At 46.5% G+C, this 1,149,840-nt stretch overlaps 10 protein-coding genes, 7 long non-coding RNA genes and 2 pseudogenes across 82 annotated transcripts in view; 4 read left to right on the top strand and 15 right to left on the bottom strand.

The window, feature by feature from the left end:
• Positions 1–89,539: 89,539 nt before the first annotated feature.
• LOC135915151 (uncharacterized) lies at positions 89,540–96,941 on the bottom strand. The gene is made up of 2 exons (XR_010568526.1): positions 96,641–96,941; positions 89,540–89,855 (listed from the first exon to the last, which is right to left on the bottom strand). It is a non-coding gene; the product is annotated as an uncharacterized lncRNA (long non-coding RNA).
• Positions 96,942–97,418: 477 nt separating this feature from the next.
• Positions 97,419–100,764, top strand: LOC135915181 (uncharacterized). Of its 2 annotated transcripts, XR_010568535.1 has the most exons (3): positions 97,856–98,008; positions 99,670–100,110; positions 100,171–100,764. It is a non-coding gene; the product is annotated as an uncharacterized lncRNA (long non-coding RNA). The 2 variants fall into 2 exon arrangements; XR_010568534.1 differs by lacking the exon at positions 100,171–100,764 and having other exon boundaries at positions 97,419–98,008; positions 99,670–99,987.
• A 9,377-nt stretch (positions 100,765–110,141) lies between these two features.
• On the bottom strand, positions 110,142–112,544 carry LOC135915182 (uncharacterized). The gene is made up of 2 exons (XR_010568536.1): positions 112,353–112,544; positions 110,142–112,266 (listed from the first exon to the last, which is right to left on the bottom strand). It is a non-coding gene; the product is annotated as an uncharacterized lncRNA (long non-coding RNA).
• Positions 112,545–117,034: 4,490 nt separating this feature from the next.
• LOC135915152 (pseudouridine-5'-phosphatase-like) lies at positions 117,035–143,777 on the bottom strand. The gene is made up of 4 exons (XM_065448146.2): positions 143,532–143,777; positions 137,892–138,110; positions 133,447–133,679; positions 117,035–119,664 (listed from the first exon to the last, which is right to left on the bottom strand). The coding sequence occupies exons 1-4, from the start codon at positions 143,602–143,604 to the stop codon at positions 119,479–119,481; spliced, it is 711 nt and encodes a 236-aa protein (XP_065304218.1). The 5' UTR covers positions 143,605–143,777; the 3' UTR covers positions 117,035–119,478.
• A 10,026-nt stretch (positions 143,778–153,803) lies between these two features.
• LOC135915153 (uncharacterized) lies at positions 153,804–169,098 on the bottom strand. 2 transcript variants are annotated; one of them, XR_011507951.1, is made up of 5 exons: positions 168,995–169,098; positions 168,675–168,856; positions 167,859–168,203; positions 167,432–167,727; positions 153,804–153,917 (listed from the first exon to the last, which is right to left on the bottom strand). It is a non-coding gene; the product is annotated as an uncharacterized lncRNA (long non-coding RNA). The 2 variants fall into 2 exon arrangements; XR_010568528.2 differs by having other exon boundaries at positions 168,675–169,059.
• An 18,609-nt stretch (positions 169,099–187,707) lies between these two features.
• On the bottom strand, positions 187,708–660,969 carry LOC135915154 (histone-lysine N-methyltransferase PRDM9-like). 37 transcript variants are annotated; one of them, XM_070523460.1, is made up of 12 exons: positions 660,474–660,967; positions 595,783–595,840; positions 581,136–581,302; positions 412,055–412,221; positions 409,081–409,185; positions 392,981–393,139; positions 314,249–314,407; positions 264,689–264,718; positions 217,812–217,919; positions 213,140–213,241; positions 208,019–208,111; positions 187,708–191,391 (listed from the first exon to the last, which is right to left on the bottom strand). In XM_070523460.1, exons 1-12 carry the CDS (start codon positions 660,660–660,662, stop codon positions 190,584–190,586), a joined length of 2,145 nt encoding a protein of 714 aa, XP_070379561.1. In that variant the 5' UTR covers positions 660,663–660,967; the 3' UTR covers positions 187,708–190,583. The 37 variants fall into 37 exon arrangements, with proteins under 37 accessions (XP_070379561.1, XP_070379558.1, XP_070379559.1 ...); XM_070523457.1 differs by having other exon boundaries at positions 208,019–208,117; positions 660,474–660,966; XM_070523458.1 differs by having other exon boundaries at positions 208,019–208,114; positions 660,474–660,964.
• On the bottom strand, positions 227,559–235,264 carry LOC135915164 (uncharacterized). Its single transcript, XR_010568530.1, has 3 exons — positions 235,229–235,264; positions 232,220–232,321; positions 227,559–227,638 (listed from the first exon to the last, which is right to left on the bottom strand). It is a non-coding gene; the product is annotated as an uncharacterized lncRNA (long non-coding RNA).
• Positions 388,747–469,796, bottom strand: LOC135915161 (gastrula zinc finger protein XlCGF57.1-like). 9 transcript variants are annotated; one of them, XM_070523470.1, is made up of 5 exons: positions 469,522–469,796; positions 461,712–461,831; positions 455,188–455,358; positions 444,977–445,090; positions 388,747–390,448 (listed from the first exon to the last, which is right to left on the bottom strand). In XM_070523470.1, the coding sequence occupies exons 1-5, from the start codon at positions 469,635–469,637 to the stop codon at positions 389,641–389,643; spliced, it is 1,329 nt and encodes a 442-aa protein (XP_070379571.1). In that variant the 5' UTR covers positions 469,638–469,796; the 3' UTR covers positions 388,747–389,640. The 9 variants fall into 9 exon arrangements, with proteins under 9 accessions (XP_070379571.1, XP_065304267.1, XP_065304270.1 ...); XM_065448195.2 differs by having other exon boundaries at positions 455,188–455,352; XM_065448198.2 differs by having other exon boundaries at positions 455,188–455,337.
• Positions 477,261–477,440, top strand: LOC135915194 (U2 spliceosomal RNA; annotated as a pseudogene).
• Positions 484,690–528,345, bottom strand: LOC135915163 (probable pseudouridine-5'-phosphatase). 4 transcript variants are annotated; one of them, XM_065448202.2, is made up of 6 exons: positions 528,095–528,345; positions 520,629–521,559; positions 512,191–512,331; positions 503,068–503,184; positions 494,519–494,751; positions 484,695–485,607 (listed from the first exon to the last, which is right to left on the bottom strand). In XM_065448202.2, exons 3-6 carry the CDS (start codon positions 512,285–512,287, stop codon positions 485,413–485,415), a joined length of 642 nt encoding a protein of 213 aa, XP_065304274.1. In that variant the 5' UTR covers positions 512,288–512,331; positions 520,629–521,559; positions 528,095–528,345; the 3' UTR covers positions 484,695–485,412. The 4 variants fall into 4 exon arrangements, with proteins under 4 accessions (XP_065304272.1, XP_065304274.1, XP_065304273.1 ...); XM_065448200.2 differs by lacking the exons at positions 520,629–521,559; positions 528,095–528,345 and adding an exon at positions 513,037–513,287 and having other exon boundaries at positions 484,690–485,607; positions 503,137–503,184; XM_065448201.2 differs by lacking the exon at positions 520,629–521,559 and having other exon boundaries at positions 484,696–485,607.
• Positions 601,679–704,836, bottom strand: LOC139046731 (gastrula zinc finger protein XlCGF8.2DB-like). Of its 3 annotated transcripts, none has more exons than XM_070523479.1 (5): positions 704,670–704,836; positions 701,682–701,783; positions 637,704–637,805; positions 630,518–630,616; positions 601,679–604,652 (listed from the first exon to the last, which is right to left on the bottom strand). In XM_070523479.1, exons 1-5 carry the CDS (start codon positions 704,783–704,785, stop codon positions 603,926–603,928), a joined length of 1,146 nt encoding a protein of 381 aa, XP_070379580.1. In that variant the 5' UTR covers positions 704,786–704,836; the 3' UTR covers positions 601,679–603,925. The 3 variants fall into 3 exon arrangements, with proteins under 3 accessions (XP_070379580.1, XP_070379581.1, XP_070379582.1); XM_070523480.1 differs by having other exon boundaries at positions 637,704–637,802; XM_070523481.1 differs by lacking the exons at positions 601,679–604,652; positions 630,518–630,616; positions 637,704–637,805 and adding exons at positions 683,219–685,449; positions 687,978–688,136 and having other exon boundaries at positions 701,682–701,786.
• A 6,568-nt stretch (positions 704,837–711,404) lies between these two features.
• On the bottom strand, positions 711,405–760,419 carry LOC135915159 (zinc finger protein OZF-like). Of its 13 annotated transcripts, XR_010568529.2 has the most exons (7): positions 759,945–760,412; positions 754,324–754,443; positions 746,405–746,647; positions 735,901–736,014; positions 718,370–718,504; positions 717,656–717,910; positions 712,278–712,349 (listed from the first exon to the last, which is right to left on the bottom strand). XR_010568529.2 is itself a non-coding variant. In XM_065448188.2 (6 exons), the coding sequence occupies exons 1-5, from the start codon at positions 760,058–760,060 to the stop codon at positions 718,378–718,380; spliced, it is 720 nt and encodes a 239-aa protein (XP_065304260.1). In that variant the 5' UTR covers positions 760,061–760,412; the 3' UTR covers positions 715,080–717,910; positions 718,370–718,377. The 13 variants fall into 13 exon arrangements, 12 of the variants coding, with proteins under 12 accessions (XP_065304263.1, XP_065304261.1, XP_065304260.1 ...); XM_065448188.2 differs by lacking the exon at positions 712,278–712,349 and having other exon boundaries at positions 715,080–717,910; XM_065448191.2 differs by lacking the exons at positions 717,656–717,910; positions 718,370–718,504 and having other exon boundaries at positions 711,405–712,349; positions 735,901–736,011; positions 759,945–760,419.
• Positions 760,420–766,205: 5,786 nt separating this feature from the next.
• Positions 766,206–766,385, top strand: LOC135915193 (U2 spliceosomal RNA; annotated as a pseudogene).
• A 6,818-nt stretch (positions 766,386–773,203) lies between these two features.
• LOC135915178 (pseudouridine-5'-phosphatase-like) lies at positions 773,204–809,029 on the bottom strand. Its single transcript, XM_065448219.1, has 5 exons — positions 808,858–809,029; positions 798,814–798,954; positions 790,353–790,571; positions 783,826–784,058; positions 773,204–774,008 (listed from the first exon to the last, which is right to left on the bottom strand). The coding sequence occupies exons 1-5, from the start codon at positions 809,027–809,029 to the stop codon at positions 773,814–773,816; spliced, it is 960 nt and encodes a 319-aa protein (XP_065304291.1). The 3' UTR covers positions 773,204–773,813.
• Positions 809,030–908,924: 99,895 nt separating this feature from the next.
• Positions 908,925–911,353, bottom strand: LOC135915183 (uncharacterized). The gene is made up of 3 exons (XR_010568537.2): positions 911,194–911,353; positions 910,217–910,355; positions 908,925–909,227 (listed from the first exon to the last, which is right to left on the bottom strand). It is a non-coding gene; the product is annotated as an uncharacterized lncRNA (long non-coding RNA).
• Positions 911,354–929,401: 18,048 nt separating this feature from the next.
• On the bottom strand, positions 929,402–938,039 carry LOC135915177 (pseudouridine-5'-phosphatase-like). Its single transcript, XM_070523175.1, has 5 exons — positions 937,891–938,039; positions 932,691–932,794; positions 931,362–931,580; positions 930,012–930,244; positions 929,402–929,608 (listed from the first exon to the last, which is right to left on the bottom strand). The coding sequence occupies exons 1-5, from the start codon at positions 938,037–938,039 to the stop codon at positions 929,402–929,404; spliced, it is 912 nt and encodes a 303-aa protein (XP_070379276.1).
• A 45,586-nt stretch (positions 938,040–983,625) lies between these two features.
• LOC135915184 (uncharacterized) lies at positions 983,626–1,014,678 on the bottom strand. Of its 3 annotated transcripts, none has more exons than XR_010568540.2 (3): positions 1,014,310–1,014,678; positions 994,020–994,223; positions 983,626–983,996 (listed from the first exon to the last, which is right to left on the bottom strand). It is a non-coding gene; the product is annotated as an uncharacterized lncRNA (long non-coding RNA). The 3 variants fall into 3 exon arrangements; XR_010568539.2 differs by lacking the exon at positions 1,014,310–1,014,678 and adding an exon at positions 1,009,799–1,009,942 and having other exon boundaries at positions 994,006–994,223; XR_010568538.2 differs by lacking the exon at positions 1,014,310–1,014,678 and adding an exon at positions 1,009,799–1,009,942.
• Positions 1,014,679–1,053,101: 38,423 nt separating this feature from the next.
• On the bottom strand, positions 1,053,102–1,112,603 carry LOC135915166 (uncharacterized). The gene is made up of 12 exons (XM_065448203.1): positions 1,112,449–1,112,603; positions 1,108,725–1,108,943; positions 1,103,340–1,103,572; positions 1,102,937–1,103,126; positions 1,095,063–1,095,170; positions 1,093,848–1,094,066; positions 1,076,962–1,077,191; positions 1,068,314–1,068,503; positions 1,065,314–1,065,430; positions 1,055,119–1,055,337; positions 1,053,740–1,053,972; positions 1,053,102–1,053,328 (listed from the first exon to the last, which is right to left on the bottom strand). Exons 1-12 carry the CDS (start codon positions 1,112,534–1,112,536, stop codon positions 1,053,134–1,053,136), a joined length of 2,241 nt encoding a protein of 746 aa, XP_065304275.1. The 5' UTR covers positions 1,112,537–1,112,603; the 3' UTR covers positions 1,053,102–1,053,133.
• Positions 1,112,604–1,140,221: 27,618 nt separating this feature from the next.
• The window catches only part of LOC135915186 (pseudouridine-5'-phosphatase-like), a 21,853-nt gene continuing 12,234 nt past the window's right edge, over positions 1,140,222–1,149,840 (top strand). The window contains exons 1-3 of the mRNA XM_065448220.2: positions 1,140,222–1,140,330; positions 1,145,222–1,145,440; positions 1,146,805–1,147,037. Of these exons, the coding sequence (XP_065304292.1) occupies positions 1,140,270–1,140,330; positions 1,145,222–1,145,440; positions 1,146,805–1,147,037 (513 nt within the window). The 5' untranslated portion in view covers positions 1,140,222–1,140,269. The remainder of the gene's footprint in view (positions 1,140,331–1,145,221; positions 1,145,441–1,146,804; positions 1,147,038–1,149,840) is intronic.

Here is a 1,149,840-nt window from a genome sequence, read left to right as displayed (position 1 = left end):
CTGACCACAGGATGGCAAGAACTCGAATTAGTCTAGACCTGACGAAGGAACGGAAGAAACTGGTACATAAGAAGCCGATTAATGAGTTAGCGGTAAGAGGGAAAATAGAGGAATTCCAGATCAAGCAGAACAGGTATTCGGCTTTAACTCAGGAAGAGGACCTTAGTGTTGAAACAATGAACGACAATCTTGTGGGCATCATTAAGGAGTGTGCAATGGAAGTCGGTGGTAACTCCGTTAGGCAGGATACCAGTAAACTATCGCAGGAGACGAAAGATCTGATCAAGAAACGCCAATGTATGAAAGCCTCTAACCCTACAGCTAGAGTATAACTGGCAGAACTTTCGAAGTTAATCAACAAGAGAAAGACAGCTGACATAAGGAAGTATAGTATGGATAGAATTGAACATGCTCTCAGGAACGCAGGAAGCCTAAAAACAGTGAAGAAGAAACTAGGAATTGGCAAGAATCAGATGTATGCGTTAAGCGACAAAGCCGGCAATATCATTACTAATATGGATGAGATAGTTCAAGTGGCTGAGGAGTTCTATCGAGATTTATACAGTACCAGTGGCACCCATGACGATAATGGAAGAGAAAATAGTCTAGACGAATTCGAAATCCCACAGGTAACCCCGGAAGAAGTAAAGAAAGCCTTGGGAGATATGCAAAGGGGGAAGGCAGCTGGGGAGGATCAGGTAACAGCAGATTTGTTGAAGGATGGGGGACAGATTGTTCTAGAGAAACTGGCCACCCTGTATACGCAATGCCTCATGACCTCGAGCGTACCGGAATCTTGGAAGAACGCTACCTTATTCCTAATCCATAAGAAAGGGGACGCCAAAGACTTGAAAAATTATAGACCGATCAGCTTACTGTCCGTTGCCTACAAACTATTTACTAAGGTAATCGCAAATAGAATCAGGAGCACCTTAGACTTCTGTCAAGCAAAGGACCAGGCAGGATTCCGTAAAGGCTACTCAACAATAGATCATATTCACACTATCAATCTGGTGATAGAGAAATGTGCGGAATATAACCAACCCTTATACATAGCTTTCATTGATTACGAGGAAGCGTTCGATTCTGTCGAAACCTCAGCAGTCATGGAGGCATTACGGAATCAGGGTGTAGACGAGCCGTATGTAAAAATACTGAAAGATATCTATGGCGGCTCCACAGCCACCGCAGTCCTCCAAAAAGCAAGCAACAAAATCCCAATAAAGAAAGGCGTCAGGCAGGGAGATACGATATCTCCAATGCTATTCACAGCGTGCTTACAGGAGTTATTCAGAGCCCTGGATTGGGAAGAATCGGGGATAAAAGTTAATGGAGAATACCTTAGTAACTTGCGATTCGCGGATGATATTGCCTTGCTTAGTAACTCAGGGGACCAATTGCAATGCATGCTCACTGACCTGGAGAGGCAAAGCAGAAGAGTGGGTCTAAAAATTAATCTGCAGAAAACTAAAGTAATGCTTAACAGTCTCGGTAGAGAACAGCAATTTACAATAGGCAGCGAGGCACTGGAATTCGTAAGGGAATACATCTACTTAGGGCAGGTAGTGACGGCGGATCCGGATCATGAGAAGGAAATAATCAGAAGAATAAGAATGGGCTGGGGAGCATTTGGCAGGCATTCTCAGATCATGAACAGCAGGTTGTCATTATCCCTCAAGAGAAAAGTATATAATAGCTGTGTCTTACCAGTACTCACCTACGGGGCAGAAACCTGGAGGCTTACGAAAAGGGTTCTACTCAAATAGAGGACGACTCAACGAGCTATGGAAAGAAGAATGATAGGTGTAACGTTAAGGGATAAGAAAAGAGCAGATTGGGTGAGGGAACAAACGCGAGGTAATGACATCTTAGTTGAAATCAAGAAAAAGAAATGGGCATGGGCAGGACATGTAATGAGGAGGGAAGATAACCGATGGTCATTAAGGGTGACGGACTGGATCCCAAGGGAAGGGAAGCGTAGCATGGGGCGGCAGAAAGTGAGGTGGGCGGATGAGATTAAGAAGTTTGCAGGCACGGCATGGCCACAATTAGTACATCACCGGGGTTGTTGGAAAAGTATGGGAGAGGCCTTTGCCCTGCAATGGGCGTAACCAGGCTGATGATGATGATGATGATGATGATGATGAATTACTCGAACAGCACTGCTAGACTCGCCTCACAAGATAACGTTCTACCGTTAAACGTTGCAAGGTTCAGATGCCAATGGTGGCCTGTCCGGACCCAAAGATTCGTAACACGTTCTGCTGCGTCACAGGACTGACCGCCGCCGTGGTCAGTTGCTTCGCAGCTGCTGGGGACTGAGGGCCGTGGTTTGATTGTTGTATTCATACAGGAGGTTGTGGCCAAGTACTGCACCAGCGTGGCCAATCCTGCTCTGGTGAGGGAGTGCACTACCGGTTCTGGTCACCGAGATCAGGCCGCCCTCCAGGCCTGTTTATGCAATTTAATCAACGCGCGAATTTTTTGAAAACCCGGGGGAAAATTGCGCGGCACCGGAATTCGAACCATGGTCCTCTTGCATGCGTGGCGGATGCTCTACCTCTATGCCACCGCTGCACTTTGCACCATTCCTGAATTACCTATTTCTTAATAAAATCTAATTTCGCCCTAATTCACAGCAAAGGTAGTGGCTTGGCCAGATCTTGGCGTTTCGCCCATACTCCGAGAGGGTTTAGCTATGAACAAAGATCGAGGGTTCGATTGCCTTTATTAACTGTGTCTTAGTTAACTGTGATTTTTTTTAATGCGAGGATAAATGCCTCGGGGCATACAAGGGTATGGGATGGGGGTGAATAAGGATGACTAAATGAATGGAAATAGATTTGCTGACCTAATGAAGTACAAGAGGGATCGATAATGCGGTCCGTGCGTCCAAGCAGTGTAACGACTCAGATTATACGGCGAGAGTCCCGCTGCTGCGAGGTGCCGGAGCCTCGTCGTTTTCAGTGCAAGGCAAACCCACAGTAGGCGGTGGATGTCGGCTTCAACATTTCGCGACTTGCAGAGTGGACACTCAGGACGCGGATATAGCGGGCCAAAGTGCGGCCACTTCCTAGTCACGGCAGGAGTGAGGGCTACCCCGACCCGGATCCTCCGGAGCGCAACCTCCTCTGCACGGGTAAGACCGCGGGGGAGATTTACCGCACACGGAGGTATGGGAGCACGGGTGCGGCGCCGGAGGGGCTCCTTTCTTGTTAAAAGGAGGGTGGCATCATCTAGGTGAAAGAGTTGAGGCAGTGACGATGGAGAGGTCGCTAGACGGGTCGCAGAATCCGCATGGCTTTGGAAGCTTAGAAGGTCGCGTGGGATCCACTCGACAGATATTGACTGCGGGATGCGTGCCGCCAGAAGATGGATCTGTTGGAATATGCCAGGGCTGCGACTGACGTGTCGCATAAGCCGCGTCGTCTGGAGGCCATCAGTGCGGATGACGATGCGGGCCGTGGGGACCATGGGAAAGGCGGCCACACAGCACAACGCTTCTCGGACAGCAAGGACCTCAGCAGAAAAGAGAAAGGAGGTTCTTGGACTTGAAACAGGGTCGTCTTATTAAGGGCAGGTGCGCATGGGTAATAAATTGGAGTGGTTGTTTCACAGCTCTTAATGCTTGCATCAACGTAAAGGACGATGGAGCCAAGCGGCAGGTGGGCATCTTGATCTACAATTCGGTCACGAAGCGACGCCGCCGCGTGAGTTGATGTCGGGCGATGTATATCAGTTGGCTTGTTATCACTCAGCTGTACAAAACTCCAGGGAGGAAGAACTGGCGATGGTGGTGGTAGAAGCGAGTTCGAGAAAGCGTAAGCCCTGAGAGCACACGTTGCGTGTGAAAGGCTGGCCTTAAGCCTGCGAGCATCACGTCGCTGCTGTACCAGCTTATCTGGTGTGTTGAGCTGTGCATTTTCTTGGAGAGCCACGATCGGGGTGATGCGGGGAAGGCAAGTGATGACCCTGATTGCCTCGCGATTAACAGCCTCAAGGCGATCCCATCGTGCCCTCTTCAAACTCTGGAATTGGGCTTGATAAATAGGGCGTGGTTGCACTACCGCCTTCACCAATTGTCGCGCAACATATGAGCTGGCGCCGACCATTTTAGGAGCAATGCGCCTAATCAGACCCAACGTTTGAATAGCCTGCATTTTAGCGCTGGAGAGCCAAGCATTTCCGGTTCCAGACTCGTGTACCATCAGACCCACAATTTTTTTAGTTGAACATTGTTGAAGAGGGGTTTCGGATAGTTGAAGACGAATGGGTGTTGCAGAGAGTTTACGCCGGCCCCAGCGATTGTCGACTGACATGTAAGTAGATTTGCTGACGGAAAGCCTAAGGCCGACCGAAGAAGCGTAAGTTGCCGTGATATCTAAAGCTCATTGAAGAGCAGCGGCTTGAGTCTGCAGGTGGTGATGAGTGCTCCATACCGTGATGTCATCAGCGTACAACAAGAGCTTTATGTCGGGTACCTCGTGTAAGCGCCATGCAAGCGGCATGAAAGCAATATTGAATAATGTCGGTGATAATACAGATCCCTCGGGTACGCCACGAAGAGGGACAAATAAGCCGACGGCATCACCACTGAGGCGAATTGCAAAATGTCGGTCTTCAAGGAAAAATTTGACAACATTCCGTACTCTAGGGGGAAAATGCAGCATGTCAATTGAAGCCAAGATGGCAGTATGACTGATGTGATCATACGCCTTTTCGACGTCCATAGCGAGGACAGTACGGACACTGTGGCTACGAGTTGACGATAAAACCGAGGATGCCAAGACAGCCAGCCCATCTTCAGTACCTATGGATGGACTGAAGCCAATTTGAGCAGGGTGGTAGAAACCGTGGTGCTCTAGCCACCGCGACATTCGTGTGGCTAGCATTTTATCAGCAAGCTTGCACAACGCTGACGTTAGGGAAATGGGTCGGAAGTTGCCAAGGTCAGTCGGCGGCTTGCTTGGTTTCGGAATCGGGATCACAATAGCTGACTTCCAGCCTGGAGGGACAACGCCATCGAGCCATACCTTGTTAATGGTGTCGAGGAGTTGAGGCAGCACAGCGGAACTGAGGTTCTTATAGGCCTCATAAGTAATAGAGTCTGGACCTGGTGCTGTCTTGCGACTGGTACCATCTATCACTGCAAGCAACTCAGGCATGGTGAAAGAGCTTGCAATCCCCTCGGAGTCTGCTGTCGATGGTAACCTGTCAATATGTGCCGGAATGCCTGCCAAGGAAGCACCATTGGCTGTTTGAGGCAACACGTCGTACTGCGGCAAAAACTTCCGGGCTGCTTCTCTGGCGAAATCATCCGGCGAAAAGCCAGCAGCGAAGCAGGCTGTGGCTGCCGCGTCTGGACGGCGGCCACCGTTTTCCATGGCACGGAAGGTTCGCCAGAGAGAAGCATTCGATGTCTTCGATGGAAACCGCTCACACCACGTATGCCAGCGCCTCCGCGAGAGGTAGCGTTCATATCTGCGGGCCTTAGCAGTAAGGAAATTCAGTCTTGTACGTGCTTGTGCAGAAGTGGGGTCTCGGGATGCTGCCAGCTCAGCTTGTCTGCGAGCAGCCCACAAGTTCAGCAGGCCGATATCCGGTGCCGGTCGATCGACGTCTACCCAGCTGATGGTTGTAGCTTCATTGAGCGCGCGGTCATTTGTATGCGGTCAACAAGTAGTGGTGACGAGTCCACAGAGGTATCTTGGAGAACGGCGCCAAATTTGTCCCTGTTGACCACAGAACTCTTGCGGCGCAATCGGCGGGCCTGCGAAGGATGAAGGCCGATGATGATAGGGTGGTATTCACTACCCCAGCAGTCGGGCTCCAGGTGCCAAGTGGGAGTGCCGGGACCCGACCACCACGTAAGATCCGGTGCGTATGGTGTACGTCGAGCTTGAAGCACAGCTCGCGTTGCTGAATCGGGATGGTTTAGTAGTACAAACAACGCATCCGCGAAGGCGTCCCGCACACACCTATCTCGAGGGCTAGAAGTAGGGTACCCCCAATCTGGGTGAGGGGCATTGAAATCACCACCAACCGAAATAGGACACGCTGGGTATTGGCGACGGACATTCACTAACCAGCCCAGATTAATTCTTGAAGAAGAGCCACCGGCTCGTATTATGTAGTATGACACTACCACAACAGTTGCCTTGGGTAACTTCACAGCTACTGCCACTTGCGCCTGATATGTGTTATACCAGTTTTCAAGAGAAAGGAAGATCTGAGGATAGAGCATATCAACATACGCTGCCGCCTTTCCTGGAGGGGCAGCTGTGTGCACGCGACGGTCACTCATCGAAGGAGACACGTATTCACTGAAGCCCGGAATGACAGGCAAGGCGTTGGTCTCTTGTAGTAACAGGACCCACACCTGCAGCTTGTTCATACGTAGACGGGACTTAAGCTCCCCCACTTTCGTGGAGAGCCCTCTACAGTTCCACTGAAGCACGCCACAAACACCTGTGCCCGCCATTTTGATTACGAGTCCAGGCGTTGCAAAATCACAGATGTCAGGTTGGATAACTGGCTGACCATGAACCGCAAAAGGGATGTTGTAGAGTTATCCGGCAACGGAGCTGAAGATCTGGTAGACTGTGCGACCGATACAGCAGGGCGTGACAGAGCCGATGATGCAGCGGAATCGATACTTGTAGTGGTGTGAGATTCCACTGCACGTCGTCGACGCGCAAGTAGTTCATGGTGCTGTCGGAGCTTGGATACCTCCGCTAAAAGGCGGGCAATTTGATTGTCAACTGCTGCCATATCATCACGCGGATGTTCCGGCCCGCTCTGCTTCTGTATAACCAGCGGGCGACGGTGGTCTTTGCGAACTTTGTCTCTGTAAGTCTGTTGGGAATTGGGTGCAGGCGGGTCGGGCTCGGAAAGCTCTGGCCAGTCGTCGTCATCCCTCTGGAGCACCGCAAACCTGTTTGATGTCGGCACTGGTTGTGTTGCAGCATGCTGAGGCCATTGCTTAGGAATCCCGCGGCGAACCTTCTGAGTGGCCTTTTTCTTTGTGGGACAAGTTGGAGAAGTGATCTCGTGGTCGTCGGTCTTGCAGAGTCCCCATCGATAAGAGAGTGCGCCAGCTAATACAGCTTCATCTGGCGCTGTAAATGGACAGGATCGGCGCATGTGGCCCGGTTGGAAACAGTTGTAACAATAGACGACACTGGGCTTATATGGCTGAGGTCGTAGAATGCAGCCATAGTAGTGCAGGTGGGCTGGGGGAGTTGGTGGGCCCTTCAAGGTGACGATGAAAGAGCGCCCCTTTCCCATTGTGACGTTTCGCCTAAGACGCGCGGTATAGCCGGCGCGGATGCAACGGACGCCGAGGCTTCATTCAAAGCGGCGGACATTTTGGCCCGTTCAGCGCTTCCGCAACGCCTCCCCGCCAAGCGCGTCCAGGAATGTTTCAATGCCACGTGTCTTCGCGTGTGCGTGTGTGTGTGTGTGTGTGTGTGCATGTTGGTGCCCACGCTTGTCAAAGCGCGGCAGCCGGGGAGAGGAGCTCCCCAAGTCTGAAGCGAGGAGGTCTGACCGGCGCCGGCCCGGTGGATGCGTCACTACACTCGTCTCAACGTGTCTCTCAGCGTGTCCGTGCCCCGTCACGTGCGCCTCTGACGAGGCGTTCCTTCTTGCCCTCGACTCCGAGAGTATAAAAGCAGCTGCCCCCGGACGCCATGAGAGAGGCTCCGAATTCTTCCGTCGTGTTGCGTGCTCTCCCGTCTCTCCACTTCGGTCGACCTGACCGGCCGCTCTTTTGCGATGCTAGAATAAACAAGTTGTTCTGTTAGCAGTCGACTCATGCTTTGCCAGGACCTTCGGATGCTTCCAGATGTGCCCCAGGCCGCCAGGCCAACGCTACCCTTGGGGCTTGCGACCCATTTGCAACACCATGTAACGCGCTTGAATGACACGGTGAGTAGGACAGTAGAGCTCACGCTGGAGAGCAGTCTGGTCCTCGCCAACGTCAACGTTGTAAACGACACAGCGCTGTAGATCCGAGCCCTCTACCACGTACACCTGGATCGGCACGGTGACCTCGCTCTTAATCGAGAGACGTTGAAGCGTTTGCAAACGCTCGACAGCAGCCAATGTCTGGAGCCACACAGTGATGGTATTTGACTTCTTCCGGGCCGTGAAGGCGCGGAAGCCTGTGGTGCCAAGACAAGCGTCTAGGTTCGCCTGAATAATCCTGTTCGGAATCTCCGTTAGGCTTGTGGGGGCCAGAGCTTTAACGGTTGCCTTATAGCAAACCGAGCCCGGTGTCAACACAACTGGGTGGTCAGTCGTTAGACAGGAACGCTTGCCTTGGGAGCCCCTATTGGCCGAACACGAAGGAGCAGATTGCTCCGAAGGACGCTGCTGAGAACCACGGGGGGCCGACGGCACGACGACAGCAACCTGACAAAGCTGCGTGAATTCGCAGAGAGAGCATGGCCTCTTCACAAGCTCGAATTCCCAGAGCATCTTCGGACCTTCTGGACGTACCGACACAGATACACGCGCACGATGGCCTCGTTTTTCGCATCAACAAGGTAATCGCACCCGAGTCAAAAAGATGCGAGCCTCCTTCACGGGCCCACTGGAACGGATAAAATGAAGGGGAGGGCTAGGAACCTGTTCTGGCCGAATGCGACAATAGCAGTTCTGCAAGGGCTGCTAGGTGTGCCTAAAGAATCAGCCACGAAACGCCAAAATGCCCTTCTTAAGTGACGTTGTTCCCATCCTACCCAGGAAAGGGGTTGACATTGACTTGTTCTTTTACGAAGGTGGCGAATTTGCCATCATCGTCGGAATTTACTCGTTCTTTTTTTTCGAGATTCGGGAACTTCGCACACCCACAACAGCCTCACTGAACAACTGGTGTTTTGAAATCGTTTCGGTTCATGTCTTGCCTGTGAAGTTGTGGAGTGATAATGGACCACCCATTAACAGCTGGAAGCTTAAGGACTTTTTCAACGCCTTACGTCTCGCCCACGTCACGTCAAGCTCCTACCACCCGCGTTCTAACGACACGACAGAAAGAGCCGTGAAGGTAGCCAAGAAGCTTCTAAAAAGTGCTCCTTTAAAATACCCGCATTTGAACTGGCTTTGCTTTAATGACGTGATACTCCGTGCGATGACGTGCTACAGTGCCCTGTGCAGAGGCTGATTGGACGCGAAACCCGGACTCCTCTCCCGGTGCCTACCAGCCACTTGGAGCTACAGGTGATGCCCAGCAACGCGGTCCGCTGCGTCATCGAGGGATACGCCAACGCCAAAGAACCTACTACAATCATGGTAGCAGGCACTTGCCACCTGCGACACCAGGCCAGGAGATCAGTGTGTATGATACAATCAAGCGGACCTGGTGTCCAGCGGTCTTTCTCAGGCCAGCTGCAAGGAACGTCAAAACGCGGCGATCGTCAAAACTGTAGACGGCAGCGAAATTCGACGCATTCGGGAACTGCTGTGACTGACCAGTCCGCGACCTGAGACCAGTCCCGCCCCTCGACAAGGCCCTTGCACAGAGCCCGCCCAAGAGCTACGCCGAAGCACAAGGCAGCGACGCCAGCCCTGTCGGTACCCTCTACCCGAGCGACGCTAAACTCGTGTTTTCCATAAAGGGCAAGATGCAGAAGCGCTGAGTCATGATGACGTCACTCGCTCCTGCGTAATCTGCGCATGATTCAATACGTCAGCGCACTGTACATGTATGCCGTCATATCGGGCATACACGTTGTTTATGGCCCGATGCGGGACCGTGCACACCACTGAGTTACCTCTGTGTGAAAGATACTGTCGTTGGAAGAATGAGTAACTACCTTGACTAAACACTTTGTACGCATCGTGGATCGTTGTGTTCTGATACACTCTACACAAATGAATATTGGGCGATAATAAGTAAACGTGACATCAATTACACCCGCTGTATGATGAGTTGTGATACAAGAAAAAAATTCTATTAAAGCATGCTTTTTCTGCCGGTTGAGTCGCACCAATTGAGAGCAATTGACATAACTGAGCAGATAATGTAGCCAGAGCATGAACGTTTAATAAAGACAAGAATGTTAGTAATAGTCAGAGCAGTGCAATGATTACGCGCTCATTGAGGTGATCGCATTAAATGGCTCATGGGTCGAAAAAGTTCATGCGCAGCCCTTCCCTCGACCTTTCGTGGTACTCGACCCCACAATCTTTGTTGTTAATTAGGACGAATTAGGCTATCAATTTCTGTATAGAAAAGCATGAAGCTAATGCTAAGAAGTGTGAGCATGACCTGTGGTTTTCATTAGGGCAAAGTTAATTAAATCACAGTTAACTAAGATAGAGTTGATAAAAACATTCGAACCCTCAGCCTTTGTTCATAGTTACATTAATTAAATTCTGGAGCTTTACATGCCAAAACCACATGTTCATTATGAGGCACGCCGTAGTGGAGGACTCCGGAAATTTTTAACACCCGGGGTTCCTTATTATGCACCTAAATCTAAGTACACGGGCGTTTTCGCATTTCGCCTCCATTGAAATGCGGCCTCCGTGGCCGGGATTCGATCCCGCGACCTCGTGCTCAGCAGCTGAACACCATAGTTGTTCATAGTTAAACACATTCGGAGTATGGGCGAACCGGCCATATCTCCAAGTTGGATTCCAAGTGCCATGGTGAAGGTCGAAAGTCGAATCCTCTACCTTTCGCAGGGGTCGAATCCACTACCTTTCGAGTTAAGCCTAAAGTACATTTTATTAAGAAATAGGTAATTCAGGCATGGTGCAAAGTGCAGCGGTGGCGTAGAGGTAGAGCATCAACCTCGCATGCAAGAGGTCCGTTGTTGGAATCTCGGTGCCGCGCAACTTTCCACCGGATTAAACGAAAAAAAAAAGCCACGTGCTAATGAAATTCCATGAACAGGCCTGGAGTGCGGCCTGATCTTGATGAGCAGAACCGGTAATGCACTCCCTCACCAGAGCAGCATTGGCCACCCTGGTGAAGTATTTGGCTACAACTTTCTATAGGAATACAACAATCAAACCCCGGCCCGCAGTCCACTGCAGCTGCGAAGCGACTGACCCCGGCGGCAGTCAGACCTCTGACGCAGCAGAAGGTGCTTGCAAACTCTGGGTCCGGATAGGCCGCCACTGGAATCTGAATCTGGCAACGTTTAACGCTGGAACGTTATCTAATGAGGCGAGTGTAGGAGTGCTATTGGAGGAATTAATAGGCAGTAAATGGGATATAATAGGGCACAATGAGGTTAGGAGGACAAAAGCGTATACAGTGAGAAAAAGTAGGCACGTCCTGCGCTACCGCAGCTTAGCGGAGAGACGAGAACTAGAAGTCGGACTCCTGATTAATAAGGATATAGCTGGTTCCATACAGGAACTCTATAGCATAAACTAGAGTGTGAGGTCTTGTTGTGAAACTCCATAAGAGGTACAAATCGAAGGTCGTACAGCCCTACGCCCCTACATCCAGTGATGACGACCAGAAAGTCAAAAGCTTCAATGAAGATGTGGATTGCTAGATGGGTAAAGCCAAAACAAAATGCACTATACTGATGGGCGACTTCAATGCCAGGGTGGCCAAGAAGCAGGCTGGAGACAAGTCAGTGGGGGAACATGGCATAGGCTCTAGGGATAGCAGAGTAGAACTTCGAGAACGGAATGATATGCTGATAATGAATACCTATTTCCGCAAGCGGGATAGCCGAAAGTGGACATGGAGGAGCCCGAAGGGCGAGACTGGAAATGAAATAGACCTCATACTCTGCGCTAACCCTGGCATCACACAAGATGTGGACGTGCTGGCAAGGTGCGCTGCAGTGACCATAGGATGATAAGAACACGAATAACCCTAGACTTGAGGTTGGAAGGGAAGAAACTAGTACGCAAGAAGCCGATCAATGAGTTAGCGGTAAGGGAGAAAATAGAGGAATCCTGGATCAAGATACATAACAGATATTTGGCCTTAACTCAGGAAGAGGACCTTAGTGTTGAAGCAATGAACGATATTCTTATGGGCATCAATAAGGAGTGTGCAATAGAAGTCGGTGGTAACTCCGTCGAACGGGATACCAGCAAGCTTTCGTAGGAGACAAAATATCTGAGCAAGAAACGCAAATATATGAAAGCCTCTAATTCTACAGCTAGAATAGAAATGGAAAAATTTTCGAAGTTAATCAACAAAGGGTAAGACAGCTGACACAAATAAGTATAATATGGATAGAATTGAACATGCTCTCGGAAACGGAGGAAGCCTAAAAGCAGTGACGAAGAAACTAGGAATAGGCATGAATCAGATGTATGCGTTAGGAGACAAAGCCGGCAGTATCATTACTAATATTGGTGAGATAGTTCAAGTGGCTGATGAGGTATATAGAGATTAGTACCGTACCAGTGGCACCCCCGCCGAGAATGGGAGAGAGAATAGTCTATAGGAATTTGACACCCCACAAGTAACGCTGGAAGAACTAAAGAAAGCCTTGGGAGCTATGCAAAGGGGGAAGGCACCTGGGGAAGATCAAGTAACAGGAGATTTGTTGAAGGATGGTAGGGAGATTGTTGTAGAAAAAGTGGCCACCCTGTATACAAGATGTTTCATGACCTCTAGCATACCAGAATCTTGGAAGAATGCCAAATAATCCTAATCCACAAGGAAGATGACGCCAAAGACTTGAAAAATTGTAGACCGATCAGCTTAATGTCTGTTGCCTACAAAGTATTTACCAAGGTAATCGCAAATAGAGTCAGGAACACCTTGGACTTCTGTCAACCAACTGACCAGGCAGGATTTCGTAAAAGCTACTCAACAATAGACCGCATTCGCACTATCAATCAGGTGATAGAGAAATGTGCGGAATATAACCGACCTTTAATATAGCTTTCATTGATTACGAGAAAGCGTTCGATTCAGCCGAAAACTCAGCAGTCATGGTGGCATTACGGAATCAGAGTTTAGACGAGCCGTATGTAAAAATACTGAAAGATATATCTATAGCGGCTCCACACCCACCGTAGTCCTCCATAAAGAAAGCAGCCAAATCCCAATAAAGAAATGCGTCAGGCTGGGAGATACGATCTCTCCAATGCCATTCACAGCGTGTTTACAGGAGCTATTCAGAGACCTGGATTGGGAAGAATTGGGGAAAGGAGTTTATGGAGAATACCTTAGTAACTTGCGATTCGCTGATGATATTGCCTTGCTTAGTATCTCGGGGGACCAATTGCAACGCATGCTCACTGACCTGGAGAGACAAAGCAGAATGGTGGGTCTAATAATTCTTGTGCGGAAAACTACAGTAATGTTTAACAGTCTCGGAAGAGAACAGCAGTTTACGATAGGTAGCCAGGCACTGGATGTGGTAAGGCAATACGTCTACTTAGGGTAGGTAGTGACCGCGGATCCAGATGATCAGACTGAAATAATCAGAAGGATAAGAATGGGCTGGGGTCTGTTTGGCAGGCATTCTCAGATCATGAACAGCAGCCTGCCATAATCCCTCAAGAGAAGAGTGTATCACAGCTGTGTCTCACGTACGAGGCAGATATCTGAAGGCTTACGAAATGGTTTCTACTTAAAATGAGGACGACGCAACGAGCTTTCGAACGAAGAATGATGGGCATAACGTTAAGGGATAAGGAAAGAGCAGATTGGGGGAGGGAACAAACGCGAGCTGATGACATCTTAGTTTAAATCAAGAAAAAGAAATGGGGGGGGGGGCATGGGCAAGACACGTAATGAGGAGGGAAGATAACCGATGGTCATTAAGGGTTACGCACTGGATTCAAAGGGAAGCGAAGCGCCGCACGGGTAGAAGAAAGTTGTGTGGTTAGATGAGATTAAGAAGTTTGCATGCACAACATGGCCACAATTAGCACATGATCGGGGTAGTTGGAAAAGTATGGGAGAGGCCTTCGCCCTTCAGTGAGCGTAACCAGGCTGGTGGTGATGATGATGATGCATTCCAGCACTCGAACCCATCACCTTTTGTGGGAGCCCTAGCCTCGGCCTCTGACGTTCATTAGGGTGGAGTTAATTAAGATGCACTTAGGAAATAGTTCATCTAGGCCCTCGAACCCTCGACTTTGATGGTAGTCGATCCCGCGACCTTTGGTGAGGGTTAAATCATCGACCTTTGGAGTTATTTAGGGTAGAGTTAATTAAATGAGAGTTTATTAGGATCTAGCGCATTAGGGCACTCGTATCCTCGGCCTTTGGTGGGAGCCGAACCCTCAACTTTTGGTGGGAGTTGAACGCGCGACCTTTGGTAATGATTAGGATGGAGGTAATTATATCGCAGTTAATTAGGAAATAGTTCATTAAGGCACTCGAACACTCGGCAAATGTTGTGAGCCGAACGCTTGCCTTTTGCTGGGAGTTTAAGACGCTACCTTAGGTGTTAATTAGGGGGAGTTAACTAACGTAGAGTTAATTAACGCACTGGACCCCATGACCTTTGGAGGGAGCCGAACGTCCGACTTTTGGTGGGAGTTGAACACGCGACCTTCGGCGTTATTTAGGTTGGAGGTAAATAAATCACAGTTAATGAGGAATTGGTTTATGGCACTGGTACCCTCGACCTATGTTGGGAGCCGAATGCTCGACTTTTGGTGTTATATAGGGTTGAGGTAATTAAATTACACTTAATAAGGAAATAGTTCATTAAATCACTCGAACCCTCGACTTATGTGGGAGCCGAACGCTCGAATTTTGGTGGGAGTTGAACACGATACCTTTAGTGTTAATTAGGCGTGAGTTAACTAACATAGAGTTAATGAAGGCACTCGAAGCCACCACGTATGATGGGTGCCGAACGCTCGACTTTTGGTGGAAGCCGAACCCTCGACCTTCGGTGTTATTTAGGGTGCAGCTAACTAAATCACAGTTAATTAGGGAATAGGTCATTAAGGCACTCGAACCTATGACCTTCAGTGAGGGCCGACCCCTCAACTTTTGGCGGGAGTCGAACCATCGACCTTTAGTGTAATTTAAGATGGAGTTAATTAAATCACACTTAATCCGGAAATAGTTCATTAGGCTCTCGAACCCTCATCGTATGGTGCGAGCCGAACGCTCGACTTTTGGTAGGAGTTGAACGCGTGACCTTGGGTGTTAATTAGGGTGGAGGTATTTAATGTAGAGTTAATTAAGGCACTCGTACGCTTGAGCTTTGACAGCAGTCGAACCGCGACATTTGGTGTGATTCAGGGTGGAGTTAAAGAAGAGTTATTTAGGTAATCGAACACACGACATTTCGTATAGGTAATTGATAAACAAGTAATTATCAAGTAACAACGCGACGAACGACTATGTGGAGTAATATAATGAATGCTTCGCGAGCGTGGAGGCTTTCGCCTTCTTTAGCGTAAGCTTAAGTCTCTGTGAATGTTTTTCGCTTATAATACATTTGAAAATAATATCTAACTGCGAATAAAAATCTGAATGATATTATGGTGGAGAACGGTAAATAAAAGGTACTATTGTATTATGAATGTTTAGCCGAGAATACTTTGTGATTAAATTGCAACCAAACAGATTCGAGTTGGCAGATTTCTATTGAAAGGTCCCTGGGGCGCTTATAAATGAGTGACGACCTGGCGAAAATTACAAATCCCCCACGGCGTCCACCATCTCGAGTGCAGTATTGCGAGCTGAAACCTAAAGGCCCATACACGTTTTCATCACTGGAAGCCAAATTTCTGATAAATAGATAAATGAAAACGCGGTAATAACCTAGAAAAAAGCAAGGTCATCACCATGCTTGCGAGGGCTGCATATGGTAAAGTTAACCAGTAATATTAATGATGACGTTACACATACTGAAGCCTGTTAAAAACAAAACATGCTGATGGCTATATGTTTAAAAAAGAGAAAAACAAGGCCACACTAAGTTCTGACAGGAAAGCGCTACATGTAAACCGTCACATTATTCATGCGAAACATCCAGAAAACGCAACTGCTGTCAATTTTTCTTAACCTGATTGTACAGATTTTAGTCCTCACAGGAAAGTCCAGCCTATTTTTTCTTCGGCGCAAGTGCTTTAAGGAGCAGTCGTTTCCTCTTTGGAGTCAAACTGCCATTCACATACATTGATCTAGGTGTACTCTCTGTGATCCCAAATGATTGAATGGTGGCATGTGCTCTTCTAGACTTGCGTGAAAATCAGCCCTGGTGAAGCTGACACAACCACGGCGAAAGTGGTTCGATGAGTAATTATAGTGCGTGAAAACTGGCTTGAAATCTCTGCTGTCACTGCGTCGCTGACGATCCAACCAGTCAGTGAGCCACCAGTCTGCTTAAAATAACCTCCGTTCATAGGCCGTTCACCTGGCTGAAGCCAGAAAGTTACCGTTTTTAAAGTCAGAAATCAATACGTTAAACATGCCCACGTAGGGCTTAATGTGCTCAAGGACGGACAGGTAGCCAACCAGTCTGCCTCACGATGTCGTGCTCACAACACTGTATGCAACCGCGCTGCACACTGAGTGAGTGAGTGAGTGAGTGAGTGAGTGAGTGAGTGAGTGAGTGAGTGAGTGAGTGAGTGAGTGAGTGAGTGAGTGAGTGAGTGAGTGAGTGAGTGAGTGAGTGAGTGAGTGAGTGAGTGAGTGAGTGAGTGAGTGAGTGAGTGAGTGAGTGAGTGAGTGAGTGAGTGAGTGAAGACTTTATTTGAAAACAAGGTATTGACGGATGACGTTGTTGTTAGGCAGCCACGAACCCCGGGGCCCGGGCGGCTTCTTCAGATCTCTCGATGACCTTGGCCTGCAGGTCAGGATCGGACCTGAGCAACACGGCCTCTAACTGCTCACCACTACTTATTTCGTGATTTGTGTGATTTTCGGCTGGGCACGACCACATAACATGGAATAGATTCGCTTTTTGCTTACATGTATTAGGGTATTGGTCCGGGTAGTAGTAGTGATAGGCTACGGGGTTGGGGTAGGTGTTCGTCTGAAGTCGTCTCCAAGCTACTTCTTGTCGCTTGTTAAGCGATTTGTGTGCTGGTGGGTACACTGCCCTGGCTAAACTTTAGTGCTGAGTTATTTCCTTGTAACTGACCATGCGATCCCTCCCTGATCCTAGCGTGAGCCGTTCGGGTGCTCGGTTGGCGAGTCCTCGAGCGGCGGTGTGGGCGGCATCGTTGCCGGGTAGGGAGGAGTGTGCTGGCGCCCAAATGATCTGGATTGGTCGTGGGTGTTGGTCGGTGTCTACGAGGTGTTTTACGGGAGCCGAGACCCGACCTTTCGCAAAATTGCGTACTACTGCTCTGGAATCGCTAATAATGTAATGACAATGTGTGGAGGCTATTGCCAGAGCGATAGGCGCCTCTTCCGCTGTTTCGGAGCTTCTGGTGCGAATTGAACCATCAGCGAGTATTTGACCTGAGGAATCCACCACTGCAAGGGACATACAGTTGCGTTTTATGTATTCTGCTGTGTCGACATAGACTACGTCTTTGAAGGCGTGGAATTTCTGATGTAGGGCTTTGGACCGCTCGGCCCTCCTTTCCTTGTGGAATTCGGGGTGCATGTTTTTAGGGAGTGGAATAATTTTGGGATGGCGCCTCTGATCGAGAGTAATGTCTACTTTAATGCTTTGAATCAACTCGTACTTGATGCCGAGATTCTGGAGGATGTTTCGCCCGGCGGCACTCTGAGCTAGCTTGTCGTATTGAGATATAAGGTGCGCTGCTACAATTTGATCGAGGGTGCTGTGCACACCTAGGGCTAGCAATTTAGTGTTGGGCGTTCTTATAAGTAGTCCAAGGGCCTGTTTATAAACCCTCCAGATAATCCCCTCTATTTTCTCTCTCTCAGCCGCTTTGAGGCAGAGCTACGGGGTGATGTAGGTGATGCGGCTGGGAACGAAGGCTTGTACCAAGCTTATGAGGTTGGCTTCTTTCATGCCAGAGTGTCGGTTGGCAATTCTTGAAATGAGTCGCATCGTCTGCTGAACGCATGCTTTCAGTTTATGAATTGTGTTGCCGTTGCGCCCGTGAGCTAGCATGAAGAGACCTAGTACACGGATGGTGATCACCACCGGGATCGTGCCTCCGCCGGCTCGCACAGTGATTTCTGGGGATGGCACAATCTCGGATTTGCGGTTTGTGGGGGCTCTGAGTAGGAAGATTTCTGATGTTTGCGGGGAGCAGACGAGGCCTTTGTCGGTAACGCACTTTTCAACCGTGTCTACAGCTTGTGGCAGCATGATTTCCATATCTACATCGCTACCTTTAACCACCCACAGGGTGATGTCGTCAGCATACAGACTGTGGTGTAGATATAGGATCTGATTAGGTTGTTCCGGTAATCTGATCATCGTTACATTAAAGAGGAAGGGGTATAAGACTGATCCCTGCGGTGTGCCACGACTTCCAAGAGGGATCTTGTCCGATTGTAGTTCCCCTATGCTTAGTTCCACTGTGCGGTAATTGAGGAAATTTTTGATTTAGTGGTAGGTCCTCTGGCCCACACCTAGGTACTGCAGATTCTCTAGGATAGCCTGATGCGCTACGTTGTCAAAGGCCTTTTGTAAGATCAAGGCCCAGGACAACCCGGGTACCATTCTTGGGTAAGTGGTCCAGAACTTGATGTTTAAGCTGAAGCATGTTGTCTCGCGTGGAAAGTTTTGCACGAAAGCCAAATATGGAGTTCGGGAATAAATTGTTGTCTTCCGCAAAGTTGTGGAGGCGGTTAAGTATAACGTTATCCATGAGTTTTCCTACGCATGAGGTCAGAGATATCGGGCGTAAGATTTCGAGCTGTAGTCGCTTACCATGTTTAGGTATGAATATTATTTGTGCATGCCTACATTTCGAGTGAATAGAACCTGTTTCCCAACAGCGGTTGAAGTACTCTGTCAGGGCAGTGATAGATACGTCGTCTAGATTTTAGAGTGTCTTATTTGTTATTCCATCGGGGCCTGGTGCAGATTTAGTTCGGAGTTTCAGCAAGACGGCTCGTACTTCAGCCTCTAGGATGGGTGCGTCTAGGTTAAGATTCTCCGGACCAGTGTGTGGGTTCTGGGGGATTTTTGCATCGTTCGTTTCCTGGTATTGGCGACTGATCTTATTGAGGCATTTCCTGTGTTCGGGTTTACTCTTATCCGGGTCCATAAGCTATCGGAGGAGATTCCACGTTTTCGCTAGACCGAGTTGTCCCTGAATGCTGTCGCTTACCTTTTCCCATTGGTTTTTGGTTAATTGGTTAGCGTATTCCTTGATTTCTATGTTGATTTGCGCGATGCGCAAGCGGAGTGTACGATTTAGTTTATTCTTTTTGCAGCGGATTTGTATGCTATTTTTGGCTTCCCACAAGTGTAGGAGGCGGCTATCCACCTCGACCAGACCATCGTCTTCACGGATTTCCCTCGTGGCGCGTTTCATGTAATCTCTGAGATTTCCGATCCAGGTCACGAGATCGTTTATATGCTCGGTGGCAGTTGTCTCCGAATCTGGCGGAAGCGGTCCCATTCCGTAAGCGAAACTCGTTTGCCCTTCTTGCGGGGTGGACCCGCCTGAATGTGGATTTCTATGATATAATGATCGCTACCGAGGCTTTCCTCGGTATTAGTCCAATCATAGTTGGCTATGTTATTGATGAAAGCTAGGTCGGGAGTGGTGTCAACATTGACACTATTCCCGATACGGGTGGGTGTCTGGGGGTCTGTGATGAGAGTCAGTCCCTGTTCTTGGGCTTCTGGCCAAAGATTACGACCTTTGACTACCTCTGTGCGGTATCCCCATGCAGTGTGTGGAGCGTTAAAGTCACCTAATAATAATATGGCCTTTTGTAGGGAGATTCTGAGAACCTTCCTGAATAGAGTTCCCAAGTTGTGACGTCGGCACTTTGGGCTACTATAGACATTAAGAATGAATATACTTTCATCCTCCTTACGTTTAGGATTGAGTTCAATAAAGACGTGGTCTATGTCGACTTCTCCATGTCATGTTTAATGACTGTTAGATTTCTGTGAGCTAGAATAGCGGTGGTGGAATCCGACCCAGAATCATTATAGGATTTGTACCCTGCCAGTTTTGCGCGGCCTCCCGTCTCCTGAAGGGCAATGATATCCGGGGCAGCCTTACCCCCAAAGAACTGCTGAAGGTTTACCCGTTTGCGGCGAAACCCACGGCAGTTCCACTGCCAGATCTTGTAGTTAGGAGTGTGAGCCATTTTGGAGGTGGCGGGGGTTCAGCGATCGGTTGGGGATTTCGGATAGGGGTGCACGGTCATAGGGTTTGGATGCCACGCCCTTAAGGGAGCCTGAGGCCGTGGATGTAAATCTCGACTCCCAGCGAAGTACTTTGGCTTCGGTCGCGGCTACCCCAGCTTAGGTTCGTGGTTCTGGGTTCCAGAGCGTCTAGACGTGCGCTTATTTGTTGCAAGTGAGCACCATTCTCCTAATGTTGCTGAAGCATCTGGTTGGCAAGTTCAATAATCCTATGTTCTAGTTTCTTGAATCTTGGAGATATGTCTGAAGAGTTGTATGTATGATCTTCTGCCTTACGTTTATGTGGTGGTACTGTGGTGTTGTGTGAGGGATTAGATGGTGGGGTTGGGCGCGGCGTCTGACTGCGCTCCTGTTGTCTTTGTTGTAGTCGGGTGAGTTCTGCACGATTTGTTGGAGTTCTGCATCTTAGGACACTGAGCATTGGGAGAACAGACCATGTTAGCCCAGTGCACCTGTGGACCACTGTTAGTCGGGGTCGTTCGTCTCCCGGAAGTCGACCGGTTCCGCGACGTCCCGTCGGAATTGGTGGCACTCGGAGCTTAGCATAGTCTCGGGTAAGATCGAGATCGGCTCCTACTGCTCGATCCTCCGGGAAAAAAGCTTGCACTGGTTTCTTGGCTGTTCTGTATCGATAGGCGTTCTCGCGAACTACTTTGCCTGCCCTCGTTAGGGTGGTTCTGTTCTTCCACCGAGAGTTTCTGCCACTGTCGTTGTCGGATGATGTAGGGGATTTGGAAATGTTTCTTGCATTGCTTTGCGCCGGAGAAGTGGTTGCCGTTGCAGATAGCGCATACTAGTTCACAGTCATGGTCCGTTGGCGGGTTTTGCTTGCCGCACCGGAGACAAAATTTTTCGTTCGGGGTGGGACACACATCGTCCCGGTGGCCAACTTTTCGGCAGATTCCGCAAACTTCGATCTACTTCTTGTACAGAAGGCATCGGTACGTTGTATTTCGGTAGCTGACGTAGTGTGGTACTTCTTCACCTTGAAAAACGATGATAAATGAGGACGTCTTGCCCATGCGCCTGGCGTGTAGGACCCGGGGGGTATTACGCGCCAAACTTCGAATAATGTCTTCTTGTGTGCCGTAGTCCAGAATCCCATGGATGATTCCTTTGGCCGTGTTGTAGGTAGGTAGTCATGCTGAATATCTTTTCTTGTAATTTGAGCTCCTTGATTTGGCTGTACTTGACGGCGTTGTCTTCCCTTGGTGTGCTGAGTATAATGATATTTTGCCTGGTGTTGATTCGGATCGTGTCTTCTAGTTGTGTCGCCACTTTCAGTGCGACTGTTCTCATCATGTTTTCGGTGATGAACGCAGAGCTCCAGCTGGCTGAATTGAATCCGTCACGCGGTCGGAGAACAATTTTGAAGTCGTCTTCCGGCAGCGGTGGGGGCTTCGGCATTGGCCGACGCGGACGGCACGACGGCGTCTGCGCTACCGAATTAGTTTTTGTACGCGGTATGGCGTTGGATTCGTTAATGCTCGGTTTGCTTCACTGTAGGTTCTTATGGGCGGCGAGCCATCCTGCCTCGTTTAGTTCTTCCGGGGCGATTTGAGTCCCCTCCACTTCTATTTCCATAGTTCACTGATGAGTTGGTAGAGATGCCGGGCTGCCGAACCGGCGTTAGGGCTAAGGGCACGAAATGTGGCGTTTTATGGATGGATATGGAAGCACTTGCCAAGATGTTCATCTCTTCGTGGTCCTGATGACTTCCCGCAGTAGTGGCGATGGTTACTTCCATGAAATCTGTAGGCTGACGATCGCTGTGAGGGGAAAAAGCCGGAGCTCATGTGAGGTACTTCTACATTTATTCTACTTCTTCTTCCTACCTGCACACTGAAAAGTACCCACAAAACGGAAGCTCACATGAATGAAAGAGACTGGCATGCACACCTGGTGGTTCACTAACCATTTCTACCAAGCCATTTACGTAGATAGTGCACACATATAGACCACATTAAGTCATGAATGCATAACCAGGGCTGTGACCGAGCGACTCGAGGCGTCGATCGCACCCTGGTAGGCAGTGGGCTTGAGCCCTGACGGGAGTTGTCGGAACCTGGAGGAGGTGTACTGAGCACATTCTCTAGGTTCTCCCCAGAGTTCGAATCCACCAGCCGGTGGGGTGACGGCGCACTATATACTATGGCTCGGTTATTCCTGTGCTCTAAGTGCGCCGTCTCACGCCAGACCGGTCTCCCCCAAGTGGGAGTGCCGGATGGTAGCAACCAAAACCTAGCGACCGGACGTTGGGTGTCCACGAAAGGAAAGACCTGGCGCGGGCGGGGTGGCGTCCCACTGCAGAATTTTTTTTTTTGCTTTCACTGATGGCAACCTAAGGGAATGCATTAACTACTAGCAGATCCTTGAATTCTGCACTATCGTACTTGTTCCAACGTCGCGTGAAATGCGTCTATTTTCTTGTAGTTACACCTTTTCTCTTGACTAGATAACGTCCTTGAATTCATATATTCCTTTCTCTCCCTCAGCCAGAGATTACAGCCTAGTCTTCAACCACGAAGACAAAACAAATATGTAGATTTTCCTGTGACTAGCTTTTCTAGTTCTAATTCTTTTCTTATTCCACGCGCGCACTTCCCAGACCCGCCAGTAGGTGGCGCCATTGTCCGGAAAGGAGTCCAAGAATGATAAACATGCAGCATACCTGATTAAATCAAGCAGGTTAGATGGCTCTTTTTCACTGCTCCGTTTCAAAGGCGATGTCAATAAATTACCGTCATCATCGTCAGCGAAGTGCGAGACGAGAGCCATTTTGCCACGTGACCACGTTTCCAAGCATTCACTCACCCACCCGAGCACTGTGCATGTGAGAGGACACGTGCAGGCTTCGCGGCGGTGGTGCCTGACGGCGGCGAGTGTTCGTAAGGAAGCGCGAAAGAGGAGTCCCGTCGCAGTACACACCTCATACGTAACTCGTTGCAATGGCGCAATACTTCGCATCGCTGTATCGATTCAATGCTAAATGTAATACCGTAGGCAGTCATCGTGAGACGGGTTCTGCCGAATTTTTGTAGCGACAAAATGAAGCGGAACACTTTTGACAGGAACTGTAATAAATGGAAACGAATGAAAGCATTTTTTTATTTTGTTTTGCTATGATAATTGCAATTCAAATTTTCCAATCTGTGCACCGGAGTTTTAGTGTGCTGGCTCTAAGTGGAGCGTCCGCGCGAGCTCTAATCGCCAACCGAGGCTCATCAGCGAACGCTCCCGCTACCGGCCCAGGCCGGAGGCAACTAATTCTGCCTGGCCCGGTCTTTTGGGCCAGCGCGGGCCCGTACAGCGATCTATTTACGAATGCCAACGCCATTGAAAATGCATTGACGGTTACGTATGCCTTTAACTCAAGTATCCGCATTCTCAATTCGTCTATCTCAAAGCATCCCCCACATATGTCACCATCTGAAGATAATGAACGCAAAATTCTGTGTGGTGCTTTGCAATATTTAAGTTTATGGATGGTTTTTTTAAAGAAGGATGCACCGCGAAGGAGTTTGTGGTTTTCTGTAGATTTAATAAACTGTTAGATACGCAGTGAAATACTGTCAAATGACTTTAGAAGAAATATAGGTTCAATGAGATGATTCCGCTGGCATTACGATGGGGGTTTGGCTCCATTCAGAATCCACTGCGGCGTCATTTTCCCACGCTTTTCACATGGGAGTTTGTCGTAGAACGCCTCCCTTCCTCCCCTATGGACGTCAGACTGGAGTTTTGCAAGACGCCTAGCGCCACCTGCCGGTGCAAAGGGCAGTAATTGAGTAGTGCCAAGCCCGACTGCCTTGCTAAGTTGCCTATGCAGCTAGTGACTGCGAAACAACGATTTAACTAGATTTTGGTCCATATTGCAGTGTTTTGCGCATTTAACACCCAGGCTCTCTCGTCAGACTGATAGCGGAAACGAAGGCAACCTCGATAGCTGCGCGCGCAACGAAGAAACGCCGCAATCGACGCTACTGTTGCCATGAACGTGAAGGACTGAATAACAACGTTCAGTTTTACCGATTTCTAACGCAATCGTATGAAGGGAAAGGTGAGGGTGCTGGATACGGGCCGTTCAACGTGTTGGGTAATCGATTTACTTGCATTCCCCACAACACAGCGGCTCGCAAGAGAATGTGCGATAATGTTGTTCTGCTTTAATTGTGGTACGTGTGTAGCCCTGACGTAGGACCGTGGCCACCAAGCGAAACTCAAGAATCTGCAGCCGCCACTTCGTTGGCAACAGAAAAAACAACGTTGCGAAGCACCGTTGCGTATGTGCCATCGATATTTGTACCTGTTAACAGACGTCCGTCTCCGCTTGACTCAACAAACTGAACGGATGTATTTCACAGGTCAGTTTACCCAAACATTTGTTTCGTTTATGAATTCAAAATCGTGTTCTAGAGCATCGTTGTATCGCGAGTTCATTTCTAGTTTCCGTATTTTACTTCCTGCACCGATACAACAAGCACGTTTCGCAATGTGCTGAGCCTGCTCGACTGCGTTTTTCAAATGTGAATAATAAAGTTGCTGTAGGAGCACTGGATGAGTAAGTGCGAAGTAACCCACGTGTGTAAAAAAAAGTTGCGTTTATTTACATTCATTTGTGCGCGTGTCGCTTGAAGCGTCTGCGAAAATTTCGAAGGTACTGAGCGATGCTGTAGCTTTTGCGAGGCAGAAAGATGCGGCGCGCAGGCACTGCAGGAAGCTTACTTTCGTTATGTTCACACGCTGTTTGCTGACTTGGAAAAAGTTTTCTGTTTGCTGTCCAATTTGATATGCTTAGATTTTTATGCTGATATGCCTATAAACAATCCTGATGCTTTCTCTACGTGCGAGTTGCAGCCCGCCGAAATAACACCCGAGACTTCGTTTATATTTTACGCGCTTTTCGCCCTGCTGAGCTTCTTCCCTTTCCGAAGCGTGGATGGGCAGAGAAGCTTTCCAGGTCCTTGATTATGAGGAAACCATGCCTCAACACAACCGAAAGAGGAGGGTCCATTGTGGCCTATGAACCTTTGATCGCGGACGGCTCTTCATAGAATAAAGAACAAGGCTCTTCTTGTACTACTCAGTTCGCGCCAAGGCTGCGATGGGGGCGGTGGTGACGGGTTTTTCCGCAGCACCGCCTGGGCAGAGTCTGAGGTCTATCCCATGTTCTTGCACGCGATGGAGAAATGCGCCGCGCTACCTCCCCGCTTTCCTGTCTTGGGCGGACGCGCCATACGCAACCGCCGCAGGAGTATGGTTGATCACGGTTGACAATGCTTCGACGCGGATTGGTAACGCGTTGAAGAGCGATAACTAACTAATGATTAGAAGGTCATGAGCGCCCCTGGCGCCGCCGCCTACAGTCGTTTGCTTCTGTGGTCAATTAACCTATCGTCGCCGTCCGCCGTAGTTCATGTCGCAGCAGCACTGCCCTTTATACTGGTCGGATCAAGTTTCGTAACATTGATAATGACACCGAGCTCCGTGAAAAGGAGTGTGGCGAAATGCTCACGCATGCTTTACACATTTCGCAGAGGAGTTTCCGCATGATTTTTAATGCGATTATAATTTCTTGTCTACTTTTGACGCTATCTATCTATCTATCTATCTATCTATCTATCTATCTATCTATCTATCTATCTATCTATCTATCTATCTATCTATCTATCTGTCTATCCATCTATCCATCTATCTATCTATCTATCTATCTATCTATCTATCTATCTATCTATCTATCTATCTATCTATCTATCTATCTATCTATCTATCTGTCTGTCTGACTGTCTGTCTGTCTGTCTGTCTGTCTGTCTGTCTGTCTGTCTGTCTGTCTGTCTGTCTGTCTGTCTGTCTGTCTGTCTGTCTGTCTGTCTGTCTGTCTGTCTGTCTGTCTGTCCGCCGTATTTCATGTCGCAGCAGCACTGCCCTTTATACTGGTCGGATCAAGTTTCGTAACATTGATAATGACACCGAGCTCCGTGAAAAGGAGCGTGGCGAAATGCTCACGCATGCTTTACACATTTCGCAGAGGAGTTTCCGCATGATTTTTAATGCGATTATAATTTCTTGTCTACGTTTGACACTATCTATCTATCTATCTATCTATCTATCTATCTATCTATCTATCTATCTATCTATCTATCTATCTATCTATCTATCTATCTATCTATCTATCTATCTATCTATCTATCTGTCTGTCTGTCTGTCTGTCTGTCTGTCTGTCTGTCTGTCTGTCTCTCTGTCTATCTATCTATCTATCTATCTATCTATCTATCTATCTATCTATCTATCTATCTATCTATCTATCTATCTATCTATCTATCTATCTATCTATCTATCTATCTATCTATCTATCTATCTTAGCTCTTACGCCACGTGGTCTTTTCTTTAACTGGATATAGATCTTTTAGAGTTGTCTTTAAGTTAATAGTGGGACATTAGTGTAATTATGTTACCGGAATCTGTGTTGTTATGATTTCGCTATGTTTGGTATGACTTATTCTCTATTTTTTAGATCCCGATGTGAGAAGGAGTGGCTGGCGTCAGTTAAAGGTTACAACAGCTGAATGCTTTATAATAAAACAATCAGAATATGCACAAGTCTTCAATGACGTGGCCTGACAAAACATGCATGTCATGAATTGGCATGAATTGCATAAATGATATGACATGCATGGCTTGCATGACATCACAAAAATGATACGTATTCATGACATGGATGGCATGAAGTTAATTACATGAAGGGTGTTTGACGTTTCATTTCATTTATTTTACCCTCAAGGTACACAGTACAATATAGAGGGGAGGGGCTAAGAGAATACAAAGTAGACATCGGTAAAAGTAACTCAAACGAAATAAATAACAACCGTAGTAATTCCAAATTTTGATTTGATGACCGATGATAACAAACACAGGCACAAAAGATTCAAATACAAAGGTGATGTACACGATGGTAAAGACGTTCGAAAAACATATTATGTACAGTAGATTTGCAAAATGCATTGTTAACTTTTTTGATCATGATGCTGTCGAAAACGCTGCAATAGAGAAAGGTACATACACATAGGCAAAAGAAATGGTAAGTATATAACAAAAGTTCGTTTTCAAATGTGTTTCTACACATAAGTGGATTAATTATACCTCATAATGAAGGGGATAAGTATTGCAGTCTTTGCCAGTCATTGGTAAGAATTAATTCGCGCCCATGATATTATTGAAATGCGATATGCTAACTTTCTGATTATGATCACGGTGAGAAGAAATGAAAGGTGCTGGCCTGGCCCAAGGAGTGTGTAAAAAGTTATGATGACACAGTTTGTGAAAAAGAGAAATGCGTGAGTGTTTTCGGCGGTCGGATAAGAGAAGCAAATTTAATAAACATTTCATGTTTATTATGGTTATTGTGGTGCGATTTACGTCACACCTTAAGTGTGCTATCGATCTCGTGCAACAAAAATCGCAAGCGCACTCGCCGCAGGGGACCTGCGACGTGCGACGCTGCAAATTTTGGACGCTGACACAAGAAAATATAGAAAAGTGAATAGAATAGGAGTTTATTTACCATATAAGTACACTGAAGTACATAAGCGGTGGGGATGGCAGCATAAAGGCTCCGTAAGGGCAGCTTGACCGGTCCCATGTGCCTGTGAACAGGCAGGAACAGATAGCAAGAACTTGCACATGATTTTCGTAGTGCTATGTTCATGGGCGTGAAGGACTGTGCTGTGAATTTCTGACCGTATGAAGTGGTTTCTGTTTATTTTCCTACATATTTTTATATTGTTGTTTCCGCTACTAGAAAAGGAGTAGCCGTCACCATTACAAGGTGACTACGTCTCTTTCTTCTTTATTATTTTCAATGATAAAAATAATGAAGGGCTGAAAATTCGTCGAAATTGCACCAAGTGCTCTTTGGTTGTTGTTTTTTTAGATATGGCGGTTATTGGGACGTGGTGCCTGTCGCACAACGAATACGGAAAACTGTAAGTCATTACGGAGAGCCTCGAATAAAAAAATCCAGCACGTACCGTGTCGGGAATGCAGAGATGCCGACGATTTCGAGTTGGAAATAGTCAGAAGCCATCTCGACGAGCAAAGTCGAGAATTAATTAACGGTACAGCACGAGCCTATTTCATACCTAGTATCGCCATTCGTGGTCCTTGACCTCCACTTCCGGCTATCCCGCTTGCGGTAGAAGGTATTCAATATCCGCACATTATACTGTTCTGCAAACTCTACTAATAACTCTCACCTGCTATTCATAGAGCCTATACCATATTCCCTCATTGTCTTGTCTCCACCCTGCTTCTTGCCTACCCTGGCATTGAATGCGCCCATCAGTATAGTGTATTTTCACTTTGCCCATCCCCGATTCCACATCTTCATAGAAGCTTTCGACTTCCCGATCATCATGACTGGATGTGGGGGCGTAGGCCTGCACGAGCTTCAATTTGTAGTTCTTATTAAGTTTCGCAACACGACCTGCCACCCTCTCGTTAATTCTATAGAGTTCCTCCATGTTACCAGCTACATCCTTATTAATCAGGAATCCGACTCCTAGATCTCGTCTCTCCGCTTAGCCTCGGTAGCGCAGGACGTGCCCGCTTTTTAGCACTGTCACCGAGATCAGGCCGCACTCCAGGCCTGTTTATGCAATGTAATCAACGCGCGGATTTTTTTCAAACCCGGGGAAAATTGCGCGGCACCGGGATTCGAACCATGGTCCTCTTGCATGCGTGGCGAATGCTCTACCTCTATGCCACCGCTGTACATTGCACCGGTCCTGAATTACCTATTTCTTAATAAAATCTAATTTCGCCCTAATTCACAGCATAGGTAGTGGCTTGGCCAGTTCTTGGCGTTTCGCCCATACTCCGAGAGGGTTTAGGTATGAACAAAGATCGAGGGTTCGATTGCCTTTATTAACTGTGTCTTAGTTAACTGTGATTTTTTTTAGTGCGAGGATACAAGGGTATGGGATGGGGGTGAATAAGGATGACTAAATGAATGAAAATAGATTTGCTGACCTAATGAAGTCCAAGAGGGATCAATAATGCGGTCCCTGCGCCAAAGCAGTGTAAGGACTCAGATTATGCGGCGAGAGTCCCGCTGCCGCGAGGTACCGGAGCCTCGTCGGTTTCAGTGCAGGGCAAACCCACAGTAGGTGGTGGATGTCGGCTTCAACATTTCGCGACTTGCAGAGTGGACACTCAGGACGAGGAGGGTGGCCTCATCTAGGTGAAAGAGTTGAGGCAGTGACGATGGAGAGGTCGCAAGACTGGTCGCAGAATCCGCACGGCTTTGGAAGCTTAGAAGGTCGCGTGGGATCCACTCGACAGATCGTCTGGAGCCGCGTCGTCTGGAGGGCATCAGTTCGGATGACGATGCGGGCCGTGGGGACCATGGGAAAGGCGGTCACAGAGCACAACGCTTCTCGGACAGCAAGGACCTCAGCACAAAAGGAGAAAGGAGGTTCTTGGACTTGAAACCGGGTCGTCTTATTAAGGGCAGGTGCGCATGGGCAATAAATTGCAGTGGTTGTTTCACAGCTCGTAACTTGCATCAACGTAAAGGACGATGGAGCCAAGCGGCAGGTGGGCATCTTGATCTACAATTCGGTCACGAAGCGACGCCACCGCGTGAGTTGATGTCGGGCGATGTATATCAGTTGGCTTGTTATCACTCAGCTGTACAAAACTCCAGGGAGGAAGAACTGGCGATGGTGGTGATAGAAGGGAGTTCGAGAAAACGTAAGCCCTGAGAGCAGACGTTGCGTGTGAAAGGCTGGCCTTAAACCTGCGAGCATCACGTCGCTGCTGCACCAGCTCATCTAGTGTGTTGAGCTGCGCATTTTCTTGGAGAGCCACGATCGGGTGATGCGGGGAAGGCAAGTGATGGCCCTGATTGCCTCGCGATTAACAGCCTCAAGGCGATCCCATTGTGCCCTCGTCAAATGCTGGAATTGGGCTTGATAAATAAGGCGTGGTTGCACTACCGCCTTCACTAATTGTCGCGCAACATATGAGCTTGCGCCGCCCATTTTAGGAGCAATGTGCCTAATCAGACCCAACGTTTGAATTGCCTGCTTTTTAGCGCTGGAGAGCCAAGCAGTTCCGGTTCCAGACTCGTGTACCATCAGACCCACAATTTTTATAGTTGAACATTGTTGAAGAGGGGTTTCGGACAGTTGAAGACGAATGGGTGTTGCAGAGAGTTTACGCCGGCCCCAGCGATGTCAACTGACATGTAAGCAGATTTGCTGACGGAAAGCCTAAGGCCGACCGAAGAAGCGTAAGTTGCCGTGATATCTAAAGCTGATTGAAGAGCAGCGGCTTGAGTGTGCAGGTCGTGATGAGTGCTCCCTACCGTGATGTCAGCGTACAACAAGAACTTTATGTCGGGTACATCGCGTAAGCGCCATGCAAGCGGGATGAAAGCAATATTGAATCTTGTGGGTGATAATACAGATCCCTGGGGTACGCCACGAAGAGGGACAAATGAGCCGACGGCGTCACCACTGAGGCGAATTGCAAAATGTCGGTCTTCAAGGAAAGATTTGACAAAATTCCATACTCTAGGGGCAAAATGCAGCATGTCAATTGAAGCCAAGATGGCAGTATGACTGATGTTATCATACGCCTTTTCGACGTCCATAGCGAGGACAGTACGGACACTGTGGCTACGAGTTGATGATAAAACCGAGGATGCCAAGACAGCCAGCCCATCTTCAGTACCTATGGATGGACGGAAGCCAATTTGAGCAGGGTGGTAGAAACCGTGGTGCTCTAGCCACCGCGACATTCGTGTGGCTAGCATTTTCTCAGCAAGCTTGCACAACGCTGACGTTAGGGAAATGGGTCGGAAGTTGCCAAGGTCAGTCGGCGGCTGGCTTGGTTTCGGAATCGGGATCACAATAGCTGACTTCCAGCCTGGAGGGACAACGCCATCTAGCCATACCTTGTTAATAGTGTCGAGGAGTTGAGGCAGCACAGGGGAACTCAGGTTCTTGTAGGCTTCATAAGTAATAGAGTCTGGACCTGGTGCTGTCTTGCGAGTGGTACCATCTATCGCTGCAAGCAACTCAGTAATGGTGAAAGAGCTTGAAATCCCCTCGGAGTCTGCTGTAGATGGTAACCTGTCGATATGTTTCGGAATGCCTGCCAAGGAAGCACGATTGGCTATTTGAGGCAACACGTCGTACTGCGGGAAAAACTTCCGGGCTGCTTCTCTGGCGAAATCATCCGGCGACAAGCCAGCAGCGAAGGAGGCTGTGGCTGCCGCGTCTGGACGGCGGCCACCGTGTTCCATGGCACGGAAGGTTCGCCAGAGAGAAGCATTCGATGTCTTGGATGAAAACCGCTCACACCACGTATGCCAGTGCCTCCGCGAAAGGTCGCGTTCATATCTGCGGGCCTTAGCAGTAAGGAAATTCAGTCTTGTACGTGCTTGTGCAGAAGTGGGGTCTCGGGATGCTGCCAGCTCAGCTTGTCTGCGAGCAGCCCACATGTTGAGCAGGCCGATATCCGGTGCCGGTTGATCGACGTCTACCCAGCTGATGGTTGTAGCTTCATTGAGCGCGCTTTGTATGCGGTCAACAAGTAGTGGTGACGAGTCCACAGAGGTATCTTGGAGAACGGCGCGAAATTTGTCCCTGTTGACCACAGAACTCTTGCGGCGCAATCGGCGGGCCTGCGAAGGATGAAGGCCGATGATGATAGGGTGGTATTCACTACCCCAGCAGTCGGGCTCCAGGTGCCAAGTGGGAGTGCCGGGATCCGACCACCACGTAAGATCCGGTGCGTATGTTCTACGTCGAGCTTGAGGCACAGCTCGCGTTGCTGAATCGGGATGGTTCAGTAGTACAAACAACGCATCCGCGAAGGCGTCCCGCACACGCCTACCTCGAGGGCTAGAAGTAGGGTACCCCCAATCTGGGTGAGGGGCATTGAAATCACCACCAACAAAAATAGGACACGCTGGGTATTGGCGACGGACATTCACTAACCAGCCCAGATTAATTCTTGAAGAAGAGCCACCGGCTGGTATTATGTACAGTGAAAGCTCTTTAATTCGAACTTCAATAATTCGAATTTATGGATAATTCGAACTGTACGATTTGGTCCGGCCAAGCTCCACAGAAGTCTATGTATAAAAAAGTCCGTTAATTCGAACGCGAGAAGGTTCCCTCGCGGATAATTCGAACTACGCTCGCCTGGCACACGGCCAGAGAAACATGCCTACTGCCTACACACAAGGCTGTATTGCCTCCAAAACGGAGAAAACGGCGAGAGAAGGGAAAATCGGAAAATATCTAACCTGCGCGGGGTCAGCCAGAAGCCAGCGGCGGCTGCCGCCTCTCCGTTCTACGTAACCTCCGAGACTTCTTGCCCGTTGCGAATCTCGGAGGCTTTACAAATCTTGTACAGCTGCTAATGTTGTGCGGAGATGGCACGACAAGCGCCAAAACACAGCGAATCAAGTACGTCGCAGCTGCGCTTGCAATCAAGGACCAACGAATCAGGGCCTTCGCCACCTTCACATGTTCAGCGTCTTTGTCTCGGCAGTCTTCATCGGTTGTGCACTTCTGTTTTCAGATTAGGAGGTATCGGCCATCGCGATTCATTGTGATGGTGTTAAGCCTCGGCTAACGTCCGTTTCGGTGGACATCGGTGGAGGGGCACAGTCGGACCCGGAGCTTCGACTTTAAGATGGCGTGTGGCCGCAGCAAACGCCATCACTTTCTGACATGCCCTACTGCTTCCAAATCGCAGTGTACTGTTGCTCTCCTTCACTTTCGTTAGTTCGAACTTTCGTTAACTCGAACTCAAGCGGCTTCCCCTTGCGGTTCGAATTAACGAGCTTTTACTGTAGTATGACACTACCACAACAGTTGCCTTGGGTAACTTCACAGCTACTGCCACTACCTCCTGATATGAGTTATACCAGTTTTCACGAGAAAGGCAGATCTGAGGATAGAGCGTATCAACATACGCTGCCGCCTTTCCTGGAGGGGCAGCTGTGTGCACGCGACGGTCACTCATCGAAGGAGACACGTATCCACTGAAGCCCGGAATGGCATGCAAGGCGTTGGTCTCTTGTAGTAACAGGGCCCACACCTGCAGCTTGTTCATACGTAGACGGGATTTAAGTTCCCCCACTTTCGTGGAGAGCCATCTAGAGTTCCACTGAAGCACGCCACAAACACCTGTGCCCGCCATTTTGATTACGAGTCCAGGCGTTGCAAAATCACAGATGTCACGTTGGATAACTGGCTGACCATGAACTGCAAAAGGGATGTAGTAGAGTTATCCGGCAACGGAGCTGAAGATCTGGTAGACTCTGCGACCGATACAGCAGGGCGTGACAGAGACGATGATGCAGCGGAATCGATACTTGTAGTGGTGTGAGATTCCACTGCACGTCGCCGACGCGCAAGTAGTTCACGGTGCTGTCTGAGCTTGGATACCTCCACTAAAAGGCGGGCAATTTGATTGTCAACTGCTGCCATATCATCACGCGGATGTTGCGGCCCGCTCTGCTTCTGTATAACTAGCGGGCGACGGTGGTCTTTGCGAACTTTGTCTCTGTAAGTCTGTTGGGAATTGGGTGCAGGCGGGTCGGGCTCGGAAAGCTCTGGCCAGTCGTCGTCATCCCACTGGAGCACCGCAAACCTGTTTGATGTCGGCACTGGTTGTGTTGCAGCATGCTGAGGCCATTGCTTAGGAATCCCGCGGCGAACCTTCTGAGTGGCCTTTTGCTTTGTGGGACAAGTTGGAGAAGTGATCTCGTGGTCGTCAGTCTTGCAGAGTCCACATCGATAAGACAGTGCGCCAGCTAATCCAGCTTCATCTGGCGCTGTAAATGGACAGGATCGGCGCATGTGGCCCGGTTGGAAACAGTTGTAACAATAGACGACACTGGGCTTATATGGCTGAGGTCGTAGAATGCAGCCATAGTAGTACAGGCGGGCTGGGGGAGTTGGTGGGCCCTTCAAGGTGACGATGCAAGAGCGCCCCTTTCCCATTGTTACGTTTCGCCTAGGACGCGCGGTATAGCCGGTGCGGATGCAACGGACGCCGAGGCTTCATTCAAAGCGGCGGACATTTTGGCCCGTTCAGCGCTGCCGCAATGCCTCCCCGTCAAGCGCGTCCAGGCATGTTTCAATGCCACGTGTCTTCGTGTGTGCGTTTGTGTGTGTGTGCATGTTGGTGCCCACGCTTGTCAAAGCGTGGCAGCCGGGGAGAGGAGCTCCCCAAGTGTGAAGCGAGGAGGTCTGACTGGCGCCGGCCCGGCGGATGCGTCACTACACTCGTTTCAACGTGTCTCTCAGCGTGTCCGTGCCCCGTCACGTGCGCCTCTGACGAGGCGTTCCTTCTTGCCCTCGACTCCGAGAGTATAAAAGCAGCTGCCCCCGAACGCCAAGATAGAGGCTCCGAATTCTTCCGTCGAGTAGCGTGCTCTCCCGTCTCTCCACTTCGGTCGACCTGACCGGCCGCTCTTTTGCGATGCTAGAATAAACAAGTTGTTCTGTTAGCAGTCGACTCATGCTTTGCCAGGACCTTCGGATGCTTCCAGAAGTGCCCCAGGCCACCAGGCCAACGCTACCCTTGGGGCTTGCGACCCATTTGCAACACCATGTAACGCGCTTGAATGACACGGTGAGTAGGACAGTAGAGCTCACGCTGGAGAGCAGCCTGGTCCTCGCCAACGTCGACGTTGTAAACGACACAGCGCTGTAGATCCGAGCCCTCTACCACGTACACCTGGATCGGCACGGTGACCTCGCTCGTTATCGAGAGACGTTGAAGCGTTTGCAAACGCTCGACAGCAGCCAATGTCGGGAGCCACACAGCGATGGTATTTTACTTCTTCCGGGCCGTGAAGCCGCGGAAGCCTGTGGTGCGAAGACAAGCGTCTAGGTTCGCCTGAATAATCCTGTTCGGAATCTCCGTTAGGCTTGTGGGGGCCAGAGCTTTAATGGTTGCCTTATAGCAAACCGAGCCCGGTGTCAACACAACTGGGTGGTCACTCGTTAGACAGGAACGCTTGCCTTGGGAGCCGCTATTGGCCGAACACGAATCTGGAGCAGATTGCTCCGAAGGACGCTGCTGAGAACCACGGGGTGCCGACGGCACAGATGGTAGCGCAGAAGACAAGTCCATAGGGGTACTCGGTTCGTCATGCACAACAACTGGAGCCCCATTCCCGATCGGTGTCTGGGAAGTCATCGCCGGACTCCGCCCTGAGGGCAGATCGTTCACGGTCTGATGTGCATTTTGGGAAGGCGATGGGTGGGCGGTAGCCGAAGGACTTGGAGCAGGAACCAGGAGCTGGGATCCAGGCTCAGGTGTCAATTGTGCGGCCGGTAACGCCGTCGTGACGAGCGGCGCCGGCGAATCTACCGCCGCCAGCGCGTCACCGGAGGCACTAGGCCTAGTCACGGTGTACAATTCAGCTGCAGGGCTGATGGAGTGACATTCGCTGAATGTCAGAAAACCAGACTGCGCATGAGCGTCCGGGGCGTCCTCAGATGTCTTGGGGTCCAATCTCTTGATGTATGGAACGTATTTACGCGGATGGCGAGATTTTTCACACGAGCGGTGAGCAGCCACCTTAGCAGTGAAACTACGCCGTCGTCCTCTCCTGATTTATTTACCTTTGGTTTAATTAAAACGAAAGCTCATGCTCACGCTTGTTAGCATAGGCTTCACTCTTTTCTATAAAGAAATTTATGGACTAATTTGTCCTAATTGACACCGAAAGTTGTGGGTTTGGCTACGACCAAATGTCGAAGGCTGGGCTCCGCATGTATTTTGGCGCCATTACACCGGGCATCGTATTTTTCGACCCATGAGTCATCTAATGCTTTCACCTGAATAAGAGCATAATCATTGCAGTTCTTTGACTATTACTAACATTCTTGTCTAAATAAACGTTCATGCTCTCGCTACATTATCTGCTCAGTTATGTCTTCTTTATTAATTGTTGCTCTCAATAGGTGCGGCTCAACCGGCAGAAAAAAAACATAATTTGATACATTTTTTTTTCTGGTAATACAACTCGTCATACAGCGGGTGTAATTGATGTCACGTTTACTGATTATCACCGAATATTCATTTGTGTAGACTGTATCAGAATACAACGTTCCACGATGTGCACAAAGTCTCCATTCAAGGTAGTCACACGTACGTTCTATTAACTAGGGTATATTTAACACAGAGGTAACTCAGTGGTGTGCACGGTCCCGCGTCGGGCCATAAATAACGTGTATGCCCGATATGGCGGCACATGTGTACAGTGCGCTGACGAATTGAATCATGCGCAGATTACGCAGGAGCGAGTGACGTCATGCTGACTCAGCAATGCTACATCTTCTCCTTTATGGAAAAAACAGGGTTTAGCGTCGCTCGGGTAGAGGGTACCGACAGGGCTGGCGTCGCTGCCTTGTGCTTCGGCGTAGCTCTTGGGCGGGCTCTGTGCAAGGGCCTTCTCGAGGGGCGGGACTGGTCTCAGGTCCCGGGCCGGTCTGTCACAGGTGTTCTCGACTGCGTCGAATACCGCTGCCGTCTTCAGTTTTGACAATCGCCGAGTTTTGACGTTCATTGTAGCTTGCCTGAGAAAGACCGCTGGAGACCAGGTCCGCTTGATTGTATCATACACGCTGACCTCCTGGCCTGGTGTCGCAGGTGGCAAATACCTGCTACCATGGTTGTAGTAGGTCCTTTGGCGTTGGCGTATCTCCCGAGGCCGCAGCGGACCGCGTTGCTGGGCATCGCCTGTAGCTCCAAGTGGCTGGTAGGCACCGGGAGAGGAGTCCGGGTTTCGCGTCCAATCAGCCTCTGCACAGGGGACTGTAGCACATGCATCGCACGCAGTATCACGTCATTCAAGCAAAGCCAGTTCAAATGCGGGTATTTTAAAGGAGCACTTTTTAGAACTTTCTTGGCTTCCTGCACCGCTCTTTCTGTCGTGTCGTTAGAACGCGGTTGGTACGAGCTTGACGTGATGTGGGCCATAATTAAGGCGTTGAGAAAGTCCTTAAACTTCCGTCTCTTAATGGGTGGTGCACTCATCATCATCAGCCAGGTTACGCCCACTGCCGGGCAAAGGCCTCTCCCACATTTCTCCAACTACCCCGGACATGTACTAATTGTGGCCATGTTGTCCCTGCAAATTTCCCAATCTCATCCGCCGACCTCACTTTCTGCCGTCCCCTGCTAGGCTTCCCTTCCCTAGGAATCCAGTTCGTAATTCTTAATGACCATCGGTTATCTTCCCTCCTCATTACATGTCCTGCCCATGCCCCCCCATTTCTTTTTCTTGATTTCAACTAGTATGTTATTAACTCGCGCTTGTCCCTCACCCAGTCTGCCCTTTCCTTATTCCTTAACGTTACACTTATCATTCTTCGTTCCACAGCTCGTTGCGTCGCCCTCAATTGAAGTAGAAGCCTTTTCGTAAGCATTCATATCTCTGCCCCGTACGTCAGACACAGCTGTTATACACTTTTCTCTTGAGGGTTATTGGCAGCCTGCTGTTCATGATCTGAGAATGCCTGCCAAACGCAACCCAGCCCATTCTCCACTATCCTGCACTCTTCCATTATCCATTGTCACTGCATAACTTCACAGGCAAGCCATGAACAGAAAAGATTTCAAAACACCAGGCGTTCTGTGGGGCTGCTGCGGCAGTTGCAGTGCGAATTTTCCGAATCTGGAAAGAAAAAAAGAACGAGTAAATTTCGACGTTGATGGCAAATTTGCGACCTTCGTAAAAGAACGAGTCAATGCCAACCCCTTGCCTGGGTAGCCAGGGAACATCGCGACTTTAAAGGGGCACTTTGGCGTATCGCGGCTGATTGTTTAGGCACACCTAGCAGACCTTGCAGAACTGCTATTGTCGCATTCGGCCATAACAGGTTCCTAGCCCTCGCCTTCATTTTATCCGCTCCAGCATGGGCCCGTGAAGGAAGCGAATCATTTCGCATCTTTTTGACTCGGGTGCGATTACCTTGTTGCTGCGAAAAATGAGGCCATCGTGCGCGTGTATCTGTGTCGGTGCGCCCAGAAGGTCCGAAGTTGCTCTGGGAATTCGAGCTTGTGAAGAGACCACGCTCCCTCTGCGAATTCACGCAGCTTTGTCAGGTTGCTGTCGTCACTGGTTGATGCACGCAGGTCTTTCAGGCAGCGCTTTGAGGCTGAAACAAAATCAAGAACATTAACTTGAAATTGTTTAAGTTCTTGCAGGTGTGCTTTGCCGGGGAAAACGAGATAAATATCTGCAAGGAGCAGTTCTTTGCCGGGTTTATACGTCACACTGATGGGGTGACGTTGTAAGATCAGTCGCATGCGTTACAAGCGTATACCTTGCACTGGTGAAGTGGTTTATTGAATATGGCCTCTAATGGCCGATGATCTTTCTCAACTGTTACTGTATGCTGTCCAAATATATAATTAAGAAATTTGGTGCAGGAAGGCACTATCGCTAGAGTTTCCTTTTCTATCTGTGCATATCCTTGCTTCGCATCTCTGAGTAACCCTTACGAAAGCGCGATCAGGGGCGCACCCTGCATGAAAACGGCGCCCATCCTAAACTGACATGCGTCAACTGATAAGTTAACTGTTTCTTGGGGCCGAAATAAGAGAGAATCCGGGTTATCAGAGCCTCTCGAGACTTTTCTCAGGTTTTTTGCTGCTTTTCTGTCCATAACCATGCGATTTCTTCGCGCAACAAATATCGAAGAGGGGTGGTCACCTCCGACATGTTAGGGATGAAACGTTGCAGAATGTTTATCGTGCCCAGAAAATCTTGCAGCTCCTTACAATTCTTAGATGCTGACAAAGAGAGAGTATAATGTACGCGTTGTGGGTCAACTCACACGCCTTCTACAATGAGCACGTGCCCCATAGTAGGTTGTTTCGGGCTGGAAAAACGAACATTTAGGTTGTATTCACGACAGCATGTTAAAAGAAGCTGCACGTGGTAGTCGTGCTCTTCTCTAGTCTTGCACCGTAAGAGAATATCATGCATTACTACTGCGACATTTGGCAAACGTTGTAACACTCTATGCATTGCTGCCTGCAGCACTTCCGAGGCTGAGGCAATGCCGAAAGGCATGCGCAAGAAGCGGTAGCGTCTGCACGGTGTGCTAATTGTGCGAAGCTTCGAGCTCATGTCAGCTAGTTTTATTTGCCAGAATTCTGATGCTGCGTTTAGAGCTGTAAAAAAAAACTAGGCTCCGGCAAGTCTAGGCACTACATATTCGAGAGTCGGCATGGGCTCATTCTCACGTAGCAAAGCTTTGTTTAGTGTAGTGCGGTCTAGGCAGATACGTAATTTTTCTTTCTTAACTACAGTACCCAGGTGACTGGAGAGTTTTGTTGGCTCATTTAACTTGGATGTGACGCCTTGGTCTTCCATGCGCTGGAGCTCCTCCTTCACGTTTTCTCGATGGACCAACGGAACACTCCTCGCCGGCACGACGACTTCCACGGATTCGGGCTTTAGCTTCGTCGTGCACTAAACGCCTTTTAAATGTCCCAGTCCACTGAAAACATCTGCACACAATTGTGCTGCTGGGTACAACTGGTCTACTTGGATATAAGACGTAGGCGTTCATCTACTAATTCAGTGAGATTCACGGGCACGTTTTGATCAACGACAAAAAACGTTGCTTCATGCACTTTTTTGTTTGCAAACAAATGCAGTCGAGTTTTTTTTTTTTTTGGCCGCAGTTCTTTGGCCGAAGGACGCAGCTAAAGTTACGCGACAATTTTGCTGAGGTTTGTTCGGAAGCTTGCCGATATCCTGGCTCGAAATTACACAGCAGTTAGCTTCTATGTCCAGCTTGCATGTCAACTGTCCAGCTTGAATGTCAACTGCCGCGCTCCAGTGGTCTGAGGCTATCGCTCGGACGGTCTAGCGCGTCAAAGTTTGCAAGGTGTAATCACCGTCATCCTCGCCTTGCAGACCGCGCAGTTCTCTATCCAAGCATCTGTCGTGATGGCGCACCGATACGTTGCATGCTTGGGCGAAGTGATTGCGCCCACCGCACTTTGTCCACATCTTCCCTAGGGCCGTGCACTTCATGCCACAGTGAGTGAAATAACCGCAACGAGTCCAAGGTCGCGTTTGCTGGGTGACTGCCTATCAAACGCGACTTGTATCGCGATTTTGCTTCAGCCTGAAAGCGCAGCCTGAAAGACCTGCGTGCAGCAACCAGTGACGACAGCGACCTGACAAAGCTGCGTGAATTCGCAGAGGGAGCATGGCCTCTTCACAAGCACGAATTCCCAGAGCAACTTCGGACCTTCTGGGCGTACCGACACAGATACACGCGCACGATGGCCTCGTTTTTCGCAGCAACAAGGTAATCGCACCCGAGTCAAAAAGATGCGAAATGATTCGCTTCCTTCACGGGCCCATGCTGGAGCGGATAAAATGAAGGCGAGGGCTAGGAACCTGTTCTGGCCGAATGCGACAATAGCAGTTCTGCAAGGGCTGCTAGGTGTGCCTAAAGAATCAGCCACGAAACGCCAAAATGCCCCTCTTAAGTGACGTTGTCGCCATCCTACCCAGGCAAGGGATTGGCATTGACTGGTTCTTTTACGCAGGTGGCGAATTAGCCATCATCGTCGGAATTTACTTTTTTCATCGGAAATATTTTTTTCAAATTTATTATAAGCGAAAAACATTCACAGTGACTTAAGCCTAGGCTAAAGAAGGCGAAAGCCTCCACGCTTGTGGAACATTCATTACATTACTTCATATAGTCGTTCGAACGCGTTGTTACTTGATAATTACTTGTTTTCTCCTGTACGAAATGTCGTGTGTTCGATTACCTAAATAACTCTTCTTTAATTAACTCCGCCCTGAATAACACAAAAACTCGCGGGTTCGACTCCCGTCAAAGTTCGAGCGTACGAGTGCCTTAATCAACTCTACATTAAATTACTCGACCCTAATTAACACCCAAGGTCGCGCGTTCAACTCCCACCAAAAGTCGAGCATTCGGCTCCCACCATACGTCAAGGGTTCGAGAGCCTAACGAACTATTTCCGAATTAAGTGTGATTTAATTATCTCCATCCTAAATAACACTAAAGGTTGATGGTTCGACTCCCGCGAAAGGTTGAGGGGTCAGCGCTCACTGAAAGTCGTGGTTTCGAGTGCCTTAATGACCTATTTCCTAATTAACTGGGATTTAGTTAGCTCCACCCTAAATAACACCAAAGGTCGAAGGTTCGGCACGCACCAAACGTAGTGGGTTCGAGTGCCTTCATTAATTCTATGTTATTTAACTCCAGCCTAATTAAACACTAAAGGTCGCGTGTTCAACTCCCACCAAAACTCGAACGTTCGGCTCCCACATAGGTCGTGGGTTCGAGTGATTTAATGAACTATTTCCTTATTAGGTGTGATTTATTCAACTCCACCCTAAATAACACCAAAAGTCGAGCATTCGGCTCCCAAAATAGGTCGAGGGTACGAGTGCCTTAATGAAGTATTTCATAATTATCTTTTATTGAATTAACTCCACGCTAAATAACGCCGTAGGTCCCGTGTTGAACTCCCACCAAAGGTCATGGGTTCGAGTGCCTTAATGAACTCTACGTTAGTTAACTCCCCCTAATTAACACCGTAGGACGCGTCTTCAACACCCACCAAAAGTCAAGCGTTCGGCTCACAACATAGGTCGAGTGTTCGAGTGCCTTAATTAACTATTTCCTAATTAAGTGTGATTTAGTTACCTCCATCCTAATCATTACCAAAGGTCGCGCGTTCAAGTCCCACCGAAAGTTGAGGGTTCGGCTCCCACCAAAGGCCGAGGTACGAGTGCCCTGATGAACTATATCCTAATAAACTGTGATTTAATCAAGTCCACCCTAAATAACACCGAAGGTCGACGGTTTAAATCCCACTAATGGTCGCGGGATCGATTACCATCAAATTTGGGGGTTCGAGTGCCTAGATGAACTATTTCCTAATTAAGTGCATCTTAATTACCTCCACCCTAATGAACATCAGAGGTCGAGGATAGGGCTCCCACAAAAGGTCATAGGTTCGACTGCCTGAATTCATCATCATCATCACCAACCTGGTTACGCCCACAGCAGGGCGAAGGCCTCTCCCATACTTTTCCAACTACCCCGGTCATGTGCTAATTGTGGCCATGTTGTGCCTACAAACATCTTCATCTCATCTGACCACCAAACTTTCTTCTACCCCTGCTAGTTTCCCTTCCCTTGGAATCCTGTCCGTAACCCTTAATGACCATCGGCTATCTTCCCTCCTCATTACGTGTCCTACCCATACCCATTCATTTCCTAATTTCAACTAAGATGTCATCAGCTCGCGTTTGTTCCCTACCCCAATCTCCTCTTTTCCTATCCCTTAACGTTACACCCATCATTCTTCGTTCCATAGCTCGTTGCGTTGTCCTCTATTTAAGTAGAACCGTTTTCCTAAGCCTTCAGATATCTGCCCCGTACGTGATACACAGCTGTTATACACTTCTCATTTGAGGGATAATGGCAGCCTGCTGTTCATGATCTGAGAATGCCTGCTAAACGCACCCCAGCCCATTCTTATTCTTCTGATTATTTCAGTCTCATCATCTAAATCCATGTTCACTACCTGCCTTAAGTAGAAGTACTGCCTTACCACTTCTAGTGCCTCGCTAGCTATCGTAAGCTGCTGTTCTCTTCTGAGACTGTTAAAGTTTACTTTTGTTTTCTGCACATTCATTTTTAGACCCACCCTTCTGCTTTGCCTCTCCAGGTCAGTGAGCTTGCATTGCTATTGGTCCCCTGAGTTACTAAGCAAGGCAATATCATTAGCGAATCGCAAGTTACTAAGGTATTCTCCATTAACTCTTATCCCCAATTCTTCCCAATCCAGGTCTCTGAATATTTCCTATAAACATGCTGTGAATAGCATTGGAGAGATCGTATCTCCCTGCCTGATGCGTTTCTTTATTGGGATTTTGCTGCTTTCTTTATGGAGGGCTACGGTGGGTGTGGAGCCGCAATAGTTATCTTCCAGTATTTTTACATACGGCTCGTCTACACCCTGACTCCGTAATGCCTCCATGATTGCTGAAGTTTCGACAGAATCAACCGCTTTCTCGTAATCAATGAAAGCTAAATATAAGGGTTGGTTATATTCCACATATTTCTCTATTACCTGATAGATAGTGTGAATATGATCTATTCTTGAGTAGCCTTTACGAAATCCTGCCTGGTCCTTTGGTTGACAGAAGTCTAAGGTGTGCCTGATTCTACTTGCGATTACTTTAATAAATACTTTGTAGGCAACGGACATTAAGCTGTTCGGTCTATAATTTTTCAAGTCTTTGGCGTCCCCTTTCTTGTGGATTAGGATTATGTTGGCGTTCTGCCAAGATTACGGTACGCTCAAGGTCATGAGGCATTGCGTATACAGGGTGGCCACTTTTTCTACAACAACCTCCCAACCATCCTTCAACAAAACTGCTGTTACCTGATCCTCCCCAGCTGCCTTCCCCTTTTGCATATCTCGCAAGGATTTTTTTACTTGTTCCGGTGTTACATGTGGGATTTTGAATTCCTCTAGACTATTTTCTCTTCCATTATCGTCGTGGGTGCCACTGGTACTGTATAAATCTCTATAGAACTCCTCAGCCACTTGAACTAGCTCGTCCGCATTAGTAATGATATTGCCGGCTTTGTCTCTTAACGCATACATCTGATTCTTGCCAATTCCTAGTTTCTTCTTCACTGCTTTTAGGCTTCCTCCGTTCCTGAGATCATGTTCGATTCTATCCTTATTATCCTTCCTTATGTCAGCTGTCTTACGCTTGTTGATTAGCTTCGAAAATTCTACCAGTTCTATTCTAGCTGTAGGGTTAGAGGTTTTCATACATTGGCGTTTCTTGATCAGATCTTTCGTCTCCTGCGATAGCTTACTAGTATCCTGCCTAACGGAGTTACCACCGACTTCCATTGCACACTCCTTAATGATGCCCACAAGATTGTCGTTCATCGCTTCAACACTAAGGTCCTCTTCCTAAGTTAAAGCCGAATAGCTGTTCTGTAGCTTGACCTGGAATTCCTCTATTTTTCCCTCTTACTGCTAACTCCTTGATCGGCTTATGTGCCAGTTTCTTCCGTTCCCTCCTCAGGTGCAAGCTAATTCGATTCCTTACCATCCTATGGTCACTGCAGCGCACCTTGCTGTGCACGTCCACATCTTGTGTGATGGCAGGGTTAGCGCAGAGTATGAAGTCTATTTCATTTCCAGTCTCGATGTTCGGGCTCCTCCACGTCCACTTTCGGCTATTCCGCTTGCGGAAGAAGGCATTCATTATCCGCATATTATTCTGTTCCACAAACTCTACTAATAACTCTCCCCTGCTATTCCTAGTGCCTATGCCATATTCCCCCACTGCCTTGTCTCCAGCCTGTTCCTTGCCTACCTTGGCATTAAAGTCGCGCATTAGTATAGCGTATTTTGTGTTCACTCTACCCATCGCCGATTCCACGTCTTCATAGAAGCTTTCGACTTCCTGGTCATCATGACTGGATGTAGGGGCGTACACCTGTACAAACTTCATTTTGTACCTCTTATTAAGTTTCACAACAAGACCTGCCACCCTCTCGTTAATGCTATAGAATTCCTGTATCTTACCAGCTATATTCATATTAGTCAATAATCCGACTCCTAGTTCTCGTCTCTCCGCTACGCCCCGGTAGCACAGGACGTGCCCGCTTTTTAGCACTGCATATGCTTCTTTTGGCCTCCTAACTTCACTGAGCCCTATTATATACAATTTACTGCCCTCTAATTCCTCCAATAGCACTCCTAGAGTCGCCTCACTAGATAATGTTCTAGCGTTAAACGTTGCCAGGTTCATATTCCAATGGCGGCCTGTCCGGCCACATATTACCACATATATTACCACGTAGGCCCACAAAAACGCACAGTTACACATACATTAGTTGTCATATTATAGAAAAGGATGTCGAATATATACAGTGTACGCAATGGCTATGTAGAATGACGATGTGACAGAGGCACTTTAGATAATTTTGTGTAGCCAGCTGAAACACTATTAGCCTGATGATTCCCAAAACAGATGTTTATGTAAGGGGCATCACTTTCTTTTTCAGCGCTGTTTGCAAACTGCAATAACATGAATAAGGATTAGCGTAGCGAACAAATGTTCCTAAGACCATCGGACATGTTTTGGTGCAAGAATGCCGGCTCCTTCAATTGTCGAAGCTAAACAATTTTGAACTTAAACTTAGCCAGTACATGAGTGGGTGACCACTTCCAGGAACGCCGTCTGATGGTAGGCCCTCCGGCCGGGGAATCGTGCTATACAGCTACGGTACAGTGCACCTCGTGCTATACAGTTACAGTAACGGTGGCGAGGGATGTCTCCTTCCCCCACACTAGCGACAATTCCTGATCACCAAAAATGCATCAAAAGCTGAAGGTGAGCAGACGCTGGCCACACGAAGGTCCAGGTAAGCGGATGCATCCGGACTGCGCCCCTACTTTCTGTCGATGGCCTCCTTCCCTTTTCGTGTGCGTGGGACGTTGCCTTCTCTCCCTTTCGAAAGACCCCGTCGCGTTCCCTACTGTCCCACGAGCCGGCCGAATGGTTTTTGGCACTCGTCGCTGTGTCGAAGCATGCGGACTTCCAATGCTTGTTATGAGTATTTACAGCGCTTGGACGCCAGAATTCAGATGTCATACACAGTCGAGATTTTCTGTCTGTACGGCCCACGAACGAAGCGCAGATGGCAGCACTCAAAGACATTAGAGAGTTTTAGCAGAGCGTTTACGGTCCGCTCCGCTCAGACCGGCCCATCACAACAATTGGCACGCAGCCGCGCATCAAAACGCTACCGGGAACACTGACGCGCGTGCGCACAGCACACTTAGCGGCAGCGGAACGTGGGCCGCTGACCACGTTCCGCTGGGAACCTGATTTAGCGGTGCGTCAGGGGGCGTGTAGTTGCTTTCGTAATCGTTTTACCGCCAAGCTGAGAGCACGTCAGTGGCGTCTCTGGGAGACGCGCTTGTTAGATTAGCGAAATCAATGCATTCTATGCAGCCATGGCACGCATGAAACGCGTGCGGAGCGGAGCGCAAGCAAACGCTCTGCTAAAACTGTCTATTAGGTCACGCGATAAAATTGGGGTTGCCTCATGCCTGTTTACCTCAAAGGAGCAATGGTGTGGAATTATTTCCGATTCCTTCGTCCATGTGCTTGCAAGCTCTTAGATCACTATAGGTGTGGGTTGGGCTGTGAGAGAAACTTGAGAAGCGTACTATATACATTGCTACGGAACAGTATTTGCGACCACGAAGAGGCGAGCATTGTGAAGACGACGACGACGATGAGAGGCTAGCGCGGGCCGTTGCCTCTTGGCCAAGTGCGGCGCTGCATTGTTCCCTAGTAGTTGCGCCACTGACGTCACGGACTTTCTCTTGCGTTACATTATCTTGCTTCATGGCGCCCCGCGACAACTGCTTACTGACCGTGGTCGTAACTTCCTCTCGAAAGTTATCGCCGAAATTGTGCGTTCCTGTTCCATTCAACACAAGCTGACTACCTCATACCATCTTCAAACCAATGGCCTGACAGAGCGGTTAAACCGTACTCTTACCGATATGCTGTCCAAGTACGTTTCCAAGGACCACCCCAACTGGGACATTGCCCTCCCCTATGTCACATTTTCGTACAATTCTTCCCTGCACGACACCGCCGGATTTTCTCCATTTTATCTACTGTACGGTCGCGAACCTACCTTGCCCCTCGACACGGCACTTCCTCCTGCTGCGATCTCAACAAACGAGTATGCGCGGGACGCCATAGCCCTCGCCGACCATGCACGCCAGCTTGCCCGTGCTCGACTGACGGCCTCACAAGCCACTCAGCAGTGTCAGTACAACTCCCGCCATCGTGACGTACAGTTTTCGCCTGGTGCGCGCGTGCTCCTGTGGTCGCCTTTACGTCACGTCGGACTTTCAGAGAAGCTCCTTTCGCGATACGCAGGGCCCTACTGCGTGCTGCGCCAAGTGACGCCTGTGACGTACGAAATTGCCCCTGTGAGCTCAACCTCGTCATCTACTCTGGCATCTAGTGATGTCGTGCACGTCACTGCAGTGCAGTGACGTGCACGACACTGCAAGGCCTACCGCACGTGCAAGGCCTACCGGGCGTGCAGTGTGGTAGGCCTTGAGCCTACCACACTGCTTCCGAGTCCGGTCTTTAGTCGCTCCGGGACGGCGCTTTTGCCGCCGGGGGTAGTGCTACGGAACAGTATTTGCGATCAAGAAGAGGCGAGCAGTGTGAAGACGACGACGACGATTAGAGGCTAGCGCGGGCTGTTGCCTCTTGGCCAAGTGCGGCGTATTTTCTAGTAAATATACTTGTATATAGCTTTTTGTCTGCGTCTTCCTACGTAACAATATCATCTAGTACAGTTTGACGCGCGTATGATGCACTTAGCACAAATGTGTTTCCAAAAATTATTATATTACACAGAAATCCCCCGCGTTTCATGTGCTCCCACTGCCTAAGCTACTTAATCAAGAAATAGAAACTTCATAAAGAATTCGACAAGTAAGGAAGGAACGCAACCCAAATAATACTGCTTGCATGTCACTTTACTCTCTGCAGGTAAAAACAGGAGTGAAAGAAGCCATTATGATTGAACGGATGTGTAACTCAAGGAAATCATGAATATGCCTATTTGCGTGCATAAAGATGTTTATTATATGGGTTTGCTTAAACTTTTGTCATCTGTCAATTGCTGAGGTGCACTTATTTGATTGTTTACCAGATATGTTGCAGTCGATTGCTCGGAAAAGATAGTGGGCGATGTGGGGGTTCGAGCACTATGCGAGTGCGATGATTGTGCGGGTAGATACGATATATCTTTGTGCGCGAGAAGAGCACCTACTGGAAATCCCCTGCTTCAAAACTTTAATGGGCGTCAGAACATGTGACATTCGGTTTGGTGCGCGCGGCTTGGTTTGCTACAGGCCACGCAGCCATCCGCACTTTTCGGTGTAGTTCGGCAAATAAAGGCTCGCTCATTGTTTGCTGCTAATCCTATCGTTCAACCGGCGTCGCGTAGAACAGGGCAAACACAGTACTCTGCCAAACACATCGCATTTACCTCGTGGGGAAAGCAAGTTTCCAGATATCGGCGTACGATCCTGATTATCAGGAGCAGGCTAGGGAAGTCCCGTTCGCACATTTGCTGTTACAAAAACGTTTCCACAGTCACCTGCGAACAAAAGTGAGAACCCAGGAAATTCCTGGAATTTGACTTGATCTGCAATTCTCATAGGGACAATGGCACAATTGCCTAACCCGCTGGCTAGATCGCGTGCAGTCATGGCATACCATGCATGGCGCTTTCTTTCTTTCTTTCTTTCTTTCTTTCTTTCTTTCTTTCTTTCTTTCTTTCTTTCTTTCTTTCTTTCTTTCTTTCTTTCTTTCTTTCTTTCTTTCTTTTTCTTCGAGCAGCCACAATTTAGTGAGCTGCCTTAGGAATAGCATGCACTAGACAATGGTTATTCTACTACACTCAACTTAGCGCCATGTTGAAGGTCTGGTTGCAGACAGATGTGCTTGGAGGAATGTAGGGTAGCCTCGGCGACTAGACGGAGTCAAACACTCAAATCTGTATAAATAATCCATCCGCGTTTTCCCCGCTTGGTAATGTTTAGTGCCACCACATTTGACAAATCTGGAACTGACATGAAACAGCTTGATAGTTGTTTGCACAGATGTGGCCACCAGCAAAAAAAAAACGCACGTGAGATTTATTATTCATTGGAAAGCTTTTGTTTCAAGCACTGCTTAGTAAAACTCATGAGTGTCAGTAATTCCAAGACATTGTATGACTCTACTGATGGGCAACATTCGTTGGGAATTGTACGTGGAAAGGAATGTCAATTCGCACGGACTTGACGAGCAGAAAAATGAGCTAAATTCACTGCTCCCTTCTGGAGAACTTAATCAACATAAGAAAATTTTCTCCTCCCAGAATCGCAGAAAAGGGCTTGTTGCTTGATTAAGTCTTCAGAGTTTCAACTTAGATTGTTTTGCCTCTGTTCGATAATGCGTGACCAAGTATAGCAAGAAATTGCCAATTTGAAGTAAAAATAACTCATGAACTGTTCGTCAGAACGCACAATTTCGTATAGACGATAAATGCACTGTAGCCTAGCGCACCACTAGATATTATTGTTCTGTATTGAAAAAAAATATATTCATTGATAAGTGTTTATTGTTCTGCCCATTTTTATTAAAGCCTATATAACTTTCTAATTGCTTTACACGCAATATCTCTCCATAGAAACCTGGTATAACATTTCGTTTAAAGGAACAGCAAACTTAATTTTGTTATGTTGAACAGTTTTGTCGGAAACGCAGCACAACGGAGGCTAGTACAACAAGAACGCCGTTTTTCGCTCTCACTTTTTGATTGCCGTCGGGCAACACTTCAGTCTAAGCGATAATACACGGTGTAATTGGAAAGGGCAGACAGTAAGCAGCAAGACAGAAAGTGCAGGGCTGAGAATTTGTTAACTTAGTGCTTCCATTTCTTTAAACTAGCCAATTCTTGAGCCTCTTTTGAATAATTCGGGCCCTAAATGAAGATTCCGCTGCCAACTTTCACGAGAATTTAAGGATGTCGCTCAATTGCAACAAATTTCATCGAAATGCGCCATGACGAAATCCAAGAAAAGCGCTTCTGCTTTCTTTTTCTTCATGTATTTGAAAAGGCGGCTTCCTCTTAACGCCAAATGCTGTATGCCTAGTGAGTTTGTTACAGATACATACATACATACATACATACATACATACATACATACATACATACATACATACATACATACATACATACATACATACATACATACATACATACATACATACATACATACATACATACATACATACATACATACATACATACATGCAGGGAACAATTTCCCAGCGTTAGCGCGCACCGGCGCGCCTTGCTTCTCGCCTCGCATTCTACGCGCGGACTTCCCAGACGCGCCACTAGGTGGCGCAAATGTCCAGAAAGAAGTGCGAGAATGAAAAACACGTGCAGCATACCTGATTAAATCAAGCAGGTTAGGTGACTCTTTGTCACTGCTCCATTTCAAAGGCGATGACAATAAATTGTCGTCATTGTCGTCGCCGAAGTACGAGAGGAGAACATTTTGCCGCATGACCGCGTTTCTAAGCATTCACACAAACACCCGCGCACCGTCCATTTCAAGAGCCACGTGCAGGCTTCGCGGTGGTGGTGCCTAATGGCGCCGAGTGTTCTTAGGGAAGCGCGAAAGAGAAGTCCAACCGCGGTACACACCTCACACGTAACTCGCTGCAATGGTGGCAATACTTCGTGTCGCTGTATCGATTCAATGCTTAGCGCAATACCGTCGGCAGTCATCGTGCGACGGGTTCTGCCGAAATTTTGTAGCGACAAAATGAAGGGGAACACTTTTGACAGGGACTGTATTAAATGGAAAAGAATGAAAGCTTTCTTTTTATTTTGTTTGCTATGGTAATTACAATTCAGTCTTTCCAATCTGTGCACCAAATTTTTAATGCGCCGGATCTATGTAGAGCACCCGCGCGACCTCTGCTTATCAGCGAACGGTCCCAATACCGGCCCAGGCCCGAGGCAACTAATTCCGCCCGGCCCGGTCTTTCGGGCCAGCGCGGGCCCGTACGGTGTTCTATTTACGAATGCCAACGCCATTGAAAATGCATTGACGGTTACATATGCCTTTATCTCAAGCATGCCCAGTCTGAATTCATCTGTCAACTCAAAGCATCCCATACAACTTTCACCCTGTGAAGATACTGAGCGCAAAACTCTATCTGGTGCTTTGCAATATTTAAATTTATGGATGTTACTTTAAAAAGCATGCGCCGCGAGGGAGTTTGTTGTTTATTCTGTAGTTTTAATAAACCGTTAGTTTTGTAGACAGGGAGATACTTAGAGAAACACTGTCAAACGGCTTGAGATGAAATAGAGGTTTAATGAGATGATTGGGTTGGCACTGCGATGTGGACTTGGCTCCATTCGGAACCCCGTGCGGTGTATTTGCCCACGCTGTTCGTCGTAAGTAAAAAACGCGGCCAGTACACAAGACGCACGCACACACACGCACACACACACAAAGCAGGTAAATGCGATTTACAAAGGGTGATGTACAAATATTGTATGACTGTATTATGCTTTTTAAGAAAACCACATGGTTGAAATGAATTAACAAAGATAACTAGTTTCTAAAGTGTCCGCTACGAGCTTTTATGATTGTATAATGATGTATGTAATTGTAATGTATCATATAACATTAATTAAACGTCCGGAATAGTATAGAGTATGCAGGTTGCAAAAAGGATACAAGACGCAACAACCCTTTTGAAACGCGTTATCCGATATAAAAAGAAACACAGTCCTCAAGAGTCCTGAATGAGTGGCTGCCCTTGTCGCACAGTAAGGACCATAAATGTGAGCCCTGGTCTCCGGGTCCAATGCCTGAAGATGAACAGCTTGCATTTCCACAAAAAAAATCTTCATTCTCAAACATAACGCAAATCAACTGAAAACTGCCTGATCCAGAAGTAGAACCACATTACACGGCGTTTATCTTCGTATGGCGGCGAAATTTCAGCTAGCGGAGATCCTTGCCTACGAGCACGCGAGCGTTCACGAAACTGGCAAACAGACTTACAAAGCTACGTTATCGATGTTCATAGCCTAAGCTACCAGTTACGAAGTGCCATAAGACGACTGAAATTGACGTTATCGAATGTCTTATAAAACTTAGTGCTGATGCGACTGTATATCCTCTTTAAGTATATTGCGATTATTTAGAAGGTTGGTTCGGTAATTATTGCAAACAAATTAATCAGGAACAATGCAAAATAGTATGGACGCTTTTTCAGCTTGCTCCTATAACAACGCAGATGGGAAAAAAAAGGTGATGTGTGTACTTAGACATCGAAAATTTGGTGAAGTTCAATACCATGCTGACAGCATTAAACAACCTTGGTGCTAGATAGCTTAGGCACTGTGCATAAAAAAAAGACTAGCCTTTCCTGTATGTGTCGTCATCTGCGCAAATACCTGTACAAGATTTTTAAGCACTAACCATATTAAAACGCATGCATTGCTGCCAATGTGACCGGGCAGGCAACTAAAGTCTAGAACGCCATCTGCTTCCTGTGATCTGGCCGAAGGGGTAGCAAATGACTTTCCACTGGTCCAGAACTTGGCAGTTTATCTGCCACCGTGACGGATCACGACGCGGTTTCCGTTTCATACTGATAGCCGAATTTTGCAGAATTTCGTAAACCTCGCGCTAAGATAAATCTTAAGTCTCGTTACTTCTTAAGCGTCACGATATTCAAACGCTCAACGACATAAAAATCACGTTGGGTTTACGAAGAAATTTACGGCCATAATTATTACGAGACCATGGATCCGTGGCCTACATTGATTTCATCAGGACAAGAGTAGGAAATTTAACCCTAAAAACTACAAGATGAACAGTTGGCTGATGAATGCTGGAAGCATAACGGCTACACTGGCCGCATACAAACTACAAATACTTCAAGACAGCTACAGCAGTGACAAAAAAAGACCTTAAATATTTTACAGTTGAGTCCTCCGAACTAAACTGCTCTAAACGTAACTGCTGTTTTACGCCAGACTGCTAGCCAAGGGCAACAGCTTACTGAGTCTATTGCCAACAATCTCTTTCCATCTTACTTTATTCGCAGAGCGTGTTCTACCCAGAACGTTTATAGTTTACGTGTTCCAAGAATGTATCACAAGGAATATCAAAAATAGTATTACGATATCATCGAGCGATGCTCAAGGGACGAGCCGCCGCGAGAAGTACGACGAAGTGGGTCTTTGCCCTTGGCGCAAGCGAGTGTCAGCCTGGTAGTCGGGCTCCAGTGTAGATAGCCTGTACATAGCCTCTTTCATCTGTGTCTTTCCACACGTCACATTCTGGTGGAGGTCAGCGATCCCCGTCCTCACCACAGAACTCCAGAGTGGTCAGTACATCGAGCTTGTCACCATGCCTCCCGGTGACGAGACCGCCTCTGCAGCGGCTTCGGCTTGTCCGACTCCTCCTATCATCACGGTTGTCCAACATCGCGACCCTGGTGTGTGCGCTGGCCTGGAGGGAGAGGACGTCGAAGAATGGATCAAGCTCTATGAACACGCCGGTGCTAATAACAGGTGGGACCCAACGATCATGCTCGCCAATGTCATCTTTTATCTCGGCGGCACCCCGCGCGTGTGGCACCCAACGTATGGCGACGAGATAACCAGTTGGGATAGTTTCAAAGAAAAGCTCAGAGAACTGTTCGGCGACCCCATAGGGCGCAAGGCTGACGCGAGAAAGGCTCTTGCGTACGTTTCATACATCCTCGACGTCTTGGCTCTCTGCGGCAAAGCTGACGATACTATGTCTGAAGCAGATAGAATGTCGCATGTGCAAAAAGGGATCGCCGACGATGCTTTCAATTTGCTTGTTTTCGGCCACGTCTCGACTATCGACGCCATCACCAAAGAATGCCATCGCCTTGAACAAGCTAACAGCCGCCGTATCACACATCACATCACGCGGCTACCCAACACTGCTGCTATGTCGACATGTGAGGGCCGACCGCGTCAGACCACACCCTGTGACGACGTAACCCGTATTGTTCGCCGCAAGCTCGAGGCCGCCTGTTTGCCAGCTTTCTCCGCGGCGCCTCCCGATCCACAAGCAACCACGATTGCGATGATTCAGGCCGTCGTCATACAGGAATTTGAAAACATGGGTCTCGACTCCGTGTGTTCATCGTCTCTACCCACGGTTCCCCAGTTCTCTAGCAGCCCTCCTCGTCCCCGGCAGTCCTTTTCTGCCACATCTCGCCGCAACCCGTCCGAATGGCGTACCCCTGATGACAGGCCGATCTTCCGCTGCTGTCGCATCGGCCACGTCGCTCGTCACTGCCGCAACCGATGGCCACCACCTCCTCGGACATACGCCGCCGCTCATTCCCGACCCATTGGACCTTCTCTTCCCTATGCCTCCCGCCATGAACCCATTGCCGCTGATGCTCCTGGCCCGAAACTTCGCTACAGCCGCTCGCCATCAGTCTCGTTCGCCCCAACCATGTCGCTTCTCTAGTCGCCTATCGCCTCCCGGATCCAACCGGAAAACTAGGCACTGCAGCCTCTGGAGGTCAAGCTGCGTTGTCCACCCTGCACTCAAATCCTCTGCTCACGTTACACACGAACCAAAACCTTCTTGACGTTGACGTTGGTGGCTATCCTGTCACGGCACTCATCGATACAGGGGCGCATCTTTCTATTATGAGTGCTGCCTTCCGACGACGACTGAACAAGCTCCTCACCCCAGCGTCGGCACGCCTTGGCGCGAGCGAGTGTCGGCCTGGTGGTCTGGTTCCAGTGTAAATAGCCTGTATATAGCCTCTTTCATCTGTGTCTTTCCACAGGTAACAATATCAAGGAGTAGTGAAAATAAATGCGCGCTAGCAATCAATATAATGATCAGTGCGGGGCGGTTTGGCGTGTTTGTGCAGGTTTACTGTATAACGAGATAAAAGGACGAGAGAAAAAAAATTCATCCGCCCTTGCACTCTGTGAAGAAGGACGACCATACGAAGCTCTAATGTGTTCTTCTAAAATGACGAAATTATATATATATTGTGAGACGAGGTTTAGGCAGCCAGTCTCTTCTTTATTCTCCCGAGACAGAGCCCCACCACCAGGTCCCAAAACGGTGATGATGAGTATGTACAGGTGAGAATATGAAGCGTATGAATAATGCTCACACTAATTTCCCCGCACGCGCAAGCGGCCAGCCAGGCCGCGACTTAGCCAGGAGGGGAACGCCGAACGAATCGTTTTAGGCGCGAAACGTGAACGATCTCCGAACCACGACAACGATGGTCGGAAGAAACGTCTACGGGAGTAACGCGATAGTTCACGGGGGATGTTTGTTCGTTAATAATATAGGGTCCAAGAAAGCGGGATTCAAACTTCTCGCACAAACCGGGTGCACGAATAGGCGTCCAAAGAAGCACTTCCTCTCCGGGACGAAAGGAGACGTCGCGACGAGAGATGTCGTAACGTTGCTTGCGATCTAGCTGACTGACTTCTGTGTTGAAACGAGCACGTTGACGGCATTCCTCAAGTCTCGAAACGAACTGTTCGGGTGTACTGTCTGAGGTGTTAGTTGGAGCATTGAAGAAAGCGGCGTCGATGGTGAATGTCGGTGAACGGCCGAAAACTAGGTAGAAAGGTGAGTATCCCGTAGTTCGTTGGATAGCGGTGTTGTGAGCAAAAGTCACGAAAGGTAAAAGTTTGTCCCAATTGTCGTGGTTTGGCCCGATATACATCGATATCATATCTATTAGTGTGCGATGAAATCGCTCGGTTAAGCCATTTGTTTGTGGGTGATATGCGGACGTCGTCTTATGAACTGTGCCACAAGCTCCGAGTACTTCTGCGAGCAATGTTGACATGAAAGTCTTGCCGCGGTCGCTTAACAGTACACGAGGGGCACCATGGCGCAGCACAATGGCATCTAGAAAGAAGGTGGCGACGTCGGAGGCTGAACTAGAGCGTAGAGGAGCGGTCTCTGCGTAACCTGTGAGCTGGTCAACAGCTGTCACGACCCATCGATGACCCGCTGGCGTTATGGGCAAAGGGCCGACTAGGTCTATCCCAACGATGGCAAACGGTGTCTCGGGATATGGGATGGGCTGTAAAAGCCCAGCAGGAGGCGAAGTCGGTCGTTTCCGCCGTTTACACTGAACGCAAGAAGCGACGTACTTGGCCACAAAGGTAGACATGCCTGGCCAAAAGAAACGGCTCCTAACGCGGTGGTATGTTTTGTGTAATCCCAAATGGCCAGCAGATGGGTCGTCGTGCAAGGCTTCAAGGACTTGTGTGCGCATCGAGCGTTGAAGAATAGGTGCCCAGCTGTGTCCGTCGGAGTTGTATATGTAGCGGTACAGCACATCGTTGTCAAGCTTAAATAGTCGCAGTTGTCGACGTAATCTGGCATTTGGTGCAGATGTAGTTCCGCACAGGCGTTGGATGATGCTGTCGCAGTAGGGGTCAGAACGTTGACACGAGGCGAGGTGAGAGAGGCGATTGGAAGATAACGTGTCAGTAACCGTGAGAGGTAATAACGGTAATAACGGGAGTGACGACTTAGTCTCATCATCAAGTGGCGAGCAATGGAGAGGTGTACTCGAAGCTAATAATGGCAGCGGGCAGCGAGAGAGAGCGTCGGCATCTTGATGCTTTTTCCCAGACTTGTAGACAACGTCAAAGTCGTACTCTTGTAAGCGTACCACCCAGCGACCAAGTCGTCCGGACAAATTTTTGATTGACGACAACCAGCATAAGGCGTGGTGGTCGGTTATGACCGTGAAATGGCGTCCGTAAAGATATGGTCGAAATTTTTGGATCGCCCAAACTACTGCGAGACATTCCTGTTCTGTGATCGAGCAATTCATTTCGGCAGGTGTTAGTGCGCGACTGGCATAGGCAACAACTCTCTCTCGTGAGGTGGTATCCCGCTGTAAAAGTACAGCACCGATCCCATGGCCACTAGCGTCGGTGTGCAAGCAAGTTGGTGCGTTGTCATCGAAGTGACAGAGGACAGGGTCGCTGGTTAATGCCTGCTTGAGGGCTTGGAAAGAAAGTTCGCATTCATCTGTCCAAGGGAAAGCAGTGCCCGACGTGAGCAACTTGTGTAGCGGCGACGCCATGGCTGCAAAATGACTGATGAAGCGGCGGAAGTAGGATGCCAGGCCTAAGAAACTTCTTAATTGCTTTTGATTTTCAGGGCGAGGGAAGCGATGCACGGCAGCAACCTTTTCGGGATCTGGTCGAATGCCATCTTTGCTGATAAGATGGCCCAATACTTTGATGTTCTTTCTGGCAAAATGGCATTTCTTTGTGTTGAGTTGGAGGCCAGCGTTGGAAATGCAAGTGAAAACTTCGTCCAAGCGCTCAAGGTGCTGACTAAAAGTTGTAGAAAAAAATAAGATGATGCTCCAGTTGACCAAATCGAGCTCATGATTGTAAAACCATGTTTTCGCAACTCCGGTTAGGTAGAAGGCGACGTGAGCAAGTTTTGCTGATTCGTTCCAGTGGTTAAAGTCACTCACGCGCTCGTATAGCTCCAACCAGTCTTCAACATCGTCACCTGGAAGCCCAGCAAATACCAGTGGATCCTTCTGAGGGGTGGTGACTGTCCAAGAAGGGGTTCCCGCAGGAGTCGGCAAGGTGGATGTCGTGGTACTGGTCTGCTGGTCTTGCGACATGGTCGAGTGCAGTTGGTAGAGGCGGCGACCCGAGCGGAGCTCCAGGGATGTAGCGTAGGTGAAGCTGGAGGGAGACCGGGAGCGAGAGGGCGAAGGGACCGGGCAGCACACTCCACCACTTGTGAGACGAGGTTTAGGCAGCCAGTCTCTTCTTTATTCTCCCGAGACAGAGCCCCACCACCAGGTCCCAAAACGGTGATGATGAGTATGTACAGGTGAGAATATGAAGCGTATGATTAATGCTCACAATATGTATGACTATGTAGAGTCAAACGCAAAAGTTTACGGGACGCAAGATCTGCCACGAAGCTGAATTCTCACGAAGCGTGGTCACACAGCCTCGAATTAAATGTTCCAGCGTGTAGTAAGTAGCCTTCGCCACCTGCACAGCGATTCATTAAATACGGCGTGTTGTGCCTTAACAGAGCAGGAATTCACATTTGAAGAAGAAATCGCATCCCGTAAACTTTTGCTGTTTACTGTACATGGAATTAAAGCCTGCATCTTGCCAATGCTGGTTTGCCACCGCCGGCGCTTACGTTATCCCGGTTCTGTTCGCGTGCCCTCTCGTCGCGATCACGCTGCGGATCGTCGCCGGGTAGGAGATTGCCACCAACGTCTTTAGATTCGTTTATTGCTACGACGGGGCCTTAGCGGCGTCGTGCCGCCGGCGTCGACATTCCCGGTTCTGCTCACGCTGCCGTTCTCGACGGGCACGTTGTCGGTCTTCGTCGGTCGGCACACACGACGGACCAGGCTCATCGACGGACGCACGATCCGCCTTAGCGGCTTCCCGCCGCCGCCACGACTATTCTCGGTGTCGCTCCCGTCGTCGTTCTAGAAGGACACGTTGCTCCTCTTCTGTGCGCACGATACGCGTCCTCCCCGTGGAACCGCTCAAGGACAACTGTCGATAAGGTCGCTAAGCGACATTGACGTCACTCTATAGACGAACCCACATTGGACGATACATACGGGTACGTTCATTACGGCCTTTACACGGACAAGGCTGCTAGGGGGCCTACATGCAAGCGCAGAACAGCGCTTGCATGTAGGCTTCCTAAGGGATGGATGGATGGATGCTATGAGCGTCCCCTTTGTAACGGGGCGGTGGGTTACGCCATCAAGCTCTTGTTATTATGTTGCCTAATATCCTACTTATGTTAAAGAAGAAAAAAGTATAAAAAAACACGATGAATTGCCATAACCAAAGTTTCTGAACCCCTATTGTGGACTATTGTGTTTTTGTACGCTTCCGTTGTTTGTCGTTTCCCTACTTTTCTTCCACCAATCTTCCAATCGTCTCTTACTAATCTCTATTGCGGACATGTTTCCTTTCCCCCTGCTCTCGCTGAACCCAAGGACCTCAGGGAGGCCAGTGGTGCCTAAATCGACCGCAGGGCAGATATCTTGACATCCTAATAAAACATGCTCCATCGTTTCCCTTGTTTTACCGCAGCAAGCGCATGCTTCTTCTTCTTTCTTATGGTGTCAGCACATGCTTTTCTTGCTTCTTCGGTGTCATGCCTGTAGGAAGAGCCTAGCAGACAAATCTTGTGCTTTGAGTGAACTTTCTGCGCATGCGCTACTCTTGCTGATCTCGTCGCTTCGCGCCGTTAGAAGGCGCTGACCGGCCGCCCAATCGACGCTCGTGCAGTACTGTTAATTGATTGGTCGACCTTGCTCGTGGAGATGGCTTTTGACTATTTCCGACTCGAAATCGTCGGCATCTCTGCATTCCCGACACGGTACGTACTGGATTTCCTTACTCGAGGCTCTCCGTAATGACGTACAGTTTTCCGGATTCGTTGTGCGACAGGCGTCATGTCCCAACAACCACCATATCTAAAACAAACCACCAATAAGCACTGGGCTCAATTTCGACAAATTCTTCACCCCTTCTTGCTATCTGTTCCTGCTAGTTCACGGGAACATGGGATCAGTTGTGATGTGTGTAGTGCGTGACACGGTGCGGTGGTTGGAGAGGACAAGAAGCAGACGACAAGTAGTGCGCTCGCCGAGACGAATTCCGTGCTGGATGGAAAACGCCAACGTCGAAGATCGTCCGACACGCGAACACGCGGCGCAAGAAAAGAAACTAAAGGAGAAAAATCCCAACCAATCACAAGATACCACGGAGCTTCAAGCAGGCAATGAGCAAACGACGAATCGGCCAGAGCGGGAGAAAAATCGAGGCGCGCCGGCACAAGAAGGAGACGCGGGGAGAGTTCCAGGAAGCGACGCCAGGATGATGATGATGATGAAAAACGTTTATTTGCTCTATTTTGCAGTGATTTTTGCGGCTTCAGATGGAGTCTTCCATCTTATCTCCAGGGTCGCCACGACTCGTTGCACTCGTTGCTGGGCCTTCGTTTCGCTCTCCTGCAATTTCTTCAAAAATGGCTGTGGCTTAGCTAAGGTTAAGCCCAGGATGCGAAGCATACTAGCCTTTATTTTAGTAGTTGAACCACTGTTTAGCCTGGTGAACCGCTGTTGCTTGGCTATATTTGGTTCGGCTAGACGAAGAAACAACTCATGCAGGCGAGCGCACGAGCTGAGACCCGGCTATGTAGCTACGCGGCCGCAAGCGAGCGCACGAGTTGAGCCTCCGCTTTTGCAGCTGTTATGACGTCATATGGTAGCTACGCGGCCGCGTGCGGCGCAGCAAGGGAGAGCGTGGTTGTGCGGCTAGTATGATTCGCATAAAAATCAGGTATTTCAATTCGGCCTTTTCAAATTTTAGCACCACTGAACATCCGTGGTGCCACGACGCCAGGAGAAGGCCGGCCACCGGAGCGGGCGTTGAAGACAGGCCGTCGGGTTCCAGACCTGAGCCACCAGGACTTCACCCGGCCGGGGCCTCCTGCCGACCCGTTCCTGTGCGTCGCCACTCTATTCGATCGTGCCGCCAGCTGCCCGAGGCCGGCGAGCATCTGCGCCCGTGGGCAGGACGAGAGCAGTCGGGCTACGGGCCCGAGCTCTATGGCCAGCTGCCTGATCAGGCCGCCATCTGCTCGTGCGGCCAAGCCGCCTGCCTTCCCTCTCCAAGCCAGAGCTGTCGCGCTCTGGTCGACCGATTAACGGTCCAATACCCCGACCTTGGTGAGACTGACGCCACTTCTCTCGTCATCTTGTCGCCGCTTCTGCACGTCGAGACTATTATGCGCCCTTGCAGTCGTGGTCAGCCGGTACTCGCGTATTGTTCACGTCATCCTAGCCATAACTGCGTTTCTTGCCGTGATGTCTTTTTGAGTGTTTATGTTTTATTCTCTTTCTAGTTTTACTAAAAGTTTGTGTGTGTGTTTTTCAAACAAACGGCTCTGTCCTCAATTGGATTCTCGGAGGCTCCACCTCAGAGAACCGTCTGAACCTTTAAACCGAAGAACTTGCATCACACCAGTCAAGCTGCCGTTATGGAGCTTTTATCCTGCCATACCTACCGCTCATGTACATCAGTGTACTTATATGGTAAATAAACTCCTGTTTCCTTTTCTATATTTTTTGTTAGCGTACAAAATTCGCACCGATCACTTCGAACAGTGCGACGTCGCAGGTCCCCTGCGGCGAGCGCGCTTGCGATTTTCGTTGCAGGAGATCGATAGCGCACTTCCGGGGCGACATAAGTCGCACTACGTGAAACAGCCTTCATGTAATTAATTCCATGTCATGAATGCATATAATTCTTGTCATGTCATGCAAGCCATCCATATGTCATGTTATCTATGCAATTCATGCCAAGTCATGACATGCATGTATTGTCACGCCACGTCATTCATGACTTATCGTACATATGCTGATACTATTTTCATTTTATGGCATTTAGGAGATCTTCTCACCTTTAATTGGCGCCGGCTACTACTTTTCACATAAGAATTTTAAAAAACGTAAATCATAACAAAAATATTGAAATCATAACACAATTTCCGGTAACATAACTACACTAATCTCGCACTATTAACTGAAAGAGAACTCCAAATTATATATATATATATATTTCTTTAGCTGCATTAAATTAAATTAAATTAATTAATTAATTAAATTAAATTATATATATTTCTTTAGCTGCATATATATATATATGCAGCTAAAGAAACGACCACGCACCGTAAGAGCCTAGCGATAGATAGATAGATAGATAGATAGATAGATAGATAGATAGATAGATAGATAGATAGATAGATAGATAGATAGATAGATAGATAGATAGATAGATAGATAGATAGATAGATAGATAGATAGATAGATAGATAGATAGATAGATAGATAGATAGATAGATAGATAGATAGATAGATAGTCTCAAACGTAGACAAGAAATTATAATCGCATTAAAAAATCACGCAGAAACTCCTCTCGGAATTGTCTAAAGCACGCGTAAGCAGTTTGCGACGTGCTCCTTTCCACGGAGCCCGGTGTCATTATGAATGTTACGAAACTTGATCCGAGCAGTATAAATGACAGCGCTGCGGCGACAAGAACTGCTGCGGATGGCGACGGAAGGTGAATTGATCCTAAAAAGAATAGGGCATAACACAGACGGAATAGAGGATCGGGCTGCTAGCATCCCAGACAGCGTTCGCCAGACACTGGAGGTTAGCCCCCTACCGAGAAACATGGACCCGAATCTCCACGCCGCCAGAAGGCAGGCACGAGCAGATTTCGTGGAACGAAACCTAGCCGCACTAGAAAACACCGTATACACAGACGCGGCCGTATACCCATGGGACCGCAACACTAGAATGTTTAGAGTCGCGGCACCAGTGGTAAACCACACGGGAGAACCAATTAGCTGCGCGACCCTGAGAAACTGCACTGTAACGGAGGGGGAGGAAGTCGCCGTAGCTCTAGCGGCGGCTGAAGGTTACCGCAGGAACAAATCTCTGATAATTCTAACGGACTCCAAAGCAACATGCAGGAACTACACACAAGGCAGAGTTAGTAAGGAAGCACTGAGAATCCTCCTCAAAACAGAGCCTCCTAACAAAAAGATAAAACATAGGATCTTCTGGATACCGGCACACACCGGTATAGAGGGCAACTCAAGGGTGGACCGCCTAGTTCGCGAACTCACGCACCGAGCAGGGCAGTCGGAAACCCTAGAGGCCCCCTTAACGGTGGAGCCGACGTATGCAGAAATACCTAACCACTACAGAGGAAGGAGACTTAAATACCCCCCACCCCACACATCGCTCACAGAACATGAGGCAGTAAGCTGGCGAAGACTGCAAGCAGGTACGTTCTTCAACCTGCACACCTTACACAAAATGTTCCCTACCCAGTACAGGGATACATGTCCGTGGTGCGGAACAACCCCCACGTTATATCACATCACGTGGGAATGCAGGCGTAATTTCGCATTCCATAAAGTAAATAACCCAAGTGCGGAACAATGGGAGGGTCTGCTCACCAGCAGCGAGCTCGCAGCACAACGGGCAATTGTGCAGCACGCCTGGCAGCAAGACTCAGCGGTGCCCTGGAATAGGGGCGCCGACCTTGTGAAGCGGCCAGGACTCAAAACATGAAGACACCGGCCCACCGCCAATCTCTCTGAGATATAGAGAAATAAAGTTTTTCCATTCCATTCCATTGATCACGCAAGCAAACGACTGTAGATGGTGGCGCCAGGTGCGCTGATGACGTTCCAATCGCTATAAGCCGATATCGCTCTTTAGCGCGTTACCCAACCGCGTCGAAGCATTCTCAACCGTGATCAACCATACTCCTGCGGCGGCTGCGTATGGCGCGTCGGCCAATGACAGGAAAGCGGGGAGGTAGCGCGCCGTCTTTCTCCATCGCGTGCAAGACCTTGGGAGGAAGGGGGCGTTCTACTCTGGCGGCAGCTGCGTATGGCGCGTCCGCCAAAGACAGGAAAGCGGGGAGGTAGCGCGCCGTCTTTCTCCATGGCGTGCAAGACCTTGGGAGGGGGGAGCGTTCTGCTCTCGCGGCGGCGGCATATGGCGCGTCCGCCAAAGACAGGAAAGCGGGGAGGTAGCGCGCCGTCTTTCTCCATCGCGTGCAAGACCTTGGGAGGGGGGAGCGTTCTGCTCTCGCGGCGGCTGCGTATGGCGCGTCGGCCAATGACAGGAAAGCGGGGAGGTAGCGCGCCGTCTTTCTCCATCGCGTGCAAGACCTTGGGAGGAAGGGGGCGTTCTACTCTGGCGGCAGCTGCGTATGGCGCGTCCGCCAAAGACGGGAAAGCGGGGAGGTAGCGCGCCGTCTTTCTCCATGGCGTGCAAGACCTTGGGAGGGGGGAGCGTTCTGCTCTCGCGGCGGCGGCATATGGCGCGTCCGCCAAAGACAGGAAAGCGGGGAGGTAGCGCGCCGTCTTTCTCCATCGCGTGCAAGACCTTGGGAGGGGGGAGCGTTCTGCTCTCGCGGCGGTGGCATATGGCGCGTCCGCCAAAGACAGGAAAGCGGGGAGGTAGCGCGCCGTCTTTCTCCATCGCGTGCAAGACCTTGGGAGGAAGGGGGCGTTCTACTCTGGCGGCAGCTGCGTATGGCGCGTCCGCCAAAGACGGGAAAGCGGGGAGGTAGCGCGCCGTCTTTCTCCATGGCGTGCAAGACCTTGGGAGGGGGGAGCGTTCTGCTCTCGCGGCGGCGGCATATGGCGCGTCCGCCAAAGACAGGAAAGCGGGGAGGTAGCGCGCCGTCTTTCTCCATCGCGTGCAAGACCTTGGGAGGAAGGGGGCGTTCTACTCTGGCGGCAGCTGCGTATGGCGCGTCCGCCAAAGACAGGAAAGCGGGGAGGTAGCGCGCCGTCTTTCTCCATCGCGTGCAAGACCTTGGGAGGGGGGAGCGTTCTGCTCTCGCGGCGGTGGCATATGGCGCGTCCGCCAAAGACAGGAAAGCGGGGAGGTAGCGCGCCGTCTTTCTCCATCGCGTGCAAGACCTTGGGAGGGGGGAGCGTTCTGCTCTCGCGGCGGCGGCATATGGCGCGTCCGCCAAAGACGGGAAAGCGGGGAGGTAGCGCGCCGTCTTTCTCCATGGCGTGCAAGACCTTGGGAGGGGGGAGCGTTCTGCTCTCGCGGCGGCGGCATATGGCGCGTCCGCCAAAGACGGGAAAGCGGGGAGGTAGCGCGCCGTCTTTCTCCATCGCGTGCAAGACCTTGGGAGGGGGGAGCGTTCTGCTCTCGCGGCGGTGGCATATGGCGCGTCCGCCAAAGACAGGAAAGCGGGGAGGTAGCGCGCCGTCTTTCTCCATCGCGTGCAAGACCTTGGGAGGAAGGGGGCGTTCTACTCTGGCGGCAGCTGCGTATGGCGCGTCCGCCAAAGACGGGAAAGCGGGGAGGTAGCGCGCCGTCTTTCTCCATCGCGTGCAAGACCTTGGGAGGGGGGAGCGTTCTGCTCTCGCGGCGGTGCATATGGCGCGTCCGCCAAAGACAGGAAAGCGGGGAGGTAGCGCGCCGTCTTTCTCCATGGCGTGCAAGACCTTGGGTGGGGGGAGCGTTCTGCTCTCGCGGCGGTGCATATGGCGCGTCCGCCAAAGACAGGAAAGCGGGGAGGTAGCGCGCCGTCTTTCTCCATGGCGTGCAAGACCTTGGGTGGGGGGAGCGTTCTGCTCTCGCGGCGGTGCATATGGCGCGTCCGCCAAAGACAGGAAAGCGGGGAGGTAGCGCGCCGTCTTTCTCCATGGCGTGCAAGACCTTGGGTGGGGGGAGCGTTCTGCTCTCGCGGCGGTGCATATGGCGCGTCCGCCAAAGACAGGAAAGCGGGGAGGTAGCGCGCCGTCTTTCTCCATCGCGTGCAAGACCTTGGGAGGAAGGGGGCGTTCTACTCTGGCGGCAGCTGCGTATGGCGCGTCCGCCAAAGACGGGAAAGCGGGGAGGTAGCGCGCCGTCTTTCTCCATCGCGTGCAAGACCTTGGGAGGGGGGAGCGTTCTGCTCTCGCGGCGGTGCATATGGCGCGTCCGCCAAAGACAGGAAAGCGGGGAGGTAGCGCGCCGTCTTTCTCCATGGCGTGCAAGACCTTGGGTGGGGGGAGCGTTCTGCTCTCGCGGCGGTGCATATGGCGCGTCCGCCAAAGACAGGAAAGCGGGGAGGTAGCGCGCCGTCTTTCTCCATGGCGTGCAAGACCTTGGGTGGGGGGAGCGTTCTGCTCTCGCGGCGGTGCATATGGCGCGTCCGCCAAAGACAGGAAAGCGGGGAGGTAGCGCGCCGTCTTTCTCCATGGCGTGCAAGACCTTGGGTGGGGGGAGCGTTCTGCTCTCGCGGCGGTGCATATGGCGCGTCCGCCAAAGACAGGAAAGCGGGGAGGTAGCGCGCCGTCTTTCTCCATCGCGTGCAAGACCTTGGGAGGAAGGGGGCGTTCTACTCTGGCGGCAGCTGCGTATGGCGCGTCCGCCAAAGACGGGAAAGCGGGGAGGTAGCGCGCCGTCTTTCTCCATGGCGTGCAAGACCTTGGGAGGGGGGAGCGTTCTGCTCTCGCGGCGGTGGCATATGGCGCGTCCGCCAAAGACAGGAAAGCGGGGAGGTAGCGCGCCGTCTTTCTCCATCGCGTGCAAGACCTTGGGAGGGGGGAGCGTTCTGCTCTCGCGGCGGTGCATATGGCGCGTCCGCCAAAGACAGGAAAGCGGGGAGGTAGCGCGCCGTCTTTCTCCATGGCGTGCAAGACCTTGGGTGGGGGGAGCGTTCTGCTCTCGCGGCGGTGCATATGGCGCGTCCGCCAAAGACAGGAAAGCGGGGAGGTAGCGCGCCGTCTTTCTCCATGGCGTGCAAGACCTTGGGTGGGGGGAGCGTTCTGCTCTCGCGGCGGTGCATATGGCGCGTCCGCCAAAGACAGGAAAGCGGGGAGGTAGCGCGCCGTCTTTCTCCATGGCGTGCAAGACCTTGGGTGGGGGGAGCGTTCTGCTCTCGCGGCGGTGCATATGGCGCGTCCGCCAAAGACAGGAAAGCGGGGAGGTAGCGCGCCGTCTTTCTCCATCGCGTGCAAGACCTTGGGAGGAAGGGGGCGTTCTACTCTGGCGGCAGCTGCGTATGGCGCGTCCGCCAAAGACGGGAAAGCGGGGAGGTAGCGCGCCGTCTTTCTCCATGGCGTGCAAGACCTTGGGAGGGGGGAGCGTTCTGCTCTCGCGGCGGTGGCATATGGCGCGTCCGCCAAAGACAGGAAAGCGGGGAGGTAGCGCGCCGTCTTTCTCCATCGCGTGCAAGACCTTGGGAGGGGGGAGCGTTCTGCTCTCGCGGCGGTGCATATGGCGCGTCCGCCAAAGACAGGAAAGCGGGGAGGTAGCGCGCCGTCTTTCTCCATCGCGTGCAAGACCTTGGGAGGAAGGGGGCGTTCTACTCTGGCGGCAGCTGCGTATGGCGCGTCCGCCAAAGACGGGAAAGCGGGGAGGTAGCGCGCCGTCTTTCTCCATCGCGTGCAAGACCTTGGGAGGGGGGAGCGTTCTGCTCTCGCGGCGGTGCATATGGCGCGTCCGCCAAAGACAGGAAAGCGGGGAGGTAGCGCGCCGTCTTTCTCCATGGCGTGCAAGACCTTGGGTGGGGGGAGCGTTCTGCTCTCGCGGCGGTGCATATGGCGCGTCCGCCAAAGACAGGAAAGCGGGGAGGTAGCGCGCCGTCTTTCTCCATGGCGTGCAAGACCTTGGGTGGGGGGAGCGTTCTGCTCTCGCGGCGGTGCATATGGCGCGTCCGCCAAAGACAGGAAAGCGGGGAGGTAGCGCGCCGTCTTTCTCCATGGCGTGCAAGACCTTGGGTGGGGGGAGCGTTCTGCTCTCGCGGCGGTGCATATGGCGCGTCCGCCAAAGACGGGAAAGCGGGGAGGTAGCGCGCCGTCTTTCTCCATCGCGTGCAAGACCTTGGGAGGAAGGGGGCGTTCTACTCTGGCGGCAGCTGCGTATGGCGCGTCCGCCAAAGACGGGAAAGCGGGGAGGTAGCGCGCCGTCTTTCTCCATCGCGTGCAAGACCTTGGGAGGGGGGAGCGTTCTGCTCTCGCGGCGGTGCATATGGCGCGTCCGCCAAAGACAGGAAAGCGGGGAGGTAGCGCGCCGTCTTTCTCCATGGCGTGCAAGACCTTGGGTGGGGGGAGCGTTCTGCTCTCGCGGCGGTGCATATGGCGCGTCCGCCAAAGACAGGAAAGCGGGGAGGTAGCGCGCCGTCTTTCTCCATGGCGTGCAAGACCTTGGGTGGGGGGAGCGTTCTGCTCTCGCGGCGGTGCATATGGCGCGTCCGCCAAAGACAGGAAAGCGGGGAGGTAGCGCGCCGTCTTTCTCCATGGCGTGCAAGACCTTGGGTGGGGGGAGCGTTCTGCTCTCGCGGCGGTGCATATGGCGCGTCCGCCAAAGACAGGAAAGCGGGGAGGTAGCGCGCCGTCTTTCTCCATCGCGTGCAAGACCTTGGGAGGAAGGGGGCGTTCTACTCTGGCGGCAGCTGCGTATGGCGCGTCCGCCAAAGACGGGAAAGCGGGGAGGTAGCGCGCCGTCTTTCTCCATGGCGTGCAAGACCTTGGGAGGGGGGAGCGTTCTGCTCTCGCGGCGGTGGCATATGGCGCGTCCGCCAAAGACAGGAAAGCGGGGAGGTAGCGCGCCGTCTTTCTCCATGGCGTGCAAGACCTTGGGAGGGGGGAGCGTTCTGCTCTCGCGGCGGTGCATATGGCGCGTCCGCCAAAGACAGGAAAGCGGGGAGGTAGCGCGCCGTCTTTCTCCATGGCGTGCAAGACCTTGGGTGGGGGGAGCGTTCTGCTCTCGCGGCGGCGGCATATGGCGCGTCCGCCAAAGACAGGAAAGCGGGGAGGTAGCGCGCCGTCTTTCTCCATCGCGTGCAAGACCTTGGGAGGAAGGGGGCGTTCTACTCTGGCGGCAGCTGCGTATGGCGCGTCCGCCAAAGACGGGAAAGCGGGGAGGTAGCGCGCCGTCTTTCTCCATGGCGTGCAAGACCTTGGGAGGGGGGAGCGTTCTGCTCTCGCGGCGGTGGCATATGGCGCGTCCGCCAAAGACAGGAAAGCGGGGAGGTAGCGCGCCGTCTTTCTCCATCGCGTGCAAGACCTTGGGAGGGGGGAGCGTTCTGCTCTCGCGGCGGTGCATATGGCGCGTCCGCCAAAGACAGGAAAGCGGGGAGGTAGCGCGCCGTCTTTCTCCATGGCGTGCAAGACCTTGGGTGGGGGGAGCGTTCTGCTCTCGCGGCGGCGGCATATGGCGCGTCCGCCAAAGACAGGAAAGCGGGGAGGTAGCGCGCCGTCTTTCTCCATCGCGTGCAAGACCTTGGGAGGAAGGGGGCGTTCTACTCTGGCGGCAGCTGCGTATGGCGCGTCCGCCAAAGACGGGAAAGCGGGGAGGTAGCGCGCCGTCTTTCTCCATGGCGTGCAAGACCTTGGGAGGGGGGAGCGTTCTGCTCTCGCGGCGGTGCATATGGCGCGTCCGCCAAAGACAGGAAAGCGGGGAGGTAGCGCGCCGTCTTTCTCCATGGCGTGCAAGACCTTGGGAGGGGGGAGCGTTCTGCTCTCGCGGCGGTGGCATATGGCGCGTCCGCCAAAGACAGGAAAGCGGGGAGGTAGCGCGCCGTCTTTCTCCATCGCGTTCAAGACCTTGGGAGGGGGGAGCGTTCTGCTCTGGCGGCGGCTGCGTATGGCACTGCCGCACGGGACCTATCTTGAAAGCGATCTACGAAGGGGCAGAGTGCGGCGAATGCTGGCAGCTTCGTATGCGCTGTGTTCTTGCAGCTTCGTTCGCGTTGAAGCGAGAGGCAGCACGAAGGTGAATTCGCTCGCTGCTGCGGGCTCTATCCTGAAAGCGATTCTCCTACGTAACAGACGGACGTTGGGACGGAGGGATGGACGGTTTTCCTGGTTGAGTAAGCATAGAAACGCTTACGCATATAAAAACTGTTTATTGGACATTCTTCTCTTTTTCGATTTCGGAAAAGTATCCCCGTTGGCTTTTAATCTTTAGTGGGCAATGCAAAAGTCGTGCCGAAGAGAGTCAACGTGCGCTTACAGCTCCCTGCTTTTCTATATAGAAAACAATAATCAGCGCGAAATGAAGCCGTAGACAAGGTTAGAAACACTTAGAGAATACAAAGTCTCACATCCAGGTATACTTCACTGAATAAAAGATTCGCTTCTGATTTTTATACTTTGTGGACCAATGAAGAGCATAACTTTACCAGATAAATTCCGTTTCATTGCCCCGCAAACATACCATCGTCTGGCTCACACAGCCCTGCGCTTTCTGGAAAATAAAAAAACGATTCCGTTATTTCACGTGCCGTTTAATCTGAAATCTTGCCTAGAATCTGAATCTGGAATGGCGGCCGGCACGCACAATTTTAGAAATTCGTTCTTTACGTAACAATGCTTAGCGCTAAGGCATTCCTTGTCTCACATGTATTTTTTTTTTGCTGTATAGCTACTCTTTCTATTACTTATACCAGCTTGCCTTTGATACCAAATGTATATATTAGCGAGGAAAACATGAAAAAAAAAGATATTGGCTTAAATGTCGGCAGGCACGCAGCAGTTCACCAGACAAAGAGGAGTGGACAAGATGAAGCAATACTTTCTTTTTTTCACATTACGCATTGTCCGCGAAACAAGCATATATAAAGACACGAAACGTAGCTGCAACACTGAACCTACTGTACCTAAACTCGACAAAATATGACCTACGGTCGGCGCATCTTGATAGCTCTTGCCATATTTTGCCTCTTGTCCACGTTACGCTTAGGAGGGCCAACATGCGCAACATGCGCTCTTTTGCCGCATGAACAAAGAAAGTGCCAGTATATTACACGAACTCCAGTTACTCCTAGGCGCCCTACCAAACGTACGTATATTTTTTTTTCAAGTTAACGACCAGCCGTTCACGGCGCCGCCATAAATGTGAATGTGCAATGCAGCTGCAAAGCGAACTTCACCCATGTGATTCTCGATGAGGAGAAGGTGCACCCGTTGCTGGGAATGATCTCCCGCATTATCTAGCCGAACTCAAAACTTTTCCTGGGTCTGTACGAAAGCGCAAAATACCGCCTTTTCTTTTCTCTTGATTTCGATCAAAACTGTGCGACGCGAGGAACAGCGTACCGGAAACGATAAGTGAGGGTTGCCGCGTTTGGAAAATTCCCGGCCTGAAGCGAGAATGGCGCGAAATTTTATTCAAAGGTGAAGAGGTTTAGCCGCTTCAAAGTTTTTTAAGGCGAAATAAGTATATGCTCCATGAAGCGGGAAATGCGGCGAGCGTCCGGCTTTTAACATCGGATGACAAGAGAACCCACTTCACCAAGTGATGACGTCACGTTCCCGGCGCTGGACTAGCTGCGCGGCTCGCACTGCGAAATCCCACGGTGAACAGTCACGTGTGGCCGACACCCAAAATTGAATTAAGGTGGACTGAATGGAAGATTAATATGGATTAAGGTGAATTCCGGTTGATTAAGGTTGGTACAAATTAGATCAAGGTACTTTAAGGTGAAGTTTTAATTTGGGGTGATAACTTAGACAAGTCCTAATGCTTTCGCATTCAAATCACGTTAGGACACCTAAGTAACTGGCACTTTTCTTTTATTACTTCTTTGAAGAAATACGGAAAGCGGTGAAAGCTTTGTTCGTTGCACTATTTCGTGTTCGCGTCGTCTTCAAGTGTCCCTCTCACTGATTCTCATGGAACTCCACCAATTTTTATTGCTTCCGTCGCATGTATGCGGGATATACGTACGCCTTACCCGCCTGCAGTGTAACGGTCTTATGTTGCTCACAATGCTGCGCTTGTGATGACTGTTGCAACACATGCGTTCTTTTGTTTCGCGCGTATCAGTTCTATTGATTTAGTGTTACGTTAGTGAACACGGGCCCGCCCTAATCTTGTAGACACCTAAGCGAAGCTGCTGTCCATAGTCCCTCTTGCAACTTTCTAACTGGAAAGGCTACGACCCATGTCACACAGTCACGCACGAACTACTTTAGGGCAAGGGAGCGCGAGACTTTTAAGAAAGCTCAACCTCGAGGAAGTTGTGGTCGTGTCACACGGCCCATAACGAGTTTTTAAAAGAAGCCACCAGAGGCGCATTCAGCGGTGTTTGGTTTTTGTAAAGGCACAAAAATGTAACTTCTAATTACGCTCGCACCTATAATTAACGCTCCTTCCATAAAACATATATTACTCAATTTATTTGACGCGAATAACATGCAACTCATTAAAAATAAAAATGCGCTTGCTCGACATAGCACTGCTGACAGCGACGCTAGCCAACCTGTACTTATATGCGCGTTTCTTTGCGGCCTGGCCAACAGGCCTGCTCTTCGTTCTGTGACGCGACCTGCTGCAAGTTATATTCAAAACGCATCATTTCGGGCACTGCGACCTCGTGAGCTTTCCTTTTATTCTGTGTACTGCGGCGGTGTCAGTCATGAGTGACCACGCCGACCACTGCATGACGAGCACGACAAATGACATACGTTTACACGAGCCCGGCTCGAACGGGTGGAGTCCGAAATCGGGCTGGCAGAGCACGACGTCACCGCGTTTACATGAACTCCCTTATTACGAGTCTCGACAACGACGGCACACAGCGTCGAGATGAGACATAAACGCGTTCGAGCTGCGCTTCAGGTTCCCGCTGCCGTCTTCATGCCGTCTTCCTTCATAATGAAAACTCAGACACCTCCTGCCTCACAACGTCTCGATCCGCGGAGTTGTTTAATTATACAAACTGAGAACTATTCGCTTCGTCAGAACGTAAAAGATAACCTCGCGTATACTCGCCTCTATGGACATAGCCTTATATCTATAACTATATAGATATAAGATGTACCCATATCTATGGACATACCCATATATATCCATATCTATGGACATAGCCTTAAATGGGACGTCAGAATATTGAGAAATGTAGCGTGTAACCTCGGAGGATCCTTTCACCAGAAACGCATCATTAACATCTTGCTTCTTCAGGTGACACTGAAGCCAACAGGAAACAGAATAGTGCAACGTGCCTTTTTCCGAAATAATGACACGGAAGGGCATTTCTGGCTTGTGGATTTTCGCCAGAAAAACATCCGAAGGGCCAACCCTTCTTTGCTGTCTACGGATTGTGCAAGAGTGCCTAGATACAATTCCAATAATATGCGTTTTGCCTGCGGTTTTACCCGCCTCAGATCAACACCAGTTCGCTTGATAAAGACCGAATCAATGGAAGCTCTCGCTTTTTCCAAGAAATTATTTCTAGTTGTGACGAAAAACCCACCTTCTTTGTCAGCTGCTAGAAGACAAAGGCCATTGTCGCTGAGGTAGGAAAACACCCTTTCAACAGGAATAGCGCTTTTACGAGGATAGTACGACCGGAGCACGTCCCCACCCTCAGACACACAACGGACACGAGTTCGCTTGATAAAGACAGAATCAATGGAAGCTCTCGCTTTTTCCAAGAAATTGTTTCTAGGTGCGACGAAAAACGCACCTTCTTCGTCAGCTGCTGCAAGACAAAGGCCATTGTCGGTGAGGTAGGACAACACCCTTACAAGAAGAATAGCGCTTTTACGAGGAGAGTACGACCGGAGCAAGTCCACACCCTCAGACACACAACGGTCACCTTCTTTACCCTCCTCAGATCAACTGGTGTCGATCTGAGGGTAAAATCGCAGGCAAAACGCATATTTTTACAATTGTATCTAGGCACTCTTGCACAATCTGTATACAGCAAGGAAGGGTCGGCCCTTCGGATGTTTTCCTCTGCGAAAACCCACAAGCCAGACACCCCCTTCCGTCATTTATTCGGAAAAAGGCACGTGGCACTATTCTCTTTCCTGTTGACTTCAGTGTCACCTTAAGAAGCTAGATGTTAATGACGCGCTTCTGGTTAAAGGATACTCCGAGGTTATACGCTACCTTTCTCAACATTCTGACGTCCCATTTAAGGTTATGTGCATAGACATAAAAGACTTGTATTATTCTATTCCGCATCAGGTGCTCCTGGTTGTTGTCGAAGAAGCCATTAGTAGTTTTGGTGACGTTGCCTTCCAGAATGAATGTGGTGTGTCTGTTTCAGACTTTATAAAATTGCTTCAACTGTACGTTTCCTCTATTTTCGCCGAATGGAATGGAAATGTTTTCCTTCAAAAAAGCGGGATATGTATAGGGTCATGTACCACTCCCTCGTTGAGCGATTTATTTTTGGCGTACCTAGACAGGAACGTCTTGTCACGAATGGGCAACACAAAAATCGAAAAAGCATTTGGTTACGTCGATGATTTTTGGGTTCTGTTCAATTGTGAGGACAGCTGTGTGGCGCCCTCTGTTCGTCAAACGTTAGATCGGTTTGAAGAATGCTTATCTCTGCTCACACTTACACCTGAGCTTCAGAAGAATGGGTCACTCAGGTTTTTAGATTTGAAGTTATCTTTTACCCGGCAACATGTATGCTGGATGTACGAGCCGCCAGGCAACAAGCCTCTGTTATCCTATGCATCTGCCCATTCAAAACTCGTTAAAGAGGTATCGTTCAGGCCTGCTTGCATAATGCACTAACCAAATCCTGTTATCATTTCACCGAACTTAGTTTCACTTCGCAGATAGCTCGGTTGAGGGCGGCAGAGTACCCGAGCAACCTTTTTGTCTCAGTCTCGGAGAAGTTGCGCAGTAAGTTTAGCACCGATCCTCACAGGTTTGAGCCTCAGGGACATGATCAAAGAAACAAAACAGCTGTTATCCCGTACGTTTATGGAATCTCCCACAAACTAAAAAAAAAATAGGACAAAGAGCAGGCATCAACGCTGTATTCTCTGCTCAAAAAAAAATTGATCAGCTTTGTGTCAGAACCAATCCCGTCACTAAGGAACGTAGGATTTGCAGTATTAATCATAGAAAAAAAGTATACAGTTTGTTCGAAAGGTTTAGTGGATAAGATACCTCTGAAATGCGGTCGGTCTTATGTAGGGCAGTCAGGTAGATGTCTTCACCTCAGGTTACAAGAACACAGCAATAAAGTGCGCGAAGGGCGCGAAGGGTTTCTAGGTGTTCCATTGCGCACAATGCGGCTGTATCCCGCTTTTTGAAGAAACCACTATTTTAGCCAGGCATCCTAATAAATTCACCAGACTTATCATCGAAGGAGCAGCGATTACCGATGATGACTCAGTTAGCAAGCCATCAATTGCATTAACAGACAAAGAACGGGTTATTCTGAGGTCGCACATGTGCTCTCGTTCATCTTAGGTCATGAATTTTGAATGCATAATGATGTCGCGTTGATGCTTTGCAGAGGGCGCTTTTGTCTTGGTGTCTCAGTATACATATATGTTTCTTTCCCAAAATAAAAATCAGTTGGAAGTCAGCACTTGTATTCGTCGTCCTTTTTTAGTCCCTCGTCTATGTACACGCTGTAAGCGACGATTGATACCACGGAATACCAACTAGCCCGTACCCAAACCTTGCTGAAATTATTTGCTGGAAAACTGGTGTCCTTAACGCTGCGCAGTTCAATAAACACACGCCCTAAACTGTGCTCATCGGGAAGCTAACGCAGGTATAGAGAGATGATCTTATACGAAAATGTGGGATGAACTCGACATGATGTCTTCAAAATTTCAAGATCGTTGGGAAAACGGCCCATTCAAACTAAGTTGCTAAAACACAGCGACTTATACTCCGTTTCAAGCTGAGAATGCAACGCAGATTTATCTATGCAAAATGTACAGCCATAAATACGTATCACTTCGGGCGTTTCGTAGTCAGTTGGCGCTGACACTGAACTTTGAGCCAAAGGCACGTGGGTTCGACACTTCACCTGGAGGTTGTTCATCGTGTTTTTTTTTTTTTTTTTACGAGCGGTTTAAAATTCGCTTCACTGAACCTTTTAGCGGCGTCGTCTTTTGAGCGTCACGCCAGATTTGTGAGATTACGCGCGACGTCCCAAAGCAGGTGTAGCGACTGACCAGTCCATGCATCGCCAACAGCGTATGCTGTTGCCGTTCGTGAGGCTGCCGCGACGGGCTGGAAATGAAAAAAAAAAGAGAACGCGGAAAGAAAAAAATTAAGATCAAAATGAACTGGAAGAACGTATTAAGAGCCGTATCGCAGAGTTCCTTCATTTCTCAAGATAAAAGCTTGTTTCGCTTACTACTGAGCCTAAATAAAAAAAAACCATTCGCACAAGAACACTGACCCGTTTCTTGTTGCAAACACAGCCTCTGCAAAAAAAAAAGTCTCGCTAGCATTCACAGCGATGCGCACGATGTAAGAAGCGGCGTAGACATGTTTTAGTCAAGAGGAGCGCGACTTTTAGCGCTCTAGCCATTCTCAGCGTTGCTCTCTCAAAAAGGCCTTGAGATGTCAGACAGTTTCTTCTGTCTCTTAGTCAACGAAATGTCGTCATTGAGTCGTTGTTGTTCGCAGCGCGGTCCTCAGTGAAGCATTCGTGCTCAGCGTTCCTTCTAAAGAAATAGCCTATTCACTAGCTTAAAAGTCACTCAACGAAGTGTCGTTGTTGCCTGCGTTGTCATCGTCGCCGACATGGCGCCGTAGTGGTCACTGCCGATGTCGTTGCAACAACGTCCTCGCCGTTTTCTTCGTCGCTGTCTTCTTATCATCGTACGTCATCATAAAGTGAACGTCGTTGGCGTGGCGCCGGTATCGATGGCACGCCGTTACCTCGTTTGTTACCTCTGCGATTGCGCTCATTTTCGGTGCCTTTACGTTTTAACGTTTTATTTTAAGACGTAGTGGTCACAACGTAGGCCGTCATACTTAAAATTATAGCTTGATCACTGGCGTTTTGATGGATATAAAGGAGTAATAATTGCTGTGACAGTTTTTCAGAATTTTTATGCGATAATTCGAAGCACCTCAAGCAACACCGATGAAAGTAATAATTTGCTTTTTTTCATTATTAGTACCGAGAGTAAAAAAAAAAATGCTAAATATACAAAGTATGCTCCTGGCTCATAGCTTCTAACTTTTGTAATCCATATCAAGCAAAAAGAAATATGAAGATTTTTTTGCGTCAATACTAGCCATAGTGATGGCCTTGTTAGTGAGAAAGCAGTAGCTTTCCATATGTAGAAAAGGGTAAGTTCCTAATGTAGAGGAAGCGTTTGTTATTTAGTCATTGCAGTGGCCAACTGGTTCGTCTTTTACTACATTTTCGAGACTGGTGAGGCAATGGTTGTGAGGTCAGGAGGCATACGGAAACCTCTTCATACTTGATTATTGCATTCGATCAGCATTTATCTGCAAGCAATTGTGGACGTTCAACCGGCGCTGGAGCATCCACATGCCCTGTTCAGTTCCTGTACAGTATAGTACCATAATGGGGAGTGTTGCACAATATCGTTGCGAGGCGGAGGCAAGCACGAATGTTGTTTATACAAGGCGAATGCTGAATGCACCAGTTGACACTAGAACATGGCGGCCGAAGCGCCCCAGCAACAACACTTCTTCGTCATCGTCTCTTGTCTGCACGTCCTGTTCTGCATCGCGACATTACGCCGCCGAAGTTGGAGCGCCCGGCAAAGGCAGGCCCGTAGGTTTTCAAACAGCAGACATGAACAACATCGGTACTTGGCTGTACGGACGACGCCCCTGGCTCTTCGGGAGCAATCTCGTACGTCACATCCCAAAGCGAAGGATTCGGTAGGGACCTGAATATCACGATAGAAGTTTTCCCAATAGGCCTACACAACGAGATGAACACAGGAGCACGGGGGGACCAGGCAAATACTGCAAGTCCCTATGGTGCGTATCGTAACGGGACTTCTGGGCAGCCTGGAAATCAGTGATGCGAGCGCGGGCAATCTGACAGGCCTGTACTGCCATAAAAATCCCATCGCGGGCATAAGCGGTGTGCAACTGTGTGACTTGTGGAAGTACAGTGCCCAGGGGCAAATATGGATCACGGCCAAACAGTAGATAAAACGGTGAGTAACCTACAGCGTCACGGGGGGACGAATTGTACGCTAAGATTGCATATGGCAGAGCGACGTCCAAGTCCTGGTGGTCTGGAGAAACGTACATAGCTAGCATGTCGGTAAGCGTTCTGTTCAGTCGCTCTGTGGGACCGTTATTCTGTGGATGGTAAGCAGTGGCTATTTGATGTTCAGTAGAGCATAGGCAGAGGATGTCATCAATGACCTTTTACAAGATAGTAACGTTCGCGATCCGTGAGGAGCTGACGTGGAGCACCTTCACCTGGACGGTCTGACGGGAAGCTCCACCTAGGGGGCGATGACCAACGACGGCGGTAATGACGAGCGATATGTCCAACACGTGCGTAATTGAAATAAACCGGCCTATTGTCCGGTGTTCTTCAGTCGACCAGTTTACGACGGCGAGTTACCGCTGAAAACAGGGAAGCAGTGTTTGGGCGGGACCAGTCCTGACTGACAGCGGCATCACGAATGGGGCAGAGAGACAGGAGGCCTAAATTTGCTATCTCATGTCTGACAACGGCCTGTATAAGCGAGACAGAACAAGCATTGTGAGAGCAATGCTGACGAGGAACGGCGGGAGACATGGCTTCGAGCTCGCGACGAATTAACCGCGTCAAATTTTCTTGTCCAGACAGAGGAGGTCGACGCCGCTGTTGCTCACATGAAGACGTCGAAGCTGTACGTATTTGGTAGCCTGTTGAACTGCTGCGTAATGCGACGGCTCTTGATCAGTTCGAAATTGCGGCATTCTTTCATGATCGCGTCCACCCAGTCATAGTTCTCGTAGATAAGCAGGTTAAATGCTTCATCTGCTAGGTCTTTCAGGATGTGGCAAATCTTTTCGATCTCGTTGATGTCTTTGTCAACTTTACGACAGAGCGCGAGGACATCTTGAACATACGCTACGTAAGATTCTGTTGACATTTGAGCACGGGTCGATAGCTCCTTCTTCACCGCCTACCAAAACAACCCCCGGCGCCTGAAATCATTCTGGATTTTGTATAGAATGTCTTTTTCAGGCTCGGAACGACATTTCAGCGCGAACATTGCAAACTCAGGCTGGATTTCGCGGCAACGCCCTTGCACCGGGAGCCACGTAACGCAAGAAGCACAAAGTTTCAAGGGCGGTTTGATGGCGAGCGGGCTCGTCGCGGCATCTCGCAGAGGCCGCGCAATCTACGGAGCGCATGGATTTCAATTCCGAAATTTTATGGGTTTGACGCTCTCATAAACTTTTGATGTGAAGGGTGCATTGACATTTCCAAAGTCGTGCTTTAAATTTGCAATTCCGGAACTTTGAGGGTTTAATGTTGTCATAAACATTTGACACCAAATGTGCATTAATTTTCTACACTCGTACATCGGGCCATACAACGAGGCAAGCCAAATCCATGGCAATCAACGTTGCAGCTTGGCCTCCTCCTTATAAAATTGGTGGAGGGATCAAATACATGAATAATAAAGGCATTGGAATTGCCAGAGATGCTGCAAACGAATTTTTGAATGGTACGCACTGTCAAGACAACTAAAGATATGTATTTTTTCATAAAAGAATGTACTCATATGTCTCAAAAATTGTGCCCGAAATAACTAATGTCAATGCTTTCATGTCCTTTGTCTATTTAATAAGTAAAGAAAATATCACACGAACTTTAGAATTATATCAGTTCGAAACCAGAAAAGCAGTGCATGCCGCTGATAAAAAATGTAAAGGAATGAACAAGTTGAGGAGAAATGTTTTAATGAAACTTTGTCATTCAAGAACCGTGTTTATATTCTTGTACAAATGCAACGGCCAGTGAAAAATCTCAATGACGCTGTCATTTGCTCCAATGTATTACGCAGGAGCAGCTGTCACAGGTCGTGTATCGTGACTCATTGCACCGAAATTATAGTCGCAACAGAGACCACGTATAAAAAATAGCAGTTCTGCAAAATGTATGACGGCGAGTCAAATGAAAATGAGACAATGCGAATATATGACAAACGGGTACTTTATTTAAAGGTAGTCTCCATGAGCATTTAGGGGTTTGTCCCATTGACTAACGAGTCGCGTGATTCCTGTCTGATAAAACTCCTTGGGCTGCTGCTTCAAAAAGTTTGCAACTGACTCTTTCACGTCATCGTCCCACACGAATCTGGTTCCATCGAGCTGCTTTTTCGGTTGCCCCAAAATGTGGAAGTCGCAAGGCGACAGGTCTGAACTGCAAGGCGGATGTTTCAGCGTTTCCCACTTGAAGTTTGCCAGTTTTGTGTTAACCAAATCAGCGACGTAGGGACGGGCATTGTCGTGGAGCAAGATGACTCCATGACTCAATTTTCCACGTCGTTTGTTCTTGATTGCGGAACGCAGCCGTTCCGGCGTTTCACAATATCTGAAACGATTGATAGCCTCTCAAGATTTAGCAAATTCTATCAGTAATGGCCCCTGGCGATCTAAAAAAAAGTCATCAACACCATTCTGGTGGAAATGACGGCCTTTGCTTTCTTTGGGCGCGGTGAATTCGAATGTTTCCACTGTAAGCTTTGCCGTCGTGTGTCAGGCTCGTAGTAGTGGCACCATGGTTTGTCCCCGATCACAATTGCAGACAAGAAGTCGTCACCCTCATTGTGATACCGGATTAGATGAGTCAAAGCGGCGCCGAACTTCTCCGTCTTCTGGCGGTGGTTCAAAATCTTGGGCATTCATTGGGCACACAAGAGCCGATAACTGAGATGTTAATGAATCATGGTGTGAACCGAACCGCGACTGATGTTCACACGCTCTGCCAGTTCGTCGATGCTTATCCTCCGTTCCTGTTTAATCAGCTCATCAAACTTTGAAATTGTGTTGGGGGTGATTTCACGATGGTTTTTGCGCGGTCTTCAATCGTCTTTGCAACTTTCACGTCTTTCTTTGAACCGTTTCCTCCAACGCTTCACAGTGGCCAATGAAATGCAATGTTCAACGTACACGGGAGCTACACGGCCACTAATTTCTTTTTGGGAAACACCTTCAGCTGTCAAAAACCTCACGACACCACGCTGTTCAACTTTTGGAGCGTCCATTATGCCACGCAACCATGTTCAACGCAGTGTATGAGAGCAATAAAAAGAACATTTATCCCCAGACCTGCGTGCCACCTTTGTAAATGAGAGATGCCTCTGTGCTACGCGCATGCCTCGCAGATAATGAACCGAACCATTATCCCGTGGGGTCGGTTGGCCCACTTTCATTTGACTCGCCCTCGTACATTAGAAATGCGAAGATACAATGGAATATACAGCTTGATAAAGCTTGATAAAGGGCAAAAAAGTCACTGGAAACAAAGTTCAGTGCACGTATACATAAAACGTCGCAATAAGATATTTAAAAATACGTAGAAGTCTCCAATAAATATACGTATCTAAGAAAAAACTCAATGTATATAATGCGTCAAACAAGCAAATAAACATCCCCCCTCTGTCCTGATGTATCGCGCGCGACAGGAGGCGGCGCGCTTTCTCCTCGCTTTTCTCCCTTGCGCACACAAGACTGAGCCACTATCGTCGGCTCACCCATGCCCCCCCACGCTTTCACTGACACATACATCATGCGACGCGCGGTCACGATATTAGCGCCCTTGGACTTTATACGGAACATGAGGGCGGCGGCGATGGCAAGAATGCGCCTGGAGGGTCCATATAATTGCTGTCGCCCTAATAAGAATATCCGGCAACTGAAGCGTCCCGTGGCCCATTACTTGCCGCAAAAAAAGAAGTAACAAAATCGAACTTTCACCATGCAACAATTCGCTGTGCTGCAACAATGTCTATTTTTTTCTTTTGTGAGGCGGGGGCACCAAAATGAAGAAACGCAAAGGAAAGCATGTTGGCCACAATCGAATGTATACTTTGGGCACCTACCGAAGGAATATCGAAGAAAACGTGAGACGCTTGCTCCACAGAGAACCATACGCATACTGCTCGGTAACCTACACCGGCGAGACAAGACTTTCCCGAGAGGTTGCGCTGAAGTGAACAAGTTGCAATCAATCGAGTCTCTACAGTGATAGCGGAGAGCGACCATTGTTGCTTTTTCTCGTCCGCTAGCCAGAAGGCGTCCAAAACTCTGCCACGCGAAAATCCACTCGGCCAGACAAAAACGAACGCGCACGGAAGTGCGTCGCGTTGTGGTTTGGGCCACACGAGAAAAACGCAGGCGAGAAAAACGCAAGCTGGCTCTGGCAGCCCGCGGGTAGCGAGAACAAGGAAATTGAAGGGGCTCAATGTATCCTCGCGAATAAAAGTCAAAGTAGAAAAATAAATAAGAACATAATTACCTTTGCTGGCTTTACTCTCTTGACATGGATGCTCTGGCGCAGGTGAAAAAAAAATGTTGATATTTTTCTTCTGTGAGGTGACGGCACAAATGAACCACCACAACGCTTCGTCTTATAGGACCTCACTGCGTGCTTTGTCAACTTGTCTGATAGTGTGTCGATTTGGCTTGTCTCGTTGTATGGTCCGACGTACGACTTTAGAAAAGCTAATGCACATTTGGTGTCAAATGTTTGTAGCAACATTAAACCCACAAAGTGCCGGAATTGAATGTCTTAAGCACGGCTCCGGAAATGTCAATGCACTTTTAACATCAAAAGTTTATGAGAACTTTATACCCATAAAGTTTCGGAATTGAAATCCATGCCCTCCGTAGATTCCGCGGCCTCGGGGAGATGCCGCGACGAGCCCGCTCGCCATCAAAACGCCCTTGAAGCATTGTGCTCGGAAGGGGCTTCTTGCGTTATGTGACTCCAGGTGCATGGGCGTTGCCACGAAATCCAGCCCGAGTTCCCAATGTACGCACTGAAAATCGAGAATGATTTTCGGCGCGTGGGTTGTTTTGGTCGGCGGTGCATGGACAGCACGAAAAAATTTCGGGTGGGGGGGGGGGGGGGGGAGGGTCTGAAGCCTCACAGGCCCCTTCTCCCTGGCTACGCCCTTGGTTTCAGCATGGAGCACCACTACATTTTCCACGACAGTGGATTTGGTGCGCAGAAGCAATGTTTTGGCCCCTGAGATCGCCTGACCTTTGTCCGCTCGAGTTTTTTCTTTGGGGCTACGTTAAAGATCGAGTTTATGCAACAGAGTCCACTGACGTTAATGACACGAAGAACAGGATAATAGCTATCTGCGTGAGCATCGGCCCAGAAGTACCACGCAGAGTTACCGAGTCAACACGAGAGCGGTTTATGCTTTCCGTTACTATGGAAGGAAATGATTTAGAACATTTTTAAAGCCTTGACATCTTGATGGGTAGTCGTGTTTCCATAAAATGTGATATTTGTGCATGACGACACCCACTTTGAAATAGCGGAACAATATATTTGTTGACACGGCTAAATTTGTTTTCGTTGTTGATGATTTCAATAAATATTACAATATTTAAAGATTAGCGATCACTTTCCTTGCGTTACCCAGGCAAGGAAAATGCCCGCTCGTCTAGTCACTGCTGCACATGCGCTTTGCCCTCCGGCTTCTCCGCTGGTTCCCTTATCTCGGCATGTCCGCTGCCGCCACCATGACAGGCTGCGCGGTTGCGTGTTTCGACAGTGATTCCGGGTTCTCCGATTTTCTGTTTCGCCAGCCGAGAGTGAAACGAGAACAGTTGTATACTTTGCCTATGCCTCCTCCCGATTTTCGGACTAAACGCTGCACGCAACAGCCGCGTCAGATCAGGGAGGAGCTTTGCGCCGATATTCACTGTCTTGCATGCGTAATTACGAGAACGGAAATTAAAATTTGCGGCCGGATATTTTGAAGCACGGGCGTGCTGGAAGAATTGTGCCAGGTGGAACCGCGTAGAATCACAACTTCCACTAACTTTGCCATACAAGCATGCCCGCTTACTGCAGTCACTAAAGAGTTAACTGAATTTTAGTTAATTGACCGGCAGACAGCGATAATTATCATATCACTTCTTGTTCCCTTGACCACATAACTTATTTGCATTTGTGAGCTTCACGTACCTCCCAGCGCCTAATTTTAAGAAAACTGTAAAACCTAAATGTGATCCCTCTGCCTATAGTGTCACGTTGTAGTGACGATGAACACAGTAGCAAAAGCTGCGAATCGCAAAACTAACACTTTAATGGGCGAACCTGTGCCCACATGCAGGAACAAGTGACAGTCAAAGCACGGCGATATCGGCGATCGTCGACATCCGATCTGTGGGTCAAGCGCGTCGGCTTTTCTACATAACTCGTTGAATGTGTCAGTCTAATAGATGGTGCCCGCGTGTCATCCAGGAAGTACGACGCAATTCGCGTCGCGCATACAATCAGATTACTCAAGGTTCGGTGACAACAGACAACGCACAGAACCATCGATAACATGCGAAAAAATTTCGATACATGCAGGCGCGTCCTGCGCCGAGCGATAAGGTTTAACATTTTTTAGCTGGTGAAAAGCGCTCACCGGAGAAACACAAACGGGTATGAGTGTCAGGTACGTACGAGCTCCTATCTAAATACATGTAAAAGGAGAATCCGTTTTTCTCGGCAACCACTGCACCAAATTTGACAAGGTTTGTTGCATTTACAAGAAAAACTTAAAATCTAGTGACTGTTGGTTTCAGATTCTTTATTTAGGCTGCCATTATTTTATTGAAAAATTGGCACAGAAAATTTTCGAAAAACGAAACTATAAAGTTTACAACTCTGTAACTCAGCAACGAAAATTGACAATACAATCTCGTGAATTGCATCTAATAGTACATCTAAAGCGCACAAAATTGATATGTTACACATAAATCTCAAAAAATTTAATAATATGGAAATACAGCTTTTGCGGAACCCTTGTAAACAACGTAACAAATTCACGTAAGGTAGGAAATGACGTATAGAATTTGTCCGCTTTCAACGATCTAATGGATTCCGTTTACAGAACCGCGATATCTGTTTTTTATGCAGAGCTATGAATCTGTAAACTTCGTGCTCCTAATTTTTTTCAGAATTTCAAATTTTGGAAATTCTTTTCAACAAGATTCAGGACCTAAATCGAAATTCCGCTACCAACAGTCACTAGAATTGAACTTTCTCTCTCAAATGCAACAAATCTCATTAAAATCGGTCCAGGGGTTATCTCAGAAAAATGTTTTTGCGTTTTACATGTATTTGAATAGGCCGCGTCGGAGTTGGGACTGAGCTAAAGCTTCCTCTTAACTTCCGCGCTGAACAATTAATTAATGATCACAAATATACGTTTAATTCTGTCTTCTTTTTACTTTGCTGGAGTCGATGGCTTGAACGAAGCCCAGTCGCATTGTTATGTTTAGTTTGAGTTCTGAAATAATAAATGTAATTTCTAAGCAAAAATATGTTATTCGTAATTCTGTTTTCCCAACTCATTCATCAGAAGTCACATACTGCGGCACAAAATGAACACAGTTTAACAGACGAGCAATAATATTTTCCATTGCCTCCTGTCATGATCATTTATTATTCTTATAGCTGCAAAATATCGAAAGATACGCTGACACCTTCTTATTTTCTAACACAGGACCAAGCCGCGGACGAAAGTTTGGATAAAGAGACCCAAGTTTTGCAAGGTTGTGACAGCGAAGTACCGCATATAACAGAGTTGGTGTGAACAATAAAAAACGACTCCAAACGTGCTTGGTGCATGTTTCCTTATGCGTTGCACATTTTTAGCATTCATTGTGTCACAGATTTGTCCATCGTTACTAAATGCGCAAAGCGTGAACCGTGAATATAATGTAGAACAAGGAAGCAGAATAGACCAATGTTCACAGGAAGATAGAGATTATAAGTGTTCAAACAGTGGTCGAACAACCGATGCCCGAGGCTGTAGCAGAGGTTTTGATAAGGGAAGTATCAAATGGATTTGACGAAGCCATGTCCCCTTGTCGGAACGTCAGCGCCAGCCAGAGAGAAAGAGGGAGCCAAACTTTATTCAGCTCGTACTGCCGATGGTCTGCTGAGCACACTTTTTTGCCCTTTATCGAGCTTCATCTTCGCATTTCTAATGTACGAAGGCGAGTCGAATGAAAGTGAGCCAACCCACCCTGCGCAATAATGGTTCAATTCACTATCTGCGAGGCATGCACGTGGCCCATAGGCATCTCTCATTTACAAAAGTGACACGCAGGTGTGAGGATCAAGGTTCTTTAATGTTCTTATACAAAGGGTTGAACATGGTTGCATGACATAATGGACACTCCAAAAGTTGAACAGCGTGGTGACGTGAGGTTTTTGTCAGATGAAGTTGTTTCCCAAAAAGAAATTGTCGCCGTTTGGCTGCCCTGTACATCGACCATTGCGTTTCATTGACCACTGTTAAGCGTTGGAGCAAAAGGTTCAAAGAAGGACGTGAAAGTTGCAAAGACAATCCACGAACCAGCCAAAGCCACCGTACAATCACCCCCAACACAATTGCAAAGGTTGATTAAACAAGAATGGAGGACAATTAAGCATAGATGAATTGGCAGGGCGTGTGAGCATCAGTCACAGTTTGGATCACACCGTAATTCATGAACATCTCGGTTATCGGCTCTTGTGTGCACAATGGATGCCGAAGATTTTGAACCACCGCCAGATGACGGAGAGGTTCGGTGCTGCCTTGACTCATCTAATCCGGTATCACGATGAGGGTGATGAGTTTTTGTCTGCAATTGTGACCAGGGTCGAATCATGATGCCACTGCTATGAGCCTGAAACATGATGGCAAAGCTTACAGTGGAAACATTTGAATTCACCACCCCCAAGGAAAGCAAAGGCCATCATTTCTGCCGGAAAGGTGCTGTTGACTTTTTTTTTTCTATCGTCAGGGGCCATTATTGATCAAATTTGGTAAACCTGGAGGGTCTATCAATTGTTTCCGATATTGTGAAACGTCGGATCACCTGCGTGTCGCAATCAAGGAGAAACAACGTGGAAAATTGAGGAATGGGGTCGTCTTGCTCCACCACAATGCCCATCCCCATGTTGCTGATGTGGTTAATAAAAAACTGGCAAAGTACAAGTGGGGAACGCTGCAACATCCACCATACAGGTTAGACCTGTAACCTTGCGACTTCCACATTTTGGAGAATTCGAAAAACAGCTCAAGAGAACCAGATTCGTGTCGGACGATGACGTGAAAGGGTCAGTTAGACTTTTTGAAGCAGCAACCCAAGGACTTTTATGAGACGGGAATCACGCGACTTGTTAGTCAGTGGGACAAATGTCTAGATGCTCATGGCGACTACTTTAAACAAGGTATCCCGTTTGCCATATATTCACAGTGGCTCACTTTCATTTGACTCGCCCTCGTATATTTCGCAGAACTCCTGCTTTTTATATGTGCTCTCTGTTGCAACTTTAATTTTGGAGCAGTTACTCACAATACACCACGACCGGTGATAGCTGCTCCTGCACAATACATTCTAACAAAGGTCAGCTTCATTGAGATTTTTACCTGGTCGTTGCATATGTACAAATATGTAAACAAGGTTCTTGAATGACGGAGAGAATGAGAGAGAGATGCAAATGAGAGAAAGGCAGGGAGGCTAACAAAGTTTTATTAAAGTATTTGCCCTCAACTTGTTCATTTCATGGCCCGACAGTAATGTCAGCCTTCTTACTTGGCCACACTGGCATACATGCGCAATGGTGCAGTAAAAAAGGTTCTACCCCACATAGAACAGCATCGCATGTTGGCAGCATTATATATAGACAATGAATATTACAATGAATAAATTCTTGCATAGCTCAACAAATCAGAACGCACCAAATCCGCGTTGCTACCACTAGGCTGATTGCGGTCGCATTGCAACTTGTTTGGTACTCAAATAATGCAACATTCTTTTACGCACAGTGGTAGGCATCGTCCTCGACTTCAACGAGACTGATCTTCAAAAAAGTTCAGAATGTCCTTTTTCAGAAAACCATTTTCAAATTTCAATGTTATTGGCAAACCACTTATGTTTAAGTTCTATTTTTAAATATAACAGTGCTTGACAACGCAACGAAAATTATTTCGCAAAAATGTTAAAATTTACAATTCCATGTGCACTTGGTTTTGTTGTGCTCGGTCTAATTAGTCTAGAACAATGAAATCCTGAATTACAGGTATTTCGGTCTATTTACCATGCTTGTGATCTTTTTCTCTCAATATTCCTTTTGTAGCCAACTGTAATGAAATATTCATAAGGTAGCATTCCACTTGTTCTTTGTGGTGAAAAAATATTGTGGAGAAGTGTACCGTTGTTTCTGTATGCGCGCTCAAAGTTCAGAATTCGCAGAACTGGCGGAAAAGTGTTCTCGACAGCCAAATTTGTGATTTTTTTTTTCACGAGAACAGTTTTTTTCACAGAATTAAGTCCAGAATCATTGTGCTGGGCCCAAAACCTGCGTCTAAAGTAAATTTCATCAAAATTGGTCATGGTGACCAGGACCACCTGTTCGTTCTATCTGGATTCACCCTGCAGATCTTGGAAACTGTGAGGCGGAGCTTTTGTGATGCGGTTAATACTAAATATGCCCTCATGCAGCTGCGCTACACAACGTGATGTCATCTGAAAGATTAGCATGATCGAAGTAAACATGCAATTGCAGCCTAGCGGTTAAAGCATCAGGCTGCCGAGCTGGGGGATTGAAGCTGAATACTGGCACATGTACTTTTTTTTTATGTGTGAGCTATTCAGCAAGACGGCAGCAGTACCCAGGTTTGGAAAGTCCAGGAGGGTGCGGAAGGCTCAGCTTTAGAAGTGCTTTGTCATGCAACAAGTGCACTACGAAGAGGAAAATGGCCTGGAATTTTGAGAAAATGGCACATCATTGAGGGTCACATAAAAATATCGATGGCTCATTACACAGTAAGACCCATAATAACCTGAATAGAAAGTACTTTTACGCAATAAAGTTTAGTCACTGCTTTGCCCACTAGTCGTTAATCCGCAGTACATCAGTGCAATGCATGCTTTAGTCTGGAAAGCAATTGATGTACTGACAAATCGTTTTTTTTTTTCTCATACAAAAACACAGCAGGAGTTCTGGACATGTTGCTTCCCCCGCGCTGCCAGAGTTCGTCCTATTGTGCTATCAAAGCTCGGCTAGCTTGTAGGAATTATTGCTGCATACAGGCATTTCTTCAAACAATTTTTTTACCAGCACAGCCGCAAGCTTACTTCATCGCAGCAGATTTCATTGATGCCACACAGCTGCCAGTAGCCAATATATCCCAACCAGGCATTGTGTAATGAAATACACTAGCACAGCACCGAGCTTAAATTCCATGCCATGTCCAGCCCCTTCCTCAATCTAGTTTCTGCATATTATTGCCCCATGCGACAGTGCAACCCAGTGCGCTCGTTACACTATGACGAAAACTAATAACTGCTTACGTAGGCTACAATGCTGCCACAATGCGGCACCAACTTACTTAAAGAAAAAACCTCTGCAGCAGACCAATGCTCGTAGTTCATCGTTGGCATGTACCTTAGGTGCCAGGCTCACTTTTGCCATTATCAATGTCGTTCGCTGCAACACACAAGAGGCTTAACGAATGGCAAGCCCTGCATATAAGCTGTACTGCAGTAGGTTGTGCGAACTTGCAAGTGCATGCTGGGGCTAAGCCTGTGCTCACATTAAGTCAGTATTATGTGTAATTTGCAAATCAATTCTTTTACCACAATCAATTACTGCACAGGAAAGCTTTCAGCCTACATGAATTTACAATTTGGTCAGTTTAATCAGACATTGTGCATTACTCACTAAAATGAAAAACTTTTTTACAATTCAATGACTTTTCCGGGTTTCTAGCCACCTTGTGGAGATCATGACAAAGACACAGATGGGCTTCAAATTAAGGCACATGTCTGAACACAGTGGTAAAAGCATATAACCTGATTAGAGACCAATTCACTTGAACTAGGCTGTTAGAACTTTGTAATGTCTTTCACTTCTATTGTCAAAAAATATAAAGAGTGCATAGCCATACTTGTGCCATTTACTTGGTTTATCAACACAGAATTTCATATTAAATGCAAGCAAATATCAACTCTTGAATGAACACTGAGGAATTCAAGAACAAAAAGAAACAAGCAAGAATTTTTTTCCGAGATGAGGTTTTAATGGACGCACAGTTGATGATCCAATGTCCAGGGCAGTGCCTTGCTCAGATCGAGAGCTTGGGTCCGTCATGTAAGTGCAAGGCGCCATCCGATGCAGCAGCCCGGTCGTGGTGGCACAGTCCAGGCAGGAAGCTGAAGGCGACGTCTTCGGACACTCCTTCTGCCAGCAGCCAGGTTTGTCTTCCACCACTCGTGGGTCTGGCCTACTTGGACCTCTCACGCATCTTCCTGCGCTTGCGCTTCAACCTGCGCATCCGCTTCTTACGCCACTTGGCCCTCATGCTGGCACGTACCTATTTGCAACAAAACGCGACTTGGATTCAGTATGATGCACTCCCCATAACCATAAGATATATTAAAAGCTTCAAATGATAATACTTTCAGCATTTGTCCACAGAAAGTGTACACTATTGAGAATATGTTACAGCGTACATGTTCACTACATAACACTGAAGCTTGTGCAGCATTGGGTTTTCCGACTGCTTAAGGCAAGGTGTGCTTGCTTAGATATGAAACGACTTCAAGATAAAAGTTTTAAACAAGCGCCAAGATATTTTATAGTTGTAGAGCTGCACCACACACCTCTCACACATAGAACCATGACAGCCTGCAAGTGTGCTAGTTGGAAAAAGTCGCACATTTTAATTTGATATAACGGCACCATTAAATTGCTGAACCTTGGCATCACCTGCACAACCACGATTCCCAGAACAAAGCAAAACCTGTTTGCGTCATTCAGCAATAAGGCAAAGTAGGCTACAGAAGCTGCTCATTGTCTCCAATCTTAATCCTTCGTTCTCGTAACAATATAAAGCATTAGTAGATTATGTAGGCCTCTAAATTCATTAAAAAAGAAGATGCTGACAAAAACGCTCATTTTCCTTCTAGTGCAGCTGTACTACTTGAACTTTATGGCCCAATTCATTGAGAGCATTCACAAAAAAGTCTTGCAAACTAGCCATTCGGTTGCAGCCTCTCGTGTTCACATAAGCACCGTTGAGAGGCAGGCAGGGCGTTGTATGTGCAACACGCACAATACTTGCCCTCTCATGCAACCGTACAGTGCTGCCACAGTAAACACGCAAAGCTCCACTGTTTCATACTCGCACACTTTCACACGGCGTGAGTTTACTAGTTTATCCTGAAGCAAGCACATGCATTAAAAAACAAAGGCCACTAAGAATGCAACACTGCTAAGGGCAATGGAGATGTCGCGGGACCTAATTTCAATGGGGATGTCGCAGGACCTAACTTGTATAACTTGTACCCGGTGTAGCAATACATCTGTCAGTGATATTAAAGATGAAATAGTATGCACGGTTACCTCAGAAAACGATACTTGGCACACTAGAAGGCAGTGAACGGCTCATAAACTTCTAAGAAAAACAAAATTTAATAATGTGCAGTGACTTATACTGCCGACAGTGGGAGGATAACAAAAACTTGAAAGCTAAGTGCCACACAAGTAGCGACAGGGAGTTATAGGCGAAATATAAGCAAAATGAATATATGGATTGATTCGAAAAAAGTAAGGTGACGAAGACAGATTAATAAAATTATGAAACTTTCAAGCATAAAATAGGTTCAGCTAGTGCAGGAAATAGCCCAATTTTCCTACTCTGGGAGCACTAAGTCAGCAGATAACTTGTAATAGGCTGAACATGGTGAGAGTGGATGACTTATGACCACGGTGTAAGAATAGGATAGGTGTGCGAACGGCGGCCGCTAAACATGGAGCGGCAGTGCCCAACACTGGTGCATGTTTTGTTCACTCTCCGACAGGTGGCGCGACATTGTTAGGGGCCTACATTGGTTATGTTAGCGCCGCTCGCTCCTATCCCAACGCGGCTCGGCATTTCTTTTTCTGGTGTCAGGCGTGCACATGTGAGTGTGATGGGCAAGAAATGTTTTGTTCCCCGCTGCAGAACGGGTTACAAAGGCTGTACGGAGAAACTGTCTCTCTTTTCTCCACCGAAAGACGAAGAACGCTTGAACCTTTGGCGTCGAGCTATCCCAAGGAAGGATCGAGTCCTTCAGCCGAATGATCACGTCTGCGAAAAGCACTTCGAGCCTCACCTTGTGTCCAAGACCTGGACAGCGCACTACAAAGGACACGTCTTGGTGAGTGCTCCGCGAAAGGCATCGCTGGCGAGCGATGCTGTTCCCACAAGATTTCCCGACTGCCCGGCTTACCTATCTAAAACAGTGAAAACAAGGAAGCGCCCGGCGGAAAGACAACCGTGGTCGCAGTCGAAAAGAAAATGCGCTTCATCAAAAGATTGTAACGAGCAAGAAGCCTCGTGTAGCAGTGACAGTGGTGGCGTTAATGGGAGCTCGTTTCAAGCGTTGCCGAGTGCACCGGAGCACGACATGGATGCGTTTGAAGAGCAGACATGTGATAATATGCCTCAATCTGCTGGACCTAGCTCATCCCTGGAATCTGCGTTCGCAAGCTTGTTCGGCGATTTACCACGGTCGTTTCTTCCGTCAAAATCATGGGGATACCACCTGCTCGACTTTGGAGAAGTAAAAAGCGTCGTCTTCTCCCAACTGGAGCGCACCAAAGTACCTGTAAGCCGTTTACTGTCAGATGCAGGCCTATCGCCAGTGAGCACCGCATCTTCGTTCGTAACCACTAAAATTGTTGAAATTCATGAAGATATGCTGGCAAACATAACCGTGATGGGCAGGTCACTTTCAATGGCAGATGTGCACTTTGAAGGTACTTTAACAACTATGGATGACGTTAAGGCTTTCTTAGACCACGTTGATAAGACAAAACTGTGCAGTGGTGGACCGAGCACTCTGGAGTACCCGCACGCTGAAACAAAATGCGCATATCTGGACAACAACCAGAGATGGCGGCACAAGAGATGCTCTATTGTTCTTGACCCTAGTGACTCGAACTTATTAGTATGTCACAAATGTTCTGGCCTTTCAAACGTCCTGCGAATGCACCAGAAAAGAACAGAAGAAAGAAAGCGCAGGCTTAGGCCTTCAGGTACGCGTCCGTTGACTTCATACCAGAGCAAGGACAAAGTTGCAGCACTGCGTCGGGCAAATTATGCTCTGAAAAGGTCAAAAAATCGTCTGCTCAACCGCTTTAAAAAAATGTCGGCGGAGCTTGCAGAAGCTCGTATCCACATGCAAAAAATGTCAGAAGAAGAACTGGGTGAGAAACTACGCAGAATAGATCTCCCTAGTGCTCAGCTGACTGTGGTAAAGGAGTGCGTAGCAGCAGCGAGGTTCACGAACAAAAAAAGCAGACGGTACACAGAGGATTGGCTTCTGATGTGCTTGCTGTTGCACATACGCAGCCCATCTGCATACTCGTTCCTGCGAGATAATGAGGTGCTCCCCCTTCCTTGCGTTACGACGGTGCGCAAGTACCTGAGCATGATAAGAGTCAGGTGTGGCTTTGACAAGAGGTTTTTCACGGCCTTTAAGAAGAAGATGACCACTAAAGACGATTTTCAACGCCACGGGATACTTGTTTTCGACGAAATGCGCGTCCGAAAGGAAATTCGAGTTCATTCGAAGACGATGACATACAGTGGCTTCACTGATTATGGAGACTCTTCAGAGGCCCCCGACGACCTTGCTGACCACGGGCTTGTATTTACCTTTCGGTCATTTGGCGACAAGTACTCTCAGCCGATAGCTGTGTTTGCAAGCAAGGGCCCCACAAAGGGAGCTGTACTCGCTCAGCTCGTCTTAAAAGCAATATTTTTGCTTGAAGATGCGGGAGCCTTAGTCGACGCAGTCGTCTGTGATGGCGCAAGTACGAACCGTGCGATGTGGAAGGAATTCGGCGTCACTGGAGCATTGCAACATACCCGGAACTACTTCATCCACCCCGTTGATGAAAAACGCAACGTATATGTGTTTTCTGACGCACCCCATCTTTTGAAATGCGTTCGGAACCGTTTGCTTTCACAGAAAGTGTTGTGCGTAAATGGCGATCGTGTTCACTGGGCACATTTTGACAGGCTGTTTATGGAGGATTCTAAACAGCCGGGAAATTTGCGTGTTTGCCCCAAATTGACTCTGTCCCACATCAACCCTTCAACGACCGAAAAAATGCGGGTGAAGTTGGCCACTCAATTGTTCAGCTTGAGTGTATCGAAAGGCTTGGAATTCTACTCGAAGAGAGGCACAAAAGGGCTCGAAAATGTCAAGGCAACAGTAGAATTCACACTAAGGTTTAATGATCTTTTTGATGCTCTTAACCGAAACCATCCAAAGGAAAGCATCACTGTTGGCAGCCGAGATTTGAGGGTCCTGGCCTCATCGTTGCATTGGTTAAATAAATGGGAAAAAGAAGTCGTATCAGGAAAAATCTCAAGAGCAAGTTTCCTAACCGAGCAAACCGCTGAGGGCCTTCGTGTGACTATTTTGTCCGCACTGGAACTATCAAGATACCTGCTAAAGGAGTGCGGTTTCAGATATGTTTTAACAGGAAAACTTAACCAAGACGTGTTGGAACGCTTTTTTGGCATTATCCGACAGGCTGGTGGCCAAAATGACCACCCATCTATGCCCACATTTCTGCAGCTTTACAACATGTTATCAGTTTACAGTTTGATTAAACCCCCTAAATTCGGAAACTGTCAAGTTGAAAATGAATCTCGGCAAGGTGCACCTGTACTCACGCTCAAAGATTTGAAACTTGCTTTTGACGACAGTGTCAAGTCAGAAGGACACCTTAAGCAACTCAAAGAGAAGCTAGATGGCCTAGTTGCTGCTGAAGAGGAAGTTGACCATGTGTTCGACAACTTGCATGAAGCACCGGCAGCTGCAGATTGCATAATTTATTATTTAGCTGGTTTTATATGCCGCAAGTACTTGAAAAGCACAACGTGTGCAAAATGCCGTGAAGGGTTATTGGAAGAAAGCGCACTTCATCATCAGCCGGAAAGCAGCCTTGTTCTGTGTAAAACCAGGGGAGGTCTTTTGCACCCAAAGCGAAGTCTTTTTCAGTTGCTTCATGCAACGGAGATGGAATTCCACAAGCATGCGGCTCTCAGAAATGCCTATGAATTAACATTGGAAAACATGCTTGATAAGTACAAGTTTCAGTTCTCCTGTGCCGACCATAAAGAAGAAGTTATGGCTGGCGTGCTACACAGTTATGTAGCCATGAGAATGAGGCAGTTCTGCAAACAACAGAAATCTGAGGCAAAAAATAAGTCGAAGGAGCTGCGAAAGCTGTCGAAGCTTCAGTAGGTGAAAACTCTACGTTTAATGTGCTGAATTAAATGATGGGCGTCATGAACTTACCCGTGTGCGCGACATGTGTGCCAGTGTCCGGTTTGTTTATGGAACATTAACGCTTGTACGAATAATTCAGTTTATGGCATGTTCTCTGTACATGTCAAATAAATGTCAATCTGCTCAAAACTTTACTGCTTTTGCGTCCGTGGTTTTTAGATGACAGTCGTCCATATGATTGACTCACGCGGAGGAAATGCCGTCAAACCAAGGCTAGGCCATCCTGCACACTAACATCACAACAACCTCTACCAGAACATTCAACTTCAGTTATTAAAAAATGCGGCCTTCGAATAGCCACATTGGAAAGTTGTTTTGCAGTCCATTACAATTTAACTGCGAGCTTATATAGGTTACAGTACACGTAAAACTAGTTTTCGTGCGGACGTTTTGGCATTTCATCATGGTAAGGTCTGTGGTTGGGTCATGTATCGTAGCCACTAATATTTCACAAAGTTCGCTGCAGCGTCAAGGAGCCTGATCAGTATTGCCAACTACCGTTGCGCTGGACTCATTGTGCCATGCTCCTATACCGGCATGGATGAGCGCGTGCACTACATAGCTCCCGGAGAACGCTTAATGTCGTGAAACGTATGCTTCGTTCATCGCAAACAAGTTTCCGTCTCAAGCTCGAATAACATACGCATCTAGTTTACCGTAAGAAGCGAATTCGAACGTTTTATTGACGCTTTTCACATCCGCAATGACTCTCGTCCTGCTTCTCTGGTTCAAAACCAAGGCCCTTGTGTCTGTGGCGCCATCTGCCGAGGGCAAAGCGATACATGCACGACTTTTTTCCGCCGGGACGGCCTTCGTTCAGCCACCTATCCTATTCTTACACCGTGCTTATGACCTAATGGACAGCCTTCCGATGGCATTAACCAGCTACACCGTGTGGAGCGAAATTACAGTGACATGTCTAACCGAATGAAGTTCCGAAAGTTGAGACGGATCACAACTACCTCAACATAGTGGGGCAAAGTTACTACATATCCATACATCTGCTGTGCGAAACCTTCTTGCGAGTAGGTGTTTTTATACATTTGAAGGCTACCTACTCGCTATGCCTGACGCTCTTAACAGCACGTATCAAAGCTTTTCTTTTTTTTTTTCGAATGTTAGCACTCGTCTTCTCGAGAACACAAAAAACCAGGGAGGCGAAATTACAGTGACATGTCTAACCGAATGAAGTTCCGAAAGTTGAGACGGATCACAACTACCTCAACATAGTGGGGCAAAGTTACTACATATCCATACATCTGCTGTGCGAAACCTTCTTGCGAGTAGGTGTTTTTATACATTTGAAGGCTACCTACTCGCTATGCCTGACGCTCTTAACAGCACGTATCAAAGCTTTTCTTTTTTTTTTTCGAATGTTAGCACTCGTCTTCTCGAGAACACAAAAAACCAGGGAGGCGCAGCCAATCGAATAAAATACGTGGATTCGTGATTAAGCAGAACTGTAAACAGTGCTCGCCCAGTTATCTCGGCACCGAGTCGCTTTCTACACGACGTAGGAACATGAGAAAAACTATACAGTTCAGCAACAAAATTAGGTGTGTAACCGCATGTATAGATTGTTAGCAAAAAAGTAGCGCGGTGATGCAACACACTACGGGAAGAAATAAACTCGGCGACGCGTCCTGCATCACTTGCACTAAGACATCGAAGCCGGCAACACAATTTAAATCTGCATTTATGGCATAAATGTAATTCGGTTGTGGGTATGATATCTACACATATTTTATGAACAAAATACTGACTATGAACACCAAGAAAACAGGCTGATTAATCCGGATTTACTTACCGCACGGAACGATGCTAGCACGCACGACGAAGAGGGCACAAAAAGAGGCTGGGTAAAATACGAAACGTGACGTCGTTCAAAAATGTCATGTGACCCATGCATGTGACCTAATCGCCCCGACTTGTTTCAGCTGAAAATTGGTTTCGGTTTCGGAACAGCCCAGTTGCGATGAACAGCGTTTTTGTTCATTGAGTTCATAACCACTTCTGTTGATTGAGCCGGCATGAAGAGTCATTTCTAAATAGTTCGCTGGCTAATGAACAGTGCCTCAGAATCCCTAATGGTCAATCACTTGTGTACCTTCAAAGAAGGTTTCGAGGTCTGACCTAGCGCAATCAAAAAGAATTATTATAGCAAAGGATTATGTATTTGCATAATAAGTGCTGAAACGAAAGTTGTAGTTTGAAGAGTTCGAATCCGCATCATAATCTTCACGAGGTATCACTAACCTAGGAGATGTGTGCGCTATCGCTATAATCTGAAATGTGTACCTGTAAACGTGAGCCAACATGATGGGCCTGCTACGGATATCTTACCATGCATAATGTGATCCCATATGGACCTTTTTCGGCATATACATGAACATTTGTGCTCCAGTTAGTTGAGGCTTTTTCTGAGTTTCCTCGTAACAGAATTATGTTTTTTTTACATGTTCAAATTACATCTGAATTGTCTGCAGCTCGTGTGCACGTAGTACTTTGCGAATAAGCCTCTTGTGCTTGTGAAAGCTATAGGGCTTTAGATGATGCGGAGTATGGTGCACTACCGCACACGTGCACGCGTGCGTAACGTGTGCACAAAGTGTACGTGTTCTTGATGCGTGCTAGCGCTCTGCGACCATAAATAAAAGGCATTATGACGAACACTGTGCGAAAAGGCCCTGGTATGCGTCCGTAAAATGTTCACAGCATGTCCCCATGATGTCCCTCGCGGACTTGGACATGCAAGGATTGTCCACAGGAGACGGAAAATGTGGCCAAACGGTCATGTGAGGGACATCCGCCGGAAAAATTCTACATATCCCTAGAATATCCATTTTTTGGCAGTGGGTATCCTATTAGTGAATATCTTGTGAATATCCATAGGACCGGCCCAGACCCCTCCAGACGATGCTCTCTAGATAGAGCGGGCCACCGTGACCTCCTTTATGGCCCAGTGTGCAAGTTTGATATGTAGAGTTGCAGAGATTTCCCTAATAATTCGCTCAACATCTCATTTTCCGAAATAGAAACCGCTCAAAAGCAAGCATGCAGAATGTCCAGCCAGAAGTAGCCGGTACAAGCCGAGCTACGAGGCTTCGGGCTGTTCACGTGACCAATCCCAACTTGTCAACTCTCTTTGCCGTGCGTGGTCGCATCGTTTTGTGCGGTAAGTAAATCGTAAATCATCTGCTCGTTTCCTTGATACTCATGGCTACAAAGTACCTAATACAAACATAACTAACACTCTTGAGGTATTAATATACTTATTCATGCGAAATATGTACTGCAATATATATTTTAAAGCGAGTTCGGTGTCTGCGAACAGGGGTGGTGTGAACACGCTGGTTTTTTCTACTAACTTCTTGTTTTGACTGGTAATAGCGTTCGTTTATTATTACTTTCTTTTGGCCAGGACCTTAATCTGTCTAAACAATTCGGCTGTGCGATTACAAGTCATGCCGTCACGCGTATGCGGGACGCTCTGTACCATGCCGTGAGCACGACTGAGAACGCTTTATTCGATTATGCGTACGTTAGATGTTTTTGTTGATGCATTACGTGCAGGACAGTAAAGAACCGAATACCGCAATCTCATAAATAAGATACTTGGTTTGTGGCACGATTAATGATTTCTAGGCGTCGCGCTTGTGGAATGTGCGATATAGGCCAAGTATGCAGACCGGACGCAATTAAAAACAAAACAGAATGGTGTTTCACGATAGTACGTGTTATTGTTTCAAAACAATGACTGTTCATATTGGTATTCCATTTATCTAGGTCGGGAAGAATTGAGCTAAGACTAAGCGAATACGAATTACAGGATTCGCATTTGAGTAGGAATTATTTCTCGTAACACTATTCCTGTGTTATTCGGTAGCAGAGGTCAAACTTCGTTCAAAAATTTACCTTTGCGAAGTCGGTTAACACAACTATTGTCTTACGACATATCTCGCATAGCCACTGGTTGCACGACAACCAGTGGCAAAATCTTTCTGCCCGTCATTGTATATCGTGCTGGTATGTTGTGTGCACACAGATGTTGAAATGACTGAGTTAGTAAAAATGAAGGCGTTGCACATCACAGCACAAGTATCGTGGGCGTTCCGTATGTCGCACTAGGTGTGCTTTTGGTGCTGGTTCTTGTGGGAGAAAGGGCCAGGCCGCAAAAACGAAGGGATGGCTACTGGCCAGAGGTGTTGCATAACTCCCCATTGTTAACAGAATTAGAAGTCTGAACAGTATGTGTCATTGCGGAGTATGCAAGGTGTGAAAGTTACGAAGCAAATGAACCTGACCTGTTTGGCTGCTGGGAGACCCAGTGCTAGACAATATTGGATGTTATGCAGCAAAAACGTCTGCTGTGATTTCCAGTCTCTTGATAGCGTGTTTGCTGAAAGTGTTGTGAATGAGCACAACATTCCATGTCAGCTAATCTGTAACAAGAGCTTGTTGCACATTCTAAGTGGCTCATCCATTGTGCGCTACTAATACTTCTGTGAGGCTTTAGTCAATATTGTTGCTGAGGGCCATCATCTGTGGACAATGCAGGATCTGTTCTAGTTCTTTTCTAAAGCGGCACTGGTGTTGGCGCATCAGCCAACCTAAAGAGAAAAAAAGAATTGGAACAGCTCCTGCATTATTCATCTGATTGCCCTCGGTGCAATACAGACGAAACGTAAGCATCACAGAAGTATTTTACTAGCACACAATGAGTGATCACTCCCCACTTTTTGGAATGCAAAACAGTCTCAAGTCGTAACTTTTGCACCTTCTGGGCTACAAGGCTGTGCGTTGCGCTGAGTCCGACCCGTGTTTTGTTTCTAACAGGTACGTACCAGCAATGAGGGCCAAGTGGCGTAAGAAGCGGATGCGAAGGTTGAAGCGCAAGCGCAGGAAGATGCGTGAGAGGTCCAAGTAGGCCGGACCCACGGGTAGCGGATGACAAGCCCAGCTGTTGGCAGAGGGAGTGTGTCCCAAGATGGCGCCTTCACCTTGCTGGCTTGGCTGCACCACTATCGCCTGGCTCCTGCATCGGATGGTGCCCTTGCTCTTACATGACGGACCCAAGCTCTCGAAGTGCGCAAGGCACACCTCTGGACATTGGATCATCACTTTCACCTCCATTAAATGCTCATCCCACAATGACCTGGTGCATCTCCTTTAGGTTTCAGTGTGCTTCACCATAAAGGGGTTGCCAAAAGTGAAGTGCATGTTGCTGCAACAAGCCTTGATTTCTCCTTCACCCTGCGATTTGTCACATTAGACATGGTAACCCTTTGACAAGTGTTGCCGAAAAACAATGTACCAGAAAAACTTTTTTTCTTACAGAGTTTTGGCATCGAGTACGAAGTGTCTGGTGAAATGTCTGCGGCCAACACTACACAAGCAGTGGCGTTATTTGTTTAGAGCAGGAACTTGGGATGAGACAGAAGTTTGGCGCGGAACTCGCCTGCTTTTGAAAGCGCTGGAGACCGACCGATGCAAGATGGTGGCTGCAGTGGTGGCACGTGATGTAAAGTAAATGAAATGTGGACCTATGGTTCACATACGATGGCTGTCTGCAAACTTCAAAGTTATCGGTAGCTTGGGGTGGGGCCTACTAACAGCTGGATGTTTCCCCTCTATCCCTAAAAACGTCTATTTTTTTTTTCGGTGATGTTCTTCAGTGTTCTGCACATTTCGCTAAAAAAAAATTTTCAGGTATTTATGCGTGCCGACAGTAAAGGGCTTAAAGGGACACTGAAGATAAAAATGGGTTTAATTAGCCAATTGCTTTCTCCAATAATGGGAAGAGCCACCTTTGGGATGTGAGATGGTTCTATAAATGAGGCTTACTGGGATGATCCCTTGGGAATTTCCTGCACCAGCTGGTTGTGATGTCAGATTTTTGTTGCCATATTAGTAAAGATGGACTAGATCGTATTTTTAAGGAGTCTTACCCAGCTGCAAGCCAATTACGAAATACTACTTCAAAGGTCTTGCATCACATTGACATAGTGGCGTCGGCGTGCCTCATAATCAGAAAGTGGTTTTGGCACGTAAAACCCCATTATTTAATTTTTAACATATTGGCGAAAAAAAAAAATGAAAATTTGACTTTTTTAATAACGTTTTACTGGAGTGGTTAACGTGTTTCTGTTTACCGTCTTAATTATCAGCCACTACTTGAAATTTGAAGTGGCCCTCTCACTTATCACGAAGGGTGCCTAAACAGTCTGTGGCGACATAGAGGTAAATTCGAGATGAATGCATTAGCATCACATTGCACCTATTAAGCTTTGGATCATTTTAGCGCGCTCGACGTGCATCCTACCTCTTCGAGGATCGACGTGCAACAGATGGTAGCTCGCAGAAGACGGGCGACGGCACTTCAGTGCTGCCGTCCTTTTCCTCTCTGGAGCACCATTAGCAACTGCGCTGGTCCACTCCTTCCTTCCCATCTCCGACTGGCTTCTACAGTCGGGTACAACATAAGTCTGCAGTGAAGCCTCGCCCATGCTCTCATAATTGCCAGCCTCTGTTCCTTGGCGAGGCTGCAAGTAGTTTGTACTTCAAACTTTCCCTGGTACTTAAATAAGGTGGTAACCACAAAAATAATAGCGCATAATTGTATACGTTTTCACTCGTCTATTATAGTGGAATGGTGAAAGCATAATTTTTTTATTGAACTGAAAACGCTTCACTGCAACTATTTACTATTCATGGTTATATTGCGTTCAGTTTTACACAGACGATATTAAGTGAAAGATGAGACATGGACGGACATAACGCAAGCTACCAACAGTTGGTAGTTTGCGCTACGTCCGTCCATGTCCCGTCCTTCACTTAATATCGTCTCTGTAAAACAGTGCAATATAACCATGAACGTTCACCAACTAGCCCCCTTCATTGCCTTACTAAACTTACTATTAAGTTTCACTTCTGTTGGCATTGAAGTTCCATAAGTATAATGGACTTGGCAGGGAAATGCTCAGACTCCATACACTTTGTCCATGTCTGTTGCACACCTCATCGCTTCGGCCAATGAAAAGACGAGAACAGCAGACGATGCCGTTTTGAAAACGTTGCATGGTGATGACTTCGTTTGCTTCTGTGATTGGCTAGCGGAGTAACACAACCCTGCGCGGTCCATGTGCCTTGGTTGCAAAGTGCTGTTTCTTTCAGTTGTATCCTTTTATAGACTGCGCAAGTTCTTGTAAGTTCGCCCATCCCCTCTCTACCTCTGCCACATGACAGACTTCACACACATACACTTCCTTTCCACTTGAAGCAAGTCGGTTTTTGACCAGACAGTTCTTGCGTGGCCTGATGACCTGTGCATCAGTGGCTTGCAGTAAAGTGTAACCGCCACCTCCGATATTCAAGATGTGACGAGTTAAACAGTATTAGTGAATTACACTTGTGCAATGGCAAGAGGGAGAAAAGGAGAGGAAAGACGAGGAGGTTAGGCAATGTAAGGTGGTCACCACAGGCACTTTCAATGCGAGAAGAGTCTTGGTAATCTAAAAATGGACACCAAGATGAAAGACTGGTGGTGATGACACCCTAAAGTTTGCACGGTAACTTTCCATGGCACCATAGATTTTTTTACGTTTACTTGGTTCTAATTTTCCACTGCCAAAGAAGGGAGTGCGTTGCATTCCGAGAGAACTGTCGGCTGGCCAAAGTATGGCCTCAAGTTCTACTAATGATTGTCTGCCTGCCAGAAGAAGTCTCTTAAGTGCTCCTCACGATGTAGCTGCATTCCACTTGACGTGCATTTTGTGATGGTTTGTTGTGTGCTGTTGGCAACTAATCAAGTGCTAAAAAAGCTAGACCAGAATGTTGTGTCTGGACTTCTTGAAGCTGACAGCAAGAGTGAGTGTCGTGGCATTTGCATGCCAGTGCAAGAGGAACCAAAAGTTCGGGTTTGCAGGTCATCAGCCTATTTTACGTCCATTGCAGGACAAAGGTGTCGTTCTGTGATCGCCAATCACCTCTGTCCTGCACCAACCGACTCAAAGTAGTGCCCGCGAATTTCCTAATTTCATCGTCCCACCTAGCTTACTGCCTTCCTCGACTGCACTTCTCTTCCCACCCATTCTGTAACCCTAACAGTTTACTGGTTATCTAACCTACGCATTCCATGACCTGCCCAGCTCCATTTTTTTTCTCTTAATGTAAATTAGAATGTCGGCTATACTTGTTTGTTCTCTGATCTGTACCTCTCTCAGTCTCTTAACGTTATGCCTAGCATTCTTTGTTCCATCGCTCTTTGCATGGTCCATAACTTGTTCTCAAGCTTTGTCAGTCTCCAAATTATTTGTTCCATATGTCAGGGCCGGTAAAATGCACTGATTGTACGCCTTCCTTTTCAATGATAATGGCAAGCTTCCACTCGGAAGCTGACAATGTCTGCCGTATGTGCCCCAACCCATTTTTATTCTATGAATTTCCTTCTCATGATCAGGGTTCCCTGTGATTAGTTGACCTAGGTAAGCGTACTCCTCCACAGACTAGAGGCTGACTGGCGATCCTGAACTCTTGTCCCTTGCCTGGCTATTCATCATCTTTATTTTCTGTGCATATTAATCTTCAACTCCACTCTTACACTCTCTCTGTTAAGGTCCTCAATCGTTCATTGTAACTCGTCTGCAGTATTGCTGAATAGAACAATGCCATCAGCAAACCTAAGGTTGCTGAGATATTCACCATTGAGCCTTACTCTTAAGCCTTCCAAGCATGCAGTGAATAGCATTGGAGAAATTGTGTCTCCTTGTCTGCCCTCTCTCTTTATAGGTATCTTCCTACTGCTCTTGTGGAGGATTAAGGTAGCTTTGGAATCTCTGTAGATATTTTCTAAGATATTTACATGAGTGGCCTGTACTCGATTACGTAATGCCTCTATGACTGCTGGTATCTCTACTGAATCAAATGCCTTTTTGTAATCTATGAAAGCTAAATAGAGAGGTTTATTTTACTCTGTGGATTTCTCAATAACCTGGTTAATGACATGGATGTGAACCATTGTAGAGTAAGTTTTCCTGAAGCCAGCCTGCTCCCTTGGTTGACTAAGTTCCAGTGTTGTCCTTATTCTATTGGAGATTATTTTGGTAAATATTTTATAGAATACTGGGAGTAAGCTAATGTGCCTATAATTTTTTTAGTTCTTTAACGTCACCCTTTTTGTGGAATAGTATAATGTTTGCATTTTTCCAGTTTTCTGGGACCCTTGCAGTCGATAGACACTTCGTATAGAGAGCTGCCAGTTTTCCTAGCATTATGTCTCCTACATCTTTGATTAAATCTACTGTTCCATTTTTTCGTGCCACTTTTCCCCTTTTCATGTCTTGCAAGGCCCTTCTAACCTCATCGCTAGTTATAGAAGGAGTCTCTGCAACCAGTTCGTTACTGCTTTGAATGGAGGTACTGTACAGGTCAGTACAGAATTCTTCTGCTGCTTTTACTATACCTTCGAGATTGCTGATGATATCACCCTCGCTTATCATTCAGTGCGTACATCTTGGTTTGTCCTATGTCAAGTCTCTTCACTGATATCATGCTGCGTCCATTTCTTGCGGCTTCCTCAGTCTTTCTCACGTTACAATTTCGGATATCCCTTATTTTCTCCTTGTTGATCAGTTTTGAAAGTTCCACGAATTCTAGCTTATCTCTTGAGTTGTACACTTTCATTCTTTGTCGGTTCTTTATTAGCACCTTTGTTCCCTGGGAGAGCTTGCCTACTGGCTACCTTGATGCCTTACCTCCCACTTCATTTGCTGCCTCTGAAGCCAGCCTAGTTATGGTTTCATTTTTTACCTCAATGTCATCTTCATCTCTCTGTTCCAAGGCTGCATATTTGTTTACAAGTAGCAGACTGAACTGGTCTGCTTTTACCCTTACTACATCTAGGTTGGCTCGTTTCTTCCCAACCAATTTTACTTTTTCTCTCTTCAAATTGAGATGAATGCTAGACCTCGCCAACCTATGATCACTGCGCTTTACCTAACACTTCAACATCCTTCACTATGCTGGTATCGGCAGAAAATATGAAATCTATTTCATTTCTTGTTTCACCATTAGGGATTTTCCAGGTCCACTTTCTGTTACTAGACTTCCTGAAGGTGTTCATTATTCGCAGCTTATTCCTTTTTGCGAATTCTACCAGCATGTCTCCTGTAGCATTCCTAGAATCGACGCCACAGTTGCCAACTGTTTGTTCACCAGCCTGCTTTTTCCTCACTTTTGCAATGAAGTTGCCCATTACTACAATATATTGAGTTTGCACTTTTCCCATCACTAATTCTGCATCTTCATAAAACTGATCCACTTCATCATCATCATGACTGGATATTGTAGCATAGGCTTGCCCTTCCTTTAACCTATATTTCTTATTAAGTGTGATGACAACTACTGCTACCCTCTCATTAATGGTGTAGCATTCGTCGATGTTGCCCACTATTTCCTTATGGATGAGGCATCCTACCCCATATTGCTTCTTATCTGGGAGACCTCTATAGCAGAGGACATGGTTGTTAGCACTGTACTATAAGCCTCACCAATTCTAACCTCACTAAGGTCAATGATATCCCAAACAATGCCTGATACTTCCTTAAAGATTCCTGCTAAGCCAGCCTCGCTCGACAAAGTTCAGGTGTTAAAGGTTGCCAGGGTCAATTTCCATTGGCGGCCTGTCTGGGTCCAGAGATTTTGGTGTAGGTACTATGGTGCTTCTCCTGTGGCTTGTATACATACAGACCTGTTGCATCTGTACAGTAATAATACGTGCCCACTTTTAATACTGTCGAGCTGTCAAGGCAGCTCTGGTCTGTTCCTTTTACTGTTCAAGTGTATGAACTGTCACATTTACACATAGCTGCATGGTTCCTCTCGGGTAACAGACCATAGCACGATAAGTTTACAGAATTGTGGTATAGCTGAGTGAGGTGCATGTGTACAGAAGCCCTTATGAGCAACACCATGCAATGACAGTCCCTCCTGTTCCATAGCTTTGCTCATTGACATGATGACAGCACTGCTTCAACATGTACTTTCCTCACAGTGAAAAGAATGCAAATTCAAATGGAATTATGCACCCCTTTTCCAGCAATAATGCACTCAGTAAAGGAATTTGTACTGCGACCAGGGCTGCTTTGCCTCGTAGGCTAAATGGGCAGCCACAAAGGGTGGAACTTTGGGAAAAGTGTACTATAGCACACACCAACTCACCTCAGTTTTCTAGCATGCTTCACCAACAAGCAAACATTAGGGTCCGTTGGATGTGAATTGGATTCCATTTTGCAGTAGTGTTAACTGCCTTTTATGGCTCATTCTTCTCGGAACAATATACTGATAGTGCTTGGAAAAATACATGCTTCTGTCCATTACAATTAATGCCTCACAAAGTGATGTTTAAGATATTCGGTATGATAAACCTAAATTTAGTGGAGAGTGGTGTAATAATTTGAGTTTGCAGTTGGTGTGAAAATACGTTCAATAGCTTGCGACTGCAACATTAGTAGCAAGATTTCACACTAATCTCTTCTTCTCATCGGTTTATTTCATTTCTACAGCAGGACAACGTTTTCTGGCAGTCTCGATTTGTACCTAACACCAGTCAGCAAATTTACTTAATCTCATCGACCAACATTCTTATTATCTACTGTCCTTGACTGCGTGTCCCTTTTCTTTACATTCATCTGTGTTACTCTAACACACCACCAGTAATGTTCTCTATTTATTTATTTATTTCATTTATTGTATGTACTGCAGCCCCATAGGAGGGCTATTGCAGGAGTGGGATTAATACAGTGGTGAACAAAAAATAAAGTGATATCAACAATGAATTTTACAACATTCGCAATTGTATTTGTATAACAGTCAAAGTACTGGAAAATCGTTTACTTGAATTCTAAAAGCAGCAAAACAGTGAAATGCAAACACATAAAGCATAAACTAAACCTAATTTAAACAGTTACACATACTCATTTTCATAGAGAGCACGTTTGAATTCACTTATCGGGAGTGAATGAAGGCAGCCAGGTAAGGAATTACATAATTCTATAGTGTGGGGAAAGGAGCTGTATTTGAAAGTATTTGTACGAGCATAGAAAGGGTTACTACGAAGCTTGCGGAAGTTACACATGCAAAAAGGCTTGGTGAAAGATGTACAAGCTGTGTTTGAAGTATAATAGAACATGCTAATTATGTTCTGAAAAAATTTTAATGATTCCACATCACAACTTACTGAAAGTAATGCTAGTTTCAGCATAGGGAGAGCAGACAAGGGTGAAAAATAGCGGTCATACCGGGGAAAAATGAAGCAGACAGCTTTTTTCTGAACTGCTTCTAGTTTACGTTAGTTTGGTTATGAGGTCACCACACTGTGGTGGCATAATCAATAACAGGGTGAACAAGAGTTTAGTAGCCTTCAGGGCCTTCTGAATAGTACGACATAGGTATCCAAGTTGTTTTACGGCCTTTGAACATGTTTGGTCAATGTGTGCAGTCCATGCGAGATTATGAGTAAATGTTGCTCTTGTTGAAGATGGTCCATTCAAGGAATATGTTGCAATTACAGTTTCCACTTTTTTCGTGAAGGGAAACAACCATTTAAAAAAAAATTAATGTTCATTTTCCATTTTTCGCACCTAGCACCAAAAGAGACAAAGGAATCGTTCAATCGCTTATAACTAGTCGCAGAGTCAATCCCGTCGTATAAGATGCAATCGTCAGCATAAAGACGAATGCTGGAAGAAGCATTTTTTGGGAGATCATTGGCAAAAAATAATAATAAAGGACCCAGGACTGATCCTTATGGAATCCCAGAGCCGACTTCAAAATTTAGGACCTTGCAGTACCAAATTCTACGTATTGGGACTGGTTGGAAACTAGCAATCCAATCGACCAGACAGGATTTTTTTAGTACTGCGTTTAATTTTTGCAAGAGGTGAGAATGAAATAATGTATCGAGAGCTTTAGAAAAGTCAATGAAGATGACAACCTTCTCAATTTCCACATTTTCCTCATCATGTCTAGAATATCAGTTACACCCTTTTATTAAGTGGCTTCTTATAGTAGCTATTACACATTATGCAACTGTCCTAGCTCATTTAAAATCAAGATCTCTTGTGCACAATATTTTACTTCTTGCTGTTCTGCGATAAAATTTGCTTGGCTGTCAATCCAGTGACACATCTGGTGAATGCAGCCAGCTTCACACAACTTTTTTTTTATAATTGCCATAGTCATGTAATAAATGACACTATAGGTATGGTAGCATACTTTAGGCTAAGTACCTACTTTCTGAAAAAAATTAAGCACTCTTCAAAGACGTTCCTTCATCATAACTGCTTGCACACATTGTTTTAATAAAATCAATAATCACAATCCTATTTTAAATCACTGCCTTTTTCTACCCACCATTATACATTTTTTCCCTAAACAATCATCAATTCAGCTTCGGCATGACCGTGTTACTGCAGCCATCCATGTTTCAATTATTTAATTCCAGCAAGTGCCGACTGGAACAACCTTCATGCTTCCATTGTTTCCATCTTCAGTGTCTGCATTCAAATCGCAGGAGGAACATGTGGGCTGTAAGAAACACTACAGTGAGGGGCTCTAAAATAAGTTCAGTCATCTGAGGTTCTTTAAAGCAGTATACCAGCCTGGTATTTTTGACTGGTTTTCGCAATTTATGAACGCCCTAGACATCGAAAACCCAGAAAGAAATTATGGGAAGTCTAGGAGCTTCCTAAATAATTTATTATAATGTCTTTCCTATAGCCAGTTATGGTTTCATCTCCCAGGTTACTGTGTCATCACATCATGACACAGTATGTAGTCATGTGGGAGCAGGACATTGCTAAGTTTTGACACTCGCTCGAGTCGTCTGCCATGCAGCTTCTCATTGTAAGGGCTGATCATGTAGCAGCATAGCAGTAGGCCACAGCGAGTGTCGAAACAGCAATGTCCTGATCCCATCTGGCCACATATTGCAAGATGACATCACGATACAGTAACATTAGAAACGGAACCATGACTGGCTGTAGAAAAGCTATTATAATGAAATATTTAGGAAGCAACGAGTTTTGCCATCATTTTTTCTAAGGTTAGCTGTTGCCCGACTTTCATTTAATGCTAAAGAAAGAAAGAAATAATCAAGTCAACATGCCTTTAAAGGGTCCCTGAAGTGGTTTGGACCAATTATATAGGCACGTAAGCACAGTTAAAGGGATAAAGTGAACCGTCTCGTATTAAGAAAGTTACAGGTGATTACAAATTACCCTCCTTTTAAAGAAAAGATTACCCTTTGTCCACCGCTAGCTCTAGCTTGCGCGACGCCGGCTAAAGAAGTCACAGATGATTAGTGGTGTTTTATGGGCAAACGCTCCATTCTTTCTTTCTCTCTCTCTGTACACACGGAGTTGATTGCGCGCGCGTGCAGCCTTGACACTAGCGCACGAGAACTTTTTGGTTCAACAGTTTCCAGAGTGATTGATTCTGCAGATATATGCACATTAGAGAGAAAGCACTAAAAGAAAAATGAAGTTGTAGTGTTTACACGCCAGAGCAAAACACGGGCTGCAAGATATACAACAACCTGGTAAGAGATAATTTTGACAAACTAGGGCTGTTTAACATATGCACTTCAAAATAAATACACGAGCGTTTACGCATTCTGCCCCAATCGGAACGCAACTGGGAGTCGGGCCCACAACTTTAATTGTGCTCAGCAGCAGAATGTCATCAGAGCCGTCAAGGAGACGCTGATGAAGAGTAATGGTAGTGGCAGAAGATTGTAAAAAAAAAAAGATAATTTGTTCAACACGTATTCCCCACTTGGAAATCACCGCAGTTCTCAGAATGGCGTTCTAGGTTTTAACTTTTTTATTGACAATATGGACACTCCAGGCGCATTTCTGCCATTGGCGTCGCTGCGAGGTTCTGCATAAAGTCCAAGGGCAACGAAATCGTCACTGCGTGCCGTATGCTGCACATGCAAGTGAAAGTGTGCAAGGGTGAACCCGCGATCGCGGCTCAATGCAACGAAGGAAAGTGAGGAGGAAGTGCGCCGCCTTCCGTCGCACGCATGGCTTCAGGGGTGGGAGTGTAGGGAGGGGGAGAAGCGTTCTACTCCAGGTGGCGGCCGCTACGTATTAACTCTTTCCTTACCGTGGAAAACGGCTGTTTTTGCTAAGTGTCTAGCTAATGTTTCTTTTTCTTGGGGACATATAGTTGTACAACAGATCGTTATACATGGAAATGTAGCTGATTGTTTTGCCTTTCCAATGTAATAAAATACAAAGAAAGCACTGCCACATTTTTCTATATTTATTTCTGAAAGTTGAAGAAACGGAATGAAAACATACATGCGAAGGTACAAAATCGCCACTGTACTTGATTACACTGAATAAAAAAAAAAAAAAAACTGGAATATACAAATGACTGTCCGTGTCCCCAGGTACACTTCCTGAAAATTTGAGTGCTCTAGGTAAAAAAAGTACATTTTCAGGCAACCTTTGACCTTACACCCGACGCATGTGCCAATTGGCGAAACAGTTACGCGCAGTGGTAAAACAAAGGTGCACTTCACAGGTGCTGCAAAACGTGACGCTGTTTCAAGTCGCACTGCGAGAAGTTCAGTGTCACAAGGTTGGCGTCGGAGGACGTCGAGCTGTCGAAAGGACGCTGTGGACACATCGCTTCATTTCTGATCTCAGCTTTGCAGAGCTTGCAGAACACGTGACCGCAAGGCAACACCAGTGTACAGGACGGCACCAGACCACAGAGGCAGCACACCCGAGTGTGCGGGCATCGGCTCGACGAAAGCGAAGCACCGCCGTTCGAGAAAGTCGCTGAAGCCTGTCAGTGTGTACTCGAAGGTCGCCATACTCGGGTAGTGCTAGTTCGCAAACACAAAAGCCCAGCGAAAGATACTCAAGCAGCCCGTAAATGGTGACTGAAGCTCAATGGTCATGCAGCAACTTGGTGTTCCCATAGCACTGCTTGCAGTTCCTTCGGTTGTCAACCTTCTCAGGGTTGTGGCAAACCCAGTCGGGTGGCAGATATGCTGGCTGAGTGATCATCAAGATTCAAAATTTGCTTCATGAGCATCTCTCGGAAAGAAAGCTGGTCAAAGCGGGCACTCAGACGTAGCTCAGGAATATCAGGGTGCCCTATCTGATGCTCTTGAAATAGAATAAAACTATTTCCACAAGCAATATCTATGCAGTGGAAAAACGGTGTTTTCCACCAGCGCACACATTTACGAAGGACATTGTATGTGCCAATGATCTGGTCAGATTTGTCAATGCCCAGCATACCTGCATGCATTGTACTCATGCACCAACAAGGGCTTTTTTATGGTCATCTCGCTCCATTTGTTGCCCACTTTGGCACGTCTGTTTGCAGGGACATGTTCATTAGCTGTATGAATAGTGCTCACAAGACTTACAAGCCCGACGGTCCTTCCACTGAAGAAAGAAGAAGTTTCCTTCCCTGATCCAACAAATGTCTTCACGTTGAGCTTTCTTTTCCCATTTTGAATCATTCAGATCGCCAGGGAAGCCTCGACTATCTTTTCCCGTTGTTCCACTTGCCAGCGTTTTTCACCGAAGGAGTTGTTTGAAAAGGTGCTTCGAAGTACAAAAATTGTTCACGTAAATTTTGTATCCCTGTCCTAAATATTTGTCGCAAAGTTTACCGACTACACTAAAAGTCAATTTATGTGGTCCCAGTGTTTCCTAACTTGCCCGTGTAAATGAAGAACCGCAGTGTGTATCCAGTTTGTGACTCAGCTAAAACCCACAATTTGTACCCCCACTTTGTCACCTTGTCACGAATATATTGCCCGATTCCCAAGCGTGCTTTAGATCTCACCATTCTTTCATCGCCTGAAATGGCTTCCCGTGGCTGAAAAAGTTGTGTCGACGCCTCATTGACCTGTTGAAGTAGTGGGAATACTTTCCGCAATTTGCCAGCTGAAGCTAGCCGCACTATCATCCTCAGGGTCCGAGACATGCAAAAATACAAGCAGGGACAGGAAATGCTTCCTGTTCATGACCTTCCCTGGGAGTAGACTGCCGTAGATTGTTCAAATGTTCCAATACAAATGGAGCCGAGATAGTTGCACAATGCCCATATAAATCAACAGTGCAATGAAACGCAACTTCTCAGGGGCGTGACCTCTAGCCAAGAGCCATCTGGCTGAGCATAGCTGGGCTTCTCAAAAATCTTCATCCACGCATACTTGTTGGCGTGTGCACAGAAAGTGGCAATCATGGCAGCGGTAAAAAACATGAACATGTCCAGTGCGCTGAGAAACCTCCGCTTCTCACTCGGCGTGTCGCATCCGGGTGTACGCCGGGAGCACGTTTCGGTGAGAACTTGGCTCGGCACCACGTGTTTGGCAAAATATTGCCTCCATATGCAGTTGACAACCTAAAAGAGAAATGTAAACAAGTGTCACTTACAAAGCACGCGCAGTACCATATAACAACAACACTGACATCCTAAACTACACTTACCTTGCCACACTAGTTGAAAGTTCGGGCTGCGGTCAGACGAATCATCACTGTCAAAGTCGAATTCAGATGATCCAATGTCCTCTATGGACTCCTCACTACTGCTCATATCGAGAATACTGGCATCAGAAGCAGCCGAATCACTTTGAGAAGACTTCTTCAATGGCGCGTGACGCGCTTTCGGCCGCATCTTGCGACAACTCCGCGCTATCTCCTCCGCTGCATTTTTTTTTCCGCAACAACCTTCGCACCTGAACACAAAAATAAATAAATAAATAAAATGCGCAGTAGTTATCCTATTACAGGCCAGATGACGCCAGGCGTCCGAAAGTGCAGCGTTTTATTTTTGGCGGGGCATTCAAAACCATCGATCCATAATGATCGATGCTGTATGGGTCAGTAAGGAAAGAGTTAATTGAAAGCCATCTGCGATAAGTACAGAGTTCATGCTGCGCTGTATTTTCGCAGCTTAGTTCACGTTAATGGGAGCGGCAGCACAAAGGTCACTTCACTCAATGCTGCTGCTGCGTTTCCTGACTGTAGCGCGCGGACACCGAGTTTCCGCGCTCGTCGAGTGAGGTGTGTCTGCTTGTGGGTGAGTGACACTTACTTGTTAATTTAGTTAGTATGCCTATGTTTACAAGTTTATATGGCCGATGAAACTACTATTCTTACTTCGTATAGCTGTCCACTAATTGCTGTTGCAAACGATGCGCCGTCTTTTGGGCGAAAGTGCGACTTTTCCATCAATTTTCTTCCTTCTGCTGCATGCTTATATGGTAACACTGTGTATTTACTGCTGTGCGATGTTGTAGACCTCCAAACCACCATGCACTGCCTGCTGGTCCACCCCATGTTGTAGATGTGTTTCTTTTCTAGCTGCAGTCTGGCGCTTTTCCCTCACACGAGACAACATGCCAGAAAAGTGGCACACTTAATACAGATGTCGAGCCGAGGTATGTCGTCAAGACATGTATGCCGACAACTCCCAGCTGCGGCTGCAACTGTCCCAGACTCCAAGGAAACTGTACGACCCATGGCCAAGAAGACCAGGTGTCACACAATGGCGTGGAGAAAGCACCCCTACCAGGAAGAGGTGCCGAGCTACAAGGAGCGGATCCGACCAGTTGGTGGTCTACATGGCCGCCGCACCCACCTAGAGTCTTTCTTGGTATTTGTCAAGGACTCCACGAGCTATTGCGCTGGTTGTAGATCCTGCTCCTCAGTGTTCCTTCCACTCCTGGCGCACCTACTTCCCTTTCCGATTTCTCGTACTAGGCCAAAAGGCCATATTCCCTTCAATCAATAAAACCCTTCAAGGCTGGCACCTTGCAAAGGAGAATCGACAGAACAGGCAGCACATGTCAAAATCAACAACCTCCACTTGAGCACTTCACAGTCTTGTAGAAAATCTGGAAGGGGCCGCACACGTGCACCTGATGGCATCTATGGACTATCACATTTTACCTAACACCGTCACTGATGTTGCCTAAGGTAGAAAAAGAGCATGGGTTTTGAAAGCTGTGTGAGAGACCATGTGTGTAGGTTCCTTGTGGCATGCAGCAGAATAACATAAGGCGTGTGAATTTGTGGCAGCATTTACAGATTGGAAATTAATGCTTTTTTACACTAAGTTCAAAATTGTTTCAGTGCCTCTTTTAATTTGTAAGCATGTGCATGGTAGTCAAAAGGGTGCAGATCTGTTGAATGCCTCGGATTCTTGAGCACTGAGAAGCATATTAGCTCACTTGTACTGAGAAATGATTGTGCTGCGAGCTGAAGCAATGTGCCAGATGAATGCTACTGAATCGAACGTGAATGAAGTTCACCAATTCATTTACGGTACAGAATGCAAAAATTTTGAAGCAAGCAAGTTCACAAGGCATATCCACTTCAAATGATTCAGACGGTGATGCTAGTTTCAACATGATCCTAAAGTGTGTGAAAAAAATAAATTGGGGCTCTATTTAATGTTGAGCTTCAGTGCATAATGCAATGTTTAGGTAGAAAATTAAGTGAGATAACAGTGAACTTGCACCTGAAGTTTTACGACACACATTTTGAAACTATTATCATCCGTAAAATTTGTTACAAGTCAATGTGCCTTGCAAAGTCACTGCGTCCTATTCATAACTTGCAATATATGCCACAAAGGTAGCTACTTGGGCCTGTTGGTATGCCATAAGTATGTAGTGTTGTGCACAACAAACACGACACAAGAAAGAACGATGGGACACGCAAGGCACAAACTTATAACAATTTTATTTCAGAAATAATTTGACCCTTTTATACACTTGCTACAACACAGCACATGTCGTTTACATCTTTATGTAAGTGTTCATCCACTCAAAAAAAGCTCTCTCTTTGCTGACAGTGCAATTCACACCTCATTTATGCATTCAGCTTCTAATTTAGAGATGTTATGTGCTTCTGTTATCAAACGAGTCATTTCTTGCTATTACTGTGCACTCGTCGAGCCTAAGTTTGCATCCGCAATCTCTGCAGTGAATGGCTAACCAGCCACCTGTCTTATTTTTAAAGTTATTTGTATACTTGCACAGCCTGTCATTAATGCAACAACCTGATTGTCCAACGTAAAAGCGCTTACATGACAGTGGTATGCAGTATGCCTTGTTGCACAATTGTTGCACAATTTATTTTCCCTGTTTTTTGTGTCCGTCATCTTGTATAACTCTGCCAGTTTATCGGGGGCAGAGACCCAATGCTTTTACGTCAACATGTTGGGCTGTCTTCTTTAAGTTGTGAGATACCCTATGAATATAAGGTATTACCGTAATGGTTCCTTTTTCTTTGTGGGCTGGATGTACATTACTAGAAGCCCTTATGGTCTTGAGAAGCTTTTCAGCTACACAAATTAACATCTGTCCCAGGTGCCCTGCCTCTGAGAGATGAGTGCATTGTTGGCTTGAACTGGTATTGAGTGGATGCATAATTTTTCCAAGGCATTCTTGAGGCTGAGATTTATAATCGCCCTCTTAATTAGTATTGAATGTGCAGATTTAAATGTGAGGATGAATTTGTTAGCTCGTGGCTCACAGATACAACACGAATGATCAAATTATGTGCCGTCATAATCATTTGTGTTCACGCGAATGCTCGTCAACTGTGCAAGCCTTCGAAGGCAGCTTGGGAACCCACGCTATTTTTCAAGTTTAGAGTCTTTGGGTTGAGCCTAATGCAATGATCCAAGGCTGCGTTGCATATTGCGCATGCCAAGTTGTGTCCCGCTATCGTCTTGGAGCCTAATTATAAAACTCTGATGAATTTGTTGAGTAAGGAGCTGTCTACGAGTAGCTAGGAGCAGGTGACGGCAGCCAGGAGAGTGATTTCTGGTCACAGTGCTTTCGAACGACACCTCAGATAGTCCCTGATAGCTGGATCATGTGACTGTGACTCTTCTTCCAGGGCTAGTCAGGCCAGAAGCTGGAGACAGTTTGCGGGCAGCTCGGGACTACATAATCGATGAATCCCACTGGGTAACATCACGGGGTGTGCTTCATTACTAGGGCAAATATGACAACATATCTGCCAACCTGTGAACACCAAGTTTCCAAAGAATCCCACGGACACTACAAAGAAGGGGAACAGCTAGCACACATTTAAATGCGGTTAGCACTCTTGGGGTACTTGACGCACTTTCCGGGGTCTGAATGTCTGCCTGTTTATCTGTCTCTATCCGTTGTCCTGCGAACTTGAGTCACCAGAGTTACACATTGAGGCACCATTGCGCAATGTGTGCAGCACAATATGAGAGAGAGGAGCCCAGCTGCATGCAGATTTCGGCAATTGCAATATGGTTTGTCGCCACATTGCTCCACTGCTAATCATATTAACGTCGACATTCATCGTGAGATGGCTCTACCTCAATTTTTTAAATGTGATTAGCATTCTCAGGATACTTCATGCATGTTCCAGTGTCTGTCTCTGACCCCTTTCCCGTCAACTTCCAGGGCTAGTCAGGCCAGAAGCTGGAGACAGTTTGCGGGCAGCACACAAGGTTTTTCAAAAACAAGGTCACATCAAAAACAAATACACTGAAAAATCACACAAGGCAGCACACACAGGGTTTTAACCCTGTGTGCGCATGCACCACCGTAATGTATATATGTACCTTCTCTCGCAGTAAAACCTCAGTTGATGTTAGCGCTCGTCCTGTCGTCTTCTCTGTCAGTGTCCCTGTTATATGCACTAGCCTTTTGATTAATAGTGTCACTGGTTGGAGCCAACGAAGTGGCAAGTCATGTTGACATTCTGATGGATGCTGGAAAACTGGAAGAGGCCTCCAGTGAGCTTGAAACATCCAGAGAGCTCAACGATGCTATCTATCCTGAGCAGACTAGTGATGCAAGGGTTATTATATGCAGTTTATTACATGGCCAGTTATGTTGCAAGGTGCAATATCCTAACAAAATGAAATCAGTGCTTCAAGGTACTCCTCACATCTGCCGCGGAAGCAGGCAAGGACCTTTCATCCTTCACATTGTTCAGTGATCGGGGCAGGATGTTATACTCTTCAAGGGAGCTCCTCTGTTTTGTTGAAGCTTTGGAGGATACTTTTACTATGTGGTTCAGTTGGAACATGCTGTCCATCACATTAGAAGCACTGCACTATACTAATTGGATGTGACTCCTACAAGAAAGAGCTCACAAGCAACATAATGAAATACATGTTTAATTATGACAAGGCTTTATTTGTACACAATGTCATTGTACAAAGAGCAAACATCGACCAGGGAAAAGAAAAAGCCCTCGAAACTTCGAAGGACTACATGAAAGGAACCTTGCAGAGCCATGTCAACAGACGGCCCATGGAGGCACCTTATTATAATAAATGCTCAAATAATAAACCTACTTCTAACCAGTTTTTATAGAATTTTACTTATATTAAGCATAAATGAGTAACACTTAACCATCACTTATAACGCTTGGGTTGGCAGTTACAAGTTATAAACTACTGCAAAGAACTATTATTTTCGTCACATCAAAAACAAATACACTGAAAAATCACTAAGGTTTCTTCTAATACTGTGGCGTAATGAGCTGCGGTAGCCACACGGTTAGCGTCGGCCCATCACAGCACAGGCAGAGCAAACGCCATACTCGTTGCTTAGGAATCAAAGAAAAACCGTTTAGATGACAAATGCCTTATTATTTTACACATAATAGCCCGATAACTCACCTGCTAGTATGAGAAAGGGCAAAAAAGTAAGGCACCACTAACATAAAATGTATATGAGCACTACAGTGAGCTGACGTGAAAGCTAAAGCCAGCGCCACATACGGCACGCATCACATGAGTGCACGCAGGCGGCAGCTCCTTCGTCACACTTCCAAATTCTAACCGCTGTACCACGGCTGTGCATAACACGGTCGCATGAAACCCTTCTTGGAGGTAATCCACATTGCTTGTTAATTTAGTTAGCAAGTGAATGTTTACAGTAATTTATGCAGCTGATAAGACTACTAACTTTACTGCACATAGCTGTCTAATAATTTGCTATCACAATCAATGCTTTGCCTTTGGGGCAGAAGTGCGACTTTTTTCTAAATGTTTATTTAATTCGACCAATTTCATTGGTACCATTAGTATCGAATTAACTGAACTCGAATGCACAGTGGAGCGCCTCGACAACGAATGCCTCTGCAACGAAATGACTAAAATAACAAAGGAATTCTGTCCCAATTCTGTTGCAAGATGTGCGGTGCACCTGTATAATGAATGATTTCAGAGGCCCCGTGCACTTCTTTATAAAAGCGTTCGACTGTATACGGTGTCTTGCGCCTTTGTAAGAGAGCGGCGCCGGTACAATTACAATTTATTGTATGCATTTTTTAGAAATCTTGTTTTGTCCCATCTTTAACCAATTTAAAAACTTTTTTCGCAAAGAGAACTTATTTCTGTAAAATCTCACACAGCATCAACAAAATCAAAGGCTAAGTGAAAATTTGTAAACTTTACGAAAAAATTGGAGGACGCTTAAGCTTCGCCTTCAAGAGTGGAACGCGACAGCGTTCCCGTCGACCCGCCAAGGGGTGTAAGACAATGGGCTATGGCGCAGCGACTACGCGCCCCGCATCGGACGCGGTGAGCGTCGAGCAACGCAGCGTTCGGCGCGGCAACGAAATGTGCGCCTGAGCAAGCGACGCATGCCGGAGCCTTAGAAACAGCTCGTTTCTAAGGCAACACCGCATTCACTAGAGCCGCTTTTGTACCGCTTTGAAGCATCGAACTCGTGGCTGAGTGGTAGCGCCTCCGTCTCACACTCCGGAGACCCTGGTTCGATTCCCACCCAGCCCATCTTGCAAGTTGTTTTTTATTCATGAAGTGTCTGCTTGGATTTATCGCTCACGGCCAACGCCGCCGACGACACCGGCTTTTCTGCGACACGAGCTCCTTAACGCTGTCGCGTTAAAAGTTCGGAAGTGTTGGCGGGTACTAGACAATTTCCACATCGTTCAGCATGATACAACTCATTCGCAGGTTGTCTAAACCTGAATACATAACGCCAAAGGCAAATGCACTGTGTAAACTGGGCTGATCTTAAGGGTGTAAAAATATGACATGTGCAATATCCTGAAAGTGGCTGAGGGTACGAAGACTCATTCACATTAAACATAGCAAAAAAGGCGTGTTTTTTTAGTCCTGGTGATATCTAGGAGTGGCAATTGTGATGCAAAAAGATGAACGCAACAGCATTTGCAGCTTTGAAGGACCACATAAGGTATAAAATAGGAAAGGCCATTTCCTATTGTGCTGACGTTTGCCCACATACATTTAGAGTGATAAAGAGTCACATGTCAAATTCGTCACATAGTCCAAACAATGAAACTGAGCAAACAGCAGCATACCCTGCCAGTGTGATGCACATAGGCTTTCTTAACCTGTCAGTGGCCTCCGGCGTTCCTCTGACAAACAGTACAACAAAATGCATTCTGTTCCCAGCACAGACTAAGCATAACTATCACCACCGCACTTTGTTATCCCATGATGCTCTTATCAGAAGCTAAAGGCAGCCCAAAAGACTGAGATCATCGTTTCTCATTGTCAAATGCTCTTCTTCAAAAAGAACTAGCAATACAACGAACAGACTAGAAGATGATCTATCTCTCAGTTACAGTGGTTGTATGGTGGGAGACCGAACAACTCGGGCTTAAAGTCTTCGAGTGAGGTCAAGCACAACGTAGCACTCTTGCGCGAGTCCTCATCAACACGTGGATCTGGTACCATGACCACCTGCATTCCAGCAGCCACGGCTGCCAGCACACCGTTGGGGGAGTCCTCGAACACCAGAACCTGCAAAGGCAAAAGGGTGCATCTAGGGATGAAAGTGCAGACAAAAGGGCTAGGCAGGCTGCACAGCGTACCTAATGTACTTGTATTAGAGTGAAACATCGTTACTACGAACACATTAACAAACTTTTCAGAAATACCCTGCTGACTTGTTATAGTTTCAATGTAAAAATATTTCAGTACTACAAACTTCAGAATATCGAACTTTTCACAATAATGATCGTTATTCAGTTTCTCTGTGATGTTAACGCCTTAGTACTACAAACTAATATTCCGAAATCTAGGGATTCTTAGACCAGTGTATCCTTTATGGCAGCCGAAACAGTAGGCTAGCAAACGACAAGGAACAGAGAGCGGACGTCACGGTGCATGGGTTTCACATGAGTTTCGCATGGGCTATGAAGACCTGAGACAGCACTCGAGAAAAAAAGAATGCAGGGAAGCGGAGGCGACCACACATCAGGTTTTGCATGCACATGCTTCACCGAGAAAAGTGTCCCCTAACAAAGGAGGCATGTCTCTTCCTTCTTTCACCCTTCTTTCTGCTCACGTCTCTTTCTTTTGTACATACTTCTTTCTGTGGCCGTACTAGCTACTCCCGTGGTGAAATGTGACCTCCGTATTCGCCGGGATGCCACACGGTCGCACTGTGCACTTTACAGAGGGTGCCGCGTGTGCGCCCTTGTGCTTTGACATAGCTCAGGTGTCCGCCTCGAGTGAGACAGTTGCAGTGTCCATGGCAAGAAATGTGAAAAACAAACAAAAAGCAAGAAACACTGCACTTTGGAGGCGACGTGGAGCTACATTTTTGTCGGTAGTTTTCTTGGTGTCAGCGTCTGTATTGCGCGCGTCACTCATACTATACGATGCTTCGGTGGTGCGTGGTGGCGCAATCTACGGAAAACAGCAATAGCACGTGCTGAGAGCCAACAGCAACGTCTTCGTGGATAGCTCATATGGTGACAACTTATAAACTAATGGGCAGAATGGTTACTTTTGGGGCTTTTACTATTATAACAAGATTTCACTGTATATGCAATGAATAAGTTGAACCGAAATGAGCAAACTTTTTAAGGGCTTTGAAGCTTAGTGTCTAGTACATTGGCACTTTCAAATTCTCTTATCTTTTCTCGTTCCTCCTGGCTGTGTTTATGAACGTTTCCTGTCAGTCTACGACATCGGAGATTCGGGCGCAAGGAAAAAAATGGTGGTTCATAGCTAGCCAAATTACTATGCCCGCCCATAACTTTCAATAACTACAGCCAGCAAACTGTATACTGCATACTATCAGATTCGGCTGAATTGTGAATTTCGGGATATTCCAACCACCCCGGCAAGGCTCACGCTCATAAAACCAACAAAAGGCACAACTATATTTGCGCACTGCGCAGATTCTATCGAAAACCTCACTTGCTTCTGGCATGCCACTAGCTTTGCCATAACCACCATATGCACCAATTTCCCCGATTCAAAGCAACTGCAATGCAAAAGTAGCTTTTTTCCCTTAATTTTCTAGAAGTCACAAATTCTCTCAAAACCTCAGGATTTCCCCAAAGGAGACATCCCGCGAAGGCGAACGCTATCTGACACACTGGATCTGCAGCCATGGCGACCTGCTGCAGAGCACAATGTCATAGGTTACTTTTCTAAAGCACCTAAAATGCCAAAAGATATTATTGCAAGAGGTTACATTGCTACATTATTGGGGAACAAAAGTGACAAGTGGGAGTTGTTGAAACCTCTCCATATTGTCCACAAGGACATCTGTAAACAGAATCCCAGCCATGACAACCTAATTGATCTTGTAGTGGGAAAAGCACAATAAAAATGGGAATTTAGGTGTACACAACACAAACATATCACGAGCACGCAACACAGCACTCATGCTGTGTCTACCTCAATCATTTTTTTCACGCTGTTCCCATCACAAGATCGAATCCAAACTTAGCCCAGTGTCGCAGCCTTCTGTAGCCCCTCACTTAATGGAAGGCGGAATGCAATAGCGCTTGTATACCGTGCTTTGGGCACATGTTAAAAATACCCAGATGGTAGAAATTAATACAGAGTACCCCGCTATGGCATCGCTCACGGCGAATATGTTGCTGTTAAATACATGAATGCTAAATGAGAGCTGACTAGCAGATAGCTTCTTCAGAACTCTGGGTTACATTCTCTCTCTTAGGCAATTTCCGAGATGAAGTGCGCCTCCTGAGAGATGTCAAGCGAGCTTGCCCGCTTAGATAAGGATGATTCCTTTACACTGTGAACGGTTCTTGTGTGGTAGCCGCAAAAGCCAATGTAGGCCAACAATTTCATGGCCGGTATGAAGTGTCAGAGAACCCTCAGCAATGCAGTCTGCGTCAAAGCTCCGAAGCAGCTGCATGACCATAGTATCGACGAGAACATGCAGCTGGATGCAGGCATCGGCAATAACATACCACCACAGTGGAACTCTCGCTATGCCATCTGTGATTTCGCGACATCCCGGTTTTTACAATAGATTAGTGCAGTTCCCGCGAACTCCCCATAGAGACAATGCATTAAGAACAACCTTTGGAGATGCAGGATTACGCATGTCTTGTCTCCTACGAGTACAGTAAATATTCGTTAAACTGTACCCGCTTAAACAGTAGTTTTGTTTTAAAAGTAGTAAAACCAAATCCCGACTCAGCGGCCATTGAACATAATGTGTTTTGTATCCGTATAAACCGTACCAGCTTATTGCGTACGTATCGGTTAACACGCAGTGTTTCCACTTTTCGTCACGAAAAAACGGCGGTGCGTTGCCTTCATCGGGCGGCCTGGCAGAACAAAAAGCCTCAGAGATCGGAACAACGGCCTCTAAGCACCCTGTGCGTTTGTGCATGAAGCCACATCTACATGAACATCATTTCGGCAGCGTGCCAGAGAGCGTTGTGGCGTCGCGTAAGCGAGGACTCGCATCATGGCGAAGCTCGGATGAAAAAAACGCTGGATGCTCAGCATAGAAGAAAAATTAGACATTGTTCGTGCTATCGATCGTGACACGAAGAAGTCGGCACTGGCACGCGACAGGGATCTGCTGTTGACGATGGTGTGTGGCATTTGGAGTGCGAAGCTGCTCGGCAGTGCTGCTGCGACCGCGAACAGATGTCGGCTAGGTGGTTCGACTTTCACCATCGTTGCCTCTGTTGTTGCCGAAGTGCCGGCTAGCAACAGTGATGAGGACAACACGGAAAGCAACAGCACAGGCGATTCAGGCCTGACAGTGGCAGAAGCTGCGCGTTACGTCAGCCTCATGAATGCAATCGTCGCGACAAGAACAGCACCCTGCAATGAAAAAGGCGCCCGTGACTTCTGCAGCGCTACCATGTGCATGCATGGAGAATACGTAACGCCAATGAGGAATCTGCCATGCGAGCGTTTGTCGAGAAGAGGGGGGCTGGCTGAAAAGCTGCCTCACAGCTTCAGTAAGTATGAGGCCGCTGTCGTCGCTGCGGCATCAAACGAAAATAACACTTTTGTCGCGCAAAGTGAATAAATACTGCATGTTTTTTCCCCTTTCATCGCACTCTCTCTGAGTTCCGTTTTTGACAGATAAGTGGTCGATCTCATGCCATTTCGGTTAAACAGTACTATCGTTTAGTGTGTACTTTTTCCGAGCTCCAGCCAAATACGGTTTAACGAGGTTTCACTGTACCTACGCGAAGCTGTAAAACCAACAATGGATGTGCGAGAGGCACCGCCAGCCTTTGGCAGCTGCCTTACAGTGCTGCTCCTTCCGACAGGAATGGTAGAGTGCCCCTTTGCATGCAGAAAGCTTTGACTGGTTTCCACGCTCTTCAAGCCCTGCACAATCTAACATTCCAATGATCACCACAGAGGGCAGAAAAATCGCAGTGCCTTCCAGCATGACGCGCGTACGGTGGATCCACTGACCTCTACATTATATCAAACATGTGGTTGCCATTAGCGTTGTTACATATCACGCCTGGGGCGCATTCGTTCGTGCAAAACAAAATTTTGTTGAAGCCAACGAAGACTGCTTCTTAACATTGTATAACGCATAAATTAAACAAGCTGCTCTTTATAGTCTTGCTTTTTTTATGCGAAGCATACTACTAGAGCTCAACCCAGCTCCTCAGGCGCGGCGGTGTCGCCTTCAATACCACGTGACACCATGACGTCACGACAGAGGAGAAACGGGGCTCCAACTCGCGCCGTCGCTCGCGGCGTCGACTTCAAGGCTGACCACGTGACACCGTGACGTCACGACAAAGGAGAAACGGGGTTCCAACTCGCGCCGTCGCGGCGGTATATAAGCAGCTGCGCTTGCCTCTGCTAGACACTCACGAGGTGAGATGCCTCCTGGAGACAGAGCTGCTCGTTGGAATGAGAAGCGAAGGTTGCGGCGTGCTACAGAGACTGTTTCTAGGTGGCTTTGCTACGGCGCAGCGACTACGCGCCCCGCATCGGACATGGTGAGCGTCGAGCAACGCAGCGTTCGGCGCGACAACGAAATGTGCGCCTGAGCAAGTGCCGCACGCCTGAGCCGACGCCGACGACGCCGGCTTTTCTGCGACACGAGCTCCTTAACGCTGTCGCGTTAAAATAAAGGCTAGTATGCTTCGCATCCTGGGCTTAACCATAGCTAAGCCACAGCCAGTTTTTTTTTAGATACTGTGGCACATCACTTTTGTCAACGGTTCTTGCTTCAGCTAACTCTTGGTCATCAGCGGTTTATTAACATTGACCTGTTACATGATGTCACGGTTCGGTATGCCAATCAAATTATACGGAAGTAAAACGACGCAATGGGTTATGGTTCTTTTGCGCAGTTTTACGTAAGCTTGCACTAGTTTTCACTGGCAATATCTTGGCCAGTTTAGACATCGCGCTTTTGATAGCTGCTGCCACTGAGGGACTACATTTTAACTTGTACATTTTGACTAGTTCAAAGGCTTTGATAGAGTGCAGTCACCTTGCTTCAGGGGAACGAAGCCCCCTTCGAAATCTGCTGCCGGCACACCACTCAGTTTGCTGCCTAGATGTACGCGCCGGCGAGTAAAAACGCACAGCTTGTGCTTGTTATCGTTGACATTCTTAAAGTGCAACATGGAAAACAACGCATTACAATCAACAAGTTTTGAATGTGTCAAACTCTGTCGACCATAGCTAAAATATTTCTACAGCAACATGGTTTTACTTGAGATCGGGTTGTTGGTTCCATAAACATGTATCCTCGAAAGTTAATGTCTGTTAAGGCACTGTCAAACACCGCACATACCAAAGTACTATGTTAAAAAGCGTGCGCACACATCTAATGTCATGCATGCATGTTCATGCACATACAGCAGTGCAGAATACATATGGACTGCCAAATTTGTAATAGATGCACTAGAGAGGAAAAGTAAAGGATCTTTTTCCTACAGGGTGTAAGTTTAGGTGACATCTTTATAATGAATGCATTTGTGATTTAGTGTAACTAAGAAAGTAGCATTGTAATCAAGGCTATTCTTATAGTGTCAATACCTGTGAACCATACTCCCTGCTCGTGCATCTCAACGCAATGGGCAAAGCACCTGCTGCATGACATGACTTCTCAGGGAAGCTACCTTGAGCACCACATTCCTTACTAGGTATGTTTTTGTATATGTGTATTAAACTCCACTTTATTTATTTATAATGTTAATTCTGACAAAATTTTGGATTCGTACGTCATGCTTCTACATATCTGATGGTTTCATTATTTCTGTCTTCACAGAACTTCCCGCAACAACAGGATGACTGGTCTCGAATGTACACTCTGCAAGCACAGTGAAACAGCTCGATGTCTGTTAAAGTAGAATCTTGTTAATTCAAACTTCCGGTTTATTTGAACTGATGCTGTGGTCCCGTCAAAATTATGTGTATTCCCATGGCTGGAAATGCCTGGTAATTTGAACGCGCAAGCATTTGCGACGATTCATTCGAACATAATGCACTCCAACATTGCTCTTAGCAGCACGCCAAATCATGCGGCGGCGTCCCCAACCAGCACTGATCTGACCCCACCATACAGGAAATGCTAAGGAGACCCCTCAACAGCACGTGCGAGGTTCGATATGAAGTCCAAGAGCAATAACACCGTCGCCACGTGCCCTACGCTCCCCTAGAGCCTCCTAGGGGAGCCGACAATCACAGCTCAATCTCACAGATGCAAAAGAGATGGAGCGGGGAGGAAGCATGTTATCTTCCGTCGTGTGTGAGGCACCCAAAGTTGTGAGACACCATGAAGGGGGGGGAGGGGGGACGTGCAGCGTTCTAATTTGGCAGCAACTGCACATGTGACGGCTGTGCAGGGTCGTATCTTGAGAGCGATCTGCGTTGGGGGCAGTCTAGGTGTGTTGGTGGCTCATAGCTTTGTGTGTGCTGTGTGTTCTAGGCACTCACTTTTCATTGATGCAATAGACAGCATGAATGTCACTTCACCTGCTGCCGCGTTTCCTCACGCCAGCCTTTCGACAGCAAGTTCATGCGGTCATTGGGTGAGATACGTTCATGTTTGCTTGCGTGTGCATGGCACCATGCTTGTTAACTTAGTTAGTATGCCTTTAGTATGAAGTTAGTATGAAGAGCACACTTCAATTTCTGCCTCCAAGCATGAAAATGCTGAAAAATAATGCAACAAAACAAATACATGTGTGACACAACTGACTTATTTTCCCAGCATTGGGACAGCCTGACCAGATGCTCGAGTTGTTCATTTTGTGTGTACGTGTTTGCTTTAGAGTGCACACCTTGTGTTGACACATTCGTGAATTGTTAAAGCTGATACATAAGTTGAGCTCATGACTGAGTGCTTCTTTAGAAATAGTTGTGTGCGACGAGAGACAAGGCAGGTTTATATTGCGTGCCTAAAACTCATTTTTCAAGAGATGTGACATGAAACTGCCAGCATTGGGCTTGTTGTGTGTTTCTCTAGCATTCATGTTCTGTTCATACTTTGCCCAATTACACTGTCAATCATATTGCATTCACAATACTCTGTCTTAGCAGTGAACTGCCTCTACACAGTAAGATGACTACTTGTGCCAAGAAATTCCAATGGTGTCAAAGTATCTGTGTACTTACACTATGGTGAGCAACAAAACAAGCATGATAGGATTGTTTATAAACTTGAAACTTAACCACTTTTCGTATGGGCTCATAGCTGACAATTAGAATTCAAGCATATCCTGTTGACACAGGTCTGAAACTATGTATGCTATTTTCTCATGATCCTGTCTCTTTGTGACATAGCCAAGCTGAAGTAGGTGAATGATAGACATAGAGCATGAAGTGTGAGAAGCAGCACTGTAGTACACAACTGCATTGTTTAACGTAGGATTAACCAAGCATAGAACTAACTACAGTCAAAGGTCTGTACAACAAAGTGCTCAGGACCTCCAAAATTCTTCGTAATACAGGTCGCTTCATTGTAAAGGTTGTGCACCGTACCACTCACACTAGAGTAGGCTAAGCACGTTCAACAAACGGAAACTGTTATTTCACACAAATTAAAGAGCGACTCAATAAAATAAGACAGTAATTCTTTCATGCAAACTTTGTCTGACAGAATGTGCGATTGCAGGAGCTATGCAAGCTAAAGCTGCAGATGGTCGAATACCGCTGTCACCTCCCATGCCATTGAAATCATTGGTTGTTTACAGGATTTCGATCACTATTGCATTTATTGACACTTGTGTTGTTTTCGTCATAGCTGGCTTTGAAGACGTCCAGTCATCAGATACGACTACATCATCACGTTGTCATCTAGTGCAACGTATTCATCAGCCATCACATTCAGTGATACGCTACAACAAGCAGCCTACGAGTAAAGCTATTCCTGGAGATGTGCAGCAGGACTGTACTTCAGACATTGGATATGACTTTGTGACATGTGTGGAGCAGAGTAGCGGCACCGCGTCGTGCCATGCGTTGTAAACCAACAAACCATTCGCAGGGGATGTCTTTGTTGTACACGAAAATTCATTGTAGAGGTGTTCACAATACGTAAGAAAGATGGGAATTTGTCAAAGACGTAACAAATCCTTCATTATACAGGTAACTTTTCTGTATAGAAGTTTGTCTTAGAGGCGTTCAACTGTACATTGTTCTTACAGTGACAACCAGCTCCCACTTATGCGCACGTTTCCCAAACCGTGCACAGCGCTGTCGGCTGATGCGTCCAGTGCCAAATCTGACGAAAGTGAACCCACCTCCGAAAGTGATCACCCGGGAATACCACCCTAGCACGTATGGAAAGTGCGAGAGAACGTGCAAAGGTGCCACTGGAACACAGGTAGGTTGTATTGTACACGTGTGTTCATGCACACAGTTCAGAGGTTTCTGTCTGCCCGTGAGCGCACAAGAGTTGTCACACATTTCGTTATTGTGTTTCTGGCTTCATGCAGGTCGTCCGGACATGTGAGGAAACACTGCCTAATGCTGGCGCTGCTGGCTGCCACCTCGGATGAGGACGACACCACAGTTGTTGCCATGCCATGTCTTGTCTACATTCGCAGATGTGCTATGCAGCATTGACAACATTTGGAGGTTGGTCTGTGTAGGCAATGTCGCAGATGACCTCCTTAAGGACGTCACTGTGCTCAAGAGGCAGCTCTGGCTGCATGGCTCGAAGAAAGTCTATAGGAAACTGACCAATGTTTTATAATTTAGGTGAGCAAAAAACATATGGATGATAATGGGTGCAAATCGCGGTACGGGGTATGCTAAACTCCTTCAATTAAGCATGATTGCCATCTTAACTGCCATATTCCTTTTGCATTTACTTTTATGGCGGTTTTGGTTCCGGAGTCCTGCTGAGATAAGCCTATAGTTTAAATTGAAGCTCCTCACAATCTTGTGGTTCAATATCATCTATTATAGACAATTTTTGTTAGTTGTGTGGTGAAGAGGAAGACGAAGAAGGCGCTCTTGTTGCGGCTGTGCGCGTGATCAGCGTTTGTCGACTGCCAGCGCTACCAGACTGTGCCCAGTGCCTCTTAATAAATCGCCTTATTACATTTGGTGGAGGTGCGACTGGCGACTCTCTCTCGGGCCTCACACTTCGCTCGAACACCACGCCAGCAGCATCGCTCTCTCTTGAGATTAAGGATTTCATTCGTGAGGAGGTGGCACGCCAATTGTCTATGCTGCCTCTCAATGATGGGCCTCCCCAGCCTGACACATCTCTGGCTGCTCCCATTAGGCGGGCCATTCGCGAGGAACTTGCTGGGTCTTTACCTTTCGCCCACCCCTGCCCTCCCGTGGCTGCACCTCTGACTTATGCCGAAGTCGCCGCGCGACCTGCGCCGCCGACGTTCTCGTTTCCGGCGCCAATGCGACTTCAAGCTGCACCTCCTCCCGCGTCGCCTCCCGTTCCATCTCGACGCCCAGTTCAGACCCCTTGGCGCACACGCGACAACCGACCCATATGCTTCGCTTGCGGTGTCGCCGGCCACGTTGCGCGCTTCTGCCATCGTCGCATGCCACCTGGTAACGCTACTATCGCACCGCCTGGATATGCCTATTCCCATGACACCACCGGGCATGCGGCTCTTCCCGACCACGAGTTTTCGCCGCCTCCTCGACGCCCTGTCGGCACCCATCGTTCGCCATCACCACGTCGTCGCTCACTTTCCCCCTTACGTCGCCGCCAGTCACCTAGCGAGGGAAACTAGTTGCTGCAGTTCCGCAGGCACGAACTGCAAGCTTCGCGACTTCTACAAGGCCTGCACAGTCGCCACGCAATTTATTGGACGTTTTGGTCGAAGGAACCGCCGCAATTGCGCTTATTGATACTGGGGCTGCAGTTTCTGTTATCGACGAAAAGCTTTGTCGCAGCCTCCATAAGGTCACAATGCCGTTGTCTGGTATGCTTCTAAGCACCGCGACTGCGCAGCATATAGCCCCGCTCGCTCAATGTACTGCCAGGGTGGTCATCGACGGCATTGTCTATGTTGTTGAATTTCTCGTGTTGTCATCATGTTCACATGACATTATCCTCGGCTGGGACTTCTTGTCTCATCATCGTGCCATCATCGACTGTGCCCGGGCCGAAGTAGCGCTTTTCCCGCTTGCCGATGCCCCACTGCCTGACCCTTCTGAACAGAAAGCCTCCAAGCTCACTATTGTGTCCGATACGGACATACCACCCGACATGTGTGCGCTTGTGCCCGTCTCTTGCTCTACCACGCCAGACGCTACAGTGCTTTTTACACCGTCGCCGATTTTTCTCCGTCGCAAGGCCCTACCTCTCCCATTTGCCGTCCTCACCACTGCGTCTGGATTATCCTCAATGCTTGTGTGTAACCCGTCTCACTACCATGTGACGTTACTGCGCGGCGAATCACTCGGTCGTGTTCAGCCCCTTGACCCGCTTCACATTCTCGATGTTACCGACGACACGGCCTGTTATGAACTCGACGCCCTCACTTCTCCCGTGCCATGCGCATCATCATCATCATCGTTGTCGTCATCGTCGTCAGACGTTCTTGAATCTGTCGTAGACGCCGATCTGCCGCCTCCATATCGCCAGCAAGTCTTCGCGCTTCTTCAGAATTTTCGCTCGTCGTTTGACTGTGACCAACTACCTCTGGGACGTACGGCAACCGTCACTCACAGCGTACACACTGGTTCCCATCCACCTTTACGCCAACGACCATACCGCGTATCGGCAGCCGAGCGAAAGATCATTAACGAGCAGGTCGACGACATGCTGCACCGTGGCGTCATTCGCCCTTCCCACAGTCCTTGGGCGTCTCCTGTAGTATTAGTACGCAAGAAGGACGGGTCAATACGCTTCTGTGTGGATTACCGTCGACTCAATAAGATCACTCGTAAAGATGTCTATCCGCTGCCTCGGATTGATGACGCCCTCGACTCCTTGCAAGGCGCGGAGTACTTCTTATCTTTGGATCTTCACTCCGGCTATTGGCAAGTGCCCATGGCAGATGATGACTGTGAGAAGACAGCTTTCATCACGCCCGATGGCTTGTACGAATTTACCGTAATGCCATTCGGGCTCTGCAACGCGCCCGCTACTTTCGAGCGCATGATGGACACCATCCTTCGCAACTTCAAGTGGAAAACATGTCTGTGCTACCTTGATGACATCGTGGTGTTTTCGCCAGATTTCCCGCCGCACCTCGTTCGCTTGCGTGAGATACTCACCTGCCTCACCTCTGCTGGTCTCCAACTTAACATCAAAAAGTGCCGTTTTGCTGCTCGCAAGTTAACAATATTGGGTCACGTTGTATCGAAGGACGGCGTGCTTCCTGACCCAGCCAAGCTTCGCGCGGTCGCAGAGTTTCCGACGCCCACTACTCTTAAGGCACTCCGCAGCTTTATAGGGCTCTGCTCTTACTTTCGGCGTTTTGTGCGCAATTTCGCGACTATCATCGCACCACTGACCAATTTGCTTACCGCTACTAACGGCATCTCCGCGTGGTCAACTTCCTGTGACGAAGCCTTCCAGCAACTCCGTCGCCTACTTACTTCGCCACCGATTCTTCGACACTACGATCCCACAGCGCCTACAGAGGTACATACGGACGCCAGCGGTATCGGACTTGGTGCAATCCTCGCACAACGGAAAGACGGCTATGACGACTACGTCGTCGCGTATGCGAGCCGCACCTTAAAGAAGGCAGAAGCCAACTACTCAGTAACAGAAAAGGAGTGCTTGGCCATTATTTGGGCGCTCGTCAAATTTCGTCCATACCTATATGGTCGCCCTTTTGACATTGTCACCGACCACCATTCACTTTGCTGGCTGTCCTCGTTGAAGGATCCGTCAGGTCGCCTAGGGCGATGGGCACTCCGCTTACAAGAATATGATATCCGCGTTGTCTACCGATCGGGCAGAAAGCACTCTGACGCCGATGCGCTTTCTCGATCGCCGCTACCTTGTGATGTGGCTTCATTGTCTCCGCTCTTCGCATCCATGTCAGCCTTCAACGTCGCTGATATGCCGGACGAGCAGCGTAAGGATCCCCTGCTTTCAACTATGCTGAATTTCCTCCACGACCCATCCGCCACACCCTCTTCTCGAACACTTCGTCGCCAAGCCGCTCACTTTACTGTCCGCGACAACGTTCTTTACCGCAGAAATTATTTGCCTGATGGTCGCAAATGGCTCCTGGTTATACCACGACACATGCGTTCTGACATATGCGCTTATTTTCATGCTGCTCCTCATAATGGTCACGCCGGTGTTCTGAAAACGTATACTCGCCTAAGGCAGCGTTTCTACTGGCACGGCATGTATCACTTCGTGCGCCAGTACGTACACGCTTGCACGGCGTGCCAACGGCGGAAAATTCCACAGCGCCCACCTGGTGAGCTACAGCCGCTGCCCTGCCCGGCTCGGCCCTTCGATCGCGTCTGCATAGACCTGTACGGGCCACTTCCCTGCAGTTCCTCGGGTAACCGATGGATAATTGTAGGTGTCAACCACTTGACGCGCTACGCCGAGACTGCCGCACTCCCGGCAGCCTCTGCGCGCGAAGTTGCGTTCTTCATCTTGCGGAACTTCGTTCTTCGACATGGCGCACCACGCGAACTGCTCAGCGACAGGGGCCGTGTCTTCTTGTCCGAAGTCATCCAAGCCCTTCTCGCTGCATGCAGCATCGTTCACCGCAAGTCTACAGCCTACCACCCGCAAACGAACGGCTTGACAGAGAGGTTCAACCGCACACTCGGTGACATGTTGACTATGTACGTCGCCTCGGATCACAGTAACTGGGACACTGTTTTGCCGTTCGTCACGTATGCCTATAATACGGCCACACAAGCTACCACTGGCTTTTCGCCCTTTTTTCTGCTGTATGGACGAGAGCCCTCGTGTACTATGGACACAATGCTCCCATACCGACCCGACGCTTCCGAATGCACGCCTGTGTCTGAAGCAGCCAAATACGCCGAGGACTGTAGGCAGCTCGCGCGAGCCCTTACGACCGCTGCTCAAGGTTGTCAAAAGCTGCGGCATGACAGTGACGCGCTTACACCAGTTTTCCCGACTGGTTCCCTTGTTTGGTTGTGGGTCCCGCCTCACAGCCCTGGCCTTTCGACCAATCTCCTTGCACGCTATGATGGCCCCTACCGCGTCATAGACCGTACCTCCGCTGTCACCTATGTTGTCGAACCTGTGACACCTTCACCCGACCATAGGCATCACGGGCGTGACACGGTTCATGTCAACCGACTTAAGCCGTACTATGACCCCCTCATCCTACCTACGCCGTAAGTCGCCAGGATGGCTCCTCTTCTCTCCCGGGGGCAATTGTGGTGAAGAGGAAGACGAAGAAGGCGCTCTTGTTGCGGCTGTGCGCGTGATCAGCGTTTGTCGACTGCCAGCGCTACCAGACTGTGCCCAGTGCCTCTTAATAAATCGCCTTATTACAGTTGGATTATATGATGTCGCGCTGTCCTGAGAAAGTCATATAACCTGGGTACCACTGCAATAACGTCCAGCAACGCGGCTCTACTGGGCCGTCATAAATCGGAGATGATAGAGCGGGCGCAGTATATAAGAACATGGAATGGAGAATCCTATGAGAATGGTCAAGTACAGCAGTGGAATTGCACTGGATATAGTGAAGCGTTTGCAAAGTCCTGGTAGACTTCACACAGTGGCAGAACTAGGAATTCAGGCTGTGAGAAGTCAGTCAGGATGCTCATCATTCAGTCACTCAATTACCCATGTAATCTACTCCTCCTTAAACCCTACCAAAAAGCTACCAGAAACAAGCAAGTCTACCTCTCCATGATTCACCAACGTACCTTTTCAGGTGGAGGTGCATTCTCAAACTTTGTAGCGGCCACGAGAAAGATGTCTGGGTGCGGCTTGCCCCTTGGCACTTCTGCATCATCCCCGCCGCACACTATGTGGTGGAACTTGGCAAACAGCTCTCCGTGGCAGCTGGTCTTGAGCACAAACGAGTCCCGTTTGGAGCTGGTCGCCACGGCAATGGGCACCCCACACTGGTGAAGGTGATTCACGAGCCGCTCGGCCCCTGAAATTGCAGGGCACCAAGTGCAGCTGTAATGACTGACTCCCACTTTCAGTGATCACTCTTCACTCCAAGTTCTATTGGTAGGAATATACTTAGTGACTTAAACCTAGCCTAAACCTAGCAAAACATGCCAAAACCCAACATTGCCTCTTACTTAAAATGGTACTGCAGAAAAAATACTGCGACGTGATGTCACACCAAAACCAAAATGTGAAAGAAAAAAAGCGTGAAAACAAAGCTTCGGCAATGTTTACAGAGACCTTAGTGTAGTCCAGGAAGTTAGACAGAGATGGGCTAATATTTATGGGACTAGTGAACTAGTGCAAAGTGCTGTTTAGTTGCACATCTTTCTTTTAAATCACCCAATACTTGGCAGTGATCAGTACAACTACAGCTATGCCCTCCCCCAATTGAGGAAGAGGCAGAAAGAGGTTTCATTGCTAGCAAATGCAGGGAGGTGTAGGCACAATCCTTCACATTAGGATAGTTTGCATGAGATCATTCACACGCATGCAAGGAACCCTATGGCTTTAAGGTGAGGGGAGAAAAGCGCCTGTGCACTCCACTGAACCAATGGCCCTTCTATAAATGATTTAGTAAGGATTTTTTTTGTTGAAGCTGTTGCTGTAACCTTTGCTAAATAGCAGGCTATCTATCGATAGACAGCTAAACTATGTACTTTCCAAATATATAAATTCCAAAAACACATGTTATATAATTTATAAAAAGCAAAGTCAATTGAAAAGCACAGAAAACGTTTCGGATGTTTAAAAGAACATTTCTGAAATATACAGGTATGCCAAATGCTTCCACTTTAAGCGCCTGCAGCCCACTTCAATTGCCTAGAGCCCACGGATGTTCAGTGTTTTAGATCATAAGTGACAATTAGTAGAGCCCAGAAGTTCAGCCACAAAAGCTGTCATTTCAGGCATTTATAGGTGCCAGGTACTGTATTTTAGGCATGTATAGGTGCAATTTATAGGAACTTTCGCTGTGCATTTGAGAATAAATTATGACTGATTTATTGAAATTATAATTAGGAACTAAGTACTTAACTCCACTGAATGCAAAGAACTCACATTTGGAATTTTCATAAATTTTTCTAAGGCATTTGACCACATAAACCAAGGAAAGTCATTTCCTAAACTTGACTTCTATGGATTCTGTGGCATTTTTCTCTCAATAATTATGTCATATCGTGTCTGTCACTATGAACAAGTGCTAACAAATCCGGTATTTTGGTAATTTATCTGACCTGAAATGCATTGCTGCCCCGAGGAATAATTTGGAACCACTGCTGTTTCTTGTACACATTATTGACATTGTCCTTATTTATTGCTCTTGAACTTTTATAATTTATGCTGATGACACCAGCTTATCTTTTAGTGCACCTAACATGTTCCAACTAAACAAGATGCTATGAATGATCTAAAGCTACTGCGAAATCAGTCCTAATCTAATTCATTACTTATAAACTTTCAGAAAACCAAAGCCGTCCTTTTCTAGACCACATAAAAAGCTAACATCTGATACAAATACGACACTAAAAAAGGACTCCTTTGCTGTAAAAGTTGTTCCAGCCATAAAAAATCTTGTCATGTTTTTTTTTTTAAGAACATTTATCCCGGAATAACTGTACAAATGGTCGCCGACAAGGTGTCAAAAGTACCGGGTACATTATGAAGATCTTGATATATCCTTTCTCAACGGATTAAAAGTATTTCATATAATGCTATGTTTTACCCGTGTTTTATTTACTGCTCCTTAGTTTAGGGCGCTACCCCTTTTATAAACACGAGGCAACTACCATATATGCATGATTCTAACGTGAACTTTCCTTTAATAAAAGGTACATTCAGATTTGCATGCGCGTTATGATCGTAAATAATTCCACTCAAAATCAAAAACGAAACCGATTCTTACAAAAAAAAAAAAAAGCTCAATGCAAGGTAGCTGGTTAGACTGCCATTGAATGGACATTATTTTATGCCTTGGTTTGCGGTCACCACTTTCCAGTTTGCTGTACGTGTGGCATTCTTAATGCATTAGCTGGAGCTGGCGATGACTTTCTGTGATCAGTGGACAGCGAAAAGGAGTTGTTGTTGGACTCCGACAGTGACTAGAGGCCAAGATTCAGCTGTGTGCACATCTGTGTGCCTTTGCATGTTCCACAAAGTTGTTTCAACATGGTATGCATCAACTCAGGTTTCATTACTTGATGTGCATGGTAAAATCAGTACCAAGGTAAATTTAAAAAAAAAGAAAAATTGGGCGGCAATATAACTGTGTGCCAGAATCGGGGGCGCAGTGTAATCGTGTAAATACGGTACACGTAATTCAGAAGCGTGCTTATATGCCAGGCTTTTCTAATCCTTGGCATAATTCCAATCACAGAGCTATGGTAACATGCTAGTAAGGAAATACATATGGGATCAAAGAAGGAAACTTATTTATTACAATGTGAGCAAATTTGAGACACAAACACGTACCATTAACACAACACTTGCGCTGGCGGCCAATGGTTCACATCAAAAGCCCGTACTAACTATGGTTGACAAATACTGTCAATTTGCTCTTGTCTTTAAAGGGACACTAAAGACAAATACTAAGTCACCGTGGACTGTTTAAATACCATTCCAGAAACCTCGCAACGCTTGTTTCATGCCAAGAAAAGACTTAGTTTACGAGTAAATTCTATTTCAAGGGTCCGAACACCTTTCTCAAAATTCAAATCTCCCGCCATCCAGCCAGGGGAGTGGTGATGTTGCATACGCCATCATCACCCTTTGCTGCCATCGGTGAGTAAAACGGCGTCCGACAGACGGTGGTACCAAGCCAAGACAGAACTAACGCCGCTGGATTCGCCGCAGCAGCTGCTTTTTAGTCAAGTGGCGTAGACCGTTCGGGCATCCTGCGACATCAGTGGAAGTTGAATTCTCTGCTACTTGCACTTTGTGCGAGTTTCACAAGCCAGCAAAACCAGCGCAACACTATGCGAAAAGAAAACTACTGAAACGCGAAAGCGTGGGCGGCACAGAGCTGAGCAAAAATGAAACCTTTTGTGTCAAGATGTTGCAATGTTCTACACTTAAGTGATTACCTTCCGAGTAATGACGTCACGACACAGTATGACACCTCCTGGGATACAAACTCTGAAGTGATTCATAGAAGAGGTGTTGTAGTAAATTATTTTTGGCTCTCTGATGCTTTCCAGTATTTCTATATGCTGTCGAGGCATAAGACCTTCATTTAACCCTTTAATGATGGCAGACATAAATACACCCCCCCCGAAAGATGTCTATGGTCTGTCGAAATGTGAAAAAAAAATTGAGCATAAGCAATCAAGAAAACAAACAAATATTTTTCAGAAATTGTTGTAGCAATAAGGGGGAAACACCAGGCCGAAAAAAAAAAAGAGATGTAGGCTTCACCCCTAGCCACCTATGGCTTCGTTAGGAATTTGTGCAGGCAGCTATTGTCATGTGTCAACCATAGGTGAACATTTCATTTGCTTTACATCACATATGCGACACTACTGCAGTCAAAGATCTTGTATTGGTCTGTCTCCTCTGACCATGCTTTTCAAAAGAAAGCGAGCTACGTACCAAACTTCTTCCTCTTCTCGTGTGCCTGCTTTAAGCCAACAATTAATGCTTGCTGGCTGTCATTCTGTGTTGGCCAAGGACACTTCAGCAGAAATTTTGTACTCGATACCGAAACTCAGCAAGGAGAAAAAGAAATAAGGTACATTGCCTGTAGGCAACATTTGTCAAAAAGGGTTCCCAAATAAAAAAAAGAGTGAGGAGCCAAAGTATCATGTGAGTACTTGGTCAAACCCACTGCAACGTTTCCCTTGTCCATAAGTGATGGATGAATTTGAATGTATTTAGTTAAAGTCTGGGTTTTTTATGCATCTAAACCACGATGCGATTATGAGGCACACCTCAGTGAATTAACTTTACCACCTTCGGTCCGGCAATGTGACACCCAGATCTAAGCACACGAGCGTTTGTGCATTTCGCCCTCATCAAAATGCTGTCGCTGCAGCCACGATCAAACGCACTACCTTGAGCTTAGCAGCATAACGCCATAGCCACTTGAGTGACCACGGCGCTACCCCATTGTCTCACCTTTCCCCCTATTCATCTATGTATAACACGTAGTGGAATGAATACCAACTAATTGATTGATTGATTGACTGACTCCCCTCACCAGGCATGAGCTGTGCAGTAGGGAAGAGCTCAGTGTGCATCTGGTGCAGCTCAGCCTCAAGCTGCTCCACGGTGAGCGGCAGCTGCAGCCTGTCGATGATGATGCGCGTCGACTCGGATCCGGCGGTGCCCATGACGGCCGCCTTGATTTCCCAAGTGTAGTCCTTGCCGTAGCGCTGCGTCACCCGTTGCGTGGCCACTGTGTACAATGACTCGGTGTCTGAAAAAGGAAATTAATCCAATTGTAAGAATACTAATAAGAAATTTCTGTAAATGTAAACACGGCTAAGCGTGCAAGGGGGAAACACAAAAGCATGGGTCATTAGAACATCCTGGCCATGGCAGAAAACCCTGAACAGCCTGGCAGGCTGTACATATGTCCCAGTGAGCTATAACGGAGGCTAAAGAGAAGTACTAAATCACTTTAGACTGATGAAGTACGTCTACAACACTGTTTTCACTAACTTCACCGTAATACATCCACTATTAGATGAGAGAATTAAGGTCAAAGTTCTATCTTTTGAATTTCGAACTGAAATCCCAGCACTGGCTTATCAGTGCGGCAAAACAGATTTCAAGGGAATTTTTTGCATACTTGGGCCCTTGCGGTTTAGTAAACCATCTTGAAACTTGTTGAGTTTAGTTTTGCTTTCTTTTGGAACACAGCATAGTTGATCTTTGCCAATAAATATTTAACTAGGCCCTAGCAGGCACTGCCAAAGTCCATGATGCCATAGTGAGCTTGTGGGAACTTCAAGGCGGCATCACCACAGACGTTTCGTTTTCGCACCATCTATGCCTTAAGTAAGCCTTTTCTCACAGATCAAGTGACATTTTAGTATTGCAGAAGGACAATCTACAAAGGCAGCTCAAATTATTTTTTGCTTTAGCAACCCTTTACGGTGACTTCCTAGAACAACCTATCTTCACTGATCTCTTTTGCAATAAATGGCGCTACGCATGTGCTGTTTATTTTTCCTGCAGCGAGCCCTGTGAGAGTATAGTTTGTTGCATGTCCAGTGCCCTTCATGTTCACTTCTTCCCTCATGTTAGTGTCTCTTAGCTGGCTATGTGTGTGCGAGTGGTGCCGAGTTTCTGACTAGACGGCCATGCCCGTTGTCATTCTTGAAGGCCTGGAGTAAGGTGGACGAGCGGGCTTGTGGATTGGTTCATGCAGACTTTCGTAGTGTGGTCTGCTCTGTTCTCTTATGCAGCGACAGGCAGCCATAAGTTGATCTACCAATCAAACCCGAAAGGTGGTGTTGGAGTGGAACTGTAGCTGGGAATTCATTGATGGGCTAGGTCGGCCTACTGACGGCAACAACCCCAAGAGGACACCGAAGATGATGACGACAAAACAAACTTTATTAAAGAGATAGACCCGGCAATCTTGTGTATGTCGCCCTCAGGTCCTTAGTCCGGGAGGCCATGGCCATCGGCTGTCCGTCTTGCTCAGCTGAGCAGTCATCGCTGATACTTTTAGTTAGCGCAGGTCAGCAGGTTCTCCCACTGCTCTCCAGATGGCACTCTACTTGCTGGCAGCTTTATGACACTGTTGCATTCCCAACCCAATGACAGAGCGTATTCGGTATTCTGAAGAACTGACAGTAGAATTCGTATAGTGTGGGATGTATCTTGTGCAATAAAGTGGCATGAGGGAAGGAATTTGTTTGGAGTCTTCGTATATGCACAGCTCCCCCTGGGATGAGGTGGTGGGCATTTCCTTCTGACCAATCTGTAATGTTCTAGAATGCCTCTGTATCATCTTGGGATGGGCGTCGGAGTAGCATCGCCTTGGTATGACTTCGGGCTGCAGCATCAGCCACTAAGTTCCCCGCGAAAGAATTGTATTCCGGCGTCCACACAATATGAATCTCCGGTGGGTTGTGTGTCTTGAGTGGTATATTGAGTGCCACTGTGGAGATGCGGCCTTTCTAAAAATTTCTGCATGCTGCTTGAGAGCCAGTAATGATTGTAATTTGTCTGTGACAGGTCGTTGTGGCGAGCCAAATCGCTGCCTCTTCTACCAAGTTGGTGTTGGTCAGTATGAATGTTGCTGTGCTAAGCTCTTTTCCCATTCTGTTTGTAACACTCACCTTGTGCGCTGTATTGCTTGGGTATTGAGCAAAGTCGACGTATCTCACTGCGGCATCTTTCTCATCTGCCTGAGTGCTTTGATTCTTGCCTTTCTCAAGCTCAGAGAGTGCATTACGGTTGCTAATACACCTCGCAACATACACCCGGTGTACCACAAGGAACACCAAAGAGAAAAATTTATTTGAGCCATCTTAGTTAATTACCCATCCTTAAATGGCACCTCACCAGGTGTGGTGAGGGGCCATTTAAGGATGGGTAATTATGTATGCTCTGAGCTGAAAAGCACAGAGCATACAGTGCGTGATAACGATTGTGTCTGCGAAGTATTACATTGCTACGCTCCGCAGAAAGATCTGAAATTTCAAACCGAATGCTATTTTCCCTTCTCCTTGTTGCCGCCAGACTCAAAGCCGGAGGATGATGTACACATGCTAGTGCGCTTACATACATGTGTTTGCGCTGTGATGTCGTTTGTGGTGACATGTGACTTCGAGAATTATTCAAGCAAACATATGTTACCTGTGTAATATGTTGCTAGAATAGACGAATTAAAGTTTAGAGAAATAATAAAACGCACAAACCGAATGTCTGCATGTTTTTGTTTTACTTCACACTGCAGCAAGAGAGATGCACTTTTGTTTTGTCTGCTTGTTCCCATGTCGTGCAGTGGTGCGCACAGACACCGAAACTATGTAATTTTCCGCCGTGTTCCAGTGCAGGATCATGCTCTGTGACCCGCTTGCGTCTGCATCAGTATTCGTGTAGCACAGACTTATACTGCTAGTCAGGTGTCCTCGTGCAGAGCATGCAAAATCGTGTGCTGCGCAAAACGAGACAATCGCAGCACCTTATACGTGACGCCATCAGCACTGTGCCGTAAAAGAAGTGAGAAAAAAAAAAAAATGAAGCCGGGGCCCGTGACGTATATGTCATGCGATCCTTGAGGTCCAGTATAGGAGAACGCAGGGAAGGAATTTTGCTTGTGGAGGCTAGACAGGGCAAGAAGAGAGAGCATTTATGTTTGCAGTGAAGCTCGCATCCTGAAATCATGGGTTCGCGACACTGAAATATTTTTATCTTGGCTACGAGCCAATTTGAAAAAAATTTTTTGGCAGAACGCTCCCTAGAGGACATCTAATAACTTCCAGTGTATAATCAAAGTTTGCTATGGGATGTGGTGAGGCGCCTTTCAAGAGGAAGCATTAGCTCCAATGCAGCCTATTCAAGTACATGTAAAATGCAGAAATGATGTTCTGAGATAATGACTGGGCTGATTTTAATGAAATTTGGTGCAGAAAGTTAAATTCTAGTGAGTGTTGAAATGAGAATTTCGATGTAAGGCCTGGATTCCTTTTAAAATATTATCAAAAATTGGTAGGTTAGAAAAAAAAAGGCCGTAGTTCACAAGTTCACTGCTCTGCACCAAGAACAAATGCCATGGTTCTGTAAACCGTATCTCTTATACACAGAACACAAAGTTGACATATCAATTTATATCTTACATGAATTTGTTACATTGTTTACAAGGGTTTTTTTATAATTTACACTCACATATTAGTAGTTTATTTAAGAGCCATGTATAATACATTAATTTTGTCCACTTCAGATGTACTATTATATGCAAGTGACTGAATTGTGATCTTGTTGGTCCTTGCCAAGTGAGAGTCATGAACTTGATACTTTTGCTCCCTGAAAACTTAAGACATTCAACAATTTTTAATTAGAAATTGACGGCCTAAATTGGAAATCGACTACCAACCACCATTAAAAATTTTTTTTTAATGCGACAAACCTAATTAAACTTGCTGGAATGGTTGTGGAGAAAGATTACTTCTCTTTCCCCATGTATTTAGATAGGGGCCTCCAAGCTAAAGCTTCCTCTTAATACCAAAACAGCCAACTGCTACGTTCAGAATATGCTTGGTAAGCCAGAAAAGACACCAAGAATGAAAAATGGGTGGCAATGCTGACATGAAGTTCCTGCACCAGCTTGCCATGACGCCATGGATTTTTTTACACTGCCTTCTTGGGCCCAGTTAAACTATTATCGGTAAAAATTGACTACATCATATCCTAAAAGATCCAAAAACTGAACTTCGGACATTTCAAGAAGTTTTACTGCACCACAACGACCAAAATGCGAAAAAGAAAAAATACCTCGTCATTCAGGACATCACAGGGGTGAAATTCAAAAATCAAACTGACCGCCATTTTCTTTTCTAATAATTGACCTGTTACTGCGAAACCGACAAAACTGGTTCAAGAGTGCTTTGCCAACCTAAACTGTTTCAGTGTTCCCTTTTAGTGTCCCTTTAACATGCATCTGTGCTGCCTCAACATCAAAACTGATGGAAACACTGCTTCATCACACTATTCGATAATTCTGAGCTCTTTGGGTGCTGCCATAATCCACACGGGCATAGTGTGCCCAACAGCTTGCTTGTTACTTGGCTCAAGGCACATACGTGCAACAGTAAAAAAAAAAGAAGAAAAAGAAAAAAAATGCTGATGCCTAAATGTAACTTGTGAAAAGGAGCACACCTGTTGTGCCATTCCCACCCAATCAATAAGCCAACCAAGCTTGAGCAGCTAACAAGCATACATTCGACATAATCGGAGTACACCACCAAACAGCATGTTTTAAATCTTAATGCCCTGAAGAGCATGTTGCAAACTAGAACAAAATAATGACATTGCTCTGTGTGTCATTGGGCTATTTGGTTCGAGTAAACCTGTGCTGGTCTTCATGGTCTTCTTTGACCGTCTTTCTCGGAAGCCGTGACTCCATCCCTACATGTGGAGTGAGTACTGCAACGAGCCATAATGCGAGCCATCTTGGCATTTGCGTCGCGGGTGGGAATGTGCGGCGAGTTGGAAGAGAATGGTGTACGGCTCTCCTAATCATCATACTATTTGGTTCCATTAAACCTGTAATGTTCTCTATTGTTTTCCTTCAGCGGCTTTCTCAGCTGCCATGGTCCCATCCACTACAGAGAGCGTGTACGAACATACATAGCACCGTGTTAATCGTGAGTAAAAACGTTATAAGAATTCGACCACATGTCTTTTGCAGCTAAGGCTTTACTCTTTTACTATGGTACATCTGTTGCACCAGAGAGTGACGGCATTACAGTAACAGCAGTTGCAACTATCTGTGAGGATTCGACAAAAATAGATAGTTGAAAACTCAACTGCTACAATGATACAGAGGCTGTGTGCCCATTGCTGTACTGCATATTTTCTCGGAGATTGCCGCATTTTATCGCTATTTAGAGCTTCCTTCACTTCTTTCCCGTCATCCAACGCCACCGTAGCGAAATTCATACTGCGGAAATCTGCGCAAACTTTTCGCTGTGATAAAATCGAATACGATTGCGACTCAACTGGTCGCACAATTCACACGAGTAAAGGCTTCACACCTGGTGCACTTCGGCGCAGCCGTTCCTGTTATTATGGTGCTGGGAGCCTAATAACAGCTGGACGTCCCTTATAACTTTTCATATGTTTCGCTACGAAGCAAGCAATATATGTCGCGAAAGCTTACCCAGTAGCAGACCATCCATGTCAAAAAGCACATGCGTAACCGGCTTGAAAGCGGCCTTTGAATCAGTGGCCATATCTTCAGTATTTTTCTGACTACTTAAGAATGTAATAAAAATGTTTGGTAAAGTCAATTCGACACTACTGAATACCAAGGCGAAATGCGCGAGGTTGCATATGCTCGCCAAGGGACTTTTTTCACCGGATGTCAACCGGATATCCAACTCATCCAACTCAAAACGCCGGCATTCGGCTTTGTCTACGTCTCGTTCTGACTTGAGGTGGTCTCGGAAGAAACGGCCGGCGTTGGGCGTACCCGGTGGTTCTAACGGGTACGTTGCGTTCACCCAAATAGCCAACTTAATACTGATTTGGCTTGGCTCCCGTTGGATTTTTAAAAGGCGGCGGTAGTGCGCTTTGGACATTTCTTGAATTTCTTGTGAGCGTCTGTGCAACAAGGTGTAACCTTTCTCTATGGTGAAACCTTTTAGAGGTGTTTCTGCGTTGTATGTTCGATTTAAGTGGTCTTCGCTGCCGTGGTTAGTTTGTTTGGCTGGTTAGTACATGTGCAAACGGTCTTTTGTGATGTTCTGGAGTTGTGGAAGGTCGTCGCCCCTATTGCAAGTACTTGCGTTGTCGCGACATCATTCGAACACTATACGATCAGAGCAGAAACAAGTGCTGTAACCTACCCCGGTTATTGTGTAGGCGTCAGCTCTCGAAGTATTGGTCAATGCACGGTGGGAGCCCGTTTTATCTGCGGATGCGTGCTTGCACAAACTCTGACGAAACTCTGATCATTCGGGACCTATGAAAGCAGTGCTGTGTTGTTTTTGTTCCGTGCTTAGTTCGCCTGTTTACATACTCGCCTGAATGTGTGCTATTGCGATTTGTAAGTTTTCCCCCGTCGGTCTGTACCAGATACCTCGCATTCAGCTGCTTGTCACCTGTGGTTGTTTATAACTTTGCTGCAGAATTTTGTCCTTAAGTCGAATAAACTTTGGAAGGAAATCGTGAAGCTTTACTCCCGGAAAGCGCTTGTACGTCCATAGAATTTACAGTTCAAATGCAACACCTACAAATTTTAGAAGAATTTATAGTTTCCGTAAATTGAAATTGCAGATAAACAGAATTCAATAAATTGAAGATTTCTATATGCACACCAAATAAGTTCTGCAAAGTAAAACGGTTTGTTACATTAAAGTTCAATATATGGAGGTCTAATTGTACAAAATTGATTGATATAGGGGTTGATTGGATACAGGGTGTGCATATTCACACGCCTGGTTCCGTAGTCAGTCGTTACGTGCCGCTCTACTTGGGCAATAAACAATAAACCAAGCAACAATGTTAATGTTTTCGAACTGTTCATATATCGGGAGCACACCAAGAAGGTGATCTAAAAACCTCCAGGCATATGGTGACTTTCTGTTCCAAAAGAAAAAAAAGTAATAGTAATAATGTGTACAGTGGCATAGCAGAGTAAACAAACAAAAAAGCTGTCTTTTTAAGACAATGCTACATTTTTTTTTTCCTAATTACAGCAGCTGTGCAAGGTGTTCTAGACCAGTTACGATATTTGAAAATTCAGTGTGATGGGCCAGTCTGTTTCCCTTAGTGTTATAATGGCCTCATATTCTTGCAAAGTTAATCATATGACTCCTGTATCCTTACTACATTGAACTCCTGAAATGTTTTATCCCGGCCACTGCTCATCCACCATGCTGCTTCTGCTTAATAGTTCTCAAGGCAATTATATTGCCCTCCTCTCCCTATTATTCAGGCAGAGAAACAGATCCACATGGCCATCACAAACTAACTTTCACTTGCACATGCCCTGACGTTCAAAACATTGCAGTTGAGCTGGAAGCTAGAATCAAGCTAGAAGCTAAAGGGAAGCTAGAATTAGCACTAGTGAAATGTGAAAGTTGTTAGCAAAAGTGCCCACAGTGTGTGAGGCCACAGTTTATGCGAAGATAAAAGTTTTGAGAAAAATTGTATAAATTTTGCAGTTGATATTGTTGTTTTATTAATGCTGCTCTTGCTTTAGTTATCCTTTTTTTTTTAGTCACCATATGTGTTAAATGTCACAGCATTTGATATTATAGCATTGACATATATCAGTGGGTGGGGAGTCCTCATCTGGATAGTTCATTTCTAATGCATACACTTTGCATGGCTTGTTCGCGTTGCCAACACCTACTGTATTACTTTGCTATTAAAACCCTCACAATTGTTTTTCGCACATAAATAAAACAAGCAGTCTAAAAATGTTCCTTTGTCTCATGCAATATAGCGCTCCTCTCAACTAAAGCTGTATGTTCTCGAGACACAAGTTAACAGCTACATGTTAGCTGCAAAACCTCTTAAATTTGCAACAATATTGAATATATTGAGACAAAAAAGCTATCTTGGTGAACATAATGTTGCAGATGCTGACCAGCACATGAGTAGTGCTTCTTTTATTACAAACATTTAATCACATTGCAGAGAGTGTGTACCACTTAAATCACAATCATTTTATTGAGATGTTTTTGTGTCAGTTGCATGTGGCAGAAGCAGGAAATAGTAAGCTGACTCTGCCTTAAAGCAAACATATGCATGAGAGAGCGCTTAAAGCATTACTTGTTCAAACCGAGGCTTTGGTGTCTAGATTTCACGACGAAGAGAATAAAATGTGAGGTCACTTACCCTGTATTCTGAAACCATCTATGACTGGAAGCTTCATTCCACTGAGATGAGCGCAGTGCCACCCCTTGACTGAAGACGACGCTGTGTTTCACAGTAATTGACATGAAGTTTAATTAAAGCTAAGCAACCGCCTGTGTCAAGGAGTGGGGCTGCTGTGCATTTGAATCCAGGTGGAGGGTTGAGTGGAGAATACAGAAGTTAGTCATCTTTACCTATCCTTGAGCCTCTTAAGAGATTTCCTACAACATTTAAGCTCAGCCTTTTTGTTTTCTTACAGCATGGTTATTACAGGTGGTACAAAACATTCCATTGTACAGTTTCTATAATTCTTTGGGAAAACATACATCACTTCACTAAACAGGAATAGGCTCAATAGGTTCACTGGTATCATCTATAGTGTTTCCATCCAAGACCTATTGCTACTACAAGGCATTGCACACATTCAGTGACGTAGCCAGAAATTCATTTCAGGGAAGGATTCTCCACTGGCCACTACCACTCCCCCATCACCTCTCTCTCTAGCACTATATAAATGTGTGGAGAGTTTTACATCACACCAAGACAAACTCCTAGCACTCCCCGGACAGGAATGCTTTAGCAATGAGGATGCACATTTTTACGTTGCCAAAACTTTGCTTAACTTCTGACAAAAGTTTTTCATTGCTAAGACTACGCCTAAAATTATGCTATCATCCTTGTGCTGTTTTTAAAAATGACTAATTAAAAATAACATTTTGTTTACAAATTGATGTATTTATATAATGTATATTATGACCTTGTTGGTACATTACTTAGGAAAGTGAACTGCGCTAAAAACATGACAGCGCTCTGTCTTGTGTCTTCCTGTTTGCAGCCCAGACTTGTTGCAGCCTAAGTAACAGTGAAGGTCAGCGTTATTTTCTTACCAGATTTGCTAGTGAGTGGTTCAGCCATGGCTGTGTATGGAAGAGAGCGGGCACTATTTTGCAAGTCGCCTATTACTTAATTGCAGGCATTATGGGCATGCTTCCCTGACACCTGCCTATTCTAAAGACTGCAAAGCAGCGAGCACAGCACATGCTATGACAGGGTAGGTGAATCTCAGCTAAGGCAACTGGCCACAGCTATCTGGTGTTGAGCGATCGAGCAGTGATGAGACAATCCCCCTATGTTCCATAACTTTTCACTTCATTCTTGATGCCCTTAATGCGTGTCACCACCCTAGCCCTCTTACTGTATCATCCTCCCCACTTCCTGGAGCTCTCTGAAACTCTTTTCAGCTAATCACTGTCCCACTTTTCAACATTCACGGGGTTGTTGAATGACACAGCATTCTATAACATTCCTATATTTATGTTTCTGTGTGGACATCGAAGCCATTCACCTAGCTCCCATAGTTTGTTGTGGCGGCTTCTTAGCTTCCCTGGTCCAGCACCCCGTCCTTGATATAGATTGCCGCGCGCAAATCAGCATTCTGTAGGCCTTTCTTTCTTGTCCCGTTTTCTCTCCATTTTTTCATTCTTAGCAGTGTGTACAAACTAGCCTGAGAGCAAGCTCTTCTGAAGTTTATTAGCATAATGAAAGTTAGAGTCAATGGAAAGTAAAAGAAGAAAGAAGGTGGGGGGAGTGTTTTTTATGAGTTTTCTAAACAAGCAAGTTGATATAAGTAAGTTGTATAGTAGCAAGCACCAAGTATGAAAGAATAAAAAACACATTTGCACTTCTCGTCTGACGAAATTTACTGTGCTTTTACAGAAATGAAAATCATTGAAAAGGAAGTAAGTGTTTACGTTGAGATACGAGCACGTAATCTGTAAGCCTCGTAAGCTTATGTCAAGTAAAACAACATGAAATCCTGAGAGATTGAGCTTCTTAAGTACACGTGTTATAATAGGAACACCAACCTTCTTCAGTATGATAAAAGCACTGTAGATCAAGGTTCTCCACGTAGTGGAAACATTGTTAAATCTGTTAAGATGTGAATGTGGGCAAGTTGGTAACAAAGTTCTAACTTGCTAAAGCACATTACTGTCCTCATCGAACTAATGACTATAGTTTCTTGTACATGTGTCTTGATCACATTCAGCACAACATTATGCATTTTTAGCTTTCTTTAATACATTCTGTAGCCCCTCAATGGATTCAAGATGCTAGAAACCTATGTTGAACTACAAAGTGCTTGCCATTAAAAAAGATAAGAAGTCAGTTTCTGTGTTAGAAATATTTATTAGTTAGAGAAAGGCTAAAATTTAGTATGAACATTAGCCATGTCTTGAAGTTTTCATCCTACTCATTTTACAGTTGAAGCTAGCTTGCTTCTCAGGTTACTTGTGCTTAGAATTAAAGCACAACAAACAGATGAATGGCTTGCCGGGGCGTTATTCACAGAAAGTGGTCACTTTTCTCACTCTCACCATAGTGTTTGGGCTACTGCTGGTACTGTTGGCCGCATAGCAGCCAGTGCAGAGCCACTGAGTGTCGTGTGCCGATGTGCCAGTTTTTCTTAGCATGTGGACACTTCTCCCACGGGTTTCTTCGATGTTGTCTTGACGAGGGCCGAACAGTGAATGAGCCAGTTCATCTTGAAATTTTATAATTGGCATAGAGTTTCCTTCAAGCATGCCACGAATGTTCCATGCATTTATGATGACACATCCAACAAGCAACTCAACAGCTACCTTTCTGTACCACTTGAGTCCTTTTCTAAGGAAGTTGTGGTATAACGTCATTTGGTCACTATAGTCGACGCCCTTTTTTGCTGCATTGTAATCGAGACCGGCCTGATGTTTCATTATTGGTGCACCGTCCCTTGTTTTCTTCCCACTGTCCACCAAAGTTGCTTCATATTTGGCGACAGATGTGAGTATCAGAACAGGTCTCTTGTCCATCCACTTCAGTGCCTTCACTCCATTTTTGGACTGAAGTTCGGTAACACTGCCATTTGCAACCTTTACTTCAGTGAGATCTTTTGGCAGCCCTTTCCTCACTGAGCGAACTGTGCCACGAATGAAAGTGTCTTCCTTCAGAAGGCGAAAAGTGAGCGGCAAGCTCATGTAGAAGTTGTCTATGGACAGCGGGCACACAACTTCCTTGTAATTTTGCAGGAGTTTCAAGCATACATCTTTGGCATGTCCGATGCCAATTGTTCAGTCACACTTTCCGGCATATACATCAACCTTTAGCCTGTAACCGTCTTTGGTACATGCCTTGAACAGCCTGACTCTGTAAGAACGAAAGTCTGCCACGCCATGGCACTATTGTTTCATCTATCACAACCTCCTTTCCTGGCTCAAGCACAGTGGCAAAAATTTTGGTTCAATTTCTCTACCAGACGATGGATCTTAAAGACATGATCCTGCAACTCTGCAACCAGTTAATTGTCCGCAAAATGCCGGAACCTCAAAAGTAGGGAAAAGGCGGTCACGGCTCATATTTTGACGAATGAGTTCAACACCATACAGGTTACTTTTTGCCCAGTCGTGACTCGGATAGGAAGATGGACGAGATTAATACAAATTGGTATTCCAACAAATGCTTTCGTTTGTTGGAGATTGGTTTCCATCCAATTTTTCAACTTTGATTTAGATTTGGGAGTAGGAAGACGGAGGAGACCAATACAAATCAGTATTCGAATAAATGCTTTAATTTCTTTGGCATTGGTTTCCGTCCAATTTTTCAAGCGTGATTTAGCTTTAGGAGTAGTTGACTTCAACACTTGTGTGAACCTGTTTGTTTCATTGACCATCATTTGCCAAATGTCATCCGTAATAAACAGTGAACATAAAGATGGGGCATAACGGCTAGATGGCAACTGAATGATAGTGGGCGGCCTAGAGTACGTGTGGTGTCACACTAGGCGAAGTGGTTGTTGCCGGTGTCCATTTCTCTAGAGATGGGCTGAGAGAAATGAGAGCATTGTATCCTGAATCATTCACCTCAGAATCATCAGTCAGGTCTGACTCTCCATTCGACATGCTGGCTGAGGTCTGTGATGGTTCGTAAACACTATCTTTGTCACTGATTTCACTGTCCACTGCTGAACATCTGACACTGAAGCACTTGACTCATCTGCTGGTGATCGCGAAGTTGCTGGTGCATTCTTCTGGCCCAAAACTAAGTTTATTTGTTTCCTCTGCATTGTGCTTTTTTTTTTCATCCGTAAGGGGCATGAGGATCTATCTATTAGACATGCTGAAAAGTTTGGGAGTAGCAAGAAAAATGCAGGTACTTATTCCAATGGCACGTATTTCAAAGACTGCTGCGAAAGTTTGCAAGAAACCCAACTGAGAAATGCGCCGCCACTCCACTCTCCAAAACAAACATGCCACCCCATGTCCAATGCAATAAAAATATATATTAGTTGCAATTTCAAACCTCAGATGGCAACACAAGAGCAAGAATTCTTGCGTGTGGGTCACTGGTGAGTCACGCCACACACAGCATAAAAACGTTTTCGTTGAGTGCATCGTGGATTGCCAGTGGGTCATAGCATTTAACATCAGACAAGTAGTCTACTGGCTATCTATAATCTCGCACAACAAAAATCGTACCTCTGAGTTAAAGTGTCATAATGTTATCGCAGCAGCAAGCAGATGAATGCCCGTAACTTTGCTGCTGCATAGGAGCACAGGCTGTGCTGTGATGGCACTCAGAGTGACACGTGACTTAGATTCAAGGCAGCATCAGTTATTTGTTGAATCTGTTGCTGCAGTGAACTAATTAAAGTTTAGAGAAATAATGAAAAATACAACCCGAATGTCTGGGTGCTTTTGTTTTACTTCGCACTGTAGCAAGAGAGATGAATTTCCGTTTCGTCTCCTTTTCCCGACGTTTGCACGTGCGCAGAGAACGAAACTATACGTCATTGTCTACATGTGTTCCAGCATTGCGATCATGAATGCTCTTTTATCCTCTCGCGTTTGCCTCAGTGCTGGGGCACTGACTTATACCGCTAATCACGTGTTCTCGTGTAGAGCGCGCACTATCGTCCGCTACAGGAAACGAGACAAGCGCAACAGCTCGCGCGACACCGTCACCGGAAGTGTGCCGGTGACGGTGAAAAAAGGAAGACGGCAGGGTATACCCGCCGCGACCCCTCGGCTCCGGTATGGGAGAACGCAGTGAAGGAAATTTGCTTACACAGGCGAAACGGGGAATGTCGAGAGAGTGTTTATATAGGCGGCGACGCTCGCCTCCTGAAATCATGCGTTCGCGGCACTTCAATCATTCTCTATCTGCTGTTAATGAACCAATTTGAAAAATGCTTGCGGTAGAACACTTCTTAGAGGGCACGTAACAACTTTCAGTGTATAACCAAAATTTGTTATGTAGCCTGTGAGGGGCCCTTTAAAACAAACTCGGTAAAAATCGGGTGTACTGTGGGATGTTGTTACAGCTGCGTCGAGCTTCACAGCCCTCTACACAAGCATTGCTGTGAAGCCTGTGGCAGAAATAGAGTTTTATTCAATCAAAGGACTGCATAGAGCGCGCTCTCGTGTTGTGCTACGTGAATTAAATCATTCGTTTCCTGCCTGCACAAACGTTTGCATCTCGAGTGGATTTCAAGCACACCGTATAATAACGTGCAGTTCCGTCGTGCTTCGCAGCACTATACACAAGCACTGCCGTAAAGCTAGTGGCAAAAGTACGATGTCATGAAACCAGATCAATGCATATACCTCGCTATTTTGGTGCGCTGCGTGAATGGAAACATTGCTTGCCTGCCTGAACAAACGTTTGCATCTCGAGTTAATATCAAACAAATCATATAATATGTGCAGTTTCGTCGAGCGCTTCACCGCACTGCATGCAAGCATTGCCGTAAAGCCTGTAGTATAAATAGGGTTTCATGAAGTCAAATTAATGCGCAAACCTCGCACTTGTGGTGTACAAGGTAAACAAAGAATTCGTTGCCATGTCTCCGCAGTAGTTTGTCACGTTGATTTGTGTGAGCATATTGGTTCATGTGCCCCATCTACCTCTGTGATGAGAAAATAAGCAAGAATATCAGCTGCTATGTGTCGATGCATATGCTTTTTATTACAAGGTGTAGGAGCAGTACATCTTACTGCATGAGTAAACCACTCATGGAAACAGTACGTTCCTTGAACATTGTAGCTATTTAATAGCCTAGGAAGCGCGCTATATTGGAAGTTGCAATTTTTTTTCTGTTCGCAAAATTCAATAACTCGATGCTTTTTCTAAAAGCAAAAAATTATAAATTTCGCAATGATACGTATGCTGCGTCAGTAAGTTAAGTAGGCAGCACATAATTAGGCTAAACCAGAGGAATATCCGCAGGTATTTATACAAATGTACAAAGTATTTAAAAAAAAATGTTTTCTCAAATGTTTTCATTGTGGAGTAAGGAGTTGCATGTGCGTCCAGCGCTGATTTCCAGCGCTTAATTTTTGTTGAACCTTGATGTAACAAAGACGTAACACTCAGCACTCTATTTTGTTACATCAATTTTTTTTTTACAATGGAACAATGCATTCTACTATACGTGCCGCTCATGCGCCCCAAAATTTTCAGGTTGTTCAAGTTTTCAGGTTGTTCACTATGTGATGTAGGAAGGGTAAAATTGATGGGAAATCCCAATATTCTCGGGCATATCGCGAAAAATATGGCCCAAGTCAAGTGTCATTTTAGGCTTCACTGTCCCCTTCAAGCAGATCAAGCAGTTCAAGCAGAAGGTAACACTCCAGACTTAAGCTTAATATACTGTGTGCTTCCACAGCCCTAGGGGGCTAGTCTGTAAGTGTTGACTAAGTGGACTGTCCATTCCAGTACACGCTGAATGAATAGAGCACGAGAGCCCATGGTGATGATTGCCACTTGCTCTACCAGCTTATAGCTCTACCTAATCAGTGTGTGCTGAAACAGTCCACTTAGTGGATCCTTACAGAATCCTTCCCTAGACTGATGTTTATGTTGGTAGGTTGCAAGTATTGCACTTTCTTTCCTTTGATGTGGGCAGTTCCCACATATGGATGCAATTTAACATATTGTATTCATATTGCCTTTGGTCTATACATATCTAATTAATGCTTATAACCAGGCCTACAAGCTCTTGTACTGCATATTTATATAGCCTTCTCTTTGGAGAATGGAGTCATTCTCCATTATACCCTCAAGCACGTGAAGTAGACACTGCAATAACCCCAAGGGAGGGGGGACAGTAACGCAAAAACCTTACTGGGCTTGTGGTGCTGCTGAAGGATGCACACATACCATTTATGCTAAAATTCCCAGCAGACATTCCAAAGTTTGTACGAGTTCGACTTTAGCTGGCTGAACTGAATGATTCATATTGAAGGCAATTCTTGCAACATTTGGTCAAACTGAATGAAACTGGACAGCACAATTAGCTGTGTTCATCTACCATTTATACGACTGCTGCCCCGAGCATTTTGCCTGTTACTTTGCCTTTCGTTTCTGAACTATCAAGTTCAAGTACACACATACTTTATCACTGTACAAGTAGAATGGCTTCAAGGCTTTTCCTGGGCATTCAACAGTCACTATTTATTCCTATAAACCTTCCTGCATGTGAAGGCAAAAGAAACTTATTAATTCATGCTGGAAGTATAAAAAGACAGGTATTTGCACAGAAAATGTTTATTTTGAGCACCGAGGTTCTTGCTGATGTAGATATGGTGCTGGCTCCCTCCTTGCCCGAAGCATGTGCTTGCTGTACACAGCACCAGATGATGGCTTCCTAGGTCAAAAGATCAAAGTGAAATAAGAGACATTTTGTTTTAGCCCCGGAAAGAAAAAGCAGGATTGAGACATTAACATGTATAAAAAATACTTGCCTAAAGAAAAATTAATACACAAGCAAATTCACTAAAGAGGTTCACTTTCAAGAGCGAAAGTATGGTTACGATGAAAATTACAAGGAAGCTTCACTGCTCATTGAGGTTTCGGTTCAGTAGTTGTTGAGCCACGAGGGTTAGCATGCTACATCTTGCATATTATGTTTTGTAGAACAATATTGCACTTTGAACAATGTAGTGCCTATTTAAATGAACTGACAAGGAACGCTGAAACTCCAGGCTAGTTTGGTCTGCACAAGATATGATACAGACACTGTACTGCATTCATTTAGTGTTTTTGTCACTGATCTCATGCACAAAGGTCATTCACACCTATCCTACATGAAATGCAGTTACTTCTTTGAAGCTTCATCTAGTCCTTGAATTTGCTGCATGCTTATGTCTAAGGGAGTTCGTTTGGTTCCTGTTAATGTAGTACATCTAAGCAACTGTTATCAAATGCCCATAGTGTTCCCTTGCATGTACAAAACATTTTTGGCCCTTTCAATGCACAATACTCATTACATTTGACACTTGGGACTCGTGCAAGGCGCCATTTAGTACTATATGCTTGTCCACATCTGATAATACTTTCACAGCTGGGTCATTCCCATGCCAAATGCCTTGGTTATTACTGTGACCTTCTCACACTTTTCCTTTAGAATCTTCTTGTCCACTTTTAAGGAAGCACCCCACGACACAATGTCTCCATCCTAGTGGTGCTATGGAGTTAACTTATGTGCTAGTTGTAGCAGATGACGTCAACTGAAGGCCACTGAAGATAAAACTCTCTGCGACAATTCCTTTTACACAAAAAATGCAAACAATACAGAATAGTCAAAATGTAGTTATCTGGCAAGACTGGCTGCATCCATCATCTTTGTTTGGCGCAATTCTGAGGTGGCTCCATGTTACAAGACGCTTGGCGATTATTGCCATGCGACTGTTTGGGACTCTATAAAACACAAGAATTGCCTTACTCCGGCCTTTCTCTTTGTGCAGCGGCCAAGGTTATTATTCGTCCAATTGCACCGTGTCCTGTTTGTGTGTCCATAGACTAAATTCTTCACCACATTGTTTTTGCCGTATTTCGTGAGTGACCCATGAACTCATCTTGGGGTGGGACTTCTTATCTTTGGCGTTTGCTTCTATCTCTTGTCGTCAGCGCCTCACACAACTGGATGATGCCACTGGCAATTCTCTTCCTAACCACGAAGAATGCATTCGTCTCGTCACCTCTTCCGATTACGTTCTTTGGCCACCTAGAGAAAAGATTATAGGTGTCAACTCCTGTAACATTGTGGATGGCGGCGTATTCATTCTACCCTATGACCATACCCTATCTCGAGCAATTCTGATTACCCCTGGCCTTATTCGCTTCTCTGAGGGGTCTGCATTGCTTACTGCAATAAACCAAATCGAACCCCAACTGTTGCCTCGTGGATCAACTGTCACTTGAGCTGTTGACACTCATGTCGTTGCAATTGTCACGAAGACAGCTCAGTGTGTTCTTGCGTCTGTTACCGTGCGCTGAACAAAATTGTGCGCAAAGATGTTCACCCCGTGTCACGGATGGATGATGCACTAGATTCACTCCACGGTGCTGAGTATTTTTCTAGCCTTGACTTTAGACCAGGCTACTGGCAAATACCGATGTCCAAATCCGACAAAGCAAAAACGACATTTGCTACCCCTGATGGGCTCTACGAGTTCAGTGCGATGCGTTTTGGACTCTGCAATGTGCCTGCCACATTCGAACGCATGATCGATAAGTCTTGTGTGGCTTGAAATGGAAATTCAGCAACACTTCATTTGGGCCTAGTTGGTACATACTTCTGAACTAAACGTAACAGCGCAAACATATAAGACGAGCCACAAAAAGAAAGACACGACACACACTGGCGCTGTTTGTGGCTCGTCTTATATGTTTGCGCTGTTACGTTTAGTTCAGAAGTTGAAATGGAAAACCTGTCTGTGCTATCTCGACGACATTGTGTTTTCAACCATGTTCTCACAACATTTGCAACATCTTGATGAAGTCCTTGCCTGTCTTGCAAATGCTGGTTTGCAGCTCAACACACGCACACGCGCGCGTGTGCGCGCACGCACACACACACACACACACACACAAATGCAGTTTGGCCAGCAAGGCCATCAAAGTTCTGGGGCACATAGTCTGCAAAGAAGGTATTCGTCCGGACCCCGAGAAGCTTACTGCTATCCTCGAATTTTGTGTCCACTGCGTCAAAAAGACATGCACAGTTTTCTTGGACTTGCTTCTTCCGGCACTTCATATGCAACTTCGCTACACTTACGTCCCCGCTCCATCAACTCCTCCCCAGTAATGCACCCTTTGTTTCGTCCGACGAATGTGAACATGCTTTCCTGCTTTTGCAACACGCCCTGACGTCAGACCCAGTACTGCGCCACTTTGATCCAACCGCGCCCACCATCTTTCACACCGACGCTAGCAGTCAGTCTCGGTGCCATTCTACTACAATGCGACAACACATTCCGTGAACGAGTAATTGCTTAGGCTAGTCGTGCACTAACCAGTGCAGAAAATTACTACACCATAACCAAGCAGGAGTGCTTTGCTGTTGGGCCGTGCAAAAATTTCACCCATGTCTTCATGGCCGCCATTTCACAGTCGTTACCGACCATAACACACTGTGCTGGCTTTCATCGCTAAAGAATTTATCAGGTCACCTGGGTTGCTGTGTGCTTCACCTACAGGAGTACGATTTCAATGTCACCTACAGGGCTGCAAAGAAGCATCAAGACACCAATGCTCTCTCTTGCTACCCTCTGCCGAATCATGACGATTCACCATAACCTCTCCGTGATTGTGTACGTCCTGAGTCCTCTTCATCGGCTTTACCCATTGTAGCCCTCGAATGGCTAAGACACAACAGCCCATCTGTCCTTGTGTCCCACTAACGCATCGACCCATACTGCTGAACTATTCTCCAACGCATGGAAGATTCTTCGTCACCTCTAAACGCCCGACTTCGTCGACAACTTAATCAATTCAAGCTGCACAATGGGGTTTTACATCGCAACATTTATCACATCGATGGCAACAAATGGGTCCCGGTCATACCATGTTCTCTGCAATGTGAGGTGCTTGAAGCCTTTCACGATCATGCGACGACTGGTCATCTAGGCTACCACAAGACTTACAACAGAATATGAAGTTGCTGCTCCTGGCCTGGCCCATCTTCAGCCGTTGCGAAGTATGTTGCACCCTGCGTTCATTGTCAAAGCAAACCCAACAGCTCCTTCTGGCTCTTTACAACCTCTGCCTTGTCCCGCTTCGCCTTTTGAAGCAGTTGGAATAGATTTGTACGGTCCTCTTCCCATGACCTCACATGGAAATCGTTGGATTGCAACGGCCATAGACCATCCAACACGCTATGCGGAGACAGCATCTCTACCATCCTGGACTGCTGCTGAAGTCGCCGATTTCTTTCTACACAACATTATCTTACACCGCAGCGCTCCGCGCGTTCTCCTCAGTGACCGCAGCAGTCTTCCTCTCTTCTATCCTTACCGAAGTTCTGTGCGCCTCTAACACAATTCGCAAGACGACTTCCAGTTACCATCCGCAGACCAACAGCTTGATGATTGCGATGTACAGTCACGTGCAATATGAATTGCAACACCGGTGCCAGTGGTCGAAGGGGTTCCAAGGCTGTACGGCTGTGCAGACACATGGTAAGTTCCAGACCGAAACACAGCTTCAATTAGTGGTGTCTATTAAACTGCTATTTCGAACGTCAGAGCTGCTGCGCAGCTGTGGAGCCCCTTCAACCACGAACAAGATGATGATGATGTGTAGTGTTTTATGGCGCAAGGGCCAGGTTTGGCCAAAGAGCGCCATGACAGGTGGTAATGTTGACGATGTGTTGTGGATGACGTGCACAATGATCGCATCATGGTAAATGAGATATGGCTGTAAAAGGGCCTAAAAACTTCCGCTTTAAGTGGAGTAGAATACGTAGGTGCTAAAATAATGACGGTGACTAGGATGTGATGTGGGCTATGGCAATCGGCTTTCGTTAAAACATGATGCAATAAAACTTAACACTGACAACAGAGTTTCAAGAGAGCCCTTGAAAGCAGGGCTGTTAGTCGTGTGCTTAAAAGTTGCCTGGCCAGATGATCTTCAGGGTGTCCGTTTCGGCTAAAAACTCTAAGACTGTTTGCAGATTAAAAAGAGGTTCATCGCTAAGAAAAAATGCAGGGTGAAGGGGTAAATTCTCGCGATATGCAGCAGGGAAATACTTTTTCCTCTCTGTTTCTAATGCAGGGCACTGAATAAGAGCATGGAGGACAGTGAGATTATTGCCGCACTTAACACAAGTTGGAGGATCGTCCCCAGTCAAGAGATGAGAGTGGGTTCCGTATGTGTGGCCTATCCTTAAACGGCAAAGGAGTACTTCCTTGTACCTTGCTATTTTCCCATTTATCCAGTTCCCCAGTTTTGGTTTTATTATGTGAAGCTTATTCATTGCCTGTGTGTCCCATTCGCCCTGCCAGTGATTCCTCAATTTACTGCGTAGAAAGGGCTTTAGGTCTGTGGCAGGGATGGGGATATTTGAATCTGCATGACTAAAAATTACTGACCTAGCGCTTTCGTTAGCAGCTTCGTTGCCTTTTATATCTTTGTGGCCAGGTACCCAGCATATGACAATCACTTGATTGCACATATATAGGGAGCACAACAGACTGTACAGCTCACTCAAAACTGAGTTCTTGTATTTTCTTGGACTAAGTAGGGCTCTGACTACACTCAATGAATCTGTGAACACAATAGCCCTAGGAAGTTTTGTGAGCCTTATGTTTTGTATAGCCGATAGTATAGCGTAGGCTTCAGCTGTAAATATACTTGCGTGTGGATTTAGTGCCCCGGATTCTGAAAATGAAGGTCCCAGAGCTGCGTAGGAAACTCCTTTAGAGGACTTGGAAGCGTCTGTATAGTATTCTGTACAGGAGTACTTCTCCTGAAGTTCACGAAAATGGAATTGTATGTGTGCTTCTGGTGCCCTCTTTGTTATTTCTACGAAGGAGACGTCGCATTCAATGGTCTGCCATTCCCATGGTGGGAGCAGGCGAGTGGGTGCCATTTGGACATTCTCTGGGACTAAGACACCTGTTTCTTGTGCCAGTGTTGTCAAACGAAGGCTCAACGGAGGTCTAATAGCTGGGCGGTTACGAAATAATCTGGCTGTAGACTCTTCATGAATAAGTGAGTGACATGGATGCTGAACATCTGATTTGACCTTGAGAGCATAGGAAAAGGTTAAATATGTCCTTTGGAGATGTAATGACCATTCATTACACTCCACATACAGGCTTTCTACGGGACTTGTCCTAAAAGCGCCTGTAGCCAGGCGTATACCCAAGTGGTGAATGGGATCTAGCATCTTTAAAGCACTAGGTGCAGCAGAGCTATATACTATTGCTCCATAGTCGAGACGGGACCGTATAAGGCTTTTGTAGAGGCTCAAAAGGCATCTCCTGTCACTTCCCCAAGATGTGCGGGACAAGAGCTTTAGCAAATTCATTGTTTTCAGACATCTCGCTCTCAGATATTTAAGGTGAGGGACAAATGTTAGTTTAGAGTCTAAGATGATTCCTAAAAATTTATGTTCGTGGCTGACAGATAGCCGTTGTCCATTAAGATAGATAGCAGGGTCAGGTAATATACCTCTCTTTTTCGAAAATAGAAGGCATGTGCTTTTTTGGGGGTTTAACTTGAATCCATTCTCGTCAGCCCACTTAGATATTTTGTTTAGGCCAAGCTGTATATGTCGCTCACAGATAGAAATGTTGCATGATTTAAATCCTATCTGTACATCATCCACATACACTGAATAAAACATTGTTCGTGGAATGACACTATAGAGGGAATTCATTTTTACTATGAAGAGCGTGCAGCTCAGTACACCACCTTGTGGCACACCTGTTTCCTGCGTAAATTGACGAGATAGTACTTTACCAACCCTCACACGGAACGTACGATTAGAGAGGTAGCTTTGAATGAGGTTCAAAAGATTGCCTCTGACACCCATACTAGACAGATCACGAAGAATTCCAAAACGCCAGGTTGTGTCGTATGCCTTTTCCATATCTAAAAATACGGCTAATAAAAACTGCTTGTGCACGAATGCATCTCGGATATTCGCCTCCATGCGGACAAGGTGATCTGTCGTACATCTACCCTCCCTAAAGCCACACTGCATGGGGTCTAGTATTTTGTTGCTCTCAAGATAATGAATTAGGCGTTTGTTTACCATTTTCTCAAAGAGTTTGCATAGGCAGCTTGTCAGGGCTATAGGCCTGTAGCTGCAGACCGAAGTTGGATCCTTGCCCTCTTTGAGAATAGGAATGACGACTGCTTGCTTCCAGGCAGATGGAATGTAACTGGCAGAGAATATGGAATTAAAGAGTGATAGTAGTGTTATGTGTGTTTCGGCGTGTAGGTGTTCTATCATTTCATAAGCTATTCGATCGCTTCCAGGAGCTGATTTATTGCAACAGTTCAATGCAGCCTGAAATTCCACCATGTTAAATGGCCGGTTGTAAGGTTCATTTTTATTTCCTTTCCGGTTCAGAGGCTGTCGTTCCGCTTGTCGCTGATATCTTAGAAATGTGTCTGAGTAATGGGATGAGCTCGAGATGTACTGGAAATGTGCCCCTAGCGAATCAGCTTGGTCCTCAATAGTGTCTCCTTGTGTGTTTACTAAAGGTAGAGGGTGAGTTTCACGGCCTTTTATTTTGTTGACCCTATTCCAGGCTTTCCGTTCGTCTGTATATGAACTGATGCTACTGATGTATTTTTGCCAACTTTCCCGTTTGGCCCGGCGGCGTGTTCTTCTACCTAGTGACTTTATTTTCTTGAAATTGATAAGATTTTCGGTAGTTGGAGATTCGCGAAGGTGATTCCAAGCCTTATTTTGATTTTTACGAGCTTCTTTGCACTCCGCATTCCACCAGGGAACACGTCGCCTAGTGGGCGAACCATTTGATTCAGGGATACACAGTGACGCCGCATCTACTATAAATGCTGTCAGATATGCCACGGCGTCATCAATAGAAAGTGCAGAGATGTCTTTCCAGGTCATGCGGGTAAGTTCTTTATAACGTTTCCAGTCGGCTGACTCGACTATCCAGCGGGGGACGCATGGGGAGCATTGATCATGTTTTGTTGATTTTATGATAATTGGAAAATGGTCGCTCCCATATGGGTTTTTAAGCACGTTCCACTCTAGATACGGAACGAGTGTACCAGATGCAATGCTCAAATCGATCGATGAAAATGTTTTGTTTGCCACGCTATAGAATGTAGGCTCTTTATTATTTAGCAAACATGCACCTGTAGTGAAGAGGAGGCTTTCTACTAGGCGTCCCCTGGCATCACAACGACAACCTCCCCAAAGGGTGTTGTGTGCATTGAAATCTCCGACGACAATATAAGGTTCGACCAGTTCATTAATAAAGCTTTGGAAATCCGTTTTCGAAAGATGGCAGTTTGGAGGGATGTATACTGAGGAAACTGTTACTAGTTTATTAAACAGTATCGTACGAACTGCAACTGCCTCTAGGGGTGTTCTAAGTTCTAATTGCCGGCAAGCAATACCCTTATCTACAATTATTGCCACACCGCCAGACGAGGCATGAGCGTCGTTGCGGTCTTTTCGGTATATGGCATACTGCCGGAGAAAGTTCGTGTGTGAAGGATTAAGATGTGTTTCTTGGACACACAGCATCTTTGGATTATACTTATTTAAGAGTTCCTTAATGTCGTCTAGGTTGTGGAGTAAACCCCTGACGTTCCATTGTATTATCTGCGTATCCATATTGTATGTGTTTTGTGCTGTGTGTCTAAGAAATACAGATTATATAAGCTCACGAGACCTTTTCAGGCCCCTTGATACGAGCTCTCTCTTTCTTCCCGGCGCGCTCGAGGGAGCTGCGCCGTTCCTTGGGCGTCTGAGACGCCGAATTTGTGCTTGTATCCATCACCTCGTCTGAGGCGGTGGATACTGCCTGCGGAGCAGGCACTTTCGTGAGAGTGGTGGGCCGATCTGTACGGGCAGTGGCCCTGGGTACAACAGGCCCGGAGGTCTGCTGGCCCTCATTTGCGGGAGACGGAACAGCGCTGGCTGTCCCAGTCAGGGGGGCGGATGGCGTGACCGTCGTCACTCTCCGAGTGACTTGGGCGGGCGCCGAACGATGTGGTGCTGCCCCCCGGCGCGCCACATCGGTGTAAGAAGGACTGGTCTGATTGTTGGTATAGAAACGCTTGCGTGCCTCTGGGAAAGTCAGATTTAGTTTCACCTTGAGTTCTATTATTTGTTTTTCTTTTTTCCACGAAGGGCAGGATCGCGAGTAAGCAGGGTGGTCTCCTTCACAGTTGGCACAGTGGGTTGCTGAACTGCAAACGTCAGAAGTGTGTTCAATGGAGCTACACTTGGCACAAGTAGCACGCCCTCTGCAGGTTTGGGACCCGTGCCCAAAACGTTGACACTTAAAACATCGACGCGGGTTTGGAATGTATGGCCTGACACGGAGCTTGCAGTACCCGGTCTCGATTGATTCAGGGAGAATGCTGGTTCCAAAAGTGATGATTATGTGCCTCGTTGGTATTTCTTTGTCATCTCGTCTTATTTTAATCCTTTGCACTTTGACAACGTTTTGTTCTTGCCATCCTTCAAGTAATTCACTTTCACTAAGTTCGAGAAGGTCATCTTCCGAGATGACCCCGCGCACTGTATTCATCGTCCTGTGTGGGCCTACTGAGACAGGAATGTCCCCAAACGCTACAAGTTTCGAAAGTCTGTCGTATTGTGGCTTGTCGCGAACTTCGAGAAGAAGATCACCGCTTCCCATCTTTGTAACTTTGTAACCTGGGCCTATTGCTTCTGTGAGGGATTTGGCTACAAGAAAAGGTGATATCATTCGGACTGTCTTAGTTTCTTGTTGGCTATGAACAACGTGATATTTCGGAAAGGACTCTTTTGGTTGCATAAAAAAGCTGAAAGGTTCATCGGTGCGCCCCCTCTTCAGGGAGCGATCAGGTAATAGGGGAAAAGCTTCAGCCATAAAAAATTGGAAAATTCGGCGGCGATGGTGGCCACCCACCACCGAGCCCAACAAGGGGACGCTACAAGGTCGGGAAAATGCCTGCAAACGCCAGCCATGCATCGCCGCTATAACCTAATATACGATACCCAAGGTTGGATAACTACACCAGGTTAACCCTCGCCACCTGGAAGTCTGGAAGTAAGAAGAAGCGAAGAGAAGACAAGAAAGATTGAAAGTGAGAGAGAAAGACGAAGATTGAAGAGGAGGACAGGAAAAGGTGACTGCCGATTTCCTCCAGGTGGGTCAGCCTGGAGGTGCCGTCTATGTGAAGCCGAGGCCAAAGAGGTGTGTTGCCTCCGCCGGGGGGCCTTAAAGGTCCAAACACCCAGCATCAGCTCAACCTCCAGGATCCCCTTTTCCCCAGACACGGCTAAGCCGCGCACGGCTACACGCGGGAGGGTCCAACCCTCGTGTGCTCGGGTACGTGGTGTCGCAACACACCAAACGCCTGCTGACGCAGACGCCCCTGCGGGGCCACGAACAAGAGTGTTGCAAGTCATATTGCATGCGACTGTACATCTACCCTGGCCACACGAATGGGGATGCAATCCTGTCGTTCATGACATTCGCCTATAACATGGCTACGCAACGTACTACTGGATTTTAACATTTTTTCTTCATCTATGGCTGTTCACCAAGTTTCATTCTTGATGTATCATTCCTTTCGACTCCTGTACCCCCATCAGTTCCTTTCTTGGAACAGTTTGTGTCTCGCCTCGCAGAGTGCAGACGCCTCGCCCCGCTTAACACCGACGTCTCCCAGGACGCTCGCAAGTTTCGTTACGACTCGACCCACTGTGCTGTAACTTTTTCTCCTGGTGACAAAGTTGTTTGGACCCCTGTGTGCGTTCCTGGCTTATGCAAAAAATTTTGCAACACTTCTTGCTTATGCAACACTTCTTGAATGCCCACACCACCATATCGTCGGGCAGCGAGCACAACCTGCGACACCCATGTGGCCACAGTGACGAGAGGCGGCATGCGCAGCTGGCCGGTTGGGGTCATCAGGTTGTCGCCGGCCATCCACTGATTATATTGTTCACGGACACGGTCTTTAACAGACTTGTTGAGCACGACGTCCAGTGGCTGAAGTGTTGACGTCATGCCTCCCGGAATGACGGCGAGTTTCGTCCTCCCGTCGCGGAGTGCCAGCTTCAATCCTGCGGTCAAGTGCCCGCGAAAGGCATCCAAGACAAGCATGCTCGGACACTGCAAGAGTGCCCCTGGTTGCCGATTCCAGACGGCCTTAATCCAATTGAGCATGAGGGCCTCGTCCATATAGCCCTTTTCATTCACGCGAACGACATCCCGTGGGAAAGCCTCTTTCAGCAGCGTCTTCCTCTTGAATATTATGTATGGGGGCAGCTTTCTGCCATCTGCAGTACACGCGAGCATCACCGTGAATGCGCGTTCCCCGTAGAAAGAAGCTCGACTTCTTTTGTGCCGCGTTCGCACACTGTGGTGAGCGACGGCATGTCGAACCACATCGGCGTTTCATCAGCGTTGCCGATCTGTTCCAACATGTAGCCATGCTGCTGCCGGAGACGGATAACATAGCGCTGGAATTCGACCAACTTGTCCTCGTATGCCTCTGGCTGCTTCTGCCAGATTGATGTGCGCTGTCAAAGTGCGAATCCCTTGCGTTGCATGAAGTGACGAACCCAATAAATGGAGCCCTTGAATTGTTCCTTGGGCAGTCCGGATTCTCGGGCGATCTCAATAGCTTTGATGCAGATGAGTTCTGCTGTGACTGGCAAAGATCTGGCACGATGCTCGCGGACAAAATCCGCCACCCTGTCTTTGAGCTCCGGGTGCACTGCGCCATAGAATAAAGAACTTCGTCAGAATAAAGAACCGCGCAGCGCCCGCGAGTTGGGCCGCGTCGGTCACCAAGGGGGCGATAACAATGCGGATGCCGAAAGGTCTGCGCTCCTACTTGCTGCCAGACGACTATTCATGCTGTGCCAAGGGCCGGTATGTTAGTCAAGGGGTGAATTTTTAGGCTGCGTTCACACTTGGTCTTGGAGCAGGCGGAAGCGGAAAAAACTTGACAAAATCCGCCCGCCTAGGCGGAGAAACGGGCGGAAAACCAGGCGGCGAAAAAATCGGTCTCGGACCGATTTTTCCGCCCAGGCGAAGCGGAAAGACGTTCCGCTTTACCGGAAGCTGCAATCGCATGTAAACATCCGGTCGTAAAATTTTACATTTTCCGTTGCTCATGGTCTATTTTTAGGAAAAGCAACTAGCTAAAGCTATCGAAACTATGTCTTCTTTATCTTCCATGGTAGACGAAAGTTAAAAACGACACGTGCAGTTGCGCGAAATGGTAGTTTTTAGTAACTGACGGGTCAATGAATGAACGTATGTCTTGAAATAGTGTGATGAACAGTGCCACCAGGCGGACAAACGTACGCAAACTAGATAAATGTGGGCGAAAGCGGACGTGGTTTCCGCTGCAGTGGCGAAACAAATGTGAACGTTTTGTACATGTGCGAAAAAGATTATCCGGCCGCTTTGGCTTTTCCGTCCGCTTGCGGTTTCCCAAGTGTGAACGTAGCCTTAGTAATATTTTTGGGAAAAAACCTCAACCTATATTCCGCACTATACGGTACTCGCACTGCTGGAGACATATGCCGTGGCCGAGGCTTCCCGACTACTCGGGTGCCACCACCTGTGCCACACGCAGTTGCACTGCGGCACCCTGCCTAGATTGAGCCCATAAGCCAGGAAAGCCACGCACGGCAATCTATGTCCGCAGCACCCTGGCGCGTGCTGTTCTACCTGTTGCTGACATCGCCGGTGGCCCCTTGGAGTCATGCGCCGTTGTGGTACGCCTTGGCAGCCAGGACACGGCTGTGGCGAGCATCTGCATCCGTCCAGGAAAGCCGTGGAATCCCTCCAGCCTCATCCAGCTGGCTGTTCGCCTTGGTGGGCATGCAGTCCTGTGCAGTGACTTCAACGCACACCACACCGATTGGGGAAGCCGCAGCTGCACCCGCTGAGGCAAAGGCCTCACAGATGCCATCAGCTGAGCTGGCCTGCTGACCTTGGAACACCAGGGAGCCCACCTACGTCTACCGCAGAGCTCGCACGGCCATTGACTTCTCCCTCAACACTGAGCAGTGCTCCTACTCCTGGGCCACAACTTCGGACAAATGGGGGTCTGACCACTTCCCTATTGTGATCAGCCCCAGGTCTGGGAGAAGGCCTAGGTCAAGAACTTACGTCACAGACTGGTCCCTGTTCCGGAAGCACTGCAGCAAGTTGGACGATGGCCGTGACTTCCTGAGCGCCATCGTGGATTGTGCTCAGGCTGCCAACGTTCAGTGCTCTACCCAACCAGATACCCCCGCTCCGGACCTCCACCTGCTCAACATTCGTGCCTCCAGGCGCCGTATGGAGCGTGGAGCAATCCGGACGGGCAAGGCAGAGCATTGGACCGAGTACAGACGTGCAGATGCCCGCTGCAGACGCCAAGCCCGGCGCAGGAGGAGCCTCTGCTCTGCCATCGAGGGCAGGTCCAGGGGACCCCTGGCTTGGAGACTGCTCAAATCCCTCACCAGCAGGAGAGGAAGCCTACAACCTGTCCTCATCGTGGCCATCACGCTGAGCATCAGCGAAGAGGCCCTTGCGGAGCTTCTCGCCAACCAGTTTGCGCCGGCTGTACCACGCACTGCAGCCATCCTGAAGGTAGGGCAGCCTTCCGTCAGCCTGCCTAGCTGCCTGCACAACCACCACACAGGGTCTTGGCTTCCGTAAATGGCCTGTCATCCAGTCTTGGGAGCCTGGCCTCACAGTTCATTGGCCCAGAAAGCAGTCCGAGCACTTTTTCGCTACCTGAGGGCAACAGACTTGAGTGCCCGACTATAGACATCCTACACTTAAGTTCTCTCTCTTCCTCTTTCACTCCCCATTCCCCTCCCCACGTGTAGGGTAGAAAACTGGACTCAGCCTGGTTAACCTCCCTGCCTTTCCGTCTTCCCTTCTCTCTCACCACCCAGGGTGGACATCGAGCCAGGTTATGGCTATCTACCAGGACCCGCTGACGCTGCACGAGCTCCAAGCATCGCAGTGCACCAGGAGCCCAGTGCACCAGGAACCCAAATGCTTCGCAACCTGGCCACCAGCGAGCAGCTGCACCTGCTTGACTGCTTAAACATCTGGCAGTCAGGGCAGGTGCCGGAGTCATGGCGCACAGCCTACGTGGCCCCCATCCTGAAGGCCGGCTGAAAAACGTGAGCTCCTGTCGGCCAGTCTCACTCACCTCTGCTGCTTGCAAGCTGATGGAGGCCATTGCTTTCTGGCCGATGAGCAGATAGGGTTCCGGCGGAGCTGATGCAGTGCGGACTCCATCGTGGACGTGGTCTCCACGCTGGAAGAGGCCAAGGCCTGCGGTGACGCCGTGCTCCTGGTGCTTATCGGCATGAAGGGGGCCTTTGACGGCCTGCCCTATCCAGTCGTTCAGCAGGCCCTGGACCTATTTGGTAGAGGGCGTCCCACAAGGATCAGTGGTGAGCCCTTTCCTGTTCAACCTGGCCGGACTGCCTGCTGTCCTGCAGACTGACCCCCACAACCACGTGAATACCTCCATCAACGCGGACCACATCGCCCTATGTGTGCGAAATCCACCACACAGCCACAGCAGTGCGCGCTCGGCTCTGCAAAGAGCCCTCGACACCGCCGCTGCTTACCTGAGCTGCATTGGCCTTGCCATCTCGGCAAGGAAGACCGAGGCCATGCTGCTCCACCCAAGAGCAACCGCCCGCTGCACAGCTGCAACTGGAAGGCGACCTTGAAGCCTGGCAGTGATGTACCCGGGGCTACACGTTCATCACCGGCTGACCTGGCTGCCTGCTGTCAAGACCCTGCATGTCCAGGTCCTCCGGGTCCACAAGGCAGTCTCCCAGCTTGCTGCCCGAGGACAGAGCTGCACCACTAGGTGGGCTCTGCGGCTGTACCATGCAGTAGCCACCTCACGCCTGCGGTACGTCCTCCCACTCGTGGCACTACTACGTGCACGTCTCAAGAAGCTGGAGCTGCAGCATAGGGCCGAGATTAGGTTCTTCCTGGGCGCTCCCTGCAGCTCTGAAATCGCTGCAACCTTGGCCGAGGCAGGAGCATGGTCCCCATCACTCCTGTCACAGCCCACATTCTACAATCAGCCACAGCTGTGCACATCGCTGAATGACACTGCGTTCAGGAATATCGGTCACATACCGACCGCACACACAACCCCCATCACACCTGCACTGAGCATTACGCTGCGGAGAAAGCTTATCAGTGAATGGCTACTGACAGCGCAGCGAAATTTTGGTTCTAAAGCAATTTTTCCCGACCGTGCAATGAGGCCGCAATGCGAGACCGCAACGAGGCCGCAATTTGGTGACTTTATTCACTACCGCCCTCAGCCGGCAGATCTGAACCGTGCATCAGGAATGTGCATTTCCATTGGGGAACAATAGAAACTCTTATTTAGGCTAAACAAGCGCGCGTACGTACGTACTTACATGCCGCACTCGGGACATCTGCCATTCAAATATTCTGCCATGTAGCAGCACCGTAACCAAGTAATGTTACTGTTACGTGCTTCTGACAAAGACTCTAAATAACTCTGAAGGAGCGCAGTTCCGTGTGATATACGTTCTCTGCATTAGGACACTGTAGCACTGGCTGGCCGGTGTGGCGGTCCCTGCAATGCATCACAAAAGCTCGTGAGGAACCTGGCTATAAAGTATCATCACAGAACACCTATATATGGCATCATGCAGTCGAAAGATTAGCTACGCGTAGTAGATGCACATCAAACGCAAAGACGAAGTATACTTACGAGAAGCAAAATCCCGAAAAATAAGCGATCCACCGCTTCGTGCACTCCGAGCCTGCCATATGCCATATTATGCCGCCAAAAAGGCCGGATGTGACATCACGGACGTGAAAAAAACAAAAACCGAATGTGGCGTCCCGGACGTGACGTTTGGGTGAACCTAACGCTTGCGCTGCGTTCACCGGGTGAACGCAGACACTTTCGGAAGAAACTAGCCGTGGGCATCTCAAATTAGTTTTCTCCCTGCGGTTATTTTACAGCACAGCTTTTAATGCTACTAAAGCTTCTTAAAAACGTTATATGCTTGTTTTTACGACGTCATTGGAGAATTACATAGTTTACACAGTTTGTATATAGGTATAGTGCCTAGAATATACTGGCTAGTGTGCCGTCCGCGGCCTCCCGGGTGGCACCGGATGCAATAAATGCCGGCGGCTGCCGCTAGGGGCGCTGCAGTGCGGGTGGGTGCTGCGGCACCAACCGGTCCTCGTAACCCGCCTTGTTTCCACCGCATCGGCTAGCGGGCTGCTGCGCTTTTTGTTTTTATTAAGCCGTAGCAGCAGCCCAATTCAAAGGTGGGCAGCTGATTACTGATTAGGGTTTGTTTTGATTACAACAGGCATTTGTAGCGCGTGTCGCTTGCGTGAAAAGCTCATGCCAGCTCGGCTTCGATCGTGGAACCTCCAGTGTTTCTATCGAAGGGAAAACTTAATTTTTAAGGCAAAAGCCTTAGATCTCCATGTTTAATGGTTGTGTTGTGAGGTTCAGAAAGTATCACGCGACCCAAGGAAAGCCAGAAGCGAACTAAAGCATGTCTGCAGCCGTGTATAAGAGACGATTGATTAGCAAATTTAATTATTGATTGAGTGATTGGATTAAGTTGGATTAGATTGAATTAAGGGGATCGCGGTTTATTAAGGAGCATTAGGGTGGATGACGGAGGATTCAGGTGAATTACAGCAAGTTTTACAAGGCGTTCACCTTCGCGTCGAGATCTCTTAGGCGATAGCTAAGGATGCCTGATTTTTATTCTAGCCATGATAGCAGAATAATTTTTTTGAAGTGCTAAGTTACATTTTTATTCTAATAAAATAAAAGAATGCTGAAGTTATATTACTGTTCTATTAATCTTATAATAATGCATAACCATTCAAGACCGCTGTACCCGATCATCTTTCGAAATGACTCGAATTTCGCTGTTCTTTCTTTTTATTTTTATTTGCTGTTTCTGCCTGTTTCTTATTGTTGTCCTGATAGGTTTGAATGTTTTTGTTTGTTTGTAAACAATGTACTCATCCCCTGGCTCATAATGCCCATTCGGTCCCGAGGGTATGTGATAATAAGTAAGTTAGCCTGTAAAATGGACTGCTGGTGTTCCGTGTACTGTATAATTTTTTTAAAGCTGGTAAACAGGTGCAGCTTTCTATCTATCTCTGATGTACTTGAACGAAAATAGGAAACAGAGATTTTATTTAGGCGTAACAAATATTTTATTCAAGTGGAACAACAGTCAAACGGGGGCACAATACTGCACTAGATGCCCAGGTAGCACAAAAGAGATACGTAACGTTTTCGTAGCGTTTATCCAAGACGATAAAAACGGGTTAAAGAAGACACGAATGAGAGAACTTCGGCGGGAAAACGTCGTATATCTCTGCTAATGTCCGGCTTAATTGCTTTCTTTAGTATTCGAAAAGCTGGTCTAGAAATAGGATTGGGAAAGACACAAGTAATCCCTTTGGCAAAAGTATTCGTAACCAATTTCTAAACGTTTTTAGGACGTTATCAAAAAGCTGGTCTAGAAGCGGTCTTGAAAGGTTTACGATCATCTGAAGCTAATTTTCGCGTGTGACGGGCGCGATCAGACATCGTTGTTCAAAACATGCGTTTAGTTTCGCCTCACGCGACTGGCCTATGCCGCGCGGACGTCGTCAGCCGCACCCGTTGGCACGGCTTAGGCCAATCGCGTGAGGTGAAACTGATCAGGCGTTTCGAACAACGATCTGCAATCGCGCCCAGATGAGTAGAAGCGTCGGTGTTGACTGTAAGAGCCATGGCGCAGTGCCAAGCACTGTTCCCCGCATGGCCGGCGCATCCTCTACCAAGTCGCATGAAAATGAGCCTGTTAGGAATAATAAATCCTTAATACCGCCTTTACTAAGCTACGATGCTTACAACCACAATGGTAATGACATCCTGCAAAGAACAAATGGCCACGTCTTGGCAGGTGGCCAGACCAAGCCCTTCATGCCAAGAGTGCATGAAATGAGAACATTGTGACAAAGCAAAAACACTTTATTAAAATGTAATGCTTATGCAAGGTTCGAACAAACTGTGTGAGAAATGCAAATAGAAGTAAAAGTACATCAACAATGACAAAAGTCGCAGAAAGGATTCGTAATGAACTCGAAAGTGAACATTCACTAGCACATAAACAAAATTCCAAGTACACATACAAAAATGAACATGAAAACCTGGAGTGTACTAAAGTGTCTAATTTATCATAATAAAGTGCACGTGCTATTAGATGGACTAGAGTTATGCAGAAGTGACATCGGAGCGAATGGAAGAAGTAGACTGAAAAATGCAAGAGTATGAATCGGATGGTAACTGCCTCCAAGCAATGTTATCAATCAGCTAGAAGCTTGAAAAGAGCACAAAAAGAAATACCACCGCATACCATCATAAAACAATCCTGTGACAGAAATAAAAAAAATGGTAACAATGCAAAATTGGAAATATTGCCTTTAGGATATATCAAAGAAGGTAATGGCGAGAAAAAATAACCATGTAACAAAAAAGCAATAAAGTGAAATTGTACAGAATACTTAAACGGGGGATTCAGTGTAACAAGTGAACACTACTGTAGTACAGCGAACGATGAGACAGTAATGCTGCATCTTGCCACTCCAGAACGTGAGAAATGAATATGCAAGCCTCATATTAGAAACTTACATAAACATGGAAATAAACTGGAATGCACTGGAAGCTGCATTTTGTAACAAAGGAAGCAATGGTCATAATAAATAGTAAGTGTTTTATTTGAAAAGCCCTTTACAAGAGGCGAAGTTGTACCTCTCTGGCAAAAACAAAGCTGCAACGAATAATTTGCAAACCAACAAATACATTAATTAGCACACTGACATGTCACACTTTGCGCACATTCCTAAAGTAAAAAAAAGCACTCTGAATGAGAAAAACGTTTAACACATGTAGCCCAGAGCAAATTCTCTGCCAGTTCACTAACACTTTCACATCCAAAAACATTTGCCACAAAGTCCAGGCACAGTTCCACTGATGTTTACCAATTCACTCCAAATTTCACGTCCAAAAATATTTGGCACACAGTCCAGACAGAGCTTCATAGATAAACAGCTTGAGAGCACCCTACTGATTATTGTGCAGTCCCGCTGCTGGAAATAGAACTGCCGCACATGCAGGTAGTGGTTTCAATGTAGACACGCTGCTCTGGACAGGTATGCTCAGATATCTGCACTGGTGCTCCATTTTGTCGAAGTAGACACATTGATGCACTACGCTGGTAATTGAAATGTTTTGAATGCACAAGTATTGGCTTCACCAGAAAGACTTGCCCACATACCACCACTGGCATATATATGCACTTGCTCTTCACTCAGTAGCATTGAACTTAAAGTGTTCCCTATGTGGGAGCCATGTGTAAAACCGGTGTCACACGACCACTCTCGATCGCGATCACGCCCGATCCGGATCGAAATTATCCATGCGACTGGCTCGCTCTCGTAGCTTGCGCAAAGGAGCCAATCACGACCGAGAAATTCGATTTGTAACGGACTGGATAGCGGCTAAAAGAGCCCCGTGTGAAACCGGTATCAAATAATGCACAGACGTACGCTAGGAAAATGTGTTGCACAAGGACAAAGAACTGCGACATGCCCTGTTGTGCGAAGCGCGCGAACAGAACACACACACATTATATATATATATATATATATATATATATAAACTGCGAGAGCGCTTCGCGAACTCCATGCGCACACATGGCACCCGCAAGAACTCGGCAGGCCGCCGTAAAGCGCGAACGGCACACAGCGTACATTCCGACACATGTCCCAAACTGCAAACAATCGTACTACCTAAAGCATACAAGTTATTTTATACCAAGGGCATGCTCGACTCACGTATGCAGTATCCACAAGCGAGTTATGCAGCGCATATGCTGTATCCATTCGCCAAATAGTAAAATTGATAACAAGCACAAGGCTATAAGGGACTCAATACATTACTACCATTTTAGGCGTCAAATAAAATCGAATTTGGCCGTTTCATATATTGGACACAATATATGGACACGTGTGGTACCCGGTAATACCATGAAATACCCATCACGTGGGTAAAGGGGGCGAAAACACAATCGAGAACCTGAAGCGCAAACGATAAAAGCACGGTATGGTGCACGCAAAATTCTGTCAGTGCGCTGTAGCGCGAGGGAAGAAAATAGGGTGAGCACATGACCTCACCTTTTGGGATACCGCACTAGTACTGAATCATTAAAAAAAAGCCTGTTTGAACCAGTTCCCTTGTCTGCAACACTCTTGCTAAACGGGAGACTAAAATACCACGATGACGGCTCTATTGCGGAGATCGGCAAGGTGCGCACAGTCAGAAATTTTGCCGCCTTTCTTCGCATTATGCAAAATGCTTTCTTGTTAGGATCACGCATAGCGGCCGATCCCGACGCTAGGGACACACAGGCACTATTTCGTCCCTCTAACTTTCGTCCTTATGCTGCCCTTAACGCCTCAATTACAGCGTCAGTGAAAAGGCGCCTCACATAACATGACAATGAACTTGAAGAGCTGATTAGTGCCCTCCACTCCGCGCCTTCCAATTGAAAACACTACTGATTTCCAAATTAAACTAAACAAGCAGACCACACAACCCAAACTAAGCACAGAACGTCGTTTTCTTGACGGCAAAACCCTTCAACACTTACATGACAAAGGGCAGCGGCAGCACATTCAGAACATTCGCAAACAGACCATAGTGCCATGCGAGTGCGATTACGCAACTATGCCCGGCTTCACGAATAACGTGGCCGCCTTGGTCACATAACAATTGAAAACACTACTGACTTCCAAATTAAAACTACACAAACATATCGCACAACCCAAACTGATCACAGAATATCGTTTTCTTGACAGCAAAACACTGCAACACTTACATAGCAAAGGGCAGCGGCAGCACATTCAGAACAGCCGCAAACACACCACAGCGCGATGCGAGTGCGGTGACGCGACGACGCCATGACGACGCGACTATGCCCGGCTCGCCCGGCTCCCCGGCATCACGAATCACGTGGCCACCTTGGTCACATGATTTGACGATGGTATCGCCACCTTGCGCAAGGTTGGAACGCGTTGATAGTTTGTTGAATATTGTAGAAGCCGCTAAAGAGGCTGACGCGCCGTGGCGTGGCGCCTTGAGTCGTTTTCAAAACGTATTCACCCCTCGTTTTTAAGCTGCCTGGCTTCCAACGTTATCAAAATGTATTGACCCCTCGTTTTTAAGCTATCTTGTTTGGAACGTCTTTGATGCGTCGATTTTGGTCAAAAATCCGTTTCAGACCTTGAATCCCTTAATACGACGTTTTCAAGACTTTGTGTGCTACCTGGGATGAGACAAAGCACACAACCATGAAGATAGATCTAGTTGCAGTGACGCAGTTTAAGGAGCTTTTGCCGTTTTCTTTGTGCTTCTCTCTCTTTGTTGATACTTTTTGCAAAAAAACGAAACCTCAAAAGAACATAGAACTTTACAACTGTGGTCAAAGTTGCTTTTTCGTGCTCTGGGCAACCAAGTTGTGGAAAGGCCAGTGTCTGCAGCTGACTTGAAAAATCAGCTAGACTCGCTACATGCAACTTGTTTTTACTGAAGAACGCAGTAAATGCATCTTCCATGGCCTTCACAACTTTTGACAAGGTCTCACTAGGATACACAAGGCCTCCATTGTCAAAATGGGTTGTGAAATGTGAAGCAGCGTCGGCACTAGCTTCTGCTTTACTTACACAAAGGCAGCCTGCACACTGGGGACAAGAATTTTTGGCAATGATTTTTCGTGCAACATAACCTGCAGTATAGTATATCAAAGCGCTATTGCTCCTTTTTTCTGTGTAAGCTTCATGTTCACCACTGGACGCAAGAGATTGAATGACATCCTCAGCTTCATTGATACTCCCGCGGTCAAGAAGGCCGTCTATCCTGTCCAGTAGGCTCCGGCCTGTTGTTGCACACAGCTCATTTGGATTCAGCAGTGCTCTGACCACGTCTGGTGGGCAGTTTCCTCCTCTGGGTGGTTTGGCTAGATTATAAAATGCCAGTAAGTTTACAGTCACGAGAAATTGCGAAACTGTTGGATGGTCGTTGCACCCTGATGATTGCCTAATTATTCCAAAAAGGTTTTCTAGCTTATCTTGGCTTAAGCGGGACGTTAAAAGATATTTGAAGCCCACGGTAGATGACAGGTAGGACAACAGATTAAGGATACTTGTGATGGTAACCCTTAGTCCAGAAGCTGTGCTTTCTGTAAGAAAACCACCACCAGCCGGTTTTGCGTGCTGCTCCCACTCTCGCAAATATTCAAGAAACCCTTTCAAAAAGCGCATGTTTGGACTTCCAGGCTTGAGCGCCTTTCCGCTTGTCCGTGATGTCATGACACGAATCAGGCGATTCATTTCTTTCACAAAATCTACAGTCGGCTGCACAGTCCCATACGAAGACTCAATGCGCTCCCTGTACACAAATAGCCCTTTGATGACCTGATCGCTGAAGAGCTGAAACGCGATGTCCACTTTCATTTTTTCGAAACAGTTCGGCTTAATGTGTGCATTTGTAATGCTCGGCATCACTTTCAGTGTAACACTTTCCCGATCTGCTTCGAAAGCTGCTTGAACAATACCACTATGGACATGTCCAGTTGGTGTCAAGTACCCTTTTGCAACAAATCCATTTCTCACGTTTTTCATTAAGTGTGGAAAATCGGACACAAAGAACAGCTGCCTCTTCGGATCAACTGGGTGCTTGGTGCTGCTCCGAACGTGGCTTGCAAAACCTTGTAAAAAAATAAAGAAAGAAAACATGTCAAGGAGAAGCAGTTATTACCTAATTTCAAAAAAAAAAATTATTTGTGCGGTTTTACATGCCAAAACCACAATAAGATTATAAGGCACACCGTGGTGGGTGACTGGACTATGGATTAATTTTCACCACCTGGGGTGCTTTAACGTCCACATAATGCGCGGTACATGGGCGTTTTTGCATTTCGCCCCAGTCGAAATGCGGCCGCTGCAGCAATGACTTAATCCCGCACCCTCGGGCTTTGCAGCGCGCTCTACAACAAAGCCACTGCTCCACCACGGTTGGCGATTAATTCATCACAAGTTAAAAAATCGTAAAGCGTGTGCTGCAGTACTAGCACAACGTTGCAAGAACAACTTAGCATATTGCACTCAAATAAAATATCTCACCGTTTATTCCAAACAGCCGCCACATGCTCCTATTCCAGCTGGCGCCGTCGCATGTTATGCAGTCCACAAAGAGACCAGCTTTTTCCGCAAGGATGGCTGTTTCCACAATGATTTTCGCCAGTGTCACGGATTTCACATTGCCCTTGGAGGCAAAAACGCCAAGAATTTGTGTCCAGCTTCCTGCATAAAGGTATAAGTATTTTCTGAGAGCATATGCCTTACATATTATACGGTTGCGAAGCAAAAAAGAAAAAGAAATCAGCTAACCAGTAAATGGCTGAAACAGCACTACCATGCCATGGTCTGCCAGCACATTCTTCTGGTCAGCAGGTGTATGATCCCCGAGGTCGACAAATCCTTCAATGTGGCCTTCATTGTAAAAAAGAAGCACAGGAGGAACATCCAGTTTTACTTTGACATCTCAAGAAAGGTTGGAACATATCAGTCGTTAGTAAAACAATGTAAACATGTCAGTTTCACATGAAAGGCGCGGAATTAATAGCGATGGCAAAGCATTAACCTACACGAAGTATTAAGGTTCGCAGTTTTATCAGTCGTATAGGTTACAGTAAAAATTCGCTAATTCAATTTACAAGTACGGTGTCGCGTGCGCATCGGTACTTCTTGACGGACAGCACTCGATGAACAGGAATTTTGGTGGAGAGCACATGCAGCGGGGAGGAAATGCCTCTCGCTTCACCGCCGTTCCAGAATATGAGGTTACACGACCTCCAACTCAAGGCGAACAGAGAGCGTTTATGTAGCCACAAACCATCTCTGCTCGCCCTAATTAGGCTATGCACCCGTCGCAAAGGTGCGGTGCGCGAACAGCCATGCGCAGCCACAGCCGGGCTAGAGGAGCCTGCTACCCCCTATACCTCGCGCTTGAATGTCAGCTCCAACATAGAGCGCACGGGAAGATGGTGTGCATCCAACCATCATAATTTTTGGCGCACCGTTGCACGCACACCATACGGCGCTCGGGGTGTGAATGGATCTTACCGCACTTTAACTTTACACAGAACATTACGGCGGTGGCGAAAATTTACCTGGAGTACGTGTTCATATAATTAATATCGCAATAAAAAGCAACACATTGCAGAACACCTTAAGCATATGGGCGTTCGATCGTAATCCATTTCGTTTGAGGAAAATCATAGCGATTAGCAGAACACTCCATCTTCTTCATGCACGCAGGAGTTTCGAAGAATATGCAATGAAGCTTTACTCACCTGCTGATTTTACATTTAGGTGCTCTGAAAGCTTGATCTCATCGATGACGAGGCCACCGTGCCGACTGTAAACATCCATGGCCTTCGTCTTTTCAGTCAAAGCTTTGAAAATATTGGCACTGAGGCCAAAGCCACCCTTGAAGCGTTGCAGATACCTTTGCAGGCAAGTTCTCCCAGGCAGTACCATAATGGTTTCTCTGCGGAGATGTTCGTACAACTTCGGGCTTCGCATCTTCATCATCATGCATTCTACGATCCACTCATCATTGTATCGCATGCCTTTATGTGACTTCCGTCTTGCAGCGAGGAAGCAGTTCTCGACAGCGAGTTGCTGTTTGTGAGGAAGAGATTTAATTTTATTTTCAAATGCCTCTTCGCTAACAGCCTCATTTTGCTCTTTCATGTGTTCCACCTGTTCTTTTGCAGTTGCGAGTCGTTTCTTGGTTCTCGACAAATTTCGAGAAATGTTCTTACAGTGTTTCTTTTCGCCATGCTTCCCTGCGCTTGCCTTTTCCCTTTTCTTTCTCCTGCATGCTTGGGTTTGAGCTATAACTCTTTGGTACTTGCAGAAAACGCAGGACTCCCCTTCAGACTTCGTAGATAACAAGCATTTTTCCGCAAAATACATGTCTCTGTAGGAAGTGTGCTTCTTTGAAGCAGGCTTTAGGCCGCATCCAACACAAAGAACTGTCAAGGAAACGTTCTTGATCAGGGATTCGGCCTCATCACGAGTTGTGAGGACTTGTTTTGATTTCTCTCTCCCTCTCAAGTAAACCGTGGCTACTACTGACTGTCGCTCAGGCAAAGGCTTTTCGAACAATACCATTTTCTCAATGAAAAGGGTGGCGAAGTTATTTATTTCGGCTTCACAATAAGCGTAAGCTACTGATTCTGCTGGCAGAGATGGCACTTTCATCCACGCGACAGGAATAGAGAGGTCGCTGAACGGATGGCGACTTTCAGTAGTGTTTTGCAGGAACTGAGCTCCATCATTTTGCGCGCTTGCTGCTTCAAAGCTACTGCGTGGGATGCACTCTTCAGGTACATCAGCATTCTGGTGGACACCTTCGAGACTCTCTGTTTCCGGTCCCTCAATGGCTGAGCACCGCTCAGAGGCAGCTGACTCACTGCGCTTGCGCCGCTTTGATGGAAGCTTTAGATCTTGCTCGCACAGATTTCTTGTTTTTCTTTTTACTGGCACTTTAGGCACAAGGTGCTTAGGGTACTCAGGAAATATCGTGGGTACGGCGTCGGGTTTCAGGCGCGGTTTATCGCGAGGAATCTCGTGGACGACGCCGTTCACGGTAACAGAGAATGCGCGCTCGATTAAACTGCTTTCGAAATGTTTTTCGCAAACCACAGCAGTTGATGTAAGTCTTCTGTCCGTTCTCTTGATCATTCTTGCCCATTCTGCTAGCCGCTTCACATCAGATGGTGCAGTGAACAAGGATACACGCTCTGTGTTCGAGCGGTAACCGCTTTTACACAACGGCACAAAGCAGGTCCTCTCCTTGCACTGTCTCTTTAGCTTCGGCATTTTTTCAACGCCGGCATGTAGTTCTTGTAATGACAGGCACACAAACACAGCAGCGAAGCACTCACTCTTTGATAACACCAAGAACAAACACGCAACACTGTAATAACACTGAGAACGCAAACATGGAAACCGACGCAACCGCTGCGAAACTGATGTGCGAAGCAGACGACACGCGCAGTCTGCACCCACCCGTATGGCAGCGACCTCTGCCGGCCACCGTCGGCATTCATTGCAGGCGGCGCCACGCTCCTCCATTGAAAAGAGCGGGTGGACGGCACACTAGCCAGTATATTCCAGGCACTATAATATAGGGTAGAGTGTAGACTAGGTTGAGTGGAACCATAGAGTTTCCTAGAAAAATTTTGTATGAAACTCTGAGTGTAACGAGCGGCTGGGGCGTCGCATGCTTTGCGGTGTGGCGCGCGACGATGAAAAATACTGTAGCGGCGCTGCGATCGAAGTGAATTGGGCCGCATCAAGGAACGCTACTAGATACTTTTCAGTTGTAAAACTCCGCCTGGGAGCGGCGCGAGAAGGTGACCCTCTGCCGTCTCCTCTCGCGAGGTGGCGCTGCCGCCATGGTTGGCCAAAGCCGGTCGTGGCCTAGAATTACTGTATATGCTACCACAGGTACCTGCGGTAGCATATACAGTAACTCTAGGTTGGCCTAAAACGCCTTGATAATTTGAAAGTAGCGACACTCTCCTCCTCACGGCGCTTTCCTCGTCGAGTCTCCTCGCCCGCCGGCTGCGCACGGCACGCTATTCCTCCTGGGCTCCCGCGGACGGGTCGCAGGATTCTATGGAGGCGTGTTATATTGGGCCAGTTGCGCGCCCCAGTGGGGTTGAACATTTTGAGAAATGCTAATAACAGCATCGATAATGCTGGAGGCAATGTTTATGAGGAGGTTGTTTTTTTCTTAAAGCCGTATGAACGGGGTATACTGATTTAAAGGGAGCTTTGAGGCGAGTTCTATACTCCAGTCAATTTTTCTGCCACATGATCAGGTGCTTTACTTCGTGCGTCTGGTCTAGTATTGCTTGTGACACATCCCTTCGTGTGTGGCTTATTAAGCGAAAGCCTTAGACCTCTGTATCAAGGTCCCGTTGTGAGCTACAGTAAATATCACGTGACCGAAGGATGGCGGGAAGCGAACGAAAGCATGTGCAGCCGCGTATAAGAGATGATTAATGATAACCAAAGCAATGATTGATTAGTGATTGGATTGTTGTTCGTGCACCTTAATCCACCCCAATCGGTCTTAATACCCTTTCATCAACACTTCTCCTTAATCCACCATAATCCGCCTTAATTCTCCTTCACGCACCTAAATCTTTATTCATGCATCTTAATCCTTCGTAATGCACTCTAATCCACCTTAATCTTCTTTAATACACTCTAATCAACCTTAATCCTCCCTAATCCACCTTATGTCAACCACTAATGATTCATTAATTAACTTGGGTAATCATTCTCTCATACAGGGGTGGACATGCTTTGGGTCCCCTCTGGCCTTCCTTGGGTCACGTGATACTTCCAGTTTAGAACGCGACCTTGAAACAAAGATCTAAAGGCTTTCGCCTTAAAACTTAAAGAAAAGCTCAATTTTGACTAGTGAACACTCATCACCTACAATACTACGGGGATACTTGCCACTAACTTTTTCAGGGCGCAAAGCAGAATCAATAATACTGCGCTTCCGACTGAATAACAACAGTTAGCGGCGTGCGAAGTGATGGAGCCACCCCAGAATATTAGGCATACTGACAGCCGCAACAAAAACGCTGGTGAGCAGGCCGGAAGAATGATAAAAAAATGCAGCATTACGGGATGCTTTGCTACGAGCTATAAGAAAGACTCCTCAGCTCGCAAACAACGCTGTTCTTTGTCAGAACAAAGTTGCTTCGGCCAATGTCATGCAGCCACTGCTTCCTACGCAAGCCGTCACGCTTTCGTTGTGGTATCATAAAAACGGCATAACCATCTTCCGGCTTCTTGCTGCAGTTATATGCGCAACAGCCCGGCATAGCGCTAGCACATAGACCAGAAACACTGCGCACAACGTTCGCTACGCCTAGCTAAAGCACCGAGCCAGCCGTGCTCAGGAGGAAAATGGCGCGAACGAAAAAGAAAAACACAAGCAAAACTCAAGATCCGCGCGTTTCCAAGGGCAACGGCAGGGAGACCAATCGTCGTGCAGAAAAACGGGGGCAAAACTGGTTGCCGCGGGGGGGACACGCAAGGGGCGAGGAGGAGGCAAGGAGGTCGCGCGGCGGCGGCAGAGTAGCGGTACTTTCAAATTATCAAGGGACTTTAGGTTGGCCCGGTTGGCTGCGGAAGCTTCCCAAAGCAGCAGCGCGCCGCCGACTCAATGCCACATTTTTTTTTGTTTGCTGCACTTCATGGCGCTAAATATTCAAAGAATAGCCTTTTTACATTGTGCACTTTGTAAAAAGCAGCTAATAGGCGAATGAAGAGGACAGTGAGGCTTTTCGTTAGTGGAATGTTTTATGTACTCATGAAAAAAAGAATAGGACCAGTACAACGCCGGATTGATGAATCTAAGCATTATGCATCGATATTCACAAAAGACGCGCTTTCTTGGTTGCTACAGCTACTTTGTGACTGCTTTCTAGTCGACAGTTTGCATCCCTGGAGCAAAACTGAATCCGCATAAAAATGAAGAAATTGAGTACTTCGCACGTGAACGCGAACATATGCGCTGCACAACCAAGAAGAGGGAGGCAGCACCCCTCTAGATAATCTAAAACCTTCCAAAATATCTCTCCGCAAAGGCCTGCCTCATCCAGTGAAGCCGACACACTTTTGTTAGCAGTCTTCATAAAGCCCAGCATCTTTGGCGTCGGGTGCTTTAAGGAACCTTGCTTGAGACTTCTGCACTCAAGTAACTGTCACAGCCAACTGCTGGGGTTTCAAAGGTTATGTCTGTTATGCATAGATAACATGGGGCGCCCTTTGTGACTTTACGAATAACATATCCACACAGATAATAAACAACATTGTCCCCTATGTTCATTGCTCATTGCTATGCTCATTACAAGCACATTCTGGTGAGCTGCTTCGCTCCAGGCAACTTATCAACGTCGCCTCAATGGCATTGCGAAGACTACTTTTTTTACTTGCAGGCTTCTCTCGTCTGCTTGAATGTGTCGTTGATGCTGACGAGCACAGGTCCTGGCACAGCGTCCACACTACCACGTAGCGCTGTTTTAACAGGTGTATACAGGCTTAGAAGGCGGAATATCTGCGTGAAGTTGGTTATAGTAGGATGGGACTCATCTCAACCGAAGGAACGCACTAGTCTAATGTATTGCTGAAAGAAACATGAGAGGGAATTTCCTAGCAAACAGTACAATCTGAATGTAGTCACAACAAATGTGAACAGTGTGCCTTACCTCCAGTGGATCTTGATGTAACTTGGCTGTCGAAACATAGAGCACACCTGGACGCGGCAGATCATCGACAATGTCTAAAGTCTACATCAGAGTTACTCGCAGTGACTTTGTCGTTTGTTGTGATGCAAAAAGCTTCAGGTTCTTTTGAATTGCATTTTGTTCTGTCAAGTTCAGCAGTTCGAAAAAATCTTTGATGACCTGACATGATTAATGTAACAATTTTATATCCCTTAGGAAATGCGCACGAAGTTCAAAGGCGGTGGTCTGGTAAACTATTTTGACGTAGAATGCTCGCAAACATTTAATAACACAAAAAAACAGGAGTGAGAACAGACAAAGTGATAGGAAGAGCGCTGCGCCCTCACTAGCTATCACTTCGTCTCTTTCTCGTGTTTTTTCTTGTTTCATTGCCGTTTCATTGTTCCATTGCAGGCATGTTTGCTCACAAGGCGAGAAGCATTTTCCTGGTACAGAAATAAGAAACACGAGCAAAACGTGGCACGCTTCTGCACGCATCGGCGTCTCTGTCTACCCACACAAACGTTGTTCGCACCACCCGCCTTCGGGCCGACATAAAGCCCCTCAATCTCCCAAAGTAGCGCCATTCACTTCCCTCCTCCTCCGCTCGGCGCGGCCTCGACAGTGGCGCCGCCGGTGGTGGGCCTGCCGTAGCAGACGACGGCTAACACGCTACGGGAGGAAATCCGCGGAAAAGTTCGTTCGAGTCCTGCGGAGCAGTTTTTTCAATGCTTTGTCAGTTGGTAACTGGCCTTAAGAATGTCGTGTCGGATTTGCGGAAGAAATAGAGAAAAGCACTATTATTCAAGGCGTATTTAAGGCGTAAAGCACGCGCACGTTGAAAGTTCGTGTTGCTGAAACACGACACAAGCACGCGGTGTGCTCAGACACGCGAGTAATTACCAGAGTTTCAGGTTTTGACAGCGTGAAAGTATGTGCACGTGGTTTCGTAGGTTAATTTACGTACCTGCAGGATGCTTTTGTTCGGCCGGCGCGTGAGAGATTCCGACTGTCTGCGGTCAGCAATGCCTGGCAGCAGGGCCGTTTCTATTCCGCGTCTTTTACAGATGTACGTAGCTCATGCACAGGTTGTGGTGGCCATGAGCAACGTTTTCACACATAGGAGGTATAGATAATTTGAACAACGTACCAGCATATGAAATCGTTATTTATTTATTACAGTGCAAATGGTTAGAATTTGATAGAAAAAAAGAAGGAACTTGATAGGACAACTGGAAAGAGGTTCAGAAAATAATTATCCCCCTCCCCTCATTGGCACCAGCAACACTTTTGTTGAAGTGCTAATTTTATCTCTGTATACTACGTGCGTCTGTATTCTTTTGCGTTGTAAGTTTTCACAAGGAAGCAGTGTTGCGTTAACTGGAACAGTCAAGGCACACAAGACAGAAAAACAGTTGATTCTTGGGTTTTACATCCCAACACCACAATCTCATAAGGCACGCCATAATGAGGGCTCCGGATTAATTTTTTTCCAGCTGGGGTTCTTTACCGCTCCCCCAATGCCCTGGACACGGGCGTCAAAAGAAGAGGTTGGAGGAGCCGTGGCACTTACTTCACAAAGCCGCGCGTTCTTTGCCACTTGCTCGAAGTCAGCCCGCCCGATCTTGTGAATCCACACTTTCCTTCGTTTTCCGTTGCGCCCGGCGGATGGTAAAGCAAAAAGCTTTTTGCCGTCACTGGGTCTGTTGTGGCAACCGTAGGCGCAGCAGCACGGCATCGCAATTAAGCACTCTGCCCTAACACATTGTATAAAACTACCGCGCTCCTTCAAACTGCCTGCCGTACTTTCGTCGCGCAGGCCCAAGAATGGGGGTCGCTGCGAGCTGGAAAGAAAAGATATACAAAAGCGCGGCGCCTGCTCTGCGCCGGAAAGAAAAAAAAATATAAAAGCGCGGGGCCTGCTTTCACGTGACACAGATTGGCCAATGGGGGAGCGGAGGAGGCTGGGGCGACAGGAGGAGTGGAGGAGGAAGCGCCTGGGTGAGCGGGGTGGCGGAAAGATCTAAGAACGGCGCTACTTTTGGAAAATTGAGGGGCTTTAGGCCGACAGTGTCGCGCGCGCCACCCCGCGGGCGCGACAGAGAGGGGTCTGATTCCGCGGCGGAGTTTGACGACTGAAAGTAATCTAGTAACGTTGACCACTACGACATAGGCGGTTCGGGCTAAAACATCCTCTTACAGCGTGAGCGCACTTTACTGCATGCTGCCAGAATTGCGAAAGTATAAATTTTTGCCGCTGCTCACCTTTGAGGTTCTCTTGGCATGGCGTCCCTCCTGGAACCGACGACGCAACCACGCTGTTCTCCAGACGTAGGCGTCCTGGTCTGACCCCGGTTGAGGAGAGTCCACGGCCAGAATCTGCGTGCCTGTGTCACATATCTGACGAGAGCGCGCACAGCAAAGCCACGCGTTGCTATGACGGGCAAACTACACAAAACTAATGACACGAGCATTTCATGGAAGGCGTAGCAGCCCTTGCGGCACATGAACATTGTCTTCTGTTCGTGCATCGGTGCGATGATGGCGAAAGGCTGCCGTTCACGCATCCGATGACGCCGGGACTGGCGCCGCGTCGAAGGAACGCTTCTTTCATGGTCGCCTTGTCCTCGGACATCCTCGGGAAGTGGTCCCACTTGTTGCGGGTATCGGGATGGCTGATGGCCTCCGCCACGCGTCGCACACGCTTGCTCACCGCCGGCTGGGTCACGCCAAACGTCTCCTTGCCCCCTGCCGTCCCTCGGCAACTGACCGTGGCGAAGAAACGCAACGCGCACAACACTTGTTGCTCTGCCAACGTTACTCTCACGCCTCTGAGTTCCTGCGCCAGGTCGTGGCACAGCCACCGCACAGTCTCTTCAGGCGAAAGTGCAGCCGAAACAGGTCGTCTGTCACGTGAAACGCAACCTCGGGATCCCTCCTCCCGCGGCCTAGCTGACGAGCCGCCGCCGCCAACGCAGTCGAGAAGGAAGCCATTTTGCATTCCAAAAGGAGCGGGGCAGTCGCCAGTTATTTCACGATATTGCCGGGTTTGTTCGGCATAATTAAGCATAATTAGTACGTAACCGTCAATTTGACGTGTCGGTTTTTGAGGATTCCAGACGTCGCTTGAGACAGGCAAAATGGGTGCGGCCTGAAAACTGTTGGCCAATCACCGAGGGGTAGTGGCGGATTCGGAATAAAATCACTTTGGAGCCGCTTTACAATATACCGACCCTAGTTTGACCTTGGCTGACCTTGAAGGTCAGATTCACAGCGTTTTAACCGAATCGGGCACTTTTCAATGCATACATTCGCCGCGTCTGTCCATAGAATTAGCGTAAAAAGAATGTCTGCAAATTCAACAATTCAAGACGCTCCCGCTTTAACATATTTGTTTTCCAAAGGAAACCGTGCACTACGACAGTAGAATGAAAGCTGACCGTCGGGCCGCAATGCGCGCGCAATCACCAAGCGGAAATATAGAGATTAAAATGAAATGAAGAAGAGAAAGAAAGGCATGCATTCCTAAGGCATAAATACGTGTCATGTGTAATTATAAACGCAGTTTGCGCGGTCTGAACACATGTACCAGGGAAAGAAGTAGTACGAGTCACCCTTCTGAAAAGTAGCATCAGCAGTTTTCAACGGCGCCACCTTGATGGGGCCCATTCCACTTCGATCGCATCGCCGCCGCAGTATTTTTCGTCGTCGCGCGCCTCATTGCAAAGCAAGCACCGCCTCAGCCGTTCGTCCTACTCAACCGTATTGTAGTACACTGTACTGCTCCACTCATGCACACATTTATTCCGGTTCTCCATTATTGTGCGCCTTATTTGGAATGTTATCGCCTAGACGTACTTAAGTGTGTCCGTCGAATGATGATCCCTCCAGGGATCAAAACGTTTTCGCCGCGTAAGCCACGCCTAGCGTCGGTACATCCAGATATTGCGTTGCAGTTGCATATTATTACTTCGGATAGAACGCAATGTATCAGATGCACAGGTAGCCGTAGAAGGCAGTTAAAGAAGGTCTGATGAAGAAAATGTCGTTTACGTAGATGTGTACAAAACCCCTAGTAAAAAAAAATGTATTGTGTGCCCGATTAAATCAAGCTGATTAGGTGACCAGGTAACGGCCGCGTTTCAAGTGCGATGCAATATATAATCACCATCATTAACATACTATTATGCTACTTGGCTTGCGATGTCAGATGCGCGCCAGGTATCATCTCTACGTAGAAGCACTTTGTGTTGAGTTGCATATTAGTACATCAGGTGGCAAACCATGTAGCAGCTGCAAAAGTAGCGGTACAAGGTTGGTAGAAAAATCTTGAGGAAGAAAAAAGATTATGGGGATGTAATGATTTAATGTAATGAAATACATGTATGCCATACGAGAATAATTCAAGCACTGTAGACGACTGTCACCGTTCCTTTCAAAGGTAATGCCATTGAATCATGTTCATAATCATTAGCATCGCATTGTGCCATTTGACACGCTACGTGACTTGCGCGGCGCGTAGCGTCGATACATCCAAAATTTGCATTGCAGTTTCGTTATATTCTACCAGGTGTCCCGACATGAAGCAGTTGCATATTAGCGGCGAGAACATGGAGTGGCGCTCTCTCACGAGTGACGTCACGGCCAGGACGCCGCTCGGTCAGGCTCACTGGGCTGCCGCGCGCGCTCGTTCCCTTCGTGTATGCTTGGGGTATGGGTGGCTGGAGCCGTACTTATCGAAGGATATGTCGGCTTCTTTCTGCTACCATACCTGAATCGCATTTCTTTCTTCTAAAGGGGCGAGAGTCAAGAAAATTTGCCGCTGGAATGTCGGAATCTATGTAGCGTTGAAAAGGTTCACTGGTTTTTCAATGCATACATTCGCCGTGTCTGTCCATAAAATTAGCGTAAAAATAATGTCTGCAAATTCAACAATTCAACGCACGATGCTATGTATGATGCTTTGCTAAAGGCTGAACATTACCTCAGTACTTGGCTATGAGGGACATTGCATTTTACTTAGAAGAAATGTCTTGGTATTTGGTGCTAAAATGTGTCCGTGTTAGAAAGACACTACCGAGCGAAGCTCTCGTCGTCATTATTATTACTGTGGTGAGTTGTTCTTCTCAAATATGACCACTTTATTAATGCGTAAAAGAAATAGGCGTGCTTTACGTGCGAAAAATTTTATGCTATGTCACCGCTCTCTGAAACAGGCCCCCATAAAACGAATTGCTGATTGCTGCTAACACGATGGTGCGTCATGTATAGTATGCATATGCTTCAGTAATACCATAACAGCAATCACCCTAAAGAAATGTTTCGTGGTTAAAATCGAGAGCCAATCAATTGCCAGTCATGAAACGTTTCATAGTGGCCTTCACAGTAGCCTTTATCGACAATATGGCACACCCCTCACCCAACGGTAGCAAACAACTCTCGTTGTGGCGAGGCATGCATTGTTCGCACAACCCATCTGTTGAGTACAACTTCGAATTAAAAGCACGAATAAGTTTTTTACAGTGCCAATCGCAATGCCTAAAGTACACTCGAGGTACTATAGCGCACCTTAGGCTGCCTAGGAAAGGAAAATTCAAGCATCTTAAGTCACACCATGCTTCCATCCATCGTTGTTCAATCATACAAACGGAAATTAGGCTGCTTATTGCTAGAGAATTTAAGGGATGTTCACTCTAGCAGACGGTCTGGCTCACAGACAAAATAATTTCCTTTTAACTTTATTTAACATGGAAGGTGAGAATCGGACAAAACATATGGAGGGATAACAAAACAACTTCGAAAGGAGGTTATGAGTGGGAGAAAGAAATTTTCTTTTGGTTTCAAGGAAGCCTTCTCGACTTTGAAGGGCAATTTCTTGTCCACGTGGAATATAAAGGGTTTTCAATGAACACTTTCGAATGTTTTTTCGCGTCGTCGGTACATAATAGAGAACCTCGCAAACCTTTATAACGAAGACACCTCAAGCCTTACAGTTTCACCTGGTTTTTGACCCTGCAGCTTGAAATTATATCTTCAATATGTGCCGTACTACTAAAGAATGAAGCCTCGGCTTTTTTCTGGCTTCAGCCATACGATCCAAAAAGCATATTTTCACAGAAAGACTTTGTCCGACCAGTCTGTGCATTTCTCCGCAATGTTCGGGAATTTATATATCGAAACTAGTGTCGTCCTGAGAAATTGTTACGAGTGGATTCGCATTGCGATGTCCACTGCTAGAACTTGTAAATTGTGACATGGGTCATAACATAATTAGCTAAAAAGTTAATTGTGAATTCTCGTTGATTAGTCGATTTTGCATTTCAATTTTTTGTGCAAGTAGTGTCCCCTCCTCCGAGTAGACCGGCTTATCAACTAGAATTGAGCTATCTGCCACACGCAAACTTTAAAAAATTTTGAGTGTTCGCTGAAACACCCTGTATATTCCACGCGGACAAGAAATTGCCCTTCAAAGTCAAGAAGGCATCCTTGAAACTAAAAGAAAATTTCTTTCTCCCACTCATAACCTCCTTTCGATTGTCCGATTCTCCATTTCCACGTTAAATAAAATAAATGGAAATTACTTTGTCTATGAGCCAGAGCGAACTGCTAGAGTGAACACCACTTAAATTCTCTAGCAATAATCAGCCTAATTTAACGGAAGCAATACACGATTTGCAGGAAAGAGAGAAAGATACACCAAGGTTGTAGATGGGGGATCATTGAATATGTTAATAAATACAATCAATAAAAATGATTTTGAACTCAACATGAAAACATTTGTGAAGCAAATAAGATCTAAGTAGACAAATATGACTCCAGTTCGAAAATCTGGTTTTGTGCTTAATGTTGGGTAAATTTCAATCAATATTTTCTGCGAGTACCTTTGGTTTTAATGTTCATACGGTAGACGCGTGCAGCAGTTACGGATATGCGAAAAAGTTAAATACATGAAAAAGTAAACTACCGAAATACCTGGACAATTGATGGGATACTTACAATCTGAAGAAAGGATGCTACTCCATTTCTGATAACGGTATGCATTCCTCAGCCTCTAAAGCCTCAGATCATGGTAGATGTTCATTTCCACTGTGATGGGAGGTTAATCGTTAAAGACATCCACAGTAAAAACTTGTTTAAATGACACCAAAATGCTTGCAACTGAAATTTTCTGAACTGAATAGGCGTTAATGGTGATTCAGCTGGCAGTTTCAAGGCGAAGTCCCAGGAATATAAAAGCGGCAACCTGTTAGGGTTTGTCATGAAGACAGAATTGCGGAACGAAGAACCAGACGAACATCACCCACTTGCGAAATTGTTATACTAACTGTTGGGGTAATATCTCCCCTCGTGATGTTTTGACAGCCAGATAACACAGCTTACATCGAGGATTTCTCCAAGTGTTTTCGCCGTCACAGGAGCTCAAAAGCACACCGCGCGCTTTGCCCACATTGTCACCCTTTGTGTTAACTCGTACATTTGCCCAAAAATTCGGCCACTCGGCGGGAGATGTTTGCTACCATGAATCATATTTATAGAGGCGATAAATGCTCTGCAGACGACTGAGTTTATCAGCGCACCGAATTAGTTATCGTGGTCATTTAGCAATGCGCGCAATGGAATGCGTGGAATTTTCAACCATGTCTCTAAAAATAACTCTGCACACACAAGCCGTATGTTGCTAGCAAAAACATCTGTGGAGGGTTTTCTTGCCCTCTAAGCGATTGCGGCACTACGTAAACTGATGCGGTTTCTCATCCCTGTGTTTACTGCAGTAATGTTCCGGAGGCAACTCGCGCGTAACGAATTCTGTTCATCCTTCGCAATGCCGAGGTCTTCGCCTCTACAAGACTAGATATTTTAATCGAGAAATTGCTTGGCCGCCAATCATTGAGGACATTGTGGGCCGGCGTGAGAATTTTCGTCTGTATGCTTTTTAATATGCGTGGTGAGTTGGGTCCTCCACATGTAAGATTTACAACAAATAGGGCACGCAAAGGGCTTCTCACCCGTATGCAATATGAGATGATCCTTGAGGGATTGCTTCCTTGTGAACCTTTTATCACACATGTTGCAGACAAAAGCTTTTTTACCTTCATGGTCAGCGAGGTGGTGCGTGAGGGAATCCTTCCTTGCGAACTTTCTGGGACATAATTCGCAGACGAAGGGTTTTTCCCCCGTATGGCACCTGATATGTCGTTTGAGGTTATCATTCCTTGTGAAGCTTTTATGGCATATTTTGCAGACAAAGGCTTTTTCAGCCGTATGGGTCGCGAGATGGTGCCGGAGGTAATGGTGCCTTGCGAAACTTTTAGAACATATTGCGCAGACAAAGGGTTTCTCCCCCGTATGGCATCTGATATGTTGTTTGAGGCTATGATTCCTTGTGAAGCTGTTATGGCATGTTTTGCAGACATACGGTTTTTCACCCGTGTGCGTGCGGCGATGTGCTTCCAAGTTGCTGCTACGGGTGAATGACTTGGGGCATTTGTCACAAATGAAGGGCTTTTCGCCCGTGTGTTTCCTGCTGTGTCTCTCGAGTGCCGACATTTCGGCAAAGTGTTTGTGGCATTCCTTGCAACCATAGAGCTTGATGCTAGTGTGCTTGAGATGATTGTCCTGGTTCGATGCTCCATCGGAAGCAGTGTTGTTGGTTGCACTGTGCCGATTTCTTGCTTTTCGAGCGCCAGCATTCCTGCGAATAGACGGACGAAATATTGTAAATAGACACAATAACTGCTGTTAGAGAAAGACAGCAAGAGTTTTTTTAGCCAAGAGCAGAAAGAACTACTTCGCCACAATGTGAGAATGAGTGAGAACACTTTCTCTATAACAGGAGTCATCTGAAAAAAGGATACTTCTCTAACTAAAAATATTTGGTGCGTTTGATGTCCCGAATAGGAGGTTTACTCTGATAGCTGTAAGAAGTTCATTTATTACGGGGCAACAACCTTGTACGCTTTATTTGTAAACCCTTGCAAACTGAGTGGTTCTGTCAGGAATCTCACCAAAGGACAAATTATGCGGAACTGACATAGCTGTTGTCACCTGAAGACGCCCAGGCAATTTTGTGAATATTAATTATCCGAAAGTAGCCTGTTCAGCCTAAATGCTCACAACATGATATTTGCATTTTCTCGTTCGTATGCCTTTGGAGATGGTTCTTGAAAGTGCGTTGCTGCACGAACGACTGATCACATTAAAGGCAAGGAAATTATGTTTTTCACCCGTGTGGATGCGACGATGTAATATAATTATTATGAGTCCTGTGGGCAAATCGCGTTGAATATATATCGAAAAGGAATGTCTATGTCCGCACGTTTCCTGCTCCATCCCTCGAATTGCGGCATTTGCGCGAAGGATTTGGGACATTCATCGAACACATGAGGCTTGTCGCCAGTTTACGTTTCGAGTTGACGGTCCCAGCTCGACAGACTAGCGGGAAGTTTTCGGTGTTTGCACACCGATTCTTTGCCTTCCTTTTGTCTGCAATATTACAAATAGGTTGACGCAGGTTTTCACATTGGCACAGTAACATCTGCAACAGAAAGACTGCATTAAGTTTCTTTATTTTTTGCGAGAAGCAGCAAGTATTTCCCGCATATGATATAAAAAAATCATGAGATAACTAGCGATTTGAAACGCATGACTTATCGAACTAATATACTTGGTTTAATTAGACGTGCATGTAAATCAGGGAGTATTTTGATAGCCTTTAGGGAACGAGGAGAGAGAGAGGCTCGATTTTGTTAACAACGAACACATAAAGTTAACAGGCCATGAAGCCAACGAAAGCATAGGGTTACTTATATGTCATTAAAATGGAACATGTACAAAATAATAAGGAAAAGGGAAAATGAAAGTGAACGACGGTATGACCGGTCGCTAGGTTGGAGACGAACCCAGAACCTCCGTACATAGCCTTACGGTGATCATCATCATCATCATCATCATCATCCTTGTTATGCCCACTGCAGGGCAAAGGCCTCTCCGATGCTTCTCCAACTACCCCGGTCATGTGCTAATTGTTGCCATGTTGTCCCTCCAAACTTCTTAATCTCATCCGACGACCTATCTTTCTGGCGCCCCCTGCTACGCTTCCCTTCCCTTGGAATCCAGTCCGTAATTCTTAATGACCATCGGTTATCTTCCCTCCTCATTACATGTCCTGCCCGTGCCCGTTTTTCTTCTTGATTTCAACTAAGGTCTTATAAGCTCGCGTTTGTTCCCTCCACAATCTGCTCTTTTCTTATCCCTTAACGTTACACCCATCATTCTTCGTTCCATAGCTCGTTGCGCCGTCCTCAATTCAAGTTGAACCCTTTTCGTAAGCCTTCAGATATCTGCCCCGTACGTGAGTACTGGTAAGACACAGCTGTTATATACTTTTCTCTTGAGGGATAATGGCAACCTGCTATTCATGATCTGAGAATGCCTGCGCCGCAGCCCATTATATATCCTAATCCGCGGTCACTACCTGGCCTAAGTAATTGTTGTCCCTTACCACTTCCAATGCCTCGCTACCTATCGTAAACTGTTGTTATCTGGCGAGACTGTTAAACTTTACTGTAGTTTTCTGCAGATTAATTTTTAGACCACCCTTCTGTTTTGCCTCTCCAGGACAGTGAGCATGCATTGCAATTGGTCCCCTGAGTTACAAAACACGGCAATATCATCAGCGAATCGCTAGTTGCTAAGGTTTTCCCCGTTAACTTTTATCCCCAATTCTTCTCAATCCAGGTCTCTGAATACCTCCTGTAAACACGCTGTGAATAGCATTGGAGAGATCGTATCTCCTTGTCTGACGCCTTTCTTTATTGGGATTTTGTAGTTCCCTTTGTGGAGGACTACGGTGACTCCATAAAGAAAGCAACAAAATACCAATAAATAATCGCAATATAAACGACTTCTTATGGTGCTTATATGTAAACAGCAATATAATACGCTTTTATTTGTATGTTCGTGCAGGCTGCATTGTTATGTCAGGACTCCGACACATCCACTCAAACGAAAATGTTCTGAAATGGCATAACAACTTTTGTTATGGACACAGAAGCATTCGTTCTTGCAAATACTATTCATGTGAAGGTATGGAGTTTCATCTAAGTCAGGATAAATAATCGGGTTTTACATTCCAAAACCATGATCTCATTATGAGACAAACCGTGGTGGGGATTACGGTACAAATTTGACCTCCTGGGCTTCATTGCCGTGTACCTAGGTACACGGTTGTTTTGCATTTCGTTCACATCGACATGCGGCCGCTGCGGCCGGAATTTGATCACTGATGTCTGAGGTTGGGTTTGTTGCTACATGTCTTTTACAAATGGTTTTAGGTACAAAAAATGTGTGCTTAGTAGCGCAACACCAAAGCCATTAAGCAATCACGGTGGGTCAACCAACTAAACCTCAAGATTACGCCACTCGTAATTTATGAGCACTATAGAAAGACAATAAAATTTTCACGAGTTTAAATGCGGTGCTGCGAAAAACCGTAACCACCTAGAAGAAGACTCTGAATGAAGCATGATAACAAGTTTTACAGTACTCATTATTTGAAATTGGCTGCGGTGCTGAGGTAATTGCTAGAAATATTGCAAGATAATTTTTTCCAAGATGTTCCTCATGTCACAAACGCTAATCTGACGTGGTCCAGGAGGCACGTACTGGTTAGAGGTAGCCGAGGTGGACGTCGCATCTTGATCGTAGCTTTTCAGGCATGATGGTATCCATGAGAGACCATACATCATGCAGATCAACCTCACCGGGAAGACGGACAATGTCGCAGGGAAGCGGTACCAAAAGAGAGCGACGCTCGTCAAGCCGCTAGCGTATAGTGATGTAAGTGACCGGAGTGGGATTTTGAGCCACCAGGGCTTTAAATGCCAACGGGCCTGCTCCGTTTAAAACGCGTGGAATTCGTTCTGCTTCCATCATGTTAGCGCTAACACGTCGGCAAAGCTCGAAGACGTCTTCAATGTACGATGTATACGACTTGCTTTCATGTTGACAGTAGTCGGCGAGCTTCTTTTTGACGGCATCAGATCAGTCAGCAGTAGTGCCGAAGATCTGTCGGATATTCTGGCTGATTTCGGCCCAATGGCCAATTTTCTGTTCGTGGTTCAGGAAGCATGTTTTGGGGACATGAGTTTGGTAGAATGCGACGTTAAGTAAGTTTCATGATCGCCTCACTTGTACTCGCTCATTCTATCGTAGTCGTTCATAAATCGTCAATGTCATCACTACGGACCCCTGCCGAAGCCTGGGGGATCACGCTGACGATTATTGAGAGTCCAAATTGGGGTGCCTGGGACTGCAGATTTAGCAGAAGCCGAGCAGCTGCGATGTAACATTCCTCTTACAGGCGGGTGCACCTGTCGGCAGCTCGAAAGAGAACGGAAAGCTGGTACAGCATTGACATCAAGAACCTCCACCACTAGTGTGGGTAGTATATACATACATAAGTAATGTGCTGGAAAAGAACATGCAGTATGAATTGTTTCAATGAGGACTACAACGAGTTATTCAAAGCCTTGTGCCTGCATGCCTGAGCTGTGTGACCTCTCGCCTTGGTTTTCTTTCTGTTATGTGAAGGCTTCATGAAAGCGGAACGTCTCTCAAACTTTCGTAGAGGTGCTGCGTCGTTACAGATCTGGAACGCTTCAGCATGAAGCTCCTTTCTGTTTCTGACACGTCTCCGGACGTTGCGCAGCCCGATCATCCCCATGCATAACTTGTCTTTTGAGGTGCACTACGCCAACGAGAGGCTCCCGCCTACAGCGGCACCAAATATATATATATATATATATGCGCGAATTGTGTTGGACTTTCTGGAAGACACACGGACACCAGCGACACCATTTGGTTGGTTTGGGTTTAATGGCACAAAGACAACTAAGGCCATGCTGCGCCAGTCACAAGACAAAAGGAAACAACGTTAGAGTAGGTAAACCTGCATTGCGTTATAGTTGGTGTAAATAACCAGTTTTCTCTAAAATGTCGAACAGGTTAGTAAATGGCACCAGGGAGTCATTTGCCAGTAATAGGGCAGGATGTAATGGTATATGTAAATTATACAGGTTGTGCAAAAAATTGGAGGACGCTTAAGCTTCCCCTTCAAGAGTGGAACGCGATAGCGTTATCGCACCCCGTTCGCACCGCCCACTCATTCGCTCGGCATACTGTTGAGTCACACAAAGACATAGTTTTCATATACAACACTTCAAAGTCCACAGCACAACTTTTCCCGAATTATTTGTTCCAGGAGCACCACGCAGACACATGACTCCTCGCCAGCAGCACGGCACACATCGCAGGGGACACTTTCCCACCAGACGCGCTACGGCACAGCGATCACATCAGAGGCGTCCCGCATCGGACGCAGCACCTAGGAATCGCGCTGTGAGTGGAAAGAGGAGCCGAATCGCCTAAACACGAGGGTTCGGGTGACGCACACTTAAAGTTGGAAGGGGAGAGAGCGAGAATACTTATTAAACGCAAGGGTATTGGGTCATCCTCGCATTGGTCCCCGCACGGCCCCAATGCGCTCAAAAGATACGAAGGGGAGAAGTGGTCGAGTGGTGCGCCACTGTCGGGGCAGCGTCGTATTTTGCGAGGAGGGGATCTTCTGTGTTTGCCGCAAGATGGCTCTGCGTGTGCGCCAAGCGCCGAAGAAATGTAGCGGAAACGTCCTTCGTTACTCGTTTAACTGCGACTTCTGTAGTTTACCTGCTCATCATTACCGATATACACAGCAGTATAACATTCTACGGCACGTTTCTAAGGCAACAACGCATTCATTAGAGGCGCTTTTGTCACGCATTGAAACATTGAACTCATGACTGAGTGGTAGCGTCTCCATCTCACAATCTGGAGACCCTGGTTCGACTCCCACACAGCCCATCTTGCAATTTGTTTTTAATTATGAATTTCCTTCCGGAATTTCCAACGCCGCCGATGCCGATGACACCGGCTTTTCTGCGACACGAGCTCCTTAATGCTGTCACTTTAAAACCTCCGTCTCTGTGTTGATGTGTGTACATGTTGTTAGGATGTGTATGACTGTAAAGTTGTTCAATGGATTTCTCATAAATTGGCTGGTTTGCTTTTCGGAGGAAGAAATTGTGCGTCAGATGTGTCTCCAATACAAAGTTGACACAAGATCACCTCGTAGAACCGTTGCTGGTGACTGTATGACTAAGGTTTGTCTTATTGCTTAAACAATGCTATTGTGGTGCCATTTTGACCTCAACGCCTTCAGAATCGGACTGGTACTGTATTTACATGGAAGAGCTGTATTTGTAATGTTTTTGTACGCTACCATTGCTGCGCTTCTATCCGCTGCTTTGTTGCTCGGTATCCCAACATGGCTTGGTACCCACCAAAACCTAATTGGTCTGTCGTAGTTGTTTGACGTTAATGCGTGTAAAATATTCCTTAACAGGCATTCACATTGGGATTTCACGTGTAGGGCCTTGAGTATGCTTACTGAATCTGTGTATACATGACAGTGTTTACAAGCGTGTCAGCGATGATCTTTTGAACTACCGCCCATATTGCTTATATCTCGACTGTGTAGGCAGAGGCATGCTGTGTTGATCGAATACTTGTTTCGCAACTTTCTTTTACGGCCCCCCACACCCACGTGTTTTTTTCGTTTTAGAGCCATCAGTACAAAATTTGATGTAATCTTTATATTTGTCATGAAGAGCGCGGAATTCTTGTGTATTGTGTTCGTGTGGCGTGTCTCTTCCTTAAATGTGTTAATGTCCAGTCGCATAACGGTGTGAAATCAAACCACGGAGGCAAACGTTCTGGCTTTCTGGCCACCTGGAGGACTTGCCGAGGGATGTCATAATCCCGACAATATTCCTCGTATTGCAGGATAAGCGGCCTAATCAAGTTTGGTTTATTTTTATAGTGCAAGTGTGTGCTGCACAGCGTGACGATGTTGTAGCACATGTGCTGTGGTGAGGACGTGTTTCTGAGTACGTAGGAAAAAGTTAGTAGCACTCTGCGCTGTTGTAAAGGATACTCATTACAGTTGACGTAGAAAGTCTAAATAGGTGATGATCTATAAGCGGCACTTGCCAGTCGTAGGCCGAGCTTATGAACCGAGTCATGTCGCCAGATGCAAGACTGTCTGGCTGAACCACATATGATGTTACCATAGTCTAATGTGCTACCTACTAAAGTGCGGCAGATGTGTAGCAGGCATTTATGGTCAGAGCCCCAGCGCTTCTGGGAGAGGACTTTGAGGATGTTATGTGCATTGTTCGCTTTATGTTTAAAACTATTTATGTGCGCAAGAAAGTTCAACTATTTGTCAAACAGAACACCCAGAAATTTGTGTTCTTGTTTTACGGAAGTGTGGCTTTCGGTAGCTTAAGGATAGGATCTGGTTGTAGGCCTCTTTTTTGTGAAAAGACAACACTATTGGTTTTTTCACTTGAGCAGCGGAAACAGTTTTCAGATGCGCACTGGGTTAGTTTGGTTAGCGCAATTTGGATTTGGTCACAGGTTGCCAAGTTTGATGCACGACACGAAATTTGTAGATCATCCACAGATAATAAGTGGATTACAGAGGTTGCATTTACATTACTGACCGAGTTAATGTTCACCACAAACAATGTTGTGCTTAATACACATCCCTGTGGTACACCATTTTCCTGAATGGATACGCGGAAGAGCACCGTTTCTTAACGCACTTGGAATGTTCGGTCGGACACGAAATCGGCTAGACATGTTAGCATTCTTCCGCGGATCCCTAAATCCGGTAAGTCCCTTAAAATACCAAACCTCGAAGTAGTGTCGTACGCCTTTTTTAGATCGAAGAAAACTGTGAGACAGTATTGCTTGTGTAGAAAGGCTGCACGTATTTCATGTTCTAGCCGGGCTAGATGATCTGTTGTGGAGCAACCGTTCTCGTACCCATACTGATGATTACCGAGCAGGTTCTCAGTTTGATTTTTATAATGGATTCATAAGACTTCGCAAGACAGCTTGCGAGTGCTACAGGTCGGTAGCTGGTTGCTGTTGCGGGAGGTTTTCCAGCTTTCAAGAAAGGATTTATGATGGCTTTCTTCCACTCGCTGGGCATTTCTTTGGTTTCCCAGATTATATTAAAAAAACGAAGCAAGGTTACAGCTGCTTTAGGAGGTAGATCAGCGAGCATTGCGTAGTGTACTCTGTTCGGACGAGGCGTTGTTTTTTGGCCAGTAGTGAGTACTCATTGATTTCCAGGAATGTTAGGGTGCATTATACGATCTCTCTGAGCTTCCTGTGGTCGGAAGCTTTAGTTTTTCTGCTGATTGCTTATATTTTAGTAATGTAGCGGAACAGTTTACTGAGCTTGATATGTCATGAAAATGCTGCCCTTATATGTATGCTTGTTTCTTTAGATTCGTTTGAGTAGCAGGGCGCGAGAGTATGGGGAACGTGTAAGGTGTAGAGTCGGCTCTAAACTTACGAAGCTGATCGCGCATTATTTTGGATGTTATTGAGCTATTTATGGAGGATACATTCATAGACTGTCTTTGGGTTTGCCGGCGCGTATACCTGGATTTTGTCTGTTTTTTTTGAAGTAGAGTAGGGTATTTTGTGTTGAGTGCCCCTGAAAATTATTCCCCACTTTGTTTTGTGCTTTTTTAGTTTGTGAACATTCATTCGTCCCACCACGGTTTTAATGTTTTCCTTAGGAAGCGGGAGGATCGCGGAATCGTTTGTTCTGCTGCAGCAAGCATAGCGGCAGTGATATTTTTATTCATTTCGTCTATTGTTTGATCATGTGAATCTGATATGTCATCCAGACTAGCCTTTTCGCAGAAGAGAGGCCAGTCTGCTAGATGGAATTCCCAACGGGGTGATCTTAATGGTACTGTAGGGAAAGGAGATGTTTTTTTTAATAATGCCAGGCATATTGTCACTGCCAGAAGGATTGTCAATGACACTGCATTTAAATAGATAAAGAAAGATGGAGTGCACAGCACCAGATCTAGACAGCTCATATCTGCTGTGGGTGGGGAGCAGTACGTTGCCGCACCAGTGTTTGAAAGGCATATGTCGTTTGTCAGGATAAAATATTCACGTCTTTGTCCCCTGGTGTCAGTTGTTTCGCTACGCCATATAATGTGTTATGTGTTTTAAGATCACGACCTATAAAAAGGCTCAGGTAGCTGGTTTAAAATTAACTGCATATATCTTACAGTAAAATGTGAATGTGGCGGAAAATATATTGAACAATTGATGATGGCTTTGTGTGCTAAAACAGTGATATCAACGGCTCCTATGTGACTACTAATGGAAACTTCTCTAGCTGCAATGCCGCTCTGCAGCACAATGGCTACACCACCCGAAAGCCGGTTTTCCCGAGTCTGGTCGCGCCGTACAACTGTGAAGTCTATTAAAATGTTTCTGTGTTTTCACCTAAGTTTATTTCCTGTGAGCACGAGGCCACACGAGAGAAGTTACTTAATAGGTCTTTGATGTCACCAAATTTGTGTGAAAGCCCTCTACAATTTCAGTGGATAAATACAAGCCATCTTGAAACTGGAAGTTATAAAAATGGCATTAAAAATTGAATGAGATAAGAAAGATGTTAGGTGACTCTGATCTAAAGAATGCTCATATCGATTTATTATTTAACGCGGTTATTGGGATTTTGTCCCTTTCTCTGCGCGTGTCCTTCGACGTCGACAACACCGGGGTTTTTGGATCGACCTCCATCGCTCTCTCTGAGGTGCTGGAGGAACGAAAATTGGGCGACGAGACATGTGTCTCGGGCCTTGGAGTTCGGTTGATTTTACGGTCCTGCGGGACTGGTGTCTGCAGGGCCTTTGAAGAGGATGGAACAGTGCTAGCTGCTTCACCACGGAGGCGGAAGGTGGTCACTGCGGGTCCACTATGCGTGTGCTCGGAGGACTGGGACACTGCCCCCACCTGTGTCACATTGGCATAAATTATTCGCGAAAGTTATTACCATCGCTTTCTTGCTTCAGAGGACGAGATTTTTTCTTTGGCAGTTAGTGCAATTATTTTTTTCTTTTCTTGATCATGGGCAAGACCGCGAATAAGCTGGATGATCTCCTATGACGTTAACACAATGTGGGGAAAAGGTGCAGTTGTCAGATTGGTGATCGTTGGAGCTGCATTTTGAACAAGTTGTTTGTCCTCGGCATGCATTAGAAGTACGTCCAAACCTTCGGTATTTGAAATATCATCTGGGGTTCGGGATTTATGGCCTGACATTTACTTTTACATTCCCTCCATCTAGCGAGGTAGGCATTACATTTGTTCCAAAGGGGAGTATATCATTTTTTCGGGATTTTTTGGTCGTTTCTGCGGATGCTCTTTTATATAAGCATTCTTTAGATATGTGTCACCTAACATCTTTCTTATTCTCATTCACTTTTAATGCCATTTTTACAACTTTCAGTTTCAGTTTCTACGTTTCAGCTTTTTAAAGCGTGAACCTTCCGCGTTTCCCACTTGAACGCGACATGATATTTCTACAACCGAAAAGAATACCTCGCCATCATTTGGGCTACGGCATAATTCGGCCCTTAACTATATGGTAGGCCGTTCAAGATTCTCAGCCTCCATCCCGCGTTGCGTACACTAGTGAAATTAAAGGGGCAATTGGAACCCTGGCGTGGTGGAAGGGCAAAAGTACGACATGACTAATCGACAATTCCGGACAGAAATACTGATGCCGACTTCCTGTCTCGCGTTCCAGTGGACCAACCACCCAAAGTTGACCAAGACGCCGCCGCCTTTCTAGCAACAATAAGCACAGGCAACTTTGCCGAGGAGCAGCCAGCGGACCCGGATCTCCGAAGCCTTGCTGAGTACTTGCAAGGCAAGGCCGACGTTGTCGGGAGAGTACTTAGGCGCGGATCGTCTTCGTTTTTATTACGAAACGACGCCCTGGTGAAGTATAACTTTTCGACATCCAGCGCGAACTACTTTCTCGTTGTGCCCGAAGCACACAAGTCAGATGTGCTGCACGACTGCACTACGATAAGAGAGCCCCGGCACCTCGGGTTTTCCCGTATACTCGAAAGAACAAGAGAAATACTATTGGCCGCACCTGAACGCCGACGTCGCCCATTGTGTCTATACATGCCGAGGCGGGGAGCGACGCAAGACACCAGTCGATTGAGTCGTACTATAGTTGATTGAGCCTCCTTAACCCGACCATTTTAGCAGATACGCATGAATTTGTTACGCTCTTTTCGATGTTAACATCGGGAAATAAGTGGATCGTCGTGGCGGCGAGTTACGTCACCCGCCTTTTTCAAACGAAAGCTCTGCTGAAAGGTAGCGCAGCCTACCTGGCGAAATTCCTCGTAGAGAACATCCTGCCGCGACAAGGTGCCCCAGAAGTTCTCATCACGGACAGAGGAACGGCCTCTGCAGCAGAGCTCACTCAATTCATTCTGCAATAAAGCCAGACAAGCCACAGGGCGGCTGCCTACTGCTCGCGGACAAATGGTCTTACGGAGCAACTGAACAAGACCCCCACCGACAGGCTTGTAATATACGTCGACGTCGCGCAGAATACTTGGAGTGCGGTTCTGCCATACGTAACATTCGCTTGTAGCATGGCAGTGCAAAAAGCAACTGAAGTGATGCCGTTCAAGCAGGTTTACAGAAGGAACTCTACGATGACTCTAGACGTCATGATGCCGCGCCTTACCGACGGAAAGCATCCCGACGTCGCCGCCTATTTCCAGCGTTCCGAAGAAGCACGAGAGCTGGCCCGCCTGTGCCTGAAGAACTAGTAGAAGACCGACAGCCGACGCTACAATCTTTGACTACACGCTGAATACCAGCCTGGCGACCGTGTTTCGGTTTCTACCCTGATACGCTAACGTGGACTACATTGGACCCTGCAGAATCAATCAATCAATCAATCAATCAATCAATCAATCAATCAATCAATCAATCAATCAATCAATCAATCAATCAATCAATCAATCAATCAATCAATCAATCAGTTTTTATTATAACATAAAGAAACTGTACAGATAGATGTATACAGAAGGTCCCATAGTAAAAACTGAATTGGGACCTCCTGGTCATGGTTAACATACAAGTTCATTGGCAAGAAACAGCAGCTCAATCGGTAGAATTGCAGTAATCAGAAGTAATGAAATACAGATATAAGTAAATGAAGTAATTCATAGACAATATCCGACGCGTTGGCGCCCTTGACTATGAGGTCGTGCCAGATGGCATTTCGCTATCACAGCGGCGCCGCTGACGTCCTGAAATAGTTCGTGTTGTGCGACTTAAGCCATTCTATCAGCGCTAAAGAAGTTTGGGACTATGCATAGCTGAACCTTGGACTTCATTTTTTTATTGTTACTTTGGACTTTGTTGTTTCGTTACTTCGGTTTAATAGGTGTACTGTTTTTCGCTCTCCAGTTCTGTTTGTAGCATCGGGAGGATGCTTATTGAGAGGGGGTATTGACACGTGTACGTACCCGCATATCTTTTCCGACTGACCGCTTTTCACCATTTTAAATGTTATCGCTCAGCGCGGGACGCGCCTGTATGTTTGGGAAGTTTGCCGAATGTTGTCGATGGTTCTAACTGCTGTCTGTTGTCGCCGAAGCTTGTGTAATCTAATTGCATGTGCGACGTGAATTGTGTAGAACTTTCTGGAAGACACGCGGGTACCAGCGATTACTCTGGAACCTTCGGTATGGTATGGTATGGTAAAACTTTATTATGGAACCTTCGGTGACTACTGTATAAAGGCCGACGTGCGTGACCGGCCGATCAGATTGTCGATGGTCGCCGACCGTGTCACCCGCTATCGCTTCTCTTTGAGTGTAGTCTGTTCTTGAGGGCACAGGTTCACCCAATAATGCATTAGTTGGGTCATACACTATTTTGCTGCTTTTTTTCACAACACACATGCACACACACATATGCGAATATTTTATAAAACTACCGGTGAAGTGGGAAATGAAGCCCTTGCACGCTGACAAAGTAGGCAGAATATTACAGTGTATACGATATTACCTTCCTACAAATAAAACTAAATTACAATGTCGGCTAGTTGGTCATCGGATAGGCCAGATTTCTTAATATCCTTCAATGCTATCCTTCAATACCATTCCAGAGATTAGACAACAATTATAAATTTTGTTTCTTTGCCCGTGAGACTGCGGATTGTAACAGGTCACCTGATGTGATTCCACAGACTACGACACTGATGAATTTTTTTTATGGTGTTCACGATATTTTGTTGAATGACGATCTGTGATATTTTTACTTCCATGCATGAAAACTATCCAGCTCGTTCTGTTCGCTAGCTGGTTATATTAGTACTTGTCCTGAGACGCACATCTATGAACGGCCACGGCATTATTAGCAACAGCTATGCCTCTATTTTTTAAGCAGTTTGCCGCAAGATGTTAATTTGCGCCATTTAAGAACATGTTCTTTTTTTTCATCTCTTCCACTGTTTTAACAACTACAGTAATGAAGTTTGCAGTAGCCATGGGTAAAATTATTGAAACGTCCGTCGGATGAAAAAATAGGTATTAATATCACATCGGGGAAATGAAGTGTTCTAACATGATCATTCAGGGTACCACCCCCCCCCCCCCAAAAAAAAAATGAAGAGGATGGATGCATTTATGAATTGAATGGAAAATAATTTCTTTAGTTTTTTTGCTGCTTACAGTGGGTGTATTCGCTGTTGCTCATTGTGATAGTGCGCGTAATATTTGGTTGGGTTTCTTTGCTTTTTTGGGCATTTTATTACATCAGAGTAACCCGCCGTGGTTGCTCAGTGGCAATGGTGTTGGGCTGCTGAGAACGAGGTCGCTGGATCGTATTCCGGCCACGGCGGCCGCATTTCGATGGAGACGAAATGCGTGAACACCCCTGTACTAAGATTTAGATGCACGTTAAAGAACTCAGGTGGTCTAAATTTCCGGAATCCTCCACTACAATGTGCCTTATAATCAGAAAGTGGTTCTGGCATTAAAACCCCATAATTTTTTTTATTAGGTCAGAATAGGTTAGCGAAACGCTACTGTCCTCAGCGCACATAATGATTTTTGTCAGTTTACTATGTTTACGTTACCTTGACATAAATCTAAACAAGAGGTCCAAGATGCCACCTGATGGAACGGCAATAGAAATGTCAAAGGCTCAGCTTTGCAGTGGTTTGTCAAGATATTGTGACATTGTATTGTTATAAATGAACCTTATCCACGGTGCAGTTATTAAGAAAGCATATTAAGGCGTAAGCAACCTTCGACGAAAGGTATAAAAGCCCTGATGAAGAAAGTCGCTGTCACGGGAGAAGTGTAATGTCTTGTATCTGTATAACAATGCGCAATTTTCAAAGTTAAGATATTTAGCCGTTATAACAGTGTACATGAATATAACTAGCAGCTTTATGAACGATAAGGAACACCTTAAACAACAACAAAAAATTAACCAGACGTATAATCATAGGGATACATAGGGCTCCTTAGATAATGGATGGGGTAGGTTTTTGTAGGGGTTGGCCAGCTGATATTTGGGTGTGTGTCAGCTTGAAATTGTGGCGCGGGGATGAGCTGGAAATTTAGGCATGGGGGTCAGCTTGAAATGTGGGCGTGGGGGTCAGCTTGAAATCGGGGCGCGGGTCAGCTTGAAATCGGGGCGCGGGTCAGCTTGACATTGGGGCGTGGGTCAACTTGAAATTCTGCAGCGGGCCAACTTGAAATTTGCAAGCGAGCGAACTTGAAATTTGTAAGCGAGCGAACTTGAAATTTGTAAGCGAGCGAACTTGAAATTTGTAAGCGAGCGAACTTGAAATTTGTAAGCGAGCGAACTTGAAATTTGTAAGCGAGCGAACTTGAAATTTGTAAGCGAGCGAACTTGAAATTTGTAAGCGAGCGAACTTGAAATTTGTAAGCGAGCGAACTTGAAATTTGGAGGGGCGCCAACTTGAAATTTGGAGGGGCGCCAACTTGAAATTTCAAAGGGCGCCAACTTGAAATTTCAAAGGGCGCCAACTTGAAATTTCAAAGGGCGCCAACTTGAAATTTGGAAGGGCACCAACTTGAAAGTGGGAAGTGCACCAACTTGAAAGTGGGAAGTGGGTCAACATGAAATTTGCGTTATGCTAATGCAGGCTTAGACAACTGAAGGGAAATTGCTATATATTTTATCAGTCACATTATATATTATACGGAGAATGCTAGTTATATCTCTCACATTTCTCTCTCTCGAAAGAACATCGCTTTCATCAGTAAGTGATAAACATAAGGAATTGGGGTAGCTTGCGTCCGAAAAATGATAATAGGTCAAGATTGTAAATATCTTCTACCTCACAGAAACGTTATTGAATGGTCCAGACAATCCTGCATCCGTCATTTCTTCGCTATTTATTGGAAGGCAAAATATAATGTTTTCTCAACGTCTATTTAGAAGCCAATAAATGTTTTTCTGTAGTTTCATGTGCTCGCAGAAACGTTTTTGTCAGGATGGTTGTTAGGCTGCTCTTGCCGATATCAGTTTTCAGTTGGTTCCATTTCATAGTGTTTTAAAGCTTCTAATAGTCTACTGACTTGATATTTGAATATTGCAATTTAGTCACCTGGGAAAAGTTGTATTTTATTTTCATAGTCCCCGAGTGAAAATCATGATCACAGTGATTTCTTTATGGTTTTAATGTCAAATTTAGTCACAACTGAACCGACGACAATTCCAAGCTGTAAGAAAGCCGTCTGATGTAAAAGCGTATCTACAAGCATTGATGCGGTTATTTCATTCTGAAATGTTCAGTCATATGATTGTCTTAAGCGAGGCTGGCATTAGGCACTTCATTGATTGGACTAAGACGGATGAAATGAATCGATTCACATCTGCGCACTGTATAAATATTTGGTCATCAGTGTTGAGAATATTTTTCATATGCCATAATGAAGTGCTGCTGTGCGAATTCCTCCACAAATTCAATTTAATTTAGCAATCACCTGAAAGGCGCAATTGAGACGGAAGCCTCGGTAACTACGTATCTGATGAATGATATGCTACCATACTTGTGCCCAAATGAGAACAACCTGATTCTTATCACTTTCCGCTCTTTTCTAGCAGCAACGCAAATATCGTATCGTACACATTTACACGCGATTGAGAAGTTCCCTAGTAAAATACGTTTGCAGATCTTTATTAGCACAAATTATAAAAATACGTGAAGAGTTTCACGAGAAAAGCGATTTCATTGCGTAAAATACAAACACATCAAGCGCACATAAAAATAAAGGTACCTTGGCAGAACATGCGTCTAATGTTACTCACTACATTCTTGTTCGAGCTACTGTGATCTTTGTGAAAGGAAATGCTGAAGCACGTGGCAAATAGCCTTGGTGTTGAAATGATGCGTGGAGGTGTGGCAAGACGTAAACACACACAAAAAAAAGAATTGAGCAGTCCGTATACCCGTGCTTCTTGCATTGCAATTTGCACCTATTTCTCGGGCTTTGTGGATGTTGCAAGGGAGATGAGAACAGAAGATTCTGACGGAGCGATGATGCTATTTTCTGCATACAGTATTAATTCTGACCGCTTTGGAATACGCGACAGAGTGCATTCATATCAAATTCGAATGAAATAGGTTGTATTCGCGGGTGTTTCAGGATAAAGGATAGCAAAAAAATAAGGTTTTGCGTAAAGGGTTGGAAGCGGGCGAAAAAATGGTAACCTTTTCGTCTTTTGCATTTCCCACACTACCACGTGACTTGAGGCGTGCGAGTCTGTTTGCCGCGTGCTCACGTCCTCTATTTTCTAAATATCACGATAGTTCAATACGGTAAATTCGTGTAGGCAAGCACTCTGAAGAGGCTTGAAGCCATCCTTCAACCGGCAATAATATATTTTCTAGAATATACTGAAAATTGTGTTCAATTTCTTAGAGGTACTTTTAGTTTGCAGTCAGAATATTTTTTTCTAGACAAATTATGGGGTATTATGTGCGAAAACCACGATATGATTACGAGGCACAGCGTAGTGGGGGACTCTGTAATAATTTCCACCACTTTATGTTCCTTAGCCTGCAACCTAAATCTAACACGTTTGTTCCCGCATTTCACTCACACCTTGATCCGATCGTCGTTTTTTCCAGAGAAAGCGGGCCGGTCACACAAAACAGATGTGTCGTGCGGGAATCCAACGCAAAAGAAATGTACATTGATTGAAAAACATTTGCTTTCTGCAGTTTAAGATGAAGCAGCTGCAGTTGCGCTGCATACAACATGATATTGACACAGCTTTTGGTGAGGCAACGTTAAGATTTGGTATGTAGGGCTCACCTCACACCGCCTTTCACATCGGTTGAAGGCTGCTCCATGGCCGCCTTGTTTATCCTTGGCGTTGACTCATCGCTGCTGCTGCTACTAGCGCTGCTGCTGCTGCATAAAAATGCATATCGTAATAAAAAAGGACGTAAGTTACCATTGTCCACTTCTCTCGCAACACGTATGGTAGACGGCACCGTTTTCGAGATTTCGTCATAAGTTTTGTCAAATGAATGTGATAGCTCCGAAGTGGGTGAAGTACGCTCACAATTTTGTCGCAGTAACAATAAATGTACCGTATACAAAAAAGATGCGACTCAGCTGCCCAGAATAAATCACTAATAAACAGCTGCTCAGAAATTTCCCCGTCACGTGGCATGCGTTGGTCACACAAATGAACTAATGTTCACATCGGCTTTGGTCAAGATTCGCTTTGAGTTGAACAGAAGTATTCTGGAATAAACAAACTCTCCACCTCTTCGTACTTGAGCGTGCTTTTTCGTAACGTAGTTACAAAGTAAGTTCCTAGTCGATCGTCAATTACCACCTGCGGTCGCTTGAAGGCTTTCTGGTATGTCTACGTTTTTGTACAATGCTGGAGCCTTGGCAAAAACAATCTTTTTCATTTCCTTCAATTGCTACGTGGGATAGGATCCAATGAAATTTAACGTTGATTCGCTTCCTCATTAGAACTTTGATGAGAGCCAGAGATTGCCTTGTAAATTTGTTTTTTAATTATGGGGTTTTAAGGGCCAAAACCACTTTCTGATTATGAGGCACGCCGTAGTGGAGGACTCCGCAAATTTTGGCCACCTGGAGTTCTTTTACGTGCACTTAAATCTAAGTACACGGGTGTTTTCGCATTTCGCCCGCATCGAAATGCGCCCGCCGTGGCCGGGATTCAATCCCACGACCTCGTACTCAGCAGCCCAACACCATAGTGTAAACGTGTCTTGAGGTAGGTTAAGGTGTGAAGCTTGGGTGCCCGTGAACGTCAAATTTGGACGTGGGTCAGCTTGTGTTATTCGGTTAAATTCGGTTTAGTGGCGCAAACGCGGCCAAGGGTATGCTGCGCCAAAGACGAGGTGTTTTTGATATACCATTGAAGAAGAAAAAGGCTGTGGTAATCTATACTTTGTGTGAAAAGCCAGGGTCATGTAATAGTTTACGCACGTCAGATAATGAGACCACCGGATCATCTCCTCCATTTAAAGCTGGGTGTAAAGGTATATGTAGTTTATAAAATTTGTGCAAAAGGTTTTGTCAGTAATATATGCATAACTGTTGGTGGTTCTTGGCATTTCTCGCATGTTTGTGCGTCTTTTTTGTCAGTATATAATTGTGTTTGTGTCCATGCGTATTCGACATAAAAATACTTCAAAGAATTGCTCCTAGTGGTTGCACGACTTCCACTCCCCAAGTACGGGTTTAGTGAGACGTAGCTTGTCCGTGCGATGGTCCCATTTATGTTGCCACTTTGACGTTAAGACCTTCCTAATCACACGGATACTATCTTCATATGGAACTGTTGCGTTTTTTATGTCTTTGTATGCTGCCATTTATGCACAATTATCAGCTGCTTCAGTACCCGGTATAACGACATGGCTTGGAACGCAGCAGAAACGAATTGATACACCGTATTTCTTTAGCGCCACTATGTTTAGAATAACCGCCAACAGGGATACACGCTCAGATTTTAGATGTAGAGCCTTTAGTATACTTAAGGAGTAGGTGTATGTGACTGTATTTTTGTGTTTGTCAGCGATACCTTCTCTAACTACAACCCATACACCATTAACTCCAGCAGTGAAAACAGGCGTGCTGTGGCAATCCAATACTTGTTTCCCAATTTTCCCTTATGGTCCGTACACCCACGTTTTGTTTCGTTTTAGAGTCATCAATGTAAAATTTCATGTTATTTGGATATTTATCCCGAAGGGCACAGAATTCTTGTATAATGTGTTCGTGTGTTGTGTCTCTTTTCTTTAAATGTGTTAATGTCCAGTCGCACGACTGTGTGAAATCATATCACTGTAGCAGTCGTGTTCTCTGGGAACATGAAGGACTTCATTAGGAATGTCATACTCCCGTCTAAATTCCTCAATCGCAGGGCAAGAGCCGAATAAGGTTCGGTTTATTTGTGTAGTGTAGGCGTGAGTTGCACTGTGTGACGATGTTGTAGCTTAGGTGTTGTGCGGAGGACTGAACTCTAAGCACGTAGGAAAGAGTGAGCTAAGCTCTACCGCTGCTCTAAGGGAGGTTCATTACACTTAAAGTTGAACTAGGAACAGGTGACGTTCTGTAGGCACCACTTGCCAGTCGCAGGCCGAAGTAATGTACTGGATCAAGTCGTCGAATATCAGACTGCCTGGATGAGCCATAAACCACGCAGTCGTATAGAACAGCACATAAGAGACCGGTAGATCCGTAAAAGACATCTTCGGTCGGAACCCCACTCCTTGTGAAACGAAAGTTTTAGGATATTCGAGGCTTTATTTGTTGCAATCTTCAGTGTTGCTATGTGAGCTAAGAAGTTTAGTTTGGTGCCAAAGGTTACCCCTAAAACGTTATGGTCTTGTTTGAGCGGCAGTGTGACGTCATTCCATTTTAGGACTGGATCGCTGCGTTTCTGAGAGAATAAAACTATAGCCGCTTTCTATGTGGAGAAATAGAAACCAGTTTTGTTAGCGCGTTCTGCAAGTTTATATTGTGATTTAAAGCTGCCTTTCACAGGTTGACAAAGTTGAGACGCGGAAAACCACATGGAGATCGTCTATGTACACAGTGCATAAAAGACAAAGGTATAATTTTATTAACTGAGTTCATATTACTATCAATAGTGTGGTGCTGAGAACACAGCCTTGTGGAACGCCATTTTCCTGTGTAAGTGAATGAGACTGCAGTGAGCCCAGATCTACCTGAAATGATCTATTAGACATAAAATCAGCTAGGCAGCTCAGCATTTTACCACGGATCCCGTGGTCAGCCTGGTCTCTTAAAATTCCATACCTCCACTTGGTATCATCGCCTTTTTATAAATCGAAGAAAAGTGCAAGACAGTGTTGCTTGTGAAAAAATGCGTATGGAATGTCATGCTGTAGACAGACATGATGGTCATTAGTTCAGCAATCCTTTTTATATCCAACCTGGGGGGGGGGGTATAATAGGTTTAATGATTCTAAAGTAAATACGACTCCTATAGGTAATTCTTTCACACGATTTTGCCAGACAGCTTGTGAGGGCAATGGGTCCGTAACTGTTTGCGGATGTTGGGGATATACTTGCTTTTAGAAAAAGCACTACTGTTGCCTTTTTCCACTCTTCCGGCATCGCACCAGATTCGCAGATTCTGTTGAAATATTTTTCGGAGAGCACCTGCAAATGCTTGAGACAGATGTGCCAGCATGGCATAGTGAATACGTTGGTGACTTTCTGTTGTTTTTTTTCCTGCAGAAAGGCCGGTATTTATTTCCTGCTCTGTGTTGAGCGTATTGAACAGGTAATTTGACGCGCTAGTAGTGGGCACCTTCTGCTTTTCTGCAGACTGTTTGCACTTTAAAAATTCTTTAGTATAATTCGTCGAACTGGATACATCACAGAAATGTTCTCCAAGTATCTCTGCCTGTTATCGTGGTGGTGTGTTTGTTCCTGGAGTTGTGAGTGACGGTATTGTGTAAGATGAGTAATCTCCCCAAAACTTTCCCAACTGTTCCCACATTCGCTTAGATGTCACTGAACTGTTAATTGAGGATATATATTTCTGCCGCGATGATTTTTCCTCCTGCCTTTGAAAAAATCGTGCTTTTACCTGTTTAAAGTATAAGAGGTTGACATAGGACGGGTATGTTCTCAAGATTCCCCAGGCCCTATTTTGACGCTTCTTTGCTTCTGCGCACGCTCAGTAAACCACCAGGGATAGGTGTTCTAGCGCACAAAGCTAGTTGCTTGAGGTATTGCCTTTCCTGCCGCTGACATGAAAATCACAATGAACATTTCATTAATTTCGTTTACGCTTAGTTCACTTCAAAATACTTCGTCGAGTTCTGCAGGTTTCATGACAAGCGGCCAGTACCGGACCAAGAAGGATTTTCCAGCGACGTGGTTTAACATTTGTTATGGGTAGTGATGATGCGAGTTCGATAACAGCAGGTAGATGATCGCTGCCATGTGAGGTGTTCAGGACTTCCCATTTGAATCAATAAAACCACATGGTGAGCAAAAGGCTAAATCCAGGAAATTAAGTTTTGTGATGTATGTGAGAAATAGGTTGGCGCACCTCAGATTAAAATACAAGCGTAATTTGATAAAACGAAATCTTCAATAAGCTGCCCTCTTTGGTCAGTTTTATCGCTGTCCCAAAGAGTGCAATGAGCATTAAAATCTCCAACTAAAAGAGGAGTCTCTGGCAACTGGTACATTGTACATTTACATGTACCAAAAGTAGTTTGGTATATAGGGTTAGAAGGGGCCGAAGAAACTGCGCTCTTTTCTGTTTTCGAATTTCCAGCACGACCACGTGACTTGAAGCTTTCCTGTGTGTTTGCCACATGCTCAAGTGTTTCATTTCATTACTATCATGATAGTACAATACGGTACTTTCGTGTAGGCAAGCACCTTAAGGAAACTTGAAAGCATACTTGAGCCGGCAATAATATGTTTTCTAGAATGAACCCAAAATTGTGTTTCGCGCCGTATGAATATACGTGGTCTGCCTTTCTGCAATATTTGAAAGGCACTTTTAGTTTGAAGTCAGAATATCTTTTCCATAAAAATTATGGTATTTCAAGTGCCAAAACCGTGATGTGAGGCAAACTGTAGTGGGGGACTGCGGAATAATTTGAACCACGTAAGTTTCCTAACTGGAACCTTAATCTAAAATATTTGTTCCCGCATTTCACCAAAATATAAACGCGGCCATCGGGGTTTTTCTCGACAAAGTGGACCGGTCACAAAAAGCAGGTGTGCCTTCGATGTATCCAAGAGCAAAAATATACATTAATTAAAAAAGAACATTTCCTTTCGGTGGTGCTACTCGTTGGTACAATAAAGTGATCCAGCTGCAGGTTCGCTGCATACAACACTATATTGGCACAGCTTTCGCAGAGCCAACGTTAAGATTTCGTACATAGGGCTCACCTCACACCGTCTTTCACAGTTGTTGGAGGTTGCTCCATGGCCGCCTTGTTTTTCCGTGGCCTTATCTCATCGCTGCTGCTGCTACTAGTGCTGCTGGTGCGGCTACTGGCAAAGACAAAAGACGCATAGTGCAAAAAGGAGACAAGTTAGCATTGTTCACTTCTCTCGTGACAGATAGTGTTAGATGGCACCGTCTTCGAGATTGGTCCATATGTTTCGTCAAATGAATATGATAACTCCATAAGGGGTGAAGTCTACTTATAATTTAGTTGCGTTAGTAATCAATGAGCAATACATAAAAAGATATGCGAATCAGCCACCCAGAATAAATCACTGTACTAAGTAGCTTCCCAGAAATTGCCGCGTCATGTGGCCTGCAGAGGTCACACAAATAAAGGAATGTTCATATAGACTTTCGCCAAGATTGCCCTTCAGTTGAACGCAAGCATTCTAGAATTCGCTGAAATTTCTCACCACTCCCAACTTGGGCGTACTCTCTCGTAACGTAGTTACAAGGTACGCTCGTGGGTGATCATCAATTAGCAGTTGTGGACGGGTATTGCATCCTTAGGGTTCTGAAGAAATTTTGCCGCTCATACTTTTGGGACACATGTCAGTGATAGGCAGTGCAAGAGCGCCAGTTTTTCATTTTCTTCAATTCCTACGTGGGATAGGTTGCAATAAGTTTGTCGTCGAATGCCCTTCCTCATTACAACTTTGATCAGCGCCAGAGACAGCCTTCTAAACTTGTGTTGAGGTAGGCCATGGGGTAAAGATTGTAACGATGACTTCGAGTCCATCAGCACCCCGACGTCACGTACGGCATACGCGCGCAGTTTTCGCAAAGCCGCTGTAATTGCGACAGTTCCTACTTTTGTAGACGAAATTACGGGGTCCCGGTGGCTAGACCATGACACATCAAAGGAGGGTATGCAGTATTGCGCTGCGCCAATTTCTGTTTGTGGACACAACGGCCAGTTTGCTGCACTCGTAGGCAGGTTCGAAGCGCTGTGATCAAGAGGTCTAGCACAATAAATTTTTATTGGACAGTTGAAATGTTGCGTTTGCAAGTGTAGGTTGGATATACTGAGGCTGCAGGCAACATCTGAAAAAGAAAACGTTTATGGGTCGAGGCGGCTTCTTTTAGGCGATTCCGATACTAACAATCGGAAGGTGTCCTGCACTGCATGGAAACGGCAGCGAAATCTTTCTCTTAGCCACCGGAGAAATGCCCTGCCCAATTATAAGGGGGGTGGCCAACTGATATTTGGGCGTGGGCGAGTTTCAGAGTTACGCGCGGGCCAGTTTCAGAGTTGCGCGCGGGCCAGTTTCAGAGTTGCGCGCGGGCCAGTTTCAGAGTTGCGCGCGGGCCAGTTTCAGAGTTGCGCGCGGGCCAGTTTCAGAGTTGCGCGCGGACCAGTTTCAGAGTTGCGCGCGGGCCAGTTTCAGAGTTGCGCGCGGGCCAGTTTCAAAGTTGCGCGCGGGCCAGTTTCAGAGTTGCGCGCGGGCCAGTTTCAGAGTTGCGCGCGGGCCAGTTTCAGAGTTGCGCGCGGGCCAGTTTCAGAGTTGCGCGCGGACCAGTTTCAGAGTTGCGCGCGGGCCAGTTTCAGAGTTGCGCGCGGTCCAGTTTCAAAGTTGCGCGCGGGCCAGTTTCAAAGTTGCGCGCGGGCCAGTTTCAAAGTTGCGCGCGGGCCAGTTTCAAAGTTGCGCGCGGGCCAGTTTCAAAGTTGCGCGCGGGCCAGTTTCAAAGTTGCGCGCGGGCCAGTTTCAAAGTTGCGCGTGGGCCAGTTTCAAAGTTGCGCGTGGGCCAGTTTCAAAGTTGCGCGTGGGCCAGTTTCAAAGTTGCGCGTGGGCCAGTTTCAAAGTTGCGCGCGGGCCAGTTTCAAAGTTTCGCGCGGGCCAGTTTCAAAGTTGCGCGCGGGCCAGTTTCAAAGTTGCGCGCGGGCCAGTTTCAAAGTTGCGCGCGGGCCAGTTTCAAAGTTGCGCGTGGGCCAGTTTCAAAGTTGCGCGTGGGCCAGTTTCAAAGTTGCGCGTGGGCCAGTTTCAAAGTTGCGCGTGGGCCAGTTTCAAAGTTGCGCGCGGGCCAGTTTCAAAGTTGCGCGCGGGCCAGTTTCAAAGTTGCGCGCGGGCCAGTTTCAAAGTTGCGCGCGGGCCAGTTTCAAAGTTGCGCGCGGGCCAGTTTCAAAGTTGCGCGTGGGCCAGTTTCAAAGTTGCGCGTGGGCCAGTTTCGAAGTTGCGCGTGGGCCAGTTTCAAAGTTGCGCGTGGGCCAGTTTCAAAGTTGCGCGCGGGCCAGTTTCAAAGTTGCGCGCGGGCCAGTTTCAAAGTTGCGCGCGGGCCAGTTTCAAAGTTGCGCGTGGGCCAGTTTTAAAGTTGCGCGTGGGCCAGTTTTAAAGTTGCGCGTGGGCCAGATGAAAGCTGGGCGTGGGCCAACTACAAGTTTGGGCGCGGGCCAACTTGAAATTTGGGTTATGGTATTGCATACTTAGGCAACTATAACGGAGTTTCTGCATATAATATCGGTCGATTTATATATAACAAAAGTGAAGCCTAGTCACGTCTCCCAAGTATCTATTTATCGAAACAACATCGCTTTCATCAGTTGTAAAATCAGGACTGCGAAAGGTTGCCTCCCAAGAATCGGAAATAGTTGCTACCTCACAGAAACGGTAATGAATGCTACAGGCTGTTGTGCATCCTTCATTTCTTCATTATCTTTTGTAATGAAAATATCAGTATTTATTAACCTCTATTTAGAAACCATATAAAATGTTTCTGTAATATTTCTATTCCCAGAAAACGTTTTGCGAAGACGGTTTTTGTTATATGCTGGTTTTACCGAAATCGGTTTAGCGTTAGGAGGGCTTTTAGTGTTCTAAAGGCTCTAACACACTATTGAATTATATCATCGAATATTGTAGTGCATCGCATATATAAATATATTGCCTTTCTTTTCATATGCATCTCGAGAAAGTCGTGATCACCGTGACTTTTACATTGTTTTAATGCCAACTTTAGTCAACTGACGGACGATCATTCCTGGCTATATAAAAGCCGTCTGAAGTAATAGCGTATTTTTAAGCATTGATACAATTATTTCATTCTAAAATGTTTAGTCATATCATTGTCTTAAGCGAGGCTGGCATTAGGCACTTCAATGAATGGACTAAGACGGATGAATTGAATCGATTCAAAACTACTCCCTGTACAAAGATGTTACCTGCAGTGCAAGGAATATTTCTCCTATGCCATAAGAAACCTGTGCTGTGCGAATTTGTTAACTAATGAAATTTATTTTGGCAATTGCCTCAAAGGGCGCCATTGAGAAGCAAGTCTCATTAAGTACGTCACTGACGAATGACATGCTGCTTTAGTTGTGGACGAGTGATAACTACCTGAATGTATTATCAGTTCCCTCTGTTTTGTCGCTGGAGTACAAATACAGATCTACCCACAAATAATGCGATTGAGAAGTTTCCTATTAAAACACGTTTGAACTTTTTATTAGTACAAATGTAAAAAATACGCGAAGCCTGTGACCAGAAAAGTGATTTCATTGTGGAAAATTGCCAAAAAATCAAGCGCACCTAAAGATAGAGTTACCTTGCACGAACATGCGTCTAATGGTTCTGAAAAGTTTCATGTTCGAGCTACGGTCATCTTCGTGAAAGGAGATACAGAAGTACGTGGCAAATAGTCTTGTTGAAATGTTGCGCGGCGCTATGTCAACATGCAAACAACAAAGGTAACTAGTGCGGAATCTCCTGTTTTTTTTTTCATTTCACTTTGCACGTCTTTCTCTGTCTATGTGGATATTGCACAGGAGATGAGAAGCGAAGATTGTGACAGAGTGATCATGCTAACTGTTATGCTCAGTATTTACGCGAATACGCGAGAATTGGAGTGCATTCATATAAAATTCGAATGAAAGAGTTTGTGTTCGCAGGCGTTTCAGAATAAAGACTAGGAAAAAAGTAGTTTGGTGTATAGGGTTGGACGTGGCCGAAAAAATGGCGCTCTTTTCTGTTTTCGAACTTCCAGCACGACCACGTGACTTGAAGCTTTCCAGTGTTTGCCACATGCTGAAGTGTTTCATTTCATTACTATCATGATAGTACAATACGGTACTTTTGTGTAGGCAAGCGCCTTAAAGAAACTTGCAACCATACTTGAACCGGCAATATGTTTTCTAGAATGTACCCAGAACTGTGTTTCGCGTCGTACGAATACACGGGGTCTGTCTTTTTGCAATATTTGAAAGGCAAATTCAGTTTGAAGTCAGAATATAGTTTCTATAAAATTTATGGGGTTTTAATTGCCAAAAAGAAGATGTGATTATGATGCACACTGTGTTGGGGGACACCGGAATAATTTGCACGACGTAAGTTTCTTAACCTGAACTTTAATCTAAAACATTTGTTTCCGCATTTCAGCAACATATAAATGCGGCCATCGTGGTTTTTCTCGACAAGGCGGGCAGGTCACACAAAGCAGATGTGCCTTGCGGGTATCCAAACGGAATGAAATATACTATAATTAAAAAAAAACATTCGCTTTCGGCTGCGTTATTCGTGGGTACAATAAAGTGAACCAGGTTGCAGTTGATCTGCATACGGCACTTTATTGGCCCAGGTTTTGCAGAGGCAATGTTTAGATTTCATATATAGGGCTCACCTCACATCGCCTTTCATATTGGTTGGAGGTTTCTCCATGGCCGCCCTGTTTTTCTTAGGTGTTGACTCATCGCTGCTGCTGCTGCTACTAGTGCTGCTGCTGCTGCTAGTGCTGGTGCTGCTGCTAGTGCTGGTGCTGCTGCTAGTGCTGGTGCTGCTGCTAGTGCTGGTGCTGCTGCTAGTGCTGGTGCACCTGCTACTGCTGCTGCTGCTGATAAAGAATAAAGGCGCATAGTTTAAGAAAAGCGATCGAAGTTGCATTGTACACTTCGCTTCTCGCGACAAATAGTGTTGGATGGCACAGTCTTCGAGATTTAGTCAAATGAGTGTGACAGCTCCATAGCGAATGAAGTCTACCTATTATATTGGTGCATTAAAAATAACTGTAAACTATACAAACAATGTGTGACTCAGCTGCCCAGAATCAATAACGGTACTAAACAATTGCCCAGAAACTTCCCCGTCATGTGGCCTGCACAGGTCACACAAGTGAACGTATGTTCAGATAGACGTTTATCAATATTGGCCTTCAGTTGAACGCAGATGTTCAAGAATTAATCGAAATTGTCTACCACTCAGTACTTGCACATACAATATCGCATACAGTATCGTAAGGCTTCTTTTGCAGGCTGTCTACTGTCGCTTTGGTTTCCGTGTCGAAGTGTGAGCATAGCCTAATGAAATGTTCGATGCCTTCGATATCACCACAGAAACCACAAAGCGGAAAAAACGCATCGTCCAGCTTTGAATCACAACGTCGGGTTGTGTGTGGAGTCGGTTCTGATGTGGTACAACGCCATTTCTACTTCGCGAGTAATCTGTGGGTCACACAGGTGTGGTGTGGAGTCTGGTGGATAGCCCTGAAATGAATGGGGATAGCAGGCTTATGTTCTGAAAAATATTTGGCGCTCTTACTTTTGGGACGCATGTCTGTGATAGGCATGCAATAGTGTCAGCTTTTTCATTTCCCTCAATTCCTACGTGGGGCAGGATCCAATGAAACTGCACGTTGAATCGATTTCCCGTTAGAATTTTGATGAGTGCCGGAGATTGCCTTGTAAACTTGTCTCGACGTAGGTTTAGGTGTAAACAGTGTAACGAGGATTTTGAGTTCGCAAGCACCGCGACGTCTCGTATGGAATAGGCGCGTAGTTTTCCCCAGACCGCGGTAACTGCGGCAGCTTCTACTGGTGCAGACAAAACTACGCGATACTGGCGGCCAGACTATGACATATGAAGGGAGGGTATGCCAAATACCGCTACGAAGCTATCTGTTTGTGCACACTCCTGCCCGTATGGTGCATTTGTATGTCGGTTTGGAACTCTGATCAAGAGGTCTAGCGCATATATTTTACTTGGACAGTTGAAATGGTGTCGTTTCGCTGGTTGTTAGGATATACTGAGGCTACAGTAAACTTTCGAAAAAAGCCTTGATGGGTCTAAGCTCGATAAAGCGTCGATAAAGCGTTGATAGGCCAAGTGTCGATTAAGGAGACTGCGCCCGGGGCTATCCGAGCCGAACGCTTGTGTTGGTTCCATGATATCCAAATGCATATGACATCTGAGTACATGGACACTAACTTCTGTCCAACCTACTTTCATTGCATGTACGAGGCTCTCCATGGCAACGTTAAAAAGCAAAGGAGGTAGCACAGTATGTTGTGGGGCGTCGACGGAAATGCGTCGCCATTCGCTCATATTTCCGCGCATATCCTGGACAAATAAATGTCAAACTGTTGGATGAATCGAGAAGCATTCCCAGGGAAGCCCACGGTCTGGAGTCCGTTGATGATGCCTGTATAAAGCACGGAGTCATATGCTTTGGCGACGTCCATGAAAATTGCGAGGGTCAAAAATCCGTTGACGCGATGGTGGTCGACGTGACTACGTAAGTCCATGAAACTGCCCTCGGCACTCAACCGTAAACAAAATCTGGTAGCACATGATGACAGTCTACTTCATTGCTCAAGACACCACGTTAACTACGAACATAATAGTCTTTCCATCAATTTTATTACGCATTATGTTAGCAATATGAGGCAAGGTTCACAGGATACTTTCCAGACATGAACACTGGCCCCACCTATGCTGTATTTCACGCTTCTGGGATCTCTCATATGCTCCAGACGCAATTAAATAACTTGTGCAACGTTGGCCCGTGTGGGCGAATTTTTCATGATAGGTTAGTGATTACTTCCCATATGCTTGTCATGGGAGTAAAAGCCGATAAGCCCTCACAAAAAGCAGGCTATTGCGGCTGCCTCAAGCTCTCTTGAGTGACGACGGATGGCAGCGTTTATCCCATTACGCTCCGTTTTCGCACGCGCTGTGCAGACATTACTTAGTTTCAAATCAGGAGTAGGGAAATGGCCTGGCAGTTTCAACACTGAAGCTGCCACTCTCTTGCCTCGTAATATGTCTGGAAACAGCTCACCATGGTATTCATCCAAACATTAGCTGTATGTGTCCCAGCGTGTCACAGTAGAGAATTGCCGAAGGCATTCTGAAATCTGATGATGATTGCGAAGATGCGGAAATAGTTGCTGCTCATCCTGTTTGGGGCGTTGTAGATGACACCAAATGGTCTCCAGAATGTAACACGAGGTCTATCGCACGAAAGAAAAATGCTTTGCCATCGTTCGCCACAGATGAGTCAGCAGCATTCGCAGCAGCGGCAAGTTTCTTGTTTCCAACATCTACGACTTTTTCTTCGCAAAGTAAATTATGTGTGTTAAAGTCATCACAGATTGTTCCAGGTGAGTGGCAACGAATGCAAAACTCCATTAGAAAAGCCTCCATGGAGACCTTCCTTCGTGGAGTTATATACATCGACGCCACACTTAGTTTTCGGTCTCCTAGGGACACTTGCACATCGGCGACTTCCAAGCAAGTTGAACAAATCCCTTGCGCAGGTAAGGTGACGTGAGGTACTTCTCACCTGATGTATATCATTGCACTTCCATTGGCAAATGACGCCATACTTAAAGCCTCTCTACCTTCGGGAAGAGTACCACCATCTTTTGAACTATGCCACTTTCCTCAGCTCTGTCTTCGATCGCCTGATTGCTGCCACTTGATAGCGCGTGCGCTTTAAGCTCTTTGTATTTTGGTTTTCCAGCCTCAGCGCCATCTTGAAAGTGTCCCTCTGCTCGTCACATGCACTTATGGCATGTATGCGAAGTGGTGGTCTGGCTCCGTCTCACTCGTGGTCTCGCTATGACTTGTTGCTGCGTGTTCGGATGTCATAACTATGACAGTAAAGGGAAAAAGCTTTTTGCCTTACCGCGCGGAAAATAGAAGGAAGCTCGTCGGAAAGCCTGGGTCCACCGAATAGAACGAGTCAATGCCAAACCTACGGGATCGTCGCGCCATTGTGAGGGAAGTGCTCGTGGGTTGTTACTCTCCGTTGTGTTTTGCTTCGCCGTGCTGCGTAAACTGTCCACTTCCGACTCGATAATTAACACGCAAAATTTCGTGTCGTTTTTCAGCCGCCAAGGCAGTCGCTCGCCCCCAGCCAGTTAGTTTTGCGGCTAGAGAGTGGTAACCGTATGAGGTGATGTAACACAGCGACAGGTAGCACGATGACGACGCCATCGTCTCTCGCTGCCACTTGCGCGCAAGGAGACTGGACTGGACGCAGATAAAGCAAACGTAGCAACAGTCTTGTTTGGTCTAGATGGTGTATTCTTGAAGACATAATAGGGCAGCGTCAGGAACAAGCGCGGTGAAAGGTACTTAATTACACAATACGCCAGAGCGAGGATTTCCCAGCTGCTCGATTTCTGTGGTGTAGCGCTCTCGCTCCTCTTTATCGAACAATTAGGTTGGGCCATAACATTTTACTGCGGCTCTTAAATAAATTTACGAAGTACTGATATGTGTCATAAGTGAGGGCGTAAACTGCAACTCTCGATGCTGTTTCATAGATTATTCAACGTTTTCATTGTACTGTGTAGATGGATGGCTGAAAATGGAGTGAGCGTCGGCAGTTTCATCACTGAAACCACTCTGTAGAACACGAACTTAGCTTAGACATTCACCTCGGAAGTCGCGTATGTAGGCACAACGCCTTCTTCATATTGACTAATTTGACAAACCACTTCTGCGCGATGATGGCGATGGGTTAAATTTTCTGCAAACTCAGAAAGAGAGAGAAATGACGTTTATTTGCACCCGCAAAAAGAGCCCCGAAGAGTCAGGAGTCTTCCTGTCTCTTCGGATTGCTCCTCCCTTTTCAGCTGGCTGATGCTCCTTGGAGCTCAGCGCTGTCCAGGGCCATGCGGATGACTTCTCTTTGATCATCTTCCTTCGAGCTGGTCATTAAAGTCTCCCAGGATTGTCTATCCCTGTCTGGTTTACTGTATCTAGGACATGTCCATATTATGTGGATCATGTCCGCCTTTGCCCTGCAGTGTTTGCAGTTCACGTTCTCAATGTTATTGTGCCATCTCTTCAGTATTTAGGGGTTGCAGATCAACCCCCGCTTGCAGTTGCCTCCATGTTATTTCTTCTTGCTTACTTAGTTTGTTATGCGCCTCTGGCAGTATTTTCCTTCCCATTCTATAATAAGCGAGAATTTCGCTGTAAGTGTTTATGCCTTCTTTTTGTAGGGGTTCCTTGGCTGGAGAGGCTGCATTGGTGTACCGGTAAATAAGCTCTCGGGCCAATGCGTGCGCTTTCTCGTTGCCGGGCAAGCCTTCGTGGGCAGGAGTCCATATAAGGTTTACTAATTCTTCTGGAATTCGTCCTTTCTCTAATATGTTGAGCGCCTCTTGGGGATTCTCTCTGCGGTATAATTCCTGATGGCTGTTTTGGAATCTGACACTATGATTTTGACCCCTTTTTGAGTCAAAGCTAGGGCTATGGCCACCTCCTCTGCAACCTCCACTCTGTTTTGCGGGGTACTGCAGCTCTTTGAGTTCTCACCGTTAGCCTGCGTCGTCACTGAGACAAAACCTGGTCTGCTTTCATATTCTGCTGCATTCGTGCAGAAAACCCCTTGCTTTTTATCTAGTGATTTTTGTAGTGCTTTAACCCTGTCTTTCCTCCTATCCTGATGGTGACTGGGATGCATATTCTTCGGGAGTGGTGGTATGCGTATCGTATCTCTGATTTGCGACGGAATGGCTCCCATGTTTCTTACTTTGTTGCTAGTTTTGTATCCTAGTTTCTCTAGAAGTCTCAGACCAACTCTGCTTCTCATTAGTCTCTGTTGCTGGGAGACTAGTGTGGCTTCGATCAACTCTTCTAGGGTGTTGGAAATGCCCATGTTTAATATCCTGTGCGTAGAGGTGCATGGTGGAAGGTTTAGGGCTGTTTTAACTCCTTTCCTGATGAGGATTTCTATTTTGTTTTTCTCGGCCCTTGTTAGTTTAAGGTACGGCGTTGCGTATGTGATCTTGCTGATCGCGAAGGACTGTACTATCCTTAATAGTTTAGCCTCCCTCATGCCTGCCTTCTTGTTGGCGATTCTTCTGAGGAGTCGACAAGTTTGGCTTACGCTCATTTCAAGCATTCTAATCGTTTCCGTATTTCTTAGATTGTCCTGTATGCGCATGCCTAGCACTCGTATAGCTTTTACGTTTGGAATTGCGTCCCCATTAACCGTGGGTTTTATCCCGTGGTTAGGAATTTTCTTTCGCATTTTCTGTGGACTGATGAAGAGAGCCTCCGACTTCGTAGCTGCACATTTAAGTCCGGCTTTTTCTAAGTGCTCTTCAATTCTATTGATGGCCTTTTGCAGCGTTTCTTCCATGTAGGCGTCACTTCCTCTATCCATAGGGTGATGTCACCCGCATAGATCGTATGTTCTAGACCCCGTAAGTCCTTAAGTTTGCGCGGGAGTCCCATCATTACTATGTTAAAGAGAGTGGGGGAAAGCACCGAGCCCTGCGGTGTCCCCTTATTGCTGAGCTCTATCCCTTTCTCCTCGTTACCCCCTAGACTGACCGTTACTGTTCTGTCAATTAGAAAGTCCTTTATATACTCGTAGGTACGTCTCCCTACGTTTAGGCTATTCAAACTCAGAATCTGAACGACGCTATGAGCGACCATGGTTCAGTGACCTCCAGGTCATCGCGCCGTGTGTCGCCTCAGATTATCGCCTGATGCGGTTAGCGCATACATTTAAAATAGTCGTGGTAATTTCGGCATGACGCCTGTTTGTCGTGCGGTAGGTTAGGGGACCCAGTTTTACAGAAGCGCAACTATACTACCTTCTCTGTCCCTGCTTCTGCATAGAATATTCATACACTATTCTGTGATGTTTCTGATGTTTCTGGTGATTTGATGCTGTGACATCATTTCAATCTGATTTTTCTCTTGTGTCCAGGATCATTAAAAAAATCAATATGAGCAGCTAGTCTCAAACAAGTTCGGAATAAAAGATTTGAAGAATGTGACATTATATATATTAAGCTTTAGGGAGCAACCCCAACCGCGGGAGCCACCAGCTCAACGTAAGCTCACACTTTTGAAAGTCCTAACGTTGTGCAAAAGAATATTTTTTTCACTGACCACGCGCATAACGTACTTGAGGTTCATGGCTAGACAGCACTTGGGAAAGGTCATGTTGAGAAAATTACAAACTAGTGGACATGAGAATTCGCATTTCGGGAATATGTATGGTGTAATTACCAGGCTACTTGCACTGTGTCAGAGCATGTAGTAGCATTCTTACATAGGTGCCTTGTTCACGTGAGCAGGTACCAGATTGCGTACCCCAGGCGAGCAAACTTCAGCATCAGTGCCCCAATGTAGGAAATATTGTTTACTCATTCTGCAGCCCCGATTTGATCATGTTATTTTCCGCTTACTGCCAGTTGTGCCAAAGGCAGGCCCACATGTTTTTGATGCACCCTTGAACGGCGCCCAACTCCTGGCAGCTGCTGCTAATACGTTCTTTACACGCAAACTTGCACCTTGTAGCATACACTTGTATATGTATCACGACATATCTGTCTCTTTACGTCCTGTAGGTGCAGTGGGACATGAGGCTTTCGATACCCTGGAAGGTTTTTGATAAGAAGGCAAAACGGTGTTGCTTACTCAGCGCCCGGGAGGTATTTGGCACGCAGCCCAGTTTCTTTGCTTTCGGTATAATTGTCGGCTCCAGTTAGGGCTCTGGACTACTTCCATCATCTTTCCTCGATAGCTGCTCACATTGAAGGTACATTTCTTTATCTTTAAACAACTTTCAAATAAAGTGGAATTTATCCTCACCTCTATGTGCTCTGTTAGATGCTGTTCGAGATGTGCTTCCAACTCGTCATGCAGGTTCACAAGCCTCTGCTGCCCCCAGTGCCCTCTAGCTTTAATCAATGCACAATGGTGAGTGTCCATTACCACGTGCATGCATGTATTGTGAAATTTCTTGTACATTTCTCCTTCCATAGCTCATGCATGTGCTGGCCGACACGGGACCGGAAATGGATTGAAAACTTTTTTTTCAAGGTAAATGCTATTTGCAGTTGTTAGCGGTCATGATATATAGAAAGGATGGTGCTACAATAACAACAGAAATACAGGACGAGAACATGTGCACTATCGTCTTCGTGGTGTTGCAGAACCCTCTCTTTAAATTAGCATGCAAAATCAACTAGCCCGGCAACATAAGCTACGGAAGTTGTCCTGCTGCGCAGTTTTCATGCTCTGCGCAGAATTCCTGGTTCCTGGTGGATCAGCACATCTCGCTGTGCCTGTGAGTTAGCTTCCATCCGAAGAATCGTAATATATCGGGATTGGAACTATTTTCCACCTCACAGAAACGTTAATGAATGCTGCAGACAGTCCTGCATCGCTCATTTCTTCTCCATGTATTGTAAATAAAAATATCATGATTTCTTAACCGCTACTTAAAACCAATGAAAGTCTTTTTCCAGTGTCTTGTGTTCGCAGAAATCGTTGTGAAGATGGTTATTGTATTATGCTGCTTGTCTAGCGTTAGTTGGGCTTTGTGTCAATTTACATTTCCTAACAGTATCCTCACTTATATATTTGAATGCTGTAGTACAGTGCACCTATTTAAAGTTGCGTTTTATTTTCATATGCGCCGAATTAAAGTCGTAATCACCGTTATTTTTTCATGGTTTTAATGTCAACGTTAGTCATAAGGGTCGGACGACAATTCCAGGCTACAAGAAAGCCGTCTGATTTACCGCATCTAGAAGCATTAACACAATAATTGAATTCTGAAAGGTTTAGTCACATGGTTGTCTTAGGTGCGGCTCACATTAGGCCCTTAAATTAAAGGAGAAAGGTTAAATGAACCGATCAAGAACTACACACTGTATAATGATCCTGTTGCCAGCAGCGCAAAGAATATTTCTCCTATGCGAGAAGAAACTGCTACTGCGCGAATTCCTTACGTAATAAAATTTATTTTGGCAATCGCCTCGCCGCACATTCGCCTTTTTGCATCCTCAGTAAATGAGCAGCCGAGGAATCACATTCTACTATGGTTTCTGGAAAATAACTACTTGAATCTATTATTACCTTGCGCTTTTTCGTCGCGGCAATACAAACATAGAATTACACGTTTAAATGGAATTGAGAATTTCCCTGGTAAAATGAGTTTGCACTTCTTTATGAGCACAAATTTTGAAGATACGTGAAGCATTTGACGAGAAAAGTCAGTCATTTCATTCTGCAAAAATACAAAAACATGAAGCGCACCTAAAAACCGAACTACCTTGCTGCAGCATGCGTCTAATGGTTTGGACTAATTTCATGTTCAAGCTGTCATCTTTGTGAAAGGTAATACGGAACCACGTGGAAAATAGACTTTTTCAAATGTTGCCCAGCGCTATGGAAATATGTAAACATAAAGAAACTGAAGTAGTGCAGATGCTTGTACTTCTTGCATTTCAATTTGCACGTCTTTTTCTTTCTATGTGGAGATGTGGAGGCACGGGAGATGGGAAGGTTCTGACAGAGCGATCACACTACACCTGCTATGTTCCGTATGTACTCCGATAGCTTCGGAATACGCGGCAATTATAGTGCATTCATATCGAATTGAAATGAAATAGTTTGTATTCGCGGACGTTTCAGAATAAATAACAGCAGGAAAAGTCATGAGTCATTCCACTTTTTGAAGATGGTGGGCCAGAGAAGCTTTTTAGCGCACGACATGGAGGTGTCACATAATTTTGAACAAAGGTACGAACTCATTTATTATGTTGATGGGTCGTCATCGTGACTAAAGGTACGCACACTCATTGTCTTGATCGGTATTCATCATTTCAGTGGCAACTGCAGTTATTTTCTTTTAGCATATCAAATTGATGCACGCACGCCGCTGGGTGGTCGGTCGCGCCGGATCAGTGTGGCATCGCAAGATATATGTCTGCCACATAGAACCCGTAAACCACTCCCTTTCCGTTACATACATATCCACTTTGAAAACACCGACAACGACAAGTGGGGTAGTGTCATTGGAGCTAATTCAAGCAGTATGAGTAGCCATGAACCTTACCGGCCTTTGAGTCATTGCATTTTGCTTGCTTACGGGTAATGGGCCATTGGCATAATGGGCTTAAGTAATGGGTCATTGCACATTGGGTACCCATTGATGATGACATTCCCATTGATGATGACAGTCTTGTATATGCTGTTCTGTATGTTGTGTGCATAAATAGAAAGAATTTAAGCATTGTATGCCTTACTTTGCCGAGTTCTTGTAGCCTCTGCCTTACGTGGCTAAGCGCCATTGCAGTTTTTGCATCTTTACGGGAGCATGAATGCTTACGGCGGGAGGAGCCATTCATGATGATAATTTTTGTTCATGGGGAACAAAAATGCATGGATCCCTAGCCAAATACAGGTTTGCTGTAAAAAATAAGGTTCCGTATAAAGTCTTGGAAGCGGCTGATCAAACGGCGCCCTTTTCTGTTTTTGCATTTCCTTGACTATCACAGTCTGTTTGCTATGTGCTGACGTGCTCCATTTCATGAATATCAGGACAGTGCAATACGGTATTTTCGTGCATGCAATTATTTTAAAAAGAATTGAAGCTATACTTTAACCGGCGTTATGTTTTTACAATGATATGTTTTTCCGCATTTTACCCACATCTAAATGCCACCGTGGTAGTATTTGTAGACATAGCAGACTGGTCGCGCATATCAGATGCGCCATGTCGGAAGCCAACACAGATCTACTTCTGCCCCAGCCGCCAAGTCTCCTACTAACAAGGTGAGCTTCGCAGAAGCCCTTAAGGGCGCCTCGCGAGAGGGTCGCAACACACCTTCTCCACAGTCCACGAACACCAATGATAACGCAGAAATAGCTCACCTCAAAAAAGAAAATGCCATTATGCGCAACCTAATTCACAAACACCACCCGCCGAAGTGCCCACTCCTCTAGCCACGACGCTCCACTGACACCAGCCCCCAAAAAGCGGGCCCCCCAAGAAGAAGCCACGGGCCAAGTGCACTCAGAGGTTAAGGACATGCTAGTCGCACTTCAAAGCACGATGACCACACTCCAGAACGCAGTCGAATTCATGCAACACGCCGTTCTCGCACTGGCACAGTGCGTCACAAACATTGAAACCCACCTACAAGCTCTCCCCATGCCCGCTCCTCCTACCCTCCAAACCCCAGCACTGCCCCTGACGGCATCCCCCAGTCCCCATCATGGCCCACCCTAACAGAGATACACTTATCTGGCAGTGGAACTGCCGAGGCTATCTCGGCAAACAGCCAGTCATCCGTCAACACCTTCGTACCCTCACCCCGCAACCGGACGTCATCATGATTCAGGAAACCCATATCGATTCGGTCACCCTCCCAGGTTACCAACCTTTCATCCGGCCACATGCTTTTTGCCGCCTCTGCACTTTCGTCCACAAGAGAATCACCGCCACCGAACACAATCTCCACGACCGGAACATCGAACACCTTCCCGTTGAACTTATCCCCACCAGGAGACGTAAGGAAAGTATTTTTTTCCTTAACGTGTACAGCCATCCCTCTGCCAAAGTTCGAAGCCGTTTTCTCACCCTCTTCAAGAAGGCCCTTAACGTAGCTGGCACCAACCCCCTCGTTATCGGTGGAGACTTCAATCTCCCCCATACGGTATAGGGATATGGCTACTCGACGACGGCGGCTCAAAACCTCTGGAAAGACTCCCAAGACCTCGGCCTCACTTTCATTACAGACCCCACGTTCCCCACACGCCTCGGTAGCTCCACTTCCCGCGACACGACCCCCGACCTGACATTTACAAAGAACGTCACCAACGCCCAATGGAGCAACACACAACATGATCTCGGTAGTGACCATTCCATCATTGCCATACTTATCCCTCGGATAGCTGCAGTTACTGCCAAATCCCGTGAGTTCACTTGGGTTGACTGGGATGCATTTCGCAAGCATCGATCCGCTGACCAGCACGCGGAACGCTTAGCGGACATTGATGCATGGACCCGAAATCTCCACTCCGATACCAATGCCGCCACGCACACCGTTACCACCGATGCCCCCGTCGAGCGCATGGACAGTAGACTGGCCCACCTCCTCGCGGCTAAAACATCCATCCTATCCCGCTGGAAAGGGCAACGTCTCAACAGGCGCCTCCGCGCTAAAATAGCCCTCCTTAATAAGGAAATTGAAGCCCATTGCCTCACTCTGAGCCGTCAGCAGTGGACTGAACTGTGCAATACTGCTGACGGACAGATCCATTGTCCCTCTTCTTGGAAGCTTCTCAAACACCTCCTCGATAGTCATGCCACCCGCTATTCCCAACAAGATCGCCTTACTAAACTTCTCTATACAGAAAGGAAGAAACAGGGCCATGCCCAAGTCTTAGACTACCTCACCAACAAGTATCTCCCCGTGGGCCCAGTGCAATCTCACGGCTCCTACGCCGGGGCCCCCTCCCACTGACCTTTGCTCCCACTGGACGAAGACTTTAGTGTCGCTGAGATCCAAGCCGCCCTGCATGAATTAAACAGCCGTTCTGCCCCTGGGCCCGATGGGGTCACTAACAAAGCCCTCCGTAATCTGGATGATGCCTCCGTCACCCACCTGACAGATTATATCAATGACTGCTGGCGTAATGGTGCCATTCCGCCGGCCTGGAAAACAGCAAAGGTCATCCTTATTCCGAAACCTGGCAAACCTTCTAGCCTCGATCATCTTCGCCCCATCTCACTAACCTCATGTGTGGGAAAGGTTATGGAGCATGCCTTCCTCACGCGAATTAACACCCATCTGGAAGACACTGCAGCGTATCCTCACTCTGTCATTGGCTTCCGGGCTCACCTGTCGACCCAAGACGTCATGCTACAACTTAAGCACCATATACTAGAAGATAGAACACGTACTACTAAAGCTATACTCGGCCTCGACCTCGAAAAACCATTTGACAGCATAGCCCATTCCACCATTCTTGACCGCATCTCACGCCTTAATATTACGTCAGAGACTTTCTGTCTAATCGCACGGCCTTCCTTTCGGTGGGGGATCTCCGTTCCGACGCCCAGACTTTGGGCAGCGCGGGAACTCCCCAGGGCTCCGTTATCTCCCCAATGCTTTTTAATCTTGTCATGATCGATCTTGCCAAGGAGTTGCAGCAAGTGGACGGTGTCACCCACACCTTATACGCTGACGATATACCCATCTGGGCCCACAAAGGCAGTGACGGCGAAATAGAAACGGCACTACAATCCGCCATTGAAACAGTCGAGACCTATATCCAAGGCACGGGGCTTCGCTGCTCCCCTGCGAAGTCCGAACTCCTCTACAGGCCAACTTTCCGTGGCCGCCGTCCAAAATATCCCACTGCTAAACGCCATTACGAAGACATTGCGCTTCATCTCACGGATGGCAGCCCCATACCCCTCGTCACCAATATCCGTTTGCTCGGCTTGCTCATAGAGGCGAACGGAGCGAATGGCATGGCCCTCGCCAAAATCAAGAGGAATACAGCCAACACCATGAGACTTTTGAAGCGGGTCCCCAACCGCCGTGGGGGTATGAAAGAGGAGAATCTGCTCCGATTAATCCAGTCATTCGTAATTTGCCACATCACCTACGTTGCTGCGTATCTAAACTGGTACAAGGCTGAACAAACCAAGATCAACATCCTCCTACGCCGTGTCTATAAACAAGCCCTCGGCCTCCCCGGTTGCACCAGCACTGACCTCCTCCAACTAGGTGTCCACAACACACTGGACGAGCTCATCGAGGCCCAACGTCGCTCTCAGCTGGAGAGACTTACTCTCACAGCGACGGGTCGCCATATCCTCACCTCGCACGGTAACACCTACCAACATCAACACGGCCATAAGCACCAGATCTCCTCCACCATACGAGCTTGGATTCACGCCGATCCTATCCCCAGAAACATGCACCCCGAATACAACCACGCACGTCGCACAGCACGTGCCACGGTTCTCACCAAATCCCTTACTCGGCACGACGGTGTGAGTTTCGTCGACGCCGCCGAATATCCCCATGGTGCCCGCTTTGCAGCCGTCACCACGCGTGAAGGCTCTCTCCACCATGCTATCAGCCTAGTAACCCCACACGCTGAGGAAGCTGAAGTAGCCATCGCGCTAGCCACACTAGACCCAACATGCCATACCATCGTCTCTGACTCCCGCTCCGCCGTTATCAACTATATCAATGGTCGTATTTCACACCAAGCCTTGCGCATCTTGCAACAAGCGTCCCGCTCAACCGACCATCAGGTTACACTCGTCTGGTTCCCGGCTCATGTAGGCACCGTCCACCCGCACCTCCCAAACCTCAACGAGGTTACCCACTCCCTAGCGCGAGGCCTAGTTAACTGCGAGGGAGAAGAGGAGGCTGCCCCCACCAGTAGGGATCGCCTGACACGCTACAATGATCTTGTGAAGTCCTTCAACTTAGGGCGTAGAACCTTCCCCGGCCCACACAACAAACTATCCCGAGCGCAGGCTACAACTTTCCGCCTGCTACAAACCAATAGTTACCCCTCGTTACAACTTTATAACAAGATCTACCCAGACATTTACCCCAATCCCACGTGCCATATCTGCAAGACACAGCCAGCCACACTTCCACACATGCTTTGGGACTGTACACACCAATACCCCGACACTAACCCCACGGCCCTCTCGTCGAGATGGCACGCTGCCCTGCGTAGCCTCAACCTTGACGACCAACTCTGGGCGACCCAGCAGGCCTGCGAGGCGGCGAAGAGGCAACACCTCGACGTCCCCACCTGGGAGGCCTAGGCCCAGCCACCATCTCTTGCTGGTTTCAATAAAGTTTATTCAGTGAGTCATTAAAAAGAAACTCATTTTCTATGACGCTACTCGTTGTTACAATAAAATGAACCACCTGCAGTTCCGCCGTATACAACACTATATTGGCACAGGTTTTGCAAAGTCAACGTTGAGATCTCGTATATAGGACTCACCTCACACCGGCTTTGACATTGGTTGGAGGTTGCTCCTTGGGCGCCTTGTTTTTTCTTGGCGTTGACTCATCGCTGTTGCGGCTACTAGTGCTGCTGCTGCTTCTGCTGGTAAACATGAAAGACCCATAGTGTAAGAAAAAAAAAGAAAGCAGAAGTTGGCATTGTTCACTTCGCCTCTCGTGACTACCCGTTTTAGAGATCGGTCCACAAATTGTGTCAAAAGACTGCGATAGCTCCATAGTGGGCCGTCATAATGAACGACACGCGCAAAGCGCTTCAGGACATGGTCGCGACTCTGGCTCGAAATCACAACAGCCCTTTGACAGAACTGGAAAACAACCTATTCAGTCCCAGAGAGGGTACCCTGAAGAAGTCGTACTGGCGACCTGACAAAGATGGCTGCGAGTACTCATGAACTAGTAACCTGCTACATTTGGCAGTGTAAATGCTTGGGTTTCCGGCGAAAACGAGCACACTTACAGCAATACATCACCCCCTTCACACCACATGCTTCCCCCGGTGTTATCGCATTACAAGAGACCTAAGAACCGGCTAAGCTTTCGGGATGCGCAGCGTACACGGCACTTTGCGATGATAAGCGCTGGCCCATTAGCCACACTAGCTAATCTAAACATTCTGGCGATACGTTATCACACAGGCATCGATACAGTAGCCCGCATTCTCCGGGAGGTTATCCCGTCGGCAACGCGGACGCAACAGAGCCCCTTCATCCTGATTGTGTACAGAAGCCACAAACAACAACCTAGGTTTTTACGACTGTTCACCGAAGCAGATCAAGTAGCTATGGGAGCCCGCCTGCTGTTTAAGTACCTTGCTGATCGCAGGGGACTTAAGCGCCCCTGCGGTCGCATGGGGATACACGGTGGACCACCGAAAGGGAAGACAACTATGGTTTGAAGGGCCGAGTCTAGTTCTTACTGCTGTCACGGATTCAACTTGTCGCACTAGCACGGGAAACAGCGTTAGCAGAGACACTCCTCAGGACCTGCCATTCCCAAAAGGAATTCAACAGGCAGGCTGGAACAACACACAAGACAACTTGTGTAGCGAGCACTATATCATCCAAAGAACAGTTCAAGCGGGCCCGCGAAAGCCATAGGACCGCCAACTCCGCATCACGAATTGCGAAGCTTTTTGGTAGGCCAGAGCCCTCACCTCTTTCTGCGGTACCTAAACCTCTTTGAAAGATTGGGACGCATCCTGCCACCGCTGGCTCTCTCAATCAACATTATGCATAAAGTCCGCTACCAGCTAATCGTTAAAAATTGCAACCAGCAGGGTTCACGATGACAAGAGGACGGTGGCATCACAACAACGATGGCATGGTAACGTTTTGCCGCTACACGGCGATGCGACCCACCAATCGCAGTTTTCCGTGAATAGCTCACCCTTTCAGAGTTCAAGCCGGGGGCATAATGGCAACGCGGTAGTTACAGTGCAATCACTACAACTGTATGACCCCAATTGAAAGACCATGACTTGACAACGCTGGATTATTCACAAGTAGCGGTATGAAGGTAGCGGCACCATCCTGTGAATATTCTACTGTGTACCACAGCAGCAGGTGCGGCAGCACCGAAAGATGAGCCAACGATAGCTTAGCTTTAAGAGTATTACCGTTCGCTATGGGGGGGGGGGAGGGGCAGGCGGCGGAATACACTGTGCACTACTGCCTCTGTACTTTAGGCCGTCGCGTTGCGTAATGTCGCCCTACGAGATGATTTATCAAGTGCTCGTGTGCTGCTTTCCATAAATATAATAAATAGTATAAATTTCATAAATACCATCTTAGGGCACTACCGCGCAAACAGGCGTCTTAAACGCACTTAGCGTTTTCTATTAACGTGTTATTTCATATGGTGGAAGATATCGGTGAACTTATGTCATGCGGTAAACAAATATATCTAGTCATAATTTCATGTTGTTAGAAAACGATGGCATTACTTTATCACATATTCCATCTGCGGAAGCATGAGAGGAAGTTAACGTTATCCGGACGTCTCATCAGGCCCGTCGCCCACCTTATGCTGACCGTCCGAGCCCTAGAATAGCTTTTCCTACACCAGGTTCGACATGAGCCCAGCATGGGTGGGTGTTTTGAGAGACCTACATGTAGCATCTTAGTAGGAGCACTGTAATGTAAGTATTCGTGTTTTATTCCCTATTTTGAACAAATGAAGCCCTGACATCAACGTTAACCCTCACCTAATTTTTCAATGATGACTTAAGTGAATTATTCGCTATGGAAATAATGTATCGACAATAAAACAATCTTCGATTATACAGAAAGAAAACTGATGGATTGCCCACCCTCATAAATAGGTAGATTTTTTTCCTAAAGGTGATTGCAGACGGCCTTCTAGCGGGTGATAAAATTGCACCAAATGAGTGCTTTTCGCCCTTCGCTTTACTTCAAAGAAGACATTGCAGGTAATTTCAATCGGAAGGTAGTCGTGATAGTGTTGGTGTTATTGCTACCAGTTGCGTTCGCTTGACTATTAGTGTCGTCACTACTTCCGACAGTAGGCTGCTGGCCTGGTAATGAATAGCGCTTCGATTGGCAAACTACTTCCAATGGCGAACATGAGAGAACAATCTATAATGTTTGCAGCTACACTAATGTTTTCTAGAGACAGCTAATCAGTCGCCCAAATGAAGTATATCGTGTGGCAAACAAACGGAAATTCAATGCATCAATCGAAAGCAAACATTCGCTTTCGGTAGAAGCGCTAGCGCTTAAATAAAATGAAACAGTTGCAATGGAACTGCGAATGACGCGGTATTTGCCGCGGGAAAGAGAGACAGTGGAAGCTTTTATTGTTTGTCGGGGCCGGGTGGTAGCGCAGTAGCACACCAGGTACCCGGGAATTGTCTTGCCAAGAGAACGGCGTTTCGCTTCGCTATCTATTCATAAACCTGTTAACCTGTCTGTTCCACGCCGTCTGTACACGTACAACTCTCTATAAAAGTGTGACACAGAAGACTCACGTATTGCAGTCGGCTACAGTGAATGGAGCGTCGTCGTTGCCTGCATGGCTTGTACTCGGCGTTGCGTCGTCCCTGTTGCGTCGAGCTCGAGGCTTGTGTCCAGTGGTTCTTGACATGTCTGGTGCTGAGGCTCAACAGAACTGACGAGTTTTTGCCACAGCGCAATACTGCATGACCACGCGTGCGCATTCAGAGCCAAAAGAAAGAAGAACACATATGACGTTTGACACTTTCGGAAATCGAGAGCAACTGTCACATGTTTTGAAAAAAATGAAACGATAGTATTGGCCTATAGCTTCCCGCTATATAAGTAGTACAGTCAATCTGATTATTCAGAAAATTTTGTTCAACAAGTGATTCAATATTTCAGTAAGCTTCAGTTTTACGCGAGCTAAAAATTTAAGGTTATTGCATAAGTAAATGCTACAAATCAACAGCAGTGGCCTTTAGTGTAACGTCGGCGGTGCTCTCAGTGAATGAGGGAATTTGCCATATCGCTCAGACGTAGTCATACATTCCAGCTGCGGAACTAAAGAAGGAAGTTTACGTAATGCCCCGTGATTGCTCAGTGGCTATGGTATTGGGCTGCTGCGCACGAAGTCCCCGGATCGAATCCCGGCCATGGCGGCCGCGTTTCGATGGGTGCGAAAACACCCGTGTACTTACATTTCATCGTCAGCCTGGTTACGCCCGCTGCAGGGCAAAGGCCTCTCCCATACTTCTCCAACCTCCCCGGTCATGTACTCATTGTGGCCATGTTGACCCTCCAAACTTCCTAATCTCATCTGCCCACCTAATGTTCTGTCGCCCCCAGCTACGCTTCCCTTCCCTCGGAATCCAGGCCGTAACCCTTGATGACCATTGGTTATCTTCCCTCCTCATTACATGTCCTGCCCATGCCCCTATCTTTTTCTTGATTTCAACTAAGATGTCATTAACGCGCGTTTGTTCCCTCACCCAATCTGCTCTTTTCTTATCGCTTAACGTTACACTTATCATTCTTCTTTCCATAGCTCGTTGCGTCGTCCTCAATTTAAGTAGAACCCTTTTCGTAAGCCTCCAGGTTTCTGCCCCGTACGTGAGTACTGGTAAGACACAGCTGTTATACACTTTTCTCTTGAGGGATAATGGCAACCTGCTGTTCATGATCTGCGAATGCCTGCCGAAACGCACCCCAGCCAATTCTTATTCTTCTGATTATTTCACTCTCATGGTCCGGATCAGCAGTCACTAACTGTCCTAAGTAGATGTATTTCCTTACCATTTCCAGTGCCTCGCTATATATCGTAAACTGCTGCTCCCTTCCGAGACTGTTAAACATTATTTCAGTTTTCTGCAGATTAATTTTTTGTCCCACCCTTCTGCTCTGCAGAGGTGCAGCAGTGGCGTGGAGGTAGAACACTCGCCTCGCGTGCAAGAGGTCCGTGGTACGAATCCCGGTGCCGCGCAATGTTCCACTGGAATAAAAAAAATCCGCTTGTTTATAAAATTGCATAAACAGGCCTGGAGTGTAGCTTGATCCCGGTGACCAGAACCGGCAACGCACTCCCTCACCAGAGAAGGATCGGCCACCTTGGTGCAATACTTGGCCACAACCTCCTATATGAACACAACAATCAAACCCCGGTCCTCAGTCCCCAGCAGCTGCGAAGCAACTGACCACGGCGGCGGTCAGACCTGCGACACAGCAACGGGTGCTAAGAATCCCTGGCTCCAGACTGGCCGACATTGGAGTATGAACCTGGCAACGTTTAACGCTACAACGTTATCTATTGAGGCGTCTAGTAGTGCTATTGGAAGAATTAAAGGGCAGTAAATGGAATATAATAGGGCTAAGTGAAGTTAGGAGACCAAAAGAGGCATATACAGTGCTAAGAAGTGGGCACGTCTTGTGCTACCGGGGCTTAGGGGAGAGACGAGAACTAGGAGTCAGATTCCTGATTAATAAAAATATAGCTGGTAACATAGAGGAATTTTATAGCATTAACGAGAGGGTGGCGTGTCTTCTTGTGAAACCTAATATGAGGTACAAGATGAAGTTTGTACAGGTCTACGCCCCTACATCCAATCATGATCACCAGGAAGTCGAAAGCTTCTATGAAGACGTGGAATCGGCGATGGGTAGAGTGAAAACGAAATACACTATACTGATCGGCGATTTCAATGCCAAGGTAGGCTAGAAGCAGGCTGGAGACAAGGCAGTGGGTGAACATGGCATAGGCACTAGGAATAGCAGGGGAGAGTTATTAGTAGAGTTTGCGGAACAGAATAATATGCGGATAATGAATACTTTCTTCGGCAAGCGGGATAGCTGAAAGTGGACGTGGGGGAGCCCGAACGGCGAGACTAGAAATGAAATAAACTTCATACTCTGGGCTAACCCTGGCATCATACAAGATGTGCACGTGCTCGGTAAGGTGCGCTGCAGCGACCACAGGATGGTATGAACTCGAATTGGCCTAGACCTGTGGAGGGAACGGAAGAAACTGGTACATAAGAAGCCGATCAATGAGTTAGCGGTAAGAGGGAAAATAGAGGAATTCCATATCAAGCTACAGAACAGGTATTCGGCTTTAAGTCAGGAAGAGGACCTTAGTGTTGAAGCAATGAACGACAATCTTGTGGGCATCATTAAGGAGTGTGCAACAGAACTCGGCGGTAACTCCGTTAGACAGAATACCAGTAAACTATCGTAGGGGACGAAAGATGTGATCAAGAAACGCCAATGTATGAAAGCCTCTAACCCTACATCTAGAATAGAACTGGCCGAACTTTCGAATTTAGTCAACAAGCGTAAGACAGCTGACATAAGGAAGTACAATATGGATAGAATTGAACAAGCTCGCAGGAATGGAGGAAGCCTAAAAGCAGGGAAGAAGAAACTAGGAATTGGCAAGAATCAGGTGTATGCGTTAAGAGACAAAGCTGGCAGTATCATTACTAATATTAATGAGATGGTTCAAGTGGCTCACGAGTTCTATAGAGATTTATGCAGTACGAGTGGCACCCACGATGATAATGGAAGAGAGAATGGTCTAGAGGAATTCGAAATCCTACAAGTAACGCCGGAAGAAGTAAGGAAAGCCTTGGGAGCTAAGCAAAGGGGGTAGGCAGCTGGGGAGGATCAGGTAACAGCAGATTTGTTGAAGGACGGTGGGCAGATTGTTCTAGAAAAACTGGCCACCCTGTATACACAATGCTTCATGACCTCGAGCATACCGGAATCTTGGAAGAACGCTAACATAATCCTAATCCATAAGAAAGGGGACGCCAAAGATTTGAAAAATTATAGACCGATCAGCTTACTGTCCGTCGCCTACAAAGTATTTACTAAGGTAATCGCAAATAGAATCAGGAACACCTTAGACTTCTGTCAACCAAAGGACCAGGCAGGATTCCGTAAAGGCTACTCAACAATAGATCATACTCACACTATCAATCAGGTGATAGAGAAATGTGCGGAATATAACCAACCATTATATATAGCTTTCAACTGATTACGAGAAAGCGTTTGATTCAGTCGATACCTCGACAGTCATGGAGACATTGCGGAATCAGGGTGTAGACGAGCCGTATATAAAAATACTGAAAGATATCTATAGTGGCTCCACAGCCACTGTAGTCCTCCATAAAGAAAGGTAGAAAATCCCAATAAAGAAAGGCGTCAGACAGGGAGATACGATCTCTCCAATGCTATTCACAGCGTGTTTACAGGAGGTATTTAGAGACCTGGATTGGGAAGAATTGGGGTTAGGAGTAAATGGAAAATACCTTTGTAACTTGCGCTTTGCTGATGATATTGCCTTGCTTAGTAACTCAGGGGACCAACTACAATGCATGCTCACTGACCTGGATAGATACTCACATTTATGTGCACGGAAAATAACCCCACGTGGTCGAAATTTCCGGAGTTCTCCGCTACGGCGTGCCGCATAACGAGAAAATGACTTTTAAATGGAGAAAACCTTAGTAACTTGCGCTTTGCTGATGATATTGCCTTGCTTAGTAACTCAGGGGACCAACTACAATGCATGCTCACTGACCTGGATAGATACTCACATTTAGGTGCACGGAAAATAACCCCAAGTGGTCGAAATTTCCGGAGTTCTCCGCTACGGCGTGCCGCATAACGAGAAAATGACTTTGGCATTTAAAACCCCAAAAATTAATAAAAAAGAGACATGTGTAAGACGTCGCCGACCGTCTGCTGAACCTCCGCAGGCTAGAATAGCTTTTCCTACACCAGGTTCTACACTAAACTAGCATGAGTGGGTGCAGTTTTGAGAGACTTAGACGTATCGTCCGAATAGGAGCACAATAGCTAAATTTTTCTTTCTTGCTTTTGAAGAAGTGGAGCGGTGATAGCGATGTCAACGCTCACCGGATTTTTGTATGATAGGCGTAGTGAATTATTCGCCATGAAAGCAACCTCTTGCTAATTAGGCAATGTTCTATTAATTAGAAATATCGATTTCCCAGCCTGATAAATATGCGAATTTTCTTCATCCTGAATGTCATATGGGACAGCCTTCCAGCAGGTGCTAACTTTGGACGAAATCATTGCTTTTGGACCTTTCCATCGCTTCGAAGAAAACCTTGCAGGTAATTTTATTCGATAGGTAGACGTGAGAGTGCTGACGTTATCAATAATCGTGAGTGTGCTAGCTTAAAGGGCCCCTGAAACGTATCGGGCAAATTTTGTAGACGCGTAGGGTACAGCTTAAGCACAACATTCGCACCACAATTTAAGTGAAGCGTTACGCAATAATGGAGCTACAAGCGATTAGAAGTTAGCCTCCTCCATAGCCATGCTTTTCCTTCTCAACTCGTTCGCCAAGCGATCGGGGCTAAGCGCCACCTTCGCTGGTTCTGCGTAACGATGCGACGTCACATCGTCCACGTCCGGTTGTTTTGGAGCCCCCCCCCCCCCCCCCCCCCGCCCGCGCGAAACCTCTCCGCTAGCCGCTTGGCCGTTGACCTCAAGCGAGAGCTATCGAAGCAGCGTGCCTTGCGAGCATTCTGTCGTAGCGCCGAACGTGTCTGGTATTCCGGTAACCACAGCCAAGCTGGTCATTTCGGCAAATGGCTGGAGGTATAAACTCAAGCTGATGAAGGAACTTTAGTGTAGTGGGGAACTTTAGCGTAGAACTTTAGCGTAGAGTAGTACGTGAGCGGCCTGATCGGTTGGCACGGTACAGCCACTTGTTGGCGCAGCGCTTAACCAGCCACACAAAGCGCTAATATTGCTCTAACCACGTGTAATACATTTTAAACATTTATAAAAACAACGTGTTGATGATTACACTCCTGCGAAAAATACACACCAGCAGCAAAGAAGAATACACTTCGTTACTGCTGCTGTGTGTGGTTGAGCTCTGTGCCAGCAGGTGGCTGCACCGTGCAGACCATTCACATTTACGCTTCTGCTCATCCCGGTAGGGCACAGTCAAGCGGCCACACCCTGTCCCCTTGCGCTTGCGTTTGCCTTAATACCGGACTCGCGAAACAATATTGCGTTAGTAATCTTCCGGTGTAAAGTGACGGACATAAACGCGCAAATCCTGGCGCCGATCGGATAGCGGCAGTCCAATGCGCAGCAGCCAGTTCACTCGTATGCTGCCCTGCAGAGGGGCACGATGTCACAGCTTGACCTATTGCCAGTCGCTACGTTTGCAGTCCACAAGGCAACAAAGTCGAATCATAGTGCTCGCGAAAAGACTGAGACCAACTCTCACCGCGGAGCTCTCGTCAAAATGGAGTACGTTGCAACACAAGCGAATGCGCCTGCTGTGTGCCGGAAGTGCTTCAGTGTACCGAAAAATTGTTCTTGCGCATTCTCTTTATGATACTTTCTTTTTATAAAAACAAATCAACGAACATTTCAACTATTACGTACATCATTTGTTTACCATGAAGTTGCAAAAATTATTGATCACGCGCCCTGGTCAGCCAATCGGATACCTCGACCCACTGACGTCATATGGGTAGGGGCGGCTTAAAATTCCGCCGAGCAGTGTGCTGCGATCGGCAGGGATGTGCATCTTTAAAACCTTATAATAAATTAGACGCTTTACGCGGAGCCCTTAGATGTGTCAATAATGATCAGAAGGACCTACTCTAACGACTCAATACGTTCGTAGAATATCGTCAAAATCGTTTCAGTGTCCCTTTATCAATTCCATCAATTCTTCCAATTGTAGGTTTTTGACCAGCGAACGATTCGCGCTTCGATTGGCCAACTAGTTCCAATGGGTGACACGAGATAACACGCGACAGACGATATCGCGCTATTCGTTCTCAAAAAAAAAGAAAAAAAAATATGTTGCGCATGTGCCAGGCTTGTGGCAATCCCCTCTTCTGGTATTCTCAAAATGCTTATCGGCCCGATGCCACTCCAACGGAAACTAAATGCCAAATGCTCGCGTAATTATGTGCAGATGCTGTTGAAAGAACAAAAGATCGCTAACGTTATTAGTGAGTGTTCCACTGTCACGTCTTTCAAAATTCAGTGTTCAATTTCGGGTTGGCCATCTTTTATACATAGCTTCTTCCGGATTTGGTTTTACGTTCGGCAGCAGTTCAGGGAGTCATTATGCAAAAAGGAGGTGAGGCGTGCAGACAGGACCCAAGAGTAGAAAAGTGGACAACACGACTGCTGACTATCAACTGAAGGGAGCACTGAGGCGAAAAAGAAAGAAGACACAAAACTCATCTACGCAAGCTTAGGAATGGTATCGCCACTTTTCAGTCGGGTTCATGTACCGGGCTGCGTGACAGATAACTGTTAAGGCACTTAATCTCTTCCTTATGTAAAGTAATCGAAGGCTGACTCACACATGCACTTCCACCATTACAGATATGCCATGCCTCTACCATAAGATGCGTATCTGTATTTTTATGCCTGTACAATATCGCACATTCATCTAACTCTTGTGTGCAGTTATAATCTTGGCAATGTAGGGAAAGATTAGAAGGCGATCCACCGGTTAACGACCTTTTATGTTCCATTAGCCCCTGATTGGTACACCGTACCGTTTGCTCTACGTAGAACTGGCCACAGCTAAGGGGAATTTTATAAACCACACCCATACGACATTCAGTAAAACTGTTGTTCTCATTGTGCTTCACTGGACAAGTATCTGTTCTTTTTTTGCCTCTTACCTGCTCCTTTTTCCTCTGTACGATAGCGCATATCTTACCTCGCTTATTGTGAAAAGCGTATTCTGCAAAAGGGGTCTGAAAAACATTTTTTGGACCCCTTTTGCTTGCGTAATTCTCAGGCACTTGTTCAGTATCTGAGAGAGGGAAATCCTGGTGATTGTACAGCTTTTAGTATGGATATCGAAGACCTGTATTATTCCTTGCCGCATGACTGGTTGCTAAATTCCGTAAATGAGTGCATTAAAGAACAAGTGCAAGAGTGGGCTTTTATTGACAGATGCGGTGTTTCCACGGCAGTTTTTCTAGAAATTCCTTCAATGTACTTGAAGTCGACGCTGACTGAGTGGAGAGATGGCCTTTTTCTGCAGAAATCAGGCATTTGTATTGGCTCAAAGGTCGCCCCTATTCTTTGCAATATTTATCTGAGTAAGGTTGACAGCTACTTAGAGAAAGCCTTAGGTGATAGCGTTATGAAGATATTTCGTTACTTTGATGACTACCTGATGTTCTGCAACAGAGAAGAATTAGGTTCCGCTGCTACCTCAGTAAGTGAGCAATTTAAACATTATGGAGAAGGATTAACGTTTGCCAAGGAATTTCCTCAGCGACGCGTAATTCAATTTCTTGACATTTCTTTGGTCTTCAAACAAAATCACTTTGTTGGCAGTACTCCGCATGATCTTCGAAGCCGTTGATAAACATTCAATCCAAGCATTTCAACGTAGTAAAAAATGGAACTGCCATGTCGTGCCTTAAGTTTTCTCTCACCAGGTCTTGAATGCACAAAATGAGCGTCAGTTTTAATGCGCAGATCCGGCGCCTATTAGAAGCAGGTTATCCCAGTGTAGTAGTGGCCACTGTAGCTGAGAGCCTAAACAAGTCGGTTTCGAGAATGACGGACGCGAGTACAGAAAGCAGTAATAGCAAAAAGGGAGTAGTGGGTATTCCGCACATTAATTTTGTGTCGCACAGGCTTAAAAAGTTGCAAGTAGATATAATGTTAATGTTGCTTCCACTGCGCTCAATAAGCTAGTTACGATATGCACTGCCGTACAGAGGAAATAGGAGCAGGTAAAAGGCAAAAAAAGAACAGGTATTTGTACAGTGAAGCACAATAGGGGCAACAGTTTTACTGACTGCCATATGGGTGTGGTTCATAAAATTTCCGTTATCTGTGGCCACTTCTACGTAGGGCAAACGGGACGGTGTGTCAATCAGAGGCTAATGGAACATAAAAGGTCGTTAACCGGTGCATCGCCTTCTAATCTTTCCCTACATTGGCAAGATTGTAACTGCACACCAGAGTTAGATGAATGCGCGATATTGTACGCGCATAAGAATGAAGATACGCGTCTTATGGTAGAGGCATGGCATATCTATAATGGAGGAAGAATGTGCGTGAGCAAGCCTTCGATTAATTCACATAAGGAAGAGATTAAGTGCCTTAGCAGTTACATCTCGCCTAGACCGGCACATATACCCGACTGACACGTCGGGATACCATTGCAGAGCTTGCGCAGATGAGTTTTGTGTCTTCTTTCTTTTTCGCCTCAGTGCTCCCTTCAGTCGATATTCGGCGTTCGCGTTGGCCACTTCTCTACTCTTGTGGCCTGTCTGCAGGCCTTCCTCTTTTTTGCATAATGAATCCTTGCCAACTAGCTCAGCTTTCTGTCGTTCTAAGGTTCAGGGAGTGCCGCGCTTTTTGTCCTCGATTATAAGGCGCACCGTGCCCCATTTGCACGACGCTCTGCAGTAGTTTGAGCTCGTCTAACGTACACGAGTTCACGGTTTTCTTGTACGCGCTACTCGTGACTAACGTGCACTCATACATGCATCGTGCGAGGCCTCAGTAGCGGACGACATGGTGTCACGCTAGTTGAATGTTGGGGCGAGGGAGTAAATATGTCCTGCTTTCGTTGCAACATTTCCTTTGCCAGCTCTAAGAATGTGAGGTGCGAGTTTGAAACATGAATAGTAATAAGGGCATGTTATAGTACCGTCCTGTGACACGTGAATCCTTTCGATCGCATGTGCTTATCTCGGAAAGCGTGCAATGAAAAAAAAATGAACACGATCCACATCTGCCATCGTGCTTTCAAGACGTAGTACTACCACACCGCTGTGATTGGTTCGCTTATTCGGCAAGAGAGCAGCCAGGCCACCGCAACGAAGATCCCGATACCCGGCGACTTCCGCAAAGAAAAGCTTGTTTTTTTTAATTAAAAAGGAAGCCATGACGTGGAAGTGAAACCGGGACCGAAACTGCCCAAACGGGGTCATCTTAGATTGTATTGCAATGCCACCGCTGGAGCCTGCCCACTCGCGTCTCTATATTACCAACGACGGCCTGAAAAATGCTCAGGCTTGGATCGCATCATTTTTTGTTGATTTCTTACTTCTGAAGCCTGATTCTTGCGAACTGCACGCACATCCTCCTCTAAGCTTTGTATCTCTAGTGTGTTCCCCGTTCGGCGGCAATTTAAGCACCTCTCTCGTTACAACAGAGAACCCTCAGCCACGCAAGCACTGAATGCCTTTAAAGCGAGACGTACGTTCTCTCTGATGTTTGTGCAGTAACCCACCAAGCACAATTGATGACCAGAAGGAGCGCGTGCACGATGAGGAGCTGTTTATGCATTCTAGCAGCCATACTTTTAAGGTAGTCCTTGGATACGGATTCTGAGGAGCCTTCTTCCTACTGATCTGCGAAATTTTTACTAACACAAACTAAGTTGCTAGCCCGTACCTGGGAAGCAGCTTTAGACACTTTGTCCAAAAATTAATTGTGCACCTTGACGTGCCAAAGCCACAATCTGAATTTAAGGGATGTTATTGTGTGGGATGCCAGATTGATTTTCACCACAAGGTCTTCCTTAACGTGCACCTAATGCAGGGTACATGAGGGATTTGCGTTTTGCTTCCATCGCAATTCTGCAGCTGTCGGCGCTATTGATACTGCGACCTCAAACTCAACAGGCAATGGCTTGTTCAGCTTGAGGAACATTTGGCTCCAGCAGCGGGTTGTGGCGTGCTTTAATTTCCCACCTGCGGGGCCGAGTGTTTGCGTGGCTTTTCAACAAATCTTCCCTTTGTTGTCATTTTCATTCAGGCTGCTTCTAATGGTCGCACCAAGATACCTTACTCTAATATTATCTTTAATTTACCCCATATTAAAAATATATCGATGGCTTCTTTTGGTTGTAAACGTTGATGAAAAATGATTTGTTAGATTTATTAGTTTCTCACGTTTAATACATCAGGAAAAAAATATTTTGCAAGGAACCACTTGAGGGAACGTGTTCAATCACGCATTTCACATGACAAAAAGATCAACAGTTGTCCGCTACTGAAGGGTGTGACCACATAAACTGAGGGGTGTCAAATATCGTCAAAGATGTGGTGCCAGGTTCACTTTGTCAGCTTTTCTTCGGATGATGTTTTACACTTTCATACATTATAGTCACAGGCTGTAACTCTTGAGAAGACAAAGTCGTTGTTTTTGGCCAAGCTCCCTGATAATTACTCGAGTCCCTGGAGAAACACTACTCAGGTATGCGAAAACAGCGCCGTTCTCTTGAGTACTTCAGCAATTGGCATTCGTGCGTAACGGAGAAGACCGTAAATGACGTTATGCTAAACCTTTTTATTGCTTCTTTTGCTGCTTCACACATAACCCACAAACTTAAAGAAAACTTAGTGCCCGTCCCGTGTTTGAGGAAGGGTGGCCAGCGTAGCTATATATGTGGGCCCATGAATGGCGAACTGCACCTCTGCTGCGGGTCGGCCTGACATTTCACTATTTCCGGGATAAGCCCACGTATGGGGAGTTTTGTGTTTACGAACTTGATCCTAGGTCACCTAGCCCTCAACAGCTTCGCTGCAAAATGGGTGGTCGAGCAATAATAAAAAGCATGAGCCATTCCGCTCTGTGAAGGTGGGTAAATAAAACAGGCCCCCATGGAGTTGCACAGCTATGAAGCACTTGAGAAAGAGGTGACATAGAATTTTGAACAAAGGTACGAAAACATTTATTGTCTTGATCGGTGGTCATTGTGACGAAAGGCACGCACTCAAATTTATTCTTATACACTGGCGTTCATTAGTGTTATACAATTGCTATATACATTCGTGTTTTCATTTCGCGACGTATTGAGGCAAAGAATTTTGGATCAAGATCACCGCGCCGACTGGCAGTTGGCCAGTTCCATCAGGGCCTTCGCAGAGGGAGGGGCAGAATGGGAACGCTGGCATGATGAGCGCTATCGGAGCAAGCTGTGGAAGAAGAGGATGATGAACGCACGAGCATTTGCACAAGCAATTGATGATGATGATAGTTTTTGCTCGCACACATGAACATCACGTAACCTTAGCCATAAACAGTTTCACTGTAAAAGTACAATGCCTCGGGTGGGGCACAGTTGTTCCACGCTAGAGCTAATTCCATGCTCGGTATAGTACCGGAACAGAGTGTATTGCTACCCACGACATCCAATCTGCAATCTCTGGTGAGCAGCCTTGCTCCGCATCGATTTCATGTGTACAACGTGTGCGCGGCGCATACGCCGGCTGTCATTGAGATGTTGCACGTCATGTGGCTGAGCCGAAATATCTCGAAGACTCAGCTTGCTGCTACCCATGCCACTTCACCGATGGTATTCAAAAGGATAGGAGATGAGGAAGCGACCGAAACATGATTGAAGAAACGTGAGATGAAAAATTTCTAAAACTTCGCGCTGATCTTTGGAATCCTTCTAGGTTATTTATTTTCTGTGACAAAGACGAGTGCCAACAGCTGTCTCGTATTTGATAGAGCGCGCTGCCCGCATTTACTTCTCTACTGTTAGTCGGCAATGAACCTCTTCATATTTCGTGGGCGCGCACGGTACATGGCCAGCGCTGCTATGACCGTCGTAAGTCGTATGCCGATGGCACTGAGTCTCTACTAGGCTTTCGTCAGGCTACGTTTGTGACCTTTCGCATGCAGTATATAGACGGCGTTACAAGGCTCCCCAAGGAACAGATCCCCAGGTATTGGAAACTTCACGTGCACGGGCTTCACAGGCAAGGTCACATCAGCATAAGCATCATCATCACGGGTGCGCTGCTTTCACATCCGCGCGTGCTCAAGGATGAGAGCACGCATGCACACTCAGACGTGCTTCTTCTACCCAAAGAAGCATGATACATCGAGTTTCTCGCTATGCTGATTTGGCTCGACGTAAGTCAGTGAACAAACAAAGCGGTGAACCCACGAAACCATAAATAATAAAATGTCCAGATAAAACCATGTATGTCAACACAAGCGCACCCTTCACACGCAGCTTTCTTATTTCCAACACAGAAAAATTGAACAGTTCGATGGATGGATGGATGGATGGTTGGATGGAAGCTATGAGAGTCCCTTTCGAAATGGGCCGGTGGGCCGCACCACCGAGCTCCTGCCATTACACTACCTATTGGCCTACCTAGGCTAGAAAAAGAGCCCATTATATGACACGCTCACGCCCGCGCTCAGCAACGCGGCCACGCTCTCACTGTCCTACAAAAACACGTGCAGTAAAACCACTAATAGCTATTAGTCTCAACTATTACTCAACTATTAGTAGCCTATTAGTAGTCAACTCAACTATTAGCAGTCTCGACTATTAGTAATAGCTATAGTCTCTTTATTAACTCAACATCGCACCCGGCTGCGCGCGTTGAAGCACGTGGCGCGAAAGGGTGCTCTAACCATACGACAAAACCAAATGTACACGAAACACACCCGTGCACACGAAATACGAGAGACAACAAAAAGCAAGAAGAAAACTACTCAATTACTATTGAAAGGAAAAAAAATCTGACAGATCAAAAGAAGAAGCAAGCTTACACTATGAACAAAAGCTTATGATTTCGTCGCCACCCAGGAGCCCCGGAAAGCACTTCCATTCACCAGAGCATGGGCAGCTGTCGAGGCGGCGGTGTTATCAAAACCTGAGTATGTGTTCGCATAGCTAACGAGTCGCGATGCTAAATTTTGGATTAGGTATCTTTAAAGCGAAGCGATAGGTGTTATTGCAACTGCTTTTTCAGGCCGTGACAGCAATTTACAAAGCATTTCCGTGGGCACAGGTACGACCACAGCGTGATCCTTTGTTTATCAATTCGACTAATCACCAACACTGACTCCCTACAGGCAGAAGAGAATCGGTAGCATTTGTTACCTTTTAACATGTTTGTGACATTACAGATCGTATACAGCTTGCAATATAATTTGTCACGTCATATGCATTTGCTTTCACTGCCTTCAAGAGTGACCTGGGTGAAACAATAACATATGCAAATATTCCGATGGAAACATTTGCATTACATAATCTCTAGCTGGAGTAAGTGAATTTGTTTCGCCGCATCATCAACAGCTGGTGGAATAGACGAAGGCCTCTCACGTGGTGCAGCTGCGGCAGGCAGTGAAGATGCCGCGCTTGCAGGAGGCCACTGGACTCATTGCAAGCACCCTGTGGCAGCTCCTGGCTGCCCGGGCACAAGGCCTACACGAGCCGCCGCGGCAGTGAAGACCGTCAGCGTTTTTTTCTTTCATATGATTCTTTAATGCGACCAGCTACGAGTGTCGGTTATCTTTCAATTCAAAGTGACGCTGCGGCATTTGGTGCGGGTGCTCACAAGCCCTCACAAGCTGTTATGACAAGTTCAAGTCAGCCTTGTGAAAAGTTGTGCAGGTCATTCATGACTACGGCAGCGAAAGCTGATAGTGCTGCGATGTGCTTTGGAGCACGAATGCACATGGCACAGGGTTTTTTGTATGTTGCATTAAAGAATGATACCAGTGTTTTCTGCACACTGGGGAAACAGTGGCTTCACAATCTGATTACTGGGCCATCAACTACGCATAAAGAGGTTGAAAAGCACATTTTGAAAAAGCACACTTTTGAAAAGCACATTTTGCATGTGTAGTTTTAGTTTCTGTGTAAGTTTGTCCCAGTGAGAAAATACTGTACACATGTGTAATTTTTGGAACATTTTGGTTAGTTTTGTGTTTTCACTTTGCTGTTGCTGCGATGTTTCAGTACGTACTGCTTTTCAAGAAACATGCGCACTATGCGGTCATTATAATTTTAAACCCGACAGTGCTTGACACACATCTGCTGTACGTGCACTTAACGAGAGCAATGTGACAACTGGTATCAAAATTTCTTGTTTGAGTTTTCATGCCATATGTATGCCATGTTTGCAAACCCAAAAGTTTCGTGCCTATGGAAGCCACAGTTGGCCGTATTGGAGTTTTGTTAACACCAAGTGCCTGTTACTTGTTACAGTCATTGTGACATTTCACGTGTCCTTACCGGTGATAGCAAGACAGCCTAGTCTCCACTGTTAAAGCACAGTTTTTGGTATACCTAATGTAGTCATCGATGCGGACACTGTTTAGGACATTCACTGCCACACTGCTCTTGTAGTCATTAGTATATGAAAGACCATGAAACTGCTAATGATTTCCTCACTTGCGTCATTCTTTCAATACATGTTACTGCTGTTTTATACACACGTCTTGTTATTGTACAAGTAATTAAAAGGAAGGGCTATTGTGTGCTACCAATACGTTGAATGCACAAAAGGCAAGGCACATTTTTGGGCTGCAAATTTGCCGAGTGAAGGTGAATGGTTGCGCATGACCTTGAAAACCATCATTGTGCTAGTGTCAGATATTTCGATCATTTAATGTGCAGACTGCCCACTTTTAGTATATTGGGTCCGACGTAGTGAACATCATATTGTTATTCTGTCACCATAAAATCGTGCCCTCTGGGCTTACAGCTATGCATCGCAATGACTGTCATTCGCGTTGACTTAAGACGACACTGAACATGTGTTAAAATATTTTATTTACATTGGAAACATAAAAAACGTGCGCTGCTTGCACTTAGTTGTGAAAGGTTGGAGTCAACAGAGGGGGTTGTGATTACCTAGCTTTTACGTGGCTTGCCCGAGTTTGTAGACTTTGCGAGGTTATGCGAGGTTTTGCTAAGCTGTCGGTGGGCTTGGCAAAGTAGTTTCTAAGTTTTGCGAGGTTACACTAGGTTTTGCTAAGTTGTTGTCTGGGTGCACTTGACGATAGACGTTTTCGAGCAGTCACAGGCCGGGATCACTTTCTCGGCCACGTCGAGCGTTTAGGCGGCGACTCTTGCGCATTCTGGACTGAAACTCGGGATCCTCAACTCAGTGTCACCTCCTCTCAGCCGCAGCTTCGGCGCGGTGTTCTATGCCGAAGCTGCGTTTCTCGTCCTCGTTTGGCAGTACGTCGCTTTTCGTGCGAAACTTCTGGTTTGGCAGTACACGTTCTTCCTCGTAAGCCGCTTCTTCATCGGGAGTCCGGACTTTCTTCGGTCTACCCATGACTGCAGCACGTACGCATGGAGTACAGGAGGCGAGAGGTGTGTCACCACGCCGGCTGTTACGAGCTTTTACTCGCTTGCGGCATCATAACTCCGTCCTTTGTGCGCGGATTGCGAGGAGCTTACGTGGCTCGGTGTTCCGCAGGTGGTTTCTTGGGCAACATGAGGCGGCGCACCGGCGGGTTGAGTTTGCCGGTAATGCTCCATAGCGGGACTAGAAGATTAAACAGCACAGCTTTTATTGAATAAATTTCAATAATGTTACTTCAACTAGAAGTGAATATTTATAATTCTCGACCCTAGAGTTTGACAATTATCTAAAATGTACACTCTTCCAAGAAAGAATACTGTGCTTGACATGCCAGGCGGTCGTTTTCAACATGACTTGGCCGTTGGACAAGGAACAGTTCGGTGTCTCTGTGGTAAAACTGCGCAGGTGCTGCAAGTTGCGTGAGAACCGTACACGTGGTGGAGTGAAAAGTGTTGTGCTTTGCAGCAGTCCAAAAAGCAAGCGAGGAGATGAAAACCGATGTCCACCCATGCGCAGTACAGATGGCGGTGTCAGCGTTGGTGACGGCATTAGCGAGATGCATGAAGATTGCAGGAACAACAGCAACTGCAACAGTAAATGAATCGGCGGACTCTAGTTACCCAGAGAAGTGGCTACAATATTGTGCTGTTGAGCACGAGGTGTTTGTCCACAGTTACTAAAAGAAAGGGTTTTATGTAGTGTCACAGTAGAATGATGGAAGCATCTCTAGGAGTAAAGGCTTCTTGGCACAAGCTATGTGAAAACGCTGATTGTATTTTAGCAGGTTTTAAAAAAATCGAGTAAACTATTCACTAATTGCAGACACTTCAGGTTGGTTCTTTTTCTCTGTTAGGCTTACAAAGAGCAAAAATAAACATGTGCCCTGCAGCGTCAGAAACATGTTTACTGCTGCTGTCGGCGCCTCCGCCTTCGCACCGTTCGAAAGTAGTGCTGGTGCTGCTGCAGATTCGTGCACAATGATATTATAATACTTTGCCTGGCAGCGATGCCTTCCAGATACATTATATGTGCTTCCTTGACTCGGGTAACGTCCTGAGGAATGGGGGGAGGGGGTCCGCCGTTGTCATCATTAGTACTGCTGTTACTACAGTCATCATCGACATCAGCGAACACGCTGTCTCCTTAGTCAAGGTGAAGTTTGTGCAACAATGCATACGCTGCAGCAACGTTGGGTGCACGGTGCGGTTCTAAAGGAGGGCGCAGCACTGCTGAACGTAGTGGAAGCGGCTCTTCAGAAGTCCAATGCACCGGTGCACTACGGACTGCATGGCAGCCTGTGCAGTGTTGTACCTGCGTTCTCCAATGCACGTCAATGGATGGCGTGGCATTGGAGTCGAGAGTCATGGTTCCAGGGGTAGCCGCTGTACCTGCATGATAAGAAAAAAATAGTATTAGGTTATCTGCAAAAGGGTGAATGAGTGAAGCATGGGTAATGTAACATACGCCTCCTACGGAGAGGCTGTAATGAAGGAATGTACAGGATGAGCACCTGACGCAGCTGTGATTAGCGCATATAAGAGTGGCTGCTAAATAGTAAAACCCCTATTTTTAGCATTCAGGAAGGTATCTGTTTTGACGAGTAGCGTGATTTGCCTTCCTTAATGAATATCAGTGTTAAAAGAATGTCACAAGACGCATGCACTGTACTTAAAAGTGCATATACATACTAAGTACAAGTGTATGTACATACTCCCCTTTAACCAAAATTAACGAAGACGCCTCCAACGTGTTGAAATGGTGCTGGAATAATGAACTTCGTATTATTAGAGCCGAGAAAATAAATGCGCAAGTGCTGCCATAAATGCAAGGGAGGCTTAAGTCATTATAAAGTCGTCGTGATGTGCAAGACGCGCATTTCAGTGGCAAGTTTGATGGCTTCATTTGGTGAACATATCTATGGAGCAAGGACAGAAGTGCTATGTCGGGTCTGCCACTCAGTGATTGAAGGGAAAGGTCGAGTTTTCATTGTGTAGTGCTAGACTGGTAGCTGCAATTTCGGGGAATGAATCGGCCTGCTCGGTTTTGGATGGTTTCTAACATGCGGATTAGGGAGACCATATAGGGGACGCGAACTCAAGCTGGGGGCGTACAAATGATAGGAATGCTAATTTACGGCTGTTAGACGGGCAGTCACGCAAGTCGCGACGAATATACCCAAGAGATTCGGAAGCGTTTCGGAATATGGTAGTGATGCGAAAGGCCCAGTAAAGGCTCGGTATGAGGCTTGCGCCTAGATATTTATATACTGATGCCTGAAATACTATATTCGTATGTATATAAAAGGAAAATCTATGAAATTGTGTTTTTCGCGTGAATGACATCAGTTTGCATTAAGATGAGTTAAGTCACATTTGCCACTCTTCACAACATTTTGTAAAGAGATGAGGGTCTTCTTGAAGAATGCTATGATCATGAAGGCTGCGAATTGGTCGATATAGTATACAATCATCGTCAAAAACACGCCTGCAGGATGAGATGTTATTGGTAAGATCATTGATGTAAATAAAAAAAAAGCAAGAGTCCTAGTAAGCTGCCTACGGTACACCGGAACTGACATTTGCAAGGGGTGACGAAAAATTATTAACCGCTGTAAATTGATGATGATTATTTATAAAGTTACGAATCCAGGACAGCGTTTTGCAGTCTAATTAGAGAATGGATAACTTGGAAATTAAACAGCAGTAAGCGACACTGTCGAAGGCTTTGGAGAAGTCGAGAAAAATGAAATCTAAAGATTACGGTGCATGTTAAAATGCAAGTCTGTAGTGAATTCTGGTAACTGTGTCTCATATGACAAACCTTTCCTAAACTTGTCTTGATTAGTAAAGAAAAAAATCATTTGATTGGCGATAACGATATATGTGAGATGCAATATGTTCAAGCATTCTGCAGCAAATACTTGTCAATGATATTGGGCGATAGTTTTCTGGGGAATTCTTGCTGCCACCTTTGTGTAATGGTATCACTTTTCCAGTTTTCCTGTCTAAGGAAAGCTGGCCTGATGATGACTGGTGGAAAATAAGACAAAAACTTGCTAGACAGTTTGGCTGTACTTTTAAATATTTTTGAGTTAATATTATCGACACCCGAAGAAGTGGTCCACTTAAGGTTAGTTATGAGACCTGTGATACCATCCTCTGTTACATTGATGGATTGCATGTACTGGTAATCTAGATCAGTCACTTGCGGCAGATTTGAATGGTCTTCTATTGTGAATATGGATAAAAAAATGCATTTAAGATTACTGGGCATTACTTGTCACTGATTTGAGCTTGATTGCCATCACTTAGAAATGTGATGCGAGCCACTACGAGATGAAATCTGTCAAAAGTTTTTGGGTTGCTTTTAAGTAGTGAAAGTAGATCTTGAGAGTAGTATTTTTCTTTAGCCTCTTTTAAGGACGAGCAGTAATCTTTCAGAAGTGAGCTATATTTATCCCATGTCACGGGCGAGTTTGTACGCTTTGCAATTGCGTATTGCCTATTCTTTTGGTTTCTTAGCCTTTGAAGGTAGAGTACTTGGTGAACCAAAGGTTTCGTCTACCGCCTGTTATTTTAATTAGGGTATATATGTTCCCACTAAAGCAGACAACTTCTCTTTAAATAGAAGCCAGTTTTTGTTGACTGACCGAGCAGAAAGCGAAGCTAAATAGGTGCCAAAAAGAAATGACTCAAGTTCCTTGTTAATATTGTCATATTCTCCTCTGTTGTAATCACGGATGGTTTTGCTTGGGACGCCTGTAAAGTTCAAGATGATCTAAAGATTACGTTTGGGTAGCTTTACATAGACGGGTTCAGCGGTGTTAGTGAAAACTAAAACTAAAATGTTACCGCCACGAGTGGGCTGGGTAATCATTCGGAATAAATTGGACCCATTAAAGAAACGAACCCCATTGATGTATGACAAGAGGATGATAGGTTATTCCAGCCGATGAAAAGAAAATAAAGTCACTAAAAAGATAGACGATATCAGCTTGACAGAGCTCAAGGGCTTTTGAAACACTATTGCGCAGTTCGACAAGAAAGTACTCATTTGTATCGAGAGGACGATAACAACAACCTATCAGTACCTTGCTCCAATAAATTTGACATATAACCCATACTGTCTCAATACTGGAATCCACATTATTACCTTGTGGGGAAACTGCTCTTTTGATACGGATGAGTACGCCACCATCTCTATTTTCAGTGCCATCACACTTTAAGATGTTAAATTAGCTATCATGTAGATATATTTCATTTATCTGGTATTTCACGCTGTAGCCATATTACAGTAAGAACAAGAATACCTGAACTGCAGTCATCAAGAAATGAGGCAATATCGTCGCGTTTAGTCAAAAGACTTCGGATATTTGGGTAAGATATCAACAATGACGGTGCTATGACAGGTGGCTTTGACTTCTTGCGGTTCACATAATGCAGTGGGGTTTGCAACTACTTCCCACAAGGAACAACAGTTGTGCAGGAGCTCTGAAAAATATAAATGGCGTCCTCAATGCGTAGTCGATTGCTTGATAACGTACAACGCTTAGCTTCTGTTTTGGCCAAAGCAATTAGCTGTTTTCCTGCCTGCCGGGTAGCTGGCGAAAAATCTTCCCGAATTGAAAAACCAGACCCTTTTAGTTTGCGTGCAGAAGACAAAATACTGCCTTTGTCTTTGAAAAATGTCATTTTTGCAATAATAGGCGTCACCCTGCCTTCTGTAAACTTCCATAATCAGTGCACTCTCTCAAACTGCGCAGTCGTGAATTGCGTGCCCAACATTTCGCAGCGAAATTGTATCACTTCTTTTTTCTGAAGCAGCCATGTTTTCTTCAGCTTCGTCTGCTATTACAAAGAAGAGCAGGTTGGATCACTGCATACAGTTTTCTGCCTTTTCACATCTAGAGGATATATTATACAGCTGATTGGAAACGTGACGCAATGTTTCCAAACACGTTCCAGAATCCCCAGCACGTTGAGATGGCATTGATGATTGCAGCGATACTAGCTGTGTATTTAACAGTTTAATTTCTTTTACAGTGGCGTTCTTCGTTCCCTCGTTTGAAGTCAACGCGCAAAGCCTTTTGATTTTCTGCATGTTTTCGTACATTTTCCAAAGCTCCTGCTTGTCCCTTTTGGAAATTTTTACAATATGGCTTGCATAACAGCCACGGCGTCTTCAAGGTTATTTATTCGTTATAAGGCAGCAACGAAGGCGTCGGCCTAAACCTTCGACATTGGATCGAAATTCTGCTCCAAGTCACTCGCGAGGACAAGTAACAGCTCAAACAAAGTAAGGTATGTTTTTGATACCAAAATAACCGACCGCTTAAACGCGTCAGTCCAGTTTGTCGGGCACGACATCGCTATGATAATATAATTGCTAGAGTTAACCGAAGCAGCACCTGCCAGGTAACCAACCTTCAAAAATGGCATTGGTGAGGAATGCCTACTTGAAGCGATGTCGGGCCCGAAGCGGATGATGGCTGGCTGGTTTTTAAATCCCCCATCGGCTGTGACGACTGTAGTATTGGTTGTAGGTTGCCAGATGAGTAGTCGAGCGAGATCCATATTGGGTCTTGCATGCGCAGCCAAACCACAGGCTGGGAACGGTCCATTGTCGCCTCGTTGGTTGGCCCCGAGGATGATGTAGCAGTAGGCCCATATAGTGGCAATCTGCAACACTGGCATTGTTGACGAAGGCATACTTGATCAATATAGTACTTTATTTCTTTGCTGTGCTTTCGTACCCATGTTTCAGTGTGTATTAGGTTTTTATGCTCTTTAATCATACGTGCACAAATTTTGTTATTTTCATGTAATTATCAAGAGAAGGTATCACTTTACAGTCTTTGAATATAAGACCTCCTTTTGCATATATTTCGTACCTAAATGTACTTATACGCAAATAATTTCAATTTCTATAAATGTCCATATTAAAAATAAGTTTAAAGTACAGCACAGGTGTGTTGTCGCTTCTTTCGCGCAGATACCTTGGAAAATTCGAACATTCCACTTTACCTAACCACTACAACATAGGCGGCTCGTGCTAAAAACATCCTCTTACAGCGTGGGAGCACTTTACTGATTGCTGCCATTGCAACTGTATAAGTTTTTGCCGCTGCTCACCATTCAAGTTCTCTTGGCATTGCGTGCCTCCTTGAACCGACGACGCAACCACGCTGTTCTCCAGACGTAGGCGTGCTGGTCTGACCCCGGTCGAGGAGAGTCCACGGCGAGAATCTCCGTGCCTGTGTCACATATCTGACGAGAGCGCGCACAACATCAGCCACAATTTGCTATGACGGGCAGACTACACAAAACTAATGACACGAGCATTTCATGGAAGGCGTAGCAGCCCTTGTGGCACATGTAGATTGTCTTCTGTTCGTGCATCGGTGCGATGATGGCGAAAGGCTGCCGTCCACGCATCCGATGACGCCAGGACTGGCGCCGCGTCGAAGGAACGCTACTTTAAAGGCTGCCTTGTCCTTGGGCGTCCTCGAGAAGTGGACCCACTTGTTGCGGGTACCTGCGTGGATGATGGACTCCGCCAAGCGTCACAAACACTTGGTCACCACCGGCTGGGTCACCCCAAACGTCTCCTTGCCTCCTGCCGTCCCTCGGCAGCTGACCGTGACGAAGAAATGCAACGAGCACAACACTTGGCACTCTACCAACATCGTTGTTGCTCTCACGCCTCCAAGTTGCTCCGCCAAGTCGTCGCAAAGCCACCGCACAGTCTCTTCAGGCGAAACTGCCGCCGAAACAGGTCGTCTGTCACGTCAAACGCAACCTCGGGCTCCCTCCTCCCGTGGCCGAGCTGACGAGCCGCCGCTGGCAACGCCATCAAGACGGAATCTATTTTGTATTCCTAATGGAGCGGGGTAGTGGCCAGTTATGCCAGGATATTGCCGGGTTTGTTCGGCGTAATTAAGCATAATTAGTGCGTAACCACCATTTAGACGTGTCGGTTTTTGAGGGTTCCTGACGTCGCTTGAGACAGGCAAAATGGGCACGGCCTGAAAAATGTGGGCCAATCACGGAGGGGTAGCGGCGGATTCGGAATAAAATCGCTTTGGAGCAGCTTTACAATATACCGACCCTAGTTTGACCTTGGCTGACCTTGAAGGTCAGATTTACAGCATTTTTTGGCTTGGTATCTGCTCCACTAGAGCTCCCGCTTTAAAAGATTTGTTCTCCAAAGGAAACCGTGCAATATGACAGTAGAATGAAAGCTGAGTGTCGGGCCGCGATTCGCGCGCAATCACCGAGCGGCAACATCAAGATTAAAATGAAATAAAGGAGAGAAAGAAAGGGATGCTTTTCTAAGGCGCAAATGCGTGTCATATGTAGCTATAAACACAGTTTGCGCGGTCTGAACGCATGTACCAGGGAAAGTAGTAGTACGAGTCACCCTTCTGAAAAGTAGCATCAGAGTGGAACCCTCCCGCGATTGACGTCACGGCCAGAACGCCACTCGGTCAGGCTCGGATGGATGTTATGAGCGTCTCCTTTGGAACGGGGCGGTGGGTTGCGCCACCAAGCTCGCTGGGATGCCGCGCGCGCTCGATTCTTTCGTGTATGCTTGGGGTATGGGTGGCTGGAGCCGCTGTTATTGAACCATATGTCACCTTCTTTCTGTTATCACTCCTGAACCAGATTTATTTCGTAAAAAGGGCGAGAGTTGAGAAAGTTTGCCGCTGGGATATCGAAAGCTATGTCGTGTTAAAAAGGTTCACTCGTTTTGCAATGCATAATCGCCGCGTCTGTCCATAAAATTAGCGTAAGAAGAATGTCTGCAAATTCAACAATTTGAAATGCGAAGCATTGCATGATGGTTTGATAAAGGCTGAACATTACCTTAGTACATGGCTATGAGGGACATTGTATTTTACACAGAAGAAATGTCTTGGTATTTGGTGTCAAAATGTGTCCGTGTTAGAAAGACAGTACCCAGCGAAGCTCTCGTCATGATTCTTATTACTCTGATGAGTTGTTCTTCTCAAATATGGCCACTTTATAATGCGTAAAAGAAATATTTAGGCGTGCATTACGTGCGAAAAATTTTCTGCTATGTCACCGCTCTCTGAAGCAGGCCCAAATAAAACGAATTGCTCATGGCTACGAACACGATGGTGCATCATGTATATTATGTATATGCTTCACTAATACGATAACAACAATCAACTTAAAAAATATTTCGTGATTAAGATCGAGAGCCAATAAATATCTAGCCATGAAACGTTTCATAGTGGCCTTCAGTAGCCTTTATTGACAATATGACACACCCCTCCCCCAACCATAGTTGCCAACTGTCGTTGTGGCGAGGCATGCATTGTTAGGAAAGCCCATCTGTTCACTACAACTTCGAATTCAAAGCATGAATAAGTTTTTTCGACAGTTCAATTACAATGCCTAAAGCATACTTGAGATGCTATAGCGCACCTTAGGCTGCCTACGTAAGGAAAACTCAAACATCTTAAGCCACACCATGCCTCGATCCAGCGTTGTTGAATTATACAAACGGAGAACTACTTGCATCGTCGGTACATAAAAGAGAACTTCGCAAACCTTCACAAGGAAGACACCTCAAGCCTCACAATTTCACCTCGTTTTTGACCCTCCAGCTTGGAGTTATATCTTCAATACGTGCCATACTACTAATGAATGAAGCCTCAGCATTTTTTTTTGGCTGAAGCCATACGGTCCAAAAGGCATATTTTCACAGGAAGATTGTTTTCCGAACAGCCTGTGCATTTCTCCGCAAAGTTCGGAAATTTACATCTCGAAACTAGTGTCGAAATTGTTGCGAGTGCATTCGCCGTGCGATGTCCACTGCTAGAATTTGTAAATTGTGATATGGGTCATAACATAATTAGCTAAAAAAGTTAATTGTGAATTCTCCTTGATTAGTCGATTTTGCATTTCAATTTTTCGTGCAAGTAGTGTCGCCTCCTCTGAGTAGACCGGCTCATCAACTAGAATTGAGCTATCTGCCACAGGCAACCTTTAAAAAATATTGAGAGTGTTCGCTGAAACACCCTGTATATTCCACGCGGACAAGAAATTGCCCTTCAACGTCAAGAAGGCATCCTTGAAACTAAAAGAAAATTTCTTTCTCCCACTCATAACCTCCTTTCGATTGTCCGATTCTCGATTTCCATGTTAAATAAAATAAATGGAAATTACTTTGTCTACAAGCCAGAGCGAACTGGTAGAGTGAACATCACCTAAATTCTCTAGCAATAATCAGCCTAATTTAATGGAATACACGATTTTCAGGAAAGAGACAAAGATACACCAAGGTTGTATATGGGGGATCATTGAATCTGTTTATAAATACAATCAATAAAAATGATTTTGATCTCAACATGAAAACATTTGTGAAGCAAATAAGATCTAAGCAGACAAATATGACTCCAGTTCGAAAATCTGGTTTTGTGCTTAATTTTGGGTAAATTCCAATCAATATTTTGTGCGAGTACCTTTGGTTTTAATGTTCATACGGTAGACGCGTACAGCAGTTACGGATATGCGAAAAAATTAAATACGTGAAAAAGTAAACTACCGAAATACCTGGGCAATTGATGGGATACTTACAATCTGAAGAAAGGACGCTACTCCATTTCTGATAACGGTATGCATTCCTCAGCCTCTAAAGCCTCAGATCATGGTAGATGTTCATTTCCACTGTGATGGGAGGTTAATCGTTAAAAACATCCACAGTAAAAACGTGCTTAAATGACGCCAAAATGCTTGCAACTGAAATTTTCTGCACTGAATAGGCGTTAATGGTGATTCAGCTGGCAGTTTCAAGGCGAAGTCCAAGAAATATAAAAGCGGCAACCTGTTAGGGTTTGTCATCAAGACTGAATTGCGGAACGAAGACCCAGACGAACATCACCCACTTGCAAAATTGTTATACTAACTGTTGGGGTAATATCTCCCCTCGTGATGTTTTGACAGCCAGATAACACAGCTTACATCGAGGATTTCTCCAAGTGTTTTCGCCGTCACAGGAGCTCAAAAGCACACCGCGCGCTTTGCCCACACTGTCACCCTTTGTGTGAACTTGTACATGTGCGTAAATATTCGGCCACTCCTCGGAAGATGTTTGTTACCATGGCTCAAACCTATAGTGGCGATAGATGATCTGCCGACGAGCGAGTTGATCAGCGCACCCAATTGATTATCGTGGTTATTTATCAGTTCGCACAATGGAATACGTGGAATTTTCAACCAAATCTCTTAAAATAAGTCTTTACACATAGTGCATACGTTGCTAGCAAAAACGTCTGTCGAGTGTTTTTTTGCCCTCAAAGCGACTGCGGCACTGCGTAAACTGATGCGGTTTCTCATCCATGTCTTTACTGCGGTAATGTTCCGAACGCAACTCGCGCGTAAGGAATTCTGTTCATCCTTCGCAATGCCGAGGTCTTCGCCTCTACAAGAGTAGATATTTTAATCGAGAAATTGCTTGGCCGCCAATCATTAAGGACATTGTGGGCCAGCGTGAGAATTTTCGTCTGTATGCTTTTTAATATGCCTGGTGAGTTGGGTCCTCCACATGTAAGATTTACAACAACTAGGGCACGCGAATGGCTTCTCACCCGTATGCAATGCGAGATGATTCTTGAGGGATTGCTTCGTTGTGAACCTTTTATCACACATTTTGCAGACAAAAGCTTTTTTACCTGCATGGTCAGCGAGGTGGTGCGTGAGGTCATTCTTCCTTGCAAACTTTCTGGGACATAATTCGCAGACAAAGGCTTTTTCAGCCGTATGGGTCGCGAGATGGTGCCGCAGGTATTGGTGCCTTGCGAAACTTTCAGAACATATTGCGCAGACAAAGGGTTTCTCCCCCGTATGGCATCTGATATGTTGTTTGAGGCTATGATTCCTTGTGAAGCTGTTATGGCATATTTTGCAGACATAAGGTTTTTCACCCGTGTGCGTGCGGCGATGTGCCCCCAAGTTGCTGCTACGGCTGAATGACTTGGGGCTTTCATCACAAATGGAGGGCTTTTCGCCAGCGTGTTTCCTGCTGTGTCTCTCGAGTGCCGACATTTCAGGAAAGTATTCGCGGCATTCCTTGCAGGCATATAGCTTGATGCTAGTGTGCTTGAGATGATTGTCCTGGTTCGATGCTCCACCAGAAAGAGTGTTGCCGGTTACACTGTGCCGATTTCTTGCTTTTCGAGCGCCAGCATTCCTACGAATAGACGGACGGAATATTGTAAATAGGCACAATAACTGCTGTTAGAGAAAGACAGCAAGAGTTGTTTTAGCCAAGAGCAGCAAGAGCTACTTGCCCACAATATGAGAATGAGTGAGAAAACTTGCGTTATAACACGAGTCATCTAAAAAAGGATACTTCTCTAACTCACAATAATTGGTGCATTTGATGTCCAGAAGGGGAGGATTACTCTTATAGCCTTAAGAAGTTAATTTACTACGGAATAACAACCTCGTATGCTTTATTTGTAAACCCTTGCAAACTGGGTGGTTCTTTCAGGAATCTCACAAATAGACAAAGTATGCGGAACTGACATAGCTGTTGTCACCTGAAGACGCCCAGACAATTTAGCGAATATTCTTTATCCGAAAGTAGCCTGTTTAGCCTAAACGCTCACAGCACGTTATTTGCATTTTCTCGCTCTTATGCTTTTGCAGATGTTTCTTGAGAGTGCGTTGCTGCACGAACGACTGATCACATTAAAGGCAAGGAAATTATGTTTTGCGCCCGTGTCAATGCGACGATGTAAATTAATTAATATGGTTCCTGTGGGCAAATCACCTTGAATATATATCGAAAATGAATGGCTTTATGTCCGCACATTTCCTGCTGCATCACTCGAGTTGGCGCAATTGCGCGAGGAATTTGAGACATCCCTCGGAAACGCTAGGCTTGTCGCCAGTTTGCGTTGTGAGTTGACTGTCCAAGCTCGACGGACTAGCGGGAAAATTTTCGTTGGTGTCACACTACTGGTTCTTTGCCTTCCTTCTGTCTGCGATACTACAAATAGGCTGACGCAGGATTTCACAATGGCACAGTAACATCTGTAACTGGAAAACTGCAAAATGTTAACTTTTTGCGAGAAGCAGCAAGTACTTTAGCGATATATGATATTAACAAAAACACATGAGATAACTGGCCATTTGAAACGCATGGCTTATCGAACTAATATTCTTGGTTCAATTTAACGTCCAGGTAAATCATCGAGTATTTCGATAGCCTTTAGCGAACGAGGAGAGAGCGAGGCTCGATTTCGTCAATCACGAACATGTAAAGTCAACAGGCTATGATGCCAACGGAAGCATAGGGCTAATTGCATGTATTAATTGTATTATAAATGTACTTTAAATGTATTATAAATGTATTAATTCATGCAATGTTAACTTACTAATAGGAGGTCCCCCTGACAGTTCTTGTAACTCCGGGACCTCCTTCTGTACTATTGATGAATGATGAAATAAAAAAAAATATATGTGACTGAGATGGGACATTTAGCAAATAATAAAGAAAAGGGAAAATGAGAATGGACGAAGGTATTACCGGTTGCTAGGTTGGAGACAAACGCACAACCTCCGTACATACCCTTATGGTGTTTATATGTAAATAGCAACCTAATATTCATTGATTTGCATATTCTTGCAGACTGCGCTGTTCTGTCAGGATTTCTACACATGGTAAGAAAAAGTGTTCTAAAATAGCACGATAACTATTGTTACGGAATGAGAGCCACTCGTTCTTGCAAATACTATTCATGCGAAGGTATCGAGTTTCACCTAAATTATGAAAACTAATTATGAGGCTGACCGTAGTGGGGACTACTGAGTAATTTTGACTTCCTGGGCTTCATTAATGTATACTTTGCACGTCTTTCTCTGTCTATGTGGATATTGCACAGGAGATGAGAACCGAAGATTGTGACAGTGTGATCATGCTAACTGTTATGTTCAGTATGTAATCCTATAGCTTCCGAATACGCGACAATTGGAGTGCTTTCATATAAAATTCGAATGAAAAAGTTTGTGTTCGCAGGCGTTTCAGAATAAAGGCTAGAAAAAAAGTAGTTTGGTATATAGGGTTGGACGTGGTCGAAGAAACGGCGCTCTTTTCTGTTTTTGAATTTCCAGCACGACCACGTGACTTGAAGCTTTGCAGTGTGTCTGCCACATGCTCAAGTGTTTCATTTCGTGTAGGCAAGCGTACTAAAGAAACTTGAAACCATACTCGAACCGGCAATATGTTTTGTAGAATGCACCCAGAACTGTGTTTCGCGTCGTATGAATACACGGGGTCTGTCTTTTTGCAATATTTGAAAGGCACTTTTAGTTTGAAGTCAGAATATAGTTTCTATAAAATTTATGGGGTTTTAATTGCCAAAAAACAAGATGTGATTATGATGCTCACTGTAGTGGGGGACACCGGAATAATTTGCACCACGTAAGTTTCTTAACCTGAACCTTAATCTAAAACTTTTGTTTCCGCATTTCACCAAAATATAAATGCGGCCGTCGTGGTTTTTCTCAACTAGGCGGACAGGTCACACAAAGCAGATGTGCCTTGCGGGTATCCAAACGAAATGAAATATACATTAATTAAAAAAATAACATTCGCTTTCAGTGGCGTTACTCGTGGGTGCAATAAAGTGAACCAGGTTGCAGTTGATCTGCATACGGCACTTTATTGGCACAGGTTTTGCAGAGGCAATGTTAAGATTTCATATATAGGGCTCACCTCACACCGCCTTTCATATTGGTTGGAGGTTTCTCCATGGCCGCCCTGTTTTTCTTAGGTGTTGACTCATCACCGCTGCTGCTGCTACTAGTGCTGCTGCCGCTGGTGCTGCCACTGCTGCTGCTGCTACTAGTGCTGGTGCTGCTGCTACTGCTGCTGCTACTGCTGGTGGTGGTAAAGACAAAAGACGCATAGTTTAAGAAAAGCGATTGAAGTTGCATTGCACCTTTCGGTTCTCGCGACAAATAGTGTTGGATGGCACAGTCCTCGAGATTTAGTCAAATGAGTGTGACAGCTCCATAGCGGGTGAAGTCTACCTGTTATATTGGTGCATTAAAAGTAACTAAACTATACAAACAATGTGTGACTCAGCTGCCCAGAATTAATAACGGTACTAAACGATTGCCCAGAAACTTCCCCGTCATGTGGCCTGCACAGGTCACACAAGTGAACGTATGTTCAAATAGACTTGTCAATATTGGCCTTCAGTTGAACGCAGGTGTTCTAGAATTCATCGAAATTGTCTACCACTCAGTACTTGCACATACAATACCGCATGCACTATCGTAAGGCTTCTTTTGCAGGCTGTCTACCGTCGCTTTGGTTTCCGTGTCGAACCGTGGGCATAGCCTAATGTCTTCGATATCACCACAAAAACCACAAGGCGGGAAAACGCATCGTCCAGCTTTGAATCACAACGTCGGGGAGTGCGGAGTCGGTTCTCATGCGGTACAACGCCATTTCTACTTCGCGAGTAATCCGTGGGTCACACAGGTGTGGTGTGGAGTCTGGTGGATAGCCCTGAAAGGAATGGGGATAGCAGCCTTATGTTCTGAAAAATATTTGGCGCTCTTACTTTTGGGACACATGTCTGTGATAGGCATGCAATAGTGTCAGCTTTTTCATTTCCCTCAATTCCTACGTGGGGCAGGATCCAATGAAATTGAACGTTGAATCGCTTCCTCGTTAGAATTTTGATGAGTGCCAGAGATTGCCTTGTAAACTTGTCTCGACGTAGGTTTAGGTGTAAACAGTGTAACAAGGATTTTCAGTTCGCGAGCACCGCGACGTCTCGTATGGAATAGGCGCGTAGTTTTCCCCAGACCGCGGTAACTGCGGTAGCTTCTACTGGTGCAGACAAAACTACGCGATACTGGCGGCCAGACGATGACATATGAAGGGAGGGTATGCCAAATGCCGCTGCGAAGCTATCTGTTTGTGCACACTCCTGCCCGTATGGTGCATTTGTATGTGGGTTTGGAACTCTGATCAAGAGGTCTAGCACATATATTTTACTTGGACAGCTGAAATGGTGTCGTTTCGCTGGTTGTTAGGATATACTGAGGCTGCAGTAAACTATCGAAAAAAGGCTTGATGGGTCTAAGATAGTCCTTTTAGGTTATTCCCATCATGAATATCGAAAAGTGTTCAGCACCGCATGGAAATACGAGCGAGTTCTTGCTCTTAGCTTCCGTAGAAGCTTCGTGCGCACGGGGACTCGCCCAGCCTGAACAGCAGCGTCAGCAAGACCCGAGATTCCAAAAGGCACAGTTGAAAAGACTTCTTCAGTACCAACCTTGTTTGAAGCGGCCTGAGGAACCCAATTGCCAAACAAGGTCCCTTTCAGTGCACTGCCTCCAAGTGCTGGAATTGGCTCAGAGATGGTAACATGAACGGAAGCTGATGGAGAAGGCTGCTTGTTATCAGTGCAGGGCTCTGTTTAAGCATGGACATATTTCTTCCCCAACGTGCACTCGCCATGCGGCGCATTGCGTTGGCTATTTGCGCTGATGAAGACAAAATTTAGGGCTGCGCGTTGCCGTAGTAGCATCCTGTTGATGGTGATGCCCAGGAATCGAACATTAGTTGCACGACGTGTTGGATAGCCTTCATTTTTGAGCGCCAGGCGTGATAACTTCCTAATCTTTCCCGGAAAAAGCGCGGAAGCCAATTTTTCCTCAGGCATAGATAGGCCAAGCGTCGATAAAGCGTTGATAGGCCAAGAATCGATTAAGGAGCTGAGCATGTGTTGGTGGGCTAGTTGGTCAAGCATAATTACAATAACGGCGCCGAATAAAACAAACACACGAAGAAGGGAAACACAAGACAGCACGTAGGCGCTGTCTCGAGACAGCACGTAGCGCCTACGTGCTGTCTCGTGTTTCCCTTCTTCGTGTGTTTGTTTTATTCGGCGCCGTTATTGTAATCGATTAAGGAGACTGCGCCCGGGGCTATCCGACCCGAACGCTTGTGTTTGTTCCCTGATATCCAAATGCATATGACATCTGAGTACATGGACACTAACTTCTGTCCAACCTACTTTCAGTGCACGTACGAGGCTCTCCATGGCAACGTTAAAAAGCAAAGGAGGTAGCACAGTATGTTGTGGGGTGCCAAGGGAAATACGTCGCCATTCGCTCATATTTCCGCGCGTATCCTGGAGAAATAAATGTCAAACTGTTGGATGAATCGAGAAGCATTCCCGGAGAAGCCCACGGTCTGGAATCTGTTGATGATGCCTGTATGGAGCACGGAATCGTATGCTTTGGCAACGTCCATGAAAATTGCGAGGGTCAGAAATTCGTTGACGCGATGGTGGTTGACGTGACTTAGTAAGTCCATGAAACTGCCCTCGGCATTCATTCGTAAACAAAATCTTGTAGCCCATGATGACAGTCTACTTCCTTGCTCAAGACACCATGGTAACTACGAACATAATAGTCTTCCCATCAATTTTATTACGCATGATGTTAGCAATATGAGGCAAGGTTCGCAGGATACTTTCCAGAGATGAACACTGGCCCCACCTATGCTGTATTTCAGGCTTCTGGGATCTCTCATATGCTCCAGACGCAATCAAATAACTTTTGCATTGATGGCCCTTGGGGGCGAATTTTTCATGATAGGTTAGTGATTACTTCCCATATGCTTGTCATGGGAGTAAAAGCCGATAAGCCCTCACAGAAAGCAGGCTACTGTGGCTGGCTCAAGCTGGCTTGAGTGACGACGGATGGCAGCGTTTATCCCATTACGCTCCGTTTTCGCACGCGCTGTGCAGACATTACTTAGTTTCAAATCAGGAGTAGGGAAATGGCCTGGCAGTTTCAACACAAACTGCCACTCTCTTGCTTCGCAATATGCCTGGAAACAGCTCACCATGGTATTCATCCAAACAGCTGTATGTGTCCCAGCGTGTCACAGTAGAGAATTGCCGAAGGCATTCTGAAATCTGATGATGATTGCGAAGATAGAGAAATGGTCGCTGCTCATCCTGTTTGGGGCGTTGTAGATGACACCAAATGGTCTCCAGAATGTAGCACGAGGTCTATCGTACGAAAGAAAAACGCTTTGCTGTCGTTCGCCGCAGATGAGTCAGCAGCATTCGCAGCAGCGGCAAGTTTCTTGTTTCCAACATCTACGAGTTTTTCTTCGCAAAGTAAATTATGTGTGTTAAAGTCATCACAGATTGTTCCAGGTGAGTGGCAATGAATGCAAAACTCCATTAGAAAAGCCTCCATGGAGACCTTCCTTCGTAGAGTTATATACATCGACGCCACACTTAGTTTTCGGTTTCCGAGGGACACTTGCACATCGGCGACTTCCAAGCAAGTTGAACAAATGCCTTGCGCAGGTAAGGTGACGTGAGGTACTTCTCGCCTGGTGCGTATCATTGCACTTCCATTGGCAAATGACGGTATACTTAAAGCCCCTCTACCTTCGGGAAAGTACCACCATCTTTTGAACTATGCCGCTTTCCTCTCTCCTCTGTCTTCGGTTGCCTGATTGCTGCCACGTGATAGCAAGTGCGCTTTCAGCTCTTTTTATTTTGGTTTTCCAGCCTCAGCGCCCTGTTGAAATTGTCCCTCTGCTCGTCACATGCACTTATGGCATGTATGCGAAGTGGTGGTCTGACTCCGTCTCACTCGTGATCTCGCTATGACTTGTTGCTGCGTGTTCGGATGTCATAACTATGACAGTAAAGGGAAAAAGCTTTTTGCCTTACCGCGCGGAAAAGAGAAGGAAGCTCGTCGGAAAGCCTGGGTCCACCGAATAGAACGAGTCAATGCCAAACCTACGGGATCGTCGCGCCATTGTGAGGGAAGTGCTCGTGGGTTGTTACTCTCCGTTGTGTTTTGCTTTGCCGTGCTGTGTAAACTGTCCACTTCCGGCTCGATCACACGCAAAATTTCGTGTCGTTTTTCAGCCGCCTAGGCAGTCGCTCGCCCCAGCCTTTGCGGCTAGAGAGTGGTAACCGTATGAGGTGGTGCATCACGGCGACAGGTCGCGCGATGACGACATCATCGTCTCTCGCTGCCGCTTGCGCACAAGGAGACGGGACTGGACGCAGATAAAGCAAACGTAGTAACAGTCTTGTTTGGTCTAGATGGTGTATTGTTGAAGACATAATAGGGCAGCGTCAGGAACAAGCGCGGAGAAAGGTACTTAATTACACAATACGCCAGAGCGACGATTTCGCAGCTGCTCGATTTCTGTGGTGTAGCGCTCTCGCTCCTCGTAATCGAACAATTAGGTTGGGCCATAACATTTTACTGCGGCTCCTATATACATTTACGAAGTGCTGATATGTGTCAGAAGTGGGGGCGTAAACTGCAACTCTCGTTGCTGTCCCATAGATTCTTCGACGTTTTCATTGTTCTGTGTAGATGGATGGCTGAAAATGGAGTGAGCGTCGGCAGTTTCATCGCTGAAACCACTCTGTAGAACACGAACTTAGCTTAGACAGTCACATCGGAAGCCGCGTATGTAGGCACAACGCCTTCATATTGACTAATTTGACGAACGAACCACTTCTGCGCGATGATGGCGATGGGTTAAATTTTCTGCAAACTCAGAATCTGAACGACGCTATGAGCGACCATGGTTCAGCGGCCTCCAGGTCATCGCGCCATGTGTCGCCTCGGATTATCGCCTGATGCGGTTAGCGCATAAATTTAAGATAGTCGCGGTAATTTCGGCATGGTGCTTGTTTGTCGTGCAGTAGGTTCGGGGACCACATTTTTACAGAAGCGCAACTATACTTCCTTCGCTGTCCCTGCTTCTGCATAGAATATTCCTACACTATTCTGTGACGTTTCTGATGTTTCTGGTGATTTGATGCTGTGTCATCATTTCAATCTGATTTGTTTCTTGTGTCCAGGATCATTTTGAAGGAAATCAAAATAAGCAGCTTGTCTTAAACAAGTTCGGAATGAAAGATTTGAAGAATGCGACATTATATTAAGCTTTAGGGAGCAACCCCAACCGCGAGAGCCACCAGCTCAACGTAAGCTCACACCTTTGAAAGCCTTACCGTTGTGAAAAAGAATATTTTTTTCATTGACTATGCGCATAACGTAGTTGAGGTTCGTGGCTAGAGAGGACTTGAGAAGGTCATGTTGAAAAAATTACAAAATAATGGACCTGATAATTCGCATTTCGGGAACATGTATGGCGTAATTACCAGGCTACTTGCACTGTGTCAGAGCATGTAGTAGCATTCTTACATAAGTGCATTGTTCACGTGAGTGAGTGAGTGAAGAAACATTTATTGCAGGTCCAGCGAGGACGCGAACTCGTCGCGCACCCGGCTAGTCCCACGTCGCGACCGGCAGGTCTAGCCCACTGGCCCGGTCGCGGGCACGCCGGACAGCCAGGATTTGCTTTTCTAGAGCGGGGCTACGCAGAAGGGAGTCCCACTGCTCCTTGATGAACTTGGGGTATGTCGACCCGCACTCCCACAGCATATGCGCTAGAGTGGAGGTCTGCCCGCAGGAGGGGCAGGCGTCGTCGCGATACACGTCCGGCTAAGCCTCATGGAGAACGGACAGACACGGATACGTACTGTCTGCAGAAGCCTAAGCGAAACGGCTTGCGACCTATTTAACTTGGGGTGAGGGGGTGGAAAGACCCTTCTAGACATGTAGAAGAATTTAATAATCTCGTGAGTAGCAGGAGCGTCCCTATGGCCGTAGGAAGGAGGGGAGTCGGTGCTTCTTGCAGAGGAAGCGCGGTCGGTGAGGTCACGCGCAGCCTCGTGAGCAGACTCATTTAGGTTCGGGGGAGCACCCTCGACCGACCCTACGTGAGCTGGAAACCAGTGGATTGAATGATGCTTGAGAGCATATCGACTCGAACTGCTAAGAAGACGAGCAGCTTGCTTGGCGATGCAACCCTTCTGAAAAGCCCTAACTGCCGTTTTGGAATCGCTATATATCTCGGACCCACGACCATCTAGCAGGGCGAGGGCGATGGCGGCTTGCTCGGCGACTCCGGGGTCTGAAGTGCGAATGGAGGCGCAGTTGGAAATCTTGCCGCTGGAGTCGACCACAACTATGGCAAAGGTCTTCCCATCGCTGTACTCCGTGGCCTCGACGAAGCTTGCTCTAATGTCTCGTTGCTTGATCTGTTTGAGGATGGCTGCTGCTCTGGCCTTGCGTCTGTCCTCGTTATGGACGGGATGGACGTTTCGGGGCACAGACGCCACTTCGAACTTGTTTTGAATGCACCTAGGGATCGGGGTACCGACGATCGGGAATCCCGCAGGTTGGTAACCCAGCTCTTCGAGGATGTGTTTACCTGCCGCTGTGGTGCTCAGGCGAGTGAGTTGCGCGCGTTCTTGGGCTTCGGCAATCTCCTCGGCCATGTTATGCACCCCCAGCTTGAGGAGATCCTCGGTATGGGTCCTGATGGGTAGCCCGAGAGCCCTCTTGACCACTTTGGGGATGAGAGCGTTGAGCTTCTCTCGCTCCGCTCTGAGCCAGTTGTGCATGGAAATTGTGTACGTAAAGTGACATAGTACGAAGGCATTGATAAGCCTGAGGAGATTGTTTTCCTTCATTCCTCGGTGCCGGTTTGCTATTCTGCGAACGAGGCGGAAAGCGTTGTCCGTCTTTGCGATGATCTTGCGAGAGCCGTGCCGTTCCCGCCGTTAAATTCGACAAACATGCCCAGGACCCGAATAACGTCGACCCTGGGTATCACCCCCCCCCCCCCCCCCATCACAAGTGCGAAGACTGATGCTGCTTTCGGAGACTGGCTTCCAATCTTTGGGTCAGCCTCCCTTCTCTTTTTTGTAAAGCAGAAGCTCCGACTTGGCGGGGGAGCATCGAAGTCCGGTGGGGCGGAGATACTCCTCGATCACGTCGATCGCCTCCTGCATGGATTCTTCGACTCTGCCCCCGCAGCCGCCGGAGCACCATAAGGTGATGTCGTCGGCGTATACGGTGTGCTTGACGCTCTCTACGCGTGCCAACCCCTCGGAAAGACCAATCAGAGATGTTGAAGAGGGTGGGTGAGATGACGGCGCCCTGAGGAGTGCCCCGCGCTCCGAGGGGCACATCGTTGGAGCGGAAGTCCCCACTGCGAAGCTTGGCCTTCGTGTCCGTTAGGAAAGAGCTGACGTGGTTATGGAATCTGGAACCGAGGCCAAGGTCTGAAATGGTCTTTACGATGAAGCTGTGGAGCACGTTGTCAAAAGCTTTCTCGAGGTCCAGACCGAGCAAAGCCTTGATGCCTCTGGAACGGCCATCCACAATCTGATGCTTTATTAGCTTCATTGCATCCTGCGTCGAGAGTCCGGCGCGGGAGCCGATCACGTTGTACGTGTAAACCTCGTTGTATTCGAGGTACCCGTTGACCCTGTTGAGGACGACGCGCTCCATGACATTGCCGACGCAGGATGATAGAGAAATCGGCCTGAGGTTCTCGATGTTCGGGGTCTTGCCGGGCTTGGGAATGAGCACCGTGCAGGCCATCTTCCATTCTGCAGGAGCAACGCCGCTATTCCAGGACTCGTTGATTTTGTCGGTCAGAAAGACGATCGACGGTACCAGATTGCGTACCCCAGGCAAGCAAACTTCAGCATCAGTGCCCCAATGTAGAAAATATTGTTTACTCATTCTGCAGCCCCGATTTGATCATGTTATGTTCCGCTTACTGCCAAAAAAATTAAATTATGGGGTTTTACGTGCCAAAACCACTTTCTGATTATGAGGCACGCCGTAGTGGAGGACTCCGGAAATTTAGACCACCAGGGGTTCTTTAACGTGCACCTAAATCTAAGTACACGGGTGTTTTCGCATTGCGCCCCCATAGAAATGCGGCCGCCGTGGCCGGGATTCGATCCCGCGACCTCGTGCTCAGCAGCCTAACACCATAGCCACTGAGCAACCACGGTGGGTTTCCGCTTACTGCCAGTTGTGCCCCACGCAGGCCCACATGTTTTTGATGCACCCTTGAACTGCACCCAACTCCTGGCAGCTGCTGATAATACGTTCTTTACACGCAAACTTGCACCATGTAGCATGCACCTGTATTTTGTCTCACGACGTATCTGTCTCTTTACGTCCTGTAGGTGCAGTGGGACATCAGGCTTTCGATACCCTGGAAGGGTTTTGATAAGAAGGCAAACAGTGTTGCTTACTCAGCGCCCGGGAAGTATTTGGCACGCAGCCCAGTTTCTTTGCTTTCTGTATAATTGCCGGCTCCAGTTAGGGCTCTGGACTACTTCCATCTTCTTTCCTCACATAGCTGCTCACATTGAAGGTACATTTCTTTATTGTTAAATAACCTTCACATAGAGGGGGATTTATCCTCACCTCTATGTGCTCTGTTAGATGCTGTTCGAGATGTGCTTCCAACTCGTCATGCAGGTTCACAAGCCTCTGCTGCCCCCAGTGCCCTCTAGCTTGAAGCAATGCACAATGGTGAGTTTCCATTACCACGTGCATGCATGTATTGTGAAATTTCTTGTACATTTCTCCTTCCGTAGCTCATGCATGTGCTGGCCGAGACGAGACCGGAAATGGATTGAAAATTTCCTTTTCAAGGTAAATGCCATTTCCAGTTGTTAGCGGTCATGATATATAGAAAGGATGGTGCTACAATAACAACAGAAATACAGGACGAGAACATGTGCACTATCGTCTTCGTGGTGTTGCAGAACCCTCTCTTTAAATTACCATGCAAAATCAACTAGCCCGGCAACTTAAGCTACGGAAGTTGTCCTGCCGCGCAGTTCTCATGCTCTGTGCAGAATTCCTGGTTCCTGGTGGATCAGCACGTCTCGCTGTGCCTGTGAGTGAGCTTCCATCCGAAGAATCGTAATATATCGGGATTTGAAATATTTTCTACCTCACAGAAACGTTAATGAATGCTGCAGACAGTCCTGCATCGCTCATTTCTTCTCCACGTATCGTAAAGCAAAATATGATTTCTTAACCACTACTCAAAACCAATAAAAGTCTTTCTCTTGTTTCATGTGTTCGCAGAAATCATTGTGAAGATGGTTATTGTATTATGCTGCTTGTCTAGCGTTAGTTGGGCTTTGTAAATTGCACATATTCTAACAGTATCCTTATATATATATTTGAATGCTGTAGTACAGCGCACCTATTTAAAGTTGCGTTTTGTTTTCACTTGCGCCGAATTGAAGTCGTAATCACCTTTATTTTTTCATGGTTTTAATGTCAACGTTAGTCATAAGGGTCGGACCACAATTCCAGGCTACAAGAAAGCCGTCTGATTTACCGCATCTAGAAGCATTGACACAATGATTGAATTCTGAAAGGTTTAGTCACATAGTTGTCTTAGGTGCGGCTCACATTAAGCCCTTGAATTAAAGGACAAAGGTGAAATGAATCGATCAAGAACTACACACTGTATAATGATCTTGTTGCCAGCAGCGCTAAGAATATTTCTCCTATGCCAGAAGAAACTGCTACTGCGCGAATTCCTTACGTAATAAAATTTATTTTGGCAATCTCGCCTCGCCGCACATTCTCCTTTTTGCATCCTCAGTAAATGAGCAGCTGAGGAATAACATTCTACTATTGTTTTGGGAAAATAACTACTTGAATGTATTATTACCTTGCGCTTTTTCGTCGCGGCAATACAAACATAGAATTACACGTTTAAATGGAATTGAGAAGTTCCCTTGTAAAATAAGTTTACGCTTCTTTATTAGCACAAATATTGAAGATACGTGAAGCATTTGACGAGAAACCTCAGTCATTTCATTCTGCAAAACTACAAAAACATGAAGCGCACCTAAAAACCGAACTACCTTACCGCAGCATGCGTCTAATGGTTTTGACTAATTTCATGTTCAAGCTGTCATCTTTGTGAAAAGTAATACGGAACCACGTGGAAAATAGACTTTTTCAAATGCCACCCAGCGCTATGGAAATATGTAAACAAAGAAACTGAAGTAGTGCGGATGCTTGTACTTCTTGCATTTCAATTTGCACGTCTTTTTCTTTCTATGTGGAGATGTGGAGGCAAGGGGGATGGGAAGGTTCTAAAAGAGCGATCACGCTACACCTGCTATGTTCAGTATGTAATCCGATAGCTTCGGAATACATGACAATTATAGTGCATTCATATCGAATCGAAATGAAATAGTTTTTATTCAAGGGCGTTTCAGAATAAATAACAGCAGAAAAAGTCATGAGTCATTTTACTTTTTGAAGATGGTTGGCCAGGGCAGCTTTTTAGCGCACGACATGGAGGTGTCACATAATTTCGAACAAAGGTACGAACTCATTATGTTGGTGGGTCGTCATCGTGACTAAAGGTACGCACACACTCATTGTCTTGATCGGTATTCATCATTTCAGTGGCAACTGCAGTTATTTTCTTTTATAATATCAAATTGATGTACGCACGCCGCTGGGTGGTCGGTCGCGCCGGATCAGTGTGGCATCGCAAGATATATGTCTGCCACATAGAACACGTAAACCACTCCCTTTCCGTTACATACATATCCATTTTGAAAACACCGACAACGACAACTGGGGTAGTGTCATTGGAGCTAATTCAAGCAATGTGAGTAGCCATGAACCTTACCGGACTTTGAGTCATTGCATTTTGCTTGCTGACGGGTAATGGGCCATTGGCATGATGGGCTTAAGTAATGGGTCATTGCACTTGGGGTACCCATTGATGATGACATTCCCATTGATGACGACAGTCTTCTATATGCTGTTCTGTATGTTGCGTGCATAAATAGAAAGAATTTAAGCATTGTATGCCTTACTTTGCCGAGTTCTTGTAGCCTCTGCCTTACGTGGCTAAGCGCCATTGCATTTTTTGCATCTTTACGGTCGCATGAATGCTTACGGCGGGAGGAGCCATTCATGATGATAATTTTTGTTCGTGGGGAGCAAAAATGCATGGATCCCTAGCCAAATACAGGTTTGCTGTAAAAAATAAGGTTCCGTATAAAGTCTTGGAAGCGGCTGATGAAACGGCGCCCTTTTCTGCTTTTGCATTTCCTTGACTATCACAGTCTGTTTGCTATGTGCTGACGTGCTCCATTTCAGGAATATCAGGACAGTGCAATACGGTATTTTTGTGCATGCAATTACTTTAAAAAGAATTGAAGCTATACTTTAACCGGCGATATGTTTTTACAACGATATGTTTTTCCGCATTTTACCCACATCTATATGCCGCCGTGGTAGTATTTGTAGACATAGCAGACTGGTCGCGCACAGCAGATGCGCCATGTCGGAAGCCAACACAAATCTACTTCTGCCCCACCCGCCAAGTCTCCTACTAACAAGGTGAGCTTCGCAGAAGCCCTTAAGGGCGCCTCGCGAGAGGGTCGCAACACACCTTCTCCACAGTCCACGAACACCAATGATAACGCAGAAATAGCTCACCTCAAAAAAGAAAATGCCATTATGCGCGACCTAATTCACAAACACCACCCGCCGAAGCGCCCCACTCCTCTAGCCACGATGCTCCACTGACACCAGCCCCCAAAAAGCGGGCCCCCCAAGAAGAAGCCACGGGCCAAGTGCGCTCAGAGGTTAAGCACTTCAAAGCACGATGACCACACTCCAGAACGCAGTCGAATCCATGCAACACGCCGTTCTCGCACTGGCACAGCGCGTCACAAACATTGAAACCCACCTACAAGCTCTCCCCATGCCCGCTCCTCCTACCCTCCAAACCCCAGCACTGCCCCTGACGGCATCCCCCAATCGCCATCATGGCCCACCCTAACAGAGATACACTTATCTGGCAGTGGAACTGCCGAGGCTATCTCCGCAAAGAGCCAGTCATCCGTCAACACCTTCGTACCGTCACCCGGCAACCGGACGTCTTCATGATTCAGGAAACCCATATAGATTCGGTCACCCTCCCAGGTTACCAACCTTTCATTCCGCGACATGCTTTTTGCCGCCTCTGCACTTTCGTCCACAAGAGAATCACCGCCACCGAACACAATCTCCACGACCGAAACATCGAACACCTTCTCGTTGAACTTATCCGCACCAGGAGACGTAAGGAAAGTATTTTTCTCCTTAACGTGTACAGCCATCCCTCTGCCAAAGTTCGAAGCCGTTTTCTCACCCTCTTCAAGAAGGCCCTTAACGTAGCTACCACCAACCCCCTCGTTATCGGTGGAGACTTCAATCTCCCCCACACGGTATGGGGATATGGCTACTAGACGACGGCGGCTCAAAACCTCTGGAAAGACTCCCAAGACCTCGGCCTCACTTTCATTACAGACCCCACGTTCCCCACACGCCTCGGTAGCTCCACTTCCCGCGACATGACCCCCGACCTGACATTTACCAAGAACGTCACCAAGGCCCAATGGAGCAACGCACAACATGATCTCGGTAGTGACCATTCCATCATTGCCATACTTATCCCTCGGATAGCTGCAGTTACTGCCAAACCCCGTGAGTTCACTTGGGTGGACTGGGATGCATTTCGCAAGCATCCATCCGCTGACCAGCACGCGGAACGCTTAGCGGACATTGATGCATGGACCCGAAATCTCCACTCCGATACCAATGCAGCCACGCACACCGTTACCACCGATGCCCCCGTCGAGCGCATGGACAGTAGACTGGCCCACCTCCTCGCGGCTAAAACATCCATCCTATCCCGCTGGAAAGGGCAACGTCTCAACAGGCGCCTCCACGCTAAAATAGCCCTCCTTAATAAGGAAATTGAAGCCCATTGCCTCACTCTGAGCCGTCAGCAGTGGACTGAACTGTGCAATACTGCTCACGGACAGATCCATTGTCCCGATTCTTGGAAGCTTCTCAAACAACTCATCGATAGTCATGCCACCCGCTATTCCCACAAAGATCGCCTCACTAAACTTCTCTATAGAGAAAGGAAGAAACAGGGCCACGCCCAAGTCTTAGACTACCTCACCAACAAGTATCTCCCCGTGGGCCCAGTGCAATCTCACGGCTCCTACACCGGGGCCCCTTCCCACTGACCTTTGCTCCCACTGGACGAAGACTTTAGTGTCGCTGAGATCCAAGCCGCCCTGCATAAATTAAGCAGCCGTTCTGCCCCTGGGCCCGATGGGGTCACTAACAAAGCCCTCCGTAATCTCGATGATGCCTCCGTCACGCACCTGACAGATTATATCAATGACTGCTGGCGTAATGGTGCCATTCCGCCGGCCTGGAAAACAGCAAAGGTCATCCTTTTTCCGAAACCTGGCAAACCTTCTAGCCTCGATCATCTTCGTCCCATCTCACTAACCTCATGTGTGGGAAAGGTTATGGAGCATGCCTTCCTCACGCGAATTAACACCCATCTGGAAGACACTGCAGCGTATCCTCACTCTGTCATTGGCTTCCGGGCTCACCTGTCGACCCAAGACGTCATGCTACAACTTAAGCACCATTTACTAGAAGATATAACACGTACTACTAAAGCTATACTCGGCCTCGACCTCGAAAAAGCATTTGACAGCATAGCCCATTCCACCATTCTTGACCGCATCTCACGCCTTAATAAAGGTGCGCGCGCTTATAATTACGTCAGAGACTTTCTGTCTAATCGCACGGCCTTCCTTTCGGTGGAGGATCTCCGCTCCGACGCCCAGACTTTGGGCAGCGCGGGAACTCCCCAGGGCTCCGTTATCTCCCCAATGCCTTTTAAACTTGTCATGATCGATCTTGCCAAGGAATTGCAGCAAGTGGACGGTGTCACCCACACCATATACGCTGACGATATAACCATCTGGGCCCACAATGGCGGTGCGGAGAAATTGAAACGGCACTACAATCCGCCATTGAAACAGTCGAGGCCTATATCCAAGGCACGGGGCTTCGCTGCTCCCCTGCGAAGTCCGAACTCCTTCTCTACAGGCCAACTTTCCGTGGCCGCCGTCCAAAATACTCCACCGCTAAACGCCATTACGAAGACATTGCGCTTCATCTCACGGATGGCAGCCCCATACCCCTCGTCACCAATATCCGTTTGCTCGGCTTGCTCATAGAGGCGAACGGAGCGAATGGCATGGCCCTCGCCAAAATCAAGAGGAATACGGCCAACACCATGAGACTTTTGAAGCGGGTCCCCAACCGCCGTGGGGGTATGAAAGAGGAGAATCTGCTCCGATTAATCCAGTCATTCGTAATTTGCCACATCACCTACATTGCTGCGTATCTAAACTGGTACAAGGCTGAACAAACCAAGATCAACATCCTCCTACGCGGTGTTTATAAAGAAGCCCTCGGCCTCCCCGGTAGCACCCGCACTGACCTCCACCAACTAGGCGGCCACAACACACTGGACGAGCTCATCGAGGCCCAACATCGCTCTCAGCTGGAGAGACTCACTATCACAGCGACGGGTCGCCATATCCTCACCTCGCATGGTATCACCTACCACCATCAACACGGCCATAAGCACCAGATCTTCTCCACCGTACGAGCTTGCATTCACGCCGTTCCTATCCCCAGAAACATGCAGCCCGAATACAACCACGGTTCTCACCAAATCCCTTATTCGGCACGACGGTGTGAGTTTCGTCGACGCCGCCGAAAATCCCCATGGTACCCGCTTTGCAGCCGTCACCACGCGTGAAGGCTCTCTCCACCATGCTATCAGCCTAGTAACCCCACACGCTGAGGAAGCTGAAGTAGCCATCGCGCTAGCCACACTAGACCCAACATGCCATACCATCGTCTCTGACTCCCGCTCCGCCGTTATCAACTATATCAATGGTCGTATTTCACACCAAGCCTTGCGCATCTTGCTACAAGCGCCCCGCTGAACCGACCATCAGGTTACACTCGTCTGGTTCCCGGCTCATGTAGGCACTGTCCACCCGCACCTCTCAAACCTCAACGAGGTTACCCACTCCCTAGCGCGAGGCCTAGTTAACTGCGAGGGAGAAGAGGATGCTGCCCCCACCGGTAGGGATCGCCTGACACGCTACAATGATCTTGTGAAGTCCTTCTACTTAGGGCGTAGAACCTTCCCCGGCCCACACAACAAACTATCCCGAGCGCAGGCTACAAGTTTCCGCCTGCTAAAAACCAATACTTACCCCTCGTTACAACTTTATAACAAGATCTACCCAGAAATTTACCCCAATCCCACGTGCCATATCTGCAAGACACAGCCAGCCACACTTCCACACATGCTTTGGGACTGCACACACCAATACCCCGACACTAACCCCACGACCCTCTCGTCGAGATGGCACGCTGCCCTGCGTAGCCCCAACCTTGACGACCAACTCTGGGCGACCCAGCTGGCCTGCGAGGCGGCGAAGAAGCAACACCTCGACGTCCCCACGTGGGAGGCCTAGGCGCAGCCACCATCTCTTGCTGGTTTCAATAAAGTTTATTCAGTGAGTCATTAAAAAGAAACTCATTTTCTATGACGCTACTCGTTGTTACAATAAAATGAACCACCTGCAGTTCCGCCGTGTACAACACTATATTGGCACAGGTTTTGCAAAGTCAACGTTGAGATCTCGTATATAGGACTCACCTCACACCGGCTTTGACATTGGTTGGAGGTTGCTCCTTGGGCGCCTTGTTTTTTCTTGGCGTTGACTCACCGCTGTTGCGGGTACTAGTGCTGCTGCTGCTTCTGCTGGTAAACATGAAAGACCCATAGTGTAAGAAAAAAAAAGAAAGCAGAAGTTGGCATTGTTCACTTCGCCTCTCGTGACTACCCGTTTTAGAGATCGGTCCACAAATTTTGTCAAAAGACTGTGATAGCTCCATAGTGGGCCGTCATAATGAACGACACGCGCAAAGCTCTTCAGGACATGGTCGCGACGCTGGCTCGAAATCACAACAGCCCTTTGACAGAACTGGAAAACAACCTATTCGGTCCCAGAGGGTACCCTGAAGAAGTCGTACTCGCGTCCTGACAAAGATGGCTGCAAGAACTCATGAACTAGTAGCCTGCTACATTTGGCAGTGTAAATGCTTGGGTTTCCGGCGAAAACGAGCACACTTACAGAAATACATCACCTCCTTCACACCACATGCTTCCCCCGGTGTTATCGCATTACAAGAGCCCGAAGAACCGGCTAAGCTTTCGGGATACGCAGCGTACACGGCACTTTGCGATGATAACCGCTGACCCAATAACCACACTAGCTAATCTAAACATTCTGGCGATACGTTATCACACAGGCATCGATACAGCAGCCCGCATTCTCCGGGAGGTTATCCCGTCGGCAACGCGGACGCAACAGAGCCCCTTCCTCCCGATTGTGTACAGAAGCCCCAAAGAACAACCTAGGTTTTTACGACTATTCACCGAAGCAGATCAAGTAGCTAAGGGAGCCCGCCTGCTGTTTAAGTACCTTGCTGATGGCATGGGACTTAAACGCCCCTGCAGTCGCATGGGGATACACGGTGGACCGCCGAAAGGGAAGACAACTATGGTTTGAAGGGCAGAGTCTAGTTCTTACTGCTGTCAAGGATTCAACTTGTCACACTAGCGGGGGAAACAGCGTCAGCAGAGACACTCCTCAGGACCTGCCATTCCCGAAAGGAGTTCAACAGGCAGGCTGGATCAACACACAAGACAACTTGTGTAGCGAGCACTATATCATCCAAAGAACTGTTCAAGCGGGCCCGCGAAAGCCATAGGATCGCCAACTCCGCATCACGAATTGCGAAGCTTTTTGGTAGGCAAGAGTCCTCACCTCTTTCTGCGGTACCTAACCCTCTTTGAAAGATTGGGACGCATCCTGCTACCGCTGACTCTCTCAATCACCATTATGCATAAAGTCCGCTACCAGCTAATCGTTAAAAATTGCAACCAGCAGCGTTCACAATGACATGACGACGGCAGTGGCATCACAACGACAACGACGGCATGGTAACGTTTCGCCGCTACACGGCGATGCGACCCACCAATCGCAGTTTTCCGTGAATAGCTCACCCTTTCAGAGTTCAAGCCGGGGGCATAATGGCAACGCGGTGGTTACAGTGCAATCACTACAACTGTATGACCACGATGGAAAGACCATGACTTGACAACGCTGTATTATTCACAAGTAGCGGTATGAAGGTAGCGGCACCATCCTGTGAATGTTCTACTGTGTACCACAGCAGCAGGTGCGGGAGCACCGAAAGATGAGCCAAAGATAGCTTCGCTTTAAAAGTATTGACGTTCGCTATGGGGGGGGGGGGAGGGGCAGGCGGCGGAATAAACTGTGCACTACTGCCTCTGTACTTTAGGCCGTCGCGTTGCGTAATGTCGCCCTACGAGATGATTTATCAAGTGCTCGTGTGCTGCCTTCCATAAATATAATAACTAGTATGAATTTCATAAATACCACGTAAGGGAACTACCGCGCAAACAAGCGTCTTAAATGCACTTAGCGTTTTCTATCAACGGGTTATTTCATATGGTGGAAGATATCGGTGAACTTATGTCATGCGGTAAACAATTATATCTAGTCGTGATTTCATGTTGTTAGAAAACGATGGCATTTCTTTATCATATATTCCAGCTGCGGAAGCATGAGAGGAAGTTAACGTTATCCGGACGTCCCATCAGGCCCGCCGCCCACCTTATGCTGACCGTCCGAGCCCTAGAATAGCTTGTCCTACACCAGGCTCGACATGAGCTCAGCAAGGGTGGGTGTTCTGAAAGACCTACATGTGGCATCTTAGTTGGAGCACTGTAATGTAATTATTCGTTTTTCTTTCCCTATTTTGAACAAGTGAAGCCCTGACATAGACGTTAACGCTCACCTAATTTTTCTATCATGACCTCAGTGAATTATTCGCCATGGAAATAATGTATCCACAATAAAACAATCTTCGATTATACAGAAAGGAAACTGATGGATTGCTCATCCTCATAAATAGGTAGATTTTTTTCCTAAATGTGATAGCAGATGGCCTTCTAGCGGGTGATAAAATTGCACCAAATGAGTGCTTTTCGCCCTTCACTTTACTTCAAAGAAGACATTGCAGGTAATTTCAATCGGAAGGTAGTCGTGATAGTGTTGGTGTTATTGCTACCAGTTGCGTTCGCTTGACTATTAGTGTCGTCACTGCTTCCGACAGTAGGCTGCTGGCCTCGTAACGAATAGCGCTTCGATTGGCAAACTACTTCCAATGGTAAACATGAGAAAACAATCTATACTGTTTGCAGCTACACTAATGTTTTCCAGAGACAGCTAATCAGTCACTCAAATGATGTATATCGTGCGGTAAAGAAACGGAAATTCAATGCATCAATCGAAAGCAAACATTCGCTTTCTGTAGAAACGCTAGCGTTTAAGTAAAATGAAACAGTTTCAATGGAACTGCGAATGACGCGGTATTTGCCGCGGGAAAGAGAGGCAGTGGAAGCTTTTATTGTTTGTAGGGGCCGGGTGGTAGCACCGTAGCACACCAGGTACCCGGGAATTGTCTTGCCAAGAGAACGGCCTTTCGCTTCGCTATGTATTCATAAACCTGTAAACCTGTCTGTTCCACGCCGTCTGTACACGTCACACCCCTCTATAAAAGTGTGACACAGAAGACTCACGTATTGCAGTCGGCTACAGTGAATGGAGCGTCGTCGGTGCCTGCATGGCTTGTACTCGGCGTTGCGTCGTCCCTGTTGCGTCGAGCTCGAGGCTTGTGTCCAGTGGTTCTTGACATGTCTGGTGCTGAGACTCAACAGAACTGACGTGTTTTCGCACAGCGCAATACGGCATGACCACGCGTGCGCATTCGGAGCCAAAAGAAAGAAGAACAAATATGACGTTTGACACTTTCGGAAATCGAGAGCAACCGTCGCATGTTTTGAAAAAAGGAAACGATAGTATTTGCCAATAGCTTCGCTCTATATAAGTAGTACAGTCAATCTGATTATTCAGAAGATTTTGTTCAATAAGTGATTGAATATTTCAGTATGCTTCGTATTTCCGCGTGCTAAAAATGTGAGGTTATTGGATAAGTAATTGCTACAAATCAACAGCAGTGGCCTTTAGTGTAACGTCTGCGTCGCTCTCAGTGAATGAGCGAATGTGCCATATCGCTCAGACGTAGTCATACATTCCAGCTGCGGAAGTAAATAAGGAAGTTAACGTAACTCGCCGTGCTTGCTCAGTGGCTATGGTATTGGGCTGCTGCGCACGAAGTCACCGGATCGAATCCCGGCCAGGGAGGCCGCGTTTCGATGGGGGTGTAAACACCCGTGTACTTAGATTTAGGTGCACGGAAAAGAACCCCGAGTGGTAGAAATTTCCGGAGTCCTCGGCTACGGTGTGCCTCATAATGAGAAAATAATTTTGGCATGTAAAACCCCATAAATTAAAAAGGAGACGTTATGTGTAAGACGTCGCCGACCGTCTGCTGAACCTCCACACGCTAGAATAGCTTTTCCTACACCAGGTTCCACACTAAACTAGCATGAGTGGGTGCAGTTTTGAGAGACTGAGATGTATCGTCGGAGAAGGAGCACAATAGCTAAATATATGTTTTATGTTTTTGGTGAAGTGGAGCGGGGATATCGATGTCAACACTCACCGGATTTTTCTATGATACGCGCAGTGAATTATTCGCCATGAAAATACCCTCCTGCTAATTAGGCAATGTTCTATTAATTATACATATTGATTTCCCAGTCAAATAAATATGCGAATTTTCTTTATCGTGAATGTGACATGAGAACGCCTTCTAGCGAGTGCTTTTGGACCTTTCCTTCGCTTCGAAGAAAACCTTGTAGGTAATTTTTTCGGTAGGTAGTCGTGAGAGTGCTAGCGTTATCTATTATCATGAGTGTGCTAGCTTAACTATCAATTCCGTCAATTTTTCCAATTGTAGGTTTTTGACCTGCGAACAATTCGCGGTTTGATTGGCCAACTAGTTCCAATGGGCGACACGACAGAACACGTGACAGATTATGTCGCGCTACCTGTTCTCCTAAAAAAAAGAAAAAAATATGTTGCGCATGTGCCAGGCTTGTGGCAATCCTCTGTTCTGGTATTCTCAAATTGCTTCTGTGCTCGATGTCACTCCTGCAGAAACTGAATGCCAAATGCTCGTGTAATTATGTACAGATGCTGTTTAAAGAACTGAAGATCGCTAACATTATTAGTGAGTCTTCCACTGTCACGTCTCTCAATATTCAGTGCTCAATTAAGGTTGGCCGTCTTTTATACACAGCTTCTTACGGATTTCGTTTCCCGTTCGGCAGCACTTCAGGGAGTCCTTATGCAAAAAAAGAGGTGAGGCGTGCAGACAGGACACAAGAGTAGAGAAGTGGACAACATGAACGCCGACTATCAACTGAAGGGAGCACTGAGGCGAAAAAGAAAGAAGGCACAAAACTCGCCTGCGCAAGCTCAGGAATGGTATTACCACTTTTCAGTCGGGTACATGTGCCGGTCTACGTGAAAGATAACTGTTAAGGCACTTAATCTCTTCCTTATGTAAAGTAATGGAAGGCTGACTCACGCATGCACTTCCACCATTAGAGATATGCTATGCCTCTGCCGTTTGACGCATATCTGCATTCTTATGCCTGTACAATATCGCACATTCATTTAACTCTGGTGTGCAGTTACAATCTTGGCAATGTAGGGAAAGATTAGATGGCGATCCACCGGTTAACGACCTTTTATGTTCCATTAGCCTCTGATTGATACACCGTCCCGTGTGCCCTACGTAGAGCTGGCCACAGCTAAGGGGAATTTTATAAATCACACCCATAAGACAGTCAGTGAAATTGTTGTTCTTATTGCGCTTCACTGCACAAATAAATGTTCTTTTTTTTGCCTTTTACCTGCTCCTTTTTCCTCTGTGTGGCAGCGCATATCTTACCTAGCTTATTGCGAAAAGCTTATTCTGAAAAAGGGGTCTGAAAAACTTTTTTCAGATCCCTTTCGCTTGCGTAATTCTCAGGCACTAGTTCAGTATTTGAGAGGAAAATCCTGGTGATTGTGCAGATTTTATTATGGATATGGAAGACCTGTATTGTTTCTTGCCGCATGAGGGGTTGCTATATTCTGTAAATGAGTGCATTAAAGAACAAGTGCAAGAGTCGGCTTTTATTGACCGATGCGGTGTTTCCACGCGAGTTTTTCTAGAAATTCTTTTGAATGTACTTTTAGTCGACGCTGATTGGGTGGAAAGATGGTGTTTTTCTGCAGAAATCAGCCATTTGTATGGGCTCAAAGGTTGTCTCTATCCTTAGCAATATCTACCTGAGTAATGTTGACAGCTGCTTAGAGAAAGCCTTAGGTGATAGCGTTATTAGGATATTTCGTTACGTTGGTGATTACTTAATTTTCTGCAATAGGAAAGAATTCGATTCAGCTGCTACCACAGTAAGTGAGCAATTTAGACTTTATGAAGGAGGATTAAAGTTTATCAAGGGATTTCCTCAGCGACGTGTAATTCAATTTCTTGACATTTCCTTGGTCTTCGAACAAAATCACTTTGTTGGCAGTACTCCGCATGATCTTCGAAGCCGTTCATAAACATTCAATCCAAGCATTTCAACCTAGTAAAAAATGGAACTGCCATGTCGTGCCTTAGGTTTTCTCTCACCAGATCCTGAAATTATAAAATGAGTGCCAGTTTTAATGCGCAGGTCCCGCGCCTATTAGAAGCAGGTTATCCTAGCGTAGTAGTGGCTCTGGGGCTGAGCGCCTAAAGAAGTCGGTTTCGAGGGAGACGGACGCGATAACAGAAAGCAGTAATAGCAAAAAAAGAGTAGTGGCTATTCCGTACATTCATTCAGTGTCGCACAGGCTTAACAAAGTTGGAAATAGATATGATGTTAATGTTGCTTTCACTGCTTCCAAGAAGCTAGGTAAGATATCCGCTGCCACACAGAGGAAAAAGGAGCAGGTAAAAGGGAAAAAAGAACATATATTTGTGGAGTGAAGCACAATAAGAACAACAATTTTACTGACTGTCGTATGGGTGTGGTTTATAAAATTCCCCTTAGCTGTGGCCAGTTCTACGTAGGGCACACGGGACGGTGTATCAATCAGAGGCTAATGAAACATAAAAGGTCGTTAACTGGTGGATCGCCATCTAATCTTTCCCTACATTGCCAAGATTGTAACTGCACACCAGAGTTAGATGAATGTGCGATATTGTACACGCATGAGAATGAAGATACGCGTCTTATGGTAGAGGCATGGCATATCTATAATGGCGGAAGTGCGTGCGTGAGTAAGCCTTCGATTAATTCACATAAGGAATAGATTAAGAACCTTAGCAGTTATCTTTCACCTAGACCGGCACATGTACCCGAGTGACACGTGATGATACCATTCCAGAGCTTGCGCAGATGAGTTTTGTGTCTTTTTTCTTTTTCGCCTCAGTACTCCCTTCAGTTGATAGTTGGCGTTCGTGTTGTCCACTTCTCTACTCTTGTGTCCTGTCTGCAGGCCTTCCTCTTTTTTGCATAATGAATTATTGCCAACTAGCTCAGCTGTCTTTCGTTCTAAGGTTCAGGGAGTGCAGCGCTTTTTATCCTCGATTCCACGGCGCACCGCGCCCCATCTGCATGATGCTCTGCAGTTTGACCTCGTCTAACGTACACGAGTTCACGATTTTCTTGCACTCGCTACTCGTTTCTAACGTGCACTCGTGCATGCATCGTGCGAGGCCTCAGTAGCGGACGACATGCTGCCACGAGAGTTGAATGTTGGTGCGAGGGAGTAAATATGTCCCGCTTTCGTTACAACATTTCCTTTGCCGGCTCTAAGAATGTGAGGCGCAAGTTTGAAACATGAATAGTTGTAAGGGCATGTTATAGTACCGTCCTGTGACACGTGAATCCTTTTGATCGCATGTGCTTACCTCGGAACGCGTTCAAAGAAAAAAAAGAACACGATCCACGTACGCCATCGTGTTTTCAAGACGTAGTACTACCACACCACTGCGATTGGTTCGCTTATTCGGCAAGGGAGAAGCCAGGCCGCCACAACGACGATTCTGAAACCCGGCGACTTCCGCTAAGAAAAGCTTGGTTTTGTAAATTAAAAAAGAAGCCATGACATGGAAGTGAAACCGGGACCGAAACTGCCGAAACGGGGCCATCTTAGATTGTATTCCAATGCCACCGCTGGAGCCTGCCCACTCGCGTCTCTGTAATTACAACGACTGCCTGAAGAATGCTCAGGCTTGGACCACATCATTTTTTGTTGATTTCTTACTTCTGAAGCCTGATTCTTGCGAACTGCACGCACATCCTCCTCTAACCTTTTTATCTATAATGTGTTCACCGTTCGGCGGCAATTTAAGCACCTCTCTCGTTACAACAGGGAACCCTCAGCCATGCAAGCACTGAATGCCATTAAAGTGAGACGTACGTTCTCTCTGATGTTTGCGCAGTAACCCACCTAGCACAATTGATGACCAGAAGGAGCGCGAGCACGATGAGGAGCTGCTTATGCATTCTAGCAGCCATACTTTAAAGGTAGTCCTTGGATACGGATTCTGAGGAGCCTTCTTCCTACTGATCTGCGAAATTTTTACTAACACACACTAAGTTGCTGGCCTGTATCTGGGAAGCAGCTTTAGACACTTTGTCCAAAAATTAATTTTGCGCCTTGACGTGCCAAAACCACAATCTGAATTTAAGGGATGCGCTTGTGTGGGATGCCAGATTGATTTTCACCACAAGGTCTTCCTTAACGTGCACCTAATGCAGGGTACATGAGGGATTTGCGTTTTGCTTCCATCGCAATTCTGCAGCTGTCGGCGCTATTGATACTGCGACCTGAAACTCAACAGGCAATGGCTTGTTCAGCTTGAGGATCATTTGGCTCCAGGAGCGGGTTGTGGCGTGCAATAATTTCCCACCTGCGAGGCCGAGTGTTTGCGTGGCTCTTTAACTAATCTTCCCTTTGTTGTCATTTTCATTCAGACTGCTTCGAAGGGTCGCACTAAGATACCTTACTCTAATGTTATCTTCAACTTACCCGATATTAAAAAATATATCGATGGCTTCTTTTGGTTGTAAACGTTGATGAAAAATGATTTGTTAGATTTTATTAGTTTCTCACGTTTGCTACATCAGGAAAAAATATTTTGCAAGGAACCACTTGAGGAAACGTGTTCAGTCACGCATTTCACATGACAACAAGATCAACAGTTGTCCGCTACTGAGGGTTGTAACCACATAAACTGAGGGGTGTAAAATATCGTCAAAGATGTGGTGCCAGGTTAATTTTCTCAGCTTTTCTTCTGATGATGTTTTCACTTTCATACCTTATAGTCACAGGCTGTAACTTTTGAGGAGACAAAGTCGTTGTTTTTGGCCAAGCGCACTGCTAATTACTCGAGTCCCTGGAAAAGCACTACTCAGGTATGCGAAAACAGCGCCGTTCTCTTGATTACTTCAGCAATTGGCATTCGTGCGTAGCGGAGAAGACCGTAAATGACGTTATGCTAAACCTTTTTATTGCTTCTTTTGCTGCTTCACACATAACCCACAAACTTAAAGAAAACTCAGTGCCCGTCCCGTCTTTGAGGAAGGGTGGCCAGCGTAGCTATATATGTGGGCCCATGAATGGCGAACTGCACCTCTGCTGCGGGTCGGCCTGACATTTCACTATTTCCTGGATAAGCCCACGTATGGGTAGTTTTGTGTTTACGAATTTGATCCTAGGTAAGCTAGCCCTCAACAGCTTCGCTGCAAGATGGGTGGTCGAGCAATTATAAAAAGCATGAGCCATTCCACTCTGTGAAGGCGGGTAAATAGAACAGGCCCCCCATTGAGTTGCGCAGGTATGAAGGACTTGAGAAAGAGGTGACATAGGATTTTGAACAAAGGTACGAAAGCATTTATTGTCTTGTTCTGTGGTCAGTGTGACGAAAGGCACGCACTCAAACTTATTCTTATACATTGGCGTTCATTAGTGTTATACAATTGCTATATACGTTCGTGTTTCCATTTCGCGACGTATTGAGACAAAGAATTTGGGATCAAGATAACCGCGCCGACTGGCAGTGGGCCAGTTCCGTCAGGGCCTTCGCAGAGGGAGGGGCAGAATGGGAACGCTGGCATGATGAGCGCTATCGGGGCAAGCTGTGGAAGAAGAGGACGATGAACGCACGAGCATTTGCACGAGCAATTGATGATGATGATAGCTTTTGCTCGCACGCATTAACATTGCACGTAACCTTAGCCATAAACAGCTTCACTGTAAAACTACAATGCCTCGGTTGGGGCACAGTTGTTCCACGCTAGAGCCAATTCCATGCTCGGTAAAGTACCGGAACAGAGTGTATTGCTACCCACGACATCCAATCTGCAATCTCTGGTGGACAGCCTTGCTCCGCATCGATTTCATGTGCACAACGTGTGCGCGGTGCATACGCCAGCTGTCATTGAGATGTTGCACGTCATGTGGCTGAGCCGAAATATCTCGAAGACTCAGCTTGCTGCTACCCACGCCACTTCAACTATGGTATTTAAAAGGCTAGGAGTTGAGGAAGCGACCGAAACACGATTGAAGAAACGTGAGGTGAAAAATTGCTGAAGCTTCGCGCAGATCTTTGGAATCTTTCTTGGTCATTTATATTCTGTGACAAAGACGAGGGCCAACAGCGGTCTCGTTTTTGATATAGCGCGCTGCCCGCATCTGCTTCTCTACTATCAGTCGGCAATAAACCTCTTCATATCTCGTGGGCGCGCAGCGTACATGGCCAGCGCTGCTATGACCGTCGTAAGACGTACGCTGATGGCACTGAGTCTCTGCTAGGGTCCCGTCAGGCTACGTTTGTGACCTTCCGCATGCAGTATATAGACGGCGTTACACAGCTCCCCAAGGAACAGATCCCCAGGTATTAGAAACTTCACGTGCACGGGCTTCACTGGCAAGGTCACATCAGAATAAGCATCATCATCAGCGGTGCGCTGCTTTCACATCCGCGCGTGCTCAAGGATGAGAGCACGCATGCGCACTCAGACGTGCTTATTCTACGCAAAGAAGCATGATACATCGAGTTTATCGCTATGCTGATTTGGCTCGACGTAAGTCAGTGAACAAACAAAGCGGGGAACCCACGAAACCATAAATTATAAAATGTCCAGATAAAACCATGTATGTCAACACAAGCGCACCCTTCACATGCCGCATTCTTATTTCCAACACAGAAAAATTGAACAGTTCGATGGATGGATGGATGGATGGATGGATGGATGGATGGAAGCTATGAGAGTCCCTTTCCAAATGGGCCGGTGGGCCGCGCCACCGAGCTCCTGTCATTGTACTGCCTATTGGCCTACCTAGGCTAGAAAAAGAGCCCATTATTTGACACGCTCACGCCCGCGCTCAACCACGTGGCCACGCTCTAACTGTCCTACAAAAACACGCGCAGTAAAACCACTAATAGCTATTAGTTTCAACTATTACTCAGCTATTAGTAGTCTATTAGTAGTCAACTAAACCATTAGTAGTCTCGACTATTAGTAATAGCTATAGTATCTTTAATAACTCAACATCGCACCCGGCTGCACGTGTTGAAGCATGTGGCGCGAAAGGGCGCTCTAACCATTGTCAGGATTGGGGGCTCAATCGCGTCGCTCGTGATCCCTTGTCAAGATTGGAGTCCGGCATGAATTAGAAGGTAGCTGGCCCATGCCGTCGTCCAACTTATCCACGCTGAGGACATTAATGAAGGGAAGGACTGCTTCTCATCGAGAACGAGGAATGTGGGTTTACTTACAATATTTATATTAGTCTAACATGAGTGTTTGAGAAAGTACATCAGTCTAACATGACTTCTTGAGAGAGAGTGTCAGTCCATCATGACTGCTCAAGAGAAGTGTGTCGAGCACCGGCACAACAGCACTTTTTAAACACTCGGTCCTCCGGCGATACAAGGCGGCGAATGCTCGTTTCGTCATCGCAAAACTAGCCGGCTCTCGCAGGACGGCCTACGCACACAAAGGCACACACTTTCCAATGCCCGGAGCCGACGTCAGAGGGGCCCCGTAGCACTCGGAGCCGTTCCGGGTAGCGCGTTGGGGAGTTTGGGAACAATAGTTGGCTCGCCGAGCTCCTTCCGTCACAAAGTCGATTTAGTCATGCTGTGGCTAGAAGTTGGCGGCGAAACTCCCAGTATCTTGCCCTCATAGTCGTAGGCGGGCGGCAATCCGGCACTGCAGGTGGCCATTCTTAACACCATCCGTCAAAACCAAATGTACACGAAACACACCCGTGCACACGAAATACGAGAGACAACAAAAAGGAAGAAGAAAACCACCCAATTACTATTGAAAGGAAAAAGAAATCTGGCAGATAAAAAAAAGAAGCAAGCTTACACTATGAACAAAAATTTATGATTTCATCGCCGCCCCGGAGCCCTGGGAAGCACTTCCATTCACCAGAGCATGGGCAGCTGTCGAGGCGGTGCTGTTATCACAACCTGAATATGTGTCCGCATACCTAACGAGTAGCGGTGCTAAATTTTGGATTAGTTATCTTTAAAGCGAAGGGATAGGTGTTATTGCACCTGCTTTTTCAGGCCGTGGCATAGCAATTTACAAAGCATTTCCGTGGGTACAGGTACGACCATAGCGTGATCCTTTGTTTATCAATTCGACTAATTACCAACACTGACTCCCTACACGTAGAAGTGAATTGGTAGCATTTGTTACCTTTTAACATATTTGTGACATTACAGATCGTATTAATTAATGAAATATAATTGGTCACGTCATATGCATTTGCTTTCACTGCCTTCAAAAGTGACCTGGGTGAAACAATAACATTTGCAAATATTCCGATGGAAACATTTGCATTACATAATCTCTAGCTGGAATAAGTGAATTTGTTTCGCAGCATCATCAACAGCTGGTGGAAGAGACGAAGGCCTCTCACGTGGTGCAGCATCGGCAGGCAGAGCAGATGCCGCGCATGCAGGAGGCCACTGGAATCATTGCAAGCAACCTGCGACAGCTCCTGGCTGCCCGGGCGCAAGGCCTACACGAGCCGCCGCGGCAGTGAAGAACGTCAGCGTTTTTTTCTTTCATATGATTCTTTAATGCGACCAGCTACGAGTGTCGGATATCTTTCCGTTCAAAGTGACGCTGCGGCATTTGGTGCGGGTGCTCACAAGCCCCCACAAGCTGTTATGACGAGTTCAAGTCAGCCTTGTGAAAAGTCGTGCAGATGATTCATGACTACGGCATCGAAAGCTGATAGTGCTACGATGTGCTTTGGAACACGAATGCACATGGCACAGGGTTTTTTGTATGTTGCATTAAAGAATGATACGAGTGTTTTCTGCACACTGGGGAAACAGTGGTTTCACAATCTGATTACTGGGCCATCAGCTACACATAAAGAGGTTGAAAAATGTGTGTTGCTACTTCGTAGCTTATGAAGAACACATTTTTCATGTGTAGTTTTAGTTTCCGTGTAAGTTTGTCCCAGTGAGAAAATACAGTATACATGTGTAATTTTTGTAACATTTTGGTTAGGTTTATGTTTTCACTTGGCTGTTGCTGCGATGTTTCAGTACGTACTGTTTTTCAAGATACATGCGCACTATGCGGTCATAATTTTAAACCTAACAGTGCTTGACACACATCTGCTGTACGTGCACTTAACGAGAGCAATGTGATAAGTGGTATCAAAATTTCTTGTTGGAGTTTTCATGCTATATGTATGCCATGTTTGCAAACCCAAAAGTTTCGGGCCTATGGAAGCCCCAGTTGGCCGTATTAGAATTTTGTTAACACCAAGTGCCTGTTACTTATGATAGTCATTGTGATATTTCAGATGTCCTTACCAGTGATAGCAAGACAGCCTAGTCTCCACTGTTAAAGCACAGTTTTTGGTATACCTGATGTAGCCATCGATGCGGACACTGTTTAGTACATTGACTTCCACACTGCTCTTGTAGCCATTGGTATATGAAAGACCATGAAACTGCTAATGATTTCCTCACTTGCATCGTTGTTTAAATACATGCTACTGCTGTTTTATATGCACGTCTTGTTAATGGACAAGTAATTAAAAAGAAAGGCTATTGTGTGCTACCAATACGTTGAATGGACGACAGGCAAGACACATTTTTGGGCTGTGAATTTGCCGAGTGAAGGTGAGTGGTTGCGCATGACCTTGAAAGCCATCATTGTGCTCGTGTCAGATATTTCGATCATTTACTGTGCAGAAGGCCCACTTTTAGTATATTGGGTCCCACATAGTGAACATCATATTGTTATTCTGTCACCATGAAATCGTGCCCTCTGGGGTTACAGCTATGCATCGTAATGACTGTCATTCACGTTGACTTAAGACGGCACTGAAATAGTGTTGGATTATTTTATTTACATTGGCAACATAAAGAAACGTGCGCAGGTTGCACTTAGTTCTGAAAGGCTGGAGTCAACCGAGAGGGTTGTGATCACCTAGCTTTTACGTGGCTTGTCCGAGTTTGTAGGTTTTGCGAGGTTATGCGAGGTTTTGCTAAGCTGTCGGTGGGCTTGGCGAAGTCGTTTCTAAGTTTTGCGAGGTTACACTAGGTTTTGCTAAGTTGTTGTCTGGGTGGGCTTGACGCTAGACGTTTTCGAGCAGTCACAGGCCGGGAACACTTTCTCGGCCACGTCGAGCGTTCAGGCGGCGACTCTTGCGCATTATGGACTGAAACTCGGGATCCTCAACTCAGTGTCACCTCTTCTCAGCCGCAGCTTCGGTGCGGTGTTCTATGCCGAAGCTGCGTTTCTCGTCCTCGTTTGACAGTACGGCGCTTTTCGTGCCAAACTTCTGGTTTGGCAGTACACGTTCTTCCTGGTAAGCCGCTTCTTCATCGGGAGTCCGGACTTTCTTTGGTCTACCCATGGCAGCAGCACGTACGCATGGAGTACAGGAGGCGAGAGGCCTGTCGCCACGCCGGCTGTTACGAGCTTTTACTCGCTTGTGACGTGATAACTCCGTCCTATGTGCGCGGATTGCGAGGAGCTTACGTGGTTCGGTGTTCCGCAGGTGGTTGCTTGGCAACATGAGGCGGTGCACCGGTGGGGTGAGATTTCCGGTAATGCTCCATAGCGGAAATAGAAGATTAAGCAGCACCGCTGTTATTGAATAAATTTCAATAATGTTACTTGCACTAATAGTGAATCTTTATAATTTTCGACCCTTGACAATTACCTAAAATGTACACTATTCCAAGAAAGAATACTGTGCTTGACATGCCAGGCGGTCGTTTTCAACATGACTTGGCCATTGGAGAAGGAACAGTTCGGTGTCTCTGTGGTAAAACTGCGCAGGTGCTGCAAGTTGTGTGAGAACCGTACACGTGGTGGAGTGAAAAGTGTTGTGCATTGCAGCAGTCCAAAAAGGAAGCGAGGAGATGAAAACCGGTGTCCACCCATGCGCAGTACAGATGGCGGTGTCAGCGTTGGTGACGGCATTAGTGAGATGCATGAAGATGGCAGGAACAACAGCAACTGCAACAGCAAATCAATCGGCAGACTCCAGTTACCCAGAGACGTGGCTACAACAGTGTGCTGTTGAGCACGAGGTGTTCTGTCCACAGTTACTAAAAGAAAGGCTTTTATGTAGTTTCACATTAGAATGATGGAAGCATCTCAAGTAGTAAAGGCTTCTTGGCACAAGCTATGTGAAAACGCTGATTATATTTTAGCAGATATACTTAAAAAACCCAGTAAGCTATTCACTTATTGCAGACACTTCAGGTTGGTTCTCGTTCTCCCTTAGGCTTACAAACAGCAAAAATAAACATGTGCCCTGCAGCATCAGAAACATGTTTACTGCTGCTTTCAGTGCCTCCGGCTTCGCACGGTTCGATAGTAGTGCTGGTGCTGCTGCAGATTCGTGCACAATGATATTATAATATTGTGCCTGGCAGCGATGCCTTCCAGATACATTATATGTGCTTTCTTGACTCGGGTAACTTCCTGGGGAGGGGGGGGGGGAGGGGGTCCGCCGTTGTCATCATTAGTACTGCTGTTACTACAGTCATCATCGACATCAGCGAACACGCTGTCTCCTTAGTCAAGGCGAAGTTTGTGCAACAGTGCATACGCTGCAATAACGTTGGGTGCACGGTGTGGTTCTAAAGGAGGGCGCAGCACTGCTGAACGTAGTGGAAGCGGCTCTTCAGAAGCCCAATGCACTGGTGCACTACGAACTGCATGGCAGCCTGTGCAGTGTTGTACCTGCGCTCTCCAATGTGCGTCAATGGATGGCGTGGCATTGGAGTCGGGAGTCATATTTCCTGGGGTAGCCGCTGTCACTTGCATGATACGAGAAAAATAGTATTAGGTTATCTGCACAAGGTTGAATGAGTGAGGCATGGATCATGTAACATACGCCACCTACGGAGAGGCTGTAATGAAGGAATGTACAGGATGAGCACCTGACGCAGCTGTGATTAGCGCACATAAGAGTGGCTGCTCAATAGTAAAACCCCTATTTTTAGCATTCAGGAAGGTGTCTATTTGGGCGAGGTGCGTGATCTGCATTCCTGAATGAATATCTGTGTTAAAAGAATTTCATAAGACGCATGCAGTGCACTTAAAACTGCATCTAGATACTAAACAGAAGTAAATGTACAAGCTCCCCTTTATCCAAAATTAACAAAGATGCCTCCAACGTATTGAAATGGTGCTGGAATAATGGACTTAGTAATAATACTAAGAAGTGTAAGTTCATTATCTTTTCTTCGCACAATTGGTACATTTCTAGCAAGGCATATATTCACGCTGGTAGTGACAATATTTGTTTGGGACAATACTTCATTCCGGGGGAAGAAATCGCATAGGCATGTGACATTTACTACGCATATAAATTCACTAATGAAGGAATCGGTATCCAGTATTACAAATTTCCTAAAGGCTAGGTCACGCTTTCATTTTAAAAGCCTGTTATCGCTTTATTACGCATTTCGTTGTAATCTTTATTACTGCATCTCTACCTGGGGTAAACCCTTTGCTGCATATTCAAAAGGAGGTTAGACATGTCATAACGTTTAATACTCGCACAGATAATATATCCTTGTTGCTTCCTGTTCACATATACTACCACTGCATAACTTAAGGAAACATTCCCACAGATTTTATTGTACGAATTCGTCATGGAAAACTCGTAATAGCCATTATTACCCTGATCAGTTCCCCATGTCGTTTTTAGCAGTTTCGCTTCACAGAATAACTTTTTGCTGCCTAAACCAAGAACTAGTAATGGAAAACTCACCGTTAATTTTGCCTCAACGTCGCTATGGAATATTTCACCCAATAAGGTTAAAGAACATTCAGCCATCAGTTCATATAAATTCGAGTTGGGAATGTTCTTGCAAGGTGTATCAAGTACACGTGTTATTTTTATTTTTATTTCCAAGTACCTTACAGGCCCCAAGAGGAGCATTCAGTAAGGTGGGCGTCGCTAAACAAATGACAAGAGAAAACTGATATACGAGCGCTAAAAATATGAGAGCCAAAAATGTCTAATGATTAGGTGCTTGCAAAATAGTGTCACAAATAAAAGCGCTAAATCAATGCAAACAGTTGTCGGGAAAGGAATGAAAAGTACAGTTCACGGTAATATAAAAACCGGCGTATCACTCGCGTAAAATACCGCCCATAGCCCGAATACATGAAGCAAGCAAAATTATGATAACACCACCAATAAGAAGGCTTGGCGCATATGTGACACGTATTACATGAGATGCTACATGTGCAGATGAATAAATCTGTTATTGTGAAAACTGCGGGTTCAGTATTCTGAATTTTTCATTGCTCTTTTGGGCGACAGTGCTATTAGGGAGCGATTTCCATAAACGAATCGCTCGTGGTAGAGCCGAGAAAATAAATGCGTAAGTGATGCCATAAAAGCGAGGGAGGCTTAAGTCATTATAATGTCGTCGTGATGTGCAAGACGCGCATTCCAGTGGCAAGTTTGATGGCTTCATTTGGTGAACATATCTATGGAGCAAGGAAAGGATTGCTATGTCGCGTCTGCCACTCAGTGATTGAAGGGAAAGGTCGAGTTTTCATTGTGTTGTGCTAGACTGGTAGCTGTAATTTCGGGGAATGAGTCGGCCTGCTCGGTTTTGGATGGTTTCTAGCATGCGGATTAGGGAGACCATATGGGGGCCGCGAACTCAAGCTGCGGGCGTACAAATGATAGAAATGCTAATTTACGGCTGTTCGACGGGCAGTCACGCAAGTCGCGACGAATATACCCAAGAGATTCGGAAGCGTTTGGGAATATGGTAGTGATGCTAAAGGCCCAGTAAATGCTCGGTATAAGGTTTACGCCTGGATATTTATATACTGATACCTGAAATACTATATTCGTATTTACATAAAAGGAAAACCTATGAAATGGTGTTTTTCGCGTGAATGTCATTAGTTTGCATTAAGATGAGTTAAGTTTCATTTGCCAGCCTTCACAACATTTGGTAAAGAGATGAGGGTGCTCTTGAAGAATGCGATGGTCATACAATAATATACAATCATCGGCAGAAACACGCATGCAAGATGAGATGTTATTGGACAGATCATTGATGTAAATAGGAAAAAACAAGGGTCCTAGTAAGCTGCCTACGGTACACCGGAACTGACATATGCAAGGGGTGACGTAAAATTATTAACCACTGTAAATTGATGACGATTATTTAGAAAGTTGCGAATCCAGGACAGCGTTAAGCAGTCTAATTGGAGAATGGATAACTTGGAAATTAAACAGCAGTGAGTGACATGGTTGAAGACTTTGGAGAAGTCGAGAAAAATGAAATCTAAAGATTACGGTGCATGTTAAAATGCAAGTCTGTAGTGAGTTCTAGTAACTGTGCCTCATATGACAAGCCTTTCCTAAACTTGTCTTGATTAGTAAAGATAAAATTATTTGATTCCCGATAATGATATATGTGAGATGCAATATGTTCAAGCATTCTACAGGAAATACTTGTCAATGATACTGGGCGATAGTTTTCTGGGGAATTCTTGCTGCCACCTTTGTGTACTGGTATCACTTTTCCAATTTTCCTGTCTAAGGGAAGCTGGCCTGATGATTCAGATTCAGATTCAGATTCAGATTCAGATTTATTGGTTCCAAAACAAAAGTAATTACATGACGAATATACAGACGAGGGTCCCAAAGTCAAAGAACTGTAGTGGGACCCTCGGTTAATAATAACAACATTGATGGTGATATCAATACACAGCAAATTAGCGTATTATAAAACAACATCTACAGATCAAATACATCATTAGACATGTCATTTACAATCAAACAGGAAAAGCACGTTATAACAGAAAGTCGGAAAAAAGCATGGGTGAAATACAAGAAATGACATGTGAGATAAAAGTCAAAGGTACTCCGCCAGATCGTAGTTAAGTTATCGCAGGAAATGATGCTTAAGGTGATTTTTAAAAATTGCAAGAGAAGTGCAGGATTTTATGGTTGATGGTAATTCATTCCAAAGAGAAATTGCAGCGAAGGAAGATGTTTTTTTGCCGTAATTGGTATGAACCATGGGTAATAATAAATTGTTGTTAGCCGCAAATCTGGTCATATTTTTATTCTGCAAAAGGTCAGTTGCAATGAACGGAAACGTAAGGTTATTATGAAGCAACCTGTGGAGTAAGACGAGTATGTTAAACTGAAACAAATTAATAATAGGCAAGATATTATACGTTCGAAGTAACAAAGAGGCATTAGATTGCATGGAGCTAGAAGTGATAATGCGTATTGACTGATTTTGGATATGTTGAATTGATGATATGTGACAAGCGTACGTGCTGCCCCATGAAACAATGCCGTAATTAATGTGACTATGAATGAACGCATAATACAACGCTAGCAGAGCCTCACGAGAAAAAAAAGGGCGAGCTTTGATTAATGCACGTATACCAAACGCAGTCTTGTGCTTGAGATGTTGGAAGTGAGAGCGAAATGTAAGGTTAGGGTCAAGATGTATGCCAAGAAAAGTGACATCGGTGCTAACGGGAATTGAATGAATTCCAAGCTTTACTTCAGGAATAGAAGTTAAGGCCCTTTGAGCACTTTTGAATAACATAAATTTAGTTTTTAAAGGATTAAGAACTAAGTAATTGTTACTACACCATTTTATAATGTTACTTAATGCAATATTTAATTTAGAAGTAAGAGTAGTAACAGATTTGTCAGATGAAGATATGGTTGTGTCATCTGCATATAAAATGCAATGAACGCAGTTGGTGGAGTTAGGAGAATCCGGAAGATCATTAATATATAAAAGGAAAAGCAAAGGGCCCAGAACTGATCCCTGTGGTACACCTTGGTTAATACATTTTGTTACTGAGAAAGTATTTGCTGCATGTACTGTGTACGGCCGGTCAAGTAAATAATTTTTTAAGAATGTTAGCGCAGGACCGGTTATACCATAAGAGTCAAGTTTATTAAACAGGACTTGATGGTTAACCGTGTCATAAGCTTTACTGAAGTCTAAAAATACAGATCCGACTAAGTTTCCCGAATCAATGCATTTTTTTATGTAGTCAGTTAGAGATAGAACAGCTAGATTCGTGGAACTTCCTGGGCGGAAACCAAATTGATTGTTCTTTAGCAATTTAAACTTTGTTAAGTAGTTATTAAGACGTTTAACAAATAATTTCTCAATGAGTTTACTAAGGCAGGACAGAATTGCAATTGGACGGTAATTATTTACTGTGTGTTTGTCGCCTTTCTTAAAAACAGGAATAATCTTGGCATTTTTTAAAAATGAAGGAAATGCACCTTCTTTGAAGATAAGGTTAATAATGTTACAGAGCGTGTCGCAAACTAAATGTGCAACCAGTTTTAAATGCCTGACACAAATATTGTCTAAGCCAGGCCCTGTATTTTTAAGGTTGGCAATCGTGGAGCGCACTTCATTTGGTGTAGCTGGTAACAAGAAGAATGATTGTGTCGTACGGCTCAAAGTATTATGCAACTGCGCATGTATGTTGTTATTAGTGTAAACAGAAGAAAAGTAGTCCGAAAAAGCATTAGCAATTTCGTTGGGGTCAGAAAGAGTGAGACCTTTGTAATTTATTTTGGTTATAGAGGCATTAATAGGCGATTTGTTAAGAAAAGTGTTCAATAACTGCCATTGCTTTTTGGGGTTATCTTTATTCTGATCAAATTTATGTTCGTAGTACTTTTTTTTCGCCTGTTTTAGTAAAACATTCAGTAATTGATGAGTGACGGAATGATGAGTGGCGGAAAATAAGACTAAAATTTGATAGACAGTTTGGCCGTATCTTTAAATACTTTTGAGGTAATATTATCGACACCCGAAGAAGTGGTCAACTTAAGGTTAGATATGAGACCTGTGATACCATCCTCTGTTACATTGATGAATTGCATGTACTGGTAATCTAGATCAGTGACTTGCGGCAGATTTGAATGGTCTTCTGTAGTGAATATGGATAAAAAATGCATCTAAGACGACTGGGTATTACTTGTCACTGATTTGAGCTTGATTGCCATCACTGAGAAATGTGATGCGAGGCACTACGAAATGAAATCGTCTGCCAAAAGTTTTTGGGTTGCTTTTAGGTTGTGAAGGTAGATCTTGATTTTCTTTAGCCTCTTTTAAAGACGAGCAGTAATCTTTCAAAAATGAGCTATATTTATCCCATGTCACGGGCGAGTTTGTACGCTTTGCAGTTGCATAAAGCCTATTCTTTTGGTTTCTTAGCCTTTGAAGGTAGAGTACTTGGAGAACCAAAGGTTTCGTCTATCGCCTGTTATTTTAATTAGGGTATATACGTTTCCACTAAAGCAGACAACTTCTCTTTAAACAGAAGCCAGTTTTCGTTGACTGACCGAGCAGAAAGCGAAGCTAAAAAGGTGCCAAAAAGAAATCTCTCAAGTACTTTGTTAATATTGTCATATTCTCCTCTGTTGTAATCACGGCTGGTTTTGCTTGGGACGCCTGTAAATTTCAAGAGGATCTAAAGGTTACGTTGGGGTAGCTTGTCATCGCTGAAACCGTCTATGTAAACAACTTCACCAACTGTTCCAGCGGTGTTAGTTTAAACTAAATCTAAAACGTTACCACCATGGGTGGGCTGGGTAATCATTCGGAATAAATTGAACCCATGAAAAAGAACCCCATTGCTTCACCAACTGTTCCAGCGGTGTTAGTTTAAACTAAATCTAAAATGTTACAACCATGGGTGGGCTGGGTAATCATTCGGAATAAATTGAACCCATGAAAAAGAACCCCATTGATGTATGACAAGAGGATGATAGGTTATTCCAGCCGATCAAAAGAAAATTGGTCACCAAAAAGATAGACGATATCAGCTTGACAGAGCTCAAGGGCTTTGGAAATATTATTGCGCAGTTCGACAAGAAAGTTCTCATTTGTATCGAGAGGACGATAACAACATCCTTTCAGTACCTTGTTCCATTAGGTTTGACGTATAGCCCATACTGTCTCAATACTGGAATTTACATTATTACCCTGTGGGGTAACTGTTCTTTTGATACGGAGGAGTACGCCACTATCTCTATTTTCAGTGCGATCACACCTTAGCATGTTAAGTGCACTATCATGTAGGTATATTTCATTTATCTGTTATTTCATTGTGTAGCCATATTTCAGTAAGAGCAAGAATATCTGAACTGCAGTCATCAAGAAATGATGCAATATCGTCGCGTTTAGGCAATAGACTTCGTATATTTGGGTAAGATATCCACAATGACGGTGCTATGACAGGTGGCTTTGACTTTTTGCGGTTCACATCAAGCAGTGTGGTTTCCAGCTCTTTCCCACACGGAACAACGGTTTTGCAAGTGCTATGAAAAATTTAAATGGCGTACCCATTGCGTAGTCGATCGGTTGATAACGTGGAAGGCTTAGCTTCTGTTTTGGCAAAAGCTTTTAGCTGCTTTCCTTCCTGCCAGGGAGCTGGCGAAATCTCTTCCCGAATTGAAAAACCAGATCCTTTTAGTTTGCGTGCCGAAGACAAACAACACCCTTTGTCTTTGAAAAATGTCATTTCCGCAATAATAGGCCTCACCCTGCCTTTGTAAGCTTCATAATCAGTGCACCCTCTCAAACGTCGCAGTCGTGAATTGCGTGCACAATGTTTCACAGCAAAATTGTATCACTTTTTGTTCTCAAGCAGCCCAGTTTTCTTCAGCTTGATCTGCTATTGCAAAGAAGAGCAGGCTGGATCGCTGCATACAGTTTTCTGCATTTTCACATGTAGAAGACATTTTATACAGCTGATTCGAAACGTCACGCAATGTTTCCAAACACGCTCCAGATTCCCCAGGTCGTTGAGATGGCATTGATGATTGCAGCGCTACTAGCATTGTATTTAGCAGTTTAATTTCGTTTACAGTGGCAGCGTGTTCTTCATTCGCTCGTTTGAGGTCAATGCGCAAAGCCTTCTCATTTTCCGCATGTTTCTGCACACTTTACAAAGCAACTGTCCTTTTTGGAAATTTTTACAATTATCTTGCATAGCAGCCACGGCGTCTTCAAGGTTATTTATTCGTTCCAAGGCAGCAGCGAAGGCGTCAGCCTAAACCTTCGACATTGGATCGGAATTCCGCTCGACGTTACTCGCGAGGGCAATTAACAGCTCAAACAATGTAAAGTACATTTCTGATAACAAAATAACCGAGTGCGTAAGCGCGTCAGTCCCGTTTGTCGGGCACGACATCGCTATGATAATATAATCGCTAGAGTTAACCGAAGCAGCACCTCCCAGGTGATCAACCTTCAGAAATGGCATGTTGAGAAAGGCATACTTCCTCACCAATGCTTTGGGCACGACATCGCTTCAAGTATAAGCGATGTCATGCGCGAAGTGGAAGATGGCTGGCTGGCCTTTAAATCCCCCATTGGCTGTGACGACTGTAGTATTGGTTCTAGGTTGCCAGACGAGCTTATCTATTCTTAACTGGGAACATGTTTTTGAGGAAACCGACCCTGATGAAGCATACGAAAAATTTTTAGAGATATTTACTGACATTTATAATGCTTCCTTTCGACTGAAGAAATTCTCCCAATCAAAGAAAAGTAGAAAACCATGGGTCGACAAAGATATGTTGCAATTGATAAGAAAACGAGATAAACTTTACAGACTGTTTTTAAAAAGTAGGTGTCCTGAAGCGCTGAAAACGTTCAAAAAATTTAGGAACTTCGTTACCAAGCAACTTCGCATCGCTAAAAAGCAATATATTTATAACCGATTCAATTCAACTGGTGGACAGTCCGAAAAAGTTTGGAAGGTTTTAAAATCTATCTTTGGTAATTCTTCCGAACCGACGACAAAAATTATTTGTGAAGGGATTGAATTAAAAGGTGCTGACCTAGCAGATGCCTTTAATAACTACTTTCTTTCTTTTGCGGACACATCAAACAGCGATGTAAATCTGTCTAATATGAGTGCCCGATATAGCGAAACAATATTTCTAATGCCGGTTAAAGTAAATGAAGTAATTACAGAATTTTTATCACTCAATAATAGTAAAGCTACAGATGCGTCAGGTTTCCAGATACAGCCCATAAAATTTACTATCGACATTCTTGCACCTTGCCTTGCCCATATCTTCAACTTATCTTTAGTTTCCGGCGTTTTCCCGCGTCTTATGCAAAGGGCAAAAGTTATAGTAATATATAAAAAAGGGAACAAAAATGTAATGGGGAACTATCGCCCGATATCCATCTTACCGGTGTTTTCTAAAGGCCTCGAAAAAGTTGTTCTTAAACGGCCATCTTGTTTTAGTGAAAGATACAACATTATCACTTCAGCTCAATATGGCTTTCGTAAAAACAGATCTACTGAGTTAGCTCTCCTTGCTCAAAAAGAATTCATACTAGAAAATTTTGAATAAAAAAACATGGTACTAGGATTATTTCTAGATTTTTCAAAGGCGTTCGACCTTGTTAATCACTCTGTGCTGCTTAAAAAATTGGATCATTACGGTATTAGAGGCATAGCCCATACGCTGATTGCCTCATACTTGCGACATAGGTCTCAGTTTGTTAGTATTGCCGGTGAATGCTCCCAGTTGAAAGCGGTAGCTTCCGGCGTTCCGCAAGGGAGCATTTTGGGTCCGTTTCTTTTTGTTCTTTATGTCAATGATATTGTCCACATCGACAGCACTGCTAAGTACATAATTTACGCAGATGACACTAGCTTGTTTTTTTCGGGTACTTCAACTGCTGATCTCGCAATCGAGCTAATGTAACCTTAAAAGAAATAAATACTTGGGCGGCTGATAATCACTTAAGAATTAACGTTAGCAAAACTGCAGCAGTCATGTTTCACCCACGTCACAAACACTTTGAACCTCCTCTAATTGAATTAAACAATACCAGAATAGAATTTGTGCAGTCTGTGAAAACTCTGGGCGTTTACTTTGCAGCAGATATGTCGTGGAATGATCATATTAATTACGTAGTTCAGAAACTTTCCAGAACAGTTGGTATCATGCGCCGCAATTGCTTTAATTTTCCTAGATCAGTTAACTTGTTACTTTACCACTCTTTGTTCTCTTGCATAGCCAACTACGGATGTGTGGTGTGGGCAACAACAACAGCTGGAAACATTAACAAACTCACTGTCTTACAAAAACGTATTATACGCATTGCATGTAAAGTGCCGTATTTCTTCCACACTGCAGGCCTTTTCCGTCAACACAACATTATACAGATGAAGTCCATGTATAACTACAGACTGTGCTATAAATATAAACTCGCCATGATGAAAAATGATGACTCCTTGCTTAGACTTGCTGGGTTAGAGCAGAGCAGAACTGTGTATGATACCCGCACAACAGAACCTTGGAATGTTAAGAAATGCCGCACAAACTATGGCAAACAAATGTTGCAGCATACCTTACCGACACTTCTGAATCATTTGTACTGCTATGAGAATATAGATTTATCTAATATTTGTCTGAAAGAATTGCCCCAAATGTTCGTGTAGTTTTGTACTGTACAAGTACAATGTACTGCATACTGAACGTGCATGTCTCATTCTCTGTACCGAACGTACGTGTTTTTTTGTTTTTTTTTGTTTTTCTCCTCACGTTTTGTATGTTGTTGTACTCCGCCGCCGTCAATGCTGCACTGTTAGAGGAAGCCAGGACCTCTCAAGCTGTCTATACAGCTTTTTCCCTGGCTGTCCTCGCAACACCAGTTGCGGAAATAAACCTTCAACCTTCAACCTTCACCCTAGTCGAGCAAGATCCATATTGGGCTTTGAATGCGTACCCAATCTACAGGCTGGGAGCGGTCCATTGTCGCGTCGTTGGTTGGCCCCGAGGATAATGTATAAGTAGGCCCATATCATGGCAATCTGCAACAATGGCATTGTTGAGGAAGGCATACTTGATCAATGTAGTGCTTTTTATTCTTTGCTGTTCTTTCTTACGTATGTTTCAGTGTGTATTATGTATTTATGCTCTTTAATCATGCGTGCACAAATTTTCTTATTTTCATGTAATTATCAAGAGGAGGTATCACTTTACAGTCTTTGAATATAAGACCTCCTTTTGCATATATTTCGTACCTAAATGTACTTATACGCCTTTAATTTCAATTTCAATAAATGTCCATATTAAAAATAAGTTTAAAGTACAGCACAGGTGTGTTGTCACTTTCTTTCGCGCAGATACCTTGAAAAATTCGAACATTCCACTTTACCTAACCACTACAACATAAGCGGCTCGGGCTAAAAACATCCTCTTACAGCGTGGGAGCACTTTACTGATTGCTGCCATTGCAACTGTATAAATTTTTGCCGCTGCTCACCATTCAAGTTCTCTTGGCATTGCGTCCCTCTTTGAACCGACGACGCAACCACGCTGTTCTCGAGACGTAGGCGTGCTGGTCTGACCCCGGTCGAGGAGAGTCCACGGCGAGAATCTTCGTGCCTATGTCACATATCTGACGAGAGCGCGCACAGCATAATTCACATGTTGCTATGACGGGCAGACTACACAAAACTAATGACACGAGCATTTCATGGAAGGCGTAGCAGCCCTTGCGGCACATGAACATTGTCTTCTGTTCGTGCATCGGTGCGATGATGGCGAAAGGCTGCCGTCCACGCATCCGATGACGCCAGGACTGGCGCCGCGTCGAAGGAACGCTACATTAAAGGCTGCCTTGTCCTCGGGCGTCCTCGAGAAGTGGACCCACTTGTTGGGGGTACCTGCGTGAATGATGGAGTCCGCCAAGCGTCACACACACTTGGTCAACACCGGCTGGGTCACCCCAAACGTCTCCTTGCCCTCTGCCGTCCCTCGGCAACTGACCGTGGCGAAGAAATGCAACGAGCACAACACTTGGCACTCTACCAACATCGCTGTTGCTCTCACGCCTCCGAGTTCCTCCGCCAGGTCCTCTCACAGCCACCGCACAGTCTCTTCAGGCGAAACTGCCGCCGAAACAGGTCGTCTGTCACGTCAAACGCAACCTCGGGCTCCCTCCTCCCGTGGCCGAGCTGACGAGCCGCCGCTGGCAACGCCATCAAGACGGAATCCATTTTGTATTCCTAATGGAGCGGGGTAGTGGCCAGTTATGCCAGGATATTGCCGGGTTTGTTCGGCGTAATTAAGCATAATTAGTGCGTAACCACCATTTAGACGTGTCGGTTTTTGAGGGTTCCTGACGTCGCTTGAGACAGGCAAAATGGGCACGGCCTGAAAATTGTGGGCCAATCACGGAGGGGTAGCGGCGGATTCGGAATAAAATCGCTTTGGAGCAGCTTTACAATATACCGACCCTAGTTTGACCTTGGCTGACCTTGAAGGTCAGATTTACAGCATTTTTTGGCTTGGTATCTGCTCCACTAGAGCTCCCGCTTTAAAAGATTTGTTCTCCAAAGGAAACCGTGCAATATGACAGTAGAATGAAAGCTGACTGTCGGGCCGCGATTCGCGCGCAATCACCGAGCGGCAACATCAAGATTGAAATGAAATAAAGGAGAGAAAGAAAGGGATGCTTTTCTAAGGCGCAAATGCGTGTCATATGTAGCTATAAACAGAGTTTGCGTGGTCTGAGCGCATGTACCAGGGAACGTAGTAGTACGAGTCACCCTTCTGAAAAGTAGCATCAGAGTGGAACCCTCCCGCGATTGACGTCACGGCCAGAACGCCACTCGGTCAGGCTCGGATGGATGTTATGAGCGTCTCCTTTGGAACGGGGTGGTGGGTTGCGCCACCCAGCTCGCTGGGCTGCCGCGCGCGCTCGTTTCTTTCGTGTATGCTTGGGGTATGGGTGGCTGGAGCCGCTGTTATTGAACCATATGTCACCTTCTTTCTGTTATCACTCCTGAACCAGATTTATTTCGTAAAAAGGGCGAGAGTTGAGAAAGTTTGCCGCTGGGATATCGAAAGCTATGTCGTGTTAAAAAGGTTGACTCGTTTTGCAATGCATAATCGCCGCGTCTGTCCATAAAATTAACGTAAGAAGAATGTCTGCAAATTCAACAATTTGAAATGCGAAGCATTGCATGATGGTTTGCTAAAGGCTGAACATTACCTTAGTACATGGCTATGAGGGACATTGTATTTTACACAGAAGAAATGTCTTGGTATTTGGTGTCAAAATGTGTCCGTGTTAGAAAGACAGTACCCAGCGAAGCTCTCGTCATGATTCTTATTACTCTGATGAGTTGTTCTTCTCAAATATGGCCACTTTATAATGCGTAAAAGAAATATTTAGGCGTGCATTACGTGCGAAAAATTTTCTGCTATGTCGCCGCTCTCTGAAGCAGGCCTAAATAAAACGAATTGCCCATGGCTACGAACACGATGGTGCATCATGTATATTATGTATATGCTTCACTAGTACGATAACAACAATCACCTTAAAAATATTTCGTGATTAAGATCGAGAGCCAATAAATGTCTAGCCATGAAACGTTTCATAGTGGCCTTCAGTAGCCTTTATTGACAATATGACACACCCCTCCCCCAACCATAGTTGCCAACTGTCGTTGTGGCGAGGCATGCATTGTTAGGAAAGCCCATCTGTTCACTACAACTTCGAATTCAAAGCATGAATAAGTTTTTTCGACAGTTCAATTACAATGCCTAAAGCATACTTGATATTCTACAGCGCACCTTAGGCTGCCTACGTAAGGAAAACTCAAACATCTTAAGCCACACCATGCCTCGATCCAGCGTTGTTGAATTATACAAACGGAGAACTACTCGCATCGTCGGTACATAAAAGAGAACTTCGCAAACCTTCACAAGGAAGACACCTCAAGCCTTACAATTTCACCTCGTTTTTGACCCTCCAGCTTGGAGTTTTATCTTCAATACGTGCCATACTACTAATGAATGAAGCCTCAGCATTTTTTTTTTGGCTGAAGCCATACGGTCCAAAAGGCATATTTTCACAGGAAGATTGTTTTCCGAACAGCCTGTGCATTTCTCCGCAAAGTTCGGAAATTTACATCTCGAAACTAGTGTCGAAATTGTTGCGAGTGCATTCGCCGTGCGATGTCCACTGCTAGAATTTGTAAATTGTGATATGGGTCATAACCTAATTAGCTAAAAAAGTTAATTGTGAATTCTCCTTGATTAGTCGATTTTGCATTTCAATTTTTCGTGCAAGTAGTGTCGCCTCCTCTGAGTAGACCGGCTCATCAACTAGAATTGAGCTATCTGCCACAGGCAACCTTTAAAAAAATACTGAGAGTGTTCGCTGAAACACCCTGTATATTCCACGCGGACAAGAAATTGCCCTTCAACGTCAAGAAGGCATCCTTGAAACTAAAAGAAAATTTCTTTCTCCCACTCATAACCTCCTTTCGATTGTCCGATTCTCGATTTCCATGTTAAATAAAATAAATGGAAATTACTTTGTCTACAAGCCAGAGCGAACTGGTAGAGTGAACATCACCTAAATTCTCTAGCAATAATCAGCCTAATTTAATGGAATACACGATTTTCAGGAAAGAGACAAAGATACAGCAAGGTTGTATATGGGGGATCATTGAATCTGTTTATAAATACAATCAATAAAAATGATTTTGATCTCAACATGAAAACATTTGTGAAGCAAATAAGATCTAAGCAGACAAATATGACTCCAGTTCGAAAATCTGGTTTTGTGCTTAATGTTGGGTAAATTTCGGTCGATATCTTCTGCGAGTATCTTTGGTTTTAATGTTCATACGGTAGACGCGTACAGCAGTTACGGATATGCGAAAAAATAAATACGTGAAAAAGTAAACTACCGAAATACCTGGACAATTGATGGGATACTTACAATCTGAAGAAAGGATGCTACTCCATTTCTGATAACGTAATGCATTCCTCAGCCTCTAAAGCCTCAGATCATGGTAGATGTTCATTTCCACTGTGATGGGAGGTTAATCGTTAAAAACATCCACAGTAAAAACGTGCTTAAATGACGCCAAAATGCTTGCAACTGAAATTTTCTGCACTGAATAGGCGTTAATGGTGATTCAGCTGGCAGTTTCAAGGCGAAGTCCAAGAAATATAAAAGCGGCAACCTGTTAGGGTTTGTCATCAAGACTGAATTGCGGAACGAAGACCCAGACGAACATCACCCACTTGCAAAATTGTTATACTAACTGTTGGGGTAATATCTCCCCTCGTGATGTTTTGACAGCCAGATAACACAGCTTACATCGAGGATTTCTCCAAGTGTTTTCGCCGTCACAGGAGCTCAAAAGCACACCGCGCGCTTTGCCCACACTGTCACCCTTTGTGTGAACTTGTACATGTGCCTAAATATTCGGCCACTCCTCGGAAGATGTTTGTTACCATGGCTCAAACCTATAGTGGCGATAAATGATCTGCCGACGAGCGAGTTGATCAGCGCACCCAATTGATTATCGCGGTTATTTATCAGTTCGCACAATGGAATACGTGCAATTTTCAACCAAATCTCTTAAAATAAGTCTTTACACATAGTGCATACGTTGCTAGCAAAAACGTCTGTCGAGTGTTTTTTTGCCCTCTAAGCGACTGCGGCACTGCGTAAACTGATGCGGTTTCTCATCCATGTCTTTACTGCGGTAATGTTCCGAACGCAACTCGCGCGTAAGGAATTCTGTTCATCCTTCGCAATGCCGAGGTCTTCGCCTCTACAAGAGTAGATATTTTAATCGAGAAATTGCTTGGCCGCCAATCATTGAGGACATTGTGGGCCAGCGTGAGAATTTTCGTGTGTATGCTTTTTAATATGCCTGGTGAGTTGGGTCCTCCACATGTAAGATTTACAACAACTAGGGCACGCGAAGGGCTTCTCACCCGTATGCAATGCGAGATGATTCTTGAGGGATTGCTTCCTTGTGAACCTTTTATCACACACTTTGCAGACAAAAGCTTTTTTACCTGCATGGTCAGCGAGGTGGTGCGTGAGGTCATTCTTCCTTGCAAACTTTCTGGGGCATAATTCGCAGACAAAGGGTGTTTCCCCCGTATGGCACCTGATATGCCGTTTCAAGTTATGATTCCTTGTGAAGCTTTTATGGCATATTTTGCAGACAAAGGCTTTTTCAGCCGTATGGGTCGCGAGATGGTGCCGGAGGAGGTATTGGTGCCTTGCGAAACTTTCAGAACATATTGCGCAGACAAAGGGTTTCTCCCCCGTATGGCATCTGATATGTTGTTTGAGGCTATGATTCGTTGTGAAGCTGTTATGGCATATTTTGCAGACATAAGGTTTTTCACCCGTGTGCGTGCGGCGATGTGTCTCCAAGTTGCTGCTACGGGTGAATGACTTGGGGCATTTATCACAAATGGAGGGCTTTTCGCCCGTGTGTTTCCTGCTGTGTCTCTCGAGTGCCGACATTTCAGGAAAGTATTCGCGGCATTCCTTGCAGGCATATAGCTTGATGCTAGTGTGCTTGAGATGATTGTCCTGGTTCGATGCTCCACCAGAAACAGTGTTGCCGGTTACACTGTGCCGATTTCTTGCTTTTCGAGCGCCAGCATTCCTACGAATAGACGGACGGAATATTGTAAATAGGCACAATAACTGCTGTTAGAGAAAGAGAGCAAGAGTTGTTTTAGCCAAGAGCAGCAAGAGCTACTTGCCCACAATATGAGAATGAGTGAGAAAACTTGCATTATAACACGAGTCATCTAAAAAAGGATACTTCTCTAACTCACAATAATTGGTGCATTTGATGTCCAGAAGGGGAGGATTACTCTTATAGCCTTAAGAAGTTAATTTACTACGGAATAACAACCTCGTATGCTTTATTTGTAAACCCTTGCAAACTAGGTGGTTCTTTCAGGAATCTCACAAATAGACAAAGTATGCGGAACTGACATAGCTGTTGTCACCTGAAGACGCCCAGACAATTTAGCGAATATTCTTTATCCGAAAGTAGCCTGTTTAGCCTAAACGCTCACAGCACGTTATTTGCATTTTCTCGCTCTTATGCTTTTGCAGAAGTTTCTTGAGAGTGCGTTGCTGCACGAACGACTCATCACATTAAAGGCAAGGAAATTATGTTTTGCGCCCGTGTCAATGCGACGATGTAAATTAATTAATATGGTTCCTGTGGGCAAATCACCTTGAATATATATCTAAAATGAATGGCTTTATGTCCGCACATTTCCTGCTGCATCACTCGAGTTGGCGCAATTGCGCGAGGAATTTGAGACATCCCTCGGAAACGCTTGGCTTGTCGCCAGTTTGCGTTGTGAGTTGACGGTCCAAGCTCGACGGACTAGCGGGAAAATTTTCGTTGATGTCACACTACTGGTTCTTTGCCTTCCTTCTGTCTGCAATACTACAAATAGGCTGACGCAGGATTTTACAATGGCACAGTAACATCTGTAACTGGAAAACTTCAAAATGTTAACTTTTTGCGAGAAGCAGCAAGTACTTTAGCGATATATGATATTAACAAAAACACATGAGATAACTGGCCATTTGAAACGCATGGCTTATCGAACTAATATTCTTGGTTATATTTAACGTCCAGGTAAATCATCGAGTATTTCGATAGCCTTTAGCGAACGAGGAGAGAGCGAGGCTCGATTTCGTCAATCACGAACATGTAAAGTCAACAGGCTATGATGCCAACGGAAGCATAGGGCTAATTGCATGTATTAATTGTATTATAAATGTACTTTAAATGTATTATAAATGTATTAATTCATGCAATGTTAACTTACTAATAGGAGGTCCCCCTGACAGTTCTTGTAACTCCGGGACCTCCTTCTGTACTATTGATGAATGATGAAATAAAAAAAAATATATGTGACTGAGATGGGACATTTAGAAAATAATAAAGAAAAGGGAAAATGAGAATGGACGAAGGTATTACCGGTTGCTAGGTTGGAGACGAACGCACAACCTCCGTACATACCCTTATGGTGTTTATATGTAAATAGCAACCTAATATTCGTTGATTTGCATATTCTTGCAGACTGCGCTGTTCTGTCAGGATTTCTACACATGGTAAGAAAAAGTGTTCTAAATAGCACGATAACTATTGTTACGGAATGAGAGCCACTCGTTCTTGCAAATACTATTCATGCGAAGGTATCGAGTTTCACCTAAATTATGAAAACTAATTATGAGGCTGACCGTAGTGGGGACTACTGAGTAATTTTGACTTCCTGCGCTTCATTAATGTATACTTTGCACGTCTGTCTCTGTCTATGTGGATATTGCACAGGAGATGAGAACCGAAGATTGTGACAGAGTGATCATGCTAACTGTTATGTTCAGTATTTAATTCTATAGCTTCCGAATACGCGACAATTGGAGTGCTTTCATATAAAATTCGAATGAAAAAGTTTGTGTTCGCAGGCGTTTCAGAATAAAGGCTAGGAAAAAAAGTAGTTTGATATATAGGGTTGGACGTGGTCGAAGAAACGGCGCTCTTTTCTGCTTTTGAATTTCCAGCACGACCACGTGACTTCAAGCTTTGCAGTGTGTCTGCCACATGCTCAAGTGTTTCATTTCGTGTAGGCAAACGTACTAAAGAAACTTGAAACCATACTCGAACCGGCAATATGTTTTCTAGAATGCACCCAGAACTGTGTTTCGCGTCGTATGAATACACGGGGTCTGTCTTTTTGCAATATTTGAAAGGCACTTTTAGTTTGAAGTCAGAATATAGTTTCTATAAAATTTATGGGGTTTTAATTGCCAAAAAACAAGATGTGATTATGATGCTCACTGTAGTGGGGGACACCGGAATAATTTGCACCACGTAAGTTTCTTAACCTGAACCTTAATCTAAAACATTTGTTTCCGCATTTCACCTAAATATAAATGCGGCCGTCGTGGTTTATCTCAACTAGGCGGACAGGTCACACAAAGCAGATGTGCCTTGCGGGTATCCAAACGAAATGAAATATACATTAATTAAAAAAATAACATTCGCTTTCAGTGGCGTTACTCGTGGGCGCAATAAAGTGAACCAGGTTGCAGTTGATCTGCATACGGCACTTTATTGGCACAGGTTTTGCAGAGGCAATGTTAAGATTTCATATATAGGGCTCACCTCACACCGCCTTTCATATTGGTTGGAGGTTTCTCCATGGCCGCCCTGTTTTTCTTAGGTGTTGACTCATCACCGCTGCTGCTGCTACTAGTGCTGCTGCCGCTGGAGCTGCCACTGCTGCTGCTGCTACTAGTGCTGGTGCTGCTGCTACTGCTGCTGCTGCTGGTGGTGAAGACAAAAGACGCATAGTTTAAGAAAAGCGATTGAAGTTGCATTGAACCTTTCGGTTCTCGCGACAAATAGTGTTGGATGGCACAGTCCTCGAGATTTAGTCAAATGAGTGTGACAGCTCCATAGCGGGTGAAGTCTACCTGTTATATTGGTGCATTAAAAATAACTAAACTATACAAACAATGTGTGACTCAGCTGCCCAGAATTAATAACGGTACTAAACGATTGCCCAGAAACTTCCCCGTCATGTGGCCTGCACAGGTCACACAAGTGAACGTATGTTCAGATAGACTTGTCAATATTGGCCTTCAGTTGAACGCAGGTGTTCTAGAATTCATCGAAATTGTCTACCACTCAGTACTTGCACATACAATACCGCATGCACTATCGTAAGGCTTCTTTTGCAGGCTGTCTACCGTCGCTTTGGTTTCCGTGTCGAACCGTGGGCATAGCCTAATGTCTTCGATATCACCACAGAAACCACAAGGCGGAAAAACGCATCGTCCAGCTTTGAATCACAACGTCGGGGAGTGTGTGGAGTAGGTTCTGATGTGGTACAACGCCATTTCTACTTCGCGAGTAATCCGTGGGTCACACAGGTGTGGTGTGGAGTCTGGTGGATAGCCCTGAAATGAATGGGGATAGCAGCCTTATGTTCTGAAAAATATTTGGCGCTCTTACTTTTGGGACACATGTCTGTGATAGGCATGTAATAGTGTCAGCTTTTTCATTTCCCTCAATTGCTACGTGGGGCAGGATTCAATGAAATTGCACGTTGAATCGCTTCCTCGTTAGAATTTTGATGAGTGCCAGAGATTGCCTTGTAAACTTGTCTCGACGTAGGTTTAGGTGTAAACACTGTAACAAGGATTTTGAGTTCGCAAGCACCGCAACGTCTCGTATGGAATAGGCGCGTAGTTTTCCCCAGACCGCGGTAACTGCGGCAGCTTCTACTGGTGCAGACAAAACTACGCGATACTGGCGGCCAGACTATGACATATGAAGGGAAGGTATGCCAAATGCCACTACGAAGCTATCAGTTTGTGCACACTCCTGCCCGTATGGTGCATTTGTATGTGGGTTTGGAACTCTCATCAAGAGGTCTAGCACATATATTTTACTTGGACAGCTGAAATGGTGTCGTTTCGCTGGTTGTTAGGATATACTGAGGCTGCAGTAAACTTTCGAAAAAAGGCTTGATGGGTCTAAGATAGTCCTTTTAGGTTATTCCCATCATGAATATCGAAAAGTGTTCAGCAGCGCATGGAAATCTTAGCTTCCGTAGAAGCTTCGTGCGCACGGGGACTCGCCCAGCCTGAACAGCAGCGTCAGCAAGACCCGAGATTCCAAAAGGCACAGTTGAAAAGACTTCTTCAATATCAGCCTTGTTTGAAGCGGCCTGAGGAACCCAATTGCCAAACAAGGTCCCTTTCAGTGCACTGCCTCCAAGTGCTGGAATTGTCTCAGAGATGGTAACATGAACGGAAGCTGATGGAGAAGGCTGCTTCTTATCAGTGCAGGGCGCTGTTTAAGCATGGACATATTTCTTCTATAACGTGCACTCGCCATGCGGCGCATTGCGTTGGCTATTTGCGCTGATGAAAACACAAAATTTAGGGCTGTGCGTTGCCGTAGAGGCATCCTGTTGATGGTGATGCCCAGGAATCGAACATTAGTTGCACGACGTGTTGGATAGCCTTCATTTTTGAGCGCCAGGCGTGATGACTTCCTCATCTTTCCCGGAAAAAGCACGGAAGCAGATTTTTCCTCTGGCAATAATAGGCCAAGCGTCGATAAAGCGTTGATAGGCCAAGTGTCGATTAAGGAGTCTGCGCCCGGGGCTATCCGAGCCGAACGCTTGTGTTGGTTCCCTGATATGCAAGTGCATATGCCATCTCAGTACATGGACACTAACTTCTGTCCAACCTACTGTCAGTGCACGTACGAGGCTCTCCATGGCAACGTTAAAAAGCAGAGGAGGTAGCACAGTATGTTGTGGGGCGTCCACGGAAATACGTCGCTATTCGCTCACATTTCCGCGCGTATTCTGGACAAATAAATGTCAAACTGTTGGATGAATCGAGAAGCATTCCCGGAGAAGCCCACGGTCTGGAGTCCATTGGTGATGCCTGTATGGAGCACGGAGTCGTATGCTTTGGCAACGTCCATGAAAATTGCGAGGGTCAGAAATTCGTTGACGCGATGGTGGTTGACGTGATATAGTAAGTCCATGAAACTGCCCTCGGCACTCATCCGTAAACAAAATCTGGTAGCACATGATGACAGTCTACTTCCTTGCTCAAGACACCATGGTAACTACGAACATAATAGTCTTTCCATCAATTTTATTACGCATGATGTTAGCAATATGAAGCAAGGTTCACAGGATACATTCCAGAGATGAACACTGGCCCCACCTATGCTGTATTTCACGCTTCTGGGATCTGTAATATGCTCCAGACGCAATTAAATAACTTGTGCAACGATGGCCCGTGTCGGCGAATTTTTCATGATAGGTTAGTGATTACTTCCCATATGCTTGTCATGGGAGTAAAAGCCGATAAGCCCTCACAGAAAGCAGGCTACTGTTGCTGGCTCAAGCTGTCTTGAGTGACGACGGATGGCAGCGTTTATCCCATTACGCTCCGTTTTCGCACGCGCTGTGCAGACATTACTTAGTTTCAAATCAGGAGTAGGGAAATGGCCTGGCAGTTTCAACACAAACTGCCACTCTCTTGCTTCGCAATATGCCTGGAAACAGCTCACCATGGTATTCATCCAAACAGCTGTATGTGTCCCAGCGTGTCACAGTAGAGAATTGCCGAAGGCATTCTGAAATCTGATGATGATTGCGAAGATAGAGAAATGGTCGCTGGTCATCCTGTTTGGGGCGTTGTAGATGACACCAAATGGTCTCCAGAATGTAGCACGAGGTCTATCGTACGAAAGAAAAACGCTTTGCTGTCGTTCGCCGCAGATGAGTCAGCAGCATTCGCAGCAGCGGCAAGTTTCTTGTTTCCAACATCTACGAGTTTTTCTTCGCAAATAAATTATGTGTGTTAAAGTCATCACAGATTGATCCAGGTGAGTGGCAACGAATGCAAAACTCCATTAGAAAAGCCTCCATGGAGACCTTCCTTCGTAGAGTTATATACATCGACGCCACACTTAGTTTTCGGTTTCCGAGGGACACTTGCACATCGGCGACTTCCAAGCAAGTTGAACAAATGCCTTGCGCAGGTAAGGTGACGTGAGGTACTTCTCGCCTGGTGCGTATCATTGCACTTCCATTGGCAAATGACGGTATACTTAAAGCCCCTCTACCTTCGGGAAAGTACCACCATCTTTTGAACTATGCCGCTTTCCTCTCTCCTCTGTCTTCGGTTGCCTGATTGCTCCCACGTGATAGCAAGTGCGCTTTCAGCTCTTTATATTTTGGTTTTCCAGCCTCAGCGCCCTGTTGAAATTGTCCCTCTGCTCGTCACATGCACTTATGGCATGTATGCGAAGTGGTGGTCTGACTCCGTCTCACTCGTGGTCTCGCTATGACTTGTTGCTGCGTGTTCGGATGTCATAACTATGACAGTAAAGGGAAAAAGCTTTTTGCCTTACCGCGCGGAAAAGAGAAGGAAGCTCGTCGGAAAGCCTGGGTCCACCGAATAGAACGAGTCAATGCCAAACCTACGGGATCGTCGCGCCATTGTGAGGGAAGTGCTCGTGGGTTGTTACCCTCCGTTGTGTTTTTTTTTTGCCGTGCTGCGTAAACTGTCCACTTCCGGCTCGATCACACGCAAAATTTCGTGTCGTTTTTCAGCCGCCTAGGCAGTCGCTCGCCCCAGCCTTTGCGGCTAGAGAGTGGTAACCGTATGAGGTGGTGTACCACGGCGACAGGTCGCGCGATGACGACATCATCGTCTCTCGCTGCCGCTTGCGCGCAAGGAGACGGGACTGGACGCAGATAAAGCAAACGTAGTAACAGTCTTGTTTGGTCTAGATGGTGTATTGTTGAAGACATAATAGGGCAGCGTCAGGAACAAGCGCGGAGAATGGTACTTAATTACACAATACGCCAGAGCGACGATTTCGCAGCTGCTCGATTTCTGTGGTGTAGCGCTCTCGCTCCTCGTAATCGAACAATTAGGTTGGGCCATAACATTTTACTGCGGCTCCTATATACATTTACGAAGTGCTGATATGTGTCATAAGTGGGGGCGTAAACTGCAACTCTCGTTGCTGTACCATAGATTCTTTGACGTTTTCATTGTTCTGTGTAGATGGATGGCTGAAAATGGAGTGAGCGTCGGCAGTTTCATCGCTGAAACCACTCTGTAGAACACGAACTTAGCTTAGACAGTCACATCGGAAGCCGCGTATGTAGGCACAACGCCTTCATATTGACTAATTTGACGAACGAACCACTTCTGCGCGATGATGGCGATGGGTTAAATTTTCTGCAAACTCAGAATCTGAACGACGCTATGAGCGACCATGGTTCAGCGGCCTCCAGGTCATCGCGCCATGTGTCGCCTCGGATTATCGCCTGATGCGGTTAGCGCATAAATTTAAGATAGTCGCGGTAATTTCGGCATGGTGCTTGTTTGTCGTGCAGTAGGTTCGGGGACCACATTTTTACAGAAGCGCAACTATACTTCCTTCTCTGTCCCTGCTTCTGCATAGAATATTCCTACACTATTCTGTGACGTTTCTGATGTTTCTGGTGATTTGATGCTGTGTCATCATTTCAATCTGATTTGTTTCTTGTGTCCAGGATCATTTTGAAGGAAATCAAAATAAGCAGCTTGTCTTAAACAAGTTCGGAATAAAAGATTTGAAGAATGCGACATTATATTAAGCCTTAGGGAGCAACCCCAACCGCGAGAACCCACCTTTGAAAGCCTTAGCGTTGTGAAAAAGAATATTTTTTTCATTGACTATGCGCATAACGTACTTGAGGTTCGTGGCTAGAGAGGACTTGAGAGGGTCATGTTGAAAAAATTACAAAATAATGGACCTGATAATTCTCATTTCGGGAACATGTATGGCGTAATTACCAGGCTACTTGCACTGTGTCAGAGCATGTAGTAGCATTCTTACATAAGTGCATTGTTCACGTGAGTGAGTGAGTGAAGAAACATTTATTGCAGGTCCAGCGAGGAGGCGAACTCGTCGCGCACCCGGCTAGTCCCACGTCGGGACCGGCAGGTCTAACCCACTGGCCCGGTCGCGGGCACGCCGGACAGCCAGGATTTGCTTTTCTAGAGCGGGGCTACGCAGAAGCGAGTCCCACTCCTCCTTGATGAACTTGGGGTATGTCGACCCGCACTCCCACAGCATATGCGCTAGAGTGGAGGTCTGCCCGCAGGAGGGGCAGGCGTCGTCGCGATACACGTCCGGCTAAGCCTCATGGAGAACGGACAGACACGGATACGTACTGTCTGCAGAAGCCTAAGCGAAACGGCTTGCGACCTATTTAACTTGGGGTGAGGGGGTGAAAAGACCCTTCTAGACATGTAGAAGAATTTAATAATCTCGTGAGTAGCGGGAGCGTCCCTATGGCCGTAGGAAGGAGGGGAGTCGGTGCTTCTTGCAGAGGAAGCGCGGTCGGTGAGGTCACGCGCAGCCTCGTGAGCAGACTCATTTAGGTTCGCGGGAGCACCCTCGACCGACCCTACGTGAGCTGGAAACCAGTGGATTGAATGATGCTTGAGAGCATATCGACTCGAACTGCTAAGAAGACGAGCAGCTTGCTTGGCGATGCAACCCTGCTGAAAAGCCCTAACTTCCCATCCCATCGCTGTACTCCGTGGCCTCGACGAAGCTTGCTCTAATGTCTCGTTGCTTGATCTGTTTGAGGATGGCTGCTGCTCTGGCCTTGCGTCTGTCCTCGTTATGGACGGGATGGACGTTTCGGGGCACAGACGCCACTTCGAACTTGTTTTGAATGCACCTAGGGATCGGGGTACCGACCATCGGGAATCCCGCAGGTTGGTAACCCAGCTCTTCGAGGATGTGTTTACCTGCCGCTGTGGTGCTCAGGCGAGTGAGTTGCGCGCGTTCTTGGGCTTCGGCAATCTCCTCGGCCATGTTATGCACCCCCAGCTTGAGGAGATCCTCGGTATGGGTCCTGATGGGTAGCCCGAGAGCCCTCTTGACCACTTTGGGGATGAGAGCGTTGAGCTTCTCTCGCTCCGCTCTGAGCCAGTTGTGCATGGAAATTGTGTACGTAAAGTGACATAGTACGAAGGCATTGATAAGCCTGAGGAGATTGTTTTCCTTCATTCCTCGGTGCCGGTTTGCTATTCTGCGAACGAGGCGGAAAGCGTTGTCCGTCTTTGCGATGATCTTGCGAGTGCCGTGCCGTTCCCGCCGTTAAATTCGACAAACATGCCCAGGACCCGAATAACGTCGACCCTGGGTATCACCCCCCCCCGTCACAAGTGCGAAGACTGATGCTGCTTTCGGAGACTGGCTTCCAATCTTTGGGTCTGCCTCCCTTCTCTTTTTTTGTAAAGCAGAAGCTCCGACTTGGCGGGGGAGCATCGAAGTCCGGTGGGGCGGAGATACTCCTCGATCACGTCGATCGCCTCCTGCATGGATTCTTCGACTCTGCCCTCGCAGCCGCCGGAGCACCATAAGGTGATGTCGTCGGCGTATACGGTGTGCTTGACGCTCTCTACGCGTGCCAACCCCTCGGAAAGACCAATCATAGAGATGTTGAAGAGGGTGGGTGAGATGACGGCGCCCTGAGGAGTGCCCCGCGCTCCGAGGGGCACATCGTTGGAGCGGAAGTCCCCACTGCGAAGCTTGGCCTTCGTGTCCGTTAGGAAAGAGCTGACGTGGTTATGGAATCTGGAACCGAGGCCAAGGTCTGAAATGGTCTTTACGATGAAGCTGTGGAGCACGTTGTCAAAAGCTTTCTCGAGGTCCAGACCGAGCAAAGCCTTGATGCCTCTGGAACGGCCATCCACAATCTGATGCTTTATTAGCTTCATTGCATCCTGCGTCGAGAGTCCGGCGCGGGAGCCGATCACGTTGTGCGTGTAAACCTCGTTGTATTCGAGGTACCCGTTGACCCTGTTGAGGACGACGCGCTCCATGACATTGCCGACGCAGGATGATAGAGAAATCGGCCTGAGGTTCTCGATGTTCGGGGTCTTGCCGGGCTTGGGAATGAGCACCGTGCAGGCCATCTTCCATTCTGCAGGAACAACGCCGCTAGTCCAGGACTCGTTGATTTTGTCGGTCAGAAAGACGATCGACGGTACCAGATTGCGTACCCCAGGCAAGCAAACTTCAGCATCAGTGCCCCAATGTAGAAAATATTGTTTACTCATTCTGCAGCCCCGATTTGATCATGTTATGTTCCGCTTACTCCCAAAAAATTAAATTATGGGGTTTTACGTGCCAAAACCACTTTCTGATTATGAGGCACGCCGTAGTGGAGGACTCCGGAAATTTAGACCACCAGGGGTTCTTTAACGTGCACCTAAATCTAAGTACACGGGTGTTTTCGCATTGCGCCCCCATAGAAATGCGGCCGCCGTGGCCGGGATTCGATCCCGCGACCTCGTGCTCAGCAGCCTAACACATAGCCACTGAGCAACCACGGTGGGTTTCCGCTTACTGCCAGTTGTGCCCCACGCAGGCCCACATGTTTTTGATGCACCCTTGAACTGCACCCAACTCCTGGCAGCTGCTGATAATACGTTCTTTACACGCAAACTTGCACCATGTAGCATGCACCTGTATTTTGTCTCACGACGTATCTGTCTCTTTACGTCCTGTAGGTGCAGTGGGACATCAGGCTTTCGATACCCTGGAAGGGTTTTTATAAGAAGGCAAACAGTGTTGCTTACTCAGCGCCCGGGAAGTATTTGGCACGCAGCCCAGTTTCTTTGCTTTCTGTATAATTGCCGGCTCCAGTTAGGGCTCTGGACTACTTCCATCTTCTTTCCTCAAATAGCTGCTCACATTGAAGGTACATTTCTTTATTGTTAAATAACCTTCACATAGAGGGGGATTTATCCTCACCTCTATGTGCTCTGTTAGATGCTGTTCGAGATGTGCTTCCAACTCGTCATGCAGGTTCACAAGCCTCTGCTGCCCCCAGTGCCCTCTAGCTTGAAGCAATGCACAATGGTGAGTTTCCATTACCACGTGCGTGCATGTATTGTGAAATTTCTTGTACATTTCTCCTTCCGTAGCTCATGCATGTGCTGGCCGAGACGAGACCGGAAATGGATTGAAAATTTCCTTTTCAAGGTAAATGCCATTTCCAGTTGTTAGCGGTCATGATATATAGAAAGGATGGTGCTACAATAACAACAGAAATACAGGACGAGAACATGTGCACTATCGTCTTCGTGGTGTTGCAGAACCCTCTCTTTAAATTACCATGCAAAATCAACTAGCCCGGCAACTTAAGCTACGGAAGTTGTCCGGTCGCGCAGTTCTCATGCTCTGTGCAGAATTCCTGGTTCCTGGTGGATCAGCACGTCTCGCTGTGCCTGTGAGTGAGCTTCCATCCGAAGAATCGTAATATATCGGGATTGGAAATATTTTCTACCTCACAGAAACGTTAATGAATGCTGCAGACAGTCCTGCATCGCTCATTTCTTCTCCACGTATCGTAAAGCAAAATATCATGATTTCTTAACCACTACTCAAAACCAATGAAAGTCTTTCTCTTGTTTCTTGTGTTCGCAGAAATCATTGTGAAGATGGTTATTGTATTATGCTGCTTGTCTAGCGTTAGTTGGGCTTTGTAAATTGCACATATTCTAACAGTATCCTTATATATATATATATATATATATATATATATATATATTTGAATGCTGTAGTACAGCGCACATATTTAAAGTTGCGTTTTGTTTTCACTTGCGCCGAATTGAATTCGTAATCACCTTTATTTTTTCACGGTTTTAATGTCAACGTTAGTCATAAGGGTCGGACCACAATTCCAGGCTACAAGAAAGCCGTCTGATTTACCGCATCTAGAAGCATTGACACAATGATTGAATTCTGAAAGGTTTAGTCACATGGTTGTGTTAGGTGCGGCTTACATTAAGCCCTTGAATTAAAGGACAAAGGTGAAATGAATCGATCAAGAACTACACACTGTATAATGATCTTGTTGCCAGCAGCGCTAAGAATATTTCTCCTATGCCAGAAGAAACTGCTACTGCGCGAATTCCTTACGTAATAAAATTTATTTTGGCAATCTCGCCTCGCCGCACATTCTCCTTTTTGCATCCTCAGTAAATGAGCAGCTGAGGAATAACATTCTACTATTGTTTTGGGAAAATAACTACTTGAATGTATTATTACCTTGCGCTTTTTCGTCGCGGCAATACAAACATAGAATTACACGTTTAAATGGAATTGAGAAGTTCCCTTGTAAAATAAGTTTACACTTCTTTATTAGCACAAATATTGAAGATACGTGAAGCATTTGACGAGAAACCTCAGTCATTTCATTCTGCAAAACTACAAAAATATGAAGCGCACCTAAAAACCGAACTACCTTACCGCAGCATGCGTCTAATGGTTTTGACTAATTTCATGTTCAAGCTGTCATCTTTGTGAAAGGTAATACGGAACCACGTGGAAAATAGACTTTTTCAAATGCCACCCAGCGCTATGGAAATATGTAAACAAAGAAACTGAAGTAGTGCGGATGCTTGTACTTCTTGCATTTCAATTTGCACGTCTTTTTCTTTCCATGTGGAGATGTGGAGGCAAGGGGGATGGGAAGGTTCTAACAGAGCGATCACGCTACACCTGCTATGTTCAGTATGTACTCCGATAGCTTCGGAATACATGACAATTATAGTGCATTCATATCGAATCGAAAAGAAATATTTTGTATTCAAGGGCGTTTCAGAATAAATAACAGCGGAAAAAGTCATGAGTCATTTTACTTTTTGAAGATGGTTGGCCAGGGCAGCTTTTTAGCGCACGACATGGAGGTGTCACATAATTTCGAACAAAGGTACGAGCTCATTATGTTGGTGGGTCGTCATGACTAAAGGTACGCACACACTCATTGTCTTGATCGGTATTCATCATTTCAGTGGCAACTGCAGTTATTTTCTTTTATATTATCAAATTTATGTACGCACGCCGCTGGGTGGTCGGTCGCGCCGGATCAGTGTGGCATCGCAAGATATATGTTTGCCACATAGAACACGTAAACCACTCCCTTTCCGTTGCATACATATCCATTTTGAAAACACCGACAACGACAACTGGGGTAGTGTAATTGGAGCTAATTCAAGCAATGTGAGTAGCCATGAACCTTACCGGACTTTGAGTCATTGCATTTTGCTTGCTGACGGGTAATGGGCCATTGGCATAATGGGCTTAAGTAATGGGTCATTGCACTTGGGGTACCCATTGATGATGACATTCCCATTGATGACGACAGTCTTCTATATGCTGTTCTGTATGTTGCGTGCATAAATAGAAAGAATTTAAGCATTGTATGCCTTACTTTGCCGAGTTCTTGTAGCCTCTGCCTTACGTGGCTAAGCGCCATTGCATTTTTTGCATCTTTACGGTCGCATGAATGCTTACGGCGGGAGGAGCCATTCATGATGATAATTTTTGTTCGTGGGGAGCAAAAATGCATGGATCCCTAGCCAAATACAGGTTTGCTGTAAAAAATAAGGTTCCGTATAAAGTCTTGGAAGCGGCTGATGAAACGGCGCCCTTTTCTGCTTTTGCATTTCCTTGACTATCACAGTCTGTTTGCTATGTGCTGACGTGCTCCATTTCAGGAATATCAGGACAGTGCAATACGGTATTTTTGTGCATGCAATTACTTTAAAAAGAATTGAAGCTACACTTTAACCGGCGATATGTTTTTACAACAATATGTTTTTCCGCATTTTACCCACATCTATATGCCGCCGTGGTAGTATTTGTAGACATAGCAGACTGGTCGCGCACAGCAGATGCGCCATGTCGGAAGCCAACACAGATCTACTTCTGCCCCACCCGACAAGTCTCCTACTAACAAGGTGAGCTTCGCAGAAGCCCTTAAGGGCGCCTCGCGAGAGGGTCGCAACACACCTTCTCCACAGTCCACGAACACCAATGATAACGCAGAAATAGCTCACCTCAAAAAAGGAAATGCCATTATGCGCGACCTAATTCACAAACACCACCCGCCGAAGCGCCCCACTCCTCTAGCCACGATGCTCCACTGACACCAGCCCCCAAAAAGCGGGCCCCCCAAGAAGAAGCCACGGGCCAAGTGCGCTCAGAGGTTAAGCACTTCAAAGCACGATGACCACACTCCAGAACGCAGTCGAATCCATGCAACACGCCGTTCTCGCACTGGCACAGCGCGTCACAAACATTGAAACCCACCTACAAGCTCTCCCCATGCCCGCTCCTCCTACCCTCCAAACCCCAGCACTGCCCCTGACGGCATCCCCCAATCGCCATCATGGCCCACCCTAACAGAGATACACTTATCTGGCAGTGGAACTGCCGAGGCTATCTCCGCAAAGAGCCAGTCATCAGTCGACACCTTCGTACCGTCACCCGGCAACCGGACGTCTTCATGATTCAGGAAACCCATATCGAATCGGTCACCCTCCCAGGTTACCAACCTTTCATTCCGCGACATGCTTTTTGCCGCCTCTGCACTTTCGTCCACAAGAGAATCACCGCCACCGAACACCATCTCCACGACCGAAACATCGAACACCTTCTCGTTGAACTTATCCGCACCAGGAGACGTAAGGAAAGTATTTTTCTCCTTAACGTGTACAGCCATCCCTCTGCCAAAGTTCGAAGCCGTTTTCTCACCCTCTTCAAGAAGGCCCTTAACGTAGCTACCACCAACCCCCTCGTTATCGGTGGAGACTTCAATCTCCCCCACACGGTATGGGGATATGGCTACTAGACGACGGCGGCTCAAAACCTCTGGAAAAACTCCCAAGACCTCGGCCTCACTTTCATTACAGACCCCACGTTCCCCACACGCCTCGGTAGCTTCACTTCCCGCGACATGACCCCCGACCTGACATTTATCAAGAACGTCACCAAGGCCCAATGGAGCAACGCACAACATGATCTCGGTAGTGACCATTCCATCATTGCCATACTTATCCCTCGGATAGCTGCAGTTACTGCCAAACCCCGTGAGTTCACTTGGGTGGACTGGGATGCATTTCGCAAGCATCCATCCGCTGACCAGCACGCGGAACGCTTAGCGGACATTGACGCATGGACCCGAAATCTCCACTCCGATACCAATGCAGCCACGCACACCGTTACCCCCGATGCCCCCGTCGAGCGCATGGACAGTAGACTGGCCCACCTCCTCGCGGCTAAAACATCCATCCTATCCCTCTGGAAAGGGCAACGTCTCAACAGGCCCCTCCACGCTAAAATAGCCCTCCTTAATAAGGAAATTGAAGCCCATTGCCTCACTCTGAGCCGTCAGCAGTGGACTGAACTGTGTAATACTGCTGACGGACAGATCCATTGTCCCGATTCTTGGAAGCTTCTCAAACAACTCCTCGATAGTCATGCCACCCGCTATTCCCATAAAGATCGCCTCACTAAACTTCTCTATAGAGAAAGGAAGAAACAGGGCCACGCCCAAGTCTTAGACTACCTCACCAACAAGTATCTCCCCGTGGGCCCAGTGCAATCTCACGGCTCCTACACCGGGGCCCCTTCCCACTGACATTTGCTCCCACTGGACGAAGACTTTAGTGTCGCTGAGATCCAAGCCGCCCTGCATAAATTAAGCAGCCGTTCTGCCCCTGGGCCCGATGGGGTCACTAACAAAGCCCTCCGTAATCTCGATGATGCCTCCGTCACGCACCTGACAGATTATATCAATGACTGCTGGCGTAATGGTGCCATTCCGCCGGCCTGGAAAACAGCAAAGGTCATCCTTTTTCCGAAACCTGGCAAACCTTCTAGCCTCGATCATCTTCGTCCCATCTCACTAACCTCATGTGTGGGAAAGGTTATGGAGCATGCCTTCCTCACGCGAATTAACACCCATCTGGAAGACACTGCAGCGTATCCTCACTCTGTCATTGGCATCCGGGCTCACCTGTCGACCCAAGACGTCATGCTACAACTTAAGCACCATTTACTAGAAGATATAACACGTACTACTAAAGCTATACTCGGCCTCGACCTCGAAAAAGCATTTGACAGCATAGCCCATTCCACCATTCTTGACCGCATCTCACGCCTTAATAAAGGTGCGCGCGCTTATAATTACGTCAGAGACTTTCTGTCTAATCGCACGGCCTTCCTTTCGGTGGAGCATCTCCACTCCTACGCCCAGACGTTGGGCAACGCGGGAACTCCCCAGGGCTCCGTTATCTCCCCAATGCCTTTTAAACTTGTCATGATCGATCTTGCCAAGGAATTGCAGCAAGTGGACGGTGTCACCCACACCATATACGCTGACGATATAACCATCTGGGCCCACAATGGCAGTGCGGAGAAATTGAAACGGCACTACAATCCGCCATTGAAACAGTCGAGGCCTATATCAAAGGCACGGGGCTTCGCTGCTCCCCTGCGAAGTCCGAACTCCTTCTCTACAGCCCAACTTTCCGTGGCCGCCGTCCAAAATACTCCACCGCTAAACGCCATTACGAAGACATTGCGCTTCATCTCACGGATGACAGCCCCATACCCCTAGTCACCAATATCCGTTTGCTCGGCTTGCTCATAGAGGCGAACGGAGCGAATGGCATGGCCCTCGCCAAAATCCAGAGGAATACAGCCAACACCATGAGACTTTTGAAGCGGGTCCCCAACCACCGTGGGGGTATGAAAAAGGAGAATCTGCTCCGATTAATCCAGTCATTCGTAATTTGCCACATCACCTACATTGCTGCGTATCTAAACTGGTACAAGGCTGAACAAACCAAGATCAACATCCTCCTACGCGGTGTCTATAAACAAGCCCTCGGCCTCCCCGGTAGCACCAGCACTGACCCCCACCAACTAGGCGTCCACAACACACTGGACGAGATCATCGAGGCCCAACATCGCTCTCAGCTGGAGAGACTCACTCTCACAGCGACGGGTCGCCATATCCTCACCTCGCATGGTATCACCTGCCACCATCAACACGGCCATAAGCACCAGATCTTCTCCACCGTACGAGCTTGCATTCACGCCGTTCCTATGCCCAGAAACATGCAGCCCGAATACAACCACGCACGTCGCACAGCACGTGCCACGGTTCTCACCAAATCCCTTACTCGGCACGACGGTGTGAGTTTCGTCGACGCCGTCGAAAATCCCCATGGTACCCGCTTTGCAGCCGTCACCACGCGTGAAGGCTCTCTCCACCATGCTATCAGCCAAGTAACCCCACACGCTGAGGAAGCTGAAGTGGCCATCGCGCTAGCCACACTAGACCCAACATGCCATACCATCGTCTCTGACTCCCACTCCCCCGTTATCAACTATATCAATGTTCGTATTTCACACCAAGCCTTGCGCATCTTGCTACAAGCGCCCCGCTGAACCGACCATCAGGTTACACTCGTCTGGTTCCCGGCTCATGTAGGCACCGTCCACCCGCACCTCTCAAACCTCAACGAGGTTACCCACTCCCTAGCGCGAGGCCTAGTTAACTGCGAGGGAGAAGAGGATGCTGCCCCCACCGGTAGGGATCGCCTGACACGCTACAATGATCTTGTGAAGTCCTTCTACTTAGGGCGTAGAACCTTCCCCGGCCCACACAACAAACTATCCCGAGCGCAGGCTACAGGTTTCCGCCTGCTAAAAACCAATACTTACCCCTCGTTACAACTTTATAACAAGATCTACCCAGAAATTTACCCCAATCCCACGTGCCATATCTGCAAGACACAGCCAGCCACACTTCCACACATGCTTTGGGACTGCACACACCAATACCCCGACACTAACCCCACGACCCTCTCGTCGAGATGGCACGCTGCCCTGCGTAGCCCCAACCTTGACGACCAACTCTGGGCGACCCAGCTGGCCTGCGAGGCGGCGAAGAAGCAACACCTCGACGTCCCCACGTGGGAGGCCTAGGCCCAGCCACCATCTCTTGCTGGTTTCAATAAAGTTTATTCAGTGAGTCATTAAAAAGAAACTCATTTTCTATGACGCTACTCGTTACAATAAAATGAACCACCTGCAGTTCCGCCGTGTACAACACTATATTGGCACAGGTTTTGCAAAGTCAACGTTGAGATCTCGTATATAGGACTCACCTCACACCGGCTTTGACATTGGTTGGAGGTTGCTCCTTGGGCGCCTTGTTTTTTCTTGGCGTTGACTCACCGCTGTTGCGGGTACTAGTGCTGCTGCTGCTTCTGCTGGTAAACATGAAAGACCCATAGTGTAAGAAAAAAAAAGAAAGCAGAAGTTGACATTGTTCACTTCGCCTCTCGTGACTACCCGTTTTAGAGATCGGTCCACAAATTTTGTCAAAAGACTGTGATAGCTCCATAGTGGGCCGTCATAATGAACGACACGCGCAAAACTCTTCAGGACATGGTCGCGACGCTGGCTCGAAATCACAACAGCCCTTTGACAGAACTGGAAAACAACCTATTCGGTCCCAGAGGGTACCCTGAAGAAGTCGTACTCGCCTCCTGACAAAGATGGCTGCAAGAACTCATGAACTAGTAGCCTGCTACATTTGGCAGTGTAAATGCTTGGGTTTCCGGCGAAAACGAGCACACTTACAGAAATACATCACCTCCTTCACACCACATGCTTCCCCCGGTGTTATCGCATTACAAGAGCCCGAAGAACCGGCTAAGCTTTCGGGATACGCAGCGTACACGGCACTTTGCGATGATAACCGCTGACCCAATAACCACACTAGCTAATCTAAACATTCTGGCGATACGTTATCACACAGGCATCGATACAGCAGCCCGCATTCTCCGGGAGGTTATCCCGTCGGCAACGCGGACGCAACAGGGCCCCTTCCTCCCGATTGTGTACAGAAGCCCCAAAGAACAACCTAGGTTTTTACGACTATTCACCGAAGCAGATCAAGTAGCTAAGGGAGCCCGCCTGCTGTTTATGTACCTTGCTGATCGCATGGGACTTAAACGCCCCTGCAGTCGCATGGGGATACACGGTGGACCGCCGAAAGGGAAGACAACTATGGTTTGAAGGGCAGAGTCTAGTTCTTACTGCTGGCACGGATTCAACTTGTCGCACTAGCACAAGAAACAGCGTTAGCAGAGACACTCCTCAGGACCTGCCATTCCCAAAAGGAATGCAACAGGCAGGCTGGATCAACACACGAGACAACTTGTGTAGCGAGCACTATATCATCCAAAGAACTGTTCAAGCGGGCCCGCGAAAGCCATAGGATCGCCAACTCCGCATCACGAATTGCGAAGCTTTTTGGTAGGCCAGAGTCCTCACCTCTTTCTGCGGTACCTAACCCTCTTTGAAAGATTGGGACGCATCCTGCGACCGCTGACTCTCTCAATTTCCATTATGCATAAAGTCCGCTACCAGCTAATCGTTAAAAATTTCAACCAGCAGCGTTCACAATGACATGACGACGGCAGTGGCATCACAACGACAACGACGGCATGGTAACGTTTCGCCGCTACACGGCGATGCGACCCACCAATCGCAGTTTTCCGTGAATAGCTCACCCTTTCAGAGTTCAAGCCGGGGGCATAATGGCAACGCGGTGGTGACAGTACAATCACTACAACTGTATGACCACGATGGAAAGACCATGACTTGACAACGCTGTATTATTCACAAGTAGCGGTATGAAGGTAGCGGCACCAACCTGTGAATGTTCTACTGTGTACCACAGCAGCAGGTGCGGGAGCACCGAAAGATGAGCCAAAGATAGCTTCGCTTTAAAAGTATTAACGTTCGCTATGGGGGGGGGGGGGAGGGGCAGGCGGCGGAATAAACTGTGCACTACTGCCTCTGTTCTTTAGGCCGTCGCGTTGCGTAATGTCGCCCTATGAGATGATTTATCAAGTGCTCGTGTGCTGCCTTCCATAAATATAATAAATAGTGTGAATTTCATAAATACCACATAAGGGAACTACCACGCAAACAAGCGTCTTAAACGCACTTAGCGTTTTCTATCAACGGGTTATTTCATAAGGTGGAAGATATCGGTGAACTTATGTCATGCGGTAAACAATTATATCTAGTCGTGATTTCATGTTGTTAGAAAACGATGGCATTACTTTATGATATATTCCAGCTGCGGAAGCATGAGAGGAAGTTAACGTTATCCGGACGTCCCATCAGGCCCGCCGCCCACCTTATGCTGACCGTCCGAGCCCTAGAATAGCTTGTCCTACACCAGGCTCGACATGAGCTCAGCAAGGGTGGGTGTTCTGAGAGACCTACATGTGGCATCTTAGTTGGAGCACTGTAATGTAATTATTCGTGTTTCTTTCCCTATTTTGAACAAGTGAAGCCCTGACATAGACGTTAACGCTCACCTAATTTTTCTATCATGACCTCAGTGAATTATTCGCCATGGAAATAATGTATCGACAATAAAACAATCTTCGATTATACAGAAAGGAAACTGATGGATTGCTCACCCTCATAAATAGGTAGATTTTTTTCCTAAATGTGATAGCAGATGGCCTTCTAGCGGGTGATAAAATTGCACCAAATGAGTGCTTTTCGCCCTTCGCTTTACTTCAAAGAAGACATTGCAGGTAATTTCAATGGGAAGGTAGTCGTGATAGTGTTGGTGTTATTGCTACCAGTTGCGTTCGCTTGACTATTAGTGTCGTCACTGCTTCCGACAGTAGGCTGCTGGCCTGGTAACGAATAGCGCTTCGATTGGCAAACTACTTCCAATGGTAAACATGAGAAAACAATCTATACTGTTTGCAGCTACACTAATGTTTTCCAGAGACAGCTAATCAGTCACTCAAATGATGTATATCGTGCGGTAAAAAAACGGAAATTCAATGCATCAATCGAAAGCAAACATTCGCTTTCGGTAGAAACGCTAGCGTTTAAGTAAAATGAAACAGTTTCAATGGAACTGCGACTGACGCGGTATTTGCCGCGGGAAAGAGAGGCAGTGGAAGCTTTTATTGTTTGTAGGGACCGGGTGGTAGCACCGTAGCACACCAGGTACACGGGAATTGTCTTGCCAAGAGAACGGCCTTTCGCTTCGCTATGTATTCATAAACCTGTAAACCTGTGTGTTCCCCGCCGTCTGTACACGTCACACCCCTCTATAAAAGTGTGACACAGAAGACTCACGTATTGCAGTCGGCTACAGTGAATGGAGCGTCGTCGGTGCCTGCATGGCTTGTACTCGGCGTTGCGTCGTCCCTGTTGCGTCGAGCTCGAGGCTTGTGTCCAGTGGTTCTTGACATGTCTGGTGCTGAGACTCAACAGAACTGACGTGTTTTCGCCACAGCGCAATACTGCATGACCACGCGTGCGCATTCGGAGCCAAACGAAAGAAGAACAAATATGACGTTTGACACTTTCGGAAATCGAGAGCAACCGTCGCATGTTTTGAAAAAAGGAAACGATAGTATTTGCCAATAGCTTCCCTCTATATAAGTAGTACAGTCAATCTGATTATTCAGAAGATTTTGTTCAATAAGTGATTGAATATTTCAGTATGCTTCGTATTTACGCGTGCTAAAAATGTGAGGTTATTGGATAAGTAATTGCTACAAATCAATAGCAGTGGCCTTTAGTGTAACGTCCGCGTCGCTCTCAGTGAATGAGCGAATGTGCCATATCGCTGAGACGTAGTCATACATTCCAGCTGCGGAAGTAAATAAGGAAGTTAACGTAACTCGCCGTGCTTGCTCAGTGGCTATGGTATTGGGCTGCTGCGCACGAAGTCACCGGATCGAATCCCGGCCAGGGAGGCCGCGTTTCGATGGGGTTGTAAACACCCGTGTACTTAGATTTAGGTGCACGGAAAAGAACCCCGAGTGGTAGAAATTTCCGGAGTCCTCGGCTACGGTGTGCCTCATAATGAGAAAATAATTTTGGCATGTAAAACCCCATAAATTAAAAAGGAGACGTTATGTGTAAGACGTCGCCGACCGTCTGCTGAACCTCCACACGCTAGAATAGCTTTTCCTACACCAGGTTCCACACTAAACTAGCATGAGTGGGTGCAGTTTTGAGAGACTGAGATGTATCGTCGGAGAAGGAGCACAATAGCTAAATATAAGTTTTATGTTTTTGGTGAAGTGGAGCGGGGATATCGATGTCAACACTCACTGGATTTTTCTATGATACGCGCAGTGGATTATTCGCCATGAAAATACCCTCCTGCTAATTAGGCAATGTTCTATTAATTATACATATTGATTTCCCAGTCAAATAAATATGCGAATTTTCTTTATCGTGAATGTGACATGAGAACGCCTTCTAGCGAGTGCTTTTGGACCTTTCCTTCGCTTCGAAGAAAACCTTGTAGGCAATTTTTTCGGTAGGTAGTCGTGAGAGTGCTAGCGTTATCTATTATCATGAGTGTGCTAGCTTAACTATCAATTCCGTCAATTTTTCCAATTGTAGGTTTTTGACCTGCGAACAATTCGGGGTTTATTGGCCAACTAGTTCCAATGGGCGACACGACAGAACACGTGACAGATTATGTCGCGCTACCTGTTCTCCTAAAAAAAAGAAAAAAATATGTTGCGCATGTGCCAGGCTTGTGGCAATCCTCTGTTCTGGTATTCTCAAATTGCTTCTGTGCTCCATGTCACTCCTGCAGAAACTGAATGCCAAATGCTCGTGTAATTATGTACAGATGCTGTTTAAAGAATTGAAGATAGCTAACATTATTAGTGAGTCTTCCACTGTCACGTCTCTCAATATTCAGTGCTCAATTTAGGGTTGGCCGTATTTTATACACAGCTTCTTACGGATTTGGTTTCCCGTTCGGCAGCACTTCAGGGAGTCCTTATGCAAAAAAAGAGGTGAGGCGTGCAGACAGGACACAAGAGTAGAGAAGTGGACAACATGAACGCCGACTATCAACTGAAGGGAGCACTGAGGCGAAAAAGAAAGAAGACACAAAACTCGCCTGCGCAAGCTCAGGAATGGTATTACCACTTTTCAGTCGGGTACATGTGCCGGTCTACGTGAAAGATAACTGTTAAGGCACTTAATCTCTTCCTTATGTAAAGTAATGGAAGGCTGACTCACGCATGCACTTCCACCATTAGAGATATGCTATGCCTCTGCCGCATGACGCATATCTGCATTCTTATGCCTGTACAATATCGCACATTCATTTAACTCTGGTGTGCAGTTACAATCTTGGCAATGTAGGGAAAGATTAGATGGCGATCCACCGGTTAACGACTTTTTATGTTCCATTAGCCTCTGATTGATACACCGTCCCGTGTGCCCTACGTAGAGCTGGCCACAGCTAAGGGGAATTTTATAAATCACACCCATACGACAATCAGTGAAATTGTTGTTCTTATTGCGCTTCACTGCACAAATATATGTTCTTTTTTTTGCCTTTTACCTGCTCCTTTTTCCTCTGTGTGGCAGCGCATATCTTACCTAGCTTATTGCGAAAAGCTTATTCTGAAAAAGGGGTCTGAAAAACTTTTTTCAGACCCCTTTCGCTTGCGTAATTCTCCGGCACTAGTTCAGTATTTGAGAGGAAAATCCTGGTGATTGTGCAGATTTTATTATGGATATGGAAGACCTGTATTGTTTCTTGCCGCATGAGGGGTTGCTAAATTCTGTAAATGAGTGCATTAAAGAACAAGTGCAAGAGTCGGCTTTTATTGACCGATGCGGTGTTTCCACGCGAGTTTTTCTAGAAATTCTTTTTAATGTACTTTTAGTCGACGCTGATTGGGTGGAAAGATGGTGTTTTTCTGCAGAAATCAGCCATTTGTATGGGCTCAAAGGTTGTCTCTATCCTTAGCAATATCTACCTGAGTAATGTTGACAGCTGCTTAGAGAAAGCCTTAGGTGATAGCGTTATTAGGATATTTCGTTACGTTGGTGATTACTTAATTTTCTGCAATAGGAAAGAATTCGATTCAGCTGCTACCACAGTAAGTGAGCAATTTAGACTTTATGAAGGAGGATAAAAGTTTATCAAGGGATTTCCTCAGCGACGTGTAATTCAATTTCTTGACATTTCCTTGGTCTTCGAACAAAATCACTTTGTTGGCAGTACTCCGCATGATCTTCGAAGCCGTTGATAAACATTCAATCCAAGCATTTCAACGTAGTAAAAAATGGAACTGCCATGTCGTGCCTTAGGTTTTCTCTCACCAGATCCTGAAATTATAAAATGAGCGCCAGTTTTAATGCGCAGGTCCCGCGCCTATTAGAAGCAGGTTATCCTAGCGTAGTAGTGGCTCTGGGGCTGAGCGCCTAAAGAAGTCGGTTTCGAGGGAGACGGACGCGATAACAGAAAGCAGTAATAGCAAAAAAAGAGTAGTGGCTATTCCGTACATTCATTCAGTGTCGCACAGGCTGAACAAAGTTGGAAATAGATATGATGTTAATGTTGCTTTCACTGCTTCCAAGAAGCTAGGTAAGATATGCGCTGCCACACAGAGGAAAAAGGAGCAGGTAAAAGGGAAAAAAGAACATATATTTGTGCAGTGAAGCACAATAAGAACAACAATTTTACTGGCTGTCGTATGGGTGTGGTTTATAAAATTCCCCTTAGCTGTGGCCAGTTCTACGTAGGGCACACGGGACGGTGTATCAATCAGAGGCTAATGGAACATAAAAGGTCGTTAACTGGTGGATCGCCATCTAATCTTTCCCTACATTGCCAAGATTGTAACTGCACACCAGAGTTAGATGAATGCGCGATATTGTACACGCATGAGAATGAAGATACGCGTCTTATGGTAGAGGCATGGCATATCTATAATGGTGGAAGTGCGTGCGTGAGTAAGCCTTCGAATAATTCACATAAGGAAGAGATTAAGTACCTTAGCAGTTATCTTTCACCTAAACCGGCACATGTACCCGACTGACACGTGATGATACCATTCCAGAGCTTGCGCAGATGAGTTTTGTGTCTTCTTTCTTTTTCGCCTCAGTACTCCCTTCAGTTGATAGTTGGCGTTCGTGTTGTCCACTTCTCTACTCTTGTGTCCTGTCTGCAGGCCTTCCTCTTTTTTGCATAATGAATTATTGCCAACTAGCTCAGCTGTCTTTCGTTCTAAGGTTCAGGGAGTGCAGCGCTTTTTATCCTCGATTCCACGGCGCACCGCGCCCCATCTGCATGATGCTCTGCAGTTTGACCTCGTCTAACGTACACGAGTTCACGATTTTCTTGCACTCGCTACTCGTTTCTAACGTGCACTCGTGCATGCATCGTGCGAGGCCTCAGTAGCGGACGACATGCTGCCGCGATAGTTGAATGTTGGTGCGAGGGAGTAAATATGTCCCGCTTTCGTTACAACATTTCCTTTGCCGGCTCTAAGAATGTGAGGCGCAAGTTTGAAACATGAATAGTTGTAAGGGCATGTTATAGTACCGTCCTGAGACACGTGAATCCTTTTGATCGCATGTGCTTACCTCGGAACGCGTTCAAAGAAAAAATAAAGAACACGATCCACGTACGCCATCGTGTTTTCAAGACGTAGTACTACCACACCACTGCGATTGGTTCGCTTATTCGGCAAGGGAGCAGCCAGGCCGCCACAACGACGATTCTGAAACCCGGCGACTTCCGCTAAGAAAAGCTTGGTTTTGTAAATTAAAAAAGAAGCCATGACATGGAAGTGAAACCGGGACCGAACCTGCCGAAACGGGGCCATCTTAGAGTGTATTCCAATGCCACCGCTGGAGCCTGCCCACTCGCGTCTCTGTAATTAAAACGACTGCCTGAAGAATGCTCAGGCTTGGACCACATCATTTTTTGTTGATTTCTTACTTCTGAAGCCTGATTCTTGCGAGCTGCACGCACATCCTCCTCTAACCTTTTTATCTATAATGTGTTCACCGTTCGGCGGCAATTTAAGCACCTCTCTCGTTACAACAGGGAACCCTCAGCCATGCAAGCACTGAATGCCATTAAAGTGAGACGTACGTTCTCTCTGATGTTTGCGCAGTAACCCACCTAGCACAATTGATGACCAGAAGGAGCGCGAGCACGATGAGGAGCTGCTTATGCATTCTAGCAGCCATACTTTAAAGGTAGTCCTTGGATACGGATTCTGAGGAGCCTTCTTCCTACTGATCTGCGAAATTTTTACTAACACACACTAAGTTGCTGGCCTGTATTTGGGAAGCAGCTTGAGACACTTTGTCCAAAAATTAATTTTGCGCCTTGACGTGCCAAAGCCACAATCTGAATTTAAGGGATGCCCCTGTGTGGGATGCCAGATTGATTTTCACCACAAGGTCTTCCTTAACGTGCACCTAATGCAGGGTACATGAGGGATTTGCGTTTTGCTTCCATCGCAATTCTGCAGCTGTCGGCGCTATTGATACTGCGACCTGAAACTCAACAGGCAATGGCTTGTCCAGCTTGAGGATCATTTGGCTCCAGCAGCGGGTTGTGGCGTGCATTAATTTCCCACCTGCGAGGCCGAGTGTTTGCGTGGCTCTCTAACTAATCTTCCCTTTGTTGTCATTTTTATTCAGACTGCTTCTAATGGTCGCACTAAGATACCTTACTCTAATGTTATCTTCAACTTACCCGATATTAAAAAATTTATCGATGGCTTCTTTTGGTTGTAAACGTTGATGAAAAATGATTTGTTAGATTTTATTAGTTTCTCACGTTTGCTACATCAGGAAAAAATATTTTGCAAGGAACCACTTGAGGAAACGTGTTCAGTCACGCATTTCACATGACAAAAAGATCAACAGTTGTCCGCTACTGATGGTTGTAACCACATAAACTGAGGGGTGTAAAATATCGTCAAAGATGTGGTGCCAGGTTAATTTTCTCAGCTTTTCTTCTGATGATGTTTTCACTTTCATACCTTATAGTCACAGGCTGTAACTTTTGAGGAGACAAAGTCGTTGTTTTTGGCCAAGCTCCCTGCTAATTACTCGAGTCCCTGGAAAAGCACTACTCAGGTATGCGAAAACAGCGCCGTTCTCTTGAGTACTTCAGCAATTGGCATTCGTGCGTGGCGGAGAAGACCGTAAATGACGTTATGCTAAACCTTTTTATTGCTTCTTTTGCTGCTTCACACATAACCCACAAACTTAAAGAAAACTTAGTGCCCGTCCCGTCCTTGTGGAAGGGTGGCCAGCGTGCCTATATATGTGGGCCCATGAATGGCGAGCTGCACCTCTGCTGCGGGTCCGGCCTGACATTTCACTATTTCCTGGATAAGCCCACGTATGGGTAGTTTTGTGTTTACGAATTTGATCCTAGGTAAGCTAGCCCTCAACAGCTTCGCTGCAAAATGGGTGGTCGAGCAGTAATAAAAAACATGAGCCATTCCACTCTGTGAAGGCGGGTAAGTAGAACAGGCCCCCCATGGAGTTGCGCAGGTATGAAGCACTTGAGAAAGAGGTGACATAGGATTTTGAACAAAGGTACGAAAGCATTTATTGTCTTGTTCTGTGGTCAGTGTGACGAAAGGCACGCACTCAAACTTATTCTTATACATTGGCGTTCATTAGTGTTATACAATTGCTATATACGTTCGTGTTTCCATTTCGCGACGTATTTAGGCAAAGAATTTGGGATGAAGATAACCGCGCCGACTGGCAGTGGGCCAGTTCCGTCAGGGCCTTCGCAGAGGGAGGGGCAGAATGGGAACGCTGGCATGATGAGCGCTATCGGGGCAAGCTGTGGAAGAAGAGGACGATGAACGCGCGAGCATTTGCACGAGCAATTGATGATGATGATAGTTTTTGCTCGCACGCATTAACATTGCACGTAACCTTAGCCATAAACAGCTTCACTGTAAAACTACAATGCCTCGGGTGGGGCACAGTTGTTCCACGCTAGAGCCAATTCCATGCTCGGTAAAGTACCGGAACAGAGTGTATTGCTACCCACGACATCCAATCTGCAATCTCTGGTGGACAGCCTTGCTCCGCATCGATTTCATGTGCACAACGTGTGCGCGGTGCATACGCCGGCTGTCATTGAGATGTTGCACGTCATGTGGCTGAGCCGAAATATCTCGAATACTCAGCTTGCTGCTACCCACGCCACTTCAACTATGGTATTTAAAAGGCTAGGAGTTGAGGAAGCGACCGAAACACGATTGAAGAAACGTGAGGTGAAAAATTGCTGAAGCTTCGCGCAGATCTTTGGAATCTTTCTTGGTCATTTATATTCTGTGACAAAGACGAGGGCCAACAGCGGTCTCGTTTTTGATATAGCGCGCTGCCCGCATCTGCTTTTCTACTATCAGGCGGCAATAAACCTCTTCATATCTCGTGGGCGCGCAGCGTACATGGCCAGCGCTGCTATGACCGTCGTAAGACGTACGCTGATGGCACTGAGTCTCTGCTAGGGTCTGATAGGGCACGTCTGAGCACGCATGCGCACTAACGCGTGCTTCTTCTACGCAAAGAAGCATGATACATCGAGTTTATCGCTATGCTGATTTGGCTCGACGTAAGTCAGTGAACAAACAAAGCGGGGAACCCACGAAACCATAAATTATAAAATGTCCAGATAAAACCATGTATGTCAACACAAGCGCACCCTTCACATGCCGCATTCTTATTTCCAACACAGAAAAATTGAACAGTTCGATGGATGGATGGATGGATGGATGGATGGATGGATGGATGGATGGAAGCTATGAGAGTCCCTTTCCAAATGGGCCGGTGGGCCGCGCCACCGAGCTCCTGTCATTATACTGCCTATTGGCCTACGTAGGCTAGAAAAAGAGCCCATTATTTGACACGCTCACGCCCGCGCTCAACCACGTGGCCACGCTCTAACTGTCCTACAAAAACACGCGCAGTAAAACCACTAATAGCTATTAGTTTCAACTATTACTCAACTATTAGTAGTCTATTAGTAGTCAACTAAACTATTAGTAGTCTCGACTATTAGTAATAGCTATAGTATCTTTAATAACTCAACATCGCACCCGGCTGCACGTGTTGAAGCACGTGGCGCGAAAGGGCGCTCTAACCATTGTCAGGATTGGGGGCTCAATCGCGTCGCTCGTGATCCCTTGTCAAGATTGGAGTCCGGCATGAATTAGAAGGTAGCTGGCCCATGCCGTCGTCCAACTTATCCACGCTGAGGACATTAATGAAGGGAAGGACTGCTTCTCATCGAGAACGAGGAATGTGGGTTTACTTACAATATTTATATTAGTCTAACATGAGTGTTTGAGAAAGTACATCAGTCTAACATGACTTCTTGAGAGAGAGTGTCAGTCCATCATGACTGCTCAAGAGAAGTGTGTCGAGCACCGGCACAACAGCACTTTTTAAACACTCGGTCCTCCGGCGATACAAGGCGGCGAATGCTCGTTTCGTCATCGCAAAACTAGCCGGCTCTCGCAGGACGGCCTACGCACACAAAGGCACACACTTTCCAATGCCCGGAGCCGACGTCAGAGGGGCCCCGTAGCACTCGGAGCCGTTCCGGGTAGCGCGTTGGGGAGTTTGGGAACAATAGTTGGCTCGCCGAGCTCCTTCCGTCACAAAGTCGATTTAGTCATGCTGTGGCTAGAAGTTGGCGGCGAAACTCCCAGTATCTTGCCCTCATAGTCGTAGGCGGGCGGCAATCCGGCACTGCAGGTGGCCATTCTTAACACCATCCGTCAAAACCAAATGTACACGAAACACACCCGTGCACACGAAATACGAGAGACAACAAAAAGGAAGAAGAAAACCACCCAATTACTATTGAAAGGAAAAAGAAATCTGGCAGATAAAAAAAAGAAGCAAGCTTACACTATGAACAAAAATTTATGATTTCATCGCCGCCCCGGAGCCCTGGGAAGCACTTCCATTCACCAGAGCATGGGCAGCTGTCGAGGCGGTGCTGTTATCACAACCTGAATATGTGTCCGCATACCTAACGAGTAGCGGTGCTAAATTTTGGATTAGTTATCTTTAAAGCGAAGGGATAGGTGTTATTGCACCTGCTTTTTCAGGCCGTGGCATAGCAATTTACAAAGCATTTCCGTGGGTACAGGTACGACCATAGCGTGATCCTTTGTTTATCAATTCGACTAATTACCAACACTGACTCCCTACACGTAGAAGTGAATTGGTAGCATTTGTTACCTTTTAACATATTTGTGACATTACAGATCGTATTAATTAATGAAATATAATTGGTCACGTCATATGCATTTGCTTTCACTGCCTTCAAAAGTGACCTGGGTGAAACAATAACATTTGCAAATATTCCGATGGAAACATTTGCATTACATAATCTCTAGCTGGAATAAGTGAATTTGTTTCGCAGCATCATCAACAGCTGGTGGAAGAGACGAAGGCCTCTCACGTGGTGCAGCATCGGCAGGCAGAGCAGATGCCGCGCATGCAGGAGGCCACTGGAATCATTGCAAGCAACCTGCGACAGCTCCTGGCTGCCCGGGCGCAAGGCCTACACGAGCCGCCGCGGCAGTGAAGAACGTCAGCGTTTTTTTCTTTCATATGATTCTTTAATGCGACCAGCTACGAGTGTCGGATATCTTTCCGTTCAAAGTGACGCTGCGGCATTTGGTGCGGGTGCTCACAAGCCCCCACAAGCTGTTATGACGAGTTCAAGTCAGCCTTGTGAAAAGTCGTGCAGATGATTCATGACTACGGCATCGAAAGCTGATAGTGCTACGATGTGCTTTGGAACACGAATGCACATGGCACAGGGTTTTTTGTATGTTGCATTAAAGAATGATACGAGTGTTTTCTGCACACTGGGGAAACAGTGGTTTCACAATCTGATTACTGGGCCATCAGCTACACATAAAGAGGTTGAAAAATGTGTGTTGCTACTTCGTAGCTTATGAAGAACACATTTTTCATGTGTAGTTTTAGTTTCCGTGTAAGTTTGTCCCAGTGAGAAAATACAGTATACATGTGTAATTTTTGTAACATTTTGGTTAGGTTTATGTTTTCACTTGGCTGTTGCTGCGATGTTTCAGTACGTACTGTTTTTCAAGATACATGCGCACTATGCGGTCATAATTTTAAACCTAACAGTGCTTGACACACATCTGCTGTACGTGCACTTAACGAGAGCAATGTGATAAGTGGTATCAAAATTTCTTGTTGGAGTTTTCATGCTATATGTATGCCATGTTTGCAAACCCAAAAGTTTCGGGCCTATGGAAGCCCCAGTTGGCCGTATTAGAATTTTGTTAACACCAAGTGCCTGTTACTTATGATAGTCATTGTGATATTTCAGATGTCCTTACCAGTGATAGCAAGGCAGCCTAGTCTCCACTGTTAAAGCACAGTTTTTGGTATACCTGATGTAGCCATCGATGCGGACACTGTTTAGTACATTGACTTCCACACTGCTCTTGTAGCCATTGGTATATGAAAGACCATGAAACTGCTAATGATTTCCTCACTTGCATCGTTGTTTAAATACATGCTACTGCTGTTTTATATGCACGTCTTGTTAATGGACAAGTAATTAAAAAGAAAGGCTATTGTGTGCTACCAATACGTTGAATGGACGACAGGCAAGACACATTTTTGGGCTGTGAATTTGCCGAGTGAAGGTGAGTGGCTGCGCATGACCTTGAAAGCCATCATTGTGCTCGTGTCAGATATTTCGATCATTTACTGTGCAGAAGGCCCACTTTTAGTATATTGGGTCCCACATAGTGAACATCATATTGTTATTCTGTCACCATGAAATCGTGCCCTCTGGGGTTACAGCTATGCATCGTAATGACTGTCATTCACGTTGACTTAAGACGGCACTGAAATAGTGTTGGATTATTTTATTTACATTGGCAACATAAAGAAACGTGCGCAGGTTGCACTTAGTTCTGAAAGGCTGGAGTCAACCGAGAGGGTTGTGATCACCTAGCTTTTACGTGGCTTGTCCGAGTTTGTAGGTTTTGCGAGGTTATGCGAGGTTTTGCTAAGCTGTCGGTGGGCTTGGCGAAGTCGTTTCTAAGTTTTGCGAGGTTACACTAGGTTTTGCTAAGTTGTTGTCTGGGTGGGCTTGACGCTAGACGTTTTCGAGCAGTCACAGGCCGGGAACACTTTCTCGGCCACGTCGAGCGTTCAGGCGGCGACTCTTGCGCATTATGGACTGAAACTCGGGATCCTCAACTCAGTGTCACCTCTTCTCAGCCGCAGCTTCGGTGCGGTGTTCTATGCCGAAGCTGCGTTTCTCGTCCTCGTTTGACAGTACGGCGCTTTTCGTGCCAAACTTCTGGTTTGGCAGTACACGTTCTTCCTGGTAAGCCGCTTCTTCATCGGGAGTCCGGACTTTCTTTGGTCTACCCATGGCAGCAGCACGTACGCATGGAGTACAGGAGGCGAGAGGCCTGTCGCCACGCCGGCTGTTACGAGCTTTTACTCGCTTGTGACGTGATAACTCCGTCCTATGTGCGCGGATTGCGAGGAGCTTACGTGGTTCGGTGTTCCGCAGGTGGTTGCTTGGCAACATGAGGCGGTGCACCGGTGGGGTGAGATTTCCGGTAATGCTCCATAGCGGAAATAGAAGATTAAGCAGCACCGCTGTTATTGAATAAATTTCAATAATGTTACTTGCACTAATAGTGAATCTTTATAATTTTCGACCCTTGACAATTACCTAAAATGTACACTATTCCAAGAAAGAATACTGTGCTTGACATGCCAGGCGGTCGTTTTCAACATGACTTGGCCATTGGAGAAGGAACAGTTCGGTGTCTCTGTGGTAAAACTGCGCAGGTGCTGCAAGTTGTGTGAGAACCGTACACGTGGTGGAGTGAAAAGTGTTGTGCATTGCAGCAGTCCAAAAAGGAAGCGAGGAGATGAAAACCGGTGTCCACCCATGCGCAGTACAGATGGCGGTGTCAGCGTTGGTGACGGCATTAGTGAGATGCATGAAGATGGCAGGAACAACAGCAACTGCAACAGCAAATCAATCGGCAGACTCCAGTTACCCAGAGACGTGGCTACAACAGTGTGCTGTTGAGCACGAGGTGTTCTGTCCACAGTTACTAAAAGAAAGGCTTTTATGTAGTTTCACATTAGAATGATGGAAGCATCTCAAGTAGTAAAGGCTTCTTGGCACAAGCTATGTGAAAACGCTGATTATATTTTAGCAGATATACTTAAAAAACCCAGTAAGCTATTCACTTATTGCAGACACTTCAGGTTGGTTCTCGTTCTCCCTTAGGCTTACAAACAGCAAAAATAAACATGTGCCCTGCAGCATCAGAAACATGTTTAGTGCTGCTTTCAGTGCCTCCGGCTTCGCACGGTTCGATAGTAGTGCTGGTGCTGCTGCAGATTCGTGCACAATGATATTATAATATTGTGCCTGGCAGCGATGCCTTCCAGATACATTATATGTGCTTTCTTGACTCGGGTAACTTCCTGGGGAGGGAGGGGGAGGGGGTCCGCCGTTGTCATCATTAGTACTGCTGTTACTACAGTCATCATCGACATCAGCGAACACGCTGTCTCCTTAGTCAAGGCGAAGTTTGTGCAACAGTGCATACGCTGCAATAACGTTGGGTGCACGGTGTGGTTCTAAAGGAGGGCGCAGCACTGCTGAACGTAGTGGAAGCGGCTCTTCAGAAGCCCAATGCACTGGTGCACTACGAACTGCATGGCAGCCTGTGCAGTGTTGTACCTGCGCTCTCCAATGTGCGTCAATGGATGGCGTGGCATTGGAGTCGGGAGTCATATTTCCTGGGGTAGCCGCTGTCACTTGCATGATACGAGAAAAATAGTATTAGGTTATCTGCACAAGGTTGAATGAGTGAGGCATGGATCATGTAACATACGCCACCTACGGAGAGGCTGTAATGAAGGAATGTACAGGATGAGCACCTGACGCAGCTGTGATTAGCGCACATAAGAGTGGCTGCTCAATAGTAAAACCCCTATTTTTAGCATTCAGGAAGGTGTCTATTTGGGCGAGGTGCGTGATCTGCATTCCTGAATGAATATCTGTGTTAAAAGAATTTCATAAGACGCATGCAGTGCACTTAAAACTGCATCTAGATACTAAACAGAAGTAAATATACAAGCTCCCCTTTATCCAAAATTAACAAAGATGCCTCCAACGTATTGAAATGGTGCTGGAATAATGGACTTAGTAATAATACTAAGAAGTGTAAGTTCATTATCTTTTCTTCGCACAATTGGTACATTTCTAGCAAGGCATATATTCACGCTGGTAGTGACAATATTTGTTTGGGACAATACTTCATTCCGGGGGAAGAAATCGCATAGGCATGTGACATTTACTACGCATATAAATTCACTAATGAAGGAATCGGTATCCAGTATTACAAATTTCCTAAAGGCTAGGTCACGCTTTCATTTTAAAAGCCTGTTATCGCTTTATTACGCATTTCGTTGTAATCTTTATTACTGCATCTCTACCTGGGGTAAACCCTTTGCTGCATATTCAAAAGGAGGTTAGACATGTCATAACGTTTAATACTCGCACAGATAATATATCCTTGTTGCTTCCTGTTCACATATACTACCACTGCATAACTTAAGGAAACATTCCCACAGATTTTATTGTACGAATTCGTCATGGAAAACTCGTAATAGCCATTATTACCCTGATCAGTTCCCCATGTCGTTTTTAGCAGTTTCGCTTCACAGAATAACTTTTTGCTGCCTAAACCAAGAACTAGTAATGGAAAACTCACCGTTAATTTTGCCTCAACGTCGCTATGGAATATTTCACCCAATAAGGTTAAAGAACATTCAGCCATCAGTTCATATAAATTCGAGTTGGGAATGTTCTTGCAAGGTGTATCAAGTACACGTGTTATTTTTATTTTTATTTCCAAGTACCTTACAGGCCCCAAGAGGAGCATTCAGTAAGGTGGGCGTCGCTAAACAAATGACAAGAGAAAACTGATATACGAGCGCTAAAAATATGAGAGCCAAAAATGTCTAATGATTAGGTGCTTGCAAAATAGTGTCACAAATAAAAGCGCTAAATCAATGCAAACAGTTGTCGGGAAAGGAATGAAAAGTACAGTTCACGGTAATATAAAAACCGGCGTATCACTCGCGTAAAATACCGCCCATAGCCCGAATACATGAAGCAAGCAAAATTATGATAACACCACCAATAAGAAGGCTTGGCGCATATGTGACACGTATTACATGAGATGCTACATGTGCAGATGAATAAATCTGTTATTGTGAAAACTGCGGGTTCAGTATTCTGAATTTTTCATTGCTCTTTTGGGCGACAGTGCTATTAGGGAGCGATTTCCATAAACGAATCGCTCGTGGTAGAGCCGAGAAAATAAATGCGTAAGTGATGCCATAAAAGCGAGGGAGGCTTAAGTCATTATAATGTCGTCGTGATGTGCAAGACGCGCATTCCAGTGGCAAGTTTGATGGCTTCATTTGGTGAACATATCTATGGAGCAAGGAAAGGATTGCTATGTCGCGTCTGCCACTCAGTGATTGAAGGGAAAGGTCGAGTTTTCATTGTGTTGTGCTAGACTGGTAGCTGTAATTTCGGGGAATGAGTCGGCCTGCTCGGTTTTGGATGGTTTCTAGCATGCGGATTAGGGAGACCATATGGGGGCCGCGAACTCAAGCTGCGGGCGTACAAATGATAGAAATGCTAATTTACGGCTGTTCGACGGGCAGTCACGCAAGTCGCGACGAATATACCCAAGAGATTCGGAAGCGTTTGGGAATATGGTAGTGATGCTAAAGGCCCAGTAAATGCTCGGTATAAGGTTTACGCCTGGATATTTATATACTGATACCTGAAATACTATATTCGTATTTACATAAAAGGAAAACCTATGAAATGGTGTTTTTCGCGTGAATGTCATTAGTTTGCATTAAGATGAGTTAAGTTTCATTTGCCAGCCTTCACAACATTTGGTAAAGAGATGAGGGTGCTCTTGAAGAATGCGATGGTCATACAATAATATACAATCATCGGCAGAAACACGCATGCAAGATGAGATGTTATTGGACAGATCATTGATGTAAATAGGAAAAAACAAGGGTCCTAGTAAGCTGCCTACGGTACACCGGAACTGACATATGCAAGGGGTGACGTAAAATTATTAACCACTGTAAATTGATGACGATTATTTAGAAAGTTGCGAATCCAGGACAGCGTTAAGCAGTCTAATTGGAGAATGGATAACTTGGAAATTAAACAGCAGTGAGTGACATGGTTGAAGACTTTGGAGAAGTCGAGAAAAATGAAATCTAAAGATTACGGTGCATGTTAAAATGCAAGTCTGTAGTGAGTTCTAGTAACTGTGCCTCATATGACAAGCCTTTCCTAAACTTGTCTTGATTAGTAAAGATAAAATTATTTGATTCCCGATAATGATATATGTGAGATGCAATATGTTCAAGCATTCTGCAGGAAATACTTGTCAATGATACTGGGCGATAGTTTTCTGGGGAATTCTTGCTGCCACCTTTGTGTACTGGTATCACTTTTCCAATTTTCCTGTCTAAGGGAAGCTGGCCTGATGATGACTGGCGGAAAATAAGACGAAAATTTGCTAGACAGTTTGGCCGTATGTTTAAATACTTTTGAGGTAATATTATCGACACCCGAAGAAGTGGTCAACTTAAGGTTAGATATGAGACCTGTGATACCATCCTCTGTTACATTGATGAATTGCATGTACTGGTAATCTAGATCAGTGACTTGCGGCAGATTTGAATGGTCTTCTGTAGTGAATATGGATAAAAAATGCATCTAAGACGACTGGGCATTACTTGTCACTGATTTGAGCTTGATTGCCATCACTGAGAAATGTGATGCGAGGCACTACGAAATGAAATCGTCTGCCAAAAGTTTTTGGGTTGCTTTTAGGTTGTGAAGGTAGATCTTGATTTTCTTTAGCCTCTTTTAAAGACAAGCAGTAATCTTTCAAAAATGAGCCATATTTATCCCATGTCACGGGCGAGTTTGTACGCTTTGCAGTTGCATAAAGCCTATTCTTTTTGTTTCTTAGCCTTTGAAGGTAGAGTACTTGGAGAACCAAAGGTTTCGTCTATCGCCTGTTATTTCAATTAGGGTATATACGTTTCCACTAAAGCAGACAACTTCTCTTTAAACAGAAGCCAGTTTTCGTTGACTGACCGAGCAGAAAGCGAAGCTAAAAAGGTGCCAAAAAGAAATGTCTCAAGTACTTTGTTAATATTGTCATATTCTCCTCTGTTGTAATCACGGCTGGTTTTGCTTGGGACGCCTGTAAATTTCAAGAGGATCTAAAGATTACGTTGGGGTAGCTTGTCATCGCTGAAAGCGTCTATGTAAACAACTTCACCAACTGTTCCAGCGGTGTTAGTTTAAACTAAATCTAAAATGTCACAACCATGGGTGGGCTGGGTAATCATTCGGAATAAATTGAACCCATGAAAAAGAACCCCATTGATGTATGACAAGAGGATGATAGGTTATTCCAGCCGATCAAAAGAAAATTGGTCACCAAAAAGATAGACGATATCAGCTTGACAGAGCTCAAGGGCTTTTGAAATATTATTGCGCAGTTCGACAAGAAAGTTCTCATTTGTATCGAGAGGACGATAACAACATCCTTTCAGTACCTTGTTCCATTAGGTTTGACGTATAGCGCATACTGTCTCAATACTGGAATTTACATTATTACCCTGTGGGGTAACTGTTCTTTTGATACGGAGGAGTACGCCACTATCTCTATTTTCAGTGCGATCACACCTTAACATGTTAAGTGCACTACCATGTAGGTATATTTCATTTATCTGTTATTTCATGGTGTAGCCATATTTCAGTAAGAGCAAGAATATCTGAACTGCAGTCATCAAGAAATGATGCAATATCGTCGCGTTTAGGCAATAGACTTCGTATATTTGGGTAATATATCCACAATGACGGTGCTATGACAGGTGGCTTTGACGTTTTGCGGTTCACATCAAGCAGTGTGGTTTCCAGCTCTTTCCCACAAGGAACAACGGTTTTGCAAGTGCTATGAAAAATTTAAATGGCGTACCCATTGCGTAGTCGATCGGTTGATAACGTGGAAGGCTTAGCTTCTGTTTTGGCAAAAGCTTTTAGCTGCTTTCCTTCCTGCCAGGGAGCTGGCGAAATCTCTTCCCGAAATCTCTTCTTGTTCCCTGCCTTTGTAAGCTTCATAATGAGTGCACCCTCTCAAACGTCGCAGTCGAGAATTGCGTGCACAATGTTTCACAGCAAAATTGTATCACTTTTTGTTCTCAAGCAGCCCAGTTTTCTTCAGCTTGATCTGCTATTGCAAAGAAGAGCAGGCTGGATCGCTGCATACAGTTTTCTGCATTTTCACATGTAGAAGACATTTTATACAGCTGATTCGAAACGTCACGCAATGTTTCCAAACACGCTCCAGATTCCCCAGGTCGTTGAGATGGCATTGATGATTGCAGCGCTACTAGCATTGTATTTAGCAGTTTAATTTCGTTTACAGTGGCAGCGTGTTCTTCATTCGCTTGTTTGAGGTCAATGCGCAAAGCCTTCTCATTTTCCGCATGTTTCTGCACACTTTACAAAGCAACTGTCCTTTTTGGAAATTTTTACAATCATCTTGCATAGAAGCCACTGCGTCTTCAAGGTTATTTATTCGTTCCAAGGCAGCAGCGAAGGCGTCGGCCTAAACCTTCGACATTGGATCAGAATTCTGCTCGACGTCACTCGCGAGAACAAGTAACTGCTCAATCAAAGTGAAGTACATTGCTGATAACAAAATAACCGAGCGCTTAAGCGCGTCAGTCCAGTTTGTCGGGCACGACATCGCTATGACAATATAATCGCTAGAGTTAAACGAAGCAGCACCTGCCAGGTAACCAACTCTCAAAAATGGCATGTTGAGAAAGGCATACTTCGTCACCAATGCTTTGGGCACGACATCGCTTCAAGTATAAGCCATGTCGTGCCCGAAGCGGAAGATGGCTGGCTGGCCTTTAAATCCCCCACTGGCTGTGACGACTGTAGTATTGGTTCTAGGTTGCCAGACGAGTAGTCGAGCAAGATCCATATTGAGCCTTGCATGCGTAGCCAGACCACAGGCTGGGAGCAGTCCATTGTCGTCTCGTTGGTTGGCCCCGAGGATTATGCAGCAGTAGGCCCATATTGTGGCAATCTGCAACAATGGCATTGTTGAGGAAGACATACTTGATTAATGTAGTGCTTTTTCTTCTTTTCTGTTCTTCTGTACCCATGTTTCAGTGTGTATTAGGTATTTATGCTGTTTAATCATGCATGCGCACATTTTCTTATTTTCATGTATCAAGTGGAGGTTTCACTTTACGGTCTTTGAATATAAGACCTCCTTTTGCATATATTTCGTACCTGAATGTACTTATACGCAATAATTTCAATTTCAATTTCAATAAATTTCCTTATTAAAAAGGAGTTTCAAGTACAGCACAGGTGTGTTGTCACTTTCTTTCGCGCAGATACTTTCAAGAATTCGAACATTTCACGTAACCTAACCACAACAACATAGGCGGTTCGGGCTAAAACATCGTCTTACAGCGTGAGCGCACTTTACTGTATGCTGCCAGGATCGCAACTGTATAAATTTAGCCGCTGCTCACCTTTGAGGTTCCTTTGGCATTGTGTCCCTCCTGGAACCGACGACGCAACCTCGCTGTTCTCCAGATGGAGGTGTCCTGGTCTGACTCCGGTCGAAGAGCGTCCACGGAGAGAATCTGCGTGCCTATGTCACATATCTGACGAGAGCGCGCACAGTATAATCCACGCGTTCCTATGACGGGCAAACGACACAAAACTAATGAAACGAACATTGCATTGATGGCGCAGCAGGCCTTGCGGCACATGAACATTGGTATCTGCTCGTGCATCGGTGCGATGATGGCGAAAGGCTGCCGTCCAAACGCACCAATGATGCCGGTACTGGTGCCGCGTCGAAGGAACGCTACTTTAAAGGCTACTTCGTCCTGTGGCGTCCTCTTGTAGTGGACCCACTTGTTGCGCGTACCTGCGTGGATGTTGGCCTCCGCCAAGCGTCACACACACTTGGTCACCACCAGCTGGGTCACCCCAAACGTCTCCTTGGAAGTTAGCGCTCACTCTGTATTCCGTTCCCTTTGATTAGCCCTACCTCATTCCTGTTTTTGCTCTTTCTGAGCTGCACTACAAGCCTAAAACAGTTTCCTTGCACCCTGCCATCCCTCGGCAACTGACTGTGGCGAAGACGCGCAGTGCGCGCAACACTTGTCGCTATACCAACATCGCTGTTGCTCTCAAGCCTCCGAGTTCCTGCGCCAGGTCCTCGCACAGCCACCGCACAGTCTCTTCAGCCGAAACTTCCGCCGAAACAGGTCGTCTGTCCCGTCAAACGCAACCTCCGGCTCCCTCCTCCCGCGGCCGAGCTGACTAGCCGCCGCTGCCAACGCAATCAAGAAGGAAGCCATTTTGTATTCCTAATGGAGCGGGGTAGTCATCAATTATGCGATGATATTGCCAGGTTTGTTCGGCATAATTAAGCATAAGTAGTGCGTAACCATCACTTTGACGTGTCGGTTTTTGAGGGTTCCTGACGTCGCTTGAGACAGGCAACATGGGCACGGCCTGAAAAATGTGGACCAATCACGGAGGGGTAGAGGCGGATTCGGAATAAAATCGCTTTGGAGCAGCTTTACGATATACCGACCCTAGTTTGACCTTGGCTGACCTTGAAGGTCAGATTTACAGCATTTTTTGGCTTGGTATGTGCTCTACTAGAGCTGGAGCCGCTATTATTGAACCATCTGTCACCTTTCTGTTATCATTCCTGAACCAGATTTATTTCGTAAAAAGGGGCGAGAGTTGAGTAAGTTTGCAGCTGGGATATCGGAAGCTATGTCGTGTTAAAAAGGTTCACTCGTTTTGCAATGCATAATCGCCGCGTCTGGCCATAAAATTAGCGTAAAAAGAATGTCTGCAAATTCAACAACTTAAAATGCGAAGCATTGCATGATGGTTTGCTAAAGGCTGAACATTACCTTAGTACTTGGCTATGAGGGACATTGTATTTTACACAGGAGAAATGTCTTAGTATTTGGTGTCAAAATGTGTCCGTGTTAGAAAGACATTACACAGCGAAGCTCTCGTCATGATTCTTATTACTCTGATGAGTTGTTGTTCTCAAATATGGCCACTTTATAATGCGTAAAAGAAATGTTTAGGCGTGCATTACGTGCGAAAAATTTTCTGCTTTGTCACCGCTCTCTGAAGCAGGCCCAAATAAAACGAATTACTCATGGCTACGAACACGATGGTGCGTCATGTATATTATATATATGCTTCACTAATACGATAACAACAATCACCTTAAAGAAATATATCGTGATTAAAATCGAGAGCCAATCAATAACTAGCCACGAAACGTTTCATAGTGGCCTTCAGTAGCCTTTATTGACAATATGGCACACCCCTCCTCCAACCATAGTTACCAACTGTCGTTGTGGCGAGGCATGCATTGTTCGGAAAACCCATCTGTTCACTACAACTTCGAATTCAAAGCATGAATAAGTTTTTTCGACAGTTCAATTACAATGCCTAAAGAATAATTGAGATGCTATAGCGCACCTTAGGCTGCCTACGTAAGGAAAACTCAAACATCTTAAGCCACACCATGCCTCGATCAAGGGTTGTAGAATTATACAAACGGAGAACTACTCGCATCGTCGGTACATAAAAGAGAAAGTCGCAAACCTTCATAAGGAAGACACCTCAAGCCTTACAATTTCACCTCGTTTTAACCCTCCAGCTTGGAGTTATATCTTCAATACGTGCCATACTACTAATGAATGCAGCCTCGGCATTTTCTTTTTTTTTGGCTGAAGCCACACGGTTCCAAAGGCATATTTTCACAGGAAGATTGTTTTCTGAACAGCCTGTGCATTTCTCCGCAAAGTTCGGAAATTTACATCTCGAAACTAGTATCGAAACTAGTGTCGAAATTGTTGCGAGTGGATTCGCCGTGCGATGTCCACTGCTAGAATTTGTAAATTGTGATATGGGTCATAACATAATTAGCTAAAAAGTTAATTGTGAATTCTCGTTGATTAGTCGATTTTACATTTCAGTTTTTTGTGCAAGTAGTGTCCCCTCCTCTGAGTAGACCAGCTCATCAACTAGAATTGAGCTATCTGCCACAGGCAACCTTTAAAACATTTTGAGAGTGTTCGCTGAAACACCCTGTATATTCCACGCGGACAAGAAATTGCCCTTCAAAGTCAAGAAGGCATCCTTGAAACTAAAAGAAAATTTCTTTCTCCCACTCATAACCTCCTTTCGATTGTCCGATTCTCGATTTCCATGTTAAATAAAATTAAATGGAAATTACTTTGTCTATGTGCCAGAGCGAACTGCTAGAGTGAACATCACTTAAATTCTCTAGCAATAATCAGCCTAATTTAACGGAAGTAATACACGATTTGCAGGAAAGAGAGAAAGATACACAAAGGTTGTATATGGGGGATCATTGAATCTGTTGATAAATACAATCAATAAAAATGATTTTGAACTCAACATGAAAGCATTTGTGAAGCTAATAAGATCTAAGCAGACAAAAATGACTCCAGTTCGAAAATCTTGTTTTTTGCTTACTGTTGGGTGAATTTCGGTCAATATTTTCTGCGAGTACCTTTGGTTTTAATGTTCATACGGTAGACGCGTACAGCAGTTACGGATATGCGAAAAAGGTAAATACATGAAAAAGTAAACTACCGAAATACCTGGACAATTGATGGGACACTTACAATCTGAAGAAAGGACGCTACTCCATTTCTGATAACGGTATGCATTCCTCAGCCTTTAAAGCCTCAGATCGTGGTAGATGTTCATTTCCACTGTGATTGGAGGTCAATCGTTAAAAACATCCAGAGTAAAATCTTGTTTTAATGACGCCAAAATGCTTGCAACTGAAATTTTCTGCACTGAATAGGCGGTAATGGTGATTCAGCTGGCAGTTTCAAGCCGAAGTCCCAGGAATATAAAAGCAGCAACCTGTTAGGGTTTGTCATCAAGACTGAATTGCGGAACGAAGAGCCAGACGAACATCACCCACTTCCAAAATTGTTATACTAACTGTTGGGGTAATATCTCCCCTCGTGATGTCTTCACAGCCAGCTAACACAGCTTAAATCGAGGATTTCTCCAAGTGTTTTCGCCATCACAGGAGCTCAAAAGCACACCGCGCGCTTTGCCCACACTGTCACCCTTTGTGTGAACTTGTATATATGCCTAAATATTCGGCCACTCCTCGGAAGATGTTTGTTACCATGGCTCAAATTTATTGTGGCGATAGATGATCTTCCGACGAGCGAGTTGTTCAGCGCACCCGATTGATTATCGTGTTTATTTATCAGCTCGCACAATGGAATACGTGGAATTTTCAACCAAATCTCTTAAAATAAGTCTTTACACATAGTGCATACGTTGCTAGCAAAAACGTCTGTCGAGCGTTTTTTTGCCCTCTAAGCGACTGCGGCACTGCGTAAACTGATGCGGTTTGTCATCCATGTCTTTACTGCGGTAATGTTCCGAACGCAACTCGCGCGTAAGGGATTCTATTCATTCTTCACAATTCCGAGCTCTTCGCCTCTACAAGAGTAGACATTTTAATCGAGACATTGCTTGGCCGCCAATCATTGAGGATATTCTGGGCCAGCGTGAGAATTTTCGTCTGTATGCTTTTTAATATGCCTGGTAAGTTGGGTCCTCCACACGTAAGATTTACAACAAATAGGGCACGCAAAGGGTTTTTCACCCGTATGCAATGCGAGATGATTCTTGAGGGATTCCTTCCTTGCGAACCTTTTATCACACATTTTGCAGACAAAAGCTTTTTTACGTGCATGGTAAGCGAGGTGGCGCGTGAGGTAATTCTTCCTTGCGAACTTTCTCGGACATAATTCACAGACAAAGGGTTTTTCCCCCGTATGGCATCTGATATGCTGTTTGAGGTTATGATTCCTTGTGAAGCTTTTATGGCATATTTTGCAGACAAAGGCTTTTTCAGCCGTATGGGTCGCGAGATGGTCCCGGAGGTAATGGTGCCTTGCGAAAGATTTAGAACATATTTCGCAGACAAAGATTTTTCACCCGTATGGCATGTGAGGTGCTCTTTGAGGTGATGATTCCTTGTGAACTCTTTAGCACATATTTCGCAGACAACGACTTTTTTTTCACCCATGTGCGTGCGGCGATGTGCTTCCAAGTTGCTGCTACGGGTGAATGACTTGGGGCATTTATCACAAATGAAGGGCTTTTCGCCCGTGTGTTTCCTGCTGTGTCTCTCGAGTGCCGACATTTCAGGAAAGTATTCGCGGCATTCCTTGCAGGCATATAGCTTGATGCTAGTGTGCTTGAGATGATTGTCCTGGTTCTATGCTCCACCAGAAACAGTGTTGCTGGTTACACTGTGCCGATTTCTTGCTTTTCGAGCGCCAGCATTCCTACGTATAGACGGACGGAATATTGTAAACAGACACAATAACTGCTGTTAGAGAAAGACAGCAAGAGTTTTTTTAGCCAAGAGCAGGAAGAACTACTTCGCCACAATGTGAGAATGAGTAAGAACACTTTCTCTATAACAGGAGTCATCTGAAAAAAGGATACTTCTCGAACTAAAAATATTTGGTACATTTGATGTCCCGAATGGGAGGATTACTCTGATAGCTGTAAGAAGTTGATTACGGGACAACAACCTTGTACGCTTTTATTTGTAAACCCTTGCAAACTGGGTGGTTCTGTCAGGAATCTCACAAATAGACAAAATATGCGGAACTGACATAGCTGTTATCACCTGAAGACGCCCAGGCAATTTTGCGAATATCATTTATCCGGTAGTGGTCTGTTTAGCCTAAATGCTCACAACAAGTTTGCTATTTCTCGATCGTGTGCATTTGCAGATGTTTCTTGAGAGTGCGTTGCTGCACGAACGACTGATCACATTAAAGGCGAGAAAATCATGTTTTGCGCTCGTGTCGATGCGACGATGTAAATTAATTATAGTGGTTCCTGTGGGCAAATCGCCTTGAATATATATCGAAAATGAATGGTTTTATGTCCGCACGTTTCCTGCTGCATCACTCAAGTTGCCGCAATTGCGCGAGGAATTTGAGACATCCCTCTGAAACGCTAGGCTTGTCGCCAGTTTGCGTTGTGAGTTGACTCTCTAAGCTCGACGGACTAGCGGGAAAATTTTCGGTGGTGTCACACTGCCGGTTCTTTCCCTTCCTTCTGTTTGCGATACTACAAATAAGTTGAGGCAGAATTTCACATCGGCACAGTAACATCTGTCACTGGAAACCTGCAATATGTCAATTCTTTTGCGAGAAGCAGCAAGTACTTTACCGCTATATGATATTAACAAAAACACATGAGATAACTGGCCATTTGAAACGCATGACTTATCGAACTAATTATCTTGGTTCAATTTAACGTCCAGGTGAATCATTGAGTATTTCTATAGCCTTTAGCGAACGAGGAGAGAGCGAGGCTCGATTTCTTCAATCACGAACATGTAAGGTCAACAGTCTATGAAGCCAACGTAAGCATAGAGCTAATTATATGTGTCTGAGATGGAACATTTAGCAAATAATAAATAGGGAAAATGAAAGTGGACGAAGGTATTACCAGTTGCTAGGTTGGAGAGAAGCACACAACCTCTGTACATACCCTTATGGTGTTTATATGTAAATAGCAACCTAATATTCGTTGATTTGCATATTCTTGCAGACTGCGCTGTTCTGGCAGGACTGCTACACATGGTAAGAAAAAGTGTTCTAAAATAGCACGATAACTATTGTTACGGAATGAGAGCCACTCGTTCTTGCAAATACTATTCATGCGAAGGTATCGAGTTTCACCTAAATTATGAAAACTAATTATGAGGCTGACCGTAGTGGGGACTACTGAGTAATTTTGACTTCCTGGGCTTCATTAATGTATACTTTGCACGTCTTTCTCTGTCTATGTGGATATTGCACAGGAGATGAGAACCGAAGATTGTGACAGAGTGATCATGCTAACTATTATGTTCAGTATTTAATCCCATAGCTTCCGAATACGCGAAAATTGGAGTGCATTGAAATAAAATTCGAATGAAAGAGTTTGTGTTCGCAGGCGTTTCAGAATAAAGACTAGAAAAAAGTAGTTTGGCATATAGGGTTGGACGTGGCCGAAGAAACGGCGCTCTTTTCTGTTTTCGAATTTCCAGCACGACCACGTGACTTGAAGCTTTCCAGTGTGTTTGCCACATGCCCAAGTGTTTCATTTCATTGCTATCACGATAGCACAATACGGTACTTTCGTGTAGGCAAGCGCCTTAAAAAAACTTGAAACCATACTTGAACCGGCAATATGTTTTCTAGAATGTACTCAGAACTGTGTTTCGCGTTGTACGAATACACTGTGTCTGTCGTTTTGCAGTATTTGAAAGGAACTTTTAGTTTGAAGTCAGAATATAGTTTCTATAAAATTTATGGCGTTTTAATTGCCAAAAACAAGATGTGATTATGATGCCCACTGTAGTGGGGGACACCGGAATAATTTGCACCACGTAAGTTTCTTAACCTGAACCTTAATCTAAAACATTTGTTTCCGCATTTCACCCAAAAATAAATGCGGCCATCGTGGTTTTTCTCAACAAGGCGGACAGGTCACACAAAGCAGATGTGCCTTGCGGGTATCCAAACGAAATGAAATATACATTAATTAAAAAAAAAACATTCGCTTTCGGTGGCGTTACTCGTGGGTACAATAAAGTGAACCAGGTTGCAGTTGATCTGCATACGGCACTTTATTGGCACAGGTTTTGCAGAGGCAATGTTAAGATTTCATATATAGGGCTCACCTCACACCGCCTTTCATATTGGTTGGAGGTTTCTCCATGGTCGCCCTGTTTTTCTTAGGTGTTGACTCATCGCTGCTGCTGCTGCTACTGCTGCTGGTGGTAAAGATTAAAGACGCATAGTTTAAGAAAAGCGATTGAAGTTGCATTGTACACTTCGCTTCTCGCGACAAATAGTGTTGGATGGCACAGTCCTCGAGATTTAGTCAAATGAGTGTGACAGCTCCATAGCGGGTGAAGTCTACCTACTATATTGGTGCATTAAAATAACTCTAAACTATACAAACAATGTGTGACTCAGCTGCCCGGAATCAATAACGGTACTAAACAATGGCCCAGAAACTTGCCCGTCATGTGGCCTGCACAGGTCACACAAGTGAACGTAGGTTCAGATAGACTTATCAATATTGGCCTTCAGTTGAACGCAGGTGCTCTAGAATTAATCGAAATTGTCTACCACTCAGTACTTGCACATACAATATCGCATGCACTATCGTAAGGCTTCTTTTGCAGGCTGTCTACTGTCGCTTTGGTTTCCGTGTCGAACTGTGGGCATAGCCTAATGAAATGTTCGATGCCTTCGATATCACCACAGAAACCACAAAGCGGAAAAACGCATCGTCCAGCTTTGAATCACAACGTCGGGGAGTGTGTGGAGTAGGTTCTGATGCGGTACAACGCCATTTCTACTTCGCGAGTAATCCGTGGGTCACACAGGTGTGGTGTGAAGACTGGTGGATAGCGCTGAAATGAATGGGGATAGTAGCCTTATGGTCTGAAAAATATTTGCCGCTCTTACTTTTGGGACACATGTCTGTGATAGGCATGCAATAGTGTCAGCTTTTTCATTTCCCTCAATTGCTACGTGGGGCAGGATTCAATGAAATTGCACGTTGAATTGCTTCCTCGTTAGAATTTTGATGAGTGCCAGAGATTGCCTTGTAAACTTGTCTCGACGTAGGTTTAGGTGTAAACACTGTAACAAGGATTTTGAGTTCGCAAGCACCGCAACGTCTCGTATGGAATAGGCGCGTAGTTTTCCCCAGACCGCGGTAACTGCGGACGCTTCTACTGTTGCAGACAAAACTACGCGATACTGGCGGCCAGACTATGACATATGAAGGGAGGGTATGCCGAATGCCGCTGCGAAGCTATCTGTTTGTGCACACTCCTGCCCGTATGGTGCATTTGTATGTGGGTTTGGAACTCTGATCAAGAGGTCTAGCACATATATTTTACTTGGACTGCTGAAATGGTGTCGTTTCGCTGGTTGTTAGGATATACTGAGGCTGCAGTAAACTTTCGAAAAAAGGCTTGATGGGTCTAAGATAGTCCTTTTAGGTTATTCCCATCATGAATATCGAAAAGTGTTCAGCAGCGCATGGAAATACGAGCGAGTTCTTGCGCTTAGCTTCCGTAGAAGCTTCGTGCGCACGGGGACTCGCCCAGCCTGAACAGCAGCGTCAGCAAGACCCGAGATTCCAAAAGGCACAGTTGAAAAGACTTCTTCAGTACCAACCTTGTTTGAAGCGGCCTGAGGAACCCAATTGCCAAACAAGGTCCCTTTCAGTGCACTGCCTCCAAGTGCTGGAATTGGCTCAGAGATGGTAACATGAACGGAAGCTGATGGAGAAGGCTGCTTGTTATAAGTGCAGGGCTCTGTTTAAGCATGAACATAATATTTCTTCCCCAACGTGCACTCGCCATGCGGCGCATTGCGTTGGCTATTTGCGCTGATGAAGACAAAATTGAGGGCTGCGCGTTGCCGTAGTAGCATCCTGTTGATGGTGATGCCCAGGAATCGAACATTAGTTGCACGACGTGTTGGATAGCCTTCATTTTTGAGCGCCAGGCGTGATGACTTCCTCATCTTTTCCGGAAAAAGCACGGAAGCAGATTTTTCCTTTGGCAAAGATAGGCCAAGCGTCGATAAAGCGTTGATAGGCCAAGTGTCGATTAAGGAGTCTGCGCCCGGGGCTATCCGAGCCGAACTCTTGTGTTGGTTCCCTGATATGCAAGTGCATATGCCATCTGAGTACGTGGACACTAACTTCTGTCCAACCTAATTTCAGTGCATGTACGAGGCTCTCCATGGCAACGTTAAAAAGCAAAGGAGATAGCACAGTATGTTGTGGGGTGCCAAGGGAAATACGTCGCCATTCGCTCATATTTCCGCGCGTATCCTGGAGAAATAAATGTCAAACTGTTGGATGAATCGAGAAGCATTCCCGGAGAAGCCCACGGTCTGGAGTCCGTTGATGATGCCTGTATGGAGCATGGAGTCGTATGCTTTGGCAACGTCCATAAAAATTGCGAGGGTCAGAAATCCGTTGACGCGATGGTGGTCGACGTGACTTAGTAAGTCCATGAAACTGCCCTCGGCACTCAACCGCAAACAAAATCTGGTAGCACATGATGACAGTCTACTTCCTTGGTCAAGACACCATCGTAACTACGAACATAATAGTCTTTCCATCAATTTCATTACGCATGATGTTAGCAATATGAGGCAAGGTTCGCAGGATACTTTCCAGAGATGAACACTGGCCCCACCTATGCTGTATTTCACGCTTCTGGGATCCCTCATATGCTCCAGACGCAATTAAATAACTTGTGCAACGATGGCCCATGTGGGCGAATTTTTCATGATAGGTTAGTGATTACTTCCCATATGCTTGTCATTGGAGAAAAAGCCGATAAGCCCTCACAGAAAGCAGGCTATTGTAGCTGGCTCAAGCTCTTTTGAGTGACGACGCATGGCAGCGTTTATCCCATTACGCTCCGTTTTCGCACGCGATGTGGAGACATTACTTAGTTTCAAATCAGGAGTAGGGAATTGGCCTGGCGGTTTCAACACTGAAACTGCCACTATCTTGCCTTGAAACAGCTCACCATGGTATTCATCCAAACATTAGCTCTATGTGTCCCAGCGTGTCACAGTAGAGAATTGCCGAAGGCATTCTGAAATCTGATGATTATTGCGAAGATGCGGAAATGGTCGCTGCTCATCCAGTTTGGGGCATTGTAGATGACCCCAAATGGTCTCCAGAATGTAACACGAGGTCTATCGCACGAAAGAAAAATGCTTTGCCATCGTTCACCACAGATGAGTCAGCAGCATTCGCAGCAGTGGCAAGTTTCTTGTTTCCAACATTGACGACTTTTCCTTCGCTAAGTAAATTATGTGTGTTAGAGTAATCACAGATTGTTCCAGGGGAGTGGCAAGGAATGCAAAACTATTAGAAAAGCCTCCATGGAGACCTTCCTTCGTGGAGTTATATACATCGACGCCACACTTAGTTTTCGGTCTCCTAGGGACACTTGCACATCGGCGACTTCCAAGCAAGTTGAACGTCACCACCTTTGGAACGTCACGTCACCTTACCTGCCTTGCGCAGGTAAGGTGACATGACGTACTTCTCGCCTGATGTATATCATTGCACTTCCAATGGCAAATGACGGTATACTTAAAGCCCCTCTACCTTCGGGAAAAGTACCACCATCTTTTGAACTATGCCGCTTTCCTCTCTCCTCTGTCTTCGATTGCCTGATTGCTGCTACGTGATAGCGCGTGCACCTTAAGCTCTTTATAGTTTGGTTTTGCAGCCTCAGCGCCATGTTGAAAGTGTCCCTCTGCTCGTCACATGCACTTATGGCATGTATGCGAAGTGGTGGTCTGACTCCGTGGTCTCGCTATGACTTGTTGCTGCGTGTTGGGATGTCATAACTATGACAGTAAAGGGAAGAAGCCTTTTGCCTTACCGCGCGGAAAAGAGAAGGAAGGTCGCCGGGAAGCCTGGGTCCACCGAATAGAACGAGTCAATGCCAAACCTACGGGATCGTCGCGCCTTAGTGAGGGAAGTGCTCGTGGGTTGTTACTCTCTGTTGTGTTTTGCTTTGCCGTGCTGCGTGAACTGTCCACTTCCGGTTCGATCACACGCAAAATTTCGTGTCGTTTTTCAGCCGCCAAGGCAGTCGCTCGCCCCAGCCAGTTAGTTTTGCGGCTAGAGAGTGGTAACCGTATGAGGTGATGTCACACAGCGACAGGTCGCACGATGACGACGCCATCGTCTCTCGCTGCCGCTTGCGCGCAAGGAGATGGGACTGGACGCAGATAAAGCAAGCGTAGTAACAGTCTTGTTTGGTCTAGATGGTGTATTCTTGAACACATAATTGGGCAGCGTTAGCAACAAGCGCAGAGAAAGGTACCTAATTACACAATACGCCAGAGCGACAATTTCCCAGCTGCTCGCTGTCTGTAGTGTAGCGCCCTCGCTCCTCGTTATCGAACAATTAGGTTGGGCCATAAGATTTTACTGCGGCTCTTAAATAAATTAACGAAGTACTGATATGTGTCATAAGTGGGGGCGTAAACTGCAACTCTCGTTGCTGTTCCATAGATTCTTCAACGTTTTCATTGTACTGTGTAGATGGATGGCTGAAAATGGAGTGAGCGTCGGCAGTTTCATCGCTGAAACCACTCTGTAGAACACGAACTTAGCTTAGAAAGTCACATCGGAAGTCGCGTATGTAGGCACAACGCCTTCTTCATATTGACTACTTTGACAAACCACTTCACGCGATGATGGCGATGGGTTAAATTTTCTGCAAACTCAGAATCTGAACGACGCTATGAGCGACCATGGTTCAGCGGCCTTCAAGTCATCGCGCCGTATGTCACCTCGGATTATCGCCTGATGCGGTTAGCGCATAAATTTAAAATAGTCGTGGTAATTTCGGCATGGTGCCTGTTAGTCATGCAGTAGGTTAGGGGACCACATTTTTACAGAAGCGCAAGTATACTTCCTTCTCTGTCCCTGCTTCTGCATAGAATATTCATACACTATTCTGTGACGTTTCTGATGTTTCTGGTGATTTGATGCTGTGACATCATTTCAATCTGATTTGTTTCTTGTGTCCAGGATCATTTTGAAGAAAATCAATATGAGCAGCTAGTCTTAAACAAGTTCGGAGAAAAAGATTTGAAGAATGCGACATTATCTATATTAAGCCTTAGGGAGCAACCCAAACCGCGAGAGCCACTAACTCTACGTAAGCTCACACTTTTGAAAGTCTTAACGTTGTGACAAAGAATATTTTTTTTTTCACTGACCATGCGCATAACGTAATTGAGGTTCAATGCTAGAGAGGACTTGGGAAAGCTCATGTTGAGAAAATTACAAAATAATGGACCTGAGAATTGGCATTTCGGGAACATGTATGGCGTAATTACCAGGCTACTTGCACTGTGTCCGAGCATGTAGTAGCATTCTTACATAAGTGCATTGTTTACGTGAGCAGGAACCAGATTGCGTCCCAGGCGAGCAAACTTCAGCATCAGTTCCCCAATGTAGGAAATATTGTTTACTCATTCTGCAGCCCCGATTTGATCATGTTATTTTCCGCTTACTGCCAGCTGTGCCCCACGCAGGCCCACATGTTTTTGATGCACCCTTGAACGGCACCCAACTCCTGGCAGCTGCCGATAACACGTTCTTTACACGCAAAATTGCAGCATGTAGCATACACCTGCATTTTGTCTCACGGCATATCTATCTCTACGTCCTCCAGGTGCAGTGGGACATGAGGCTTTCGATACCCTGGAAGGGTTTTGATAAGAAGGAAAACAGTGTTGCTTACTCAGCGCAAGGGAAGTATTTGGCACGCAGCCCAGTTTCTTTGCTTTCTGTATAATTGCCGGCTCCAGTTAGGACTCTGGACTACTTCCATCTTCTTTCCTCGATAGCTTCTCACATTGAAGGTACATTTCTTTATTGTTAAACAACCTTCACATAGAGTGGAATTCATCCTCACCTCTATGTGCTCTGTTAGATGCTGTTCGAGATGTGCTTCCAACTCGTCATGCAGGTTCACAAGCCTCTGCTGCCCCCAGTGCCCTCTAGATTTAATCAATGCACAATGGTGAGTGTCCATTACCACGTGCATGCATGTATTGTGAAATTTCGTGTACATTTCTCCTTCCGTAGCTCATGCATGTGCTGGCCGAGATGAGACCGGAAATGGATTGAAAACTTTCTTTTCAAGGTAAATGCTATTTCCAGTTGTTAGCGGTCATGATATATAGAAAGCATGGTGCTACAATAACAACAGAAATACAGGACGAGAACATGTGCACTATCGTCTTTGTGGTGTTGCAGAACCCTCTCTTTAAATTAGCATGCAAAATCAACTAGCCCGGCAACTTAAGCTATGGAAGTTGTCCTGCTGCGCAGTTTTCATGCTCTGTGCAGAATTCCTGGTTCCTGGTGGATCAGCACATCTCGCTGGGCCTGTGAGTGAGCTTTCATCCAAAGAATCGTAATATATCGGGATTGAAAACTATTTTCCACCTCACAGAAACGTTAATGAATGCTGCAGACAGTCCTGCATCGCTCATTTCTTCTCCATGTATTGTAAATCCATATATCATGATTTCTTAATCACTACTTAAAACCAATGAAAGTCTTTCTCTAGTGTCTTGTGTTCGCAGAAATCGTTGTGAAGATGGTTATTGTACTATGCTGCTTGTCTAGCGTTAGTTGGGCTTTGTGTCATTTTACATTTTCTCACAGTATCCTCACTTATATATTTGAATGCTGTAGTACAGCGCACCCATTTAAAGCCACATCACCTACCTTGCTGCGTATCTAAACTGGTACAAGGCTGAACAAACCAAGATCAACATCCTCCTACGCGGTGTCTATAAACAAGCCCTGGGCCTCCCCGGTTGCACCAGCACTGACCTCCTTCAACTAGGCGTCCACAACACACTGGACGAGCTCATCGAGGCCCAACGTCGCTCTCAGCTGGAGAGACTCACTCTCACAGCGACGGGTCGCCATATCCTCACCTCGCACGGTATCACCTACCACCATCAACACGGCCATAAGCACCAGATCTCCTCCACCATACGAGCTTGGATTCACGCCGATCCTATCCCCAGAAACATGCACCCCGAATACAACCACGCACGTTACACAGCACGTGCCATGGTTCTCACCAAATCCCTTACTCGGCACGACGGTGTGAGTTTCGTCGACGTCGACGAATATCCCCATGGTACCCGCTTTGCAGCCGTCACCACGCGTGAAGGCTCTCTCCACCATGCTATGAGCCTAGCAACCCCACACGCTCGGGAAGCTGAAGAAGTGGCCATCGCGCTAGCCAGACCAGACCCAACATGCCATACCATCGTCTCTGACTCCCGCTCTGCCGTTATCAACTATATCAACGGTCGTATTTCACACCAAGTCTTGCGCACCTTTCAACAAGCGCCCCGCTCAACCGACCATCAGGTTACACTGTAGGCACCGTCATGTAGGCACCGTCCACCCGCACCTCCCAAACCTCAACGAGGTTACCCACTCCCTAGCGCGAGGCCTAGTTAACCGCGCGGGAGAAGGGGAGGCTGCCCCCACCGGTAGGGATCGCCTGACGTGCTACAATGATCTTGTGAAGTCCTTCTACTTAGGGCGTAGAACCTTGCCCGGCCCACACAACAAAGTATCCCGAGCGCAGGCTACAACTTTCCGCCTGCTACAAACCAATACATACCCCTCGTTACAACTTCATAACAAGATCTACCCAGACATTTACCCCAATCCCACGTGCCATATCTGCAAGACACAGCCAGCCACACTTCCACACATGCTTTGGGACAGTACACACCAATACCCCGACACTAACCCCACGACCCTCTCGTCGAGATGGCAAGCTGCCCTGCGTAGCCCCAACCTTGACGACCAACTCTGGGCGACCCAGCAGGCCTGCGAGGCGGCGAAGAGGCAACACCTCGACGTCCCCACGTGGCAGGTCTAGACCCAGCCACCATCTCTTGCTGGCTTCAATAATGTTTATTCAGTCAGTCATTAAAAAGAAACTCATTTTCTATGATGCTACTCGTTGTTGCAATAAAATGAACCACCTGGAGTTCGGCCGTATACAACACTACATTGGCACAGGTTTTGCAGAGTCAACGTTGAGATCTCGTATATAGGACTCACCTCACACCGGCTATGACATTGGTTGGAGGTTGCTCCTTGGGCGCCTTGTTTTTTCTTGGCGTTGACTCATCGCTGTTGCTGCTAGTAGTGCTGCTGCTGCTTCTGCTGGTAAACATGAAAGACCCATAGTGTAAGAAAAAAGAGAAAGAAGAAGTTGGCATTGTTCACTTCGCCTCTCGTGACACGTAGTGTTGGACTACCCGTTTTAGAGATCGGTCCACAAATTTTGTCAAAAGACTGATAGCTCCATAGTGGGCCGTCATAATAAACGACACGCGCAAAGCGCTTCAGGACATGGTCGCGACTCTGGCTCGAAATCACAACAGCCCTTTGACAGAACTGGAAAACAACCTATTCGGTCCCAGAGAGGGTACCCTGAAGTCGTACTCGCGTCCTGACAAAGATGGCTGCGAGTACTCATGAACTAGTAACCTGCTACATTTGGCAATGTAAATCATTGGATTTCCGGCGAAAACGAGCACACTTAGAGCAATACATCACCCCCTTCGCACCACATGCTTCCCCTGGTGTTATCGCATTACAAGAGACCAAAGAACCGGCTAAGCTTTCGGGAACGCAGCGTACACGGCACTTTGCGATAATAGGCGCTGGCCCATTAACCACAGTAGCTAATCTAAACATTCTGGCGATACGTTATCACACAGGCATCGATACAGCAGCCCGCATTCTCCGGGAGGTTATCCCGTCGGCAACGCGGACGCAACACAGCCCCTTCATCCTGATTTTGTACAGAAGCCCGAAACAACAACCTAGGTTTTTACGACTATTCACTGAAGCAGATCAAGTAGCTATGGGAGCCCGCCTGCTGTTTAAGTACCTTGCTGATCGCAGGGGACTTAAATGCCCCTGCGGTCGCATGGGGATACACGGTGGACCACCGAAAGGGAAGACAACTATGGTTTGAAGGGCAGAGTCTAGTTCTTACTGCTGTCACGGATTCAACTTGTCGCACTAGCACGGGAAACAGCGTTAGCAGAGACACTCCTCAGGACCTGCCATTCCCAAAAGGAATGCAACAGGCAGGCTGGATCAACACACGAGACAACTTGTGTAGCGACCACTATATCATCCAAAGAACAGTTCAAGCGGGCCCGCGAAAGCCATAGGACTGCCAACTCCGCATCACGAATTGCGAAGCTTTTTGGTAGGCCAGAGCCCTCACCTCTTTCTGCGGTAACCAACCCTCTTTGAAAGATTGGGACGCATCCTGCCATCGCTGACTCTCTCAATCACCATTATGCATAAAGTCCGCTACCAGCTAATCGTTAAAAATTGCAACCAGCAGGGTTCACAATGACAAGACGACGGTGGCATCACAACGACAACGACGGAATGGTTACGTTTTGCCGCTACACGGCGATGCGACCCACCAATCGCAGTTTTCCGTGAATACCTCACCTTTTCAGAGTTCAAGCCGGGGGCATAATGGCAACGCGATGGTTACAGTGCAATCACTACAACTGTATGACCACGATGGAAAGACCATGACTTGACAACGCTGGATTATTCACAAGTAGCGGAATGAAGGTAGCGGCACCATCCTGTGAATACTCTACTGTGTACCACAGCAGCAGGTGCGGGAGCACCGAAAGATGAGCTAAAGATAGCTTCGCTTTAAAAGTATTAACGTTCGCTATAAGGGGGGGGGAGGGGAGGGAGGGGCAGGCGGCGGAATAAACTATGCACTACTGCCTCTGTACTTTAGGCCGTCGCGTTGCGTAATGTCGCCCTACGAGATGATTTATCATGTGCTCGTGTGCTGCCTTCCATAAATATAATAAACAGTATAAATTTCATAAATACCATCTTAGGGCACTACCGCGCAAACAAGCGTCCTAAACGCACTTAGCATTTTCTATCAACGGTTTATTTCAGATGGTGGAAGATATCGGTGAACTTATGTCATGCGGTAAACCATTATATCTAGTCGTGACTTCATGTTGTTAGATAACGATGGCATTACTTAATCATATATTCCAGCTGCGGAAGCATGAGAGGAAGTTAACGTTATGCGGTCGTCCCATCAGGCCCGTCGCCCACCTTATGCTGACCGTCCGAGCCCTAGAATAGCTTTTCCTACACCAGGTTCGACATGAGCCCAGCATGGGTGGGTGTTTTGAGAGACCTACATATGGCATCTTAGTAGGAGCACTGTAATGTTATTATTCGTTTTTCCTTCACTATTTTGAACAAGTGAAGCTCTGACATCAACGTTAACGCTCAACTAATTTTTCTATGATGACCTAAGTGAATTATTCGCTATGGAAATAATGTATCGACAATAAAACAATCTTCGATTATACAGAAAGGAAACTGATGGATTGCCCACCCTCATAAATAGGTAGATTTTTTCCTAAACGTGATAGCAGACGGCCTTCTCGCGGGTGATAAAATTGCACCAAAGAGTGCTTTTCGCCCTTCGCTTTACTTCAAAGAAAACATTGCAGGTAATTTCAATCGGAAGGTAGTCGTGAGAGTGTTGGTGTTATTGCTACCAGTTGTGTTCGCTTGAATATTAGTGTCGTCACTACTTCCGACAGTAGGCTGCTGGCCTGGTAACGAATAGCGCTTCGATTGGCAAACTACTTCCAATGGCGAACATGAGAGAACAATCTATAGTGTTTGCAGTTACACTAATGTTTTCTAGAGAGAGCTAATCAGTCACCCAAATGAAGTATATCATGCGGTAAAGAAACGGAAATTCAATGCATCCATCGAAAGCAAACATTCGCTTTCGGTAGAAACGCTAGCGTTTAAGTAAAATGAAACAGTTGCAATGGAACTGCGAATGACGCGGTATTTGCCGCGAGAAAGAGAGACAGTGGAAGCTTTTATTGTTTGTAGGGGCCGTGTGGTAGCCCAGTGGCACACCAGGTACCCGAAAATTGCCTTGCCAAGAGAACGGCGTTTCGCTTCGCTATCTATTCATAAACCTGTTAACCTGTCTGTTCCACGCCGTCTGCACACGCCACAACCCTCTATAGAAGTGTGACACAGAAGACTCACGTATTGCAGTCGGCTACAGTGAATGGAGCGTCGTCGGTGCCTGCATGGCTTGTACTCGGCGTCGCGTCGTCCCTGTTGCGTCGAGCTCGAGGCTTGTGTCCAGTGGTTCTTGACATGTCTGGTGCTGAGACTCAACAGAACTGACGTGTTTTCGCCACAGCGCAATACTGCATGACCACGCGTGCGCATTCAGATCCAAAAGAAAGAAGAACAAATATGATGTTTGACACTTTCGGAAATCGAGAGCAACCGTCACATGTTTTGAAAAAAGGAAACGATAGTATTGGCCTATAGCTTCCCGCTATATAAGTAGTACAGTCAATCTGATTATTCAGAAAATTTTGTTCAACAAGTGATTCAATATTTCAGTAAGCTTCAGTTTTACGCGAGCTAAAAATTTAAGGTTATTGCATAAGTAAATGCTACAAATCAACAGCAGTGGCCTTTAGTGTAACGTCGGCGGTGCTCTCAGTGAATGAGCGAATGTGCCATATCGCTCAGACGTAGTCATACATTCCAGCTGCGGAACTAAAGAAGGAAGTTAACGTAATGCCCCGTTCTTGCTAAGTGGCTATGGTACTAGAATGCTGCGCACGAAGTTCCCGGATCGAATCCTGGCCATGGCGGCCGCGTTTCGATGGGTGCGAAAACACCCGTGTACTTACATTTCATCGTCAACCTTGTTACGCCCACTGCAGGGCAAAGGCCTCTCCCATACTTCTCCAACCTCCCCGGTCATGTACTCATTGTGGCCCTGTTGACCCTCCAAACTTCCTAATGTCATCTGCGCACCTAACGTTCTGTCGCCCCCTGCTACGCTTCCCTTCCCTCGGAATCCAGGCCGTAACCCTTGATGACCATTGGTTATCTTCCCTCCTCATTACATGTCCTGCCCATGCCCCTTTCTTGTCTTGATTTCAACTAAGACGTCATTAACGCGCGTTTGTTCCCTCACCCAATCAGCTCCTTTCTTATCCCTTAACGTTACACCTATCATTCTTCTTTCCATAGCTCGTTGCGTCGTCCTCGATTTAAGTAAAACCCTTTCCGTAAGCCTCCAGGTTTCTGCCCGTACGTGAGTACTGGTAAGACACAGCTGTTATACACTTTTCTCTTGAGCGATAATGGCAACCTGCTGTTCATAATCTGCGAATGCCTGCCGAAACGCACCCCAGCCAATTCTTATTCTTCTGATTATTTCACTCTCATGGTCTGGATCAGCAGTCACTACCTGTCCTAAGTAGAAGTATTTCCTTACCACTTCCAGTGCCTCGCTATATATCGCAAACTGCTGTTCCCTTCCGAGACTGTTAAACATTACTTCAGTTTTCTGCAGATCAATTTTTAGTCCCTCCCTTCTGCTCTGCAGAGGTGCAGCAGTGGCGTGGAGGTAGAACACCCGCCTCGCGTGCAAGATGTCCGTGGTTCGAATCCCGGTGCCGCTCAATTTTCCACTGGATTAAAAAAAATCCGCGTGTTGATAAAATTGCATAAACAGGCTTGGAGTGTAGCCTGATTCCGGTGACTAGAACCGGTAACACACTCTCTCACCAGAGAAGGATTGGCCACCCTGGTGCTGTACTTGGCCACAACCTCCTATATGAACACAACAATCAAACCCCAGTCCCCAGCAGCTGCGAAGCTACTGACCACGGCGGCGGTCAGACTTGCGACACAGCAGAGGGTGCTAGGACTCCCTGGCTCCGACAGGCCGCCATTGGAGTAGGAACCTGTCAACGTTTAACGCTACAACGTTATCTAGTGAGGCGAGTCTAGTAGTGCTATTGGAAGAATTAAAGGGCAGTAAATGGGATATAATAGGGCTCAGTGAAGTTAGAAGGCCAAAAGAAGCACATACAGTGCTAAGAAGTGGGCACGTACTGTGCGACCGGAGTCCGATTCCTGATTAGTAAGAATATAGCTGGTAACATACAGGAATTTTATAGCATTAACTAGAGGGTGGCATGTCTTGCTGTGAAACCAAATAAGAGGTACAAAATGAAGTTTGTACAGGTCTACGCCCCTACATCCAATCATGATGACCAGGAAGTCAAAAGCTTCTATGAAGACGTGCAATCGGCGATGGGTAGAGTGAAAACGAAATACACTATACGGACGGGCGCTTTCAATTCCAAGGTAGGCTAGAAGCAGGCTGGAGACAAGGCAGTGGGTGAACATGGCATAGGCACTAGGAATAGCAGGGGAGAGTTATTAGTAGAGTTTGCGGAACAGAATAATATGCGGATAATGAATACTTTTTTCCGCAAGCGGGACAGCTGAAAGTGGACGTGGAGGAGCCCGAACGGCGAGACTAGAAATGAAATAGACCTCATACTCTGGGCTAACCCTGGCATCATACAAGATGTGGACGTGCTCGGTAAGGTGCGCTGCAGTGACCACAGGAAGGTAAGAACTCTAATTAGCCTAGACCTGTGGAGGGAACGGAAGAAACTGGTACATAAGAAGCCGATCAATGAGTTAGCGGTACGAGGGAAAATAGAGGAATTCCATATCAAGCAACATAACAAGTATTTGGCTTTAACTCAGGAAAAGGACCTTAGTGTTGAAGCAATGAACGACAATCTTGTGGGCATCATTATGTCGCAACCTTAGCAGTCATGGAGACATTGCGGAATCAGGGTGTAGACGAGCCGTATGTAAAAATACTGAAAGATATATATAGAGGCTCCACAGCCACTGTAGTCCCCCATAAAGAAAGCAAGAAAATCCCAATAAAGAAAGGCGTCAGACAGGGACATACGATCTCTGCAATGCTATTCACAGCGTGTTTACAGGAGGTATTCAGAGACCTGGATTGGGAATAATTGGGGATAAGAGTAAATGGAAAATACCCTAGTAACTTGCGCTTCGCTGATGATATTGCCCTGCTTAGTAACTCAGGGGACCAACTGCAATGCATGCTCACTGACCTGGAGAGATACTTACACTTAGGTGCACGGAAAAAAAACCCAAGTGGTTGAAATTTCCGCAGTTCTCCGCTACGGCGGGCCACATAACGAGAAAATGACTTTGGAAAAACCCCCAAAATTAATAAAAAAGTGACATGTGTAAGACGTTGCCGACCGTCTGCTGAACCTCCGCACGCTAGAATAGCTTTTCCTACACCAGGTTCTACACTAAACTAGCATGAGTGGGTGCAGTTTTGAGAGACTTAGACGTATCGTCCGAATAGGAGCACAATAGCTAAATTTTTCTTTCTTGCTTTTGAAGAAGTGGAGTCGTGATAGCGATGTCAAGGCTCACCGGATTTTTCTATTATAAGCGTAGTGAATTATTCGCCATGAAAATAACCTCTTGCTAATTAGGCAATGTTCTATTAATGAGAAATATCAATTTCCCAGCCTTATAAATATGCGAATTTTCTTCATCCTGAATGTCATATGGGACAGCCTTCTAGCAGGTGGTGACTTTGGACGAAATCATTGCTTTTGGACCTTTCATCCCTTCGAAGAAAACCTTGCAGGTAATTTCATTCGGTAGGTAGTCTTGAGAGTGCTGGCGTTATCAATAATTGTGAGTGTGCTAGATTAAAGGTCCCTTAAAACGTATCGGGCAAATTTTGTAGACGCGTAGGGTACAGCTTAAGCCAATATTCGCACCACAATTTAATTGAAGCGTTACGTATTAATGGAGCTACAATCGATTAGAAGTTACCCTCCTCCCTAGCCATGCTTTTCTTCTCAACTCGTTCGCCGAGCAATCGGGGCTAAGCGCCACCTTTGCAGGTTCTGCGTAACGATGCGACGTGACATCGTCCACTTCCGGTTGTTTTGGAGCCCGACCCCGCCCGCACGAAACCTCTCCGCTAGCCGCTTGGCCCTCGACCTCAAGCGAGAGATATCGAAGCAGCGTGCCTTGCGAGCATTCTGTCGTAGCGCCGAACGTGTCTGGTATTCCGGTAACCACAGGCAAGCTGTCATTTCGGCAAATGGCTGGAGGTATAAACTCAAGCTGATGAAGGAACTTTAGCGTAGTGGGGAACTTTAGCGTAGAACTGTAGCGTAGAGAAGTACGTGAGCGGCCTGATCGGTTGGCACGGTACAGCCACTTGTTGGCGCAGCACTTAACCAGCCACACAAAGCGCTAATACTGCTCTAACCAAGTGTAAAACACTTTAAACATTTATAAAAACAACGTGTTGATGATTACACTCCTGCGAAAATTACAATCCAGCAGCAAAGAAGAATACACTTCCTTACTGCTGCTGTGTGTGGTTGAGCTCTGTGCCAGCAGGTGGCTGCACCGTGCAGACCATTCACATTTGCGTTTCTGCTCATCTCGTTAGTGCACAGTGAAGCGGCCACACCCTGTCCCCTTGCGCTTGCGTTTGCTCTAATACCGGACTCGCGAAACAGTATTGCGTTAGTAATCTTCCGGTGTAAAGTGACGGACATAAACACGCCAATCCTGGCGCCGATCGGATAGCGGCAGTCCGATGCGCAGCAGCCAGTTCGCTCGTATGCTGCCCTGCAGAGGGGCACGATGTCGCAGCTTGACATATTGCCACTCGTTACGTTTGCAGTCCGCAAGGCAACAAAGTCAAATCATAGTGCCCGCGAAAAGACTGAGACCAACTCTGACCGCGGAGCTCTCGTCAAAACGGAGTACGTTGTAACACAAGTGAACGCGCCTGCTGTGTGCCGGAAGTGCTTCAGTGTACTGAAAAATTGTTCTTGTTCATTCTCTTTATGATACTTTCTTTTTATAAAAACAAATCAACTAACATTCCAACTATTACGTACATCATTTGTTTACCATGAAGTTGCAAAAATTATTGATCACGCGCCCTGATCAGCCAATCGGATAGCTCGCCCCACTGACGTCATATGGGTGATTTCAGTCACATGGGTATGGGTGGCTTAAAATTCCGCCGAGCAGTGTGCTGCGATCGGCAGCGATGTGCGTTTTGAAATGTTATAATAAATTACACGCTTTACGCGGAGCCCTCAGATGTGTCAATTAATGATCAGAAGGACTTACTCTAACTACTCAGTACGTTTGTAGAATATCGTCAAAATCGTTTCGGGGTCCCTTTAACTATCAATTCCGTCAATTGTTCCAATTGTAGGTTTTTGCTCAGCGAAAGATTCGCGCTTCGATTGGCCAACTAGTTCCAATGGGTGACACGAGAGAACACGCGACAGACGATGTCGCGCTACCCGTCCTGAAAAAAGAAAAAAAGAAAAGAATATGTGTTGCGCATGTGCCATGCTTGTGGCAATCCTCTCTTCTGGTATTCTCAAAATGCTTCTCTGCCCGATGCCACTCCTACAGAAACTGAATGCCAAATGCTCGTGTAATTATGTACAGATGCTGTTGAAAGAAGAGAAGATCGCTAACATTATTAGTGAGTGTTCCACTGTCACGTCTCTCAAAATTCAGTGTTCAATTTTGGGTTGGCCGTCTTTTATACACAGCTTCTTTCGGATTTGGCTTTACGTTTCGCAGCAGTTCAGGGAGTCATTGCGCAAAAAGGAGGAGAGGCGTGCAGACAGGACAAAAGAATAGAAAAGTGGACAACACGAATGCCGACTATGAACTGAAGGGAGCACTGAGGCGAAAAAGAAAGAAGACACAAAACTCATCGACGCAAGCTCAGGAATGGTATCGCCACTTTTCAGTCGGGTACATGTACCGGGCTACGTGAAGAATAACTGTTAAGGCACTTAATCTCTTCGTTATGTAAAATAATCGAATAAATAACCATTATAGATATTCCATGCCTCTACCATAAGACGCGTATCTTTATTTTTATGCCTGTAAAATATCGCACATTCGTCTAACTCTTGTGTGCAGTTACAATCTTGGCAATGTAGGGAAAGATTAGAAGGCGATCCACCACTTAACGACCTTTTATGTTCCATTAGCCTCTGATTGATACACCGTCCCGTTTGCTCTACGTAGAGCTGGCCCCAGCTAAGGGGAATGTTATAAACCACACCCATACGACATTCAGTAAAACTGTTGTTCTCATTGTGCTTCACTGGACAAATATCTGTTCTTTTTTTGCCTTTTACCTGCTCCTTTGTTCTCTGTACGGCAGCGCATATCTTACCTATATCGGGGCGCATATCGCCCCGGAGCCCCGGAAAGCACTTCCATTCACCAGAGCATGGGCGCTGTCGAGGCGGCGCTGTTATCACATCCTGAGTATGTGTCCGCATACCTAACGAGTCGCGGTGCTAAATTTTGGATTAGTTATCTTTAAAGCGAAGCGATAGGTGTTATTGCAACTGCTTTTTCAGGCCGTGGCATAGCAATCTACAAAGCATTTCCGTGGGTACAGGTAGGACCACAGCCTGATCCTTTGTTTATCAATTCGACTAATCACCAACACTGACACCCTACAGGTAGAAGTGAATTGGTAGCATTTGTTACCTTTTAATATATTTGTGACATTACAGATCGTATACAGCTTGCAATATAATTTGTCACGTCATACGCATTTGCTTGCACTGCCTTCAAAAGCACGTGGGTGAAACAATAACATTTGCAAATATTCCGATGGAAACATTTGCATTACATAATCTCTAGCTGGTGTAACCGAATTTGTTTCGCAGCATCATCAACAGCTGGTGGAAGAGACGAAGGCCTCTCACGTGGTGTAGCACCGGCAGGCAGTGTAGATGCCGCTCTTGCAGGAGGCCACTGGACTCATTGCAAGCACCCTGCGGCAGCTCCTGGCTGCCCGGGCACAAGGCCTACACGAGCCGCCGCGGCAGTGAAGAACGTCATCGTTTTTTTCTTTCATATGATTCTTTAATGCGACCAGCTACGAGTGTCGGCTATCTTTCCCTTCAACGTGACGCTGCGGCATATCGTGCGGGTGCTCACAAGCCCTCCCAAGCCGTTATGACGAGTTCAAGTCACCCTTGTGAAAAGTTGTGCAGGTCATTCATGACTACGGCAGCGAAAGCTGATAGTGCTGCGATGTGCTTTGGAACACGAATGCACATGGCACAGGGGTTTTTGTATGTTGCATATAATATATATAAAGAGGTTGAAAAATGTGTGTTGCTATTCCGTAGCTTTTGAAAAGCACATTTTTCATGTGTAGTTTTAGTTTCCATGTAAGTTTGTCCCAGTGAGAAAATACAGTATACATGTGTGATTTTTGTAACATTTTGGTTAGGTTTGTGTTTTCACTTTGCTGTTGCTGTGATGTTTCAGTAGGTACTGCTTTTCGAGAAACATGCGCACTATGCGGTCTTTATAATTTTAAACCCAACGGTGCTTGACACACATCTGCTGTACGTGCACGTCACGAGAGCAGTGTGATAACTGGTATCAAAATTTCTTGTTGGAGTTTTGATGCTATATGTATGTTATGTTTGCCTATCGTGCCTATGGAAGCCCCAGTTGGCCGTATTAGAATTTTGTTAACACCAAGTGCCTGTTACTTATGATAGTCATTGTGATATTTCAGATGTCCTTACCGGTGATAGCAAGACAGCCTAGTCTCCACTGTTAAAGCACAGGTTTGGTATACCTAATGTAGCCATCCATGCGGACACTGTTTACGACATTCACTGCCACACTGCTCTTGTAGCCATTGGTATATGAAAGACCATGAAACTGCTAATGATTTCCTCACTTGCGTCGTTCTTTAAATACATGTTACTGCTGTTTTATATGCACGTCTTTTTATTGTACAAGTAATTAAAAAGAAAGGCTATTGTGTGCTACCAATACGTTGAATGCACAACAGGCAAGACACATTTTTGGGCTGTGAATTTGCCGAGTGAAGGTGAATGGTTGCGCATGACCTTGAAAACAATCATTGTGCTCATGTCAGATATTTCGATCATTTAATGTGCAGACGGCCCACATTTAGCATATTGGGTCCGACGTAGTGAACATCATATTGTTATTCTGTCACCGTGAAATCGTGTCCTCTGGGCTTACAGCTATGCATCGCAATGACTGTCATTCACGTTGACATAAGACGACACTGAACTTGTGTTAGATTATTTTATTTACATTGGCAACATAAAAAAACGTGCGCAGCTTGCACTTAGTTGTGAAAGGCTGGAGTCAACAGAGGGGGTTGTGATCACCTAGCTTTTACGTGGCTTGCCCGAGTTTGTAGGTTTTGGGAGGTTATGAGAGGTTTTGCTAAGCTGTCGGTGGGCTTGGCGAAGTCGTTTCTAAGTTTTGCGAGGTTACACTAGGTTTCGCCAAGTTGTTGTCTGGGTGGGTATGACGCTAGACGTTTTCGAGCAGTCACAGGCTGGGAACACTTTCTCGGCCACGTCGAGCGTTTAGGCGGCGACTCTTGCGCATTCTGGACTGAAACTCGGGATCCTCAACTCAGTGTCACCTCTTCTCAGCCGCAGCGTCGGCGCGGTGTTCTATGCCGAAGCTGCGTTTCTCGTCCTCGTTTGACAGTAAGGCGCTTTTCTTGCCAAACCTCTGGTTTGGCAGTACACGTTCTTCCTGGTAAGCCGCTTCTTCATCGGGAGTCCGGACTTTCTTCGGTCTGCCCATGGCAGCAGCACGTACGCATGGAGTACAGGAGGCGAGAGGTGTGTCGCCACGCCGGCTATTTCGAGCTTTTACTCGCTTCTGACGTCATAACTCTGTCCTATGTGCGCGGATTGCGAGGAGCTTACGTGGCTCGGTGTTCCGCAGGCGGTTGCTTGGCAATATGAGGTGGCGCACCGTTGGGGTGAGGTTTCCGGTAATGCTCCATAGCGGGACTAGAAGATTAAACAGCACAGCTGTTACTAAATAAATTTCAATAATGTTACTTGCACTAGAAATGAATATTTATAACTCTCGACCCTTGAGTTTGACAATTATCTAAAATGTACACTTTTCGAAGAAAGAATACTGTGCTTGACATACCAGGCGGTCCCTTTCAACATGACTTGGCCATTGGACAAGGAATAGTTCGGTGTCTCTGTGGTAAAACTGCGCAGGTGCTTCAAGTTGTGTGAGAACCGTACACGTGGTGGAGTGAAAAGTGTTTTGCTTTGCAGCAGCCAAAATAGGAAGCGAGGAGATGAAAACCGATGTCAACGTTATTGACGGCATTAGTGAGATACATGAAGATGGCAGGAACAACAGCAACTGCAACAGCAAGTCAATCGGCGGACTCCAGTAACCCAGAGAAGTGGCTACAACAGTGTGCTGTTGAGCACGAGGTGTTCCGTCCACAGTTACTAAAGGAAAGGGTTTTATGTAGTGTCACAGTCGAATGATGGAAGCATCTCTAGTAGTAAAGGCTTCTTGGCACAAGCTATGTGAAAACGCTCATTATATTTTAGCAGATTTTTTCAAAAACCCAGTAAGCTATTCACTAAATGTAGACACTTCAAGTTGGTTCTCTTTCTCCCTTAGGCTTACAAACAGCAAAAATAAACTTGTGCCCTGCAGCGTCAGAAACATGTTTACTGCTGCTGTCGGCGCCTCCGCCTTCGCACCGTTCGAAAGTAGTGCTGGAGCTGCTGCAGATTCGTGCACAATGATATTATAATATTGTGCCTTCCTGGGGAGGGGTGCGGGAGGGGGTCCGCCGTTGTCATCATTAGTACTGCTGTTACTACAGTCATCATCGACATCAGCGAACACGCTGTCTCCTTAGTCAAGGCGAAGTTTGTGCACCAATGCATACGGTGCAACAACTTTGGGTGCACGGTGCGGTTCTGAAGGAGGGCGCAGTACTGCTGAATGTAGTGGAAGCGGCTCTTCAGAAGTCCAATGCACCGGTCCGCTACGGACTGCACGGCAGCCTGTGCAGTGTTGTACCTGCGTTCTCTAATGCGCGTGAATGGATGGCATGGCCTTGGAGTCGGGAGTCATATTTCCTGGGGTAGCCGCTGCCATTTGCACGATAAGAAAAAGTAGTATTAGGTTATCTGCACAAGGTTGAATGAGTGAAGCATGGGTCATGTAACATACGCCTCCTACGGAGAGGCTGTAATGAAGGAATGTACAGGATGAGTACCTGACGCGGCTGTGATTAGCACACATAAGAGTGGCTGCTAAATAGTAGAACTCCTATTTTTAGCATTCACGAAGGTGTCTGTTTTCACGAGTTGCGTGATCTGCCTTCCTTAATGAATATCAGTGTTAAAAGAATGTCACAAGACGCATGCACTGTACTTAAAAGTGCATCTACATACTAAGTACAAGAATATGTACATGCTCCCCTTCATCCAAAATTAACTAAGATGCCTCCAACGTGCTGAAATCGTGGAGGAATAATGAACTCAGTATTATTATTAAGAAGTGTAGGTTTATGATCTTTTCTTCTCCAAATAGGTACATTTCTAGCAAGGCATATATTCACACTGGTAGTGACGTAATATTTGTTTGGGACAATACTTCTTTCCGGGGGAAGAAATCGGATAGGCATGTGACATTTACTACGCATATAAACTCACTAATGACGGAATCGGTATCTGGTATTAGACATTTCCTAAAGGCTAGGTCACGCTTTCATTTTAAAAGCCTGTTATCGCTTTATTACGCATTTATTTATAGTCTTTATTACTGTATCTCAACCTGGGGTAAACCCTTTGCTGCATATTCAAAACGAGGCTAGACATATCATAAAGTTTAATACTCGCACAGATAATATATCCTTGTTGCTTCCTGTTCACATATACTACCACTGCATAACTTAAGCAAACATTCCCTCAGATTGTATTTTACAAATTCGTCATGGAAAACTCCTAATAGCCATTATTACCCTGATCAGTTCCCCATGTCGTTTTTAGCAGTTTCGCTTCACAGAAAAACTTTTTGTTGCCTAAACCAAGAACTAATTATGGAAAATTCACAGCTAATCTTGCCTCAACGTCGCTATGGAATATCTGACCCAATAAGCTTAAAGAATATTCAGCCATCAGTTCATATAAATTCGAGTTGGGAATGTTCTTGCGAGGTGTATCAAGCACCCGTGTTATTTTAAATTTTTTTTATTTGAAAGTACCTTACAGGACCCAAGGGGAGCATTCAGTAGTGTGGGGCGTCACTAAACAAATGACAAGTGAAAACTAATATACGAGCGCTAAAAATATGAGAGCCAAAAATATCTTTAATGATTAGGTGCTTGAAAAATAGTGTTACAAATAAAAGCGCTAAATCAATGCAAAGAGTTGTCGGGAAAGGAATGAAAAGTACAGTTCACGGTAATATAAAAAGCGGCGTATCACTAGCGTAAAATACCGCACATAGCGCGAATACATAAAACAAACGAAATTATGACAACAACAACAACAATAAGAAGGCATGGCGCATAAGTGACACGTATTACATGAGATGCTACATGTGCACATGAATAAATCTGTTAATGTGAAAACTGCGGGTTCAGTATTCTGAATTTTACATTGCTCTTTTGGGCGACAGTGCTATTAGGAAGCGATTTTCATAAACGAATCGCTCGTGGTAGAGCCGAGAAAATAAATGCGTAAGTGCTGCCATAAATGCGAGGGAGGCTCAAGTCAATATAAAGTCATCATGATGTGCAAGACGCGCATTCCAGTGGCAAGTTTGATGGCTTCATTTGGTGAACATATCTATGGAGCAAGGAAAGGATTGCTATGTCGCGTCTGCCACTCAGTGATTGATGGCAAAGGTCAAGTTTTCATTGTGTTGTGCTAGACTGGTAGCTGTAATTTCGGGGAATGAGTCGGCCTGCTCGGTTTTGGATGGATTCTAACATGGGGATTAGGGAGACGATATAGGTGACGCGAACTCAAGCTGGGGTCGTACAAATGATAGGAATGCTAATTTACGGCTGTTCGACGGGCAGTTACGCCAGTCGCGACGAATATACCCATGAGATTCGGAAGCGTTTGGGAATATGGTGGTGATGCGAAAGGCCCAGTAAAGGCTCGGTATAAGGTTTACGCCTAGATATTTATATACTGATGCCTGAAATACTATATTCGTATATATATAGTAGGAAAATCTATGAAATGGTGTTTTTCGCATGAATGTCACTAGTTTGCAATAAGATCGGTTAAGTCACATTAGCCAGTCTTCACAACATTTGGTAAAGAGATGAGGGTCCTTTTGAAGAATGCTATGATCAAGAAACCTGCGAATTGGTCGATATAGTATACAATCATCGTCAAAAACACGCCTGCAGGATGAGATGTTATTGGGCAGATCGTTCATGTAAATTAGAAAAAGCAAGGGTCCTAGTACGCAGCCTGCGGTACACCGGAACTGACATATGCAAGAGGTGACGTAAAATTATTAACCGCTTTAAATTGATGACGATTATTTAGAAAGTTACGAATCCAGGACAGCGTTAAGCAGTCTAATTAGAGAATGGATAACTTGGAAATTAAGCAGCAGTGAGCGACACGGTCAAAGGCTTTGGAGAAGTCGAGAAAAATGAAATCTGAAGATTACGGTGCATGTTAAAATGCAAGTCTGTAGTGAATTCTAGTTACTGTGTTTCATATGACAAGCCTTTCCTAAACTTGTCTTGATTAGTAAAAAAAAAATTATTTGATTCCAGATAATGATATATGCGATATGCAATATGTTCAAGCATTTTGCAGCAAATACTTGTTAATGATATTGGGCGATAGTTTTCTGGGGAATTCTTGCTGCCACATTTGTGTACTGGTATCATTTTTCCAATTTTCCTGTCTAAAGGAAGCTGGCCTGATGATGACTGGCGGAAAATAAGACAAAAATTTGCTACACAGTTTGGCTGTATTTTTAAATATTTTTGAGTTAATATTATCGACATCCGAAGAAGTGGTCAACTTAAGGTTGGTTATCAAACCTGTGATACCATCCTCTGTTACATTGATGGATTGCATGTACTGGTAATCTAGATGAGTGACTTGCGGCAGGTTTGAATGGTCTTTATTGTGAATATGGATAAAAAATGCATTTAGGACGACTGGGCATTACTTGTCACTGATTTGAGCTTGACTGCCATCACTTAGAAATGTGGTGCGAGCCACTGCGAGGTGAAATGGTCGGAGAAAAGCTTTTGGGTTGTTTTTAAGCAGTGAAGGTAGATCTTGAGAGTAGTATTTTTCTTTAGCCTCTTTTAAAGATAAGCTGTAATCTTTCAAAAATAAGGTATATTTATACCATGTCACGGGCTAGTTCGTACGCTTTGCAGTTCCGTATAGCCTATTCTTTTGGTTTCTTAGCCTTTGAAGGTAGAGTACTTGGTGAACCAAAGGCTTCGTCTATCACCTGTTATTTTAATTAGGGTATATACGTTTCCACTAAAGCAGACCACTTCTCTTTAAACAGAAGCCAGTTTTCGTTGACTGACTGAGCAGAAAGCGAAGCTAAAAAGGTGCCAAAAAGAAATGTCTCAAATTATCCGAAGCTTTGGGTCAGACGACAGAGCAATCTTCGTACACGGGGCTGAATACCCAGACAGAAATAGCTATGTAGCAGTAATCGTAGATCACACCCAAAAACCCCTTACAAGCGTATCAGTTAATACCAAACATTCCGAGACCGCAGAGGAGGTAGCCATTGCACTAGCATTGGTCTCCACGAATGCTCAGTACATCATTAGCGATTCTCAAGCGGCCATTAGAAATTATGCAAAAGGTAGGATCTCTCCTGAGGCATGGCACATCATCAGAGTCAATGAAGCAAAGTTCTCCAATGTAGAGAAGAACGGCAGGCAATTGATCTGGTTCCCAGCGCATACGACTCCAGACATTCCCGCAGTCAACCTCAACTAGGTAGCACACCGCGAAACTCGAGGTCTTACTCGCCGAGCTGAGCAAAGAGTGACTTCCATCGGTCAGGAGAACGCGGAGGAGGAAATCTGGAGAGAAAAAGATATATTAACAAGACTTAGTGATATTACCAAATTCTATCAAAATCGGAGGCGGGTATTACCACCGCCTCACACTAAACTGAACAGAGCTGAGTCCGTTACTTGGAGGCGACTACAAACAGAAACTTATACGAGTCCCATGCAACTAAAAACTTTCTACCCCGATATATACGAGAGCGATATGTGCAAGCTATGCAAGTCTGTTAGAGCCACCCTTCAACACATGTTTTGGGGATGTGAAATATACCAAAATAAAATGACAGTCTCCCCAGAAAATCTACGGGCGCGGTGGTCGGCCGTGCTGCTCAGCTCAGAACTCGAAGACCAACTTTGGGCCGTCCAGCGAGCCAAGGAAGCCGCACGGGAGCAGCAGCTCCCAGTGGCTATCTAGGCGGCCCCAGGCCCGGGCCTCCCAATCGCCGGATTCCAAATAAAGTTATCTCACTCACTCAAGTTTTTTATTAATATTGTCATATTCTCCTCTGTTGTAATCACGGATGGTTTTGCTTGGGACGCCTGTAAATTTCAAGAGGATCTAAAGATTACGTTGTGGTAGCTTGTCATCGCTGAAACCGTCTATGTAGACAACTTCAACTGTTTCAGCGGTGTTAGTGAAAACTAAATCTAAAATGTTACCGCCACGGGAGGGCTGAGTAATCATTCGGAATAAATTGAACCCATTAAAGGAATGAACCCCATTGATGTATGACAAGAGGATGATAGGTTATTCCACCCGATCAAAAGAAAATCAAAAGCAGCTAAGTTTTCTTCAGCTTCATCTGATATTCCAAACAAGAGCAGGTTGGATCGCTGCATACATTTTTCTGCATTTTCACATGTAGAACATATTTGATACAGCTGATTGGAAACGTCACGCAATGTTTTCAAACATGCTCCAGAATCCCCAGCTCGTCGAGATGGCATTGATGATTGCAACTCTACTAGCTTTGTATTTAGCAGTTTAATTTCGTTTACAGTGGCAGCGCGTTCTTCGTTCACTCGTTTGAAGTCAATGCGCAAAGCCTTCTCATTTTCTGAATGTTTTCGTACACTTTCCAAAGCAATTGTCCTTTTTGGAAATTTTTACAATTATCTTGCATAGCAGCCACGGCGTCTTCAAGGTTATTTATTCGTTCCAAGGCAGCAGCGAAGGCGTCAGCCTAAACCTTCGACATTGGATCGGAATTCCGCTCGACGTTACTCGCGAGGGCAATTAACAGCTCAAACAATGTAAAGTACATTTCTGATAACAATATAACCGAGCGCGTAAGCGCGTCAGTCCCGTTTGTCGGGCACGACATTGCTATGATAATATAATCGCTAGAGTTAACTGAAGCAGCACCTCCCAGGTGATCAACCTTCAGAAATGGCATGTTGAGAAAGGCATACTTCCTCACCAATGCTTTGGGCACGACATCGCTTCAAGTATAAGCGATGTCATGCGCGAAGTGGAAGATGGCTGGCTGGCCTTTAAATCCCCCATTGGCTGTGACGACTGTAGCATTGGTTCTAGGTTGCCAGACGCGTAGTAGAGCAAGATCCATATTGGGCCTTGCATGCGTAGCCAATCTACAGGCTGGGAGCGGGCCATTGTCACGTCGTTGGTTGGCCTCGAGGATGATGTATAAGTAGGCCCATATCATGGCAATCTGCAACAATGGCATTGTTGAGGAAGGCATACTTGATCAATGTAGTGCTTTTTATTCTTTGCTGTTCTTTCTTACCTATGTTTCAGTGTGTATTATGTATTTATGCTCTTTAATCATGCGTGCAAAAATTTTCTTATTTTCATGTAATTATCAAGAGGAGGTATCACTTTACAGTCTTTGAATATAAGACCTCCTTTTGCATATATTTCGTACCTACATGTACTTATACGCCATTAATTTCAATTTCAATAAATATCCATATTAAAAATAAGTTTAAAGTACAGCACAGGTGTGTTGTCACTTTCTTTCGCGCAGATACCTTGAAAAATTCGAACATTCCACTTTACTTAACCACTACAATATAAGCGGCTCGGGCTAAAAACATCCTCTCACAGCGTGGGAGCACTTTATTGATTGCTGCCATTGCAACTGTATAAATGTTTGCCGCTGCTCACCATTCAAGTTCTCTTGGCATTGCGTCCCTCTTTGAACCGACGACGCAACCACGCTGTTCTCCAGACGTAGGCGTGCTGGTCTGACCCCGGTCGAGGAGAGTCCACGGCGAGAATCTTCGTGCCTGTGTCACATATCTGACGAGAGCGCGCACACAATCAGCCACAATTTGCTATGACGGGCAGACTACACAAAACTAATGACACGAGCATTTCATGGAAGGCGTAGAAGCCCTTGCGGCACATGAACATTGTCTTCTGTTCGTGCATCGGTGCGATGATGGCGAAAGGCTGCCGTCCACGCATCCGATGACGCCAGGACTGGCGCCGCGTCGAAGGAACGCTACAATTAAGGCTGCCTTGTCCTGGGGCGTCCTCGGGAAGTGGACCCACTTGTTACAGGTACCTGCATGGATGATGGACTCAGCCAAGCGTCACACACACTTGGTCACCACCGGCTGGGTCACCCCAAACGTCTCCTTGCCCCCTGCCGTCCCTCGGCAACTAACCGTGGCGAAGAAATGCAACGAGCACAACACTTGGCACTCTACCAACATCGTAGCTGCTCTCACGCCTCCGAGTTGCTCCGCCAAGTCGTCGCAAAGCCACCGCACAGTCTCTTCAGCCGAAACTGCCGCCGAAACAGGTCGACTGTCACGTCAAACGCAACCTCGGGCTCCCTCCTCCCGTGGCCGAGCTGATGAGCCACCGCTGGCAACGCCATCAAGAAGGAAGCCATTTTGTATTCCTAATGGAGCGGGGTAGTCGCCAGATATGCCAGGATATTGCCGGGTTTGTTCGGCGTAATTAAGCATAATTAGTGCGTAGCCACCATTTAGACGTTTCGGTTTTGAGGGTTGCTGACGTCGCTTGAGAAAGGCAAAATGGGCACGGCCTGAAAAATGTGGGCCAATCACGGAGGGGTAGTGGCGGATTCGGAATAAAATCGCTTTGGAGCAGCTTTACAATATACGGACCCTAGTTTGACCTTGGCTGACCTTGAAGGTCAGACTTACAGCGTTTTTGGTTTGGTATGTGCTCCACTACAGCTCCCGCTTTAAAAGATTTGTTCTCCAAAGGAAACCGTGCAATATGACAGTAGAATGAAAGCTGACCGTTGGGCCGCGATTCGCGCGCGATCACCAAGCGGCAACATCAAGATTTAAATGAAATAAAGAAGAGAAAGAAAGGGATGCTTTTCTAAGGCGCAAATACGTGTCATATGTAGCTATAAACACAGTTTGCGCGGTCTGAACGCATGCACCAGGGAACGTAGTAGTGCGAATCACCCTTCTGAAATGTAGCCTCAGAGTGGCGCCCTCTCGCGATTGACGTCACGGCCAGAACGCCACTCGGTCAGCTCGGATGGATGTTATGAGCGTCTCCTTTGGAACGGGGCGGTGGGTTGCGCCACCCAGCTGGCTGGGCTGCCGCGCGCGCTCGTTTCTTTCGTGTATGTTTGGGGTATGGGTGGCTGGAGCCGCTGTTATTGAACCATATGTCACCTTCTTTCTGTTATCACTCCTGAACCAGATTTATTTCGTAAAAAGTGCGAGAGTTGAGAAAGTTTGCCGCTGGGATATCGAAAGCTATGTCGTGTTAAAAAGGTTCACTCGTTTTGCAATGCATAATCGCCGCGTCTGTCCATAAAATTAGCGTAAGAAGAATGTCTGCAAATTCAACAATTTGAAATGCGAAGCATTGCATGATGGTTTGCTAAAGGCTGAACATTACCTTAGTACATGGCTATGAGGGACATTGTATTTTACACAGAAGAAATGTCTTGGTATTTGGTGTCAAAATGTGTCCGTGTTAGAAAGACAGTACCCAGCGAAGCTCTCGTCATGATTCTTATTACTCTGATGAGTTGTTCTTCTCAAATATGGCCACTTTATAATGCGTAAAAGAAATATTCAGGCGTGCATTACGTGTGAAAAATTTTCTGCTATGTCACCGCTCTCTGAAGCAGGCCCAAATAAAACGAATTGCTCATGGCTACGAACACGATGGTGCATCATGTATATTATGTATATGCTTCACTAATACGATAACAACAATCACCTTAAAAATATTTCGTGATTAAGATCGAGAGCCAATAAATATCTAGCCATGAAACGTTTCATAGTGGCCTTCAGTAGCCTTTATTGACAATATGACACACCCCTCCCCCAACCATAGTTGCCAACTGTCGTTGTGGCGAGGCATGCATTGTTAGGAAAGCCCATCTGATCACTACAACTTCGAATTCAAAGCATGAATAAGTTTTTTCGACAGTTCAATTACAATGCCTAAAGCATACTTGAGATGCTATAGCGTACCTTAGGCTGCCTACGTAAGGAAAACTCAAACATCTTAAGCCACACCATGCCTCGATCCAGCGTTGTTGAATTATACAAACGGAGAACTACTCGCATCGTCGGTACATAAAAGAGAAAGTCGCAAACCTTCATAAGGAAGACACCTCAAGCCTTACAATTTCACCTCGTTTTAACCCTCCAGCTTGGAGTTATATCTTCAATACGTGCCATACTACTAATGAATGCAGCCTCGGCATTTTCTTTTTTTTTGGCTGAAGCCACACGGTTCCAAAGGCATATTTTCACAGGAAGATTGTTTTCTGAACAGCCTGTGCATTTCTCCGCAAAGTTCGGAAATTTACATCTCGAAACTAGTGTCGAAATTGTTGCGAGTGCATTCGCCGTGCGATGTCCACTGCTAGAATTTGTAAATTGTGATATGGGTCATAACATAATTAGCTAAAAAAGTTAATTGTGGATTCTCCTTGATTAGTCGATTTTGCATTTCAATTTTTCGTGCAAGTAGTGTCGCCTCCTCTGAGTAGACCGGCTCATCAACTAGAATTGAGCTATCTGCCACAGGCAACCTTTAAAAAATATTGAGAGTGTTCGCTGAAACACCCTGTATATTCCACGCGGACAAGAAATTGCCCTTCAACATCAAGAAGGCATCCTTGAAACTAAAAGAAAATTTATTTCTCCCACTCATAACCTCCTTTCGATTGTGCGATTCTCGATTTCCATGTTAAATAAAATAAATGGAAATTACTTTGTCTACAAGCCAGAGCGAACTGGTAGAGTGAACATCACCTAAATTCTCTAGCAATAATCAGCCTAATTTAATGGAATACACGATTTTCAGGAAAGAGACAAAGATACACCAAGGTTGTATATGGGGGATCATTGAATCTGTTTATAAATACAATCAATAAAAATGATTTTGATCTCAACATGAAAACAATTGTGAAGCAAATAAAATCTAAGCAGACAAATATGACTCCAGTTCGAAAATCTGGTTTTGTGCTTAATGTTGGGTAAATTTCGGTCGATATCTCCTGCGAGTATCTTTGGTTTTAATGTTCATACGGTAGACGCGTACAGCAGTTACGGATATGCTAAAAAATTAAATACGTGAAAAAGTAAACTACCGAAATACCTGGACAATTGATGGGATACTTACAATCTGAAGAAAGGATGCTACTCCATTTCTGATAACGGTATGCATTCCTCAGCCTCTAAAGCCTCAGATCATGGTAGGTATTCATTTCCACTGTGATGGGAGGTTAATCGTTAAAGACATCCACAGTAAAAACTTGTATAAATGACGCCAAAATGCTTGCAACTGAAATTTTCTGAACTGAATAGGCGTTAATGGTGATTCAGCTGGCAGTTTCAAGGCGAAGTCCCAGGAATATAAAAGCGGCAACCTGTTAGGGTTTGTCATCAAGACTGAATTGCGGAACGAAGACCCAGACGAACATCACCCACTTGCAAAATTGTTATACTAACTGTTGGCGTAATATCTCCCCTCGTGATGTTTTGACAGTCAGCTAACACAGCTTACATCGTGGATTTCTCCAAGTGTTTTCGCCGTCACAGGAGCTCAAAAGCACACCGCTCGCTTTGCCCACACTGTCACCCTTTGTGTGAACTTGTACATATGCCTAAACATTCGGCCACTCCTCGGAAGATGTTTGTTACCATGGCTCAAATTTATTGTGGCGATAGATGATCTGCCGACGAGCGAGTTGACCAGCGCACCCAATTGATTATCGTGGTTATTTATCAGTTCGTACAATGCAATACGTGGAATTTTCAACCAAGTCTCTTAAAATAAGTCTTCACACATAGCGCATACGTTGCTAGCAAAAACTTCTGTCGAGCGTTTTTTTTTGCCCTCTAAGCGACTGCGGCACTGCGTAAACTGTAGTTTCTTATCCATGTCTTTACTGCGGTAATGTTCCGAACGCAACTCGCGCGTAAGGGATTCTATTCATTCTTCGCAATTCCGAGGTCTTCGCCTCTACAAGAGTAGAGATTTTAATCGAGAAATTGCTTGGCCGCCAATCATTGAGGACATTGTGGGCCAGCGTGAGAATTTTCGTCTGTATGCTTTTTAATATGCCTGGTGAGTTGGGTCCTCCACATGTAAGATTTACAACAAATAGGGCACGCGAATGGCTTCTCACCCGTATGCAATGCGAGATGATTCTTGAGGGATTGCTTCGTTGTGAACCTTTTATCACACATTTTGCAGACAAAAGCTTTTTTACCTGCATGGTCAGCGAGGTGGTGCGTGAGGTCATTCTTCCTTGCAAACTTTCTGGGGCATAATTCGCAGACAAAGGGTGTTTCCCCCGTATGGCACCTGATATGCCGTTTCAAGTTATGATTCCTTGTGAAGCTTTTATGGCATATTTTGCAGACAAAGGCTTTTTCAGCCGTATGGGTCGCGAGATGGTGTCGGAGGTATTGGTGCCTTGCGAAACTTTCAGAACATATTGCGCAGACAAAGGGTTTCTCCCCCGTATGGCATCTGATATGTTGTTTGAGGCTATGATTCCTTGTGAAGCTGTTATGGCATATTTTGCAGACATAAGGTTTTTCACCCGTGTGCGTGCGGCGATGTGCCCCCAAGTTGCTGCTACGGCTGAATGACTTGGGGCTTTCATCACAAATGGAGGGCTTTTCGCCCGTGTGTTTCCTGCTGTGTCTCTCGAGTGCCGACATTTCAGGAAAGTATTCGCGGCATTCCTTGCAGGCATATAGCTTGATGCTAGTGTGCTTGAGATGATTGTCCTGGTTCGATGCTCCACCAGAAACAGTGTTGCCGGTTACACTGTGCCGATTTCTTGCTTTTCGAGCGCCAGCATTCCTACGAATAGACGGACGGAATATTGTAAATAGGCACAATAACTGCTGTTAGAGAAAGACAGCAAGAGTTGTTTTAGCCAAGAGCAGCAAGAGCTACTTGCCCACAATATGAGAATGAGTGAGAAAACTTGCGTTATAACACGAGTCATCTAAAAAAGGATACTTCTCTAACTCACAATAATTGGTGCATTTGATGTCCAGAAGGGGAGGATTACTCTTATAGCCTTAAGAAGTTAATTTACTGCGGAATAACAACCTCGTATGCTTTATTTGTAAACCCTTGCAAACTGGGTGGTTCTTTCAGGAATCTCACAAATAGACAAAGTATGCGGAACTGACATAGCTGTTGTCACCTGAAGACGCCCAGACAATTTAGCGAATATTATTTATCCGAAAGTAGCCTGTTTAGCCTAAACGCTCACAGCACGTTATTTGCATTTTCTCGCTCTTATGCTTTTGCAGATGTTTCTTGAGAGTGCGTTGCTGCACGAACGACTGATCACATTAAAGGCAAGGAAATTATGTTTTGCGCCCGTGTCAATGCGACGATGTAAATTAATTAATATGGTTCCTGTGGGCAAATCACCTTGAATATATATCGAAAATGAATGGCTTTATGTCCGCACATTTCCTGCTGCATCACTCGAGTTGGCGCAATTGCGCGAGGAATTTGAGACATCCCTCGGAAACGCTAGGCTTGTCGCCAGTTTGCGTTGTGAGTTGACTGTCCAAGCTCGACGGACTAGCGGGAAAATTTTCGTTGGTGTCACACTACTGGTTCTTTGCCTTCCTTCTGTCTGCGATACCACAAATAGGCTGACGCAGGATTTCACAATGGCACAGTAACATCTGTAACTGGAAAACTGCAAAATGTTAACTTTTTGCGAGAAGCAGCAAGTACTTTAGCGATATATGATATTAACAAAAACACATGAGATAACTGGCCATTTGAAACGCATGGCTTATCGAACTAATATTCTTGGTTCAATTTAACGTCCAGGTAAATCATCGAGTATTTCGATAGCCTTTAGCGAACGAGGAGAGAGGGAGGCTCGATTTCGTCAATCACGAACATGTAAAGTCAACAGGCTATGATGCCAACGGAAGCATAGGGCTAATTGCATGTATTAATTGTATTATAAATGTACTTTAAATGTATTATAAATGTATTAATTCATGCAATGTTAACTTACTAATAGGAGGTCCCCCTGACAGTTCTTGTAACTCCGGGACCTCCTTCTGTACTATTGATGAATGATGAAATAAAAAAAAAATATGTGACTGAGATGGGACATTTAGCAAATAATAAAGAAAAGGGAAAATGAGAATGGACGAAGGTATTACCGGTTGCTAGGTTGGAGACGAACGCACAACCTCCGTACATACCCTTATGGTGTTTATATGTAAATAGCAACCTAATATTCGTTGATTTGCATATTCTTGCAGACTGCGCTGTTCTGTCAGGATTTCTACACATGGTAAGAAAAAGTGTTCTTAAATAGCACGATAACTATTGTTACGGAATGAGAAACACTCGTTCTTGCAAATACTATTCACGCGAAGGTATCGAGTTTCACCTAAATTATGAAAACTAATTATGAGGCTGACCGTAGTGGGGACTACTGAGTTATTTTGACTTCCTAGGCTTCATTAATGTATACTTTGCACGTCTTTCTCTGTCTATGTGGATATTGCACAGGAGATGAGAACCGAAGATTGTGACAGAGTGATCATGCTAACTGTTATGTTCAGTATTTAATCCTATAGCTTCCGAATACGCGACAATTGGAGTGCTTTCATATAAAATTCGAATGAAAAAGTTTGTGTTCGCAGGCGTTTCAGAATAAAGGCTAGGAAAAAAAGTAGTTTGGTATATAGGGTTGGACGTGGTCGAAGAAACGGCGCTCTTTTCTGTTTTTGAATTTCCAGCACGACCATGTGACTTCAACCTTTGCAGTGTGTCTGCCACATCCTCAAGTGTTTCATTTCGTGTAGGCAAGCGTACTAAAGAAACTTGAAACCATACTCGAACCGGCAATATGTTTTCTAGAATGCACCCAGAACTGTGTTTCGCGTCGTATGAATACACGGGGTCTGTCTTTTTGCAATATTTGAAAGGCACTTTTAGTTTGAAGTCAGAATATAGTTTCTATAAAATTTATGAGGTTTTAATTGCCAAAAAACAAGATGTGATTATGATGCTCACTGTAGTGGGGGACACCGGAATAATTTGCACCACGTAAGTTTCTTAACCTGAACCTTAATCTAAAACATTTGTTTCCGCATTTCACCAAAATATAAATGCGGCCGTCGTGGTTTTTCTCAACTAGGCGGACAGGTCACACAAAGCAGATGTGCCTTGCGGGTATCCAAACGAAATGAAATATACATTAATTAAAAAAATAACATTCGCTTTCAGTGGCGTTACTCATGGGTGCAATAAAGTGAACCAGGTTGCAGTTGATCTGCATACGGCACTTTATTGGCACAGGTTTTGCAGAGGCAATGTTAAGATTTCATATATAGGGCTCACCTCACACCGCCTTTCATATTGGTTGGAGGTTTCTCCATGGCCGCCCTGTTTTTCTTAGGTGTTGACTCATCACCGCTGCTGCTGCTGCTAGTGCTGCTGCCGCTGGTGCTGCCACTGCTGCTGCTGCTACTAGTGCTGGTGCTGCTGCTACTGCTGCTGCTGGTGGTGGTAAAGACAAAAGACGCAGAGTTTAAGAAAAGCGATTGAAGTTGCATTGCACCTTTCGGTTCTCGCGACAAATAGTGTTGGATGGCACAGTCCTCGAGATTTAGTCAAATGAGTGTGACAGCTCCATAGCGGGTGAAGTCTACCTGTTATATTGGTGCATTAAAAATAACTAAACTATACAAACAATGTGTGACTCAGCTGCCCAGAATTAATAACGGTACTAAACGATTGCCCAGAAACTTCCCCGTCATGTGGCCTGCACAGGTCACACAAGTGACCGTATGTTCAGATAGACTTGTCAATATTGGCCTTCAGTTGAACGCAGGTGTTCTAGAATTCATCGAAATTGTCTACCACTCAGTACTTGCACATACAATACCGCATGCACTATCGTAAGGCTTCTTTTGCAGGCTGTCTACCGTCGCTTTGGTTTCCGTGTCGAACCGTGGGCATAGCCTAATGTCTTCGATATCACCACAGAAACCACAAGGCGGGAAAACGCATCGTCCAGCTTTGAATCACAACGTCGGGGAGTCTGGAGTCGGTTCTCATGCGGTACAACGCCATTTCTATTTCGCGAGTAATCCGTGGGTCACACAGGTGTGGTGTGGAGTCTGGTGGATAGCCCTGAAATGAATGGGGATAGCAGCCTTATGTTCTGAAAAATATTTGGCGCTCTTACTTTTGGGACACATGTCTGTGATAGGCATGCAATAGTGTCAGCTTTTTCATTTCCCTCAATTCCTACGTGGGGCAGGATCCAATGAAATTGAACGTTGAATCGCTTCCTCGTTAGAATTTTGATGAGTGCCAGAGATTGCCTTGTAAACTTGTCTCGACGTAGGTTTAGGTGTAAACACTGTAACAAGGATTTTCAGTTCGGGAGCACCGCGACGTCTCGTATGGAATAGGCGCGTAGTTTTCCCCAGACCGCGGTAACTGCGGTAGCTTCTACTGGTGCAGACAAAACTACGCGATACTGGCGGCCAGACGATGACATATGAAGGGAGGGTATGCCAAATGCCGCTGCGAAGCTATCTGTTTGTGCACACTCCTGCCCGTATGGTGCATTTGTATGTGGGTTTGGAACTCTGATCAAGAGGTCTAGCACATATATTTTACTTGGACAGCTGAAATGGTGTCGTTTCGCTGGTTGTTAGGATATACTGAGGCTGCAGTAAACTTTCGAAAAAAGGCTTGATGGGTCTAAGATAGTCCTTTTAGGTTATTCCCATCATGAATATCGAAAAGTGTTCAGCACCGCATGGAAATACGAGCGAGTTCTTGCTCTTAGCTTCCGTAGAAGCTTCGTGCGCACGGGGACTCGCCCAGCCTGAACAGCAGCGTCAGCAAGACCCGAGATTCCAAAAGGCACAGTTGAAAAGACTTCTTCAGTACCAACCTTGTTTGAAGCGGCCTGAGGAACCCAATTGCCAAACAAGGTCCCTTTCAGTGCACTGCCTCCAAGTGCTGGAATTGGCTCAGAGATGGTAACATGAACGGAAGCTGATGGAGAAGGCTGCTTGTTATAAGTGCAGGGCTCTGTTTAAGCGTGGACATAAAATTGTTTCCCCAACGTGCACTCGCCATGCGGCGCATTGCGTTGGCTATTTGCGCTGATGAAGACAACATTTAGGGCTGCGCGTTGCCGTAGTAGCATCCTGTTGATGGTGATGCCCAGGAATCGAACATTAGTTGCACGACGTGTTGGATAGCCTTCATTTTTGAGCGCCAGGCATGATAACTTTCTAATCTTTCCCGGAAAAAAGCACGGAAGCCAATTTTTCCTCAGGCATAGATAGGCCAAGCGTCGATAAAGCGTTGATAGGCCAAGAATCGATTAAGGAGACTGCGCCCGGAGCTATCCGAGCCGAACGCTTGTGTTTGTTCCCTGATATCCAAATGCATATGACATCTGAGTACATGTACACTAACTTCTGTCCAACCTACTTTCAGTGCACGTACGAGGCTCTCCATGGCAACGTTAAAAAGCAAAGGAGGTAGCCCAGTATGTTGTGGGGTGCCAAGGGAAATACGTCGCCATTCGCTCATATTTCCGCGCATATCCTCGACAAATAAATGTCAAACTGTTGGATTAATCGAGAAACATTCCCGGAGAAGCCCACGGTCTGGAGTCTGTTGATGATGCCTGTATGGAGCACGGAATCGTATGCTTTGGCAACGTCCATGAAAATTGCGAGTGTCAGAAATTCGTTGACGCGATGGTGGTTGACGTGACTTAGTAAGTCCATGAAACTGCCCTCGGCACTCATTCGTAAACAAAATCTGGTAGCACATGATGACAGTCTACTTCCTTGCTCAAGACACCATGGTAACTACGAACATAATAGTCTTCCCATCAATTTTATTACGCATGATGTTAGCAATATGAGGCAAGGTTCGCAGGATACTTTCCAGAGATGAACACTGGCCCCACCTATGCTGTATTTCAGGCTTCTGGGATCTCTCATATGCTCCAGACGCAATCAAATAACTTTTGCATTGATGGCCCTTGGGGGCGAATTTTTCATGATAGGTTAGTGATTACTTCCCATATGCTTGTCATGGGAGTAAAAGCTGATGAGCCCTCACAGAAAGCAGGCTACTGTGGCTGGCTCAAGCTGGCTTGAGTGACGACGGATGGCAGCGTTTATCCCATTACGCTCCCTTTTCGCACGCGCTGTGCAGACATTACTTAGTTTCAAATCAGGAGTAGGGAAATGGCCTGGCAGTTTCAACACAAACTGCCACTCTCTTGCTTCGCAATATGCCTGGAAACAGCTCACCATGGTATTCATCCAAACAGCTGTATGTGTCCCAGCGTGTCACAGTAGAGAATTGCCGAAGGCATTCTGAAATCTGATGATGATTGCGAAGATAGAGAAATGGTCGCTGCTCATCCTGTTTGGGGCGTTGTAGATGACACCAAATGGTCTCCAGAATGTAGCACGAGGTCTATCGTACGAAAGAAAAACGCTTTGCTGTCGTTCGCCGCAGCATTCGCAGCAGCGGCAAGTTTCCTGTTTCCAACATCTACGAGTTTTTCTTCGCAAAGTAAATTATGTGTGTTAAAGTCATCACAGATTGTTCCAGGTGAGTGGCAACCAATGCAAAACTCCATTAGAAAAGCCTCCATGGAGACCTTCCTTCGTAGAGTTATATACATCGACGCCACACTTAGTTTTCGGTTTCCGAGGGACACTTGCACATCGGCGACTTCCAAGCAAGTTGAACAAATGCCTTGCGCAGGTAAGGTGACGTGAGGTACTTCTCGCCTGGTGCGTATCATTGCACTTCCATTGGCAAATGACGGTATACTTAAAGCCCCTCTACCTTCGAGAAAGTACCACCATCTTTTGAACTATGCCGCTTTCCTCTCTCCTCTGTCTTCGGTTGCCTGATTGCTGCCACGTGATAGCAAGTGCGCTTTCAGCTCTTTATATTTTGGTTTTCCAGCCTCAGCGCCCTGTTGAAATTGTCCCTCGGCTCGTCACATGCACTTATGGCATGTATGCGAAGTGGTGGTCTGACTCCGTCTCACTTGTGGTCTCGCTATGACTTGTTGCTGCGTGTTCGGATGTCATAACTATGACAGTAAAGGGAAAAAGCTTTTTGCCTTACCGCGCGGAAAAGAGAAGGAAGCTCGTCGGAAAGCCTGGGTCCACCGAATGGAACGAATCAATGCCAAACCTACGGGATCGTCGCGCCATTGTGAGGGAAGTGCTCGTGGGTTGTTACTCTCCGTTGTGTTTTGCTTTGCCGTGCTGCGTAAACTGTCCACTTCCGGCTCGATCACACGCAAAATTTCGTGTCGTTTTTCAGCCGCCTAGGCAGTCGCTCGCCCCAGCCTTTGCGGCTAGAGAGTGGTAACCGTATGAGGTGGTGTACCACGGCGACAGGTCGCGCGATGACGACATCATCGTCTCTCGCTGCCGCTTGCGCGCAAGGAGACGGGACTGGACGCAGATAAAGCAAACGTAGTAACAGTCTTGTTTGGACTAGATGGTGTATTGTTGAAGACATAATAGGGCAGCGTCAGGAACAAGCGCGGAGAAAGGTACCTAATTACACAATACGCCAGAGCGACGATTTCGCAGCTGCTCGATTTCTGTGGTGTAGCGCTCTCGCTCCTCGTAATCGAACAATTAGGTTGGGCCATAACATTTTACTGCGGCTCCTATATACATTTACGAAGTGCTGATATGTGTCATAAGTGGGGGCGTAAACTGCAACTCTCGTTGCTGTACCATAGATTCTTTGACGTTTTCATTGTTCTGTGTAGATGGATGGCTGAAAATGGAGTGAGCGTCGGCAGTTTCATCGCTGAAACCACTCTGTAGAACACGAACTTAGCTTAGACAGTCTCATCGGAAGCCGCGTATGTAGGCACAACGCCTTCATATTGACTAATTTGACGAACGAACCACTTCTGCGCGATGATGGCGATGAGTTAAATTTTCTGCAAACTCAGAATCTGAACGACGCTATGAGCGACCATGGTTCAGCGGCCTCCAGGTCAACGCGCCATGTGTCGCCTCGGATTATCGCCTGATGCGGTTAGCGCATAAATTTAAGATAGTCGCGGTAATTTCGGCATGGTGCTTGTTTGTCGTGCAGTAGGTTCGGGGACCACATTTTTACAGAAGCGCAACTATACTTCCTTCTCTGTCCCTGCTTCTGCATAGAATATTCCTACACTATTCTGTGACGTTTCTGATGTTTCTGGTGATTTGATGCTGTGTCATCATTTCAATCTGATTTGTTTCTTGTGTCCAGGATCATTTTGAAGGAAATCAAAATAAGCAGCTTGTCTTAAACAAGTTCGGAATAAAAGATTTGAAGAATGCGACATTATATTAAGCCTTAGGGAGCAACCCCAACCGCGAGAACCCACCTTTGAAAGCCTTAGCGTTGTGAAAAAGAATATTTTTTTCATTGACTATGCGCATAACGTACTTGAGGTTCGTGGCTAGAGAGGACTTGAGAGGGTCATGTTGAAAAAATTACAAAATAATGGACCTGATAATTCTCATTTCGGGAACATGTATGGCGTAATTACCAGGCTACTTGCACTGTGTCAGAGCATGTAGTAGCATTCTTACATAAGTGCATTGTTCACGTGAGTGAGTGAGTGAAGAAACATTTATTGCAGGTCCAGCGAGGACGCGAACTCGTCGCGCACCCGGCTAGTCCCACGTCGGGACCGGCAGGTCTAGCCCACTGGCCCGGTCGCGGGCACGCCGGACAGCCAGGATTTGCTTTTCTAGAGCGGGGCTACGCAGAAGCGAGTCCCACTCCTCCTTGATGAACTTGGGGTATGTCGACCCGCACTCCCACAGCATATGCGCTAGAGTGGAGGTCTGCCCGCAGGAGGGGCAGGCGTCGTCGCGATACACGTCCGGCTAAGCCTCATGGAGAACGGACAGACACGGATACGTACTGTCTGCAGAAGCTTAAGCGAAACGGCTTGCGACCTATTTAACTTGGGGTGAGGGGGTGGAAAGACCCTTCTAGACATGTAGAAGAATTTAATAATCTCGTGAGTAGCGGGAGCGTCCCTATGGCCGTAGGAAGGAGGGGAGTCGGTGCTTCTTGCAGAGGAAGCGCGGTCGGTGAGGTCACGCGCAGCCTCGTGAGCAGACTCATTTAGGTTCGGGGGAGCACCCTTGACCGACCCTAGGTGAGCTGGAAACCAGTGGATTGAATGATGCTTGAGAGCATATCGACTCGAACTGCTAAGAAGACGAGCAGCTTGCTTGGCGATGCAACCCTGCTGAAAAGCCCTAACTGCCGTTTTCGAATCGCTATATATCTCGGACCCACGACCATCTAGCAGGGCGAGGGTGATGGCGGCTTGCTCGGCGACTCCGGGGTCTGAAGTGCGAATGGAGGCGCAGTTGGAAATCTTGCCGCTGGAGTCGACCACAACGATGGCAAAGGTCTTCCCATCGCTGTACTCCGTGGCCTCGACGAAGCTTGCTCTAATGTCTCGTTGCTTGATCTGTTTGAGGATGGCTGCTGCTCTGGCCTTGCGTCTGTCCTCGTTATGGACGGGATGGACGTTTCGGGGCACAGACGCCACTTCGAACTTGTTTTGAATGCACCTAGGGATCGGGGTACCGACCATCGGGAATCCCGCAGGTTGGTAACCCAGCTCTTCGAGGATGTGTTTACCTGCCGCTGTGGTGCTCAGGCGAGTGAGTTGCGCGCGTTCTTGGGCTTCGGCAATCTCCTCGGCCATGTTATGCACCCCCAGCTTGAGGAGATCCTCGGTATGGGTCCTGATGGGTAGCCCGAGAGCCCTCTTGACCACTCTGCGGATGAGAGCGTTGAGCTTCTCTCGCTCCGCTCTGAGCCAGTTGTGCATGGAAATTGTGTACGTAAAGTGACATAGTACGAAGGCATTGATAAGCCTGAGGAGATTGTTTTCCTTCATTCCTCGGTGCCGGTTTGCTATTCTGCGAACGAGGCGGAAACCGTTGTCCGTCTTTTCGATGATCTTGCGAGAGCCATGCCGTTCCCGCCGTTAAATTCGACAAACATGCCCAGGACCCGAATAACGTCGACCCTGGGTATCACCCCCCCCCCCCCGTCACAAGTGCGAAGACTGATGCTGCTTTCGGAGACTGGCTTCCAATCTTTGGGTCTGCCTCCCTTCTCTTTTTTGTAAAGCAGAAGCTCCGACTTGGCGGGGGAGCATCGAAGTCCGGTGGGGCGGAGATACTCCTCGATCACGTCGATCGCCTCCTGCATGGATTCTTCGACTCTGCCCTCGCAGCCGCCGGAGCACCATAAGGTGATGTCGTCGGCGTATACGGTGTGCTTGACGCTCTCTACGCATGCCAACCCCTCGGAAAGACCAATCATAGAGATGTTGAAGAGGGTGGGTGAGATGACGGCGCCCTGAGGAGTGCCCCGCGCTCCGAGGGGCACATCGTTGGAGCGGAAGTCCCCACTGCGAAGCTTGGCCTTCGTGTCCGTTAGGAAAGAGCTGACGTGGTTATGGAATCTGGAACCGAGGCCAAGGTCTGAAATGGTCTTTACGATGAAGCTGTGGAGCACGTTGTCAAAAGCTTTCTCGAGGTCCAGACCGAGCAAAGCCTTGATGCCTCTGGAACGGCCATCCACAATCTGATGCTTTATTAGCTTCATTGCATCCTGCGTCGAGAGTCCGGCGCGGGAGCCGATCACGTTGTACGTGTAAACCTCGTTGTATTCGAGGTACCCGTTGACCCTGTTGAGGACGACGCGCTCCATGACAATGCCGACGCAGGATGATAGAGAAATCGGCCTGAGGTTCTCGATGTTCGGGGTCTTGCCGGGCTTGGGAATGAGCACCGTGCAGGCCATCTTCCATTCTGCAGGAACAACGCCGCTATTCCAGGACTCGTTGATTTTGTCGATCAGAAAGACGATCGACGGTACCAGATTGCGTACCCCAGGCAACCAAACTTCAGCATCAGTGCCCCAATGTAGAAAATATTGTTTACTCATTCTGCAGCCCCGATTTGATCATGTTATGTTCCGCTTACTGCCAAAAAAATTAAATTATGGGGTTTTACGTGCCAAAACCACTTTCTGATAATGAGGCACGCCGTAGTGGAGGACTCCGGAAATTTAGACCACCAGGGGTTCTTTAACGTGCACCTAAATCTAAGTACACGGGTGTTTTCGCATTGCGCCCCCATAGAAATGCGGCCGCCGTGGCCGGGATTCGATCCCGCGACCTCGTGCTCAGCAGCCTAACACCATAGCCACTGAGCAACCACGGTGGGTTTCCGCTTGCTGCCAATTGTGCCCCACGCAGGCCCACATGTTTTTGATGCACCCTTGAACTGCACCCAACTCCTGGCAGATGCTGATAATACGTTCTTTACACGCAAACTTGCACCATGTAGCATGCACCTGTATTTTGTCTCACGACGTATCTGTCTCTTTACGTCCTGTAGGTGCACTGGGACATCAGGCTTTCGATACCCTGGAAGGGTTTTGATAAGAAGGCAAACAGTGTTGCTTACTCAGCGCCCGGGAAGTATTTGGCACGCAGCCCAGTTTCTTTGCTTTCTGTATAATTGCCGGCTCCAGTTAGGGCTCTGGACTACTTCCATCTTCTTTCCTCAAATAGCTGCTCACATTGAAGGTACATTTCTTCATTGTTAAATAACCTTCACATAGAGGGGGATTTATCCTCACCTCTGTGTGCTCTGTTAGATGCTGTTCGAGATGTGCTTCCAACTCGTCATGCAGGTTCACAAGCCTCTGCTGCCCCCAGTGCCCTCTAGCTTGAAGCAATGCACAATGGTGAGTTTCCACTACCACGTGCGTGCATGTATTGTAAAATTTCTTGTACATTTCTCCTTCCGTAGCTCATGCATGTGCTGGCCGAGACGAGACCGGAAATGGATTGAAAATTTCCTTTTCAAGGTAAATGCCATTTCCAGTTGTTAGCGGTCATGATATATAGAAAGGATGGTGCTACAATAACAACAGAAATACAGGACGAGAACATGTGCACTATCGTCTTCGTGGTGTTGCAGAACCCTCTCTTTAAATTACCATGCAAAATCAACTAGCCCGGCAACTTAAGCTACGGAAGTTGTCCTGCCGCGCAGTTCTCATGCTCTGTGCAGAATTCCTGGTTCCTGGTGGATCAGCACGTCTCGCTGTGCCTGTGAGTGAGCTTCCATCCGAAGAATCGTAATATATTGGGATTGGAAATATTTTCTACCTCACAGAAACGTTAATTAATGCTGCAGACAGTCCTGCATCGCTCATTTCTTCTCCACGTATCGTAAAGCAAAATATCATGATTTCTTAACCACTACTCAAAACCAATGAAAGTCTTTCTCTTGTTTCTTGTGTTCGCAGAAATCATTGTGAAGATGGTTATTGTATTATGCTGCTTGTCTAGCGTTAGTTGGGTTTTGTAAATTGCACATATTCTAACAGTATCCTTATATATATATTTGAATGCTGTAGTACAGCGCACCTATTTAAAGTTGCGTTTTGTTTTCACTTGCGCCGAATTGAAGTCGTAATCACCTTTATTTTTTCAAGGTTTTAATGTCAACGTTAGTCATAAGGGTCGGACCACAATTCCAGGCTAGAAGAAAGCCGTCTGATTTACCGCATATAGAAGCATTGACACAATGATTGAATTCTGAAAGGTTTAGTCACATGGTTGTCTTAGGTGCGGCTCACATTAAGCCCTTGAATTAAAGGACAAAGGTGAAATGAATCGATCAAGAACTACACACTGTATAATGATTTTGTTGCCAGCAGCGCTGAGAATATTTCTCCTATGCCAGAAGAAACTGCTACTGCGCGAATTCCTTACGTAATAAAATTTATTTTGGCAATCTCGCCTCGCCGCACATTCTCCTTTTTGCATCCTCAGTAAATGAGCAGCTGAGGAATAACATTCTACTATTGTTTTGGGAAAATAACTACTTGAATGTATTATTACCTTGCGCTTTTTCGTCGCGGCAATACAAACATACAATTACACGTTTAAATGGAATTGAGAAGTTCCCTTGTAAAATAAGTTTACACTTCTTTATTAGCACAAATATTGGAGATACGTGAAGCATTTGACGAGAAACCTCAGTCATTTCATTCTGCAAAACTACAAAAACATGAAGCGCACCTAAAAACCGAACTACCTTACCGCAGCATGCGTCTAATGGTTTTGACTAATTTCATGTTCAAGCTGTCATCTTTGTGAAAGGTAATACGGAACCACGTGGAAAATAGACTTTTTCAAATGCCACCCAGCGCTATGGAAATATGTTTGTTTGTTTGTTTAATGGGGTTTAATGGCGCAAAAGCAGCTAAGGCTATGCTGCGCCAAGCACGAGGTGTTCTAAAATACAGTTTATAAAGTGAAAGACTGTGTTAATAATCTATATATTATGTAAAAATCCAGTGTCGTTTAAAAATTTACGGACGTCACAAAATGGGACTAGTGGATCATCGCCTAAAATTAGAGCAGGGTGTAACGGTATGTGTTGTTCATATAATTTGTGCAAGAGTGCTCGTCTGTGTGTTTCAATCTGCGTACATGTGAGTAATATGTAATATGTAATATGTAAACAAAGAAACTGAAGTAGTGCGGATGCTTGTACTTCTTGCATTTCAATTTGCACGTCTTTTTCTTTCTATGTGGAGATGTGGAGGCAAGGGGGATGGGAAGGTTCTAACAGAGCGATCACGCTACACCTGCTATGTTCAGTATGTACTCCGATAGCTTCGGAATACATGACAATTATAGTGCATTCATATCGAATCGAAATGAAATAGTTTGTATTCAAGGGCGTTTCAGAATAAATAACAGCAGAAAAAGTCATGAGTCATTTTACTTTTTGAAGATGGTTGGCCAGGGCAGCTTTTTAGCGCACGACATGGAGGTGTCACATAATTTCGAACAAAGGTACGAACTCATTATGTTGGTGGGTCGTCATCGTGACTAAAGGTACGCACACACTCATTGTCTTGATCGGTATTCATCATTTCAGTGGCAACTGCAGTTATTTTCTTTTATAATATCAAATTGATGTACGCACGCCGCTGGGTGTTCGGTCGCGCCGGATCAGTGTGGCATCGCAAGATATATGTCTGCCACATAGAACACGTAAACCACTCCCTTTCCGTTACATACATATCCATTTTGAAAACACCGACAACGACAACTGGGGTAGTGTCATTGGAGCTAATTCAAGCAATGTGAGTAGCCATGAACCTTACCGGACTTTGAGTCATTGCATTTTGCTTGCTGACGGGTAATGGGCCATTGGCATGATGGGCTTAAGTAATGGGTCATTGCACTTGGGGTACCCATTGATGATGACATTCCCATTGATGACGACAGTCTTCTATATGCTGTTCTGTATGTTGCGTGCATAAATAGAAGGAATTTAAGCATTGTATGCCTTACTTTGCCGAGTTCTTGTAGCCTCTGCCTTACGTGGCTAAGCGCCATTGCATGTTTTGCATCTTTACGGTCGCATGAATGCTTACGGCGGGAGGAGCCATTCATGATGATAATTTTTGTTCGTGAGGAGAAAAATGCATGGATCCCTAGCCAAATACAGGTTTGCTGTAAAAAATAAGGTTCCGTATAAAGTCTTGGAAGCGGCTGATGAAACGGCGCCCTTTTCTGCTTTTGCATTTCCTTGACTATCACAGTCTGTTCGCTATGTGCTGACGTGCTCCATTTCAGGAATATCAGGACAGTGCAATACGGTATTTTTGTGCATGCAATTACTTTAAAAATAATTGAAGCTATACTTTAACCGGCGATATGTTTTTACAACGATATGTTTTTCCGCATTTTACCCACATCTATATGGCGCCGTGGTAGTATTTGTAGACATAGCAGACTGGTCGTGCACAGCAGATGCGCCATGTCGGAAGCCAACACAGATCTACTTCTGCCCCACCCGCCAAGTCTCCTACTAACAAGGTGAGCTTCGCAGAAGCCCTTAAGGGCGCCTCGCGAGAGGGTCGCAACACACCTTCTCCACAGTCCACGAACACCAATGATAACGCAGAAATAGCTCACCTCAAAAAAGAAAATGCCATTATGCGCGACCTAATTCACAAACACCACCCGCCGAAGCGCCCCACTCCTCTAGCCACGATGCTCCACTGACACCAGCCCCCAAAAAGCGGGCCCCCCAAGAAGAAGCCACGGGCCAAGTGCGCTCAGAGGTTAAGCACTTCAAAGCACGATGACCACACTCCAGAACGCAGTCGAATCCATGCAACACGCCGTTCTCGCACTGGCACACCGCGTCAAAACATTGAAACCCACCTACAAGCTCTCCCCATGCCCGCTCCTCCTACCCTCCAAACCCCAGCACTGCCCCTGACGGCATCCCCCAATCGCCATCATGGCCCACCCTAACAGAGATACACTTATCTGGCACTGGAACTGCCGAGGCTATCTCCGCAAAGAGCCAGTCATCCGTCAACACCTTCGTACCGTCACCCGGCAACCGGACCTCTTCATGATTCAGGAAACCCATATCGATTCGGTCACCCTCCCAGGTTACCAACCTTTCATTCCGCGACATGCTTTTTGCCGCCTCTGCACTTTCGTCCACAAGAGAATCACCGCCACCGAACACAATCTCCACGACCGAAACATCGAACACCTTCTCGTTGAACTTATCCGCACCAGGAGACGTAAGGAAAGTATTTTTCTCCTTAACGTGTACAGCCATCCCTCTGCCAAAGTTCGAAGCCGTTTTCTCACACTCTTCAAGAAGGCCCTTAACGTAGCTACCACCAACCCCCTCGTTATCGGTGGAGACTTCAATCTCCCCCACACGGTATGGGGATATGGCTACTAGACGACGGCGGCTCAAAACCTCTGGAAAGACTCCCAAGACCTCGGATTCACTTTCATTACAGACCCCACGTTCCCCACACACCTCGTTAGCTCCACTTCCCGCGACATGACCCCCGACCTGACATTTACCAAGAACGTCACAAGGCCCAATGGAGCAACGCACAACATGATCTCGGTAGTGACCATTCCATCATTGCCATACTTATCCCTCGGATAGCTGCAGTTACTGCCAAACCCCGTGAGTTCACTTGGGTGGACGGGGATGCATTTCGCAAGCATCCATCCGCTGACCAGCACGCGGAACGCTTAGCGGACATTGATGCATGGACCCGAAATCTCCACTCTGATACCAATGCAGCCACGCACACCGTTACCACCGATGCCCCCGTCGAGCGCATGGACAGTAGACTGGCCCACCTCCTCGCGGCTAAAACATCCATCCTATCCCGCTGGAAAGGGCAACGTCTCAACAGGCGCCTCCACGCTAAAATAGCCCTCCTTAATAAGGAAATTGAAGCCCATTGCCTCACTCTGAGCCGTCAGCAGTGGACTGAACTGTGCAATACTGCTGAAACCCGCCGTGGTTGCTCAGTGGCTATGGTGTTGGGCTGCTGAGCACGAGGTCGCGGGATCGAATCCCGGCCACGGCGGCCGCATTTCGATGGGGGCTAAATGCGAAAACACCCGTGTGCTTAGATTTAGGTGCACGTTAAAGAACGCCAGGTGGTCAAAATTTCCGGAGTCCTCCACTACGGCGTGCTTCATAATCAGAAAGTGGTTTTGGCACGTAAAACCCCAAATATTATTATTAATACTGCTGACGGACAGATCCATTGTCCCGATTCTTGGAAGCTTCTCAAACAACTCCTCGATAGTCATGCCACCCGCTATTCCCATAAAGATCGCCTCACTAAACTTCTCTATAGAGAAAGGAAGAAACAGGGCCACGCCCAAGTCTTAGACTACCTCACCAACAAGTATCTCCCCGTGGGCCCAGTGCAATCCCACGGCTCCTACACCGGGGCCCCTTCCCACTGACCTTTGCTCCCACTGGACGAAGACTTTAGTGTCGCTGAGATCCAAGCCGCCCTGCATAAATTAAGCAGCCGTTCTGCCCCTGGGCCCGATGGTGTCACTAACAAAGCCCTCCGTAATCTCGATGATGCCTCCGTCACGCACCTGACAGATTATATCAATGAGTGCTGGCGTAATGGTGCCATTCCGCCGGCCTGGAAAACAGCAAAGGTCATCCTTTTTCCGAAACCTGGCAAACCTTCTAGCCTCGATCATCTTCGTCCCATCTCACTAACCTCATGTGTGGGAAAGGTTATGGAGTATGCCTTTTTCACGCGAATTAACACCCATCTGGAAGACACTGCAGCGTATCCTCACTCTGTCATTGGCTTCCGGGCTCACCTGTCGACCCAAGACGTCATGCTACAACTTAAGCACCATTTACTAGAAGATATAACACGTACTACTAAAGCTATACTCGGCCTCGACCTCGAAAAACCATTTGACAGCATAGCCCATTCCACCATTCTTGACCGCATCTCACGCCTAAATAAAGGTGCGCGCGCTTATAATTACGTCAGAGACTTTCTGTCTTATCGCACGGCCTTCCTTTCGGTGGAGGATCTCCGCTCCGACGCCCAGACTTTGGGCAGCGCGGGAACTCCCCAGGGCTCCGTTATCTCCCCAATGCCTTTTAAACTTGTCATGATCGATCTTGCCAAGGAATTGCAGCAAGTGGACGGTGTCACCCACACCATATACGCTGACGATATAACCATCTGGGCCCACAATGGCAGTGCGGAGAAATTGAAACGGCACTACAATCCGCCATTGAAACAGTCGAGGCCTATATCCAAGGCACGGGGCTTCGCTGCTCCCCTGCGAAGTCCGAACTCCTTCTCTACAGGCCAACTTTCCGTGGCCGCCGTGCAAAATACTCCACCGCTAAACGCCATTACGAAGACATTGCGCTTCATCTCACGGATGGCAGCCCCATACCCCTCGTCACCAATATCCGTTTGCTCGGCTTGCTCATAGAGGCGAACGGAGCGAATGGCATGGCCCTCGCCAAAATCAAGAGGAATACAGCCAACACCATGAGACTTTTGAAGCGGGTCCCCAACCGCCGTGGGGGTATGAAAGAGGAGAATCTGCTCCGATTAATCCAGTCATTCGTAATTTGCCACATCACCTACATTGCTGCGTATCTAAACTGGTACAAGGCTGAACAAACCAAGATCAACATCCTCCTACGCGGTGTCTATAAACAAGCCCTCGGCCTCCCCGGTAGCACCAGCACTGACCACCACCAACTAGGCGTCCACAACACACTGGATGAGCTCATCGAGGCCCAACATCGCTCTCAGCTGGAGAGACTCACTCTCACAGCGACGGGTCGCCATATCCTCACCTCGCATGGTATCACCTACCATCATCAACACGGCCATAAGCACCAGATCTTCTCCACCGTACGAGCTTGCATTCACGCCGTTCCTATCCCCAGAAACATGCAGCCCGAATACAACCACGCACGTCGCACAGCACGTGCCACGGTTCTCACCAAATCCCTTACTCGGCACGACGGTGTGAGTTTCGTCGACGCCGCCGAAAATCCCCATGGTAACCGCTTTGCAGCCGTCACCACGCGTGAAGGCTCTCTCCACCATGCTATCAGCCAAGTAACCCCACACGCTGAGGAAGCTGAAGTGGCCATCGCGCTAGCCACACTAGACCCAACATGCCATACCATCGTCTCTGACTCCCGCTCCCCCGTTATCAACTATATCAATGGTCGTATTTCACACCAAGCCTTGCGCATCTTGCTACAAGCGCCCCGCTGAACCGACCATCAGGTTACACTCGTCTGGTTCCCGGCTCATGTAGGCACCGTCCACCCGCACCTCTCAAACCTCAACGAGGTTACCCACTCCCTAGCGCGAGGCCTAGTTAACTGCGAGGGAGAAGAGGATGCTGCCCCCACCGGTAGGGATCGCCTGACACGCTACAATGATCTTGTGAAGTCCTTCTACTTAGGGCGTAGAACCTTCCCCGGCCCACACAACAAACTATCCCGAGCGCAGGCTACAAGTTTCCGCCTGCTAAAAACCAATACTTACCCCTCGTTACAACTTTATAACAAGATCTACCCAGAAATTTACCCCAATCCCACGTGCCATATTTGCAAGACACAGCCAGCCACACTTCCACACATGCTTTGGGACTGCACACACCAATACCCCGACACTAACCCCACGACCCTCTCGTCGAGATGGCACGCTGCCCTGCGTAGCCCCAACCTTGACGACCAACTCTGGGCGACCCAGCTGGCCTGCGAGGCGGCGAAGAAGCAACACCTCGACGTCCCCACGTGGGAGGCCTAGGCCCAGCCACCATCTCTTGCTGGTTTCAATAAAGTTTATTCAGTGAGTCATTAAAAAGAAACTCATTTTCTATGACGCTACTCGTTGTTACAATAAAATGAACCACCTGCACTTCCGCCGTGTACAACACTATATTGGCACAGGTTTTGCAAAGTCAACGTTGAGATCTCGTATGTAGGACTCACCTCACACCGGCTTTGACATTGGTTGGAGGTTGTTCCTTGGGCGCCTTGTTTTTTCTTGGCGTTGACTCACCGCTGTTGCGGGTACTAGTGCTGCTGCTGCTTCTACTGGTAAACATGAAAGACCCATAGTGTAAGAAAAAAAAAGAAAGCAGAAGTTGGCATTGTTCACTTCGCCTCTCTTGACTACCCGTTTTAGAGATCGGTCCACAAATTTTGTCAAAAGACTGTGATAGCTCCATAGTGGGCCGTCATAATGAACGACACGCGCAAAGCTCTTCAGGACATGGTCGCGACGCTGGCTCGAAATCACAACAGCCCTTTGACAGAACTGGAAAACAACCTATTCGGTCCCAGAGGGTACCCTGAAGAAGTCGTACTCGCGTCCTGACAAAGATGGCTGCAAGAACTCATGAACTAGTAGCCTGCTACATTTGGCAGTGTAAATGCTTGTGTTTCCGGCGAAAACGAGCACACTTACAGAAATACATCACCTCCTTCACACCACATGCTTCCCCCGGTGTTATCGCATTACAAGAGCCCGAAGAACCGGCTAAGCTTTCGGGATATGCAGCGTACACGGCACTTTGCGATGATAACCGCTGACCCAATAACCACACTAGCTAATCTAAACATTCTGGCGATACGTTATCACACAGGCATCGATACAGCAGCCCGCATTCTCCGGGAGGTTATCCCGTCGGCAACGCGGACGCAACAGAGCCCCTTCCTCCCGATTGTGTACAGAAGCCCCAAAGAACAACCTAGGTTTTTACGACTATTCACCGAAGCAGATCAAGTAGCTAAGGGAGCCCGCCTGCTGTTTAAGTACCTTGCTGATCGCATGGGACTTAAACGCCCCTGCACTCGCATGGGGATACACGGTGGACCGCCGAAAGGGAAGACAACTATGGTTTGAAGGGCAGAGTCTAGTTCTTACTGCTGTCAAGGATTCAACTTGTCACACTAGCGGGGGAAACAGCGTCAGCAGAGACACTCCTCAGGACCTGCCATTCCCGAAAGGAGTTCAACAGGCAGGCTGGATCAACACACAAGACAACTTGTGTAGCGAGCACTATATCATCCAAAGAACTGTTCAAGCGGGCCCGCGAAAGCCATAGGATCGCCAACTCCGCATCACGAATTGCGAAGCTTTTTGGTAGGCCAGAGTCCTCACCTCTTTCTGCGGTACCTAACCCTCTTTGAAAGATTGGGACGCATCCTGCTACCGCTGACTCTCTCAATCACCATTATGCATAAAGTCCGCTACCAGGTAATCGTTAAAAATTGCAACCAGCAGCGTTCACAATGACATGACGACGGCAGTGGCATCACTACGACAACGACGGCATGGTAACGTTTCGCCGCTACACGGCGATGCGACCCACTAATCGCAGTTTTCCGTGAATAGCTCACCCTTTCAGAGTTCAAGCCGGGGGCATAATGGCAACGCGGTGGCTACAGTGCAATCACTACAACTGTATGACCACGATGGAAAGACCATGACTTGACAACGCTGGATTATTCACAAGTAGCGGTATGAAGGTAGCGGCACCATTCTGTGAATATTCTGTGTACCACAGCAGCAGGTGCGGGAGCACCGAAAGATGAGCCAAAGATAACTTCGCTTTAAAAGTATTAACGTTCGCTATGGGGAGGGGGGGAGGGGCAGGCGGCGGAATAAACTGTGCACTACTGCCTCTGTACTTTAGGCCGTCGCGTTGCGTAATGTCGCCTTACGAGATGATTTATCAAGTGCTCGTGTGCTGCCTTCCATAAATATAATAAATAGTATACATTTAATAAATACCATCTTAGGGCACTACCGCGCAAACAAGCGTCTTAAACGCACTCAGCGTTTTTCTATGAACGTGTTATTTCATATGGTGGAAGATATCGGTGAACTTATGCCATGCGGTAAACAATTATATCTAGTTGTGATTTCATGTTGTTAGAAAACGATGGCATTACTTTATCATATATTCCAGCTGCGGAAGCATGAGAGGAAGTTAACGTTATCCGGACGTCCCATCAGGCCCGTCGCCCACCTTATACTGACCGTCCGAGCCCTAGAATAGCTTTTCCTACACCAGGTTCGACATGAGCCCAGCATGGGTGGGTGTTTTGAGAGACCTACATGTGGCATCTGAGTAGGAGCACTGTAATGTAATTATTCGTTTTTCTTTTCCTATTTTGAACAAGTGAAGCAATTGTTCAGTGAATTATACGCTATGGAAATAATGTATCGACAATAAAACAATCTTCGATTATACATAAAGGAAACTGACAGATTGCCCACCCTCATAAATAGGTAGATTTTTTTCCTAAATGTGATACCGGATGGCCTTCTAGCGGGTGATAAAATTGCACCAAATGAGTGCTTTTCGGCCTTCGCTTTACTTCAAAGAAAACATTGCAGGTCATTTCAATCGGAAGGTAGTCGTGATAGTGTTGGTGTTATTTCTACTAGTTGCGTTCGCTTGAATATTATTGCCGTCACTACTTCCGACAGTAGGCTGCTGGCCTGGTAACGCATAGCGCTTCGATTGGCAAACTACTTCCAATGGCGAACATGAGAGAACAATCTGTACTGTTTGCAGTTACACCAATGCTTTCTAGAGACAGATAATCAGTCACCCAAATGAAGTATATCGTGCGGTAAACAAACGGAAATTCAATGCATCAATCGAATCAAATATTGGCTTTCGGTAGAAACGCTAGCATATAAGTAAAATGAAACAGTTTCAATGGAACTGCGAATGACGCGGTATTTGCCGCGGGAAAGAGAGACAGTGGAAGCTTTTATTGTTTGTCGGGGACGGGTGGTAGTACAGTAGCACACCAGGTACCCGGGAATTGTCTTGCCAAGAGAACGGCGTTTCGCTTCGCTATCTATTCATAAACCTGTTAACCTGTCTATTCCACGCCGTCTGTACACGTCACAACCCTCTATAAAAGAGTGACACAGAAGACTCACGTATTGCAGTCGGCTACAGTGAATGGAGCGTCGTCGGTGCCTGCATGGCTTGTACTCGGCGTTGCGTCGTCCCTGTTGCGTCGAGCTCGAGGCTTGTGTCCAATGGTTCTTGACATGTCTGGTGCTGAGACTCGACAGAACTGACGTGTATTCGCCACAGCGCAATACTGCATGGCCACGCATGCGCATTCGGAGCCAAAAGAAAGAAGAAAAAAATATGACGTTTGACACTTTGGGAACTCAAGAGCAACCGTCGCATGTTTTGAAAAATGAAATGATAGTGTGTGCCACTAGCTTCCCGCTGTATAAGTAGTAAACTCAATCTGATTATTTTGAAGATTTTGTTGGATAAGTGATTCAATATTTCATTACGCTTCGTATTTACGCGAGCTAAAAATGTAAGGTTATTGCATAAGTAAATGCTCCAAATCAACAGCTGTGACTTTTAGTGTAACGTCGGCGTCTCTATCAGTGAATGAGCGAATCTGCCATATCGCTCAGACGTAGTAGTACATTCCAGCTGCGGAAGTAAAGAAGTAAGTTAACGTAAACCGCCGTGCTTGCTCAGTGGCTATGGTATTGGGCTGCTGAGCGCGTGGTCGCCGGATCGAATCCCGGCCACGGCGGCCGCATGTTGAAAGGGGTGAAAACACCCGTGTACTTAAAGTTTGATGCCCGTCAAATAACCCCAGGTGGTCGAAATTTGCGTAGTCCTCCGCTATGGCGTGCCTCAGACTGAAAAAGTGGTTTTGGCACGTAAAACCCCATAAATAAAAAAAAAGTTATGTGTAAGGCGTCGCCGACCGTCTGGTAAACCCCCGCGTGCTAGAATAGCTTTTCCTACACCAAGTTCGACATTCACCTAGCATGGGTTGGTGCAATTTTGAGAGACCTAGATGTGTCGTCCGAGTAGGAGCACTTTAGCTCAATTTAAATTTGCTTACTTGATTTTGAACTAGTAGAGCGGTTCCATCGACGTTAGCACTCGGCAGATTTTTCTGTGATGAGCGCAGTGAATTATTCGTCATGAAAATAACCTGTCGCTAATTTGGCAACCTCCGATTAATTAATAGATCAATTTTCGAGCCGGATAAATATGCGAATTTTCTTTATCCTGAATGCCATATCGGACGGCCTTCTTGCGGGTCCTAACTTTACACGAAATCAATGCTTTTTCGCCCTTCCCTTCGCTTCGATGAAAACCTTGTAGGGAATTTCATTCAGTAGGCAGTGCTAGCGTTATCAATTATCATGAGCGTGCATGCTTAACTATCAATTCTGTCAATTCCTCCGACTGTAGCCTGTTCACCTGTGAACAATTCGCGCTTCGATAGGCGAACTAGTTCCAATGGGTCATACGAGAAGACACGTGACAGACTATATCGCGTTACCAGTACTCCTAAAAAAATAGAGAGGAAAAGTGTTGCACACGTCCCAGGCTTGTGGAAATCCTCTCTTCTGGCATTCTTCAAATGTGTCTCCTCCCGATGCCACTCCAACGGAAACTAAATGCCAAATGCTCGTGCAAATTTATACAGATGCTCTTTAAAGAACAGCAGATCGCCGACAGTATTAGTGAGTCTTTCGCTATCAATTCTCTCAAAATTAAATGTGTGCAATTTCGGGATGGCCTTCTTTTATACACAGCTTTGTCCGGATTTGTCTGCACCTTCGGCGCCAGTTCAGGGAGTGCAGCACTTTTTGTCCTCGATTCTACGGCGCAACGCGCGCCACCTGCACCACGTTGTTCTGTTTGACCTCGTCTAACGAGCACGACTTCGCGGTTCTCTTGCACTCGCTATTTTGGAAGTGCAGGCATCGCGCATGCATCGTGCAAGGCCTCAGTAGCAGAAGACATGGCGTTGCACTAGTTGAATGTTGTTGCGTGGGCGTAAATAAATCCCGCTTTCGTTACATTTTGTTCACCTGCTATAAGAATGTGAGGTGCAAGTTTCATACACGAATAGTTAAAAAAAATTTGGGGCTTTTACGTGCCAGAACGATTTTCTGATTAAGAGGCACGCGGTAGTGTGGTATTCCGAAAATTTAGACCATCTAGGGTTCTTTCACGTGCACCTAAATCGAAGTACCACGGGTGTTCTCGCATATCGCCCCCATCGAAATGCGGCCGCCGTGGCCGGGATTCGATGGTGCAATGTCGGGCTCAGCAGCCCAACACCATAGCAATTGAGTGTATTAATAGTTGTAAGGGCATTTTATAGTACAGGCTTGTGACGCGAGAAATTCCTTTCGATCATATGTGCTTATCTCGGAACGCGTTCAACAACAACAACAACAAAAAAACACGATCCACATCCGCCATTGTGCTTTCACAAAGTAGTGCTACCACTCCACTCTGATTGGTTGACTTATTCGCCAAGGGAACAGCCGGGCAACCGCAACGACAGTCCCGAAGCCAGACGAGTTCCGCAAAGAAAAGCTTGGCTCTTTAAATTAGCAGAAGGCAATGACGTGAATTGAAACCGGGACCGAAACTGCCGAAACGTGGCAATCATAGATAGTATCGCAATGCCACCGCTGGAGCTTGCCCACTCGCGTCTCTATCTATAATGTTAACGACTCCCTGAAAATTGCCCAGGCTTTGACCGCATTATTTTTTGTTGATTTCTTATTTCTGTAGCCTGAGTCTTGCGAACTAGCTTTAGGCACATTCTGCTCTAACCTTTTTATCTACAACGTGCTCACCATTCAGCGGCAATTTAAGCGCCTCTCTCATTACAACAGCGAACCCTCAGCCACTGAAGCACTGAATGCCGCCAAAGTGAGTAGGTACAGTACATTCCCTCTGATGTTTTGCGGAGTAAACCACCTAGCACAATCGATGACCAGCAGCTGCGCGTGTACGATGATTATCAGTTTAGGCATTCTGAACACCATTGTTTAAAAGTAGCGCGATGCATCCCTTGACACGGATTCTGAAGAACTTTCTCCGTATTGATGTGCGAAATGTTTATTATCACCAATTAAGTTGCTAGCCAGTGTGCGGAAAGCAGTTTTAGTCACTTTGTTCAAAAATAAATTCTGCACTTTTACATGTAAAAACTAGAAACAGAATTTGAGGGATGCCCTTGTGTCGGACGCCAGATTGATTTTGACCACCAAGCGTTAATTAACATTACCCTAATGTAGGGTGCACGAGGGTTTTCGCATTCTGCTTCCATCGCAATTCTGCAGCCGCGTACGCGTTTGATACCGCGACCTCAAGCTCAACAGGCAATCGCCTGTTGAGCTTGCGGTCCATTCGGCTCCTGCAGCCGGTTGTGGCGTGCTTTATTATCCGGTCTGCGAGGCCGAGTGTTTGCGTGGCTCATTAACCGATCTTTACTTTGTGGTCATTTTCATTCAGGTAGCTTGCTTGTACTGGTCGCAGCAAGGTGCTTTGCATAAGCGTTATATTTATATTTACCCCACATGCAAAAAAAAAACAGTATCAGTGGCTTCTTATGGTTGTAAACGTTGACGCAAAGTAATTTGTTGTTTTATTAGTTTCTTACATTTATTGAATCAGGAAAAAATCTTTTGCAGAAAACTACTCCAGGAAACGTGTTCAATCACGCATTTCGCACGACAAAAAGATCAAGAATTGTCCGCGAAACAAAATATGCACAGTAAAACCACTAATAGCTATTAGTCGCTCTAATAACACAGCATCCCATCCGGCTGCACGTGTTGAAGCACATCGTGCGAATGGGTGCCCTAAACATCCTGAAAAACCAAATGTACAAGAAACACACCCGCGCACACGAAATGCGAGACAAAAAGAAGAAAAAAAAGAAAACCATCCAATTTCTACTTAAAGAAAAAAAAACAGCAAATGAAAAACAGGAGCAAGCTGAAAGCATGCACAAAAACTTATGATTTCGTCACCGCCACGGAACCCCGGAAATCACTTTCATTCGCCACAGCATGGGCAGCTGTCGAGGCGCCGCTGTTATCACAATCTGAGTATGCGGCTGCATACTTAACGAGTTCGCGGTGCTAAATTTTGGATTAGTTTTCTTTAAAGGGAAGCGATAGGTGTTATTTCAACTGCTTTCTCGGGCTGTGACAGAGCTATTTACAAAGCATTTCCGCGGTTGCAGGCACGACCACAGCGTGATCCTTTGTTTATCAATTCGACCAATCGCGAACACTGACTTCTTACAGGTAGAAGTGAATTGGTAGCATTTGTTACCTTTCAACATGCTTGTGACATTACAGAGGGTATACAGCTTTTTTTGCAAAGATGCCGATGGAAACATTTGCATCACATAACTTCTAGCTGGAGTAAGTGAAATAATTTTGCAGCCTCATCAGCAGCTGATGGAAGAGATGAAGGCCTCTCCCGTGGTGCAGCTGCAGCTGGCAGTGGAGATGCGGTGCTTGCAGGAGGCCACTGTGCTCATTGCAAGCACCCTGCGGCAGCTCCGGGCTTCCCGGACACAAGGTCTCCACAAGCCGCCTCGGCAGTGAGGAACGTCAGCTTTTTTTTTTCTTTCATATGATTCTTTAGTGTGACCAGCTACGAGTGTAGGCTATATTTCCGTTCAAACTGGCGCTGTGGCACTTGGTGTGGGTGCTCATAAGCCCTGACAAGCTGTTGGGACGTGTTCAAGTAAGCCTTGTTAAATTATGTGCAGGTCATTCATAACTACGGCAGCGAAAGCTGATAGTGCTGCGAAGTGCTTTGCTCCATGAATGCACATGGCACAGACTTCTTTTTGCAGGTTGCATTAAAGAATTATATGAGTATTTTCTGCCCCCTGCGGAAACAGTGGCTACACAATCCGATTACTGGGCCAACAGCTACACATAAAAAGGTTGAAAAATGTGTGTTGCTACTCCGTAGCTTTTGAAAAGCACATTTTTCATGTGGTGTTTTAGTTTCCGTGTAAGTATATCCCACTGCGAAAGTATAGTATACATGTGTAATTTCTGTAACATTTTGGTTTGGTTTGTGTTTTCATTTTGCTGTTGCTGCTATGTTTGAGTACGTACTGCTTTTGAAGGAACATGTACACTATGTGATCATTATAATTTTAAACACAACAGTGCTTGACACACACCTGCTGTATGTGCACTTTACTAGAGCACTGCGATAGCTGGTATTAAAATTTCTTGGAGTTTTCATGCTATATGCAGGCCATGTTTGCAAACCCAAAAGTTTCGTGCCTATGGAAGCCACAGTTGGCCATATTAGAATTTTGTTAACACCAAGTGCCTGTTACTTGTGATAGTAATTGTGATATTTCAGGTGTCCTTACCTGTCATAGCAAGACAGCCTAGTCTCCACTGTTAAAGCAGAGTTCTTGATATGCATAATGTAGCTATCGATGCGGACATTGTTTAAGACACTCACTGCCAAACTGCTCTTGTAGCCATCGGTATATGAAAGACCATGAAACTGCTAATGAGTTCCTCACTTGGCTCGTTCTTCAAATGCACGTCGCTGCTCTTTTATATGCATGTCTTGCTATGGCACAAGACGTTAAAAAGAACTATTGTGTGCTACCAACATGTTGAATCCACAAGAGGCAAGACACATTTCTGTGCTTTGAATTTGCTTAGTGAAGGTGAATGGTTGCGTATGAGCTTTACAAACATCATTATGCTCATGTGAGAAATTTCTATGATTTATTTGCAGACGGCCCACTTACAGTATATTGGGCCCCATGTAGTTAATATCGTATTGTTATTGTCACCATGAAATCGTGCTCTGTGGACTTACAGCTAGGCATCGCAATAACTGTCATTCACATTGACTTAAAATGACACTGAAGTTGTAATAATAATATTTGGGGTTTTACGTGCCAAAACCACTTCCTGATTATGAGGCACGCCGTAGTGGAGGACTGCGGAAATTTTGACCACCTGGGGTTCTTTAACGTGCACCTCAATCTAAGCACACGGGTGTTTTCGCATTTGGCCCCCATCGAAATGCGGCCGCCGTGGCCGGGATTCGATCCCGCGACCTCGTGCTCAGCAGCCCAGCACCATAGCCACTGAGCAACCACGGCGGGTGACACTGAAGTTGTGTTAGATACTTTTATTTACATTGTCTATATAAAAAAAACGTGCGCAGCTTGCACTTAGTTGTGCAAAGCTGGAGTCAAAAGAGGAGGTTGTGATCACCTAGCTTTATGTGGCTTGCCTAAATGGTTTGTACGCTTTGCGAGGTTGTGCTAGGTTTCGCTTAGCAGTCGGTGGGCTTTGCTAAGTCCTTTCTAAGTTTTGCGAGGTTACGCTAGGTTTTGCTAAGTTGTGGTCTCGGCGGGCTCGATGCGAGACGTTCTCGAGCAGTCGACGGCCGGGATCGCTTTCCGGCTACGTCGAGCGTTCAGGTGGCGAATCGTGCGTTTTTTGGGCAAACTCGCGACCCTCAACTCAGCGTCGCCTCTTCTCAGCCGCAGCTTCGGCGCTCTGTTCCGCGTCGAAGCTGTTCTTCTCGTCCTCGTTTGGCAGTACGGCGCTCTTCCTGCTAAACTTCTCGTTTGACAGTACACGTTCTTCCTGGTAAGCCGCTTCTTCATCGGGAGTCCGACTTTCTTCGGTCTGCGCATGGCAGCAGCACGTACGCACGGAGTAAAGGAGGCGAAAGGTGTGTCGCCACGCCGGCTGTTGCGAGCTTTTTCTCACTTGTGACGTCCTACGTGCGCGGGTTGCGAGAAGCTTACGTGGCTCGGTGTTCTCGCAGGTGGTTGCTTGGCAACGTTAGACAGGGCACCGGTGTGGTGAATTTTATGGTAATGCTCCATAGGAGGATTAGAACATTAAACAGCTCCGCTGTTAATAAATAGATTTCAACAATGTTACTTGCACTAGAAATGAATATTTATAATTCTCGACCCTTGAGTTTAACAATTATATAAAACGTGCACTCATCCAAGGAAGAATACTGTTCTTGACATGTCATGCGATCGTTTTCAACATGACTTGGCCATTGGACAAGGAACAGTTCGGTGTCTCTGCGGCAAAACTGCGGAGGTCCTGCAAGTTGCATGAGAACAGTGCACGTTGTGGAGCAAAAAGTGTTGTGATTTGCAGCAGTCCAAAAAGGAAGCGAGGAGACAAAAACCGATGTCCACCCATGCGCGGTGCAGATGGCGGTGTGAGTGTCGGTGACGGTATTAGCGAGATACATGAAGATGGCGGAAACGACAGGAACTGCAGCAGCAAATCAATTGGCAGATTCCAATTACCCAGAGCAGTGGCTACAACATTCTGCTGTGGAGCACGAGGTGTTCTGTCCACAGTTATTAAATGAAAGGCTTTTACGTAGTGTCACAGTAGAATGATGGAATCATCTGTAGTAGTAAAGGCTCCTTGGCACAGGCTTTGTTACGACGCTGATTATATTTTAGCAGATTATACAAAAAAACAGTTAGCTATTCACTAATTGCAGCCACTTTAGGTTGGTTCCTTTTCTCTATTAGGCTTACAAACAGCAAAAATAAACATGTGCGCTGCCGTGTCAGAAACATGTTTACTGCTGTTGTGGGCGCCGCCGCCTTCCCACCGTTCGAAAGTCTGCTGGTTCTGCTGCAGAGTCGTGCCGAATGATATTATAATACTGTGCCTGGCAGGGCAGCCTTCTAGATACTTTATGCGTGCTGCCTTCACTCGGGGAACTTCCTGTCGGAGGCGATCGCCATTGTCATCATCAGTACTGATGCTACTACAGTCCTCATCGAGATCAACGAACACGTTTTCTCCTTAGTCAAGGCGAAGTTTGTGCAACAATGCACACGCTGCAACAACGTTGACTGCACGGTGCGGTTCTAGGGGAAGGCGCAGTACTGCTGAATGTAGTGGAAGCGGCTCTTCAGAAGCCCAATGGACCGGTCAAGTACGGACTGCATGGCAGCGTGTGCAGTGTTGTACCTGACTTCTGGAATGCGCGTTAATGGATGGCCTTGCATCGGAGTCGGGAGTCATAGTTCCAGGGGTAGCCGCTGTCACTTGCATGATAAGAAAAAAATAGTATTAGGTTATCTGCACAAGGTTGAGTGAGTGAAGCATGGGTCATGTAACATACGCCTCCTACGGAGAGGCTGTAATGAAGGAATGTACAGGATGAGCATCTGACGCAGCTGGGATTAGCGCAAATAAGAATAGCTGCTACATGGTAACACCCCTATTTTTAGCATCCAGGAAGGTGTTTGTTTGGGCGAGTTGCGTGATCTGCATTCCTGAGTGAATATCAGTGTTAAAAGAGTGTCCCAAGACACATGCACTGTACTTCAAAATGTATCTACATACTAAGTGCAAGTAAATGTACAAGCTCCCGTTTGTCCAAAACTAACAAAGACGATTCCAATGTATTGAAATGGTGCTCGAATAATGGACTTAGTATTAATGCTATGAAGTGTAAGTTTTTGATTTTTTATTCGCAGAAGAGGCACATTTCTAGCAAGGCATATATTCACGATGGTAGTGACATAATATTTGTTTGGAACAATACTTCTTTCTGGGGAAAGAAATTGGATAGGCATGTGACATTTACTACGCATATAAACTCACTAATGAAGGAATCGGTATCCGGTATGAGAAATTTCCGAAAGGCTAGGTCATTTTAGAAGCCGGCTATCGCTTTATGACGCATTTATTTATGGTCTTTAATTACTGTATTTCTACCTGGGAGAAATCCTTTGTTGCACATTCAAATGGAGGCTGGACGTGTAATAAATTTTAACACTCGCACAGATAATATATCATTGTTGCTTCCTGTTCACAATATACTACCACTGCAAAACTTAAGCAAATATTCCCTCAGATCTTATTTTACGAATTCGTCATGGGAACCTAATAGCCATTATTACCCTGATCAGTTCCCCATGTCGTTTTTAGCAGTTTCGCTTCACAGAATAATTTTTTGTTGCCAAGATGAAGAACTAATTATGGAAAATTCACTGCTAATTTCGCCTCAACGTCGCTATGGAATACCTGACCCAATGTGCTTAAAGAACATTCTGCAATCAGTTCATATAAATTCGAGTTTGGAATGTCCTTGCAAGGTGTATCAAGTAGACTTTTTATTTTGTAATTTTTTGATTTCAAAGTACCTTACAGGCCCCAAGGGCAGCATTCAGTAAGGTGGGGCGTCGCTGATCAAATGACTAGAGAAAACAGATATACGAGCGCTAAAAATATGACAGCCAAAAATGATTTTAATGATCAGGTGCTTGCAAAATAGTGTTACAAATTTAAACGCTAAAACAATACAAAGAGTTGTCGGGAAAGGAATGAAAAGTACAGTTCACGGTAATATAAAAAGCGACGTATCACTCGCGTAAAATAACGCACATAGCGGGAGCACATGAAACAAACAAAATTATGACAACAACAACAAGAAGAAGAAGACATGGCGCATATGTGACACGTATTACGTGAGATACGTTTTACATGAGATGCATGAGATGATATGACATGCCATATGTGCAGATGAATATATCTGTTAAGGTGAAAACTGTGGGTTCAGCATTCGGAGTTTATCATTGCTCATTTCCGTGACAGTGCTGTTAGGAAGCGAATTCCATCAACGAATCGGTCGTGGTAGAGCCGAGAATTGAAATTCGTTAGTGTTGCCATAAATGCGAGTGAGGCTTAAGTCATTATAAAGTGGTCGTGGTGTGCAAGATGCGCGTTCCACTAGCAAGTTTGATGGCTTCATTTGGTGAACATATCTATGGAGCAAGAACAGGAGTGGAGCAGTGGAAAGGAGTGGACCGGAGTGGACAGGAGTGGAGCTAGGACAAGGTCACGTCGGCTGCGTAGTTACTGAAGGAAAGGTCGAGTTTTATTAGAGCATTGATAGAGTGGTAGCTGTAATTTCAGGAAATTAACGGACCCGCTCGGTTTTGAATCGGTTAACATGCGGATGAAATATTCACGGTATGGAGGCCATATATGGGATGCGAACTCAAGCTGCGGGCGTACAAATGATAAGAATGCTAATTTACGGTTGCTAGACGGGCAGTTACGCAAGTCAGGACGAATATACCCAAGATATTTGGAAGCTTTTGCGCATATGGTTGTGATGTGAAAGGCCCAGGAAAGGCCCGGTGTAAGGTTTACGCCTAGATATTCATATACTGATGCCTGAAATACTGGATGTGTATTAATACATCAGGAAAAGCTATGAAAAGGATGTTTTGCGCCTGAATATTATTAGTTTGCATTAGGATGAGTTAAGTTTAATTTGCCAGCCTTCACAACATTTGGTAAAGAGATGAGGGTCCTCTTGAAGAATGCGATGATCATACAATAATATACAATCATCGGCAAAAACACGCATGCAAGATGAGATTTATTGGGCAGATCATTGATGTAAATAAGAAAAAGCAAGGGTCCTAGTACGCTGCCTACCGTACACCGGAACTGACATATGCAATGGGTGACGTAGAATTATTAACCGCTGTAAATTGATGATGATATTTTAGAAAGTTGCGAATCCAGGACAGCGTTAAGCAGCCTAATTAGAGAACGGATAACTTGGAAATTAAACAGCAGTGGGAAGGCGACACGAGGGAAGGCTTTGGAGAAGTCAGGAAAAATGAAATCTGTTTGAAGACTACGGTGCATGTTAAAATGCAAGTCTGTAGTCATTTCTAGTAACTGCGTCTCATATGACAAGCCTTTCCTAAACTTGTGTTGATTAGTAAAGAAAAAATTGTTTGATTCCAGATGATGATATATGTGAGATGCAATACGTTCAAGCATTTTGCAGCAAATACTTGTTTGTGATATTGGGTGACAGTTTTCTGGGGAATTCTTGCTGCCACATTTGTGTAATGGTATTGCTTTTGCAATTTTCCAGTCTAAGGGAAGCTGGCCTGATGATGAGTGGCGAAAAATAAGACAACTGGCTAGACAGTGTGGCTGTATTTTTGAAAATTTGAGTTAATGTTATCGACACCCGAAGAAGTGGTAAGCTTGAGGTTAGTTATGAGACCTGTGATACCATACTCTGTTACATCGATGGATTGCATGTACTGGTAATCTGGGTCAGTGACTTGCGGCAGATTTGAATTGTTTTCTATTGTGAATAAAGATGAAAAAATGCATTAAAGACGACTGGGAATTCCTTGTCACTAATTGGAGCTTGATTGCCTTCACTTAGAAATGTTATGCTCGCAACTGCTAGGTGAAATTGCCTGCCAAAACTTTTTTGCGTTGTTTTTATGTAGTGAAGGAAGACCTTGAGAGTAGTATTTTTCTTTAGGATCTTTTAAAGACACGCAGTAATCTTTCAAAAATGAGCTATATATATCCCATACCACGGGCGATATTGTACGTTTTGCAGTTGCATATAGCTTTTTCTTCTGGTTTCTTAGCCCTTGAAGGTACAGTACTTGGTGAACCAAGGTTTCCTTCTATCGCCTGTTATTTTGATTAGGGTATATACGTTTCCATTAAAGCACACAGCTTTTCTTCAAGCAGAAGCCAGCTTTCGTTGACTGACCGAGCAAAAAACGAAGTGAAAAAGGTGCCAGAAAGAAATGTCTCAAGTTCTTTGTTAATATTGTAATAGTTTGCTCTGTTGTAATCATGAATGGTTTTGCTTGAGACGCCTGTAAATTTCAAAAGGATCTTAAGATTATGTTGTAGTTGCTTGGGATTGCTGAACGGTCTAAATAAACAACTTCAACTGTTTCACTGTTGTTAATGAAAACTAAATCTAAAATGTTAGCGCCACGGCTGGGCTGGGTAATCATTCGGAATAAATTGAAATCCAATAAAGAAATGAACTCCATTGATGTATGAAAGAGGATGATAGGTTTTTAAAGTCGAATAAAAGAAAATTAAGCTCACCCAAAAGATTGACGATATCAGCTTGACAGAGCTCAAGGGCTTTAGAAATTCTATGGCGCAGTTCGACAAAAAAGTACTCATTTGTATCGAGAGACGATAACAACATCGTATCAGTGCCTTGTTCCTGCACGTTTGACATATAGCCGATACTATCTCAATACTGGAATCCACATTAATAACTTGTGAGGTAAATGTTCTTTCGAGACCGAGGAGTACGCCACCACCTCCCTTCAATGCGATCGCAGCTTAACATGTTAAATGCGCTATCATGTAGAAATAATTCATTATCTGTTCTTTCACGGTGTAGCCATGCTTCAGTAAGAACAAGAATATCAGAACTGGAGTCATCAAGAAAGGCAATAGCATCGCATTCAGGCAATAGACTTCGGATATTTGTAAAAGCTATCGACAATGATGGTGCGATGACAGGTGGCTTTGACTTTCTGTGGTTCACATCAAGCATTGTGGTTCACAGCTATTTCCCACAAGGAACAACGGTTTTGCAAGCGCTATGAAAAATATTAATGGCGTGCCCAATGCATTGTCGATGGGTTGATAACGTACAAGGCTTAACTTCTGTTTTGGGAAAAGGAATTAGCTGCATTCGTGCCTACCGGGTAGCTGGCGAAAAATCTTCGCGTATAGAAAAACCAGATCTTGTTAGTTTGCACGCAGAAGAGAAAATACGGTCTTTGTCATTCAAAAATGTCATTTTCACTACTATAGGCCTCACCCTGACTTCCGTAAACTCCCCTAAACAATGCACCCTCTCAAACTGCGCAGCCGTGAATTGCGTGCCGAACCTTTCGCAGCAAAACTGTGTCACTTTTTTTTTCTGAAGCTGCCCAGTTTTCGTCAGCTTCATCTGCTATACCAAATAAGAGCAGGTTTGATCGCTGCATACAGTTTTCTGCATTTTAGCATCTAGAATACATTTTATACAGCTGATTCAAAATGTCACGCAATGTTTCCAAACACCCTCCAGAATCCCCTGCTCGTTGAGACAGCATTGATGATTGCAGCGCTACTAGCTTTGTATTGAGCAGTTTAACTTCCTTTACAGTGGCAGCGCGTTCTTCGTTCGCTCGTTTGAAGTCAATGCACAAAGCCTTCTTATTTTCTGCATGTTTTCGTACACTTTCCAAAGCACTGCCTGTCTCTTTCGGAAATTTTTACAATATGGCTTGCATAGCAGTCACGGCATCTTCAAGGTTATTTATTGGTTCCAGGGCAGCAACGAAGGCGTCGGCCTAAACCTTCGACATTGGATCTGAATTCTGCTCGAAGTCACCCGCGAGGACAAGTAACAGCTCAAACAAAGTAAAGTACATTTTTGATACCAAAATAACCAACCGCTTAAACGCGTCATTCCACTTTGTCGGGCACGACATCGCTATGATAGAATAATCGCCAGAGTTAGCCGAAGCAGCACCTGTCAGGTAACCAACCTTCAAAAATGGCATTGGTGAGGAATGCCTGCTTGAAGCGATGTCGCGCCCGAAGTGGTAGATGGCTGGCTGGCCTCTAAATCCCCCCATTGGCTTTGACGACTGTAGTATTGGTTGTAGGTTGCCAGATGAGTAGTAGAGCGAGATCCATATTGGGCCTTGCATGCATAGCCAAACCACAGGCTGGGGGAGGTCTATTGTCGCCTCGTTGGTTGGCCCCGAGGATAATGTATAAGTAGGCCCATATCATGGCAATCTGCAACAATGGCATTGTTGAGGAAGGCATACTTGATCAATGTAGTGCTTTTTATTCTTTGCTGTTCTTTCTTACCTATGTTTCGGTGTGTATTAGGTATTTATGCTCTTTAATCATGCGTGCACAAATTTTCTCATTTTCATGTAATTATAAAGAGGAGGTATCACTTTACAGTCTTTGAATATAAGACCTCCTTTTGCATATATTTCGTACCTAAATGTACTCATACGCAATTAATTTCAATTTGAAAAATTGTCCATATTAAAAATAAGTTTAAAGTACAGCACAGGTGTGTTGTCACTTTCATTCGCGCAGATACCTTGAAAAATTCGAACATTCCACTTTACTTAACCATTACAACACAGGCGGCTCGGGCTAAAAAACATCCTCTTACAGCGTGGGCGCACTTTACTGATTGCTGCCAGAATTGCAACTGTATAAATTTTTGCCGCTGCTCACCATTCAAGTTATCTTGGCATTACGTCTCTCCTTGAACCGACGACGCAACCACGCTGTTCTCCAGACGTAGGCGTCCTGGTCTGACCCCGGTCGAGGAGAGTCCACGGCGAGAATCTCCGTGCCTGTGTCACATATCTGACGAGAGCGCGCACAGCAAAGCCACGCGTTGCTATGACGGGCAAACTACACAAAACTAATGACACGAGCATTTCATGGAAGGCGTAGCAGCCCTTGCGGCACATGAACATTGTCTTCTGTTCGTGCATCGGTGCGATGATGGCGAAAGGCTGCCGTCCACGCATCCGATGACGCCAGGACTGGCGCCGCGTCGAAGGAACGCTACATTAAAGGCTGCCTTGTCCTGTGGCGTCCTCGGGAAGTGGACCCACTTGTTGCGGGTACCTGCGTGGATGATGGACTCCGCCAAGCGTCACACACACTTGGTCACCACCGGCTGGGTCACCCCAAACGTCTCCTTGCCCCCTGCCGTCCCTCGGGAACTGACCGTGGCGAAGAAACGCAGCGCGCACAACACTTGTCGCTCCACCGACATCGCTGTTGCTCTCACGCCTCCCAGTTCTTGCTCCAGGTCGTCGCACAAACACCACACAGTGTCTTCAGACGAAACTTCCGCCGAAACAGGTCGTCTGTCACGTCAAACGCAAGCTCGGGCTCCCTCCTCCCGTGGCCGAGCTGACAAGCCGCCGCTGGCAACGCCATCAAGAAGGAAGCCATTTTGTATTCATAATGTAGCGGGGTAGTCGCCAGTTATGCCAGGATATTGCCGGGTTTGTTCGGCATAATTAAGCATAATTAGTGCGCAACCATCATTTAGACGTGTCGGTTTTTGAGGGTTCCTGACGTCGCTTGAGACAGGCAAAATGGGCACGGCCTGAAAATTGTGGGCCAATCACGGAGGGGTAGCGGCGGATGCGGAATAAAATCACTTTGGAGCAGTTTTACAATATACCGACCCTGGTTTGACCTTGGCTAACATTGAAGGTCAGATATACAGCATTTTTTGGCTTGGTATGTGCTCCACTAGAGCTCCCGCTTTAAAAGATTTGTTCTCCAAAGGAAATTATGCAATATGACAGTAGAATGAAAGCTGACTGTCGGGCCGCGATTCGCGCGCAATCACCAAGCGGCAACATCAAGATTTAAATGAAATAAAGAAGAGAAAGAAAGGGATGCTTTTCTAAGGCGCAAATGCGTGTCATATGTAGCTATAAACACAGTTTGCGCGGTCTGAACGGAGGTACCAGGGAACGTAGTAGTGCGAATCACCCTTCTGAAATGTAGCCTCAGAGTGGCGCCCTCTCGCGATTGACGTCACGGCCAGAACGCCACTCGGTCATGCTCGGATGGATGTTATGAGCGTCTCCTTTGGAACGGGGCGGTGGGTTGCGCCACCCAGCTGGCTGGGCTGCAGCGCGCGCGCTCGTTTCTTTCGTGTATGCTTGGGGTATAGGTGGCTGGAGCCGCTATTATTGAACCATATGTCGACTTCTTTCTGTTACCATTCCTGAACCAGATTTATTTCGTAAGAAGGGCGAGAGTTGAGAAAGTTTGCGGCTGGGATATCGGAAGCTATGTTTCACTGGTTTTGCAATGCATAATCGCCGCATCTGTCCATAAAATTAGCGTAAAAAGAATGCCAGCAAATTCAACAATTTAAAATGCGAAGCATTGCATGATGGTTTGCTAAAGGCTGAATATTACCTTAGTAGTTGGCTATGAGGGACATTGTATTTTACACAGAAGAAATGTCTTGGTATTTGGTGTCAAAATGTGTCCGTGTTAGAAAGACATTACCCAGCGAAGCTCTCGTCATGATTGTTATTACTCTGATGAGTTGTTCTTCTCAGATATGGCCACTTTATAATGCGTAAAAGAAATATTTAGGCGTGCATTACGTGCGAAAAATTTACTGCTATGTCACTGCTCTCTGAAGCAGGCCCAAATAAAACGAATTGCTCATGGCTACGAACATGATGGTGCGTCATTATATGCTTCACTAATACGATAACTATTACCTTAAAGAAATATTTCGTGATTAAGATCGAGAGCCAATCAATAACTAGCCATGAAGCGTTTCATAGTGGCCTTCAATAGCCTTTATTGACAATATGGCACACCCCTCCCCCAACCATAGTTACCAACTGTCGTTGTGGCGAGGCATGCATTGTTCGGAAAGCCCATCTGTTCACTACAACTTCGAATTCAAAGCATGAATAAGTTTTTTGGCAGTTCAATTACAATGCCTAAAGCATACTTGAGATGCTATAGCGCACCTTAGGCTGCCTACGTAAGGAAAACTCAAACATCTTAAGCCACACCATGCCTCGTTCCAGCGTTGTTGAATTATACAAACGGAGAACTACTCGCATCGCCGGTACATAAAAGAGAACTGGGCAAACCTTCACAAGGAAGACACCTCAAGCCTTACAATTTCACCTCGTTTTTGACCCTCCAGCTTGGAGTTATATCTTCAATACGTGCCATACTACTAATGAATGCAGCCTCGGCATTTTTTTTTGGCTGAAGCCATACGGTCCAAAAGGCATATTTTCCCAGGAAGATTGTTTTCCGACCAGCCTGTGCATTTCTCCGCAAAGTTCGAAAATTTACATCTCGAAACAAGTGTCGAAACTAGTGTCGAAATTGTTGCGAGTGGGTTCGCCGTGCGATGTCCACTGCTACAATTTGTAAATTGTGATATGGGTCATAACATAATTAGCTAAAAAGTTAATTGTGAATTCTCGTTGATTAGTCGATTTTGCATTTCAATTTTTTGTGCAAGTGTTGTCCCCTCCTCCGAGTAGACCGGCTCATCAACTAGAATTGAGCTATCTGCCACAGGCAACCTTTAAAAAATTTTGAGTGTTCGCTGAAACACCCTGTATATTCCACGCGGACAAGAAATTGCCCTTCAAAGTCAAGAAGGCATCCTTGAAACTAAAATAAAATTTCTTTCTCCCATTCATAACGTCCTTTCGATTGTCCGATTCTGCATTTCCATGTTAAATAAAATTAAATGGAAATTACTTTGTATGAGCCAGAGCGAACTGCTAGAGTGAACGCCACTTAAATTTTCTAGCAATAATCAGCCTAATTTAATGGAAGCAATACACGATTTGCAGGAAAGAGAGAAAGATACACCAAGGTTGTATATGGGGGATCATTGAATATGTTAATAAATACAATAAATAAAAATGATTTTGAACTCAACATGAAAACATTTGTGAAGCAAATAAGATCTAAGCAGACAAATATGACTCCAGTTCGAAAATGTGGTTTTGTGCTTAATGTTGGGTAAATTTCAATCAATATTTTCTGCGAGTACCTTTGGTTTTAATGTTCATACGGTAGACGCATACAGCAGTTACGGATATGCGAAAAAGTTAAATACATGAAAAAGTAAACTACCAAAATACCTGGACAATTGATGGGATACTTACAATCTGAAGAAAGGATGCTACTCCATTTCTGATAACGGTATGCATTCCTCAGCCTCTAAAGCCTCAGATCATGGTAGGTGTTCATTTCCACTGTGATGGGAGGTTAATCGTTAAAGACATCCACAGTAAAAACTTGTTTAAATGACGCCAAAATGCTTGCAACTGAAATTTTCTGAACTGAATTGGCGTTAATGGTGATTCAGCTGGCAGTTTCAAGGCGAAGTCCCAGGAATATAAAAACGGCAACCTGTTAGGGTTTGTCATCAAGACTGAATTGCGGAACGAAGACCCAGACGAACATCACCCACTTGCAAAATTGTTATACTAACTGTTGGCGTAATATCTCCCCTCGTGATGTTTTGACAGTCAGCTAACACAGCTTACATCGTGGATTTCTCCAAGTGTTTTCGCCGTCACAGGAGCTCAAAAGCACACCGCGCGCTTTGCCCACACTGTCACCCTTTGTGTGAACTTGTACATATGCCTAAATATTCGGCCACTCCTCGGAAGATGTTTGTTACCATGGCTCAAATTTATTGTGGCGATAGATGATCTGCCGACGAGCGAGTTGACCAGCGCACCCAATTGATTATCGTGGTTATTTATCAGTTCGTACAATGGAATACGTGGAATTTTCAACCAAGTCTCTTAAAATAAGTCTTCACACATAACACATACGTTGCTAGCAAAAACTTCTGTCGAGCGTTCTTTTGCCCTCTAAGCGACTGCGGCACTGCGTAAACTGTAGTTTCTTATCCATGTCTTTACTGCGGTAATGTTCCGAACGCAACTCGCGCGTAAGGGATTCTATTCATTCTTCGCAATTCCGAGGTCTTCGCCTCTACAAGAGTAGAGATTTTAATCGAGACATCGCTCGGCTGCCAATCACTGAGGACATTGTGGGCCAGCGTGAGAATTTTCGTCTGTATGCGTTTTAATATGCCTGGTGAGATGGGCCTTCTGCCTGTAAGATTCACAACAAATAGGGCAGGCAAAGGGCTTTTCACCCGTATGTATTCTTAGATGATCCTTGAGGTATTGCTTCCTTGCGAATGTTTTAAGACATACTGTGCAGACAAAGGCTTTTTCAGCCGTATGGGTGGTGAGATGGGCCCGAAGGTAAGACTTCCTTGCGAAACGTTTAGAACATATTGTGCAGGCAAAGGATTTTTCACCTGTATGGCATGTGAGGTGCTCTTTGAGGTTATGCTCCCTTGAGAACTTTTTAGGACATATTTCACAGGCAAAGGGTTTTTCACCCGTATGAGTTAAGAGATGGCACTGGAGGTGGTGCTTCCTTGCGAACTTTTTAGCACATATTTCGCAAACGATGGCTTCTTTTTCACCCGTGTGCGTGCGGCGATGTGTCTCCAAGTTGCTGCTATGGGTGAATGACTTGGGGCTTTCATCACAAATGGAGGGCTTTTCGCCCGTGTGCTTCCTGCTGTGTCTCTCGAGCGCCGACATTTCGGCAAAGTGTTTGTGGCATTCCTTGCAACCATAGAGCTTGATGCTAGTGTGCTTGAGATGACTGTCCTGTTTCGGTGCTCCATCGGAAGCAGTGTTGTTGGTTGCACTGTGCCGATGTCTTGATTTTCGTGCGCCAGCATTCCTACAAATAGACAGACGGAATATTGTAAATAGAAACAATAACTGCTGTTAGAGAAAGACAGCAAGAGTTTTTTTAGCCAAGAGCAGCAAGAGCTACTTGCCCACAATATGAGAATAAGTGAGAAAAGTGGCGTTATAACAAGAGTCATCTAAAAAAGGATACTTCTCTAACTCACAATAGTTGGTGCATTTGATGTCCCGAAGGGGAGGATTACTCTTATAGCCTTAAGAAGGTAATTTACTACGGAATAACAACCTCGTATGCTTTATTTGTAAACCCTTGCAAACTGGGTGGTTGTCAGGCATCTCACAAATAAACAATGTATGCGGAACTGACATAGCTGTTGTCACCTGAAGACGCCCAGACAATTTAGCGAATATTCTTTATCCGAAAGTAGCCTGTTTAGCCTAAATGCTCACAGCATGTTATTTGCATTTTCTCGCTCTTATGCTTTTGCAGATGTTTCTTGAGAGTGCGTTGCTGCACGAACGACTGATCACATTAAAGGCGAGAAAATGATGTTTTGCGCCCGTGTCGACGCGACGATGTAAATTAATTAATATGGTTCCTGTGGGCGAATCGCCTTGAATATATATCGAAAATGAATGGCTTTATGCCCGCACGTTTCTGCTGCATCACTCGAATTGCCGCAATTGCGCGAGGAATTTGAGACATCCCTCGGAAACGCTAGGCTTGTCGCCAGTTTGCGCTGTGAGTTGACTGTCCAAGCTCGACGGACTGGCGGGAAAATTTTCGGTGGTGTCACACTGCTGGTTCTTTGCCTTCCTTCTGTCTGCGATACTACAAATAGGCTGACGCAGGATTTCACAATGGCACAGCAACATGTGTAACTGGACAACTGCAAAATGGTAATTTTTTTTTGCGAGAAGGAGCAAGTACTTTAGCGATATATGATATTAACAAAAACACATGAGATAACTGGCCATTTGAAACGCATGACTTATCGAACTAATATTCTTGGTTCAATTTAACGTCCAGGTAAATCATCGAGTATTTCGATAGCCTTTAGCGAACGAGGAGAGAGCGAGACTGGATTTCGTCAATCACGAACATGTAAAGTCAACAGGCTATGATGCCAACGGAAGCATAGGGCTAATTTCATGTATTAATTGTATTAAAAATGTGTTATAAAGGTATTATAAATGTATTGTTTCATGCAATGTTAACTTACTAATAGGAGGTCCCCTTGACAGTTCTTGTAACTCTGGGACCTCCTTCTGTACTAATGATGAATGATAAAATAAAAAATTATATGTGACTGAGATAGGACATTTAGCAAATAATAAAGAAAATGGAAAATGGGAATGGACGAAGGTATTACCGGTTGCTAGGTTGGAGACGAACGCACAACCTCCGTACATACCCTTATGGTGTTTATATGTAAACAGCAACCTAATATGCGTTTATTTGCATACTCTTGCAGACTGCGTTGTTCTGTCAGGACTGCTACACATGGTAAGAAAAAGTGTTCTATAATAGCACGATAACTATTGTTACGGAATGAGAGCCACTCGTTCTTGCAAATACTATTCATGCGAAGGTACCAAGTTTCACCTAAATTATCAATACTTCTGGGGTTTTACATACCAAAACCACAATCTCATTATGAGGCTGACCGTAGTGGGGACTACTGAGTAATTTTGACCTCCTGGGTTTCAATAATGTAAACCTAAGTACACGGTTGTTCTTGCATTTTGTTCCCGTCGAAATGCGGTCGCCGCGGCCGGAATTTGATCGCTTATATCTGGTGTTTGGTTTGGTGACACTTGGGTTTTAGAAATGGTTCTAGGCGCAAAAAATGAGTGCTTAGCAGCGCTACACCAAAGCCCCTAAGTAATCACGGCGGGTCAACCACCTAAACCTCAACATGACGCCATTCGTAATTATTGAGCACCACAGAAAGACAATAGAAATTTCACGAGTTAAAATGAGATGCTGCGAAGAGAGATACCCGTCTAAGAGAAGACTCTGTATCAAGCGCGTTAACAAGTCTTCCAGTAGTCATTATTTCAAATTGGCTGTGGTGCTGAATTAATTGCTAGAAATGATGCAAGATAAAGTTATTCCAAGATGTTGCTCGTGTCACAAATGATGATCTGACGTGGTCCAGAAGGCACATACTGGTTAGAGGAGATGAGAACACACTGGTTGAAGCCGAGGAGAACGTCGCACCTTGATCGTAGCTTTTCAGGCGTGATGGAATTAATGAAAGACCGTACACCATGCAGATCAACCTCACCGGGAAAACGGGCAATGTCGCAGGGAAGCGGTACCAGTAGAAAGCGACGCTTGTCAAGCCGTTGGCGTATAGTGGCGATGTAAGTAACCGGAGTAGGGCTTTGAACCACCAGGGCTTTAAATGCCAACGGACTGATTCCCTCCAAAATGGGTGTAATGCGTTCTTCCATCATGTTGGCACTGACGCATCGGCAAAGCTCCCAGATGTCTTCAATATACGATGTATACGACTTGCTTTCGTGTTGACAGTGGCGGGCGAGCTTCTTTTTTGCCGGAATCAGATCGGTCAGCAGTAATGCCGAAGATCTGTCGGATATTCTGGCTGAATTCCGCCCAATGGCAACTTTTCTGTTCGTGGTTGAGTAAGCATGTCTTCTAGACTTGAGTGCGGTAGAATGCGACCTTATCTAACTTTTATTATTGTCTCTCTTTTTTACTCGCTGATTTTATCGTAGTCGTTCATAAATCCTCAATGTCATCACTACCGACCCCAGCCAAAAGCTGGGGATCACGCTGATGACTATTGAGAGTCTGAACTGGCCTGCCTAGGGCTGTAGGGTTTGTAGACGCCGAGCAGCTGGAGTCCAACATTCCTCTTATAGCCGGGTGCACCTGTCGGCAGCTCGAAAGAGAACAGGAATATGCTACAGTATTCACATGAAGGAGAACCTTCACCGCTAGTGTGTGTAGTATATTTTATATAATGTACTGGAATAGAAGAAGCAGTATGAACTGTTTCAAAGAGCACTACAACGAGCCATTCAGAGCCGTGTGCCTGAGCTGTGTGACCTCTTGCCTTTGTGTTCTGCTATCTGAAAGCTTCATTAAAGCAGAATGTCTCTCAAACTTTTCTAGAGGTGCTGCGTCGTTACAGATCTGGAACTCTTCAGTATGAAGCTCTTTTCTGTTTCTGACATGTCTCAGGGCACAGCGCAGCCCGATCATCCCCATGCATTGCTTGTCTGTTGGTGTGCATTACGCCAACGAGATGCTCCCGTCTTCAGCGGCACAGAGAATATATATATGTATATATATATATATATATATATATATATATATATATATATATATATATATATATATATATATATATATACCACGCGAATTGTGTTTGACTTTCTGGAAGACACCCGGACCCCACCGATTACTCTGGTAGGTTGGTTAGTTTGGGTTTAATGGCACAAAGTCATCTAAGGCCATGCTGGGTCGGTCACAAGACAAAAAGAAACAACGTTACAGCAGGTAAACCTGCATTGCGTTATAATTGGTGTAAATAACCAGTTTTCTCGAAAAAGTCGAACAGGTTAGTAAATGGCACCAGAGGCTCATCAGCAAGTAATAGGGCAGGGTACAATGGCATATGTAAATTTTACAGGTTGTGCAAGAACCCCCGTCTCGGTGTGTCGATGTGTGGACGTGTTACTAAAATGTGTATGACTAAGTGGTTCAATGCATTTTTGATAAATTGGCAGGTTTCTTTTCGGAGAAGGAAATTGCGCGTTAGATGTGTGTGTTCAATCCGAAGTCGACACAAGATCACCTCGTTGAACCGTTGCTGTTGACTGCGTGATTTCCACTCGCCAATTACAGGTTTATTGAGATGTAGCTTGCTGCCTAAAGAATGGTCCCATTCGTTTGCCATGTTGACGTCAATGCCTTCGGAATCGGATTGATACAGTCTTTAAATGGAAGCGCTGTATTTGTAATATTTTCGTACGCTGGCCATTGACGCGCATCTATGCGCTGCTTTGTTACCCGGTACCCCAACATGGCTTGGTACCCAGCAAAACCTATCTTCCCTATGGTTTTTTTATGTTAATGCGTGTAAAAATCCTCTTACGGGCGTTCACATTCGGATCTCACGTGTAGAGCCTTGAGTATGCTTAATGAGTCTGTGTGTATATATAACAGTGTTTTCAAGCTTGTTAGCGACAACCTTTTGAACTACCGTCCATATTGCGTATACTTCGACTGTGTAGACAGGGGCGTGCTGTGGTGATCGAATACTTGTTTCCCAACTTTCTGCTATGGCCCCCACACCCACGTGTTTTTTCGTCTTAGAGTCTTCAGTATAAAATTTCATGTAATCTTTATATTTGTCATGAAGAGCGCGGAATTCTTGTATATTGTGTTCATGTGGCGTGTCTCTTCTTTAAATGTTTTAATGTCCAGTCGCATAACGGTGTGACATCACACCGCGGGGGAGACGTTCTGGCAAACTGGAGGACTTCCCAAGAGATGTCATAATCCCGACAATGTTCCTCATATCACAGGATAAGCGGCCTTATCATGTTTAGTTTATTTGTATAGTGTAAGTGTGAGCTGCACTCTATGACGATGGTTTAGCACATGCGTTGTGGTGAGGACAGGATTCTGAGTTATCTAGGAAAAAGTTAGCGCTCTGGCGCTGTTGTAAATGATTACAGTCGGCGTGTAAACTCTGAATACGTGATGTTCTATAAGCGCCACTTGCCAGTCGTACGCCGAAGTGATGAACTGAGTCATTTCGCTTGATGTAGACTTTCTGGCTGAACCATATATGATGATACCATAGTCTAGTATGCTACGTACTAAAGTGCGGTTGATAGTCCGGACAGAAATACTGATGCCGACTGCTTGTCTCGCGTTACACGTGGACCCGTCGCCCAAAGTTGACAAAGACGCCGACCCCTTTTTAGCAACAATGAGCACAGGTGACTTGCCGAGGAGCAGCGAGCGAACCCGGAGCTCAGAAGCCTTGCTGAGTACTTGCAAGGCAAGGCTCACGTTGTCGCGACAGTATTTAGGTGCGGATTGTCTTCGTTTGTATTACGAAAGGACGCCTTGGTGAAGAGTAACTATTCCACATCTCACGCGAACTACTTTCTCGTTGCGCCCGCAGCACTCCAGGCAGAAGTGCTGCACGACCTGCTCGATGATAAGACAGCCCCGGCACCTCGGGTGTTCTCATACGCTCGAAAGAAGACAAGAGAAGTACTATTGGCCACGCATGAATGCCGACATCGCCCCTTACGTCAAGACATGCCGAGAATGTCAGCGACGCAAGACACCACTGACAAGGCCAGCCGGATTAGTACAGTTGAGTGACCCTCTTTGCCGACCATTTTAGCAGATCAGGATGAATTTGTTAGGCTCTTTCCGACGTCAACATCCGCAGTAAGTGGATAGTCGAGGCGACGAGCTACATCACCCGCTTCTCTGAAACGAAAGGTCTGCCGAAAGGTAGCGCAGCCTGGCTGACGAAATTCTTCGTAGAGAACATCCTGCAGCGACATGGTGCCCCACAAGTTCTCCCCAATGACAGAGGAACTGTGTTTCCAGCAGAGCTCACCCAATTCATTCTGCAATACAGCCAGACAAGTCACAAGGTGACTGCCTACCACCCAAGGACGAATAGTCTTACGGAGCGACTGAACAAGACCATCACCGACATGCTTGTAATGTACGTCGACGTCGAGCACAAGACTTGGGATGCGGCCCTGTCATACGTAACATTCGCTTATAGCACGGCAGTTCAACAAACAACTCAAGTGATGCTGTTCAAGATGGTTTACAGAAGGAACGCTACGATGACTCGACGTCATGCTGCCGCGCGTTACTGACGAAAAGAATCCCCAAGTCGTCGCCTATTTCCAGCGTTCCGAAGAAGCCCGAGAGCTTGCCGCCTGTGACTTGACCAACAATCGATCGATTAACCAATTAATTTTATTGCGTAAAAATACTTTACATATAGAGGTACACAGGAGGTCCCATAGTAAAAACTGATTCGGGACCTCCTGGTCCTGGTTTACATATAAGTTCATTGGCAAGAAACAGCAGCTCAATCGGTACAATTGCAGGTATGATAAATAATGAAATGCAGATATAGGTAAATGAAGTAAGTAATAGACAATATCCGATGCCTTGGCGCCCTGGAATATGAAGTCTTGCCAGATAGCATTTTGCTTTCACAGCGGCGCCGCTCACGTCCCTCAATAGTTCGTGTTGTGAGACTTAAGCCGTTCTATCAGCGCTAAAGAAGTTTGGGACTTTGCATAGCTGAACACTGGACCTTTTTGTTGTTTGGGACTTTGCATAGCTGAACCTTGGACTTTCGTTATTGTTACTTTGACTTTGTTACTGTGTTGTTTCATTACTTTTGTTTAATAAGTGTCCTGTTTTTCATTCTCCAGTTATGTTTGTTGCATCGGGAGGATGCTTTTTGAGAGGGAAGTATTGACACGTGTGCTTGTTTATCTTTTTTCGAGTGACCGCTTTTCACCATCTAAACGTTATCGCTCAGCGCGAGACGCACCTGTATGTGTCGGAAGTTTCCAGAATGTTGTCGATGGTTCTATCGGCAGTCTGTTGTCGCCGAAGCTTGTGTAATATAATTCCATGTGCGACGCGAGTTGTGTAGAACTGTCTGGAAGACACGCGGGCACTAGCGCTTACTTTGGAAACTTTGATGACTCCCGTATAAAGGCTGACGTTAGTCGACCATTGTCGACGGTCACCGACCGCGTCACCCGCTTTCATTGCTCTTTGAGTATAGCCTGTTTTTGAGGGCATTGGTGCACCAAATAAAATGTTAGTTTGGTCATAGACAGTTTTGCTGCTATTTTCACCGTCATTACTACGTGACAACATACATACATACACACACACACATGCACACACACACACACACACACGCACGCCAATATTTTATGAAACAACCGGTGAAGTGGCAAAGGCAGCCCTTGCATGCTGTCGAAGTATGCAGAATATTACCAATGTATAATATATTACCTTCCTACAAACAAAACTAACATACACTGTCGGCTAATTGGCCAGATATTTTAATAAAGTACTGAGCTATATTTAAATAATTAGTTCATGTCACCAATTCTCGAATAGTTAGGCTCGAATTTTGTGCACAATATCCTTTCTTAGCGAATCGACCAGACACTGCATGACCTACTATGATTTCTCCATAATACGTGAACACTTCATGTAAATTTACAAATATCGTTAAAGCACACCAACGTGTTAATAGAGTGGTGGTTTATATTTAACGATTTATGTTACTTTCCTTCTTTATCTGGACTTTCGGAATGTGCCAGTGGAAATGTGCCCGTTTTTGACCAGTCATTCAGAATGGGTACACACAGTTGTGACACAGCAGGTACAGAATCCAGAGTCGTACACGTTAGAGAAAACAAGTGAATGATTATAATTACTTCAAGCAATAGTGTACTTGTTACAATCACCACTTTTGAAAGATTTACTGATTAAAGTAATTGAATTACTAAAAAGGAAGCGATTATTTTTACGCTACCTCGCTCTGAACCCTTAATACCATTGAGCAGGTAGCGCAGACAGAAGGAGCTGGCCTTGCAGACTCAGTGCGTGATCTGTAGCGTTTATACGCTGCCATTAGAGTGCCGGTTGTTCTTCCCAGTGGCATATTCATAGAATTCAAGCCAAATTTCTGGACTGAAAGACATGCCGTCGAACACACCTGAGACAGATGTTCCTGATGCTCAACCTCTGTTTTGGTAAATACGCTAATATCGTCGATGTACACGTTACAAAAGACACCTAGGAAAGGCTTCAGAACTTCGTTCATAATCTTCTAGAATCATACTGGCGAGTTTTTCCAGCCGAAAGGAAGCCGGGTATACTCATACAGGTCGAAGGGCGTGATAAAACCAATGTACATTTTTGTTTCTTCGGTTAGCGGGATCTGGCAGAAACCTTTGCACAAGTGAGTGCGTGAAAAACTTCGGCAACCATTTGTCTCATCTATAATCGTGTGTATCTTCGGCATTGGAAAGTGTATAAGTTCTGTCTGGCGATTGAGAACCCTGTAATCTGTGCACAGTCTGAAAGTTCCATCTTCCTTCGGCGCAATAGTTATGGGAGAGGCGAAGGGTGACACTAAAGGCTGGATTATATCGGCGTCTAGCATCTCCTGCCATTATTTCTTCAACCATATCTTGCGCTCTCTTGACATGTTATAAGGTGATTTTCGTATGACGGTCTGGTCAGTTAGTTCGAAAGGCACCTTGTTTGACGCCATCGCTTGTGGATAGCCTCCTATGCATACCAGCTCAGGATAGGTCATTGCAATAGTTTTCTCACACTTGACAACTCGCAGGCTATCTTTTATATCCTGTTGTGTCTCTTCCCTTGATAATCCTTCCACTGAAACCGCATCGTCCCAGTATACGTTGATTTTTAATTTCTTTATATTTGGTCTGGATAGCAGAAAGTCGTCCGTCACCCCGTCTATCACCAGCACTCCACTCTCTATTACATGACCTTGGAACTCAATGTTTACTGAGGCCCACTGATTATGCATTGTCGCTTTTCCATCGTAACCTTGCACCCGTAGTACTCGTCCACTATGCAGGTAACTTGCATCTACCAGCTTGGCATTCATAATGGACACAGAAGCACCACTGTCAACCAAAGTTTATATGTTTGTTTCCCACTTTGACATTAATGTGAGGTAGGCTAGAGCAAGTTAAATATACAGTCTCAGTTGTCGCCATCGGGTCGGACTGATCACCCTTGTTTACTAGTTTTTTGTCGTCGGAGACTCTTGAGCATACGAAAGTAGGGGGACAGGGTCGCTGTCGACGTTATTCACCCCACCTCTTCGAGCGCGCTAACCCAAGTTCTCTGTGCCGCCTGCAAGGCGGCTCGGTTCTCGCCGATTATGGCTTGACCAATCCGCACCGGTCCGTCTGAAGTGACTGCTTGAGCTAGCGCTTATATTTTCTTCTGAAGTAGATGGTATGTCTTGAAGGCACTCCAGGAGCCCATCCATAGTTTTTGGTGTTCGTATTTGCACTTGCTTCAGGACTTCCGCGTGCAGTCCGTGCATTATTACTGCTACTACGGCAGAAGGAGGAAGCATAGGCTCGGCCAGCTTTAAAATGCGGCTTTCAAAGAAATACTCGACGAGGGAGCCCTGCTTGGATTTGAAATTAAGCGCGGCAGCCCATCTTTGCACTAGGTTGCTTTGGAATGTCGTCTAGAATTTTTTATTCCACTGGTGCAAATCATACCACTTCCGTGCAACACCTCTTAAGCAATTACGCATGCTAGTAATCTTGTCCTCATTAGAGTGCCAGTTGTTCTTCCCAGCGGCTTATTCATAGAATTCAAGCCAACTTTCTGGACTGGAAGACATGCCGTCGAACGCATCGTGATCTACCAATTTAGTCACCGGCTTCTCATCGTTTAGATTGCTTATAAGTGATGTCACCAGTTGGTTTCATTGCGAAATCTGTTCTTGTTGTAGCCGAAGAGCTTTCGAAGCGAGGCTCACCTCTTCCGTCGGCGACTGGGATCCAGAGTCCTTTCGACGCAGCGGTTGAAGAACTAATTCGTCGAAGATCGCCAGACGCAAGTTCACTTTCACAGCACCCTTCCGACGTAGTTCAGCAGTGTCCATGGAAGCCTTCTATAAAACCAGGTTCACGAGTTCTGCCAAGTTGAGTTCGCGAGCTAGTTCTACCGCTGGTTCATCTTGAGCTTGGTATCTCGAGAAGATGATGTTCTTTGCGGAAGTCTCCTCAAGAAAAAATGTCAGCCCCATGTTGGAGTCAGTTGTCAGCTGCGCCAAAATAATGTAGCGTTCCTAGTTAACGACACAATAGACGGAAAGTATTGGTGTGGAACTGGCGTCCATCTTGTCTACCTTTTATTCTAACTTCATTCTTCTCTTCTCCTAATCCCCGGTTCCTGCGCTTCATGTTCTATTCGAAGGCTCATACCGCTTCACTTGTCTTTACCAACACTTGCTTCTCAAAAAAGGTCTTCCTGTGTTTATACGTAAGGACATAAGCAGCGACACTCATATCTCTCTTGATCTGTGCGCAAGGGGTTCGGGCAGTGTTCTAATGCAGGGCACCTTGGGCACAAGGTAGTTGTTTCTCAGCATCTGGGTTCCCTTTAGAACGGAGCGCTTCATTGCTACGGAGACCTGAAGATTCTTCCGGTTGGAGTAATAAAAACCTGTTAAAACGTCCTAAGTGGCTGTCGCTATCGAGACCTACTAACACCTGTTCAATACGTCGGCCAAGGTCTCGTAGAGCGTTAACACAAGGAAACAAATATTTAGCGTGATGGTGCGTTGAACATTCGGTTTGCTGGTCTGAAGACGTGCGCGTGTGGGGCTGCGGCGTTCTGTTGTTGTTCCCGACAAGTTCAGATTCCCGAATCTGGATCACATTTACAGATTTTCGCGTCAGTTAAGCAAGTCATTAGAAGTAAATATTAACCGCGAAACTAATTGAATAACAGTGACTTCACCTTTTCAGATAATGTGATCTGTAATTTACAGAACGCACAAACCAACGTTACTAGACTAGGTTCAGTTTTAAAACTCCCGTGACTGCGTGGACCCACCACCCATCCTCGCATCTCGTGGCGCTGCTGTCGCACTTTGCTCGGTCAGCACCGCGCTGACAGGACTGTCCGTTGTTTATGTGTTTTGGCGAGTTGTATATACGCGTGTTTTGCTGCAGGCTCGGTGCATTTTTGCGACACTCTTATGCGTTTTAAATTCCGCGTACGTTTTGAAGAGTTTACGGGCCGTATCATCCAATTTTATTTAGTGACGCGAATGCATATATATACTCCGTTCCTGCAGCGATAACTTACTTTGCATGTGCGAGTCTGCTCGCAAGGGAGCAAAGCTCACGTAGGTTTCAACATTGCACTTGTGAATGCGGTGCTCTGATGAAAGAAATAGTGCTAGCTTCATTTTTTTTTATCCCGAAATGAAGTGCTGAGAGTGTGTATATACCGTGTGTCCCAGCTAACTTCAGCCAGAGTTTTAAAATATGCGAATGCCGCGTAGCTGGGCACAACCAAGGTAATGTTTGCCGTAGCTTTGAGATATTCAAATTATTATAAATCCGCCCAGTTAGGTAATGCGTAGTTAATTCATTATTAATTAAAAATTATCTAATAATTGTTAGTGTACTTCTTAATTCACTAATTAATAAATTAGTTCATCTATTTATGTAATTCGTTGCCGCCACCAAAGGTCCAGGCCTTAACTCTTTAACTCTATTTTAATTAACTGTGCATTACTGGCCTCGTGAACTGCCTCGATTGGTTCGCTTGGGCTCCCGTGACTTTCTTGGACCATCGTGTGGTCGCGCTAACATCGCCTCATGCGTTCGCATTAATATTTAATTAGTACTAAGCAGCAACAGCTGATTACAACCACTAATCAGCTACTTACAGCTACTCATCAGCAACAGATGATTAATATAGAGCGCAGTGGACGGCCGGGGCTGCTGCGGCCCTGGACTAAGGACTCCACAGCGCACTCTGGGGCAGCGCAGCAGCATTTTCACAGCTACGTAAAGTTTTTTAATCAATCTCCTAAATGCGAGACTATACAAACATTTGAAGACGCATCGGTGAAAACACTTGCTGAGTACGTAAGCTGCGAAGTCTGAGGACTCAAGTCCCTTCGCCAGCGCAGAGCTGCACCCTGGTAGAGCTACTTGCGGTGCTCCCGCCCTCTGGCGGCAAACCAAGACGAGGGGCCACCCGCGATGTACGGCGCCTACGGAGAGTTTGACAACTGAACCTAGTCTAGTAACGTTGGGACAAACCTTGTAACAGATTACGAATAATTAATTACGTGAAATTTCTTACGCACAAGTCGGCCAAGTACCATCGGGAAGTGTGTTAAAAGCTTCGGGCTATAAAATTTGATCTTCCTGCACAGTGTGAGCAGGAACGGGGCTTCGGTGAGCACTATCTATTTTCCACGATTGCAAGCGTTTCGCATTGGCTGATCTATGCTTAACTGCAATATTGATATATGTTGTGAAATTATTTATTATGCGAAAATAAAGATAATAGCGGGAGAGGGAGAGCACATGAGATTATTATAAAGCAGATGACGCAAGATCTCGGGGGCAGTCCATGGATTATTGCTGCAGATGTTTATGTCAAACGGTTTATGCTGCAGAGGTTTGTGCTTCAAGCGGTTTATGTCAGATAAATCATAGACTGTACTTAGCAGAAAAGGAGTGAGCAGCAGCTCTTCCCACCTGTAAACCCCGGACGTATTTCAACACTGTTGTGGCAAACCAAAAGGAATAGACTACAGTTTCTTTATAAAATTAGATAACCGCAGTAAAGTAAACTATTAAGACCAAGATTACATCCGCGCCACGAAAAAAAAGGTAGAGTATCACTATATTTCAATGCCATTCCAGTGAATGCACAACAACAATGATATATTTTGTTTCTTTGCTAGTGTGACTGCGGGTTGTAACAGGCCGCCTGATTCCACGGGCGGGGGGTCAGCTTGAAGTTCGGGATCGGGGAGTCAGCTTGAAATTTGGGCGTGTGTCAGCTTGAAATTCAGATGTGGGTCCGCTTGAAGTTGGGAAATGGGCCACCTTGAAATTGGGAAATGGGCCACCTTGAAATTGGGAAGTGGGCCACCTTGAAATAGGGAAGTGGGCCACCTTGAAATTGGGAAGTGGGCCACCTTGAAATTGGGAAGTGGGCCACCTTGAAATTGGGAAGTGGGCCACCTTGAAATTGGGAAGTGGGCCACCTTGAAATTGGGAAGCGGGTCAACTGGAAATTTGTGTGATGCTTATGCATATTTCGATAACTCGGGGGAAATTTCTACACACGCACACACACACACGCACGCACACACACGCACACACACACGCACGCACGAGCGCGCGCGCACGCACACGCACACACACACACACACACACACACACACACACGCACAAATATTGTAGGGCGGGTCCTCGTGCTTCTTGCATTGCAATTTGCACGTATTTCACTTGCTTTGCGGATATTGCAAGGGAGATGAGAACAGAAGATTCTGACAGAGCTATCATACTACTTGCTATGTTGAGTATTACCTCTGAAATTCGAATGAACTAAGTTGTTTCAGAATAAAAGAGAGCACAAAAAACAAGGTATCGTATAAAGGGTAGGAAGCGGCCGAAGAAACGGCACGCTGTACGTCTTTCGCATTTCCCACACTACCACGGGACTTGAGGCGTGGGAGTCTGTTTACTGGGTGCTCAGGTCCTCCATTTCACAAATATCACGATAGTTCAATACGGTAAATTCGTGTGGGCAAGCACTCTAAAGAGACTTGGAGCCATCCTTCAACCGGCAATAATATATTTTCTAGAATATACTGAAGAATGTGGTTCATATCGTAAAGGTTTTTTTTTTAGTTTGCAGTCAGAATATTTTCTTTCTATACAAAGAAATTATAGGATTTCATGTGCGACAACCACGATATGATTACGAGGCACAGCGTAGTGGGGGACTCCGTAATAATTTCCACCACGTGAGGTTTTTTAACATGCACCTAAATCTAACACATTTGTTTCGGCATTTAACTCACACCTTGATGCCGTCGGCGTTGTTTTTTTCTACAGCAAGCAGACCGGTCACACACAACAGATGTGTCGTGAATACAACGCAAAAGAAATATACATTCATAAAAAACATTCGTTTTCTGTCACGCCACTGGTTGTTACAAAAAAATAAACCAGCTCCAGTCGCGCTGCATATAACACTACATTGGTACAGCTTTTGGAGAGGCAACGTTAAGATTAGGTATATAGGGCTCACCTCACACCGCCTTTCACATCGATTGGAGGCTGCTTCATGGCCGCCTTGTTTCTCCTTGGCGTTGACTCATCGCTGCTGCTGCTACTAGTGCTGCTGCTGCTGCTGCTGCTGCTGCTAAAAAATAAAAATGCCTATTGTAATAAAAGAAGGACGTAAGTTAGCATTGTCCACTTCTCTCGCAACGCGTAGTGCTAAATGAAACCGCCTTCGAGACTGGTTCATAAGTTTTGTCAAATGAATGTGATAGCTCCGAAGTGGGTGAAGTCCGCCTACAATTTTGTCGCCTTAGCAATAAGTGTAAAGTAGTGCAAAAAATAAGCCACTCAGCTGCCCAGAATAAATCACTACTAAACAGCTGCCCAGATATTTCCCCGTCAAGTGGCCTGCGTTGGACACACAAATGAAATGATGTTCACATCGACTTTGCTCAAGATTGGCTTTCAGTTGAACGCAAGTATTGTAAAATAAACTGAAACTTTCCACACTTTCGCAGTTGCGCGTGCTCTCTCGTAACGTAGTTACAAAGTAAGTTCGTAGCCGATCGCCAATTAGCAGCCGCGGTCGGTTGAGGGCTTTCTGGTATCTCTGCATTTTCGTACGATGCTGGAGCCTTGGGAGAGACAATGGTTCTCTGCTCACATTGCCACATTCCTTCTAGCGGCTGCAGTAGAGGGCTATGGCTGGAGAGGAGATGGCAGTCGCCTTGCTCGTCGGTGCTCTTCTAGAGTTAACATATATTACGGCGGTGGCTTGGGTGGTGTTGCAGCAGGTGGGGTTCTGCACCACATGCAAATAGGAGCGAGTTATTGCTTTTAGCCGGCTGAGAAGCACCGCGCGTGCTAATCCTAGGGATTGGCAAGCAGATATTTGAGGTTGGGTAAACATGAAATTTGTACGGCGGTGAAGCTGAAACTTGTGCGTCCGTGAACGCGAAATTTTTGCATCCATGAACATGAAATTTAGGCCTCTGTCAACGTGAAAATTAGGGCCTCTGTCAACGTGAAAATTTGGGCCTCTGTCAACGTGAAAACTTGGGCCTCTGTCAACGTGAAAACTTGGGCCTCTGTCAACGTGAAAACTTGGGCCTCTGTCAACGTGAAAATTTGGGCCTCTGTCAACGTGAAAATTTGGGCCTCTGTCAACGTGAAAATTTGGGCCTCTGTCAACGTGAAAATTTGGGCCTCTGTCAACGTGAAAATTTGGGCCTCTGTCAACGTGAAAATTTGGGCCTCTGTCAACGTGAAAATTTGGGCCTCTGTCAACGTGAAAATTTGGGCCTCTGTCAACGTGAAAATTTGGGCCTCTGTCAACGTGAAAATTTGGGCCTCTGTCAACGTGAAAATTTGGGCCTCTGTCAACGTGAAATTTGGGCCTCTGTGAACGTGAAATTTGGGGCTCTGTGAACGTGAAATTTGGGCCTCTGTGAACGTGAAATTTGGGCCTCTGTGAACGTGAAATTTGGGCCTCTGTGAACGTGAAATTTGGGCCTCTGTGAACGTGAAATTTGGGCCTCTGTGAACGTGAAATTTGGGCCTCTGTGAACGTGAAATTTGGGCCTCTGTGAACGTGAAATTTGGGCCTCTGTGAACGTGAAATTTGGGCCTCTGTGAACGTGAAATTTGGGCCTCTGTGAACGTGAAATTTGGGCCTCTGTGAACGTAAAATTCGGGCCTCCGTGAACGTAAAATTCGGGCCTCCGTGAACGTAAAATTCGGGCCTACGTGAACGTAAAATGTGGGCCTTCGTGAACATAAAGTTTGGGCGTAGGTGAGTGTGAAATTAGGGCGTCCGTGAGTGTGAAATTTGGGCGTCCGTGAGTGTGAAATTGGGCGTCCGTGAGTGTGAAATTTGGGCGTCCGTGAGTGTGAAATTTGGGCGTCCGTGAGTGTGAAATTTGGGCGTCCGTGAGTGTGAAATTTGGGCGTCCGTGAGTGTGAAATTTGGGCGTCCGTGAGTGTGAAATTACGGCGTCCGTGAGTGTGAAATTAGGGCGTCCGTGAGTGTGAAATTTGGGCGTCCGTGAGTGTGAAATTTGGGCGTCCGTGAGTGTGAAATTTGGGCGTCCGTGAGTGTGAAATTTGGGCGTCCGTGAGTGTGAAATTTGGGCGTCCGTGAGTGTGAAATTTGGGCGTCCGTGAGTGTGAAAGTTGGGAGTCCGTGAGTGTGAAAGTTGGGAGTCCGTGAGTGTGAAAGTTGGGAGTCCGTGGGTGTGAAAGTTGGGAGTCCGTGAGTGTGAAAGTTGGGAGTCCGTGAGTGTGAAAGTTGGGAGTCCGTGAGTGTGAAAGTTGGGAGTCCGTGAGTGTGAAAGTTGGGCGTCCGTGAGTGTGAAATTCGAGCGTCCGTGAGTGTGAAATTCGGGCGTCCGTGAGTGTGAAATTTGGGCGTCCGTGAGTGTGAAATTTGGGCGTCCGTGAGTGTGAAATTTGGGCTTCCGTGAGTGTGAAATTTGGGCGTCCGTGAGTGTGAAATTTGGGCGTCCGTGAGTGTGAAATTAGGGCGTCCGTGAGTGTGAAATTAGGGCGTTCGTGAACGTGATGTTTGCACGTCGGTCAGCTTGCCTTAGTGAGTTAAGTTTGGTTTAGTGGAGCAAGAGCGGCCCAGGGTAGGCTGCGCCAAAGACCAGGTGTTTTTAGAATCGAATTTACGAAGAAAAATGCTGTGGTATTGTATGCTTTGTGTGAAAAGCCAGTGTCACGTAAAAATTTACACACGTCAGGTAATGGGACTATACTATCATCTCCTAAATTTAAAGCAAGGTGCAAATGTATGTATAGTTGATAAAAGCTGTGCAAGAAGTTTTGTCAGTAATATATGCATAGCTGTTCGTGGTTCTTGTCATTTCTCGCATGTTTGTGCATCTTTTTGTTAGAATATAATTGTTTCTGCCCATGCGTAGTCGGCATAAGAATACTTCAATGAACCGCTCCTGGTGGTTGCACAACTTCCAATCAACAAGTAGGGGTTTAGTGAGATGTAGCTTCTTGTCTGTACAATGGTCCCATTCATGTTGCCACTTTGACGTTAAGGCCTTACTAATCACACGGATACAACGTTTATATAAATATGTGGAGTTTATGACTTTTTATGCTGCGATCGATCCACGATTATCAGTTGCTTCATTACTGGGTATCCCCCACATGGCTTGGAAACCAACAGAAATGAATTCATACCCCGTATTGTTTCAGCGCCACCATGTTAAAATATCGCCATCAGGGGCTCACACTCACATTTTAGATGTAGAGCCTTTAGTGTACTTAAAGAATCGGTGTATATGACTACTTTTGTGTCTGCCAGTGATAATTTTTCTAACCACAACCCATACACCATTAACTTGAGCAATGAAAATAGAGGCATGTTTCGGTAAGCGAATACTTGTTTGCCAATTTTCCCTTATGGTCCCTACACCCACGCTTTCTTTTGCTTTAGAGCCATCAGGTTAAAATTTCATGTTATTTGGATATTAATCCTGAAGCGCACGGAATTCTTGTATAATGTTTTCGTGTGCTGTGGCTCCTTTCTTCAAATGTGTTAATGTCCAGTCGCATAACTGTGTGAAATCGAACCACGATAGCAATGGCATTTTTTTGGCAACTTGGAGGACTTCATTAGGAATGTCATACTCCGGACAATATTCCTCAATCGCAGGACAAGTGGCCCAATATTGTTCGGTTTGTTTGTGTAGTGTAGGCGTCAGTTACACTGTGTGACGATCTTGTAGCTTATGTGTTGTGCAGAGGACTGAACTGTAAGCACGTAGGAGAAAGTGAGCAAAGCTCTGCCGTTGCTCTAAGGTAAGTTCATTACACTACACGTTGAACTTAGAACAGGTGATGTTCTGTAGGCACTACTTGCCAGTCGCAGACCAAGGTTATGCACTGGATCAAGTCATCAAATGTGAGACTGTCTGGATGAGCCATAAACCACGCAGTCGTCGTCTGGAATGCTGCGCATAAGAGACCGGTAGATACGTAAAAGACACCTTCGGTCGGAACCCCAGTGCTTGTGAGATGTAACTTTAAGGATATTCAACGCTTTATTTGCTTTAATATTCGGTGTTTTTATAAGAGCTAAGAAGTTTAGTTTGGCGCCAAAGGTTACCACTAAGGATTTGTGATCTTGTTTGAGCGGCAGTATGAAGGCATTCAATTTTATGACTTGATCACAGTGCAGCGCTTGTTTTTGAGAGAACGAAAAAGAAATTTTCTATGTGGATAAATGGAAACCAATTTGTTAGCCTATTGTGTAAGTTTATTTATTGTCATTTGAAGCTGCCTTTCACTGGTTCACATATTTGAGGCACGGTAAGGAACTAAAAGATCGTGTACGTATATAGTGCATAAGAGACAACGGTATGATTTCATTAGGTGAGTTCATTTTTACTATGAACAGTTTCGTGTTGAGAACATAGCCTTGTGGAATAACATTTTTCTGTGTAAATGTATGGGAGTGTACTGAACCAAGATGTACATGAAATGATGTATTAGACATAAAATCAACTAGACAGTTCAGCGATTTACCACGGATGACGAGGTCAGCCAGGTTCGATATCTACGCGTGGTATCGTTGGCTTTTTATAAATCGAAGTACAAGACAGTGTTGCTTGTGTAAAAATGCACATCGACTTTCATGCCGTAGACGAACCAGATGTTCAGCAGTTGAACGACCCTTTTTATATCCACACTGGTGCGGGCATATTAGGTTTCTTGATTCTAAAATAACTGAGAGTCTTATATTGATATTGTTTTCCTATGATTTTCCCTAAGAGCATGTGTGGGCAATGCGTCTGTAAATGCTTGTGAGTGTTGGGATTTACCAGCTTTTAGAAATGGAACTGCTATTGCCTTTTTCCACTCTTGCGGCATCATACCAGATTCGCAGATTATGAAGAAAATTTTTAGAAGAGCACCTGCAGATACTGATGACTTTCATGCGGCTAAAATTAATATCGCAGTGAACATTTCAATAATTTCGTTTAGGCTTAGCTCACTTGAAAATACTTCGTCGAGTTTTGCACGTTTCATGACAAGCGGCCAGTCAGCAAGATGTACTTTCAAGCGACGTGGTTTAACATTTGTAATGGGTAGTGATGAAGTGAGTTTGAAAACAGCAGGTAGATGATCGCTGAAATGTGATCGCAAAAGGCTAAATTCGGGCAATTATATTCTGTGATGTAAGGGATAAATAGGTTGGCGCACCACAGTTGAATATACAAATCCTTTGTTGAAGAAGCTACCCTCTTTGGTCAGTTTTATCGCTGCTCCAAAGATTTCAGTGAGCACTAAGATCTCCAACTAAAAGAAGAGGCTCAGGCAACTGGTCCATTTATTTTCCAGGTCTCGAGTAACAAAACATGTATGGCGAGGAACGTACAATGAACAGATGCTGACCGTCTTAAATGATAAAACCGCGACAGCTACAGCCTTGCACGGAGTATTTAATTGTAATGTTTTGTGTAGGGATGTACTCTTGGAAAACAATAACGACCACTCCTGGTAGACGCCTGGAGTGCCCGCGGACAGAAAATGTGTATTTTTCGGGCATAAGTTAGTTTCTTGAAGGCAGAATGCTACTGGTGATAATTTATGTATAGTACTGTTACGCAAACAAAGCACTAACACTGGAGACTACTTACAAAACACATTTACGAAAGGTAACTGCAAAGCTGGCCAGTTCAGCCGATAGCTCGATAACCAGAGAGCGTTCGTCGTCTTCGTCGGGGCGCCCACGAGCATAGGCCACAAGAAACACGCAATATGCATGTATCGATATCTTTGATGTCACCTAGACTGTGGATTAGGCCTCTGCAATTCCAAATGAATGTTGAAAGCCATTTTATTGGAAATTAAAAATTTATTTATGTGCGCGCACTTACAAGTTGTAAGTGACATTTGTCAAAAAGTTGATTACTTGCATTAAGGGTGGTAACCTTTCAGGTTACCTGTCCCTTTTTCGGCGCAGTTACAAGAAGTTCGTCCTTCTTGGCACGCTGCAAGGAGCACGGATCTTTTGGCGTCAATGACGCCGGGGTTTTCGGATTGACCTCCATCGCCGTCTCCGAGGCGCTCGATGATGGAGAACCAGGCACCCAGCCGTGTGTTTCGGGCCGTGGAGTTCGATTTAACCTCGGGACCTGCGTCACTGCAGTTTGCCGGCCCGTGTTCGATGATGATGGAGCAGCACTGGCAGCGGCCACCAAGGGGCCGTTTGGAGTTTCTACAGGAGTACCGGACGTGGACCTTGTAGACACCTGAAGCCAGCGTGGCACTGTCCCCTAAGACGTAGGTGCCCTAACCTTTCTCTGGCTTCATAGAATGAGATCTTTTCCTTTACAGTGATTTAGATAATTTCTTTTTTTTTCTTTTCCCTCAAAGGGAGCTAGTAAGCTGGATGATCGCGCTTGCAACAGACACATTGTTCAGGAGCATTGCATTTGTGAGGTGAATGGTCGTTGGCTTTATAGTTCGCGTGTGTTTCTTTTCCTCTGCATGATTTTGATGCATGTCCAAACCTCTGGCACTTGGAGCACCGCCTCGTGTTGGTCGGACTTTGTTTTTCAGGTATCTTGCGTCGATTGAATTGGGCAAATTACTAGAACCAAACACGAGTGTTAGGTTTCTTGTAGGGATCTGTTGGCCGTTTCGTCGAATGGTTATTTTTTGTACCTTGATTATGTTCTGCTTCCTTAATCCCTGAAGGGGCTCATCGTCACTGAGGATAAAGAAATCCTCTTCGGATATTACTCATCTGCTTGTGGTGAGCAAGCGACGCGGGCAGATGGTCACAGTAAGGCCACCGATACTTGTGAGTTCAACGATTTTTCGACTTGGTCTTTCTTTACCAGTTAGAGGAGGAGGTCTTCGCTTGCCATTTCTGATGCTTCCTGGCCTGGTCAGATCGTGTTTGATAGGCATTCAGATAATAGGAATGAGATAATAGGAATTTGCAGTTGTGTTGCGTTTACTGTGAAGGACATGGTAATTTGGGAAGGGGTCTTGGGTAGGTTACAAAAGGAAGTACAATGTTGCTTCGGTGAGTCATCTTTCTTGAGGGCGGTCTTGGAAGGGGAAAAACGTTTCCCGTGTAAACCATTGAAAATTCGGCGGTGATGGTAGCCAGCCACCACCGAGCACAATAAGGGGACGCTGCTAGATAGGGAACAACACCTGCAGACACCAGCCATGCATTGACGCTGTAACGTAATGTTTATATACCCAAGACTGGATATATAACACAAGGTTAGCCCTTGGCGCCTGGAAATTCGCAAGTAATAAGAAGTGAAGAGAATTCAGGAAAGTAGAAAAGGAAATAGACTAAGATTCGACTGGAGGACGGGAAAAGGCGACTGCGGGTTACATCCAGATGGCTCAGTCTGGAAATGCCATTTATGTGAAGCAGAGGCGAAAGGGGTGTGTTGCCTCCGCTGGGGGGCTTTAAAGGTTCAAACACCCAGTATTGGCTCCACCTCCAGAACATCCCTTTCCCCAGACACGACTAAGCCGCGCACGGCGACATGGGGGAGGGCCCTCTTCGCACGTGCTCGGGTACGTGGTGTCTCAATACACCAAATCTTGCTTACGCAGATGCTCCTACGGGGGTCGGTCAGCTTGACGTTGGGACACCGGTCAGCTTGACATCGGGACGCCGGTCAGCTTGACATCGGGACGACGGCCAGCTTGACATTGGGACCTCCGACCACTTGAAACTTGGACGGGGGCCAACTTAAATCTTGGACGGGGGCCGACTTGAAGCTTGGACTTGAAGCTTGGAGGGGGCCGACTTGAAACTTGGACGGGGGCCGACTTGTAACTTGGACGGGGGCCGACGTGAAACTTGGACGGGGGCCGACGTGAAACTTGGACGGGGGCCGACGTGAAACTTGGACGGGGGCCAACTTGAAATTTGGACGGGGGCCAACTTGAAACTTGGACGGGGGCCAACTTGAAACTTGGACGGGGGCCAACTTGGAACTTGGACGGGGGCCAACTTGAAACTTGGACGGGGGCCAACTTGAAACTTGGACGTGGGCCAGCACGAAATTTAGGTTATGTTTATGCACACTTAGACAACTCCAGTGGAGGTTCTTCATATTTTGTCGGTCGATATATATATCACACAGATCAAGGCTAGTTATCTCTCTCTCATTTATGTATGCCGAATCAACATCGCTTTCATCAGTTGTAAAAACAATGGCTGTGCTAGCTACCTCCGAAGAATCTTAATATGTTAGAATTGCAAATATTTCCAACCTCACAGCAATGTGAGTTCCACAGAGTTCGATAATGGCGGGAAATATGCCCGACTCGTCCACAGCAGAAGGAAGTAGGCCTATCATGATAGGTGCGCAATGCCGCCGAATTGGTGTAATGAGGACGAGCGTATGAGCGTCGGTATGGGTCACGTGATAAAGGTTGCTGGTAATCCGGTGTGTTGACTGGGCGAAGCGACTGCAGTCCCACGTTGGCTAGTTCTTGCCGTACAACGGATTGGATGACGGAAAGAGTCGTTCGAGAATCGGCGGCGGCACACACTAGTGGTGAAACAGGTGAGGCAGCTTCAGTCTACCGTCGTACGATAGGCACTATATTCCCTGGTGCAACCGGAACGGCTGGGAGGCCGGCGTCCTTGCACGTAGACGTTGACGGCGTGTTGGGGAGGCGTCAAAACTGGTGTGCAATGCGTATACTTTTCGCTTCTTCAAACAGCCGGCGTTCAGCTTTGACGTCCTGAACTATGAAGGAGTCTTCGAAAATGAGCAGGGTAAACGCGTCGTTTTGCTATACCCGTTAGCTTGTGGGGGCGACCTTTTCAGCTTCCAGCATATTTTGATTGATATTGTGGCAGAGCGCTACGTCGTCTTGAATGTGTATGTAATGTATGTTAACTCTGAACTCGGCATGCAAGTGTTTTGGGAGCGTCACAACAGTGTCCGATGGACCTGCCAAACAAATTGGTGAACTTTCATTACACGCATCCGAAGTTGTGATTTCTTGTTTGTAGTTTGCAAAGCAAATTTGTGCCGTTCCTGCAAGGTAAACGATTATGTTGGCTAGCATGAATACATGGTCCCATTTGTTGAATCCGCTTACCCGTTCGTACAATCCGAGCCAGTCTTAGACATCAGTGTTGTCGTCACAAGAATATATACTGGGGTCACACAGTTGTATCAGCACAAGAGGGCAGTTATTGGTAATCGGTTGAGGCACGGTCGGTGATGTGCCTGAAGTACTGCCATCATCCTCTTGAGCAGGCATGGCAGATGGTGCCAAGGAGGGTCCGCAGCGTAGATCAGCCTTTAGTGTTAAGAACCCGCACTCTCCACCAAAATGTCGCGGGGAGGAAAGGACGTAGAATGTATTTACAGGTTATATACAGAAGGACGCGCCGCTGTCACTCTAAATGGCGACAGAACCACACGTACATCACCGAGCGTCATTGTCTTCTCTCTCTACATCTTCATCGCTGGCAGTGCCTCGTAGAATTGTGAAATTCAGATGAAATAGGTCGCAATTGCGGGTGTTTCAGAATAAAAAGGTTTGGTATAAAGGTTTGGTATAAGGTTTGGTATGAAGGGTTCGAAGCGGGCGAAGAAAGGATGCCCTTTGCTTCTTTTGAGTTTACGGCACTACCAAGTGATTTGAGGCTTGAATGTTTCTTTGCCACATGCTCACGTGCTCCATTTCATAAATATCACGATAGTAAAATACGCTACTTTCGTGCAGGCATGCGTTTTAAAGAAATTTCAATCCATCCTTCGCTCGGCGATATGTTTTCTAGAACATACTGAAAAATGGGTTTCCCGACGTAGAAATACATGTAGCCACCCTTTTTGCAATATCTGAAAGGCACTTTTAGTTTGAAGCCAGAATATTTTTTCTCGACAAAGAAATTATGGGGTTTAAGTTCCGACACCAGGATATGGTTATGAGGCACGTCGTAGTGGGGAATTCTGGAATAATCTGCACCACGTGAGGTTCTTTCACGTGCACTTAAAGCTAACACGTTTGTTTCCACATTTCACCCACATCTTAATGCGGGCATCACTGTTTCTCTAGACAAAGCGGACCGGTCGCACAAAGCATATCTGTCGAGCGGGAATCCAACAGAACAGAAATATACACTCATATGAACCAGCTGCAGTTTAGCTGCATAAAACACCATATTGGCGCAAGCTTTCGCAGAGCCAATGTTAAGATTTCGTATATAGGGCTCACCTGACACCGTCTTTCACAGTGGTTGGGGGTTGCTCCATGGCCGCCTTGTTTTTCCTTGGCGTTATCTCATCGGTACTGCTGCTACTGGGGCTGCTGCTGCTGCTGCTGCTGCTGCTACTGCTGCTGCTGCTGCTGCTACTGCTGCTGCTGCTGCTGCTACTGCTGCTGCTGGTAAAGGCAAAAGACACATAGTGCAAAATAAAGACAAGTTAGCATTGTTCTCTTCACCTCTCGTGACAGATAGTGTTAGATGGCACCGTCTTCGAGATTAATCGATATGTTTCGTCAAATGAATATGATAGCTGTATAAGGGGTCAAGTCTTCTCATAATTTAGCTGCATTAGTAATTAACGAGCAGTAAATAAAGATATGCGACTCAGCTGCCCAGAATATGCCACAGTACGAAACAGTTGCCCAGAAATTTCCCCGTCACGTGGGATGCGTTGGTTACACAAATAAACGAATGTTCACATAGACGTTGGTCAAGATTGCCGTTCAGTTGAACGCCAGCGTTCTAGAATTCGCTGAAATTTCCCACCACTCCCAACTTGCGCGTGCCCTCCCTTGACATAGTGACAAGGTACGTTCATGGCCGATCAGCAATTAGCAGTTGGGGATGGGTATTGCATGCTTAGGATTCTGAAACATTTTTGACGCTCTTACTTTTGGGACAGATGTCAGTGCTAGGCGTGCAAGAGCGTCAGTTTTTTTTTCATTTCCTTCCTTTCTACGTGGGATAGCTTCCAATGAAATTTGACGTTGAATGCCCTTCCTCATTAGAACTTCGATTAGTGCCAGAGGCTGCCTTGTAAACTTGTGTCGAGGTAGGCCACGGTGTAAAAATTGTAACGATGTCTGCGTCCGCCAGCACCACGACGTCAAGTACGGAATAGGCGCGTAGTTTTCGCAAAGCCGCGGTAATTGCGACTGTTTCTACTGTTGTAGACGAAATTACGCGAGCCTGGCGGCCAGACGGTGGCCAGACCCAGGCGGCCAGACCCAGGAAGTTCGCTTGATTTTCCAAACTATCGTCCTGGGTGTTTACTAAAGGTAGTGAATAAGTTTGTCGCCCTCTTACCTTTTAAACCCTGTTTCAGACATTAATTTCATCTGTATATGAGTTTGTACACAATAAAACTTCTGCCAACTCTCTTCTTGCCTTGCTTGCCCAAGAAGAGTTCCTTTTGGAACATCTTGCCTGTCCGCGCGTTCTCATGCCTTGGAATTTTACTCAGTCAAAATTTATCAAATTCTCCGGTGACTGCCTATTTCCTCCAAGTGCGTTAGTCTGGAGGCGCCATCTATGTCAAGAACAGGCAAAAGAGGTGTGTTAATGATCCTAACACCCGGCATCGGCTCAACCCCCAGAATCCCCCTGTCCCCGTACACGGCTAAGCCACACATGGCTACACGCGGGAGGGTCCCACCCTCGGGTGCCCCGGTATTTGGTGTCGGAACATACCAAACGCCTACTGACGCTGACGAGCCGGCGGGGTATCATGAAGTTTCATACGGGGACGCAGCATGTTGAACTACCGCTACTCTTACCCATCGGCGCCTTAATAAGATCAAGAAAGGGCTCTAATTTCTTGCTAAAGGTTCCGCAATATGTACACTTACACCTTGCTACCGGCTATAAAAACCATTGCTGCATCCGTACCGGCACCACTGACGCGCGTGACGTCCTGGCAGCGTCATCGTTACCGTCACTACACCCTTTCCCCCTCTCGTTATTCTAAGGTGTGCTGCTCATTAGGCCTTTCTACTTCAACGGCTAATTGTAACTAACTGCAGAAAACGTTCACGTTCTTTGAAAATAAAATGGTGAAATCTTTAAGTTAATGTAATCGAAATCTGGACAATACTTAGCCCTACAATATTGTCTGTGCGTTATATTCCCTGAAATACGGTAAATCAGTTACGTGTATCTCAAACACGCAGAAGCCTGCGTTTAAAGTTCAGATACTCTCTATATTCAAGAAATCGTAGACTGAAGTAAGCAAAAGGGCAGTGAGCAGCAGCTCTTACCACTTGCACACACAGGACGTATTTCATCACGGGTGCGGCAAACCAAGTGGTATAGACTACAATTTCTTTATGAAATTATAACGGCCCCGTTAACGTAGACTATTATGACTAAGATTATACCCGCGCCATGCAAAAATCAAGCTACAGTAGCACCACCCTCAAATGCCATTCTAGAGAATCCACAATGACACCTTTAAATTTTGTTTCTTTGCTCGTGTGATTGCGGATTGGTAGCAGGCTGCCTGATGTAACTGCACAGCCTAAGACCCTGAGGACCTATTTTGCATGTGCTGACAAATTTTTGTTGAATGCCCGTCTGTGATAGCATTTTTGCTATTTCCATGCATGAAAACTACCCAGCTCGTTGTGTTTGGTAGCTGCTTGCATTAGTATCTTTTCTTACATGCGCATGTAACAGTGGCCAAGGTGATGATAAGTACAGCTATTCCTCTTTTTTTAGGAAGCTTGCTGAAAATGTTAATTAGTGCTATTTATGAACATTTTCTTTATGGATTCCACTCTTGTGACATGGACAGTAATGAGGCTCGCACTAGTCATAAATAAAATTAATGAATTGTACATTCCATGAAATAACTGGTATGAATATAATATAAAAGAACCGAAATGTCTTAACCTAACATGCTCACTCAGCGGTACCCAACAAGAAGATGCTTGTCATGCATTTATGAGTTGGGTCGAAATTTATTGCTTCAGTTTTCTGCTGCTTATAATGAGAGTATTCGCTGCTGCTCATTGTGATAGCATACGTAATATTTGGTTCGTTTTCTTTGCTTTCTTGGGCATCTTATTAGATCAGGAGAACGGTGTTGTCGTCAGCACATATAACGATTTTCGTCAGCGTGCTATATTTACATAACGGCAATAAAAATGTCAAATCTGCACCTGTGCTGCGGTTTATTACACGATGATGCTGTCTGAGAGTTAGGTACTACTTAAATTAGGAGCGCGGTTCTAGATGCGAGTAAGTAGTTTTAGAAAAATTAGTTTTCTACTCTACTTCGATAACTAAAACCAGTTCTGCTGATGCTCGCGGGATAGATCTATATGGGCAGTCACTTATTTTAGAGTTTCAGCTGAAATTTGTGGAATCATCTATCGACGTCCTAGCCTTATTAAGAAAGCATACAAGCATGCAGACGACTTTATAATCACCTGGTATATTTTTATAAATTTTATCTTACACTGCGGTCACCCTGGAAAACGGCGCATTGGGAGGATGTTGCCTATTCGATATTGTAGTGTTAAAATGAATCTTAGCCACAGCTTACGCATTAGGAGGGCATATTAATGCATAAGCATTCTTTGGGTAAAACAATTAAAGCCAGGATGAAGAAAGCCTGTCACGCGAGAAGTGTTGTACCTTGTATCGGTACAAAAATGTGCAATTTGCAAAGTTAGACATTTAATTTTTACAACAGTGAAGCTGTAGATGATTGCTGGCTTTATAGGTGACAAGGAACACTGTAAACAACAAAAACACTAAAAGAGAATACCCATAGAAATACATAGACACATAGGATACATCCTTAGGTAATCGACGGGGAAAGTTATAATATGACTTGGACAAGTGATATTTAGGGTTTAGGGTGTCTTGAAATCCGGACGCCGGTCCACTCAAAATTTGGACTCGGGTCAGCATGAAACTTGGACACGCGTCATCATGAAGCCTTACCCGCCGTGGTTGCTCAGTGGCTATGGTGTTGGGCTGCTGAGCACGAGGTCGCGGGATCGAATCCCGGCCACGGCGGCCGCATTTCGATGGGGGCGAAATGCGAAAACACCCGTGTGCTTTGATTTAGGTGCACGTTAAAGAACCCCAGGTGGTAAAAATTTCCGGAGTCCTCCACTACAGCGTGCCTCATAATCAGAGAGTGGTTTTGGCACGTAAAACCCCAAATATTATTATTGTCATGAAGCTTGGACGCGCGTCATCATGAAGCTTGGACGCGGGTCAGCATGAAACTTAGACGCGGGTCAGCACGAAACTTGAGCCCGGGTCAGCACGAAACTTGAGCCCGGGTCAGCACGAAACTTGAGCCCGGGTCAGCACGAAACTTGAACCCGGGTCAGCACGAAACTTGAACCCGGGTCAGCACGAAACTTGAGCCCGGGTCAGCACGAAACTTGAGCCCGGGTCAGCACGAAACTTGAACCCGGGTCAGCACGAAACTTGAACCCGGGTCAGCACGAAACTTGAACCCGGGTCAGCACGAAACTTGAACCCGGATCAGCACGAAACTTGAACCCGGGTCAGCACGAAACTTGAACCCGGGTCAGCACCCGGGTCAGCACGAAACTTGAACCCGGGTCAGCACGAAACTTGAACCCGGGTCAGCACCCGGGTCAGCACGAAACTTTGACGCGGGTCAGCACGAAACTTCGACGCGGGTCAGCAGGAGACTTCGACGCGGGTCAGCACGAAACTTCGACGCGGGTCAGCACGAAACTTCGATGCTGGTCGGCACGAAACATCGACGCGGGTCAGCATGAAACTTCGACGCGGGTCCACTTGAAATTAGGACGCGGGTCCACTTGAAATCGGGACACGGGTCAACTAAAATTGGGATACGGGTCAGCCTGAAATTTGGACGTTGGTCAGCTTGAGATTTAGGTTATGTTTATGCATACTCAGACAAATCGACAGTTTCTGCCTACCTTATCGGCCGATTTATCTATTACGCAGATAAAGCCTAGTTATACCTCCCAAATTACCATATATGAAAACATCGCTTTCATCGCTAATTGAAAAAACAAGGACTGCGAATGCTTCCCTGTGAAGAATCCAGATATATCAGAATTGTAAATATTTCATACCTCGCAGAAACGTTAACGAATGCTGCAGATAGTCCTGTATCCCTCATTTCTTCGCTATTTATAGTAAAGCAAAATATCATGATTTGTTAGCCACTATTTAGAAGCCAATGAAAGTCTTTCTGTAGTGTCTTGTATTTGTAGAAAACTTTGTCAACATAGTTATTGTATTATGCTGCTTCTGAAGATATTAGTTAAGCGGTAATTCGGCTTCGTAGAGTTTTAACCTTCCAACAGTCTCTTGTTCTATATATTTGAATGGTGTAGTGCAGTGCACCTAATAAATGTTGAAATTTTTTTCATATGACCGAATGAAAGTCGTGATCAACATGATTTTTTCATGGTTTTATCGTAAACATTGGTCATCAGGGACGGACGACAATTGTAGGCTAGAAGAAATCCATCTGATGTACCGTATCTATAAGCATTTCACTCGCATGTGCAGTCGTATTCTTTGATAATGCCAAATCGATGCACGCACGCCGCTGGGTGGCAGCTTGGGCCGGATCGGTGCGGCATCACAAGGGATATGTGTGCAACACAGAAAGGGTAAACCGCTCCCTTTGCGGTACATGCATATCCACATTGAAAACACCTACAAAGACAACTGGGGTAGTGTCATCGGTGCTAATTCACGCAAAGTGAGTAGCCATGAATCTGACCAGACTTTCAGGCATTGCATTTTAGCTTGCTTACGGGGGTATGGACCATTGCACAGGGGGTACGAACCATTGATAAGGACAGTTTTTTACAGGCTGTTCTGTTAATTATGTGCATGATTAGAAAAAATTAAAGCACCGTTCGCTTTTCTTTGCTAAGTCCTTGTATCCTCTGCCTTACGCAGCTATGCGTCATTGCATTTTTTGCATCCTTACCGGAGCATGAATGCTTACGGCGGGAGGAGCCATTAGTGATGATCGTTTATTCACGGAGAACAAAACTGCAAGGAACCCTAGCCAAATACACCTTTGCTGTAAAAATATGGTTCGGTATATGGGTTGGAATCGGCCGAAGAAACGGCGCCCTTTTCTGCCTTTTCTTTTCCCGCACTATCACGTGACATGAAATTTGCGAGTCTGCTGTGTGCTCACGTGCTCCATTTCATGAGTATCACGATAATGCAATATGGCACTTTCGGGCAGGCAAGCCATTTGTTGAAGCTATATATCCTTCAACCTGCGATAAGTTTTCAGAATACACCTAAAATTGTTGCGTGCAGTAAGAATACACGTGGTTGCCCGTTTTGCAATATCCGAAAATCAGTTTGGTTTGGGGTCTAAAATTTTCCTTCAGAGAGATTACGGGGTTTTCAGTGCCGAAACCACGATATGATTATGAGGCACGCCATGGTGGGAGACTCCGGAATACATTGTGCCACGTGAGGTAATCGAACGTGCTCCTAAATATAACACGTTAGTTTCCGCATTTCACCCACACCTAAATGCGACCATGGTGGTTTTTCTAGACAAAGCAGACTAGTCACACAAAGCAGATGTGCCGTGCGAGAAGCCAGCACAAAAGAAATATACATTCAGTAAAAAAACTCGCTTTCTGTGACGCTACTTGTTACAATACAATGAACCAGCTGTAGTTGCACTGTGTACAACACTATATTGGCCCAAATTTTGCAGAGTAAACCTCGATATTTCGTATATGGGGCTCACCTCACAGCCGGTTTCAGATTGGTTGGAGGTAGCTCCTTGGCCGCCTTGTTTTTTCTTGGCGTTGACTCATCGCTGCTGCTGCTCCTAGTGCTGCTGCTGTTGCTAGTACTGCTGCTTCTGCTGGTAAAGATGAAAGACGCATAGTTTAGGGAAAAAAAGAAAGAAGAAGTTGGCATTGTTCAGTTTGCCTCTCGTGACACGTAGCGTTAGACTACCCCGTTTTAGAGATCGGTCAATATATTTTGTCAAAAGACTATGATAGCTCCATAGTGGGCCATCATAATGGACGACACGCGCAAAGCACCTCAATACATGGTCGCGACTCTTGCTCAGAATCACAACACCCCTTTGACAGAACTGAAAAAAAGAAACACCCAACTCCGTCCCAGAGCGGGTCCCCTAAAGAAGCCGTACTCGGGTCCTGACAAAGATGGCTGTGCGTAATCCAGAACTAGTGACCTACTGCATTTGGCAGTAGAAAGGACGGGGTTTCCGGCGAAACCGAGCAAACTTATAGCACTACATTGCCTCTCTCGCGCCACATACTTCCCCCGGTGTTACCGCATTACAAGAGACCGAAGAACCCGATAATCTGTCGGGATGCGTGGCGTACACAGCTTTTTACGATGGTAACCACTGGCCCCAATAACCACACTTCTAAGCTAGACATTCTGGTTATACAGCATCACACACGCATCGATACAGCAGCCCACATTCTCCTGAAGATCATCGCGTCTTCAAGGTGCACGCAGCAGAGCCTGCTCATCCTGAGTGTGTACACCAGCCCCAAACAACAGCGTAGGCTTCTACGGCTATTCACCGAAGCCGATCAAGTAGCTACGGGAGCCTCCCTTCTCATCGCAGGGGACTTAAACGCCCCTCCGTTGGCATGGGAATACCCGTGGACCACCAAAAGAGGAGACAACTATGGCTTGACGGACAGAATGTAGGTCTTCCTCTTGTCACGGATAGAACTTCTTCCACTCGTACGGGAAACAGCGTTAGCAGAGACACTACTCAGGACCTGATATTCCCAAAATGATATCCACTGGCAGACTGGATTAACACGCAAGACAACTTTGGCAGCGACCACTATTTCATCGAAACGACAGCTCGAGCGGGCCCGCGAAAGCCCTAAGGACATCAACTTCGCATCACGAATTGGGAAGCTTTATGGCAGACCACAGCCCTCACCTCTTTCCCCAGTACCCAACCCCCTTTGGAAGATTGTGTCGCATCCTTGCTGCAAGACGTGAGCGAAGTCGCTAAATTGGTGCCTGAGGAAGCTAACCTGCAGGAGGCACATAGAAAGTTACTGAATATGTGGGAAGCCCTCCCAAGTGTGCAACGAAAATACAAACATAAGCTCAACGTATTCGCACTCACATCCTTCACATCGAAGACTAGCACCACAACTTTCTCGTCAAAGTTGGCACAGCACATGCGATAGCATGGAGCGGTAAGCAAACCTGTCCAATACGTAGAATATCCTCTGTTGCCTCCTCGAATCCGGCCAACAGCAAGAACGCACAACAGCACAACTTGCGAAAGATTATTCATACCCATAGGGGCACGGACGCACAAGTTCTTCAAGAGCTCACGGACCGCTACGTAGGACCTCAACCTACTGCACCCGCTCCAGCATGCACTGGCACCACCAACGACCACCTGGACGTGCCTGTACAAGCAGCAGAAGTACGTGAAGCCATCCTCGCACACCGCCGTAACTTGGGCCCGGGACCTGATACCATTACTAATAAAATGCTTCGCAACGTAGATGAGGATTCTATACTAGCCCTCTTAGATTATTTTAACGCGTACTGGGAACACCTTCCCTCCGAATGGAAAGAAGCCAGAATCATGATTCCTAAACCAGGGGGACGCCTCCTACTGGAAAATCTCCGCCCTGTCTCCCTTACTTCATGTGTCAGAAAGCTCATCGAACACGTCGTCCTCGCATGCTTACACAGACATATTATTACGATATTATTGGTAAATACCCGAGAGACGAGCCGCCGCGAGAACGACGACGCAGTGGCGCTGTGCCCTTGGCCCGAGAATATTGCCGGCCTGGCGCTCTGGCTCCAGTCTAATGTAAATAGCTTGTAAATAGCCTCTTCCGTCTGTATATTTCTACACGTAACAATATGAACGCCAACAATCTCTTCCCCAATACCCTGGTTGGTTTCCGCGCTAAACTTTCTGCCCAAGATATCATGATTCAGTTCAAGCGCCGAATTATCGATGATGATAAAAGCTCCTGGCTGGACATCAGAGCCATCTTGGGGTTAGACCCAGCAAAGGCCTTCGATAACGTCACGGATGAGGTCATACTGACCCAACCGCCACAACCCCAGGTTGGAAATCGAGCATATTGTCACGCGCTAAGGCAAGAGTAATTAACAGTACGAGCAGCCAGACATGAAAAATGCCAGACCCTAAGCAACGGCTCTCCAGCGGGCACGGGATCTTTGACTTCATCTTCTTCGCTGTTTTGCTGGGCACGCAATGGTGACTGTTCGCTGGCTCAAAACACCAGGTGGCATTATTTCCCCTCCCAATGAAGCATCGCCTCGATGCTCAAACACAAGACGTACACGGAAAGTACGCAGATTAGGCAAGACAAAAAACGGGAGGGGGGAAGCGCGCTAGCACACATATGGGCATGCACACGAGGAAAAAAAAGGGGGTTCTGTCGTCGGGAACCAAAAATCAAAATCGCTTCGCAGTTCTTTGGAGGACGACGCGACGACAGCAAAAAAAAACAAAAGTTAGTTTCACCAGCAAACTTAAGATCATCGTGTAAAATATGGCATGAGGCGGACGACATGTATACAGTCTCTGCACGTGGTAAACGGCGCTTGGGCGATGGTAGGTTTCCGTCTGGAATCACTTCATAGTTCACGTCGCTTACACGCCTTAGTACTGTGTATGGTCCGAAGTACTTGCTCAGGAGTTTCTCGCTGAGGCCTCGCCGTCTAATGGGGGTCCAAACCCAAACTTGGTCACCAGGTTCATAGGTAACTTGTCGATGGTGAAGATCGTACCTTATTGCATCTGTACATTGCTGCTGTCTTATGTGAACACGGGTCAGTTGACGTGCTTCCTCGACACGCTGAATGTACTCTTCGACGTCAGGAAGCTAACTGGTCGAGCTGATCGATGTCTTCATACGGAATCATGGCATCTTGCATTGTTTGAACATCTCGACCATAAACGCGGCGAAACGGCGGGAATCGTGTAGTTTCCTGCGTGGCAGTGTTGTACGCAAACGTTACCTATGGCAGGATTTCGTCCCACGTTTTGTGCAGCACATCCACGTACATAGAGAGCATGTCTGCCAATGTTTTGTTTAAGTCTTTCTGTCAAGCTGTTACTTTGAGGGTGGTATGCAGTGGTCTTTCGATGACTCGTGTAACTAAACTTGAAGATGTCGTCCAGAGGCTTCGCTGTAAATGCAGTCCCTCGGTCAGTGATGGTGAATGATGGTGCGTCATGCCGAAGCACAATGTGATGCAAAATAAACTGGGCAAGTTCAGATGCTGTCCCGCGTGGAAGTGCCTTCGTCTCAGCGTAACGCGTCAAGTAATCAGTTGCGACAATTATCCACTTATTTCCGAAGGAAGACAAGGGAAATATGCCAAGAAGGTCCATTCCAACTTAATCAAACGGCGTATGCGGAGGGTCGATGGGTTGTAGAAGGCCTGCAGGCTTGAAGGTTGGTGACTTTCGGCACTGGCATTCACGGCATCCTTTCACGTAGCGTTTGACGCAAGCAGTCAGTCTAGACCAGTAGTAGAGTTGGCGTACCCTGTCCAGAGTCCTTGAGTAGCCCAAGTGACCTGATGTCGGCTCGTCGTGGCAGGCTAGTAGGATGTCGTCGCGATGGGCTTAGGCACTACTAGAAGATGTGGTTTGTCGCCGGCACCAGTGTTTCTTTTGTATAAGATGCCCCCTCGTAGGCAAAACGACGACAACCATCGCTAAAGTGGGCGAGGAATGGACGCCATGCCGCCTTCTAAGTGATCGATGGTGGGCCTTAACTCAGCGTCCGATCGTTGTTTAGCGAGAAGGTCCGGTAGTCAACACAAAACCGAAGCGTGCCATCTTTCTTTTTAAGAAGACAGACTGGCGATGACTACGGACTGCATGAAGGCTGTAGCACGCCGTCTTGAAGCATTTGCTTCACCTGCGTTTGAATCGCGTGTCGTTCGGTCGGGAAAACACGATAAGGCTGTTGCCGTATGGGGGGCACGTCGTCATAAGTGATGATACGGTGCTTCGTAATCAACGTTTGACGTATCTCCGACGACCGTGCAAAGCAAGAGTGGAACTCGAGCAGCAGCTCACGTAGGGGTACGGGGATCGATACCCCGCACCTCCACCAGTTTGTCACGCGCTAAGGCAAGAGTAATTACCAGTACGAGCAGCCAGACACGAAAAATGCCAGACCCTAAGCGACGGTTCTCCAGCTGGCACGGAATCTTTGACTTCGTCGTCTTCTTCGCCGTTTTGCTGGGCACGCAATGTTGATTGTTCACTGGTTCAAAACACCAAGCGGCAATATAACTACGTCAAGAATTTCCTTACAGGTAGAACGGCCATCACCATGGGAGGGTTGCGGTCGCCAATTATTCACTTCGGCAGTAAAGTCACGCCGCAAGCATCGGTTCTGTCCCCTTTTGTGCTTAACGTGGCCTTGCTCTGACTACCGCCTGGATAAGCTAGCATCCACAACCTCAAGTATAGCCTCTACGCAGACTGAATAACCCTGTAGATCACCGGGGGCAGTGACGGGAACATTCAAGACACGCTGCAGCAAGCCATGAACGACGTTGTTGAATACGTGGAACCGCGCGTCCTGGAGTGCTCCCAAAAGAAATGGGAGCTCCTTCTACACAAGCCTAATACGCCTTTTGCTACGCCAAAGTGCACATGAGCAGCGCCCTAGCGGCTTAGGACGGAAGCGATTTGGCAGACGCACGGGATGCTGCCGCACTCGGCTCTCTTGTCCGGCCGTAACCATCGCTGCACTTGTCAATTGAATAGGCCGCAAGCTGTTTCTTGTAGGAACTTACAGACCAGCACATATACGTCTCTGGCCATTCTACACGATGTTTACTCCGACGTATATCGCGACGACGCCTGCCCGTCCTGTGGGCAGGCCTCCACACCAGTACACATGCTCTGGGAGTACGGGTCGAAATACCCCAAGTTTAGCGAGGAGGAGTGGGATTAGCTTCTGCGTAGCCCCGCTCTAGGCAAGCAAATTCTGGTTGTTCGGTGTGCCTGCGACTGGGCCAGTGCCGGTCCCAACGTGCCGACCTGCCGGTCCCGAAGTGGGACTAGCCGGGTACGCGATGAGTTTGCATCCTCACCGGACCACCAATAAAATTGTTTCACTCATTCGAGAGCCTCGCTTTCCCTTTGTACATGTTTAGTCATTTTCGGTATTAAGGTTCAGTTCAATGTTAGCACTCCTCCGCGTCTCCTTTTTACCTATTGCTATAGTTGTGTAGTACAGCTTTGATGAGCCGCAGTTAATTTTCGAATATGATAAGGGGCTCAACACAGTCTGTGCATTACAGTTGTGTTAATTTAGCGAAATAAGTGAAGTTTAAAGAAACTATTTGCTACTCTGAATGAATGTCTCGGTACACAAAAGAGCTTTGCTGGTCATTCCCACATTAGTGATGTACACCAGCGTTCACACTTTAAAAAAATCTATGGATATCGCCTGCTGAAGCACCTCTTTGGGCGAAGATTTTATTGGTTTAGGGGAAGGACGCAGTTCCTGCTGGGCGACAACTTGTAAGGAGAGACTACGTGGCCCAGTTGGACACCTTCTCACCCAATCGGCCGAGTAGGGCGCATCAGTTATTGTACAAACCGGAAACTTCGTGTGCTCAATCATCTACGTTCGGAGCACAACACTCACGCAACCACCAAGATGACATGACGATGACTGTGCGAAGAGGATCATGGCGGCAATGGAATGATGATGGTATCACGACGACAACGACAGAATGACCTGGACAGCATGAAGACAACTGCATGACATTCACGCAATCACCACGATGGTTCGCCACGATGAGGTGACAACGCTGATATGAGGATAATGGCACCGGGACTACCATGCCACCACCAGAACGTGACAGCAACATGATGGTGGAATGATGCCGATGGTATGTTGATCGCATCAGATTGTGATATCATATCGCCGGGACCGCCAAAGTATGATAACGAGATGGGACAATGAAGTGACGTCACTGCAATGTCGATGACGGAAAAGTTTACGCTATTAAGGTGCCTGCTATAGCGGTATGATTATTCTGTAGTAAAGAGGGCGGTGTCACTAGGAACACATGTTGACAATGTGATGGAGACAGTCAATTTACCGAGAAAAATATTACGACAATGAAACAACGACGACGGCCTAACGGCGGCTATGTCACAACGACATAAGGACGATAATGGCGTGACGACGACGTACTGGTGACGACGGGTCTAAGCTGGTGATGCGAGGACAGTAGGACAAATCAGCGACTGCGACAGAGCAAAATTAGCCGAAGGATGACTCGATGACAGCGAAGGAATGTTCATGACGTCATAACGGCGATGAAGTGACGACGATGGCATGCCTGCAACGATGGCATATAAAGATGGAGCTCACGTCCGCGCTATTAACTGCCACTGTAGGGTATCTCAATTACCATTATATTCGGCATTGACATCATATCATCCACCAGCCAATCGTTGACAATTTCAGCCAGCAGGGTGGACGACGACGACGACGTTGGCATCACAACGACGACGGCGAAATGACGGCGTGCTGTCTACAGCCCGATGTGAACCGCCTAGTGCATTTTTTCATGACTAGCTCACCCTTTCAAAGTTCAAGCCGTGGGATCACGACAACGCGGTGATAGTAGTGGAATCACTACAACAGAGTGACGACGATGGTAAGACAATCACTTGACAACTCAGGAATATTCATAGATAGGGGTATGAAGATGGGGCAGCATGGCGTGTATAGGATATTGTGTAACACATTAGTAATAGCGGGAGCGCCGGTGGATAAGGCAAAGATCGCTTCCCTTTAAAATAATAACGTTGGCTACGGATGTGCAGGCGGCAGTGGAAACGGCACACTTCACTCGTTTTAATTTAGGCTGTCGCCGCGGCACCGCGCGTAAGATGGCCTACGAGATGATCCATCAAGTGCTCGTGCGCCCCTTCGCATAAATGTCGTAAGCAGTATAAACTTCATAAATATTACTTTAGGATACTTCCGTGCAAACAGGCGTCTTAAATGCACTTGACGATTTCTATTAGTGTGATTTCAGATGCTGGAAGATATTGCTGAAGATATGTCTTGCCGTAAACAATTCTATCGAGTCACGGTTTCAAGTTACTGTCACTAATTTACAGTGGCAATCTTTTATAGAGACAGCTTACCTGTCACTGGAAGCAAGCCTGCCGTGCGGTAAACGAACGGAAACGAAAATGCCCCTCATTACTCGAAAGCAAATATTCGCTTCCGTTGAAAACACTAGTGCTTAACTTAAAATTATTCAGTTGCAATTGCACTGTCAACGACACTCTACAGGCCCTGCTTGAGAGAGAGGGAGAAAATTTTTTTATTATTTGTGGGGGTTGAGTGGTAACACGGGAACACGCTAGGTACCCCACAACGGTCTGGCCAAAAGAACCACGCTTCAGTTTTTACGTCTAAACCTGGTAACGGTTCTCTTCCACATCGTCTGTGTGCATCAGAATCCTCAATTAAAATGTGTCGTCGAAGACTCACGCATTGTAGTCGGCCCCAGTGAATGGAGCGTCGTCAGTTGCTGCATGGCTTGTACTCGGCGTTCCGTCGTCCTGGTTGCTTCGAATAGGAGGCATGTATCCGCTGGTTCTTGCCATGTCTGATGCTGAGATTCAACAGTGCTGGTATTTTCGCAACGGCGCGGTACTGCAAGGCCACACATGCGCATTCAGTTCCAAAAGAAACAGGAACGAATATGACGTTTGTCGCTTTGGGAACTCGGTAACAATCGTTGCATATCTTGAAAAATGAAACGATAGTGTGTGCCACTAGCCTTCCGCGGTATAAGTAGCAGAGTGAATCTGATAATTCAGGCAATTTCGTTGGATGAGCGATTCAATATTTCAGTACGCTTCGTATTTACACAAGCAAAAATGTAAAGTTGTTTCATAAATAAATGCTACAAATCAACAGCAGTGGCTTTCTATATTACGTCGGCGTCTCTCAGTAAAGGGACGAATCTGGCATATCGCTCAGACGCAGTCATACATTACCGCTGCGGAAGTAAAGAAGGAAGGTAAGGCTAGCTGTAGGTTCCATAACGCACGTCGCTCACCATCTGCTGAACTTCCGCGTGCTAGAATAGCCTTTCATATACCAGGTTCGACATGCACTTAGCATGGGTGGGTGTTGTATTGAGAGACCTACAATGTCGTCCTAGTAGGAGCACTGTAGCTCAATTAATCGTTGTTCTTTCTTGATTTTGAACAAGGGAAGCGCTAAGATCGATGTGAACGCTCGCCGAATTCTTTATGATGACCTCAGTGAATTATTCGCCATGAAAATATTCTGTCGCTAATTAAGCAACGTTCGATTAATTAGAAAGATGGATTTCCCAACCTGATAAACCTGTATATTTGTTTCTTAAATTCCATATCCAACGGACATCTGGCGGGTGCTAATTTTGTACAGGCGAGTACTTGTAGCACTTTGTTTTGCTTCGAAGAATAAATTGCAGGTAATTTCAGTCGGCAGGTTGTCGTGATAGTGCCATTGTTAGTGCTGCCGGCGGCGTTAGCTTGACTATCAATTCAGTCAATACCTTCCACTGTACGCTCTTGGCCTGGGAACAAATCTGGCATTGGAGTGGCAAATTAGTTACAATCTCGAGGATGACAAAACGCGCGAAAGAGTGTATCGCACTAGCCATTGGCTGTAAAGCAATCCATCTGGCACACGTGCCGGCTTGTGTAAATCCTCTTTTCCGTTATCAAAATACATCTCGAACCGATGCACTCCTATGGAAACTAAATGCCAAATGCTCGCGTGCTTATATGCAAATGCTCATTAAAAAGCAGCAGATCATCAACATCATTAGCCAGTCATCCACTATGATGTCTCTAATAATTTGCTGTGCAATTTCGGAATAGTAGTTTTTTATCCACAGCTGCGTGCAATTTGGCTGCACCTTTGGCACCAGTGCAGGCAGTGCAGCATTTTTTGTCCTCAATTCTACGGTGCTGCTCGCAACGCCTGCACCAAGCTCTTGGATTTGGCTTCGTTCAACGTACACGAGTTCACAGTTCTCTTGCACTCGCAATCTGGAAGTGCAGGCGTCGTACAAGGTCTCAGTAACAGACGAAATGGCGCCGAGCTGACCGAATGTTGGTGCGCGGATGTATATATATTAACACATGTACTCGTTTATCGGGTGAACCCGTTTCCCCGTGTAAAAATGTTCTCGCTAAGCACAAGACACGCCTGCACGTACTGGGAATTGCACGTATCTTATCGATGGTGCTATTCACTTTCATGGAACCTAGTCTAATTTTATTGCATGTAGGCGCGACGCGAATTGTGTAGTACTTTCTTGAAGACGCGCGGGCACCAGTGATTACTATGGAACTTTAGATGACTCATGTATAAAAGCTAACGGGCTTGACCCGCTTATCAGCATTGCGACGATCGCCGACAGCGTTCGCCACTATCATTGTTCTTTGACGGTAGCCTATTTTTTAGGGCACAGGTGCGTCCAATAAAACGCTACTTACGACAATAACAGTTTTGCTGCTTTCTTCACCATCACTACTAGGTGGCATCTGCTTGAGAAGTACGTTCATGCGCAGAACGCCCTCGAAAAGCCGTCATCTAATCCCGAAACCGGAAGACATCAGCAACGTCGTCCCGGACATCGAGAAAGCCACAGACTACAAAATTTGCCCCCGGAACACGGTCTTCTACCTGAGCCGAGCAAAAGAATTAACACCAAGTCAGCATCAACGATGGCAACAGGTCGCCACCAACGGTAATGCTTCAGCGCCCTAGGGCGCAAACAACCTTTTGCGGAGCTTCATTGGAAGACCCGTAGACTTGGCTCGAGACATTCGATAGGGTGTCAGCCTCCAACAACTGGAACCTTGAAGGCAATTTACCTCACGTCTATTTCTCATTGGATGACTCCACCAGGACTTGGTTAGAAAACCGAGAGTCCTCTTTAATGACCTGGTACTTGTTCCCCAGCGAGTTCCTGAGGACTTTCACAAGCGTCGTCAGAGGATATAGGGCCAAACTTGCACTTCAAGCGCGAGCTCAGCTCCCAAACCAGAACTTCGCTCTATTCACGGAAGAGATGACTCACTTTTTCTGCCTGTAGAAGAAGAGGACGACGAATGTGCGTGCCGTTGCACGAGCCACTGCAGATGATGATAGTTTTTGTTCGCACACATGAACTTTTCACAGAACCTTCGCTATAAACAGCTTCGTCTAAAAGTGCAGTATCTCGAGGAGGGGGGGCACAGTTGTTCCACCGCAGAGCTAATCCCATGCTCGAGAAAGTACCGTAAGAGTGGATTGCTGCCTACGACATCCAACCTGAGATCTCTGGTATGACGCGTTGCTCAGCATCGATTTCATGGGCAGAGTGCGTGCGCCCTGCGTTCGCTGGCTGTCGATGAGATGTTACACGTCACGTGGCTGAGCCAAAATATCTTGAAGGCTCAGCTTGCTGCCTTCACGATATTTGAAGGCAGCAAGCTATCCGACGCAATTTCAGCGATGGTATTTAAGAATCTAAGAGATGGGCAAGCAACTGAAACACGGTTGAAGAAATGTGAGATGCAAAAGTGCTAAATCTTTGTGCAGATCTTTGGAATCTTTTCTTGGTTATTTTTATTATGTGACGAAGACGAGGAGCGCCAACAGCAGCGCCACCGCCAATCCTGCGAAGAAGAGGACGACGGCACAGATTGGGGAGAGCGCGCTACCCGCAAATACTTCTCTATTCCCACCATCGTGGGTAGGAGCCACACGTGCCACAGGCTACAACAACAACAACAACTTCTCTACTATCGATCGGCAATAAGCCTCATCATATTTTGTGGCGGGTACACGCTAGCGTGGCTATGAAGCGCTTATGACGTACTCCGACGACAATGCGGCTTTTCCAGTGTCCCGCCAGCCTACTCTCCTCACCTTTCCCATGTCTTATCTAGACGGTGTTGCAAGGCCCCCCGTGGAAGAGATGCCCATGTGTTTAGAAACACCACGTCCAGGGGATCCTTACCGCGCATGTTGGGGAGGTGACAGCACCGTGACCTCCCGGTGCATCATCGCTGGTGCACCGCTTTCGCATCCGTGCGTGCTTGAGGATGACAGCGCGCATGCGCACTCCGACGTGCTTCTTCAACCAAGAGAAGTACGATGCCACGAGTTACTCGCTACGCTGTTCTTGCTCGACGACAGTCAGTGAAGAAAGATAGTGGGGAACGTACGAAATCGCTGGCAATTAAATGCCGAGATAAAAACCACGTATGTCAACACAAGGGCACCCTTCTCAAGCCGCTTTCTGATTTCCAGCACAAACAACTGAATAACGTTACGCACCAGAGCCGCCTATGGTTATCAGCACAATATCACAATTACGCAATACCGTGATTGTCCCACTCTCTATATATGCACTCGGCAGAAGTCGCTTCCCACGTCATTCTAGAACAGGCCACGGATGAGTCTTCTCTTTGAGACATTATACGTCTACAGACCGTCAAATGTGAAGCAGACCGTAGCGTTCCCTGGTGGTGGAACGCAAAACGTTTTAAATTACAAATTATTTTAAAGCACAGTTAGGGCACATCTCTCGCATTTGGAAGTGCTTATAAACTACCGGTAAGTGTGTTACGATAATACTCAAGAAAACCTTTTTACTTTAACCTACTTTCACAGGCAATGCACGGCGTTGAACAATAAACTAATGAAAGAAGGCACCAATGGTATGGCCACGTGGCACTTTCTTTTCCGTACACTCATGAGGGAACGCCCTAGTTGTGGTAAGACGAAAGTGATTCTAGATAAGCCAATGAAACTGGAGGCGTGCCACGGGTTGAATTTTATATCCGGATGCAATTAGGTCGCTCATCCGAGGGTGTCGCGATATCTCGCAGAGATATCAAACTTTGGCAAACTCGGGACTTCCTGCGTAGCACCCAATCTTGCCTACCTCCAGGCCTCTAGGGTGCCTCGAAGCGTGCGCCCTCCTTCCCACCGTGCGTGGCAACACACACGCAAAGGGACTTCCAATCAAACTCGCACACCCCACGTGATCTGGTGGATTGCATGGCTGTTAAGTTCAAGGGCAATTGTCGAAGGTGCAGCAGAGGACGGCAGCTACACAGAGGCACGCATACCACTCCATTTACGGCTACATGCACTCGTTTCTTCTCTGTTGCTTACAATTGCTACATGTTAGCATGGCGACACATCAGATAATGCCATTGTATTGTTCATATGACATCTACAAGTTGATGAACCGATCCGTTCTGTATACGTCTGGTTACCAGGTACCCAGATCCCAAGTACGCCAAATGCATCTGATGTTGCATCTGAAGCTCTGCGGAAACCCGCAAGGTGGAGAGAAGTAATTAATAAAGGAAAATCAGACATCCACCCGTTCGTAGCAACTGCTACAAAGGAAACCGATACGGGTTCCACGAAAGAAAAGCCTCACAGTTAAAGAAAAATTCGTCCTGCTCAGCTCTGACCTGACAGCACAACTCTGGGCCGTCCAGCGAGCCGAGGAAGCCGCTTCGAGACAAGGTCTCGGAACCGCGTCCGCGGCGGGTGCCCAGACCCACTAAAAGACGCCGGACTCAAATCTTGCTGATTCGAAATTAAAGTTTACGCTCTCTCTCTTGGTCTGGGACACGAACCCGGGACCAGCGCCTTTCCTGGGCAGCCGCTCTACCATTTGAGCTAACCAGGCTTTTCTTCAAGGCTTTTCTTCGAGGCGAGGCTTTTCTTTCGAGGAACCCGTATGGGTTTCCTTTGTAGCATTTGCTACAAACGGCTGGATATCTGATTTTGCCTTTATTAACCAAAAGCTAGTAACTGCTTGTCACTAAGTTAGCCAAGATTCTAGTGAGGACTGTGATTACCGGTGGCAGTAGTTGCATTACTGCACAAAGGGAGTGGTACATCCAATTATCACAGGCGGTAGGTTTAGAAACCATGTGCAGTAACGGCACCGGTATTATGGCATTTGCTACTTGAAGTTAGTAGGATTCTTTTGGTTTGCGAGCACAGATTCAATTTACACAGAAAATCAAAGTTATGAGCCTATATTTGTATGACGTATGGCGAGTCTGCACATATGTAATGGTTACGCTTGAATTCAGAGCAGCTTCGCAGTACGTGCGACCACAGCAACGTTTGAAGAGTTCTAAGCAGTGATGTGCGATCAATTTAAATTGCGAACATGAAGAGTGCTTGCTGTCTTGATTCTTATTAAATCTGAGAATTCACTGCTAGAACGCGAAAAATATACTTTGCTGTCCAATTTTTAGGGACGACAACAATCATTTGAGCTTGCAGAAAGAGTGTGAGATGCAAGCGGTGACAGTCTCCGATAATTTTACTGCATGATAGCCGCGGTTCCTGAGGGGAGAAATAAGCTTCTGGGTGAATGCATGGAGTTGCCAACCTCCATGTATTATTGAAATAACAGCGCGAAAGTAAAACTGAACACATGGGAACTGAAGGGACAAAATAATAGATTCGTGCTCTTTTTGTTCAAGAAGTCGTTACATGTTCAACTGGAGCCAATTTGAAGTAATATGTCCAGTCCAAGCCTGTACCCTGCTTAATGGAGAAGCGTCTGTTTACCTGGCAACATTTTTCAAGGCAGTATTTTTGGTAATAGGTGGTCTATATAGACGGCTGGAGAGATGAACGCAACAAGAACGGCAGCGATAGTTGTACGCAGTCCAAAGTTATTCGACCCGCCTTGGTGGCATGCTCGATTCGACGTTATGCTGCTAAGCTTCAGGGCACGAGATGAAATCTCTGCGACGGTTGCCGCATTTCGATGGGGCCATCGTAGTGTGCAGTTGGTACACGTTGAAGAACACCAGGTGGTCAAAATTACCGCGTCGTTCCTCACTACGGCGTGCTTCGTAATCATATCGTGGTCAGATAGGAATTCCTGGCAATGAGAGAGCAGATGACTGCGCTGCACAAAGGCGCAGCAATGATATAAATTAAGCATGCCCCATAAAATTGCATGAAGTTATGCACAGCAAAATCAGGGACAAATGACAATCAACATGGAGCAATAAACTAGTACACAGCAAACTCAGGGACAAATGGCAATGTACATGCAGTAATTAACTAAATAATAAGCTACAAATGCTAAAGCCCGTCTTAGGAGAATGAAAGTCGTGTGCACATCAGCAACGGTTTTTTGAAGTTATATTATGTCGTTTGTGCATTGGACGCATACAACTCAGACACAACTTCAATCTGACAAATTTTGACATTTTCGTCCATGCAGCTCGAAACACTGAGCAAAATACGTTTTACCCCATTTTACAACGAACACATTCTGTTCTATCCAGCATTGATTTTAGGAGAAAGCGAACTTACTGATATTTAGCTTTTTAAAGGAAGCCAGGGTTCCGGAAAAAACTCGGAATGCTGACCGTACGCTTCTATACAATTACCGATTTCTTGGGTTCCACGGTGCCCTTATCCAGAGGAATTGCTGATGGGACCCAACCCTTTTAAAGAAACTACACGTTGGGTTAGGCGCATGATAGCTTTAGTTGCGTATGCGCCACTAAACCCAACACAGCACAACACACATATTGTGGTATTGGCACGTATAACCCCAGATTTAAAAAGAAATTCAGTTCCATTCCGCTCTGTGATGGTGGATGACCAGCGAGGCTGTGTATGTGGGCCCTATAATGGCGAACTGTCCGTTGCGGTGCGTCAAACGCCGTATGCACATAAATGGAAGGCGAGGCGCCACTGGTCGCTCCTCTACGATGCTGAGCCTCGGAAGCTGATGATGCACCATAAAGTATACCTACCCATATATTGCTGCAAAACGCGGCACGACATCTTTTACTAACGAACCCCGGCATGTAGGACAGACACGCACCTCACCGCACTCCGAAGGGGCACACTGCTTCACCGTAGCCAAGGCAATCATGCGTCGGTCGACGTCCCGTAGTGCAGTAATGGTTGTGAGGTCACTTGGAAACCCCAAGCGGTGACATAAAGCAGGGGCCACACAAAGATTGGTTCCCGAAAACACCCTCTGAAACCAGGATACTGCTCCTGTGAAATGTGCCAAGTTTGCGAGACCGGGGCCACATGGATGGTTCGCCTTTCCGCGTCGCGGTCCTGGCAGGCAGCACACTTACGGCACCACCACCACGGGAGAGCGGAAGGAATGAAGATAGGCAAGCGCTTGGAACGCCGACAAAAAGTGTGTGGTGTGAACGTAGACATCGCCGACACGGGGTAAAGGTGTAGTATCCGTTCTTATCAGCTTTATGTCTGAAACGGGCTCTATTTGAACCTAGATATTAAACTTAATGTTGTAAGTTGGCGGCATGCTTACAGCCTGCTTCATCTCCGCCGCGGGTCGGCCCTGTATTGCAGTCTTCGTGATCGGCCCACGCATGGGGTTACATTCTCGATTTACACGGCTCTATAGACACACGCAATTTTTTCTAGACCCTAGCCATATAGAGCTTCACTGTAAAAAGTTATTCAGCCAAGAAGTCTCAAAATTCCAGAAAAGAATGCATGCCACGAGTTTCGTCTTGCGCAGCCTCCGTCCCGATTTTATCACCCGCTGATGTAGCCCTTAGCTGACAATGTCAAAAGCACGAAGCACCTACGTAGCTGAAGTTGACACTGCATGGATCTGTGTTCCAAGTTTAGGACTCCGGAGGGCTGGTCACGCATATTTAACATGGCAGTAAGAAATCACGAGGAGCCGCGATCGTGTTCGCACCTTTGAAGAGAAGACCACTGTAAATTATGAGCTTCTCTGACTTTAATGACTAAGAGGCGTGGTTGCCGGTACCAGTCGAACCTCCTGGCACCTCCACAGCGTCTGCTTCCTTTTTTCATAGCGTACGGAGGCGGTTCAGCATGCAGAGCCACGCGAGCAATGAATAAACTTCTGCACGGCCACAACAATGCGTCGAGGTGAGAAACTTGCACCTCTTGAAGAACACTCATGAGTGTAGTGTACGGGCGAAACGAAGCAAGGAGGCTGCTCACGAGCGTCTGCGCACTTCTCTGTAACATACAGCAATGCTCAGAGGCTAGAGGCGAAAGAGCAGCCAGTGGCCCCTCCACGTTTCCAACGTACGTGTGTGTTCTCCTTAGGACAGTGTTTGTTTTACCCCCTCCCGCTGTTAATATATGCGCAACACCAAACAAAAGTATGCCAGGTTTTGCGTTTCGCTGCACCGCAGTGATTATATGCTATGTAACGAAGAAGAGTAGCCGCCTGCGCCGCAGCACCATCGCTACCGGCATGAGCTCGTGGTTGCTGTCTTTCGCCGAACGCTTGTGACGGCTACCCGTTCGCGCCCGTTGCCAATAAACCTCTTAGCAAGTGGTGGACGTGCTGGGTTTCGACCACCCTGGAACTTCGGAGTCGCACTCTACCCCCCATCATGCCCGACGACGCACGCACTCCTCCAGCTCCTCCAACGGCGCCGGCCACCTTGGTTTGTGCCGGTGCCTTGCGTCAGCGAGATCCCCCTATCTTCTCCGGCACAGATGATAAAGACGTTGAAGATTGGATCTCGTCTTATGAGCGAGTGAGTGCCCATAACCAGTGGGACGACGTTACCAAGTTGAGAAACGTCGCCTTTTATCTTACGGACGTTGCGAAACTATGGTTTCTCAACCATGAAGCCGACCTCACTTCGTGGTTGGTCTTCAAGACCAACTTTACCCAAGTTTTTGGTCGGCCTGCAGTAAGAAAGCTTCGTGCAGAACAACGTTTGCGCACACGTTCCCAAGAGACCGGAGAAAACTTCACGAGCTACATTGAGGACATTGTCGACCTTTGCAAACGGGTGAATGCGTCAATGTCAGAGGAGGAGAAGATCAAACATATAATGAAGGGTATTCAGGACGACGCATTTCAAATGTTATTATCGAAGAGTCCTCACTCTGTCGCTGAAGTCATCGAATTGTGCCAGAGTTACGACGAGTTGCGCAGGCAACGGCTTCACACCCGACGTCCCACCCCGCCCGCCGACTCTCTATCCAGCCTTGGGGTCGACGACTACAACCATGCTACTCTCTTCATAAAAATCCAGGAATTCATTCGCGCAGAGGTCGCCCGCCAGCTATCGTTGATATCTTCTGTCCAGGAACCACCCCCTGCTTTGCATCCTACGATCCGCGACTTCATTCAAGAACAAGTCTCTCAGGCCGTTCCTCCAGCCGTTGAGCAGCCACCAGTCACGGCTCCTCTCACTTACGCTGAAGCAGTTTCCCGATCTCGTCCACAAGCGCCCCTGCCGCCCTCTATGCATCGACCACCGACATTTTTGCCGCCATCTATGCCGCTTCACGACCGCCGGCATTTTCCTCCTATGCCGCTGCCCGACCGACAGCCTTTTCCGAATCCTCAACCGCGGCTCGGACCTTACCCCCACCAGTGGCGCACCTTCGATGACCGCCCAATATGTTTTGCTTGCGGTGGTGCTGGTCACGTGGCGCGCCATTGTCGTCGTGGCATGCCTCCTCTTCAGAACATCCGGCGGGCGCCACCATTCCCCGCTCCGTTTTCCTCGTCGCCTTCCAGCCTTCCTACCTCTTCCTTTTCCCCTGACCGCCCAACCGCCTCTACTCTCCGCTCACCATCTCCCCGCCGTCGCTCGCTTTCTCCGATGCGGCGTCGTCCCGTGTCCACCGAGCAGGAAAACTGATGGCCGCAGTTCCCGAGGCACGAACTGCGTTCACGTCGCAATGCCCAAGTCCTCGTCCCTCTCCAGCCAACGTCATCGAAGTCTCTGTCGAAGGAATCGCCGTCCTGGCGCTTGTAGATACAGGAGCCGCCGTATCCGTAATTTCCGCCGAACTCTGCCGCACACTACGAAAGGTTTTGACGCCTCTCTCCGACTTCTCCCTTCGAACCGCGAACGCTCAAAATATAACGCCTCTCGCTGCCTGTACTGCTCGCGTCTTCATTCAAGGTATACTGTATACCGTCGAATTCGTCGTGCTGCCCACTTGTTCCCATGACATCATATTAGGCTGGGACTTCCTTGCAAATAATAACGCCGTTATTGACTGTTGTCACGCCGAACTCGAACTTTCTGCACTTCCAGACGTCAAGCCTATCGACAACGACCCTTCCAGTGTTAAACTGTTTGTTTCCGAAGACAATTCCGTCCCTCCACGCTCTTCCCTGCTTGTGCCTGTGTCGTGCGCCGCTATTTCTGATGCCACTGTTTTCTTTACGCCCTCTGAGCTGTTCATTCGCCGCCGATGTTCTCCGCTGCCCTTTGCTCTCCTTACTCTTCGCAATGGCGTCACGAAAATGGTCGTCGACAATCCCACAGCCTGCCCTTTAGCTTTATCTCATGGTGAATGCCTAGGCCTTGTTCAACCAGTCGACACCTTTTGCATCTTTGACACTCCTGCCGTTTCTACTTCTGCGGGCCTTGGCGCACTTACTTGTGACTCTGCGGTTGATCAGTCACTCCTCGCCGCTTTCCACTGCTCCATCGACGATGGCACGTCATCTTCAGAACGAAGCCAGCTTATTGCTCTCCTGCAGAGGTTCCGCGCTTCTTTCGACAGCCATGCTTCCGGTTTGGGCCGCACATCGACCGTTTTTCACCAAATAGATACCGGCAGTCACGCACCTTTACGGCAGCGCCCTTACCGAGTTTCCGCCTCTGAGCGCCGTGTCATTGACCACCAGGTTGCTGACATGCTCAAGCGTGGCGTTGTGCAGCCTTCCAACAGTCCCTGGGCATCACCGGTCGTCCTCGTTAAGAAAAAGGATGGCTCTATTCGATTCTGCGTCGACTACCGACGTCTGAACAAGATAACGCGCAAGGACGTTTACCCGTTACCGCGCATCGACGACGCCCTCGACTGTTTGCAGGGAGCTGAATTCTTTTCTTCGCTGGATTTACGTTCCGGATACTGGCAAGTCCCCTTGGCACCATCTGATCGACCTAAAACAGCATTTGTGACACCTGACGGATTGTACGAATTCATCGTAATGCCTTTCGGCCTGTGCAATGCTCCCGCCACTTTTGAGAGAATGATGGATAATATTTTACGCGGCCTCAAATGGAACACATGTTTATGCTACCTGGATGACGTAGTTGTCTTTTCCGCTGATTTCCAAACCCATCTCAGCCGTCTCGAGCAAGTTCTCAAATGCCTTACTGTCGCGGGGCTTCAACTTAACTTAAAAAAATGTCGTTTTGGTGCCCGAAAGCTCCCTATTCTTGGCCATGTTGTATCACGAGACGGCGTCCTTCCGGATCCAGCCAAGCTCCGCGCTGTCACCGACTTTCCGCAACCAAAGAAGTTAAAAGAGCTTCAAAGTTTTCTTGGTTTATGCTCATACTTCCGACGTTTCATTCGAAATTTCGCTTCCATAAGTGCACCCCTGACAGCCCTTCTAAGTGGCGACAAAGAACTTTCCGCTTGGTCGCCCGCCTGTGATGACGCCTTCACGAAATTACGCCGCCTGCTAACCTCGCCACCTATCCTCCGCCACTTCGATCCTGCAGCGCCCACAGAGGTCCACACCGATGCCAGCGGCATCGGACTTGGCGCCGTACTCGCACAACGAAAAGCGGGCTTTGATGAATATGTCGTTGCCTACGCGAGCCGAACTCTGACAAAGGCCGAGGCTAATTACTCTGTTACAGAGAAAGAGTGTTTAGCCATTATTTGGGCCCTTGGAAAATTCCGTCCTTATTTGTATGGTCACCCTTTCGATGTCATCACTGACCATCACGCCCATTGTTGGCTGTCTACCCTTAAGGACCCATCTGGCCGACTTGCTCGCTGGGCCCTTAAGCTACAGGAGTACGACATCCGCGTCCTCTACCGTTCCGGCCGCAAACACACGGACGCTGACGCCCTTTCTCGCTCACCGGTCTCCGCTGACTGCGCTTGCCTATCCGCCCTTGAGCCCACAGTTCCATCTCATGCACTGCGCAACATGCCGTCGGAGCAGCGCAAGGATCCCTGGATCAGTGCTCTCATCAGCATCCTTTCTGATCCATCCACCTCATCACCATCGCGCGCTCTTCGCCGCCAGGCTACCCACTTCTGCATTCGCGACGGCCTTCTTTATCGTCGTAATTACCTCTCTGACGGTCGCAAGTGGCTTCTCGTGATACCCCGCCATCTCCGTGACCTTATCTGCGACGCTTTCCACACAGACCCTCAGTGCGCACATGCCGGCCTCTTCAAGACCTATGCTCGACTACGCATCCGATTTTATTGGCGAGGCATGTATAACTACGTCAGAAAGTTCATTCGCTCTTGCGCTCCGTGCCAACGCCGAAAATTACCTCCCCGACAAGTCTACCCGTCACAACCCCTTCCCTGCCCTCGCCGGCCTTTTGATCGTGTTGGCATAGACATCTACGGACCGCTACCCTCCACACCAGCAGGCAACCGCTGGATTATTGTTGCAGTGGATCACTTAACCCGCTATGCTGAAACAGCTGCTCTGCCGACTGCCACCGCCCGCGACGTTGCCTCGTTTCTGTTACGACATTTCGTTCTTCGCCACGGTGCCCCTCGCGAACTTCTGAGTGACAGAGGCCGCGCCTTTCTTTCCGATGCTTTGAAGGCACTACTCGACGAATGCCGAATCGTTCACCGCACCAGTACAGCGTACCATCCGCAAACTAACGGCATGACCGAGCGCTTCAACCGTACTCTTGGCGATATGCTCTCCATGTACGTCGCCTCTGATCATTCAAACTGGGACCAAGTTCTCCCTTTCGTGACGTATGCGTACAATACTGCGACCCAAGCAACTACTGGTTTTTCCCCTTACTTTCTCCTATACGGACGAGAACCTTCTACTACTCTCGATACTATTCTGTCATATACACCTGACGCGTCCGAAAGTACTCCGCTATCTGAAGCTGCTCGTCATGCTGAGGAATGCCGCCAGCTTGCCCGCACTTTTTCCACCGAGGACCAGTGGCAGCAGCAATCCCGTCAACCTGCCGGCCGTTCTGCACCAATTTTTTTGCCTGGCTCTCTCGTATGGCTTCGGGTACCCGCTACTACACCCGGCCTCTCCTCAAAACTTGTCGCAAAGTACCTAGGACCCTACCGCGTTCTCGAGCAAACGTCCTCCGTCAATTACATCGTAGAGCCCCTCACGCCATCGACGGACCTACGCCATCGCGGCCGCGAACTTGTCCACGTCTCTCGCCTTAAGCCGTACTACGACCCAATAGTAGTCTCTTCGCCTTAAGCCGCCAGGATGGCGCCTTTTTCTGCGGAGGGCGATTGTAACGAAGAAGAGTAGCCGCCTGCGCCGCAGCACCATCGCTACCGGCATGAGCTCGTGGTTGCTGTCTTTCGCCGAACGCTTGTGACGGCTACCCGTTCGCGCCCGTTGCCAATAAACCTCTTAGCAGCTACTTGGTTTTTTGATGGCAGAACAAGTGTTGACGTCGATACCGGCACAAACGGTTGTGGCGAGCGTCACTGGGCAATGATGTGGTTAGCAGCAATGGTTTGTTTGCCTGATAAAGATAATAAATATTTCAATATCGGTGAATTTATCTCTGCTAAAAGCATCTTGCGTTACATTGAGGCAGGCTGCGAGTAGTTCCGACGAATTAGACATATCAAGATATAACTTGAACTCGCCATACCGTGTGCGTTGCTGTTGTGATTTAGATTGCTCGCACAACGTATTGTGACGCGTTATTCCTGCGTTTATTACGATCGATGTTAAAGTACGATCAACGTTACCATCAATGTTACCATACGATCAATGTTATAGATACGACCATACTTTAGTTCATTTACAAGCTTCTGAGTGTAGCGAAAGCAAAGTTGTAATCCATGCAACAACATAAACAATCACTGATTCTTGTTTACTAAACGAAGGTGGGCTACATGCATACTTTATATTGCACAATGTTAAGGAAATAGATAACAATTGGCATTCTATCAGCTATTCCAAGGTAGTTTGTCTTGGGTATTCGTATTCAATTTGAATACTCAACTGCTATGATATCCCTAGTTTTAAACAACCTTCTTGATATGTGTGCGAGGAAGAAACAAAGTCGTTATTTTGCACGGGAATAGGCTGTGGTAGGATCCGCGTGGGGGGTGGAGCCCTAGGTCGATAATTTCATATGTGTAGTAGAATACCACAGGTAGTTTTATTTAACTGCAATAATTAGAGCGAGAACAGTCCTAGATATTTCTTATGAGTATTCTGCTGATTTGCGCTTATGCATTCGTGTTGCATAAATTAAAGAAAAAAATTCAAGTAATTTTTTTCCCAACAATGCGAACAACGATAGCGTGCTACTTGCAGTGGAGTACGGTGTAGCGAGTTCCGTGGAATCAATACTGGAACGAATTGAAACACTTGAGGTCTCATGACTGACTCACAATGTCAAAGAAGCAGTTAACTCCTTTGCCCACAAGTTTCACGAGTAAAGTTTTTTATTGAAATATTCGCCGCATGGCGTACGTAGTAAATCATGAAGAAAATGCACATGCAATAAACAGCCGCATCCATGCGCGTTGCGGATCAGTGATCAGCGCGATCAGCATCAGCGCGATGTGGATCAGTAAGGAGTTAACGCATAATTTTGTTCGTTATCCACGTGGTATATTCTTCTGGATCACGAAACCTGCAATAATTTATGCTTCTGGCGCAACACTAAATAACGAAGCTAGGTTTAAAAGGAGCTTTGCCAGGCAGCATGAATTACTGCGAATGGCGGTTGCCTATTGGCCACCGCGTAGCTGTCTTCGAGCATGGCTCGTATTTCTTGCGTTTAACATTACGCCATGTGGGCAAGCAATGCCTGCAGGTCGCGCAAATGTGGAAATGACGTCGGGTAGAACGGAACAATAACAAATTGAAGGACACTTGAGTAGAGAAACAGGCAAAATGTATAGAGGCACAGAACGCATGATCACATTGACTAGCTAGGAGCTTTACGAATCAAGTTCTACACTTGACCGATTTAGAGACACTTGTGTTCCGATACTTGTATCAGTCACGAATCTTGGCACGGACGACACATAAGCGTCGCATTGAGCAAGCATGGGTTGCAGCCGTGTTGAAGCGTAATAGCCATGGCCAAACTAAGTTCGCAGTCTCCGAGTGCTGTTCCTTGCTTTGGCGTTGCTTAAAACGGCGAGTCTTCTACATCGACGCAACGATTGTCGGCAGTTCTTCACCTACACGCGTTTATGCTACCCGATGTTTAACAACGTGTGCGTTGGGAGTACATGTTAGCGAACGGAAATGTCGCAAGAGCGGTGCGTTTTGCACAATGTGAATTGGATTCGTAGCAAGTGATACGCTCACACACGCCTCCCCCCCCCTTCCCCAGTGAAGCATCTTCTTCACGTCCCAATCTTTACACGAGCGTGTCAGCTCTTCTGTGGGAAAGTGTTGAAAGATGGGAGCCCAAACAGCTCGGGTTTAAACTCAGTCAGCGATACAATGCACAGGGTAGCCCGACGCCGAATCTCTTCGTCGATATGAGGGTCTGGAACCATAACCACCTGCATACCAGCGGACAGAGCAGCCGTTACACCCATAGGTGAGTCTTCGAACACCAGCACCTATGGTCAAAAGACGAGAGAGAAAATAACATTTATTAAACCATAATAATTGATTACAAGGGAGCCTCTTTAGGGTTTTTAGTGGGACGTATACAATAGGTCTTTTGTTTCGGTATTCAGCGATATAACACTCCTTGGAAACAGTCGCTTGTTATAATGAAAGAGCTCTTTAACCCACGAATACGTTTCTTGGAGCGAATAGGCCTATAGCTACACACGCCCAAAGCAAACCGCGAGCTCGTCATCTGTGCGTTAACTGCACTATTTCCCATGTGTTAGAATATGTTGACAGCGACACTGTCCACTTAATCAGGAAAGGTTTCACAACCGCATAAAGTAGTGCGTGCATTGTATACAAATTCATGACATCAATTGCATGTAAAACGTGTAAACAAGGTCTTATTCACAAATACATGTGAATGGACCTCCTGCGTAGTATATTTCAAGAACCTTAAAAACAATACTTATGCGAAATGAAATGGTAGGGAACAGTATCAAAACATTAAAAAATAAGACATGGGAATATTTATTCCTGAACCTTAACTTAAAACGAACGCTAGACTACATGGTTAAAACGATAAACCTTTAAAAGTGGGTTCTAATGGCTGATTAAAAGAAATCGCGGTAGAATTAGCAGGAAATTTGATGTGCATCACTTTTGAATGATGCAAAAATATATTCTCCAACACGACACCTGATGAAAATGAGTGCTGTCAAATACGCAAAAGGCAACTATTATTGAGAGCACCATGGTTGCTTCATGGTACACAACAATGCGCAGTTGCTGAAGGTCACACACCTTTTACAGAAGCACTTATAAGAGCAATCGTGTAAATTTTGTGTGCATTTCTTTTCATTCATAAGCGCAAAAAATTGGAGGACGCTTAAGCTTCGCCTTCAAGAGTGGAACGCGATAGCGTTCCCGTCGACCCGCCAATGGGTGTAAGACAATGGGCTACAGGGTAGCCATCACTTACGAGGCGCCCCGCATCAGACGCGGTGAGCGTCGAGCCATATGGTCGAGCAACGCGGCGTTCGGCGCAGCAATGAAACGTGCGCCTGAGCAAGCGGAGCGAACCAAAGAACTCGGTATCCCGGAGGGGGAAATGACGCACGCCAGCCAAACGCCGTGATCGGCACGGGCAGAGAGATAGAGAGATAGTGATCTAAAGAAAGGAAGGACGCTTGATTCTGCGGAGGGAGCGAGGCGAAGCGTTGTCAGGGGAGAGAGTCCGAACCGCGACAGCTCCAATGCGCGCGTGGCGCGCCATCTGTCGGGGCAGCGCCGTACATGGAGAGGAGGGGCTCTTCTGTGTTTGCCGCAAGATGGCTCTCCGTGTGCGGAAAGCGCAGAAGAAATGCAGCGAAACGCACTTCGCTACTCGTGTAATTGCGACTTCTGTAAGTTACATGTTCATAATTACCTATATACACCACAGTATAACTTTCCACGGCTCGTTTCGAAGGCAACACCGCATTCACTAGAGGCGCGTTTGTACCTTTTGGAAGCATCGAAATCGTGGCTGAGTGGTAGCGTCTCCGTCTCACACTCCGGAGACCCTGGTTCGATTCCCACCCAGACCATCTTGGAAGTTGCTTTTTATTTATGGAGTGCCTGCCGTGATTTATCGCTCACGGTCAACGCCGCGGAACGCTGACGCCGACACCGACGCCGACACCGACGCCGACGACACCGGTTTTCTGCGACACGAGCTCCTTAACGCTATCGCGTTAAAAGACTGTTCCTCTATAGTAAAAATTTAGTCAGCTAGGCGTCTTTACAAGAAAAAACGTGACCGTCAAACGTTAACGAAAGGGATTCAGCGCAATCGAAGTGACAATTTTCATGTGGCGGCAGTAGAGTTGTTGTTGAAGATGTCGAATATTTATTCTCCTGTTTCCCGTTCTTCGCCGTAATCACCATCTACGTTCACTGCATCACGGATGTCTTTTCCAGCGATCTCTATCCACAAGCATCTTCCATCTGTTGACTCCATATTCTTAAGGTTCTTGTGCTTTCGCTTTACTAAAAATTCGCAGTTCCGCCCGAAAGGCGAAGCACTGATTGCGATAGCGAATTAGTAGATAACTGTACGAAGGAAGGATAGTAGTTTTATCGGGCGTATAATATTGTAAACATTCGCTTACTAAGTAAACTAACAATGATAGAATATGCAAGCGTGACTCAACGAGGACATGGAAGGAAACAGACGCACAGAGACACCACTGTCGTTGCGTATCTGCTTCTTTCTACGTCCTTGTTTTTACGTCCTTGTGTCTGCTTCTTTCTACGTCCACGCGCGCACAGGTAAAGATGAACACATGTCACTTGTTGACAGCGGAAACTCTATGAAAACGCATGAGTTAGTAATCGCGGCAACAGCCGCGAACGAATTCACTTCCGTGCATCTGTCGCTTCAGCGCGAGCGAAACGCCGAAAGCATAGCGCATACGAAGCTACCAGCACTACGCGCACTATGCAAACATCGAAAATCGCTTTGAAGATGAGGCCAGTGCGGGTACACACTCTGGCCACTTCGCGGATTGCTTTCAAAACACGAGAGGACGCTAGGGGGCGCGATGTGGAGAAGTCGCCTTCACACTGAGCTCCGACGTAAATGTCTATATCTTCGGAACTTTAAGCCCTAAAGTGAAAATTCAAGAACGAGAAGAACTGCGAACACCAGGGGATCACGGAACTACCGCCGTCACCACGGTAGGACCACTTCTCTACTCTCTGCAAGAGTTTGAATTTTCGAGGCAGCGACGCTACCAGCTAAGCCTAGCGCCTAGGGAATCCAATGGCGCAGAAACTCGCATAGCTGCTGCGCCGGCCCAAGCACGATGCAACCACGGGCAGCGGCTGTAGCGTCAGCGGAGACGCCGACAGAAGAGAGAAACGCTGAGGGAACGCAACGATCCAAGCATGACGCAGCCACAGGTAGCGGTTGCAGCGTCGGCGGAGACGTCGGCAGAAGAGCGAAAAAACGGAGTCGCAACAGCTGCGGAAACGGCGGGAAGGGGCATCCAGCCAACGTCCTCGGATGGAAATCATGCAGAAAGAAGACCTCTCCAGGCAAAAGAGGAGGATGGAGAAAAGATGGACGTCGGCGCTTTCGCCGATAACGAAGAAAGCCAAGAGGGCTGGTGCCGCTCTATAGGCGGCAGATACGTCCCGGAGGAGAAGGTGGAAGAAGTATTAGCAAGAAGAAGGGAACGAAAACTCCTAAATTTGAAGAAAAAGAAGGCCATGGCAGAGAGGACGGTAGACAAGCTTCAAGTTCGCCTGCCATCGGGCACAGAGAAGATTATCCTCCGACCAGCAGGAGGAATCGACAGTCTAAAGGAGAAGCTGGGGTTCTCACCGGAAAGGCCATCCTGGAGGCGCCGGGCTACTCCCCATGGCAGAAGAGGACACTGTCTTCAACAAAAACAACCAAGCAATCTTTATATCAACCCCGAACAAGAAAAGGGCAGAGGCTTTTGCCAAATCAAAAACATCCGAGCCGGGAAACAAGATAACGAAATGACTGCCCACCCGGCGATGCCCGAGGGGGGCAAAGGCGTCATCTGCGGGGTTAACCTAGAGCTGACGGAAGAACAAATACACAGGGCGTTGGACAACCCCCGAAACCCAACGTATACGGTAGTAAGAAGACGAGGAAGAACCTCCGAATCGGTCATCATTAACTTGAAAGATCTGGAAGTACAGAGCACCGTAAAATTTTTCAGTCAATGGATTCCATGTCCCCTATATAAAAAAAGTACGACGCGTGCTACGCATGTGGCAAGATTGGACAAAGGCAAGGCGACTGCTTAGATCCAACTAGCACCCACTGCAAAGGCTGCGGGCTAGAAATCAGCCGGAGGATCACGCCTGCGAGCCGAAGTGCCTCCTCTGCAGGAAGAAGCATCAGTTAGGGGACCCGACATGCTGGGAACTCTACAGGAAGCCCCACTGGGTTAGACAACGGGAGACAACAAAAGGGAGGAGCGACCGCAGGCAGAAGCAGGCCGACAACGATGGTCAGGCTACCGCCTGCGGTGAAAAAACAACGATCCGAGTCGAGGGACAAAAGTGCAACCAGGCCGCGACCCAGGGACGACCAGACCCACTGGCCAGGCTTCGAGAAACCAGGGGACAAGAGGACCCACTCTGGTATGCCTGTCAGCTTCGCAAGCGTGGTCTCCCAAGGTAGGACACCAGAATTAGAGGCACAAGCCAAATTATTTAAGAAAGAAATAGAAAAGAGAGATGAGGAAAATCACCAGCTAAGAGAAATAATCAAAACCCTAACAGAAACAGTAAACCAACTAAACAGCAAGTTGGGCAGCTAACGAAACCAACAGTGCGAACTACGCAGGCGGCGCTAGCAAGGCCGCTTACCCCAGTCCAGAGAGTAGCCGCCCCCGAGACGCAGGACGAGGGCAGCATGATGGCAGATATGGTGGGCACCACAAGAAGGAAGGTAGAGGGGCAAAAAAGATGAGAGAAGAAAAAAGATGAACAGAAAGATTAACGAAGATGAACTGGAGGCGCGCCTCAAGGAACACGGGGAAAGCATGCTAACCAAACTAAGCGTTATCATAGATAAGAAAATCCAGGCTATATGTGGAATCGAAAACAACCCTCGAGAATAAGCTAAAGTGCCAGAAATGGAACCGGAACCTGAGGAGGAGAATAGCGGAGCACAATAAAGAAACAGAGAGCTACGCCTTCAAACTAGAAGAGAAGAAGTGGGAAGAAAAATGCGACGAAGTAGAGAAGAATATGAGCCGTCCCAACACGTGGCAGATGCTGCGCCACCTCATAGACCCCACAAACACCAAAACCCACGCCAACATAGAGCAAATCAAGGCGAGATACAAATTTGACGGAACAGATGAAGAGCTCATCGATCGACTTAAAGAAATTTATATAGGCTCCGCATGCCCGGCAGCGGATAAAGAATATCAGGGAGCGGAGAATTCCCTATTGGACGAACCGATTCTGGTATCAGAGGTCAGAGCCGGGCTCTTTGACTTCAAAAGGAACACAGCCCCTGGCCCAGACAAGATCACTTACGGTATGCTACGAAACTTAGACGACGACTATATAGTTCACCTTACAGCTTATCTGAAGCAAGTGTGGGAATCAGGGGAAGTCCCTAAAGACCGGAAACACGCCAACATCATTTTAATCCACAAGAAGGGTAAAATCCCTGGTATAGAAAAACTCAGGCCAATTTCACTGACCTGGTGTCTAGGTAAATTAATGGAGAAGGTAATTCAGACGCGACTAACTCGATTCGCGGAAGAAAGCAGCATCTGGCCTCACGAGATGGTAGGTTTCAGACCGCACCTTAGCGCTCAAGATACTATGCTAATACTACAACGCGCTATTATAGACAAACGATAGACCAAACATACGAGAGAAATATTGGGCATAGACTTAAACAAAGCGTTTGACAATGTCAGCCACTCGGCCATCCTCGACGGCCTGTCAGATCTTAACGGAGGGAAGAGAACCTTCACCTACGTAAAATATTTTTTTCAAGGAGAGAACAGTGACCCTGCACATGGAGAGCCTCAGCTCAGAAGAGATTAAATTAGGAAACAAGGGCACCCTGCAAGGAGCCATCCTATCCCCCTTCCTATTTAATTCAGTTATGAAAGACCTCCCGGGCAAGTTAGGAAGGATCGAAGGACTAAAGACGAGCGTCTACGCAGACGACGTCAACGTTTGGCTCCATGAGGGCAGCGATGCGTCTATCGAAGAAAGGCTCCAGCGGGCAGTCGACATCATAGACTCACATGCCAAAAGTAAAGGGCTGAGCTGCTCACCAACGAAGTCGGAACTACTAATCATCAGGCCCAGGACAAGGACAGACAACGCATCTCCACCCAAAATATCGATAGACTTAGACGGGAAAGAAATTCCGCAAGTAGATGAGATCCGAATTCTGGGCATGCTCATAAGCAAAACAGGAAACAACCACACGATTATAGCTAAGCTAGACACACACGCAAACCAAGTGGTAAGCACCATTAGAAGAATATCGGCCAGACGAAGAGGGCTAAAGGAGAAGAACAAGTTAAGGCTGCTCCAGACCTTCATATTGAGTCGGATCTGCTACTCAACCCCATTCCTTAACATCAAAAAAGTAGAAAGAAACAAGCAAGACGTCATAATAAAGAAATGCACGAAACGGGCACTGGGACTACCAATCTCAACCTCAACTGAAGCACTAGAGGGAATGGGGGTGCATAGCACATGGCATAAGTTAGCGGAAGCGGCGAGAACGGCACAACTCGAACGCCTGAGTCTAACCGAGACCGGACAGCAGATACTAAACTGGGTAGGACTACTAGCGAACAGAGGAACCGAATACCAGACGTTCCATATTGAGTCGAAAATTAAGAAAACCCTCATGGTCACACCGATACCTGAGAACATGGACCCACAACAAGATCAAGAAAGACGCCAGCACAGAGCCAAACACATGGCAACAAAGCTAGGCAGAACAAGACGCGACGAGAATCCCACCCAAGATGGTTGCCATCACAGACGCCACCCTTGGCGGAGACGGAAGCTCCGTCTCAGTGGTAGTTGACGGGTCCGGAGCAGAACACGGCGCGATATATACAAGCAGAGTAGACGCCACGGTAGCGAAGGAAGCAGCCATCGCCCTAGCGTGCGTTAGTACGGACGCGAGGGTCATCGCTTGCGACATAAAATCGGCAGTAAGGAATTTCTGAAAAGGCAAAATATCAGACTACGCGTACGGCATAATATCGAAAGGTAACATAGACAGAGGGATCAACATAACCCGGGCCTCCACTCACTTTAACGTACCAGGAAACGAAGCCGCCAACGCCCTCGCCCGAGCGCTCATTATCCGGGGGGGGGGGGGGGGGGGGACGGCAGCCTCAACCTAACTTTGAGATCGAGACGCTCGCCACCTACCATGAGGTCACAGAGCACTACAGATTAGGACGTCGGAAATCTTCACTCCCGGATAGGTCCCTCACGTCCACAGAGGCAGTCACCTGGCGCCGCCTGCAAGCCAAGAACCACATGTCTCCCAGATGAAGATACCTCACGCAAACGGGAAATCCGGAGCACCAATTCTGCAGATTCTGCGATAAAATAGGAACTCTAAGACATATCCTACGGGAGTGCAGCTACTCCCCGGGGTATAATTTATTCAAGGACGAGGAAGCATGGGAGGCCGCCCTTCATAGCGAAGACCCGGCGGCGCAGGCCAACATTGTCCGTCTGGCAGCCGAAGCGGCAAACCGCTTCCTCTACTAACACCTGCCCCTTAGGGTAACAGCGGGCTCCCTGGACGCCTACGAGCGGTACCGGAGCTCCGGTGTCACCCATTACGGACAATAAAAGTTTTCTCCGTCACTCACTCAAGACACGAGCTCCGGCAACGCGTCCTTATGGCGTCCGCCAAATACATCTACTACGGCGTCCGCAATTCGCGTGGCAAAGGCCGAAGCGGACGCCGCAATGTGTCCGCTCTCTACGGAGTGGCGGCGAAGAGAACATGATAGTGATCTAAATAAAGGAAGGACGCTTGATTCTGCAACCCGTGAGAGAGCACGGCGAAGCGTCGTCAGGGGAGAGGGAGTGGGAAGTGAAAGACGATAGAGAAAGAGGGAGGATGTGGCCTAATAGACTCCACTATGCGCGACAGCTGGCAGTCCTCAGTAAAGTTGCCAGCGTTGTAGCGGGCGCTTATAGGGTGTCTATTCCCGTGGAACTTATAAACTCCAGCAGGCTTCGCAGCGCAGGAAGGTGTGGACACACCGGGAACAGCAGGTCACTGTCTCTGTGGCCGCTAGGAGGCCGTGGCGTCTGTAGGTGTTGATCACTGTGGAGTGTTCCTGCGCATAGGATGGGCAGGCACAGAGAAGGTGCTCCAGAGTCTCGGGTGAAGAGAACATCGAGACACCCTGACAGCCGCCGGAGAACGCCACTCCTCCCTCGCCTGACCCCCATCGGCTCGCGCACCAGAGGAGAGGGCACGCCACCGGTCCGCGTTCGCCGGCTCACCCTCCCACGCTTTCACTCACACAAAACCTCACCGCGATGGCGACGCCGACGTAGAAATGCGCCTGGAGTGTCCATATAATTGATTTCGCAATAAAAAGTAAATGAAAGGGCTGGCTCAAATGCGGTTCATTTCTTTCATTTCGTGTTGAGTCAGCGCAACGGTACTGTGTACTGATAAAGATCATCATGCAGGCACGGAGGTACAATGAGCACTAAGTTGTGTAACAACGTTTGTTTAAAGCTGAAATTTTACGCGACTCATAGTGCACAAATAAAATGAGCGCCTTCAATCATATACATGCCCAGAAGCCAAGCTGTCGTGCTTGCTGTGTTTCAGCAAGCGGGGGATTCCTGTATAGTGATTTGGCGATTCTGCACACCATGTTACCGACTAGCTTAAAACAACAATAAAATTTCTATGGAACTTCCCTGCCAATCGAAAGCTGCAACAAATGCGCTTTTCTCAAGTGTTTGAGAGCTGTCCGAAGAATTCGTGACTCTACCAGGAAGCCACCGCTGTGTGCAATTACATATCGTAACGTTCTACATTTGTAATCTTTCTTCTTGATAGAGGTTTTTTCGCAGCGACCCACAGATCCCTTGTGACAAAAATGGCAGAATAACCCTATACAGTAAAGCTTCTGCAAAGTATAATTATGTAAATTAACCAAGAAATGCCGTAGGTCACAGCAGAAAACACGCTTGCACCAAGCGAAACAACAGTTTTCATCTCAATAGCGGAAGCTTTCATTACAGGTAAAAAAATGGTGAAATAAAGAAAAATTGACGCTCCCGAACAGTTGGCTGCAATACAAGTTGCCGTCAGAGGGCGTCGTAAAGCTTGAAAACATCAGAATTCCATGTCACCTTTTCGGAAGGTGGCGTCTCAACAAACTTCGACGCGGCGACGAGGAATATTTCCGGGTGAGGCTTCCCGCGCTTTACTCTTGCTTCTCCGCCAGAGCAGACCACGTGGTCAAAGAGGTCCACAATGTCTTGATGCTGCGTCATCTTGAGGGCGAATGAAGCTGGGGTCGAGCTAGTGGCGACGGCCATGGGGATACCGTGGGCATGTAGGTGGCGCAGCAGACGTTCAGCACCTGCATGCAGATATGAGGTAGAACTTAAGCTGAAGGACTTCCAAAATTTCAATCATCTCATTGTTTACGGTTGGCGGTATAAAAGTAAGCTACACACGTCATCGCTACGTGCATTTTACTTGGCCTTACTTTCTCTTATTTCCATCGTTATTTCCAATATCATTATTAACCAACAAGCGCAAGTTTATTTGCTACCTTTGTGACTGAGCCAGCGAATTGGGAAATAGAGAAACGCAAGAGAGGTAGACCGACTGAAGACAAGTGCAACCTATAGTTGAGAGCTAAGTAATATCAGTAAAATCTCGCAATTTTTCATACACGGGTACCTATTTCGGTGTTTAGAAAGGATAACGAAAAGGTATACAGCTATTCTTGCCAGAAAAGAAGCCGCCTAAATTAGACGCCACGTATGTAGAAGAACCGTATGAGATTATAACAGCTTAATCATTTGTGCAGTCAGCCATTTTCTTGAATGCAGATCCATACTTGGGCAAAGCGACGATGGTGAGTAATGACGTCTGTCGGGCGAGCCTATAGCAGCTTACAGTGTACTGTGCCTCATAATACTGATTGCAATGTTACAAGTGCTTCTACAGCAGTGAAGCTCCCGTCCAAAATGTTTGGTATTTGTGTACAGGATTAGCCTTGGAAGGTTTAGCCAGCGCCGCTCGTGATCAAGGCCCAGGACATGGAAATTCCTCTTCAGCAGCAGGCGTCACATAGCACTACACATTGTTAGAAGGAAGTGGTTCCTTATTTGTATCAGCTTTGGTGCATGGCCATGGTCACAGCTATAGAAATGGTCACTCTTCTAACTCAATACATGGAATGCTCCTTTCGAGTGTATAAAGCTAATTTTCAACGTTCGGCAGCAAGATGACAGCATCATGATCACTTTTTAGCTGGCGTGTCGTGGTGCATATTTTATCTGATTTGTTTTACGTGTTTTATGCTAGCGACAACCCGTGTTATGCAAGCTGCAAAGTACGTTCAATGCGTTCTCTCAGATCAAGAGCATAACCACATCTGGTGTTGACTTCACTCAAATAATTCCCCGTTTACAGTGCTTCAAGCCTATTGAGAGTTGCTCGGACATGTCGGCTACAAATTAGCAGAAAAGATGTCCATGTTGACCTGCGATTCTTCGCGATACAGAAAGGCTGCGCAGTCAAGTAGTCACATCACATGTGTTGCTCTTAGCACAACCTAAGCAACATATGCTTCAGGGTTCTAATGAATCTTACTACTACTATCTCACATATAAGGTGATACGGTACCGCACCAATGAGCGCAATAGGCAGCACATATTAAATTATAATTAAGTTGCTAGTGAAGCAAAGATCTTGGTAGCAACGGGGCTGTTGTGAAAATCCTACTCGTGGTATCTTTGATTCGCTCAACTGGCGCCCTTAATGGTAAAGCTATTCCAATATGTTTTATTCCAATCTGCTGACGTCAAATTTGCGTAAACCCCGACGCAAGCATGAGGCGGTGACACACAGGATTGTCTGAACAGACGAATCAAACCCTCTCGACGTTCACAGGAGGTCACGTTTGTTTGCTTGAAAACGAATAACATTGCGTACACTGAGCGGCTTGTCTTATCTAATTGGCTGACAAGGAGCAAAGAGCACGCTTTAGTGGAGAAGGGTTCGATGGGGCCGAGCCAGTGTTCTTAAAATCGATAACGGAATGAAGAGGGTGGTGCCGGCGTCTGCGATTGGTCCGCTTTTCCTTACATAACTTGCGGTGGCTAGTCGAAAATCGCTGCGGCATGCAACGGAAGCTTAAAAATGACGCTAAAACGGATCCTCAGGAAAGAAGAGTTGGCATAAACGTGTCGAAAGTGCTCGAAAACATTACACGGCCACGCAAAAGGTTTTATTATACGCAAATAAACCCATGCTCTCCGGCAGGTGAGAGTAACCAGTGCCTGAGCTATCGGTGGCAGCCATTTTTTATTTCTTTCGGAGCGGGGCAGCCCGTGGGTATTCAGAAGAAAATTCAGTTTTTTAGGCATATTAATGCATCTTTAACGCGTACACGTCACTTTGACACGGTGAATTTTTGCGGTTTTGTGACGTCGCGTGACAGGCAGGTGAAGTGGATGCAGCCCGGAAACTTCTGGCCAATAGCCGAGAGCTAATGGCGAAAAGGCGTCGAATCAGAAATATTGTTCGGTCCAATCATGCATAATCAGTGTGTACACGCCATATCAGAAGGGGACCTATCGTGATTTTCGTGACGTCGCGTGACAGGCACGCGAAATGGGGGATGATCCGCAAAAGTTTTTGACCAATCGCGGTGGGCTGATCGCAGAATTGGAATCGAAAAATTTGCGCTAGCTTTACGTTATAGTGCCCCTGGTACCATTGCCGCATCAATTGTGGGCACAGCTACTGCAACAGACTAGCGTGTGGCAGAATCTATCACCTCAGGCTTGAGCAGCGCATTACTAAGAAGCATTCGATCGCCGGTAGCTTTGCCTTCTTTGCTGGAGGAAAATATCCTCTGGCAGGCGTCACATGACCACGTATCTTCAGAACTCCTCCTGTAGGCTGGGTGAGCAGAAAAACTCTAAAATGAGCTCCGTTGTTTTCTTAGTGCCCTTGTGCTCGGAGATCATACTTTTGTGTGTCATGTTCAATTTCTTGCCGCCAAGGCGTCTAGCAGGCATCGCCTGTTGAAAGACTACCTGGGGATAAGTGGTAACAACGGTAGAATATTCATTTGTGAAAATTGATCGAGTGTCCCGGGGTCTTTTGCGGAGCGTTGTTGTGCCCACTTTTGCCCTGCATGCTTCCCAGGTATTGTTATTATCTTCTTCACGATAAGGCTCCTCCGATTGCAAGCGCCGAAATTACACAATGATCAGCTTTTGTCGTTGTACCTGGATTTTTCATAAAGGACAAAAATTTAGACCAGCATTCATGATTTATCCTCGACGTTCGCCTCGCTATTGGCTACACTTCTTTAAGTAGTTTCCATTGTGTCAGAGACTCCTTCCAAGTTCTGTCCAGGTCATTGGCTTCACATGAGCTGAGCACTTTTGCCACGATGATATTGTAAAGAGGTAATAACATATACGTCACACTCAGCGTTGAGTGTGAGTGAGAAATGGTGATTGAATTTTTACACATGCTATGAGAACCTCAATGCAACTGCCTTTAGCGAACAAAATGGTAGCTGTAGCCTCAGTATGTGTTACATATTGACCAGCGAAGAGCACAGAACCGGCTTGTTTTCCCGAGTATCCTCCGAGATAGAGACTGTTTCGTCGATTAGTTCACGCTGTAACAGCGGAGAATGATGAGTATCGAATGCGTTGGGCTGTCCTTATCGCCGTCGCGAAGTTTTTCTCATGTATAAAAAGCAATATGTCTGACTTAAGCTCAGGTGACACGATAATAATAATAATAATAATAATAATAATAATAATAATAATAATAATAATAATAATAATAATAATAATAATAATAATAATAATAATAATAATAATAATAATAGTAATAATAATAATCACCATAATCATCATCATCAGCCTGCTTTTTCTGTCCCCAGAAAGACCGAATGCAAGGCCTCTCCAAGCGATCTCCGCTTCCTCCTATCTTGCCCTAGCTGATTCCAACTTGCAAGCGCTCACAAATTTCCCAATTTCGTCACTCCACCTAATTTTCTGCGATCCTCGACTGCGCTACCCTTCCCTTGGCACCCATTCTGTGTCTCTTGTGGTCCCCCGGTTTTCTGCAGTACGTTATACATGGCCTGCCGAGCTGCGTTTCTTTTTCTTTTATGGAAACGCGAATATCAGCTATCGGCGATTTGCTGTCTGATTCACACCGCGCGCTTCCTGTCTCATAAGATTAGGCCTAGCGATTTTAGTTCCGTCACGCATTGTGCGGTCCTTAACTTGTTCTCAGGATTCTTTATTAAACTCCACGTTTTTTTCCCGATATGTTAGTACTGGTAGAGTGCAATGATGGTACATTTATTTTAAGGACAGTGGTAAGTTTCAGACAGGATATTTTAATGCTTGCCGCAATGACTGCAACCCTCTTTCTTCTGTATATTTCAGTTCTCGTGGTCAGGACCCGCTGTGTGTTATTTACCTTGATAATGGTAGTCCCACACGGACTAACGAAAGCTGACTGGCTATCATGAATGCCTGTTTAGTTGCAAGGGTGCCTGTCGACGGTGATGTGTTAGCGTTGAATCAATACAGCAACAATACTACTTCCCACCGTCAAAACGAGTCATGTGTGAGGCTTGTACAGCAGCGGGACTGCTCTTTCGCGCTTCCCTAAGAAAAATTGACGCCGTCTAACACAGCCGCCGTGAAGCCTACGCTTGGCCTTCCAAACACATGCAGCGCCGGCGACTGCGAACGCTGTTAAACGCTTCATGCGGCAACTGGGTTCCTCTCTAGAACTTCTTTCTTGACACGCTGTGCCATCTGGTGCCACTGCGCACCAGATGGCACACGAAGTTCGCGCGTAGCCTCCGAGACGAGAAGCGTGTCGAGCCGGTGTTTGCGAATGCTGAGAATTATTTCTTCGCTTGCTGTACGCCCCGTTGTCCATACTTCGTCTCTCTAGTTGGCGAGAGGTTCTTCAAGAGCGGCAGGTATACCCAGTACCACCATGGCAATACTCGCTAAAGCGCTGCGTGAGAGGCATCCATTGAAAAGCGGCGCATACCCATTGCATTTGTTACGCAGCCTGTAAAGGAGTCGGGTTGCTGTCCTTGAGGAACCATTACTACGTGGGTTCGATTCCGTTCAGCATTGGAGATCTTTTAGGGATCTCTTTTCTCGTTGTAGAGCAGCACATTCCGCTGGCACATACCTAGTTATGAAAGTCGTCATTAGAGTCGTTCACAAAGGAACGGAACATACGTACTGGCACATACCCAGTGACCAAAGTTGGTATCGAAGAGGTTCATTGAAGACTAGCACAGATCGAGTGGCGCATACCCAGTGCTCCAAGCCTGCACCAAAGAGTTTCTTTGAACAGATGTATGTATACACAGTCCCGCAGTGACCAAGGTCGGCGTGGAAAAGGTTCGTTGAACAGCGGCACGCATGTAAACAGTACCACTTACTGAGTTACCCAAGTTGGTCCCATGGTGGAGTTTTGTTTGGTGGTGGAATGTTTATTTCGGAGCACGAGAGGTCTTTTACCAAATACTCTCTGGCTTGCGGACGAATTTTTCTTCTTGCTCGCCAGAGCACCGCGCCTATTACATAGGAGTATGTTGCAAAATTGGAGTGTTTTCAGTGACTGCGGCCGACGACATCCTGGGCGCGTTTTGCTCAAGACACCCTTGTAAACAAAGACTTCTCTACGTGGACAAACGTACTACATCTCGGTCACGAAGACATTCGACTGTTCTATGTGCCATGTTACAACGGCCCTTTTCCAGTCCTTCACGGAAAAGACCGTGCCCATACGCATTAATGGTCGTAATGAACCCGCTTCATTAGATTGCATCTTCTGTATGTTCTTCGAAATTGATGCTTTCAGAAACCTCCTGTAAACCGAGGAAAACAAGAAGTATGGTTTGTGTTGAGCTTTTAAGGTGTCATCAGTGGTCTCTGCCATATATTCCAATTGCCTCGCAGCTCGTCTCCTTTAATAAAAGCGTCAGTTCACAGCGACAGTCATTAAAATACTGCTCAGCTCCAGTGACACTGCGCACCGACGTGAAGTTGTTTTCAGTTCTAGAGTATTTTTCGTAGTCTCATAGGGTATAGTCTCTCATTTCTACCACCATGCTGCTTGCTACGTTGAAGCTATTCTCGTTAGTGGCCAGCGGTAAAATGAAACCTTTGGAGCAAGGCCAGTTTTATCTTGAGGTTCATGGACTGTTGTAGGAGCAGCAGAGGGTAGACAGAGACGGCTTCTCTATTGAGGATCCAAACTCACTCGTGAGAAATAACAATATGCTTCAACCTCTACAGCATTGTGAAATTGTGAGGATTGACAGAATTCGATTGACTTTGACTTCGTTGGCACGGCAATGTGTCAGTAAAGGATTGTAAGGTCATGGCAGCTGAGGCAGGAGCGTCCACTGTGAAGAGGAACAGTTTGTCTGTGTTTTCAATATTTGCGGAGATACTTTGTCTGCCTATTTGTGCATGCTTTACATTCTTGTGCTTCGCATAGAGTTCGCCAATTAAAGTTCCTTTGATATCTTTACAAGCGCGTTTTTCTTTCGGAATAATTGTTCTATCATCCATTATTCATTGAGTGTAACATCAACACCTATATTATTTAGTGAGAAGCTAGCAAAGAATATCTCTCATTTACTCGCCACTTGCCAAGTGTTACTGATGCCTATGCACGTTGCACCTGCAGCGCCGAAAAATAACCTCGAGAAGTGAGCGCTCACCAGGCATGAGGTGCGCGCTGTGGTACACTTCCTGGGACATACGATCCACTGCTTCCAAGAACCCGCCCGGAGTTAGCGGCAGACCAAGAGTCTCGACAATTGTTCACGCAGCGCATGCATCTGGGGTTCCCAGCACTCGCCTATTGAGCTCCCAGGTAAATTTCTTGCCATAACGAGAGGCCACTCTCTCTGCAGCTTGAGCGTAGAACTTCTCTGTGTCTTTAACGAAGAACAGAGACCGACAATAGTAAGAGGTGATAGCAAAAGCAGGACACAGTTCGGACACTCAAGATGACTACACAATTGAACGCTGACCTCGTCTAACTCAAAATGCAGGGGTAACATCGTTCGCCTTCAAAGAGGCATGCGTGGAGCTGATTGAAACGTCACAGCCCTCGTAGCACTCTTTATGGCATGTAAAGTTACCACAGCGTGTGTTCTGCGCGAATGCGACCTCGTGTGTTTAGTGCGATAAGCGTTTGCATATTGGAACACTGCACAGCGATCTATAGTGGCCGAAGGAGTGAACTTTCACCCTAGAGCCAATCTTTGGAGATAAAAATTCGTTTTTTTGGTGAAGCCAAGTCGCCTTGTCGGAACGTTGTTTCATCGCCTTCGCCTTCTCGGCCGCTTTTGGTCCCTGCGTCTCTATCTTCCTAGGAACCTTCACTCTAATGGGCTACTGTAGAAGGCATTACAAAGTCAATTTTCCTTCAAGCTGCTGCATTCCAAAATACCGTTGAATAAAATAACATTATTAGACTTATGAAAATGTCCATGCTTTACATTGCAAAAAGACGGAGCGATGCACGCCAACACGGGTACTGCATTTCAGCTGAAGGCTTATAAGAATCATCATCATCATCACCAGCCTGGTTACGCCCACTGCAGAGCAAAGGGCTCTCCCATACTTCTCCAACAGCCCCGGTCATGTACTAATTGTGGCCATGTCGTCCCTGCGAACTTCTTAATCTCATCCGCCCACCTAGCTTTCTGCCGCCCCCTGCTACGCTTCCCTTCCCTTGGAATTCAGTCCGTAACCCTTAATGACCACCGGTTATCTTCCCTCCTCATTACATGTCCTGCCCATGCCCATTTCTTTTTGTTGATTTCAACTAAGATGTCATTAACTCGCGTTTGTTCCCTCAGCCAATCTGCTCTTTTCTTATCCCTTAACGTTACACCCATCATTCTTTCCATAGCTCGTTGCGTCATCCTAAATTTAAGTAGAACCATTTTCGTAAGCCTCGAGGTTTCTGCCCCGTAGGTGGAAACATGGGCCAGTTTACATATATCAGGTGACAAAAACAACGCGCAGAAGCATGCGCGGTCTCATTTGAGCGGGCCGTGCATCGCTCCAACTTAACAGCAGTAGGTTTTCTACATAAGACATAACTGCACATAAGCCATGAGGCTGTTGTTCTTGTCACGCCATATTTAAGTCTCGTACTGTTTTTTCCTGATCTCATATATTTGATTCACACACATTACGAATAAACCTTGAGTTAATAAACTGTGCTCCTCTCGCCCCTACTGTTTCTATGCATCTGGCCATTTGCGTTGCGAATGATCAATGAGTTGTACTGTTTACAGCAATACTGTTGAAAGTAATATCGCTGACAGTTTCGCGGTCAGTTCGAAGCGTATTGCTGCTTTGCAGTGGATATATCAAATGATCGAGAAGAAATGTGCTTTCTGGACATGTACATCTTCCCGTAAACTTAATCTATAAGCCTTTACAAAGGAATCCCAGACTAAGCTTTCATCTACATACTATGTTTACATTAATGTTGAGGACTTCCCTTTCACAACGGACGAAAAAGCAAAGTGAAAGCCATAACGGATAATTGGAGCGACACAACTACACTAAATTGATAACTGCGTTTTGTGGTCGCACGTATTTGTCGTTACTAAGGTGTCACTCACCTACAAGCAGGCCGTCAAGGTCAAAAATCACGTGGGATACGGATTTGAAGGCTGGCAGAGTGCCCTTACCAGCAGCAGCACCTGTGTCACCTCGCTTGCTCGCCGAATGGCTGGAACCTGCGTTGAGTACAAGCCATGGCTAGTGGCCGCCAATACGGGAGACTGGTGTATTGGTTGAAAATAATTCTGTATACCAGAAATATTTGTCTTACATAGGTGAGCTCAGTACAGAAGCAACGGTAACAAGCAGTGTTCCGAGTGTGGTTACGCAGAAGTGCTTGAAAACTGGTCGTCCTAGAAGCAGGTACTCTCTGGGAATGCCTACTGTGTATAGAACAAACCGCGAGTAGCGAGCAACGAAAGACATACGAGGAAAATTACTGCGCCTTTTTTTTCTTGAAATGTGAAAGGTAACTGAAGATATAGCAACATATGCAAGAGAAACGGCCAACGGCCCGTCCTGAATTGAGCAAATGATTACAGCAACTGAAACATCGTTAACATGGTTTCTTCAGCGCGGGAGAGACATTTTTAACAGATGTCGCTACCGTCAAGGCGCAGTGAAGCATAGAAAACTCAGAGATGTCAGTTGGTAGCATCCAAAGTAGGCAGAGAAGATGAGCGCTATTATATAACAGGAGTGGGTTCAGGTACGTGGTGCAAATGTTCCCTTCAGCGGACCTATTAGGTGCCATAGATAAGTGTGGCGGTGTAGTAACGCAAGTACGTTGTGGCTTGAAAGTTTGTTGTCTTTGATTTAACTCTGCGATGCCCTTCTTACAGTGAAGACGCATTCACCGAAATTGCACACTTTCTGCGCAATCTATTTTAACACAAGAAAATAAGCAGTACTGATGTCATATATGTAAATATGTCATATGACAAATTCAGTCTCAGACAAAAACGACCATGCAAGCCTCAGTGTTTAGCTCGTGGATAGAGTGCGCCAGAGTGAGGCCATATTTTAGCAAACAGATATGTGCGAACGCACGGACTTGATGTGCGCTCTATTGGTTTTGGCACTACATCACTAAACGCTAAAGTGGCTACCATGAAAATTTTTTTTTTAAAATTTGGTGGTTTCTTGAAGAATGCCTTAAATAGGCATATGTGCATGATATTAAAAAAAAGCCTTCACAAGCTGTGGCGAGCAGCTGTTCACATGTTTTATCCGCCTGCGTCAGTGGTTATATGAAGATGCCTGACACGTACGCTCCTTACAACGTGGCTCAAGAGCAGATAATATTGTAATTAATTAAATGAAACATAAAATGAAAATAAGTAAAAAAGATTTCGTAACTCCACTAAAGGCGGCACCGTTTGCCGAATGCTAAATAGTGGACTTGCATGAATTTTAGAAAAAGGTCACAGTTTCACCCCAAATCCGAAGCACCGATTGCATAGCGAATTAGGGGATGGCTGTACGAAGTAAGGATAGTAGTTTTAGCAGCCGTATAAACTTGTAAGCATTCGCTTAGTAATTCAATTAACAATGATAAGAGTATGTAAGCGTGACTGAACGAAGATGTTGGAACAAACAGAACCACAGACGAAGCGCTGTATTCGTGTGCTTGCTTCTTTCTACGTTCTTGTTCAGTCGCGCTTACATGTTCTTTCATGGATTCAAACCAGCTATCCCGCCAACGTCTTTTAACTAAATTAACAAGCACGGCGTCACGCTAGCACGGGTAAACATGAACACATGTCGCTCCATGAGCGCGGAAACTCACTGTCAAAGTGCTAAAGTGAGGAATCGCGGCAGCAGCAAGCGAATTTACCTTCGTGCATCTTCAGCCTCAAAGCGAACAAAACATCGCGAACACAGCGCATACGAAGATGCCGATACTATGTGCACTTTTCAGACATCGCAGATCGATTTCAAGATGAGGGCGGTGCGGGTAGGGTGTCTAGATAGGGGAGGTGTGATGACCGCGGCGCCCTTCCCATAGAGAAGGGTGATCCCCTTGCGCGTGACTGCCGCTAGGGCAATACAGAGCGCTGCGGCCCGGGGCGCCGTGTGCATTTCCGCGGAGACTGCGCAGAGAAGGCAGCGAGTCCGGCTTGACAGCGCCTGGGCGCCGGAAGTTCACGGTGTGTTTTGCTGCAGATTGTTGCGTGTGCTGCTTATTTATAACTGCTGTGGGCGGACGAAGATGCCTTCAACTTCAAAGAAAAAAACTCAGAGGTGGTGCTTCGTGCCAGGGTGCGATTCCGGTTATAAATCTTGTTCGGAAAAAGTGTCCCTTTTCCGTGCGCCGACTTGCCAAGAACTGTTATTGAAGTGGGCGCATGCCATTCCAAGGGCCGACAAACCGCTACGTGTTTCAATACATTCCACAAAGGCCCTCCTGAAGTACTTAACCAAAAAGGTCGGCTTCAGATACCTGATGACGTCGCACCTGAGCCAAGACTGCCTTGAGCGCTCGTTTGGGATAGTACGGCAGGCAAGTGGTGCAAATGATTACCCCACCCCGGCTCAGTTCATCCTTATCATCAGGTACTTGTATATTTTTGGCTGTAAAAATAATTTTGCTGAACAGCTTCCTGTAATTTCAACATTTGCAGGTGCTTGAGCTTTTACAGTCTTGCAAAGAGCCCTAGAGGTGGAAGCGTGTCGCCAGCACTTCGAGACTCCCTTCTTTCTGCGGAAGAGGCATTCCTGGAAAATCAGAAACAAGATGATGTATTACCCATGGAGGCTGTTGAAGTGGCCGTGGACCATGTGGACTATGTTGAAAAACGAAGCGATGCTCGCTTGGTATACTGCATTGCAGGCTACGTGGCCAGGAAGCGTGTGCTCTCAACTAGCTGTGCAGCATGCAGGGATGCCTGCCTTGTGCCGAGGGACTGTGTCCCAAAAGAACTCCCAGCTGATGCCTCCAAAGAGTGGGACTTGGGTGGGCTTCTCTACCCGTCGGAGTCATTGTATCGTCTGATTCAAGCTCTTGAAAGCAGGCTAACACATGAATTTAGCAGAACGCGTCTGCATTCTAAAGCTGCCTTCAGCATACTCAAGAAAGCGAGTACAAATGTGCCACAAATTGGTTGTGTGGAGCATTGCCTGGCACTTACAGAATCGGTGGTCAGGTTTTTCTGCCTTACCAGAATCCACTTTCATTTGAAGAGCCTCAACCAGGAAATGGATGAGAAAAAAGGCAAAATAACGAAGCCTTGCTTGATGTGAAACAAGCAGCAGAATTGGAAGTACATTCTGTTGTATACAATAAAGTTTGCTCGTCCAGAAACATGTTGCTTTTGTTTATCTGGTTTTTGAATTGCAGTGAGAATGAAATGACTCCAGGACGTTGCACTACAAGGTATGTCATGGTTTAATGCTGATTTGGCAGGTGTAAACGAACTTAAACGCTTTCGTACGTAATAACGCCCACAAAAAAAAAATACGGGTGGCGAAAATGAACATTCCGGGGGATCCTAGCAGTTATCGCGTTGACCTCGGAGAAGAAAGAATACGATTGCATATAAATCCTGGAAACAGCATTCTACGATAGATAAGCTCCCCGCTGATTTAGTGGCTTTAATATGGAATTTCTAAAATGCGTGCTCGCTTTCTGCCAGCAGAAAAATTGTGTTACCCCGTATTCGAAAACCGCATGATAACCGTAGCGCAATACCATCTTTGCGATGTCTAAGGGACTGCAGTATTAGCTAAAATTTCTAAAACTCAGTCAAATGCGTTTCCACTACAGCATTCCCTCTAAACACGCAGCGGACGGCCGCGCGTGCTGTTGGCGCCCCTGACAACAGCGCCGCCCCGCGGCATTCACGCGAACGGGGGTCAGGTTTTCCTGGCCGGTCATCACACCTCCCCTATCTAGACACCATAGTGCGGGCGCGCATTTTGCACGCGTCAGAGATTGCTTTCAAGACGCACGAGCGCTGGCAACGCGTCCCTACGGCGCCCGCCAAAGGCGTCTACTACCATAGAGTTTCCTACAAAATTACTAGAGGGAACTCTGGCGCTGCAGTCGGTGTCCTACCATGGGAATTATGGGAAGTACATGCATTTGTCTGATCTTCGTGCTTATGAATTCAAACGTTCTTGTGGCTTTGTATATTACGCTATATAAATCTTATTGTCGTATATTTCAGCGCAATCTATATTCGTCGAAGTGCAGAAGACGCCGGGAACTCGTACAGTTGCTATTAATTGCAACGATTGAGCTTGCCTATGTGCCCAAATCGAAACGCGCCAAGCGTCTCTAGCGTCTCAAAGCACTGGCATGCCCGCGATAAGTTCATAAGTGCGTTTCATTCGCTTGTCGATACGTGCATCCGTGGCTTTGTGGTTTCAGTATCAGGCTTCTGTACTAGAGTCCCTGTGTTCGAATCCTGCCGTCGGACAATTTTAATGATGTTTATTTAATTATTTATTACGCAATAAACTGTTCAAAATGACGAGTTTACAAAGTCACAAAGCTGTTTGAAGCCAAAAGAACGAAGTTTAGGCAAATCCATGTACTTCCCATAATTCCCATGCTGGGACAACCGCTCCCATTGTAGCTCACGTAGACACTAGCGCCAGAGTTCCCTCTAGTAATTTTGTAGGAAACTCTATGTCTACTACGGCGTCCGCCATCCGCGTGCCCCACTCCGTATTAGACGCCGCGGTTGTCTCCACTCTGTACGGTGTGGCGGGCCAGGAGGTCATCGAGGCACCCTAGCACCCGCCGAAGAACGCCCCTCCTCCTTAGCCTGTCCCCCCTCTCTCGCGCGCGTCAGGAAAGGGCACGCTTCATGCCGGTGTTCCTGGTTCGAGCGCGCGAGATTGAACCGCGTTCGCCGGCTCACTCTCACAAGCTTTCATTGGCACATACAGCATACGGCGCACAGCGACGGTTTTATCTCCCTTGCACTTTATGACGAATCTCACGGTGACGGCGACGGCAAGCCCGACGGCAGAAATGCGCCCGGAGTGTCCATATAGTTGAAATCGCATTAATAAGGTAAACAATGATAACCGAGGATGAAGGTGGTATCCGTAGACAGCAAATGTTACTGATCACGTGAGCACTGACTGTCATAGGTCACTTGCAATACGTTTTTCGCACAACACAGGTTACAGCGCCCCAGCGCTTCTGTAGTTTTCTCTCAGGTACGCTATCTAAATGATTAGGATTACTATGTACTAAAACACTGACTTACCACTGAATATGCGTCACCAATCACGAGTTTTGGACAACAATTTATTTAATACAATGCAATAATAAGTCAGCGTGTCAAGCAACTTAGACGACGCAGAAAATTGCAGAGATGTAACAACGCTACAGACATCGCAGTGTTATAATTCGATAAATAGCATACGTAAATACAGCATGTTTAGTTGTGACATTATCTCGAGTGCGTTTCTGGATAATAAATCTGTATTATATACAGGGTGTCCCAGCTAACTTTAGGCAGAGTTAAAAAAAATTAAGAATGTCACGTAGCTTAACAGAACCAAAGTAATGTTGTTTACCGTCGCTTGCAGATACTCAGATTATCTTTTTTTTAAATTCTACCTAGATACATAATTAGTCCTAATTAATTATTCAATTCTAATATATTGTAATTAGTTCAAAAGTTCCAATGATAAAATTGTAGAGAAACCTGAGAAACTTAAAACTAGGATCTCCAAGCGACGGCAAACAACATTTTCATAGATTTTGTCTAGCTATGTGGCATTCTCATATTTTGAAACTGTGGCTAAGGTTAGCTGGGACCCCCTGTATAAACATATGAAGTTGATTTCTTTCGTTAAGCGCCAACACTGCTTTCGCCTTCCATATTTCTAATTTGTCTTTTGTAATTTGTTGTATCTAAATATTCAGCATAGAGAACGCCACACTTGCTTCAGCTATGGTAATTTTTAATTCGCGGGATTCCTGTGTGCTTGGATATGAATTTCAGCAACGTGTTCAGGCCGAGGTTGCCTGACGTCGTTTCTTTTCGTGTATGGTAGGACCAGAATTCACTACGGCCTGTATGCTTCCAGGAAGGACAGCTGTCATGCCCATGCCGGTGTTCTCAATCACTACGATTTGACCAGATGTTGTGCGTACCGGTATGCCACGCGAGGAGCGCTTGTAATGTTACAATGTACTGGTCGTCTTCCAGCACGCCAACGCACTCTGGCGTCATGCGTTACATTTTGATTATCCAACATACCGCGCTTGAAACACATTCCCCTTATTCTTTCAGAACACTGGGAACCAGCTTAGAGGTTTCGGAGGCGGTGGCATTTGATCTCTACGTGACAGTAAGATTTAGCAGAGTTTCGGTCACGTGTTCCCTGCACCTTCCATTATTGTAAACAAAACAAGGCTCTGCTCACTTTACTTTTACGCGCAAGCGTAACTGGCCAGCTAGTGAAATGGACGTTGTTTCTCTGAAGCCGCAAACGAGGAAGGCACTTGGGCCTCTGTGCTGGTTCCCGTTTGACTGCAAATTTCGTCTGCTCATTATATAGCACTACGGGCAACGACAACGGTGAAATTTGAAGATATGAACTGCTAAGCGCCTTCATACTCTTTAAACTTACATGTTGAAGACAGCGTCTGACACGCATATGCCTGAAATTGCGCTGCCGAAATGTTTGCTGTTAATAGACAGCGAAACAATCTAGAAAGAACCAACCTCGCTTACTATTCACAAATATGTTGAGCTTCCATTAGTAGGGGGTTATTTTCGGCACTATATTGCACTATAATATGAGGGGTGCTCCCCCGTTACCGCCATGCCTTACCCATACGCGGAAGCCAACTGGTTCTTCGAGCGCCACTTCCTCAAGCGACGAGTTCGGAAATTCGTGCAGCACCTGTCACCACCTCTGATTGCTGATGCTGTGACCGGAGGCACATGGTCTCAACGGCAGCGTCTTAAACCGCTAGATGTCACGAGGGAAGAATGCGGGAACGCGCCCCTTACCACCCTGCCACCATGCGGAACTGAAGTGTACTACCCTGCCAGCGGTTCCACCATAATCTCCCACGGCGCGGTTACACGCGGTCGCGTGGGCTTTGTCTCGAAAGCGATCTGCTTTGGGGGTACAGTATAGGTGGGCCGAAGGCTCCTAGCTTTGTGTGCGCACTGCTATTACCACTCAGTTTTGTTGAAGCGATGGGCAGCACGAAGATCACCGCGCTCGCTGCAGCTGCCGCGATTCGTCACGCCTGCGCTTCGACAGCGAGTGTCCATGACCATCGAGTGTGGAGTGTTCGTGTCTGTCTGTGCGTGGTGACACCATGCTAGGTAATTTCAATAGTAAGCGAATGTTGACAAGGGGGCCTTTTACTCCGGTGGCTGCTGCGTATGTCACAGTCGCGCGAGCCCTCTTTTGAATACGGTTTGCGATGTGGACAGTGTAGGCGTCAAAGGCGCACCGAGGGCCGATAGTTTCGCGTGCCCTATAGCCTCCATACGCTTGCGCATCACCCGCGTTCTCGACGTGTAACGCTGCTCTGTTTATACAACAGAAGACGTAAATACGTGTTTTCTCTACCAGCCTCGAATTACTCTGGCGAGTGATAGAACGTACGGCTCGGGCACCCCTCCTCCTGACAATGGTTAGAGTAGGCTTGGCAGAATGTTTTGCCTGTGCAGTATTTATTGAAATGGCAGAAGTTGCGATGAACGGGATGAGCGTAATGCCATGGAAACAGTGCGAGCTGTAGAATGCATTCGAGAGTAGACAGGCAAAAACCGAACCCAGGTTGTTGCATGCTGAGAACGCTGTATGAGAAGCAAAGCAAAACTCAAAGAGAACAAGATCAGGTGCTTTCGGAAAGCAGTGTTGCATTCACGATCTAGTTAATGTTTGTGTTGCGTAGCAATAGTGTTGGCATTCTGGATACAAAAGTCTCGGTTTCCGTGCACTTCAAATACGCCAGAAATCCCACCAATGGTGTCATCTCGGGGTGAACCTAGGATTGTGTACTTGTAAAAAACATAATTCCTTCTTTTTTGTTGATTTAAAGGAAAAATTCGGTTTTTTCTAAACACGTCGCAGTAAACTAAGAGCGATGAGAGGACAAAAGGGAAAACAAGCTCATCTCACAATGAGTGCCTAGGTTAATGCGATTAGCATTAAAGCAAAGAAACGACATGCCGTATTGCCAAATTATACAATTATGCGCAGCCGACTACTACAATTTTCTGTTACCGACAACGTCTTCACTTCCATGTGGCTCAGCGCTCTTCGCGGAATGCACGTTCTGGTACGATTGTCTTCATTTCTTTTCTTTCTCCACTACTGGCTGCTTGACATGACCAGTTGCGTAATGTCAATGACATAAGTTGTCCATCCAGCATCCGCCTATTGGGGCACGTAATCAGTGGATAGTACTTAGGGCGTACGATGGCGGGACAGAGATTAGAAATCGACATCACACAAAAAGATATCTGGTGCTGCTAAATAATGCATAAAATGGGCGCCCACCTTAACATTTTTTGTAGTGATCAGACTGACAACTGAACAGAGTACTCTCCAGGGAGTAAGCGTTCTGCCTGCATCTTTCCATCAAACCTGCGCTATGTGGAAGACTGTATAGTATTGGGCACTCTTACTATACCTTACGATACCTTAGAGGAGACAAGCTGCTTGCAAAAAAAAAATAATAATTAGAATCCAGAAACGATGCTTATACCACCACGGCTATATTGCTGTTGACGCATTATGGTTTTCGCAAATTTCTCATAAATATACGCGAATATTCCTTTAGGATACCAGAACTTTAAGGTCCCCCGTATTACCAATTATGCAAGTATCAAACGAAACATTTCCCCAAGAAAAATCACATGAAAGCTGTGGTTATATGCAGATAGGCATGCAGATTTCAGTTCCTACAGCTATTCCCGTTTAGCAGCTCACGTGATGAAATATTTCCAAGTAGCGATTTAGTCTACTCTATAGGAACCAACTTATTCCATGGCCACATCCACTACTGAATTTCTGCCGTTGCTCAAGAAGATTCACTAACCTCGCTGATGTGTACTCCTCTAGGGAAGATTTCTATCCACAAAATACGGATCCCAACTGCTCGGAGGGTGTTCTTTCGTCGAACTTCGACGGGGTTACGTTGAACATTCCAGAATGCAGCTTTATCCACTCTTCTAATGGATACGTGCCTGAGCAGTAGACGTGGCGGAAGAGGATGAGCAATTCGTTGTGCCGCGGCTGTCTGAGGTCGAACAAAGCCGGCTTGGAGCTTATCCCGTTAGTCATGGGAAAGCCGCGCGCCTGCAGGTGGAGCACCAGTCGATGGGCACCTGGAAGTAAAGGGTAGGCGCGTGAATTCTCGTGGCATTGCGGAACCGAATTTGTGCTATTATACATAGGACGCGCATTGGGTGCAAAATTTATTCAGGTGAAGAAACAGCGCCGTATAAAGGACATGGGCAAGAAACAGGCACCCGTGTACGTCTTCTGCTCACGTGCTAACAATTTCGCTGTTCTTTTTTTACGCTACAGTTAGGAAACCACCATCCCAAATACGTAATGTTCAGCCAAAATCAGCTTTGGACGCCTTGTACCAGTAGGCAAACAAAATCAATGCTGCATGCCGGCAGGCTGAGACGACGTTAAAATTTCAGGAATAAACATATTTGAAAGAACGCAGACATGCTCATACACATATTCCGTAGTTGTAGCATGGTATCTGCAGTGGCGTTTGCAGCGGTCTCTGCTGTGAGTTCAAAAGGTTTTCATGCCTCCTCCTGGTGCCGCACGGGCAGAAAGGACGCTTACGGTGAGTGCCAACTGCCGACCAACATAAGTCATTTTTTATGAGAAGGTACTGAAAGCACAAGCGGTAGGTAGTTTAAACAGGAACATCTTAGAAATCATTGCACCGCGCGAGGAAGTCGAAATGTTTGAGCGCTGGACATGAAATTACCGGCAAGAAACTGTTTCAGCGCCCTACCTGACAGCGTTGTGAACAAGTGAACATGAACAAGGAAAGAAGCCTTAAACACCTTGCGAACGGGGAATACTAGATGAACTGGCAGTGGCATTGCAGCCCGATGTTCGAGTGCGCAAACGAGCGACTTCTCGCATCCGACCCGCAGTGCCTGGTGCCCGATGGAACGGCATGCCACGCCGCAACAAAAGTCTGGCACATGTAATTGCGACTGCATCTACCAAACGCATCCGTGCCAAGATTGCGGTCATGGCACCAAGTGCAAGTACGGACTGCCTCGACTGCTGCCGCAACTACGTCGTTTGGTTTCGTTTGGCGCCTGTAGATATAGCACAACCCCCTACGGGGGATTGGCCATGAATCGGGTGGCAGTGGGTCGAACAAGAATGAATACCTCCTGAAAATGAGATACTAAATTAACTCCAATCGTTAATAATAATTCACATGCTATAGTTTCTTAACATTAGGAGTTAATATTTTTGTAGGCTCTCTTCCGGCCTTCTTTTTTCGTGCTGTGTCACCCCCCACTACTTAACTGTCGTTTCTTATATGTTGCTTCCCCACAGTGACTCATATCCACTACGGGAGCTAGGTGGAGAAGCAAGCTATTTGGCCAGTAATGGGCAAGTAACAGTATATACCCAGAATAAAATTTACAATATTGGAGTGTGTATAAGAAAAAAATGCAGAAGCGAAGAGAAAGTCATTGTGACATTTGAAATAATTAATAACAAATTAACAAATATAGTAAGAGAGCAAATTGATAATTTAGCAAATTTGCTAGAGTTGTTAATATATAGGCCCAATAAAGCTGTAAATTGCAATAAAGACGTCGCTGCGCCTGAATCTCAGCGCAGACCGTTTGTGCCCTTACTGAATTTTGATTTTTTGCATTTTTGTCGTCACGAGGCATTGATACTGCATGTCTAACTGTTAAAAATACCGCAGGAAGTTTTAGCAGTTACTTAGACTGCTTAAACCTAAACATATGTTGCTTAAACGTAGTTAGTTTAAACATAGTTACTTAAACATAGTTACTTGAGCTTAAACATGTGCAAGATGAAGGAGATTTTACGAGTCTGTAAGCTATTCGAAAATGTTATTGAAAAAAAAAAGCTAAGTAAATATACCATAATTACTACGGACACTAGGCAATATGAATTTACGATGGGTAGCGAAGCGAGACAAAGGATTTAAACGATTAAAACAATATTTAAACGTGATAGGATCTATATGCGATGTTCAAAGGCAGGCATTGCACTCCAATACAGGTCGTGAAAGCGCTAGCTGTCATTAGGGAACATTGCGAAAAAGACTGGCACTTGCCGCAGGCGTCAGTAGTTTGAAAGAGCGCCTTTGGTATGGTTGAATCATCCGTAGGATTGTAGCTCGTAGTTGTAAGAGCACAGGGCTGCTGTGCTGGAGGACAGGGGTTCTATCCAACCACCGGTCACCAATTTATTTACAGCAGTTCTCCCTGACTTCACCCATTGTTTCGAATGATAATACTGGACACTCGAGATATGTATGCACACGCCACATTATGCACGCAATTACACGTCTCTAAGGGTTACGTTATGGAGGAACGGCACTTTGATAATTGAGACTGTGCAAGGTTTGGTGCTCGTGTACGGGTTCGCAGCTCTCGAGCTGCTGCAATGATCAAATTTGAGGTATGTTGTCGAATACATGAAGATATTGCGGTGTTATGCTACATTGTGGCTTAGTTTTGACTTAAACCCAAGCCGTATGAGGAAACCTTTTCTAAAATTGCTAAATATATGCGTGGCCGCCATATTATCGTTCCAGATAGCTCACACATATCCGACACCAGTCATACGGCGAACGACACTTGCTGATTTGCAAGGCAGGCCCGTAACTGTCATGTCGCAAAAAAACTTTTAAAAAACGGACAGACGATATAACACTTAATTTTCAGTTTCACTGTAACTTTGATCCACATAGATTCGAAATATGCGTCGTACCGGCAAGGTTGTTGTTTTCTTTTGAGTCATGCAATGCTTCAGAATTGTCAGCATCACGGATAAGTTACTGTTAAGGCATGCAAAAGAGGGGCTAACACCAACCGCCAAGTGTCACCGGGCCTTATGTGCCACCGGGCCATATATTCCACCGGGGTATATATGCCACCGGGCTTTGTGTGTCACTCGGTTGTACATATTCACCGGGCTTTGTATATCACTGGGCGTTATTTGGTGGCTTGCGTAACCAGGCTGTCGGTCTTACTATGGAATAGAACAAATCGCGCGCCGCACAGCGCAGGTGCCACCCTAGCAGCCATGCGCATCACGACTCTTTTTAACAAGCCAACCTTTTCGGGCTACGTTCGAAATTGTGTGCCTCACAGGGTGGTCCGCAGCATTGATCAGCCTCTCCCAGGCGTCGATACATCCCGCACGCTACCGGGCGACGGGTAGGTGGAGCGCCTGTACCCTTTTAGTGACCGGTGGGTGTCCGGCAGTGGGTTTCGAACCACCCACCTGCCGCAGCCGTGACGGACGCCCATGCACTAGGCCACGGCTGCGGTAGAGGCACTCGCTCGACAAGCCTTTCTTCAGTGAAATGCTATCTCGTTTCGCCGTTGTGTCCGGTTTATTTTTCTGCGTAGCAAAATTTTTGGTTTCGGTGCATAAAATGAGTGGTAGCGTAGCGCGGTCACATTGAGTTACAAAGTCGGTGACGTATGGTGCGCACAGCATCACCTAACTTATCAATGTAGCAAAGGGAGATAACAGTTGGGTATTTGTCAAAATTAAAGCATCTCACACGATGCTCACACTGGTGACGGTTTTATAGCGCTTGTGTTCATTATCTGTTACTGTCGATGCTGGTTTTCATCTATACCGAAGCACTCGCCACAGACAGTGCGAATACGTGTGGCTACGCTAGACCAGCTTCACTTTGATATGCGTTGTAACCACACAGGTGCGTTCACAGTTCAGTGCGCGTTAGTGTAATCCCTGCTATAAAGTACGAGTCAAAATACACTCATTTATTTACAGGTATCCATCTTGATCACTTATTTCTCTTCCTCCTCCACCCCTGTTGTCTCTTCTGTCTTGTTCTTCTTCGCAAGAACATCACATCCTCCCGGACTTCGGTTTTTATCTCTCCTGGGATGATAGGGTATGACATTTCCCACTGTCCTCTGAAATCGCAAAGCAGGCTGCAATAGCGATGGCCTTATTGGACGACAAGAGCACATCAATCTACAGTGACTCGATATCAGCTGTTTGGACATTTGCCAAAGAAACCATATCCGAGCTGGCCCCAGGGATATGAGGAAGCAGAGAGATCAAGCCACACACATTGATCTGGTTTTCAGCCCACGCGGGACACATCGAGGGTGCCCCGCCCAACCTCAATGATTCGGCACAAGGAGCTGCGCGAGGGATCATCAAACGCGTAGCTACCGGGCAGCGTGACGCCGGGGCACTGACATTCGGGACTCTCCTTCCTCATACACCGAAATTACTAAGTACTTTTACTTGGCTCGGAGGATCTACCCCCTCCCACATTGCAAACACTATAGACCTCAGGCTTTGACACAAAGGCTTCTACAGACGTAGGCATACTCAAACCCCGTACTTCTTCACAAGATGTACCCGGAAATTCAGACGACAAATGCATGTGCACTATGCAATGACCTAGCGAACTTACCTCACATGCTCTGGCGATGTCCCGCGTTACGCGGTGACGAAAGTAACACTTCTTCACGCTGGGATGCTGTCCTACACAGCCCCAACCTCGAAGAACAGTTATGGGCTGTCCAACGGACCCGCGAACCGGCGGAGAGGCTCGGCCTCTCTGTGCCAACGTGGGAGCGGCTCGCTGCGCCCTAGGGTGCGCCCTAAAGGACCCTAATAAAGTTTTTCATCCATCCATCCATCCATTTCCCATTGTTGGTCGGTCTCGAGATCGCCTACGTTGGATGCTCGGTAATAAGTATACCCTCGAGCTATCCTGTCCGCCTCTTGGTTCCCTGCCACTCCCGTGTGTCCCGGCGCCCATACTATCGTATGCCTGATTCGTTCTTCTTTTGTTTGTCGTGCTGTTATGTGGTCTCTGGAGCGGAGTATGCGGAGCGCTCCGTGCCCTATTCTGCCGCGTAGGTAGTTGCGGCAGGCTGTTTGCGAGTCTGTAATGATTGTTAGAGACCGTTTAGACCGATATCCCTCCGCTGCCGCTAGAGGGACGGCCGCTTCTTCAGCCTCGACTATCGTACAGCCTTGTAGTGATGCGCTGGTGATCTCGCGTAGGTTCGAATCAATCACCGTTGCTACCGCGTTGCTGTTGCTCTGCCCAGCTGCTCTGGCGTATGTGGCTGCGTCCACGTATACCGTCGTTTCTTGGGGTGCTAGTGTCTTTTTAGGTATTCAGCCCTCGCTTCTCTGCGTGCTTTGTGTAGGTTGGGATCCATGTTCCGGGGTATGGGCGCTACTTTTAGTGTGTTGCGATACTCGTCCGGAATCGTTTCGGTCCTCTGTATCTCTTGAAGTTGATCGGCGCAGCCTAGTTTCTTCAGGAGCTCCCTGCCAGATGGGGTCTGCTGTAGTCTTCGTTGTTGGGAGACTAGTTGCGCCTCTTTCAATTCGTCGAAGGTGTTGTGTAGTCCTAAGGCTAGGAGCTTTTCGGTTGAGGTGTTGTGGGGCAGGTGGAGTGCGGTTTTGTAGGCTTTGCGTAGAATCGCGTCCGCCTGTTGTACCTCACTCTTGATGGGATTGTAGAATGGAAGGCTGTATGCCACTCGGCTGACGACCAAACTTCTGACCAGCTTGAGTGTGTCCTCCTCTCGCATGCCATGGCGTCTGTGTGAGATGCGCGTGATCATGCGGGCCACTTGTAGGGTGGATGCCTTGAGTAGGGCGAGGGTGTGGGTGCAGCGTTGGTTTGACTGTATCCACATCCCCAGGATTCTGATGAGCGTCTTTTCCGGTATCGGCTTCCCCTCGAGGTAGACGTTGAGCTTTAACTCGTCGCTGGTGGGGACTGTGCGGTTTTGCTTTCCTCTCCAAACTCTCAGGAGCTCGGACTTCTCAGTGGAGCAGGCTAGCCCTCTTGCTCTGACGTAGTCCTCTACGCAGGTGGCTGCCTCTTGTAACTTCTCTTCTTTCTGTCTGAGCGAGAATGTGTTAACCCAGATGGTGATGTCGTCGGCATACATGGCGTGGTGTATGCCGTCGATTTCTTTTAACTCTTTTGCCAAGCCAATCACTGCTATGTTGAAAAGCGTGGGGGAGATGACCGACCCTTGAGGCGTCCCTTTGTTTGGAGTAAGGAACTTCTCTGACCGGAGCCCTCCGAGGCCAATCGTTGCCGTTCTGTTTGAAAGGAAGGCTTTGACGTAACCGTAGACTCTCCTCCCGCAGTTCAGGTCGTTCATGCACGTGAGGATAGCTTCGTGGCTTACATTGTCAAAAGCCCCCCTTGATATCCAATGCCATTATTATATTCTCCCCGCTCCTGGGGACGTTCCCGAGTACTTCTTCTTTGATTTGAAGCAGTACGTCTTGGGTCGTTAATTTTGCTCTGAATCCAAACATGCTGTGGGGATAGAGTTCGTTGTCCTCCATGTACTGTTGTAGTCTCAGCGTCACCACTCGTTCGTACAGTTTTCCCAGGCACGATGTGAGCGAGATCGCTCTGAGGTTCTCAATTTGCAGTTTCTTGCCTGGTTTAGGAATCATCACTATCTCCGCATGCTTCCACTCCTCGGGAACGGTCTCAGCTTCCCAGTGTTTGTTGAGAAAGTCGGTCAATTCTGCGACTAACTCTTCACTGAGGTTGCGGATGAGTGCGTTATTTATCTTGTCTGCACCCGCGGCCGTGTTTCTGGTTGTGTTTTGAATCGCTGCGTAGACCTCTTCTCGCGTGATGGGTCTGTCCAGGTTAAAGTTTTCTCTTCCTCGGTAGCGCTCTGCGTAAGCTGCTGGGTTTGTGCCCCGAAGCATTTAACGCGTACCTTCTCCAGGAGTTCCGAGTCTGGTCCCTCGAACTGGTGGATGAACCGGTAGATGGTTTTGTTGTTTTCTGCCTTGGTCTTGGTCGGATCTATGAGAGCCTTGAGGATATGCCATGTTCTCGCTGTGTTCAAAGTTCCGTTGAGGGAGTCGCTGAATTGCTGCCAATTTTGCCTTGCCAATTGCGCCGCGTACTCCTCTGCTTTCGCTGTGACTTCTGCGATCTTTATCTTTAGCTTCCTGTTGTATTTTTGTTTCTTCCACCTCTTGGTGAGCCCGCGTCTTGCTTCCCACAGCTTGAGCAGTCTGGCGTCTACCTCGGGCGTCTGCGTCGTTCGCGCGATTTCTTTGGTGTACTTGCGCTGTTTTTCAATGAGCATTTTCCCCCACTCTTCTATCGATTGGATCCCGTTCTCGGCGAGATTCCTATCGCATGCCTCTCGAAAAGCGCTCCAGTCCGTAATTCTTGCCGATCCCAGCTGACGCCTCAGTCTGTCCGAAGTTACTTGCGTCTTGAGTATGTAGTGGTCACTACCTAGGTTCTCTAACAGGTTCTCCCACACTGCTTGTTCCGCTCCTCGTATGAACGTGAGGTCGGGGCAGGTGTCGGTACTAACGCTGTTTCCGATTCTGGTTGGAGTGTCTGGGTCTGTGAGGAGGCTGCAGTCGGTGTTCTCTGCTGCCTCCGCTAGCGTTTTGCCTTTTGGGTTTGCTGTTTGGTATGCCCAGCTTTTGTCCATGGCGTTAGTCTCCTAGGATGATTAGCGTGCTGTCTTTCGCTAGTTTGCGTGCCCCATGGAAAAGCTCGTAGAATTTTGCCTTCCTCTGTTTCGGGGGGCTGTATGCATTTACAATAAATATACTGCCCCTCTTTCTTTTCTTCTTGGGTATAATTTCTACAATCACGTGCTCTACGTCGGTGTCGGCTATCCTGTCTTGGCTTATGGCGATGAGTGCCTTGCTGACTAGGGTTGCCGTTCTTCCTTTCTCTCGAGTCTCGTGACACGTGCATCCGGCGAGTGTTGGTGTCGTGCCCGTCTCTTGAAGCGATATGATGTCAGGCGGTGTTTGTTGCGTGTGAATGTATTGTTGGAGGAGGCCCTGCTTCTTACGGTAGCCTCTGCAGTTCCATTGCCATATATCTAAGGTTTCTTGCTTGCTTAAAGTTGTACTGGCCATGTTTAAGCCTCGGTGTTGTTTGCGGATGTGTCGGCGAGGGATGCCAGCGCGGGGCGGTGGTAGGCATCTCTCTAATGTTCTCGGTAAACTTCTGCTTGCGGATGCTGCTCCGGAGCACTGTGACTTGCAATTGCACTTACTGCATTTGTTGCTGCTGTTGCTGCATCATCTGCTGCATCATTTGCTGAATCTCTGCTTTAAACGTGGCGAAATTCTCGGTGCCTGCTTGCCATGGGGCTTGGGTTAGTACGCTCTGTGGGTGCGGAGGGCTGTTCGACCTAAGGTCTCGCACTGCCTTCGTTAGCTGTGCTATTTGGCATTCTAGCTCTTTCTGCCTAGCGTGTGAAAGCTCTAATTCGCGTCTCAGCGCTATTTTCTCTGCGTCCTCCTGTCTAGGCTGTTCGCGGTTGCTGTTTGTGTTGTTCTTTTCGTTAGCTACCCCACCCGAGTGCGGAGCAAACCAAGGGTTTTCGGCTCCCCAGCTCACCTTGAGGCCGCCGCTCTTTCGGGTAGGCTCGTTCTTCGTCGTCTTCTTCTGCTGCTGCTGCTGCTGCAGCTGGCTCCCTCCCTTAATGGCCAGGGGCGGCAGGGGCGGGAAGGACCGTGAACGGCTCCGTGAATGGCTCCGCGACGCCCGGGATCTCGAACGGCTCCGCGAAGTCTCCCCCTCCGAGCTGAACCATCTCGGCTTCTTGCCGCGGTCGTCCCTGCTCCGACGTCTGCTCTCGCGTCCACCGCCGTTGTTGCCACCGTTGGCCTTGCCTCGCAGGTCCCTGGCTTTCTTTAGTCGGTCTTGGCACTCCCGCGATCCGGTAGCGTGGTTGCCTCCGCAGATCAGGCATCTCGGGGTACACTGGTGATGCTTTGGCGGGTTCTGCATCCCGCACTGTTTGCAAGCCTGGGCGTCCGGTGTTGGGCACACGTCGGAGCGGTGACCTTGTTGGCAGCAAACGTAGCAGATTTGTCTTGTGGGCCGGTACGGGTAGCACTTGTACTCGGCTCCGCAGTAGATGACGTGTTTCGGTGTGATGGGTCCGTCAAAGGTGATGACGGCCGTCTTGGTCTTGCCTAGTCTTCGGGCGCTGTGAATGGTGACACCCTGTGTGCGCGTCCACAAGTCCGTTTTCAGTTCCTCCGGTGTCGCTCCGGGGTCCACTCTGTGTATCACGCCACGCCGGGTGTTTTCCGGTGCGGCCACGTAAGCGTTCACGTCATATGAGCGTCCCTCGATAGTGAGGCTAGTGATGCGCCTCGCGAGCTGGGCGGCCTCCTCGTTCAGTGTGCTAACGATTATTATGTTGGACCCTGTGCGGAGTCTCGTGATTAGGTCTCTTCCCTCGAACTTGTTGCTGCATGCCGCGGCTACGGCCCGGGCCACTTGAAATTGCTGGGAAAATAGAAATCAACTTCCGCTGCCCCTGCGATAGCATGACGACAAAGATAAAAATCACGTCTCGCGCGCCTCCGTTGCGGCGGAACCGAAACCGCGTTTCCGCTGAGAGCGAGAATACCTCGCGACCGGCTGTTATAAACAAGCTAAGAGCAGCGCCAATCAAGATAGAAATGAACTTTCACCGCATCTGCAAGAGAGTGCCGACAAAGAGAAAAATGCCGTTTCGCGCGCCTCCATTGCGATCACGCGGCAAAACCGAAACCGTAAAAGGGGTGTTGCTGCAGTCTGCGCGACGACGCGCTGAAGCTAGCAGTCAGTTATGTTTATCTCCCCACGAAGGTAGCACAAATTTCAAACGCTTCTTGTAAGTCCTAAGAGGTGGCAGCACCTCCCAGTGCGCGTGCATCGTCATTATGGCGCGAAATTTCAAACAGAGGGTCGAAACCGTACCCGTACGGCGAAGACCTTGCGGGACAGAAAACCGCCGCCGTACATGTAAGGCAAAAGCGTCAAAGGGTTAGGGTCGGCAATGTAGAGTAAATGCCTCTTCTCTAAAAAATAATCCATGACTGTCCCTTCTTTGTGTCTGAGGAGCTATTGCGTCATCCCATCTGTCAACCGGATTTCACTCAAAAGCAGAAAGAACACTATCTTTCCACTTGTGCCATGAATCACGGCATTCACTTGCGATTCGCAAGTCGCACTATTTTCTGGCATTGCCAGATAAAAAACGACGCATGTTACACACTTTGTCGTTCAATGACGTCCAGTGGCTTTGCGCAAATGCGAATTTTTGAGTGCAATTCCCCATTTTTGTAATTATATTGTTTGTGAACTTACTCGTGCACCACGCTGCTAAGATCTTGTTTAAGATCGCAGTATTTATAATTAAAAAATGTATATTCATAAAATCTGAGCCACAAGTTGGCGGCATTGAACGCCCCATCGAAACTATCGGGCTTGAACTCTTCTTGATGTGGTTTCTGCATAGAGTTACTATACTGACTCTAGAAGACAAGCTACCCATAGGGCCCATGCATTAAAATCGGGAACCGCAAGAGCGCCGCCATGTTGCTACGCGCAGAGGTTGCCAGCTCCTGAGACGCTTGCTAGACTTGGTGACAGTAGTCAGTTTTAATCCGGCAACAGTAGCAGCGTAGCAGCATGGCGTCTCGCTTGTAGTGTTGTGTTGTGTGCGTGCAGCCGTGTGTTTGGGCTTTATAAGTCGGTTCTTTATTCTATGTTGCGGGATGGTGTGGGTGTGGTCCATGTGGGCCGTACAGCTGGCAGTTATGCAACCGAGGGATGATCCTGTTCAAGTTTCCGGCGGTATGCGGTTTTCAGCGGTCACGCCTGTTGCAGGAGTGTCACTCGACGACGTTACGAGCTCGAAGCTGTGGTCAGATTCCTCGTTGGCGTTCCCTAATTCTCTTCGCACGGGCGCGGTATGTTGCAAAAGCCGCTTTCGCGATCTATCGTCGTGACGATAGATCGGGTTTTTTATTATTGTGAGTAAGGATCCAGCTGTAGGGCACATGTAACCGACAAACGGAAGTCTCAGGAGAGCACCTGAGATGATAGTAGAGCAGGCGGCGCAGGAACCCCAGAGCACCCGAGGGACAGTAGGGGGATCAAAGCTCGAAGCAGAACGGTACGTAGGTTGGGGCCGCCGAGGCAGGTATGTGGCAGGGAGTGTTCGCACGGGCAGCTCCCCTGGCACGCGCAGCCGTGCCTCGCAAGGTCGAGATACATTAAAGGCACCTGCGCCCATGATCTTTCTTTTGCCTCGGCGCAGTGAGCACCATTAACGAGAATAATGTGGAGGGCATCCGGTGCAGTCGCGAATGCATCATGACAAATGAAGCTCGCGTCGCCTGGCGTCTGTAGTAATATCAGAGTTGGTTGTATGAACTTTATGCATAATACGCTTTATTACGGTACCTTAACGGAATGGGTCTAGAGGATGGTGTTGGTACATTTTTTCGTACCGCCCTAATCCTATACCCCCACTACAAACACACACATACCCCCTTTTTTATGTATATATACAATTCCTTGCCATGATGGATCATAGCCTCCTTTATTTTTGAAAAATAGAGGAGGCTATGGACCGATTGACTAGTTCAAGTTGTCAACTTGTCAGTAACTGTCGTAGGAATCACTGTAATAAACAATTCCACGATCGGATTGTTTACTTTCATTTTTTGTTGTAACACTGAGGACTACATAGAACTTTATTTTGTATATGTGAGAGAAGTAAGTGGATATCACGAGCTTAAGCCAATGTGCGATACACAGACAAAGCAGCTGCTACAACATGAACTGCATTGAGGGCCACACAACACATACGTAATTAAAGGTGCAAAATATAGGGGGAAGCTTCAAAATACACTCTGCAGCACTGCAAAGTATAACATATATTGTATGTGTACAATAAATGTTCAAAAATAGAATGCATCAATGTCCCATCTGCCTTCAAGTTTATTATGAAGTTCAAGTTTACTGAAGTTTGTTATGAGCATATGTACAACAGGAATCTACTGATACACCCGCAGTCAAGGTGGCTGTTCGAGGTGTGCTGGCTGCCTCAGTGTAAGAAAAAGAAATTGGGTGAATGTCGACACCAGTGCCACTGCTTCTTGCCTCTGACCTGCCCGTGCCTCCGCGGCATCTTTGTGCACAAGTCTGCTGGTGTGGCGAGGCATAGGACCCATCCGAGAGAAAGAGTATCGTTTACATGGAGAAGTGGCTGGTCACATTGCCTGTCGCTTTCCCTCAAATGTTTCCTTGGTGACTAGGGTGACACACCCGCAGTCAAGGTGGCTGTTCGAGGTGTGCTGGCTGCCTAAACGAAAGAAAAAGAAAGAAATTAGATGAATGTCTAATTGCTTCTTGCCTCTTATCTGCATTTGCCTCCACGGCCTCTTGGCTTGGGGGGTCTGTATGAGGGAGCTGGTGTGGCTAGGCGTAGGCATTGCCTAAGCAAAAAGAAAAGGCCATTCAAATGGGGAATTATGGAAATAAATGCAGTTGTTATGTCTGCTGCTTGTTATCCTGGTGAGGCCCTTCCCGCGGAACGTACATCCGCAGCATAACGAGGGTAGACGTAAAGCCCGTGCACGAGCCAGGCTATCCAGGCCCAGGCTATCCAGAGGGCCCAGGAAAGAGCGGAGCGTCACGGCGTTCTGTCCTTTACGTGGGCGCGGCCAGCGGCTACAATGGCCTCCCGTTAGGAGGTCCTGACAGTAGCTCCTCAGGATTAAATAAAGTTCGTTGTCTGTCTGTCTGTCTGTCTGTTATGTCTGCTTCTTGCACTCTTTTTGCCTAAAAGTTTTCAAACATAGTGTCCAGTACACACCAGCACTTTGACTGCTTCTGCTTTTTACCTGCAGGTGTTGCTGCGAGATCCTTAGTATGGCTGCGTGCAGCATTGTAACACTTGGTGGAGGCATTTGAAGTGGTAGCCAAAAATTTAAAGAATCATCCTTGTCTGCATGAATGCTTTCAATTTCTAAATGCAGTGGTAACTATTAGTGCAAGGCCCCCACATCTATGCGGCAAGTGCCATAGCTCGAAACTGAATTTTTCCTTCAGTGTTTCAGAAGGCGTCTGATATGCCCACATTAGATGTGATGTGTTTGTTTTTATTTATCCCAGTGTGGAGAGAGCATCATTAAATTGTTTTTTTTTTATTTTTGCGTGTCTTGTTTTTTGGTTTATTTCTGAATTTATCAACCAGCAGTCTCATGATGCTAAAGTGACTTATGTAATGAGAATCAGCTTTTGTTTTGCAGAAAAACAACGCATTTCCTGACCCATTGTTTGACATCCCCTCACTCGCATAATTTTGCAGAGTATTCTACCTATATTGACTTGCTTGACCTCCACTAAAGAGTCTTGCATTTTCTAATACGACTCTTTCCCTAAAATCATTCGGCACTTCTCATAATTTCTGTACCTTGGGCTTCTGATACTCTGCATTCACCATTTTTGCTTGTTTCTGACTAGAAATGTCTTCTTTAATTTAGAGCTTAAATTTTACCTTTGGAACACACGGAAGGGCTTGCCATTGCATATCTGCCTAAAAGGGAAACATGTTTCATTAAACATTTGCGAAATCCAATTGAAGATTGATGAATGCAGCTTGCAGTGTGATATGACTGAATGAGCCATAATAGTAACTCATCTCACTTGGTAAATTAAAGCACATATTAGTGTGATGTACAAGATATGTTACACTAACGTGGTGGGTTTTCTTGCTTACACAACAAAATAATCGGTGCACCAGAAAAAAATTATTTTTGCATGCCTCTTGTACACACTGATTTAAGGAAAATGAGTTGGAGCTGTCCACATGATCTACTTATTTTACGTGCGAGTATGATCAACAAAAATGTGTCCCAGCTGCTTAGTGGTATTTGAGATTATGTCAGTATTGCATATGTGCCTGTTGTCTAAAATAATTGAATTTTGAAAATGCTCGCAGGGATCTGATGTGCATATCTGAAATTTATGGATACATGTAAAAGATTCAGCATCAAGGGCAAGTGAACGGTCTCACAGGCCCGGAGTCGATCATGCAAATAGATTCGCTGCACAAATTTGTGACCAAGAAAGATATTCCACATGAGATGGCATGCAAGGAAGCGTTGAAAATATTGCACAGCTAATAAAACGCCTACGCTATTAATATGTGGGTTTATGCACTCGTTATGCAAAATGGAGGTGAGGCGTGCAGACAGGACACACGAATAGAGTATTTACAAGCAAACAACACGAGCGCCGCCCACTTCTCTATTCTTGTGTCTTGTCTGCACGCCTCACCTCTGTTTTGCATAATGAATCCTTACCAACTAGCTCAGCTTTCTGTCGTTCTAAGTCTCGATGCACTCGATTTCGTCCACAATAGGCACTCGCCTCTTGATTACTTCGTGGCACAGAAATACTCGGCATCATGGCTGTTTTTCTGCTGTGGCCTTTGTAGAAGCATGATTGTTCGAAGTGCAACAATTAAACAGATTATTTGAGTTGCTTGTGGCTTCGCCAGTACAATTCCGGTGCGCTGGTCCGCCTGTCCAGCAATTTCCTACTGAAGGGAAACCAGCAAATAAAAACACCGCTCCGCATGTAGAAAAATGCTCTACTGTGACGCTTCTCAAACGATTGTGATGCACCACAAGAGCTGCCTACTCGCGTGATATTCTCAACAAGGAGATACATTCGTTCACTTACATGTGAAGGTATATGCCAGAGCACTTCGGGGCTTCGGTGGCACATAAGGCACGAGTGTGCCATAGCGTCCGATGTCGACGCGCGATCGCATGTCAAACCTAAACTGTACGAAACTACTACGTATCCAAAAAAACAGATTCAAAACCGAAATTCGCGTCATCCTTTATTGCATGAATGCGTAAATCGTGATTTACATAAGTCACGGACTTAGTGATCGCTTTCTGTAAACTTAATATTAACGCACCACCTTCATAAAACCATCAGGTATGCGTATTTAGATGACAAAGCATAAGGTGACCTGTACTTGTTTTCAGGTTTTTCAATAGTAATTGCGCTGGCCACATTGACCAGTAGCAACAGGGCGGCGCCCTAGAGGTTCCCACTTTTCCGGCCCAGCTTTTCCTCTAGAGTTGTCCTACTAACTCTATGGGTTTCTGTGCTCTTAGTGAGTCACTAGGCTGTTTTAGCAGAGCGTTTTTGACGGTCCGCTCCGCTCAGCGGGCTAGCGGAAGCGCAAGTGCGCATGCGCGACCCGTTCAGCAGTGAGCAGGCGAGCGGACGGGAGCCCCCTGTCTGCTAGAAAGCTTTCTCAGCGGAGCGCGGTGAGCGCGTCAAGCGGGTCTAGCGAAGCAAAATGGCTGCCCCCAGTGCTGATGGCCCGTCCACGAGGTCGTTTGATTTGTAAAGCGCAAACCTAGAGTACACTTTAGGAGACACGAAGATGTTCTATTCGGGAGGTTCTGGCCATGAACCCGTTTCAGAACCATGCCATGTGTGCACGTTTGTTTATGCGGAGCACGTTTTAGGTGTACTGAAAGAGCAAAAAACCTTGTCTTGGCTACAACACAGCGTAACGGCTTTGTTAATGTAAGGATTATATATATATATAAGAAATGAAAATGCAATGTATTGCGTGAAATGCCTTCAGACACTTCAGCAATTCCACATATATTATTTTATTGCGGCAATTCTTACAACTTGAATATTATGTTCATAGCGGTTTTACCTTCTGCGGCAAGGTGGCGCGTCAGGCAAGCACATGCCTTTCGGACGCAGCCGGGCGCTCCACTAAAACCGATTCTTCGTCCGCCGCTCCGCTAACTGTGAGCGGGAACGCGAGAGGGGACCGGACCGTCAAAAACGTCCTGCTAAAACACTCTATTAACTGCTTCAAAAATCAGTCGCTGTTGCTCTTACTGCGTGGTCTGGTGCTGAGACAGCGCTTGCAACAAGGCGTTATTTGTGTGCTCAGTCTCGTTCATGGAATCTATCCTTGAATATCCCGGAAACAAAACCTCAAATTCAGACATAGAAGCACCGATTCTTACCAAACCTTTCTCAACGAGGGCCGCTTCGTTCAGTTGACTCTTCTCAGTGATGATGCGAAGCAGTTCCGATGAAGTCGCTGATTTCTGAAGAAGCACTGGATCTTCGCCATCAAGCTGCTAGGTCTTCACGTTCGTCCGCCCATCTGTTTTTCTTGCCAACGTCGCTTCAAGCCACATGGTCGGCTGCGAGAAATATAAAGTACGAGTTAAAATACACTAATTTATTTACAGGTATCCCTCTTGATCACTTCTTTCTCTTCCTCCTCCCCTCCTGTTCTTGTCTCTTCTGTCTTCTTCTTCGTCGCCGGAACATCACACCTGCTTGTTGAGCTGTTATTGGTATCTGTGCGACATTTCCAGTTGGCGGGTTTTCAGTGAAAGCAAACATGCTCTAAAACTATATTTAGTTTTGACTAACTGCGAATCTAAAAGACCAACCTACACTTCTGGCAATGCGCTGAATAAATCTTGTGTGTGGAACGCAATGCTACAAAGCCAATAATAGAGCAAGAAATCTTGGAAAAGGAGTTTCCAGCATGCGAAAAAAAAAAAACAGCCAGTGTGATCGCTCTCACTCATAGCGCTGCCACTAATGTCATTCCTTGCGCGATGCAACAACCATATCGCCACTGTGTAATTTCTATTCGCTCATTGGAGTAAATCAATCAGGAACAGAGAAAGCGCTAGAAAAACGCAACGCAGAAACTCCTGTGGAAGTTGTTTAATAATAATAATATTTGGGGTTTTACATGCCAAAACAACTTTCTGATTATGAGGCACGCCGTAGTGGAGGACTCCGGAAATTTTGACCACCTGGGGTTCTGTAACGTGCGCCTAAATCTAAGCACACGGGTGTTTTCGCATTTCGCCCCCATCGAAATGCGGCCGCCGTGGCCGGGATTCGATCCCGCGACCTCGTGTTCAGCAGCCCAACACCATAGCCACTGAGCAACCACGGCGGGTGGAAGTTGTTTAAGGATGTGTAAGTATTGTACCATTTCCTCATCTCCACGCAGGGCGGTGACATTATCAAGGTTATGAAACTTGATACTATCGGTATAATCGACAGCGCTGCGGCTTCACGAACTGCTGAAGACGGCGGCGCAAGGTCAATTGATAAGGCAAGCAAACTACTCCAAGTGGAGACGCTGGAGGTGCTGATGACGATCTGATTATTATAAGCTGGTATGCCTCTTTACGGCCTTATCCATGAGCGTTGAACCGTTATGCGCCGCATGAAGAATATCTTGCATGGGATCTGTGATGCAGGCAGTGGTAGCGACAATGATAGTGGTGTGAAAACTGAACTGCCCAGATCAAATGCCTCCGACCACCATCGTTAGACTACAATATTTACACTTGATAGCATTTATAGGTGATCTGCAAAGGCAGGCATTGCACTCCAATACAGGCCGTGAAAGCGCTAGCTGTCATTATGGAATATTACGAAAAAGACTGGCGCTTGCCGCAGGCGCCAGTCGTTTGAAGGAGCGCCTTTGGTATGGTTGAACCATCCGTAGGATTGTAGCCGATAGTTGTAAGAGCATTTGGCTGCTGTGCTGGAGGACAGGGGTTCTATCCAACCACCGGTGACCAATATATTTACAGCAGTCCTCGCTGACTTCACCCATTGTTTCGAATTATAACGCTGAACACTGGGGATATGTGGAGTGTACGCGCTCGCGTCAGAGTGTGCATGCAATCACACGTCTCTAAGGGTTACGTTGTACAGAAACGACTCTTTGATGATTGAGACTGTGGAAGGTTTGCGGCTCGTGTATGTGCTCGCAGCTCTCGAGCTGCTGCAATGATCAATATCTAGGTATGTTGTCTAATACATGAAGATATTGCGATGCTACATTGCGGCTTAGTTTTGACTTAAACCCAAGCCGTATGAGCAAACGTTTTCTAAAATTGCCAACTATATATGGGGCCGCCATATTATCGTTCCAGATAGCTCACATATATCCGACACCAGTCACACGGCGAACGACAGTTGCTGATTTGCAAGGCGGGCCCGTGACTGTCATGTCGCAAAAACTTGTAAAAAACGGACAGAGGATATAACACTTATTTCCACTTTCACTGTAACTTTGCTCCACATAGATTCGAAATATGCGTCGTACCGGCAAGGTTATTGTTTTCTTTTGAGTCATGCAATGCTTCAGAATTGTCAGCATCACGGATAAATTACTGTTAAGGCATGCAAAAGATGGGCTAACACCAACCGCAAGCGCAATCGCAAGCACCTCGGACGAGGAAGCAGCCGGGATGATCAGGAAGATCAACTGCTTTAACTTTGATGGGCAAAATTACGACGTGAACGCCTACGTGGCGCTACCGGAAGACATCAAAAGAGCCGTTATTCACGGGTTACCCCCGGGAATTGCGGCGGACCTACTCGAATCCAAATTGCGCCTACGCACCCAAGGAGTGGAGATCTTGAGTGCCAGAATGCTGGGCAAGTCAGAGACTCCACTCGTCACCTTCGACGGCCCTTTCATCCCCAAATACGCCATTTTTGGGGCATGCGAGTACAAGACCCACCCCTACAGACCAACGAGACAAGTATGCTTCGTATGCGGCAAGCAAGGACACCACTCGGACGGGCGCCCAACGCCGGGAACGAGGATCTGCCGCCAGTGCGGAGCAACTAGCCCCCCAGAGGGGCGCCAATGCCAACTGAAGTGCCTGGTATGCGGAGGAGCCACCTAACCGAAACCAGGGACTGACAGCAGCGCCTCAAGGACACCAAGGAGCTCCGCGGCCGCCAACACCCGCATCACCAGCAGCAACAACGCCGAGGCCAGAGCAGCAGCCGCCGACCCAGATGGCTAAGCTCGGAGGGCGATCGAGCCAGCCGGAGCCGCTCGAGGAGCCGAGCCAGGAGCCGAGCCAGGAGCCAGTCGAGGAGCCAGGCGAGAGACCCAGCCAGGTACAGCTCCTTCCCACCACTGCAGCCTCCGCCCACGAGGGGGCAGCAGCAACAGAATGGACAACAACAACAGAATAAGAAGACCCAAGACAACGCTAAGGTGAGCTGGGGACCACCCAAAACACCACCTCCGGACTCGGGGAAAGATAATAATAATGGAGAGGAACTGAAATATTTTAGAAAGGAACACGAAGCATATCGCAAACGCATAGAACAGCTAGAAAGACGGTTGGAGGAGCTAATTAAAGCCCTACAGGATCAAAGGACCGGTAGTCCCCCTAGACCGCAGACTCCACAACAACAACAACCACAGCGAACAGAATCTTTCGAAGACCAAAGGAGAAAATTGATAATGCTTACACAAGAGAAAGTAAATGCAATAGAACACAAAATGGCAAATAGATCAGGAGATCTGAAACTAACGCAAACAACAAATCTCACAACAAACTAAAGACAAATTCAACCTAAGAAGACAGGGCCTCGAAAACTACAACGCGTCTAACACCGAGGACTAATCATGGCCAGACACGAGACATTAGAAATTTGGCAATTTGGAAATGGAATTGCAGGGGCTATCGCACAAAACAAGGGCATCTCCTACAATACATAAACACACAACTCAAACCACCAGATATCATAGCAATACAGGAGAAAGGGAAAACCACACCAATGCGATAAGGCTACACGTGCTATGAAAAAGAACGCACAGCAATACTAATCAGTAAATCCCTCACTGCCATAGCACACGACAGCATAGTAGTCACCGAGTAGCCACCCTCAGTGGTGCCCTGGAATAGGGGCTTCGACCCTGCGCAGATGGGGAAGAAGACCCTGAAGACGGCCAAACACATCTGCCACCGCTAATTTCTAAACAATTAGAGCAAATAAGGTTTTTCCTCCGCCTCCTTTTCTCTATTAGGCTTACAAACAGCAAAAATAAATATGTGTCCTGCGGTGTCAGAACCATGTTTACTGCTGTTGTCGGCGCCGCCGCCTTCGCTCCGTTCGAATGTAGTGCTGGTGCTGCTGCAGAGTCGTGCAGAATAATATTATAATATTATGCTTGGCAGCGCAACCTTCCAGATACATTATATGTGCTACCTTCACTCGGGGAACTTCCCGTGGGAGGGGATCGCCATTGTCATCATCAGTACTGCTGTTATTACAGTCATCATCGACATCAGCGATCACGCTCCTTAGTCAAGGCGAAGTTTGTGCAACAATGCATATGCTGCAAGAATGTTGGCTGCAAGGTGCGGTTGTAGGGGAGGGTGCAGTAGTACTGAACGTAGCGGAAGAGGCTCTTCAGAAGCCCAATGCACCGGTCCACTACGGACTGCATGACAGCGTGTGCAGTGTTGTACCTGCCTTCTGCAATGCGCGTGAATTGATAGCGTGGCATCGGAGTCGGGAGTCATAGTTCCAGGGCTAGCCGCTGTCACTTGCATGATAAGAAAAAAATAGTATTGCGTTATCTGCAGAAGGTTGAGTGAGTAGAGCATGGGTCATGTAACATACGCCTGCTACGGAAAGGCTGTAATGAAGGGATGTACAGGATGAGCACCTGACGCAGCTGTGATTAGCGCACATAAGAGTGGTTGCTAAATAGTAAAACCCCTATTTTTAGCATTCAGAAAAGTGTCTGTTTGGGCGAATTGTGTGATCTGCATTCCTGAATGAATATCGGTGTTAAAACAACGTCATAAGACACCTGCACTGTACTTAAAACTGTATCTACATATTAAGCACAAGTAAATGTACAAGCTCCCCTTAATCCAAAATTAACAAAGATGCCTCCAACGTATTGAAATGGTGCTGGAATAATGGACTTGGCATTAATGCTATGAAGTGTAAGTTTATGATCTTTTCTTCGCACAATAGGCACATTTCTAGTAAGGCATATGTTCACACTGGTAGTCACATAATATTTGTTCGGGGCAATACTTCTGTCCGGGTGAAGAAATTGGATAGGCATGTGACAATTACTACGCATATAAACTCAGTAATGAAGGAATTTGTATACGGCATTATAAATTTCCTAAAGACTAGGTCATGCTTTCATTTTAAAAGCTGCTATTGCTTTATTAGGCATTTATTTATAGTCTTTAATTACTGTGTCTCTACGTGGAGTAAACCCTGTGCTGCACATTCAAAAGGAGGCTAGACGCATCATAAATTTTAACACTCGCACAGATAATATACCCCTGTTGCTTCCTGTTCACAATATACTACCACCGCATAACTTAAGCAAATTTTCCCCCAGGTTTTATTTTACAAATTCGTCATGGAAAGCTTCTAATAGCCATTATTACCCTGATCAGTTCCCCATGTCGTTTTTAGCAGTTTCGTTTCACTGAAGAACGTTTTGTTGCCTAAATCAAGAACTAATTATGGAAAATTTACCGCTAATTTTGCCTCAACGTCGCGATGGAATATCTGACCCATTAAGCTTAAAGAACATTCTGCCATCACTACATATAAATTCGAGTTGGGGATGTTCTTGCAAGGAGTATCAAGTAAACTTTGTATTTTTAATTTTTTTAAATTTCAAAGTACCTTTCAGGACCCCAGAGGAGCATTCAGTAATGTGGGGCGTCGCTGAACAAATGACAAGAGAAACCAGATATGCGAGCGCTAAAAATATGAGAGCCAAAAATGTTTTTAATGATCAGGTACTTGCAAAATAGTGTTACAAACAAAAACGCTAAATCAATACAAAGAGTTGTCGGGAAAGGAGTGAAAATAAGAGTTCACTAAAAAAAGAGTTCAATATAAAAATAAGAGTTCAATATAAAAAGCGGCGCATTCCTTGCGTAAAATAACGCACATAGCACGAACACATAAAACAAACAAAATCAGGACAACAACAACAACGACAATAAGAAGACATGGCGCATATGTGATACGTATTTCATGAGATGGTATATGTCCAGATGAATATATCTGTTAAGTTGAAAATTGCGAGTTTAGTATTATGAATTTATGATTGCTCATTTGCGCGACAGTGCTGTTAGAAAGCGAATTCCATAAACGAATCGCCCGTGGTAGAGCAGAGAAATTAAATGCGTAAGTGCTGCCATAAATGCGTGTGAGGCTCAAGTCATTATAAAGTCGTCGTAATGTGGAAGAGGCGCATTCCAATGGCAAGTTTCATGGCTTCATTTGGTGAACATATCTATGGAGAAAGGGCAGGGATGCTATGTCATGTCGACTACTCGGTGATTGAAGGGAGAGGCCGAATTTCCGTTGTGCAATTCTAGACTCGCAGCTGCAATTTCGGGGAATGAATCGACCGGCTCGGTTTTGGATGGCTTCTAACATGCAGATAAGGTATTCATGGTAGGGAGACCATATATGGGACGCGAACTCAAGCTGGGGCCGTACAAATGATAGGAATGCTAAATTACGGCTGTTAGACGGGCGGTTACGCAAGTAGCGACGAATATACCCAAGTCGGAAGCGTTTGCGCATATGCTTGTGATGTGAAATGCCCAGTAAAGGCTTGGTATGAGGTTTATGCCTAGCTCGCACAGCATCAGCCACAATTTGCTATCACGGGCAGACTACACAAAACTAATGACACGAGCATTTCATGGAAGGCGTAGCAGCCCTTGCGGCACATGAACACTCTCTTCTGTTCGTGCATCGGTGCGATGATGGCGAAAGGCTGCCGTCCACGCATCCGATGACGCCAGGGCTGGTGCCACGTCGAAGGAACGCTACTTTAAAGGCTGCCTTGTCCTGAGGCGTCCTCGGGAAGTGGACCCACTTGTTGCGGGTACTTGCGTGGATGATGGACTCCGCCAAGCGTCACACACACTTGGTCGCCACCGGCTGGGTCACCCCAAACGTCTCCTTGCCCCCTGCCGTCCCTCGGGAACTGACCGTGGCGAAGAAATGCAACGAGCACAACTCTTGGCACTCTACCAACATCGCTGTTGCTCTCACGCCTCCGAGTTCCTCCGCCAGGTCGTCGCAAAGCCACCACACACTCTCTTCAGGCGAAATTTCCGCGCAACAGGTCGTCTTTCACGTCAAACGCAACCTCGGGCTCCCTCCTCCCGTGGCCGAGCTGACGAACCGCCGCTGGCAACGCCATCAAGAGGGAAGACATTTTGTATTCCTAATGGAGCGGGGTAGTCGCCAGTTATGCCAGGATATTGCCGGGTTTGTGCGGCGTAATTAAGCATAATTAGAGCGTAACCATCATTTAGACGTGTCGGTTTTTGAGGGTTCCTGACGTCGCTTGAGACAGGCCAAATGCGCACGGCCTGAAAAATGTGGGCCAATCACGGAGTGGTAGCGGCGGATTCGGAATGAAATCGCTTTGGAGCAGCTTTACAATATAACGGCCTAATTAGACCTTGGCTGACCTTGAAGGTCAGATTTACAGCATTTTTTCGCTTGGTACGTGCTGCACTACAGCTCCCGCTTTAAAAGATTTGTTGTCCAAAGGAAACCGTGCAATATGACAGTAGAATGAAAGCTGACTGTCGGGCCGCGATTCGCGCGTAACCACCAAGCGGCAACATCAAGATTTAAATGAAATAAATAAGAGAAAAAAACGGGTGCTTTTCTAAGGCGCGAATACGTGCCATATGTAACTATAAAAACAGTTTGCGCGGTCTGAACACATGTACCAGGGAACGTAGTAGTGCGAATCACCCTTCTAAAAAGTAGCATCAGAGAGTGGCGCCCTCTCGCGATTGACGTCACGGCCAGAACGCCACTCGGTCAGGCTCGGATGGATGTTATGAGCGTCTCCTTTGGAACGGGGCAGTGGGTTGCGCCACCAAGCTCGCTGGGCTGCCGCGCGCGCGCCCGTTTCTTTCGTGCATGCTTGGGGGTATGGGTGGTTGGAGCCGCTATTATTGAACCATATGTCAACTTCTTTCTGTTACCATTCCTGAACCAGATTTATTTCTTAAAAAGGGCGAGAGTTGAGAAAGTTTGCTGCCGGGATATCGGAAGCTATGTTTCACTGGTTTTGCAATGCATAATCGCCGCGTCTGTCCAAAAAATTAGCGTAAAAAGAATGTCAGCAAATTCAACAATTTAAAATGCGAAGCATTGCATGATGGTTTGCTAAAGGCTGAACATTACCTTAGTACTTGGCTATGAGGGACATTGTATTTTACACAGAAGAAATGTCTTGGTATTTGGTGTCAAAATGTGTCCGTGTTAGAAAGACATTACCCAGCGAAGCTCTCGTCATGATTGTTATTACTCTGATGAGTTGTTCTTCTCAAATATGGCCACTTTATAATGCGTAAAAGAAATATTTAGGCGTGCATTACGTGCGAAAAAATTTCTGCTATGTCACCGCTCGCTGAAGCAGGCCCAAATAAAACGAATTGCTCATGGCTACGAACACGATGGTGCGTCATGTATATTATGTATATGCTTCACTAATACGATAACAACAATCACCTTAAAGAAATATTTCGTGATTAAGATCGAGAGCCAATCAATAACTAGCCATGAAACGTTTCATAGTGGCCTTCAGTAGCCTTTATTGACAATATGGCACACTCCTCCACCAACCATAGTTACCAACTGTCGTTGTGGCGAGGCATGCATTGTTCGGAAAGCCCATCTGTTCACTACAACTTCGAATTCAAAGCATGAATAAGTTTTTTGACAGTTCAATTACAATGCCTAAGAATACTTGAGATGCTATAGCGCACCTTAGGCTGCCTACGTAAGGAAAACTCAAACATCTTAAGCCACACCATGCCTCGATCCAGCGTTGTTGAATTATACAAACGGAGAACTACTCGCATCGTCGGTACATAAAAGAGAACTTCGCAAACCTTCATAAGGAAGACACCTCAAGCCTTACAATTTCACCTCGTTTTTGACCCTCCAGCTTGGAGTTATATCTTCAATACGTGCCATACTACTAAAGAATGAAGCCTCGGCATTTTTTTTGGCTGAAGCCATACGGTCCAAACGGCATATTTTCACAGGAAGATTGTTTTCCGAACAGCCTGTGCATTTCTCCGCAAAGTTCGGAAATTTACATCTCGAAACTAGTGTCCAAACTAGTGTCGAAATTGTTGCGAGTGGAGTCGCCGCGCGATGTCCGCTGCTAGAATTTGTAAATTGTGATATGGGTCATACCATAATTAGCTAAAAGTTAATTGTGAATTCTCGTTGATTAGTCGATTTTGCATTTCAATTTTTTGTGCAAGTTCAATTTGTTTTGTTCAATTTTTTGCGCAAAAAAATTTTGAGTGTTCGCTGAAACACCCTGTATATTCCACGCGGACAAGAAATTGCCCTTCAAAGTCACGAAGGCATCCTTGAAACTAAAAGAAAATTTCTTTCTCCCACTCATAACCTCCTTTCGATTGTCCGATTCTCCATTTCCATGCTAAATAACATTAAATGGAAATTACTTTGTCTATGAGCCAGAGCGAACTGCTAGAGTGAAAACCACTTAAATTCTCTAGCAATAATCAGCCTAATTTAACGGAAGCAATACACGATTTGCAGGAAAGAGAGAAAGATACACCAAGGTTGTATATGGGGGATCATTGAATATGTTAATAAATACAATCAATAAAAATGATTTTGAACTCAACATGAAAACATTTGTGAAGCAAATAAGATCTAAGCAGACAAATATGACTCCAGTTCGAAAATATGGTTTTGTGCTTAATGTTGGGTAAATTTCGGTCAATATTTTCTGCGAGTACCTTTAGTTTTAATGTTCATACGGTAGACGCGTACAGCAGTTACGGATATGCGAAAAAGTTAAATACATGAAAAAGTAAACTACCGAAATACCTGGACAATTGATGGGATACTTACAATCTGAAGAAAGGATGCTACTCCATTTCTGATAACGGTATGCATTCCTCAGCCTCTAAAGCCTCAGATCATGGTAGATGTTCATTTCCACTGTGATGGGAGGTTAATCGTTGAAGACATCCACAGTAAAAACTTGTTTAAATGACGCCAAAATGCTTGCAACTGAAATTTTCTGAACTGAATAGGCGTTAATGGTGATTCAGCTGGCAGTTTCAAGGCGAAGTCCCAGGAATATAAAAGCGGCAACCTGTTAGGGTTTGTCATCACAACTGAATTGCGGAACGAAGACCCAGACGAACATCACCCACTTGCAAAATTGTTATAATAACTGTTGGCGTAATATCTCCCCTCGTGATGTTTTGACAGCCAGCTAACACAGCTTACGTCGAGGATTTCTCCAAGTGTTTTCGCCATCACAGGAGCTCAAAAGCACACCGCGCGCTTTGCCCACACTGTCACCCTTTGTGTGAACTTGTACATATGCCTAAATATTCGGCCACTCCTCGGAAGATGTTTGTTACCATGGCTCAAATTTATTGTGGCGATAGATGATCTGCCGACGAGCGAGTTGACCAGCGCACCCAATCGATTATCGTGGTTATTTATCAGTTCGCACAATGGAATACGTGGAATTTTCAGCCATGTCTCTAAAAATAACTTCACACACAGGCCGTATGTTGCTAGCAAAACATCGTTCGAGGGTTTTCTTGCCCCCTTAGCGACTGCAGCACTGCGTAAACTGATGCGGTTTCTCATCGCTGTGTTTACTGCAGTAATGTTCCGGAGGCAACTCGCACGTGACGAATTCTGTTCATCCTTCGCAATGCTGAGGTCTTCGCCTCTACACGTGTAGAGATTTTCATCGAGACATCGCTCGGGCGCCAATGCTCGAGGGCCTTATGGGCCGGCGTGAGAATTTTCGGCGGTGTGCTTTTTAATATGCCTGGTGAGATGAGGCTTCCGCGTGTAAGATTTAGAACAAATATTACAGGAAAAGGGCTTCTCACCCGTATGCAATGTGAGATGATCCTTGAGGGATTGCTTCCTTGCGAACCTTTGATCACACATTTTGCAGACAAAAGCTTTTTTACCTGCATGGTCAGCGAGGTGCTGCTTGAGGGAATCCTCCCTTGCGAACTTTCTGGCACATAATTCGCAGACAAAGGGTTTTTCCCCCGTATGGCATATGATATGTTGTTTGAGGCTATGATTCCTTGTGAAGCTTTTATGGCATATTTTGCAGACATAAGGTTTTTCACCCGTGTGCGTGCGGCAATGTACCCCCAAGTTGTGGCTACGGCTGAATGACTTGGGGCATTTATCACAAATGAAGGGCTTTTCGCCCGCGTGTTTCCTGCTGTGTCTCTCGAGTGCCGGCATTTCGGCAAAGTGTTTGTGGCATTCCTTGCAACCATAGAGCTTGATGCTAGTGTGCTTGAGATGACTGTCCTGTTTCGGTGCTCCACCGGAAGCAGTGTTGTTGGTTGCACTGTGCCGATTTCTTGATTTTCGTGGGCCAGCATTCCTACAAATAGACAGACGGAATATTGTAAATAGGCACAATAACTGCTGTTAGAGAAAGACAGCAAGAGTTGTTTTAGCCAAGAGCAGAAAGAACTACTTCGCCACAATGTGAGAATGAGTGAGAACACTTTCTTTATAACAGGAGTCATCTGAAAAAAGGATACTTCTCTAACTAAAAATATTTGGTGCGTTTGATGTCCCGAATAGGAGGATTACTCTGATAGCTGTAAGAAGTTGATTACGGGACAACAACCTTGTACGCTTTTATTTGTAAACCCTTGTAAACTGAGTTGTTCTTTCAGGAATCTCACCTATAGACAAAGTATGCGGATCTGACATAGCTGTTGTCCCCTGATGACGCCGAGACAATTTTGCGAATATTAATTATCCGAAAGTAGCCTGTTCAGCCTAAATGCTCACAACATGATATTTGCATTTTCTCGTTAGTATGCCTTTGGAGATGGTTCTTGAAAGTGCGTTGCTGCACGAACGATTGATCACATTAAAGGCAAGGAAATTATGTTTTTCACCCGTGTGGATGCGACGATGTAAATTAATTATTATGAGTCCTGTGGGCAAATCGCGTTGAATATATATCGAAAAGTAATGTCTATGTCCGCACGTTTTCTGCTCCATCCCTCGAGTTGCGGCATTTGCGCGAAGGATTTGGGACATTCATCGAACACATGAGGCTTGTCGCCAGTTTACGTTTCGAGTTCACGGTCCAAGCTCGACAGACTAGCGGGAAAATTTTCGGTGTTTGCACACCGATTCTTTGCCTTCCTTTTGTCTGCAATATTACAAGTAGGTTCACGCAGGTTTTCACATTGGCACAGTAACATCTGCAACAGAAAGACTGCATTAAGTTCCTTTATTTTTTTTGCGAGAAGCAGCAAGTATTTCCCGCATATGATATAAAAAAAAACATGAGATAACTAGCGATTTGAAACGCATGACTTATCGAACTAATATACTTGGTTTAATTAGACGTGCAGGTGAATCAGGGAGTATTTTGATAGCCTTTAGCGAACGAGGAGAGAGAGAGGCTCGATTTTGTTAACTACGAACATATAAAGTTAACAGGCTTTGAAGCCAACGAAAGCATAGGGTGACTTATATGTCATTAAAATGGAACATGTACAAAATAATAAGGAAAATGGAAAATGAAAGTGAACGACGGTATGACCGGTCGCTAGGTTGGAGACGAACCCAGAACCTCCGTACATAGCCTTACGGTGACCATCATCATCATCATCATCATCATCATCCTTGTTATGCCCACTGCAGGGCAAAGGCCTCTCCGATGCTTCTCCAACTACCCCGGTCATGTGCTAATTGTTGCTATGTTGTCCCTCCAAACTTCTTAATCTCATCCGACGACCTATCTTTCTGGCGCCCCCTGCTACGCTTCCCTTCCCTTCCCTTGGAATCCACTCCGTAATTCTTGATGACCATTGGTTATCTTCCCTCCTCATTACATGTCCTGCCCGTGCCCGTTTTTCTTCTTGATTTCAACTAAGATCAGCTCGCGTTTGTTCCCTCCACAATCTGCTCTTTTCTTATCCCTTAACGTTACACCCATCATTCTTCGTTCCATAGCTCGTTGCGCCGTCCTCAATTCAAGTAGAACCCTTTTTGTAAGCCTTCAGATATCTGCCCCGTACGTGAGTACTGGTAAGACACAGCTGTTATATACTTTTCTCTTGAGGGATAATGGCAACCTGCTATTCATGATCTGAGAATTCCTGCGCCGCAGCCCATTATCCTAATCCGCGGTCACTACCTGGCGTAAGTAATTGTTTTCCCTTACCACTTCCAATGCCTCGCTACCTATCGTAAACTGTTATCTTGCGAGACTGTTAAACTTTACTGTAGTTTTCTGCAGATTAATTTTTAGACCCACCCTTCTGTTTTGTCTCTCCAGGTCAGTGAGCATGCATTGCTATTGGTCCCCTGAGTTACTAAGCACGGCAATATCAGAAGCGGATCGCAAGTTACTAAGGTATTCTCCATTCACTTTTATCCCCAATTCTTCCCAATCCAGGTCTCTGAATACCTCCTGTAAACACGCTGTGAATAGCATAGGAGAGATCGTATCTCCCTGTCTGACGCCTTTCTTTATTGGGATTTTGTAGTTCCCTTTGTGGAGGACTACGGTGACTCTATAAAGAAAGCAACAAAATACCAATAAATAATCGCAATATAAACGACTTCTTATGCTGCTTATATGTAAACAGCAATATAATACGCTTTTATTTGTATGTTCGTGCAGACTGCATTGTTATGTCAGGACTGGCATACATGCACTCAAACAAAAGTGTTCTGAAATGGCATAACAACATTTGTTATGGAATTAGAGGCATTCGTTCTTGCAAGTACTATTCATGTGAATGTATAGAGTTTCATCTAAATCATGATAAATAATCTGGTTTTACATTCTAGAACCACGATCTCATTATGAGACAAACCGTGCTGAGGATTACGGTACAAATTTGACCTCCTGGGCTTCATTGCCGTGTACCTAGGTACACGGTTGTTTTGCATTTCGTTCACATCGACATGCGGCCGCTGCGGCCGGAATTTGATCACTGATGTCTGAGGTTGGGTTTGTTGCTACATGTCTTTTACAAATGGTTTTAGGTACAAAAAATGTGTGTTTAGTAGCGCAACACCAAAGCCATTAAGCAATCACGGTGGGTCAACCAACTAAACCTCAAGATTACACCACTCGTAATTTATGAGCACTATAGAAAGACAATAAAATTTTCACGAGTTTAAATGCGGTGCTGCGAAAAACCGTAACCACCTTAGAGAAGACTCTGAATGAAGCATGATAACAAGTTTTACAGTACTCATTATTTGAAATTGGCTGCGGTGCTGAGGTAATTGCTAGAAATATTGCAAGATAAATTTATTCCAAGATGTTCCCCGTGTCACAAACGCTAATCTGACGTGGTCCAGGAGGCACGTACTGGTTAGAGGTAGCCGAGGTGGACGTCGCATCTTGATCTTAGCTTTTCAGGCATGATGGTATCCATGAGAGACCATACATCATGCAGATCAACCTCACCGGGAAGACGCACAATGTCGCAGGGAAGCGGTACCAAAAGAGGGCGACGCTCGTCAAGCCGCTAGCGTATAGTGATGTAAGTGACCGGAGTGGGATTTTGAACCACCAGGGCTTTAAATGCCTACGGGCTTGCTCCGTTTAAAACACGTGGAATTCGTTCTGCTTCCATCATGTTACCGCTAACACGTCGGCAAAGCTCGAAGACGCCTTCAATGTGCGATGTATACGACTTGCTTTCATGATGATAGTGGTCGGCGAGGTTTTTGACGGCATCAGATCGGTCAGCAGTAGTGCCGAAGATCTGTCGGATATTCTGGCTGATTTCGGCTCAATGGCCAATTTTCTGTTCGTGGTTCAGGAAGCATGTTTTGGCGACATGAGTTTGGTATAATGCGACGTTAAGTAACTTTCATGATCGCCTCACTTGTTGGACTCGTTCATTCTATCGTAGTCGTTCATAAATCGTCAATGTCATCACTACGGACCCCTGCCGAAAGCTGGGGGATCACGCTGACGATTATTGAGAGTCCAAGTTGGGGTGCCTGGGACTGCAGATTTAGGAGAAGCCGAGCAGCTGGGATGCAACATTCCTCTTATAGGCGGGTGCACCTGTCGGCAGCTCGAAAGAGAACGGGAAGCTGGTACAGCATTGACATCAAGAACCTCCACCACTATTGTGGGTAGTATATAAATACATAAGTAATGTGCTGGAAAAGAACAAGCAGTATGAACTGTTTCAATGAGGACTACGACGAGTTATTCAAAGCCTTGTGCCTGCATTGCCTGAGCTGTGTGACTTCCCGCCTTGGTTTTCTTTCGGCTATGTGAAGGCTTCATGAAAGCGGAACATGAAGAGGTGCTGTGTCGTTGCAGATCTGGAACGCTTCAGCATGAAGCTCCTTTCTGTTTCTGACATGTCTCCGGACGTTGCGCAGCCCGATCATCCCCATGCATAACTTGTCGTTTGAGGTGCACTACGCCAACGAGAGGCTCCCGCCTTCAGCGGCACCAATTATATATATACGCGAATTGTGTTGGACTTACTGGAAGACACACGGACCCCAGCGATTACTCTAGTTGGTTGGTTTGGGTTTAATGGCACAAAGACAACTAAGGCCATGCTACGCCAGTCACAAGACAAAAGGAAACAACGTTAGAGTAGGTAAGCCTGCATTGCATTATAGTTGGTGTAAATTGGTTGGCGTTTTCTCTAAAATGTCGAACAGGTTAGTAAATGGCACCAGGGGGTCATTTGCCAGTAATAGGGCAGGATGTAATGGTATATGTAAATTATACAGGTTGTGCAAAAAATTGGAGGACGCTTAAGCTTCGCCTTCAAGAGTGGAACGCGAAAGCGTTATCGCACCCCGTTCGCACCACCCACTCATCCGCTCGGCATGCTGTTGAGTCACACAAAGACATAGTTTTCATATACAACACTTCAAAGTCCACAGCACAACTTTTTCCGAAATATTTGTCCCAGGAGCACCACGCAGACACATGACTCCTCGCCAGCAGCACGGCACACATCGCAGGGGACACTTTCCGACCAGACGCGCTACGGCACAGCGATCACATCAGAGGCGTCCCGCATCGGACGCAGCACGTATGAATCGCGCTGTGAGTGGAAAGAGGAGCCGAATCGCCTAAACACGAGGGTTCGGGTGACGCACACTGGAAGTTGGAAGGGTAGAGAGCGAGAATACTTATTAAACGCAAGGGTATTGGGTCATCCTCGCATTGGTCCCCGCACGGCCCCAATGCGCTCAAAAGATACGAAGGGGAGAAGCGGGCGAGTGGCGCGCCACTGTCGGGGCAGTGCCGTATTTTGCGAGGAGGGGATCTTCTGTGTTTGCCGCAAGATGGCTCTGCGTGTGCGCCAAGCGCCGAAGAAATGTAGCGGAAACGTCCTTCGTTACTCGGTTAACTGCGACTTCTGTAGTTTACATGCTCATCATTACCGATATACACAGCAGTATAACATTCTACGGCACGTTTCTAAGGCAACATCGCATTCATTAGAGGCGCTTTTATCGCGCATTGAACCATTGAACTCATGACTGAGCGGTAGCGTCTCCATCTCACAATCCGGAGACCCTGGTTCGACTCTCACACAGCCCATCTTGCAATTTGTTTTTAATTATGAATTTCCTTCCGGAATTTCCAACTCCGCCGATGCCGATGACACCGGCTTTTCGGCGACACGAGCTCCTTAATGCTGTCACTTTAAAACCTCCGTCTCTGTGTTGATGTGTGTACATGTTGTTAGGATGTGTATGACTGTAAAGTTGTTCGATGGATTTCTCATAAATTGGCGGGCTTGCTTTTCGGAGGAAGAAATTGTGCGTCAGATGTGTCTCCAATCCGAAGTTGACACAAGATCACCTCGTAGAACCGTTGCTGGTGACTGCATGACTAAGGTTTATCTTATTGCCTAAACAATGTTATTGTGTTGGCATTTTGACCTCAACGCCTTCGGAATCGGACTGGTACTGTATTTACATGGAAGAGTTGTATTTGTTATGTTTTTGTACGCTGCCATTGCTGCGCTTCTATCCGCTGCTTTGTTGCCCGCTATCGCAACATGGCTTGGTACCCACCAAAACCTAATTGATCTGTCGTATTTGTTTGACGTTAATGCGTGTAAAATATTCCTTAACAGGGATTCACATTCGGATTTCACGCGTAGGGCCTTGAGTATGCTTACTGAATCTGTGTATATATGACAGTGTTTACAAGCGTGTCAGCGATGATCTTTTGAACTACCGCCCATATTGCTTATACTTCGACTGTGTAGACAGAGGCATGCTGTGGTGATGGAATTCTTGTTTCCCAACTTTCTGTTACGGCCCCCCACACCCACGTTTTTTTTTTCATTTTAGAGCCATTAGTACAAAATTTGATGTAATCTTTATATTTGTCATGAACAGCGCGGAATTCTTGTGTATTGTGTTCGTGTGGCGTGCCTCTTCCTTAAATGTGTTAATGTCCAGTCGCATAACGGTGTGAAATCAAACCACGGAGGCAAACGTTCTGGCTTTCTGGCCACCTGGAGGACTTGCCGAGGGATGTCATAATCCCGACAATATTCCTCGTATTGCAGGATAAGCGGCCTAATCATGTTTGGCTTATTTTTATAGTGCAAGTGTCTGCTGCACAGCGTGACGATGTTGTAGCACATGTGCTGTGGTGAGAACTTGTTTCTGAGTACGTAGGAAAAAATTAGTAGCCCTCTGCGCTGTTGTAAAGGATACTAATTACAGTCGACGTAGAAAGTCTAAATAGGTGATGATCTATAAATGGCACTTGCCAGTCGTAGGCCGAGGTTATGAACCGAGACATGTCGCCAGATGCAAGACTGTCTGGCTGAACCACATGTGATGTTACCATAGTCTAATGTGCTACCTACTAAAGTGCGGCAGATGTGTACCAGGCATTTATGGTCAGAGCCCCAGCGCTTCTGGGAGAGGATTTGAGGATGTTATGTGCATTGTTCGCTTTATGTTTAAAACTATTTATGTGCGCAAGAAAGTTCAACTATTTGTCAAACAGAACACCCAGAAATTTGTGTTCTTGTTTTACGGAAGTGTGGCTTTCGGTAGCTTAAGGATAGGATCTGGTTGTAGGCCTTTTTTTTTGTAAAAAGACAACACTATTGGTTTTTTCACTTGAGCAGCGGAAACAGTTTTCAGATGCGCACTGGGTTAGTTTGGTTAGCGCAATTTGGATTTGGTCACAGGTTGCCAAGTTTGATGCACGACACGAAATTAGTAGATCATCCACAGATAATAAGTGCATTACAGAGGTTGAAATTAGATTACTGAATGAGTTAATGTTCACCACAAACAGTGTTGTGCTTAATACACATCCCTGTGGTACACCATTTTCCTGAATGGATACGCGGAAGAGCACCGTTTCTTAACGCACTTGGAATGTTCGGTGGGACATGAAATCGGCTAGACATGTTAGCATTCTTCCGCGGATCCCTAAATCCGGTAAGTCTCTTGAAATACCAAACCTCGAAGTAGTGTCATACGCCTTTTTTAGATCGAATAAAACTGTGAGACAGTATTGCTTGTGTAGAAAGGCTGCACGTATCTCATGTTCTAGCCGGGCTAGATGATCTGTTATGGAGCAACCGTTCTTGTACCCATACTGATGATTACCGAGCAGGTTCTCAGTTTGATGTTCATAATGGATTCATAAGACTTGGCAAGACAGCTTGCGAGTGCTACAGGTCGGTAGCTGGTTGCTGTTGCGGGAGGTTTTCCAGCTTTCAAGAAAGGATTTATGATGGCTTTCTTCCACTCGCTGGGCATTTCTCTGGTTTCCCAGATTATATTAAAGAAACGAAGCAAGGTTACAGCTGCTTTAGGAGGTAGATCAGCGAGCATTGCGTAATGTACTCTGTTCGGACGAGGCGTTGTTTTTTGGCCAGTAGTGAGTACTCATTGATTTCCAGGAATGTTAGGGTGCATTATACGATCTCTCTCAGCTTCCTCTGGTCGGAAGCTTTAGTTTTTCTGCTGATTGCTTATATTTTAGTAATGTAGCGGAACAGTTTACTGAGCTTGATATGTCATGAAAATGCTGCCCTTATATGTATGCTTGTTTCTTTAGATTCGTCTGAGTAGCTGGGCGCGAGAGTATGGGGAACGTGTAAGGTGTATAGTCGGCTCTAAACTTACGAAGCTGATCGCGCATTATTTTGGATGTTATTGAGCTATTTACGGAGGATACATTCATAGACTGTCTTTGGGTTTGCCGGCGCGTATACCTGGATTTTGCCTTTGTTTTACTTTAGGTAGAGTAGGTTATTTGTGTTGAGTGCCTCCGAAAGATATTCCCCGCTTCGTTTTGTGCTTTTTTTATTTTGTGTACATTCATTCGTCCCACCACGGTTTTAATGTTTTCCTTGAGAAGCGGGAGGATTGCGGAATCGTCCGTTCTGCTGCAGCAAGCATAGCGGCAGTGATATTTTTACTCATTTCGTCTATCGTTTGATTATGTGAATCTGATATGTCATCCAGACTGGCCTTTTCTCAGAAGAGAGGCCAGTCTGCTAGATGGAGTTCCCAACGGGGTGATCTTAATGGTACTGTAGGGAAAGGAGATGTTTTTTTAATAATGCCAGGCATATTGTCACTGCCAGAAGGATTGTCAATGGCACTGCATTTAAAATAGATAAAGAAAGATGGAGCGCACAGCACCAGTTCTAGACAGCTCATATCTGCTGTGGTTGGGGAGCAGTAGGTTGCCGCACCAGTGTTTGAAAGGCATATGTCGTTTCTCTGGATAAAATATTCAAGTCTTTGTCCCCTGGTGTCAGTTGTTTTGCTACGCCATATAATGTGTTATGTGCTTTAAGATCAAGAGCTATAAAAAGGCTCAAGTAGCTGGTTTAAAATTAACTGCATATATCTTACAGTAAAATGTGAATTCGGCGGAAAATATATTGAACAATTGATGATGGTTTTGTGTGCTAAAACAGTGATATCAACGGCTTCTATGTGACTACTAATGGAAACTTCTCTAGCTGCAATGCCGCTCTGCAGCACAATGGCTACACCACCCGAAAGCCGGTTTTCCTGAGTCTGGTCGCGCCGTACAACAGTGAAGTCTATTAAAATGTTTCTGTGTTTTTCGCCTAAGTTTGTTTCCTGTGAGCACGAGGCCACAGGACAGAAGTTACTTAATATGTCATTGATGTCAGCAAATTTGTGTGAAAGCCCTCTACAATTTCAGTGGATAAATACAAGCCATCTTGAAACTGGAAGTTATAAAAATGGCATTAAAAGTGAATGAGATAAGGAAGATGTTAGGTGACTCATATCTAAAGAATGTTCGTATCGCTTTATTATTTAACGTGCTTATTGGGATTTGGTTATTGGGAATTGGTTATTGGGTAATTAATAGACAATATCCGACGCGTTGGCGCCCTTGACTATGAGGTCGTGCCAGATGGCATTTCGCTATCACAGCGGCGCCGTTGACGTCCTGAAATAGTTCGTGTTGTGCGACTTAAGCCGTTCTATCAGCGCTAAAAAGGTTGGGGCTATGCATAGATGAACCTTGGACTTCATTTTTTTATTGTTACTTTGGACTTTGTTGTTTCGTTACTTCGGTTTTATTGGTGTACGGTATTTCGCTCTCCAGTTCTGTTTGTAGCATCGGGAGGATGCTTTTTGAGAGGAGTATTGACACATCTACGTACTCGCATATCTTTTCCGAGCGACCGCTTTTCACCATTCTAAATGGTGAAATGGCTGAGCGCGGGACGCGCCTCTAGGTTTGGGAAGTTTGCCGAATGTTGTCGTTGGTTCTATCTGCTGTCTGTTGTCGCCGAAGCTTGTGTAATCTAATTGCATGTGCGACGTGAATTGTGTAGAACTTTCTGGAAGACACGCGGGTACCAGCGATTACTCTGGAACCTTCGGTGACTACTGTATAAAGGCCGTCGTGCGTGACCGGCCGATCAGATTGTCGATGGTCGCCGACCGTGTCACCCGCTGTCGCTTCTCTTTGAGTATAGTCTGTTCTTGAGGGCACAGGTTCGCCCAATAATGCGTTAGTTGGGTCATACGCTATTTTGCTGCTTTTTTCACAACACACACGCACACACACATATGCGAATATTTTATAAATCTACCGGTGAAGTTGGAAGTGCAGCCCTTGCACGCTGACAAAGTAGGCAGAATATTACAACGTATACGATATTAGTTTCCTACAAATAAAACTAAATTAGGATGTCGGCTAGTTGATCATCGGATAGGCCAGATCTCTTAATATTCTTCCATACTATCCTTCAATACCATTCCAGAGATTACAAAACAATTACAAATTTGGTTTGTTTGCCCGTGGGACTGCGGATTGTAACAGGTCGCCTGATGTGATTCCACAGACTACGGCACTGATGACTTTTTTCGATGGTGTTCACGATATTTTGTTGAATGACGATCTGTGATATCATTTTTACTTCCATGCATGAAAACTATCCAGCTCGTTCTGATCGCTAGCTGGTTATGTTAGTACCTGTCCTGAGACGCACATCTATGACCGGCCAGGGCATTATTAGCAACAGCTATGCCTCTATTTTTTAAGCAGTTTGCCGCAAGATGTTAATTTGCGCCATTTAAGAACATGTTCTTGTTTCTTCATGTCTTCCACTGTTGTAACAGCTACAATAATGAGGTTTGCAGTAGGCATGGGTAAAATTATTGAAACTTCCGTCGGATGAAAGAATAGGTATTAATATAACATCGAGGAAATTAAGTGTTCTAACATGATCATTCAGGGTACCACCCCCCCCCCCAAAAAAAAAGTGAAGAGGATGGATGCATTTATGAATTGAATGGAAAATAATTGCTTTAGTTTTTTCCTGCCTACAGTGAGTGTATTCGCTGTTGCTCATTGTGATAGCGCACGTAATATTTGGTTGGCTTTATTTGCTTTTTTTGGGCATTTTATTACATCAGAGTAACCCGCCGTGGTTGCTCAGTGGCAATGGTGTTGGGCTGCTGAGCACGAGGTTGCTCGATCGTATTCCGGCCATGGCGGCTGCATTTCGATGGAGGCGAAATGCGTGAACACCCCTGTACTAAGATTTAGATGCACGTTAAAGAACTCAGGTGGTCTAAATTTCCGGAATCCTCCACTACGGTGTGCCGTATAATCAGAAAGTGCTTCTGGCATTAAAACGCCATAATTTTTTTTATTAGATCAGAATAGGTTAGCGAAACGCTACTGTCCTCAGCGCTCATAAGGATTTTTGTCAGTTTACTATGTTTACGTTACCTTGACATAAATCTAAACAAGAGGTCCAAGATGCCACCTGATGGAACGGCAATAGAAATGTCAAAGGTTCAGCTTGGCAGTGGTTTGTCAAGATATTGTGACATTGTAGTGTTATAAATGAACCTTATCCACGGTGCAGTTATTACGAAAGCATATATACGCCTTAGCGTAAGCAATCTTCGACGAAAGGTATAAAAGCCCTGATGATGAAAGTCGCTGTCACAGGAGAAGTGTAATGTCTTGTATCTGTACAACAATGCGCAATTTTCAAAGTTAAGATACTCAGCCGTTATAACAGTGTACACGAATAAGACTAGTAGCTTTATGAACGATAAGGAACACCTAAAACAACAACAAAAAACAAACCAGACGAATAATCGTAGGGATACATAGGGGCTCCTTAGATAATGGATGGGGTAGGATTTTGTAGGGGTTGGTCAACTGATATTTGGGTGAGTGTCAGCTTGAAATTGTGGCGCGGGGGTGAGCTGGAAATTTGGGCGCGGGGGTCAGCTTGACATTTGGGCGCGGGGGTCAGCTTGACATTTGGGCGCGGGTCAGCTTGAAATCGGGGCGCGGGTCAGCATGAAATCGGGGCGCGGGTCAGCATGACATTGAGGCGCGGGTCAGCATGACATTGGGGCGCGGGTCAGCATGACATTGGGGCGCGGGTCAGCATGACATTGGGGCGCGGGTCAGCATGACATTGGGGCGCGGGTCAGCATGACATTGGGGCGCGGGTCAGCTTGACATTGGGGCGCGGGTCAGCTTGACATTGGGGCCCGGGTCAGCTTGACATTGGGGCCCGGGTCAGCTTGACATTGGGGCCCGGGTCAGCTTGACATTGGGGCCCGGGTCAGCTTGACATTGGGGCCCGGGTCAGGGCGCGGGTGGGGCGGGTCAGCTTGACATTGGGGCCCGGGTCAGCTTGACATTGGGGCCCGGGTCAGCTTGACATTGGGGCCCGGGTCAGCTTGACATTGGGGCCCGGGTCAGCTTGACATTGGGGCCCGGGTCAGCTTGACATTGGGGCCCGGGTCAGCTTGACATTGGGGCCCGGGTCAGCTTGACATTGGGGCCCGGGTCAGCTTGACATTGGGGCCCGGGTCAGCTTGACATTGGGGCCCGGGTCAGCTTGACATTGGGGCCCGGGTCAGCTTGACATTGGGGCGCGGGTCAGCTTGACATTGGGGCGCGGGTCAGCTTGACATTGGGGCGCGGGTCAGCTTGACATTGGGGCGCGGGTCAGCTTGACATTGGGGCGCGGGTCAGCTTGACATTGGGGCGCGGGTCAGCTTGGAATTCGAAAGCGGGTCAGCTTGGAATTCGAAAGCGGGCCAACTTTAAATTCGGAAGCGGGCCAACTAGAAATTTGGAAGCGAGCCAACTAGAAATTTGGAAGCGAGCCAACTAAAAAGTTGGAAGCGAGCCAACTAAAAAGTTGGAAGCGAGCCAACTAAAAAGTTGGAAGCGAGCCAACTTGAAATTTGTAAGCGAGCCAACTTGAAATTTGTAAGCGAGCCAACTTGAAATTTGTAAGCGAGCCAACTTGAAATTTGTAAGCGAGCCAACTTGAAATTTGTAAGCGAGCCAACTTGAAATTTGTAAGCGAGCCAACTTGAAATTTGTAAGCGAGCCAACTTGAAATTTGGAAGCGAGCCAACTTGAAATTTGGAAGCGAGTCAACTTGAAATTTGGAAGCGAGCCAACTTGAAATTTGGAAGCGAGCCAACTTGAAATTTGGAAGCGAGCCAACTTGAAATTTGGAAGCGAGCCAACTTGAAATTTGGAAGCGAGCCAACTTGAAATTTGGAAGCGAGCCAACTTGAAATTTGGAAGCGAGCCAACTTGAAATTTGGAAGCGAGCCAACTTGAAATTTGGAAGCGAGCCAACTTGAAATTTGGAAGTGGGTCAACATGTTATTTGCGTTATGCTAATGCATGCTTAGACAACTCAAGGGAAATTGCTATATATTTTATCGGTCACATTGTATGTTATACGGAAAATGCTAGTTATATCTCTCACATTTCTCTCTCTCGAAAGAACATCGCTTTCATCAGTAAGTGATAAAAATAAGGAAGTGTAGTAGCTTGCGTCCGAAAAATGATAATAGGTCAAGATTGTAAATATCTTCTACCTCACAGAAACGTTATTGAATAGTCCAGGCAATCCTGCATCCGCCAATTCTTCGCTATTTATTGGAAGGCAAAATATCATGTTTTCTCAACGTCTATTCAGAAGCCAATAAATGTTTTCCTGTAGTTTCATGTGCTCGCAGAAACGTTTTTGTCAGGATGGTTGATAGGCTGCTCTTGCCGATATCAGTTTTCAGTTGGTTCGGTTTCATAGTGTTTTAAAGCTTCTAATAGTATACCGACCTTATATTTGAATATTGCAATTTAGTCAGCCGTTAAAAGATGTATTTTATTTTCATAGTCCCCGAGTGAAAATCGTGATCACAGTGATTTCTTTATGGTTTTAATGTGAAATTTAGTCACAACTTAACGGACAACAATTCCAAGCTGTAAGAAAGCCCTCTGATGTATTAGCGTATCTACAAGCATTGATCCGCTTATTTCATTCTGAAATGTTTAGCCATATGATTGTTTTAAGCGAGGCTGACATTAGGAACTTCATTGATTGGACTAAGACGGATGAAATGAATCGATTCACATCAACGCACTGTATAAATATGTGGTCATCAGTATTGAGAATATTTTTCATATGCCATAATAAAGTGCTGCTGTGCGAATTCTTCCAGAAATTCAATTTAATTTAGCAATCACATGAAAGGCGCAATTGAGACGGAAGCCTCGGTAGCTACGTATCTGATGAATGATATGCTACCATGGTTGTGCCCAAATGAGAACAACCTGATTCTTATCACTTTCCGCTCTTTTCTAGCAGCAACGCTAATATCGCATCGTACACATTTACACGCGATTGAGAAGTTCCCTAGTAAAATACGTTTGCAGATCTTTATTAGCACAAATTATAAAAATACGCGAAGAGTTTCACGAGAAATGCGATTTAATTGCGTAATATACAAACACATCAAACGCACATAAAAATAAAGGTACCTTGCCAGAACATGCGTCTAATGTTTCTTACTATATTCTTGTTCGAGCTACTTTGATCTTTGTGAAAGGAAATGCTGAAGCACGTGGCAAATAGCCTCGGTATTGAAATGATGCGTGGAGGTGTGGCAAGACGTAAACACACAAAGAAAGAATTGAGCAGTGCGTATCCCCGTGCTTCTTGCATTGCAATTTGCACGTATTTCTCTGGCTTTGTGGATCTTGCAAGGGAGATGAGAACAGAAGATTGTGACGGAGCGATGATGCTATTTGCTATACACAGTATTAATTCTGACAGCTTTGGAATACGCGACAGTTAGAGTGCATTCATATCAAATTCGAATGAAATGGGTTGTATTCGCTGGTGTTTCAGAATAAAAGATAGCAAAAAAATAAGGTTTTGTGTAAAGGGTTGGAAGCGGCCGAAAAAACGGCGCCCTCTTTGACTTTTGCATTTCCCACACTAGCACGTGACTCTAGGCGTGCGAGTCTGTTTGCCGCGTGCTCACGTCCTCCATTTCATAAATATCACGATAGCTCAATGCGGTAAATTCGTGTAGGCAAGCACTCTGATGAGGCTTGAAGCCATCCTTCAACCGGCAATAATATATGTTCTAGAATATACTGAAAATTGTGTTCAATTTCTTAGAGGTACTTTTAGTTTGCAGTCAGAATATTTTCTTTCTAGACAAATTATGTGGTATTATGTGCGAAAACCACTATATGATTATGAGGCGCAACGTAGTGTGGGGCTCCGGAATAATTTCCACCACGTTATGTTCCTTAGCCTGCAACCTAAATCTAACTTGTTTGTTCCCGCATTTCACTCACACCTTGACCCAATCGTTTTTTCAAGAGAAAGCGGGCCGGTCACACAAAACAGATGTGTCGTGCGGGAATCCAACGCAAAAGAAATGTACGTTGATTGCAAAACATTTGCTTTCTGTAGTTTAAGACGAACCAGCTGCAGTTGCGCTGCATACAACACTACATTGACACACCTTTTGGTGAGGCAACGTTAAGATTTGGTATGTAGGGCTCACCTCACACCGCCTTTCACATCGGTTGAAGGCTGCTCCATGGCCGCCTTGTCTATCCTTGGCGTTGACTCATCGCTGCTGCTGCTACTAGTGCTGCTGCTGCTGAATAAAAATGCATATTGTAATAAAAAAGGACGTAAGTTACCATTGTCCACTTCTCTCGCAACACGTATGTTAGATGGCACCGTTTTCGAGATTTCTTCACAAGTTTTGTCAAATGAATGTGATAGCTGCGAAGTGGGTGAAGTACGCTCACAATTTCGTCGCAGTAACAATAAATGTACAGTATACAAAAAAGATGCGATTCAGCTGCCCAGAATAAATCACTACTAAACAGCTGCTCAGAAATTTCCCCGTCACGTGGCCTGCGTTGGTCACACAAATGGACTAATGTTCTTCACAACGACTTTGGTCAAGATTGGCTTTCAGTTGAAGAGAAGTATTCTGGAATAAACAAACGCTCTACCTCTTCGTACTTGAGCGTGCTCTCTCGTAACGTAGTTACAAAGTAAGCTCCTAGTCGATCGCCAATTACCATCTGCTGTCGCTTGAAGGCTTTCTGGTATGTCTACGTTTTTGTACAATGCTGGAGCCTTGGCAAAGACAATCTTTTTCATTTCCTTCAATTGCTACTTGGGATAGGATCCGATGAAATTTCACGTTGATTCGCTTCCTCATTAGAACTTTGATGAGAGGCAGAGATTGCCTTGTAAATTAGTTTTTTAATTATGGGGTTTTACGTGCCAAAACCACTTTCTGATTATGAGGCCCGCCGTAGTGGAGGACTCCGCAAATTTCGACCACCTGGAGTTTTTTAACGTGCACTTAAATCTAAGTACACGGGTGTTTTCGCATTTCGCCCCCATCGAAATGCGGCCGCCGTGGCCGGGATTCGATCCCACGACCTCGTGCTCAGGAGCCCAACACCATAGTGCAAACTTGTCCTGAGGTAGGTTAAGGTGTGAAGCTTGGGTGCTCGTGAACGTCAAATTTGGACGTGGGTCAGCTTGTGTTATTCGGTTAAATTTGGTTTAGTGCCGCGAACGCGGCCAAGGGTATGCTGCGCCAAAGACGAGGTGTTTTTGATAGACCATTGAAGAAGAAAAAGGCTGTGGTAATCTATACTTTGTGTGAAAAGGCAGGGTCATGTAATAATTTACGCAGGTCAGATAATGGGAACACCGGATCATCTCCTCCATTTGAAGCTGGGTGTAACGGTATATCTAGTTTATAAAATTTGTGCAAAAGGTTTTGTCAGTAATATATGCATAACTGTTGGTGGTTCTTGGCATTTCTCGCATGTTTGTGCGTCTTTTTTGTCAGTATATAATTGTGTGTGTCCATGCGAATTCGGCAAAAAATACTACAAAGAACTGCTCCTGGAGGTTGCACGACTTCCACACCGCAAGTACGGGTTTAGTGAGACGTAGCTTGTCCGTACGATGGTCCCATTCATGTTGCCACTTTCACGTTAAGACCTTCCTAATCACACGGATACTATCTTCATAAGGAACTGTTGCGTTTTTTATGTCTTTGTATGCTGCCATTGATGCACAATTATCAGCTGCTTCAGTACCCGGTATACCGACATGGCTTGGAACCCAGCAGAAACGAATTGATACGCCGTATTTCTTTAGCGACACTATGTTTAGAATAACCCCCAACAGCGATACACGCTCAGATTTTAGATATAGAGCCTTTAGTGTACTTAAGGAATAGGTGTATATGACAGTATTTTTGTGTTTGTCAGTGATACCTTTTCTAACTACAACCCATAGACCATTAACTCCAGCAGTGAAAACAGGCGTGCTGTGGCAATCCAATACTTGTTTCCCAATTTTCCCTTACGGCCCCTACACCCACGTTTTGTTTCGTTTTAGAGTCAGCAATGTAAAATTAAAATCTAAAATGTTATTTGGATATTTATCCCGAACCGCACAGAATTCTTGTATAATGTGTTCGTGTGTTGTGTCTCTTTTCTTTAAATGTGTTAATGTCCAGTCGCAAAACTGTGTGAAATCGTACCCCATGAAGGACTTCATTAGGAATGTCATACTCCCGTCTATGTTCCTCAATCGCAGGACAAGCGGCCGAATAAGGTTCGGTTTATTTGTGTAGTGTAGGCATGGGTTGCACTGTGTGACGATCTTGTAGCTTATGTGTTGTGCGGAGGACTGAACTCTAAGCACGTAGGAAAAAGTGAGCTAAGCTCTGTCGCTGCTCTAAGGGAGGTTCATGACACTCAACGTTGAACTTTGAACAGGTGACGTTCTGTAGGCACCACTTGCCAGTCGCAGGCTGAAGTAATGTACTGGATGAAGTCGTCGAATATCAGACTGTCTGGATGATCCATAAACCACGCAGCCGTATAGAATGCTGCGCATAAGAGACCGGTAGATACGTAAAAGACATCTTCGGTCGGAACCCCACTCCTTGTGATAAGATGCTTGAGGATATTCGAGGCTTTATTTGCTGCAATCTTCAGTGTTGCTATGAGAGCTAAGAAGTTTAGTTCGGTGCCAAAGGTTACCCCGAAAAAGTTATGGTCTTGTTTGAGCGGCAGTGTGACGTCATTCAATTTCAGGACTGGATCGCTGCGTTTCTGAGAGAACAGAACTATAGCCGCTTTCTATGTGGAGAAATAGAAACCAGTTTTGTTAGCGCGTTCTGCAAGTTTATATTGTGATTCGAAGCTGCTTTTCACAGGTTGACAAAGTTGAGGCGCGGAAAACCACATGGAAATCGTCTACGTATACAGTGCATAAGAGAGAAAGGTATAATCTTATTAACTGAGTTGATATTGTCACGTAGGTCACGGTGAGCTACCTGGCACGCAGGCAGACAGAAAGGAACACTGCGTCGAGGTTAGATGTAAAAAGAGTTTAATGGGCGAACTTGTGCCCGAAATCAACTGAACAACGCGGTGACGGCGAAAGCAGCAAGCGCGTCTGGGGCGCTCGTCGGACTGAGCCAGCGCAGGTGGTGGTCCCGCATTTATACGTTTCGCGTGCATGATCGAAACGCGTCAAGCGACGCCGCCTGCGGCGCAGCGACGCCGGTCGCGTCGCAGCGACGCGAGCTGCGTACCTCGCGCGCTAGAAGCTGAAATAAACGCACGTGGCAATATTACTATCAATATTGTGGTGCTGAGAACACAGCCTTGTGGAACGCCATTTTCCTGTGTAAATGAATGAGACTGTAGTGAGCCCAGATCTACCTGAAACGATCTATTTGACATGAAATCAGCTAGGCAGCTCAGCATTTTATCACGGATCCCGAGGTCAGCCTGGTTTCATACCTCCACGTGGTATCATCGCGTTTTTATATATCGAAGAAAAGTGTAAGACAGTGTTGCTTGTGAAAAAATGCGTATGGAATGTCATGCTGTAGACAGAAAAGATGGTCATTAGTTCAGCAATTCTTTTTATATCAACCCTGGGGGGGTGGTATAATAGGTTTCATGATTCTAAAATAAATAAGACTCCTATAGGTAATCCTTTCACACGATTTTGCCAAACAGCTTGTGAGGGCAATGGGTCTGTAGCCGTTTGCGGATGTTGGGGATATGCTAGCTTTTAGAAAAAGCACTACTATTGCCTTTTTACACTCTTCTGGCATCGCACCAGATTCACAGATTCTGTTGAAACATTTTTAGGAGAGCACCTACGAATGCTTGAGACAGATGTGCCAGCATGGCATAGTGAATACGTTGGTGACTTTCTGCTGTTTTTTTTTTCCTGCAGAAAGGGCGCTCTTTATTTCCTGTTGTGTGATGGGGGTATTGAACAGGTAATTTGACGCGCTAGTAGTGGGCACCATCTGCTTTTCTGCAGACTGTTTGCACTTTAAGAATTCCTTTGTATAATTAGTTAAACTGGATACATCACAGAAATGTTCTCCAAGTATCTCTGCCTGTTATCGTGGTGATGTTTTTGTGCCTGGAGTTGTGAGTGACGGTATTGTGTAAGACGAGTAATCTCCCCCAAACTTTCCCAACTGTTCCCACATTCGCTTAGATGTCACTGAACTGTTAATTGAGGATATATATTTCTACCGCAATGATTTTTCCGCCTGCCTTTGAAAAAATCGTGCTTTTGCCTGTTCAAAGTATAAGAGGTTGACATAGGACGGGTATCTTCTCAAAATTCCCCAGGCCCTATTTTGACGCTTCTTTGCTTCTGCGCACGCTCAGTAGACCACCAGGGTTAGGTGTTCTTGCGCACAAGGCTAGTTGCTTGAGGTATTGCCTTTCCTGTCACTGACATTAAAATCGCAATGAACATTTCATTAACTTCGTTTACGTTTAGTTCACTTAAGAATATTTCTTCGAGTTCTGCATGTTTCATGACAAGCGGCCAGTACTGCACCAAGGATTTTCAAGCGACGTGGTTTAACATTTGTAATCGGTAGTGATGATGCGAGTTCGATAACAGCAGATAGATGATCGCTGCCATGTAAGGTGCTCAGGACTTCCCATTTGAATGAGTAAAAGCACATGGTGAGCAAAAGGCTAAATCCAGGCAACTAAATTTTGTGATGTAGGTGAGAAATAGGTTGGCGCACCTCAGATTAACATACAAGCGCAATTTGATAAAACGAAATCTTCAATAAGCTGCCCTCTTTGGTCAGTTTTATCGCTGTCCCAAAGAGTGCAATGAGCATTAAAATCTCCAACTAAAAGAGGATACTCTGGCAACAGGTACATTGTACATATACATATATCAAAAGTAGTTTGGTATATAGGGTTAAAAGTGGCCGAAGAAACTGAGCTCTTTTCTATTTTCAAATTTCCAGCACGACCACGTGACTTGAAGCTTTCCAGTGTGTTTGCCACATGCTCAAGTGTTTGATTTCATTACTATCATGATAGTACAATACGGTACTTTCGTGTAGGCAAGCACCTTAAGGAAACTTGAAAGCATACTTGAGCCGGCAATAATATGTTTTCTAGAATGTACCCAAAATTGTGTTTCGCGCCGCATGGATATACGTGGTCTGCCTTTTTGCAATATTTGAAAGGCACTGTTAGTTTGAAGTCGGAATATTTTTTCTATAAAAGTTATGTTATTTCAAGTGCCAAAACCAAGATGTGATTATGAGGCAAATGGTAGTGGGGGACTGCGGAATAATTTGAACCACGTAAGTTTCCTAACTTGAGCCTTAATCTAAAATATTTGTTTCCGCATTTCACCAAAATATAAACGCGGCCATCGTGGTTTTTCTTGACAAAGTGGACCGGTCACACAAAGCAGGTGTGCCTTGGATGTATCCAACAGCAAAAATATACAACATTTAAAAAAGAACATTCCTTTCGGTGGTGCTACTCGTTGGTACAATAAAGTGAACCAGCTGCAGTTGAGCTGCATACAACACTATATTGGCACAGCTTTCGCAGAGCCAACGTTAAGATTTCGTACATAGGGCTCACCTCACACCGTCTTTCACAGCTGTTGGAGGTTGCTCCATGGCCGCCTTGTTTTTCCGTGACCTTATCTCATCGCTGCTGCGGCTACTAGTGCTGCTGGTGCGGCTACTGGCAAAGACAAAAGACGCATAGTGCAAAAAGCAGACAAGTTAGAATTGTTCACTTCTCTCGTGACAGATAGCGTTAGATGCCACCGTCTTCGAGATTGGTCCATATGCTTCGTCAAATGAATATGATAACTCCATAAGGGGTGAAATCTACTTATAATTTAGTTGCGTTAGTAATCAATGAGCAATACACAAAAATATGCGACTCAGCCACCCAGAATAAATCACTGTACTAAGTAGCTCCCCAGAAATTGCCGCGTCATGTGGCCTGCAGAGGTCACACAAATAAAGGAATGTTCATATAGACTTTCGTCAAGATTGCCCTTCAGTTGAACGCAAGCATTCTAAAATTCGCTGAAATTTCCCACCACTCCCAACTTGGTCGTACTCTCTCGTAACGTAGTTACAAGGCACGCTCGTGGGCGATCATCAATTAGCAGTTGTGGACGGGTATTGCATCCTTAGGGTTCTGAAGAAATTTTGCCGCCCATACTTTCGGGACATGTCAGTGCTAGGCGTGCAAGAGCGCCAGTTTTTCATTTTCTTCAATTCCTACGTGGGATAGGTTCCAATAAATTTGTCGTCGAATGCCCTTCCTCATTACAACTTTGATCAGCGCCAGAGACAGCTTTTTAAACTTGTGTTGAGGTAGGCCATGGTGTAAAGATTGTAACGATGACTTCGAGTCCGTCAGCACCCCGACGTCACGTATGGTATACTCGCGAAGTTTTCGCAAAGCCGCTGTAATTGCGACAGTTCTTGCTTTTGTAGACAAAATTACGGGGTCCCGGTGGCTAGACCGTGACACATCAAAGGAGGGTATGCAGTATTGCGCTGCGCCAATTTCTGTTTGTGGACACACCGGCCAGTTTGCTGCACTCGTAGGCGGGTTCGAAGCGCTGTGATCAAGAGGTATAGCACAATAAATTTTTATTGGACAGTTGAAATGGTGCGTTTGCAAGTGTAGGTTGGATATACTGAGGCTGCAGGCAACATCTGAAAAAAAAAAACGTTTACGGGTCGAGGCGGCTTATTTTAGGCTGTTCCGATGCTAACAATCGGAAGGTGTCCTGCACTGCATGGAAACGACAGCGAGTTCTGTCTCTTTGCCGCCGGAGAAATGCTCTGCCCAATTATAAGGGGGGTGGCCAACTGATATTTGGGCGTGGGCCAGTTTTGAAGTTACGCGTGGGCCAGTTTCAGAGTTGCGCGTGGGTCAGTTTCAGAGTTGCGCGTGGATCAGTTTCAGAGTTATGCGTAGGCCAGATGAAAGCTGGGCGTGGGCCAACTACAAATTTGGGCGCGGGCCAACTTGAAATTTGGACGTGACCCAACACGAAATTGGGGTTATGTTATTGCATACTTAGGCAACTCGAACGGAGTTTCTGCATATATTATCGGTCGATATATGTATAACAAAGGTGAAGCCTAGTCACATCTCTCAAGTATCTATATATCGAAACAACATCGCTTTCATCAGTTGTAAAATCAGGACTGCGAAAGGTTGCCTCCCAAGAATCGGAAATAGTTGCTATCTCACAGAAACGGTAATGAATGCTACAGGCTGTTCTGCATCCTTCATTTCTTCATTATCATTTGTAATGAAAATATCAGTATTTATTAACCTCTATTTAGAAACCATATAAAATGTTTCTATAATATTTAAATTCCTAGAAAACGTATTGTGAAGACGGTTTTTGTTATATGCTGGTTTTATCGAAATCGGTTTAACCTTAGGAGGGCTTCTAGTGTTCTAAAGGTTCTAACACTCTCTTGAACTATATAATCGAATATTTTAGTGCATCGCATATATAAAATTATTGTCTTTCGTTTCATATGCACCTAGAGAAAGTCGTGATCACCGTGACTTTTACATTGTTTTAATGCCAACTTTAGTCATAACTGACGGACGATCATTCCTGGCTATATAAAAGCCGTCTAAAGTAATAGCGTATCTTTAAGCGTTGATACAATTATTTTATTCTAAAATGTTTAGTCATATGATTGTCTTAAGCGAGGCTGACATTAGGCACTTCAATGAATCTACTAAGACGGATGAATTGAATCGATTCACAATTACTCCCTGTACAAAGATGTTACCAGCAGTGCAAGGAATATTTCTCCTATGCCATAAAAAACCTGTGCTGTGCGAATTTGTTAACTAATGAAATTCATTTTGACAATTGCCTCAAAGGGCGCCATTGAGAAGCAAGTCTCATTAAGTACGTCGTGACGAATGACATGCTGCTATCGTTGTGGACGAATGATAACTACCTGAATGTACTATCAGTTCCCTCTGTTTTGTCGCTGCAATACAAATACAGATCTACACACACATAATACGATTGAGAAGTTTCCTATTAAAACACGTTTGAACTTTTTATTAGTAGAAATGTAAAAAATAGGCGAAGCCTATGACCAGAAAAGTGATTCCATTGTGGAAAATTGCCAAAACATCAAGTGCACCTAAAAATAGAGTTACCTTGCACGAACATGCGTCTAATGGTTCTGACAAGTTTCATGTTCGAGCTACGGTCATCTTCGTGAAAGGAAATACTGAAGTACGTGGCAAATAGTCTTATTCAAATGTTGCGCGGCGCTATGTCAAGATGCAAACCAAAAAGGCAACTAGTCCGGAATCTCCTGTTTTTTTTGCATTTCACTTTGCACGTCTTTCTCTGTCTATGTGGATATTGCACAGGAGATGAGAACCGAAGATTGTGACAGAGTGATCATGCTAACTGTTATGTTCACTATTTATTCCGACAGGTTCCGAATACGCGACAATTGGAGTGCTTTCATATAATATTCGAATGAAAGAGTTTGTGTTCACAGGCGTTTCAGACTAAAGACTAGGAAAAAAGTAGTTTGGTATATAGGGTTTGACGTGGTCGAAAAACGGCGCTCTTTTCTGTTTTCGAATTTTCAGCATGACCACGTGACTTGAAGCTTTCCAGTGTGTTTGCCATATGCTCAAGTGTTTCATTTCATTACTATCACGATAGTACAATACGGTACTTTCGTGTAGGCAAGCGCCTTAAAGAAACTTGAAACCATACTTGAACCGGCAATAATATGTTTTCTAGAATGTACCCAGAACTGTGTTTCGCGTCGTACGAATACACGCGGTCTGTCTTTTTGCAATATTTGAAAGGCACTTTTAGTTTGAAGTCAGAATATAGTTTCTATAAAATTTATGGGGTTTTAATTGCCAAAAACAAGATGTGATTATGATGCACACTGTAGTGGGGGACACCGGAATAATTTGCACCACGTAAGTTTCTTAACCTGAACCTTAATCTAAAACATTTGTTTCCGCATTTCACCAAAACATAAATGCGGCTGTCGTGGTTTTTCTCAACAAGGCGGACAGGTCACACAAAGCAGATGTGCCTTGCGGGTATCCAAACGAAATGAAATATACAATAATTAAAAAAAGACATTCGCTTTCGGTGGCGTTACTCGTGGGTACAATAAAGTGAACTAGGTTGCAGTTGATCTGCATACGGCACTTTATTGGCACAGGTTTTGCAGAGGCAATGTTAAGATTTCATATATAGGGCTCACCTCACACCGCCTTTCATATTGGTTGGAGGTTTCTCCATGGCCGCCCTGTATTTCTTATGGCCGCCCTGTATTTCTCGTCGCATAGTTTAAGAAAAGTGATTGAAGTTGCATTGTACACTTCGCTTCTCGCGACAAATAGTGTTGGATGGCACAGTCCTCGAGATTTAGTCAAATGAGTGTGACAGCTCCATAGCGGGTGAAGTCTACCTACTATATTGGTGCATTAAAAATAACTCTAAACTATACAAACAATGTGTGATTCAGCTGCCCGGAATCAATAACGGTACTAAACAATGGCCCAGAAACTTCCCCGTCATGTGGCCTGCACAGGTCACACAAGTGAACGTATGTTCAGAGAGACTTATCAATATTGGCCTTCAGTTGAACGCAGGTGTTCTAGAATTAATGGAAATTGTCTACCACTCAGTACTTGCACAGACAATATCGCATGCACTATTGTAAGGCTTCTTTTGCAGGCTGTCTACTGTCGCTTTGGTTTCCGTGTCGAACTGTGGGCATAGCCTAATGAAATGTTCGATGCCTTCGATATCACCACAGAAACCACAAAGCGGAAAAACGCATCGTCCAGCTTTGAATCACAACGTCGGGGAGTGTGTGGAGTAGGTTCTGATGCGGTACAACGCCATTTCTACTTCGCGAGTAATCCGTGGGTCACACAGGTGTGGTGTGGAGTCTGGTGGATAGCGCTGAAATGAATGGGGATAGTAGCCTTATGGTCTGAAAAATATTTGCCGCTCTTACTTTTGGGACACATGTCTGTGATAGGCATGCAATAGTGTCAGCTTTTTCATTTCCTTCAATTGCTACGTGGGGCAGGATTCAATGAAATTGCACGTTGAATCGCTTCCTCGTTAGAATTTTGATGAGTGCCAGAGATTGCCTTGTAAACTTGTCTCGACGTAGGTTTAGGTGTAAACACTGTAACAAGGATTTTGAGTTCGCAAGCACCGCGACGTCTCGTATGGAATAGGCGCCTAGTTTTCCCCAGACCGCGGTAACTGCGGCAGCTTCTACTGTTGCAGACAAAACTACGCGATACTGGCGACCAGACTATGACATATGAAGGGAGGGTATGCGAAATGCCGCTACGAAGCTATCTGTTTGTGCACACTCCTGCCCGTGTGGCGCATTTGTATGTGGGTTTGGAACTCTGATCAAGAGGTCTAGCACATATATTTTACTTGGACAGTTGAGATGGTGTCGTTTCGCTGGTTGTTAGGATATACTGAGGCTGCAGTAAACTTTCAAAAAAAGCCTTGATGGGTCTAAGATAGTCCTTTTAGGCTATTCCCATCATAAAAATTGAAAAGTGTGCAGCAGCGCATGGAAATACGAGCGAGTTCTTGCTCTTAGCTTCCGTAAAAGCTTCGTGCGCACGGGGACTCGCCCAGCCTGAACAGCAGCGTCAGCAAGACCCGAGATTCCAAAAGGCACAGTTGAAAAGACTTCTTCAATACCAACCTTGTTTGAAGCGACCTGAGGAACCCAATTGCCAAACAAGGTCCCTTTCAGTGCACTGCCTCCAAGTGCTGGAATTGGCTCAGAGATGGTAACATGAACGGAAGCTGATGGAGAAGGCTGCTTGTTATCAGTGCAGGGCTCTGTTTAAGCATAGACATAAAACTGTTTCCCCAACGTGCGCTCGCCATGCGCCGCATTGCGTTGGCTATTTGCGCTGATGAAGACAAAATTTAGGGCTGCGCGTTGCCGTAGTAGCATCCTGTTGATGGTGAAGCCCAGGAATCGAACATTAGTTGCACGACGTGCTGGAGAGCCTTCATTTTTGAGCGCCAGGCGTGATGACTTCCTCATCTTTCCCGGAAAAAGCACGGAAGCAGATTTTTCCTCTGGCAAAGGTAGGCCAAGCGTCGATAAAGCGTTGATAGGCCAAGTGTCGATTAAGCAGACTGCGCCTGGGGCTATCCGAGCCGAACGCTTGTGTTGGTTCCCTGATATGCAAGTGCATATCAGGGAACCATGGATCCATGGCAACGTTAAAAAGCAAAGGAGGTAGCACAGTATGTTGTGGGGCGCCGAGGGGAATACGTCGCTATTCACTCATACTTCAGCGCATATCCTGGACAAATAAATGTCAAACTGTTGGATGAACCGAGAAGCATTCCCGGAGAAGCCCGCAGTCTGGAGTCCGTTGATGATGCCTCTATGAAGCACGGAGTCGTATCCTTTGGCAACGTCCATGAAAATTGCGACAGTCAAAAATCCGCTGACGTGATGGTGGTCGACGTGACTTAGTAAGTCCGTGAAACTGCCCTCGGCACTCAACCGTAAACAAAATCTGGTAGCACATGATGACAGTCTACTTCCTTGCTCAAGACACCATGTTAACTACGAACATAATAGTCTTTCCATCAATTTTATTACGCATGATGTTAGCATTATGAGGCAAGGTTCGCAGGATACTTTCCAGACATGAACCCTGGCCCCACCTATGCTGTATTTCACGCTTCTGGGATCTCTCATATGCTCCAGACGCAATTAAATAACTTGTAAAAGGATAGACAGTTGGGCGAGTTGGTACGTAACATGATTTTGGCTTCTACATAAAAAGATTAGGAGACACTTGCGTCAGTCATGCTTCGTTGTCTCTGTTAGATTGCGAATTCCAGTACCTTCGCAATACGTGTACTAATCTGAAATAATTTTTGTTCTTTGACTTCCATACCCACTGATATGTTTAACTGATGCTTTTACATTGTCATGTTCTGATGCTACGGTTTTTGCAATCCCCTATATATATGTTCTTCGTTTCAATAAAAATTTAGTTGAGAGTTAGCGCTCGTCCTGTCTGCTCCTTTCTGTGTCCGTGTTTCACTTCGCGCTAGAAGCCAAAATAAATAACTTGTGCAAGGATGGCCCGTGTGAGCGAATTTTTCATGATAGATTAGTGATTACTTCCCATATGCTTGTCGTGGGAGCAAAAGCCGATAAGCCCTCACAGAAACAGGCTATTGTGGCTGGCTCAAGCTCTCTTGAGTGATGACGGATGGCAGCGTTTATCCCATTGCGCTCCGTTTTCGCACGCGCTGTGCAGACATTACTTAGGTTCAAATCAGGAGTAGGGAAATGGCCCGGCAGTTTCAACACTGAAACGGCCACTCTCTTGCCTCGCAATATGTCTGGAAACAACTCACCATGGTATTCATCCAAACATTAGCTGTATGTGTCCCAGCGTGTCACAGTAGAGAATTGCCGAAGGCATTCTGAAATCTGATGATTGCGAAGATGCGGAAATGGTCGCTGCTCATCCAGTTTGGGGCGTTGTAGATGACACCAAATGGTCTCCAGAATGTAACACGAGGTCCATCGTACGAAAGAAAAACGCTTTGCCGTCGTTCGCCACAGATGAGTCAGCAGCATTCGCAGCAGCGACAAGTTTCTTGTTTCCAACATCTACGACTTTTTCTTCGCAAAGTAAATTATGTGTGTTAAAATCATCACAGATTCTTCCAGGTGAGTGGCAACGAATGCAAAAGTCTATTAGAAAAGCCTCCATGGAGACCTTCCTTCGTGGAGTTATATACATCGACGCCACACTTAGTTTTCCGTCTCCGAGGGACACTTGCACATCGGCGACTTCCAAGCAAGTTGAACAAATGCCTTGCCCAGGTAAGGTGACGTGAGGTACTTCTCGCCTGATGTATATCATTGCACTTCCATTGGCAAATGACGGTATACTTAAAGCCCCTCTACCTTCGGGAAAAGTACCACCATCTTTTGAACTATGCCACTTTCCTCTCTGCTCTGTCTTCGATTGCCTGATTGCTGCCACTTGATAGCGCGTGCGCTTTAAGCTCTTTTTATTTTGGTTTTCCAGCCTCAGCGCCATCTTGAAAGTGTCCCTCTGCTCGTCACATGCACTTATGGCATGTATGCGAAGTGGTGGTCTGACTCCGTCTCACTCGTGGTCTCACTATGACTTGTTGCTGCGTGTTCGGATGTCATAACTATGACAGTAAAGGGAAAAAGCTTTTTGCCTTACCGCGCGGAAAAGACAAGGAAGCTCGTCGGAAAGCCTGGGTCCACCGAATAGAACGAGTCAATGCCAAACCTACGGGATCGTCGCGCCATTGTGAGGAAAGTGCTCGTGGGTTGTTACTCTCCGTTGTGTTTTGCTTCGCCGTGCTGCGTAAACTGTCCACTTCCGGCTTCATCACACGCAAAATTTCGTGTCGTTTTTCTGCCGCCAAGGCAGTCGCTCGCCCCAGCCAGTTAGTTTTGTGGCTAGAGAGTGGTAACCATATGAGGTGATGTAACACAGCGACAGGTCGCATGATGACGACGCCATCGTCTCTCGCTGCCGCTTGCGCGCAAGGAGACGGGACTGGACGCAGATAAAGCAAGCGTAGTAACAGTCTTGTTTGGTCTAGATGGTGTATTCTTGAAGACGTAATGGGGCAGCGACAGGAAGAAGCGCGGAGAAAGGTACTTAATTACACAATACGCCAGAGCGACAATTTCCCAGCTGCTCGATAACTGTGGTGTAGCGCTCTCGCTCCTCGTTATTGAACACTTAGGTTGGGCCATAACATTTTACTGCGACTCTTAAATAAATTTACGAAGTACTGATATGTGTCATAAATGGCGGCATAAACTGCAACTCTCGTTGCTGTTCCATAGATCCTTCAACGTTTTCATTGTACTGTGTAGTTGGATGGCAGAAAATGGAGTGAGCGTCGGCAGTTTCATCACTGAAACCACTCTGTAGAACACGAACATAGCTTAGACAGTCACATCGGAAGTCGCGTGTGTAGGCACAACGCCTTCTTCATATTGACTAATTTGACAAACCACTTCTGCGCGATGATGGCGATGGGTTAAATTTTCTGCAAACTCAGAATCTGAACGACGCTATGAGCGACCGTGGTTCAGCAGCCTCCAGGTCACCGCGCCGTGTGTCGCCTAGGATTATCGCCTGATGCGGTTGCGCATAAATTTAAAATAGTCGTGGTTATTTCGGCATGGTGCTTGTTTGTCGTGCAGTAGGTTAGGGGACCACATTTTTACAGAAGCGCAACTATACTTCCTTCTCTGTCCCTGCTTCTGCATAGAATATTCATACACTATTCTGTGACGTTTCTGATGTTTCTGGTGATTTGATGCTGTGACATCACTTCAATCTGATTTGTTTCTTGTGTCCAGGATCATTTTGAAGAAAATCAATATGAGCAGCTAGTCTTAAACAAGTTCGGAATAAAAGATTTGAAGAATGCGACATTATCTATATTAAGCCTTAGGGAGCAACCCCAACCGCGAGAGCCACCAGCTCAACGTAAGCTCACACTTTTGAAAGTCTTAACGTTGTGCAAAAGAGTATTTTTTAGAGCGCAGCTCTTTGGCGTCCGTTCCTGGGTTTCGCGTCGTCGTCGTCGTCGTCGTCGACGTCGTCGGCCTCGTAACCAGCTCGCCGACGAATCTGCTGCTCCGCCGCCGCGCATGCGCGCTGTCGGCTCTCCGGGCGAGGGAGGATGATGGAAGGGAGGAGGAGAGACTGTGGAGGAGGGCTGGCTACACAAATGGCTCTTTGGCGTCCGTTCCTGGGTTTCGCGTCGTAGCTCGCCGACGAATCTGCTCCGCCGCCGCGCATGCGCGCTGTCGGCTCTCCGGGCGAGGGAGGATGATGGAAGGGAGGAGGAGAGACTGTGGAGGAGGGCTGGCTACACAAATGGCTCTTTGGCGTCCGTTCCTGGGTTTCGCGTCGTAGCTCGCCGACGAATCTGCTCCGCCGCCGCGCATGCGCGCTGTCGGCTCTCCGGGCGAGGGAGGATGATGGAAGGGAGGAGGAGAGACTGTGGAGGAGGGCTGGCTACACAAAGGGCTCTTTGGCGTCCGTTCCTGGGTTTCGCGTCGTCGTCGGCGTTATCGTCGGCCTCATAACCAGCTCCGCCCCCCTTTCATCCCCCCAGCGCTAGCAGCGACCGACTGATACCGCTTTCGTGAGTCCGCTACCGCACTCACGAAAGACGTCGTGCACTTCCTGCAACTCGCATTAACCGTCCATCGATCCACACCGATGTTAGTAGTGGGGGACTTTAATGTTGACATAAAGACAAACAGCAATTTCCTAACACTTATGCCGGAGAACATCCCGTTCCTCTCGCTCGTAACGCGTCCCACGGCTGTGACAACCTCGCGAGGCACTTGTATAGATCTCGTCTTTGAGAATCAAGCATTGGTGTACCAAGTCAAACATATATCAGTCTATTTCTCCGACCACAAAGCTTCCTTCATGACTGTCAAGAACTGTTAGTGGAGTCTTTGTTAAAGGAATACGTGTGAAAAATAAAAAAAAAATTCTGTGATAGCGCATACATGTGTTGCTCGATTTCTTTGCCTCAATCTATCGAAAAGGTGAAACAGCTTATTTGCTGCGCTCAAATTTCGCATTAGGAAGTAACGTAATCGCCGGTAATTTTTTCACTGACCATGCGCATAACGTACTTGAGGTTCATGGCTAGAGAGGACTTGGGAAAGGTCATGTTGAGAAAATTACGAACTAGTGGACATGAGAATTCGCATTTCGGGAACATGTATGGACTAATTACCAGGCTACTTGCACTGTGTCAAAGCACGTAGTAGCATTCTTACATAAGTGCATTGTTCACGTGAGCATGTACCAGATTGCGTACCCCAGGCGAGCAAACTTCAGCATCAGTGCCCCAATGTAGGAAATATTGTTTACTCATTCTGCAGCCCCGATTTGATCATGTTATTTTCCGCTTACTGCCAGCTGTGCCCCACGCAGGCCCACATGTTTTTGATGCACACTTGAACGGCACCCAACTCCTGGAAGCTGCTGATAATACGTTCTTTACACGCAAGCTTGCACCATGCAGCATACACCTGTATTTTGTCTCACGACATATCTGTCTCTTTACGTCCTGTAGGTGCAGTGTGACATGAGACTTTCGGTACCCTGGAAGGGTTTTGATAAGAAGGCAAAACGGTGTTGCTTACTCAGCGCCCAGGAGGTATTTGGCACGCAGCCCAGTTTCTTTGCTTTCTGTATAATTGCCGGCTCCAGTTAGGGCACTGGACTACTTCTATCTTCTTTCCTTGATAGCTGCTCACATTGAAGATACATTTCTTTATCTTTAAACAACCTTCAAATAAAGTGGAATTTATCCTCACCTCTATGTGCTCTGTTAGATGCTGTTCGAGATGTGCTTCCAACTCGTCATGCAGGTTCACAAGCCTCTGCTGCCCCCAGTGCCCTCTAGCTTTAATCAATGCACAATGGTGAGTGTCCATTACCACGTGCATGCATGTATGGTGAACTTTCTTGTACCTTTCTCCTTCCATAGTTCATGCATGTGCTGGCCGAGACGAGACCGGAAATGGATTGAAAACTTCCTTTTCAAGGTAAATGCGATTTCCAGTTGTTAGCGGTCATGATATATAGAAAGGATGGTGCTACAATAACAACAGAAATACAGGACGAGAACATGTGTACTATCGTCTTCGTGGTGTTGCAGAACCCTCTCTTTAAATTAGCATGCAAAATCAACTAGCCCGGCAACTTAAGCTACGGAAGTTGTCCTGCTGCGCAGTTTTCATGCTCTGTGCAGAATTTCTGGTTCCTGGTGGATCAGCACATCTCGCTGTGCCTGTGAGTGAGCTTCCATCCGAAGAATCGTAATATACCGGGATTGGAAATATTTTCTACCTCACAGAAACGTTAATGAATGCTGCAGACAGTCCTGCATCGCTCATTTCTTCTCCATGTATTGTAAAGCAAAATATCATGATTTCTTAACCACTACTCAAAACCAATGAAAGTCTTTCTCTAGAGTCTTGTGTTCGCAGAAATTGTTGTGAAGGTGGTTATTGTATTATACTGCTTGTCTAGCGTTAGTTGGGCTTTGTAGCATTTTACATTTTCTAACAGTATCCTTGCATATATATTTGAATGCTGTAGTACAGCGCATCTATTTAAAGTTGCGTTTTATCTTCATATGCGCCGAATTAAAGTCGTAATCACCGTTATTTTTTCATGGTTTTAATGTCAACGTTAGTCATAAGGGTCGGACGACAATTCCAGGCTACAAGAAAGCCGTCTGATTTACCGCATCTAGAAGCATTGACACAATGATTGAATTCTGAAAGGTTTAGTCACATGGTTGTCTTAGGTGCGGCTCACATTAAGCCCTTGAATTAAAGGACAAAGGTGAAATGAATCGATCAAGAGCTACACACTGTATAATGATCTTGTTGCCAGCAGCGCTAAGAACATTTCTCCTATGCCAGAAGAAACTGCTACTGCGCGGATTCCTTACGTAATAAAATTTATTTTGGCAATCACCTCGAATGGCGGCATTGAGATGCCGCCATTCGAGGCGATTCGCCTCGCCGCACATTCGCCTTATTGCATCCTCAGTAAATGAGCAGCTGAGGAATAACATTCTACTATTGTTTTGGGAAAATAACTACTTGAATGTATTATTACCTTGCGCTTTTTCGTCGTGGCAACACAAACATAGAATTACACGTTTAAATGGAATTGAGAAGTTCCCTGGTAAAATAAGTTTACACTTCTTTATTAGCACAAATATTGAAGATACTTGAAGCATTTGACGAGAAACGTCAGTCACTTCATTCTGCAAAATTACAAAAACATGAAGCGCACCTAAAAACCGAACTACCTTACCGCAGCATGCGTCTAATGGTTTGGACTAATTTCATCTTTGTGAAAGGTAATACGGAACCACGTGGAAAAAAGACTTTTTCAAATGTCACCCAGCGCTATGGAAATATGTAAACATAAAGAAACTGAAGTAGTGCGGATGCTTGTACTTCTTGCATTTCAATTTGCACGTCTTTTTCTTTCTATGTGGAGATGTGGAGGTACGGGAGATGGGAAGGTTCTGACAGAGCGATCACGCTACACCTTCTATGTTCAGTATGTACTCCGATAGCTTCGGAATATGTGACAATTATAGTGCATTCATATCGAATCGAAATGAAATAGTTTGTATTCGCGGGCGTTTCAGAATAAACAGCAGAAAAAGTCATGAGTCATTTTACTTTTTGAAGATGGTTGGCCAGGGCAGCTTTTTAGCGCACGACATGGAGCTGTCACATAATTTCGAACAAAGGTACGAACTCATTTATTATGTTGATGGGTCGTCATCGTGACTAAAGGTACGCACACACTCATTGACTTGATCGGTATTCATCATTTCAGTGGCAACTGCAGTTATTTTCTCTCATAATATCAAATTGATGTATGCACGCCGCTGGGTGGTCGGTCACGCCGGATCAGCGTGGCATCGCAAGATATATGTCTGCCACATAGAACACGTAAACCACTCCCTTTCCGTTACATACATATCCACTTTGAAAACACCGACAACGACAACTGGGGTAGTGTCATTGGAGCTAATTCCAGCAATGTGGGTAGCCATGAACCTTACCGGACTTTGAGTCATTGCATTTTGCTTGCTTACGGGTAATGGGCCATTGGCATAATGGGCTTAAGTAATGGGTCATTGCACATGGGGTACCCATTGATGATGACATTCCCATTGATGATGACAGTCTTCTATATGCTGTTCTGTATGTTGTGTGCATAAACAGAAAGAATTTAAGCATTGTATGCGTTACTTTGTCGAGGTCTTGTAGCCTCTGCCTTACGTGGCTAAGCGCCATTGCATTTTTTGCATCTTTACGGGAGCATGAATGCTTACGGCGGGAGGAGCCATTCATGATGATAATTTTTGTTCATGGGGAACAAAAATGCAGGGATCCCTAGCCAAATACAGGTTTTCTGTAAAAAATAAGGTTCCGTATAAAGTCTTGGAAGCGGCTGATGAAACGGCGCCCTTTTCTGCTTTTACATTTCCTTGACTATCACAGTCTGTTTGCTATGTGCTGACGTGCTCCATTTCATGAATATCAGGACAGTGCAATACGGTATTTTCGTGCATGCAATTACTTTAAAAAGAATTGAAGCTATACTTTAACCGGCGATGTTTTTACAACGATATGTTTTTCCGCATTTTACCCACATCTAAATGCTGCCGTGGTAGCATTTGTAGACACAGCAGACTGGTCGCGCACAGCTGATGCGCCATGTCGGAAGCCAACACAGATCTACTTCTGCCCCACCCGCCAAGTCTCCTACTAACAAGGTGAGCTTCGCAGAAGCCCTTAAGGGCACCTCGCTAGAGGGTCGCAACACACCTTCTCCACAGTCCACGAACACCAATGATAACGCAGAAATACCTCACCTCAAAAAAGAAAATGCCATTGTGCGCGACCTAATTCACAAGCTCTCGCAAGAGGTTCGCGATCTTAAACAATCCAAGACACCCGCTCCTACACCACCCGCCGAAGCGCCCCACTTCTCTAGCCACGACGCTCCACTGACACCAGCACCCAAAAAGCGGGCCCTCCAAGAGGAAGCCACGGGCCAAGTGCGCTCAGAGTTTAAGGACATGCTAGTTGCACTTCAAAGCACGATGACCACACTCCAGAACGCAGTCAAATCCATGGAACACGCCGTTCTCGCACTGGCACAGCGCGTCACAAACATTGATACCCACCTACAAGCTCTCCCCATGCCTGCTCCTTCTACCCTCCAAACCCCAGCACTGCCCCTGACGGCATCCACCGATCCCCACCATGGCCCACCCTAACAGAGATACACTTATCTGGCAGTGGAACTGCCGAGGCTATCTCCGCAAACAGCCAGTCATCCGTCAACACCTTCGTACCTTCACCCGGCAACCGGACGTCATCATGACTCAGGAAACCCATATCGATTCGGTCACCCTCCCAGGTTACCGACCTTTCATCCCGCCACATGCTTCTCGCCGCCTCTGCACTTTCGTCCACAAGAGAATCACCGGCATCGAACACAAGCTCCACGACCGAAACATCGAACACCTTCTCGTTGAACTTATCCCCACCAGGAGACGTAAGGAAAGTATTTTTCTCCTTAACGTGTACAGCCATCCCTCTGCCAAAGTTCAAAGCCGTTTTCTCACCCTCTTCAAGAAGGCCCTTAACGTAGCTGGCACCAACCCCCTCGTTATCGGTGGAGACTTCAATCTCCCCCACAAAGTATGGGGATATGGCTACTCGACGACGGCGGCTCAAAACCTCTGGAAAGACTCCCAAGACCTCGGCCTCACTTTCATTACAGACCCCACGTTCCCCACACGCCTCGGTAGCTCCACTTCCCGCGACACGACCCCCAACCTGACATTTACCAAGAACGTCACCAACGCCCAATGGAGCAACACACAACATGATCTCGGTAGTGACCATTCCATCATTGCCGTACTTATCCCTCGGATAGCTGCAGTTATTGCCAAACCCCGTGAGTTCAGTTGGGTTGACTGGGACGCATTTCGGAAGCATCGATCCGCTGACCAGCACGCGGAACGCATTGCGGACATTGATGCATGGACCCGAAATCTCCACTCCGATACCATTGCAGCCACGCACACCGTTACCACCGATGCCCCCGTCGAGCGCATGGACAGTAGACTGGCCCACCTCCTCGCGGCTAAAACATCCATTCTATCCCGCTGGAAAGGGCAACGTCTCAACAGGCGCCTCCGCGCTAAAATAGCCCTCCTTAATAAGGAAATTGAAGCCCATTGCCTCACTCTGAGCCGTCAGCAGTGGACTGAACTGTGCAATACTGCTGACGGACAGATCCATTGTCCCTCTTCTTGGAAGCTTCTCAAACACCTCCTCGATAGTCAAGCCACCCGCTCTTCCCAACAAGATCGCCTTACTAAACTTCTCTATACAGAAAGGAAGAAACAGGGCCACGCCCAAGTCTTAGACTACCTCACCAACAAGTATCTCCCCGTAGGCCCAGTGCAATCTCACGGCTCCTACACCAGGGCCCCCAACCCCCCACTGGACGGAGACTTTAGTGTCGCTGAGATCCAAGCCGCCCTGCATAAATTAAACAGCCGTTGTGCCCCTGGGCCCGATGGGGCCACTAACAAAGCCCTCCGTAATCTGGATGATGCCTCCGTCACCCACCTCACAGATTATATCAATGACTGCTGGCGTAATGGTGCCATTCCGCCGGCCTGGAAAACAGCAAAGGTCATCCTTATTCCGAAACCTGGCAAACCTTCTAGCCTCGATCATCTTCGCCCCATCTCACTAACCTCATGTGTGTGAAAGGTTATGGAGCATGCCTTCCTCACGCGAATCAACACCCATCTGGAAGACACTGCAGCGTATCCTCACTCTGTCATTGGCTTCCGGGCCCACCTGTCGACGCAAGACGTCATGCTACAACTTAAGCACCATATACTAGAAGATAGAACGCGTACTACTAAAGCTATACTCGGCCTCGACCTCGAAAAAGCATTCGACAGCATAGCCCATTCCACCATTCTTCACCGCATCTCACGCCTTAATATCAGTGCGCGCGCTTATAATTATGTCAGAGACTTTCTGTCTAATCGCACGGCCTTCCTTTCGGTGGGGGATCTCCGCTCCAACGCCCAGACTTTCGGCAGCGCGGGAACTCCCCAGGGCTCCGTTATCTCCCCAATCCTTTTTAATCTTGTCATAATCGATCTTGCCAAGGAGGTGCAGCAAGTGGACGGTGTCACCCACACCATATACGCTGTCGATATAACCATCTGGGCCCACAAAGGCCGTGACGGCGAAATAGAAACGGCACTAAAATCCACCATTGAAACAGTCAAGACCTATATCCAAGGAACGGGGCTTCGCTGCTCCCCTGCGAAGTCCGAACTCCTTCTCTACAGGCCTACTCTCCGTGGCCGCCGTCCAAAATACTCCACCGCTAAACGCCATTACGAAGACATTGCGCTTCATCTCACGGACGGCAGCCCCATACCCCTCGTCACCAATATAATAATATTTGGGGTTTTACGTGCCAAAACCACGTTCTGATTATGAGGCACGCCGTAGTGGAGGACTCCGGAAATTTCGACCACCTGGGGTTCTTTAACGTGCGCCTAAATCTAAGCGCACGGGTGTTTTCGCATTTCGCCCCCATCGAAATGCGGCCGCCGTGGCCGGGTTTCGATCCCGCGACCTCGTGCTCAGCAGCCCAACACCATAGCCACTGAGCAACCACGGCGGGTTCGCCACCAATATCCGTGTGCTCGGCTTGCTCATAGAGGAGAACGGAGCGAATGGCATGGCCCTCGCCAAAATCAAGAGGAATAGAGCCAACACCATGAGACTTTTGAAGCGGGTCTCCAACCGCCGTGGGGGTATGAAAGAGGAAAATCTGCTCCGATTAATCCAGTCATTCGTAATTTGCCACATCACCTACGTTGCTGCGTATCTAAACTGGTACAAGGCTGAATAAACCAAGATCAACATCCTCCTACGCGGTGTCTATAAACAAGCCCTCGGCCTCCCCGGTTGCACCAGCACTGACCTCCTCCTTCAACTAGGCGTCCACAACACACTGGACGAGCTCATCGAGGCCCAACGTCACTCTCAGCTGGAGAGACTCACTCTCACAGCGACGGGTCGCCATATCCTCACCTCGCACTGTATCACCTACCACCATCAATACGGCCATAAGCACCAGATCTCCTCCACCATACGAGCTTGGATTCACGCCGATCTTATCCCCAGAAACATGCACCCCGAATACAACCACGCACGTCGCACAGCACGTGCCACGGTTCTCACCAAATCCCTTACTCGGCACGACGGTGTGAGTTTCGTCGACGCCACCGAATATCCCCGCGGCACCCGCTTTGCAGCCGTCACCACGCGTGAAGGCTCTCTCCACCATGCTATCAGCCTAGTAACCCCACACGCTGAGGAAGCTGAGGAAGTGGCCATCGCGCTAGCCACACTAGACCCAACATGCCATACCATCGTCTCTGACTCCCGCTCCGTCGTTATCAACTATATCAACGGTCGTATTTCACACCAAGCCTTGCGCATCTTGCAACAAGCGCCCCGCTCAACCGACCATCAGGTTACACTCGTCTGGTTCCCGGCTCATGTAGGCACCATCCACCCGCTCCTCCCAAACCTCAACGAGGTTACCCACTCCCTAGCGCGAGGCCTAGTTAACCGTGCGGGAGAAGGGGAGGCTGCCCCCACCGGTAGGGATCGTCTGACACGCTACAATGATCTTGTGAAGTCCTTCTACTTAGGGCGTAGAACCTTCCCCAGCCCACACAACAAACTATCCCGAGCGCAGGCTACAACTTTCCGCCTGCTACAAACCAATACTTACCCCTCGTTACAACTTTATTACAAGATCTACCCAGACATTTACCCCAATCGCACGTGCCATATATGGAAGACACAGCAAACCACACTTCCACACATGCTTTGGGACTGTACACACCAATACCCCGACACTAACCCAACTACCCTCTCGTCGAGATGGCACGCTGCCCTGCGTAGCCCCAACCTTGACGACACACTCTGGCCGACCCAGCAGGCTTGCGAGGCGGCGAAGAGGCAACACCTCGACGTCCCCACGTGGCAGGCCTAGGCCAAGCCACCATCTCTTGCTGGTTTCAATAAAGTTTGTTCAGTCAGTCATTAAAAAGAAAGTCGTTTTCTATGGCGCTACTCGTTGTTACAATAAGATGAACCACCTGCAGATCCGCCGTATACAACACTATAATGGCACAGGTTTTGCAGAGGCAACGTTGAGATCGCGTATATAGGACTCACCTCACACCGGCTTTGACATTGGTTGGAGGTTGCTCCTTGGGCGCCTTGTTTTTTCTTGGCGTTGACTCATCGCTGTTGCTCCTACTAGTGCTGCTGCTGCTTCTGCTGGTAAACATGAAAGACCCATAGTGTAAGAAAAAAAAAGAAAGCAGAAGTTGGCATTGTTCACTTCGCCTCTCGTGACACGTAGTATTAGACTACCCGTTTTACAGATCGGTCCACAAATTTTGTCAAAAGACCGTCATAGCTCCATAGTGGGCCGTCATAATGAACGACACGCGCAAAGCGCTCCAGGACATGGTCGCGACTCTGGCTCGAAATCACAACAGCCCTTTGACAGAACTGGAAAAGAACCTATTCGGTCCCAGAGAGGGTACCCTGAAGAAGTCGTACTCGCGTCCTGACAAAGATGGCTGCGAGTACTCATGAACTAGTAACCTGCAAATTTGGCAGTGTAAATGCTTGGGTTTCCGGCGAAAACGAGCACACTTACAGCAATACATCACCCTCTTTGCACCCCATGCTTCCCCAGGTGTTATCGCATTACAAGAGACCGAAGAACCGGCTAAGCTTTCGGGATACGCAGCGTACACGGCACTTTGCGATGATATGCGCTGGCCCATTAACCACACTAGCTAATCTAAACATCCTGGCGATACGTTATCACTCAGGCATCGATACAGCAGCCCGCATTCTCTGGGAGGTTATCCCGTCGGCAACGCGGACGCAACAGTGCCCCTTCACCCTGATTGTGTACAGAAGCCCCAAACAACAACCTAGGTTTTTACGACTATTCACCGAAGCAGATCAAGTAGCTATGGGAGCACGCCTGCTGTTTAAGTACCTTGCTGATCGCAGGGGACTTAAACGCCCCTGCGGTCGCATGGAGATACACGGTGGACCGCCGAAAGGGAAGACAACTATGGTTTGAAGGGCAGAGTGTAGTTCTTACTGCTGTCACGGATTCAACTTGTCGCACTAGCACGGGAAACAGCGTTAGCAGAGACACTCCTCAGGACCGCCATTCCCAAAAGGAATTCAACAGGCAGGCTGGATCAACACAGAAGACAACTTGTGTAGCGAGCACTATATCATCCAAAGAACAGTTCAAGCGTGCCCGCGAAAGCCATAGCACCGCCAACTCCGCATCACGAATTGCGAAGCTTTTTGGTAGGCCTGAGCCCTCACCTCTTTCTGCGGTACCTAACCCTCTTTGAAAGATTGGGACGCATCCTGCGACCGCTGACTCTCTCAATCACCATTATGCATAAAGTCCGCTACCAGCTAATTGTTAAAAATTTCAACCAGCAGGGTTCACAATGGCAAACCACGGTGGCATCACAACGACAATGATGGCATGGTAACGTTTTGCCGCTACATGGCGATGCGACCCACCAATCGCAGTGTTCCGTGAATAGCTCACCCTTTCAGAGTTCAAGCCGGGGGCATAATGGCAACGCGGTTGTTACAGTGCAATCACTACAACTGTATGACCACGATGGAAAGAGCATGACTTGACAACGCTGGATTATTCACAAGTAGCGGTATGAAGGTAGCGGCACCATTCTGTGAATATTCTACTGTGTACCACAGCAGCAGGTGCGGGAGCACCGAAAGATGAGCCAAAGATAACTTCGCTTTAAAAGTATTAACGTTCGCTATGGGGAGGGGGGGAGGGGCAGGCGGCGGAATAAACTGTGCACTACTGCCTCTGTACTTTAGGCCGTCGCGTTGCGTAATGTCGCCCTACGATATGATTTATCAAGTGCTCGTGTGCTGCCTTCCATAAATATAATAAATAGTATACATTTCATAAATACCATCTTAGGGCACTACCGCGCTAACAAGCGTCTTAAGCGCACTCAGCGTTTTTCTATGAACGTGTTATTTCATATGGTGGAAGATATCGGTGAACTTATGTCATGCGGTAAACAATTATATCTAGTTGTTATTTCATGTTGTTAGAAAACGATGGCATTACTTTATCATATATTCCAGCTGCGGAAGCATGAGAGGAAGTTAACGTTATCCGGACGTCCCATAAGGCCCGTCGCCCACCTTATGCTGACCGTCCGAGCCCTAGAATAGCTTTTCCTACACCAGGTTCGACATGAGCCCAGCATGGGTGGGTGTTTTGAGAGACCTACATGTGGCATCTGAGTAGGAGCACTGTAATGTAATTATTCGTTTTTCTTTTCCTATTTTGAACAAGTGAAGCAATTGTTCAGTGAATTATACGCTATGGAAATAATGTATCGACAATAAAACAATCTTCGATTATACAGAAAGGAAACTGACAGATTGCCCACCCTCATAAATAGGTAGATTTTTTTCCTAAATGTGATACCAGATGGCCTTCTAGCGGGTGATAAAATTGCACCAAATGAGTGCTTTTCGGCCTTCGCTTTACTTCAAAGAAAACATTGCAGGTCATTTCAATCGGAAGGTAGTCGTGATAGTGTTGGTGTTATTTCTACTAGTTGCGTTCGCTTGAATATTATTGCCGTCACTACTTCCGACAGTAGGCTGCTGGCCTGGTAACGCATAGCGCTTCGATTGGCAAACTACTTCCAATGGCGAACATGAGAGAACAATCTGTACTGTTTGCAGTTACACCAATGCTTTCTAGAGACAGATAATCAGTCACCCAAATGAAGTATATCCTGCGGTAAACAAACGGAAATTCAATGCATCAATCGAAAGCCAATATTGGCTTTCGGTAGAAACGCTAGCATATAAGTAAAATGAAACAGTTTCAATGGAACTGCGAATGACGCGGTATTTGCCGCGGGAAAGAGAGACAGTGGAAGCTTTTATTGTTTGTCGGGGCCGGGTGGTAGCACAGTAGCACACCAGGTACCCGGGAATTGTCTTGCCAAGAGAACGGCGTTTCGCTTCGCTATCTATTCATAAACCTGTTAACCTGTCTATTCCACGCCGTCTGTCCACGTCACAACCCTCTATAAAAGAGTGACACAGAAGACTCACGTATTGCAGTCGGCTACAGTGAATGGAGCGTCGTCGGTGCCTGCATGGCTTGTACTCGGCGTTGCGTCGTCCCTGTTGCGTCGAGCTCGAGGCTTGTGTCCAATGGTTCTTGACATGTCTGGTGCTGAGACTCGACAGAACTGACGTGTATTCGCCACAGCGCAATACTGCATGGCCACGCACGCGCATTCGGAGCCAAAAGAAAGAAGAAAAAAATATGACGTTTGACACTTTGGGAACTCAAGAGCAACCGTCGCATGTTTTGAAAAATGAAATGATAGTGTGTGCCACTAGCTTCCCGCTGTATAAGTAGTAAACTCAATCTGATTATTTTGAAGATTTTGTTGGATAAGTGATTCAATATTTCATTACGCTTCGTATTTACGCGAGCTAAAAATGTAAGGTTATTGCATAAGTAAATGCTACAAATCAACAGCTGTGACTTTTAGTGTAACGTCGGCGTCTCTATCAGTGAATGAGCGAATCTGCCATATCGCTCATACGTAGTAGTGCATTCCAGCTGCGGAAGTAAAGAAGTAAGTTAACGTAAACCGCCGTGCTTGCTCAGTGGCTATGGTATTGGGCTGCTGAGCACGTGGTCGCCGGATCGAATCCCGGCCACGGCGGCCGCATTTTGAAAGGGGTGAAAACACCCGTGTACTTAAAGTTTGATGCCCGTCAAATAACCCCAGGTGGTCGAAATTTGCGTAGTCCTCCGCTATGGCGTGCCTCAGACTGAAAAAGTGGTTTTGGCACGTAAAACCCCATAAATAAAAAAAAAGTTATGTGTAAGGCGTCGCCGACCGTCTGGTAAACCTCCGCGCGCTAGAATAGCTTTTCCTACACCAAGTTCGACATTCACCTAGCATATGTTGGTGCAATTTTGAGAGACCTAGATGTGTCGTCCGAGTAGGAGCACTTTAGCTCAATTTACATTTGCTTACTTGATTTTGAACAAGTAGAGCGGTGCCATCGACGTTAGCACTCGGAAGATTTGTCTGTGATGAGCGCAGTGAATTATTCGTCATGAAAATAACCTGTCGCTAATTTGGCAACCTCCGATTAATTAATAGATCAATTTTCGAGCCGGATAAATATGCGAATTTTCTTTATCCTGAATGCCATATCGGACGGCCTTCTTGCGGGTCCTAACTTTACACGAAATCAATGCTTTTTCGCCCTTCCCTTCGCTTCGATGAAAACCTTGTAGGGAATTTCATTCAGTAGGCAGTGCTAGCGTTATCAATTATCATGAGCGTGCATGCTTAACTATCAATTCTGTCAATTCCTCCGACTGTAGCCTGTTCACCTGTGAACAATTCGCGCTTCGATTGGCGAACTAGTTCCAATGGTTCATACGAGAAGACACGTGACAGACTATATCGCGTTACCAGTTCTCCTAAAAAAATAGAAAGGAAAAGTGTTGCACACGTCCCAGGCTTGTGGAAATCCTCTCTTCTGGCATTCTTCAAATGTGTCTCCTCCCGATGCCACTCCAACGGAAACTAAATGCCAAATGCTCGTGCAAATTTATACAGATGCTCTTTAAAGAACAGCAGATCGCCGACAGTATTAGTGAGTCTTTCGCTATCAATTCTCTCAAAATTAAATGTGTGCAATTTCGGGATGGCCTTCTTTTATACACAGCTTTGTCCGGATTTGTCTGCACCTTCGGCGCCAGTTCAGGGAGTGCAGCACTTTTTGTCCTCGATTCTACGGCGCAACGCGCACCAGCTGCACCACGTTCTTCAGTTTGACCTCGTCTAACGTGCACGACTTCGCGGTTCTCTTGCACTCGCTATTTTGGAAGTGCAGGCATCGCGCATGCATCGTGCAAGGCCTCAGTAGCAGACGACATGGCGTCGCACTAGTTGAATGTTGTTGCGCGGGTGTAAATATATCCCGCTTTCGTTACAACATTTCGTTCACCTGCTATAAGAATGTGAGCCGCAAGTTTGAAACATGAATGGTTAAAAAAAATTGGGGGCTTTTACGTGCCAGAACCACTTTCTGATTAGGAGGCACGGCGTAGTGCGGTATTCCGAAAATTTAGACCATCTGGGGTTCTTTCACGTGCACCTAAATCTAAGTACCACGGGTGTTTTCGCATTTCGCCCCCGTCGGAATGCGGCCGCCGTGGCCGGGATTCGAAGGCGCAATCTCGGGCTCAGCAGCCCAACACCATAGCTACTGAGTGTATTAATAGTTGTAAGGGCATGTTATAGTACAGTCCTGTCACGCGAGAAATTCCTTTCGATCATATGTGCTTATCTCGGAACGCGTTCAACAACAACAACAACAAAAAAAAAACACGATCCACGTCCGCCATTGTGCTTTCACAACGTAGTGCTACCACTCCGCTCTGATTGGTTGACTTATTCGCCAAGGGAACAGCCAGGCAACCGCAACGACAGTCCCGAAGCCAGACGAGTTCCGCAAAGAAAAGCTTGGCTCTTTAAATTAGCAGGAAGCCATGACGTGAATTGAAACCGGGACCGAAACTTCCGAAACGTGGCAATCATAGATAGTATCGCAATGCCACCGCTGGAGCTTGCCCACTCGCGTCTCTATCTATAATGCTAACGACTCCCTGAAAATTGCCCAGGCTTTGACCACATTATTTTTTGTTGATTTCTTATTTCTGTAGCCTGAGTCTTGCGAACTAGCTTTAGGTACATTCTCCTCTAACCTTTTTCTCGACAACGTGCTCACCATTCAGCGGCAATTTAGCGCCTCTCTCATTACAACAGCGAACCCTCAGCCACTGAAGCACTGAATGCCGCCAAAGCGAGTACGTACATTCCCTCTGATGTTTTGCGGAGTAAACCACCTAGCACAATGGATGACCAGCAGCTGCGCGTGTACGATGATTAGCAGTTTAGGCATTCTGAACACCATACTTTAAAAGTAGCGCGATGCATCCCTTGATACAGATTCTGAAGAACTTTCTCTGTATTGATGTGCCAAATCTTTATTAACACCAATTAAGTTGCTAGCCAGTGTGCGGAAAGCAGCTTTAGTCACTTTGTTCAAAAATAAATTCTGCACTTTTACAGAAACAGAAACAGAACAGAAACAGAATTTGAGGGATGCCCTTCTGTGGGACGCCAGATTGATTTTGACCACCAGGCGTTAATTAACATTACCTTATTGTAGGGTGCACGAGGGTTTTCGCATTTTGCTTCCATCGCAATTCTGCAGCCGCGTACGCGTTTGATACCGCGACCTCAAGCTCAACAGGGAATCGCCTGTTGAGCTTGCGGTCCATTCGTCTCCTGCAGCCGGTTGTGGCATACTTTATTATCCGGTCTGCGAGGCCGAGTGCTTGCGTGGCTCATTAACCGATCTTTACTCTGTTGTCATTTTCATTCAGGTAGCTTATAATGGTCGCAGCAAGATGCCTTGCATTTGCGTTATATTTATATTTACCCCGTATGCAAAAAACAGTATCAGTGGCTTCTTATGGTTGTAAGCGTTGATGCAAACTAATTTGTTGTTTTATTAGTTTCTTAAATTTATTGAATCAGGAAAGAATCTTCTGCAGAAAACTACTCCAGGAAACGTGTTCAATCACGCATTTCCCACGACAAAAAGATCAAGAATTGTCCGTGAAACAAAACATGCACAGTAAAACCACTAATAGCTATTAGTCTCTCTAATAACGCAGCATCCCATCCGGCTGCACGTGTTGAAGCACGTCGTGCGAATGGGTGCTCTAAACATCCTGCAAAACCAAATGTGCAAGAAACACACCCACGCACACGAAATGCGAGACAAAAAAAGGCAAAAAAGAAGACCACCCAATTTCCATTTAAAGGAAAAAAACCGGCAAATCAAAAACAGGAGCAAGCTGAAAGCATGCACATGCATGCTTTCCGGGTTTCCGTGGCGTCACCGCCACGGAAACCCGGAAAGCACTTCCATTCGCCACAGCATGGGCAGCTGTCGAGGCGCCGCTGTTATCACAATCTGAGTATGCGGCTGCATACCTAACGAGTTCGCGGTGCTAAATTTTGGATTAGTTTTTTTAAAGCGAAGCGATAGGTGTTATTTCAACTGCTTTCTCAGGCTGTGACATAGCAATTTACAAAGCATTTCCGTGGTTGCAGGCACAACCATAGCGTGATCCCTTGTTTATCAATTCGACCAATCGCGAACACTGACTTCTTACAGGTAGAAGTGAATTGGTAGCATTTGTTACCTTACAACATGCTTGTGACATTACAGAGGGTATACAGCTTACACTATAATTTCTCACGTCATATGCATTTGCTTTCACTACGCTCAAGAGTAACCTGGGTGAAACTATAACATTTGCAAAGATGCCGATGGAAACATTTGCATTACATAACCTCTAGCAGGAGTAAGTGAAATAATTTCGCAGCATCATCAGCAGCTGGTGGAAGAGATGAAGGCCTCTCCCATGGTGCAGCTGCAGCTGGCAGTGGAGATGCGGTGCTTGCAGGAGGCCACTGTACTCATTGCAAGCACCCTGCGGCAGCTCCGCGCTTCCCGGACACAAGGTCTCCACGAGCTGCCTCGGCAGTGAGGAACGTCAGCGTTTTTTTTCTTTCACATGATTCTTTAGTTTGACCAGCTATGAGTGTAGGCTATCTTTCCGTTCAAACTGGCGCTGCGGAACTTGGTGCGGATGCTCATAAGCCCGGACGAGCTGTTGTGACGCGTTCAAGTCAGCCTTGTGAAATTATGTGCCGGTAATTCATAACTACGCCAGCGAAAGCTGATAGTGCTGCGATGTGCTTTGGTACACGAATGCACATGGCATAGACTTCTTTTTGCAGGTTGCATTAAATATTTATATGAGTATTTTCTGCACACTGGGGAAACAGTGGCTACACAATCCGATTACTGGGCCAACAGCTACACATAAAAAGGTTGAAAAATGTGTGTTGCTACTCCGTAGCTTTGGAAAAGCAGATTTTTCATGTGGTGTTTTAGTTTCCATGTAAGTTTATCCCAGTGCGAAAGTATAGTATACATGTGTAATTTCTGTAACATTTTGGTTAGGTTTGTGTTTTCATTTTGCTGTTGCTGCGATGTTTCAGTACGTACTGCTTTTCAAGGAACATGTACACTATGTGATCACTACAATTTTAAACACAACAGTGCTTGACACAAATCTGCTGTATGTGCACTTTACTAGAGCATTGTGAAAGCTGGTATTAAAATCTCTTGTTGGAGTTTTCATGCAATATGTCAGCCATGTTTGCAAACCCAAAAGTTCCGTGCCTATGGAAGCCACAGTTGGCCGTATTAGAATTTTGTTAAATCCAAGTACCTGTTACTTGTGATAGTCAGTGATATTTCAGGTGTCCTTACCTGTGATAGCAAGACAGCCTAGTCTCCACTGTTAAAGCAGAGTTCTTGACATTTTAACGGACAGTTACGGGAATTGAGATAAAACTATTTATTGTGGGCGAACTTGTGCCCTGCCGGTGAATAAAAAGCACTGCCGCGTTCTAAACGGAAGATCAGGAAGGCCTCCTCCTTCTCTCTCGAGCGCCACTTCACCTCGTCTTCTTCTTGTAGAAGCCGACAACGGCCACCTGCGATTCGAGTGCGTGCGGCGAAAACACGTGCCATTATTTCTTCGTCTTTTCCTCCAATGCGCCGTTGTCGTCTTGAGGGGGCGAACGAACCTGCGCGCGTTGTTTAAATGTTTCTGCCTTGTATCATTATCCCCCCTCCAAAACGCATCGTCCCGATGCGTAAAGCGACGAAATTGTTCACCAGCAGTTGTCCATACTAAAATGGTATATGGCACAGAAAAGATGTTTGGTCGAATATTCACTGCCTGTCATAATATGGCTTCAGTCTGACCACATGTACAGTTTCTCTGCGACGCCGGCATCGTGATGAGCTCACTTGTCCTTCTGGGGTAATTTCGTAGTTGAGGGGACTGATGCGGTGAAGTACTCGGTAAGGGCCGAAATAACGGCGCAAGAGCTTTTCGGACAGGCCGCGCGTCCGCACGGGTGTCCACACCCATACTCTGTCGCCTGGTGCATACTCGACTTCCCTTCGCCGCAGGTTCTAACGGTCCGCGTCGATGCGCTGCCTTTGTCGAATGCGATGTCGCGCCAGCTGACGTGCTTCTTCGGCCCTCTGTGTAAAGTCACTAATGTCAGGGTTCTGTTCTGTACTGTCGCTGACAGGCAGCATCGCATCCAAGGGTGTGGTAACTGTTCGACCAAAAACAAGTTGGAATGGCGTTACTTGAGTGGTCTCTTGCAATGCGGTATTGTAGGCGAATGCCGCATAGGGCAGGATCTTGTCCCATGTACGGTGCTCTAAGTCTACGTAAATTGACAACATATCGGTCAGCGTTCTGTTCAATCGCTCGGTTAACCCATTTGTTTGAGGGTGATAGGCAGTTGTTTTCCTGTGGCTGGTATGAGTCAATTTCATGATGGATTGCGTCAAATCGGCTGTGAACGAAGTTCCTCGGTCCGTGATAATAATTGCAGGGGCACCGTGTCGTAATACTATCTTGGTGACAAAGAATTAAGCCACTTCAACGGCTGTAGCACTTATTAGAGAGGATGTCTCGGCATATCGGGTTACGTAATCGGTCGCTACAACAATCCATCGTTTTCCGGATGACGATGTCGGGAAGGGACCAAGCAAGTCCATTCCTACTTGTTCGAATGGGGCTCCTGGGGGTTCTATTGTTTGAAGGAGGCCTGCGGGTTTTAATGGAGGTGTTTTGCGTCTTTGGCAATCCCGACGTGAGCTTTGGGGGCGTCGCCTTGGGGAGCTGGTGGATGGACGCGGGCTTGGTGATCGATACCTCAGCGGCACTGTTGACCGAGGTTGGTGTTGCTGTGAAGTCTGCGGGCTTTGGCGCGTTGACAAATACTCCTGGATCTCGAAAGGGCGTTCACCGTTTCTTGGGCAAGGAGCGTTTACGGAAAACCCCCGAAGTCCCGCTCTGCGGTATTCGCACATCCTGTAGAGATGACCAGCTTCACCGCAGTGGTAGCACAGCGGGATCCTATCAGGAGTGCGCCATATGTCAGCCTTCCGGAATCTCGTCTCCGGTGGAGACGGCAAGAACCGAGGTTCGGGTACATGCGCAGTTGCCGCTGTGAAAGTACGTCCTGGAGATCCTCTGAGTACCTCGGCGTACGATACCATCGGCCGTACCGGTGACGACGCTTGCGGCTGTGCTGGCGTGTGCTGTTCGCGGACTGCTTGTCTCACTTCTTCGCGAACCACTTCTGCTAACGAAGAGACCGCTGTGGGGCCGTTATTCAGCTGTTGCCTCTGGAGCTCTTCTCGAACCACAGATCTTATGAGTTCTCGTAAGACCTCGACGCTGTTCCCGAACATCGCCGACATTGCATCCATAGAGGTGACGTTCATATCGCGGTTGTAGAGTCTCGCACGCTGTTGAAGAGTCCTTTCCATAGCTGTCGCCTCGGAGCGGAATTCGGCGACGGTGCGTGGAGGGCTGCGAACCAAACCAGCAAAAAGCTCCTGCTTCACACCGCGCATCAGGTGCCGAAGCTTCTTGTCCTCGCTCATGCTCGGGTAGGCCCGGCGGAATAAGCGGGACATATCTTCGAGATACATTGCCACGCTTTCGTTGTTTCGCTGGCTTCTTGCTTGCAAAGCGGCTTCAGCTCTTTCCCGGCGGTCTGTACTCGGATACGTGGCCAACAGCTCCCGTCGGAAGTCATCCCACGACCGGAGGACAGCTTCATGGTTTTCAAACCACGTTCGCGCACAGTCTTGCAACGCGAAGTAAACGTTGCGGAGCTTCCGGTTTTCGTCCCATCCATTGTAGTCAGCGACGCGCTCGAAGCCTTCCAACCTGTCCTCGGCGTCTTCGAAGGTTTCGCCGTGAAAAGGCTCGGGCGTTCGCGGCTGATCAACAACGATGCGGGTTGAGGCTGTCTGGGATGTCATTTCGGTGTTGTCTGCTGCTGCTATTATAGTCCGCTCCGGCAAAAGAGGAAACTCGGGCGCCTCACCACGTAGGCGACGGCTCGTGCGCTGGTGGACGGGCGTAAGCTCGTTGGGTCTGAGATGGCGTGGCTCCGGGCTGCTTTCTCCAACTCGAATTGGGCTGGAAATCATTACCCAGCACCTCCACCAGAATTTTAACGGACAGTTAAGGGATTTGAGATAAAACTATTTATTGTGGGCAAACTTGTGCCCTGCCGGTAAATAAAAAGCACTGCCGCGTTCTAAACGGAAGATCAGGAAGGCCTTCTTCTTCTCTCTCGAGCGTCTCTTCACCTCGTCTTCTTCTTGTAGACGCCGACAACCGCCACCTGCGATGCGAGTGCGTGCGGCGAAAACACGTGCCATTATTTCCTCGTCTTTTCCTCCAATGCGCCGTTGTCGTCTTGAGGGGGCGAACGAACCTGCGCGCGTTGTTTAAATGTTTCTGCCTTGTATCAATATGCATAATGTAGCCATCGATGAAGACATTGCTTAAGGCATTCACTGCCAAACTGCTCTTGTAGCCATCGGTATATGAAAGACCATCAAACTGCTAATGAGTTCCTCACTTGGCTCGTTCTTCAAATGCACGTCACTGCTCTTTTATATGCATGTCTTGCTATGGCACAAGACGTTAAAAAGAGCTTCTATTGTGTGCTACCAACATGTTGAATCCACAACAGGGAAGACACATTTCTGTGCTTTGAATTTGCTTAGTGAAGGTGAATGGTTGCGTATGGGCTTTACAAACATCATTTTGCTCGTGTGAGATATTTCTTTGATTTATTTGCAGACGGCCCACTTAAAGTATATTGGGTCCCATGTACTTAATATCGTATTGTTATTGTCCCCATGAAATCATGGCCTGGGGACTAACAGCTAGGCATCGCAATAACTGTTATTCACATTGACTTAAGATGACACTGAAGTTGTGTTAGATTCTTTTATTTGCATTGGCAATATAAAAAACGTGGGCAGCTTGCACTTAGTTGTGCGAAGCTGGCGTCAAAAGAGGAGCTTGTGATCACCTAGCTTTTATGTGGCTTGCCTAAATTGTTTGTAGGCTTTGCGAGGTTATGCTAGGTTTCGCTCAGCAGTCGGCGGGCTTTGCTAAGTCGTTTCAAAATTTTGCGAGGTTACGCTAGGTTGTGCTAAGTTGTGGTCTCGGCGGGCTCGATGCTAGACGTTCTCGAGCAGTCGACGGCCGGGATCGCTTTCTCGGCTACGTCGAGCGTTCAGGTGGGGACTCTTGCGTTTTCTGGACAAACTCGCGATACTCAACTCAGCGTCGCCTCTTCTCAGCCGCAGCTTTGGCACGCAGTTCCGTGCCGAAGCTGTGGTTCTCGCCCTCGTTTGGCAGTACGGCGCTCTTCCTGCTAAACTACTCGTTTGACAGTACACGTTCTTCCTGGTAAGCCGCTTGTTCATCGGGAGTCCGGACTTTCTTCGGTCTGAGCATGGCAGCAGCACGTACGCACGGAGTAAAGAAGGCGAAATTTGTGTCGTCACGCCGGCTGTTGCGAACTTTTACTCGCCCTTGACGTCATGACTCCTTCCTACGTGCGCGGCTTGCGAGGAGCTTACGTGGCTCGGTGTTCTCGCAGGTGGTTGCTTGGCAACGTTAGGCAGAGCACCGGTGTGGTGAGCTTTATGGTAATGCTCCATAGGGGGAGTAGAACATTAAACAACTCTGTTAATAAATAAATTTCAACAATGTTACTTGCACTAGAAATGAAGATTTATAATTCTCGACCCTTCAGTTTAACAATTATCTAAAACATACACTCGACCAAGGAAGAATAGTGGGCTTGACATGCCATGCGATCCTTTTCAACATGACTTGGGCATTGTACAAGAAACAGTTTGGTGTCTCTGTGACAAAACTGCGCGGGTCCTGCAAGTTGCGTGAGAACAGCAAACGTGGTGGAGCAAAAAGTGTTTTGATTTGCAGCCGTCCAAAAAGGAAGCGAGGAGACGAAAACCGATGTCAACCCATGCGCAGTGCAGATGGCGGTGTCAGTGTCGGTGACGGGATTAGCGAGATGCATGAAGTTGGCCGAAACAACAGCAACTGCAGCAGCAAATCAATCGGCAGACTCCACCTACCCAGAGAAGTGGCTACAACATTCTACTGTTGAGCACGAGGTGTTCTGTCCACAGTTACTAAAAGAAACGCTTTTATGTAGTGTCGCAGTAGAATTATGGAATCATCTGTAGCAGTAAAGGTTCCTTGACACAGGCTATGTGAAGGCGCTGATTAGGTTTCAGCAGATTTTATAAAAAATACAGTTCACTATTCACTAATTGCAGAGAGTTCAGGTTAGTTCCTTTTGTCTAGAGGGAAGAAGAAGCAGCAAGCGGGAGCGGACGTGCGTTGCATGGGCTCCATGGATTTTCGAAGTTTTCAGAGTTTCAAACCCATCCGGCCACCAAAACTTTTGGCGCAATCGACTCAGTAAGTGACCTGGACCACGAGGACACCACTCTTAACCTGGTAGGCCCACTTTTGGGACTTTTATCGGAGATTGAAGTTTCCCCGTGATCGGCGAGCTGGGCCTGCCATCAGGCCTAGCCGGACCCGGGATCCAACGGGAAACTAGGACGCGGGCGCAGCAGCGTAGCGACAAGAATGGACCCCCGGCAGGCAACCGTGATAACTTATAACCACCCGGTAAACGGACAAGCCCAAAATCCGTCAGAAACACAAGCGATGGAGGAAGCCTATCCCTCCGCATGTTCGGAACAGAGCGGGCTAGGTAGCGGAGTGTCAGAAGATTTAGCGATGCAGCAAGATATGCCGAGTTCCAGACACGGCAGATCAGCAGGAAGAAGACAAAAACTGGCAAATTCACTGTTCCCGACACCAGAAGAAAGGGCTTAAGCGCGCTACGCAGAGCGCCGCCATTTTCAAACCGGGCGAGCCTCACGCCGCCGGTAACAATATCAAGATGGCGCCGGCGACAGCAGCTGGCGTGACGTCAATGACACAAAGACAAAAGAGCCGCGCGGCGAGGCAGTCGAGGCAGAGACACCCGCCGCTCCCGTTGAACGACGCGAAGATCATTATTCGGCCCACGGCCGGGCTGAAGGTTAAGGAGCTGAATACGTACCAAGCGGCACGCGCTATCGTGGACGCGTGTGGGCGAAAATTCGGAGAATACAAGCTCCTGGTGAGACTCCGGCCAGGCTCCAACACCATAATCGCAAGCGCCTTGGACGAGGAAGCAGCCGGGATGATCAGGAATATCAACTGGCTCAACTTTGATGGGCAAAATTACGACGTGAACGCCTATGTGGCGCTACCGGAAGACATCAAAAGAGCCGTTATTCACGGGTTACCCCCGGGAATTGCGGCGGACCTACTCGAATCCAAATTGCCCCTACGCACCCAAGGAGTGGAGATCTTGATCTTGCGCCAGAATGCTGGGCAAGTTGGAGACTGCACTCGTCACCGTCGACGGCCCTTTCATCCCCAAGAACGTCATTTTTGGGGCATGCGATTACAAGACCCACCCCTATAGACCAACGAGACAAGTATGATTCGTATGCGACAAGCAAGGACACCACTCGGACGGGCGCCCAACGCGGGGAACGAGGATCTGCTGCCAGTGCGGAGCAACTAGTCCCCCAGAGGAGCACCAATGCCAACTGAAGTGCCTGGTATGCGGAGGAGCCACCTAACTGAAACCAGGGACTGACAGCGGCGCCTCAAGGACACCAAGGAGCTCCGCGGCCACCAACAACCGCATCATCAGCAGCAACAACACCGAGGCCAGAGCAGCTGCCGCCGACCCAGATGGTTCAGCTCGGAGGGAGATTGGGCCAGCCGGAGCCGCTCGAGAAGCCGAGCCAGGAGCCAGTCGAGGAGCTAGGCGAGAGACCCAGCCAGGCACAGCTCCTTCCCACCACTGCAGCCTCCGCCCACCAGGGGGCAGCAGCAACACAAGGGGCAACAACAACAGAATAAGAAGACCCAAGACAACGCTAAGGAGAGCCGGCCGGGGACCACAAAAAACACCACCTCCGGACTCGGGGAAAGATAATAATAATGGAGAGGAACTTAAATATCTTAGAAAGGAAAACGAAGCATATCGCAAACGCATAGAACAGCTAGAAAGACGGTTGGAGGAGCTAATTAAGGTCCCCTAGACCCTAGACCTAGTCGCCTAGACCGCAGACTCCACCACAACAAAAACCACAGCGACCAGAATCTTTCGAAGACCAAATGAGAAAATTGATAATGCTTATACAAGAGAAAACAAGCGCAATAGAACACAAAATGGCAATAATGGATCAGGAGATCTGAAACCAACAACAAATCTCACAACAAGCTAAGACGAATTCAACCTAAGACAGGGCCTCGAAAACTACAACGCGCCTAACACCGAGGACTAATCATGCCCAAACACAAACAATAGAAATTTGGCAATGGAATTGCAGGTACTATCGCACAAAACAAGGGCATCTCCTACAATACATTAACACACAACTCAAACCACCAGATATCATAGCAATACAGGAGAAAGGGAAAACCGCACCAATGCGAAAAGGCTACACGTGCTATGAAAAAGAACACACAGCAATACTAATTAGTAAATCCCTCACTGCCATAGCACACGACAGCATTGCCGACACAGGCATAGACCACGGTATTGTCGAAATCATTCCAAAAATAAAAAGAAAAGACAGCACGGTCTTTGTCATAAATCTCTATAGTCCTCCGAGCCAAAAAGAAGCGGACTTCCACCAACGTTTTGCAGGAGCGAGCAAATTAGCCAAGACAGACCCCGTAGTGATATTTCAACGCCAAAGATCTGGCCTTGGGTTACAAAAAACCAGACATGAAAGGCATACAAGTTAAGGAAGCAGCAGATATACACGGCTGCACCCTCATTGCAGACGACAGTACGCCAACCAGACTAGGTAACAGCATAAACTCCGACACATGCCCCGACCTGACATACATCCGGGGAACAGACAAGGCGGTATGGGAAAACCTGCTGGAGAATCTGGGCAGTGATCACTACACCCTAAAAACGCAATTGGCAACCGGAAGAATAGAACGTAAAATTGGCACCACCAAGGTGATAGATTGGAATGCCTTCAGGAAGGAATGCAAAACTATAGAGGGAAACATCGAGTCCCTAGAAGGCTGGGGGAACAAGCTCAGGGAGAGACGGACTCGCGAGATGGACTGAGATGGACTCGCGACTACTCAAGCTATGGAAGGCAAGACGCGGGCTCACTAATAGATGGAAAAAACAAAGGCTACACAGAAAGCTCAAAAAGAAAATCGCAGAGATAACCAAGGAGGCGGAGGAGTATGCGGCTCAGCTGACTAAGCAAAACTGGCAACAGTTTAGCGAGTCCCTAAGCGGAACTCTTAGCACGGCAAAAACATGGCACGTACTCAAGGCACTCCTGGACCCAACAAAACAAAATCTGAAAACAATAAGGCCATACACCGCCTGGTACACCAATTCGAGGGACCGGACTCCGAACTGCTAGAGCAGGTCAGAGTCAAATGTTTCGGACATGACAACCCGGCGGCCTGCACGCAACAATACAAAGGGAAAGAAAACGAGCTGCTGGACAGGCCAATCACAAAAGAAGGGGTGTACGCGGCCATAAGAAGCGTAAAAAAGAATACAGCAGTGGGCGCGGACAAAATCAGAAATTCACTTACTCGAAACCTAGGGGCCGAACTGGTGGAACAACTCACCACCTTCCTCAACCAACACTGGGCTGCAGAAACGGTACCAGAGGAACGGAAACACGCCGATGTTGTAATGATCCCCAAACCAGGCAAAAAGCTACAGGTAACAAACTTAAGACCAATCTCTCTCACATCGTGCTTAGGCGAATTATATGAGAGGATAGTACCAAAAAAGACTACAACATTACATGGTGGAAAACTAGCTATACACCCACAGTATTTTCGGTTTTCGATCCAAGCTCTCGACACAGGATGTCCTTCTCCAAATTAAGCATGAGGTTCTCAGCACCATACCATACAACGCAGAACACATTTTAATGGCACTAGACATAAAAAGAGCTTTTGACAATGTCAGCTACGCGGTAATCCTAGAAGGCCTTAACAGCGTAGACTGCGGGAACAAAGTACACGGATACGTCAAAGCCTTCCTCTCCAATAGAACAGCAACACTAGGTTTGGGAGAAATCCGATCGCAAAAATTCCCCACACGAAACAAGGGGACACCCCAAGGTTCAGTATTTCCCCGATACTCCTTAACATCGCAATGATTGGCCTAGGGCATAAACTAAGCGAAATAGAAGGCATACAATACGCCATGTATGCCGATGACATCTCCATCTGGGCCACTAAAGGCTCGCTGTGCCAAAAAGAAAGCTATTTGCAAGAAGCAGCCACTTGCGTGGAAGAATACGTCGGGGAAAGAGGCCTTGATTGCTCAACGGAGAAATCCGAGCTTCTGAGAATTACACGGGGCAAGAACAGGAAAGAAAGCCTTAACATGCGGCTACAGGGGCAGCCGATACCGGAAAGCCAACAAATCAGGATCCTTGGAGTGTGGGTGTAATCCAACCAGCGCTGCATCCACACGCTGAAAACACTCAAGCAGTCAACAACCCAAAATAGCGCGCATGATCACTCGGGTGTCACAAAAGAGATATGGGATGAAAGAAGGAGACACACTTAAGCTGGTTGGCAACCTGGTGGTCAGCAGGGTCGCACACTCACTCCCGTACTTCAACTGCACCAAACGGGAAATACAAGAACCAGACGCCATTTTACGCAAAGCGTACAAAACAGCACTTCACCTGCTGAACAATACATCGACAGAGAAACTAATAGCACTTGGTTTAAGCAACACTTTCGAAGAACTAAAAGAAGGCTAAAGTACCACACAGCTCATTGGACTCCAGCAGACCAAAACGGGAAGGGAACTGCTGATGAGGCTAGGCTTCGCGGAATCAATCAAAGAAACCCAAAGAACGGAGGGCATTCCTGATGAATATCGGAAAACATACACTGTTAGCCCCCTACCCAAAAACATGGACCCAAACCTCCACACGGCGCGAAGAGACGCAAGGGCGAAGTACGTCGAAAAGTACCTGGCCCCATAAAACAACAGTATACACAGATGCTGCAGTATACGCCAAGCAAAGAGGCACAAACATTGTGAAGGCAGCTGCGATAATAATAAGCCAGGACAACAAAGAGACCAGCAGCGTGTCATTGAAAGACTGTTCGGTAGCGGACGCTGAGGAAGTAGCCGTAGCTCTAGCGGCAGTGGAGGGCTACCAATCCGAAAGGTTTTAACAATACTCACCGACTCGCAAGCTACGTGTCGGAATTACATGAACGGCAGAATAGGACGCAGAGCGCTTCACATCCTCCACTCCTGCAGGGCTAAGAACAAAGTCAGGCATACAATTTTCTGGGTACCGGCACACGCTGGAATAGAAGGGAACCTAAGGGCGGACAAGGCAGTTCGAGAGCACACAAACCGAGCGGCCACAAGCACCGACCCTGAGGAACCCATACCAGTCAACCAAAGCTACTCAGACAAGCTGAATTACTATAAGGGGGTCCGAATCACATATCCTCCACCACACAACAGCCTAAATCAGCTTGAAGCAACCTCTTGGAGGAGGCTGCAAATAGGAACGTACCCAAATCTAAACACACTAAGCAAGATGTTTCCTACCAAGTATAGAGACATTTGCCCCTGATGCGGTGCCAAGCCCACCTTATACAACATTACATTGGGATGCGTTCAGAATCAACAATTCCTTCAAATAAAAGACCCGAGTGCGGAGCAGTAGGAGAGGCTGCTCTCCAGCGACCCAAAAGTTCAGCATGGACTAGTAAGGCGCGCTCACCGAGTAGCCACCCTCAGTGGTGCCCTGGAATAGGGGCGTCGACCCTGCGCAGATGGGGAAGAAGACCCTGAAGACGGCCGACCACATCTGCCACCGCTAATTTCTGACCAATTAGAGCAAATAAGGTTTTTCCTCCTCCTCCTTTTCTCTATTAGGCTCACAAGCAGCAAAAATAAACATGTGCCCTGCGGTGTCAGAAACATGTTTACTGCTGTTGTCGGCGCCGCCGCCTTTGCACCGTTCGAATGTAGTGCTGGTGCTGCTGCAGAGTCGTGCCGAATAATATTATAATATTATGCTTGGCAGCGCAACCTTCCAGATACATTATATGTGCTACCTTCACTCGGGGAACTTCCTGTGGGAGGGGATCGCCATTGTCATCATCAGTACTGCTGTTACTACAGTCATCATCGACATCAGCGATCACGCTCCTTAGTCAAGGCGAAGTTTGTGCAACAATGCACACGCTGCAAGAGCGTTGGCTGCAAGGTGCGGTTCTAGGGGAGGGCGCAGTAGTACTGAACCTAGTGGAAGCGGCTCTTCAGAAGCCCAATGCACCGGTCCACTACGGACTGCATGACAGCGTGTGCAGTGTTGTACCTGCCTTCTGCAATGCGCGTGAATGGATGGCGTGGCATCGGAGTCGGGAGACATAGTTCCAAGGGCAGCCGCTGTCACTTGCATGATAAGAAAAAAATAGTATTACGTTATCTGCAGAAGGTTGAGTGAGTAGAGCATGGGTCATGTAACATACGCCTGCTACGGAAAGGCTGTAATGAAGGGATGTACAGGATGAGCACCCGACGCAGCTGTAATTAGCGCACATAAGAGTGGTTGCTAAATAGTAAAACCCCTATTTTTAGCATTCAGAAAAGTGTCTGTTCGGGCGAATTGTGTGATCTGCATTCCTGAATGAATATCGGTGTTAAAACAACGACATAAGGCACCTGCACTGTACTTAAAACTGTATCTACATATTAAGCACAAGTAAATCTACAAGCTCCCCTTAATCCAAAATTAACAAAGATGCCTCCAACGTATTGAAATGGTGCTGGAATAATGGACTTGGCATGAATGCTATGAAGTGTAAGTTTATGATCTTTTCTTCGCACAATAGGCACATTTCTAGTAAGGCATATGTTCACACTGGTAGTCACATAATATTTGTTCGGGGCAATACTTCTGTCCGGGTGAAGAAATTGGATAGGCATGTGACATTTACTACGCATATAAACTCACTAATGAAGGAATTGGTATACGGCATTATAAATTTCCTAAAGACTAGGTCATGCTTTCATTTTAAAAGCCTGCTATCGCTTTATTACGCATTTATTTATAGTCTTTAATTACTGTGTCTCTACCTGGGGTAAACCCTTTGCTGCACATTCAGAAGGAGGCTAGACGCATCATAAATTTTAACACTCGCACAGATAATATACCCCTGTTGGTTCCTGTTCACAATATACTACCACCGCATAACTTAAGCGAATTTTCCCTCAGGCTTTACTTTACAAATTCGTCATGGAAAGCTTCTAATAGCCATTATTACCCTGATCAGTTCCCCATGTCGTTTTTGGCAGTTTCGCTTCACAGAATAACTTTTTGTCGCCTAAATCAAGAAGTAATTATGGAAAATTTACCGCTAATTTTGCCTCAACGTCGCGATGGAATATCTGACCCAATAAGCTTAAAGAACATTCTGCCATCACTACATATAAATTCGAGTTGGGGATGTTCTTGCAAGGAGTATCAAGTAAACTTTGTATTTTAAATTTTTTTTAATTTCAAAGTACCTTTCAGGACTCCAGAGGAGCATTCAGTAATGTGGGGCGTCGCTGAACAAATGACAAGAGAAACCAGATATGCGAACGCTAAAAATATGAGAGCCAAAAATGTTTTTAATGATCAGGTACTTGCAAAGTATTGTTACAAATAAAAACGCTAAATAAATACAAAGAGTTGTCGGGAAAGGAGTGAAAATAGGAGTTCACGGTAACATGAAAAAGCGGCGTATCACTTGCGTCAAATAACGCTCATAGCGCGAGAACATAAAACAAACAAAATTGTGAGAATAACAAAAAGAACAAAAAGAAGAATACATGGCGCATATGTGACACGTATTATACGACATGCCATTTGTGCAGATGAATATATTTGTTATGATAAAAACTGCGGGTTCAGTAGTCTGAATTATTCATTGATCATTTGCGCGACAGTGCTGTTAGGAAGCGAATTCCATAAACGAATCGCTCGTGGTAGAGCAGAGAAATTAAATGCGTAAGTGCTGCCATAAATGCGTGTGAGGCTCAAGTCATTATAAAGTCGTCGTAATGTGGAAGAGGCGCATTCCAATGGCAAGTTTGACGGCTTCATTTGGTGAACATATCTGTGGAGAAAGGGCAGGGATGCTATGTCATGTCGACTACTCGGTGATTGAAGGGAGAGCCCGAATTTCCGTTGTACAATTGTAGACTCGCAGCTGCAATTTCGGGAAATGAATCGACCGGCTCGGTTTTGGATGGCTTCTAACATGCAGATAAGGTATTCATGGTAGGGAGACCATATATGGGACGCGAACTCAAGCTGGGGCCGTACAAATGATAGGAATGCTAAATTACGGCTGTTAGACGGGCGGTTACGCAAGTAGCGACGAATATACCCAAGAAAGTCGGAAGCGTTTGCGCATATGCTTGTGATGTGAAATGCCCAGTAAAGGCTTGGTATGAGGTTTATGCCTAGCGCGCACAGCATCAGCCACAATTTGCAATGACGGGCAGACTACACAAAACTAATGACACGAGCATTTCATGGAAGGCGTAGCAGCCTTTGCGGCACATGAACATTGTCTTCTGTTCGTGCATCGGTGCGATGATGGCGAAAGGCTGCCGTCCACGCATCCGATGACGCCAGGGCTGGTGCCACGTCGAAGGAACGCTACTTTAAAGGCTGCCTTGTCCTGGGGCGTCCTCGGGAAGTGGACCCACTTGTTGCGGGTACTTGCGTGGATGATGGACTCCACCAAGCGTCACACACACTTGGTCGCCACCGGCTGGGTCACCCCAAACGTCTCCTTGCCCCCTGCCGTCTCTCGGTAGCTGACAGTGGCGAAGAAATGCAACGAGCACAACACATGTCGCTCCAACGACATCGCTGTTGCTCTCACGCCTCCCTGTTCCTGCGCCAGGTCGTCGCAAAGCCACCACACAGTCTCTTCAGGCGAAACTGCCGCCGAATCAGGTCGTCTGTCACGTCAAACGCAACCTCGGGCTCCCTCCTCCCGTGGCCGAGCTGACGAGCCGCCGCTGGCAACGCCATCAAGAAGGAAGCCATTTTGTATTCCTAATGGAGGGGGGTAGTCGCCAGTTATGCCAGGATATTGCCGGGTTTGTTCGGCGTAATTAAGCATAATTAGTGCGTAACCATCATTTAGAGGTGTCGGTTTTTGAGGGTTCCTGACGTCGCTTGAGACAGGCAAAATGGGCACGGCCTGAAAAATGTGGGCCAATCACGGAGTGGTAGCGGCGGATTCGGAATGAAATCGCTTTGGAGCAGCTTTACAATATACCGACCCTAGTTTGACCTTCGCTGACCTTGAAGGTCAGATTTACAACATTGTTTGGCTTGGTATGTGCTCCACTAGAGCTCCCGCTTTAAAAGATTTGTTCTCCAAAGGAAACCGTGCAATATGAGAGTAGAATGAAAGCTGACCGTCGGGCCGCGATTCGCGCGCAATCACCAAGCGGCAACATCAAGATTTAAATGAAATAAAGAAGAGAAAGAAAGGGATGCTTTTCTAAGGCGCAAATGCGTGTCATATGTAGCTATAAACACAGTTTGCGCGGTCTGAACACATGTACCAGGGAATGTAGTAGTACGAATCACCCTTCTGAAAAGTAGCAACAGAGTGGCACCCTCTCGCGATTGACGTCACGGCCAGAACGCCACTCGGTCAGGCTCGGATGGATGTTATGAGCGTCTCCTTTGGAACGGGGTGGAGGGTTGCGCCAGCATGCTCGCTGGGCTGCTGCGCGCGCTCGTTTCTTTCGTGTGTGCTTGGGGTATGGGTGGCTGGAGCCGCTATTATGGAGCCATATGTCGACTTCTTTCTGTTAACATTCCTGAACCAGATTTATTTCGTAAAAAGGGCGAGAGTTGAGAAAGTTTGCCGCTGGGATATCGGAAGCTATGTCGTGTTAGAAAGGTTCACTCGTTTTGCAATGCATAATCGCCGCCTCTGTCCATAAAATTAGCGTAAAAAGAATGTCTGCAAATTCAACAATTTGAAATGCGAAGCATTGCATGATGGTTTGCTAAAGGCTGAACATTACCTTAGTACTCGGCTATGAGGGACATTGTATTTTACACAGAAGAAATGTCTTGGTATTTGGTGTCAAAATGTGTCCGTGTTAGAAAGACATTACCCAGCGAAGCTCTCGTCATGATTCTTATTACTCTGATGAGTTGTTCCCAAATATGGCCACTTTATAATGCGTAAAAGAAATATTTAGGCGTGCATTACGTGCGAAAAATTTTCTGCTTTGTCACCGCTCTCTAAAGCAGGCCCAAATAAAACGAATTGCTCATGGCTACGAACACGATGGTGCGTCATGTATATTGTGTATATGCTTCACTAATACGATAACAACAATCACGTTAAAGAAATATATCGTGATTAAGATCGAGAGCCAATCAATAACTAGCCACGAAACGTTTCATAGTGGCCTTCAGTAGCCTTTATTGACAATATGGCACAACCGTCCCCCAACCATAGTTACCAACTGTCGTTGTGGCGAGGCATGCATTGTTCAGAAAACCCATCTGTTCACTACAACTTCGAATTCAAAGCATGAATAAGTTTTTTGACAGTTCAATTACAATGCCTAAAGAATACTTGAGATGCTATAGCGCACCTTAGGCTGCCTACGTAAGGAAAACTCAAACATCTTAAGCCACACCATGCCTCGATGCAGAGTTGTAGAATTATACAAACGGAGAACTACTCGCATCGTCGGTACATAAAAGAGAACCTCGCAAACCTTCATAAGGAAGACACCTCAAGCCTTACAATTTCACCTCGTTTTTAACCCTCCAGCTTGGAGTTATATCTTCAATACGTGCCATACTACTAATGAATGCAGCCTCGGCATTTTTTTTTTGGCTGAAGCCACACGGTCCAAAAGGCATATTTTCACAGGAATATTGTTTTCCGAACAGCCTGTGCATTTCTCGGCAAAGTTCGGAAATTTACATCTCGAAACTAGTGTCGAAATTGTTGCGAGTGGATTCGCCGTGCGATGTCCACTGCTAGAATTTTTAAATTGTGATATGGGTCATAACATAATTAGCTAAAAAGTTAATTGTGAATTCTCCTTGATTAGTCGATTTTGCATTTCAATTTTTTGTGAAAGTAGTGTCTCCTCCTCTGAGTAGACCGGCTCATTAACTAGAATTGAGCTATCTGCCACAGGCAACCTTTAAAAAATTTTGACAGTGTTCGCTGAAACACCCTTGTATATTCCACGCGGACAAGAAATTGCCCTTCAAAGTCAAGAAGGCATCCTTGAAACTAAAAAAAATGTCTTTCTCCCACTCATAACCTCCTTTCGATGGTCCGATTGTCGATTTCCATGTCAAATAAAATTAAATGGAAATTACTTTGTCCATGAGCCAGAGCGAACTGCTAGAGTGAACATCACTTAAATTCTCTAGCAATAATCAGCCTAATTTAACTGAAGTAATGCACGATTTGCAGGAAAGAGAGAAAGATACACCAAGGTTGTATATGGGGGATCATTGAATATGTTAATAAATACAATCAATAAAAATGATTTTGAACTCAACATGAAAACATTTGTGAAGCAAATAAGATCTAAGCAGGCAAATATGACTCCAGTTCGAAAATCTGGTTTTGTGCTTACTGTTGGGTAAATTTCGGTCAATATTTTCTGCGAGTACCTTTGGTTTTAATGTTCATACGGTAGGCGCGTACAGCAGTTACGGATATGCGAAAAAGTTAAATACATGAAAAAGTAAACTACCGAAATACTTGGACAATTTATGGGATACTTAAAATCTGAAGAAAGGATGCTACTCCATTTCTGATAACGGTATGCATTCCTCAGCTTCTAAAGCCTCAGATCATGGTAATGTTCATTTCCACTGTGATGGGAGGTTAATTGTTAAAAACATCCGCAGTAAAAACTTGATTAAATGACGCCAAAATGCTTGCAACTGAAATTTTCTGCACTAAATAGGCGTTAATGGTGATTCAGCTGGCAGTTTCAAGGCGAAGTCCCAGGAATATAAAAACGGCAACCTGTTAGGGTTTGTCATCAAGAATGAATTGCGGAACGAAGACCCAGAGGAACATCACCCACTTGCAAAATGTTATACTAACTGATGGGGTAATATCTCCCCTAGTGATGTTTTGACAGCCAGCTAACACAGCTTACGTCGAGGATTTCTCCAAGTGTTTTCGCCATCACAGGAGCTCAAAAGCACACCGCGCGCTTTGCCCACACTGTCACCCTTTGTGTGAACTTCTACATGTGCCTAAATATTCGGCCACTCCTCGGAAGATGTTTGTTGCCATGGCTCAAATTTATTGTGGCGATAGATGATCTGCCGACGAGCGAGTTGACCAGCGCACCCAATTGATTATCGTGGTTATTTATCAGTTCGTACAATGGAATACGTGGAATTTTCAACCAAGTCTCTTAAAATAAGTCTTCACACATAGCGCATACGTTGCTAGCAAAAACTTCTGTCGAGCGTTTTTTTGCCCTCTAAGCGACTGCGGCACTGCGTAAACTGTAGTTTCTTATCCATGTCTTTACTGCGGTAATGTTCCGAACGCAACTCGCGCGTAAGGAATTCTATTCATTCTTCGCAATTCCGAGGTCTTCGCCTCTACAAGAGTAGAGATTTCAATCGAGACATCGCTCAGCTGCCAATCATTGAGGACATTGTGGGCCAGCGTGAGAATTTTCGTCTGTATGCTTTTTAATATGCCTGGTGAGATGGGCCTTCTGCCTGTAAGATTCACAACAAATAGGGCAGGCAAAGGGCTTTTCACCCGTATGTATTCTTAGATGATCCTTGAGGTATTGCTTCCTTGCGAATTTTTTAAGACATACGTTGCAGAGAAAGGCTTTTTCAGCCGTATGGGTCGTGAGATGGGCCCGAAGGTAATGCTTCCTTGCGAAACTTTTAGGACACATTGCGCAGGCAAAGGATTTTTCACCTGTATGGCATGTCAGGTGCCCTTTGAGATGATGCTCCCTTGAGAACTTTTTAGGACATATTTCACAGGCAAAGGGCTTTTCACCCGTATGAGTTAAGAGATGGCACTGGAGGTGCTGCTTCCTTGCGAACTTTTTAGCACATATTTCGCAGACAATGGCTTCTTTTTCACCCGTGTGCGTGCGGCGACGTGTCTCCAAGTTGCTGCTACGGGTGAATGACTTGGGGCTTTCATCACAAATGGAGGGCTTTTCGCCCGAGTGTTTCCTGCTGTGTCTCTCGAGTGCCGGCATTCCGGCAAAGTATTTGCGGCATTCCTTGCAGGCATACAGCTTGATGCTAGTGTGCTTGAGATGACTGTCCTGGTTCGATGCTCCACCAGAAACAGCGTTGCCGGTTACACTGTGTCGATTTCTTGCTTTTCGAGCGCCAGCATTCCTACGAATAGACGGACGGAATATTGTAAATAGACACAATAACTGCTGTTAGAGAAAGACAGCAAGAGTTGTTTTAGCCAAGAGCAGAAAGAACTACTTCGCCACAATGTGAGAATGAGTGAAAACACTGTCTCTATAACAGGAGTCATCTAAAAAAAAGGATACTTCTCTAACTAAAAATATTTGGTGCGTTTGATGTCCCGATTAGGAGGATTACTCTGATAGCTGTAAGAAGTTGATTACGGGACAACAACCTTGTACGCTTTTATTTGTAAACCCTTGCAAACTGAGTGGTTCTGTCAGGAATCTCACCAATAGACAAAGTATGCGGAACTGACATAGCTGTTGTCACCTGATGACGCCGAGACAATTTTGCGAATAATAATTATCCGAAAGTAGCCTGTTCAACCTAAATGCTCACAACATGATATTTACATTTTCTCGTTCGTATGCCTTTGGAGATGGTTCTTGAAAATGCGTTGCTGCACGAACGACTGATCACATTAAAGGCAAGGAAATTATGCTTTTCACCCGTGTGGATGCGACGATGTAAATTAATTATTATGAGTCCTGTGGGCAAATCGCGTTGAATATATATCGAAAAGGATTGTCTATGTCCGCACGTTTCCTGCTCCATCCCTCGAGTTGCGGCATTTGCGCGAAGGATTTGGGACATTCATCGAAAACATGAGGCTTGTCGCCAGTTTACGTTGTGAGTTGACGGTCCAAGCTCGCCAGACTAGCGGGAAAATTTTCAGTCTTTGCACACCGATTCTTTGCCTTCCTTTTGTCTGCAATACTACAAATAGGTTGACGCAGGTTTTCACATTGGCACAGTAACATCTGCAATAGAAAGACTACAATAAGTTCCTTTATTTTTTGCGAGAAGCAGCAAGTATTTCCCGCATATGATATAAAAAAAACATGAGATAACTAGCGATTTGAAACGCATGACTTGTCGAACTAATATAGATGGTTTAATTGGACGTGCAGGTAAATCAGGGAGTATTTTGATAGCCTTTAGCGAACGAGGAGAGAGAAAGGCTTGATTTTGTTAACAACGAACATATAAAATTAACAGGCTATGAAGCCAACGAAAGCATAGGGTTACTTATATGTCATTGAAATGGAACATGTACAAAATAATAAGGAAAAGGGAAAATGAAAGTGAACGATGGTATGACCGGTCGCTAAATTGAAGAGGAACCCAGAACCTCCGTACATAGCCTTAAGAGGAAGCTTTAGCTCCGGTGCTCCTATCTAAATACATGTAAAAGGAGAATTCGTTTTTCTCGGCAACTACGGCACCAAATTTGACTAGGTTTGTTGCATTTAAAAGAAAAACTTAAAATCCAGTCACTGTTGGTTTCGAATTTTCGATTTACGGCTTCAATTTTTTATGAAATATTGGCAAAAATCGCAAATTTTCAGAAAACGAAACTATCAAGTTTACAACTCCGTAACTCAGCAAGGAAAAATGATATCGCAATTCTGTGAATTGTGCCTAATAGCACATCTAAAGCGGACAAAGTTGACATCTTACACAAGAATCTAAAAAAATGTTATTGATATGTAATTACGACTTTTGCAGAAACCTTGTAAACAACATAACAAACTCACGGAAGATGTAAAATGACATGTGAAATTTGTCCGCTTTGAATGACCTAATGGATGCCGTTCACAGAACCGTTATATCTCTTCTGGATGCTGAGCTATTAGTTTGTAAACTTCGTGCTTCTATATTTTTCAAACTTCTGAATTTTTGAAAATCTTTTTAACAGAATTCAAGCCCTAAATCAAAATTCCGCTTCCAACAGTCACAAGAATTTAACTTTATCTCTCAAATGCAACAAATTTCATTAAAATCGGTCCAGGGGTTATCTCAGAAAAACGTTTTTGCGTTTGAAGTGCTAGCGCAGCGGACGCACTTCGCGACGGCTCTGCCTTAATGAATGTTTTCCGCTGAATTATCGAGTCAAATACCTGAAAACCGACCACCATCGGATAGAGCAAATCGGCCCGAACCCAGGGACACCGAGACCCGGGGTGAGCGACCATTTTTGAAGTTTTTTCGAAGTGAGAAGCCCAGCTAAGCTTAACACCGACTAGGCCTATAGCGGAAGCCTACCGGCCCCCGGTAGGGCGGACAACGGTGTCGCAGTGTAAGCCAGAGGTTTGGAAGCACTTCCGAAATGGAGGTAGACGAAGCAGAAGTGGGGGAAACCCTGAATACCAAGTCGAGAGAAGAAAGAAATGATCCCGCGACCCGAGCCGAGGACGGCGACGCGGGTGGATGGATCGAGGTTACGCACAAAAGAAAGGGCCGCGCGAACGCTACCCAAGAGGCGGACAAGCAAGGCACCCGCTGGAGAAGCCCGACGGGCAAAGGCGGGAAGAGCATAATGAACAAGATTCTACGAGCAAGCAAGATGCCCCGGCTACCTAGAGACGACATCAAGATAATCGTAAGACCGAGAGACGGGCTGAACATCAGAAACACGTGCAGCGCCAGCCTAGACGAGGCGATACGCAATGAAGCAGGAGTGAGCAGCGACGAAATCATCACGATCTGCCCCAACCACACGCAAAACATCTTGGTGGTAAGCACACCTGACGAGACGACAGCGACTAAGGTCGCCAAAATCAAGGAATTAACAATCAACGGGAGGAAACACACGACCAACGCGTACGTCTCTGCACCAGAAGAGATGGCCAAGGGGATAATCCGCAACATTCCCCTCAATTACACACAAGACCAGCTCGTGCACGCACTGGTGAACGTGAGGAACCCTTCCCTGGCGTACGCCAAGAGACTGGGCAGCACGACCACCGTGATACTACTGTACGAGGGCAACAGGGTCCCCGCATGGGCGCACTTCAACAGCATCATGATGAGAGTATCCCTCTATCGGAAACAAATAGACTTTTGCAAGGAGTGCGGCAGGCTCGGGCACAGACCCGATGTGTGCCCCAGACCGGACGACAAGCTGTGCCCGGCGTGCGGTAGCAAAAACCCGGCCAAAGACCACGAATGCACACCTAAATGCAAGCTCTGCGGAGAAGCTCACCCCACGGCGGACCGGACTTGCAGGGCTAAATACAAGACGCCGTACATGGTAAAACTAAGAAGATGGACAGCGAGAAGAAACTAGGAGGAACTCTTGCGAGTAGCCGGCTCACAAGACCCTGATGGCGGGGAAAGCAACCACACACAACCATCTCCCACACACAGATCCAAGTCCAGCTCCAGGTCCAGATCCAGATCCACGTCCAGGCCGGGAGCGCGGGGACGACCGATCTCGAGGTCCGGGGACAGATCCAGATCCAGGTCTAGGCCGGGAGCGCGGGGACGACCGACCTCGAGGTCCAGGTCCAGGAACAGGGACAGCACCGGGAGTGGGTCCATATCCACCTCAAGGGGGACGAAGCCCGAAACGAAGGGGAAGAAGCAAGAACAGACGACACCAGCAAAGGTGAGCTGGTCAGACGTAGTGGCCAATCGTGAATCGGGAAGGTCCGGCAATACCAGTAACGATAGGGGCAGGTATGATCACATAGAGGAACGCGTGAAGGAATATCGCACGGAAAACCAGCTACTCAGACAGGAGCTAGAAAAGGCAAAAAAAACAAAACAGCGAATCAGCCAAAAAAATTGACGAACTACAGAAAACACTTAATGAAATACTTACCAAAATGCAGACACAATCGTCGCCCCCGTCAGCCGCCTTCGCCTCCATCTCCACCCCATCCAACGAAGCCAGGGAGGAGGAAGTGGATATGTTAGATGTAGCACACCCACTGGGCGCCAAGCGAAAAATCCCGGAGACCAAGACCAACGAACAGGTCGCTTCGGTACAGGAGGTCAAGAGACCCCGACCTAGCACAAAAAAACTGACGTCCTTGAGGACATGCTAAACAAACTCTCTGACAAAATGGATAAAATGTTCGAGATGCTGGCGGCGCGCATTAGTGACAGCGAGGCAGAGAGGAAGGCGCAGGCCCTAAAGTACGACAGGCGGCTCGCAGAGCTGGAGAAGAAGCTCTCGTAAAGATGGCGGGCACCAAAAAGGGAAGACTCGTCATCTGGCAGTGGAACTGCCGCAGCTTCTCGAACAAAAAAGCAACAATGACACAACACATTAAATTGACCGCAAAAAGACAAAAGCCCGACGTAATCATTCTCCAGGAAACATTCGACCACGCCAAAATTGCCGGGTACGCCACCCACAAACAACGCACAAAAGGGACGGGAAGGGACATAGTCGTGACCACATTAGTCAAAAAAGGACTGGTCGCGATACCGAGAATTATGAGAAAAATTACGGACATTAGCCACATCCTCATAGAAGTCGTACCCCGCAGCAAGAAGGAGAGCAGCACTTTCATTCTGAACGTCTACAGCAGCCCATCCAAAAAGGGCCTAACACATAATTTCGAAGATTTAATAAACGAAACGTTGACCATCGCCGGCGACAACAGGCTCATCATCGGAGGGGACTTCAACGCTCCACACACGCAGTGGGGCTATGGACACTCGTCCAAGAAGGGAAAAAATCTGGCCGACCTCATAGAAAAGGCCGGCCTAACCCTTCTCAACGAGCCGGCCTCACACACCAGAGTGGGTGCGGGCCCCCATAGGGACACCACACCAGACCTAACGCTATGCAGGAGAGCCGGGAGAATCACCTGGGAGAACACCTTCGAGGACCTGGGGAGCGATCACAGGATACTCAGCATTGCCCTAGGAGAGCCCCGCGTCACGCAGGTAATAAAACATAAGTTCCGGCTAGTAGACTGGGACAAATTCCGCAAAATCAGAGACGAAAAAGAACAGGGACCCATAAGAAACATAGAGGAATGGAACGGAGAGCTGCTACGAGACGTAGAAAAGGCCACGACCGAGATGGAGTGGGGCGACTGGGAGGCTCAACGCGAACATGAAGACGACGACAACGGTGGTGGTCACTCTCCGCGGATGGACAGCAGGCTCGCGCACCTCGTACAAGCCAAAAAATCCATCCAGAAACGGCTGCAAGGGCAAAAACACAATAGAAATCTAAGGCGCAAAATCGCGGAACTAAATAAGACCATCGAAGCACACTGCGCCCAGTTATGCAATCAGGATTGGGACGAGGTATGCGACGCCATGGACGGCAACATCAACACGGGCAAGACGTGGAAGATCCTCAAGCACCTGCTCGACCCGTCGGGAACGAAGACAGCGGCGAAAGCGGAAATGACCAAGCTCAGACACAAGTACAAAGGAAACATCCGTGAAATGGGTGATGAAATCGTCAAGCTCTACCTTGAGAGACCTCCAGCCGTTGAACACCGGAACTACTCGGGCTCTCCCAACGAAGACCTCGACAGAGATTTCTCCCAGCAAGAAATCAAGGCGGTCCTGCAGACCATCAAGACCAAGTCGGCTCCGGGCCCCGACAAAGTGACCAACAAGATGCTCCGGAACCTGGACGACCAGGCAACGAGCCGCTTGACAGACTACATCAACGAATGCTGGCGGAACGGCGGGATACCCGACGAATGGAAGAGGTCCGACGTGATCCTCATCCCGAAGCCGGGTAAACCCTTAGAAATACAGAACATGCGGCCGATCTCTCTCACTTCCTGCGTTGGTAAAGTGATGGAGCATGCTTGCCTGAGTAGAGTTAACGGCTACCTGGAGTCAAACGACCTGTACCACAGCAACACGATTGGCTTCAGAAGAGGGCTCTCTACACAAGACGCAATGATACAACTAAAGGAGCAAGTCATAGATACCACGGGGCGGGGCTTGAGAGCAATACTTGGGCTTGATCTAAAGAAGGCCTTCGACAGGGTCAAGCACACGGCCATACTCGACAGAATCGTGCAACTCGGCCTGGGCGAACGAACGTATAATTTTATCCGAGATTTCCTTACGGGAAGAACAGCCAGAATCATACTGGACGAGGAGGAGAGTATCCAGGTGGACATGGGCAGCGCTGGCACGCCGCAAGGGTCCGTCGTGTCACCGATGCTCTTCAACCTCGTCATGATCGGACTATCGGAAAAACTGGACCAAATAGAAGGCATTAATCACACCGTTTATGCAGACGACATTACGATTTGGACCACGAAAGACGCAAGCGAGGGTGATATGGAGAACAGACTTCAAGGGGCGGTGGAGGCAATCGAAAATCATCTAGAGGGCACCGGACTTGAATGCTCACCGGAAAAATCGGAACTGCTGCTCTACCGCCCCAGGAGGTCCGGCAAACCGTCCAGAGACGTAGCGGAACTACACAAAAGGGGAATCAGATTAACCACGAGGAAAGGCACGGAGATACCCATGGTCCAAAAGATTAGAGTCCTGGGTCTCTGGATCGAAGCCAGGGGAACAAACACGGAAACTATAACACGCCTGGAAAAGAAAGTCATGGCGGCCATTCGGCTAATACAGAGAGTCTCCAACAACAGGAGGGGCATTAAGGAAAGAAACGTCGTACGGCTCGTTCAGGCCTTCGCGATCAGCCACGTCGCGTACGTGGCGGCATTCGTCCACTGGAACAAGGCCGAGAAAGACAGGATCGACGCGCTCATTAGAAAAGCGTACAGAACAGCACTGGGTCTCCCCCAATACACAAGAAACGAAAGGTTACTACAACTCGGGGTGCATAACACGCTGGAGGAGATCGCAGAAGCACAGAGAATAGCGCAACTTGAAAGACTCTCCGGAACCAAGGTGGGCAGAGAAATCATGGAAAAGATCGGCATAAACTACCATGGAATGAACGGCCCCAAGATGCAGATTCACCCAGACGTCCGAGCCGCAATTAACACGGAAAATATCCCGAAGAACATGCACCCCGTGCACAATGTCGAGAGAAGAAAATGCCGCACGAAAACGATTCTCAAAAATCACGGCGCGCGGGAGGGGGTGCTCTTCGTAGACGCCGCGCGGTACCCCCGAAACAGGGACGACAATGGTGGTGTCGGCGCTGACAAAGGTAACTCCCTCTTCGCAATGGCGGTCGTATGCACGAAAGGAAAGACCGTGACTGCGGGCTCCGTAAGGACTAGATCGTCGGAGGCAGCGGAAGAAACGGGAATCGCATTGGCTATAATCAGCGGTCGGCAACAATACAGAACAATAATCAGCGACTCGAAGACGGCTATTAGGAATTTCACAAAGGGCTGGGTCTCCACCGAGGCGGCCAAAATCCTGAACCACAGAGCAGAAGACTTTAAGAACGGCACAATTACACCCAAATACCTCAAATGGATCCCGGCACATATGGGAGAAGTTACCATGAATGCCCCTCCCAACCTCAACGAGAAGGCCCACCGAGTCGCGCGAACACTAACCCACCGCGGCACGGACAGTGACGGCCCAACACCCCGCAACCCTTGGGGAAGAGGAAAGGACTGCGGCGGAGGCGATGGAGAAGACGGAGGAGGCGAGGACGACGAAGAAGCGATAAAAGACGACAGGGACAGACTGGTCACGTACCAGGACATACTGACACACTACACGAAACAAAGAGAAGCATACCCACAACCCCACAAACAACTCGACAGGTCTCAAGAAACAGATTGGAGAAGATTGCAAACCAGAACGTTCCGAAACCCAGTACACTTAAACAGAATAAATTCAACACAATATCCAGACGCAAGCTGCAAGCTCTGCAAACACGAACACGCAGACATGGCACACATCTTGTGGAAGTGCACACAGATCGGTTCAGTATACATAGAGGACAAGATAGAACCGGACCTTCTCGAGGAGCGATGGCTAAGCGCTCTGACTAGCTCAGAACTACACGACCAATTATGGGCTATCCAGCGGGCCCGGGCGGTGGTGGAAAGGCTATGCCTCACCGCACACAATGCCCGGGTGGCCTGAGCCCGGGCTGGCAACCTCGCAGGTCCTTTTTCCATTAAAGTTTTTTCCGTCCGTCCGTCCGTTTTTGCGTTTTTACTTGTATTTGAATAGGCCGCGTTGGAGTTGGACCCGAGCTAAAGCTTCCTCTTAAGGTGATGATGATGATGATGATCATCATCATCATCCTGGTTATGACCACTGCAGGGCAAAGGCCTCTTCGATGCTTCTCCAACTACCCCGGTCATGTGCTAATTGTTGCCATGTTGTCCCTCCAAACTTCTTAATCTCATCCGACGACCTATCTTTCTGGCGCCCCCTGCTACGCTTCCCTTCCCTTGGAATCCAGTCCGTAATTCTTAATGACCATCGGTTATCTTCCTTCCTCATTACATGTCCTGCCCGTGCCCGTTTTTCTTCCTGATTTCAACTCAGATCTTATCAGCTCGCGTTTGTTCCCTCCACAATCTGCTCTTTTCTTATCCCTTAACGTCACACCCACCATTTTTCGTTCCATAGCTCGTTGCGCCGTCCTCAATTCAAGTAGAACCCTATTCGTAAGCCTTCAGATATCTGCCCCGTACGTGTGTACTGGTAAAACACAGCTGTTATATACTTTTCTCTTGAGGGATAATGGTAACCTGCTATTCATGATCAGAGAATGCCTGCGCCGCAGCCCATTCTCCTAATCCGCAGTCACTACCTGGGCTAAGTAATTGTTTTCCCTTACCACTTCCAATGCCTCGCTAACTATCGTAAACTGTTGTTATCTTGCAAGACTGTTAAACTTCACTGTAGTTTTCCGCAGATTAATTTTTAGACCCACCCTTCTGTTTTGTCTCTCCAGGTCAGTGAGCATGCATTGCTATTCGTCCCCTGAGTTACTAAGCACGGCAATATCAGCGAATCGCAAGTTACTAAGGTATTCTCCATTAATTTTATCCCCAATTCTTCCCAATCCAGGTCTCTGAATACCTCCTGTAAACACGCTGTGAATAGCATTGGAGAGATGGTATCCCCCTGTCTGACGCTTTTCTTTATTGGCATTTTGTAGTTCCCTTTGTGGAGGACTACGGTGACTCCATAAAGAAAGCAACCAAATACCAATACATAATCGCAACATAAACGACTTCTTATGGTGCTTATATGTAAACAGCAATATAATACGCTTTTATTTGTATGTTCGTGCAGACTGCATTGTTATGTCAGGACTCCAACACATCCACCCAAACAAAAGTGTTCTGAAATGGCATAATAACTTTTGTTATGGAATCAGAGGCATTCGTTCTTGCAAATACTATTCATGTGAAGGTATAGAGTTTCATCTAAATCATGATAAATAATCGGGTTTTACATTCCAAAACCACGATCTCATTATGAGACAAACCGTCGTGGGGACTACGGTACAAATTTGACCTCCTGGGCTTCATTGCCGTGTACCTAGGTACACGGTTGTTTCGCATTTCGTTCACATCGACATGCGGCCGCTGCGGCCGGAATTGGATCACTGATGTCTGAGGTTGGGTTTGTTGCTACATGTCTTTTACAAATGGTTCTAGGTACAAAAAATGAGTGCTTAGTATCGCAACACCAAAGCCATTAAGCAATCACGGTGGGTCAACCAACTAAACCTCAAGATTACGCCACTCGTAATTCATGAGCACTATAGAAAGACAATACAATTTTCACGAGTTTAAATGCGGTGCTGCGAAAAACCGTAAACACCTAAGAGTAGACTGAATGAAGCACGATAACAAGTTTCACAGTACTCATTATTTGAAATTGGCTGCGGTGCTGAGGTAATTGCTAGAAATATTGCAAGATAAATTTATTCCAAGATGTTCCCCGTGTCACAAACGCTAATCTGACGTGGTCCAGGAGGCACGTACTGGTTAGAGGTAGCCGAGGTGGACGTCGCATCTTGATCGTAGCTTTTCAGGCATGATGGTATGCATGAGAGACCATACATCATGCAGATCAACCTCACCGGGAAGACGCACAATGTCGCAGGGAAGCGGTACCAAAAGAGAGCGACGCTCGTCAATCCGCTAGCGTATAGTGATGTAAGTGACCGGAGTGGGATTTTGAACCACCAGGGCTTTAAATGCCAACGGGCTTGCTCCGTGTAAAATGCGTGGAATTCGTTCTGCTTCCATCATGTTAGCGCTAACACGTCGGCAAAGCTCGAAGACGTCTTCAATGTACGATGTATACGACTTGCTTTCATGTTGACAGTAGTCGGCGAGCTTCTTTTTGACGGCATCAGATCGGTCAGCAGTAGTGCCGAAGATCTGTCGGATATTCTGGCTGATTTCGGCCCAATGGCCAATTTTCTGTTCGTGGCTCAGGAAGCATGTTTTGGGGACATGAGTTTGGTAGAATGCGACGTTAAGTAAGTTTCATGATCGCCTCACTTGTACTCGCTCATTCCATCGTAGTCGTTCATAAATCGTCAATGTCATCACTACGGACCCCTGCCGAAAGCTGGGGGATCACGCGGACGATTGAGTCCAAATTGGGGTGCCTGGGACTGCAGAATTAGCAGAAGCCGAGCAGCTGGGATGCAACATTCCTCTTACAGGCGGGTGCACCTGTCGGCAGCTCGAAAGAGAACGGGAAGCTGCTACAGCATTGATATCAAGAACCTCCACCACTAGTGTGGGTAGTATATACATACATAAGTAATGTGCTGGAAAAGAACCAGCAGTATGAACTGTTTCCATGAGGACTACAACGAGTTATTCAAAGCCTTGTGCCTGCTTTGCCTGAGCTGTGTGACCTCTCGCCTTGGTTTTCTTTCTGCTATGTGAAGGCTTCATGAAAGCGGAACGTCTCTCAAACTTTCGTAGAGGTGCTGCGTCGTTACAGATCTGGAACGCTTCAGCATGAAGCTCCTTTCTGTTTCTGACATGTCTCCGGACGTTGCGCAGCCCGATCATCCCCATGCATAACTTGTCTTTTGAGGTGCACTACGCCAACGAGAGGCTCCCGCCTTCAGCGGCACCAAATATATATATATATATATATATATATATATATATATATATATATATATATATATATATATATATATATATATATATACGTGAATTGTGTTGGACTTTCTGGAAGACACACGGACACCAGCGATTACTCTAGTTGGTTCGTTTGGGTTTAATGGCACAAAGACAACTAAGGCCATGCTGCGCCAGTCACAAGACGAAAGGAAACAACGTTAGAGTAGGTAAACCTGCATTGCATTATAGTTGGTGTAAATAACCAGTTTTCTCTAAAATGTCGAACAGGTTAGTAAATGGCACCAGGGGGTCATTTGCGAGTAATAGGGCAGGATGTAATGGCATATGTAAATTATACAGGTCGTGCAAAAAATTGGAGGACGCTTAAGCTTCGCCTTCAAGAGTGGAACGCGATAACGTTATCGCACCCCGTTCGCACCACCCACTCATTCGCTCGGCATGCTGTTGAGTCACACAAAGACTTAGTTTTCATATACAACACTTCAACGTCCACAGCACAACTTTTTCCGAATTATTTGTTCCAGGAGCACCACGCAGACACATGACTCCTCGCCAGCAGCACGGCACAAATCGCAAGGGACACTTTCCCACCAGACGCGCTACGGCACAGCGATCACATCAGAAGCGTCCCGCATCGGTCGCAGCACCTAGGAATCGCGCTGTGAGTGGAAAGAGGAGCCGAATCGCCTAAACACGAGGGTTCGGGTGACGCACACTGGAAGTTGGAAGGGGAGAGAGCGAGAATACTTATTAAACGCAAGGGTATTGGGTCATCCTCGCATTGGTCCCCGCACGGCCCCAATGCGCTCAAAAGATACGAAGGGTAGAAGTGGTCGAGTGGTGCGCCACTGTCGGGGCAGCGCCGTATTTTGCGAGCAGGAGATTTTCTGTGTTTGCCGCAAGATGGCTCTGCGTGTGCGCCAAGCGCCGAAGAAATTTAGCGGAAACGGTCTGCGCTACTCGTTTAACTGCGACTTCTGTAGTTTACAAGCTCATCTTTACCAATATGCACAGCAGTATAACATTCTACGGCACGTTTCTAAGGCAACATCGCATTTATTAGAGACGCTTTTGTCGCGCATTGAACCATTGAACTCATGACTGAGTGGTAACGTCTCCATCTCACAATCCGGAAAACCTGGTTCGTCTCCCACACAGCGCATCTTGCAAGTTGTTTTTAATTATGAATTTCGTTCCAAGTTTTTTTGCTCACAGCCAACGCCGCTGACGCCGACGGCACCGGCTTTTCTGCGAAACGAGCGCCTTAATGCTGTCACTTTAAAACCTCCGTCTCTGTGTTGATTGCCACAACCTTTATTGCAGTTACAAATTAATGGCCAAGAATTATCAGGTAATGAACTAGCTGATGCATTTAATATTTTTTTCACAGATACGGCTAGTACTCACGCTACAAACTGTCATGCTAGTAAATATATTTGCACTAACAACGAGAGCACAATATACCTTCAGCCCGTCACACCGAATGAAATCGTGTCAGTTATAAAAACCTTAAACAATAGCAGTAGTTGTGACATTGACGGTTTTCAAGTGTGCCCAATTAAACATGTAGCTGAAATGATTGCCCCAATACTCACCCATATTTTTAACATGTGTTTGGAATCGGCAATTTTTCCGGTGAAGATGCAGTCTGCGAAAGTAACTGTTCTATATAAAAAAGGAGATCGTAATGATTTGGGAAACTACAGGCCGGTATCTATTTTGCCAATCTTTTCAAAGGTGTTCGAAAAAATTTTGCATTCGAGGATGACAAATTTTGTTGAGAAACATAACCTATTAACACCACACCAGTTTGGTTTTCGTAAGAAAAAGTCAGTCGAGTTAGCATTAGTAGAGCAAAAAGAATATATATTAACAGAATTTGAAAACAAAGCTATAGTTGTTGGTATTTTCGTAGACTTTTCTAAGGCCTTTGACTTAGTTGATCATAACATTTTATTGGAGAAATTAAACTATTATGGAATACGAGGACAGGCACTATCTCTTATCAAATCCTACTTATCTGAGAGAACACAAATTGTGAAAATTGACACCTTTACTTCTAAGGCTAGAGCTGTCCATTGTGGAGTGCCACAGGGAAGTATTTTAGGGCCTTTGCTTTTTAATATATATCTGAATGATATCGTCAATACTAACTCTCAGGCAAGGTTTATTATCTACGCGGACGACACGAGTATTTTCTTCACTGGTAATAATATTCAAGTTCTTATAGAACAATGCAACAATGCAATGAAAACCTTAGAGGAATGGTCGAGAGTGAATTTAATGAAGATAAATGCAAAAAAAACAAAAGCAGTTATATTCAGACCGAAAAACAAGCAAATACCTCCCCGTCGAGACATTGTATTAAACTCAAACACTATTGAAATAGTCGAGACCTTCAAATGTCTGGGTGTCTTCTTTTCAGCGAACATGTCTTGGGACAATCACGTCAAACACGTTCTAAGCAAAATAAGTACAATAACTGGTGTAGTAGGCCGTATGAGATACATTCTTTCCACGCGTATTAAACTCTTGCTGTACAATTCACTTTTCCAATCACATTTAAACTATTGCCAATTAGTATGGGGTAATACAACATCCACCAATCTAGAACATATTCACTTGTTACAAAAGAAGTATCTCCGCAACGCATATAACGCTTCCTACACAGCATCGACAATAACCTTCTTTAATAATTCTGGTGTGATCCCAGTTCACAATCTCTACAGATATCGTCTGAGTCATGTATATAAACTGGAAATCCATCGAAAAATCAGCAACCTGCGTTCTCTAGCCCAACTTCAGAGAAAATCTACAAATTACGTTACAAGACATTTTGAGGATTGGTTAGTACCAACACCACGTTCAAACTATGGGAAACAATGCCTTAAATACACAATTCCAACACTGGTAAATTACTATAATTCCGTCCGATTTGATCTTTTCACGTCATCACCCAAGGAACTGAAACTGATGTATACCGTTTCGATGTAATATCTGGTAGCGTTAAGTATCTGTGTTGTTGCATTCTTTTGTTGACATGAAAGTGTGAGTGAGTAACATGTCATTGCAGCTATGTACACAGCTACATTTATGTATGTACATGTATGTGCGCATATGTTATGCTGCCTCCCTGCAGAAACAGCGATTGTGGACCCGTCAAGCTGTTGAAGGACAGCTTTTTATCTACAGTCCCTCCATCTGTAAATGTACAGGATGGCAAATAAACAATTTCATTTCATTTCATTTCATTTGTGTACATGTTGTTAGGATGTGTATGACTGTAAAGTTGTACAAGGGATTTTTCACAAATTGGCGGGTTTGCTTTTCGGAGGAAGAAATTGTGCGTCAGATGTGTCTCCAATCCGAAGTTGACACAAGATCACCTCGTAGAACCGTTGCTGGTGACTGCATTACTAAGGTTTATCTTATTGCCTAAACAATGTTATTGTGTTGCCATTTTGACCTCAACGCCTTCGGAATCGGACTGGTACTGTATTTACATGGAAGAGTTGTATTTGTTATGTTTTTGTACGCTGCCATTGCTGCGCTTCTATCCGCTGCTTTGTTGCCCGCTAACGCAACATGGCTTGGTACCCACTAAAACCTAATTGATCTGTCGTATTTGTTTGACGTTAATGCATGTAAAATATTCCTTAACAGGGATTCACATTCATATTTCACGTGTAGGGCCTTGAATATGCTTACTGAATCTGTGTATATATGACAGTGTTTGCAAGCGTGTCAGCGATGATCTTTTGAACTACCGCCCATATCGCTTATACTTCGAGTGTGTAGACAGAGGCATGCTGTGGTGATCGAATACTTGTTTTCCAACTTTCTCTTACGGCCCCACACACCCACGTGTTTTCTTCGTTTTAGAGCCATCAGAACAAAATTTGATGTAATCTTTATATTTGTCATGAAGAGCGCGGAATTCTTGTTTATTGTGTTCGTGTGGTGTGGTGTGTCTCTTCCTTAAATGTGTTAATGTCCAGTCGCATAACGGTGTGAAATGAAACCACGGAGGCAAACGTTCTGGCTTTCTGGCCACATGGAGGACTTGCCGAGGGATGTCATAATCCCGACAATGTTCCTCGTATTGCAGGATAAGCGGCCTAATCATGTTTGGTTTATTTTTATAGTGCAAGTGTGTGCTGCACTGCGTGGACGATGTTGTAGCACATGTGCTGTGGTGAGGACTTGTTTCTGACTGCGTAGGAAAAAGTTAGTAGCACTCTGCGCTGTTGTAAAGGATACTCGTTACAGTCGACGTTGAAAGTCTAAATAGGTGATGATCTATAAGCGGCACTTACCAGTCGTAGGTTATGGCCGAGGTTATGAACCGAGTCATGTCGCCAGACGCAAGACTGTCTGGCTGAGTCACATATGATGTTACCATAGTCTAATGTGCTACCTACTAAAGTGCGGCAGATGTGTAGCAGGCATTTATGGTCAGAGCCCCAGCGCTTCTGGGAGAGGACTTTGAGGATGTTATGTGCATTGTTCGCTCTATGTTTAAAACTATTTATGTGCGCAAGAAAGTTCAACTATTTGTCAAACAGAACACCCAGAAATTTGTATTCTTGTTTTACGGAAGTGTGGCTTTCGGTAGCTTAAGCATAGGATCTGGTTGTAGGCCTCTTTTTTGTGAAAAGACAACACTATTGGTTTTTTCACTTGAGCAGCGGAAACAGTTTTCAGATGCGCACTGCGTTAGTTTGCTTAGCGCAATTTGGATTTGTTCACAGGTTGCCAAGTTTGATGCACGACACGAAATTTTTAGATCATCCACAGATAATTAGTGCATTACAGAGGTTGCAATTACATTACTGACTGAGTTAATGTTCACCACAAACAATGTTGTGCTTAATACACATCCCTGTGGTACACCATTTTCCTGAATGGATACGCGGAAGAGCACCGTTTCTTAACGCACTTGGAATGTTCGGTCGGACATGAAATCGGCTAGACATGTTAGCATTCTTCCGCGGATCCCTAAATCCGGTAAGTCCCTTAAAATACCAAACCTCGAAGTAGTGTCGTACGCCTTTTTTAGATCGAAGAAAACTGTGAGACAGTATTGCTTGTGTAGAAAGGCTGCACGTATCTCATGTTCTAGCCGGTCTAGATGATCTCTTGTGGAGCAACCGTTCTCGTACCCATACTGATGATTACCGAGCAGGTTCCCAGTTTGATGTTTATAATGGATTCATAAGACTTGGCAAGACAGCTTGCGAGTGCTACAGGTCGGTAGCTGGTTGCGGTTGCGGGAGGTTTTACAGCTTTCAAGAAAGGATTTATGATGGCTTTCTTCCACTCGCTGGGCATTTTTCTGGTTTCCCAGATTATATTAAAAAAAACGAAGCAAGGTTACAGCTGCTTTAGGAGGTAGATCAGCGAGCATTGCGTAATGTACTCTGTTCAGACGAGGCGCTGTTTTTTGGCCAGTAGTCGAGTACTCATTGATTTCCAGGAATGTTAGGGTGCATTATACGATCTCTCCGAGCTTCCTCGTCTGATCGGAAGCTTTAGTTTTTCTGCTGATTGCTTATATTTTAGTAATGTAGCGGAACAGTTTACTGAGCTTGATTTGTCATGAAAATGCTGCCCTTATATGTATGCTTGTTTCTTTAGATTCGTTTGAGTAGCAGGGTGCGAGAGTATGGGGAACGTGTAAGGTGTACAGTCGGCTCTAAACTTACGAAGCTGATCGCGGATTATTTTGGATGTTATTGAGCTATTTATGGAGGATACATTCATAGACTGTCTTTGTGTTTGCCGGCGCGTATACTTGGATTTTGCCTTTGTTTTTTTTTAAGTAGAGTAGGTTATTTGTGTTGAGTGCCTCCGAAAGATATTGCCCACTTCGTTTTGTGCTTTTTTAGTTTGTGTACATTCATTCGTCCCACCACGGTTTTAATATTTTCCTTAAGAAGCGGGAGGATTGAGGAATCGTCCGTTCTGCTGCAGCAAGCATAGCGGCAGTGATATTTTTATTCATTTCGTCTATCGTTTGATTATGTGAATGTGATATGTCATCCAGACTGGCCTTTTCGCAGAAGAGAGGCCAGTCTGCTAGATGGAGTTCCCAACGGGGTGATCTTAATGGTACCGTAGGGAAAGGTGATGTTTTTTTAATAATGCCAGGCATATTGTCACTGCCAGAAGGATTGTCAATGGCACTGCATATTAAATAGATAAAGAAAGATGGAGTGCACAGCACCAGATCTAGACAGCTCATATCTGCTGTGGTTGGGGAGCAGTAGGTTGCCGCACCAGTGTTTGAAAGGCATGTGCCGTTTCTCAGGACAAAGTATTCAAGTCTTTGTCCCCTGGTGTCAGTTGTTTTGCTACGCCATATATGTGTTATGTGCTTTATGATCACGAGCTGTAAAAAGGCTCAGGTAGCTGGTTTAAAATTAACTGCATATATCTTACAGTAAAATGTGAATATGGCGGAAAACAAATTGAACATTTGATGATGGTTTTGCGTGCTAAAACAGTGATATCAACGGCTTTTATGTGACTACTAATGGAAACTTCACTAGCTGCAATGCCGCTCTGCAGCACAATGGCTACACCACTCGAAAGCCGGTTTTCCTGAGTCTGGTCGCGCCGTACAACAGTGAAGTCTAGTAAAATGTTTGTGTTTTTCGCCTAAGTTTGTTTCCTGTGAGCACGAGGCCACAGGAGAGAAGTTACTTAATATGTCTTTGATGTCAGCAAATTTGTGTGAAAGCCCTCTACAACATCAGTGGATAAATACAAGCCATCTTGAAACTGCATCTTGAAAATTTTGCAGAAAGAGAAAAGAAGTTCCGATGCTTCCCAAGAAAAAAACAAAGACAAAAGACTAGTGCAAGTGGTGCCATACCTACACAAGCTGTCTCACAATCTGAAGAAAGTTTCTAATAGACATAATATCAATTTGGTTTTCAGTGCCCCGTGCAAGTTGTCCTCGATATGCAATCGCATGAACAAGCGCGAAAGGCACTTGTGCACCACTAATCATAAAACACGTTTCACTGAGTGCAGGAGCAATGTCATCTATCAAATACCGTTAAGCTGTGGAAAATCTTATATAGGTCAAACGGGACAGTGCTTTAATGAAAGTGCTCGTCAACACAGCACTAACCTAAAGAATGGCTATGGGAGTCATTTAGCTGGACACTGTAACAAGTGTCAATGCACCCCCTTATTTGAAAAGACTAAATTCATAGGGAAAGGCAAGAGCAAGAAGGAAAGGGAGATAATAGAGGCCTTTCATATAAGAAAGGAAGGCGATAAATGTGTGAGCTCTCCCTCTCTTGCCTTGTCGGGAAAAGAAATAACATTTTTGGAAGAAAGATTAAAATGATGATTTGCAGATGTTTTTGTGAATGATGTGCGCATGCCTATGCTGATGAAAGCTATAAATGTCCGGTGATTTTCAAATAAACTTCCAGTTGGCAGTCAGCGCTTGTCTGTGGTATTTGTTTCCTTGTGTCCTCGTCTTTTTCGCGCTGTTTCACCTCAGTTCTAAGTATGAACCAACTAGCCCTCATCAAGATCCTACTAATGCAATTCTCTGATCTCTGCGGCGAGCTGCTCATGTGATCCATGGCGCAGTGCTGAGAGTACACTCTGTAGGGCTGCCTTGGAATCACAGAAGATTGACCATGCCTGGGATGGTTCCTCCTTAATAGAATGAAGAGCGGCACGCAAGGCAATGAGTTCAGCAGCTGTCGTTGATGATACATGTGACGTCTTTAGCTGTATCTTGATGGATCTTCTTGGTATCAGCACAGCGGCAGCTGCGCTTGCAGATGTAACTGAACCGTCGATGTAAACGTGTACGCGGCCACTGTGCACCTTATGTAAATGTTCTAACGTGGCCTGCTTAAGGGCAAACGAGGACATGTTGGCTTTCTTCATGATTCCTGGGATGGTGAGGCGTATGTCAGGTCTGTGCAGGCACCATAAAGGTAAGGATGGTCTTGCTGCAGGCATGTAGTTCGATGGCAATGAGGGGCGATTGGCATCAATTAAACGACTGAAAGTTGTGTGTGGCCTTTCTGTGGGTAGAGCGACAAGATGGTGAGAAGGTAATCGGGCAACGTGCCGAATATGCGCCCTGACAGCGTCGGTTGCCAAGTACGTTGATATTGGGTGATTTCGAGCTATGACGATCGTTGCCGCTGTAGACGCACACCTCGGAAGACCGAGACACGTCCTTAGGGCCTGAGCTTGTAGTCCCTGGAGCACACTCAGGTTTGTTTTGCAGGTGTTGCCAATCACAGGGAGGCCGTATCTTGCGAAGCCGAGGAACAAGGCGTTATACAGCTGCAGCATTGACCGCACCGAAGTGCCCCATGACTTCCCGCCGAGAAATTTGAGGAGATGTATTATTGTCAATAATCTCTTCTTCAGGTATGAAACATGCGGGCTCCATGATAGGTCTCGGTCAATAATTACCCCTAAAAAGCGGTGTTTTCGTGCATTTGCTACTGCTTGCCCATTGACCTTTACACTGTAACGCTTCATTTCCTTCCGAGTGAATGTAACAAGGCAGCATTTCTCTGAAGACAGCTCTAAGTTCTGTTTTCGCAAGTACAGAGATGTTATCGTAGCTGCCTTTTGCAGCCGTGCTCGTACCTGCAGCCGTGTGACGGCAGACGCCCAAATGCAGATATCGTCGGCATATATTGATACCTGAACTGTGTTAGGCAAGGATAATTGTGTAGAACTTTCTGGAAGACACGCGGGTACCAGCGATTACTCTGGAACCTTCGGTGACTACGGAACCTCCAGCCGATCAGATTGTCGATGGTCGCCGACCGTGTCACCCGCTATCGCTTCTCTTTGAGTATAGTCTGTTCTTGAGGGCACAGGTTCGCCCAATAATGCGTTAGTTGGGTCATACACTATTTTGCTGCTTTTTTCACAACACACACGCACACACACATATGCGAATATTTTATAAAACTACCGTTGAAGTGGGAAATTCAGCCCTTGCACGCTGACAAAGTAGGCAGAATATTACAACGTATACGATATTACCTTCCTACAAATAAAACTAAATTACAATGTCGCCTAGTTGATCATCGGATAGGCCAGATCTCTTAATATCCTTCAATACCATTCCAGAGATTACACAACAATTATAAATTTTGGTTCTTTGCGCGTGTGACTGCGGATTGTAACACGTCGCCTGATGTGATTCCACAGACTACGACACTGATGACTTTTTTCGATGGTGTTCACAATATTTTGTTGAATGACGATCTGTGATATCATTTTTACTTCCATGCATGAAAACTATCCAGCTCGTTCTGTTCGCTAGCTGGTTATATTAGCACCTGTCCTGAGACGCACATCTATGAACGACCAGGGCATTATTAGCAACAGCTATGCCTCTATTTGTTTTAAGTAGTTTGCCGCAAAATGTTAATTTGCGCCATTTAAGAACATGTTCTGTTTTCTTTACGTCTTCCACTGTTGTAACAACTACAGTAATGAGGTTCGCAGTAGCCATGTGTAAAATTAGTGAAACGTCCGTGGGATGAAAGGATAGGTATTAATATAACATCGAGGAAATGAAGTGTTCTAACATGATCATTCAGGGTACCACCCCCCCCTCCCCCCAAAAAATGACGAGGGTGGATGCATTTATGAATTGAATGGAAAATAATTGCTTTAGTTTTTTTCCTGCTTACAGTGAGTGTATCCGCTGTTGCTCATTGTGATAGCGCGCGTAACATTTGGTGGGGTTTCTTTGTTTTTTTGGGCATTTTATTACGTCAGAGTAACCGGCCGTGGTTGCTCAGTGGCAATGGTGTTGGGCTGCTGAGCACGACGTCGCTCGATCGCATTCCGGCCACGGAGGCCGCATTTCATGGAGGCGAAATTCGTGAACACCCCTGTACTAAGATTCAGATGCACGTTAAAGAACTCAGGTGGTCTAAATTTCCGGAATCCTCCACTACGGTGTGCCTTATAATCAGAAAGTGGTTCTGGCCATAAAACCCCATAATTTTTTTTATTAGGTCAGAATAGGTTAGCGAAACGCTACTTTCCTCAGCGCACGTAAGGATTTTTGTCAGTTTACTATGTTTGCGTTACCTGGACATATATCTAAACAAGAGGTCCAAGATGCCACCTGATGGAACGGCAAAAAAAAATGTCAAAGGCTCAGCTTTGCAGTGGCCTGTCAAGATGTTGTGATATTGTAGTGTTATAAATGAACCTTATCCACGGTGGAATTTTTAAGAAAGCATATTAAGGCGTAAGCAATCTTCGACGAAAGGTATAAAAGCCCTGATGAAGAAAGTCGCTGTCACGGGAGAAGTGTGATGCCTTGTATCTGTACAATAATACGCAATTTTCAAAGTAAACATATTTAGCCGTTATAACAATGTACATGAATATGATTAGTAGCTTTATGAACGACAAGGAACACTTTAAACAACAACAAAAAATAAACCAGACGAATAATCATAGGGATACATAGGGCTCCTTAGATAATGGATGGGGTAGCTTTCAGTAGGGGTTGGCCAACTGATATTTGGGTGTGTTGTCAGCTTGAAATTGTGGCGTGGGGGTCAGCTTGAAATGTGGGCGTGGGTGTCAGCTTGAAATGTGGGCGTGGGTGTCAGCTTGAAATGTGGGCGTGGGTGTCAGCTTGAAATGTGGGCGCGGGTGTCAGCTTGAAATGTGGGCGCGGGTGTCAGCTTGAAATGTGGGCGCGGGTGTCAGCTTGAAATGTGGGCGCGGGTGTCAGCTTGAAATGTGGGCGCGGGTGTCAGCTTGAAATGTGGGCGCGGGTGTCAGCTTGAAATGTGGGCGCGGGTGTCAGCTTGAAATGTGGGCGCGGGTGTCAGCTTGAAATGTGGGCGCGGGTGTCAGCTTGAAATGTGGGCGCGGGTGTCAGCTTGAAATGTGGGCGCGGGTGTCAGCTTGAAATGTGGGCGCGGGTGTCAGCTTGAAATGTGGGCGCGGGTGTCAGCTTGAAATGTGGGCGCGGGTGTCAGCTTGAAATGTGGGCGCGGGTGTCAGCTTGAAATGTGGGCGCGGGTGTCAGCTTGAAATGTGGGCGCGGGTGTCAGCTTGAAATGTGGGCGCGGGTGTCAGCTTGAAATGTGGGCGCGGGTGTCAGCTTGAAATGTGGGCGCGGGTGTCAGCTTGAAATGTGGGCGCGGGTGTCAGCTTGAAATGTGGGCGCGGGTGTCAGCTTGAAATGTGGGCGCGGGTGTCAGCTTGAAATGTGGGCGCGGGTGTCAGCTTGAAATGTGGGCGCGGGGGTCAGCTTGAAATGTGGGCGCGGGGGTCAGCTTGAAATGTGGGCGCGGGGGTCAGCTTGAAATGTGGGCGCGGGGGTCAGCTTGAAATGTGGGCGCGGGGGTCAGCTTGAAATGTGGGCGCGGGGGTCAGCTTGAAATGTGGGCGCGGGGGTCAGCTTGAAATGTGGGCGCGGGGGTCAGCTTGAAATGTGGGCGCGGGGGTCAGCTTGAAATGTGGGCGCGGGGGTCAGCTTGAAATGTGGGCGCGGGGGTCAGCTTGAAATGTGGGCGCGGGGGTCAGCTTGAAATGTGGGCGCGGGGGTCAGCTTGAAATGTGGGCGCGGGGGTCAGCTTGAAATGTGGGCGCGGGGGTCAGCTTGAAATGTGGGCGCGGGGGTCAGCTTGAAATGTGGGCGCGGGGGTCAGCTTGAAATGTGGGCGCGGGGGTCAGCTTGAAATGTGGGCGCGGGGGTCAGCTTGAAATGTGGGCGCGGGGGTCAGCTTGAAATGTGGGCGCGGGGGTCAGCTTGAAATGTGGGCGCGGGGGTCAGCTTGAAATGTGGGCGCGGGGGTCAGCTTGACATTGGGGCGCGGGGGTCAGCTTGACATTGGGGCGCGGGGGTCAGCTTGAAATGTGGGCGCGGGGGTCAACTTGAAATCCTGCAGCGGATCAACTTGAAATCCTGCAGCGGGCCCACTTGAAATCCTGCAGCGGGCCCACTTGAAATCCTGCAGCGGGCCCACTTGAAATCCTGCAGCGGGCCCACTTGAAATCCTGCAGTGGGCCCACTTGAAATCCTGCAGCGGGCCCACTTGAAATGCGGAAGCGGGCCCACTTGAAATGCGGAAGCGGGCCCACTTGAAATGCGGAAGCGGGCCCACTTGAAATGCGGAAGCGGGCCCACTTGAAATGCGGAAGCGGGCCCACTTGAAATGCGGAAGCTGGCCCACTTGAAATGCGGAAGCGGGCCCACTTGAAATGCGGAAGCGGGCCCACTTGAAATGCGGAAGCGGGCCCACTTGAAATGCGGAAGCGGGCCCACTTGAAATTCGGAAGCGGGCCCACTTGAAATTCGGAAGCGAGCCAGCTTGAAATTCGGAAGCGAGCCAGCTTGAAATTCGGAAGCGAGCCAGCTTGAAATTCGGAAGCGAGCCAGCTTGAAATTCGGAAGCGAGCCAGCTTGAAATTCGGAAGCGAGCCAGCTTGAAATTCGGAAGCGAGCCAGCTTGAAATTCGGAAGCGAGCCAACTAGAAATTTGGAAGCGAGCCAACTAGAAATTTGGAAGCGAGCCAACTAGAAATTTGGAAGCGAGCCAACTAGAAATTTGGAAGCGAGCCAACTAGAAATTTGGAAGGGTGCCGACTTGAAATTTGGAAGGGCGCCAACTTGAAATTTGAAAGGGCGCCAACTTGAAATTTGAAAGGGCGCCACCTTGAAATTTGAAAGGGCGCCAACTTGAAAGTGGGAAGTGCACCAACTTGAAATTTGGAAGTGCACCAACTTGAAATTTGGAAGTGGGTCAACATGAAATTTGCGTTATGCTAATGCATGCTTAGACAACTCAAGGGGAATTGCTATATATTTTATCGGTCACATTATATATTATGCGGAAAATGCTAGTTATATCTCTTACATTTCTCTCTCTCTAAAGAACATCGCTTTCATCAGGAAGTGATAAAAATAAGGAATTGGGGTAGCTTGCGTCCGAAAAATGACTGTAGGTCAAGATTGTAAATATCTTCTACCTCACAGAAACGTTACTGAATGGTCCAGGCAATCTTGCATCCGTCATTTCTTCGCTATTTATTGTAAGGCAAAATATGTTTTCTCAACGTCTATTTAGAAGCCAATAAATGTTTTTCTGTAGTTTCATGTGCTCGCAGAAACGTTATTGTCAGGATGGTTGTTAGGCTGCTCTTGCCGATATCAGTTTTCAGTTGGTTCGGTTTCATAGTGTTTTAAAGCTTCTAATAGTCTACTGACCTTATAATTGAATATTGCAATTTAGTCACCTGAAAAAAGTTTTATTTTATTTTCACAGTCCCCGAGCGAAAATCGTGATCACAGTGATTTCTTTATGGTTTTAATGTCAAATTTAGTCACAACTGAACGGACGACAATTCCAAGCTGTAAGAAAGCCGTCTGATGTATTAGCGTATCTACAAGCATTGATCCGGTTATTTCATTCTGAAATGTTCAGTCATATGATTGTCTTAAGCGAGGCTGGCATTAGGCACTTCATTGATTGGACTAAGATGGATGAAATGAATCGATTCACATCTACGCACTGTATAAATATGTGGTCACCAGTGTTGAGAATATTTTTCATATGGCATAATAAAGTGCTGCTGTGCGAATTCTTCCACAAATTCAATTTAATCTAGCAATCACCTGAAAGGCGCAATTGAGACGGAAGCCTCGGTAACTATGTATCTTATGAATGATATGCTACCATAGTTGTGCCCGAATGAGAACAAGCTGATTCTTATCAGTTTCCGCTCTTTTCTAGCAGCAAAGAAAATATCGTATCGTACACATTTACACGCGATTGAGAAGTTCCCTAGTAAAATACGTTTGCAGATCTTTATTAGCAGAAATTATAAAAATACGCGAAGAGTTTCACGAGAAAAGCGATTTCATTGCGTAAAATACAAACACATCAAGCGCACATAAAAATAAAGGTACCTTGCCAGAACATGCGTCTAATGTTTCTTACTACATTCTTGTTCGAGCTACTGTGATCTTTGTGAAAGGAAATGCTGAAACACGTGGCAAATAGCCTTGGTGTTGAAATGATACGTGGAGGTGTGGCAAGACGTAAACACACAAAAAAAGAATTGAGCAGTGCGTATCCCCGAGCTTCTGGAATTGCCATTTTCACGTATTCCTCTGGCTTTGCGGATCTTGCAAGGGAGATGAGAACAGAAGATTCTGACGGAGCGATGATGCTATTTGCTATATACAGTATTAATTCTGACAGGTTTGGAATACGGGACAGTTAGAGTGCATTGATATCAAATTCGAATAAAATGGGTTGTATTCGCGGGTGTTTCAGAATAAAAGATAGCAAAAAAATAAGGTTTTGTGTAAAGGGTTGGAAGTGGCCGAGAAAACGGCGCCCTTTTCGTCTTTCGCATTTCCCACACTACCACGTGACTTGAGGCGTGTCAGTCTGTTTGCCGCGTGCTGACGTTCTCCATTTCATAGATATCACGATAGCTCGATACGGTAACTTCGTGTAGGCAAGCACTCTGAAGAGGCTTGAAGCCATCCTTCAACCGGCAATAATATATTTTATAGAATATACTGAAAATTGTGTTCAAGTTCTTAGAGGTACTTTTAGTTTGCAGTCAGAATACTTTCTTTCTAGACAAATTATGGGGTATTATGTGTGAAAACCACGATATGATTATGAGGCGCAACGTAGTGTGGGGCTCCGGAATAATTTCCACCACGTTATGTTCCTTAGCCTGCAACCTAAATCTAACACGTTTGTTCCCGCATTTCACTCACACCTTGATCCGATCGTCGTTTTTTCAAGAGAAAGCGGGCCGGTCACACAAAACAGATGTGTCGTGCGGGAATCCAGCGCAAAAGAAATATACATTGATTGAAAAACATTTGCTTTCTGTTGTTTAAGATGAAGCAGCTGCAGTTGCGCTGCATACAACACGACATTGACACAGCTTTTGGTGAGGCAGCGTTAAGATTTGGTATGTAGGGCTCACCTCACACCGCCTTTCACATCGGTTGAAGGCTGCTCCATGGCCGCCTTGTTTATCCCTGGCGTTGACTCATCGCTGCTGCTGCTACTAGCGCTGCTGCTGCTGCATAAAAATGCATATCGTAATAAAAAAGGACGTAAGTTACCATTGTCCACTTCTCTCGCAACACGTATGGTAGACGGCACCGTTTTCGAGATTTCGTCATAAGTTTTGTCAAATGAATGTGATAGCTCCGAAGTGGGTGAAGTACGCTCATAATTTTGTCGCAGTAACAATAAATGTACCGTATACAAAAAAGATGCGACTCAGCTGACCAGAATAAATCACTACTAAACAGCTGCTCAGGAATTTCCCCGTCACGTGGCCTGCGTTGGTCACACAAATGAACTAATGTTCACATCAGCTTTGGTCAAGATTGGCTTTGAGTTGAACAGAAGTATTCTGGAATAAACAAACTCTCCACCTCTTCGTACTTGGGCGTGCTTTTTCGTAACGTAGTTACAAAGTAAGTTCCTAGTCGATCGTCAATTACCACCTGCGGTCGCTTGAAAGCTTTCTGGTATGTCTACGTTTTTGTACAATGCTGGAGTCTTGGCGAAAACAATCTTTTTCTTTTCCTTCAATTGCTACGTGGGATAGGATCCAACCAAATTTCACGTTGATTCGCTTCCTCATTAGAACTTTGATGGAGCCAGAGATTGCCTTGTAAATTTGTTTTTTTAATTATGGGGTTTTAAGGACCAAAACCACTTTTTGATTATGAGGCACGCCGTAGTGGAGGACTCCGCAAATTTCGACCATCTGGAGTTCTTTTACGTGCACTTAAATCTAAGTACACGGGTGTTTTCGCATTTCGCGCGCATCGAAATGCGGCCGCCGTGACCGGGATTCGATCCCACGACCTCGTACTCAGCAGCCCAACACCATAGTGTAAACGTGTCTTGAGGTAGGTTAAGGTGTGAAGCTTGGGTGCCCGTGAACGTCAAATTTGGACGTGGGTCAGCTTGTGTTATTCGGTTAAATTTGGTTTAGTGGCGCAAACGCGGCCAAGGGTATGCTGCGCCAAAGACGAGGTGTTTTTGATATACCATTGAAGAAGAAAAAGGCTGTGGTAATCTATACTTTGTGTGAAAAGCCAGGGTCATATAATAGTTTACGCACGTCAGATAATGGGAACACCGGATCATCTCCTCCATTTAAAGCTGGTTGTAAAGGTATATGTAGTTTATAAAATTTGTGCAAAAGGTTTTGTCAGCAATATATGCATAACTGTTGGTGGTTCTTGGCATTTCTCGCATGTTTGCGCGTCTTTGTTTTCAGTATATAATTGTGTGTGTGTCCATGCGTATTCGGCATAAAAATATTTCAAAGAACTGCTCCTAGTGGTTGCACGACTTCCACTCCCCAAGAACGGGTTTAGTGAGACGTAGCTAGTCCGTACCATGGTCCCATTCATGTTGCCACTTTGACGTTAAGACCTTCCTAATCACACGGATACTATCTTCATGTGGAACTGTTGCGTTTTTTATGTCTCTGTATGCTGCCATTGATTCGCAATTATCAGCTGCTTCAGTACCCGGTATAACGACATGGCTTGGAACCCAGCAGAAACGAATTGATACGCCGTATTTCTTGAGCGCCACTATGTTTAGAATAACCCCCAACAGGAGTACACGCTCCGATTTTAGATGTAGAGCCTTTAGTGTACTTAAGGAATAGGTGTATATGACTGTATTTTGTGCTTGCCAGTGATACCTTTTCTAACTACAACCATTAACTCCATTAACTCCAGTATACGCCATTTACTGGCATACGCCATGCGCCATTAACTCCAGCAGTGAAAACAGGCGTGCTGTGGCAATATAATACTTGTTTCCCAATTTTCCCTTACGGCCCCTACACCCACGTTTGGTTTCGTTTTCGTTTTAGAGTCATCAATGTAAAATTTCATGTTATTTGGATATTTATCCCGAAGCGCACAGAATTCTTGTATAATGTGTTCGTTTGTTGTGTCTCTTTTTCTTTTAATGTGTTAATGTCCAGTCGCACAACTGTGTGAAATCGTACCACGGTAGCAGTCGTGTTTTTTGGGAACATGAAGGACTTCATTAGGAATGTTATACTCCCGTCTATATTACTCAACAATAGACCATATTCACACTCTCAGTCAGGTTATAGAGAAATGTGCGGAATATAACCAACCCTTATATATAGCTTTCATTGATTACGAGAAAGCATTTGATTCTGTCGAAACCTCAGCAGTCATGCAGGCATTACGGAATCAGGGTGTAGACGAGCCGTATGTAAAAATACTGAAAGATATCTATAGCGGCTCCACAGCCACCGTAGTCCTCCATAAAGAAAGCAACAAAATCCCAATAAAGAAAGGCGTCAGGCAGGGAGATACGATCTCTCCAATGCTATTCACAGCGTGTTTACAGGAGGTATTCAGAGACCTGGATTGGGAAGAAATGGGGATAAAAGTTAATGGAGAATACCTTAGTAACTTGCGATTCGCTGATGATATTTCCTTGCTTAGTAACTCAGGGGACCAACTGCAATGCGTGCTCACTGACCTCGAGAGGCAAAGCAGAAGAGTGGGTCTCAAAATTAATCTGCAGAAAACTAAACTAATGTTTAACAGTCTCGGAAAAGAACAGCAATTTACAATAGGCAGCGAGGCACTGGAAGTCGTAAGGGAATACATCAACTTAGGGCAGGTAGGGACTGCGGATCCGGATCATGAGACGGAAATAATCAGAAGAATAAGAATGGGCTGGGGTGCGTTTGGCAGGCATTCTCAGATCATGAACAACAGGTTGCCATTATCCCTCAAGAGAAAAGTGTATAATAGCTGTGTGTTACCAGTACTCACCTACGGGGCAGAAACCTGGAGGCTTACGAAAAGGGTTCTACTCAAATTGAGGACGACGCAACGAGCTATGGAAAGAAGAATGATAGGTGTAACGTTAAGGGATAAGAAAAGAGCAGATTGGGTGAGGGAACAAACGCGAGTTAATGACATCTTAGTTGAAATCAAGAAAAAGAAATGGGCATGGGCAGGACATGTAATGAGGAGGGAATATAACCGATAGTCATTAAGGGTTACGGACTGGATTCCAAGGGAAGGGAAGCGTAGCAGGGGGCGGCAGAAAGTTAGGTGGGCGGATGGGATTAAGAAGTTTGCAGGGACGGCATGGGCACAATTAGTACATGACCGGGGTTGTTGGAGAAATATGGGAGAGGCCTTTGCCCTGCAGTGGGCGTGACCAGGCTGATGATGATGATGATATTCCTCAATCACAGGACAAGCGGCCGAATAAGGTTCGGTTTATTTGTGTAGTGTAGGCGTGAGTTGCACTGTGTGACGATCTTGTAGCTTATGTGTTGCGAGGAGGACTGAACTCTATGCACGTAGGAAAAAAAATTGGAGGACGCTTAAGCTTCGCATTCAAGAGTGGGACGCGACAGCGTTCCCGTCGACCCGCCAAGGGGTATAAGACAATGCGCTACGGCACAGCGATCACTTACGATGCGCCCCGCATCGGTCTTAGCGACCACCTATCACGAGGTGAGCGTCGAGCAACGCAGCGTTCGGCGCGGCAACGAAACGTGCGCCTGAGCGAACGGAACGAACCAAAGAACTCGGTGTCTCGGAGGGGAAACGATCTACGCCAGCCAAACGTCGTGATCGGCACGGGCAGAGAGATAGTAATCTAAACCGGGAGCACGGCGAAGTGTCGTCAGGGGAGAGGGAGTCCCGCGACGCGCCTGGCAGTGGTCCCAATGCGGGCGCGGCGCGCCTCCTGTCGGGGCAGCGCCGTACATTGAGAGGAGGGAGTCTTCTGTGTTTGCCGCAAGATGGCTCTGCGTGTGCGGAAAGCGCAGAAGAAATGCAGCGGAAATTCACTTCGCAACTCGTGTAATTGCGACTTCTGTACGTTACATGTTCATAATTACCGATATACACCGCATTATAACTTTCCACGGCTCGTTTCGAAGGCAACAGCGCATTCACTAGAGGCGCGTTTGCACCGCTTGGAAGCATCGAACTCGTGGCTGAGTGGTAGCGTCTCCGTCTCACACTCCGGAGACCCTGGTTCGATTCCCACCGGGCCAATCTTGGAAGTTGCTTTTTATTTATGAAGCGCCTGCCGTGATTTATCGCTCACGGTCAACGCCGCAAACGCCGACACCGACGCCGACACCGACGACGACACCGGCTTTTCTGCGACACGAGCTTCTTAACGCTATCGCGTTAAAAGTGAGCTAAGCTCTGCCGCTGCTCTAAGGGAGGTTCATTACACTCAACGTTTAACTTAAAACAGGTGACGTTCTGTAGGCACTACTTGCACGTCGCAGACGAAGGTTGTGCACTATATCAAGTCGTCGAATATCAGACTGTCTGGATGAGCCATAAGCCACGCAGTAGTATAGAATGCTGCGCATAAGATACCGGTAGATACGTAAAAGACATTTTCGGTCGGAACCCCACTCCTTGTGAAATGAAAGTTTGAGGATATTCGAGGCCTTATTTGCTGCAATCTTCAGTGTTGCTATGTGAGCTAAGAAGTTTAGTTTGGTGCCAAAGGTTACCCCTAAAATGTTATGGTCTTGTTTGATCAGCAGTGTGACGTCATTCAATTTTAGGACTGGATCGCTGAGTTTCTGAGTGAACAAAACTATAGCCGCTTTCTATTTGGAGAAATAGAAACCAGTTTTGTTAGCGTGTTCTGTAAGTTTATATTGTGATTTAAAGCTGCCTTTCACAGGTTGACAAAGTTGAGGTGCGGAAAACCACATGGAGATCGTCTACGTATACAGTGCATAAGAGACAAAGGTATAATCTTAATAACTGAGTTCATATTACTATCAATAGTGTGGTGCTGAGAACACAGCCTTGTGGAACGCCATTTTCCTGTGTAAATGAATGAGACTGTAGTGAGCCCAGATCTACCTGAAATGATCTATTAGACATAAAATCAGCTAGGCAGCTCAGCATTTTATCCCGGATCCTGAGGTCAGCCTGGTCTCTCAAGATTTCATACCTCCACGTGGTATCATCGCCTTTTTATTAATCGAAGAAAAGTGCAAGACAGTGTTCGCTTGTGAAAAAATGCCTATCGAATGCCATGCTGTAGACAGACAAGATGGTCATTAGTTCAGCAATCCTTTTTATATCCACCCTGGGGTGGGGTAGGGTGGGGTATAATAGGTTTAATGATTCTAAAATAAATAAGACTGCTATAGGTAATTCTTTCACATAATTTTGCCAAAGAGCTTGTGAGGGCAATGGGTCTGTAGCTGTTTGCGGATGTTGGGCATATACTAGCTTTTAGAAAAAGCACTACTATTGCCTTTTTCCACTCTTCCGGCATCGCACCAGATTCGCAGATTCTGTTGAAAAATTTCTCGGAGAGCACCTACAAATGCTTGAGACAGATGTGCCAGCATGGCATAGTGAATACGTTGGTGACTTTGTGCTGTTTCTTTTTCCTGCAGGAAGGGCGCTATTTATTTCCTGTTGTGTGGTGGGTGCATTGTACAGTTAATTTGACGCAGTAGTAGCGGGCACCTTCTGCTTTTCGGCAGATTGTTTGTACCTTAAAAATTCCTTTGTATAATTCGTTGAACTGGATACAGCACAGAAGTATTCGCCAAATATATCTGCAAGTTATTGTGCTGGTGTTATTGTGCCTGAAGTTGTGAGTAACGGTATTGTGTGAGATGAGTTATCTCCCTAAAACTTTTACACCTGTTCCCACATTCGCTGAGATATCACTGAACTGTTAATTGAGGATGTATATTTCTTCCGCGATGACTTTTCCGCCTGCCTTTGAAAATATCGTGCTTTTGCCTGTTATAGTATAAGAGGTTGAGATAGGACGGGTATCTTCTCAAGATTCCCCAGGCCCTATTTTGACGCTTCTTTGCTTCTGCGCACGCTCAGTAGACCACCAGGGATAGGTGCTCTTGCGCACAAGGCTAGTTGCTTGAGGTATTGCCTTTCCTGCCACTGACAATAAAATCGCAATGAACATTTCATTAATTTCGTTTACGCTTAGTTCACTTAAGAATGCTTCGTCGAGTTCTGCATGTTTCATGACAAGCGGTCAGTACTGCACCAAGAAGGATTTTCCAGCGACGTGGTTTAACATTTGTAATGGGTAGTGGTGATGCTAGTTCGATAACAGCAGGTAGATGATCGCTGCCATGTGAGGTGTTCAGGACTTCCCATTTGAATCAGTAAAACCACATAGTGAGCAAAAGGCTAAATCTAGGCAAATAAATTTTGTGATGCAGGTGAGAAATAGGTTGGCGCACCTGAGATTGAAATACAAGCGCAATTTGATAAAACGAAATCTTCAATAAGCTGCCCTGTTTGGTCAGTTTTATCGCTGTCCAAAAGAATGCAATGAGCATAAAATTTCCATCTAAAAGAGGAGTCTCTGGCAACTGGTACATTGTACATATACATATACCAAAATTAGTTTGGTATGTAGGGTTAGAAGTGGCCGAAGAAACTGCGCTCTTTTCTGTTTTCGAATTTCCAGCACGACCACGTGACTTGAAGCTTTCCTGTGTGTTTGCCACATGCTCAAGTGTTTCACTTCATTACTATCATGATAGTACAATACGGTACTTTCGTGTAGGCAAGCACCTTAAGGAAACTTCAAAGCATACTTCAGCCGGCAATAATATGTTTTCTAGAATGTACCCAAAATTGTGTTTCGCGCCGTATGAATATACGTGGTCTGCCTTTTTGCAATATTTGAAAGGCACTTTTAGTTTGAAGTCAGCATATTTTTTCTATAAAAATTATGTTATTTCAAGTGCCAAAACCAAGATGTGATTATGAGGCAAACGGTAGTGGGGGACTGCGGAATAATTTGAACCACGTAAGTTTCCTAACTTGAGCCTTAATCTAAAATATTTGTTCCCGCATTTCACCAAAGCATAAACGCGGCCATCGTGCTTTTTCTTGACAAAGCGGACCGGTCACACAAAGCAGGTGTGCCTTGGATGTATCCAACAGCAAAAATATACAATAATTAAAAAAGAACATTCCCTTTCGGTGGTGCTACTCGTTGGTACAATAAAGTGAACCAGCTGCATATGAGCTGCATACAACACTATATTGGCACAGCTTTCGCAGAGCCAACGTTAAGATTTCGTACATAGGGCTCACCTCACACCGTCTTTCACAGTTGGAGGTTGCTCCATGGCCGCCTTGTTTTTCCGTGACCTTATCCCGTCCCTGCTGCTGCTACTAGTGCTGCTGGTGCGGCTACTGGCAAAGACAAAAGACGCATAGCGCAAAAATGAGACAAGTTAGCATTGTTCACTTCTCTCGTGACAGATAGCGTTAGATGCCACCGTCTTCGAGATTGGTCCATATGCTTCGTCAAATTAATATGATAACTCCATAAGGGGTGAAATCTACTTATAATTTAGTTGCGTTAGTAATCAGTGAGCAATACACAAAAAATATGTGACTCAGCCACCCAGAATATATCACTGTACTAAGTAGCTCCCAAGAAATTGCCGCGTCATGCAGCCTGCAGAGGTCACACAAATAAAGGAATGTTCATATAGACTGTCGCCAAGATTGCCCTTCAGTTGAACGCAAGCATTCTAGAATTCGCTGAAATTTCCCACCACTCCCAACTTGGTCGTACTCTCTCGTAACGTAGTTACAAGGTACGCTCGTGGGCGATCATCAATCAGCAGTTGTGGACGGGTATTGCATCCTTAGGGTTCTGAAGAAATTTTTCCTCCCATACATTCGGGACACATGTCAGTGCTAGGCATGCAAGAGCGCGAGTTTTTCATTTTCTTGAATTCGTAAGTGGGATAGGTTCCAATAAATTTGTCGTCGAATGCCCTTCTTCATTACAACTTTGATCAGCGCCAGAGACAGCCTTCTAAACTTGTGTTGAGGTAGGCCATGGTGTAAAAATTGTAACGATGACTTCGAGTCCGTCAGCACCCCGACGTCACGTATGGTATACGCGCGAAGTTTTCGCAAAGCCGCTGTAATTGCGACAGTTCCTACTTTTGTAGACGAAATTACGGGGTCCCGGTGGCTAGACCGTGACACATCAAAGCAGGGTGTGCAGTATTGCGCTGCGCCAATTTCTGTTTGTTGACACACCGGCCAGTTTGCTGCACTCGTAGGCGGGTTCGAAGCGCTGTGATCAAGAGGTCTAGCACAATAAATTTTTATTGGACAGTTGAAATGGTGCGTTTGCAAGTGTAGGTTGGATATACTGAGGCTGCAGGCAACATCTGAAAAAAAAAACGTTTATGGGTCGAGGCGGCTTCTTTTAGGCTACTCCGATACTAACAATCGGAAGGTGTCCTGCACTGCATGGAAACGGCAGCGAGTTCTTTCTCTTAGCCGCCGGAGAAATGCCCTGCCCAATTATAAGGGGGGTGGCCAACCGATATTTGGGCGTGGGCCAGTTTCAGAGTTGCGCGCGGGCCAGTTTCAGAGTTGCGCGCGGGCCAGTTTCAGAGTTGCGCGCGGGCCAGTTTCAGAGTTGCGCGCGGGCCAGTTTCAGAGTTGCGCGCGGGCCAGTTTCAGAGTTGCGCGCGGGCCAGTTTCAGAGTTGCGCGCGGGCCAGTTTCAGAGTTGCGCGCGGGCCAGTTTCAGAGTTGCGCGCGGGCCAGTTTCAGAGTTGCGCGCGGGCCAGTTTCAGAGTTGCGCGCGGGCCAGTTTCAGAGTTGCGCGCGGGCCAGTTTCAGAGTTGCGCGCGGGCCAGTTTCAGAGTTGCGCGCGGGCCAGTTTCAGAGTTGCGCGCGGGCCAGTTTCAGAGTTGCGCGCGGGCCAGTTTCAGAGTTGCGCGCGGGCCAGTTTCAGAGTTGCGCGCGGGCCAGTTTCAGAGTTGCGCGCGGGCCAGTTTCAGAGTTGCGCGCGGGCCAGTTTCAAAGTTGCGCGCGGGCCAGTTTCAAAGTTGCGCGCGGGCCAGTTTCAAAGTTGCGCGCGGGCCAGTTTCAAAGTTGCGCGCGGGCCAGTTTCAAAGTTGCGCGCGGGCCAGTTTCAAAGTTGCGCGCGGGCCAGTTTCAAAGTTGCGCGCGGGCCAGTTTCAAAGTTGCGCGCGGGCCAGTTTCAAAGTTGCGCGCGGGCCAGTTTCAAAGTTGCGCGCGGGCCAGTTTCAAAGTTGCGCGCGGGCCAGTTTCAGAGTTGCGCGCGGGCCAGTTTCAGAGTTGCGCGCGGGCCAGTTTCAGAGTTGCGCGCGGGCCAGTTTCAGAGTTGCGCGCGGGCCAGTTTCAGAGTTGCGCGCGGGCCAGTTTCAGAGTTGCGCGCGGGCCAGTTTCAGAGTTGCGCGCGGGCCAGTTTCAAAGTTGCGCGCGGGCCAGTTTCAAAGTTGCGCGCGGGCCAGTTTCAAAGTTGCGCGCGGGCCAGTTTCAAAGTTGCGCGCGGGCCAGTTTCAGAGTTGCGCGCGGGCCAGTTTCAGAGTTGCGCGCGGGCCAGTTTCAGAGTTGCGCGCGGGCCAGTTTCAAAGTTGCGCGCGGGCCAGTTTCAAAGTTGCGCGCGGGCCAGTTTCAAAGTTGCGCGTGGGCCAGATGAAAGCTGGGCGTGGGCCAACTACAAGTTTGGGCGCGGGCCAACTTGAAATTTGGACGTGGCCCAACTTAAAATTTGGGTTATGTTATTGCATACTTTGGCAACTCGAACGGAGTTTCTGCATATAATATCGGTCGATTTATGTATAACAAAGGTGAAGCCTAGTCACATCTCGCAAGTATCTATATATCGAAACAACATCGCTTTCATCAGTTGTAAAATCAGGACTGCGAAAGGTGGCCTCCCAAGAATCGGAAATAGTTGCTGCCTCACAGAAACGGTAATGAATGCTACAGGCTGTTGTGCATCCTTCATTTCTTCATTATCTTTTGTAATGAAAATATTAGTATTTATTAACCTCTATTTAGAAACCATATAAAATGTTTCTGTAATATTTATATTCCCAGAGAACGTGTTGCGAGGACGGTTTTTGTTATATGCTGGTTTTACCGAAATCGGTTTAGCGTTTTGGGGGCTTTTAGTGTTCTAAAGGTTCTAACACACTATTGAATTATATCATCGAATATTGTAGTGCATCGCATATATAAATATATTGCCTTTCTTTTCATATGTACCTAGAGAAAGTCGCCATCACCGTGACTTTTACATTGTTTTAATGCCAACTTTAGTCAAAACTGACGGACGATCGTTCCTGGCTATATAAAAGCCGTCTGAAGTAATAGCGTATTTTCAAGCATTGATACAATTATTTCATTCTAAAATGTTTAGTCATATCATTGTCTTAAGCGAGGCTGACATTAGGCACTTCAATGAATGGACTAAGACGGATGAATTGAATCGATTCAAAACTACTCCCTGTACAAAGATGTTACCAGCAGTACAAGGAATATTTCTCCTATGCCATAAAAAACCTGTGCTGTGCGAATTTGTTCACTAATGAAATTCATTTTGGCAATTGCCTCAAAGGGCGCCATTGAGAAGCAAGTCTCATTAAGTACGTCGCTGACGAATGACATGCTGCTATAGTTGTGGACCAGTGATAACTTCCTGAATGTATTATCAGTTCCCTCTGTTTTGTCGCTGGTGTACAAATACAGATCTACACACACATAATGCGATTAAGAAGTTTCCTATTAAAACACGTTTGAACTTTTTATTAGTACAGATGTAAAAAATACGCGAAGCCTGTGACCAGAAAAGTGATTTCATTGTGGAAAATTGCCAAAAAATCAAGCGCACCTAAAGATATAGTTACCTTGCACGAACACGCTTCTAATGGTTCTGAAAAGTTTCATGTTCGAGCTACGGTCATCTTCGTGAAAGGAAATACTGAAGTACGAGGCAAATAGTCTTGTTCAAATGTTGCGCGGCGCTATGTCAACATGCAAACAAAAAAGGTAACTAGTGCGGAATCTCCTGTTTTTTTTTACATTTCACTTTGCACGTAGTTAAGATTTGATGATTGTTCTTTTCTCCTTGAAGTCGACCAAAGTCTCTTCAAGGTGTTTATCGGCGTTGATGAAGCAGGAGGCGGGTTGGAGGTAACAAAACTTGAAGATATATTGTAACGGAAATATTTACACAGTCAAATACAGAGTTAACAAAAGAACACTGATACAAAACACACAAGTAAACAGCGCCTTACTCTTCTACTTTCTCTTAAGTTAGAGCCTAGGACAACTGTCACTACATACGATCAACCGAGTCTCACTGTTCTACCACTAAGTGGTTACGGCCCAGACTAGCGTTGCATCGTACGGAGTCTTACTGTTCTATCAGGTTTAGTGATTACAGCCTAGACTGAGGAACAAGCGCCTCGTCTCGATTGTTATAGGGGAAAGAGACAAAGAAAAAGGGCGGTAGGGTCGTTAGCCCATCCCACGGAAGCAATTGCCAATGAGAGTTGACAGTTTCTTAAGCCACAACCCAAAGGGATGGGCTTACTCTCATAAGTGAATCTATTGGAAAACCACCCTGTTTTCCCTCTTCCCACATCTTCTCCCCCTCCTATTTCCACGTGGTCAGTGACGGCCTAGTCAAACACGCCAGGCATGCATGATTTATTGAGGCCATCTCGCACCTCAGCGGCGTTTCTAGCCAGCAAGGGGGGGCTCGGGCGCTGGTGTCCCAACACCGCGTACCGTAGTCCCCCTCAAGGTTTTTCCTGGTAGAAAACTAATTACCGCTGGCGGCATCCGGACTCGGGTGCTCTTAAAACGACGCCGCGCCCCTCTCTACGGCGCGCACTGCATGTTGCAACACGACACAAAGCGGGCTCTCCCCAGCGCTCAAAACAAGATGCACGTGGCTGCCGTCCGAATGCGAGGGGCGCGAACCCCCCGCTCCGTACGCGCCAGACGTGGTCAACATTGCTAGCAGCTGCGTCTCTAATTAGCAGGGGACTCAAGAGCCGGCGCCACAACGTCGCGTATACAACCTTTGTCCGCTCGAGCTTTGTCCGCGTGGCCCTATTATGACCATCGGCGGAATGTCAACAAAGCCCGCGTAAAAGCATTTTCTCCGAATCCGTTTTCCGCCTCTGCACCGCGCCCCCCGCGGCGGCGCGCGCCTCGGCTCGTCACCCAACACCACGCGGGCCGTCCGACCCCTCAACAACAGAAACGGTCGCCGCCCGAGGCGCGGGGGGGTGGACGCTTCCCCATTCACAAAACGCACGGGCAACTCGCGGCACTTCAAAAGTATATACAAAACAATCATGCAGCCCTACGCCGTCCATTCTGCCTGTTCGAGAGATGAGCGGCCTAACACGTTCCCCCTAAAGAGTATACTGGGCTGATTTTCGCTCAGTGATACGATAAATCACTGCCGCGATTACGTAATGAACATTCTAACCACACCCTAGCCTAATTACATCACAACAACAAACACTTTCAAATAACAAAGCAAGAAGAGAGTAAAAAGAAATACACAATACATGTCATCAAACTATTAAGCACACGATTGCAGTTCCAAACTGTAAGAGAACTCTAGTGTCTCTGGGTCTTGAATCGGCACTCACAAAGTCCGCAATATACAGCGCCAAGTGAGCAGGAACATTCACGCCCATCCAGTTGGCATGGCAGTATAGTATTACGCTGGCTTCCCTGAGCTGTTGTGAAGCCTGGACAAAGCATCCGCGTTACCCTTACTGATGCCCTTCCGATGTCGCATTGACACGTGATATCGCTGTAAAGCCAGCGCCCATCTTGTCAATTTTGCCCCGTGTGGAGTCGAAGTTGTAAGGTACGACAATGGATTGTGGTCGGAAACAACGTTTATCTCGGCACCAAAAAGCCAGTAGTCAAACTTCTTTAAGGCCCATATAATAGCAAACGCTTCCCTCTCAATTGTCGACCATCGCGTCTGAGTCGGCGTGAAGCGGTGGCTGGCAGAGGCAATAGGCCTCTCCTCTCCCTCGGCTGTCATTTGCGCCAAACAAGCGCCCGCCGCCGTAGCTGACGCGTCTGTGAAAAGCCAGTAGGGCTCAGATGGGTCCGGAGTGCTGAGCGCAACGGCCTCGCACAGGGACTGTTTCAGTGTCTCAAATGCCATCTGAGCTTCCTCCGGCCAGGGTATGCTATTGGGTACCGCTTTCTTTGTTAACCGCGTGAGCGGGCTCGCCACCTCTGCATATTCTCTGACGTACTCGCGATAGTAGCCGCACAGTCCTAGCAGGCTGCGTAGCTCCTTTTTAGTGCGTGGTGGCACCAGATTCTTAATTGCAGCTATTTTCTCTGGATCTGGTGCGTGCGTCCCTGAACCGACAATATGCCCGAGGTAATGAATGTGGGATTGTGCACCCTGACACTTTTCCGGACTGGCTTTCAGCCCAGCCTTTTCTAGGACCTGAAGGATAATGTCGAGATGCTTTAAGTGCTCCTTCCACGTGTTAGAGAAAATGGCAATATCATCTAGGTATGCCGTGGCGTATGTCTGATGTTGCGATAAGAGCTTGTTCACCATTCTCTGAAAGGTCGCGGCTGAATTTTTTAGCCCGAACGGCATCACTTTCCAAGCATATTGACCTTCAGGCGTTACAAACGCGGTGAAATTCTGACTCTTCTTTTCCATCGGCACCTGCCAGTACCCGCGCCTAAGGTCTATCACCGTAATGAACTGTGCTCTTCCCACTCTGAAAATCAATTCTTGAGGATTCATCATAGGGAACGCATCCACTTTGGTGACGGCATTTAGCGCGCGGTAATCTACACACATGCGGATTGTCCCATCCTTTTTCCCTACGCATACTACCGGATGCGCAAATTCGCTTTCAGTAGGATAGATCAGTTTCCAAGCCAAAAGTTCACCAACTTGCCGGCTGACTTCTTTCTTTAACAGCTCAGGTATCCGATAAGGGAACGTCTTCCTTGGCTGGTGCCCTGGTTCTAATTCTATCCTATGTTGACCCACATTTGCCATACCCGGAATGCCGTCAAAGAGTGCACGATGCCTTTGAAATACAGCCTGTATTTCCGTCTGGGAATCAGCATCTAGATGAGCAACCTTTTCCCTTGTCACCGCCAACTCTTCGCGCCTTATAGTTGTAGGTTGCGGAGCATATTCTACCTCCCCAAAGTCATGGTCCTGATCGAAAATGACCCCAATATGGCTGACTCTTGCATAGTATGGTCGAATGTAGTTGGCGTGAATACTTTTCACTTTACCCTCTACTGTTTCAACCCGATAAGAATGCCGTCGCTCACGTCCAACCACTGTGAATGGGCCCAGCCACTTAGGTGCCATCTTACCATTCCGATCGTTGTCGAATACCAGCACTTTGTCACCAACCTTAAAAGCTTTGTCTCTGGTGCTGCGATTATACGCACCAACATAGCTGTCCTGACGTGTTGCACTAGTTAGCTCAGCGATATTAGCAGCGGTCTCGAGTTGCTCCCGAAGTTGCTGTAAATACTTAGCGGGGTTCTCTCTTAAAGTTGCAGGTACCGTCAGTTCTCCCGTCCACGTCCGCTGTAGTATTAGAAGCGGTCCCGTGGGGTTTCTTCCATACAACAGACGGAATGGAGCCACTCCGGTAACCACATGGGGAACTTCCCGATAAGCCCATAATACAAGCGGGATCAATTTGTCCCAATTTTTCGAGTCTCTTTGAATTACATGGAACAACATGTTTTTCAATACCCTGTTCCATCTTTCTACGACTCCATTACTCTCTGGGTGTTCTGGGGTTGAGAACCTTGGTGCGCAACCTAATTTCTCGAGCATCGACTGTGTGAGCTGTGATTTGAAATTAGTGCCCTGGTCGGAACAGATCATTTCCGGAACGCCAGTACGACTAAAAATTTCAATCAACGCGTCGCAAGTCGCCTTAGCTGTCAAAGAGCGCAGTGGGACAACCTCTGGCCACCTTGTGCAAATGTCCACCAAGCATAGCGCGTACCTATGGCCTCTCGCTGACGGTGTGTCTAAGGGTCCAATGATATCTACGTTGACAATTTGAAAAGGGTGCTCTGGCCTAGTGAGAGGAGTTATAGGTACTCTGTCCGTGCGACGCCTGTCAGAGCGAATTTGACAATCATGGCACGAGCGACAATGCTCTAATACCTCCTTCTCCATGCCAGGCCAAAAAAAATTATACCTAATGCGCGCTTTAGTTTTCTTCGGGCCTAGGTGCCCTCCGCATAGTGACTCGTGAGCCAAATGCATCACCTCACTGCGCTTGTCTTTCGGAACAACTAGTTGTCTCACTCGGGTGCCTACTATTGAGTCCCAGTGGTATAAGAGTCCATCAGAGACGAACATGCCGGATTTCCCACTCCGAGCATCTTCCCACCCCTTCTTTAAGGTAGCGTCAGCTAGTTGCAATCTGCGGAACTCTTCTCTCTGGCTTACTGACGCATCCCTCTCTTCATCAATTAGCTCAACTTCCCCAGAAACACCTTCCTCCTCCAAAGTAACGTTGCAGGCCACTGCCTCGGCTTTCTCATTTGATCGCTCTATCCTCTGAGCAGGCTCGGCCGGTGCTACAATGGATTCCAGAGAGCTGCTGGCCCTCAACAATTGTTCCCAATCTTCCTTGGTCAACAAACAATCTGTGCCCTCGACGAGCTCATTAGTCAACGCGCAAAGTAGGTCAACGTTCTGAGGTTCCGCTGCCATTTGCGGGCTATTTAACTTTACCGGCAACGTTGCTAGCTTTGCCTCAATAGTTTTACCAAATGCAGACACCAATCGTATCGTGCCTGAAGGCTCCACAATACATTGCGGAAGCAGACTCTCGCGTACGACAGTTATTTCACTCCCCGTATCTAAAATCGCATCTGTGGATACGTTTCCGCATGAGATCGGGATCAACTGTAGGTTGGTCATGCCTTCACCTTTGTGTTTCAAGGCCTCTACCTTTGCAGTAAGGACTCCATCAGGTATCCCACTTCCCGTCTCGTCGGCTATCAACACCCTTTGTGCTCTCGGCCTTGGCTCGGTAGCCTTCTTTGGCTGGTTTCCCTTGTCACTAGACTTCGGGCAATCCTTAGCGAAATGGCCTGAGCTGTGACATACGTGGCACTTGAGGGCGCTTTTCGCCACTCGCGTCGGTTTTTGCCCCATCTCTGCCGCTGATGGCTTTGAGGCGTATCCTTTGCCTTTCGCTCGTTCCAAAGTTTGCAGTACTTTGGCAATCTCAGGTGGCTTAAGCCATTCCTCGCCTTCTCGTAGCCTCACGTACTCAAGACCCTCTATACTGAGGCCCGCTTTTATACGATCCGCAACCATGAGTTCTGCCATAACTTCTACGCTGTCGGCCCCTCTTACTTGAAGGTAGTAGGAGAAATACGTTTTCACTCGCGACGCGAACTGTGACCACGTCTCCTCCTTCCGCTTCACTGCTCTCTCAAACCTTTGCAGATACTCTGCCGGAGAAAGCTTCAGTTCCATCAGCACTGCCTGTTTAACTGACTCGTAATCTGTACTCTCTTCCTGGTTGAGGTTACGCAGTAGGTAGCGAACGCGCTCAGTTAGAGCTGGCATGACTAAATGCACACGACTTTCATACGGTACCCCGTAAGTAGCAAAAAGTCTTTCTACCTCCTCAAACCATAAGGGTACATCCGCGTCACACGGCAGGCGGAACCCTTTCAGCACTTTTGCGCATTGCTCGACGGAGTCGAAACCCATTCGCCTCCGATCGCCCCGCTCCGACTCAGCGCTGGACGACGTGCCATTGAGACGTTCAGCATTCGTCCTTGCCTGCAACAGCCTTTCGTACTCAATCTGAAGTTGTATACAGGTAGTCTGAGCATTGAGCCTTTGAATTTCAAGTTCAAGCGTTCTTGTATCATTCGAAATTTGCAAAGGCTGAGATGCCTGCTGCGAAAATTCTTGGCTCTGACTGGGTTCTCTCATTTCATTTGACTTATCGGAATTTAGCCTATCGTCATTTGATAACTCCCGATTCCGATCCATTTCCGCCACCATAGCACCCTCAACTCCATTAGACTCCATTGTCTCTGCGCCCCTGCGTGTCCTCACCATTTGCTCTACACATCAACTGCCATGCCAACTTGAGAAAGACGCAAGAAATCCTGCTCACCCTTTGCTGAATGCACTGTCGTTTTCGGATCTCCTCCACGGTGCCGGGCTTGGCTGCTGTGGGATCTTCTCAAAGGTGCAGGAGGTGCTCGTTGGATGACTTGATCCTTTCACCACTGGTCCAGGATTCGATGTTGTAGAGCTCGCCGATCCTGCCGACTGCGCCAGTTAAGTTTTGATGATTGTTCTTTTCTCCTTGAAGTCGACCAAAGTCTCTTCAAGGTGTTTATCGGCGTTGATGAAGCAGGAGGCGGGTTGGAGGTAACAAAACTTGAAGATATATTGTAACGGAAATATTTACACAGTCAAATACAGAGTTAACAAAAGAACACTGATACAAAACACACAAGTAAACAGCGCCTTACTCTTCTACTTTCTCTTAAGTTAGAGCCTAGGACAACTGTCACTACATACGATCAACCGAGTCTCACTGTTCTACCACTAAGTGGTTACGGCCCAGACTAGCGTTGCATCGTACGGAGTCTTACTGTTCTATCAGGTTTAGTGATTACAGCCTAGACTGAGGAACAAGCGCCTCGTCTCGATTGTTATAGGGGAAAGAGACAAAGAAAAAGGGCGGTAGGGTCGTTAGCCCATCCCACGGAAGCAATTGCCAATGAGAGTTGACAGTTTCTTAAGCCACAACCCAAAGGGATGGGCTTACTCTCATAAGTGAATCTATTGGAAAACCACCCTGTTTTCCCTCTTCCCACATCTTCTTCTCCCCCTCCTATTTCCACGTGGTCAGTGACGGCCTCGTCAAACACGCCAGGCATGCATGATTTATTGAGGCATTTCGCACCTCAGCGGCGTTTCTAGCCCGCAAGGGGGGGCTCGGGCGCTGGTGTCCCAACACCGCGTACCGTAGTCCCCCTCAAGGTTTTTCCTGGTAGAAAACTAATTACCGCTGGCGGCATCCGGACTCGGGTGCTCTTAAAACGACGCCGCGCCCCTCTCTACGGCGCGCACTGCATGTTGCAACACGACACAAAGCGGGCTCTCCCCAGCGCTCAAAACAAGATGCACGTGGCTGCCGTCCGAATGCGAGGGGCGCGAACCCCCCGCTCCGTACGCGCCAGACGTGGTCAACATTGCTAGCAGCTGCGTCCCTAATTAGCAGGGGACTCAAGAGCCGGCGCCACAACGTCGCGTATACAACCTTTGTCCGCTCGAGCTTTGTCCGCGTGGCCCTATTATGACCATCGGCGGAATGTCAACAAAGCCCGCGTAAAAGCATTTTCTCCGAATCCGTTTTCCGCCTCTGCACCGCGCCCCCCGCGGCGGCGCGCGCCTCGGCTCGTCACCCAACACCACGCGGGCCGTCCGACCCCTCAACAACAGAAACGGTCGCCGCCCGAGGCGCTGGGGGGTGGACGCTTCCCCATTCACAAAACGCACGGGCAACTCGCGGCACTTCAAAAGTATATACAAAACAATCATGCAGCCCTACGCCGTCCATTCTGCCTGTTCGAGAGATGAGCGGCCTAACACACGTCTTTCTCTGTCTATGTGGATATTGCACAGGAGATGAGAAGCGAAGATTGTGACAGAGTGATCATGCTAACTGTCATGCTCAGTATTGAATCCAATAGCTTCCGAATACGCGAGAATTGGAGTGCATTCATATAAAATTCGAATGAAAGAGTTTGTGTTCGCAGGCGTTTCAGAATAAAGACTAGGAAAAAAGTAGTTTGGTATATAGGGTTGGACGTGGCCGAAAAAACGGCGCTCTTTTCTGTTTTCGAATTTCCAGCACTACCACGTGACTTGAAGCTTTCCTGTGTTTGCTACATGCTCAAGTGTTTCATTTCATTACTATCACGATAGTACAATACGGTACTTTCGTGTCGGCAAGCGCCTTAAAGAAACTTGCAACCATACTTGAACCGGCAATATGTTTTCTTGAATGTACCCAGAACTGTGTTTCGCGTCGTACGAATACACGGGGTCTGTCTTCTTGCAATATTTGAAAGGCACTTTTAGTTTGAAGTCAGAATATAGTTTCTATAAAATTTATGGGGTTTTAATTGCCAAAAAGAAGATGTGATTATGATGCACACTGTAGTGGAGAACACCGGAATAATTTGCACCACGTAAGTTTGTTAACCTGAACCTTAATCTAAAACATTTGTTTCCGCATTTCACCAACATATAAATGCGGCCATCGTGGTTTTTCTCGACAAGGCGGGCAGGTCACACAAAGCAGATGTGCCTTGCGGGTATCCAAACGGAATGAAATATAGTATAATTTAAAAAAAAAACATTCGCTTTCGGTGGCGTTACTCGTGGGTACAATAAAGTGAACCAGGTTGCAGTTGAGCTGCATACAGCACTTTATTGGCACAGGTTTTGCAGAGGCAATCTTAAGATTTCATATGTAGGGCTCACCTCACACCACCTTTCATATTGGTTGGAGGTTTCTCCATGGCCGCCCTGTTTTTCTTAGGTGTTGACTCATTGCCGCTGCTGCTAGTGCTGCTGCCGCTGCTGCTGCCGCTGCTACTAGTACTGCTGCTGCTGCTACTAGTGCTGGTGCTGCTGCTACTGCTGCTGCTGGTAAAGACAAACGACTCATAGTTTAAGAAAAGCGATTGAAGTTGCATTGTACACTTCGCTTCTCGCGACAAATAGTGTTGGATGGCACAGTCCTCGAGATTTAGTCAAATGAGTGTGACAGCTCCTTAGCGGGTGAAGTCTACCTATTATATTGGTGCATTAAAAATAACTAAACTTTACAAACAATATGTGACTCAGCTGCCCAGAATCAATAACGGTACTAAACAATCACCCAGAAACTTCCCCGTCATGTGGCCTGCACAGGTCACACAAGTGAACGTATGTTCAGATAGACTTTTGTCAATATTGGCCTGCAGGTGAACGCAGGTGTTCTAGAATTCATCGAAATTGTCTACCACTCAGTACTTGCAAATACAATATCGCATGCACTATCGTAAGGCTTCTTTTGCGGGCTGTCTACCGTCGCTTTGGTTTCCGTGTCGAGCTGTGGGCATAGCCCAATGAAATGTTCGATGTCTTCGATATCACCACAGAAATCACAAAGCGGAAAAACGCATCGTCCAGCTTTGAATCACAATGTCGGGGAGTGTGTGGAGTTGGTTCTGATGCGGTACTACGCCATTTCTACTTCGCGAGTAATCCGTGGGTCACACAGGGGTGGTGTGGAGTCTGGTGGATAGCCCTGAAATGAATGGGGATAGCAGCCTTATGTTCTGAAAAATATTTGGCGCTCTTACTTTTGAGACACATGTCTGTGATAGGCATGCAATAGTGTCAGCTTTTTCATTTCTCTCAATTCCTACGTGGGGCTGGATCCAATGAAATTGTACGTTGAATCGCTTCCTCGTTAGAATTTTGATGAGTGCCAGAGATTGCCTTGTAAACTTGTCTCGACGTAGGTTTAGGTGTAAACACTGTAATAAGGATTTTGAGTTCGCGAGCACCGTGACGTCTCGTATGGAATAGGCGCGTAGTTTTCCCCAGACCGCGGTAACTGCGGCAGCTTATACTGTTGCAGACAAAACTACGCGATACTGGCGGCCAGACTATGACATATGAAGGGAGGGCATGCCAAATGCCGCTACGGAGCTATCTGTTTGTGCACACTCCTTCCCGTAAGGTGCATTTGTATGTGGGTTTGGAACTCTGATCAAGAGGTCTAGCGCATATATTTTACATGGACAGTTGAAATGGTGTCGTTTCGCTGGTTGTTAGGATATACTGAGGCTGCAGTAAACTTTCAAAAAAAGCCTTTATGGGTCTAAGCTCGATAAAGCATCGATAAAGCGTTGATAGGCCAAGTGTCCATTAAGGAGACTGCGCCCGGGGCTATCCGAGCCGAACGCTTGTGTTGGTTCCCTGATATCCAAATGCATATGACATCTGAGTACATGGACACTAACTTCTGTCCAACCTACTTTCATTGCATGTGCGAGGCTCTCCATGGCAACGTTAAAAAGCAAAGGAGGTAGCACAGTATGTGGTGGGGCGCCAAGGGAAATACGTCGGCATTCGCTCATATTTCCGCGCATATCCTGGACAAATAAATGTCAAACTGTTGGATGAATCGAGAAGCATTCCGAGGGAAGCCCACGGTCTGGAGTCCGTTGATGATGCCTGTATAAAGCACGGAGTCATATGCTTTGGCGACGTCCATGAAAATTGCGAGGGTCAAAAATCCGTTGACGCGATGGTGGTCGACGTGACTCAGTAAGTCCATGAAACTGCCCTTGGCACCTAACCGTAAACAAAATCTGGTAGCACATGATGACAGTCTACTTCCTTGCTCAAGACACCACGTTAACTACGAACATAATAGTCTTTCCATCAATTTTATTACGCATGATGTTAGCAATATGAAACAAGGTTCACAGGATACTTTCCAGACATGAACACTGGCCCCACCAATGCTGTATTTCACGCTTCTGGGATCTCTCATATGCTCCAGACGCAATTAAATAACTTGTGCAACGATGGCCCGTGTGGGCGAATTTTTCATGATAGGTTAGTGATTACTTCCCATATGCTTGTCATGGGAGTAAAAGCCGATAAACCCTCACAGATAGCAGGCTATTGTGGCTGTCTCAAGCTCTCTTGAGTGACGACGGATGGCAGCGTTTATCCCATTACGCTCCGTTTTCGCACGCGCTGTGCAGACATTAGTTTCAAATCAGGAGTAGGGAAATGGCCTGGAAGTTTCTACACTGAAGCTGCCACTCTCTTGCCTCGCAATATGTCTGGGAACAGCTCACCATGGTATTCATCCAAACATTAGCTGTATCTGTCCCAGCGTGTCACAGTAGAGAATTGCCGAAGGCACACTGAAATCTGATGATGATTGCGAAGATGGGGAAATGGTCGCTGCTCATCCTGTTTGGGGCGTTGTAGATGACACCAAATGGTCTCCAGAATGTAACACGAGGTCCATCGTACGAAAGAAAAACGCTTTGCCGTCGTTCACCACAGATGAGTCAGCAGCATTCGCAGCAGCGGCAAGTTTCTTGTTTCCAACATCTACGACTTTTTCTTCGCAAAGTTAATTATGTGTGTTAAAGTCATCACAGATTGTTCCAGGTGAGTGGCAACGAATGCAAAACTCCATTAGAAAAGCCTCCATGGAGACCTTCTTTCGTGGAGGTATATACATCGGCACCACACTTAGTTTTCGGTCTCCGAGGGACACTTGCACATCTGCGACTTCCAAGCAACTTGAACAAATGCCTTGCGCAGGAAAGGTGACGTGAGGTACTTATCGCCTGATGTATATCATTGCACTTTCATTGGCAAATGACGGTATACTTAAAGCCCCTCTACCTTCGGGAAAAGTACCACCATCTTTTGAACTATGCCGCTTTCCTCTCTCCTCTGTCTTCGATTGCCTGATTGCTGCTACTTGATAGCGCGTGCGCTTTAAGCTCTTTATATTTTGGTTTTTCAGCCTCAGCGCCATCTTGAAAGTGTCCCTCTGCTCGTCAAATGCACTTATGGCATGTATGCGAAGTGGTGGTCTGACTCCGTGTCACACGTGGTCTCGCTATGACTTGTTGCTGCGTGTTCGGATGTCATAACTATGACACTAAAGGGAAGAAGCCTTTTGCCTTACCGCGCGGAAAAGAGAAGGAAGGTCGCCGGGAAGCCTGGGTCCACCGAATAGAACGAGTCAATGCCAAACCTACGGGATCGTCGCGCCTTAGTGAGGGAAGTGCTCGTGGGTTGTTACTCTCCGTTGTGTTTTGCTTTGCCGTGCTGCGTAAACTGTCCAATTCCGGCTCAATCACACGCAAAATTTCGTGTCGTTTTTCAGCCGCCAAGGCAGTCGCTCGCCCCAGCCAGTTAGTTTTGTGGCTAGAGAGCAGTAACCGTATGAGTTGATGTAACAGAGCGACAGGTCGCACGATGACGACGCCATCGTCTCTCGCTGCCGCTTGCGCGCAAGGAGACGGGACTGGACGGAGATAAAGCAAACGTAGCAACAGTCTTGTTTGGTCTAGATGGTGTATTCTTGAAGACATAATAGGGCAGCGTCAGAAACAAGCGCGGAAAAAGGAACTTAATTACACAATACGCCAGAGCGACGATTTTCCAGCTGCTCGATTTCTGTGGTGTAGCGCTCTCGCTCCTCGTTATCGAACAATTAGGTTGGGCCATAACATTTTACTGCTGCTCTTAAATTAATTTACGAAGTACTGATATGTGTCATAAGTGTGGGCGTAATCTGCAACTCTCGTTGCTGTTCCATAGATTCTTCAACGTTTTCATTGTACTGTGTAGTTGGATGGCAGAAAATGGAGTGAACGTCGGCAGTTTCATCGCTGAAACCACTCTGTAGAACACGAACTTAGCTTAGAAAGTCACATCGGAAGTCGCATATGTAGGCACAACGCCTTCTTCATATTGACTACTTTGACAAACCACTTCACGCGATGATGGCGATGGGTTAAATTTTCTGCAAACTCAGAATCTGAACGACGCTATGAGCGACCATGGTTCAGCGGCCTCCAGGTCTTCGCGCCGTGTGTCACCTCGGATGATCGCCTGATGCGGTTAGCGCATAAATTTAAAATAGTCGTGGTAATTTCGGCATGGTGCCTGTTTGTCGTGCAGTAGGTTAGGGGACCACATTTTTACAGAAGCGCAAGTATACTTCCTTCTCTGTCCCTGCTTCTGCATAGAATATTCATACACTATTCTTTGACGTTTCTGATGTTTCTGGTGACTTGATGCTGTGACATCATTTCAATCTGATTTGTTTCTTGTGTCCAGGATCATTTTGAAGAAAATCAATATGAGCAGCTAGTCAAAAACAAGTTCGGAGAAAAAGATTTGAAGAATGCGACATTATCTATATTAAGCCTTAGGGAGCAACCCAAACCGCGAGAGCCACTAGCTCAACGTAAGCTCATACTTTTGAAAGTCTTAACGTTGTGAAAAAGAATATTTTTTTTTCACTGACCATGCGCATAACGTAATTGAGGTTCAATGCTAGAGAGGACTTGGGAAAGCTCACGTTGAGAAAATTACAAAATAATGGACCTGAGAATTCGCATTTCGGGAACATGTATGGCGTAACTACCAGGCTACTTGCACTGTGTTAGAGCATGTAGTAGCATTCTTACATAAGTGCATTGTTTACGTGAGCAGGAACCAGATTGCGTCCCAGGCGAGCCAACTTCAGCATCAGTGCCCCAATGTAGGAAATATTGTTTACTCATTCTGCAGCCCCGATTTGATCATGTTTTCCGCTTACTGCCAGCTGTGCCCCACGCAGGCCCACATGTTTTTGATGCACCCTTGAACGGCACCCAACTCCTGGCAGCTGCTGATAACACGTTCTTTACACGCAAACTTGCAGCATGTAGCATACACCTGCATTTTGTCTCACGGCATATCTGTCTCTACGTCCTGTAGGTGCAGTGGGACATGAGGCTTTCGATACCCTGGAAGGGTTTTGATAAGGCAAAACAGTGTTTCTTACTCAGGGCCCGGGAAGTATTTGGCACGAAGCCCAGTTTCTTTGCTTTCTGTATAATTGCCGGCTCCAGTTAGGACTCTGGACTACTTCCATCTTCTTTCCTCGATAGCTGCTCACATTGAAGGTACATTTCTTTATTGTTAAACAACCTTCACATAGAGTGGAATTCATCCTCACCTCTATGTGCTCTGTTAGATGCTGTTCGAGATGTGCTTCCAACTCGTCATGCAGGTTCACAAGCCCCTGCTGCCCCCAGTGCCCTCTAGCTTTAATCAATGCACAATGGTGAGTGTCCATTACCATGTGCATGCATGTATTGTGAAATTTCTTGTACATTTCTCCTTCCATAGCTCATGCATGTGCTGGCCGAGATGAGACCGGAAATGGATTGAAAACTTTCTTTTCAAGGTAAATGCTATTTCCAGTTGTTAGCGGTCATGATATATAGAAAGGATGGTGCTACAATAACAACAGAAATACAGGACGAGAACATGTGCACTATCGTCTTTGTGGTGTTGCAGAACCCCCTCTTTAAATTAGCATGCAAAATCAACTAGCCCGGCAACTTAAGCTATGGAAGTTGTCCTGCTGCGCAGTTTTCATGCTCTGTGCAGAATTCCTGGTTCCTGGTGGATCAGCACATCTCGCTGTGCCTGTGAGTGAGCTTTCATCCGAAGAATCGTAATATATCGGGATTGGAACTATTTTCCACCTCACAGAAACGGTAATGAATGCTGCAGACAGTCCTGCATCGCTCATTTCTTCCCATTAATTGTAAATCAAAATATCATGATTTCTTAACCACTACTTAAAACCAATGAAAGTCTTTCTCTAGTGTCTTGTGTTCGCAGAAGTCATTGTGAAGATGGTTATTGTGTTATGCTGCTTGTCTAGCGTTAGTTGGGCTTTGTGTCATTTTACATTTTCTAACAGTATCCTCACTTATATATTTGAATGCTGTAGTACAGCGCACCTATTTAAAGCCACATCACTTACGTTGTTTCGTATCTAAACTGGTACAAGGCTGAACAAAGCAAGATCAACATCCTCCTACGCGGTGTCTATAAACAAGCCCTCGGCCTCCCCGGTTGCACCAGCACTGACCTCCTTCAACTAGGCGTCCACAACACAGTGGACGAGCTCATCGAGGCCCATCGTCGCTCTCAGCTGGAGACACTCGCTCTCACAGCGACGGGTCGCCATATCCTCACCTCGCACGGTATCACCTACCACCATCAACACGGCCATAAGCACCAGATCTCCTCCACCATACGAGCTTGGATTCACGCCAATCCTATCCCCAGAAACATGCACCCCGAATACAACCACGCACGTTACACAGCACGTGCCACGGTTCTCACCAAATCCCTTACTCGGAACGACGGTGTGAGTTTCGTCGACGCCGCCGAATATCCCCACGGTACCCGCTTTGCAGCCGTAACCACGCGTGAAGGCTCTCTCCACCATGCTATGAGCCTAGTAACCCCGCACGCTGAGGAAGCTGAAGAAGTGGCCATCGCGCTAGCCACACAAGACCCAACATGCCATACGTCGTCTCTGACTCCCGCTCCGCCGTTATCAACTATATCAACGGTCGTATTTCACACCAAGCCTTGCGCACCTTTCAACAAGCGCCCCGCTCAACCGACCATCAGGTTACACTCGTCTGGTTCCCGGCTCATGTAGGCACCGTCCACCCGCACCTCCCAAACCTCAGCGAGGTTACCCACTCCCTAGCGCGAGGCCTAGTTAACCGCGCGGGAGAAGGGGAGGCTGCCCCCACAGGTAGGGATCGCCTGACACGCTTCAATGATATTGTGAAGTCCTACTTAGGGCGTAGAACCTTCCCCGGCCCACACAACAAACTATCCCGTGCGCAGGCTATAACTTTCCGCCTGCTACAAACCAATACTTACCCCTCGTTACAACTTTATAACAAGATCTACCCAGACATTTACCCCAATCCCACGTGCCATATCTGCAAGACACAGCCAGCCACACTTCCACACATGCGTTGGGACTCTACACACCAATACCCCGACACTAACCGCACGACCCTCTCGTCGAGATGGCACGCTGCCCTGCGTAGCCCCAACCTTGACGACCAACTCTAGGCGACCCAGCAGGCCCGCGAGGCGGCGAAGAGGCAACACCTCGACGTCCCCACGTGGCAGGTCTAGGCCCAGCCACCATCTCTTGCTGGTTTCAATAAAGTTTATTCAGTCAGTCATTAAAAAGAAACTCATTTTCTATGATGCTACTCGTTGTTACAATAAAATGAACCACCTGCAGTTCCGCCGTATACAACGATATATTGGCACAGGTTTTGCAGAGTCAACGTTGAGATCTCGGATATAGGACTCACCTTACACCGGCTTTGACATTGGTTGGAGGTTGCTCCTTGGGCGCCTTGTTTTTTCTTGGCGTTGACTCATCGCTGTTGCTGCTACTAGTGCTACTGCTGCTTCTGCTGGTAAACATGCAAGACCCATAGTGTAAGAAAAAAGAAAGAAGAAGTTGGCATTGTTCACTTCGCCTCTCGTGACACGTAGTGTTGGACTACCCGTTTTAGAGATCGGTCCACAAATTTTGTCAAAAGACTGATAGCTCCATAGTGGGCCGTCATAATAAACGACACGCGTAAAGCGCTTCAAGGCATGGTCGCGACTCTGGCTCGAAATCACAACAGCCCTTTGACAGAACTGGAAAACAACCTATTCGGTCCCAGAGAGGGTACCCTGAAGTCGTACTCGCGTCCTGACAAAGATGGCTGCGAGTACTCATGAACTAGTAACCTGCTACATTTGGCAATGTAAATCCTTGGATTTCCGGCGAAAACGAGCACACTTACAGCAATACATCACCCCCTTCGCACCACATGCTTCCCCTGGTGTTATCGCATTACAAGAGACCAAAGTATCGGCTAAGCTTTCGGGAACGCAGCGTACACGGCACTTTGCGATGATAAGCGCTGGCCCATTAACCACAGTAGCTAATCTAAACATTCTGGCGATACGTTATCACACAGGCATCGATACAGCAGCCCGCATTCTCCGGGTGGTTATCCCGTCGGCAACGCGGACGCAACACAGCCCCTTCATCCTGATTTTGTACAGAAGCCCCAAACAACAACCTAGGTTTTCACGACTATTCACCGAAGCAGATCAAGTAGCTATGGGAGCCCGCCTGCTGTTTAAGTACCTTGCTGATCGCAGGGGACTTAAATGCCCCTGCGGTCGCATGGGGATACACGGTGGACCGCCGAAAGGGAAGACAACTATGGTTTGAAGGGCAGAGTCTAGTTCTTACTGCTGTCACGGATTCAACTTGTCGCACTAGCACGGGAAACAGCGTTAGCAGAGACACTCCTCAGGACCTGCCATTCCCAAAAGGAATGCAACAGGCAGGCTGGATCAACACACGAGACAACTTGTGTAGCGAGCACTATATCATCCAAAGAACAGTTCAAGCGGGCCAGCGAAAGCCATAGGACCGCCAACTCCGCATCACGAATTGCGAAGCTTTTTGGTAGCCCAGAGCCCTCACCTCTTTCTGCGGTACCTAACCCTCTTTGAAAGATTGGGACGCATCCTGCCATCGCTGACTCTCTCAATCACCATTATGCATAAAGTCCGCTACCAGCTAATCGTTAAAAATTGCAACCAGCAGGGTTCACAATGACAAGACGACGGTGGCATCACAACGACAACGACGGAATGGTTACGTTTTGCCGCTACACGGCGATGCCACCCACCAATCGCAGTTTTCCATGAACAGCTCACGCTTTCAGAGTTCAAGCCGGGGGCATAATGGCAACGCGGTGGTTACAGTGCAATCACTACAACTGTATGACCACGATGGAAAGACCATGACTTGACAACGCTGGATTATTCACAAGTAGCGGAATGAAGGTAGCGGCACCATCCTGTGAATACTCTACTGTGTACCACAGCAGCAGGTGCGGGAGCACCGAAAGATCAGCCAAAGATAGCTTCGCTTTAAAAGTATTAATGTTCGCTATAAGGGGGGGGAGGGGAGGGAGGGGCAGGCGGCGGAATAAACTATGCACTACTGCCTCTGTACTTTAGTCCGTCGCGTTGCGTAATGTCGCCCTACGAGATGATTTATCAAGTGCTCGTGTGCTGCCTTCCATAAATATAATAAAAAGTATAGATTTCATAAATACCACCTTAGGGCACTACCGCGCAAACAAGCGTCTTAAACGCACTTAGCGTTTTCTATCAACTTGTTATTTCATATGGTGGAAGATATCGGTGAACTTATGTGATGCGGTAAACAATTATATCTAGTCATGATTTCATGTTAGAAAACGATGGCATTACTTCTTCATATATTCCAGCTTCGGAAGCATGAGAGGAAGTTAACGTTATCCGGACGTCCCATCAGGCCCGTCGCCCACCTTATGCTGACCGTCCGAGCCCTAGAATAGCTTTTCCTACACCAGGTTCGACATGACCCCAGCATGGGTGGGTGTTTTTAGAGACCTACATGTGGCATCTTAGTAGGAGCACTGTAATGTAATTATTCGTTTCTCTTTCCATATTTTGAACAAGTGAAGCCCTGACATCGACGTTAACGCTCACCTAATTTTTCTATGATGACCTAAGTGAATTATTCTCTATGGAAATAATGTATCGACAATAAAACATTCTTCGATTACACAGAAAAGAAACTGATGGAATGCCCACCCTCATAAATAGGTAGATTTTTTTCCTAAATGTGATAGCAGACGGCCTTCTAGAGGGTGATCAAATTGCACCAAATGAGTGCTTTTCGCACTTCGCTTTACTTCAAAGAAAACATTGTAGGTAATTTCAATCGGAAGGTAGTCGTGATAGTGTTGGTGTTATTCCTACCAGTTGCGTTCGCTTGACTATTAGTGTCGTCACTACTTCCGACAGTAGGCTGCTGGCCTGGTAACGAATAGCGCTTCGATTGGCAAACTACTTCCAATGGCGAACATGAGAGAACAATCTATACTGTTTGCAGTTACACTAATGTTTTCTAGAGACAGCTAATCAGTGACCCAAATGAAGTATGTCGTGCGGCAAAGAAACGGAAATTCAATGCATCAATCGAAAGCAAACATTCGCTTTCGGTAGAAACGCTAGCGCTTAAATAAAATGAAACAGTTGCAATGGAACTGCGAATGACGCGGTATTTGCCGCGGGAAAGAGAGATAGTGGAAGCTTTTATAGTTTGTAGAGGCCGGGTACCTGGTGGGCACAGTAGCACACCAGGTACCCGGGAATTGTCTTGCCAGGAGAACGGCGTTTCGCTTCGCTATCTATTCATAAACCTGTTAACCTGTCTGTTCCACGCCGTATGTACACGTCACAACCCTCTATAGAAGTGTGACACAGAAGACTCACGTATTGCAGTCGGCTACAGGGAATGGAGCGTCGTCGGTGCCTGCATGGCTTGTACTCGGCGTTGCGTCGTCCCTGTTGCGTCGAGCTCGAGGCTTGTGTCCAGTGGTTCTTGACATGTCTGGTGCTGAGACTCGACAGAACTGACGTGTATTCGCGACAGCGCAATACTGCATGACCACGCATGCGCATTCGGAGCCAAAAGAAAGAAGAAAAGATTATGATGTTTGACACTTTCGGAAATCGAGAGCAACCGTCACATGTTTTGAAAAAATGAAACGATAGTATTTGCCAATAGCTTCCCGCTATATAAGTAGTACAGTCAATCTGATTATTCAGAAGATTTTGTTCGATAAGTGATTCAATATTTCAGTACGCTTCGTTTTTACGCGAGCTAAAAATGTAAGGTTAATGCGTAAGTAAATGCTACAAATCAACAGCAGTGGCCTTTAGTGTAACGTCGGCGTCACGCTCAGTGAATGAGCGAATCTGCCATATCGCTCAGAAGTAGTCATACATTCCCGCTGCGGAACTAAAGAAGGAAGTTAACGGAATGCCCCGTGCTTGCTCAGTGGCTATGGTATTGGGCTGGTGCGCACGAAGTCCCCGGATCGAATCCCGGCCACGGCGGCCGCGTTTCGATGGGGGCGAAAACACCCGTGTACTTATATTTCATCATCATCGTCAGCCTGGTTACGCCCACTGCAGGGCAAAGGCCTCTCCAATACTTCTCCAACCTCCCCGGTCATGTACTAATTGTGGCCATGTTGACCCTCTAAACTTCCTAATCTCATCTGCCCACCTAACTTTCTCTCGCCTTCTGCTACACTTCCCTTCCCTCGGAATCCAGCCCGTAACCCTTAATGACCATCGGTTATCTTCCCTCCTCATTACATGTCCTGCCCAGGCCCCTTTCTTTTTCTCTATTTCAACTAAGATGTCATTAACGCGCGTTTGTTCCCTCACCCAATCTGCTCTTTTCTTATCCCTTAACGTTACAGGTATCATTCTTCTTTCCATAGCTCGTTGCATCGTCCTCAATTTAGGTAGAACCCTTTTCGTAAGCATCCAGGTTTCTGCCCCGTACGTGAGTACTGGTAAGACACAGCTGTTATACACTTTTCTTTTGAGGGATAATGGCAACCTGCTGTTCATGATCTGCGAATGCCTGCCAAAACGCACCCCACCCAATTCTTGTTCTTCTGATAATTTCACTCTCATGGTCTGGTTCAGCAGTCACTACCTGTCCTAAATAGATGTATTTCCTTACCACTTCAAGTGCCTCGCTATATATCGTAAACTGCTGTTACCTTCCGAGACTGTTAAACATTACTTCAGTTTTCTGCAGATAAATTTTTAGTCCCACCCTTCTGCTCTGCAGAGGTGCAGCAGTGGCGTGGAGGTAGAACACCCGCCTCGCGTGCAAGAGGTCCGTGGTTCGAATCCCGGTGCTGCGCAATTTTTCACCGGATTAAAAAAAAAGATCCGCGTGTTCACGAAATTGCATAAACAGGCCTGGAGTGTGGCCTGATCCCGGTGACCAGAACCAGTAAACGCACTCCCTCACCAGAGCAGGATTGGCCACCCTGGTGCAGTACTTGGCCACAACCTCCTATATGAACACAACAATCAAACCCCGGTCCTCAGTCCCCAGCAACTGCGAAGCAACTGACCACGGTGACAGTCAGACCTGCGACACAGCAGAGGGTGCTAAGAATCCCTGGCTCCGGACAGGCCGCCATTGGAGTATGAACCTGGCAACGTTTAACGCTACAACGTTATCTAGTGAGGCGAGTCTAGCAGTGCTATTGGAAGAATTAAAGGGCAGTAAATGGGATATAATAGGGCTCAGTGAAGTAAGGAGGCCAAAAGAAGCATATACAGTGCTAAGAAGTGGGGACGTCCTGTGCTACTGCGGCTTAGCGGAGAGACGAGAACTAAGAGTCGGATTCCTGATTAATAACAATATAGCTGGTAACATACAGGGACTCTATAGCATTAACGAGAGGGTGGCATGTCTTGTTGTGAAACCTAATAAGAGGTACAAAATGAAGTTTGTACACGTCTACGCCCCTACATCTAATCATGATGACCAGGAAGTCGAAAGCTTCTTTGAAGACGTGGAATCGGCAATGGGTAGAATGAAAACGAAATACATTATACTGATGGGAGATTTCAATGCCAAGGTAATCTAGAAGCAGACTGGGGACAAGGCAGTGGGTGAACATGGCATAGGCACTAGGAATAGCAGGGGAGAGTTATTAGTAGAGTTTGCGGAACAGAATAATATGCGGATAATGAATACTTTTTTCCGCAAGCGGGATAGCTGAAAGTGGACGTAGGGGAGCCCGAATGGCGAGACTAGAAATGAAATAGACTTCATATTCTGGGCTGACCCTGGCATCATACAAGCTGTGGACGTGCTCGGTAAGGTGCGCTGCAGTGACCACAGGATGGTAAGAACTCGAATTAGCCTAGACCTGTGGAGGGAACACAAGAAACTGGTACATAAGAAGCCGATCAATGAGTTAGCGGTAAGAGGGAAAATAGAGGAATTCCAGCTCAAGCTACAGAACAGGTATTCGGCTTTTACTCAGGAAGAGGACCTTAGTGTTGAAGCCATAACGACAATCTTGTGGGCATCATTAAGGACTGTGCAATAGAACTCGGCGGTAACTCCGTTAGACAGGATACCAGTAAGCTATCGCAGGGGACGAACGATGTGATCAAGAAATGCCAATGTATGAAAGCCTTTAACCCTACATCTAGAAGAGAACTGGCAGAACTTTCGAAATTAATGAACAAGCGTAACACAGCTGACATAAGGAAGTACAATATGGATAGAATTGAACAAGCTCGCAGGAACGGAGGAAGCCTAAAAGCAGTGAAGAAGAAACTAGGAATTGGCAAGAATCAGATGTATGCGTTAAGAGACAAAGCCGGCAATGTCATTACTAATATGAATGAGATAGTTCAAGTGGCTGAAGAGTTCTCTAGAGATTTATACAGTACGAGTGGCACCCACGATGATAATGGAAGAGAGAATAGTCGAGAGCAATTCGAAATCCCACAAGTAACGCCGGAAGAAGTAAGGAAAGCCTTGGGAGCTATGCAAAGGGGGACGGCAGCTGGGGAGGATCAGGTAACAGCAGATTTGTTGAAGGACGGTGGGCAGATTGTTCTAGAAAAACTGGCCACCCTGTATACACAATGCTTCATGACCTCGAGCGTACCGGAATCTTCGAAGAACGCTAACATAATCCTAATCCATAAGAAAGGGGACGCCAAAGACTTGAAAAATTATAGACCGATCAGCTTGCTGTCCGTTGCCTACACTGTATTTACTAAGGCAATTGCAAATACAATCAGGAACGTCTTAGACTTCCGTGAACCAATGGACCAGGCAGGATTCTGTAAAGGCTACTCAACAATAGATCATATTCACACTATCAATAAGGTGATAGAGAAATGTGCGAAATATAACCAACCATTACATATAGCTTTCATTGATTACGAGAAAGCGTTTGATTCAGTCGAATTCAGTCGAAACCTCAGCAGTCATGTAGAAATTGCGGAATCAGGGCGTAGACGAGTCGTGTGTAAAAATACTGAAAGATATCTATAGTGGCTACACAGCCACTGTAGTCCTCCATAAAGAAAGCAAGAAAATCCCAATAAAGAAAGGCGTTAGACAGGGAGATGCGATCTCTCCAACGCTATTCACAGCGCGTTTACAGGAGGTATTCAGAGACCTGGATTGGGAAGAATTGGGGATAAGAGCAAATGGAAAATACCTTAGTAACTTGCGCTTCGCTGATGATATTGCCTTACTTAGTAACTCAGGGGACCAACTGTAATGCATGCTCACTGACCTGGAGAGATAGTTACATCTAGGTGTACGGAAAAAAAACCCCAAGTGGTCGAAATTTCCGGAGTTCTCCGCTACGGCGTGCCACATAACGAGAAAATAACTTTGGCACGTAAAACCCCAAAAAGTAATAAAAAAGAGACATGTGGAAGAGGTTGCCGACCGTCTGCTGAACCTCCGCACGCTAGAATAGCTTTTCCTACACCAGGTTCTACACTAACCTAGCATGAGTGGGTGCAGTTTTGAGAAACTTAGATGTATCGTCCGAATAAGAGCACAATAGCTAAATTTTTCTTTCTTGTTTTTGAAGAAGTGGAGTGGTGATAGCGATGTCAAGGCTCACCGGATTTTTCTATGTTAAGCGTAGTGAATTATTCGCCATGAAAATAACCTCTTGTTAATTAGGCAATCTTCTATTAATTAGAAATGTCTATTTCCTAGCCTGATAAATATGCGAATTTTTTTCATCCTGAATGTCATATGGGACAGCCTTCTAGCAGGTGCTAACTTTGGACGAAATCATTGCTTTTGGACCTTTCATCCCTTCGAAGAAAACCTTGCAGGTAATTTCATTCGGTAGGTAGTCTTGAGAGTGCTGGCGTTATCAATATTTGTGAGTGTGCTTGCTTAAAGGGCCCCTGAAACGTATCGGGCAAATTTTGTAGACGCGTAGGGTACAGCTTAAGCACAACATTCGCACCGCAATTTAAGTGAAGGGCTACGTAATAATGGAGCTACAAGCGATAAGAAGTTATCCTCCTCCCTAGCCATGCTTTTCTTCTCAACTCGTTCGCCGAGCGATCGGGGCTAAGCGCCACCTTCGCAGGTTCTGCGTAATGATGCGACGTCACATCGTCCACTTCCGGTTGTTTTGGAGCCCGACCCCGCCTGCACGAAACCTCTCCGCTAGCCGCTTGGCCATCGACCTCAAGCGAGAGCTATCGAATCAGCGTGCCTTGCGAGCATTCTGTCGTAGCGCCGAACGTGTCTGGTATTCCGGTAACCACAGGCAAGCTGGTCATTTCGGCAAATGGCTGGACGTATAAACTCAAGCTGATGAAGGAACTTTAGCGTAGAACTATAGCGTAGAGTAGTACGTGAGCGGCCTGATCGGTTGGCAAGGTACAGCCACTTGTTGGCGCATCGCTTAACCAGCCACACAAAGCGCTAATATTGCTCTAACCAAGTGTAAAACATTTTAAACATTTATAAAAACAACGTGTTGAAGATTACACTCCTGCGAAAAATACAAACCAGCAGCAAAGAAGAATGCACTTCGTTACTGCTGCTGTGTATGGTTGAGCTCTGTGCCAGGAGGTGGCTGCACCGTGCAGACCACTCACATTTGCGCTTCTGCTCATCCCGTTAGGGCACAGTCAAGCGGCCACACCCTGTCCCCTTGCGCTTGCGTTTGCCCTAATACCGGACTCGCGAAACAATATTGCGTTAGTAATCTTCCGGTGTAAAGTGACGGACATAAACACGCCAATCCTGGCGCCGATCGGATAGCGGCAGTCCGATGCGCAGCAGCCAGTTCGCTCGTATGCTGCCCTGCAGAGGGGCACGATGTCGCAGCTTGGCATATTGCCAGTCGCTACGTTTGCAGTCCACAAGGCAACAAAGTCGAATCACATTGCTCGCGAAAAGACTGAGACCGACTCTGACCGTGGAGCTCTCGTCAAATTGGAGTACGTTGTAACACAAGCAGACGACACCTGCTGTTTGCACGAAGTGCTTCAGTGTACTGAAAAGTTGTTCTTGTGCACTCTCTTGATGACACTTTCTTTTTACGAAAACAAATCAACTAACATTCCAACTATTACGTACATCATTTGTTTACCATGAAGTTGGAAAAATTATTGATCACGCGCCCTGGTCAGCCAATCGGATAGCTCGCCCCACTGACGTCATATGGGTGATTTCAGTCATATGGGTAGGGGCGGCTTAAAATTCCGCCGAGCAGTGTACTGCGATCGGCAGCGATGTGCATTTTTAAAACCTCATAATAAATTACACGCTTTACGCGGAGCACTTAGATGTGTCAATTAATAATCAGGACCTACTCTAACGACTCAGTACGTTTGTAGAATATCGTCAAAATCGTTTCAGTGTCCCTTTAACTATCGATTCCGTCAATTCTTCCAATTGTAGGTTTTTGACCAGCGAACAATTCACGCTTCGATTGGCCAACTAGTTCTAATGGGTGACACGGGAGAACACGCGACAGACAATGTCGCGCTACCCGTTCTTGAATGCACAAAATGAGCGTCAGTTTTAATGCGCAGATCCGGCGCCTATTAGAAGCAGGTTATCCCAGTGTAGTAGTGGCCACTGTAGCTGAGAGCCTAAACAAGTCGGTTTCGAGAATGACGGACGCGAGTACAGAAAGCAGTAATAGCAAAAAGGGAGTAGTGGGTATTCCGCACATTAATTTAGTGTCGCACAGGCTTAAAAAGCTGCAAGTAGATATAATGTTAATGTTGCTTCCACTGCGCTCAATAAGCTAGTTACGATATGCACTGCCGTACAGAGGAAATAGGAGCAGGTAAAAGGCAAAAAAAGAACAGGTATTTGTACAGTGAAGCACAATAGGGGCAACAGTTTTACTGACTGCCATATGGGTGTGGTTCATAAAATTTCCGTTATCTGTGGCCACTTCTACGTAGGGCAAACGGGACGGTGTGTCAATCAGAGGCTAATGGAACATAAAAGGTCGTTAACCGGTGCATCGCCTTCTAATCTTTCCCTACATTGGCAAGATTGTAACTGCATACCAGAGTTAGATGAATGCGCGATATTGTACGGGCATAAGAATGAAGATACGCGTCTTATGGTAGAGGCATGGCATATCTATAATGGAGGAAGAATGTGCGTGAGCAAGCCTTCGATTAATTCACATAAGGAAGAGATTATGTGCCTTAACAGGTATGTCTCGCCTAGACCGGCACATATACCCGACTGACACGGGGGGATGCCATTCCAGAGCTTGCGCAGATGAGTTTTGTGTCTTCTTTCTTTTTCGCCTCAGTGCTCCCTTCAGTCAATATTCGGCGTTCGCGTTGGCCACTTCTCTACTCTTGTGGCCTGACTGCACGCCTCACCTTTTCGCATAATGAATCCTTGCCAACTAGCTCAGCTTTCTGTCGTTCTAAGGTTCAGGGAGTGCAGCGCTTTTTGTCCTCGATTCTAAGGCGCACCGTGCCCCATCTGCACGACGCTCTGCAGTTTGAGCTCGTCTAACGTACACGAGTTCACGGTTTTCTTGTGCTCGCTACTCGTGTCTAACGTGCACTCGTGCATGTATCGTGCGAGGCCTCAGAAGCGGTCGAAATCGTGTCACGCTAGTTGAATGTTGGGGCGACGGAGTAAATATGTCCGGCTTGCGTTACAACATTTCCTTTGCCAGCTCTAAGAATGTGAGGCGCGAGTTTGAAACATGATTAGTATTAAGGGCATGTTGTAGTACCGTCCTGTGACACGTGAATCCTTTCGATCGCATGTGCTTATCTCGGAACGCGTTCAATGAAAAAAAAAAGAACACCATCCACGTCCGCCATCGTGCTTTCAAGACGTTGTACTACCACACCGCTGTGATTGGTTCACTCATTCGGCAAGGGAGCAGCCAGGCCGCCGCAACGACGATTCGGAAACCCGGCGACTTCCGCTAAGAAAAGCTTGGTTTTTTAAATTAAAAAGGAAGCCATGACGTGGAAGAGAAACCGGGACCGAAACTGCCCAAACGGGGTCATCTTAGATTGTATTGCAATGCCACCGCTGGAGCTTGCCCCTTCGGGGCTTTATAATACCAACGACTGCCTGAAAAATGCTCAGGCTTGGACCGCATAATTTTTTTGTTGATTTTTTACTTCTGTAGCCGGATTCTTGCGAACTGCACGCACATCCTCCTCTAACCTTTTTATCTCTAATGTGTTCACCGTTCGGCGGCAATTTAAGCACCTCTATCTTTACAACAGGGAACCCTCAGCCACGCAAGCACTGAATGCCATTAAAGCGAGACGTACGTTCTCTCTGATGTTTGTGCAGTAACCCACCAAGCACAATTGATGACCAGAAGGAGCGCGTGCACGATGAGGAGCTGTTTATGCATTCTAGCAGTCATACTTTAAAGGTAGTCCTTGGATACGGATTCTGAGGAACCTTCTTCCTACTGATCTGGGAAATGTCTACTAACACAAAGTTACTAGCGCGTACCTGGGAAGCAGCTTTAGACACTTTGTCCAAAAATAATTCTGCGCCTTGACGTGCCAAAACCACAATCTGAATTTAAGGGATGCCCTTGTGTGGGATGCCAGATTGATTTTCACCACAAGGTCTTCCTTAACGTGCACCTAATGCAGGGTACATGAGGGATTTGCGTTTTGCTTCCATACCAATTCTGCAGCTGTCGGCGCTATTGATACTGCGACCTCAAACTCAACAGGCAATGGCTTGTTCAGCTTGAGGATCATTTGGCTCCAGCAGCGGGTTGTGGCGTGCTTTAATTTCCCACCTGCGGGGCCGAGTGTTTGCGTGGCTCTTTAACTAATCTTCCCTTTGTTGTCATTTTCATTCAGACTGCTTCTAATGGTCGCACTAAGATACCTTACTCTAATGTTATCTTCAACTTACCCGATATTAAAAAATATATCGATGGCTTCTTTTGGTTGTAAACGTTGATGAAAAATGATTTGTTAGATTTTATTAGTTTCTCACGTTTGCTACATCAGGAAAAAATATTTTGCAAGGAACCACTTGAGGAAACGTGTTCAGTCACGCATTTCACATGACAAAAAGATCAACAGTTGTCCGCTACTGAGGGTTGTAACCACATAAACTGAGGGGTGTAAAATATCGTCAAAGATGTGGTGCAAGGTTAATTTTGTCAGCTTTTCTTCTGATGATGTTTTACACTTTCATACCTTATAGTCACAGGCTGTAACTTTTGAGAAGACAAAGTCGTTGTTTTTGGCCAAGCTCCCTGCTAATTACTCGAGTCCCTGGAAAAGCACTACTCAGGTATGCGAAAACAGCGCCGTTCTCTTGAGTACTTCAGCAATTGGCATTCGTGCGCGGCGGAGAAGACCGCAAATGACGTTGTGCTAAACCTTTTTATTGCTTCTTTTGCTGCTTCACGCATAACCCACAAACATAAAGAAAACTTAGTGCCCCTCCCGTCTTTGAGGAATGGTGGCCAGCGTACCTATATATGTGGGCCCATGAATGGCGAACTGCACCTCTGCTGCGGGTCCGGCCTGACATTTCGCTATTTCCTGGATGAGCCCACGTATGGGGAGTTTTGTGTTTATGAACTTAATCCTAGGTAAGCTAGCCCTCAACAGCTTCGCTGCAAAATGGGTGGTCGAGCAATAATAAAAAGCATGAGCCATTCCACTCTGTGAAGGTGGGTAAATAGAACAGGCCCCCCATGGAGTTGCGCAGCTATGAAGCACTTGCGAAAGAGGTGACATAGAATTTTGAACAAAGGTACGAAAACTTTTATTGTCTTGATCGGTGGTCAGTGTGACGAAAGGTACGCACTCAAACTTATTCTCATACATTGGCGTTCATTAGTGTTATACAATTGCTATATACATTCGTGTTTTCATTTCGCGACGTATTGAGGCAAAGAATTTGGGATCAAGATCACCGCGCCGACTGGCAGTGGGCCAGTTCCATCAGGGCCTTCGCAGAGGGAGGGGCAGAATGGGAACGCTCGCATGATGAGCGCTATCGGGGCAAGCTGTGGAAGAAGAGGACGATGAACGCACGAGCATTTGCACAAGCAATTGAAGATGATGATAGTTTTCGCTCGCACACATGAACATTGCAGGTAACCTTAGCCATAAACAGCTTCACTGTAAAAGTACAATGCCTCGGGTGGGGCCCAGTTGTTCCACGCTAGAGCTGATTCCATGCTCGGTAAAGTACCGGAACAGAGTACCCACGACATCAAATCTGCAATCTCTGGGGGGCAGCCTTGCTCCGCATCGATTTCATGTGCACAACGTGTGCGCCCTGCATACGCCGGCTGTCATTGAGATGTTGCACGTCATGTGGCTGAGCCGAAATATCTCGGACTCAGCTTGCTGCTACCCACGCCACTTCACCGATGGTATATAATAGGCTAGGAGATGAGGAAGCGACCGAAACACGATTGAAGAAACGTGAGATGAAAAATTGCTAAAACTTCGCGCAGATCTTTGCAATCTTTCTTGGTCATTTATATTCTGTGACAAAGACGAGTGCCAACAGCGGTCTCGTTTTTGATACAGCGCTCTGCCCGCATCTACTTCTCTACTATCAGTCGGCAATAAAGCTCTTCATATTTCGTGGGCGCGCAGGGTACATGGCCAGCGCTGCTATGACCGTCGTAAGACGTACGCCGATGGCACTCAGTCTCTACTAGGGTCCCGTCAGGCTACGTTTCTGACCTTTGGCATGCAGTATATAGACGGCGTTAGAAGGCTCCCAAAGGAACAGATCCCCAGGTATTCGAAACTTCACGTGCACAGGCTTCACAGGCAAGGTCACATCAGCATAAGCATCATCATCACCGGTGCGCTGCTTTCACATCCGCGCGTGCTCAAGGATGAGAGCACGCATGCGCACTCAGACGTGCTTCTTCTACCCAAAGAAGCATGATACATCGAGTTTCTCGCTATGCTAATTTGGCTATACGTAAGTCAGTGAACAAAGAAAGCGGGGAACCCACGAAACCATAAATAATAAAATGTCCAGATAAAACCATGTATGTCAACACAAGCGCACCCTTCACACGCCGCTTTCCTATTTCCAACACAGATAATTGAATATTTCGATGGATGGATGGATGTATGGATGTATGTATGGTTGGATGGATGGATGGATGGATGCTATGAGAGTCCCTTTTGAAATGGGCCGGTGGGCTGCGCCACCGAGCTCCTGCCATTAAACTGCCTATTGTCCTACCTAGGTTAGAAAGAGAACCCAAAATATGACACGCTCACGCCCGCGCTCAACCACGCTGCCACGCTTTCACTGTCCTACAAAAACACGCGCAGTAAAACCACTAATAGCTATTAGTCTCAACTATTACTCAACTATCAGTAGTCTAAATGTAGTCAACTCAACTATTAGTAGTCTCGACTATTAGTAATAGCCATAGTTCCTTTAATAACTCAACATCGCACGAGGCTGCCCGTGTTGAAGCACGTGGCGCGAAAGGGCGCTCTAACCATCCGCCAAAGCCAAATGTACACGAAACACACCCGTGCACGCGAAATACGGGAGACAATAAAAAGCAAGAAGAAAACCACTCAATTACTATTGAAGGGGAAAAAAAAGTGGCAGATCAAAAAAGAAGCAAGCTTACACTATGAACAAAAACTCATGATTTCGTCGCCGCCCCGGAGCTCCGGAAAGCAGTTTCATTCACCAGAGCATGGGCAGCTGTCGAGGCGGCGCTGTTATCACATCCTGAGTATGTGTCCGCATACCTTACGAGTCGCGGTGCTAAATTTTGGATTAGTTATCTTTAAAGCGAAGTGATAGGTGTCATTTCAACAGCTTTTCAGGCCGTGACATAGCAATTTACAAAGCATTTCCGTGGGTACAGGTACGATCATAGCGTGATCCTTTGTTTATCAATTCGACTACAGTTAGAAGTGAATTGGTAGCATTTGTTACCTTTTAAAATATTTGTGACATTACAGATCGTATACAGCTTCCAATATAATTTGTCACGTCATATGCATTTCCTTTCACTGCCTTCAAAAGTGACCTGGGTGAAAGAATAACATTTGCAAATATTCCGATGGAAACGTTTGCATTACATAATCTCTAGCTGGAGGAAGTGAATTTGTTTCACAGCATCGCCAACAGCTGGTGGAAGAGACGAAGGCCTCTCACGTGGTGCAGCAGCGGCAAGCAGTGAAGATGCCGCGCTTGCACGAGGCCACTGGACTCACTGCAAGAACCCTGCGGCAGCTCCTGGCTGCCCGGGCACAAGGCCTACACGAGCCATCGCGGCAGTGAAGAACGTCAGCGTTTTTTCTTTCATATGATTCTTTAATGCGACCAGCTACGAGTGTCGGCTGTCTTTCCGTTCAAAGTGACGCTGCGGCATTTGGTGCGGGTGCTCACAAGCCCTCACAAGCTGTTATGACGAGTTCAAGTCAGCCTTGTGAAAGGTTGTGCAGGTCATTCATGACTACAGCAGCGAACGCTGATAGTGCTGCGATGTGCTGTGGAACACGAATGCACATGGCACAGGGTTTTTTGTATGTTGCATTAAAGAATGATACGAGTGTTTTCTGCACACTGGGGAAACGGTGGCTTCACAATCTGATTACTGGGCCATCAGCTACACATAAAGATGTTGAAAAATGTGTGTTGTTACTCCGTAGCTTTTGAAAAGCGCACGTTTTTCATGTGTAGGTTAAGTTTCCGTGTAAGTTTGTCCCAGTGAGAAAATACAGTATACATGTGTAATTTTTGTAACACTTTGGTTAGGTTTGTGTTCTCACTTTGGTGTTGCTGCGATGTTTCAGTACGTATTGCACGCTTTTTAAGAAACATGCGCACAATGCGGTCATTATAATTTGAAACCCAACAGTGCTTGACACACATCTGCTGTACGTGCACTTAACGAGAGCAATGTGATAACTGGTATCAAAATTTCTTGTTGGAGTTTTCATGCTATATGTATACCATGTTTGCAAACCCAAATGTATCGTGCCTATGGAAGCCCCAGTTGGCCGTATTAGAATTTTGTTAACACCAAGTCCTGTTACTTGTGATAGGCATTGTGATATTTCAGATGTCCTTACCGGTGATAGCAAGACAGCCTAGTCTCCACTGTTAAAGCAAAGTTTTTGGTATACCTAATGTCGCCATCAATGCGGACACTGTTTACGACATTCACTGCCACATTGCTCTTGTAGCCATTAGTATATGAAATAACATGAAATTGCTAATGATTTCCTCACTTGCATCGTTCTTTAAATACATGTGACTGCTGTTTTATATGCAGGTCTTGTTATTTTACAAGTAATGAAAAAGAAAGGCTATTGTGTGCTACCAATACGTTGAATGCACAAAAGGCAAGACACATTTTTGGCCTGTGAATTCGCCTAGGGAAGGTGAATGGTTGCGCATGACCTTGAAAACCATCATTGTGCTCGTGTCAGATATTTCGATCATTTAATGTGCCGACGGCCCACTTTTAGTATATTGGGTCCGATGTAGTGAACATCATATTGTTATTCTGTCACTATAAAATCGTGCCCTCTGGGCTTACAGCTATGCATCGCAATGACTGTCATTCACGTTGTCTTAAGACGACACTCAACATGTGTTAATTTTATATATATTGGCAACATAAAAAAACGTGCGCAGCTTGCGCTTACTTGTGAAAGGCTGGAGTCAACAGAGGGGGTTGTGATTACTTAGCTTTTACGTGGCTTGCCCAAGTTTATAGGTTTTGCGAGGTTATGCGAGGTTATGCGAGGTTTTGCTAAGCTGTCGGTGGGCTTGGCGAAGTCGTTTCGGAGTTTTGCGAGGTTACACTAGGTTTTGCTAAGTTGTTGTCTGGGTGGGCTTGACGCTAGACGTTTTCGAGCAGTCACCGGCCGGGATCACATTCTCGGCCAAGTCGAGCGTTTAGGCGGCGACTCTTGCGCATTCTGGACTTAAACTCGGCATCCTCAACTCAGTGTCATCTCTTCTCAGCCGCTGCTTCGGCGCGGTGTTCTATGCCGAAGCTGCGTTTCACGTCCTCGTTTGGCAGTACGGCGCTTTTCGTGCCAAACTTCTTGTTTGGCAGTACACGTTCTTCCTGGTAAGCCGCTTCTTCATCGGGAGTCCGGACTTTCTTCGGTCTACCCATGGCAGCAGCACGTACGCATGGAGTACAGGAGGCGAGAGGTGTGTCGCCACGCCGGCTGTTACGAGCTTTTACTCGCTTGTGACGTCATAACTCCGTACTATGTGCGCGGATTGCGAGGAGCTTACGTGGCTCGGTATTCCGCAGGTGGTTGCTTGGCAACATGAGGTGTCGCACCGGTGAGGTGATTTTTCCGGTAATGCTCCATGGCGGGACTAGAAGATTAAACAGCACAGCTGTTATTAAATAAATTTCAATAATGTTACTTGCACTAGAAGTGAATATTTATCATTCTCGACAATTGAGTTTTACAATTATCTAAAATGTACACTCTTCCAAGAAAGAATACTGTGCTTGACATGCCAGGCAGTAGTTCTCAACATGACTTGGCCATTTGACAAGGAACAGTTCGGTGTCGCTGTGGTAAAACTGCGCATGTGCTGCAAGTTGCGTGAGAACCGTACACCTGCTGGAGTGAAAAGTGTTGTGCTTTGCAGTAGTCCGAAAAGGAAGCGAGGAGATGAAAACCGATGTCCACCCATGCGCAGTACACATGGCGGTGTCAGCGTTGGTGACGGCATTAGTGAGATGCATGAAGATGGCAGGAACAACAGCAACTGCAACAGCGAATGAATCAGCAGACTCCAGTTACCCAGAGAAGTGGCTACAACATTGTGCTGTTCAGCACGAGGTGTTCTGTCCACAGTTACTAAAGGAAAGGCTTTTATGTAGTGTCACAGTAGAATGATGGAAACATCTCTAGTAGTAGAGGCTTCTTGGCGCAAACTATAGGAAAACGCTGATTATATTTTAGCAGATTTTACAAAAAACCCAGTACGCTATTCACTAATTGCAGACACTTCAGGTTGGTTCTCTTTCTCCCTTAGGCTTACAAACAGCGAAAATAAACATGTGCCCTGCAGCGTCAGAAACATGTTTACTGCTGCTGTCGGCGCCTCCGCCTTCGCACCATTCGAAAGTAGTGCATGTGCTGCTGCAGAGTCATGCACAATGATATTATAATATTGTGCCTGGCAGGGATGCCTTCCAGATGCATTATATGTGCTTCCTTGACTCGGGTAACGTCCTGAGGAATGGGGGGAGGGGGTCCGCCGTTGTCATCATTAGTACTGCTGTTACTACAGTCATCATCGACATCAGCGAACACGCTGTCTCCTTAGTCAAGGCGAAGTTTGTGCAACAATGCATACGCTGCAGCAACGTTGGGTGCACGATGCGGTTCTAAAGGAGGGCGCAGCACTGCTGAACGTAGTGGAAGCGGCTCTTCAGAAGTCCAATGCACCGGTGCACTACGGACTGCATGGCAGCCTGTGCAGTGTTGTACCTGCGTTCTCCAATGCACGTCAATGGATGGCGTGGCATTGGAGTCGAGAGTCATGGTTCCAGGGGTAGCCGCTGTACCTGCATGATAAGAAAAAAATAGTATTAGGTTATCTGCACAAGGGTGAATGAGTGAAGCATGGGTAATGTAACATACGCCTCCTACGGAGAGGCTGTAATGAAGGAATGTACAGGATGAGCACCTGACGCAGCTGTGATTAGCGCATATAAGAGTGGCTGCTAAATAGTAAAACCCCTATTTTTAGCATTCAGGAAGGTATCTGTTTTGACGAGTAGCGTGATTTGCCTTCCTTAATGAATATCAGTGTTAAAAGAATGTCACAAGACGCATGCACTGTACTTAAAAGTGCATATACATACTAAGTACAAGTGTATGTACATACTCCCCTTTAACCAAAATTAACGAAGACGCCTCCAACGTGTTGAAATGGTGCTGGAATAATGAACTTAGTATTATTAGAGCCGAGAAAATAAATGCGCAAGTGCTGCCATAAATGCAAGGGAGGCTTAAGTCATTATAAAGTCGTCGTGATGTGCAAGACGCGCATTTCAGTGGCAAGTTTGATGGCTTCATTTCGTGCACATATCTATGGAGCAAGGACAGAAGTGCTATGTCGGGTCTGCCACTCAGTGATTGAAGGGAAAGGTCGAGTTTTCATTGTGTAGTGCTAGACTGGTAGCTGCAATTTTGGGGAATGAATCGGCCTGCTCGGTTTTGGATGGTTTCTAACATGCGGATTAGGGAGACGATATAGGGGACGCGAACTCAAGCTGGGGGCGTACAAATGATAGGAATGCTAATTTACGGCTGTTAGACGGGCAGTCACGCAAGTCGCGACGAATATACCCAAGAGATTCGGAAGCGTTTCGGAATATGGTAGTGATGCGAAAGGCCCAGTAAAGGCTCGGTATGAGGCTTGCGCCTAGATATTTATATACTGATGCCTGAAATACTATATTCGTGTGTATATAAAAGGAAAACATATGAAATTGTGTTTTTCGCGTGAATGACATCAGTTTGCATTAAGATGAGTTAAGTCACATTTGCCACTCTTCACAACATTTGGTAAAGAGATGAGGGTCCTCTTGAAGAATGCTATGATCATGAAGGCTACGAATTGGTCGATATAGTATACAATCATCGTCAAAAACATGCCTGCAGGATGAGATGTTATTGGTCAGATCATTGATGTAAATAAAAAAAAGCAAGAGTCCTAGTAAGCTGCCTACGGTACACCGGAACTGACATTTGCAAGGGGTGACGAAAAATTATTAACCGCTGTAAATTGATGACGATTATTTATAAAGTTACGAATCCAGGACAGCGTTTTGCAGTCTAATTAGAGAATGGATAACTTGGAAATTAAACAGCAGTAAGCGACACGGTCGAAGGCTTTGGAGAAGTCGAGAAAAATGAAATCTAAAGATTACGGTGCATGTTAAAATGCAAGTCTGTAGTGAATTCTGGTAACTGTGTCTCATATGACAAACCTTTCCTAAACTTGTCTTGATTAGTAAAGAAAAAATCATTTGATTGGCGATAACGATATATGTGAGATGCAATATGTTCAAGCATTCTGCAGCAAATACTTGTCAATGATATTGGGCGATAGTTTTCTGGGGAATTCTTGCTGCCACCTTTGTGTAATGGTATCACTTTTCCAGTTTCCTGTCTAAGTAAAGCTGGCCTGATGATGACTGGTGGAAAATAAGACAAAAATTTGCTAGACAGTTTGGCTGTACTTTTAAATATTTTTGAGTTAATATTATCGACACCCGAAGAAGTGGTCCACTTAAGGTTAGTTATGAGACCTGTGATACCATCCTCTGTTACATTGATGGATTGCATGTACTGGTAATCTAGATCAGTCACTTGCGGCAGATTTGAATGGTCTTCTATAGTGAATATGGATAAAAAAATGCATTTAAGATTACTGGGCATTACTTGTCACTGATTTGAGCTTGATTGCCATCACTTAGAAATGTGATGCGAGCCACTACGAGATGAAATCATCTGTCAAAAGTTTTTGGGTTGCTTTTAAGTAGTGAAAGTAGATCTTGAGAGTAGTATTTTTCTTTAGCCTCTTTTAAGGACGAGCAGTAATCTTTCAGAAGTGAGCTATATTTATCCCATGTCACGGGCGAGTTTGTACGGTTTGCAGTTGCGTATTGCCTATTCTTTTGGTTTCTTAGCCTTTGAAGGTAGAGTACTTGGTGAACCAAAGGTTTCGTCTACCGCCTGTTATTTTAATTAGGGTATATATGTTCCCACTAAAGCAGACAACTTCTCTTTAAACAGAAGCCAGTTTTTGTTGACTGACCGAGCAGAAAGCGAAGCTAAAAAGGTGCCAAAAAGAAATGACTCAAGTTCTTTGTTAATATTGTCATATTCTCCTCTGTTGTAATCACGGATGGTTTTGCTTGGGACGCCTGTAAAGTTCAAGATGATCTAAAGATTACGTTGGGGTAGCTTTACATAGACGGGTTCAGCGGTGTTAGTGAAAACTAAACCTAAAATGTTACCGCCACGAGTGGGCTGGGTAATCATTCGGAATAAATTGGACCCATTAAAGAAACGAACCCCATTGATGTATGACAAGAGGATGATAGGTTATTCCAGCCGATGAAAAGAAAATAAAGTCACTAAAAAGATAGACGATATCAGCTTGACAGAGCTCAAGGGCTTTTGAAACACTATTGCGCAGTTCGACAAGAAAGTACTCATTTGTATCGAGAGGACGATAACAACATCCTATCAGTACCTTGCTCCTATAAATTTGACATATAACCCATACTGTCTCAATACTGGAATCTACATTATTACCTTGTGGGGAAACTGCTCTTTTCATACGGATGAGTACGCCACCATCTCTATTTTCAGTGCCATCACACTTTAAGATGTTAAATTAGCTATCATGTAGATATATTTCATTTATCTGGTATTTCACGCTGTAGCCATATTACAGTAAGAACAAGAATATCTGAACTGCAGTCATCAAGAAATGAGGCAATATCGTCGCGTTTAGGCAATAGACTTCGGATATTTGGGTAAGATATCAACAATGACGGTGCTATGACAGGTGGCTTTGACTTCTTGCGGTTCACATAATGCAGTGGGGTTTGCAATTACTTCCCACAAGGAACAACAGTTTTGCAGGAGCTCTGAAAAATATAAATGGCGTCCTCAATGCGTAGTCGATTGCTTGATAACGTACAACGCTTAGCTTCTGTTTTGGCCAAAGCAATTAGCTGTTTTCCTGCCTGCCGGGTAGCTGGCGAAAAATCTTCCCGAATTGAAAAACCAGACCCTTTTAGTTTGCGTGCAGAAGACAAAATACTGCCTTTGTGTTTGAAAAATGTCATTTTTGCAATAATAGGCGTCACCCTGCCTTCTGTAAACTTCCATAATCAGTGCACTGTCTCAAACTGCGCAGTCGTGAATTGCGTGCCCAACATTTCGCAGCGAAATTGTATCACTTCTTTTTTTTGAAGCAGCCATGTTTTCTTCAGCTTCGTCTGCTATTACAAAGAAGAGCAGGTTGGATCACTGCATACAGTTTTCTGCCTTTTCACATCTAGAGGATATATTATACAGCTGATTGGAAACGTGACGCAATGTTTCCAAACACGTTCCAGAATCCCCAGCACGTTGAGATGGCATTGATGATTGCAGCGATACTAGCTGTGTATTTAACAGTTTAATTTCTTTTACAGTGGCGTTCTTCGTTCCCTCGTTTGAAGTCAATGCGCAAAGCCTTCTGATTTTCTGCATGTTTTCGTACATTTTCCAAAGCTCCTGCTTGTCCCTTTTGGAAATTTTTACAATATGGCTTGCATAACAGCCACGGCGTCTTCAAGGTTATTTATTCGTTATAAGGCAGCAACGAAGGCGTCGGCCTAAACCTTCGACATTGGATCGAAATTCTGCTCCAAGTCACTCGCGAGGACAAGTAACAGCTCAAACAAAGTAAGGTATGTTTTTGATACCAAAATAACCGACCGCTTAAACGCGTCAGTGCAGTTTGTCGGGCACGACATCGCTATGATAATATAATCGCTAGAGTTAACCGAAGCAGCACCTGCCAGGTAACCAACCTTCAAAAATGGCATTGGTGAGGAATGCCTACTTGAAGCGATGTCGGGCCCGAAGCGGATAATGGCTGGCTGGCCTTTAAATCCCCCATCGGCTGTGACGACTGTAGTATTGGTTGTAGGTTGCCAGATGAGTAGTCGAGCGAGATCCATATTGGGTCTTGCATGCGTAGCCAAACCACAGGCTGGGAACGGTCCATTGTCGCCTCGTTGGTTGGCCCCGAGGATAATGTAGCAGTAGGCCCATATAGTGGCAATCTGCAACACTGGCATTGTTGGCGAAGGCATACTTGATCAATATAGTACTTTTTTTCTTTGCTGTGCTTTCGTACCCATGTTTCAGTGTGTATTAGGTATTTATGCTCTTTAATCATGCGTGCACAAATTTTGTTATTTTCATGTAATTATCAAGAGAAGGTATCACTTTACAGTCTTTGAATATAAGACCTCCTTTTGCATATATTTCGTACCTAAATGCACTTATACGCAAATAATTTCAATTTCTATAAATGTCCATATTAAAAATAAGTTTAAAGTACAGCACAGGTGTGTTGTCGCTTCTTTCGCGCAGATACCTTGGAAAATTCGAACATTCCACTTTACCTAACCACTACAACATAGGCGGCTCGTGCTAAAAACATCCTCTTACAGCGTGGGAGCACTTTACTGATTGCTGCCATTGCAGCTGTATAAGTTTTTGCCACTGCTCACCATTCAAGTTCTCTTGGCATTGCGTCCCTCCTTGAACCGATGACGCAACCACGCTGTTCTCCAGACGTAGGCGTGCTGGTCTGACCCCGGTCGAGGAGAGTCCACGGCGAGAATCTCCGTGCCTGTGTCACATATCTGACGAGAGCGCGCACAACATCAGCCACAATTTGCTATGACGGGCAGACTACACAAAACTAATGACACGAGCATTTCATGGAAGGCGTAGCAGCCCTTGCGGCACATGAACATTGTCTTCTGTTCGTGCATCGGAGCGATGATGGCGAAAGGCTGCCGTCAACGCATCCGATGACGCCAGGACTGGCGTCGCGTCGAAGGAACGCTACATTAAAGGCTGCCTTGTCCTGTGGCGTCCTCGAGAAGTGGACCCACTTGTTGCGGGTACCTGCGTGGATGATGGACTCCGCCAAGCGTCACAAACACTTGGTCACCACCGGCTGGGTCACCCCAAACGTCTCCTTGCCTCCTGCCGTCCCTCGGCAGCTGACCGTGGCGAAGAAATGCAACGAGCACAACACTTGGCACTCTACCAACATCGTTGTTGCTCTCACGCCTCCAAGTTGCTCCGCCAAGTCGTCGCAAAGCCACCGGACAGTCTCTTCAGGCGAAACTGCCGCCGAAACAGGTCGTCTGTCACGTCAAACGCAACCTCGGGCTCCCTCCTCCCGTGGCCGAGCTGACGAGCCGCCGCTGGCGACGCCATCAAGAAGGAAGCCATTTTGTATTCCTAATGGAGCGGGGTAGTCGCCAGTTATGCCAGGATATTGCCGGGTTTGTTCGGCGTAATTAAGCATAATTAGTGCGTAACCATCATTTAGACGTGTCGGGTTTTGAGGGTTCCTGACGTCGCTTGAGACAGGCAAAATGGGCATGGCCTGAAAAATGTGGGCCAATCAGGGAAGGGTAGCGGCGGATTCGGAATAAAATCGCTTTGGAGCAGCTTTACAATATACCGACCCTGGTTTGACCTTGGCTGACCTTGAAGGTCAGATTGACAGCATTTTTTGGCTTGGTATGTGCTCCACTAGAGCTCCCGCTTTAAAAGATTTGTTCTCCAAAGGAAACCATGCAATATGAGAGTAGAATGAAAGCTGATTGTCGGGGCGCGATTGGCGCGCAATCACCAAGCGGCAACATCAAGATTTAAATGAAATAAAGAAGAGAAAGAAAGGGATGCTTTTCTAAGGCGCAAATGCGTGTCATATGTAGCTATAAACACAGTTTGCGCGGTCTGAGCGCATGTACCAGGGAACGTAGTAGTGCGAATCACCCTTCTGAAATGTAGCCTCAGAGTGGCGCCCTCTCGCGATTGACGTCACGGCCAGAACGCCACTCGGTCAGGCTCGGATGGATGTTATGAGCGTCTCCTTTGGAACGGGGCGGTGGGTTGCGCCACCCAGCTCGCTGGGCTGCCGCGCGCGCTCGATTCTTTCGTGTATGCTTGGGGTATGGGTGGCTGGAGCCGCTGTTATTGAACCATATGTCACCTTCTTTCTGTTATCACTCCTGAACCAGATTTATTTCGTAAAAAGGGCGAGAGTTGAGAAAGTTTGCCGCTGGGATATCGAAAGCTATGTCGTGTTAAAAAGGTTCACTCGTTTTGCAATGCATAATCGCCGCGTCTGTCCATAAAATTAGCGTAAGAAGAATGTCTGCAAATTCAACAATTTGAAATGCGAAGCATTGCATGATGGTTTGCTAAAGGCTGAACATTACCTTAGTACATGGCTATGAGGGACATTGTATTTTACACAGAAGAAATGTCTTGGTATTTGGTGTCAAAATGTGTCCGTGTTAGAAAGACAGTACCCAGCGAAGCTCTCGTCATGATTCTTATTACTCTGATGAGTTGTTCTTCTCAAATATGGCCACTTTATAATGCGTAAAAGAAATATTTAGGCGTGCATTACGTGCGAAAAATTTTCTGCTATGTCACCGCTCTCTGAAGCAGGCCCAAATAAAACGAATTGCTCATGGCTACGAACACGATGGTGCATCATGTATATTATGTATATGCTTCACTAATACGATAACAACAATCACCTTAAAAAATATTTCGTGATTAAGATCGAGAGCCAATAAATATCTAGCCATGAAACGTTTCATAGTGGCCTTCAGTAGCCTTTATTGACAATATGACACACCCCTCCCCCAACCATAGTTGCCAACTGTCGTTGTGGCGAGGCATGCATTGTTAGGAAAGCCCATCTGTTCACTACAACTTCGAATTCAAAGCATGAATAAGTTTTTTCGACAGTTCAATTACAATGCCTAAAGCATACTTGAGATGCTATAGCGCACCTTAGGCTGCCTACGTAAGGAAAACTCAAACATCTTAAGCCACACCATGCCTCGATCCAGCGTTGTTGAATTATACAAACGGAGAACTACTCGCATCGTCGGTACATAAAAGAGAACTTCGCAAACCTTCACAAGGAAGACACCTCAAGCCTTACAATTTCACCTCGTTTTTGACCCTCCAGCTTGGAGTTATATCTTCAATACGTGCCATACTACTAATGAATGAAGCCTCAGCATTTTTTTTGGCTGAAGCCATACGGTCCAAAAGGCATATTTTCACAGGAAGATTGTTTTCCGAACAGCCTGTGCATTTCTCCGCAAAGTTCGGAAATTTACATCTCGAAACTAGTGTCGAAATTGTTGCGAGTGCATTCGCCGTGCGATGTCCACTGCTAGAATTTGTAAATTGTGATATGGGTCATAACATAATTAGCTAAAAAGTTAATTGTGAATTCTCCTTGATTAGTCGATTTTGCATTTCAATTTTTCGTGCAAGTAGTGTCGCCTCCTCTGAGTAGACCGGCTCATCAACTAGAATTGAGCTATCTGCCACAGGCAACCTTTAAAAAATATTGAGAGTGTTCGCTGAAACACCCTGTATATTCCACGCGGACAAGAAATTGCCCTTCAACGTCAAGAAGGCATCCTTGAAACTAAAAGAAAATTTCTTTCTCCCACTCATAACCTCCTTTCGATTGTCCGATTCTCGATTTCCATGTTAAATAAAATAAATGGAAATTACTTTGTCTACAAGCCAGAGCGAACTGGTAGAGTGAACATCACCTAAATTCTCTAGCAATAATCAGCCTAATTTAATGGAATACACGATTTTCAGGAAAGAGACAAAGATACACCAAGGTTGTATATGGGGGATCATTGAATCTGTTAATAAATACAATCAATAAAAATGATTTTGATCTCAACATGAAAACATTTGTGAAGCAAAAAAGATCTAAGCAGACAAATATGACTCCAGTTCGAAAATCTGGTTTTGTGCTTAATTTTGGGTAAATTCCAATCAATATTTTGTGCGAGTACCTTTGGTTTTAATGTTCATACGGTAGACGCGTACAGCAGTTACGGATATGCGAAAAAATTAAATACGTGAAAAAGTAAACTACCGAAATACCTGGACAATTGATGGGATACTTACAATCTGAAGAAAGGATGCTACTCCATTTCTGATAACGGTATGCATTCCTCAGCCTCTAAAGCCTCAGATCATGGTAGATGTTCATTTCCACTGTGATGGGAGGTTAATCGTTAAAAACATCCACAGTAAAAACGTGCTTAAATGACGCCAAAATGCTTGCAACTGAAATTTTCTGCACTGAATAGGCGTTAATGGTGATTCAGCTGGCAGTTTCAAGGCGAAGTCCAAGAAATATAAAAGCGGCAACCTGTTAGGGTTTGTCATCAAGACTGAATTGCGGAACGAAGACCCAGACGAACATCACCCACTTGCAAAATTGTTATACTAACTGTTGGGGTAATATCTCCCCTCGTGATGTTTTGACAGCCAGATAACACAGCTTACATCGAGGATTTCTCCAAGTGTTTTCGCCGTCACAGGAGCTCAAAAGCACACCGCGCGCTTTGCCCACACTGTCACCCTTTGTGTGAACTTGTACATGTGCCTAAATATTCGGCCACTCCTCTGAAGATGTTTGTTACCATGGCTCAAACCTATAGTGGCGATAGATGATCTGCCGACGAGCGAGTTGATCAGCGCACCCAATTGATTATCGTGGTTATTTATCAGTTCGCACAATGGAATGCGTGGAATTTTCAACCAAATCTCTTAAAATAAGTCTTTACACATAGTGCATACGTTGCTAGCAAAAACGTCTGTCGAGTGTTTTTTTGCCCTCAAAGCGACTGCGGCACTGCGTAAACTGATGCGGTTTCTCATCCATGTCTTTACTGCGGTAATGTTCCGAACGCAACTCGCGCGTAAGGAATTCTGTTCATCCTTCGCAATGCCGAGGTCTTCGCCTCTACAAGAGTAGATATTTTAATCGAGAAATTGCTTGGCCGCCAATCATTAAGGACATTGTGGGCCAGCGTGAGAATTTTCGTCTGTATGCTTTTTAATATGCCTGGTGAGTTGGGTCCTCCACATGTAAGATTTACAACAACTAGGGCACGCGAATGGCTTCTCACCCGTATGCAATGCGAGATGATTCTTGAGGGATTGCTTCGTTGTGAACCTTTTATCACACATTTTGCAGACAAAAGCTTTTTTACCTGCATGGTCAGCGAGGTGGTGCGTGAGGTCATTCTTCCTTGCAAACTTTCTGGGACATAATTCGCAGACAAAGGCTTTTTCAGCCGTATGGGTCGCGAGATGGTGCCGGAGGTATTGGTGCCTTGCGAAACTTTCAGAACATATTGCGCAGACAAAGGGTTTCTCCCCCGTATGGCATCTGATATGTTGTTTGAGGCTATGATTCCTTGTGAAGCTGTTATGGCATATTTTGCAGACATAAGGTTTTTCACCCGTGTGCGTGCGGCGATGTGCCCCCAAGTTGCTGCTACGGCTGAATGACTTGGGGCTTTCATCACAAATGGAGGGCTTTTCGCCCGTGTGCTTCCTGCTGTGTCTCTCGAGTGCCGACATTTCAGGAAAGTATTCGCGGCATTCCTTGCAGGCATATAGCTTGATGCTAGTGTGCTTGAGATGATTGTCCTGGTTCGATGCTCCACCAGAAACAGTGTTGCCGGTTACACTGTGCCGATTTCTTGCTTTTCGAGCGCCAGCATTCCTACGAATAGACGGACGGAATATTGTAAATAGGCACAATAACTGCTGTTAAAGACAGCAAGAGTTGTTTTAGCCAAGAGCAGCAAGAGCTACTTGCCCACAATATGAGAATGAGTGAGAAAACTTGCGTTATAACACGAGTCATCTAAAAAAGGATACTTCTCTAACTCACAATAATTGGTGCATTTGATGTCCAGAAGGGGAGGATTACTCTTATAGCCTTAAGAAGTTAATTTACTACGGAATAACAACCTCGTATGCTTTATTTGTAAAGCCTTGCAAACTGGGTGGTTCTTTCAGGAATCTCACAAATAGACAAAGTATGCGGAACTGACATAGCTGTTGTCACCTGAAGACGCCCAGACAATTTAGCGAATATTCTTTATCCGAAAGTAGCCTGTTTAGCCTAAACGCTCACAGCACGTTATTTGCATTTTCTCGCTCTTATGCTTTTGCAGATGTTTCTTGAGAGTGCGTTGCTGCACGAACGACTGATCACATTAAAGGCAAGGAAATTATGTTTTGCGCCCGTGTCAATGCGACGATGTAAATTAATTAATATGGTTCCTGTGGGCAAATCACCTTGAATATATATCGAAAATGAGTGGCTTTATGTCCGCACATTTCCTGCTGCATCACTCGAGTTGGCGCAATTGCGCGAGGAATTTGAGACATCCCTCGGAAACGCTAGGCTTGTCGCCAGTTTGCGTTGTGAGTTGACTGTCCAAGCTCGACGGACTAGCGGGAAAATTTTCGTTGGTGTCACACTACTGGTTCTTTGCCTTCCTTCTGTCTGCGATACTACAAATAGGCTGACGCAGGATTTCACAATGGCACAGTAACATCTGTAACTGGAAAACTGCAAAATGTTAACTTTTTGCGAGAAGCAGCAAGTACTTTAGCGATATATGATATTAACAAAAACACATGAGATAACTGGCCATTTGAAACGCATGGCTTATCGAACTAATATTCTTGGTTCAATTTAACGTCCAGGTAAATCATCGAGTATTTCGATAGCCTTTAGCGAACGAGGAGAGAGCGAGGCTCGATTTCGTCAATCACGAACATGTAAAGTCAACAGGCTATGATGCCAACGGAAGCATAGGGCTAATTGCATGTATTAATTGTATTATAAATGTACTTTAAATGTATTATAAATGTATTAATTCATGCAATGTTAACTTACTAATAGGAGGTCCCCCTGACAGTTCTTGTAACTCCGGGACCTCCTTCTGTACTATTGATGAATGATGAAATAAAAAAAATATATGTGACTGAGATGGGACATTTAGCAAATAATAAAGAAAAGGGAAAATGAGAATGGACGAAGGTATTACCGGTTGCTAGGTTGGAGACAAACGCACAACCTCCGTACATACCCTTATGGTGTTTATATGTAAATAGCAACCTAATATTCATTGATTTGCATATTCTTGCAGACTGCGCTGTTCTGTCAGGATTTCTACACATGGTAAGAAAAAGTGTTCTAAAATAGCACGATAACTATTGTTACGGAATGAGAGCCACTCGTTCTTGCAAATACTATTCATGCGAAGGTATCGAGTTTCACCTAAATTATGAAAACTAATTATGAGGCTGACCGTAGTGGGGACTACTGAGTAATTTTGACTTCCTGGGCTTCATTAATGTATACTTTGCACGTCTTTCTCTGTCTATGTGGATATTGCACAGGAGATGAGAACCGAAGATTGTGACAGTGTGATCATGCTAACTGTTATGTTCAGTATGTAATCCTATAGCTTCCGAATACGCGACAATTGGAGTGCTTTCATATAAAATTCGAATGAAAAAGTTAGTGTTCGCAGGCGTTTCAGAATAAAGGCTAGGAAAAAAAGTAGTTTGGTATATAGGGTTGGACGTGGTCGAAGAAACGGCGCTCTTTTCTGTTTTTGAATTTCCAGCACGACCACGTGACTTCAAGCTTTGCAGTGTGTCTGCCACATGCTCAAGTGTTTCATTTCGTGTAGGCAAGCGTACTAAAGAAACTTGAAACCATACTCGAACCGGCAATATGTTTTGTAGAATGCACCCAGAACTGTGTTTCGCGTCGTATGAATACACGGGGTCTGTCTTTTTGCAATATTTGAAAGGCACTTTTAGTTTGAAGTCAGAATATAGTTTCTATAAAATTTATGGGGTTTTAATTGCCAAAAAACAAGATGTGATTATGATGCTCACTGTAGTGGGGGACACCGGAATAATTTGCACCACGTAAGTTTCTTAACCTGAACCTTAATCTAAAACTTTTGTTTCCGCATTTCACCAAAATATAAATGCGGCCGTCGTCGTTTTTCTCAACTAGGCGGACAGGTCACACAAAGCAGATGTGCCTTGCGGGTATCCAAACGAAATGAAATATACATTAATTAAAAAAATAACATTCGCTTTCAGTGGCGTTACTCGTGGGTGCAATAAAGTGAACCAGGTTGCAGTTGATCTGCATACGGCACTTTATTGGCACAGGTTTTGCAGAGGCAATGTTAAGATTTCATATATAGGGCTCACCTCACACCGCCTTTCATATTGGTTGGAGGTTTCTCCATGGCCGCCCTGTTTTTCTTAGGTGTTGACTCATCACCGCTGCTGCTGCTACTAGTGCTGCTGCCGCTGGTGCTGCCACTGCTGCTGCTGCTACTAGTGCTGGTGCTGCTGCTACTGCTGCTGCTGGTGGTGGTAAAGACAAAAGACGCATAGTTTAAGAAAAGCGATTGAAGTTGCATTGCACCTTTCGGTTCTCGCGACAAATCTTGTTGGATGGCACAGTCCTCGAGATTTAGTCAAATGAGTGTGACAGCTCCATAGTGGGTGAAGTCTACCTGTTATATTGGTGCATTAAAAGTAACTAAACTATACAAACAATGTGTGACTCAGCTGCCCAGAATTAATAACGGTACTAAACGATTGCCCAGAAACTTCCCCGTCATGTGGCCTGCACAGGTCACACAAGTGAACGTATGTTCAAATTGACTTGTCAATATTGGCCTTCAGTTGAACGCAGGTGTTCTAGAATTCATCGAAATTGTCTACCACTCAGTACTTGCACATACAATACCGCATGCACTATCGTAAGGCTTCTTTTGCAGGCTGTCAACCGTCGCTTTGGTTTCCGTGTCGAACCGTGGGCATAGCCTAATGTCTTCGATATCACCACAAAAACCACAAGGCGGGAAAACGCATCGTCCAGCTTTGAATCACAACGTCGGGGAGTGCGGAGTCGGTTCTCATGCGGTACAACGCCATTTCTACTTCGCGAGTAATCCGTGGGTCACACAGGTGTGGTGTGGAGTCTGGTGGATAGCCCTGAAAGGAATGGGGATAGCAGCCTTATGCTCTGAAAAATATTTGGCGCTCTTACTTTTGGGACACGTGTCTGTGATAGGCATGCAATGGTGTCAGCTTTTTCATTTCCCTCAATTCCTACGTGGGGCAGGATCCAATGAAATTGAACGTTGAATCGCTTCCTCGTTAGAATTTTGATGAGTGCCAGAGATTGCCTTGTAAACTTGTCTCGACGTAGGTTTAGGTGTAAACACTGTAACAAGGATTTTCAGTTCGCGAGCACCGCGACGTCTCGTATGGAATAGGCGCGTAGTTTTCCCCAGACCGCGGTAACTGCGGTAGCTTCTACTGGTGCAGACAAAACTACGCGATACTGGCGGCCAGACGATGACATATGAAGGGAGGGTATGCCAAATGCCGCTGCGAAGCTATCTGTTTGTGCACACTCCTGCCCGTATGGTGCATTTGTATGTGGGTTTGGAACTCTGATCAAGAGGTCTAGCACATATATTTTACTTGGACAGCTGAAATGGTGTCGTTTCGCTGGTTGTTAGGATATACTGAGGCTGCAGTAAACTTTCGAAAAAAGGCTTGATGGGTCTAAGATAGTCCTTTTAGGTTATTCCCATCATGAATATCGAAAAGTGTTCAGCAGCGCACGGAAATACGAGCGAGTTCTTGCTCTTAGCTTCCGTAGAAGCTTCGTGCGCACGGGGACTCGCCCAGCCTGAACAGCAGCGTCAGCAAGACCCGAGATTCCAAAAGGCACAGTTGAAAAGACTTCTTCAATACCAACCTTGTTTGAAGCGGCCTGAGGAACCCAATTGCCAAACAAGGTCCCTTTCAGTGCACTGCATCCAAGTGCTGGAATTGGCTCAGAGATGGTAACATGAACGGAAGCTGATGGAGAAGGCTGCTTGTTATCAGTGCAGGGCTCTGTTTAAGCATAGACATAAAACTGTTTCCCCAACGTGCGCTCGCCATGCGCCGCATTGCGTTGGATATTTGCGCTGATGAAGACACAAAATTTAGGGCTGCGCGTTGCCGTAGTAGCATCCTGTTGATGGTGAAGCCCAGGAATCGAACATTAGTTGCACGACGTGCTGGATAGCCTTCATTTTTGAGCGCCAGGCGTGATGACTTCCTCATCTTTCCCGGAAAAAGCACGGAAGCAGATTTTTCCTCTGGCAAAGGTAGGCCAAGCGTCGATAAAGCGTTGATAGGCCAAGTGTCGATTAAGGAGACTGCGCCCGGGGCTATCCGAGCCGAACGCTTGTGTTGGTTCCCTGATATGCAAGTGCATATCAGGGAACCATGGATCCATGGCAACGTTAAAAAGCAAAGGAGGTAGCACAGTATGTTGTGGGGCGCCGAGGGGAATACGTCGCTCTTCACTCATACTTCAGCGCATATCCTGGACAAATAAATGTCAAACTGTTGGATGAACCGAGAAGCATTCCCGGAGAAGCCCCCAGTCTGGAGTCCGTTGATGATGCCTCTATGAAGCACGGAGTCGTATCCTTTGGCAACGTCCATGAAAATTGCGACGGTCAAAAATCCGCTGACCTGATGGTGGTCGACGTGACTTAGTAAGTCCCTGAAACTGCCCTCGGCACTCAACCGTAAACAAAATCTGGTAGCACATGATGACAGTCTACTTCCTTGCTCAAGACACCATGTTAACTACGAACATAATAGTCTTTCCATCAATTTTATTACGCCTGATGTTAGCATTATGAGGCAAGGTTCGCAGGATACTTTCCAGACATGAACCCTGGCCCCACCTATGCTGTATTTCACGCTTCTGGGATCTCTCATATGCTCCAGACGCAATTAAATGACTTGTAAAAGGATAGACAGTTGGGCGAGTTGGTACGGTAACATGATTTTGGCTTCTACATAAAAAGATTAGGAGACACTTGCGTCAGTCATGCTTCGTTGTCTCTGTTAGATTGCGAATTCCAGTACCTTCGCAATACGCGTACTAATCTGAAATAATTTTTGTTCTTTGACTTCCATACCCACTGATATGTTTAACTGATGCTTTTACATTGTCATGTTCTGATGCTACGGTTTTTGCAATCACCTATATATATGTTCTTCGTTTCAATAAAAATTTAGTTGAGAGTTAGCGCTCGTCCTGTCTGCTCCTTTCTGTGTCCGTGTTTCACTTTGCGCTAGAAGCCAAAATAAATAACTTGTGCAAGGATGGCCCGTGTGAGCGAATTTTTCATGATAGATTAGTGATTACTTCCCATATGCTTGTCGTGGGAGTAAAAGCCGATAAGCCCTCACAGAAACAGGCTATTGTGGCTGGCTCAAGCTCTCTTGAGTGACGACGGATGGCAGCGTTTATCCCATTGCGCTCCGTTTTCGCACGCGCTGTGCAGACATTACTTAGGTTCAAATCAGGAGTAGGGAAATGGCCTGGCAGTTTCAACACTGAAACGGCCACTCTCTTGCCTCGCAATATGTCTGGAAACAACTCACCATGGTATTCATCCAAACATTAGCTGTATGTGTCCCAGCGTGTCACAGTAGAGAATTGCCGAAGGCATTCTGAAATCTGATGATTGCGAAGATGCGGAAATGGTCGCTGCTCATCCAGTTTGGGGCGTTGTAGATGACACCAAATGGTCTCCAGAATGTAACACGAGGTCCATCGTACGAAAGAAAAACGCTTTGCCGTCGTTCGCCACAGATGAGTCAGCAGCATTCGCAGCAGCGACAAGTTTCTTGTTTCCAACATCTACGACTTTTTCTTCGCAAAGTAAATTATGTGTGTTAAAATCATCACAGATTCTTCCAGGTGAGTGGCAACGAATGCAAAACTCTATTAGAAAAGCCTCCATGGAGACCTTCCTTCGTGGAGTTATATACATCGACGCCACACTTAGTTTTCCGTCTCCGAGGGACACTTGCACATCGGCGACTTCCAAGCAAGTTGAACAAATGCCTTGCCCAGGTAAGGTGACGTGAGGTACTTCTCGCCTGATGTATATCATTGCACTTCCATTGGCAAATGACGGTATACTTAAAGCCCCTCTACCTTCGGGAAAAGTACCACCATCTTTTGAACTATGCCACTTTCCTCTCTGCTGTGTCTTCGATCGCCTGATTGCTGCCACTTGATAGCGCGTGCGCTTTAAGCTCTTTTTATTTTGGTTTTCCAGCCTCAGCGCCATCTTGAAAGTGTCCCTCTGCTCGTCACATGCACTTATGGCATGTATGCGAAGTGGTGGTCTGACTCCGTCTCACTCGTGGTCTCGCTATGACTTGTTGCTGCGTGTTCGGATGTCATAACTATGACAGTAAAGGGAAAAAGCTTTTTGCCTTACCGCGCGGAAAAGAGAAGGAAGCTCGTCGGAAAGCCTGGGTCCACCGAATAGAACGAGTCAATGCCAAACCTACGGGATCGTCGCGCCATTGTGAGGAAAGTGCTCGTGGGTTGTTACTCTCCGTTGTGTTTTGCTTCGCCGTGCTGCGTAAACTGTCCACTTCCGGCTCGATCACACGCAAAATTTCGTGTCGTTTTTCTGCCGCCAAGGCAGTCGCTCGCCCAAGCCAGTTAGTTTTGTGGCTAGAGAGTGGTAACCGTATGAGGTGATGTAACACAGCGACAGGTCGCATGATGACGACGCCATCGTCTCTCGCTGCCGCTTGCGCGCAAGGAGACGGGACTGGACGCAGATAAAGCAAGCGTAGTAACAGTCTTGTTTGGTCTAGATGGTGTATTCTTGAAGACGTAATGGGGCAGCGACAGGAAGAAGCGCGGAGAAAGGTATTTAATTACACAATACGCCAGAGCGACAATTTCCCAGCTGCTCGATATCTGTGGTGTAGCGCTCTCGCTCCTCGTTATTGAACACTTAGGTTGGGCCATAACATTTTACTGCGACTCTTAAATAAATTTACGAAGTACTGATATGTGTCATAAATGGCAGCGTAAACTGCAACTCTCGTTGCTGTTCCATAGATTCTTCAACGTTTTCATTGTACTGTGTAGTTGGATGGCAGAAAATGGAGTGAGCGTCGGCAGTTTCATCACTGAAACCACTCTGTAGAACACGAACATAGCTTAGACAGTCACATCGGAAGTCGCGTGTGTAGGCACAACGCCTTCTTCATATTGACTAATTTGACAAACCACTTCTGCGCGATGATGGCGATGGGTTAAATTTTCTGCAAACTCAGAATCTGAACGACGCTATGAGCGACCGTGGTTCAGCGGCCTCCAGGTCACCGCGCCGTGTGTCGCCTAGGATTATCGCCTGATGCGGTTGCGCATAAATTTAAAATAGTCGTGGTTATTTCGGCATGGTGCTTGTTTGTCGTGCAGTAGGTTAGGGGACCACATTTTTACAGAAGCGCAACTATACTTCCTTCTCTGTCCCTGCTTCTGCATAGAATATTCATACACTATTCTGTGACGTTTCTGATGTTTCTGGTGATTTGATGCTGTGACATCACTTCAATCTGATTTGTTTCTTGTGTCCAGGATCATTTTGAAGAAAATCAATATGAGCAGCTAGTCTTAAACAAGTTCGGAATAAAAGATGTGAAGAATGCGACATTATCTATATTAAGCCTTAGGGAGCAACCCCAACCACGAGAGCCACCAGCTCAACGTAAGCTCACACTTTTGAAAGTCTTAACGTTGTGCAAAAGAGTATTTTTTTCACTGACCATGCGCATAACGTACTTGAGGTTTATGGCTAGAGAGGACTTGGGAAAGGTCATGTTGAGAAAATTACGAACTAGTGGACATGAGAATTCGCATTTCGGGAACATGTATGGACTAATTACCAGGCTACTTGCACTGTGTCAGAGCATGTAGTAGCATTCTTACAGAAGTGCATTGTTCACGTGAGCATGTACCAGATTGCGTACCCCAGGCGAGCAAACTTCAGCATCAGTGCCCCAATGTAGGAAATATTGTTTACTCATTCTGCAGCCCCGATTTGATCATGTTATTTTCCGCTTACTGCCAGCTGTGCCCCACGCAGGCCCACATGTTTTTGATGCACCCTTGAACGGCACCCAACTCCTGGAAGCTGCTGATAATACGTTCTTTACACGCAAGCTTGCACCATGTAGCATACACCTGTATTTTGTCTCACGACATATCTGTCTCTTTACGTCATGTAGGTGCAGTGTGACATGAGACTTTCGGTACCCTGGAAGGGTTTTGATAAGAAGGCAAAACGGTGTTGCTTACTCAGCGCCCAGGAGGTATTTGGCACGCAGCCCAGTTTCTTTGCTTTCTGTATAATTGCCGGCTCCAGTTAGGGCTCTGGACTACTTCTATCTTCTTTCCTTGATAGCTGCTCACATTGAAGATACATTTCTTTATCTTTAAACAACCTTCAAATAAAGTGGAATTTATCCTCACCTCTATGTGCTCTGTTAGATGCTGTTCGAGATGTGCTTCCAACTCGTCATGCAGGTTCACAAGCCTCTGCTGCCCCCAGTGCCCTCTAGCTTTAATCAATGCACAATGGTGAGTGTCCATTACCACGTGCATGCATGTATTGTGAACTTTCTTGTACCTTTCTCCTTCCATAGTTCATGCATGTGCTGGCCGAGACGAGACCGGAAATGGATTGAAAACTTCCTTTTCAAGGTAAATGCGATTTCCAGTTGTTAGCGGTCATGATATATAGAAAGGATGGTGCTACAATAACAACAGAAATACAGGACGAGAACATGTGTACTATGGTCTTCGTGGTGTTGCAGAACCCTCTCTTTAAATTAGCATGCAAAATCAACTAGCCCGGCAACTTAATCTACGGAAGTTGTCCTGCTGCGCAGTTTTCATGCTCTGTGCAGAATTTCTGGTTCCTGGTGGATCAGCACATCTCGCTGTGCCTGTGAGTGAGCTTCCATCCGAAGAATCGTAATATACCGGGATTGGAAATATTTTCTACCTCACAGAAACGTTAATGAATGCTGCAGACAGTCCTGCATCGCTCATTTCTTCTCCGTGTATTGTAAAGCAAAATATCATGATTTCTTAACCACTACTCAAAACCAATGAAAGTCTTTCTCTAGTGTCTTGTGTTCGCAGAAATTGTTGTGAAGATGGTTATTGTATTATACTGCTTGTCTAGCGTTAGTTGGGCTTTGTAGCATTTTACATTTTCTAACAGTATCCTTGCATATATATTTGAATGCTGTAGTACAGCGCATCTATTTAAAGTTGCGTTTTATCTTCATATGCGCCGAATTAAAGTCGTAATCACCGTTATTTTTTCATGGTTTTAATGTCAACGTTAGTCATAAGGGTCGGACGATAATTCCAGGCTACAAGAAAGCCGTCTGATTTACCGCATCTAGAAGCATTGACACAATGATTGAATTCTGAAAGGTTTAGTCACATGGTTGTCTTAGGTGCGGCTCACATTAAGCCCTTGAATTAAAGGACAAAGGTGAAATGAATCGATCAAGAGCTATACACTGTATAATGATCTTGTTGCCAGCAGCGCTAAGAATATTTCTCCTATGCCAGAAGAAACTGCTACTGCGCGGATTCCTTACGTAATAAAATTTATTTTGGCAATCACCTCGAATGGCGGCATTGAGATGCCGCCATTCGAGGCGATTCGCCTCGCCGCACATTCGCCTTATTGCATCCTCAGTAAATGAGCAGCTGAGGAATAACATTCTACTATTGTTTTGGGAAAACAACTACTTGAATGTATTATTACCTTGCGCTTTTTCGTCGTGGCAACACAAACATAGAATTACACGTTTAAATGGAATTGAGAAGTTCCCTGGTAAAATAAGTTTGCACTTCTTTATTAGCACAAGTATTGAAGATACGTGAAGCATTTGACGAGAAACGTCAGTCACTTCATTCTGCAAAACTACAAAAACATGAAGCGCACCTAAAAACCTAACTACCTTACCGCAGCATGCGTCTAATGGTTTGGACTAATTTCATGTTCAAGCTGTCATCTTTGTGAAAGGTAATGCGGAACCACGTGGAAAAAAGTCTTTTTCAAATGTCACCCAGCGCTATGGAAATATGTAAACATAAAGAAACTGAAGTAGTGCGGATGCTTGTACTTCTTGCATTTCAATTTGCACGTCGTTTTCTTTCTATGTGGAGATGTGGAGGTACGGGAGATGGGAAGGTTCTGACAGAGCGATCACGCTACACCTGCTATGTTCAGTATGTACTCCGATAGCTTCGGAATACGTGACAATTATAGTGCATTCATATCGAATCGAAATGAAATAGTTTGTATTCGCGGGCGTTTCAGAATAAAGAGAAGAAAAAGTCATGAGTCATTTTACTTTTTGAAGATGGTTGGCCAGGGCAGCTTTTTAGCGCACGACATGGAGCTGTCACATAATTTCGAACAAAGGTACGAACTCATTTATTATGTTGATGGGTCGTCATCGTGACTAAAGGTACGCACACACTCATTTTCTTGATCGGTATTCATCATTTCAGTGGCTACTGCAGTAATTTTCTCTGATAATATCAAATTGATGTACGCACGCCGCTGGGTGGTCGGTCGCGCCGGATCAGCGTGGCATCGCAAGATATATGTCTGCCACATAGAACACGTAAACCACTCCCTTTCCGTTACATACATATCCACTTTGAAAACACCGACAACGACAACTGGGGTAGTGTCATTGGAGCTAATTCCAGCAATGTGGGTAGCCATGAACCTTACCGGACTTTGAGTCATTGCATTTTGCTTGCTTACGGGTAATGGGCCATTGGCATAATGGGCTTAAGTAATGGGTCATTGCACATGGGGTACCCATTGATGATGACATTCCCATTGATGATGACAGTCTTCTATATGCTGTTCTGTATGTTGTGTGCATAAACAGAAAGAATTTAGGCATTGTATGCGTTACTTTGTCGAGGTCTTGTAGCCTCTGCCTTACGTGGCTAAGGGCCATTGCATTTTTTGCATCTTTACGGGAGCATGAATGCTTACGGCGGGAGGAGCCATTCATGATGATAATTTTTGTTCATGGGGAACAAAAATGCATGGATCCCTAGCCAAATACAGGTTTGCTGTAAAAAATAAGGTTCCGTATAAAGTCTTGGAAGCGGCTGATGAAACGGCGCCCTTTTCTGCTTTTACATTTCCTTGACTATCACAGTCTGTTTGCTATGTGCTGACGTGCTCCATTTCATGAATATCAGGACAGTGCAATACGGTATTTTCGTGCATGCAATTACTTTAAAAAGAATTGAAGCTATACTTTAACCGGCGATGTTTTTACAACGATATGTTTTTCCGCATTTTACCCACATTTAAATGCTGCCGTGGTAGCATTTGTAGACACAGCAGACTGGTCGCGCACAGCAGATGCGCCATGTCGGAAGCCAACACAGATCTACTTCTGCCCCACCCGCCAAGTCTCCTACTAACAAGGTGAGCTTCGCAGAAGCCCTTAAGGGCACCTCGCTAGAGGGTCGCAACACACCTTCTCCACAGTCCACGAACACCAATGATAACGCAGAAATACCTCACCTCAAAAAAGAAAATGCCATTGTGCGCGACCTAATTCACAAGCTCTCGCAAGAGGTTCGCGATCTTAAACAATCCAAGACACCCGCTCCTACACCACCCGCCGAAGCGCCCCACTTCTCTAGCCACGACGCTCCACTGACACCAGCACCCAAAAAGCGGGCCCTCCAAGAGGAAGCCACGGGCCAAGTGCGCTAAGAGGTTAAGGACATGCTAGTTGCACTTCAAAGCACGATGACCGCACTCCAGAACGCAGTCAAATCCATGGAACACGCCGTTCTCGCACTGGCACAGCGCGTCACAAACATTGAAACCCACCTACAAGCTCTCCCCATGCCTGCTCCTTCTACCCTCCAAACCCCAGCACTGCCCCTGACGGCATCCCCCGATCCCCACCATGGCCCACCCTAACAGAGATACACTTATCTGGCAGTGGAACTGCCGAGGCTATCTCCGCAAACAGCCAGTCATCCGTCAACACCTTCGTACCGTCACCCGGCAACCGGACGTCATCATGATTCAGGAAACCCATATCGATTCGGTCACCCTCCCAGGTTACCAACCTTTCATCCCGCCACATGCTTCTCGCCGCCTCTGCACTTTCGTCCACAAGAGAATCACCGGCATCGAACACAAGCTCCACGACCGAAACATCGAACACCTTCTCGTTGAACTTATCCCCACCAGGAGACGTAAGGAAAGTATTTTTCTCCTTAACGTGTACAGCCATCCCTCTGCCAAAGTTCAAAGCCGTTTTCTCACCCTCTTCAAGAAGGCCCTTAACGTAGCTGGCACCAACCCCCTCGTTATCGGTGGAGACTTCAATCTCCCCCACACAGTATGGGGATATGGCTACTCGACGACGGCGGCTCAAAACCTCTGGAAAGACTCCCAAGACCTCGGCCTCACTTTCATTACAGACCCCACGTTCCCCACACGCCTCGGTAGCTCCACTTCCCGCGACACGACCCCCAACCTGACATTTACCAAGAACGTCACCAACGCCCAATGGAGCAACACACAACATGATCTCGGTAGTGACCATTCCATCATTGCCGTACTTATCCCTCGGATAGCTGCAGTTATTGCCAAACCCCGTGAGTTCAGTTGGGTTGACTGGGACGCATTTCGGAAGCATCGATCCGCTGACCAGCACGCGGAACGCATTGCGGACATTGATGCATGGACCCGAAATCTCCACTCCGATACCATTGCAGCCACGCACACCGTTACCACCGATGCCCCCGTCGAGCGCATGGACAGTAGACTGGCCCACCTCCTCGCGGCTAAAACATCCATCCTATCCCGCTGGAAAGGGCAACGTCTCAACAGGCGCCTCCGCGCTAAAATAGCCCTCCTTAATAAGGAAATTGAAGCCCATTGCCTCAGTCTGAGCCGTCAGCAGTGGACTGAACTGTGCAATACTGCTGACGGACAGATCCATTGTCCCTCTTCTTGGAAGCTTCTCAAACACCTCCTCGATAGTCAAGCCACCCGCTCTTCCCAACAAGATCGCCTCACTAAACTTCTCTATACAGAAAGGAAGAAACAGGGACACGCCCAAGTCTTAGACTACCTCACCAACAAGTATCTCCCCGTGGGCCCAGTGCAATCTCACGGCTCCTACACCAGGGCCCCCAACCCCCCACAGACGGAGACTTTAGTGTCGCTGAGATCCAAGCCGCCCTGCATAAATTAAACAGCCGTTGTGCCCCTGGGCCCGATGGGGTCACTAACAAAGCCCTCCGTAATCTGGATGATGCCTCCGTCACCCACCTGACAGATTATATCAATGACTGCTGGCGTAATGGTGCCATTCCGCCGGCCTGGAAAACAGCAAAGGTCATCCTTATTCCGAAACCTGGCAAACCTTCTAGCCTCGATCATCTTCGCCCCATCTCACTAACCTCATGTGTGGGAAAGGTTATGGAGCATGCCTTCCTCACGCGAATTAACACCCATCTGGAAGACACTGCAGCGTATCCTCACTCTGTCATTGGCTTCCGGGCCCACCTGTCGACGCAAGACGTCATGCTACAACTTAAGCACCATATACTAGAAGATAGAACGCGTACTACTAAAGATATACTCGGCCTCGACCTCGAAAAAGCATTCGACAGCATAGCCCATTCCACCATTCTTCACCGCATCTCACGCCTTAATATCAGTGCGCGCGCTTATAATTATGTCAGAGACTTTCTGTCTAATCGCACGGCCTTCCTTTCGGTGGGGGATCTCCGCTCCAACGCCCAGACTTTGGGCAGCGCGGGAACTCCCCAGGGCTCCGTTATCTCCCCAATGCTTTTTAATCTTGTCATGATCGATCTTGCCAAGGAGTTGCAGCAAGTGGACGGTGTCACCCACACCATATACGCTGACGATATAACCATCTGGGCCCACAAAGGCCGTGACGGCGAAATAGAAACGGCACTAAAATCCACCATTGAAACAGTCGAGACCTATATCCAAGGAACGGGGCTTCGCTGCTCCCCTGCGAAGTCCGAACTCCTTCTCTACAGGCCTACTCTCCGTGGCCGCCGTCCAAAATACTCCACCGCTAAACGCCATTACGAAGACATTGCGCGTCATCTCACGGACGGCAGCCCCATACCCCTCGTCACCAATATAATAATATTTGGGGTTTTACGTGCCAAAACCACTTTCTGATTATGAGGCACGCCGTAGTGGAGGACTCCGGAAATTTCGACCACCTGGGGTCCTTTAACGTGCGCCTAAATCTAAGCGCACGGGTGTTTTCGCATTTCGCCCCCATCGAAATGCGGTCGCCGTGGCCGGGTTTCGATCCCGCGACCTCGTGCTCAGCAGCCCAACACCATAGCCACTGAGCAACCATGGCGGGTTCGCCACCAATATCCGTGTGCTCGGCTTGCTCATAGAGGAGAACGGAGCGAATGGCATGGCCCTCGCCAAAATCAAGAGGAATACAGCCAACACCATGAGACTTTTGAAGCGGGTCTCCAACCGCCGTGGGGGTATGAAAGAGGAAAATCTGCTCCGATTAATCCAGTCATTCGTAATTTGCCACATCACCTACGTTGCTGCGTATCTAAACTGGTACAAGGCTGAATAAACCAAGATCAACATCCTCCTACGCGGTGTCTATAAACAAGCCCTCGGCCTCTCCGGTTGCACCAGCACTGACCTCCTCCTTCAACTAGGCGTCCACAACACACTGGACGAGCTCATCGAGGCCCAACGTCACTCTCAGCTGGAGAGACTCACTCTCACAGCGACGGGTCGCCATATCCTCACCTCGCACGGTATCACCTACCACCATCAATACGGCCATAAGCACCAGATCTCCTCCACCATACGAGCTTGGATTCACGCCGATCTTATCCCCAGAAACATGCACCCCGAATACAACCACGCACGTCGCACAGCACGTGCCACGGTTCTCACCAAATCCATTACTCGGCACGACGGTGTGAGTTTCGACGACGCCACCGAATATCCCCACGGCACCCGCTTTGCAGCCGTCACCACGCGTGAAGGCTCTCCACCATGCTATCAGCCTAGTAACCCCACACGCTGAGGAAGCTGAAGAAGTGGCCATCGCGCTAGCCGAACTAGACCCAACATGCCATACCATCGTCTCTGACTCCCGCTCCGTCGTTATCAACTATATCAACGGTCGTATTTCACACCAAGCCTTGCGCGTCTTGCAACAAGCGCCCCGCTCAACCGACCATCAGGTTACACTCGTCTGGTTCCCGGCTCATGTAGGCACCATCCACCCGCACCTCCCAAACCTCAACGAGGTTACCCACTCCCTAGCGCGAGGCCTAGTTAACCGTGCGGGAGAAGGGGAGGCTGCCCCCACCGGTAGGGATCGCCTGACACGCTACAATGATCTTGTGAAGTCCTTCTACTTAGGGCGTAGAACCTTCCCCGGCCCACACAACAAACTATCCCGAGCGCAGGCTACAACTTTCCGCCTGCTACAAACCAATACTTACCCCTCGTTACAACTTTATTACAAGATCTGCCCAGACATTTACCCCAATCGCACGTGCCATATATGGAAGACACAGCCAACCACACTTCCACACATGCTTTGGGACTGTACACACCAATACCCCGACACTAACCCAACTACCCTCTCGTCGAGATGGCACGCTGCCCTGCGTAGCCCCAACCTTGACGACACACTCTGGCCGACCCAGCAGGCCTGCGAGGAGGCGAAGAGGCAACACCTCGACGTCCCCACGTGGCAGGCCTAGGCCCAGCCACCATCTCTTGCTGGTTTCAATAAAGTTTGTTCAGTCAGTCATTAAAAAGAAAGTCGTTTTCTATGGCGCTACTCGTTGTTACAATAAAATGAACCACCTGCAGATCCGCCGTATACAACACTATAATGGCACAGGTTTTGCAGAGTCAACGTTGAGATCGCGTATATAGGACTCACCTCACACCGGCTTTGACATTGGTTGGAGGTTGCTCCTTGGGCGCCTTGTTTTTTCTTGGCGTTGACTCATCGCTGTTGCTGCTACTAGTGCTGCTGCTGCTTCTGCTGGTAAACATGAAAGACCCATAGTGTAAGAAAAAAAAAGAAAGCAGAAGTTGGCATTGTTCACTTCGCCTCTCGTGACACGTAGTGTTAGAGTACCCGTTTTACAGATCGGTCCACAAATTTTGTCAAAAGACCGTCATAGCTCCATAGTGGGCCGTCATAATGAACGACACGCGCAAAGCGCTCCAGGACATGGTCGCGACTCTGGCTCGAAATCACAACAGCCCTTTGACAGAACTGGAAAAGAACCTATTCGGTCCCAGAGAGGGTACCCTGAAGAAGTCGTACTCGCGTCCTGACAAAGATGGCTGCGAGTACTCATGAACTAGTAACCTGCAAATTTGGCAGTGTAAATGCTTGGGTTTCCGGCGAAAACGAGCACACTTACAGCAATACATCACCCCCTTTGCACCCCATGCTTCCCCAGGTGTTATCGCATTACAAGAGACCGAAGAACCGGCTAAGCTTTCGGGATACGCAGCGTACACGGCACTTTGCGATGATATGCGCTGGCCCATTAACCACACTAGCTAATCTAAACATCCTGGCGATACGTTATCACTCAGGCATCGATACAGCAGCCCGCATTCTCTGGGAGGTTATCCCGTCGGCAACGCGGACGCAACAGTGCCCCTTCACCCTGATTGTGTACAGAAGCCCCAAACAACAACCTAGGTTTTTACGACTATTCACCGAAGCAGATCAAGTAGCTATGGGAGCACGCCTGCTGTTTAAGTACCTTGCTGATCGCAGGGGACTTAAACGCCCCTGCGGTCGCATGGGGATACACGGTGGACCGCCGAAAGGGAAGACAACTATGGTTTGAAGGGCAGAGTGTAGTTCTTACTGCTGTCACGGATTCAACTTGTCGCACTAGCACGGGAAACAGCGTTAGCAGAGACACTCCTCAGGACCGCCATTCCCAAAAGGAATTCAACAGGCAGGCTGGATCAACACAGAAGACAACTTGTGTAGCGAGCACTATATCATCCAAAGAACAGTTCAAGCGTGCCCGCGAAAGCCATAGCACCGCCAACTCCGCATCACGAATTGCGAAGCTTTTTGGTAGGCCTGAGCCCTCACCTCTTTCTGCGGTACCTAACCCTCTTTGAAAGATTGGGACGCATCCTGCGACCGCTGACTCTCTCAATCACCATTATGCATAAAGTCCGCTACCAGCTAATCGTTAAAAATTTCAACCAGCAGGGTTCACAATGGCAAGACCACGGTGGCATCACAACGACAATGATGGCGTGGTAACGTTTTGCCGCTACATGGTGATGCGACCCACCAATCGCAGTGTTCCGTGAATAGCTCACCCTTTCAGAGTTCAAGCCGAGGGCATAATGGCAACGCGGTGGTTACAGTGCAATCACTACAACTGTATGACCACGATGGAAAGACCATGACTTGACAACGCTGGATTATTCACAAGTAGCGGTAAGAAGGTAGCGGCACCATTCTGTGAATATTCTACTGTGTACCACAGCAGCAGGTGCGGGAGCACCGAAAGATGAGCCAAAGATAACTTCGCTTTAAAGTATTAACGTTCGCTATGGGGAGGGGGGGAGGGGCAGGCGGCGGAATAAACTGTGCACTACTGCCGCTGTACTTTAGGCCGTCGCGTTGCGTAATGCCGCCCTACGAGATGATTTATCAAGTGCTCGTGTGCTGCCTTCCATAAATATAATAAATAGTATACATTTCATAAATACCATCTTAGGGCACTACCGCGCAAACAAGCGTCTTAAACGCACTCAGCGTTTTTCTATGAACGTGTTATTTCATATGGTGGAAGATATCGGTGAACTTATGTCATGCGGTAAACAATTATATCTAGTTGTGATTTCATGTTGTTAGAAAACGATGGCATTACTTTATCATATATTCCAGCTGCGGAAGCATGAAAGGAAGTTAACGTTATCCGGACGTCCCATCAGGCCCGTCGCCCACCTTATGCTGACCGTCCGAGCCCTAGAATAGCTTTTCCTACACCAGGTTCGACATGAGCCCAGCATGGGTGGGTGTTTTGAGAGACCTACATGTGGCATCTGAGTAGGAGCACTGTAATGTAATTATTCGTTTTTCTTTTCCTATTTTGAACAAGTGAAGCAATTGTTCAGTGAATTATACGCTATGGAAATAATGTATCGACAATAAAACAATCTTCGATTATACAGAAAGGAAACTGACAGATTGCCCACCCTCATAAATAGGTAGATTTTTTTCCTAAATGTGATACCAGATGGCCTTCTAGCGGGTGATAAAATTGCACCAAATGAGTGCTTTTCGGCCTTCGCTTTACTTCAAAGAAAACATTGCAGGTCATTTCAATCGGAAGGTAGTCGTGATAGTGTTGGTGTTATTGCTACTAGTTGCGTTCGCTTGAATATTATTGCCGTCACTACTTCCGACAGTAGGCTGCTGGCCTGGTAACGCATAGCGCTTCGATTGGCAAACTACTTCCAATGGCGAACATGAGAGAACAATCTATACTGTTTGCAGTTACACCAATGCTTTCTAGAGACAGATAATCAGTCACCCAAATGAAGTATATCGTGCGGTAAACAAACGGAAATTCAATGCATCAATCGAAAGCAAATATTGGCTTTCGGTAGAAACGCTAGCATATAAGTAAAATGAAACAGTTTCAATGGAACTGCGAATGACGCGGTATTTGCCGCGGGAAAGAGAGACAGTGGAAGCTTTTATTGTTTGTCGGGGCCGGGTGGTAGCACAGTAGCACACCAGGTACCCGGGAATTGTCTTGCCAAGAGAACGGCGTTTCGCTTCGCTATCTATTCATAAACCTGTTAACCTGTCTATTCCACGCCGTCTGTACACGTCACAACCCTCTATAAAAGAGTGACACAGAAGACTCACGTATTGCAGTCGGCTACAGTGAATGGAGCATCGTCGGTGCCTGCATGGCTTGTACTCGGTGTTGCGTCGTCCCTGTTGCGTCGAGCTCGAGGCTTGTGTCCAATGGTTCTTGACATGTCTGGTGCTGAGACTCGACAGAACTGACGTGTATTCGCCACAGCGCAATACTGCATGGCCACGCATGCGCATTCGGAGCCAAAAGAAAGGAGAAAAAAATATGACGTTTGACACTTTGGGAACTCAAGAGCAACCGTCGCATGTTTTGAAAAATGAAATGATAGTGTGTGCCACTAGCTTCCCGCTGTATAAGTAGTAAACTCAATCTGATTATTTTGAAGATTTTGTTGGATGAGTGATTCAATATTTCATTACGCTTCGTATTTACGCGAGCTAAAAATGTAAGGTTATTGCATAAGTAAATGCTACAAATCAACAGCTGTGACTTTTAGTGTAACGTCGGCGTCTCTATCAGTGAATGAGCGAATCTGCCATATCGCTCAGACGTAATAGTACATTCCAGCTGCGGAAGTAAAGAAGTAAGTTAACGTAAACCGCCGTGCTTGCTCAGTGGCTATGGTATTGGGCTGCTGAGCACGTGGTCGCCGGATCGAATCCCGGCCACGGCGGCCGCATTTTGAAAGGGGTGAAAACACCCGTGTACTTAAAGTTTGATGCCCGTCAAATAACCCCAGGTGGTCGAAATTTGCGTAGTCCTCCGCTATGGCGTGCCTCAGACTGAAAAAGTGGTTTTGGCACGTAAAACCCCATAAATAAAAAAAAAGTTATGTGTAAGGCGTCGCCGACCGTCTGGTAAACCTCCGCGCGCTAGAATAGCTTTTCCTACACCAAGTTCGACATTCACCTAGCATGGTTGGTGCAATTTTGAGAGACCTAGATGTGTCGTCCGAGTAGGAGCACTTTAGCTCAATTTACATTTGCTTACTTGATTTTGAACAAGTAGAGCGGTGCCATCGACGTTAGCACTCGGAAGATTTTTCTGTGATGAGCGCAGTGAATTATTCGTCATGAAAATAACCTGTCGCTAATTTGGCAACCTCCGATTAATTAATAGATCAATTTTCGAGCCGGATAAATATGCGAATTTTCTTTATCCTGAATGCCATATCGGACGGCCTTCTTGCGGGTCCTAACTTTACACGAAATCAATGCTTTTTCGCCCTTCCCTTCGCTTCGACGCAAACCTTGTAGGGAATTTCATTCAGTAGGCAGTGCTAGCGTTATCAATTATCATGAGCGTGCATGCTTAACTATCAATTCTGTCAATTCCTCCGACTGTAGCCTGTTCACCTGTGACCAATTCGCGCTTCGATTGGCGAACTAGTTCCAATGGTTCATACGAGAAGACACGTGACAGACTATATCGCGTTACCAGTTCTCCTAAAAAAATAGAAAGAAAAAGTGTTGCACACGTCCCAGGCTTGTGGAAATCCTCTCTTCTGGCATTCTTCAAATGTGTCTCCTCCCGATGCCACTGCAACGGAAACTAAATGCCAAATGCTCGTGCAAGTTTATACAGATGCTCTTTAAAGAACAGCAGATCGCCGACAGTATTAGTGAGTCTTTCGCTATCAATTCTCTCAAAATTAAATGTGTGCGATTTCGGGATGGCCTTCTTTTATACACAGCTTCGTCCGGATTTGTCTGCACCTTCGGCGCCAGTTCAGGGAGTGCAGCACTTTTTGTCCTCGATTCTACGGCGCAACGCGCGCCACCTGCACCACGTTCTTCAGTTTGACCTCGTCTAACGTGCACGACTTCGCGGTTCTCTTGCACTCGCTATTTTGGAAGTGCAGGCATCGCGCATGCATCGTGCAAGGCCTCAGTAGCAGACGACATGGCGTCGCACTAGTTGAATGTTGTTGCGCGGGTGTAAATACATCCTGCTTTCGTTACAACATTTTGTTCACCTGCTATAAGAATGTGAGGTGCAAGTTTCATACACGAATAGTTAAAAAAAATTAGGGGCTTTTACGTGCCAGAACCACTTTCTGATTAGGAGGCACGCTGTAGTGTGGTATTCCGAAAATTTAGACCATCTAGGGTTCTTTCACGTGCACCTAAATCTAAGTACCACGGGTGTTCTCGCATATCGCCCCCATCGAAATGCGGCCGCCGTGGCCGGGATTCGATGGTGCAATGTCGGGCTCAGCAGCCCAACACCGTAGCTATTGAGTGTATTAATAGTTGTAAGGGCGTGTTATAGTACAGGCTTGTGACGCGAGAAATTCCTTTCGATCACATGTGCTTATCTCGGAACGCGTTCAACAACAACAACAACAACAAAAAAACATGATCCACATCCGCCATTGTGCTTTCACAACGTAGTGCTACCACTCCACTCTGATTGGTTGACTTATTCGCCAAGGGAACAGCCAGGCAACCGCAACGACAGTCCCGAAACCAGACGAGTTGCACAAAGAAAGGCTTGGCTCTTTAAATTAGCAGGAAGCCATGACGTGAATTGAAACCGGGACCGAAACTGCCGAAACGTGGCAATCATGGACAGTATCGCAATGCCACCGTTGGAGCTTGCCCACTCGCGTCTCTATCTATAATGCTAACGACTCCCTGAAAATTGCCCATGCTTTGACCGCATTATTTTTCGTTGATTTCTTATTTCTGTAGCCTGAGTTTTGCGAACTAGCTTTAGGCACATTCTCCTCTAACCTTTTTATCTACAACGTGCATTCAGCGGCAATTTAAGTGCCTCTCTCATTACAACAGCGTACCCTCAGCGACTGAAGCACTGAATGCCGCCAAAGTGAGTACGTACATTCCCTCTGATGTTTTGCGGAGTAAACCACCTAGCACAATCGATGACCAGCAGCTGCGCGTGTACGATGATTAGCAGTTTAGGCATTCTGAACACCATACTTTAAAAGTAGCGCGATGCATCCCTTGATACGGATTCTGAAGAACTTTCTCTGTATTGATGTGCGAAATCTTTAATAACACGAATTAAGTTGCTAGCCAGTGTGCTGAAAGCAGCTTTAGTGACTTTGTTCAAAAATAAATTCTGCGCTTTTACATGTAAAAACCAGAAACTGAATTTGAGGGATGCCCTTGTGTCGGACGCCAGATTGATTTTGACCACTAGGCGTTAATTAACATTACCTTAATGTAGGGTGCACGAGGGTTTTCGCATTTTGCTTCCATCGCAATTCTGCAGGCGCGTACGCGCTTGATACCGCGACCTCAAGCTCAACAGGCAATCGCCTGTTGAGCTTGCGGTCCATTCGGCTCCACTCGGTTGTGGCTTGCTTTATTATCCGCTCTGCGACGCCGAGTGTTTGCGTGGCTCATTAACCGATCTTTACTCTGTTGTCATTTTCATTCAGCTAGCTTGTACTGGTCGCCTTGCATTAGCGTTATATTTGTATTTACCCCATATGCAAAAAACAGTATCACTGGCTTCATATGGTTGTAAACGTTGATGCAAAGTAATTTGTTGTTTTATTAGTTTCTTACATTTATTGAATCAGGAAAAAATCTTTTGCAGAAAACTACTCCAGGAAACGTGTTCAATCACGCATTTCGCACGACAAAAAGATCAAGAATTGTCCGCGAAACAAAATATGCACAGCAAAACCACTAATAGTTATTAGTCTCTCTAATAACGCAGCATCCCATCCGGCTGCACGTGTTGACGCACGTCGTGCGAATGGGTGCTCTAAACATCCTGCAAAACCAAATGTACAAGAAACACCCGCGCACACGAAATGCGAGACAAAAAGAAGGAAAAAAAGAAAACCACCCAATTTCTAATTAAAGGAAAAAAACCAGCAAATCAAAAACAGGAGCAAGCTGAAAGCATGCACAAAAACTTATGATTTCGTCACCGCCACGGAACCCCGGAAATCACTTCCATTCGCCACAGCTTGGGCAGCTGTCGAGGCGCCGCTGTTATCACAATCTGAGTATGCGGCTGTATACTTAACGAGTTCGCGGTGCTAAATTTTGGATTAGTTTTCTTTAAAGTGAAGCGATAGGTGTTATTTCAACTGCTTTCTCGGGCTGTGACATAGCTATTTACAAAGCATTTCCGTGGTTGCAGGCACGACCACAGCGTGATCCTTTGTTTATCAATTCGACCAATCGCGAACACTGACTTCTTACAGGTAGAAGTGAATTGGTAGCATTTGTTACCTTTCAACATGCTTGTGACATTACAGAGGGTATACAGCTTTTTTTGCAAAGATGCCGATGGAAACATTTGCATCACATAACTTCTAGCTGGAGTAAGTGAAATAATTTTGCAGCATCATCAGCAGCTGATGGAAGAGATGAAGGCCTCTCCCGTGGTGCAGCTGCAGCTGGCAGTGGAGATGCGGTGCTTGCAGGAGGCCACTGTGCTCATTGCAAGCACCCTGCGGCAGCTCCGGGCTTCCCGGACACAAGGTTTCCACAAGCCACCTCGGCAGTGAGGAACGTCAGCTTTTTTTTTTCTTTCATATGATTCTTTAGTGTGACCAGCTACGAGTGTAGGCTATCTTTCCGTTCAAACTGGCGCTGTGGCACTTGGTGTGGGTGCTCATAAGCCCTGACAAGCTGTTGTGACGTGTTCAAGTCAGCCTTGTTAAATGATGTGCAGGTCATTCATAACTACGGCAGCGAAAGCTGATAGTGCTGCGAAGTGCTTTGCTCCACGAATGCACATGGCACAGACTTCTTTTTGCAGGTTGCATTAAAGAATTATATGAGTATTTTCTGCCCCCTGCGGAAACAGTGGCTACACAATCCGATTACTGGGCCAACAGCTACACATAAAAAGGTTTAAAAATGTGTGTTGCTACTCCGTAGCTTTTGAAAAGCACATTTTTCATGTGGTGTTTTAGTTTCCGTGTAAGTTTATCCCACTGCGAAAGTATAGTATACATGTGTAATTTCTGTAACATTTTGGTTTGGTTTGTGTTTTCGTTTTGCTGTTGCTGCTATGTTTGAGTACGTACTGCTTTTGAAGGAACATGTACACTATGTGATCATTATTATTTTAAACACAACAGTGCTTGACACACACCTGCTGTATGTGCACTTTACTAGAGCACTGCGATAGCTGGTGTTAAAATTTCTTGGAGTTTTCATGCTATATGCAGGCCATGCTTGCAAACCCAAAAGTTTCGTGCCTATGGAAGCCACAGTTGGCTGTATTAGAATTTTGTTAACACCAAGTTCCTGTTACTTGTGATAGTAATTGTGATATTTCAGGTGTCCTTACCTGTCATAGCAAGACAGCCTAGTCTCCACTGTTAAAGCAGAGTTCTTGATATGCATAATGTAGCTATCGATGCGGACATTGTTTAAGACACTCACTGCCAAACTGCTCTTGTAGCCATCGGTATATGAAAGACCATGAAACTGCTAATGAGTTCCTCACTTGGCTCGTTCTTCAAATGCACGTCGCTGCTCCTTTATATGCATGTCTTGCTATGGCACAAGACGTTAAAAAGAACTATTGTGTGCTACCAACATGTTGAATCCACAAGAGGCAAGACACATTTCTGTGCTTTGAATTTGCTTAGTGAAGGTGAATGGTTGCGTATGAGCTTTACAAACATCATTATGCTCGTGTGAGAAATTTCTATGATTTATTTGCAGACGGCCCACTTACAGTATATTGGGTCCCATGTAGTTAATATCGTATTGTTATTGTCAGCATGAAATCGTGCTCTGTGGACTTACAGCTAGGCATCGCAATAACTGTCATTCACATTGACTTAAAATGACACTGAAGTTGTGTTAGATACTTTTATTTACATTGTCTATATAAAAAACGTGCGCAGCTTGCACTTAGTTGTGCAAAGCTGGAGTGAAAAGAGGAGTTTGTGATCACCTAGCTTTATGTGGCTTGCCTAAATTGTTTGTAGGCTTTGCGAGGTTATGCTAGGTTTCGCTTAACAGTCGGTGGGCCTTGCTAAGTCCTTTCTAAGTTTTACGAGGTTACGCTAGGTTTTGCTAAGTTGTGGTCTCGGCGGGCTCGATGCGAGACGTTCTCGAGCAGTCGACGGCCGGGATCGCTTTCTCGGCTACGTCGAGCGTTCAGGTGGTGAATCGTGCGTTTTTTGGGCAAACTCGCGACCCTCAACTCAGCGTCGCCTCTTCTCATCCGCAGCTTCGGCGCTCTGTTCCGCGCCGAAGCTGTTCTTCTCGTCCTCGTTTGGCAGTACGGCACTCTTCCTGCTAAACTTCTCGTTTGACAGTACACGTTCTTCCTGGTAAGCCGCTTCTTCATCGGGAGTCCGACTTTCTTCGGTCTGCGCATGGCAGCAGCACGTACGCACGGAGTAAAGGAGGCGAAAGGTGTGTCGCCACGCCGGCTGTTGCGAACTTTTTCTCACTTGTGACGTCCTACGTGCGCGGGTTGCGAGAAGCTTACGTGGCTCGGTGTTCTCGCAGGTGGTTGCTTGGCAACGTTAGACAGGGCACCGGTGTGGTGAATTTTATGGTAATGCTCCACAGGAGGATTAGAACATTAAACAGCTCCTCTGTTAATAAATAGATTTCAACAATGTTACTTGCACTAGAAATGAATATTTATAATTCTCGACCCTTGAGTTTAACAATTATATAAAACATGCACTCATCCAAGGAAGAATACTGTTCTTGACATGTCATGCGATCGATTTCAACATGACTTGGCCATTGGACAAGGAACAGTTCGGTGTCTCTGTGGCAAAACTGCGGAGCTCCTGCAAGTTGCATGAGAACAGTACACGTTGTGGAGGAAAAAGTCTTGTGATTTGCAGCAGTCCAAAAAGGAAGCGAAGAGACAAAAACCGATGTCCACCCATGCGCGGTGCAGATGGCGGTGTGAGTGTCGGTGACGGTATTAGCGAGATACATGAAGATGGCAGAAACGACAGGAACTGCAGCAGCAAATCAATTGGCAGATTCCAATTACCCAGAGCAGTGGCTACAACATTCTGCTGTGGAGCACGAGGTGTTCTGTCCACAGTTATTCAATGAAAGGCTTTTACGTAGTGTCACAGTAGAATGATGGAATCATCTGTAGTAGTAAAGGCTCCTTGGCACAGGCTTTGTGACGACGCTGATTATATTTTAGCAGATTATACAAAAAAAAACAGTTAGCTATTCACTAATTGCAGCCACTTCAGGTTGGTTCCTTTTCTCTATTAGGCTTACAAACAGCAAAAATAAACATGTGCGCTGCCGTGTCAGAAACATGTTTACTGCTGTTGTGGGCGCCGCCGCCTTCCCACCGTTCGAAGGTGTGTTGGTTCTGCTGCAGAGTCGTGCCGAATGATATTATAATACTGTGCCTGGCACGGCAGCCTTCTAGATACTTTATGCGTGCTGCCTTCACTCGGGGAACTTCCTGTCGGAGGCGATCGCCATTGTCATCATCAGTACTGCTGCTACTACAGTCCTCATCGAGATCAACGAACACGTTTTCTCCTTAGTCAAGGCGAAGTTTGTGCAACAATGCACAGGCTGCAACAACGTTGAGTGCACGGTGCGGTTCTAGGGGAAGGCGCAGTACTGCTGAATGTAGTGGAAGCGGCTCTTCAGAAGCCCAATGGACCGGTCAAGTACGGACTGCATGGCAGCGTGTGCAGTGTTGTACCTGACTTCTGGAATGCGCGTTAATGCATGGCCTTGCATCGGAGTCGGGAGTCATAGTTCCAGGGGTAGCCGCTGTCACTTGCATGATAAGAAAAAAATAGTATTAGGTTATCTGCACAAGATTGAGTGAGTGAAGCATGGGTCATGTAACATACGCCTCCTACGGAGAGGCTGTAATGAAGAAATGTACAGGATGAGCACCTGAGGCAGCTGTGATTAGCGCAAATAAGAATGGCTGCTACATGGTAACACCCCTATTTTTAGCATCCAGGAAGGTGTTTGTTTGGGCGAGTTGCGTGATCTGCATTCCTGAGTGAATATCAGTGTTAAAAGAGTGTCCCAAGACACATGCACTGTACTTCAAAATGTATCTACATACTAAGTGCAAGTAAATGTAGAAGCTACCGTTTGTCCAAAACTAACAAAGACGATTCCAATGTATTGAAATGGTGCTCGAATAATGGACTTAGTATTAATGCTATGAAGTGTAAGTTTTTGATTTTTTATTCGCACAAGAGGCACATTTCTAGCAAGGCATATATTCGCGATGGTAGTGACATAATATTTGTTTGGAACAATACTTCTTTCCGGGGAAAGAAATTGGATAGGCATGTGACATTTACTACGCATATAAACTCACTAATGAAGGAATCGGTATCCGGTATTAGAAATTTCCGAAAGGCTAGGTCATGCCTTCATTTTAGAAGCCTGCTATCGCTTTATGACGCATTTATTTATGGTCTTTATTTACTGTATTTCTACCTGGGAGAAATCCTTTGTTGCACATTCAAAAGGAGGCTGGACGTGTAATAAATTTTAACACTCGCACAGATAATATATCCTTGTTGCTTCCTGTTCACAATATACTACCACTGCAAAACTTAAGCAAATATTCCCTCAGATCTTATGTTACGAATTCGTCATGGGAACCTAATAGCCATTATTACTCTTATCAGTTCCCCATGTCGTTTTTAGCAGTTTCGCTTTACAGAATAACTTTTTGTTGCCTAAACAAAGAACTAATTATGAAAAATTCACTGCTAATTTTGATTCAACGTCGCTATGGAATACCTGACCCAATGAGCTTAAAGAACATTCTGCAATCAGTTCATAAAATTCGAGTTTGGAATGTCCTTGCAAGGTGTATCAAGTAGACTTTTTATTTTTAAATTTTTTTATTTCAAAGTACCTTACAGGTCCCAAGGGGAGCATTCAGTAAGGTGGGGCGTCGCTGATCAAATGACTAGAGAAAACAGATATACGAGCGCTAAAAATATGAGAGCCAAAAATGTTTTTAATGATCAGGTGCTTGCAAAACAGTGTTACAAATAAAAAGGCTAAAACAATACAAAGAGTTGTCGGGAAAGGAATGAAAAGTACAGTTCACGGTAATATAAAAAGCGGAGTATCACTCGCGTAAAATAACGCACATAGCGGGAGCACATGAAACAAACAAAATTATGACAACAACAACAAGAAGAAGAAGCCATGGCGCATATGTGACACGTATTACGTGAGATACGTTTTACATGAGATGCATGAGATGATATGACATGCCATATGTGCAGATGAATATATCTGTTAAGGTGAAAACTGTGGGTTCAGCATTCGGAGTTTATCATTGCTCATTTCCGTGACAGTGCTGTTAGGAAGCGAATTCCATCAACGAATCGGTCGTGGTAGAGCCGAGAATTGAAATTCGTTAGTGTTGCCATAAATGCGAGTGAGGCTTAAGTCATTATAAAGTGGTCGTGGTGTGCAAGATGCGCGTTCCACTAGCAAGTTTGATGGCTTCATTTGGTGAACATATCTATGGAGCAAGAACAGGAGTGGAGCAGTGGAAAGGAGTGGACCGGAGTGGACAGGAGTGGAGCAAGGACAAGGTCACGTCGGCTACGTAGTTACTGAAGGAAAGGTCGAGTTTTATTAGAGCATTGCTAGAGTGGTAGCTGTAATTTCAGGAAATTAACGGACCCGCTCGGTTTTGAATCGGTTAACATGCGGATGAAATATTCACGGTATGGAGGCCATATATGGGATGCGAACTCAAGCTGGCGGCGTACAAATGATAAGAATGCTAATTTACGGTTGCTAGACGGGCAGTTACGCAAGTCAGAACGAATATACCCAAGATATTTGGAAGCTTTTGCGCATATGGTTGTGATGTGAAAGGCCCAGGAAAGGCCCGGTGTAAGGTTTACGCCTAGATATTCACATACTGATGCCTGAAATACTGGATGTGTATTAATACATCAGGAAAAGCTATGAAAAGGATGTTTTGCGCCTGAATATTATTAGTTTGCATTAGGATGAGTTAAGTTTCATTTGCCAGCCTTCACAACATTTGGTAAAGAGATGAGGGTCCTCTTGAAGAATGCGATGATTATACAATAATATACAATCATCGGCAAAAACACGCATACAAGATGAGATTTATTGGGCAGATCATTGATGTAAATAAGAAAAAGCAAGGGTCCTAGTACGCTGCCTACCGTACACCGGAACTGACATATGCAAGGGGTGACGTAGAATTATTCACCGCTGTAAATTGATGATGATATTTTAGAAAGTTGCGAATCCAGGACAGCATTAAGCAGCCTAATTAGAGAACGGATAACTTAGAAATTAAACAGCAGTGGGAAGGCGACACGAGGGAAGGCTTTGGAGAAGTCAGGAAAAATGAAATCTGTTTGAAGACTACGGTGCATGTTAAAATGCAAGTCTGTAGTGATTTCTAGTAACTGCGTCTCATATGACAAGCCTTTCCTAAACTTGTGTTGATTAGTAAAGAAAAAATTGTTTGATTCCAGATGATGATATATGTGAGATGCAATATGTTCAAGCATTTTGCAGCAAATACTTGTTAGTGATATTGGGTGACAGTTTTCTGGGGAATTCTTGCTGCCACATTTGTGTAGTGGTATTACTTTTGCAATTTTCCAGTCTAAGGGAAGCTGGCCTGATGATGAGTGGCGAAAAATAAGACAACTGGCTAGACAGTGTGGCTGTATTTTTAAAAATTTGAGTTAATGTTATCGACACCCGAAGAAGTGGTAAACTTAAGGTTAGTTATGAGACCTGTGATACCATACTTTGTTACATCGATGGATTGCATGTACTAGTAATCTGGGTCAGTGACTTGCGGCAGATTTGAATTGTTTTCTATTGTGAATAAAGATGAAAAAATGCATTAAAGACGACTGGCAATTCCTTGTCACTAATTGGAGCTTGATTGCCTTCACTTGGAAATGTGATGCTCGCAACTGCTAGGTGAAATTGCCTGCCAAAACTTTTTTTGCGTTGTTTTTATGTAGTGAAGGAAGATCTTGAGAGTAGTATTTTTCTTTAGGCTCTTTTAAAGACACGCAATAATCTTTCAAAAATGAGCTATATTTATCCCATACCACGGGCGAGATTGTACGTTTTGCAGTTGCATATAGCTTTTTCTTCTGGTTTCTTAGCCCTTGAAGGTACAGTATTTGGTGAACCAAGGTTTCCTTCTATCGCCTGTTATTTTGATTAGGGTATATACGTTTCCATTAAAGCACACAGCTTTTCTTCAAGCAGAAGCCAGCTTTCGTTGACTGACCGAGCAGAAAACGAAGTTAAAAAGGTGCCAGAAAGAAATGTCTCAAGTTCTTTGTTAATATTGTAATAGTTTGCTCTGTTGTAAGCATGAATGGTTTTGCTTGAGACGCCTGTAAATTTCAAAAGGATCTTAAGATTACGTTGTAGTTGCTTGGGATCGCTGAACGGTCTAAGTAAACAACTTCAACTGTTTCAGTGTTGTTAGTGAAAACTAAATCTAAAATGTTAGCGCCACGGGTGGGCTGGGTAATCATTCGGGATAAATTGAAATCCATTAAAGAAATGAACTCCATTGATGTATGAAAGAGGATGATAGGTTTTTACAGTCGAATAAAAGAAAATTAAGCTCACCCAAAAGATAGACGATATCAGCTTGACAGAGCTCAAGGGCTTTAGAAATTCTATGGCGCAGTTCGACAAAAAAGTACTCATTTGTATCGAGAGACGATAACAACATCGTATCAGTGCCTTGTTCCTGCACGTTTGACATATAGCCGATACTATCTCAATACTGGAATCCACATTAATAACTTGTGAGGTAAATGTTCTTTCGAGACCGAGGAGTACGCCACCACCTCCCTTCAATGCGATCGCACCTTAACATGTTAAATGCGCTATCATGTAGAAATATTTCATTATCTGTTCTTTCACGGTGTAGCCATGCTTCAGTAGGAACAAGAATATCAGAACTGGAGTCATCAAGAAAGGCAATAGCGTCGCATTCAGGCAATAGACTTCGGATATTTGTAAAAGCTATCGACAATGATGGTGCGATGACAGGTGGCTTTGACTTTCTGTGGTTCACATCAAGCATTGTGGTTCACAGCTATTTCCCACAAGGAACAACGGTTTTGCAAGCGCTATGAAAAATATTAATGGTGTCCCCAATGCGTTGTCGATGGGTTGATAACGTACAAGGCTTAACTTCTGTTTTGGGAAAAGGAATTAGCTGCATTCGTGCCTACCGGGTAGCTGGCGAAAAATCTTCGCGTATTGAAAAACCAGATCCTTTTAATTTGCGCGCAGATGAGAAAATACGGCCTTTGTCTTTCAAAAATGTCATTTTCACGACTATAGGCCTCACCCTGACTTCCGTAAACTCCCCTAATCAATGCACCCTCTCAAACTGCGCAGCCGTGAATTGCGTGCCGAACCTTTCGCAGCAAAACTGTGTCACTTTTTTTTTTCTGAAGCTGCCCAGTTTTCGTCAGCTTCATCTGCTATACCAAATAAGAGCAGGTTTGATCGCTGCATACAGTTTTCTGCATTTTAGCATCTAGAATACATTTTATACAGCTGATTCAAAATGTCACGCAATGTTTCCAAACACGTTCCAGAATCCCCTGCTCGTTGAGACAGCATTGATGATTGCAGCGCTACTAGCTTTGTATTGAGCAGTTTAACTTCCTTTACAGTGGCAGCGCGTTCTTCGTTCGCTCGTTTGAAGTCAATGCACAAAGCCTTCTTATTTTCTGCATGTTTTCGTACACTTTCCAAAGCACTGCCTGTCTCTTTCGGAAATTTTTACAATATGGCTTGCATAGCAGTCACGGCATCTTCAAGGTTATTTATTCGTTCCAAGGCAGCAACGAAGGCGTCGGCCTAAACCTTCGACATTGGATCTGAATTCTGCTCGAAGTCACCCGCGAGGACAAGTAACAGCTCAAAGTAAAGTACATTTTTGATACCAAAATAACCAACCGCTTAAACGCGTCATTCCACTTTGTCGGGCACGACATCGCTATGATACAATAATCGCCAGAGTTAGCCGAAGCAGCACCTGCCAGGTAACCAACCTTCAAAAATGGCATTGGTGAGGAATGCCTGCTTGAAGCGATGTCGCGCCCGAAGCGGAAGATGGCTGGCTGGCCTTTAAATCCCCCATTGGCTTTGACGACTGTAGTATTGGTTGTAGGTTGCCAGATGAGTAGTAGAGCGAGATCCATATTGGGCCTTGCATGCATGGCCAAACCACAGGCTGGGGGCGGTCCATTGTCGCCTCGTTGGTTGGCCCCGAGGATGATGTATAAATAGACCCATATCATGGCAATCTGCAACAATGGCATTGTTGAAGAAGGCATACTTGATCAATGTAGTGCTTTTTATTCTTTGCTGTTCTTTCTTACCCATGTTTCGGTGTGTATTAGGTATTTATGCTCTTTAATCATGCGTGCACAAATTTTCTCATTTTCATGTAATTATAAAGAGGAGGTATCACTTTACAGTCTTTGAATATAAGACCTCCTTTTGCATATATTTCGTACCTAAATGTACTCATACGCAATTAATTTCAATTTGAAAAATTGTCCATATTAAAAATAAGTTTAAAGTACAGCACAGGTGTGTTGTCACTTTCATTCGCGCAGATACCTTGAAAAATTCGAACATTACACTTAACTTAACCATTACAACATAGGCGGCTCGGGCTAAAAAACATCCTCTTACAGCGTGGGCGCACTTTACTGATTGCTTCCAGAATTGCAACTGTATAAATTTTTGCCGCTGCTCACCATTCAAGTTATCTTGGCATTACGTCTCTCCTTGAACCGACGACGCAACCACGCTGTTCTCCAGACGTAGGCGTCCTGGTCTGACCCCGGTCAAGGAGAGTCCACGGCGAGAATCTCCATGCCTGTGTCACATATCTGACGAGAGCGCGCACAGCATCAGCCACAATTTGCTATGACGGGCAGACTACACAAAACTAATGACACGAGCATTTCACGGAAGGCGTAGCAGCCCTTGCGGCACATGATCATTGTCTTCTGTTCGTGCATCGGTGCGATGATGGCGAAAGGCTGCCGTCCACGCATCCGATGACGCCAGGACTGGCGCCGCGTCGAATAAACGCTACGTTAAAGGCTGCCTTGTCCTGGGGCGTCCTCGGGAAGTGGACCCACTTGTTGCGCGTACCTACGTGGATGATGGACTCCGCCAAGCGTCACACACACTTGGTCACCACCATCTGGGTCACCCCAAACGTCTCCTTGCCCCCTGCCTTCCCTCGGCAACTGACCGAGGCGAAGAAACGCAGCGCGCACAACACTTGTCGCTCCACCGACATCGCTGTTGCCCTCACGCCTCCCAGTCCTTGCGCCAGGTCGTCGCACAAACACCGCACAGTCTCTTCAGGCGAAATTTCCGCCAAAACAGGTCGTCTGTCACGTCAAACGCAACCTCGGGCTCCCTCCTCCCGTGGCCGAGCTGACGAGCCGCCGCTGGCAACGCCATCAAGAAGGAAGCCATTTTGTATTCCTAATGGAGCGGGGTAGTCGCCAGTTATGCCAGGATATTGCCCGGTTTGTTAGGCATAATTAAGCATAATTAGTGCGTAACAATCATTAAGACGTGTCGTTTTTTGAGGGTTCCTGACGTCGCTTGAGACAGGCAAAATGGGCACGGCCTGAAAAATGTGGGCCAATCACGGAGGGCTAGGGGCGGATTCGGAATAAAATCGCTTTGGAGAAGCTTCACAATATACCGACCCTAGTTTGACCTTGGCTGACCTTGAAGGTCAGATTTACAGCATTTTTTGGTTTGGTATGTGCTCCACTACAGCTCCCGCTTTAAAAGATTTGTTCTCCAAAGGAAACCGTGCAATATGACAGTAGAATGAAAGCTGACCGTCGGGACGCGATTCGCGCGCGATCACCAAGCGGCAACATCAAGATTGAAATGAAATAAAGAAGAGAAAGAAAGGGATGCTTTTCTAAGGTGCAAATACGTGTCATATGTAGCTATAAACACAGTTTGCGCAGTCTGAACGCATGTACCAGGGAATGTAGTAGTACGAATCACCCTTCTGAAAAGTAGCATCAGAGTGGCGCCCTCTCGCGATTGACGTCACGGCCAGAACGCCACTTGGTCAGGCTCGGATGGATGTTATGAGCGCCCCCTTTGGAACGGGGCGGTGGGTTGCGCCACCAAGCTCGCTGGGCTGCCGCGCGCGCTCGTTTCTTTCGTGTATGCTTGGGGTATGGGTGGCTGGAGCCGCTGTTATTGAACCATATGTCACCTTCTTTCTGTTATCACTCCTGAACCAGATTTATTTCGTAAAAAGGGCGAGAGTTGAGAAAGTTTGCCGCTGGGATATCGAAAGCTATGTCGTGTTAAAAAGGTTCACTCGTTTTGCAATGCATAATCGCCGCGTCTGTCCATAAAATTAGCGTAAGAAGAATGTCTGCAAATTCAACTATTTGAAATGCGAAGCATTGCATGATGGTTTGCTAAAGGCTGAACATTACCTTAGTACATGGCTATGAGGGACATTGTATTTTACACAGAAGAAATGTCTTGGTATTTGGTGTCAAAATGTGTCCGTGTTAGAAAGACAGTACCCAGCGAAGCTCTCGTCATGATTCTTATTACTCTGATGAGTTGTTCTTCTCAAATATGGCCACTTTATAATGCGTAAAAGAAATATTTAGGCGTGCATTACGTGCGAAAAATTTTCTGCTATGTCACCGCTCTCTGAAGCAGGCCCAAATAAAACGAATTGCTCATGGCTACGAACACGATGGTGCATCATGTATATTATGTATATGCTTCACTAATACGATAACAACAATCACCTTAAAAAATATTTCGTGATTAAGATCGAGAGCCAATAAATATCTAGCCATGAAACGTTTCATAGTGGCCTTCAGTAGCCTTTATTGACAATATGGCACACCCCTCCCCCAACCATAGTTGCCAACTGTCGTTGTGGCGAGGCATGCATTGTTAGGAAAGCCCATCTGTTCACTACAACTTCGAATTCAAAGCATGAATAAGTTTTTTCGACAGTTCAATTACAATGCCTAAAGCATACTTGAGATGCTATAGCGCACCTTAGGCTGCCTACGTAAGGAAAACTCAAACATCTTAAGCCACACCATGCCTCGATCCAGCGTTGTTGAATTATACAAACGGAGAACTACTGGCATCGTCGGTACATAAAAGAGAACTTCGCAAACCTTCACAAGGAAGACACCTCAAGCCTTACAATTTCACCTCGTTTTTGACCCTCCAGCTGGGAGTTATATCTTCAATACGTGCCATACTACTAATGAATGAAGCCTCGGCACTTTTTTTTGGCTGAAGCCATACGGTCCAAAAGGCATATTTTCACAGGAAGATTGTTTTCCGAACAGCCTGTGCATTTCTCCGCAAAGTTCGGAAATTTACATCTCGAAACTAGTGTCGAAATTGTTGCGAGTGGATTCGCCGTGCGATGTCCACTGCTAGAATTTGTAAATTGTGATATGGGTCATAACATAATTAGCTAAAAAAGTTAATTGTGAATTCTCCTTGATTAGTCGATTTTGCATTTCAATTTTTCGTGCAAGTAGTGTCGCCTCCTCTGAGTAGACCGGCTCATCAACTAGAATTGAGCTATCTGCCACAGGCAACCTTTAAAAATATTGAGAGTGTTCGCTGAAACACCCTGTATATTCCACGCGGACAAGAAATTGCCCTTCAACGTCAAGAAGGCATCCTTGAAACTAAAAGAAAATTTCTTTCTCCCACTCATAACCTCCTTTCGATTGTCCGATTCTCGATTTCCATGTTAAATAAAATAAATGGAAATTACTTTGTCTACAAGCCAGAGCGAACTGCTAGAGTGAACATCACCTAAATTCTCTAGCAATAATCAGCCTAATTTAACGGAAGTAATACACGATTTTCAGGAAAGAGAGAAAGATACACCAAGGTTGTATATGGGGGATCATTGAATCTGTTAATAAATACAATCAATAAAAATGATTTTGATCTCAACATGAAAACATTTGTGAAGCAAAAAAGATCTAAGCAGACAAATATGACTCCAGTTCGAAAATCTGGTTTTGTGCTTAATGTTGGGTAAATTTCGGTCGATATCTTCTGCGAGTATCTTTGGTTTTAATGTTCATACGGTAGACGCGTACAGCAGTTACGGATATGCGAAAAAATTAAATACGTGAAAAAGTAAACTACCGAAATACCTGGACAATTGATGGGATACTTACAATCTGAAGAAAGGATGCTACTCCATTTCTGATAACGGTATGCATTCCTCAGCCTCTAAAGCCTCAGATCATGGTAGATGTTCATTTCCACTGTGATGGGAGGTTAATCGTTAAAAACATCCACAGTAAAAACGTGTTTAAATGACGCCAAAATGCTTGCAACTGAAATTTTCTGCACTGAATAGGCGTTAATGGTGATTCAGCTGGCAGTTTCAAGGCGAAGTCCCAGGAATATAAAAGCGGCAACCTGTTAGGGTTTGTCATGAAGACTGAATTGCGGAACGAAGGCCCTGACGAACATCACCCACTTGCAAAATTGTTATGCTAACTGTTGGGGTAATATCTCCCCTCGTGATGTTTTGACAGCCAGCTAACACAGCTTACATCGAGGATTTCTCCAAGTGTTTTCGCCGTCACAGGAGCTCAAAAGCACACCGCGCGCTTTGCCCACGCTGTCACCCTTTGTGTGAACTTGTACATGTGCCTAAATATTCGGCCACTCCTCGGAAGATGTTTGTTACCATGGCTCAAACCTATAGTGGCGATAGATGATCTGCCGACGAGCGAGTTGACCAGAGCACCCAATTGATTATCGTGGTTATTTATCAGTTCGTACAATGGAATACGTGGAATTTTCAACCAAGTCCATTAAAATAAGTCTTCACACATAGCGCATACGTTGCTAGCAAAAACTTCTGTCGAGCGTTTTTTTGCCCTCTAAGCGACTGCGGCACTGCGTAAACTGTAGTTTCTTATCCATGTCTTTACTGCGGTAATGTTCCGAACGCAACTCGCGCGTAAGGGATTCTATTCATTCTTCGCAATTCCGAGGTCTTCGCCTCTACAAGAGTAGAGATTTTAATCGAGACATCGCTCGGCTGCCAATCATTGAGGACATTGTGGGCCAGCGTGAGAATTTTCGTCTGTATGCGTTTTAATATGCCTGGTGAGATGGGCCTTCTGCCTGTAAGATTCACAACAAATAGGGCAGGCAAAGGGCTTTTCACCCGTATGTAATCTTAGATGATCCTTGAGGTATTGCTTCCTTGCGAATGTTTTAAGACATACTGTGCAGACAAAGGCTTTTTCAGCCGTATGGGTCGTGAGATGGGCCCGAAGGTAAGGCTTCCTTGCGAAACTTTTAGAACATATTGCGCAGGCAAAGGATTTTTCACCTGTATGGCATGTGAGGTGCTCTTTGAGGTGATGCTCCCTTGAGAACTTTTTAGGACATATTTCACAGGCAAAGGGCTTTTCACCCGTATGAGTTAAGAGATGCCACTGGAGGTGGTGCTTCCTTGCGAACTTTTTAGCACATATTTCGCAGACAATGGCTTTTTTTTCACCCGTGTGCGTGCGGCGATGTATCTCCAAGTTGGTGCTACGGGTGAATGACTTGGGGCATTTATCACAAATGAAGCGCTTTTCGCCCGTGTGTTTCCTGCTGTGTCTCTCGAGTGCCGACATTTCGGCAAAGTGTTTGTGGCATTCCTTGCAACCATAGAGCTTGATGCTAGTGTGCTTGAGATGACTGTCCTGTTTCGATGCTCCACCGGAAGCAGTGTTGTTGGTTGCACTGTGCCGATTTCTTGCTTTTCGAGCGCCAGCATTCCTACGAATAGACGGACGGAATATTGTAAATAGGCACAATAACTGCTGTTAGAGAAAGACAGCAAGAGTTTTTTTAGCCAAGAGCAGAAAGAACTACTTCCTCACAATGTGAGAATGAGTGAGAACACTTTCTCTATAACAGGAGTCATCTGAAAAAAGGATACTTCTCTAACTAAAAATATTTGGTACATTTGATGTCCCGAATGGGAGGATTACTCTTATAGCCTTAAGAAGTTAATTTACTACGGAATAACAACATCGTATGCTTTATTTGTAAACCCTTGCAAACTGGGCGGTTCTTTCAGGAATCTCACAAATAGACAAAGTATGCGGAACTGACATAGCTGTTGTCACCTGAAGACGCCCAGACAATTTAGCGAATATTCTTTATCCGAAAGTAGCCTGTTTAGCCTAAATGCTCACAGCACGTTATTTGCATTTTCTCGCTCTTATGCTTTTGCAGATGTTTCTTGAGAGTGCGTTGCTGCACGAACGACTGATCACATTAAAGGCCAGAAAATGATGTTTTGCGCCCGTGTCGATGCGACGATGTAAATTAATTATTATGGTTCCTGTGGGCAAATCGCCTTGAATATATATCGAAAATGAATGGCTTTATGCCCGCATGTTTCCTGCTGCATCACTCGAGTTGCCGCAATTGCGCGAGGAATTTGAGACATTCCTCGGAAACGCTAGGCTTGTCGCCAGTTTGCGTTGTGAGTTGACTGTCCAAGCTCGACGGACTAGCGGGCAAATTTTCGGTGGTGTCACACTGCTGGCTCTTTGCCTTCCTTCTGTCTGCGATACTACAAATAGGTTGGCGCAGGATTTCACAATAGCACAGTAACATCTGTAACTGGAAAACTGCAAAATGTTAATTTTTTTGCGAGAAGCAGCAAGTACTTTAGCGATATATGATATTAACAAAAACACATGAGATAACTGGCCATTTGAAACGCATGACTTATCGAACTAATATTCTTGGTTCAATTTAACGTCCAGGTAAATCATCGAGTATTTCGATAGCCTTTAGCGAACGAGGAGAGAGCGAGGCTCGATTTCGTCAATCACGAACATGTAAAGTCCACAGGCTATGATGCCAACGGAAGCATAGGGCTAATTGCATGTATTAATTGTATTATAAATGTACTTTAAATGTATTATAAATGTATTAATTCATGCAATGTTAACTTACTAATAGGAGGTTCCCCTGACAGTTCTTGTAACTCCGGGACCTACTTCTGTACTATTGATGAATGATGAAATAAAAAAATATATGTGACTGAGATGGGACATTTAGCAAATATTAAGAAAAGGAAAAATGAGAACGGACGAAGGTATTACCGGTTGCTAGGTTGGAGACGAACGCACAACCTCCGTACATACCCTTATGGTGTTTATATGTAAACAGCAACCTAATATGCGTTTATTTGCATACTCTTGCAGACTGCGTTGTTCTGTCAGGACTGCTACACATGGTAAGAAAAAGTGTTCTAAAATAGCACGATAACTATTGTTACGGAATGAGAGCCACTCGTTCTTGCAAATACTATTCATGCGAAGGTATCGAGTTTCACCTAAATTATGAATACTTCTGGGGTTTTACATACCAAAACCACAATCTCATTATGAGGCTGACCGTAGTGGGGACTACTGAGTAATTCTGACCTCCTGGGCTTCAATAATGTATACATAAGTACACGGTTGTTCTTGCATTTTGGTCCCGTCGAAATGCGGTCGCCGCGGCCGGAATTTGATCGCTTATATCTGGTGTTTGGTTTGGTGACACGTGGGTTTTAGAAATGGTTCTAGGCGCAAAAAAATGAGTGCTTAGCAGCGCTACACCAAAGCCATTAGGTAATCACGGCGGGTCAACCACCTAAACCTCAACATGACGCCATTCGTAATTAATGAGCACCACAGAAAGACAATATAAATTTCACGAGTTTAAATGAGATGCTGCGAAGAGCCATACCCGTCTAAGAGAAGACTCTGAATCAAGCGCGATAACAAGTCTTCCAGTATTCATTATTTCAAATTGGCTGTGGTGCTGAGTTAGTTGCTAGAAATGATGCAAGATAAAGTTATTCCAAGATGTTGCTCGTGTCACAAATGATGATCTGACGTGGTCCAGAAGGCACATACTGGTTAGAGGAGAAGAGAACACACTGGTTAAAGCCGAGGAGAACGTCGCACCTTGATCGTAGCTTTTCAGGTATGCTGGAATTAATGAAAGACCGTACACCATGCAGATCAACCTCACCGGGAAGACGGGCAATGTCGCAGGGAAGCGGTACCAGTAGAAAGCGACGCTTGTCAAGCCATTGGCGTATAGTGGCGATGTAAGTAACCGGAGTAGGGCTTTGAACCACCAGGGCTTTAAATGCCAACGGGCTGATTCCCTCCAAAATGGGTGGAATGCGTTCTTCCATCATGTTGGCACTGACGCATCGGCAAAGCTCCCAGATGTCTTCAATATACGATGTATGCGACTTGCTTTCGTGTTGACAGTGGCGGGCGAGCTTCTTTTTTGCCGGCATCAGATCGGTCAGCAGTAATGCCGAAGATCTGTCGGATATTCTGGCTGAATTCCGCCCAATGGCAACTTTTCTGTTCGTGGTTGAGTAAGCATGTCTTCTAGACTTGAGTGCGGTAGAATGCGACCTTATCTAACTTTTATGATTGTCTCTCTTTTTTACTCGCTGATTTTATCGTAGTCGCTAATAAATCCTCAATGTCATCACTACCGACTCCTGCCAAAAGCTGGGGATCACGCTGATGACTATTGAGAGTCCGAACTGGCGTGCCTGGGGCTGTAGGGTTTGTAGAAGCCGAGCAGCTGGAGTCCAACATTCCTCTTATAGCCGGGTGCACCTGCCGGCAGCTCGAAAGAACCGGAATCTGGTACGGTATTCAAACAAAGAGAACCTTCAACGCTAGTGTGTGTAGTATATTATATATAATGTACTGGAATAGAAGAAGCCGTATGAACTGTTTCAAAGAGCACTACAACGAGGTATTCAAAGCCTTGTGCCTGAGCTGTGTGACCTCTTGCCTTGGTGTTCTGCTATCTGAAGGCTTCATTAAAGCAGAACGTCTCTCAAACTTTCCTAGAGGTGCTGCGTCGTTACAGATGTGGAACTCTTCACCATGAAGCTCTTTTCTGATTTTGACATTTCTCAGGGCGCAGCGCAGCCCGATCATCCTCATGCATCGCTTGTCAGTTGGTGTGGACTACGCCAACGAGATGCTCCCGCCTTCAGCGGCACGCGAATTGTGTTGGACTTTTGGTTTGGACTGTTGGTTTAATGGCACAAAGTCATCTAAGGCCATGCTGGGCCAGTCACAAGACAAAAGGAAACAACGTTACAGCAGGTAAACCTGCATTAGTTGGTGTAAATAACCAGTTTTCTCTAAAAGTCGAACAGGTTAGTAAATGGCACCAGGGGGTCATCAGCAATAATAGGGCAGGGTACAATGGCATATGTAAATTATACAAGTTGTGTAAAAGCCTCCGTCTCTGTGTGTCGATGTGTGGACGTGTTATTAAAATGTGTATGAATAAGTGGTTCAATGCATTTTTGACAAATTGGCTGGTTTCTTTTTGGAGGAGGAAATTGTGCGTCAGATGTGTGTGTTCAATCCGAAGTCGACACAAGATCACCTCGTTGAACTGTTGCTGTTCACTGTATGATTTCCACTCGCGAATTACAGGTTTAATGAGATGTAGCTTGTGGCTTAAAGAATGGCCCCATTCGTTTGCCATGCTGACGTGAATGCCTTCCGAATCGGATTGATAGAGTCATTATATGGAAGCGTTCTATTTGTAATATTTTCGTACGCTGGCCATTGACACGCATCTATCCGCTGCTTTGTTACCCGGTACCCCGACATGGCTTGGTACCCAGCAAAACCTATTTTCCCTATGGTTTTGTTAATGTTAATGCGTGTAAAAATCTCCTAACGGGCGTTCACATTCGGATCTCACGTTTAGAGCCTTGAGTATGCTTAATGAATCTGTGTGTATATATAACAGTGTTTTCAAGTTTGTTAGCGACAACCTTTTAAACTACCGTCCATATTGCGTATAGTTCGACTGTGTAGACAGAGGCGTGCTGTGGTGATCGAATACTTGTTTCGCAACTTTCTGCTATGGCCCGCGCACTCACGTGTTTTTTCGTCTTAGAGTCTTCAGTATAAAATTTCATGTAATCTTTATATTTGTCATGAAGAGCGCGGAATTCTTGTATATTGTATTCATGTGGTGTGTCTCTTCTTTAAACGTGTTAATGTCCAGTCGCATAACGGTGTGAAATAAGACCACGGGGGAAACGTTCTGGCAACCTGGAGGACTTCCCGAGAGATGTCATAATCCCGACAATGTTCCTCATATCATAGGATAAGCGGCCTAATCATGTTTAATATATTTGTATAGTGTAAGTGTGAGCTACAGTGTATGACGATGTTGTAGCACATGTGTTGTGGTGAGGACAGGATTCTGAGTATCTAGGAAAAAGTTAGTAGCACTCTGGCACTGTTGTAAATGATTACAGTCGGCGTGTAAACTCTGAATACGTGATGTTCTATAAGCGCCACTTGCCAGTCGTACGCCGAAGTGATGAACTGAGTCATTTCGCCTGATGTAGACATTCTGGCTGAACCATATATGATGATACCATAGTCTAGTATGCTACGTACTAAAGTGCGGTTGATAGTCCGGACAGAAATACTGATGCCGACTGCTTGTCTCGCGTTACCCGTGGACCCGTCGCCCAAAGTTGACAAAGACGCCGACCCCTTTTTAGCAACAATGAGCACAGGTGACTTGCCGAGGAGCAGCGAGCGGACCCGGAGCTCAGAAGCCTTGCTGAGTACTTGCAAGGCAAGGCTCACGTTGTCGCGACAGTATTTAGGTGCCGATTGTCTTCGTTTGTATTACGAAAGGACGCCCTGGTGAAGAGTAACTATTCCACATCTCACGCGAACTACTTTCTCGTTGCGCCCGCAGCACTCCAGGCAGAAGTGCTGCACGACCTGCTCGATGATAAGACAGCCCCGGCACCTCGGGTGTTCTCATACGCTCGAAAGAAGACAAGAGAAGTACTATTGGCCACGCATGAATGCCGACATCGCCCCTTACGTCAAGACATGCCGAGAATGTCAGCGACGCAAGACACCACTGACAAGGCCAGCCGGATTAGTACAGTTGAGTGACCCTCTTTGCCGACCATTTTAGCAGATCAGGATGAATTTGTTAGGCTCTTTCCGACGTCAACATCCGCAGTAAGTGGATAGTCGAGGCGACGAGCTACATCACCCGCTTCTTTGAAACGAAAGGTCTGCCGAAAGGTAGCGCAGCCTGGCTGACGAAATTCTTCGTAGAGAACATCCTGCAGCGACATGGTGCCCCACAAGTTCTCCCCAATGACAGAGGGACTGTGTTTCCAGCAGAGCTCACCCAATTCATTCTGCAATACAGCCATACAAGTCACAAGGTGACTGCCTACCACCCAAGGACGAATAGTCTTACGGAGCGACTGAACAAGACCATCACCGACATGCTTGTAATGTACGTCGACGTCGAGCACAAGACTTGGGATGCGGCCCTGTCATACGTAACATTCGCTTATAGCACGGCAGTTCAACAAACAACTCAAGTGATGCTGTTCAAGATGGTTTACAGAAGGAACGCTACGATGACTCGACGTCATGCTGCCGCGCGTTACTGACGAAAAGAATCCCCAAGTCGTCGCCTATTTCCAGCGTTCCGAAGAAGCCCGAGAGCTTGCCGCCTGTGACTTGACCAACAATCGATCGATTAACCAAATAATTTTATTGCGTAAAAATACTTTACATATAGAGGTACACAGGAGGTCCCATAGTAAAAACTGATTCGGGACCTCCTGGTCCTGGTTTACATATAAGTTCATTGGCAAGAAACAGCAGCTCAATCGGTACAATTGCAGTTATGATAAATAATGAAATGCAGATATAGGTAAATGAAGTAAGTAATAGACAATATCCGATGCCTTGGCGCCCTGGAATATGAAGTCTTGCCAGATAGCATTTTGCTTTCACAGCGGCGCCGCTCACGTCCCTCAATAGTTCGTGTTGTGAGACTTAAGCCGTTCTATCAGCGCTAAAGAAGTTTGGGACTTTGCATAGCTGAACACTGGACCTTTTTGTTATTGTTTGGGACTTTGCATAGCTGAACCTTGGACTTTCGTTATTGTTACTTTGACTTTGTTACTGTGTTGTTTCATTACTTTTGTTTAATAAGTGTCCTGTTTTTCATTCTCCAGTTATGTTTGTTGCATCGGGAGGATGCTTTTTGAGAAGGAAGTATTGACACGTGTGCTTGTTTATCTTTTTTCGAGTGACCGCTTTTCACCATCTAAACGTTATCGCTCAGCGCGAGACGCACCTGTATGTGTCGGAAGTTTCCAGAATGTTGTCGATGGTTCTATCGGCAGTCTGTTGTCGCCGGAGCTTGTGTAATATAATTCCATGTGCGACGCGAGTTGTGTAGAACTGTCTGGAAGACACGCGGGCACTAGCGCTTACTCTGGAAACTTTGATGACTCCCGTATACAGGCTGACGTTAGTCGACCATTGTCGACGGTCACCGACCGCGTCACCCGCTTTCATTGCTCTTTGAGTATAGCCTGTTTTTGAGGGCATTGGTGCACCAAATAAAATGTTAGTTTGGTCATAGACAGTTTTGCTGCTTTTTTCACCGTCATTACTACGTGACAACATACATACATACACACATACACATGCACACACACACACACACACGCACGCCAATATTTTATGAAACAACCGGTGAAGTGGCAAAGGCAGCCCTTGCATGCTGTCGAAGTATGCAGAATATTACCAATGTATAATATATTACCTTCCTACAAACAAAACTAACATACACTGTCGGCTAGTTGGCCAGATATTTTAATAAAGTACTGAGCTATATTTAAATAATTAGTTCATGTCACCAATTCTCGAATAGTTAGGCTCGAATTTTGTGCACAATATCCTTTCTTCGCGAATCGACCAGACACTGCATGACCTACTATGATTTCTCCATAATACGTGAACACTTCATGTAAATTTACAAATATCGTTAAAGCACACCAACGTGTTAATAGAGTGGTGGTTTATATTTAACGATATAACTTACTTTCCTTCTTTATCTGGACTTTCGGAATGTGCCAGTGGGAATGTGCCCGTTTTTGACCAGTCATTCAGAATGGGTACACACAGTTGTGACACAGTAGGTACAGAATGCAGAGTCGTACACGTTAGAGAAAACAAGTGAATGATTATAATTACTGCAAGCAATAGTGTACTTGTTACAATCACCGCTTTTGAAAGATTTACTGATTAAAGTAATTGAATTACTAAAAAGGAAGCGATTATTTTTACGCTACCTCGCTCTGAACCCTTAATAGCATTGAGCAGGTAGCGCAGACAGAAGGAGCTGGCCTTGCAGACTCAGTGCGTGATCTGTAGCGTTTATACGCTGCCATTAGAGTGCCGGTTGTTCTTCCCAGTGGCATATTTATAGAATTCAAGCCAAATTTCTGGGCTGAAAGACATGCCGTTGAACACACCTGAGACAGATGTTCCTGATGCTCAACCTCTGTTTTGGTAAAGACGCTAATATCGTCGATGTACACGTTACAAAAGACACCTAGGAAAGGCTTCAGAACTTCGTTCCTAATCTTCTAGAACCATACTGGCGAGTTTTTCCAGCCGAAAGGAAGCCGGTTATACTCGTACAGGTCGAAGGGCGTGATATAAAACCAATATACATTTTTGTTTCTTCGGTTAGCGGGATCTGCCAGAAACCTTTGCACAAGTGAATGCGTGAAAAACTTCGGCCACCACCTGTCTCATGTATAATAGTGTCTATCTTCGGCATTGGAAATGGTATAAGTTCTGTCTGGCGATTGAAAACCCTGTAATCTGTGCACAGTCTGGAAGTTCCATCTTCTTTCGGCGCAATAGTTATGGGAGAGGCGAACGGTGACACTGAAGGCCGGATTATATCGGCGTCTAGTATCTCGTGCAATTATTTCTTCAACCATATCTTGCGCTCTCTTGGCATGTTATAAGGTCATTTGCGGATGACGGTCTGGTCAATTAGTTCGAAAGGCACCTTGTGTGACGCCATCGCTTGTGGATAGCTTCCTATGCATACCAGTTCAGGATAGGTCGTTGCAATATTCTCCTCGCACTTGACAACTCGTAGCCTATCTTTTCTATCCTGTTGTGTCTCTTCCCTTGATAATCCTTCCGCTGAAACTGAATCGTCCCAGTATACGATTTTTAATTTCTTTATATCTTGTCTGGATAGCAGAAAGTCGTACGTCACCCCGTCTATCACCAGTACTTCACTCTCTATTTCATGACCTTGGAACTCGATGTTTACTGAGGCCCACTGATCATGCATTGTCGCTTTTCCATCGTAACCTTGCACCCGTAGTACTCGTCCACTATGCAGGTAACTAGTATCTACCACCTTGGCATTTATAATAGACACAGAAGCACCACTGTCAACCAAAGCCATTATATGTCTGTTTCCCCCTTTGACATTAATGTGAAGTAGGCTAGAGCAAGTTAAATATACAGTCTCAGTTGTCGTCAACGGGTCGGACTGATCACCCTTGTTTAATAGTTTTTTGTCGTCGGAGACTCTTGAGCGTCCGAAAGTAGGGGGACAGGGTCGTTGTCGACGTTATTCACCCCACCTCTTCGAGCGCGCCAACCCAAGTTCTCTGTGCCGCCTGCAAGGCGGCTCGGTTCTCGCTGATTATGGCTTGACCAATCCGCACCGGTCCGTCTGAAGTGACTGCTTGAGCTAGCGCTTATATTTTCTTCTGAAGTAGATGGTATGTCTTGAAGGCACTCCAGGAGCCCATCCATAGTTTTTGGTGATCGTATTTGCACTTGCTTCAGGACTTCCGCGTGCAGTCCATGCATTATTAGTGCTACTACGGCAGAAGGAGGAAGCATAGGCTCGGCCAGCTTTAAGAAGTGGCGTTTTTCAAAGAAACTCGACGAGGGAGCCCTGCTTGAATTTGAAATTAAGCGTGGCAGCCTATCTTTGCACTAGGTTGCTTCGGAATATCGTCAAGAATTTTTCCTTCCACTGGTTCCAAGACTTGCCAGGATCTTCAATAATGTGCAGATCATACCACTTCCATGCAACACCTCTTAAGCAACTACGCATGTTAGTAATCTTGTCCTCATTAGCGTGCCAGTTGTTCTTCCCAGCGGCTTATTCATAGAATTCAAGCCAACTTTCTGGACTGGGAGACATGCCGTCGAACGCATCGTGATCTACCAATTTAGTCACCGGCTTATCAGCGTTTAGACAGCTTATAAGTGATGTCACCAGTTGGTTTCGATGCGAAATCTGTTCTTGTTGTAGCCGAAGAGCTTTTAAAACGAGGCTCACCTCTTCTATCGACGACTAGGATCCAGAGTCCTTTCGACGCAGTGATTGAAGAACTAATTCGTCGAAGATCGCCAGGCGCAAGTTCACTTTCACAGCACCCTTCCGACGTAGTTCAGCAGTGTCCATGGAAGCCTTCTCTAAAACCAGGTTCACGAGTTCTGCCGAGTTGAGTTCGCGAGGTAGTTCTACCGCTGGTTCATCTTGAGCTTGGTATCTCGAAAAGATTATATTCTTTGCGGAAGTCTCCTCAAGAAAAAATGTCACCCACATGTTGGAGTAAGTTGTCAGCTGCGCCAAAATAATGTAGCGTTCCTAGTTAACGACCCAATAGACGGAAAGTATTGGCGTGGAACTGGCGTCCATGTTGTTTACCTTTTATTGTAACTTCATTCTTCTCTTCTCCTAAACCCCGGTTCCTGCGCTTCTTCATCTTCTATTCGAAGGCTCATACCGCTTCACTTGTTTTTACTAACACTTGCTTCTCAAAAAACGTCTTCCTGTGTTTATACGTAAGGACATCAGCAGCTACACTCATATCTCTCTTGATCTCTGCGCAAGGGGTTCGGGCGGTGTTTTAATGCAGGGGCACCTTGGGCACAAGGTAGTTGTTTCTCAGAATCTGGGTCCCCTTTAGAACGCAGCGCTTCATTGCTACGGAGACCTGAAGATTCTTCCGGTTGGAGTAATAAAAACCTGTGAAAACGTCCTAAGTGGCTGTCGCTATCGAGACCTACTAACACCTGTTCAATACGTCGGCCAAGGTCTCGTAGAGCATTAACACGAGGAAACAAATATTTAGCGTGATGGTGCTTTGAACATTCGATTTGCTGGTCTGAAGACGTGCGCGTGTGGGGCTGCGGCGTTCTGTTGTTGTTCCCGAGAAGTTCAGATTCCCAAATCTGGATCACATTTAGAGATTTTCGCGTCAGTTAAGCAAGTCATTACAAGTAAATATTAACCGCGAAACTAATTGAATAACAGTGACTTCACCTTTTCAGATAATGTGATCTGTAATTTACAGAACGGACAAACCTTGTAACAGATTACGAATAATTAATTACGTGAAATTTCTTACGCACAAGTCGGCCAAGTACCATCGGGAAGTGTGTTAAAAGCTTCGCGCTATAAAATTTGATCTTCCTGCACAGTGTGAGCAGAAACGGGGCTTCGGTGAGCACTGTATCTATTTTCCACGATTGCAAGCGTTTCGCATTGGCTGATCTATGCTTAACTGCAATATCGATATATGTTCTGAAATTATTTATTATGCGAAAATAAAGATAATAGCGGGAGAGGGAGAGCACATGAGATTATTATAAAGCAGATGACGCGAGATCTCGGGGGCAGTCCATGGATTATTGCTGCAGATATTTATGTCAAACGGTTTATGCTGCAGAGGTTTGTGCTTCAAGCGGTTTATGTCAGATAAATCATAGACTGTACTTAGCAGAAAAGGAGTGAGCAGCAGCTCTTCCCACCTGTCAACCCCGGACGTATTTCAACACTGTTGTGGCAAACCAAAAGGAATAGACTACAGTTTCTTTATAAAATTAGATAACCGCAGTAAAGTAAACTATTAAGACCAAGATTACATCCGCGCCATGAAAAAGAAGGTAGAGTATCACTATATTTCAATGCCATTCCAGTGAATGCACAACAACAATGATATATTTTGTTTCTTTGCTAGTGTGACTGCGGGTTGTAACAGGCCGCCTGATTCCACGGGCGGGGGGTCAGCTTGAAGTTAGGGATCGGGGAGTCAGCTTGAAATTTGGGCGTGTGTCAGCTTGAAATTTGGGCGTGTGTCAGCTTGAAATTCAGATGTGGGTCCGCTTGATATTGGGAAATGGGCCACCTTGAAATTGGGAAATGGGCCACCTTGAAATTGGGAAATGGGCCACCTTGAAATTGGTAAGTGGGCCACCTTGAAATTGGGAAGTGTGCCACCTTGAAATTGGGAAGTGGGTCAACTGGAAATTTGTGTGATGCTTATGCATATTTCGATAACTCGGGGTAAATTTCTACACACGCACACACACACGCACACACACACACACACACGCACGCGCACGCGCGCACACGCACACGCGCACACGCGCACACACACACACACGCACAAATATAGTAGTGTGGGTCCTCGTGCTTCTTGCATTGCAATTTGCACGTATTTCACTTCCTTTGCGGATATTGCAAGGGAGATGAGAACAGAAGATTCTGACAGAGCGATCATGCTACTTGCTATGTTGAGTATTACCTCTAAAATTCGAATGAACTAAGTTGTTTCAGAATAAAAGACAGCACAAAAAACAAGGTTTCGTATAAAGGGTAGGAAGCGGCCGAAGAAACGGCACGCTGTACGTCTTTCGCATTTCCCACACTACCACGTGACTTCAGGCGTGCGAGTCTGTTTACTTGGTGCTCACGTCCTCCATTTCATAAATATCACGATAGTTCAATACGGTAAATTCGTGTAGGCAAGCACTCTAAAGAGACTTGGAGCCATCCTTCAACCGGCAATAATATATTTTTTAGAATATATATAATAAAGAATGTGGTTAATTTCTTAAAGGTTTTTTTTAGTTTGCAGTCAGAATATTTCCTTTCTATATAAAGAAATTATGGGATTTCATGTGCGACAACCAAGATATGATTACGAGGCACAGCGTAGTGGGGGACTCCGTAATAATTTCCACCACGTGAGGTTTTTTAACATGCACCTAAATCTAACACATTTGTTTCGGCATTTAACTCACACCTTGATGCCGTCGGCGTTGTTTCTTTCTACAGCAAGCAGACCGGTCACACACAACAGATGTGTCGTGAATACAACGCAAAAGAAATATACATTCATAAAAAACATTCGTTTTCTGTCACGCTACTGGTTGTTACAATAAAATAAACCAGCTCCAGTCGCGCTGCATATAACACTACATTGGTACAGCTTTTGGAGAGGCAACGTTAAGATTAGGTATATAGGGCTCACCTCACACCGCCTTTCACATCTATTGGAGGCTGCTTCATGGCCGCCTTGTTTATCCTTGGCGTTGACTCATCGCTGCTGCTGCTACTAGTGCTGCTGCTGCTGCTGCTGCTGCTGCTAAAAAATAAAAATGCATGTTGTAATAAAAGAAGGACGTAAGTTAGCATTGTCCACTTCTCTGGCAACGCGTAGTGCTAAATGAAACCGTTTTCGAGACTGGTTCATAAGTTTTGTCAAATGAATGTGATAGCTCCGAAGTGGGTGAAGTCCGCCTACAATTTTGTCGCCTTAGCAATAAGTGTACAGTATGCAAAAAATAAGCCACTCAGCTGCCCAGAATAAATCACTACTAAACAGCTGCCCAGATATTTCCCCGTCAAGTGGCCTGCGTTGGACACACAATTGAACTGATGTTCACATCGACTTTGCTAAAGATTGGCTTTCAGTTGAACGCAAGTATTGTAAAATAAACTGAAACTTTCCACACTTTCGTAGTTGCGCGTGCTCTCTCGTAACGTAGTTACAAAGTAAGTTCGTAGCCGATCGCCAATTAGCAGCTGCGGTCGGTTGAGGGCTTTCTGGTATCTCTGCGTTTTTGTACGATGCTGGAGCCTTGGGAGAAACAATGGTTCTCTGCTCACATTGCCACATTCCTTCTAGCAGCTGCAGTAGGGGGATATGGCTGGAGAGGAAAATGGCAGTCGCCTTGCTCGTCGGTGCTCTTCTAGAGTTAACATATATTACGGCGGTGGCTTGGGTGGTGTTGCAGCAGGTGGGGTTCTGCACCACATGCACATAGGAGCGAGTTATCGCTTTTAGCCGGCTGAGAAGCACCGCGCGTGCTAATCGTAGGGATTGGCAAGCAGGTATTTGAGGTTGGGTAAACTTGAAATTTGTACGGCGGTGAAGCTGAAACTTGTGCGTCCGTGAACGCGAACTTTTTGCGTCCATGAACATGAAATTTAGGCCTCTGTTTACGTGAAATTTTGGGCCTCTGTCAACGTGAAATTTGGGCCTCTGTCAACGTGAAAATTTGGGCCTCTGTCAACGTGAAAATTTGGGCCTCTTTCAACGTGAAAATTTGGGCCTCTTTCAACGTGAAAATTTGGGCCTCTGTCAACGTGAAAATTTGGGCCTCTGTCAACGTGAAAATTTGGGCCTCTGTCAACGTGAAAATTTGGGCCTCTGTCAACGTGAAAATTTGGGCCTCTGTCAACGTGAAAATTTGGGCCTCTGTCAACGTGAAAATTTGGGCCTCTGTCAACGTGAAAATTTGGGCCTCTGTCAACGTGAAAATTTGGGCCTCTGTCAACGTGAAAATTTGGGCCTCTGTCAACGTGAAAATTTGGGCCTCTGTCAACGTGAAATTTGGGCCTCTGTCAACGTGAAATTTGGGCCTCTGTCAACGTGAAATTTGGGCCTCTGTCAACGTGAAATTTGGGCCTCTGTCAACGTGAAATTCGGGCCTCTGTCAACGTGCAATTCGGGTCTTCGTGAACGTGAAACTCGGGCCTTCGTGAACGTGAAACTCGGGCCTTCGTGAACGTGAAACTCGGGCCTTCGTGAACGTGAAACTCGGGCCTCCGTGAACGTGAAACTCGGGCCTTCGTGAACGTGAAACTCGGGCCTCCGTGAACGTGAAACTCGGGCCTCCGTGAACGTGAAACTCGGGCCTCCGTGAACGTGAAATTCGGGCCTCCGTGAACGTGAAATTCGGGCCTCCGTGAACGTGAAATTCGGGCCTCCGTGAACATAAAGTTTGGGCGTCGGTGAGTGTGAAATTTGGGCGTCCGTGAGTGTGAAATTTGGGCGTCCGTGAGTGTGAAATTTTGGCGTCCCTGAGTGTGAAATTTGGGCGTCCCTGAGTGTGAAATTTGGGCGTCCCTGAGTGTGAAATTTGGGCGTCCGTGAGTGTGAAATTTGGGCGTCCGTGAGTGTGAAATTTGGGCGTCCGTGAGTATGAAATTTGGGCGTCCGTGAGTATGAAATTTGGGCGTCCATGAGTGTGAAATTTTGGCGTCCATGAGTGTGAAATTTTGGCGTCCGTGAGCGTGAAATTTTGGCGTCCGTGAGCGTGAAATTTTGGCGTCCGTGAGCGTGAAATTTTGGCGTCCGTGAGCGTGAAAGTTGGGAGTCCGTGAGTGTGAAAGTTGGGAGTCCGTGAGTGTGAAAGTTGGGAGTCCGTGAGTGTGAAAGTTGGGAGTCCGTGAGTGTGAAAGTTGGGAGTCCGTGAGCGTGAAAGTTGGGAGTCCGTGAGCGTGAAAGTTGGGAGTCCGTGAGCGTGAAAGTTGGGAGTCCGTGAGCGTGAAAGTTGGGAGTCCGTGAGTGTGAAAGTTGGGAGTCCGTGAGTGTGAAAGTTGGGAGTCCGTGAGTATGAAAGTTGGGAGTCCGTGAGTGTGAAAGTTGGGAGTCCGTGAGTGTGAAAGTTGGGAGTCCGTGAGTGTGAAAGTTGGGAGTCCGTGAGTGTGAAAGTTGGGAGTCCGTGAGTGTGAAAGTTGGGAGTCCGTGAGTGTGAAAGTTGGGAGTCCGTGAGCGTGAAAGTTGGGAGTCCGTGAGCGTGAAAGTTGGGAGTCCGTGAGCGTGAAAGTTGGGAGTCCGTGAGCGTGAAAGTTGGGAGTCCGTGAGTGTGAAAGTTGGGAGTCCGTGAGTGTGAAAGTTGGGAGTCCGTGAGTGTGAAAGTTGGGAGTCCGTGAGTGTGAAAGTTGGGAGTCCGTGAGTGTGAAAGTTGGGAGTCGGTGAGTGTGAAAGTTGGGAGTCCGTGAGTGTGAAAGTTGGGAGTCCGTGAGTGTGAAAGTTGGGAGTCCGTGAGTGTGAAAGTTGGGCGTCCGTGCGTGTCAAATTTGGGCGTCCGTGAGTGTGAAATTTGAGCGTCCGCGAGTGTGAAATTTGGGCGTCCATGAGTGTGAAATTAGGGCGTTCGTGAACGTGATGTTTGCACGTCGGTCAGCTTGCCTTAGTGAGCTAAATTTGGTTTAGTGGCGCAAGAGCGGCTCAGGGTAGGCTGCACCAAAGACAAGGTGTTTTTAGAATCGAATTTACGAAGAAAAATGCTGTGGTAATGTATGCTTTGTGTGAAAAGCCAGTGTCATGTAAAAATTTACGCACGTCAGGTAATGGGACTATACTATGATCTCCTAAATTTAAAGAAAGGTGTAAATGTATGTATAGTTGATAAAAGCTGTGCAAGAAGTTTTGTCAGTAATATATGCATAGCTGTTCGTGGCTCTTGTCATTTCTCGCATGTTTGTGCATCATTTTGTTAGAATATAATTGTGTTTCTGCCCATGCGTAGTCGGCATAAGAATACTTCAATGAACCGCTCCTGGTGGTTGCACGACTTCCAATCAACAAGTAGGGGTTTAGTGAGATGTAGCTTCTTGTCTGTACAATGGCCCCATTCATGTTGCCACTTTGACGTTAAGGCCTTACTAATCACACGGATACTACGTTTATATGAATATGTGGAGTTTCTTATGTCTTTTTATGCTGCGATCGATCCACGATTATCAGTTGCTTCATTACCGGGTATCCCCCACATGGCTTGGAAACCAACAGAAATGAATTCATACCCCGTATTGTTTCAGCGCCACCACGTTTAAAATATCGCCATCAGGGGCTCACACTCACATTTTAGATGTAGAGCCTTTAGTGTACTTAAAGAATAGGTGTATATGACTACTTTTGTGTCTGCCAGTGATAATTTTTCTAACCACAACCCATACACCATTAACTTGAGCAATGAAAATAGAGGCATGTTTCGGTAAGCGAATACTTGTTTGCCAATTTTCCCTTATGGTCCCTAAACCCACGCTTTCTTTTGCTTTAGAGCCATCAGTGTAAAATTTCATGTTATTTGGATATTAATCCTGAAGCGCACGGAATTCTTGTATAATGTTTTCGTGTGTTGTGGCTCTTTTCTTCAAATGTGTTAATGTCCAGTCGCATAACTGTGTGAAATCGAACCATGATAGCAATGACATTTTTTTGGCAACTTGGAGGACTTCATTAGGAATGTCATACTCCGGACAATACTCCTCAATCGCAGGACAAGTGGCCCAATATTGTTCGGTTTGTTTGTGTAGTGTAGGCGTCAGTTACACTGTGTGACGATCTTGTAGCTTATGTGTTGTGCAGAGGGCTGAACTCTAAGCACGTAGGAGAAAGTGAGCAAAGCTCTGCCGTTGCTCTAAGGGAAGTTCATTACACTACACGTTGAACTTAGAACAGGTGATGTTCTGTAGGCACTACTTGCCAGTCGCAGACCAAGGTTATGCACTGGATCAAGTCATCAAATGTAAGACTGTCTGGATGAGCCATAAACCACGCAGTCGTCGTCTGGAATGCAGCGCATAAGACACCGGTAAATACGTAGAAGACACCTTCGGTCGGAACCCCAGTCCTTGTGAGATGTAACATTAAGGATATTCAACGCTTTATTTGCTTTAATATTCGGTGTTTTTTTGAGAGCTAAGAAGTTTAGTTTGGCGCCAAAGGTTACCACTAAGGACTTGTGATCTTGTTTGAGCGGCACTATGACGGCATACAATTTTATGACTGGATCACAGTGTAGCGCTTGTTTTTGAGAGAACAAAAAAGAAATTGTTTTCTATGTGGATAAATGGAAACCACTTTGTTAGCCTATTGTGTAAGTTTATTTATTGTCATTTGAAGCTGCCTTTCACTGGTTCACAAATTTGAGGCACGGTAAGCAACTAAAAGATCGTCTACGTATATAGTGCATAAGAGACAACGGTATGATTTCATTAGGTGAGTTCATTTTTACTATGAACAGTTTCTTGTTGAGAACATAGCCTTGTGGAATGACATTTTTCTGTGTAAATGTATGGGAGTGTACTCAGCCGATATGTACATGAAATGATGTATTAGACATAAAATCAACTAGACAGTTCAGCAATTTACCACGGATGACGAGGTCAGCCAGGTCTCTTAAGATTCGATATCTACGTGTGGTATCGTTGGCTTTTTATAAATCGAAGTACAAGACAGTGTTGCTTGTGTAAAAATGCACATCGACTTTCATGCTGTAGACGAACCAGATGTTCAGCAGTTGAACGACCCTTTTTATATCCGGACTGGTGCGGGCATATTAGGTTTCTTGATTCTAAAATAACTGAGAGTCTTATATTGATATTGTTTTCCTATGATTTTCCCTAAGAGCTTGTGTGGGCAATGAGTCTGTAAATGCTTGTGAGTGTTGGGATTTACCAGCTTTTCGAAATGGAACTGCTATTGCCATTTTCCACTCTTGCGGCATCATACCAGATTCGCAGATTATGGAGAAAATTTTTAGAAGAGCACCTACAGATACAGACGACTTTCATGCGGCTAAAATAATATCGCAGTGAACATTTCAATAATTTCGTTTACGCTTAGCTCACTTGAAAATACTTCGTCGAGTTTTGCCCGTTTCATGACAAGCGGCCACTCAGCAAGATGTACGTTCAAGCGACGTGGTTTAACATTTGTAATGGGTAGTGATGAAGTGAGTTTGAAAACAGCAGGTAGATGATCGCTCAAATGTGATCGCAAAAGGCTAAATCCGGGCAATTATTTTCTGTGATGTAAGGGATAAATAGGTTGGCGCACCACAGTTGAATATACAAATCCTATGTTGAAGAAGCTACCCTCTTTGGTAAGTTTTATCGCTGCCCCAAAGATTTCAGTGAGCACTAAGATCTCCAACTAAAAGAAGAGGCTCAGGCAACTGGTCCATTTATTTTCCAGGTCTCGAGTAACAAAATATGTATGGCGAGGAACGTACAATGAACAGATGCTGACCGTCTTAAATGATAAAACCGCGACAGCTACAGCCTTGCACGGAGTATTTAATTGTAATGTTTTGTGTAGGGATGTACTCTTGGAAAACAATAACGACCACTCCTGGTAGACGCCTGGAGTGCCCGCGGACAGAAAATGTGTATTTTTCGGGCATAAGTTAGTTTCTTGAAGGCAGAATGCTACTGGTGATAATCTATGTATAGTACTGTTACGCAAACAAAGCACTAAGACTGGAGACTACTTACAAAACACATTTACGAAAGGTAACTGCAAAGCTGGCCAGTTCAGCCGATAGCTCGATAACCAGAGAGCGTTCGTCGTCTTCGTCGGGGCGCCCACGAGCATAGGCCACAAGAAACACGCAATATGCATGTATCGATATCTTTGATGTCACCTAGACTGTGGATTAGGCCTCTGCAATTCCAAATCAATGTTGAAAGCCATTTTATTGGAAATTAAAAATTTATTTATGTGCGCGCACTTACAAGTTGTAAGTGACATTTGTCAAAAAGTTGATTACTTGCATTAGGGGTGGTAACCGTTCAGGGTACCTGTCCCTTTTTTGGCGCAGTTACAAGAATTTCGTCCTTCTTGGCGCGCTCCAAGGAGCACGGATCTTTTGGCGTCAATGACGCCGGGGTTTTCGGATTGACCTCCATCGCCATCTCCGAGGCGCTCGATGATGGAGAACCAGGCACCCAGTCGTGCGTCTCGGGCCGTGGACTTCGATGTAACCTTGGGTCCATCGTCACTGCGGTTTGCCGGCCCGTGTTCGATGATGATGGAGCAGCACTGGCAGCGGCCACCAAGGGGCCGTTTGGAGTTTCTACAGGAGTACCCGACGTGGACCTTGTAGACTCCTGAAGCCAGCGTGGCACTGTCCCCTAAGACGTAGGTGCCCTAACCTTTCTCTGGCTTCATAGAATGAGATCTTTTTCTTTACAGTGATTTAGATAATTTCTTTTTTTTCTTTTCCCTCAAAGGGAGCTAGTAAGCTGGATGATCGCCCTTGCAACAGACACATTGTTCAGGAGCATTGCATTTGTGAGGTGAATGGTCGTTGGCTTTATAGTTCGCGTGTGTTTCTTTTCCTCTGCATGATTTTGATGCATGTCCAAACCTCTGGCACTTGGAGCACCACCTCGTGTTGGTCGGACTTTCTTTTTCAGGTATCTTGCGTCGATTGAATTGGGCAAATTACTAGAACCAAACGCGAGTATTAGGTTTCTTGTAGGGATCTGTTGGCCGTTTCGTCGAATTGTTATTCTTTGTACCTTGATTATGTTCTGCTTCCTTAATCCCTGAAGGGGCTCATCGTCACTGAGAATAAAGAAATCCTCTTCGGATATTACTCATCTGCTTGTGGTGAGCAAGCGACGCGGGCAGGTTGTCACAGTAAGGCCACCGATACTTGTGAGTTTAGCGATTTTTCGACTTGGTCTTTCTTTACCAGTTAGAGGAGGAGGTCTTCGCTTGCCATTTCTGATGCTTCCTGGCCTGGTCAGATCGTGTTTGATAGGCATTCAGATAATAGGAATGAGATAATAGGAATTTGCAGTTGTGTTGCGTTTGCTGTGAAGGACATGGTAATTTGGGAAGGGGTCTTGGGTAGGTTACAAAAGGAACTACAATGTTGCTTCGGTGAGTCATCTTTCTTGAGGGCGGTCTTGGAAGGGGAAAAACGTTTCCCATGTAAACCGTTGAAAATTCGGCGGTGATGGTAGCCAGCCACCACCGAGCACAATAAGGGGACGCTGCTAGATAGGGAACAACACCTGCAGACACCAGCCATGCATTGACGCTGTAACCTAATGTTTATATACCCAAGACTGGATATATAACACAAGGTTAGCCCTTGGCGCCTGGAAATTCGCAAGTAATAAGAAGTGAAGAGAATTCAGGAAAGTAGAAAAGGAAATAGACTAAGATTGGACTGGAGGACGGGAAAAGGCGACTGCGGGTTACATCCAGATGGTTCAGTCTGGAAATGCCATTTATGTGAAGCAGAGGCGAAAGGGGTGCGTTGCCTCCGCTGGGGGGCTTTAAAGGTTCAAACACCCAGTAATGGCTCCACCTCCAGAACATCCCTTTCGCCAGACACGACTAAGCCGCGCACGGCGACACGGGGGAGGGCCCTCTTCGCACGTGCTCGGGTACGTGGTTTCTCAATACACCAAATCTTGCTTACGCAGATGCTCCTACGGGGGTCGGTCAGCTTGACGTTGGGACGCCGGTCAGCTTGACATCGGGACGACGGCCAGCTTGACATTGGGACCTCGGACCACTTGAAACTTGGACGGGGGCCAACTTGAAGCATGGACGGGGTCCGACTTGAAACTTGGACGGGGGCCAACTTGAAACTTGGACGGGGGCCAACTTGAAACTTGGACGGGGGCCAACTTGAAACTTGGACGGGGGCCAACTTGAAACTTGGACGGGGGCCAACTTGAAACTTGGACGGGGGCCAACTTGAAACTTGGACGGGGGCCAACTTGAAACTTGGACGTGGGCCAGCACGAAATTTAGGTTATGTTTATGCACACTTAGACAACTCCAGTGGAGGTTCTTCATATTTTGTCGGTCGATATATATATCACACAGATCAAGGCTAGTTATCTCTCTCTCATTTATGTATGCCGAATCAACATCGCTTTCATCAGTTGTAAAAACAATGGCTGTGCTAGATACCTCCGAAGAATCTTAATATGTTAGAATTGCAAATATTTCCAACCTCACAGTAATGTGAGTTCCACAGAGTTCGACAATGGCGGGAAATATGCCCGACTCGTCCACAGCAGAAGCAACTAGGCCTATCATGATAGGTGCGCAATGCCGCCGAATTGGTGTAATGAGGACGAGCGTATGAGCGTCGGTATGGGCCACGTGATAAAGGTTGCCGGTAATCCGGTGTGTTGACTGGGCGAAGCGACTGCAGTCCCACGTTGGCTAGTTCTTGCCGTACAACGGATTGCATGACGGAAAGAGTCGTTCGAGAATCGGCGGCGGCACACACTAGTGGTGAAACAGGTGAGGCAGCTTCAGTCTGCCGTCGTACGATAGGCACTATATTCCCTGGTGCAACCGGAACGGCTGGTAGGCCGGCGTCCTTGCACGTAGACGTTGACGGCGTGTTGGGGACGCGTGAAAACTGGTGTGCAATGCGGATACTTTTCGCTTCTTCAAACAGCCGGCGTTCAGCTTTGACGTCCGGAACTATGAAGGAGTCTTCGAAAATGAGCATGGTAAACGCGTCGTTTTGCTATACCCGTAAGCTTGTGGGGGCGACCTTTTCAGCTTCCAGCATATTTTGATTGATTTTGTGGCAGAGCGCTACGTCGTCTTGAATATGTATGTAATGTATGTAAGCTCTGAACTCGGCATGCAAGTGTTTTGGGAGCGTCACAACAGTGTCCGATGGACCTGCCAAACAAATTGGTGAACTTTCATTACACGCATCCGAAGTTGTGATTTCTTGTTTGTAGTTTGTAAAGCAAATTTGTGCCGTTCCCGCAAGGTAAACGATTATGTTGGCTAGCATGAATACATGGTCCCATTTGTTGAATCCGCTTACCCGTTCGTACATTCCGAGCCAGTCTTAGACATCAGTGTTGTCGTCACAAGAATATATACTGGGGTCACAAAGTTTATCAGCACAAGAGGGCAGTTATTGGTAATCGGTTGAGGCACGGTCGGTGATGTGCCTGAAGTACTGCCATCATCCTCTTGAGTAGGCATGGCAGATGGTGCCAAGGAGGGTCCGCAGCGTAGATCAGCCTTGAGTGTTGAGAGCCCGCACTCTCCACCAAAATGTCGCGAGGAGGAAAGGACGTAGAATGTATTTACAGGTTATATACAGAAGGACGCTCCGCTGTCACTCTAAATGGCGACAGAACCACACGTACATCACCGAGCGTCATCGTATTCTCTCTCTACATCTTCATCGCTGGCAGTGCCTCGTAGAATTGTGAAATTCAGATGAAATAGGTCGCAATTGCGGGTGTTTCAGAATAAAAAGGTTTGGTACAAAGGTTTGGTATAAGGTTTGGTATAAGGTTTGGTATGAAGGGTTCGAAGCGGGCGAAGAAAGGATGCCCTTTGCTTCTTTTGAGTTTACGGCACTACCAAGTGATTTGAGGCTTGAATGTTTCTTTGCCACATGCTCACGTGCTCCATTTCATAAATATCACGATAGTAAAATACGCTACTTTCGTGCAGGCATGCGTTTTAAAGAAATTTCAATCCATCCTTCGCTCGGCGATATGTTTTCTAGAACATACTGAAAAATGGGTTTCCCGACGTAGAAATACATGTAGCCACCCTTTTTGCAATATCTGAAAGGCACTTTTAGTTTGAAGTCAGAATATTTTTTTCTAGACAAAGAAATAATTGGGTTTAAGTTCCGATACCAGGATATGGTTATGAGGCACGTCGTAGTGGGGAATTCTGGAATAATCTGCACCACGTGAGGTTCTTTCACGTGCACCTAAAGCTAACACGTTTGTTTCCACATTTCACCCACATCTTAATGCGGGTATCACTGTTTCTCTAGACAAAGCGGATCGGTCGCACAAAGCATATCTGCCGAGCGGGAATCCAACAGAACAGAAATATACACTCATATGAACCAGCTGCAGTTTAGCTGCATAAAACACCATATTGGCGCAAGCTTTCGCAGAGCCAATGTTAAGATTTCGTATATAGGGCTCACCTGACACCGTCTTTCACAGTGGTTGGGGGTTGCTCCATGGCCGCCTTGTTTTTCCTTGGCGTTATCTCGTCGGTACTGCTGCTACTGGGGCTGCTGCTGCTGCTACTGCTGCTACTGCTGCTACTGCTGCTGCTGCTGCTGCTGCTGCTGCTGCTACTGCTGCTACTGCTGCTGCTACTGCTGCTACTGCTGCTACTGCTGCTACTGCTGCTACTGCTGCTACTGCTGCTGCTACTGCTGCTGCTGGTAAAGGCAAAAGACACATAGTGCAAAATAAAGACAAGTTAGCATTGTTCTCTTCACCTCTCGCGACAGATAGTGTTAGGTGGCACCGTCTTCGAGATTAATCGATATGTTTCGTCAAATGAATATGATAGCTGTATAAGGGGCCAAGTCTTCTCATAATTTAGCTGCATTAGTAATTAACGAGCAGTAAATAAAGATATGCGACTCAGCTGCCCAGAATATGCCACTGTACGAAACAGTTGCCCAGAAATTTCCCCGTCACGTGGGATGCGTTGGTTACACAAATAAACGAATGTTCACATAGACGTTGGTCAAGATTGCCGTTCAGTTGAACGCCAGCGTTCTAGAATTCACTGAAATTTCCCACCACTCCCAACTTGCGCATGCTCTCCCTTGACATAGTGACAAGGTACGTTCGTGGCCGATCAGCAATTAGCAGTTGGGGATGGGTATTGCATGCTTAGGATTCTGAAACATTTTTGACGCTCTTACTTTTGGGACAGATGTCAGTGCTAGGCGTGCAAGAGCGTCAGTTTTTTTTCATTTCCTTCCTTTCTACGTGGGATAGCTTCCAATGAAATTTGACGTTGAATGCCCTTCCTCATTAGAACTTCGATTAGTGCCAGAGGCTGCCTTGTAAACTTGTGTCGAGGTAGGCCACGGTGTAAAAATTGTAACGATGACTGCGTCCGCCAGCACCACGACGTCAAGTACGGAATAGGCGCGTGGTTTTCGCAAAGCCGCGGTAATTGCGACTGTTTCTACTGTTGTAGACGAAATTACGCGAGCCTGGCGGCCAGACGGTGGCCAGACCCAGGAAGTTCGCTTGATTTTCCAAACTATCAACCTTGGTGTTTACTAAAGGTAGTGAATAAGTTTGTCGCCCTCTTACCTTTTAAACCCTGTTTCAGACATTAATTTCATCTGTATATGAGTTTGTACACAATAAAACTTCTGCCAACTCTCTTCTTGCCTTGCTTGCCCAAGAAGAGTTCCTTTTGGAACATCTTGCCTGTCCGCGCGTTCTCATGCCTTGGAATTTTACTCAGTCAAAATTTATCAAATTCTCCGGTGACTGCCTATTTCCTCCAAGTGCGTTAGTCTGGAGGCGCCATCTATGTCAAGAACAGGCAAAAGAGGTGTGTTGCCTTCGTCGGGGGGCCTTAATGATCCTAACACCCGGCATCGGCTCAACCCCCAGAATCCCCCTGTCCCCGTACACGGCTAAGCCACACATGGCTACACGCGGGAGGGTCACACCCTCGGGTGCCCCGGTATGTGGTGTCGGAACATACCAAACGCCTACTGACGCTGACGAGCCGGCGGGGTATCATGAAGTTTCATACGGGGACGCAGCACGTTGAACTACCGCTACTCTTACCCATCGGCGCCTTAATAAGATCAAGAAAGGGCCCTAATTTCTTGCTAAAGGTTCCGCAATATGTACACTTACACCTTGCTACCGGCTATAAAAACCATTGCTGTATCCGTACCGGCACCACTGACGCGCGTGACGTCCTGGCAGTGTCATCGTTGCCGTCACTACACCCTTTCCCCCTCTCGTTATTCTAAGGTGTGCTGCTCATTAGGCCTTTCTACTTCAACGGCTAATTGTAACTAACTGCAGAAAACGTTCAGGTTCTTTGAAAATAAAATGGTGAAATCTTTAAGTTAATGTAATCGAAATCTGGAGAATACTTAGCCCTACAATACTGTTTGTGCGCTATATTCCCTGAAATACGGTAAATCAGTTACGTGTATCTGAAACACGCAGAAGCCTGCGTTTAAAGTTCAGATACTCTCTATATTCAAGAAATCGTAGACTGAAGTAAGCAAAAGGGCAGTGAGCAGCAGCTCTTACCACTTGCAAACACAGGACGTATTTCATCACGGGTGCGGCAAACCAAGTGGTATAGACTACAATTTCTTTATGAAATTATAACGGCCCCGTTAACGTAGACTATTATGACCAAGATTATACCCGCGCCATGCAAAAATCAAGCTACAGTAGCACCACCCTCAAATACCATTCTAGAGAATCCACAATGACACCTTTAAATTTTGTTTCTTTGCTCGTGTGATTGCGGATTGGTAGCAGGCTGCCTGATGTAACTCCACAGCCTAAGACCCTGAGGACCTATTTTGCATGGTGCTGACAAATTTTTGTTGAATGCCGTCTGTGATAGCATTTTTGCTATTTCCATGCATGAAAACTACCCAGCTCGTTGTGTTTGGTAGCTGCTTGCATTAGTATCTTTTCTTACATGCGCATGTAACAGTGGCCAAGGTGATGATAAGTACAGCTATTCCTCTTTTTTTAAGAAGCTTGCTGAAAATGTTAATTAGTGCTATTAATGAGTATTTTCTTTATGGATTCCACTCTTGTCACATGGACAGTAATGAGGTTCGTACTAGTCATAAATAAAATAATGAAATGTACATCCCATGAAATAACTGGTATGAATATAATATAAAAGAACCGAACTGTCTTAACCTAACATGCTCACTCAGCGGTACCCAACAAGAAGATGCTTGTCATGCATTTATGAGTTGGGTCGAAATTTATTGCTTCAGTTTTCTGCTGCTTATAGTGAGAGTATTCGCTGCTGCTCATTGTGATAGCATGCGTAATATTTGGTTCGTTTTCTTTGCTTTCTTGGGCATCTTATTAGATCAGGAGAACGGTATTGTCGTCAGCACATATAACGATTTTCGTCAGGGTACTATATTTACATAACGGCAATAAAAATGTCAAATCTGCACCTGTGCTGCGGTTTATTACACGATGATGCTGTCTGAGAGTTAGGTACTACTTAAATTAGGAGCGCGGTTCTAGATGCGAGTAAGTAGTTTTAGAAAAATTAATTTTCTACTCTACTTCGATAACTAAAACCAGTTCTGCTGATGCTCGCGGGATAGATATATATGGGCAGTCACTTATTTTAGAGTTTCAGCTGAAATTTTTGGAACGATCTATCCATGTCCTAGCCTTTTCAAGAAAGCATACAAGCATGCAGACTGCCTTATAAGCACCTGGTATATTTTTATGAATTTTATCTTACACTGCGGTCCCCCTAGAAAACAGCGTATTGGGGGGATTTTGCCTATTCGATATTGTAGTGTTAAAATGAATCTTAGCCATGGCTTAATTATTAGGAGGGCATATTAACGTATAAGCATTCTTTGGCGAAAAGAATTAAGGCCATGGCACCGCGAGAAGTGTTTACCTTGTATCGGTACAAAAATGTGCAATTTGCAAAGTTAGACATTTAATTGTTATATCAGTGAACCTGTAGATGATTGCTCACTTTATAGGCGATAAGGAACACTGTAAACAACAAAAACACTGAAAGAGAATACCCATAGAAATACATAGACACATAGGATACATCCCTAGGTAATCGATGGGGAAAGTTAAAGTATGACTTGGACAAGTGATATTTGGGGTTTAGGGTGACTTGCAATTCGGACATGGTTCCACTCAAAATTTGGACTCGGGTCAGCATGAAACTTGGACGCGCGTCATCATGAAGCTTGGATGCGTGTCATCATGAAGCTTGGACGGTCGGCATGAAGCTTGGACACACGTCGGCATGAAACCTGGACGCGCGTCAACCTGAAACTTGGACATGGGTGAACATGAAACTTGGACGCGGGTCAGCACGAAACTTGGACGCGCGTCAACCTGAAAGTTGGACGTGGGTGAACATGAAACTTGGACGCGCGTCAACACGACACTTGGACGCGCGTCAACACGACACTTGGACGCGCGTCAACACGAAGCTTGGACGCGCGTCAACACGAAACTTGGACGCGCGTCAACACGAAACTTGGACGCGCGTCAACACGAAGCTTGGACGCGCGTCAACACGAAGCTTGGACGCGCGTCAACACGAAGCTTGGACGCGCGTCAACACGAAGCTTGGACGCGCGTCAACACGAAACTTGGACGCGCGTCAACACGAAGCTTGGACGCGCGTCAACACGAAGCTTGGACGCGCGTCAACACGAAGCTTGGACGCGCGTCAACATGAAGCTTGGACGCGCGTCAACACGAAGCTTGGACGCGCGTCAACACGAAGCTTGGACGCGCGTCAACACGAAACTTGGACGCGCGTCAACACGAAACTTGGACGCGCGTCAACACGAAGCTTGGACGCGCGTCAACACGAAGCTTGGACGCGCGTCAACACGAAACTTGGACGCGCGTCAACACGAAGCTTGGACGCGCGTCAACACGAAGCTTGGACGCGCGTCAACACGAAGCTTGGACGCGCGTCAACACGAAGCTTGGACGCGCGTCAACACGAAGCTTGGACGCGCGTCAACACGAAGCTTGGACGCGCGTCAACACGAAGCTTGGACGCGCGTCAACACGAAACTTGGACGCGCGTCAACACGAAGCTTGGACGCGCGTCAACACGAAACTTGGACGCGCGTCAACACGAAGCTTGGACGCGCGTCAACACGAAGCTTGGACGCGCGTCAACACGAAGCTTGGACGCGCGTCAACACGAAACTTGGACGCGCGTCAACACGAAGCTTGGACGCGCGTCAACACGAAGCTTGGACGCGCGTCAACACGAAGCTTGGACGCGCGTCAACACGAAGCTTGGACGCGCGTCAACACGAAGCTTGGACGCGCGTCAACACGAAGCTTGGACGCGCGTCAACATGAAGCTTGGACGCGCGTCAACATGAAGCTTGGACGCGCGTCAACACGAAGCTTGGACGCGCGTCAACACGAAACTTGGACGCGCGTCAACACGAAGCTTGGACGCGCGTCAACACGAAACTTGGACGCGCGTCAACACGAAGCTTGGACGCGCGTCAACACGAAGCTTGGACGCGCGTCAACACGAAGCTTGGACGCGCGTCAACACGAAGCTTGGACGCGCGTCAACACGAAGCTTGGACGCGCGTCAACACGAAGCTTGGACGCGCGTCAACACGAAGCTTGGACGCGCGTCAACACGAAACTTGGACGCGCGTCAACACGAAGCTTGGACGCGCGTCAACACGAAGCTTGGACGCGCGTCAACACGAAGCTTGGACGCGCGTCAACATGAAGCTTGGACGCGCGTCAACACGAAGCTTGGACGCGCGTCAACACGAAGCTTGGACGCGCGTCAACATGAAGCTTGGACGCGCGTCAACATGAAGCTTGGACGCGCGTCAACACGAAACTTGGACGCGCGTCAACACGAAACTTGGACGCGCGTCAACACGAAGCTTGGACGCGCGTCAACACGAAGCTTGGACGCGCGTCAACACGAAGCTTGGACGCGCGTCAACATGAAGCTTGGACGCGCGTCAACACGAAACTTGAACCCGGGTCAGCACGAAACTTGAACCCGGGTCAGCACGAAACTTGAACCCGGGTCAGCACGAAACTTGAACCCGGGTCAGCATGAAACTTCGACGCGGGTCAGCATGAAACTTCGACGCGGGTCAGCATGAAACTTCGACGCGGGTCAGCATGAAACTTCGACGCGGGTCAGCATGAAACTTCGACGCGGGTCAGCATGAAACTTCGACGCGGGTCAGCATGAAACTTCGACGCGGGTCAGCATGAAATTTCGACGCGGGTCAGCATGAAACTTCGACGCAGGTCAGCTTGAAATTAGGACGCAGGTCAGCTTCAAATTCGGACGCGGGTTAGCTTGAAATTAGGACGCGGGTTAGCTTGAAATTAGGACGCGGGTCAGCTTAAAATTAGGACGTGGGTCCGCTTGAAATGGGGCATGGGTCAACTGAAATTGGGATACGGGTCAGCCTGAAATTTGGACGTTGGTCAGCTTGAAATCTAGGCTATGTTTATGCATACTCAGACCAATCGACAGTTTCTGCCTACCTTATCGGCCGATTTATCTATTACGCAGATAAAGCCTAGTTATATCTCCCAAATTTCCATATATCGAAACATCGCTTTCATCAGCTAGATGAAAAAATAAGGACTGCGAATGCTTCCCTGTGAAGAATCCAGATATTTCAGGATTGTAAATATTTCATACCTCACAGAAACGTTAACGAATGCTGCAGATAGTCCTGTATCCCTCATTTCTTCGCTATTTATTGTAAAGCAAAATATCATGATTTATTAGCCACTATTTAGAAGCCAATGAAAGTCTTTCGGTAGTGTCTTGTATTCGCAGAAAACTTTGCCAACATGGTTATTGCATTATGCTGTTTCTGCAGATATTAGTTAAGCGTTAATTCGGTTTCGTAGAGTTTAACCTTCGAACAGTCTCCTGCTCTATTTATTTGAATGGTGTAGTTCAGTGCACCTATTAAAAGTTGAAATTTTTTTCATATGACCGAATGAAAGTCGTGATCAACATGATTTTTGCATGGTTTTAACGTAAACATTAGTCATAAGGGATGGACGACAATTGTAGGCTAGAAGAAATCCATCTGATGTACCGTATCTATAAGCATTTCACTCGCATGTGCAGTCGTATTCTTTCATAATGCCAAATCGATGCACGCACGCCGCTGGGTGGCAGCTTGGGCCGGATCGGTGTGGCATCACAAGTGATATGTGTGCAACACAGAGAGGGTAAACCGCTCCCTTTGCGGTACATGCATATCCACATTGAAAACACCTACAAAGACAACTGGGGCAGTGTCATCGGAGCTAATTCACGCAAAGTGAGTAGCCATGAATCTCACCGGACTTTCAGGCATTGCATTTTAGCTTGCTTATGGGGGTATGGGCCATTGCACAGGGGATATGAACCATTGATAAGGACAGTTTTCGACAGGCTGTTCTGTTAGTTATGTGCATGATTAGAAAAAATTAAAGCACCGTTCGCTTTTCTTTGCTAAGTCCTTGTATCCTCTGCCTTACGCGGCTATGCGTCATTGCATTTTTTGCATCCTTACCGGAGCATGAATGCTTACGGCGGGAGGAGCCAATAATGATGATCGTTTATTCACAGAGAACAAAACAGCATGGAACCCTGGCCAAATACACCTTTGCTGTAAAAATATGGTTCGATATATGGGTTGGAATCGGCCGAAGAAACGGCGCCCTTTTCTGCCTTTGCTTTTCCCGCACTATCACGTGACTTGAAATTTGCGAGTCTGTTTGCTGTCTGCTCACGTGCTTCATTTCATGTGTATCACGATAATGCAATATGTTACTTTCGGGCAGGCAAGCCTTTTGTTGAAGCTATCCTTCAACCGGCGATAAGTTTTCAGAATACACCTAAAATTGTTGCGCGCAGTAAGAATACACGTGGTTGCCCGTTTTGCAATATCCGAAAATCAGTTTGGTTTGCGGGCTAAAATTTTTGTTCAGAGAGATTACGGGGTTTTCAGTGCCGAAACCACGATATGATTATGAGGCACGCCTTGGTGGGAGACTCCGGAATAAATCGTGCCACGTGAGGTAATCGAACGCGCTCCTAAATATAACACGTTTGTTTCCGCATTTCACCCACACCTAAATGCGACCATGGTGGTTTTTCTAGACAAAGCAGACTAGTCACACAAAGCAGATGTGCCGCGCGGGAAGCCAGCACAAAAGAAATATACATTCAGTAAAAAACTCGCTTTCTGTGACGCTACTTGTTACAATAAAATGAACCAGCTGTAGTTGCACTGTGTACAACACTATATTGGCCCAAATTTTGCAGAGTAAACCTCGATATTTCGTATATGGGGCTCACCTCACAACCGCTTTCAGATTGGTTGGAGGTTGCTCCTTGGCCGCCTTGTTTTTTCTTGGCGTTGGCTCATCGCTGCTGCCGCTCCTAGTGCTGCTGCTGTTGCTACTACTGCTGGTTCTGCTGGTAAAGATGAAAGACGCATAGTTTAGGGGAAAAAAGAAAGCAGATGTTGGCATTGTTCAGTTCGCCTCTCGTGACACGTAGTGTTAGACTGCCCCATTTTAGGGATCGGTCAATATATTTTGTCGAAAGACTGTGATAGCTCCATAGTGGGCCATCATAATGGACGACACGCGCAAAGCACTTCTATACATGGTCGCGACTCTTGTTCAAAATCACAACACCCCTTCGACAGAACTGAAAAAAAAACCCCACCCAACTCCGTCCCAGAGCGGGTCCCCTAAAGAAGGCGTACTCGCGTCCTAACACAGATGGCTGTGCGTAATCCAGAACTAGTAACCTACTGCATTTGGCAGTGGAAAAGACGGGGTTTCCGGTGAAACCGAGTAAACTTATAGCACTACATTGCCTCTCTCGTGCCACATCCCCCGGTGTTTTACCGCATTACAAGAGACCGAAGAACCCGATAATCTGGCGGGATGTGTGGCGTGCACAGCTTTTTACGATGATAACCGCTGGCCCCAATAACCACACTTCTAAGCTAGACATTCTGGTTATACGGCATCACACAGGCATCGATACAGTAGCCCACATTCTCTTGAAGATCATCGCGTCTTCAAGGTGCGCGCAACAGAGCCTGCTTATCCTGAGTGCGTACACCAGCCCCAAACAGGGCAGGCTTCTACGGCTATTCACCGAAGCCGATCAAGTAGCTACGGGAGCCTCCCTGCTCATCGCAGGGGACTTGAGCACCCCTCCGTTGGCATGGGGATACCCGTGGACCACTAAAAGAGGAGACAACTATGGCTTGACGTACAGAATGTAGGTCTTCCTCTTGTCACGGACAGAACTTCTTCCACTCGTACGGGAAACAGCGTTAGCAGAGACACTACTGAGGACCTGACATTCCCAAGATGAATTCCACTGGCAGACTTGATCAACACGCAAGACAGCTTTGGCAGCTACCACTATTTCATCGAAACGACAGCTCGAGCGGGCCCGCGAAAGCCCTAAGGCCATCAACTCCGCATTACAAATTGGGTAGCTTTAGGGCAGGCCAGAGACCTCACCTCTTTCTCCAGTACCCAACCCCCTTTGGAAGATTGTGTCGCATCCTTGCTGCAAGACGTGAGCGAAGTCGCTAAATTGGTGCCTGAGGAAGCTAACCTGCAGGAGGCAGGTTAGCTTCCAGGTTAGAATATGTGGGAAGCCCTCCCAAGTGTGCAACAAAAATACAAACATAACAAGCTCAACGTATTCGCACTCACATCCTTCACATCGAAGACTAGCACCACAACTTTCTCGTCAAAGTTGGCACAGCACATGCGATAGCATGGAGAGGCAAGCAAACCTGTCCAAAACGTGGAATGTCCTCCGTTGCCTCCTCGAATCCGGCTAACAGCAAAAACGCACAACAGCACAACTTGCGAAAAATTATTCACACCCATAGGGGCACGGACGCACAAGTTCTTCAAGAGCTGACGGACCGCCACGTAGGACCTCAACCTGCTGCACCCGCTCCAGCATGCACTGGCACCACCAACAACCACCTGGACGTCCCTATACAAGCAGCAGAAGTACGTAAAGCCATGCTCGCACACCGCCGTAACTTGGCCCCGGAACCTGATATCTTTACTAATAAAATGCTTCGCAACGTAGATGAGGATTCTATACTAGCCCTCTCAGATTATTTTAACGCGTACTGAGAACTGGACACCTTCCCTCTGAATGGAAAGAAGCCAAAATCATTATGATTCCCAAACCAGGGAGGCGCCTCCTACTGGAAAATCTCCGCCCTGTCTCCCTTACTTCATGTGTCAGAAAGCTCATCGAACACGTCATCCTCGCACGCTTACACAGACATATGAACGCCAACAATCTCTTCCCCAATACCCTGGTTGGCTTCCGCACTAAACTTTCTGCTCAAGATATCATGATTCAGTTCAAGCGCCCAATTATCGATGATGATAAAAGTTCCAGGCTGGACATCAGAGCCATCTTGGGGTTAGACCCAACAAAAGCCTTCGATAACGTCACGGATGAGGTCATACTGACCCAACCGCCACAACCCCAGTTTGGAAATCGAACATATTGTCACGCGCTAAGGCAAGAGTAATTAACAGTACGAGCAGCCAGACACGAAAAATGCCAGACCCTAAGCAACGGCTCTCCAGCTGGTGCGGGATCTTTGACTTCGTCGTCTTCTTCGCCGTTTTGCTGGGCACGCAATGCTGACTGTTTGCTGGCTCAAAACACCAGGGGGCAATATAACTACGTGAGGAATTTTCTTACAGGTCGAACGGCCATTATCAGTATGGGAGGGTTTCGGTCGCCAATTATTCACTTCGGCAGTAAAGTCACGCCGCAAGCATCGGTTCTGTCCCCTTTTGTGCTTAACGTGGCCTTGCTCTGACTACCGCCTGGATAAGCTAGCATCCCCAACCTCAAGCATAGCCTCTACGCAGACTGAATAACCCTGTAGATCACCGGGGGCAGTGAAGGGGACATTCAAGACACGCTGCATCAAGCCATGAACGACGTTGTTGAATACGTAGAACCGCGCGTCCTGGAGTGCTCCCCAAAGAAATGGGAGCTCTTTCTATACAAGCCTAATCCGCCTTTTGCTACGCCAAAGTGCGCATGAGCAGCCGCCTAGCGGCTCAGGACGGAAGCGATTTGGCAGACGCACGGGATGCACAGCCGGACTCGGCTTTCTTGCCCGGTCGTAACCATCGCTGCACTTGTCAATTGAGTAGGCCGCAAGCTGTTTCTTGTAGGAACTTACAAACCGGCACATATACGTCTCTGGCCGTTCTACACGATGTTTACTCCGACGTATATCGCGACGACGCCTGCCCGTTATGTGGGCAGGCCTCCACACCAGCACACATGCTCTGGGAGTACGGGTCGAAATACCCCAAGTTTAGAGAGGAGGAGTGGGATTAGCTTCTGCGTAGCCCCGCTCTCGGCAAGCAAATTCTGGTTGTCCGGCGTGCCTGCGACTGGGCTAGTGCTGGTCCCAACGTGCCGACCTGCCGGTCCCGAAGTGAGACTAGCCGGGTACGCGATGAGTTTGCATCCTCGCCGGACCACCAATAAAATTGTTTCACTCATTTGAGAGCCTCGCTTTCCTTTTGTACATGTTTAGTCATTTTCGGTATTAAGGTTCAGTTCAATGTTAGCAGTCCTCCGCGTCTCCTTCTTTTTACCTATTGGTATAGTTGCGTAGTACAGCTTTGACGAGCCGCAATTAATTTTCGAATAGGATAAGGGGCTCAGCACAGTCTGTGCATTACAGTTGCATTATTTTGCGAAATAAGTTTGAAGCTTAAAGAAACTACTTGCTACTCTGAATAAATGTCTCGGTACACAAAAGAGCTTTGCTGGTCATTCCCACATTAGTGATGTACACCTGCATTCACACTTAAAAAAATCTATGGATATCGCCTGCTGAAGCAGCTCTTTAAGCGAAGATTTTATTGGTTTTGGGGAAGGACGCAGTTCCTACTGGACGACAACTTGTAAGGAGAGACTACGCGGCCCAGTTGCACACCTTCTCACCCAATCGTCCTAGTAGGGCTCATCAGTCATTGTACAAGCCGGAAACTTCGTCTGCTCAATCATCTACGTTCGAAGCATAACACTGAGAACAAGATCATGACGGCAATGGAATGATGATGGTGTCATGACGACAACGACAGAATGACCTAGACGGCATGAAGACAACTGCATGACATTCATACAATCACCACGATGGCTCGCCACGATGAGGTGACAACGCTGATATGAGGATAATGGCACTGCGACTACCGTGCCACCACCAGAACGTGACAGCAACATGATGGTGGAATGATGCCGATAGTATGTTGATCGCATCAGATTGTGATATCAGATCGCCGGGACCGCCAAAGTATGATAACGAGATGGGACAATGAGGTGACGCCACTGCAACGTCGATGACGGAAAAGTTTACGCTATTAAGCTGTCTGCTATAGCGGTATGATGATGCTGTAGTAAAGAGGGCGGTGTCACTAGGAAGACATGATGACAAGGTGATGAAGACAGTCAATTTACCGAGAAAAATATTATGACAATGAAACAACGACGACGGCCTAACTGCGACTGTGTGACAACGACATAAGGACGATAATGGCGTGACGACGACGACGTACTGGTGACGATGGGTCTAAGCTGGTGATGTGAGGACAGTAGGACAAATCAGCGACTGCAACAGAACAAAATTAGCGGAAGGATGACTCAATGACACCGAAGGAATATTCATGATGTCATAGCGGCGATGAAGTGACGACGGTGGCATGCCAACGACGGCATATAAAGATGCAGTGCGCGCTTACTGGTATTAACTGCCACTGTAGGTTATCTGAATTACCATTATACTCGGCATTGACATCATGCCCTGTACCGGCCAATCGTTTAAAATTGCAGCCAGCAAAATGGACGACGACGACGACGTTGGCATCATAACGACGACGGTGACATGACGGCGTGTTTTCGCTACAGGCCGATGCGAACCGCCTAGTACATTTTTTCATGACTAGCTCATCCTTTCACAGTTGAAGCCGTGGGATCACGACGATGCGGTGATATAGTGGAATCACTACAACAGAATGACGACGATGGAAAGACCACAACTTGACAACTCAGGAATATTCATAGATAGGGGCATAAAGATGGGGCAGCGTGGTGTGTATAGGCTATTGTGTAACACAGTAGCAATAGCGGAAGTGCTGTTGGATAAGGCAAAGATCGCTTCTCGTTAAAATATTAACGTTGGCTACGGATGTGCAAGCGGCAGTGGAAACGGCACACTACGCTCGTTTTATTTTGGCTGTCGCCGCGGCACCGCGCGTAGAATGGCCTACGAGATGATCCATCAAGTGCTCGTGCGCCCCTTCGCATAAATGTCATAAACAGCATAAACTTCATAAATATTTCTTTAGGATACTTCCGTGCAAACAGGGGTCTTAAACGCACTTGACGATTTCTATTAGTGCGATTTCAGATGTTGGAAGATATTGCTGAAGTTATGTCTTGCGGTAAACAATTCTATCTAGTCCCGCTTTCAAGTTACTGGCACTACGTTACAGTGAAAAGCTTTCATAGAGACAGCTAAGCAGGTACTGGAAGCAAGCCTGCCGGGCGGTAAACCAACGGAAACGAAAATGCCCCCCCCCCCCCTTCCCATTACTCGAAAGCAAACATTCGCTTCCGTTGAAAACACTAGCGTTTAACTTAAAATTAATCAGTTGCGATGGCACTGTCAACGACACTGTACTGGCCCCGATTGAGAGAGAGGGATAAAAAACATTTTTATTATTTGTGGGTGTTGAGTGGTAACACGGGAAGACGCCAGGTACACCACAACTGTCTGGCCAAAAGACCCGCGCTTCAGTATTTATGTCGAAAGCTGGTAACGGCTCTCTTCCACATCGTGTGTACACATCAGAATTCTCAATTAAAATGTGTCGTGGAAGACTCACGCATTGCAGTCGGCCCCAGCGAATGGAGCGTCGTCAGTTGCTACATGGCTTGTACTCGGCGTTCCGTCGTCCTGGTTGCTTCGAATAGGAGGCATGTATCCGTTGGTTCTTGCCATGTCTGAGGCTGAGATTCAACAATACTGGTATTTTGACAAAGGCACCAAACTGCAAGACCACGCACGCGCATTCAGATCCAAAAGAAGCGGGAATGAATACGACGTTTGTCGCTTTGGGAACTCGGTAACTATCGTTGCATGTCTTGAAAAATGAAACGATAGTGTGTGCCACTAGCCTTCCGCGGTATAAGTAGTAGAGTGAATCTGATAATTCAGGCAGTTTCGTTGGATGAGTGATTCCATATTTCAGTACGCTTCGTATTTACACAAGCACAAAATGTAAAGTTGTTGCATAAATAAATGCTACAAATCAACAGCAGTGGCTTTCTATATTACGTCGGCGTCTCTCAGTAAAGGGGCGAATCTGGCATATTGCTCAGACGCAGTCATACATTCCAGCTGCGGAAGTAAAGAAGGAAGTTAAGGTTAGCTGTAGGTTCCATAACGCACGTCGCCCACCATCCGCTGAACTTCCGCGTGCTAGAATAGCCTTTCATACACCAGGTTCGACATGCACATAGCATGGGTGGGTGTTGTATTCAGAGACCTACAGTGTCGTCCTAGTAGGAGCACTGTAGCTCAATTAATCGTAGTTTTTTTTATTTTGAGCAAGGGAATTCGCGGGAATTCGCTCGCTGAATTATTTTATGATGACCTCAGTGAATTACTCGCCATGAAAATATTCTGTCGCTAATTAACCAACGTTCCATTAATTAGAAAGATGGACTGCCCAGCCTGATAAATCTGTATTTTTTTCTTATATGACATATCGAACAGACTTCTAGCGGGTGCTGATGTTGCACAAACGAGTACTTGTAGCGCTTTGTTTCGCTTCGAAGAATTCATTAAGGGTAATTTCAATCGGCAGGTTGTCGTGATAGTGCCGTTGTTATCGCCACCGGCGCCGTTAGCTTGACTATCAATTCAGTCAATACCTTCCACTGTACGCTCTTGGCCTAGGAACAAATCTGGCTTGGAGTGGCAAATTAGTTCCCATCGCGAACATGACAAAACACACGAAAGAGTGTATCGCACAAGCCATTGTCTGTAAAACAAACCGTCTGTCACACGTGCCGGCTTGTGTAAATCCTCTCTTCTTCAGTTATCAAAATACATCTCGAACCGATGCACTCCAACGGAAACTAAATGCCAAATGCTCACGTGCTTATATACAAATGCGCATTAAAAAACAGCAGATCGTCAACATCATTAGCCATTCCTCCACTATGATGTCTCTGATAATTCGTTTTGCGATTTCGGAATGGTAGTGTTTTATGCATCGCTGCGTCCAATTTGGCTGCACCTTCGGCTCCAGTGCAGGGAGCGCAGCACTTTTGTCCTCAAATTTTACGGTGCAGCGCGCACCGCAGAGCTAATTCAATGCTCGAGAAAGTACCGTAAGAGTGGATTGCTGCCTACGACATCCAATCTGATATCTCTGGTATGCCGCGTTGCTCAGCATCGATTTTATGGGCAGAGTGCGTGCGCCCTGCGTTCGCTAGCTGTCGATGAGATGTTACACGTCACGTGGCTGAGCCGAAATATCTTGAAGGCTCAGCTTGCTGCCTTCAAGATATTTCAAGGCAGCAAGCTATCCGACGCAATTTCAGCGATGGTATTTAAGAATCTAGGAGATGGGCAAGCAACCGAAACACGATTGAAGAAATGTGAGATGAAAAAGTGCTAAATCTTTGTGCAGATCATTGGAATCGTTTCTTGGTTATTTATATTATGTGACGAAGACGAGGAGCGCCAACAGCAGTGCCACCGCCAATGCCGCAAAGAAGAGGACGACGGCACAGATTCGCGACAGCGCGCTACCCGCAACTACTTCGCTACTATCCATCGGCAATAAGCCTCTTCATATTTTGTGGACGTGCCGGGTACATGCTAGCGCGGCTATGAAGCGCTTATGACGTACTCCGACGACACTGAGTCTTTTCCAGTGTCCCGCCAGCCTACTCTCCTCACCTTTCCCATGTCTTGTCTAGACGGTGTTGCAAGGCCCCCCATGGAACAGATGCCCAGATGTTTAGAAACACCACGTCCAGGGGATCCTTACCACGCATGTTGGGGAGGTCACAGCACCGTGACCTCCCGGTGCATCATCGCTGGTGCCCCGCTTTCGCAACCGTGCGTGCTCGAGGATGACAGCGCGCATGCGCACTCCGACGTGCTTCTTCAACCAAGAGAAGTACGATGCCACGAGTTACTCGCTATGCTGTTTTTGCTCGACGACAGTCAGTGAACAAAGTTAGCGGGGAACGTACGAAATCGCTGACAATTAAATGTCGAGATAAAAACCACGTATGTCAACACAAGGGCACCCTTCTCACGCCGCTTTCTGCTTTTCCAGCAAAGACAACTGAATAACGTTACGCACCAGAGCCGCCTATGGTTATCAGCGCAATATCACAATTACGCAATACCGTGAATGTCCCGCTCTCTATATATGCAGTCGGCGGAAGTCACTTCCCACGTCATTCTAGAGCAGGTCACGGATGAGTCTTCTCTTTCAGACATTATACGTCTACAGACCGTCGAATGCGAAGCAGACCATAGCGTTCCCTGGTGGTGGAACGCCAAGTGTATTAAATTACAAATTATTTTAAAGCACAGTTAGGGCACATCTCTCGCATTTGGAAGTGCTTATAAACTACCGGTAAGTGTGTTACGATAATACTCAAGAAAACATTTTTACTTTAACCTACATTCACAGGCAATGCACTGCGTTGAACAATAAACTAATGAAAGAAGGCACCAATGGTTTGGCCACGTGGCACTTTATTTTCCGTCCAATCATGAGGTAATGCCCTAGTTGTGGTAACACGAAAGTGAATCTAGATAAGCCAATGAAACTGGGGGCGTGCCGCGGGTTGAATTTTATGTCCGGATGCAATTAGGTCGCTCATCCGAGGGTGTCGCGATATCTCGCAGAGATATCAAACTTTGGCAAACTCGGGCCTTCCTGCGTAGCACCCAATCTTGCCTACCTCCAGGTCTCTAGGGTGCCTCGAAGCGTGCGCCCTCCTTCCCACCGTGCGTGGCAACACGCACGCAAAGGAGCTTCCAATCAAACTTGCACACCCCACGTGATCTGGTGGATTGCATGGCTGTTAAGTTCAAGGGCACTTGTCGAAGGTGCAGCTGAGGACGGCAGCTACACAGAGGCACACATACCACTCCATTTACGGCTACGTACACTCGTTTCTTCTCTGTTGCTGACCATTGCTACATGTTGGCATGGCGACGCATCAGATAATGCCATTGTATTGTTCATATCACATCTACAAGTTGATGAACCGATCCGTTCTGTCTACGCCTGGTTACCAGGTACCGAGATCCCAAGTACGCCAAATACATCTGATGTTGCATCTGAAGTTCTGCGGAAACCCGCAAGGTGGAGAGAAGTAGTTAATAAAGGAAAATCAGACATCCACCCGTTCGTAGCAACTGCTACAAAGGAAACCCATACGGGTTCCACGAAAGAAAAGCCTCGCAGTTAAAGAAAAATTCATCCTGGTCCGGGACATGAACCCGGGACCACCGCCTTTCCTGTGCAGCCACTCTACCATTTGAGCTAACCTGGCTTTTCTTCGAAGCGAGGCTTTTCTTTCGAGGAAACCGTGTGGGTTTCCTTTGTAGCATTTGCTACAAACGGGTGGATATCTGATTTTCCCTTTGTTAACCAAAAGCTAGTAACTGCTTGTCACTAAGTTAGCCAAGATTCTAGTGAGGACTGTGATTACCGGTGGCAGTAGTTGCGTTACTGCAGAAAAGGAGTGGTACATCCAATTATCACAGGCGGTAGGTTTCAAAACCATGTGCAGTAACGGCGCCGGTATTATGGAATTTGCTACTTGAAGTTAGTAGGATTCTTTTTGTTTGCGAGCACGGATTCCATTTACACAGAAAATCAAAGTTTTGAGCCTATATTTGTATGACGTACGGCGAGTCTGCACATATCTAATGGTTACGCTTGAATTCAGAGCAGCTTCGCAGTATGTGCGACCACAGCAACGTTTGAATAGTTCTAAGCAGTGATGTGCGATCAATTTAAATTGCGAACATGAAGAGTGCTTGCTGTCTTGATTCTTATTAAATCTGAGAATTCGCTGCTAGAAAGCGAAAAATATACTTTGCAGTCCAATTTTGAGGGACGACAACAATCATTTGAGCTTGCAGAAAGAGTGTGAGATGCAAGTGGTGACAGTCTCGGATAATTTTACTGCAGGACAGCCGCGGTTCCTGAGGAGAGAAATAAGCTTCTGGGTGAATGCATGGAGTTGCCAACCTCCATGTATTATTAAAATAACAGCGCGAAGGTATAACTGAACACATGAGAACTGAAGGGTAAAATAATAGATTCGTGCTCTTTTCGTTCAAGAAGCCGTTAAATGTTCAACTGGAGCCAATTTGAAGTAATATGTCCAGTCCAAGCCTGTACTCTGCTTAATGGAGAAGTTTCTGTTTACCTGGCAAGATTTTTGAAGCCACTGTTTTTTGGTAATAGGAAGCCTATACTGACGGCTGTAGAGATGAGCGCAACAAGAACGGTAGCGATAGTTGTACGCAGTCCAAAGTTATTCGACCCGCCGTGGTGGCGTGCTTGATTCGACGTTACGCTGCTAAGCCCCAGGGCACGAGATTCAATCTCTGCAACGGTTGCCGCATTTCGATGGGGCCATTGTAGTGTGCAGTTGGTACACGTTGAAGAACACCAGGTGGTCAAAATTAACGCGTCGTTCCCCACTACGGCGTGCTTCGTAATCATATCGTGGTCACGTAGGAATTCCTGGCAATGAGAGAGCAGATGACTGCGCTGCACAAACGCGCCGCAATGATATAGAGAAAGTAAGCATGCCCCATAAAAATTGCATGTAGTTAGTGCACAGCAAAATCAGGGACAAATGACAATCAACATGGAGTAACAACTAGTACACAGCAAACTCAGGAACAAATGGCAATATACATGCAGTAATAAACTAAATAATAAGCTACAAATGCTAAAACCCATCTTAGGAGAATGAAAGTCGTGTGCACATCAGCAACGGTTTTTTGAAGTTATATTATGTCGTTTGTGCATTGGACGCATACAACTCAGACACAACTTCATTCTGACAAATTTTGACATTTTCGTGCATGCAGCTCGAAACACTGAGCAAAATACGTTTTACCCGATTTTACAACGAACACATTCTGTTCTATCCAGCATTGATTTTAGGAGAAACCGAACTTGCTGATATCAGAAAAGTTTTTAGCTTTTTAAAGGAGGCCAGGGTTCCTGAAAAAACTCGGAATGCTGACCGTACGCTTCTATACAATTACCGATTTCTTGGGTTCCACGGTGCCCTTATCCAGAGGAATTGCTGACGGGACCCAACCCTTTTAAAGAAACTACACGTTGGGTTTGGCGCATGATAGCTTTAGTTGCGTATGCGCCACTAAACCCAACACAGCACAACACACATATTGTGGTACTGGCACGTATAACCGCAGATTTAAAAAGAAATTCAGTTCCATTCCGCTCTGTGATGGTGGATGACCAGCGAGGCTGTGTATGTGGGCCCTATAATGGAGAATATAGAATAGAATATAATGGCCCTATAATCCGTTGCGGTGCGTCAAACGCCGTATGCACATAAATGGAAGGCGAGGAGCCACTGGTCGCTCCTCTACGGTGCTGAGCCTCGGAAGCTGATGAGGCACCATAGCGTATACATACCCATGTATTGTTGCAAAACGCGGCACGACATCATTTACTAACGAACTCTGGCACGTAGAAGAGACACGCACCTCACCGCACTCCGAAGCGGCACACTGCTTCTCCGTAGCCAATGCAATCATGCGTCGGTCGAAGTCCCGTAGTGCAGTAATGGTTGAGAGGTGACTTGGAAACCCCAAGCGGTGACATAAAGCAGGGGCCACACAAAGATTGGTTCCCGAAAACTCCCTCTGAAACCAGGCTATTGCTCCTGTGAAACGTGCCAGGTTTGCGAGACCGGGGCCACATGGATGGTTCGCCTTTCCGCGTCGCGGTCCTGGCGGGCAGCACACTTACGGCACCACCACCACGGGAGAGCGGAAGGAATGAAGATAGGCAAGCGCTTGGAACGCCGACAAAAAGTGTGTGGTGTGAACGTAGACATCGCCCACACGGGGTAAAGGTGTAGTATCCGTTCTTATCAGCTTTATGTCTGAAACGGGCTCTATTTGAACCTAGATATTAAACTTATTGTTGTAAGTTGGCGGCATGCTTACAGCCTGCTTCATCTCCGCCGCGGGTCGGCCCTGTATTACAGTCTTCGTGATCGGCCCACGTATGGGGTTACATTCTCGATTTACAAGGCTCTATAGACACACGCACTTTTTTCTAGACTCTAGTCATATAGAGCTTCACTGTAAAAAGTTATTCAGCCAAGAAGTCTCAAAATTCCAGAAAAGAATGCATGCCACGAGTTTCGTCTTGCGCAGCTTCCGTCCCGATTTTATCACCCACTGATGTAACCCTTAGCTGACAATGTCAAAAGACCGAAGCGCCTACGTAGCCGAAGTTGACACTCCATGGATCTATGCTCCAAGATTAGGACTCCGGAGGGCTGGTCGCGCATATTTACCATGGCAGTAAGAAATCGCGAGGAGCTGCGATTGTGTTCGCACCTTTGAAGAGAAGACCACTGTAAATTATGAGCTTCTCTGACTACAATGACTAAGAGGCGTGGTTGCCGGTACCAGTCGAACCTCCTGGCACCTGCACAGCGTCTGCTTCCTTTTTTCATAGCCTACGCAGGCGGTTCAGCATGCAGAGCCACACGAGCAATGAATAAACTTCAGCACCGCCACAACAATGCGTCGAGGTGAGAAACTTGCACCACTTGAAGAACACTCATGAGTGTAGTGCACGGGCGAAACGAAGAAGGAGGCTGCTCACGAGCGTCTGCGCACTTCTCTGTAACATACAGCAATGCTCAGAGGCTAGAGTCGAAAGAGCAGCCAGTGGCCCCTCCACGCTTCGTACGTGCGTGTGCGTTCTCTTTAGGACAATGTTTGTTTTACACCCTCCCACTGTTAAGATACGCGCAACACCAAACAAAAAGTATGCCAGGTTTTGCGTTTCGCTGCACCGCAGTGATTAAATGCTACTTGGTTTTTTGATGGCAGAACAAGTGTTGACGTCGATACCGGCACAAACGGTTGTGGCGAGCGTCACTGGGCAATGATGTGGTTAGCAGCAATAGTTTGTTTGCCTGATAAAGATAACAAATATTTCAATATCGGTAAATTTGTCTCTGCTAAAAGCATCTTGCATTACCTTGAGGCAGGCTGCGAGTAGTTCCGACGAATTAGACATAAGATATTACTTGGAGAAGTCGCCATACAGTGTGCGTTGCTGTTGTGATTTAGATTGCTCGCACAACGTATTGTGACGCGTTATTCCTGCGTTCATTACGATCAGTGTTATAGTACGATCAATGTTACCATCAATGTTACGATACGATCAATGTTGTAGATACGACCATACTTTAGTTCATTTACAAGCTTCTGAGTGTAGCGAAAGCAAAGTTGTAATCCATGCAACAACATAAAAAATCACTCATTCTTGTTTACTAAAAGAAGGTGGGCTACACGTATACTTTATATTTCACAATGTTAAGGATATAGATAACAATTTTCATTCTATCAGCTATTCCAAGGCAGTTTGTCTTGGATATTCGTATTCAATTTGAATATTCAACTGCTATGATATCCCTAGTTTTAAACAACCTTCTTGATATGTGTGCGAGGAAGAAAGAAAGTCGCTATTTTGCACGGGAATGGGCTGTGGTAGGATCCGCGTGGGGGGTGGAGCCCTAGGTCGAACATTTCATATGTGTAGTAGAATACCACAGGTAGTTTTATTTAACTACAATAATTAGATCGAGAACAGTCCTAGATATTTCTTATGAGTATTCTGCTGATTTGCGCTTATGCATTCGTGTTGCATAAATTAAAGAAAAAAATTCAAGTAATTTTTTTCCCAACAATGCGAACGACGATAGCGTGCTACTTGCAGTGGAGTACGGTGTAGAGAGTACCGTGGAATCAATACTGGAGCGAATTGCAACACTTGAGGTCTCATGACTGACTCACAATGTCAAGGAAGCAGTTAATTCCTTTGCCCACAAGTTTCACGAGTAATGTTTTTTTATTGAAATATCCGCCGCATGGCGTACGAAGTAAATCATGAAGAAACTGTACATGAAATAAACAGCCGCATCCATGCGCGTTGCGCATCAGTAATCAGCGCGATCAGCATCAGCGCGATGTGGATCAGTAAGGAGTTAACGCATAATTTTGTTCGTTATCCACGTGGTATATTCTTCTGGATCACGAGGGAGGAGGAAATAACTTTAATGTGTCCTGAGGAACCCCTCCGCACCCACTCTTCGTTTAGTGGGCGGCAGGGGTCGCGGGCCGCACCCACGTTGGGACGGGAAGCCCGTGAGCCTCCACCCTTTCGTGAGCCCTCTGGACGGCCCGGAGCTGGGTCTGGTGGTCGTCGCTTTGCAGGGCGTCCACCCAGTCTTCTTCTTTAGTGAACACGGTGCCGCTTAACGGGGAGCATTAATTTGCGAGCAGTAAGATTCGCCACAATCCGGACACTGCGGCTCTACTTCTGGTGAATAACGGCTCAGTCCGCCTCTCGAGGGGAACGACCCTGTCTGAAGCATTCTGAATATCGATGACTGTGGTCTCGTGAGTTTAGCGTGGGGGAGTGGGAAGGTCCTCCTCGACAGCTGATAGTGTGTTGTTACTTCGTTGAAGGTGAGCAGCGGGTCTCGGTGCTCCCCTCCCTCCCCGCCACCTCACTCGCCACGATCGCCGCGGTGCGTGAGTCCTCGCGCGCGTCCGTGCGCCAGCTCGTTGGCGTTGGGAAATTCGGGGTGCACGTCGGCCCCCATGTGGGCTGGAAACCATTTGACGAGGTGCTGACCCGCGGCTCCCTCGCTGCCGAGGACGGCCGCCGCTTCCCGGGATATCGAGCCCGAGGCGAATGCTCTTGCCGCCGATCGCGAATCTGTGTAGACGTGAGGACGTTCGGGGTCTCTCATTGCCATGGCTATTGCCACCTGTTCGGCCACTTCTGACGTTACCCCCTTGACCGATGCTGCGTTAATTATTGTGCCATCCCAGCGTACCGAGACGGCCGCGTACCGGTCGCTGCGCCCATACTGGGCCGCGTCTACAAATGCCGCCAGGCCCGGGCAGTGGGCGGTCGATTTCAGCAGTGCTCGGGCCCTCGCCTTTCGGCGCCCCTCGTTGAATTGCGGGTGGACGTTTCTCGGAAGCGGTTCTACCTTGAAAGTGCCCCTTACCGCCGCGCTGAGCGCAATCTTGTGTGCGTCGCACTCTGCCTCGGCATTTATCCCTGCTTCTTCTAGGATGCGCCTGCCGGCCCTGGTGGTCGACAGCCGCACGACCTGTGCCTTGGTCTGCGCTTCGATGATTTCTGATAGTGAATTGTGGACCCCTAACCGATCGAGCTGCTCCGTGCTTGTAGTGATTGGAAGACCTAGCACCCTTTTGACGCTCTTGCGCATCAGTGTCTCTATTTTGGCCGCGTCTCTCTTGGTCCATTTTAGCGCCGAGGCTACATAATTGACGTGACTCATGAGGAAGGCGTGGTAAAGTCTGATGAGACTGCTCTCGCTGAGCCCTCCGCTGCGGTTCGTCACCCTGAGGATCAGCCGGAGCATGTTCTCCGTTTTGGACGTTAGTTTCATGACAGTTTGTGTGTTACCACCTTTCGCCTCAATTAGCAGCCCCAGGATTCGTATAGTGTCCACTCTGGGAATCGGCTGGCCGGCATTCGTATGTAATTTGATCGGTATTTGATCGATCGGCGTCAAATTCCTCATGCCTTGTTTTGAGGGCCTGTACAGCAACAGTTCCGATTTGTTGGGTGACAGACGGAGTCCCGTTTCCTTCAGGTACTCTTCCGTTGTGTCCAGCGCCTCTTGAAGAGCCTGCTCGACTTCTGCGTCGGACCCTCCCGGGCACCACACCGTAATGTCGTCTGCGTACAGGGCGTGATTGACGTTGGTCACTCTCGTCAGCCGGTCAGAGAGCCCTTTCATTGCCAGATTGAATAATAGTGGGGAGAGCACCGCCCCTTGTGGGGTGCCCCTCGCGCCCAGCGTGTACCAATCGGACGTGGCCTGTCCAATTTTGATCGTGGCTTTCCTGTCTCGGAGGAAGGAGCCTATGTAAGAGTGGAATTTCCGGCCGAGCCCCATCATCGAGATCGTTTCCATTAGAAATCTGTGTTTGACCGTGTCGAACGCTTTCGTTAGGTCCAGGGCCAGTATGCCCCTGGTGTCTCTGGTCATGCCGTCAATTATATGCTTTTTGAGTAGCAACATTACGTCCTGTGTGGAGAGGCCCGGTCTGAAGCCCACCATGTTATGTGGGAAGAGGCCCTCTCTCTCTATGTACCGGGATACTCGGTTATGTATGGCATGTTTGGCCGTCTTGCCTACGCACGAGGTGAGCGATATTGGCCGCATGTTCTCCGCCGCAAGTGGTTTACCGGGTTTCGGTATAAGTATGACCGAGGCCTCTTTCCACACCTCTGGTACTTCTCCCGTTTCCCACACTCTGTTGATTTCTTCGGTGAGCTTCTCGACCGACCTTCCGTCTAGGTTCCTCAACAGTTTGTTCGAGACCCCGTCCGGGCCTGTAGCGGAGCGTCCGTTGAGGCCTTGTAAGGCATCCCAAATTTGATTCCGTGAAAGGCGCGTCCAGTTCTTCGACCTCTGCCCCGGCGTATTGGGAATAGTCGCCGTCGCCTGACGGGCCCAGTGGCAGATACGTCTCCGCCAGCTCCTTTAGGAACTCGCTTTCCGTTTTGCCCTGCTCCTTTTGCTTTTGTAAAATCCTATCGATTGCCAATCTCTGACTTCCTTTGGATTGTTTGTCGTCTAACAGTTGCTTTAGGAGGTTCCATTTGCGCCCGGTTCTCATTTGTCCGTCTACCGACGCGCACACCTCGTTCCACTGTTGCTTGGAAAGCTCGATCGAGTGCGCTTCGATTTCCCGGCTTAGTGCCGCTACTTTCTTTCGTAGTCTGCGATTCAGTCTTTGCGTTTTCCACCTGGCCGTGATGGAATTCTTTGCCTCTAATAGGTGTGCCAATCTCGCGTCCATCCTTTCCACGTTCAGTTCAGTTTGGACAACCCTCGTCGCGGTGTTAACGTCCTCTTTGAGCCTTCTAAAAAGACTGTCTAGATCCGCGTATTCGTTTGTGTCTTCCTTCCTTATTTTGACCTTAAATTCTCTCGGTGGTGCCGCCCTGATGGGGATCGTGACCGCCAGTATGTAGTGGTCGCTGCCGAGGTTCTCGTGCAGGTTGCGCCACTCGGCCCCTCGCACGTTCTTGACGAAGGTCAGGTCGGGCGTCGTGTCCCGCGCCACCGACGTGCCTAGTCGAGTCGGATAGCGGGGGTCCGTCACCAGCTCTAGCGAGCACGTAGTGACTGCCACCAATAGCCGCTCTCCCTTAGGCACTGGCCTTGCGTAACCCCATGCTCCGTGGGGCGCGTTAAAATCTCCTGCCACTATGAGAGGGGCCCCCCTGGCCATTGAGGCCGCCTTCGTTATTATCGATGTGAACGACTGTCTGTGGTCAGAGGGCGGGCTGTACACGTTCACTACGAATACGCTGTTTTTCAGCCAACTGTTCGGTATGAGTTCGACCACGGTTACCTCCGCTTTCGCGTTGCCTAATTTCAAATCTCGTTCCTGGAAGGAGCATTTGTTCGCGACGAGGGTCGCCACTCCGCGCTTACCCTGTTCGAATTTCGACGAGGCGACCCGGTAGCCGGGCAGGGACACCTCGCTACCCAAAGTTTCTTGTAAGATTATGACGTGCGGTTTGTCCGCCTGTGAGGCAACGAACTGTAGCAGCGGAGCCTTGCGCTTTTTGAAGCTAGCGCAATTCCACTGCCACACTAACAGCTCTCTAGTTGAGTTGGTCGCCATGATTGATGCCTTGGATTTGTTTAGCACCCACAGGCGCCACGTGTGCTTCGATACGCGTCACTCTTGCCGCGAGCGCTACCATGCTCTCCGCTAGTTGCTGGACCATTAGCTGCAATGAGCTAATCGACTGCTTAATTCCCAATAGGACGCTACTGGACTCGGGTTCCGCCGGGTTTCCCTCCTCCGTCAGGGGAGGGGCCCTGCGTTTGACCGAGCGAACCGACTGCTCCCCTTGCGGGGTCGGTGTAATTTGCGGCACCTGCTGCTGCTGTTGGTCGACTAGCTGAGGAGTGGAACCGTGTTTCCGAAACGATTCGAAATCCGCCCTCATTTGCTGAATCTCCGCCTTGAGGCGCGCGTTTTCTTCCGCTAGCTGAGCTATTCTAGTCTTCCTTGTTATGCTTTGGCAATGCTACCTGCGTTACCTTTGATTGTGAAGGCGGTTTTGGCTTGGCCCGGTCCGCCCAGGTCGGCCCTTCTTGAATGCGCACTTGGGAGCGGGAGCGCCCCCTGGAGCGAGAACGGCCTCTCGATCGGCTGCGCTGTTGTAGTGTCGGCATTGTCGAACGTCCTCCTCTGGGGGCACTTGACACGCTGGAATCACGTGATCTACTCTCTAGCTGTTGCGGATGGCTTTGCAGCTGCGATTTCTTCGCATTTCTGCGTCGGCGCCTCCTGCGCCGCACGACGTAAGGGATTTGGTATCGTTGCTTGCACTTGCTTTCCGCCGTCGGGTGTTGGCCCCCGCAGAGGGCGCACTTGGGCGAGCACTGGTGGTCTGCAGCCGGGTCGTTGGCTCTGCAGCCGCGGCACCTCTTCTTGTCAGGATTAGGACAGACGTCGACTCTGTGACCCAAGTCACCGCACCCGTAGCACACGTCGTTCTGCCGCCTGTAGAGCGTGCAGCGTATTAGGCTTACGCCACACATGACGTAGTTCGGCACTTTCATGCCGTTGAAGAGCACTACCTGAAGATCACGAAACCTGCAATAATTTATGCTTCTGGCGCAACACTAAACAACGAAGCTAGGTTTAAAAGGAGCTTTACCAGGCAGCATGAATTACCGCGAATGGCGGTTGCCTATTGGCCACCGCGTAGCTGTCTTGGAGCATGATTCGTATTTCTTGCGTTTAACATTACGCCATGTGGGCAAGCAATGCATGCAGGTCGCGCAAATGTGGAAATGACGCAGGGTAGAACGGAACAATAACAAATTGAAGGACACTTGAGTAGAGAAACACGCAAAATGTATAGAGGCACAGAGCGCATGAGTACATTGACTAGCTAGGAGCTTTACGAATCAAGTTCTACACTTGACTGGTTTAGAGACACTTGTGTTCCGATACTTGTATCAGTCATGAATCTTGGCACGGACGACACATAAGCGTCGCATTGAGCAAGCATGGGTTGCAGCCGTGTTGAAGCGTAATGGCCATGGCCAAACTAAGTTCGCAGTCTCCGAGTGCTGTTCCTTGCTTTGGCGTTGCTTAAAACGGCGAGTCTTCTACATCGACGCAACGAATGTCGGCAGTTCTTCACCTACACGCGTTTATGCTACCCGATGTTTAACAACGTGTGCGTTGGGAGTACATGTTAGCGAACGGAAATGTCGCAAGAGCGGTGCGTTTTGCACAATGTGAATTGGATTCGTAGCAAGTGTTACGCTCACACACGCCTCCCCCCTTCCCCAGTGAAGCATCTTCTTCGCGTCCCAATCTTTACCCCAGCGTGTCAGCTCTTCTGTGGGGAAGTGTTGAAAGACGGGAGCCCAAACAGCTCGGGTTTAAACTCAGTCAGCGATACAATGCACAGGGTAGCCCGACGCCGAATCTCTTCGTCGATACGAGGGTCTGGAACCATAACCACCTGCATACCAGCGGACAGAGCAGCCGTCACACCCATAGGTGAGTCTTCGAACACCAGCACCTATGGTCAAAAGACGAGAGAGAAAATAACATTTATTAAACCATAATAATTGATTGCAAGGGAGCCTCTTTAGGGTTTTTAGTGGGACGTGCACAATAGGTCTCTTGTTTCGGTATTCAGCGATATAACACTCCTTGGAAACAGTCGCTTGTTATAATGAAAGAGCTCTTTAACCCACGAATACGTTTCTTGGAGCGAATAGGCCTATAGCTACACAAGCCCAAAGCAAACCGTGAGCTCGTCGTTTGTGCGTCAACTGCACTGTTTCCCATGTGTTAGAATATGTTGACAGCGACACTGTCCACTTAATCAGGAGAGGTTTCACAACCGCATAAAATAGTGCGTGCATTGTATACAAATTCATGACATCAATTGTATGTAAAATGTGTAAACAAGGTCTTATTCACAAATACGTGTCAATGGACCCCCTGCGTAGTATATTTCAAGAACCTTAAAAACAATACTTACGCGAAATGAAATAGTAGGGAACAGTATCAAAACATAAAAAAATCAGACATGGGAATATTTATCTATTCCTGAACCTTAACTTAAAACGTACGCTAGACTACAATGTTAAAACGATAAACCTTTAAAAGTGGTTTCTAATGGCTTATTAAGAGAAATCACGGTAGAATTACCTGGAAATTTGATGTACATCACTTTGGAATGCTGTAAAAATATATTCTCCAACACGACACCTGATGAAAATGAGTGCTGTCAAATACGCAAAAGGCAACTATTATTGAGAGCACAATGATTGCTTCATGGTACACAGCAATGCGAAGTTGCTGAAGGTCGCGAACATTTTACAGAAGCACTTATAAGAGCAATCGTGTAAATTTTGTGTGCATTTCTTTTCATTCATAAGCGCAAAAGACCGTTCCTCTCTAGTAAAAATTTAGTGAGCTAGGCGTCTTTACAAGAAAAAACCTGACCGTCAAACATTAACGAAAGGGATTCAGCGCAATCGAAGTGACAATTTTCATGTGGCGGTAGTAGAGTTGTTGTTGAAGGTGTAGAATACTTATTCTCCTGTTTCCTGTTCTTCACCGTAATCACAATCTACGTTCACTGCATCACGTATGCCTTTTCCAGTGATCTCTATCCACATGCATCTTCCATCTGTTGACTCCATATTCTTAAGGTTCTTGTGCTTTCGCTTTACTAAAAATTCGCAGTTCCGCCTGAAAGGCGAAACACTGATTGCGATAGCAAATTAGTAGATAACTGTACGAAGGAAGGATAGTAGTTTTATCGGCCGTATAATATTGTAAACATTCGCTTACTAAGTAAATTAACAATGATAGAATATGTAAGTGTGACTCAACGAGGACATGGAAGGAAACAGACGCACAGAGACACCACTGTCGTTGCGTGTCTGCTTCTTTCTACGTCCACGCGCGCACAGGTAAACATGAACACATCTCACTTGTTGACAGCGGAAACTCTATGAAAACGCAGGAGTTAGCAATCGCGGCAACAGCCGCGAACCAATTCGCCTCCGTGCATCTGTCGCTTCAGCGCGAGCGCAACGCCGAAAGCCCAGCGCATACGAAGCTACCAGCACTACGCGCACTATGCAAACATCGCAGATCGCTTTGAAGATGAGGCCAGTGCGGGTACACACTATGGCCACTTCGCGGATTGCTTTCAAGACACGAGAGGACGCTAGGGGGCGCGATGTGGAGAAGTCGCCTTCACACCGAGCTCCGACGTAAATGTCTATATCTTCGGAACTTTAAGCCCTAAAGTGAAAATTCAAGAACGAGAAGAACTGCGAATACCAGGGGATCACGGAACTACCGCCGTCACCACGGTAGGACCACTTTTCTACTCTCTGCAAGAGTTTGAATTTTCGAGGCAGCGACGCTACCAGCTAAGCCTAGCGCCTAGGGAATTCAATGGCGCAGAAACTCGCATAGCTGCTGCGCCGGCCTAAGCACGATGCAACCACGGGCAGCGGCTGTAGCGTCGGCGGAGACGCCAGCAGAAGAGAGAAACGCTGAGGGAACGCAACGATCCAAGCATGACGCAGCCACAGGTAGCGGTTGCAGCGTCGGCGGAGACGTCGGCAGAAGAGCGAAGAAACGGACTCGCAACAGCTGCGGAAACTGCGGGAAGGGGCATCCAGCCAACGTCCTCGGATGGAAATCATGCAGAAAGAAGACCTCTCCAGGCAAAAGAGGAGGATGGAGAAAAGATGGACGTCGGCGCTTTCACCGATAACGAAGAAAGCCAAGAGGGTTGGTGCCGCTCTATAGGCGGGAGATACGTCCCGGAGGAGAAGGTGGAAGAAGTATCAGCAAGAAGAAGGGAACGAAAACTCCTAAATTTGAACAAAAAGAAGGCCATGACAGAGAGGACGGTAGACAAGCTTCAAGTTCGCCTGCCATCGGGCACAGAGAAGATTACCCTCCAACCAGCAGGAGGAATCGACAGTCTAAAGAAGAAGCTGGGGTTCTCACCGGAAAGGCCATCCTGGAGGCGCCGGGCTACGCCCCATGGCAGAAGAGGACACTGCCTTCAACAAAAACAACCAAACAATCTTATTATCAACCCCGAACAAGAAAAGGGCAGAGGCTTTCACCAAATGAAAAACATCCGAGCCGGAAAACAAGATATCGAAATGACTGCCCACCCGGCGATGCCCGAGGGGGGCAAAGGCATCATCTGTGGGGTTAACCTAGAGCTGACGGAAGAACAAATACACAGGGCGTTGGACAACCCACGGAACCCAACGTATACGGTAGTAAGAAGACTAGGAAGAACCTCCGAATCGGTCATCATTAACTTGAAAGATATGGAAGTACAGAGGGCCATAAAATTTCTCAGTTAATGGATTCCATGTCCCCTATATAAAAAAGTACGACGCGTGCTACGCATACGGCAAGAGTGGACAAAGGCAAGACGTCTGCTTAGATCCAACAAGCACCCGCTGCAGAGGCTGCGGACCAAGAAATCAGCCGGAGGATCACGCCTGCGAGCCGAAGTGCCTCCTGTGCAGGAAGAAGCATCAGTTAGGGGACCCGACATGCAGGGAACTCTACAGGAAGCCCCACTGGGTTAAACAATGGGACGCGGCCCGGGCTGAGGCCAGGGCCGAACAACAAAAGGGAGGAGCAACCGCAGGCAGAAGCAGGCCGACAAAGTTGGTCACGCTACCGCCTGCAGCGAAAAAGCAACGATCCGAGTCGAGGGACAGGAGTGCATCCAGGCCGCCACACAGGGACGACCAGACCCACTGGACAGGCCTCCAGAAACCAGGGGACAAGAGGACCCAATCTCGTATGCCTGTCAGCTTCGCAAGCGTGGTCTCCCAAGGTAGGACACCAGAATTAGAGGCACAGGTCAAATTATTTAAGAAAGAAATAGAAAAGAAGATGAGGAAAATCGCCAGCTGAGAGAAATAATCAAAACCATAACAGAAACAGTAAACCAACTAAAGAGCAGCTAACGAACCCAACAGTGCGAGCTACGCAGGCGGCGCCAGAAAGGCTGCTTACCCCAGTCCAGAGAGTAGCTGCCCCCGAGACGCAGGACGAGGGCAGCATGGTGGTAGATACGGTAGGCACCGCAAGAAGGAAGGCAGAGGGGCACGAGACACCTCCACCCGAGGGAAGAAAAAATATGAACACAAAGATTAACGAAGATGAACTGGAGGCGCGCCTCAAGGAACACGGAGAAAGCATGATAACCAAACTAAGCGTTATCATAGACAATAAAATCCAGGCTATATCAAATCATATGAACGCACTTCTGACCGTGCTAGGAGTCGAAAAACGAGCTCATCCCAATCCCGAGCCTCCCTCGAGCCCGAAAGCCCCGTTCTCTTCCTAATCATGGTCAGGAGAGGAACTATAATTTGGTGGTGGAACTGCAGGGGTTTCAAAAAGAAAAAGGCGTTGCTGCAACAGCACATTCTAAATCAAGGAGAGCCTCCGCTTGCCGTGACGTTACAAGAAACATGCAAACCCACAGTCAAAATTTCATTGTACCGCACATTCGACAACGGAAGAGTGGAAGGAGCTAGAGTGCCACCCTAGTTAAAAATAGCATAGCGGTAATTGAGTACGATGCGAATACGGACGAAGTGGAGGCCGTACTCGTAGAAATCCTTACCGGCAAAAAGAATAGGGGAAGCATATTTGTCCTGAATGCATACAGCCCCCTCGTCACGAGAAAGCACAGTTAGAGGCCACATTTAAGAAAACGCTGAGGGCAGCAAAATCGTGCCCCCTACTCGTATTAGGGGACTTCAGTGCAAAGCATCACGAATGGGGCTGCACCAAAATCGACAGGAAAGGCAGAATACTGGGGTAAGCGATTCAGAAGACAGGACTCTCGCTACTAACGGACTCGAACGAGCCAACCAGAACGGGTAACAGCTTCTGCTGTGACACAACACCAGACTTAACACTAGGGCACAGGACGGGCAAAACATCGTGGAAGAACACGGGCGAAAACCACGGCAGTGATCACTTTATAATCGAAATACAAATTGATAGGAAACTAGGAGAGCCTGTACATGAGCCAAAGCAGACCACCGAAACTGACTGGGATAAATTCAGGGATATCAAATCAACAGCAGACTTAGGCGAAATCGGAGACATAACAGAGTGGACCTCAACCGTCGTCTCACACGTGAGACTGGCCACCGAAACGGTAGAGCTAGATGAACTCCCATTCAGATTAGACAACAGCCTTAGAAATATGTGGAATCGAAAACAACCCTCGAGAATAAGCTAAAGTGCCAGAAATAGAACTGGAACCTGAGGAAGAGAATAGCGGAGAGCTACGCCTTCAAACTAGAAGAGAAAAGTGGGATGAAAAATGCGATGAACTAGAGAAGAATATGAGCCGTCCCAACACGTGGCAGATGCTGCGCCACCTCATAGACCCCACAAACACCAAAACACACGCTAACATAGAGCAAATCAAGGCGAGATACAAATTTGATGGAACAGATGAAGAGCTCATCGATCGAATTAAAGAAATTTATATAGGCTCCGCATGCCCGGCAGCAGATAAAGAATATCGGGGAGACGGAGAATCCCCTATTGGACGAACCCATTCTGGTATCAGAAGTCAGAGCCGGGCTCTTTGACTTCAAAAGGAACACAGCCCCTGGCCCAGACAAGATCACCTACGGTATGCTACGAAACTTCAACGACGACTCTATAGTTCACCTTACAGCTTATCTGAACCAAGTGTGGGAATCAGGGGAAGTCCCTAAAGACTGGAAACACGCCAACATCATTTTAATCCACAAGAAGGGCGAAATCCCGGGTATAGAAAAACTCAGGCCAATTTCACTGACCTGGTGGCGTTGGAGAAGGAGTTGGCGTTGGATTAATGGAGAAGGTAATTCAGACGCGAATAACTTGATTCGCGGAAGAAAGCAGCATCTGGCCTCACGAGATGGTAGGTTTCAGACCGCACCTTAGCGCTCAAGATACCATGCTAAGACTACAACGCGCTATTATAGACAAACGAAAGACCAAACATACGAGAGAAATATTGGGCATAGACTTAACCAAAGCGTTTGATATTGTCAGTCACTCGGCCATCCTCGACAGCCTGTCAGATCTTAACGTAGGGAAGAGAACCTTCGCCTGCGTAAAATCTTTTTTCAAGGAGAGAACAGCGACCCTGCACACGGAGAACGTCAGCTCCGAAGAAAATAAATTAGGAAACAAGGGCACCCTGCAAGGAGCCATCCTATCCCCCTTCCTATTTAATTCAGTTATGAAAGACCTCCCGGGCAAGTTAGGAAGGATCGAAGGACTAAAGACGAGCGTCTACGCAGACGACGTCAACGTTTGGCTCCATGAGGGCAGCGATGCGTCTATCGAAGAAAGGCTCCAGCGGGCAGCCGACATCATAGACTTACATGCCAAAAGTAAAGGGCTGAGCTGCTCACCGACGAAGTCGGAACTACTAATCATCAGGCCCAGGACGAGGACAGACAACGCATCTCCTCCCAAAATATCGATAGACTTAGACGGGAAAGAAATTCCGCAAGTAGATGAGATCCGAATTCTGGGCATGCTCATAAGCAAAACAGGAAACAACCACACGACTATAGCTAAGCTAGATACGCACGCAAACCAAGTGGTAAGCACCATTAGAAGAATATCGGCCAGACGAAGAGGGCTAAAGGAGAAGAACAAGTTAAGGCAGCTCCAGGCCTTCATATTGAGTCGGATCTGCTACTCAACCCCATTCCTTAACATCAAAAAAGTAGAAAGAAACAAGCAAGACGTCATAATAAAGAAATGCACGAAACGGGCACTGGGACTACCAATCTCAACCTCAACTGAAGCACTAGAGGCAATGGGGGTGCATAGCACATGGCATGAGTTAGCGGAAGCGGCGAGAACGGCACAACTCGAACGTCTGAGTCTAACCGAGACCGGACAGCAGATACTAAACTGGGTAGGACTACAAGCGAACAGAGAAACCGAATACCAGATGTTCTATATTGAGTAGAAAATTAAGAAAGCCCTCATGGTCACACCGATACCTGAGAACATGGACCCACAACACGATCTAGAAAGACGCCAGCACAGAGCCAAACACATGGCAACAAAGCTAGGCAGAACAAGACGCGACGAGAATCCCACCCAAGATGGTTGCCATCACAGACGCCACCCTTGGCGGAGACGGAAGCTCCGTCTCAGTGGTAGTTGACGGGTCCGGAGCAGAACAGGGCGCGATATATACAAGCGGAGTAGACGCCACGGTAGCGAAGGAAGCAGCCATCGCCCTAGCGTGCGTTAGTACGGACGCGAGGGTCATCGTTAGCGACAGAAAATCGGCAGTAAGGAATTTCTGAAAAGGCAAAATATCAGACTACGCGTACGGCATAATATCGAAAGGTAACATAGACAGAGGGATCAAAATAACCCGGGCCCCCACTCACTCCAACATACCAGGAAACGAAGCCGCCAACGCCCTCGCCCGAGCGCTCATTATCCGGGAGAGGGGGGACGGCAGCCTCAACCTAACTTTGAGATCAAGACGCTCGCCACCTACCATGAGGTCACAGAGCACTACAGATTAGGACGCCGGAAATATCCACTCCCGGATAGGTCCCTCACGTCCGCAGAGGCAGTCACCTGGCGCCGCCTGCAAGCCAAGAACCACATGTCTCCCAGATGGAGATACCTCACGCAAACGGGAAATCGGGAGCACCAATTCTGCAGATTCTGCGATAAAATAGGAACTCTAAGACATATCCTATGGGAGTGCAGCTACTCCCCGGGGTATAATTTATTCAAGGACGAGGAAGCATGGGAGGCCGCCCTTCATAGCGAAGACCCGGCGGCGCAGGCCAACATTGTCCTTCTGGCAGCCGAAGCGGCAAACCGCTTTCTCCACTAACACCCGCCCCTTAGGGTGACAGCGGGCTCCCTGGACGCCTACGAGCGGTACCGGAGCTCCGGTGTCAGCCATTACGGACAATAAAAGTTTTCTTAGTCACTCACTCAAGACACGTGCTCCGGCAACGCGTCCTTATGGCGTCCGCCAAATACATCTACTACGGCGTCCTCGATTCGCGTGGCAAAAGCCGAAGCAGACGCCGCAATGTGTCCGCTCTCTACGGAGTGGCGGCGAAGAGAACATGATAGGACGCTTGATTATGCAACCCGTGAGGGAGCACGGCGAAGCGTCGTCAGGGGAGAGGGAGTGGGAAGTGAAAGATGATAGAGAAAGAGGGAGGATGTGGCCTAATAGACTGCACTATGCGCGACAGGTGGCAGTCCTCAATAAAGTTGCCAGCGTTGTAGCGGGCGCTTATTGTGTGTCTATTCCCGCGGAACTTATAAACTCCAGTAGGCTTCGCAGCGCAGGAAGGTGTGGACACACCGGGAACAACAGGTCACTCTCTGTGGCCGCTAGGAGGCCGTGGCGTCTGTAGGTATTGATCACTGTGGAGCGTTCCTGCGCCAAGGATGGGCAGGCACAGAGAAGGTGCTCCAGGGTCTCGGGCGAAGAGAACATCGAGACACCCTGGCAGCCGCCGGAGAACGCCACTCCTCCCTCGCCTGACCCCCATTGGCTCGCGCACCAGAGGAGAGGGCACGCCGCGGGTCCGCGTTCGCCGGCTCACCCTCCCACGCTTTCACTCACACAAAACCTCACCGCTACGGCGACGCCGACGTAGAAATGCGCCTGGAGTGTCCATATAATTGCTTTCGCAATAAAAAGTAAATGAAAGGGCTGGCTCAAATGCGGTTCACTTCGTGTTGAGTCAGCGCAACGGTACTGTGTACTGATAAAGATCATCGTGCAGGCACGGAGGTACAATGAGCACTACGATGTGTAACAACGTTTGTTTAAAGGTGAAATTTTACGCGACTCATTGTGTACAAATAAAATGAGCGCCTTCAATCACATACATGCCCAGAAGCCAAGCTGTCGCGTTTGCTGTGTTTCTGCGAGCGGGGGATTCCTGTATAGTGATTTGGCGATTCTCCACAACGTGTTACCGACTAGCTCAAAACAACAATAAAATTTCTATGGAACTTCCCTGCCAATCGAAAGCTGCAACAAATGCGCTTTTCTCAAGTGTTTGAGAGCTGTCCGAAGAATTCGTGACTCTACCAGGAAGCCACCGCTGTGTGCAATTACATATCGTAACGTTCTACATTTGTAATCTTTCTTCTTGATAGAGGTTTTTTCGCAGCGACGCACAGATCCCTTGTGACAAAAATGGCAGAATAACCCTATACAGTAAAGCTTCTACAAACTATAATTATGTAAATTAACCAAGAAATGCCGTAGGTCACAGCAGAAAACACGCTTGCACCAAGCGAAACAACAGTTTTCATCTCAATAGCGGAAGCTTTCATTACAGGGAAAAAAATGGTGAAATAAAGAAAAATTGACGCTCCCGAACAGTTGGCTGCAATACAAGTTGCCGTCAGAGGGCGTCGTAAAGCTTGAAAAATTGGGGGACGCTTAAGCTTCGCCTTCAAGAGTGGGACGCGACAGCGTTCCCGTCGACCCGCCAAGGGGTATAAGACAATGCGCTACGGCACAGCGATCACTTACGATGCGCCCCGCATCGGACTTAGCGCCCGCCTATCACGCGGTGAGCTTCGAGCAACGCAGCGTTCGGCGCGGCAACGAAACGTGCGCCTGAGCGAACGGAACGAACCAAAGAACTCGGTGTCTCGGAGGGGAAACGATCTGCGCCAGCCAAACGTCGTGATCGGCACGGGCAGAGAGATGGATAGTAATCTAAAGAAAGGACCGGGAGCACGGCGAAGCGTCGTCAGGGGAGAGGGAGTCCCGCGACGCGCCTGGCAGCGGTCCCAATGCGCGCGCGGCGCGCCTCCTGTCGGGGCAGCGCCGTACATTGAGAGGAGGGGGTCTTCTGTGTTTGCCGCAAGATGGCTCTGCGTGTGCGGAAAGCGCAGAATAAATGCAGCGGAAACGCACTTCGCAACTCGTGTAATTGTGACTTCTGCACGTTACCTGTTCATAATTACCGATATACACCGCAGTATAACTTTCCACGGCTCGTTTCGAAGGCAACACCGCATTCAATAGAGGCGCGTTTGCACCGCTTGGAAGCATCGAACTCGTGGCTGAGTGGTAGCGTCTCCGTCTCACACTCCGGAGACCCTGGTTCGATTCCCACCGCGCCAATATTGGAAGTTGCTTATTATTTATGAAGCGCCTGCCGTGATTTATCGCTCACGGTCAACGCCGCAAACGCCGACACCGACACCGACGCCGACGACACCGGCTTTTCTGCGACACGAGCTCCTTAACGCTATCGCGTTAAAACATCAGAATTCCATGTCACCTTTTCGGAAGGTGGCGTCTCAACAAACTTCGACGCGGCGACGAGGAATATTTCCGGGTGAGGCTTCCCGCGCTTTACTCTTGCTTCTCCGCCAGAGCAGACCACGTGGTCAAAGAGGTCCACAGTGTCTTGATGCTGCGTCATCTTGAGGGCGAATGAAGCTGGGGTCGAGCTAGTGGCGACGGCCATGGGGATACTGTGGGCATGTAGGTGGCGCAGCAGACGTTCAGCACCTGCATGCAGATATGAGGTAGAACTTAAGCTGAAGGACTTCCAAAATTTTAATCATCTCATTGTTTATGGTTGTCGGTATAAAAGTAAGCTACACACGTCATCGCTACGTGCATTTTACTTGGCCTTACTTTCTCTTATTTCCATTGTTATTTCCAATATCATTGTTAACCAACAAGCGCAAGTTTATTTGCTACCTTTGTGACTGAGCCAGCGAATTGGGAAATAGAGAAACACAAGAGAGGTAGACCGACTAAAGACAAGTGTAACCTATAGTTGAGAGCTAAGTAATATCAGTAAAATCTCGCAATTTTTTATGCACGGGTACCTATTTCGGTGTTTAGAAAGGATAACGAGAAGGTATACAGCTATTCTTGCCAGAAAACAAGCCGCCTAAATTAGACGCCACGTATGTAGAAGAACCGCATGAGATTATAACAGCTTAATCATTTGTGCAGTCAGCCATTTTCTTGAATGCAGATCCATACTTGGGCAAAGCGACGATGGTGAGTAATGACGTCTGTCGGGCGAGCCTATAGCAGCTTACAGTGTACTGTGCCTCATAATCCTGATTGCAATGTTACAAGTGCTTCTACAGCAGTGAAGCTCCCGTCCAAAATGTTTGGTATTTGTGTACAGGATTAGCCTTCGAAGGTTTAGCCAGCGCCGCTCGTGATCAAGGCCCAGGACATGGAAATTCCTCTTGAGCAGCAGGCGTCACATAGCACTACACATTGTTAGAAGGAAGTGGTTCCTTATTTGTATCAGCTTTGGTGCATGACCATGGTCACAGCTATAGAAATGGTCACTCTGCTAACTCAATACATGGAATGCTCCTTTCGAGTGTATAAAGCTAATTTTCAACGTTCGGCAGCAAGATGACAGCATCATGATCACTTTTTAGCTGGCGTGTCGTGGTGCATATTTTATCTGATTTGTTTTACGTGTTTTATGCTAGCGACAACCCGTGTTATGCAAGCTGCAAAGTACGTTCAATGCGTTCTCTCAGATCAAGAGCATAACCACATCTGGTGTTGACTTCACTCAAATAATTCCCCGTTTACAGTGCTTCAAGCCTATTGAGAGTTGCTCGGACATGTCGGCTACAAATTAGCAGAAAAGATGTCCATGTTGACCTGCGATTCTTCGCGATACAGAAAGGCTGCGCAGTCAAGTAGTCACATCACATGTGTTGCTCTTAGCACAACCTAAGCAACATATGCTTCAGGGTTCTAATGAATCTTACTACTACTATCTCACATATAAGGTGATACGGTACCGCACCAATGAGCGCAATAGGCAGCACATATTAAATTATAATTAAGTTGCTAGTGAAGCAAAGATCTTGGTAGCAACGGGGCTGTTGTGAAAATCCTACTCGTGGTATCTTTGATTCGCTCAACTGGCGTCCTATATGGTAAAGCTATTCCAATATGTTTTATTCCAATCTGCTGACGTCAAATTTGCGTAAACCCCAACGCAAGCATGAGGCGGTGACACGCAGGATTGTCTGAACAGACCAATCAAACCCTCTCGACGTTCACAGGAGGTCACGTTTGTTTGCTTGAAAACGAATAACATTGCGTACACTGAGCGGCTTGTCTTATCTAATTGGCTGACAAGGTGCAAAGAGCACGCTTTAGTGGAGAAGGGTTCGATGGGGCCGAGCCAGTGTTCTGAAAATCGATAACGGAATGAAGAGGGTGGTGCCGGCGTCTGCGATTGGTCCGCTTTTCCTTACATAACTTGCGGTGGCTAGTCGAAAATCGCTGCGGCATTCAACGGAAGCTTAAAAATGACGCTAAAACGGATCCTCAGGAAAGAAGAGTTGGCATAAACGTGTCGAAAGTGCTCGAAAACATTACACGGCCACGCAAAAAGTTTTATTATACGCAAATAAACCCATGCTCTCCGGCAGGTGAGAGTAGCCAGTGCCTGAGCTATCGGTGGCAGCCATTTTTTATTCCTTTCGGAGCGGGGCAGCCCGTGGGTATTCAGAAGAAAATTCAGTTTTTTAGGCATATTAATGCATCTTTAACGCGTACACGTCACTTTGACACGGTGAATTTTTGCGGTTTTGTGACGTCGCGTGACAGGCAGGTGAAGTGGATGCAGCCCGGAAACTTCTGGCCAATAGCCGAGAGCTAATGGCGAAAAGGCGTCGAATCAGAAATATTGTTCGGTCCAATCATGTATAATCAGTGTGTACACGCCATATCAGAAGGGGACCTATCGTGATTTTCGTGACGTCGCGTGACAGGCACGCGAAATGGGGGATGATCCGCAAAAGTTTTTGACCAATCGCGGTGGGCTGATCGCAGAATTCGAATCGAAAAATTTGCGCTAGCTTTACGTTATAGTGCCCCTGGTACCACTGCCGCATCAATTGTGGGCACAGCTACTGCAACAGACTAGCGTGTGGCAGAATGTATCACCTCAGGCTTGAGCAGCGCATTACTAAGAAGCATTCGATCGCCGGTAGCTTTGCCTTCTTTGCTGGAGGAAAATATCCTCTGGCAGGCGTCACATGACCACGTATCTTCAGAACTCCTCCTGTAGGCTGGGTGAGCAGAAAAACTCTAAAATGAGCTCCGTTGTTTTCTTAGTGCCCTTGTGCTCGGAGATCATACTTTTGTGTGTCATGTTCAATTTCTTGCCGCCAAGGCGTCTAGCAGCCATCGCCTGTTGAAAGACTACCTGGGGATAAGTGGTAACAGCGGTAGAATATTCATTTGTGAAAATTGATCGGGTGTCCCGGGGTCTTTTGCGGAGCGTTGTTGTGCCCACTTTTGCCCTGCATGCTTCCCAGGTATTGTTATTATCTTCTTCACGATAAGGCTCCTCCGATTGCAAATGCCGAAATTACACAATGATCAGCTTTTGTCGTTGTACCTGGATTTTTCATAAAGGACAAAAATTTGGACCAGCATTCGTGATTTATCCTCGGCGTTCGCCTCGCTATTGGCTACACTTCTTTAAGTAGTTTCCATTGTGCCGCAGACTCCTTCCAAGTTCTGTCCGGGTCATTGGCTTCACATGAGCTGAGCACTTTTGCCACGATGATATTGTAAAGAGGTAATAACATATGCGTCACACTCAGCGTTGAGTGTGAGTGAGAAACGGTGAGTGAATTTTTACACATGCTATGAGAACTTCAATGCAACTGCCTTTAGCGAACAAAAGGGTAGCTGTAGCCCCAGTATGTGTTACATGTTGACCAGCGAAGAGCACAGAACCGGCTTGTTTTCCCCAGTATCCTCCGAGATAGAGACTGTTTCGTCGATTAGTTCACGCTGTAACAGCGGAGAATGATGAGTATCGAATGCGTTGGGCCGTCCTTATCGCCGTCGCAAAGTTTTTTTCATGTATAAAAAGCAATATGTCTGACTTAAGCTCAGGTTAAACGATGATCATAATCATCGTCATCATCATCATCATCATCATCAAGCCTGCTTTTTCTGTCCCCAGAAGGACCGAATGCAAGGCCTCTCCAAGCGATCTCCGCTTCCTCCTATCTTGCCCTAGCTGATTCCAACTTGCAAGCGCTCACAAATTTCCCAATTTCGTCACTCCACCTAATTTTCTGCAATCCTCGACTTCGCTACCCTTCCCTTGGCACCCATTCTGTGTCTCTTGTGGTCCACCGGTTTTCTGCAGTACGTTATACATGGCCTGCCGAGCTGCGTTTTTTTTCTTTTATGGAAACGTGAATATCAGCTATCGGCGATTTGCAGTCTGATTCACACCGCGTGCTTCCTGTCTCAGAATATTAAGCCTAGCGATTTTAGTTCCGTCGCGCATTGTGCGGTCCTTAACTTGTTCTCAAGATTCTTTATTAAACTCCACGTTTTTTTTCTCGATATGTTAGCACTGGTAGAGTGCAATGATTGTACATTTATTTTAAGGACAGTGGTAAGTTTCAGACAGGATACTTTAATGCTTGCCGCAATGACTGCAACCCTCTTTCTTCTGTATATTTCAGTTCTCGTGATCAGGACCCGCTGTCTGTTATTTACCTTGATAATGTTAGTCCCACACGGACTAACGAAAGCTGACTGGCTATCATGAATGCCTGTTTAGTTGCAAGGGTGCCTGTCGACGGTGATGTGTTAGCGTTGAATCAATACAGCAACAATACTACTTCCCACCGTCAAAACGAGTCATGTATGAGGCTTGTACAGCAGCGGGACTCCTCTTTCGCGCTTCCCTAAGAAAAATCGACGCCGTCTAGCACAGCCGCCGTGAAGCCTACGCTTGGCCTTCCAAACACATGCAGCGCCGGCGACTGCGAACGCTGTTAAACGCTTCATGCGGCAACTGGGTTCCTCTCTAGAACTTCTTTCTTGACACGCTGTGCCATCTGGTGCCACTGCGCACCAGATGGCACACGAAGTTCGCGCGTAGCCTCCGAGACGAGAAGCGTGTCGAGCCGGTGTTTGCGAATGCTGAGAATTATTTCTTCGCTTGCTGTACGCCCCGTTGTCCACACTTCGTCTCTCTAGTTGGCGAGAGGTTCTTCAAGAGCGGCAGGTATACCCAGTACCATCATGGCAATACTCGCTAAAGCGCTGCGTGAAAGGCATCCATTGAAAAGCGGCGCATACCCAGTGCACTTGTTACGCAGCCTGTAAAGGAGTCGGGTTGCTGTCCTTGAGGAACCCTTACTACGTGGGTTCGATTCCGTTCAGCATTGGAGATCTTTTAGGGATCTCTTTAATCGTTGTAGAGCAGCACATTCCGCTGGCACATACCTAGTTATGCAAGTCGTCATCAGAGTCGTTCACAAAGGAACGGAACATACGTACTGGCACACACACCCAGTGACCAAAGTTGGTATCAAAGAGGTTCATTGAAGACTAGCACAGATCGAGTGGCGCATACCCAGTGCTCCAAGCCTGCACCAAAGAGTTTCTTTGAAAAGATGTATGTATACACAGTCCCGCAGTGACCAAGGTCGGCGTGGAAAAGGTTCGTTGAACAGCGGCACGCATGTAAACAGTACCACTTACTGAGTTACCCAAGTTGGTCCGGTGGTGGACTTTTGTTTGGTGGTGGAATGTTTGTTTCGGAGCACGAGAGGTCTTTCACCAAATACTCTCTGGCTTGCGGACGAATTTTTCTTCTTGCTCGCCAGAGCACCGCGCCTATTACATAGGAGTATGCTGCAAAATTGGAGTGTTTTCAGTGACTGCGGCCGACGACATCCTGGGCGCGTTTTGTTCAAGACACCCTTGTGAACAAAGACTTCTCTACGTGGACAAACGTCTTCATCGGTCACGAAGACATTCGACTGTTCTATGTGCCATGTTACGACGGCCCTTTTCCAGTCCTTCACGGAAAAGACCGTGCCCATACGCATTAATGGTCGTAATGAACCCGCTTCATTAGATTGCATCTTCTGTATGTTCTTCGAAATTGATGCTTTCAGAAACCTCCTGTAAACCCAGAAAAGCAAGAAGTATGGTTTCTGTTGAGCCTTTAAGGTGTCATCAGTGGTCTCTGCCATATATTCCAATTGCCTCGCAGCTCGTCTCCTTTAATAAAAGCGTCAGTTCACAGCGACAGTCACTAAAATACTGCTCAGCCCCAGTGACACTGCGCACCGACGTGAAGTTGTTTTCAGTTTTAGAGTATTTTTCGTAGTCTCATAGGGTATAGTCTCTCATTTTTACCACCATGCTGCTTGCTACGTCGAAGCTATTCTCGTTAGTGGCCAGCGGTAAAACGAAACCTTTGGAGCAAGGCCAGTTTTATCTTGAGGTCCATGGACTGTTGTAGAAGCAGCAGAGGGTAGACAGAGACGGCTTCTCTATTGAGGCTCCAACCTCACTCGTGAGAAATAACAATATGCTTCAACCTCTACAGCATTGTGAAATTGTGAGGATTGACAAAATTCGATTGACTTTGACCTCGTTGGCACGGCAATGTGTCAGTAAAGGATTGTAAGGTCATGGCAGCTGAGGCAGGAGCGTCCACTGTCAAGAGAAACAGTTTGTCTGTGTTTTCAATATTTGCGTAGATACTTTGTCTGCCTATTTGTGCATGCTTTACATACTTGTGATTCGCATAGAGTTTGCCAATTAAAGTTCCTTTGATATCTTTACAAGCGCGTTTTTCGTTCGGAATAATTGTGCTATCGTCCATTATTCATTGAGTGTAACATCAACACCGATATTATTTAGTGAGAAGCTAGCAAAGAATATGTCTCATTTACTCGCCACTTGCCAAGTGTTACTCATGCCTATGCACGTTGCACCTGCAGTGCGGAAAAATAACCGCGAGAAGTGAGCGCTCACCAGGCATGAGCTGCGCGCTGTGGTACACTTCCTGGGACATCCGATCCACTGCTTCCAAGAACCCGCCCGGAGTTAGCGGCAGACCAAGAGTCTCGACAATTGTGCGCGCAGCGCATGCATCTGGGGTTCCCAGCACTCGTCTATTGAGCTCCCAGGCAAATTTCTTGCCATAACGAGAGGCCACTCTCTCTGCAGCTTGAGCGTAGAACTTCTCGGTGTCTTTAACGAAGAACAGAGACCGACAATAGTAAGAGGTGGGAGCAAAAGCAGGACACAGTTCGGACACTCAAGATGACAACACAATTGAACGCTGACCTCGCCTGACTCAAAATGCAGGGGTAACATCGTTCGCCTTCAATGAGGCATGCGTCGAGCTGATTCAAACGTCACAGCCCTCGTAGCACTCTTTATGGCATGTAAAGTTACCACAGCGTGTGTTCTGCGCGAAGGTGACCTCGTGTGTTTAGTGCGATAAGCGTTTGCATATTGGAACACTGCACAGCCATCTATAGTGGCCGAAGGAGTGAGCTTTCACCCTAGAGCCAATCTTTGGACATAAAAATTCGTTTTTGTGGTGAAGGCAAGTCGCCTTGTCGGAACGTTGTTTCATCGCCTTCGCCTTCTCGGCCGCTTTTGGTCCCTGCGTTTCTATCTTCCTACGAACCGTCATTCTAATGGGCTACTGTAGAAGGCATTACAAGGTAAATTTTCCTTCAAGCTGCTGCATTCCGAAATACCGTTGAATAAAATAACATTATTAGACTTATGAAAATGTCCATGCTTTACATTGCAAAACACGGAGCGATGCACGCCGACACGGGTACTGCATTTTAGCTGAAGGCTTATAAGAATCATCATCATCATCACCAGCCTGGTTACGCCCACTGCAGGGCAAAGGCCTCTCCCATACTTCTCCAACAACCCCGGTCATGTACTAATTGTGGCCATGTCGACCCTGCGAACTTCTTAATCTCATCCACCCACCTAGCTTTCTGCCGCCCCCTGCTACGCTCCCCTTCCCGTGGAATCCAGTCCGTAACCCTTAATGGCCACCGGTTATCTTCCCTCCTCATTACATGTCCTGGCCATGCCCATTTCTTTTTGTTGATTTCAACTAAGTTGTCATTAACTTGCGTTTGTTCCCTCACCCAATCTGCTCTTTTCTTATCCATTAACGTTACACCCATTATTCTTTCCATAGCTCGTTGCGTCATCCTCAATTTAAGTAGAACCCGTTTCGTAAGCCTCGAGGTTTCTGCCCCGTAGGTGGAAACATGGGCCAGTTTACATATGTCAGGTGACAAAAACAACGCGCAGAAGCATGCGCGATCTCATGTGAGCGGGCCGTGTATCGCTGCAACTTAACAGCAGTAGGTTTTCTACATAAGACATAACTACACATAAGCCATGGGGTTGCTGTTCTTGTCACGCCATATTTAAGTCTCGTACTGTTTTTTCCTGATCTCATATATTTTATTCACACACATTACGAATAAACCTTGAGTTAATAAACTGTGCTCCTCTCGCCCCTACTGTTTCTATGCATCTGACCATTTGCGTTGCGAATGATCAATGAGTTGTACTGTTTACAGCAATACTTTTGAAAGTAATATCGCTGACAATTTCGCGCTCAGTTCGAAGCGTACTGCTGCTTTGCAGTGAATATATCAAGTGATCGAGAAGAAATGTGCTTTCTGGACATGTACATCTTTCCGTAAACTTAATCTATAAGCCTTTACAATGGAATCCCAGACTAAGCTTTCATCTACATACTATGTTTACATTAATGTTGAGGACTTCCCTTTCACAACGGACGAAAAAGGAAAGTGAAAGCCATAACGGATTATTGGAGCGACACAGCTACACTAAATTGATAACTGCGTTTTGTGGTCGCACATATTTGTCGTTACTAAGGTGTCACTCACCTATATAGCAGGCCGTCAAGGTCAAAAATCACGTGGGATACGGATTTGAAGGCTGGCAGAGTGTCCTTACCAGCAGCCACACCTGTGTCACCTCGCTTGCTCGCCGAATGGCTGGAACCTGCGTTGAGTACAAGCCATGGCTAGTGGCCGCCAATATGGGAGACTGGTGTATTGGTTGAAAATAATTCTATATACCAGAAATATTTGTCTTACATAGGTGTGCTCGGTACAGAAGCAACGGTAACAAGCAGTGTTCCGAGTGTGGTTACGCAAAAGTGCTTGAAAACTGGTCGTCCTAGAAGCAGGTACTCTCTGGGAATGCCTACTGTGTATAGAACAAACCGCGAGTTGCAAGCAACGAAACACATACGAGAAAAATTACTGCGCCTTTTTTTTTTCTTGAAATGTGAAAGGTAACTGAAGATATAGCAACATAGGCAAGAGAAACGGACAACGGCCCGTCCTGAATTGAGTAATTTGATTACAGCGACTGAAACATCGTTAACATGGTTTCTTCAGCGCGGGAGAGACACATTTTTAACAGATGTCGCTACCGTCAAGGCGTAGTGAAGCATAGAAAACTCAGAGATATCAGTTGGTAGCGTCCATAGTAGGCAGAGAAGATGAGCGCTATTATATAACAGGAGTGGGTTCAGGTACGTGGTGCAAATGTTCCCTTCAGCGGACCTATTAGGTGCCATAGATAAGTGTGGTGGCGTAGTAACGCAAGTACGTTGTGGCTTGAAATTTTGTTGTCTTTGATTTAACTCTGCAATGCCCTTCTTGCAGTGAAGACGCAGTCACCGAAATTGCACACTTTCTGCGTAATCTATATTAACACAAGAAAATAAGAAGTATTGATTTCATATACGTAAATATGTCATATGACAAATTCAGTCTCAAACAAAAACGGCCATGCAAGCCTCAGTGTTTAGGTCATGGACAGAGTGCGCCAGAGTGAGGCCATATTTTAGCAAACAGATATGTGCGAACGCAAAGACTTGATCTGCGCTCTATTGGTTTTGGCACTACATCACTAAACGTTAAAGTGGCTACCATGAAAACTTTTTTTAATATTTGGCGGTTTCTTGAAGAATGCCTTAAATAGGCATATGTGCATGATATAAATAAAAAAAAGCCTTCACAAGCTGTGGCGAGCAGCTGTTCACATGTTCTATCCGCCTGCGTCAGTGCTTATATGAAGATGCCTGACACGTACGTTCCTTACAACGTGGCTCAAGAGCAGATAATAATGTAATTAATTAAATGAAACATAAAATGAAAATAAGTAAAAAAAAGATTTTGTAACTTCACTAGAGGCGGCACCGTTTGCCGAATGCTAAATAGTGGACTTGCATGAATTTTAGAAAAAGGTCACAGTTTTACCCCAAATCTGAAGCACCAATTGCATAGCGAATTAGGGGATGGCTGTACGAAGTAAGGATAGTATTTCGAGCAGCCGTATAATCTTGTAACATTCGCTTACTAACTCAATTAACAATGATAAGAGTATGTAAGCGTGACTGAACGAAGATGTTGGAACAAACAGAACCACAGACGAAGCGCTGTCTTCGTGTGCTTGCCTCTTTCTACGTTCTTGTTCAGTCGCGCTTACATGTTCTTTCATGGATTCAAACCAGCTAGCCCGCCAACGTCCTTTAACTAAATTAACAAGCACGGCGTCACGCTAGCACGGGTAAACATGAACACATGTCGCTCCATGAGCGCGGAAACTCACTGTCAAAGTGCCAAAGTGAGGAATCGCGGCAGCAGCAAGCGAATTTACCTTCGTGCATCTTCAGCCTCAAAGCGAACAGAACATCGCGAACACAGCGCATACGAAGATGCCGATACTATGCGCACTTTTCAGACATCGCAGATCGCTTTCAAGATGAGGCCGGTGCGGGCGCGCATTTTGCACGCGTCAGAGATTGCTTTCAAGACGCACGAGCGCTGGCAACGCATCGCTACGGCGTCCGCCAAAGGCGTCTACTACGGCGTCCGCCATCCGCGTGCCCCACGCCGTAGTAGACGCCGCCGTTGTCTCCACTATGTACGGCTGTATGGAGGGGCGGGCGAGGAGGTCATCGAGGCACCCTAGCAGCCGCCGAAGAACGCCCCTCCTCCTTCGCCTGTCCCCCCTCTCTCGCGCCCGACAGGAAAGGGCACGCTTCGTGCCAGTGTTCCTGGTTGGAGCGCGCGAGATTGAACCGCGTTCGCCGGCTCACTCTCAAAAGCTTTCATTGGCACACACAGCATACGGCGCACAGCGACGGTTTTATCTCCCTTGCACTTAATGACGAATCTCACGGTGACGGCGACGGCAATCCCGACGGCGGAAATGCGCCCGGAGTGTCCATATAGTTGCTATCGCATTAATAAGGTAAACAATGATAGCCGAGAATGAAGATGGTATCCGTTGACAGCAAATGTTACTGATCACGTGAGCACTGATTGTCATAGGTCACTTGCAATACGTTTTTCGCACAACACATGTTACTGCGCCCCAGCGCTTCTGTAGTTTTGTCTCAGGTACGCTATCTAAATGATTAGGATAACTATCTACTAAAACACTGACTTACCACTGAATATGCGTCACCAATCACGAGTTTTGCAGAACAATTTATTTAATACAATGCAATAATAAATCAGCGTGTCAAGCAGCTTAGACGACGCAGAGAATTGCAGAGATGTAACAACGCTACCGACACCGCAGTGTTATAATTCGATAAATAGCATACGTAAATACAGCATGTTTAGTTGTGACAATATCTCGAGTGCGTTTCTCGATATTGAATCTGTATTATATACAGGGTGTCCCAGCTAACTTTAGGCAGAGTTAAAAAAAATTGCGAATGCTACGTAGCTTGACAGAACCAAAGTAATGTTGTTTACCGTCACTTGCAGATACTCAGATTATCTTTTTTTTAAATTCTACCTAGATACATAATTAGTCCTAATTAATTATTCAATTCTAATATATTGTAATTAGTTCAAAAGTTCCAATGATAAAATTGTAGAGAAACCTGAGAAATTTAAATCTAGGATCTCCAAGCGACGGCAAACATTTCCATTGTTTTGTCCAGCTAAGTGGCACACGCATATTTTGAAACTCTGGCTAAGGTTAGCTGGGACACCCTGTATAGCAGATGGGGTTGATTTCTTTCGATAAGCGCCAACACTGCTTTCGCCTTCCATATTTCTAATTTGTTTTTCTAATTTGTTGTATCTAAATATTCAGCATAGAGAACACCACACTAGCTTGAGCTGTGGCAATTTTTAATTCGCGGGATTCCTGTGTGCTCGGACATGAATTTCAGCAACGTGTTCAGGCCGAGGTTGCCTGACGTCGTTTCTTTTCGTGTATGGTAGGGCCAGAATTCACTACGGCCTGTATGCTTCCAAGAAGTACAGCTGTAATGCCCATGCCGGTGTTCTCAATCACTACGATTTGCCCAGACATTGTGCGTACCGGTATGCCACGCGAGGAGCGCTTCTAATGTTACAATGTACTGGTCGTCTTCCAGCCCGCCAACACACTTTGGCGTCGTGCGTTACATTTTGATTATCGAACATACTGCGCTTGAAACACGTTCCCCTTATTCTTTCAGAACACTGGGAACCAGCTTAGAGCTTTCGGAGGCCATGGCATTTGACTTCTACGCGACATTAGGATTTAGCAGAATTCCAGTCACGTGTCCCCTGCACCATCCGTTATTGTAAACAAAACAAGGCTCTGCTCACTTTGCTTTTACGCGCAAGCGTAACTGGCCAGCTAGTGAAATAGGCGTTGTTTCTATGAAGCCGCGAACGAGGAAGGCACTTGGGCCTCTGTGCTGGTTCCCGTTTGACTGCAAATTTCGTCTGCTCATTTATTTAGCACTACGGGCAACTACAACGGTGAAATTTGAAGATAACAACTGTTAAGCGTCTTTACACTCTTTAAACTTGCATGTTGAAGACAGCGTCTGACACACATATGCCTGAAATTGCGCTGCCGAAACGTTTGCTGTTAATAGACAGCGAAACAATCTAGAAGGAATCAACCTCGCTTACTATTCACAAATACGTTGGGCACGCATGAGTAGGTGGTTATTTTCGGCACTATATTGCACTCTAATATGAGAGGTGCTCCTCCGTTACCGCCGTGCCTTACCCATACGCGGGAGCCTACTGGTTCCTCGAGCGCCACTTCCTCAAGCGACGAGTTCGGAACTCCGTGCAGCACCTGTCACCACCTCTGATTGCTGACGCTGTGACCGGAGGCACATGGTCTCAACGGCAGCGTCTTATACCGCTAGATGTCACGAGGGAAGAATGCGGGAACGCGCCCCTTACTACCCTGCCACAATGCGGAACTGAAGTGTACTACCCTGCCAGCGGTTCCACCATAATCTCCCACGGCGCGGTTACACGCGGTCGCGTGGGCTTTGTCTCGAAAGCGATCTGCTTTGGGGGTACAGTATAGGTGGGCCGAAGGCTCCTAGCTTTGTGTGCGCACTGCTATTACCACTCAGTTTTGTTGAAGCGATGGGCAGCACGAAGATCACCGCGCTCGCTGCAGCTGCCGCGATTCGTCACGCCTGCGCTTCGACAGCGAGTGTCCATGACCATCGAGTGTGGAGTGTTCGTGTCTGTCTGTGCGTGGTGACACCATGCTAGGTAATTTCAATAGTAAGCGAATGTTGACAACGGGGCCTTTTACTCCGGTGGCTGCTGCGTATGTCACAGTCGCGCGAGCCCTCTTTTGAATACGGTTTGCGATGTGGACAGTGTAGGCGTCAAAGGCGCACCGAGGGCCGATATTTTCGCGTGTCCTATAGCCTCCATACGCTTGCGCATCACCCGCGTTCTCGACGTGTAACGCTGCTCTGTTTATACAACAGAAGACGTAAATACGTGTTTTCTCTACCAGCCTCGAATTACTCTGGCGAGTGATAGAACGTACGGCTCGGGCACCCCTCCTCCTGACAATGGTTAGAGTAGGCTTGGCAGAATGTTTTGCCTGTGCAGTATTTATTGAAATGGCAGAAGTTGCGATGAACGGGATGAGCGTAATGCCATGGAAACAGTGCGAGCTGTAGAATGCATTCGAGAGTAGACAGGCAAAAACCGAACCCAGGTTGTTGCATGCTGAGAACGCTGTATGAGAAGCAAAGCAAAACTCAAAGAGAACAAGATCAGGTGCTTTCGGAAAGCAGTGTTGCATTCACGATCTAGTTAATGTTTGTGTTGCGTAGCAATAGTGTTGGCATTCTGGATACAAAAGTCTCGGTTTCCGTGCACTTCAAATACGCCAGAAATCCCACCAATGGTGTCATCTCGGGGTGAACCTAGGATTGTGTACTTGTAAAAAACATAATTCCTTCTTTTTTGTTGATTTAAAGGAAAAATTCGGTTTTTTCTAAACACGTCGCAGTAAACTAAGAGCGATGAGAGGACAAAAGGGAAAACAAGCTCATCTCACAATGAGTGCCTAGGTTAATGCGATTAGCATTAAAGCAAAGAAACGACATGCCGTATTGCCAAATTATACAATTATGCGCAGCCGACTACTACAATTTTCTGTTACCGACAACGTCTTCACTTCCATGTGGCTCAGCGCTCTTCGCGGAATGCACGTTCTGGTACGATTGTCTTCATTTCTTTTCTTTCTCCACTACTGGCTGCTTGACATGACCAGTTGCGTAATGTCAATGACATAAGTTGTCCATCCAGCATCCGCCTATTGGGGCACGTAATCAGTGGATAGTACTTAGGGCGTACGATGGCGGGACAGAGATTAGAAATCGACATCACACAAAAAGATATCTGGTGCTGCTAAATAATGCATAAAATGGGCGCCCACCTTAACATTTTTTGTAGTGATCAGACTGACAACTGAACAGAGTACTCTCCAGGGAGTAAGCGTTCTGCCTGCATCTTTCCATCAAACCTGCGCTATGTGGAAGACTGTATAGTATTGGGCACTCTTACTATACCTTACGATACCTTAGAGGAGACAAGCTGCTTGCAAAAAAAAATAATAATTAGAATCCAGAAACGACGCTTATACCACCACGGCTATATTGCTGTTGACGCATTATGGTTTTCGCAAATTTCTCATAAATATACGCGAATATTCCTTTAGGATACCAGAACTTTAAGGTCCCCCGTATTACCAATTATGCAAGTATCAAACGAAACATTTCCCCAAGAAAAATCACATGAAAGCTGTGGTTATATGCAGATAGGCATGCAGATTTCAGTTCCTACAGCTATTCCCGTTTAGCAGCTCACGTGATGAAATATTTCCAAGTAGCGATTTAGTCTACTCTATAGGAACCAACTTATTCCATGGCCACATCCACTACTGAATTTCTGCCGTTGCTCAAGAAGATTCACTAACCTCGCTGATGTTTACTCCTCTAGGGAAGATTTCTATCCACAAAATACGGATCCCAACTGCTCGGAGGGTGTTCTTTCGTCGAACTTCGACGGGGTTACGTTGAACATTCCTGAATGCAGCTTTATCCGCTCTTCTAATGGATACGTGCCTGAGCAGTAGACGTGGCGGAAGAGGATGAGCAATTCGTGGTGCCGTGGCTGTCTGAAGTCGAACAAAGCCTGCTTGGAGGTGATCCCGTTAGTCATGGGAAAGCCGCGCGCCTGCAGGTGGAGCACCAGTCGATGGGCACCTGGAAGTAAAGGGTAGGCGCGTGAATTCTCGTGGCATTGCGGAACCGAATTTGTGCTATTTTACATAGGACGCGCATTGGGTGCAAAATTTATTCAGGTGAAGAAACAGCGCCATATAAAGGGCATGGGCAAGAAACAGGCACCCTTGTACATCTTTCGCTCACGTGCTAACAATTGCGCTGTTCTTTTCTTACGCTACCGTTACGAAACCACCACCCCAAATACGTAATGTTCAGCAAAAATCAGCTTTGGACGCCTTGTACCAGTAGGCAAACAAAATCAATGCTGCATGCCGGCAGGCTGAGACGACGTTAGAATTTTAGGAATAAACATAATTTAAAGAACGCAGACATGCTCATACACATATTCCGTAGTTGTAGCATGGTATCTGCAGTGGCGTTTGCAGCGGTCTCTGCTGTGAGTTCAACAGGTTTTCATGCCTCCTCCTGGTGCAGCACGGTCAGAAAGGACGCTTACGGTGAGTGCCAACTGCCGACCAACATAAGTCATTTTTTATGAGAAGGTACTGAAAGCACAAGCGGTAGGTAGTTTAAACAGGAACATCTTAGAAATCATTGCACCGCGCGAGGAAGTCGAAATGTTTGAGCGCTGGACATGAAATTACCGGCAAGAAACTGTTTCAGCGCCCTACCTGACAGCGTTGTGAACAAGTGAACATGAACAAGGAAAGAAGCCTTAAACACCTTGCGAACGGGGAATACTAGATGAACTGGCAGTGGCATTGCAGCCCGATGTTCGAGTGCGCAAACGAGCGACTTCTCGCATCCGACCCGCTGGTGCCCGATGGAACGGCATGCCACGCCGCAAGAAAAGTCTGGCACATGTAATTGCGACTGCATCTACCAAACGCATCCGTGCCAAGATTGCGGTCATGGCACCAAGTGCAAGTACGGACTGCCTCGACTGCTGCCGCAACTACGTCGTTTGGTTTGGTTTGGCGCCTGTAGATATAGCACAACCCCCTACGGGGGATTGGCCATGAATCGGGTGGCAGTGGGTCGAACAAGAATGAATACCTCCTGAAAATGAGATACTAAATTAACTCCAATCGTTAATAATAATTCACATGCTATAGTTTCTTAACATTAGGAGTTAATATTTTTGTAGGCTCTCTTCCGGCCTTCTTTTTTCGTGCTGTGTCACCCCTCACTACTTGAATGTCGTTTCTTATATGTTGCTTCCCCACAGTGACTCGTATCCACTACGGGAGCTAGGTGGAGAAGCAAGCTATTTTGGCAGTAATGGGCAAGTAACAGTATATAACCAGAATAAAATTTACAATATTGGAGTGTGTATAAGAAAAAAATCCAGAAGCGAAGAGAAAGTCATTGTGACATTTGAAATAATTAATAACACATTAGGAAATATAGTAAGAGAGTAAATTGATAATTTATCAAATTTGCTAGAGTTGTTAATATATAGGCCCAATAAAGCTGTAAATTGCAATAAAGACGTCGCTGCGGCTGAATCTCAGCGCAGACCGTTTGTGCCCTTACTGAATTTTGATTTTTTTGCTTTTTTGTCGTCACGAGGCATTGATACTGCATGTCTAACTGTTAAAAATACCGCAGGTAGTTTTAACAGTTACTTAAACTGCTTAAACCTAAACATATGTTGCTTAAACGTAGTTAGTTTAAACATAGTTACTTAAACATAGTTACTTGAGCTTAAACATATGCAAGATGAAGGAGATTTTACGAGTCTGTAAGCTATTCGAAAATGTTATTGAAAAAAAAAAGCTAAGTAAATGTACCATAATTACTACGGATACTAGGCAATATGAATTTACGATGGGTAGCGAAGCGAGTAGACAAAGGATTTAAACGATAAAAACAATACTTAAACGTGATAGCATCTATACGCGATGTTCAAAGGCAGGCATTGCACTCCAATACAGGTCGTGAAAGCGCTAGCTGTCATTATGGAACATTGCGAAAAACACTGGAACTTGCCGCAGGCGTCAGTCGTTTGAAAGAGCGCCTTTGGTATGGTTGAATCATCCGTAGGATTGTAGCTCGTAGTTGTAAGAGCACAGGGCTGCGGTGCTGGAGGACAGGGGTTCTATCCAACCACCGGTCACCAATTTATTTACAGCAGTCCTCGCTGACTTCACCCATTGTTTCGAATGATAACACTGGACACTCGATATATGTATGCACACGCCACAGTATGCACGCAATTACACGTCTCTAAGGGTTACGTTATGGAGGAACGGCACTTTGATAATTGAGACTGTGCAAGGTTTGGTGCTCGTGTACGGGTTCGCAGCTCTCGAGCTGCTGCAATGATCAAATTCGAGGTATGTTGTCGAATACATGAAGATATTGCGGTGCTACATTGTGGCTTAGTTTTCACTTAAACCCAAGCCGTATGAGCAAACGTTTTCTAAAATTGCTAACTATATACGTGGCCGCCATATTATCGTTCCAGATAGCTCACACATATCCGACACCATTCACACGGCGAACGACACTTGCTGATTTGCAAGGCGGGCCCGTGACTGTCATGTCGCAAAAAAACTTGTAAAAGACGGACAGAGGATATAACACTTAATTTACAGTTTCACTGTAACTTTGCTCCACATAGATTCGAAATATGCGTCGTACCGGCAAGGTTGTTGTTTTCTTTTGAGTCATGCAATGCTTCAGAATTGTCAGCATCACGGATAAGTTACTGTTAAGGCATGCAAAAGAGGGGCTAACACCAACCGCCAAGTGTCACCGGGCCTTATGTGCCAGCGGGCCATATATTCCACCGGGGTATATATGCCACCGGGCTTTGTGTGTCACTCGGTTGTACATATTAACGCGATAGCGTTAAGGAGCTCGTGTCGCAGAAAAGCCGGTGTCGTCGGCGTCGGTGTCGGTGTCGGCGTCAGCGTTTTTGCGGCGTTGACCGTGAGCGATAAATCACGGCAGGCACTCCATAAATAAAAAGCAACTTCCAAGATGGTCTGGGTGGGAATCGAACCAGGGTCTCCGGAGTGTGAGACGGAGACGCTACCACTCAGCCACGATTTCGATGCTTCCAAAAGGTACAAACGCGCCTCTAGTGAATGCGGTGTTGCCTTCGAAACGAGCCGTGGAAAGTTATACTGTGGTGTATATAGGTAATTATGAACATGTAACTTACAGAAGTCGCAATTACACGAGTAGCGAAGTGCGTTTCGCTGCATTTCTTCTGCGCTTTCCGCACACGGAGAGCCATCTTGCGGCAAACACAGAAGAGCCCCTCCTCTCCATGTACGGCGCTGCCCCGACAGATGGCGCGCCACGCGCGCATTGGAGCTGTCGCGGTTCGGACTCTCTCCCCTGACAACGCTTCGCCTCGCTCCCTCCGCAGAATCAAGCGTCCTTCCTTTCTTTAGATCACTATCTCTCTATCTCTCTGCCCGTGCCGATCACGGCGTTTGGCTGGCGTGCATCATTTCCCCCTCCGGGATACCGAGTTCTTTGGTTCGCTCCGCTTGCTCAGGCGCACGTTTCATTGCTGCGCCGAACGCCGCGTTGCTCGACCATATGGCTCGACGCTCACCGCGTCTGATGCGGGGCGCCTCGTAAGTGATGGCTGCCCTGTAGCCCATTGTCTTACACCCATTGGCGGGTCGACGGGAACGCTATCGCGTTTCCACTCTTGAAGGCGAAGCTTAAGCGTCCTCCAATTTTTCACCGGGCTTTGTATATCACTGGGCGTTATTTGGTGGCTTGCGTAACCAGGCTGTCGGGTCTTACTATGGATTAGAACAAATCGCGCGCCGCACAGCGCAGGTGCCACCCTAGCAGCCATGCGCACCACGACTCTTTTTAACAAGCCACCCTTTTCGGGCTACGTTCGAAATTGTGTGCCTCACAGGGTGGTCCGCAGCATTGATCAGCCTCTCCCAGGCGTCGATACATCCCGCACGCTACCGGGCGACGGGTAGGGGGAGCGCCTGTACCCTTTTAGTTACCGGTGGGTGTCCGGCAGTCGGTTTCGAACCACCCACCTGCCGCAGCCGCGACGGACGCCCATGCACTAGGCCACGGCTGCGGTGGAGGCACTCGCTCGACAAGCCTTTCTTCAGTGAAATGCTATCTCGTTTCGCCGTTGTGTCCGGTTTATTTTTCTGCGTAGCAAAATTTTTGGTTTCGGTGCATAAAATGAGTGGTAGCGTAGCGCGGTCACATTGAGTTACAAAGTCGGTGACGTATGGTGCGCGCAGCATCACCTAACTTATCGATGTAGCAAAGGGAGATAACAGTTGGGTAGTTGTCAAAATTAAAGCATCTCACACGGTGCTCACACTGGTGATGGTTTTATCGCGCTTGTGTTCATTATCTGTTACTGTCGATGCTGGTTTTCATCTATACCGAAGCACTCGCCACAGACAGTACGAAAAAGCGTGCCTACGCTAGACCAGCTTCACTTTGATATGCGTTGTGACCTCACAGGTGCGTTAACAGATAAAAAAGAAAGCAGGATATTGTCCTCGCAGTGGGCGTTAGTGTAATCCCTGTTATAAAGTACGAGTCAAAATACACTCATTTATTTACAGGTATCCATCTTGATCACTTATTTCTCTTCCTCCTCCACCCCTGTTGTCTCTTTTGTCTTGTTCTTCTTCGCCAGAACATCACATCCTCCCGGACTTCGTTTTTTATCCCTCCTGGGATGATAGTGTATGACATTTCCCACTGTCCTGTGAAATTGCAAAGCAGGCTGCAATAGCGATGGCCTTATTGGACGACAAGGAGACATCAATCTACAGTGACTCAATATCAGCTGTTTGGGCATTTGCCAAAGGAACCATATCCGAGCTGGCCCTAGGGATATGAGGAAGCAAAGAGATCAAGCCACACACATTGATCTGGTTTCCAGCCCACATGGGACAGATCGAGGGTGCCCCGCCCAACCTCAATGTGTCGGCACACGGAGCTGCGCGAGGGATCATCAACCGCGTAGCTACTGGGCGGCGTGACGTCGGGGTACTGACATTCGGGACTCTCCTTCCTCATACACCGAAATTACTACGTACTCTTACTTGGCTCGGAGGATCTACCCCCTCCCACAATGCAAACTCAATAGACCTCAGGCTTTGACACTAAGGCTTTTACAGACGGGGGCATACCCAAACCCCGTACTTCTTCACAAGATGTACCCCGAAATTCAGACGACAAATGCATGTGCACTATGCAATGACTTAGCGAACTTACCTCACATGCTCTGGCGATGTCCCGCGTTACGCGGTGACGAAAGTAACACTTCTTCACGCTGGGATGCTGTCCTATACAGCCCCAACCTCGAAGAACAGTTATGGGCTGTCCAACGGGCCCGCGACGCGGTGGAGAGGCTCGGCCTCTCTGTCCCGCCGTGGGAGCGGCCCGCTGCGCCCTAGGGCGCGCCGTAAAGGACCCTAATAAAGTTTCTCATTCATCCATCCTTCCATTTCCCATTGTTGCTATTTCAGTTTTTCCTTCCGGTCCCAAATAGTGTAGCGATTTCAAAATTCCTTGTTGCTTGATGGTTTTATCTGTGTGCAGGGTCCAGAAAATCTGGACTTCGGTCCATCTAAACTCCCCCGCACTAAAACAGTATCTCCGGGCTCTATAACAGGCATCTTCGAGCTATGTTGCAGATCGAAGTGTCTCTTCATGGTTGATCTGTAGCGTGCAAGCTCCTCGTCTGTCTTGCGCCTTTCCTGCACTTCTACTTTCCCAAGGATTCCAAGGTCGTTTTCTGCCGGTAGCCATGTTGCTTCGCCTGATGCTGCAAAGTTAGGCGTGCATCCTAATCCCATGGTATGAGAATGATTGTGGTGGCTGACTGCTGCTTCCAAGGCATACTTCCATCCTCCACGGAAATCATGGTAAATTGCGGTGAATGTTTTCATATCCCGAATGAGCCTCTCAGCTAGGCCGCTTTCTTCTGGATGGTAGGGTGTGGCAAATTTCAGGCCAATTCCTCTTCCACGGGCCCATTCTTGAAGCTTCTTACTGCGGAAAGCTGGCCCGTTGTCAGAGACCACTAGCTTGGTGTTCTTGAACGTATTCCGCTCCAGTAACGTCAAAACAGAATTGGCGTCTTCCTTTCCTGGCTTTGCAGCTGCCATGCGTGTGCATTCGTCTATTGCGACAAGGAATGCTTGAGTCTTACTGACTCCCTCTCCTCGCTTTTTTATTTCGGAAAAATCTACATGAATTACTTGAAATGGTACTTGGGAATGATTAGCGATGACCATTTGATTCTCTCTTGGACAATACTTGGCCTTGTTAATTTGGCACTGGTGACAGATTTGCACGTAATTCTTGATATCTTCCTTCATATGTTTCTAGATGAATCGACTTTTTATCTTCCAATCAGTTTTCCGGAATCCATCATGCCCTCCTGACTTTGGGCTGTCATGGTACAGCTTCAAAACCTTTTTCACCAAAGTTCCTGGCACGCAAAATTTGCCATTATTGCAAGTCAGGTCTTCGGTGCCTTCCCATAAGCTGTAAACGTGTTCATGATCAGATGTTCTCACTTCTGTGATGTGAAGTCTGGAAAGAGCATCTGCGTCAGGAAGCCTATCACCAGGTCGATGGCTTACATCGAAAGTGAACTGTTGTATTTCACTGATCCAACGCGCCACCTTGCCCTTAGGCTGGCTTAATCCCAAGAGGTAAGCTAACGCTCGGTTGTCAGTGAAAAGCCGGAAATGACGACCCTCTATGTAGCTTCTGAAATACCGGAGTGCCATCACAACAGCCAGAGCCTCATTTTCTGTGGTCGTATAATGTTCTTGAGCTTTCGAGAACGTAGAAGAATAATAGCCAGTCACCTTGAGTTGGCGTCCTTGCTGTTCCTTTGTGACTCGTTGATATAGAACGGCCCCTGTACCATATTGTGAAGCGTCCGTGCACTGCTCGAAAGGCTTGTTGACGTCAGGTAGCACAAGCGCAGGATCCGACGATATATCTTCAGCAAGGTACTCGTACGCTTTCTCGCACTCTCCACTCCACATAAATGGCACATCCTTTTGCGTCAGCTTGGTGAGCCATCGTGTCTTTGCAGCGTAATCCTTAATGAACGCACGAAAATGACCGGCGAGTCCGAGGAAAACACGGGGTGAGTGTAGGTCATATGGCTTGACGAGTTTAGTCAACTTTTGTATAGACTCCTCTTTTGTTGTTTTACTTTTGCCGTCAAAAACTCTTCCTAGAAAGCCAACATTCGTCTGAAAAAACTCACTCTTGTTCTTGTTAATCTTTGACTTTGACTTGCTGAGGGCTTCTAACACGCATGAAAGGTGTTTTTCATGTTCTTCTCTTGTACGTGAGTATATGATGATGTCGTCAATGTATACGTTACAAAACGTTCCCAGGTACTTATCAAGAATGCCATTCATCATTTTCTGAATCCAAGCTCCAGAATTCTTCCAACGGAATGGTAAGCGTTCGTACTCGTACACATCGAAAGGTATTACAAAAGCAGTGTAACGCTTGTAATCTTCTTGTAGTGGCACCTGCCGGTATCCTTTACAGAGGTCAATCCGAGAGAAAATATTTGATCCAACAGTTTCATTGATGATTTCGTGTGTTCGGGGCATGCGAAAAGAAAACAAATCAGTCTGGCCGTTTATCTGCCGGTAATTTGTGCAAAGGCGAAATGAGTCATCGTCTTTCGGTACTATGGTGATTGGTGACGCGAAAGTGGATGCTGATGGCTCTATAATACCGGCATTTAGCATTTGCTGCAGTTAGGCCTTTAGCCAGGTCTTTTTCTTGTGGGAGAGAGTGTATAGCTTTTTATGCACTACTGTGATGTCACGAAGCTTAAGCGGTACCTCGAAGACATCTGCTGCTGGCGGGTACGTCTCAACACAAATAGGTTTGGGAAAATTTGTCAGTGTCTCATCAGCATTTCTAACTCTTCGATGTGAATTTTTAATCCCACACAAATTAGGCTCAAATGAGCCGTCAATAGTCACTCCGTCTCTCCAAGAAATATTCATCTTCAATCGCTTCATATCATGTCTAGATAATATAAAGAGGAAGTCAACACCTTGCATGAAAAGGGCATCTACTTTCAGGTTATGTCCACCAAATTCAACTTCTACTTCTGCCCAGTGTTGCAACCTTCTAGGTTTTCCATCATAGCTTTGAACATTAACTAATCTTCCTTCATACGCCTTGTTCGGTTGGATAATTTCCTGATTTACCAGGCTTACGGATGCTCCAGTATCAAGCAGGGAGTCAAGACTTTTTTCCATTTACCATCATTTTAACAAATAAGAGATTTGACTTCAGAAGGTGTACATTTACCATCGTTTCACATTGGTCGGACTCGGTAATAAAATATTCTACCGTTTCGCCAAGTGCGTCAATGCTCAGTGTTAGAGTACTATGCCTTTTCATGGGACCATCAATCAGGAAATCGCTGGACACCTACCTAAGTAAAGCAAGTAAGTCTTCCGTGGAGGTTGGACGGTGTACACAAACCGCTCTTTGCGAATAGTTAGTCATACCTTGAATTATCAGGGGAAGGATTGCAGAGTCCGGTAGATTAGGGTCGGCAATGTAGAGTAAATGCCTCTTCTCTAAAAAATAATCCCTGACTGTCCCTCCTTCGTGTCTGAAAACTTTTGCGTCGTCCCATCTGCCAACCGGATTTCACTCAAAAGCAGAAAGAAAACTATCTTTCCACTTGTGCCATGAAGCACGGCATAGACTTGCGATTCGCATGTCCCACCATTTTCTGGCATTGCCAGATAAAAAACCACGCATGTTACACACTTTGTCGTTCAATGACGTCCAGTGGCTTTGCGCAAATGCGCATTTTTGAGTGCAATTCCCCATTTTTGTAATTATATTGTTTGTGAACTTACTCGTGCACCACGCTGCTAAGATCTTGTTTAAGATCGCAGTATTTATAATTAAAAAATGCATATTCATAAAATCTGAGCCACAAGTTGGCGGCATTGAACGCCCTATCGAAACTATCGGGCTTGAACTCTTCTTGATGTGGTTTCTGTGCTCTTAGTCAGTCACTAGGCTGTTTAAGCAGAGCGTTTTTGACTTTCCGCTCCGCTCAACGGGCTAGCGGAAGCGCAAGTGCGCATGCGCGACCCGTTGAGCAGTGAGCGGGCGAGCGGACGGGAGCCCCCTCTCCACTAGAAAGCTTTTTCAGCGGAGGGCGGCGAGCGCGTCAAGCGGGTCTAGCGAAGCAAAATGGCTGCCCCCAGTGCTGATGGCCCGTCCACGAGGTCGTTCGATTTGTAAAGCGCAAACCTAGAGTACACTTTAGGAGACACGAAGATCTTCTATTCGGGAGGTTGTGGCCATGAACCCGTTTCAGAACCATGCCATGTGTGCACGTTTGTTTATGCGGACCACGTTTTAGGTGTACTGAAAGAGCAAAAAACCTTATCTTGGCTACAACACAGCGTAACGGCTTTGTTAATGTAAGGATTATATATATAAGAAATGAAAATGCAATGTATTGCGTGAAATGCCTTCAGATACTTGAGCAAATCCAAATATATTATTTTATTGCGGCAATTCTGACAACTTGAATATTATGTTCATAGCGGTTTTACCTACTGCGGCAAGGTGGCGCGTCAGGTAAGCACATGCCTTTCGGACGCAGCCGGGCGCTACACTAAAACCGATTCTTCGTCCGCCGCTCCGCTAAATGTGAGCGGGTACGCGAGAGCGGACCGGACCGTCAAAAACGTTCTGCTAAAACACTGTTAACTGCTTCAAAAATCAGTCGCTGTTGCTCTTACTGCGTGGTCTGGTGCTGAAACAGCGCTTGCAACAAGGCGTTATTCGTGTGCTCAGTCTCGTTCATGGAATCTATCCCTCAATGTCCCGGAAACAAAACCTCAAATTCTGACATTGAAGCACCGATTCTTTCCAAACCTTTCTCAACGAGGGCCGCTCCGTTCAGTTGACTCTTCTCAGTGATGATGCGAAGCAGTTCCGATGAAGTCGCTGATTCCTGAAGAAGCACTGGATCTTCGCCATCAAGCTGGTAGGTCTTCACGGTCGTCCGCCCATCTGTTTTTCTTGCCAACGTCGCTTCAAGCCACATGGTCGGATGCGAAAAATATAAAGTACGAGTAAATATACACTAATTTATTTACAGGAATCCATTTTGATCACTTCTTTCTCTTCCTCCTCCCCTCCTGTTCTTGTCTCTTCTGTGTTTTTCTTCGTCGCCGGAACGTCACACCTGCTTGTTGAGCTGTTATTGGTATGGTATGGTATGAATAACTTTATTTAGGTCCTGAGGGATCAGTCTGGGACTGATGCGCGCCGCTCCCACGTCGGTACAGAGAGGCCGAGCCCCTCTGCCGTCACACGGGCCCTCTGGACAGCCCTGAGTTCGTCCGCCAGCACTTCACTGTGCAGCACTCGCTGACACCACTGTTCACCTCGAGAACCATCACCGGCCAACGCCAAGCAGCGCCACAGCATGTGTTGTAAATCGAGCAAACCCCCACACTTACTACAATAGACTGAAACCCCACAGTCTGGATTAATTTTATTCATGATGACCGGGTTAGGGTACGTTCGTGTCTGCAGAAGCCTTAATGTAACCGCCTGCGGCCTATTTAATTTAGGATGCGGCAGCGGGAATGCCCTGCGCCCTAAGTAATAGTGCTTGGTGATTTCGTTGTAGGTTAACAGTTGGTCCCTGTACTCAGGAGCGGGAGATCCAGCCCCTTCAGGGAGTACACGGCACACTAATCCTCGTGCCCCCCTGTGCGCCACTTCCTTGAGGTTACGCGGGGCTCCCTCCACTGTCCCCATGTGCGCCGGAAACCAATTAACGGTATGCGAAGTGATATCCCTACCCTGCAGCAGTCTGTTAGCCGGTTCCGCAGTAAGTCCTCTCGAGAAGGCTGTAATCGCAGATCGCGAGTCGCTAAACACCAAAACTCTTCTTGAATCAAGTAGTGCTAGAGCAATAGCCACCTGTTAAGCAACCCCCGGATCTTTGGTATAACTGGAAGCAGCATTTCTAACGCTCCCTTTGCCATCCACTACCACCACCGAATAAGCATTTTTACCATTAATCCATGCGGCGTCAACAAAGGCAGTCTCCTCCTCCTGATCCTTTGCCTCTCGCAACAAAGCCCTAGCTCTCGCGACCCGCCTCCCTACATTGTGCACGGGGTGCACATTCCGCGGAAATGGACGAACCATGATATTTACCCTAAGGTTCACGTTCAACTCGTGTAGGGGCGCCCTATTATGCGACACAGCCACCGATTCTTCAATTGACTCTAAAATATACCTACCCGCTGGTGTACCTAGCAACCGCTCCCTCTGTGCGGTACGTTGAGCCTCAGCAATTTCATCTAAAGTATTATGCGAACCCAGTCGTAACAACATATCGTTTGACGTAGTCATAGGCAGACCAAGCGCAGCCTTGATGGCTTTTCTGATTAATGCTTCCAGTTTATTTTTCTCCCCCCCTATTCCAATTTAGCATAGCTGCCACATACGAGAAATGACACATAATAAATGCGTGAACTAAGCGCATCGCACCTTCTTCTCCTAAACCCCTATGCCTATTAGAGATCCTTCTTATAAGTCTTATGGCCGCCTCCGTTTTCTTGGTAATACGCTGAATGGTTCTAATGTTCGATCCGTTTGCTTCAAGTACAAAACCCAGGACCCTGATTGCTTCAGTTTGGGTATCACCGACCCTTCCCTAGTATGAATTCTAATGCAAGGCTCAACTTCCGGTACCCAACCCCTCGGCCTACGACCTAGCTTCTTAGATTTGAAGATCAACAACTCCAACTTTTTAGTGGAGCACATGAGCCCCATGAGACCCAGATACTCCTCCGTAAGGGTTACCACCTGCTGCAGCCTAGCCTCAAGCTCTCCATCACTTCCACCGACACTCCATATAGTAATGTCATCCGCGTAGATAGAATAGCCAATATCCTGGACAGTGTCCAGTCTATTAGCCAACTTCGACATCGCCAGATTGAATAACATAGGCGAAAGTATGGATCCCAGCGGAGTACCACAGCAACCCAATTTAATGACTTCCGATTTTATCTCCCCAAACCTGAGACATGTCTTTCTATCCGTAAGGAAAGCCTTGACAAAATGGAAAAGCCGCTGCCCCATATTCAAGTCCGATAGCACCCGTAGAATGAAAGAATGTCGGATTTTATCGAAAGCTTTTTCCACATCAAGTCCAATTAGTGCCTTAGTAGGGACTTTTAGCGTGTCCGGTATCCGGGAAAGCGCGGGCGGTTTTCCGGTTTAGCGGGGCGTAAAGGTGAGCGGCCCGATCGGTGGCGCCAGCTGGTGGCGCAAAGCTCAACCACACAACCACAGAGCTAATTACTGTATTCTGCTTAGCTGCTGGGGTATATATTCGACAGTGGCGTAATCGTGTTCACAATTACGCCGCTGCCAAAAATTTGCACGAGTGGCGAAGCAGGATATGGTGAGTTACTGCAGTTTTAGCTATGCGTTTGTCTGGTTGAGCTCTACAACACCTGGCGGCTTCACCGCTCACGTTTACGCCCCGACCATCCGGTAACCCGCCCAAACTGCTCCCGTTTACCGGATTAGCGTACAAGCTAAACGTCTCTAGTATCCCTTGTTCGCCGGTCAAGGATCTGATGCTTAATCCTGATCATAGCATCCTGAGTCGAGAGGCCGGGCCGAAATCCTATCATCGAGTGCGGAAAGACACCATTGCCCTAAACATAACGCGTTAGCCTATTTAAAATGGCATGCTCAGCGACTTTTCCCAAACACGACGTCAGGGAAATGGGTCTGAGATTTTCAAGCCCTATGGGCTTCTCCGGTTTGGGTATCAGAACAGTAGTTGCCAGTTTCCACTCTTCCGGGAAAGAGCCTTCCTTCCATAGGCAATTGATCTGCCGCGTAAGGAACTCAATTGACCCATCGTCTAAATTCCGTAGCATTTTATTCGTAATGCCATCCGGCCCTGATGCCGATCGACCATTAAGATTCTGCAGCGCCATCCTTATATCACTTTCAGTAAATTCCGCGTCCATAGCTGCATTTTCGTCTCCACTATATTCCAAAACCACATCAGGTGTATTGTGCCTGTTATTGCTGGTGCTGTTATTGGTATCTGCGCGACATTTTAATTTGGCTGGTTTTCAGTGAAAGCAAACATGCTCTAAAAACATATTTAGTTTTGACTAACTGCGAATCTAAAAGACCAACCTACACTTTTGGCAATGCGCTGAATGAATCTTGTGTGTGGAACGCAATGCTACGAAGCCAATAATAGAGCAAGAAATCTTGGAAAAGGAGACTTCGGCATGCGAAAAAAAAAAAAACACCCAGAGCGATGGCTCTCACTCATGGCGCTGCCACTAATGCTATTCCTTGCGCGATGCAACAACCATATCGCCACTGTGTAATTTCTATTCGCTCATTGGAGTAAAGCAATCAGGAAGAGAGAAAGCGCTAGAAAAACGCAACGCCGAAACTCCTCTGGAAGTTGTTTAATAATAAAAATATTTGGGGTTTTACGTACCAAAACCACTTTCTGATTATGAGGCACGCCGTAGTGGAGGACTCCGGAAATTTTGACCACCTGGGGTTCTTTAACGAGCGCCTAAATCTAAGCACATGGCTGTTTTCCCATTTCGCCCCCGTCGAAATTCGGCCGCCATGTCCGGGTTTCGATCGCGCGACCTCGTGCTCAGCAGCCCAACACCATAGCGACTGAGCAACCACGGCGGGTGGAAGTTGTTTAAGGATGTGTAAGTATTGTACCATTTGCTCATCTCTGATAATGTCACGCAGGGCGGTGACATTATCAATGTTATGAAACTTGATACTCTCGGTATAATCGACAGCGCTGCGGCTTCACGAACTGCTGAAGACGGCGGCGCAAGGTCAATTGATAAGGCAAGCAAACTACTCCAAGTGGAGACGCTGGAGGCGCTGATGACGATCTGATTATTATAAGCTGGTATGCCTCTTTACGGCCTTATCCATGAGCGTCGAACCGTTATGCGCCGCATGAAGAATATCTTGCATGGGATCTGTGATGCAGGCAGTGGTAGCGACAATGATAGTGGTGTGAAAACTCAACTGCCCAGATCAAATGCCTCCGACCAGCATCGTTAAACTACAATATTTATACTTGATAGCATTTATAGGCGATCTTCAAAGGCAGGCATTGCACTCCAATACAGGTCGTGAAAGCGCTAGCTGTCATTATGGAATATTGCGAAAATGACTGGCGCTTGCCGCAGGCGTCAGTCGTTTGGAGGAGCGCCTTTGGTATTGTTGAACCATCCGTAGGATTGTAGCTCATAGTTGTAAGAGCATTGGGCTGCTGTGCTGGAGGACAGGGGTTCTATCCAACCACCGGTCACCAATTTATTTACAGCAGTCCTCGCTGACTTCACCCATTGTTTCGAATTATAACACTGAACACTCGCGATATGTGGAGTGTACGCGCTCGCGTCAGTGTGTGCATGCAATCACACGTCTCTAAGGGTTACGTTGTACAGAAACTGCTCTTTGATGATTGAGACTGTGGAAGGTTTGCGGCTCGTGTATGTGCTCGCAGCTCTCGAGCTGCTGCAATGATCAAAATCTAGGTATGTTGTCGAATACATGAAGATATTGCGGTGCTACATTGTGGCTTAGTTTTGACTTAAACCCAAGCCGTATGAGCAAACGTTTTCTAATATTGCTAACTATATATGTGGCCGCCATATTATCGTTCCAGATAACTCACATATATCCGACACCAGTCACACGGCGAACGACACTTGCTGATTTGCAAGGCGGGCCCGTGACTGTCATGTCGCAAAAAACTTGTAAAAAACGGACAGAGGATATAACACTTATTTCAACTTTCTCTGTAACTTTGCTCCACATAGATTCGAAATATGCGGCGTACCGGCAAGGTTATTGTTTTCTTTTGAGTCATGCAATGCTTCTTCAGAATTGTCAGCATCACGGATAAGTTACTGTTAAGGCATGCAAAAGAGGGGCTAACACCAACCGCCAAGTGTCACCGGGCCTTGTGTGCCACCGGGCCATATATTCCACCGGGGTATATATGCCACCGGGCTTTGTGTGTCACTCGGTTGTACATATTCACCGGGCTTTGTATATCACTGGGCGTTATTTGGTTGCTTGCGTAACCATGCTGTCGGGTCTTACTCTGGAATAGAACAAATCGCGCGCCGCACAGCGCAGGTGCCACCCTAGCAGCCATGCGCACCACGACTCTTAGAGACATGCCACCCTTTTCGGGCTACCGTTCGAAATTGTGTGCTTCACACGGTGGTCCGCAGCATTTGTTAGCCTGTCCCAGACGTCGATACATCCCGCACGCTACCGGGCGACAGGTAGGGGGAGCGCCTGTACCCTTTTAGTGACCGGTGGGTGTCCGGCAGTGGGTTTCGAACCACCCACCTGCCGCAGGCGTGACGGACGCCCAATGCACTAGGCCACGGCTGCGGTGGAGGCACTCGCTCGACAAGCCTTTCTTCAGTGAAATGCTATCTCGTTTCGCCGTTGTGTCCGGTTTATTTTTCTGCGTAGCAAAATTTTTGGTTTCGGTGCATAAAATGAGTGGTAGCGTAGCGCGGTCACATTGAGTTACAAAGTCGGTGACGTATGGTGCGCACAGCATCACCTAACTTATCAATGTAGCAAAGGGAGATAACAGTTGGGTAGTTGTCAAAATTAAAGCAGCTCACACGATGCTCACACTGGTGATGGTTTTATCGCGCTTGTGTTCATTATCTGTTACTGTCGATGCTGGTTTTCATCTATACGGAAGCGCTCGCCACAGGCAGTACGAATAAGCGTGGCTACGCTAGACCAGCTTCACTTTGATATGCGTTGTGACCTCACAGGTGCGTTCACAGATAAAAAAGAAAGCAGGAAATGTTCCTCTCAGTGCGCCTTAGTGTAATCCCTGTTATAAAGTACGAGTCAAAATACACTCATTTATTTACAGGTATCCATCTTGATCACTTATTTCTCTTCCTCCTCCACTCCTGTTGTCTCTTCTGTCTTGTTCTTCTTCGCCAGAACATCACATCCTCCCGGACTTCGGTTTTTATCCCTCCTGGGATGATAGGGTATGACATTTCCCACTGTCCTCTGAAATCGCAAAGCAGGCTGCAATAGCGATGGCCTTACTGGACGACAAGAGGACATCAATCTACAGTGACTCGATATCAGCTGTTTGGGCATTTGCCAAAGGAACCATATCCGAGCTGGCCCCAGGGATATGAGGAAGCAAAGAGATCAAGCCACACACATTGATCTGGTTTCCAGCCCACATGGGAAAGATCGAGCGTGGCCCGCCCAACCTCAATGAGTCGGCACACGGAGCTGCGCGAGGGATCATCAACCGCGTAGCTACCGGGCAGCGTGACGCCGGGGAACTGACATTCGGGACTCTCCTTCCTCATACACCGAAATTACTACGTACTCTTACTTGGCTCGGAGGATCTACCCCCTCCCACATTGCAAACTCAATAGACCTCAGGCTTTGACACTAAGGCTTCTACAGACGGGGGCATACCCAAACCCCCTACTTCTTCACAAGGTGTACCCCGAAATTCAGACGACAAATGCATGTGCACTATGCAATGGCTTAGCGAACTTACCTCACATGCTCTGGCGACGTCCCGCGTTACGCGGCGACGAAAGTAACACTTCTTCACACTGGGATGCTGTCCTACAACACCCCCAACTTCAAAGAACAGTTATGGGCTGTCCAACGGGCCCGCGACGGGGCGGAGGGGCTCGGCCTCTCTGTCCCGACGTGGGACGGCCCGCTGCGCCCTAGGGCGCGCCCTAAAGCACCCTAATAAAGTTTTTCATCCATCCATCCATCCATCCATTTCCCATTGTTGCTATTTCAGGTTTTCCTTCCGGTCTCAAATAGTGTAGCGATTTCAAAATTCCGTGTTTCTTGATGGTTTTTATCTGTGTGTAGGCCCCAGAAAATCGGAACTTCGGTCCATCTAAACTCCCCCGCACCTAATCTGTATCTCCGGGCTCTATTACAGGCACCTTCGAGCTACGTTGCAGATCGAAGTGTCTCTTCATGGTTGATTTGTAGCGTGTAAGCTCCTCTTCTGTCTTGCGCCTTTCCTGCACTTCTACTTTCCCAAGGATTCCAAGGTCGTTTTCGGCCGGCAGCCAAGTTGCTTCGCCTGATGCTGCAAAGTTAGGCGTGCATCCTAATCCCATGGTATGAGAATGATTGTGGTGCCTGACTGCTGCTTCCAAAGCGCACTTCCATCCTGCACAGAAATCATGGTAAATTGCGGTGAATGTTTTCAAATCCCGAATGAGCCTCTCAGCTAGGACGCTTTATTCTGGATGGTAGGGTGTGGCAAATTTCAGGGCAATTCCTCTATCACAGGCCCATTCTTGACGCTTCTTACTTCGGAAAGCTGGCCCGTTTTCAGAGACCACTAGCTTGGTTTTCTTGAACGTATTCCGCTCCAGTAACGTCAAAACAGAAATGGCGCCTCGCTTTCCTGGCTTTGCAGCTACCATGCGTGTGCATTCGTCTATTGCGACAAGGAATGCTTGATTCTTACTGACTCCCTCTCCTCGCTTTTTTATTTCGGCAAAATCCAGATGAATTACTTTAAATGGTACTTGGGAATGATTAGCGATGACCATTTGATTCTCTCTTGGACAATACTTGGCCTTGTTAATTTGGCACTGGTGACAGATTTGCACGTAATTCTTGATATCTTCCTTCATATGTTTCTAGATAGATCGACTTTTTATCTTCCAATCAGTTTTCCAGAATCCATCATGCCCTCCTGACTTTGGGCTGTCATGGTACAGCTTCAAAACCTTTTTCACCAAAGTTCCTGGCACGCAAAATTTGCCATTATTGCAAGTCAGGTCTTCGGTGCCTTCCCATAAGCTGTAAACGTGTTCATGATCAGATATTCTCACTTCTGTGATGTGAAGTCTGGAAAGAGTATCTGCGTCAGGAAGCCTATCACCAGGTCGATGGCTTACATCGAAAGTGAACTGTTGTATTTCATTGATCCAACGCGCCACCTTGCCCTTAGGCTGGCTTAATCCCAAGAGGTAGGTTAACGCTCGGTTGTCAGTGAAAAGCCGGAAATGACGACCCTCTATGTAGCTTCTGAAATACCGGAGTGCCATCACAGCAGCCAGAGCCTCTTTTTCTGTGGTCGTATAATGTTCTTGAGCTTTCAAGGACGTAGAAGAATAATAGCCAATCACCTTGAGTTGGCGTCCTTGCTGTTCCTTTGTGTCTCGTTGATATAGAACGGCCCGTGTACCATATTGTGAAGCGTCCGTGCACTGCTCGAAAGGCTTGTTGACGTCAGGTAGCACAAGCGCAGGATCCGACGATATATCTTCAGCAAGGTACTCGTACGCTTTCTCGCACTCTCCACTCCACATAAATGGCACATCCTTTTGCGTCAGCTTGGTGAGCCATCGTGTCTTTGCAGCGTAATCCTTAATGAACGCACGAAAATGACCGGCGAGTCCGAGGAAAACACGGAGTCAGTGTAGGTCATATGGCTTGACGAGCTTATTCAACTTTTGTATAGGCTCCTCCTTTGTTGTTTTACTTTTGCTGTCGAAAACTCTTCCTAGAAAGCCAACATTCGTCTGAAAAAACTCACTCTTGTTCTTGTTATTCTTTAACTTTGACTTGCTGAGGGCTTCTAACACGCATGAAAGGTGTTTTTCATGTTCTTCTCTTGTACGTGAGTATATGATGATGTCATCAATGTATACGTTACAAAACTTCCCCAGGAACTTATCAAGAATGCCATTCATCATTTTCGGAATCCAAGCTCCAGAATTCTTCCAACCGAATGGTAAGCGTTTGTACTCGTACACATCGAAAGGTGTTACAAAAGCAGTGTAACGCTTGTAATCTTCTTGTAGTGGCACCTGCCAGTATCCTTTACAGAGGTCAATCTGAGAGAAAAAATTTGATCCAACAGTTTCATTGATGATTCCGTCTGTTCGGGGCATGCGAAAAGAAAACAAATCAGTCTGGCCGTTTATCTGCCGGTAATTTGTGCAAAGGCGAAATGAGTCATCGTCTTTCGGTACTATGGTGATTGGTGACGCGAAAGTGGATGCTGATGGCTCTATAATACCGGCATTTAGCATTTGCGGCGGTTAGGCCTTTAGCCAGGTCTTTTTCTCGTGGGAGAGAGTGTACGGCTTTTTATGCACTACTGTGATGTCACGAAGCTTAAACGGTACTTCGAAGACATCTGCTGCTGGCGGGTACATCTCAACACAGATAGGTTCGGGAAAATTTGTCAGTATCTCATCAGCATTTCTAACTGTTCGAGGTGAATTTTTAATTCCACACAAATTAGGCTTAAATGATCCGTCAATAGTCACTTTGCCTCTCCAAGAAATATTCATCTTCAATCGCTTCATATCATGTCTAGATAATATAAAGACGAAGTCAACACGCTGCATGACAAGGGCATCTACTTTCAGGTTATGTCCACCAAATTCAACTTCTACTTCTGCCCAGTGTTGCAACCTTCTATATTTTCCATCATAGCTTTGAACAATAACTATGCTTCCTTCATACACCTTGCTCGGTTGGATAATTTCCTGATTCACCAGGCCCACGGATGCTCCAGTATCAAGCAGGGAGTCCAGACCTTTCCCATTTACCACCATTTTAACAAATAAGAGATTTAACTTCAGAAGGTATACATTTACCATCGTTTCACATTGGTCGGACTCGGTAATAAAATATTCTACCGTTTCGACATGTGCGGTAATGCTCAGTGGTAGAGTACTATGCCTTTTGATGGGACCATCAATCAGGAAATGGCTGGACACCTACCTAAGGAAAGCAAGTAAGTCATCCGTGGAGGTTGGACGGTGTACACAAACCCCTCTTTGCGATTCGTTAGTCATGCCATGAATTATCAGGGGTAGGATTGCAGAGTCCGGTAGATTAGGGTCGGCAATGTAGAGTAAATGCCACTTCTCTTAAAAATAATCCTTGACTCTCCCTTCGTTGTGTCTGAAAGCTATTGCGTCGTCCCATCTGCCATCCGGATTTCACTCAAAAGCTGAAAGAAAACTATCTTTCCACTTGTGGCATGAATCACGGCATTGACTTGCGATTCGCAAGTCCCTGCGAAAAAAAAAAACACCCAGAGCGATGGCTCTCACTCATGGCGCTGCGACTAATGCCATTCCTTGCGCGATGCAATAACCATATCGCCACTGTGTAATTTCTATTCGTTCATTGGAGTAAATCAATCAGGAAGAGAGAAAGCGCTAGAAAAAAGCCACGCGGAAACTCCTCTGGAAGTTGTTTAAGGATGTGGAAGTATTGTACCATTTGCTCATCTCCACGCAGGGCGGTGCAACTATCAATGTTATGAAACTTGATAATATCGGTATAATCGACAGCGCTACGGCTTCACGAACTGCTGAAGACGGCGGCGCAAGGTCAATTGATAAGGCAAGCAAGCTACTGCAAGTGCAGGCGCTGGATTCGTTGATGACTTTCTGATCATTATAAGCTGGTATGCCTCTTTACTGCCTTATCCATTCGCGTCGAACCGTTATGGGCCCCACGGACCGTATGTTGAATGCGATCTGCGATGCAGACAGTGTGTGCCGCCTGCTGATAGCTTCGCGCGCTGTGTTCTCGTGGCTTCGCGTTGAGGAGAGACGCATAGGCCCATATCTCGAAAGCGATGCGCGAAAAGGGCTGGGTGCGACGTGTGCTCAGAGATTTGTGAGCGCTGTGTTCTTGCCGCTTCGTTCGCGTGGACGCGACAGGCAGCACAGGTAAAGACGCCCGCTGCTGGGGGCTCTATCTGCATCGTATGCGGGATACTGAAGAATGTATGCACTTTTCGCTTCCATTTGCTGAGTGCTTGAAGCCTGCTTCATCTCCGCCGCGGGCAGGGTCGGTTTTGCGCTATTTCGGGCATCGGCCGATATTTTTCCTCGTATGTTCCGAACGGTTTTCTCATTGGGTAAGCGTATTATTACGATATGATTGAGCGATGCTCAAGAGCCGCCGCGAGAACGACGAAGTTGGTTGGTGCACTTGGCACGAGCGAGTGTCAGCCTGGCTGCCTGGCTCCAGTGTAAATAGCGTGTAAATAGCATCTCTCGTCTGTGTCTTTCCAAACGTAACATTTCTGGTAGAGGTCAGCGATCCCCGTCCTCACCACGGAACTCCGAAGTGGTCGGCACACCGAGCTTGTCACCATGCCTCCCGGTGACGAGCCCGCCTCCGCTACGGCTTCGGCTTGTCCGACTGCTCCCATCGTCACGGTTGCCCCACATCGTGACCCGGGTGTGTTCTCTAGCCTGGAGGGACCGGATGTCGACGACTGGATCAAGCTCTATGAACATGCCAGCGCTAATAATAGGTGGGACCCAACGATTATGCTCGCCAATGTCATCTTTTATCTCGGTGGCACCCCACGCGTGTGGCACCAAACACATGATGACGAAATAACCAGTTGGGACAGTTTCAAAGAAAAACTACGGGAACTGTTCGGCGACCCCATTGAGCGCAAGGCTGCCGTGAGAAAGGCTCTTGCGTCTCGTGTTCAGTCCCCTACAGAGCCATAGGTTTCCTACATTCTCGATGTTTTGGCTCTATGCCGTAAAGCTGACGATCATATGTCCGAAGCAGATAAAGTCGCACATGTGCTAAAAGGCATCGCCAACGACGCTTTCAATTTGCTTGTTTTCGGTAACGTGTCGACTATCGACGGCATTTTAAAAGGATGTAGTCGCCTTGAACAGGCCAAGAGCCGCCTTGCGCTCTCGCGTATTCTCTGTGTCCCAGCTGCTTCATTTCGCCGACGAGCAACGCCGTGACGCCTACACTAGAACACTCATCGACCGTTTTGCACACTCTCCGGCCGATGCTCCTCTACGCCTCTTCGTCCTCCGCGACGGTACTCTGTACCGTCGTCACCTTCATCCCGACGGCCCTGCGTTTCTGCTTGTAGTACCTAAACACCTCCGCTCCACCGTTCTAGAAGAGCTTCACGACGCACCAACGACAGGACACCTCGGCGTATCTCGAATCTATGACCGTGTACGTCGCCGGTTTTTCTTGCCGGTCCTTGCCCGTTCCGTACGACGTTACGTCGTCACTTGTGAACTTTGCCAACGACGCAAGAAGCCTTCCCAGCTCCCCGCTGGTTACCTGCAGCCACTCGACATCCCTGCCGAGCCCTTCCATCGTGTCGGCTTGGACCTTCTAGGCCCATTTCCGGAATCTATATCAGGAAACAAGTGGGTTGCCGTCGCAGTGGACTACGCGACCCGCTACGCCGTAACCCCTGCTCTTCCGACCAGTTCTGCAACTGATGTTGCGGATTCCTGTTACATGATATCATATTGATGCAAGGTGCTCCGCGTCAATTGCTTACATTCCGCGGCCGCACCTTTTTGGCCAAAGTCATTGACGACATCATGCGTGCCTGCTCAATACAGCCTAAATTTACCACCTCCTACCACCCCCAAACGAACGGCCTCAATGAGCGTTTGAACCGCACCCTTACAGACATGCTATCCAAATACGTTTCAGACGACCACCATGACTGGGACCTGGCTCTACCTCTACGGGAAGACGACGAAGTGCCTTTTTGGTAGAACGCGCTCCCGATGGGCTGCGCGAATTTCGGCCTTTTTCGGTAGTCTTTCGATCTTGTTTTCCTAGGCTTTGTGCTCAATCGACAACGCAACTCGAGAGGACCACGAGGATACCGCTTTCTCCGCAGGTGGGACCTTATTTCCTCCATTTTTGGACTTTGTGTGTTCAACGCAGCACGTAGCTGAGGTGTGAGGCTACCGCGGCCGACCGGGCCCGCGGCGTCGCCACCGGAGGATCGTCTTCGGTTCCAGGACAATGGTACGCTAGCGAAGGAGGAAGGTGCGTGCCGCTAGAGAAGAGCGGGCAGAAAACTGCGAAACAGCGAGCCCGGCAGAGGCAAGCAGGCAGGAAAATGGCGGCCAAGTCGATCGAGCGTCAGCATACGCGCATTCCAGACGGCGCCGAGAAAATTGTTCTCCGACCACGTGGCGGCTTAGTTAAGCTTACCAAATATGGAACAGCATATCTTACTGACGTCATCAAAATGTCGGCGGGGATTAACCCACGTGAAGAGAAGGAAGATATAATAACTCCAAATATGAAGCAGCACTCCGTTCTCGTCATCACTACGAGTGCGGAGAGGAAGCTGAAGTACGCGAGCGTGAAACACCTCATGTTCGACGGTGAACAAGTGGAGACTTTCGCCTACGTGGCCACCCCCGAGCACTGCGGAAAGGGAGTCATCCACGGGGTTCCACTCGGATACTCCATCGAAGAAATTCTGTACCGCCTAGACCGCAAGGATAACCACGAGATTCGAGGCGTCCGCAGGCTGGGCAAAGATTCACAGTCGATCTTTATTCTCTTCAAGGAGAAAGAAGTGCCAAGGTGGATTTACCTCAACGGGGCACCGCACAGATGCCAGCTGTACCGCAAAAAATACGAAGTGTGTGTCGCTTGTGGCCGACTCGGGCATCGCGCTGACGTGTGCCCGGACCCGACGAATGTCGAGTGCCGCGGCTGCGGCCTCGAGAACCCGTCAAGTGACCACAGGTGTGAGCTGAAATGCCAGCTGTGCGGCAAAGGCCACGCCCTAGGAGATCCCAAGTGCCGAGAACTCTTCCGCACTCCCTACGAAGTTAAGAAGCGACAGTGGGAGAAGATGGAACGAGCAACGACCACTGGTGGGGGACATCAGAGTCGAGAACGCGAACCCAAAGCGGGCAAAGACTTCAAGTTCCGCGAGGACTCTTTCCCAAAACTGGAAGCAAATCCGGGCAGACCATCGCCGCCACCCAAAGGACGCTCCGGTTCCCGTGCCAGGAGCCAGTCCAGGGGGCGCTCGAGCTCAAGTGACCCTGCCAACCCATGGAGACGAGGTAGGAGCATGGAGCGTAAGGGTGTGAATTTTGCGGGCAAGATCTCCCAGGAAAATAATCAGAGGGATAAACGGGACGAGGAAATTGAGAAATTAAAGAAAATGGAAATTAAAAGAAAATTAAAGAAAAGAAGTGGGATAGTCGATTCGCAACGGTCCGAAATCCAAAACTTAAAGAAATCCCAGAGGCAGGCAACCCCTCCTCCGCAACAACCCATTAGACAGATGACCCCCCCAGCGGCACGTCAACAGCCGCAAGGAGAGGATAAGATGGTCACAGAGGCGTCCCTCCCGCCACCAACGAAACGCAAAATTCAAGACGCCAACCCTATTCAGGCTATAGAGAAAAGGGTCGACAATTTGGAAAGGTTAGAGGCCAAGATGAATGAATTTATGAACCATATCAACATCCAAATTCAAGCTGTCCTCGGGGCAGTTCAGAAACAGGCCGAGGAATGCCAAAGGCTAAGGAATGAGATGGTGGCCATGAACGGGTGGCAACAGAATATGGAGCAGATCGTCACGCAACTGCAAAATCGCCAGGCGCGCAAATGAAAATCAAATCTGGCAGTGGAACTGTCGCGGCTTCCGGCGCAAGCGGTCGATTCTGCAACAGTACCTTCCGCTATTAGATGAGACTCCTTTGGCGATTGCCCTCCAGGAAACTGGAGGACCCGCAAAGCTTTCAGGTTATCAGGCATTTCATAGTGGCAGGGGGGAGAAATCCTCGGTCACAACGCTCGTGAAAAGAAATATCGCGGCCATTGAACACGATCTAGAGTCGAGAGAGATCGAAAACGTGTTTGTCGAAATTCTAACCGGAAAACAAAAGGACCCTAGTTTATTCCTTTTAAATTTATACAGCTCACCCAGGCAAACGAAGGTGAGGTTCAGGGCTCTGCTTCGCAAGGCCCTCAAAATTTCAAGCAACCAGCCACTGTTGATAGTGGGGGACTTTAATGCACATCACCAGGAATGGGGGTACCCGCACCAAAGCCCGAAAGGCAGACAGCTGTGGGAAGATACGCATGACATAGGGCTCACTCTGCACACGGACCCTGAGATTCCAACGAGGGTGGGCAACAGCGTTAGTAAGGATACATCTCCAGATCTGACATTCTCGAAAAACATTAAAGATCTAGAATGGCATAATTCGGATCGAAATTTTGGCAGCGACCACAACATAATTGTTTCCATACTGAAAGAGGGCCCTCAAACACGCAGGGCTCGCGCGCCGGCCGTCGTTGAATGGGATAAGTTTAGAGATATCAGGAGAGCGCAGGAACTGGGGCCCATCAGAAACATCGAGGAATGAATGACGACGCTCAAATCGGACATTAGAGAGACGACAAAAATGCTCGAAGGGGATAACGCCCCGGAGATAGCGGACAGCCGACTTCTGCACATGTGGGAAGCTAAGCAAAGCATGGAGCGTCGTCTCAAAAATCAGAAATGGAACCGCAACCTCAGAAAAAGGATTGCTAGGCATAATAAGAAAATCGAAGATTATACTTTTACACTATGCGAACAAAATTGGGCCAACAAGTGTGACGAAATGGAGGGGAGCATGAACCTCTCCAAGACGTGGAACATCCTCCGGCACTTGTTGGACCCCGCAAGCTCGAAAACTCAATCCGGTATAAGATTGGCAAAAGCTAGGCACGCGTTCGTAGGGAACGATGATTATTTCATGAAGAAATTAATTGAGACGTTCGTGGGGGAAACATCGCGAACTCCACTACCCGACTATGGTGGAGCGCCTAACGAGGCGTTGGACGCTCCCATCACAGAAGCGGAAGTGCGAGCAGAGATTGTAAGACTGAGAACGAAGTCGGCTCCGGGTCCTGACGGGGTAACGAACAAAATGCTCAGAAACTTAGACGATGATTCCATTAGTTATCTAACGAAGTACATGCAGGAATGTTGGGAAAAAGGCGAGCTCCCACAACAGTGGAAGACGGCAAGCATTATTTTAATACCAAAACCCGGGAAGCCTCCGCAATTGGAAAACTTACGGCCAATTTCCTTAACTTCATGCGTGGGGAAATTGATGGAGCACGTCATCCAGACCAGACTGATGGACTTTATGGAGCAGGGCGATCTGTGGCCACATGAGATGGTCGGGTTCCGACCTCACTTGTGTACGCAGGACGTCATGTTCCAAATCAAACATGGTATAATAGACTCAAGGTCTAAAGATGCAAAAGCAATTCTGGGACTGGACCTCACGAAGGCTTTTGATAACGTAAAGCATGAGGCGGTCCTGGAAGGGCTGAACAAGATTAATGTAGGTACCAGGACATATCGATACATCAGGGACTTCCTGACGGGAAGAACTGCTTGCGTGAGGTTCCAAACGCTGGAATCCCCCACAATTGAGCTAGGGAGTAAGGGTACGCCCCAAGGATCGGTGCTGTCTCCCCTACTCTTCAACGTGGCTATGAGAGAACTCCCCGAGCAATTGGCAAAGCTCTAGGGATGAAAATTTAGTATATATGCGGATGATATCACCCTCTGGGTCAACCGGGGAAGTGATTCAGCCGTCGAAAGCCTGCTCCAGGCCGCCACCGACATCATAGTCGATTACGCGGCCGAGAGAGGCCTAGCATGCTCGCCGCAGAAATCAGAATTGTTTATATACAATCCGAAACACTTAAGGTGCAAGGCACCGTCGGAGATCAAAATTCAAGTGGCGGGTAGAGAGGTACCAATAGTCGAGCAAATTAGAATCTTGGGCCTGATTCTCCAGTCACACGGCCACAATGGCGAGACCGTCAAGAGGCTGCAGAATCACGCAATACAGACCCTGAGCCTAATTAGGCGGGTGGCCAGCAAAGGCCGAGGGCTAAAGGAAAAAAATTTAATTAAACTAATACAGGCGTACATATTCAGCCGGGTGAGCTATGCAACGCCATATCTCGATTTGAAAGTGGTGGAAAGAGAAAAGATTGATTCTCTAATGAGAAAATGCGTAAAACGAGCGCTGGGACTGCCCATGTGTACATCAACAGAGAGACTGATGACTCTAGGAGTGCACAACACATGGGCAGAACTGGCGGAAGCGGTGCGAACCTCTCAAATTGAGAGACTTAGCACCACGAGGACAGGAAGAGCCATATTGGCCAAAGTTGGAATAAATCCGGACAGAGGCCCCACCCTAAAGGTGGAAGTAGATAGGGAAGTTAGAAAAAATCTGATTATCCCCCCCCCCCCTGGCAAAAAACATGCACCCGGAACGTAGCAAAGACAGGAGGCATAAACGAGCCGAAGCATTAAAAATTAGATTCGGTAACATCCCGGAACATGAGGTGGCCTATGTAGACGCGGCGGGAGGTAGCGGCAGTTTTACGGTGGCAACGGCCGTCAGCGGCCGGGGTATTCCCGTGACCGCTAATGCGATCTAATGCGATCTAATGCGATTAGAATTAGCGATCGCATTAGTGACAGCAAAACTGCCATACAAAATTTTAGCAAGGGAAGGATCTCGCCCTTAGTGGCCAGAATCTTAGGCCAGAGAAAGCTAGATAGAAAAATTCAAATAATTTGGACTCCGGCGCACGAAGCCGTCCCCGGCAACGAGGCGGCCCACGAGCTGGCTCGAGATCTCTACCGCCGAGCCGCTACGGGGCCCCTCGATGACCGAGGGAGCGGAGAGCGTATGCTAAAATATGGGGAGATCACGCAGCATTATAGATTGGCTCGTAGACTGGTATCCCCGCCAGACCCAAAATTAAACAACAGACAAGCAGTCGCGTGGAGACGACTCCAAACTTATACATATCCGCACCCGGTTATGGCGAACCTCATGTTCCCCGAGGCCAGGAGCGATAAATGTAATCTTTGTGGGGCGAGAGGGACCTTCGACCACATAATATGGGAATGTCCGTACTCTCCCGGGGGAACGCACAAAATAGATAGTAGGGACACCTGGGAGACCCTGCTGCGCAGCTCGGACTCTCAGCTCCAGCTCCGGCTCGTCCAACTGGCTGAAGCGGCTGCTGGGACCCAAGACCTCCCAGCCTGCATCTGAGGCGGCGGCACTCGCCCCCTGACCTGCGTTTTGGGGGGTGGGTAGATCGCCTTTTCTGTTGGCCATTAAAGTTTATTCTATCTACCTTACATTACATTTGCATATAACTCTTCCCGTCTCGACACGGCTGGTTTTTCCCCGTTTTACCTCTTGTATGGCCGCGAACCAACGCTACCATTGGACACTGTGCTTCCGTCCGCCACAGCTTCAACTAGTGATTATGCCCGTGATGCAATCGCTCATGCTGATCATGCTCGCCAACTTGCACGCGCTCGTCTACAAGTGTCTCAAGACAAGCAGAAACAACGCCAAGACCTCCGTCACCGTGATGCTCATTTTGTGCCGGGCGCCCTCGTGTTGCTTTGGTCATCATCGCGTAAAGTCGGCCTTTGTGAAAAACTGCTTCCCTGTTACACAGGCCCATATCGCGTGCTACGCAAAGTGACCGATGTCACCTATGAAATCGTTCTAGACACGCCCACGACGTCCTCCGCTGTGACAACCAGTGACATTGTCCACGTTGCCCGACTCAAGCCCTACAACTCTCCATGCACGTTGGATATTTAACAGCACCGTGACGGTGCTTTTCGCCACCGGGGGGTAGTATTACGATATGATTGAGCGATGCTCAAGAGCCGCCGCGAGAACGACGAAGAAGTTGGTTGGTGCCCTTGGCGCGAGCGAGTGTCAGCCTGGCTGCCTAGCTCCAGTGTAAATAGCGTGTAAATAGCATCTCTCGTCTGTGTGTTTCCACACGTAACAATATTAATGCCTACGGATTTAAAAGTAGTAAATGGCTCCCAGTCAATTAGCACTCCTTGAGGTTTGCTAGGGGTTCCACCACCGGCAGCCAATCATAACCGCGTTTGCGTTTTAAAAACTGCAATTCTACACGAAACGGCAGCCGTGAAAGACGCTTGGCGGTGTCATAGATACCTCAGGCAATTCGAAGTCTCCATGAGTGGCGGAAGTGAAATAGCTGTGTCTGCCGTGGATTACGAGGGACGCAGTAATGAAGAGTTCATGAATAATCTGACGACCTGGCGTTATTTAACGTGCACCAAAAATGACAAAAAGCTTCCTTGCAATTCTGCTGGAATGCGACAGGCCACCGCGCTACTATGGCGGCTGTCTTTAAAATAACGATTCAGCTGTTTGAAGATGTCTAACCAGCTGCGATTTTTCTGGCTCACCGAAGCTGACAAAAGCGCTATTCCTAGCCTTGCAAGTCGACGGCTCTCAAGCTAAGTGAACCTGGAATAAACGCAGTTTGCCCATTGTATCTTGTGCTATATTCGTATGATCAGCACCACCGCAATTAAGCCTTTCTGCTGTCTGGAATCCAAGCAATTCTTGTTGCGAACGACAAGCCGTATTGATGCACAACTTCCTTTAATTATGTCAACATTAAATAAAAATACCGGCTCTATAAACCTGATGCGCTGTATTAAGAGGCACGACGCTATTGTGGATTGTCAGGCATATAAGGTGTGCCAGGCTGTGCTTGGAAGCAGATGACACGGATCGCATGCTCGCATACCTAATTATCTCGAAGGGCAGAGTGAATTCGGATTTCAACATCATGTACCTTAGTTCAGGGCGCCTTCCTTCGTTGTATCGGCAGCGCCCATATACACAGGCATTAAAATCATTGCCACCTGAAATATACGTTAGGGGAATATCCACTTCATCTGTGTACGCAACCTGAAAGCGTACTGTATATTCTTGCAGACACGTTTATACAGTCTTTGACAGAGAACATATTTTTTAAAGGAGAATCATTCACTTACAATGCAAAAAATTGCGATGGATTGTTTCGCTGTAGGTTAACAACAATGAGTACTTGTGTACCAAGCTCTGACATTAAAACGTAAAAGACAAAGTGCAACAGGAAATATAAAAGCAGATCTGTGGTGTTCGCGCCTACAGCTTTTGAAGTGTGAAAGAAGCATAACGCGTCAGCTTGCATGAACTTCATGAAGTTGTGACCAACAATAGTTTGGCCTCTCAGTTTGTTGATTTCTCATTTATTAAAGAAAGTTTCACTTATAATCAAAATTATGCAAGGTAACATAAAAGTACAATTTCAGAAACAGAACGCACATACCTCCCAGATTTAGTGTAAGGTCACAGATTTTGTAGATAGGTTATCGAATGAGCAACTTAGCAAAGTGCTCGCAGCTAATGAATATGTCCAGCTATCTTGGACTAGCATGAAAAAAGAAACACTGTAACTGCTACGAAAAATGCACGTATTTAAATCAAAGAACTCTTCTAGCATCCAAGCAGCATCGTGTACTATGGTTCTATATTATATAGTCCTTTATTAGCGGCACACTCTGGAACGCGCGAGGGAAGGTGGAGAGCAAACGCGCCAATTTCCGTCGTGTCAAAGGGTGTTTGGGGATGGGAGGGAGAGAGGGGGGCTGCGTTTGATTGCGGCAGTAACTACGTATTTCACGACCAGGTGCAAAGAGAACTGAAGATCGAGACTCAGTTTCCCGTGTGGACAGTGGGTAGGTAGCAGGGGAAGTAGAGAAGTGGGGCTTCTACGCCGCCAGCAATTCCCAACATTGAGCGGCGGCGGCCGGTCACGCGTGCTGTATCTTGACAGAGAACTGCAGGCAGCTCACAACCTTTGTGCGCTCTGTGTTCTCTATACTCAGTCCATGTTAAAGCGATAGACAGCAAGAAGGTCACTTCAATAGCTGCTCCTGTAGCGCTTGCTCACGTGAGCGTTTTGACAGCGAATGTTTGCCGTCACCCATTGGGATATGTTCATGATTCGCTGCGCGAACTGACAGCATGCTTGTTAATTTAGTTAGGAAGAAAATGTTTCCAAGTTTATACGGCTCATAAAACTACCATCCTTACTTCGTATACCGTCTTCTATTTTCGCCATCGCAATCAATACTTGGCCTGTCAGACGAAACTGCAACTTTTTGGCTACAGACGCTTGCGAAATGCAGTGGACAAATATTGAAACTCCCCACTGCCTTTCGCGTCCTACTTACGTCGGCTTGTACCTCTTCATGTCATTAGTCGCTTGTGAAAGATTAAAAAGTACCTTACGGTGTCCTCGTTACATCAGTGTTTCCACTTATCACAATATGCATTCGTATAAAATACTATGAACGTTTTGGCATCACTTGCGAACCTTGTAATGCGTGCAATAACAAGTAAAAAATTTAATGACACAAAATATGTGGTAAAGGGGGTGTTTAAAAGGGTGTTTAAACACCCCTAACGCTTATTGAAACTCACATTGTGCGGGTAATGGTGCGAAACCATACGCTGATATGAACGCCTGAGCCAAATTTCGCACTCGATCGTGACCCGTGGAGCTCGCAAGTGGAGCACGAAGTCACCTTTAACTCAGGCGGTCTACTTTACACAGAATCCTTTTCCTCCCTCTTTTCAGGGCCGCCATTATCCGTCAAATTGCAGATTCGCGTATGCTCTGCTGGTGAACAGCTGACATCAATGAAAAAGGGTGCTTGGATCAGTGCGCTTTTTCCTACCTTTACTGAGCACATTGACTGACGCAGTTTATTACAGAAGCTAATGTGACGGAAATTTACGTTTCTGCTTCGGATCAGAAAAACGAAGTTGCAAAAACAAGTCGTACTATGGCTGACTGTCACAAATTTATTCACAGCAGTGCACGCTGACTTCACCCATTGTTTCGAGTTATAACACTGAACACTCGAGATATGTGGAGTGTACGCGCTCGCGTCACAGTGTGCATGCAATCACACGTCTCTAAGGGTTACGTTGTACAGGAACGGCTCTTTGATAATTGAGACTGTGGAAGGTTTGCGGCTTGTGTACGTGCTCGCAGCGCTCGAGCTGCTGCAATGATCAAAATCTAGGTATGTTATCGCATACATGAAAATTTCTCGGTGCTACAATGTGGCTTAGTTTTGACTTAAACCGAAACCATAAGAGCAAACCTTGTCTAAAATTGGCAACTATATATGTGGTCGCCACATTATCATTCCGGATAGCTCACACATATCCGACACCAGTCATACGGCGAACGATACTTGCTATACTGCCAGGCAAGGCCGTAACCGTCATGTCGAAAAACAACTTGTAAAAGATGGAGAGATGATAGAATACATAATTTCCAGTTTCATGGTAACTTTGCTTCACTTAGATTCGATATAGGCGTCGTATCGGCAAGGTTATCGTTTTCTTTTCTGTTATGTAATTCTTTAGAATTGGCAGTATCACGTATAAGTTACTGCTAAAAAATGTGAAAAAAAGGGGCTAACACCAACCGCCAAGTGTCACCGGTATGTGCCACCGGGCCTTGTATGTCACCGGGGTATATATATATAAGACACCGGGCTTTGTATGTAATTGGGTTGTACTCCCAAATAGATCACCGGTCTCAGTTTGTCACTGGGCGTTATTTGGTTGCATGCGTAACCGGGCTGAGGGTCTTTCTCTGGAATAGAACCAATCGCGCGCCGCACAGCGCAGATGCCACCCTAGCAGCCATGCGCACCACGACTGTTTGAGACATGCCACCCGTTCCGGGCTACCGTTCGAAATTCTGTGCTTCGCATGGTGGTCCGCAGCATTTGTTAGCCTCTCCCAGACGTCGATACATACCGCACGCTACCGGGCGACAGGTAGGGGGAGCGCCTGTACCCTTTTAGTGACCGGTGGGTGTCCGGCATTGGGTTTCGAACCACCCACCTGCCGCAGCCGTGACGGACGCCCATTGCACTAGGCCACGGCTGCGGTGGAGGCACTCGCTCGACAAGCCTTTCTTCAGTGAAATGCTATCTCGTTTCCCCGTTGCATCCGTTTTATTTTTCTGCGTAGCAGAACTTTTGGTTTCGGTGCACGAAATGAGTGTAAGCGTAGCGCGGTCACATTGAGTTACAAAGTCGGAGACGTATGGTGCGCACAGCATCACCTACCTTATCACTGTGTCGAAGGAAGATAACACTCGGGTTGCCAAACTTAAATCGTCACACACGATGCTCACACTGACGAGGGTTTTGTACGCTTGCGTTCATTGTCTGTTACTGTGGATGCTGGTTATGGTCTATATCGAAGCACTCGCCACGGACAGTACGAATATGCCTGGCTACGCTAGACCAACTTCACTTTGATATGCGTTGTGAACTCACAGGTTCGTTCACGGGTAAAAAAGAAAGCAGGAAACGTTTCTCTCAGTAAGCGTTAGTGTAATCCCTGTTTGTTGCGCTCTTATTGGTATCTGTGCGACATCTTCATTAGGCTCGTCGTCAGTGAAAGCAAACATACTCAAAAACATAATTAGTTTTGACGAAGTGCGAATCTGAAAGACACCATTGGCAATGCGCTGAATGAATCTTCTGTGTGGAACGCAATGTTACGAAGCCAATAATAGAGTAGGACATTTTGGAAAGGTAGATGTCCCCATGCAAAAAAAAAAAGAACGCCCAAGTGGTGGCTCTCACTCATGGCGCTGCGACTTATGCTATTCCTTGCGCGATGCAATAACCATTCCGCCACACTAATTTTTATTCACTCATGGGAGTCAATCAATCACGAAGAGAGAAAGCGCTAGAAAAAAGCCACGCAGAAACTCCACTGGATGTTGTTTAAGTATGTGTAAGTAATGTACCATTTGCTCACCTCCACGCAGGGCGGTGACATTATCAATGGTATGAAACTTGATACTATTGGTATTATCGACAGCGCTGCGGCTTCACGAACTGGTGTGGACGGCGGCGCAAGGTCAATTGATAAGGCAAGCAAACTACTGGAAGTGGAGGCGCTGATGACGATCTGATTATTATAAGCTGGTATGCCTCTTTACTGCCTTATCCATGAGCGGCGAACCGTTATGCGCCGCAGGGACCATATCTTCAATGCGATCTGTGATGCCGACAGTGTGTGCCGACTGCTGATAGCTTCGCACGCTGTGTTCTCGTGGCTTCGCGTTGAGGAGAGATGCATAGGCCCATATCTCGAAAGCGACCCGCGAAAAGGGCTGGGTGCGACGGGTGCTCAGAGATTTGTGAGCGCTGTGTTCTCGCCGCTTCGTTCGTGTGGAAGCGACAGGCAGCACAAAGGTAAAGACGCCCGCTGCTGGGGGCTCTATCTGCATCGTATGCGGGATACTGAAGAATGTATGCACTTTTCGCTTCCATTTGCTGGGTGCTTGAAGCCTGCTTCATCTCTGCCACGGGAAGGGCCGGTATTGCGCTATTTCGGGGATCGGCCAAAACTTTTCCTCTTACTTTGCTGATGGTTGTCTCGTTGGGTAAGCATATTGTTACGTAGGATGACACCGACGAAAAGCTATTTACAAGTATATTTACAAGGCAATACGCCGCAGTTGACCAAGAGGCAACAGCCCGCGCTAGCTTCGAATCGTCGTCTTCGTCTTCTTCCTGCTCGGCTCTTCGTCATTGGGAATACTACCCAGTAGCACTAACCCCGGCGGCAAAAGCGCCGTCCCGGAGCGACTAAAGGCTGGGCTCTGAAGCAGTGTAGTAGCTCTTGAGCCTACTGACGTGCACGACATCACTAGACGCCAGAGTAGATGACGAGGTTGAGCTCACAGGAGCAATTTCATAAGTCACAGGCGTCACCTGGCGCAGCACACGTCTGCACACGACCGGAAAGCGCCTTCTGCGTGGCAAGTTGGTGACCGTAGGGTTTGCCGAACAAGTCTCGAAGCTTTTGCTTAAGCGAATCCCAACTGGTCAGCTCATCTTCGTGCGTCCGATACCAAACTCGAGGTGTGCCACTGAGGTAAAAGACGACGTTGGCGAGCATGATAGTTGGGTCCCACTGGTTATTGCGGCTGACGTGTTCGTAAAGGCTTGTCCAGTCCTCGACATCTTCCCCATCTTTTGCCGAGAATACGCCAGGATCACGGGGAGCGGAGAGGGTGATGTAGGTCGTCGAAGTGGCAGCAGGTGTCGGAGCCGGTGGAGTCGGGTTGGCGTCGCCGGGAGCCATGAAGGTAGGCTCGACGTACCGTCCACTGCGAAGCTCCGTGACGAGGTACAGGGAACGTCCACCTCCACCAAATATATTACGCAGGAAGACACCGACGAAAAGCTATTTACAAGTATATTTACAAGGCAATACGCCGCAGTTGACCAAGAGGCAACAGCCCGCGCTAGCTTCCAATCGTCGTCTTCGTCTTCTTCCTACTCGGCTCTTCGTCATTGGAAATACTACCCCGTAGCAATATGAATGCTTGCGCGTTTAAATGTAGTACGTGAAGACAGCCAGCGCTTCATTATTCCTTGAAGTTTATTTGTGCTTCCATCACCAGCGGCCAATCTTAAACGTGTTTACGTTTTAAACACTGCAATTCTACACGAAAGCGCCGCCATGCGGGACGCTTCGTGGGCTGACACATAACTCCAGGCCTTTCTAAGTCGCCATGAAGGGTGCACGTAGAGCAGGAATGGATCTGCCGTGTATTACGAGGGACGCAGTAATGGGGAGTTCATGTTTAATCTGACCACCTGGGGTTATTTAACGCGCACCCAAGAAATGACACAAGCATTGTTGCACTTCTTTCGGAATGCGACAGGCCACCGCGCTACCGTGGCTACTCTCGTCAAAATAACGATTCAGCTGTTTGAAGATGTCTAGCACGGCGCGATTTTTCTGGCGCATCGAAGCTGACAAAGGCTCCATTCCTAGCCTTGCGAGTCGACGGCTCTGAAGCAAAATGACCCAGGAATAAATGCGATTTGCCCATTGCATCTTGTGATACATTCGTATGATCATCACCACCGCAATTAACCCCTTCTGTTATCTGGAATGCGAGCAACTTTCTGCGCGAAAGACGAGTCATATTTATGCACAGCTTGATTTAGTTCTGTGAACATAAAATAATTGTGCCGGCTCTTTAAACCTCTGTTGCTGTATTATGGCGGCACAACGCTATTCTGCAGTGTCAGGCATATTAAGCTGTGCCAGGCAGTAGTTGGCAGAATAACATGGATTGCACGCTCGCATGCCTAGTTATCTCGAAAGAGAGACTGAATTCGTAGTGAAGTATCATGTACATTAGGTCAGTACCTCTACCTTCGATGTAGGAGCTGCGCCCATATACCCACGTATTAAAACCATTTCCACCTGAATTGTGCTTTAGGGTAATTTCCACTTCATCTGTGTACCGAGCCTGAAACCATACTGTATGTTCATGCACACACGTTTATACAGACTTTGATGCAGAACATATTTTTGAAAGAATGATTTACTTACACTACACGAAATTGTGCAGGATAGTTTCTCGATAGGTTAACAAAGAAAGAGGACTTATATACCAAACTCCGACATTAAAACTTAAGAGATAAACTGCAACAGGAAATGCAAAAGGAGAGAGGTAGTGTTCGCGCCTACAGATCCTAATATGTGAAGGAAGACGACGAAGTGTCTTCTTGGCAGAACACTTGTTTCTGTGCTCTTTGAATTTTTGGTGAAATCTTCGCTATTCGAGGTGCCTCACCTTCCCGTCTTGCGGCCATGGACGCGGAGCATGTCAGAGACCCGCCTGGCCAGAAGTCATCACGGCCGTCAACCGCAAGGAAGCGAGTTGGCTCCCCCAGTGACACCGAAGACACCGAGCTGTATACTCTATGTTGGAAGACGACTCATCCGACGACGGCTTCATACCCGTCCGGAGTAAGAGGGCGAGGAGAAAAATTGCCAACACACCGCCGTCAACTCCTGCGAGCACAACGACTGTGAAGACAAGGCCTGCGCCCTGGCCACACGTCATCATCTTTATGCCGGAAGAACCGTCAAGCAACCTACGATTGCTGAACGGGCAAGCTCTATCCATTTTTCTGGAATGTGCGGTGCCGGATCAAATTAAAGACATAAGAATAAATCCACGCAAGAATATACTCGCCATAGACGTGTACAACGCGAGTGCGCTTGGAAAACTCCAAGAAATCACAGAGCTAGACGGAATCAAAATGCGCCCCTTTATCCCGATCGACGACACATCCATAGCCAGTGTGATTTACGACATTGACATTGCCATTCCCAATGATGACTTACCTAGCCTCATCAAGCCGGCATACGAAGGCACGATCATTACGCAAGTGCGCCGTCTTGGGAATACGCGCTGCGTAAAAGTAATATTCAAGGGGGATTGTATCCCATCCCACGTTAAAGTCGGATATTTCCGACATCCGGTTCGACCATTCATCCAGAAGCTGCTTCAATGCCATCAGTGTTTCAGGCTAGGACAAGTCAAAGGCGTGTGTCCCAACTCGCTACTGTGTCCCCGTTGCGCTGGACCTCATGCAGAACAGACCTGCGGTGCCACGGTCCTGAAGTGCGTCAACTGTAGCGGCCCTCACGCGGCCTCGTCGAAGCACTGTCCCCGCATCAAGAGGGAGCGCGCGGTTCTTACGCAAATGGCCAGAGACAATTCTGCCCACAGGGAGGCAGCCGAAGTAGTCCGGCGTCGGCGACGACGTAGGCGCCATCGTACGTCTTCGAAGAAGGCGCATGCGCGAAGTGACAGTACCCACTCCACTGCGGTGCCAGTTAGTCACGCCGCGAAAAGGCCCACCACTTCTACGAAGGAAGCAGAAAAGACTCTAGAGGAATGGCCTACGCTACCAAGCCGCTCCCTTGCGAAGGAACCTCAGAAGGTCGGGGCCCCACCTGATCCTTCTCCGGCCATGGACGATTCACCTAAAACAGACCGCCAAGTCATCTCGGTGCTACGTTCTCTCATGGAGGCCATTCGAGCAATTTTAGTGGACATCGGGACACCCTGTGCTCAAAACGCACTTAAAGTGCTGGACGCCTTAAGCCCAGTGCTTGCATCCCTCAACTAGAAAGATGGCTACCCATACCCCATCCTTCCGGAAAGAAGTCAAGGCTGCGTCCGTCATCCAGTGGAACGCCAGAGGGCTCAAATCACGAATTTCAGATTTTCGTCAGTTTGTGTACACCAATCTGTTTCCCCTCATCGTCATTTGTGAGCCCAACTTGTCGAAATCAATAAGACTGTCAGGATACGAATTTATCATGTCATCAACACATGGTGCATGCAGCAAAATCGTCATTTTTGTTCGTCGTGAACTCACCTATGTTTTGCAAACAATTGCGCCCCACGACGACAATCAATATATATGCATCACAGTTAAAAAGAACAAACTCCTGTTTACTCTCATAGGCGTGTATATATCGCCTTCCAGCAATTTCGATACCAAAAGATTTGCGGATATCTTGAGTGCTTGTCCCGCCCCATGGGTCATCATAGGAGATTTCAATGCACACCATCCAGCATGGGGAAGTACAAGGACAAATGCAAGCGGACGAAGATTAGCAAGCATCGCCCACAACTATGGCCTTACTCTCCTGAACGATGGTAGCCCCACCTTTCTTCGAGGCGTGACATACGGCAGCTGCCTCGACCTTGCTTTCGTCTCCAACTCTTTCGCCAGATGTGTGAAGTGGTTTCCAGACATTGAGACACATGGGAGTGACCACATTCCCACCTATCTGAACATCAAAGGCTTGTCGTCTAGATCAGGCTTACGGAATACCTTTCGGACGATTCAATGGGCCAACTTCAAATCTGAGATGGAAGATGCCTGCCGCGAGGTCCTACCATCTGGGTTAGAGCAAACGATTAAAATGACGATGCAAAACGCCACTCGCATGATGACGATCTCTTCCACGCGGAATGACTTCGACATAGAATTAGAGCGCCTTCGAGCGCTTCGTCGCCGGGCGGAACGTCGATATCGGCGGACAAAATCAATTCATGACCTTAGGGCAGCCAGGAGGATGCAAAAGAAGATTCAGCGTCGTATGGATAGATTAGCGTCCGAACGTTGGGCAACGTTTTGCCAGAAACTCGACCCCCGCAAGCCACTGTCTCACATTTGGAAAACGGTGCAAGGTCTGCGTTGCCTTCCGGAACGGCGTTTCCCATTCAAGGCGCTAGCGCTTTTCCAAGGGCGGCAAGACATCGATGTCGCAGAAGACTTATGTGCGCGGATCGCAGAGCAAGCGACTCGTCCAGATCCTCCAGCCCGAGCTGACGTCCCCCATTCCCGTGATTGCCGCATGGACCTTCCTTTCTCGGAAGGTCCATGCTCGATGCGGCTCTAGCTCTCTGCAGGCGCTCATCATCTCCGGGTCCGGATGGTATATCACACCGGGCCTTGTGCTATCTCGGAGAGTCCGCACGGATAGAGTTGTTGAGCCTTTACAACTCCTCATGACAGGAGGGAAATGTTCCTGACGAATGGAAAGTAAGCCGCCTGGTGCCACTCTTAAAGCAGGGCAAATCCCCATTAGAACTCACCTCTTACCGCCCAATAGCGCTGGCCAGCTGTGTAGGAAAGATAATGGAACGGATGATCCTTGGCCGCCTGGAATGGTACCTTGAATACTACATGATTTATCCGATTTCCATGGCTGGTTTCCGACGTGACCGCTCTTCTATCGACAATGTAGTTGATCTCGTTTCATATGTCCAGCACGAAAAGTCCCGTAAGCGTTTATCTGCAGCTTTATTCTTAGATGTGAAAGGGGCATACGATAACGTATTGCATGAGGCCATTCTCGACGCCCTTACGACGGTTGGCCTGGGTGGTCGAGTTTTTTTTTGTGGATTGCAAGCTACCTATCTGCAAGATCATTCTTTGTGTTAACTGACGATGGCCCAACCACGCGACGCTATACCAGCAGGGGCGTTCCTCAAGGCGGTGCTCTCAGCCCGACGCTATTCAACCTCGCTCTTGTTGGACTTGCTGAGTACTTGCCAACTACCATCAAAATTTCAATATACGCTGACGACATCTGTGTCTGGACTTCGGCAGTCACACGTCCTCAGATACGTGCGCGACTTCAAAGAGCGGCCACTTTGACAGCGAACTACTTGTGTAAACAGGGTATCAGCATATCACCAGAAAAATGCACACTAGTAGCATTTACTCGAAAACCGATGACGCCTTATATCATCTCAATCAATGGGCGGGCCATTTCCTATGTCCGAACCCACAGATTCCTTGGCGTAATTATTGACCGAGACCTCTGTTGGAGCCCGCACGTGGCCTACATGAAACGGCGCCTGACAGCAACTTCCCAGTTGTTTAAATACTTGGCAGGAAAGACGTGGGGGATGTCAGTAGACGCAATGCTTAAACTCTACAGAGCTCTCTTTCTCGGTTTTCTAAGATATAGTCTACCTGTACTGACCAACACCTGCAAGACAAATATTCGTGTTCTGCAGGCAGCACAAGCTCAAGCACTCAGAGTCTGCCTTGGTTTGCCCAGATGCACCTCAACAGAGGCAACTCTTGCGATTGCTCGGGACCATCCAATGCGAACTCACATTACGGTGGAAGCCCTGAGAACGCACATCAGACATTTTGCGCGTGCCACCTATGACCACCTTGCACCACTACCTTCAGACAGGCACCAATCATCATTCTCTAAAACTATCATCAAATACAACGACAAACTTCCATCGGGCTTCACCGCTGCATCTAAACCATCGATACCCCCTTGGTGTCTTATCAGCCCCACAGTCCATCTCAGTGTACCAGGAATCGGAAAAAAGTCGGAACTGTCGTCGCCTGTGCTGAAACAACTGTCTCTGCTCCTCCTGCACGAGAGGTACGCGGACAGGAAACACATTTATACCGATGGTTCCACAAGCATCCAGTGTTCGTCCGGTGCCGTGGTTGTCCCAGCAAAAGCTATTACCATCAGCTTTAGGACTGACCACCCAACAACATCGACATCTGCTGAACTAGCTGCTCTTCGCGCTGCACTTCGTGTCGTCAATCGGGAGCCACCTCGACAATTGTCAATCTTTAGCGATTCAAAGGCAGCCCTACAATCTGTACTATCAGCTTTGCATCGCGGGCCATTCGAACAGCTCGTATTCGATATTAGATGCCTACTCCATACATCACAGGAGAAAGGACACCACGTGACGTTTCAGTGGCTGCCAAGTCACTGCGGCGTCAGTGGAAATGAAGACGCCGATAATGCCGCTCGGGCAGCTCTTGAAGACGCACAAGAGGCCATACCGCTTTCACCATCCGACGCAGCTAGCAGACTTCGAGTGCTTGCACAGGAGATCACGCTATCTCTATGGGGCACACCAAACAGCCAGACCACCCAGAGCAACCGTCAATACCACCTGCCCTCTTTGATGCATCTCTATATGCCAACTGGACTCCGTCGAAGAGAGGCGACTCTGCTTTATCGCTTATGGCTAGGGGTGGCTTTCACTAAATCTTACTCCTTCCGCATTGGAATGGCCGACAACGCTCTCTGTAATGCCTGTCTTTGCGAGGAGACGCTGGAACATGTTCTGTGCGACTGTCCTGAATATAATGTTCAGCGACAGTCCCTGGCATCTGTTCTAGCGCGCCTTGACAGTAGACCATTGTCCCTCGACACGATTTTCACATGCCGCCGACAGAAGATATCGCAAGTGAAGGCGACAAAGGGACTACTTCGGTTTTTGAAAGAGACAGGATTGGATAAGCGGCTGTGAGAGTGATGTCGCGTACCATGCCAGATTGATGGACTCCAACGGACGATGTGTGTGTGCTGTGCTATGTGCTCTCTCTCCCTCTCCCCCTTCCCCATCTTTAATCTCCCCCATCCCTCTCCCATATGTAGGGTAGCATACCGGTTACGCTAAACTGGTTAACCTCCCTACCTTTCCTTCTCCACTTTTTCCTTCCTTCCTTCCTTAATATGTGAAACAAGCATAACGCGTCAGATTGCATGAACCTCATGTAATTTTGAGCAACAATAGTTGGGCCTCTCAGTTTGTTGATTTCTCATTTATTAAAGAAAGTTTCGCTTATAACAAAAATTTCGCAAATATAGCAGAAAAGTACAATATCAGTACCAGAACACAGATACGTCCCAAAATTAGTGGTAGGTCACATATTTTGTAGATAGGTTATCGAATGAGGAACTTATCGAAGTTCTCGCAGCTAACGAATATGTCCAGCTATCCTCGACTAGCATGAAAAAAGAAAGACTGAAACTTCTGCAAGAAAATGGACGTATTTAAATTGAACAACTCTTCCAGCATCCAAGCAACATAATTATTTTTTTTGTCCTATGCTGTTGACTCACCCGGGTACGCGTGTGGCACGAAGATGGAGAGCAAACGCGCCATGTTTCCTCGCGGGAAAGGCCGCAGAGAGGCGATCTGCGTTGACCTCCGGCAGTAACTGCGTATTTCACGAACGGGCGCAATGAGAACTGAAGGTCGAGGCCCTTTCTCGCGCGCGAAACGGAGGAAAGTGGGCAGGCACCACGGGAAGGTGTGTAGGGGAGATTCTACTCCGCCGTAAACTGCGTACTTTCATCGGCGGCGGCCGGTCGAGCGTGCCGTATCTTGAAAACGATCTGGAGGCAGCTCACACCTTTGTGCGTTCCATGTTCTCTCCGCTCAGACCGCGTCAAAGCGATAGACAGCACGAAGGTCACTTCAATCGCTGCTCCTGCTACGCTTGCTCACGTGAGCGTTCTTACAGCGAATGTCTGCAGTCATCCAGAGTGATATGATGATGTTTCCCTGTGCGCGCTGACACTATGCTTGTTAATTCAGTTAGTAAGGGAATGTTTTCAAGTCTACACGGCCTATAAAACTACTTTGCTTATTTCGCATACTGTCTTCTATTTTTGCTGTCGCAATCGATGCTTTGCCTTTCAGGCGAAACTGCAACTTCTTGGCTAAAGACGCTTGCGAAATGCCATGGACTAATATTGAAACTTCCTATTGCCTTTCGCGTCCTACTTATGTTGTCGTGCACCTTTTCATGGTATTGGTCGCTTGTCAAAGATAAAAAACCTTCCCGTGTCCTCTATACATCACTGCTTGCATTTATCACTTTATGTATTCGAATAAAATACTGTGGACTTGTCGGCATCCCTTTGAATCTCGTAATGCGTGCAATAACACATAAAAAATTTGCGGACATCCTACATGTGGTAAACGCGGTGCTTTAAGGGGTGTTGAACCACCCCTAAGAATTATTGAAACGCATATTCTGCGGATAAACGTATGGAACAATGTACTGCCATGAATGCCTGAGCCAAATGTTGCACTCGATCACTATGCGTGGAGCTGGGAAGTGGAGCAGGAACTCACCTTTAACTCAGGCACTCTACGTAACACGGAAGCCTTTTTGTTCTTCGTTTCAGGGCTGCCATTATCCGACAAATTGCAGATTCGCGTATGCTTCTGCTGGTCAATAGCTGATATCACTGAAGAAGGGTGCTTGGATCAGTGCGCTTCTTCCTACCTTATAGGGGTATTACATTAGCTCCCTCGTGCGCGCCTGACCCTTCTCTCGATCCTGCAGCGCCGGCGGAGCGCCATTCGCTCGCTAGCACTTTCGCAGCAGCCATAACAGTGAGAGCAGTGACCCCTAATCCGCGGTTCGCAGTGAGTTGCGACCACGGCGGGCTCAGACCAGGGGGACAGGGTGAGTCTGAGACTTAAGGTGTTTCTTCGCCTTAGAGTACAATGCCAACTTGACAACAACAGGAAACACAAATACAAAACAAAACCACAGCGGTGAAGCGTTCCGCACGTCTGGGGCGAAAGAAACCGCACTATGTTGGAAACCACAAAAGAGGCTGACAAGAGTTAGCTCATCGAGAGTTGATCCGCGCATGGGCCTCGGGCCACGAAGGCCCAGCGCAGCAGGAGGACGGGGTGCGGCGGTCTCAACGGCTGAATTGAGATGCGGCTAGTCGCAAGCTTCTCTGCCAAAAGAGAAAGATGCATCGGGAGAATAGTGTTCTCCCGAAGTGGAGGGAGAGGGAGTCTCCCCAGTTCCAAGAAAGGGAAAGGAGGGAACGGGGTGCCTTGGGCCCAGGCGTCCGCATAGGCGCGAAGAGCAGCGGGTGTGGCGAGGGTGCCCTCTTCCCGCTAGCCGCCGCCAGCGAGCACGTGATTATTTCGTGAAAACCACATGGCCGCTCCGGAGATAACGGGATCTGCGTGCGATCCCACTACCTTTACAGTTTACATACACTGAAGCAGTTCATTAAGGAAGCTAATGTGACGTGAAATCTACGTTTCTGGTTCGGATAAGAAAAACAAACTTGAAAAAGTAAGTCGCACTATGACTGAGTGGTGTCTGCTAACACTCGGCCGTGCCCGTCCACGTAGGAATGAAACTTTGGCGCCGCAGCTTATCAGGGTCGTAGCTGTAAGATCTCGCTGAGTTCATATACTCAGCTGACACTCGTGCTTTAAGCGAAACGATAAGCTAAACTCAAAGGTAACCCTAAGGCATCAAACGCCCAGCTAGCCTCGAACCGCCCGAAACTTAAGGTCAGACTATATGTAGTCTTGCCAGTCCGCCGTCACTCCTGGCAGCGTCTCACCGACGCCTTGCAGGTTTCACTTCATATCGAGCTATTACGTAAAAATTCGGCAATATAGATATTGTTACGTGTAGAAAGGTACAGACGGAACAGGCTATTTACAAGCTATTTACACTGGACAGGAGCCAGAGCGCCAGGCCGACATTTTCTCGCGCCAAGGGCATAGACCCACATTGTCGTCGTTCTCCCGGCGGCTCGTTTCTCGGGTATCTACCGGTAATATCGTAATACTACCCCCGGGTGGCGAAACCGCCGTCATGGTGCTTTTAAATATCCAAGGCACGTGGAGAGTTGTAGGGCTTGAGTCGGGTGGCGTGGACAACGTCACTGATTGTCACACCGGAGGACGTTAGTGTGCGTGGCTAGAACAAATTCATAGGTAACATCGGTCACTTGGTGGAGCACGCGATATGGGCCTGTATAACAGGAAAGCAGTTTCTCACTAAGGCCTACTTTACGCGTTGGTGACAAAAGCAACACGAGGGTTCCGGGCGCAAAATGGACATCACGGTGACGGAGGTCGTATACCGTCGCATCTGTTTGTCTTGGGAGACTTGTAGATGAACGCGCGCAAGTTGACGAGCATGGTCAGCACGGGCGATTGCATCACAGGCATAAGCGCTAGATGAAGCAGTGGTGGGCGGAAACACGGTGTCTAGTAGTAGCGTCGGTTTGCGGCCATACAAGAGGTAAAATGGAAAAAAGCGGGCGGTTTCGAGACGGGAAGTGTTGTATCCAAAGGTAATGTAGCGTAAAGCCAGGTCCCAGTCACGGTGGTCGTCTGAAACGTATTTGGATAGCACGTCTGTAAGGGTGCGGTTCAAACTCTCAGTGAGGCCGTTCGTTTGAGGGTGGTAGGAGGTAATAAATTTATGCTGAATGGAGCAGGCCTGCATGATGTCAATGATTCGCTGAAACCGTACGGCCACGAACTGTTAGCAATTGACGTGGAGCACCATGCATCAAAATAATATCATGTAGAAGCAAGTCCGCAACGTCAGTTGCGCAGCTGTTCGAAAGAGCGCGGGTTACCGCGTCGCGGGTCGCGTAGTCAGACTCAGACGCGACTGCAACCCACTTGTTTCCTGATGTAGATTCCGGATATGGGCTGAGAAGGTCTAAGCCAACACGATGGAAGGGCGCGGCAGGGATGTCGGGCGGCTGCAGGTAACAGCGGAGAGCTGGGAAGGCTTCTTGCATCGTTGGCAAAGTTCAAGAGCGGCGACGTAACGTCGTACGGAACGGGCAAGGCCCAGCCAGAAAAAATGGCGACGTATACAGTCATAGGTTCGAGATACGCCGAGGTGTCCTGCCATTGGTGCGTCGTGGAGCTCTTCTAGAACGGTTGAGCGAAGGTGTTTAGGTATGAGAAGAAGGACCTCCGAGCCGTCCGGATGAAGTTTACGACGGTACAGTGTACCGTCGCGGAGGACAAAGAGGCGTAGAGTGGCATCCGCTGGACAGTGTTCAAAACGGTCGATGAGTCCTCTGATGTTGGCGTCACGACGTTGCCTGTCGGCGAAATGAAGCAGCTGCGACACAGAGAATACACAAGCAGCAGTGGTAATATTGGAGGAGTCAGGGTCGTAGACAGGGTAACGCGACAGGCTGTCGGCGTCTTGGTGCAGACGGCCAGACTTGTACACCACAGAATACGAAAATTCTTGTAGTCTCAAAGCCCATCGACCAAGCCGGCCTGTAGGATGATTTAGGGATGAGTGCCAGCTGAGAGCATGATGGTCAGCGACTACGGAAAAAGGGCGACCGTAGAGGTAAGGACGGAACTTCGCAACCACCCACACTACAGCAAGGCATTCTCGTTCCGCAATAAAATAGTTGCGCTCCGATGGTGTCAGGAGGTGGCTTGCATAAGCAATAATGCGATGCTGGCCACGCTGACGCTGGGCTAAGACGGCACCTACGCCATGAGCGCTGGCATCTGTACGCGATTCTGTAGGGGCATCAGGGTTGATGTGGGCGAGAATGGGTGGTGAGGAGAGAAGAATGACGAGACGAGAGAAGGCGGGGCCTTCTGCAGTACCCCACGAGAATTGTACGCCTTTCATCAAAAGATTAATGGGGGTCTAGCAATATCCGCATAATCTTGAACAAAACGACGAAAGTACGAGCATAGCCCGACAAAACTTCGAATGTCTGCGGCTGTCTTCGGAACCGGAAAGTCTCGGACAGCGCGAGTTTTGTCGGGATCAGGCTGTACTCCGGAAGCATCAACGAGGTGGCTCAGAACAGTAATTTGGGGGTGGCCGAAACGACATTTCAACGAGTTAAGTTGCAGCTTTGCGTTTCGAAATACATCAAGTATAGCTGTTAGACGCTCAAGGTGAGTGTCGAACGTGGGCGAGAAGACGATGACGTCGTCGAGGTAGCAGAGACATGTGGACCATTTGAAAACACGGAACAAGGAGTCCATCATACGCTCAAAGGTGGCAGGGGCGGTGCATAATCCAAATGGTATTACCTTAAATTGGTATAGGCCATGAGGTGTGATGAACGCGGTTTTTATGCGAAGCATAATACTAGAGGTCAACCCAGCTCCTCAGGCGCGGCGGTGTCGCCTTCAATACCACGTGACACCGTGACGTCACGACAGAGGAGAAACGGGGCTCCAACTCGCGCCGTCGCTCGCGGCGTCGCGGCGGTATATAAGCAGCTGCGCTTGCCTCTGCAAGACACTCACGAGGTGAGATGCCTCCTGGAGACGGAGCTGCTCGTCGGAATCAGAAGCGAAGGTTGCGGCGTGCTACAGAGACTGTTTATATGTGGCTTTGCTACGGCGCAGCGACTACGCGCCCCGCATCGGACGCGGTGAGCGTCGAGCAACGCAGCGTTCGGCGCGACAACGAAATGTGCGCCTGAGCAAGCGCCGCACGCCTGAGCCGACGACACCGGCTTTTCTGCGACATGAGCTCCTTAACGCTGTCGCGTTAAAATAAAGTCTAGTATGCTGCGCATCCTGGGCTTAACCTTAGCTAAGCCACAGCCATTTTTTAGAGCGCAGCTCCTTGGCGTCCGTTCCTGGGTTTCGCGTCGTCGTCGGAGTTGTCGTCGGCCTCGTAACCAGCTCCGCCCCCCTTTCATCCCCCCAGAGCTAGCAGCGACCGACTGATACCGCTGGATGCCGCTGACGCCGCTAGAGAGTCAAGATAACGTGACTGCATAGAACACCGTCGCCGCCATGCAGAAAGAGGAGGAAAGGGTCCCCCCCCCCCTGTTCTTGTGTGGCGGATAGGGTGCTCTTCAGTTGCCGACGCGCCGGTTATTTCACGTAGGCCCCGGCACGTCGACGAATACGTGACCACCTTCCCACGGCTAGACCTGGTTCTTAGCGCTGCGGAAGCGAGGGTATCATATTGTTTGTGTCGGCATCGGCGGCGTTGTCCCTGAAACCAACTCCGCAGCTGGGGTTGACTCACTATCGGCGTCAGCGGCATCAGTCAGTCGCTGCTATCTCTTCCCTCCTCCCTTTATCGTGTTGTCCGCTTGCTGCGGGCGCTTCTGCCCCCATCGTTTGCCGCTGGGTGTACACGCCGCCCCCCTCCCCCCTCTTCCTGCGAGTCTCCGGTTGTCAAAGCGCCGGCTCGAACGTAATTCCTTTCTTCGCTCCTCCTCCAATGCAACCCCTGTGCGGTGGCAATCAGAGAGCCAGATCGGTGGCGGCGGATCTGTATATGTGCACCGCCCGAGCCGAAATTGCCGCTGCCGTTCGCCCTGTGCGGTGGCAATCAGAGAGCGAGATCGGTGGCGGCGGATCTGTATATGTGCACCGCCCGAGCCGAAATTGCCGCTGCCGTTCGCCACTGCGAAATTATCTGCCAGTTCTTTCTGAGCCATGAGCGAGACGACCGATGGAAGTCCTCCGTCTGCTGCTGCTGCTGCTGCTGCTAAACGAGCTGCCAGAGCAGAGGCCCAGCGCCATCGCCGTCAGAATCCAGAGGTGCGTGCCGCCGAAGCAGAAGCTTACCGTCGCCGCCGTCGAGATGATCCAGGAGTACGCGTCGCCGAAGCAGAGGCTAAGCGCCGCCGCCGAGAAGACCCTGCCGTTCGCGCCGCCGAAGCGGAGGCTCTTCGCCGCCGTCGAGAGCAACCAGCAGTAAGCGAGGCTGAAGCAGAAGCTCATCGCCGCCGCCGAGAAGACCCTGCAGTTCGCGCCGCCGAAGCGGAGGCTCATCGCCGCCGTCGAGAGCAACCAGCAGTAAGCGAGGCTGAAGCAGAAGCTCATCGCCGCCGCCAAGAAGACCCTGCCGTTCGCACCGCCGAAGCGGAGGCTCATCGCCGCCGTCGAGAGCAACCAGCAGTAAGCGAGGCTGAAGCAGAACCTCATCGCCGTTGCAGAGAAGACTCTACCGTTCCCGCGGCCGAGGCCGAGGCCAAACGCAAACAAAGGCTCGCATTTGCTGCGCTCAAATTTCGCATTAGGAAGTAACGTAATCGTCGGTAATTTTTTCTCTGTCCATATCGTCAACAGCAATCTGCCAGTATCCAGAACGAAGATCGATAGAAGAGAAATAGCTGGAACCGTGGAGGCAGTCAAAAGCGTCGTCTATACGCGGGAACGGGTAGACGTCCTGCTTAGTAATGTTGTTCAGATGGCGGTAGTCGACACAGAAGCGCCACGTGCCATCCATCTTCTTAACCATCACTATAGGTGACGCCCATTGACTCCAAGAAGGCTCAATGATGTTTTTGTCTAGCATTTTGGTGATTTCGCTTTCAATTACTCATCGTTCTTACGCAGAAACTCGATATGGTCGTCGGTAAATAGGAGTAGCATCGCCATTACGAATCCGATGCTTGACCGCGAGTGTCTGGCCTATAGGGCGATCGTCGAAGTCGAAAATATCTCTGTAGGACAATAGTACTTTGTAAAGGGATTCAGCCTGCACAGAAGACAGGTCCGTCGCAACCATTTTCTGTATCTTGGGATCGGCCGCTGCTGGTACGATGGGCCTGCTAAGCTCGTGAGAACCAACGGTCGATAACGCTGCCACGCATTGGTCGCCGAGACAATCAACGGTGGTTCGCAGCAACGGTGGTTCGCAGTAATAGTAAGTATACTGTGAGGCATGGTAACGTCATACTGTAGTGGAATGTCGGGCAGAGGAGTGACGAGGTACTCGCCATCAGGGACTGGTGGGGAACACCAGAGTTCAATATAGGCTATGGATTTTGGCGGCAGCACTGGGGTGCGTCAGAAGGTTCTGCGAGAATCGGCAACTCAAGGCGAAGGGTAGTGGCAGAGCAGTCAATAAGGGCAGAATGCGCAGAGAGAAAGTCGAGGCCGAGATTTAGGTTGCGGGGCAATGAGCAATCACGGTGAAGAGGACAGGGCTGTGGCGGCCGGCAATGCTGACTCGCGCCGTACACATACCGATAATAGGCACAGTACCGCCATCCGCAACGCGGACGACGCGCACCGACGCTGGCGTGAGGAGCTTTTTCAGTCGTCGTTGGAAGGCAGCACTCATAATTGAAAGATGTGCCCCTGTATCGATGAGTGCAGTGACAGGATAGCCGTCAACGTCAACGTCAAGAAGGTTTTGGTTCGTTGGTAACGTGAGCATAGGATTTCAGGGCAGGGTCGACAACGCAGGTTCATTTCAAGAAGCTGCAGTGCCTAGTTTTCCGGCTGGGTCCGGGAGGCGATAGGCGGTGAAGAGAAGCGGCGGGGTCGGGGCGAACGAGACTGATGGCGTCGAGGTGAGGGCGAGCGGCTGTAGCGAAGGTTCGCAGCAGGGGCATCAGCAACAGTGGGTTCATGGCGGGTGGCATAGGGAACAGAAGGTCCAAAAGTGCGGGAATAAGTGGCGGCGTATGTCCCAGGAGGTGGCGGCCATCGGTTGCAGCAGTGACGAGCGACGTGGCCGATGCGACAGCAGTGGAAACAGATCGGCTTGTCGTCAGGGGTACGCCATTCGGACGGGTTGCGGCGAGATATGGCAGAAAAGGACTGTCGGGGACGAGGAGGGCTGGTAGAGAACTGGGGAATGTTGGGTTGAGACGTTGTACACACAGAGTTCAGACCCATGTTCAGAAATTCCTGTCTGACTACGCCCTGAATCATCGCAATCGTGGTTGCTGGGGGATCGGGAGCCGTCGCGGCGAAAGCTGGTGGACAGGCGGCGTCGAGCTCGCGGCGAACAATACGGGTGACGTCGTCACAGCTGGTAGTCTTACGTGGTCGACCCTCACATGTCGACGTAGCAGCAGTGTTGGGTAGCTGCGCGATGTGGTGTGTGATACGGCGGCTCTTAGCCTGTTCAAGGCGACGGCATTCTTTAATGATGGCGTCGATTGTCGAGACGTTGCGGAAAACAAGCAAATTGAAAGCGTCGTAGGCGATGCCTTTTAGGACATGTGACACTATATCAGCTTCAGACGTAGCGTCGTCAGCTTTTCGGCATAGAGCCAAGACGTCGAGGATGTATGAAACGTACGGCTCTGTAGATGTCTGAACACGAGGCGCAAGAGCCTTTCTCGCGGCAACCTTGCGGCCAATGGGGTCGCCGAACAGTTTTCTGAGCTCTTTTTTTGAAATTGTTCCAACTGGTTATCTTGTCGTCATGCGTCTGGTGCCGCACGCGTGGGTTGCCGCCGAGATAAAAGATGACATTGGCGAGCACGGTCGTTGGGTCCCACCTGTTATTAGCGCTGGCATGTTCATATAGCTTGATCAGTTCGTCAACGTCCTGTCCCCCCAGGCCAGAGAACACACCAGGGTCGCGATGTTGGGCAACCGTGATGACGGGAGCAGTCAGATAAGCCGAAGCCGTTGCAGAGGTGGTCTCGTCGCCGGGAGGCATTGCTGCCAAGCTCGATGTACCAACCACTCCGGAGTTCCGTGGTGAGGACGGGGATCGCTCACCTCCACCAGAATGTTAGGTGTGAAAGATACGGACGAGAGAGGCTAGTTACAAGCTATTTACACTGGACTGGAGCCAGAGCGCCAGGCCGACATTTTGTCGCGCCAAGGGCACAGACCCACTTCGTCGTCGTTCTCGCGGCTGCTCGTTTCTCGGGTATCTACCGGTAATATCGTAGTAATGTGGCTGCCATACGTCGGTCAAGCTGGTTGCAGGGAAACACTGTTCCGTGCCACTTTGCCGGTCATTATGAAGAACACGAAGGCAAACCCGAACTCGAGCCCTCTCGTGCACATAGGAGTTATCCAGTACAGTTACATGTAGCGACGCATCTGCAGGGTAGCATAGATGCCGCGGCCGCAGCTCTTCTATGAGGTCGTTTGCTGAGCTGGCTGCAGCTCTCTCAGAGCAGCATTCTGTGATGGGCATCTGTTAATGAGCTGACTGAAGGCCCGAGCGGCAACATCTGGCGAACAGCTCTGTATTCTTACTGATTTATACACCCGCGAAGTGTGTTGCCATCATGGTCGAAGCTCATTACGTTATGAATCCTTTCAAACCGAGTGCAGTGTGTGGAAGCCGTCGCTTAGCTGATGCGCACGCTGCCGACATACTTGCAGGTGCCAACATTGGTTTAAATTTGTTAAATTCTCAGCAATTGTGCTACTGTCGAGGAAATAAAGCGAAAAAAAATGTACTGGTGTTACGCATGTCACTCAGTGCGAGAAAAGCCGTCAAAAGTGGTGAACCATTGCGTATAAAGGGTCACAAGATACTCAAAATTGTTCCTCGTGTCAAAGCTTTAATGTGGTTTGTCAATACTTATAGCCAATGTTGCGTGGCTGCTCTAGGTGCTGTAGAAGTCAGTACAGAAATAATGTGCTAGCTTTATTATACAATCGAAACTGCTGATGACGTTGCCCTGCTCATCTTTCACTGAATTATTCTTGCTATTTCCTATGTAAAGTTTCTTTCTTCATGATTTCACGCTGCGTCGACTTTTGCTAATCCATCAAAATATTTTTTCGACGTTATCACTTATAACAGAAATACATTCTCCTCGTTTATCAGCTTTGACTGTTCAGCTTTCTTTATTGTAGCCTAAAAGCTTTCTACTGTTCTGCCTTGGCGCAGTACCATCCAAATCAATTACTGCGCCTGACATCAGTCAGGTCAAGCGTTCATTCATTAGCTCTCTCTTATATCTTTATCTTCTTTTTCTAAAGTTGCCTAAATTTTTGCGATCAACAGCCTGAAGTCATCTGCTTCTACCTCGACTACTATGCCTAGGTTGGCCTGTTTTCCACTGAATAACTTGGCTCTTTTTTACTTCAAATCGAGAGCGGTCTCAAGCGAAACTAACCTCAAATCACTAACATTTGCCCTTACCTAAGACTTTTACATCCTGCACTCCCATATCTCCAATCGGTCGGCAAAAAGTATGAACATATATCTGTTCTTGTTTCCCCGTTAGGGCTTTTCTAGGTACACTTCCTTTTATTGCGCTTCCGGAGATAAGCGTTCAATAGAAGCATTGAATGCTGTTTGAGAGGGTACTCCATGGTATCGAAAAAAACCGATCAACAAGGGAGCAGAAAGAAACACGACACTGCTCATGCGTAATCTTTGCAACTAGTCCTACGCTTATCGCGGTGTTCTTCGTCAAAAGGTATTCATTGTTCGGAGTCTATTTGTTTTATACGTGCTTTAAAGACAGCGACAGTGCTGACCTTGATTAGGATAGAGAAAATAGAGAAATATGAGCTTTACTATGTGTATCGAATATCAACACTTCGATCAGTAGTATTCAGAAGTATTACGTGTCAACCTATAGAACCTACAACAAGCGTCCTCTCCTATCAATTCAAAGTGATAAAATGGAAGCGGTAATATATGATTCCCTGGTGTGAATGTGATATAGACTTGCAGGCCTCTTAGCCTTTGTGGAGCCTTGATGGAGATTGGCTGATGTGATTCGCACATAAAATGCCGTACTGACCTCCGTTGGGGCCGTCTTCAAATCGCGGAAGCCCGAAGAGCTTGGCCTTGAAGTCCATCAACGGATTCATTCAAGTGGTTGCCGACGCTTGCTGTCTTCATCCATGCGAGGGTCAGGTACCCTGACGACCTGCATGCTGGCAGCGATGTCAGCTGTGGCGGCCGTGGAGGAGTCCTCGAGCACAAGGCCCTGCATGTCCAATGTGTGTCTCTAAATGACAGGTGTTATGTTCTTGAATATTGGTAAAACAATGCATGTTTATGCTGCGCAGGTGCTTCAGGACAAGTCAACTGTTTCATCATACAAAAGTGTCAGAGACACTTTAAATTCAATATTTAAAATTGTACAGACTGTGTCTTTATAATAAAAAGATATTTGTTCTGCAGTAACCCTATTCTTACTTACAGAACGGGAAAAACCTGCAGCACACAAATAAAGGACGACACAACACGCGGACCGTGTAGAGCCAATTCGGTTCCCGCTTTAGGTAAAATTGTACTGGCTAGCTTAACTAGCTGTGATTTATCGGAATTGCTGTATAGGTACATATCTGAAGCAACGTTCTACGTAAACACGCATAAGAATTTGAGAATAAAGGGGAAGCCGAACATGGCCAGACTGATATGTGGATCAATTTGAGGTCACAGTAAAAGCAAGACAGAGAGATGCGCTTCCAAAGCAGTAATAATACTAATGGTAACGTTCGCAAAAGTAATTCTGTGCCTAAATGTAAAGATGTTTCTTGACTTTAAACTAAAGCTAACGTCGGCGTACTGATTGACATTGGTGTCAGTGCTAAGCCACAAACAAGGCTGGCAGGGTGACAAGGTCTCTGCTACTTGCCAAGTGCGCAATGAAACTATTTATTAGAATAGACATTGAACGACAACAGTATACAAGCAATGTGTGGCAGGAGTGTACATATGCTTATTCGTTAAAATTTTGGCACAAAATGAAGGGAGATATCAAGAATGTGGGCAACCAACTAAATGGTAATTGCCAGTATGAGTAGAAAACTCGTTGCTATGAAAAAAAAACATTTATGTGCCACTTACCGCAGAAATGGTATCTGCCAGGAGAAAAGGTGAAAAAAAGGAGGTGGAGTTTTACAAAGGCGGCAAGCAAAAATATGGAATAAAATTTTATAAATTTTTATGCAAACAGACGATGAGGACGCCGTATTAATTCTTGATGCATCAGCTGGTGGCCTATGGAAAAGAAAGCACGGCAGCAAACGCTCGGAATAGATTAAAAGATGTGTCTCCTCAAGAAAACAGGACGCCACGAAGTATTGTTTTGAAGTGGCCAGACATTATCCTAGCCAGGAACAAGCGGAATTTTCAATTTTCAGATACACGGGTACTATTTACAGTACATTATTTTTCGCTAATGTACGTTACATTATTGTACGTGGCGTTACTCTAGCTGTCCTGTACGAGCTCCTCTTATTATTATCATCTGCGCCTTTGTATGTGACTTTCACCTAGCTTTGGTGCCATTCAACGTCAATTCTCTTCGTTCTAATCACTTGCTCATGGAATTAGCCAACAATGACTTGCTCTTTGCACCGAGGTTTAGATCAGCTGTATTTGGGATTTCATCGCGTCCTGTTTTGGCGTGATTAGAGACATCTGATTTTTTTACTACTAAATATTTTAAATGAATAATTTTGTTCTCTCATGCTTCTATGCTGTCGCTGGATCTGTTTGAGTTTGCACTAGCTTTTCTTTCATGCCGATGTTATCCGTAATAACGGCTATGATATAGCGCGGCGCATCATCTTCTCCAAGGGTTTTGTGGCCTTCATCCCTTAACGCCGTTTCCCCATAGCCCCAATCACGGCTGAATTCGGCGCGACCGAGGAAGTTAGGGAGTGAGTAAACGCGCTGCTACCCGTCCCGCGAATGGACATGGGGGGAAGAGGGGGGAGGGGCGGTATTAGGCTCCGGCAGCAACTGTGTATTTCGCCACGAGGCCCAAGGGGAACTCGTTATCGCGGCTTAATCTCGCGCGTGTAAGAGGTGAAAGTGAGAAGGCAACATGGGAGGGAGAGAACTGCGGCTTGTACTACGTCAGCATGCCTCTCGCGGAGTATCTTGCAATCTATGTGCAGAAGGCTCATAACGTTTTTGCATGTCCTTTTCTCGCCGCCCTTCACGTTCAAGCGATAGAAAGTAGGAACTTCAATTCGCTCGCTGCTGCTGCAGCGCATGCTCAAGCCAGCGTTCTGACAGTGAATGCTCGCGGTCACCAAATGTGATGTGTCCATTTTTGCCTCTACGTGCCTACACTATGCTTGCCGTTTCAGGTAGTAAGAGAATGTTTCGAAGTTTCTACGGATGATAAACTATCCTTATTTCACATAATTTCCTCCTAATTTGTTATCGGAATCGATGCTTCGCCGTTCGGGCGAAACTGCGAATTTTTTTCTTCTCGGCGATCTTTAGGCTCTAAAACATAATGTATGTGTTTTTAGGCTGTCCTAGAAAACGTGTACCTATTGGACACATTTTATTAAGCTTTGATTTCACTTCTTGGCACTTTCGCGTAGGTAGCTCAGTGTGTTGGACTTCTTGCAAAGGAACTGGATGACTGGATGACTATTTCCAATCCAAATTTTTTACGGTGTCTTTCTTATCTCCCGCCGCGTAACATTTATGTAGATGGATGGACGCATGCTATCAGCTTCCCCCTTGAAACGGGGTGGTGGGTTGCGCCATTAGGCCCTTGTCGTACCTATTTTTTAAATAAAACTCAATGCACACACAGATAATTCCCAGCCTCAAGCTATCTGAAGCACTATAGGAGAAGTTTGTTTTCGTAAGCCGCCGTTGTTTCTGGTCTTTTTACTCTTCTGCCACCAAACCTTCCATCGCCTCTTACTAAAATCCCATGGGAACATACTTTACTCTCCCCCTGCTTTCCATGAGCCTAAGGGCTTCAACGAGGCCAGGGGATAACAATACGTGACTGCCTAGATGTGTTCGCAGTCTGACATGGCATGCTTCATCGTTTTCCTACCTTGACTACAGCACGCGCATGCGTTTTCTTTCTTGGCGTACCTCGCCCGATAACTACGCTTTATGAGGCATACTTATTTTGCGTCGAAAGGTATCGAAATGGAAGGAGCTTCCCTTTGGGTTATGAGAAATTGTTTCGTTCCTGATTTTGATTTTTTTCCTCGGTAGTAGCTCATAGGATGTTTCTTCGCCATTGCAGCCACCTCTCTGACTTTGCATTTGACGTTCTTTATTGCTATGTTGCTTGCTATACCAGTCGCATACTTGCTAGTGAGCTTCCTAAATCTTTTCCTCCACTGTAAGTCAAAGTCTTTCCTGTACAAGTTCGTGAACAGTATCGCAACCCATTCATTTCTTCAATATTCCTCAACCGTTCTTAAAAATTAATTTTACTCTAAGCTTCCATTCTTCCAAAACTAGTCCAGGCCAAATCACCCTGCACATGTTCACATCTAGTCTTCCGGTGAGCGCAAAATACGAGGAGTCCGGCTGACCATCGGTCGCCACCGAGTACTGATTGCATTCCTTACTTCAAACAAACAACTCATTTTCAAATTTAAGTCCTGGATACTTGACACATTTCCACATACCTCGGGACACCTTGTACCTATTGTATCCCCATAGCATTTTGTGCTTCATTATGGCCGAATTTCTCGTCCCCGTTGCTATTATTCGTTATCCCAGTGTTTCCATATAGTTAATTAGGATAGAACTAATTAAGACATTCATACCCGCGACTTCGCTGAAAGTCACACCCTTGCTCTTTGGGGGGAGTCAAACACACTTGCAGATATGTGCGAACTGACCATATGTTAAATTTAAATTCCAATGGACGTTGTGAAAGTCGAGAGAAAAACATGCTACCTTTAGGATTCATCAAGCCGGACTTCATTAAGGCATGTAAAATTAGGATATTGCGACGTACAAAGAACAGGTCCTTTAATACGCCCCAAATACGTGGCGGACCGATCGAACTACAGCGACTGGTCAATCTCAAGATGAGTCCCCACAACCGATGAAGCCAAAGAATTCAATGTGACGATAATCACCTGCAAACAGTGAAGTGGATCAGAAATGACCACAATATATTTCATTCTGGCACTCAAACCCTTGACCTTTATTGGAAGTAGAATCCGGGAAATATCTTGGGAGAAAACAATAAATAGAAAATAGCAATGCATTATAACGAAAATGTCAAGTAATGTAATGAATCCAACTTGAGCCGGCAGGCTTTTTCATTCATCCACTTTAGCGCATGCTAAATTGACTGTGCATTGCTAGTAATTTTGCATTAACATCGCACTGCCGAGAAGCTGATAGTGCGACTAGATGCGCTCTAAAACATAAAGTATGTGTTTTTAGGCTGTCCTAGAAAAAGTATACCTATTTGACACATTTTATTGAGCTTTTATTTCGTTTCTGGGCACTTTCGCGTAGGTAGCTCAATGTGTTGGACTTCTTGCAAAGGAACTGGATGACCAATGCTTAGATGAAGTCCCTGTATTCCTGCAGACGAGCTACATTCTCTGAGCTGTCGGCTATATTTATAACTCTTTACTGCCGGATGTCAGCAAAAAACATGTGTAATCAAGACAACATATTAGACATCACCAACGAAGTGGCCAAAGCTCAAGTCACGTTGAGATTGGAATTTGCGTTTGACATAGCCTTAAGCTTAACAGCAGTTCCACCCTGGTCTCCTATCTCGAAGAACAATGCCGACTTTGTGTATGGCCAGAAAACTAGCAATTTTCCCACAGAAAATACGCGGGCTACTTATTTATCGTTACCCCAACGGAACAGGGACATATGGGCGCGCCATGTACCCTAGACGCCACTTAACGCTATAGAGCGCTTAGGTGGTCTGGCTTCATTAATAATTGGGAACTACTTAATGTCCCTGCATATAGAAAACAAACTAGTTCTTTATTGCGTGTCAGAAAATGTCGCATATACCACGCCCTTCCCACGAATAAAAAAAATTATCATCTATAGTTTTAATTTGCTTACATGTAAATCACTGTGATCCTAATGGCATATAAAAATACTATTCTGAAAACGTTGCAACCGACAGTGTTCCAGGGTGTAATTTAAAAACGAAAGCATTCACTCTTTGTCACACTAGCATTCGTTTGAAAGGTTTCTAACTTTCTAAGCCTGGCCTCTCCTGGACACAGATTTCTGAAGCGTGATGCCGAATACATTGTCGAATATTTCACTGTAGAGCTTTTTCTTCTTAACTACAGGCGCATACCCAGGTGAGAATTGTGGCCATAAAACATGCACGTCCGTTAAGGAACCTTGAGCACGTTCCGGTGTGTACAGAATAAGCTCTGGCAAGGAACACCAGACTCAGACAGATAAAAGGCACGTTAAGCGTGACGTACTCAACTTGCATAAAATAAAGTGTGTTTATAACGAATCCTGGGGAAGGTGTGGCGGGTTGTTTGAAAAAGCCGAGAGAAAGGCGCGTAGTATCGCTCCTTATCGTTAACTGGAGAAGCCTCCGAAACAAAACAGATGAACTTTTTAACTTGATTGACATGAGTAAACCATCTGTGATTTTTGGCACTCAGTCGTGGTTAGATGGTAAAGATAGCGATTATGATGTCTTTCCTAGCAACTACGTTAGCCGTAGAAAAGATAGAGGCTGTCACGGGGAAGGTGTGTTTATTCCCGTTCATCAAAAAATACAGTGGCGGGTACTAAACAAGTCAGATGATTCTACTGAGGCTGTCTGGGTGCAACTTCGTTTGAAAAGTCGAAAATCGCTGGCGGCCTGTTCCTTTCACAGGCCTCCTGGCAGAAACGTACAGGTTTTAACTAAGCTAGTGGAAGATGTAGAAATGAAAAGTTATGACTCCTTAGGAATCGGTGGTGATTTTAGTTTAACCGAAACTAATTGGCTGCAAAATGCTACAATACCTAATGTTTCTAGTGCATCGGCAAAGTAGTTGATGAAATTATACAACTCATTTTCGCTATCGCAGTTGGTGCGCCAAGCTACGCGTGGATGTAATGTGTTAGAGTTACATTTTACTAATTTGCCTGTGTATACGCAACCTGTGCTCATAATGCCAGGCATAGGTGACCATAACGCTGTTTTGTGCAAGCTGAAATTGGAGTACATGAAGGTCAGCTGCTATATGAATACAACAATCAAACCTTCACCTTCACTCCCCAGCAGCTGCGAAGCAAGTGACCACGGCGCTGGTCGGACCTGTGACGCAGCAGAGGGTGCTTAGAACCCTTGGATCCGGACAGGCCGCCATTGGAATCTGAACCTGGCAACGTTTAATGCTAGAACGTTATCCAATGAGGCAAGTCTAGTAGTACTATTGGAGGAACTAGAGTCCAGTAATTGGGATATAATAGGGCTCAGGGTAGTTAGGAGGACAAAAGAAGCATTTACAGGGCTAAAAAGAGGGCACGTCTTCTGTAACCGGGGCTTGGCGGAGAGAGGAGGACTACGAGTCGGATTCCTCATTAATAAGGCTATCGCTGGTAGCATACAGGAATTTTATAGCGTTAACGAAAGGGTGGCAGGTCTTTTTGTGCAACTTAATAAGAGGTACAAATTGAAGGTCCTACAGGTCTACGACCCTACCTCCAGTCATGATGGCCAGGAAGTCGAATACTTCTATGAAGACATGCAATCGGCGATGGGTTAAGTCAAAACAAAATACATTATACTGATGGGCCACTTTAATGGCAGCGTAGGCAAGAAGCAGGCCGGAGAGAAGTCAGTGGGGGAATATGGTATAGGTTCTAGGAATAGCAGGAGATAGTTCTTTGTAGAGATTGCAGAACAGAGTAATATGCGGATAATGAACACGTTCTTCGGAAGCGGGACTTGTATGGCACATATTTAACTAACGTTGTTGGTTTCCTTTAGTGCCTGTTAGTCTGATTTTTTTCCGACGACAGGGTCATTGTCTGCTATGTCGCAGTGTGAACAAGACAGAAGTTATTTATTCAAGGTCGCATTTACCAGATGCGGGCGTTTAATAAGTTGTGGGGGCTAAGATATGTCATCGAACCTCAAAATGAAGAGATGTGTTTTATGTAACGTGCACTGAGTAGACACAACTATTCCATTAGATAGGCTACAAGTGATTTCTTCGACTGCGAATCTTTATTCCAGTGCTTCAGTTCTTTTTCGGAGAATCGGGACAAGAAGGGTGACCAAACAGCTCTGGCTTGAATTCCAGTAGTGACATTAGGTGCACGGTGGCGTGGCACGGGTTCTTTTCGTCGACGCGAGGTTCTGCAACCATGACAACTTGCATGCTGGCGGCTAAGGCAGCTTCGACGCCCATGGGCGAGTTTTCGAACACCAGCACCTGTGGTAAAGATGTGCGAGTAATTGCAATTCCTTTTCTTATGTCATCATCATCATAATAATCATTCCTAGGCTATTGTTATGTCCAATGCAACGGTCTCGAATATCAGGATATGTTAGGTTATCAAAAGCAAATATTACAACAGGTTGCCACTGAGCCTGTTTAGTCAGTAATATAAGTCTTACTACTGGTTTATACACTGCCTGTGCGGTATGAGATATCTGCAACATGCAACGAAGAAGATGCCTCGGAGTGAAATATTTGAAAAGGTAGCACATGCGTAAGCGAAAAACAAACATTGCCTGTTGAAAACATGAAGCACGCCACTGCGGTCGAACAAAAAGAACATGCATAAGTTATCTTGAAGAAATTATTTACACACTACCTTTTCGGGAAGTGCCTTCTTCTCGAACCTGGATGCGGCAACGAGGAATATGTCTGGTTGCGGCTTGCCGTGATTCACTTCCGGATCTCCGCCCGAGCAGACCACGTGGTGAAAGAGTGTCAGAAGATCTTGATGCCGTGTTATCTTGAGGTCAAATGAAGCGCGTTTCGAGATGGTCGTGACGGCCATGGGGATGCCGTGAGGGTGTAGGTGGCGCACGTTGCGGTCAACACCTGCATGCACGCATGTTAGGGAGAAATTTGCTTGAAGGCCGTCGAGTGTTTGAGTATACTTGAATAGTGCTACCAAACTTGGCCGAAAGAGGCGACCGCAATAGTTACAGAACGAAGACAGTGGGGGCAACACAAGGTTGGCATCACATGACGTGCTTGTAGCGTATATTCTTGTATTGTAGCGCGAAGTGACACGCCCACACAGACTAGAAGAAGGCAGTACGAGTGCTAACCGCACCGTTAACTAAATCTTTATGGAAACTGTCAACATATAAGTGATTGCAAATACCGCAGCATACGAACATGACAAGGTGTAAAGACTATCAGTTTAATAGATCAAGATCTACTTGAGTTTGACACACGTGCTGAGAAGATATTGAAATTCGCTTTCTTACAGAGGTATTGAGGCGTAGCTACCACAAGTCTTTCCTAATCTATGCTTGTAGAGGGCGGATTACGGATTAATAAGATGTTGCGAAATGTGAGCATAGATGCACAAGTTTCGCATGTTTCGGCGCGTTTTATTGCACAAATAGCATGTAAGCTGCTAAACTGTGAGAAAACCACGTTTTGACGATGCGCTATAAGGGGAACACACATGTTGTTCAGAATATAACAGTACCACAAAAGGAAAAGAAAATTACGAAGCTATTTTCTCGCTACGAATATATCATCTCCGGTGAGAACTACGTCATAAATTATGTTTCTCAAATATTTATTTTCAACTTTTTCATATGCGTTACTATCACTGACTGCGAGAAATGTCAGTTGTTACTCAGCATTGCACTGTAGTAAGCGAAGCTAAGCGAATTGAGGGGCACTCTGCTAGTGATCTCTGTTACCAGTGATTAAGTTATCATATAGTCAGCTGAGACAGGCTTTTGTATTTCGTAACCTTCGAAGCCGGAAATTTCGCATTCTGGCATCAGCACAGGCACAAGAGCAGAGATGGCTCTAATCTCCTTTATGCACATGAAGTACTCCATGTGCGATAAAAAATTGGGTGCAAGGAAAATCAAGAACCCCTCCGTTTTCTCGGTAGTCAGAATATTAGGCATGGATTGAGGTAGTAACGGCTTCACTGAAGTAAAGTGGTTCCCAGAGGTGTGATCTCACCGGGCATGGGTTCGGCAGTTGGGAGAACTTCCTCGCATATTGGTTCCATCGCTTCCATGAAGCCGTCTGGAGTGATCGGGAGACCGAGGTACTCGACGACCCTGCGAGCCGTGTCGGTGCCTGGCGTGCTCAGCACCCACCGTTTAAGCTCCGACGTCAACTGCTTGCCGAATTGGGAGGCCACTCTCTCCGCAGCTCCAGTGTACAGCCTTTTGGTGTCTGTGACAAAGAAAAGAGAGCTCGTGAAACAAATAGCAGAGGGTAACAGATGCACAGCACTATGGGACTGCTCAGCTAAACGGCAACGGGCTCCAAATGTAGCTGTAATTTCTTGTCTGGTTACACATGGCATGTGGGCAGCTTGTGCAGACCAAGACGTAATTCCCCTCCACCCGTGTGCACAGCCATGTAGGCACCACAACACATGTTCTTCCTTCAAGTTACCAGAAAATCCTTACGTCTGCTTCTTTATGAGAATGGGAAGGACAATGGGGCTTGATGTTTGAGGAGCTGCCAAAAGTGAAGCCAGAGAAAAGATTGGCGACAATATTTTATTGATAAGAATAGTTGAGAATTGTAATTTAGTGAAGCTTTGTTGACGAATCCCCCCAAAAAGCACGACTGCTAGTGGTTGCCTTTGGCCTCTTGGCAAACAGATCATTCACGTAATATAATAAATCCGTACAGGACAGTGGTGTGAACGCTCCACTGCCCAGAACAAAAGCCTTAAGCCAGCACCATTAGACTACAATATTTAAAGGCGATAGCATTATAGACGAGGTTCGAATGCAGGCATTGCAGTCTACTGCAGCTCCTCTAAGCGCTAGCTGTCACTATAGAAGAACGCACAAAACTGGCACTTCACGGAGGCGCCAGTCGTTTGAAAGAGTGCGTTTGGCATGACAGAATCATCCGTGCGATCGTAGCCCATAGTATCGTAGCTGGAAGCGATCGTAGCGATCGTAGCGATCGTAGCGATCGGTCACCCATTTTTTTACAGCATGAGAGGCAGAGTTGACCCATTTATTCGAGGCATCAAGCTGAAAACTCGAGATATGTGGATTGTACGCGATTGTGTCACAGTGTGTACGTTATCGCATGTTTTGTAGTTTAGGATGCACAGGATCGTAACTTTGATGATTGAGACTGTACAATGTTATTGCTCGCATGCGTATTTGCAGCTTTCGAGCTGCAGTTATGACAATTCGAGTATGCTATCGCACACATGAAGAGTTCGCGGTGCTAAATTGCCGCTTAGTTTTGTTTTAAGTGAAGCCATTTGAACGAACGCTCCCGAAAATTGCCAACTCTATATGTGGCTGCCAGACTCTCATTCTTGATAGCTCACATATATAGGACAACACTCATACGGCCAATTACCCTTGCTGATTAACCAGGCAGGGACGTAGCCGTCATGCCGCAGAACAGCTTGTAAAAGACGGGGAGAAGTTAGAACACGTATTTCCCGTTTTAAAAAGCTTTCCTTCACATGGATACAATATATGCGTCGCACCGGCACGGTTATTTTCTTTTAGTTATGTATGGTTTTAGAATTGTCTGCATCTCGGATAAATTACTGCAGAAAAAAAAATTGCAAAAAGGGGCTAACACCCCCCGCGAGAGCACACCGGGCTGTATGTGTCACGGGGCTGTATGTGTCACTGGGTACTACTCGAAGCTGGACCACAGGGCCTTATGTGTGACGGGGTTGTACTCGTAAGCGGTGTGTGTGTGTGTTATTAGGTCGCACGCGTCAACGGGCTATCGAACACATCGCGCACATCACAGAGCAGACACAACCCCAGCAGTCATGCACACTACGACATTTTTTAAACACACCACGCTTTCCGCGCTACCGTTCGAAATTGTGTGCCTCGCAGGGTGGTCCACAGCTTTGATTAGCCTCCCCCAGGCGTCGATACATCCCGCACGCTACCGGGCGCCGGGTAGGGGGAGCGCCTGTGCCCATTTATTTACCGGTGGGTGTCCGGCAGTGGGTTTCGAACCACCCACCCGCCGCAGCTGTGGCGGACGCCCAATGCACTAGGCCACGGCTGCGGTGCAGGCAGTCGCTCAACAAGCTGTTCTTCAGTGAAATGCTATCTCCTTTCGCCGTTGCGTCCGTTTTATTTTTCTGCGTAGCAGCATTTTTGGTTTCGGTGCATAAGATGAGTGGAAGCGTAGCGCTGTCACATTGAGTTACAAAGTCGGTGACGTATGGTGCGCACAGCATCACTTAACTTATCAATGTAGCGAAGGAAGATAACACTCGGGTTGTCAAAACCTAAAGCGTCGCACACGATGCTCACACTGGCGACGGTTTTGTGTGCTTGCGTTGATTGTCTGTTACGGCGGATGCCGGCTTTGGTCTATATTTATTTATTTATTTATTTATTTATTTGAGTACCCTAAGGGCCCGTTAGGGCATTACATAGGGGGGGACGAAAAAGTTCAAGCATGATTGAAATCTGTACAATGTAAATATATGAAGGCATTAGGAACCATGAAAAACATCTAGCAGAAGCAAACAAAAAAAAAAGAAAGAAAGAAAGAAAAGGGTAACGAAATTTATACAATGTTTAGTAGCGTGAAACGCGCATAAGAACATAAAATGTGATGCAAACAATCAGTACCCATCAGAACACGAGGTTAAGGATAAACACTTAGGTAAACAGCGTACACAGACACATATCTGATGAAACGGAACGAATTTTACACAATGCCAAGCACTTGAAAACACTGTTTATATAAATATTCAAGAAAGCGCGTGATCTGACAGGTTGACGCACTCTAAAAAGGTTAGCAGTGCTGCATGAAATGATGATGATTCCGTAAGCGAGACAATGTTTGCAGGTAGCGAGTTCCATTCGGCAATAGATAAAACTATAGGCGAATTTTGGTAAGCGTTAGTCCTGGCAAATATAGGTTTTACTTTATGAACATGGTCTGTGCGGGTAGAGATATGGGGAGCGGGAAGAATATGGGCTCGAGCGAATGCAATGTTGCTGTGGTAAAGGCTATGGAAGAAGGTCAACCGTGATAATTTCCTGCGCATGTCAAGTGAAGGGAGATGAAGTGATTTTTTTAAGGCGGACACACTTTGATAGCGAGAGTATGAAGTTAAGATGAACCGCGCAGCTTTATTTTGAACTGATTCAAGTAGGTTCGTGAGATTAGAGTGATGGGGGTGCCAAATTATTGACGCATATTCTAAAGAAGGCCTGATAAGAGAACTGTACGCGCGAAGTCTGGTATCTGTGTTAGCAAGGTGTAAGTGACGTTTCAGGTAACCAAGTTTTTTGCATGCTTTTGAGGTGATGTGTTCAATGTGAGCATTCCAGCTTAAATTGGAGGTAAACAGGACACCCAAGTACTTGATTGAAGATACTGACTCAACAGTAATACCGCGTATTGTATATTGCTCAGAGGTAGGTTGAGTTATCGAAGCAAATTTTACGTGTTTAGTTTTGGCTATGTTAATTTCCATCTGCCATGTGTCACACCAGTCAGTTAGTTTTGTTAAATCAGACTGCAACACAGAAATGTCGGCAGGGCAGCTTATTTCATTATACAAGACGCAGTCATCTGCGAAGAGACGTGTTTGTGAGGTAATATTAGTTGCGATGTCATTTATGTATATTAGAAATAGCAGTGGCCCAAGGACGGATCCTTGAGGAACTCCCGAAGTGACGTGAGTGCGGTTAGAAAAGTAGTTGTTGAGACTGATTACTTGAAATCGGTTCGTTAGGAACTCCTCAATCCATCGCGTCGTGTTATGGTCAAGCTGTAGGTTTCTAACTTTCAGTGTTAGTCGATTATGAGGTACTCGGTCGAAAGCTTTAGAAAAGTCAATAAAAATGGCGTCTGTACTAATCAATCTGTGCGAAGAAGTGTGAATATCTGTTACGAGTTCATATCGAAGCACTCGCCACTGTCAGGATTGGGGGCTCAATCCCATCGTCCGTGGTCCTTTGCCAAGATTGGAGTACGGCATGAATTCGAAGGTAGCTGGCCCATGCCGTCGTCCAACTTATTTACGCTGAGATCGTTGATGAAGTGAAGAACTGTTTCTCATCGAGAACGAGGAAAAGGGTTTATTTACAGAAATTAAATCAGTCTAACATGACTGCTTGAGAAAAAGAGTATCAGTCCAACATGACTGCATGAGAGAAGTGACTCAGTCTAACATGACTGCTCAAGAGAAGTGTCCTCAGCATTCGCACAACCACAGTTTTTATACACTCGATCCGCCGGTCATACGAGGCGGCGACTGTTCGTTTACTCATCACCAACTCGCCGCGGCTCTGCAGATCAGTTTACAGACACAAAGGAACACACATTCCGATGCCCAAACGACGGCGTTGGCGGGGTGCCGTTCCGGGAACTATCGGTGCCGATCGAGGGTTGCTCGTTGTTTTGCGTCATGCAGAACCGTGAGAAGCCCCAAAATACGTCGTTCCCGCGGCAGCTTGTCCATGCGTGTCAAATCAGCTCCGTGTTGGGGAACTCCGGAAACATTGTTCAAACACCAAACTCGTTCCGTCACAATGTCGATGGGGCGGGTGGAAGGCGGCGGATTCCAGCGCAAAGGCCGCTTCTTCGAACGCCTCCCGGCTGCAGCGACGGAGAGGGGGAGGTGCGCGTCGTGTCGCCCTGTCGTAACTGTGTGGCAATCTTGTTTCGCAGCTCGCCATTCTTAACAGCGCCTCCATGGCCCAGAAAGTCTCGACTGTCTAGCGCTGACAACCGCTAGGCAGGAAGAGAACGGCTGCTGGTCAGGGGGGGATTGATGTCTTGGCTCGCAGCGACCACTTGTGCATTGATGCCACCGCCCCAAAACATCCAACAAGGACAGGCAACTGCAAAATGAACCCCACAACACGGCTCTGCGCCGAGATGACGTGCATTGGCTCTCACTTTAGACTCGCTAGGCTTCAAAAAAAACAACAACAACATAAGTGCAGAAACAAAACAAAATGCTACATTTCACTATGCCAATTTCTGAAGCAAATTCCTGCTGACAAATTCAGCAATTATTGGAGGGAATTCTGCTGAATGAGAGGGGATTTTCTTCGCCTAAAGAAAAGCTAACACTAGTAACCCTAAAATTTAGGCGGGACCCTCAAACGCAGAATTCAAATTAGCCTGCTCAAACCATCCGCATTGCTATGCAACTTTCCCTTCTTATATCTAACGGAGAAGTTGTACTCTTGGAGAGTGAGGCTCCATCAGAGCAAGCGGCCGTTTTTGTGTGACATTTGATTGAACCACGTCAGAGGACAGTGGTCGGTCTCGAAGATGAACTTCGCTCCGTACAAGTAACGACAACTTCTGGGCGGCCCAAACCACACAAGCGCATTCCTTCTCTGAAGCGCTGTAGGCTTCCTCTCTTACATTTAGTTTACGGCTGGCGTAGAGGATAGAATGCTCCTCGTTATCGTCGCCGACCTGACTAAGTACCACGCCCATACCTCTGTCGCTTGCGTCGCATTGAACTATGAATTCCTTTGTGTAGTCTGGCGCGCGAAGCACAGGGCGAGAAACCAGTAGCGTTTTCAAACTTTGGAAAGCGTTCTCTTTGTCCTTATCCCAGTGTACGTTACTCGGTGCTCCCTTTCGGAGGGCGTCTGTTAATGGACTTGCCAATTGCGAGTAATTCGGAATGTACCGTTGATAGTACCCCACAAGTCCCAAAAATGAACGAAGGTCCGTTTTCGTGCGCGGCTGAGAAAAATCTCCAATCGTAGCTATTTTCAGCTCAGCCGGCCGTCTCATGCCCTGACCGACAACATGGCCCAGATAAGTAACCTGCGAACAACCAAACCTACACTTTTCCGCTTTCATCGCTAAGCCGGCTTCCCTCAACCGTGAGAACACCTGTTTGAGGTGCGATACGTGTTGTTCCCAGCTGTCCGAAAAAATGGCCACATCATCGAGATAAGGTAAGGCGAACTCCTGCAAGTCCTTTAGGACAATATCCATTAACTTAGAGAAGCTAAACGGCGCGTTCTACAGCCCGAAGCTGAGTGCGAGAGGGCGAAAAGTGCCTACAGGCGAGATGAATGCGGCATAACGGCTGGCACTTTCTGAAAGGGGAACTTGCCAGTACCCCCGCACGAGATCTATAGTGGAAATGTATTTAGCAGCGCTAACTCTTTCAATTCGTTCCTCAATGTTGGGTATCGGGTACAGCTGATCCCTAGTGATGGCATTTAACTTCCTGTAGTCAACACACGGACGAGGGTCCTTGTTAGGAGTTTCTACGAGTATTAGCGGTGACGTGTAGTCACTCTCAGCGGGCTCAATAACTCCCAACTCTAGCATGCGCTGTATCTCTGCCTCCATAATCTCTCTCTGTCTTCGAGACACCCTGTAAGGTTTTGACCTTACTGGTTCCGTAGACGTCAGCTCAATTTCATGCGTTATCAGTTCGGTTCTACCCGGCCGATCGCTGAATCTGTCGAGATATTCCCCCAACACCCCTTTTAGCTCATCTAGCTGCTCGGGTCTTAGAGCATGCGAGCTTACCGAGTGTTCTACTACTTCTTCTAGGCCGATTTCAGAGTTGGAGGTTGCCCTATACTCCTTAAACTTGGTACCAATGCCATCCGGCTCTTTGACGGTATAGTTAACGACTCCGCTCCGCTCTACATACGGCTTCATCAAATTACAGTGATATATCCTCACTTCCTTCCTGCGACCGGGCATTCTCAAAGCAAAATTAGTATCTGAAAGTTTGTGCAACACTTTAACGGGCCCGTCCCAGTGAACTTCAAGCTTGTTCTTTCTTGAAGGTTTGAGGATCATTACCTGGTCTCCGGCGTTAAACGTACGAAGCCTCGCATTCTCGTCGTAATAGAATTTGGCGTTCTTTTCAGCTAGTGCCATGTTCTTTCCGACTAGTTCTTGGGTTGCGCTTAGCCGTTCCAGTAAATTTAGCACGTATTCAACCACGGTTGGACTCTCCCCTCTTTCCTCCCACATCTCTCTTAACATTCTCAGTGGAGACCGGAGTGTCCTCCCATACACTAGTTCTGCTGGTGAGAACCCTGTCGCCTCATGTGGAACCGTTCGCAAAGCAAACAAAGTTGCCGGCAGACAGTTCTCCCAGTCCTCCTTGTGCTCGTAACAGAGCGCACGCAAAACTCGCTTAAGCACCGAATGCCACCTCTCTACACTGTTTGACTGAGGGTGATAGACAGAACTGTGTATTAACTTTACCCCGCACTTTTGCAAGAATGTGGAAGTCAGTGCGCTCGTGAATACTGACCCTTGATCTGCCTGAATTTCGGCTGGAAACCCAACTCGTGCAAACACTGTCAAAAGCGCGTCTACTACTTCGGTGGAGCTGAGCTCTTTCAAAGGGATTGCTTCTGGAAACTTGGTAGCCGGACACAGCATGGTAAACAAGTACCTGTAGCCTGATTTTGTTTTTGGAAGAGGCCCTACCGTGTCTATTACAAGTCGTCTGAAAGGCTCTGTTATTAAGGGCACTACCTTCAGTGGAGCTTTCCAAGTCTCTCCTGGTTTACCAGAACGCTGGCAGGCGTCGCATGATCTTACAAAGTTTTCTACATCTTTGAAACAGCCAGGCCAGTAATATTCCATAAGCAATCTTTCCTTTGATTTGTTTATGCCTAGGTGGCCGGACCACCCATTTCCATGACAAAGACTCAAAAGGTCCTCCCTATACTTAGTAGGTATGACTAACTGATCTAAAATCCTACCCTTTCGATCTCTGTAATGCCGATACAACAATCCTCCTCTCTGATGTATCTTTACGTTGCGCCTAGCAATGCCTTCTTTAGCTGTGTCACGTAATTTAGCTAAGCTCTCATCATTCTTTTGCTCAGCTGCCAGTGACTCTCTATCCACGCGTAAGAGTTGATCAAAGTTCTTTGAGGCCGGTGATAATAACGACCCTGTCTCGCTTGTGAGCGCGTCTACTTGCTCTTCCTGCAAGCTAGAACTCTGACACTCTAGTGCTACGCTCTCATTGAGCTGGTCAGCTGGCAGGCTATCCTCAACTGTTCTTTTGTCCCTCGGGCCTAGCTCGGATTCGGGTATTGAAGTTATTCCCTTTTCTGCTTCCGCTGGAGGAGCTTGAGCATTTTCAGCCGAAAGCGCCGCGATCTTACGAGCTTGGCCTCGGGTCAATGCCTGTACTATGCCCTCCCCCAGTTTGAGCCCTCTGTCACGCAGTAACTGATTCGAACGATTCGAAAAGATGTAGGGATACTGCAGTGACAAAAATTTGGAAACTGCAGCCTCAGTCTCTAGTTCCCCGAATGGTCCACTGATTTTGACTTTGGCCATGGGCAGACACACGCTGTGTTCTTCTACAACCTGTTTTATCCATGCTACTTCTCCGGTGAAGTCATCTACCATCACGTAAGACGGATGGACAATGTCCAGCGTGGCGGCACTGTCTCTTAGCACTCGGCATGGTTTTCCATTAACTTGCAGGTTGTGGAGATATGGACTTAAAAGTTCCATATTCTCATCTTTTTCCTCCACGTAGGAAAAAACTACGCTAGACTTCTCGCAGTGTAAAGCTATATGTCCCAGTTTGTGGCATTTGTAACAGCGAATTGGTCTAACAGATTCGAATTTTCTTTTCTGCTCTTTTTGTGCGGTTTCTCCGTTAAGTTTCTCCTCGCTCTTTTCTGCGGGCTTTTCCGCCATGTCTACAGGCTCGGATCGTCTAGTTTGCGCACCCGTTTTGAACGGAAATGGTTTCCGCGGTCCATTTCGACCGTCCCAGTTTCCCTCCTCGGCGTTCAACTTTCTACGGGTTGCGTACTCTTCGGCTAATTCAGCCGCCCTTTCCACAGTGTTTACATTACCTCTGTCTTGCACCCACAGTTTCACAGCTTGGGGGATGGTTTTGTAAAACTGCTCTAGACACATGCATTCAATGATCATGTCTCTGCTGTCGTACGCTTCCGCGCTTTTAAGCCACTCGACTAGGTTGGCCTTTAAGCTATATGCAAACTCCGGATAGCCCTCGCTATCTTTCTTGCCTGTGCTCCTAAACCTTTGCCGAAAAGCTTCGGCTGAAAGGCGGTATTTCTTCAGGAGACTAGCCTTAACTTTTGCATAATCATATGCATCCTGCACACTCAATCTGGCGATTACTTCCGCCGCCTCACACGGCAACATAGACAGCAACCGCTGTGGCCATGTACTCGGGCCGAAGTTCATCTTTTCGCAAGTCCTTTCAAAATTGCTTAGGAACAAGCCTATGTCGGTCCCGACCTCAAATGGCTTTAATAGCCTGTCCATGCGGTATGATTCTGCCTCACTTGATCGTCCCAGAGCGCCTTCACTTCCTTGAGACAACTCCAAACGTTTGCTTTCAAGTTCAAGTTGCATTTTTCTTAACTCGCGATCTTTATCGCGTTCCTCCCTTTTTTTTCTCTCTCGTTCTTCTCTCTTTTTCAGAAGTTCAAACCCCAGTTCAACTTCTTCTTCACTGGCCTGTTCGGAAATGATATGCAATAATTCTGATTTTAGCATTTCCTTGCGTACATCTAGGCCCAGTTCCTCACCAACAATCAACAACTCGTCTCTCAGCAGTGTCCTTAACTCAATGACTGCTGCTTTACTGCCTTGATTCTGCTCTCTAAATCTAGCTAGGAAAACACAAGCTAGCTAACACACAACAATCTAGCTTCCCTACTGTTCTAAACAGAACAACCACAAAATGAAGCCTAGAGAGTCAAAGCAAAAACCAAGCACTCACCGCAGAAACAGCACCATGTCGCAAAGTCCATCTCACCGCTGTCAGCCAGTTGTCAGGATTGGGGGCTCAATCCCATCGTCCGTGGTCCTTTGCCAAGATTGGAGTACGGCATGAATTCGAAGGTAGCTGGCCCATGCCGTCGTCCAACTTATTTACGCTGAGATCGTTGATGAAGTGAAGAACTGTTTCTCATCGAGAACGAGGAAAAGGGTTTATTTACAGAAATTAAATCTGTCTAACATGACTGCTTGAGAAAAAGAGTATCAGTCCAACATGACTGCATGAGAGAAGTGACTCAGTCTAACATGACTGCTCAAGAGAAGTGTCCTCAGCATTCGCACAACCACAGTTTTTATATACTCGATCCACCGGTCATACGAGGCGGCGACTGTTCGTTTACTCATCACCAACTCGCCGCTGCTCTGCAGATCAGTTTACAGACACAAAGGCACACAAATTCCGATTCCCAAAGGACGGCGTTGGCGGGGTGCCGTTCCGGGAACTATCGGTGCCTATCGAGGGTCGCTCGTTGTTATGCGTCATGCAGAACCGTGAGAAGCCCCAAAATACGTCGTTCCCGCGGCAGCTTGTCCATGCGTGTCAAATCAGCTCCGCGTTGGGGAACTCCGGAAACATTGTTCAAACACCGAACTCGTTCCGTCACAATGTCGATGGGGCGGGTGGAAGGCGGCGGATTCCAGCGCAAAGGCCGCTTCTTCGAACGCCTCCCAGCTGCAGCGACGGAGAGGGGGAGGTGCGCGTCGTGTCGCCGTGTCGTAACTGTGTGGCAATCTTGTTTCGCAGCTCGCCATTCTTAACACCACCCACAGTACGCAATAGCGTGTCTACGCTAGGCCAGCTTCACTTTGATATGCGTTATGAAGTCACAGGTGCATTTACAGATAAAAAAGAAAGCAGGAAATGTTTGTCGCAGTAAGGGTTAGTGTAATATTTGTTAGTTGCGCTGTTCTTGATATCTGTGCGAAATCTTGGTTAGGCTCGTTTTCGGTGAAAGCAAACGTGTTATAAAAACTCATTTAGTTTTGACCAACTACAAAGCTGAAAGACAAACACACACTTCTGCCACTGCGCTGAATGAATCTTGTGCGTGGAACGCAATATTACGAAGCCAATAATAGAGAAAGAAATCTTCGAAAGGAAGATTTCGGCATTCGAAAAAAAAACACATAGCGGTGGCTCTCACTCATGGCGCTGCGACTAATGTCATTCCTTGCGCGATGCAATAACCAATGCGCCACTGTGTAACTTTTATTCACTCACGGGAGTAAAGAAATCTGGACGAAGGAAAGCACTAGAAAAAGGCCACGCAGAAACTCATCTGGAAGTTCTTTAAGTCTGTGTGGGGGCGCTCATTCCGAGCGGAACGTTAATTATAAAGGAGTACCGCAGGGCTTAATACTAGGATCCTTATTGTTTCGCAGTTACATGAGCGACTTACATGATGCTGTTGTCTTTTCTAAGGCTATTTTATATGCTGGTGCAACCACTATTCCCATGTCTGATAACTTTTTAACAACCTTACTCATGAAACTGAACAGTGAACTACAGCGAGAGAAGTTGAATGGTGCCAGTTAAATAATTTAATTTCGAACCCTTTCAAAGCTCAGTTCATGTTACTTAAAACAAAGCCAATGATCGTGCCCTCAATCCCCCAAGTAACTCTCTACAGTCACCATTTTCCTGCAGCAGACTATGTATTATTACTTGGAGTAAAATTAGATTCTCACTTGAAGTTTAGTAATCATATTGTGTTTGTTCACTAGGGAGGCGGGTCGCGAGAGCTAGGGCTCTGTTGCGAGAGGCAAAGGCTCAGGAGGAGCAGCCTGCGTTTGTTGACGCCGCATGCATTAATGGATGCTTATTCGGTGGTGGTGGTAGATGGCAAAGGGAGCGTTTGAAATGCTGCTGCCATTTATACCAAAGATCCTAGGGTTGCTGACCAGGTGGCTATTGCTGCAGCACTAATTGATTCAAGGAGAATTTTGGTGTTTAGTGGCTCGTGATCTGCGATTAAAGCCTTCTCGAGAGGACATGTTGTGGAGCCGCCTAACAGACTGCTACAGGGTAGGAATATCACTTCGCATACAGTTGCTTGGTTCCCGGCGCACATGGGGACAGTGGAGGGAGCCCCGCGTAACCTCAACGAGGTGGCGCGCAGGGAGGCATGAGGGTTAGTGTGCCGTGTACTCCCTGAAGGGGCTGGATCTCCCGCTCCTGAGTACAGGGACCAACTCTTAATCTACAACGAAATCACCAAGCACTATTACTTAGGGCGCAGGGCATTTCCGCTGCCACATCGTAAATTAAATAGGCCGCAGGCGGTTACATTAAGGCTTCTGCAGACGCGAACGTACCCTAACCCGGTCCTCATGAATAAAATTATTCCGGACTACGGGGTTTCAGTCTATTGGAGTAAGTGTGGGGGTTTGCTCGATTTAGAACACATGGTGTGACGCTGCTTGGCGTTGGCTGGTGATGGTTCTCGAGGTGAACAGTGGTGGCAGCGAATGCTGCACAGTGAAGTACTGGCGCAACAACTCAGGGCTGTCCAGAGGGCCTGTGTGACGGCACAGGAGCTCGGTCTCTCTGTATCGACGTGGGAGCGGCCCGCATCAGTCCCAGACTGATAGCGTGCATTCTTTTCAAAAGACGCATTATTATCTTTATACTTTGCGCTCATTTATAGTCATATCACGTAGGGTATTGATTCCTGGGGAAACAGCATAACTGCCACCTATCGTCTATTCGATACACACAGAACCAGGCTATTCGCATAATCACCTACAGTTCCTATTACTCAAATGGTCTCCCGCTACTGCAGGGAAACTTTATACTATCTGTATCTGTCTTGTTGACAGGGAAGCTGAAGAGTCTGTCGAATTCAATAAGACGCTCATATACGGATGCGGGAACCTTATAAACCATGTAGGTAATACTTGTGTTTTTTTTTCAATTAGGAGTGACGTAATCGTCGGTTGAAATTGCGCTGTAGCTCCGCCCCCCGTCGAATGCCGCGCGCTGCTGCTGACGCTGACGATGCGAGCGGAAACTTGAAACCGCGGTGTTGTGACGTCAACTCTAGTGTTTCGTTCCTTCGCAGCCTCCGCGACCAATGCCTGACCGCGCTTGTTTCTGTGTGCGTGCCATCGTAATCTGCTTCTATCGACCCTACAATTCCTTTGTTGGTGCGTCTGCGTGTATGTAGAGTGGTAGTCAACGTGCGTGGTAGTCAACGTGAGTGGTAATCAACGTGAGTGGTAGTCAACGTGGTAGTCAACAGATGAAGGTCACTACATGTACTGCATGAACCGGGAAGCTTTTCACGCGTTTAAACCGTCTTTGTAGATTGCCGACAGCTTTGGACAGCGCACAAATGCTGACGATCGCATCCCCGCTTACGTTCCACGAGGAGGCATGCAGGAATACAACACTACAGTTGTTTGACCGGAAACGAGATCACTAGATCGGCGAAAGATCGGCGAGATCACCAGATCACTTTGCAAAAAACATACTCACAAAAGAGCATTTGCAACGCGAGGAGATCCCAAGATTTTGCTTTCGTTCGCGTCGAAAGCACTGTTCGCACCAGCATCATTTGCTTCTTCGAGAGGCCGGCTCTTCGCAATCGTCTCGTACATGTAGGAAGTAACGCCGAACTCCTCAGAAAAACGCAGTCTCTCTAAATTTTCCATCACCGTCTCAGAAAAACAGCACCAAACTACCTGGCACCGCGCTTCAAGTGTAGCGGCAGCGGTCGGTTACTAGAGTTGACGTCACGAGGCGCCCCACCAATCACAGGCGGAAACGAGACGCGCGAGCTGGATGTGTCAGCTGCTGCACGTTTCGTCGAAATAAAATATATTTGCGCTTTCTTTCGGTCAATTTCGATACGATATTCGAATTCGGAGGGTTGAAAACCATTGTGCACAGATGTTCACTCATTTTTTCTGGAAAACCTTTCAGCTTCCCTTAAGTGTCCTCTAAGTATTCTATCTTTTAAATTGCTTAACAAGCAAGTTCCCCACGAATTTGCGCACTGCAAATTACTCACTAATACCAACCACACTAGGCTTGCGTATAGTTACCACTTTTATTACCTAAATGTAACACAAACTACGGAAAAATGACATCATCGTTTTCAGCATTAAAAATTGTGGAATGACCTACCCCAATAACTTAAACTAAGGTCATCTTTGAATGTATGCAAACATTAGTTAAGAAGTTTTATTTCTTTCTGAAAATAGTTTCATGTCCTACGTATAATCTGTGTCCTCTGTATTATTCCTATTGATATGGGAACTTTTTTGTTGGTTTTTTCTCACCAATGTGTTGCATTACACGCATTCATTTGTTTTCCTTTAACTTTTTGAAATCTTTGCGGCTACTCGCGTTTTGTACTAATATTTCTTTTTCCATTTTAGAACTGCGGGTCCCGTTGCAGTCATTGTATTTGGGATTCTGGTCTATATACTAATTGTTATTTAATCATTGTTTTTTGAATGAAGAATAATCTGAAACTGAAACTGAAGGGAAACAGCTAGTATATGTAAGCATTGTACCAATTGTGCATATCCACGCAGGACGGTGTCATTATTAATGTTATGAAATTTATATGACCGGTATAAACGACCGCGCTGCGGCTGTTTGTGCCGGTAAATTGTGATAAATAAATAAATAAATAAAAAAACAGTGGTCAAACTCTTACTTCTTTATTTAGGTTCTTTATGTTTGTCGTAGCAGAAGACGTAATTCTTCATCATCTAGCATACAGATGCGCTTACTAATCTGCCTTTAGTCGCTAAAGAAGTTGTTGCTATTGCACCTATTTAAACCTAACCCATAGAAAAAAACAGCAAAAACTCTATGCATTTCTGTTTATTTATTCTATTGGAGTGAATAATTTAATTATATTCCATACTTTCGCAAACGAAAAATAAATTAGACAGGGTGACCCTTCTAAATATTGACAAGGGACTCGCTTTTCTTTCGCCTTCTTTCTCTCACGCGTTTTATTTGCTTTCGAAAGAAGCGGTCGCTTTATGTATACGCGTCGAACGGCACCCTCACGCTGCAATAAAGTTTTTGTTTGAGCCCGTCCTGCGTACTTGTGCATTGCTTTGTCCACGTATTCTTGCACTTCTCGTCAAGGTTTACGGCAGAGGCAAATGCTTTGCAGGCGTTGTGCGCCATTTCCCATTTACGAAAGTGGCAGGAGTCAATGGATACTCACCGTCTCAGATGCCATTATTATGCCGGTTGTCTCCACAATACGTCGTCTGTACAAATGATATATCCTTGTGTACAAATTCGAAAACGCTTTCCCTCCTTGCACATGGCACCGGGACGTGGTCATCGTATGCTGAGGTTTGAACCTCAGCCAATGGAAACTGAAATCCGCGATTACGTTTTCCGATGATTTAGAAATGCAGAGCATCGGCGAAATAACTAAACAGAAGCGTGCTGGCACCGTAGACCTTGGGCATGGTACGCTGAATATTATTCGAGGGTCATGACAAGTTGCTAATTAACGAGCCTATGAATGCAGCTTCATTATAAAAAGGCCAGGCTTTCAGTGATTATGGAACCAGTGATCATGCACCCTAAAATTGCCAATAAACTGATATAAAAACAGAGTTATAAGGTTGCTCGAAATCGAGTTGGAGAATTCCAAAACCAGACTGCAAAGCATAATTAGATTCAAGCACTGATGTAATTGCGTGGACGATGGCGGGTATTGTGCGGCCTTAACTGCCATCAGGGCCTGCAAGTTCGGCCACGATTTCAAGCATATTTCTCGCTTGTCAAAATCATCCAGCGGTTTGAGAAGCGTTTCCCCTGCGTACCATGCCAGTTTCCCGTGTTCTTCCCTCGTGCTAGCTGATACTGTCAGAAACCATGATAGACTGCACATAGGGGTAGGCCCAAATTTCACTGTCCCTTTTTAGGAGCAGTTAAGACCACGTAGGAGGCATGCGAATTTGTACCGGCCTCCCAATGCGTTTAGGTCCAACAGGTTATTAATGTTCCTTCGTCGTAGTAATAGGGCCATCGTCGTTTTGTCACAGAGCGCATGACCCGGTTAGCCATGTATGACACCACTTTATGTGTATATTAAGAAGATGTCCTATACTGATGTAGAACCTAACAATCCGCATATGGTAGACTCGAGTACAACGATCGGAGTACACCTGCTGGCGTTGCCGTGCGTCATACAATTGTTGTCAACGCTGTCGTGGTCCTGTTGTCACACAGGCTCAAGTTAAACACAACTGCTCGCCTTCGAACAACATGCTTGTTCAAGTGCTTTGTGGAACTGCAAATACCCTGTTATAGCCAGGCACTTGCCAAGTACTTCCCAAGGCATAATTTATCAAAGTGCGTCGGTTGCTCACAATATTACTTACAAGAAATTGGGAAAGTAATATAAGAATTTACAAGAAATTACAAAAGCCTACAAGAAATTTGCAGGCAAATTCTGAAATGTCTTCGTTTCTGGTAGGATAAGCACAATGCTAATATCAGTTTTTTTCTCTTCTAGATGTAAATCTTAGAATTATTTCCCATTATATTGGAAATTCATTAAGTGTTATGGTTGGCGCAGTTGAGAATAATTAAAGCTATAGGAATAATTACGGAATATCTCAGTGTTAACGGTATACGTGATGCGTTCTTTGCGTCCTCAGACTTCTCGATAAGTGAAACAAGACAACGTTGATTATTTAGGTCAAATGACCAAGATTGTGTCAATGCTGTGCGACGAAATCCTATACCATGTAGGTAATTACAGCATTCTATAAAATTATGTGTCCAACAATTATTGGATGTTAGGGGCGAATTTTCAATGCGGGGAGGCATTATTCTCATTTTTCCGAGAGAAGTCAATGTGACAAAAGTTAACCTTGCAACTTTCGAGTAAGTAATCAGAATTTTATAGGTTATGAGAGGGACAATTCATTTGGAGAGCAAGGTAATAATATGCATTAAGCATAGTTCCTTCCGGAAGTGCTCGAGAGAATTACATAGCGTTCTTGCACACGATTATTTACTGTTTTAGGATAAGTCCACTTTACAGCATGTTCACATTCGGCAGAAATGTGGACCACGCATGAATAAGTGTAAAGAAGATTTAACGTTCGCGTCTTAAATATGAGTACGGCATATAATATTTTACAGTTTTTTCTGTTTGTTTTGCGTTTAGAATAATTGGCATGTCATGCTTAGGCGTAAATCCAGGGCATACATCTAGCATATAATCCTCTTCCGGTATTACGTGTTACGACGGGTTTGGTTGAAATAAAATATCAATAACATTCTACAAATCTCAGCATTTTGTAGGCTAAATGGAATGAGCTCAAAATACGAAAATATTACTGCGTGATAATACCAAAAGGAAAATTCAGTCATGCTGACGTAAGCTTAGCACTAGTGTTAATAAATTATGTATGACAGCGCATAGCTACCAAGGAAATGCATGTGCGAAATTTCACTCTAAAACGCTAACACGGCATCGTTCTATTTGAATTCGGCTACCGTGTAATTTATTTAAATTTACCAGGGGCCAAATTTAAGGACATATACACCAGTCATGGAGCATGTAAATCTGTGACGGTGTTCACGAGTTTGCTTATGTGTCACAAAAAATGGGAACGTCATTTCACATGCAAGGAAGGAATACAGTTATGCCAATGACCGAGAAAGTTTGAAAGCCTATTCAATGGCTAGCTGTGGTTAATGAAAAGCTACATCCTCCCTGGCGATTTGGGGGTAAGAAGTGGCTCTATGAAGCATATGATTTATGATCGCCGTAAACTAGAGGTTCAATCGCCTCCCTAATTTTTTATCGGTTAACATCACACTAAGGTCGTCATTGTCGTAATTACCATCATGGCTCACAATCATCATCATTTCCACTATTATCATCATCATAATCACCACTATAATCTCAGTCATCAACATCATCACAGCACTTAGTTGTTCGTACACTTCGGAGCATGCAGGCAAGGCCGACAGAACATCGCTACGGCAAATCATTGCTTTGAAAGGCACTGCACACAACTTCTGTAACTCGACGTGGAACTCTTAATCCTCTGGCCGAAAGTGCAGCGGGCACACTATGCGACGTTGCGGCTCTTTGTCAACGCACTTTGGCAGAGGTACGGCTCTTAACCGCTTCGAACGGAGAGGTTCACTCGTTGGCACACAGTGATAAGTAAGGTCGGATTCGCCCCTGCAACTGCCCTTGGCCACGTTCCGCGGACCGTTCGCGCATCCCACGACATCACAGGGACGTGGCATTCTCGCTGCTTTGCTAGAAGTATCCGTATTGTTAGAAGAACATGTTACAAGTATCAGATTAGAAACATTTGTAGCTGCACAACTAGCGCCTCCAGAGCCGGTGAACAAGACGACGGCACACATGCGTAGAGCGTGAGAAATAGACCAGGGTGGCGGCGCTTCAATATCGGCCTCTTCCGAGATCTCGCGGCACCATGGCAGGCCAGCCTTAATGAACCATGGCCACGGCCGCAACCTCTGGCTCCCCCTCTTACACATTTATACCGGACACACAAAAGTGGTGGTAACTCGTCAAGGAAGTAATTGCCTTGAACAAAAAAACATCATTAAACCACCCTACTTCGCCAGTAAAACCCAACATACAAACTGGTTTTACATCCTCCCTGCAAGCAACATATGTGCGATGTATTTTTGCAGTATCCTCATCTGCACGCACCACGCATTGCAACGTGTCTCTTGGAGCATCGACTTCCTAGCAGGAAAACATAGGGCTAAAGAAAGGAAATACGCTGCAACCGCCTTGCGTTTTACTTATATAGGCACATACAGCTTGGAACATTTTAGACTATGGCAACTCAATGAGCAAACGTCATGGTGTAGGCTCTGGATCGGCCACTCGCTCTCATAAACCCTGCTCATCTTTGTTCAAAAGCTTTGAGGAATCAAGAAAGGTGTGATGGGGCAAGGCTACCACATTGCACAAGTCAAGGTGGCCGCCATGGCCAACTACATGATCCATGCTTTAACTTTGTTGTTTCTCTTTAGTGTCCGTTACTCTAAATTCTTTCCGGATGAATGTGTCTTTGTCTGCGACGTCACTGTCTTTGCACGCTGACTTCATCCATTGTTTCGAGTTATAACGCTTAACACTCGACATATGTGGAGTGTATGCGCTAGCGTCACACATTGACGCAATCAGACGTCTCTAAGGTTTACGTTTTACAGCAACAGCTCTTTGATAATTGAGTCTGTGCAAGGTTTGCTGCTCGTGTGCGTGTTCAGAGCTCTCGAGCTGCTGCAATGATCAAAATCTAGGTATGTTGTCGCATACATGAAGATTTCGCGGTGCTGCTTGCGGCTTAGTTTTGACTTAAACCGAAACCATAAGAGCAAACCTTGTCTAAAATTGGCAACTATATATTTTCGATGTGGCCGCCATATCATCGTTCCGGATAGCTCACACATATCCGACACCAGTCATAGGGCGAACGATACTTGCTAGACTGCCAGGGAAGGCCGTAACCGTCATGTCGGAAAACAACTTGTAAAAGATGGAGAGATGATAGAATACTTAATTTCCAGTTTCATGGTAATTTGCTTCACTTAGATTCGATATATGCGTCGTATCGGCAAGGTTATCGTTTTCTTTTGAGTTATGTAATTCTTTAGAATTGGCAGCATCACGTATAAGTTACTGCTAAAAAATGTGAAAAAAAAGGGGGGCTAACACCAACCGCCAAGTGTCACCGGTATGTGCCACCGGGCCTTATATGTCACCGGGGTATATATATAAGACACCGGGCTTTGTATGTCATTGGGTTGTACTCCCAAATAGATCACCGGTCTCAGTTTGTCACTGGGCGTTATTTGGTTGCATGCGTAACCGGGCTGTGGGTCTTTCTCTGGAACAGAACCAATCGCGCGCCGCACAGCGCAGATTCCACCCTAGCAGCCATGCGCACCACGACTGTTTGAGACATGCCACCCTTTTCGGGCTACCGTTCGAAATTGTGTGCTTCACAGGGTGGTCCGCAGCATTTGTTAGCCTCTCCCAGACGTCGATACATCCCGCACACTACCGGGCGACAGGTAGGGGGAGCGACTGTACCCTTTTAGTGACCGGTGGGTGTCCGGCAGTGGGTTTCGAACCACCCACCTGCCGCAGCCGTGACGGACGCCCATTGCACTAGGCCACGGCTGCGGTGGAGGCATTCGCTCGACGAGCCTTTCTTCAGTGAAATGCTATCTCGTTTCCCCGTTGCATCCGTTGTATTTTTCTGCGTAGCAGAATTTTTGGTTTCGGTGCACGAAATGAGGGGAAGAGTAGCGCGGTCACATTGAGTTACAAAGTCGGTGACGTAGGCTGTGCACAGCATCACCTAACTTATCACTGTGTCGAAGCAAGATAACACTCAGGTTGCCAAACTTAAAGTGTCGCACTCGAAGCTCACACTGACGAGGGTTTTGTACGCTTGCATTCATTGTCTGTTACTGCGGATGCTGGTTATGATCTATATCGAAGCACTCGCCCCGGACAGTACGAATAAGCGTGGCTACGCTAGACCAACTTCACTTTGATATGCGTTGTGAACTCACAGGTGCGTTCACAGATAAAAAAGAAAACAGGAAACTTTTCTCTCAGAAAGCGTGCGTGTTATCCCTGTTTGTTGCGCTGTCATTGGTATCTGTGCGACATCTTCATTAGGCTCGTCGTCAGTGAAAGCAAACATGCTCAAAAAGGTATTTAGTTTTGACGAAGTGCGCATCTGAAAGACACCTTTGGCAATGCGCTGAATGAATCTTCTGTGTGGAACGCAATGTTAAGAAGCCAATAATAGAGTAGGAAATTTTGGAAACCTAGATGTCAGCATGCGAAAAAAAAAAGAATACCCGGACTTTAATGCACTATTCCATTCCGCAATCAGGGCAGCCAGAGACGCGCCCCTCTTAATTGCGGGGGACTTCAACGCTCCGAACACGGAGTGGGGATACAGGTTTAACAGCAAGAAGGGCACAAACTTAGCCGGATGTGCAGCCGATTTTAACCTCACGCTTGTTACAGATCCTAGGTTTCCCACTAGAAGGGGTAATACGGTCAGTCGAGACACAACGCCCGACCTCACATTCTTCCGAAATATCGAGGGCACGTGGGATAATCTCCAAGAGGACTTGGGTAGTGACCACTACGTTCTCGATATCGCGGTGCGGGTCAAACCCAAACCTCCGGTCAAATACGAATACGTCGATTGGGATCTTTTCCGGAAAATTCGAGCCGAAACCGCCCCCGCAAGCGAATCCTACAAAGAACTAATTACCAATCTTAAACAGGCCGTCAAAAACGCGACCAAAGAAATTAGCACAGAACTGGAGGTCCCCAAAATGGACTCGCGGCTAGCGCATCTCCTGGAGGCTAAACACGCTCTTAGAGAGAGGTGGAAAACACAGAAATTAAATCGCCGACTGCGAGCAAAACTAACATCAATAAACAAGGAAATAGAGTGCTATTCCAAGCAACTGGCCCTGCAACAGTGGGACGAAACGTGCAACGAAACGGACGGTCGCATGAGAAGAGGTAGTAAGTGGAATCTGCTTAAAAGCCTCCTAAACGATAAACAGTCCCGAAATGCGCTAAATCTCGCCGTCGATAGGGTCATACATAAACAGGTCACCTCGGGCCTCACAAACGATGCAATTGTCGACGACCTGGCGCGAACTTACCTACCCGTCAAGGAAGGAGATTCGCAAGGCGTAAGCGTGAGAGCGGCTTACACGGGGCTAGACAGGCCAGAATTAGACGAACCTTTCACGATTTCAGAAATCAGAGACGTACTCTTCAACCTAAGTGGAAGATCGGCCCCGGGGCCAGACGGGGTCACCAACAAGCTCCTCCGGAACCTGGACGACAAGGCCATCGAAATCCTAACGGCAGAGATAAACGAGGTGTGGAGCTCGGGGCAGGTACCGTCGGAATGGCGCACCGCCAAGGTGGTGCTCATCCCCAAACCGGGGAAACCACCGCACATAAGTAACCTGCGTCCCATCTCTCTAACATCGTGCATTTGCAAAGTGGCAGAACATGCAGTGCACAATCGAATCGTCGAACACGTAGAAAACCAAGAACTATTTAGGCATAATCTAATAGGTTTTAGAAAGGGACTCTCCACACAGGACGCAATGCTCCTCCTGGAAAGATATATATTCGATAACGAAACGCGGGACGTACGAGCTATCATTGCACTCGACCTCACTAAGGCCTTTGATAGGGTGGCTCATGAACACATCTTGACCGAAATTTCCAATCTCAACCTAGGGCGGAAATTCTTTAATTTCACTCTCTCGTTCCTATCGGAAAGGACAGCGTTCCTTCGACTGGGCACGATCTCGGGCGGTCCTTACGAACTGGGCAACTGCGGAACCCCTCAGCGCTCGGTCCTATCCCCGCTGCTATTTAATATCGCCATGCATAAACTGTCCGAGAGGCTGGCCGCACTCCCAAAAATAGGCCACGCAATCTATGCAGACGATATTACAATCTGGTCCCCGGGGGGATCTCTGGCCGATCTAGAGCAATCTCTCCAGGCGGCCATAGATGTAACGGAAGAGTTTCTTACAAGCACGGGTCTCAAGCTGTCACCGACCAAATCCGAACTCCTCCTCTACAGACAGTCGAGGCAGGGCGTTAGGAACCTCGAGCCTCTGGAAACGCTGCCAGTCAAAATTACAACACGAGAAGGGCACCCCATTCCGAGGGTGAACTCCATCAAAATTTTAGGACTTCTAATCAACGCCAAAGGCTGTAATGCAGAAGCTCTAAACAAGCTGGGTGCGCAGGCGAAAAACATATTAAGACTCATAACTAGAATCGCAAACAAAAGGGGGGGACTCAAGGAGGACAACCTACTCAGGGTCTTCCAAGCTTTCTTCATCAGTCACATTACTTACACGGCACCGTACCTCAAATGGAGCAAAATTGAAAGGAACAAACTCGACACGCTCATCAGGTCCGGCATCAAAAGAATACTCGGTATCCCACAATCCGCTAGCACAGTAAAACTACTTCAACTCGGAATTCACAATACCACAGATGAATTAATTGAAGCGCAGTTTATTGCACAGATCTCCAGGCTTTCGTCAACTAAGCCGGGAATCAAAATTCTCGATGAAGCTTGTCAGCTCCCTATACAGGCACCGCTCGACAGACACTCCCTGTCTAAATTAGCCCGTGAAGGTATAAAGGTTGAGCCCGTGCCGAGGAACATCCACCCAATATATAACGAAGGTCGCAGAAGAGCGCGGGCTAGAACCATCCTTCGACGAATCGATCCTTACGGGGCAGACGCATTCTTCGTCGACGCCGCCAAATATGGCAGCGGAGACAGGTTTGCAATCACGGTCGTTGAGGCGCGCGGTACACTTATCAGCGCCGCATCAATTTACGCTAAACACGCGAATGAGGCGGAGGAAACCGCGATAGCCTTGGCTCTTCAAGCCGCAAAAGGCCCAGCGACGATTTTCTCCGACTCGCGCACGGCGGTTAGGGCTTTCTCGTCCGCTCTAGTCTGTAAATACGCAGCCGACATCGTCAACAGATCCTTTCGTATTACTACGCGAGAACACATTGAAGGTCATACATTAGCGTGGTTCCCGGCGCACATGAACGATGTAACTAACCAAGCGGGTTGCAACCCTAACGAGCGGGCCAACTGCCTGGCGCGTGAATTCACGAACCGCGCCCGAGATAACGGTCCGGCTCTCCCGCAGGATTGCTCCTTCAAAGATACTCTTACGACATTTCATGAAATTACATCACATTACAGACTAAGCAGAAGAAAATTCCCTCCCCCCAGCCCGAAACTCAACAGGGCTCAGGCTGTTACTTTCAGACTTTTACAGACGAGATCCTACCTCACCCCTAGAGCGCTGAGTTGGATAGACCCGAACTTCCCGCAATCGTGCTCCAAATGCGGTCACGCGCGCTGCTCCTTCGACCACATGCTCTGGCTGTGCCCGTACAACGCGGGCTCCGACTTTCATAAAGGGTCCAAGTGGGACGCCTTGCTGAAGAGCTCGGATTTCACAAACCAACTACAGGCCGTCCAGAGGGCCCGCGACGTCGCGGAGAGTCACCACCTCCCTGTCCCGTCGTGGGCGGAGCCACCAACTTGATCGGGGAGCCTTCGGTCCCCCCAATCGAGTTCCTCAGGACACTCTAAATAAAGTTCTTGTCACTGTCACCCAGAGCGGTGGCTCTCGCTCATGGCGCTGCGACTTATGCTATTTCTTGCGCAAAGCAATAACCATTCCGCCACTCTGTAATTTTTATTCACTCATGGGATAAAAAAGCGCAAGAAAAAGCCACGCAGAAACTCCTCTGGATGTTGTTTAAGTATGTGTAAGAATTGTACCATTTGCTCATCTCCACGCAGGGCGGTGACATTATCAATGTTATGAAACTTGATACTATCGGTATAATCGACAGCGCTGCGGCTTCACGAACTGGTGTGGACGGCGGCGCAAGGTCAATTGATAAGGCAAGCAAACTACTGCAAGTGGAGGCGCTGATGACGACCTGACTATTATGAGCTGGTATGCCTCTTTAACGCCTCATCCATGAATGTGGTAACTTTGTGCGCCGCAGGGACCATATCTTCAATGCGATCTGTGATGCAGACAGTGTGTGCCGACTGCTGATAGCTTCGCACGCTGTGTTCTCCTGGCTTCGCGTTGAGGAGAGACACATAGGCCCGTATCTCGAAAGCGATGCGCGAAAAGGGCTGGGTGCGACGTGTGCTCAGAGATTTGTGAGCGCTGTGTTCTCGCCGCTTCGTTCGCATGGAAGCGACAGGCAGCACAAAGGTAAAGACGCCCGCTGCTGGGGGCTCTATCTGCATCGTATGCGGGATACTGAAGAATGTATGCACTTTTCGCTTCCATTTGCTGGGTACTTGAAGCCTGCTTCATCTCTGCCACTGAAAGGGCCGGTATTGCGCTATTTCGGGGATCGGCCAAAACTTTTCCTCTTTGCTGATGGTTGTCTCGTTGGGTAAGCATATGAATGCTTGCGCGTTTAAATGTAGTACGTGAAGTCAGCCAGCGCTTTATTATTCCTTGAAGTTTATTTGTGCTTATTTGTACTTTCCGTGAAGGCCTTCGAGTGTTTGAGTATACTTGAAGAGTGCTACCAAATTTGATCGAAAGAGGCAACCGCAGTAGCTACAGAACGAAGACAGTTGGGGCAACACAAGGTTGGCATCACGTGACGTGCTTGTAGCGTATATACTTGTATTCTAGCGCGAAGTGACACGCACACACAGGCTAGAAGAAGACAATACGAGCGCTAACCGTACCGTCAACTAAATCTTTATGGAAACTGTCAACATATAAGTGATTGCAAATACCGCAGCATACGAACATGACAAGGTGTAAAGACTATCAGTTTAATAGATCAAGATCTACTTGAGTTTGACACACGTGCTGAGAAGATATTGAAATTCGCTTTCTTACAGAGGTATTGATGCGTAGCTACCACAAGTCTTTCCTAATCTATGCTTGTAGAGGGCGGATTACGGATTAATAAGACGTTGCGAAATGTGAGCATAGATGCACAAGTTTCGCCATGTTTCGGTGCGTTTGATTGCACAAATAGCATGTATGCTGTGAAACTGTGAGAAAACCACATTTTGACGATTCGCCATAAGGGGAACACGCATGCTGTTCGGAATATAATGCTACCACAAAAGGAAAAGAAAATTACGAAGCTATTTTCTCGCTACGAATATATCAACTCCGGTGAGAACTGCGTCATAAATTATGTTTCTCAAATAATTATTTTCAAGATTTTCATATGCGTTACTATCACTGATTGCGATAAATCTCAGTTGTTACTCAGCATTGCGCTGTAGCAAGCGTAGCTAAGCGAATCGAGGGGCACTCTGCTAGTGACCTCTGTTACCAGTGATTAAGTTATCATATAGTCAGCGGAGACAGGCTTTTGTATTTCGTAACCGTCGAAGCCGGAAATTTTGCATTCTGGCATCAGCACAGGCACAAGAGCAGAGATGGCTCTAATCTCCTTTATGCACATGAAGTACTCCATGTGCGATAAAAAATTGGTTGCAACGAAAATCAAGAACCCCTCCATTTTCTCGGTAGTCAGAATATTAGGCATGGATTGAGATAGTAACGGCTTCACTGAAGTAAAGTGGTTCCCAGAGGTGCGATCTCACCGGGCATGAGTTCGGCGGTGGGGAGAGCTTCCTCGCATATTGGTTCCATCGCTTCCATGAAGCCGTCTGGAGTGATCGGGAGACCGAGGTACTCGACGACCCTGCGAGCCGTGTCGGTGTCTGGCGTGCCCAGCACCCACCGTTTAAGCTCCGACGTCAACTACTTGTCATATTGGGAGGCCACTCTCTTCGCAGCTCCGATGTACAGCCTCTTGGTGTCTGTGACAAAGAAAAGAGGGCTCGTGAAACAAATAGCAGAGGGTAACAGATGCACAGCACTACGGGACTGCTCAGCTAAACGGCAACGGGCTCCAAATGTAGCTGTAATTTCTTATCTGGTAACACATGGCATGTGGGCACCACGACACATGTTCTTCCTTCAAGTTACCAGAAATCCTTACACCTGCTTCTTTATGAGAATGGGAAGGACAATGGTGCTTGATGTTTGAGGAGCTGCCAAAAGTGAACCCAGAGAAAAGATAGGCGACAATATTTTATCGATAAGAATAGGAGAGGATTGTAATTTAGTGAAGCTTTGTTGATGAATCCCCCCCAAAAAACGACTGCTAGTGGCTGCCTTTGGCCTCGTGGCAAATAGATCATTCACGTAATATAAGAAATCCGTACATGACAGTGGTGTGAACGCTCCACTACTAAGAACAAAAGCCTTGAGCCAGCGCCATTAGACCACAAAATTGAAAGGCGATAGCATTGTAGACGAGCTTCGAATGCAGGCATTGCAGTCTACTGCAGCTCCTCTAAGCGCTAGCTGTCACTATTGAAGAACGCACAAAACTGGCACTTCACGGAGGCGCCAGTCGTTTGAAAGAGTGCGTTTGGCATGACAGAATCATCCGTGCGATCGTAGCCCATAGTATCGTAGCTGGAAGCGATCGTAGCTGGAAGACGGAGATTCTACCCAACTACCGGTCACCCATTTTTTTACAGCATGAGAGGCAGAGTTGACCCATTTATTCGAGGCATCAAGCTGAAAACTCGAGATATGTGGATTGTACGCGATTGTGTCACAGTATGTACGTTATCGCATGTTTTATAGTTTAGGATGCACAGGATCGTCACTTTGATGATTGAGACTGTGCAATGTTATTGCTCGCATGCGTAGTTGCAGCTTTCGAGCTGCAGTTATGACAATTCGAGTATGCTATCGCATACATGAAGAGTTCGCGGTGCTAAATTGCCGCTTAGTTTTGTTTTAAGCGAAGCCATTTGAACGAACTCTATATGTGGCTGCCAGACTCTCATTCTTGATAGCTCACATATACAGGACAACACTCATACGGCCAATTACCCTTGCTGATTATCCAGGCAGGGACGTAGCGGTCATGCCGCGGAACAGCTTGTAAAAGACGGGGAGAAGTTAGAACACGTATTTCCCGTTTTAAAAAAGCTTTCCTTCACATAGATACAATATATGCGTCGCACCGGCATGGTTGTTTTCTTTTAGTTATGTATGGTTTTAGAATTGTCAGAATCTCGGATAAATTACTGCAGTAAAAAATTGAAAAAAGGGGCTAACACCACCCGCGAGGGCACACCGGGCTGTATGTGTCACGGGGCTGTATGTGTCACTGGGTACTACTCGAAGCTGGACCACAGGGCCTTATGTGTGTGTTAAGCGGTGTGTGTTATTAGGTCGCACGCGTCAACGGGCTATAGAACAAATCGCGCACATCACAGAGCAGACACAACCCCAGCAGTCATGCACACTACGACATTTTTTAAACACACCACGCTTTCCGCGATACCGTTCGAAATTGTGTGCCTCGCAGGGTGGTCCACAGCTTTGGTTAGCCTCCCCCAGGCGTCGATACATCCCGCACGCTACCGGGCGCCGGGTACGGGGGAGCGCCTGTGCCCATTTATTTACCGGTGGGTGTCCGGCAGTGGGTTTCGAACCACCCACCTGCCGCAGCCGTGGCGGACGCCCAATGCACTAGGCCACGGCTGCGGTGCAGGCACTCGCTCAACAAGCTGTTCTTCAGTGAAATGCTATCTCCTTTCGCCGTTGCGTCCGTTTTATTTTTCTGTGTAGCAGAATTTTTGGTTTCGGTGCATAAGATGAGTGGTAGCGTAGCGCGGTAACATTGAGTTACAAAGTCGGTGACGTATAGTGCGCACAGCATCACTTAACTTATCAATGTAGCGAAGGAAGGTAACACTCGGGTTGCCAAAACTTAAAGCGTCGCACACGATGCTCACACTGGCGAGGGTTTTGTGCGCTTGCGTTGATTGTCTGTTACGGTGGATGCTGGTTATGGTCTATATCGAAGTACTCGCCACCCACAGTACGCAATAGCGTGTCTACGCTAGGCCAGCTTCACTTTGATATGCGTTATGAACTCACAGGTGCATTTACAGATAAAAAAGGAAGCAGGAAATGTTTCTCTCAGTAAGGGTTATTGTAATACTTGTTAGTTGCGCTGTTATTGGTATATGTGGGAGATCTTGGTTAGGCTCGTTTCCGGTGAAACCAAACGTGTTATAAAAACACATTTAGTTTTGACTAACTACAAAGCTGAAAGACCAACACACACCTCTGCCAATGCGCTGAATGAATCTTCTGTGTGGAACGCTATGTTACGAAGCCAATAATAGAGTAAGAAATCTTCGAAAGGAAGATTTCGGCATGCGAAAAAAAAACACGTAGCGATGGCTCTCACTCATGGCGCTGTGACTAATGTCATTCCTTGCGCGATGCAATAACCAATGCGCCACTGTGTAACTTTTATTCACTCACGAGAATAAAAAAATACGGACGAAGGAAAGCACTAGAAAAAGGCCACGCAGAAACTCATCCGGAACTTCTTTAAGTCTGTGTAGGGGGCGCTTATTCTGATGCCGAAAGTTATTTATAAAGGAGTACCGCAGGGCTTAATACTAGGATCCTTATTGATTCGCAGTTACATGAGCGACTTACACGATGTTGTTGTCTTTTCTAAGGCTATTTTATATGCTGATGGAACCACTATTCCCATGTCTGATAACTTTTTAACAACCTTACTCATGAAACTGAACAGTTAACTATAGCGACAGAAGTTGAATGGTGCCAGTTAAATAATTTAATTTCGAACCCTTTCAAAGCTCAGTTCATGTTACTTAAAGCAAATGATCGTGCCCTCTATCCCCCAAGTAACTCTCTACAGTCACCATGTTCCTGCAGCGGACTGTGTATTATTCCTTGGAGTAAAATTAGATTCTCACTTGAAATTTAGTAATCACATTGTGTTTGTTAAGTAGGGAGGCGGGTCGCGAGAGCTAGGGCTTTGTGGCGAGAGGCAAAGGATCAGGAGGAGCAGTCTGCGTTTGTTGACGCCGCATGGATTAATGGTAAAAATGCTTATTCGGTGGTGGTGGTAGATGGCAAAAAGAGCGTTTGAAATGCTGCTTCCATTTATACCAAAGATCCTAGGGTTGCTGAACAGGTGGCTATTACTCCTGCACTAATTGATTCAAGAAGAATTTTGGTGTTTAGTGACTCGCAATCTGCGATTAAAGCCTTCTCGAGAGGCCTTGTTGCGGAACCGGCTAACAGAATGCTACAGGGTACGGATATCACTTCGCATACAGTTACTTGGTTCCCGGCGCACATGGGGACAGTGGAGGGAGCCCCGCGTAACCTCAACGAGGTGGCGCACAGGGAGGCACGAGGATTAGTGTGCCGTGTACTCCCTGAAGGGGCTGGATCTCCCGCTCCTGAGTACAGGGACCAACTCTTAACCTACAACGAAATCACCAAGCACTATTACTTAGGGCGCAGGCATTTCCCGCTGCCACATGGCAAATTAAATAGGCCGCAGGCGGTTACATTAAGGCTTCTGCAGACGCGAACGTACCCTAACCCGGTCCTCATGAATAAAATTATTCCGGACTACGGGGTTTCAGTCTATTGTAGTAAGTGTGGGGGTTTGCTCGATTTAGAACACATGCTGTGACGCTGCTTGGCGTTGGCAGGGGATGGTTCTCGAGGTGAACAGTGGCGGCAGCGAATGCTGCACAGTGCCTGACAGGCCCTCTGGACAGCCCTGAGTTGTAGCGCCAGCAACAACTCAGGGCTGTCCAGAGGGCCTGTGTGACGGCAGAGAGGCTCGGTCTCTCTGTACCGACGTGGGAGCGGCCCGCATCAGTCCCAGACTGATAGCGTGCATTCTTTTCAAATACGCATTATTATCTTTATACTTTGCGCTCATTTATAGTCATATCACGTAGGGTATTGATTCCTGGGGAAACAGCATAACTGCCACCTATCGTCTATTCGATACACACAGAACCAGGCTATTCGCATAATCACCTACAGTTCCTATTACTCAAATGCTCTCCCGCTACTGCAGGGAAACTTTATACTATCTGTATCTGTCTTGTTGACAGGGAAGCTGAAGAGTCTGTCGAATTCAATAAGACGCTCATATACGGATGCGGGAACCTTATAAACCATGTAGGTAATACTTGGGTTTTTTTTTTCAATTAGGAGTGACGTAATCGTCGGTTGAAATTGCGCTGTAGCTCCGCCCCCCGTCGAATGCCGCGCGCTGCTGCTGACGCTGACGATGCGAGCGGAAACTTGAAACCGCGGTGTTGTGACGTCAACTCTAGTGTTTCGTTCCTTCGCAGCCTCCGCGACCAATGCCTGACCGCGCTTGTTTCTGTGTGCGTGCCATCGTAATCTGCTTCTATCGACCCTACAATTCCTTTGTTGGTACGTCTGCGTGTATGTAGAGTGGAAGTCAACGTGCGTGGTAGTCAACGTGAGTGGTAATCAACGTGAGTGGTAGTCAACGTGGTAGTCAACATATGAAGGTCACTACATGTACTGCATGAACCGGGAAGCTTTTCACGCGTTTAAACCGTCTTTGTAGATTGCCGACAGCTTTGGACAGCGCACAAATGCTGACGATCGCATCCCCGCTTACGTTCCACGAGGAGGCATGCAGGAATACAACACTACAGTTGTTTGACCGGAAACGAGATCACTAGATCGGCGAAAGATCGGCGAGATCACCAGATCACTTTGCAAAAAACATACTCACAAAAGAGCATTTGCAACGCGAGGAGATCGAAGATTTTGCTTTCGTTCGCGTCGAAAGCACTGTTCGCACCAGCATCATTTGCTTCTTCGAGAGGCCGGCTCTTCGCAATCGTCTCGTACATGTAGGAAGTAACGCCGAACTCCTCAGAAAAACGCAGTCTCTCTAAATTTTCCATCACCGTCTCAGAAAAACAGCACCAAACTACCTGGCACCGCGCTTCAAGTGTAGCGGCAGCGGTCGGTTACTAGAGTTGACGTCACGAGGCGCCCCACCAATCACAGGCGGAAACGAGAAGCGCGAGCTGGATGTGTCAGCTGCTGCACGTTTCGTCGAAATAAAATATATTTGCGCTTTCTTTCGGTCAATTTCGATACGATATTCGAATTCGGAGGGTTGAAACCATTATGCACAGATGTTCACTCATTTTTTCTGGAAAACCTTTCAGCTTCCCTTAAGTGTCCTCTAAGTATTCTATCTTTCAAATTGCTTAACAAGCAAGTTCCCCACGAATTTGCGCACTGCAAATTACTCACTAATACCAACCACACTAGGCTTGCGTATAGTTACCACTTTTATTACCTAAATGTAACACAAACTACGGAAAAATGACATCATCGTTTTCAGCATTAAAAATTGTGGAATGACCTACCCCAATAACTTAAACTAAGGTCATCTTTGAATGTATGCAAATATTAGTTAAGAAGTTTTATTTCTTTCTGAAAATAGTTTCATCTCCTACGTATAATCTGTGTCCTCTGTATTATTCCTATTGATATGGGAACTTTTTTGTTTTTTTTTTCTCACCAATGTATTGCATTACACGCATTCATTTGTTTTCCTTTAACTTTTTGAAATCTTTGCGGCTACTCACGTTTTGTACTAATATTTCTTTTTCCATTTTAGAACTGCGGGTCCCGTTGCAGTCATTGTATTTGGGATTCTGGTCTATATACTAATTGTTATTTAATCATTGTTTTTTGAATGAAGAATAATCTGAAACTGAAACTGAAGGGAAACGGCTAGTATATGTAAGCATTGTACCAAGTGTGCATCTCCACGCAGGACGGTGTCATTATTAATGTTATGAAATTCATATGACCGGTATAAACGACCGCGCTGCGGCTGTTTGTACCGGTAAATTGTGATAAATAAATAAATAAATAAATAAAAAACAGTGGTCAAACTCTTACTTCTTTATTTAGGTTCTTTATGTTTGTCGTAGCAGAAGACGTAATTCTTCATCATCTAACATACAGATGCGCTTACTAATCTGCCGTCCTTTAGTCGCCAAACAAGTTGTTGCTATTGCACCTCTGTAAACCTAACCCATAGAAAAAAACAGCAAAAACTCTCTGCATTTCTGTTTATTCATTCTATTGGAGTGAATAATTTAATTATATTCCATACTTTCGCAAACGAAAAATAAATTAGACAGGGTGACCCTTTTAAATATTGACAAGGGACTCGCTTTTCTTTCGCCTTCTTTCTCTCACGCGTTTTATTTTCTTTCGAAAGAAGCGGTCGCTTTATGTATACGCGTCGAACGGCACCCTCACGCTGCAATAAAGTTTTTGTTTGAGCCCGTCCTGCGTACTTGTGCATTGCTTTGTCCACGTATTCTTGCACTTCTCGTCAAGGTTTACGGCAGAGGCAAATGCTTTGCAGGCGTTGTGCGCCATTTCCCATTTACGAAAGTGGCAGGAGTCAATGGATACTCACCGTCTCAGATGCCATTATTATGCCGGTTGTCTCCACAATACGTCGTCTGTACAAATGATATATCCTTGTGTACAAATTCGAAAACGCTTTCCCTCCTTGCACATGGCACCGCGACGTGGTCATCGTATGCTGAGGTTTGAACCTCAGCCAATGGAAACTGAAATCCGCGATTACGTTTTCCGATGATTTAGAAATGCAGAGCATCGGCGAAATAACTAAACAGAAGCGTGCTGGCACCGTAGACCTTGGGCATGGTACGCTGAATATTATTCGAGGGTCATGACAAGTTGCTAATTAACTAGCCTATGAATGCAGCTTCATTATAAACAGGCCAGGCTTTCAGTGATTATGGAACCAGTGATCATGCACCCTAAAATTGCCAATAAACTGATATAAAAACAGAGTTATAAGGTTGCTCGAAATCGAGTTGGAGAATTCCAAAACCAGACTGCAAAGCATAATTAGATTCAAGCACTGATGTAATTGCGTGGACGATGGCGGGTATTGTGCGGCCTTAACTGCCATCAGGGCCTGCAAGTTCGGCCACGATTTCAAGCATATTTCTCGCTTGTCAAAATCATCCAGCGGTTTGAGAAGCGTTTCCCCTGCGTACCATGCCATTTTCCCGTGTTCTTCCCTCGTGCTAGCTGATACTGTCAGAAACCATGATAGACTGCACAGAGGGGTAGGCCCAAATTTCACTGTCCCTTTTTAGGAGCAGTTAAGACCACGTAGGAGGCATGCGAATTTGTACCGGCCTCCCAATGCGTTTAGGTCCAACAGGTTATTAATGTTCCTTCGTCGTAGTAATAGGGCCATCGTCGTTTTGTCACAGAGCGCATGACCCGGTTAGCCATGTATGACACCACTTTATGTGTATATTAAGAAGATGTCCTATACTGATGTAGAACCTAACAATCCGCATATGGTAGACTCGAGTACAACGATCGGAGTACACCTGCTGGCGTTGCCGTGCGTCATACAATTGTTGTCAACGCTGTCGTGGTCCTGTTGTCACACAGGCTCAAGTTAAACACAACTGCTCGCCTTCGAACAACATGCTTGTTCAAGTGCTTTGTGGAACTGCAAATACCCTGTTATAGCCAGGCACTTGCCAAGTACTTCCAAAGGCATAATTTATCAAAGTGCGTCGGTTGCTCACAATATTACTTACAAGAAATTGGGAAAGTAATATAAGAATTTACAAGAAATTACAAAAGCCTACAAGAAATTTGCAGGCAAATTCTGAAATGTCTTCGTTTCTGGTAGGATAAGCACAATGCTAATATCAGTTTTTTTCTCTTCTAGATGTAAATCTTAGAATTATTTCCCATTATATTGGAAATTCATTAAGTGTTATGGTTGGCGGAGTTGAGAATAATTAAAGCTATAGCAATAATTACGGAATATCTCAGTGTTAACGGTATACGTGATGCGTTCTTTGCGTTCTCAGACTTCTCGATAAGTGAAACAAGACAACGTTGATTATTTAGGTCAAATGACCAAGATTGTGTGAATGCTGTGCGACGAAATCTTATACCATGTAGGTAATTACAGCATTCTATAAAATTATGTGTCCAACAATTATTGGATGTTAGGGGCGAATTTTCAATGCGGGGAGGCATTATTCTCATTTTTTCGAGAGAAGTCAATGTGACAAAAGTTAACCTTTAAACTTTCGAGTAAGTAATCAGAATTTTATAGGTTATGAGAGGGACAATTCATTTGGAGAGCAAGGTAATAATATGCATTAAGCATAGTTCCTTCCGGAAGTGCTCGAGAGAATTACATAGCGTTCTTGCACACGATTATTTACTGTTTTAGAATAAGTCCACTTTACAGCATGTTCACATTCGGCAGAAATGTGGACCACGCATGAATAAGTGTAAAGAAGATTTAACGTTCGCGTCTTAAATATGAGTACGGCATATAATATTTTACAGTTTTTTCTGTTTGTTTTGCGTTTAGAATAATTGGCATGTCATGCTTAGGCGTAAATCCAGGGCATGCATCTAGCATATAATCCTCTTCCGGTATTACGTGTTACGACGGGTTTGGTTGAAATAAAATATCAATAACATTCTACAAATCTGAGCATTTTGTAGGCTAAATGGAATGAGCTCAAAATACGAAAATATTACTGCGTGATAATACCAAAAGGAAAATTCAGTCATGCTGACGTAAGCTTAGCACTAGTGTTAATAAATTATGTATGACAGCGCATAGCTACCAAGGGAATGCATGTGCGAAATTTCACTCGAAAACGCTAACACGGCATCGTTCTATTTGAATTCGGCTACCGTGTAATTTATTTAAATTTACCAGGGGCCAAATTTAAGGACATATACACCAGTCATGGAGCATGTAAATCTGTGACGGTGTTCACGAGTTTGCTTATGTGTCACAAAAAATGGGAACGTCATTTCACATGCAAGGAAGGAATACAGTTATGCCAATGGCCGAGAAAGTTTGAAAGCCTATTCAATGGCTAGCTGTGGTTAATGAAAAGCTACATCCTCCCTGGCGATTTGGGGGTAAGAAGTGCCTCTATGAAGCATATGATTTATGATCGCCGTAAACTAGAGGTTCAATCGCCTCCCTAATTTTTTATCGGTTAACGTCACACTAAGGTCGTCATTGTCGTAATTACCATCATGGCTCACAATCATCATCATTTCCACTATTATCATCATCATAATCACCACTATAATCTCAGTCATCAACATCATCACAGCACTTAGTTGTTCGTACACTTCGGAGCATGCAGGCAAGGCCGACAGAACAGCGCTACGGCAAATCATTGCTTTGAAAGGCACTGCACACAACTTCTGTAACTCGGCGTTGAACTCTTAATCCTCTGGCCGAAAGTGCAGCGAGCACACTATGCGACGTTGCGGCTCTTTGTCAACGCACTTTGGCAGAGGTACGGCTCTTAACCGCTTCGAACGGAGAGGTTCACTCGTTGGCACACAGTGATAAGTAAGGTCGGATTCGCCCCTGCAACTGCCCTTGGCCACGTTCCGCGGACCGTTCGCGCATCCCACGACATCACAGGGACGTGGCATTCTCGCTGCTTGCTAGAAGTATCCGTATTGTTAGAAGAACATGTTAGAAGTATCAGATTAGAAACATTTGTAGCTGCACAAATAGCGCCTCCAGAGCCGGTGAACAAGACGACGGCACACATGCGTAGAGCGTGAGAAATAGACCAGGGTGGCGGCGCTTCAATATCGGCCTCTTCCGAGATCTCGCGGCACCATGGCAGGCCAGCCTTAATGAACCATGGCCACGGCCGCAACCTCTGGCTCCCCCTCTTACACATTTATACCGGACACACAAAAGCGGTGGTAACTCGTCAAGGAAGTAATTGCCTTGAACAAAAAAACATCATTAAACCACCCTACTTCGCCAGTAAAACCCAACATACAAACTGGCTTTACATCCTCCCTGCAAGCAACATATGTGCGATGTATTTTTGCAGTATCCTCATGTGCACGCAGCAGACATCGCAACCTGTCTTTTTGAACATCGACTTCCTAGCAGGAAAAGATAGGGCTAAACAAAGGAAATACGCTGAAACCGCCTTGCGTTTTACTTATATAGGCACATACAGCTTGTGAAATTTTAGACTATGGCAACTGAATGAGCAAACATCATGGTGTAGGCTCTTGATCAGCCACTCGCTCTCATAAACCCTGCTCATCTTTGTTCGAAAGCTTTGAGGAAGGAAGAAAGGTGTGATGGGGCAAGGCTACCACATTGCACAAGTCGAGGTGGCCGCTGTGGCCAACTGCATGATCAATGCTTTAACTTTGTTGTTTCTCTGTAGTGTATGTTACTCTAAATTCTTTCCGGATGAACGGGTCATTGTCTGCGACGTCACTGTCTTTGCACGCTGACTTCATCCATTGTTTCGAGTTATAACGCTTAACACTCGACATATGTGGAGTGTATCCGCCAGCGTCACACAGTGACGCAATCAGACGTCTCTACGGGTTACGTTGTACAGGAACAGCTCTTTGATAATTGTGTCTGTGCAAGGTTTGCTGCTCGTGTGCGTGCTAGGAGCTCTCGAGCTGCTGCAATGATCAAAATCTAGGTATGTTGTCGCATACATGAAGATTGCGCGGTGCTACTTGCGGCTTAGTTTTGACATAAACCGAAACCATAAGAGCAGACCTTGTCTAAAATTGGCAACTATATATGTGGCCGCCATATTATCGTTCCGGATAGCTCACACATATCCGACACCAGTCATGGGGAGAACGATACTTGCTATACTGCCAGGCAAGGCCGTAACCGTCATGTCGGAAAACAACTTGTAAAAGATGGAGAGATGATACAATACTTAATTTCCAGTTTCATGGTAACTTTGCTTCACTTAGATTCGATATATGCGTCGTATCAGTAAGGTTATCGTTTTCTTTTGAGTTATGTAATCCTTTAGTATTGGCAGCATCACGTATTAGTTACTGCTAAAAAATGTGAAAAAAAGGGGCTAACACCAACCGCCAAGTGTCACCGGTATGTGCCACCGGGCCTTATATGTCACCGGAATATATATATAAGACACCGGGCTTTGTATGTCATGGGGTTGTACTCCCAAATAGATCACCGGTCTCAGTTTGTCACTGGGCGTTATTTGGTTGCATGCGTAACCGGGCTGTGGGTCTTTCTCTGGAATAGAACCAATCGCGCGCCGCACAGCGCAGATGCCACCCTAGCAGCCATGGGCACCACGACTGTTTGAGACATGCCACCCTTTTCGGGCTACCGTTCGAAATTTTGTGTTTCACAGGGGATCCGCAGCATTTGTTAGCCTCTCCCAGACGTCGGTACATCCCGCACGCTACCGGGCGACAGGTAAGGGGAGCGACTGTACCCTTTTAGGGACAAGTGGGTGTCCGGCAGTGGGTTTCGAACCACCCACCTGCCGCAGCCGTGACGGACGCCCATTGCACTAGGCCACGGCTGCGGTGGAGGCATTCGCTCGACGAGCCTTTCTTCAGTGAAATGCTATCTCGTTTCCCCGTTGCATCCGTTGTATTTTTCTGCGTAGCAGATTGTTTGGTTTCGGTGCACGAAGTGAGTGGAAGCGTAGCGCGGTCACATTGAGTTACAAAGTCGGTGACGTATGGTGCGCACAGCATGACCTAACTTATCACTGCGTCAAAGGAAGATAACATTCGTGTTGCCAAACTTAAAGCGTCAAACACGATGCTTATACTGACGAGGGTTTTGTACGCTTGCGTTCACTGTCTGTTACTGCGGATACTGATTATGGTCTATATCGAAGCACTCGCCGCGGACAGTACGAATAAGCCTGGCTACGCTAGACCAACTTCACTTTGATATGCGTTGTGAACTCCTAGGCGCGTTCACAGATAAAAAAGAAAGCAGAAATCTTTTCTCTCAGTAAGCGTTAGTGTAATCCCTGTTTGTTGCGGTCTTATTTGTATCTGTGCGACATCTTCATTAGGGTCGTCGTCAGTGAAAGCATATTTAGTTTTGACGAAGTGCGAATCTGAAAGACACCCATGGCAATGCGCTGAATGAATCTTCTGTGTGGAACGCAATGTTACGAAGCCAATAATAGAGTAGGACATTTTGGAAAGGTAGATGTCCCCATGCAAAAAAAAAAAGAACGCCCAAGCGGTGGCTCTCACTCATGGCGCTGCGACTTATGCTATACCTTGCGCGATGCAATCACCATTCCGCCACTCTAATTTTTATTCACTCATGGGAGTCAATCAATCACGAAGAGAGAAAGCGCTAGAAAAAGCCACGCAGAAACTCCACTGGATGTTGTTTAAGTATGTGTAAGTAATGTACCATTTGCTCATCTCAACGCAGGGCGGTGACATTATCAATGGTATGAAACTTGATACTATCGGTATAATTGACAGCGCTTCGGCTTCACGAACTGGTGCGGACGGCGGCGCAAGGTCAATTGATAAGTCAAGCAAACTACTGCAAGCGGAGGCGCTGATGACGATCTGATTATTACAAGCTGGTATGCCTCTTTCCTGCCTTATCCATGAGCGTCGAACCGTTATGCGCCGCAGGGACCATATCTTCAATGCGATCTGTGATGCAGACAGTGTGTGCCGACTGCTGATAGCTTCGCACGCTGTGTTCTCGTGGCTTCGCGTTGAGGAGAGACGCATAGGCCCGTATCTCGAAAGCGATGCGCGAAAAGGGCTGGGTGCTACGTGTGCTCAGAGATTTGTGAGCGCTGTGTTCTCGCTGCTTTGTTCGCGTGGAAGCGACAGGCAGCACAGGTAAAGACGCTCGCTGCTGGGGGCTCTATCTGCATCGTATGCGGGATACTGAAGAATGTATGCACTGTTCGCTTCCATTTGCTGGGTGCTTGAAGCCTGCTTCATCTCTGCCACGGGAAGGGCCGGTATTGCGCTATTTCGGGGATCGGCCAACACTTTTCCTCTTACTTTGCTGATGGTTGTCTCGTTGGGTAAGCATATAAATGCTTGCGCGTTTAAATGTAGTACGTGAAGTCAGCCAGCGCTTTATTATTCCTTGAAGTTTATTTGTGCTTCCATCACCAGCGGCCAATCATAAACGTGTTTATGTTGTAAACACTGCAATTCTACACGAAAGCGCCGCCATGCGGGACGCTTCGTGGGCTGACAGATAAGTCCAGGCCTTTCTAAGTCGCCATGAAGGGCGCACGTAAAGCAGGAATGGGTCTGCTGTTGATTCGGGAGTAATCGGGAGTAATCGGGAGTTCATGATTAATCTGACCGCCTGGGGTTATTTAAAGCGCACCCAAGAAATGACGCAAGCATTGTTGCATTTCTTCCGGAATGTGACAGCCCACCACGCTACCGTGGCTACTCTCGTCAAAATATCGATTCAGCTGTTTGAAGATGTCTAGCACGACGCGATTTCTCTGGCGCATCGAAGCTGACAAAGGCTCCTTTCCTAGCCTTGCAAGTCGATGTCTCTGAAGCAAAATGAGCCTGGAATAAATGCGATTTGCCCATTGTATCTTGTGATACATTCGTATCATCATCACCACCGCTATTAACCCCTTCTGTTATCTGGAATGCGAGCAAATCTCTGTGCGAAAGACGAGTCATATTCATGCACAGCTTGATTTAGTTGTGTCAACATAAAATTAGTGTGTCGGCTCTTTAAAGCTCGGGCGCTCTATTATGGCGGCACAACGCTATTGTGCAGTATCAGGCATATTAAGGTGTGCCAGGCAGTAGTTGCCAGCAGATTACATGGATTGCACGCTCGCATGCCTAGTTATCTCGAAAGAGAGACTGAATTAGTATTGAAGTATCATGTACATTAGGTCAGTGCCTCTACCTTCGATGTAGGAGCTGCGCCCATATACCTAGGATATAAAACCATTTCCACCTGAATTGTGCTTTAGGGTAATTTCCACTTCATCTGTGTACCGAGCCTGAAAGCATACTGTATGTTCATGCAGAAACGTTTATACAGACTTTGATTCAGAACATATTTTTCAAAGGAGAATCATTTACTTACAATACACGAAATTGCGCAGGATAGTTTCTCGGTAGGTTAACAAAGAAAGAGGACTTAAATACCAAGCTCCGACATTAAAACTTAGAAGATAAACTGCAACAGGAAATGCAAAAGCAGAGAGGTAGTGTTCGCGCCTACAGATCTTATAATGTGGAACAAACATAACGCGTCAGATTGCATGAACTTCATGTAATTTTGAGCAACAATAGTTCGGCCTCTCAGTTCGTTGATTTCTCATTTATCAAAGAAAGTTTCGCTTATAATCAAAATTTCGCAAATATAGAAGAAAAGTACAATATCAGGAAGAGAACACACATACGTCCCAAAATTAGTGTAAGGTCACATATTTTGTAGATAAGTTATCGAATGAGGAACTTATCGAAGTTCTCGCAGCTAATGAATTTTTCCAGCTATCCTCGACTACCATGAAAAAAGAAAGACTGAAACTTCTGCAAGAAAATGGACGCATTTAAATTGAACAACTCTTCTAGCATCCAAGCAAAATAATTATTTTTTTTGTCCTATGTTGTTGACTCACCCGGGTACGTGTGTGGTACGAAGATGGAGAGCAAATGCGCCATGTTTCCTCGCGGGAAAGGCCGCAGAGAGGCGAGCTGCGTTGACCTTCGGCAGTAACTGCGTATTTCACGACCGGGCGCAAGGAGAACTGAAGGTCGAGGCCCTTTCTCGCGCGCGAAACGGAGGAAAGTGGGCAGGCACCACGGGAAGATGTGTTGGGGAGATTCTACTCGGCCGTAAACTGCGTACTTTCATCGGCGGCGGCCGGTCGAGCGTGCCGCATCTTGAAAACGATCTGGAGGCAGCTCACACCTTTGTGCGTTCCATGTTCTCTCCGCTCAGACCGCGTCAAAGCGATAGACAGCACGAAGGTCACTTCAATCGCTGCTCCTGCTGCGCTTGCTCACGCGAGCGTTTCCACAGAGAATGTCTGCGGTCATCCAGAGTGATATGATGATGTTTCCCTGTGCGCGCTGACACTATGCTTGTTAATTCTGTTAGTAAGGGAATGTTTTCAAGTCTATACGGCCTATAAAACTACTTTGCTTATTTCGTATACTATCTTCTATTTTTGCTATCGCAATCGATGCTTTGCATTTCGGGCGAAACTGCAACTTTTTGGCTACAGACGCTGGCGAAATGCCATGGACTTCCTATTGCCTTTCGCGTCCTACTTATGTCGTTGTGCACCTTTTCATGGTATTAGTCGCTTGTCAAGGATAACAAACCTTACGGTGTACTTTATACATCACTGCTCTCACTTATCACTATATGCATTCGAATAAAATACTGTGGACTTGTCGGCCTCCCTTTGAACCTTATAATGCGTGCAATAACACATAAAAAATTTGCGGACATCCAACATGGGGAAAATGCGGAGCTTAAAGGGGTGTTGAACCACCCCTAAGGATTATTGAAACGCACATTCTCTGGATAATCGTATGGAACCATGTGCTGCCATGAAGCCCTGATCCAAATGTTGTACTCGAGCACTTTGCGTGGAGCTCGCATGTGGAGCACGAAGTCACCTTTAACTCAGGCACTCTACTTAACACGGAAGCCTTTTCCTTCTTCATTTAATGGCTGCCAAAATCCGTCAAATTGCAGATTCGCATATGCTTCTGCTGGTCAATAGCTGATATCACTGAAGAAGGGTGCTTGGATCAGTGCACTTCTTCCTACCTTATAGGCGTATTACACAAGTTCCCCCGTGCGCACCTGAACCTTCTCTGGGTAGCATAGCGCCGGCGGAGTGGCAGTAGCTCGCTAGCACTTTTGCAGCAGCCCTGACAGTCAGTGCTGTGACCCATAACACGCGATTCGCAGCGAGTTGCGACCACGGCGGGTTCAGGCCAAGCGGACAGGGTGAGTCTCATACTTAAGGTGTTTATTCGCCTTAGAGTACAACAACAACTGGACAATAACAGCAAACACCAATAGTAAACAAAGCCACAGCCGCGGAGCCTTGCTGACTGTGACTGCCTGCTGAACGCTGAGGGCCCGGCAGTGAAAACTGCAGCCCAATGGCGTGGCGTGTGGAAGAAAGACGTGTATAACGCCCGCCGTGATGCAGCCAGGTAAGCTCACTCGCTGACGGAGCTTTTGCGCACCATATTCTAACAAACGTGTTAATCACAGAGGAACCGGAGGAGGCAGCCTGCCCGGACCGCGAGGGCGGGCGAGCGCCATCGGAGTCTGCCCGCCGTTCTTTGAGCCCGACGAAGAGGTGAACATCAGGCGCATGGGTTTCAATAGGTCAACGCCAAGTCGACGTGCTGTCACGATTCGCTCAGTCACCGCCGTTATGGCTGATGTGTGGTCGCGCGCTAGTGTTGCCGCTCAGAAGATGGCCCGAGCTTGAGCGGAAATCGTCAAGCTATTTACTATCGCTTGCGTCAAGTAAGGTCGACATTGTTGTTAAATACCTTTCATCGGTATTTGTCTACTCATTCAAACATTAGTGCGGTTAATAGAGTTGATTTTCCGGTCGGAGCCGGCGAAATGTCTGAGGTTGTATTTAGTGTGACGAGCATCGAGCGATTATTACAGAGTTTGAAACGAACAAAAGTGTGTGGTCCGGATGATATCCCTACATGATTCCTTATAAATTGCTCGAGCATCTTTGTACTTCTGTCGCTTATTTCAAAATTTCTTAAATAACAGCGTTGTTCCCGGTGATTGGAAACTAGCGCGAGTGGTGCCAATTCATAAGAGTGGACAGAGGAACAGAGTTGAGAATTACGGACCAGTATCCTTAACTAGCATTTTGTGTATGTAAGGTTATGGCACATGTGTATACCTGCATCATGTCTCATCTTGATAACAATAACCTTCTTCATCCTAGTCAGCATGGGTTTCGGCAGGGTTTTTCGTGTACGGCACAATTGCTTGCATTCACTCATGAGCTAGTCTCAGCAGTCGACAAGAAACAAATTGTTGATTGTATATTTCTGTATTTCAAAAAAGCTTTTGACGTCGTTACGCATAGTCTACTGATCGCTAAACTTTGACTTTACAAATTGGTTGAGAAGGTTATCGCATGGATTGCCGAGTATCTTCGCTCAATACAGGTGTCTGTGGCTCTCAACGGATGTTCCTCTGAATACATACCTGTGACTTCTGGGGTACCCCAGAAGTCACATTCATGGCACCACTTCGGGCATTACATCATCACTTACAGCATGGTTTCCATAAAGGATTTTCTTGTGAAACCTAAGTACTAGAATTCACGTCAGACTTACACTTTCATATGAACAGTAATAAACAAATTGACTGCATCTTTTTGGATTTCTCGAAAGCATTCGATCGTGTAGCCCATAGTCACCTGATATCAAAGCTCTCAGCAATTAAACTCAACTCACTAACCCTATCATGGATTCGTAATTTTCTTACTAATCGCGAACAGTTCACTGTTGTTGCTAACTTTTCCTCTGGCCTCTCTGACGTCACCTCTGGTGTACCTCAAGGCTTTGTACTTGGGCCTCTTCTCTTTTTAATTTACATTAACGACTTGCCGAACAATATATCATCTTCTATACGATTATTATTTCACAGATTTGTTCACACAGTTGGCCTAACCTTATCAAACCTGAAAGAAGCATCCTCGACGTCACAACGACTGAACAATCAGTTCAGCTACACCCGCATTTATGGCAACACACACGCTTTTAATTTTTCAACTTTGCCCCGTGCGGTCCGTTTATGGAACGCACTACCAGATACCATTGCATGCCAATCTAAACACACTGCATTTCGCAATCTGCTAAGCAATCAATATGCCGTTTCAACCGTCTAAACACGTCATGTCTTTTGTAGTTTACTTGCATTTTTTTCTACAAGTTAAAGAATTTCAGTGCTCCCAATTTTTTTACAATACTTACTACTGTATAACATGTAAAAACGTTTACAATGTTATTATGCTATTATGTTGTTGTTTACCATTTATTGTTATTGCTCTACATATTGTGTTTGCTAATGTATTAATTTTCCATGTTCTGTGTTTACTCCTTTCATTATGCTGATGTTTATTTCTTTCCCGATTCCATACTAATACGTTACCGTGTTTCCCCTTACACTATGCCTTCTCGAAGGCATGTAAGGTACACGTAAATAAAGAAATATAAATTTAGAATGTTTGCAGATGACTGTATAGTATATAAGGTCATCAACAGCGAATCTGACCAACAAGCACTACAACATGATTTGGATTTAATTGCCACATGGTGTGAAAAATGGAAAATGTCACTGAATGAGCAAAAGAGTGTCCACGTCACCCTTACCGGGAAGCGCTCATATGACAGCAATCGTAACACTATAAATAATGCTACTCTTGAACAAGTGTCGGAATATAAATACTTAGGTGTATTTTTTTCTGCTGATCTAAGGTGGAACAGACACGTTACTCATGTTAGGAACAAGGCTGTCGGAGCATTAGGTTTCTTGAAACGTAACTTTAGTAGCTTGCCACAGAAACTTAGGGAGCAACTGTATTTCACACATGTGCGCAGTACACTAGAGTATGCCTGTGTTTGCTGGGATCCATATACTACAGAACTTGTAGATAAACGAGAAAAAGTGCAGAACAGGGCAGTTCGGTTTGTCCTTGGCAATTATGACAGGATGCTTAGCATGACAGAAAGCAAAAAAGCATTAAATTGGCATCTTCTTGAACACCGTCGCCGAAACCTCAGATTAAAATTTCTTCATAACATATACCACTCTAATAGGGGGTAGCCAGGTAATTGTATTTTCAGCCGCCCACGTTTCTAAAAGGCGAGATCACAAATTAAAAATATGTGAGATTCCTTTTGACCCTCTATTGCATGAATTATGAAAAGTCATTTTTTCAGCTTTCATTATTGATTGAATGAACAAACACGACTGTAATAATAAAGATAAAGCTTTGTGCCAAATATGGCACACCATGAAGATGGCTGAGCGCTCTTGCTGCCATGGGCGGAAAACAAAGCTTCACGGACGGTGGTCTTTTTAGTGCGATGTGGGGAATGAAATGAAACAGTTGTTTGCTGCGTTCAGGCACAGATGAATGTTGCACTTCCTCTATCTTACCAATGACTTCTTTGTGCAAGGTGGCCGCTTACATCTTTGTTTCTTCTCGTCAAATTCTGGCCAGTGGCCGACTTGGTCAGATCGGTCGTCTTTGGGTGGCATTGCGGCCGCTGGTCCCTGTGCTTTTTTTACTTGAACCTGGAATTCGATGTGCTGACTAGAAGTCCTTCCTGGTCGTTAGTTGGGTAGGCACTTGTTATGCGAGGTAAGGCATTCTGCAATTTCTGCTTTTAAATGAGCCAGCGGTGTAGTACTTGTCTCCTCCTAAGCTGCTCCTGCACCCTCCTGTACAATACCCATGCTGTTACTACGGATAAGTCTAGCATAGGCTAAAAGTTCGAAAGTGCCATTTCTTCGACCTCTGATATGTATGCAGTAAAGTCCAAACAGTGAGTGCAGCAGGTCAACACCACCCATGTGCCTGTTATGGACCTTTACTACGCTGGGGCAATCAATTTCGCGAAACACCTTGGCGGAGGTAAACCAGCGCTTAGTCTTTTGGACTGGATGTCTCTCAACAAAGCTCGACTGAAATGTCACGGCGCGGTTATCGCATCAATGGACACACGATAACTCCACGTCATCTATCGCGCTTGTGAGTGCCTCTGAAGCACCACGTCCTTTACATTTCAGTTCCTTTTCGCTTTTCAGGCGGCTGTTTGGTAGACAATTCGCCCTTAACTGTACCGATCGTCAAAATTCCATCTTGTGATAGAGTGACCTGCAACTTCGGGCTATTGAACAGATGGCAGCACGTTACCGTATTTTGTATTTCAAGTTCATACTGTGCCAAATATGGCACACACCGATTTTGGTTTCTCTGCTGTAGTTGCAGGCAAAATTGAGAAAACTAGTAACTGCCTTGAATTGACGAGACCATAAAATATGCCAAAATAATTTTTCTATGTTTCTGCGGTCGAAATTTTCAGAGAAAAAAAAACCAATTGCTCGTGTTTGCCCCCTCAGAGTTTCACGTCGCATCCCCAAATCTACTTCGCCTCTGTTTTGCGTATCGCTCAAGAGATGGCAGCATTTGCCCATAATAAGTGCACATAACTATGAGATTTACTCTGATGGTGTCACATTCTCAACTGGGAATCTCACACACGCAAAAAAGAATGGTAACTGGTATGTGCCAAATATGGGACGTCATGCAATAGAGGGTTAAAAGCGACGCTTTCCGCTACTCTTTCTATGTTCGTACTATAAGGGATTGAAATACTCTACCATCTGACACTGTCTGTATTTGTTCAAATGATGATTTCTTCCATGCTTTATGAATGTAATTTTGAGTGTCCATTTGTATGAGTTGTACCCTCCCTGTTGTAATGCCTGAATGGCGAAGCAGGTACCCAATGAATAAAATAAAGAAATGTTTCATTGTCATGATTTTGTTTATATTGTGTTATAGCGTAGTTGCACCTTGTTAAGCAGCAATTACGAGCATTATGTGAAATCATGCGTGCAAGAAATGCAATGTTGAAGCAACTCTTGAGTTTAAACAAAGCAGTAGGAAGCATGAGTGTCTGCTATTTAAAGAAATCCTGCTCCAAAAAGTGCTTGGCATGTCTCGCTTGTTGCTATACGTTTCAATATGTGCTATACAGATTGCTCTGAACGACATTTCAGTTGCTGTGTAACTTGTGCTGTGCTTGTGTGTCACACATGAACAGACACCTTCAGCTTTGGAACAATGCATACTGCACAGTAAAATAGGCATCGCAAAGCAATATTCAACAATGCAAGATTGGTTGCCATTCACCTTGGAAATAACCTTTATTTTGAAGAAAATTCCCTGGCGAGACAATATTCAAAAGCACACTGAACAAAGCAAAGGAGTAACATAATGGCACATGGTTATTTGTCACCGCATGTGTATCTGTCATGCTCAACATAGACAAATCATGTGCTTTTCACTACCGCAGTATGCAGCATACTACGATTAGCCACATGTGAGCACACGCAATGTGTTATGTTGAAGTGCACGGCCTATTTACTTCATGAAAAGAAAAATAAAACATGTTACACCAGCACATGTCTCCGCCTCATTTGCCAGCGAATGCGCCGGCGCACACTTTGCAGGTAGGCAATGCGCAAATTTCTGGGCAGCCGAAACACACCAACTATGGATTCGCGCACCGCACGGCCTATTTGAAACAAAGCTCGAGAAGGCTGTACAGGGTGCGCCTGCAGCGGCGCCTGTACTTGAAGCGGCACTTGTGCCTGGGCTGGCCCCTGTGCGCTGTCGTCATGTGCACCGTCGTCATCTGGCAGAGGCACGCCTGCTGCAAGGCAGAGGTTATGCAGCGCTGCACAAGCTGCAACAATAGTGGCTGCTTTCCGAGGCGAGTAGTGGAGCACCCGATACCTCTGCAGGCATCGGAAGCGGCTCTTGACGACTCCTATGCACCGCTCAACGGCATTTCGCATTGATGCGTGTGCCTCATTATAGCGCCCCTCTGTCGTGAGGCGATTTGGGTGACCAGGCACAGGAGTCATGATCCATGGCTCTAGCGGGTACCCAGAGTCCCCTGTAAAGTGTTGCATGTCAGTGAACGAAATGGATACATTAAGGCACAATGCAAGAACACAGTCTACGCCAGGGCCCTTTTACAACAGAAGCGGGTCTTGGATTTATTGTTGCAATATCTATCAAACATTGACCTTCCCGGAAAGTTGTAAAGAAAGTTCAACTCATTTTAAAGAAAGCCCAATTTCACCTGTTGTCTTCGCTGCAAATCTCGTTCTCAGGTTAAGTTGGACATGTTATATTTATTTCATACTCGTGGTTTTCTGCTCCGTTCATCCCATTTGCCCCTCCCTAAATGTACATCTTCCACTAAAACTTATTAGCTCTTCTCTCTTCAGAAGTGTTATTTTATAAAACACGTCTAAGGTCTACTCTCGAATATGCTGCCAGTATCTGGGATCCTTGCTCTACCTTTCGTACCTCTTCTCATGAAGGTACCCAAAATCGAGCTACCCGTTTGATCCTTTCTAATCACTCCAGCACCACATGTCGCTGTAAAAAAAAAATCGCACACATTGCGACGCAAAGCAGAATAGCGCAACTTCCACCATTCTACAATATATACTACACCGATCACTAACGTCGATGCCGAAAGTTTCACGCACACGCTTATTCCTTTGTTCCAAGGACAGGGACCAGGTCCCCGAGTCCATTGTCACCAACCCTTTTCCACTATACTTGAAAACTGCCATTTCAACGTGTTCTGTAGAATTCCACCCTTGCCTGTAGCGCTCCACATGGCATTCAGTGTATTGAAATTAATAAATAAACAGCATAACATGTCAGCTGTTGTATACATGCTGGTATAAATATCTGCCTTTTAAGAGAGACTTGTTTCTCTCGATAGTCGCTGCAGGTTCATTAGGTATTGCTGCATTCACAACACATTTCTAGCAAATCACGCTTTCTTAAAGCTTGCTAGGATGCAAAACGATTTGACTGTGTATGTTTTACATGTGGAAGAAGCACTGCTACTTTAGGTGCACTTACCAAGCAAGACTTCTCCATGAAGTAACAGGCCACGAGTGAGGCGGCGGCGAAATGCAGAATGCCTCCAGACGAAAGAATCGTGGCACGATCCCGGAAACCGTGGGTCAATTTCCAGGATATTCAGCTTCGCGTCGCACACCTCATAAGGGAAAGCAAAGAGAAGGTGTCAGTGCCACTGCAACAAATATCTGGTACAACCTTTTGCTTACAACACTACTTGCCGATCAGTTACTGTTCATTCAGTGAAAACAATTACAGAAAAGGAGATATCAACATACGCAGTAGGCAGTTGAACTAATGATCAGCATGATAACAATGTCATCTTAACCTACAAATGCAATGTTGGCATGTGTTCACATGCTCATGTATGGCATACGGTAACAACACAATGTGCAAAATAATTCCTTTGGTTTCTTCCGTCCGTATTGTACAAGATTCTGCTAAAGAGTGCCACCTGTGTTTTTTTTTTCAGACAAAGTGCCTATTACAAGCGAAAGAACGCGGAAACCGCATGTGCCGCATTGACAGCTAGAGCAAATGGGTGTCCACACATTCTCATTCTCCCTCACACCATTTTCATTGATTGGATGCTCCTTTTCGCGTTTACAGTCTGTTGGCCACAATGCTTTAGTTTTACGTCGAATAAGAATCACAAGGGCTCGTGTTCTGTTAGGATCGCTCGCAGACGAAGACTTCCTTCACTGCTACGGCGTCTATTCCGGTTTAAGTCGCACGTAATGTGTTTACATTGTAGCATCGAAAAGGCTATTCAACTGTGATTGGAGAGCACTGAAAAAGTGCGGCCGTGTTCTATGCAAAGATCAAAGTCGTCATTACACATACAACACAAACGCTACTTTCTCTAATAGGAACGCAAGTATTACCGGCAATTGATGAAAAATAACGAAACGAAGTTTTTTACAACGTGCACTCGCGCAAACACATATCGAAAATATTTGTCAATGAACAATACTCACGACCATGCAGTTGAGGGTGTAATACCCTTTACGGCTCCAGTACGATTCCGTTTCGCCGGGGCCGAGCTTCTTAGGGCGAACGATGGCTATCAGACTCCCGTCCACACATCCTAGAACTCCTGGAATTTTTCCACGGCTAAGAAAGCCTTCCTTGACGGCGGCTTTCTGTTCCGCCGTGGATGGGAATCTAACCCATCCTTTTTCCTTGCCCACAACCGTAATGGCCTTGGCGACGGCTGTAATGATGCGGCTGACCGAAGGCTACGACAGTGCAATCGCTTCTTCCTTCCCGACGCACTGTTGAAAGCTCCCGGTGGCAAAAAACCGCAGCGCGCACAGCACTTTCGTCGTAGTGTCGACACCACGCAATCTTTGAGGTCCGAGATGTCCTTCCAGCTCATCGCAAAGACGTCGCACTATGTCTTTGGAGAGACTAAAATGCCTTCGAAACTTTTCTTCGGCCATGCCGAACGCGTCGCGTCGTTGCCTCTCGTCGCGTCGTTGTCTTTCGGCACTCGCCAGCAGCACAACCAAGGGAGCCGCCATTGCCGTCTCTGTCTCGTCTCGTCTAGGTGCCGGCTCGTCAGCTGGTGCGAGATTAGCCGGGAGCAGCGGTTGCCCTAGCAACCCTCGACATCATGCTCGCCCCCGCGCGCGACTCTCAAACGAACCACTTCTCCGCGGTTCCGCTCCTAGCAGGAAACCGGTTCCTTTCCAGATGATTGGCAACCTGCATGACGTCATCAGAATTTGTCGTCCCGCCCACCAGGGATGACGACATCGAAGCGCCGACCAATGGCAGCAGCCAAAAGGAACCGGTTCCCAAAGGAACCGCTACAGAATACGGCCCCACTGAATAGCGTTTCTCCCCGAGCGGCGGAGAGGGAGTCTCCCAGGTTCCAAGAAAGCGAAAGGAGAGAACGGGGTGCCTTGGGCCCAGGCGTCGCGGATAGGCGCGAAGAGGAGCGGGAGTGGCGAAGGCGCTCTCTCCCCGCTACCCTCCTCGAGCGAGCACGTGATTATCGCGTGATAGCCGCGTGGCCGCTCCGAAGATATGGGGATGCGCGTGCGATCCCACAACCTTTACACTGTACATTGACTGAAGCAATTAATTAAGGAAGCTAAAGTGACGAAAATCTACGTTTCCGGTTCGTAGAAGAAAAACCAACTTGAAAAAGTAAGTCGTACTATGGCTGAATGTCGCCTCCTAATACTCGTCCGCACCCGTCCGCGCAGGAATGAAACTTTGCCACGCTGATTACCAGGATCGTAGCTGTCAGATCTCGCCGAGTTCAAATACTCAGCTAACACTCGTGCTTTAAGCAAAACAATAAGCTAAACACAAAGCTAACACTCAGGCTTCAAACGCCCAGCTAGCCTCGAACCACCCGAAACTTAAGGTCAGACTATATGTAGGCTTCCCAGTGCACCGTCACTCCTGGGAGCTTCATGCTAGACATCTTGCAGATTTCACTTCATATCGAGTTGTTACGTAAAAATTCCGCAGTATAGATATCACTACCATCCGTCGGTTAAGCTGGTTGCAGGGCAAAGCTGGTCCGTGCCACGTTGCCGGATCATTATGAAGAACAGGAGGGCGAGCCCGAACTCGAGCGCTCTTGTGCACATAGGAGTAATGCAGTGCAATTCATGTAGCGACGCGTCTGCAGGGTAGCATAGATGCCGCGGTCGTAGCGCTTTATTGAGCCCGTTTGCTGAATATCTGGCGAAGAGCTGTGTAAGCTTACCGATTTATAAACCCGCGAAGTGCGTTGTAATCATGGTCGAAGCTCATTACGGTATGAATCCTTTCAAACCGAGTGGAGTGTGTGCAAGCCATCGCTTAGCCGATGTGTACGCTACCGACATACTTGCAGGTGCCAACATTAGGTTTAAGTTTGTTAAATTCTCAGCAATTTTGCTATTGTCGAGGAGTTAAAGCGAAAAAAGATGTACTGGTGCTACTCATGTCACTCGGTGCGGGAAAAGCCGTGAAAAAGTTGTGAAGCATTGCGTATAAAGGTCCACAAGATACTCAAAATTGTGCCTCGTTTCAAGCCTTCAATGTTGTTTGTCACTACTTATAACCAAGGTTGCGTGACTGCTCTAGGTGCTGTACAAGCCAGTATAGAAATAATGTGCCAGCTTTATTATAGCGTCGAAACTGCTGATGACATTGCCCTGCTCATCTTTCGCTGGATTATTCTTGCTATTTCCTATGTAAAGTTTCTTTCTCCATGATTTCGAGCTGCGTCAACTTTTTTCTACTTCATCCAAATATTTTTTCGACGTTATCATTTATGACAGGAAATACATTCTCCTCGTTTATCAGCTTTGACTGTTCAGCTTTCTTTAATGTAGCCTAAAAGCTTTCTACTGTTCTGCCTTGGCGCAGTACCATCCACATCAATTGCTGCGCCTGACATCAGTCAGGTCAAGCGTTCATTCATTAGCTCTATCTTATACCTTTATCTTCTTCTTCTAAAGCTGCCTAATCTTTTAAGAGCAACAGCCTGAGGTCATCTGCTTCGACCTCGACTACTATGCCTAGGTTGGCCTGTTTTCTACTGAATAACTTTGCTCTTTTTCACTTCAAATCGAGAGCGGTCTCAAGCGAAACTAACCTGAAATCACTAACATTTCCCTTACCTAAGACTTCTACATTCTGCACTCCTATATCTCCAATCGGTCGGCAAAAAGTATGAACATATATCTGTTCTTGTCTCCCCGTTAGGGCTTTTCTAGGTGCACTTCCTTCTATTGCGGTTCCGGAGGAAAGCGTTCAATGGAAGCATTGAATGCTGTTTGAGGGGGTACTCCATGGTATCGAAAAAAACTGATGAACAAGGGAGCAGAAAGAAACACGACACTGCTCATGAGTAATGTTTGCAACTAATCGTACGCTTATCGCGGTGTTCTTCGTCAAAAGGTATTCATTGTTCTCAGTCTATTTGTTTTATACGTGCTTTACAGACAGCGACAGTGCTGACCTTGATTGGGATGGAGAAAATAGAGAAATATGAGATGTACTCTGTGTATCGAAGATCAACACTTTGATCAGTAGTATTCAGAAGTATTACGTGCCAACTCATAGAACCTACAACAAGCGTCATCTCCTATCAATCCAAAGTGATAAGATGGAAGAGGTAATTTATGATTCCCTGGTGTGAATGTGAAATATACTTGCAGGCTTCTTAGCCTTTGTGGAGCCTTGATGGGGATCGTCTGATGTGATTCGCACATGAAATGCCGTACTAACCTCCGTTGGCGCCGTCCTTAAATGGCGGAAGTCCGAAAAGCTTGGCCTTGAAGTCCATCAACGGATTCATTCAAGTGGTTTCCGACGCTTGCTCTCTTCATCCATGCGAGGGTCAGGTACCCTGGCGACCTGCATGCTGGCAGCGAGGGAAGCTGTGGCGCCCGTGGCGGAGTCCTTGAGCACAATGCCCTGCATGTCCAATGTGTGTTTCTAAATGACACGTGTGATGTTCTTCAATATTGGTACAACACTGCATGTTTATGCTGTGCGGGTGCTTCAGGACAAGACAATTGGTTCATCATACAAAAGTGTCAAACACACTTTAAATTCAATATTTCAAATTGCACAAACTGTATCTTTATAATAAAAAGATATTTGTTCTGCAGTAATCTTACTCTTACTTACTGAACGGGAAAAACCTGCTGCACACAAATGAAGGACGACACGACACGCTGACCGTGTAGAACCAATTCGGTTCCCGCTTTAGGTAGAATTGTAATGGCTAGCTCAACTAGCTGTGATTTATAAGAATTGCTGTATAGGTACAAAGCTGAAGCAACGTTCTACGTAAGCACACATAGGAATTTGAGAATAAAGGGGAAGCGGAACATAGCCAGACTGATATGTAGATCAATTTGAGGTCACAGTAAATGCAAGACAGAGAGATGTGCTTCCAAAGCAGTAATAGTACTAACGGTAACGTTCGCAAACGTCATTCTGTGCCTAAATGTAGAGTTGTCTCTTGTCTTTAAACTAAAGCAAACGTCGGTGTACTGATTGGCATTGGTGTCATTGCAAAGCCACAAATAAGACTGGCAGGGCGACAAGGTCTCTGTTACTTGCCAAGCGTGCAATGAAACTATTTATCAGAATAGACATTGAACGGCAACAGTATACAAGCAATGTGTGGCAGGAGTGTACAAATGCTTATTCGTTGAAATTGTGGCACAAAACGAAGGGAGATATCAAGAATGTGGGCGACCAACTAAATGGTAATTGCAAGTATGAGTAGAAAACTCGTTGTTATGAAAAAGAAAATTTATGTGCCGCTTACCGTAGAAATGGTATCTTCCAGGAGAAAGGTAAAAAAAAGGAGGCGGAGTTTTACAAAGGCGGCAAGCAAAAATATGGAATAAAATTTTATAATTTTTCATGCAAACAGACGATGAGGACGGCGTATTAATTCTTGATGCGTGCAGCTGGTGGCCTATGGAAAAAAAAAAGCACTTGAGCAAACACTCGGAATAGATTAAGAGATGTCTTTCCTCAAAAAAAACAGGAGGCCACGAAGTATTGTTTTGAAGTGGCCAGACATTGTCCTAGCCAGGAACATGCGGAATTTTCACTTTTCAGAAACACCGCTGCTACTTAGCGTTAATTATTTTACGCTAATGTACGTTACATTACTGTACGTTGCGTTACACTAGCTGCCCTGTACGAGCTCCTCTTATTGTTATCATCTGCGCCTTTGTATATAACTTTCACCTTGCTTTGGTGCCATACAACCTCAATTCTCTTCGTTCTAATCACTTGCTCTATGGCATTAGCCAACAATGCCTTGCTCTTTGCACCGAGGTTTAGATTAGCTGTATTTTGGATTACATCGGGTCCTGTATTGGCGTGATTAGACACATCTGATTTTTTTTACCACTAAATATTTTATATGAATAATTTGGTTCTCTCATGCTTCTATACTGTCACTGGATCATTTTGAGTTTGGACTAGCTTTTCTTTAATGCCGAAGTTATCCGTAACAACGGCTATGATATAGCGCGGTGCGTCATCATCTTCAAGGGTTTTGCGGCCTTCATCCCTTATAGCCGTTTTCCCATAGCCCCCGATCACGGCAGAATTTGGCGCGACCGAAGAAGTTAGGCAGTGAGTAAACGCTCCGCTAGCCGTCACGCGAATGGACATGGGGGGAAGAGGGGAGAGGGGCGGTGTTGGGCTCCTGCAGCAACTGTGTATTTCGCAACGGGGCCCAAGGGGAACTCGTTATCGCGGCTTAATTTCGCGCGTGTAAGAGATGAAAGTGGAAAGGCAACACGGGAGGGAGAGAACTGCGGCTTGCACTACGTCAGCATGCCTCTCGCGGAGTATCTTGCAATCTATTTGCAGTCGGCTCACAACGTTTTTGCGTGTTCTTTTCTCGCCGCCTTCACGTTCAAGAGATAGAAAGTAGGAAGTTCAATTCGCTCGCTGCTGCTGCCGCCCTTGCTCAAGCCAGCGCTCTGACAGTGAGTGTTCGCGGTCACCAAATGTGATGTGTCCATTTCTGCCTATGCGTGCCTACACTATGCTTGCCGTTTCAGGCAGTAAGAGAATGTTTCGAAGTTTCTACAGATGATAAACTAACATCCTTATTTCGCATAATTTCCTCCTAATTTGTTATCTGAATCGATGCTTCGCCGTTTGGGCGAAACTGCGAATTTTTTTTCTTCTCGGCGATCTTTAGGCGCTAAAACATAATGTATGTGTTTCTATGCTGTCCTAGAAAAAGTATACCTATTTGACACATTTTATTAAGCTTTTATTTAACTTCTGGACACATTCGCGTAGGTAGCTCAGTGTGTTGGACTTCTTGCAAAGGAACTGGATGACTGGATGACTATTTCCAATCCAAATTTTTTACCGTGTCTTTCTTATCTCCTGCCGCATAACGTTTATGTAGATGGATGGACGCATGCTATCAGCTTCCCCTTTCAAACGGGGTGGTGGGTTGCGCCATTAGGCCCCTGTAGTACCTATGTTCTTTTTTTATAAAATTATGCGCAGACAGAGAATTCCCAACCTCAAACTATCTAAAGCACCATAGGAGAAGTTTGTTTTGGTAAGCTGCCGTTGTTTCTGGTCGTTTTACTCTTCTGCCACCAAACCTTCCGTCGCCTTTTACTAACCTCCAATGGGAAGATACATTACTTTTCCCCTGCTTTCCATAAGCCTAAGGGCTTCAACGAGGCCAGGGGAGCCTAATACGTGACTTGCTAGATGTGTTCGCAGTCTGGTAAAGCATGTTTCATTGTTTTCCTACCTTTACTACAGCACGCGCATGCGTTTTCTTTCTTGGTGTACCTCGCCCGATAACTACGATTTATAAGGCATACTTATTTTGCGTAGTAAGGTATCGAAATGGAAGGAGCTTCCCCTAGGGTTATGAGAAATTGTTTCATTACTGATTTTGATTTTCCTCCTCGGTAGTAACTCATAGGATGTTGCTTCCCCATTGCAGCCACCTCTCTGAATTTGCATTCCACGTTCTTTATTGCTATGTTGCTTGCTATACCAGTCGCATACTTGCTAGTGAGCTTCCTATATCTTTTACTCCACTGTAAGTCAATGTCTTTCCTGTACAAGTTCGTGAACAGCCTCGCAACCCATTCATTTCTTCAATATTCCTCAACCGTTCTTAAAAATCAATTTTTCTCTGAGCTTCCATCTTTCCAAAACTAGTCCAGCCCAATTCACCCTGCACAGTTCACATGTAGTCTTCCGGTGAGCGCAAAATACGAGGAGTCCGACTGACCATCGGTCGCCACCGAGTACTGATTGCATTCCTTACATCAATCAAACAATGTCATTTTAAATTGAAGTCCTGGATACTTTACACATTTCCACATACCTCAGGATAGCTCGTACCTATTGTATCCCTATGGGGTTTTGCTTCATTATGGCCGAATTTCTCTTCCCCGTTGCTACTATTCGTTATCCCTGCGTTTGCACACAGTTAATTAGGATAGAGCTAATTAAGACACTCATACCCGTGACTTCGGTGAAAGTCAAACGCTTGCTCTTTGGGGGGCGTCGAACACACTTGCAGATATGTGCGAACTGACCATATGTCCAATTTGATTCCAATGGACGTAGTCAAAGTCGAGAGAGAAACATGCTACCTTTGGGATTTATCAAGCCGGACTTCATTAAGCCATGTAAAATTAGGATATTGCGACGTAGCAAAGAACAGGTCCTTTAATACGCCCCAAATACGTGGCGGACCGACGTAACTACAGGGACTGGTCAATCTTAAGATGAGTGCCCACAACCGATGAAGCCGAACAATCCGGTGTGATGATAATCACCTGGAGACAGTGAAGTGTATGAGAAATGACCACAATATATTTCATTAAGGCACTCAAACCCTTGAGCTTTATTGGAAGTAGAATGAGCGAATTGTCTTGGGTGAAAACAAGGAATAAAAAATAGCAATGCATTATAACGAAAATGTCAAGTAATGTATTGAATCCAACTTGAGCCGGCAGGCTTTTTCATTCATCCACTTAGGCGTATGCTAAATTGACTGTGCATTGCTATTAAGATTCGCATTACCATCGCACTGCCGCGAAGCTGATAGTGCGACTAGATGCGCTCTGAAATATAATGTATGTGTTTTTAGGCTGTCCTAGAAAAAGTATACCTGTTTGACACATTTTATTAAGCTTTTATTTCGTTTCTGGGCACTTTCGCGTAGGTAGCTCAATGTGTTGTACTTCTTGCAAAGGAAATGGATGACCAATGCTTAGATGAAGTCTCTGTATTCCAGCAGACGAGCTCAATTCTCTGAGCTGTCGGCTATATTTATAACTCTTTACTGCCAGATTTCAGCAAAAAATATGTAATCAAGACTGCATATTAGACATCACAAACGAAGTGCCTAAAGCTCAAGTCACATTGAGACTGGAATTTGCGTTTGACATAGCCTTAAGCTTAACAGCGGTTCCACCCTGGGGTGCTATGCAGGATGCGCCGAGTTTGGCGAAACTCGGGATCTTCACGAGCTCTGGCGACACCCCAAGATGAAAGCACGAATGGTACCGAGACACAGTTTGCCTTTCGACAAGCCTCCAGTTTCATTGGTTCATCTAGATTCACTCTGGCTGGCTATCATTCCTTGGGCGTTGCCTTCTGGGCGGTCGACAAACTGGGGCTCACGTGATCATACCGTCGGTGCATGGTCGTGCCTTCTTTCACTTGTTTGTCGTTCCACCGAGTGCATTACATGCACAAGCGAGTTATAAAACAAACGCATTTAGTACGATATTATTAGTTAGTTTGACGTTGTTTCGAAGCATTTCAAAGCTTACAACATGTACACTGAATGTGCATTAGACTAATTTGTAATTTAGTACGCTTAGCATTATACCACGAGGGAACGCTGTGGTGGCGTCATCACATCGATTCACCGGGAGAGCATGGCGGCTAAGCATCGGAGGCGCCCAGTATAAACAAACTCGTACAACGAGCTTGCAGTGCGCGACGTAGTGATCAGGCTCGACGATGACCACTATTTCTTGGATATTTCTGTTGCTCCGTGAGCAATCTTTCCGTGCACCCCAAAAGACTGCCAATAGCTTCGGCGATTTTACAGATCGCAACGCGCACCTACTATTCACAGCGCAGTGCTGAAGAAACACCTAGTCCGGTGCTGCTTCTGCGAGTGCGCTGAGGTCCTCCACTCTGCGTGACTGCGAGTGTCACGAACATTACATAGTGTGTGCAAAAGGAAGACGGCCTATATAGCTACGATGCGACAAGGAGGTGGTACCGACGATGGATCTCGCTACCAAAACAGTGAAGGAGACATCGACAAGCTGCAGATAAGTATGTTTCTACTGTTTCATATTTAGCATAAAAAGAGTGCACGGATTAAGTCACTTTCGTAGTAACGAACTGAATGCCCAGCAGTTTAAAGAAGGCAGTGAGAACCACTGAGTGTTCGTGCTCTTACATGCAAGTGGGCCCGCGAAAATGTGGAAAAGATGAAGGTGACCTTCACTAACTTGGTGAGATAACAGAACTTCATGAGTGACATTAAGCCCGCAAAATTTATGGAAGAGTATCTTTATCCAGGTGAAATATCAATGGCAGGTACTGATATAAAGCAAGAAACTTATACAAAAATTTCATGGGTTGAACAGCACATGGAAGGCATTACCGAATCGTGATCGCCACGTTACCAATATCCTTGAAAAAAAGTCTAGAATCATTGTATTCTACCGGTTATGCAATACGGGACATAAACCTGGAGGTTAACAAAGAAACTTGATAGGTCAAGGACTGTGCAGAAAGCGAAGTAACAAAAATTGTTGGAGATAGCATTAAGGCAGGAAGACAGTGGCGTAGTAAACCGTGGCAACCGATATGCTAGAAAAAAAAAAGGAATCGGCAGGCAGGCCATGCACGTATTCGAGCACTTGTTGCCCATTCATAACAGGTGATTACATAAGCGTGACAGAATGGATGTCAAGGAGAGAGAACTGCAGAAACTGTAGAAAATTGCATAATGGGACAAAAATATGATGTTTGTAGGCGTAGGATGCAATCGGCTGGTATAATACAGTATTGTAGGGTGAGGCATTTGTTTTGCAGCGAACAAAAATAGGTGTGTGGTGCTGACAGTAGAGACTCGTGAAGGTGCGGCGCCACGTCAGCTGCTGGCACAATAATCAACATGACAATTGGCTCTGAAAAAGAAAACCCCAGTTATGAAAAATAAAGCAACGTTGTCCCAACGCATTGTTTTATTATGCATACTACACTAGAGGCTTCCACAGTTAAGGGCACTTAGTACTAATAGTGCAACGAGCATTTTTCTTCGTAAATAATGGTTCGTATGCGGCTGATTCATTCCAATACACTTTTTTGCAGCAAAATATTCTGCTGCTGGAGGCACTGAACCGCCTGGTGGCAGTAGGCGAGCACTAGGAACGTGCTCTTGAGAGTGTGGCAGAGGTCCAGAGGGCTGCTCTGCAACAGTAGTATTGTTGCCCTCACTTCTTTCCTGTCGAGCCCACAAAAGGCACCCTTTAAAGGAGCTTTCAGTTTAATAATTTGTTTATTATTCAAGAACATGAATAAAATTAGTGCAGTAAACATTGTGCTGTGCATATTAGGAGACCTGCAACATGCACTTCGTGTCACTTAAAAATAGGCAAAAACGTAAGCCAACCTGTGCCACTCTTTGACCATGTAAATAAAAAATACACTAATGCAGCATACACGTCATTATGGTGTTTGTTCTTTTTATGTGCAAGAATACAGTGCGTGTTGATTAGCCACAAGATGAATGGTGGGTGTAATTCACTATGAAGACAGGAAACAGCAGAAACTTAATAATGCTATCACCTACAGACTGTGCATATGACTGCAACACTCCCCGATTCAAATGTGCCATTACATGCATGTTCGATACTACATATTCTTTAACATTGTCTTTTAATTGCATGTAATTTCACACATCTTAAGCGCTTGCACAGCACACTTCTGATGTATCCATTTCATAGGCCAAATAATTGTACACTTTGTCCTTTTGTGTCTTATGAAAAGCAGCATCCTTTACAGTCGGCTAAAACTTCAGAAGACAGGAGAGGCCCCGCCCAGATGACCCAAGCGGAGCAGCCGATTGCCTCCACGTCTAAAGAAATAGTCCTTCTTCGGCGAGCAGGTTGGAGAGGGACTATCTGTGCGGCGGTACGATGTCAGTCTAGAGTGCGTGCCCATTGGTGCACGCTTGTGCTCAACTGCCTTAAAGTGCAGATTCCGCAGCCTCCTAAAGTTGTATCCGACTATAGAAACACGTAATGCCTTGCACCAGTTGCATAGACTTCTGCAACTTCATAGCACACAATGATTAGGAGGAGAAATCTATAAAAGCATCCAAGCAAAGCTGGCTGGCCACACTTCCATTATGAGGGGCTGTAAAAATGTCTCGCCAAATATTCCCATGACGTCCTTGAAAAAGAGGTGGTGTTTGGCACTTCTTTAGAATCAAAAACAGATTACAGCGAATGTTGTGTAGCATATCAAAACAAACTGAGCTTGGTTATCTGCACAGCATGTAATGGGAGGTTGTGCTTCACATAGGAAACAAACTGCTCTGTCCAGTACAATTTTCAGGCCAGTATGGCACCTATTATGTCAGCGGTGTCTATATACAAATTACACTTTTCACAGGCCATTGATTTCACCATTATTTTTGTATGATGGTTCTTTCAATCAGTGCTTGTATTACATGAGCAGGTGGATTTGAAAGCAAAGCTTTGTTTGCAAACCTTCCGACTTCCATAATGGTGTGGCAAGGCACTGGCATGTTGTCGAATAGCTCACACTTCCTCGGTCCTGCACTAAAGAAGCCCAATGCTCTATTTGAAGTTGGATCGCACAACAATTCAACGGCACACAAAGTAGAGTGACACACACACCAAAGCATTCTGCTGTGTGTATTTCTCTTCTTTGTGTCCCGTCGAATTGTTGTGCAATTAAACTTCAAGCTTCTATACCAATACACCGTCTTCAACATCACCAATGCTCTAGTTATTAGGCCACAATGGTGCACATCTTTGAAATTTCCCAACACAAATTAGCTCTTCAAAAAACCACAAATGTTAAATTTTGCAGCACAGGTGTATGTATGCACGTGCCATATTCTGCACTGCTAAACTCGCACGAATCAAAGGGGCAAGCATTAACCAGCCTTGCTGCTGCCGTTACCATTATCATCATGACACCAATGGAAAGACAGTGCCACGTTTCGGTAAAGGGAGTGCCGGAGGGAAAGGTGTGACGGCGAGGGCTTACAATAAAAATAACGGTTACGAGACATGTTCAATGCCAATATATGCTGCATGTCGCTCAGCCTACTCTGGCATTGCAGCAAGCGTTTACTCGTTTGAGCATGTGACGTTTTGTGTAATCATTGCTCTAAAGCTGTACAAAGGGTCTATTTGCTCTGCAATTTTTATTTTCATCATGGTGGGTTAAAGACCCACTTTTCATAGGCATCTGCACCACATTTCTTCCGATATGTAATTTTGCCTTGGTGGTTCATGACATCTTCACGTACAGAGTTCTGCAGAGCATTGGATGTACATTTTTCTACTGCTTAAGAATTAGAGCCCCATTATGCGACGAAAATATACAATTTATCCATCCAGAATAACGCCGCCCCCCCCCCCCCCAAAAAAAAGAAGATACACTGAAACTCTGGCACATGCATCGACAGTGAACAGAGCAAACAATCTGAAGTATTTTCTTCATGCAAGCTAACACACTAAGATTCTCAAAAGATTTTCATTTCGCCACAAATGCATAGGCACAACCGGCTTGGCGCAACATCCACATCTCGCTCTGCAACAAATTGTGCAATGCCTCGCTGTTTCATAGTGCGGCCGATAGATTACACATGACCAAAATTCAGCATTGTGCATACTAAGTAACTTCACCAATGAAGAACCCCAAGTTTTTTATGGTATTAGGATTCATAGGTTACTTCACACAATTTCTGATATCCATTTATCCATTTATACTTGACTTCTTTCCCAGGAAAGTGAGCCATTTGGAAGGCACCCTAACAGACAAGTAGAACAATCGGCAAAAAGTCATCAACCAGCGAAAAAGTCAGTATTATAAGCAGCCGCATGTGAGATGTCGCTAACACAAAATTTAAGTCGGCTAATCAGAAGTCACAAATTTGGCAATGCGGAGTGTCTAAACATTGCTTCAATGTTAATCACAGTAACGCTGACATTCAAGGCGCCTTAATTCCTACGTACGCTCCGTCGACACAGCCGACTACGTTCGTAATGTTCCCACGAAGTAGGAAGCATTCTTTTATATATGCCCGCTCAGCCGCAGTATTCTGGAAAGCTAGCCACCGTTTACGCACTGCCGCATCGATAAGCGCGTCAGACACATCTCTGACACAGCGGCTAACAGTAGTTTGATGGCGTCCAATGTAACGCTCGGCGCCGACGCTTCCCTGAAAACTCCCAGTCCCGTAGAAATGGAGGGCACAGATGACTTGCTCTACTAGGGTGAGCGAATGAAGCCCGCCACGCTGTCTCCGCAGACGAGAGTCTTCGCCTAGCTCGTCACACAGCCAGCGCACTGATGTCTTCGACAGGCGAAAATGACGCTGAAACTCCCCGTCGGTCATGTAGGTGAACGGGTCCGGAGGGTCGTACTGACGCTTGCTGCCGCTGGATGCAATGAAACAGGCTGCTGCTGCTGCCGCCGCCATGTTCCCGAGTTGAACTCGGAGGGGGTTTCGCGATGTACGAGTTTAGCACGACTTCGCTTGTCAATCAAAACCAGAGGTCAAGCCCCGCGCGAGGCACGTAACTCTTGTGCGCGCACCCACTACAGTTAAGCCACGCCCAACTTATCTTCCGGCAACAGCGACGCGGTGTCGAGCTGAGAGGCATCAACAATCTTGACCGCCGATATAAAACACGCACAACACACTGTCATCGGTGATGTACTGAGCACCACTATCAAAAACAAAGCGTTGACTGTCGCTGCCTTATGCACACATCTTCTCGGGCTGAGATGGCCGCACAACACGGTTTCATTGCCTGCATTATGCCGCGTAGCGCACAGTAAATCATTATCGGCACGTCACGGTAGCTGCTTGCAAGGTGTCGATGCGCCGACGGGGACGACGATGCTGAGGAGTGCGTATTGCAGCAGTCGTTTGAGATGCCTGCTCTGTCATCGGTGATGAAACGGAGCCACAGCGTCGTAAACACGATCAGCGTCCGAGAACCGCTCGCTCTTCTAGATCCAGTGCAATGGCATTTCTTCATCACAAGCACTGCGCACTCAACAGTTCCAACACCTCTCTCCGTTCGAAATCTGATTTCATAACTGCACACAAGAGCCCTCACCTGCCAAAATGCGAGTGCTGAGGTGTCGTTACGATATCCATCTGCGATCGCTGCTGGCTCCAGCAGACGTAATCCGCAAGCACCTTCGATTACACAACACACTCCTATACTGCGTACATGCGCTCAGAGGCACCTTCACTGGGCAAGCGATGACAAGCGATGAATTGTGTCGCTGGGGAAGCACGCACTTTTCGCAATGTATCGCAGAGGCTTCGCGCACAAAGATAAACTGGTACGTTTTTACTGAACTGCGTCACTGTGCACTCTAAAATAACATACCGCCATGTTGCAGCGACAGGCTTTGTGTCGTTTTTAGTCGGTAAAGCGGGGACCTTATTAGCCTAGTGAAGCGCCTGCGATGAACAGCCGTACCACGGCGCTGAGTTTTAGAGCGCAGCTCTTTGGCGTCCGTTCCTGGGTTTCGCGTCGGCGTTGTCGTCGGCCTCGTAACCAGCTCCGCCCCCCTTTCATCCCCCCAGCGCTAGCAGCGACCGACTGATACCGCTGGATGCCGCTGACGCCGCTAGAGATTCAAGATAACGTGACTGCATAGAACACCGTCGCCGCCATGCAGAAAGAGGACGAAAGGGTCCCCCCCCCCCCCTGTTCTTGTGTGGCGGATAGGGGTTGAGTCACTATCGGCGTCAGCGGCATCAGTCAGTCGCTGCTATCTCTTCCCTCCTCCCTTTATCGTGTTGTCCGCTTGCTGCGCGCGCTTCTGCCCCCATCGTTTGCCGCTGGGTGTACACGCCGCCCCCCTCCCCCCTCTTCCTGCGAGTCTCGGGTTGTGGGAGAATGCGGGAGAACATCCCGTTCCTCTCGCTCGTAACGCGTCCCACGGCTGTGACAACCTCGCGAGGCACTTGTATAGATCTCGTCTTTGAGAATCAAGCATTGGTGTACCAAGTCGAACATATATCAGCCTATTTCTCCGACCACAAAGCTTCCTTCATGACTGTCAAGAACTGTTAGTGGAGTCTTTGTTAAAGGAATACGTGTGAAAAATTAAAAAAAAAATTCTGTGATAGCGCATACATGTGTTGCTCGATTTCTTTGCCTCAATCTATCGAAAAGGTGAAACGGCTTATTTGCTGCGCTCAAATTTCGCATTAGGAAGTAACGTAATCGTCGGTAATTTTTTTATTCCCCTAATAGAGAAAGAGTGGCCATGACCCTCCATGGATCATGGACCGACTTTATTGAGAATAGCACTGCAGCGCCCCTAGGCGACTTATCACCGTATGAATGCCCTCGTGCGTGCGACCCATTCCATGTACCGCTTCTACGCTTGCGCCTCACTGTCGCCACTCGCGGCAAGAAGTGCAAAATTTAATAATTTGCTCGATCTCCGTTTGTCATCACAAATTTCTAGCGTTGAAAACGATAAACAGATACTTAAAGAAATAAAAATGTTCGTTATTTTATTTGTTGTATTTTAACGTATTCGTTTGAGTGAAAGTGTAGGTGCAATGATGCGCCGCATGTACCCTGTTCGCATTCGATGGAGGAAAGACAGATAGTGCTCGAAAGAGGAGGCACGCCCTTGACGCGCCCGGGAAAGGCGTGACAAGCGGCTCACGGCAAGTGTGCAGACAGACAGCGGGACAGTCACGGTATCGCTAAGTTGTGATAATCCGTTGATAACAATACGCGGCGCTGGCGCGTGTCGTTGTGCAGCCTTCTGCGCTTGAAACGTGGAAGCAGCGTGCCACGCAGGGTGCGCTCATGTTGTCATGCGCGGCTTTTTGTCTACATATTTTTTTGCCTGCACCTTCGGCGCGTTCCGCGCTATCTCCGTTCACTGACTGCCGTCGAGCAAACTCGGGTAAAACTCGGGTGAACGAGAAACTCGGCGCATCCTGCATAGCACCCCTGGTCTCCTATTTCGAATAAGAATGCCGACTTTGTGTATGGCCAGAAAACTAGCACTTTTCCCACAAAAAATACGGGGGATAGTTTTTTATCGGTACCGCAACGGAACAGGAACCTATGGGCGCGCCATGTACCCTAGATGCCAGTTAACGCTATAGAGCGCTTGGGTGGTCCGGCTTCATTATTTATTGGGAACTACTTAATGTCCCTGCAGATAGAAAAGAAACTAGTTCTTTATTGCGTGTTGGAAAATGTCGCATATATCACGCCCTTCCCACGAATAAAAAAACATTATCTATAGTTTTAATTTGCTCATATGTAAAGCAGTGTGATCCTAATGGCATATAAACATACTATTCTGAAAACGTTGCAACCGACAGTGTTCCAGGATGTAATTCAAATACGAAAGCATTCATTCTTTGTCACACTAGCATTCGTTTGAAAGGTTTCTAACTTTCTAAGCCTGGCCTCTGCTGCACATAGATTTCTGAAGCGTGATGCCAAATACATTGTCGAATATTTCATTGTAGAGCTTTTTCTTCTTAACTACAGGCGCATACTCAGGTGAGAATTGTGGCCATAAAACATGCACTTCCGTTAAGGAACTTTGAGCACGTTCCGGTGTGTAGAGAATAAGTTCTGGCAAGGAACACGAGACTGAGTCAGATAAAGGGTGCATTAAGCGTCACGTACTCTACTTGCATAAAATGAAGTGTGTTTATGATGAATCCATGGGAAAGGTTGCGCGAGTCGTTTGAAAAAGCCGAGAGAAAGGCGCGTTGGCATCGCTCCTTATCATTAACTGGAGAAGCCTCCGAAACAAAACACATGAAATTTTTAACTTGATTGACATGAGTAAACCATCTGTGGTTTTTGGCACTCAATCGTATTTAGATGATAAAGATAGGGATTATGATGTCTTTCCTAGCAACTACGTTAGCTATAGAAAAGATAGAGGCTGTCACGGGGAAGGTCGCAGGTATTACAGTCGCAGGTATTAGACAAGTCAGATGATTCTACTGAGGCTGTCTGTGTGCAACTTCGTTTAAAAAGTAGAAAATCGCTGGCGGTCTGTTCCTTTCACAAGCCTCCTGGCAGAAACGTCCAGGTTTTAACTAAGCTAGTGGAAGATGTAGTAATGAGAAGTTATGACTCCATAGGGATCGGTGGTGATTTTAATTTATCCGAAACTAATTGGCTGCAAAATGCTACAATACCTAATGTTTCTAGTCCATCGGCAAAGGAATTGATGAAATTATACAACTCAGTTTCGCTATCGCAGTTGGTGTGCCAACCTACGCGTGGAAGTAATGTGTTAGAGTTACTTTTTTCTAATTTGCGTGTGGATACGCAACCTGTGCTCGTAATGCCAGGCAAAAGTCACCATAACGCTGTTTTGTGCAAGCTGAAATTGGAGTACATCAAAGTCACCTCCTATATGAATACAACAATCGAACCCCCGCCCTGTCTCCCCGGCAGCTGCGAAGCAACTGACCACGGCAGTGGTCAGAGCTGTGACGCAGCAGAGGGTGCATAGAATCCCTGGATGCGGACAGGCCGCGATTGGAATCTGAACCTGGCAACGTTTAATGCTAGAATGTTACCCAGTGAGGCAAGTCTAGCAGTACTATTGGAGGAATTAGAGTCCAGTAAATGGGATGTAATAGAGCTCAGGGAAGTTAGGAGGACAAAAGAAGCATTTACAGTGCTAAAAAGAGGGCACGTCTTCTGCAACCGGGGCTTCGCGGAGAGAGGAGGACTAGGAGTCGGATTCCTCATTAATAAGGATATCGCTGGTAGCATACAGGAATTTTATAGGTGGCAGGTCTTTTTGTGCAACTTAATAAGGGGTACAAATTGAAGATCCTACAGGTCTACGCCCCTACATCCAGTCATAATGGCCAGGAAGTCGAACACTTCTATGAAGACACGCAATCGGCGATGGGTAAAGTCAAAACAAAATACATTATACTGATGGGCAACTTCAATGGCAGCGTAGGCAAGAAGCAGGCCGGAGAGAAGTCAGTGGGGGAATATGGTATAGGTTCTAGGAATAGCAGAAGATAGTTATTTGTAGAGACTGCAGAACAGAATAATATGCGGATAATGAAAGCGTTCTTCGGAAAGCGGGACTTGTATGGCACATGTTTAACTAACATTGTTGTTTTTCTTTAGTGCCTGTTAGTCTGAATGAAATTTTCCCGACGACCGGGTCATTGTCGGCTATGTCGCAGTTTGAACAAGACAGAAATTATATGTTCGAGGTCGCATTTACCAGATGCGGGCGTTAAATAAGTTGTGTGGGCTCAGATTTGTCACCGAACCTCAAAATGAAGAGATCTGGTTTATGCAACATGCACTGAGTAGACACAACTATTCCATCAGATAGGCTACAAGTGATTTCTTCGACTGCGAATCTTTATTCCAGTGCTTCAGTTCTTTTCGGAGAATCGGGAAAAGAAGGGAGGCCAAACAGCTCTGGCTTGAATTCCAGTAGCGAGGTGAGGCGCAGGGTGGCGTGGCGTGGGTTCTCTTCGTCGACGCGATGTTCTGCAACCATGAGAACTTGCATGTCGGCGGTTAAGGCAGCTTCGACGCCCATGGGAGAGTTTTCGAACACCAGCACCTGTGGTAAAGATGTGCGAGTAACTGCAATTCTTTTTCTTATGTCATCATCATCATCATAATCATTCCTAGGCTTTCATTATGTCCAATTCCAGAAGAAGGCCTCTCCCTGCGGTCTCGAATATCAGGATATGTTAGGTTATCAAAAGCAGATGTTACAACAGGTTGAAACTGAGTCTCTTTAGTCGGTAATATAAGTCTTACTACTGGTTTATATACTGCGTGTGCGGTATGAGATATCTAAAACAGGCATCGAAGAAGATGCCTCGGAGGGAAATATTTAAAAAGGTAGCACGTGCGTAAGGGACAAACAAACATTGCCTGTTGAAAACACGAAGCACGGCACTGCGGTCGAACAAAAACAACATACATAAGTTATCTTGATTGAATTTTTTACACGCTACCTTTTCGGGAAGTGCCTTCTTATCGAACCTGGATGCGGCAACGAGGAATATGTCTGGTTGTGGCATGCCGTGATTCACTCCCGGATCTCCGCCCGAGCAGACCATGTGGTGAAAGAGTGTCAGAAGATCTTGATGCCGTGTTATCTTGAGTTCAAATGAAGGGCGTTTCGAGATGGTCGTGACGGCCATGGGGATGCCGTGAGCGTGTAGGTGGCGCGCGATGCGGTCAGCACCTGCATACACGCATGTTAGGGAGAACTTTGCTTGAAGGCCTTCGAGTGTTTGAGTATACTTCAAGAGTGCTACCAAACTTGATCGAAAGAGGCAACCGCAGTAGCTACAGAATGAAGACAGTAGGGGCAACACAAGGTTGGCATCACGTGACGTGCTTGTAGCGTATATTCTTGTATTGTAGCGCGAAGTGACACGCACACGCAGACTAGAAGTAGACAGTACGAGCGCTAACCGTACCGTCAACTAAATCTTTATGGAAACTGTCAACATATAAGTGATTGCAAATACCGTAGCATACGAACATGACAAGGTGCAAAGACTATCAGTTTAATAGATCAAGATCTACTTGAGTTTGACACACGTGCTGCGGAGATATTGAAATTCGCTTTCTTACAGAGGTATTGATGCGTAGCTACCACAAGTCTTTCCTAATCTATGCTTGTGGAGGGCGGATTACGGATTAATAAGATGTTGCGAAATGTGAGCATAGATGCACAAGTTTCGCCATGTTTCGGCGCGTTTTATTGCACAAATAGCATGTGCGCTGTGAAGCTGTGAGAAAACCACGTTTTGACGATGCGCCATAAGGGGAACACACATGTTGTTCTGAATATAACACTACCACAAAATAAAAAGAAAATTACGAAGCTATTTTCTCGCTACGTATATATCAACTCCGGTGAGAACTACGTCATAAATTATGTTTCTCAAATAATTATTTTCAAGCTTTTTATATGCGTTACTATCACTGACTGCGAGAAATGTCAGTTGTTACTCAGCATTGCGCTGTAGCAAGCGTGGCTAAGCGAATCGAGGGGCACTCCGCTCGTGACCTCTGTTACCAGTGATTAAGGTATCATATAATCAGCTGAGACAGGCTTTTGTATTTCGTAACCTTCGAAGCCGGAAATTTCGCATTCTGGCATCAGAACAGACACAGGAGCAGATATGGCTCTAATCTCCTTTATGCACATGAAGTACTCCATGTGCGATAAAAAATTGGTTGCAAGGAAAATCAAGAACCCCTCCGTTTTCTCGGTAGTCAGAATATTAGGCATGGATTGAGGTAGTAACGGCTTCACTGAAGTAAAGTGGCTCCCAGAGGTGCGATCTCACCGGGCATGAGTTCGGCGGTGGGGAGAACTTCCTCGCATATTGGTTCCATCGCTTCCATGAAGCCGTCTGGAGTGATCGGGAGACCGAGGTACTCGACGACCCTGAGAGCCGTGTCGGTGTCTGGCGTGCCCAGCAACCACCGTTTAAGCTCCGAAGTCAACTGCTTGCCATATTGGGAGGCCACTCTCTCCGCAGCTCCGGTGTACAGCCTCTTGGTGTCTGTGACAAAGAAAAGAGGGCTCGTGAAACAAATAGCAGAGGGTAACAGATGCACAGCACTATGGGACTGCTCAGCTAAACGGCAACGGGCTCCAAATGTAGCTGTAATTTCTTATCTGGTAACAGATGGCATGTGGGCACCACGACACATGTTCTTCCTTCAAGTTATCAGAAAATCCTTACACCTGCTTCTTTATGAGAATGGGAAGGACAATGGGGCTTGATGTTTGAGGAGCTGCCAAAAGTGAACCCAGAGAAAAGATAGGCTACAATGTTTTATCGATAAGAATAGGAGAGGATTGGAATTTAGTGAAGCTTTGTTGATGAATCCCCCCCAAAAAACGATTGCTAGAGGCTGCCTTTGGCCTCGTGGCAAATAGATCATTCACGTATTATAAGAAATCCGTTCATGAACGTGGTGTGAATGCTCCAATACCCAGAACAAAAGCCTTAAGCCAGCACCATTAGACTACAAGATTTAAAGGCGATAGCATTATAGACGAGCTTCGAATGCAGGCATTGCAGTCTACTGCAGCTCCTCTAAGCGCTATCTGTCACTATTGAAGAACGCACAAAACTGGCGCTTCACGGAAGCGCCAGTCGTTTGAAAGACTGCGTTTGGCATGACAGAATCATCCGTGCGATTGTAGCCCATAGTATCATAGCTGGAAGCGATCGTAGCTGGAAGACGGAGATTCCACCCAACTACCGGTCACCCATTTTTTTACAGCATGAGAGGCAGAGTTGACCCATTTATTCGAGGCATCACGCTGAAAACTCGAGATATGTGAATTGTACGCGATTGTGTCACAGTATGTAGGTTATCGCATGTTTTATAGGTTACGATGCACAGGCTAGTCACTTTGATGATTGAGACTGTGCAATGTTATTGCTCGCATGCGTATTTGCAGCTTTCGAGCTGCAGTTATGACAATTCGAGTATGCTATCGCATACATGAGGAGTTCGCGGTGCTAAATTGCCGCTTAGCTTTGTTTTAAGCGAAGCCATTTGAACGAACGCTCCAGAAAATTGCCAACTCTATATGTGGCTGCCAGACTCTCATTCTTGATAGCTCACATATATAGGACAACACTCATACGGCCAATTACCCTTGCTGATTACCCAGGCAGGGACGTAGCCGTCATGCCGCAGAACAGCTTGTAAAAGACGGGGAGAAGTTAGAACACGTATTTCCCGTTTTAAAAAAGCTTTCCTTCACATAGATACAATATATGCGTCGCACCGGCACGGTTATTGTTTCTTTTAGTTATGTATGGTTTTAGAATTGTCAGCATCTCGGATAAATTACTGCAGAAAAAAAATAAAAAAAGGGGCCAACACCCCCGCGAGGGCACACCGGGCTGTATGTGTCGCGGGGCTGTATGTGTCACTGGGTACTACTGGAAGCTGGACCACAGGGCCTTATGTGTGTGTTAAGCGGTGTGTGTGTGTTATTAGGTCGCACGCGTCAACGGGCTATAGAACAAATCGCGCACATCACAGAGCAGACACAACCCCCGCAGTCATGCACACTACGACATTTTTTAAACACACCACGCTTTCCGCGCTACCGTTCGAAATTGTGTGCCTCGCAGGGTGGTCCACAGCTTTGGTTAGCCTCCCCCAGGCGTCGATACATCCCGCACGCTTCCGGGCGACGGGTAGGGGAAGCGCCTGTGCCCATTTATTTACCGGTGGGTGTCCGGCAGTGGGTTTCGAACCACCCACCTGCCGCAGCCGTGGCGGACGCCCAATGCACTAGGCCACGGCTGCGGTGCAGGCACTCGATCAACAAGCTGTTCTTGAGTGAAGTGCTATCTCCTTTCGCCGTTGCGTCCGTTTTATTTTTCTGCGTAGCAGAATTTTTGGTTTCGGTGCATAAGATGAGTGGTAGCGTAGCGCGGTCACATTGAGTTACAAAGTCGGTGACGTATGGTGCGCACAGCATCACCTGACTTATCAATGTGTCAAAGGAAGATAACACTCGGGTTGCCAAACTTAAAGCGTCGCACACGATGCTCACACTGGCGACGGTTTTGTGCGCTTGCGTTGATTGTCTGTTACGGTGGATGCTGGCTATGGTCCATATCGAAGCACTCGCCACCCACAGTACGCAATAGCGTGTCTACGCTAAGCCAGCTTCACTTTGATATGCGTTATGAACTCACAGGTGCATTTACAGATAAAAAAGAAAACAGGAAATGTTTATCTCAGTAAGGGTTAGTATAATACTTGTTAGTTGCGCTGTTATTGCTATCTGTGCGAGATCTTGGTTAGGCTCGTTTTCGGTGAAAGCAAACGTGTTATAAAAACACGTTTAGTTTTGACTAACTACAAAGCTGAAAGACCAACACACACCTCTGCCAATGCGCTGAATGAATCTTGTGCGTGGAACGCAATATTACGAAGCCAATAATAGAGTAAGAAATCTTCGAAAGGAAGATTTCGGCATGCGAAAAAAAAAACACATAGCGGTGGCTCTCACTCAAGGCGGTGTGACTAATGTCATTCCTTGCGCGATGCAATAACCAATGCGCCACTGTGTAACTTTTATTCACTCACGGGAGTAAAAAAATCTGGACGAAGGAAAGCACTAGAAAAAGGCCACGCAGAAACTCATCTGGAAGTTCTTTAAGTCTCTGTAGGGGGCGCTTATTCCAAGCCGAAAGTTATCTTAAAAGAGTACCGCAGGGCTAAATGCTAGGATCCTTATTGTTTCGCAGTTACATGAGCGACTTACACGATGTTGTTGCCTTTTCAATTGCTATTTTATATGCTGATGCAACCACTATTCCCATGGCTGATAACTTTTTAACAACCTTACTCATGAAACTGAACAGTCAACTATATAGCGACAGAAGTTGAATGGTGCCAGTGCAATAATTTAATTACGAACCCTTTCAAAGCTCAGTTCATGTTGCTTAAAACAAAGCAAATAATCGTGCCCTCTATCCCCCAAGTAACTCTGTACAGTCACCATGTACCTGCAGCGGACTGTGTATTATTCCTTGGAGTAAAATTAGATTCTCACTAGAAATTCAGTAATGATGTCGTGTTTGTTAAGTAGGGAGGTGGTTCGCGAGAGCTAGGGCTTTGTTGCGAGAGGCAAATGATCAGGAGGAGCAGTCTGCTTTTGTTGACGCCGCATGGATTAATGGTAAAAATGCTTATTTGGTGGTGGTGGTAGATGGGAAAGGATCGCTTGAAATGCTGCTTCCATTTATACCAAAGATCCTAGCTTTGCTGAACAGGTGGCTATTGCGCCAGCAATAATTGATTCAAGAACAATTTTGGTGTTTAGTGACTCGCAATCTGCGATTAAACCCTTCTCGAGAGGACTTGTTGCGGAACCGGCTAACAGACTGCTACAGGGTAGGGATATACCTTGGCATACAGTTACTTGGTTCCCGGAGCACATGGTGACAGTGGAGGGAGCCCCGCGTAACCTCAACGAGGTGGCGCGCAGGGAGGCATGAGGGTTAGTGTGCCGTGTACTCCCTGAAGGGGCTGGATCTCCCGCTCCTGAGTACAGGGACCAACTCTTAATCTACAACGAAATCACCAAGCACTATTACTTAGGGCGCAGGGCATTTCCGCTGCCACATCGTAAATTAAATAGGCCGCAGGCGGTTACATTAAGGCTTCTGCAGACGCGAACGTACCCTAACCGGGTTTTCATGAATAAAATTAATCCGGACTACGGGGTTTCAGTCTATTGTAGTAAGTGTGGGGGTTTGCTCGATTTAGAACACATGCTGTGGCGCTGCTTGGCGTTGGCCGGTGATGGTTCTCGAGGTGAACAGTGGTGGCAGCGAATGCTGCGCAGTGAAGTACTGGCGCAACAACTCAGGGCTGTCCAGAGGGCCTGTGTGACGGCAGAGGGGTTCGGTCTCTCTGTACCGACGTGGGAGCGGTCCGCATCAGTCCCAGCCTGATAGCGTGCATTATTTTCAAAACACGCATTATTATCTTTATACTTTGCGCTCATTTATAGTCATTTCACGTATGGTATTGATTCCTGGGGAAAGAGCATACCTGCCACCTATGGTCTATTCAATGCACACAGAACTAGGCTATTCGCATAATCACCTACAGTTCCTATTACTCAAATGCTCTCCCGCTACTGCAGGCAAACTTTATAATATCTATATGTGTCTCTTTGAAAGGGAAGCTGAAGAGTCTGTCGAATTCAATAAGACGCTCACATACGGATGCGGGAACCTTATAAACCGTGTAGGTAAAATTTGGGGGTTTTTTTCGATTAGGAGCGACGTAATCGTCGGTTGAAATTGCACTGTAGCTCCGCCCCCCATCGAATGCCGCGCGCTGCTGCTGACGCTGACGATGTGAGCGGAGACCGGAAACCGTGGTGTTGTGACGTCAACTCTAGTGTTTCGTTCCTTCGCAGCGTCCGCGACCAATGCCTGACCACGCTTGTTTCTGTGTTCGTGCCATCGCAATCTCTTTCGATCGACCCTACATTCCTTTGTTGGTGCGTCTGCATGTATGTAGAGTGGTAGACAACGTGCGTTGGTAGTCAACGTGAGTGGTAATCAACGTGAGTGGTAATCAACGCGGTAGTCAACAGATGAAGGTCACTAAATGTACTGCATGAACCGGGAAGCTTTTCACGCGTTTAAACCGTCTTTTTAGATTGCCGGCAGCTTTAGACAGCGCACAAACTCTGACAATCGCATCCCCGCTTACGCTCCACGAAGAGGCATGCAGGAACACAAGACTACAGTTGTTTGACCGGAAACGAGCTCCCTAGATCGGCGAAAGATCGGCGAGATCACTAGATCGCTTTGCAAAAAAACATACTCACCAAAGAGCATTTGCAACACGAGGAGATCCGAAGACTTTGCTTTCGTTCGCGTCGAAAGCACTGCTCGCACCAGCATCGTTTGCTTCTTCGAGAGGCCGGCTCTTCGCAATCGGCTCGTACATGTAGGTAGTAACACCGAACTTTTCAGAAAAACGCAGTCTCTCTAAATTTTCCATTACTGTCTCAGAAAAACAGCACCAAACTACCCGGCACCGCGCTTCATTTGTAGCGGCAGCGGTCGGTTACTAGAGTTGACGTCACGAGGCGCCCGACCAATCACAGGCGGAAACGGGACGCGCGAGCTGGGTGTGTCCGCTGCTGCACTCTTCGTCGAAATAAATTATATTTGCGCTTTCTTTCGGTCAATTTCGATACAATATTCGAATTCGGAGTGTTGAAAACCATTATGTACAGACGTTCACCCATTTTTTCTGGAAAACCTTTCAGCTTCCCTTTAAGTATCGTCTAAGTATTCTATCGTTTAAATTACTTAACAAATAAGTTCCTTACGAATTTGTGCACTGCAAATAATTCACTAATACCAACAACACTAGGTTTGCGTATAGTTACAACATTTATTACCTAAATGTAACACAAACTACGGAAAAATGACATCATCGTTTTCAGCATTAAAAATTGTGGAATGACCTACCCCAGTAACTTAAACTAAGGTCATCTTTGAATGCATGCAAACATTAGTTAAGAAGTTTTATTTCTTTTTGAAAATAGTTTCGTGTCCTATGTATAAGCTGTATCCTCTGCATTATTCCTATTGATAGAGGAACTTTTTTGTTGGTTTTTTCTTACCAATGTATTGCATTACGCGCATTCATTTGTTTTCCATGAACTATTTCAAATATTTGCGGTTTTAACCCACGTTTTGTACTAATATTTCTTTTGCTTTTTAGAACTGCGGGTCCCATTGCAGTTATTGTATTTGGGACCCTGGTCTGCATACTAATTGTTATTTATTCATTGTTTTTTGAATGAAGAATAATCTGAAACTGAAACTGAAGTGAAACAGCTAGTATGTGTAAGAATTGTACCACTTGTGCATCTCCACGCAGGACGGTGTCATTCTTAATGTAATGAAATTTATATGACCGGTATAAACGACCGCGCTGCGGCGACACGAAATGCTGCATGTGGTGGCGCAAGGTCAATTGATAATGCAAGCAAACTGCTGCAAGTGGCGGCGCTGCAGGCGCTGATGACGATGTGATTATTATAAGCTGATATACCTGTTTCGCGCCTTATCCATGAGCGTTGAACCGGTATGAACAGCACTGTGCAGCAACAGCAGATCGCGATCTGTGATGCAGACAGTCTATGCCGACTGCTGATAGCTTCGCGCGCTGTGTTCTCGCGGTTTCGTGATAAAGAGAGACGCATTGCTCCATATCTTGAAAGTGATCCGCGAAAAGGGCTGCCTGCGGCATGTGCTCAGAGATTGGTGAGGGGGGTGTTCTCGCCGCTTCGTTCACGTGGAAGCGACTGGCAGCACGAAGGTAAAGCCAGTTGCTGCTGCGGGATCTATCTGTATCTCGTGATTCTGAAAAATGTTTGCGCTCTTCGCTTCACTTTGCTGACTGCTTGCAGCCTGCTTCATCTCCTCCGCGGGCAGGAACGGCATTGCGCTATTTCATGCATCGGCAGAAACTTTTCGTCTTACGTTACAGATGGTTTTTTCGTTGGATAAGCATATCGATGCTACGTGTTTAAAAGTACTAAACACAGTCAGACAGTCACTTCAATATTCTGTGAGTTTTATCACGGGTTCCAGCACCGGCGGGCATTCATAAACGCATTTGCGTTTTCGACCCTTCAATTCAACGTGACAGTTCAGATGAGCTGTACGCTTGACGGGGTCACAGATAACTCGGGCCATTCGAAGTCACCGTGAACGGCGGAGTCGATGTATCAATGGGTATAAAGGTACAATCGAGCGCACACTTCTTTGGTACACTTTTGGTCAATAACGAATAAAGCAACGTGTATAGCATGGAGAGGAGATCACTATTTCTACGCTTACGAATGGCTCACTCCAAGCAGACTATTGCGTATGCGGCCCATCTTATACGGCTCTTGCATATGCGGCCCGCACTTAAGCGGCACCATTCTTTGCCGAAAATGGCCGCATGGAAAACGGTGCACATGACTTTAGAAAATGGTCTGCAAGCTGTACTATGCCATCGAAACTGCTGATGACGTTGCCCTGCTCACCTTTCAGGGGATTCTTTTTGGTATTTGCTATGCCATGTTTTCTTGCTGCATCCACATTCTTACGGCATCCAAATTTTTTCCATGTTATAATTTTTAATAGGAACTACTTTCTTCTTGTTTATCAGCTTTGAAGATTCTGCAAGCTTTATCTGATCTCCTCAGTTAGACACTTTCAAGCTTTGTGATTTCTTTATTGTTACTTAAGAGAACTTCCTTCCGTTCTGCCTTGGTGCCGTATCTCCCACTGCAACTGCTGCGTCTGACATCAGCCAGGTTAAGCGTTCATTCATTAGCTCCATCCTATATCTTTATCTTCCTGTTCTAAAGCTGTCTATTTATTTGTGAGCAACAGCCTAAATTCATCTGCTTTCACATCGACTTCGGCTAGGCTGCCTGGTATTCTACTGAATAGCTTGCTCTTTCTCACTTTAAATAGAGAGCCGTCCAAAGGAAACTAATCTTTGATCATTAATATTTACCCTTGCCTAAAACTTCTACTTCCTGCATTTCTATATCTGCATTCGGTTGGCACAAAGTATGAATATATATCAGTTTTTTCTTTCCTTCTTAAAGCTTCTCAAGGTGCACTTCCTGTTATTGCGCTTCCGAAGGAACGTGTTCAGTAGAAGCATTGAATGCTGGTTGAGTGGGTACTCCGTGCTGTCGACGAAAACCGATGGACAAGCGACCAGAAAGAAACACGACACTGCTCATAGGTAGTGTTTTCATCTCGTTCCATGTTTATCGCGGTGTTCTCCGTCAAAATGTATTCATTGTTCGGAGCCTATTTTATACGTGCTGTACAGACAACAATGGTGCTCACCTTTTTTGAGGACTCAGAAAAGAGTGAAAAATGCACTACACCACCTCCATCGAAGATCAACACATTCGTCAATAGCATTCAGAAGTACTATGGGCCAGCTGATAGAATCTACAACAAGCGTATTTTGCATCAATGGAAAGTGAATACGTGGAAGAGGTAAAAGATGATTCCCTTGTATCGATGGAAAATAGGCTTGCGTGTCTCTTAGACTTTGTGAACTTTTGATGTGAATTGGCTCAAGTGATTCGCACATAAAATGCCGTACTAACTTGCGCAGGGGCCGTCCTCAAATGGCGGAAATCCGAAGAGCTCGGGCTTGATGTCCATGAACGTATTCATGCAAGTGGTTGCCTGGCGCTTGTTGTCTTCGTCCATGCGTGGATCAGGTACCATGACGACCTGTATGCCGCCACCGAGGGCAGCTGTGGCGGCCGTGGGGAATCCTCGAGCACGAGGAAGTCACTTACCTGTTCGTCCAATGTGTGCTTCTGAATAATACGTGTCATGATCTTCAATATTATAAAACACTGAATGTTTATGCAGTGAGAATGCTTCAGAACAAGACAACTGGATAATCAAAAGCTGGCCGAGACACCTTAAATTCACGCTTTCAAACTGTACAAAGTGTATTTTTATAAAGAACAAAACATTTTTTCTGCAATAATTGTCATCATATTCATCAGCCTGGTTTCTCCCACTGCAGGGCAAAGGCCTCTCCCATACTTCTCCAACAATCCCGGTCATGTACTAATTGTGGCCATGTCGTCCCTACAAACTTCTTAATCTCATCCGCCCACCTAACTTTCTGCCGCCCCCTGGTAGGCTTTCCTTCCCTTGGAATCCACTCCGTGACCCTTAATGACCATCGGTTATCTTCCCTCCTCATTACATGTCCTGCCCATGCCCATTTCTTTCTGTTGATTTCAACTAAGATGTCATTACGTCGCGTTTGTTCCCTCACCCAATCTGCTCTTTTCTTATCCCTTAACGTTACACCTATGATTCTTCTTACCATAGCTCGCTGCGTCGTCCTCAGTTTAGGTAGAACCCTTTTCGTAAGCCTCCAGGTTTCTGCCCCGTAGGTGAGTACTGGTAAGACACAGATATTTTACACTTTTCTCTTGCGGGATAATGGCAACCTGCTGTTCATGATATCAGAATTCCTGCCAAACGCACCCCAGCCCATTCTTATTCTTCTGATTGTTTCCGTCTCATGATCCGGATCCGCCGTCACTACCTGCCCTAATTAGATGTATTCCCTTACCACTTCCAGTGCCTCGCTACCTAGTGTAAATTGCTGTTCTCTTCCGAGACTGTTAAACTATAATTTAGTTTACTGCAGATTAATTTTTAGATCCACACTTCAGCTTTGTCTCTCCAGGTCAGTGAGCATGCATTGCAATTGGTCCCTTGAGTTATTAAGCAAGGCAATATCATTAGCGAATCACAAGTTACTAAGGTATTCTCCATTAACTTTTATCACCAATTCTTCCCAATCCAGGTCTCTGAATACCTCCTGTAAACACGCTGTGAATAGCATTGCAGAGATCGTATCTCCCTGCCTGACGCTTTTCTTTATTGGGATTTTGTTGCTTTCTTTATGGACGACTACGGTGGCTGTGGAGCCGCTATAGACATCCTTCAGTATCTTTACATACGGCCCGTCTACACGCTGGTTCCGTAATGCCTCCATGACTGCTGAGGTTTCGACAGCATCAAACGCTCTCTCGTAATCAATGAAAGCTATATATAGGCGTTGGTTTTATTCCGCACATTTCTCTAATATGAATAGTGTGAATATGGTCTGTTGTTGAGTAGCCTTTACGGAATCCTGCCTGGTTCTTTGCTTGACAGAAGTCTAAGGTGTTCCTGGTTCTATTTGCGATAACGTTAGTAAATAGTTTGTAGGCAACTGACAGTAAGCTGATCGGTCTATATGTTTTCAAGTCTTTGGCGTCACCTTTCTTATGGATTAGGATTATGTTAGCGTTCTTCCGAGACTCCGGTAGGCTCGAGGTCATGCGGCATTGCGTATACAGGGTGGCCAGTCTCTCTAGAACAATCTTTCCACCATCCTTCAACAAATCTTCTGTTACCTGATCCTCCCCAGCTGCCTTCCCCCTTTGCATATCTCCCAATGCTTTCTTTACTTCTTCCGGCGTTACCTGTGGGATTTCGAATTCCTCTAGACTATTTTCTCTTCCATTACCATCGTGGCTGCCACTGGTACTGTATAAATCTCTATAGAACTCCTCAGCCACTTGAACTATCTGATCTATATTAGTGATGATATTGCCGGCTTTGTCTCTTAACGCACACATCTGATTCTTGCCAATTCCTAGTTTCTTCGCTGTTTTTAGGCTTGCTCCATTCCTGAGGGCATGTTCAATTCTATCCATATTATACTTCCTTATGTCAGCTGTCTTACGCTTGTTGATTAACTTCGAAAGTTCTGCCAGTTCTATTCTAGCTGTAGGGTTAGAGGCTTTCATACATTGGCGTTTCTTGATCAGATCTTTCGTCTCCTGCGATAGTTTATTGGTATCCTGTGTAACGGAGTTACCACTGACTTCATTGCACACTCCTTAATGATGCCCACAAAACTGTCGTTGATTGCTTCAACACTAAGGTCCTCTTCCTGAGTTAAAGCCGAATACCTGTTCTTTAGCTTGATCTGGAATTCCTCTATTTTCCCTCTTACCGCTAACTGATTGATCGGCTTCTTATGTACCAGTTTCTTCCGTTCCCTCCTCTGGTCTAAGCTTATTTGAATTCTTACCATCTTGTCGTCACTGCAGCGCACGTTGCCGAGCACGTCCACATCTTGTATGATGCCAGGGTTAGTGCAGAGTATAAAGTATATTTCATTTCTAGTCTCGCAGTTCGGGCTCCTCCCCGTCCACTTTCAGCTATCCCGCTTGCGGAAGAAGGTATTCATTATCCGCATATTATTCTGTACCGCAAACTCTTCTAATAACTCTCCCCTGCTATTCCTGGTGCCTGTGCCATATTCCCCCACTGCCTTGTCTCCAGCCTGCTTCTTACCTACCTTGGCATTAAAGTCGCCCATTAGTATAGTGTATGCTGTTTTCACTCTGCCCATCGCCGATTCCACGTCTTCATGGAAGCTTTCCACATCCTGGTCATCATGACTGGATGTAGGGGCGTAGACCTGTACAACCTTCATATTATACCTTTATTAAGTTTCACAGCAAGACCTGCCACACTCCCGTTAATGCTATGGAATTCCTGTAGGTTACCAGCTATATTCTTATTAATCAGGAATCCGACTTCTAGTTCTCCTCTCTCCGCTAAGCCCCTGTAGCTTAGAAGGTCCCCGCTTTTTAGCATAGTATATGCTTCTTTTGGCCTCCTAACTTCACTGAGCCCTATTATATCCCATTTACTGCCCTTTAATTCCTCCAGTAGCTTTTCTAGATTCACCTCACTAGATAACGTTCTAGCGTTAGTATTCTCTGCTGCATCGCAGATCTGACCGCGGCTGTGGTCAGTTGCCTCGCAGCTGCTGGGGACTGGGGGCGGGGTTTGATTGTTGTGTTGTATTCTTTCTTAAATGAAGGGAAAAGACTACTGCACAAAAATGAAGGAGGACAGGACACGCTGACCGTGTACAGCCTATTCGGTCCCCGCTGTAAATAGAATTGTACCTGCTAGCTCAACTAGCGGTGATTTATGAGAATTATTGTATAGGTGCATATCTGATGCAACGTTCTACGTAAATACATGTAAACAGTTGAGAAGAATGGCGGTGGGGAACATGTGTAAATGAAAGATAGATCAATATTAGGTCACAGTAAACGCAAGATAGTGCGATGCACTTCGAAAGCAGCAATAGTACTAACGGTAACGTTCGCAAAACTTATTCTGTGCCTCAATCTAGAGAGGTTGCCTTGCTTTAATGTTATCTAAACATGGGTGGGCTGATTGACATGGTGTCATTGCAAAGCCACAATTAAACCTGCAGGGCAACAAGGTCTCTGCTTCTTTTGAAGCCAGAAAAGCGCGGAATGAAACTATTAGAATATACATTGATAGAAAACAGTATGCAGGGAATGTGTGGCTGGAGTCTACAAATGCTTATTCTTTAAAAGTTTGACACGAAATGAAGGGATATATCAAGAATGTGGGCCACCAAGTAAACGGTAATTGCAAGTATGAGTAGAGAACACGTCGTTATGAAAAAGAAAGCTTATGGCCGCTTACTGTAAAAATGGTATGTGCCACGAGAGAGGTGAAAAATGACAACGGAGTTTTACAAAGACGGCAAGCAACAAGATGGAATATTATTTTTGAATTTTTCATGCAAACAGAAGCGAACGACGGCGCACTAATTATTGAAGCGTAAGCTGGTGGCATGGTGAAAGGGAAGTACTCGAGAAATAATTCCGAATAGATTAAGAGGTGTGTCTACTCAATAAAATAGAAGACCACGAAGTATTGCTAAGAAGTGTCAGGATATTATGCTACCCTGTGGCCAACGGAATTTTCACTTTTCAGAAGCACGACTGCTACTTACTGTAAGTTAATTAACGTTACTGCGGAAAACACGGAGAATGGGGGATATGGAAATTCAAGACGATGAGCAAAACGAGAACAAGGTGAAAGCAGGAGCCATCGTTTCGACAAGTGGACTTGTCTTCTTCAAGGCGACGTATGCTTTCCTCGCCACAGTATATAGAGGTGGGGTTATTCTAAAGGGGAGAGCGTGTAAGCCCGGTGGGGGTGGCAACGAGGGAAGGTATGTTAGCGTGTACAATTGAGAATAAAGGACTGCTGTACACAAGGCCAGGGCCAGGGCCACCCTACCCCCGACTGTGAGCCATGTGTCAACGCGCGCGTGCTAGCCGGCGTGTCAATGGCGCCTGGCACGCCGGCTGAAAAACAAAAAAAAAATAGGAGGGAAGGAAAAAAAGCGATACGCCAAGAAACCAAACTAAGTGTTGGTGCCTATAGCTTGAAATTTAGTATAGCAAATAGATTCTAAAGTTCCTTTTGAAACGTTTATGCCTATTGGTTGCAATGTGTTGAACTTATGGATAAGGTACGATTCTCTCTATTTTTCTTTCTCGTTCAGAACGAAAATATGACTGTAAGATGTAGAGTTTAAGTTCGTCAAAGTTATGACCTGGTTGGTTGAAATGCTCGGCGACGGCTTTGGGAAGCTTTTTAGCTGGGCCAGCGCGATGTCCGTTTAATCTGACGTTCATTGATTGTCCTGTTTCATCGATATATTGTTTCTTACAAGAGGGACATTCAAGCATATAAATCACATCCGAATTTGTACAAGTGAAGCTAGATTTTACTTCATATGTATAAAAACTTGCGGTGCTCTTAATTTTAATATCAGTTTGAAGGTGCTTGCAGGTTTTGCACTTGGGGCGACAGCATGCTCTTATTACAGGGGAATGTGGTTGGCTGACTTTTTCGTGTACTAACGTATTTGATGTTCCTATTTCGACAATAGGTAACCCTAGGTACATCCGGGAACGCTTTTCTCAGGCGTTCGTTACTTGATAATATGGTGTGATATTTTCGTAGGATGTTCCTCATGCTTGGGAGTGCATTGGTATATTTTGCTATAAGGGCCGGCGGTCTGTCAGATACTAGTGTGGGCTGCTTCTACGCCAACTTCCACTGTCTCTACAATCTTGACGTCGCATCATAAGCTCTGTCGAGAGCAGCTTGGGGATAGTTCCTTTCTTCTAGCGTTGTTTTAAGGTCATTTAGGTGGTGGATATAATCGGAGTCTTCTTCTTATTCCTTTCGCTTGTGCGACAAAAATTTCTTGCTTGCAATGTCGCGGGTGGTGACTGCTGTAGTCTAAATATTGCTTGCTATCCGTAGGCTTCCGGTAAAGTGTCGTTCCCAGTTTTCTGTTTTCTACGTAGACCGTCGTGTCCAGGAAGTTTTTCTGGCTAGGAGAGTGGTGAGCAGTAAGTTTAATACTCGGGTGAAAGCGATTGAAATGGCTGATAATTCGGTTAAGGCGCATGTGCCGTGATCCCATATGATACCCATGTGGTCAATGTAAGGAAGATAGGTGTGGGGTTTTAAAGGGTAGGATTTCAACAGGTCTGCTTCAAGCTGTCCCATGAAAATGTTCGCAACTGTGTATTTCACCACGGGAAGGGAAACTGGTGGTCGCGACTTAATCTCGCACGTGTAAGAGATGAAACTGGCGGGGGGGCAACGCGGAGATAGAGGAGCGTGGCCTTTATTTCCCGCCAAGGTAGTAACTCGTAGAAAGTTTCTTTTCGATTCCAGCCATCTATAAGATAGTCTCGACCTCTCTGACATTGCGTTTGACGCTCTTCCTTTGCCATGTTGGTCGCTATTTTTTTCTCGAGAGAGAGAGAGAGAGAAATAACGTTTATTTGCACCCGCAAAACGAGCCCCGAAGAGTCAAGAGTCTTCCTGTCTCTTTGGATTGCTCCTCCCTTTTCAGCTGGCTGATGCTCCTCGGAGCTCAGCGGTGTCCAGGGCCATGCGGATGACTTCTCTTTGATCATCTTCCTTCGAGCTGGTCATTAAAGTCTCCCAAGATTGTCTATCCCTATCTGGTTTATTGTATCTAGGACATGTCCATATTATGTGGATCATGTCCGCCTTTGCCCCGCAGTGTTTGCAATTCATGTTCTCAATGTTATCGTGCCATCCATTCAGTATGTAGGGGTTGCAGATCACCCCCGCTTTCAGTTGCCTCCATGTTATCTCTTCTTGCTTACTTAGTTTCTTATGCGCCTCTGGCAGTGTTTTCCTTCCCATTCTGTAATAAGCGAGAATTTCGCTGTAAGTGTTTATACCTTCTTCTTTTTGTAGGGGCTCCCTGGCTGGAGGGGCTGCATCGGTGTACCGGTAAATAAGCTCTCGGGCCAACGCGTGCGCTTTCTCGTTGCCGGGCAAGCCTTCGTGGGCAGGAGTCCATATAAGGTTTACTAATTCTTCTGGAATTGGTCCTTTCTCTAATATGTTGAGCGCCTCTCTGGAGATTCTCTCTGCGGTATAATTCCTGATGGCTGTTTTGGAATCTGACACTATGGTTTTGACCCCTTTTTGAGTCAAAGCTAGGGCTATGGCTACCTCCTCTGCAACCTCCACTCTGTTTTGCGGGGTACTGCAGCTCTTTGAGTTCTCACTGTTAGCCTGTATCGTCACTGAGATAAAACCTGGTATGCTTTTATATTCTGCTGCATCCGTGTAGAAAACCCCTTGCTTTTTCTCTAGTGACTTTTGTAGTGCTTTAATCCTGTCTTTTCTCCTATCCTGATGTTGACTGGGATGCATATTCTTCGGGAGTGGCGGTATGTGTATCCTATCTCTGATTTGCGACGGAATGGCTCCAGTGTTTCTTACTTTGTTGCTAGTTTTGTATCCTAGTTTCTCTAGAATTCTCAGACCACCTCTGCTTCTCATTAGTCTCTGTTGCTGGGAGACTAGTGTGGCTTCGATCAACTCTTCTAGGGTATTTGAAATGCCCATGTTTAATATCCTGTGCGTAGAGGTGCATGGTGGGTGGAAGGTTTAGGGCTGTTTTAACTCCTTTCCTGATGAGGATTTCTATTTTGTTTTTCTCGGCCCTTGTTTGTTTAAGGTACGGCATTGCGTATGTGATCTTGCTGATCGCGAAGGACTGTATTATCCTTAATAGGTGAGCCTCCCTCATGCCTGCCTTCTTGTTGGCGATTCTTCTGAGGAGTCGACAAGTTTGGCTTACGCTCATTTCAAGCTTTCTAATCGCTTCCGTATTTCTTAGATTGTCCTGAATATGCATGCCTAGCACTCGTATAGCTTTTACGTTTGGAATCGCGTCTCCATTACCCGTGACTTTTATCCCGTGGTTAGGAATTTTCTTTCGCATTTTCTGTGGACTGATGAAGAGAGCTTCCGACTTCGTAGCTGAACATTTAAGTCCGGCTTTTTCTAAGTGTTCTTCAATTCTATTGATGGCCTTTTGCAGCGTTTCTTTTATGTAGGCGTCACTTCCTCTATTTATCCATAGGGTGATGTCGTCCGCATAGATCGTATGTTCTAGACCCCGTAAGTCCTTAAGTTTGTGCGGGACTCCCATCATTACTATGGTAAAGAGAGTGGGTGAAAGCACCGAGCCCTGCGGTGTCCCCTTATTGCTGAGCTCTATCCCGTTCTCCTCGTTACCCCCTAGACTGACCGTTACTGTTCTGTCAGTTAGAAAGTCCTTTATATACTCGTAGGTACGTCTCCCTACGTTTAGGCTATTCAATTGTTCTAAGATTGCCTTGTGGTCTAAGTTGTCAAATGCTTTGGCCACGTCTAAGCCAACGATGGCTTTCGTGTCCTTCGTTTGGTGGTCGATAATTTGCTCTTTAAGCTGTAGCATGACATCGCACGCAGATAGGTGTGCTCTGAAGCCTATCATTGTGTCAGGGTACATGTCTTGGTCTTCCAAGTATCTGCTAATTTTAGATTGTATCACGTGTTCCATTAGTTTCCCGACGCATGACGTGAGTGATATTGGTCTGAGGTTTTCGAGACTGAGCTTTTTCCCCGGTTTTGGAATTAGGACTAATTTAGCCTCCTTCCATTCTTTGGGGATTTTACCCTTGTCCCAACACTCTTGCATAAAATATGTTAGGTTTACTATTGACTTGTCATCGAGGTTCCTCAACATCCGATTGCTGATTCTGTCCGGTCCTGCAGCTGTTTTCGTTCTTAGTCGATTCAGCTTGGCCCTGACTTCTCCTACGGTGACAGGGCTGTCCAAGAGGGGGTTCTCTTGCCCTTTGTAGTCCGGCAGTGTTTGTTGTGGACCACATTTAAGATATCTATCCTTAACTTCAGCGAACAATTGTCTGTTACTGTCTTCGTATTTATACACTAGTTTCTACATGTTTCTATGCGTCTCTGATTTGCTGCTTTGGGGATCAAGTAGGTGCCTCAACAGTTGCCATGCATTTGATTTACCAATTTTGTGATCCATCTGTTCACATATGCTATTCCAATTTCGTTTCGTGAGTTCGAGTGCGTATTCTTCAATCTCTCCGTTCAGGTGCGCTAATGCCCTCCTAATGTTTCTATTGCTTCTATTCTCTTTCAATGTTTGCTCTAGCTGCTTCTTTTTCCTCCATAATCCGACCACTTTCCGGTCTACTTCCTCTTGCGTTACGTCTGCCTCCACCTTCTCGGTGGCCTCTTCAACCGCTTCCAAGAGGGCTTTGCTCCAACTGCCTACATCCTTGAGCACCTCTTTTTCGGCACATTTCTGCCTAAAGAGGTTCCAATTTACTGCTTCGATCTGCTTGGGTTTGGGAGTTGGTATGCCGTGTTCTACCACCGTCTCTATAATTCTGTGGTCGCTCCCCAAGTCCTCTCCCGTATTACACCATCGCGCGGTTATGTGTCCCCCTGTGAGAGTAAGGTCCGGTGTGGTGTCCCTGGAAACGCTATTTCCTTTTCTCGTCGGAATTTGAGGATCTGTTAGTAGGGTTAGTCCATGCTTGGAGATACTATCCCATAATCCTTTGCCATTTTGTTGCGAGGTTTTGTACCCCCAAGCCGTGTGTTGCGCGTTAAAGTCTCCGACTATGACTATGGGGCTGTTGCCTGCAATGTTTTTGGACCTTTCGATGAGCTGATTGAAGCCACAATTCTTTTTTTGCTTAGGAGAGCTGTATACGTTGAGAACGTATAGGCTCCTATCTTTTCTTTTCCTCGGTACTAGTTCAATTAGGACGTGATCAATCTTATTTGTGTCAGTCTCGTGTAGGACTGCTGCTAAGTTTCTTTTAACTAAAATAGCTGTCTGCCGGTTATCTCCTTGCCCAGTGTAGGCTGTGTAGCCGGCCAATTTTGCATTTTCCCCACACTCAACGCAATGACGTCTGGTTTATCGATGTTAGTTAGGAATGTTTGTAGGACTGCTCTCTTTTTCAGGAAGCCCCTACAATTCCACTGCCAGATCGTGTTATTTTGCCAATGCATTTTGAATGTTAATTAATTGTGTTCTAAACCAATCGAATTCAGCTCGTAAAGCGAAATCGCGTTTGTCAAATTCTGCTTTGAGGGCGATGTCGCGTTTTTCGAATTCCGCTTGAGTTTGTTCCATGAATTGCATCATAGCTCCGTTCATCAGGGTAATATTCTGAGTAACTTTGTCCACCTTGCTGTCTGAGTCTGTCTCTCCCGTTCTCTTCTTTTTGAGCGGGGGCCGATCTGTTTTGGGCTCTTTGTCCCCTACACTCTCTTCCTGTGTCTTACTGTTTCCACCCTTCTCTTTTATCATCTCCTCGATTATTTTTAAAAATTCTTCTCTCTCCTTTTTCCTATCCTCAATCAGTATTCTGATTTGCTCTTCCTGCACATTAATAAGCGCTTTTAGCTCCTGGTTTTCTCTATCCTTTTCTGAATCCTGGGAGACTTTGTCTGACCAGCTCACCTTGTTACTTGTTTCCTTCTGTTATGTCTGGTGTTGCGGCGTCTGTAGCCTCGGGAAGGATTCCGAGCGGCTCCTGGTCCTGCTGCTCGATCTCTCGCTTGGCCTGCTTTTACTAAGTTCCTCTTGGTTCGCCTCCTCGGCCGCTTGTTTTTGCTCCCATTGTCTCTTCTTCACGATGTACGGGGTGCGGAATAAATTCCTGCACTTCTTATCCCCGGTGACGTGGTTTTTGCCGCAGAGCTGGCACTGCCGTTCGCATTGATGTTCTTCTTGTGGTCTGGTTACCCCACAGCCTCTACACCTCCGTTCGTCATTGTCACACACGTCTGATCTATGCCCGAGTCCTCCACACTTGTAGCATACTTCGTACCTCTTCTTGTATAGGAAGCACCGTAGAATAGCGCCCATGAAGAAAACCTTGCGTGGAACTTCCTCGTCGTCAAAACGTAGGGGGAAAGTTCTGGTTTTGCCCATTCTTCTTGCTTCTAGAATTGCCGGGTTGTCTTCGTCCTCGTTGAGGCTGCTTAGGACTTCTTTATCGGAGTACATTTCCTCTGTGCCGTGAATAACTCCACGCCCACAGCTTTCCGGTGCGTTCACGTACGTGACGACCCCGTAGTCCTTGTCTCCGATTCTGATCTTATCTATCTTGCTTATTCTTTTAGCATTTTCCATAGAGAATGTGTGATAGATGATCGTACCTTGTTTGGTGTTTAACACGAAGCGCTCTCCCTTGGCTTCTTCTAGGCTGACGCCCGCGCTTTCTCGCACTGCTCTTCCGAGGCTGACTTCCGGTGCCTTCTGAAGCACCGAGAGGCCTTCTCGTAGTCGTACAGTCACTTTCCAGCCCGTGGCAGGCAGTCTAGGTAGGTTCGATGCTACCGATAGCTCCGCTTCCTTCTTCCCTGCTCCCTTCTTGAGCGCGTCGCGCCGAGCGTCCGCCGAGCATCCGGGCGTCTTCTCCGCGCCAGCTGGCACGGTCTTCTGCCTCCTTTTCGCCAAAACGGTGAACCCTCCTTCGTTGTCGGATCCCTTAGGATCCTTTTCGTTGCCTTCCACCGTCACTTCCATGTCGCCGCTTCTCTGGGAGCCGCCGCTGACTTGGGGCTGCCCGTCGACGCCGTCCACGGCGTCGACAGGCCTGGATACTTTGCACCTTTCAACATACCTCGGGATACCTCGTACCTATTGTATCGCCATAGCACTTTCTGTTTCATTATTGCCGAATTTATCTTCCCCGTTCCTATTATTGGTTATCCCTTTGTTTCCATATAGTTAATTAGGATAGAACTAATTAAGACACTCATACCCGCGACTTCGGCAAGAGTCAAACCCCCGCGTTAGGGGTTGTCGAACTCAGTTGTATATATGTGCGTACCGACATTATCTCCAACTTAGATTCCAATTGAAGTTGTGAAAATCGAGACTCGAACCTGCTACCTTTAGTATTTGTCAAGCCGGACCTGATTAAGGCATGTATAATCAGAATATCGCGTCGTAGCAGAGAACAGGACCTTCATTACGCCCGAAATTATTATTATTATTATTATTATTATTATTATTATTATTATTATTATTATTATTATTATTATTATTATTATTATTATTATTATTATTATTATTATTATTATTATTATTATTATACATATGTGGCGGACCGATTGCACTATAGGGACCGGTCAAACTCAATATGAGTCCCCATAACCGACGAAGCCGAAGAACCTGATGTGATGATAATCACCTACAGACAATAAAGTGCAGAACAAATGCCCACAATATATTTCATTGAGGCACTGGAACTTATTACCTTTATTGGCAACAGAAGCAAGGAAATTTCGTGGGTGAGAACATGAAATAAAAAATAAAAAAGCATTAGAATGAAACTGTGAAATAATGTAATGAATCTAACTTGACCCGGCAGTCTTTTTGATTCATCAACTTTAGCGTATGCTAAATTGACTGTGCATTACCATTAGGATTTGCATTAAAATTGCACTGCAGAGAAGCTAATAGTGCGGCTGGAAGTGCTCTAAAACATTGTCATAGGTTTTTAGGCTGTCCAAGAAAAAGTAAACTATTTGACACGTGTTTATTAAGCTTTTTTCGTTTTTGGGCACTCTCGCGTAGGTAGCTCGATGTGTTGCACTGGTTCATTCAAAGGAAATGCATGACCAATGCTTAGATGAAGTCTCTGTATTGCAGCACAGGAGCTCAATTCTCAAAGCAATCGGCCATAATTTATTACTAATGTGTGTAATCAAGACAGCCTATTAGACTTCACAACGTGCCTAAAGCTCTAGTCACATTGAGACTGGCATTTGCATTTCACATTGCCTTAAAGTTAACAGCGGTGCCACCCTGGTCAGCTATCGCGAACAACAAGGGTGATTTTGTGTATCGCCATAAAACTAACGATTTCCCCACAAAAAATACACAGGCTAGTTTTTTAACGGTATCGCAACAGAACAGGGACATATGGGCGCGCCATGTACCCTAGACGCCAGTTAACGCTATAGAGCGCTTAGGTGGTCTGGCTTTGATATTTATTGCTAACTGCTTATTGCCCCTGCAGATAAAAACGAAACTGTTTCTCTATTGCGCGATGCAAAACGTCACAGGTATCACGCCCTTCCCGCCAATGAAAAAACGTTATCTATAGTTTTATTTGCTTCCATGTGAAGCAGTGTGATCCTCATGGTATATAAAAACACTATTCGAAAAACGTTGCGACCGACAGTGTTTCGGGGTGTCATTTTAAAACGAAATAATTCATTCTTTAGTTTTTTAACTTTCTAAGCCTGGTCTCAGCTCCACATAGAACGCTAAAGCATGATGCCGAATACACTGTCCAATATTTCATCGTATAGCTTTTTCTTCTTAACTAGAAGCGCGTACTCAGGCGAGAATCGTAGCCATAAAACATGCAGTTAAGGAACCTTGATCTCGTTGCGGTGTGTAGAGAGTAAGTACTCGCAAGGAACACCAGACTGAGGCAGATAAAGGGTGCGTTATGGGTGACGTCCTCTACTTGCATAAAATGAAGTGTGTTTATGCCGAATCCATGGGGAAAGTCGCGCGAGTTGTTTGAAAAAGCCGAGAGAAAGGCGCATTGTTATCGTTCCTTATCGTTAACTGCAGAAGCCTCCGAAACCAAACAGATGAATTTATGGCTTGATTGACATGAGTTAACCATCTGTAATTTTTGGCGCTGAACCACTGTTAGATGGTAAAGACAGGCATTGTGATGTCTTTCCTAGCAACTACGTTAGCTATAAAAAAGATTGAGACTCTCAAGGGGGTGGTGTACTTATTCTCATTGATCAAAAATACAGTCGCAGATGTTAGGCAAGTCAAATGCTTCTACTGAGGTTGTCTGGGTACAACTTCGTTCGAAAAATGGAAAGTCCCTGGCGGTCAGTTCCTTTTACAGGCTTCCTGGCAGGAATGTACATGTTTTAACTAAGCTAGTGGAAGATGTAGAAATGAGAAATTATGACTGCTTAGTTATCGGAGGAGATATTAATTTACCCGAAATAAATGGATTGCAAAATGCTACAATACCTAAGTATCTAGTGCGTCGGCAAAGAAATTGATGAAATTATACAACCCATTTGCGCCATCGCAGTTGGTGTGCCAACCTACGCATGGAAGTAATGTCTTCGACTTACTTTTTACTAATTTGCCTGAGGGTATACAACCTGTACTCATCTTACTAGGCATAAGTGACCATAACGCTGTTTTTTGTGCAAACATAAAATGGAGTACATTAAAGTCTCTAATTGCGCAGGTAGACGGATATACAAGTACCTAAAGGCACAAGTCGATGAAATGTCGTTGGCACTCGAATCGTATTTCGACTTACTTGAAACATTGTCAGAATCGCAGAACGTAGACAAATCGTGACGTTTACTTAAACATAAGATTTTAGAGTTGCGTGACAAATCGTCCCTTCAGGCGTAATGACGGAAAGGCGTGGTAGAATTAAGCCGTGGTTCACAAGGAAAGTTCGTAGGGCACTGGCAGAAAGAAAATCGAGTATACAAGGCGTACAGAAAAAACCGACACCGCTGAAAAAGCAAAAAATTGCAACAAGCGTCAAATGAGGCGAATTCCGCCATATCACACGCGAACGGTATTTTTTATGCTTCTTTTCATTCTAGGTTAAAAAGTAGCACTGGAGAATTCTGGTAGGTTATTAAGAATTGTGTCACCCACCGTGGTTGCTCAGTGGCTATGGTGTTGGGCTGCTGAGCACGAGGTCGCGGGATCCAATCCCGGCCACGACGGCCTAATTTCGATGAGGGCGAAATGCGAAAACACCCGTGTACTTAAATTTAGGTGTACGTTAAAGAACACCAGGTAGTCGTAATTCCCGGAGTCCTCCACTACGGCGTGCCTCATAATCAGAAAGTGGTTTTGGCAAGTAAACCCCCATAATTTGAAAAAATAAGTGTCAATTCCTGTACTCGAACACAATTTGTCACTTGTTCATGAAAAGGGCCAATTCCTGTGCTGGAACAAAAGGGGTCTCTTGTTCATGATAGTCTAGATAAGGGAGAATGCTTTAGCTCCTTGTTCAGTTCTGCTTTTTTCTGCACGCGCAACCAATACTGATTCAATGTTTCACTATGGGTGTATCGGAGGGAAACGTATGAATGACATCAATTTCTACAGAGCGGCATTCAACTACAACTTGAGCGTTTAAGTAGCGCTAGTGCCAGCTGTCCCGATGACTTGCCGAAATTTCTGGTTTTCGCTTGTGCAGGCCTGTTGTCTAAATACCTTTATGTGCTCTTTGCTAAGTCCTTGACATGCGGAATGTTGCCTTCAGACTAGAAAATTGCCAATCTTGTTCCTATTCTGAAGTCAGGACGTCAAAAATCTGTGTTTAGTTATCGCCTGGTGTCCTTGACTAGTGGACCTTGCAAGATCTTTGAGCATGTACTTTTTAGCAACATCCTGACTCACTTCAATTTTTTTTTCATTATTGATCCCTCAGCAACATGCATTTCGAAGCCATATTTTTTGTATTACTCAGCTTAAGAATTAACGCACGACCTAGCGTGCACTGTTGACAAAGGGGGTTGTGTAAATTGCATTTTTTTAGATTTCAGGAAGGCTTCTGACCTGGTGGTCCACTCTTTGCTGCTTGACAAAGTGCTGTGGTACAACATAAATAAAAGGGTTGTTGAATGGATAAAAGAATACTTACACTGTAGGACACAACGCGTAGTCGTTGGCGGTAAGTGGTCGCATGGTGTTGATGTGTCATCGAGGTTGCCTCAAGGTTCAGTTTTGGGTCCGTTATTGTTCTTGTTAGACATGAAAGATATTACAATTGGCATATCATCTTTCATCCGATCGTTTGCGGACGACCGCGTCTTGTATCATGTTTTGAAAGGTCCCGATGATTACAATGAAGTACAGAAGGATTAAGACAAGGTTGCAGAGTGGTGTGATAAATGGGGCATGAGTATAAATCTTGATAAAACAGTGCAGATGTGCTTTACGAGACGAAGGTCACCACATGTGTTATACGTATAGCATTAACGGGACAAATCTTGCGTCCGTGCGTGAATATAAATATAATGGGGTTGACCCCTCCACGATTCCGGCACCGTCATGTTAACTATATAATTGCTAAAGCGTGTAGAGTTGTTGCTACGCCACGGAGATATGCGGAATGCTTTTTTTTAGAAACCACAAACTTACATTAAGAGGCTAATATACGACCAATACCGCAACATGCTTGTACGATCGGGGACCAGTGGACGGTGACAGACATAAGGAAACTAGAAAGAGTACAAAGCTTAGCAGCCCGTTCTGTGGTTCAAAATTATCCTCGATATTTTAGCGCATCCCGAACAAAAGAAACATTAAGCTGGAATACACTTCAAAATCGTAGAAAAACATCCAGATTAAAATTTTTGCGCAAAATATATGATTCTAAAACCGGCCTCAATCGTGATAGCTACATAAAACCACCGGAGTACACCTCTCCAGGCGCGATCACCCACTTAAGGTTAAAGAGTATATATGAAGAACGGAGATTTTAAGTGATGCCTTTGCTTCAGCCGTGTGACTTGCAGTTTTTTGTTCTGTAGTTTGTGCTTGCGCCACCAGTACCGATTTGTTTCGTTTCGCGCATGTACGGTTATGCTATCGTTACCTTTTTTTTCTTTTCTTTTCTTTGCATTGCCGATTTTTCCAGAACCGTAATTTTTTTCTCTTTATGTATTCTATATTAACTGCTTTTTTTGTCAATGATATATGTAGCCTCGCCCCCTCCCCCCCCGACTGTAATGCCAACCTTGCGCTGCAGATATTGTGATCAATAAATAAATAAATGAATAAATCAATAAATAAATATTGGTCCAAATCTTACTTGACAAACCTTCTGCGACAAAGGTTCATTATTTTTGTCAGAAAAGAGGACGTATTTTGTCAATGTGTAGCATACTAACGCGCGTCCTATTCTGTCCTCCTTTACTTGCCAAACAAGTTGTTGCTATTGCACTTCTTCAAACCTAAACCACGGAAAAAAAACTGCAAAAATCCTGGGAATATTGGTGCATTTATTGTATTGGGGTGAATAACTTAATTATATTCCATAGTTTCGCAAACGAAAAATAAATTAGATAGGGTGACACTTCTAAATATTGACAAGGGGCTCACTTCTCTTCCCTCTGCTTTCTCTCACGCATTTTATTTGCTTTCGGAAGTAGCGGTCACTTTATGTATCCGCGTCGAACGGCACCCTCACGCTGCAATAAAGTTTTTGCTTGAGCCCGTCCTGCGTACTTGTGCCTTGCTTTGTCCACGTGTTTTCACGCTTCTCGTCAAGGTTTGCGGTATAAGTGAATGCATTGCAGGTGTTGTGCGCCATTTCCCATTAACGAAAATGGCGGGAGTCAATGGATACTCACCGTGTCAGATGCCAGTAATATGCCGGTTGCCTCCACAATCTGCAATCTGTACAAATGCTTTAACCTTGTGCACAAATTCCCAAATGGATGGAATGGAAACAACTTTATTTTGAATCCTGCAAACTTGACGACACGGGTTCAGGTCTCCTATGAGGGGACTTCGAGGCCTTGCCTCGTCGACGCCTTTCGGGCTTGCTAGACAGCCCACTCTTGTGTCTTGAGCTTGGAGCTGCGCAGAGCGGTGGCCCACTTCGACGCAAGAGCCTCTGGAGCTACTGCCATTGTAGCTGATGTAACACGACACCCCACAACATGTGTGACAGCGTCGCTCTAGTTCCCTGACAATTTGCAAAGAGCAGTCGGGTATTGCGCGGGGAAAATGTGCTGCAGCTGCACCGGACTGGGGAATGTTTGTGTTTGCAGTTGTCGCCAGATAACTGCCTGGCGACGTTTCAGCATGGGGTGAGATGGGGGCAGCAACCGCCTGCCTAGCTGGTAGTGCTCGGTGATGTCATTCTACCTGACAAGGCGTTCTCCCGTGTTTTGAACCAGGAGTTCCGAACTCGAAGAGGCGGTCTCCGATTCTGCGCGGTGGGTCAAATTTCGCGCAGAGCGGTGTGCTACCTCGTTCAAGTAAGGGGGGCCCTCATCTGTGGGGGTGGCGAAGTTCGCTGAAAACCACATGATCGTACTGTTATCGAAGTGCTGTCGACCAGCATTCTTTAGAATCTTTAGAGCTTCGGAGGAAATCCGCCCCCGCGCGTAGTTGCGAACTGCGGATTGTGAGTCGCTAAAAACTACCTCGCAGAGGCGGTCGGCAAGTGCAAGCGCAATCGCTACCCCTTCCGCCGTTTCAGGGTATTCCGTTGCGACACTACACGCGTGCGTAAGCCGGGAGCTAACGTCTACGACTACCGCCGTGAACCGGTGTTCTCGTGTGTATTCTGCGGCGTCTACAAAGCGCGTAGTCCTATTTTCACCCAAAGAGCGCAACAGTGCCTTGGCACGGGCGTGGCGTCAGCGCCGAATAAATTCTGGATGCATGTTTGGAGGGATAGGTGCGACAATCAGCGTGTCGCTGAGGTCGGGTGGAATGACCTGTTTCTTACCGTGTTGGACGTGGTAGTTGAAGCCGAGTTTCTGCAGGATGTACCGGCCCGTGGCTGTCAGAGACATGCGTTCGAGTTGAGAGGTTCTTTGCGCATCCACGATTTCCTCAAGCGTGTTGTATACCCACAGCTGTAGCAGACGAGCAGTGCTGTAGACTCCGGTAGGCCAAGGGCGATCTTGTAAGTCTTGCGTATAAGGGTGTTCATTTTCTCCCTTTCGGTGACATTACAGTTGTGGAAGGCAGCCACATAAGTGATGTGACTGATTGCGAAAGAGTGTATGAGTCGCACGACACTGTCCTCCTTCATGCCCGTGTGCTTGTTTGCAATGCGTTTGATCAGGCAGGTAGCCGCTGTAACCTTGCCTTCGATTTTGCGAATAGCTTCTATGTTTGATCCATTGGCTGTTATATGCATGCCTAGGATGCGTATCTTCGGGACTCGGGGAATGCAGGAGCCGTCTTGCGTATAGAGGATTATGTCGTCACATTGGCGCGATTCGGCTGTAGGCTTGTGCCGGGGGCGCGGCCGGTAGACGAGCAGCTTCGATTTGAGTGGAGATAGTCGAATACCTGTGTCTTGGAGGTAGGTTTTGACTGCAGAGACCGCTGCTTGTAAGGTGCATTCTATCTGACCATCACTGCTCTTGTTGACCCAAAGGGTGATGTCATCTGCATACAAGGCGTGACGGAGGCCATCGATCTCGTCGAGGTAAGCCGGGAGACCCAGCATCACGAGGTGGAAAAGGAGCGGGGATATGACCGACCCTTGAGGAGTGCCGGTGATTCGTAGTGTATGTTCATCGGATGTCATGCTGCCGACCGCAAAGGTGACTGTGCGGCGCGACAGGATGTCTCTGACGTAGTTGTAGCTTCGCTCACCCAAGTTGAGCTTGTTTATGCAACTCGGGATTGCTGCATGTGCTACACTGCCAAATGCCTTTTCCAGATCTAGGCCGAGGATGGCCCGGTTGCCACTAGTTGGGTCATTGATAATCTGGTGGTAGAGCTGGAGCATGACGTCTTGAGTGGAGAGGTGTGACCGGAAGCCCACCATAGTGGGCGGGTAGGCTCCAGTGTCCTCGAGGCGGTGGTTGATGCGGGAGGGGAACGCGTGCTCCATCACCTTGCCAGCGCAGGATGTGAGCGAAATGCGCCGCAAGTGATCGAGGCTGGGAGGCTTGCCTCGCTTCGGTATTAGGACTGCCTTAGAACGTTTCCACGCTTCTGGGATGCGACCTGCTCGCAAGCATTTGTTTATGTATGCCGTAAGAGCGCTTATCGAGGCATCATCGAGGTTTCGTAGAGTCCTGTTCGTAACCTTATCGGGACCAGGCTCTGATTTGCCATTAAGGTCGTGGAGAGCTGCGCGGATCTCTGACTCGTGAAATTCTTCATCGAGTATCACGTTTGTTTCTCCAGTGTTTTTCCGTGTTGAACATTGGGCCGTTGAGGGAAGTACTTGGCTAGCATGCGTGTCACCAGCTGGTGATCACTCGTGGTAGCCTGTTCCTTGTGCAAAAGACGTTGCAGGTTTGCTCGCTGAGCAGACTTGCTCTGCGTTTCCCCCAAGAGGTGACGAAGGAGACGCCATGTGCTGCCATTGGGGAGCTGCACATCGACTGCGTTGCAGATGTCACACCACTGTTGGCGGCTTAAGGTCCGGCAATGTTCTTCCAGCTGGCGATTGACCTGTGCGATCTTCTTGCGAAGCTTTCGGTTTGGCCTTTGCTTCTTCCTTTTTGGCACACGGCACAGCGACATGGTCGTCGTATGCTGAGGTTTGAACCTCCGACAATTTCAACTGAAACCCGCGATTACGTTTCCAATGGTTCAGAAGTGCAGAGCATCGGCGAAATAAGTAAACAAAAGTGGCCTGGCAGCGTGGACCTTGGTCATGGTGTGCTGAATGTTATTCGACGGTCGTGACAAGTTGCTAATTAACTAACCTATGAATGCAGCTTCATTGTGACTAGGCCAGGCTTTCAGTGATTATGGAACCAGTAATCACGCACTCTAAAATTGCAAATAAACTGATAAAAAACACAGTTACAACCTTGTTCGAAATCGAGTTGGAGAATTTCAAAACGAGACTGCAAAGCCTAATTAGATTCAAGCACTGATGTCATTGCGTGGACGATTGCCTGTATTGAGCGGCCTTAACTGCCATTCGGGCCTGCAAGTTCAGCGCCACGATTTCAAGCATATTTCTCGCTTGTCAAAATCAGCCAGCTGTTTGAGAAGTGTTTCCCGTGCGTACCACGCCAGTTTCCCGTGTTCTTCCCTCGCGCTAGCTGACATTGTCAGAGACAGTGACAGACTGTACATACTTAGGGGTAGGCCCAAATTTCACTGTCCCTTTTTAGGAGCACCTAACACTACGCAGAGGCCATGCGAACTTGTACCGGCTTCCCAATTGGTTTAGGTCCAGCAGGTTATTACTGTTCCTTCGTCGTAGTAATTGGGCCATCGTCGTTTTATCACAGAGCGCATGACCTGGTTAGCCATGTATGACACCACTTTATGTGTATATTGCGAAGATATCCTATACTGATGTAGAACCTAACAACCTAACATATCGTAGACTCGAGTACAACGATCGGAGTAGACATGCTGGCGTTGCCGTCCGCCATACAATTGTTGTCAACGCTGTCGTGTCCCTGTTGCCACCCAGGCTCTAGTTACAAACACAACTGCTCGCCTTCGAGCAACATGTTCGTTCAAGTGCTTTGTGGAACTGCAAATACCATGTTATAGCGAGGCACTTGCAAAGTACTTCGCACGGCATAATTTATCAAAGTGCGTCGGTTGCTCACAATATTACTTACAAGAAATTGGGAAAGTAATATAAGAATTTACAAGAAATTACAAAAGCCTACAAGAAATTTTCAGGCAAATTCTGAAATGTCTTCGTTTCTGGTAGGATAAGCACATTGCTAATATTTGTTTTTTTCTCTTCTAGAGGCGTGGAATGCAAATCTTAGAATCATTTCCCATCAATATTGGAAATCCATTAAATGTTATGGTTGGCGGAGTTGAGAATAATTAAAGCTACAGCAATAATTACGGAATATCTCAGTGTTAACGTTATACGTGATGCGTTCTTTGCGTTCTCAGACTTCTCGATAAGTGAAACAAGACAACGTTGATTATTTAGGTCAATTGACCAAGATTGTGTGAATGCTGTGCGACGAAATTTTATACCATGTAGGTAATTACAGAATTCTATAAAATTATGTGTCAAACAATTTATTGGACGTTAGGGGCGAATTTTCAATGCGGGGAGCCAATATTCCCATTTTTCCGAGAAAAGTCAATGTGACAAAAGCTTACCTTTCAACTTTCGAGTAAGTAATCAGAATTTTATAGGTTATGAGAGGGATAATTCATTTGGAGAGCAAGGTAATGATAGGCACTAAGCATAGTTCCTTCCGGAAGTGCTCGAGAGAATTACATAGCCTTCTTGCACACGATTATCTGCTGTTTGAGATGACGTCTACCTTACAGCGAGTTCCCATTCGGCAGAAATCTGCACCACGCATGAATAAGTGTAGAGAAGATTTAACGTTCGTGTCTTAAATATGAGTATGGCATACAATACTTTACCGTTTTTTCTCTTTGTTTTACGTTTAGAATAATTCGTATGTCATGCTTAGGCGTAAATCCAGGGCATGCATCTAGCATATAATCCTCTTCCGGTATTACGTGTTACGATGGGTTTGGTAAAAAAAATATCAATAAGATTCTACAAATCTGAGCATTTTGTAGGCTAAATGGAATGAGCTCAAAATACGAAAATATTACTGCGTGATAATACCAATGGGAAAATTAAGTCATGCTGACGTAAGCTTAGCACTAGTGTTAATAAATTATGTATGACATCGCATAGCTACCAAGGAAATGCATCTGCAAAATTTCACTCGAAAACGCTAACACGGCATCGTTCTATTTGAATTCGGCGACAGTGTAATTTATTTGAATTTACCTATGGCCAAATTTAAGGACATATACACCAGTCATGGAGCATGTAAATCTGTGACGGTGTTCACGGGTTTGCTTATGTATCACAAAAAATGGGAACGTCATTTCACACGCAAGGAAGGAATACAGTTATGCCACTGACCGAGAAAGTTTGAAAGCCTATTCAATGGCTAGCTGTGGGTAATGAAAAGCTACATCCTCCCTGGCGATTTGGGGGTAAGAAGTGGCTCTATGAAGCATATGATTTCTGATCGACGTAAACTAGAGGTTCAATCGCCTCCGTAATTTTTTATCGGTTAACATCACACTAAGATCGTCATTGTCGTAAATATCATCATGGCTCACAAACATCATCATTGCCATTATTATCATCATCATAATCACCACTATAATCTCAGTCATCAGCATCATCACAGCACTTAGTTGTTCGTACACTTCGGAGCATGCAGCAAGACCGACGGAACAGCGCTACGGGAAATCATTGCTTTGAAAGGCACTCCACACAACTTCTGTAACTCGGCGTTGAACTCGTAATCCTCTGGACGAAAGTGCAGACCACACTATGCGACGCTGCGGCTCTTTGTCAACGCACTTTTGCAGAGGTACGGCTCTTAACCGCTTCGAGCGGAGAGGTTCACTCGTTGGCACACAGTGATAAGTAAGGTCGGATTCGCCCCTGCAACTGCCCTTGGCCACGTTCCGCGGACCGTTCGCGCATCCCACGACATCACAGGGACGTGGCATTCTCGCTGCTTGCTAGAAGTATCCGTATTGTTAGAAGAACATGTTAGAAGTATCAGATTAGAAACATTTGTAGCTGCACGACTATCGCCTCCAGAGCCGGTGAACAAGAGGACGGCACACATGAGTAGAGCGTGAGAAATACACCAGGGTGGCAGCGCTGCAGTATCGGCCTCTTCCGAGATCTCGCAGCACCATGGCAGGCCAGCCTTAATGAACCGTGGCCACGACCGCAACCTCTGGCTCTACCTCCTACACATTTATACCGGACACACAAAAGCGGTGGTAACTCGTCAATGAAGTAATTGCCCTGAAAAAAAAACATCATTAAACCACCCTACTTCGCCAGTAAAACCCAACATACAAGCTGGCTTTACATCCTCCCTGCAAGCAACATATGTGCGATGTATTTTTGCAGTATCCTCATGTGCACGCAGCACGCATCGCAACGTGTCTCTTTGAGCATCGACTTCCTAGCAGGAAAGGATAGGGCTAAACAAAAGAAATACGCTGAAACCACCTTGCGTTTTACTTATATAGGCACATACACCTTGTGAAATTTTAGACTATGGCAACTCAATGAGCAAACATCATGGTGTAGGCTCTAGATCAGCCCCTCGCTCTCATAAACCCTGCTCATCTTTGTTCGAAACCTTTGAGGAAGCAAGAAAGGTGTGATGGGGCACGGATACCACATTGCACAAGTCAAGATGGCCGCCATGGCCAACTGCATGGTCCATGCTTTAACTTTGTTGTTTCTCTTTAGTGTCTGTTACTCTAAATTCTTTCCGGATGAATGGGTCATTGTCTGCGACGTCACTGTCTTTGCACGCTGACTTCATCCATTGTTTCGAGTTATTACGCTTAACACTCGACGTATGTGGAGTGTATGCGCTAGCGTCCCACAGTGACGCAATCAGACGTCTCTAAGGGTTACGTTGTACAGGAACAGCTCTTTGATAATTGAGTCTGTGAAAGGTTTGCTGCTCGTGTGCGTGTTCGGAGCTCTCGAGCTGCTGCAATGATCAAAATCTAGGTATGTTGTCGCATACATGAAGATTTCGCGGTGCTACTCGCGGCTTAGTTTTGACTTTAACCGAAACCATAAGAGCAAACCTTGTCTAAAATTGGCAACTATATATGTGGCCGCCATATTATCGTTCCGGATAGCTCACACATATCCGACACCAGTCATACGGCGAACGATACTTGCTATACTGCCAGGCAAGGCCGTAACCGTCATGTCGGAAAACAACTTGTAAAAGATGCAGAGATGATAGAATACTTAATTTCCAGTTTCATGGTAACTTTTCTTCACTTAGATTCGATATATGCGTCGTATCGGCAAGGTTATGGTTTTCTTTTGAGTTGTGTAATCCTTTAGAATTCGCAGCATCACGTATAAGTTACTGCTAAAAAATATGAAAAAAAGGGGGCTAACACCAACCGCCAAGTGTCACCGGTATGTGCCACCGGGCCTTATATGCCACCGGGATATATATATAAGACACCGGGCTTTTGTATGTCATTGGGTTGTACTCCCAAATAGATCACCGGTCTCAGTTTGTCACTGGGCGTTATTTGGTTGCATGCGTAACCGGGCTGTGGGTCTTTCTCTGGAATAGAACCAATCGCGCGCCGCACAGCGCAGATGCCACCCTAGCAGCCATGCGCACCACGACTGTTTCAGACATGCCACCCTTTTCGGGCTACCGTTCGAAATTGTGTGCTTCACAGCGTGGTCCGCAGCATTTGTTAGCCTCTCCCAGACGTCGATACATCCCGCACGCTACCGGGCGACAGGTAGGGGGAGCGCCTGTACCCTTTTAGTGACCGGTGGGTGTCCGGCAGTGGGTTTCGAACCACCCACCTGCCGCAGCCGTGACGGACGCCCATTGCACTAGGCCACGGCTGCGGTGGAGGCACTCGCTCGACAAGCCTTTCTTCAGTGAAATGCTATCTCGTTTCCCCGTTGCATCCCTTTTACTTTTCTGCGTAGCAGAATTTTTGGTTTCGGTGCACGAAATGAGTGGAAGCGTAGCGCGGTCACATCGAGTTACAAATTAAAATCGGTGACGTATGGTGCGCACAGCATCACCTAACTTATCACTGCGTCGAAGGAAGATAACACTCGGGTTGCCAAACTTAAAGCGTCGCACACGATGCTCACACTGACGAGGGTTTTGTACGCTTGCGCTCATTGTCACTGCGGATGCTGGTTATGGTCTATATCGAAGCACTCGCCACGGACAGTACGAATAAGCGTGGCGACGCTAGACCAACTTCACGTTGATATGCGTTGTGAACTCACAGGTGCGTTCAGAGATAAAAAAGAAAGCAGGAAACTTTTCTCTCAGTAAGCGTTAGTGTAATCCCTGTTTGTTGCGCTCTTATTGGTATCTGTGGGACATCTTCATTAGGCTCGTCGTCAGTGAAAGCAAACATGCTCAAAAACATATTTAGTTTTGACGAAGTGCGAATCTGAAAGACACCATTGGCAATGCGCTGTATGAATCTTCTGTGTGGAACGCAATGTTACGAAGCCAATAATAGAGTAGGACATTTTGGAAACGAAGATGTCCCCATGCAAAAAAAAAAAAGAACGCCCGAGCGGTGGCTCTCACTCATGGCGCTGCGACTTATGCTATTCCTTGCGCGATGCAATAACCATTCCGCCACTCTAATTTTTATTCACTCATCGGAGTCAATCAATCACGAAGAGAGAAAGCGCTAGAAAAAAGCCACGCAGAAACTCCACTGGATGTTGTTTAAGTATGTGTGAGTAATGTACCATTTGCTCATCTCCACGCAGGGCGGTGACATTATCAATGGTATGAAACTTGATACTATTGGTATAATCGACAGCGCTGCGGCTTCACGAACTGGTGTGGGCGGCGGCGCAAGCTCAATTGATAAGGCAAGCAAACTACTGCAAGTGGAGGCGCTGATGACGATCTGATCATTATAAGCTGGTATGCCTCTTTACTGCCTTATCCATGAGCGTCGAACCGTTATGCGCCGCAGGGACCATATCTTCAATGCGATCTGTGATGCAGACAGTGTGTGCCGACTGCTGATAGCTTCGCACGCTGTGTTCTCGTGGCTTCGCGTTGAGGAGAGACGCATAGGCCCGTATCTCGAAAGCGATGCGCGAAAAGGGCTGGGTGCGACGTGTGCTCAGAGATTTGTGAGCGCTGTGTTCTCGCCGCTTCGTTCGCGTGGAAGCGACAGGCAGCACATGTAAAGACGCCCGCTGCTGGGGGCTCTATCTGCATCGTGTGCGGGATACTGAAGAATGTATGCACTTTTCGCTTCCAATTGCTGGGTGCTTGAAGCCTGCTTCATCTCTGCCACTGGAAGGGCCGGTATTGCGCTATTCCGGGGATCGGCCACAACTTTTCCTCTTACTTTCCTGATGGTTCTCTCGCTGGGTAAGCATATGAATACTTGCGCGTTCAAAAGAGGTAAATAAAGTGAGCCAGCGCTTTATTATTCCTTGAAGTTTATTTGTGCTTCCATCACCTGCGGCCAATCATAAACGTGTTTACGTTTTCAACACTGAAATTCTACACGAAAGCGCCGCTGTGCGGGACGCTTGATGGGCTCACAAATAACTTCGGCTTTTCTAAGTCGCCATGAACGGTGGACGTAAAGCAGGAACGGATCTGCCGTTGATTACGAGGGACGCAGTAATGGGGAGTTCATGATTAATCTGACCACCTGGGGTTATTTAACGCGCACCCAAGAAATGACACAAGCATTGTTGCATTTCTTCCGGATTGCGACAGGCCATCGCGCTACCGTGGCTACTCTCGTCAAAATAACGATTCAGCTGTTTGAAGATGTCTAGCACGGCGCGATTTTTCTGGCGCATCGAAGCTGACAAAGGCTCCATTCCTAGCCTTGCAAGTCAACGGCTCTGAAGGAAAATGAACCTGGAATAAATGCGATTTGCCCATTGTATTTTGTGATGCATTCGTATGATCAATACCACCGCAATTAACCCCTTCTGCTATCTGGAATGCGAGCAACTCTCTGTGCGAAAGACGAGTCATATTCATGCACAGCTTGATTTAGTTGTGTTACCATAAAATAAGTGTGTCGGCTCTTTAATGGTCCGGCGCTGTATTATGGCGGCAAAACGCTATTGTGCAGTGTCAAGCATATTAAGGTGTGCCAGGCAGTAGTTGCCAGCTGATGACATGGATTGCACGCTCGCATGCCTAGTTATCTCGAAAGAGAGACTGAATTCGTATTGAAGTATCCAGCACATTAGATCAGTGCCTCTACCTTCGATGTAGGAGCAGCGCCCATATACCCAGGTATTAAAACCATTTCCACCTTGAATTGTGCTTTAGGGTAATTTCCCCTTCATCTGTGTACCAAGCCTGAAAGCATACTGTATGTTCATGCAGACACGTTTATACAGACTTTGATTCAGAATAAATTTTTCAAAGAAGGATCATTTACTTACGATACACGAAATTGCGCAGGATAGTTTCTTGGTAGGTTAACAAAGGGAGAGGACTTATATACCCCGCTCCGACATTAAAACTTAAAAGATAAACTGCAACAGGAAATGCAAAAGCAGGGAGGTAGTGCTTGCGCCTACAGAACTTAAAATGTGAACCAAGCATAACGCGTCAGATTGCATGGACTTCATGTAATTTTGAGCAACAATAGTTGGGCCTCTGTGTTTGTTGATTTCTCATTTATTAAGGAAAGTTTCGCTTGTAATAAAAATTTCGCAAATATACCAGAAAAGTACAATACCAGGAACAGAACACACAAACGTCCCTAAATTAGTGTAAGGTCACAGATTTTATAGATTGGTTATCGAATGAGGAACTTATCGAACTTCTCGCAGCTAATGAATATGTCCAGCTATCTTCGACTAGCATGAAAAAAGAAAGACTGAAACTTCTGCAAGAAAATGAACGTATTTAAATTGAAGAGGCATACCAGCTATTAATAATCATATCGTCATCAGCGCCTCCACTTGCAGTAGTTTGCTTGCCTAATCAATTGATCTTGCGCCGCCGTCTGCAGAAGTTCGTGAAGCCGCAGCGCTGTCGATAATACCGATAATATCAAGTTTGATAGCATTGATAATGCCACCACGCAGCGTGGAGATGAGCAAATGGTAAAATACCTACACATACTTAAACAACATCCAGAGGAGTTTCTGCGTGGTTTTTTTCCAGCGCTTTCTCTCTTTCTGACTTACTCCCATGAGTGAATAAAAATCAAAGCGGAGGAATGGTTATTGTATCGCGCAAGGAATAGCATTAGTCGCAGCGCCATGAGTGAAAGCCACCGCTCTGGGTGTTTTGTTTTTTTTCGCATGCCGAAATCTACCTTTCCAAAATTTCCTACTTTATAATTGCCTTCGTAACATAGCGTTCCACACAGAAGATTCATTCAGAGCATTGCCAAAGGTGTCTTTCAGATTCGCACTTCGTCAAATCTAAATATGTTTTTTGAGCATGTCTGCTTTCACTGACGACGAGCCTAAGTAAAATTTCGCACAGATACCAATAACAGCGCGACAAACAACTTACTGAGTAAAGCTTACTGAGAGAAACATGTATGGCTTTTATTTATCTGTGAACGCTCCTGTGAGTTCACAACGCTTATCAAAGAGAAGTTGGTCTAGCGTAGCCAGGCTTACTTGTACTGTCCGTGGCGAGTGTTTCACTATAGTTCATAACCAGCATCCGCAGTAACAGACAATGAATGCAAGTCTACAAATCCCTCGTCAGTGTGAGCACCGTGTGCGACGCTTTAAGTTTGGCAACCCGAGTGTTATCTTCCTTCGACACATTGATAAGTTAGGTGATGCTGTGCACACCATACGTCACCGACTTTGTAACTCAATGTGACCGCGCTACGCTACCACTCATCTTATGCACCGAAACCGAAAATTCTGCTACGCAGAAAAATAAAACGGATGCAACGGGGAAACGAGATAGCATTTCACTGAAGAAAGGCTTGTCGAGCGAGTGTCTCCACCGCAGCCGTGGCCTAGTGCAATGGGCGTCCGTCACGGCTGCGGCAGGTGGGTGGTTCGAAACCCACTGCCGGACACCCACCGGTCACTAAAAGGGTACAGGCGCTCCCCCTACCTGTCGCCCGGTAGCGTGCGGGATTTTTCGACGTCTGGGAGAGGCTAACGAATGCTGCGGACCTCCCTGTGAAGCACACAATTTCGAACGGTAGCCCGAAAAGGGTGGCATGTCTCAAACAGTCGTGGTGCGCATGGCTGCTAGGGTGCCATCTCCGCTGTGCGGCGCGCGATTGGTTCTATTCCAGAGAAAGACCCACAGCCCGGTTACGCATGCAACCAAATAACGCCCAGTGACAAACTGAGACCGGTGATCTATTTGGGAGTACAACCCAATGACATACAAAGCCCGGTGTCTTATATATACATCCCGGTGGCATATAAGGCCCGGTGGCACATACCGGTGACACTTGGCGGTTGGTGTTAGCCCCTTTTTTTTTCACAATTTTTAGCAGTAACTTATACGCGATGCTGCGAATTCTAAAGGATTACACAACTCAAAAGAAAACCATAACCTTGCCGATACGATGCATATATCGAATCTAAGTGAAGCAAAGTTAGCATGAAACTGGAAATTAAGTATTCTATCATCTCTCCATCTTTTACAAGTTGTTTTCGGACGTGACGGTTACGGTCTTGCCTGGCAGTATAGCAAGTATCGTTCGCCGTATGACTGGTGTCGGATATGTGTGAGCTATCCGGAACGATAATATGGCGGCCACATATATAGTTGCCAATTTTAGACAAGGTCTGCTCTTATGGTTTCGGTTTAAGTGAAAACTAAGCCGCAAGTAGCACCGCGAAATCTCCATGTATGCGACAACATACCTAGATTTTGATCATCGAAACAGCTCGAGAGCTGCGAACACGCACACGAGCAGCAAACCTTGCACAGACTCAATTATCAAAGAGCTGTTCTTGTACAACGTAACCCTTAGAGACGTCTGATTGCGTCACTGTGTGACGCTAGCGCATACACTCCACATATGTCGAGTGTTAAGCGTAATAACTGGAAACAATGGATGAAGTCAGCGTGCAAAGACAGTGACATCGCAGACAATGACCCATTCATCCGGAAAGAATTTAGAGTAACAGACACTAAAGAGAAACAACAAAGTTAAAGCATGGATCATGCAGTTGGCCAAGGCGGCCACCTTGACTTGTGCAATGTGGTAGCCTTGCCCCATCACACCTTTCTTGCTTCCTCAAAGCTTTCGAACAAAGCTGAGCAGGGTTTATGAGAGCGAGTGGCTGATCAAGAGCCTACACCATGATGTTTGCTCAGTGAGTTGCCATAGTCTAAAATTTCAGAAGCTGTATGCGCCTATATAAGTAAAACGCAAGGCGGTTTCAGCGTATTTTCTTTTTTTACCCCCATCTTTCCTGCTAGGAAGTCGATGCTCAAAGAGACACGTTGCGATGCGTGCTGCGTGCACATGAGGATACTGCAAAAATACATCGCACATATGTTGCTTGCAGGGAGGATGTAAAGCCAGCTTGTATGTTGCGTTTTACTGGCGAAGTAGGGTGGTTTAATGATGTTTTTTTTTTCAAGGCAATTACTTCCTTGGCGAGTTACCACCGCTTTTGTGTGACCGGTATAAATGTGTAGGAGGCGGAGCCAGAGGTTGCAGCCGTGGCCACGGTTCACTAAGGCTGCCCTGCCATGGTGCCGCGAGATCTCGGAAGAGGCCGATACTGAAGCGCCGCCACCCCGGTCTATTTCTCACTCTCTACGCATGTGCGCCATCGTCTTGTTCACCGGCTCTGGAGGCGCTAGTCGTGCAGCTGCAAATGTTTCTAATCTGATACTTCTAACCTGTACTTCTAACAATAGTGATACTTCTAGCACGCAGCGAGAATGCCACGTCCCTGTGATGTCGTGGGATGCGCGAACGGTCCGCGGAACGTGGCCAAGGGCAGTTGCAGGGGCGAATCCGACCTTACTTATCACTGTGTGCCAACGAGTGAACCTCTCCGTTCGAAGCGGTTAAGAGCCGTACCTCTGCCACAGTGCGTTGACAAAGAGCCGCAACGTCGCATAGTGTGCTCGCTGCACTTTCGGCCAGAGGATTACGAGTTCAACGCCGAGTTACAGAAGTTGTGTGGAGTGCCTTTCAAAGCAATGATTTCCCGTAGCGCTGTTCCGTCGGTCTTGCCTGCATGCTCCGAAGTGTACGAACATCTAAGTGCTGTGATGATGTAATGACTGAGATTAGAGTGGTGATTATGATGATGATATTAATGGCAATGATGATGAATGTGAGCCATGATGATATTTACGACAATGACGATCTTAGTGTGATGGTAACCGATAAAAAATTAGGGAGGCGATTGAACCTCTAGTTCACGTCGATCGTAAATCATATGCTTCATATTGCCACTTCTTACCCCCAAATCGCCAGGGAGGAAGTAGCTTTTCATTAACCACAGCTAGCCATTGAGTAGCCTTTCAAACTTTCTCGGTCAGTGGCATAACTGTATTCCTTCCTTGTGTGTGAAATGACGTTCCCGTTTTTTGTGACACATAAGCAAACTCGTGAACACCGTCACAGATTTACAAGCTCCATGGCTGGTGTATATGTCCATAAATTTGCCCCCAGGTAAATTCAAATAAATTACACTGTAGCCGAATTCAAATAGAACGATGCCGTGTTAGCGTTTTCGAGTGAAATTTCACAGATGCATTTCCTAGGTAGCTATGCGATGTCATACATAATTTATTAACACTAGTGCTAAGCTTGCGTCAGCATGACTGAATTTTCCCATTCGTATTATCACGCAGTAATACTTTCGTATTTTGAGCTCATTCCATTTAGCCTACAAAATGCTCTGATTTGTAGAATGTTATTGATATTTTATTTCAACCAAACCCGTCGTAACACGTAATACCGGAAGAGGATTATATGCTAGATGCATGCCCTGGATTTACGTCTAAGCATGACAAGCCAATTATTCTAAACGCAAAACAAACAGAAAAAACTGTAAAGTATTATATGCCGTACTCATATTTAAGACACGAACGTTAAATCTTCTTTACACTTATTCATGCGTGGTCCACATTTCTGCCGAATGGGAACTCGCTGTAAGGTAGACGTCATCTCAAACAGCAGATAATCGTGTGCAAGAAGGCTATGTAATTCTGTCGAGCACTTCCGGAAGCAACTATGCTTAATGCCTATTATTACCTTGCTCTCCAAATGAATTGTCCCTCTCATAACCTCTAAAATTCAGATTACTTACTCGAAAGTTGAAAGGTAAACTTCTCTCGGAAAAATGGGAATAATGCCTCCCCGCATTGAAAATTCGCCCCTAACATCCAATTAATTGTTGGACACATAGTTTTATAGAATGCTGTAATTAGCTACATGGTATAAGATTTCGTCGCACAGCATTTACACAATCTTGGTCATTTGACCTAAATAATCAACGTTGTCTTGTTTTACTTGTTGAGAAGTCTGAGAACGCAAAGAACGCATCACGTATAACGTTAACACTGAGATATTCCGTAATATTTGCTATAGCTTTAATTATTCTGAACTCCGCCAACCATAACACTTAATGGATTTCCAATATTAATGGGAAATGATTCTAAGATTTGCATCTCAGGCCTCTAGAAGAGAAAAAAAACTTATATTAGCAAAGTGCTTATCCTACCAGAAACGAAGACATTTCAAAATTTGCCTGCAAATTTCTTGTAGGCTTTTGTAATTTCTTGTAAATTCTTATATCACATCCCCAAATTCTTGCAAGTAATATTGTGAGCATTCGACGCACTTTGATAAATTATGCCGTGCGAAGTACTTTGCAAGTGCCTGGCTATAACAGGGTATTTGCAGTTCCACAATGCACTTGAACGAACATGTTGTTCGAAGGTGAGCAGTTGTGTGAGTAACTAGAGCCTGGGTGACAACACAACCACAACAGCGTTGACAACAATTGTATGACGGACGGCAACGCCAGCATTTGTACTCCGATCGTTGTACACGAGTCTACGATATGCCGATTGTTAGATCCTACATCAGTATAGGACATGTTCGCAATATACACATATAGTGGTGTCATACACGGCTAACCGGGCCATGTGCTCTGTGATAAAACGACGATGGCCCAATTACTACGACGAAGAAACAGTAATAACCTGCTCGACCTAAACCAATTGGGAAGCCGGTACAAGTTCGCATGGCCTCTGCGTATTGTTGGCTGCTCCTAAAGATCGACAGTGAAATTTCGGCCTACTTCTAGGTATGTACAGTCTATCACTGTCTCGGACAGTGTGAGCTAGCGCGAGGGAAGAACACGGGAAACTGGCATGGTACGCACGGGAAACACTTCTCAAACAGCTGGCTGATTTTGACAAGCTTGAAATATGCTTGAAATCGTGCCTGAACCTGCAGGTCCCGATGGCAGTTAACGCAACTCAATGCACGCAATCGTCCACGCAATGACATCAGTGCTTGAATTTAATTAGGCTTTGCAGTCTCGGTTCTCAATTCTACAAGTCAATTTCGAGCAAGCTTGTAACTGTGTTTTTTATCAGTGTATTTGGAATATTAGAGTGCATGATTACTGGTTCCATAATCACTGAAAGCCTGGCTTGGTCATAATGAAGCTGCATTCACAGGTTAGTTAATTAGCAACTTGTCACGACCCTCGAATAAGATTCAGCGTACAATGACCAGGATCTACGCTGCCAGGCCACTTTTGTTTACTTATTTCGCCGATGCTCTGCATTTCTAAATCATCAGAAAACGTAATCGCGGGTTTCAGTCGCAGTTGTCGTAGGTTGAAACCTCAGCATACGACGACCATGTCGCGGTGCCTTGTGTCCAGAAGGAAAGCGTTTTAGAATTTGTGCACAAGGTTAAAACATTTGTACAGACGACGGATTGTGGAGGCAACCGGCATAATAATGGCATCTGAGACGGTGAGTATCCATTACCTCCTGTCACTTTCGTTAATGGGAAATGGCGCACAACACCTGAAAAGCATTTGCCTCTACCGTAAACCTTGACGAGAAGCGCAAGAACACGTGGACAAAGCAAGGCACAAGTACGCAGGACGGGCTCAAACGAAACCTTTATCGTAGCGTGAGCGTGCCGTGCGACGCGTATACATAGAGCGACCGCTACTTCCGAAGGCAAATAAAACGCGTGAGAGAAAGAAGACGAAAGAAAAGCGAGTCCCTTGTCAATAATTAGAAGGGTCACCCTAATTTATTTTTCGTTTGCGAAAGTCTGGAATATAATTAAAATATTCACTCCAAAAGAATAAATACGCAGAAATGCACAGAATTTTTGCTGTTTTTTTGCGTGGGTTAGGTTTAAGTAAGTGCAATAGCAACAACTTCATTGGCGACTAAAGGACGGCAGGTTAGTACGCGCATCTGTATGCTAGATGATGACGAATTACGTCGTCTTCTACGACAAAAATAAGGAACCTAAATGAAGAAGCAAGTGTTTGACCACTATTTATTTATTTATTCATTTATTTATTTATTTATCACCATACCCACAGCGCCAGATTGGCATTACAGTCGGTATAAGGGGTGGGGGGGGGGGGGGTGAGACGCACTTATATCACATAGCATCAAGAGAAAACATAACATAAGAGAAACAATTACAGTTCTGGGCAATTCACCAACGTAACAACAAAACAAAGAAAAAGTTAAGCATAGCATAACCGTACATGCGCGAAGCGAAACAAAACAGTTCTGGTGACGCAAGAACAAAGTGCACAACAAGGAATTGCAAGTGACACGGCTGAAGCAAAGGCATCACTTGAAGATTGCCATACAACATCACTAGGCAAGCTCTTCCACTCACGAGCCGTCTAGGGAAATAAAGACATCTTTAATATCTCCGTTCTTCATATATGCTCTTTAATCTTAAGTGGGTGATCGCGCCTGGAGAAGCGTACTCCAGAGGCTTTATGTAGCTATCACGATTTGGACCGGTTTTAGAATGATATATGCTGCGCAAAATTTTAATCTGAATGTTTTTCTGCGATTTTGAAGTGTATTCCAGCGTAATATTTCCTTTGTTTGGGATGCGCTAAAATACCGAGTATAATTTTGAACCCCGGAACACGCTGCTAAGCTTTGTAGTCTTTCTAGTTTCCGCATGTCTGTCACCGTCCACGGGTCTCCGATCGTACAAGCATATTCCATTATAGGTCGTATATTAGCGTGTTAAAGTAAGTTCCTGGTTTCTAAAGGAAAGCATTTCGCATATCTAATATCTACCTAGCATAGCAAGAACTTTACACACCTTAGCAATTGTATAGTTAACAAGGCGGTGCAGGCATGGGGAGGGGTCAACCACATTATATTTATATTCACACACGGATGCAAGATTTGTCCCGTTAATGCTGTACGTATAACACACATGGTCACCTTTGTCTCGCAAAGCACATCTGCACACTTTTATCAAGATTTATACTCAAGCCCCATTATTATTTATTATTTCGTCGCCGCGTCGAATCATTAAAATTCTTGCATTGCATTGTCAATGCTTTAGTTAGGCTGTCAAATGATAATTAATAACTTCGCGCCTGGATTATCAGCGAGAAGACACCATGACCTAAACTTGATACCCTACTACGCACGTACTAACATGTTCAAATTCAGCTTTTTTCCCCGCTCAATCGAAGACTGGAATTCATTACCTGGGTCCATTCGCTCAAGCTCATCCCAAATTTTTGCAACCGCCATCCCAGATGCATAATGGTGCTAACCCATGTCTGGCAGCATTTGTATAACTTCTTGAGTATTTTTCTTTCATTTTCTGTCATCAATGCTCTTTTTGTAAAAGTGTTCACTTGTTTTTATTTGTGTATTTTCCTTTCATCAGTGCTCTTTAAAAGCGTTCACTTGTGTCTACCGCTGTATAATCCAATGTATTTGCTGTACCTTTTCTTAACCCACTCCGGCTATAGCGCAAATTGCGCTGCAGTATGTATAAAAAAATAAATAAATAAATTACACCACTCTGCAACCTTGTCCTAATCCTTCTGTAGTTCATTGTAATCATCGGGACCTTTCAAAACATGATACAAGACGCGGTCGTCCGCAAGCGATCGGATGAAAGATGATATGCCAACTGTAATTTCTATCATGTCTAACAAAAACAATAACGGACCCAAAACTGAACCTTGATGACACATGAACACCATACGACCACTTACCGCCAACGACTACGCGTTGTGTCCTATAATTTAAGTATTCCTTGATCCATTCAACAACCCTTTTATGCATGTTGTACCACAACAATTTCATGCTTGATCCCTCAAGCAGCAAAGAGTGCAGCACCAGGACAAAAGCCTTCCTGAATTCTGAAAGAGATCAATTTACACAACCCCCTTTGGGGGGTTGTGTAGGCCAGGCTTAGAAAGTTAAAAACCTTTCAAGAAATGCAAGTGTCATATAGAATGAATTCTTTAGTTTTTAAAGTACACCCTGAAACACTGTCGGTCGCAATGTTTTTAGAATAGTGTTTGTATATGCCATAAGTATCACACTGCTTTACATGTAAGCAAATTAAAACTACAGATAATGTTTTTTTTATTGGCGAGAAGGGCGTGATATATGTGGCATTTCCAACGCACAATAAAGGAATAATTTCGTTTTAATCTGCAGGGCCATTAGGCAGTTAACAAAAAATGATTAGGCCAGACCACCTAAACGCCCTATAGGGCTAACTGGCGTCTAGGGTACATGGCGTGCCCATATGTCCCTGTTCTGTTGCGGTTGCGATAAAAAACTATCCCATGTATTTTTGCGGGAAAAGTGTGAGTTTTCTGGCGATACAAAAATCAGCATTGCTGCTCGCGATAGCTGACCAGGGTAGCACCGCTGTTAGGCCTAAGGCAATGTGAAATGCAAATGCCAGTCTCAATGTGACTAGAGCTTTAGGCACTTTGTTTGTGATGTCTTATATGCTATGTTGACTACACACTTTAGTAATAAATAATGATCGATTGCTTAGAGAATTGAGCTCCTGTGCTGGAATACAGAGAGTTCATCTGAGCATTGGTCATGCATTTCCTTTGAATGAAGAAGTCCGACACATTGGGAAACCTATGCGATGGTACCCAGAAACGAAGAAAAACTTAATAAACATGTATCAAATAGTTTACTTTTTCTTAGAGAACGTAAAAACATATGCACAAGGTTTTAGAGCGCATCTAGCCGCACTATCAGCTTCTTGGCAGTGCAAAGTTAATGCATATCTTAATAGTATAGCACATTCGATTTAGCATAGGCTAACTTGAATGAATAAAAAAGCCTGCCGGGTTAAGTTACATTCACTACATTACTAGACAGTTTCATTGTAATGCATTGTTATTTTCTATTTCATGTTCTCACCCACGAAATTTCCCGGCTTCTGCTCCCAGTAAACGTAATCAGTTCCAGTGCCTCAATGAAATATATTGTGGGCATTTCGTATGCACTTCATTGTCTGCAGGTGATTATCATCACATCGGGTTCTTCGGCTTCATCGGTTGTGGGGGCTGATATTGAGTTTGACCTGTCCCTATAGTGCAATCGGTCCGCCACGTATTTGGGTCGTATTAAAGATCATGTTCCCTGCTACAACGCGATATTCTAATTATACATGCTTTAATCAGGTCCGACTTGATAAATACCAAAGGTAGCAGGTTCGACTCTCGATTTTCACAAATTCAATTGGAAGCTAAGTTGCAGATAATGTGGGTTCGCACATATATACAAGTGAGTTCGACACCCCCAGACGCGGGGGTTTGACTTTCGCCGAAGTCGCAAGTATGAGTGTCTTAATTAGTTCTATCCTAATTAACTATATGGAAACACAGGGATAACCAATAATAAGAACGGGGAAGAGAAATTCGGCAATAATGAAACACAAAGCGCTGTGCCGATACATTAGGTACGAGGTATCCCGAGGTATGTTGAAAGGTGCGAAGTATCCAGGACCCAAATTTGGAAATGAGGGTCATTTATCTGAAGTCAGGAATACAGTCAGTACTTGGTGGCGACCAGTGGTCAGTCGGACTCCTCCTATTGTGCGCTCACTGGAAGACTACAATGCACGTGTGCAGTCATATTAGGGCTGGAGCATTTTTGGAGAGAGGGAATGCGTGAGAGTAAAATTGATTTTTAAGAATGATTGAGGAACATGGAAAAAAATGATTTTGGGCTGCGAGCCTTGCAAAGGAAAAATACTGACTATCAGTGGAGGAACAAATTTTGGAGAAAAAAATTGCGACCAACATGGCAAAAGAAGAGCATCAAATGCAATGTCAGAGAGGTCGAGACTATCTTATAAGAGGCTGGAATGGAAAAGAAACCTTCTACGAGTTACTACCTATGGGGGAAATAAAAGCCACACTCCTCTATCTCCGCGTTGCCCCCCCCCTCCCAACTTTCACCCCTTACACGTGCGAGATTCAGCCGCGACCACCAGTTGTGCTTCCCGTGGCAAAATACACAGTTGTGAACATTTACATGGTACAGCTTGAAGCAGACCTCTTGAAATCCTACCCTTTAAAACCCCACGCCTATCTTCGTTACATTGACTACATATGGGAACACGGCACAAGCGCCTTAACCGAATTAAACAGCCATTTCAGTCGCTTTCACCCGAGTATTAGACTTACTGCTCAACACTCTCCTGGTCAGATCAACTTCCTGGACACGACAGTCTAAGTAGAAAACGGAAAACTGGGAACGACACTTTACCGGAGGCCTACGGATAGCCAGCAATATTTAGACTACAACAGTCATCACCCGCGGCATTGCAAGCAAGAAATTTTTGTCACACAAGCGAAAGGAATAAGAAGAATTCTACGATTATATCTACCACCTAAATGACCTTAAAACAACGCTAGCAGAAAGGAACTATCCCCAAGTTGCTCCCGATAGAGCTTATGATGCCGCGTCAAGATTGCAGAGACAGTGGGTGTTGGCCTAGAAGCAGACTAGTATCTGACAGACCGCCGGCCTTTGTAACAAAATATTCTAATGCACTCCCAAGCATGAGGAACATTCTACGAAAATACCACATAATATTATCAAGTAACGAACGCCTCAGAAAAGCGTACCCGGATGTACCTAGGGTTACCTATTGTCGAAACGAGAACAATAAATACGTTAGTACACGCAAAAGTCAGCCAACAGCATTCCCCTGTAATAAGAGCATGCTGTCGCCCCAGATGCAAAACCTGCAGGCACCTTCAAACTGGTATTAAAATTAAGACCACCGCAAATTGTTATACAGATGATGTCAAATCTAGGTTCACTTGTGCAAGTTCGGATGTGATTTATATGCTTGAACTTCTATTTAATGAACCTCAGATTAAACGGACATCACGCGGACACAGCTAAAGAGCTTCCCAAAGCCGTCGCCGGGCATTCAACCAACCAGGTGATAACATTGACGAACTTAAACTACATCTTACAGTCATATTTTCGTTCTGAACGAGAAAGAAAATAGAGAGAATCGTACCTTATCCATAAGTTCAAGACGTTGCAACCAATAGGCATAAACGTTTCAAGAGGAGCTTTAGAAACTATTTGCTATGCCAAATTTCAAGCTATAGACACCAACACTTAGTTTGGTTTCTTGGCGTATCACTTTTTTTCTTCCCTCCTATTTTTTTTGTTTTTCAGCCGGCGTGTCCGGCGCCATTGACACGCCGGCTAACACGCGTGCGTTGACACATGGCTGACAGACAGGGGCTGGGTGGCCCTGGCCCTGGCCTTGTGTACAGCAGTCGTTTAGTCTCAATTGTACACGCTAACATACCTTCCCTCGTTGCCACCCCGACCGGGCTTACACCCTCTCCCCTTTAGAAGAACCCCACCTCTACATAATGTGGCGAGGAAAGCATACGTCGCCTTGAAGAAGACAAGTCCACTTCTCGAAACGATGGCTCCTGCTTTCACCTTGTTCTCGTTTTGCTCATTGTCTTGAATTTCCATCTCCCCCATTCTCCGTGTTTTCCGCAGTAACGTAAATTAATTTACAGTAAGTAGCAGTCGTGCTTCTGAAAAGTGAAAATTCCGTTGGCCACAGGGTAGCGCAATATCTTGACACTTGTTAACAATACTTGGTGGTCTTCTATTTTATTGAGTAGACACACCTCCTAATCTATTCGGAATAATTTCTCCAGTACTTTCCTTTCACCGTGCCACCAGCTTACGCTTCAAGATTTAGTGCGCTGTCCTTCGCTTCTGTTTTGCATGGAAAATTCAAAAATTTTATTCCATCTTATTGCTTGCTGTATATGTAAAACTCCGCTGTCTTTTTTCACTTCTCTCATGGCACATACCATTTTTACGGTAAGCGGCCATAAAGTTTCTCTTTCATAACAACGTGTTTTCTCCTCATACTTGCAATTACCCTGTACTTGGTGGCTCACATTCTTGATATCTCCCTTCATTTCGTCTCAAACTTTTAAAGAATAAGCATTTGTAGGCTCCTGCCACACATTCCTTGTATACTGTTTTCTATCAATGTCTAATTTAATAAATTGTTTCATTCCTTGCTTTTCTGGCTTTGTAAGAAGCAGAGACCTTGTCACCCTGCAGGTTTAATTGTGGCTTTGCAATGACACCATGTGAATCAGCCCACCGATGTATAGATAACTTTAAAGCAAGGCAACCTCTCTAGATTGAGGCACAGAATAAGTTTTGCGAACGTTAACGTTAGTACCATTGCTGCTTTCGAAGTGCATCGCACTGTCTTGCGTTTACTGTGACCTAATATTGATCTATATTTCATTTTGCCATGTTCCCCTTCACCTCTATTGTCAACTTTTCCTGTGTGTTTACGTAGAACATTGCATCAGATATGTACCTACAAAACAATTCTGATGAATCACAGCTAGTTGAGCTAGCCGGTACAATTCTACCTACAGCAGGGACCGAATAGGCTGTACACGGTCAGCGAGTCCTGTCCTCCTTCATTTGTGGGCAGTAGCCTTTTCCCGTCCTTTAAGAATACAACGCAACAATCAAACCCCGGCTCTCAGTCCCCAGCAGCTGCGAAGCAACTGACCACGGCGGCGGACAGACCTGCGATGCAGCAGAGGATGCTAAGAATCCCTGGCTCCGGACAGGCCGCCATTGGAATATCAACCTGACAACGTTTAACGTTAGACCTTTATCCAATGAGGCGAGTCTAGCTGGGCTATTGAAGGAATTAGAGGACAGTAACTGGGAAATAATGCGGCTCAGTGAAATTCGGAGGACAAATGAATCATATACAGTGCTGAAAAGCGGGCACGTCCTGTGCTACCGGGGCTTAGCGAATAGACGAAAACTAGGAGTCAGATTCGTGATTAATAGGAATATAGCTAGTAATATGCAGGAATTCCATAGCATTATGGAGAAGGTGGCAGGTCTTTTGGCGATACTTAATAAGAGGTACAAATTAAAGGTCGTGCGAGCCTACACCCCTACATCCAGTGATGATGACCAGGAAGTCGAAAGCTTATATGAAGACGTCGAATCGGCGATGGGTAGAGTGAAAACAATATACACTATTCTAATGGGCGACGTTAATGCCAAGGTATGCAAGAAGCAGGCTGGAGACAAGGCAGTGGGGGAATATGGCATAGGCACTAAGAATAGCAAGGGAGAGTTATTAGTAGAGTTTGCGGAAAAGAATAGTATGCGGATAACGACTACCTTCTTCCTAAAGCGGGATAGCCGAAAGTGGACGTGGAGTAGCCCGAACGACGAGACTAGAAATGAAATAGACTTCATATTCTGCGCTAACCCTGGTATCATACAAGATGTGGACGTGCTCGGCTAGGTGCGCTGCAGTGACCACAGGATGGTAAGAACTCGAATTAGCCTAGACCTGAGGCGGGAAAGGAAGAAACTGGCACATAAGAAGCCGATCAATGAGTTAGCGGTAAGAGGAAAAATTGAGGAATTGCAGAACAAGCGACAGAACAGGTATTCGGCTTTAACTCAGGAAGAGGATCTTAGTGTTGAAGCAATGAATGACACTCTTGTGGGCATGATTAAGGAGTTTGCAATGGAAGTCGGCGGTAACTCCGTTAGGCAGGATACCAGTAAACTATCGCAGGAGACGAACGATCTGATCAAAAAACACCAATGTATGAAAGCCTCTAACCCTACAGCTAGAATAGAACTGGCATGACTTTCAAAGTTAATCAACAAGCGTAAGAGAACTGACATAAGGAAGTATAATATGGATAGAATTGAACATGCTCTCAGAAATGCAGGAAGCCTAAAAGCAGTGAAGAAGAAACTAGGAATTAGCAAGAATTAGGTGTAAGCCTTAAGAGACAAAGCCGGCAATATCATTAATAATCTGGAAGAGATAGTGCAAGTGGCTCAGGAGTTCTATATATATTTATACAGTACCAGTAGAACACACGACGATAATGGAAGAGAGAATAATCTAGAGGAATTTGACATCCCACAAGTAACGCCGGAAGAAGTAAAGAAAGCCTTGGAATCTATGCAAAGGGGGAAGGCAGCTGGGGAGGATCATGTAACAGCAGATTTGTTGAAGGATGGTGGGCAGGTTGTTCTAGAAAAACTGGCCACCCTGTACACGCAATGCCTCATTACCTCGAGCGTACCGCAATCTTGGAAGAACGCTAACATAATCTTAATCGACAAGGAAGGGGACGACAAAAACTTCAAAACTATTGACAGATCAGCTTACTGTCCGTTGGCTACAAAGTATTTAATAACGTAATCGCAAATAGAATGAGGAACACCTTACACTTCTGCCAACCAAAGGACCAGGGAGGATTCCGTAATGGCTACCCAACAATACACCATACTCATACTGTCAATCAGATGATAGAGAAATGTACGGAATATAACCAACCCTTATAATAGCTTTCATTGTTGACGAGAAAGCATTTGATTTTGTCGAAACCTCAGCAGTCATGGAGGCATTACGGAACCAGGGTGTAGACATGCCGTATGTAAAATACTGAAAGATATCTATAGCCGCTCCACAACCACCGTAGTCATCCATAAATAAAGCAACAAAATCCCAATAAAGAAAGTCGTCAGGCAGGGAGATACGACCTCTCCAATTCTATTTACAGCGTGTTTACAGGAGGTATACAGAGACCTGGAGTAGGAATACTTGGGGATAATAATTAATGGATAATACCTTAGTAACCTGCGCTTCGCTGATGATATTGCTTTGCTTAGTAACTCTGGGGACCAATTGTAATGCATGCTCACTGACCTGGAGAGGCAAAGCAGAAGAGTGAGTCTAAAAATTAATCTGCAGAAAACTAAAGGAATGTTTAACAGTCTCGGAAAAGAACAGCAATTTCTTGGGGCAGGTAGTGACGGGCAGTAAGTGGCGCCGGATCCGGATCATGAGGCGGAAATAATCAGAAGAATAAGAATGGGCTGGGGGGCGTTTGGCAGGCATTCTCAGATCATGAACAGCAGGTTGCCAATATCCCTCAAGCGAAAATATCTGTATCTTACCAGTACTCACCTACGGGGCAGAAACCTGCAGGCTTACGAAAAGGGTTCTACTTAAACTGAGGACTACGCAACGAGCTATGGAAAGAAGAATCATAGGTGCAATGTTAAGAAATAAGAAAAGAGCAGATTGTGTGAGGGAACAAACGCGAGTTAATGACATCTTAGTTGAAATCAACAGAAAGAAATGGGCATGGGCAGGACATGTAATGAGGAGGGAAGATAACCGATGGTCATTAAGGGTTACGGAGTGGATTCCAAGGGAAGGGAAGCCTAGCAGGGGGCGGCAGAAAGTTAGGTGGGCAGATGAGATTAAGAAGTTTGCAGGGACGACATGGCCACAATTAGTACATGACCGGGGTTGTTGGAGAAGTATGGGAGAGTCCTTTGCCCTGCTGTAGGAGTAACCAGGCTGATGATGATGATGACAATTATTGCAGAACAAATATTTTGTCCTTTATAAAAATACACTTTGTGCAGTTTCAAAGCGTGAATCTAAAGTGTCTCGGCAAGCTTTTGATTATCCAGTTGTCTTGTTCTGAAGCATTCTCACTGCATAAACATTCAGTGTTTTACAATATTGAAGATCATGGCACGTATTATTCAGAAGCACACATTGGACGAGCAGGTAGGTGAGTTCCTCGTGCTCCAGGACTCCCCCACGGGTGCCACAGCTGCCCTCGGTGCCGGCATGCAGGTCGTCATGGTACCGCATCCACGCATGGATGAAGACAGCAAGCGCCAGGCAACCACTTGCTTAAATACGTTCATGGACTTCAAGGCCGAGCTCTTCGGATTTCCGCCATTCGACGACGACCCCTGCGCAATTCAGTACGGCAATTTATGTGTGAATCACTTGAGCCAATCCACATAAAAAGTCCACAAAGTCTAAGAGACACGCAAGCCTATTTTCCATCGACACAAGGGAATCATCTATTACCTCTTCCACGTATTCACTTTCCATTGATGCAAGATACGCTTGTTGTAGATTCTATCAGCTGGCCCGTAGTACTTCTGAATGCTACTGATGGAAGTGTTGATCTTCGATGAAGATGGTGTAGCGCATTTTTCACTCTTTTCTGCGTCCTCAAAAAAGGTGGGCACCATTGTTGCCTGTACAGCACGTATAAAATAGGCTCCGAACAATGAATTCATTTTGACGAAGAAAACCACGATAAACATGGGACGAGATGCAAACACTAGCCATGAGCAGTGTCGTGTTTCTTTCGGGTCCCTTGTTCATCTGTTTGTCTTCGATAACACGGAGTACCCACTCAACCAGCATTCAATGCTTCTACTGAACGCTTTCCTTCGGAAGCGCAATAATAGGAAGTGTACCTTGAGAAGCTTTAAGAGGGAAAGAAAAACTGATATATACTCCTACTTTGTGCCAACCGAATGCAGATATAGAAATGCAGGAAGTAGAATTGTTAGGCAAGGGTAAATATTAGTGATCAAAGATTAGTTTCGTTTGGGACGGCACTCTATTTAAAGTGAGAAAGAGCAAGCTATTCAGTAGAATACCACGCAGCCTAGCCTAAGTAAATTTACTTGTTTAGTTACAAGTAAATAGACAGCTTTAGAACAGGAAGATAAAGATATAGGATGGAGCTAAAGAATGACCGCTTAACCTGGCTTATGTCAGACGCAGCAGTTGAAGTGTGCGATATGGCACCAAGGCAGAACGGAAGGAAGTTCTCTTAAGTAACAATAAAGAAATCACAAAGCTTGAAAGTGTCTAACTCAGGAGATTAGATAAACCTTGCGTAATTTTCAAAGCAGATAAACAAGAAGAAATTAGTTCCTATTAAAAATTACAACCTGGAAAAAAATTTGGATGCCGTAAGAAAGTGGACGCAGCAAGAAAACATGGCATCCACTGGCAATCCACTGAAAGGTGAGCAGGGCAACGTCATCAGCAGTTTCGATGGCATAGTACAGCTTGCAGATCATTTTCTATAGTCATGTGTACCGTTTTCCAAGCGGCCCTTTTCGGCAAAGAATGGTGCCGCCTAAATGCGGGCCGCATATGCAAGAGCTGTATAAGATGGGCCGCATACGCAGTAGTCTGCTTGGAGTGAGCCATTCGTAAGCGTAGAAATAGTGATTCGTTATTGACCAAAAGTGTACCAAAGAAGTGTGCGCTCGATTGTACCTTTATACCCATTGATACATCGACTCCGCGGTTCACGGCGACTTCGAATGGCCTTAGTTATCTGTGACACCGTCAAGCGTACCGCTCGTCTGAACTGTCGCGTAGAATTGAAGTGTCGAAAACGCAAACGCGTTTATGAATGCCCCTGGTGCTGGAACCCGTGATAAAACTCACAGAATATTGAAGTGACTGTCTGACTGTGTTTAGTACTTTTAAATGCGTAGCATCGGTATGCTTGTCCAACGAGAAAACCATCTGTATCGTAAGACGAAAAGTTTCTGCCGATGCATGAAATAGCGCAACGCCGTTCCTGCCCGCGGAGGAGATGAAGCAGGCTTCAAACACTCAGCAAAGTGAAGCGAAAAGTGCAAACATCCTTCAGAATCACGAGATACAGATAGATCCCGCAGCAGCAACCGGCTTTACCTTCGTGCTGCCAGTCGCTTCCGCGCGAACGAAGCGGTGAGAACACAGCCCTCACCAATCTCTGAGCCCACGCCGCAGGCAGCGCTTTTCGCGGATCACTTTCAAGATATGGACCCATGCGTCTCTCTTTATCACGAAACCGTAGCTATCAGCAGTCGGCACAGACTGTCTGCATCACAGATCGCGATCAAGATAAGGTCAGCGCTCTGCATACCGGTTCAACGCTCATGGATAAGGCGCGAAACAGGTATATCAGCTTATAATCATCGGATCGTCATCAGCGCCTGCAGCGCCGCCACTTGCAGTAGTTTGCTTGCGTTATCAATTGACCTTGCGCCGCCGTATGCAGCATTTCGTGTCTCCGCAGCGCGGTCGTTTCTACCGGTCATATAAATTTCATAACATTAAGAATGACACCGTCCTGCGTGGAGATGCACAAGTGGTACAATGCTTACACATACTAGCTGTTTCACTTCAATTTCAGTTTCAGATTATTTTTAATTCAAAAAAGAATGATTAAATAACAATTAGTATACAGACCACGGTCCCAAATACAATGACTGCAACGGGAGCCGCAGTTCTAGAAAGGAAAAAGAAATATTAGTACAAAACGTGATTTCAGAAAGATTTCAGAAAGTTCAAGAAAAACAAATGAATGCGCGTAATGCAATACACAGGTAAGGAAAAACCAACAAAAAGGTTCCTATATCAATAGGAATAATACAGAGGATACAGATTATACATAGGACACCACACAAGGTTTGCCACGCAAACCTTGTGTGGTTGGTATTAGTGAGTAATTTACAGTGCACAAATTCGTAAGGAACTTGTTTGTTAAGCAATTTTAAAGATAGCATACTTAGAGGACACTTAAAGGGAAGCTGAAAGGTTTTCCAGAAAAAATAAGTGAACATCTGTACATAATGGTTTTCAACCCTCCGAATTCGAATCTCGTATCGAAATTGACCGAAAGAAAGGGCAAATATATTTTATTTCGACGAAACGTCCAGCAGCGGATAGACCCAGCTCGCGCGTCTCGTTTCCGCCTGTGATTGGTCGGGCGCCTCGTGACGTCAACTATAGTAACCGACCGCTGCCGCTACACATGAAGCGCGGTGCCAGGTAGTTTGGTTTTTGTTTTTCTGAGACGGTAATGGAAAGTTTAGAGAGACTGCGTTTTTCTGAGGAGTTCGGCGTTGCTCCCTAGATGTACGAGACGATTGCGTAGAGCCGGCCTCTCGAAGAAGCAAACGATGCTGGTGCGAGCAGTGCTTTCGACGCGAACGAAAGCAAAGTCTTGGGATCTCCTCGTGTTGCAAATTCTCTTTGGTGAGTATGTTTTTTGGAAAGCGATCTAGTGATCTCGCCGATCTTTCGCCGATCTAGTGAGCTCGTTTCCGGTCAAACAACTGTAGTGTTGTGTTCCTGCATGCCTCCTCGTGGAACGTAAGCGCGGATGCGATCGTCAGCAATTGTGCGCTGTCCAAAGCTGTCGGCAATCTACAAAGACGGTTTAAACGCGTGAAAAGCTTCCCGGTTCATGCAGTACGTGTAGTGACCTTCATCTGTTGACTACCACGCACGTCGACTACCACTCTACATACACGCAGACGCACCTACAAAGGAATGCAAGGTCGATCGAAGCAGATTGCGATCGCACGCACGCAGAAACAAGCGCGGTCAGGCATTGGTCGCGGACGCTGCGAAGGAACGAAACACTAGAGTTGACGTCACAACACCGCGGTATCCGGTCTCCGCTCGCATCACCAGCGTCAGCAGCAGCGCGCGACATTCGACGGGGGGCGGAGCTACAGCGCAATTTCAACCGACGATTACGTCGCTCCTAATTGAAAAAAAAACCCAAATTTTACCTACATGGTTGATAAGGTTCCCGCATCCGTACATGAGCACCCTATTGAATTCGACAGACTCTTCAGCTTCCCTTCAAACAAGACAGATACAGATAGTATAAAGTTTGCCTGCAGTAGCGGGAGAGCATATGAGTAATAGGAACTGTAGGTGATTATGCGAATAGCCTGGTTCTGTGTGTATTGAATAGATGATAGGTGGCAGTTATGCTGTTTCCCCAGGAATCAATACCCTACGTGATATGACTATAAATGAGCGCAAAGTATAAAGATAATAATGCGTGTGTTGAAAAGAATGCACGCTATCATTAATTATAATATTTGGGGTTTTACGTGCCAAAACCACTTTCTGATTATGAGGCACGCCGTAGTGGAGGACTCCGGAAATTTTGACCACCTGGGGTTCTTTAACGTGCGCCTAAATCTAAGTACACGGGTGTTTTCGCATTTCGCCCCCATCGAAATGCGGCCGCCGTGGCCGGGATTCGATCCCGCGACCTCGTGATCAGCAGCCTGCACACTATCAGTCTGGGACTGATGCGGGCCGCTCCCACGTCGGTACAGAGCGACCGAGCCCCTCTGCCGTCACACAGGCCCTCTGGACAGCCCTGAGTTGTTGTGCCAGCACTTCACTGTGCAGCATTCGCTGCCACCACTGTTGACCTCGAGAACCATCCCCGGCCAACGCCAAGCAGCGTCACAGCATGTGTTCTAAATCGAGCAAACCCCCACACTTACTACAATAGACTGAAACCCTGTAGTCCGGAATAATTTTATTCATGAGGACCGGGTTAGGGTACGTTCGCGTCTGCAGAAGCCTTAATGTAACCGCCTGCGGCCTATTTTATTTATGATGTGGCAGCGGGAATGCCCTGCGCCCTAAGTAATAGTGCTTGGTGATTTCGTTGTAGATTAAGAGTTGGTCCCGGTACTCAGGAGCGGGAGATCCAGCCCCTTCAGGGAGTACACGGCACACTAATCCTCGTGCCTCCCTGGGCGCCACCTCATTGAGGTTACGCGGGGCTCCCTCCACTGTCCCCATGTGCGCCGGGAACCAAGTAACTGTATGCGAAGTGATATTCCTACCCTGTAGCAGTCTGTTAGCCGGTTCCGCAACAAGTCCTCTTAATCTTTAATCGCAGATCGCGAGTCACTAAACACCAAAATTCTGCTTGAATCAATTAGTGCCGCAGCAATAGCCACCTGGTCAGCAACGCTAGGATCTTTGGTATAAATGGAAGCAGCATTTCAAACGCTCCCTTTGCCATCTACCACCACCACCGAATAAGCATTTTTACCATTAATGCATGCGGCGTCAACAAACGCAGACTTCTCCTCCTGATCCTTTGCCTCTCGCAACAAAGCGCTAGCTCTCACGACCCGGGTCCATACTTAACAAACCCAATACGATTACTAAATTTCAAGTGAGAATCTAATTTTACTCCAAGTAATAATACATAGTCCGCTGCAGGAACATGGTGACTGTAGAGAGGGCACGATCATTGGCTTTGTTTTAAGTAACATGAACTGAGCTTTGCGAAATTAAATTATTTAACTGGCACCATTCAACTTCTGTCGCTGTAGTTCACTGTTCAGTTTCATGAGTAAGGTTGTTAAAAAGTTATCAGACATGGGAATAGTGGTTGCATCAGCATATAAATTAGCCTTAGAAAAGACAACAGCATCGTGTAATTCGCTCATGTAACTGCGAAACAATAAGGATCCTAGTATTAAGCCCTGCGGTACTCCTTTATAATTAACTTTCAGCTCGGAATAAGCGCCCCCTACACAGACTTAAAGAACTTCCAGATGAGTTTCTGCGTGGCCTTTTTCTAGTGCTTTCCTTCGTCCAGATTTTTTTACTCCCGTGAGTGAATAAAAGTTACACAGTGGCGCATTGGTTATTGCATCGCGCAAGGTATGACATTAGTCGCAGCGCCATCAGTGAGAGCCACCGCTATGTGTGTTATTTTTCGCATGCCGAAGTCTTCCTTTCGAAGATTGCTTACTCTATAATTGGCTTCGTAATATTGCGTTCCACGCACAAGATTCATTCAGCGCATTGGCAGAGGTGTGTGTAGGTCTTTCAGCTTTGTAGTTAGTGAAAACTAAATGTGTTTTTATAACACGTTTGCTTTCACCGGAAACGAGCCTAACCAAGATCTCGCACATGTACCAATAACAGCGCAACTAACAAGTATTACACTAACCCTTACTGAGAGAAACATTTCCTGCTTTCTTTTTTATCTGTAAATGCGCCTGTGAGTTCATGACGCATATCAAAGTGAAGCTGGCCTAGCGTAGACACGCTATTCCGTACTGTGGGTGGCGAGTGCTTCGATATAGATCATAACCAGCATCCGCCGTAACAGACAATCAACGCAAGCGCACAAAACCGTCGCCAGTGTGAGCATCGTGTGCGACGCTTTAAGTTTTGGCAACCCGAGTGTTACCTTCCTTCGCTACATTGATAACTTAAGTGATGCTGTGCGCACTATACGTCACCGACTTTGCAACTCAATGTGACCGCGCTACGCCACCACTCATCTTATGCACCGAAACCAAAAGTTCTGCTACGCAGAAAAATAAAACGGACGCAACGGCGAAACGAGATAGCATTTCACTGAAGAACAGCTTGTCGAGCGAGTGCCTGCACCGCAGCCGTGGCCTAGTGCATTGGGCGTCCGCCACGGCTGCGGCAGGTGGGTGGTTCGAAACCCACTGCCGGAAACCCACCGGTAAATAAATGGGCACAGGCGCTCCCCCTACCCGGCGCCCGGTAGCGTGCGGGTTGTATCGACGCCTGGGGGAAGCTAACCAAAGCTGTGGACCACCCTGCGAGGCACACAATTTCGAACGGTAGCGCGGAAAGCGTGGTGTGTTTAAAAAATGTCGTAGTGTGCATGACTGCTGGGGTTGTGTCTGCTCTGTGATGTGCGCGATTTGTTCTATAGCCCGTTGATGCGTGCGACCTAATAACAAACACACACCGCTTACGAGTACAACCCCGTCACACATAAGTCCCTGTGGTCCAGCTTCGAGTAGTACCCAGTGACACATACAGCCCCGTGACACATACAGCCCGGTGTCCCCTCGCGGGGGGTGTTAGCCCCTTTTTTTCAATTTTTTTTCTGCAGTACTTTATCCGAGATGCTTACAATTCTAAAGCCATACATAACTAAAAGAAAACAACCGTGCCGGTGCGACGCATATATTGTATCTATGTGAAGGAAAGCTTTTTTAAAACGGGAAATACGTGTTCTAACTTCTCCCCGTCTTTTACAAGCTGTTCCGCGGCATGACGGCTACGTCCCTGCCTGGGTAATCAGCAAGGGTAATTGGCCGTATGAGTGTTGTCCTATATATGTGAGCTATCAAGAATGAGAGTCTGGCAGCCACATATAGAGTTGGCAATTTTCGGGAGCGTTCGTTCAAATGGCTTCGCTTAAAACAAAACTAAGCGGCAATTTAGCACCGCGAACTTTTCATGTATGCGATAGCATGCTCGAATTGTCATAATTGCAGCTCGAAAGCTGCAACTACGCATGCGAGCAATAACATTGCACAGTCTCAATCATCAAAGTGACGATCCTGTGCATCCTAAACTATAAAACACGCGATAACGTACATACTGTGACACAATCGCGTACAGTCCACATATCTCGTGTTTTCAGCTTGATGCCTCGAATAAATGGGTCAACTCTGCCTCTCATGCTGTAAAAAAAATGGGTGACCGGTAGTTGGGTAGAATCTCCGTCTTCCAGCTACGATCGCTTCCAGCTACGATACTATGGGCTACGATCGCACGGATGATTCTGTCATGCCAAACGCAGTCTTTCAAACGACTGGCGCCTCCGTGAAGTGCCAGTTTTGTGCGTTCTTCTATAGTGACAGCTAGCGCTTAGAGGAGCTGCAGTAGACTGCAATGCCTGCATTCGAAGCTCGTCAATAATGCTATCGCCTTTCAATTTTGTAGTCTAATGGTGCTGGCTTAAGGCTTTTGTTCTGGGTAGTGGAGCGTTCACACCACTATCATGTACGGATTTCTTATATTACGTGAATGATCTATGTGCCACGAGGCCAAAGGCAGCCACTAGCAGTCGTTTTTTGGGGGGGGATTCATCAACAAAGCTTCATTAAATTACAATCCTCTCCTATTCTTATCGATAAAATATTGTAGCCTATCTTTTCTCTGGGTTCACTTTGGCAGCTCCTCAAACATCAAGCCCCATTGTCCTTCCCATTCTCATAAAGAAGCAGGCGTAAGGATTTTCTGGTAACTTGAAGGAAGAACATGGGTCGTGGTGCCCACATGCCATGTGTTACCAATTAAGAAATTACAGCTACATTTGGAGCCCGTTGCCGTTTAGCTGAGCAGTCCCATAATGCTGTGCATCTGTTACCCACTGCTATTTCTTTCACGAGCCCTCTTTTCTTTGTCACAGACACCAAAAGGCTGTACACCGGAGCTGCGGAGAGAGTGGCCTCCCAATATGACAAGTAGTTGACGTCGGAGCTTAAACGGTGCGTGCTGGGCACGCCAGACACCGAAATGGCTCGCAGGGTCGTCGACTACCTCGGTCACCCGATGACTCCAGACGGCTTCATGGAAGCGATGGAACCAATATGCGAGGAAGTTCTCCCCACCGCCGAACTCATGCCCGGTGAGATCGCACCTCTGGGAACCACTTTACTTCAGTGAAGCCGTTACTACCTCAATCCATGCCTAATATTCTGACTACCGAGAAAACGGAGGGGTTCTTTATTTTCCTTACAACCAATTTTTTATCGCACATGGAGTACTTCACGTGCATAAAGGAGATTAGAGCCATATCTGCTCTTGTGTCGGTGCTGATGCCAGAATGCGAAATTTCCGGCTTCGAAGGTTATGAAATACAAAAGCCTGTCTCAGATGACTATATGATACCTTAATCACTGGTAACAGAGGTCACTAGCGGAGTGCCCCTCGATTCGCTTAGCCACGCTTGCTACAGCGCAATGCTGAGTAACGACTGACATTTCTCGCAGTCAGTGATAGTAACGCATATGAAAAGCTTGAAAATAATTATTTGAGAAACATAATTTTTGACGTAGTTCTCACTGGAGTTGATATATTCGTAGCGAGAAAACAGCTTCGTAATTTTCTCTTTATTTTGTGGTAGTGTTATATTCAGAACAACATGTGTGTTCCCCTTAAGGCGCATCGTCAAAACGTGGTTTGCTCACAGCTTCACAGCGCACATGCTATTTGTGCAATAAAACGCGACGAAACATGGCGAAACTTGTGCATCTATGCTCACATTTCGCAACATCTTATTAATCCGTAATCCGCCCTCTACAAGCATAGATTAGGAAAGACTTGTGGTAGCTACGCATCAATACCTCTGTAAGAAAGCGAATTTTAATATCTTCTCAGCACGTGTCTCAAACTCAAGTAGATCTTGATCTATTAAACTGATAGCCTTTACACCTTGCCATGTTCGTATGCTGCGGTATTTGCAATCACTTACATGTTGACAGTTTCCATAAAGATTTAGTTGACGGTACGGTTAGCGCTCGTACTGTCTTCTTCTAGTCTGTGTGTGCGTGTCACTTCGCGCTACAATACAAGAATATACGCTACAAGCACGTCACGTGATGCCAACCTTGTGTTGCCCCCACTGTCCTCGTTCTGTTGCTACTGCGGTTGCCTCTTTCGATCAAGTTTGGTAGCACTCTTCAAGTATGCTCAAACACTCGAAGGCCTTCAAGCAAAGTTCTGCCTAACATGCGTGTATGCAGGTGCTGACCGCATCGCGCGCCATCTACACGCTCACGGCATCGCCATGGCCGTCACGACCATCTCGAAACGCCCTTCATTTGAACTCAAGATAACACGGCATCAAGATCTTCTGACACTCTTTCACCACGTGGTCTGCTCGGGCGGAGATCCGGAAGTGAATCACGGCAAGCCACAACCAGACATATTCCTCGTTGCCGCATCCAGGTTCGATAAGAAGGCACTTCCCTAAAGGTAGTGTGTAAATAATTTCATCAAGATAACTTATGTATGTTCTTTTTGTTCGACCGCAGTGGTGTGCTTCGTGTTGTCAACAGGCAATGTTTGTTTGTCCCTTACGCACGTGCTACCTTTCCAAATATTTCACTCCGAGGCATCTCCTTCGATGCATGTTTTAGATATCTCATACCGCACACGCTGTATATAAACCAGTACTAAGACTTATAATACTGACTAAACAGGCTCAGTTGCAACCTGTTCTAATACTTGCTTTTGATAATCTAACATATCCTGATATTCGCGACCGTTGAATTGGACATAAAAATAGCCTAGGAATAATTATTATGATGATGATGACATCAGAAAAGGAATTGCAATTACTCGCACATCTTTACCACAGGTGCTGGTGTTCGAAAACTGGCCCATGGGCGTCGAAGCTGCCTTAGTCGCCGGCATGCAAGTTGTCATGATTGCAGAACCTCGCGTCGACGAAGAGAACCCGCGCCACGCCACCGTGCGCCTCACCTCGCTACTGGAATTCAAGCCAGAGCTGTTTGGTCTCCCTTCTTGTCCCGATTCTCCGAAGAAGAACTGAAGCACTGGAATAAAGATTCGCAGTCGAAGAAATCACGTGTAGCCTATCTGATGGAATAGTTGTGTCTACTCAGTGCACGTTGCATAAAACACATCTCTTCATTTTGAGGTTCGGTGACATATCTGAGCCCCCACAACTTATTTAACGCCCGCATCTGGTAAATGTGACCTCGAATAAATAATTTCTATCTTGTTCAAACTGCGACATAGCAGACAATGACCCGGTTGTCGGGAAAAATTCAGACTAACAGGCACTAAAGAAAAACAAAAACGTTAGTTAAACATGTGCCATACAAGTCCCGCTTTCCTAAGAAAGTTTTCATTATCCGCATATTATTCTGTTCTGCAACATCTACAAATAACTATCTCCTGCTATTCCTAGAACCGATACCACATTCCCCCACTGACTCCTCTCCGGCCTGCTTCTTGCCTACGCTGCCATTGAAGTGGCCCATCAGTATAATGCATTTTGTTTTGACTTTATCCATCGCCGATTGCATGTATTCATAGAAGTATTCGACTTCCTGGCCATCATGACTGGATGTAGGGGCAAACACTTCTAGGACCTTCAATTTGTACCACTTATTAAGTTGCACAAAAAAAAACCTGCCACCCTTTCGTTAATGCTATAAAATTCCTGTATACTACCAGCGATGTCCTTATTAATGAGGAATCCGACCCCTAGTCCTCCTCTCTCCGCCAAGCCCCGGTTGCAGAAGACGTGCCCTCTTTTTAGCACTGTAAATGCTTCTTTTGTCCTCCTAACTTCCCTGAGCCCTATTATATCCCATTTATTGGACTCTAATTCCTCCAATAGTACTGCTAGACTTGCCTCACTGGATAACGTTCTAGCATTAAACGTTGCCAGCTTCAGATTCCAATCGCGGCCTGTCTGGATCCAGGAATTCTATGCACCCTCTGCTTCGTCACAGCTCTGACCACTGCCGTGGTCAGTTGCTTCGCAGCTGCCGGGGAGTGGGGGCTGGGGTTTGATTGTTGTATTCATATAGGAGGTGACTATAATGTACTCCAATTTCAGCTTGCGCAAAACAGCGTTATCGTCACTTTTGCCTGGCATTATGAGCACAGGTTGCATATCCACACGCAAATTAGTAAAAAGTAACTCTAACACATTACTTCCACGCGTAGCTTGGCACACCAACTGCGATAGCGAAAATGAGTTGCATAATTTCATCAATTCTTTTGCCGATGCACTAGAAACATTAGGTATTGTAGCATTTTGCAGCCAATTAGTTTCGAATAAATTAAAATCACCACCGATCCCTAAGGAGTCATAACTTCTCATTTCTACGTCTTCCACTAGCTTAGTTAAAACCTGGACGTTTCTGCCAGGAGGCCTGTGAAAGGAACCGGCCGCCAGCGAGTTTCTACTTTTTAGACGAAGTTGCACCCTGACAGGCTCAGTAGAATCATCAGACTTGAGTAATACCTGCGACTGTAATACCTGCGACCTTCCCCGTGACAGCCTCTATCTTTTCTATAGCTAACGTAGTTGCTAGGAACGACATCATAATCGCTATCTTTACCATCTAAACACGATTTAGTGCCAAAAATCACAGATGGTTTACTCATGCCAATCACGTTAAAAATTTCATCTGTTTTGTTTCGGAGGCTTCTCCAGTTAACGATAAGGAGCGATGCCAACGCGCCTTTCTCTCGGCTTTTTCAAACAACTCGCGCAACCTTCCCCATGGATTCATCATAAACACACTTCATTTTATGCAAGTAGAGTACGTCACGCTTAACGCACCCTTTATCTGACTTATTCTGTACGCACCGGAACGTGCTCAAGGTTCCTTAACGGAAGTGCGTGTTTTATGGCCGCAATTCTCACCTGAGTACGCACCTGTAGTTAAGAAGAAAAAGCTCTACGATGAAATATTCGACAATGTATTCGGCATCACGCTTCAGAAATCTATGTCCAGGAGAGGCCAGGCTTAGAAAGTGAGAAACATTTCAAACGAATGCTAGTGTCATAAAGAAAGAATGCTTTCGTTTTTAAATTACATCCTGGAACACTGTCGGTTGGAACGTTTTCAGAATAGTATGTTTATATGCCATTAGGTTCACACCGCTTTACATGTAAGCAAATTAAAACTATAGATAATGTTTTTTTATTCGTGGGAAGGGCGTGATATATGCGACATTTTCCAACACGCAATAAAGAACTAGTTTCTTTTCTATCTACAGGGACATTAAGCAGTTCCCAAAAAATAATGAAGCCGGACCACCTAAGCGTTCTATAGCGTTAACTGGCGTCTAGGGTACATGGCGCGCCCATATGTCCCTGTTCCGTTGCGGTACCGATAAAAAAACTAGCCCGTTTATTTTTTGTGGGAAAATTGCTAGTTTTCTGGCGATACACAAAGTCGGCATTGTTCTTCGAGATAGTAGACCAGGGTGGAACCGCTGTCAAGCTTAAGGCTATGTCAAACGGAAATTCCAATCTCAATGTGACTTGAGCTTTAGGCACTTTGTTTGTGATGTCTAATATGCTGTCTTGATTACACATATTTTTTGATGACATCCGGCAGTAAAGAGTTATAAATTTAGCCGACAGCTCAGAGAATTGAGCTCCTGTGCTGGAATACAGAGACTTCATCTAAGCATTGGTAATCCAGTTCCTTTGCAAGAAGTCCAACACATTGAGCTACCTACGCGAAAGTGCCCAGAAACGAAATGAAAGCTTAATAAAATGTGTCAAATGGCTATACTTTTTCTAGGACAGCCTGAAAACACATACATTATGTTTTAGAGCGCATCTAGTCGCACTATCAGCTTCGCGGCAGTGCGATGTTAATGCGAATCATATTAGCAATGCAAACACAATTTAGCATGCGCTAAAGTAGATGAATGAAAAAGCCTGCCGGCTCAAGTTGGATTCATTACATTACTTGACGTTTTCGTTATAATGCATTGCTATTTTCTATGTCTTGTTTTCACCCAAGACATTTCCCGGATTCTACTTCCAATAAAGGTCAAAGGGTTTGAGTGCCCTAATGAAATATACTGTGCTCATTTCTTATACACTTCACTGTCTGCAGGTGATTATCATCACATCGTATTCTTCGGCTTCATCGGTTGTGGGGACACATTTTGGGATTGACCTGTCACTGTAGTTCGATCGCTCCGCCACGTATTTGGGGCGTATTAAAGGAGCTGTTCTCTGCTACGTGGCAATATCCTAATTTTACGTGCCTTAATGAAGTCCGGCTTGATAAATCCCAACGGTAGCATGTTTTTCTCTCGACTTTCACAACGTCCATTGGAATCTAAATTGGACATATGGTCAGTTCGCACATATCTGCAAGGGTGTTCGACTCCCCCCAAAGTGCAAAGGTTTCACTTTCACCGAAGTCGGGGGTATGAATGTCTTAATTAGCTCTATCCTAATTAACTATATGGAAACACAGGGATAAAGAACAATAGCAACGGGGAAGAGAAATTCGGCCATAATGAAGCACAAAACGCTATGGGGATACAATAGGTACGAGGTATCCTGAGATATGTGGAAATGTGTAAAGCATCCAGGACATAAATTTGAAAATGAGGTTGTTTGATTGAAGTAAGGAATGCAATCACTACTCGGTGGCGACCAATAGTCAGTCGGACTCCTCGTATTTTGCGCTCACCGGAAGACTACATGTGAACCTGCGCAAAGTTGGATGGAAGGATGGAAGCTTAGAGTAAAATTGATTTTATGCGAAGCATATTACGAGAGCTCAACCCAGCTCCTCAGGCGCGGCGGTGTCGCCTTGAAACCACGTGACACCGTGACGTCACGACAGAGGAGAAGTGGCTTTGGCTCAACTCTTGCAAGACGGGCTGGGTGGGAATCGAACCAGGGTCTCCGGAGTGTGGGACGGAGACGCTACCACTGAGCCACGAGTACGATGCTTCAAAGCGGTACAAAAGCGCCTCTAGTGAATGCGGTGTTGCCTTAGAAACGAGCTGTTTCTAAGGCGTGCGTCTCTTGCTCAGGCGCACATTTCGTTGCCGCGCCGAACGCTGCTTTGCTCGACGCCCACCGCGTCCAATGCGGGGCGCGTAGTCGCTGCCCTGTAGCCCATTGTCTTACACCCCTTGGCGGGTCGACGGGAACGCTGTCGCGTTCCACTCTTGAAGGCGAAGCAGAGTAACGCTTGAGTTGTTTCTTCGTCTAGCCGAACCAAATATAGCCAAGCAACAGCAGTTCACCAGGCTAAACAGTGGTTCAACAACTAAAATAAAGGCTAGTATGCTTCGCATCCTGGGCTTAACCTTACCTAAGCCACAGCCATTTTTTAAGAACGGTTGAGGAATATTGAAGAAATGAATGGGTTGGGAGACTGTTCACGAACTTGTACAGGAAAGACATTGACTTACAGTGGAGGAAAAGCGATGGAAGGTTTGGTGGCAGAAGAGTAAAAAGACCAGAAAGAACGGCGGCTTACGAAAACAAACTTCTCCTATAGTGCTTGAGATATCTTGAGGCTGGGAATTCTCTGTTTGTGCATTTATTTTTATTAAAAAAAATAGGTACGACAAGGGCCTAATGGCGCAACCCACAACACCGTTTCAAAGGGGAAGCTGATAGCATGCGTCCATCCATCTACGTAAACGTTATGCGGCAGGAGATCAGAAAAACACGGTAAAAAATTTGGATTGGAAATAGTTATCCAGTCATCCAGTTCCTTTGCAAGAAGTCCAACACATTGAGCTACCTACACGAAAGTGCCCAGAAGCGAAATAAATGCTTAATAGAATGTGTAAAATAGGTATACCTTTTCTAGGGCAGCCTAAAGCACATACATTATGTTTTAGAGCCTAAAGATCGCCGAGAAGAAAAAAATTCGCAGTTTCGCCCGAACGGCGAAGCATCGATTCCGATAACAAATTAGGAGGAAATTATGCAAAATAAGGATGTTAGTTTATGATCCGTAGAAACTTCGAAACATTCGCTTACTACCTGAAACCGCAAGCATAGTGTAGGCACGTATAGGCAGAAATGGACACATCACATTTGGTGACCGCCAACACTCACTGTCAGGACGCTGGCTTGAGCAAGTGCGGCAGCAGCAGCGAGCGAATTGAACTTCCTACTTTCTATCGCTTGAACGTGAAGGGCGGCGACAAAAGAACATGCAAAAACGGTATGAGCCGACTGCACATAGATTGCAAGATACACCACGAGAGGCACTGACGTAGTACAAGCCGCAGTTCTCTCCCTCCCATGTTGCCTTCTCACTTTCACCTCTTACACACGCGAAATTAAGCCGCGATAACGAGTTCCCCTTGGGCACCGTGGCAAAATACACAGTTGCTGCTTGAGCCCAACCCCGCCCCTCCCCCCTCTTCCCCCCATGTCCATTCGCGTGACGGCTAGCGGAGCGTTTACTTACTGCCTAACTTCCTCGGTCATGCCAAATTCAGCCGTGATCGGGGGCTATGGGGAAACGGCTATAAGGGATTAAGGCCGCAAAACCCTTGAAGAAAATGATGCACCGCGCTATATCATAGCCGGTATTACGGATAACTTCGGCATGAAAGAAAAGCTAGTCCAAACTCTAACAGATCCAGTGACAGCATAGAAGCACGAGAGAACAAAATCATTCATATTAAATATTTAGTGGTAAAAAAATGAGAAGATGTCTCTAACCCCGCCTAAACAGGACGCAATGAAATCCCAACAGCTGATCTAAACCTCGGTGCAAAGAGCAAGTCATTGTTGGCTAATTCCATGAGCAAGTGATTAGAACGAAGAGAATTGAGGTTGTATGGCACCAAAGAAAGGTAAAAGTCATATACAAAGGCGCAGATGATAACAATAAGAGGAGCTCGTACAGGGTAGCTATAGAGTTACGCAACGTACAGTAATGTAACGTACATTAACGTAAAATAATTCTCAGTAAGTAGTGGCCGTGTTTCTGAAAAGTGAAAATTCCGCTTGTTCCTGGCTAGGATAATGTCTGACCACTTCAAAACAATACTTCGTGGCCTCTGTTGTGCCATCACCACAAGCCCAGATTCCGAATCTGCAAGATGCAGAATCTATCCTGCGAGCGCCCTAATTCTCCCTTCACAAGTCAAGATGCTGAGCCGTCAGGCAGCGGGGTCCTGCGGGAGAAGCCTCGGCGAGCCGCATGTTTGGACGTGTCGGCGTGTGCCAGACAGCCCGGCGCCGCACCTCCCTTTGCCTGGAGGTCTCCGCGCGCGCGAACTTTGAACCGGGTGGCCAGCGCGGTCGCTGGTTGGACCCCTCGGACGACCGTCGTGTGCTGACTTTGTATTGGGCCGTTTGAGTGACAATGGTTCTCGGGGATTATAAAAGCAGCGACGCTCTGCCTGAAAAACAGGATCCGCCGACCCACCGGGAGAGAGTGTCGCTCCCGACTGGGGTGAGATGTGTCACGCGTTTTCGCCGGACGCCGTCGTGCGGGAACAGTCGCGTTTGTGTGAGCTCTCGGCCCCAGTGCCGATCCGATCTTGTCCTGTACAATGACCTGTATATAATGTATAAAATCCCTTTCGTTATTCTCATCGACGCCTGGCTCGGAGTCTTCGCTACCAACGCTCTGTCACGAAACGGGTGACGAGCGCTACGGGACCACAAAGTCGTAATAGTGGTGCAGCGGTGCAAAGTTCGTAACACTGGTGGCACCGGTTGGGTGTCGTAACACTGGATGGCAGCGACGGGATTGACCGGCATCAGCTACCTCGGCGCGGTGAGTGCCTGAAGTTTACCTCAAACACCAGACTTTCTCTGACACAGGTTATAGTAGCTTAGGGAAGGATTTGGTGTTGCATTGTGATAACCTTGAGTGTTTCAAGCCTAGTAAGAGTGTTTTGGAAACCAGGGGATGCTGAGGGGGTAAACAGGGCAGTGTGTGAAATACTTGCATATGTCTTACTAGTAGCATTATAGTAGCGTACGGCAGGTATATTCAAAAAGGGTAAACAGCAGGAGGACAGTGTGAACGATGGAGAAGTACAAGGTGAAGGAACTTCTCGAAATTTGTGAGGAGTTGGGCATTGAGTTGGGCTCAACCAAAAGAAAGAATGCGATCCTTGAGGTCATGAGGACTGGGGACGTAACGGCTGAGGAAGCCGCAGAGGCCTTGGCGGGTATCAATGAACGTCGGGAAAGGGAGGAAAGGAGAGAACATGAACGTCGGGAAAGGGAGGAAAGGAGAGAACAGGAACGTCGCGAAGAGGAAAAGGAGGAAAGGAGAGAGATTCGTGAGCACGAGCTTAAAATGAAAGAGTTGGAGATCCGAAATAGCTCGCCAGCGCCTAGTCTCACTTCTAATGTTCCAAGAATACGCGATCAACTTCCACCCTTTGTCGTCGGAGAGGATATGGCCAAATACCTCGTGAAATTTGAGCACGTGTGTGAACGGAATAGCATTGAGCGATCCCTTTGGGCACAGAATCTGTTAGCCTTGCTTCCTGGGGAGGCATCAGACGTAATAACTTGCTTATCGAAAGAGGCGTTTGAGAGCTACAGTGATGTGAAGGAAGCGCTACTGCGGAAGTACAAATTGTCGCCCGAAGCTTTCCGGCAGAGGTTCCGGTATGCAAAAAAGGGTAAGGAGTCGAATGTTGACTTCGCGTTTCGTCTAAAAGCCGACCTGGTGGAATGGCTGAAGGGCGAAGAGGTTTTCGACGACCGCGACCAAATTGTCGAATGCATCGCGTTGGAGCAGTTCTACCGTTGCATTGATGAGGATGTCAGGCTCTGGCTGCAAGATAGGCTAAAGGAGGTTAAGCTAAACAAGGCAGCAGAGTTAGCGGAAGAGTATTACACCCGCCGCAGCTTGCACAGCAAGGCAGTGCGCATAGAAAAAGCAGATAGAAGAGATGGGTTTTACGGGAAGCCCGACGAACGGAAGGAAATCACGCGTCGCGAGTTTCGGGAAGACGAGTCCCTTCCCAAAGAAACTGTAAGGGATGGACAGAATGCATCTCAGAATGATGACGATGGTCCGAAACAGCGAAACGAAATGACGCGTTCTTTTGAAAAACGGAAACCGTTAACCTGCTACAATTGCAAAAAGCAAGGGCACATCGCTGCAAGCTGCCCAGAGAGAATTGCTTTTGCAACGATACAGGAAACTCACAAGAACATACGTCTATTGGAGCCCTATGTGCAGGAAATTAAGGTAAACGGCAAGAAGTGCCGAGCACTGCGGGACTCTGCAGCAACTATGGACGTTGTTCACCCGTCTTTCGTCTCCTCGAGTGATTTTACTGGAGAGTGCGTTAGGATACGGCAAGTGGCCGAGAAGGAGAGTGTCTGTTTACCGATCGCAACGGTTATCATTGAAGCAGAGTTTGGGAAACTTAACACCGAAGCCGCTGTGTCAGCCGCCCTCCCGGAGCAATTTTCCTACCTCTTCTCAAATAGCTCGGAGCAGCTGCTGAGGGATCAGGGCAAATCATTCTTTGCCGACGTGGCGTACATGGCCCCCACGCGATCCAAAGCGCGCCCGCTGTCGAGGGAACTTGACTTAGCGTCGGTGAGCGAAAGGCGGTGCGGCACACGGACCGATCACGGTAACTTGAGTGGCGAGCAGTCACGGGAGAGGCAGAGCTCGGAGGCTGGCCTAGACGAGCGGGTCCTGGAAGTGAGTGGGAGTGACGCGTGCAGTGCTAGCCGCGATATAGACTCGACGCCGCAATTAGGCGACGCGGGCTCCACACTCGCTCCGGTTTCCGCCAGCCGGCAGGAGCAGGCTGCAGTTGAAAGAGAAAGTCTGATTCGCGAGCAGCAGGAAGGCTGTTCATTAGCCGATCTGAGGAAGAGCGTCAAACGGGGAGTGAAAAAAAAAGAGGGTTTCATTTGGCAAGGAATCTGGCTTATTGTACCGCCGCTACACGGATAAGCAGGGTCGCAAATATAAGCAGCTTCGGATTCCGCGAAAATATCACCGGGAAAAATGAATGACCTCATTTGCTTCCTCAGAAGTATGTTTTCGGTCCAAGTGATTTCAAGGGGACCATTCTATTTGTAATTATTATTGCTGATTAATAATTGTTTCTATTTTGTTGTGTTGTTGATTTGAAAACTGATTGTTTGAGCCTTGTGTGCTAGATCGTACACCTGCCTCTTGTTGCAGCGGGAGCAAAAAGAGGGATAGCAATTTAGTTAGGTTAATTTGAATTATGGCCTTGTCTGGTGTCTGACGGGAGACAGAGGGCACTTGTTCGTGTTGGGTGTTGCCTTTTGCCGGTCGGTTTTGCAAGCTGCAGAACGACCAAGCGGGACCAGTGGCGAGAAGCAAGGTCCTAGGAACGACCCGAGCGGAGCTGGTCAAGGTGCCTTGGCGACGACGCGGTGAGCAGAGCTCCTGTCCTGGCGAGTCGGACCTGGGCACGTGAAGTTACCTGGCGTCCCGACACTGGACGTGAACTTGGACGAGCCTGACGAACGTGCGCGCCTGGCATCCGAGCCACGTGGAGGCAGCTCGTCTTCCCGGCGCCTTATCTGAGGGCGGGGATGCTGTTGTGCCATCACCACAAGCCCGGATTCCGAATCTGCAAGATGCAGAATCTATCCTGCGAGCGCCCTAATTCTCCCTTCACAAGTCAAGATGCTGAGCCGTCAGGCAGCGGGGTCCTGCGGGAGAAGCCTCGGCGAGCCGCATGTTTGGACGTGTCGGCGTGTGCCAGACAGCCCGGCGCCGCACCTCCCTTTGCCTGGAGGTCTCCGCGCGCGCGAACTTTGAACCGGGTGGCCAGCGCGGTCGCTGGTTGGACCCCTCGGACGACCGTCGTGTGCTGACTTTGTATTGGGCCGTTTGAGTGACAATGGTTCTCGGGGATTATAAAAGCAGCGACGCGCTGCCTGAAAAACAGGATCCGCCGACCCACCGGGAGAGAGTGTCGCTCCCGACTGGGGTGAGATGTGTCACGCGTTTTCGCCGGACGCCGTCGTGCGGGAAATGTCGCGTTTGTGTGAGCTCTCGGCCCCAGTGCCGATCCGATCTTGTCCTGTACAATGACCTGTATATAATGTATAAAATCCCTTTCGTTATTCTCATCGACGCCTGGCTCGGAGTCTTCGCTACCAACGCTCTGTCACGAAACGGGTGACGAGCGCTACGGGACCACAAAGTCGTAATAGTGGTGCAGCGGTGCAAAGTTCGTAACACTGGTGGCACCGGTTGGGTGTCGTAACACCTCCTGTTTTCTTGAGGAGACAAATCTTTTAATCGGTTCCGAGTGTTTGCTCCAGTGCTTTAGTTTCCATAGGACACCAGCTGATGCATCAAGAATGAATACGCCGTCCTCATCTTCGGTTTGCATGAAAAATTATAAAATTTTATTCCATATTTTTGCTTCCCGCCTTTGTAAAACTCCGCCTCCTTTTTTTCACCGTTCTCCTGGCAGACACCATTTCTACGCAAAGCGGCACATCAATTTTCTTTTTCATAACAACGAGTTTTCCACTCATACTTGCAATTACCATTTAGTTGGTTGCCCACATTCTTGATATCTCCCTTCATTTTGTGCCAAAATTTTAATGAATAAGCATTTGTACACTCCTGCCACACATTGCTTGTATACTGTTGTCGTTCAATGTCTATTCTAATAAATAGTTTCATAGCTCGCTTAGCAAGTAGCAGATACCTTGTCACCCTGCCGGCCTTATCTGTGGCTTTGCAATGACACCAATGCCAATCAGTACACCGACGTTTGCTTTAGTTTAAAGTCAAGAAACATCTCTAAATTTATGCACAGAATGACTTTTGCGAACGTTACCGTTAGTAATATTACTGCTTTGAAAGCGCATCTCTCCGTCTTGCATTTACTGTGTCCCCAAATTGATCTACATATCAGTCTGGCCATGTTCCGCTTCCCCTTTATTCTCAAATTCGTATGCGTGTTTACGTTGAACGTTGCTTCAGATATGTACCTATACAGCAATTCTGATAAATCACAGCTAGTTGAGCTAGCCAGTACAATTCTACCTAAAGCGGGAACCGAATTGGCTCTACACGGTCAGCGTGTCGTGTCGTCCTTCATTTGTGTGCAGCAGGTTTTTCCCGTTCTGTAAGTAAGAATAAGATTACTGCAGAACAAATATCTTTTTATTATAAAGATACGGTTTATACAATTTGAAATATTGAATTTAAAGTGTCTGACACTTTTGTATGATGAACCAGTTGTCTTGTCCTGAAGCACCCGGGCAGCATAAACATGCAGTGTTTTACCAATATTGAAGAACATCACTCGTGTCATTTAGAAGCACACATTGGACATGCAGGGCCTTGGGCTCGAGGACTCCGCCATGGGCGCCACAGCTGACCTCGCTGCCAGCATACTGGTCGTCAGGGTACCCGACCCTCGCATGGATGAAGACAGCAAGCATCGGCAACCGCTTGATTGAATCCGTTGATGGACTTCAAGGCAAAGCTCTTCGGACTTCCGCCATTTGAGGACGGCCCCAACGGAGGTTAGTACGGCATTTTATGTGCGAATCACATCATGAAATTCCCATCAAGGCTCCACAAAGGCTAAGAGCCCTGCAAGTCTACTTCACATTCACACCAGGGAATCATATATTATCTCTTCCATCTTAATAGTTTGGATTGATAGGAGAGGACGTTTGTTGTAGGTTCTATAAGTTGGCACGTAATACTTCTGAATACTACTAATCGGAGTGTTGATCTTCGGTACACATAGTACGGCTCCTATTTCTCTATTTTCTCCATCCCAATCAAGGTCAGCACTGTCGCTGTCTGTAAAGCATGTATAAAATAAATAGACTCCGAACAATGAATACCTTTTGACGAAGAACATCACGATAAGCGTGGGACTAGTTGCAAACACTACTCATGAGTACTGTCGTGTTTCTTTCTGCTCCCTTGTTCATCGGTTTTTTTCGATAGCATGGAGTAGCCTCTCAAAGAGCATTTCCATTGAACGCTTTCCTCCACAAGCGCAATAGAAGGAACTGTACCTAGAAAAGCCCTAACGGGGAAACGAGAACAGATATATGTTCGTACTTTTTGCCGACCGATTGCAGATATAGGAGTGCAGATTATAGAAGTCTTAGGTAAGGAAAATGTTAGTGATTTCAGGATAGTTTCGCTTGAGACCGCTCTCGATTTGAAGTAAAAAAGAGCAAAGTTATTCAGTAGAAAACAGGCCAACCTAGGCACAGTAGTCGAGGTCGAAGCAGATGACATCAGGCTGTTGCTCGCAAAAAATTAGGCAGCTTTAGAAGAGGAAGGTAAAGATATCAGATAGAGCTAATGAATGAACGCTTGACCTGACTGGTGTCAGACGCAGTAATTGATGTGGATGGTACTGCGCCAAGGCAGAACAGTAGAAAGCTTTTAGGCTACATTAAAGAAAGCTGAACAGTCAAAGCTGATAAACGAGGAGAATGTATTTCCTGTCATAAATGATAACGTCGAAAACATATTTGAATGAAGTAGAAAAAAGTTGACGCAGCTCGAAATCATGGAGAAAGAAACTTCACATAGGAAATAGCAAGAATAATCCAGCGAAAGATGAGCAGGGCAATGTCATCAGCAGTTTCGATGCTATAATAAAGCTGGCACATTATTTCTAAACTGGCTTGTACAGCACCTAGAGCAGTCACCCAACCTTGGTTATAAGTAGTGACAAACAACATTGAAGGTTTGAAACGAGCCACAATTTTGAGTATCTTGTGGATCTTTATACGCAATGCTTCACAACTTTTTCACGGCTTTTCCCGCACCGAGTGACATGAGTAGCCCGAGTACATCTTTTTTCGCTTTAACTCCTCGACAATAGCAAAATTGCTGAGAATTTACCAAACTTGAACCTAATGTTGGCACCTGCAAGTATGTCGGCAGCGTACACATCGGCTAAGTGATGGCTTGCACACACTGCACTCGGTTTGAAAGGATTCATAAGGTAATGAGCTTCGACCATGATGGCAACGCACTTCGCGGGTTTATAAATCGGTAAGCTTACAGAGCTGTTCGCCAGATATTGGCGCTCGGGCCTTCAGTCAGGTCACTCACAGATGCCAATCACAGCACGCTGCTCTGAGAGAGCTGCAGCCAGCTCAGCAAACGGGCTCAATAAAGCGCTACGGCCGCGGCATCTATGCTACCCTGCAGACGCGTCGCTACATGAATTGTACTGGAGAACTCCTATGTGCACAAGAGCGCCCGAGTTCGGGCTCGCCCTCCTGTTCTTCATCATGATCCGGCAACGTGGTATGGACCAGTTTTGCCCTGCAACCAGCTTAACCGACGGATGGTAGTCATATCTATACTGCGGCATTTTTCCGTAACAACTCGATATGAAGTGAAATCTGCAAGGCGTCTAGCATGAAGCTCCCAGCAGTGACGGTGCACTGGGAAGCCTGCATAAAGTCTGGCCTTAAAGGGACCCTGAAACGACTTTGGCGATTTTCTACAAACGTACTGAGTCGTTAGAGTAGGTTCTTCTGATCATTAATTGATGAATCTAAGTGCTCTGCGTAAAGCGTGTAATTTATTATAAGGTTTTAAAAATACCCATCGCTGCCGATCGCAGCGCACTGCTCGGCGGAATTTTAAGCCGCCCCTACCCATATGATGCAAATAACCCATATTACGTCACATGGGCGAGCTATCTGATTGGCTGACCAGGGCGCGTGGTCGATAATTTTTCCAACTTTATGGTGAACAAATGATGCTCGTAATAGTTGGAATGTTAGTTACTTTGTTTTTGAAAAAGAAAATAACTTAAAGAGAATACACTACAATAGTTTTTTAGTACACTTCAGCACTTCCGGCACACAGCAAGTGTCGTCTGCTTGTGTTACAACGTACTCCATTTTGACGAGAGCTCCGCGCTCAGAGTCGGTCTCAGTCTTTTCGCGAGCACTATGATTCGACTTTGTTGCCTTGTGGACTGCAAACCTAGCGACCTGCAAACCGCGAGTCCAGTATTAGGGCAAACGCAAGCGCAAGGGGACAGGGTCTGGCCGCTTGACTGTGCCGGGATGAGCCACGAGATGAGCAGAAGGGCAAATGTGAACGGTCTGCACGGTGCAGCCACCTGGTGGCACAGAGCTCAACCATACACAGTAGCAACAACGAAGTGTATTCTTTGCTGCTGGTGTGTATTTTTCGCAGGAGTGTAATAATCAACACGTTGATTTATAAATCTTTAAAATGCTTTACACTTGGTTAGAGCAATATTAGCGCTTTGTTTGACTGGTTAAGCGCTGCGCCAGCAAGTGTCTGGACCATGCAGACCGATCAGGCTGCTCACGTACGTCTACGCTAAAGTTCCTTCATCAGCTTGAGTTTATGCCTCCAGTCATTTGCCGAAATGACCAGCTTGCCTGTTTTTAGCGGTGTACCGGACACGTTCGGCGCTACGACAGAATGCTCGCAACGCACGCTGCTTCGATAGCTCTCGGTCGACGGCCAAGCGGCTAGCGGAGCGGTCTCGCGCGGGAGGGGGCGCGCTCCTAAACAACCGGAAGTGAGCGATGTGACGTCACATCGTGACGCTGAACCAGTGAAGGCGGAGCTTAGCGCCGCTCGCTCGGCGAGCGAGTTGAGGAGGAAAAGCATAGCTAGGGAGGAGGGTAACTTCTAATCGCTTGCAGCTCCATTAATACGTAACGCTTCACTTAAATTGTGGTGCGAATGTTCTACTTAAGCTGTACCCTACGCGCCTACAAAATTTGTCCGAACCGTTTCAGGGGCCCTTTAAGTTTCCGGTGGTTCGAGGCTAGCTGGGCGTTTTAAGCCTGAGTGTTAGCTTTCTGTTTAGCTTATTCATTTGCTTAAAGCACGAGTGTTAGCTGAGTATTTGAACTCGGCGAGATCTGACAGCTACGATCCTTGTAATCAGCGTGGCCAAAGTTTCATTCCTGCGTGGACGGGTGCGGACGAGTATTAGGAGGTGACATTCAGCCATAGTACGACTTACTCTTTCAAGTTGGTTTTTCTTCTCCAAACTGGAAACGTAGATTTTCGTCACTTCAGCTTCCTTATTTAACTGCTTCAGTCAATGTACACTGCAAAGGTTGTGGGATCGCACGCGCATCCCGATATCTCCGGAGCGGCCACGCGGATATCACGCGAGAATCACGTGCTCGCTCGTGGAGAGTAGCGGGGAGAGAGCACCTTCGCCACCCCCGCTGCTCTTCGCGCCTATCCGCGACGCCTGGGCCCAAGGCACCCCGTTCTCTCCTTTCCCTTTCTTGGAACCGGGGAGACTCCCTTTCCGCCGCTCGGGGAGAAGCGCTATTCTCCCGATGCATCTTTGTCTTTCGCGTTGGGAGCTTGCGACTGGCCGCATCTCAATTCAGCCGTTAAGACCGTCGCACGCCGTCCCCCTGCTGCGCTGGGCCTTCGTGAGTGACTGACCACCCCAAAGCCCGTGCACGGATCCACTCTGGATGAGCTGAAGTCTTATCAGCCTCTTTTGTGGTTTCCAACTTAGTGGGGTTTATTTCGCCCCAGACGTGCAGAACGCTCCGCGGCTGTGGTTTTGTTTACTATTGGCGTTTGCTGTTATTGTCCAGTTGTTGTTGTACTCTAAGGCGAATAAACACCTTAAGTATGAGACTCACCCTGTCCCCTTTGCCTGAACCCGCCGTGGTCCCAACTCACTGCGAATCGCGGGTTAGGGGTCACAGCTCTGACTGTCAAGGCTGCTGCGAAAGTGCTAGCGAGTGACTGCCGCTCCGCCGGCGCTGTAGGATCCAGAGAAGGGTCAGGTGCGCACGAGAGAACTTATGTAATACCCCTATAAGGTAGGAAGAAGCGCACTGATCCAAGCACCCTTCTTCAGTGATATCAGCTATTGACCAGCAGAAGCATACGCGAATCTGCAATTAGACGGATTTCGGCAGCCCTGAAAAGAAGAAGGAAAAGGCTTCCGTGTTAAGTAGAGTGCCTGAGTTAAAGGTGAGTTCGTGCTCCACTTGCGGGCTCCACACAAAGTGCTCAGGCCTTCATGGCAGCACATAGTTCTATACGATTATCCGCAAAATGTGCGTTTCAATAATCCTTAGGAGTGGTTCAACACCCTTTTAAGCACTGCATTTGCCACATGTTGGATGTCCGCAAATTTTTTATGTGTCATTGCACGCATTACAAGGTTCAAAGGGATGCCGACAAGTCCACAATATTTTATTCGAATGCATATAGTGATAAGGGCTAGCAGTGATGTATAGAGTACACCGTAAGGTATGTTATCTTTGACAAGCGACTAATACCATGAAAAGGTGCACGACGACATACATAGGACGCGAAAGGCAATACGAAGTTTCAATATTAGTCCATGGAATTTCGCAAGCGTCTGTAGCCAGAAAGTTGCAGTTTCGCCCGGAAGGCAAAGCATCGATTGCGATAGCAAAAATTGAAGACAGTATACGAAATAAGCAAAGACGTTTTATACGCCGTATAAACTTGAAAACATTCCCTTACTAACTGAGTTAATAAGCATAGTATCAGCGCGCACAGGGAAACATCATCATATCACTCTGGATGACCGCAGACATTCCCTGTGAAAACGCTCGCGTGAGCAAGCGCAGCAGGAGCAGCGATTGAAGTGTCCTTCGTGCTAGCTATCGCTTTGACACGGTGTGAGCGGAGAGAACATGGAACGCACAAAGATGTGAGCTGCCTCGAGATCGTTTTCAAGATACGGCACGCTCGACCGGCCGCCGCCGATGAAAGTACGCAGTTTACGGCCGAGTAGAATCTCCCCTGCACACCTTCCCGTGGTGCCTGCCCACTTTCCTCCGTTTCGCGCGCGAGAAAGAGCCTGACCTTCATTTCTCCTTGCGCCCGGTCGTGAAATACGCAGTTACTGCCGAAGGTCAACGCAGCTCGCCTCTCTGCGGCATTTCCCGCGGTGAAACATGGAGCATTTTCTCTCCATTTTCGTGCCACACGCGTACCCGGGTGAATCAACAACATACGACAAAAAAAAATTAAGTTGCTTGGATGCTAGAAGAGTTCCTCAATTTAAATACGTCCATTCTTTTGCAGAAGATTCAATCTTTCTTTTTCCATGCTAGTGGAGGATAGCTGGACAAATTCATTACCTGCGAGAACTTCGATAAGTTCCTCATTCGATAACTTATCTACAAAATATGTGACCTTAAAATAATTTTGGGACGTATGTGTTTTCTCTTCCTGATATTGTACTTTTCTTCTATATTTGCGAAATTTTGATAATGAGCGAAACTTTCTTTGATAAATGAGAAATCAACGAACTGAGAGGCCGAACTATTGTTGCTCAAAATTACATGAAGTTCATGCAATCTGACGCATTATGCTTGTTTCACATTTTAAGATCTGTACGCGCGAACACTACCTATCTGTTTTTCTATTTCCTGTGGCAGTTTGTCTTTTACGTTTTAATGTCGGAGCTTGGTATATAAGTCCTAATTCTTTGTAAACCTACAGTGAAACTATCCTGCGGAATTTCCTGTATTGGAATTAAATGATTCTTTGAAAAATATGTTCTGAATCAAAGTCTGCATACACGTGTCTGCATGAACATACAGTATGCTGTCAGGGTCGGTACACAGATGAAGTGGGAATTACCCTAAAGCACAATTCATGTGGAAATTGTTTTAATACCAGTGTATATGGGCGCAGCTCCTACAACGAAGGTAGAGGCACTGACCTAATGTACATGATACTTCAATACGAATTCCCTCTCTCTTTCGAGATAACTAGGCATGCGAGCGTGCAATCCATGTCATCTGCTGGCAACTATTGCCTGGCACACCCTAATATGCCTGACACTGCACAATAGCGTTGTGCCACCATAATACAGCGCAGAGCTTTAAAGAGCCGGCACACTTATTTTATGTTCACATAACTAAATAAAGCTGTGCATGAATATGACTCGCCTTTCGCACAGAGAATTGCACGCTTTCCAGATAACAGAAGGGGTTAATTGCGGTGGTGCTGATCAGACGAATGTATCACAAGATACAATGCGCAAATCGCATTTATTGCAGGTTCATTTTGCTTCAGAGCCGTTGACTTGCAAGGCTAGGATTGGAGCCTTTGTCAGCTTCGGTGTGCCAGAAAAATCGCTCCTTGCTAGAAATCTTCAAACAGCTGAATCGTTATTTTGACGAGAGTAGCCACGGAAGCGTGGTGGCCTGTCGCATTGCGGAAGAAATGCAACAATGCTTGTGTCATCTCTTGGGTGCGCGTTAAATAACCCCAGGTGGTCAGATTAATCATGAACTCTCCATTACTGCGTCCCTCGTAATCAACGGCAGACCCATTCCTGCTTTACGTCCACCGTTCATGCCCACTTAGAAAGGCCGGAGTTATCTGTGAGCCCATCAAGCGTCCCGCACGGCGGCGCTTTCGTGTAGAATTGCAGTGTTTAAAACACAAACACGTTTATGATTGGCCGCCGGTGATGGAAGCCCAAATAAACCTCAAGGAATAATAAAGTGCTGGCTGACTTCATTTACTACTTTTAAACGCGCAAGCATTCATATGCTTACCCAACCAGACAACCATCCGTAAAGTAAGAGGAAAGGTTTTGGCCGATCCCCGAAATAGCCCGATACCGGCCCTTCCCGTGGCAGAGATGAAGCAAAAAGTGCATACATTCTTCAGTATCCCGCATACGATGCAGATAGAGCCCCCAGCAGCGGGCGTCTTCACCTTTGTGCTGCCTGTCGCTTCCACGCGAAGGAAGCGGCGAGAACACAGCGCTCACAAATCTCTGAGCACACGCCGCACCCAGCCCTTTTCGCGCATCGCTTTCGAGATATGGGCCTATGCGCCTCTCCTCAACGCGAAGCCACGAGAACACAGCGTGCGAAGCTATCAGCAGTCGGCACACACTGTCTGCATCACAGATCGCATTGATGATATGGTACCTGCGGTGCATAACCGTTCGACGCTCATGGATAAGCCAGTAGAGAGGCATACCAGCTTATAATAATCAGATCGTCATCAGCGCCTCCACTTACAGTAGTTTGCGTGCCTAATCAATTGACCTTGCGCCGCCGTCTTCAGAAGTTCGTGAAGCCGCAGCGCTGTCGATACTACCGATAATATCAAGTTTGATAACATATATAATGTCATCGCCCTGCGTGGAGATGAGCAAATGGTACATTACCTACGCATATTTAAACAACATCCAAAGGAGTTTCTGCGTGACTTTTTTCTAGCGCTTTCTCTCTTCGTGATTGATTTACTCCCATGAGTGAATAAAAATTAGAGTGGCGGAATGGTTATTGCATCGCGCAAAGAATAGCATAAGTCGCCGCGCCATGAGTGAAAGCCACGGTTCTGGGTTTTTTTTTCTTCGCATGCCGAAATCTACCTTTCCAAAATTTCTTACTCTTTCACTGGCTTCGTAACATAGTGTTCCGCACAGGAGATTCATTCAGCGCATTGCCAAAGGTGTCTTTCAGATTCGCACTTCGTCAAAACTAAATATGTTTTTGAGCATGTTTGCTTTCAATGACGACGAGCCTAATGAAGATGTCGCACAGATACCAATAAGAGCGCAACAAACAGCGATTACACTAACGCTTACTGAGAGAAAAGTTTCCTGCTTTCTTTTTTATCTGTGAACGCTCCTGTGAGTTCACAACGCTTATCAATGAGAACTTGGTCTAGCGTAGCCAGGCTTATTCGTACTGTCCGTGGCGAGTGCTTCGATAGAGATCATAACCAGCATCCGCAGCTACAGACAATGAACGCAAGCGTACAAAACCCTCGTCAGTGTGAGCATCGTGTGTGACGCTTTAAGTTTGGCAACCCGAGTGCTATCTTCCTTCGACACATTGATAAGTTAGGTGATGCTGTGCGCACCATACGTCACCGACTTTGTAACTCAATGTGACCGCGCTGCGCTTCCACTCACTTCGTGCACCGAAACCAAAAATTCTGCTACGCAGAAAAATAAAACGGATGCAACGGGGAAACGAGATAGCATTTCACTGCAGAAAGGCTTGTCGAGCGAGTGCCTCCACCGCAGCCGTGGCCTAGTGCAATGGGCGTCCGTCACGGCTGCGGCAGGTGGGTGGTTTGAAACCCACTGCCGGACACCCACCGGTCACTAAAAGGGTACAGGCGCTCCCCCTACCTGTCGCCCGGTAGCGTGCGGGATTTTTCGACGTCTGGGAGAGGCTAACGAATGCTGCGGACCTCCCTGTGAAGCACACATTTCGAACGGTAGCCCGAAAAGGGTGGCATGTCTCAAACAGTCGTGGTGCGCATGGCTGCTAGGGTGCCATCTCCGCTGTGCGGCGCGCGATTGGTTCTATTCCAGAGAAAGACCCACAGCCCGGTTACGCATGCAACCAAATAACGCCCAGTGACAAACTGAGACCGGTGATCTATTTGGGAGTACAACCCAATGACATACAAAGCCCGGTGTCTTATATATACATCCCGGTGGCATATAAGGCCCGGTGGCACATACCGGTGACACTTGGCGGTTGGTGTTAGCCCCTTTTTTTTTCACAATTTTTAGCAGTAACTTATACGCGATGCTGCGAATTCTAAAGGATTACACAACTCAAAAGAAAACCATAACCTTGCCGATACGATGCATATATCGAATCTAAGTGAAGCAAAGTTACCATGAAACTGGAAATTAAGTATTCTATCATCTCTCCATCTTTTACAAGTTGTTTTCGGACATGATGGTTACGGCCTTGCCTGGCAGTATAGCAAGTATCGTTCGCCGTATGACTGGTGTCGGATATGTGTGAGCTATCCGGAACGATAATATTGCGGCCACATATATAGTTGCCAATTTTAGACAAGGTCTGCTCTTATGGTTTCGGTTTAATTAAAAACTAAGCCGCAAGTAGCACCGCGAAATCTTTATGCATTTTGTAGGCTAAATGGAATGAGCTCAAAATACGAAAATATTACTGCGTGATAATACCAATGGGAAAATTCAGTCATGCTGACGTAAGCTTAGCACTAGTGTTAATAAATTATGTATGACATCGCATAGCTACCAAGGAAATGCATCTGCGAAATTTCACTCGAAAACGCTAACATGGCATCGTTCTATTTGAATACATCTACAGTGTAATTTATTTGAATTTACCTGGGGCCAAATATAAGGACATATACACCAGTCATGGAGCATGTAAATCTGTGACGGTGTTCACGAGTTTGCTTATGTGTCACAAAAAACGGGAACGTCATTTCCCACGCAAGGAAGGAATACAGTTATGCCACTGACCGAGAAAGTTTGAAAGCCTATTCAATGGCTAGCTGTGGTTAATGAAAAGCTACATCCTCCCTGGCGTTTTGGGGGTAAGAAGTGGCTCTATGAAGCATATGATTTATGATCGACGTAAACTAGAGGTTTAATCGCCTCCCTAATGTTTTATCGGTTAACATCACAATAAGATCGTCATTGCCGTAAATATCATCATGGCTCAAAATCATCGTCATTGCCATTATTATCATCCTCATAATCACCACTATAATCTCAGTCATCAACATCATCACAGCACTTAGTTGTTCGCACACTTCGGAGCATGCAGGCAAGATTCGACGGAACAGCGCTACGGGAAATCATTGCTTTGAAAGGCACTCCACACAACTTCTGTAACTCGGCGTTGAACTCGTAATCCTCTGGACGAAAATGCAGCGAGCACACTGTGCGACGTTGCGGCTCTTAGTCAACGCACTTTGGCAGAGGTACGGCTCTTAACCGCTTCGAACGGAGAGGTTCACTCGTTGGCACACAGTGATAAGTAAGGTCGGATTCGCCCCTGCAACTGCCCTTGGCCACATTCCGCGGACCGTTCGCGTATCCCACGACATCACAGGGACGTGGCATTCTCGCTGCTTGCTAGAAGTATCAGTACTGTTAGAAGAAGATGTTAGAAGTATCAGATAAGAAACATTTGCAGCTGCACGACTAGCGCCTCCAGAGCCGGTGAACAAGAGGACGGCACACATGCGTAGAGCGTGAGAAATAGACCAGGGTGGCGGCGTTGTAGCATCGGCCTCTTCCGAGATCTCGCGGCACCATGGCAGGCCAGCCTTAATGAACCGTGGCCACGGCTGCAACCTATGGCTCCGCCTCCTACACATTTATACCGGACATATAAAAGCGGTGGTAACTCGCCTAGGAATTAATTGCCTTGAAAAAAAAAACATCACTAAACCAGCCTACTTCGCCGGTGAAACCCAACATACAAGCTGGCTTTACATCTTCCCAGCACGCAACATATGTGCGATGCATTTTTGCAGTATCCTCACGTGCACGCACCACGCATCGCAACGTGTCTCTTTGAGCATCGACTTCCTAGCAGGAAAAGATAGGGCTAAACAAAGAAATACGCTGAAACCGCCTTGCGTTTTACTTATATAGGCACATACAGCTTGTGAAATTTTACACTATGGCAACTCAATGAGCAAACATCATGGTGTAGGCTCTTGATCAGCCACTCGCTCTCATAAACCCTGCTCATTTTTGTTCGAAAGCTTTGGGGAAGCAAGAAAGGTGTGATGGGGCAAGGCTACCACATTGCACAAGTCAAGGTGGCCGCCGTGGCCAACTGCATGATCCATGCTTTAACTTTGTTGTTTCTCTTTAGTATCTGTTACTCTAAATTCTTTCCGGATGAATGGGTCATTGTCTGCGACATCACTGTCTTTGCACGCTGATTTCATCCATTGTTTCGAGTTATTACGCCTAACACTCGACATATGTGGAGTGTATGCGCTAGCGTCACACAGTGAAGCAATCAGACGTCGCTAAGGGTTACGTTGTACAGGAACAGCTCTTTGATAATTGAGTCTGTGCAAGGTTTGCTGCTCGTGTGCGTGTTCGGAGCTCTCGAGCTGCTGCAATGATCAAAATCTAGGTATGTTGTCGCATACATGAAGATTTCGCGGTGGTACTTGCGGCTTAGTTTTGGCTTAAACCGAAACCATAAGAGCAGACCTTGTCTACAATTGGCAACTATATATGTGTCCGCCATATTATCGTTCCGGATAGCTCACACATATCCGACACCAGTCATACGGCGAACGATACTTGCTATACTGCCAGGTAAGGCGGTAACCGTCATGTCGGAAAACAACTTGTAAAAGATGGATAGATGATAGAATACTTAATTTCCAGTTTCATGCTAACTTTGCTTCACTTAGATTCGATATATGCGTCGTATCAGCAAGGTTATCGTTTTCTTTTGAGTTATGTAATCCTTTAGTATATGCAGCATCACGTACAAGTTACTGCTAAAAAATGTGAAAAAAAAAGGGCTAACACCAACCGCCAAGTGTCACCGGTATGTGCCACCGGGCCTTATATGTCACCGGGTTATATATATAAGACACCGGGCTTTGTATGTCATTGGGTTGTACTCCCAAATAGATCACCGGTCTCAGTTTGTCACTGGGCGGTATTTGGTTGCATGCGTAACCGGGCTGTGGGTCTTTCTCTGGAATAGAACCAATCTCGCGTCGCACAGCGCAGATGCCACCCTAGCAGCCATGCGCACCACGACTGTTTGAGACATGCCACTCTTTTCGGGCTACCGTTCGAAATTCTGTGCTTCACAGGGTGGTCCGCAGCATTTGTTAGCCTCTCCCAGGCGTCGATACATCCCGCACGCTACCGGGCGACAGGTAGGGGGAGCGACTGTACCCTTTTAGTGACCGGTGGGTTTCCGGCAGTGGGTTTCGAACCACCCACCTGCCGTAGCCGTGACGGACGCCCATTGCACTAGGCCACGGCTGCGGTGGAGGCACTCGCTCGACAAGCCTTTCTTCAGTGAAATGCTACCTCGTTTCCCCGTTGCATCCGTGTTATTTTTCTGCGTAGCAGAACTTTTGCTTTCGGTGCACGAAATGAGTGTAAGCGTAGCGCGGTCACATTGAGTTACAAAGACGGTGACGTATTGTGCGCGCAGCATCACCTAACTTATCAATGTGTCGAAGGAAGATAACACTCGGGTTGCCATACCTAAAGCGTCGCACATGATGCTCACACTGACGAGGGTTTTGTACGCTTGCATTCATTGTCTGTTACTGCGGATGCTGGTTATGGTCTATATCGAAGCACTCGCCACGGACAGTACGAATAAGCGTGGCGACGATAGACCAACTTCACGTTGATATGCGTTGTGAACTCACAGGTTCGTTCACAGATAAAAAAGAAAGCAGGAAACTTTTCTCTCAGTAAGCGTCAATGTAATCCCTGTTTGTTGCGCTCTTATTGGTATCTGTGCGACATCTTCATTAGGCTCGTCGTCAGTGAAAGCAAACATGCTCCAAAACATATTTAGTTTTGACGAAGTGCGAATCTGAAAGACACCATTGGCAATGCGCTGAATGAATCTTCTGTATAGAACGCAATGTTACGAAGCCAATAATAGAGTAGGACATTTTGGAAAGGTAGATGTCCGCATGGAAAAAAAATTGGAGGACGCTTAAGCTTCGCCTTCAAGAGTGGAACGCGATAGCGTTCCCGTCGACCCGCCAATGGGTGTAAGACAATGGGCTACAGGGTAGCCATCACTTACGAGGCGCCCCGCATCAGACGCGGTGAGCGTCGAGCCATATGGTCGAGCAACGCGGCGTTCGGCGCAGCAACGAAACGTGCGCCTGAGCTAGCGGAGCGAACCAAAGAACTCGGTATCCCGGAGGGGGAAATGATGCACGCCAGCCAAACGCCGTGATCGGCACGGGCAGAGAGATAGAGAGATAGTGATCTAAAGAAAGGAAGGACGCTTGATTCTACAGAGGGAGCAAGGCGAAGCGTTGTCAGGGGAGAGAGTCCGAGCCGCGACAGCACCAATGCGCGCGTGGCGCGCCATCTGTCGGGGCAGCGCCGTACATGGAGAGGAGGGGGTCTTCTGTGTTTGCCGCAAGATGGCTCTCCGTGTGCGGAAAGCGCAGAAGAAATGCAGCGAAACGCACTTCGCTACTCGTGTAATTGCGACTTCTGTAAGTTACATGTTCATAATTACCGATATACACCACAGTAGAACTTTCCACGGCTCGTTTCGAAGGCAACACCGCATTGACTAGAGGCGCGTTTGTACCTTTTGGAAGCATCGAAATCGTGGCTGAGTGGTAGCGTCTCCGTCTCACACTCCGGAGACCCTGGTTCGATTCCCACCCAGCCCATCTTGGAAGTTGCTTTTTATTTCTGGAGTGCCTGCCGTGATTTATCGCTCACGGTCAACGCCGCAAAACGCCGACACCGACGCCGACACCCGACGCCGACGACACCGGCTTTTCTGCGACACGAGCTCTTTAACGCTATCGCGTTAAAAAAGAACGCCCACGCGGTGGCTCTCACTCATAGAGCAGCGACTTATGCTATTCCTTGCGCGATGCCATAACCATTCCGCCACTCTAATTTTTATTCACTCATGGGAGTAAATCAATCACGAAGAGAGAAAGCGCCAGAAAAAAGCCACGCAGAAAGTCCACTGGATGTTGTTTAAGTATGTGTAAGTAATGTACCATTTGCTCATCTCCACGCAGGGCGGTGACATTATGAATGGTATGAAACTTGATACTATCGGTATAATAGACAGCGCTTCGGCGTCACGAACTGGTGTGGACGGCGGCGCAAGGTCAATTGATAAGGCAAGCAAACTACTGCAAATGGAGGCGCTGATGACAATCTGATTATTATAAGCTGGTATGCCTCTTTACTGCCTTATCCATGAGCGTCGAACCGTTATGCGCCGCAGGGACCATATCTTCAATGCGATCTGTAACGCAGACAGTGTGTGTCGACTGCTGATAGCTTCGCACGCTGTGTTCTCGTGGCTTCGCGTTGAGGAGAGACGCATGGGCCCATATCTCGAAAGCGACCCGCGAAAAGGGCTGGGTGCGGCGTGTGCTCAGAGATTTGTGAGCGCTGTGTTCTCGCCGCTTCGTTCGTGTGGAAGCGGCAGGCAGCACAAAGGTGAAGACGCCCGCTGCTGAGGGCTCTATCTGCATCGTATGCGGGATACTGAAGAATGTATGCACTTTTCGCTTCCATCTGCTGAGTGCTTGAAGCCTGCTTCATCTCTGGGACGGGAAGGGCCGGTATCGCGCTCTTTCGGGGATCGGCCAAAACTTTTCCTCTTACTTTACGGATGGTTGTCTTGTTTGGTAAGCATATGAATGCTTACGCGTTTATAAGTAGTAAATGAAGTCAGGCATCGCTTTATTATTCCTTGAGGTTTATTTGGGCTTCCATCACCGGTGGCCAATCATAAACGTGTTTGCGTTTTAAACACTGCAATTCTACACGAAAGTGCCACCGTGCGGGACGCTTGATGGGCTCACAGATCACTCCGGCCTTTCTAAGTCGGCATGAGCGGTGGACGTAAAGCAGGAATGGGTCTGCCGTTGGTTAGGAGGGACGCAGTAGTGAGGAGTTCATGATTAATCTGACCACGTGGAGTTTTTAACGCGCACCCAAGAGATGACACAAGCATTGTTGCATTTCTGCCGGAATGCGACAGGCCACCGCGCTACCGTGGCTACTCTCGTCAAAATAACGATTCAGCTGTTTGAAGACGCCTAGCAAGTCGCGATTTTTCTGGCGCACCAAGGCTGACAAAGGCTCCATTCCTAGCCTTGCAAGTCGACGGCTCCGAAGCAAATTGAACCTGGAATAAATGCGATTTGCCCATTGTATCTTGTGATACAATTGTATGATCAGCACCACCGCAATTAACCCCTTGTGTTATCTGGAATGCGAGCAATTCTCTGTGCGAAAGACGAGTCATATTTATGCACAGCTTGATTTAGTTATGTCAACATAAAATAATTGTGCCGGCTCTTTAAACCTCTGGCGCTGTATTAAGGCGGCACAACGCTATTGTGCAGTGTCAGGCATATTAAGGTGTGCCAGGCAGTAGTTGCCAGCAGATGACATGGATTGCACGCTCCCTTGGCTAGTTATCTTGAAAGAGAGACTGAATTCGTATTGAAGTATCATGTACATTAGGTCAGTGCCTCTACCTTCGATGTAGGAGCTGCGCCCATATACCCACGTATTAAAACCATTTCCACCTGAATGGTGCTTTAGGGTAATTTCCACTTCATCTGTGTACCGAGCCTGAAAGCATACTGTATGTTCATGCAGACACGTTTATACAGACTTTGATTCAGAGCATATTTTTCAGAGAAACATTTACTTACAATACACGAAATTGCGCAGGATAGTTTCTCGGTAGGTTAACAAAGAATGAGGACTTATATACCAAGCTCCAACATTAAACCGTCAAATATAAACTGCAACAGGAAATGCAAAAGCAGATAGGTAGTTTTCACGCCTACAGATCTTAAAATGTGAAACAAGTATAACGCGTCAGATTGCATGAACTTCATGTAGTTGTGAGCAACAATAGTTGGGCCTCTCAGTTCGTTGATTTCTAATTTATGAAAGAAAGTGTCGCTTATAATCAAATATTCGAAAATATAGCAGAAAAGTACAGTATCAGTAACAGAACACACATACGTCCCAAAATTAGTGCAAGGTCACATATTTTGTAGATCGGTTATCGAATGAGGGACTCATCGAAGTTCTCGCAGCTAATGAATATGTCCAGCTATCCTCGACTAGCATGAAAAAAGAAAGACTGAAACTTCTGCAAGAAAATGGATGTATATAAATTGAAGGACTCTTCTAGCATCCAAGCATCATGATTATTTTTTTCTCTCCTATGCTGTTAACTAACCCGGGTATGCGTGTGGCACGAAGATGGAGAGCAAACGCGCCATGTTTCCTCGCGGGAAAGGCCGCAGAGAGGCGAGCTACGTTGACCTTCGGCAGTAACTGCGTATTTCACGACCGGGCGCAAGGAGAAATGAAGGTCGAGGCCCTTTCTCGCGCGCGAAACGGAGCAAAGTGGGCAGGCACCACGGGAAGGTGTGTAGGGGAGATTCTACTCGGCCGTAAACTGCGTACATTCATCGGCGGCGGCCGGTCGAGCGTGCCGTATCTTGAAAACGATCTGGAGGCAGCTCACACCTTTGCGCGTTCCATGTTCTCTCCGCTCAGACCGCGTCAAAGCGATAGACAACACGAAGGTCTCTTCAAGCGCTGCTCCTGCTGCGCTTGCTCACGCGCGCGTTTTCACAGGGAATGTCTGCGGTCCTCCAGAGTGATATGATGATGTTTCCCTGTGCGCGCTGACACTATGGTTAGTAATTCAGTTAGTAAGGGAATGTTTTCAAGTCTATACGGCCTATAACACTACTATGCGTACTTCTTACACTGTCTTCTATTTTTGCTATCGCAATCGATCCTTTGCATTTCGGGTGAAACTGCAACTTTTTGGCTACAGACGCTTGGAGAAATGCCATGGACTAATGTTGAAACTTCCTATTGCCTTTCGCGTCCTACTTATGTCGTCGTGCACCTTTTCATGGTGTGAGTGGCTTGTCAAAGATAAAAAACCTTACGGTGTCCTCTAAACAACACCGCTTGCACTTATCACTATATGCATTCGAATAAAATACTGTGTACAGTTCATTAAAGAAGCTAAAGTAACGTAAATTGGAAAAACAAACTTGAAAAAGTAAGTCGTACTATGGCTGAGTGTGGTCTGCTAACACTCGGCCGTGCCCGTCCACGTAGGAATGAAACTTTGGCCCCGCAGCTTATCAGGGTCGTAGCTGTAACATCTCGCTGAGTTCTTAAGCCGCGTTTACTTGAATGCGACAGTGTCGCATCGCATCGCATTTCTAGCGCATCACATTCATGTAAACAGCAGTAATGCGCTAGGAAGGCGCATAGCATTAATGCGCCAGGCGAGGTTAGATTTGCGGGCGCGAGTCGACTCTCGCGGAGCATGTAAACGCAGGATCGTCGCATTACGAATGATGGGAAAGAATTAGCCATCGACATGGCGGTGGTCCCGGCTGCCGGCTTCGAATTCAATTTGGCGTTGCTTTTGTAAAATGCACTTCGTTCGCAGCTGATGATTGTGTAAACGGCTTTCGCTTAGTCTCAGGCCGCTTCGACGACAAAGCATTATGGATACCCTTGTGGTGTTTTCGAGATCGCTTCTCGTTTCGAACGAGTCGAAGCCTAGCGAAAGAAACATTCGAGATGTCAGCGCTACCTCTCGCTAGAGTCGGAAAATAGCCGCAACGACGACATATGGCCTCTGAGGTCCCAAGATCTCGCTGGCCAACTAAAGCTGCAAAACACGTGCGCGGCTTCGCGTCCGCTACACTATAGCATATAGCGTACGCTATAAGTTGCGTACGCTAAACTAAAACTGTCTATTTCTCGGCACTCAACCACCAACGTGCGCTCGGCCTACTACCGGAAACCAGTTACACCGGAAGTCGGTTGCACTTCCCTTATACGACACCATGTGGCGCTACGTTCTCACGAGAGTTAAGGCGGTACATGTAAACGGCGTCGCATCGTCTTTCCCAAACGCGCTCGGAAATGCGATGCGCCACTGTCGCATTCATGTAAACGGGGCTATATACTCAACTAACACTCGTGCTTTAAGCGAAACGGTAAGCTAATACTAAGGCATCAAACGCCCAGCTAGCCTCAAACCAACCGAAACTTAAGGTCAGACTATATGTAGTCTTGCCAGTACGCCGTCACTCCTGGCAGCTTCTCGCCGATGACTTGCAGGTTTCACTTCATACCGAGTTATTACGTAAAAATTCGGCAATATAGATATTGGTACGTGTAGAAAGATACAGACGGAACAGGCTATTTACAAGCTATTTACACTGGCCTGGAGCCAGAGCACCAGGACGACATTTTCTCGCGCAAAGGGAGCAGACCCACTTTGTCGACGTTTTCGGGGCGGCTCGTCTCTCGGGCATCTACCGATAATATCGTAATACTACCCCCCAGTGGCAAAAGCGCCGTCACGGTGCTTTTATATATCCAAGGCACGTGGGGAGTTGTAGGGCTTGAGTCGGGTGACGTGGACAATGTCACTGATTGTCACACGGGAGGACGTAGTGGGCGTGGCTAGAACAATTTCACAGGTGACATCGGCCACTTGGTGGAGCACGCGATATGGGCCTGTATAACAGGAAATCTGTTTATCACAAAGGCCAAATTTACGCGATGGTGACCAAAGCAACACGAGGGTGCCGGGCGCAAAATGGACATCACGGTGACGGAGGTCGTAGCGTCGCATACGTTTGTCTTGGGAGACTTGTAGACGAACGCGCGCAAGTTGACGAGCATGGTCAGCACGGGCGATTGCATCACAGGCATAAGCGTTAGTTGAAGCAGTGATGGACGGAAGCACGGTGTCTAGTAGTAGCGTCGGTTCGCGGCCATACAGGAGGTAAAACGGAGAAAAGCCGGCAGTTTCGAGAGGGCAAGAGTTGTATGCAAAGGTAATGTAGGGTAGAGCCAGGTCCCAGTCACGGTGGTCGTCTGAAACTTATTTGGATAGTCTGTAAGGGTGCGGTTCAAACTCTCAGTGAGGCCATTGGTTTGAGGGTGGTAGGAGGTAGTAAATTTATGCTGAATGGAGCAGGCCCGCATGATGTCAATGACTTTCGCCGAAACCGTACGGCCACGGACTGTTAGCAATTGACGTGGAGCACCATGCATCAAAATATTATTATGTAGAAGGAAGTCCGAAGCGTCAGTTTCGGAACTGGTCGGAAGAGCGTGGGTTACGGCGTAGCGGGTCGCGTAGTCAGCCGCGACTGCAACCCACTTGTTTCCTGATGTAGATTCCGGAAATGAGCTGTGAAGGTCTAAGCCATCACGATGGAAGGGCTCGGCAGGCATGCCGAGCGGCTGCAGGTAACCAGCGGGGAGCTCGGAAGGCTTCTTGCGTCGTTGGCAAAGTTCACAAGCGGCGCCGTAACGTCATACGGAACGGGCAAGACCCGGCCAGAAAAAACGGCGACGTACACGTTCATAGGTTCGAGATACGCCGAGGTGTCCAGCCGTTGGTGCGTCGTGGAGCTCTTCTAGAATGGTTGAGCGGAGGTGTTTAGGTATGAGAAGTAGGACCTCAGAGCCGTCCCGGATGTAGGTTACGACGGTACAGAGTACCGTCGCGGACGACGAAGAGGCGTAGAGGAGCGTCCACCGGACAGTGTTCGAAACGCTCTATGAGTCCTCTGATGTTGGCGTCACGACGTTGCTCGTCGGCGAAATGAAGCAGCTGCGACACAGAGAATACACAAGCAGCATTGGTAATATTGGAGGAGTCAGGGTCGTCAACAGGGTAACGCGACAGGCTGTCAGCATCTTGGTGCAGACGGCCACACTTGTAGACCACAGAATACGAAAATTCTTGTAGTCTCAAAGCCCATCGACCAAGCCGGCCTGTAGGATGATTTAGGGATGAGAGCCAGCAGAGAGAATGGTGGTCAGTGACTACGGAAAAAGGGTGACCGTAGAAGTAAGGACGGAACTTCGCAACCACCCACACTACAGCAAGGCATTCTCGTTCCGCAATAAAATGGTTGCGCTCCGATGGTGTGACGAGGCGACTTGCATAAGCAATAACGCGATCCTGGCCACGCTGACGCTGGGCTAAGACGGCACCTAGGCCATGACCGCTGGCATCTGTACGCAATTCTGTAGGGGCATCAGGGTCGAAGTGGGCGAGAATAGGTGGTGAGGAGAGAAGAGTGACGAGACGAGAGAAGGCGGCGGCTTCTGTAGTACCCCACGAGAATTGTACGCCTTTATTCAAAAGATTAGTGAGGAGTCTAGATATTGCCTCAAAATCTTCAACAAAACGACGAGAGTACGAGCATAGCCCGACAAAACTTCGAACGTCTGCGGCTGTCTTCGGAACCGGAAAGTCTCGGACAGCGCGAGTTTTGTCGGGATCAGGCTGTACTCCGGAAGCATCAACGAGGTGGCCCAGAACAGTAATTTGGCGGTGGCCGAAACGACATTTCGACGAGTTAAGTTGCAGCTTTGCGTTTCGAAATACATCAAGTATAGCTGTTAGACGCTCAAGGTGAGTGTCGAACGTGGGCGAGAAGACGATGACGTCGTCGAGGTAGCAGAGACATGTGGACCATTTGAAATCACGGAGCAAGGAGTCCATCATACGCTCAAGGGTGGCAGAGGCGGTGCATGTTCCAAACGGCATTACTTTAAATTGGTATGGGACATCAGGTGTGATGAACGCGGTTTCTTCTCTGTCCATATCGTTAACAGCAATCTGCCAGTATCCAGAACGAACATCGATAGAAGAGAAATAGCTGGAACCGTGGAGGCAGTCAAGGGCGTCGTCTATACGCGGGAACGGGTAGCCGTCCTTCTTAGTAATGTTGTTCGGATGGCGGCAGTCTACCAGAAGCGCCACGTGCCATCCTTCTTCCTAACCAACACTACATGTGACGCCCAGGGACTCGAAGAAGGCTCAATGAAGTTTTTGTCTAGCATTTTGATGACTTCGCTTTGAATTACTCGGCGTACCTACGCAGAAACTCGATACGGTCGTCGGCGAATAGGCATCGCCAGTAAGAATCCGATGCTTGGCCGCGAGCGTCTGGCCTAAAGGCGATCGTCGAAGTCGAAAATATCTCTGTAGGACGATAGTACTTGGTAAAGGTCTCCAGCCTGCGCAGACAGGTCCGTCGTAACCATTATCTGTGTCTTGGGATCGGCGGCCGAGGCTGGCACGACGGGCCTGCTAAGCTCGCGAGAACCATCGGTCGATAACGCTGCCACGTATTGGTCGCCGATACAATCAACGGTGGCAAGGCAAATACCTTGCGGTAGAATTTGCTTTGCCAATCCAAAGTTAAAGATCGGTATGCGAGTGCGGTTATCAGTAATAGTAAGTATACTGTGAGGCACGGTAACGTCATACTCTAGTGCAATGTCGGGCAGAGGAGTGACGAGGTACTGGCCATCAGGGACTGGTGGGTAACACAAGAGTTCAATATAGGCTATTGATTTTGGCGGCAGGCGAATAAAGCCAGTGGGGCGTAGGCAGCACTGGGGTGCCTCAGAAGGTTCTGCGAGAATCGGCAACTCAAGGCGAAAGGTACTGGCAGAATGGCAGGGTACGGGCAGAATGCGCGGAGAGAAAGTCGAGGCCGAGAATTAGGTTGCGGGGCAATGAGCAATCACGGTGAAGAGGACAGGGCTGTGGCGGCCGGCAATGCTGACTCGCGCCGTACACATGCCGATAATAGGCACAGTACCGCCATCCGCAACGCGGACGACGCGTGCCGACGCTGGCGTGAAGAGCTCTTTCAGTCGTCGTCGGAAGGCAGCACTCATAATTGAAAGATGTGCGCCTGTATTGATGAGTGCAGTAACAGGATAGCCGTCAACGTCAACGTCAAGAAGGTTTTGGTTCTTTGGTAACGTGAGCAGAGGATTTGAGGGCAGGGTCGACAACGCAGCTACAGGTCCAGAAGCTGCAGTGCCTAGTTTTCCGGCTGAGTCCGGGAGGCGATAGGCGGCGAAGAGAAGCGGCGGGGTTGGGGCGAACGAGAATGATGGCGTCGAGGTGAGGGCGAGCGGCTGTAGCGAAGGTTCGAAGCAGGGGCATCAGCAACAGTGGGTTCATGGCAGTTGGCATAGGGAACAGAAGGTCCAAAAGTGCGGGAACAAGTGGCGGCGTATGTCCGAGGAGGTGGTGGCCATCGGTTGCGGCAGGGACGAGCAACGTGGCTGATGCGACAGCAGTGGAAGCAGGTTGGCCTGTCGTCAGGGGTACGCCATTCGGACGGGTTGCGGCGAGATATGGCAGAAAAGGACAGTAGGGGACGAAGAGGGCCGGCAGAGAACTAGGGAACGCTGGGTTGAGACGTTGCACACACGGAGTTCAGACCCGTGTTCTCAAATTCCTGTCTCACTACGGCCTGAATCATCGCAATCGTGGTTGCTGGGGGATCGGGAGGCGTCGCGGCGAAAGCTGGCGGACAGGCGGCCTCGAGCTCTCGGCAAAAAATACGGATGACGTCGTCACGGTAGCCTGACGTGGTCGACCCTCACATATCGACGTAGCAGCAGTGTTGGGTAGCCGCGGGATGTGGTGCGTGATACGGCGGCTCTTAGCCTGTTCAAGGCGACGGCATTCTTTAATGATGGCGTCGATTGTCGAGACGTTGCCGAAAACAAGCAAATTGAAAGCGTCGGCGGCGATACCTTTCAGGACATGTGACCCTTTATCAGCTTCAGACATAGCGTCGTCAGCTTTTCGGCATAGAACCAAGACGTCGAGGATGTATGAAACGTACGGCTCTGTAGATGTCTGAACACGAGGCGCAAGAGCCTTTCTCGCGGCAGCCTTGCGGCCAATCGGGTCGCCGAACAGTTCCCTAAGCTTTTTTTTTTCTGAACTTGTTCCAACTGGTTATCTCGACGTCAGGCGTCTGGTGACAAACGCGTGGGTTGCCGCCGACATAAAAGATGACATTGGCGAGCATGGTCGTTGGGTCCCACCTGGTATTAGCGCTGGCATGTTCATATAGCTTGATCAATTCGTCAACCTCCTGTCCCCTCAGGCCAGAGAACACACTAGGGTCGCGATGTTGGGCAACCGTGACGACGAGAGCAGTCGGACAAGCCGAAGCCGTTGCAGAGGTGGTCTCGTCACCGGGAGGCATGGTGCCAAGCTCGATGTACCGACCACTCCGGAGTTCCGTGGCGAGGACGGGGATCACTCACCTCCACCAGAATGTTACGTGTAGAAAGATACAGACGGAAGAGGCTATTTACAAGCTATTTACACTGGACTGGAGCCAGAGTGCCAGGCCGACATTTTGTCGTGCCATGGGCACAAACCCGCTTCGTCGTCGTTCTCGCGGCGGCTCGTTTCTCGGGTATCTACCGGTAATATAGTAGTAATATGGCTGCCATCCGTCGGTCAAGCTTGCTTGCAGGGCAAAACTGGTCCGTGCCACTTTGCCGGTCATTATGAAGAACACGAAGGCAAGCCCGAACTCGAGCCCTCTCGTGCACATACGAGTTATCCAGCACAGTTACATGTAGCGACAAGTGCTCGCTTTCGAAGAACATGTTCGTTCAAGTGCTTTGTGGAACTGCAAATATCCTGTTATAGCCAGGCACTTGCAAAGTACTTCGCACGGCATAATTTATAAAAGTGCGTCGGTTGCTCACAATATTACTTACAAGAAATTGCGAAAGTAATATAAGAATTTACAAGAAATTACAAAAGCCTACAAGAAATTTGCAGAGAAATTCCGAAATGTCTTCGTTTCTGGTAGGATAAGCACATTGCTAATGTCAGTTTTTTTTCTCTTCTAGAGGCCTGAGATGTAAATCTTAGAATCATTTGCCATTAATATTGGAACTCCATTAAGTGTTATGGTTGGCGAAGTTGAGAATAATTAAAGCTATAGCAATAATTAGGGAATATCTCAGTGTTAACGTTATACGTGATGCGTTCTTTGCGTTCTCAGACTTCTCGATAAGCGAAACAAGACAACCTTGATTATTTAGGTCAGATTGCCAAGATTGTGTGAATGCTGTGCGACGAAATCTTATACCATGTAGGTAATTACAGCATTCTATGAAATTATGTGTCCAACAATTAATTGGATGTTAGGGGCGAATTTTCAATGCGGGGAGACATTATTCCCATTTTTCCGAGAGAAGTCAATGTGACAAAAGTTTACCTTTCAACTTTCGAGTAAGTAATCAGAATTTTATAGGTTATGAGAGGGACAATTCATTTGGAGAGCAAGGTAATAATAGGCATTAAGCATAGTTCCTTCCGGAAGTGCTCGAGAGAATTACATAGCCTTCTTGCACATGATTATTTACTGTTTTAGAAGAAGTCTACTTTACAGCGAGTTCACATTCGCCAGAAATGTGGACCACGCATGAATAAATGTAAAGAAGATTTAACTTTCGTGTCTTAAATATGAGCACGGCATATAATAATTTACAGTTTTTTCTATGTGTTTTACGTTTAGAATAATTGGTATGTCATGCTTAGGTGTAAATCCATGGCATGCATCTAGCATATAATCCTCCTTCCGGTATTACGTGTTACGACGGGTTTGGTTGAAATAAAATATCCATAACATTCTACAAATCTGAGCATTTTGTAGGCTAAATGGAATGAGCTCAAAATACAAAAATATTACTGCGTGATAATACCAATGGGAAAATTCAGTCATGCTGACGTAAGCTTAGCAGTAGTGTTAATAAATTATGTATGACATCGCATAGCTACCAAGGAAATGCATCTGCGAAATTTCACTCGAAAACGCTAACACGGCATCGTTCTCCTTGAATCCGGCTACAGTGTAATTTATTTGAATTTACCTGGGGCCAAATTTAAGGACATATACACCAGTCATGGACCATGTAAATCTGTGGCGGTGTTCACGAGTTTGCTTATGTGTCACAAAAAACGGGAACGTCATTTCACACGCAAAGAAGGAATACAGTTATGCCACTGACCGAGAAAGTTCGAAAGCCTATTCAATGGCTAGCTGTGGTTAATGAAAAGCTACATCCTCCCTGGCGATTTAGTGGTAAAAAGTGGCTCTATGACGCGTATGATTTATGATCGACGTAAACTAGAGGTTCAATGGCCTCCCTAATTTTTTATCGGTTAACATCACACTAAGATCGTCATTGTCGTAATTGTCATCATGGCTCACAATCATCATCATTGCCATTATTATCATCATCATAATCACCACTATAATCTCAGTCATCAACATCATCACCGCACTTAGTTGTTCGTACACTTCGGAGCATGCAGGCAAGACCGACGGAACAGCGCTACGTGAAATCATTGCTTTGAAAGGCACTCCACACAACTTCTGTAACTCGGCGTTGAACTCGTAATCCTCTGGCCGAAAGTGCAGCGAGCACACTATACGACGTTGCGGCTCTTTGTCAACGCACTTTGGCAGAGGTACGGCTCTTAACCGCTTCGAACGGAGAGGTTCCGTCGTTGGCACACAGCGATAAGTAAGGTCGGATTCGCCCCTGCAACTGCCCTTGGCCACGTTCCGCGGACCGTTCGCGCATCCCACGACATCACAGGGACGTGGCATTCTCGCTGCTTGCTAAAAGTATCCATATTGTTAGAAGAACATGTTAGAAGTATCAGATTAGAAACATTTGTAGCTGCACGACTATCACCTCCGGAGCCGGTGAACGAGAGGACGGCACACATGCGTAGAGCGTGAGAAATAGACCGGGGTGGCGGCGCTTCAGTATCGGCCTCTTCCGAGATCTCGCGGCACCATGGTAGGCTAGCCTTAATCAACCGTGGCCACGGCCGCAACATCTGGCTCCGCCTCCTACACATTTATACCGGTCACACAAAAGCGGTGGTAACTCGTCAGGGAAGTAATTGTCTTGAAAAAAAAAAACATCATTAAACCACCCTACTTCGCCAGTGAAACCAAACATACAAGCTGGATTTACATCCTCCCTGCAAGCAACATATGTGCGATGTATTTTTGCAGTATCCTCACGTGCACGCAGCACGCATCGCAACGTGTCTCTTTGAGCATCGACTTCCTAGCAGGAAAAGATAGGGCTAAACAAAGGAAATACACTGAAACCGCCTTGCGTTTTACTTATATAGGCACATACAGCTTGTGAAATTTTACACTATGGCAACTCAATGAGCAAACATCATGGTGTAGGCTCTTGACCAGCCACTCGCTCTCATAAACCCTGCTCATCTTTGTTCGAAAGCTTTGAGGAAGCAAGAAAGGTGCTATGGTGAAAGGCTACCACATTGCACTAGTCAAGGTGGCCGCCGTGGCCAACTGCATGATCCATGCTTTAACTTTGTTGTTTCTCTTTAGTGTCTGTTACTCTAAATTCTTTCCGGATGAATGGGTCATTGTCTGCGACGTCACTGTCTTTGCACGCTGACTTCATCCATTGTTTCGAGATATAACGCTTAACACTCGAGATATGTGGAGTGTATGCGCTAGCGTCACACAGTGACGCAATCAGACATCTCTAAGGGTTACGTTGTACAGGAACAGCTCTTTGATAATTGAGTCTGTGCAAGGTTTGCTGCTCGTGTGCGTGTTCGCAGCTCTCGAGCTGCTGCAATGATCAAAATCTTGGTATGTTGTCGCATACATGAAAATTTCGCGGTGCTACTTGCGGCCTAATTTTGACTTAAACCGAAACCATAAGAGCAAACCTTGCCTAAAATTGGCAACTATATATGTGGCCGCCATATTATCGTTCCGGATAGCTCACACAGATCCGACACCAGTCACACGGCGAACGATACTTGCTATACTGCCAGGCAAGGCCGTAACCGCCATGTCCGAAAACAACTTGTAAAAGATGGAGAGATGATAGAATACTTATTTTCCAGTTTCATGGTAACTTTGCTTCACTTAGATTCGATATATGCGTCGTATCGGCAAGGTTATGGTTTTCTGTTGAGGTATGTAATCCTTTAGAATTGGCAGCATCACGTATAAGTTACGGCTAAAAAATGTGAAAAAAAAGGGGCTAACACCAACCGCCAAGTGTCACCGGTATGTGCCACCGGGCCTTATATGCCACCGGGCTATATATATAAGACACCGGGCTTTGTATATCATTGGGTTGTACTCCCAAATAGATCACCGGTCTCAGTTTGTCACTGGGCGGTATTTGGTTGCATGCGTAACCGGGCTGTGGGTCTTTCTCTGGAATAGAACCAATCGCGCGTCGCACAGCGCAGATGCCACCCTAGCAGCCATGTGCACCACGACTGTTTGAGACATGCCACCCTTTTCGGGCTACCGTTCGAAATTGTGTGCTTCACACGGTGGTCCGCAGCATTTGTCAGCCTCTCCCAGACGTCGATACATCCCGCACGCCACCGGGCGACAGGTAGGGGGAGCGCCTGTGCCCTTTTAGTTACCGGTGGGTGTCCGGCAGTGGGTTTCGAACCACCCACCTGCCGCAGCCGTGACGGACGCCCATTGCACTAGGCCACGGCTGCGGTGGAGGCAATCGCTCGACAAGCCTTTCTTCAGTGAAATGCTATCTCGTTTCCCCCGTTGCATCCGTTTTATTTTTCTGCTTAGCAGAATTTTTGGTTTCGGTGGACGAAATGAGTGGAAGCGTAGCGCGGTCACATTGAGTTACAAAGTCGGTCACCTATGGTGCGCACAGCATCACCTAACTTATCAATGTGTCGAAGGAAGATAACACTCGAGTTGCCAAACTTAAAGCGTCGCACACGATGCTCACACTGACGAGGGTTTTGTACGCTTTCGTTCATGGTCTGTTACTGCGGATGCTGGTTATGGTCTATATCGAAGCACTCGCCACGGACAGTACGAATAAGCCTGGCTACGCTAGACCAACTTCACTTTGATATGCGTTGTGAACTCACAGGTTCGTTCACAGATAAAAAAGAAAGCAGGAAGCTTTTCTCTCAGTAAGCGTTAGTGTAATCCCTGTTTGTTGCGCTCTTATTGGTATCTGTACGACATCTTGATTAGGCTCGTCGTCAGTGAAAGCAAACATGCTCAAAAACATAATTAGTTTTCACGAAGTGCGAATCTGAAAGACACCTTTGGCAATGCGCTGAATGAATCTTCTGTGTGGAACGCAATGTTACGAAGCCAATAATAGAGTAGGACATTTTGGAAAGGTAGATGTCCCCATGCAAAAAAAAAAGAACGCCCAAGCGGTGGCTCTCACTCATGCTATTCCTCTCGCGACTTATGCTATTCCTCTCGCGATGCAATATTCATTCCGCCACTCTAATTTTTATTCACTCATGGGAGTAAATCAATCACGAAGAGAGAAAGCGCTAGAAAAAAGCCACGCAGAAACTCCACTGGATGTTGTTTAAGTATGTTCAAGTAATGTACCATTTGCTCATCTCCACGCATAGCGGTGACATTATCAATGGTATGCAAGTTGACATTATCGGTATTATCGACAGCGCTGCGGCTTCACGAACTGGTGTGGACGGCGGCGCAAGGTCAATTGATAAGTCAAGCAAACTACTGCAAGTGGAGGCGCTGTTGACGATCTGATTATTATAAGCTGGTATGCCTCTTTGCTGCCTTATCCGTGAGCGTCGAACCGTTATGCGCCGCTGGGACCATATCGTCAATGCGATCTGTGATGCAGACAGTGTGTGCCGACTGCTGATAGCTTCGCACGCTGTGTTCTCGTGGCTTCGCGTTGAGGAGAGACAGATAGGCCCACATCTCGAAAGCGATCCGCGAAAAGGGCTGGGTGCGACGTGTGCTCAGAGATTTGTGAGCGCTGTGTTCTCGCCGCTTCGTTCGCGTGGAAGCGACAGGCAGCACAAAGGTAAAGACGCCCGCTGCTGGGGGCTCTATCTGCATCGTATGCGGGATACTGAAGAATGTATGCACTTTTCGCTTCCATTTCCTGGGTGCTTGAAGCCTGCTTCATCTCTGCCACGGGAAGGGCCGGTATTGCGCTATTTCGGGGATCGGGCAAAACTTTTCCTCTTACTTTGCTGATGGTTGTCTCGTTAGGTAAGCATATGAATGCTTGCGCGTTTAAATGTAGTACGTGAAGTCAGCCAGCGTTTATTATTCCTTGAAGTTTATTTGTGCTTCCAACACCAGCGGCCAATCATAAACGTGTTTGCGTTTTAAACACTGCAATTCTACACGAAATCGCCGCCGTGCGGGACGCTTGTTGGGCTGACAGATAACTCCGGCCTTTCTAAGTCGCCATGAACGGTGCACGTAAAGCAGGAATGGGTCATGCCGTTGATTACGAGGGACGCAGTAATGGGGAGTTCATTATTAATCTGACCACCTGGGGTTATTTAACGCGCACCCAAGAAATGACACAAGCATTGTTGCATTTCTTCCGGAATTCGACAGGCCACCGCGCTACCGTGGCTACTCTCGTCAAAATAACGATTCAGCTGTGTGAAGATGTCTAGCACGACGCGATTTTTCTGGCGCATCGAAGCTGACAAAGGCTCCATTCCTAGCCTTGCAAGTCAAAGGCTCTGAAGGAAAATGAACCTGGAATAAATGCGATTTGCCCATTGTATCTTGTGATACATTCGTATGATCAACACCACCGCAATCAACCCCTTCTGCTATCTGGAATGCGAGGAACTCTCTGTGCGAAAGACGAGTCATATTCATGCACAGCTTGATTTAGTTGTGTCAACATAAAATAAGTGTGCTAGTAAATCTGATCTGCTGCTCTTTAGACAGGGGAGACAAGGTGTTAGAAACCTTGCGCCTTTAGAAACTCTGCCAATTAATATCACTGATAACACAGGACGGGTCTTAGAGAAAATTAAAATTCTGGGTCTTCTCATTTACGCAAGGAGCTGTAACGCTACGGCCCTGAACCGTCTCACAGGTGCTACGACTTTGCACCGCTGCCACCACTATTACGACTTTGAGGTGGTCCCGTAGCGCTCGTCAACCGTTTCGTGACAGAGCGTTGGTAGCGAAGACTCCGAGTCAGGCGTCGGTGAGAATAACGAAAGGGATTTTATACACTATATGCAGGTCATTATACAGAACAAGATCGGATCGGCACTGGGGCCGAGAGCTCACAGCAAACGCGACTTTTCCCGCACGGCGACGTCCGGCGAGATTGCAACGCGTGACACATCTCACTCCACACGAGAGCGGCACTCAGCTCCCAGTGGGTCGGCGGATCCGGTTTTCCAGGCGTCCGCGTCGCGGCTTATAATGCCCCGAGAAACCATTGTCACTCAAATGGCCCAATACAAAACCAGCACTCGACGGTCGTCCGAGAGGTCCAACCAGCGCCGCGTTGGCCACCCGGTTCAAAATTGGCGCGCGCGGTGACCTCCAGGCAAAGGGAGATACGGCGCCGGGCTGTCTGGCACTTATGCACGTTCGGACATGTCGCTCACCGATGCTTCTCCGCAGGACACCGCTGCCTGATGGCTCAGCATCTTGACTTGTGAAGGGAGAATTAGGGCGCTGTCCCTTTCGGCGCAGTCCTGGGTTTGTCCAAAGCGCGCTCGCAGGATAAATTCTGCATCTTGTAGATTCGGAATCCGGGCTGGTGCTAATGGCACAACAGCATCCCCGCCATCAGATAAGGCGTCGGGAAGACGAGGTGCCTCCACGTGGCTCGGATGCCAGGCGCGCGTTCCTCATCGCTCGACCAAGTTCACGTCCAGTGTCTGGACGCCAGGTAACTTAACGTGCCCAAGTCCCACTCGCCAGGACAGGAACTCAGCTCACAGCGCTGTCGCAACGGCACCTCGACCAGCTACGGTCGGGTCGTTCCTAAGCCCTTGCTTCTCGCCACTGGTCCCGGTTGGTCGTTCTGCAGCTTGCAAAACCGACCGGCAAAAGGCAACACCCGACACGAACAAGTGCCCTCTGTCTCCAGTCAAACACCAGACAAGACCATAATCCAAATCAACCTAACCAAATTGCTATCCCCTTTTTGCTCCCGCTGCAACAAGAGGCAGGTGTACGATCTGGTACACAAGGCTCAAACAACCAGTTTTCAACATAACACACCAAATATCAGGAACAATTAATAATGAGCAATAATAATGATAAATAGAATGGTGCCCTTGAAATCACTTGGGCCGAAAACATACTACTGAGGAAGCAAATGAGGTCATTCATTTTTTTCCCGATGATATTTTCGAGGAATAAGAAGCTGCTTATATTTGCGACCCTGCTTATCCGTGTAACGGTGGTACAATAAGCCAGATTCCTCGTAAAATGAGACCCTCTTTTCTTTCACTCCCTGTTTGACGCTCTTGCTCAGATCAGCTAGTGAACAGTCTTCCTGTTGCTCGCGAATCAGAGTTTCCCTTTCAACTGCAGCCTGCTCCTGCCAGCTGGCGGAAACCGGAGCGAGTGTGGAGCCCGCGTCGCCTAACTGCGGCGTCGCGTCCATATCGCGGCTAGCACTGCACGTGTCACTCCCACTCACTTCCAGGACACGCTCGACCAGGCCAGCCTAAGAGCTCTGCCTCTCCGTGCCTGCTCGCCACTTAAGTTACCTTGATCGGTCCGTGTGCCGCACCGCTGTTCGCTCACCGACGCAAAGTCAAGTTCCCTCGACAGCGGGCGCGCTTTGGATCGCATGAGGGCCATGTACGCCACGTCGTCAAAGAATCATTGGCCCTGATCCTTCAGCAACTGCTCCGAGCTATTTGAGGAGAGGTAGCGAAAGTGCTCCGGGAGGGCGGCAGACACAGCGGTTTCTGTGTTAAGTTTCCCAAACTCTCCTTCAATGATAACCGTTGCGATCGGTAAACAGACACTCTCCTCCTCGGCCACTTGCCGTATCCAAGCGCACTCTCCCGTAAAATCATTCATGGAGACGAAAGACGGGTGGACAACGTCCATAGTTGCTGCAGAGTCCCGAAGTGCTCGGCACTTCTTTCCGGTTACCTTAATTTCCTGCATATACAGCTCCAATAGTCGTATGGTTTTGTGAGTTTCCTGTATTGTTGCAAAAGCAATTTTCTCTTGGCAGTCCGCAGCGATGTGCCCTTGATTTTTGCAATTGTAGCAGGTTAACGGTTTCCGTTTTTCAAAAGAACTCGTCATATCGCTTCGCTGTTTTGTTGCAAAAGCAATTTTCCCTGGGCAGTTCGCAGCGATCTGCCCTTGCTTTTTGCAATTGTAGCAAGGTAATGGCTTCCGTTTTTCGGGCTTCCCGGAAAACCCATCTCTCCTATCTGCTTTTTCTACGCGCACTGCCTTGCTGTGGAAGCTGCGGCGGGTGTAATACTCTTCCGCTAATTCTGCTGCCTTGCTTAGCTTAACCTCCTTTAGCCTATGCTGCAGCCAGAGCCTGACCTCCTCATCAATGCAATGGTAGAACTGCTCCAACGCGATGCATTCGACGATTTTGTCGCGGTTGTCGTAAACCTCTTTGCCCTTCAGCCATTCCACCAAGTCGACTTTTAGGCGAAACGCGAAGTCAACATTCGACTTCCTGTCCTTTTTTGCATACCGGAACCTCTGCCGGAAAGCTTCGGGCGACAATTTGTACTTCCGCAGTAGCGCTTCCTTCACATCTATAGCTCTCAAACGCCTCTTTCGATAAGCAAATTATTACGTCTGATGCCTCCCCAGGAAGCAAGGCTAACAGATTCTGTGCCCACAGGGATCGCTCACTGCTATTCCGTTCGCACACGTGCTCAAATTTCACGAGGTATTTGGCCATATCCTCTCCGACGACAAAGGGTGGAAGTTGATCGCGTATTCTTGGACCGCTAGAAGTGAGACTATAGGCGCCGGCGAGCTATTTCGGGTCTCCAACTCTTTCATTTTAAGCTCGTGCTCGCGACGTTCCCTCTCTCTCTCTTCCTCCTTTTCCTCCTTGCGACGTTCCTTTTCTGCCTGCCGCTCCCGACGTTCATTGATATCCGCGCAGGCCTATTCGGCTTCCTCAGCCGTGACGTCCCCAGTCCTCATGACCTCAAGGATCGCATTCTTTCTTTTTATTGAGCCCAACTCAATGCCCAACTCCTCACAAATTTGGAGAAGTTCCTTGACCTCGTACTTCTCCATCGTTCACACTGTCGTCGTGCTGTTTGCCTTTTTTGAATATACCTGCCATACGGCACGATAACGCTACTAGTAAGACATCCGCAAGTATTTCACACACTGCCCTGTTTACCCCCTCAGCATCCCCTGGTTTTCAAAACACTTTCACTAGGCTTGAAACACACGAGGTTAACACAATGAAACACCAAATCCTTCCCTAAGCTACTATAACCTGTGTCAGAGAAATTCTGGTGTTTGAGGTAAACTTAAGGCACTCACCGCACCAAGGTAGCCGATGCCGGTCAGTCCCGTAGCTGCCATCCACTGTTACGACATCCCAACGCTGCCACCACTGTTACGACTTTGCACCACTGCCACCACTATTACGACTTTGAGGTGGTCCCGTAGCGCTCGTCACCCGTTTCGTGACAGCGCGTTGGTAGCGAAGACTCCGAGTCAGGCGTCGGTGAGAATAACGAAAGGGATTTTATACACTATATACAGGTCATTATACAGGACAACATCGGATAGGCACTGGGGCTGAGAGCTCACAGCAAACGCGACTGTTCCCGCATGGCGACGTCCGGCGAGATTGCAACGCATGACACATCTCACTCCACTCGAGCGCGGCACTCAGCTCCCGGTGGGTCGGCGGATCCGGTTTTCTAGGCATCCGCATCGCGGCTTATAATGCCCCGAGAAACCATTGTCACTCAAACGGCCCAATACAAAGCCAGCACTCGACGGTCGTCCGAGAGGTCCAACCAGCGACTGCGCTGGCCACCCGGTTCAAAATTGACGCGCGCGGTGACCTCCAGGCAAAAGGAGATACGGCGCCGTGCTGTCGGGCACTTGGTTGCACGTTTGGACATGTCGCTCGCCAATGCTTCTCCGCAGGGCGCCGCTGCCTGACGGCTCAGCATCTTGACTTGTCAAGGGAGAATTAGGGCGCTGTCCCTTTCGGTGCACCCCGGGTTTGTCCAAAGGGCGCTCGCAGGATAAATTCTGCATCTTGTAGATTCGGAATCCGGGCTGGTGGTAATGGCACAACACAGGTCAGGCCAACAGTACTTTAAAGCTCCTGGGCAGGGTCTCAAATCGAAATGCAGGCCTCAAGGAGGACAAGCTCATCAGAGCATATCATGCACTTTTCATCAGTCATGTGACGTACATTGCATCATACCTGAACTGGGGGAAAGGAGAGAAGGCTAAGCTAAACGCACTTATACGCTCTGGACTCAAAAGGGTTCTTGGACTCCCGCACGGAACGAGCACCGAACTCCTCAACAAGTTAGGACTTCATAACACTATAGATGAGCTCATTGAGGCACATTCGATGTCACAAATTGCAAGACTCTCCATCACTAAGCCGGGGTGTAAAATTCTAGATGAAGTCGAAATACTGCCTCGAGGAGGAGACGTCTCTAAGTTCAAGATACCCAAGGAGGTGAAGACACAATTAGTTGTAGACCCCATACCTAGAAATATTCATCCTGTCCACAACAAGGGCAGAAGGGACGCCAGGGCCAAATGCATTCTGGGTAAACTGCACCAACAACACAGCTCAGCTCTTTTTGTCGATGCAACTAGTTATGGATCGGGCAACCGCTACGCTATTGCCGTGGTCGATAAGAGCGGTAAATTAATAAGCGCGGCGTCACTAAGAACGAGCTCCATTCATGCCGCCGAAGAAGCAAGCATAGCACTTGCAATTACAATGAGGAGAGGCTCTGCGATTTTCTCCGATTCCCGTACAGCTATTAGGAATTACTCAGCCGGCTTCGTCTCAGTGGAAGCACACACGTTACTTATACACAGTCTTAATACTCATAATTGCGACCAACTGGATAGCTCAAACCTAGTCTGGTTTGCGGCTCATCAGGGCCACTCGGTCCGCCCCAATGGCTGCAATACTAACGAGCAAGCTCACTCTGCTGTGCGAGATCTCACATGCCGCGCATCAGATCAGGAACTGCTCCAGGATGACTGCGGCTCCTACAAAGACCCACTTACTACGTTTCACGAGATCACCTCACACTGCAGGGACGGCAGGAGGTTTTTTCCTCCCCCCCATCAGAAGCTCAACCGAGCTCAGGCAGTCACATTAAGAATGATTCAAACAAAATCTTATCCCACACCTTTTGTGCTTAACAAAATTGACCAGGATTTTCCCGTCGAATGTAAAAGTTTTGGACACACTCCGTGTCTATTTGATCATATGTTCTGGCTGTGCCCCAACCAAAGGGCTTCGGATCTCAACAGTGAGGAGGACTGGAGTCGGCGCATATCCAGCGAAGTCCTCCAAGATCAACTCCTGGCCGTTCGGAGAGCTCGCGACATTGGGAAAGCCTTTGGCCTACCGGTGCCTACGTGGGCGGAGCCACTGACATAGCCTGGGCTCTTGTGTCCTCGGACCCTAGTTTCTCTGGACTAAAATAAAGTTCTTTCCATGCCATGCCATGCTCTTTAAAGCTCCGGCGCTGTATTATGGCGGCACAACGCTATTGTGCAGTGTCAGGCATATTAAGGTGTGCCAGGCACTACTTGCCAGCAGATGACTGGATTGCACTCTCACATGCCTAGTTATCTCGAAAGAGAGACTGAATTCGTATTGAAGTATCATGTACATTAGGTCATTCCCTCTACCTTCGGTGTAGGAGCTGCGCCCATATACACAGGTAATGAAATCATTTTCACCTGAATTCTGCTTTAGTGTAATTTCCACTTCATCTGTGTACCGAGCCTGAAAGCATACTGTGTTTCACGCAGACACGTTTATACAGACTTTGATTCAGAACATATTTTTCAAAGGAGAATCATTTACTTACGATACACGAAATTGCGCAGGATAGTTTCTCGGTAGGTTAACTAAAGATGAGGACTTATATACCAAGCTCCGACATTAAAAAGTACAAGATAAACTGCAACAGGAAACAAAAAAGCAGATAGGTAGTGTTCGCGCCTACAGATCTTAAATGTGAAACAAGCATGACGCGTCAGATTGCATGAACTTCGTGCAGTTTTGAGCAACAAGAGTTGGGCCTCTCAATTCGTTGATTTTTTAATTATAAAGAAAGTCTCGCTTGTAATCAAAATTACGCAAAATAGTAGAAAAGTACTGTATAAGGAAAAGAACACACATACATCGCAAGATTAGTGTAAGGTTATCGGATGAGGAACGTATTGAAGTTCCCGCAGCTAATGAATATGTCCAGCTATCCTCGACTAGCATAAAAAAGGAAAGGCGGAATTTGCTGCAAGAAAATGCGCGTATCTAAATTGAAGAACTCCTCTAGCATTCAAGCTCGCCCGCCACCCTTTTCTTTTCTCGGTATTTATTCCACCTAAGGAGCACCTCTTCGTGTAATCACAACTTTACTGTGGTAACAATCATATGGACAGTGCAGACGCCATTCTGCCGTTGCCGTCAACGTCAGCGTCACGGTGATTTTTCGCATGAAGTCCAAGGGTGATAATACCGCCGCCGCGCGCCGTATTCTGTAGGTTGTCAGGATTGGGGGCTCAATCTCATCGCTCGTGATCCGTTTTCAAGATTGGAGTCAGGCATGAATGCGAAGGTAACTGGCCCATGCCGTCGTCCAACTTATGCACGCTGAAGACGTTGATGAAGGGAAGGACTGCTTCTTATTGAGAACGAGGAATATGGGTTTATTTACATTATTTGCATGCTGTTCATCAGTCTAGCATGACTACGAGAGAAAGTACGTCATACTAACAGGACTGCTTGAGAGAGTGTCTCAGTCTAACATGACTCGGTCCCTTCTTGATTCCAAGGGAACGAAAACGCTCGTCCAGTCATTGTAAACACGCCGCCTCTCTCCGAGAAGGCTTACACACACACACGCACCCACACACACACAGGTTCATGGTCCGGTCGAGAACCGACGTCACAGGGACTTCGTAGAACTCGGAGCTGACCCTCGCAGCACGGTAGGACAGCCATTGTCCTGCGTCTTGGTCGGCGCGTGGGAAGGGGTCCCCGACGACGTTCCCGCGGCAACTTACGCGCTCGTGGCCGACCCAGTTGGCGGTGTCGTGCTGCAGCACAAAGCCTGCTTCGTCGAATTCACTCAGTCACAACGGCGACGAGGCTAGAGCGTAATGGTGGCGTTCCTTAAAATTGACGCGCCGGCGTCGCAACTGGCTGGCAACACTTGCACCTCAGCTGGGCCGTTCTTAACAATGTGCGCAAGGAAGCACGCCAGGGGAGCTCGCGATCGCGGCTCAATTTGTCGTGAGCAAAGGGGGAAGGCAGTGAGAAAACGTGCCGTTGGCCGTCGCGGAAAAGCCATGCGGAAAAAAGTGGGGAGGGGTGCATTTGGCACTGGCAGCAACTGTGTATTTCGCCACGGGGAAGGGCAACTGGCGGTCGTGGCTTAATCTCGGGCGTGTAAGAGATGAAGGTGGGCTGGGGGGCAAGACGGGAGATAAGGAGTACGGCCTTTATTTTCGTCCCAGGTAGTAACTCCTAGAAGGTTTCTTTTCCATTGCAGCCACCTATGAGATAGTTTGGACCTCTCTGACATTGCATTTAGCGTTCTTCTTTTGCCATGTTGGTTGCTATTTTTTCCTCCATTGGGAGTCGGTGTTTTTCCTTTGCAAGTACGTGAGCAGTCTCGCAGCCCACATTCATTTTTTGCCTATTCCTCAATCGTTCTTAAAAATTCATTTTACTCTGAGCTATTCCCTCCCTCCAAAAATAGTCCAGCCCAAATCACACGGCACATGTTCATGTGTAGTCTTCCAGTGAGCGCACAATACAAGGAGTCCGACTGACCATTGGTCGCCACCGAGTACTGACTCTATCCCTGACTTCAGGCAAACGACCTAATTTCCAAATTTAAATCCTGGATACTTTACACCTTTCAACATACCTCGGGATACCTCGTACCTATTGTATCGCCACATCATATTATGTTTCATTATGGCCGCATTTCTATTCCCCGTTCCCATTATTGGTTATCCCTGTGTTTCCATATAGTTACTTAGGATAGACCTAATTAAGACACTCATGCCCGCGACATCAGTGAGAGTCAAACCCTCGCGTTTAGGGGGAGTCGAACTCACTTGTAGGTATGTGCGAACCGACCACATATCCAACTTAGTTTCCAATTGACTTTGTGAAAATCGAGAATCGAACCTGCTGCCTTCTGTATTTATGAAGCCGGACCTAATGAAGGCATGTATAATTAGGATATTGCGACGTAGCAGAGAACATCACTTTTAATACGCCCCAAATACGTGGCGGACCGATCGCACTATAGGGACAGGTCAAACTCGAAATGAGCCCCCACAACCGATGAAGCCGAAGAAACCGATGTGATCATAATCACCTATACAAAATGAAGTGCTCACTGTATATTTCATCGAGGCACTTCAAACTATGACCTTTATTGGGAGCAGAGGCCGGGATATTTCGTGCGTGAAAACATGAAATAGAAAATAACAATGCATTAGAACGAAAATGTCAAGTAATGTAATGAATCTAACTTGAGCAGGCAAGCTTTTTCCTTCATCCACTTGTGCATATGCTGAATTGACTGCACATTGCTATTCAGATTTGCATTAAAATGCACTGCCGAGAAGCTGATAGTGCGACTAGATGCGCTGTAAAACAATGTTCATATGTATTTACGTTGTCCTAGGAGGAGTAAATCATTTGACACGTTTTTATTAAGCTTCTTTTTTTGTTTCTGGGCATTTTAGCGTAGGTAGCTTAATGTGTTGCACTTGTTCATTCAAAGGTAATGCATGACCAATGCTTAGATGAAGTATCTCTATTCCAGCACAGGAGCTCGATTCTCAAAGCCATCGACCATAATTTATTAGTAATGTGTGTAATCAAGACAGAATATTACACGTCACAAGCAAAGTGCCTAAAACTCTAGTCGCACTGAGACTGGCATTTGCGTTTGACATTGCCTTAAACTTAATAGCGGTGCCACCCTGGTCAGCTATCGCGAAAAACAATGCTGAAATTCTGTATCGCCAGAAAACTAACAATTTTCCGAAAAAAAATACACGGTCTAGTTTTTATCGGTACCGCAACAGAACAGGGACATATGGGGGCCTATGTACCCTAGACGCCAGTTAACGCTATAGATCGCTTTGGTGGTCTGGCTTCATTATTTATTGCTAACTGCTTAATGCCCCTGCAGATGAAAACGAAAGAATTTCTTTATTGCGTGATGGAAAAGGTCGCCGATATCATTCCCTTCCCACAAATAAAAAAACGTTATCTATGGTTTTAGTTCGCTTACATGTAAATCAGCGTGATCCTAGTGGCACATAAAAACACTAATAACGTTGCGACCGACTGTGTTTCAGGGTGTCATTTAAAAACGAAAGAATTCATTCTTTATGAGACGTGCATTCTCTTGAAAGCTTTTTACCTTCTAAGCCTGGTCTCTGCTCCACATCGAACCCTAAAGCGTGATGCCGAATACACTGTCCAATATTTCATTGTAGAGCTTTTCCTTCTCAACTACAAGCGCGTACTCAGGCGAGAATCATAGCCATGAAACATGCACTTCCGTTAAGGAACCTTGATCTCGTTCCGGTGTGTAGAGAATAAGTTCTGGCAAGGAACACCGGACTGAGTCAGATAAACGCTGCGTCAAGGGTGACGTACTCTACCTGCATAAAATGAAGTGTGTTTATGCCGAATCCATGGGGAAAGTTGCGCGAGTTGTTTGAAAAAGCCGAGAGAAAGGCGCGTTGTTATCGTTCCTTATCGTTACCTGCAAAAGCCTCTGAAACAAAACAGAGGAATATTATAACTTGATTGACATGAGTAAAAAATCTGTAATTTTTGGCACTGAACCGCGGTTAGATGGCAACGACAGGGATTGTAATGTCTTTCCTAGCAACTACGTCAGCTATAAAAAAGATGAAGACTGTCAAGGGGGTGTTGTGCTTGTTCTCGTTGATCAAAAAATACAGTCGCAGATGTTAGGCAAGTCAGATGATTCTACTGAGGTTGTCTGGGTGCAACTTCGTTTAAAAAATGGAAAATTGCTGGTGGTCAGTTCCTTATACAGGCTTCCTAGCAGCAAGGTAAATGTTTTAACTAGGCTAGTGGAAGATGTAGAAATGAGAAATTATGACTCGTTAGTGATCGGTGGTGATATTTATTTACCCGAAATTAATTCGTTCACAATGCTACAATACCTAATGTATCTAGTGCGTCGGCAAAGGAATTGATGAAATTATGCAACTCATTTGCGCTATCGTAGTTGGTTTGTCAACCTACGCATGGAAGTATGTCTTAGACTTACCTTTTACTAATTCGCCTATGGATGCGCAACGTGTGCTCATCTTACCAGGCATAAGTGACCATAACGCTGTTTTTTTTTTTTTGTGCAAACTGAAAATGGAGTACATTAAGGTCTCTAGTTGCACAGGTGGACGGATATGCAGCTACCTAAATGCACAAGTCGATGAAATTTTGGCGGCACTCGACCTGTGTTTCGACGTATGTGAAACATTGTAAGAATCGCTGAACGTAAACAAATCGTGACGTTTACTTAAGCATAAGGTTTTCGAGTTGCGTGACAAATTCGTCCCTTCATGTGTAATGACGGAAAGGGGGGTAGAATTAAGCCGTGGTTCAAGAGGGAAGTTCGTAGGGTACCGGCAAAAAATCGAGTATACAAGGCGTACAGAAACCGACACCGCAGAAAAAGCAAGAATTGCAACAAGCGTCAAATGAGGCGAATTCCGCAATATCACACGCGAACGGTATTTTTTATGCTTCTTTTCATTCTTGTTTAAAAAGTAGCACTGGAGAATTCTGGTAGGTTATTTAGAAGAATAGTGTAACCCGCCGTAGTTGCTCAGTGGCTATGGTGTGGGGCTGCTGAGCACGAGTTCGCGGGATCAAATCCCGGCCACAACGGCCACATTTTGATGAGGGCGAAAAGCTAAAACACCCGTGTACTTAGATTTACGTGCACGTTAAAGAACACCAGGTAGTCGAAATTTCCGGAGTCCTCCACTACGGCGTGCCTCATAATCAGCAAGTGGTTTTGGCACGTAAAACCCCATAATTTGAAATAAGAATAGTGTAAATTCCTGTGCTCGAATACAATGCGTCTCTTGTTCATAAAAAGGGCCAATTGCTGTGCTCGAACAAAATGGGTCTCTTGTTCATGATAGTCGAGATAAGACAGAATGTTTTTGGCTCCTTGTTCAGTTCTCTTTTTTTTTCTGCGCGCGCAACTAATACTGATTCAATGTTTCACTACGGGTGTACCGGAGGGCAACCTATGAATGACATTGATTTCTACAGGAGGGGCATTCAACTGCAACTTGCGCGTTTAAGTAGCGCTACTGCCAGCAGTCCCGATGACTTGCCGAACTTTCTGCTTTCCGCTTGTGCAGGCCTGTTGTCTAAATACCTTTATGTGCTCTTTATGCTTTATGTGCTCTAGAAAATTGCCATTGTTGTTCCTATTCTGAAGTCAGGATCACGAAGATCTGTGTTTAATTATAGACCGGTGTTCTTCACTAGTGTTCCTTGCAAGATTTTTGAGCATGTACTTTTTAGCAACATCATGACTCAATTTAATTTGTTTTCATTATTGATCCCTCAGCAACATGCATTTTGAAGCCATTTTTCTTGTATTACTCAGCTTGCAGAATTAACGCATGACCAAGCATCCACTGTTGACAAAGGGGGTTGTGTAAATTGCATTTTTCGAGATTTCAGGAAGGCTATTGACATGGTGCCCCACTCCTTGCTGCTTGAGAAATTGTTGTGGTACAACATAAATAAAAGGGTTGTTGAATGGATAAAAGAATACCTAAATTGGAGGACACAACGGGTAGTCGTTGGTAGTAAGCGGTCGCATGGTGTTGATCTGTCAACGGGGCTGCCTCAGGTTCAGTTTTGGGTCCGCTACTGTTTTTGTTATATATGAAAGATATTACCGTTAGCATATCATCTTTCATCCGATCGTTTGCGGACGACTGCGTCTTGTAACGTGTTATGAAAGGTCCCGATGATTACAATGAACTACAGAAGAATTTAGACAAGGTTGCAGAGAAGTGTGATAAATGTGGCATGAGTATCAATCTTGATAAAAGTGTGCAGATGTGCTTTACGACACGAAGGTCACCACATGTGTTATACGTATAGCATTAACGGGAGAAATCTTGCAACCGCGTGTGAATATAAGTATGATGGTGTTGACCCCTTCACTATGCTGGCACCGCCATGTTAACTATATATTTGCAAAGGCGTGTAGAGTTCTTGCTATGCGACGTAGATATGCGAAATGCTTTCCTTTAGAAACCAGGAACTTGCTTTAAGACGCTAATATACGACCAATACTGGAATAAGCTTGTACAATCGGGGACCCGTGGACGGTGAAAGACATACGGAAACTAGAAAGGCTACAAAGCTTAGCAGCCCGTTCTGTGGTTCAAAATCATACTCGGTATTTTAGCGCATTCCAAACAAAAGAAACATTAGGCTGGAATACACTTCAAAATCGTATATATCATTCTAAAGCCGGCCTCAATCGTGATAGCTACATAAAGCCACCGTAGTACACTTCGCCAGGCGCGATCACCCACTTAAGATTAAAGAGTATATAGGAAGAGCGGAGATTTTAAAGATGTCTTTATTTCCTTAGATGGCCAGTGAGTGGAACAGGTTGCCTAGTGATGTATGGCTATGTTGAAGTGATGCCTTTGCTTCAGCCGTGTGACTTGCAGCTTTTTGTTCTGTACTTTGTGCTTGCGTCACCAGAACCGCTTTATTTCGCGTCGCGCATGGACGGTTATGCTATGCGTATCTTTTTTTCGTTTTTTGTTGTTGCGTTGGTGATTTGTCCAGAACTGTTTTTTTTTTCTCTTGATGTAATATGAAATAACTGCTTTCTTTTTGTCAATGATATATGTACGGCTCACTCCACCCCGACCCTCCCGCCGCCCATACCCGACTGAAGACAACCTGGAGCTGTGGGTATTATGATATAGAAATAAATAAATAAATAAATAAATAAATAAATAAATAAATAAATAAATAAATAAATAAATAAATGGTGGTCAAACTCTCACTTGACAAACTTTCTGCGACAAAGGTTCTATATTTTTGTCGGAGAAGAGGACGTATTTCGTCATCGTCTAGCATACAAATGCGCGTCCTAATATGCCGTCCTTTACTCGCCAAACAAACTGTTGCGATTGCACCTGTCCAAATCTAAACCACGTAGAAAAACTGCAGTAGTCATGTGCATTTCTGCGCATTTATTCTATCGGGGTGAATATTTTAATTATATTCATAGTTTCACAAACGACAAATAAAGTTGACAGGGTGACCCTTCTAAATAAAGACAATGGACTCGCTTTTCTTCCGTCTGCATTCTTGCACGCATTTTATTTGCTTTCGGAAGTAGCGGTCGCTTTATGTATACGCGTCGATCGGCAACCTCACGCTGCAATAAAGCTTTTGTTTGAGCCCGTCCTGCGTACTTGTGCCTTGCTTTGTCCACGTGTTCTTGCGCTTGTCGTCAAGGTTTACGGTAGAGGCAAATGCTTTGCAGGTGTTGTGCACCATTTCCCATTAACAAAAGTGGCAGGAGTCAATGGATACTTGCCGTGTAAGATGTCACTAATATGCCCGGTGCCTCCACAATCCGTAAGCTGTACAAATGTTTTAACCCCGTGTAGAAACTCGAAAACGCTTTCCTGCTCGGCACACGGCACCGGGACATGGTCGTCTTTGAACCTCCGACAATTTAAATCCGCGATTACGTTTTCCGACGATTTAAAAATGCAGAGCATCGCCGAAATAAGTAAACAAAAGCGGGCTGGCAGCGTAGACATTGGACATGGTACGCTGAATATTATTCGCGGGTCGTGACGAGTTGCTAAATAACTAACCTATGAATGCAGCTTCATTATGACAAAGCCAGGCTTTCAGTGATTATGCAACCAGTAATCATGCACTCTAAAATTGCAATAAACTGACAAACAACACAGTGATAAGCTAGCTCGAAATCGAGTTGGAGAATTTCAAAACGAGACTGCAAAACATAATTAGATTCAAGCACTGATGTGATTGCGTGGACGATTGCGTGTATTGAGTGACCTTAACTGCCATTGGGTCCTGCAGGTTCAGCGACGATTTCAAGCGTATTTCTCGCTTGTCAAAATCAGCCAGCTGTTTGAGAAGTGTTTCCCGTGCGTACCATGCCAATTTCCCGTGTTCTTCCCTCGTGCTAGCTGACACTGTCAGAGACCGTGATAGACTGCACTTAGGGGTAGGCCCAAAATTTCACTGTCCCATTTTAGGAGCAATAAACACTACGCGGAAGCCATGCGAATTTGTACCGGCTTCCCAATTGGTTTTGGTCCAACAGGTTTTTAATGTTCCTTCGACGAAGTAATAGCGGCATCGTCGTTTTCTCACGGAGAACATGACACGGTTAGTTGTGTAAGACACCAAAATATTTATATATTGTACACATGTGTCCTATACTTATGTAGAACCTAACAATCGGCATGTCGTAGACTAAACGTTGTCGTAGTCCTTTTGCTGTTGTCACCCATGCTCAAGTTACAAAGACAACTTCTCGCCTTCGAACATGTTCGTTCAAGTGCTTTGTGGAACTGCAAATACCCTTGCGAGGAACTTGCAAAATACTTCGCACAGCATAATTTCTCAAAGTGCGTGGGTTGCACACAATATTACTTATAAGAATTTGGGACCATGTTGTTTTGCAGGAAAATACTGAAATGTGCGCGTTTCTGGTAGAATAAGCACATTTCTAATATTAGTTTTCTGTTCTTTTCCAGAGGCGTGAGATGCAAATCTTAGAACGGTTTCCCAATAACATGGGAAATCCATTAGGTGTAACGGTCGGAAGAGTTGACAATAATTAAAGCTATAGCAATAATTACGGAGTATGCCGGCTTTTTCTTTGTGTTTTGACGTTGTACGTGATGCGCAGTTGGCTTTCTCAGACTCCTCGTTAAGCGAAACAAGACAACGTTGTCATATTTTGGTCAAATATCCAACATTGTGTGAATGCTGGACAATGAAAGTTTAAACTGTGTGGGTAATTACAGCATCTCTATAAAATTATGTGTACAACAAATTAATAGACGTTAAGGGCGAATTTTCAATGCGGGGAAGCACTATTCCCATTTTTGCGAAAGAAGTCAATGTGACAAAAGTTTAGCTTTCAACTTCCGAGTAAGTAATCAGAATTTTATAGATTATGAGTGGACAATTCATTTCGAGCGCAAGGTAATAGTATGCATTAAGCATAGTTCCTTCCGGAAGTGCTCGAGAGAATTACATAGCCTTCTTGCACACGATTATCTACTGTTTAAATGAAGACTGCCTCATAGCGAGTTCGCATTCGGCAGAAATGTGGACCACGCACGAATAAGTGTAAAGAAGATCTAACGTTGGTGTCTTAAATATGAGTACAGCATATAATTATTTACAGTTTTTTCTATTTGTTTTGCTTTTAGAATAATTGGTAGGTCATGCTTAGGCGTACATCCAGGGTATGCATTTAGCATATAATCCTGTTTCCAGTATTACGTGCTACGACAGGTTTGGTTGAAATGAAACATCAATAACATTCTAGAAATCTGAGCATTTCGCAGGCTAAATGAAATAAGCTAATAAAGATGATAACCTTACTGTGCGATAATACCAAAGGGGAAATTTAGTTATGTTGACGTGGGCTTAGCGCTTGTGTTAATAATTTATTTCGTCGCATAGCTACCATGGAAATGCATCTGTGAAATTTCACATGAAAACGCTACCACGGCAACGTTCTATTTGCATTCGGCTGCCGTGTAATTTCTTTGAATTTATGTGGCGTCCCATTTAAGCACATATACACCAGTCATGGAGCCTGTAAATCTGGAATGGTGTTCACGAGTTTGCCCGCGTGTCACAAAAAACGAGAAAGTCATTTCACACGCAAGGAAAGAAAACGGTTATGCCACTGACCGAGAAAGTTTGAAAGCCTATTCAATGGTTAGCTGCGGTTGATGAAAAGAATTATGCTCCCTGGCGATTTGTGGGTAGGAAGTGGCTCTATGAAGCGTATGATTGATGATTGACGTAAACTATAGGTTCAATCTCCTCCACAATTCTTTTATCGGTTAAGATCACACTCATGATCGTCATTGTCGTAATTATCATCGTGACTATCACAATCATCATCATTGCCAGTATTATCATCATCATATTCCTCATCACCACTATAATCATAGTCATCATTATCACTCCAGTACTTAAACAGTGGCTCCAGTTGCACATACACCGTGGCACATACCTAGTTAAACCACCGGGCACACACCAGCGACACATACCCCGTGTCACTACATACGTGTTGTCTCCCGCTGGGCATTTACGCGCTACTATATAGCGAGTTAGCCATGTGGCACAAGTGGTACCTACATTTAGACTTCACCACAACCTCTTCCTAGCCTCTTTCGGCCCCTCGGGAGAGGCTAAGTATGGGTTAGAAGTATCAAATCAGAAACATTTTGTAGCGACACGATTATCGCCTCCAGAGCCGGTGAAGAAGAGGGAGGCAGACGGGCATAATACTCTAGAAATAAAACAGGCTAGCGCTCTCGAGCCAGGAGAACAACAACAACAACAACAACGACCTGGGGGATATCAGCTGCTCTCGAGATCCCGCGGCACCATGGCAGGCCAGCCTAAACGAACCGTGGCCACGGCCCCTACCTCTTCGCTCCACCTCCCATACAATCATACAGGAAACAGAAAGCGATGGTAACTAGCCAAGGAACTAATTGCCTTAAAAACACCGTGAAATTACATTGTGATAGCCTACTTTGACAGTGAAACCCAACATATAAGCTCGCTTTGTGTCTGCGAAACACAACATTTGTGCGACGTATTTCTTGCATTACCCCCACGTGCAAGTACCACCATCGCACCATGTCTCTATGAGGATCGACTTCTAACCAGGAAGAGATGGTTGCAAACTTAAAGAAAATACGCTGAAACGAGATTACGTTTTAAATATATAGGCACATACAGTTCATGAAATTTGACTGTATGCAACTCACTGAGCAAACATCATGTCGGCTGCTGATCGCCCACTCGCCCTCATATGCCCTAGTCACCTCTTCTATGCTTCAAGCAAACAAAAAAGGTGCGGCCTGGCACTGCTACCACTTTGCACAAGTCTCGGTGGCCGCTGTGCCCCATTGTATGGCACATGTTTAACTAACATTGCTGTTTCTCTTTAGTGCCTGTTACTCTGATTTTTTTCCGGACGACGGGGCCATTATCTGCAATGTCGCAGTTTAAGCAAGACAAATTATTTTTTCTAGATCGCATTTGCCAGATCCAGGCGTTCAATAAGTTGTGTGGGTGAGGATAGAAAAACCTCAAAAAGAAGAAGAGATGTGTTTTTATGCAACGTGCACTGAGTAGACACAACTATTGCATCAGATGGCTACAAAAGATTTCTTCGACTGCGAATCTTTATTCCAGTGCTTCAGTTCTTCTTCGGAGAATCGCGAAAAGAAGGGAGACCAAACAGCTCTGGCTTGAATTCCAGTAGTGACATTAGGTGCACGGTGGCGTGGCACGGGTTCTTTTCGTCGACGGGAGGTGCTGAAACCATGACAACTTGCATGCCGGCGGCTAAGGCAGCTTCGACACCCATGGGAGAGTTTTCAAACACCAGCACCTGTGTAAAAGAGGTGCGAGGAGTTGCAATTCCTTTTCTTATGTCATTATCAACATCATCATCATAATCATTCCTATGCTATCTTTATGCCCAATTCGAGACGAAAGCCTCTCCCTGCGGTCTCGAATATCAGGATATGGTAGGCTATCAAAAGCAAATAATAGAACAGGTTGCAACTGAGCCTGTTTAGTCAGTGAACTAAGTCTTGCTGCTGGTTTATATACTGCGTGTGGGGTATGAGATGTCTTTAAAAGATGCATCCAAGAAGATTCCTCCGAGTGAAATATTTGAAAAGGGAGCACCTGCGTAAGGGACAAACAAACATTGCCTGTTGAAAACACGAAGCACGGCACTGCGGTCGAACAAAAAGAACATACATAAGTTATCTTGCTGAAATTATATACACGCTACCTTTTCGGGAAGTGGCTTCTTATCGAACCTGGATGCGGCCACGAGGAATATGTCTGGTTGTGGCTTGCCGCGATTTACATCCGGATCTCCGCCCCAGCAGACCACGTGGTGAAAGAGTTTTAGAAGATCTTGATGCCGTGTCATCTTGAGGTCAAATGAAGCACGTTTCGAGATGGTCGCGACGGCCATGGGGATGCCGTGAGCGTGTAGGTGGCGCACTATGCGGTCAGCACCTGCATACACGCATGTTAGGGAGAACTTTGCTTGAAGGCCGTCGAGTGTTTGAGTATAATTGAAGAGTGCTACCAAACTTGATCGAAAGAGGCGACCGCAATTGTTACAGAACGAAGACAGTGTGGGCAACACCAGGTTGGCATCACGTGACGTGCCTGTAGCGTACATTCTTGTATTGTAGTGCGGAGTCACATACACAAAGACTAGAAGAAGACAGTACAAGCGCTAACCGTACCGTCAACAACATCTTTATGGAAACTGTCAACATATAAGTGATTGCAAATACCGCAGCATACGAACATGAGAAGGTCTAAAGACTGTCAGTTAAATATATCAAGGGATAGGGAAGCCAAAAAGCCAAACAACCAAGGCTCTACTTGAGATTGGAACACGTGCTGAAGGGATATTCAAATTCGCTTTCTTACAGTGATATTGATGCGTGGCTACCACAGGCCTCTCCCAATTTGTGCTTGTAGAGGGCGGATTATGGAATAATAGGTTATTGCGAAATGTGAGCATAGATGCCCAAGTTTCGCCATGTTTCGGCGCGTTTGGTTGCACAAATAGCATCTGTGCTGTGAAACTGTTAGAAAACCACGTTTTGGCAATGCGCTATAAGGGGAACAAACATGTTGTTCGGAATATAACACTACCACAAAAGGAAAAGAAAATTACGAAGCTATTCTCTCGCTACGAATATGTCCTATCCGGTGAGAACTACGTCATAAATTATGCATCCCAAATGATTATTTTCAAGTTCTTTATGGGCGTTGTCATCACTGGCTGCGAGAAATGTCAGCTGTTGCTCAGCATTGCGCTGTAGTAAGATTACCTAAGCGAATCCATGAGCAGGCTGGTAGTGACCTCTGTTACCAATGAATAATTTATCATATAGTCAGCTGAGACAGGCTTTTTTTTTCTTAACCTTTGAAGCCTGGAATTTCGCATTCTGCCATCAGCACAAACACAAGAGTAGATATGGCACTAATGTCGTTGATACACATGAAGTACTTCATGTGCGAAAAAAAATTGGTTGCACGGAAAATCAAGGACACCTCCGTTTTCTCGGTAGTATGAATATTAGGCATGAATTGAGATAGTTACGATTCAGTGAAGTAAAGTGGTTCCCAGAGGTACGATCTCACCGGGCATGAGTTCGGCGGTGGGGAGAACTTTCTCGCATATTGGTTCCATCGCTTCCATGAAGCCGTCTGGAGTGATCGGGAGACCGAGGTGCTCGACGATCCTGCGCGCCGTGTCGGTGTCTGGCGTGCCCAGCACCCACCCTTTAAGCTCCGACGTCAACTGCTTGCCATATTGGGAGGCCACTCTCTCCGCAGCTCCGGTGTACAGCTTTTCGGTGTCTTTGACGGAGAAAAGAGTGCTCGTGAAACAAATAGCAGAGGGTAACAGAAGCACAGCACGATGAGACTGCTCAGCTAAAGTGCACAAGGCTCCAAATGTAGCAGTAACTTCATATCTGTTAACACATGGCATGTGGAAAGCTTGTGCAGACCAAGACGTTATACACCTGTACCCGTGTGCACAGCCATGTAGACCCCACAACACGTGTTCTTCCTTGAAGTTACCAAAAAATCCTTACGCGCCTGCTTCTTTATGCGACTGGGAAGGACAATGCAGCTTGATGTTTGAGGAGCTCCCAAAAAGGAAGCCAGACAAAACACAGGCGACAATATTTTATCCATATGAAAAGGTGAGGATTGTAATATACTGAAGCTTTGATGACAAATCCCTCCAAAAGGCACGCCTGCTAGTGGCCGCCTTTGCCCTCTTGGCAAATTGCGCACTCACGTAATATAAGAAATCCGTACATGATGGTGGTGTGAACGCTCAACTACCCAGAGCAAATGCCTTAAGCCAGCACCATTAGAATACAATATTAAACAACTTGTAAAAGACGGACAGAAGATAGAACATTTATTTTCTGTTTCGCAATAGCTTTCTTTCACATAGATACGAAATATGCATCGTATCTGCACGGTTATTGTTTTCTTTCTGGTTATGCATCGCTTTAGAATTGTCAGCATCTGGGATTAATTATTGCAGAAAAAAAATAAAAGAAGGGGTTAACACCACCCGCGAGGTGACGCCGGGCTGTAGGTGTCACTGGGTATTACTCATAACTGGGTCACCGGGCTTTATGTGTCACTGGGTTGTACTCGTAATGGGGCTGTGTGCGTTATTAGGTTGCATGTGTCACCGGGCTATCACTGGGTATAGAACAAATCGCGCGCAGCGCAGCGCGGACGCCACCCTAGCAGCCATGCATGCGCACCACGACTTTTCGAAACGCACTAAGCTTTTCGGGACACCGTTCAAAATTGTATGCCTCGCAGGGTGGTCCACAGCTTTGGTTAGCCTCCCCCAGGCGTCGATACATCCCGCACGATACCAGTCGTGGGGTAGCATTTTCAGCGGTGGGTGTCCGGCAGTGGGTTTCGAACCACCCTCCTGCCGCCGCCATGGCGGACGCCCTATGCGCTAGGCCACGGCTGCGGTGGAGGCACTCGCTAGGCAAGCCTTTCTTCAGTGAAATGCTATCTCGTTTCGCCATTGTGTCCGGTTTATTTTTCTGCGTATGAAAATGTTTGGTTTTGGTGTATAAAATGAGTGGTAGCGTAGCGCAGTCACATTGAGTTAAGAAGACGGTAACGAATGCTGCACAAAGCATCACCTTACTTATCAATGTAGCGAAGGGAGATAAGACTCGGGTAGTTGTCAAAACTTGAAGCGTCGCACCCGGTGCTCACACTGGAGCGGGGCGGCCCGCTTGCGTTGATTGTCTCTTACTGCGGATGCTGGTTATGGTCTATATCGAAGCACTCGCCGCAGACAGTACGAATGAGTGTGGCTGTGATCGAGAAGCTTCACTTTGATATGCGCTGTGAACTCACAGGTGCGTTCACAGCTAAAGAGTAAAGCTGGAAAGTCGCTCTCAGTAAGCTTTACTGTAATCTCTGTTGCAGGTTTATTCGCATCTGTGCGACATTTTCAGTAGGCTCGTTTTCGGTGAAAGCATGCATGTTCTAACAACATATTTAGTTTTAACTAACTGCAAAGCTGAAAGACCAACCTACACTTCTGTCACTGCGCTGCATGAAACTAGTGTGTGTAACGCACAGTTACGATGCCGATAATATAGTAAAAAAAATCAAGCAAAGAAAGGTTTCGGTTTCCGAATAAAAGAAGTACTTGCCCACAGCGCCGGCTCTTGCGCAAGGCGGGGTGACTAATGCTATTACTTGCGCGATGCAAAAACAAATGCGCTCCTGTGTAACTTGCATTGCCTCATGGGAGTAAAATAATCAAGAAGAAAGAAAGCGCTAGAAAAAACACATGAAGAAACTCCTCAGGTAGTTGTCTAAGTATGCGTAATTATTGTACCACTTGCTCATCTCCACGCAGGATGGTGCCATTATCAGTGTAATGAAACTTGGATATGGCCGGTATAAACGACAGCGCTGCGGCGACACGAACTGCTCCAGGCGCGGCCCAAGGTAAATTGAAGAGGCAAGCAATCTACCGCTGGCGCTGATGACAATCTGATCATTACAAGCTGGTATCCCTCTTTGGCGCCTTATCCATCCGCGTCGCACTATAATATGCCGTACGCACCATATCTTGAACGTGATCTGCGATGCCGACAGTGTGTGCCGACGGCTGATAGCTTCGCGCCCTGTGTTATCGCAGCTTCGCGTTGAAGAGAGACGCATGGGCCCATATTTTGAAAGCGGTCTGCAATGGGGAACCAGCGCTGGCCAGGAGGCGCTACGATATTTTTCATGCGTAACTAAAATATGCTGAAACCGTCCGATAGGGAGGCTACGAAGATGGCACGACATATTTAGCGATAAGAAACGTGCGCCTGTATCAATGTTTGCCTAGCCCAATGCGGCAAGCCAAGTTCTGTCCATGGCCATGCGCGCTGCGTAGAGCGCATGCGCTGCTACGTCCTAGCACGTCGGTTCCCTGCCGTTTGAGGAGCCGTGAAAAGTGTGACTCAAGACAATCGGCGAATTTGCTGACACGAAATCACTGCGTGTGCTACTGGAAACTGTGTCTACCGCTCGCTAGGCTGGGTGTTACGGCGCTGCTGTCGGCACGCGAAGCTTCAGCGCTGGTTGCCCATAGGGATAGGGTGAAGAATGTTTCAGAAGGCGCGATTGGGGCGGAAAAAATCGTTCTGCCGCGCACGTCGCAGAGCGATTTTCGCTGACAGCTCTCACATGCGTTTGCGGCAGCGCGTTTTCCGTCGCAGCGGTGCCCAAGGTTGCCCCCTGCTCACGAAGTATCCATGCCTCCATCGTTAAATAAAACAACATGGAAAGTAATCAAGTCTTCCAATTTTCCTATTATTATTCGATAATAAAGTGGGTGCACCATTCTTTAACGTTTAAAAGCGTTGACACTTTGCGATAGCTTCCAGATACGGTGAGTGAGGTGCTGCACAACACCGCATGTATGAGCCTGCGGCTTGTGCGGCGTCGGTGGGGTGGTTCCGTTTAGTAGACTCTAGTTTCGTTGTTACTACGGAAGACACGAATTTTTTTGCTATGAGTATTTGCTTTTGTAGAAGAACAAGCTACTATTGAGTGTGCATGTATAAGCCACTGGCGCAATTTGTAGCGATGAAGAGGTAGACGATGGTGGCGAAAAAGCGGGTACGTGCCTTATGTTGAAGCGGCATCCTTCTCACGACCTGGATAGCGTGCAGCGTCTCCTTTTGAACGAATTGTGTAAGCGGAAGAACAGAAAAACGTTTATGAAGCTCCCAAGCGGCAAACGCTGGTGGGTACGACCTATTACAACATAGCTAGAACTGGCGCGCGACGTTGCTCCACAGAGTTACCAACGAGCGATAAAACAGGAAAGCGCCTATTTTGACGGCGCTTTGTTTCGTCACACACATTGCCCCGCCTACATCGCGACGATCGCTGCGACTTAGCGACGGCGCGACCAGCTTGTTGGAATCCAGTCGCGGAGAGTCCACGACGTGGTGGCCGTCGCTGAGGGACGGAATTCACTGTGACGCTGACTGAAAATCGCGCCATGTGAAACAACCTTGAAGCATGTGCTGAGAGATCTGTCAGCGCTGTGTTCTCGGCGCTTCGTTCGCGTGGAAGTGACAGGCAGCACGAAAGTAAAGCCGCTCGCTACTGCGGGATGTATCTGTATCGTATGCGTAATTCTAAAGAGTGTACACTATTTTCGCTTCACTCTGCTGAGTGCTTGAAGCCTGCTTAATCTCTGCCACGGTTAGGCCTGGTATTGCACTATCTCGGGGATCGGCCGACACTTTTTTTCTTACGTGACGGACGGTTTTCGCGTTGGGTAAGCATATGAATGCTTATGCATTTAAAAGCTGTAAACGCAGTCAGGCCCTAACTTTGATATCCATTGAAGTTTACCAGGGGTTCCAGCAACGGCTGCTAATCATAAATGTGTTTGCGTTTTGAACACTGCAATCCTACGCGAAAGAACACACGTTCGGGATGCCTGACGGGTCACAGATAGGTCCGGCCATACCAACTCGCCATGAATAGCGGTGGCGAAATAGCAATGGGTCTAAAGGTACAATCGAACGCACACTTATCTCGTATCAACGCAAAGGAGCGCTCTTATGGAATATATACCTGCTCTACCCAATCAGATGGCCATGTACCTTCCAAGAGCAAGTGTAGCTATCGGAAAAAGCGCCATCGGCTCAGAGAGGCGCGCGAAACAAGGCAACGTTTGCTCCTTCCCTCTGGTGCGATTTGTTGATGCGATTTGTGCGATTTGTGCAGATTGCGCTCTTATGCAATAGGTACAGAAGCTAGCATTACCGAATGATGCCATCATTTGTCATCTCGAAAACGGAGCTTCTCGTAAAAGCACACGCGCGAGTAGTGGTTTCGCATTGTTGCTGTTGCAATTATATGGACACTCCACACACATTTTTGCCGTCGCCGTGATGCTCCGTATCAACTCCAAGCGCGATAACACCGCCGCCGCGCGCAGTGTGCTGTACGTGCGAGTGAAGGCACGCTAGCGGAGCCACGATCGTGGCCCAATCAGGCACGCGCGAGGAAAGCAGGCGGAGAGGAAACGTGCGGTCTCCGTTGGGCGAAAGGCCGTGGATGGACAGGAGCGAGAGAGGGGGGGGGGGGGGGGGGGGGCTGCGTTGGGCTCCGGCTGTAACTGCGTATTTCACGACCGGGCCCAAGGAGAACTGGAGACTGGAGATCGAAGCTCAGTCTCGCGCGCGAAACGGAGGAAAGTGGGAAGGCAGCACGGGAGGGAGGGTAGGGGGGGGGGGGGGGGGGCTTCTACTCCGCCAGCAACTGCGTACTATGAGCGGCGGTGGCTGGTCACGCGTGCCGTATGTTGAAAACGATCTGCAGGTGTTCATACCCATGTGCGTGCTGTGTTCTCTTCGCTCAGTACGCGTTAAAGCGATAGAGAGCACGAAGGTCACTTCAATCGCTGCTCCGGTCGCGCTTGCTCATGCGAGCGTTATGACAGCGAGTGCTTGCGGTCATCCAGTGTGACATGTTCATGTTTCGCTTTGCGCGCTGACATCATTCTCTTTAATTCAGTTAGTAAGCGCATGTTTACAAGTTAATGCGGTTTATACAACTGCTATCCTTACTTCGTATAAGTGCCTACTAATTTTGCTGCTACTATTGGCTACCGTGCGAAACTGCGACTTTTGGCTACCGACGCTTGCATGAAGCCGAGGACTAATCTTGGGCTTTACCACTGCTTTTCACGTCATACTTCTGTCGACGTGCACCTCTTCCTATTCCTAGTCGCTCGTCAAAGATTACCAACCTTACGGTCACCTCGTGACATCACTGCTTGCACTTGTCATAATGTGCATCCACAGAAAATACAGTGGACATTCCGGCGTCACTTCTGAACCTTGTAATGCATGCGATAACATAACAAAAATTTTCTGACATCAAAGATGTGTCAAATGTGGTGCTTAAAGGTGTCTTGAACCACACCTCGGGCTTGTTGACAAGCACTTTCTGCGGATAACTGTATGACACAAATCAAAACCAAATCAAATCAACTTTATTTTTTCATTAGGAGGGAGGCCTGAACAAAAGAAGAAAACTTTTTCACTTCAAGAAGCTTCACGTGGAAGAAAGCCATGTTGAGCAGGGAAAAAATACAATTACTAATACAATACAGTCGCAACTATTACACAAGTGTGATACAAACACAGGTATGAGTAACATAACGGGACGCAAAGGAGAATATAAAGCATATTACAATGTGAATCAGCGTAATTTGAGAGAATTATACAAAATATAGACAATATAAATACAAGGTATTCTACAGTTGCATAAAAATATCCGCTTACAGTTTTTTTATTTACATTTTCTATTTAAAACTCGTTTTCATACAGATAATTCAGAAGAAGAGGGCGATTGTGTCGAAGCATCTGCGTTCCATAACATCCACGGGAATACGACACGCTCCAAATATTTGTACGACGTGTAGGGTAGATGCTTGTCTTCAATGTTAAATGAGCAATAGAATCTAGCATCTTTTTAGGGGTGAGAATATTTTGGTCATATTTCATTGCCAGCGTATATGCGTAAAGACTGGGAACACAGACAAGGTTAAAGCACTTGAAGATGGGTTTGGTATGGGCGTAATAAGGCTCACTAGCCATGTGTCGAAGTGCTTTGTTCTTTTGTTTTTTGAAGCGTATGCGGACGGTTTGTGTTTGTCAAGGTTGTTCTACACCAAACAAAGCAAGCAGTAATTCAATTGAGAGGCAAACAGTGCATCTTAGATGGAGAATATATTACTATATGGTAGAATGAAATTGAAATTTGCCAATATGCCGCCAGCTTTTTGACATCCAAGTAATTACTTAATTGACGTGGGTAACCCAGGACATATTTTTATGAAAGTATACTCTAGGTGCTTTAATTGAGTCAACCACCTCCACAGCAGAATAGTTAAGAACAATATTTCCTGTTAGTGCGGCGGGCGATTGTCTTGGAATGAAAAGAATGACTTTGGTTTCATTAGCAGTTATTTCCAGTGAGTTCAATGTACTCCATGCGCTCAAATCTTCAAGGCATTCATTTCCGTCACGTGGAAGCGATTTGCAATCAGTATGACGAAATAAAAGAGTTGTGTCATCTGCGTACATGACAAATGTTGGTTTTTGGTTTGTGCAAATAATATCATTGACATTAAGATTGAACAATAATGGTCCAAGAAGTCTCCCTCGGGGAAACCCAGTGTTTATCGCCTTAAGTATGACCTATAGCAACACTTTGCACGCGGTATGACTGATAACTGTTAAAGGCAAGCCTCGCATTCCGTAAAGTTCAAGTTTATTTAGTAACGCTGTGTGATTTAGATGGTCGAATGCATTTGAAAGATAAATGTACAAGCCAGCTACGAGCTCGTTTTCTTGAAAGGCTTTGCGCATAATTCCTTTTTGAGCTAAAATCGCTCGTTCAGTGGACTTTCCCTCGTGAAAGCCGTACAACACCTGCTTTGTTATTATGAGCAGCCTGGAAGAAATTGAATAGATAATTGCGCTAATCACTAAGTAGCAGAGATTCAGTTTTGTTCCGGTGTTGTGCAATTTTTTTCCAGTCTACAGGATTACGTGTGGTCAAGAAATATTAAAAATATTATCTTTCTTTTTTATCATCTTGAGGCAGTGGTTTGTTATCCAAGGTTGTCGTTACCGGTTTGCTCTTTTGCTTGAAACTTCAGGAAATCATTGATTACATGCTTATTGAGTAAAGATAGAAATGCTTCGTATACCTCGTCACACGTCTTTGAGTTATATACAATATCCCAACCACACGCTATTGTGAACACGTGAGCCACATTTTGCACTCGAGTACGACGCGGGAAGCTCGCAAGTAGAGCGCAATGTCACCTTTCTCTAAAGCGCTCTCTCTTACACGGAAGCGTTCTCCTCATCCTTTCCGGGGCTGCCATAATCCGTCAAGTACCATATTCGCGTATGCTTCTGCTATTGGTGCTGACATCAATGAAGAAGGGCGCTTGGATCAGTGCGCTTCTTTCTACCTTTACTGTGTACATTCACTGGTGCAGTTTAACAAACAGGCTAAAGTAATGAAAACCTACGTTTCGGATTCGGATAAGAAAAACCAACTTGAAAAAGTAAGTCGTACTATGGCCGACTGTCGTCTGCTAACACTCGGCCGTGCCCGTCCACGTAGGAATGAAATAGTGGCCACGCTGCTTGTAAGTGTCGTATCCGTCGCATCTCGCTAAGTTCAAACACTGAGGTAACACTCATGCTTTAAGCTAAACAATAAGCTAAACAAAAAGCTAATGCTGAGCCTTCAAACGCCCGGCTAGCCTCGAACCGTGCTAAACTTAAGGCCAGACTACACGGACACGGAGGCTTGCCAGCGTGCCGTCACTCCTGGCAGCTCCTCGCTAGTCACCTTGCAGATTTCATTTCATTTAGAGTTATGAAGTAAGAATGCCGCAATATAGATCTGGCTACCATCCATCGGTCAAGTTGGTTGCAGGACAAAGCTGGTCCGCACCACGTTGCCGGAATGGTATGAAGGACATGAAGGCGAGCCCGCACTCCAGCCCTCTTGTGGACCTAGTAGTTATCCACTACAGTTGCTTGTAGCGACGTGTCTGCAGGGTAGCATAGATGTCATGGCCATGGCGGTTCATGGAGCCTATTTGCTGAGCTCGCTGCACCTAGCCAAGAGCAGCGTGCTCTGATCGGCATTCGAGGGTGACCTTACAGGAGGCCCGAGCTCCAACATCTGGAGGGCAGCTAGTGTAGGCTCACCAAGTTAAACACTCACGAAGTGTGTTGCCATCATGGTCGAAGCTCGTTACGTTGTGAATCCTTTCAAACCGAGTCCATAGTTTGGAAACCATTGCTTAGCCGATGTGCACGCTGCCGACCTACTTGCGGCTACAAACATTCGGATTAAGTATGTTCAACTCTCTGCAACTTTGTTGTCGTCGAGGAGTTAAAGCAGAACGAAATGTGCTGGTGCTACTCTTGTCACTCCCTGTGAGAAAAACCCCGCCTATACTCGCGGACAAATTGTAAAAGCGCTTCTAAACAGAGTCCCGTATATTCATGCTCGTTAGTTTAAGCAGCGGTCGAGAAGACACAAACACCTTATCAGAAACAGTTAAACGATAGAAAACACGCCACCGAATGTAAAATTTTACTTAGATGTGGCTTTGAACTTCCGCGTCTGTGCAAACGCGAAACAGTCGCACGTGCAAGCTGCGTCGATTCTGCGTCTGTTCCGAGCAACCAAAAGCACAGTCAAACGCTGGCGGACTAATTGGCGCGGTAACACATGCGCAGAACCTCCGCCCGTGAAGCTTTCCAATCATAGCCACAAAAAGCTGTCCGCGAGTATAGTTATCGAGTACAATGCAGCAAAACAAAGGGATGATAACACGCCGTGAACTACGCCGTTAACTCTGGAATAGCCTCTGAATTTAGCGCATCATAGGCGCCAAAATGGGTAGTGGCGTTTATGTGAACATACCAAATGAAATTTGAACATCGCACCACGGTGAAGACCGGAAGGAGGAGCCTTGCGGTCACCACCCCGATTCGCAATAGCCTTTGCAGTGCAAGGCACTGAAGAAGGGTTGGAAACACCGTGAAGGGGATTAAAGGCGATCTTTGACTGCCGATAATTCCGCTTGTGCTGAACGCATATTGAAATGCTTCTTGCTGCGAAGTATTTCTGAAATAATGTATTTTAACGTCAAATGAATGTCTAGATTTCTATATAAAGTGGTTAAATAGCTCTTTGAAAATGAACATTGCACAAAATTGCATGTTGCGTTGGAGGATGATAATGACAAGACCACGCACCTCATTTAGTTTCGAGCAGGATTATTTATGATGTGCGTATAAAATCGATTATCATCGTACGTAGCAAAAGCTCTACTGTCGAAAATTTAGCAAACTTGAGCTATTTAATGCGGCCAACCTTTATCTAGGGTTTGGAACGCCTTTTATGTAGATGTGCCAGCTCCGTGGAATAAATAGCAGCTGCGTAATTATCATACGAAGTGACAAAGAATTGAGCCCGAGAAAGCATTCTAATGCTCACACTTTATTTTCGGTTTCCTGTGTTTGTGGCTACCTAAAATCGAGCCCTTTGGCTGCCGTTATTGTTGGCACTCGCCTGTGTAACTTGCTTATTTTGTGTTAAGGACGTCATTGCTGCCACGGCGAAGGAAAACTCACACAACGTTACTTCAGTGAGACTGCTACAAAGCGAAACGCTGAGTGTGTTTTTGAAAATCACGTTGTTCACCACTCACCTAAAAGCAGGCCGTCCACATTGAAAATCACGTGAGACACTGTCCTAAAGGACGTCACCGAGATCTTCCGATTCATGGAAAGTTTTCGAGCTTGCTTGATTCCCGAATGGCTTGGACCTGTGTTGGATATGATTCATTGAAGGGCGCAGACCGCGTTCTTAAGCAATAAAGATGCTGAATGGGTGATGTACGAATGTGCCTTGCAAAAAAAAGGAAGCTGTTAGTGCTCTATTCGTCCGCTAAGTACTGAAGCAGCACCAATGAGTACTCTTCTTAGGATACTTGCATCAACACTATCATCATCGGGCTATCTTTGTGTCCAATGCAGGACTAAGGCCTCTCCCAGCGATCACCAATTTCCCCTGCCTTCTTATACCTGATTACAAGTTGTGCCGGCTAATTTTCCACGTTCGTGACTGCACTTCCCATTCCTTGGCGCCCATTCTATAAGTCTGAAGGACTAGCTGTTATCTTCACAACGCACTGCAATGACTTACTGAACTTAACCTTTTTGCTATAACAACTATAATACATGCTATTCCATTTTGCTCTCTGAAACACACTGCTCTCTGTGTGTATCCTAACCATACGCCTAACCTTCCACGCTCCCTAGCTCTTTCTCAAGCTTCTTTGTTGACCACCTAACGTTTACCCCTTGTGCCGGTACCAGAAGAATGCGATGACTGTACCTTTTTTCCTTTCAGCGATAGCGGTAAGCTACTGGACGCCATTGGCAATGCCTGCCGTATGCGCTCGAACCCATTTTTATTTTTGTGTAAAGTTGCTTTTCATGATCAGGATTCGCTGTGAGTAATGGACTTAGATAAATGTGCTCCCGCACAGATTCTGTAGGCTGAGTGACAATCACGAACTCTTGTTCTCTTGGCAAACTGTCTAGCAGTATTTTTTCTCTTCTGCATATTCTTCGCCAACCCTAATCTTACATTTTCACGGTAAATGTCCTGAATAATTTGTTGCGATTCATGACCGGTATTCCAGAACAGGACAACGTCATCTGCAAACACATGGTTGTTGAGCTATCTGCGGCTGACAAAAACTCATAACCCTTCCCAATCTAATAGCTTGACTATTTCTTCTTAGCATACTGTGATTAACATTGGATAGACTCTGTCTCCTTCCGCGACATGTTTGTTCGTAGGTGTTCTTTCATTTCTGTTGTGGAGGCTTAAACTTCGGAGCCTATGTATATATGCCAAGATATTAACGCATACTTCCTGTGCTATTTTATTACGCAATGCCTCCGGGATGGCTAGTACCTTCGGTGAATCAATTGCCTTTTCATAATATATGAAAGCCGTTTAGATAACTTTGTTGCACTCCGCAGATTTCTTAATTACCTGAATGTTCAAAGGGATGCGATCCACTGAGGATTGAGGTCGTTATGCCATTCTGTTCTCTAGGTTGATTGAAGTCAACTGTTATCTTGATTCTATTGGAAATTGCCTTGGTGAATATTTCATACAATACTTCAAGAAAACACCCCATTTCCTTAATGTGCCTATAAATCTTTAAATTTCGGAGGTCTTCCTTTGAATGGATTATTCCGATGTTGGCATTCTTCATCTCCTCTGGTACACTTGAAATCATGAGGCATTGGAAATAAATGGCCGCAAGCAATTGAAAATTATGCAGCGTGTCAACCCAAACAAATAAAAAACAGTATCTCCACCATCTTTTATTAAATTGCCTGTTATTCCATCATCCCCAACCCGATTCGCGAGACCTTTCATGTCATCTTTTGTTACACAAGGGCCCTCTCTATCTTGTTTGTCACTACTTCTAATCAAGGTTGCATGGCTGCTCTGGGTGCTGTACATTTAGTATAAAAGTAATCTGCTAGCTTTATTATACCATCAAACCTGCTGATGACATTGTCCTCTTCTTTCACTCGACTTTTTTTTGCTATTTCCTATGCCAACTTTCGTGCTGTGTCCACTTTTTTAATGCATCTAAATTTTTGTCGATGTTATAATTTTTAATAGGAACTACTTTCTTCTTCTTTATCAACTTTCACAGTTATGCATGCTTTATCTGATCTTTTGAGTTAGGCACTTTCCCAGTTTATGGTTTCTTTATTGTAAATAACGGAGCTTCCTTCCATTCTGCTTGGTGCCGTACCTACCACTTCAACTGCTCCTTCTAAGATATGTCAGGTTAAGCGTTCATTGATCAGCTCTATCTTATATATTTAGCTTCCTATTTTAAAGTTGCCTATTTATTTACGAGCACCATGCTAATTTCATCTGCTTTAACCTCGACTACGCCTAGGTTGGCCTGTTTTCTACTGCATGACTTTGCTCTTTCTAACTTCAAATTGAGAGCCATCTTGAACAAAACTAATCACTAATCACTAACAATTTCCCTGACCTAACGTTTCTACTTCCTGCACTCCTATATCTGCAGTCAGTTGGCATAAAGTATGAATATATATCAGTTATTGTTTCCCCGTTAGGGCTTTTCTAGGTCCACTTCATACTATTGCGCTTCGGGAAGAAAGTGCTCCATAGCAGTATTGAACGCTGTGCGAGTAGGTCCTCCGTACTATCGAAGAAAAACGATGAACAAGGGGCCAGAAAAAAACACGACACTGCGCTTGAGCAGTGTTTGTATCTCGTGCCATGTTTATCGTGGTGTTCGTCAAAACGTATTCATCGTTAGGAGCCTACTTATTTTATACGTGACGTACAGAAAACGATAGTGCTGACCAAGTTTGCGATACAGAAAAGAGCGAAAAATGCGCTGCACCGTGTGCATCAAAAATCAACACTTCGATCAGCAGCATTCAGAAGTACCACGTGATATCCTTACAAAAGCTGCTGCAACAATCCTTGGCTGTCAATCCAAAGTGAAAAGATGGAAGGCGTAATATAAGATTTCCCGGTGTCAATGTGAAATAGGCCTGCATGTCTCTTTGTATTTCTGAATTACTACCCTTTATGTGGATTGGCTCAAGGGATTCACAGTGCAGGCCGTACTGACCTGCACTGGGGCCATCCTCAAATGGTGGAAGTCCGAAGAGCTCGGGCTTGAAGTCCATCAACGTCTTTATGCAAGTGGTTGCCTGACGCTTGCTGTCTTCATCCATGCGAGAGTCAGGTACCATGACGACCTGCATACCGGCAGCGAGGGCTGCCGTGACACCCATGGTGGAGTCCTCGAACACGAGGACCTGCACGTACAAGTTGGGTTTCAAAATATCAGGTGTCACGTTCTTCTAGATCATTAAAACACTACGTCGTTATGGAGTACGGATGCTCAAGAATAAGACACTTTGGTAGTCAAAAAGTCGCAGGCACACTATAAATTGAATATTCGAAATCGTACAAAATGCAACACCGTGCCATTTAAAGAAACGCGGATTTTCGTAAGGAAAGAATAATTGCTCTGGAGTGGTTTTATTCCTACTTACAGCACAAAAGCATCGCAAGCACGAGAAAAGCCAAGTGAACACAAACGAAGGGCGACACAACATGTTGACACGTTTGGTTCGCGCTGTAGGTAGAGTTTAATTGTACAGGCTCGCCCAACTAGCTGTGAGAATATTTGTACAAGTATATAAACTATGCAACATTCTACTTAAACAAATATGAAAAGTTGAGAATAAAGGAGAATCGGAACATGGTGACAATGAAACATAGATGAAACGTGAGGTCACAGTAAATACACGATAGTACGAGGAACTTCGAAAACAGCAGTAGTACTAGCGGTAGCGTTCACAAAAGCCATTCTGTGCCTGAATCTAGAGAGGTTGCTTGGCTTTAAAGTTAAGCAAATGTTGGTGGACCGATTGGCATCGGCGTCATGGCAAAGCCACAAATAAGATAGGGCAGGATAAGAAGTTGTCCGCTTCTTAAGAAGCACGGAAAGCGCAGACTGAAATTATTTTTTGAGGATTCAGATAGATAGAAAACTCTATTCAAGAAACGGGTGGCAGGAGTGCGAAAATGCCTGTTTGTTAAGTATGTTGACATGAATTTAGGCCAAGATGCACACGATAATTGCAAGTACGAGTAGAGAACGTGTTATGAAAAAAACGTTTATGTGCCACTTACCGAACAAGACGGTAAGCACCATACAAAAGGTGAAAAAAAAAGACCGCATAGTTTTACAAAGACGACACGCAAAAATATTGGTTAAAACATTGAGATTTTTTATGCTCGCAGAATGACGGCCTACCACTTTTGTATTGTGAGCTGGTGGCCTGTGGAAATAAAAATATTGAACAAAACATTTAAAATAGGGTAAAGAATGTGTCTATGCAAGAAAATAGGAGACCGGACAGCACGACGTTAAGATGCAGCAAGGTATTATCCTGGCTAGTAGCATGCGGGATTTCCGCCTTTCACCTTCGCCTTTGTATATGAGGTTCATATTGCTTTCACGCCAAACAACCGGTATTTTCTACGTTATAATTACTTGCTCTGTGGCATTAGTTAGCAGTGCCTTGCTCTTTGGACCAAGGTTCTCGACTAGCTTTATTGGTATTAGATCGTGTCCTGCTGCCCTGCTGCTGAGGACATTTTCTACAGCTTTCTTGCAGTGAATGTTTTATGTGCTAAACTTTGTTCTCTCGACCTTTTCTGTTGTTGCTAGATCTGGCTGAGCTTGAACTACGCTTTTTTTCGTGCCCAAGTTATCCCTAATGACAATTATGATGTACCACAGCGCATCATCTTGTTAGAAGATATTACTGTCTTTGAGCCTTATGGCCGTTTGTGCATTTTTAGTTGGAGCAGAGAGCGGTCTTATACGGTTCCAGAATCTCATTGGGTGCCTCTGCCTCTGATGTGAATGGCATCCGCGCAATGTTCACTACGCATCTATTTTTTTTTTCTCGCAGGATCTCACTAGCCACGTCTTTCCTTCTTGGGATGTGTTCCATCTAAGGAACACTTCTTCTGTGTCTAATCTCAACTGTTTGGCTTCTCGATGATCCCCAGATGCCATCTTATGCTCGTCTATAGCTTACTTTATTTTATTGTTCCGCCAATTACGTGGTTTCCTCTTTCCAATGGCACAATTTGTGGCTGCGTCTGTCTTATCTCCTGCTGTATAACGTCTACGTGCACGGTTGGATGCTATGAGCGTCCCCTTTGAAACGGGGTGGTGTGTTTCGCCACGAAGCTCCTGATCTTATTTTGCCTATTGTCCTGCCTATCCTTCGAAAAAGAAGCACACACACACACACACATACATACACATCAAATACACAGACACACACGCTCACAGAGACAGAATTTCCGCAATAACACTTTCCGAACCCCTACTAGAAACTTTGTTTTGTACGCCTTCGTTGTTTATGGCTTCCCAACTTTTCTTCTATCAATCTTCCAATCGCCTCCTACTAATCTCTATTGCGGACATGTTTACTTTCCCCTTGATATCCCTGAACGGAGAAGCTCCAACGAGGCCAGGGGAGCCTAAACCGACAGCTGGGTAAAAAATAAAACATGTTTCAGCGTTTACTTATAGCTTTACCGCAGCAAGCACATTGTTTTTCTTCTTTGGTGTACCTCACTTTATGGCTACGCTTTCTAAGGCATCCTGATCTCGCGTCAGACACTAAGGAACTTCCCTTCAAGTTATCAAAAATTCTTTCACTCCTGATTTCGTATTTTCCCCTTAGGTATACCAAAGCCATGAAAGGGGCCGACAGATGGAGTAGCACACTGTGGTACAAAGTTTGTAAACAGGGATGAGGTGCCTCAGAAAGGCTGGCCAACGTTTCGATAGGAGGACCTATCTTCGTCAAAGACGGCCTCGTCATCCTCGGCATGTTAGTTTTAAAGGGCTAGTGCGGTGAAGTCACGTGGGGGTGTTGTCGCTGGCGGCCGCACGTGACGTCACTGTTCAGCAAGTTCTTTTTTTTTTTCTTTTGCCGCCACCCATGAGATTGTATCTGCCTCTCTGACTTTGCGTTTGACGGTCCTTGTTCCCGTGTTGTTTCCTACACCAGTCGCATACTTGCTGTTAAGGTTGCTAAATTCATTCCTCCAATGAGAGCAAATGTGTTTCCTGCACAAACACCTGAACACTCATGCAACCCATTCAATTTTTCCATATTTGTCAGTCGTTCGTCAAAATCAATCTTACTCTGCGCTTCCGTCCCTCCAAACCTAGTACAGACCAAATTACCCTCCACAGCTTCATTTGTATTCTTCCCGTGAGCGCACGATGCGAGATGCCCAATGAACTATTCTTTCCATCGAGTACTGATTGTTATCCTGACTTTAGGCAAACAGCCTTATTTCCAAATCTAAGTCCCGGAACCATTACACCTATCCACATAACCCGGAGCCTATTGTATCCCCATAGCGCTCTGTGTTTCATTATGGCCGCGTTTCTCTTCCCCTTCTCGGTTAATGTTTCTCTTGAAGGCTTAACAGCACACACAGACGGGGACAGAGTGACGAACAACCCATGTGTTTCCATATATATATTGCCATCGTTTATCCATGCACCAAGGTACTTGTATTATTTTGCCCGAGGTAATTCCTCGCTCTCTATCGACACGGGCTGATCACTGTTTTAATGTCATTAAGCGTGCTTTTTAACGCTAAATTTTTGTCCTGCGTTCTTGCCTTCGTGTCCGTAGATATATAGCCAGATGTTGCACATTAATTTGCTTCTTATCTAGCAACAGAATGTCGTCCGCATAAAACAAACTTGTGAGCTGCTGCTCTGCATTTATTCCCGCCTGTTTGCAGATAGATTTAACCCGATATTCATACCTTCTAGTGCCGTTTCCATCCTTACGATGTACAACATAAACAACAACGGGGACAGAGGGCGCACCTGTCTCAGTTACTTGGTGATATGAGCTTTCTCCTCGCTCCTCATTCCTTGTCAATTCCAGCAAATTATACTTTCTAGGTAAATGCACCTCAAAGCTGTATACAATCGATGCTTATTCCTTCCCCTGCAAGTATGTCCCACAAGATTTTGCATGCACGTTGTTACGCGCCCCGGTAATGTCTAAAAAAGCTGCATGTAACGGTCTCGTTCCTTCTCTAGATATTCGAAGACTCTCAATAAGAACAAAATAAGTTATGTACAGTAGCGATACAATGCCACCTGTTGGTGAGAAAGCTAAGTCCTTTGGCACTAAGTGCTATTATTAAACATATATTATGTCTTTGTACGCGCTATTGTGAAACCTGTATTGTGTTTTACTGCCTAACCTTTGAAAGTTTATTTTTTAATTATTTATGTAATATTTTGTTATTTATATATTTATTTATTCGGGGACACTTCTAAAGACCCCGAGATTAGGGCATTACATGGAAAGAAGCGCATAAGAAGGGCACTCAGAAGCACAGTGATCCATTTAGTAGCATTAAATTACGTACAGTAACTTAAGCAATACTCACAAATGAAATAAAATTGCAAGGTATCCGGAATAATTTACAACTAACAACCAGGAATCTAATTACACTCGCGAGAGAGATTTGCGTACTAGACAATAGAAAGCACTGGTTACTGAATGACTGACTAAGAACTATTGAATGAAAAGGCACTGAGTGTCATAAATTGAGGCATAAAACTTCGAAAATAAAACATGCCTCATTACAGGATAAATGGTACATGCAGTGGAGTTATTGCACTGACTATTCAAATTCATTCATACCCGTGACTGCCTTGTCGTCCACGTAACTTAAGGTAGTCTTCAGGACAGGTTATCAGCCCCTTATTATTTGTCCCTCAATTTGTATAAAAGACTTATCTTCTCGTATGACCAATTTAAACTTAAAGATTGATGACAAACATTTATTAGTCTTCAGTCAATGTATGTATTAGTTGCCAAATCAGTGTGATGTCAGGCTGAGCGGTGATAGGGGGCGGCATATTATTCCATTCAGTGACAGTGCGAGGAATAAATCACATGACCATGTAAGACAGTACCTTTGCTTTAATAGGTTTGGGTTCGGCGTGAAAACGTGGCTGTGGGTTTCTGGATGCAATCGTCATGTCAAGTTCGATGGTCATAAAGCTTGCGAAGGAGTGAAAGGGGAGAAACTGTGCGCCCTCACGAGAGCTGAGACAATTGAAAGCGTGCTTTAAGAGCAGTGACGCCAGTGGAACAAGAGTAGTTAGAGTAAATGAATTGTACAGCATGTTTTTTTTCAAGCATTCTATGTTAGTAACAATCTTAGCATGCTCCAGGTCCCAGATGAGATATGCATACTCTCCTTTTTGGTGGATCAATAATATGTAAGCAAGTTTACGAATGTGGGCCGGAAAAGGCTCGAGGAGGTGCCTGAGCTGTCCTGATTAGCGGTTGGCAGATGCAAGTGTATATGATCCACGTGGTAGTGATATAAGTTGCACTGGAAATCGAGTTAAATCTAATTATATCGAGTTCGAGGTAGTTATATGTGTTAGTGAGCTCAACTGAATAGTTGTTAATGTTTCAGTACTTCTCACCTCGAGATGTGTTTAGCGGAAGACAATGTTTTGGCGTATGAAAAAATTAGAAGTATTGGTTATTCAGTACGTCAAGGTCTTTTTGCAACGCTATGCAGTGAGCGTCATGGCAATTGTTAGGGTAAATCACTCTGTCATCAGCGAACAATGTAATAAGGGAAAAAATACGAGAAGATAAGCCTTTCATACAAAATTGGGGACAAATAATAAGGGGCTGATAACCTGCCCTGAAGACCACCTTAAGTTACGTGGACCACAAGAAAGTCACGGTTATGAATGAATTTCAATAGTGTCCGAGAAAGAACAAAGTACTTTACGATGCAATTACATCATGGTAAGTATTACCTTTCATTAATTTTAAAAGAACTTTATTGTGTGGAACATGGTCGACAGCTTTCCAAGTCTCGAAAAAGTTTAACTGGCTTGTAAGCCGGCGTCTAAGGAGCTAACAATTTCATGAATCCAGACAGTATGTACCTTAAGAATATTCATTTAGCAAACTGTGCTGACACTTATAAATGACTCCGGGATGATTTATTGCATGAGAGTGCATCATATGCTACATATATTACAAATAGCGCAAGTTAAGGATATCGGCCGGTAGGTTTGTAATGAACAACGATGTCTAGGCTAGAATGACTACACTATTCTATTTCGCGACTTTCGCATCACATCGCTTTTGCTATAACATATGTTCTCCATCAAAATGAAAAAAAAGCTTTTTAAATATACGAGGTAGTTCATGTTCATGGAGCCTATTAGTGGAGGAGAGTTAAGGGTAAGTATACCTCTCTGTACAAGCATCGCATGTTAAGCTACAAAATTAGATGTCTCATTGCTGTTCCGACCAAGCACGTTCAATATAAGCAAATCCTCATTATCACAAAAATTGTCCACATACTGAAAAACTAGTTATTGAAATGCAAGAAGAAAAAGCGTTCCTTGCGTTCTCGGCAATGATATGGCGAATATTCCCACGCATGAAGTTCTGTCAACATCAAGAAAAGAGCTATGCACAGACCGTCCGCAAGTCTTTTTTTGATTATTGTTGACATCGTTATATGAATAGCCGAGAAATACATGCGAACAATGTCACTGGATTATACGAAATAGTCCGACAACCGACCAGTCAACCAATCGATCAACAGTTGACTTCAATGCGATAGAACAATAGCGTTAGCATGGTGGCACGCGAGTGGCCCCTAATGTGAATTCATGAGGTCTGGAAATGTCGCGAGTGGTTTGGTGCCACACCTAACATTGTTCACTTATCATAAATCAAGCCGCTCTTGCATTCCTTGCAGTATCAGTCGCACGGATCGCTGCAGAATGGCTTAGTGAATAATCGCGTTGTATAGGTCTTTTTTATGATAACTCATTCCGGTAGATTTGTAGTTATGGCGTTGGGCGACAAAGTTCCAGTTCACCGGTTCGAGCGCGGCTGTGGCTGCCGCATTTCGGGGGGAGGAATAAGAACAAACACTTTTGTACACAGACATAGAGGCTTTGTAAAAGAAGCCAAGGGCTCAAAATTTCACTCGAGTCTGGATGTGAGGCGTGCATTACGATAATGTCGCTTTGGCATGGAAAAAGCCAGATTTCTATTCAGTTCCACTTTTCTCTAGCACACGTGGCGAGAGAGCTGATGTATTGTGCTCGAACGTAATGCTTGGAAAAATTACAAAATTTCTTAATGACAAGGCGGCACGATGACACGACGACTTGTTTCCGAAGTCGAAAACGTACGCCCAACGGTTACCACGCTGCTAAATATTGTAAATATTGCTTGCGTTATCGGAAAGTTATCTGCAATTGCCGGTACGGTTTCCTCTTGTCGAAGGAAGATTTAATTTTACAAATTCTTCCCTAAATATTGCCACAATGTATAACAAAGAAAACTGACAGATGAGATGGATTCTTATGGGCTTCGGAGAGACGCTGTGTTGCAGAAATGAAAACAGACTCCACAAACTATGGCTTGAGAGCCACTGCTGAAGTGCTTATATATTTCCTAAAACAGTCATTTCTATGCTGCAAGCTGCTTCCGAAATCCCAATGTGTCTATAGCTATCCACAGTAGGAAGTTAACGCGCACTTCGAGAAACACTTTCGCCACAAGGAACTTCTTGCCACAGCACGCGTCAAACTCGAAATTGTTGTGCCTCGGGGCGTTCCGTTGCCTGTAGGAGGAGACTCATCCAACCCGACGTTTTCTTGCACGAACCGCTATGTTACGATCAGTCAGTCCACTGGCGAAGTATACCTAGGCCTTCGGAGATTCATAAAATAAGGCGAAGTATGTTACTCCCGCACAGGCCTGGCGAAGATACCTTGCAATTGTATCATGATAGGATACAAGATTCTCGGGCAAAAATTATTTCAGACTGAGATACATGATACTGAAGCAAATATTGTATGAGATACGATACCTTCCATTTGTATCGTAAGATACTTCGATGCATTCGCAGATGTCTTTTTAGAGATCTATATAATGTAACAGCAAACGCGTAAGCAGAAAAATGATTGCTTGGAAATTTGTAACACCGACCAACACTGTTTCATTCAAATGAAATGTGTGTTAGTATGTCGAAATTTCTGCCTTTCTTGCTGAAAAGCATAATATTTTCATGCCGAAACAATTTACTGGGGTTGCTTTAGCTGCTTTACATGAAAGCTCTTTATACGCTGCCCTGCCATTGGTTTTTGCTCGTCGCTTTTGTAATTGATGGGAGTCGGTACTCTGCTTGCTGACCAGCTAGTGGGTTGCCATCTAACTACAAGAACGTCAAGAAGGCAGCTCTGCACGATATCGCCGATACCGCTGTGGAGTGTTACCTTTGTTCTTCCGCGTGCTCTTGCTGGAGGACTTTGGGGGAAAGATAAATTAATGTCGGCGCCTTTGGTTGTATTCGCGTGGCTTAGTGGCAGCAGTATCATGTTGAGAAGTCGAGTGAAGCCAACCTTTATAGCTTCGCACAGCCATGTTGTTACAGCCCCACCCCCACCCCCAGTAAGATACACAATACATCCTTTCATGCATCCAAAATACAGACACTAACACCCATCTTACCGGACGTATCATGACAGGGATACATAATACCCAAAGAGAATCAAAGATAGTATCTAAGATAGATCTATCTTCGATATTGCCCGTCACTGCTCCCGGAAGATTTCTGTTTCTTATATTCACATGTCTCTGTTACCTTTTGCGGCGCTGGCTTTTTGTCGAATTTGGAAGCGGTGACGATGAATATGTCTGGATGCGGCTTGCCCCGCCTAACTTCCGGGTCCCCGCCCGAGCAGACATGGTGGAAGAAGGCAAGGAAGTCGTGGTGCTGCATCATTTTCAGGTCGAATGAGGCCGGCTTGGAGCTGGTCGCGATGGCCATGGGGATGCCGTGCGCGTAGAGGTGGCGCACAAGTCTGTCAGCACCTGCAAATGATCGGTAAGAGAGCGCTGCGTTGATAACAAGGCAAATTTTCTCCTGTTAGTCTGGCAAGGAGCTTTCAACAAGAATGAGAAAATTACAGACCAGCACGGCGTTCGTGTTGTCCACTTCTTTACTCTTGTGTACTGTCTGCACGCCTCACCTCTTTTTTGCATAATTAATCCTTACCAACTAGCTCAGCTTTCTGTCGTTCTAAGCACTTTAATGTTCCCCTAAGTACAGGGACACCCGAAGGCATTCATACCCCTTCAAGAATTCAAAACCCATTGCAAGGTCGCCGACCTGCAATATGCCACTCATATTTCAAGGAAATGCTATAGGTTCATAACTTACACATGCTTGCTTTACGCGCAGCACGAACAGCAGTGCTACGACTCGCAAAAGTAAACTGCTTCACACATTAACCTTTAGATTCTTGGAGACAAACTGTACCAGAGCACTCACTCAGTGCTTTGCATGCGCAAACGCGTGATTGAATCAGGTCAAGGAGCTTGAAAATGGGGACTACTAATCCAGAGGCGACTTGAATGTAGCACGTGGTTCTGTGGCGCATAAGTGACAGTTCTTCCATATGAGTCGCAGTACCTGGTGCCGGATGGAACGGCGTGTCACTCCACACCCTAACTCCTGCACACCAAACAGCCGCCATGAAACGCCACGACCACGCACATGTCACCAGGCCCACTGACGCATGGGGAGCTACGTAGCCTGTGCACCCTCTCCCCCTTCTGCCGATTCTCCTCTTCCAGTCCCAAGCCATAAGTGGCGCCAGACTCTTTTGTTTCTTACTTTTGGTTCCTCAGTGGCTTTAAGCTTTCCCTCTTGGCAACTTTGCCTAACGTCAAGGTGACAAAACTACGTCAAGCTTTGCTAAAGGGTTTGTCCTGCAACCGATCTGGCGATGTTATTGGCAAAAGCAGAACCGGATGTTCGTTTCAGTGAATCTTGTATCAGCTTTGCTACACGAGATGTACTAATTGTCCACTGATACATATCGCTTAGTGTGCGGTCATATTGGTTCTGTCGTTTAAAATTTGCCACGGTTTCCTGCACATGAAACCGAGTTGCATCTTCTTATTACGGTTGGCCTGCAGTCGCAGAGTGTTTGCTGTTTAACTGCGCAGTTTATTCCTATCATCCATGTTTCACTCCTGACGAACCCCTTTGATGATGAGGGAAGTTTGATTTCGCTCAAAAATATGTAGGAACGGCGAGGCAAATGAAATATCAAGATTTTATTCTAATCCTTGCACGATGACCCCACTAAGGACACATGTGTCATCATGTTGTACTTACCGTCGTGGTCTCCACACAACTCGGGAACTACATAATGCAAAACAAAACCAGTGCTTATACTTCCTCTATTCTCATAATGCCTTAGCCAGCAGTGAAATTTTACTTCATAAAATTTTAAAGATCCGCTTAATGTGATCTCACAAACTGTAATACTTTCAGGAATAAACGCTGCCACCGCTTGAACAACATTGCTGAAAGTACATGTTATGTAAACACATGCAGGGGAAAATGTGAATAACTTAACTATTTATTTATTTATGTTTATTTCCTCAAAAGTCTCTTGTTGAGACAATACATGAGGGAGCGGGTGGTTAATGACAAACAAAGATACAAAATGATACAATGGGATATTTTCGATGAGCCGCTAGAATAAAAGTGGGTCGGTGATAGTGGCAACTTCGGTGGGCAGGCCATTCCAGTCTCGTGTTGTGTGCAGAAAAAATGATTGCTGAAAAGTCACGGTATGGGCTTGTGAGGGATATACTGCGTTAGAGTGACTGGTGCGGGCAATGTGATGCGCTCTTCTTATGTACGGGTTGTCAAAAGGCAAACGATGGAAACATTTATGAAAAAGGTTAAGACGTGCTATTCTACGGCGTCAGGCTAAAGATGGTAAGCTTATTTGGGCTTGTAGGGCTGACATGCTGGAATTGTACGAATAATTTCACAGGATAACTCGTGTCGTGCGGTTCGGAACCGACTAGAGGGAGTCAAAAATAGCATGGGCATACTCCAAGTTGGGCCACACAAAAGTCAGAAAAGCAAGTCGTGTAATAGAGAGAGTAGCCAGGCAAAGGTTACAGGCATCCATAACTTTAAGTACGATTAGCAGGATTTAATTATGTGGTTAACATGACACGTGCAAGTCACGCGAGATGTACACACCAAGATATTTGAATGAATCAGTTCTTGCAATCTGCATGTTATTTATGCTATAATTAGGCATATCGTAATAACGACGACGATGAACAGACATCACGGTTTTATATACATATAATGACATGAGCCAAGTCTTCAACCAGTTTTGTATGCGCGATAGGTCATTTTGTAAACGCGAAATGGTCAATGGGGTTTGTAATTGCTCGGTAAACCACACAATCATCTGTGAATAGTCGGATATGAGAAGAAATATTACAACGCGCGTCATTGATGTACATTAAGCAGGGGACCAAGTACGGTACCATGAGGTACGCCTGAAACACGAGTGTTAAGAATGAAGAGTGTGAGTTAGCATGCACGAACTGCTGGCGGTTAGTTACAAACCCTCGAACCCAGCTTAGAACACACGGATAAATGTTAAGACAGGATAACTTTATTAGGAGACCATGGGGGACCTTATCGAACGCTTTTTTGAAATATAAAAATGAAATCTCACTTCGTGCCGCATAGATTTGCTCACACCTGTGAACGCTTTGCGACACTCTATTAGATAACGATTGATTCCCAATTCTCTATCTATCGAAAATATTTACCTTACCCATCTTATAGGTACTTTCAGCTTGTCCGCAAAAGTACTAGCCTTGGTGGAATACAGGGTTACCATAGAAGCGTACATCGCTGGCAGTGACATGTTGTGACGCATAGTTGAAGCAAAGAGAACACAATGTAAATAATGCACTGACCTGTAATAGTCTACCGAAGTGTAGGTGTAAAGTGATTGAAACGACATTGTCTTTACTGTGCAGTTCTTTTAATCATTTCCGATGACAAGAGTACTCAGTCAAAAAAAAAGATACCTCATATGCGTTGCAGCTGCAAGGAGCGTCACTAGATATCGCTACCAGTCTTGCCATGCTAGAGTTACTGTATATGGCTCCCGCGAGGAGCCAGAGTTGGGCATAGGTCGGCCATTTTGAAATCTTACTTTGTGCAGTGAAGTCACCTCTCGTTCGTGCATGGCCTATTTCCTTTATTATACATGTATTATACGATCAAGACCGCAAAAGTATTACAGAGGGGATCCATCTCACAAGCTGGTTGCAGATGGCTGCACGCATCGCATGCATAATTTGGAGAAATGGGATCGTTCTCCACCTGAGGCAAGTTGTTCTTTAATCCCTTTCATTGCCATTAACTTATCATTTCTTTAATGCTATCTGTAAGTATAATTAATTTCCCCTATGTTATCCATGGTGTCTTTATTTGTTGGCTTCTCATGATACGATTAATAATAGTTGGACCCCTTGGTTAACCCCTTTTCGTCTCATTCTTACATAACGAGAGTCTCGAATCCGGCAACAATGATGCCTTCAGGTAGCATGTGTGGGTTTACTGACCAGTCTCCTTCGCCCAGAAAGATCACTTACTCGTGACGCCTGGGGCAAAAGTGATGTTCCACATCCGCCGCCAAGGTTTCTGAGTGGTGGCGCTGTCTAACATTCCCAAGGTTAGGTCTAGTCATCATTGTAATCATCATTATCAGCATCAGAAGCCTGTTTTGTGTCCACTGCAGGACGAAGGCTTCTCACTGGAATCTCCAATTAGCCCTGTCCCGTGCCAACCGATTGCAACTAGCACCCGCGAATTTCCTAATATCATCGCTGCGCCTAGTCTTCTGCCGTCCTTGACTGCGTTTCATTCTCCTTGTACCCATTCTGTAACACTAATGGTCCAACGGTTATCTAACCGCTGCATTACATGACCTACTCAGATCCATTTTTTTCTCTTGATGTCATTCAGAACATAATCTAGACCCGTTTGCTCTCTTATCCACACCGCTCTCTTTCTGTGTCTTAACGTTATACCTAGCAATATTCGTTCCACCGCTCTTTGCGCGGTCCTTAACTTGTTCTCAAGCTCCTTTGTCAGCCTCGAAGTCTGCTCCATATGTCAGCACTGGTAATTTGCACTGACTGTACACCTTCAGTTTCAATGATAATGGTAAGTTTGCCGTCAGGAGCTGACAATGTCTTCGGTATGCCACTCAACCAATTTTTATTCTTCTATGAATTTCCTTTTCATGATCAGGGTTCCCTGTGAATAATTGACCTAGGCAAACGTACTCTTTCACAGACTTGGGAGGCTGACTGGTGATCCTGAACTTTTGTTATTTTGCCCGGCTATTCATTATTATCTTTGTCTTCTGCATAATAATCTTCAACCCCACTCTTACACTCTTTCTGTAAAGGCCCTGAATCATTTGTTGTAACTCATCTGCGTTGTTGCTGAACAGAACATTGTCAACGGCAAACCGAACGTTGCAGAAATATTCGCCGTCGGTCCTTACTTCTAAGCCTTCCCAGTTTAACAGCTTGAATACTTCTTACAAGCACGCAGTGAATAGCATTGGAGAGATTGTGTCTCCCTGTCTGATCCCTTTCTTTATAGGTATCTTCCGACTTTTCTTGTGTAGAATTAGGGTAGCTGTAGAACCAGTGTAGATATTTTCCAAGGCATTTACTTAAGCGTTCTGTACTTCTTGATTACGTAATGCCTCTATGAACGATGGTAGCTCTATTGAATCAAATGCATTTACGTAATCGATGAAAGCAATATAGAGAGGCCTAATGTACTCTGCGGATTTCTCGATAACCTGATTAATGACATGGATGTGATCCATTGTAGTATCTCTTCCTGAAGCCAGCCTGTCCCTTGGTACACTAAAGCCCAGTGTTGCCCTTATTCTGTTGGATATTATTTTCGTACACATTTTATATTAAATTGGGAGTAAGTTATTCGGCCTATAAATTTTCACTTCTTTAAGGTTTCCTTTTTTGTGGATTAGGGTAATGTTTGCATTCTTCCACTTTTCTGGGAGCTTTGTAGTCAATAGGCACTTCGTATAAAGAGCCGCCAGTTTTCCAAGCACTATGTCTCCTCCATCTTAAATCGACTGTTATTCCATCTTCTCCTGCCGCTATGCCTCATTTCATGTCTTGCAAGGCGCTGCTGACCTCATCGCTATTTATAGAGGAGTTTCTGTATCCTGTTCATTACTGTTTCTAATGGAGGTATCTTGACTCCTCTGGGTATTGTACAGGTCAGTATAAAATTCTTCCTCTTATTTTACTATATCATCGAGATTACTGATGTTATTACCCTGCTTATATTTCAGTATATTTGAAATCTAGTAGTAACGCATAAATACCCAAGACAGTTGATGGGCAAACGGCGCCGTGGTAGCTCAATTGATTAGAGCATCGCACGCGTAATGCAAAAACGTGGGATCGTTCCTCAACTGCGGCAAGTTGTTTTTTCATCCACTTTCATTGCCATTATTTATATTTTTTTTAAATTTAATTACTAAGTACAAGTATATTCCCCTACGTTGTCCTTGGTGTCTTTGTATGTTGGCTTCTCATGAGTAGCCTCACACTAGTTACCCATCTTAAACTTAGATCCAAATGCACAGTTTAGATATCCGCAAAGGAATAAGCAAACTAAGAATTGAAGCATTGTAGAGAAAAGGCGTTTCGGTTTTTTATTTTAAATTCTTACTATTTGATGTGCTGTTGAAAATTCTGGTACAAAATGGTGTGCAAATGATCACTTTCCGCAGAAAGACGTTCCACTTGAGTTACTTTCTGCAATGAACAATAATAAGGATTGCTTGACCTCCTGGACATTATGAGCGTTTACGATCTAAAATTGCTCGATGTCAACAACGGCGAACTAGACGCATTAGCCGGCGCTAGGAGATTTGCTGAATAATTTATTTATTCAGAATTTATATATTCCAGTCACAAAACATCATCAGAATATTTCAGAATTATCAGATTTTCACCAGAATTACTTGCCGCTCTTCATATCGGCTAAGCATAGAGAAAGAAAAATAGAATAAGAGGGGACACTCCCATAAAGCCCAGCGGCCGAATTGACTGCAGCGCACCTAGCCGTCGACGTTAAAACCTGAAGGACACTTCCGGTTTCGGTTTTGTGCGCGCGCGTTTTGAATACTAGCTGGTACACGTGGCGCCTGCTGCGCCGATCCCCTTTTCGTACCATTAATGCGCGTGCTTTTTATTTTTACAGGCGCGCGCTGCTTAGGGCGGGAAGCAGCATTTTGTAGGATGTGAAAATATACGGAAAGCGGAAAGGCAGCTGTCAGGCAGGGTTTGTACAGCAGTGCCATTTCCAGAAAAGAGATGCTAGGATAAGCTTTCAATGGAATTCCATATTTATTTCATTCCATCAAAATAAAACACTGTGCAGTCCATGTGGCGTAATAAAAAGAATGCTGATACATAACACAAGGCATGAGGCTATGAGTACACTACAGAAGCTTAGAGAAAAACAAAAAGTATGTTTATTTTTGGCGTTTCGTTTCCAATTAACACACAGTTTAGTATGTAGTCTTGCTGAGACCACCACATTGCTTTGCACTTAAATATAAATCCATGCCCTCTACCCCCAAAATAAAACAAACGTGGTATGCAGTCCATTTGGAGCATTAAAACGAATGCTGATACATACAAAACATAAAGCTTTGAATACAATACAGAACCTTAGAGAAAAAGAAAAAATTAATGTTTATCTCGCTTCATAAGAAAGCAGCTTTCACACCAACCATACATCTATCTGCAATACACTTTGCGCGCTGCAAGCAAACTGAAATACAAAAAATGACACGCACATCCACATATACTGTCGCCGCTGCGTATCCAATTAACCCACAAAGCAGTGTTGCTGAGCACCAAATTGCTTTGCCCTTAATTAAACCCATGCCCCCTCCCCCATCGCTCGTTCCACGAGCTAACACCCCCTACACCCCTCGCACACACATCGTAATGCTTTTGGCATTATATATCCAATTAACACAAAAAGTAGTGTTGCTGAGACCACCGCATTGCTTTACATTTAAATCCGTGCCCCCTCCCCCCCATCCCTCATTCCACAACCTAACCCCCCCCCCCTCCTCCTCGTGCACACGTCCTCGTATACTTTTGGCGTTATATATCCAATTAACAAAGTAGTCTTGCTGAGACAACTGCATTGCTTTGGGCTTAAATCCTTACCCACTCCTTATCAGCTCAGTAAGGTGTGCAAAATCAATATAGAAGCATTAAACGTTTCAGCCGGACGCAGGCAAGAGTAACATTTTTGAGGCAACCACCAGTGCGCACTGCTCTATACTATGGCACTTGGTAAAGGTTAAAAGAAATTGTTTTGAGCCTGCTGTGGGTGCCGTGTTCACAAGGAATAGCATTCTGTAGGGCCATGTCCTCCCCCTCCCCCCGGAGGAGCTGCTGCACCTCCGGAGGGTGCCACCACCCACCACAACCACCCCCGCCCCCCACCACCACCCCCCCCGCCCCCCTCCGCCTACCACCACACACTTGTAATGTATCAATAGTGTGACCCTGCCAAAATGCTATTCAATTTGAGCAAGGGAGCCCTAGCAGACCTTAAATGCCAATTATATGTTCATTGGTGAAAAGAAGTACTGCATTAACCTTTAACTTTTTCAAGCTGCACGCCAGACACTGATGAATGAAACCTAACTTTGTCTAAATTGCGGTTTACGAATCGAACATGCCAACACAGACGTATCCGGCAATACATTTTGACAAATCTCTGGCGACATGCAATGCAGCAAAATTCCATTTCCCCCACACCAAACAGATACTGATACAAAACATCACACACATGTGCAAGATGCGCTGTAGCCTCAATCACGGCAAGAAAGTGGGTCTCCATTTCTTGAACAAAATCGAACAATCTTTGTGATGGCACTGTCAAATTTCCAAACAGTTTGCTCGGTACGTGATAAGCCTTCAGTAGTGTAAAATACTGGTGCTCGGCACTCACTGAATTTATGTCACCTTGCAGCAACTGTCGGCAAGTGCACCCTTCGAATGATTTTGCCAGGAACACTTTGACCAGAAAGCCTGCCACGTAATATGCTGCTGAATCGTCAATGATATGCGACTGAATGTCTTTTGCAAGAACTGAAATGTCTTCGAGAGACGGAAAGTTATCAGGGCCAACTGATTCGACTACATCAACCAGAGAGGTGCTATTTAGAGAGAACGGCGACACTTCATGGAGGAGTTTAGATCTATCATCTTCTACGTTGCCCTGCTCAGAGAGTTTGAAGGCTTTCTGAATACAAATATGCTTTAAACCACAAATGAACTGAGACACATTTGGGTTAGTATTGCAACCGTGCTTTTGTCTGATGTGCCCAAACATGTTCTCTAGTGGGTCCTGTTGGAGCCTACGAGTTAGCAGATAGATGAAGTTGTAATTGGCCGAGAGATCGTCCCAAAGATGGATGACAGCCTGAATTGTTATCTGCCAGCCAGTGATTGTTTGCGGCTGACGCTTGCCAGAAAATTTCCAAGATGCAATCCATGGAAGCTGCTCTTTCAGAAATTTAATTAATTCATTTTGCCCCTTTTTTATGGCATATCTGTATTTCTGAGCATTCCTATGGGGGCTGGAGCTGTTCAATGTGTCGAATAGCTTATCCATACGGTCACAAAAGTTTGCTGTAGCTACAGCTGAAGAGGAAAGCTCATTTACATAAACCAATGTCATAATTGCAATACTAACTGATGAGCTCAGGACTTGTACAGCTCTGCTGACTTTCATGTTACAAAATGGCCTTTGGTATATGTGCCGCTCTGTTAGCTTTGGAGCCAATCGTAACCTTAGTTCATGTGTGGATTTGTACAGTTGTTCAATATGAGACCAATTCACAACTTCTTTCCCAATGAGCAACTCATGTGCTTGGAGATTGTTGCGGGTCGTTTTGATCAAATGAGGTACATCAAAAATAAAATAAACTCTCTCGCCTAGAACTTCAAAATATGGTTTCCCAATCGTGATGCCCAATTTCTGCGCCAAGCTGACATTTGACGCGCCTTGGTCACAGATTACCGCTTTGACAACAATTCTGACGGCTTTAAGTTGCTCAATAATCGAGATTAGTAATTTATCAATAACATTTGCCCATGTCAATACATGCCCTATCGTAAATGCGACTGGCTGAACCCACCTCTTAGATATACCTGCCAGAAGCACAACCATGGCTCTGTCGGCAATACTTGATGACCGCTCGATGCCATCATCTGCAAACCCATGCACAATATCTTCACCGGCATCATAGGATAAGTTCTTTTTCAAAGCTATTTCATCAAACATGAGGGTGCATACTCGGTCGCGCTCATTCCATGCGTGAGTGCTAGCAGAAATACTTTGAATAATTCCGGGAATCACTCCTGGTGACATCCTAAAGTTGCACAACCAGCGTCTCAGAGTACGCTGTGTTGGCAAAGAGAAAATTGGTGCCAAAAAACGGTATGCACGGGGTCCACGGAAGTTCAAATGCAAGGCAAACTTTTTGAGCCAGATAGGGAAGCGCTTGCCTTTTCCCCTCTGCTGCAATCGCAGGTGTGTACACAAAAGCTTAAAAACCTCCTCTGTCACTGATGGACGAATAATGCCCAGTGCCTTCGAAATGGATGGCGGTAGCTTGCTCTGCTTCTTCTGCAACCGTTTGATGGTCCGCTGGCATCTTGCTAGCTTGGACTGCAGTCGCCGGACGGTCGCCCTAAATTTTGTTGACGGAGAGCTCCTCACTGCGCTCTTCCAAGCAACTGTAAGATACAAAAAATAAGCACGCATAAATAAAGCTACGTGTACAACAATTCGACAATTTCTTGATACAACACTAATTTACTGGTTACTTCATACTGAACAGCTCATTATGAAACTTTAAAACAGTACGATACATTCAACCAAATATAACCATTGTTCGCAGGTACAATTCCTACACAGAGCCTCCATGAACACAATTAAAAGTAGATCTAAATTGCTTTGTGTCAAAGCCATGAGGGAGCCTTTCTCGCATATACTCATGAAGGAGTTCGAGTAAATAGTACAAAAATCTAACAATATGAGTTTCCTTCGGCTGCTCAACTTTTCCATTATTAAAATGAACCACTATTACAAGAACAACCCCCATCTTGAAGAAAATCCACAAAGCCTTTGGCTAGCGTTAAATGAACCAAACACTTACCGGGATAGTTTCCTACTGGTGTTTCAGCTGAATCGAAAATGTTGGCGCTTGGGGACACCTCGGAAATGGCATCTGCACAAAAACACAGAGCAAGATATTACCCAAACAGCTTATGCATCCCAAGCATCCTTTGAGCTACAACGCTAACAAGAACTTGCCTGGCACAATTTTGCATTACCTCCCTCACTTACTGCCAATATAGTTGAAAGTACAAAGCAACGGTAGCTTGTGCGTTGACAATTATTTCCTAACTTGCACAGCAAGACCTAACCAAATGCTAAGCATCAACAGTTAATACCACTGTGCTCTTTAAACAAAATAAATATTGCATAGTTTATAAGTTGTACGTCATGTGTTTACAGAGTTTGTTAGAGATATCACTCTACGCATTTACAAAGCTCATGCTTCTGCAGACAAGCATTCATAAAAGCTTCAATTTCTGATATGAGAAGTGCCAGTGTCCACCACACAATTTAACAATGATACAATCATAGTACACATATATGGCAAATATATGTCACAAGAATAATCATCCTAAAAGATTGTGCACTTTATGAGCGTGCTCCAATCTGAACAGTACTCTTAAATATCGCACCTTGACCTTCCAGTTACCTCGTATGTAATGGTTATTCAAAGGTTATGGTCGACTAAGGACTTATTTATTAATTTCACTTATTTCGACATACTGCAGCCCAGAAGGGCTATCGCAGGAGTGGGGAAATACAATACATAGAATAGCATAAAGAGCACAGAACATCATGACTAATATACAATAGAAATTCATTGAGTGGTAAAGATCTTGCGTAACCAGGCAGCGCACTCCGCAATCTCAGAAGGGACAGGGAGACTAAACGCTTCGGTATGATGGTGACAAGTGGACGTATTCAACTCATGGTGACTGGTGATATTGGGTCTAGATTTCCCTTACTTGCCAAGTAAGGAGAATGGAGAATTGTGGGGAGTAAGAGTATAAAGAAACCTGAAAGATTCAAAGTGACGACGAGAAGAGAGACTGGCAAGTTGAAGACTAAGATGGGAAATGGGCAAAAAATACCTGTCAAAACGATAAACGAAGCCCACAGCTTTCTTGTCAGATGCACTTTTTTTGATAGATATTATGTGTGCATTCCAAACGCCAGAGCCACACTTCAGTATTGGACGAACCATCGTTTTATAAGTGAGGAGTCGTGTGCTAAGTGGGGATGACCGTAATATGCGTTGCAAGCAGCCTAAGCACTAGGTTGCACGAGTTCGATGTGAAGCATCTCCTAGAGGGTAGTCGTTATACGAATAGGTAAGTGGAGAAGGCGGAAAATGTTTGGTAAATGACATAGGTACAACTTTCTGGAAGTTGATTTGCATCTGCCAAGTCACACCATGATTGAAGTGATGCAAACGAGTCGTTATGGATCATGTGATCGTGACGAGTTTTAATCGTATGGTACAATACACAATCATCTGCCTAATGCAGATTCTAAGAGGAACATTACTTGTTAGATCATTTATTAAGATCAAAAATAGAAGCGCACCCAATATTGAACCTTGAGGCACACTAGACGTTACACTGCATGTGGAGGATTGAGAAGACCTAAAGAGTACGTCATAGTACGTACTGAGACCGATTGGATAAAAAAGAAATCCAGGTAAACACTTTGTTGTTAAGAATAACAGTGAGCTTCTTGAACAATTCAGAGTGCAACACAGTGTCGAAAGCTTTTGAAATATCAATAAATATTGCATCAATTCGATCACCTGCATAGAGGGCCTGATGGGGCCTGTGCGACGGTAGTGTATTCAATAAGCTGGGTTGCAGTGATAAATCCAAACCGTGCTGAGCACCAGATAAACCATTACACTCCAAGAATTCAATATGTTCGCAAATTACACATTGAAGTATTTCACAAGAATGACACGTTATAACGATGGGTCTGTAGTTTAGTAAGGACTGCTTACTACCATATTTGAATAGCGGAATAACTTTAGCTGTTTTCCAGGCAGAAAGTATAACAGACGTCGAGAGAGATTTCTGAAAAACAATTAAATATTGACTAGTCCATAAAAAGTCTCTAAAGAGAAATGCCTTATCTATATCGCCAGGTTAACCTTTTTCAGATTCAGTTAAAAATCAAATTCAACACACCCTGGTTTGAAACAATAATGTTGTTAAAACTATGCGTCTGCTCTATAAAATGTATGATAGTTACCATCAACAGCACAACGCTCATCCTCGGTAGAACTGCTGCCAAACATATCCACCTGGGAGGTCGTTGCACCTAGCTCGCTCACAGGGGTGTTGCAGCCAGACATCTGTTGTAGGCTTGCTGGAAAAATACCCATCATTGCCACTTTGTTAAGTTTAACTTGATACACCAAACTCACCTTTAGCAGCATGGCTTGCCGTCATGAGGGAGCCTTGCTCGCATGTCTTATGTAGGACGTCCTCACCAGCTTGTTCCTCACTTGCAGGACGGCTGCAGCCTACATTCATTGGCAACACTGAGTGTTAGTCGCAAACACAGGACACTACAAGTACCTTGCAAAGCAGGGTCTTCAAACATAGTGCTGATGCCTATAGTAGACTTTTCCAGATGGTCCTCTGGAACGGTGTTTTGATGCGATGTAACAGCGAATCCAACAGATGGTACATCGGCAGCATCTGCAAAAGCTAAATAGAAAAAAATGTTCACCTGAGGTTGGTTCAGGTCGAAATAATTGCCACAAAACTCTTACCACTAGCAATTCTATGAAGACACAGAGACGTACATGAGCTACAGCAAAGTGCACCAAGACAGTGCTGACACTTGGAACTTTGCTCTATTGCGTACCTGAGGAAACTGTAGGTACAGCTGTTCTATTGAGTCGCGTGCGACCTGGGTCCAGGAAATCTTTTGCAGTGAAATGGTCGCTGCATATCCTGTATGACTTGTACAACACACCTGCCGGCTTTTCCATAAGGTCGGCTCTGCGGGAATATGCCACCCATGCCGTCGACCTGCGCACATTTTAAAGGAGCATGTTGTATGGCACAAACAATAAGCATCGAGCATTTTATTGCATTAGTGTGTACATGCTTGACAAATCAGGAATTTAAAATGCGCTACATTAGTTATAAAAAAAAATTTTGTACACTAGTTTTGAAATTGCCGAACAGCTGTAGGGGCCTCTAGAATGTTCCACTTAATGCGATAGAATGTTTCATTTTGCAAATTTTCTATAACAAGATACTCACAAAGAGGTACACAACACTTAAGTTACAGGTACAATGGTACGCTTATACCACAAAAAAAAAGATGCATTTGCTGCAATGTGTAAATGCTCATGATTTTTTAAGAACCCCAAACTGATTCCAGAGCGTACAGATTATGCCCCTCACTGGATTACTTCAGCTAAATAAATGTTATAATCGGGCGACATTGCTGCATATTTTCATTAAAGCAGCAGAAACAGTGCGCGGCTAAATTGCAACACAACAAACCTGCTGTCCTGTGGGATACGAAAAAAACTGGTGCCGGGCTTCTTTCTCGTTCTTCCATTGTTTTGGCACCACTGTACACAACAGTAACTGCCGTACGAGCCACTACAGGAGGACATCTGTTGAGAAACGTAAATGACAAGCATGTGTCATTGATGTAAAGCGCTTGAAGAGGCGACATGCGCGAAAGCGGCGAACAGACGAGATTACGAACAAAGGCAATTAGCTTTAACATTTTTAATTTAACAAAACATAAGTTACAGTAACGTTGGGCGCCAGAGGAAGGGCCGCAAATTTATCTTGCTAGATGCATTTAAAGCGCGAAGGCCGAGCTGCTTTTTGCTGCGTCACGACAGGCGCGGCGAGCGGGCCTCAAAATAATTTTCAACAATGTTGGGCGTCAGAGAAAGAAAAGCGCCATGAACTTGTCAGTGCATTAAAGCGCGAAACCGCGCACCACGGCAGAGCTACTTTTCGGTAACTGCGTCGCAGCGCCAGGCGCACCCACTGCGCTTGAAAAGTACCCCAAAAAGTAACCAATTTAGTCACAATAATGTTGGGGGTCAGCGAAAGCGCCAATATCAGTAGACGCGAAACTGCGTCGCAGCGTCACAGCACCCTGTGCGACTAGCGTCTATGCTAGCGTCGCGTGCCCAAAAACTACTGAAATTAGTTAAAATTAGTTAAGGCTTACAGGAAGCGTCGCAAACATCTCCCAGAACGATTCTTTAATTAAAATTAACTGCTCCACGACGGCCACGCTGTTTTTCGTTAACTGCATCACAAGTCTAGACTAGGTGCCAGATAAGCCTAATTGCTCGAAATGCGTCGCAGACTGTCAAAGAAAGTTTCTCACCTTGCCGTTGTCCACTAGTGCAATTTCGTCATGTCGCAGTTCCGAACGAGCGCTAGAATTCGCCGGGTGCCCATGAAACCAGGCTAAATCCCAAAACAGAAAAACAGTCACACGGGTGAGCAAACAGTCCAACGCTCAGATACACGGCCGGTCGCTCTCGCTTCGGCCGCTTCGGCGGCGTGTCTGACGAATGACGCAAACATCTGCCTCGTCATTCGCCCGTTCGCCTGTCGCTAGGCAACGGAAGTAAGCCGCAAAGTTTAACTTAATTTATACGCAGATATTTTTAATTTTTCCGGGAAAGAATAAAATAAATTAAACAATTGCTGTTAATCTCATTTCACATTCTTCTTTTTCTCGATGCTCGCGACCCCAATTCGTCGATGTTAAAAGTATAGCGTGACGTGTTTCCTGTTTCCAATTTTCGCCGAGTGTCCGCTCTTGTTCAATTCCCTTTCTCTTTGGGCTAAGTTTGTGCGAGGCTTTGAAGTATTCTATATGGCACTACAGCGCTCACATTTTGACTTACATTCTTTGAAATTTATCCCTTGGAATCTTGAGAATGACAGCCCATGAGCAAATGTCACGAAACAAAACACCGACAGCGCATACCTTTTAAACTAAATCTTGTCAGAAATAAATATTAAAAGTGTGAAACAATATCAAAAGATCGCCCCGCGCGAGATGTTGCGTTTCCACGAAAAAGCACGCCTTCGTGCAAGGCGTTTTGCTCAGACGCCTCGGTACTCGCTCTGCGTGTTCGGGGCGTCTCTATTTTGCTTGTGTATCAATGGCGCGTTCCTGTAACACACCAGTCGCTGCACCGTCGAGGTCAATGTAGCGAACGCATTCGCGCACTTTCCGTTTGTGCTTCGACGTTAGTATGTTCGCTACGCATGTACTGCACGTGGCGTGTCTTTGCATGTCTGGCACTAGCGCTTTCCCTGTAACGCAACAGGCGTCGCACGGTGGAGATCAATGCAGCGTCCGCGACCGCATTCGCGCCCGTGCTTCTACTTTGTGATGCTCGCGGTACGCGTTCGCGGTGGCCGTGCGCTTGCGAATAACCTGCTTTGACGAAGTGAAACATTCCTAATTTTGTACAACCATGCATATGATCACTTTGCTGAGTAGCGTGGATCTATTTATTCTTTATTTGTGTTTGAGTGTTCCTTTACAAGCAGTCTACTTGAACCTGGAGATAATTCTGGGTATTTTTCAATAAAAATGTTTGAATAAGAAACGTGTGCGCCAGTTTAAGAGGAGGAAAGAAGGCTGCTTTCCTTGTGGTGCCGTTTCTCGTCCCACTTTATCGTTTCCTGACACTCCTCCTTCACATTGCTAATTCAAGGCACAAGACAAACCTGTATCTATGCACACGAATTAATTGGACCAAAATAGAGAGTTACAACTTGAATTTATTGGAAGGGGAATTTAGAGAGTCGGTTAGTAATGATACAACTCAAGGCGATGCGCACGATCCATATTCACACTCCACAAAGTAATTCGATGCAACGCGTACGCGGCGCGCAAGCCTCAACTTCACATTTATTAAACTGTGGGCGTTCTGAAGCGCAGACTCACTGATGCTAACAAGAGGAAGGCGAAGTTTCCTATTTGCGGACCTGATAAAATTACGGCAGAACCAACTTACGATGATTGATTAGGTTTTGCTTATGGCCTGATCACACCTGCACCACTGGTGTTCCGTAAACGGCAGTGGCTCGCGCACATGTACCTCCATAATAATAATAATAATATTTGGGGTTTTACGTGCCAAAACCACTTTCTGATTATGAGGCACGCCGTAGTGGAGGACTCCGGAAATTTTGACCACCTGGGGTTCTTTAACGTGCACCTAAATCTAAGCACACGGGTGTTTTCGCATTTCGCCCCCAGCGAAATGCGGCCGCCGTGGCCGGGATTCGATCCCACGACCTCGTGCTCAGCAGCCCAAACCATAGCCACTGACCAACCACGACGGGTGTACCTCCATAATAGTGACAACGTTGCGAGTACAACGTCGCTTCGTAAGTGCGCCCGTCGGCACTCACCTGGCATGAGCTGCGCGGTGGGGAAGGTCTTTTCGTATATCTGGTCCACAGCCGCCATGTATTCGTCGGGCGTCAGGGGCAGGCCGAGGCTCTCGACAATCGTCCGCGCCGCATCGGCGTCAGGCGTACCCATCACCCGCTTCTTCAGGTCCCAGGTAAATTTCTTGCCGTACCGCGATGCCACGGTCTCTGCAGCCCCCGTGTACAACTTCTCCGTGTCTTCAGGTGCCCAGAGCGGTGCGCAGCATTACAGAAAGAAAACAACAACGTAATCTTGAATTAAAGTGGTCATCCCTGACACGCCTTATCAGTGCCGAATTTTGACTCACGAACATGTTAAAGCGACGCCAAAGAAATCACTGAGCTCATCGAGAGGAAGATCACGCATGCACTTTACACATCGTGCGGAAGTCTTCAGCTAACTTCAAGTCAGTGCGCAGTGATTTTCGATGAAGTGCGCAACAAGACAACCACGTGCTGCTATTAAATCATACATGCAGCTGGCGTGGTTCTCCAAATGAACTATGCCTCTTGGCATACTGTATTGCGACTCTCCTGGTACCACTTGTAACTTGGCGATTTAGGTTGTTTGTTAGCGTCTGCAGTTCAATCGACGTCAGGGAAATCGCTTTTTTTATCAACGACTTGTGATCAAAGCCAATCAGTGTTTTTTTTTTTTTCAGAATGGTGCAGCTTAATAAAAATTAGACACGAAGTCACACATGAAATTCTGCCCTGCATGCAATCTTCCCAAACGTGCTGCTGACTTTTACTATGCAGCGGAATCTTCGATTTTGTCATATGTTTAACACTAAGAATTCGAAGGTTCAAGAAACAAAAATAAGGTAGCAAGTGCGGCCTTAAATATGCGTACGAAGTGATAATTACAAACTCTACCGAATGACCCGGCTTGCAACGAAAAATGTTTCCGCAGTTTTGCACGTACTGTAGCGTAGACAGGACATTCTGACGCAGTGATCATTTTTTTTTTTGCAGTGGAATGTGCCGTTGTGTCGTCACAACACGACAACATGGACAGTTCCTCGGACAGTCGGATGTCTTTCTTATCAGACAGCGAAAGTCCTGCTGTGGCCGCCATGAATAATGGCATCTTCACAAGATGTAAGTAAAGACTGCGGCATCCGTTTTTACCACGTTTTGTACGTACTGCCTAGTTGGTTTTATGTTTACGTCACTTCGCTCATCCTGACTTACCTAAAAGGAGGCCGTCCAAGTCGAAAATTACATGGGACACTGACTTGAACGCAGATGTCGTGGACGCTGGCGTCTTCAGCCCAAAGCTGCTTCCCGAGCGGCTCAGCTCTACATTTGGGAATAAAATGACACAAGCTAAAATATGCGCCTGCGCATTACATACGTTATGCTGATCGAATTGGCTAACATTGTGCAAATAAATGGTCTGGAATTGCGCTATGTGCGAATTCACCAAAAGTATTGGCTAAAGTTGGTGTTTATTGAAGTCGAGAAGGAAATTTATTCACCCGTAGGCACACTTACAACTGTGGTATGAACGTAAAGTGCAGTATAAGGTACAGCACACATGTAATATATCATACTTGATGTAAACAAAACATATTAGCAAATAAAATAATAAATGGTGTCTTCTTGACACTGGCTTTGCCACACACAACAACAACAAAACATCATTACAGCGTCCACGCAAAAGCATTATTGTAAGCCTCGAATTTATGAAAGACATGTGGGGCACATACCAATGCAAACTCTCAACTCAGGAAACAGAATTGAGCATTATTCTGGCTGTACAAAGACATTGCTTCGGGAGACGGTTAGGTACCACGTAGACCAGCGGCGAAGAAAGTCGGCTTCACCAAGTTTGAACAACTGTTCTTCAAGATGACCCCATACCGTCACCCGTAGTTTCCGCATTCTGGGGTACATTGCTCTATTTGACTGCCGAGATCATTCTGCAGTGTTGCGGAAGCACCACAGAACGCAGCTAGCGCTGTAGCAGACGGGACTCGCAAACCGATCTCGGCGGTGTGGTGGCCGTACGATGGATATTCCAAACATTCTTGCCACTAGCTTCCAGAAGGCGCGGGCTACAACGCACTCCTTTACTACATGCGCGTTGGTCTCTGTTTGTGCTCAATGAATGCATTCATCATTCGCTACCATATGCCAGCGTTCAAGCCTGTCCCTTGTAGGCAGAATGCCCCACTGATATTGCCAATAAAAATCCTTCACTTGAGAGGGCAAATCAGGTGAAAGCGCGGATGTGCATGTTTGTGTAGTAGCTGCCTGTGGAGGCACAGCTGTCTCACACAACATTTCACAAAGCCTGGAAACTGGTGTCACACGCCACTTTGTAATTCTTAGTTGTACAAGCTGGCTTTGCAAACGCGCAGCCGCCGCATACTGCGGCGCATATGCAATACAAAAAGCACAAGGAAGCATAACGGTAGTAATGTTTGGCCCTAAGGCATTAGTTTCAGGCTTTCACTTAGTACTGAGTTGTTTTGAACATAGCAAATACGTCATGCTTGATGTGCACCTCGGGAAAATTTTGAAGCATGTTCATTATTACGAAAGTTGTCGCAATAAGTATGGCTTTTTATTGCGATAGTCGCACTGTATTGCGTAGATTGTGTCAACATCTACTTAACGTAGCTGAGAATAACCACATTTAAATTGGTGCTTCTGATCGATTCATTTGCAGAATGAAAGAGGCACATTCGCGTGAAACTTTAGTGGCGCCTCTGTGCACTAGATGCCTCGAAGACCAGTCGTACTTAGTGACAAACTATAAGTGCTTTATGTGGTGTTCAGTTAATACGCATATACCTGTAGCTGTGACCACCGTGCACACTCTGGAAGGTACGCCTCAAAAAGAGATCCATAGCATGCCGAGTTAAGCCAAGAGTATACGAGCAGATTGTTGAACACAAGTGCGTGAGTACCTTGAAGCGATGTTACGCTAACTGCGTACTCGGATCGCATTGCGACGTTAAAAAGAAGTAAAGAAATGCGGTGCCAAATCCCAGTCTACGTGCTGTGAGAGGGGACTGCTTCAATGAGAGAAATGTGCTTGCGTATTACTGTATGTCCCGTAATGTAAGATGAAGTGAAAGTGGGTGTAAACGCTAGATGTCGCAGGGCACGGAAGGTGATGGAATGACTTGATGTAGGTCATCCCAGTTTTCGAGAAAATGCTTTAAATACAAGCCGTCTTCCTGCCTCCTGCAAATTTCGCTGTCCTCGCTACTGCATCGCACGATGGAGCGGTCCGGGAGATTGCGCAAACCGGTACAAGCACCAAGCACACATGAACGTTTTCGATGCCTCAGGAAGCTCGGTGTGTAACGCAATAGCTTGCTTCAGGAAAAGCGGCGTCGATGTATGGGCAGCGAAGAATGGCTTGCAACACCAGCGCACGCATGGCGAGTGAGCAGTGTAATTAGATGGCGACTTTTACAACTGCAAAAAAAATACGTTAAGATGTTTTTGTTGCGATTATGTGGACACTCCAAGCTCATTTCTCGTGTAACTGACTGGTCGTTGGTGAGTCGTGTAACTGACTCACCAACGACCCTCATGCGAACTCACGGTATTGAAACATTACAGCTGCGCCAGAAAATTCAAAGACTGAAACTACTTTTCTTACTAAAAAACCATAAACTGTCTTTGAATGCAGACCCCTTCCTTAAACCTAACACTACGCGCCAAACACGAAATCATCATGCACAATCATTACCCCTTACAGTGCTAGGATTCACGCCTTTAAATACTCATTTTTTCCAAGCACCATTGAGGAGTGGGACAGGTGTCCGCCAGATCTTTTAACCAGAGCTGATTCTTTTGACTTAATGTTTTCTTCACAGCATTTAGTTTGAGAGCCATTTATTTCTAAGTTTACTTTTTGTATTTTGCATCTGAGCCTTGTATTTATTGCTGTATTTTGTGTTACAACTTGTATTCACCATATTTCAATTTTGCTAATCCTGTTCTTTTTGCATATATCATGTATTCGCCCCTCCTGCTTGGGCCTACTGTAGGCCTGCAGTATGTTCTAAATAAAAAAATAAAAAAATAAATTTCTACAGTCGGCGGCGTCGTGATGTGCCGTATAAAATGCAAGGGCGAAAAATTCGGCGCCGCGCGCCCTATGCTGTATGTGCGAATGGAAGCATGCGAGGGTTAGCCGGAGATCGCCGGCGGCTCAATTCTCGCGCAATACTACTCAATTTCTAGAGAAAAGAAGGTCTGACCTTACACATGACAACCGCGCGGCAAGGAGTCGAAAGGTTATTTTGACTCGCCTCCGGGCCACTCGCCCTCGCACGTCTAAATAGTTTCCACGTTGCCTACTGCTGCGCTTGTTTTCCTAGCTCGTGGAACTTATAAGAGACCTCTTGCATAATGTCAACAACCATGTGCGCAAATTGCGCTTCCTTCACCCTGGTGAAAGGAAGACGTGCGGGCGAGCGCAACACGTTCCTAGAAAGTTCCTAGGACGTGCGGGCTATACCACACGTTTCATCTATTTGCTGCGGCGTTCTGACATACACATAGCGTGCTTGCTTCATAATATGCCCCTGCGAACACAACCTTGGTTGCTCAGTGCGACAGGATAACCAGAACAGACTTGGGCATATTATTCCCTCACTTGAAGCGCCGAAGGCGTCGTTGACTGCAACAATGCGAAAGTGGCGACGGGAACAGGACTAGAATGCAAGGAGCTACAACGTTCTCCAAGTCTTGCGTCATTCCTGATTCCAACAGCTAATTACCCTAGCAAGGAAGCGTGGCATGCTGCGATATCTTACGTACTGGTGTAGCATTTCAGTGCCGTCATCTATCACTGCCGAAGTGGCCTCGAAAGCGCTGGAATATTCAGCCACACGATAAGGTCAGCTTCTCGCAGCCACCGCTGCCCATCATTTGCTCATTAGCTAAATAAACGACACTGCTATCGCCTTTACGTAAATAAATGAAAAAAAAAGAAAAAAAATTCTTTAGGCGAGTCACGTGCAGCTCATGACGGCGCTGTAGCTTATGAGATGTGAAAAACGCAAACTAGTCATGTGCGCGCCACGTGGGTATGATAAACAGGAGTATACCTACTCGCCTGTCAAGGCGTTCTAGCTAGGATTCCATTCTTGACACACATGGCGGCTTCACGGCTACCATTACCGGCCATGTTGACTTTCTTATTGGCTGTCGAGGGTCACGTGTTTTGAACTTTGTTCCAAGAAGCGGAAGTTTTGCAAGATGCAATCTTGCGTTTTCATCAAGATGCCAAAACTATACGTGGCGGTGCAGGCATTTCGAAAAAAATACTTTTTTTCTGGTCCTCTACAGTTATATTGTGATGTTAGTGCTTGAAACACAACGTGAGCGATAGCGTGCAGAAGCCCGTTCAAAGCATCTGCCATTTCCTAAATATGGGGCTACGGTACTATATAGCCGCTGTATCACCTTGTTGATGGCTCAAGGAATATCAAGTGAGAAGCGCACAGGAAAGGTCATTTCGTAAACGTAAAATAAAAAAAAATTAAGTTAGGCGGTTTTACGTGCCGCATCTACGATCTGATTGTGAGGCACACCGTATTCGCCGACTCCGCAAAATTTGCACCAACTGGCGTTCTTTAACGTGCACCTCAATCTAAGTACACAGGTGTTTTTGCATTCCCCCCCCCCCCCCCATAAAAACGCGGCCGCCATTGCGGGGATTAAACGTCAATTTGACCGTTCGTGTCATTGGGCTGGGCTGCCATTGCAAGGATCTTCCGCCATAATTCTGGACGCAAGGAGCCACACGAATTATGATACTGAGCAGCCATATGCAATGGCTTCTCGAAGAGTTGATTGTTGGGCTAGTTGGTTTGCCATAATTGAACTAGCGCAACATAGCGCAACAATCACCACAGAGAGAAGAGAGCCGGTCAAAGACAACCGCTACTGACAACTGCTTAATGGAAGGATAGAATTGGACATGCATATCCTCTCATAACGCATGCGCATACCAAGCAAAAGGGACAGGCACTTGCACGTAAAAGGTGGCTGCGCAAGAAGGCAAATTCTATTCTATCTCCTTCTATCTATTAGTTCTATCCCATTACTTGATGCTGAATTTGACTTCACGATCTAACAAGTTGCTCACAGAATCTCCCGCGGAAGTTATGTAAATTATGCGTATGCATTTGCTACTTAATCACGCGCTGCTTCGTCATCGTGTGCTGCTGTGTTTGCTATAAGTGCGAGCAACACCGTGACAGAATCGTGTAACGGAGAAGTGCGGTTGCAACGCCGAAATGTTAACTGAGATCAGCATGAGACGACAAAGAAAAGATGAATAGCAGCAATGTCCACGCATTTTGTGTCATGGTGCGTTTAGATGATGCCGCTGAATCGTGAATGATGGGCACTGTGCGATGCGTGATATAATTGGACAGTGTCACGTTTGGTACACCTCGTGCCAAGACGTGGTCGATGAGGCTGCCTACTCTCGATGCGAGCCATTATCAACCGCCGTCATCAGCCATACTCCGGCAGCGGCTGCGTTTGGCGCGGCCGCGCATGCGCTGTGTTGGAAGCGATCTACGATGGGTTTCACTGCTCCAACTGCTGATAGCTTCGTGTGCGCTGGGCCCTCGTCGCTTAGTTCGCGTTGGAGAGACAGGCAGCACGAATGTGATTCGGTCGCTGCTACGGGCCCTATGTCGAAAGCGATCGTCTTCCAAGATAGCGAACGGACGGACAGATGGCTTCCCCCGTTGGGTAGGCATACAAATGCTTACGGACTTAAAAGGTGCCGCACTGTTATACCGTTCCAAGCAACGACTACAGCGAAAGTTCGCCATCTGGGGTGCGATCTTGTACGCGTTCCAAACTCGAACGGAGGCGGTCCGTTCTTTCCGTCGCGAAATGGGCGGTCCGTTCCGTTGCGTTCGTCCGATAGCAGACAACACGGAATGATTGACAGCAGATATCACTTCACAATTGACGTCATGGCGTTCTTCACCGTTCAAACTGACCGACCATGTGCGGCTCGGTGGAACGGACCGCCTCCGTTTTATTTTGGAACGCGTACAAGATCGCACCCCAGGTCACTTCTCATTTTGATAGACGATCGACACGTGGGTTTCTCGACTTAAACGCGACATGGCACGCCCATTGGGCGCCCACAGCTAGCGAAGGAGTAAAGGGAGGAAAGCAACTTGGAAACCCAATGTGCGCGCAGGTTTGTTGGCGATAATGTACGCGATGAAGGGGCTAAAAACAGCCTGAAGGACAGGATGAAAACAGAGAAGACATGTTTAACACTGCGTACATCGTCTCTGCTTTATTCCTATCCTTCGTGCTGTTCTTAACGTCTTCAACATGAACGAACTACCCTGATTCAGCACACTCGTAATGTACACGATAGACGGACCCTGTTTTACTGCTCGCGTTTAGTAGCGGAACAACTACGTACATATGCGCAGCATCAAAGCCTACCTTTTAACCACGAGAGAGGACCAGATCTGATTTATTTGTGCCGCCATCGCCAGTAAAAATGCAATCTATGCAGCCAGCGGTAAATAGTACTGCGCCATCTGAGAGCTAGGAATGAAAACGCTTTCGTGGCTCTATAGTATCCGGGAATGTGGCCCGTGCACTACCTCGGATGCTTTGTACTGCGTGAAGTTAGACGAAGCGATGGCTCATTTTACCACTTATTTCTTGCCGTCACTGAGAAGAACAAGTGTCGAAGGGCGCGCACTGGCCTCTGATGTCTGGTAATCATGTGAAAAGGGGTTGGCCACCGTGCGCTCCGCCCGGAATTCCGTGCGACTAATAAAATTTGTGCAAGCAGCCGAATATATTCTGCGTCCCCGTAATGTCGTGGCTACCAATAGCGAAGAATGCTAGGCATAGCGTTAAGAGACTGAAAGAGAGCGGTTTGGATCGGAGAGCAAACGCGTATAACCGATATTGTAATTGACATTAAGATAAAAAAATGGAGCTGGGCAGGCCATGTAATTCGCAGGCTAGATGACCGATGGACCATTATGGTTACATAATGGGTGCCAAGAGAAGGGAAACGCAGTCGAGGACGGCAGAAGACTAGGTGGAGTGATAAAATTAGGAAATTCGCGGGCGCTTGTTGGAATCGGTTGGCATAAGACAGGGCTGACAGGAGATCGCAGGGCGAGGCCTTCGTCCTGCAGTGTACGTAAAATAGGCCGATGATGACGATGATGATGATGATGACGATGATGATGAGGATGACGATGATGATGAATGTAGCGGCGTGCTGTCTTCTATGCCGCGTTAGGTTTCTGGCTGTGCTTGTGCGTTTCACGCAAGAAAAAAAAATAAAATAAAGATACAGTAGTGCGTCTAAGTCCCCTGAATGAACTAAAGATAGCGACATTCCTCTTTGCCTGGCCTTTCCTTACCCCAGTTTCCTCGACCCGTTCAATCGCAGCATACACTCCCATTTAGCCCTTGATCGCGGTGATCGCGGGTCTGATCGCGATGCCGCCCGGCTTGGGTGGCCAGATGGAAAAATGTCGCTACTATTAATTTTATTCAGGATAAATTCAAGAAGCTTAAGCGCTGCCGCCTGTCGGGCGTCGTTTTACTCACCTACGGTAGTAAGGGGCGGTAATGGCTTAAATGCAATGTCCCAATTGCTTGCTCGTAATCGGGCGATTGAGCATTGCATTAGAGGAATGCGAACCATTCAGACACGAGTCTCTTTTTAATTGCATGTTTTCATGGAACGAAACAGCTACTTCATGCTTTCCGGAATGGTATGTAAACAGGGTAAGTTGACATAATATTTGCCTTTAGTGTCCCTTTTGTGTACGTGGGAGTTCCACCTTGGTGAGTACATGCTAAATGTGCATATTATATGGTTCTTCCACGAGTCATATGAGACATTGTGGGCTCTCTTATGCAGTGACCGACAAGAAGCTTACTTGAGCCACCGCGCTTGGTGGAACCCCTATTAGGCACGGCGCTCATTGTTTTTTTTTTTTAGTGAGTCAGAAGAACCATAATCATTCGACTGTTACCAGGCAGTTATGGCTTAAGGAACTCGCAGAAAAGGTTGTTCTTACTCCTCTGCGGCACTTCCTTGAAGGGTGGCAGTCCGAACAGCTCGGGCTTGAAGTCCAGCAGCGAGTCGATACACAGGGTTGCCCGACTCCGGTTCTCTTGGTCCATGCGAGGGTCCGGAACCATCACAACCTGCATGCCGGCTTCCAGGGCTGCCGCCACACCTGCTGGTGTGTCCTCGAACACCAGAACCTGGTCGCGGATGACGGTGCGCGCACAAGGACAAAAATTATCACCAAAATAATAATGTTGTGATCAGTAAGCGAGAAAATGCAGAGCTGTTCATGGCGGGAAAATTTAAAGGTTACTTAAAGGCATAGAAACGATACTGCGTTTTGGAAGCTAATCAATAGAACTTGGTAGTGTCTATTGTTCACTTGAATTTAGAGTCCAGTGCGCTTCTACCTTGTCGGGTGCTGGATCTTCCGCGAACTTGGATGCTGCAAGGCGGAAGATGTCCGGGTTCGGCTTGCTACGTCTGACGTCGGGGTCCCCACCCGAAACGAACACGTGATGGAACAGCGACAGAAGACTGCCGTGGCACGTCATCTTCATGCCGAATGAGACCGGCCTGGAGCTGGAGGTCAGTGCTATTGGAATGCCGTGCCCCTGCAAATGTCGCACTAATCGCTCGGCACCTGGAAACAAGTAATATAGAGAAATATCGAGGACTGGTGCTGAAAGGCGAAGTATCTTACAGTGTAAGATATTATTGTGTGACACCTGTTTAAGCTCCGAAGCGTAAAGAACATTCACCCACCTACCGCATCGGTCCGTGTAAGAAAAAATCATGAAAGAAATGATTGAAATAAAAAAATTAAAGTGTCCAACTCAAGAGATAGGATAGAATTCGCGGAACTGTCAGAACTGATCAACAAGGCGAAAATAAGGAATATTCGAAACTATAACGTGAGAAAGACTGAAGAAGCCGTAAAAATTGACGCAGCCTGAAATCGGCGAGAAAGAAGCTTCACATAGGACAAACCAAGCACTGAAATATAAGCAGGGTAATATTATCAGCAATCTCGAAGATATAGTCAAAGCATCGGAAGAATTCTATAATGGCCTAACAGTAATCAGTATAACAGCAATGAAGGGGATGCAGGAGCTCCTCCTATAACTAGCGATGAGGTCAGAAGGACGTTGCAAGACATGAAACGAGGAAGAGCGGCAGGAGAAGATGGAATAACAGTCGATTTAATCAAAGATGGAGGAGACACAAAGCTTGAAAAACTGGCGGTTCTGTTATACGAAGTGTCTATCGACTGCAAGGTTCCCAGAAAACTGGAAAAAATGCAAATAATATATTAAGACACAAAAACAGAGACGTTAAAGAATTGGAAAATTATAGGCCCCTTAGCTCACTCCCAGTATTATATAAAATATTTACCAAAATAATCTCCAATACAATAAGAGCAACACTGGACTTTAGTCAACCAAGGGAACAGGCTGGCTTAAGGAAGGGATACTATACATTGGATCACATCCGTGCCATGAATTAGGTTATCGAGAAATCCGCAGAGCACAATAAGCCTCTCTATATGGCTTTCATAGATTACGAAAAGACATTTGATTCAGTAGAGATACCAGCAGTCATAGAGACACTACGTAATCAAGTAGTACAGAACAATTACGTATATACCTTGGAAAATATCTACAGAGGTTCTACAGCAACCTCTATTCTACACGAGAAAAGCAGGAAGACACCTATAAAGGTGTCTGCTACTCATTGCGTGCCCAGTCCAATGCTACTCATTGCGTGCCCAGAAGAAGTATTGAAGATATTAATTTTGCAAAGCTTAGGAGTAAAGATCGACGGCGAATATCTCAGAAATCTTCACTTTGCCGATGACCTCGTTCTGTTCATAAACACTGCAGACGAGTTAAAACAAATGATTGAGGACCTTAGCAAAGAGAGTGTAAGAGTGGGGTTGAAGAATAATGTGCAGAAGACAAAGATAATGATAAATAGCCGGGCAAAGGAACAAGAGTTTGGGATCGCCAGTCGGCCTCTAGAGTCGGTGGAGGAGTACGTTTACCTAAGTCAATTAATCACAGGGAACCCAGATCATGAGAAGGAAAGTTACAGAAGAATAAAAATGGGTTGGATCACATACGGCAGACATTGCCAGCTCCTGACTGGACGCTTACCGTTATCATTGAAAAGGAAGGTGTACAATCACTGCATTTTACCAGTGCTGACATATGGGGCAGAGACTTGGAGACTGACAAAGAAGCTTGAGAACAAGCTAAGCACCGCGCAAAGAGCGATGGAACAAGGACTGCTAGGCATAACATTATGAGACAGAAAGACAGCGGTTTTGGATCAGAGAGCAAACGGGTATAGACGATGTTATAATTGATATCAAGGGGAAAAAATGGAGCTGCGCATGTAATGTAATGCGCCGGTTAGATAGCCGTTGGGCCATTAGGTTTACAGAGTTGGTACCAAGAGAAGGAAAACGCAATCGAGGACGACAAAAAACTATGTTGAGCGATTAAACGAGGAAATTCGCGGGCGCTAGTTTAAATCGGTTGGCGCAGGGCAGGGATAGTTGAAGATCGCAGGGAGAGGCCTTCGTCCTGCAGTGGACCTAAAACAGGCTGGCGATGATGATGACCTATATTTAATTTCTTCATTATACAGACGTCATTCATTACTTTATATATTCTTCCGTATTAAAGAAACAAAACATCAGGTAGGCCAACTACCACAATATGTGGCTGCGATCACATACCTTTATATACTCAATAGTGCTAGTAAATTTTGTTAACCCTCTCCTCACGCACTGTATTAACCATTGTCTTGAGTAAATGCAATCTTACAAGTCCGCTTCGTCATACATCTTGGGTTAGCCTTGAATTGCAGAGAACTGACAAACCGCGTCCATTGTAATTTAGCGTCCTGCACTTTACACGTCGATGGCTCTACAGCTGGTTACCACATTGCGCAAATGCGTCATGTCCCAGGTGCCATAAAAGTGTACTTGTTAAGCCAAAGATGAAAGAAAAGAAAGAACGAGAAAAATAAACAAAGAAAAGAACAAGAAATCGAAGCTTCCTCGTGGTAGCAAAAAAAAAACTTTCGCGTTTTAACTAACATGAACAAGCTTCCAGAATTTTAGGTATGTTTAAATTATGAAGATGTGAATAATAAGTTTTCAATGAGTAGACACAGGGCAGATGTGAGCGCTATAGGTTTTCAAATACATATGAAAACGTCAATTTTAGTTGCTTTAAGCGCGCTAGGTTTTGCGTTGCTCTTTTTTTACGCGTAAATGAAAACACGGGAAAAAAGAAACAGGATCGCGATCCGGCTGTGTCCTTCCGAGCCTCTACCATGGTGTTCTAGAATAAACTGCATGTTAACTAAACGCGCTGTCACCTTAACAAAATGGTTACCTGGTTAACAAATGGTTAAAATGGTTAACAAACGCTTCTCTTAGCATTGTCATGTAATTCCTGCAAAATGGAAGCTCGCATCTGAGCGCAAGACCATTCAATTGAACTCTTCACATTTACGTGCCAAGACCATGATAAAGCTATCAGGCACGCCTTAGTGTTGGACTCCGGATCAATTTTGACCTTCTGGGGTTTTGTAACGGGCACTGAAGTCAAAGTACACCAGTGTTTTTGCGTTAAGCTTATATTGAAGTGCGGCCGCTGCTGTTGGAAGCGAATCTGCAACCTCGAGCTCAGAATGGCAACTGCACTACAAGGCGGGAACGACTTCACGAGAGAAGCGAAAAGACAGCAAAGAGCCAAGTCATCAAAAAACACCACCGAGAAAAATCACCACCAGGCTTTCATCGCTGCAGGCCAACCCAAATATCCGAATGAATTTAGCGATCATCTCGAATTAAATACGATTTCCATAATTATGCACGCATTACACCCGTCGAGTCAGTTCGCTCAATACGTGTTTGAGGGCGGAATTCCTGCGGCGCTCAAGCAAAAAAGCTGGGCCGATTTTTTTTTTTTTTTTTTTTTGTGCCGCGTGCATTGAATTAATCTGGGGAAAAAATAGCCAAGAAATATATGGACTGTAGCAAACACCCGAAATTTAGATTTACGAGTATGTTCTCAAACGTAGCTTGAACATATACGTCGTAAGCAAAATAATTAGAACGGTAATTAATTAGTGATTCCAAACTGATTTGTGTGAGATCAAGACAAACCTTAATCACAGTTTGGCCATTAGAGCGATGCAGTGATTGCTATAGCAACCTGTTGGTTACACGAAATGTACGAGTCGCAGCTGTAGTGGCATTATGAACCGAAACAAATTTGAGCTGGCTAAATAAAAGCTGGCTCTCGTCCTAACAGTCCTCTGTTTGAATCTTGCCATCGGACAGCTTCATTTATGTTTATTAATTAAAGCCAACGGAATTCTTAGCGACATTAACACCACTTTTCCGTATCGGGTATGTTTCAAACCTCATTCATGAGGCTGATCCAGGAAGTAGGCACACTCGCGCCAATAACTTACATAGTAATTTCCAGGTTTAAGCTCTGTTATTGTTTTGCACTTTAAATATCAAGTCTGAGAAGATTTAAGATAAAAGGCATGCGCTGTCGGTGCTTTGTTTCATGGCATTTGTTTTTGGGCCGCTATTGTCAAAATTCTGAGCAATAATTTTGTCAGGAATGTAAGACCCGGTATGACGTGTCAATATAACCCACATATGTTGCATGTCTTATAGTATAACATGGCATACGGTATACATATGCCTAAATATATAAGGAACCTCACGCTGACTCCGACGGTGACGACGACCGGAGAAATTTGTTTAGTGTGTGCATATAATTTCTATCACAATAAAAACACTGCAGGCTTCATCAGGTTGCTCCTATAGCCGCATGCATTTGGTATTATTTGCAAAAGCAAGCTTTGCTTCCCTTTAAACTTGATTCACCATAACAGGGACACCTTTTATGTTAACTTATGCCGGCATTTCTTACCGAAATATTAGTAGCCAAGCGCAGCCTGCCGTCTATAGCATAGCGTTCTAAGCAACTGAAGGGGTGCGGATGGGTCAGAACAGCTAAAATGTCCCACTCGAGACGTACACTACAAGAATAACTCTGATCAACAAAAGGCCCTGTAAATCTGCGTTCCGGGCTGGTGTCCTGCCAAAGTATAAGAATGACGGAGTTCATTGCAGCCTGCCTTTAATGTGGCTAGTACTGGAATGTTCACGATCACATGGCTGATGATTCCATTCCAGCAAGAATTTGCTGGAGCGCTCATAAGTCGTCCATGATTACGTTCATAAGTCGCCCATGATTACAGAAAAAGGGTGCTAGAAGACGTGACAAGGTATCACGCCTCTGTGTGCTACTTCCCATCTTGCACCGTCTTCTATACTCGCGAACAACTGTCTGTGGCTGTGAAGGGAAAGATACGGCGGCAAAGTGCGCACAAGTGGGAGCACTTTTGTAAATTGTCCCGCGTTTTCATCCACGTTGGTTTAAGCTGGGGAAAAGGAAACATAAACACCTTATCAGCAACAGTTAAATATGACCAAACTCACCACTTAATGTAAAATTTACTGATTTTGCGGCTTTTCCCATCCGCCTCTGGGCAAAGGCGAAACCGTCGCATGTCAAAGCTGCGTGGATTCACCGTCTGTTCCGAGCAACGAAAAGCACTGCGAAACACTGGCGGACTACTTGGCGCCGTAACACATGTGCAGAAGCTCCGCCCCCGTAGCTTCCCTTCATAGCCACAGAAGGTTGTCCGCGAATATAGCCCCTCTTTTCTCTGGCGTCTAATCAGTGATAACTCACCGGGCATGAGCTCTGCTTTGGGCAACGAATCCATATACAAGCGGTCCATCTCCTCCAGGTACTGATCCACGCTGAGCGGCAGCTTCAGCGTGTCAATGATGACGCGGGCCGCGTCGGCGTCCGGTATTCCCATCACTCGCATCTTCAGCTCCCACGTATACTTCTTGCCGTAGCGCTCGGCCACCGCTTCCGCTGCCGCCGTGTACAGTCGGTCTGCGTCTTTTCGACGAGATTTCGCCAAAAGCAGTAAAACGTGGAATAAGTTGTCCGTGCCCTTTTTGTTGGGAGCACTGGTATTCCGAATGAAAAACTCGAATAACTTGCAACCATTCAATTTGGGCGAGTTCGTACTCTTTCATTGTGGTTGGCGTGTCCCATAAAACATTTTCGAAGGCTTATAAACATACATAATGCGTGCACACAATGGAGGGCGCGTCTGAAAGAATGGCGTTGTGTACACAAATAAAACAATTTCTTGCATTTAGTTTAGGTGCACCATTAACTCCGCCAGTGTTAACATACAGAACATCATTGAACGAAAATGGCGTGGAAAATTTTACAAACCATTCCATTCAGCAGCACGTTACTCCGTACACACTGTGCAATAATTTGCTCTGCGTTATAAAAGAAAGTGCGAAAAAAAAAGAACGCATGACCACGTACTAGCGAACTGCACTCGAAGTTATGTTAATTATGCTGCGAGCAAGCAAACAGCGATCTTCAGCTAGTGCGCCTGTGTGAAGCGCAATCGAGGGACACAATAAATTAGCTATATTGTTGAGATGAGAAAATTCAATGTTGCGTTTTCGAGCGATGAATGATAACGTGCATGGATACGTCTGTGCGAGGCATTTGCTCTGTAGTCGACCTAATTTGCACAAAGCGGAATTATTGAGTTGGAAATATGCAACCAGTTTTTGTATTGTACACAGTGGGACATAGTGTGTAGGTGTAGCGAAGCGGTATTGGCGCAACGAGTATAAAAAGCCGCCCACCTCGGTTGCCTTAACTTAGAAACTATAAAGGCATGGGCGAAATCACTAGCTCTCCTTCTAATTCACTACAGTTAATCAAGGCGATACCTCAATGTGGAATGATGAAAAAGTGATTAGACTAACGGACAATATTCTTTGTTTGTTTTGTGGGGTTTCTAGCGACTGGTCGTAGCGCCTTATGTGAGCGAAAGCTTTACAGAGGAGCTGTATATGTATATCCTCCCATTTATTTTTCGATGTCCGCGCCTCGAAACTTCCGCGCCCTCTATGAGGAGGCAAAGCAAACCAGTAAGGCTTGTGTTGACACCTGGCGTAGCAAGAGGAAAGCTGAGAAACTACCCATGAATACACAACGCTGCCCTCTATGAGGAGGCGGAGCAAACCTGTAAGACATGTGATGACTGCTTGCGTAGCAAGAGAAAAGCTAGTAAATGGACGGTGAATAGCAGCGAAGATCACGCCAGAGAGGCTGGCGTGATCTTCACAGCGGCGTGATTCACAGCGGCAGGCTCGACAGGAAGACGAGTGCCGCCAAGCGGAAAATGCGGCTAAGCGACACAGGTACCACGACAGTAAATTGGACGCGCACAAGGGTGCGTATGCGAAATTTCAGAAGGATTTTCTGCGCCGACATTTCGGATTCAGTAGTACGATGTGAGACAGACTGTGGTCAGAGAACGACTTGGTGGTGATGGGTAACGTTCGAGATGTCGCGAAGCGTGAACGCAATGTGATTTTGGAACTACCCCAGCTCCTTATTTAGCCTGCTGTGGGAGCGCTAACGGGCGTGACGCGCATCGACCATTTGGTGTGACAAGTCGTCGCTAAGAAGCCATGTGGTGCATTTCTGCGCCTGCGCAAGGAACCGACTTGGCAGTTATTATGTTGCGTGCGCTGCTTTGGGGAGGCCGCGTGTAGGGAGTGCGTACTGCCGGTGAATAAGCTGCTCACCAGGCCCAACTTCGGGACCACAGACGTCAGCGTAAGTGAGAGCAGTGGGCGGCCCGAACACCAGCGAGGAGCGTGCCGAGGAAGCTGCCCGTACGCGCCGGGATTTAGCGTAATGACCTCCAGATCTGGAAACGTTTAATGCCGCGCAACGACGGAGGTACTACGCTCCGTAGGCTGATACTTAAGGGCCGTTTATAATCCGACGTAACGCACGCGCGCGCGCACGCTACGTCACGTCGGCGAAAACGACACCTCTATAGTCGGGCGCACCGGCGCAGCTAACGTAACCGGCGGCTTCCAACGCGCCCCGACGGGCCCGGCGCCGATTTGGCTCCGGAGCCATTCGCGCGTCGAAGTCGGCGAAACTCTCGCACCACAATGCATTGCGCGCGAAGAAAAAGGCGCCAACGCAACTCCGCAGACTGCTTTTGCGGACGGCGCGCGACTTGGCGAACCTTCTGCGCATGCTCCGAAGATAGCAGCCGACGGCGCGCGCGTTGAAGTATAGAGGGGATGGCATCTCGGCTGGCGCAGCGCAACCGACGTAGCGTGACTGACCGCGAACGACGCTCGGCCGCGCGCCGATAACGTCGGACTATAAACGGCCCTTTACATTTTTAGAAAAACACACAGGTCGTAGTAAATGCGTGTGGTGTGTGTTCCTTTTCTATGTTTTTCTAATAATGCATTACCAACTAGCCATCCTTTTGATGCTGACAGTGGTGCGGATGCGGGATACCGCCGAGACTTAGTGGGTTGGCTTCAGTTGTCATGTGTGTGACCGATTGTAGTTTGAAAACGACCTATCGGTGATTGCGAGCAATTCTTACGACTATGTTTACAGCTCCGTTGGTCATCCACGTTCGCAGGACGGAATGGTCTTGAATTTTTTCCTTGGAATGCGCGTTTGCAAAATGTACGGCTTGTCAGTCATGGCGTCGAGTTAGTTGTGTGCGTCTTGTATACAGTTGAACAGTAATACTAAATGAAATCGTAACATTATTGTTAGGTGTGTAGGCGAAGAATATTTAGAGTATTTGCCCACTGCTACTCTTTACAATATTAATTTCTCCAAAAGCAGCCAAGTAAGCAAACTGACATTTGATTGGAGTAAAGCCATTGCTGCCGTAGTGGACTTCAGCTTGGAAGCTGCGCGCAGAGAATAAGACACGCCGCAATGCCTTCGAATAAGACAAATAATTTATTGCGAAGGAAACATGTATAAAATTATTGCTCCGTAATTTCATTGGGAGGCTTTTACAATGAAAACTCGCTTTTATTGAAAAATATTTTTACGACACGCAAGTAAAAGTAGAGCCTGCGGCTTTTTCGGGGAAAAGAGCTGTGAGAATAATAATTATCCTTGCTAGAAGATTTTATTTTAGTAAACGGCTTCACTGGCACCATCATTATGATCACCATAGAAGGTTCATGCCTGTTACTGCTCGCAGTTCGTGCGTACTTACCGCTATGCAAATCTGGCCCTGGTTTCCACCTTTTCAATACTAAACAAAGCCGTCAGACAACCTTGTATCAGGACACTTCCACTTTTCCCCAATATTGTGGGCACGCTTGGAGATATCAAACTCCCTTCGAGATGCCTTGCACACAAAGGAAGCTAGCCCCTTCTCATTATAGAAAAAAAAATGGTCGAATTGTCGATTAGCCCTGCAACGTCCACTGATGGAGGGGGTAAAGCCCCCGAATTCTATCAAAGGAAACCGTTTAGGCCGAGTTCGAGCGCCGAAGCTGAACTACCAAAGAACGATGCGCCTCACCTAAAATTACGCCGTCCAGGTCGAAAAGGACGTGTGTCACTGGCTTGAAGGTAGTCCCCATGGTCCCAGTTCCGACTGCCTTCTTCATGGTCTTCTTTACGTAGGACGAGGCTTCGCCGAGGATTTGTTCTTCTTGTTACCAAAGAATGGCTCATACCCACTACGGAGGGTTGGCTAAGAAGCAGGGGGTTTACAAGCATTGTTAATACTTTTGTAACCAAAAACTAACTTCGCTTATTACAGCATGGGTGAGAAAGAAAGTAGAAATGACCAGAAATTTGTGTTTGACTTTGAGATAAAATAATTAGAATTCACAAAGTACAACCAAGAGGTTATTATGAAAATTGAATAAGGAAATCATCATGTGCCTCTAGTAAAGATGAAGTTTGCCCAAAAAATCACATTCTCACTGTATCCTAATTAAAACGCCCACACGGAGAAAACAGATGGTGAAACTAGTGATAGACTAAGTCGACGAAATGAAACTTTACAAAAATTATCAGCCGTGCACATTTGCGGCATGATAAAGCGACATTATTGCAGAAACCATCAAAGATAATGGTCAATGTCAGCCACAGCTTTTTGTGTAACCCGCTCCATGTACCCATAGAACACGTGACTCAAGAACCCTTATGAGCAGATCAGCATACAAAAGAAGAGGGTAATCTCTCTCTCAACGACTATTGGCCTCGAGCTCCACCACTGGAAAAGCTGGCGCCACCGTCGGCGTGACGTGCTAGGAGGGATCACGTGGACGTAGCGGCCGCGTCGGCTGCTTCGGGCGCGCCGAAGTGAGCTGAAAACGAGTATAAATTCCTTCGTACGCTGCGGTCCTCATTTAGTGGCGAAATTTTCCCGCTTCGAGTGTCTCCTTTACAACGCTTGAAAGCACTACAATAGGTAGTGGCTGCCTTTGAAGGCGCGCAACATGGTAGGCTACTGCTCGGTGCCGCAGGGCCGGACGCACGTAACGGAGGCCGGTGTCAGCCTTATTCACACGTAGCCGCAGGACAAAAAGCTGCGTGAACCTTGGCTCGCGAAACATAAAACCGGCAAACAGTGATCGGCTTCAACTCGGGTATGCATCAAGCACAGACGCGAGGAAGATTTCTGCTACGGCGCCCGGTCTGCGATGTTCTGAAAACGCGTACTGAGACGCTCGCACGAGTCCGCTGCCTGACTAATGTCATGACGCTTTGGTCTATGAACACGTCGATGCTATAGATACTGGCAAGTTCAGTGGAGTGGAAAGGCAGCGGTAAGAAGCACATTTTAAGAAAGCATGGCATATGGTCATGTTTGTGTTATGAATTAATGCACTGGATTACAAAAAAGGAGCAGCGGGAAATTGCACGCTGAGAACACCGATAAACATACAGTGCGACGCAACTCGAGAAATAATATTGAAAGGTCAAATAATTTAGAAGAAAAAAAAGATTGAATCGTCGCGACGGCACATCACAGTCCCTGTAGGCGTCGAAGTCTCTACAATTAAATTATTTTTGAACAGCTCTGATAGCGCCCACGCAACAATGGTTGCTTGTATACTGTCAACTGCTCATATTCTGCGGCCTGAAGCTCATGGCATGGTGCGAAAACGCGCGCGCGGAGAAAGCGAAACAGTGCGCGGACAAGCATGCAGACGCGCAGTCGGTCGCTGCGAATCTGCGCGATCGCTGCATTGAGGCTTCGTTCTATTACACTCCATTTAGTTATACAAACACTATAAGAACATATTTCACATAGTTTGCTCTCAGCGTTTACCTACTTTTCACGCAAGAAGCCGGTTCGGGAGACTCCATCGCGGCGGCCGCGCACAGTGGCGTTTACTGTACGTATTCGGCGAAGAGATACCGTCTGTATACGATTGTGTGCTTTCAGTTTGCCCAAGATTATTATTTAGACAGTAAGAAACTTCTCTCGTTTCGAAAGTACTTACAGAAATGTCCGGGAGAGCTCGCGCGCGGTGTTTTCAGTGAGCGCTGACAGCAAATCCTATGAGGAGCGCGCCACGTGATCCCTCATACTACGCCAGCGAGGCGCTTCCGATAGATGGCGACTCCGTAACTCCTCGCCGCCAATGCCAAATGATACCACGGCATGCCATGTATTGTTGTACTAAAAGCCTTTCAGTAGCCTTTCAAACTCCGTAGCAATCGCCACTGTCCCTGCTGCACTATAGCTGCACTTTTGTTGCAATGGCCATCTATGAATTGGCGGCGCTCTGCGCGGACATGTTTGAGGCTACACACCACTTGTGTCACTTTGGCGCATCAATTCCGGCTGAATAAAAAATAAGAACATACTAATTTCACGTAAGCAGTGCCGAAATTGCACCGCAGCGCCGATTGATTGATTGATTGATTGATTGATTGATTGATTGATTGATTGATTGATTGATTGATTGATTGATTGATTGATTGATTGATTGATTGATTGATTGAAAACCTTATTATTCTACGCAGCTGGAATGCCCGCCTCTTAACCTACACGCAGGTAGGGGGGAGGGAAGCAGTCCCCGCGCGTTCAGGATGGTGAGTCTTCACGGCCTCAACGGCCAGGCGGATTTCTCGACGCTGGTCATCTTCAGCCTCGCTTTGGAGCAAGACCTCCCAGGCTTCTCTACTGTCAACGCTTTCCTTGGCCCCTGGGGAGCCAGCACACTCCAATATACTCCAATATTGCATGGCCGCCTTACAAATTTTGATGAGGGCGTCGTTATAGTCCTTCGCCTGAGTTAAGTAGATCCAATATGGTTATGTGTAATTGTTTCGATGGATGAGGATGGATGAGGTGCCGCCAAATGTGAGCGTCCTCCAGAGAGAGAGAGAGACGGATGCGGAGGCGGAAAGATTCTTCTTTTGCCTTTGTAATGATCTACAATTTCCCTCTGCGTGATGATGTTATCTTTGATCCCTGGAACTGGCTGCTCTAGAGTTGCCCGGTGGTAGCGTGCCCAGGCGAGCTCGTGAGCGGCTTCGTTACCTGGGGCTTCTTGATGGGCCGGTACCCAAATAAAAGTTATGTCCCTTCTGGGAGTGTTTTTGAGTAGAATTTGGAGGGCTTCCTCCGTGATTCTCCCTGCATCAAAATACCCAGTGACGTAAGGTAACTACTTCGCCAGTCAGCCGCCAGGAGCAAGCTGTTTATTCGAGCATGTACCCTGTGGCTCATGATCTTTGCTCGATGAGCACATAATTAGTGGTCCAATTTAACTTTCTTCATATACAGCGCCAGATGCATACAAACCGCCAGCCAAAGTCAGAAGGGTGAAGGGGAGCAAAAGAAAGGTATGACTTTAATAATGCTGAAGGGACTCGGGCATATTGCAAAAGTGACAAAGAGGGGACAAAGTCAGACCATACCTGCGTAATTAACGCCTTAACGTTGAAATAACGATTTGTTGGTGCTGAGTCATTGACTTGTGAGACATTGGTCTAAAAGTAGCCCGCATGAAGAGTTTACCATGACAGAGCAACGCGTCTTAATAAACACAATACCATATTGTCACGGGGTAGTGACGGTGAAGAAAGAACACAGTAGCAGTACTGTGAAAGACAAAACTAGCTTTTATTGGGCGAACCTGTGCCCACAAAACAGGCTACACTTAAAGCACAACGATAGCGGCGAACACAGTCGGCGATCGTCGAAAATCTGATCAGCGAGTCAAGCGCGTCGGCTTTTATAGATCAGTCGTCGAATGTTCCAGATTAACTGATGGGACCCGCGTGTCTTCCACAAAGTTCTACACCATTCGTGTCACGCGATGAAATCTGATAGCACAAGGTTCGGCGACAACAGACACGCGGATAGAAGCGTCGATAACTTTCCAGAAACGTCGGATACATGCAGGCGCGTCCCTCGCTCTGCGATTACAGTTGTTAAGCGGTGAAACGTGGTTGCCCGATAAACATAAGTACTCGTGTCATTACCCCCCTCTTAAAAAGCATCGACCCGATGCTTCAAACAAACGAAAGTAACAAAGAAAAGCACTCTTAGCAAAGAAAACAATAAACTAAGGAAGTTCATCAGCGTCCGTAAAATGGTTTAAGGCGCACCACGTGGACCACTTCAGATCGTGCGCGGCGCCGCTGTGAGTGCGAAATGCCGTCTGGCACGACCTCATAGTCTAGTGCGCCAATACGTCGGATGACCTTGTAGGGTCCGAAATAGCGTCGCAGCAGCTTCTCACTGAGTCCTCGCCGGCGTATCGGGGTCCATACCCAAACACGGTCGCCGGGCTGGTACTCAACAAAGCGTCGTCGGAGGTTGTAGTGTCGGCTGTCGGTCCTCTGTTGGTTCTTGATCCGTAGGCGGGCGAGCTGTCGGGCTTCTTCGGCGCGCTGGAGATAGCTAGCGACGTCAACATTCTCTTCGTCAGTGACGTGGGGCAGCATGGCGTCGAGCGTCGTCGTCGTGTTCCTGCCGTAAACCAGCTTAAACGGCGTGATCTGTGTTGTTTCTTGCACCGCCGTGTTGTAAGCAAATGTTACGCATGGCAGGACGGCATCCCAGGTCTTGTGTTCGACGTCGACGTACATCGCTAGCATGTCGGCGAGGGTCTTATTCAGCCGCTCCGTAAGGCCATTAGTCTGCGGGTGGTAGGCCGTGGTCCTCCTGTGCCTTGTCTGACTGTATCTCAGAATGGCTTGGGTGAGCTCCGCTGTAAAGGCCGTTCCTCTGTCGGTGATGAGGACTTCTGGGGCGCCATGTCGAAGCAGGATGTTTTCGACAAAAAATTTCGCCACTTCGGCTGCGCTACCTTTCGGCAGTGCTTTAGTTTCAGCGAAGCGGGTGAGGTAGTCTGTCGCCACGACGATCCACTTATTTCCGGTTGTTGACGTCGGAAAGGGTCCCAGCAAGTCCATCCCGATCTGCTGGAATGGTCGGCAAGGAGGTTCGATTGGCTGTAGTAATCCGGCTGGCCTTGTCGGCGGTGTCTTACGTCGCTGACAGTATCGGCATGTTCTGACATAATGGGCGACGTCGGCGGTCAGGCGCGGCCAATAATACTTTTGTTGTATCCTCGAGAGTGTCCGGGAAAAACCGAGGTGTCCAGCGGTCGGATCGTCATGTAGGGCGTGCAATACTTCTGGACGAAGTCCTGTCGGGACAACAAGAAGGTAGTTGGCGCGGACTGGTGAAAAGTTCTTCTTCACGAGGAGATTGTTTTGAAGCGTGAAGGAAGATAGTCCGCGCTTAAATGCCCGGGGGACAACGTCGGTGTGCCCTTCCAAATATTCCACCAGGCGTTTTAGCTCCGGGTCTGCCCGTTGCTGCTCAGCGAAGTCTTCTGCGCTTATCATGCCAAGGAAGGCGTCGTCATCTTCGTCATCTTGCGGCGGCGGGTCAATGGGGGCACGTGATAGGCAATCGGCATCGGAGTGTTTTCGTCCGGACTTGTAGGTTACAGTGATGTCGTATTCTTGTAGTCTGAGGCTCCACCGCGCCAGTCGTCCTGAAGGATCCTTTATACTCGCTAGCCAACACAAAGCGTGATGGTCACTGACGACTTTGAATGGCCTGCCATAAAGATAAGGGCGAAATTTAGCTGTAGCCCAAACGATGGCGAGGCATTCCTTTTCGGTCGTAGAATAGTTGCCTTCCGCTTTTGACAGCGACCGGCTAGCGTAAGATATCACCTGTTCGACTCCGTTTTTCCTCTGGACTAGAACGTGTTGTGCCATCACCACAAGCCCGAATTCCGAATCTGCAAGATGCAGAATCTATCCTGCGAGCGCCCTAATTCTCCCTTCACAAGTCAAGATGCTGAGCCGTCAGGCAGCGGGATCCTGCGGGAGAAGCCTCGGCGAGCCGCATGTTTGGACGTGTCCGCGTGTGCCAGACAACCCGGCGCCGCACCTCCCTTTGCCTGGAGGTCACCGCGCGCGCGAACTTTGAACCGGGTGGCCAGCGCGGTCGCTGGTTGGACCCCTCGGACGACCGTCGTGTGCTGACTTTGTATTGGGCCGTTTGAGTGACAATGGTTCCTCGGGGATTATAAAAGCAGCGACGCGCTGCCTGAAAAACAGGATCCGCCGACCCACCGGGAGAGAGTGTCGCTCCCGACTGGGGTGAGATGTGTCACGCGTTTTCGCCGGACGCCGTCGTGCGGGAACAGTCGCGTTTGTGTGAGCTCTCGGCCCCAGTGCCGATCCGATCTTGTCCTGTACAATGACCTGTATATAATGTATAAAATCCCTTTCGTTATTCTCATCGACGCCTGGCTCGGAGTCTTCGCTACCAACGCTCTGTCACGAAACGGGTGACGAGCGCTACGGGACCACAAAGTCGTAATAGTGGTGCAGCGGTGCAAGTTCGTAACACTGGATGGCAGCTACGGGATTGACCGGCATCAGCTACCTCGGCGCGGTGAGTGCCTGAAGTTTACCTCAAACACCAGACTTTCTCTGACACAGGTTATAGTAGCTTAGGGAAGGATTTGGTGTTGCATTGTGATAACCTTGTGTGTTTCAAGCCTAGTAAGAGTGTTTTGAAAACCAGGGGATGCTGAGGGGGTAAACAGGGCAGTGTGTGAAATACTTGCATATGTCTTACTAGTAGTGTTATAGTAGCGTACGGCAGGTATATTCAAAAAGGGTAAACAGCAGGAGGACAGTGTGAACGATGGAGAAGTACAAGGTGAAGGAACTTCTCGAAATTTGTGAGGAGTTGGGCATTGAGTTGGGCTCAACCAAAAGAAAGAATGCGATCCTTGAGGTCATGAGGACTGGGGACGTAACGGCTGAGGAAGCCGCTGAGGCCTGGGCGGATATCAAGGAACGTCGGGAAAGGGAGGAAAGGGAGAAGGAACGTTGCGAGCAGGAAAGGAGAGAACAGGAACGACGGGAGTTGCAGGCAGAGAGGGAGCGACGTGAGCACGAGCTTAAAATGAAAGAGTTGGAGATCCGAAATAACTCGCCGGCGCCTAGTCTCACTTCTAATGTTCCCAGAATACGCGATCAACTTCCACCCTTTGTCGTCGGAGAGGATATGGCCAAATACCTCGTGAAATTTGAGCACGTGTGTGAACGGAATAGCATTGAGCGATCCCTTTGGGCACAGAATCTGTTAGCCTTGCTTCCTGGGGAGGCATCAGACGTAATAACTTGCTTATCGAAAGAGGCGTTTGAGAGTTACAGTGATGTGAAGGAAGCGCTACTGCGGAAGTACAAATTGTCGCCCGAAGCTTTCCGGCAGAGGTTCCGGTATGCAAAAAAGGGCAAGGAGTCGAATGTTGACTTCGCGTTTCGTCTAAAAGCCGACTTGGTGGAATGGCTGAAGGGCGAAGAGGTTTACGACGACCGCGACAAAATTGTCGAATGCATCGCGTTGGAGCAGTTCTACCGTTGCATTGATGAGGATGTCCGGCTCTGGCTGCAAGATAGGCTAAAGGAGGTTAAGCTAAACAAGGCAGCAGAGTTAGCGGAAGAGTATTACACCCGCCGCAGCTTGCACAGCAAGGCAGTGCGCGTAGAAAAAGCTGATAGAAGAGATGGGTTTTACGGGAAGCCCGACGAACGGAAGGAAATCACGCGTCGCGAGTTTCGGGAAGACGAGTCCCTTCCCAAAGAAACTGTAAGGGATGGACAAAATGCATCTCAGAATGATGACGATGGTCCGAAACAGCGAAACGAAATGACGCGTTCTTTTGAAAAACGGAAACCGTTAACCTGCTACAATTGCAAAAAGCAAGGGCACATCGCTGCAAGCTGCCCAGAGAGAATTGCTTTTGCAACGATACAGGAAACTCACAAGAACATACGTCTATTGGAGCCCTATGTGCAGGAAATTAAGGTAAACGGCAAGAAGTGCCGAGCACTGCGGGACTCTGCAGCAACTATGGACGTTGTTCACCCGTCTTTCGTCTCCTCGAGTGATTTTACGGGAGAGTGCGTTAGGATACGGCAAGTGGCCGAGAAGGAGAGTGTCTGTTTACCGATCGCAACGGTTATCATTGAAGGAGAGTTTGGAAAACTTAACACCGAAGCCGCTGTGTCAGCCGCCCTCCCGGAGCAATTTTCCTACCTCTTCTCAAATAGCTCGGAGCAGCTGCTGAGGGATCAGGGCAAATCATTCTTTGCCGACGTGGCGTACATGGCCCCCACGCGATCCAAAGCGCGCCCGCTGTCGAGGGAACTTGACTTAGCGTCGGTGAGCGAAAGGCGGTGCGGCACACGGACTGATCAGGGTAACTTGAGTGGCGAGCAGTCACGGGAGAGGCAGAGCTCGGAGGCTGGCCTAGACGAGCGGGTCCTGGAAGTGAGTGGGAGGGACGCGTACAGTGCTAGCCGCGATATAGACGCGACGCCGCAATTAGGCGACGCGGGCTCCACACTCGCTCCGGTTTCCGCCAGCCGGCAGGAGCAGGCTGCAGTTGAAAGAGAAAGTCTGATTCGCGAGCAACAGGAAGACTGTTCATTAGCCGATCTGAGGAAGAGCGTCAAACGGGGAGTGAAAAAAAAGAGGGTTTCATTTGGCAAAGAATCTGGCTTATTGTACCGCCGCTACACGGATAAGCAGGGTCGCAAATATAAGCAGCTTCGGATTCCGCGAAAATATCGCCGGGAAAAATGAATGACCTCATTTGCTTCCTCAGTGGTATGTTTTCGGTCCAAGTGATTTCAAGGGGACCATTCCATTTGTAATTATTATTGCTGATTAATAATTGTTTCTTGTCTATTTTGTTGTGTTGTTAATTTGAAAACTGGTTGTTTGAGCCTTGTGTACTAGATCGTACACCTGCCTCTTGTTGCAGCGGGAGCAAAAAGAGGGATAGCAATTTAGTTAGGTTGATTTGAATTATGGCCTTGTCTGGTGTTTGACGGGAGACAGAGGCCACTTGTTCGTGTTGGGTGTTGCCTTTTGCCGGTCGGTTTTGCAAGCTGCAGAACGACCAAGCGGGACCAGTGGCGAGAAGCAAGGTCTTAGGAACGACCCGAGCGGAGCTGGTCAAGGTGCCTTGGCGACGACGCGGTGAGCAGAGCTCCTGTCCTGGCGAGTCGGACCTGGGCACGTGAAGTTACCTGGCGTCCCGACACTGGACGTGAACTTGGACGAGCCTGACGAACGTGCGCGCCTGGCATCCGAGCCACGTGGAGGCAGCTCGTCTTCCCGGCGCCTTATCTGAGGGCGGGGATGCTGTTGTGCCATCACCACAAGCCCGGATTCCGAATCTGCAAGATGCAGAATCTATCCTGCGAGCGCCCTAATTCTCCCTTCACAAGTCAAGATGCTGAGCCGTCAGGCAGCGGGATCCTGCGGGAGAAGCCTCGGCGAGCCGCATGTTTGGACGTGTCCGCGTGTGCCAGACAGCCCGGCGCCGCACCTCCCTTTGCCTGGAGGTCACCGCGCGCGCGAACTTTGAACCGGGTGGCCAGCGCGGTCGCTGGTTGGACCCCTCGGACGACCGTCGTGTGCTGACTTTGTATTGGCCGTTTGAGTGACAATGGTTCCTCGGGGATTATAAAAGCAGCGACGCGCTGCCTGAAAAACAGGATCCGCCGACCCACCGGGAGAGAGTGTCGCTCCCGACTGGGGTGAGATGTGTCACGCGTTTTCGCCGGACGCCGTCGTGCGGGAACAGTCGCGTTTGTGTGAGCTCTCGGCCCCAGTGCCGATCCGATCTTGTCCTGTACAATGACCTGTATATAATGTATAAAATCCCTTTCGTTATTCTCATCGACACCTGGCTCGGAGTCTTCGCTACCAACGCTCTGTCACGAAACGGGTGACGAGCGCTACGTGACCACAAAGTCGTAATAGTGGTGCAGCGGTGCAAGTTCGTGACAAACGGCACCGAGGCCTAGGCTACTGGCGTCAGTATGGATTTCTGTATCGGCGTACTCGTCGAAGTGCGCAAGTACCGGTGGCGACTGCATGCGTCGTTTGAGTTCTTCAAATGCGTCGGCCTGCGGCGTTTCCCACTTGAACTCAACATCACATTTAGTTAGACGTGTCAACGGCTCGGCGATGCGTGAAAAGTCCTTGACAAAGCGCCTGTAGTAGGCACACATGCCAAGGAATCTACGCACTGTCTTCTTGTCGGTGGGCTGCGGGAACTTTGCGATGGCAGCTGTTTTCTGCGGGTCGGGGCGTACTCCGGATTTACTGATGACGTGGCCTAGGAACAGAAGCTCGTCGTAAGCGAAGCGGCATTTTTCTGGCTTCAGAGTGAGCCCTGATGACTTGATGGCCTCTAGTACTGTGGCAAGCCGCTTAAGGTGATCGTCGAAATTTCCGGCGAATACAACGACGTCATCCAAGTAAACGAGACAGGTCTGCCATTTCAATCCCGCTAAAACCGTGTCCATCACGCGCTGGAATGTTGCAGGCGCCGAGCACAGTCCAAATGGCATAACCTTGAACTCGTAGAGGCCGTCTGGGGTGATGAAGGCGGTCTTTTCGCGATCTCTTTCGTCGACTTCTATTTGCCAATAGCCAGACTTGAGGTCCATCGAGGAGAAGTACTTAGCGTTGCAGAGCCGATCCAATGCGTCGTCTATCCGTGGAAGGGGGTATACGTCCTTCTTCGTGATCTTGTTCAGACGACGGTAATCGACGCAGAAACGTAGGGTTCCGTCCTTTTTCTTCACCAGGACAACAGGGGATGCCCACGGGCTTTTCGACGGCTGGATGATGTCGTCGCGCAGCATTTCGTCGACTTGTTCTCTTATAGCTTCGCGTTCTCGCGGCGAAACTCGGTAAGGGCTTTGGCGGAGTGGTCGAGCGTACTCCTCGGTGATTATGCGATGCTTGGCGACTGGTGTTTGTCGAATCCTCGATGTCGTCGAAAAGCAGCCTTTGTATCGTTGGAGCAGACATTTGAGCTGCTGTTGCTTAATCCCGGAGAGACTTGGATTAATGTCGTAGTCTGGTTCGGGAACCATGGTCGTCGGGGTAGATGCGGCGGAATCCGACAGGACAAACGCATTACTGGTTTCCAGAATTTCGTCGATGTACGCGGTCGTCGTGCCCTTGTTGATGTGCTTGAACTCCTGGCTGAAGTTTGTCAGCAACACTTCAGTTTTCCCTCCATGCGGTCGAGCGATCCCTCTTGCGACGCTAATTTCACGGTCTAGCAGGAGGCGTTGGTCGCCTTCGATGACACCTTCTACGTCAGCGGGTATTTCGGTGCCGACCGAAATAACAATGCTGGAGCGGGGCGGGATGCTCACTTGGTCTTCGAGCACACTCAAGGCGTGGTGACTACGAGGGCTCTCCGGCGATATCGCTTTATCTTCCGACAGCGTTATTGACTTCGACTTCAGGTCGATGACTGCGCCGTGTTGGTTCAGGAAGTCCATACCGAGAATGACGTCTCGAGAACACTGTTGGAGGATAACGAAGGTGGCAGGGTAAGTCCGGTCACGAATGGTTATCCTTGCCGTGCAGATTCCAGTCGGCGTAATCAGGTGTCCTCCAGCGGTGCGAATTTGAGGGCCTTCCCATGCAGTCTTAACCTTCTTCAACTGGGCGGCGATGTGTCCACTCATGACGGAGTAATCAGCACCGGTGTCCACTAAGGCGGTAACTGCGTGGCCGTCGAGAAGCACGTCGAGGTCGGTGGTTCTTTGTCTGGCGTTGCAGTTAAGTTTTGGCGTCGGATCACGGCTGCGTCGTGTTGAACTGAAACTGGAACGTCGCGTCGTCAAGTCGTCTTTCTTCGGTGTAGTCTTGGCTTGCTGACTTCGTCGGGACGGCGGCGTGTCGTCATTAGGTCGTCGAGATGGTTTCTCCATCGACTTCGTCGGCGGCGGAGGATCTTCGTCAGTTCGACGAACAGCAACCGCACCTCCATCGGTTGCTGCTTTTAGTTTTCCGGATATGGGCTCGCAGAGCGGCCCCGAGCTGGACCAGTGTACGGTCGGCGCTGCGGTGACAGGTAGCGGCCTGGTGACGGTGAACGGGATGGTCGTCGAGAGTTCCGCTGAGTGGCGGCTAGGTAATCGGCGATTTCACGTGGGCGCTCGCCAAGCTGTGGACGCGGCGCCTTGACGGCGAACCCTCTCAGTCCCAGGTCGCGGTATGGGCATCGGCGGTACACATGGCCGGCTTCTCCGCAGTGATAGCAGAGCGGGCGGTGGTCGGGGGCTCGCCAAATGTCCGTCTTCCTCGCGTAGGTGCGCTGGGCGACGTATTGGCGTGCTGGCTGCGGCGGCGGCGGCGGACGACGGAATTGCGGCGTTGCAGGACCCTGGCGCGGTCGCGCAGGTGGGCCTTGACGGCGGGCGACGGCGGCGGCGTAGGTCATTGCCTCCGGCTGCGGTGATTCTGGTTCCACCTCAGGAACTCCAAGGGATCGGCGCACCTCTTCTTTCACGATGTCGGCGATCGAGGCCACTTGAGGCTGCGACGAAGGCAAGACCTTGCGCAGTTCTTCGCGCACAATGGCCCTGATGGTCTCGCGCAGATCGTCTGTGGCCAGTGATTGAATTCCTGCGTAGTGGGTAGAGCTCGTACGGTGGTTGAATTGCCGGTTCCGCATTTCGAGTGTCTTCTCAATGCTCGTTGCCTCGCGAAGGAACTCTTCTACGGTCTTCGGTGGGCTTCGTACCATTGCGCCGAAAAGTTCTTCCTTCACACCACGCATGAGAAGGCGGACTTTCTTCTCTTCGGGCATATCCGGGTCGGCGTGGCGGAAGAGACGTTTCATTTCTTCCGTGAAGATAGCAACGTTCTCGTTCGGTAGCTGCATTCGGGCGTCCAGCATGGCTTCGGCCCTTTCCTTGCGCACGACGCTCGTAAAGGTGCGCAGGAAGCCGCTACGGAAGAGGTCCCATGTCGTTAAGGTCGACTCCCGGTTTTCAAACCACGTTCTGGCGGCGTCTTCTAAGGCGAAGTAGACATGCCGCAGCTTGTCGTCGGAGTCCCAGTTGTTGAATGTCGCGATTCGCTCGTAGGTCTCCAGCCAGGATTCCGGGTCTTCAGTCGCTGCTCCATGGAAGGTCGGTGGGTCCCGGGGTTGTTGTAAGATAACGGGGGACGCTGGGGCAGCCATTGAGGTTGTCTTGACCAAGATCTTCTTTGTCGCCTCAGGTAGAAGTCCGTGCTCTGGGGGCAGTCCTTGCAGTCTGCGGCTAGCACGCTGGTCTTGGGCGGTGTCGGTTTTGTCCTCGGGCTTCGGGCTTGGATCGCGGCTTTGCGGGGGCGTTCCGTACATGAACGCACTAGCACCTCCACCAGATGTCACGGGGTAGTGACGGTGAAGAAAGAACACAGTAGCAGTACTGTGAAAGACAAAACTAGCTTTTATTGGGCGAACCTGTGCCCACAAAACAGGCTACACTTAAAGCACAACGATAGCGGCGAACACAGTCGGCGATCGTCGAAAATCTGATCAGCGAGTCAAGCGCGTCGGCTTTTATAGATCAGTCGTCGAATGTTCCAGATTAACTGATGGGACCCGCGTGTCTTCCACAAAGTTCTACACCATTCGTGTCACGCGATGAAATCTGATAGCACAAGGTTCGGCGACAACAGACACGCGGATAGAAGCGTCGATAACTTTCCAGAAACGTCGGATACATGCAGGCGCGTCCCTCGCTCTGCGATTACAGTTGTTAAGCGGTGAAACGTGGTTGCCCGATAAACATAAGTACTCGTGTCAATATGATTTGCAAGCAGAGTCGCATGTGAAATTGGTGAAATCATAATGTTTGAAATTAGTGGTTTCCAGGAACTGTACAAGGAGCGTACACATGAACATGTGCGAAATGTGGCATCAATGATCACTCTGCAGACGACTGTAGGGCTGAGCCCCGTTGTAGCAATTGCAATTGTGGCCACCCTGCATATTCTCGATCATGCGAAGTCTGGAAGAAAGAAAAAGAAATAATGGCAATAAAGGTAAAGGAAAACATAACTTTCAGAGAAGCAAGGCAACGAATCTCACCATTATTTGCACAGAGCGCATCTTTCACCCAAGTGGTACGTCGCGGGGTGGTTCCACAACAGCATTTGGCGGACGCCAGCGCCACGCGTAGCGAGCGCGGCAACGCCACCCGCCCCCATGGTCAGAGCAGCGAAGGCTCACCTACCTCTCCAGAACGTGACCACAGCTGAGGCCTCTGCTAGTGCTGGCATCAGTCAGCCCAGCTCAGGGGTCAAGAAAAGCCCATCAACCACCAGGACGGTGGGCTCCAAGGTCATGTCTTCAGAGACAAGGCCTTCACGGAAAACACATCGTTTGCAAGAGCTCGTGTCCAGTGGCTCGCAAAAGGCCACGGACACAACACCCAGTCAGAAGGTGCAGTTGACGCCTAAGGAGCGGCGCGATTTTGCCGACTGCTTCAGGAAAGACAAAACTCCAATTACAGGACCACAAAGGGGCACTGTAAGCTAAACCAAGTTCATTCTCTTCGACACGTAGCACAACGTTTATTTTAACTTGGATACACTGCTTACTCAGTGGAATATCAGAGGCCTGCCCTGCAACCTCGATGATGTACAAGAAATTCTTCATGAACTAACTCCAAAAGTGCTATGTGTCCAAGAGACTCATTTGAAATCTAAACATAAACACTTTCTCGTCGCTATGTTATATTTCGGAAGCATCGCGATGATGCCCTCGCATCATCCGGCGGCGTAGCCATCATAGCTGACAAATCTATAGCCTGTCAACACTTACAACAGATACAAAGACGCCTGCAGGCAGTGGCCGTTCACGCTGGACTTTTAAGTAAACTGATAACCATCTGCTCTTTATATATACCGCCGCACAAGAATTACATACATTAATAGATCAGTTACCGGAACCATATCTTGTGCTTGGAGATTTAAGTGCTCACAGCAACCTATCGGGCGACTCGCACTGCGATGTGAAAGGTCTCTTGATGGAACAGTTCCTTTTTTCTTCAGGTGCATGTCTTTTGAATGGGAAGGAGCCCACGTATTATAATATGGCAAACAAAACGTACTCCTCAATAGATCTTAGCATTGCATCTCCTACTCTTCTACCTTACTTTAACTGGAAAGTTATTAAAATCGCTTACGGGAATGACCATTTCCCTGTAGTGCTAAGCGCACCATTGTCTAATGAAAGCCCTCCACAATTACCTCGCTGGAAAACTAACTCAGCTGACTGGGAAAAGTTCAAATATCTTGCGTCTTTATCCTGGGAGGACATGTGTGCTTTAAGCATAGACGCCACGGTTAAAGCTTTTGCGGTTTTTCTCCTTGACACCTCCTCCAAATGTATGCCTGTAACAAGTGGATTGTCCACAAAACGCCGTCTTCCGTGGTAGAACGATGAGTGTCGAATGGCGCGTAAGAAGCAGAACAAGGCACGGGGTTTACTTCGGGATTCTCCGACGGCAGAAAATCTCTTCAGTTTCAAGCAGGTCAAATCCCAGGGTCGGAGAACGCGGCGACAAGCTAGAAGAGAGAGTTGGAGAAAGTATATATCGGGCATTAACTCTTATACTGATGAGACAAAGGTTTGGAATAGAGTGAAGAGGATAAAGGGTCGACAGCCTTACTCGCTGCCTTTGGTGAATACTCAAGGCGACAGCATGGAAGATCAGGCGAACTTTCTTGGCGCACATTTCGAACAGGTATCCAGCTCGTCACACTACTCTGAAACATTTCGAAGGTACAAAAGGCAAAAAGAAAGACAACCATTAGAAGGGAAAAGCACAAAATGCAAGGCATTCAATATACCTTTTTGTATGGCAGAGCCTCGGGCAGCACTAAATAGCTGCAACAAATCTGCCCCAGGTTCTGACCGAATCTTATATCAAATGCTAAAACACTTACCATCTCAAACACAAAAAACCCTTCTTTGTCTCTACAATTCCATATGGTCTTCCGGCCAATTTCCTTCTGCTTGGAAAGAGGCGATCGTAATTGCCATATTGAAACAGGGTAGGGGTCCTTCTTTGGCAAATAGCTACAGGCCTATAACATTGACGAGCTGCTTATGCAAAGTGCTTGAGAAGATGGTAAACAGCCACCTGGTCCACTATCTAGAAATAGACAAGAAATTAAACCCATATCAATGTGTTTTCAGACCAAGCAGATCGACGACAGATCAGCTTTTGCGCATGGAAATGTACACCAGGGATGTCTTTGTCCACAAACAGCTTGTGTTATCAGTGTTTTTTGACATGGAGAATGCGTATGATACTACATGGCACTTCGGGACCCTTCGGGATCTTTCTGCAATGAGCATTCGCGCCAACGTGCTGAGAATAATTGAAAGTTATCTCTCTGACAGGACATTTCGTGTTAGAGTTGGCAACGTGTAGTCTCGACCATTCATACAGGAGACAGGTGTACCGCAGGGTGGAGTACTGAGCTGTACGTTATTTATTGTTAAAATGAACTCCCTCCACACCGTATTACCTCGCACACTCTTCTACTCCGTCTATATGGAAGATGCACAGACAGGGTTCATGTCATGCAATCTTAGCATTTGCGAGAGGCAGCTACAGCTCGGCTTGAATAGATTCTCAAGGTGGGCGGACGACAATGGTTCTAAATTGAACCTCCCAAAAAGTACATGTGTCCTCTTTTTAAACAGGAGAGGTGTAGTACTTTCACAGCTGAAGCGTACGCGATACTCTCAGGTGTCAAACATTTCAAACAAAGAAACCTCGACAAGGCCATCATTTTCACAGATTCATTAAGCGTAATAAGGGCCTTAATGAGTTTTCTAAAACATAAGAACCCTGTTTTTAATGAACTGAGCACACAACTATGCTTAGCCTTAATGTAAAACCAAAACATCGTCTTATGTTGGGTACCTGGCCATAGCTGCTGATTAAAATGCAACGTCAGTCGCCTTTAATGAAACGGATATGAATAAACCCATACCAGCAAAAGGACTTAAGCTCTTTTTATGCCGCAAACTGAGGAAGTACTGGCAGGACGAATGGGATAATGCAGCAGAGAATAAGCTACACGTTATCAAGCCAAAATTAGGGAACTGGATATCTGAAACAGCAAGACATAAGGAAGTGCTCCTTTGTAGATTAAGAATAGGACATACGCCACTCACTCCTACCTTCTGACGGGAAGCGAACCTCCGACATGTACCAAATGTGGCAACAGGCTTACAGTTATTCATGCTCTTATCCAATGAACTGAAATAGAGGCAGAAAGAAAAAAGTACTTTCCCTCCATCTTATCTCCAACACATAACATTACATCCAGCATTCCTTCTGAGCAATGAACCCGTTTTTACTTTTCACACAGTATTAAACTTTTTATTTGGAACTGACACCCTAATCGGGATTTGGCCAGGCTACTTGTAGCGCGGCCTCCACCTGGAGATCGTAGCTGCAATGAAAACATTTTCTAGAGTACCTGCCTCCCAGTCCTTGCTTTCAAGGCCTTGCTGAGGCACTAGTCCTACAGATACTACATATTTTACTGATCATCCCTATCTCGTGAAGCATCTATTGTCATCGCAGAAACGATCAATCACTGTCAGTATTATGTGTATACTTGTATTTACGCACTTTAGAGCGAATAAATTTTAGGTCCTTTTACAGCCACATTGCACCACATGTATATTTTCCCCTTTTTAGGGAATATTTTAGGCCACTATACAGCCGTGTTTTATTACTCCCCGTAATTAACACCCATATATCATTGAGAAGCACAGATCATCGACTTGGCGCTCTTTGGCCACATCTGGCCCTTGCGCCAATAAACTCTACGAATAAATCAATCAATCAATCCATCTTATGGCGTTTGGTATCGAAGGAATAGACATTCTTGGGGTGCTTCCCCGACCCGCTTACCTTGGAGTCATCACCGGGCCACTTGGGAGCCATCCGACTAACCCGACTGCTCCGTCGAGTCGTCTGACGAAGGAACGTTGCCGCGTGCGCCGCTGTGCCATCACGTTAGTGCTGAGAGAGTGTAAGGGGGAGAGGCCACAGCTGGCACCGTTACAGGGCATGGACGGACGCATGGTCGGACGCCGCGAGTGTGAGCCATTCAAGGCTTTCGCTTTAATATTCCAGGCCTTCGTCAGGTCCTTTCTCATGAATAGAACTGCTACTATTCAGGTGGGGCAGATTCGGTCGAGCGTGTATGGATAGGGAGCTCGCGGTACCCCTCAGGGATCAGTCATCTCGCCACTGCTCTTCAATATAGTCATGAAGGGTCTATCAGATAGGCTGAACGGCCTCCAGGGCATAGGTCATACACTTTGCGCAGATGACATCACGATCAGGTGTCCAGGGGGCTTCCTAGCTGAAATGGAGCAAGCTCTACAAGCGGCCTTGGACGAGACGGAGGCTTACCTTGCGGACACGGGTCTCAAGCTGTCTACGAGTAAATTGGAGCTGTTGCTTTACAGACCCGCAAGGCAAGGAGTTCGGGGTCTGACACCCCTCAACCAGCTACCCGTGGCATTATACGCGAATAATGGGCAGAAAATTCCTGGAGTCGACTCAGTTAAGATCCTAGGCCTGCTCATAGAGCGAGGGGCTGTAATGCCAGAACAATTACCCACGTTACAGCCAAAACGGAGAATATGTTGCGGCTAATTGCTAGAGTGTCCAACCGAAAGAAGGCGTTAGGTGAAGACAACCTCCTTCGGATGTACAACGCGTTCCTCATGAGCCATATTAACTATGTGGCGTCAGCTCTAGTGTGGACAAAAACGGAATAGACCAAATTAAATACACTTATGCGCAAGAGCATCAAGAAAGTGCTAGGCTCGCCTATTGCCACGAGCTCCGACAGGCTAGATCAACTCGGTATGCACAATAGCATAGACGAGATCATAGAGGCACAGGTCACTGCCCAGGTGGTTAGGCTGTCGTCGACCCAAGCTGGCAGGCGAATTCTCGACGAGGTTGGCATGGCTCCTAGGATAATGGAGGACCGGCGTATAACATTGACACGAGAAACGATGGCGACCTACCTGGTGAGGCCCTTCCCGCGGAACGTACATCCGCAGCATAACGAGGGTAGACGTAAAGCCCGTGCACGAGCCATCTTGAAGAGAGTTAGAGATGACAGAGACTCCGTGGTCTTTGTCGATGCGGCACAGTACGGGAAGAGGAGAGTGTTCGCGCTGTCGGTTGTAGACGGGCGAGGGGTGCTTAGATCCTCGGCCTCGGTCAGAGCGGCCACCGCGAGTATAGCAGAGCAAATTGCGGTTGCGCTGGCCTTGTGTGATCCAGAGCGTTCCTACATTTACACCGACTCGAGAAATGCAATCAGAGCTTTCGAGTCGGGTAACCTCGCACGAGAAGCGGCCTCTATTTTAGAGAAAACGGCTTGCCCAGATTTTCATTATATCACGTGGTTCCCCGCACACATGGGGACGAACGTTCTCGAGGGATTCCCAAACCTCAACGAGCTTGCCCACGACCGTGCGCGAGAACTAACGTGCCGCGACGGTCTGGACGCTCCGGAGGGGCAGGAAGGGCCTCAGCAGAACGATCCACTCCTCACATTTAATGAAATCACTAAACATTACCAACTTGGTCGGAGAATTTATCCTCTGCCTCACCCGAAGCTCAGTACAGGTCAGTCAGCTACACTTAGAATGCTGCAGACGGGATCTTTCCCGTCGCGGGGATTCCTCAGTAGGATGTACTCGGATGTGGACCCTAGTTGTCCCGACTGCACTGAAACCTTTTGCTCAATGGCTCACATGCTCTGGCGATGTTCCGCGTTGCCTAACGACTTCCTGTGCAGCGAAGCCGAATGGGAGGAGGCCATCAGAAGCACCGTACTCCGAAAGCAAGCCCAGGCTATCCAGAGGGCCCAGCAAAGAGCGGAGCGGCACGGCGTTCTGTCCTTTACGTGGGCGCGGCTAGCGGCTACAATGGCCTCCTGTTAGGGGATCCTGACAGTAGCTCCTCCGGATTAAAGTTCGTTGTCTGTCTGTCGGTCCCCTGCACTGTGCTTGTTATTGCTGGAGGGGCGCTGTTACCAAAATGAATGAAAGGGGTTTATACGGTCGAGCGCTCACAGAACAGTGTAAAAGGCCTGTTGGTTTAATTGTCGGCAAAATATGCGAGTATGACTCGTTTAGAAAGGGACGTTTGCAGTGCAAAGCAGCTCTGTGGGCAACAAAAGCAAATAAATGAACCACTCAATATTAACTGCTTTTAGAAATCAGCATTCAATGTGGCAGACGATCGATTACCGCGCATAGAAAAAGCAGCGCAATGTGAAGAATTCGGTTTCGAAGAAAAAGAAAAATATTTATGAAATTGGCTGTTACCATAGAGTGTACTTAGTATGTGCTCAAGCACAACAGTTACGGCAGTTGTAGAGTCTTGCCGGAAGGTATACGTTGGAACTTATCTTTTAAAACACCTAAAACTCAACGCAGTTCTAAGCCATGTTGTTCGCGTGTTCTAAATACAAAGAATAATGTAGTCGTTCAAGAGGAAAAATAAACGGAGGAAATGTTCCTAAAAGGCAGGGCTATCAAGACCCCATCTGTTGCAACCATAGATTATGCGTTAGCCAAATAAGCCGCCTAGACAAAACGAATCTTACACTTCTGCAATAAACTAAACTTTATTGCAGACTGCAAAGTACCGGTAGATTGTGCAAGATGTCATCTTTCACGCAGAAGGTGGCTGACGACTTGAAAATATCCAATGCCAGAAGAGGCCACTCAGCGTTGGCAGTTGCTTCTTTATGCTGCTATAATGGATATAAACGTAAGCTAGGCAAAGGTTTCGAAAATAAATTAAGACTTGGAGTGGACAAGAGCGACCAAGCTAAACGAAGCATGAGCTTTGGGAGCCCGTTTTAACAATAGTACTTGCCTTCGCCAGGGCTCAAACGAATACAAGTCTAATTTTCCTGAAACATGGCAGAAGGATCGCTCAACCTACCATTGTTGGTCACTATTGATGAAAGTTAAATTCAATTCCTGGGACTTTGCGTGCCAGAACTACGATCTTATAATGAGGCACGCCGTAATGAGGCACTGCGGATTAATTTTGCCTACCTGGGGATTTTTAACATGCACCCAATGCCGGTTACACGGGCGTTCTGCGTTTTGCCCCCATTGAAATGCGGAGCTGCGGACGCGATTCGATTCCGTGACCTCGTAATTAGCAGCGCAACTCCGCAGCCAGTAAGCAACCACGGCTGGTGCCGTTATTGATCACTTCTAAAGATCATTTGCTTAAATAATGTCGGTGAAATTACGAATTTCTGTGGCTAACTAGGTTGTATTGAGATAAGCGCCTGAGGACGTGAGTACTAGTCAACGTTAAACGGAATTGTGAATGTTGTGCGATAAATGGACCCGAATCTTAAGAGGAACATTTAGCCCGGGAGCAACTCCGACACGGCCTATTCAAATACAAGGAAAACACAGAAGCGCTTTTCTGAGATAACCCGTGGACGGATTTTAATGAAATTTGTTATATTTGAGAGAGAAATTTAAATTCTAGTGACTGTTGGAAACTTCGAAAGTGTGAAAAAATAGAAGCACGAAGTTAAAGAATTCATTGCTCCAAGAACAGGTATTGTAGTTCTATAAACCGCATCCATTAGATCATTCAAAGCGGACAAACTCCATGTGTCAATTTGTATTTTTCATGCATTGGTTACATTGGGCACGAGGGTTCTTCAAAAGCTCTATTTTCTTATTACTAAATTCCTTTCTTATTCACGTGTAACGTATGAATTTTGCCCCCTTTAGATGTACTATTACATACAAATCACATAATTGTAATATTATTTTTCATTGCTGACTTACAGAATGGCAAATTTGATGGTTTAGTTTTCTCAAACCTTGCGATTTTTCTAAATTTTTAATAAGGAACTGACGACCTAAATAAAAAATTCGAAACGAGCAGTCACAAAATTTTATATTTTCCTTTTAACTGCAACAAACCACGTCAAACTTGGTGCAGTGGTTGCCGAGAAATACGAACTGTCCTTTTTATGCGAAGCATATTACTAGAGCTCAACCCAGCTCCTCAGGCGCGGCGGTGTCGCCTTCAATACCACGTGACACCGTGACGTCAGGACAGAGGAGAAACGGGGCTCCAACTCGCGCCGTCGTTCGCGGCGTTGCCTTCAAGGCTGACCACGTGGCACCGTGACGTCACGGCAGAGGAGAAACGGGGCTCCAACTCGCGCCGCCGCTCGCGGCGTCGCGGCGGTATATAACCAGCTGCGCTTGCCTCTGCTAGACACTCACGAGGTGAGATGCCTCGTGGAGGCAAAGCTGCTCGTTGGAATGAGAAGCGAAGGTTGTGGCGTGCTACAGAGACTGTTTCTAGGTGGCTTTGCTACGGCGCAGCGACTACGCGCCCCGCATCGGACGCGGTGAGCGTCGAGCAACGCAGCGTTCGGCGCGACAACGAAATGTGCGCCTGAGCAAGCGCCGCACGCCTGAGCCGACGCCGACGACACCGGCTTTTCTGCGACACGAGCTCCTTAACGCTGTCGCGTTAAAATAAAGGCTAGTATGCTTCGCATCCTGGGCCTAACCTTAGCTAAGCCACAGCCAGTTTTTCTTGTATTTAGACAGAAGACCCGAACTAAAGCTTCCTCTTAGGCAAAAAGAAAAAAATTTGAGCAAACTTTGAGATTTGCTCTATCGCTATGAACTTTATATTTAGTGATTATTCTGTATAACCGCGGCGAACGCCCTTTCAGATGCTGCAGTCTCGTTCAGATTGAAGTGGTAAGTTGTGAACGACTTCTTCTCTCAATAAGTTACTAAGTAATTAGACGGTCTTCTTAATAGTCGCACTTCTTGGCCGATCCCCAAAATTGATACCAGCCACTTGTTTACTGAAGAGCAAAAAAGTTGGAGGCTTATCAAGGTTAAGCCCAGTGGATGCGAAGCTGGCTAGGCGTTCTTCGCGTTCTTCATCGGTTTCCGTAGCGCGCTGCAGCCTTCGTTTTGCATTCCTATTATTAACGTCCTTAGCGTTTGGAGGCATGTTGACCGCATACACGCCCGGCGCAAAGACGCTGGCGCGGTTGCGGGCACAGAGACTCACGCGACGGCGGGCGTGCGCCATTTCATCCCTCGCGTGACGTCACATATCACGTGATGCAGCGATGGTGGCGCCGCCGCCGCGTCGCGCGCGACGGCGCGAACCGAAGCGTGGAGGCCTCCGCCGGGCGACGTCCGACGGCGCGATATGAGGCCCCATCTGCAGCCGGTGTGAGGTCATCACGTGACGTCACATCATGTGATCTCACTTCAGGCTCAATGGTGGCCACCGCCGGGAGGCGACCGACGGCGTGATATGAGGCCCCATCTGCAGCGGTGTGACGTCATCACGTGACGTCATGTCACGTGACCTACTTGAAGGTCACTTGAAGGTCAATGGTGGCCACCGCCGGGAGGCGACCGACGGCGCGATATGAAGCCCCATCTGGAGCCTGTGTGACGTCATCACGTGACGTCATGTCACGTGACCCCACTTCAGGGTCAATGGTGGCCACCGCCGGGCGTGGCGCGAAGGCCCGAAACCTACGTTAATATGCTTCGCATAAAAAAGAACTACAAGGAGTAGCGCATACCGTTTGAAAATAGAATACGCAGGGACACAATGGGTTCGTTTTTACAATAATGTAAAAATAACTTTTCAGAATACTGCGTTTGATCCAAGGCATATTGTCATAATGGCAACCAATCGTTAATCGGCGCTAAGCATTTTGTTGATTTGTGGTGGTAGAGCCGTAGGAACGCTTCTATTTAAGATTCTCCGATGTAGAAAAACGCCACTGTGCTACAATTTTGAAAAGTATCCCTCACAGCCCAAAAAATTATTACTGCTCAAAATTATTACTGCACTGCTCGCGAGATAGAAGACTCAGCGCCATAACAGAAGACTACGCAAGAAAATTGCCGATATAAACAAGATGATAGAGGCTCATTGCAAGGTGCTATGCAAGGAGCAATGGGACGAGCTGTGCGACTCGGTGGAGGGCCAGCTCAAGAACGGTAAAAGCTGGGGTCTGCTTAAGCACCTACTGCACGATGGCAACACCAAGTCCAACCCGAAGAGAGCTTTGACGAAAGCTGTCCATTTGGCCCCCGACTCGACTCCAGATGAGGCAGTCATGGAGCACCTCATAGACAAGTACCTGGCGGCCACGGACGATCCAGTGCCCCCCCCCCCAAGTTCCCGAGTACGGAGGGCGTGACGTACCATCTATGGACGAGGATTTCACCATGGCTGAGTTCAAGCGAGTTCTCGCATCCCTCAACGGAAGATCTGCCCCTGGGCCCGACGGGATCACCAACAAAATGCTCAAGCATCTCGACGACGCCTCAATCGAGTTACTTACGCGCAAGATGAATGATATCTGGTGCAGCGGCCTCATTCCCAAGAGCTGGAAAGCAGCCTACACAGTACTCATACCGAAGCCAGGTAAGGCGCCGAGCATCGACAATCTAAGGCCCATCTCCCTGACGTCGTGTGTAGGAAAGATGGCCGAGCACGCCATGCTTAACCGCCTCACTGACTATCTCGAGTCTAACGAATGCTATACACACAACATGATTGGCTTTCGCCCGGGGCTTTCGACTCAAGACGCCATGAGACTGATGAAGCACCAGATCATTGACTCTACCTCCGCCGACACTAAGGCAATTCTCGGCTTGGATATGGAAAAGGCTTTTGACAACATATCGCATGCCTTTATTCTCAAGAGCCTGACGGAGTGTAACGTCGGCAAACGGGCGTACAATTTCGTGCGATCCTTCCTTTCCTCAAGGTCCACTAGACTCAAGATTGACGAGTTTTTGACCCACGAAATCCAGCTTGGGCCAAAGGGAACACCTCAGGGGGTGGTGATCTCCCCGACGCTGTTCAACATCTCCCTGATCAACCTGTCGAGGGCCTTAAATAAAATCCCCAACATTAACCACACGATCTACGCGGATGACATCACCATCTGGTGCTCCAGTGGATGTGAAGGGCAGGTCGAGGGTGCTTTGCAAGAGGCCATCGATGTGACGGAGCGGTATCTTATCTCTACCGGGCTAAGGTGCTCGCCCGCTAAATCCGAGCTCTTGCTCTACAAGAAGAGGCCCAGAGGCGGTTCACACCCGTCCTGGAAGCCAGCAACAGAGAGCCACACTACATTATTCACCGGTAAGGGCTCCTCAGTACCGCGGGTAGACATTATCAGGGTCCTAGGAATGTTTATCGAGTCGAACGGGGCCAATGCAGCCGCCCTCAAACGCATTTGTTCCAAGACCGAAAGCGCCCTCGGCCTGATTCGAAGAATCGCCAACAGGTACCGCGGAATCTAGGAAGACAATCTGATCCGGATTACCCACGCCTTCGTCCTATGCCACCTCGCTTATTCAGGGGCTATGCACAACTGGCTCGTGTCGGAGCGCAATAAGATCAATGCCCTAAGCAGAAGTGTCTTCAAGCTTGCCCTCGGCCTTCCCATCCGAACGCACACAAAACACCTCCTCAATTTGTGAATGCACAACACGTGCAAAGAAATCGTTGAAGACCAAGAATTTTCCCAGTTTGTCAGACTCTCCGGTACCCCAGCGGGCCGAGCCATACTTGGCAAGCTGGGACGTAACCCCATGGTCGTCAGTCTCGACGCTGTGAAGCTGCCCAGCGACGTAAGGTCCAAGATTTACATACACCGGATGCCACGAAATATGCATCCCACCTACAACGAAGGACGAAGACGAGCCAGGGGTAAAGATCTGCTCGCCAGTGCCCGCTTGAACAAGGACCGAACATGCTTCGTAGACGCTGCTTCGTACGTTCAAGAAGAGGCCTTCTCCTCAGTGGTCATCGACTGTGATTCTAAAATCCTTAGCTGCGCTGCCGTCCGCACTTCTAATTCCAGCGTTGCAGAGCAAGTTGCTATTGATCTTGCATTGACGGACAGTGTACATGACACGATTTATTCGGATTCCAAGGCCGCTGTCAGGGCCTTTGAGATGGGAATCGTGGCTCCCTAGGCCCTACGTATCATCCAAAGTGCCAAAGACATGAAACATCACTCTTTGGCCTGGCTCCCTACGCACCTTGGAACCATTGAGGGTGCTTCGATCAACCCCAACGAGGAGGCGCACTCGGCTGCACGAGGTTTGACTGACCGTGCGCTGGGCAACGCGTCCTCTCCTGGGCCACCCGAGCCTCTCTGCTCGTACAACGAAATCTGCAAATACAATTATCTGTCAAGAAGAGTCCTACCTTCACCGCACTCCTCGCTGTGCAGGGCCCAGGCAGTCACTCAGACTTCTGCAAACAAGCACTTACGCGAGCCCCGCGGCGCTGCACACAATGTACCCCGAACGGTTCCCAAGCCCGGACTGCCCTCTGTGTGGTGATTATGCGGACTTCGAACACGTCCTGTGCGGGTGCGCCTCTGCCGGTCTCCCTTTCACTCAAGAGGAAATGATGAAGCTAATTAGGGCCCAGGATCAGACCTCTCAAATCCTGGCAGTCCAGGGGCTCGCGACAGGGCCGTCAGGTTTCACCTGATGGTCCCCGAGTGGGCCTAGCCAGGTGGCGTGGAGTTTGCTTACGTCTATAGTGGACAAAATAAAGTTGTTTCACTCACTCACTCACTCACTCACTCACTCACTCACTCACTCACTCACTGCTCAAAATTTTATTGATTCATAGAATGTGCGCAATGGCATTCAAGATTCAGTGGTAACTACACGTAAGCATATTTTGACATAATCTGTTGCAACTTCATTTTTATTCATACAGACCAGCATACGACGGGGGCGAAATACGAAAACACCTGCGTACTTATATTTAGGTGCATGTTAAGGAACCGCAGCTCAGGTGATTTCCTGAGTCACCCACTACGGCGTGCCTCATAATCAGATTGTGGTTTTTGCGCGTAAAACACCATAAGGGAATGGTTTTAACAGTCCAGCATACGCCGAAGCAAGATTTATAAGATATTCATTTTGAATTACTTCTTTGTGAATTTAATGATGATAATGTGGCTTCAGCTTTACTGAAGTACGACTGGAAATATAGACACACACACTTTACACCAGGTGCTCCACTAAGCATAACGCGCTAACTCCAGTAATGAGAGAAGCATCCCTTTTGCATGGACATCATTTCTTGTTTAGACCCAGTCTCTTATAGCAGCTGCTCTTAATGCTACAAATGCTGGACTATTTTATGTGCATTAAATTGGCATCAGCCTCAGGCGCTCGGTGCCACCACCTACACAACTCCTCCACTGGGTACTTCGCCCCACTGGTTAAATAAAGTGTTTATGGATTTTCGGTAGTACACATAGGCCAATTCTGGCGTGTGCATGCGAATTAAAATGCCAATTTAAGCTTATTCAAGACCAAGATTCAAGATGTTTATTCAAACAAAAAAAGATATAGACATGAACTTTTATCTTAACAATGTGTAAAAAAGTACAGAGTTAAACAATTCAGTAATGAAGCAATGCATTGTCATAATGCGAGTGCAAAGTGCAATTCAGTAATAACAATAATAAAATGTCAGTAATAAACAGTTCCCACAGATAGATACCGTCCAAGACTGATAGACAACAGCGATCTATAACACAGAGTACGCTATTACCCCACCCCACACCCATGTCACTTCTACCAACTGTTTGGAGATTCTCGCCGCACTCCGAACATGGGTTACACTTACCAGAAACATGAGTATTCGGCCAACCGGGTATTGTTTCTGTACGCACCATTGGTCCTGCTAGTGGAACTAGTTGGATATGGTTTCACCTCCCTGGGCCTAGGGGGGTGTCGAGAAGACAGTCACGGAATAATTATTTAAATTTAATTATGAAGCAGTCTGCCTCTCGGTCAATCACCCGTAGTGGGTATGTGCCATGCCTTGAGAATAAGAACTTGAACAAGGGATGCAGGGGTGCAGGCCATGGCAGCGACCTTCAAACCGGTGACACACGTAATTTTTGACCTGGACGGCGTGATTTTGGGTAAGCCAGGAAGCGTGCTTACAGGCCTTGGCTTTTCATAGTAGTAGACTTAAGGCACTTACACCAAAGTATTTCATGGAAACCCTCAATACATTTCTAGCTTAAGGGCATGTTGTAGGTGGCAGCAACTGTATGTATCGTCTATATACCTTAAAATGATCACCTAAGAAAAACAGACTTCTATAACCTCGTTGGTCAGCTTCCCGGGCCCTGCACACTTGTGGGAGATTTTAAAGCTCACAATTCGTGTGGAGAGGTTCGCGATGCATGCCTGTTTGATGAAAAGGAACTGACTTATGATATCCTGTACAATTCTTACTCTTCTGCAGATCTAGCGATTGGACTGACAGCGCTTCGGCCTTATATAGAGGGTAGCATTAGAAAGAAAAGTCTTACGGAAGTCACCACGTCCTTGAAATGTTAAACCTAATTAGGCAACACGAGTGTACTCCTCATGCCAATCGGCGTAAACAAGCTCCATTTTAAAGAATCGACTTACGTGCCACGATATTTTGTCACCGATTTTTGTATAGACGACGCAATAGGGTAATTTACCGTCTTTCTCATCGACGCCGAAAACAAAGTCATTCCACCGTCGAGGGGTAGCTCAACCAAAAGACGAGTGCCGCGGTGGAACGATAAGTGCAAGGAAGCGCGGAAGAAACAAAACAAAGCGTGGGGCATGCTCCATCGATACACAACTGCAGAAAATTTGATCAAACTCGCAAACAATAAATCACAGGGAAGGCACACGCGACGGCCAACTAAGGGGGTGCCTAGGTTCCTCTCCGGCATTAATTCATGCACGCAGGAGGCAAAAGTATGGAACGGTCTAAATGGACAGAAGAGAGCGGATTCCAACTTAACTCCCCAAAAAAATTCCTGCGTACTTTTCTCAAGAAAAAAATGCTGGTTCCAGGTCCTAGTATCGAACTGTATGGGAAACGAGTACCCGCGATGAAGGAGCAAAAGTTTTTAGGTGTCATCCTCGATTCAATATTGCCTTAATTCAATGTAACAAATACCTGAAGGCGATATGGCTAAAACGAATAACTTATTCAAAATTCTCTTTGATGCAACATAATAAAGTGAGGGTATGTGCCTATTGAAACTCTGCAAAAGCCTTGTTCGATTACGTTTGAATTATGGCGCCGTGGCACGTGATTTTAGCGCGCCTAGCGCGCTAAAGATGCTGAATCCCGTTAACCACCTCGGTATTCGTCTGGCCACCGTCGCCTTCAGAGCAAGCCCTATTGAGGGTCTAGACACTGAATCAAATGCGTGGTCCCTTCACCAACACAGAGCATCCAATGGTTTCACATATTTCCTCAAGGTAAAATCTAACGCTCGACACCTTCGCTACACATTCGTTAACGATACGTCGGCTGCACTGTTCCGTAAGCTTCCCTCAGTGAGGCAGCGTTTTTCAAAGCGGCTCAGGAAATTGACTGAAGAAATGGTTGTCTGAGTGTTCGAACATTGCCTAATTGCTCCAGTGAAGCTCTTGACACCATGGCAATGACAGCATCTTGAATGTGACACACCTTTTAGTGAGATAACAAAACACGCTCGATATGCACACGTACAAGCGCACTTTTTGAAGCTACAATCGGAGTACAGCTGCCCAGACTTTTACACAGGTTTTTCAAAGTCACAAGACGGCGTCTCTTACGTGGTTGTCGGCCCATAATTTTCGGATTCCGACGTTCTACATCCTCAAACCAGATCTTCACGGCAGAGGCCCATGCAATACTGTCTGCAACTAAACACATTAAGAAAGCAAAATTGCCGAAGGCCAATACATTCACAGATTCCTTAAGTGTTGTCAAAACATTACAATCGCTAAGAAAACAGAAAAACTTTGTAAACGACGAACTCATTTCAATGCTCTGCAATACATACGCAGCTTACCAACAAGTTGTAATATGTTTGCTGCCTGGACACAGGTTAATAGAGGCTAACAAGCTTGGAGGTAAAATGGCAACTGCCGTAGAAACAAAACCTAGCAATCCGTCAATGCCCATTCCTGCCACAAACGTGAAGCCATTCCTAGGCACAAAACTCAGGGGCTATTGTCAGCTCCGGTGGGATGCGGCAACATTGAATAAGCTCCATGTAATTGAGGCACCTTTAGGGACATGGTCGTCATTGACAAATTCACGACGATTTGACATCCTCTTTGCCGCTTCAGAATAGGGCACACATATGGTGCCTATTCCTGCTTTTTGATTGGCCCAGAATCTACCCTCTGTGGCAGATGTGGTGAAAAACTGACCGTTCTCCACGTCTTACTGGAATGCCGGGAAGCAGAAACAGAACAGGAAATGCACTTTCCTCTAGTATACAAACTACATGTTCCCTTACACCTACATTACTTTATGGCCCAGAACCTTTATTTTAGACCAAATCACTTCTGAACTGTTTAATGATGTTGTGCTAAATGTCATTAGCCCGGGAGATTAATAGCCGCCCCTCTATACAGAGGGTATTGCAGTGAGCGTACTGTTCTGTAGACCACGTGCCTCCAGATCCTTGTGCGCAACGGTCTCGGTAAGGCGGTACTACTATTAGAACCGGCGCATTTTTTCATGTTAATCCTTTCTATAGTATTGTTTATGGACATCGCTCGCACCACTCATTCTGACATAATTTTATTATTTGCATATATGTATTTTTGTAAATTGCAGGAACTGTCATATGTGCAGCAAAAGATGAGAAGTGCTACGAAATAAATTTTCACATGGGGCAGTGGGCAGCATTATAGTTTAGATCTGTTACCTTTAGCAGCTGCACTTGAGTTAACGGAGAGCAGCTGTTGTGCCGGGGCACTAGTGGCCACACATAGGCGAATGAAGTTCCGCAAATTTTTAAGGTGATTGAGTGGCGGCTAGTGATTTGACAAGCTGTTGCATGACATTCATAAAGTTAGGGTTTTGTTGCGGTGCTATGTCTAGTGCATTTGATATTTAGGGTACGTAAGAAAATGCTGTTGCATTTAATTGCGGGACTGCAAATTCAAGCTCAGCTCCTATTCTACCGCGGAGTGCGAGGAGTTCCCTATTTCCATGGTTATTATTTCCATGTGAAAGACGTGTCCTCGAAAGAACACGCACTCTGTTTATTTATTTTTATATTTATTTATTCCTCACAGGCCCCGGAGAGCATTGAGTGAGGGGGCATATCAATAGAGATACAGCACAAAATAATGAACCAGAGTAACAGTACAAGAGATGCGGTACAAGGCAAATACACAAAAGAAACACAAAGTTGATTCAGAAAGGGCGTAATATGCCATAATAATACGGAGATTATTAAAAAACAAAGCAAACGTGAAAATCACAAGAACGGATAACAAAGTACAAGTGAAACAGTAGTATAAACATAAAACAAGATTTAAAGCAACTGAAGAAGTAATACAGCAGAAAACCGGAATTAGGGCAATACCAAAGCGATAAATGCTGGCAGAAGAGTTTTTTGAACTCTTCAAGGTGAGAAAAAGAGATTAACTTGTCAGAAAGATCATTCCAGAGCTTAATTGCTTTAGGTAATGCAGATGAATGATTGAGTTGTTCCTAACATGTGTTTAAAGCAGAGATGATTATGTAAATGCCGTAAAGATCGAGGATACGATTCCAAAGGCAAAAATGAAGTGCGGGTGCGAACATATTATGAAATAAACATAGAAGTAAAATGGGGCGACGATTTTCGAGTATCTGTATAGCATTAAGCTTCTTTAACTCGGAGACACTGGCGAGGGGACTAAAATTGTTAAAAATGAACGGGGCAGCTCTGTTTTGAATGGACTCATGCATTTCAATGAGATATTTTTGATGGGGAGACCAAATAGATGAGGCGATTTCCAAGTGTGGACGAATAAATGTTAGATATGCTAGTTTTCGAACGGAGCTAGGCGAGTTTCGCTGGTTTCGGCGTATGAAACCCAATGTTTGCGATGCTTTACTGCAGATAGTTGAAATATGACAAGGCCATGAAAGATTAGGTGTGGACTGGAATCCGAGATAATTGTACGACGTAGCTTTGGACAGGAAGGTGTTATTGATAGAGTAGTGGAAATTAGAAATATCATGCTTGCGGCTAAAAGTCATATATTTACATTTAGTAAGGCTTAGAAACGCGTGCTACTTTTTACACCAATCAACAATAGTGTAAAGATAATTTTGTAAGGTCAGGTAGTCAGTATCTGCACTGATGTTATGGTAAAGAAGCCAGCCGTCTGCGAAAAGACGTAAACGAGAGGAAATGTTATTGGGAAGGTTGTTAATATAAATGAGAAAATGTAAGTGTCGAAGCACGCTTCCCTGTGGTACACCAGAGGTTACGTCAGATAGTAGAGAGAATAACCCGTTGAAAACTGCGAATTGTTGACGGAATGAAAGAAAGTTACGAAGCCAAGCTATTGTGGGAGAATCACGACAAAGGGCAGATAATTTAGTAAGAAGCCGGCCATGAGCAAATCTGGTAAATGCTTTTGAGAAATAAAAAAAAATACAATCTGTTTGCTGGTTTTCATCCATGTTATGATGCAGGTCAGTAGTAAATTCAAATAGCTGGGTATCACACGAGTGGCCTTTCCTAAAGCCATGCTTTAGGAAAAGTACGTACATACGATCTTAACGCAGTAAGCACTTCGTGTTTACTTTGTTAAGAGCGTATGTACTCCTTTTATATGGGTGCTACTTATTTACCTAGTGGCACTACACTGTTATATTTCTTGCACCTTAACCCGCAACAGTTGCATCGTAATAGCCAATGTAACGCAGCGACTTTAGCATTAGAAGTACTGCTTACTCAGAACAAATGTTTGCAACCGCGGCTTCTCTGAACTTGCTATTTATTTCACGGTGATGAGCCATTTGCTTACCTTGCGCAGACACGGAGCACATGCACGAGGAGGCGGTGCAGGCGATCGCCAACCGTTACGGCAAGAAGTACACGTGGGAACTAAAGCTGAAGTTAATGGGTACCACCGGCCCAGACTCTGCGCGTATGGTGATCGATGGCCTGAAGTTGCCGCTCACCGTGGACGACTACCTGGTAGAGTTGGGCCGCATCTATGCCGAGAAGTACCCCAAGGTTACTCTCATTCCAGGTAGTGCCAGCCCGCATTTAGTAGTCATTATCCAATCTGTTGTGCCTTTTCTTGCCCATGACCTTTTTTCCCTAGGGCTCGCAATGAGTTAGCTGTAGGCTTCACTGTACAAATACTGTTTATCGAAAGATGGAAAGCATAAGTTAAACTGGAGGTTTGCCAATATTATGAAGCAGGGACACGTTTGCTTTTGCAGTATTATTTGCAAACCATGTATTACAGAAATTCATGCGCTATTGGTTGGAACAAATATTTGCAGGTGCGCACTAGCAATCTCCGTTCGAAAACGACGTGGCCATGGCCTAATTGGTGATCGTCAGAAACAAACAAAGGCCAGTTCAACACTGTGTTCGTCGTCGTGCTTCTTTCTTCTCCTTCGGGCTGCCGCTAATCATGAACCATTAAAACTCGCACAGCCCGCAGCTCTTCTAAAAGCGCTCTGGTGTGTCCGTCTCCATCTTTGTCCAGTTCTGTACACAAGTTTGTTCTTTTCGGGAAGTCTTCATCATCTTCGTTCGTCGAAGCGTAGCTTCGCGGGGATGGAGAGACACTGCTCTTTCCTCCTGCTTTCACATATTCTTGATTTCACTCCGTACTACAGGCTGTGTTTAAGTTCTTTCACGTTTACGCTGGCTTGCTAGCACGAGTGGGCGCCGCATCCTAATGAAGTGTCATATTTTCCGGTCACCTTCAACGCCACAAGAGAGGAAACGACTTTGAATCGTTCCTATAACGCGCGCATTTGTGCGAGATCTTTGTACACGACGTTGCCGCGGAGCTGATGTTGGATCGGGACTAAGGGAAAATGGTTACTGACACAACAGTAGGCAGCTTAAATGGCCGCTGTGATTCCACACGAGGTCCCCGACATTACACGCACCGATGCAGTCATCGCCTGGCTCGCATCCACAATCTGCCCTGCCGATGTTTAAGTGCTTGGGAGCTGACGTTCCCATGACGTGCCGCGGTGTGCGTAACGTCTCGTCTCAATCCCGAAGTGGCTGAACGCTTTGGGGCGTGCTGCTGTTGACGGCCGGTAGCCCTAGAGGCCGTGTCGGCAGTCCTACCTTACATTAGTGGCACTGGTGACAGGCATGTGAAGCAATATTGGTGGTATGAAGAAATAATTGGCGAAATACAAGACTGCTCAAATTATAGACACCTAAAAACATGTGGTCCAAATTATTTTTAGCCCTCCAATAGATCATCCTACATTGTCTTACTGTTGCTCGGCGAGGTTGGTTTATATTGACCAACTGCTAACGCAAACATACAGTAATTCACTACTTGTCCAAGGGTGCACGCCGTTAAGCTTATATATGCTTCTGCGTACTCAGCTGCAAAACAATGGTGCTTCTGTGCAGGCGTCGAACGACTTGCGCGTCACTTGCACAAGCACGGTATCCCCTTGGCGATCGCTACCAGCTCGAAGCGCGTCTCATTCACGCTGAAGATGGCGCGCCACAAGGAACTGCTGGCGCTCTTCCATCACGTGGTCTGCTCAGGCGACGACCCCGAAGTGAAGCACGGAAAGCCACAGCCGGACATCTTCCTGGTCGCGGCATCCAAGTTCGACGGGAAGCCACCCCCCGAAAAGGTACATCATATTGTCACGGAAATTCAGGTACACACAGCGAAGAGACGAAATCGTATATTACAATATTAACGTGCTGCTGCTACCTCAGATTGGCTGACAGCATCTCACGCGGCATGTCCTGTCTTCTTTCTTTTCGCGGAGCCAAGCGTTCCTTTAACGGCATGCTCATACGCGATGCCTCGTAAGATCACTCCCGGTGGACTGAGCACCGTCACGGCGCCTTCGAAAATCAGTCAGCACTGCTGGTGAAGTAGGGTTTTAGCCGCGACAAATGGACAACATTAGTAATAGTCGTAAAAGAAGAATACGAGTGATGTGGGTGCGGAGCGATGAGGTAGTCAACGTCGTTGAGCTTGGGGAGAACTTTGTAGCATCCGGGGTAGCGAGAGAGGAGCTCCTCGGACAGGCCTTAGCGTCGACATGGTGTCCAGAGTAGGATCAGTAATTCAGGAGGGCACTCGACTTCACGGTGCCGGTTGTCACTTTTTCGGCGCTTTTTCGACAGGCCTGCGACGCACTTAGCCTAGTATGATCAACCTGGCCAGCTATTCTGGCTCGAGAGATGACTTCCTTGAGCATACGCGGTAAGTACGGGGTGAAGGCGGGGTCAGCAGGAAGGAGCGTCCTGAAGCGCAACGCAAGGTTGCGACCGTACAGATGAAAAAACGGCGAATAGCCGGCGGTTGCCTGCAGGAACCAGTTGCAGGCAAAAGTAACGTAGGGTAGGGTGGCGTCCCAACCGCGGTGGTCAGTAGAGACGTACATAGACAGCATGTCCGTAATGGTTCTGTTGACGCGCTACGTAAGACCGTTGGTATGTGGATGGTAGGCTGTCGTGAGGCGATGTACAGTAGAGGAGCTACGAAAAATTTCGTCAATGACCTTTGCTAGGAAACAGCGCCAACGATCCATAAAAAGCTAGCGCGGGGCCTCATATCAAAGAATGACACCATTGAGCACAAAGTCTGCAACGCCTGTAGCCTAGCCATTGGGCATTGCGCGCGTAGTAGCATATCTAGTTGTAGAGTCAAGTGCGACGGCAATTCCTTTGTTGCTGGATACGGACGTAGGGAACAGTCCGAGCAAGTCAATGCCTACACGAGATGAGGGCTCCAGTTGAATGTCGACAGATCGAAGCAGGCCAACCTGTGGAAGCAGCTGGTCTGTGCCGTTGACAGCGCTTGCAGGCAGTAGCGTATCGACGCACAGAACGATACGAGCCAGGCCAAAAGAACCTCTGTCGCCCACGGTTCTAGGTGCGTGAGGCGCGGACGTGTCCCGCAGGTGGAGCATCGTGTAGCAGTTGAAGAATGGTGGTGTGTAGGTGTCGTGTAATAACTAGCAAATGTTCCGGCCTGTCAGGTTTCATGTTGCGAAGGTATAGAACTTCATCGCGTAGGACGTACTGACGTAGAGAAGGGTCGGGACGTGCGGAAGAGAGTTGCTGAATGTTGAGATTCAGGGATTCATTCCCACGCTGTTCGGTGCGGATGTCGCGTAAATCAGATATGGCGAGCACACAGGGAACATTGTCATGGTCAGCGAGGCTAGGAGGGTCCAACGGATGGTGCGAAAGACAATCGGCATGGTGTGCGAAATTTATAAATTACCTCAAATGTATATTCTTGTAGTCTCAAAGCCGAGTGACCACGGCGACCAGTTGGTCCCTTGAGCGATGATAGCCAACAAAGAATCTGGTGGTTGGTTAGAACCGAGATTGCGCGGCCGTACAAATACGGGTGAAATTTCGCGACTGCCCAAACAAACGTAAGGCATTCGCGTTCTATGATCGAATTGTTCCGTTAAGACGGGGAGAGAAGACTTCTCGCGTATGCAATACCAAGTGTTTGGTTTTGTTGGTGCTGAGAGACAACAGCGCCGATTCCATGCTCGCTAGCGTCTGTGCAAATTTCAGTAGTCGCGGAAAGGTCAAAGTGAGCCAACATAGGCGGTGAAGTCGTGGTCAGCACCAAGAAAGCAGCCACTTGGTAGTGACACCCCAAAAAGTGAACGTCCTTCTTTAGAAGGTCGGTTAAGGGTCCGACTATGATGGCTAAACTACGTGCAAAACGACGTAAGTATGAAGATAATCCCACAATACTCCGAACGTCTTTAGTAGACGAGGGCACCGGGAAATTCTTCACAAGAGTAATCTTCTCAGGGTCAGGGATGGACACCTGTAGCACTTACAAGATGACCAAGCACAGTCATTTGTTGTGTGCCAAAATTACTCATTTCGGAGTTTAGCTGGAGTCGGGAACGACGAAAGACAGCTAAAACGGTCGCCAAACGAGTAAGGTGATTTTCAAACGTTGGAGAAAACACAATGATGTCGTCTAGGTAACACAGACTGATGGACCATTTGTAACCACCAAGGAGAGAGTCCAGCATGTGTTTGCAGGGGCGCTGCACAGTAAAAATGACAATTTTGAACTAATAGAGGCCGTACGGTGTGACAAGGACGTTTTTTTCCGTTTCTGGTCATCAAATGAAATCCGTCAGTAACCCCAGCGCAGGTCTATGGATGAGAATTATCTCGCATCGTGAAGACAGTCAAGTGCGTCATTGATTCGTGGCAGCGAATATACGTCCTTGCGCGCTATTTCATTTAAGGCATGATAGTCGACGCCAAATCTCCAGCTGACATTTTTTTAACCAAGACGACAGGTGCCACACACGGACTGGAAGAAGCCTCTATTGACTCCTTCGGGGAGCATCTTATCGACATCGCCTTGTATGACTGGGCGTTCGGAATGGGACATGGAATAGGCTCGTCATCTCATAGGAATTGCATCTGCCGCAT

This window comes from Dermacentor albipictus, chromosome 8, assembly GCF_038994185.2.
Source record: "Dermacentor albipictus isolate Rhodes 1998 colony chromosome 8, USDA_Dalb.pri_finalv2, whole genome shotgun sequence".
NCBI classification, from domain to species: domain Eukaryota; kingdom Metazoa; phylum Arthropoda; class Arachnida; order Ixodida; family Ixodidae; genus Dermacentor; species Dermacentor albipictus.
The sequence above is the reverse complement of the archived record's forward strand: the minus strand, read 5'-3'. Positions and strand labels throughout refer to the sequence as shown.

Coding starts and splice junctions, on each gene's coding strand:
- LOC135915154 (XM_065448147.2), bottom strand. CDS start 660,662: ATGCGCATGCGTGGTCATGCAGTATTGCGCTGTCGCGAATACACGTCA. Junction 412,222..581,135: donor ACTGTAGCCGACTGCAATAC/GTGAGTCTTCTG, acceptor GTGGCCATGCAG/TATTGCGCTGTGGCGAATAC. Junction 208,118..213,139: donor ACTGTGAAAGACGGTGTGAG/GTGAGCCCTATG, acceptor ATTTTTATGCAG/CAGCAGCAGCGCTAGTAGCA.
- LOC135915163 (XM_065448199.2), bottom strand. CDS start 513,232: ATGACCGCAATCTTGGCACGGATGCGTTTGGTAGATGCAGTCGCAATT. Junction 494,752..503,067: donor CCTTGACGGCCTGCTTGTAG/GTGAGTGACACC, acceptor ATCTGCATGCAG/GTGCTGAACGTCTGCTGCGC. Junction 485,608..494,518: donor AGACGCCACCTTCCGAAAAG/GTGACATGGAAT, acceptor TTTTGACCATAG/GTGCTGGTGTTCGAAGACTC.
- LOC139046731 (XM_070523479.1), bottom strand. CDS start 704,785: ATGTCAAGAACCATTGGACACAAGCCTCGAGCTCGACGCAACAGGGAC. Junction 701,784..704,669: donor ACTGTAGCCGACTGCAATAC/GTGAGTCTTCTG, acceptor GTTTACCAGCAG/AAGCAGCAGCAGCACTAGTA. Junction 637,806..701,681: donor AATGTCAAAGCCGGTGTGAG/GTGAGTCCTATA, acceptor TGTCTTTGCCAG/TAGCCGCACCAGCAGCACTA.
- LOC135915178 (XM_065448219.1), bottom strand. CDS start 809,029: ATGTGGCTTGAAGCGACGTTGGCAAGAAAAACAGATGGGCGGACGACC. Junction 784,059..790,352: donor CAGCGCGCAGCTCATGCCTG/GTGAGCGCTCAC, acceptor ATCTGCATGCAG/GTGCTGAACGTCTGCTGCGC. Junction 774,009..783,825: donor AGACGCCACCTTCCGAAAAG/GTGACATGGAAT, acceptor TTTTGACCATAG/GTGCTGGTGTTCGAAGACTC.
- LOC135915166 (XM_065448203.1), bottom strand. CDS start 1,112,536: ATGAAGAAGGCAGTCGGAACTGGGACCATGGGGACTACCTTCAAGCCA. Junction 1,094,067..1,095,062: donor CTTGGACGGCCTCCTTTTAG/GTAAGTCAGGAT, acceptor GGGCACCTGAAG/ACACGGAGAAGTTGTACACG. Junction 1,065,431..1,068,313: donor TGAGGATGGCCCCAGTGCAG/GTCAGTACGGCC, acceptor TATCCAACACAG/GTCCAAGCCATTCGGGAATC.
- LOC135915177 (XM_070523175.1), bottom strand. CDS start 938,039: ATGCCGTTCCTGCCCGCGGAGGAGATGAAGCAGGCTGCAAGCAGTCAG. Junction 932,795..937,890: donor GTGCTGCCAGTCGCTTCCAC/GTGAACGAAGCG, acceptor ATCTATGTGAAG/GAAAGCTTTTTTAAAACGGG. Junction 930,245..931,361: donor CACCGCCGAACTCATGCCCG/GTGAGATCGCAC, acceptor GCGTGTATGCAG/GTGCTGACCGCATCGCGCGC.
- LOC135915161 (XM_070523470.1), bottom strand. CDS start 469,637: ATGGCAAGAACCAGCGGATACATGCCTCCTATTCGAAGCAACCAGGAC. Junction 445,091..455,187: donor ACTGTGAAAGACGGTGTCAG/GTGAGCCCTATA, acceptor TTTATTTTTTAG/CAGCAGCAGCAGCAGCAGCA. Junction 390,449..444,976: donor GATGTGAAAGGCGGTGTGAG/GTGAGCCCTATA, acceptor GTCTATTCGTAG/GAATGCTGGCGCTCGAAAAG.
- LOC135915159 (XM_065448184.2), bottom strand. CDS start 760,060: ATGGCAAGAACCAACGGATACATGCCTCCTATTCGAAGCAACCAGGAC. Junction 736,015..746,404: donor ACTGTGAAAGACGGTGTCAG/GTGAGCCCTATA, acceptor TTTATTTTTTAG/CAGCAGCAGCAGCAGCAGCA. Junction 723,459..735,900: donor GATGTGAAAGGCGGTGTGAG/GTGAGCCCTATA, acceptor GTCTATTCGTAG/GAATGCTGGCGCTCGAAAAG.
- LOC135915152 (XM_065448146.2), bottom strand. CDS start 143,604: ATGGCCACTGATTCAAAGGCCGCTTTCAAGCCGGTTACGCATGTGCTT. Junction 138,111..143,531: donor CATGGATGGTCTGCTACTGG/GTAAGCTTTCGC, acceptor TTCCTTTTTCAG/ACACCGAGTCATTGTACACA. Junction 133,680..137,891: donor TACTGCACAGCTCATGCCTG/GTGAGGGGAGTC, acceptor CTGCAATTTCAG/GGGCCGAGCGGCTCGTGAAT.